The 1,069,907-nt window shown below is 33.1% G+C and overlaps 64 protein-coding genes and 3 long non-coding RNA genes across 102 annotated transcripts; 35 read left to right on the top strand and 32 right to left on the bottom strand.

Annotated features, from left to right (window-relative positions):
* The first annotated feature begins 3,081 nt into the window (after positions 1–3,081).
* On the top strand, positions 3,082–8,942 carry LOC123720566 (probable G-protein coupled receptor Mth-like 4). Its single transcript, XM_045677232.1, has 8 exons — positions 3,082–3,418; positions 3,654–3,815; positions 4,910–5,025; positions 5,974–6,052; positions 6,227–6,387; positions 6,698–6,836; positions 7,277–7,366; positions 8,340–8,942. Exons 1-8 carry the CDS (start codon positions 3,153–3,155, stop codon positions 8,557–8,559), a joined length of 1,233 nt encoding a protein of 410 aa, XP_045533188.1. The 5' UTR covers positions 3,082–3,152; the 3' UTR covers positions 8,560–8,942.
* A 2,514-nt stretch (positions 8,943–11,456) lies between these two features.
* Positions 11,457–67,408, bottom strand: LOC123706558 (RNA helicase aquarius). 3 transcript variants are annotated; one of them, XM_045655827.1, is made up of 27 exons: positions 67,275–67,408; positions 66,370–66,470; positions 65,637–65,793; positions 65,046–65,256; positions 63,415–63,607; positions 62,860–63,013; positions 39,707–39,820; positions 39,121–39,224; positions 37,714–37,825; positions 36,827–37,040; positions 33,540–33,588; positions 32,269–32,504; positions 30,326–30,543; positions 26,880–27,049; positions 26,001–26,132; positions 24,935–25,072; positions 21,990–22,081; positions 20,531–20,729; positions 18,760–18,937; positions 17,906–18,030; positions 16,758–16,918; positions 16,052–16,319; positions 15,258–15,429; positions 13,841–14,011; positions 12,954–13,151; positions 12,314–12,481; positions 11,457–11,684 (listed from the first exon to the last, which is right to left on the bottom strand). In XM_045655827.1, exons 1-27 carry the CDS (start codon positions 67,359–67,361, stop codon positions 11,532–11,534), a joined length of 4,275 nt encoding a protein of 1,424 aa, XP_045511783.1. In that variant the 5' UTR covers positions 67,362–67,408; the 3' UTR covers positions 11,457–11,531. The 3 variants fall into 3 exon arrangements, with proteins under 3 accessions (XP_045511783.1, XP_045511785.1, XP_045511784.1); XM_045655829.1 differs by lacking the exons at positions 62,860–63,013; positions 63,415–63,607; positions 65,046–65,256; ... (1 more) ...; positions 66,370–66,470; positions 67,275–67,408 and adding an exon at positions 40,289–40,307; XM_045655828.1 differs by lacking the exons at positions 62,860–63,013; positions 63,415–63,607; positions 65,046–65,256; ... (1 more) ...; positions 66,370–66,470; positions 67,275–67,408 and adding an exon at positions 40,187–40,203.
* On the top strand, positions 40,973–48,099 carry LOC123706562 (probable G-protein coupled receptor Mth-like 4). The gene is made up of 8 exons (XM_045655833.1): positions 40,973–41,289; positions 41,496–41,660; positions 42,637–42,752; positions 44,333–44,411; positions 44,586–44,746; positions 45,100–45,238; positions 45,679–45,768; positions 46,781–48,099. The coding sequence occupies exons 1-8, from the start codon at positions 41,024–41,026 to the stop codon at positions 46,998–47,000; spliced, it is 1,236 nt and encodes a 411-aa protein (XP_045511789.1). The 5' UTR covers positions 40,973–41,023; the 3' UTR covers positions 47,001–48,099.
* On the top strand, positions 49,383–58,561 carry LOC123706563 (G-protein coupled receptor Mth-like). The gene is made up of 9 exons (XM_045655835.1): positions 49,383–49,538; positions 54,512–54,732; positions 55,279–55,464; positions 55,908–56,023; positions 56,337–56,415; positions 56,480–56,643; positions 57,200–57,344; positions 57,424–57,516; positions 57,725–58,561. Exons 1-9 carry the CDS (start codon positions 49,533–49,535, stop codon positions 57,927–57,929), a joined length of 1,215 nt encoding a protein of 404 aa, XP_045511791.1. The 5' UTR covers positions 49,383–49,532; the 3' UTR covers positions 57,930–58,561.
* LOC123706561 (probable G-protein coupled receptor Mth-like 5) lies at positions 59,082–62,345 on the top strand. Its single transcript, XM_045655832.1, has 8 exons — positions 59,082–59,480; positions 59,568–59,703; positions 59,782–59,962; positions 60,043–60,340; positions 60,413–60,491; positions 60,582–60,784; positions 60,953–61,088; positions 61,290–62,345. The coding sequence occupies exons 1-8, from the start codon at positions 59,294–59,296 to the stop codon at positions 61,546–61,548; spliced, it is 1,479 nt and encodes a 492-aa protein (XP_045511788.1). The 5' UTR covers positions 59,082–59,293; the 3' UTR covers positions 61,549–62,345.
* On the top strand, positions 66,374–82,101 carry LOC123706559 (zinc finger protein 883-like). Of its 2 annotated transcripts, XM_045655830.1 has the most exons (12): positions 66,374–66,505; positions 67,419–67,544; positions 67,886–68,271; positions 68,343–68,511; positions 68,789–68,881; positions 69,138–69,289; positions 69,466–69,656; positions 70,764–70,905; positions 73,373–73,498; positions 74,874–74,998; positions 78,370–78,489; positions 81,926–82,101. In XM_045655830.1, exons 2-12 carry the CDS (start codon positions 67,517–67,519, stop codon positions 81,993–81,995), a joined length of 1,602 nt encoding a protein of 533 aa, XP_045511786.1. In that variant the 5' UTR covers positions 66,374–66,505; positions 67,419–67,516; the 3' UTR covers positions 81,996–82,101. The 2 variants fall into 2 exon arrangements, with proteins under 2 accessions (XP_045511786.1, XP_045511787.1); XM_045655831.1 differs by lacking the exon at positions 67,419–67,544 and having other exon boundaries at positions 66,377–66,505.
* On the bottom strand, positions 82,053–102,973 carry LOC123706564. The gene is made up of 2 exons (XM_045655836.1): positions 102,657–102,973; positions 82,053–85,941 (listed from the first exon to the last, which is right to left on the bottom strand). The coding sequence occupies exons 1-2, from the start codon at positions 102,678–102,680 to the stop codon at positions 85,204–85,206; spliced, it is 762 nt and encodes a 253-aa protein (XP_045511792.1). The 5' UTR covers positions 102,681–102,973; the 3' UTR covers positions 82,053–85,203.
* A 31,710-nt stretch (positions 102,974–134,683) lies between these two features.
* Positions 134,684–161,753, bottom strand: LOC123720204 (claspin-like). The gene is made up of 22 exons (XM_045676741.1): positions 161,155–161,753; positions 160,757–160,900; positions 160,206–160,411; positions 159,347–159,987; positions 158,937–159,126; positions 158,276–158,844; positions 157,535–157,728; positions 156,876–157,443; positions 156,090–156,184; positions 155,109–155,299; positions 154,237–154,352; positions 153,289–153,407; positions 151,401–151,583; positions 150,971–151,126; positions 150,008–150,109; positions 148,900–148,998; positions 143,492–143,647; positions 142,980–143,122; positions 142,184–142,443; positions 139,794–139,945; positions 137,679–138,939; positions 134,684–136,903 (listed from the first exon to the last, which is right to left on the bottom strand). Exons 1-21 carry the CDS (start codon positions 161,569–161,571, stop codon positions 137,686–137,688), a joined length of 5,955 nt encoding a protein of 1,984 aa, XP_045532697.1. The 5' UTR covers positions 161,572–161,753; the 3' UTR covers positions 134,684–136,903; positions 137,679–137,685.
* Positions 161,754–162,747: 994 nt separating this feature from the next.
* Positions 162,748–164,620, bottom strand: LOC123720297 (63 kDa chaperonin, mitochondrial-like). The gene has a single exon (XM_045676845.1). It carries the CDS (start codon positions 164,570–164,572, stop codon positions 162,860–162,862), a length of 1,713 nt encoding a protein of 570 aa, XP_045532801.1. The 5' UTR covers positions 164,573–164,620; the 3' UTR covers positions 162,748–162,859.
* A 188-nt stretch (positions 164,621–164,808) lies between these two features.
* Positions 164,809–166,265, top strand: LOC123718129. The gene is made up of 3 exons (XM_045674537.1): positions 164,809–165,216; positions 165,384–165,562; positions 165,735–166,265. Exons 1-3 carry the CDS (start codon positions 164,968–164,970, stop codon positions 166,138–166,140), a joined length of 834 nt encoding a protein of 277 aa, XP_045530493.1. The 5' UTR covers positions 164,809–164,967; the 3' UTR covers positions 166,141–166,265.
* Positions 166,266–166,349: 84 nt separating this feature from the next.
* LOC123718109 (beta-1,3-galactosyltransferase 5-like) lies at positions 166,350–170,074 on the bottom strand. 2 transcript variants are annotated; one of them, XM_045674510.1, is made up of 3 exons: positions 170,035–170,074; positions 167,364–167,511; positions 166,350–167,286 (listed from the first exon to the last, which is right to left on the bottom strand). In XM_045674510.1, the coding sequence occupies exons 2-3, from the start codon at positions 167,435–167,437 to the stop codon at positions 166,545–166,547; spliced, it is 816 nt and encodes a 271-aa protein (XP_045530466.1). In that variant the 5' UTR covers positions 167,438–167,511; positions 170,035–170,074; the 3' UTR covers positions 166,350–166,544. The 2 variants fall into 2 exon arrangements, with proteins under 2 accessions (XP_045530466.1, XP_045530459.1); XM_045674503.1 differs by lacking the exon at positions 170,035–170,074 and adding an exon at positions 167,585–168,204.
* On the top strand, positions 169,081–176,203 carry LOC123718123 (zinc transporter ZIP1-like). The gene is made up of 5 exons (XM_045674523.1): positions 169,081–169,633; positions 172,199–172,565; positions 175,146–175,353; positions 175,544–175,679; positions 176,109–176,203. Exons 1-5 carry the CDS (start codon positions 169,354–169,356, stop codon positions 176,114–176,116), a joined length of 999 nt encoding a protein of 332 aa, XP_045530479.1. The 5' UTR covers positions 169,081–169,353; the 3' UTR covers positions 176,117–176,203.
* A 7,483-nt stretch (positions 176,204–183,686) lies between these two features.
* LOC123718137 (synaptosomal-associated protein 25-like) lies at positions 183,687–203,867 on the bottom strand. 5 transcript variants are annotated; one of them, XR_006754930.1, is made up of 9 exons: positions 203,000–203,092; positions 195,318–195,408; positions 194,930–194,971; positions 193,262–193,310; positions 190,897–191,014; positions 190,413–190,541; positions 189,835–189,979; positions 187,156–188,452; positions 183,687–186,493 (listed from the first exon to the last, which is right to left on the bottom strand). XR_006754930.1 is itself a non-coding variant. In XM_045674574.1 (8 exons), exons 2-8 carry the CDS (start codon positions 195,405–195,407, stop codon positions 186,428–186,430), a joined length of 639 nt encoding a protein of 212 aa, XP_045530530.1. In that variant the 5' UTR covers position 195,408; positions 203,526–203,867; the 3' UTR covers positions 183,687–186,427. The 5 variants fall into 5 exon arrangements, 3 of the variants coding, with proteins under 3 accessions (XP_045530530.1, XP_045530514.1, XP_045530505.1); XR_006754929.1 differs by lacking the exon at positions 193,262–193,310 and adding an exon at positions 191,586–191,634 and having other exon boundaries at positions 203,000–203,091; XM_045674574.1 differs by lacking the exons at positions 187,156–188,452; positions 193,262–193,310; positions 203,000–203,092 and adding exons at positions 191,586–191,634; positions 203,526–203,867.
* Positions 203,868–209,826: 5,959 nt separating this feature from the next.
* On the top strand, positions 209,827–231,774 carry LOC123718103 (protein zntD-like). The gene is made up of 6 exons (XM_045674491.1): positions 209,827–210,197; positions 227,754–227,865; positions 228,744–228,885; positions 229,198–229,388; positions 229,691–230,025; positions 230,278–231,774. Exons 1-6 carry the CDS (start codon positions 209,912–209,914, stop codon positions 230,352–230,354), a joined length of 1,143 nt encoding a protein of 380 aa, XP_045530447.1. The 5' UTR covers positions 209,827–209,911; the 3' UTR covers positions 230,355–231,774.
* Positions 231,775–235,057: 3,283 nt separating this feature from the next.
* On the top strand, positions 235,058–237,045 carry LOC123720442 (uncharacterized protein C14orf119). Its single transcript, XM_045677045.1, has 2 exons — positions 235,058–235,284; positions 235,506–237,045. Exons 1-2 carry the CDS (start codon positions 235,090–235,092, stop codon positions 235,767–235,769), a joined length of 459 nt encoding a protein of 152 aa, XP_045533001.1. The 5' UTR covers positions 235,058–235,089; the 3' UTR covers positions 235,770–237,045.
* Positions 237,046–237,134: 89 nt separating this feature from the next.
* LOC123720203 (transmembrane protease serine 9-like) lies at positions 237,135–254,438 on the bottom strand. Its single transcript, XM_045676739.1, has 14 exons — positions 254,241–254,438; positions 253,123–253,250; positions 251,057–251,210; positions 249,383–249,491; positions 248,389–248,576; positions 247,816–247,917; positions 246,677–246,985; positions 246,496–246,507; positions 243,486–243,619; positions 243,126–243,321; positions 242,159–242,276; positions 241,218–241,405; positions 239,058–239,162; positions 237,135–238,757 (listed from the first exon to the last, which is right to left on the bottom strand). The coding sequence occupies exons 1-14, from the start codon at positions 254,302–254,304 to the stop codon at positions 238,420–238,422; spliced, it is 2,145 nt and encodes a 714-aa protein (XP_045532695.1). The 5' UTR covers positions 254,305–254,438; the 3' UTR covers positions 237,135–238,419.
* Positions 254,439–256,655: 2,217 nt separating this feature from the next.
* LOC123720443 lies at positions 256,656–257,365 on the bottom strand. The gene is made up of 2 exons (XR_006756061.1): positions 257,269–257,365; positions 256,656–256,777 (listed from the first exon to the last, which is right to left on the bottom strand). It is a non-coding gene; the product is annotated as an uncharacterized LOC123720443 (long non-coding RNA).
* Positions 257,366–259,798: 2,433 nt separating this feature from the next.
* LOC123720440 (CLIP domain-containing serine protease 2-like) lies at positions 259,799–266,230 on the bottom strand. The gene is made up of 7 exons (XM_045677044.1): positions 266,085–266,230; positions 264,713–264,882; positions 264,011–264,299; positions 263,105–263,295; positions 262,609–262,714; positions 261,782–261,959; positions 259,799–260,556 (listed from the first exon to the last, which is right to left on the bottom strand). The coding sequence occupies exons 1-7, from the start codon at positions 266,137–266,139 to the stop codon at positions 260,316–260,318; spliced, it is 1,230 nt and encodes a 409-aa protein (XP_045533000.1). The 5' UTR covers positions 266,140–266,230; the 3' UTR covers positions 259,799–260,315.
* An 8,020-nt stretch (positions 266,231–274,250) lies between these two features.
* LOC123719994 (CLIP domain-containing serine protease 2-like) lies at positions 274,251–281,479 on the top strand. The gene is made up of 7 exons (XM_045676372.1): positions 274,251–274,382; positions 276,289–276,435; positions 276,786–276,891; positions 277,813–277,994; positions 279,982–280,118; positions 280,353–280,484; positions 281,328–281,479. Exons 1-7 carry the CDS (start codon positions 274,325–274,327, stop codon positions 281,472–281,474), a joined length of 909 nt encoding a protein of 302 aa, XP_045532328.1. The 5' UTR covers positions 274,251–274,324; the 3' UTR covers positions 281,475–281,479.
* A 453-nt stretch (positions 281,480–281,932) lies between these two features.
* On the top strand, positions 281,933–286,594 carry LOC123719993 (CLIP domain-containing serine protease 2-like). The gene is made up of 7 exons (XM_045676370.1): positions 281,933–282,155; positions 283,294–283,448; positions 284,014–284,290; positions 284,849–284,930; positions 285,221–285,405; positions 285,810–285,914; positions 286,241–286,594. The coding sequence occupies exons 1-7, from the start codon at positions 282,062–282,064 to the stop codon at positions 286,558–286,560; spliced, it is 1,218 nt and encodes a 405-aa protein (XP_045532326.1). The 5' UTR covers positions 281,933–282,061; the 3' UTR covers positions 286,561–286,594.
* A 168-nt stretch (positions 286,595–286,762) lies between these two features.
* Positions 286,763–290,476, bottom strand: LOC123720201 (protein FAM161A). The gene is made up of 6 exons (XM_045676735.1): positions 289,704–290,476; positions 289,400–289,564; positions 288,573–288,791; positions 287,894–288,167; positions 287,500–287,771; positions 286,763–287,169 (listed from the first exon to the last, which is right to left on the bottom strand). Exons 1-6 carry the CDS (start codon positions 290,474–290,476, stop codon positions 286,839–286,841), a joined length of 2,034 nt encoding a protein of 677 aa, XP_045532691.1. The 3' UTR covers positions 286,763–286,838.
* Positions 290,477–291,071: 595 nt separating this feature from the next.
* LOC123718436 (ubiquinone biosynthesis monooxygenase COQ6, mitochondrial) lies at positions 291,072–314,972 on the top strand. Its single transcript, XM_045674923.1, has 9 exons — positions 291,072–291,428; positions 291,630–291,820; positions 292,136–292,381; positions 304,676–304,783; positions 306,084–306,254; positions 307,263–307,465; positions 313,814–313,929; positions 314,558–314,724; positions 314,824–314,972. The coding sequence occupies exons 1-9, from the start codon at positions 291,248–291,250 to the stop codon at positions 314,851–314,853; spliced, it is 1,413 nt and encodes a 470-aa protein (XP_045530879.1). The 5' UTR covers positions 291,072–291,247; the 3' UTR covers positions 314,854–314,972.
* Positions 292,614–303,461, bottom strand: LOC123718419 (transient receptor potential channel pyrexia). 5 transcript variants are annotated; one of them, XM_045674871.1, is made up of 14 exons: positions 303,273–303,461; positions 299,748–299,907; positions 299,194–299,413; positions 297,120–297,276; positions 296,920–297,054; positions 296,429–296,657; positions 295,933–296,178; positions 295,586–295,815; positions 295,352–295,490; positions 294,964–295,157; positions 294,682–294,841; positions 293,821–294,116; positions 293,221–293,418; positions 292,614–293,004 (listed from the first exon to the last, which is right to left on the bottom strand). In XM_045674871.1, exons 1-14 carry the CDS (start codon positions 303,300–303,302, stop codon positions 292,615–292,617), a joined length of 2,784 nt encoding a protein of 927 aa, XP_045530827.1. In that variant the 5' UTR covers positions 303,303–303,461; the 3' UTR covers position 292,614. The 5 variants fall into 5 exon arrangements, with proteins under 5 accessions (XP_045530827.1, XP_045530846.1, XP_045530857.1 ...); XM_045674890.1 differs by having other exon boundaries at positions 297,135–297,276; XM_045674901.1 differs by lacking the exon at positions 303,273–303,461 and adding an exon at positions 302,143–302,264.
* A 4,220-nt stretch (positions 314,973–319,192) lies between the features above and the next one.
* On the top strand, positions 319,193–329,966 carry LOC123720892. 2 transcript variants are annotated; one of them, XR_006756112.1, is made up of 3 exons: positions 319,283–319,411; positions 319,892–319,961; positions 320,042–329,966. It is a non-coding gene; the product is annotated as an uncharacterized LOC123720892 (long non-coding RNA). The 2 variants fall into 2 exon arrangements; XR_006756111.1 differs by having other exon boundaries at positions 319,193–319,411; positions 319,892–329,966.
* Positions 329,967–341,971: 12,005 nt separating this feature from the next.
* On the bottom strand, positions 341,972–350,413 carry LOC123717907 (DDB1- and CUL4-associated factor 5). Of its 2 annotated transcripts, XM_045674169.1 has the most exons (13): positions 349,975–350,410; positions 349,371–349,528; positions 348,682–348,841; positions 348,356–348,485; positions 347,570–347,853; positions 346,955–347,073; positions 346,093–346,218; positions 345,609–345,819; positions 345,197–345,302; positions 344,242–344,452; positions 343,552–343,648; positions 343,064–343,144; positions 341,972–342,627 (listed from the first exon to the last, which is right to left on the bottom strand). In XM_045674169.1, the coding sequence occupies exons 1-13, from the start codon at positions 350,210–350,212 to the stop codon at positions 342,119–342,121; spliced, it is 2,430 nt and encodes an 809-aa protein (XP_045530125.1). In that variant the 5' UTR covers positions 350,213–350,410; the 3' UTR covers positions 341,972–342,118. The 2 variants fall into 2 exon arrangements, with proteins under 2 accessions (XP_045530125.1, XP_045530134.1); XM_045674178.1 differs by lacking the exons at positions 341,972–342,627; positions 343,064–343,144; positions 343,552–343,648; positions 344,242–344,452 and having other exon boundaries at positions 345,292–345,348; positions 349,975–350,413.
* A 56-nt stretch (positions 350,414–350,469) lies between these two features.
* Positions 350,470–352,151, top strand: LOC123717927 (RRP15-like protein). 2 transcript variants are annotated; one of them, XM_045674199.1, is made up of 4 exons: positions 350,470–350,660; positions 350,737–351,068; positions 351,179–351,492; positions 352,041–352,151. In XM_045674199.1, exons 1-4 carry the CDS (start codon positions 350,615–350,617, stop codon positions 352,099–352,101), a joined length of 753 nt encoding a protein of 250 aa, XP_045530155.1. In that variant the 5' UTR covers positions 350,470–350,614; the 3' UTR covers positions 352,102–352,151. The 2 variants fall into 2 exon arrangements, with proteins under 2 accessions (XP_045530155.1, XP_045530150.1); XM_045674194.1 differs by having other exon boundaries at positions 350,471–350,660; positions 350,725–351,068.
* A 52-nt stretch (positions 352,152–352,203) lies between these two features.
* LOC123717915 (RAB6A-GEF complex partner protein 2) lies at positions 352,204–354,689 on the bottom strand. The gene is made up of 6 exons (XM_045674191.1): positions 354,486–354,689; positions 354,223–354,419; positions 353,833–354,113; positions 353,097–353,249; positions 352,530–352,716; positions 352,204–352,409 (listed from the first exon to the last, which is right to left on the bottom strand). The coding sequence occupies exons 1-6, from the start codon at positions 354,605–354,607 to the stop codon at positions 352,204–352,206; spliced, it is 1,146 nt and encodes a 381-aa protein (XP_045530147.1). The 5' UTR covers positions 354,608–354,689.
* Positions 354,690–356,394: 1,705 nt separating this feature from the next.
* LOC123720654 lies at positions 356,395–362,640 on the top strand. The gene is made up of 8 exons (XM_045677356.1): positions 356,395–356,584; positions 356,665–356,847; positions 357,161–357,391; positions 357,574–357,714; positions 357,835–357,955; positions 358,869–359,013; positions 360,945–361,001; positions 361,107–362,640. The coding sequence occupies exons 1-8, from the start codon at positions 356,471–356,473 to the stop codon at positions 362,560–362,562; spliced, it is 2,448 nt and encodes an 815-aa protein (XP_045533312.1). The 5' UTR covers positions 356,395–356,470; the 3' UTR covers positions 362,563–362,640.
* Positions 362,641–368,944: 6,304 nt separating this feature from the next.
* Positions 368,945–386,118, bottom strand: LOC123718392 (F-box only protein 11). The gene is made up of 15 exons (XM_045674812.1): positions 385,701–386,118; positions 383,180–383,420; positions 380,360–380,527; positions 379,661–379,865; positions 379,077–379,275; positions 376,170–376,394; positions 375,887–375,993; positions 375,627–375,764; positions 375,050–375,376; positions 374,376–374,570; positions 373,676–373,981; positions 372,926–373,106; positions 372,099–372,246; positions 371,274–371,372; positions 368,945–371,074 (listed from the first exon to the last, which is right to left on the bottom strand). Exons 1-15 carry the CDS (start codon positions 385,795–385,797, stop codon positions 370,945–370,947), a joined length of 2,766 nt encoding a protein of 921 aa, XP_045530768.1. The 5' UTR covers positions 385,798–386,118; the 3' UTR covers positions 368,945–370,944.
* A 317-nt stretch (positions 386,119–386,435) lies between these two features.
* LOC123718221 (CAAX prenyl protease 2) lies at positions 386,436–388,702 on the top strand. Its single transcript, XM_045674673.1, has 6 exons — positions 386,436–386,664; positions 386,737–386,978; positions 387,217–387,384; positions 387,458–387,526; positions 387,818–387,880; positions 388,131–388,702. The coding sequence occupies exons 1-6, from the start codon at positions 386,549–386,551 to the stop codon at positions 388,331–388,333; spliced, it is 861 nt and encodes a 286-aa protein (XP_045530629.1). The 5' UTR covers positions 386,436–386,548; the 3' UTR covers positions 388,334–388,702.
* Positions 387,818–390,254, bottom strand: LOC123718228. Its single transcript, XR_006754940.1, has 2 exons — positions 389,001–390,254; positions 387,818–388,828 (listed from the first exon to the last, which is right to left on the bottom strand). It is a non-coding gene; the product is annotated as an uncharacterized LOC123718228 (long non-coding RNA).
* Positions 390,255–393,619: 3,365 nt separating this feature from the next.
* LOC123718213 (BTB/POZ domain-containing protein KCTD3) lies at positions 393,620–402,723 on the bottom strand. The gene is made up of 13 exons (XM_045674660.1): positions 402,559–402,723; positions 402,011–402,324; positions 401,753–401,912; positions 401,524–401,597; positions 401,291–401,381; positions 399,985–400,199; positions 399,624–399,836; positions 398,993–399,109; positions 397,733–397,872; positions 396,763–396,937; positions 396,277–396,373; positions 395,800–395,984; positions 393,620–394,655 (listed from the first exon to the last, which is right to left on the bottom strand). The coding sequence occupies exons 1-13, from the start codon at positions 402,603–402,605 to the stop codon at positions 394,504–394,506; spliced, it is 1,980 nt and encodes a 659-aa protein (XP_045530616.1). The 5' UTR covers positions 402,606–402,723; the 3' UTR covers positions 393,620–394,503.
* A 492-nt stretch (positions 402,724–403,215) lies between these two features.
* On the top strand, positions 403,216–418,330 carry LOC123718187 (dolichyl-diphosphooligosaccharide--protein glycosyltransferase subunit STT3B). Of its 4 annotated transcripts, XM_045674650.1 has the most exons (16): positions 403,217–403,509; positions 403,590–403,808; positions 403,965–404,208; positions 405,075–405,273; positions 406,081–406,252; positions 406,949–407,127; positions 407,541–407,728; positions 407,998–408,188; positions 408,874–408,976; positions 409,764–410,006; positions 411,201–411,298; positions 412,085–412,213; positions 413,480–413,564; positions 414,723–414,759; positions 415,211–415,234; positions 415,694–418,330. In XM_045674650.1, the coding sequence occupies exons 1-14, from the start codon at positions 403,328–403,330 to the stop codon at positions 414,738–414,740; spliced, it is 2,250 nt and encodes a 749-aa protein (XP_045530606.1). In that variant the 5' UTR covers positions 403,217–403,327; the 3' UTR covers positions 414,741–414,759; positions 415,211–415,234; positions 415,694–418,330. The 4 variants fall into 4 exon arrangements, with proteins under 4 accessions (XP_045530587.1, XP_045530606.1, XP_045530598.1 ...); XM_045674631.1 differs by lacking the exon at positions 414,723–414,759 and having other exon boundaries at positions 403,216–403,509; XM_045674642.1 differs by lacking the exon at positions 415,211–415,234.
* A 284-nt stretch (positions 418,331–418,614) lies between these two features.
* Positions 418,615–615,213, bottom strand: LOC123720847 (transcriptional-regulating factor 1). 6 transcript variants are annotated; one of them, XM_045677648.1, is made up of 20 exons: positions 614,611–615,213; positions 554,470–554,523; positions 489,182–489,386; positions 477,080–477,181; positions 459,045–459,187; positions 442,233–442,351; positions 439,753–439,880; positions 439,372–439,460; positions 438,167–438,325; positions 427,437–427,628; positions 427,235–427,367; positions 426,932–427,152; positions 426,285–426,863; positions 425,910–426,137; positions 425,628–425,832; positions 425,283–425,468; positions 424,732–424,970; positions 424,475–424,588; positions 423,982–424,061; positions 418,615–422,823 (listed from the first exon to the last, which is right to left on the bottom strand). In XM_045677648.1, exons 2-20 carry the CDS (start codon positions 554,488–554,490, stop codon positions 422,661–422,663), a joined length of 3,306 nt encoding a protein of 1,101 aa, XP_045533604.1. In that variant the 5' UTR covers positions 554,491–554,523; positions 614,611–615,213; the 3' UTR covers positions 418,615–422,660. The 6 variants fall into 6 exon arrangements, with proteins under 6 accessions (XP_045533604.1, XP_045533603.1, XP_045533602.1 ...); XM_045677647.1 differs by lacking the exons at positions 554,470–554,523; positions 614,611–615,213 and adding an exon at positions 491,643–491,769 and having other exon boundaries at positions 427,235–427,352; XM_045677646.1 differs by lacking the exons at positions 554,470–554,523; positions 614,611–615,213 and adding an exon at positions 491,643–491,768.
* An 8,553-nt stretch (positions 615,214–623,766) lies between these two features.
* LOC123717611 (transmembrane protein 245) lies at positions 623,767–639,798 on the top strand. Of its 2 annotated transcripts, XR_006754849.1 has the most exons (14): positions 623,767–624,292; positions 624,416–624,562; positions 624,725–624,953; positions 625,197–625,719; positions 626,448–626,619; positions 627,587–627,754; positions 629,238–629,430; positions 630,385–630,563; positions 631,138–631,272; positions 631,855–631,951; positions 636,010–636,181; positions 636,675–636,854; positions 638,992–639,070; positions 639,123–639,798. XR_006754849.1 is itself a non-coding variant. In XM_045673691.1 (13 exons), exons 1-13 carry the CDS (start codon positions 623,933–623,935, stop codon positions 639,008–639,010), a joined length of 2,574 nt encoding a protein of 857 aa, XP_045529647.1. In that variant the 5' UTR covers positions 623,767–623,932; the 3' UTR covers positions 639,011–639,798. The 2 variants fall into 2 exon arrangements, 1 of the variants encoding a protein (XP_045529647.1); XM_045673691.1 differs by having other exon boundaries at positions 638,992–639,798.
* On the top strand, positions 633,801–635,789 carry LOC123717619. Its single transcript, XM_045673707.1, has 2 exons — positions 633,801–634,210; positions 634,289–635,789. The coding sequence occupies exons 1-2, from the start codon at positions 634,067–634,069 to the stop codon at positions 635,768–635,770; spliced, it is 1,626 nt and encodes a 541-aa protein (XP_045529663.1). The 5' UTR covers positions 633,801–634,066; the 3' UTR covers positions 635,771–635,789.
* Positions 639,799–641,490: 1,692 nt separating the features above from the next.
* LOC123720277 (beta-mannosidase) lies at positions 641,491–651,112 on the bottom strand. Its single transcript, XM_045676822.1, has 12 exons — positions 650,946–651,112; positions 650,019–650,165; positions 649,476–649,624; positions 648,000–648,193; positions 647,050–647,296; positions 645,846–646,005; positions 645,187–645,312; positions 644,588–644,762; positions 643,756–644,329; positions 643,001–643,130; positions 642,231–642,616; positions 641,491–642,140 (listed from the first exon to the last, which is right to left on the bottom strand). Exons 1-12 carry the CDS (start codon positions 651,073–651,075, stop codon positions 641,907–641,909), a joined length of 2,652 nt encoding a protein of 883 aa, XP_045532778.1. The 5' UTR covers positions 651,076–651,112; the 3' UTR covers positions 641,491–641,906.
* Positions 651,113–652,469: 1,357 nt separating this feature from the next.
* LOC123720278 lies at positions 652,470–655,930 on the top strand. 2 transcript variants are annotated; one of them, XM_045676825.1, is made up of 7 exons: positions 652,470–652,635; positions 652,733–652,768; positions 653,081–653,263; positions 653,640–653,787; positions 653,947–654,090; positions 654,583–654,796; positions 655,038–655,930. In XM_045676825.1, exons 1-7 carry the CDS (start codon positions 652,608–652,610, stop codon positions 655,842–655,844), a joined length of 1,560 nt encoding a protein of 519 aa, XP_045532781.1. In that variant the 5' UTR covers positions 652,470–652,607; the 3' UTR covers positions 655,845–655,930. The 2 variants fall into 2 exon arrangements, with proteins under 2 accessions (XP_045532781.1, XP_045532780.1); XM_045676824.1 differs by having other exon boundaries at positions 652,500–652,768.
* Positions 655,931–656,825: 895 nt separating this feature from the next.
* On the bottom strand, positions 656,826–666,261 carry LOC123720200. The gene is made up of 10 exons (XM_045676734.1): positions 665,524–666,261; positions 665,201–665,391; positions 664,665–664,907; positions 664,025–664,276; positions 662,750–662,917; positions 659,473–660,145; positions 658,801–659,000; positions 658,375–658,611; positions 657,715–657,966; positions 656,826–657,405 (listed from the first exon to the last, which is right to left on the bottom strand). Exons 1-10 carry the CDS (start codon positions 666,201–666,203, stop codon positions 657,227–657,229), a joined length of 3,075 nt encoding a protein of 1,024 aa, XP_045532690.1. The 5' UTR covers positions 666,204–666,261; the 3' UTR covers positions 656,826–657,226.
* Positions 666,262–668,001: 1,740 nt separating this feature from the next.
* On the bottom strand, positions 668,002–670,750 carry LOC123720813. Its single transcript, XM_045677583.1, has 3 exons — positions 670,634–670,750; positions 670,223–670,401; positions 668,002–670,155 (listed from the first exon to the last, which is right to left on the bottom strand). The coding sequence occupies exon 3, from the start codon at positions 670,063–670,065 to the stop codon at positions 668,221–668,223; it is 1,845 nt and encodes a 614-aa protein (XP_045533539.1). The 5' UTR covers positions 670,066–670,155; positions 670,223–670,401; positions 670,634–670,750; the 3' UTR covers positions 668,002–668,220.
* Positions 670,751–671,746: 996 nt separating this feature from the next.
* LOC123720814 (kinesin-like protein KIF16B) lies at positions 671,747–681,026 on the bottom strand. Its single transcript, XM_045677584.1, has 8 exons — positions 680,898–681,026; positions 679,808–679,886; positions 679,348–679,458; positions 678,306–678,493; positions 673,834–673,976; positions 672,868–673,042; positions 672,176–672,276; positions 671,747–671,925 (listed from the first exon to the last, which is right to left on the bottom strand). The coding sequence occupies exons 1-8, from the start codon at positions 680,924–680,926 to the stop codon at positions 671,891–671,893; spliced, it is 861 nt and encodes a 286-aa protein (XP_045533540.1). The 5' UTR covers positions 680,927–681,026; the 3' UTR covers positions 671,747–671,890.
* Positions 681,027–681,755: 729 nt separating this feature from the next.
* LOC123719842 (isopentenyl-diphosphate Delta-isomerase 1) lies at positions 681,756–684,465 on the top strand. The gene is made up of 6 exons (XM_045676223.1): positions 681,756–682,045; positions 682,335–682,457; positions 682,622–682,807; positions 683,040–683,168; positions 683,353–683,528; positions 683,736–684,465. Exons 2-6 carry the CDS (start codon positions 682,335–682,337, stop codon positions 683,878–683,880), a joined length of 759 nt encoding a protein of 252 aa, XP_045532179.1. The 5' UTR covers positions 681,756–682,045; the 3' UTR covers positions 683,881–684,465.
* A 275-nt stretch (positions 684,466–684,740) lies between these two features.
* On the bottom strand, positions 684,741–687,983 carry LOC123719818 (peripherin-2-like). Of its 2 annotated transcripts, XM_045676222.1 has the most exons (7): positions 687,732–687,983; positions 687,302–687,458; positions 686,913–687,081; positions 686,411–686,531; positions 685,920–686,027; positions 685,447–685,564; positions 684,958–685,040 (listed from the first exon to the last, which is right to left on the bottom strand). In XM_045676222.1, the coding sequence occupies exons 1-6, from the start codon at positions 687,939–687,941 to the stop codon at positions 685,547–685,549; spliced, it is 783 nt and encodes a 260-aa protein (XP_045532178.1). In that variant the 5' UTR covers positions 687,942–687,983; the 3' UTR covers positions 684,958–685,040; positions 685,447–685,546. The 2 variants fall into 2 exon arrangements, with proteins under 2 accessions (XP_045532177.1, XP_045532178.1); XM_045676221.1 differs by lacking the exon at positions 685,447–685,564 and having other exon boundaries at positions 684,741–685,040.
* A 260-nt stretch (positions 687,984–688,243) lies between these two features.
* On the top strand, positions 688,244–693,947 carry LOC123719806 (peroxisomal biogenesis factor 6). The gene is made up of 10 exons (XM_045676217.1): positions 688,244–689,408; positions 689,567–689,674; positions 689,883–690,016; positions 690,476–690,965; positions 691,295–691,462; positions 691,882–692,028; positions 692,558–692,713; positions 692,972–693,131; positions 693,220–693,359; positions 693,777–693,947. The coding sequence occupies exons 1-10, from the start codon at positions 688,340–688,342 to the stop codon at positions 693,914–693,916; spliced, it is 2,712 nt and encodes a 903-aa protein (XP_045532173.1). The 5' UTR covers positions 688,244–688,339; the 3' UTR covers positions 693,917–693,947.
* Positions 693,948–694,682: 735 nt separating this feature from the next.
* On the top strand, positions 694,683–696,025 carry LOC123720490 (40S ribosomal protein S25). Its single transcript, XM_045677121.1, has 4 exons — positions 694,683–694,751; positions 694,959–695,051; positions 695,313–695,496; positions 695,905–696,025. The coding sequence occupies exons 1-4, from the start codon at positions 694,749–694,751 to the stop codon at positions 695,982–695,984; spliced, it is 360 nt and encodes a 119-aa protein (XP_045533077.1). The 5' UTR covers positions 694,683–694,748; the 3' UTR covers positions 695,985–696,025.
* Positions 696,018–705,416, bottom strand: LOC123720491. The gene is made up of 17 exons (XM_045677122.1): positions 705,290–705,416; positions 705,117–705,224; positions 704,749–704,819; positions 704,357–704,644; positions 704,105–704,267; positions 703,836–703,991; positions 703,526–703,662; positions 703,046–703,271; positions 700,931–701,035; positions 700,569–700,639; positions 700,203–700,335; positions 699,746–699,897; positions 698,507–698,669; positions 698,249–698,404; positions 697,861–697,997; positions 696,530–696,755; positions 696,018–696,223 (listed from the first exon to the last, which is right to left on the bottom strand). The coding sequence occupies exons 1-17, from the start codon at positions 705,335–705,337 to the stop codon at positions 696,095–696,097; spliced, it is 2,469 nt and encodes an 822-aa protein (XP_045533078.1). The 5' UTR covers positions 705,338–705,416; the 3' UTR covers positions 696,018–696,094.
* Positions 705,417–705,518: 102 nt separating this feature from the next.
* Positions 705,519–706,566, bottom strand: LOC123720045 (DNA-directed RNA polymerase II subunit RPB3). The gene has a single exon (XM_045676485.1). It carries the CDS (start codon positions 706,388–706,390, stop codon positions 705,563–705,565), a length of 828 nt encoding a protein of 275 aa, XP_045532441.1. The 5' UTR covers positions 706,391–706,566; the 3' UTR covers positions 705,519–705,562.
* A 2,073-nt stretch (positions 706,567–708,639) lies between these two features.
* Positions 708,640–715,470, top strand: LOC123720333 (L-threonine ammonia-lyase-like). Of its 2 annotated transcripts, none has more exons than XM_045676892.1 (9): positions 708,640–708,761; positions 709,437–709,550; positions 709,754–709,824; positions 709,897–710,184; positions 710,659–710,821; positions 711,015–711,170; positions 712,323–712,459; positions 714,053–714,278; positions 714,700–715,470. In XM_045676892.1, exons 1-9 carry the CDS (start codon positions 708,735–708,737, stop codon positions 714,850–714,852), a joined length of 1,335 nt encoding a protein of 444 aa, XP_045532848.1. In that variant the 5' UTR covers positions 708,640–708,734; the 3' UTR covers positions 714,853–715,470. The 2 variants fall into 2 exon arrangements, with proteins under 2 accessions (XP_045532848.1, XP_045532849.1); XM_045676893.1 differs by lacking the exon at positions 708,640–708,761 and adding an exon at positions 709,120–709,135.
* A 365-nt stretch (positions 715,471–715,835) lies between these two features.
* Positions 715,836–719,613, top strand: LOC123720332 (L-threonine ammonia-lyase-like). Its single transcript, XM_045676890.1, has 9 exons — positions 715,836–715,978; positions 716,536–716,649; positions 716,744–716,814; positions 717,011–717,298; positions 717,503–717,665; positions 717,839–717,994; positions 718,417–718,553; positions 718,844–719,069; positions 719,355–719,613. The coding sequence occupies exons 1-9, from the start codon at positions 715,970–715,972 to the stop codon at positions 719,526–719,528; spliced, it is 1,338 nt and encodes a 445-aa protein (XP_045532846.1). The 5' UTR covers positions 715,836–715,969; the 3' UTR covers positions 719,529–719,613.
* A 154-nt stretch (positions 719,614–719,767) lies between these two features.
* On the top strand, positions 719,768–726,363 carry LOC123720482 (L-threonine ammonia-lyase-like). 2 transcript variants are annotated; one of them, XM_045677102.1, is made up of 11 exons: positions 719,768–720,279; positions 721,198–721,311; positions 721,660–721,730; positions 722,321–722,417; positions 723,123–723,313; positions 723,542–723,704; positions 723,799–723,954; positions 724,080–724,222; positions 724,423–724,522; positions 724,764–724,892; positions 726,200–726,363. In XM_045677102.1, the coding sequence occupies exons 1-11, from the start codon at positions 720,160–720,162 to the stop codon at positions 726,341–726,343; spliced, it is 1,428 nt and encodes a 475-aa protein (XP_045533058.1). In that variant the 5' UTR covers positions 719,768–720,159; the 3' UTR covers positions 726,344–726,363. The 2 variants fall into 2 exon arrangements, with proteins under 2 accessions (XP_045533058.1, XP_045533057.1); XM_045677101.1 differs by having other exon boundaries at positions 721,186–721,311.
* Positions 726,364–726,435: 72 nt separating this feature from the next.
* LOC123720483 (L-threonine ammonia-lyase-like) lies at positions 726,436–730,775 on the top strand. The gene is made up of 10 exons (XM_045677103.1): positions 726,436–726,589; positions 726,734–726,844; positions 726,915–726,985; positions 727,352–727,639; positions 728,269–728,431; positions 728,623–728,778; positions 729,394–729,530; positions 729,961–730,060; positions 730,237–730,362; positions 730,505–730,775. The coding sequence occupies exons 1-10, from the start codon at positions 726,575–726,577 to the stop codon at positions 730,658–730,660; spliced, it is 1,323 nt and encodes a 440-aa protein (XP_045533059.1). The 5' UTR covers positions 726,436–726,574; the 3' UTR covers positions 730,661–730,775.
* Positions 730,776–732,180: 1,405 nt separating this feature from the next.
* Positions 732,181–733,155, top strand: LOC123720199 (DNA repair protein XRCC3). The gene has a single exon (XM_045676733.1). It carries the CDS (start codon positions 732,241–732,243, stop codon positions 733,153–733,155), a length of 915 nt encoding a protein of 304 aa, XP_045532689.1. The 5' UTR covers positions 732,181–732,240.
* Positions 733,156–735,541: 2,386 nt separating this feature from the next.
* Positions 735,542–737,116, top strand: LOC123720066 (abscission/NoCut checkpoint regulator). The gene is made up of 6 exons (XM_045676519.1): positions 735,542–735,709; positions 735,796–735,882; positions 735,945–736,015; positions 736,084–736,333; positions 736,502–736,744; positions 736,909–737,116. The coding sequence occupies exons 1-6, from the start codon at positions 735,662–735,664 to the stop codon at positions 737,104–737,106; spliced, it is 897 nt and encodes a 298-aa protein (XP_045532475.1). The 5' UTR covers positions 735,542–735,661; the 3' UTR covers positions 737,107–737,116.
* A 41-nt stretch (positions 737,117–737,157) lies between these two features.
* LOC123720707 (CCA tRNA nucleotidyltransferase 1, mitochondrial) lies at positions 737,158–739,495 on the bottom strand. Of its 2 annotated transcripts, none has more exons than XM_045677425.1 (6): positions 739,411–739,495; positions 738,941–739,143; positions 738,577–738,860; positions 738,042–738,362; positions 737,752–737,965; positions 737,158–737,488 (listed from the first exon to the last, which is right to left on the bottom strand). In XM_045677425.1, the coding sequence occupies exons 2-6, from the start codon at positions 739,090–739,092 to the stop codon at positions 737,191–737,193; spliced, it is 1,269 nt and encodes a 422-aa protein (XP_045533381.1). In that variant the 5' UTR covers positions 739,093–739,143; positions 739,411–739,495; the 3' UTR covers positions 737,158–737,190. The 2 variants fall into 2 exon arrangements, with proteins under 2 accessions (XP_045533381.1, XP_045533380.1); XM_045677424.1 differs by lacking the exon at positions 739,411–739,495 and adding an exon at positions 739,230–739,401.
* A 4,042-nt stretch (positions 739,496–743,537) lies between these two features.
* Positions 743,538–746,484, bottom strand: LOC123720504 (signal recognition particle 54 kDa protein). The gene is made up of 7 exons (XM_045677137.1): positions 746,209–746,484; positions 745,955–746,131; positions 745,616–745,845; positions 745,148–745,298; positions 744,777–744,925; positions 744,162–744,423; positions 743,538–744,076 (listed from the first exon to the last, which is right to left on the bottom strand). Exons 1-7 carry the CDS (start codon positions 746,284–746,286, stop codon positions 743,618–743,620), a joined length of 1,506 nt encoding a protein of 501 aa, XP_045533093.1. The 5' UTR covers positions 746,287–746,484; the 3' UTR covers positions 743,538–743,617.
* Positions 746,485–746,771: 287 nt separating this feature from the next.
* Positions 746,772–750,981, top strand: LOC123720439 (26S proteasome regulatory subunit 4). Its single transcript, XM_045677043.1, has 9 exons — positions 746,772–746,910; positions 747,016–747,303; positions 747,462–747,632; positions 748,680–748,808; positions 749,254–749,439; positions 749,587–749,687; positions 749,777–749,873; positions 750,379–750,588; positions 750,785–750,981. The coding sequence occupies exons 1-9, from the start codon at positions 746,908–746,910 to the stop codon at positions 750,917–750,919; spliced, it is 1,320 nt and encodes a 439-aa protein (XP_045532999.1). The 5' UTR covers positions 746,772–746,907; the 3' UTR covers positions 750,920–750,981.
* Positions 750,982–752,583: 1,602 nt separating this feature from the next.
* On the top strand, positions 752,584–755,512 carry LOC123719948 (electron transfer flavoprotein subunit beta). The gene is made up of 6 exons (XM_045676292.1): positions 752,584–752,787; positions 752,938–753,096; positions 753,392–753,550; positions 753,776–753,856; positions 754,753–754,893; positions 755,039–755,512. Exons 1-6 carry the CDS (start codon positions 752,737–752,739, stop codon positions 755,207–755,209), a joined length of 762 nt encoding a protein of 253 aa, XP_045532248.1. The 5' UTR covers positions 752,584–752,736; the 3' UTR covers positions 755,210–755,512.
* Positions 755,513–756,049: 537 nt separating this feature from the next.
* On the bottom strand, positions 756,050–760,979 carry LOC123719947 (DDB1- and CUL4-associated factor 10 homolog). 3 transcript variants are annotated; one of them, XM_045676288.1, is made up of 11 exons: positions 760,544–760,979; positions 760,281–760,394; positions 759,824–760,193; positions 759,534–759,689; positions 759,073–759,132; positions 758,467–758,648; positions 757,982–758,102; positions 757,583–757,665; positions 757,272–757,451; positions 756,939–757,101; positions 756,050–756,561 (listed from the first exon to the last, which is right to left on the bottom strand). In XM_045676288.1, the coding sequence occupies exons 1-11, from the start codon at positions 760,765–760,767 to the stop codon at positions 756,286–756,288; spliced, it is 1,929 nt and encodes a 642-aa protein (XP_045532244.1). In that variant the 5' UTR covers positions 760,768–760,979; the 3' UTR covers positions 756,050–756,285. The 3 variants fall into 3 exon arrangements, with proteins under 3 accessions (XP_045532244.1, XP_045532245.1, XP_045532247.1); XM_045676289.1 differs by having other exon boundaries at positions 756,939–757,098; XM_045676291.1 differs by lacking the exons at positions 757,272–757,451; positions 757,583–757,665; positions 757,982–758,102.
* Positions 760,980–761,568: 589 nt separating this feature from the next.
* Positions 761,569–763,805, bottom strand: LOC123720610 (mRNA export factor Gle1). The gene has a single exon (XM_045677298.1). It carries the CDS (start codon positions 763,615–763,617, stop codon positions 761,668–761,670), a length of 1,950 nt encoding a protein of 649 aa, XP_045533254.1. The 5' UTR covers positions 763,618–763,805; the 3' UTR covers positions 761,569–761,667.
* Positions 763,806–766,232: 2,427 nt separating this feature from the next.
* LOC123718092 (DNA polymerase epsilon catalytic subunit 1) lies at positions 766,233–811,399 on the top strand. Its single transcript, XM_045674478.1, has 42 exons — positions 766,233–766,681; positions 766,749–766,872; positions 767,097–767,315; positions 767,550–767,779; positions 768,082–768,402; positions 768,627–768,727; positions 769,780–769,921; positions 770,677–770,809; positions 771,646–771,759; positions 772,437–772,611; positions 774,268–774,535; positions 774,966–775,075; positions 775,906–776,024; positions 776,728–776,867; positions 777,488–777,670; positions 779,304–779,422; positions 781,563–781,681; positions 782,440–782,641; positions 783,692–784,013; positions 785,117–785,348; positions 786,062–786,226; positions 786,580–786,741; positions 787,746–787,833; positions 788,213–788,328; positions 790,450–790,679; positions 791,101–791,226; positions 791,816–791,906; positions 792,576–792,757; positions 793,813–794,009; positions 794,815–794,965; positions 795,916–796,071; positions 796,686–796,818; positions 797,415–797,487; positions 797,868–798,012; positions 799,416–799,600; positions 800,446–800,570; positions 801,583–801,660; positions 804,197–804,354; positions 809,366–809,528; positions 810,086–810,264; positions 810,753–810,885; positions 811,205–811,399. Exons 1-42 carry the CDS (start codon positions 766,599–766,601, stop codon positions 811,370–811,372), a joined length of 6,660 nt encoding a protein of 2,219 aa, XP_045530434.1. The 5' UTR covers positions 766,233–766,598; the 3' UTR covers positions 811,373–811,399.
* Positions 811,400–812,828: 1,429 nt separating this feature from the next.
* LOC123720683 (protein SEC13 homolog) lies at positions 812,829–814,167 on the bottom strand. Its single transcript, XM_045677389.1, has 2 exons — positions 813,486–814,167; positions 812,829–813,308 (listed from the first exon to the last, which is right to left on the bottom strand). The coding sequence occupies exons 1-2, from the start codon at positions 814,053–814,055 to the stop codon at positions 812,937–812,939; spliced, it is 942 nt and encodes a 313-aa protein (XP_045533345.1). The 5' UTR covers positions 814,056–814,167; the 3' UTR covers positions 812,829–812,936.
* A 104-nt stretch (positions 814,168–814,271) lies between these two features.
* LOC123720389 lies at positions 814,272–815,670 on the top strand. The gene is made up of 5 exons (XM_045676977.1): positions 814,272–814,475; positions 814,541–814,600; positions 814,673–814,846; positions 814,926–815,069; positions 815,153–815,670. The coding sequence occupies exons 1-5, from the start codon at positions 814,404–814,406 to the stop codon at positions 815,513–815,515; spliced, it is 813 nt and encodes a 270-aa protein (XP_045532933.1). The 5' UTR covers positions 814,272–814,403; the 3' UTR covers positions 815,516–815,670.
* A 68-nt stretch (positions 815,671–815,738) lies between these two features.
* Positions 815,739–818,049, bottom strand: LOC123720390 (ras-related protein Rab-8A). Of its 2 annotated transcripts, XM_045676978.1 has the most exons (6): positions 817,854–818,049; positions 817,538–817,598; positions 817,269–817,473; positions 817,051–817,191; positions 816,942–816,944; positions 815,739–816,278 (listed from the first exon to the last, which is right to left on the bottom strand). In XM_045676978.1, exons 1-6 carry the CDS (start codon positions 817,975–817,977, stop codon positions 816,174–816,176), a joined length of 639 nt encoding a protein of 212 aa, XP_045532934.1. In that variant the 5' UTR covers positions 817,978–818,049; the 3' UTR covers positions 815,739–816,173. The 2 variants fall into 2 exon arrangements, with proteins under 2 accessions (XP_045532934.1, XP_045532936.1); XM_045676980.1 differs by lacking the exon at positions 816,942–816,944 and having other exon boundaries at positions 815,741–816,278.
* An 859-nt stretch (positions 818,050–818,908) lies between these two features.
* Positions 818,909–820,996, top strand: LOC123718411 (DNA-directed RNA polymerase II subunit RPB7). Its single transcript, XM_045674858.1, has 6 exons — positions 818,909–819,046; positions 819,129–819,238; positions 819,559–819,718; positions 819,872–819,922; positions 820,152–820,289; positions 820,907–820,996. The coding sequence occupies exons 1-6, from the start codon at positions 819,035–819,037 to the stop codon at positions 820,955–820,957; spliced, it is 522 nt and encodes a 173-aa protein (XP_045530814.1). The 5' UTR covers positions 818,909–819,034; the 3' UTR covers positions 820,958–820,996.
* On the bottom strand, positions 820,993–902,125 carry LOC123718401 (myosin-I heavy chain). 3 transcript variants are annotated; one of them, XM_045674826.1, is made up of 41 exons: positions 901,896–902,125; positions 885,623–885,677; positions 878,601–878,645; positions 852,606–852,730; positions 852,103–852,165; positions 851,226–851,315; positions 850,624–850,783; positions 849,885–850,075; positions 848,876–849,094; positions 848,159–848,323; positions 846,546–846,788; positions 845,755–845,880; positions 845,090–845,350; positions 844,087–844,220; positions 843,090–843,296; positions 841,195–841,336; positions 840,498–840,730; positions 840,116–840,347; positions 838,294–838,501; positions 837,945–838,100; positions 837,216–837,378; positions 836,594–836,738; positions 835,425–835,572; positions 834,666–834,820; positions 834,326–834,454; positions 833,757–834,035; positions 833,236–833,471; positions 832,709–832,847; positions 832,096–832,272; positions 831,061–831,208; positions 830,277–830,448; positions 829,505–829,741; positions 828,396–828,564; positions 827,699–827,884; positions 827,130–827,315; positions 826,515–826,722; positions 826,025–826,157; positions 825,351–825,486; positions 824,828–825,064; positions 823,906–824,109; positions 820,993–823,820 (listed from the first exon to the last, which is right to left on the bottom strand). In XM_045674826.1, exons 4-41 carry the CDS (start codon positions 852,723–852,725, stop codon positions 823,719–823,721), a joined length of 6,639 nt encoding a protein of 2,212 aa, XP_045530782.1. In that variant the 5' UTR covers positions 852,726–852,730; positions 878,601–878,645; positions 885,623–885,677; positions 901,896–902,125; the 3' UTR covers positions 820,993–823,718. The 3 variants fall into 3 exon arrangements, with proteins under 3 accessions (XP_045530782.1, XP_045530801.1, XP_045530791.1); XM_045674845.1 differs by lacking the exon at positions 837,945–838,100; XM_045674835.1 differs by lacking the exons at positions 878,601–878,645; positions 885,623–885,677; positions 901,896–902,125 and adding an exon at positions 854,943–855,033.
* Positions 902,126–902,710: 585 nt separating this feature from the next.
* LOC123720065 (lysM and putative peptidoglycan-binding domain-containing protein 2) lies at positions 902,711–913,746 on the top strand. Its single transcript, XM_045676517.1, has 4 exons — positions 902,711–902,916; positions 903,003–903,289; positions 909,321–909,539; positions 910,699–913,746. The coding sequence occupies exons 1-3, from the start codon at positions 902,746–902,748 to the stop codon at positions 909,520–909,522; spliced, it is 660 nt and encodes a 219-aa protein (XP_045532473.1). The 5' UTR covers positions 902,711–902,745; the 3' UTR covers positions 909,523–909,539; positions 910,699–913,746.
* A 5,800-nt stretch (positions 913,747–919,546) lies between these two features.
* LOC123718599 lies at positions 919,547–989,329 on the bottom strand. 2 transcript variants are annotated; one of them, XM_045675252.1, is made up of 25 exons: positions 989,193–989,329; positions 957,165–957,510; positions 939,210–939,415; positions 938,704–938,808; positions 936,315–936,397; positions 934,982–935,059; positions 933,819–933,895; positions 933,179–933,243; positions 932,873–933,041; positions 930,779–930,915; positions 930,323–930,527; positions 929,728–929,892; positions 928,560–928,753; positions 928,263–928,359; positions 927,296–927,544; positions 926,688–926,953; positions 925,431–925,582; positions 924,308–924,462; positions 923,963–924,160; positions 923,489–923,633; positions 922,779–922,980; positions 921,925–922,060; positions 921,655–921,769; positions 921,191–921,299; positions 919,547–920,846 (listed from the first exon to the last, which is right to left on the bottom strand). In XM_045675252.1, coding segments are annotated over exons 1-25 (4,140 nt in total). In that variant the 5' UTR covers positions 989,195–989,329; the 3' UTR covers positions 919,547–920,362. The 2 variants fall into 2 exon arrangements, with proteins under 2 accessions (XP_045531208.1, XP_045531215.1); XM_045675259.1 differs by having other exon boundaries at positions 925,431–925,555.
* Positions 989,330–1,069,907: the final 80,578 nt, after the last annotated feature.

Below are 1,069,907 nucleotides of genomic sequence, written 5' to 3'. Positions count from 1 at the left end.
GGCCATGATTGTTCATTTTAGAGGTAAGGCCCTCGCTTCCTCGGTAAGGCTGTACGTGGGGTTCCACAACTATGACCTTACGTTCTTCATCTTCATCCATAGCATTATCACCAAGTTCCTGCTTACGTAACACGTTGTCGAAAGTAACTCTAGAACAAGTTAAATTCAATAAATACACGTATTTATCGATTATGAAGCTCGGACTAACGAGTTTTGTTGCTATGGTTACTATTTTGTAGCTGAAACAAACCCTTTAAAATGCGTTGTTATGAATCTATCTTAAATTGAAAGTTTTTCTTTTTGGCAAATTATTTTTTTAAATACATTATAATTTTCATATATTTTCGAACGTTAAAAGAGGCCAGAGGTTAGTCTTATATAACATCCTGCTTATAAAAAGCATTAAAATCCAGTTATACCAGTCTAGTATGAAATCTGTTTGTGCTTAAAATTTGTATCTCTTCCGTCATTCCATGGAACTATTTGTTCGCTTTTTAATAAAAATTCTTCATTATTTTACACTTCTTTCACTTTCTTTACTAGACTTGGCTGAATTGCTGGATAACTGTCTAAGACCTCTTTAAGTTTCCTGATATATTTTAAGAGAAACTAGAAACCAATAAAGTATTACATAATTATAAAAAGTTAATATAATATGTGACCTAGTGTATAAATACTAAGTACAAATAAACATTAGGAAAACGATTGGCCTATTATTGTCACGTTTTGATTTCAAACGCTCAAGTTTCGCTAGCGTGAACTTTTAGGGTAAGATTCAATCAAAGCTATAAAATCGAAATCCTAAACTTTTTCGACATCTCGACTCTCAATTTTACTGGAGAGATTTCATTAAAATTAATTATTGATATTTTGTTGCTCAAAATATCAATAATAAAAAAATTACCGATTTATTCTTTTTTCAATAAAACATGCCTTCTATCTACTGGGCGATATCTTTTTACCGTTTCCGAAAATATTATAAGATTATAATAAATTATATTAAAAAATCTGTTTCTTTCAACTAAAATTACTATTTTGTAAAATAATTACAAATACGTCAACAATGTCTAGTCATTTGTTGAACAGTTTAACATTATTATTGTTTTTGTCAACAAACTCACTCCTATCTAATTTTACAATTTATGATTATAAAAAAGTCTAATATTTGACTTTAGTTCTAGTATCCTCACAAAAATCCATAGCTTTTATTTGCATAAAAATCTACTTATAAAATAATTAGTCGTAAAACTCTATTTTTGAATTCAATTTATTTACTTTCAACCGTTGAATTACTACGGAACAATTATTAAACAATTTGAGCGTATTTTACTGAACAATTGTTTTATTGACATAACATGTTTCAGCGGAGATTATTGCAAAATCAGTTTTAAATATTATATTATATTATCCACACATTAGAGCAGTGATGGCCTATTGGCTTGAGCGTGCGACTCTCATTCCTGAGGACGTAGGTTCGATCCCAATGGATTTTCTTTTTATGTGCGCATTTAACATTAGCTCCAACGGTGAAGGAAAAACATCGTAAGGTAACCGGGTTGCCCTATGCATATTCGATTAACAGATGATCATGAAACAGATACAGAAATCTGAGGCCCAGACCTAATAAGGTTTAAGCACCATTTATCCATCCATTACAGATAATGAATAGATTTAGTATATCCACTTTCATCATCTTTAATATTGTTCTTTCATTGGCATACACATTATACATCCTTACGTACAAGTTACGCACAAAGAAACAAATATACACGGACGCATGTCGAATGCGCGACCTACTACTACCAGTATAGATTTTATACCAAAATAATGCTATTATTACGGTCACCTAGAGTGGTCGGTCTTTTGAAAAGCTTACACGTATTACAAAGAGAACATTTCGTAACTTTTAACCTAGAATGCAAAAATACGTTACTTAAATAACGTCAATAAAACTATTAAAAGTAATTGAAAGTTTACATAAAACGGTTAGTCACCATCTTGTCTATTGTCATTCTGGCATTATAAATATTTAATAATTATAACACGGGGGCAAATCGGCAGGAGGCTTACCGCATGGACAGTGTCGATAACAGAAGCTCGGGAGTGCGTTACCGACCGTGTATGAATTGGTATGTTCTTTTCGTTCGGAAATACGTCGCTGGTAGTCGTAGTCATTTTGGCATTATAATTTTTTAATAATTATAACACGGGGGCAAATCAGCAGGAGGCTCACAGCATGGACAGTCTCGATAACAGAGGGTCGCGAGTGCGTTGCCGACCGTGTATGAATTGGTATGCTCTTTTCGTTCGGAAATATCTCGCTGCGTAGCTGGTTCATAGGAATTATGTCCTAAATAACATTTTTGACCCAACGCTGAATTTAGTTTATATGTAATGTATTTCTCTTAAAGCCGAGGGACACGTAATGTATAGTTACAATATATATATATATATATATATATATATATATATATATATATATATTTATAATATAATATAAATGTAATATTAATACTTACATGTACTCTCCAAACGGAACAGGGTATAATTCCTTAATAAACAATCATGGAGAGTGAGAAATTGTAGATTTAGTTTGAGCAGTTTAATTTTTGTTAAAGTTTAAAAAGCAATATGAACGATTTCGTGAAGTATCTATTTTAATTTTGTGTATAAAACAACACATGTACTACATCTGGAATAGAAAAACCGGCGTAAACGCACGTAGAGCAACTGAACAAGAATGTTTCACTTCCTAAGTAAATATTTAATAATAACGTGCTGAACGACGAAGTATATAATATAAATAGTATAAACGCGTCAACTTTCTCTATTTCATAGTAATATATATCCATTATTACAATTTGCAAATACGGCTTTTGCGCTAAACCAGACCATATAAAGTCAAAATAACCTAAAGAAACAGCGCCATATAAATGTTTTTTAATCATTTGTTCATCATGTTTATACTCGATAATAGAAACCACCACTACCTAACCTTCCACTATTTCCACGTGCTACAGTCCAAAATCCGCCAGCGCAACGTAAGTTCGTGATGACGTATATTCATTTATTTTAATTTTACTATTTTAGTGAATCAAGCGCCGGTGCCGAAGTCGGACGTGTTCATTCACCTAAGTCCGGAACGTTTTAAAATGTTTCGAATACTGTGTGTTCTCGCGTATTTTAATTTAGTTGTAAGTGACCCTCTAAACACCTACTGCTGTTTGGAAGAAGATGGTATTTTGAGCGAAAATGAAGCACTCTGTGTAAATCCAGTCAATGAGGTTAAAAAGGCTATACGGTTCAATTGTAAAAATACCGTAAGATTATTTCAAAAGAAATTCAACTTTACAGTGAACGATAATGAATCGGCTACCATATATATGGGAGATAAACCTTTCTTACAAGGCGCGGGATCGTAAGTATTAACCGGTATATACCACACAACACGCACCCATCACGAATAATATAAATTTTTTTGTTACCAAGCGCGTGACTATTATAACGAGTTTTGACTCTTCGACAGCAACCAAGATGTCATTATGATTATCGATTTAGTATTTTTTGAAAATACGAATTTTTGTATTCATGCGATTTCAATTTAAAATATTTTCAAGTAGGCCTTGATATATGATGTTACTAAACATTTTCAGATTTTGTGCCGCAAATGAAACTACGAATAACACGTTAAAATTGTTATTATTGTGTACAATAGAGGAAAAGGAGACGAACTTAGTATTGAGTTACTGCATGATAGTTTCGGCAATTTTTCTTGCCTTGACCGCTATACTTTACTGCGCTTTACCGATTCTAAGGTGAGTTCTAATAATTAATATTTAACTGTAACATTAATGTCTCCTTGTTTGGTTTTCTCTTTAATAATCTTGAATTTTCATACGGTCGGTGTACATACGGTATAGCACAGTTATAGGCTTCATTATTAAATAGTAAAATAAGCATAACACAATTTTTTGACCTGACCAACGTCTTATAATTCGATGGAGCCGGCTGTACGCACATGTAAAGACATGACTCATACGGCGTTTCATTTAAGACTTGAAGTGCCAGCGAGAGCGCGGGACGAGCGACAAAGAGGCACAATCGGCCTAAAATACGAATATTTTTTATGCGTAAAAATAAATGTAACTTGATCAATTCAATTGTGATTTAAAGTTAGCTCCTTCTATCCATACAAAATATCTATCAAAAAAATAAAATTAAAATTTTCTTTTGAAAAATGTAACCATTCCATCAGTACTGTCTTATGACGTTGTCACGTTCAACTATCGTTAGTGAACCGACTTTACAGACAACCGATTTTTATTATGTTTTTCAACAATTTTATTAAAAATTACATGAATACGGACGCTTTTCACAACCTGTGAATATTCTTAGGAAACGCTTAATATCGCTTATATTTTCAATCGTTTTGACAAAAACAATGAATGTTTCCATGGAAATCTTAATTAATATTCATAACAAGCCTACAAGAGGGCCGATTACGACGACCATAAGCACTTTAAAAATGACACTTTTTGAGATTCAGTTTTTTTTAAATTTGAGTAAAATACATTGAATACCTATTTAGAGGCACCTGGACAGAGGAATAAAGTCTAATATTTGTTTAATAGTATCAGATATCTGTGTATAAATAATTCACGGAAACTGACCTTGGTAAAACGTTTGCACGTTAACCTGGGCCTCAGAAATAGATACGTTATAGGTACATGATCTACCAAAACACGCTGAAATCAAGGTGAGCCTACGCGTCTAAAACGGTTTTGGTTTGGCCAGAAACAAACACGTTATACGACGCAGTGAACTTAGGCGTATACAAAAAAATACATAATTTATCTTAATAAACAAGATAATTACTAATAATAAGCAAAAAATACTGTTTTTTTTTCAGAGATCTACAAGGCAAAAGCATAATTTGTTTCTGCGTGAGCTTAGCGCTGGGACTAATTATTTTGGCCATAATGAATCTTGTTAAATATTCCGATATGAATTTATGCGCTGCTCGAGGTAATTTAATTGTTAATTTATATATATACCACAATAATAATAGTCCAGGGGTGTTGCATCCGCTTCTTTGATCATTTTTTTTGATGGGTGAAAAAGGTGATCTGCCTTCCTGACACACAGTCGTGTTTTGGATTCGAAATATGGCGGTTTACAAGATGTTATCCTTCACCGTACGAGCGAGTGTGTAATGCCCACATAGAAAGTTCATTGTCCACACCGGGGATCGAACAAACGACCTCAGGTTCAGGCCTTTTTTTCAATATAACAAATATCCACTAGATCAACTCGGCTTTTTCACTAGGCCATACTACGATCTTATTCATAACTAGACGTTGCGTACCTTCGTGAAAAAATATATACAATAAAATGAAATACATATATAAATAGTCTGGATCAAACAATTATAAGTAATGTTTACCGCTAATTATTTTTACGAGTGTGCGTAAAGAGGAAAGTCATCATGAAACAATTACATTTACCGTGTCAGACTTACATGACTGATAAGACAATCAGAAAACTTTTAATTGAGTGCGGCTTAAAGTAAAAACGAATTTCCCTAACTAAAACCTAACCAACCAAAGCGTAATCTAATGATCATTACCTTAGCTCAGTACACGGTTCTAGATAAATGATAATCATACTGATTTTTTTATCGAATAATACTTAAGGTTATAAAATACCGAATAAAAAGCTTTTATAAATACATTGCTGTCTAGCAACACACTGCTGTAGTTCTGAGGCCCCTCTACGATTTAAAATATTACCAGACGCCGTATTACTTACGACGCCTTGCCTACGCATGCAAAATGGTGACGTTGTAAATTCACAAATTATCTAATACGCAGGCATACTAAGAATACCAACTGTTATTGTACAATGCGTGTATTTAAATACATCATGTGACGAATGTTTTGTAACAATATTAACCAGCGATTTTGAATGTTCCAGGCTTCCTGACCTATTATTTTATGGTATCAAGTTTCTTCTGGATGAATTCCATCTCGATACAGATTCTATTTCGAATCAAGTAAGTATTACAAACAATCATTATAATTTTATGAGAGACGAGCAATTTGTAGATCCATTTTAATTTTTTTATTTATTTCTATTTCTTATGGCATTGTCTTTCATTCCTGTCGTTTACTCAGCACTTAACAATATTCTACGAGCCATAGATTTATCAGACGTTACGTCATTGCAGGCGTCCATCAGTGCCCGACTATGGCTGGCGCACCTTTTCGTGGTATGCTCTTTACGCGTTTGGTACACCCGCGCTTATAACAATAGCTATGTCCATTGTCAACTTCCATCCTGGAAAACATCAAAAACCAGGCATCGGTCTCAACACTTGCTGGTTTTACGGTAAGGAGCTAATATTATTATTTTTGGCCATAAAGTAAATTCATTAATGATTGCATATACAGTCAATATCTGTTATAACGACATCGAAGGATCTACTCATATTTAGTTGTAAGAAGAACCGATAGTTATACATGTTGTTCTTAACGATGTTTTCGTAAACGGTTTTGACTGTAATTTTTTTTTATAGATTTTAAAATTGGACCGTATTATATACATAGGGTATAAGCTAACAATCAAAGAAAAATGCGAAAATTAATTTTTATGACATAGAAACTAAATACTTTAACATTTTTATTCTCTTTAATTCCAGATAAAAGGCAACAATGGTACTATATGTATAGTGTACTATCAATACTCATGGCAATAAATATAGCTATATTTTGCTACTTGTCAGTTTACTTGTGGAGACAAACGTTCCTATCAACACACGTCAAGGAGCTGCGTTATAAGTATGTATTGTTTATCAAAATAATTTACATTACATATACTATATAATAGAAACGTCAAAGTATATATACATTAAACTAAATTATTGATTCACCGGGATTCAAATCCGCACTACTTTGACAAACCAATGCGTTATTTACTTCATTATTAAATAAGAGTTGCTTTAGAAATAGCAATAACTATTTTGATACAATTTTGTGTAGATATTCATGTATGATAAAGCCTGTAAGCACTCAATGGGCCATAGCCCATAGGGAAGGCACATTGTTGCGTCTGAGCGTTGATAATTTTTTAATGGAAAGGTCGTCTTTTATACCAACCTGAACTATTTGTTTTTATCGAAACTTGTGCTAGGCCTTAGTCCCAACGTTAACCACTACGCTAAAGCGAAGTTTTGTTTCTATTATAATGATGATGTATTATACGATTTATTTTCTTCCAGGTTCGGAATGACATTAAAGATGTTTATTATTATGGGTCTTCCCTGGATATTTGAAATGATTAGTACTTTCTTCGAAGCACATATAATTTGGTAAGTTAATAATAGCAATAATTATGTGAAAATTATTTATTTATACCTACGTAACTAAACTTGAATTTTGACTGTATAATTTATGCAAATATTACATCATTTCTCAATAAATTAACGTAATAATTAATAAAATAACGTAATAATTAATTGGCTCCAAACACATGCTTAATAACGAATTATTAACATATGAAACTCAGTCTTGCAAAAACTATTAAACAGTCATTTTTATTACATTAGATTATAATCGCCTCCGCAGTTTCCAATAGCGTTTAAATTCTTAGTAACACATTGTTTGTAAACGGTATACAGTAAAATATATACATAGGACCAGATCTGAAACTAAGTTTTACAAAAACATTTATTAAACTACATTATAGTCACTCGCCTAGTACATAATATCCCGTAGTTTCCAATAGGGTTTTGTACGCGATTCCTAGCTATTTTTAGCAATACAAATATCGCAACATCAATATTGGCAAACAATAACAGAACTTAATGGCCTTGATCAGGAAGGTATATGGTCCCTATACCAAAGTGGTTGCCACCACCTTCCAATAGCGATAGTGAACTGATCCCCAGCTTTTTGTATAGAGAAATAATTATAACAAAATTTTAAAACTAACTGTTGTGGTCTCTAGCAGAATGAACATCGCTGTGGAACACGTCTGCTCCACAGCATAATGCCAAGCCAGGACCAGTTACAGCCATAGCACGCACACATCGCACACTAAAAATATTCCTTATTCCTTTTTTTTAATTCCATACTTTGATTATTATTACTACTTTGTGTTTCTCCGTGTGTGTTTCGTTTGTTATAAATGTTATGTTAATTAAGATGTTTTTTCAATATCCATAGTGCTGGTGACGCACGTTTTGGAACACAAGGTATTTTTGTACTGAGTATTGGGATATGTAACGCTATTAGAAGAGTACGGGCTCGGATATTATTCTGATACAAAATTCTATATTACAGGACAGTCTTGGACATATTTAACCTCATGCAAGGACCCTTTATGTTCATCGTACTAGTCGTGCTACGAAAGCGTGTATTAAAGGCTCTATACAAAAGTGGTTGCCTGGATTGCGTTTCCGGTTTAGTTGAGCGATACCTGGCGATCGCAGAAGATGACGAAGAAATTGTACAACACACCATTGACGTGCCATTAGACGATAAAAAACATAACAATATTTGACGAGATCTTGTTTGAAAGGATTTGTGCCTGTTAAGATGACTACGACTGGTCCGGGAATTCACTTACCAGGCCAGGGGACTCGGCTAAAAACTTACAACTAATGTTCATAAATGTATCTCAATCAGGTTAAGTAATATTCAATCAAAAGCAGCTATAACTAATATTAATTTCACATTAACATTTTATAAAATATTGCAAATATCGTTATTTATAAATATAAATTTGTATGCTTTACAAACGACGTTTTAAAAACGAACAATTTGATGAGATCAAATCATTTTCATTTAATTGAATGTATTTAACCTATTATTTTAATGTATGCTTATGTTATTCATAAAAATAAGTCGACACTGGTAAATATACGTTTGTCTCTTTCTGTCCAATTGTGACTATGCTATATTGAAAGAAGATAGTGGGGTGAAATTGTATAACAATCGAAAAAACGGATCGTGTCGCGTCTATGATAAGAGATACTGTTGACTAAATAATATTGTGTACCGATTTATATTACCAAAGTCACGAAACTCTTCAAAGGTTACAATTGTGATTTAAACTATAATAATTATACTTATGCCTGAAGTTTTTCCTTGGTTACTAATGGTCCCCTTGTCTATGGGCGTATCTCACACTTGTTCGTACAGTGAACGAAAACATCGTAAGGAAACCGGCATACTGTCAAATCTAAAAATCCACGATATGTGGCAGAAAGGGTAATCATATTTGTCTATGAAATAAAAATAATCAAAGAAACAGAGGCAAAGGCAAGGCCGCACCAATAGACTATTCTTAGTAATAATATAAATTAATTTCTTATAAAATGATAATTGTACTTATAATTAGGAGTTTCAAAGATACCTAGTCGATACGATAACATATACATAAAACTGATAAAATTGAGAATAAGGTAAAATTTTATAAAACATTTTATACGTTATCAATGTTTAAATTTTTCCTATGTGCCATGTATTTAAACTATGCATTATAATGTATTTAATAAATAATAATATACATTTTATCACCATCGACTAAAAATCTAATTTTGTAATTCTAATAAATTTATAATTTCATAATAAAAAAATCGTTTTTACGCTTTATTGTTTATTAATTTATTCCTTTTTATAACGCGTTCAATTATGATAACAGAAGGAGTTTAAGCCTAGTGGAGTTTCAACTCCAAGTCGAAGCCTGAGGGAGTAACCACAATTAATACACGGACAGAAGCAAAACACCTTAGGGAAACCGGCATATCTTAAGGCAAGACTCAGAATTGAGACACCTGGACTTTAAAAAGTTATAGGATTTGACCCATTTGTGATACGGAAAACCGAGGCCAAGAACAACAATGGTTGTTTAGGATAGTTTTAGGATGTTAAAAGACATAGTCTATTTTAATTATGACTTAATAGACTATGAATGAACCTGTATGAGTATGCTATATGTATTATTAGTACACAAATTAAGTGTCATAATTTAGTTCAGGAAATGAAGTCTTAAATAAGAATGAATTAATGAATTGTGGAATAATTGTTTCATTAACAACTGACTTCGAGGTAAAATATTCTAAAGATTTTTATATAATAAATAAATAGATAATCAAAGCATTTATTTTAAACGCTATTCATTTTTCTTACATCCTCTTTGCCGATATTTGCAGCACGCATTCCGTCAATATTATGTCAAACGGTTACATCAATTCTATTATCCTAGCAAGGTGTTGCTTTAATCTGTAATAGTCAACATCTTAGCAATGAAGAACACATTTGAGTGTTGTTCTCACCAATTTTGATAGTGGTCATAGCCAAATACACCGAGTACACCCGAAGTGGCTTGCTAGGTATTATTCATATTGCCAAGCTGACCTGAATATTGAGAGCTCTACTTTTAAGAGCCTATGAATTGGTCCCTAATATTATAATTAGTACATCTAATGCATTGTAATGAGCATGCTATAAAACGAAATGTTTTAATTGTATTTTTCGCAACTATAACGAAGATATAATGTGGATTTTGTTTATTACGGCATTATGTTGTCTATATTTGTATACATGGATACGTTTCTATCCGGGAAAATTTCCAGTTTATCCTGGTGGTGTACCATTGCTGGGAAATATTTCTTTATTTTCCGGTGGCACTGAAAGTAAGTCTTTCTTAAAATTTAAACGTTTATATTAATAAAAAAAATATTATTATTATATTTAATATAAAATATTTTGTAGTTAAATTATCAATTTTATGCATTTTTTTTTTCAATTCGAATTATTTCCTAAATAATAACTTTTCAGAAGCATGGGAAAACAAAGAAAATATTAAATTTTTCCTTTGTAAACGGTGATATAGTTTTAATCTATTTTGGTCCTATACCTATTTATAGTAAGTATACAAACTATGTTATAGTATTTGTTCAAACTGTCTAGTTTCTAACGTTGTAATTGTAGTGGTTGATGGTTACAGTAATAGGAAAGGTAGGATTTTGTACTGCGCAATAGTGTTTATAAAATAGTCAATAGCAATTAATTTTTCATACGTTTAAGAGAATGCTCTGCGCAAAGGCCACCCATGGTAATATTTACTTTTATCTCTTCCGTTTAATAAATTTAAGAAATGTATTAAAGAAAAGCTGTGGAAAAAGGCTTACTATAAAGTTAACAATTATCTAGTTGCTAAAAGGGATATTTGTTTTACAATTAGTGTTGTTTGCCATTTTGTATGATAATTCGCTATTTTAAAAAGGAACCGAGAGTATTTTATATATTTTTTATATAATACAATTTTTATGTATTATGTAATTTGTTTTTGTATAAAAACAAAGTGTGAATAAATAAATCTGGACATTTAAATGAGAATGTGCTTTGTCCTGAAAGATAACTACAAAGAATAGTATTATATATAAACAAAAATGATTCTAAAAAGTTTATTTACAATTTAAAAAATAAACTTAAAGATACACTTAAAAAACAAAGATGGGAAACTGCCTATCCAGTGGCTTCGTCAATCTCGTTAACAATTTCTGTCGGAGTGAAGGTCTCGTCGTCAGAGTCGCCCCCAGGATGCGCAGACACATGGTGAGTGGGTTCCTGCGTATGCGCAGCACGACGCGTTCCCGGCGCACTGTATTCTCGCTCGGCCTGTTAAAGGCAAGGCGATAAATTTTCTAGATATTAAATCAGATTTATAATAAAGAAAAAATGCAGAGTTAATATTTTTAATTTAGTTTAATGTACTTAGAGTTGAGTATATTTTTAATTTGTTTATAGTATTTTATTATTAATTTCAATACGAAGGTCCCCAAACAGTCTCAAATTACTCTATAAAGACAAATACTTTTGCACACGCAGATACTCTACCACATTCACAACTCTTTGATTTTTAACTTAACATTAAACAATGCAGGGGGAAAGGATCGTGTTTAATTCTTTTACGTCGCTGATATAATATTAAGATGGGTTTTTTTACATACAATGTATGGTTATCGCTATAAAAATTACCTAACCAACTTTAAACCTTATTTCAGCAATGTAAAGATACATAATCAGTATAACAAAGCTTGATCCAATAGGAATACATCAGCGAGAAATATTGCAAAAACTGTGAAAATTAGTTCCTCTCTAAAAATCTCGATATCTATATCAGGAATTACGGACTCGTATAGTACACATCTCTTATATACATATTCTATACTTTGCAATACTCGATACGCTGATACATTGACATAACGGGAAACAATCAAATAACAACTACTAATTACATATCTTACCTGAGGCCGTACAGCAGTGCTCATATATAGGTCGTATACGTAGCGGGCCATATGCGGCATGTCTCGTATGCTCATAACGAGCGCGTCGGGTGTGACTGCGTGCGCGCTCCGTTGCGCGGGGTATCGCTCGCCGGGGACCAACTCGAGTTCTAACGGACGCTCTACTAGCTGAAAATTTATGTGTATTTTTCAGTGTAATAATTTCTTAAAATGTCAGTAGAATTTGTACAAGAAAAGTAAAAGGGGCAGTTTGTTATGTTGGCTTTATATAATAGCCAGATTCTAGAAGTAGGTACTCATTGGAATTTAGACTCTTTTGAATTTACCATATTTTAGAGATATTAGATTTTCAAACGGACCTTGTATTCTTGTATGCGAGTTCTATGTGGATTATAAAAACGTATTTTCGTTGTAAGGTGAAGTGTTGACGCATGTATGATGAACTGAATTTTTATATAGATTTCTTGGATGTATTTAAAATTATATCTCATGAATATGAACTAATGTGTCCAAAACTCAACTAATTGACTTACCAATGCTTACTTACTTACAAATATACACAAAAAACAAACTTTATAAGTTTCTTTAAATATACATTTTTTTTAATACAAAGACTTAAAGGAACAAATATAATTATTACCTGATTGAAGGTAGGTTGCAATTCGAAGCAATTCCTGAAGAGATTAGCGCGTGCGAACACGTAAAGACCTAGTCGAGCACGAGACGCCGCGACGATCAGACGTCTCAAATCGCGTACGTGACCCACGGCTTTAGTGCGCACCAGAGATATCAAGGCGATATCGTTTTGTTGACCTTGATATTTATCCACCGTCGTAACCTGGATAATAAATGTTTTGTGACTTAATAATTTGGTGTATATAATGTATACATAATACAATATTCCAATTTTTCTCGCAACCGGAGCATCAAGCTCGCCATCGACGGGACATGTTTCGACCTTAAACCCGAATAAGCTGGGTTCCCACCACAAGGCTGTGTCCTATCTCCGACCCTGTTTATTCTACATATTAATGATATGTTGCAAGTTGGAAACATTCATTGCTATGCAACTATCGCACTACACACACTATGCAACCATTCAGCACTGGAGATACTATTTACACTGGCCGGACAGATATTTCTCGGGCAGTTGTTGATGAGTACCGGAACAAACTTGTGTGACCGTATTCAACGAAGAGCGACAACCAGTAACTTTCCGAGCGGCTTGATCCCTTGACGTTGCGTAGAGATGTGGGGTCTGTCTGCATCTTTTACCGCATTTACCATGGAGTGTTCAAAGGAGCTGTTCGGACTAATACTGATTTTTATCATCGGACGTCATGGAAAACTACAAAATATCATCCGTAACACCTTGACGTCGTTCCAAAACCGAGTGTTGCTTAATACAGTTTTTGCTGAGCACCACCACTATCACCCATGTATTTCCGAACCGGCGGTTTTATTATTATATACCCGTTTGCCTCCTCTGACATAAAAATAATAAGCTAATTGGTACAAAAAGGTTACCTTATGTGGTCTGCCAATAAGTGGATTGTCAGCGCATCTCTTATCAATGACATCTCTAATAAGGTGCTTCTGTCCGTTGTAAGTGGTAAGGATGGAGATCTTCTCCGCTGGCCATCCAACGATCCTCATGTACATAAATACCGCTACCACGTACTCTGCCTCCGCTAAGTTCTGTAAGAAATTACACTATGTTATCTAGAGTCTCATAACTGTAGTGTGACAGATGATGCGGTAAATATCCATATAACATTAATAGACAGCCATTAACATTCAGATTTCACATGAACATTGAGAAACTGCTGATCCGGCTCCATTTTAATAGCTAAAGGTGCGCGATAATGTCTTAATGGGTGTATACTCTGATTTTAAATTCCGTAGAATTCTGACAGCTATCATTTTTTGAAATGTCAGATTACAAACCTTTTTGGCCGGGCGCATTTTTCAATTATAATACAAATGAACTTCTTAGTCTATGCATACATTTTATTTTCTATGAATGTATTAAGTGCGGTCCTCCACATTAAAGGTGGGCTTACGGCCAGTGATAATTACGTCCTTTTTCATCAGAAACAGTAAATACATTCATCAGAAACAAGTAATGATAATCTTTTATTTTTTAAAATAGGTTTACTAAACCTGGAATTAATAGGCAGTGATGCCAGCAAAAGAATAGAATACAGTAATTAAACTTAATGAGATATATTGTTCGTGATATTGAAATATTTGTTATTTTTGCATTAGGTCACTTTCACTTGAGTAAGTAAATATTAAGGTTTACGTTTTTATAGGTAAAACATAAAAATACGTAGCATTTTATTCTATTGCCCTAAATTTGGTCAAATGTGTCCCATTTTCAGTGGTGAACTTTTTTAGTAGCAACACTTATGAAATGTCACAATTCCACGGAATGAAAAATGTCCGATTTTTAGGTAGGTCACTTGAGTAAGTAAACATTTAAATTTACGTTATTGTAGGTAAAACATAAACATTTAATAATGCCCTCAAATGGTCAATCAATTTATCTGGCATATTAATTTCTCGCTTCCTGTCAAAGTCCCGAAGACTTCTTCAATTTATTTAATATGGTGCTGAGACTGCCTGTGCTTTGAGATGATCCCACCGCCTTAAACCTTGGACGTTACACGTAGGGCTCAGTCTGTTATTGTACCTTAGGTCTCTTGGTGCAGACATTCTGCACGTGTAAGGCTTAGGGATCCGTAAGGTTCTTAGGTTCTTAAGTCAGTTTGCTAATACATACAGATACTCTCGACACTTATTACATATAAATTTAAACTGTATAAAGAATATTATGAAAAATACGGAGCAAGTACATTTAGGGGTGTAACTTACAAATAAACTGATTTGTGAGATCTAAGATGTGTTAAGACTATCACGTATTCAAATTAATATTACTCACTTGGTAGAAGTAAGGGCTGGGTTCAGTTTCACCCGCTCCATTGAAGTCCTCCACGTTGATCAGTTGGAAGTCGTACCGCAAACCAGCGTTAGCCGCGCGGTATTCGGGCAGGCGACACACGTGCCCCAAGTCTCCAAGAGCGCGGTAACGCCAGCGATACAGGTTGCAAATACTGCAATTGTGTATCCAATATTACTTTGTGTGCTTGGAAAGGGTTTTTAACTTTCTGTAATCAAAAAACCTAGTTACGCTTACAGTGTTAATGTGGTTTTTCTGTGTATACTTTTAGAAACATCATATATCATTATTATAAAAAGCGTGACAGTGTGTATAGCCAGTTATTCTCGCTCGTTCGGTAGTAGCCGAATAACCGAATCTAAAATATACTTAATTTAGATTTTCGAGACGTTCGTAAATCGTCATTGTTACGACATCAATTAATTGTAATTGTAAATGTATTTTCAAAACCTTACGCTATCTAAGTTAATTGAACGCAAATTGTTAACTATGTCCCTAAAATTATGAGATCCGCATCATTTTGGAGGACTTCGATAGTAAAATTAAAATCATGATGGATTCTTAGGGGTAAAATTTTCTAACCAAAAATTACAGCAATTTTTTAATCAAGGTAAAAAAACCTAGGCCTCGGATTTATGTCTAATTCGTGTTTTTCTTGGCTAATAGGTGGTCAGCTTTCTCTGCCCGAGAGACGCCGTCGATTTTTGGGTCTAAGGCATTCCGGTTATCTCACAATGTTTTCCTTTACTGTTTAAATATCAGATCTATAAACTTACGTAGGCCTTGCTCGTCCCTGTGCATCCAATTCAACATACGGCACACCCAAACGCACCATTCTAGTAAAGAGGCTCTGCTCCATATTAGAATACTTCTGGAAGGCCATATTCTTCACCACTGGAGGCAGTTGGTGGTGATCACCGATCATGATCCAGCGCTTCAGACGCGATCTACCATCTTGAGGATTTTGGAGCAGCAGCGGTATGAAGGTCTCGATCTCAAGGATTTGAGCAGATTCTTCCATTAGGATGTTGTCGTATTTGAAACCTGTGTTACGTGATAGATATAGTAAAATAATTAAGAGTCAATCAGGTTTTCGTGTAAATAACAATGTTTTTTGGGTCATAACTATGTATTTGTCAAAGCTCACAGCAGGAAAGCTCCTGTTTTGGTTGTACAGTTTTTTTATACTAATTTACGTTCCCCTTTGCTTCCTGGTTGAAATAAAGAACCCTTTATCAAATATCTATATATATATCAAAAAACAAATTATTAAAAGGACAAAAGATTATACACTAAAGTATTTTTTTATAAAAGATATTCTTCAAATACTTCAATCGTAAGAGATTCAGAAATACTCCAATGTACTAGGAATACATGACTCAAAAAGAACCTATAAGATGACATGTGGTTGTATTTACCAATATTAATGTTACATTATGAACAAAAAATACATTAAATTATTAACCAGATGCCCCCACTTACCAATCTGAACCAGCTCGGATCGTTTAAGTGCGGCGTGCGTACACGTCATGGCGATAATTTTGGCTTCCTTCACCAACAAATATTTGGAACGATCGAGACCAGACCGAAGCAGCTCGAACGCACGGAATTCTTCCAGTTCTTCGAAAATGTGGTCTATGTACCTATTGAAGATTTGTAGTTTAGCATAATGGGTTGAGAGATAATGAAAGTTACATAGTGAATCCGTTTAAAACTCCTCTAGTTCTTCGAAAATCTGTTTAATATTATGATCATAGACCTAATAAAATAATAGATATCAGTTAAAAGCTATATAAAAGTAAAGCAAATACAATCATATTGTCTATATCAATATTTATTGAATAAAGATCTATTCTCTAAAAAAACGAAGTTTCTATTTATGTATATATTCTATTTATATCTATAAGAATCTATTTAACTAAAAAAAAACAAAGTTTCCACCACCCATATACACCCTCACTTTCACACCATCACACAACACAGCCAAGGTAATTATATTGATAGCGAATATTTTTTATACATTTTTTTCTTTTTGTAAATGTTTGAACCTTTTTTTTTATATATTACACGTATTGCATGTTTGGTAATTTCTTTAGTACTCTCTTGTTATACACAATTTCTTTTTGGTTTACGAAATAAATAAATAACAAAAATATTATGTACATATTCCAAAAACATGGTAACATCTAGGTCTTTTTTTTTATATCTACTTAGTAATACATATTATAGATACTTATACGGCTTAGATTAGATGGTTTATGCCAGGTACGTTATATTTTTGTTTAGAGTTCGGCAAAATCAGTTACGGTAAAATAATGGGCAGATAATAGAAACTAAACATTGAAAACAAAGCAAAGCAGATAGATCCAAATTATCGTAAACGTACATGTATTTTAAAAGAGATGAGCTATGATGATAAGAATAAAATAATTATTGAACATATGTAACATGGAAGTAAAACTCGACTGTATAGAATTTCTCTGAAAAAAATTATTTTCAATTAAAATTAAAATTTATTTCTATCAAAATAAGTGTTCTTGCTCGCCTTCGTCTTTTTCCTAATTTAAAAAGCAAATATAATACAATATAATTATGATCTATAAATTAGTTTTTCTGTTATTTTCTGTTACCTGTAGCAACTTTCAGCAATTTCCAAGTCCTCTTCATAAGATTTTCCCGGAAACAGTGGTTTGGGGGCATCATCGAAGAATTCGTGGAACGGAAAGTCTTTACTAATCGTTTCCACGGTTTTCGCCTGTTAACACGTGGTTAATATCAAAATAAAGCTGTAAATCTTAAGTGTATGTACTAGAAATAGCTAAGTATTTGCAATATTTATATTTAGTGAATCAGCTTTTCATTGACTACAAAGTGGTCATTAACTTAAAAATTTTGTACACCATACTCGATTTTATACTAGTAATAGAAAATCGTATTCAATTATTTCTAAGCAGCTTTGTGGGGTCGTTAGTTCGATCCCGGCTCGGCTCGTACGGTGAAAGATAATATCGTGAAAACCGGCATGTCCCAAATCCAAAAATCAATGCCATGTGTCAGACAAGGCTGATCACCTTCTAGTCTATGAATAAAAATGATCAGAGAAACGGGTGCTATCCGAGGACGAATAGGGTTGTAGTTAGGGTTGCCACCCGTACTTTAAAATAAAGTATGGTACCTTATTTCAGGTTTGGCATTTAGTTGTACTCCATACTTTATGAGAACAATAAAGTACACGAAAATACTTTATTTCGCATGATATGATTCTTTAGAGAGACTACTTTAATACAAACTGCAAAAGGCAATAAAACGTATTTAAAAATAATAAGCAAAAATATATTGTAATTTACTTTGATCCTATATACTTTTTCTTCTTGTGTACTCTAATTAAAAGCGAAAAGTGAATTTTACCACTTTTGTCACCATGGAAACATATTGTCAAAATATTTCTATAATAATTCTATATATATATATATATATATCGAACCTGTTTAACAGCCCGCATAAAGGTTTGCCAGCGTGGACGCACATGGTACACGTGGAAATGATGAGCAAGCTCACACGTGGCCCCAGCCTCGCCACCAGCCTCCAGGGTCCGTTGGAGACGAGCTACTTGCTCTAAGAGCTCCAATCGCTTCGCCAACACGTAGTTTACACGACCGTACCTGGAAGCAGATTAATTAATCCAATTGACCAATCACAGGTAACAATAACATTAAATGCTAGAGAAATCAATTAATAAGCGAGTATAAGTAAACATTTTAAACAAAAAACATTTAATTATAGTAAACTTTATTCATAACTAGCGGTCCCGACAGACTTCGTTCTGTCAAAAAAATTTAAAATGTGGCAGTTTTTTGTTCCTATGAATTTTAGAGTCGGCGCAAAAAATTCTCCTGAACAGAACCGTCACCCTGATGATAGGGTGATGTGTGAGGTTCAGCTCGGGTGACCAAAGTATCTTCGCTTCCACGAACTTTGGCCACTCTTCTGTGACCCACTAAATAACCCCGACTGGGATATTTTCCTATTACTAGGTATGTATTTAAATAATTTTGCACAGATAGGGATATTAAATTAATAATTCAAAAATTAAACCCTTTTTTAACGCGATTTGTTTAACAGATGTAATGACGTGCAAAAGTCGCATGCCGAAACTAAAATAAAATAAATAATATCGCGAAGCCAATCAAAATAAATATCAGTACTAATGATCTATAGCTATTAAAATTTTTGACTATTCAATTTGGTCGGGTTCGCGATATTATCACTTGTTGTGTTTCGGAACGCGATAAAATCCTATACGCAAACTGTTTGATAGATATGATTGAATTTGAACTTTGTGCAGCGATAATGAAGTGCAAATAGACTCTTTGACGTTAGGAACACACCTACATTGCTTAGACAACAATGAGTGCTTGTAATTTAATATGAACTTTATTGAATAGCAATAAAGTTCAAATTGACTCTAGAAAACGTTTGTATGGGAAATAGAAAAGGGCTGTTTTTAGGGTTTTCCCGGAAATTATTCGATTTTTTCTCGCATTTTACACCTTCCCTAGACCACGAACATTTCAAGACTAAGATAAGATAAATGCGTTCAACAGTTCTCGAGTTTTAGTGAGACTAACGAACAGCAATTCATTTATATATATATATATAGATGGATGGATAAAATATAGTTGTGACAAAATTTATCTGACGCTAGTCCGCCTGTCGTAGGTGCCTAGAATAGCTGTTCCGTACCCATGTACGGAATGCATGTTTAGAAAAAAGTCTTAAAGTTGAATCTTTTAAAACAAACACTTTAAGAATGCGGGAGTATTTTTTTAGGGTGTCTGAGACTTGTTATAGCCTGCTCTATGTCTAGTTCAGGTATTGCAACAATTTACATCTTGACAATGTTCTTTATATTTATTAGCTCACAATGTGCTGTGCTCTGCTGTTTCATCTGCCATTCAGTCGCCAGGTTGTAATACCTAAATTCTCTTTATTTATTAATGTTCACCACATCATATATAATGCTATACAGTATATGTTCTAATAAATAAGGTAGCAGCACAAAAATAAATTTCCAATTTGAACCTGTAGTTTTCGAGATCCAGCTCCACGCGCTATCCTGAGATAGCGCGTTGAACCTGCCAAAGTGAGGGAAGCTCTCAAAAGGAAATAATTGTAGATATATTTTTCTTTAGAATTATGAACCAAAAATTGTGCGTAAAAAAAGTTCTGCTTTCACGGCATAACTTTTTTCTTACCTTGAGAAATCTTTATCCGTCTGTAACTCCTCTTCACCGTGACCAAGACGCAGTAAATGTCTCTCATCAACATCTAGTTCCGCCACTTTCTCGAAGAGCTGGTTGAGAGCCTGGTTACTATGAGTTACTACCAACGTCCGTTGCCATGGGAAGTTGTGGTAGAGGTTAGATATTATTTGTACAGCCACGTCCGTTTTACCTGTTGATAAATGTATTATATAACAAAATATTCTATTGTATGGTTGTACATAGCAGCTATTAGTGTACGGAGGGAGTTACGCGGTATCTGTTTGAAATTCCTTTTGTAGGGTAAATAATGTATATGAGTTTGAGACGTTGGAGCTGCAAGTGCCGACTTACCATACTAAGCATGAGAATCGGCAACTATAACACATTCTATCACTAATATCATGTCTTTTGCGTTCATTCAATCAATGACATAAAAGCAAGCTAAGAACAATTTTTCAGCTTGCGTCACTCTAATTCATTATATATTTCCCAAATCCAAAAGTATAAAATTTGCAATTTAGCAGTGTTGGCTTAGTGGCTTGAGCGTGCGTCTCTTAACCCAGAACCCAGACTCTGCACCAATGGCCTATGCTTTCTATGTGCACATTTAACACTCGCTACGGCGTAGGAAAACATCGTAAATTGCCATAGAATCACAAAAGGCTGATCGCGAAACAAATACATAAATTTGAGACCAAGGCCAAGGGTTGCAGCACCACCAATTCTTAAAAGGCCGGCAACGAACTCGCGAGCCCTCTGGCATTGAGATTTGTGTCTATGGGCGGCGGTATCACTTAACATCAGGTGATCCTTCTGCCCGTTTACGGGGAGTACAGGGGGTACTATAAAAAAATAACCATTCTGACTAAATATTCGTAAAAAAGACGACATCCAAATTTGGTAACTAATATAAGGAACTCGTAAAAACATTAGACCATAATAAAACAATAGGATACAAAAATAGAAGACAAAAGACAATTTACTTGATATTATTTTATAATGAGTTTGACATAAGCGGATAGAATAGATATGCTTTGAATTTTGTAAATTTACATATTGTGTCGAGCGCAATTTGTTTTTGCTATGTTTTAGTGGCACTCATCCAGTCTCTGAATAGCAGAGATTAGATTAGGTCAGATTAGGTCAGGTCGATTCTACATACCGATTTCAAGGCCAGGGGATGCGCAAACGCTTTATAAAAATATATATCAATCAATAGCCTAAATATTTGCTTTATTAAGTCACGTAATCGAATGCTTTATAGACATATAAACTAAACAGAAACACAAAAACATCAATCAAAAGGCACTATTCGACCTGTCAGAAACTTACAAGTTATTAACGTATATTTGATAAAGCTATCGTAAAGCTAATTCTTCGTGCGTATTCGTAAGCTTTAACATACAATTTCTTGAATGACCTAAGTGATGACTGAAGTAATGTATCCTACCTGTTCCCGGTGGTCCGACGACCAACGTCAATCCAGGCTGCATTCCCGACCTTATAGCCTCCACTTGTGTCGGCGTGAACAGTATATTGTTCCTGTAGATATAATAAAAAAATAAATAAATCAATGGCGCTACAACCTTTTTAGGTCTGGGCCTCAGATTTCTGTATATGTTTCATAACCATGATCATTTGTTAATCTAATAGGCAAGTAGGTAGTCTTCTGTGCCTGACGCACGCCGTCGGATTTTTGGGTCTAAGGCAAGCCGGTTTCCTCACGATGTTTTCCTTCACCGTTCGAGAGAATGTTAAATGCTCACGTAGAAATTAAGTCCATTGGTGCACAGCCGGAGTTCGAACGTATAACCTCAGGGATGAGAGTCGCACGCTGAAGCCACTAGGCCAACACTGCTCACCCCACAAACTTTAACTACTTATATTATTATGGATTTATCGAAAGCTTTGACCACACGCTTTGACCAAATTAATCCATGACAGCGATTTTTCCATTAAAAGTAGGCCAACAGTGTTTGTCTGTAATGTGATAATATACACTTTATTACCATCGTAAAACATGAAAAATAAATCATGTAAACGTACCGCCCCGCTTTTCTACTAAAAGCAGTTCCCAGACAGACCTGATGTATGTATATGTATGTATGATGTATTCTAAGCAATAAATAAAATATGCAAATCGAGGTCTGCGTGGTTAAAGGGCGAGCATTCCACGGGCGACATTATTAAAAGGAAGATCGGATTGGAGCCATAAAAATTAAACATATGGAAGTCGACTTAGATCAGATGTTCATACAAGCAAATTTAAGGAGACCATTAAGGGTGACGTCACGTTGGCTAAAATGATTCGGCCTTAATTTTTTAGGTATTATTGCTACACCAGAAAGCGAACAGAGAAGAGGTTGACCAAAAACGCCAAAGTGATAATAGGTCCTTACATATGAAATTGGCGTTTTGTATGGGAGCAACAAAAAGTCGAATATTTTTAAATATGATATATTTAATTAATCAAAGTATGAACCATTGTTTTCTATGCACTTTTGCCATCTCATAGGTAGTTCATTGATCCCTTTACTAAAAAAAACAGTCGGACGGGAATCAATAAAATCTGTGAAGGCGATTTGGACTGCCCCATCAAAGTTAAATTTTTTCCCTTGCAAGAAGTTGTCCAAATTTCGAATAAAATGGTAATCTGTTGGAGCAAGGTCCGGGGAGTACGGAGGATGGCTTAGACATTCCAATTGAAGCTCTTCTAATTTGGTAGCCGTCTGTTGTGCAGTGTGTGGTTTAGCGTTGTCGTGAAGTAGCAGTAGCAGTGGCGTGGAGCGATTGACCAGCCTAGGTTGTTTAGCCGCTAGCTTTTCCATCGTAGTATGCAATTGCTGACAATAGACATCAGCCGTAATAGTCTGGCCAGATTTGAGAAAACTGCAGGGAACTATACCGGCACTAGTCCACCAAACGCTTACAAGTAACTTTTTTGGGGTTAATTTTCGCTTGGGGCAGGATTTGGCTGGCTGGCCAGGATCTTTTTCATCACAGGTAATGATTCGGTTTCAAATACCTTCATTATTGTGCCGGTTCAGTAATGTAACGCAGCAGTTGCGCGCGTTTGCCGGTTGCTTCAGTCAATTCGTGAGGTACCCACCTTTCAAGCTTTTTAATCTTCCCAATTTGCTTTAAGTGAATTAAAACAGTTTTATCACTAACACCGCAGGCTGCAGCTAACTCGGACGTGGTTTGCGATGGATCCGCTTCCACAATAGCCTTCAATACTTCATTATCAACTTGTGTCTCAGGCCGTCCACGGGGCTTGTTCTGCAGGTCGAAATTTCCAGAACGAAAACGTTGGAACCAAAAACGAACTGTGTTTTCTTTTGCAACTTGACCGCCATACACATCATTCACACTTCGAGTCGTTGCTTCAGCAATAGTGCCACGGCGGAACTCGTACTCGTAAATAATGCGATACTTCAAGTTTTCCATTTTGCAAAATGAGTGACGCAAACAGAAAAAAACAGAAGATAAAAACAAATGAATGACGGTCATCGGAGCACAAATACATGAGTAAATAGCTGTACAAATTTAAATTTGAAATTCCTAACCAAAGAGGAGGTATTTGAGGTCAAAGTGGCCAGTACGACAAAACGCCAATTTCATATGTAAGGACCTAATATATTGGTGAAACATTTCACCCCAGTGAAACCTAAAATTTTTCAAACCAAACGAATAATAATACTTCCCATTACGCTTTTAGATAACCTTGATTGTTCGCGAGTAGGCGAACAATAAAGCACGTCAAGGTTAAAATTTAGACGGTCAATTAGACCGAATCGTATTTGAATTTAACTTGAAATCGTACTAAACAATTGTAAAAAGGTGTTATCGCTATTTTTAGATAGCAAAAATATTTCATATAACATATTGAACTTTAGACATACACAGAGGACCCATTAAGGTCCTTGTCAAACTCCAGTGAGAAACTTGAACCAACCAATTTAAAAAGAAATTTCACACTTATGTATACAATATGTGATGAAGGTTTAATATTTTAAATCCTATGATTTTCACCTTGTTTATTATGTGAATATATATTACTCACGTGTACTGGGGCACTAAGGGTTAAGTATGACTCTGTATGTCAAAATCAAATACATATTTGACACAAGTCTTGTCTCTCGCCCAAAGTATTTGCAATAAGCATGTTTGTTTAATGTGCGTTTGTATTGCAAATAATTTATTTAAATTACACATATTACGATCATTAAATGTAACCAGTTATTGAGACTTCCCTTTAAGTAAAATGTATGCTCAGTATCAGACTTCAGTTTGACTGTAATAACTTAATCTTAATACACAAAACAAAGTCAGGTTTGTTCGTTAATATTAATTGTCAAGGATAACCTTTTTACTTTTTAATATGTTCATACTCACTTCTTAGGCTCATTGTAGAGGTAAGGCCCTCGCTTCGGCTGTACGTGGGGTTCCACAACTATGACCTTACGTTCTTCATCTTCATCCATAGCATTATCTCCAAGTTCCTGCTTACGTAACACGTTGTCGAAAGTAACTCTATAACAAGTTAAATTAAATAAATCCACGTATTTATCGATCATGAAACTCGGACTAAGGAGTTTTGTTGCTACAGTTACTATTTTGTAGCTGAAACAAACCCTTTAAAATGCGTTGCATCTTAAAATGAAAGTTTTTCTTTTTGGAAAATTCGTTTTTAAAAGACATCATAATTGTCATGCCACAATAATCTTATATAACATCCTGCTTATAATAATATATAAAATAAAAGTCAAAATCCTAAACTTTTTCGGCATACCGAAGTCATACTTAGCGCTGAACTTTACTGTAGAGATTTCATTAAAATTAACATTTTTTTAATTTTTCAAAATATCCATAATAAAAACAACTAACATATTTATTCTTTATTCAATCACAAAAATGCCTTTTATCTACTGGGCGACATATTTTTACCGTTTCTAAAAAAATATTAAATTACACTAAATTTTATATTAAAAAATCTATGTTCCTTTCAAATAAAATTACTACTTTGTTAAATAATTACAAATACGTCAACAATGTCTAGTCATCTGTTGAACAGTTTAACATTATTATTGTTTTTGTTTTTAAAAAACTCACTGTCACTCCTATCTAAATTTACAATTTATGATTATATATTGATTATAATCCAGAAATGATTTGTATAGAAATCTTGAAAAGCACAGAGTATTGTAGTAAGTAAACGGGAGAACAAATAAACTAAAACCTTCGCGATTAAAAAGAATGATGTTTCATGCCAGTTCTCGTCCGTTCAAAATTTTGATTTAATAACTGGCATAGAATTCAAATTTAGAAGCTATTTTTATTAGATTAATGTACATTGTGATGATATGCATAGTTGAAATTAATCAAATAATATAGAGCTGGTAAAACGAATTCGACACATACTATAGAAGTAAAATTTGGGCTATGTCATAGTTATACTTACTTAAATGGCCTGACCAGTTTCTGTGGATTATCAGTTTTCAGCTTGATCTCGTGGCCGGGGAAACTGTTCCTAAGGTGCTCCATATCCAGGAAGGTATCATTGAAGTCCAGAGTCGGAATCTCGTTTGGCATCCTAAAATACATTCAATATTAATATTTTTTGTAAATTCAAGAATGAAACAAGCAATAAATTACTTATACTTATATTATTATAAATAATACACGCTGAATTTTATATCAGTGTCTATTAGTGCTAGCTGCTAGTGCAGAGTATATTAGTGCTTCGGAAATCGAACACAGAAACATGAAACATAAACTTAAAAGAAATGGTTTAGTAATTAAGAAAATATCACACTACGCATTCTCTACTTGTCCATATCATTCAACGAAATTCTCCGCCGATGTTATCATGTTATTTGCATTCATCATAAAAATGACGTGAAAACATTAGGAAATCCTGTGAGTAAGAATTGTAGACACAATAATTCATCACAGTTGATATAAAGCATGATGTTGATCTAAAAGGACGGCAATGCACTCGCGAGCCCTCTGGCATTGAGAGAGTCCAAGGTCGGCGGCATCACTTAACATCAACAACACTTACTGCCCGTTTACCCCCTGTTCTATAAGAAAACGTATAATAATGATACAAATATACATTTTCAATTATGTTATAGTTGTAGATTAGTCTTAGACTAAGATTTGCCATTGCTGTTCAGTATAATATGTAAGAAACTCAGCTATACAAGAAAATAGTTCGGGGAGAGAAATTTCAGACTATTGAAATACTTTTTATCGGCGGGAAGTGCATTATTACATATACGAATTAACGTTATTTTGATACTACTAAAAGTTTTTACAGATTCACGACATAACTAACCTGGTGTAGTGGGCCTGTCCAGGGTCGCCATATCCCAAGACGATGTCATGAAGCCAATCTGGTACTACACACTCCGTGTTCATGAGCTCACGAATTGTCTCCAGCACTGCCTTGAAGTTGTTTTCTTTTGGTTTTCGTCGCATCACAATGTTAAATGTCTCGTATACATCCTGAAATTAGTGGTTTTTTTTAGAAGCTGGACATGGACAGTTTTTTTATGACCAGACTTCTACCTGTCAAACCGTCCGTTTATTTTTAAGGTAAGGTCAAATTGGAAACAATAATTGTTGAACCGGGAATTATATGTTTACAAGAAATCTTCTTGCACAAGTCAAGGATATATTAAAATATTAGATGGTGGTGTCGGTTACAAGGAAAGGCACGGTAAACTCGCTTTTTATTGGTATGTTTCTAAATTCAGCTATTATTTTTACATAAAACTTCCAGATCCTGACCGCTGACGACCTGAAGGTCTTAAATACGTAAACTAACAGCTGCATAGTTATCCTTGTATTAATTTGTTAATTTATTTCGGACCAGGCAGCTGCGAACCTCCATGTGGTGTACATTATATATAAATAACTTAAGATATTCAAAACATATTGCGAATTTTGTTTTTGTACAACAAAATTAGGACTAACACATGAAACAAATTGACGTACATACAAAAGTATAAAAAACGGTGCCCTCCCTGTAACTGTGGACACGACCAGCGAAATCAAGTAGATACAATAAACAGATTTAATACAAACAACCATAAAGTTAATAAAGAAACTACAGAAATATAAACTATAAAAAGAATTTAACTATTTGAACCAAGAAAAGAAATTATCGGTATTGTGTCCTAACTCTACTCATAGCTGAAGCCAGAGAACCATGAAATATGTCAAAACTCTCTGCAATGTCATTATGGTAGCGACATAACCTATTAATTGAAGATTTTGAGCCAAAGTTTGTTCGACTATGTGGGATGTGTCATTCATTGTATAAACGACTCGCGACCCGACGAACTTGTATGTATATGTATAAACGTGCTAAAACTTCCGGGCAATCCACTATTCCGTTAATTAATTTAAATAGGTACACCAAGTCGATATTTGCTGTACGAACACTCAGAGATTCCAAGTTATGAAAATTTTATCTATAATCATATATACTTAAAATCGCACAATCAAAGTCAAAATCCATCAAAGATTAAGTCTCAACCCTAATTAGTATTGTCCGAGTCAAGGCTATAAATTCTGTTCACTGAGGCTTTCTTAGTTTGATAAGCGTGGCGATTTCCTAAAACGTCTCAGTTACACCGAGAGTATAGCGAGACGACTCTCTTCAACTGTTACATTGCATTCATTCGTTACATAGCAATAACATTTAATTATTTAGCTTATATTCTATTGTTGTACGCGATTGGTTGATAAAGAGTAACAATAAAATGCTCTATTATTTAAATCCCGATGACCCCGGAACCATACAAGTAGTGCAAAAATAAGTCCATATTATGGTTGAAAAATATTAGATTTTTTTTTCTGGTTTTACATTTTTTAATAGATAACACCGTGTTATTCGAGGATAGTACTCAAGTATTCTGCAAAAGAGGGTTTTAACAACAAAGACAAAGGGTTCTTGATTGTGTTCTGAAATAATTTGAAATTCAGGCCCAACTTTAAAATTATTATTTTGAAATTAAAATAATAATAGCACAGTTGAATACGAATCGCGATATCAACTAATCTTGGTACAGAGGACTGTGACTTTTACTCTAGTTTCTCAGAAAACTCATGAAACCAATCACCATAAATTTCGCAATAATGACTTTACATTTTTTAAATCGAAACAAATTCGACCGTTTCACGTGCTAATATAGTTCAAATTCAAACAGCAAACAAGATAAGGCACCTCATGACCATCTTAAGCTATTGAGAACAGTGTAACAATGAACTATGACTCATAAGTCGAAGTAAGTATTTAGATTTTTAGTACGTTACTATAGAAACTGTAGATACAGGCCGATACTATGGGTAAGCAAAAGTAAATATGGACAAAATACTTGGCGAGATTGTTCGTGGTAAAGGAAAGTTGGCGCACATATGTTGAGTATAAAAATCTAAAAACCACTTCTGACTTATCTGACGGAATTATAGTCTACTGCGAAGTGGAGGAGGTGCTTCGTTTGTATTCGAGAATTTTGTCATTTATATTTTGTATATACCAGAGAAAAAGTTTTTAGATGAAAAACGTAGGAATTAAAATAATTATACTATGTCAATAGAATACTTAATAGAAAAAAATACTTAAAATGAAAGCTACTGTATAATAACATATTATACGCATACGTGACCAAAAGAACGTACTAAAGCAGACATTTACCGGTTATAGTGTAATCTTAAAATATCGATTCGAAGAAAAACACTATGGCCACGACGTAGCCAAAATTAAAGCGCTATATTATTACAGTACAGCAAATATCATATTTTTTTCTTTGTTAAGGTTTAAAGAGTAAAAGAGCATTGTTCGAATGATCGGAGCATAACATGTACAGCAGATTTTTCTGTTAAATCAATAGTGTAGGATTTTTTTAAATTGATTCCTAGGGCAATGTCTATAAAGCAGATATAAACATTTAAAAAAAATGGCGCTACAACCTTTTTAGGTCTTGGTCTCAGATTTCTGTATCTGTTTCATGATCATTTGTTAAACTAATAGGCAAGTAGGTGATCAGCCTTCTGGGCCTGACGCACGCCGTCGACTTTTTGGGTCTAAGGCAAGCCGGTTTCCTCACGATGTTTTACTTCACCGTTCGAGCTAATGTTAACTGCGCACATAGAAAGAAAATCCATTGGTGCACAGCCGGGGAATGAACCTATGACCTCAGGGATGAGAGTCGCACGCTGAAGCAACTAGGCCAACACTGCTCTCATAAAGCAAATATAATGAAACAAATACAGAGAAACACGTGTTAGGATTAAGATATCGTTATCTTCATCTGTGTAAAATAAAACGTGAAAGTTTAAGTTAATTGGCCGAGGGTTGCATCCCCTCAGGTTTCCTACTTGATTACAAGCCGCAGATTTAAAAGTTATAAAAATTAATACTAATAAGACAAAAATAATTAGTAATAGGGTATATCACTTAACATTTTATTATTATTAATTTATATTATACATATTATATTACTTAAGATGCCATGTGAAAACATGGTGTAATGGTTGCAGCTCCTTACAAACTTTGTGTAAAACAAAAACAAAAGAGTGGCGGAGAGTTTATAGCCCTTGATTTGAGAACTGACAGAAAATGTAAAATTAGAAGCATTTTATTTACATTTCTGTTATTGACGTTTATAAGTGTACATTGTGTTACCTATATGAATAAATGATTTTGAATTTTAACAACACATGAGCCTGAACACGTGTTCAGTAAATAAAAATCAAATGTTTTTTGATCCTTACCTCATGACCCTTGCTCGCACGGTCAAGGTCAACCCTATACTGGTTTGGATCCAGTAATAAACGAAATGTCCTGGCGTCCCCTTCTAATTCCGGCCTCGGTTCTGGACCTTCCTCGATGACCCGTCCTGATGCATCCAGCATACCTTCAACTTCACAGCCGCGGACGTACACGATTCCCGCTTGCTCCACCATACTCTTTTTGTAGTCATATTTAGTTCCTACAATAATGGCATGTATATGTAGTCGAAATAGTCAAGACTTAAATTAATAGAAAACTTATTAACAAAAGGTTTTGAAGATATGAGTTTTTTATTATTTTCATTTATTAAAAAAATATAAAATGCTTTAGAAATCTTTCTCTAAATTGGTAAGGATGTTTAATCCAACATTTATACTACAAAATTGGTAAAATAGGGCAAAATTGGTACAAACAAGCTTGTCTCGAACTAATTCTGCGGCTTTAAATAAAATACGATAAGATCAAAACAATACATGACATATAGTACGTTAAAATAATTTACATAAAGCATTACGTCACGCAATTTTTGGAGATATCCCCCCCCCCCCCCACAAACGCGCCGTACTGTTTCTGTACTCAATAGTAAAACGTTTCGTGACCCAGTGACTCTTTATATCTATAAGTTACCATCATATGGTGTAAAGTACTGGAAAGTAATATTAACAATAACGCGTAATTCGATCCCCGTCTCACATCGTGACAAGTTACAGAGGACACCCCCCCCAAAATCGTTACGTAATAATCTACTCAGATAATGATATCATTTACCATAAACATAAAATCGTAAAAGTTTCGTTAATAAATGATATCATACCTATTTAATGACAGTGTATACTGTATTACAAAAATCGTTGTAACAAAGGAGAAGCGAAATAGCCAATATTATATATTACAAAATTAAGATATAGGCCGATTGATATAACAGGTGTAATATAAATTTAAATAATTTGCATTCATTCATGCGGTTCATGTTGCACTAAAAATCTATGAAAAAATGATGCAAAGTTCGTAATTAAATTAGCTTCATTAAGATTTCCGACTTCTAATTTTATACCAGACGTTTATTATTGATCTAACGAGTCTTAAATTAAAACTGACAGATCTTGCGGGTTTTACCAAATCATTTAATGAGTGAAAAAACTCGGCGCAATGCCAAGCTTTATTTTGAAGGAAAGGAAACTTCAGGCTGAATTATAAAGCTACACACGCCTCTCTAAATGCAAAACAAATTGCAATATTGCCTCATATATTACATTGTGACATCAACCAAAGTACCAGGCAAATAGAAACATAAGGAGATAAGAAAAATCGTTAGGAATCTAATTTAAATAGGTTTCGATTAATAATTGTGAATCACGCCATGTGCGTTTCATTAAGCGTAGTATTTTATTAGCATATGGTCATGTTATGACACATTAATTATTAATAGATTTCACACGCACCCCATTAGGAGGGCTAGCCCATATATTATATTGTAGAGTTATTATGATGTAATGCATTCGATTAACCATGCGCACATAGAAAGAAAAGTACATTGGTGCACAGCCGGGATTCGAAGCAACCCTCTACTACGAATAATAGCTATACAATAGTTATTACTGAATAATAACGAAACAGATAAATAACGTATCCCTGGAAAAATTGACCGCTCCGTACTTTCAATTAAATTGACACACGACAATAACGTGAATAGAATTCGTGTTGTAACACTAAACACAATAGAATTGAAGTATACGTAACTAATGTATCATAAATATCGTGCTATGAGAATGCATAACGAGACGATTGTACGCTACGTCTGCTTGTGATTGGTCAACAGCTCGTTGACACGCGAACTGATACGTCATTACTACACTCGTTGGACCAATCACAATCGTTGCGGGACAACAAGAACTTTAAAGTGATCTCGGTTAAATATTCTTACCTATACTCTGAGTAGGTCTAACAGTAACAAGGAAACAGACATCGTGTTTCCTCAAATTTTCCCACTCTTGCTTGATTTCTCGTCTAACACTAAGGGTGACTGTGAGATCTGCTCGGACCCTGGAAGGTGCTTTCTCGCCGATATTCGGCTTGGCCACTTCGACCACAGCAAAGCTCTGTATTGGGTGGGCCATTCTCGCCCAACCGCCGAAGTATACGCTGTCGTCTTCTGCACGCCTGCATAGAAAAATATAATAGAACCATATCTTCAAATATAGGCCTAATACCGTCCAACATTGTTCGTTTTTTCAGCCTTTCTTAGCGCACTTTAGAATCATAAATGATTAAGAAAATAATAATACAACTAGGCAGTCGGAGGTAACTTCTACTAAGAAATTTGTTTAATTATCTGTTTTTGAATTAAAAAGCGTTCAAAAAGCGGACGGTACAGATAGAATAGTATGGCGTTATCTGTGAGCAGCTAATGATTTTAAGAAAACAGTAATATAAAGTAGAACTTTGTCGAATTAGTAACAAAATTGTCAACACGAAAATTGTTCAGATTTCAAAACGTACTGGGGTCTTTATAAAATAGGGAAGTGACCACGTGACTGAAATCTCATATCGTATCGAATTGACGTCATTTTATATCCAATCACATAATGTTGATGAGGTTCTCAGGTACATTATGTAAATCACAATAGCGATTACTAATTCTTTGTTTAGACAATTTACGACATACAATTCTAACATACATATATCAATAACCTAGCGAATCTAAATATATACGAGACGACTTCGTGTATTTTTAACAAGCGCGCATCACCCACTAAAGCGTAATGAAGCGATTATTTGCGAGTATTTTTATCATTCTAATTTCAGTTAAATTGCTGGATAGCTTCCTCAATGACTAATGCGATCAAAGTTTTAGTATTGCTGTATGAAAATCGTTGAATAATAATGATATCTCTCATATTAATCATTAAAATTCATTTAATTCCATTTAAATCATCCTGTATTGTACTTGACTTAACTAAAATAGTGGCGGAAATTTTCTAGCCAGTTCTTCTTCTTGCCCGCTCTACGCCCTTGACTTGCGAACTGGTAGTAAATTTACAATTAATTTAACTTCTTTTCTGACGTTCATAAGTGTACTCGTGTACCTATACGAATAAGTTATTTTGAGTTTGAGTTTAATTCGTGTCTGTTTGCCCTGTTAATATGACATATGATATAGATTAACGCAATTAATCAATTAAAACAAATAATTACCACGGCGCCAATCGATAGACCGCATCCTCTATATCCTGACGAATCTCATCTGAAACAAATATAAGAATATGTTTAAAATAACCTAGTAAAATTACACAAAGGCTAAAACTGTGGCTGTTGTTGTTAATTCCTTGAAGTCTTCAATATTTTTTGTAGAACATACATCTCCCGATCTTGAATGTCATGCACGCACAGTACGTGTATGCATCATATTTAATACTAAATAAGCTGATAATTAGTCTGAAATACTATACTTTGACCGGTCCATATTCGGAGGTTTACGTATGACGTATAGAGCGTAAAAATAAGGAAACATAACGTTTAATGAATGAGTTTGTACCAAGAATTTATTAAGATACAATTGACCACATGACTATTTTATTAATAATAAAAAGATAAATTTAGTTTGACGTCAATTGTGACGAATTTAGGTGTAACATTATTAGTATATGTTAATTAAGTGTTGGACTAGTGGCTAACGCATGCGACTCAACCCTGAGTTCATGTGTTGAAATCACGGCAAATAGATTCTACGCGTTATGGCGAACATCACAAAGATACCTTAAAACTAAAAATCAATGATATAGAAGGCAGACCATCTAATTGTCTGTAAATAATGAAAAATATTACGTGGCCGTAACCTCCTACAGTTTTCTTCTTTAAAGTCAAATGTGATGCAATTTGAGACCAAGACCATTATAAAGTCAAATGGCCAAAATCAGCTGATGTCCGAGTTCATGTTCGTATGGCTCATGTCGCACATTATATAACCAAAATAAGATGTATATTTTTTATTTATTTATTAATTTAGGTAAAAAATAACAACATGCAAGTAAAATATATACAAGTTACAATAAAATAAAAATACCTAAATTTTTTGTTAAACACAACAAAACAGCGGATTTGGTTCGAGATAGGCACATAACAATGCTTTCTTTAAAACCGATCAGAGCACTGCCTAGTATATCCAGCTCCGGATAAGAACGGTCTAATCTGTTAAAATCGCGAATTATTCGAAAGAGCCTGTTATTTATTAAATAACTCGTACAATTATTCATTTATTTTTGATATTATTTGTATTTGTTTAAAAACGGCAACTACGAGGGAACCAATGCAGTTACATAAATTTTCAACGAACATAAAAACAAAAGACGTGAGATTACAGTTGCAAAAATCACTCGAAATCCAGTTTTGTAAATGCATTTTACTGAATAAAAAAGCTTTACTACATTCTTATCGCTGTATATGCAGTTATGTATTGAGGAAGTGGAATATTTACTTAAAGGGATTATATCATTATTTGTAATCGTTCTGAGAATATAAACTAGTTAAATACAGACATATCAATTTGCGATGTTTCAAAGCGCTACGCTTTAATACTATAAATGCGTAATGCAGTACTATTATCGTAAGATTAATGAATAAGCTTAATCGCCCATTCATACAATTTAATATTCATTCAATGACACACCTAAAACTCTAGGAATGATCTTTGATATGATGAAACTCAAGTTTAAAACAAACAACATATGTCAAGATAAGGGAAATATGAAGATAGCGGCCATCTCTTAGCGGAAATGACAGCGCACTTACGAGATATATGTAAATTAGTTTTTAGCACAATAACAGTTGATATAATTATATAAAAATATATCAGTTTTTCACAATCCTAATCATTATTAGTCTTAAATTCCGAGACCGACGGTTAGTGGGTTAATGCTCACCCAATCTCTGACCATCAGAGTTTCTGGTGTGGGTTGAGTTCCACATACCCCTGCTACTTTCGGGAGCATACGCAATTGCATATCCACCTCGGATATAAAAAAAAGCTAATATTTGACTTTAGTTCTAGTATCCTCACAAAAATCCATAGCTTTTATCTGCATAAAAGTCTACTTATAAAATAATTAGTCGTAAAACTCTTTTTTCTTTTCTAATTCAATTTATTTACTTTCAACCGTTGAATTACTATGTAACAATTATTAAACAATTTGAGCGTATTTTACTGAACAATTGTATTAATGACACAATATATTTCAGCCGAGATTATTGCAAAATAAGTTTTAAATACGTATTATATTATATTATCCACACATTAGAGCAGTGATGGCCTATTAGCTTGAGCGTGCGACTCTCATCCCTGAGGACGCAGGTTCAATCTCCGGTAGATTTTATACCAAAATAATGCTATTATTACGGTCACCTAGAGTGGTCGGTCTTTTGAAAAGCTTACACGTATTACAAAGAGAACATTTCGTAACTTTTAACCTAGAATGCAAAAATACGTTACTTAAATAACGTCAATAAAACTATTAAAAGTAATTGAAATTTTACATAAAACTGTTAGTCACCATCTTGTCTATTGTCATTCTGGCTTTATAATTATTTAATAATTATAACACGGGGGAATATCGACAGGAGGCTTACAGCATGGACAGTCTCGATAACAGAGGCTCGCGAGTGCGTTGCCGACCGTGTATGAATGGGTATGCTCTTTTCATTCGGAAATACGTCGCCGATAGTCATTCTGGCATTATAAATTTTTAATAATTATAACACGGAGGAAAATCGGCAGGAGGCTTACAGCATGGACAGTTTCGATAACAGAGGCTCGCGAGTGCGTTGCCGACCGTGTATGAATTGGTATGCTCTTTTCATTCGGAAATACGTCGTCGATAGTCATTCTGGCATTATAAATTTTTAATAATTATAACACAGAGGAAAATCGGCAGGAGGCTTACAGCATGGACAGTTTCGATAACAGAGGCTCGCGAGTTCGTTGCCGACCGTGTATGAATTGGTATGCTCTTTTCATTCGGAAATACGTCGTCGATAGTCATTCTGGCATTATAAATTTTTAATAATTATAACACAGAGGAAAATCGGCAGGAGGCTTACAGCATGGACAGTTTCGATAACAGAGGCTCGCGAGTGCGTTGCCGACCGTGTATGAATTGGTATGCTCTTTTCATTCGGAAATACGTCGTCGATAGTCATTCTGGCATTATAAATTTTTAATAATTATAACACGGAGGCAAATCGGCAGGAGGCTTACAGCATGGACAGTCTCGATAACAGAGGCTCGCGAGTGCGTTGCCGACCTTGTATGAATTGGTATGCCCTTTTCGTTCGGAAATATCTCGCCGGGTAGCTGGTTCATGGAATTATGTCTTAAATAACATTTTAGACCCAACGCTGAATTTAGTTTATATGTAATGTATTTCTCTTAAAGCCGAGAGGCACGTAATGTATAATTAATATAATATAAAAGTAATATTAATACTTACATGTACTCTCCAAACGGAACAGGTTAAAATTCCTTAATAAATAATCATGGAGAGTGAGGAATTGTAGATTCAGTTTGGGCAGTGCGAGACAGTTTTCGCCACTATAGATTTCAGTTGGGACGACATTTTCGTCCCATATTATTTCCTCCGTGGGGTATAGGGGCATAGAGTTCAGCTCTTCCAACTGTGAGATACGGCGTTCATGTCGGGATATCTATAAAAAATACGGAATTTTTTATGTTGACTTTTATTGTTATAAAGTCACTCCCACTATAGATAAACACACTAAAGAAAATTTCGAAAATATCGTTTCTTTGAGTTCTTATGGAAAAGTTTAGATATTTTCAAACATTCCCACGTGAAAGCCATTAAGCCAAGTGTACTTACAACTTCTGAGAATTAGCATGCCCCCAAAAAAGAAGGGACAAAAGGCCTGTGTATAATATCTACTTAGCTAATAAACAACAATGTAAAACAAAGTCAAATACGTATGTATATTATACATGAAACGAAGTAAAACGTGTTAACAACATGACCTACTACATTTATATGTCTCCATAAAAATATGACCCAACATTCTCACAAAAGCCTTTTGTTTAAATATTCAAGATACCCAAATAAAAACACATGATAAACCAGCTTCCAAGATGAGCAGTGACCTCAGGCCAGTGGCCAGGGTTTCATTCAAGATACGAAGGTTACAAAACCGCTTTCAATTAAAACAAACTAATATATACGCAAATCTAAAAAAAAAATGGAAAACGTAACTAAAAAAAATTGGAATTATATAACGTTTGTACGATCTGATTATAGGAACTTTTATTCTCCATACCATAGAGCCTAGTCTGAGAACACCTATTAAAAACAAAATATTAAGAAGCACTTACCAATAACTCCTGAAGGAATTGTTTGTCCAAACGATGCCAAGCAGCCTCGGACTCTTTGCCCTCGGGTGGTATGAGATTCAGATAATTTGCAATTGCGCGTAATGCCCGATCACTGAAACGTGAACCAGCTTCATACATCAACGTACAATTGTATTTCATTTGTGGCATAGCTTTGTGTAAAGTTCTATTGTATTCTAACCAACCAAACATTTAGCTAAAATAAGCTTGTTTAACGACTTTACATTGTAAATATGTATTTGATATTTAGTGGATTTTTGCCTTTATAACATAGTATTTAGACCATAAGTTTTAACAACAATTATATATAAATTAACTATTCTTATTATTATGACATTATGATGATTTATATGACATTTGTATGCCTATTTTTATAGGGCATTATTACGTGTGTGTAAAATTCTGTGTCTATAGTATTTATTAGAAATTAAGGTCTTTAACAATTAAATTGAAGTTAATTATTGAAAATAAAACATAACATACAACACACACAAACAATATAACAATTGTTAATTAATCTATATATATAAAAATGAATAGCTGTTCGTTAGACTTACTTAAACTCGAGAATGCCTGAACGGATTTATCTTATCTTAGTCTTGAAATGTTCGTGGAGGTCTAGGGAAGGTTTAAAAGGCGAGAAAAATTCGAATAATTTCCGGGTAAACCCTAAAACAGCCCTTTTCTTTTTCCCATACAAACGGTTTGTAAATAAAATGTAGAGTCAATTTGAACTTTATTGCTATTCAATGAAGTTCATATTAAATTACAAGCACTCACTGTTGTCTAAGCAATGTCGCATTCCGAAACACAACAAGTAATAATAGCGCCACCCGACCAAATTGAATAGTCAAAAATGTGAGAGCTGTAGATCATTAGTACTGAATTTTAATTTGGTTGGCTTCGCGATATTATTTCTTTCGTGAACGCCTGGACTCATTTCGCTAATTAATTTTTGTTGCGTTTGTTATTATTAGGAGAAGGTTCTTATGTAAAAAAAACATAAAATAAATTGCGCGAAATTAGAATAATAAACACTATGTTTCTGAAATATTTCATAGTTATTATACCAATTCGAAATTAATATTCATAGTTAAGACAGGACAACCTCTGTCGGGTCCGCTAGTAACAAATAAAACAACTTGAAAAATGCCTGCGAAATAATCAATAAATTCATGTCGAAATTGATTTGACATTAATTATCTGCAAATTGCTATTATATGCCGATATGTATTATTAGAACGCTTCGTGAGGTCATTGATAGTGTAGCTTAATAAATCTTCTGTAGGTTTTCTTATATTACCAAGTTCTCCTTAACTTGGTGATTGATTATACTTTTGTTTATTCTTGGTAGACTTACACCTATACAATATCATTGAAGTATGTTACCTCAAATTTCCAAAATGCTTTTGTAAGGATTCCCTCGTGTCGACGCTCGCCACATTAGCAAGGGCAAATAGTCGCAAATCGGGGAACTTTGAAAATGCTGCTTTCTGTAATCAATGAATAAAGATATTCAAGGTTACTTTAAAATTCAAGATAACATCGCAATTGATATGCACATTCCAATTAAGAGTTAAAACATGAAGCGACTTGGGAGCGGATTTTGCGTCCACTGTGACTTATTTGGTAATGAATCAGTCTCGTGAACGTCATTTTGTCTATTTACTATCCGAAAAAAATAAATATGTACAAAGTACATACAATCCACACAAGATCAAGTATTTCAAATTCAAAGTGATATAAATTAAAAACTTATATTAAAAATTACTAAAAAAGAAACAATAAATACATGTATTACAATTATATAGTAGTTAAAAGGCAGGAAATATAAAGGATTTCTGTGTGTATGATACAAAATGTTTTAGAAACAGTCCTCGGTCCTAAAAAGTGATGCAAGGTAAAATCTTGTACATTTCTTCTACTCATGAAGTTTTTGAGTGAGTACTTAAGATTCAAAAGGGATATTACTGACCTGAAGCGATGTGATCCTTGAGTAATGCTGCAGTGCCATGTCCTTATCAGTCATGGGATCGCCAGTCTCGTCGCTTATTTCGAACCGCGCGTAGAATTTTAACATTTGCAACAACTGTAAAAAATTAACCAAATATAAACCAAACCAAATAAACTCGTGGCTTATCAAGAGAAATTCCAAGTTTCTTTTGTGTTGTATTTTTAATTGCGATATCCATAACAGTTTTTTTTTATTTTCTTACTAGGGTTTAGATAAAGCCGCCCTTTGCATTCCTAATTATGAATTATACTTTTTTATTTGTAATGCTTGTAAGTTTTAATAAATATACAAAAAGTTGATTTTTTATTGTATGTATGGAATTACGATTATATAGCAACCGAAACTATACAAACATACATTTTATATAGTAATAAATATTTTAAGTCATCGTTAACTATGTGAAACAAATACTTCGTCAAACATACAAATTTTAAAAATAACCTGAACCGCAAGCCATCTGGTTTCACACACGTTTTTAAATTATCAAGCCCGATATAATATAAAAATATTTTGTATTTTAGCATTATTATGGGATATACTAACCTTGACGGTGTTAATTATGGATAATAACTAATGAGTATTAAAACGGCAATTTGTTTTTAAAAAATCTGTTATCTTTATCGTAATTCTGTATCGTAGTATTGGAATATATGTATGTATATTATGACAAGTATGTTAATGGTATATAAAAATATATTTGTTATAAGATTGTTTATGAAAATTATTTCCAATAATTTGTTCTTAAATTTTATTTTTTGTTAAAGTTTTAAAAGCAATATGTACGATTTCGTGAAGTAAATTTTTAAATTTTGTGTATACAACAACACATGTACTACATCTGTAATAGAAAAACCGGCGTATACGCACGTACAGCATGCAACTGAACAAGAATAGTTCACTTCTAAAGAAATTACTAAGTAATAACGTGTTGAACGACTTTGAAGTATATAAAAATTGTATACACGTCCACTTCTTCCATTACCATAGTTATATCCACTAATACCATTTGCAAAGACGGCTTTTGCACTAAACCAGACCAAATAAAGTCAAAATATCGGAATGAAACAGCACGATATAAGTCTTTCTTAATCATTTGTTTACACTCGATAATAGAAACCACTTAAATCTACCAAACCATCCACTATTTCCACGTACTACAGTCCAAAATCCACTAGCGCAACGCAACTTCGTGATTACGTATATTCACTTATTTTAGTGAATCAAGCGCCGGTGCTAAAGTCGGACGTCTTCATTCACCTAAGTCTGGAACGTTTTAAAATGTTTCGAATACTGTGTGTTCTCGCGTATTTTAATTTAGTTCTAAGTGACCCTCTAAACACTTACTGCTGTTTGGAAGAAGATGGTATTTTGAGCGAAAATGAAGCATTGTGTGTAAATCCAGTCAATGAGAGTAAAAAGGCTATACGGTTCAATTGTAACAATACCGTAAGATTATTTCAAAAGGATTACAACTTTACAGTGAACGACGATGAATCGGCTACCATATATATTGGAGAACAATCTTTCTTACAAGACGCGGGATCGTAAGTATTAACCGTTATATACCACACAACGCGCACCTTTCACGAATAACATAATTTTATGTCACCAAGCGCTTGACTATTATAAAGAGTTTTCACTCTTCAATAGCAACCAAGATTTCATTATGATTATCGATTTAGTATTTTTTGAAAATACGAATTTTCATCTAGGCCTTGATCTAATATATGATGTTACTAAATGTTTTTAGATTTTGTGCCGCAAATGAAACTACGAATAACACGTTAAAATTGTTATTATTTTGTGAAATGGAGGAAGAGACGACGACGGACTTAGTATTGAGTTACTGCATGATAGTTTCGGCAATTTTTCTTGCCTTGACCGCTATACTTTACTGCGCTTTACCGATTCTAAGGTGAGTTCTAATCATTAATATTTAACTATAACATGAATGTCTCCTTGTTTGGTTTTCTTTTTAATACTCTTGAATTTTTTAGCCGTCTTTTTTTACAATACTTGGGTTGGTATATGTATTAAAAAAATCACATACGGTCTAGCACAGTTCTACGCTTCATTATTAAATAGTAAAATAAACACAACACAAATTTTTTATTATGTTTTTCCGACAAGTTTATTTAAAATTACATGAATACGGTCGATTTTCACAACCTGTGAATATTCTTAGGAAGCGCTTAATATCGCTTATATTTGCAATTGTTTAGATAAAACGACAAATGTGTCCACGGACATCTCACTTTGTATTCATAACAAGCCTACCAGAGGACCGATTACGAGGACCATAAGCACTTTAAAATTGAAATTTTTTGAGATTCAGTTTTTTTTAATTTAAGTTTATTCATGAGTTGAAGACAACTTTAGTAAAATACATTGAATACCTATTTAGAGGCACCTGGACAGAGAAATAAAGTCTGATATTTGTTTAATAGTATCCAGATATCTGTGTATAAATAATTCACGGAAACTGACCTTGGTAAAACGTAATACAATTTTTACGTTGATTTGGGCCCCAGAAATAGATACGATACAGGTGCATTATCTACGAAAACACGCTAGAACCTAACAAATATAGCGAAACCAGTCAAGAACCCATTTGTGTTGACAGTCCAAAGAGTAGTTTTATATGAATCCAAAAACAATTCAATGTTGTATTTTATGTAGAGATGAAATCAAATCAACTGAGGCAGGTAGAGCGTCTGTTTCTTAGTGATTTCAAGGCGGAGCCTAACGCTTCTAAAACGATTTTGGTTTGGCCAGAAACAAACACATTATACGACGCAGTGAACTAAGGCGTATACAAAAAAATACATAATTTATCTTAATAAACATGATAATTACTAATAATAAGCAAAAAATACTGTTTTTTTTTTCAGAGATCTACAAGGCAAAAGCATAATTTGTTTCTGCGTGAGCTTAGCGCTGGGACTAATTATTTTGGCCATAATGAAACTCGTTGAATATTCCGATATGAATTTATGCGCTGCTCGAGGTAATTTAATTGTTAATTTTATATATATACCACAATAATAATAGTCCAGGGGTGTTACCTCCGTTTTTTTGATAATTTTTATTTCATAGACAAGTAGGTAATCTGCCTTCCTGACACACAGTTGTATTTTAGATTGGAAATATGGCGGTTTTCAAGATGTTATGTTCACCGTACGTACGAGTGTGTGATGCACACATAGAAAGTACAGTGTTCACACCGGGACCAACGACCTCAGGGTCACGCCTTTTTTTCAATATTAAACCCTTTAGTACTCTTTTGGTGCTTTTGTACTATTAGTTTATTCAAAATGTATTAGAAATAATAAAAAAATAATTTAAACAAATATCCACTAGATTAACTCGGCTTTTTCACTAGGCCATACTACGATCTTATTCATAACTAGACGTTGCGTACCTTCATGAAAAAATATATACAATAAAATGAAATACATATATAAATAGTCTGGATCAAACAATTATAAGTAATGTTTACCGCTAATTATTTTTATGCGTGCGCGTAAAGAGGAAAGTCATCATGAAACAATTAAATTTACCGTGTCAGACTTACATGACTGATAAGACAATCAGAAAACCTTTAATTGAGTGCGGCTTAAAGTAAAAACGAATTTCCCTAATTAAAACCTAACCAACCAAAACGTAATCTAATGATCATTACCTTAGCTTAGTACACGGTTCTGGATAAATACTAATCATACGGATGTTTTTATCGAATAACACTTAAGGTTATAAAATACCGAATAAAAATCTTTTGTATATATAATACATTTCATTTCAATATCTCTTAAGAGGACGGGTCATTTTTTAAAGATAATTTATAGCTGCAAGGGAGTGGCTGATAGCATCAGCCAACACCTATGCAATACTCGGCAATATTTTTAATATGGCCGGGATATATTACCAAATATTATTTTGGATATCCGATGAATGGTTAGTGCCCCAGCCGTATGGCCTGAACGATCGCTTTGCAATCGAAAATACGGCAACATTTCTCATATTATTGCTGTCTCGCTATACGGTCTAAGTCCGTCCCCTTTCACTTCGTCTTTTTTTATTTCCAGACTTAAAATATCTAATATATCACATCACGCCTATTGAAATAAGGTGGAATCCACATTTTTCTTCGTTTATTTTTGTTTTGACTTTGCTTTTAAAACAATATAAGAGGCTGCAACGCGTAGAGTTCATTTGCCATTGCAGCCATAGGTAGATACTAGCCAAGCCATGTATGTAGTGTAAAGACAAAATAATGAGCCATATACTGTTGCAGATATTGCCGAGATATACATTTTTCAGCCATGATGTATAGCCACATATTTCATTAAAAGTGTAGGACCTCCCCCCCAACCCTGTAGGGTTGAGGCCCCTTTAAATATTACCAGACGCCGTATTACTTACGACGCCTTGCCTACGCATGCAAAATGGTGACGTTGTAAATTCACAAATTATCTAATACGCAGGCATACTAAGAATACTAACTGTTATTGTACAATGCGTGTATTTAAATACATCATGTGACGAATGTTTTGTAACAATATTAACCAGCGATTTTGAATGTTCCAGGCTTCCTGACCTATTATTTTATGGTATCAAGTTTCTTCTGGATGAATTCCATCTCGATACAGATTCTATTTCGAATCAAGTAAGTATTACAAACAATCATTATAATTTTATGAGAGACGAGCAATTTGTAGATCCATTTTAATTTTTTTATTTATTTCTATTTCTTATGGCATTGTCTTTCATTCCTGTCGTTTACTCAGCACTTAACAATATTCTACGAGCCATAGATTTATCAGACGTTACGTCATTGCAGGCGTCCATCAGTGCCCGACTATGGCTGGCGCACCTTTTCGTGGTATGCTCTTTACGCGTTTGGTACACCCGCGCTTATAACAATAGCTATGTCCATTGTCAACTTCCATCCTGGAAAACATCAAAAACCAGGCATCGGTCTCAACACTTGCTGGTTTTACGGTAAGGAGCTAATATTATTATTTTTGGCCATTAAGTAAATTCATTAATAATTGCATGTACAGTCAATATCTGTTATAACGACATCGAAGGACGAACTCATATTTAATTGTAACAGCCGATGACGTTGTTATTAAGTACCTAATACTTTTACCTTTGATTTTGGTCAATATAACCGGAATGTTTTAGTGAACGGATTTGACTGTAATTCTTAAATGTTTTTATAAATTTTAAAATTGGACCGTAAACAATATTCTCTGTACGTAGGGCATAATAAGCTAACAATCAAAGAAAAATGCGAAAATTAATTTTTATTACATAGAAACTAAATACATTTTTATTCTTTTTAATTCCAGATAAAAGGCAACAATGGTACTATATGTATAGTGTACTATCAATACTCATGGCAATAAATATAGCTATATTTTGCTACTTGTCAGTTTACTTGTGGAGACAAACGTTCCTATCAACACACGTCAAGGAACTGCGTTATAAGTATGTATTGTTTATCAAAATAATTTACATTATATATACTATATAATAGAAACGTCAAAGTATAAATACATTAAACTAAATTATTGATTCACCGGGATCCAAATCCGCACTACTTTGACAAACCAATGCGTTATTTACTTCATTATTAAATAAGAGTTGCTTTAGAAAAGGCAACAACTATTTTGATACAATTTTGTGTAGATATTCATGTATGATAAAGCCTGTAAGCACTCAATGGGCCATAGCCCATAGGGAAGGCACATTGTTGCGTCTGAGCGTTGATAATTTTTTAATGGAAAGGTCGTCTTTTATACCAACCTGAAATATTTGTTTTTATCGAAACTTGTGCTAGGCCTCAGTCCCAACGTTAACCACTACGCTAAAACGAAGTTTTGTTTCTATTATAATGATGATGTATAATACGATTTATTTTCTTTCAGGTTCGGAATGACATTAAAGATGTTTATTATTATGGGTCTGCCCTGGATATTTGAAATGATTAGTACTTTCTTCGAAGCACATATAATTTGGTAAGTTAATAATAGCAATAATTATGTGAAAATTATTTATTTATAGCTACGTAACTAAACTTGAATTTTGACTGTATAATTTATGCAAATATTACACCATTTCTCAGTAATTTAACGTAATAATTAATAAAATTTGGAATTAAATTATTCCAAATTTGGCTCCAAACACATGCTTATTAACGAATTATTAACATATGAAACTCAGTCTTGCATTCATTCATTCATTTTCAATTCATTAAGTCATTTTTATTACATTAGATTGTAATCGCCTCCGCAGTTTCCAATAGCGTTTAAATTCTTAGTAACACATTGTTTGTAAACGGTATACAGTAAAATATATACATAGTACCAGATCTGAAACTAAGTTTTACAGAAACAATTTTACAGACACATTTATTAAACTACATTATAGTCACTCGCCTAGTACATATCCCGTAGTTTCCAATAGGGTTTTGTTGATTCCTAGCTATTTTTAGCGATACAAATATCTCAACATCAATATTGACAAACAATAACAGAACTTAATAGCCTTGATCAGGAAGGTATATGGTCCCTATACCAAAGTGGTTGCCACCACCTTCCAATAGCGATAGTGAACTGATCCCCAGCTTTTTGTATAGAGAAATAATTATAACAAAATTTTAAAACTAACTGTTGTGGTCTCTAGCAGAATGACCATCGCTGTGGAACACGTCTGCTCCACAGCATAATGCCAAGCCAGGGCCAGTTACAGCCACAGCACGCACACATCGCACACTTAAAATATACCTTATTCCTTTTTTTTAATTCCATACTTTGATTATTATTACTACTTTGTGTTTCTCTGTGTGTGTTTCGTTTGTTATAAATGTTATGTTAATTAAGATGTTTTTCAATATCCATAGTGCTGGTGACGCACGTTTTGGAACACAAGGTATTTTTGTACTGAGTATTGGGATATGTAACGCTATTAGATGAGTACGGGCTCGGATATTATTCTAATATTATTCTGATACAAAATTCTATATTACAGGACAGTCTTGGACATATTTAACCTCATGCAAGGACCCTTAATGTTCATCGTACTAGTAGTGCTACGAAAGCGTGTATTAAAGGCTCTATACAAAAGTGGTTGCCTGGATTGCGTTTCCGGTTTAGTTGAGCGATACCTGGCGATCGCAGAAGATGACGAAGAAATTGTACAACACACCATTGACGTGCCATTAGACGATAAAAAACATAACAATATTTGACGAGATCTTGTTTGAAAGGATTTGTGCCTGTTAAGATGACTACGACTGGTCCGGGAATTCACTTACCAGGCCAGGGGACTAGGCTAAAAACTTACAACTAATGTTCATAAATGTATCTCAATAAGGTTAAGTAATATTCAATCAAAAGCAGCTATAACTAATATTAATTTCACATTAACATTTTATAAAATATTGCAAATATCGTTATTTATAAATATAAATTTGTATGCTTTACAAACGACGTTTTAAAAACGAACAATTTGATGAGATCAAATCATTTTCATTCAATTGAATTTATTTAATCTATTATTTTAATGTACTAGCATGCTTGTTATTCATAAAAATAAGTCGACACTGGTAAATATACGTTTGTCTCTTTCTGTCCAATTGTGACTATGCTATGCTGAAAGAAGATAGTAGGGTGAAATTGTTTAAAGATTGGCGTTCGTTAGATTGTGATTGGTCAATCGAAAAAACGGATCGTGTCGCGTCTATGATAAGAGATACTGTTGACTAAATAATATTGTGTACCGATTTATATTACCAAAGTCACGAAACTCTTCAAAGGTTACAATTGTGATTTAAACTATAATAATTATACTTATGCCTGAAGTTTTTCCTTGGTTACTAATGGTCCCCTTGTCTATGGGCGTATCTCACACTTGTTCGTACAGTGAACGAAAACATCGTGAGGAATCCGGCATACTGTCAAATCTAAAAATCCACGATATGTGGCAGAAAGGATAATCATATTTGTCTAAGAAATAAAAATAATCAAAGAAAGAGAGGCAAAGGCAAGGCCGCACCAATAGACTATTCTTAGTAATAATATAAATTAATTTCTTATAAAATGATAATTGTACTTATAATTAGGAGTTTCAAAGATACCTCTAGTCGATAAGATAACATATACATAAAACTGATAAAATTGAGAATAAGGTAAAATTTTATAAAACATTTTATACGTTATCAATGTTTAAATTTTTCCTATGTGCCATGTATTTAAACTATGCATTATAATGTACATAATAATAAGTTTATATTAATCGTTAAAGCCTCAATATTATTAAGTATTTAATAAATAATAATATACATTCTATCACCATCGACTAAAAATCTAGAATAGAATCTAAAATAGAACGTTAACTTTTGACTTTAATGTCGTTCTAATAAATTTATAATTTCATAATAAAAAAATCGTTTTTACGCTTTATTTTTTATTAATTTATTCCTTTTTATAACGCGTTCAATTATGATAACAGAAGGAGTTTAAGCCTAGTGGACCTTCAACTCAAAGTCGAAGCCTGAGGGAGTTTTACATAATAAATAAATAGACAATCAAGATAGCCGTTAGTATAACCAAGTAAAACAATAATACTTTTGATATGTGAAATAATAGTAGGTATCAAAACACTGGTTCTTAATTCGACCAAAGGCCCTAATTGTAAAATTGAGACTTTTCTATACACAGGGAAAACAGGATGCTCACCTAATGCTAGTGTCACCTAAGTCTGATTTCCGAACCTCAAAAATGTTTAGGGATTTTAATATGGAATTATAATTATGTTACTTCTATTCATTAGTCTTGTTTCTGAATCTCGCGCGAAACCTTGAAACCTTTTCCGTGCATCACTTTCATTAAAACAATTAAACATTCACCGAAAAGTCTTTAAATAGTTCCGTCTCTTGGCTGATATTTATATTACATCATATTAAAGCTTACATGAAAAATACCATATGAAAACAAAAAGATAAAAACGTTTATCTAATACGATAGAGAGCCAAAACTCTTTATTCACTGTAAGAGTATGTATTGCAGCGCCATCTAGCCACCATTAACTAAACTAAGTAAAACAACAGAAAATAATCTCATTCACGTTAATGAATTAATAGATGGCGGTCAAATCAAGCAAATGAAAACAAAGAAATAAAATAATTTATAAATACGCCCCTTTGTTAAATGAATCCAGAAATAAAAATATTAAGTATTTAATTAATTACAATATTACGAAATTAAATCAGGACTTGTTATTTATTATTATTAATAATTAAATATTATTTCCTTCGCCAGCAATTAAGGAGAGTGCATTATATTGCTTTATTAAAAAAGCAATATTTACGTATTAAAAAAAAATTGAATGTATCTTCAATGTTTTTCATCTAAGTAAGCACAAATATTTTACATTGTAAGCAAAATACGGTTTTCAATATTTTAAGGAAATACATAATTACCGATTTAAGTGCAACCAAGTGTGATTTTACGATTACGACCCTTTATAAGACCTTCAAAACCGCCGAAGAGACATACCCTAATCTAGTTACTTAATCCATACTTTCATCATCTGTGACCATTATTGCACCGTGAGTAACTTCAGTTCACTCGTTTTCATTCACTATCACTCTTTCCTCCGGTACCCTGTTTATTCTGCCCACTGTCAGTGTACAAAACACACGCATGTCATATGTTACGTCCAATTTTAAAAATCAAATACAAATAGTGATTAACGTCCGATAGTGCTGTGATTAATAAAAATGAAGGTAAGTTGTTTGGAAAAAAATGCTAGTATACTATAATATATTTAAATATATCAATAATTAGTATAAATTATGCACTTATAGTAAACGTCTGTTTTTAATTATTAAGTGGCACCTGCTTGATAAATATTATCTGTAATGCCAGAACAGTGATTTGTTGAAAATTACAGCAACTAAACGTTGGTTATACTTGAATGTAGGTAGATAAATTTTACAAATGCATTTTACCTTTATATTAAAATTCATCTGACAAGTGCTTATAAGAATATTTGCGACTGAAGCTATATTTGGACGAGAAATTTATTTTTAGATGTCTTCGCATCTTTACAATTTTCTTTGTTTCCCTTTACAACATACAAGTAGGTATTCGATAAAAGATTCATGTCTCATTTTCTAAATAAATTAACACGCGGTTTTAGTCGAATTATGATTCAAATATATTTATGTCTATCATTCTCTGATAAGGGTGGAACTAGATAAAGATAGGATGTATAACCGGTCGTCTACAAATAGAACATTATAAATTACTGGTGGCAATTTTAATTCTACACGAAGGGCAATGATATCAAACTTTTGAGTTTATACCAAAGTCGTAATTATTTGAGTAAACATATTTAGATTTTTCTCTTTATTCTAAAGCTTATATATCCTTATATACCTTTTTGAAAAAGGTGACAAATTACATACATCCTATTTAAATAGCTCAAACTTGTTTAAAATAATATTTCACACAAGTGAGAAAAGCAAAGTACACAACATCTAGTTATTTTTCCTACGTAATAAAAAAGCACGTGTTACTGTAAAGCAACCACCGTTAGACAAAACAAAGTTTTGCTTATACACACGTTTAATTTAATTTCTTGGAATTTATATAAAGTAGGTACCGCCAATGATATATATTCGTTACTAAAACGCAATCTTAAAACCAATTCTTTATCTTAGCTAGTTAGGTCTGTTTAACACTAAACTATGTTGAAGATGAAAATATACACGCAAAACAGTTTTATCTATTTTCTATCCGTACAGCCTCGGCTTTCTCGGCAATTTGACAAATCAAAAAGAAATTCAATTATTAGCGCGTTCAAGAAAAAAAAGTATAGATTCAATAACTCTTGGTACGTCATCAGGTAACCATAAAACATTTACAGCATTTTTGGGTAAAAAAATGCATTAATATTTTTGTAAATTCATTTATCAAATATATAAATAAGGAAATCTGCTGTACGAACGAACTCCGTCCGAATATAATATAATTATAAATATTGGTGTGTCTGCGCCGTACGTAGTGTGTGCGTATGAGAGAGATCGTGTGGTACTTAGTATTTAATTTTGAACTGTTCGCTGATTTTGATTAAAAACTTAAATGTGGAAAAATAAATCATTTTATTGGAAACGGATTATATTTATATGGAGCATTACGACAATACTATAAATATATAATACAGCTTTTATTTATAAAAGCTTGACAACGCTCTTCACACTGACACATTGGTACAAGAAAAAAAATACAATATCTAATGTGACATGCACTTACGGGCAAACATAACATATACGAAAAGACAAAAAAAACAAAATTAAATTATAAAAACTAATGAAAAAGTAAAATCTATTTTAAAGTGTGAGGGGAGCAAATATGGATATCCAGGATTAACGGTAAAACAAGGGATGAATCAATATTAAAAAATACCGCTGCCGAATTTTCTATGAGATAAATGTTTATCAAAACCACACAATTAGCACATCTAAATTGTTGTAATACTGATTTCTCTTGAGGCCAAGGGTTACTCGTATAAAAGATAATTTTGAGAGCATACTTTATAGGATAATGTACAAGAAATTTACAATTTAATCGGAATTAATTTAGTCTGTGCCTTCTTAATTCTTAATTTAGTCAGTCTTTCTGTTATTTTTTTATCTATGTCAGATATAAGTTGAAAATGAACACAGTTTCTAAACGTTTTATCATCGCGTCTTACAAATTATTAACGAACTTAAAAAATAGTATTCATTTGCCAAAACAAGTATAATTAAAGTCTAGAAAGAAATTTATATCGTTAACAAACGTGGTTATCAAAATATTTGTTTAAGTACTGTGACCTCGCAATACGTCATATCAATCATGTATTATATTCGCTAATGACCGCTCTGTATCGACCATCTTGAAAAATTATTATCGCAATCGAATCTGGGCATATGCTACATGTTACCACTATGTAATCCCCGGCGCTAATAAATATACAAAAACATTTTACATTTTACTTTTCCCAGCATATTACAGGCTTCTAGGCTAATTAATTATCTCCGCCATGTTCCAATATCCAACCATAATATACTAGTATCGAATGATTGTATCAGAAAAAATAATTAAAATGTATTTTATACAGTCCATATATTATTTAATTGGTAAGTATTTACTGACAAAAATTGTAATTGTTTAAATGAATAAAATACGAATTTGTGAAAATGTCAGTCATTGTATCGAAGTCTTAGAGACTACAGCATTTGAAAGGTGGAATTTATGCCTGGAGAAGGTGGAATTAATGCTTATATGTGAGGTTAATGGTCGAGAATGTGGAATTATTGGTGGAGAAGATGAAATAATTTCCTAGAGAAGGTGGAATTAATGCCTGCAGAAGGTGGAATTAATAGCGAAGAAGGTAGAATTAATGCCTGGAGAAGGTAGTATTAATGACGGAGAATGCCTCTCACACACTAATCCGAAAAAAAATATAAGGCCAAATTGTTTTTTTTTGCGTTTGGCCCATTCGCAATTTAAGACAAGTCATAGGATTTCCCTTCACTGTACACATACAATGTTTGGGTATTCGAAGAATTAACTAAACAAACAAGTTAATCAGCGATGTTTTTCTCTGATTGACGCAGAATTATCATTTTACATAGGAAATTCATATTTTGTTTTTCCCCGCTCACATAATCGTAAAGATTAATAAACATTGGTTTAAAAATTATTGTCATACAAGTAATCACCCAATTAAGATGTTATTGGGTGATCATTGTTTAAACCAAACATTTTTCATTGAGATTTTAGTAAATAACTTTGACGAAATGCGATTTATGTCAAAATGTACGCCTCGTACCATTTACAACTGGTTTTGTTTAGTATCTGAAGTATTCGTTTGTTTATAATAGAAATTATTTGAATGTACGATTGGATACCTGAAAAGTAAAAGGGAACGGCATTGTACAGAGACAACGACTCGTTACAAATGGTTCTTGCAAATAGGGCGTGCGTGAATGTTTCATATCTTTTAGTTGACAATATACCAAATGAATGAACTGCCTTTTTTAAATACAATTTAGTCTGTTCGAAATATGAAATATAAAAATAAATGAAAATCGCTTTCTTGGAAACCGGTTTTAACATTGATTGTGAACAATTGGCACTACGATAACTAATCAAAATTAAATAAGACATCGTAAAATGTCGTCGAATTACCCTCTATACATATCATTACCGATCTCTGATTGCTCCTTGACCCATTTACAATATTAGCGACTTGTGAACTTAATTTGTGAATAAATAGACTTGTTGGTCGAATTAATAATATTGTTACTTCATTTTTCTTTTTCTTCTTTTGAGTCTATGAAGAAAACTCGTTCATAGGACACTACAGGTTCATAGAAATATTATTGACAAAGGAATCAGTCGAAAGTTAAAGAAAGTAATGGTAGTAGCTTAGAAGATATAAAAAAGGGTATAAACTTTGGGCCTGTTTCACACAATGTATATAAAACTTAATCGAGAAGACGTGTCGAAAGACTGTTAGATTATGTAGGGAAAATATTTAGAAACTGAATTGGTGAAAATTGCATTAAAATCTGTTATTTGTATGATTCAGAATTACGTTCGGTATTACGTGTAACGGAATCTGAAAAAATTACGATAAGCGAGGTAAAATACGTAAAGAGATTTGTTATACAGTACTGAATTTCGACACATTTTCAATATTTTTGACCACTCATACTACCGTGACTAAACAATAGTAGGTTACCTATGAATCCTTAGAAAATATTGTTTACGATCATGTTTTGTTTCAATTATAATTTTTAAATCATTTCGAAAATCTAGATGGACCACAATTAAATATCATTCAATCTTCAGTTTTAATGACGCCGTATTTTACATACGCTAGTATTTTTATCTTTAATATATATGTGTTAAGTGTGTAGAAGTGATAAGATTTACGTTGTACTATGGTGTGTGAGTACCTACTCCTTATTCAATAATCATAAGGTGTAAATCAAACCCTGACTGTCTCCATGACAGCTGTAAAGCATTCTGTAAATAATCTGATTGATTCGCATATGGTAAAAGTTAGTAAATTCTTCGTTACAAGTGTCAACGCTGTTATCAAAGTATGTCAAATTTAAACATCGAGATAAAACTTCGAGAAGAATAGTAATAATAAAACATTACTTTTAGAGTTTATATTTAAAAAAATTGGTAACACTATATATTTTTTTAAACATCCTATATCCAAATAATTGTTTAAAATGTGGTTAGCTGGTTTGATTTATTCACATGAAAATTCATTATCAAAATTAATAATTACTATAACGAACAGTTCAATAACCGGACACAGAGTGAAAGATATACCGTTATCAAAGTACTAATATGCTCCTTTAACCCTGACCTCACAAGCGTTTATTATTCTAGATTAAAAATGCAGTAAATCACCGATTATTTTGTAGTTGTAATAGGTATTTTGTATTGTGGGTTGTATGGTCTGCGTATTCTCTCATTCTGTCTGTATATTATAGAGACTTTCATTTGAAAACCAAAAAGAAATGTTACCACTATTCTTTTTTTTAAATTTAATTACAGTCGCCGTTTAATTTTTTTAAAAATTCGGGAAAAAGCGGGTAGTACACAGAAGTTGTATACATATATGTATTAAGAACGTAAAAATCTTGTATACATTTTATTAATTTACAAATAATTTAATATCTTTCAGACCATCATCCTCTTCGTATTATTAGGATGTGGGATTGCCCTGGGTTTAAAACAATGCTGCCCAGACAACGTTATAATGAGATCGGGCGGTTACTGCAGAACTACACGAGTCCATATGAACTGCACTTTGGGGCATATGCTTTTGAAAGATGTCATTGTGAATGGGACCAGCTTGTCTACTATGGACTCTCCTGGATACGCTTTCACAGATGATCCAGATCGGTCAGTATATGAATGATTATTCTATTCAATGACCATATTGTGAAACGAAACATGAAGCGTCCTTTTTGCCACAGGCTATTTAGATTTCTCATTCTTGATAGTTTATTTATATATATTTGCTCACTAATTCCGCGATAATATTGTCGTCGCTGAGGTATTTAAGTTATGTATATGTATAACATAAGTAAACAGCATTGGTAACTAGGATGATTAAGCAGTAATCATTTATTTTAACAACTGTTTGTATAACATATAGAAAATTCCAGAAATATGTCTCTTAACACTTCAACATTATTTATTGTAAGTACGTCTTTGTTACTTTCATTCCCATGACTTCTTCAGTGTTCACATTGGACAGTCATTCACGACATGTAACACCGTCTCTTCAGCAGCGTCTTCTCTCGCCAGTTTGAAATAAGACCTTTTCCCAGCCGAACTAAATCTTTCAGTCAATCGACGCCTTATTTATGAAACGGTCATCTGTGTATATATCGAATGCCTCAAATACTCCGAATAATTTCATAGAACATTATCTAATAATTTCAGTTACTGCCTGAGCCAAATGTATAAAAATCAGAGTTTACCTCAGCTAGGCACGATTCCAGTTGCTGTAATGTGTTATGAGGAGATAACACCCTCCAATGATATTGAGACTAGCGGCATTCTCACTCTGGTGTCAGTTGTATTCCTGCTTGCTACTTCGGCAGTGTACATTTATTTACCACAACTCAGGTAAGTCGAATCATATACTACTGTATTCCAGAACTAACTTTTATTTATTAGTACCTCTGTTTCTTAATATCTCAGTCAATAGCTCAGATAGGCTTTTAAAATGTCCGCCAAACGCACACAGAATAGTTAAGATTAATCTATCTATTTGGTTGTAACATTTTGTGTTTATGTATGTGTATTTCCTTGTGGATAATGTGTAATATAAAATTACTGTGTTGTAAACTAGGTATAAGAATTGTAAATAAATAAATTATATAGTTCCAATCGAAACCAAAATTTTCATATACATCTTAAACCAGTCGATAATGAAACGTACCTTGTAGTTATTTTAGTTAGTTATTTTTAGGACTTAACTAAAATTATTAATCTACAATCAGAGATAATTTAACGGATAATTATTATATAAGTTAAAGTAACTGATATATAATTATTGACGTTTCCAGAGACCTACAAGGAATATGCTACATTTGTATGTGCATGAGTATGGCACTTGGTTTTCTATCACTCGGCATTATGCAGATAAGTCCTGGATTTAAGGGAAACATGTGCACAGTAGCAGGTATGTCATAAGTTAATTATATTAAAGAACCAGTGGCACCTTTTAAGATCTAGGCCTCAGATTTCTGATCATTTGTTAATCTAATAGGCAAGTAAGATCAGCCTCCTGTGCCTGACCCAGGCCGCGTATTTTGTTGACCGTTCTAGCGAATGTTATATAGACAGATAGTCCATTGAAGCATTGGGGATCGAACCTACAACCGACGGGATGAGAGTCGCACGCTGAAACAACCAGGCTTCTACTGCTATAAGTTATAATAAGCTTTTAATATTTTTGGTTAAATAATATAAGGTGGATTGACATATTGTTTCAGGTTTCCTAGTCTACTTTTGGATGATGGCAACATTTTTCTGGATGAATGTGATCAGCATCAACATGTATCGCACAGTACAGTAAGTCTTGAATAAAATTCATTAAAAAGTTAATAATAAGGACTAACATATTGCCTTCCTTCAGGGATGCAACATATCTGAAAAAGACGGAACGAAAGCAGTGCTTCATCTATAACAGTTATGCTTGGGGTTGTACCTTGGCTTTCCTCGTAATAGCCCTAACCACGAACTTCGTAGAGGGAAATCATTACAAGCCCGGTATAGGGCAAGGCTCCTGCTGGTTTAACGGTAATTAACTAAGATTCCTAGATATATACAACATTCACGTATGGGCAGTAATTACTTTGTTTATTTATTGGATTTTATTATTTTGGTCCGCCGTAATGATCAGTCTGGTGTTGTGAGAGCTAATATTATAATATATAATAATAATATAGCTATAATACCCAACTTTTTAATAGTATTATGGGCTCGCAGTACGTTTTTTGCGACTTTAATCGCATATACATCTTTATTTTGTTTGTCGTCAATATAAATTTAAAAAACGCGATGAAGGTCATAAAATAAGTATTTGTCAATGGCTTGTGTGCTTCATATTTATCAATAACTGCCGATATGAGATACAGAAACAGTCAGATAAAAACATCTTGTTTGTCGCAAGTGTTCCAAATATAAGTTTAGTTTGTGTACTCGTAATTTCCTGTCAATTGAAGATTTCATAAACAAATAGACAAAACATTTGTTAACTTAAAGGGACTTTCGAAACTGTTGGAATAAGACAAATTCAAAAGTACTTCATTACGTTTAGTTAAAAATAAACTTTTAAATGTATTTGAAATTTCAGGGCGCGCTGAAACCTGGCTCTACTTCTATGGCCCTGTCGCGATCCTCATAGCAATTAATGTCATACTTTTTATACTATCTTCCTACAGCTTATGGACCCACAATAAGAAATATGAAGTTAACAAACTAAATTATCTTAAGCGCAAGTAAGTTTTGTCGATACGTTCAGTTACTCTGTAGGAGATTTGTTTAATTTAAAGTTAAATTAATATTATTATCTTACAGATTCCTTGTATCGCTAAAACTATTTCTTGTAATGGGAATTAATTGGATATTTGAAATAGCCAGTTTTGCACACGGAGAGAAACATATCCTATGGTACGTTTTATTGTATTGTTTTAAAATTAAATTTTACAAAAAATATATACACATTGATGTTATGCCAATCTTTAGGATTTTGTGTTAGAGTTATTTACAGCTTAATCTGCTCAATATAACCCCGCCTAAGCATATCGAAGATATTTAGTCAGAGAAAGTAAACGAAATACTCAATCCTGCACACTTCTGTAATTATGCATATTTCTAGGAAAATAATGGATACCTTCAACTGCCTCCAAGGTATCGTGATATTTCTGATATTGGTAATTCTAAGACGTCGTGCAATACGAGGACTTGCCGAAGAGGGTTTCTGTCTCTTCATCACTAGACCACTGGCTAACAAACTAAGCCCAGATGATGACGCTGATGAAGAGCAAATGCTAGATGATACAGTAGAAGTTAGGCTTAATTGAGATGGTAAAAAGCAGGGTATATTTTGTATACGTTGTAAATATAACAGATAATTCAATTTGGTATAATAATATGGTGTTTAATGGTCACAGAGGCAACTAAAATTACTAATTTAAGGAAGAAATAAAATGTTTTACGTAAGAGCTTTTCAGTGGATATTGGATCCACTAGAACTATTTTCATAAATATAATTGAAAATATTTTTTAGACCTCTGAATACAAAATCATGTTTTATTGAAGATTATGTAGTTATTTTCAAAATTGTATAATATATTCGCGTTATCATAGAATCTCTATATTATAATTATGTTAAATAATTTGTAAAATATATTTAATTTAGTTACTACGTATAATTAAAATAATTATCAATGATATTCTTATAAAACAATAACGAATATGTAACATTAACTAATTATGTATTAGTACTTGCTAGAACTTAGTAATACTCATATTATTTCCTACATTTAAATGAGAGACGTACGTGCCATAATTGTTGTAAATTTAAAATTTAAATGTGATCTGACAATTTTTGTGTAAAATCTACAGAATATAAGTATTATAATGTACCATTACTTTATGTCGCGTTATGTGGTTAGCACAACGCGTGTTTCTCCTTGTAAAATAAAGAATATTTGAAAAAGTAAAGTTTTTTAATATGTTTTTTTTCTATATACAATATTTATACCCAGTTTATTAATACTTTTAATTAATTTGTTGAACCCTGGGATCAACAAAAGGCAGTGTGTTAGGTCAACTGTTAAAGGTATGGGCCAAGGTTAGACCATCCACAATTTTCACATACTTTAAATCAAAAAATAATTAACAACACACAGTCAAATTTTAAAACTCGATACATGTCCATAATAAAATATAATAATCGAATTATCGAACTCGGCACCTATTTAGATCTCAATTCTTGAACTGATGAATCATACTCATCTCAAATTAAAACATATGCATCATGTGATAAAATGTTCAACATGCTATAGAAAAAGAATGATGAATAGTCTGTATTTCCAATGCGCTAAAGAAGCAAGACAGACATTTGTCAAAGTCATAAACAAAGACATCTACTCTATGTAAATTGTCATAATTTACAAAATATAACTGTCAAACAGAATTCAAACATCAAACATGTTAACTGCAAATCGGAAATCTATGAATCAAGCAATACGCATTGCAAGTTTAACTTTGTACGCCGATATTTAGCTACTAAGCAGAAAAAATAAATAATCAATTCTTACTCATTTCTGTAAAATGAATGTAATAATGCTAAAGGATGTTAGCTTTAAAACTTTAAACTTGTGATACAAAAGTGCATTCAAATGTGGAATTAAACTATACTTTAAAAGTTGAATGAATAAACATGATGCATTATAACGAGGTATTCCTTGTACTGTTTTCAATTGTACTTTACACATATGCTGAAGTTAGCGATACAGACCTAAATGATTTGTCTGAACAACAAAATTCTGTACAAATCAACAAATGTTGTGAAGAAAATGAAATTGCTGTTGACTCAGTGTGTCGTTTAGCGGAACAATACAATGAAAGTTAGTATAAACGTTCCTTTTGTATTGTGTGTCTGTATAGTACTTATTCGGACATAACCATAGGTTTACTAAGCTTTTGATTTGCAGCCCTTTGGAATCCAATATTTAGGACTGAAAATGGAGAGGAAGTTAAACTTAAGTATTTTAGATTTATACATGGGGTACCAAATTGTGAAACAACTGAACTGAGACCAATATTTGACTTAGGAAAATCTGAAGACAAGTATGTTTACTTTTAAATAGAAATTTATTGTGAATTAAATCATAAAATGTTTTGGATTTTCATTATAATTATTTCCAGATTGAATCTCCTGTCAGATGGTCGATTGAAGCACTTAATACATCATCAAGTAAATTCAGAATCAATTAAAAATGACCCTTTAGTTACAAGTACATTTAACTTACATGACATCATTACAATGCCTGATACAAAAGAACCATCATCATACATTCATAATCAAAATAAATATTGTATGGATAAGGTAAGTGTGCTGTCAACTGTATTAGTTAGTGATAATTTAAATTAAATTCTACTTTTAATAATATAAATTTTGGTTTACAGATTTTAATTACAAACTCTAATACAACAGGTCAATATGCACTTGTTTGTGTTCCTGAAGTGAAAATAAATTGGAAGGACTCTGATTTCTTAATGAAAAAGATACTTAACCCTATATTTCATGCTATAGCAATGATTTTGTATCTGACAGTTGCTATAATTTATTTTGTATTACCCACTTTAAGAGATTTAGCTGGAAACATCATAACTACAATAAATGTTTGTCTTATTGTGAGCCAAGCGGCAGATTTTGTAAGAATATTTACAGAACTAAGTAATCATGTCAGTTTTATGGTGACAGGTGAGCTATTGTAAAAATATTACTTTTATGAAAGTAAACTTTGTAAAATTTACCTATTAAATTTTCTTTCAGATATAATTTTATATATAAGTTTATTAGGAGCTTTCTTCTGGTTAAATAGTTTTGGCTTTTATATATGGAAAACATTCAAGTAAGTATTTTTAATTTGAACAAAAAGGATATGTACTTTTGTTAAGACTATAAATTATTACATGCATTAAAATATTTTGTAAATTTTCAGATCAAGAAATGTGTTTCTAAGAGTAACAGATGTGCGCAAATATTGTTACTATTCAAGTGTGGTCTGGTCAAGTGTAGCACTAATGGCAGGGATGGCAATATGTGCTCATTTTCTTTTGGATACAGGAACAAATCCATATAGGAAAATGAAAAAACAGTTTTCGTCTTCAATACTTGTTGATGATGTGGAACAGGAAACTATAGGTAAGTTAAGTTCAGAAATTCTAAGAACAAAGACTATATAACAAACAAATATAAGCATCATTTTTGAATGAATTTAATGCAAAATTACCAAGATTCTTTAGAGTGATCCTAACTAGAAATTCTAGAAATAAAACCTAAAACAAACCATAATATATAAAATGTTTCTAGGTTGGCTTGGCATAGCTATATTTTTTACCCCAGTTGCATTTACCATAATATTCAATTTATTCTTTTATATCACAACATTGAAGGTAATTAAGAGAATAAATATTTATGGAAGGATACATTACAAGTTAAAAGGATGGTAAGTGACATTTTACTCACATAGCCTAACAATTTTTTTTAAATGTGTAATATTGTGTGCTATAGGTTTTGTGAAGAGGAACCCCAGCTCTTCTCTACACATAATCAATGTAATATGTATAACAAATTATTGAATAAGTATAATTTATCAGAATATAGATTTACGTTATGAATATAACAAATAGTAACTCTTTTTTTTCAGTTTCGATTTATTCTTGCAAATGTTTCTAATAATGACAATATCGTGGTTGTTCCTACTATTATCATGGTTGAATTTTGATGGGCTGCTATATGCACATATCGTAGTGAATTTATTACAAGCCATCTTTATATTCTACACATGTGTGGTAAGACAGTCTCATGTAACATTTTTACTTAGGAAAAGTTGTTGTTATGCTCAGCCTGTACCTACTGGGGAATGGGGCGATGAAATGACTCATATGAATGGTGGAAATTATTAAGTTTATTTTGCTAAGCCCAATACCAAAATCCATATTATATTATTAAGGTCCTATGGTGCATACAGTTAATGTATATCAATAGGATACTAATGCAGAAGATCACTTATGTTTGTAGTGTAAAATTTGCGAACTAGTTATTAACATAGTATGTTCATAATTAATGAACCAGTTTTTCTTATATCTTTAAATGCAAATTTTGTATCATAAAAAATCAAATATATTCTCGTAGTTTTAAGTCAAAGGAAATTATGAATCTTCACTAGTTAAGTTAAATTTGAACACACAGCTTTTTGAGCTTTTACTTCAAAATTTGTGCCTTATTGAATTATTTTTGTGTGATTCTTGGCAGCTATGATAGAATTAAGATTATACAAAGTAGATTTAAAATGCCATGAAGGTTAAACGAATTTTACATATATTAAGACTAATTTGACAAATAGCATTTTTATCAAAAATTGTGATAATTGCGAAAAGTGCTCATTGAGGATACTTAATTATTTTATTGATTAATCCACTATGAAAATAGCACCATACTAAAATTTCTAGTGTTTAAAGATACTAATAGAGATTAAGAAGCTTTAATCATTATGACAGGATCACAGGACAATGCACAAATCACTAACTATATTTAATTATATTTTTATTATTATTGTATTGTAAACAATGTCTCAAATTTTGTAAAAATATCCGTCCAAAAATCACAATTTTAGAAAAATTTTGCTCTCTAAAGAAGAAATACCTAGATGTATGCACTATATACAAAAGACATTAATAATGGTCTTGTTATAATTTTTTATTACTAATGTAGTATACAATAAAATAAACATTAAATGAATAATATTGAGTTTTCTTTTTATATCTGGTAAAATGATGTTGTAGATAAATTAAAAATTTCCTAAAGTTTTATAAAATTGCTAGTTAACTAATGTACGAAGACTGACACACAAATTTTCTATAAATTCAAAGAATATAATATTATACCTCTACAGAAAATTTGGATGCATATGATTTTCCTAACCTATGTTGTAGGCATTAATTGTTCAGGTTATGGCTGAGATCAATCAGGAGACAAAACTAGTTTCTTGATATTTTTTCTAGTAAAATAACCCATACTAATGTGTTTTTTTGGCTTTCATAGCTTATTTAATCATTTCGATGTCAGTTAACAAGTCTATTAATAAATGAATGCATTTAAACTACCCTCCCTAAAACGCACTTAGTCTACTGATTATTTGTTTAATGGTAAACTTAAGTAAGTTTAACCACTAAACAATGATCTAAAAATTCTTATATATGTTTTTAAAAACATACCTGTGAGAAAAGCTGTCCTTCCGGGCGTTCAGCTAATTTTGCGAGTTGACATCTGACCACGAGGTGACAATCGTCCATGACGGTGTTAAAGAAGCGCCTTGTTGGTAATAATGCTTCAAGGTCGATCATCAGCTCCAGGAATCGCTCGCAGTATCTGATCAACATTACATGCATATAAGCTTTAAATTACACCTTCCGTAGCTTAGTCGTTAACATGCGCTCTTCTCTTCTTTAGAGAGGTTCGAGGTTCGATTATTGGCAAAACAATTCTAGTTTTGAGTTAGTAGAAACAAAAAGCTATTAGAATGATCTTAAAGAACCATGCAAAAATATGTGTGCCCCTAACAAACATGATTTAAGTTGGACCGCCATTTAAATAAATAATGCCTAATGTAATAAATAAAAAAATATATAATTAAAAGTATATAACCCCATAATAAACAATAATTATCAACTCGCAAAAGAAGTCTCAACTTATGATCCACATAATGTTTTATCCTTGTTAGTAAATGTCACACATGAATTCGATATGTATATAAAACATATCCGTATTACCTAATTTTATCTGGATTTACATCGCCCTCTTCAGGAATGCTCTCCAATATTCTCATAAATTTAATCATGAGTTTCTGCAAGTATCGCCTCTCCCAGTTCAACTTATCTAACAGTTCAGGTTTGTCTTTCTTTTGTATGGCCCTCCAGTACTTCCGCCATTTTGGTACGTTTTTGAACTCTTGATTTCTGCGACCTGTGGAATATTTAACAAATCCGTTTTCTTATAACGTTAATTAAATAAATATCTTAAGCATCTTACAAACAGTAACAATAAAAACAGAAAAAATCATTTTCATATGTTAATGTGAAATTTTTAAGTTTTATCAGAAATACGAAAGAGTCGCGTTATTTTATTTTTGCACTTCTTTTTTTTAATTTGGTTTGCGCGCCAATTATTTTTGACAGCCAGTAAAGTTTTCATAGGATATTCGAGTCCCACCTCTTTGGTTATTGAAACATTTATTATCATTATTCACATTTTAAATTCAAATTCTGTAAATATTTTATTTTTGCACTTCTTTTTTTTTTAATTTTTTCTGCGCGCCAATTATTTTTGACAGCCAGTAAAGGTTTTTATAGGATATTCCAGTCCCACCTCTTTGGTTATTGAACATTTATTACCATTATTCACATTTTAAATTCAAATTCTGTAAATATTTTATTTTTGCACTTCTTCTTTTTTAATCTGGTCTGCGCGCCAATTATTTTTGACAGCCAGTAAAGTTTTCATAGGCTATTCGGGACCTACCTCTTTGGTTATTGAAACATTTATTATCATTATTCACATTTTAAATTCAAATTCTGTAAATATTTTATTTTTGCACTTCTTTTTTTTTTTAATTTTTTCTGCGCGCCAATTTTTTTTGACAGCCAGTAAAGGTTTTTATAGGATATTCCAGTCCCACCTCTTTGGTTATTGAACATTTATTACCATTATTCACATTTTAAATTCAAATTCTGTAAATATTTTATTTTTGCACTTCTTCTTTTTTAATCTGGTCTGCGCGCCAATTATTTTTGACAGCCAGTAAAGTTTTCATAGGCTATTCGGGACCTACCTCTTTGGTTATTGAAACATTTATTATCATTATCGACATTTTAAATTCAAATTACTGTGAATAACTAGGCCTAAAAAAGGTGACGGCCTTTTAGAAAAGATGTGATAAAAATAAAATTATTGTTAAAACATATATTGTGTAGTTTTATATTCTTACTTAGAAGTTTTGTACTATAAAAATGTGCGTATATTTCTGTGTCACTACAACTACTTTATTCTCCTTGATTTATACACTAAACACTAAATGTATTCTAAAGTTGAAGCTTCTATGTCTGCTAGAAGTGCCTTAGAATTTTGATGATTGGTCAGTCAGTGAGTGACAAAATTAAAAGATTTTACTAGTTATAATTCTTCATCTACTGGTTCAAATTAAATGAAATTGTATTTAGACAGTCCCTGAATGTTAAATTCCGAAATTCAGGCTTCTAAATCTATCCACAAAGAATTGGAGGTCGAAAATAGCTTGAACTGCTTCATTAAAAGAATAGTAGGGCCATGGCACTTTTTTGCTTGACTTAGAGGGCTTACTGCCCCGCAACCAGATACACAAATGTCATGCCTGATTGATTCTTACCTTCTTGCAAACTTATCCACATGCTAAGGGACACCAATCGTTTCACTTGATCTCTGCATAATTGCACTTCCATACTCCCAAAGCAATGGTTCAAAAAGAGTAGGAGATTTGTCTGCTCCCTCATATTGTTACTTAAATGGTCTTCTGCTACACTAGCATGAAGAACTTGCTCAAAGAAACCAGGAAAGTCATCTGGTTTCTTTAATAATGCCTGTAATATATATATATATATATATATATTTATAATAAAGAATATAATCCTATTAATATTTAAAAAACCGTGACCATAAGAATCATATGAAGACATCAATAAGTTATGTCTCTAGCTTCTCTAGCATTCTATATTAATATTTACTATAATATCTCAGTACGAGTAATCTTTGAGATTATTTGTAACAAAGATTAAAATATTTCTTTTATGACATCAGTAAAGAGTAAAACAATTAAAAATTCTGTATTGCATTACAAATTGAATTATAGTTAGGTTAGGTTAGTTTAATCACCATTTGTTTTACAAAAACATAATAGAGTTTGTTGATCTGTCTATTATCAATTATAATAGATTTCGAAACAGAGCTAAAGATGACTTACCTGCCATGCTGGCACCCTCTCGCGGAACTTTTCATTAATCATCACGATTATTGACATCATATGAGCGTGAGATGCCTTCCCCGTCTCATAATGTGGCCACAAATAATTTTCGAGGTATTGCGAAAATTCCAACATCATTATACGCCGTACGGAAAAACTAAAAATGAAAATCATCAATTAAAACACATTAAACTAGGTTCTTAAATTAAAATGTTTTTATTGCAACTGTCGAAACAAAATACTGAAGTGTCGTGATTTGAATAATAACGTTTTTTTTCTCTTATATTAAACCAAAAACTTTGGCAATAACCATTAACTTTTAATTGATATGGTTTAATCTCATAACTAGAGTATATTGAAGATTGAACTCAGAAAACAGAGTTTTCAGATAAAATACATCATACATATGTATATAAATAGACTGAGATGGTAGAAATAAAATTATGATAAATCAATACAATTACTTATTAATATCACTTTTCAAGTGGTAATATGTCATATATTTTTAATATGATGTAAAAATCAAACTTATATTACTATTAATTAATAAAAAGTTATAAGCTCATCATTTTTATTTTTTATCAAAATAATAGCATGCCATAAATGTATTTTGAAACAAAGGGGTCAATGAACTCAATCTATAAGGCCACTGAACCCAACTCAGTCTTTTGTCCATTTCAGGAGGGCTAAGACATTAAGATAATAAAAATTATATGTATTTTAAGATACTTACTTTGATCCAAGGATCTCTGCTTGATATATGGACTCCACAATAGCAGCATCATAGGGCAAGTGATTATCTTTAGTTTGGGGTGACCAATATTGGTTTGCAAGCTGAAATATCAACCATAGTGATTTAAATCAATTAGGTGAGTAACATAGATTTAGATTATTAAATACCAGTTGGCTTTACAATTGTATAAAAGGGAAGTAATTTTAGTTGATTATTATATTCATAGTATTAGATTTAATAGATCAAGTTTACTTCAATTAAGTAATCATAACATTGAATTTTTTAGAAGTAGATGCCTAAGTAATTAAAACAGCAAACACAGGTTTCTTCCTTTTTAAAAATAAAGTTTTTTTAGACACGAATATTATCGTCATTAAGGGTTTTTCATTTCACCTAAAAAAGTAGTATGCTAAACATAGCTTGATAATATAAAAATAAATATATATATTTTTAAATAAAGAGAGTGAGAGATTTTTGTTTAACTATGCTATAACTATGTACTATAAGTAGTGGCCTCAATTATTGTAATGTAATGGGATAATAAATTATACTTTAATATAGTACAATAAATTAGTTGATACCATTATTAGTAGAATTATGATAATATTTAATATTGAGGCTATGATTAAGAACATTTTTTTTTGAATCCCAGAGAGTGAAACGATATGAACTACAATAGGTAGTACAACGCTATTGTATATAAGTTAGAAGTTACGAAATTATATTGAGACATGTTATATGTTCTTTCTCACTATACTTTTTAAAAATTCCAGCAAAATTTAGAAATGCGATGAAATATGTATGTTTTTTAAAGTTGAGTTTAATGAAATTTAAAATAATTTTATAAAACATAGTGCAGTGTTTATTCTTAATAACCATTTCATGAAAATATAACCTCTACTTACAAGTGTTATTCTATCTGCATTTATCTGAGAAAGAGTCGGCAAAGGGATCTTTGATTTATCATTTGGAGCTGGCACATCAACTTTCATTTTGATATTATCTTGCAAGTTATGTCAATAAAAAAGCACTGAATTCTATCAAAACAGCCTTTTGCAAAAACACCGCAACATAAACAAATGCCCTTACAAATAGAAATATCAACGCATGAATGAAGGAATGCTGATTGGTCCGTGGTCGATGGGCAATGATTATCAGTTTGTCAACGTCAAAACGTTAGTAGTTGTCAAAGTCATCATGATTAGTTTACGCCACAGTATAAAGTGTATAATACACTTTATACTGTGGCGTATTATATGTTATATATGTTTTTAATTTAATAAGGTCTTCTAAAGTTTCGGCACATTTATTTATTTACAAAAGGACACAAAAACGACAAGATCGAAATATTTAGTAACTATTCGAGAATTATTGTACTTTTATGAGGGAATTAGATTTTCCATGACTTATCATAGAAGAACTGTTTCTATGATTTGTATAAGTGTTAGCGAGGTAAATATAATATTATTTGATCAAACTTTGTCATAAAAATGATTACTTAATTTTAACTTTTCAGAGCTGACAAAAATGTATGAGTCTCCAGAATTTTCGTACAGGGACTTTACGGAAACTTTGGATTTAGAAGATCGATTCGATACTGATACCCTTCTGTTTACTCATGAAATAATAGAAAATGGAACTGAAAATATTGAAAAAAATTCTATACCTGTAACTGCAGGAGTAATATCCCCTGTTAAAAACAATTTACTTTTAAGTTGTAACGATTCAGGGCAGCATTTTTCTGTTGGAACTGAACTTAATATTCAGAGTTGCCAGAATGACAACAATATCACTAATATCGTACCAATTCATAATTCATTTTATGACGAAACAACATTATTGGACGAAAATATAGTAGATCAGTTTCTAATACCTACACCAACATCTTCAAATTCAAATGAGGTAACTATTAACAGTAATAAAACAAAAAACAGATTTATTGAATCACATTCATATATGCAATATGTTTTTAGGATGACAAGAATAATGGTCCAGATATTTTAGCACTTTTTTCATGTGTAATCTGTCATGATATATTTACGACTGACGCCGATCTTTTAGATCATACTATTCTAATGCATGCTTCAATTAATTTGTCTGCTTCTGAAACCGGTACCACTTGTACAAGTTCTGAACTACAAGGTACCACTTTTCCCGTTTCCATATATACAAAAAACTTAGATTACCAATTTTATATATTTTCAACTCTTTTCGTATTATTATCGGTAACGCGGTTAAAAACTTAAGGTTACAGCCCGTTTGTAGATATAATATGTAACAGATAATTAAAAGTCTTCATTTTATGTCATAGTCACGTCATTTGACACATGATTGTCTAAATTCTTATCAATGGCGGGAACTAATGTATCTATTTAAATTTTGATAAAAACAAATTCCTATATTTAAATTTCTTCGTTAGATGCCAGCAGCATCACGAATTTTGACGCAGAGTGGCTAGTTTGTTGCATTTGTGAACGTGTATTATCGATGGCATTGGAAATCGAACCTAATGGTAAGAATTGAAAAAATTACGAAACGAGAACCTATATCTTTGATATATATATGGAATGATTATGAATACGTTTCGCTTAATTGCTATAGGACAAACGGATATACGGTTCAAGTCGAGCGTCTATTGGTGAACTAGAATCTGTCGACCAATCACAATCAAATGAAACTCGCCATCGTTACGTGATTCATTTTCTATTCTCACTATGGTAATGGAAGTCGTTTTTAGCAATTGTCTTATAGACTGATTTAATTTTTAGAACAGTTGGGCTGTCTTGACGCTTTTGGCAAAGGGTGTGTGGGATCACGAAAACTTGAAGCTATGTTTGTGTGTGATGTGTGTAACTATTTGTTCGCTGATGGAGAAGCACTCGATCGACATAAACTTACTTGTTCACGTAAAAATGAATCGGTAAGTTTTTAGTAGAAAATAAATGTAATATATACACAAACAGACATATATATATATCTGTTTGTGAGATTGACAAATTTTTAATCGGGAGTAACAGTTCTTATCAAAGATTTTAGGTCAACGCGTTTTCAGTGAAGCTCTAACTTATAAAATCACTTACGTAATTTATTTTTAAGAATGAACAAACACCTACCGAAAAGTTGGACTTGTCCTGTACTTATTGCGGGCAGGAGTTTCCCACTGAAATCGAATTGAGGAACCACGAAGACAGCCATCGAGAAACACGTCCTCATCGCACGTATAAACGCAGCTCTGACAGTAAAATGTGGAACTGTGGGTCTTGTAATCAACTTTTCGCTACTGCAAGGTATTATATTCTCCTCTACTAGTAATAAGAAACAAAATTAATAGGAAGCCAAAAAAATACGTCTAAAGGAAATTGTAGAAAATCGTAATAGGACAAACAATTAAAGTAAAGTCTTTGGTAATAGGTAGGTTAATGAGAATACTTTTCCTAAAACATCTATCACAACAGCTTATTAATCATAATATTCTTTGAAATAATTGTTATATGTTTGTTTTAACATATTGCTTATGAGTGTTAGGCCCTATTTTTTAAAATAAAATAAATAATACTGAAGCGTGCTTATAACTTAGGGTAATAAGAATGTTTGCGTGCACTAGTGTACACACCTAAAAAGTGAAACTACTCTATGACCTTATTTTTCGAAAAATGATCTACCATCTGCAACTTTACAGAAATTGGTTAAATAAGATAAAGTTTAATAAAATGCTTTTATTATCACAGACCTGAATACAATTATTTAATTTCACCTTAATACTACTAAGATTATTACAGAATTTCTATAATTGTAATATAATTATTACTATCATTGTTATCGTTATTATATATATATTTGTTATTAATGGCTTCGAATCTCTTCGAATCAACCGTGGTAGGAACAAGAAAAACATGGCGCGTAACGGAAAATGTGACGCGTAACGGAATAATGTGACGCGTACCCGAAAAATTTGGACGGTAATTTTTTTTACAGCCCCGATAAAGAAGTTACACTTCAAAAATAAGGACTAAAATTAGATAATTATGCATCACGTTACATCTTGCTTTCTTGCTTGCGTTCATCTTAGCAGGCGCTATACAGTTCTAGCTACGCCGAGAAATAAAAAATCAGAACCATCTCTAGTTCCGTCTATTTATACTATGGAAATAAGTGTGTATATAAACGCCATTTGTTAATCGCCTAAACCCAAGGTGGGTTGGAAATAATACTATCCATTTTTTTTGTCTTTTGTTTTTGGCTCCACTAACTACTAAACCTCAAATAGACACCCCAATGTAATGATTTGTACCTATGTATTTTCATAATACATAAACACGCATATATGTTGGTTATGTGTGATCCATACCGCATTATAAAAATGCTTATTAAGACTACAAGAATATGGGTTGCAGGGAGCTTTACCGTCACAAGAGGGGAGAAGACCGACCCCCAGGGACTCCATTAATGGCTTACGTTTGTGAAGAATGCGATAAGGTTTTGGGCAGCATGTGCGCTCTGCATACCCACAAGAAAATGCATAAAGTTACCAAACCTGTGAGTTAATTCCCTATGTCGTGTTAACAAATTTGAATTACGAACGATTTTACAATGACATATTTATACACAGAATATCAAATGTTATAAGGAGTTTTTATTGTTATTTATTCTAACACTATAAATAATCTATGCTCGTGGCATGTGTCGTTAATACGCTGTCATTTTTGAGGTCTTGAAATTCCATCATGCCACAGTTTTCCTATACTTACAAATTTTGCCATGCAACTGCTCGCCCATACTAGGTGTGTTAAATAAAAAGCGATCATGAGTATGACACAATTATCTTTTATTAATACTATTTTATTTTTCGACGTCACCTCTTGTATTTATACACTGGCATATCTTCATTCTTAAGATACAATCCTCTTTGTAAAAGTATTCTTACTGATCCCTTTAGCGCCTTAGCGATCGCTTTCTATACTCGATCTAAAATTATTTCCAATGCAGATTTTCGCAAATTTATATTGATAAATGTCAAAATTCAATATGTCGAATTCAAAGATATTTTACGAAAACTATCCAACCGGTTATTGGGAAGTATTTTATGAAAAATGGATGGAAAGAGAGAGAGAGAATGATTCTCTAGTAGTAAAAAATTGATTGGGATTGAGTATATAAAGCGGCTGTAAAAGGGTAGAAATCAGGGAAATTAGGAACTAGGGCCGATAAATATGGAGGATGTTCCACCAATACGAAGGCTTCTTTAAAGGCAGCTATTGCAACGTTGGACTTGAGCGCAGGAGCGTTTCTTCAACGCCATGGCAGTCCATGATGAACAACAAAAAACAGTTTTTTTGTTGTTCATCCCTAGTTATGTATCAATGTTGGAAGTTTTTTGAATTCATTTGTTTCTGCGCGTCAGAAATCATTCTGGGTATGCTGACCGCTGATACTTTTTTCACACCCAAATGGTCGTGCTTAATACCATCATCACTTCCTATAGAAATAATTTATTCTGCCTATAAAACGAACAGTGAAACAACGATATGCCATATGTTTTTAACTTTTAAATCGTTTGTTTAGTCACTATCGATGTAGGGCGTTCCCCGTTGTTAATGGATCTTCATCCTTGCTTGAACTTGGCACATCATCACGCAACTGAAGAATATGGAGGAGCATGCCCTAAGGCTTGATTTACCAGCTCTATAGTAAAATGTTTGAAACAGAGTGGTTTGCAGCAAAAGGCACCGCTTTTCAGCTACCAATAAAACCCGAGCAGCCCAATCCGCTGCACGTGCAAAAACCAAGTAGCCTGGGATCGGTATCTCTATTGTTTTCGCGGTGCTTTAGAATAACTATTATTTTAAGGAAACAATTTTGTTAAGTAAATGATTATCCTAATCTTAACTTCCGAGCAATTCAATTTTCTCTCACCACTCCGCAAATTTTATACATTTTTAAGACCACTTTCTGATACGAGGCAGACAAATGAAATTTTTAAATATAATAATATAGCCTTTTATTCAAATCGACACACATAAACATAGATCATTATATTAAACTAGATATTGGAAGGTTGAAAAAACTATTTTGATCTTGCTTGACTTCTGCACATCTGTTTACCAGTCGGCAAAGGCCACCTCCAACCTTTTCCATTCATATCTTTCTTGGGCCACTATTCCACATCACTCCTGCCACTTGTCTGATGTCGTCTTCCCATCTTTTTTGTGGTCTTGCTCTAGAATAACGAAAGTTAATTAATTTCTTTAATTATTATTATTACATTCAATATCTCCTATTCTGGAATGTATGTCTGCCAGTATTTTTTTTCTTTGCAAGGAGAATCGTATGTTCACTATTTATTGAACATCCCTCGTACAGGTCGCCGTCTTATACATTTTCATTACAGTAATACCAGCGTATACACGAGCTATCGGGTGAATTTCTTTCTTCATATATGTAAATAATACACACAATTTATTGGTAAGTAAAAGTACAAATATGTATGAGAAACATAACGCCTGATAAAAGAAGCGACACAATACTATTAAACACACATTGCTGGTGAATATTTGAAATGTTTAAAATAAATAATTATGTATTCTTATAACATAAAGTAGCGCTACAACCTTTTTTGTCTGCCTCTCTGATCTTTTCATCAATCTTTTGTTTGCAAGGCATATAGGCAAGAAGATGTAGGGTCTGTGTCGTCGACATTTGGCTCTATTGAATGTTTCCTTCGCCGTGCGTGAATGTTAAATGCGCATAGTCAGAAAATCCGTTGCACAAGCGGGGTTCGAATGTACGACCTCAGGGATGAGAGTCTCACGCTGAAGTCTAGACTGGTTTTGTTTGCAATCTAAAAACTCGTACACTACTGTCAAAAATTTAACTGTCTTTAGTAATCTACAATCACAACGCAGAACCAATATTATTTTATGAAAATATTATTAATAACAGTTAAAGTAATGGAACTGTCGGTACTTATGGAGAAAGATATGCATATCAAAAATACCTTTTCCAGGGCTTTCCTTGCAAAATATGCGGGCGTCGCTTCAACCAGTCAGGTCATCTGGCGATCCATATGCGAATGCACACTGGAGAACGGCCTTACCCGTGTGATCTATGTCCTAAGGCTTTCAAAGTTAAGGTTAGTATGATGCACACATAGTACCATTTAGTAAAGATCATATGTTCGCCATGTTTGGAACCTTAAAAGGATCGCTAATAATTAAATTAATTAGAGTAAAAATATATTTATATCATCTTTCGTAATATTAAATACGGCAAAAATAACCCGCAAATTTATATAAGATAAGATTTGGCGTATTGTAGTGTAGTAACCCTGGTACCGTTAAAGTAATCCGTTAAAAAAAACTGTAACGCCGTTTTAGGTCTGGGCCTCAGGTTTCTGTATCAGTTTCATGATCATTTATTAATATTATAGGCAAATAGGTGATCAGCCTCCTGTGCCTGACAGACGCGGTCGACTTTTTGGGTCTTAGGCAAGCCGGTTTTATCACGATGTTTTCCTTTACCGTTCGTGTGAATGTTAAATGCGCACATAGAAAGAAAGTCCATTGGTCTAAAATAAATTGGCGTTTTAAAAGTATGGTAGAGAGTTTACTTGCGATTTTTTTCCGTCGATTCTACACTTTGAGAAGTGTATAACGAAAAAAACAAATAAACAACAATTAGACAAAACAAATCTCAATTCTTCATAGCATAGTAAAGGAGTTATTTATACAATCAATTCATTATCAATCCACTTTGGCTTATCCTCTGCAATTAGCGCGGTGAACTATTTCACAAAAACACACGTCATCCTTATACCTGTTAATTAGGGGGACTAAAGTCGTATTAAGAATTACTTTCAGTCACACGGTCATAGTTTAAAGTATGAATATACTTATTTATTTAATAGCCAACAGGATTACATTTTAACTTACTGTTTAAACATACTTTGCTCTATAACATATAGGCAGACCCAAGTACATGGTGACACAGCTTACACTTAATAGCCACATTAAGGGCATTAGCGCACTGGCTAGGCCGCAGCGGCCAACGAGATTAAATAAGTCTGCGAACACCGGGACTGACCAAATCTCTGAACCCAAAACCTTGAATGCGGGCTTTAACAGACTCGGCCAGGATGGCAGAATGCACCCAGGCCTTGCACGGTGTTCTATGGACCCCGAAGAATCTATTGCTCTTGACATACTCCTTCACAAAAAATATACAAATATTGTCTTTGGTTAACATAGTTTTTACACATTATAATAATACAAATAGCTTTAATCCGGTTAAAAGATTGTTTTCTTTCAATATATAAATATGTAAAATATCGTAAATATAAGTTTGTTAGTTTCAATGGGGAATGAACCCATAGCAATTAAAGCGTTTGAATGCTCTTTGGATTTTTTAGAATGGAAGCGGTAGAGGAATTAAAATGATATTAAAGTTTTTATTATAAGGTGTACTCTTTGCCATAATAACGTTTATGTTAAGTGTAAGGGTGGTCGCAGGTGGAGCGAGACGACCACCGTCGCACGCACACGGGCGAGCGGCCATTCGCCTGCAACGCCTGCCCTAAGACCTTCACTGCAGCTGCACGCCTGCGTGAACACGCCAGGATTCATACGGACCAGAGGTAAGCTAATTTATTAATTACAGATGCATGGATTTACAAGCCGTTTTTGTTTTGTTTTGAGAGCAGTGTTGGCCTAGTGGCTTCAGCGTGCGACTCTCATCCTTGAGATCGTAGGTTCGATCCCCGGCTGTGTATCAATGGATTTTCTATCTATGTGCGCATTTAACATTCGCTCGAACGGTGAAGGAAAACATCGTGAGGAATCCAGCTTGCCTTACACCCAAAAATTGGATAGCGTGCGTCAGGCACAGAAGGCTGATCACCTACTTGCCTATTCGATTAAAAAATGATCATGAAACAGATACAGAAATCTGAGGCCCAGGACTAAAAAAAAAGGTTGTAGCGCCATCGATTTTTTTTTGTTTTGTTTATAACATAAAGATACTGTGTAACATTTTATGTATGTACATAATTGAAATAGTAAAATCATTAAAAAAATCTATTAGGTTAAATAAAACTTAAAAGTAAGTAGTCCACGGGTAAAACCCAACTCCAGGAATTCTAGAACTTCTATCATTTACTATCTAGTTTAGTTTGTTTTTTTTCGTTTCCTGTTTAGTTTTATCTTAATAACTGTGTATAAAATGTATTTTTGCACTTCTTGCCTATCTTTTGTAATTTAATACATTTTTTTCTTTAGTCACAGTGGTTGCCTGGAAGAGATCGCTCGAAAGCGATAAGGCCGCCAGTTGCCCTCCTTTTCATTTAATTATGTTCAATTTTTTTTTATATTGTAATATAACGAAGTGTTAATAAATAAATAAATATCTGAAGTCATCATCCCAATTTTGTCTACATCACAAGGTCGGCCTCTCGATCTTGAACCTCGTGACCCCAGCCATTTCAAGTCTTCTTTTATAAAGTCTAGGATTCTTAAAATATTGCGTATCTCCTAATTTTTACCGGTTTTAATACAGGTCGAATTTTCTAAAATCCTCATTTAGATTGCGTTCATGAACCAAACAGTTTTACATAGATTATACGGTGGCCGGTGAGGTGGCATATTATCTGTGAGTGACGTTAATATAAGGATTTGCGTTGCATTTTTCAATAAAACCTACTATGACCTAAACTGAACTGCTACGCCAATGGTATGCATTGAATTAAGTTCTTGCATGCATTGAAGAGTTCTCAGGCGTAATTTTATTAGTCCATTTATGAAAATCGCAACTGAACCTAAATTGGATCGCTTAATCGTGAAACTATCACAAAATAAGCAATTAGTTATGTTATCTGTGGAAATTAAATATACACCTTATGGCGTCAGTTTAAGGCCAGCCACACGACTTAGGGTACTTCAAGAAATCCACGTACCAATTGCTAAAACGTCGGCAACGCACTTGCGAGTCATCTGGCATTGAGATTCTAAATTACTTAGGTTCTGGTGGATCACAGACAGAATCCATAAAAAAACAAAAAATATCCAAATAGCCCAGGTTTAAATTTTAGTGAACTTTCCTCAATTTTAACCTTTTTTTTACTCGCTTGAACTTAGCTCGTCAAGTGATTGTCACATGACATCGATCAATTGACTCGCTGTCGACCGACCTATTTTATTTTCACTTCACTGTGAATTATTAGTATTTCATTCATACAAAAAAGCCGAAAATAGTAAATTGGGTTTCGTCAGGGGTGATGCAGATTCGGAAAAGTGGTTTTTAAAATACTATTTAACTATTACGTCACAAAATGTTGTCCGCGTCCGTAAACACAAGAAAATTAGAGAAAACTACAAAGCTGAATTCTTGTTTTCCCAGCAATCAAACCCAGAACTAACCAATGCACAGTAAAAATCTTGTTGTCTAGTTCCTAATGTTCTAGTAGAACTAAAATAGTGCGTTTCCCATACTTTTTTAATTCCTTCTTTAACTTAAAAACTTATTTTTAAAAATATATAAAACCCGTTTTCTATCTTCGTTCGCTCGCTGTCCCTGTAAAAGTACCTCTACCGATTGCTTACGGTAAAACCAAAGGAAATTCCTCACTTAGTTCTTTTAATATGACAGAGATGGCGCCACCTCACTCACCTCACGCTACATCAACTTTAAGATGCGAACCAAAGTTTTTGAATATGGAACAGGATTTTAAATAATTTTGTTTTGTGTAGCAATAAATAGTGATAGTTTGATTACCTATGTAAATAATTTTATGTGTTATACGTATTAAAAGTATTTCAAAAATAAAAACGAGGTGGCCAAAATATAAAATGCTATTTATAAAAAATGGTTTACTGGATTTCTGTTAGATTTATTCAAAATGCCTGACTGACTGCAAAGTAAGGAAAGTGAAAAAAATTATACTTTTTAAATGAATCACGCAGGGATATATAACATATGATACTCAAAGATAATTTTTTTTTAATAAATCCTAAACATGATAATCAAATATACATTACATACTTTCGATATCCTTAACCTACATAAAAATAATTATAAATTAATAAAAAGAAAATTATAACTAATTAAAAAGTTCGAGCCCTGTGGCAGTGTACCTTAACGCTGGCAGCCTTTCCTCGCTGTATTGCTTGAGCGAGGAAATGCTATAAGGATAATTGAGTATTTTTATTGTGAATTAATTTTGAGTTTATTCATTACAATTTTACACAAATAAAATTCTTTCTTAACAATAACTTAACTAGTTATTTACATTATTTTTGACTTGGAAACCCGTAGGAGAAGATAGATTAAAGAAATCGTCATAATATTTAAAATCAACGACAAATTATTGTTATGTGTATATTTTTTCATGTCTGGGACACAAACCCCAGCACTGTTGAACGCATTGTACCAAATAAGCGATGGAAGCAATTTCACTTAACAAATGAGAAAGTTTGTTACGCTTTTCCGCCTAAATCGCTGAATTTATTGGGATGTCAGCATTTTTAAAATTACACGAGAAGAACCCGAAAAGGCCACTTCGAGATTTATGAAGTCGGTTAAAATAACCTACAAATTGCATCCCAAACCGACTTCTTCGTTGCGTAATAAGTTTAACTACTCAGTTTCTCTCATATTGCGACTCGTACCAATAACGTCTGGTTATTTGAATATAGAACGCAACCAACGTTACTAAGTATATTAATTATTATCTATTCATTGAATAAATTTCACATCTCCTAGGTTGCTAAGAGTTTTATTCAGACTTAGCACATACTATGACTCCAAAATAAAAGAAGAAAAAACCTTATTTAATTTAAAAACACACATTCATATAAAAGAAATACAAACTCAATTACTTTAATCAAAAATGGGGACAACTCAGCTTTAAGCACTGATTTTTAATTGTCCCATCAATAAATTTTTGATATACGGGGATCAGATTTAGCAAAAAGTTTCCGAATAGCCTTATAGACTTGTGGAACAATTTTTTAGGCCATATATTTGCGACATATGCGGTGCGGCGTTCCGTCGTCCCTATGCTCGCACTGTGCACACACTTATTCACACCGGGCAGAAGCCTCACGAATGCGATGTCTGCGGAACGGCTTTCAGGTAAATACCTAAATTCTATTAGCTGCTAGGTTGGTATTTATATCGAAGTATTATTTTATCTAGAGGTAAAAATTTTGTTTGCACAGAGCGGGCTTTGCTTGGCTGCAGAGCAAGACAATCAAGAACGATATCTTAATGTAAAATTATCTCCAATTAGTATTCTTTGAAATGTTGTTATTAATAAAAAAAAATGTTTTTGTAATATAGATTTATCAATCATAATGAAAACATTGTCAGCAATTTTCAAACCTTAGTAGATGACGCACGACACACAAGCCCGGGTTTGATTCTGCCGAAACTATAATTGTTTCGGTATATGCTTAAATGGATACAAAGTAATAGCCGGAAACAATTTTTTTTTTAAGAATATTGATTAAGTAAATATTGTATGAATGTATATTCGTACATTTTTTTATTATGATTCGAGTCGGCATACAGCACGTGGGGTGCCGAATTTACGGATCCGAAAGCTATGAATGCCAATTCATGAACATTATAGATATTTGTTCCACATATTGTTGTACGATATTTTGACAGATTTTTGAATTTTTTAAATCACGGTCTCGATCAAAATAATCTAAGGAGAGTAATCAAAACGAGTTTTTAACTAATTATACTTTCCTTGACCAAAATCTTGTAACAAATGACACAGTCCATACAAACACGAGATACATACATAGGACACACACAGGACTCACACATAGGCTATTCACAGACAGACCATACTCAAACACATAGGACTCAGACACAGGCATACATTTCAAACGTGTCATCATCATGTAGTGACTTTTAAAAAAAAGGAAGTTAATAAAATAAATGCATCTGGAGAATTATTTATTTAGGAAGATATTAATCAATATATGCAAAGTTGCATTACAATCAACAATATCAAAATCAAATTAAAAAAATATTATACTTAATTATATGTTTAACTAAAAAATTTCACTCTGAATGACACCGTCATCTCAGTTACCTACACAAAGAAGAAAAAACTTAGGAGTGTGCCTGACAGAAACATTTTGTACAGAAGCCTGGAGAACCTTCGCATTGCTTACATTCATGAATTGTTTGCACTCTCTTTTTCTGGGCTTTGCAGCCTTTGCATTCTTTTCGAGCCACTTCGTTGGTGTCTTTCATGATTTTTACTTCTTTTCTATTTTTCTGAGTTCGTGTTTCACTCTCAAAACATTGCGTCGATTGACTTCATTGGGATCAGATAGAAGCCTTTCTAGTATCTTCAAGCGGAAATCATATAGATTCATTTTATCATTCACCGAAAATTTGTTTTACAAGTACAATGAATTACTGATTTTCATTAGCAGCATATGCACAAACAGCTTCTTGTACCAGCGCAGCGTCTTTCTTTGGAGCAAGCCGAAGCAGACCTTGAAGATCTTTGCCTGACATAAAATTACTATAATGGACGATTGCGCTTGATAGTATTGAATACTACAGATCCTCTTTTGGAAGTAGTTTGCACCATCTCGTCACCATGTTCTGTGGACATGTACAGTACATAACGTTTATCTCTAAATTTACCGATTTAAACACCGTTTAAGAATAAGGATTTGTTTTCTCCTTTTTCCAATGAGATAGTCTCAATTTCAACAGGATTAACTTTGCTGTTTTTTCTTAAAGTTCATCTGACGATCTAGCAATTTCACAGCCAAACCATAAGAGTTATAGTTATTATCCATGTATACATGGTAGCCACAATCCATCAATCTTCGAGGAGATTTAAGACGATCTTGCTGTCATGGCCCTGTCCTGATATCTCATCATCGGCACCTGCGTAAATTTGATATCTTAAAACGGTGCCATCCGGCTCTGCCATGACATAAAGTTTGATGCCATATTTATGCCTCTTGTTCTTTATGTACTGCCTGAACGGACTCATCCAATGATAACTGTTTACACGGACTATATATATTTATCATTTTATTATTAAAATGATCCATAAATGGTCGAATTTTTACTAGGCGGTCTTCCTCACTTGATTCCGACGGAAAGTGCAGGCATCGTAATAACTTTAAAAAACGATTTCGAGACAAAAATTGGCCGAAGCATGGCATATTAAATAAATAGTGCCGTTTTCGAGTAATGGCTTATACGGTTTAGTCGAATTGTTCCAGTGTGTAGAAGGAGTCCGAGAAATGTGATCAGTTATTCTCTAGTTTTCTTTCCAATTATTTATTCGTGAGTTTCGCCGTACATTATGTGCAACACCCACTCTTACTGCGTTCCCATTCGTCTCTCGAACAATCAGATCTAATAAATCATCTTCAATAAGTAGACGGAACGCATCGTAAGGATCTGATGGAGGCGGCACTAAGAGTTCTTGTTCCTTGGTAAAGTCAATAGTTTTCATTGAAATTGGATTACTGCTCCAGGTGTTAGTAGCTCTTTGATGATAAGGTGAATTATTGCGCGAATTTTGGGGTAATGGGGCATCATCGTTATCGCTTGATAAGTCGAAAAGACTACTTTGAGATCTCAGAACGGGCATAGTCGGAGGGGCGTCATTGTGCTCTGGCGAGAAGTTCGGAGTGATCGCATTAGATCTCAGAAGCGACACAGCTTTCAATCGCTTAGCTTGAATAATAGGGCTACCGCCTGACTCACTAAACCTCGCCTTGATGCTTGTGACCTTAAAGGTTGAGCTGGTATATCACCAGCGCGTGGTCTACGACTGGTTGTATTCGACTTCGATCTTGGTTCAAAAATACATAAATCACTGCCGCCAGATCCTTCTGTCACAATTGACACCTTTATCAATATATTTTTCATCCTTACTGTTCATTTTGGCACAAAAATACCTATTTTTATCTTGTATACAAATCACCACTACACTGATAGAATGAAACCAATACTCGTTTTCGTAAGTTGACTATGTTGCCAGAGTGGCCGCGTAAAACAACATCGGCTCTCGAAATGAGCTGAGGTTGTTTTACGTTCCGTTACGTTTTGCTTTACTGGCCAATAAAAAATAAACGGGACGCTTGCACGGATCCGAGTGAGCGGCACCACTATTCTCGCCCTGTGTCACTGGGATCCGAGAAAAGAGCACTTAATGTGTTAAGCATCAGCATGCTTGATCTGTATAGGCAATCGGTAAGACGCTGATCTACAGCTGATATGAAACACAGATCAATGAAACAAAAATGTCTGCCTCCCGTTTGAGTTACGGGTTTTGTTTTTTTTTTTTAATAAAAAAAGGTTCATATACTTACTTTGATTCTTATAAACGGCATCACTTATACTGCTTAATACTCACTGTTAAATTAAACGTTGTAATTTACTTTATGTGTTGACAGACCAAAATCTGAATATATTATTAAATGCACCACAGTGCATCTATTTGTAAAACAACTAGATCTTGAAATATTTTCTAATCTTTATTTCTTATAGTTAAATGCAAAGCTGTTTAACTTTTCAGGCGTTCTGGAGATATGTGGAAGCACAAACGTACTCTTCATGGTATTCAACCGACAGATGTGGCCAACTAACTAAGTGAATGAGTTTGGGATTGTTAATAAAAAGGCTGTGATTCATCAACAGTAAATATTTATTATAAAAATTGTTCTTATAGCCACATTTCTGTTTCTATAATATATATAATATTTATGTTCATTCTTTGTGCCATTGTTTCACAAAATTATTCCTGTTCTTGTTATTTCCGACACAACAGCTTAAACAATATATTACATTATCTTTACGTTAGATTATAGAGAAACAATTTCGGAACTCTATTAAGGAACGTTAACAATTCGATGTGCGCCCGAGTGTCCGAAATTGAGTACGCTATCGCCTAACGAATTGTTCTATACAAGTTATAAATCCTGTCATATTTGGTAACGAATGGCAATGAAAACACTAAGGAAATTACACGATTTTTACAAAGTTTACGTATGATGCCGCCGGGTACGTTTTTGAAACGTCCTCGACTAGACGGATGACTCGCACAATAATTATTGCTGTCTTCACAACACAATTGCTTCATGCCAGTATGAAATTGAATTAAATTCTTAGACGTCCGAAGTTAAATCAATAACAATTACTAGAAGGGTTCACAAAATTTCGATGCATATTTTACACACTGTACACTATGACAGGACAGTCAATGAATTTGTACACGATTGCAAGCATTCAGATTGGATTATTCGTATCGCACATTCATCGATACGGATTTATACAGTTTAGAATTTTGTTTCTGCTTATTAAAAATTACGTATTAAGTACTTACAGTTTTAATATCAATGAGTGTGCGACACTTCATCAGTACAAGGTGATAAAGATTATTTCTATAACTTACTTAAGTAAACCATCACAACCAATCATACGGACATATGAACGAAAATCTATGGAAGGTAAGGGAAACCAGTTAAACATATGTGCATCTCGAGTTCACAACTCATTTGAATTCTAACTATATATCTGAGTACTGGCAATATTTGTGACATAAGGAATATCTGTTCAAATGCATGCAATCAACTGTAAGAGCTAATAGCTCTTATAGTTGATTGAGGTTTGAATTTAAACAAAACGGAATTCGAAGGACCAGGAGCTGTTATGTGATAAATGATATAATTATTAATTTACATAATTTATTTACAACCGCGTATCACCGCGGTATAATGCCCATCTCCATAAATTTTATATTTACACTAAATTTAAGATAGTTTTCTCTCATTAGCTACCGAATCACAATTCAAATATTAGATTAATTGACAACGGTGGACAAACATGCGCCGGAGCACTAATGCATCTTACTTATTGAATTTGTACTTTGTTCTATTACTTCGTGCTATGTATGTTTGGTCCATGTAGTCGCAATTCCGTGTATGCGATGGGCGTGTGCCATCAGAGGTCCGTCAAGTTGACAGAGACCAAGAGTTAATGATAGCGTCATGTTTTGTATGATTATCGCCTATTAGTAGTTATTACTTCTCTATATGATAACCCAATGGTCTCTCTCACATTTGACAACAGGAATAGTTAGAAAACAGTTCATAGTGATAACTTATACAAAAATAATTGTCAACTGAACTAAAATGGATGTTCCCGCAGCAAATCCGACCGCAAATCCTGATGACACACAGATTAACGCGTGGGCCACAAAATCATTTCGCATCTGATACAAAAATTACTTGATTTATATATTAGTTTTCACTTAATCGATGGTCTGAAAACTGATTTCATCAGCATTTACTTAGATATTACTGTAAGGAGTACTTTTTTGAGCTTTATACCAAACTGATGAATTCGTTTTTTTGCTTTGATATGTGAAAAACGTTTTGCTGCCCACGGCTAATGCCCATTTGACGCGAGCATCCAACCCGAAGCTCCTATAAGAATGCCTCATTACCACGCCATAGAAGACTTGGCTTCTAATGGAATAGCACCATTTTGACTAGATCTCTCGTAGGAACGACGGGTTGTCGCTGTTTATTATACTCGAGCCGTGAAGGAGGATTTATCTTTATACGAACACGTCAAAATGTTTTCTGCTAAATAGTTTTGACATATTCTTTCTTTAGGTATAAGTGAAATTATAAGAAAGGCGTTCGACAAAGCGTCCCTAATGGCTCTGGTATAATTTGGTGTCTTCAATATGTTAATTAAGTAGTCTATAATCAAGTAAAACCCATGACCTGTGCACGGCCCTCTAATCTATTGTGGATTGAAAATTAATTTCACTAATAGTCGATAAGTATTAGGAACTGTACGTCACTGTAGTTGGGGTTGTGAAAATTATATTCACAATAAAAATAATATACACTTAATAGTTAATGTATTTTAAAACCAATTAGAAGGCCGTATATTTGGACAGAGCATGAGTATTGGCAATTCCTGGATTTAAGTACAACCATGACAGTATTTAACAAATTCCAATCGAGTGCGGTCGTGATACTTTCATTATATTAAGGCTTTATAATTGACGACTAGCCATGTAAATATCAGTTGCGGAAATAATGAAAGTCCATCGATTCCTTAAGTACTTATCGATTAATAAATTACAGTTTGTTCTGAATTGTTCACATCTGCAGTCAGCTGATGCAGAGCACTTGGCGTCATGACGCTCATACCGAATGGCGGCACATGTCCATACACATTCTGACATCCCCCTCCGAACCCCGTTCCGATGAAGTGTGGACTAGTACTATGGTAAGAAACTATAAATAGCTGTAATTGAACTCAGTAAGTCCACAATTCAACAGACGGGGGACCATAGAACACAACCCATAGTCACGCCGGTCGACACAACGTTACAGAAAATATCAAGACAGAAATAATCTCAAATAATCGTATCATCTCTTTTAACATAATAAATATAGCATTTATCTAATCGTACGCAATAATTTCAACAAAAATTTCTAACACGAGTCCGGATCTAAAGCACAAAACGTCCTCGGCTAAGTCACTCGGTCGAAGTTCTGAATTCACTTAAAGAAATAAACTTATCAAAAATAACTCGGCTCGCGCTACAGTCCCGCGTCTCGTCCGAAGCTAGCACCTTCCCATAGTGAATTACATAATACTAACTACTGACTGCGTTGCGTCGCGTCGCCGGGCGGCGGCGCGGCGCCGACTAGATGTCGCGGGGCGGGCGCCGCCGCGCTGGCGGTCAGCTCGGCGCGGCTCGCCACCGCACGGCCGCCGCCCTATCACAGGCGCTCAAGGGGGCGCGGGCGCGTCGGGCCCGCGCGCACTGCACTAACTCGTCGGCACCAGGAGCCGCACGAAACTGTCCTCGCTCCAGCCCCAGTCGTCGGGCCACGTCTCCTCGGGGGGGTCGAGCGCAGAGCGGGAGGACAGGCTCAGCACGGAGCCCCAGTCGATGCTGCGCTGTTCCTCGTCGCCATAGCCAGAGTCTCGGTCGGGCGGTGCCGCCGCGGGGAAGGGCGTGGCGCGCCCGGCGGCAGGGTCTCGCGCTCCCAGCAGCTCGCAGCGTGTCACACCACCCGCAACGCCCGCGGGTTCGAAAGGCGCCTCCTCGGCGCTCTCGCGTTCCATCTCCCGCTCGATGCCGCGCAAAGTATTGCACACGAGCACCGAGCGCCGTAACGAGGGATCCGCCGTCTGACGGAATCGCGCCAATTTCAGCGCGCATAGGTTCATCATCTTTAGGCGTCTTTCGCGATAGCAACGGCGCGAGGCACATCGGCCTGCGGCCCGGCCGTCGCAGCAGGCCCGCGCGGCCGCGCCGCCCAGCTCGAGGTAGGACTTGCCGTTCTCGGCGCGGATAGTGTCGTGCGCGCCGCACCAGCCGCCGCACCAGCGCCGGCGGCATGCGCGCCGCTCCTCGTCTTCGCCGCGCCAGCACTCTCCGCCGCCGGCACCCGCGGCCACGGCCTCCAGCCGCGCTATCGAGTCTTCCCAGCGCGCGACTTTGCCGCCGCCCTCGCACGGGGATCCGGCTCGCCGTTTGGCGCCGCACCCGCCGCCCGAGCCCTGTAACGCACCAAAATCCACATGTTAACACTCAATAAAATTTTCCTAATTGTTGTAATAATACTATTGACTATAATGAAGTATACAGTCGGTAGAGAAAATTGTCCACGGATTCCATTATGTTTGGAAACAATAACACATTGAGAATATATTTTAAAAGCATCTTTCAACGCAGCTTAGTGACGTGCCGGACTCTGGGTACCTGAAGTTACGTTCTATTGTACGACGACCCTTCCTTTTTTTTGGGCGCAATATGCTCTCGGGGCGCACCCCAGAAGGGATCAGGCCAGGTAGATTCGTGTTTAGGAATACAACTGTGGGATTTGTTCGAGACAACTGCCGTTCGCATTCCCCAACGTAAATTGTTTCTTTACAAAAGATTTTAACGAGCATTACGAAGACGAACAAGCACCCTTAGAAGTAACGTAACTAATACTTCTATCGTAATTTCAATAGTACCTAAGGGTTGTTCGTAATTATACTATTCTTAACAAATAGACTTTAAACTTTATTTTTAAATCATAACTACAACCTGCCTACTTACACTGTACATCAATTTATACTAACTAAGAAACTGTCTAAGACTGGGTCCATAGTGTAGATAACAATAATCAGGCCAAGAATTTAATTATATTCAAATTAATCATAATTAATATTTCGCAAGAATAGTATTTGTATTATTTATTCCATATTGCAGAGTCTTCAGGTAAAAAAAATAAACCGAACGTCCAGCAGCAGATGCGTTCGCACCTGTCTCAATTAGAATAACGCGTAGTATGCGAAATAACTCTTTAATGCTGCACATTGTATGTTCTATGAAGACCTAACGTATATACCTATAGTTATATTTATAATATTTAGGTAATTATTTGAACTGTTTCATTTGAAATAAAACTGTTTTACTTTAATTGTTGAAGCAAAGGGCTCAGAAACATTCCAAAATAAGTCGTGTTAATATGTATTTATAATTCTGGATAAAGGTCCCAAAAAACGTGCTCGAAGGTGCTCTCAGATATAACAGCGATTTCAAAATATAGCTGAGCACTCAAAATACTAAAGGACGCGGTCATATATCGGTCCCATCAACTTGGCAATACCGAAATACCGAGAAACGTCACCTACGTATAAGGAAATTATTTTATTTTATCATTACTATTTATCGCTTTGAAATACACTTTACAATGCCTGCTTTGAATACTCACTACTCACTAATGTAGAGTTCAAATTAAAAGCATCCATGTACTCTAAACAAAAACATTTTCATTAGTATCATCATAATAGCGAATCAACTAGTATGAGAACGAGTAAAATAGCGGTGTCGCCAGCGCTGGCTGGCGCTCATGAAAATAAATTTAGTATAATGACGTCGAGTAAACGTTGCCGCGCCGCGCCCGGTCGCTGCTCGCATGGAACGTGGCCGCGCGACGTTGCCGCACCGAACGCTCTTTCTAATCTTGTCGTAAAGTTCTTTTTCTGATGCTCAGCGCGTCGCTTGCTCTATCCATTCGAAACTTGAAAACGTCTGACGTTTATTTTATCGCTTATGTCACATACTGCATTTTATAACCTAGCCGTGCGCTGTGCGGATTTTATTCTAGATACCAATTAAGAATAAGAACATTTTCTTATATTAAAAACTAACCTGGTACATTTATAGGTGTTTAAAATAATGTATTATTTTAAACACCTATAAATGTACTCTGGCGTTCATTAAAGAGTACAGAAAATTCAAGCAACCAGGGCGAGTCAAACGAACTTTCTATGGCATTGTGAGGAGTAGATACTGGCACAGCATTGCCTCAGAGCTCGCTTAACCATGTCGTCGAGCAGACGAGGGTCGATGTAGGGGCGGGGAGTGCGGCGGAGGGGGCACAGCTGTTGCTGTGTGCGCTCGTTACTGCACGCACGCACACAGAAGCAACATAATAACATCGTAGCGGCCGTCCGCTTGTATCTAGCGCTATAGCTAGCTACCTACGCTCCAGCGAACTCTGTATTATAGACGACTATAAAATGGGGTAGATATCGTGGGGTGCCTCTGTATAAAGCGAGCTGCGAGGCTATAGAAGAACATTTCTACTTATTTGACATTATTCAAACGCTATTTTTTGTAGTCACTGTCCTTTTGAATACCGAAATTAATTAAAGCTTTTAGCTTAATTAGTCATTGAAGTGAACTATCGTGAATAGACTAAGCGAGAGCTGTAAACAAAGCGTTTATGGTTTTCTGTTTTTATTGCGCGCCATTATAAATCTTCAAACACGATAATAAAACGCAAAGATTTACTACAAGTGATCTACATAGTATTTTTTGTTGCTCCATTCATAAATTCATACCGTGAAGGTGTTAATCCGCAATATCGAATTGTATTGAACGACCGATTAACGAGACCCGTTCCTTTTGTAGAATAGCTATGGAGCACGTGATTATTATCCATTCATTGAAGGGCTGCTCGCTTTGCTTACAGGTGGCTGAAGATTAGATCAAGATAGGATAGAGTCAAACGTGCTTAACTCGAACTCGATTGTTTCCGAGCTTCCGATTAATATCGCGATCACGATGACTTGTAATCGCAATTCTCAGTTTTGACAAATTACCTCGTCTCAGTGATTTTAGTTTTCATCTTATTTCATGTCTTGGGATCATATCTTAAAGCTGATTTTTACTCATAGTTCTTATAGCAGTCACGTATACGATTTTAACAAAACAGAACTTTTATCGTATTTAATCAAAATATTTCACCAACCATAAATAATTAATATATAAAATTATTATAACGCTTGATTTAGTAAGTGTTTTCGGGTCGCACGGTATAGCATTCGCAAAACTGGCAAACCAAGGCAGCTCGCCCAGTCGCTGGCACGCACATTTCCGTGAGCGAGCGAGGCCGCGTACGTATGTGTGCGTGCACGTATGTGAACGCGCTCGACCTGTGTGCGCACAACCAGTCTTACATCCTGTTTGGTGGCCCGTCGCTCGCGCAGCTTCTACTTCGAGCTTTTTATTTCACTGCTGCTCCGTTTAGAATTTTATAACTTTTGTTTCCATATTCTATAAAGATAGAATATGGAAGCCATATTTTTTTTGCTTTGTTGATAATATTTATTATTATCTAGTTCACTAAACTGTTCATTAAACTGCAATCGTTGTATATAAAACTGCAATTATAAATCTTTAAAAAACTTGATATGTATTTTCAATTTGAAAACGATGTAAGTAGTTTATTCCATGGAAATTGTACGGTATTTAAATTAAAACCGTACAGAGAAATAGGCTGTTTTACCGTTACGAAAGTTCGCGGCGAGGTTACATTTCAATTTGACGGATACAAAAAGTTTCAAACCGTTAAGAAACAAACAAAAGGAATTCCAGAGGAATGTGGCATAAAAAGCAGGGGTATTCCCGAAATGCATTGTTTACAGTACAGGCGCGTGCGAGACGTGGCGTTATGCGTTTATTATGATGAGCGACTTGCCACTTGATGCAATGAAAGGGAAAATTGTTTTTTTGTAGTTATGACGCATTCGCTTCCCCGAACCGCTGTTTGCTCGGAATGTTGGACCGCTAGTGGCACGGTATTTACCTACCTTATACTCGACTGTCTTTTGCCTTACTATAGCTGGCTGTGTGAGATATTAGCTATTGAACGCTCGGATATCGGGCATGAACGGTCGTAATTCACGATCTGCATAAAATAAATAAATAATTTCTTTCTATAATAAACGGAGCTACCTAGTATGATAAAAAATATTCACTAAGCTAAGTTTTATAGTTACTAATTCTCCTGAAATTGGTAAGGAAAACCTACGAGAATCGATCGGCCTTAATATGTTATATGTTTTTGAATTGAAGCACTTTAAACGAAGTTACATGTGTGTAACTGCACTGTTACAAGGGAGTACGCAAGCTATTTAAACCTCATGAATCTTGAGTATGTGTAACAAAACATTTCCATGAATGGGACCTCTTGAATGCGGTTTCAGTTGACACTGACATTGTTAGAGTCGCGTACGTAGTACATAAATCACCGCAAGCCACAGGGCGAAGTGGTTCACGCTCATTTAAGATAATAAATCAGGAAGCGGGCGTGAGCGGACCGATAATGACGTCACATCTCGGAGAATCCCCGGAAGAGAATAAAATAAAAATGTCACGTAGCGATCAGCTGTCGGGCGTGACGGGAGGGACCGCGATACGCATAACGACGCCGCAATAAAACTTATTTTTATGTTTTTCGCTCACAATGGCCGCGCGAAGGTCGAGCTATCTAAATGGGTCAATACTCTCTGCGTAGTACGAGCGAACACGTGCTCCCGCGTTTGTAAATAGCGAGATATTGGCCGATTGTTGCAGTGATTAATGGGGGCGCGTAATGACGCCCGCGCCGCTCGCTAATGTGTTCATTCATCGCCCGACTATTATTGCTTGCTCACGGAGATGGTTTTGTTCAATCGATGCTTAGGGCGATGCCCAATGTCAAGGTTGCACTTGATATGCCCACCCGCCATTTACACGTGACGTCACACGCACATATCCCTCCTTATCAGTCCATCTGTTTAACATACAAAGTTACGTCACATAATCGATTTTTACCTAAAACAGATAACTAGAATCTCGGTTTGTTTATGTTTTTTGTTTGGTTTTTTTTTATTATTTACGATTAGGCGTTCGGTTTTATTTTTTGGTAATTTTCATACATCTTTTCAACATCTTAAATACGATGTGATTCTCAAACGTGGAAACGTTTTTGATCAATATGTAATAGATGCCAGTACAGCATGTACGTTAGACTTACAAAATCAACTATCAAAACCATTTACAGGCAAGAACATTGAAACAATAAACTGTAATGTATTTGTTAGTTACAAGACAAAGACAAGAATTGTGTCGGGCTATAAAAAGACTTACAAATCCAGACCGCCGTTTTGACAGGGGACCGAAAAGGTCAGGGTGATAGTGTTATCTCCATATGTTAACGGTCACAACACCCATTCACTCTGAAGAATTCCCCACACTCCTGGGCCGTAAGTTCGCGATGCATCCATGCAACAAGTTATCTAAGAACTTCCGTGTATCGCAAAGCTCGGCGAAACTCCCTAAGTGCTTGTTTCTCACCTACTTTCGCTCTTCTAGCCCAAAGGCACAAGCTTCGCAGCTTTTGCCTTGTCATTAACAATTCTAAGTAGGCTTTAAGTTTCGACATGGTTTTGATATTGTATAGATTATTTTTTTAGTTAATTACTCGTTAGATAAGTAACCCAGGTTAGATGTAGTTTTATACTACTTTTGGAATTTTGGATATTATTTCAACTTAGGGTTTAAGGAAAGAGCGTACTAATTATTTTAGGGCAGGCGACGCACTCGCGAGCACTCTGGTATTGAGAGTGTCCATGGGCGGCGGTATTGCTTAACATCAGATGAGCCTCCTGCCCGGTTCTATATAAAAAACAGATCATGCGAGTTAAACTCTTAAAATACACTGCTACATGATATTTTCAGGCAGTGATGTCCAATTAAATATGGATGTGATTGAAAAACGCGTGTCCGGTAACGAGCGTGTACATAATTGGTGGGTGGGCCCGGAGTGACCCAGTTGCGTCGCCCGGCGACCCGGCTGTCCCCGGGCGAGCTCCCCGCCCGCCCTGCCGCCCGCCCGCACTAAATAACCTGCCCGAAAGCGACACCTTAACAAAGGTCGTTCAACCGTCACAGGGTACTTTGCTCTTCTGATTTTTCATACAACTTTTAATTCAACCCCCTTTTCGAGGGATCAGACCGCCAGTCGAACATTTTTTAATAATATTGCATACATAAACATAATATGTCCCACTCGTGATACACAGTGCAATTAAAGAGACATTCAAAACAAAAATTCGAGTTCATATAATTGTTTTAAGACGGGTTTACCGCAGAGCCCCCACAAGACGACGACTCCTCAAAGGGCGGTGGGGGAGCGACTGAGTTGTATTACTCCGAACTTGCGCAAAATTTCACTTTCTCTGAAGATGTTATGCGTAAAGTTAACCACCCCTCCACCCATACTTCGCTAACAAACTTTAGAAAATAGTTTTATCCGACTCCAAAATTTACTGAAGCAATTTTGCCGCCCGGACTATCAACCCGCCTCATTTATGCCATTAGCTGGAAACTGTATTGAAATTGCAATTTTAATATTAATTCCTATAAATCCACAGTGAATGCATCATTCCAAGAACACAACCTGCAAAATCATTTGAGTTTTTGCCTGTGTGACATGGTTATCTTAGCGAATTCTAACCGAATAAAACATAAAAAACGTACGTCAAAAAAGTCCTACTCACAAAAACCCTACCTCCACGCCCTCTCTGAAGTTATAAAACACTGAAGGTAGTTTTAATCGCCGAGTTCTCGACCTTATTTCGCTTTTGTTAAAGCTCAGAGCGGCTCGGAGGTAGGAGCACACGAAAGTCTCGCAGCTGAAAGGCGAGCACACGAGCGTAGAAGCTTTAAAGTAAAATGAAAGCAGACTTCGCTCTTAATTCACCAACACATAGATACGGCGTACGTCGATAGAGCCACCCCCCTCCCACGCCGCCCCGCTCCCGCCACCCTCGGCATAAATAAGGGGGACAACTCCGGTTAACAAGAGAATGAGCACCCTCCCTCGCGGCTTCACTGGAAGGGAGAACTAAGGGGGCTGTGGCGAAGGACGAATTAAGGAGATGAGAGAGCACACGCTCTCGAGACGAAACATCGTGCCAACTGGGGAATTATAGAAAAGCCTGAATAACCGTTGCTGGATTCGTTTTCTGAAGTTTATGTAATGAAATAGTAATTAGCAGAAAATCTTTTGCATATCAGAAATAGGAATTGGAGATCTGTATAAAGTGAATCTACAGCAGTATAGGTTGAAGTTATTCAAAAAATTTGGTCTCACTCAGCTCTGATGGCAAAGACAGTGCTTTGAACCACGTGAGTCACATGGCCTCATAAATAACAAACTATATCCCTTTGGAGTTAGGGTTTGTTTTCGGCAAAATTGCTAGTTCGCTTTGTGATTCGGAGTGTTGCAAATTCGATCGTATTTCACCGTCTCAAGGTGGAGTTTGGAAGCGGGGGTAATGTTCTTGAGGGTGGGTATAAATTGTCCATGGGGGTAGACGGGGCGACGCGAGGGCGCCGTTGAGTCACGGCTGGGACGAGCGGACTTCATACTATAGATATAGCTCACATGTCACAAACTTTTCTCCGCATCGGGAAACTTTGGTAACATCAACCGAACACGTGGCGATATACATAATTACCGATTCCCGCGCAACAACTTTACCGACTTTTTTCTATCAATGTCAACAATATAATTGTTCTACGTGTATTAAACATTATTAAGACAGCATTTAATAATAGGAAATGATACTTTAATATAGATTTTTAATAATAGTGTGATAAGTGCGTCGAGCAATCAGTTACATCGGACCGTCACCTTGAAGTCTGATAACAGCTTGATAAAACGCTTGCGACACTCGTATTACAGCTCTGTTTATTTACTTATGAATATACATATCTTTAATGTTACATTATGTACTGAACTAAATATTTTTAACAAATTATTGCGCTAGATATTTTGTAATAATATTTCAGTACAAAATATTGAATTATATTTTTTGATTTTGGACGCTTCATGGGGTCATTTCCAGGTCAGGAAATTATTATTATTATTTTTCCTATAATCGAACTCAGAAGTTTCCGTTTAAACCAAACGCCTTGAGTACTGGGTACAGATCAATTATTAAACCCACCTTAATGTATAAATATAAATTTTTAAATATTTTGAAAATTTTAGTATCGTAAAGTCCAATATTAATTTCAGAGAGACGTGGGTCCTGATAACTGCGCCCGTTGAACTGAAGTCTTGTGATAATACTCCAAGTTTCCAGTATACATTATGTAGAGAAGGGGCTGGCGCTATATATTTGCCCCTCCTACGAGAAAATACGCTCGCATTTTCCCGCTTAAACATATAGCCACTTTGTTTAAACAGCTTTGTATTAGCTGAAAATTTAATCGCAATTTAAAAATAGATCATTTTAATTTTCTATTTTATTGTATTTACCATCGAAATTTAAAAATGGAATGTATTTTTTTTTAATTCTAGACTCTCATTATTGTCTTTGTCTTAACCCATTGAGCCATAGACGATAGTGCTGATGTGGTACCGTTACTGTTTTGCATAAGTAATGACCACCGATACCGCCCGCCCCGCGCGCTCTCCCCTCGCCCGCCCCCGCTAGGCCTATCGATTGCGGCGGCGCGAGGGCGGGCCGTAATTGTCACACTGAAATTACTGTATTCCTGTAATATCAACCTTATAACTTAAATATAAAACACAATATCCTTTGCATTATCACTACCAAATGTTTCACCTAAGTTTGGAGCTATAATAGAGGCTTCGAACAGTATGACAGAGCTTAATTAGACAGGCGATAGCGACAAATGGATTTCACTTGTCCCGCAAATAAGCATTCAAGAATTTTGCTCTATTACTGTTGCAGAGACAACTCATTTCGCTTATAACGTAAGCAGTGGCCCGCTACTAACATTTGGCAACACTCACGTAATAACAAAAATCATAATCGCTCATTCGACTTGAAACAATCAAAGCATTTTCATTTAGAAAACAATAACGCAACAAAGCGAACGCATCGCATGTATTAATAGGAGTCGTCTGTTTTTTAGCGCGCACCGACGAAAGTATGGTGAAAGTTAATGACGTCACACACGCGTATGCGCCCGCGCCTCTCACTCGCGGCCGAGTCTTACCAAACGACATTGCAACATAAGAAATACTAGCCTGATACACAGTGGCCTCTCTCGACACGTTCTCTTACCCAACACGCGCACAGGTTTTACTTGACTCTACTATTACGAAGGCCCATTCCCCTAATCACGTCTAATACGGGTTTATTGTGATGCGGGTGGAACGACGCAGTGATAATGTGAAAAACTAATATCATATAGAACGCGTCCATTCATGGCCGCGGTCTAGATAATACTAAAGCGTCTCTAATTATAAGTTAATCTAATGGGTCGTGTGTGTAAAGGGCAAATCCAGCTATTAGGACCGCCCACAGATTAATAACAGTTACGAGATGAAAGACACGCTGCGATCGGCTGATCTCTATCACTGAACTATCACTTATAACTGAACGACTCGTATATTGTGACGACAGTAGTGTTGGCCTACTGGCTTCAGCCCTGAGGTCGTAGGTGACTAATGCATCAAAGGACTTTCTGTTTATGTGCGCATTTAAATTCTCTCGAACGGGTAAAGAAATAAACGCGAGGAAACCGGCTTGCCTTAGACACAAAAAGTCGACGGTGTGTGACAGGCAAAGGAGGCTGATCACCTACTTGCCTATTAGATTAACAAGCGATCACAAAACACATATAGAAATCTAAGGCCCCGATCTAAAGTAAGTTTTTTTTTCAACACAAAAATAATGTATGTATTGAACAAAATGGTACATGGTGAAACAAGACAAAAACAAGAGTCCTAATTCTAAGACTAACTTGACACGCTTAGACCTAGATTAGACCTTAGCACTTATAGAGAGCTTGTAAATGTTAGTTCGAATACAAAGGTTTTCTAATTTGCAAAGTGTGGGAGGGGCTAGGAGCTTTATTTTTTCATTGCCAAAAAAGCAATGCGACGTGACGTCACGACCCCGGTGGGGTAAAGGAGATTAGATGGGGGGAAGATCGTGAGCGGAGGCGGACTGACGCCAACCAACCCCTACTGCTCGTTTCTCGAATTTGATTTAAGTCGTTACTTTTGTTTCTTGATTAAAACATTAAGGAAAATGAATACACAATGATTGGTTTAAGAGTAGGTACAGATTCCATAGTGATATAGAAAAGGTTAAGTTATATATTATAACCCATTATTAGCCTGCACTTAATAACTGTCAATGTCATCTTTTGTTCAATCATCACAATATGTCAAAAGAGTCACTATTATATGAAGATACTATCTATTATGTGTCTTTGAAGCTATTAATCAAAATTAATCATTAAGTTCGGATTTGATGAAAGTATGTTTACTGACTATACCTATATGTAATAAAAAAAGAAATTATTACTGTATGACATTTACAGTGTCTATTAACAAGGAGACTTGTGTTACCACTACGCTACACTACAAGTTACTATTAGGCACGAATGTTACATTAATTATAAATTTCATTCGAGATAAATTCGAGTAACTATAGTAACGCCCGTATCGAGATCAAGGGCCGGGGTGGAGCGTTTCTCCCTAGGAGAACCCCCTCTCACACTGCATTATAGTAATTTACAATTAAAAATGTTTTCTTATTCTATCTATTCGAGCTCCGTAGGTGTTTACAAACGGTTTCGTTTGGGTATACTTCAAATAAAACTGTATACAAAATTATTTCCTACATATACATGTTTGTTAACTAGCTGCCCCGTCCAATTTCGTTTCACCTAACTATTTACTTAGCCTACGGTTTTAGTAGCTACATAACAACATATGGACATTTTGCTATACCCCATAAAGACTGTTCGCGTTTACAATTACAGAAAATGAAAACTAGTGTATGTATTACATAAATATAATTAAATTAAGAAAACACTTTTTAAACGGATTGAAGATATGTATTATTATTATAAACTTATAATAATAATACTAGTCACCGGGACCACGCACGCTGCAAAGCACGTGAAATGTCGGAAATATTTAAATTTAGAATTATGTTAATAATTAAAAGTTTATAATAATAATTAAATAATATGTAAAAGCTATATTTAAATTTCTATCTGCTATAAGATTTTTAAATTAGGAATTTCTAAGTAAAATACTTATTACATAGGTTCCTTTTTTGACAATTAAACGTAGTATTACATACATCCAACATAAATCGCGTCTGATTACACCAAGCGTTGGAACAAGAATGAATTTTTAATGGCAGAGTGGGCGGCTCCTACAACTACCCACCTAAACGCTACGCACTTAGAAGATTAGTCCCGAGAGCAACTCAAGTAACATCAATCGCTTATAATAAGGTAAGGTTTATATTAAATTCAGGTCCCACATTGGGGATTGGGGGAGACGCTTTCATTCATAACGTACAAAACACAGTAATACCGTTAAATACAATAAAACTTATTTCAATATCAAACATAAAATCCCATTCCGTCGATCACAAATAAACAATTCATACAACAGGTAGCGTAAGTCAATAAAAGATAAGGCGAATGCAATGTAACAAAAAGTACGTGACGTAGGATTACGTCAGAGCGCGTGACGTCACTGGAGCTATACATATTTACAGTGGCCGTGCAGGTTCAATGTCGAACTATCTATTGGCCATCAATCACTGCCGATAGACGGGACTTCCTCGCAAACAAATGCCTTCTCCATATTTCCAATTCACGCTCACTACGATACCGTACTATCAGTTACACGTAGCTAAAAATATGTATACAGTATCTACAATTCTTAACCTACATAGTAATTAGAAATTGATAAACATTTAAAGCAAATCTAAAAAGTTTGCTCCCTGTTCCTGTGTAGCTTTAATGCCGGCAGTATTGAGATACTTATTTTTTACTTTATATATTTTTATCTAAGTAGTACTTTGATTGGGAATTTAAGTTATTGTTTTCCAGTAACGCCAGAAAGTGCTTAAGCACATACGCGCAATAAAAAATAGAATGCGTTATCGATTTGACGTAACTTGCGTTCGATTATCTCACACAGATGAGTAAACATTTGGTGTATGGTAATTATCGTGGAAGTATTACCGGTGCGTGACTAACGGGCCGGGAACAAGGCCGGCAATGTTTACAAACTTCCGAACACTTGTCACTACGTTCCTCCACACGTCTACGCAAATAATGGCGAGCCCTCACCATTGACATTGTCCCACTTAACGACCGACCGTCTAGACTTAAAACACGTCCGTTGAAAGACTGATTAAGGCAACTTACAATCATTTATCTATTGTCATTGTGTACCATTTGTGTTATCTTAACTCAACATCTTCGTTACTACGAGTTTAGTTGTATTATCGCGTATATGCAGTTCAACTGTATAAGGCAGTTAGGAATTCGAAATAGCAGTTAAAAGTTCATTCTTTTGACGGGCAACGGAATCTATTGAAGATAGAATAACGTTAGTTTTTTTAAATTTTCAAAGGCACCCTTGTATTTATCGTGCCCTGCACGGGGTGGCTAGGGGAGGACATGGGGTGGCGCAGCCCCAGTGCAGTAGGCGCGTAGTAACTGCAATAACGGAGCAGTGAAAGTGTCGCGGCTCGCTTCAACCGTCAATGGGTGAAGACTTACTCCCTGCACCCCTTCGTCTTGAACGCGAACTTCCAGTTAATACTAAGTTATTCGACAAGACAGCACGTATGTGACTTCAAAACGTAATGCAGGTTCACTCTCGATATGGGCTTAACACCCGCACGTATGTCTATAAGATGAGAGCGATGTGACGACGTGCATATAAATGAGTGGTGCACGGTCATTATCTGAATGAATGAAACGTAAATTGAAATGTATCGCGTGATAATCCGTGCATAAATCACACTCAAACGCCGATCGTTGCGTAACAAACGGCTCAAGTTCATTGATCTACTTAATGTCCGCTAAATGTGTCGTCGAATGTCAAAACAATGTTACATAATATAACATCTGTGCACGTGGTTCCGGTAACTTCCGACACGTCATTATGATTATTTATGTGCTTATTAAGTGACGTTTATAGTCAATATCGTTGACCGGTATAACATCAATTCATTCATAAATGATTAATAGTTACCTATGAAATGGCATTAATAAAGCTATTAACAATTATACCTAAACAAGATTTTACGCTAGTAGTAAAACGTAATTGACAACATAGAAATGTTTTATTCACATTCTTACGTCAGGCACGCCCATTATGGGATAATTTAAATTTGCACTAACAAGAAGTGACTAAACCAAATTTTAGACGAACCATAAACAATGAGTTATAAATAATAGGTCTATTTTAAAACAAGGTGTCGTCAACTATTAATAGAGTTGGGGTCGCATAGCGTATTTTTCATCGCTGAAGTTTGTTCAACAAATACGGGAAAGACATAAATAAACGCTTAAATTAACGGTTATTAAACTTTCACCCCGCTCTGAACTTGACCGTCAAAATAAGAAAAATGTAATAAAAACGTCACTGTTATAGCATGACGTGAATTTACATAAATTATTGGCGTCGGAGCGTCTCGGACGGGAGTGTTTACACAGTTGCAATGTTTACATGGGCACACGAAAGTGAAGTTCAACGACATCATATTGTTTTATAGACTTGTAATTGGGTCGCGGTGCGAAATAAACCGCTTAGCTGGCACTTGTCAAAGTCGCGGTACCTGTGTTGATTTACAAGTCACATTCACATGTCTTTTGACAGGTTATTCATATAATATAAGCTACTATGAAATAACTTAATGAGTAATATTAGTTGCTGAATTATAAATAAAATCTCAATCAACTGAATCCGCCAAAATTTGACTAAATTCCGGCGCCTAATATTCGATTTTTTCGTGAATAAAATCAGATACCTTATCCGAATTATTAAGAAAAATAATTTTTACATAAACTAGTAAAAACTAAGCTTTGTAGTTGTAAGCATTTTTTAAATTTTCAACGTAATTTTATAAAACAAATTATATACGATGTGGTAGTTTAATAAATAAATATTATACTTTGTTTCGTGTCAAAAATCGCAATGAGTTTATCATTGGACAGGTTCGGCGCGTGCCTAACAAAAGACGCTCGTGTAATTCAATACAACACAAATACTTATACACCTGATGTTTCTCAACAGGTGTGCGGTCATACTTCACATGTCAATGCCCCATTTAATTGGGACAATAGAGTTTCTATATGACAGAATAATTAGCATGTTTGCATAATGCGTGCATGTCCGGTAAGAAAACTCATTCATTCGTTTATTTACTACGACACGTGCGTGTGTCAATTACGTTTCAATGAGATATGAATATTTGTGTGTAGTAAAAGTGATTTATTCGTAAACTGTATATTTAAATACATGTGTAACATTTAGAGTCGAGACTTATCGCGTACTGGACTCGTGTATGTCAGAATAACGTTTTTGACATACTTAGTAAGCTAAGTATGAATCTTTTCCGAGATTATATATTCCTTAAAGCGATTTAGTAAGTTGATATCCAGAATCAAAGGCACTTTCGTAAATGATGTATAATAATTTAAGAAGTTAATTTGCATCGTTTTTTAATTATAATTATATTAATTAAATTAATTACTAATATATAGATAGTACAATATTCAACATTTTAGAATTAGTCTTTTTATTATTTTGAATGGTACATACTATCGGCAACAACTACATTTAGTTCCAGCATTTGCGGTAGATGGCACTGATCTCAATATCTAGATTGGCATCTTTACCGTACACATCTAGAATCAATTCAATTCACAACGCTATATAAATTCTAAAATTCGGTTTGTTTTTCGTCAACGTTTCAGCCACTTTTAAATGTACATTAAATAGTTGTAAAAATTTAACTATTTTCAAGATTTTTTATATGACAACACTTCTTTGTGGTTTATCCTAATATTCCCATTGTTTTCATAGAGGTTTTTAAGTGGCGTACAAATTCCACCCCAAGTCCTCTTGAAGTTTTGAATAAGTGATAAATTTTTGTTGTGTTAAGTGACATGAATGACATGTGAGGTCACAACTGCAACAAGTCGCATTCCTAGATTCCCCCTTTCACCCCCTCAGAGTCCACATACGCCGTGACGAGTCATGCCACAGATATATTATAGGATCTGCACAGAATATATTAAAAAATCTGCATTTGTTCAGTCTGTATTATACGCAAGATTGTTACATTGAATTATTGTCAAATGCTATGACGTGTTGGCGTTTATAATTTTTAGAGTAATTTTGTAATATTATTACTGGATACGGTAAGGTTTAAATTTAAATTGTTATTTCATAATTGTAATGTATGAAATATGTAGTACTAAAATATTAAACTCCGCAGCGCATCAAAAATGTATTGTTGGATTTTGACATACGTAAGTCTAATTTAGCTAGTTTCGTTTTTGAATCTCACATTAAAAAAAATATAATCCGCCGGCCTAAGAGATATACAAGATTGGGTAAATTGGTCATTAATACTGATTTCTATAGTATATAGGTTTTTGGTTTAAATACGAAAATGGAGAAGTAATAATAAAAAAGATTTTATTAATGTTATAAAATACATACATATATACAATTAATTTATGTTACGCAATTTACCTCCGTGGAAATGTTCATGGAACTGATAGCTTGATAACGTTATCGCGGAGATAAGAAATACGCAGATTTTCTCAATAGTGTTTCAGTTTCTCTTCTTGGAGAAGAGAGCATAATGTAGGCGGGGCATCCCAGTACGTTGCCATGGTAACGCGCCCTCGCTGTGCTCTTGGGAAAACCGAAGCTATACATTTTAATTTTCTAATCGTTTCTTGTTTCATTAATTAAAATTAATTGCGTTTAAGTTGCTCAAAATTATTGATATGGCTATGCGAAATGATATACTTTTCTTTGTTAGGTACGCGCTATCTGCTTTGATAATATACCATTATCGTTGATATAAATTGATAAATAGAACAAAGACGCAAATCTACTGCGAAAAATAAATTCAAACTCTTCGTTATAAAACGAAGGAGCAATATAGAAAGTAAAGTGTTCACGCTGGCAAGTCAACTCTGCGATAATTAATGTGGAGTCGAGTCGAGTCGGGCGCCGGCAGCCTCGGCCGCGCACACAAAAAACCCGCCCCGACACAAAAACACCCGTCAGACAGGGACAGCGCTACGTGCTAGAGCGAAACGGCAACATTTACATATTTCTTGATGACTACTCGCTCGCCTCGAGCGTCGCGCAGTTATCAAGATTCAAACGCTTTTGATTTAAAACTACAGAATGCGCCCTTCTATTTATCACATGACGTTTGACAGGTCGCCGGAAACGCGGCAAGATGTCAGATTCGAAAAAAGGCGCGTATGGCACGTAAAATGTAAATAGTTTTATAAAATTTAATTTTACGGGAAACAAAGAATTTAGAACAATGTATTTATCCGCTTGGTCATACATTAAACGTTCATATTTTAATAACTAACTAAGCTTTACTGCTATCGCAAACACTGTTATAATGATATTATTAGCGGGACAAAGAAAGCTAGATTTCAAACAAAATAAAATAAAATATCGCAAAGTTTCAAAACGAAAGACAATGGAAAATTTTGATTTTAAACGCTTAACAATGAAAGGTACGCTAAAATTATTCTTTAAATAATAACTACCGACTACCTTCTTGTTGTTCTTCCAACTTTAAACACGTTTTAAAAGGAAGTTTTAGATAGTTTTATAATAAATTAATATTGAATCTTTAACTAGTTTTATTACAGAGGCTAATGAAAAATATCAGTGTTGCAAACTTGAAATTGTGTAATGCCAGGAAAATTGTAGATAAAGTAAATAGTTAGTTTTCCTGATCCAAACCAGTATATTCTTTATGAAAAAAATTACAACGCCTGATATTTCACAAAACAACTTCAACACAAAATTGGTGAAAACTCGTAGAAATATATAGAAATTTCACAATAACTACGAAAGGAGTCTAAACTACATTCTTACCTGGAAATCACTCCACATCTTCATGGGGATAGACCATAGTTCCGATACGAAAACATAACACGAACACGATAACAACTGTCAAATATGTCACAGCACGGCGTCACTAACACGTATCAACTGTGCGGAGGCCGAGCGCAGACTGAGGCTAGAAGAGTCGCGGCGAATAGCGTGGCGTTTACGACGTTTCGTATCCGATGAAGCCCGACCTGCTTCGCCAGTTCGCCTTTCGTACAGTATTTGGATTCGTTCTCAGCGCGGCCCACCTGCGCTCAGCAGTTTGCTTCTACGAAAAACAAAATTAAACTTACTCCGTTCTTTGGTATAAATCACTTGTTCTTTCTTGGCTTATTAATCTTCTAGGAGCGATAATATTGAGACTATATTAAAATCTTTAAGAAAGTTTTCATGCTTATTATTGTAATTTAGGACATTAAAACATTTAAGATTTTTTAAGCAGTTTTGCATTTTTCGATCTTAATGCAATTTATACAGATATTTTGCTCACAAATTATATACATATTATACATATATTATCCACAGAGATTTTTTCATTAAACTTAAAATTTTTGAAATGACTTCGTGTTCATTAGTCGAAATGAACATGCATTTATTTTTAGCAATAAGCTACGATACGCGTAGCGATTGCGTAGATTAAAAGTTTTTCGTAGGTCAGATAAGATGACAACAAACGTTTTGAAACAAAGTTTCGAGTGCAGGGCGCGTAGCAGGAAGTTTGTAGCAAACTCGTAGCACCCTGGCCCGTAGCGTGAAAGTTTTGATTTCAACGATTTGCGTTGCGGTGGAGAAGGCCGCTAGGCCGCGCTAGATATGCCCCGTTACAAAAATAGACAACATAAATTCATAACATCGTATACATTGCGTGGCATGTGTCCCGCCTTCACAATTCTACACACAGAGACATCAATGTACACTGAACAATAATTGTAATCGACATCACAACCTTGTCCATAGATTTATCTGTTCTCCTGCTTCTCAATAGAGCGCGCCACTAGGATACCTGCCGACGCCCCTTACTAAGCTGATAAAGAATTTCTCAAACCACAACGTAACAAAGAAAAATTGGTTGGACAGCATCCATTACACGCTCGGCCTTTCGCGCGATAAGCGATTGTTCGATTACAGCGCAATGTAACTTTTGCGATGAAATTGTTTGAAAGGGAAATTTTTAAATTGCGGAAACTTGCAACTGTCGTGAAGTCGGTACAATGAAAATTATAAAATAATGTATTGGAAATTAAACGCCTGGTTTGGCGCGAAATGAATTACTTTCGTTTAAACATGCAGTGCTTATCGCCATGACCAAGCGCTTTCGATTAGAGCATAAGAATGAGACTGAACTAAATGAAGCCTTCGCTATATTAAACATTGTACAATATTTTTCAACATCATCATCATTCATAATATTTTATTTTTAAAGTTTAAAAAAAATATTTTTTAAGGAATATATAACTCACTCTCTATTCTAATAGAGTACATAGGTCAAAGTTTACACCCATATTGTTACTCGTTTTTAAAATATTTATACTACTAATATTTTATAGAAGTCGAATCCCAAACCAAACCCCCATCCTACTATATGTGTGGTGCGGTGTCACCACTGCTCCGCATTGCGCAAAGTCTTTGGAATCAACACGACAATATTGATTTTAGCCTATGTCATGGAAAAGCTACCATGGACAATGTTGAGCATAGAGTATTCCAATCCACATAGACAACGCTTCCCAGAACCCTGCTGTAAGGGGAACTAACCCTATATGTTCGAAATTTAAAAAAAGATATCTTTATCTAGAATTAAGGTCATATAATAAAAAAAAAATCAATTTAAAGTAGAAAATTAACTTCTGCGCCCATGACTGTGCGTTTTTCTGAAGGTGACTGCACAGTGACCATGTATGAACTCTGGGGTCCTAGAATCTCGATAATTCATCACACACGGTACCATCTAAAAGTTATTACGATATTAGGCATTCTCAATTACTGGTTTAAATAAAATTTTATTTCGGTAGTAGAAAAAAAAACATTATTTTTAGTTCAATATTTTTTAGGTTTTGTTATGTATACAAATACATGTTTTTGTCATAATATGTTACTGTGATTATTCATATCTACATTAATGTGTCTCACAATGTAACACATATAATTACCAACAACAAAAAACTGATTGGTTGGCAATAAATGAAACTTCTAGTCAGAAAACATTATTCTAGTCTTTGTTCTAAAGCTATTTGGTCATTTATAATCTACATTATATTGTTATATATATATCGAGAGAAGAGGAGAAGAGAATACTATCCCGGTTTATATATTGTATGATACAAGCGAGAATAGTTTCGCCAAAAAGACCAGCTTCAACTCAATATTCTACCTTAATTAAAAACCTATAACGGCATATACAAGTGATAATAAATGTCTGGCCTATGACTGTACACAGATACTTACTTTATTTATACTTTTAACTGACTTAACAAAAAAATCCTCCACGAGTTTGTTGGTGCTAGTCTGTGCAACACACGTTTCCTAACGTTATTTCTTCGTATTTATGTTGAAAAGGAAATAATAAGAGATACATAGATAGCCTTAAGCACTAAAGAGAAATAATGTTAAACATAACCTTCACCAGATAGAAATTCTTTGTGAAAAATCGTAGGAAATCTTAAATAAAAGTTATAACAAGCCTATCTTAAATATATAGTTTATAACTGCGTAGAAATACCACAAAAACATGGACTCAGCCGGCATCATTGAGTGGGTATTTTTATGCGCAAGGTGCGCTTGCAGGTTGCCATGCGCGTGCGCACTACGGGGCTCCATTTCGCGTGATCAGCACTGTGTATTAGCAACATAGGTACTTAATTGTGCAAGGGAATTTCGCCTTTTAACGTTGTAAATACGGAGCATTTTACGATGCAGCTGGTTGATGCTGAAAAGCTGACTCTTCATAGTGTCGTTTTACACAATCAGTGAGAAAGCAGGGCATGAATATCATGTTCGTTATGCTGTATATACTTGTATTTTGTTTATTCTATAAAAGGTTTATTATATAGACAATAACTACGTCACAAAACACATATTAAGAAAAAAATTGACGCATATCAACGACTCGAGAAGTACTAGTACGGTGTACGGTCTTAAAAGTCAGAAATGAGGAGTATTAAGAATATCCCTAGCGCTAATAACCTGCATCATGAGCACACCCTCGTGTACATACCCTCACCTTTACACCAGCACACAGTACAGCTGAATTAGGTATAACTTAGTTAAATGATTTTTACCTTTGAACCTTATTATGTATACCATCTTTGACTTACTTTAGTATATGTAAGAAATAATAATATTACGAAATAAATATTTATTATGGAATAGTTTCTTATCTGTACTTATAACATCATTATTCTTTCGACGAATTGTCTGTACGGAAATAATATCAATTGAGACATGCCTGGGACTTAGTCATGTTCATACAGGAGTTCTTTGGTGTATATAGATGCGCCAAAACTGAATTTCAATATGAAATCTCTAATATATACGACTATTTTGTTTGTTTCATCGGTTTTCTACATTTGGGTCTATTAATAAGAATGTTTTTTATCGTTTATTGATATATAATTGATGAAGAAATTAGATAGGTATTTGTGGCTAATAGTATGTTAATATTAAGTTAATTTTTTATTACGTTTATTCGTTATGTTAATCATTATAACGCTACAATCTTTTAGGTCTGGTCCTTACATTTCTCTAGTTCCATGATCATTTTTAATAGGCAAATAGGTGAGTCAACCTTCTATGCCTGACACACCGTCGACTGTTGTGGGTCTAAGGGACTCCGGTTTCCTCACAATGTTTTCTTTTATCGTACAAGGCAGAATGTCCTAGGTCATTGGTGCCAGGGATAGAACGACCCCAGGGATAAGAGTCGAACGTAAAAACCACTAGGCCAACACTGGTCAATTATATGTTAGGAAGTAATAAGTTTTAATGCATCCGATTTGTCTTTACTGATTTGACTATGTGGAACCAGCTGTCCATTGTAGTATTTCAGAACCAATTTGTCTTTAGTTTCTTCTTCAAGAGCATACAATTTCTTATGGGCGGCACTTACGAGGTTAGTGGCAGTGAATGTCCGTGATGAACCCTTTGACCAGTTCTATAAAAAAATACCTCCTCTAAACCTATATAATTTAGTTTATTAAGCAGACATCGATTTAAAATAGGCGATAATTAAAACCGCCTTTGACTTGCTGGACGATGAAATGCTATCGTTATAATGAAGCACTTATGTTCTGCAGAAATATTTTTTCTCTTTTCTATATAAATTATTATATCATCTACATAGAACTTATTTTAATAGAGAAATACTAAATGATTCTCGTAATAATGTCGTAGTGTTAACTCCTTGAAAATGTATGCATTGCAAGACCTGGAAGGTTGACAATTGTATTTGCTTGAACTCTCTGGTCTAAAAAGTTTATATGAAAAAAAACCTTTTCTGATTTTTAATCCAATGGAGCTTATTTTCTGTATATATTATCTTCTTTCATAATCAATAATAACATGAAGATGTTATATATTTATGTACATATTTTGTTTTTAACTAGCTTATACCTTTGTTTATTTCTTTCTCGCGTGTAGTTTCCCATGATCTTATTTATCGATTAGACTATCACTCATTTGAGACACATTTTAAAAATATCAATATCGTAAAATCTATTATGATTTGGTATTACTAATTAAAACTATAATCAGTTGCTTACTCAAGCCGCAACAATTGAACTTGCCTTTGCATAAATAAAGCCTTGTCATAGACAATATTTAGACACAAACGTTTTATTAAAACATCATAATCAATATTTAATACACACCAATTTAATAATATTCGATATTTCTTGACGTTATTGCATATTAAAATAGGAATATTAAGCTAAAGAGTGCCCTCTAGTTCATAACTACCAAAACTATACACGCATGAATTTTAAAGATGCAACATGCTACATTCTTTACTGCAAATCGCGAAAGTGAAATTACAGTGCTGCCAGCTTATAACAATTGAATTCAGTAAATATCACTGATGAAATAGTTTTTAATTGTATTAAGGTGTGGTATGAGTTTTTAATTTGGTTAGTTGCGCTATCAGACCAACTTTTTTTAGAATTAGGAAATTAAATAAATAAATAATACTGCTAAATGTAAGGGTATCTCATATCATATTTTTATATTATACTTTTTGACATTTTTCGGGTCAAAGAAGAGAGATTGAGACTAAGCTAATACTCAACTCTGAAACCTTAAGACATGACAATATCATCACAATATAAGAATTGTAATCGAAATATCTAGATCTATCTATAGGACGCTTCTACGTGTTCGTAATTATTTTTTAAAGATTCATTCATCATTCAAAAGATTTTAAATTTAGAATACAGTTTATATTAACGAAAACGTATATTTTTTACAACAATGATAATTTAATTACTGATTTAGATACACAACCTCTTTTGATATAGGACCTACTTGGTGACCTTTCTTTCAAAGTACTAGAAAATTTGACGCAGGAAAAGTAAGAATTGACAACTTTTATATGACTCATTATTTAAAACTCAGATAATAAAAAATCTATATTATTTTGCGATCCATAGATTTTAAGTAGTTTTTCAAATTCTTGAAAACCTTCTTGGTTATAGAACACCAATATTAATTAGTTGGCGAAAATTTTAAGAATTGATTTTATATATATTAAAACTGTACATAAAAATAACGTCATTATGAATTCAGCCTCGATCATGCGCAAAGCGAACTTCGCCATTCGATGGAAATCACGCAGAGTACTGTCATATACATATATTTTTTTAATTATCAGAAGAATTGTTTTTATTTATGACCTTAAGATACCTAAATGATAAACTGTGGTTCAACTTATAAATACTAATTTTACATAAATAAAATTTGGTAAAAAAAATCTAATTTTATAATAAATTATTAATTCATATAAGCAACAAAATTATTATTCAATAATCATTTGTCTTCTAGAATTTGGACGAATGCAACTACTATTGACAAATCTTACCTTTTTTAATTTTACGGACTACCTGGTCTACCCTTACGGTCCCTGGTTACCGATACCGACTACCCACTTTCAATGTTACCCAGTTAGCCTGGGCCACAGATTTCTATATGACTAATGTTCATTTGTTTTTTCAAATGTTCACGTTGTTCTCAATCACTGTACGAGCGAGTGTTAAATGCGCACATTTCGCTGTATTTTCAATATTCAGCGCTAGTGTCGCGGCCTTGGGTGGTCCAAAAACCTAATAGAGTCAACACAATGTTTTTTTATAGTTAGCGATTTTCACCGCAACAATTGTGCTTTATATGTATGAAAGAGTAAAAATATTGTTCCTGTACAAATCACTCAGTGGCCAGTATTAATATCATTTTAATTTGTTTTTAATTAGAATTTTTTATCTACTACATATAATATTGTAATAATAATAAATAAGGGTTTATATACATGTAACAATCTTTAAAATCATAAAAACACTCCAATCAAATCTACACAGGATCGTACGTAAGAGTTAACTTAAGATGGTACCAAGGTTTTTTACCTCCCTAAATCAGTCGTTAACTAATCGGACGTTAAGTAACATATTTATTTACCAGTTTATATCTATCTATTTTTTAACTAGGCTTGTATCGTCCTACCTACAGGTAGAATAAATATATATAATAATAACTTGCATTAATATATAAACAATTCAATCAGTTAAGTTATGCGTTTAAGCATAGGGGACCAAACGGCAGTCCATGGGCACCAATTTTAGTGGGTGCGTTGCCAGCCTTTATATATTGCTGTCTATTTATATATTAACAAACATACAGTTTTATCCATGGATATTGTTCATATCTCAATATTAATTTGGAAAGTCTCTACATTTTCGTTGCATATAAGTCGTGGGTACGATTTAGGGACAACAATCATAAATCGGTTTTGAAAGGCTTGGACATTAATAAAGAAGTAAGCTGCTACCTCACGTTCAGGACTATAGACTACCTTTGATTGTAAAATTTATTAGAGTTATTTTTTAATGTTCTTGTATAGAAAGAAAATTTGAAAATTACGATTAATTTAAAATGGTCTACTGCAGGTGTGCAGAACTCTTTTGTTATACACCAGAATATATACATGCGAAAATCATTCTTATTATATTCTGATAAGCTTTAAAATCGCATACACATATTACTTCTATTCTCCATATCGGTTTTCCTCGTTTATCCGTATCTCTGCTCTTTGACTCCGGCTGGCGTACATTTTTGATACTTAAAATTAAGCTTTGTTTTTATATTCTTAAAGTCGTTTTTCAATTGTATTCAGTTTCTTGAATTTTGGACTCATTAGGCGGGCATTCGAAATTCGAATTTTCAGTTTTGTATTGATGATTGTAGCAATGACAGAAACTACGTTGATTTTTTTATTTCACTTATATACGTAATTTATTTATCAATGGCATGTTATATAACTGACCCTTTTTTCATCAGGGAACTAAGAAATACTGCATAATACGTACAATTAATACAATAATTGTTACTTATATAATAATTGTACACATGAAATGTATTTCGTAACTATTAAATGCGTCTAATATGTAGATCGCTACGATTAATATATATTAGTATTTACCGGATTGTAACGATACGGTTCGATATCAGGGTTTTTCAATTATTTAAAAACAGTACACTAGATAAAGCCAGTATTAATTAACTACCTAAGAGGTAAGTTGCTAAATGGAGATATTTTTGTCATTGTCAAGCCAAACTCCATAGTGGGGCATGGAGCCATATACATTTCTAACTTTGTCTTGTGGCAATTGTTTTGTGGAGAATCGAACCTAGATTGACTACATATTACCAGTGCGCGGTCGTTTATATTCAGTATATTCTATAATAATTTTTACATACATAATATTTCGTATAGCCTGTCTTTAGTTGTCATAAATACGGGCGTGTGGTACGCTAGAGGCTTTCGATTGCCGCTGACGCAACGCGACCTCTTTGCCCGGCTAGCGGAATGTCCAGTGTTGCCATCATACGACTGTCAAAATCCCGCGGTCAAAACTCCTTTCCCGTTGCGCCAAAATATCGTCCCGCTGTTTACGTCAAACGAAAACAATTGCGTTCGACGTGTGTTCGAAATTCTTTAAAAGATCCTTAGTCGGAGCAATTGATAAAAATTATGCTCTTATTAGTTCAAATGCAACCTCCTAGGCCGTATAAATACTATATTTAGGCGTAAATGTTGAAACTTTATGACAGTTGCATCTTTAGTATCGCTAATACATGCGGTACGAGTAGTTTAATTTTTAACTCATAATAAAGTATAAACTGTAGATATGCTTTGTTGTGTGAGGAATGTGATTTCATAGTAAAACGATAAACCCTTCTTAGCTTAAGTGTTCGCGGCCTCGCAATGGGCATTGAGCAGTGCGTAAAGCCCGCGTCCGCTCATAACGAATGTCAAATGTTATCGCACGCAACCGCCGCTCCTCGTCCACACTCCGCTGTGCCGCTCTTCATAATAATAAAACCTGATATTTAAAACGGAACGTCCTTCTAACGCCGTGTAGTTGCGCCGACGCCAATCTACGATAATAATAAGCCGGGCTCCAACATTCTCTAGCGCTTAAGCGCTGTAAAGCAATGTATGGCTAGACGGTTCTGCATTCTCAAGCGCTCAAGCGACGCAAACGTTTGTTTCGTAGCGCTCACATAAGTACGGCCAGTTCTATGCGCGCCTGTATAGCTATTAAATGTATATAGAATATATAGTAGTAATCGCTCGACGCAGCGGTATTATGTCGGAAATATACCGGCCGCTCCGCGCCTCGAGCCGTTACACCGTTTTGCCATTTAGTTTATATGGGAACTTTATTTTTCATTTTTTAAGGAAATGGGGACAGTTATTAAAATATATTTATACTTAAAATATAAACCTTGAGATAGGCAGTCCTTGCAATGATATTGAAAGTTGCTGAAAAAATAATTAGAGAAAAATCTTAAAAATTAAAACAACGCATATTTTTGTTAAATTGTAATCTATTATTGTCACTATAGCAATACTGCGTTTTGTACATAATTATCATCATCTTATATACATCAAACTCTTATATACCTATATTAAATATTTCATGTTAGTAAAACGATAATAAAATCCTCACTAATACTATAATTCAAAGCATTAGCAATAGACTAGACAGACAACCCCAATATGTATTTCAATACTGAAGTCCTAAAAAGCATATATTTAAGATATATTTTTGTAAAAACTGTACAATAACATTTTTTATAAAGATGAACACTGAAATGATCAATAGTTTGCAATAAGCCGCCCAAATGAATTAATGTTTGTAAATCTATGTGGCACCGAAGTTTAATAAGTAACGTCTTTCTAGATGTACATGAATATAAAATAGAACTGTGCAGAAGCTAGTTACATAAATTTAAATTATTCTTTTAAGTTATTAATTATCGACAATTTTGGAAAACAATGAATCTATCCTATTTCAGAAAAATGTTTTCAATATACGTTGTATTTGTATCTCTTTTACCATACGTTCGCGATCGATTTTTAATTGAAACTTTTTCTTGATACTTTTTTTTACGTAATTGCAAATCACAGAAACCCAGCAACTTCATAAATAGGCGCTACATTAATTAACACTGAAATGACGTCCCCACAAACTGATTACCTGCAAAAATAACAATAATGTTATTTTCATACAAACTAATTCCACGTAAAAGGTAACGGCCTGTGGCGCGGGCCGTCCCTCTGTCAGCTATAGCGTGGCCTTATAGATGGTTGTTTGCGCTCACAGAGTGCGGTGAACAGCGCTCACCGGCGACTTGGCTGTGTGCGTGTTCACGTACAGGCGCACACGATCGCGCGGCACGCACACACCCTCCTGTGTACGGTGCGTTCCGAAACCGCTCTCTATTCTATCTATGCGAAGGCGTCGTATTGCCACGTATAGCGGGTACGCTCGGGGCGAGGAATTTAGAGGCGGGGGTCGTATCGTTAATTGTTATGAAGTTGATTTCGCTCCTGAAATTCCGAAATAAGTATTTTGAAATAACGCCTCTTTTTCGACCTATTTGTCGAATGAGGCCTGTGCCAATTCTGCATTAATTGTTATTAATCTAGGTAGTTAAGGTTTTCGTTTGACTCTAGCGCGTCTGTTGTTCTTCGATAGATGGCTGTCGCGACTCGCTGTTATCAGTTACTGATAACCACTGAAATGTCACTGTGCGGCGTGGACTGAGAGTGTATTTTTGTATGTTTGAGATATTGCTTTGCGCTATTCGCGAGTTGGAAAAGAATAACGAAATGGCAGGGATGATAACACTTTCCTTCTCAACTTTATTTCTTCTCGAATAAGTATTATAATTCATTGTTCTCTATATCTCTCATTACGTATTTAATAAATAATTAATGTCTATAGTAACATAACTATTTAGGATTTTTCCAGCCAGCTTCGTGTCACAACTAATATTATTTCGTGGGGCTTCGAACTCTAAGTCTCACGACTCAATTCTTAGCCACTGACAAGACTAGTAAATTAGTGACGTAATTCCAGTTGGTACGAATATTTTTCGCACAGTATTCAAACTGCTATGAAAAAACGTGTTTCCTATAAATACAATCATTGAATTTTCGATTGAACAACAATGATTATAGAAAAATAATGTTACCTATAATGGGTAGGAAAGTAATGTCTATAAAAATCATAGCTCATACTGTAGTCTACGTTTGAAGATTCAATTATTAAGATTATTTGGTAATCTATTATTTCGGTATACTCACTGGTTAAAGGCGACTTAAATTAAAAGTTCCATTGAGCTAAAACTAGACCTAATTGCCTGGAGGCATGTTTCGCACGTGTTCGTGAACTATGAACGTATTTGGCGCCATATTTGAATCTAGAACTCATCTCAGTGAGTTCTATTAATTGTCTTTGGTTCTATAGTCTATAGTTGTTGTCTCAAATAGATATTGAACGTGTGCTTATCGCTTTTGAGTTGAAAATAAATGAATACAATTTTTAACTATTTGAGGTTTTTAATACGTATATGAGTATTATTTTAAGTAATAATTCAGTCACAGTAATTAGTTGTACCATATATAAAGTCCAGTAATGTTTCTCTCTGTGATGTCATTTCTGCTTTTGTTTAATTAATAACAACTGTGTGAACAAATGTTTGTTACAAACATATAATCGGTATATTGGTATTCAGCCGGGATTCGAACGTGCTACCTCTGGAAAGTCGTACGCTTCGCCACAAGGCAATACGGATTTTATTTTAAATTAGTTGATTTTTATGGTTTTGATTTTTGATTTTCGTTTTTTAACAACATGAGAGTATATTTGTTTCTAAGTAGTTAAAGTTATAACTATATATACAAAATGGAAACCGATTCATATGAAATCATTATATAAATAAAATAATAATTTATTTGTAATTAAAATTTTAAATATATTAATATTATAAGAAATAGACAATGTATTGTCTTCTTATAAATGACATATAATTTCTCCAACTACCTTATCAGTCATAAATGTTGTTTTACCCGAACGAACCCAGGATTCTCCTTGTTTTATAAAATCGATATAACAGTAGACGCTGCAAAGTATTGTAGACGTATTATTTATTAAGTTTAGTTAGTATAACAGTATTTATTAAAACATATTACGCAATATACATAATTATTTATTTATTTTTAATCGATTCTCCAGGAGGGCTTCGCCTTTCACCCCCCCACCCCCTCCGATGCCCTTGTTTCAAGTATTACCTATATAAATATATATAGTAAACGTGAACAATTGCCATTTTCTAAATTTAAAATCAAACATATTGATAGAACGATGTCTATATAAATTGTATTTATTTACGGGCATAAAACATTTTTTCTTATTTAAGGTAAAATTTACTCATTCAGTAATTTTATTAGAATTCTTATTTACCTTGCCACGCGTGTAAATAAAATACAATCGAAAATCTGTACTATAAAAAACGCTTATTTTGCATTCACTATCAATCGATTATTTACGAGAAAATTGATTGGATTTTGACGTAATCTCAACATTATTTAAATAAATCTTGACAACCACTGTATTAAGTAATAAAATACCAGACATTTATCGTTTATATCCGATGAAGTTTTATTTAATTTGTATATTATATTCCGCAGACTCGAGCTTGTGACTGTAACCACTAAACTAGCACGTGAAATCCTTGCTTTTTCTCTTTCGTGTTCATTGCGCAGTTTCAACGTTGAGTCATTGACATGCGACGCGCGAGCCGTTCTCAACATCTAAAAACTATTTAAAAGTTCTTCACGCTAATTTAAACCTTATTCCTTTTAATTAATGACTATCATCCTATAACAACACTTAACACATGGTGTAACCAAGAAACTCGTAACATATGGTGTGATTTTTTAAACTTCCTTCATTCTGAAATGATTCGAAAATATAACAAGTTGCATAGTAAGCAAGCAACTTTAAGATATAAATAATATCTACGTATTATGTGTCATATACTAATAATTAAGATTTCAAATAAATTATTCTCATTCTTAACTGTCTAAGTATTAAAATAACAATAATATAACACTTAAACAATATATTCGAAAACACCAAAATTCGTGCTAAAAATAATGGCGAACAGTTTAAATAAATAATGAGGTTATGTCTGAGGCGGGAAACATTTCAAAATGGCCGCGTTGCTCCGTTCAAAAACGATGGGAAAGACGCAGAGAGCGTAGAGCAAGTGTCATGGATGGCTGCTTGTGAAATTTTCCCGCAAGTCTTGAGTCGAAAGCTTGTGTTGGCGACTCGTTAAAGAATACCTTGCCTTGATCGCAACTTTTGACATTGCGTGTACTTTCATATAATAAAGGAGTCGACTTATTTAATTTAGATAAAAAACAATTTGCTTCGATAAAAGTCATTCTAAACATTCGCTGCCGAACTTTACAATAGCAATGGGAATTAAGTTTTATTCCGTAGTGAAAAAAGTCTAATCAAAGCATTACTGTAGGGCTTCCATTTTTTTATATTATTAATGTTAGGTTATTATAGGTAGGTAGGTATAGTAGGTATAGTATAGGAATATAGTACTTGGTATACGACCTAGCGCTTTAGATCAAGGCTTCAACGTTAGAAATTTTGCATAAATCGAGTGGAGAAATTCCCGTTGTCAATATTTCAAAATTTAAACTACGTTTTTGGCGTTTTCTTTGAACTCCGATTCAAAATAACTGTTCATCGAAGCAAAGAACCCGAAAAGTCTGTAGTCTGTGGCGCGTTGAGAGCTAAGCCCGCTAGGTGGCAGCACATAGCTCGGTATTCAGAGTTTATATTATTTACCGTGCTTATGTATGTCGTTATATAAGTGAACAGAAAGCTACGCCGGACGGCCGCGCACACATCCACGTCCAACGCCCACATGCACACCGCGCCGCGTCCGTACGTATCGAGCGAGCGAACCGACCGGCTCGCTCGACGTATTCTTATTATTATGAAAGCAGAAACGCTTTTTGTAGGGCAAGAACTAAATTTGTATACCAGTAATAAAAGATCGTAATTTTTCGCTGAAGTGCACGCTATCGTTCATAGATGTCGCATTTTCCTTCAATTTTCACGTTTACATGTCGATTGCGATACGTTATAATTGTCAAAGAATTTTGTAGTTTATGGGCTTAAACAGGTCCGATAATTTACATGAGTATAAAGCTTCTTTATTTATAAAAGTCATTTTTGGTTTAGATCTGGGGCCCTTATTTCTTAGAAGTCTTCGTTTTAGAAATTAGCAAAACATTTTTATTATTATCTATTTTTATATGGGCATGTTTTAAATAACTTAATAGTACTATGCTTGTTATATAGTTCACAACATTCAGTAAAGTAGTTTTGAGGTAGGATAATAAAACTGTCATTTTTTGCTTCAAAAACAAAAGGCTTCTGTCTGACCAATCCGTTCTTATAATGCTGGGGATTTGGGTTCATTTCCAGGTAAATAAATGGCGATGTTACAAAGAGCTAAGTAAGATTTAATTTTTTGGTTTGAAGGGCGGCAAATGTAATTACCCTACATATTTATTACTTATATTTAAAAATGTATATATTTATTTACATTTTATTACACATAATTTACATAGAAGACCTTATCACGATAACGGATATCTATCAGGCAACACAGACAAAACAGTTATAACAAAAGAAAGAAACTCTTGCTATAATTGTTTCATAATACTTACTTACTACAGATAATAAATGCAGGTAAAAAATCGTAATTATTAAAATATAGGTATATATGATTAAATAAGTTGATTAAAGGCATTATAATCGGCAGGAGCAGCCATATAAAGATTCCAAGTGTGATTACTGCTGCCGGGAATCGAACCGGCCAAGTCAAACGCAAAAATAGTTCATATGATTTACTAAACAAACGAAAAACTTAGTCATTTGTTTAAGAATTTAAACTTTCTTCATACTATTAAAAAATTAAATAGATATTTCAATTTCAATAAAAATTCATTCAACGGAGTTTAGTTCAACACTGTAATCCAAGATGGCGCTATAGACCGGAAGCAACAACTAGGAAATTCGACTCGAGTCAGTTCCCGCCAAATTCTGAACTAATGCCTAAGGCAAGGAGTATCTCACTGTTAAAACATTGACGGCCATATAAAATTGATACACAGATTGTACTCTGTTTGTTGCCATGGTTACGATGCTTTCTTCGTAACTATGGTATGAAATAAATTTACTTTTAAGATAATATTTATTTAATTTATAGTAGAAATTAAAAATAACCTGTAATTAGATTGCTGTTGAGTTTGAGTGATATGGATTTTTTGATCTTGCTTTTCACGACTGCTGTTACTAAAATTCGCGTTACAAATATATTATTTAAAATTTAAATGTTACACGGACCTTATTATTTAATTTCTAACAGTTATTCTTGTAATTCCTTTTTCCCTGTGATTTAATATTCTAATAATTTATTTATTCTAATTTTCTTGTTAAATGTGTTCACATCATCTTATAAACTTAATAAAAATATATGTACTATAATTTATTATATTTACTTATAAATTATAATATTATTTCACAATTTATTTTGAAGTACGAAAACGAATAGTGAAATGATTGATGTCTAGAATACTTCTATGATACAAGTGTCCATAGATAAATAAGCTCATATAAGCTATTTAAATTTTGGTCCCTATCACTTTTTAAATAAATAAAAAATATAATTTTATATAAATCTTTAAGCCAGTATTCTTACATTACTTCCTGTTCGTAATGAATATACGTGCAATCATTTATATATAATAGTTAATAACATTTATTTAAAAAAAAGCCTAGTTAGCCTAGCCCAAAAATAGTTTGCTCCCGTAAAATACGAATTCCAGGATATCCTAGGACCGTTGCTATTCCTGCAGCTGACTTTTATCATCGGATGTCGAGTCAGAATACAAAATTTCACCCGTATCACGTCCGTCATTCCAATATTGAGCGTTTTTAAGGCAGTTTTTGCACCACCACCATGTGGATCCAGCTGCCCACTGAAGTATTTGCGAACCAATTCTACTTAGGGTGCTTCGAGGAAAATCAATTGTTAAAAGGCTGGCATCACTTGCGAGCCCTCTCGCAATACAGGCATTATTAGCGGTAAAAGTCCCAATTTGCACTCAAGAAAAAAAATCTGAGAAGCACTTATAGGCAAACATAATAAACACGAAGAGATAAAAAAAAATAACCGAAAACTAAAATATAAATTTTATTGACGTCTTAGAAAAGTAATAGTAAAAATTAAAGAAAATTAAAACCATAATTCACGGTCCGCTGAACACCGTACAGTGTTACGCCTACCCGGATATATCTGGAAATTAATGAATAAAAACATCTTGGATATAATATAACAACTTTTTTGGCCACCTCCGTCACTGTGGTTAACACAAATGGCTTAGGGGACGCTGGTTCGATTTCAGGTGTAATATTATCATATTTTAAGAAAAACACTTATTGAACAGATTAAAGCTATGTATTATTATTATTTACATAATTCTAAATTTTAAATTTTTTACCGACGTTTCGCGTGCTTTGCTTTGGTCACGGTGACCACGCACGCTAAAAGAATTATGAAAAGAAAAAGAAAAATGTAAATAATTATAAGTTTTAATAATAATACATAGGTTTAATCCGTTCAAAAAGTGTTTTTCTTAATGTGTAAAAGCTATTTTAACAAAAGACAATATTATCACATTTTTTTTTGTTATGTTACAGCAATATTTGCGAGCTGCAAGACGACGCTATTTGCACGTGTCCCGTGGTACGAAAAAATCTATTATAATAAATATTGATGTACAGAGATGTTTTATGAGAGCAAATTTTAAGAAAGTGCTTCTAACAAAAGCAAGGAGAGCTTGAATTTAAATGTCTCGGCCTCGCTGAGTCCGCTGTGACCCTGAAGTGTTTGCCTTTTGACCTTCACACAGGCGCGCAGAAAAACTCTACCCAAGTTATGTACCGTCACAGCATTCTGCATTTTTTTTAAAATATATGTTTCTGACATTGGAACATATGGTTGTTACATTGCGTAACTATAAATATAAAAAAAGGAGCAACAAGTTTATTATTTCAGATTTTAGTATATTTTTTTATTCTCAATTGTTACTTTATTATTGTTAATTAAGTCTTGGAATTTTATGTGCTACCTTGTTAGGTCTGGGCCTCAGATTTCTGACTCTGTTTCATGATCATTTGTCAATCTAATAGGCAAGTAGGTGATCAGCCTCCTGACACACGTTGGCGAGATTTTGGGTCTAAGACAAGCCGGTTTCCTCACTATGTTTCCTTCACCGTTTGAGCGAAAGTAAAATGCGCACATATAAAAAAGTCAATTGGTGTATAGCCGGGGATGGAACTTACGACCTCAGGGATGAGAGTTACACACTGAAGCCACTAGGCCAACGGGCCCTCTTCTGAAATTTAACTCTTTAGTATTTCCTTTTTTTCCTTTACAGGGTTGCCTGGAAGAGGTCGCATGTGAACGATAAGCTTGCCGTCGTTTGCAGACCGTTGCATCACTAATTATGTTACATATTTTAACTGAACCGAGGTATTACAAAATAAATAAAACTTTCCTATCATGACCTAATTAAAACTCTGTCGTACTGAACGAATTTATATAGCTTTTCATTGATAATATTTTTACGTTTAAGAATATTAAATTCAATTGTTTCGTTTTTTGTAGTTCTAGGATATATATATCTTAGCTCGGGTTGCCTAAACACGATCACTTGTACGCCATAAGACATTTTCATCCTTTGGATTTATTACCAGGCTTAATAATTTCTTGTGGACAACTGTAAATAAATAAAATACTTAATCTGCTGGCACAGCGACCCACAGTGAAACTTGACCTCCAAAACTAGAGAACGCCTTTGCGAACGCGCGCTACCGCTTGCCAATCGGGCACTTGGAGCTCGTGTAAGTCCTTCTACACGGCGTATTTACAGCGATATCTGGACCTGCTAACAGGTCAGCGGGCGGTCGGTAAACTTAGATACGCTTTTCAAACACTCTGATCTAAATAAATAAAAAAATAACGCTGATCACTTGGCCTGTCGTCGAGAAGTCGTCAATATTGTGATTTTGCTGCCTTTAGATTGCATTAGAATCGTAATACGTCCGTCTACCGCTAAACATTGGATAATTGGTGAGACGGTGGCCAGTTGGTCAACGGACATAGCAAAATTAAAACCTAATGTTTTAACTAGTTGTTGCCCTACTCGACTGTTAAATCAGATATGACGGTGGTGTTAATCTCCCTGGTATATTGTATGTACGTGTACAAAAATAACTCAACAAATTTAACTAGAATATGTTTAGTACTTATTTAACTATTTATATATTCACGCCTTTTTTCCGTTGGCTACGGTCCTGTCATACCTCTCTCGCGTCATTCAATTTTTATGACATTCACTTGTGATGTGTGTAGCTTTTTATATAGTTATTTATTTCATTAAATATCTTTAAATCTAATAGTGCTATAGTCTTAAACAAAAAACTAGAATGACTAGGTGTTAATAACAAACGTGTTCCATAATATTTAAAAGAATATTATAAAAACGAATGATGTTTTGGAGTATGTTTTGGAAACCCAGTTAAAAAATGAGTTCCAAAGCAAAAGTTATCATTACATCGTATTCCTTTCCATAGCCACGAACACATGAAGTTTCTTTTACTTTATTTTCTACTAGCGGACCCGACAGACGTTGTCCTGTCTTAACAATGAATATTCATTTCGAATTGGTATAATAACTAAATAATATTTTAGAAACAAAGTGTTTATTATTCTAATGCTTTATAATAAACAACATTCTTTCTGGCGCGTATATAAATAGTTTTATTGGTATTGGTATGGGGAACAGGCGACATATAACTGGCCATGTGAAAAGCATGGATTGTCAAGATTAATGCCACAAACAATTAGCGACTGTAATTATTTTATTTGTATTTTATAAATATAATAACTCCGATCGAAGCATTTATTTTAAACGATATTCATTTTTCTTTCATCCTTTGACGATATTTGCAGCACGCAAATATCGTCAAAGAGGATCTGTCTGTCAATGTTATGTCAAACGCCATAATAGACTACATGAAAAAAGTTTGAATTGTAATAATTTTGCTATCGTAACAAAAGTATTCTTAAATTTTCAAATTTTCCGCGCAATTTTCTTTGGGCTTTAGACAAAGTACAGATTCGAAACATAGTTGAATCTTAGGCTAAGCGCTATATTCATATATTTATTACTTGTATGAAACTATTCAGTTATGTGATTAATTTAAAAATAATAAATAGAAAATGAGCAGTGTTGGCCTACTGGCTTCAGCCCTGAGGTCGTAGGTGCGATGCCCAATGCAACAATGCACTTTCTGTTTATCTGCGCATTCAAAATTCTCTCGAACGGTGAAGGAAAACATCATGATTAAACCGGCTTGCCTTAGACCCAAAAAGTCAACAGCGTGGAAGAGGTACAGGAGGCTGATCACCAACTTGCCTATTAGATTAACAAATGATCAGGAAACAGATACAGAAATCTGAGGCCAAGACCTAAAAAGGACCTAAAAGGCGCCACAGGTTTTAATTTAAAGGGAATTTTTTTTGCAAGTTGGGGTTTTATTACAAACTGGCAGATGTTTAATTACGAATAGTTAAAATAAATATCAATATTCTATCTGTTACAGTTTAGTTATTGGTCCATGGTCCACAGACTTCCGTATCCGGGCGTTTCCGGGAAACTGAGAATTTCCAATAAATACTCAGCATAGTCCCTTTAATTGTATGGAATATATTTATGCCAGTTGCGACAGTTATTTTTATATTCATACGGAGGATTTAGAAAAAATAAAATAATGTGTATAAAAAAACACAAAATTCAAACATTAGGCGATGGTCCTTTTTTTATTGTTGGGAAACAATTGATAGATCCCGGCATCTTCTTAAAGTATCGCGGGGAGTATGGGGGTCAATCCGCGAGGTGCAATGGACCCCTACCGAATAAAACCTAACAGCCCCATCTGCTCGCTATAGGCACATTAACAGTTTTTCTTAATCCGTGACCAAGGTGATGCTACCTACAAGGTGTAGGTAGCATCACCAGCAGCATTAAGCATATTTTCGCTTGTTTCTATTGAATAAAGACAATTCCTTCGACTATACATAATACAGTGACATATACAAATTTATTTGTGGTACTTACGTAATCACGAGAATATTAAGTTTTGTAAGCTCATGGCAGATTTTTTAGAACATTAGAACCGAAGGTCCTGGTATTCACTTGTCGTGCTTCTAAAGTCCATTTTAGTTATTTACAATTTTAATATAATCTATCCAAAGTGTGTTTTAAGTGTGTTTAATATTATAAATAAGTAAACCAACCTTTGCAAACAAGTGTTCGGTTTCCCAAAAAATCTTTCGTCGTTATTACAGATACTATTAGTAAGTGTGAAGATCTGGTAGTAAGTGTAACCAACGAGTTGCAAGTTAGTTCGACAATGAGCGGCGTTTTAACCGTTAGTCTATCTTTTTATACTTATAAATAGGTTAATTTATAAGCCTTAATAAATTTGATCCTACAGTTTGTAAATAAAATATAGTAGAGAAAATAAAAATGTACCTAAAGTAGAAACAAAGAATGATTTTGCGCTCAATTTTCCGATGCTAGCATTTTCTTTGTCTATGAACAATAGATGAAATCTTTTAATCAATTATTTATTAAGTATTTTAAATCTTTAGAAATATTATTATGGGTGTTTCGAGGAACTTGCTTTCAAAATTAAATAAAGTTAAATGACACAACTTCTGTCCTTCATCGTCTAAACTTTAGAAATGGGTCATAGGGAAGTGTTTTGGCGGGTTTAATTTTAGGCACTTGTTTTTGTATGTGCTGTGTTTATATTTTAAATTATACGTTTTACTAATTATAAATAAGAAGTCGATATTTCGTTACTTGTAATAATAACAATCAAATATACAGTAATTACAATTTTTTTAACTACATAGTAATAATAAAAGTATTTAAAAATTAATAAAACAAATTTAAAAAGTTTGGTCCCTGTAGCAGTGTAGGTAGCATGTCCTTGGTGTATTGCGATTTGGGATACTTATTCGTTGAGCAAGGAATGCACCAGCTCTGGGGCCACCTTTACTATCTACCAGGCGCCTACTTAAATCTTTATTTTATCTTAATATTTCATTATTTTCCATGTATATTTAATTATTAATCCGCACGAAAATATTTTTAGAATCAGAAAATAATGGCTGTCCGTCGAGTAACGATTTTATCGGATTAAAGGAATTAAAGGAAGATTATCGGATTATGAAAAAGAAAATTATTTGCTTACTTACTAACTAATTAGCTTAATATTTAAGATTTAATTTTGTTTACCTTGGTATTTTAAGTTAAATTAAACATAACCAACCCCTTTTAATGTTACACATGGACTCGTTCCATGCGAGCGTCAAGTTAACAACTATGAACCTTGTAAAATAATTCATAATAAAATAGAAATATTTCTTTTGTAACTTATTATGATAAAGTATTTTTAAATATGTAAATAACTTATACAAGCGTAGTAGGGTTTAAAACAATAACAATTAGTTACAGATATAATGTTAAAATATGATTTTCACTTCATGGCAATAATGAGCCATTATTGAAAGTAAGTTTTAAAATTTTTCATTATAAAATACATTTTATTCTATTCATGACAGATCAGATAATTATAACGAAAGCGTTGCCGCTCTCCAAAAATCAATAATTGTACCTCCTTTGTCCTTGATTATTATTTCTTTTTCTGTTGCGCATAGAGTAAAGACGAATTGTTGGTAATATTTTGAACTGAGATTCTGGATACGAAAATAGAAGTTCATTGTAAAAACCCCTAAATAGAGTGCGTAATAGAGGGGAGGCCGGAGGGCAGCTCTCACCGCGCATGCGTCCTTGTAGCGCTAAATATCGGTTTTATAAGGACGTTATTGTTGCTTTTTCACATTACTGACGTTTATTTTCCTTTTTAATCTGCATTAGTGCTTTAAACTAGCAATCCCACTTTAGATTCTTAAAATATTACAGTAAATAAAACACTTTTAATCTGATTTAATATAATTAATATTTAATATCCATTGTTAAAGAATTTAACGAGTATCGTTTCTTTATTATATATTAATAATTACAATTCCCTTTTTTTATTATATGAATATTTACGACTCTTTTCTGTCAACTTTCAGGGCTTAAAAATAAAAACAGATTGCAGAAGTAGTTGGGAATGTGGTTGAATGTAGGGTGCCTGTCATCCGTAGGACAGATGTGCGTTGCACGTGTCGCCCAGCCGAGCGCGCTCTGCGCACAATATAGAACAAAGATGACGGAGAGGAGGGAGTTTTCCCGCTCTTTTTGTGTGCTTGTCAATTGTCATGATAATTTTTCGTAATAATTATTAATCGCATCATCAATAATAACTAGATATCTCGAGAGATGGCGCTATGTCATTTCCTCAATCATCTTAAAGATAATTCACGTTTACATTGTCTGATATTTAATTCACCTCCCTTGCGCGCGCTCTGTTACTAAATGTGTTTAGCGAGGAGGTCTTTTATTATCTCCGTATACGTAAAGTCTTTAGTGAAGCAGACCAAGATGAAATATGTGAAAAAATTAAATAAACAAATAATAATTCATTAACCTACGTCATTAATAACTATAAGGTCCATATGGACCTTGTATTATTATTACTCAATATTAAATAGTTTTGACTTTTATAACGTTTCGCTTAGACACAAGTAAACATATTTTATTGTATTAATGCGACAGACTGTACTAGAACTAGGCTTATATACGAATAAATAGTTTACAGTCACCTAAATTCATAAATAAACGTGACTATTCTATAAGTTACTATATATCATGGATTTATAAACTAGGTACATGGTCAGTACAGACTATAACTGTCAACGACATAGAATTTTGAAGTTTAGAGTTCGAATTTAGGATGACATAAGCCCCAGCTATATCAGACTGTCATAGGCACAAATAGGCTTCATAAATCTGTAACACCTTAGCGCGTCCAATTTATATTGACAGTTATTTCGAGTCCCGATATTTCGGGAAGCAGGCATCTGCTCTCGTATCCGAGCTTCGGACCTGCGCACTACATTTTCTCCTTGAATTATTAAAAACCTTTAATAGGACCGTTTATTAGTACCAAGCCGATATCGTATATTACAGCTTTTATTTTAGAATTCTCTATATTCAAATGAATAAAAATGGTTGAGGCATGAAAGCGAAGACATTATTTTGTGCATTTACAATACTATGCATTGTGCGAATTTATTTGTTTTCCCCGGGGTTAGAGCTTTGAAGCTATTCACATGAGATACGGGGTAACTATAATTAGTTAAGATATTCGTTAATGGTCAGTTAAGTATAAATATCAAGAAGAAATAAAATACTCTTGAATTGTATTCTAATAAACGTCAGATAGAATAATTATGTATCTATTAGGAAATAAATTATGGTAACTACACGGCGTATTTTTTATAAATTTCCCTGCTATATTATTTAACAACGCTAAGTAGGTTTACATTCACCAGCCCAGATATACTCATGGACCGGTTTGTGATCGCATCATCAACAGCTACCGAGAGACGAGCATACAGTTTTAAATATTTGTTTTCTTTTATTTCGACTATTTGGTTCAGGCTTTTAAATACATCAAAATCATACCAATCTTAAAACAAATCCAGATTCTACTGCCATATTTTCAATCAGGAAATTTTGCAGCGTATGTCTATACATAGATTACTTGCGTTGCCACTGCCACTGAGAGCTGAGTGTGGACGCTGGTGACAATATTCCAGCAGGAAAAATATAGGGCAATATTTCCGACTGCTGCTGAGTGTAAGCGTGGTAAACGACAAATACGTAAAATCAAAAATTCTAATCAATTCAAAAAAATCAAATCTTTAACGACGCTTCGTGCGCGTATTCAAATAAAATATAATTTGTACAACTATAATATTGTTAGAAATGTATATTTTTATTCTCAGCCTCTACAGAAGACGGTGGTCGCTAAACAAATGACTCCAATGCAACGGCTGATAACGGAATTACTGAGACGGAATTATCATAAGGTCTGTGATGCGTCTTAGACACAACGGTTAAATTTCATGGTACCTGTGAGATTGAATATTCGGTCTTCTGACTCACTTCATAACAAGAGCTGAAGAAATAAATTTGAACCTGATACTCGAGGTTTTATGGTCCCTTTACGAAACCCCTAAGCTTACCTTTGCCAAAAGTTTCCTAAGGGTTTTAGGAAAATTCAACTAAGTCGAATTCGTCAATTAAGTAACTCCCTGCACTGCAATTGGCGATTCTCCCCAGTTGTCTTAGGTCTACAAGACGGACATCATACGGCTCCAAAATATCGGCTTGTTTCTCTCAGTCCTCGTGCAACGGTCTCTATTCTAGTGTACTATGGAGAGTGATCTGTAGAGTTGTTTGGGTTGGTTTTTGATCCATTCTGCCTCGTTTCAACACCGTACCCTTATTAATTTAAAGTTTTATCAGCATTCACGAAATCTTCCATGGTCCGAAACAAGACAACTACTTTTGCGAACTAGTGAACTGTGGAATCTCTTCCCGGTGGAAGACTTCCCTGAGAAATTAAAAAAAAAACGTACAGTACACGGAGCGAGGTGACACGATGGAGTGATATTTCTTTTAATTCGTGTCGTGTTGAGTCAGGACAGTTCAATTGGCCTTCCTTGACCGGCATTAGGACATCGTGGGCCGTGCTGTATTTGTATTTGCCGTATATGAAGAGTCGCCAAAAATATCTAAATATAATTCTCTTTAATATATCCAAAAAATGTTAAAAATCCCACAAAAAAGATACGTCGTTTGATAACCTCCTCCTTTGGTTTTTTTAAGTTGATTATAAATTAGTGATTCGGAACGCCAACTTAAGTGTAACCATCGTGAAGTTGTAGATTTAAGTGAGTGTGTCTTCAAACGATAAGGGAAAATATGGTGAGGAAAACACGCACAGCAAATCAAAATTTAATATATTTAACAAAGTTGAGTTTATTAGAACTCGATAATTCGAAAATAGTTGCACCAATTTCCATGGCATTTGATTTGCTGTAACTATTAAAAATATTGAAAATTTGACGGTAAAAACTCTTTTATTCGTATCAAATGGCGTTTTAGATCGTAAAAATGTAGAATTATGGTCTGGTTGACAAATATTTATGCGTGCTTTCAGACGCTTTATTCTGTTTGTGTTAATTTCGTAATAAAGTAGTGAACTTTATACTTATTTTGTGTTCATTGCTTAAATAAAATCATAAACTAAGTACAACAAATCTGTAACACGACATTCAATGCCTATTAGGCGGTACGAAGTTCGCCGGGTCACTTAGCATATATATACAGAAGTACCCAAAAAATTGCGAATCTGAATCCAAACATTACCTATGTTTTTAATTATTATCATTTCCATTTTCATATGTTATAATTTAGGTACATATCGAGTGTTTTTTTTCAACAAACACTGCCACGACAGCATGAAAAGCTATTTTACCATAAACATTGAATTCATGACTGCATCATTTGTACAAATACGAGTCATTTGATGAATTCAGTAAAATTTTAACACTGAATTTGTGGTAGTTTTGGAACACGCGGGGCCATCGGTTTGTGTTTCCGGGCTGATTTCAACTTTCTGTTCAAAACTAGCTTTTTGTTGCGGATTTTTTTGCACTTAACGATCCAAGATTTATTAACAAACTTCAGAAAACTTTTTTCTAAAAGCAAAGGACAACAGTCAACAGCAAAGGAGTGAAACTTGCCTTCATCTTCCCTAGACAGTTTAATATGGGTTAATTTAAGCGGCATCCCCTGGACAGGCCAAACTCACTGACGGCAAATGATTTTTTTAATTTTATGACATTACCTACTTATATAATATCTAGGTAACAATGAAAATGTTTAAACAATGAAGAACGGCTTAATGTAGTTGCCAATACTTTTATTGTTTTTCGAAGTAATCTACGTTCTTCTCTACACATCATCGCATGCGATGGAACCACTGAAAAAAGCAGTGGGCCCATTCTTCCTTAGAATCTCAATCTCTTCTATGGCATTTTAGTACGCTTTCACCGCATCTTCAGGGCTCGTAAAGCCTTAACAAAGCTTTACCTTAGTTGGCCGATCCTCGACAGGAAACACCCACTGAGCTGATTGTCTTTTGGTTTCGGGTCGTAGCAATATATCCAGCTTTGACGTGACGATGTCAATGTAATGTACAAAGCTTCCCTGACGCCTAAATGTTCGTATAATATTTTTTGTACTTGACTCATACCAATGCCTAAGCTTGCCCGTATCTGCTGCTAGGTCACTCTCTTATCTTCCTCTATCATGCGTCGCACAGCACCGATGTTATCTTCAGTAGTCGCTGTTAAAGGACGTCTCTCACGCGGATCATCTCAATCATGTCCACGCTGAAACTCGGAAAATCAATTGCAAATAGTGGCACGAGATGGGGCTTCATTAAGAAATGCTAATCGTAGCCTATCATAGCTTTGTTGTTGAGTAACCCCACAACGAAAGTCATAATAAATCATTGACCGAAAATTTTCTTGCGTTAGGTTTTTTTTCACGGTATTTGAGAGGTACCCACACTCATTCAGGGTCAAATTTACCAATAGGCTGGAGCCTAGGGTGATAGATTTTTGAGGCGGCAATTTGACTGTCTTTGACCTCTCACTTGTCATTGTTCATTTGGTGTATATCCATATTCTTGGGGAACTAGCTATTTTACTCTACGTAGTTCTTAACTGTTGCGCAGAGGTGCTGTGCCCACAGCTCACATTTTGTATAAGTGAAAAGTTAAATACTAAAAATGTTTTTACCATTAACTTATACATGTTAGTCCTACTGCTGGTTGGAGTCTGCCAACTGGAAGGTTAAAACTTATTTTACGTGCAATTTTAACGAAATTGTTGGAATGTAAAAATAAGCTAGGACATGACAATTGTACAGGGGAAGGCGGTAGAAATTTCACAGCCTCTACCTTTGTTAATCCGCCACTGCACTCATTACATTATAATATAGGTATATAGCGCATTACAAACAGGTACTGAGCGGTTTAATATATGATTAATCTTATTATAATGCAGCTAATATTATATATAGCACTTTGAAAATAAAATACGTAATAATTAAGCCGCGCTCGTAGGCTAGAGCTATAAGGAACTAATGTGGGAACGAAGTTCTGCCTGTTGGTGCTACCAACCTACAGAGATTCAATATACATTATATTTCTTTACGTGCTTGATGGTAACCTTTGAAGTATGCTAAGGGAATTATTCAGATTAGAACTGTTTTTGACACACAGGTGGCATAGTTTCCGTTAAGTCTTGACTTGAATCTAACAGCCTCAGCGCTATCTGTAGAAGCGAACGAGATAACATGTTTTTTTTATGTTTACGAATCAGAAGCCAAGTTTCATCATCGGACCTCAAGGCAGTATACTAAATTCCAACCGTATCACCTTGATATCTATCGTTACAGAACTGAGAGTTTTTAAAGCAGTTTTTTCTGCGCACCACCTCTAGAGGAACCAGCTGACCACTGAAGTATTTCCGAACCAATTTGACTTAGGGTCCATTAAGAAAAGAGCTTTCCAATTCTTAAAATGCCGGTAAGCTAGCCTTCTGGCAATTAATGTCCGTGGGCTATCACTGACGTCACATATAATATCCATATCATTTTATATTATACATATATGCGTTGTCATATATATAGTTTATTTGCTCTCTCTGACATTTTTCAGTTTTAAATCTCGACATTTCCAATTTACTTAAATGTAAGTGACGTCGACGACTCAGTAGCTGCTAACCTGGAGAGCAGTAAGTTCGATACCTGGATTCCCCCAATCATTCGAAAGAATTATCACCGCTTTTCAAAAAGCTAATTGTAAAACTTCATTTGACCTCGCTGTATATCAGAACTAACGATGTACATAGAGATTTTTTTAACCAGCTTTTACATGTAGATTAGAATAAAATCTAATTCAACACAAATGAAGCGGTCATCTATAAAATCAGGTCAACACACAGAACATAGAAAGCCGTGGGAATAAATAGAACCCGTTGCCTCGAATATTTGAGTCGGAGAAAGGCGGCGCGCACGCACTATCACAGATTTTTAAAGTCCTTACTTGAAATTAGAGAATTGCAGGAGCTAATTAAAGATTTAAGTTAGCGCCTGGTAGGTAGTAACGGTGACCCTATAACTGGTGCTTTCCTCGCTCAACCAAGAAGTATACAGCGAAGAAATCCTGCCAGCGTTATCAGTACACCAAACTTTTAAATCTTTAATACTGTATATTTGTGTGTTGGAAATATAAAATTTACAGAGAGACTGATACAACATATATAATGACTTTATGTGGCGGCATCTAACGGACCACATTAGCTATAGCGCTCAAAAAGTAATATTTAAATATATGTAAATATAAATCCATATAGTCGCATACACCACACACAAACTTGCGTCGGCTGTTATAATTTTTTTCTTGTAGTTGTTCTCAGACTAATTTACGTATTTTAAGCAACAACTTATAATGATGTAAAATAAAATTCATCTTTATGTCTTCGTCATAAGATTTATATTTCTGTGATATCGATTCAAAAGACAGGGGAATATAAACTACTTATTTAATATTTATTACAAATTACAATTAACCAGTATTTGAATACGTAATTTTTTCCTACTCGGCACTTTCATAAAGTTACTCCAATCTGTAATCTAATCGTAATCTAATCGAGGCGATTTCTCCTACTACATCTACTACTAGTAGTAAGTAGTTTATGTATAGGTTATCCGCCTTCTGTGTCTAAAAAACATATTATTCTCCTGTCATATTATAAAGCTGGCCAACCAAAGTGAATGGGTGAACGCGCTTATTTCTTATACTAGTTCGAATTCGAAAAATATGTGTTTTTTTTAGTCTTATATCGAAAGTGTTTATTTATGAAATACAGTTTTTTTTTTAATTTTTTAGCCATCAGGACTTGAGCAAATATAATTATATTATTTATTATCTGGGCCTGACTATATTTTGATCTATAGTTAAATGGTTGAATCTTAGGTGTAATGTTTCAAGTAAGTACGTATTTCAGTAGGTAAGTCGCTTTGGAGTCCCTAACAAGGGTCGGAGGGTGAACGCAAGGGCAAAAGGGTGTGGGGGCACTGCCCAATCCAAGGGTGCTTCGTCAAGGGTACGGGAAGTCATCATCGTATGATCACAATATATCTATACTAATATTATAAAAAGCAATTGTTCGTATTACAACAATAAAAATAATATCAAAAGACCGATTTTAACCAAATTAAGGAATTTTTTCAAAATTTCAAAATATTATATTAAAAATTACCAGCCGTGTGTAGCCACGATGGGCTCTAGTTTTTTGTACCATAATATACATATAAAAGTATTTCATCATAATTAAAACGATTTACAAACTAACAATTAAATAATATTTTAAAATATTACTTACTTATGAACCTTAAGTCCCTTTTCAATCATTTTGACTATTAATATTAATAGGTAAGTTTTGGGTGTTATAATTTTTTTTTTTAGTTTTTTCAAGTATATCGTGGTGCTACCACGGTGTTTAAGATTTTTGATACATTTGAGGATGGTATCTTGAAAGTAATGTTTACGTTTATACTAACCTCAATATATAACCTAGCTGAGGCAAATTTTAAGTCCTGAACCTAGGACCTCATCACAACACCGACGATAAGCCAACGGTGCCATTCATTCTCATGTATGTATATTACATTATAAAGTTTCGCTGCGCAGACGCATGGCGCAACACGTCGTGGAACGAGTTACATAAAAATACGACTCAGATAACTGGTGGCTGACTCGTATTTTTTATAATTTGGACATATATTTCTCTGTATCTCTGTCTGCTTTTGTAAAACATCTTTCTTCCAAATCGGGGAGAGATATGATATGAAAGATCCAGTCTTTTTCACACTGCTAGGATACGCTTTGAATGTTCCAGATCCACCAAGCTAGCCAAGCAGCGCTGGTACTCTATTATTCAATCAATAGCAAATATGGATAAATAGGGATGGAAATTTCAAATAAAAACTTCTCATTCGGCTATGAGATCCACAAGAGACTGCACCTGTGCATCCACACTGTGCATATCACCTACATATATCGGTTTGGACATTCAACGTTTTCGACAAATTCACAATTCAGTAGACCTGAATTCAACCCCGAGATACAGTCTAGAGTCGGCCACTAAGATGTAATTATAAAAAAATCAGTTGCGCAACAATCACTGGGTCTCGGCCTCTTTTTGTATGTGTTTTGTGATCTTTTTATCTTAATAGGTGTCAGTAGGTGGTCAGTGCTTGGCACATGTTTTCTTTCACCGTATAGTGAGTGTTAAATGCTTACATAGACAGAAAAGTCCATTTGTACAGCCGTGATTCGACCGGCCGGCCTTAATAATTAACGCCGACACTAATCATATAATGTATGATATTCCGTAAAAACATTGGATTTAAGTTTATATAGAAATTTCTAGTTCACTTTAACATTCTAGACCTGTCAAGCTAGCAATTATGCGCGAGGTTTTCAACTCTGGGGACATGCGTTCATACCCTGCTTGTGAATCAACGGATTTTCTTCCTATGTACGTAATCACCACTTACTCCTATACATAAAAAAGGACTTTTATCGGCAGAGAGCTCGGAACTTGCCCATATGGCAACAATTATCAATAAAACAATTAATTATTTTATTTTTCTCGTGATAAGAGATGTATATTAAACCACAAAATGTCTCGGCAAACGCATATTGGAACACAAACAAGCTCTTAAATGAAAACGAATCAACAGAATGTTTCTTTTTGTGTTCAACATTCGAGTTGATATTTCATAACGCAGGCAGGACATTGCCAAAAACACTGCGATGAAAACAACGTGGGAACTGGGAACAAAGCCAGCCCGGACCATTTACACTTCATACACATTCAGTTAACAAAACTTAGTTTTATATCCAATATCCCTTTGCATACTCGGTTTCGCTTTTCAATCGTACTACAACTACGTAAAGTGATTACGAAATCACTATAATTGTAAAATAGTTAAAACTTATATTAACAAATTATAACAAATTAATATATCGAAAATTATGAAACCTCGGTCATTATAAAAGTACTTCTTTCACTAGAACTTTTGAATAATTCTTATACTACTCAAATAAAACTTCCTTAAAGGATATAAATACGAATTATAACGATGCAATGTACTTGAACAATGTAAAATAATTTTTATTTTAAACGTTACTCGCGTAAATGTAAGACAGTGGTGTAATACCTACTACAAAGAAAAAAAGATTTCCCACTTAAGCTTAGGGCTCGCCATACCATACCACGTAGTTGGTGGCGGAAAGTTTTAATTTAATTCTCTTATTAAATATACAGGCAGTAAAACCTATGACGGTCAGTCCTTAGTCATAAAAGACGGCGCCTATAATGTAAGTCCACATTGCAATCTTTAATTTAGCAGTCGGAATCTTAAAATTTATTGTGTATTGTAGAAACGAAATTCCTCTTATACAGAAAAATCACTTCAGCTAATACCCAATATTCTGCATATATTACTTTCTACCTTTTTGAACTCAACTTTACTCTTGATCGAGTTGCGCTAGAATATTACGCTTTAGTACTAGGGTTTAAAATACTTTCGAGACTTGTTAGTTGATTTCCATTATATTTCTAATACCTTAATAGTATAAAACCCCTTTTTTTCATTAGAAAATATTAATCTTAAATTAGGTACCTCAGTTTCAAACTGCGTATAAGCGGTATTCTGAGAACTTATTATCTTCAATATAAGTTGATCGTAAAGACCACGGTCGAAGCGAGCGGTGACACATCGTGGTGATTCACAAGCAACAGAGCGCAGGAATTCATGACGTCAGCCCACGTCCGGACTATATTCATTATTGGAGGAAAATGAACGCGGATTTCACAAGTGTTTGCTTATCTGTATTCTTTTGTTACTGTCATTAACGTGATAGCTCTATTATTAATAATGTTGATTAAAATAGTGAGATGATGCACGTCTGTGGGTGAGTTTTTAATCTGTACGGCGTACCCCCCAACAAGTCACTAATTTTGTTATATTATTGTTTATAGCTAGATGGCGTTACTGGATCTACAAAATAAATGGTTTTAATAAATATGTAATTATTACGTATTGTGTTATTCCACCCACACCTAATATTGAAAATATTCAGCAGTTTTTGCTCTCACTATTTTATAAGGGATAAATAAAAAACAAATCAGAAATTCTACATCCATTATATTATCTCAGTAATTAAAAATCACGTTTATTTTATACACAAAAGGAAGTATTATCAAATAACTAAAGTTATGTAAGCATCTAATGTCAAAATATATCAAAAACAAAAGCACATATTGTCTTACTAAAAAAAATAAGCGGTCAAGAAATAATTGTAATTAAGTCCTCATTTTAATAGTAAAACGAAAATTAAACGTATTGTGATAGGTATAAATCAGTCTAAGAAAGGAACTGTCTAACACTTGATGTCAGTTTAACAATAACGATCCGTTACCTTACAACTAAAGAGGAACAATTTAGAACTTAATATATGGTATAAAAATAATACAAAGAATGGCTCACACATCGATATTTGACTAGTATTTGTCCAGTCTACTTTCAGACACGTACAGTCTACTAAAGGATCCTGTGGAAGTAGAATTAGCCCGCCCGCTATAGTAGATTGTATTGCCGTTTGGGTCTTCAAAAGCTTCCGCTTCGAACGCCTTTTGCGTTGAAAAAACTTCATAATTCATTTAAGTGATAATTTTAGGGCTGAATCAATTCATATAACAATCCCAAAAGCCATATAAACCATATATACAAATACCTTAATTAGCTTCGTGATGCGATATGAGTTAAGGGTTTCCCAACAAGGAGTAAAAACCTTTTATAGCTAAAAATAATTATCAATTTCATGTCTTGAATCTTAAGAAACCCTGTGATACTTGAGTATCAAAATATCTTACCTACATAGTATAGTGCTGTAAACTTTACTGTCCCAATGCAATTTACTTTTGGTAAGATAAGTTTATGGCACTATATTAGTCATCCATTCAAAACAACACAGCCCAGTCATGACTAATATACAGTCTTATTTTCAATATCACAACAAAAAATTGTAAACTGACGTCAAATGTAGGGGCAAGTGATTTGGCAGTGTGATGAATATCGACAATTGACCACAAATCTCAATTTACAAGCTGGACTTGACTGACTTTGCTCGCATTGTGTAAACCCAGTAGAAAAAATAATACAATGATAATAATCGGTTCATTTTTCTGTCATAACTAATTACATTTATAAACAATAAGAATTAGTCCAGTCGTATGTAAATTGATGTTTTTGGTCTATGACTTACGACAAAAAAGATCCACAGTACTTAGAATTAAACCTTATCGATCAGTGTGTACACTGGTAACTGAAGGACAGCAGTCTTAATAAAATTAGTCTCATTATTCATACATTACGCGGCATTAGGATTTTTTGTATTGGCAACATTTTCTACCAGCGGTACGCTGACACGGCCATTTTGATTCGATCAAAATCAAATTCACTTAGCCGATTTCGTATGACAAAAAAGGCCTCCTTAGCGTGCCGCTGGTAATGCTAAACACTAATATGTAGATAATACTATAGGATTTTCGAGATTCTAACGGCTTAACGCCTTGAATACTGTGCGTAAACGCTATTATTCTAAACAAAACGCCTAATTTAACCTGTCCTTAGCCTATCTTAAAATTATGAATATGACGTAAAAATGAGAAAACCAATCGAAAACAACACATCTATGCTTACTCACTAAAATGTACTTATAAAACTCCCGACAGATATAAAAGACACAAAAGCATAGACAATTTGTTTTCAATCGTATTTACAAAGAGGCTCGTCACTTTAACTAGTTTAAAACCTAACATTTTAGGACCTGTTTAAAAATTGGAAGTGAAGGAAACAGGACTTAACAAGTCCAGCAGTTTACGTAATTTTAAGTATTGTATTATTGCAAGTATCACTTCATCCATACGGATAAACGTAAAATGATAAAAATTACTTTACGGGATTAAAACGCGTTAACTTTTAAAATCATTGTACTGATCTAATGTCCGTCTCCTAGCATATATTATTTTAGGTAATGTTTGAACTTTTCAAGCTGTAAAGTAGGTTATTATTTATTAAAACTTGATCTAATTGCACCGTTTTAAAAGTGCTTACTCGTCTTTTTACATCGCATAAATTCAATTTGACAGAAAGAGACAAAAAAGTACTTAAGTTAAGAGTGAGGGCAATTAAAATAGTATACTTAGGATATATTTAAACGCGTTTTAATCCCGTAAAATGTATCTTCTTCAAAGAGAAATATTAGAAATAATGTATGAACTAGTGAGTGATGTCAATAGCCTCAGTCTTGAGCCCCACGATACACAGCGCCACCTTTTACAATCTGAAATTATATTTAAAGTTTTAGCCTTTTGAAAGGACATGTGTTTGTGACTAGCAATCGTTTTAAGACCTAGACTTTAAATTGTTTCATCCGACTTGATTTAGCAGTTATCTTTAATGAAATAGTTTGACTTTTCCAGGCTTAAGTATTTTCTATGGTAAACATAAACATGATAAAAATATATTACATAGGATTTTAGTTAATTGTAAAATATCACATTATTTTGTGTACCATTCGTAAGATTTGAAGTAATAAAATAATAAAGCAATGTTTTGTAATGTAGGCGTATAAGTCAAGATTTTAGAGTAGTAGTCAGTAGTCTTTATATGCGGCCTCCATCTTCGGCCGTAGGCATGTGTGTTTCTTATTCATCTTTACTGACAACACATATTATTCAAACCGAAGAAACCAGACTAAGGTTAAGTGAGAAAGGATTTTATACGGTTCGAAATGTTGCTATAATGACAGTTTCTAAGTATATTTTATATATAAAATTTACTATGGAATAGATAAATGAGACAAGGCGAACATCGAGTTTAGCATCAGTGTTTGACCTTTTCAGAAATAGGCAGAATTAATATTGTTTAATTATTCAGACCGAACAGACTGATCTCCTTAAATTTTCTCCATTAAATTAGTCTTTAGTAAATAAATAAAAAATTGTATAAAAGAGAATAACCTGAACTGTTTTGTGTGTTGAAATGTGTTCAGCTAACATGTTTTGTGTAATTATAAATATACCTGTAGGAATACTAAAAATGAAATAAATACTTACAAGTATTTTATGCCTCTGTCGCTTGCTCTATGGGGTCTGGAAGAGGTTCTTCCTTTGAGAGGGATTTCACTTTGATCTCCGAAACAGACTTAATTTCTTCTGCTGTTTTGTTAGTGCCATTTGAACCGTTAATTTCTTTTCCATTTTCTGCAGAAAGCCTTTCTTCTACTTTTTCAACACCATTTTGGCTAATTTCAGTTCCGTTTGTCGCATCACCATTTAATTGAACTTCATTTTCACCCTTCGTTTCTTTTGTGTCATTTGATTCTGATTTTTCTGGTTCGGCTTGTGTCTCTTTTGTATTTTTCGGCACAATTTCTTTTTCGGCTTTCGTTTCCGTTACGTCTTCCGTAGGTTTTGGATCGTCTTCCTTTTTAACTTCAGTTTCGTCAGTGGCCACTTCAATTTTATCAACTCCATTTGTTTCTTTTGACTTTTCAGGAATAGGCTCATTTGAAATACTCTTGTCTTCACTTGCTTCTACTACTTTAGTTTCTTTACTTTCTCCGACTTTTTCCTCTACATCCTTATTTTCTTTGCTTTCAGAATCAGCTGGCTGAATATCAGTTTTTGATTCCACTTTAGTATCCGAAACTTTATCGTCTTCACTGGGTACATGATTTTCGACTTCCATCGATTCTTCAATTATAGGTTTTAATAGAGGCTTCATGTTTTCTAAATTTGCGACATTCTTCATTTTAGATAATATCTCGTCACATTCTTTTTCCAATTCCTCACCTACATTTTGCAAGTTATCTATTTCAGCTGCCGTTTCTGGTTCTTCAACAACCGGTTCCAGCCCTTCAATTATTTCAGCAGCATCAGCAAGCGATTCCTTCTCGTTTGTAATTTCTTCTATTTCTGTGATTACCGCAGGAGGGGTCTCCTCCGCGACAGGACTGTCTTCTTTAACCACTTGGTCTTTTGACAGTTCATTTGCCTTTTTGGAACTTTTATCCTCTGACTTTTCAGCAGCAACACTGCCATTTATTTCAGTTTCCATCTTTTCTTCTTTCTCTTGGCTATCATCAACTTCAGTTACAATTGGTTTAATATCACAAACTGGAGCATCAGTATCCTTAGCATCGGTTATTTCTTCAATAATTGTCTCGCTCTTCGCTTCAACAGCGGCATCATCCACTTCCATTTTTTCTTCTGCTACCTTTTCAGTAGGTGACACCACTTTTTCTTCGGCGGATTCAGTCGCAGTCTTTACGTCATCATTTATATCAGTCTTAAGAACTTTGGCGGGTTGTTCGTCCTGCAATATTAAACAAAAGAGTGAAAATACTTAATAGTAATCAGTAGGATGAGGCAAAGGTAATAGCTTAAAATTATTTTTACAAGGAATTGATAAATCATCTATCAAATATTTATTCATAATTAACTTAGATATCAATGTATAATACAATTAGCATGTATCAGTAATATGGTACAAATTTGGAGGTAAATAAATAATAGATAGCTTTTTTAAACATAACATTTTATTAAACAAAAACAACAAAAGTGATTAAATAGTCACATGGTTTACTAAATTGTATATTTAAAAAATATATATTATTTTCCTTTGACCATCACCAAACAACAATCTACATATAACACCAACTTTTTAGATAAAAGCAGAAACGTACATAAATATGACTCTGAAACACGAATTTGTTAATTTATACACTCGAGAGTGAATAAGGTTTGTTTACAGGCTAAGCATGTATGATAACGTACCGTCAAGTAGAATAGTAAGTGATAAAAATTAAAAGAACTTTCAATTAGGTAATAGTGAACCAAAATACAGGCTATGCTTATGTTACTGGTAGCATACAAATTCTAATTAATGTGCTTCAAACTCATTAAATGAACAGTTAGGAGTTATAGGATGGCAAAGCAGTGTTCAATATAATAAAGCTGACGAAACGCTACGTTTAAAATCTAAATTATTAGAAATATTAACATCATATAAAAATGATAAATGAGACTAAAAGGGTTGGTTGCCAGTATTGAACCAGTGTCGCTACTTTGACACCCCTTTCATTCTTAGTTATCGCTTCCGTAAAACCACATTCCAACCAAGATCTACTAACCTCACCTACTACAAAGCATGCAAATCTAATATGGCACCTGAGGATCGGTCTTGCGTTTGTTTGAGACTGTGAGTTGCCCAAATGACTGAATCACAGGGAATGATTTTTTGTCTTCATCTGTGAGTGGTGCATTGCCTTCTCTTGTGACAAGAGCTGTGTATAGACCAGCAGATTTGGCAGCTTCCGCTTCTGTAATTAAAAACGTATATATTTAGTCTATTTGTTTGTGAGTAAAAGACAGAATGCTGGTACTTATGATTTGAAGGTGAAATCGTTTCTTGAAAAATGGTAATAATAATAATTGTTGCCAACTAATGGTTGCCACCATGACAGGTAAGCAAAATAGGATTGCCAGCCTCGAATAAAAAACTCATGAAATTCCCGACAATATCATATATACTACCTAAATTCACAAGAATTAAAAATGTTAAGTTTTGTTTTTCAGATTGCATTCCAAATACAGGTTGTTTTGTATTTTTTGTCTTCAGGTATATCTGAAAAAAACTGTAGCCAAATTTCCAAAGAAGGAGAAGTGGCTGCTTGACGTACTGTCAACCAAAATTCAACGGCTGGAAAAAGTCGACCGCAAGATTCACCTTGACGATTTGTGTGTGTGTGTGTTAGAACGGAGTTGCCTACTCTTTACTAAAATATTACTTGAGTTACGACATTGATTTTAAGGGCAGCCGTATTACTCTGGAGGATAACGAAGATGGTTTTTTTCTTCAAAAAATGTCAATGCAAAAGGAAAGTATTAATGGATATGACATGGCATGGCGATTTCGATATTTAAATGATTTACAAGACAATCGATCGTTACTTATTTGGATAAGACACACAGGTATTCATTCTACACACTGCGGCGGAAAATGTTGGCAAAGCGATAACTAAAAAGGTGTTCTATCATCTGACTCAAAGGGGCCACGATTGATGTACATACTGGTGGAGAGATGGGTTTTATACCCAATGCTAAATTAATTTTTAGATCTCATTCTAAATCGGGAGATTATCATGATGACATGAACAGGAATAATTTCCTCCTCGATTTTTAATTGTAATGAAAAATGCATCCTACCACACGATAGGTGTCAACAAAGCACAAACTATGTCTAGTAAGAAAGATCAAATGCAGAATTGGATTAAAAGTAAAGGTCTTACTTATTTGCCGACAATGGTAAAAGCTCAATTATATGAGGTTGTGAAAAAGCACAAGCAACCAATTAAATATGAAGCTGACCTGATGCTTGGAAAACATGGTCATAAAGTAGTAGGGCTTCCCACCTTATCATTGCGACCTTAATCCTATCGAATTAATATGGAGAGTACTAAAATGACGTGTCGCTGAAAAAAATGTAGGGCAAGAGGCAAAAACATCGTAAAAATTACCGAAGAAGCATTTTCAAGTATAACTGCTGAAGAGTGTAAAAATAAATGCGACCACGTGAAAAAATTTGATGGTAAATATCTCCATGATGGCATGCATATCTGTAAAAAGTGAAATTGACAATTTTATAATTGAATTAGATGATGATACCGACACATCTGATGATACTGATGAAAGCCATGTTTCAGATGTAGGACCTTCAGACGATCCCACATATAGTAAAAGAATAAATTATTGACGTAAAAAATGGTTTTTTTTATTTCACGAATTTCATGATTTAGATTTTCTACAACCTCGTTAGCCTTTATAGAGTTTCATAACTATGAAATTATGGCTAAAGGATTATTATGAAACGTGGGTAATTTTATCCAGTTTCCCATCCCACGGAGCGCGAATAAACATGTATCTTTAAACCAAATGTCTGCCTCATAATGAAGGTAATTTATCTGTATGCAGTAGTTTACCCCGGATGTTGGTTGTTTGATTTCTTCAAACCGTAGAAACACTGATTACAGTTCTAACAACCTAACGGCGAAGGAAACTATCTCGTGAAACGCACTATACAACGTACCAGACGATGCAGTGCAAAAACAGTTTCAATGTTAGATGCAATTACTATTTTAATGGATAACATATATACAAACTCTCGAGAAAGTTAAAAAAAGCCTTTGTGTTATTTATGGCAACATAATGTCTCAGGTTGATCATCTAATTGTGAATTTTTAAAAATTTCTCAACAAATTCCACAGAAAAATGTTTAAAATTCGATTATTATTATTTATTTAATTACACTTCGTTACACTACAAATTAAAAAAAATTAACATAATAAAATCAAAATCAAAAAGCCTTATCGCTTACAAGCGATCACTTCCAGGCAACCACTGTGAGTAAAGAAAAAAAAGTATTAAATTACATAACAAAAATACATGTTATACACATTTATTAAGACAAAACTAAACAGGAAAAAAAAAAACAAACTAAACTAAAACGATGATAAATTAAAAATAGAATTATTCAAATATATTAAAATATTGTCAAATACCTTTAACAACATCAGTTAAAAACAGCACATCTTCAGCACTGCAACCTATTTTCTCCACTATGGCCTTATAACTTGCTGCCTCCTGCTTAGCACCAACTGCTGTATCGAAGTGGCCATCAATAAACTTAAGCAGGTCTCCAGCTAGGGATTGTCCAAACAATAATTTTTGAGCTTGAACTGATCCAGAAGAGTAGATGTAGATCTTCTGACCGTCAACAGCTCGCCACTGTTCCAATCCTGGTAGAACGTCGTCGTAAACGCTGTAAAATTAAGTTTTATACCTTATTAAGATTTACAAACAATTTACAAAAATTAGAATCACGAATGTGGTCCAATGGATTTTCTCCGTCCGCAAATAACACTCGCTTGTACAGTGAAAAAAATGTGAGACAACCGACATGCCTTAGACTTAATAATTAATGGCGTGTCCGGCACAGAAGTCCGATCATCTACTTGCTTTAAAAAAAGTGATCATGACAAAGTTACAGATGTAGGAGACCAAGACCTAGAGGTTGTACGCCACTGTTTGTTTTTTCGGAAGGCAGACATGATTTCTAATGAACATGAACATTTTTAAAATTAGACCAACCATATATAACGTTTTTGCCCATAAAGCAGGATGACATTTTAAAAGTTGTGTTTACAACATAATACAGTTTAACCAATACTAAGTAAAATTGTTCTGATTGGGTTCTGTGTTGGTAATACATACATACATTTTACGTTATGAGCGTCTGCAGTCATCAACTAACCTACACAACTTTTTGGCTAATATATGTTACTAATAATTACTTACTGGCCCTTGATATCTCCTTTATCATAGCCTTGCTTCCAAATCAAACCTTGAAGCTCTTTCAGAGCACCAACTTTGCGGTCAGAAGACATCTGCCACTTCACATTTTTGACAAGTCCTTCAATCTGGTCTTCTTTTGATGCATCCTGAAAAAATATAGGACAGTTTGACTAATATGATTCCATATTAGATTCTGAAGAACCTCACCTCTTCTGGAGACATCATACAACTTATCCCTTAAATATAATAAAGAAAAATGCACGACACCAAAAGTTACCAATACAAACATTAATCTGTGTCTATATGCTTCACAAAATAGTAGTTGAATTACAGAAGTATCCTCAAAATCTGTATATTTAAACAACATTTTTTTTAATTATTGGCGGGTAAGATATAATAAAAGATTTTATTTAATATTCGCTGGGTGGTTTCAGGAAACTTGAGAATGAAAATAAAAACAAAGATGATTAATGATTATTGGATTATTTCTATTAAAGAAGGTGGACAAAAATTACCTCTCCAGGTATAGAAACAACCCCTTCAACACTTTTCTCTTTATCTTCTAGCGCCAGCTTCCTCAATGCAGTCACAGCCTTCTTTACATCTTCATTCTCCCACTGACTTTCCAGGAATGTCTTCACATTCTCTTCAGCATACGGAAACAACTTGTCCTAGAGAAAAAATAAATTATAACTAGTATCTTCCAACACAAAGATCTTTATCTAAAACAAGCAATCCACCCGGCTTACCAAGTGACTTTTAACATTGAAAAATTATATTCCAAAACCTTCCTAGTTATTGGTGAATATAATAATAATTGCTTTTTCTCAGACTTTGCAAATCCTTCACGAAAGACTTAATTTCGGATTAATATATAGACATGACACAAATAACGTGGCTTTCTATTGGTAAAATAATTTCAAATAAAATTTTCATGTTTATAATTTTAGCATAGAACTTAATATGTTTATCTAAAATTGTTATGTGTGTGTTATGTTATGTTGTATTTAAATCAAAATTGACAAAACCATTCCTTAAAGAATAGCCAGAATATAGAAAAACAATAATTATATAACATCATTGTTCAAATCAACGGTATTCAATACAAACATGCCAATTTCTTTCGAGTTTAAAATTAGAAACAGTTCAATAGTTTGATAAGTTGTTAGTTTTTACACATATATTGCATTAGTTATTGTGTACTTGCATTTTATCATATAGAAGAACGGGAAATCCATGATCACAAGTAGATTGTCAACACTCCGTACGAGGCCGGATTAATAGCAATAAAATAATAAGCCATTTATTTATATATATTATTTTAATACAGTGATGTCGTAACGTCGGTAAAAACAGGATGGCCGTATCTCTTATAAAAGATGAGGCGAGGATGAGGATGTGCGTGAGTAACCTACTCTAGGTTACTCACGCACACGATCGACATATGGATCAAAGTAGATTTGCTGGGGTATAAAATGTTATACCCCAGTGTTCCGCAATGTAGTTTATTCCTTTTATTAAAGGCAATAAATTTAATTGTATTATTATTAATCAGTTTCTACAAAAAAAACTTCTCAAACGGCAAATATTATTTTGGTAACCAAATAATAATTATAGCGTAAATGATAACGATGACCCTAAAAATTGTCATCATCATTATAGTTTCGTAAGATTCTATCCCTAACTGGTACCATCTTATCATAAAAATATTTATTTCTAATGGCGTATATGTCATAAACATAGATTAGCAGGAATACTTTGGGAAAACTAGGTGAACAGTAGCCCACCAAAACCTCCTAACTAAACCACCAAACCTTTTAACCACTTAATATAGGTAGGCTTTATGAGGCCTAATTTCATGCGTGTAATATGAATGTTTATTTCATTTTCATCCACAACGAATTTATTTAAAACTAGTAATAAATACCCCGCGGTTTCACTCGCATTGACACCGGTCTCCGGTGAAGAGTACTAAGTCGGAATATAGTAGATATATTTTTGTTATCATAAAAGTTTAGTTTACTGAGTTTTTAATACCAAAGCAATATATAGATTTTACATTACAACGAATATACATTTCTGATAATATTTTCGAGTTCCGACTCGGGATATGCCAACATTCAATTGCTCATGGGTAAAACAAAAACTTTTTTTTGAAGATATTGATTGATACGTTCTATAATTTATTCTATCGTCAATAGTTTCCACAGTGCAGATTAATTGATGACAGATTTTTTATGGATAATTCTTTCACTAGGGATCCCTATATTTAAAAAAAGTAATATATCCTATCTCAGTGAGTGATGCAGCTAATGGTGAAAGAATTTTATAAATCGATTCAGTAATTTTTGTGTGAAATCATTACAACATACAAACACAAATGTTTCCTCTTTATAATATTGGTATAGATACGAACCTTTTTTTTACTGAATACTACTTTACTAGTGATAAAGTCAAACGTTTTTCATAGTACTTGACTATCTCTGCCCATAATGTATTAGTATAGATAAGTTGTATATTTTTTAGCTGTGAAAAGAAATTAAATTACTGTACTGAAAAGAGCAGGGAACGCGGCTGAACCCCCTCCACGCTCTTTGCTTCTCAGAGTGCCTGGTGAGCAAAAACCACTAAAACCAACTCGATTAGTTGAAACAAGGCCTCTGCAGATGCATCACCATGTATACATTGCGAAAGTCGCACGCTTTTACGAGTAAACCGCTGTGATTTAGGTCTCGACAAAATTTTTTAGGGTTACAGGATTAAAATGCTTATTATACACTTCTAACGTTCGACGACTCATAAATGACTACCCAGTATCCGATTTCTGACTTCACGATAAAATAGTACACGAATATTGAACGCAGTATGAAGAGATACATAGTTTTTTAGCATTAAGTTTTTTATAATTTCTAATAAATATTTACTAGTATGTAATAGAATATATTTGATCTAAACATTTTACAATTTTTATACATGATTTCGCGAATGGTGAGGACCATACATAAACTGTATTTAAATAATAAAATCCGTACTCCAATTTGTCTATTAGTCGATACGGCTTCACATTTTTTTAAAATAACTAAAGTAATAAACTAGTTTTATAAAAGTCATAAAAACCGTGTACAAATGTTTCACTAAAAATCTTCCTACATAAAGATGTTATATTGTAAGATCAGGATTGTACTGTGTTGCTGCTCGTCAGAATAAAGTTCCAACATGCATTTTTTTTATTACAATTATCAATAAAACCCGGGGCAGGGTTTTATTATTAATATAAAACTATGGTCAATGCATTGCTTCGCAGCAATGCTTTCCTATATGTAAAATTGCCGTGTTAAACTAGATATATAGCAGAGCATAGTGAAACTGCATACACTATAGTGGGGTGGGTTAACGAACTTACGGAGTCGCTACCCAAACCGGCTAGGCTGCTAGACCAGCCTGTGTAGATCACAATGCACTGAATATTTAATGCATGTTAATTTACCACTTGAAGGCGTTTACTTCACTACTATAAAGTTCTTATTAATCTCTATATGTTAAATATTACTGCCAGCTATCTAGAAATACATATTTTTTAACATACATTCCTTAGCTTTGTGTAGTTAAGATATTATGTTTTACTACGCTGTTTCTAGCATTTGCCATTAAAGGAGCTTGGTGTTAATTAGTAAGGTATTATTATTATTAGTCATCATACTACGAAAACTGCATACTTTTCGTAATGTAATTACGTTATTTACACACTAACCCATTTTCCGTTTGAAAAAGATACCAGTGACACTGTCACTAATATAAGAACTATTTACTCCAACATGACTTGTTGACTATCTACTCGTATATATGTAACTTTCACCTAGTAAATCTTCATAGCAAGTAACAACTTAAATATTGGATCATTATGCTATTTTTATAGATTTATTTTATTAATATACATTTTTCGTTTTAAATAATTAAATATGTATTGTGGTGTGGGTCTTGTGGCTGGTCAAGCACCAAGATTAAACCCCTTTGCGATGTTTTTGTGTCAGTGCCTAGTTCATTTAAATAATTTTAAACTATATTTTTAAAAAAACTTAAGTATTTATTTACGAAGCAATGGTTTAAGAGATAAAAGGTTTGGTATCATACATTAATTACGTCACGGAATCAACAATAACATATCAAAAAAATTCTATATTCTATATTATTTTGAGATTTGAATTCATCAATAGGGTAACACAATGTACACTTATGAACGTCAATTTACTGACGTAAATACATATTAAATGCTAAATGCTTACAGATAAGTCTCGAAATTACTATTTCCCTAACTACCTACACAGTACTCGTAATTTACTCCTATACAAAAATCTGGTACTATGATATTGCTAGTAAGATATATTCTATGGCAGAAAACCAAAGAGGTTATTATTATCCAGCAGAAAATGATACTTTTTAACTGACCTGTAAAATTTAAAAAAATAAGTCATAATAATAAAAGTTTATTAAAAATAGTACATAATTGGCCTTGTCAGTTATTATTGAATAAATTATATTTTCCATGTTATTGTTTAGGCCGCCAATATTTATTCAGCTCATTGCACAAGCAATGTAGATAATATTTTTGTGTAATATTATTGTCTTTAATCTGGTATGTATATTTTCTTTACTGTTATTTAATTATTAAAAATATGATGATACTAAAAAGTGAACCTACCTATAGAAATAATGTATAAAAATAGGACATTATCCATCCTACTCTCATGAAATCAAATATTTTAAAATAATTAATTTTCAGTTAATAGCCTCCTCTCTTAGGTATTAATTGAAGTCAGTAAAAAATTGTAAATACAGAATATAGCATGTTTTTTTTAAAATCTTGGTTATAAGGGATGGCAGGTATTTAAAACACAACTTTTTAAATATATTATTATTATATTGACAGAAGAGTATATCTGGCTGCAGGTTGTTATTTTATCAGACTAAGAAAGTTAAAGTTAGTTAAAGATTTGACTAGGTAGATATTATGTTTTTTATTTTAAAAATATATATAATGAAACAAGCCTTATTACATATTTATCTATACAGAGTGAATTGTGCATATAATATTTAAAAAGTTAAAAAAACGTATATTAATTACTTAGATAAACAACACTAAATAAGAAACGACAAAATATGGAATAGAAATGTTGTTATAAGTATTGTTGGTTTGTTATCAATCGTAATTGTAATATTGTATTTTGTTATCAAAAATCAACATTGCATTGAAAAGTAAAAGTTGTCTGCAAAAAACGCATGGAATGATCGTCTCGACAACACTTCCGTTAACAACGCGCGATCGTAAAACATGATTTCATTTTTTTCTCTGTCTTGATTTCATATATGACGCGAGATAAAAAAGGACAGCCTATACAACCACGGCACCTATTCATGTAAACTGTTCCACATTTTTTTACCTGCCAGCTGTGTAGAACAGCTGTTCCTGCCGGCAAATCAAGACAACGAAATTTTCGAAACTTGTTTGAATTGAAATAATAATATACTAAAATATATCATTGTTATGAAAGAAAACATGACGTTCATGAAATACATCGATCCAGCAACTCATTACGTTAACTAAAAGCTGTGTTTTTACACAAAAATACCATTGGGTAATTCAATCACCTTAACAAGCTTGATAGTATCGTTATTATAACAATAATTAAATTTATATTAAAACCACATTAAATATTAGAGGTACCATTTTGAAGTTGTCCTCCATGTTGCGAATCCATAAACGCGCCCATTTTGCACACTATTCTACCTTAATAAGTGTGATGATGAGTTAGTTACTCTAGTAAGTCTAAATCATTGTTTTTGCGAACATAATGTAAAGGCGTCTCTTACCGACGAAAAACACATGTTAAAACAAAACACCGGCCGGCCAATTAAATAGACCTACCTTAACAAAGCTGATCGACGTTGTAGTCCCTTCGATGTCCAAAAGCAGAATTTTGCTTTTTTTTACGATATCATTTATTTCTTTTAGTTCATTAGCCATCTTTCAAGCTGTTATAAGTATACTTTAGTAATTCTTGAGATTTTGTAAAAGACTAGAAATTCTACCACACCGCACTACAACCCCACGGAAAAGGGCATCGATTGAACGAGACACGAGAAAACTGAGGACAAGAGGACGCGCGGGATGCGGGTGCAGGTTACACGAGTGAGCAGGATGAATCTGTTTATCAAAGGTTAGAGAAAGATAAAAAACGGAAGGATACGCCTTATAACAGTTTAGCCAACTTAAAGACTTAATTGCAAAAATTGCCAGTTGGAATTAAATGTTTAAGAAATTCAAAAGAATTCAGATTTTAACGATAAAAATTAATAATTTATTATAATACCGTAGTCTGTTATTAACTTATTTTAAAATAAAATAAATACGATTTGTTTTATTTTAAATGTTGTGTTGTTAGTGAACACCGGTTTCCGTGATGTTGATTTTTATTCGGGAACGGGATTATATTGTCTTTATAAATAATATATATGTTTACGAGACCATTTTATTACTACGTAATATTCATATTCTATCTAAGATCTATTTTAACTGAAGAAAATGGCATATAAATTGAATTAAATTAAAAGATTGTCATAAATAAACGAGTTTTAATAAAGTACCTATTAAATATAGTTTAAGTTCTCAGATCTTTAAGCATATGAATATAATTGTTATTTTTAGTTGGTGACGTTATATATTTTACACACTTCTGATGAATTGTAATTACAATGTAGATCATAAATGTTCTTTTATTTTTGGATATCATATCGGCACACTATATAATTTTTACATTGCTTAGATTTAATTATACCATTGGAGCCATTACATTGACTACACAGATTGTTTTTTTAACTAATATTGCATGAATCATGTGATATGAAATGTGGGAGAGTGTCGGCGAAATTGATGTACAGTAAAACCAAGATATATTTACAATTAGTTTTATTAAAAGATCTGTTATATGTCATATATTAAAATAGTAATATTTACAAGTATACAAATAGTTTTAGTCGCGAAGTTGTTCAAACAGTGTTTTCTTGTATTCTTCAGTCTTCATTTTCTTAATAAGTTGTGGTGTGCCTACAGTTGCTTCAGCTTTGCGTTTTTTTACCTGGGAAAAGAGAAATATAAAATAATCACGTTCAGGTAAAAGCTAATATGTTTAGAAGATTATGTTTAGAGATTAATAAATAATAAAATAAAATAAAAATCAATAACTTAAGAGATATAAATTCAGGTATGAATAGATACAGGTGTTTATAGTATTTTTATAAACATATGTTTTTGTAAATTGCATTCATTTTAACCAGTTTTGTATCTAGTTTATGTTACTTATACTGGAACCAGCAAAACCCGTAGGTTGTTTTTTTATTATAACCTGAGTTTAAGTTAATATATGCCTTAAAAAATTAATTAGAATCTGTGTGGAAAGAGAACTGTCGTAGTATTTGAGGTCTCATCAATGTTAAATTACCCTTTTGTCAGATTTCCACACTGCAATGTCAGTTTATTTCGATAGTAAATTTGATACCGGCTAAGATTTTTTTTATAAATAAATAAAATGACGTAATTAAGAATTAAATTAAGTTTGTATAGCCGGCGCCGATTCTCTTTCCGAAAAGACTAAACATAAACCATAACTTGCTATTAACGGGATATATTTTGTTTTTCGCCCAGTTTACATAAAACATTCCAGGAACTAGCCTCGTGAAATACAATGTTCTAGAGGTGTCTGTTGTTCTTCTATTCGACATGTAGGTAACACAGTTTAAATTTATGATTTTAGTATGATGTATTAGTTTCAAAATTGATGCTCTACAAGTCTTACTTACTTTCATCAACTTTTAGATTAAATTTTCATATTATTTTTCAAACATTTCTACTGTGAACTATGCAAAACTTATCCCTTACTGTGTTTCTATTATGGGAAAGTTTTTCTAAGTCACAATCAATTGGAATAAGTATTCTATACCTTTGGTTCCTCATTCTTCGCAGTAAAGACAAAGTTGCCTCGCGCTGAAGCGAGGACTTTAGGTGTTTCCTCGTCTACAACTAAAGGTGTCGCGAGAGCAGCCAGTCTTGCGAGCGCTCCACGACCTCGAGTTAAGAATGACCCGTGGTAGCTTTGCTGTAATTGTATTAAATATTTGATTAAAATTATGACAATTATACTTTTTTTTAACTACTAATGAAAAGAAAACATTATATGTAGTTAGAAATATAAGAAATTTCTACATAAAGGGGAGAATACTTACTATGGTAAACTATTATTACAAAATTGGTAAAGCAGTCGATTTTACATTGTCGACTTTTTAATTCCAATACGTACGTATTTAAGTACAATTAATTCCGTATTAATCCGGTATAAATTTAAATATCTAGTTTCTATAAATAAATAGTACCTTTAAAATGGAAAATGGCTTCTTAGGACTGGGTATATCTTTAGTTTTCTTCTCAATACATTCCATTTCGACCGGGCTTTGCTTACTTTCTGCTATGAGGTTAGACATAGTTCTCGAAGACAGATTCGCTTTGATAATTGTTGTTCTATTTATACTCGTATCGAGATCTTCGCCATTCTCTTGCTGAAAAGAAATTTGGATGGGTTTTGTATAATATATTCTTGTGATGTCAAACTATTTATTATATATATATATATATATATATTTTAATAGACAGTTAGCCGTCTGTGGGCTTTTCCTCAAAATATTTAGGAGTAGCAAGTGCGCACATAAAAATACAATTAAATTCGTGCACCGTGATTCAATGCACGTGCACGATCTCTGGTAGGGAATGCAATCCCGATCTCGCGGGATCTCGATCTCGCGAGATCCCGTGTAATTTTTCGGGATCAATCCCGAAGAATAATATGACGAGATCCCGTTCGAGATTGACGGGATTGGGCTGCAATGGTCAGCGATTCTACACACATCCGCTCGGGACGCTTCACGCGACATTGCACATTACATAGGTTACATTTCAATGGACATTAGATGCCGGTTAGCAGATAGCACTCTTGATACACTTTAGAAGATACTCTTTTTTTAGAAGTTACTTTCAAAATCACCAATTTTAATCTCCTTGAGTTATACCTACTTTGTTTTGATTATGTTCATGTAATTGAAATTGTTAGTTGTTTAGTTCGTAATGTTAAAGGATAAAGGCTTTTGTTTTCTTTCAAATAATATTTTATTTTAATTAACCTCACTATCACAAACATGCAGTTTTCATCGTATTCAGTCACGTGAATTATTTTTTTAAACTATACGAGATCGAAAATTTCGGGATCCCGCCGGATTGATATTTCTAATCTCGAATTCACGATATCGAGTCGGGATTGCATTCCCTAATCTCAGGGTTACGCTTAAGGCACTGCTTCTCTATAAAAGGTTTTTAACCGACTTTTTACCAATTCGACGTGTAGTTTCTTTTACTACGTAAACAATATATATATATATATATATATATATATATATATATATATATATATATGAATCCCTATTTGCCTTGGTCACGACATCAAGCGTGAACGGTTGGACCAATTTCGCTTTGACAAATTTCGGTTGGACAAATTTAAGAATACTTTTGTTACGATGGCAAATTTATTTTTCAGTGCCTTTACAATTCAAACTTTTTTCATGTAACCTTATGGCGTTGGACATAACATTGTCAGATGCGTGCTGCAAATATCGTCAAAGAGGATAAAAGAAATTGAATTTCGTTTAAAATAAATACTTCAATCGTAGTTATTATATTGATAAAATACAAACAGATCAACAAATGTTTTTTCATATGACCAGTTTCATATGCCACCTGTTCCAATGTCGGAATACCAACAAAACTATTTATATACGCGCCAGAAAGAAGACTGCTGTTTATCATAAAGCATTAGGATAATAAACACTTCGTTTCTGAGAAATTTTTTTAGTTATTATACCAATTCGAAATTAATATTCATAGTTAAGACGAGATAACGTCTATCGGGTCCGCTAGTAATTTCAAAAAAGTGCTTTGTACTATGAAAGCATCAAATAAATTTACCATAAGAGTAACTAAATAAACTGTAATAAAATAAACTATAAACGAGAAAAGACATTTTTGTTTCTAAGCGATATACATATTGAAGACAATTATAGTCAGCTGTTGGGATTTTCAAAGAACTTTTTATTTAAATAATCGTTTTAATCATTAAAAGCAGTGGCCTTGATCAGATAATTTGCTCCAAGCCGATATTCCAACTTTGTTTTGATCTGGATAGAAATTTAAATAAAAACTTTGACATATGCATACCATTTTCTTCAAAAATATCTCCCTTTCGTGCCTCTGTTTTCGCCACATCTCCTCTGACTCAAACTCTTCTTCTTGCGTATCACACTCATCTGCTACCGTACCTGATTCTTCTTCACCATCTGAAAAGAAGATAATTTTACGTTATTTGTAACATTTAAAAAAACGTTTAATTTTGAGGTTATATAACCTCAAAATTATTAAACAGTATTGATAATAAAAAAAAATACAATAAGAGATTCTCTTAATCAATAAATTATCTTAATGGAATACATTAATATACCAAATTTATTAAAAGTGAAGAAATTAATTTACTCTGTGGTATATATAATCTGTGAATCAGGTCCCCTTTAAAATTTATCAATTTCAAAGCCTTTGTTTCAGCCAGTACAAGAGAAAGTTTACAAAAATATCTCTATATATATAAAATTCTCGTGTCACAACGTTCCCATACTCCTCCGAAACGGCTCGACCGATTCTTATGAAATCTTTTATGCATATTCAGTAAGCCTGAGAATCGGCTACTATCTATATTTCTAACCCCTAAGTGATAAGGAGTGTCCATCCCAAATTTTTATTTTTTAGACAATTTTTTTTGTTCTTAGTTTTTATGACCATACAAAAATACATAAAACCCTTTATTGCCACCGCTCTACGATCAACCCCTATTTTTTTATTATAGGAGATAGTTATTATTATTGAACTAAAAAAATGCTCCTATAAATATTATACATGGCAAAACAACGTTTGCCGGGTCAGCTAGTATATGTATATAAGAGTTCTTTTAGAAGGTTATGTTACACGGCTGTCTTCTTGTACAGCTTGCATTTGTGGCACGAAGGCCTCCTCCAGCTGCTTTCAGTGCTTCCCCTGGTAAGTCTTTACCACAGAAACCCGTGGCAGATGGGCAGATTAAATATTTATAACAAATTTTATTAAAAGTATACATACCAACATTCCTCCATTTAAATTTCCTTTGTCTATGCCCATCACCGAGATCCGCGTCTTCAAGTAACAACTCTTGTATGAGACGAACTTCCCTTTTGTCCTGATCTAATACTTCTCGCCTGTAATTAATATTATTGATAACAAAAGCTGAAGCTGGGAACTTTTCTTCCCGATTAAAAAGCATGTGTGCAGGAAGATTGTGTTCTTCCTTGTTACTATAGGGAATGCTTGACCTGAAGGCCCCAGTGGCTAAGATAGATGCTTGCTTTGATATTTAGAATTGACCTTTTATTGTCAGTTGAAGGAATTGACAAAACACAATGCCTGTATAAATATTTTATTTAGCTTATTTTCCTGAGACTCTTTTTTTATTAGATTTGCATTGTTAAAAAATTTTATATTTTGTTAATAAATGAAATCCTTTTGTCAAAGTAACAAAAGGAACGTATTTTATATGTATGTATTACTTTTTTATAGACTACATAAAATTCCATTTCCACAACTGAACGTTTTCTAAGGCAGTTTTTGCCGCGCACAACCACTATGTGGAACCAGCTGCCCACTGAAGTATTTTCGAACCTATTCCGACCTAGGGTCCTTCTAGAAAAAAGCGTAGAAATTCTTGAAAGGCCTGCAACGCACTTGCGAGCCTTCTGGAAATGTGAGTGTCCATGGGAGGCGGTATCACTTAACATCAGGTGAGCCTCCTGTCCGTTTGCTTCCTATTACATAAAAAAGTAAAATATGACGGCTATTAAAACTAGATTTAAGTTTGATTGATATTATAGAATACGGGCCTTAATGTCGATTCTTGGCGACAAATATTCATCTTATATCTAGGAAATCCAATGTTTTTCAAATAATTGAGATCTCACATATGTATCTGCCCCAACTCGCTCTGCAGCTTCCCTTGGTTGAATACATCATCGTCTCCCTCTTCCCGCTCCATCCGGTCCAAACCGGCTTCATCTTCATCACCAGACCCCGCCCATTCATCCTCTGATGTCAGTTCTGCTTCATTTTCAAAGAACTCCATCTTCCTTTTTTTAGGCTGGACTACTTCTACCTATAAATATATATATAAAGATATCTTAATCATCATCATAAACCCTCTAACATAGCAAAGGGATTTAAAAAAGTGGCATCTTTTATATCTGGGCCTCAGCTTTCTGTATCTGTTTTGTGACCTTTGTTTTTCACAGACAAGTTGGTGACCAGCCTTTGGTATCTGACCCACGCCGTCTACTGTATGAATCTAAAGCATAACGGTTTCCTCACGATATTTTCATTCACCGTACAAGGGAATTTGATATGCGCACCAAGAAAGTACATTTGTGCACAGCCGGGGATAAGAACCTACGACCTCAAAGACGGCACGCTAATGCCAACACTGCTTTTGGGAGATAATATGATGGACTTAATTAGTCCATCTTTTAATCTAAAAGTAACTTGCCCGGGCTTGTACGGTTAGACTTTTATTTTTCAAACATTTAGGTTTTTTATTATTATATTGTAGTGTAAATAAATAAAAATGAACTCAAATATTTGTGACTACAATACATCCCCTAGGGAGCGTTCATGTATTACGTTACGCAATTTTAGGATTCTTGACACAACCCCCCCCCCCCCCCCCCCAATAGTGAAACGTTTCGTGACCACCCCAAGTGACTCTTTATACCTAAAACTTACCAAATAATATAAACAATAACGCGTAATTCAATTCCCGCCCCGCATCGTAACGTTTTACAAGAGGACCTCCCCCCCCCCCCCCAATTCGTTACGTAATACTCGAACGCTCCCCTATATTTTTCTTTCAATCTTTCCTCTGGATTGGACTTCTTTAGAATTTAACTTACCTCATTCTCCTCTGAATCATATTCATAAAGCTTTTCACCGACATCACCATCTGATTCATTTTCTTCGTCGGTTTCTATTTCTTCTTCCTCATCATCTAAAAAAGTAATAAAAATTAACATTTATCAAAGTTTTTTTTTTATCTTTTGTGTATATTTTTTAAAGCAAGTATTTAATGAGCTTCCTGTGCCGAACCCAAAACAGTTAAATTGTATGTAACTAAATCCAGGATTGTGATAAAGCTGTTCCTTTGACCAGCCCTTATGTAAAGATAACTTTAATTGATTTTATTTTTGAAGTAAAACTACTTTATCGGCGTTGGAAAAAATATTACCGTCACATTTTTCCGTTAACGATAACAATTATAATAGTAATTATATTACAGTTAATGAAATTCTGTAATAATCTTAGTAGTAATAAGGTAAAATGAAATAATTGTATTATTTGTATTCATGCCTATGATAATAAAAGCCTTTTGTTAAACTTTATCTAATTTAAGTTTATTTAACCAATTTCTGTAACGTTGCATATAGTAGATTGTTTTTCTAAAAATAAGGTCATAAAGAAGTTTCACTTCTTACGTGTGTACACTAATACACGCACATATTTTTTTCCTTTGCGTATGTTAGGTTTTCCTGTAAATGCCTGTCACATTAAAGCTAGTATTTATTTATGTGTATACCAAGCATTAGTAACTTTAAAATTTGGGCTCGCGTGCTTTGTCGGCTTATCACGAAAATACACTTTTATAAAGCTTGTCACATTGTGTTTTAACAAAATATACATACCTGATATTTGCAAAGCCCGAATCTCTTTCCGTCTCTTCTTTTTCTTTTTAACTTCTTTCTCTTGTTCCGTTTCATCGTCCGAATCAATCACTAATTTCTTTTTAATTTCACTTGGTGGTGCGAAAAATTTATACTGCTTAGGTTTATCGAATTCTGGCTCATCTAATTCGTCTAAAATAGATTTTAAAAGAGTCTCTTCTCTCTTACTTTTTTGTTCTATATTTATATTATCTATGGTACAATTTTCAATATCTTTATTACAGTTATTCTCTTTAGGCATATGTCCTAAATCTGACTGTAAAGTTGGCATGCCTTCTGTGTCCAAACTTGCAGTCGGCAGTAACTCCTTTGGAATTGTTGAGCTTTCGGTGTCCAATTTTTCTGTTGATGACAAGTCCTTTTCATTTATTTGAGAAACAAATTGGTTATCATAGAATTTTCCAGTGCAAAGTGCGACAACATCATCAGTGAATTCTAAAGATGGTGTAAGTTGAGATGTTTGAGTTGGAACTATGATACTTTGGGAGAAACTACCGGAGCACATACCAACTATATCATCCAAACTTGCCTGGAAATTATTTTTTAATAATTAAAAAAACACATTAAATGTTCTCATCACATCAAAAACTACAGAATTTCATCAAAATAAATTAACTCACATTATCATTCTGGGTTTCACAAATAATAGGTATTGGGCCATTTTCCTTATCAGTGTGTGAGAGTATAGAAAATGTGCCCAACTCCTCAGTATTCATTCCCTCATTATTTTTGCTTAACATCAGCACATCACACTCTTGACTGGGGAATAGATCTTCTGAAGACTTATTTGTTTGAGCTAATTGCAGTTCATCATCTGAAAATATTTAGTTAAAAATTACTCTTTGATACATGCTTTAAAGACATAATTTCTGCTAATCTGTGCGACCATGGTTAAATTTTAAATAGCTAGATTACCTTTTACGACGTTCACAACTTTGCGGCAATATAGTTCTACAATAATTTTGATAATATGTAGTATGGAAAAATATATGTATATGTATAAGAAAATCTTCTTGTAAATGAAATTTTATGTTTGAGTTCAAGTGTATTGTTGAATTATTTAGATTTATAATTACTTTTTTAATATTTTTGTATTGTGTATATTTATATGTGTGTGCAGGACAACGTCTATCAAGTCCACTAGTATGTAAATAAAGGAAATGACGCCTTAAAAAAAATTGATATTGGTTTTAAAACCGCTGCGTCGACTCATACCTGACCTGTCTCATAAATAAAAAAAGATACATTTTTGATTCGAATTCACGTGTATCGGTTTATATCTCGCTCTAAAATTGTTTGTTTTGTTGAAAATCCATCTTTTTTTTATCGTAATATGAAGATATTACTATGTTAAACAATACCTTGTGATATTTTATCGTCATGGTGCTCCACAAGTAATTTATTTTCATCTTTATTTTCAACATCTTCATCATCAGAATCTTCAAAAGCCTTAAGGATCCGGCCTTTCTTAGCCTTCGGTTGTTCTAGTTCTTCTTCTGATTCACTGCTACTGTCACTTTCCTCATCATCTTGATCATCATTGGCTTCAATTTCTTCATCGACTTCATCACCATCATCATCATCAGATTCTTCGGCCTCATCATCAAGCATTGGATTACGCTTTGCCGGTTTATCGGTCATATCAACATCATCTTCAACTAAATCTTCACCTTCATCGGCACCCTCATCAATATCATCGTCAGCACTATCATCAATTTCACCTTCAACTGTATCCTTTTCTTCAAGACCTTCGAGTTTTGCTTCAATTTTGTCAATATCCTCAACGGAATCATCTCCCAAAACCTCTTTTTGTTCTGACTTTAATATTTTTTCCTCTTCAAGCCGTTTAGTCCATTCCAGAGACCTTTGCTCAGCAATTTCTTCTTCTAGTTGTTGTTTTAACTTAATATGTTGTGTGCCTGGCTTATATCTGTAAAATATAAAAATTTGCATTACATTTGTCAATAAATATTTGATGTGTTCCATTATAATTAAATAATAATGAAAAATTGAGGAACTTACTTTTTCTCTCTATCTTTCTCCATGTCCTCCTGGTTCTGCAGCTTAGCAAAATATGTAAACCTTTCTTTTAGTAGTTCTATGCCTGTAGGTTTTCCAGTAGAGTCATCATCATCATCTAAGCTAATAACCATACCTGGAGCACCCGTTAATTTTGGTTTAATTACAATACTTTTGTTTACCTTGGTATCATCTGAAAGAAATAGATTATAGTCTATATAATATATTTTACAGTTAAATATTGAAACTTTATATTTTACTACTACTTAACTCTAAGGTAGATAGAAATATCCCTAAATGATTACGTAACTATTTTAAAATGTTTTGAATTAATCTTATTATATAATATAGTCTTATCTAATATATATTATATAGGAAAAGAATGTGGAACTGCTAATACGCAGTACTATTACCTGTGACAATCTCGGCATTTTCAATAAGAGTCTCTAGATCTTCACAATTTAAGTCACTATCTGAGAATGTATCTATATCCCCATCAGTGATTTCCTGTGCAGTATTCGTTTTTGTACATGGTTTTTCTGAATCAAAATTTATAGCTTCATAATGCAACGATATCATCTGACTGTCATTATTTTGATTATTTTTTTTATTATTTTCTTTGTCTTTAGGTTTATCATCTACTGAAGTATGTGTTACTATTTTGTCATTGACATCAGTATGTACAAAGTAATTAGATTTTTCAGTTACAATATCATCTACTAGTTTTTCTTGAGTACCATTTTCTGAGATATGTTCAACTATATCAACAATTATATCTTGTTTGCAACTTTCTTCTAAGTTATTTAAAGGGGAGGGAGAGGAAGACTCATCTTGCATTTTACTTTTATGATTACTAATAGTTTCAACAGCAATTTGGTCAAAACTTGTATCATTCTCTTGTGCTATGTTTTCTGTGTCAACTTGATTATCTTCATCTTCTTCATTTGCTTGATTTGATTTGTTTACATTTGAATTTTCTTTTTCTTCATTGTCTTTGTCAGACTCACTTTTACACAATTCCATCATTTCTTTTTGCCTCTCCTCTAACATCATTCTGAAAAGGTATGAATATTATGCCTCTACAAAGTGGATCTTCCCTATTATTTTAGTAAATAATCAATTATGCTATATATATCAGCAATTTTATTAGTAAGTAATAAATATAAATAAATTCACCATATTTTATAGAATACTATAGATATCAGTAAATCATACTGTGCTGCCAAGTGGCAGTAGTACTTTATTAGGTATAGTAAATAAAATCATTCTTACGCATAGTGTTTTAATTGCTCCTCATTCATTTTAATAGGTAATGTTTTTCCATCACTGGAAACAGCAGGTTTTCTACGATTCATAATATCTTTAAGAGATAATGCTTTGGGTCGGTGATATGGAAGAGAAACCTCTTTTTCTCTTAACATTCTGTTGGACTCACTCTTGATTTTTTGCATGTTTACCATGGCTTCTTTTGCTGACATCTAAAGCAATTACATTAAAACTCATTTAAATCTCAATTTTAAATGAGTTTAAGCATTATTATTAATAAGATCCCACAACAGTGTATTTTAATTATGTAAGCAAGGATTTTTTGTAGATCTAATGTAACTGAAGCTAGAGAATCACTCTTACTTAAAAATCATTGCAATCTTGGAAGAAAATACCTAGAAATCAGGTTTTTGAGCAGATTTTTAGGTAATTTATCAACCCATTGGTTGCTTGCCTACAAAAACTAGATATTTTTATTTTCAGGGTTTATCAGTCCCAGAAAATTATAATTAATTACTTAATTCAACCAATTGAACAATAGTATAATGGTTACTTACTCGTATTGGTTTTGATTTCACAGATGGTAAGTTAGATTTAGAACCAATCAATTTCTTTATGGCTGTTATACTATTTCCTTCATCATCAGATTCATCAGGATCACACACTGACAAATTAATGTATGCTGATGTTTCTTCTACATTCTGTAAAATATTGTTTAATAATGAAATATGTGACAAAAAATAGTGATTTTAAAAATTTACATTTTTGTAGTACAATATTTTATTATTATAGTTAACTAGTAATTAATTATAGTAAACCCAAGAACATCTGTATAATATAAGTCAATGATTTAATAACAATAAGATAATTTAAATATAAAATAACCACTAAACAAGGATTATAGAAAAATATATAAAATACAAAAATCAGCATAATAAATGAAATAAAGAAATACCTCTTTATATTGAGATAATTCATCCCCAGTGTCATTTCCATTCAAAGTTTTTGAATGTGATTTCCTATTTTTGAATTTGTGAAATTTTTCTTTAAATTTTTTCTTACCGTCGCGTTTTACGACATTGTTCCTTGGTTCTTCTTTATCACTATCGGATTCAGTATAATTGTTTTTAATTCTCGACTTACGAATTATTGGAATAGGTTCTTTGCATTCGTCATTATTATGTTCGTCCGAGCGTGCAGGCGATAAACTAATACTTTTGTTCGAATCTCCAGGGAAGTATATTTTACGCTTCTTTACGAGATTGAAAGAATCTTCTTCATCACTCGACATGATGGCAAGGTTATCTTTAACACGATCGTTTGTAACCTCAGGCATTTGTTCATTCAAAGTAACTATTTCAAAAATATCCATCACAGCATGTAATATTAATAGTAAGCAATTTGGCAAATTGGCTACGTAAGACTTACATCGTATCCTTAACACCTTTGTTAATAGATGATAACATCTATGAAGTTTAATTTAAAAATTATTATAATTTACCCTCAGTTTCAGCGAAAAGACGATGAAACCTTTCTTTTTCGTACACAGTATTTTTTATTTAATTAATTTACTAAATGTTTAAGTTTTACAATGTACAAGACAAAACAAAAATTCTTTCGCGCGGTATTTGCTGTCAGATTAGTAAGGCAAAATATAGATACACTATATATTATATGACCGTAGATTAAAATACTGTGAGGCTCTATTTCTTTGAATACATTTTATTTGCTCCGTTAAGTTAGCAACTAGCGTTATCCAACAAAACTTGGGCTATGTCGTTACAGAAATCCTATTCAACAATGATTATAATTTGTGTTGTTTTGCTCAAACGTGCAACTTAATTAATTAATTAATATACCTTATGAATCTGTTCTTTTATTTGTAACTATCGTTACAGTCCGGTCCATTTATTTTACATGCTGATGTTATGTTGACAATAGGAATTAAACAAATTTGCTGAATTATCGTAAAGTACATAAAATATCTATTTTTTAATTAAAATACTTTTAATGTATATAAATTAAAAGTAATGTTTAATAATATAGAACAGTGTTGGCCTAGTGGCTTCAGCTTGCGACTTTCTTCCCAGAAATCGTAGGTTCAATCCCCGGCTGTGCACCAATGGGCATTCTTTCATTGTGTGAATTTAATATTCGTTCGAACGGTGAAGGACAACATGGTGAGGAAACCGGTCTACTTAGATCCAAAAACTCGACGGCCGCGGCGTGCGTTAGGCACAGGTAATCACCTACTTGCCTATTAGATTAACAAATGATCATAAAACATAAACATCTGAGGCACAGACCTAAGAAAAGGTAGTAGAGCCACTGATTTATTTTTATTTTTAAAAAATTGTATCATAATTGAATGTTAGAATAAAAATTGCAATTTGAATTTATATCATTCATTTTGACTAACTGTGATCAAAATCAAAGTCTCATTCATATAATTGAAAAACTGGTGGATAAAGTAAAAACGCAAGGACAAAGTACCTACAACCTTCATAAGAGCTCCTGTGTCATTTCTCAGAAAAAAAAACATCTTGAATTACCAAAAAAAATGTATTATAGATCTTCGAGCGATAAGACAATTAATAGACAAACAATTTTGTCAAAAACTTTAAACAGTAGTAGTTGGTTACACAATTAAAATTAACTTCCTAATAAATAGTAACTCCTGGCGTTTCTGGCCCAAGTTTATTTGGCATTGGTTCTTTTTGGAATGGTAAGTCACACACAACTGCCTCAGCGGTAGTTAAAAGAGATGCGACCCTGCTAGCATCTATTAATGCTCGTTTTACTACCTTCGTGGGATCAATTATTCCTTTTTCTATCATATCAACAAAAGTATTGTTCAAAGCATCATAACCAAAGTTTACATTGGTCAAGTTTTCAACCTTAGAAACAATAACTGAACCGTCATATCCAGCATTCGTTGCAATTGTGAGACAAGGAGTTCTTAAAGCCTTTTTCACTATGTCAATACCTTTTTGTTGGTCTTCATTTACTGATTTTAAAGAGTTTAAAATTGGTATACATCTTAAAAGAGCAGAGCCACCTCCTGGAACAATTCCTTCTGCTACAGCAGCACGAGTTGCATTGAGTGCGTCATTAACTCTATCTTTCTTTTCGTTTACTTCAACTTCGCTACTTCCACCTATGCGCAATACCGCTACCACCGATTTTAGCCGCGATAGTCGCTGCAACAGCCTATCTTTTTCTTTTTCATTTGCACATTCATTGTATTCTTCTTGAACCTGTTCAATTCTTTGTTTTATTTCATTTTTATCTCCCTGGCCTTTTAGCATTAATGTTGAATCCTTTGTAATTACTACTTCTTCCACTTTACCAAGACTATTCAAAGTACAGTCTTCAAGTCTCAAAAGGTTAATATCATCTTCGAAAATAACTCCTCCAGTAGCGATAGCCATATCTATTAATGCATTTTTTCTATATTCAGCAAATCCTGGTGCTTTTACAGCGGCAACTTGAAGTCCAATTTTTAACTTGTTTACTATTAATATAGATAATGCTTCTCCATCATAATCTTCAGCAATAATAATAAGTGGTTTCTTTTGTGCGTTTGATATTTCTAGAGCAGGTACAATTTGTTTGGCATGAAAAATTTTTTTTTCTGAAAATAGAATCAAGGCATTGTTATACTCCACTTTTGGTCCTTTAGTAGAGTTGATAAAAAATGGTGAAACAAAACCACGTTCGAATTGAAAACCTTCAATTATTTCCAATTCATCATTTAATGTTCTCCCATCTTTAACAGTAATAATACCATCCTTTCCCACTTTCTCCATTGCATTAGCTATTAATTTACCTATAGCTTCATCACCATTCGCAGATAAAGTTGCTACCTGTTCAATTTCTTTACGGCTAATTATTGGCTTCGATATTTTTTTTAAATGATCTGTAACGGCTTCTACAGCGATGATTATGCCTTTTCTTATTTCTATTGGGTTAGCACCTCTTGAAATATTTTCAAACCCTTCTTTTGCGATAGCTCTTGCAAGAACAGTCGCAGTTGTTGTACCATCTCCAGCTTCATCGTTCGTCTGTTTTGCTACATTCTGAACTAGTTTAGCACCGATATTTTGAAATTTATTTTTAAGTTCTATTCCTTTGGCTACAGTTACACCATCTTTTGTTATTTTAGGAGGTCCAAACGTTTGTTCCAAAATTACATTACGTCCTTTAGGGCCCATTGTAATCGCTACAGCATCTGCCAGGATATCTACTCCTTGCAACATTAAGGATCTCACATCAGGCCCAAATCGAACATCTTTTGCGTAAAATCTTCCCCAGTACTTTACTTTGAAAATATGATTCTTGATTTTGCTTACTTTTAGAAATTGAGACATCATTATAAAAATATAGAAATTTAAAATATGATTTTGTAAAAGACGTCAACAATGCTATGAAAGAGCAAATAAAGCAAATTAAAAAATTTCTTTAAATTTAGAATGTAGCATTAAAAAGTTTACAGTTTAGAAGATAACTATAAAAAACCGCTGTTGTGAGTTTAAAAGAGATCATATTTAGAAGGTCGTCGGTCGGTGATTAATACCTGATGTATATCTGCCTAGTTGAGGATAGTCTACCGATTACCGAGACTGTGACAGTGCTGACACAAATTAGAAAATACCGTTGCATTTGGGTTTTTAAATTTTTGTTTAATTAGTAAATTCATTTTTGTTATTTTTTTACTTATTAAAGAATTTCATTAACATTAGTAAAGTATCCATTTTAAACCTTTAAAATGACCCAAAATATTGTATTTAATATAAATATAGGCGATCAGTTAACATCAATTTCTTGTGGCCATGTTATTGTAGAGCTAATAAAGTTTTTAGCATACCAAAGGCTTCAAATTCCTTACACATATCAGTGGCTAAAACAAATGGTTAATAAGAAAAAAGATAATGAAAATGAAAAGGATACGTACCAGTCTGAAAGACACTTTCACATTGCTTCTACAGCATTAAATAACCTGGATTTTGTCCTTAAGGTACAGGTGCTGAAATAATGTAATTTCTACTTGATGCCGGAGTCGCAAAATAATTTTGTGGTTCTTAGTTTTATAGTTAGGGTATTAGTAGTACTTGGATTATTAATTATTTACCATGATAGATTGGATTAAACTAGTAGACATTTTGTAATAAAAAAATATTTCAGAGTTTGTTGAAGGAAATTGGAGAGGCAACTCAACCACAAGAAGTTTGTATTGCATTTGGTTCAAGTCCAATCTCGTGTAAGGAGATTTACCGCATTGTCTTACCAACAGTGTGTCATAAGCCACAATGTCAATCACCTCATATTGCATCAGACAAAAAAATACAAAGCAGTGTATTTAGGTACTTCCATTTTTTCTTTTGTGTTGACCACACATTAGACCCATTTTTATAATTATTGAATTACTGTTTTATCTAAGTTGTTAATGACATTATATTTTTATTTATTTTGTTTGAAGTATGTAGTTATTTCATCTTAATTTTTGTTCCATATATAATTTAAAAATTGTTTTAGGAATCTGGTGACTTCAGAAAAATTGAGCAAAGTTTTTTTTGAGCCGCTATCACCTACTAACATGTATGTTTTCCTCAAAAAGGAATTATTAAATAACCAGCAAGTTGTCTGCAGTGATACTTTTCTTCATATTAATGGTTACAGAATGCCTAGGAGCTGTAAAGTTGTTGTTTTAAACTTTCCTGCTAACCCTAAAAACACTACTTGTTGTAATGATTTTAAGATCTTTGGTAATGGACCAAGTGAAGGTCTCTCAAAACTGAGCTTGGACGATTCTAGTGATGATGATTTTCATGAAATTGAATCTTCTGATAAAGTGCAATGGTTTCAATCAACCTATGTAATGAAAGGTTTTAAAGATTGTGTTGTAAATGGTAGTTCTATTATTAACAGCTGGCTACATTAATGTTAGTTATCTTTTATTAGCTCAATTATATAGTTAAATCATATATTTTTAAGTGTAATTGTAGGGATAATGTAAAGTGTATTTGATGATTTAAGGGACACTAAAATTTATATAAATTTAATAATTAAACTTTGTTACATTGATTTGAATTTGTTACATTGATTTGAATTTGTTACATTGTACCATTTAGTTAAAAATATATGTTGACATGGGGAACAACTGTTTTTTTATTACTTATTTTCTTAAATTTAATATTACTGGTATAAATGAGTTATGAGTATTATCACAGATTGAAATTATTATATGATTACACAAATCTTTAACATTCCTATAAATTATAACACTATATTCCTATAAATTATAACACTATATTCCTATAAATTATAACACTATATTCCTATAAATTATAACACTATATTCCTTACTTCTGCCATTCCATCACTAAATATGGTTCTATCCCTTTTCATAATACATGTATCTTTTAAGTTTTGTTGGTCAGACCTAGAACAAGAAGTTTTACAATTTCTATAGGCATTGTTAAATTCAACTAATAAGTTATGTCTTCCACCATTTGGTCCTACAACATATTTGCATTGTATATTTTTTTCTACCATGTCTCTAATACAGCATTCCACTAATTCATAATATTCCAACCAAAAACCACTTGGCAATTGTTGTAGTTTGATATTAAGATACTCAGTCAAAATCCCTGTCACCAGTATGTCATCTATCCAAAAATATGGATGGTATGGGGCCTCACTGCAAATCATTTCTGCAGTTTTAGGATTCACTATGTAAAACCAGCCAGAGAGATAAGCTGGGTATTGATGTCTAGGGTATTCTTCCCTTGTAACAAACCATTTGTTATTACTATTCCTTCTTGGGAATGTGTTGTTCAAAATGTATCCCATAATAAATTGATCTTGAGTAGGAATGCTTAATAAATAATCAACAGTCTTGTCAAAGTTAAAAATTGTGTCATCATCAACTTTTAGAATGAATGCGGTATTGCTACATTTTGATGATGCCCATTGTAGTCCCATAAGGTGCTTGTAGGTCAAATTTCTATAATGTTCATAAAAGGAGCCTTGCAATATGTCTCCAAATGCTTTACTCTCATCTTCAATGGCTGCTTGTGTTATGTACCTGTGGAAGAAAAGGTATATCATTATATAGAAAAAATAAATGAGTAAAATTATTTATAGCTAATTAATTTGGTATACCTTTCAGCAGAAGGTAATTTAGCTAGCAAAAATATTCTGGAAGCATTTTTGGAAGCCAAATAATCTGGAGGCATTGCTTGGCGATGTGCACTGCGCAGTTCAATATGGCCCACATAGGATGTAACTATGATTAATATATGTATAGGATCTAAAAAAGAACAATTTGTTTTTATCATAAAATGTGTTTCCTTAAGTGACAAGTAATTTAGAAAGAACCTTACTTCTACATGTTGAGTTTGAAGGAGATATTATAATTGTGTTTATGTATTGTTGATTCTGTTGTAATATTAAAATAGTAGTTTCAGTTTCTATATTTGAAGTACGATATATCCAGAAAGCAAGAGAAACTAACAAGAAAATAATTAGGTATATGACTTTCTTCTGCATTTTAATTTATTTTAAATGTACAGTCACAAAGGCATAAGGGCACCAAGTACTAGCTATAGTCGTAGCTATTTACGTGTGATTTTCTTTTAATACTCAAAAACATAGTTTTTTTGGTATTTCTTGCTTTTCGTTATTAACATGTTGTGGATCTTATACTGTGCTGTGCATTGAATTTGAACGCTGAAAGTGCTGTAACTGACTGAAATCTGAATGTTGAAACAATTCAAGTTTAATTTTAATTGTCAATTGTCTCCTTTCGACGTTTTGCTATAGTTTTGTTTGACAGTTACGTTACTTTAAATCAAGTGACAATAACGACAAGCGGAGGTTTTAAATCCTATTCTGAAGACTTAAAGTCTGTATAATATAGTGCATTGCAATAAGGAACAGACTGTTTTCCGGCTTAAGAGTCTCACATACTTTATCTATAGATAAAATAATATATAAACACGCGAATTAGTAAACCTACTAGAACTGACATATAACGATGATTTCAGACAAGTGAAATCTACAAAAATTGCTAACTATATTGGTAAAAATCATAACATCGTAATGAAAGAAGAATTTAAACGTATAATGGCCAATAAGTTTTTAATTGTCCCGTATGAACAGTATAATAGCTTAAACTTAATAATCTTACTGTAAATGCTGGTTTACTTACACATACCTTAATATTTCCTAATAAAAGAAACATTGCAACTAGTTATTGTGAATTTACATGAAATCTAAACATTTTTGTCCCACGAGATGTGGACATTACTCTGGCCAGATAGATAATACTAATAATTCATTGGATTCTATCCTTTATGGAAAAATATTTTTAATGTCATATTTTAACCAACTTAATACAACAAACTGCATAATATAAAAACAATTGTAATGTTGCAATTATTTATATACACAGCTATAATATATAGCAAACAAATCTTTATTAGGACAGATATGAAAATAATATTTTAGGCGTATTACAAGAATAAAATATGATATTATTAATTAAGGAATTAATCTGAAAAATTATGTATGCGTTGTATCTAGAAGTTTAATATGCCCTTTGTCCTTTCCCGCCTATTATTGTTTCCTGCGGAAGTTGTTAAAGAATAAAATGATGCAATATGCAGTTACTAAATTCATGTATTCCCTTTAAATATTATATTACTTCTAGAAAAGGTTAATTATGGCCATTATTAAGTGTAGATATGTGTATTTCTAACGCCATCTTTACCACACTATAATAATAACCTTGGTTTTTCGTCACAAATCATTGGTGGTAAATAAATTCAGATAAAACTTTTCCCTAAGCCCCATACATTTGTTAATTTGATTAAGTATTAAATTTTCAACTACCTTCCGTGCAGTGCACATTTTTTACGACAGTCAGTAATCGCTCTGAAAACAGCTGTACGAATATCTCCATAATCTCAGACTGAACAACTGCGGAACCTAATTGATGCGTCGTTAAACCAACAGCTACTGCCACTGTTTATCATTTGTCTTATCAAGAGTCTGCCTATACAAATACTGGGGAGCTGGATCAGTCGAGCTAGGAGACACGACCGCGACGCCTGCGCACGGAAACAGCGACCTTGTTAAAATAGACACCATAATGAATGCAAGCATGGACGACGCCGCGATCAGCGAAGGGAATGCGTTAAACGCAAAAATTATCACTATGGTCTGCCTTTTTAGCGTTTCCATGATTGTTGGTTGTGTGCCAATTTTCATTTCAATGAAATTTAATTGGTTTACGCCGAAAAAGGATACGAATATGCGGTCTTCTAATTCGCTTGTGATTGGACTTCTATCGTTCGGTGGTGGAGTTCTGTTTGCGACGACCTTTATGCATCTACTGCCCGAAGTTGATGAAAATATTAAGCAGTTGCAAGGTATGTTTTTTTTTCATAAAAAAATATTAAGGTATTTGTAAGCAAAGTAGTATTTATATATTAACTTTAAGGTATTATGATGTTGATATAGGGTCAATTAAAAACTTTTTGGACACCAAAATATTTTTTCATTACGATGTTAGGTATATGTTTTAACGATATAGTTTGCAATTTTGATATTTCACTTGTGTCTAAATCAATTGTGTTTGAAATCATACTTATACGTCAGTTCTAGTAAGTTTACTATTATAATATAACTTATAATATACAACTAAAAGAAAAATGATATTTTTAGCGCGAAAATAAATAAAATTTATGAATTTAATTATGTTTTATCAATAGATAAAGTATGTTAAGACGAAAAACTTAATTTTGAATAATGCAAATATGGATATACTTACGAGTGATTTTGTTGATCCTGTTTTGTCAAAACTTTTGTTTTATTAGCGTCAGTGGGGGCAAACTAAAGCAAAAAAAAAATATGCGCCAAAAGTGTTCTGTATATATTTGTATTATTTGACGGAAATATTCTGCTACGTACAAGGTATAAAGTAAATAGTAAATACATACAAATTAACACTTTCTTAATATGTTTTTATCAGGTGAATGATAATTCTATTTTGCGGCCTTATTCTGAACACTCAAACTGACATTTTCTTTCAATTATCTTAAAATATTTTTTATGTTTGAAGATGTGTTTTAAGTTTCACTTTTGAACTAATTTTATTTCTATTTTAACGTTTTTTGCGATTTCCAATTCTTGTAATTTATATGCATTTTCTCAGTAAATAAACGTAGGTTTGGCGAACATTTTACGATGGTGTAAATTTTGTTCGTTCGCGCTGTGTTTCCGTAAAATTCCAACGTAATTTTGTACGCGTATTCTAGTATACTTTTTTGTGTTTGGCATATTACCTATAAATTTATGGGTCGTTTATTGAAAATAAGATCTTTTTATTCAGTTCAACGTAATACGGTTTGCTCGAAAATAGCAATATTTTAATATCCTTGGTTCATACAAATAGAGCTGGTTTCATTCTTTATATATGAAAGAATTGAACAATATATATTCCTAGGGAAAGTTCGTTTCGAGTCATTCCTTAGGGTGAGATTCAGAAATGAGACAGTCCTAAAAGTGATTCACGGTAGTCATAATAAAATTAATCATGTTTTTGACGTATCTAAGTATGCTGAACGCTAAGTCTGCACTCTGACTCTTAACTATAAATATATACTTTGGGTATTATACTTTTTTAAGGAGCTTCTATTTGAATGTAGATCTTTAAAATTAGATAGGTAAAAAGGTTATTTGCTTGAAAGAAACATGAAATTTTTGTCAATATCATTATATTTCCCGACAAAAGAACTTTCTGTTTTTAAAACCAAAAAGTAGTCTTAAAAGGCCACTTGAGCTAGCCTTAGGTTTGAAGACCAGTTCAAGGCAAACTGGCTGATATAGGAAACCGTGCTGTAATAAAAATAAATGAATAAAATTGGTAAAAGGGAATTTTTAAAATAAAAAATCGTGTAGATTCTCATGGCGATGACAAAAACAAACACTTAAATTTAGCTTAGTGGTTTAAATAATATATTTTTTATAGAACTGGGACAAACAGAAAGGAGGCTAACCTGATGTTGAGTTACTTTGAATTTTTTTGGTTGAATTGTGTCAAATTAAATTTTCAGATTGTACACCTGCTCATTAGAAACATCACCATTACTTATTTCTAGATGACCTGACGTACCTTAATTATGCTAATTAAAACTTAACCTAAACATAACATAAAACTAGCAATCGAGTACTTTATCGCTTTACTATACCTATACTTTATACCGACTAAAAAGTCTTTGACAAACTCTTCGTTATCCCCTGACGAAGGTTGATAACGAAAGGTCTCTGAACTCCGTCATATTTTTTTTTAAATTCGTTATTACTACAAAGAGTACACTTTTGGATTCGCTCTCAAAATGTTATTTAACGTATTTTTATTATGTCTATAATTCATTAAAGAATAATCGTTTGTCTCATTAGTCGCTAATTAAAATCTTTGATCATGAAAACAATATTATTGTAGGTATGGTGTCTAGACTTTAAAGATTAACTTTTTATACTTACAAAGTTTTTATACCTAACAAGATAACGCTGGTTTAGTTTCAAAGGAATATCTAAGTCTAAGATTATGTCAAAGTAAATATTGTCCGTAAAAGGTAATGCACTCGCAGACATCGCAGCATCCGTTTCTCTATATAAAAAGAGAATGTGCAAGAGAGTGATAAGTCTTTTAAATGCATTTATTGTGTTAATAATGACATTTAGTGATCCATATCGATGAACCACAATGATCTAAATGTACCACTTTCTTGCAAATCAATGATTTATTATTTATTATAAATGTACACGAACAAAGTCAATCAGAATATCAGAAAAGTAATTTACGAAGGTTTTTGTAATATTTCCTAGGAGTTCCTTGAATTATATTTTGATGTAAGAAATATTATTTAAAATAACTTTACTTGACATCTAATAGTAATCTCTATTATAATAAAGCATCTTTTTTGTTGTAGAGGATGGAAGGTTGCCAGAGTTGCCGATATATCTCGCAGCCCTCATCATGTGTAGCGGTTTCTTCATGATGTACCTAGTCGAAGAGCTAGTCCACGTCTACATTACCAGCAGAGAGAACAAGAATGCTAATACCAGTTTCACAAGAGTTTTAAGTATAAGAAGAAATAACGATGAGGAAGAGGGGGAAACGCAAGTTATCAAAACGCTAGAAACTTCCCAAGGACATGGCCACAGTCATTTGGCCATTCAATCGGATGATACAATTGTCTCAGCGCTTAGAGGACTTCTAGTCGTCTTGGCTCTGTCTATTCATGAGCTGTTCGAGGGTCTTGCTGTTGGTTTGGAGGCGTCAGCGAGAAGTGTCTGGTAAGAGAATCAACCTATCGGCCAGTACGTTTTGCCATCACCTTATAAGAAACTACTTTAAGGCTTAAGGCTTACTATATGGATGATAGGAAAACGTTGGCGCTGCAAGAGTGCAGCAGGTGCGTTGAACTGGAAGAGCAGTGCAAGCAGCAACATAGCACTTGTGGCATAAATGTTGCTGCTGTATGCGGTATGCTTTGAGATAAGTCACTTTACTTTTCCATTCTTGTATATATAATGCTTACGTTATAACGTATTTATATAATTCTTAATACGGGCTAATTTTTCTATACTTATAAATATTTTGTATTATAAATTCGTTTGTCATAGCTATAGAAGACATATACAGGCAGAGATATATTTTGCGTGAGGACTATCATAACTATTTAAATTATTTATCAATAATAAATTATTCTTATAATTAAAATCCTATTAAGTTTTCATTCTAGCGTCGAATCTTAATATTATATATATTTTACTGCGGATCTGACGTAACGTAGAATTTATGTATACTAAAAAGAATAAGCCGTATTCAAAATTGACAGTAAAACATAAATCTAGTTACAAGAACTGTAACTTGACAGTTCTTTTTCCAGTCCCACAACATTCAGTTTGACTGGATTTGTTCTATATAAAGCTGACGTTGACATCTTTCTATATGAAATAGGAATTGGAAAACATATCAGGTCACATTTAAAAGAGATGCACTTCATGCAACTTTTGGTTATTTTTGTTACCCTGATAATCAATAGAACCCAGATCTCCGCGAACAGATTATTTAAAATCAGCTACGTATTTTTTTTTATCCTCGTGCCTCCCAGTAAATATTATAAGATAATGGTTTGTTTCCAGTGTGTGTTTAAGTTATAAATAACGGTCATGATGTAATGCATCTGTAGGTGGGGGCAATTGTTATAAATGATATCGGAGACATTCAAATGTCGATGATCAAAATGTATTTCTTTCACAAGATTATGTTTTTAGAGAATTCAGGATCTCGGAAGTCCGCTAATATATATTTGATAACAATTTCGACGTCTTCTGCTTTACAACTGAAGGTTTTTCAAGTCTATTTTTGCTGCTATGTGGAACCAGCTGCCCACTGAAGTATTTCCGAGCCAATTCGGCAACGCGCTCGCAAGCCTTCTGGCATTCAGAGTTTCCATGGGCGGTAGTATCACTTAACACCAGGTGAGCCTCCTGCCCGTTCGCCCCCTATTTTATAAAAACAAAACCTTAAATCATCTATCTAGCATTGGCTTCAGCGTGCTCTCATCCCTAAGGGCATAGGTCCAAACCCCAGTTGTTCACCAGTGGAGTTTGTATGTGCGCATTTAACACTCGCTCTTACAGTGAAAGAAAACATTGTGTGGAAACCGGCATGCCTTAATGCAGAAGGCTGATTACCGACTTGGCTATTACAGATAGAGAAGTCAGTCTCAGACCTAAAATGTTGTGCTCCACCACTGCGCTCTATTAACGTATATGTAAAATATTTTTTTACACTCTGTGCCTGACCATGAAAATAATGTTGTGATTGAATTAACCAACGCAAATTGTCACCCCATACCCAGTTATAAACTTTGTAAATTATTATTACTTTGTTTAAACAAAATAAATGAATTCATGAATCCTTGGTCTCGTTTAAGGAATAAACTTTATCACAATATTTTATCACACTATCAGTGTACGTTTAGACGAATTACTTATGGAAGTGCTTGAAATCGTTAGATTAGTAGGTGTTATTTTTATTTTATCTCATTGCTGGTCTATCGCGTAAAACCAACTAGCTATGTCTTAAAAACTGTTTGCTATATGCAACCAAATTTTTTTCATAAGCTTAAGACGATTATGTTTATTATGATTTACTTGTATTATGTGAATGAACCTTTCCAGTTATTATTGATAACTAATATGACATTTGCATGCCTATTTTTATATGACTGATTAGCGGTCTTTATAATCAATCAATCTGGTATAACTTTCTTTGCAAATAATAAATTTATTATTACTATTATTAAAATTAACGTGTTGAGAAGCCAGTTCTCAATACACGTAAATACATTTCCCGCATTTAGTATCACCTGACTAAAGGGTTACCAAAATAATAATATAAATAATGCAGGCATATAAGGCACTACTACATAAATAATAAATTATATAGGCGGATATTTTTCATTGAATTATACTAATAATATAAATAAAAACAGCCTATTAGTACACGAACACCGATGGAGTGAAGGCCTTCTCCAAATTGGTGCATTTGTCTCTTAACTTCGCTACTATTTTCCAGTCATTCCCCGATATATCTTTCTCTTTCTTATCTTCCCACTGGGCCTTTCCAAGTAAGGGTATTTTTGGCCCATTCGTCAGTACAAACGCGGGCAATGTGACCGACCCATTTTCATTTATACTTTTTTTGTGTTTGTTACGATGTCTGTTATTTTTTCTGTTACCATTTCTTTAATTTTCAACCGAAGAATAGAACGCTCGTCCGTCTTTGGCATACCAATCTTCTTTAATAGCGCCTTATAAAAATAAATATATTATATTTTATGATAATTTAGCAATTTGTTCCAGGTATATGTTTGGTGCAGTATCAGCTCATAAATACATAATAGCATTCTGCATTGGAGTTGAACTTCTCGCTGCCGGCACCAAGCGATGGCTGTCTATCGTCTACATCTTCACATTCTCCTTTGTCTCTGCTCTTGGTATTGGAGTAGGCATACTATTGGTCGGAGGAGCTGGGGCTGCGTCAGCTGGATTATACTCAGTTGTTCTACAGGTAAGAGAAAGGAGGGCAGTCTATAGTTATAAAGGGCAATTAATTTTTATCGTTAATAATTAATAATAAATTTGACTGATTTATTTAAATAGCAATATAACTGCTAATAATCTCACAAATGGAACTTGGGTTGACAAAAATAGTTTATGGTAATTGCTTCATTCATTAATAATTACATTATTTTTCTCAGGGTTTGGCCTGCGGTACGCTAGTGTATGTGGTCTTCTTTGAGGTATGGAGACAAGACCGTACTGGAATCATGCAGTTCCTATGCGCTATCGCAGGTTTCGCGCTTATGGTCGGCTTAGAAGCCGTTGCTGAATCATGTAAGTCAAAGACAAAATTAATTTGTGAATTTAACTTATTAAAGTTAAAATACAATTAGACTAAATTTAGTCGGATTTCAAAACAAGGGCGTAAAACAGATAGTATTTAATGTGGCTTAAATATTTTATTTTAAAGCCAAAAAGAAAATTAGTTAATAATGGAGTTAATATAAACAGCTAGTACAGATACCTGCAAACTTCTTGAGCATTAAACAAGGGAGTGGGGGAAAGATTGAGCATCGTACGCGGCGCAGGTAACTCTCCCGCCGCCGCTTCCCCTCCCAGTGATAAATAAAAATCGCTTCTGTGCAAGCAAGGACATTTGTTCAAGATGTTTGCCGGTATCTATATATCTACATTATTTGAAATGCCAAATTGTTTTTGGTATTATGACAAAAATATGCAAACTTATCCATTTTTCTTTTACAGTTGTGTGACGATTATGACCTGCGCCAGCGACGACTAACTAAGATATCTTCATAAGTATTATTTTGTATTATTGTTATTGTGTAATTAAGTCGTGTAAATAAATATGTTGTTTTATAAAAACTATTTTTATTTACCTAAGAACAGTACTGACTTGACTAGGTTTTATTTATTTATTTATTGTATAAGTGTTCTTAATATAAAGGAAGTTGATGTGGTCGAAACACAAACTGTACACAGTTTTTCTATCCACCAGGACGTCGAACATAATTAAATCATTAACACACATATATATATATATACTTAGGCCAGTGACATATAAACTGTAAATTTATAACAATCAAACCATTCAAACGATTTAAAATTGCACGTAAAACGTCATAAACAAATCTAAACACTGACCCGCCATAGATAGCCGATGCAAGAAACCTGTTCTTGTCGAGAATTCTCATTCACATACAGGTGAGTTCCTATATTCGAATATATTTTAATGACGTATATAGCATAATTTTTGTTATGCATAATTTATAATTTGACTTATGTAGTATTTTTTTAATTTAAGTTTAATATTGTTTCTTGTTATATTAGTAAGAAGTGTAGCTGGTATCGAGTTTATTAAATTTGGAATGATGTAATCGAATGTTTTTTTCCCATATAAATTATTGTATTTGGGTAATAGAAATACGTTTTTTAATTTTCTACGTGTTGAATAGTGATAGTGAGTTTTAATTGTTTTGAGGTAATTTTCTGTAAAGTAGTTTTCATTTAATAATCCTAGTTGCACTTTCTAGTGTATAGGTATAATTTTGAAAAATGCAAATAGCTTAAAGACCATTAATGCCTTGAAACCTGAAGTCGAGCATTCTAGCCCTGGCTGTGAACCGATGTTGTTGTCGTTTGTTGCTATGATGTAAATAAAACATTATGACAAATTTATTAGTTTATTAAAGTTCACCACAATCTTTTCTAAAATATATGAATTATGGTAAACATAAATGTTACGTAATATAATAATGCAATAAAGCAAAACAGCGGATTATGTCAGATAGGCACTTAACAACGGGTTTTTTTAATCGATCAGCCCATTACCGAATATGTCAAGCTTTGGATATCTACTGTTTATTCCGTTTACATAAACGTTTGCGATGCCTATTTAGTCGTCGCTTTAATGAACCCATGTTATATTTCCTTAGTAGCAAGGAGTTCCATCCCTTCCCTTTTTTACAAGAAAAGGCGATAGGACTTGGGGTTGCCATTCATTTCATACTGTTACGAGCTAGGGGATAGGATAGAAAATGCCGTAGATTTCTTCAAGGGTTTATTTCTTGGTAATCAACGAGGAATTTATGAGCACAAATTAATTGCAGAAATGCACTAATTGCACACAAAAACACAGTCACTTATTACTTAACTTATGCACACTTCACATAGTACTTTATCACTTGTATTCACTTTATCGCTTCGGTGTTTCTCTCTTGTTATCGCATTCCAAACTAAAGGCTAGTCGCGTTTCGACTCGCTTATATATCCCTGGGAATAATTCTAAACAATATTCGAGAACTCTCTAGGCGGGCTTGCTACTGAGTAGCGATTGCACAATTCTAGAACGTCCGCACTCTTTGTCTCTTTCGCACGTTACTCCATCCTTGTCGTACGGCGTTCTAGAGTGCTCAGTCTAGTTTCGAGAAAGTTCTGATCTTCTCTCTCTCTCTCGTATCATTCCTTCCTTATCTCACACCTAGAAAGTTTGGTCTAGAATATTCCTTTATCAAAGGGGTATACCTAGGCCTGAAAACGCCTGAAAACGGGTCCCCTGAAAACTGCACCACTCTACTACACATGTTCTGAAACCGTCTGAAAAAAGGTTTCAGCTTCCTGAAAACTAGGGTAACATTATGGAAAATACAATTTTCTAATATGTGATTAACCCTCTTCTGAAACGGTCAGAAATCATATTACAGCCTGCTGAAAAGTTTTCTAACTAGTGGAAAAATCTAGAAACATTGCAGTCGACCCGTCTTCGTAACAATACCAACGATGGTATGAAAATCCAGTGTACTACAAGACGAGCATAGTTTGAATGGGGATGACGGAATCAGGTTATGTCGTTCCAATTTGTGAAATCTATAGAGGACTGAAGGGCCATAGTCAAGACTTGGCTTGTCTATGAGTGTGGGAATTACATTCCAATCCAATACGTTTTTGACGGGTTCAGAGTTAAAAAACTGTTATGTTACTGTTAAAAACGAAGTTATGGGAGGCACATAGGCCTATAAAGTAAAATCTGAAGGACAAATCCACAGGAGTTTTAGCTCTACCTTCCTTATATAGCTTAGGTTATATTTTTGGTTCTTATCGAGAATCTTTTATAATTTAAATAAACTCGTTAAAACGAGACGTCTCAGCGTTTCCATGCCTAATATCGAGTGGAGAAAAAATTGAGATTTGCTTAGTTGATACTTTTTGCCATTCAAAACATCAACAAAATCCAAAACGGAAAGTGTTAACGTATATTAATATCATATCGTATTATCAGCGTTTATTGCGCTTTTCTGTCTGATTTAATGCAATTATGGACTTATCAGTATTTAAATCTTTAATATGAACGATAAATACGTGATGTGTATCGGCTTCTTAGGACATATATATCTCGGTTATTTTGAGGGCAAAAAATATATTTTTCGAAAGAAGTTCTGTGCAATGATGTAATGGGGTTAATGTTATATTTATTGCTTTGTAGTACTGCATTCTTAGACACGTTATCCAAAAATCCATCCATCCTCGTAATAATCTTTTTGCTGTCTTAGAAGCTATATTTATGTGTGATATAGTATGAACGCCAATGTACTTCAAACCTAAAATTCGGTCGGTAATGCCAGGTTACCAAGGTAAACCGTAGGTTTGCTGAGTGCTTATATTTTACTGTTCCAATTGTATAACTTACATGAGACCCCCAGTTTCGATATACTTAGTCTGGCCGTAAGTACTGTTACAATTGAAAATGATCAAAATAATACATGTTTTTTTTTATTTTATCTGGGGAGATGAAGATGAACAGCTAGAACCATGTTGCGTATTTTAAAACATGACTTATGACTTGTAGCCTATAAATCATTTCTTAACTGATATTTAAAAAAATAATATGGTGGTAAAACCGAAACAACTACTGAAGCGGTATGCAAAGGTTGGTCACAGATTTTTTTGTGTAGGTATGAGTTGAGTTTTTTTTACAATTGAGCAAGATTTTAACAAAAAATATGACCATATTTTTGTTCAAAGCTGTAAGGAAGCTTCCCAATTAATCGACAAAGTGCAACGTGGGCACTATCCGACTTCAGTGATGGTTTGGTGCGGTATTACCTATGAAGGAGTGACTGAGCCATACTTTTATAAAAAGGTATCAAAACATCGGCACAAGTGTATCAAGATACCACTCTTCTTCAATAACCAAGAATGGTCCTTCCAGCAAAACTCGGCACCGGGTAGCATAAAGCTCGGTCTACGCAGTCTTGGTTGGAAACGAACGTTTCGGACTTCATCAGAGCTGAAGACTGGCCGTCGTCTAGTTCCGATCTTAACCAGCTGGATTATGATTTATGGTCAGTTTTAGAGATTACGGCTTGCTCTAAACGCCATGATAATTTGGAGTCCCTAACACAATCTATACTTTTGGCAGTGAAGAATTTTCCAATAGAAAGAGTGCGTGCTTCTATTGATATCTGGCCTCACTTCGATAAGCTTTTTATGTCTTAAATTGTTTTATATTTATGTTTTAAACCAATAAACTGTAATAGATGGTATTTGCAATAGAAAATATGGCTAGACTAGGTATTTGGAGGTAGGTTTATGGAGTGTAAACTAAACATGATCTGAAGATAATCTTTCAAAAAATCACTCCTGATAACAGTCGATAGTTGTAATTTCATATCTAATGATTGATGTCAGAACTTAATATAGAACTAATATTAAAGTTTTCTGAGCTAAAACATGATATTGTACTTATAAAAATAATATCAATTAGGATTTGATTTTCCCAATTTGTAATTTAAATGTTTCAATTTTTCTTTCTTAAAAAAACTGCCTGGTACCGAACCAGTACGATCTCTCAATATCCGTCGAAGAAAAGGCAGAGGAAAGTTTCTGACAAAACTTAGCTTAGTACTATGCAACTATAGATAATAATGTAGAGCAGTGACAGCCTACCAACAAAAACGTGCCTTGCTCAACCCTGCGCTCACTTTTCTCTTGTAAATACGGCATAGATATACAGACGACAGATATGTGTGGAAGGGGTAAGGTGCTGCTGCTGTTCCTCCTACCTAAAGGCAGGATTCTCGACCACTGACTGGCCAGCCTCCAGTAGCTAAAGTCGAGAAGTTTGAAAGTCCTTCGCGGACGGAATAACTTCATTAGCGTATTATAGGGTATCACATCATAGCAGTGATTTCAGCTGAAGATTTTAGTAGTCACTACACGAGTCATGTACGACACAGGTCAAAGGGATGACTTACCAATAAAGATAATATGTGAATGAAACAGATGCAGAAATACATATTATGACAGTAATTATTTAATGAACATTCGTAGTATTAGCGCGTATAAACAATGCAAAAGGGTATTAAACATATATTTCAGAATGAGTCTAGTAGACTAAAATTTGGACGGCTGATGTCGACGTATATAGGTACATATTATGTTTCTCATGTGAATAAAATATTTTTTTTGTAATGAGAAACAAAGTTCTTTAAGAATTAGAAATAATTCCGTCAAAAGTTATAACCGCCTTTAACAGTATCTCAATGTAGAAAAACACTTTTTGAACGGATTAAAGCTATGTATTATTATTAAAAACTTGTAAATAATTATAAGCTATTTTAACAAAAGACAGTATCTCAATGTATATATTTGCCGAATAGCTAAATATATAATTTGAACGAGATAACAAAACTAGTCCTAAATCAAAATGCGTGTCTACTTGATCTTTGTGTTAAATAATTTTCCTCGATCTAAATATAAATTACGATTAGTAATAAAGATAAATAATAAACATGCCAATAAACTTTAATCCCAATAACGATATCATTGTCAAATAACGGCACGTAATATTTATCACAGCACGTATTCCATATCTTAAATTATCTTAACTTTCTCTGTGATGCTGCAAAAATGTATCTCAGAAGATACGGATCATAGATAGTTCAAAAATATCTATTGTATCTAAATACGTGCAAACTGCTTTCATATTAAATACACCAACAAAAAAAATAGAATGAGTTTCAGAAGACTCCTGCCTTGAGTGTAATTATTGATAGAAAATTAACGATTATATCTCAAGTTAATAAAATAGTCACCACAATCGCACGAATTTTTTAAACGGAATACAGATTGTAAAACTGGAACAATTTTTTATAACGCCCTAGTGCGCAGCCAAACTGGATACGGTAGCATTATATGGAATCCCCTATATGTGATCCATTCCCAACTCATTGAAAGTATTCAAAGATCATTCACTCAACACCTTGCATTAATTAGTATAGCATTTTTCTAATAGGTACCGTACCATCAGCGACTCAAGAAATTTAAAATGATGTCGAAGATCGAAGATATTAGGTCCTTACATATGAAATTGGCGTTTTGTCGTACTGGCCACTTTGACCTCAAATACCTCCTCTTTGGTAAGGAATTCCAAATTCAATTTGTACAGTCCCGTGGACGGCCAAGACCCAGAACGAAAACGTTGGACCCAAAAACGAACTGTGTTTTCTTTTGCAACATGACCGCCATACACATCATTCACCCTTCGAGTCGTTTCCGCAGCACTACTGCCACGGCGGAACTCGTACTCGTAAATAATGCGATACTTTAAGTTTTCCATTTTGTAATATTAGTGACGCAAACAGAAAAAAAACAAATGAATGATGGTCATCGAAGCACAAATACATGAGTAAATAGCTGTAAAAATTTGAATTTGGAATTCCTTACCAAAGAGGAGAACATCGTGATTAAAGTGGCCAGTACGAAATACTCCAATTTCATATGTACGGACCTAATATCTAACCGTTGTTACATTCTTATGCAAATTTTTAAATGGTCAAATACAGAACAATAACTTCTTACAGAATATTAACGTTGTCGTCCTTTATTCAATCCCATGGATTAAAATCAGCTAAATCTTCCAAATTTCGTCTGTAAAAACCAACTTAGGAGTTCAGACAATTTTGAATTCTTCGCGAATACAACAGAATAAACGTTACTTATATATAATTGTATAATGGTGGATAAGTATAAAAAAAGCATTGATATACAGCGCATAAGTGTTTTTCAATAGGTATCTAACTATTATATCTAAAATGTCAAGTGAAGTTGGAAATGTTATACAATTTTTATTACATATTTGTGAAAATTTATGTTTACCATAATTGTCATGTATTTTAGAATATATGTATATTGTAAGTTATACTATAAACAAATCATTATATATGATGTGGTGTACTGTAATAAATGAATATCATTTAGTGATTTAGCCGAAAACAGCATCTTATTACATTAAACATACATACAGCCAGTATATATGTTTCTGTATTAGCAAGAACGAAGTGAAGTAAAACGCTTCGTATTTAATAAACGAGTTTAGGCAACGACAATACCAGCCAGTCTTAACAGGACAGGAACATTTCATGGAGTGCAGAGGTACTAGTGAACGTTCAACGTGTAATGTTGGGATTGTTAATTCTAAATCTTGTTTTAACCGCGGATTAAACCAATGGATTTTTAATTCCAATGAACACTGAAAGAAAACCGTAAGAATATGCAACATGAAATTGTATCCATACAATGCGGAAATTATGCATAAGAAAATAAAATTTGTCGTTGCTTAATTATATATAGCCATACCAAACAAATCTAATTCATAATTATGTATTGTATAACCTTAAAACATTTTGTAAACAACCATAAAGGTTGCTCTCCTTTTGAAGCTTGGCGTCCATCATTGTTAATTTTGACACTACGCTTCTAACTTGGTGCTTTGACCAAACCTGACATAAATACTGCCAAATCAAAATGTCATCGATCATTTCAAATATTTTCATAAATATGCTGTTAAGGTTTTTATCCAAATGAATACGTTATTTATGACAAGTATAATAATTTTGAACTTTCCCTTGACATCATTTGATATCTTAGGAGATATTATGAAAATAACGATAAAATACTACGCGCGCATAGTATTTGATATATTGACATGTCCAATTCTCAAATTGCATATTGTACTCATTTCGCTGTTCCAAATGCTCTCCAATTTTATAATGCAACCGTTAGATAGTTATAGATATGGGGTGGAGGGTCGTTGTTTGATTAACCACAGAATGCAAATGCAATGCAAACCGAACCACACAACTAAATCAGTGAGTCTTTATATACCGGCTACGGACGACTGGACAATTTCTTTTATATTTGGGATATAATTATAGCCTATGTTTATATGATTACAAAGGGACAATATTCTTATGGAAAGAGAATTTTTTACATCGGTCCCAGTAGCTTTTGGGGTTTTTCGATATAATAAATAAAACACAAATATTTCCTCAATATCTTATCTATGGCATAGTCTTCGACCGACTAACCCGAAACTGGTATTGCCATAAAAACGGAAGTGTTACAAGGATTAAAAAATACAACGAAATAAAGTTAATTTTAACAAATCAATAATATAATTAGAAATTAACAGTTTACACTAACGATATATTCTATTTCATAATGAAAAATAATTTATCTATGTGTACAGTAGATATAATTAGGCTGATTATAAACGAATATATTTGCGCACGGTAAATATACACATCTATTGATTACTTAAACATGTCTAGGATATTTTTAATATTGAATAAGATCAACCCTTAACTAATCGAAAGAGACAGAGAAACTTCGAAAAATGTATCTTAAATATTGGGGTTTAACTACATGCATGAGCGATTGATAAGTTTTGTAGTTAAATCCCCATAGACTAAGGCGGTATTCGGATCTTGCTTCGTAGTTTTACATCTGTCCAAAAGCATATGTAATATACAGATACACATTATATTAATTTGCTCAGTAATCGAATTAAATAAAGAGTTTTCTTGCGGGACTAAATGTTTGTATACGGTTCATAGTCATATGATATGACTACTGATGTGATCTACAGAAGGAAATTCTTTGAAAAAATCTATAGGACTAATAATATTTGAATCAGTCACATTTGACAGTGCCAGATAATTTGATAAAGACAGATTGTATTCATTTGACAGTGACAATGACTTGTCATCTGTCACGTCAGTTACTACAGTATTTATCAGAGTCACTGTCAAATTTGGACACTACATTTAATCACAGCTTAACCATAACCTATAAATATATACCTATGAAACAAGATACCGTTTAAAAACCGCCTCATCCATAAACAACACCAAGCCGTAACGTCCTATATACTTTACTCTAAGGCCGGTACTCGTCACTTACACGTATCTATATACTTTAAGTAATAACGTTTTTAAATGCTCAACTATCAAATAGACTATTGCATTGATAATTAATCTATTTGTGATCTACCAAAGAGGTTTATACATTTTAAAAAGTTAGAGGTTGTATAATAATTTATTTCACTTAACCAGTCAAAATAATAGTTAGTTTTTTAATGATATGTGAAAGGCTGGTGCCTATAATAGAATATATAATGCCTATAATAGGATAGAAGCCCTGTAGTAAACGGTCAGCATATATTTTTTATATGTAAATATTATTTATATGAGTTAATGGAAACTCACTCTACATACCGATTATGAAGTTGATAGATATTAAATAAAGCTGCCCTCCTCACTTAAAGGCCGGCAACACATAGACTAAAAGTGTTCATGGCGTGTAGTGACCTTCTTTTATAGCTATCCCGTAGGCTTGTATGGAGCCTGTAGGCTACAAGAAACGCTTAGTTATTTTATAAACGTCACGTTCAGTAGTTATGATTAACTAAAAATACTATTAAGCTAAATTTAATAGGAAAAGTGAGAAGAGTTAGAAACTACTGAACCTTTATATTCGTATCGAAAAAGCAACATTATATTTGTGTTTTTTTTATTTCCAACAATTTGACATTGTACATTATTAATAAGACCTTTTGTATAAAACTCTTTGTAGACCACAATAACAATTGAAATGTTGGAATATATGTTAGCGAAAATAGAAACGATAGTAAACTAAAATTAATATTATTCAGGCACAAATCACTTAACCTAAAACGAATTACTAATTACAGAAAAGCTTATAATCAATTATTATAAATTTTCGATTTTTAAATCATAAATAAGATTATATAATAGAATGGACAAGCACAAAAACCTATGACCTTGTGAAGTATCTAACGTTATGAAGTTGCTGCGTTTAATACCGAATGTGTTATTTTAAATTTCGAACAATTTGTCATTTATTATTATTCGAATTTCGAACTGATCTATAAAGTATAATTTTTAATGATTTTTGATTCACATCGGCCATTACATTTGACGCTCAAATTTTATAAAATCCTAGCAGCGCAAATGAGACTAGCTTATAAATTTTTTAAAGGAATTTATCGCGCGAAATAATCAAATACTTTTGGCACATTAAAGAAATTTTGTGCATTATAGAACTACAAAACTGGACTTGTTTAAGGTACAAAATCGGAGGACAAAGCTACACAACTTGAAGGGTTACGTTACAAGCATATGACAAAGTTATAGTGCATCTTTTCTAGAAATCTTATTAGAATTTAGATTTACTTTTCTTTATGGAATAGGGGCTTGCGACAACATCACTATCCGATAGATGTGGCCCACTAACGCTTGTATGGGAATGACATAAGCTTACGCTTAGTCACGTGACCTCATTTATACAAATTTTCGTTAAGGGGTCACACCTGTCGAAAAGTAACGTCGTCTCAAGCCCCAGGGTGCCTTAAATGCGTTTGTCGTGTCGGAGTCGGCCAGAAACTGAGTTATATCTATAGTTATAACATCTCTATACATTATATCAATTCTTTTATTTATTGTATCCACGTTCCAACTTTTATTGTATCATGGTTCACAAAATGACGCTATAGCTGATATGTGAGACTATTTGTACTGAAAAACTTGGTCCAAGAAAAATATCATCTATATTAAGAAATGGAAGAATAAAATATATCTAGAAGCAAAACGACACAGCAAAGTTAAATCGATAAATTCTGAAACAGAAACCGGAAGTAATACCGGAAATAATCGAAGATCTGTGAAATGATTAACGTCATTCTGCTAACCGTTGTTGTAATCTGTTTAAGATTTAAGTAGCTTATTCGCTCGCTGGTTGGCGACTGCTATACGGGTCTCGTTACTCTCACCCTAAAAAATAGATTATTTCATTATTTTAAATACGATTTAAATACGAAGGATTATACTGTTAATAAAATTAAAAAAATCTTGGACCCCCTTTGTCATAAAGCAATTTTAGACAAAGCGTTTGCAGCACGGTGAATATATCAAAAGGAGTCAAAGATATACCTCACAATTATTATAATGTGTCTCTCTAAAATCCATGGATTCCACACTCTTAGTAAATAAATAGTGAAAGCTATTGTTGTTTTAGTATCAAAACTATTAAAGATATAGACTTCATAAAGCTTGTCAAAGAAAATTCGGTAAACGAATGTTCGTTGAACTAAAACTTTAAGCTATTCGGTGCTAATTAAAGCGTGCTTTGTAGTAGAAAAGTGAAATATGTTTGTTATTGTTTAATAATGTACCAAAAATATTGTTAATTTAAACTAAAGTGGTTAAACATTGTTTGGCGTGTTTTTCAAACAATAAGTCGCGTCACGAATGTCTAGCGGTTACTATATTTAAATATATATAAGATGTATGTATAAATAATTATTTATATTCCGTATAATAAATTAAATATCAAGACAATAGAACCACTTTAGTTCCTCTTATGTAGTTAGTCCAAACCTAGTGTTTATTTCAATTTTCTAAGTTGTGCTTTATTATAAAAAAATAATACTTACAGTATCGTTGTCCGTAAATGTGTTAGTGTATGTGTGTCTGTCTCGTGGTGAGAAAACTACTAGACTATATACATAGCGATGAAACATTTTACGAGGTATTTAAGTGCCTAAATCGTATAGGAATAAAAATTTATCAACTAGATAATTAATTTATTATGAAGCATATAACAACTATCCTAGCGTTGATTACTTAAAGTATATTTGTTGAAACCCGAAATGTAGACGTTTTAAAAGGAGTATTTATGAAATTAGTATACGCGTATGTATACGCTTTTGCTGCGTATGCAAATCCTTCTTATAACACCTGCATTAAGTACGTATATTCCAAGATTTTCTATGCATGGAGAGCAATCTATTTCCAAATAAATCTTTGGCACTTTATATATATTGACAACACATTTGGATCCATCTAATCTTCTAGGCTGGTTGTTCTGCCTCTGTCTTGTGCCAGTATTTCTTTCCAATTTTTTCTAAAAAACACTTCAGGTTTCGTACATAAACAAAATCCTATCTAAATGTAATCTCGAATACAAAACTAAGAAAAGTTTATTTCAATCAAAGGCTGTTTCATACAAAGCATTTTCTAAGAAATATTCCATAGAAGCAGGTGTGTTGAGATATGTAGTACGTTTTTGGGTATTGCGGGTGGATATTTTGCATAGAACATAAATGCTCCTATGAAATATATTAACCTAACTCCACCTTATCCTCATATTATCACAATAGCCAATCCTTACGATATTCTTATAGTTGACTACAAAATCCTATATTATTAGAGAAAAGTTTTTTTTAACACTGGTCATAGTAACATTTTCATATAGATTTATAAAAAAAATGGGTATCAACAAATAATCGGAGCGTTTAACAGGTAAATAATTTTAATATAGAAAGGGAGTTTAGCAATTTTATTGCATTCGATTTTATGCATTTAACAATAATTCCTTCAAGCAAAAGTCTTGATCCTTGCCTCCTTTAATAAATAACATTATTCTATACAACTTTAAATGTCTACATATTATTACAGATAAAAGATTACTTGGTTAATGTCACTAAGCAAAATACTGGTTCTTTAAGTCGGTTGCAAACAATTCAAACAATTTTTGAAAGACTCAAAAATATAACCTATAAATTGACATAATTAAAACAATACAAAAAATAAAGTCCTTTTTTGTGTAAGTGTTTGCAATCGACTTGACCACGAGACGTGTGTGTGTTTGTGTGTTGCCGCCGCCGTTTACTTGAGGAGCTCGTGTGCGCGCTGGTTGGCGACCTTTATTCTTGTCTCATTCGATTCACCCTATAGAGAAGTGTTTCTTGTCTTTGTAACAGGTACATATATGTAATGAAGTTTGTGATATCTAATCTAACGTTAATGCCAGTTTGACATCTGACAGTGACAGAGCACCGAGTGCGACAAGTGTCAAAAATCCCAGAATTTCATTTGCAACATTTATAGGTGTCAGGACGTCAAATTGGCTGTTATACACGTTTGACAGTCGTATGTTAGTTGTGTGTTTGTCTCTGCCTATTGAAACAAACGTATGGTGGTGTATTGTCTATGAAATTTGTATCTTTTATGATTTATGGATATCCAATTATCAAATCATGCCAAATAAAATTATACTAATAATGCATGCGTAATTTTTATATAAAAAAATAACGCGAGTTTGACAAAATTTAGCATAAAAGAATTGAAAATTTTGAACTAAATCCCCTAAACTACATGGCAAAGTGAATATGTTAATGCATCTAATAGCTAAAAAGTTATATGAAAATGTGCATGAGTTTTTCTTTATTAAATTTATGTAGATCCCACAATGGTTATATTCATTTTACAGATTACTAAACTTTGTTTACCACCTTTGCCACTAGATGGCGTTCTAACCACTACTATGAATGCGACAAATTAGGCGAATATTTTTTAATGTCACTGCAAATATATAATTTAAATTTAAATAGGGACAATTTGGTTTAAACAAGTTATTAATAAGGCTATATTAATGAAATCTCGTGAGATGTTGAGATTATATATGCTACTTTTGAACCTTTGTACTTTTTAAAGGAAATACGCGAGAACGAATTACTAAAAATGTACAGTTTGTTTGTTGGATCAAAGATTTTTGACAAATTATTAAGTGAAATTGTTAAACTATTAATTTAAATTAAGAATCTTTTAAAATTCTTCAACATAGAGTAAACAAAGTTTCGTAACTAAAAAGAATATAGAACCAGGAATTATTCATCAAGCGATGGTGCGTTCATCTCACACGCTTATGTCTCACACTTGTGCAAAGTAAAAAAGCTCACATCGATCAATCTATGCCTTGTAAGACAAGAAAATATTTGTGGCATTTTCCTCAAAATCGCTAGTAAAAAGCTGATCACCATTGTTGATTTGAATTTCGAATCATATATAAATTTAAAACTACCTTAGACAGCCATGTTTTTTTTCCAGCAAATTGTTGTCATACACTTTAAACATTTTTAAATATCGAACACGACCAATGTTTCAAAATTTTCCAACTCATTTAGAAATTAATTATTAAAATTTAAATTTAGAACCTAGTAGCATTTATACAATGAACGCTATCAAACCAATATATTTTTTGAAATTCGAACGACTTTCAATCTTTTCATTTTTGCCCCAATAGACGACCGAATTATGAATATATGCGTTACCTTGCGGTTGATACGGTCGATCTGCCTGTTCTGGTTCTCAAGTTCAGAGCCCATGTCAATGGCCATGTTACGCAAGTTACCGATCATAGTGTTCACTTGACCCATGTTCTCTTCCATCTCATCTTCGCGAGCGTCGTTTGTTATCCTGGAATATAATTCGTTTATTACGATTTAAAAAAAACATATTTTATTATATGCTCGTAATCCCCGTAAATATAACGATAGATTGCTTCCGCGAACAACGCGCTTCTATGACCCAATATAACGCGTTAAACATTTGACAGTATAGGTATTAAAAAGCCCTCGTTATGTAATATATATAAGTATCGTGTTTTAACGGATATCACTGTAACGGAGATCAACAAATGTATCCACCTAATATACATGTTTGGGTGGCGCCATCGCTTCAAATATCTATTATATTATATGTGTATTAAAAATTAAGTGAATCTAATCTATTACTTTTATTATTATTATTTAATTTATAACTGCTCTAACTCCAATTAGAATTGAATGAAACAGATATTGTGTCTTCGAAGAGAAGAATTTTGTATTATATAATAAAATATATATTATACCTGCCAATGTATCCAGCTTGCGGTCCGATTCCATTGCGCTCGTCCATCACCCGTTGAGGCTGGTTGTTGACTACCTTACCGTCATCGTTGCCCTTCCATGTACCGTCATCTTCCTTGAACGATGCTCCCCTGAAACCGTAACACCATAACATGTTATGGGTCATTTTTATGACGTGTAAATAGTTGAGATTTTATACACTAGCAACACTCGCATTAAATAAATACGAAGTATAGTAGATATACATATAGATACATTAAGAGGAATACTAAAACATGTATATATAAACCTTCTTAAATCTATATTTCTATGAAAACCGCCATCAAATCCGTTTCTAAGTTTTAAACATATATTAAACCAAAGTTAGCGAAATCGGCCCTTATGCAGAAAATATATGTAATATGTATCGTAAGCAATAACAAACGGAATAATTTTAAGACTGTTTATAGAATTGAAATATTGAAACGCGTTTTCAAATAAACGTACTTGTTACAAGGCAAAACGCAGATACCACAGCATTTCTCCATTCCAGACAGATTTTTCTCGGCCTCACGCATGTCTGCGTTTATCTGGTCCATCCCCTCCTCAATTCTATCCAATTGCTCTGTTTACACAAATGATTACTTAGTATCGGCCCTTAAAAAGCTTCAGGTGTAAAAGCACTTAACATTTTTCGCGATTCTTCGTGTTTTTTTGTAAATTCTCAACGCTCTCGACAAATACCAGAAAGAGTGTGAGACATTCCTCAAATTCCTCTTATAGTGCAAACGTGTTTACGAATAATCCTTTAGTGTCACAGTCATTCTGGTATAACAAAATCTAATTTTACTTTTACCTTGATAAAATGATGTATGTGCGAAATATATGTGATATCAAATATTGATAACTAACATTTAGATCAAGTAGTAAATACTACTCATGCAGTCAACAGCTTAAAATCGTGCATAGCTAGATGCGTGAGAGAAAAACAAAAAAAAATGATTTTCCAATTAAATCTCCACATCTTCGGAGGTTCATTTATATCTATTTTAATATATGGTGATGACATTTTACCTCTATTTATCCATATATATTATTGTTAGCATATTTCCAATCGTAAAATTCAATGAACTTTCATAAACTGGTATTTTAGACAAAGCCTTACTAATGAGGAAGTAGTTCTACTGGATGCTTACCGCCCTGTTCATCCAGCATGACCAGGGTTTTCATGCCCACCTCGTGACTCTACAACACAACAATGATGTCACTATAGCTCGCCAATGAGGGGGCAGGCTGCGACGCCTCGCCCCGCATCTCGGTATAGTAAACTTAAAATGATAACAAAAAAAAAAACAAAATACATGAATATGATCACGGTGAGCCGCAGTTCGGCGGGCGGCCGCTCCTCTGCGAAATGATCTGAGCAAGTCAGCGTCAAAGCAATTATTGGATGAGTGGTTGCAAGTGGTTCGTGGATGGGGCCGCCCGCCGCAAACACTGATCGCATCGAGCTAACAGTAACAGACCTACTGCACTAACATAAATAGTACGCTGCTAGCCATGTAGATGAAGGCGGATACCATAAACACTCTACACGTCAACACACAATCGGTCAACGCGCAAACATATACCGCATAAGAGAAGAGAGATTCGGAAAGAGAAATAAATATACCTATAAAAAGCGTTCCGATCGACAATAACGGAAACTAAACAGATTGCGCAGCTCATTCAAATTAAATCTTCAGCAAAGGATAGATAGTAATAGTTTTGGCGACAATTAGCAACGAACGGCCATCGGGCTTCTCTATTTACACTATGTTGTCATAATCATCCCCATCGAAACATAGAAACATACGCAACATCGATCTGAGATAAGTCGTTAAGAGAAACGTCAAAGTCAAAGGAAAAACAAAGAGATTAATTTATTATACTGCACATTCAACACAGACGTTCTCACGGCTCGACTACCCACGTTCAAGTTAACTCTTACCGCCCTGGTGACTCAACATATGAAGCGCTTGCCCCCCGGCGTCCTCGCTCTATACATAAAATACAAATCAAAATAATATCGCAGGAGAGAGTAACGGGGTTGTTGGGTGGGTCGGGTGCTGAGTGCGCGGTGCCAGAGAGGCCGCACGGGTGATGCGTGCGCGGTGCAGCGGCGGTCAGCGGCGCGGACGCCCTACGAGGCGTGCGGCGTGCAGCGAGCGCTGAGCGACGCGCGGCCGGCGGACTTCTTCCTCTCTCTCTCTTCTCGGCTCTTCTTTTGCCCCTCCGCCGACCGCGACCGCTCGGCGCTAACACACACTACTCGAACAACATGCATGCAGTGAAGCTTGCAGGTAAAACCAGATTAAAGTCGTATTTGTGCTCAGTTTTCCATGATTTATGAATAATTTTGTGTGATGTTAAGAGTCGTGCGTTGAGGAGAAGCGTTTCGAATTTACTTCAGACGATTTTTTCGGATATGTGATTTAAGTAAGTCGAGTTTATTATTTGATATGCAGAATGTAAAAGTATCGTACGATCGGATAACAATTAGCTTGTATGTTTTTATTCGAATTGGCCGGCGTTGACGTTGAAAATAGCACTCGCTGTCGAGTTGTGCAAAGTTGTGTAACTACATAACGAAAAAAATATGCAGAGATGGAGGCATTCCTGTTTGGAGCGTTTAACATGTAAAGTTAATGTAACAGTTTCTCGGAAGCCAGCATCTTTGCACGTAAAATACAAAATGTAATCTTTAAATAGCGGTGAATCTCCCCTTGATTATTACCAAACCCATTTTGGCTGAGCGATCCAACATGGTTAGCAAAAGGTAAAATAGACAAAACTGTAAGTAACTTAGTGTTGCAATTTGCATTTCACTCACCTCCCTGGTCATCTAGAGCGACCAGAGTTCGTATGCCGGCCTCCTTGCTCTAAACCAGCCGCAGAAACAAAAAGTCAGAGAGCATGTTAGTTGTGAGGGGTATAGTGGAGTGAATGGACAGTGGACGGACGAGGTGGCTCGACGCTGCGGCACTCGAGCATCAGTGTTCAGTACTTGGTATTTAGTGTTGGAAGGGCATTTCCGACTGCCTCAACGTAACAGTCTGAAGATGCCCTAAGTCTGAACAGTGTTGAGTGATGCGAGTTGGCACTGTGTCTTCGGAACATTAGTACAGACAAGTTAGTAATACATATTAACACAATACATCTAATGTTACAAAAACAAATCAAATTATATAATATACGTGAACGATAAAATAGGGATCAAACAAAAATATCTATTAACGATAAAGTATTCGACTGTTCTGTATTTGTTGTGAGAGTTTGCAAGGTGTAGCTCGATATATCTGTTGGAGTCGTGGCACGTGTACTGCCCACACAGTTATGTAAATGTCGAGAAGGCATGAAATCATACATAAAAGATACAGTCAACAACAGACAGCAGCCACTACACAGAGACCTAGGACAGAAACTAAAAGAAGAAAGGAACAATAGACATGTTGGATTATTTGTTAAATTGGAGATTTGAGAAAATAATGGACAGAAGTTGCCAGTGATAATCCAACTCAGGAATAAAGTGCATTCGGAAGGTGTAATGCCAGAACGGCAGACAGTGGAAGATGGCTTCAGAAAGATTTTATTGGGAAAGCAAGCCCAAGCATTTAAGACTATGTTGAAAGAAAGCGCAATTTCAATTCAAATCTTGACTAGAGGGTTGATAGACGCTAAAGGAAACTTGGATATTTCTATGATGGGCTTTCATGCTATGGAGAGAACTAAACCGGTCAATAGGACTTGACAGTTAAATTATTCATAGTGTATATGTAAATTTGGATTCTAATTACAAAAAATTAACTGTCAATTCCAAAATAGAAATAGGATATGCCAATCCACACGTAGTTTTGGTTAAACACTACGAACAACACAAAGGGCTAAGAGATTCTAACATTTGGACACATTTAGGCACGGATCATGCAACACCCATTAACGAAATAAATATTTATAATAAAACAATATATGCATAAGAACGTAAAATAACTATATATAAATCAAATAAACAGCTAGAGAATATACACACACATCGAAATAACACTAGCGACATCGAAACACAAAGGCCAAGGATAGCAAAGGCTGCGCCCTAGGTTTCGGGGGGCTTTAGGGGCGAACCGAATGGGGCTACGGGCTACCCAAGACACTTCCGCAATACCCCTCACTCCCTCGCATCGAGAACACCTCTCTCACAGATGGTCAAACAATCACATAATCAATGGAATAAATCAACAAAACTTGGGAACTATCGGGGAAACAAAATTTTACAGAAAATGAAACACGTCTGAAGTAACAAATCCGAATCTAGAAATTTTATGGATTCTTCATATTATAGAAATTATCTGAAATTTCGAACTGCATATTAAAGTAACTGTAGGGTACGTAAGGTATTCTCGACTGCCTTTACGAGAATTGATAATTATAAGCTATCGGCAGATTATTTATCCAATATTCATTATCAATCTTAAAGTTAACACGTATAATGTGGAGAGAGACGTACCTCCTCGCATAGTTGCATCATACGCCGAGTTGATTCCAGTGACTGAAATTCGGAGAAAATCGATTACTATGGAATATAAAATGATATACATATTATATACCTATATTATTTAACGTATTGTTATGTAAACTTTCGATACTCGAAATATTTGACCACTTTAGTGATTTCGGTAGCTTGTTTTGTTTAGCAACATCAGTTAACCAATGCTTTATATTGGAAACGAAAATATATTTAGTGCTCCACTTGGAAATTTTGTGGCTACTTTTTCATTCACGAAGGGTTTTTAATATCAATAAACAATGTAATGTGTTTTCTATAGGAAAAATATGGCCCCAAAACAGCTATATATTTGGTAATTTAAATGTAATATGGCTGTTAATATTCATACCTCATCAGTAACCTCGCCGGCTCGTAATTGGAGTTGTTCCAACTCGCTGCGCGGCGCGCCATTTTCGGCTGGTGGTGTGGCTGCAGGCATCCTGAAACAAGCAGCATGTGTTATCAGTAAAACGAAGAAATATTTGTTATAAGTAGATTAGTTCTTAACTTAAAAGTATCACGAGTTTGACAAAGTATAAAACGCTACCGTCAAATATATTTATGCTATGACAATCACAGCCCATCAGAGGTCTATACGTAATTATCTATCTGCTATATCATGATCAATATTAATTTTAATCACTGTTTTGCGTTTTAATGGCATAAATTATTTGATGCAATTTACAATAATTAAAGTATTAAGCTTTGACTGTCATTGTAGCTACTTTGATCCATCCCTGATCATTCTCTTGATTCTAATCGTCCAGCGTCCTTATTGACGATGCACCGTATCATTCAGCCATCCAATAAAATTTTAAGAATTTTTAACATCACAGGAGCAAATGATGTTTATCATAATTTGATACAAAATTGTAGAGTTAATAATTGGCCTAATCGTTATTATTCATTCCTTAAAATTGAATGACGATAACAACAACGTAATAAATGACTTACGCCATCAATTACTCAGGTAATGAGATTACAAATTGCGTATGCTTAGATTTGTTATGGCTCTGGAATTGACTTTGCTGAATTTATATTTCCATTACTAATTTATAATAACATTATAATATGTTTTCAGACGGGTCCGAAAGGAAACAGAAAGAAAGGAAGACCAATGGAGCGATGGGCCGACGGGATCGAGAGGGGCTGGAGGGGCGAGAGGGGCTTCAGGGGCCGCATCTTAGTAAAACTATAATTTTTCTTTTTATTTCAATTAATTGTATGTCAAAGATGTGGAATAAAGGCTTATTATTATTATTATGTTTTCAGAAGAAAAGAAAATTTAACTAAAACTTTCTCTATGTTTGTCTATATTGATGCGATATTAGTTTAAGCAACCCCTTTTTATTTAATGCATCATTTATTTATATATACAAATAATATTCCATCTGTTACAATACAGCCTTGTACTTTTTTGATGACACTCTATTAAGTCGGCATTTCTTATGGAGAGACTAAAGGAAAAATACAAAGTTTTTCATTATTATCCATCAGGAAATAGTCGCTCAATAATACATATTTTAAATGTTATATATACCAATGGCGCAGTAATTAGAATGATATAATAAACTATATATTTTTGGAATAACAAAAGAACATACATAGTTCTGTTAGGACTGACCCAATCATAAATATTTGAAAAAATAACATTTAAAATGCAGTGCGCCAAGTGATTTCTACGAGCGACTCTCTTCCCTGTGGTCGCAGGTTCGATCCTCGGCTGTGTACGCTCGTACGGTGAAAGAAAACATCGTGAGGAAACCGGCATACTTTAGACACAAAAAGACTTGACATGCCTTTTAGAAATGTTCATAAAACAGATACAGAAATGAGACACCTAGATCTAAAAGTTTTTTTGGTATGTTCAAATACAATAGTTGAATACGAATCCTTAATGCCTAATACTCACGGGAGATGCCGTGCCTACGATCGACACGCCAAGGTAACGTAATTTATCAGTCTGTTCAAATTGGCTTTTTATTTCATTAATTAAAAACTTTACTACTTTAATTATGACTGGTTATCACAATCGATATCATTACTTAATATTTAGATTATATGCTAGGTGTGTCAGAAAGCCGTTGTCGGAATACAAACACAATCATTTTAATCATATAATTTTAAATAGAATCACTGACGGTAATTTATAATAAAAATACTAATACATATATCAAAAAAATATATATACAAAATTTATATAATTAACATGTAAAAGAAACACGATACTTTTTCATCGAACCATATAAGAACTATTAACAAGCCTCCACTTATGTAAATAAATATAAGCATTTATAAATATTAAGAATTTATGCCATATTATCTCTAAACGCGTATTTTCGAAGGAAATAAGCAAATCAAAAGCAAGCTAGCAAAAATGCAAGCAAAACATCGGTACATTTTTAATTTAAAAACTCAATATTATATATAAAAAAATATATGAATTATAAATAAAACGTAAAAAAATAACTTTTTTTATATTTATTTACATGCGGATATTAAGTCTTTTCTGTAGAACTGTTTTATTCAAGCTGTTTTTTTTGTTTTAGAGGCCAAGTCTCGCTTTGGGTCGCAAGAGAAACACGAAAGGAAAACAGAAATTAAAAAAATAAAATAAAAAAAAAACCATAAACTAACGTTTCTTAAACTGAGCTGAACTGACAATGAGTAAATCTAATAGAAGCATATAATATTTATTCTAGAGATTATAATTTTCATATATAAGAATATGCACTAAAACTAAACACTACAAAGTAATGGCAATACCTTATTCAAATTCTGAATTATTTCAAAAACAAAGGCTTCTTAAAAACTGTTCTCACTTGGCTTAGGTCTGTGTACTACAGCGTACCAGGCTCATAAATCGATCCTTAGCTAAAGTAAATAGCTAGCAAACATAATAAGGACCAAACCATACTATAGAACTTTGACCTATAACGGCATTGTGATTTTATTTCTACGCCAACAAAGTTGTTGGTTATTAAAAAAAAATCACAAAACAATATGAAAAGTCAGAAATAACGATGCTTGTTCTGTAACAGACAGTTTCATTATAACTCAAGTATTAATAAAACCTTGTCATAACCTTGAATATGACAATTGTCGAGTATGTTTCGACCCCTTTTATACATTTGCGAAGTTATTATTATATCGCGTTTGTAGATTAGTTAACATACGTAGAAAATAACTCAAAGGTCAGCGCGATCAATTGTTGAAGGCTTGAGACACAATTTAGACATATACATAACATTATTATTATATATTACACACACATAATTATATTATTACTAACAAAATAACAATAATCAAAGAAGAAAAAAAGAATGAGAGATAACAATTTTTTTTCTTTTAAAGTAGTGTGTAATGCATGTGCGCTGTGGTTGTAATTGGACCTGGCTCAGCATTATGCTGAGGAGCACACTGTTCCAGAGACCACAGTAGCTATTTTGCTTTTGCTGGTTTTTAAAATAACAAGAAAACAGACGTAGAAATGTATATGTCGCAAGTGGTCTGTGAACAAATCACTGTTATAAAATTATTCATCTTATTGGGTACATATGTCATCCCTGTGGCTGACTCGATCTAGTATTTGATTATGTAAATTCCATGCGTTTAAACCCTAGGATAAAGGACAACCTTTCAGCACATATGTAAGGTGAAAATATTAAGAGATACGGCTACTATAAGGGTTTTCAGAGTCGAGACTTAGGCTGATATTAAAAAAAAACGAGACGTTTTTCTACGAGGTAACGGACTTCATCCAGAAAAACTCACGCACACAGAAGCAAGCTATAAATAAAATCAAAATCAAAGGCCGTTTAAATAATATAACGCCATTTAACCCCCATTAAGGTGTAATACCTGCACCTGTGATATCTATTTTAATAATTTTCTTTAAAGTCCTCTTAATCATAAAAAAAAACTAACAAATTCCTACCGGTATTATTTGCCTGAACAGCTTAAACATTTTGAAAAAGAAAACACCTGGAAATTTAAAAAAGTGACTAAGTATTTACTGGCAGTTCTTCTCATCCGTTCTACGCCCTAGACTTGAGAACTGGGAAATGTTAACTTTCATGTACACTTCATACAGTTATCTAAATGTATTATATTTTAACAGCGGGTCCTATGTAACTCGTTTTTACATAAACAAGGAAACAATCTAATATCCCCTTGGACTTGAGTTCGTGATTTGAAAAGTAAAACCGTAAAATTGTAAATCAAAAGGGAAAGTTAAGATTTACGAAAACAAGCGCTCAAGTGTTTGCTCGTAAAATTTTCAGCATGCAATGGCGTGCTCGCGACCTGACCTTTGAATTTTAATGACGGAAAGAGCAACTTACAGTTAATTTTGTTGGATTTGACTTATAAACTTAACTGTAAAATAAAATCTATAAAAAAAATATTAAACTTATATTTTTGACGTGTTATATTATAGTCTTTTAGTAGGGTTACATATGAAAATGTGTTTTTCTTTCTAATTACGTATATTTTTAATAAGTGTTACTAGGCTAACAGCTAGCTAGTCAGCTAGTAAGAGACTGTGCCTAGGAAAAAATTTCTTCCGCTGTTAGAAGACGGTACTTTTATAAAATCTTGATTTGTAAAATCCAATACGTTTTTGACATACGAGAGCAACTCTACTATATTAGGGTACATTTTACCTTTTAATTATAGAAGCTTAGAGAGGTGAACATTATACATAGTAGTGTGAAAGAAAATTTGTATAAGAAATTAATATAGATATGGCAACTAAAGTATCATAAAATTTAGTTCTTACTACTATAGGTATGAGGAATATTTTACAAAAGCAATGAAATATGTACCAATAATAATGTCACAAAACCCTCATCATAATAAAATCTACGACAAGGGAGAAATATTTTTTTTGTTTCGGGCTAAATATACAATGTATTTTTCGATACGGAAACTGAATTCATGAAAACATTTTTGCGTTCTTGTGAAATAATCTCAGCCAGAGATGGCTCACGACTTGTGTAAAATCAATAGACGCGCGCATCGCCCCCAGGCAGACCCCAACCTCCAACCACTTCAATAGCACAACCTCTCATGCACTTATTAATAAACGTATCTTTCCTGCTTTTAAATTTAATCCTCATTCGTTTTTTTAATTATTTATTTTTTTCTATTTTGAAATTGAGGCTACAGAATTACGTATAATTTGTTGTTTATTGAAAATAATCGGTCCAATTGAATTTGTTCGATTCCCGGAGCGAAAATTATAATTACTTTAGTTGTTTTACGCTTTTTAAACTCGGTTAAACATTGGCATTTGCATGCCTATTTATATATGGCTGATAGTACGGATATTTGTAGTGGATCGATCTAACCACTGTACCATTATCTTCGCAAATAAACGATTATTATTATTAAAGTAAGACGGTCAAGTAGCGGGATCGGGGTTCATTTTGAAAAGCGTATATGGTCAAATACGTTTGTCAAAGTAGGATAAAGCATTTTACTAGTCAGTCATATCCGGGTAGAATCCAAGAGCAATCCTTGGCTTGATGGCCTTATTCTATGTATACCAGCGTTTTCTAACGTGGGGCAATTTGATTGTTAAGGGGCTATTCGAAAATGTTTGAATTTGAATTTTAGTTTTTCATTATGTTTTCCGTTCTCTGTTCATTCGAGTTACTGATTATCTGCGAGAACGCAAGAACCTGTAATATTACGTTACACGTAATAACTTTAATCAGTGTAAGATAAATAAAGCAGAAATGGTATTGTCATATATGCATTTTCTTTAAAACTTGACAAGCCTTCACAAAATTAGATTGAGATGTTTGATTACATTGTCATTACCATTACTATCGCCACAATTTACAAATCATCATTTAATTAGAATGTATTTGTTGTAGGTAGCATGCAACGTTGTATGTTCTAGTTATGTGTGATCTTATAAAAATTATAAAATAATTTATAGCAAAAATAATAGCGTTTTTGCCGAATGCATGTAAATTTTAAAGATTCTTATAAAATTTCATTACGGATTGATACGATCGCTTCCATATTAAGCTGATCCTATAGTATGGATTAACTTTTTATAATATCGCACATAACATTATTATATTTTGTGCTAACAAATACATTTGCCTCAAAATATTCTTGGCTTTCAGTTATCAAAACGACCTGGATTACCGCTTGTAACTGAAAAATTGCCAAACGCCCTATATCGTCAAATAACTTTAAATTGGAGTATTAGTATTCATCATAAAAGGAAACAGTTGTGCCAGCAACTTTTAAAGTAATTGACAAGAAAAAATTCGTTAAGTAATTGCAGGGATGAATATTCCCGAGAATCCTAAGAAAGCTGGCAAGTAGCGTATAAATAGATAAAATCAATTTAAGTAAATTAATCTAATTTAAATAGATAAAATTTTAATTATAAGTTGACAAAATTAACATTTATACCCTCAACGATTATTAATTGAAAAATAACTATCCCATATTAAAATTATTCATCTTTTACTTCTGTTAAATTCAAGTCGACACTTGTTATTTAACAATATCTCATTTTATAAAGCTATCATTATAACCAAAGGATATCATCTGATCTCAACTTAACCTATATTCAAAGTTTAGTGCTTGGCATAAAAAGGTCATGTATAAAAAAACTGAGAAGCCAACAAAGGAAAATAGAAAAGCTCGAGGCGCAAATTTCTAGGAAAATCCGAGACTAAGAATTGTGACGTAATTGAGAAAAACTTTGCATCAATACATATTTTATTATGAGAAACAATTTTTATTATTTCTGCTTTTAACATACATAATAGAATATTTTTTTAATAATTACAATCATATTAACTGAAGGAATTCCTAAAAGCTAAAATTGAAATGTTCTTGAAAGATATTGTTTTAATTGAATTAAAAGGGTGGAAGTAACTCTTTAAGGAAATTACATGTTTAAGAGTAATTTTCAGTCAATATTTCTGGATACCTGAAGTTATTTATACCATAGTTTATTTAATGCTATCATATCAATAAGTCACAGAAACTAATAAACATGACTTGGTGATAAAATAAAAACCATTTACTGTCTTAAAATAACAATTAATGTATATAATACATTCAATTAGCGGTTCACATATGGTTATTAAAGAGGTATTTCTGAAGTGGAGGTGGTATGTGCTTTGTAGAAGACTGACCCCACTTTATACTATTAGGTGTATATTGTGATGCGTTAGTATCCTTATACTTTAAATTTATGATACTTAATTATCATTTCAAATAACCCTTTTTGCTCTGGCTACAAGAAATGTATCTAGCAAGTTTTCAGAGGTTAAATACTAAAAGCATTCTAATTTACATATCTCTGCATGGCTTCTGCAGTCTTTTCATGTTAATAAGGTGAGGTAACTAAGTCGGAAATGTTAGTTTTTGTATTTACACTTAATGATATGTCTTTCGTAAAAATATTGTTGGTAAACTAAAAAGGCACTTATTTATAATGCTTATCAAGTTTAGTTTTTTTACAGTGTGGAATTGTGTAGAAATTTTTTACATCCTTCTGTTCCATGTAGCAAGAGGCATGCAGTCACTAGTTACTAATAGCTTGATATATATTTATCATGAATCTCAAATTCCATGAATGGTTTCATGTTTTAAAGGACGGTAAAAATCAATTACTTTGACAAACAATTCTATTAATATTTTAAGGTAAAAAAGTGTATCTAACAATTTATTGACAAATTTACATTAACCTACTAATATTATCCTAATGTTAAAAATTGGTGTGAATTTATTACACTTTAATTAATTTTGGTTTACATTTTAACTGCATGGAAAAATTCAAACACAGAAAATGTAATCTAAATAGTATTTTACATTTTATTATGATGGACATTAGATGAAAATGTTTTATTTTTAAGATAAAATATAATTGTTTGGGTTATCTAGATCATTGGAGGTTTTCTTTTAATAAACATTGTGGACCTACATAGTAAAAAAAGAGTATATGAAGTTATACCCAAAAGATAAGACACATTTTGCATTGTAAAAAAATCTTACCTGGGAATTAAAGGTTCCATAGGTTTTTTGTTATATAGACATATAATGTTTAATTAAAGTCACAAATATGATTCAGTGATAACTTTTACTTTGACATTTAACATTCCCACAAAAAATTTCATAATCTTTCAGGCTTTACAAAGTATTGCCACTCCTATAAATACATATTCTTTTAAATTACATTTATAGAAATTATCAGTGAATAGAATAACTTTATAATTAAGATTTTTGCTATTTTTGTTTTAATAAGTTTCATGCTATGAATAAATTAACAGCTTTTAAATATCTTGTTAGTTGTTATTAGCGGCAATCCGACATTGTGTATTATAAGGTATGACGTCATTTGATACAAGTACTCATGATATCATACGAAATTATATTATGAATTACTAACATGGTGACAATAGTAAATAATAAATTATTTTAAATAATCGTCAGTCAGTAATTTGTTCTGGAGATATACTATTTACAACATTATATTGATTGTTCTTAAAGTATGAATAAATAGGAAATAGTAAGTACTTACTTGATAATTTAATGTAGGTTGGAAGGCGTGGTCAAAATCCTAAGGTAATAACTGTACACTTAGCAATCACTAAACAGAACACTCTAGCAAAAATAATGTGAGGCTTTCTATTCTCATAAAGGAGTGTTGGTCGATTGAGTCGATGAGGTTAGCCACTGAAATGCGCAATGTTTTGACTATGCGCATTAAGCATAGCCTTTGTTGTCATGCGCGTTGTAATCCTCTTTTTATTATTAGCTTTTATACAATTAATATATTTTTTTTGTATGATAAGTTTTAGTTATGATGACTAATATCTTTAGGATTTGTTGCTTGTGAGTAATGCTAATTGTATTGTTTACACCCAAGATTAAATATTTATCGCTGTCAGTTTTAGCATTGACATATAAAATGTCATTTGTAAATTAAGAAGATGACACACTGTACACATTGACATTGACATTTACGATGTATGTCATACTCATTCTGCTATTGGACAATAGGTAGCGCCACACGAGGAATCATAAACACAAAACCAATGGGGAAGGCAACTGTCAAAGTGGCGCTGTCGTAGTTTGTACCCATAACAAAGCATAAAGTATATGGAAACCCTGCAAAAAAACTCATTTTCTCAACAATGCCGCGTTGCAGTGTGAAAATATATGTACATACTTCGTTTAGAAATATATAACTTTATAATTTTATTAATGAGTCTTTCTTTGTAATGGTTTTACTTATGCCTCGGAAGATCTCGTAAATTTAATTTTTATGCATTGACCTAGAGAATTTGACTGTGAATAAGTAATATATCGTCATAATTTCATATCGCATACTATGGGTACTAAATAATTTGCATTATTTCATTGTTTCACTAATTTTGATATTGTTTTAAAATTTCGGTATTATTCATAGAATTTCTATCATTTCTAATATACGAGTCTGCATAATTATCTTAATTATTACTTATGTACAAGAAACTAATCATTATGCTTTTACTATCTGTATAAATAATCGTTTATCCTTTATATTTAGTTCATTATATTTATATATTGGTTTAACTGTTGTCTATTCATATTGTATGAATAACAACAACTTTTACACACTAAATATTTTTCACAGGAACACTGTTTTAAACAAATTTTACTTAAGAAAAGGACACAACAACAATTTCAATTTCGTCTTTATTACAACTTTAGGCTGGAAATAAATAAAGTCTTTATAAAGATCGTGTCTTTAACGCATCATTCTACATTAGTATATTTAACTGGTGGACTGGACAGACGTCCTATCTTAACTATGAATATTGATTTCAAATTGGTATAATTAACTAAAAAAAGATTTAAGAAACAAAGTGTTTATCAATGTTATGTCAAACGCCATAAGGATACATCAAAAAAGTTTGAATTGTAAAAGCGCTATTCATTGAAAAAATAAAATTCTGTCGTAAAAGTAAAGCAGGATTATTTAATATGGTGTTTAAGTATTCTTAATTTTTTTATTTTTACGCGGACTTTCCTTATTTTTTTCTTTCATAAGAACTTTCTCCTGACAATAACAAACACAACAAAGAAAGAATTAGCGAAATCGGTCCAGCCCTTCACACGTGACCAAGGGAAATAGGCATTCATTTATATATATTTCACTGTCCTATTATTTTGTTGTTATCTTTGTACCATCATCTGTTGTAGCCTAAAATAATTTGCATCAATTATATATTTATTTGTATCAATCCACCTAATTATTAGTTACTTGCACTATTTATATATGTAAATTTGTTTTAGTGGTGTACACAGTTATATTTAGCAGATAATATTAAAATAGTAAATCTTCTTAATAAATGTATTAAAGAAAATCTTACACAGCTTTAAAAGGTTTACTATAAAGTTTAATGACGTGGAATAAGTGATACCTGTATCTTACTTTCTATAATAAACATATTATATTTTATTCTTTCGCTATGATTGAGTTGTGGAGGAAATAATTTCTCATCTATTTTTTGTGAGCTTCCAAGTTGCCATAAACAAATTATGAGATGTCGAACACTAATTATACTCGTCAACCTCCAAAAAGTCAAGAGACAGATTTCTTCCATTCGACTACGCGGATTTTTGAGTCTATGACTTTCCTGTTTGTCATTATGTTTTCTTATACCATACGAAAAAAGTGTGAATCCACTTTTTCTTTATATACCTACGGCGTAGTTGCAAAGATTAGGATAAAATTGAAGACGGAAAACATAAAGTAAAATTCCTACATATATTTTATATCTATATAAAATGACAAATATATTTTGGCATAATCAGTAATTCGAATAATCTTTTCGGCTCCAAGGGCTGATAAATATCATGCGTGCCGTTATATAAGTTGTATGTAACGGCCGTTATCCAATCAATCGTAAAACGACGCTATCCGTTAACAACAAAGGATTTAGATATAGCTCGTTCGCGATAAACAGTATCGTTTAAGATATAGTCGTAATTTATTCCATAAAATATATTTTTTAGATAAAAAAAGTTATTTTATTTTTCGAATCAAATAACTATAAGTCTACGACAAATGTTTTTAATCGTAATAGGCATTTAAGATATTTCTATGTTAGGATCAGGTGTATCCATTTGTATACATTTTAGTTACACGTATCGTGGGATAATATTATATTAACTTTTCCAAAATATAATTAAAGGTACATTTAGGAGGAATGACTCATATTGACAGAGTGATGAATAGTTTGTAAGAGGGCCTTTACGAAAATTGTAGTTTAAAAAGGGTTTTTCTTTGTCATAATTATAAAGTTTCTAAACTACCCCATTACACAGACCATTATAATATACTCTGTCTGCCTCATACATAGTTAATTGAAGGTAAATTTACCAATTTTAAAATATGATGTTTTGCCAGTTCTTGAACGATTCATTAAAAATAATAAGCAACGACGGGTGTGCAACGGTCATTTCGAAGTTGGTTACCTCACATTGATGTGATTAATAGGAAAACCCGCAGGTTACCTGGGGATGCACCTAGAGCACGTGTTTGAACGAGTGACTAATAAAAACATCCTGTTAAATAACGATACTAACTTTCGCATAAAGACATTAAATAGTTACATATATATAATTTAAGATAATCTAAAGCTTTCGTTGCATCTAGATGATTATTACATAATATTGGAAAGGATGTGTTATACGAGTTATACGAGTAGAAGCGCAGTTTTCCTCGACATTCTTAAGTCGTATCATTTTATTAATACCTGTACCGGCTAATGAACAGATATAATACTTTAATTGTAAATTGATAAACATAATAACTTAATACAAAATACGCAGTCATAATTATGATGATAAAATAGTTTTGCTAATTACTAATTGAGTTTATGACCGCAATTACAAAAAGGATTAATTTACATTTAAAAGATAAATGCAGAAAAAAATAAATTACATTTAGGTACTTCTTAATAATTTAAAGGGAATTTATTAGCAATGGTTGTTGAGCTCCTTATGAGCCTTTGCCTCCGCAAGTATTTTACGACATCGCAATCTATCTTTAAACACCTGTTGTTTTGAGGTCCTTAGCAATTCCATCCCACCGAACCCACATTAGGCCACCGGGTTTTCTCTTGCCTTGCCTCTTGCTTGGTTTTGTCGCCGACCATGCGGTGCATATGTTCTAATCACTTATTGCAATTGATGAATGTTGGCATCGTCAAGAACGCCAAATACCGTCTTATACGATATCTATAATATAAAAATAAATCGCAAAATGTGTTAGTAAGCGCATAACTCTACAACGCCTGGACCAATTGTACCAATTCTTAAATGTTCGTTGAAGTCTAAGGTTGGTTTTCACGGCGAGAAAAATTCGAATAATTTCCGGGGAAAACCCTAAAACAACCCTTTTCTTTTTCCCATACAAACGTTTTGTAAATAAAATGTAGAGGCAATTTGAACATTATTGCTATTCAATAAAGTTCATATTAAATACAAGCACTCACTCAAACAAATCGAGTTAAAAAAAAGGATTTAATTTTTGAATTATGAATTTAATATCCCTATCTGAGCAAAATTATTTAAATACATACTAATAGGAAAATATATCGATGAGGCACAGAATTTTTAAATATTTGTCACTTTTAGGTTCCCACTATCCTTTTAGATTATTTTCCAGTCAGGTTTAGTTGAAGCCCTCTTAGATTGAAGCCATGATGGCAGAACCATCACCCTCATGACAATTTTTTGCGACGACTATAAAATTGGTAGGAACAAAAAACTGCCACATTTAAAATCTTTTTGACAGAACGAAGTCTGTGGGGTCCGCTAGTAATATATAAGTTACAATGGGTATTATTCATAATTATATTTAAAATTAACCTAGTTGGAATATTCGTCACATACTATTTGTTCAGTCTGTTACATGATATTAGGAGGTAATAAAATGATATCTTGACTGAGATTGTGTAATAAAAAAAAATATTGTCTTCAAAGGCGGAACGATACCTGTCCGATCACATGAACAAATGTCGAAATACGTTTCGCGACATATGGTATTTGTCTACGAATAATTTTCTAATTCAAACGAGGGAATTGTTTATGTTGGGATATATTCCTAGATATCAATACATTAATGACCCCAGAGCTGGTGCTTTCCTAGCTCATAAGTATCGCAAAACAGTGAGGAAATGCTGCCATCTTTAAAGCTACACTGCCACAGGGACCAAACTTTTTGAATTTCATTTAATTTTTTCTATTTATTTAATTTTTAATTTAATTAATATATATATATAAATGAATCGCTATTTCTCTTGGTCACGCGTGGACGGCTGGATCGATTTCGCTAATAATTTTTTTGTTGTGTATGTTATTGTCAGGAGAAGGTTCTTATGAAAGAAAAAATTAAGAAAATTGCGCGGCATATTAGACAATTTAAGAATACTTAACCACCATATTAAGTAATCATGACTTTTGTTACGATAGCAAATTTTGTTTTTTTTAGTGCATAGCGTTTTTACAATTCAAACTTTTTTCATATAATCTTTGAGATAACATTGAAAGAATGTGTGCTGCAAATATCGTCAAGGAGGATGTAAGAAAAATGAATATTGTTTAAAACAAATACGATCGGAGTTATATTTATAAAATACATATAAAATAATAACAGTCGCTAATTGTTCGTGGCATTAATCTTGAAAATCTATGTTTTTCACATGGTCAGTTATGTGTCGCCTGTTCCCGTGTCAGAATACCAACAAAACTATTTATATACGCGCCAAAAAACAAACAAAGAACTTTGTATATCATAAAGCATTAGAATAATAAACACTTTATTTCTAAAATATTTTTTTAGTTAGTATACCAATTCGAAATTAATATTCATAGTTAAGACAGGACAACATCTGTCACCCGTGGTGACAATACAATACAGTGGTGTGGTGGTGGACAATATGGTGGTATAATAATTATTATTGTTATTATACATGTTAAGAATATTGTAAATATTGTTTAATTGTATAAAATTTTATTAAATACATAAGTTATTTCTCAAAGAGATAAATGCAACGATACATTAGTATGTTTGTTCTGTTTATTTCAACATTTACAAGTACAGGTATTTCTTGTGCAAGATCAATCACTGTACACGAGGCCAAGTATTTGAAGATTGAGTCACATGTCTCATGTTTCACTTTAAACGTCCATAACTATATTTATTTAGCGAAGTAACTTATGTCTAATAAGGATAATGGATAGAAATAGTCTAATCTTCCAAAGCAACATATCTTATTATAACAATGTGTATGTGGGACATGACTGTCTAAACAAAACTTAATTGTTTGCTTTTTAAAGTCCTATATCTTATATACACGAACCATAACACACAATATGTCTATAGGACGTATGGATTAGGTCGTGTGGTATGGTAGAGGTGACTTAGTAGAGCTCGCAATATCGAGGTCCAAGGTTCTATTTCATTGTCATTATATACGTGTAGCATTTATTTAATATAGATCCAATTTTTAAAATTAAAATCAAGTAATAACCGGTTTTTTATTCTAAAAATTAAACTAAGCTAATATTATTTATAACCGGTAACTTCGAATATAAATGTTTTGTTTTAACTCAATATTCACCAACTCTCGTTCAATCACACAAAGACATTTTTATTCAAATTATAACCTGAATTATACCAAAATAACAATGCACTTTCAATTTCATTCTGATTCATAAATATTATTGTCGAAGTGTAAATTGTAGCATGATCGAAGGCTGCGCCGCTAAGGGAGAGGAACGAACTGGCTAACGTGCCTCAATGACGTTCTATAGTACAAACGCGTCGCTCAAAGCCGGCGCACGCGCACTGATAAACCGCTATAAAAACTCATCCCACGTTACACAAACACCACTCTTGCACCGGCAGAAATGGAGAACATAACGATGAGACACAGCGACCACGATGAAAGCCAGGGTGTTATCGTGGCCAAGGGAGTGTCCATGGCAGTTCTATTCTGTGCATCCATGGTCTGTGGTATCGTTCCTATGTTGCTCGCGAAACGGTTCCGATGGATAACTCCAAATGACGCCGAAAACCTAAAGTCCTCAAATAGAATTGTGGCTTCACTTCTCTCGTTTGGAGGAGGAGTTCTTCTGTGTACCACCTTCATGCACCTTTTACCAGAAGTGGACCACAACATCGACCATCTAGTTGGTGAGTTTTTATTTCTATTATTTAAAATGCACGATTCAGCCTAATATTTATTTAATAAATATCATGTCATTGTGATCTAAATGTCAACAAAATAAATAACCTTTAGTTAAAATATTAAATTGAATGGACGATATAAAAACGTAAGAATGTCCACTGAAAATAGTTTAAAAACAAAGAGAGTTTTGCATTATTTGGAAGTCGCCGGTAAATGTCAAAACATTAACGGAAAGTGTTCTTCATAATTGCAAATTAGTTTCGGCTGCATTGTCTTCTATTTTGAAGTTCATTGTTCTTTGTTAATTGCTACAACTAAATGTATAATTAAAATCTGAATAGGTCTCGTATATAGTCGATGTTAGACATTTATTTTAACCGGATATTATTAGCGCGGTATCTCAAGGTTGATTGAAATAAATGCTGGCTTTTTTGACATTTGTCTTAGCTATATTTGACCTGTCGTTAAAAAAATTATTTCTGTTTTCTGTGAATTCTGTTACATATATGTATAAAATTTCAATATAAAAAAAATGCGAATAAAACAAGTAAAATGTCGTGACGTGACGTGATAGATAAAGGAAATTTACATAGTTTAATAAAATGAATACAATGTATTCAGAAAGGTTTTTTTTCCTTAATATAATTTATTAACTTACAAAAAAATAACAACAAATAAATGATTAATAATAATAACCTTTATTTACAAATAACCTTAGTAACTAATTTAATAAACAGCTTGTCTAACTTATTAGTGGAATTTTGTCACCTTTCGTTATTATAAGGCACAACAAATAGACGGAGAAACAAAATATTTATAGGAACTGTTCTGTTCCCAACTGAAGTTTGCTACCTATGAATTTTCTCGGAGAAAAGTGTGAGAAAAACCATACGGTATGTTCCATTCCTCATTGACATAAGATTTTATATATAGGTGATTGGTATCACTATTATCTAATGGTTGCGTAAACGTCAATGGGTATGTATGTCAGTGACCGTTCACCGCAATTACAAATTAGGATATTTCATTAGAAGTGTAAGTTTTGAATTAACAAAGGCGATAAAAGTTACTCAATTTATTCACGATTAAACAAAAAATATGTTTTATTCAAGAATTTTGGGTATTAATTTTATGTTTTTATAACGTTTATATTGTTTTAATGACAATTTAAATTTAAAGAAATGTGATATTTGTGATATAGATGGTTTAGTTTATAAGAGATTAACGTCGAGTACTTCTATTTTCTTTATCGATCTATTTCACTAAGTACCAGATTACATTGCTTCACTCATCGCCATCGCAGTATAGATAGTTAACAACTAATTAAATATGACGTAAATAACATGGGGACAATAAACTTAACTTTAAATTAACCGTGATTTTTACGGATATTTTAAAAATACATAATAAGACTGTTTCTTTTTATTTTTGCAAAATAATGATAATGTTGTATATCTTACAAATATGGCGTAGGTAATGTTTAATGAGCAGGGCGACTGACATCCCTAAGGTTGTAGGCCCGATATCCGGCTGTACACCAATGGAGTTTCCACCATTCTATGTGCGCATTTAGCATTCGCTCGGTGAAAGAAAACATCGTGAGGTAACCGGCTTGCCTTACACCCAAAAAGTCGACGGCGTGTCTCAGGCACAGGAGGCTGATCACTGACTTGCCAAAAGATTCATTGATCTTGAAACAGATACAGAAATCTGAGGCGACTGGTATTTTTTTAATTTCGTAATAAACAATTATTTATTGATATATATATCAAAGAGTAGATAATTGTTATTTTCATATCTGATACGAAGCTTGCCTAATGTAGTCTATTTATAATTGTGACTTCGAATGATTAAGATAAGAATGTATGTATTAACTTTTATATTACAAATATCTCAGTGCACTGCATAATTAGACATTGCTTTAATAGAGATTAAACGAAATCGTCGTATCTTACGTTTACAGTTGACTCAAAAATGACGCTAAACTCCTGATAAATGGAGTCAAGCGAAGCCTTATAATATAAACATTTATTCATCGGAATCACATTTTACTTTTTACAACTTTGTCTCCGGACGCAGCTAATTACAATTCAATAAAGGAAACACCGCTGTCTGCGAGTCTAGCATACTAATTCTTTAAACTATATTAGTTGCTCATTTGATTAAGAATTTAAAGACAGTCATGGCTGGTTTCACTATTCCCGCCAAAATTAATTCAGTTCGGAAATCACTAAAACCAGTAAACTAAACCAGGAAATCACTAAACCACCTTTATTTGAGTTAAAATTGTTACATAGTAAGATAGTTAAGTCATATTCTGCGTTCAGTATCTCAAAAGTAATTAAAAGATCTCCTTTAATAAAATCTCATCACCTCTTCCTTGAAGGTATTACACGGTAGGCGTTGGGTACAGGAATTTGCAAATAACTAATTATATATTTATTATAAAGCAAAATCTTATACTCGTAGTAAAATTGTAGCTTTTTCATAGTCTTAAATTCTTATATATCATAATATTTTGCTTCTTGGGAGCTATATTTTATAGTAATATTAATGTTAAACAATTAATTGAATGCATAATAATACCACAGAACAGCTAGATATAAATAAAACTTATATGATAGCTTCTTTTGATAGGTAACATAACGTCAAATCGATAACCTATCCGTCCGATTTTCAACTTGGTGCTAGGGCATATCAGTTTCTAAATGGCTTTGAAATTTCTAGGATAAAATTGCAGTGAACATATTATCCGTAGAATGTACTTGTGTCATCATCAATACATATTCATTGAATTGTAACGACCCACATTAAAAGCTTACATTAACAACAACATAAAATCTAGAAGAGAGTTACTAACTATCGTTGAATATTTCAAACGGGGAAGATTCGTTCGAATAGAATGCAAAGATGCATACTAGGGTTTTCCTACGATAACCAGCTATATGCGAAAACGTGTTTGTTTGGTACTCGATTCGTGACAAGGAACTGTTTACGGGGCAGCACCTGATACGTGCCGGTTCAACTGCCAATGAGTTAAACATATTATATAATAATGTTTAGATATTGCCAAAGTTTTCCTATTGATTAGGTTATTGATATAATTATAATTTTATAGATATTTCTTAATCTATCTAATACATCAAATATTCTACCTATGTGGAGTAGATTATGTTCTTCAATAAATCCATAGATAATTTTATTTCAGTGCATTTGGTATTGTTTAAAAATCTTATAAAACGCCGATATACGATGCACGGCGTTAGCGGATATGTATTTTATAAATCTATAAATGGGTTAGTTGGCAAAAAACAGTGTCATTAAGTAATTAACGTAATGTTACCTGATAAAATTATTTGGATGTTTTTATTAAAAAGATTTACCTATTAAAAATTATTTAGTGAACAAAGTGTATCGTAGATACAGATCGTTATCAGCAGCTTTTCCAGAAGACTCGAGCTTCGGCTGTAAACCACATTATTTCGTTGGTTATAATCAGAATGTAATTAAAAATCTTAAATACATTAAATCAAATCGCAGAATAAGGTATTTAAATTAACAAATTAAAATAATTGTAATATTCTATTTATTAATATTTAATTATAATTTCTTTATTATTTTACTATGTAGGTTATGATTATTGTAAATATTTAGTTATATTAGGTTTAATTTACATTTTACATATGATAACAGTTGTTAACAAATTATAATATTTGCAATTGAAATTCCTTTTTGAACTTTTTAGATGTTATTGACCTCTCTTTTTCTGTGAAATATATGTATCTATGTAATGACCGAAACAATTAGTTTAGTTATAGTTAACAGGTTAAGAGCCTTAAAAATGTTATTTTATAATTGTAGGTTATTACGATTTACTCGTTATTCGTAAACCAGTCATATGTTTTATTATAAGGGTATACTTTAAAATATATATACTGTATTATAAACATTAAAATCCAACTATAAATGACATTCATAATTGGGAATTAAGTAAGGTTAAATAAATGATATGTTTAATTTGTTCATAAATCAATGAATGTATTTGCTTAATTATATCAATAAATTATCGGACCCCGTACCTACTAATCTTCAACAGAAAGCTGTATTTAGCTTTCCATTTTTAATAGTGTTGGCCTAGCTTCAGCGTTCAACTCATCCCTAAAACTTTCTTTCATTCTGATTCCTTGACTTAATGTCTATGTGCTAACGCTCATACCGTCACAAAAGCGTGTCTCAAATCGAAAAGTCCACGTCATGTGTCAGACAGAAGACTATCACCTACTAGTTTATGAAATAAACATAATCAATTGTAAGAGATTTAAAGATCAATCTTTCGCACACCATCGGCGCTTTAGGGCCTTTTAAAACCTTTTACTGTTCAGAAAAACATTTTATAGACTATATTTAAAGACACTTTTATGACATACGTACATCTAATCCAATATACTTTTGACAAATGGGGTATAAACATACTTAGCCTTTTCTGCGCGAAGAATGGGCGCACTAGCATGAAGCTATAATTTTTTCTAGTACCTAGGAAGTTTAGGTTTATGTATATTATATGTTAGGTTATACTTAACGACCTAAATGCTATTTATACTAAGTTAAGGTGGAAGGCAATAAAGACAGGGAGGAGAAAAATTAAAACGACCTTTAGTGATGAAGAGTACAAGGAAGAGATGTCATTTTTAGTCTCTGTAAAATGTTCTATTATTTCTTCTACCTCTGTGCTATCTGTAGTATTTTAACTCCACTACAATTGTCAAACAGTACGCAAATAAGATGATTGTGAACAACTAAATCTGCTATAAAAATATAAATACAAAGTGACCATATGACCGCAAAATATGAAAGTATAGGCAATAAACGGAGAAATCAGGGAATTTTACAATTTGAACTTTCATTATACAGAAGGTATGTTTATTATTTTATTGAAATTATACTGCTTTTGGCGCAGGGATAAATTATGAGAGTAAATTTTTACGATACGCGTCACAAAAGTCCATGTTGTTAGCATAGTCAACATTTTAAAATAAAAAATGTCCATTTCTTTAATAACATATATAAGTAATTTGTTATGATATGAACTAGATAATGCGTTATAAAAAAAACTTTCAATGTATTAAATACCTTTTTTCTATTGTTAGTGTCGTTTTTTCTGCAATGTAGAATAAGGCGAAAGATAAAATTGTACCTGATTAACATCAATTATCCTATTACTCCGCATTTCTACCTTTCCAAACTCAAACATCCTGTATACAAGCACCGGCCTAATGTTGTGTGTAACTCGTTTTGTGAACAGCGCTTTATATCTCATTTCCTGAACTGAGGAACTTCCGTACAACCACTGCACCAGTCTTACACATACAAAATCCAGTTGGTTGGGTAACTATTGTGAAAAGACGTTTCAAGCAATTGCAGTAATGTTATACATTGTAGCTACAGTGATTTGTGAATGTTTTAACACGATAATTATACTCAAAGCAAATATGTTAAAGGAATGTTATCGTATTTTTATAATATTTATTCGCTCGAACGGTGAAGGAAAACATTGTGAGGAAACCGGCTTGCCTTAGACCCAAAAAGTCAACAGCGTGGAAGAGGTACAGGAGGCTGATCACCAACTTGCCTATTAGATTAACAAATGATCATGAAACAGATACGGAAATACTGAGGCCCAGACCTAAAGAGGTTGTAGCGCCATTGTATTTTTTTAAATAAATTTTAATTTAAGTAAATAGTTATACAAATTATTATTTGATTTAGTTTTCAGTTTAGAACTTTAGTTCTAGATCTAGAATCAGATTCCGTGTCTATAAATGGTGACAAAAATCTTAGCCACCTTGAAAAATATCTTTACGGCGAGATAATCTAATATGTTTATCATAACGACTTGATAACGAGTAACGACGCACTCTAGATAGCAGTATACAGTCGTTACGTTACAACCGTATAATGTTTGTTCTAAATTTTGTAAAACTGTTAGCGATAATTTCTATAATATTATTTTTAAAAAATATTATTACGTTTCACTCCTGTCATTTTATTTCTCTGATAAAACCGAGTTTAAAAATATCAATCTTATTTTCCTATCCAAAGAATATGATATCTATCTTATTTCGATATGGTTTAATGATCTGTCAAATTCAAACAGCTCACCAAAACCACACAAAATAAAATGAGAAAAAGATGGTTAAAGAGTTTGGTCTCTATGTTTCCCTTAATGCTGGCAACATTTCGTGGCTGTACTGCAACGTTTACACTCGGCCTGGACCTACATATCATTAATTTTATCATAAAGTTGTAAATAACAAAGAAAACTACAAATAAGTAATGAGATTAAAAAAAGTATTTTTGGATTTTTTATTGCTGACCAGGTTTATGAAACAGGTTTAACTACCTCAGGGGCTCTTCGTGTGATCTTATACAATTGCTGTACTAAATTAGAATGGCCAATATTTTTGTAGGGAACCTACTTATTTAATGTAAATTCCGATACACACTTTATACCAGACTTACAATTATGTCACGTACAACCGCCATATAACATGTCACACCTGACACACGTTTCATATACTAACGGAACACAACTTTCTTATATTCTGAAAAGCATGCAATTTTCTTTAAGGCAAGGTCGAAATATTATAATGCAAAATAAAAGTTCCCTTCGCCTTCGACAAAATTATAAACATTTCGTCCGCAATTTTTAAGTGGATATGTTATTACTCTTAAAATTATGTATAGCTTTAAAAATCAAGTGTTGCCCGAGCAAAATAAAGCAGCGTTTAATTATGCCCACTCTATTAGAAATATTTTTAAAAACATAAAAGGAACTAAAATGTAAACAAACTTACGAAATAAATTAACGTTAAGGTCATGTAATAATTTGCATTAATTAATAAATCGTTTGCTAGGTTTAACTTACTTATGTATAACTAATAAGCAGAACAAAACTATAAGTAGGCAAAGTTCTTAAAACGTACAGACGAATAACAGACATCTAAACACATATGGACAAAATATGCAACTTGTATTTCCTTGTTGAAAGCCTTATTTGAATGTCAGAACAGCTTAATAAAGCGAATCATTTGGTCCGAAGTAGGCGCAAGTTGCCAGACAGGTTTGAGTAAATACAAAGAGTTCCTTTGTATAGATTTACTGGCAAGAAAAAGAACACTTGCCATGGTATATAATATACTAGATTACATAAATAATAGCGCTGTGGCGGTACAGCCCATACAGGAAACGGGTATATTTCTTAATAATGATCACTATGTATGACAAATATTTGGATTCAATATACCAGAAATATATTTTATTATCTTCATTAATATCTTATTTTAAAGGCAACAGCTATTAATTTAAGAATGTTTCAATAATATAGATTTGTAATATATATAATCTATAACTCTACGATGTTTGGCATTTAAACCTTTACGTATGCGTATTCAATTAAAAGCTATTCAACCGTGATCCTGTCAGAAATGCGCCGGTACCTTAAAACTCCTAATAGCGAAAACGATACCAACTTCAATTCTTATAACGCGCAAAATCTACTTTTTGTACTGCGCGATCACAAGGTCGAGACATGAGCGTTCATATTGAGAGAACTACATCGAAAATGCATACAAAAATGTCCCTGACATTAAACTCACGAACTGTTTGACCAGGGTATAGAAAATTTGTGGTAAGGGTTGGTGATCCTACAGTAGTCTAGATAGGGAAAGGATAATAGACTGTGAATTATTTGTATACTGAAGGTACATTTTAACAATCACAGTACATAAATCGTATATCCATTTAACTCTTTACTTTTTAATATAAAACTAAAATACTAAAGGTTTACAGTTTCGCTTGGACCATCTATAGACGAAGGATATATTTATTTAATCCCTTTTCAAACCTTAAATACCACAGAGTTAATACTCGAAGTTGTAGATATTTTGATTATGAAAGCGGGTGATAAACAATCACCGGTAAATCCATAGACCATAGGTGTGTGAAATGACAAGTTATTTATGTCACCACGCGTCACTGATTCTTAGAACAAAGGTGTTGCCATTAACTTTCCTGTTATTGTGTAATAATAATTACCATTTTATTAATCTTTACATACACATATCCTCACATATATTAATTTGTTAATATTATAGTCATTACATTATCGAATATAAGTTTGGGTAAAACCCTATCTTTGTGGTATTCATTTTATATTAGTATCTAATTTAATTGAGTTAAGATAATACATTGGAAACCCAAGTGTATTTATAAATCGATTATAAAACTGAAAGTTTAATTTCTCTTTATCATTTAAATTATGTTAGAGTTACATTATTTCATCAGATGTTCCATATACGACGGATTTTACATACGCCTTCTATGAATTTATGGCAAATTGTATTAATATCACATAACAAAAACCCTACTTTCTAACATCCTCACACTTTTCGTATGAGTTTAAGTATGTTATACACACTTATAAATTATGAATAGGCTTTTAATGTTTTCTCACGGTTTATGGACTGTAATTATTGTTGTAAGGTACATAATGTATGTTTTAATCCAATGCGGCGAAAGCAACGCCAAGGCTGTCATGTCGACAGAGTAGAAACTGAAACAAATTCTACCTATTGAAGCTTATAATTTAATTGCAAAATATTTTTTAAAACTTGACCCAAATACTCAAAGAGTTGGCTTTCCCCAATAGGCAGTTTTGATGTTGCCATAAATATTCCACAGTAGTTTAATACAAAGCATGCATTGTCTATATTTCCTACGTTTTCTAACTTGTCTTTATTGACTGTGCCTGTTATTACCTATCATACAGGGAGATTATGATTTTTGCCTAGCTATGTATATCAAATGACGTAGATTTTTCAGTCGAAGCTAGAACGGTCCAACTCATTACCCAGGGGTTTTTCAACCCTGAGTAGAAGGCTAACACTCCTATCTAAATTGTACATACAAAATAAAATATGAAGTAAATAGTAAATTTAAGTAAGGAAATTGCCTTTAGAAATTCAGGGTGCTATTTTATAACACGTTTATAAATTGGATAAAAGCATGTTCAATAAACAAGTAAGATACTAAGGCATAAAAACATAAACGTCCTACAAAATTAATTATGTATGAGGTTGCCTGACATTATAAATTTCAGATCAGTGATATGTTTTTTGCGCCTGCTGAATGCACGTAGAATGTTTTATTAGTTTGAAAGAATCTATCTAGATTTACTCAAACAAAGGGTATTGTAATAGTTTTCTAAAGTCAATTGTTTAAAAAAAATTGTTTATGGCTACATATAGCCAGGTTCAAATTTAAAATACAACTAGATTAAAAATCATATTTCATACCATATACAAATTCAGAGCTCGTTTTCACAGCTTATACGAGATACGTCAAATAAGAATATAACAGATTAACGAACGTGACGAAAACGTGATAATTTTACACCGTGCAACCTAAATTACAGATATTTTTTTAATTCTATACTTTAATAGGCTTTGTGTCAACGCAATGACATCGGATTCATCAAATCAAATTTATTATTGTTAATATATGTTATGCTGCTATTCACAAGTTCATTAACAAAATTAATCTTTATTATCACAAATATATAAAAACACGTTGACCTACCTCCTACAAGTTATTTGAGGCCACAAGAAATTAGTGCACGAGCCTCTTCTAAGAACTTTGATCTTTGTTTAGTTCCAGCCATTAATTACACAACAATAGCGTAACCTTGGATCTGTTTAATTAGCATAGTTTTTTTTTATAATTATTCAATATAAAAATTATTATTATATAAGATTTAATAACAACTGTTTGTAGTCAACGTTATTTCAAAACGTAACCAACCCATCATAATCTATGTATGTATATACCACGACTCGGGGATGACATTTTATTTAATGAAACAAATATTTTGTTTAAACACAATAATATTATGATTATTTGACTTAAGCGAGTGTTAGACATTTAAATTTAACTTTAAATAACCTAGCGTTCCTAATCCATTAAAAAAGTCTCACTGACCATGGTTGTTGAATTAACAATATTAATGCAATCCCCATTAATAGAGTTTCTGTCTATGTACGCATCTAATATGGTAAAGAAAAACATCGTGAAAAAATCGGCATGTCTCAAATTCGAAAGCTTACCTTTTTTTACATGAGTCTTTACTAAGACATCATGGAACATTACGATCTAACCTAACTAAAGACTAATAAGTAATTTAAGTGAAACCTAATTTGCTAAAAAGAATTTTTAACATAAGGAAGTGTCCAATAACACTACTTACAGTCTCTATTATAGGGAAGACACTCTGTGCTTGTGTTCTATTTTTTCACTCACTGTTTAGCACTAATACGAACGTGCACTGTCACTAATTCACTAGTTCAAATGGTTTTGTCCTTTTTAGTCTTCTAACTAGGCCCGTGGTGTCAAGGAGTTGCATAGCCTCGTCATTCACGTGGTGGAGCCTATGTTCGTGGGCTCCAGCTATCAGTTCACTTGACTTTGAAATAAAAATGATCAAACAATGAGATGCAATCTAATAATACAATACAAGCGTTCCATTTAGGGTTGTAGCGCTTTATGATAGGGGATAGGGGATCGAACTATGACCTCAGGAATGAGAGTCACACAGTGAAGCCTCTAATCCATAAATAAAATATTCAGGTTGTATCGATACTCTAAATTACTAGTACAATATTGTATAAGCAATAATTGCGTATGCTTACTAATTATTTCGTATAGCCCAGATCAACCTTAGTTTTTTTATTCCATGAGCGTCTAAAAAGGTCTATTCGCTAAGAACTTCCGTATGTCAAACCCAATAAGTTTTTGATATAAGGAAAGTCATTATTGAAGTTTTTCACTATAATATTTATTTAGAAAAACATAATGATACTTTTTGCTCAAAGACGTCAAAAGTTTTATCAAACGAGAGTCATAGTTCGCTTTAAGTTTTGTCGAATCACACCCTAATCCTTTACTCATTCCTCACGGCTTAAAAAATAAACAGTGCTATTTTAGTTAATATAAAAGTGAAAAACCATGGTTATGACGTAATTGAGTTCACTTCGCACTCACAAAACACATGCTCGGACATTGCACAACGCATACGTGATATTTTTAACTTAAACTCACAAACAATACTAAAATATTCAACGTACCTAAATACGGGTGCTTTAAGCCTACTAAACCAAGATGCATTAGCATGCCGGATCATGCAAATTCTGTTTTCCCAACCGCAAATGTTACGTCATTTAAGGTTTACCCAAAGAGAATTTAAATTTATAGAGCTGGGATAATTGTCATGCAAAATCTTTGTTCCCATGCCTTGACGTAATATATCCAGTGAGAGAAAAAATTAACGAAACATTCACTCTATATTGGCTATACAGCACATATATATGTATAGACATTTAAAACGCGTAAAATCTAACAGACTAATTCATCTTAGGGTCAAGAAAAGAGCGTACCAATTCTTGAAAGGCCGGCAACGCAGTCGCGAGTCCTCTGGCATTAAGAGTACCCATGCGAGGGTCAGATGAACCTCATACCCGTTTGCCTCCTGTTTTATAAAGTAATTGTAATGAATATAGAATTAGAAACTTTTTAGTTTTTTAGTCTTTGTCTTTTTGTCTCTGGTAACTAATGTACAAATGTCAAACAATATTTATACTAAAACTATGAATATAAAATAGTTTTCAGTAAACATAAAAACATTTTCAATCAGTTATGACAATATATTGCGGAAGTGAATGCTGATAAAACTGTTACGTCAATGTAGACTAGATCAACAAAGGAATTGTTGCAAAAGCGTGTTCGTAGCTATTAATAATAAAAGCCGTAATGTAGGCAGTTGAAAAGATCTTTAATTTACACAATTTAACACTACTCCCGACTTTGGAGCTGTATTAAAATTTCCGATATTATGTCCTGCGTATACGGTTACTGTACGTCAAAAAATATTCAATACGAACGTCGATCAAGGCGCCGTGCTTTGCGTGACATTAATGTCAATTATTGATTGTGGAATCAACTAAGTATTGAAAAGAATATACAAAAGGCCGGCAACGCACTCGCAAAACCATAGGCTTTGAGAGTATCATTTAACATCAGGAGAGCCTCCTGACATTTTTGCGCACAAGGCCTTATTTTTCTATAAAAAAACACTAATCAAATATGTTTGTGTAACCCAAATACAACCTTATGTAAGTTCCCGACTGTACTGTAAGGTTTTCGGGGCAAAAAGATATAAACAAATGAAGATCAAACAAGGAACCCATCTTCCTTAAAAGTCTCAAGAGTGTCGAGAGAGCATATTATAGTCGTTCATAAAAATATTTAAACTAAAAGCGAATGAATGAAACATAGTTTCTTATATTACCGTGATCCTGATCGTGATCGTCGGCAATCGATGTAAGAAAATATGTTAGATAATTCTTGTAATTGGATACCATCAAGGTGCGCGTGGCCTCGATTCGAATTACAATGCAGTTTTTGTAATTGAGGTTTAATCGATTATTGCATCGAAGTATCGAGTCGAACAATCGTGAGGAATCCAGCTTTTATAGAACCGATTATAGAATATAGCTGGCTTGGCTGTTTCATATTCCCTATATTGGTACAAACTTTTCACGAATTTCACGTATTGTTTTGTATAACAGACGTTTTTAATTGTCCGTTTAGTGAACTGACAAAGGGTCCGCATCATGCTGTAAGAAAAAGTTAGTCTTTATGTAAATGTTTTAATCTATTAATGTTTAATGTTGTGTTGTTTTTCTGTGTGTATGTATTGTTTTGTATATAATATACAGGTGGCTAATGTTAGCTCTTTTTGTTGAATCAATAAAAATCTCCAAACGCGTGCCATGGAGATAATCAAATCGTATGGATTTTTAAGATCACATTAAAACACACACTCACACACCCTCACACATTACACATTCCCTAATCTCAACAAATAATTAGTAAATTGTATTGGTTAATTCATAATGTTCTTCGTATATATAGTGTAATCCATTTTTCTATATTTTAAAAATTGTAATTATTATCTTTAAAAAAAATAAATGCCTTAGGCCCAAAGAGTCAACGGCGTGTGTCAGTGATAAAAGGCTGCCTATTAGAACTAGCAAATGATCACGCAACAAATCTAAAACCCAGACATAGAGGCTTTTGTTTCATACAAAATGTAAAAGCGATAATATTTTTAATATGTCTCATTGTTCTATAATCATTTTCACCTTACACTTTCGATGTTAAGTCAAAGTTAATCTTATCGAGCGAATGTCAGTGAAATGCATTTGTCACGGTTTCACCTCTATTTAAAAATAAAGATAATCAATTACAATGTATGAAATTTCACGTGGCAATAACACATCCTGTACGAGCCAAGGCTGTACACATCCACTTTATCAAAATCTTTAACACGATATATTATACGATTAAATACAATATAATAGCTTTAATAGTGGTATGTGTTTATTTATGTATTCATTTGGGAAACAAACATATACATCTCTAAAAGTATAAGTCAGAAAAGAAATATAAACATAAAATTAAAGCATTGGATATATCCACAAAAAGTTTCACTGATAAAAAAAAGGATATAAAGCAAAACAAAACATAACATGACAGCAGAACAAAATATTTAAGTAGACAATACAATACAAATTTTATAAATCGGTAGAACGACAGATATACTAGTAGCCATAATAAAGAAGAAAGATACAAGGTCTACGACTCGAATAGTTGTTTTAACCTATTCTTAAATGAAGCAGTAGAGGATTTATCCCTCTATGGGGCTATAAAACAATCATACATGATACAAAGACATATATATGCCTTTCCGATCATATAATCTCTTGGCTTAAGATCTTGGCGTTGCGTAGAGATGTGGGGTCTCTCTGGATCTTCTACCGCATTTACCACGGAGAGTTCAGACAAGCTGTTCGGATTAATATTTGCAGCTGAGTTTCATAATTGGACGTCGAGGCAGAATATTAAATTCCACCCGTATCACCTCAACGTCTGTCGTTCCTCAACTAAGCATTTTTTAAGCCTGTTTTTGCCACGCAACTCCACTTTGTGGAACCAATTGCCCACCGAACTATTTCCGAACCAATTCGACAAAAGGTCCTTCAAGAAAAGAGCGCACCAAGTCTAAAAGGCCGGCAACGCACTTGTAAGCCTTCTGGCAATGTGAGTGTCCATGGGCACCATGGTCCTTTATCACTTAACATCAGGTGAGTCTCCTGCCGGTTTGCTTCCTGTTCAAAAATCAAAGGAAATAAAGCCTTACGTTAGTGTGTATCAAAAATATTACGACCAGTTTATTTTATCGAACTTGACAGGGGAAAAATAAATTACTTCCAAGAACTATAATTTGAGGATTTGTGCTTGGGAAAAAACTAAGAGTAAACTCCCACACCATGTTCCATTCCATACTTGTATTTTCACTGTATCTATTTCGAAATATGTATTAAGATTCCTCATTTCAGACGGATAATTACAAATAAAAGTTATATCATAAAGTACTTATACAAGTTAATATCTTGTCTGCTTCATATGTAAATCGTTATATGTGTAATATCTGAGATTAAAATATATTTTAGGTTTTGTAACAAAATCAATATTCCGTGAATACAAATGATAATATTGACGACAAATTTATTAATGTAATGTAATGTTCGCTTGAAACTTGACGGCATATTTCGTGTTTCCTTGGACGAAATTCTTGAAGAGGTTCCAAATAACTTTTTTCGAGACCAAGGCCAATGTTAAGTCGCCGATTACAACTATACTTATGCGCGGAGTAATTCGGCATGTCAAGGGAAACTATTAATGACAAATCATGATAAACATTTCAATAATGCATTTTATAAATTTTTATATAATTATGAAACAATTCCTATCCTTCCCGAACTAGCGAATTGTGAATCGATCCCGGTGGTCCCTCACTTGGACAACCTCCAATTGTTTAAAGAAAGAGTGTACACTCACTTAAAATGTGCCATAGTCTGTGATGAATGTTCTTTTTGGGCGTCCCGTATTCTCGTTTGCCTTTTCTATAAACTTTGTATTCCGCATCTAAATTGAATAACTATTGAGCATATTTAATAAGCAGTATTATACTTATATTATTTTACTGTCGGTTTCCTTTCATTAACGCTGTGAAGAAAACAGACTTACTTTAGTTAAACGGTATCAATTGAATATGGATTAGGCTTATACCAGCCTATTACTGCTACTGACTACTCGTAGGTACGTAGGAGACGCACTGTCAAATGTAATAATAAAAGAAAAATAATGAGCTGCTTCGTTTTATTTTTTGGTTGAAGTATAAGCAATGAAAAACTTTTCGAGCACTTCTTGTCTAAAAGATATGGTAGCCTAAATACAACTGTATTATTGATACGGTACAAATTAAGGTTTGATGACGTCTTCACGTTTGATATCTTGATTAAAATATTTAATAATAATACGAAGTCTGAGTAGTCTGTAATGACGTATACTCGTATATGTTTATCGAACACTGTAAATAAACTGAGAATTGTTACTAGTCAACGCAGATGTCGAGACTATTTCATACTAAAAGAACACAAGAACCACGAAAAATCTGGCAAATTACTAGTCGACTAATAGGTTCATATTTTTTGTGTAACACTTATTACAAAGCGTACTTAGAGTTAGCACAGTGCACTTATCTTAAGAATATAGTATCTTGACTCCCGAAATGAAAATCTTCCACCGCTCCGTGTCCAGTGTCACCTCCACCCAATTGCTGGTTTTCAGCTGCAGCAAGCGCTCCACCATTCTGTCGATGCAGCGGTAGGATGACCTTCTGGTCTAAGAATATATAATAGAGTTAAACCTATGAAGATCATGTGTGCTCCATGAATTTTAAACATTGGCTTAAATGTGTCTAAACCAGGATACTGTTCTTATTATAGGAGTATATTAATATTTTAATTTATTAACACAAAACAATATGCTATAAAGTACGGATTTATGCAATAATTAAAAAGCGAACCCTTACCGTAAAATGTAATAAAAAATATGTGACTTTATCTCGTAAATTTACCGTTAATGTAACACACGTTCATACTGTTAATACAAATTAACACAACTTCGTCTGTTTTTTTAGTCATTGTAACAATATAATATTGTAATTTTAACTAATAATTAATTATTAACTCTTTAAGCATTGCATTACTATAACAGTAGGCAACTCTAGTACCCTCCTAATAATAAACGATACGTCAAATACCTATTGAATATTGTTTATTCCTCCTACCTCTTTGCAAATAAACAATGAATTTTTATTTTATTTATGAAGGCGACCACTAAGAGAACGATGACGAGACGTCTTAGGGATTAGTAATTTGTAGGCAAAGCTGTCGAATTCTAGTCTGGTTGAAGCTCAATTGTGCGATAAAATATTCATAGTGCGTCTCGCGTGCATTGTTTAGCGGACGCAAATATAATTGTTAATTTGTATAACAAAGACGGTTTGAATATTCGATAATGACGTTACGATTTTTCCTCCAATTATTTGAAGCGATTTGTTTGAATACGTCTTAAATACTTAATTATATTTTATGTTGGTATTGTCAAAGTAATGATAAGCGACGCGATTAACATTCTTTACTGTTGTATTCGTTTTAATGTGATTTGTTATCATAAGTATATATATATATATTGTTATTTTTTAAAATTAATAATTTACATAATTATGTACTACATATAGAGTAGTCAAGTTATTATTTTATTACTCAATAAAGCAATGCCAAAGTATGGCGTGTTACGTCTTGCGTAACAAAGAAATATCGTAGGTCAATGTCTTCAATTCAGTCTTCAATTAAGTTGAACTTGCTCTCAGCCAATTTATTCCTGTCACTTTGGGCATTTCTTTGATGAATTTTTTTCTGTGCGTATTATGAAATATTGTCGACATTTCCATAGTACCTCCGTATTAAATTAAGTAAGATTGGAAGAATGATCGTATTTTAAAAATGATGTTAATTAGTACTCTGCGGAGGAGAAAAGCGGTTTCTATGTCACCATTCTTACAAGATCTATGATGTATAGTGTTAGGCATAGGTTAGGTATAATTCTCGGTATTATGCTGGCAATTATATGCAGATGCTTTGTTTTTACCTAGTACAAGTAGATGCACGAACACAAAGTATGCGCACGAAAAATCTGTAACATGCCGATATTTCTACTAATGGAATTAAAGAAAAATAGTTCTCAAATTATAAAGCGTCGCTCATCATTCATTAATATTTATTAGTGTTATCAAAAACTTCGGACTCGCAAAAAGTATTGAAATGATTTTGGTTAACGCAAGTACAAGTTTTAATAAAACTTTCGTAACATATAAACTCTTGTTTTTAAAGAAACTCATCTAGGCTTTCTAACCACGATTACTTAAAAGCTAGGATCGTGTAATTGGGCAATTTTGCGTTTATGCCCTTTTATATTTATGTACATCGTATATATAAATTGAATACTTTGTATTGGCTACAAAGGTTTTTTTTTATTTCCAGCTGATGGCCACATGCAAGAGTTCGATTTTCCTCTAGCTTCTCTACTTATGTGCAGTGGGTTTTTCATCATGTATCTTGTAGAAGAGTTGGTGCACATGTACATACATCACAGGTAAAAAATATACTATTTTTAAGTTATACTTCTTTCGGCACGCTTTTAGCGCAAAAAGCGAAAAATTATGAAAGTATATTTTTAAGCGCGCACACCGTCACAAAAAACCGACACATATGTATACTTCTTTTGGTGCATTAGAGAATAAGGCGAAAGAGAAAAGTTTTAATAAGATTTTTATCTTGTTACGCCAAAGAAGTATAACTTCTAACGCGTGTACATAAGTACATACATATGTTCTTTTATATAAATCAGTCTTTACCAAAACTTTCCTTTCTTTGTGATTTCGTTAACAGAAAGAGACGGTTACATAGTAAATGCAATACAAATGTTATATATGTATGTAGCTCTCAGGGAAATCCAACGGGCATAATAATTGTGTACTGACGATAATACCAGTAGTACCAACTTAACTTATTACTATAGTAGTTATGTAAAAAAATGATTATTATTATTATTAATGAATCCATACAACAATTGTTTAGTTTACATTTCTTGGTTGTCTTAGTATAAGTTTTACTTTATTCGCTAGTTCTACAACGTCATCTGTCAGTTTTTCTTTAGTCATACATGTCTTTCCAATGGGAAAAAATATGATTACCATAGCTGCAAGGACATTATTAATTTTGTCTTTGATTTTCAATTTAAATGTAATTTTATCGAAATGTATTTTCACCATTTGTGGTTAAAAAGAGTCGAGGTACAATAGTGAAACATATACTCACTTCACTGGCTTTTCGAACCAACATTGAATGATGAATTTAACTACTAAACTATATGCGTTAGAGAAGTTGAACTAAACACAGATCATATCACATATGATCTATAATCCACGTTATTAGATAATCTTTTGTATTTCATTGGTAAATATTTTGTAGAGAGATGAGCAACGGTTCGGTGGCACCTTTGGTTCGAAACCTCAGTGTTAGGAGTCGCAGCAGGACAGAAGAAAATGGCGTGCATAGTGTCACCAATTCTACATCAGATCTCATTGACCCCACATCTATTACTAAGGGAAAGGTGAGTGGTCAAAATATAATCTTCATACAATAAAACACGGCCACTGTTTCTGTGACAGCGCTAATGCATGCTTATAACCTAGAGATCTTGGCTACGGCTCCCGGTAATACAACTTAGTAGGTAGAGAGGGGGCAGATAACATTCCAGTCTTTTAAACGGACGCGGAGATGTCTACCTCAGTTGGGACAGGACAGTTGGGTTGGGACTACAAACAACAATAAATATTTAAACTTATTGAATTTAATAAAATTAGTTCTCTGATATTTACGAATTACAATAGCTAATAAGATAACGAATGCATAATTTCCTCAGGACATCGAAGTCAACAACGCGGTCCACAATCATGGGCATAGCCACGCTAATGGCCATAGTCATATGCCCATCAAGAATGCGGATAGCGTAACGGCTGCCCTCCGTGGACTCCTGATTGTATTGGCTCTATCTATTCATGAACTGTTTGAAGGCCTTGCCGTTGGCTTGGAATCCAGCACATCAAATGTTTGGTACGTACGACAATTTTCATACGATTGATATTTTTTACTAATCATTTTATTTTTTCATAACTTTAATTTGATTTTTAGACCCATAACTTTGATGCTATGCCTGTTAAAACACACTCGCATGTATTAGTTAATTTAGATTCGTTATCATGTAATAAAAATAATTTTATATTGTCTACTCGCCACTAGATGTCTCTTTTCTTAATAATAATGAATAACTTACTAGGCCGACATCAAAATAAACAGAACAATCAGCGTTGTCATTATCATCTAAAATTTTAATAACGTTGTGTTTTATTCATCAGGTATATGCTTGGAGCGATTTCTGCACACAAACTTGTCATTGCATTTTGCATTGGTGTAGAGCTAATTGCAACTCGTACCAAGACTTATTTAGCCATAATTTACATTACCACATTTGCCATTGTATCTCCATTTGGTATTGGAATTGGTATACTACTTGTTGGGGGAGAGGGAGCCACTGCAGCAGGTTCCTATTCCGTCATACTTCAAGGGCTGGCTTCTGGAACCTTGCTATATGTTATTTTCTTCGAAATCTGGAAGAGCGACAGATCTGGAATTTTGCAATACATTGCTGCATTGTTCGGCTTCGGTTTGATGTTCGGATTGCAGTTACTAAGTAAGCATACAATTATTATATTCAATATATAAAGTTAAGAGATTAAGCACCACCTATCGCGGCATAGAGGAAAGTTATCAACGGTGATGGTAATTAGCTTGGATAATACGTAAATACCACCGCCACACTTCCTATAAGCTAGCTCAAAAAGGACGTTTTCATTTATTCCGCTTTTTGTTTTCTAACGTTGTGATTCGCGTAATTAGTCGAATATTTCCCTTTGCGTAGTAATCATGTAAGTATTTTTTTCAGCGCCTCACTCTCATTCTCATGGTGGACACGACCACTCTCATGATAATGGAACAGACCACGGACATTCACATGATTAAATTTATATTTCCTATAATTTCGACTAAACCCTACATTATATTGTAGTAATTGGTCTATCTAAATACCATATATCTAAAGAAAAACCGGTGAATGCTCAGATAATAATTAAGAATAAGATAGGCCATAAGACTACAATATAATATAGTATAGGACCTAATGGCTACACTATAAGGCAACTGTTAAGAATAATTAATTAAGTAAAATACACTATTACATTGGTTATAGAACCAAATGTGAACAAAAAAATAAATTTATCATATTCTACTAAAAAGTTATCAACTCTTACAGTGAGATTCTATTGTTGCCATATTAATATTTTGTTTCGAATTTATTTCGAAAACTGTTATTAACTTACATAACCCATACTTATTATGGGTACCAATATTGTATGGAAATATGGTTATAATATGATGGAATCGTTGCATAATACTTAATTAAGATTTAATATTATTTTTATGGATTTTAATTACGTATAGTCCGATTTAATTACGTTTTATTATAATGAAACGTCAAATAATGCAATCAAATAATCATAGTAGATAGTATATCGTTAAAGCAACGACAGGAGATTTTGTAAAAGACTGTCTAGTCAGTAAAATAGTTAAGAATGAAAAAACCTCTTTTGTAATAATATTACAATAATAACTTTACAATAATTCTGGAAATAATGTATCAATTGTGCAAATATTGTCTTTCAGAAAGTAACACAGGCTACATAATGTCATTATTTATACAATGTTTAACATTTATAATTTTATATCATTCACGACCAATTAGTCCATAAACCAATTAGTCCAATAATGGTTTAGTGCTTACCCTTTCAGATTACTAGTTCGAAATTCTAGGCTTTAGGACTCGCCTTAGAAACCCATGCCAATAATAATCCTAACCGAACAAATTATTTTTATATATTATGATAATTTGACAAGTGAGCTTTGTTTGTGCTCAAACTTTTCTATGATAATTAGTTGAGAGTCAAAGACAAACGAACAGGCGAACTATCAATATTAAAATGTAAAAGGTATTATTACTTTGAAATAACTAAGTACAAAGAGAATTTTTATATGAATTGCGATAGAAAAAGTTATTTATCGCATCTGTCAACATATAAATTTTTAAAACGTAAATCGGTATAATATATAAGCCTTGACAGTTTTTAATCTGTATGTGTTCTTCATAATATGTTATCTCTGAGTTTAAGGTTTATAGAAAATATAATTATGTCACAAACTTATAGAAACATTGTCTGTGATAATTAGTACTAAGACAAAATCTTTGCAGAAAATTTTAATTGTAATAATGTATAAAACATATTATTCAAATATTATTGCTATATAGACGAGAAGACTAAATAATGTCGTTTCTTAAATGTCAAAAGTAACATTTGTATGCTTAAATACTTAGAATAAATAGTTTTACGCCAAGTTTTATATTTATAATAAATTATTTAAATATTTACTAGTTTATTATTTTAATAAAATATTAATATTACCCTACAAATTCATAATCTGAAACCTACCTTGGTAAAACTAATGTTGACAATGTCCTCTACATTCTTCTAGGTTCGATTAACGGCGAAACAATGATCGTATACTCAAACTCAAATCTTTATTCATAGAGGTAAACAAGTACACTTATGAACGTCAAAAAGAAGTTAAATTAATTGTAAATTTACATTTACTACCAGTTCGCAAGTCAAGGTATATATTAGAATAATGCTTAAAAAGTAAATATTGTTTAGTTTGTAAAAGTTTATTTATTTGTATGTTTAAAATATCCGTATACGACCTCGTCCGCAGACAAGGTGGAGAAATATGAGGTGGCAACACTTGTGCTATTTGAAATGTGCTAGAATACCGATTAATTGATCGAAACATTCACCTGTAAACATTTAAATATCCGCAATAAAAATACCAATTGTAACTGCTTTAAAATACCTATAAAAACGTATTAAAAAATACTGTATATCGAGGTAAAGCTCGCGTAGCAGCACCGCAACCCATTTGTCAACTATGTCAAAATTAAGTCGTTATTTCCTATCAATATTAAAAATGCCCAACCGCAATTGTGGACCCTAACGTACCTCTTCCTAAAAGCCTGCATACCGATGCATGCGAAAAATTAAATAATAATAGGTCAGGCATGTTCCAAAGTATTTATTTTTGTCTAAGACTACGACTAAGACTAAAATTATGTTTCGTCGACGTATGAATTCAATCAAATCGGTCCAGTAGTTTTTAAGTAGGTTTTAGATTTATAACTAGTCTGGCCATAAATACTGGCCATTTTAATTATTTTTAATCCAAATTCGTATATCGAATCTTCTTTCGATTTTGCACCATTTCACATATTTTTCGTGTTCGTTATCAAATTACAATATGGAATGGGGTGTAAAAAAACCAGGATTTTATTGATCGCCTTTCACAAAGTGGGTATGGAGCCGTCGGTCATATTCAAGACACTTCAAAAGCTTGGTATCAGCCGTCTATTCGTATGTCAAAGTCAAAAATCATTTATTCATATAGGTAACACAATGTACACTTATGAACGTCAAAGAAAAAGAATTGTATGTTCTATGTTCCTGGGTCATCGGGGTGCTTTAAATAAGAGAGGTTTCATGTTTTACTCTAAATGAACTACTCGCGTATTACAATAGAATATGAGCCAAAAATAATGACGTGCTCATTGCTATGTACCGAATAAATGCAATTTTAACAGTCAAAGAGAGTGCCTACGTCTGGCTATGCTATTAGGGTGTAACTCCCATGATTTAGAACTTAATTGCTATGAAACGAATAACTGTAATGTAGAAGAGAGTGCCTGCGTCTGGCTATATTCTCGGGGCGTAACTCCGACGATTTAGGAAATCGTTACGCTTATGAGAGATCAAAATGTACAGCCAATGGGATAATATAGGAAATCGTCACGCTTGTAAATGTACAAAGTGTGCGAGCCTTGGCACGTACATAGGGATCATCTCGCTTATAAAACTAAGAAAGCCTGAGTGAGCAAAATGTACAGCCTTGGCTCGTACATACTCCCCCAGGGCAGGCACAAAGTGCAAGATGAATATCTATGTAATGCTTTACAAGATGAATCCATTATATCCAGTTTCTAAACTTATGCTAACACTTCTAACACTATCACTAACACTAAGACCTATCGGATTCCAGTCCCGGGTAGCTTTTCCTGAGGCCACTGCGAAACCGGCTGCTGATTCAGTTGATGCTACATCTACTGCTCCGTGACGTCTCCTGATCTTTATATGATCATAATATCCTATACACTACCTGTCTTGAGCACATTCAAGAGAAATATCATGAGCAGAAAAAGTATATTTAATGCTTTTAATTTTACATTTACTGCTAGTTCTCAAATCAAGGGAGTTGAACGGAAGAGAAGAACTGGCAATAAACTCTCCGCCATTCTTTTTAATCGACAAGTTTTTTTGTTTTACACAACGTTTATAAGGAGCTGCAACCATTACACCAGGTTCCACATGACATGTATATGATTTTAAAAAAATAGCTTTTTTTAAGATTATTGCAAGAGAAGATCGTGCTCAGGTTTTTATAATCATCTTGAGATTTAACGCCATAGCAATGCAAGCAATTATTTTTTGTGGTATTTTGACATGACGTGACTGTGTTACGTTATTATAGTTTGACCGAACTCATCTTTGTACTGAATATGACAAAAAACTATGTATTGTGTGGAAAAATGACGCTTTGCAAATAGCAATAACAGATATCGGCAAACATCTTGAACAAATGTCCTTGCCTGCGCAGAAGCGATTTTTAGGTACCACGTCGGTGGTGCGCGGTGGCAGGAGATCGACGTGTCGATCGCGTGATTGGTAAATCAGTTGAAGTTTGTGTCCGGCGCTGCGCAAACTTTCCCCCACTCATATGTTTAATGCTCAAGAAATTTGCCGGTATCTGTATATTAGTTGATATAACTGACACGCCCCTTCCCACATCTTAGCTTTGTCTGTGACTTGTGCAGTTAATAAAATATAAGTAATCTGTGGAGAAAATAAAACTTGATAACTCTAACAAGTATAAATTAAATAATAGATTATAAGAATTAAGAATGAATATTTAATAAACTTAGAATTCTAATGCTTCTGATGTTTTGAGTTGCAGTTCTTAAATTTTATTAAAAGAGCATTTGTTTAAAGTTGATAAAAGTAAAACCTCGAAATCTTCATAAGTCAGAAACACTACGCAACTCGTAAGATATTTTAAATTTCCAAAAACCTTCCGCAGACAAAGGTATGTATTAAAATTATTATTGTTTCATTAAATTTCACATAGCTAGTTAAATAACCTACTGCTGGAGTATAGGATATAAGTTGGATTCCGAAAGTAGATTAATAGAAAGTTCAGCAGTGTATGATATAACGTAGAGGTGAAATTATGCATATTATTTAACCTTGCTTAGATTTGAATGTAATCGAAAGTCAATAAATTTACATCTATGATATAATAGCCATTTTTAGATCTTAGTTTCACTTTAGATTTCGTAGAACACGAACGTAAATCGTCAAAAAATGAGTTTTATTCTTGCATCTGCAGTTTGTTTGCCTGTTGTGTCTGAGTGTAAGTATTCTGACAATACCAAGTAGAAGTAAATTAAAAATATTTAGTAATACTTGCCTGTGAAATTTTGTTATATTATTACTTATTGTTATTTACAGCAGTTTTTACTGAGCATAGATATACATATCGGAGAATGTCCAGTTCGGGATTAACTTCTGAAGCTCAGCTTCGATACATGCTTCAATGGTTTGAAGAGTTTAGCGAACTGCAGAGAGAGGATTTCTTGCCAATACTTGCTGCTGCTCATGGAGATAAACCTGATCAGCTTACTGCAGGTCTCTCTACACTTACCTGTGATGACAAGCCCTTGAGCTTGTTTCAGTGTCGTGTAAGTTTGCTTAACAAGCCTATTTATAGAAAAAAATTTACTTTGTAATAAGCCAGATACATTTATGCTTGGGCTTCATTTTTAAAATCAATAAATAAGCCAATACTTTCGCAATTATTTAAGTATCACTTGCTATATCTCTTCACTTTTGCAGTTTTTTTTAATAAATTTTGCCCTATCTAATAAAGAATAAGATGTCATTTTCTATTATTATCTTCCAGATTAAGCTATTTAACGAATGGTATCCAACATGGAATGAGGATCAAAAAGAACGCTTGATTAAGGCAGTAACCGAGACTGACCCAGATTTTGGAGAAAAACTCCAAGACATTCTTATAAATGGCATCAAAGTAAATGGGATTGATGAGTTTTTTTCTACAATTGAATATAGTGAAAATAAAGAATTGACTGCAACTGAACAGCCATCTGAGGGAGAAAATCTAGTATCACAAGAAGTTGCTGTAGAAATTGCAGCGGCTTCCTAAATTATGGTCAAGGTATATTGAAATTGAGGAAAATCACACATTTTCTTAATAATTTTAAAAGAAATGGATCCACAATACTGTGACACAAAATGAATGCAAATTTTTTTTTTAGGTTTTCATTTCCCTATGCTTAGTACATTGCAAACTTTTAGCTTAAACATAATTCACAGGGTCTAAATTTGTGTCATTGGATCACCTTACCTTTTCAAGATTAGCTGATATTTATAAATGCTGCTAAAGCACAATATTTAGAGGTATGGATAGAAAACCTTATATCTATTTAGTTGAATCTTGTTAAGTAAAAAAGGCTAGATGTTTGACTCTGTACGAACAAAGCAAATGCTTATGTCTCATTATAAACATCAAAAACATGTTTGACACATGAGTGTTAAACTTAATCTTAAATCTGAGGGTAAAAGAGTGTTTTGCCTGTGTTTGGTGGTAAATTAAGTAATATCAGTTATAAATTTTATAAATATTTAAAATTTCATTATCTATGAGTTCCAAATTGATATGAACTTATGATAAGGATAACTTCTTTTACTTATAAATTCTTTAATTTTGGCTGCTGCTGTATTTTTTAAATGTTATTTGATATAGAGGTAAACGAAACGAAAAATATATGCGTAAACCTTTTTTGTTTTAGATGTATTATAGTGATATATTTATTGAACAGAAGCACAATTGTTCACATAGTTATACTATAAACATATTATATCTTGCCATTTGCAGTCTATACACACTTATATAACATTCCTATCTTTTTTATATATATATATTGTTATATCATATATATATGTATATATATATAGTTTTTAGTATATTATGTATCATATAGTCTTAGAAATGAAATATTAAATGTCATTCCTTTTTAAAGATAGTCAAGTACAAATATCAAAATTACATATACCTACTACATTCCATTGTTTTACAATTTCTACTATATTTTGAGTAGGGAAGTAGAATTTACTCATTTGAGTATACATATATGTTTCTTGAATAGAAAACATGCATTCAATTAAAATTGAATCTCGCAAAGTTAAAATTCTTTTTAACATTGACAAATACATCAGTGTCATAGTTATGTTGAATCCAAAGAATACGAAACAAGTACAAAACACAAATTGTGCCAAGCGTGGACATTCCTTTTTTATTTAAAGTTATTTACATTAAAAATTATTTCATAGTGATTAAAGGAAGGTGCTGGCTATGTATGTGTGAATGAATGTATCGGCAATTTTTTCATATTTAAATAAAGTATTAACCCTATATATATTATCGTTGTTATTATTAAAACCCCACACTGAGTATGGTCGGATTATAGCCACTGTTTACTACAAATATTGATCATTATTCGAAAAATAAATTGATAAAATGAATGAAAATTAATTCGATTTATGAAGTTTTGTCACTTTAAATTTAAAAATCTTTTTACAAAATCTGAGAAATTATAATATTAATTACCGAGTTCCTTCCGTTATTATTCTCAAGTCAATCCGGTTATGATAATGTGGTGAGAACACAGTTTCTCTAGCCATTTATGATATAACAATATATAGAAAAACTTTTTCGACGTAGCCCTGAGAAGCAATGTCGAACTCGAAGAGCGATATTATGCAGCTTAAAACTTCGGACAGGCCGCACAAATAATAAATATGGAGAACTGACAACCTCATATATTATTCCGCGCCTCGTTAACTGTTTACCTCTAAATCTCAAAAAAAAAACCCATCAAGGGTCCCATTGTATTGTTTTGTTTTGAATGTATTTTTGTAACTCCTTAGTATATAAAATATTAAGTTAAATTCCTTAGTGACTTTTTGGCGTTTCTTGAACGTTTAGTTATATTATATTATAATGTTAATGAAATCTTAAAAACATATTAATAATAGTATAAACTACAAAGAAAACGTTGTCAAAGTCTCTAATCTATGGTAGGCTAAAACATGTCGAACATTTGAGTCGTTCAATTCCATATTGCATCTTGTCCACTTAACCTCAGACTGCAATAGGTATACCAAAAACTGTTCTTGTCAAATCTAAGTCCTTTTTAGTTAGAACACGTGATTCAATCTAAAGTTCAGAGCCCTATAGGTTAATATTTTATAATAGTTATAATATATCACGGACAAAAAGAGATCTGGAATTACTGAGATGGACATATGGAAATAAAAATATTGATATGAATAATAGCAAACTTTTCATTCCTGATAATAATAATTATAATATTGTTTTGCCTAAATTTTTAACTCTACATCATCTATCGGATCATCATCAGTTTCATTATTCACTGAACAGACTTCTCCTTCATTTGATCCGTAAATGACGTTTTTCTAGTAAATTAAGGCATCAAATTGATCCCATTTTTCTCCCTAGTGTTCCCTAAAACATATGTATCACACACTCAGCGTAACAGCCGACTGAACGACGCGTGAATTCAGAATGGACGACAAGCATATTGGAATTACACGTATGAACAACAGGGTTTTTGGAAATAAACAATTTTTTAATGGATTTTCTATCGGACTAGACTGGGAAAGTGATTGTACTGTAGATGGCGTTTTCCGACCATAATCTTTTGATATTCACATTTCTTTAAAGTGGACTAGATGCACTTTAGAATTGCCAAACTCATTTGTCAGCCATAGTACTAAGGTTTGATATTAGTAAGTATCCAGTCTCTATACGCAGTTATGCGCGTGAATACTGTTGGATATCCCTGAGTACCACACGGTGTTAGCCCGAACGACACGATGCCAAAGAGGAACCAATTACTCCCATATCCTCGACCTGGTCTCCGTATTCCATAATTTTGTCCAAAAAGACCTCCTCCAGAGTCACCCCTGCAACAATTTCCATTTGTATTCCCGGCTCCTGCGCAGATCTGGGTGTCTCTTATGGTTATGTGAAGTGGGTGGTATAAGCGTTTGCAATCCTCATTTCGGGACACTCCTATTTTAGCTTTAAGCTTTACGTTAGACTTCGGACCTGTAAATGTATTGCAATTGCGTTATGCAATATATTGAATAATTACTATATATAATGCGTTGTCCATAAAATTAAATAATTTTTTTAATGGAGATAGACTTCATCTATTGTACGAATTTTACGATAGTTTCAAACGTTACATGTTCGTGCCGATTGATAACATGGAGCGCTTGCTAACTTTTCCATACAAAAACGTATTAATACGGGTAGTATTGTTACTCGTTTGTAACTTAGGTACAATTTAATAAGTAATTTATTGCATTATGATACTACTCACACAAATTTGACAATATTACTTACTTATATTATTTATCGAACCCCAACCGGCCACCTCAAGTAAGCAGTCCTCATATGAGCTATTCATTAAATCGTCTGTGAATGGCAGGCATATTGGTTTGACAAAATCTGAAAGACAAGTTGAAACAAATAATTAACCAACCACCTCCTAAGCATGAACCGATGGAATAGGTCAGAATAAAGCCAATAAATCTACAGAAATCGATCAACAAGTTAGTCATAGTTAGTAGAACTTAACGTCTTTATTTATTCATGATGTACTTCTTCCCGGCGGTCCAGGACGGCTTTCGACCCAGGTGTGTGCTAGGCCCCATGACCTTCGTAACCTGAACTAGCTAGATCCGCAAGATATAATTCACGAGAATTAATTGTTTTCAATTCTCACATTAATAATTGTGTTGATTAAAAATATTCGAATCTGACTTAGGTTAATAGATATAGAAATGAGATTTTTAGGTTTATCTAATATTAGCAATATTCAGGTTTCACCTGAGTAAATATTGTAGTGTCATGTTATAATATATCGACTTATTTTTATTACACAAAAGTAATATTTGTAATTCCTTAGATTAGCGCGTTCAAACGAATACTTTAACTCTATATAGTACATACGCAATCATTATAAATAACTATTGTGTTTAATGTCTTACCGTATGATAAACTCATGGTATTAATTTTGGTGCTATGCGGAAAACTTGGCTTATATAACTAATTTATGACAAGATGGTATAAATACAGGTTTTTCCTAAGAGTACCTATAAATAAAACTCTAGATTTACTATCTATCGGTATTCCCCTACAACACTACTACATAACTTGGTGCTCTATACTATTATTTGGACACATTGATACAAAAAAGTTAAACAAAATGTAACTTTTTTAGAACGTTATGAATAAGCGATGAATAACAGCTGTAGGTTGTCAACATGTGCGGAATAAGAGCTCAAGAAAGCACAAAATGTTGAATTATTTAATTGTTGAAAGTCATTTAATTGTGTATGAATGTCCAGTTCTATATTCCATAAATGTAAATTAAGTTTAAATATGAATAAAAATGTTTTTATTCATATGACAAAGATTCATTATAATGCGTGTGATTTGAGATTTTTTTAAGTAATAAAAGGGTTCCTAGCTATTAATTTAATTAACAGCTATAAGTTAGGAGTTAAGTTCAAAAATTGCTGTCAATGATTTGTGTAATATATGGAATGCCAGCTAGTTGCGGAATTTCTTTACCCACTTTATTATTGATCGAGGCTCACGGGCAAGAGGCTCAATTGATATTAAGTGATACCGCCGCTTATGGACACTTAATGATAGAGTGCGTTACCGGCGTTTTAAGAATGGGTACGCTCATATCTTGAAGGACCCCAAGTCGAATTGGTTCGGAAACACTAAAAAAATTCTCAGTTGTGGAACTATAGACTTCGAGCTGATACAGGTGGGGAGCTACACAGTACTCCATGTGAAGCCTTGCTGAACACACAAAGCCTTTAATCTTTTTTTTCCTCAATATTACCGCGGAACTGAACGATGGCTGGCTGTGGCTTTAAGAAGAGTGTCTTCGAAACCAGTGGCGTAACTATGTCATCTGAGGCCCGTGGCAATTTCTTTTGATGGGGACCTATCAGTTTAATTTAAATAAACTTTGAGATTTTCAGCGTACTCAATTACACGTTGTATATGTCCCACTAATGCCACAATAATAACTCCTCTCTTAGGCGAGACGGAATGGTCTGTAGCCTCCACGCTAGCCCAATGCTTATTGCATTCATCCATAGAACATTATATCTCAATGCATTCATCATATATTCGCTAGCTGAGGTAACCTGCATACATTTATAATGAAATAATAAAAAAAAACTTGAGCTTGCGGCCTCTTGGGCAGGGGCCATCTTGGGTCGGGGGCCCGTGGCATATTGCCAGACCTGCCACGCTATTGTTACGCCACTATTTGAAATACTGTTATTTTTTAACAATGACTTAATACAAAACGTAGGAGGTTATTAGTTCGACTTGATTTTTTTTTTAATTTGGGTGGACACACTTCCACGTTATACTACTCTTTATACAAAATTACTAAGTTCTTGTCTACAAAATAATAAACGATAGTGTACGTTTCCATGCAAACTTAATTCTAAAAAATATACATGTACGCCATACCACTAAATGCAACGCTCTCCTTCAGTCTTAATAGGGCGATATCATTATAGTTATTAGAATCTGATGCATTATAGGCTTCATGTGGTATTATTTCTTCTACAGCTACATCTACAACTGATGGTGCGCAGTCGCCATAGTTACAATCGATCTCACTTGACATGTTCCATTCTCCTAGACGAACGTTTGTCCTATAAAAGACCAAAAATTATTAGACATAATTAAAACTAATATGCGTCTATATGTGAAATAATTGATAATATGGATTAAATAGTAAACCAGACCTAACTTAGTGGTTAAGCGGTTTGGCGAACCCCGAATTAATATCTTAAGGGCGTGTGGAGGGCTGAGATGTTTTCAGGGGATAGGGTCTCGCTACTCTGCATAGCAGAGTGCTGAAGATAGGAAAATAAACTAAATTAACCACGAAGTGTTACTGAACATACCATAAAACACGTACCGTGTAGTGTTAAAATCAAATATTATATCTTGCTATTATACAGCGTACCTATAGGCAATTTAAAAAATACTTAGAAAAATTACACATCGAATCGATAAACTCTTTAATCAGTTTTTTTTTAAGTCGGTTCATACATTCATGCCCCACAGGAATGGTTGCAGTTTATTAAAATCGAATGTGAAGCAGCCGAATTCATACAAACATAGCGGTAATACAATGAATATAATGAGGTGACTTTTTAAAGAATGGAATCTTGCTGTTGTTCCTAGGCCAGTTCAGCCCGAGCTGTTTTGGCTAGCGTAGCGTTTTCCCGCTACTAACTAGCGCGAAGGCGTCTGTTGCGAGACTCGGACCTCGGTTGGGGCCGACACTGGGTAGTTAGGCGTCTAAAGGACAGGAAGGAAGCTCACTGGAGTAAGCTAAGTACGAAGTAAATCAGCCGAGGTCGAATCAGGAACTCTTTATAACAGAATTTTTTACTTACAATTTGTAAGACAAGGCTGTAATGTTTCCCTTAACACAATGTGCCGCTGTGAGGACATAATTTCCTGATATAAGTACTCCTCCGCAATAGTATTTCTTCAAAATTTCGTTGTCTACACCTATAAGAAAGACTTAGTGAAAAGAAAATTCTTTGAAAGTTATCTCGGATTATTATTTTTCGAAGTTTTATAAAATAAATAAGACGTAAAACAATTGTAATGTTTCCCTATTAAAAAAATAAATCAATGGCGCTACAACCTTTTTTAGGCCTCAGATTTCTGTATGTGTTTCATGATAATTTTTTAATCGAATAGGCAAGTAGGTGATCAACCTTCTGTGTATGACGCACGCCATCGACTTTTTGGGTCTAAAGGCAAGCCGGTTTCCTCACGATGTTTTCCTTCACCGTTCGAGCTAATGTTAAATGCGTACATAGAACGAAACTCCATTAGTGCACAGTCGGGGATCGAACCTACGACCTCAGTGATTAGAGTTGCACGCTGAAGCCAATAGGTCAATTGTTTCCCTATTAAATACTAAAATTTCATTGGAAATTAAAGTTTACAAGTTAAAGATCATGTACTTTAGAATAATAATCGACGTAATAGTAAAGCATTAGATCGTGATTTCTCTTATTTGGTCCAATCACAAATGTACGACACGGTGTGTCGTTTCATTCGACCAATGTAAGTCATGTTAAATGGGCCACGTTCTTGGTCTTATATTTACACTCCCCAGAACGAACACATAAAATCGTTTGACGCCGATGTTCAATACATGTACACAAATGTTTTTACGTTTAAAAAGGCACCTACGTATATGTATATACATATACCCGTATGGCGAAAATGTAATGGGTGAGATGGGATCATAGCTCGCGCTAAGGTAGACTTCTAAATCTCACCCTTAAAGTCCGAGACTTAGCGATAAAGTTCAGAGTCATTATTTACTAGAAACAAACAACTTACGTTTTGTATATTGCAACATTACCATCCACGAATGCTCATCTATATCGCAATGTATTCCATTAAATATTCTATCTTCGTATTGAATACCACAGACAGTCTCATTTGGAAGCAAAGTTATCTTATTCACAAGTTCTTCATGTTTCAATTCCGTTTGAGATTTAGTTTCATTATTTTCTTTCAATAAAGGACAGCAAACCTAAATTTACAAAAAAATATTATACGCTACTAATTAGAAATACAGTAAATTACACTGATACTAGGGTCTCTCTTGAAGCATGTTTTGGTAAATCTAGTTTTATCTATAAAGTATAAGAATGGCCTCGCCTCATGACTGATAATGACATAGTGACGTAATTTTACCATTGGTTTATTGTTATCATAACCACAGTGAAGGCTTCTCAATAAATTGACAGCTACATCACTGAATCTATTTTGCAATAATCCAAGGGCTAGTTTACATTCTTCCAACTTAACGCACGCTGCATTTTTGCATTCTGAAAGTTTTAAACATATTACATTTCATTATATTTCCTAATGTGTATGATATTCTTCGAGCGTGTTCTCTGTCTTCATCTGCTTCTTGGATATTTTATTGACAACCGTCAGAGTTCCTTAAGGATTATTTTCTCGGGGCTTAAATTGGGCAACAAACAGAATGAGTCAAAAAGCTCCTAAATTTGCAACATTCGGCATCGAAGATTGATTACTAGAATTTGTATGTAAGCGCTGTTTTGTATGTATGAGTAAAATATTTTGTTTACCCTAACCATTCCATAAATCAATCGGTCTCATAAATGTGGAATAATTAGTTCCATAATAAGTATTGAGTAATTAGAAAAAAAAATATTTACCTCGATCGCTACGTGCAACAATAATAAGCAGTGTAAAAACATAAGTTAAAAAGATTTTACACATCATAACGAAAAAGACCGCTCGTCAGGTCCATAAACGACTGATAATATACAAATACTGGGTACCTTATGACCTTCTTTTGATAACAAATATTTAAGGAAAAAAGCGCCTAACGTATTTTCCTGGCATTTAGAATTACCGGGTTTCGTAAAGTTGTTGAATACTGAACTCCTAGTGTCTATTCAAGATATTTATGATAAGTACAGAACTGAAGTAACATTTTTGGCGGGAACTAAGAAAATTAGATTTTGATATCACCTTTCAGTTGAAACTTTTTGACACACACAAATTTTTTATAGTACAGAAGGTAAACGGGCTGAAGGCTCACCTGATGTTTAGTGATTTCACCAGCCACCAGCCTATTAAACACTCCAAATGTCAGGAGGCTCAAAAATGCATTGCCGGCCTTTTAAGCATCGGCCGTTGAAACACCCCACGTCAAATTGATTCGGAAATACGGGATTCCCGTTTTTCTGGGCAACTGACTTCTTCTGAGTGGTAGTGGGTGGAAAAAAGTTAATTTATGAAACAACGGAATCAGAAGACTGAAGTAGCTAGCTGAGATTTCGTTCCGGTATTATTCTTAATAAGTACAAGTTTATGATTGGACAGTGTAGGCCCACAGATAGTGACTCTTATCCCTGCGTCCAATCCTGAATAGTGGTTGACAATTTCAAGATTATAAAAAATTGCCGAAAAAATTGATAAAATCTTATGCAGGGTCCATAGCAGTTATCGCAATAGTATGTAAGTGAGAACCATTTAGGAACCGTGTAGTGTTGGAAAGTAAATGTGCCTTCCAGCTGGCAAAAAGAGAAGGTTGCTGCTGCGACAGATGGATTTTTTTCTATAAGAATTGTACAATTTTGACGTATTAAGTTAATGCTTACGACACAAAAAATTAACTGATTTGTCTATCTGAGGACTATCAGATTGATGTATTAATATATTTTAAACGGAGATATTGCATTTCCATACGCCTGTCGCAAAATACCTTCGTCATTTATTTTGTACCCATTGTACAAAAGAAATGAAAGAAAAAAAAAGTTAAATTAGCGCCCAACAAAGCTACGGTCTCAACAGAAAAAATATGTACACAAATGAATATTAAATTATCCTAATCCATGGGATTGATTTCCTCCAGTTCAAACAATTTGTATGACTCAAAACTTAGTAATCAAAAAGAGTTGCGGAAAGTTTCATCCTCGCTCTACGCCCTTGACTTGCGAACTGGTATTAAATGTAAATTTATAATTAATTTAACTTCTTTTCTGACGTTCATAAGTGTACTTGTTTTACCTATACGAATAAAGTTATTTTGAGTTTGAGTTTATTTAGAAAATCCTAGCTATAGTGAGATGTCGCTACTGAGAAGCAGAAGTCCTAGATAAAATCAAGATACAAGTCTTTTGTTTGGCTTTTATTTATTTCATATTAAGAATATTAGTAATTTCGATCCAGATCATTATATATGATGTTATTAATTTTTTATACTGAATTTTATAGAAATAAACTTTTAAATAAGAGGGAAAGGAAAAGGGAACTTTGGCGTTACTATACGTGTGTCCACCATGGGTCTGAACATGTCGTGTGATTTGTGTCAAATATATTTTTTTGCCCTGACATATTTTATCTATTTATGATATAATGACAATTTGAACATAAATACAGCCCAAAGACTGTAACTACAACTTTTATATCATAAATTATGATTGTTCTTATTTTTGTTTATGAAAGCGAAACAAATATAATTCGTCCAGGTGTCAAATTTCGGCTTAAACGCATATATTAATGTTTGATGAGCAATTATAATCAAATAGTAATATAAGGCACTCACCTTGATTTACTAGCATAAGCATGACATTAAAATAAGATATTTGGAGTGTGGAGAACACATTTTAATATTTTTTACTAAATATGTTTTTTGTATAGAGTCTGAGTGTTTTTTTATAACTCAATTTGGGTCAGGTTCATCGTTTTTATACTTGCATCATATTTTTAATCAACACTGTAAGAAGTAAAAATTTTAAGTTCAAAAAATTCAGAACGTTTAACCAATAAATTAGAAGTTCGAAATTTGAATTATTAAACACATAAATTGCACCTAACTAAAGTATGAATGGAGTTGATGCAACATCGCCTAGTCAAGTGTTACATCGATCTTCATAGATTGTGGATATGATCCAGTGCGCATTACAGCTTGTGTTTTTTATAGTGTCCTTCAAATAAACCATGTCAAATATAATATATAAAGTCGGTTTTAGCTATGTAGCTTAAGTATGCTCATACTTTGACCAAGTTACGCGAGACCAGTAGTAACTTTATTGAAATGAACTTCACACGCAATAAAAAGCAGGCATACATTACATCTATTTATTTTAAGAATAAAATGAGAAATTTTCATAGCATAATAACACAGTGTGTGTGCATTAACTAAACAAAATTTACAAAAAAAAACCTGTTAATTTGTCTAAAAAAATGATTAGATGTTGTACATATGAAATAAAACCTTATATAACAATTATGTAATGGCACTTTATTGTGAGTATTTTTATAACAATCACATTTTATACGTTTGTTTTTAAGTTAAGCGTTTTAAAGTTAAGCGCCATTTTGTACTGTCATAAATACGCTATATTACGCTTCCAGCTTTGATAGAATCCAATCGCTAAATGCTGTTACTCTAGTGTAGACTCCAGGCCAACCTGGTGTTCCGCACGGTGACGGGCCATAAGAGACGACCCCAAAGGCGAACCAGATTTTCTTTTTCGTCGCCTGTCCCATAAGAGACCCACCAGAGTCTCCACGGCAGGAATCCTGACCATCCAAACCTCCAGCGCAAAGCTGTTTATCCGTGATTAGGCGTGACGCCGACGCATAAACCTCTGTACACTCTTGGTGTCTCACTATTGGTAGTTTCACTTTCAATTTTACGTCAGACATAGATCCTAAAATATGGTAATATTGTAATTAGTGAAAAAATCTGCCTTCAAGTAAAAAAAATGCCTTCAACTTCATGTAAAATTAACAAGAAACAGATATTTTTGTGTCAAAAATCATAATGATAACATTACAGGTGTCAGAGAATACTGGGTACGGTGTTTGTTATTGCCTTTTGTTTTTTGAGAAATATCTCTTTATTGATTAAGCCTAGTGAGGCCTCTATATAAAACGATATTTATTTAGAAGTAAAACAATATTGTATTCTAAAATACATACACATGTAAAAATGTAGACGCACACAGAATCAAGTAGGTATGTATTAACATTTAGCAAAATAAATGTCGCTGTACTCGGGGTCATTTGCCGCTCAAATGTCAACTGACCACAAAGCGATATAATTTACATGGTAATGAATAATTTTATAGTATATGCATTTATTTATCATTATGTTGAGACTCATGTAATACTATGTACAGAAGTAAAGGCAGTAAACGCACTCCGTTCTTAATACAGGCATTAGATTCCTGCTAAAAACTAATATCTTGGAAGTCTCGTTATTGAAGCAGACATGTGTCTGAATTATTTGCAAGATAGGGTTGCCTGGAAGTAAATCGCTTGTTAGCGAGAAGGCTGCCTGTTGCCTAATAACTTATGTAACCTACTTATTACCTGTTTGTATAATTATGTATATTATGGTAACAAAGTATAAATAAAATCTTTTTTAAGGCCGATAGTGAAACAACAATTGTTTTTCGAATTACGAACCAGGTTACGTAGGGTTATACATACACCACGCGATAGCCGCTAACCAACGCGGGCTTTATTGTTTACTTACTATGTTCTGTTTTCCCCCAACCTGCTACTTCCATATCCCAACCTTCATAGGAATTACCACGGAGTTCTTCTGTGGTCGGTAAACAGATAGGTTTCACAAAATCTGAAAAAATATACGCTAAAATAGGTATTGTCTAGTACACAATACACACATTTCTAATGAGTGGTCTTCGAACGTACAACAAATATTTTTGTGTTGTAGCTTGCTTTTCAATTATGGCGAATAGAAGGAATATGGAAACCTACTTAATTTTTGTGTTGTAGTTTGTAAAATCGACTTTATTTAAATTGTCAAAAGTCTATGTCTCAATATGAATAATCCAGCTAACGATTACACTATTAAAAGAAAGAAAGAAACCAAGAAAATTATTTGATGAAGATGCTGTCACAACTGATTATCAGTGATCATTATTTAGTTTATGATTCAATAATTACTTCTTTAGATCAGTTAGAGTTTAGAAAGTAAACTTATATTATTTGTTGTACAGCTTTATTTATGGTCTCATCAATGTTATGGATTACATGTACATACATTCGCTATGTTGAGAAAAGCTGTTTTTAACATAAAACTCACCATTAAATTTCACCTCCTTCTCCAACCTGATAAGAGCTATATCATTCTGTTGATTCCCATCTCTTGGCTTATAATCTTCGTGAGGGATGAGTTTCTCGATCGGCACATCCACGACCGGGAGGCTGCAGTCATTACTTCGACAATCCATATCGCTCGTTAAATTCCATTCACCAAGACGTACTTGACTCCTACAATAATTATTATAATTGTTAAATAGAATTATTATTTTAATAATTTTAAGTACGAACGATTAACTATCACTTTTCATTACATTGTAAACACAATTCGATAGAAAGAGACGGAAGTATAGGATGGCTTATGAAAAAAAATATCTTAAAACGAAACTAGTTTAAATTAACATAACTATTTTGGAACAATGATTTTCCATAGGCTTTTATCAACAAAATTTGTTTTTGAAACCTGAAAGTAATTATAATTACTGTATATGAATTCGTTTTTGCAAAATTATTAGTGTTGTGTATTTTATTAATGCATGGCGAATCTATAATTGTGAGCATAGTTTCACACGTTAATACAGACTCGCACTCGAACCTAAATAAAACAGTAGATTCATTGATTTATATTATGAATGTACTAGCTGATCCGCCGAACTTTGTGCCGCGTAACAGTCAATTAATGTCGTATTACAGATTATTATTAATTAATCCATACAAAATCTGTCTAAAATCAAGTTACCTACAGATATTAATAATAGCTTAGCTTAGCCGCAACAACTCTTAGTACATGTACAATACATGTGCCAGTTAAAAATCACCAGTGTCTCACAACTTTTAACTTCACATGAACGATATCCAGCTGCCTGCAAAATAATCATTGATGGCTATCAGTGATTCTTTTAAAATAATTACAGTAAGACAAATATTTTAAAAGAACTATGCACATTAAGAAAATTACAATAAAATAGGCGAGAGCCAGATCAAAATCTGTAAGTAAAAATCTATATATAAACATTTATTTTTCTATATCCACTTACAGTTTCCAATTTTGTGGTATATCAGCTCCTTTGATACAATGTGCAGCAGTCAGAATGTAGCGCGATGATATTAAAACTCCGCCGCAATAATAACCGTAACTCCCCTTTGCTATAAATAAAAAACTTGTCATTTGTAATCCTTACATTGGGCAGTAGACGTGTTGTATTAAATGTTTCTCGATTTTTCTACAACGTCTCAGTTTCCACATTGACAAGAAAAGAAGTTGACAAGTCGTCGTCGTTAGTTGTGACTAAATCACGATTCTCACTCCCCATAACAGCTGCGCTAAGGGAAGCTATAGACCGAACAAACTAGAGAGACTCACTAGCAGGGCAGCAGGCACCTTACAGCAATCACGAATATGACTGATAAAGTGCAATTTGCAAGCCTTGAAACGATCTACTGCATTTTCTATCCGATCCCCTAGCTCGTAACAATATTTAAAATGAAGTAAACCGTGTCTACTTTCTGATACGCGATTAACTTTTAAAACTATCGAACAAATTTGCACGATTTTCACCATTATATAGTCTTCTCGAAGGTTCAGATATAAAAATATTTTGGTTTGTGTAAATTGATTAAAATGTAACGATGATTGTTGGAGAGATCACTTTAAAAAATATTGATAAAATATAAAACAAAAAAGAAAATATTTAACACATCTTATCCAGGGTCTAAATTTTCTGGAGCTTTTCTCTGATACTTCTTTTTATGAATATTTATAAGGCTTATTTGGTAATAGCAGTTATCTCTATTGAAATTTGCTACGCAGGAGATGTTGTTGTACAAAAGTTCGTGTGCACCATATATTTCACAAATAAATGATTTGTGACGGACGCCAGAACAACTGGTACAGGAGTGACACACCGCCAACTTACAAACTCTGAGCTACCAATGAAATGTTCGAACCGCAAATAAAACCCGCGATTGATGTGCTGACCACAACCCTAATGCCCAATACAAATTACATATTATAATAAATGTTAAAGTAAAAGTCGTAAACAATAATCTCATGCGAATATAATAGAACCGACAAATTATCCTTTAGATCCGCACTTTTTGAATACGTAATTAATCTTTACGATAAGATCAACAAAGGAAAACCGCGTGTTTATATTTTTATTACCTACAGTATTTCCTAAGTGTCGTAAGATCAAAATATAGCCTTCAAGGCTCAGTTGGTCACGCAATAGTTAAAGATATATTACTTTATTGTAACATTACACGGAGTTGACTCCGTGCATAAAAAAAATTGGTTTAATTATAAATATTACAATTCGCAAATACGGTTTCCATGACAGAAATATGCCCAGCTTAATCGGAATCCTTCTTGCAAACAGCATGGGCTGCTTGCAAAGAGCTATGATTGTGATCCACAGTCCCCGGAATCAAGTTCGTCGAAGTGTTTTCTAAGGGGTTACCCCTCAACAAAACATTTTATTTTTAAAGGTATTTATTTCCTTTAAAATACAAATGGTGCACAAGTATGCGTATAAGTCAATAAATGGGAAAATATTCTTCAAATAGGAAACGTGTTCGAGTTGTTTTATTATATATATTAATATACTTCTTGAATTCCATGTCACTGTTAACATGTCAACATACCTCTTATTTTGTTTTAAGTAACCTTCACAGTGGATACAACCCTAAAGAAAACCAAAAGTTTAACTTACGTTTGTCATAGCGCAGTAACGCCATCCACGGATGTTCATCAATGTCGGTCTTATCACCTCCATAGATCCTTTCGTCAGTTTGAATACCGCATACCGAAATGTTTGGCAGTAAGTATTCTCTGCCGAGGTTTAGAAATATAGGCGGACAACAAACCTAAAACAGGCGTGTTTTGTTTTTACGGTTACTATCATAACCATTGGAACGAAAACTAATCGCTTAAATTTCAGATTATGAATCGAAACGTAGTGCTAATAGTGAATTCTCATGTAAATCTGACAAGTTTTTAACATACGGAAGTTACACTTAGCGCTAAGTTTCGACTCTGAATGTGAGGGTCAATCGCGCTGACCACATTTGCTAAATAGCGCTTAAAGCGTAAATTATGAAAAATTTAGTTTTATTTATATACATATATACACCTGTTAAGGCAATATTTTACAACTAATACTTTTAGTCCAAACAAATCACATCACTAATAATTAACACGATTTTTGTAAACATAAGTCACTTTATGTGGACCCTACATGAAGTCAAACGCTAAAATTATGTAGTTATGTTAATAATAAAATCTTAAAACTTTTTATAGTGTGATTAATAGTATTTTTGATGAGTGTTGTAAGCAAGGGTTTTAAAAGATGGTATAAAAAGAAAGGATTGACTTCATAAAATAAACAAAAGAATTAAAGTGTTCCAGGTCCAACAAAAGATTCTCATTGACAGAGGTTGATTTGCGGAATTACTAAAAAGGCATATTAATATAGGGTTCAGCGGCATTCGGAGCCGAAATCATTAAAAAATACATAAGAGCGCGCAGAGGTACTGATATGATCTGTTCATAGTAATGTTGCAAAAAATACCTCTTACGCAACAAGAGTTTGTTTGGAATGGCCACTAACCTATGAACATTATATCCCATATACAGTGAAACCTGGTTAAGTGGGACCTGGATAAATGAGAAACCTCTATTATTGAGAGTTGCAACGAAGTCCCGGTTCTTTTTCATTAAATTACCTCTGTTAATGGGACTTTTTAAACCTGGTTAAATAAGATTTGAATTCTAAGACTTTTTCGATGTTCACTTCTATAATTGAGACTCTGTAGCTCAATTACCTGTATAAGTGAGACAAATTAATCAGGTTTCAACACTTTTTAACGTGTTTGTATACATTTCTCGCCGTCTTTCGCGCATGCTTTGATTGTCAGTACTACATATCTCATGTTTTGCTAGCAACTAGCAATCAAATACAAACAAACATAACCGATTACTTTGAGTCATAAACTTTACCGTATTTTTTTTCGACGCAATACAATATGTATGTATATTCAGACCTACATTAAATTCATAACATCAAAAATACGCATTTTTATTAACATTTCCACCTCTAAAAATGGAATAACGGGACATTTCGACCTCTGTAAATGAGACAACTATAAATTTAAACCTGTTTAATTGGAAAACTGGATTATAAACCCTCAATAATTGGTACATATGTCTTGGTCCCTTCAGATCCCAATTAACCAGGTTTCACTGTATATGAACTTTATGTCGCTGTGGTGCCAGCAGTTGACTTAGTATAAGTTTATGTAGCCTACCTAGATTTCGAAATAGCATTCAATAATGTTGCTAATGATGTACTCTTGTCTAAGCTTGCAGAAATAAAAAAAATAACATCTTAAGACGTCGAAATATGTCAGACTGCGAACACATGCAGAATCATATTCCAAGCCTTTTTAATTGAACGAAATGTGTTTATTAATGCGCAATTGTATGTAAATCTTCTATTGTATGATTTACAAGAAAATCTAGAACCCTGATATAATAATGTATAAGCTTATCGTAGAGCGCGAAAGCACCTCTATTCTGGGATACGACCGGGATCGTCGAAATGATCAATGTAACTGAGGCAGATATGTACCTGCCCTACGTCATAGTTTGTAACATATCGGGGAGCAAAAAATTCCATAATATTTGATTTAACCGAATATATAGTTGAGTGGCGATTCAATTAAATTTTAAACCAAATTATATCATATTATAATTAGAACAAACACAAAATAACCTTACGTGCGGTACATCACTCTCAAAGCCGCAATTTGATCTTCTTAAAATGTCCTGTATATTTTGAACTTTTATATTTTCATAAGCGAACTTGCAGTCTTTTAAAGGCAAACAGACTGCGTCACCATTGCAATCTGCAAAAGATAATTTATATTTACTTCATCGGCTAACAGTAATTGAATTATATTATGGCGATGTCTATGTGTAACAGTGTTTCAACTCTTAAGCAAACTTTTTAACTGTGTGGTTTAATCAGCAGGAATCTGGTTCGTACGTACGGCTTACTGAGTAGATCCGACAGGATTCCATGCGTCATCACTCATAGTGTCGTTGTAATTAGCAGAAATATTCGTCGATTTTTTTAAATGTACAAATGAAAAGAAACAATAATTAATATTATCTAAAGGGGTTCATGTACCTCTCAAGGCAAGACAACTGCTCATATTTTTGCAACGTAATAATACATCCAACAAAACAATGGAGTCGTAATAAAAACTCGCAAAAAATGAAATGAAACAATCTTACTGATGGGGCCTGGCCTCAATGTGTTGTTTTTCTACATTAATTGCAAATTTAGTTAACTATTATGTTGTTATAGATTATCCATAAATATAAACTTTTAGGACCGTACTTAAATTTCTGTCTCAAGCTTTGTCAAATATGTGTAAAGAATGGTTTGACTAGACTAGAACTTTTGAAATTACCTAAGAATCGTAAATAAAGAAGTAAGAGACAATGCTTGTAATTTCAGCTTTCACTACAACATTTCGTAAACGCAATAAGTTGGTATATAAGTAAAGTATAATTTAAAGCTTCAATGTTGTGTGGAGATGACATCATGTCACAATAAAAATGACTTATCAAAAGACGTTTTTAATATTTTTTCCTTATTGGCAGTTTTGTTGCGGGTTGCTTTTCGTCGTTTCGTATCATGAAATATTAATATGTATTAATATCCGTCAATATACTACGTCTACAACAAATCTCATCTTTCGTCATTACTCGGGCTATAATTTTGTTGTTGTTAGGGAATTTGTTAATTGTCAACGTGTAACAATTGTGTACACGCTAACACATCACACATATGACACAGAATCTTTATTTACTAGTTTAAGAGTTCTTACCCTTGAGTGCTGAAATGGACACCAACAAACAAGTTCCACATAATGCAACCCACAATTTATCCATCTTTGTGTTGAACTAACACAGCGTAGAACTGATAAGTTTGACCGGTCATGCGAGGGTTATCTATAAGTTTTTAATCATGGCATATATCTGCCGGACACGACCGACTCGTTCGTAGTATACATTGACATTGAGCTGTTTGTGATGACGCTTATGACAGGTTTTGTGATGTTGGGGAATACCTTTAGTGTAGATTTACGTCTTCTTTTTAAGTTACAAAAGTAAATCTTTATTTTACAGTTATTAGTATACAGTTTTATTTTTGTTCTAAAGTCACTAAATTTTATTTATTTATTTTAATTGATTTAGCTGTCAACTTTGTTAGCGCGTATCAAAAGTAACTGTTTGTACCGCTATTACTTATACGCTTAGAAGCAATAATTTTATGCAACATATTTTACGAATTAAAAAATCGTTTTTTTTCTTTTAATATAATAGAAGGGCAAACGAGCCTAAGGACGCCCAAAAAGGGCAGTCATCACAGCTCTTACACACCCATTTTTACTGCCTAGCGGCCTTTGAAAGAGGAGTACACTCTGAGTTTGAATAGTTGGAGGTCGTATCTCTCAGGGAAGATCTCCGCCGGGAGTCCATTCCACAGTTCACTAGTTCGCAAAAGTGGAAGACTTCCAGCCATCAAGGTGATGTTGATGAAATTTGGAATTGATACGGCTCGTATGGTGTTGAAACGAGGAATTGATTGTTTGGGTTCCCTGTTCGAATGGAACTTCAGGAAAACCCGGAATGCGGAATATTCAAAAAAAATTAAATCATTTATTCATATAGGTAACACAATGTACACTTATGAACTAGTTAGTAGTTATGAAAAAGTAGGCGGTTAAGAAAGAACAAAGGAGCTGTGCTTTCTCTTTCGCCGAGTTTCCTATCAAGTCATCCTTTCGCAAAGATGGTAGAGAGGGCTGACAAAAGTTTCCCTGAGTTTCGCTTTCGCCAATGACCAAAAGGCTCGGGTTCCGGAGGGCATTTTCGCAAGCTTCCCACCAATTCTGCCAATATGTTCCGAATTTGCTTTAAAAGTTTATCGTTTAAGGCTCGGTCGGGTAAGCCGCGGTAAATGTCTTTTTATGGAGATACAGGGGCTACATCGAGATCCTTTATAACATGGGAACATGGGATATAGAGTTCCATTGCTTGGCGATATACTTAGCGCTGGCGTCAGGATCACTACCCTTGAAGCAGACTTGTGACCATGGGGTTGACCGAAGGTTGATTGTCAGCTTGGTCTGGTATTCGCGTAGACGTTGTGACCAGTTGAGTTAAACCATATGCAGAAGCGAAATCTTAGAAGCCTCTTCCCGAATCGTACGAGAGCGTACGCGACACACGTCCTGAGTGGGCCACTTCACGCTTGTTTTCAGTGGGAAAGTGGTATAACACCGATAGTGTTGGCTCATTCGGCTGCTAATGCAGCATGACACTCCCACTACTTGAAATAACTGACTGTGCTAGTGGAAATAGTTGTTTTTCAATTATATCACCAGAAGGCGATCGGGTCGTCTCTGCCCTACGCCAAAACCCCTAGTCACCTTTTACGTCATCCAAGAGTAGAGATGGGGGTAGGTGCTATTCCGGTACCACACGGCACAAAAGATAGTAGACTCATTACAGAACAGATTATTTGGGTTAAAAGAAGAAAAAAAGTTTTTAGAAAAGAAAAACAACAAAAGTTTTCTTTAATTTTAATATAAGAGAATATGAAAAGACAGAAAAGTCAATTGTCAACTCAAATAATTGATTCATTTAGAGGCGATTCAATGCACGAAGTTAAAATCCATATTTTGAAAAGATATCTTTATTATTTTTGATGTTATATTGTTTTTACACATATGTACTATCATATCACTCGATACAGTTATGTAAATTTATGTCTCGAAACAACTTCAGGCCCAGAGCGAAAAAGATGATACTTCTTAACAACTGCCAGTAAAACGGGTTCGTTGATAGAATCTTCCATTTATTAAAAATATTTTCAATAAATATTCGCCACGAATCATGAGATTTTTGTGTCATTGTTTTTCTTTTCTATAAATATACTGAGTCTAGTTATATCTTATATGAAACGAAGGCTACTAGTTTTGAAATAAAAACACTAATTACTTATTAAATGGTGGAAATAAATAAACTAGAGCAACTGCTATGTTCCATTAAAGTCGTTTCAACAATATATTAAAAATTTTAAATTTCTAATCTGAGACTTGTTTAATAGAATACCAAAATGCAAATCATATTATTAAGAGTGTGAAGAGATAAGTCCTTAATTCCATTCACAAATAATATGTGCGACTGCGACGAAGTCAAACAAACATCTCTCTTTTTAGAGGAAATTAACTAACTCGCAGAGGACTTTCCATGCTTGTCTTGTGATTGGCACGTGATGTTGAAGCTTCTGGTTGGTTTTCTTCTATTTTGTTCGTCTCCCTTGTTAAGTTTACTTTGTAATCGCTCATAATTTAACCTATAGGAATTTGTTTTCACTAAATTTAATCTCATAACTTTAGTGAGTAATTAGTATCCTACACTAACATTAATGAAAGTAAGTGCCATCTTTAAAAAGAGACCCATCATGACTTAATGCTTATCCTTTGTCAAATACTGACACCCTTTTGGACCCTGAATCACTTCGCATTGTTATCTGACTTTTCTTAGGAGTGCCATATGTGGAGTACATATGGGCACTCCTAAGCCGTTAATTTCCCTGGGGCCTTGAAGTAAGTAGCCATGGATACCATGGCCTGTATTGCCAAAGTGCAGATCGTTTTTCTCGCAACGCCGCGCTTAACGACATCATATGCCGCTCTCTGACCTCCGTCATTGTTCCAGCCATTTTGGAACCAACTGGCATACGACGCTAGACGATGGCAAGATTTCTATGCACTTTCGACTGAGACTAATAAATTATACTACGATAAAACACATATCTACTATACGTTTGGTTCACTATCATACCTTTTGGCGCTAGTATGTAACTATTAAAATAAACACAATTTGATAAAACAATATACAATACAAAATTCTACAAAAATCATGGCCTACCAGATTTTTACGCGAGGTTATACGAGTTTATAGAAATCCACGTATGCAGTATGATAATACGGAAAGCTAATGGTCAACGTCAAGCTTAGCCAAGAAGATACATATCTGAATAAATCCCGAATGGCCCAGTACCTAAAATATGTATTAATAAAATAATTTGTAATAAATATTTCAAACAGTAACGTAGTTATTGCTCGTCCATTCTACGCCCTAAATTTGAGAACTATAGCTATATACAGATATAGATATATACATAAACAGATATTCATAAATGTACATTGATTACGTGAATAAATGAGATTTAACGATAATTTATCACGTCTATGCACAGGAGGATAATGGAGAGTCAGTCCACCAGTCAGCGAAACACTATAGAGTGTTATAAACAGAGTCCAGACTTAGCTCTAAATATGTATGTATATACTACTGTTAGCTTTCCTATTTTTTTTAAGTTTATAACACTCTACCGACATAGTGTCCAGAGTATCCAGTGTGGACTTTTAATCTCACATTTTTTCCAAAATAAAAACAAGATACATTTAATTAATTTCACTAGTTCGCGAATGGCGGGCTACGCGTCGCGAAATATGCCCCCACTGCATCGGTAATATTTTTATTTACAATATCCATGAGCGAGCCGGGGCGCAATTACTCGCGAGACCCTCTTTCGGTTTTGTTTGCCGCCTTTAAATATTTAATATTTTTCGCAGAACCATTCCAGGCACGGTCTGTGCTTTATTAACATGTCCTGTAGGTCGTCACGCTCCACACTCATCTGCATCTGTTGCTCCAGGTCGTGCCTGGACCATGCGAATATAGGGCAGTGTAAGCTTTCCTATTTTAAGTATTATCTCTGTAATCCTAGTTATTAGTTTTGTTTTTGTATATTTTTATAAGAAAGGCAAATGTTCGAGAAAACTCCAAGTTTCCAACAATACCCCGGTTGGGCAAGATAATAATCCGGCAGACTAGAGTAATCCTTCAGTAGCCCTCTTGCGAGTTTGTTAAATATTAACTAAACTTACAAATAAACCGTAAGTTTCGTCATAACGAGAGGGTTGTTATATATTTACATATTCCGATTCAACTGACATTAGCATTATATTTTAGCCTTTAGTCAGTCCCGTTCTACGATTCAAACCGAGCAGTTGCCTTTCTAAAATCTATATTTCTAAATAAATCCTTTGTGTAAAATAAATTCTTTTTTTTAAACTCGAAATCCGAGACGTCGCATCTAGACTGGACTCAGTTTCCGCTTATTTGGTCCATTCTGTAAATGGACCCAACCAATTATAATGAAGGAAAACTTTGAATAAACTGTATATTAGGCCCAAAAATCAGCGGCGTGTATAAAGAGCATAAGTGTGATTATGCTAAGAAGTAAAATTATCAATAACAACAGATACAAATCTTATCTTATCTTAATCTTTAATCTTATTCGTTAACAAAGGCGCGTAAAAACAATTGTGTTACTTGTATAGTAGACGAATAAGTTTTAAGCGATAACTAAAATTGTTATTCATTATATCATTTTTATACATACTGACATACATAGGCAGTTCCGATCCCTGCATTATTGTGAATTAGTATCACTAAGTTAGGCTTAACTTATTGTTTAAGATAAATATACTAGGTCTTTCTTAGTTTAATTTTTTATTAAGACCTTAGAAGACATCCTAAGCTATATTTGTTTCCACACATACGAAGCCGCGGGCATATATTTTTAATATTATTATCTAATATTGTTTAGTCTAACGTTAAGCCAGACTTCCAGGGAAAGCATATTGAAACCAATATATTATAAAGCTTAAAATATAAAGTTGCGTAGAGCTTCAACTATACTTCGATATTTGAGGTATATAATCTGTATTATGCTCAGAGTAATTAAATATTCTTAATAAAGACTTAATGGTTACGTAAGCCATTCCGTAAATGAAATCACTATAGGATCTTAAGTCTCTTACTGTTTAATAAAATCAGACCTTCACACATAATTTTGTATGGAGAGTACCGCGGTATGACCAACCGAGTAAGAATGTATGTAAACTTCTGAAGCTAACACTGCTATGTTTTACCGACCTTAAGGTCGTGTTTTATAACCTCGGCTGGCACATGTAATTTTGTCCTACCATTGTTGGGTAATTTTGGGAATGCTAATTAAGCCAGGCTAGCTCCTTGTTAAAGCTCAGAAGTTTCCTGGGCAATTCACAGGCTTCACGGAGCCACCTCACTGCTTCGATGATTTCTGTCCGTTGGGAAGCCACAGCCATTTTTCTATCAAGATTACATGCCTATTCTTGTTCTAAACAGAATATAGTTAACAATTATAGTTTTTATAGCTGCCATATATTTTAATTTATTTATAAATAATTATTTGCCAATAACTAACACAAAGAAGCTTATATTGTTATACTAACTGATTAAAAAAAGAAATAATTTTGGATCAATGTTTTTCATTTATTTAATGGTTTTTACACTTGTAAAGGTTACAGGTTAAGTACTTACAAAGATTCATTACCATGTCAACAAACATATTAAAGATTATAGTTACGTTATGAAATAGCACTTTAAGTACATTAAATATCAACCCTATTTGTATTTTCTATTTGACGTTTAAAGACAATTGAACTGAACTTGTTATGAAGTAGTTTCTTAATCTAATACCTACATTGCGGTCTAAGGTATAAGTATCACAATAACCATAGAGCATCTATTAATAAATTATTACATATACAGCCTCTTTTCATTATAGTAAATGACAGTTTACTCCATACCTTATATACCGTTAATGAATTACTAGTTATTGTAAGCAATTGAGTATTTTTCCTTTATTCCTTGAACATGATAACAATTGTTAAACTATGTCATTTCAGATTCTTTAGATTCATAGAGATTTCATACATTTCAACCTATCCTTAATACGATTATTATTATAATACATGCTATTAGCAAAGCCACGACTAGCTTATATTATCCAAAATCCACTCCATGTAATATGATGTTCTTGTGTAAACGCCTGGGTAGCCGCCAATACCGCATCTTTTAGATCCATAGGAGACAATACCGTGCTGTACGTATCGAACGCCACCCGTCAAATCTGTCCGGCCGGGGTACATAAGGGGTCCTCCAGAGTCGCCCCCACACGAGTCCTTATCTTGAACCCCACCGGCGCATATTTGACGGTCGTATATGTGAGGAGAACTGGAATAATAAATTAAGATATGTGCTGAGGAGTACGTTTAAAGGGTGCTTGCATGTGCGATGTCATTTGAGAATTGGTCCACTCTTTTCTCGAAGGACCCTAAGTCTTATAGAAATATTTCAGTGGGTACCATTACAGTTACTCGTTTTATAGCAATTAACTAAATCATGGGAGTTACACCCCGAGAGCATAGCCAGACGTAGGCACTCTTTGACTGTTAAAATGGCATTCATTCGGTAAATAGCAATTAGCACGTCATTATTTCGCTCATATTCTATTGTAATACGCGAGTGGTTAATATAGAGTAAAACATGAAACCTATATTATTTAAAGCACCCCGATGACCCAGGAACCGTACAATCAAAAACTCATAAGTATCTACAATAATGATCCGTGCACCATCTTATCTCTAACCGTTTATTGTGTTTCGATTGTTAGCCTTAGGTTTTAAGAGCTTACTTTTTGGTAGAAATGTAAAAGAGAATTGAAAAAATGATAAACTTTTATTTAACTTATAATTCTCTATACACATACTTTGATATCAGTCTTGCGATTCAGCAAACCAAAAATTTTAGGCATTAAGTATTCTTATAATGCCATCTGATATCTTACGTGAATTAAAATAGCCAGTAAAATCTATTATAGATTAATCACGGCGGCTAAACTACATTGAGACTGGCCATCTACAAAGAATATGTTCGAAATACATAATTTCGATTTAATAATTTTTGATAAGGGGAAATGCCAAATATTTTTTCCCGGCCGATCGTCACATTTATTAGTTGAGTCATTGTTGAGATTTACTCGGGTTACGTTAGACACATTTTATTTTGATATATACTCTTTGTTAATTATACTTGATAATAGTTACGTCCACTCTTTAGAATTTTATTGTGAGTGTTTAATGCGTTTTTGAGAACCGTCCAACCTCTTTTTGTTCCCAAACTAATAGAATTTCTCCAAATCCTTACGGCTGATAATATTGTGTGCCTTTTTCCTGGTAAGAAGATATTGTAACGAGGTATGTACCCCAGACTTATTATTCTAGTGTAAGATTGTGTATCGACGGCCACCGAACCGTTCTTTGTGGTACAAATATCTTATGCATAAGTGCATGTGACCCAGATTGATACAGGTGTATTTTCTCCACTATACATGTTTTACTCTGGTGGGACGGAATTGCAACGGCCAATAGCCGTAAACTGATTAAGCTTTATCACTTACCCGTTATAAATATTCTGGCATTCTTTATTACTAATCATTGGTAGGGCGACACTGAGCAGCACGGGACTCTGTAGGCCGTCTTCGGTTGCTCCCCATCCAGCAACAATACCTTGTAATCCTGCTAAATTTAGATTTTGAAGCTCTGGTGTTGTTGGTAAGCACACACCTTTCATACTATCTGAAAAAAAAATAAGTCTCGCTGTAATTTTTGATAATGTAGTCATTTATAACTCGGTGAGTTACGTTTATTCCGCTTGTATTTTGTTGAAGAAAGTTGTTTTGTAAGCCAGACGAATCTCGTTTCTTTTCTATAAACAAATATAATAACAGCCAAGTAAACAATACCTGATTCCTATTTAAACCACGTTAAATAAATCAAAATGATCAGGAACCAGACACATAACTGTGTCTGCCATAGTTACCTATTCACACATGTATCTAACTGCTCACTTCAAGAGGGTGTAATATTAGGTTGGGCAAAAAGTCTTTTCACATTATAGTATGTATGAACTTGTAATAATCTCTTTGGCTATACTAATTGTATCTGGCTAGTTTTGGTATCATTAAACGTTTAAAATTTAAAGAAGATAAACCCAAATTCAAATTAGGAAAATGTGTGATTTTTATTTATTTTTCGTTCTGTCAATATGAATGAATCTAATGAATAAATTCGATACATTTTAAAAATTTTCTATATAAAGGTAAAAATGCAACGCAAGCCGCGAAAGAAATTTGCGTTCTTTATGGACCTAGTGCAGTTTCTGTGAGTGTATCGCAAGTTTCTAGGACTCACACGTAATAACACGATAAAAAAAAAATAGATTTACCCATAGAAAAATCGGCTGGTTCCGACAGCCTCACTAACGCAATATCATCGTATAGAGTTTGTGGATTGTATCCAGGATGACTTATCACACGATCGATTGTTACATTCTGTAAATTAATATACATATTTTAAAATGATTAAAAATTGCCTCAAACATAAATCAACAGGAAGCGCAGATGTTATCAAGAGTGTAACAATTATACTGTTGAAATTACTTATAAATGTTCAGTCGTATTTATGTAATTAAAAATGAATACTTCTGAAGATTTAGAAGTAAGTTTTTTGATAATATCTACTTATTTCTACTTATTATAATATTAGCGATCGCACTAAGACAACAACAGGAACATCAAATGACATTATTTTTTGTTCATTTAAATTCAACACTGCAACAGAGCGGTGTAGTACATAGAGTAGTTTTATGAGAAAATTGTTATATTTATTTACAGAAATACATACACTATTATTACAGACTATGCCATTATTATATTACATACTCGAGCAGGTGGTGCGCACATTAACTCTCCATCAACCCTCTCGCAGTCCGGATTCTGCCTGACGTCATGTTCTCCAAGAATGACACCTTCCAGCCGCAATTTGGTTCCAAGAAAGGACACGCAATGCGCAGCAGTTAGGACATACCATTCTGTTATCAACGTACCTCCACAGCTTAATTTAATTCCTCGACCTGTAATTAATAAGCGTATGCTCATTAACTTTTGAACAATAAAGATTTAAAAAGATTAAAGTGTTTTTATATTTATGAAATGTTTTAAGGTTAAACTACGTCGTTGGATTAATACGTAGAACAAATGTTGTAAGCATCAGGACCACAATAGCCAGCCGAATCCTTTGTTCTAAAGGAACAGACCAGACATGACCGGACTACACTAGAATAACAACATAAAACTAACGGAGGCTTTTAATTGGTTAATTTTTAAATATTAATAACTTAGTTAATTAGTTACGCTTTTAATTACTAATTAGTTAGTCAATTAGTTTTATGGCTATTTTAATTAGTTAAATAATTTTTGTGACAAGTTTGTGGTGAGAGAGGCATTGTAACAAGTAATATTTTTGTCAGCGTTATACAATTTTGTATGTTGTTTTAAAGGTGTTTCCTTTGTCCATTTTCCTTGTTATTTCACATAGTATTTCCTTATGAATGTAAAACAGGTTCCTTCCATTAATTGTAGAATATAGAGGTGATTTTTTAAATACTTTAACCTTTGTACTGATCCTTCATCACGAAGCCTACTTAACTCGTATTAATAATATATTTATATTGCTAATCCTATATTATGTATAAATATATAGGTACAATAACAGTTCATTCAGAATCACCGTTCTTTAATATTTTCATTTGAATTATATATTAAAAATGTGTTGGTCAATAAACTCACCTGTTTGGTATGAAAGCAGAACCATCCAGGGCATTTCAAACAACGAAGTTCTATTTCCTCCGAAAATCCGTTCGCCTTCAATACCTCCACAGTCTTTTGGTAATAGTTGCAAGTTGGGGTGATTTCTCACATCAAGAGGCTGGTCAATTGCATTGGTGTCTCCTCGGTTATTCACTTGAATATTTGGTTGAGTGTAGGGTTTAGGTGGTTCTGTGGGAGCCCAGTATTCTGGTTGTTTCCGGGTATCATCCGTGTAGTCAAACGTGTTGGACTCCTCCACGCAGCATACCTGAAATTACTTATTTATGGGTACATATTTAATTATATGCCTCCCTAGAATAATGTGGGCCAAAATTAAGTAACGTCCTTAAAGAGCCAATAAGGATTGGCTCTTATTGGCTTAGAACCTAAAGAATTAAACCCTAGAACCTAAATTTTGACTATATTTCGGAGTTCCAAAGACGGCTAACCAATCGATAGCGGCGCAAGATGCACATTTTACAACTTTCCTATAATTCTTTTTAATCCTAAACCTTCTAGTTACTTAAGCCAAGATTTTAGGTTCCTCTCTGGCGGTTTGGATTTTCGTTCCCTTGATAATCTAATTCCTGGAACTCATAAAAGCTCATATTTGCAGCCGAACATGCTGACCATTAAACCAATTACTTAATAAAATACAAAAATAAAATATAGGTACATTACAAGTGGGTCGTCCTGATCAAATCCACATCCGAGGTCTTGCAGTTTTCTCCTCATGTATGGTGGCATGGGAGTACCAGCCCGTCTGACTTCGTTCATTAGACTTGGACATAGTGATAATAATTTACAGCTACCAACACAATTATTGGCGTAACAGATATCTCCGTTGTACACTAAAATTATTGTGTGAAATTATTTTCTTAATGTAAAACTAATATAATTTACCCTTTATATTGTTTGATATCTCTGAAATGCTCAAAATATCTCATGGAATACGTAGGAGTAGTTTTGTGTAATATTGTAAATTGTCACTATAATTAGACTAAATAACATCAAAAAATTAAATGATGTAATTAACACATGTATTATTAAAAATTATTTTAAAAATCTGTAGTTTGAACTCCATAATTTCTTAATAGAGATTACACGTTATCTGTGTCGCTGATAATTTAAAAAAAAATAGTCACCAATCGAAACTAGAACCTGTATATGTATATGTGTTTTTCATGTGGGTTTGCCAAGTAATAATAAGCTAGTCGTGGTACTACCACCTAGTAATTAAGATACATATTTATCATGTGTCTCATTGTTATCGAATACGCCCACATCATTTAACCAGATAGACAACGTTTTTTTTTTTAAATTTAATTAGTAGCTTTATACGGGCGACAAAGATAAACAAAAGAATGTCTAAATTATCAGCAGATAATATTCAATTACTAAACATCACTACATTCATACGATCAATCATATATGTACCTACAATACTATTCGTAATTGCTACGAGCGGTAGAGTTTTTCGTTTCAATATACATACTTAATCAACTATATGAAAAGGCCCCAGGGGAAGATGAAGAAGAGAGCGGCCTTAAAAAAGGTGGATGGAAGATATAGAAGCGTCAGCAAGAAGCGAATGGAGAAAGAAAGCCATGGATAGAGATATTTGGAGGAGGACTTTACCCGTGAAGGGTTTGGGGTCCGATCAATGGTACTGAAGGAAGTTAGTATTTTAGTAACAAGAAAAAAGCACATGGCGTAAAATTACTTAACTGTTTGAAACATTTCAAATGAAGACAAGGAAGGCTAATCACCTATTGCGTTATACAAAAAAACTGCAGTATACTCGGGGTTTTTGTATACATTTAACTACAGAAATAGTAAATAAGACTGAGTGTTCCCCTTAATAAAGACTATAAGTAGTGTTATTGGACACATTATTAAGTGAAACATCCTTTTTAGTAAATTAGATTTGTTTAAAATTACATATTACTCTTAAGTTAGGCTAGATCGTAATGTTAAATGATGTAAACTCATGCGTGTAGAGACAATTAGACTATATATTATTAATGAAATTGAGCAACAATTTTGTACTTACAATATGAGGGTGATATTAACGCACACAATATAAACAACGCTATCATATTGCACATTCATCACTATCACTAAACGTTTATTAATAACGTGCGTCAAAACGAGCGCCCATTTCGATTGCTTTTATCGAAATGTCTACGCGATGCGCCGATGACAAAGATACCAGTTATATGGGAAAACACATATGACGTATTGATTACATGATAAATGGTGAATGACCGGTATATTTAATTAATTAATTTACGCTTCGTTATAATGGACGGCCTAATCGCTAAGAAGCGATTTATTCAACCCTAGTATAAACAATAGAATAGGAAATACTAAGGGAAAAGTTCAACATAAAATTACATGTAATATCAGAAATACACTAAATTTATAAATATGCAATAATAAATTAAAATCTAAATTTAGAGCTAATGAGTAATAATTAATATTTATAGTTTAGCTGCGTTAATCATAATTTAACGATTAATGAAGGTGATCAAAAATTATACGCCATATAGGTTAAAAGAGAAGTATCTCATGTTATCGGCAGCTTAAGTAAAACTTGCGACTCAATCCTCCTGCGTTCAAACCCCGGCTCTGCTAATCGGTACATTGATGATTTTGGCGAAGACAGAAATCGTGAGGAAACAAACAAGGAATTGACCTTCTTGTCTGTCCATATGGGATAAAACTATACTGAATTATTATAATCAAGTAAATTTTTGTCTCAACAACTATATGTGATATGTATTTTTGCACTTCTTGCCTACCTTATCTAATTTAATACATTTTTCTTTTTTCTTTTCTTATAATGGTTGCCTGGCAAAGATCAGGCCACCAGTTGCCCGCCTTGTAATTTAATTGTGTTAACTTATTATATTATGTGCAACGAACGTGTTAATAAATAAATTCAAAAGTTGACAATTGATATCATTTAAGCCTTTACTTGCCTTACTGCCTTTTGGCTGCTAAAAGTACATGGGCTAAGATTGTTCCAAGATAGTTTTGCAAGGTAAGTGTCGGAAATAATTTCGTTTATATTATATATAAGAGGGGGAAGACGGGTAGGAGGTCCATCTTTAACCTCCACCCATTGTCACTCTCATTACCAGAAGTCGCAAAAAATCATTTAAAAACGGACTTCAAGGGTGGAATTTCGTATTCAGCCTCGACTTTTGATGCTTCGTTGAAATACAAAAATAAATAACCTCAAGTTTATAGAGGCGAATGAATCAGACGGTAAATTCGTCTCTTCTGTCACGTTTATAAGACTCCTGATATAAACAGAACGACCGCAAACATATCGGTATATTTCTACGAACAAACTTATCTGCCTTTGTTTAAATATGAGTCATAAATTACAACAACAAAAGATGCGTTAATGTTTATATACCACGTTGAATACGCATTATGGGTTTATTATCACTGTATTAAATGCAAACTCGTTGTGGGAACTGCTTTAACAACGACAAAGGCTGATCTAAGATGAGCAGTGGTCACACCGTCATATTATTTTTCTATGAATAAGACCGACAAGGTTATATGTTTATAAGGTATTAGATAGAAACCGATTTGGGTATTTTTATGTGGCTCACGCATCCTGTCATTTTGAAAGTTAAAAACCAAACTCTGTAGTCAACAAGACACGTTTACCGCTATAAATAATTTAGGTATAATTTTAAGAAAAGCGTGTGCGCATGAAACCGCATTAGGTTTTTAATAACAAAATAATTGAACAAAATATCACTTCTTATACAAATATGTATAAGATATAAGATATTATTATACGTATACAAAATTAATTATCGCATTGGCATAGTCTGTAAGGATATTGTATGTATTCCCTTGTAAATAAATAAATATTGTCGAAGTGCCGTACGGTATTCTACTGTGGGGTGCTGTTGCATAGGTTCAATCCATATTTGTACCTGAGAAGCGGGCTGTTCAGGGTATTTGTTGTGTTTCCCCAAAGTCGGTACTGAATAAGTTTAAGGAATAAAATATTATGACACTTTCTGCTCAATATATTCTTGAAGTTTTATGTTCAAAAGAATATAAACTATTATAAAACAAATGTTGACTTTCACCAAAAAAAACAGAAAAATTTAAGCGTTCAACCAACCGGGCTCCAGAATCCACTCCTTATATGGAAATTGTATTCGTTTTTACAACAAACTCGTCCAACGTAAATTAATCAATAAAATTATGTTACCTAATCCTTGCGATTGATTTGCACCAGTTCAAACGAGTCATACAAACTCAAAACTTAGCGATTAAAAACAGTGGCGGAAAGTTTTTTGCCAGTTCTTCTTGCCCGCTCTATGCCCTTGACTTGCGAAATGGTAGTAAATGTAAATTTACAATTAATTTAACTTCTTTTCTGATGTTCATACGTGTACTTATCAATATGAATAAATTTATTTTGACTTTGGCTTTGAATCCGCCGAAGTCCTAATTGGATGCCTTCACCCAAAAATTATACAGGCTGTGTTGGAAAAAATCGAATTCTGTGTAACCATTAAACTGTAAACATAAACAGGAAATGTATGAGACTTCCTTGACGCTTTAAAATGAAGATAAAAGGTCGCAAAGGACAGCTGTATGGTTACCGTCATTTGTTTAAGAATGACGCATGCGTATCTCCATATATAGTTTGCCGAAGAAAGCCTGCACGACATTCGGCAGATTACAATTTACAGTGTAAATTGTAAAATAATATATAAAAATGTATTTTATTCCGGCACTTTCATTTTAATTTACTTTAAGATTCATTTATTATATTGAGATGTTGAATACTATAGTTTCACGATCGTAGAAGAAATGAAGACCATTAAATTCTTACACTTGTCACTCATCTTCCCAGGTTTCTGAATATCATGTCCTTCTTCTATCCGCCGGGCTGTTCCAAGTAAGGATTTCAACTGTCTCTTCTCTTCTTTTAAATGGTTCAATTGTCTTACCACGACTATTGTATTTGGTAAACTTTGTATTACGCTGTTTTTGAATTCAATGTACATCGGTATAATAAGCCTAGGATTTTTTTAAACATTGGGGTTTCCGTAGTCTAAATATAAAAGAAGCCAAGTATAGCTTGGAAAAACAACTTCTGCAGTCTTAAGCGCCGACAAACAAATAAACATATTTTTTTTTAATTTTAGCTCATCAAATCATCTACAACTTTATAATCGGTCATAGGCAATAAATGTCGTACTGAGCACTTACTAAGTATGTAATTAGTAACGATTGGTATGGAACGCTACATAACGCCTACCATTGCCTTTGTTCGTTACAAAAGTACGTTAAAGAATAAGGAGGCTTGGGGACAGAAACTTTTCAACCCGTAATCACTCCATGGGGCAATGTCATGACATACAGGAAATGTCTCTCTCATTTAAAATTAATTTAGAAAATAGGTGAGAAAATTTTCCTGAAACAATAATTGTCTCAAGAAATCATTACATTATGCCATGTGCCTTAACCACTCATTATTCAAAGGGGCGAATATACTTAAGGGCTTTTTGGGCTGCCCAGGGCCCCATGGATACCAAGGGCTCCCAGTCCCCACTGAAAACATTATGTTATGTTTGAGTTTAAAAAATATCTTAACGCCCGACGTAATTTTGTTTTTTTCCTCACTTCTGATCGTCGTCAAAGTGACAAACTGACTGCGTTTACTTTATTAATAAGTGATAGGTACCTTAAATGTTATAAAAACCGGATCTTTCCTTGATTTTATCAGTTGTATATTGTTGATTTCCTGCTCTTAAAAAAATGTAAATCGTGATTTTATTGTATTTTTCAATGTTAAATTAATCTGGCACAAAATAATTGGGGAGCTGAGAAACAGACATTACAGTAAGAACAAGAAAAATAAAATAAATAAATGTGCAAAAATTAAAACTTTTTCAAATTAGAACATAAAAATTACAATAACTAAATGAAATTAAAAGCTACAAATTTATTAAAATGAAAAAAGGAAGGGATCTTATCCGAACAGAAACTAGTACAGGAAAAATACAAGTGATGGAAATGTGGAAAGTCTTTACTACCAGCAACCCTCTGATCCCACTGCAAACCATATGGATATTCAGCAAAAGGACAGTAATACCAAGGTAGAAAGACTTTTAGAAAATATTAAATTTGAGTTTGAGACATATGTTGTCGTGGGTTGCGGCCAAAATTGCTGACATCCTGAATTAATGACATCCTCTCAAATGAAATGACTGACTTTCAAAATAAAGATCCGAAAAATATATATTCAGATTCAATAAAGAAATACAAAGAATAAAACAAAATATTTTCAAATAGGTAATTCATTTAGAATATGAAAATGAGAAATTTTGGAAAGATTTAATTTAGTTAATAAAAAAATTGCAAAGGCAATAACTTAATTGTATCAATAAAAGACTTCGGGAACAACATACGGCACCAATCAGCTCAGTAGCTAAAGGCATACGTAAAACCTCAAAAATTAAGTACTAGTGTGACAATAGACTACAATGACATAACCAAGTGAAGAATGAATTAAGTGAGAATTTATTTGAGTAATACGTATAACTCAAAAATGTTAACTTTATATTATAGATAAATTCTCAATATAAGGCGCAGAAAAAATTAAAAGAGATATGCTAAACGTTGGATGAGCTGATTATGGATTTAGAAAAGGAGCCAAGTCTATGAGACATATTTTTATGGATTTGCGCAACAAACAAATGGAAAACATGGATCTGGAAAGCTTCCGTTATACTATTATATTACAATACAAAAAAATGCATTTACAATTTTTTTAACCTACATAATTATAAAAAAAAAATTAAGGCACGTTTAAAAAGTTTGGTTCCTGTGGCAGTGTACTTTTAACACTGGCAGCATTTCCTCGCTGTATTGCGATACTTATTCGTTGAGTGAGCACCAGCTCTGGGGTCACCTGTACTATCTACCAGGCGCCTGTGCACTTGGACCCTACGTGAAAGTTCGAGGACGGGCTTTGAGCCGTTTTTCATTTTCCGCCTGTTCTGCGGCCGCCCCAGGTTTTCTGGTTGCCGAGGGAGGTGAGACGGGGCTAACGTGTCCTCACAAGTAGCATCCCATACCAAAGTCCATCCCATCCAGAGTGGATCAGCGACAACAACATTGATGGAGTCAAGAGCGCTCGTCGTTAAGCGCGGCGTGGCGATAACATACATACATGGGCATAACATACAACGTATGTGTATACATAAGTATCTTTATGAGTAACAAAATAAGATACATTATTCTTTACTTGGCTAAGAAAATAACAGTTCATTTGAAACAAGTCTCCATTCGCCAACACTGATACACTTAATATTGGTCTCACTTAAAACAGTCGCAATAAATAATTATCAAGATCATTAACGTGTTTAAGAAATTTTAATTGCTTTAATTAAACGAATTTAACGGTATATGCGTGACATTGTGAGGCGTAATAAGACGGATAACATATACCTCTAATTATAACTGTGTATTCAATTAGTACGTAGTTTGTTTAGTAAAATTAATTACATAAAACACGAGTGAACTACCCTACTAACTACAATGTGTATATCATGTTTGTACATTGAATAAGATGTTAAATTAAAAGTAAATATTTATGTACTTTGATATAAATAGATTAGGTACAAGAACCTCCGTCATAGAAATTTATGAGTTGCTACCGAAATTGTAAGCGATTAGAAAATAATAGAGCAATAATGAAAGCGTTAACTTCCAAAACTGCAGAAAAATTTAAATCTAGTTTTAAGAGCTGTGAATACATATTTTCTGTATGAAGTAAGACCGATTTGACAACGGTCAAGACGAGACTTGTGATACGAATTTGAATCTCTTGAATTTTAATATGGATTCGTCTTTACGTTTAAATTTAAAACTGTATTTATTGAATCGTTCGGTTGTTAAGAAAATCTACCGTCCTTTGAATGACTGAAACAGCGAACAAAAGTTCTGAATTATTTAAGGAAATACGACTGCATTTTTAAACTTTTCAACGCAAACTGAAAACTCCAAGGAGTTCGCGTCAATGTCGTCGCTGGCACTAAGACTTAATTGATATTAACGCTATGATTTAGATTTTTCAATATTTGCGTGTTTTACAGCAGTCGTGGTTGAAAATCAAAAATAATATTACAGTTTTTTATCATATGGTAAGTTGACAAAATGATTTATTCAAATCAATGATTTGTTATTTGCATTTTTTCTATAGTACTTAGTCTGGCCATAAATACTGTTACAATTAAAAAAATATATATATTAGATTTGAATTTGGAATCTTTCATTTTTATATGATTGTCCATTGAGATTTGCTCATTTTGGCGCTAATCATTCTACAATATTTTGCGATATTAAAATGGAGTGGGATGATAAAGAGAACCGAATCACTGGGAGCCAAATGCCATTTTTAAAACACTCTATACCCTCGGTTTTAGTAAAATATTTATTGACCGGGCTATTAATAGGTACAACGAGACCTCCTCTATGTGTGACAGATAAAAAAAAGATCGGCCGTCTATGTAGTGTTCGTACGAATAGGGTAGTCAAAGCAGTAAGGGAAAGAATTCGAAGAAATCCTGTCTGAAGCCTATAAGAGACGTACTGGTAATTTCTTAACTGATACTTTTAAAAGAATAGGGTGGTCAATTCGAATTTGATTACGGATGAGTTTTTTTTTACAATTGAGCAACATTTTAACAAACAAATTGACCGTATTTATGCTCAAAGCTCTAAGAAAGCTTCCCAATTAGTCGACAGAGTGCAACGTGGGCACTATCTGACTTTAGTGATGGTTTAGTGGGGTGTTAGCTATGAAGGAGTGACTGAGCCATACTTTTGTAAAAAGGGTATCAAAAAATCGACATAAGTGTAAAAAGATACCATTTTTGAGAAGGTAGTAGCCCCTTAATAACATCATGGTCAATAACCAAAAATGGACTAGCTACGCAGTAAACTCTTGGTTGGAAACGAACGTTTCGCTCTTCATCAGATCTGAAGACTGGCCGTCGTCTAGTCCCGATCTTAATCCTCTGGATTATGATTTATGGTCAGTTTTAGAGAGTACGGCTTGCTCTAAACGCCATGATAGTTTGGAGTCCCTAAAGCAATCCGTACTTAAAGTTTACTTTCTCACAAAACACATTACACGCTTTAACACGAATATAGAAACAGCTTAACATTAATAAGTTGCTGGCTCTGTTTATCCTTACCGTAGTAGGATTTGCCTCAGTCCAACTTTATGCGGTTCATGACTGCAATACGTTTAGCCTGTAATGGAATGTTACTGATAGTATAAAGAATTTGTTGTAGCCTCGGATTGGTAGTTGTGGCCACAAATCTGTGATCTGACTCGACTTGCGAATATGTTAAACTACCACTGGGAGAACTATATATGCCATATTAAATGATCCTTATCCTTGAGATTGTTTGCTCCAGTTCAAACAATTTGTATGATTCAAAACTTAGCGATTTAAAAATTATGTGAAATGTAAATTTACAATTAATTTAACTTCTTTTCTGACGTTCATAGGTGTACTTGTTTACCGATATGAATAAAATTATTTTAAGTTTGAGTTCTAGTTAGGCCTAGTTATACCCCTTTGATGAAGGAATATTCTAGACCGAACTTTCTAGGTGTGAGACAAGGACGAAATGATACGAGAGAGAGAGAGAAGATCAGAACTTTCTCGAAACTAGACGAGCACTCTAGAACGCCGTACGACAAGGACGGAGCAACGTGCGAAAGAGACAAAGAGTGCGAACGCTCTAGAATTGTGCAATCGCTACTCAGTAGCAAGCCCGCCTAGAAAGTTCTCGAATATTGTTTAGAATTATTCCCAGGGATATATAAGCGAGCCGAAACGCGACTAGACTTAGTTTTGAATGCGATAACAAGAGCGAAACACCGAAGCGATAAAAGTGAATATAAGTGATAAAGTACTGTGTGAAGTGTGCATAAGTGAAGTAATAAGTGATTGTTTTTGTGTGCTATAAGTGCATTTCTGCTATTAATTTGTGCCCATAAATTCCTCATTTGATTTACCAATAAATAAACCCTTGAAGAAATCCACGGCATTTTCTATCCGATCCCCTAGCTTGTAACACTATATAGACATTTTTGTATGCAGTGTGTTCGCTCACTTTATAAATCATAAAAACTAATCGTAACCATATCAAATTGGTGTAGTTAATTTATGAGTATTAGAACAGTAATCATGTGTTTATGCTCAAAGAGAGCATAGATGTGAAAATATGTATATTAAAGTTAAATATTTATTATGTTTGGTTATAACATACGGCAGTGTTATAGGTAAGAGATCCATGAGGAAAATATTAATTTTGTTTTTTGATAAACCCAGATATGACGGAATTCTGATAAAACCCCTTAAAGCCATAGTTCAACTGGGGTTAATAACAATAATTGTAATATTCATAGCGTCATCGAGTGTAAAAAAAACGAGTGTAAAAGTGTCAATAATAACTATTAGATCATCATCTAAGATTCATACGTTACTAAACACATTACAACATCATGATATTATAGTGTTATTAACTTAGTGAATAGATTTCTGTGATTATGTTATTAACAAAATTCATCAGCCGGGTAAGTCATGCTTTACACGGCTGTCAAAAAGGTATTGAAGTTTGACAACATTTTAGAAAACAAAATATGTCAAAACATCTTACTTCTTCTTCACTACCACTTTATTGGTAAATGTTGGTTCCCAACTTGAACTCTCAGGTGTCCTGTTCCAATCTAAACAGGTCCACGGCGGATGTGATGCCGGTCCACTCCCGTACGTTACGCTACCACGACATCTTCCTTCTACAAGGCCGTCTCTTGCCTTAAAATTTGCAAAAAGACAACAACATCAAAACTCTTCTCCAAGTGCCACTTTATTACTAAAGGGTTAACAACTTATACCACCAGGTTTCTTGTGTTAATGTAAACAGTTCCTTGGCGGATGTGATGCCGTGACTTCTTCCTTGAATCATCTTGCCTTAAAATTTGCAAAAAGTCGTATTATTACCATATTTTAAGAGTATGCATAAACATCAAAACTCTTCTCCAAGTGCCACTTTATTACTAAAGGGTTAACAACTTATACCACCAGGTTTCTTGTGTTAATGTAAACAGTTCCTTGGCGGATGTGATGCCGTGACTTCTTCCTTAAATCATCTTGCCTTAAAATTTGCAAAAAGTCGTATTATTACCATATTTTAAGAGTATGCATAAACATCAAAACTCTTCTCCAAGTGCCACTTTATTACTAAAGGGTTAACAACTTATACCACCAAGTTTCTTGTGTTAATGTAAACAGTTCCTCGGCGGATGTGATGCCGTGACTTCTTCCTTGAATCATCTTGCCTTAAAATTTGCAAAAAGTCGTATTATTACCATATTTTAAGAGTATGCATAAACATCAAAACTCTTCTCCAAGTGCCACTTTTCTACTAAAGGGTTAACAACTTATAGCACCAGGTTTCTTGTGTTAATGTAAACAGTTCCTTGGCGGATGTGATGCCGTAATTTCTTCCTTGAATCATCTTGCCGTAAAATTTTCCCATTATGAGCAACAAGTCTTATCGATGATGATGCAAAACGGGTCCGAGATTCAATACCGTATTTTAAGAGTCTAACAAAAAATGAATCATTTCTCATGGGGTTACGGTAAACCACTTTTATTGTGTTATCGTCAAAATCGTTCACCCAACAGTATCGATGTTTTAATTAAATTCTTTTAAAAGCTTTTGGTTTATCCTTAAAAGCAATTAAAGTATAATTTCGGAAATACCCAGTGTTATTGATAGTACTATGTAGATTGTATTTGTGGCTTGCGGTTTGGTAATATGCACAACATTATGACTTAGAATAATAATTATAGTCCCGATTATATCATTGTCTGGTAAGCGATGGCTTATTCATCGTTTTCAAATGTTTTTTTAAATAAACATATAGCAGACCTAGTAATCTATGGTTCCCAAATAAACATAGATTTACCATTAGGCAATTTATTTAATTTTTTATTTATATAGAACAGGGGACAAACGGGCAGGAGGCTCATGTGATGTTAGGTGATACCGCCGCCCATTGACACTATCAATGTGTTGCCGGTTTTCTATAAAAAAATATGAAGTTTCAAGATAATGTATGCTTGTCAGCTATATAACGGACAAGCATACATTTTCTTGTCTATTACACCAATATATTACAGAAGAGCAGAGGACGGACATCTCTAACCATCCAGCTTGGATAGAACTTGACCAATACGATTGTGGTTTTAGCGTAGCTGATCGAATCATCGGAGGTTTAAATGCCTCTTTAGGTCAATTTCCTTGGATTATACGTATTGGTTATAAAAGTAAGAATATACTTTAATTACTAAAGACTGACACAATCTGGGGAATCTCTCTAGAATTGATATACTGTCTTACGATTCGAATTTAAAATATTTTAAGAAAACTGGCAAGTTGGCCTCGTGGCTTCAGAGTGCGACTCTCATCCCTGAGGCCGAGGTTTTGAACCCCGGCTATGAACTAATGGACTTTCTGCTTATGTGTGCTTTTAAAACTCGCCCGTGCCCTAGACTCAAAAAATCGACGGCGTGTCTCCGGCACTTCTTACCCATTACAAAAAACAACTGATCATGCAACAGAAACCTAAAAGCTTGAAGCTGTACCTTTTTTATATTTAAAGTCTTTTTACTTATAGTTGATGGAGAAGATGAGCTAGATTGGTTGTGTGGTGGAGCCCTAATATCCGATCGACATATCCTTACAGCAGCTCACTGTCTACAAACCGCTGGGGAATATGAAGTGTAAGTTATACAATGAAACCCTTTTTCTTGGGTTTGCGGGTTCCAGGAAACTTCTAAGCAACCATTCAAAGTCAAAGTCAAAATAACTTGATTCATATAGGTAAAAGTACACTTCTGAACGTCAGAAAAGAAGTTAAATTAATTCTAAATTCACTACCAGTTCGTAAATCAGGGGCGTAGAGTGGGTAACAAGAACTGGCAAGAATCTTTTCACCAATCTTTTACTTTTATTACTTTAAAAGTTTTATAAGATATCGCTATCATAAATGTTCCCACTGTACAGACTCAGGTGACAATAAGGTTCTGCAAATACATTAAATATTTGTTCCCACTTTTATACATAAATATTTTCCACGAAGCAACCTTATGATTTACTTCTGACTTTTTACGCCTGACAAACAAAACGGTAAGGCATTTCTCGTACATGTTAGGGTTAGCCATTCTGTGAAAAAATATGCACTGGTTATTGAGTTGTCGAATTTAATATTACTGATAATTTTTATGAACAGCTTTAGTTTATATAATCTTCTGATTCGAACGATAAACATTTCAAATCAACCTATATAATCCATCACTTCAAACACTTACAGTCAATGGTGAACTATTATTATTTCTCCCTACGCAATGTAGTCTGATGTATTTCAAGAAAAAAAACAAATTGATCAAACTTATATTTATATACCATAACCTCTCCAAAAGAAATTTATAACAGCACACAAATAATAAACGTTAAGCAATCATATATTCACTGTATATGCAACTTTATTAGTAAGGTAATAAACAAAACTAAAAGTTTAACAATTCCTTTCATAAAGGACGAAAAACTCGCCGGGAATTTTGACCCAAGTAAAGAGAGCTATGACAACATATCAATTTGTGTTTGTTTGATTTTATATCTTTAAACCTATATATTATTAACAGATCGACCATACGTTTGGGTGAATATAACACGGAGACAAATCCGGATTGTCAGTTACAAGTGTGTGCACCCCCGTACCAAGATAGAAGAATGAGAACAAAGCGAATTCATCAGAACTTCAATACACCTCCCTTTCACAATGATATCGCTTTAATCCTTCTTGATAGACCAGTGGAGTTAAATGGTACGTGTTTTTTTATTATACGATTATTTTACTTTTACGTTTTTTTTTGTTTTTTTTTGTAGCTACATACCAACGGACTATTGCTAAGGTGCCCCACAGACTGGTAGTCTTTCCCGAATAAAAACTTGTTTATAGGTGTACTACTACTTGTGTTATTATATTTTTTTTCTTTCCAAAAAAAGCTTCGCCAGGATTCGATGAATTAATAAAAAAAAGATACTCAAATTGGTCCACCCGTTTTCGAGTTTTGCGCTTACCAACATATTGTGCGATTTATATGCATGTTTATGATTATCTGGTGATATTATAGCCACGATCCATTGTGTCTGTGAAGTTAGCAAAGCACTTACCAGCGAAGCACAAAAAAATAGAGTTCTCGTAGCACATGCAACAGTTCTATAGTTCCTGATACTTTTTAGAAAGAGTTCTTAAAAAGAAATACACTGAATTTTTTTTTAAAGCGTAAAATGCTCTACCAGCATCGCAGCAGAGCACTTCTTATCGATTTTGATAAATAAACAACACATTCATTTGTAATATAATATAAATACAAAAATAAATAAGTTACATTATAAAAAAAAGAGGAGAAAACGAAATTATGAGCTTTTTTGTTAATTTTTTATAAATTAAATAAAAAACTTTATTGTATAGACATGGGAACTTTGCGGTTTCTATAAGGTCTATTAGATATCTTGGCTAACACAATTTAATACGCTTTGTCTCGGCCGAGCTTACCTGTTTGATGAAAATTGGCAATTATTTCACTAACAATTAAAAAAAAATACACATATTTTGAGTCGAGACATGGGAACCCCGCGGTATCTATTAGATCTATTACATATCTAGGAAAAACAGTTAAAGCCCAGGCCAGAGCTCTTCGCTTTTTCTCGGCAGAGCATACCCGTTTGAGGAAAATTGCCATTTTTTCAGTTATTTTAGAAATTTAAAAAAACTTACTAGGCATAGGAAGTTCCCGCTTCACAAAGGGGACGACTTTTCGACAACAGCGTTGATTGAATAGCAAAAGTGTATCCGGGGGTTTGAATACGCGACCAAAAGGTTGAAAATTTACCACGCTACCACATTTAGTTATTAAAGTTTTCCATTTGGCTGGCCAAAGAAAAAACTAAAGTAAAACACATTGTTACTTAAATAGGACTGTATGGTCATTAAAATACATTTTTAAACTGTTTTTCTTAATTAGAAACTTTTATCAAATATACTAACTAATTTATTATTAATTACTTTATAACAAAACCCCATAAAAGGCTATAGTAACTGCACCAGAAGGTGATAAAAATTTACGCATTTATTTGATTACTTTCTCTCGAATGTTTATTAATATGTTAACCTCCTTAATTTATTTTTTATATACGTAAACAGCTTTCATCGTTAATAAAATCCCATATCTGTGTCCTTGTATCGCCGATGTTTCCGCAATATCTAACAATCATTATGCAGGAAAGACTTTTTCCTTTTGCTTGGTTTTCCAACTGATGCGAGCCGATAAGATATTTTTTTTATATGATAGGGTGGCGAAACGAGCCTACGGGACGGCCAAAAAGGGTAGTCATCGAAGCCTATAGACACCCATATACAGGTGGCGAAAAAGTCGTTTTTCGGCCACCCCATATAGTGGGTGCGTTGCCGACCTTTAGGAGGATGTACACTCTAACTTTGAAAGGTTTTAATTATTAACAAATACCTTAATGTAGTTCAATAAAATTGTTTTGGCAAAGAAGGCTGGCTATATCGCTCGCAGATAAGTTAATTTTTCTTTAACTCCTTTTACTTTTATTGATTTAACTCGAAATGAAATATAACATTTATTACAAATTATTTAACATTTCTTAATATATTTATTTATATATACTTAATATATTTATCATAATTATATATAATTTCATTGTTATAAGAACGTGTAGGATTTAAGAAAGTATTTTAATATAATGCTTATAATATGCAATAAAAAATACACTTTTTTCAGATTATGTGACTCCAATATGTTTACCCAGAGACGAGGAATTAGCTGACTTAAAAATTGGTGAGATATTAACAGTGGCAGGATGGGGTAAAATGAACATGACGACAGAGGAACGCGCAAAAATATTACAATTTGTTTCGGTAAGAGCAGTTTTACCTAGATTGGCAACACCATACACCAATTACTAAGTGAGCACTTTCTTATACGGTGCTGGAGAACAGCAAGTGTCAGACATACACACAATATTAACGACGTGTGTCAGGCACAGGACGCTGTTTGCCTTACCTTTAAAAAAATATCATAATAACCAAATTTGTCAGTTAAAACCTGACACAAAGAGGTAGTCTTATATAATGGATTAAATTTATCTCTAGATCCCAATAGTAAAACCAGAAACTTGTGAGACTTTTGGTAAAGGCTTCAAACTGTCAAGATCAGAAATATGCGCAGGCGCACAATTAAATAAGGATGCCTGTGGTGGCGACTCAGGAGGTCCACTGATGAAGGTAGGGCTTATTTCAATTTACGTTACGATCTTGCAAGACAACTATTAAGTTCTCAAAAAAATCTGCTAGATGTATTAAAATAATTTTCACATATGTTCTCAGGCGTGTGCCTGACACCCTTCTAACACTCACTCACACACGCGTACATAACCTCTCCCACTATCACACACACATACACACACTCACATACTCACATCTTAACATACACCCATATAACTTTATTTCTACTAACTTCTAACTAGTTGACTGCTTTGTTTTTTCTTTCCTTATTTAAAACGTTAAATTTGTTTGCCTACAATATGTATATACTTTTTGTTCCACTCAATATGACTTTGCTGTGGAATGGAAGCCTGGTAATCCATATCACATGTTTGCTTTGGAAACCAGTCTCCCAATACCTTCTCAACTGTAATATTATTTATTGTTGTAAATGTTATATGTTATTAAAGTAATAAACCATTAAAGTTTGAGGCTTTTGTTTAGCTTATGAAAAACCCGTCAATCAAATGTGTCCAAAGAGGTTACAATTCCGACATCAAAAGTAATTAAAGTAGGACGCATAACACTGTAATAATAACCTTCTTCGAATGTTGTAAAACAAAAACTTTACTATTGAAAAGAGTTATTTTAGTCCGTCCTACGCCTTTGATTTTAGAACTTCTAATAAATTTAATCTCACAAATAGAAACATCTTTTCTTTCATTATTGACGTTCATTACCTAGAAAAATACTATTTTGATATTTCATAAAAACACAATCGACATTTATTAATTGCGATTAGTTGAAACCCCAACATTTCTCCAAGAAGTTCGTCATTAATTTAAAAACGAATAATATTTCCAGGTATTTGACACACTGGAAGGACCCAAAAGTTTTCTTATGGGTGTCGTGTCATTTGGCCCTACTATATGCGGAATAAGAAAACCTGGAGTGTATGCTTCTGTACCCCAATTTATGAAATGGATTTTAGATAATATTGAAATGTTATAGCTTTATTTTAATGTTTTTAATTTATCACAGCTGCGACTTATATCTTACAATAATAAGACAGTGGTGCCGGCATCAATTGAAATAATTAAAAGAAAATTATAAAAAAATTGAATTGGAATATATGATACATTTTTTCATATATCACGAAATCTTTTTGAGGACATATCAACCATTTCACAAATAATATATATAAATATTCTTAAGTTTATGATAAAATTTGTAATAAAAATAGACGATTTTATATGCCATTTTATTGATTGTTAAGCTATTTAATATTATTTAAATACTTAGTTATATACCACCTAATATCTACTAAATTTAATGTTTATAAAATAGCGTATATTATAACATACTGTTCTGAATGTTGACGTTATTGGAATAAATAGAAAAAACTACATTATGACAAAAATATACTCTAAGATTTAAAGTCCCGTAGGTTTGATTTTACTAAGTTGTACATAACTTTTAAACAAATGACGTACATATATCTAGGTCTTATACTAAAGCACAGGGCAGACATGCGTTAGTATGTCTCTGATACAAGGAGGAAACGGAGTGTAATTTTGTTAAAATTTAATATAATCATCATGATATTGAAAATAATACCGAAAACATTGATAAATATGTACAAAGTGTGTTCGCTTTGGATTTTATTACTCACCTTGTCAACTTGTTTAAGTGGTAAGTGCCTAATTAGTATTATTATTATGCGCGTAGGTACATTGGGTTTTCCATCTGTTGCAAAACAAACTGATTCATGAGAATCAGCAAAGTTTTATAATAAAGACTTATATCCGTGTCTCTATAATATATATAACTCAAGCTTTTTAATAACAAAACATATATAATTGATAATGTTACATACCTTTGAGTATGTCATATATCTAGATACTGTAGGGTTATTATGTTTGTGTTTATTATTCATTGATACTTTTTAGGTTATATATTTGCAGTAGACTTTTAGTTTAGACAAGACAAAGGTTAGATTGTAAGAGGTCATCCACTTGTCTTGTATTATGAAAATAGGGCGATAGTTGCGACTTGTCTTCAAGGCAAACTGGAAATATTTGTAGATAAAACAGCAGACTTGGTCAATTAATATTTTTTACCGTCAAGTTTCTTTTTGGCCATACCCAGACTAGGTATACTTGAATAATGGACAATCCAACATAATGTTTAGGCGAATGTAACCAAAAATTCCACAAATAAACTGCAACATTTTAATATTAAAAAATGTATGCTCATAAGCTATGTAACATAGTGACAGTTTAAACGTTTTTTTGTATTTTTGAATACTGAATGTCATTTTAGAAGTACAGATGAATTTTGTTGTTGTTAAAGTGGTTTTGAGGTCAAAATCGTAGTTTATTAATCACAAAACCTTTCTGAATGATAATGATTTCTAATGAGGAGCAGTACCGTCAGCGCGCGACTCTCATCCAAAAGGTCGCAGGTTCGAACCCCAACTGTGCACTAATGTACTTTATATGGTCGCATTTAAAATACGGTAAACGAAAACCATCGTGAGGAAAACGGTATGCCTTAGACAAAAATCGATGGCTTATGTCAGACACAGAAGACTGATCATCTATTTGACTATTGAAAAACGAAATGACCAAGAAGCAGATACAAAATCTGAGCTCCAGACCTAAAGTGTAGTGTAACTCCACTGGATCTATTTATGCACTAAATCTTTAAATTGGCCGAATTAAATTATAGTAAGCAACACGAAACCGACCAATTTTAGTTGAACCAATGCGAAAGTAGATAGTCCTAATGTTCTATGTGCATTTTCTAAATTGTCGTGTTATAATTTCAGAAGATATCCTGGATAAGCCATGTCAGCGAATTAATTTAAAGGGGTATTGCAAACTTTTTGTATCTTGTAAATTTGCAATGGATTTACTGAAGAAGTATAACGACACACAACTTGAGACTTTATTATCGTGTGGACGTATTAATATTGTGCCTGTGGTATGTAAAATACAAAATCTAAATTTGTTAATAGTATTTAACTAAAACACTGATGTTAAAAGACAGAAGCAGTGTGGCCCAGGCTTCAGCGTGCGACTCTAATCCCTGAGGTTCGAAACCCGGTCGTGCACAAATAGACTTTCTATATGCGCATTTAACACTCGCTAAGAAAATCATCCCGAGTAAACCAGCATGCTTTCGGCCCAAAGAGTCGACGGCATGTGATAGGCACGGAAAGATGCTCACTCACCAATCAAAAATACGAAAAAAACAAATGATCACGAAACAGATACACAAATCTGAGTTTAGGGTATATACGAGAGAAGATAGTTTTTATAAGGGAGATGTATACTACTATTAGTTTAAATGGAGGACAATTAATCATATATTCATTAAACATACATTACCTTGCCTTTATAACGCTCGTGTTATTTAAATATAAAGATGTAACATTATGTACCTATTTCAGAATACAGTGCATCATACGAAAATCCATCCGTCCTTGTACATAAGACTTGTCTGTTGTGTTGTCTTGTGTGTTATATGTGTTATTTAATTACTTCAGGTATGCTGTCCGACTCCAGATGGATTACCAACAGAGAAAGTGCCAGAGACAGACGAATCAGTAATTCATTTTCAACAAGAAGAAATCACAACATTTTTACCTCCAAGAAGTACAACTACAACTAGAACACTTGCAAGACGTCCGGTTAGCCCCAACCCTACAATATTACCATCTAGAAAAGTTTGTGGCAAACAAGCGATTGAAGACAGAATAGTGGGTGGAGAAATTGCATCACTGCATGATTTTCCTTGGATTGTTCGGCTTTATTTTAGCGATAGTAAGCATTTACATATAAACCACTTCGTTTTAGGGTGTGATTCAAAATCCAATCGATTTTTGTAAACTTTGCGTAGTCTCGTTTCTGAATCTTACCCCTAGTTGCGTAAACTCCTAAGGGTTTTAGAGCTTTTGGATTGTTTTATTGTTTACCTTATATAGATATGTCGTTATATTTAAATCAACTGTGCTGCAATCTAGACCTATAACGATATGACGTGGATGTTAGTTTCTTGGACGAATCGGTTTCTTGATTTATTGCACACAGAAAAATTTACCTCAAGATGCACCATGGATTTAATTACTTAATACAGCCCAATGAGCAAATACAACAAAAAATTCCTAGTATTGTATTTTGTTGACATAGCTTTTACACATTGAGAAAACACTTTTTAAACATACATAGCTAGTACATAGCTTCAATCCGTTTAAAAAGTGTTTTCTTAATAAAATTCCTATTTAATATATCATAGAATATATTATCCATACAGCAAGAGTTTATTCTGCAAATATAATTTCTTTTTTTTTACATTTTTGAGTTAATGTTTTTTTTTTGTAGTTGGTTATGCTTGTTCTGGGACACTAATAACAAATCGGCATGTGATAACTGCAGCACATTGCTTTAATACACAAAAAAAACTGTAAGTATTATATCAACGTAACGTAGATTAAAGTGCCATAACATTCTTAGTAGTTAAAGCTCCAAGCAAAACAATGAAGTTCAATATTGTTACATAATCTACAAAACTTTCAAACGCTTTTCAGTTAAACAAATACATCAATTAAATTAAATTTAAACCCGGTTTAGTTCCGTCAGAGAATGAAGATTTAAATTAAATATATATGTGACAGTTCTCTTTCGCTCTCTCTCTCTCTCGTCTAAAGAAATACATACACCAAAATGTTCCAACTCATATGAACTGTTTTTTAGTATATCAGTTCGTCTTGGGGAATGGGATTCAACGATACCAGTCGATTGCAGTGACAATAGATGCAGCGATCCGCCTGAAGATAGAAAAGTAGTACAAACAATAGTACATCCTAACTTTAATCCACGCAACGATCCTATACATGATATAGCTATTTTAGTTTTGGATGTACCTGTTAACTTTACTGGTGTGTATTATTATTGTTTCCGACCGCGATAGAGAAGATCTTGTCGAAGCGACTAATACGCTTTAGAATAAAGATTAAACAAGCCTTATAGAGCTTAATAACAAACCATAAATGAAAAATTGAAACTTTCGTGCCTTCGTTTCTATAAGAAGTCCAGAATTATTTCATTTCATATAACCAGTATACGGCGAAATTTATATTTTACATATGTAAACAAATGTCTGAAAAGGACATATTTATATTACGTATTTTTAAAAACACAATAAGTTCTATTTAATATTAATAACATTTATACCTCATACCTACAACTATATTAAACCCTATAATATAACCTACATATCTTTCCACATCCCAGAATTTTGTATCCATTTTCTCCTTATTAATATTATTAATAATATTTACAGACTTTATTAAACCCGCGTGCCTACCAACAACTGAGTATGTTGCAAGTCAAGATTATACTAATGATAATTCTTACATGACAGCTGGGTGGGGAATTACAGAGTATGGTAAGTGTCTCACTCAAATATCTACTTTCTACTCGGTAGAAATGTACATTTGGTACGAAATGTACCTACATGTGCAAACTTACATACAAAATATTGCCAAGTTACCGAGAGTTAAAACAGAAAAAAATATTATCAGATAAAGACAAATAAAAAATTAAAAGACACAATTGCCATTTATGTAAAAGTAAAGGTACTTCTCATTGAAGTGAGAATATATGCAAAGTATGCACCCGATTTAAATTTATTACACAATTTACGCGATATCGGATTTTTACTACTTAGAGGTGAAAGTAAACTCACACTTGCCCTCAAATTTACTCTTTCAGGTAGCACTTCAAGTAAGAAACGCAAGCTGGCCATAAACGCTGTATCTTACGATATATGTCGTGCGGCGTTAAATTTGGATCGTGATTCGAGAGATCCTTTTGTAATCTGCGCTGGAGGAGTTAAAAACAAGGACAGCTGTCAAGGGGACTCTGGAGGGCCCCTTATTGGACAAGTAATTGAAGATAATGAAGTAAACTGGTACCTATTTGGAATTACAAGTACGGGTTCGAAGTATTGCGGCCGTCCAGGTATTCCTGGTGTCTATACAAGGGTATCGAAATATATGCCTTGGATCGAAAACCATTTATCGATAATTTAAATATTTATTGTGATAATATATGTTAATAGCTTTAGTTTATGTTGTTTCTGTTATATTATTCTCTTTGGAAGATTCTGATAACGTACCAAGATCTTCTAGTCTTAGATATTAGATATAAATTATTATTAACTGATACTCCGTTTAGTCTATAAGGAAATAAGACCATTAATGTTGTGTATGTACAATATTTATTTAAGGGGAAATAGGAATTATTAATTTATAGGAAATCACATGTGGAATAAATACATGATATTTGACAAAGATTACCATAAATACATTTAAACTCGACCAGAGCTGCACATACCATCAGAGCCCTCAAAAACTTTATTATCAATTTTCTCTAAATACTTCATAAGATTATCTTCAATGTCGGACGATCTACAAGAGCTCTTCTTTCGTAGATTTTTCTTTTTTGGACTCTTCCTTGGAGATAGCTGGGTGAAATCAATTGGTGTATTTGGAGGTCGGGGGGCGTAATACCTCTCAAAAAGCATGGGCTGTTGCCGAACTCGACCATACATTAATTCCATTTCATGCAGAAACTCCTCCCTTCGAAGACGCTCTTCATCTCTCCGAGTTTGCAATCTTATTGCTATGTCCTCTTCGTGGCTGTAAAAGATGGAGTTGATATTACAAAATAGGAAAAAAATGATAATTCGTGTCAAATTAAAATACTAATAAAAATATATAAACGGCCAAGAAAAAACTTCTCCGTTGAAATCGTTTTTGCGGGTTTAATGAGCTATGTGTGCGTAAAGTGCGAGCGCAAAAGACAGGAATAGTTATTGTATTTTTTTAAAGGAGAACTCAATTGATTTGATCATAACATCTGATATGTATAAGACAATAACGAATAATTTTGTTCTTGAATACTATCAAAAAATGATTCAAACGATCATATACGCTACTAAGCTTCGTACTAAATTTATAAAAACTTACTTATTTTTCACAAGATGCCAGGCTGGCTTAGTCCTCAACAACCGATCCCTGTATTTCGATTCATGTTTTCTTCGTTGTTCAGAGATTCGCTGCGCAGCTTCTATGTCAAATTTTCTCCGTACAGCCTCAGCTCGCAATAACGCTGCTAAATTAGATCTACCAACTGCTGCAGTATTCAAATCCAACGCTGAATAGGCCTTTGCCGGCTCGGAACCACACTGCTGACTTGTGCTATCCGATTTGTCTCGATAAATTCTTTCTATTTCCTTCATCTAAAATAATAATAGGAAATATTTTGCTTACCGTATCCAGTGGGTAGAAATTGGATTTAGATTGTCAGGCGGATAAAGCTAATCACCAGCTATTAAAAAAATAATTTAATGTATTTTTTTACCTTTTTATCAGCCCTACTAGCCGTATTGAATCGAAATGGTTGTGGACTAGTTGTGATGAAGTTCTTTGTCAATTTTCGGCGCCCTTTTGTCGGACTTGCTGATCTTAGATCACCTGAAGACACTGAAGCAACACCCGGTCCTGGGGATGGATCGATGGGTAGATCACTATGGGCAGCTGGAGTAGACAATCTACTCCGTTCTCGCAGGGCCATACTTCCAGGAAAACTGGCATTGCGCAACATTTCTTCAGCTCTTATACGACGATTCATTGATCTTTAAATTATTGTTTACGAGTAAAGAATAGTATTAAAAATTTCTTCTACACAGATAAAAGGATTTTTGTAATATTTTATATAGCAACACCTAATGGTAAATGAATTTTTTTAAATAGTTAAAAAAACTTATAAAAATAACGACATCAGACTCAAACCGGAATCTGATCATTCTATTTTATTCTACGCTTAGTTAAGCTAGCATCAGCTTCTTAATTGTACTTAATGTTTTGTCCTCAACACTCCCATTTTACTTTGCACGCAATGATAAAAGTAAAAACAATCTTACGAACATACTAAAACATCCACGTACTTTAAACATATTTCTGTGTAGGTTTATTCTTCTACAAAAGGCAACGATCAAGAGAATAACAAAAAACCTTACATGTCACATACAATGACTTACCGAAAAAAATTATCCTCTTTAATTTTGTCATAAAAATAGTTGGAGAATAAATTCTTTGGTACTGCTCGAGCCCTGAATTTCTTTTTCTTTTTGCATTTTGGCATAGCCTGAACCGCCCTGTCACAGACACCGCTTCCATTTTCTTCCCTTTTTGTAAAACTGAAAGGTTTCATTTGGGCCTTCAGCTCCGCTTCGCTGTTAATTTTAGTTATCGCTCGTCTGAAAGTATTTAGCCAGAAAGGTTTTAACTGCATGGACATATGCTTTAACGGATTTAAAAGCAAATTTATTACATTATGTTGTATTTAATATTCAAGCTTTATTTATTATATTAACGTTTCTAATTATTTACAAAAATGGTGTACATGACGCCATTTAGTAATACTAAAGGTAACACTTTCTTTTTATAATCTGTGCAATTGTAAATTTTTGGTCATCGCTTGTGCATATATAATTGAAATCTAATCTAGCAAAGCTAGTAATTTTTTTTTTAAAAAACGTCATGGACCCATTCCAACGTTTATATTTATGCTTCGAGCTTTCAGCTGGATCACCCACGAAGACAGGGGGGTCTTGACTAATATTTACATACTCTAGTTTCATTTAATAATTATCATTATAAACGCGTAAAAGATATTACAAATATGGGTTAATACAAATCAACCAACAAGCTATTGGTGTTCGTGAGAATAATTTATATTTTAGAGCAAAAAAATGTGTTAATATGTGTATTAAATTATAAATATATTGAAACACTGGCAATAAATTGTAAGCGCGAAATATACCAAAAATCTAAATAAAACGTGTGCCGTAGGAGAAAAAATAACCTCATAGCTTGGTCTTCTAAAATCTTATCATATAATGGTATCCGGGATTCGATGGGTACCGGACGTGCCTTAAACTGTTTTTTCGCTGACTTCCGGTTCAACATGTCTTCTGAAAATGATTTTTGTAAGCTTCGAAGTTCATTCACAATGCGTTCCTCTTCATCCCTGATGTTTATATATAAAATATTAAAGATAGAGTTAGCAGATAATAAAAATATATAATATTGTTTTGTTATTTTTTTTGGAAAATGCTTACTAAATTTGGTTAATAGCTTTTTTGTAACGTAAAATATACAAAACATACCTTTCAGTCATTTTAAATGGCTTAGGTATGGTAACGTTTCGGTGTTTGCTTCCAGCACGGTTTGATCTCAATGGACTGGATGGCATGCTCTGCGTTTTAAATTCGTCGTTAATTATGGCATTAGTATCTTCCGTATGAAAAAATGTATCAAATTTTTCATCAACTTCACTCTTGTTCTCGATTTTATCGTCGTGCCATGAAATTGAGCAAGCTGATTGATTTCTTTTAGGACGATATTTTTTGTTACTCCCTTTTAATATCAAATCTTTTTTCGCTGGGCCATCATCCCTTTTAACTTCAATAGTATAAGAATTAACATTAGTTTTCCTTGCTCGGTGTTTTACGCATTCTCTACCTGTATATTCAACACTTGCACGGCGATTCGCAATTAAATTTTTCTTTAGTGGAATATCACATTTTGTTGATTGTATTGTACAGTCATCAATCATCGTTCCACAAACTTTATCGTAGTCAATGTTCTCTATAGCAATACCCAACATCATTTTTTTCTTTTCTCGCAACGACTTAAGAGTTAAATAAAACTCATTGGCCGGTAAATGATTAATATCATTATAATCCGGTATACTATGGTAAAATTCTTTTAATTTCTTAGTATCAATATTGTCGCCAGCCATAGAAATGGTAGTCGATGAATCAATAGATTGCTCATTCAGAGATTTGTCGTTTCGCTCGTATGCAGTTTTTGGCATTTTACTCCAAGGGTCGACAGGAACTCGAACACATGAGTTTTTAAAAACACTACATCGGTGCATCACTAAACATAAAAAGGGCAACGTTGTTGTCTGCAAACTGTTTCTATAGAAACGAAGTAGGTATCAATAGTTGATGAACTGCGCAATAAAGACTTTGCCAAAACTAAAAATTATGATTAAATTTTCCACGCCTTGGCTACACAAGAAAAAGCTCCAACGTTTTAATTGCATAAGCTTACAGGTGCTTACTTTTATTTCTAATAATTTGCTTTCGACAGAGGCATAATGATGATACTGCGTGTTTTTGTATCCGTAATCGTATATACATAATATGTATATACGATTATATAAAGTAAGATAACCCATCATTCTAAGAGCGTGAATTTACTTTTAGGATTCTTATGTATTTTATCTGTCCTTATGTAAGAAATATTCAATACATGGATTTAGACGATCATTTATTCATCGATCATAATTATATGATCATTTACAAAATTCAGTGTTGACAAATACATATAAAAATATTTAAGTTTAAAAGAACCGCCAACTAAAAACTATATACTTTTCTTATTGAAACTTGACAATTACATGAAGTCCATGGAATACTAAGTAATCTGTACTATAAATAATGAAGTGTGTCAGACGTCAATACACAGCTGACTTAGTTTGGCAGGATAATTAAAAAAATGTTGTGCAAACAGAAAATTGCAAACATTCTATGATTCTTCTATTTTCTATTAGATATTACAAATATTCGATATCCGAAAAAATACCGAACATTGTTACAGATTGAAATAGTTATTGGAATGATAATATAACCAAGATCTAAAGATGTTGGTTAATGTAATTATGAAGAAAAATTGCCTATTAATAGCACATTTTAAAAATAATATTAAATTATTAAGCTCAGCAAGAAGGTATAGTACCAAAAATGATGAAAAGCTTAAGGGCAAGTACGACGTAATAATCGCTGGAGGTGGAATGGTGGGCTGTACACTCGCTTGTGCCATGGGTAAACTTAATTATGGTATACTATTTAGTAGAGAGTATAGAGGTATTAAAAGTGCTTTACTGACTATTTTATTTAAAGAAATAGATCTTTCACCCAAATCTATTTTTAATACAATTTTTTATGCATTTGTTTGTATATACAGAATGGTTTTCTAAACAATTTTATAAAACTATTATATATTGTATATTGTATGATTTACAGGTAAAAATTCTCTGCTATCCAATTTAAAGATTTTATTACTCGAAGGAAGTCCTAACAAGAAATATGAATTAACTCCTCAATATAGTAATAGAGTTGTGGCATTAAATCAGAACACAAAGTCTTTAATGAATTCAATTAATGTATGGGAACATGTTGAGGCTATGCGACTTCAACCTGTGAGACATATGCAAGTAAGTTAATATATAATTTATTTGTTCACAAATATCTGGATATAGTTCAGTAAAAAATATACGACAACATGGAAGTGAGTTGGAGAAGAGCTTTGGAATAAAATTAATATATTTAATTGTTATTCTTTGTTTGTAAATATGTATTTATCATTTTTTTATATTTTCAATTTACAGTTAAATTAAAATTTATTTATATTGTATAATATTTACTAAATTACTAGGTAAGTATTGTTTTTTTGTAATAAATTATGATACATAATTTGCTTATTAAATTGCTAAAAAATATATTGCATTGTGTTGTTACTAAATTTTCAGGTATGGGATGCATGTTCTGATGCAATGATCACCTTTAGTAGTACAGACATACTTGATGATGATGTAGCATATATAGTAGAAAATGATGTTCTGTTACATGCCGTAACCAAAGAATTAAACAAATCCAAAAATATAGAAACAGTGTACCAGGCGAAAATAGCAGGTTATCAGTTATCACAATCTCAGTTATCACATGAGAATATTGTGAAGATGAGCAATGGTGACATATACTCTTGTGATTTATTGGTAAGTGAATTTAAATTCATAGCTTAAAACTTTTAAAAACATATATGATTCAAACATAGATAAGAATAAGAATGAAAAAATGGTTTAGACTAAAATGTAGTAAAACTAAAGATGTGTATGATATAGTATAATATACTTTTTACATTTCTATTCTAAGTTCTAAGATTTCCTTTATTTAAATTAAACAATTTAATAATTAGTAAATTTATTTGTATCAATAAAATTACTAAGGATTATGGAGGTTGCTTTTCTTTTAATTTATTTTCAATTAATGTTAACCGGCCATCCGTTGTATCTATCAGTTTATTTAATTTCTTTGTTATATCAACTAACTGGTTCTTCACATCAACAATACACAGTTCTTGTATTGCATTCAAATTAAAAGACATAGGCCTATTTCTATTTGATTCGGAAGTGGTCCTTTTTCGTCTTTCCACATTTTGGCTGTCAGAAGAAAATCTGTCATATAAATAACTTTTTCGCTTCACTAGCTGCCTTTCAATGTCCTCGCCCTCACTCTTTCGTATGCGGAATTCGTAATTATTATTTTTACGGACACTTTTCTTCGTGTCTTTACGGCTGGCAACCATTTTGTAGACGGATGCTATTAAGTCTTTTGGTATCTGCAATGTTACAAAGAATTGTTAGAAGATTGGCTTTTATGCAATTCTACACAACGGGTTATGATGATAATCGGATATGTAACGTAACGGAAATGTATGTTATATTTTACAATATATTAATACAATTTAAAAATCTTTAAATTTATTTGCATTAATGTTCATATCATATGGGGTCGTTGTGCATATTTTTATTTATTCATTATAAAGTTCACTTACTCTACTTTCCCTAGGATCATTGGGCCTTATATTCAGTGTACGCATATGAGAAGCCGTTAACAACGCTCCCCAGCGTAACACAGCGAGCAATTGTTTTGGTGCACACATCAACATTGAACTAAACAACATGCTTTCTAGGTGCGCTACTAATTGCGTTTGACGTACAAGTCTGTCTAGTCCAGCACTTTCCTGAAGAGCCTGAAAGTCGTGAATCGAATTTCACTTATTATAGCAAAAAATTTCGACTGTGCATGTCGCGGTACAGAAAAAGTCGCGATTTAAATAGCAGAGTTTTTTTTTTCTTTTTATCTGTATCCGATAGTAAAACGTTACGAGACCACCCACAATGACGCTTTATACCTAAAACTTACCATTATGTACTCTAGGGTACTGGAAAGTACTTAACTACTACTAGTACTAGTAAAATAATATTAACAATAACGCGTAATTCAATCCCCGCCCCGTATCTTAGCGTTTTACAAGAGGACGAATGGGTGGGGCCCCCATTCGTTAAAAAATATTTGTATTTAATAAGAATACAATATTTTCTGTGTCATTCATTTAACTTACGGGCTAACTAACTGCTAGATTCATACTAACTTGAATGTCACTAACAGCCAACCCTACGAGCAAATTTGTCAATATTACGGTAACGAGTACGACAAATATCAGGAACATGGCATGTGCAGTGATCGGATACTGCAATTGTGACCCGGAACATTCGCTATAAAATATATCCTCATACTCCAATTCACCACTCATCATCATGACAGTTTTGACCAACGCTGCTGGAAGGTGGAAGGGCGGATAGTTACTGAAGAGAACACTGAAGGCCAGGCCGAATGCAATCAGGAGACAGCTGTACGCCATTAGAAATGTTGCGAAGTTGACTGTCACTGAAAGAGTCAAATTGAAAATTTTATTTTATTTTAAAAGGCACACTGACGAAACACATACAAACACTTACAGAAACACATGACAAACAACAACACGATACATGTACGTGCATCAATAACAAAATTTAAAGGGAACATTACAATGACAAAGAGAAAATAACTTAAACATTAAAAGTAAAAGACAAACCAGACCAAAAAATACAAATAATACAAATGTGCAATTTAACATTTTAATATATTTCTACTATGCAGTTGTCACTATTGGTTATTATTGATTATAAATATTTTATAATTGACTTATACATTTGAGTTCTCCGCGCAATTTATCTCCCTCATTGATCAGAGAGAATTGTTTGGATATTAAAAACCATGTGAGTTATAGTGTAACCAACAGTTTAAAATTAACTAAACCAAACAAATTCATATTATATATTGATTCAGGGATTAATATGATAGATGTTAATACGACATATAGAAAATATATTCTGTGACACGGTTTGTGCACTTCAGAATTACAAATTCTGTGATTTATTCGCGTGATAAATCATGAAAAAATTGCAATTACCCGTTGTAAACATTTGAACGTATAGACCAAATGTTGGAAAACGTCCAACAATCATCATTAGCTCAAACCAGCAACAAAATATTGTTATGGCTGCCACGTCGTGTTGCCATGTTGAGGTGTTTCTTCTCGCTTCACCATTATCTATATACCATGTCGGGACCTTAAAAATATATTTTAATACGTAGTTAAGTTGATAAAACCAAAATGAAAAGCTCTTCGTAAAACAAAAAGAATCATTGCTAGCTATAAATAATAATAGGTAATTATGAATAAAGAACTTACTGTGCACAAGAATACACCAATAATAATGAGAATTTGTAACCAGTTTTCCCACTGTCTGATGTATGCGGACCAATCGAGACAAGATTGGAAGATTTCCTTCAGCATAAAGAATATATTGAGTAAAAGGATCACATATTGGATCGGCCGAAGATAATTCGGTATATTGCATGTCGTATCTTCGCATAGGAACATTTCTGGAAATCAATAAAATGTAAGACCTACTACAATAAATAAAAGGTTGTTTCCTCTATCTTATTTTCTTGAATAAAGTAATTTGTCAATATTGTTCCATATTAAAGTGATCCAAAGTTCATTTAGCACAATAATATTTTAGATGGAACGTGTATCTGGAGAAATAGTTTTCTACATGAATAAAAGTTATACTCACGTAATATGTAAAGACTGTACAATGTAATAAACAAAGCGTGGTAGACGAAACTTAGAACAAAGAATTTTCTTATTCTTCTCCATTTTAAGAAGAGGAAGGTCTCTGCGACTGGATGTTTTAAAACATCTTTCCTACCCACCTGAAATTAAATTAATGTTATTTATATTCAAAGCTCCGATAGTCCGAATATCTACAATGCTTAAACATTTTATTGGATTAAGACAGAGTTTTTACATCTATGAATGCTAACAGCAATTCCGCTTCGCCTCGAGACAGACATGGTACCAAAGGCCGAAAGTCTATAGTCAGCTCACAATCAACATCTCCCAGCTCATGTTCACTGATGTGTACAGCGTCATCTAACTTGCAAAGATAGCGTGGCACCACATCCGGGACACGGCGTACAATAAATGATAGAGCTGAAACTCCTCCATTGGTACGGAGGGTGACGTCACCACCGTAGTCTAAAAAAAGGTTATTAATTAATTTAAAAAGATAGCGAAAAATCAGATTTCGTATCAAAAAACGTGTCTTGTGAGATCTATGGACTATCGTTAAATACAAATATTAAAATACTTCACCCAGTAACAATAGCACGCAAGCAGAAAACTCATTAAGCGCCGCGATATGCAATGGTGTATATCCAAAGTGGTCGGGAACATTAGGATCAGCACCGACGGACAGCAAAAGTCTAGCTACATCACATGCGCGTGCGCCGCGTACTATCGCTCCGTGCAATGGCGTCCTGCCGTCGACATCTTGAGCTTTCACGTCTGCTCTACGGTCCACTAATAGTTCTACTACTTCCACAGACTGTGCTAATGCCGCTGCAAGGAAAAAGATGTTTACCTTCTTTTTCTTGACACAGATATCATATAAAATATGTTTATTATGGAACATAAGATACAGTAATCACTTATTCCACGTCATTAAATTTGAATAGGTAGACATCCCTACTCATCGGCAAAGAAGACAGGGTGTAGGCCGAGAGAAAAAGCCGGCGTAAAACCTCTGTACTCTTTTACAATTGCAAATCATATAGGGTTGGAATATAGTGAATAAAACAATTGATATTACCAAGATGGAGAGCAGTTTGTCCTCTAGAGTTCTGGCAGTCAATGTATGCACCATGATCCAGAAGTAACCTTGCACATTCAGCGTGGCCATCAACAGCTGCTAAATGCAATGCGGTTGCTCGACCTGGACCCAAAGCTGCCCTCACGTCTGCCCCGGCTTCCAGGAGTAAATTCACACATGTCGCAGAACCAAGAGAGGCTGCTACGTGAAGAGGAGTTTCAGTGAAGACCTGTAAGATGAAATATTATGAATTCAAACCTACAAAATGTGATTCTACATATATCGTAAAGCTTAAATTCTAAATATTATGAACTAAATGTATACTGAAGTGGACATAATAGAAGGAAATCAAAGAAAATAGAAACTGTCAGAACAAAATAAAATTCATTTTAATTTTAAAATGTAAACTTGTGTCAATCTAAATGTATATATAGATATCTTCTTATATTCATATCTGTCTTATACCAAGCGTTGTTTGTTATGATACGCACCTGTGGAGTGTCAGCGCATGCGCCAGCATCCAAAAGTGTGCTAACGACATCCGGTGCATCGCTTAATACGGCGTAATGCAGTGGAGAATGCTCGCTCAAACCTGCATTCACGTCAGCTCCGTGATTTAAGAGAGCCTAAACATAATAATTATTATAGTACCCCATTATTGATATAATGGTTAGTATGATTTTAGTAGTACCTTTACACAGTTTACCGATTTCGCACTAGCGGCACAGTGCAACGGTGTTGCCTTTCTGTCTGTATTTGAGTCCCACATGTTGGGGTCTGCTCCATGCTCCAAAAGCTCCTTCACGCATTCTTCGTTTGCTACTAAACAGCTAAGGTGGAGACATGACCTGGAAAACCGATTTTTTTCATTGGACGGCACATTGTCGCTGTCGGTATAAAAATATCTATGTTTCAAGCGGTGTTTATTAACTTAATTGAATAGTACTATATATGTCGCAGTAAAGTAGTTAAATCAGAAAGTTAATTAAATCTCTAGACACTTAATTAAAGATGGATATTCAATCAAGTCGATAAAGTTCCGTCAGGCATGTGTCACTCGAAACGTTTAATGAGTTTCCTAAACTAACCTAACCATTTACAATAAAACAAAACACGGAATTCCCAAGCTCTCAGTTCTTCACTATCACACCGAAATAACAAAAATCATGGCGGAGTCTTGGTTCACATTATTAATCAACACGCTGGCTTTCGGTCAGACAGATACTTAAACGTTTTCGACGCTACTTTATTGAAATCAAAATGCTAGCGACTTGATTAAATATCGATCTTTAATTAACTGTCTAGAGATTCAATTAACTCTCTGATTTAATTAGTTTACTGCGATGTATATATATCAATTACAACTATATAACTCAAGCAAAAACTAGTCTTTTAATCAGCTGCCATTTGCTTCTTAGACTACATTCGCTTTATCGTGAGAACTTTGGATAGCGTAGTTTAGACATTGAATTGTATGGCTAAAGACTGAATAGAGGTAGACTCCATGCACGACATTGATAATATTTGATTTAATTAAGAAAATATTTCATCCAATAAATGTTAGCTTTCCCGAATGAAAGACGCTTTGTATATTGTAATGGGTTTATTTTTACCTGCTCCCTTTCCTAACTTGCTCTACTTTCTCGTTTTTATGGTTTCCAGATCTCAATTAGATGTTTCCGGAGGATATGGTTGATCCATATAATTGTCTAAGATTTAATATAAATTATTTTCCATGGTCTTTCGCGGTTATATTGAAAGATATTAATTGGTCTGCTCTCGATAATTTTGTCAATATGATTATTTATCAAGAATTGCATATAGATTCCTATGCGTAACACAAATAATATTCAAACGTAAAGAGATTTTCGTCTCATAAAAAACTTTAGATATTTTTTTATGAATAACACGTATGTTTTATAATGTATTGATGAATATGAATGTAAATGACTGAAAAATTCCTGCACGTCACGAGGACTTGAAATTGGTTGTTTAATGTACATTTAGCATAACGGGCTTCTAATTTATTAGTTATTACTTAATTTTCTATGTTTACTTTAACTGTTTCGAGATAGAATAATAATGAGAAACATACGTTTAATGCAAACATACTGAAACTTCATTATCGGCGTTGGAAAAAAAAATATGTCACATTTGTCGGTTAAACGCCATCTTTTTCTTGTCCCTACCACGGTTGATTCGAAGAGATTAATAACAAACATATATATAATAACGATAACAATGATAGTAAATATTCTTATTCATTGTTATGATAAGAAAAGCCTTTTGTAAAACTTTCTCATTTAATTTTACAAAATAAAGTTGCATATAGTAGATTATTTTTCGAAAAATAAGGTCATAAAGAAGTTTCACTTCTTACGTGTGTACACTGGTACACGCACACATTTTTTTGTAATATAAACAAATGCCGACACAAAAATTATAGTACTTAGTCTAATAAAATTATATTTATTTCTACATATTCTTATAAGCGATTTTTTTTCATATAACCAATTTAGAAAATACCTTAATAACAATAATTGATTTACGTAAGTTAAGAAATATTGTTGTGTGTAACACAAAATGTTTTTATCTTTATTTGAATATATATTGTACCTGACAAAATCCTTTTAATATAGTGAAATTTATGTAATTATTGTAACGTGTACGCAATACTAGCGTAGAAATCTTACATGCACCGTAGACAAAAATACATTGCAAAAGGAAACGATCTGTCTGATTCTTGCCCATTTATAAAAACTTACCTTCCAGAATTATCTGTGCTGTTCGGATCTGCTCCTAACTTTAGCAGCTTGTGTAGCACGGAGTTCTTTCCCATCCATGACGCCCAAAGGGCAGCAGTCCTTATTCCTTCGTGGTCCGCTTGTGCCGCTAAAGTTATCGTCTCCTCATATTGACAGTTTTCCAATAATATCCCCATTTCTTCAGCGTACGGCAACTTTTTTAGTGTACTTTGTATTTCTTCTATTTAAAGAAAGCATAAATTATTGATTAAATTAATCATTTTAGATGTCGTCGACATTCTTGATTTTATTCTGAGTCATAGTTTTAAATAACTTAGTCCTTAAACTTTAAATTGTAAGTTTGTTTGTCTTCAGTACTGACCGTACTGAAGACAAACAAACAAACCGGCTTGTAACAGGTCCTTAAATTCCTTTGTTATTAATGTGACATGAACTTCTACCACCTTCAACTGCAACCTACACCTTTTACCAGACTCATTTTTGCATATGTTCCTAGTGAGATCTAAATAGAAAAATATCGTAGTGAAGCGACGCCGGTAATACAATTTACTTACCTAGCTCCCAAATATCCCTGGACGGTTTCACCCGTATCCTGTCGCCAAGGTCACCACCATGTGCTGACTCGTCGCTAGAGATGTAAACAACCTCCTCATCAGAATCCTCGGCGACTTCACTCATGTCATCTAGCCATCTTGTGCTTCCCTCTCGATAACTCTGCGTATACAATTATAAGTATATTTCCTTTGAGCATGATGTATCTAAGTTGACAGAAGGTTCGCAAGTGTGTATTTTAGGAATGTTATTTTTTGAGAGAATATAGATGGTAGGCAAGGAAAGGAAAACCTATTATACAGCATGCTCCTATTTTTCTCGTGAATCTATAGCGAAATGTATTTAATGTTTTTTTAGTAATTTTTAATTTGATACATTTAAATAAAACTTATTTAAGGGATGTATACGCGGATACTTCAACATTTTCAGTTATGCATTCGCTGAAAAGCACTCGACACGGGCACTTATCTTTAAAGAGATAAAGTGAGCTTGTCTCTGGATCTACTAAATTGATTTTGAAATTCTTTTAAAATTCGATTCGTGTGGAAGATTAAGGGGTATTTTTCAAGGTTTACGGGTCATAGTTTTTGTAAACATTAGTTAGTAAGTTTAATAAATATTCGCGTAAACCATAGACAAAGCTTCTAAGATATAATTGTCAATTGATGTACATATAAAAGCACTAAAAGCCAAATTGATGTTTCACTTCACATAAAAATGTTACGACCAATAAAACATTATAGCTTTTTAAAATATATAACACAGTATTGCACGATTTTAGGCACTTATTATATACATTTTTCTGTGTACAATTTCTATAAGTAATCTATACAAAAAGTCTAACGAAAAATTTACTCAAACTAGACTTTATTCTAGGCTGCCTGCGCCTAATATACTCAAACATCTCGCTTTCGTAAGACAACCTTTTTCTTAGAGGTTTTCACTGAAGACATTCCGATTTCAAATTGTACGCATATCAAAACAAAGCACGCGCGCGTTTCACTGAAAACTGAATTCTGAAATACGCCTCCACCGAATATAAACAGATTACACGTTTTGCCCAACAAAACTCGAGATCTTGCTAATCGAAAGTTTTCTTTGAAGAATGCGAATGTCAGCCGTCTGAATCGCCCACGCAATTATTTATAAAGCATACGAAATGTTACTATTTTATACTAACTTTTAATTGGTATAATATATTTCTTGTCATGGCTACTACGGGACAGGAGTCATATCGACTTCTCGAATCTTTCAAATTCCTGCACAAGCTTTCCAATTATCGTAGAGATAAAGATACCGGGATATTCTTAAACCTGGATATAATACCTTCAAATAGTTATAAGAGTTGACGTAATGTGTTACCGTCATTTGTTTTAATAGCTCCTTAGTCCAATTTTTTGCGGGTAGTTAAAAAATAATTATCCAGTATTGGATCTAGGCTTTGTCCTATGCCTAGTTTACTATTTATTATTATCTCCATAACATTATGTATATGTACTCGATACGAGTAGAGTTGGCGTTGTGGTTTTAGCGTGCGTCTCTCAGGGCGATCGCACTTTCGATCCCCGGCTGTGCACCAATGACTTTCTGTATACGTGCGCATCTAACGCTCGTGCGGTAGCATGGCAAATTTACTCGACGGCGTGTATGTCAGAATGCAGATCGCCTGTCTATTAAGAAAAATAAAAAAAAACTGATCCCGAAACAAATATCTGAGGCCCAAAAGATTGTAGCGCACTGCTATTTTTTTTTAATATTATGGAATTAAGTCCGTTGTAAATCCGTTGTGTTGTTTAAAGTTTTACTTAACTTTAGATTAATAATTTAGAAATGTCCTTATTCGTTCACAAAAACATAAATATTTTTAAGTCAACGCAAATAGACATCTGTCGAAGTAGACATGCGGAAATATTGACTGTGCAAAAAATTAATCTGAAATTATAGGAAAAACACCTTTTGTATGGCAATCAAGGTTTATAATAATTTACCAAAAACATTCTTAATGTACTAATTTTGAAAAACATATATTATCATTTATTAATATTAATTTGATAACGTAATTATATATTTTAATAATGTGATGTTTTATCCCTACAAATAACAATTGATTATAGTGATAGGAATCATAATGTAGGTAACTTCTGTGTAAAATTCCTTTGAGACAAATTTGTTCGCCATTATATTTGGCAAAATTATACGAAACTTTAGTTTGTACCACCATTACATTTTTGTACAATATGTTGTAAATGAATTATTATTGTTATAAAAAAACATTGTCGTACTTTCCCAGTCGCCGCTTTTGTTTTGAGCAAAACAGAAAAGGCAAAATATGGAGGAGAAAAATATTAATGAAAAAATATTTTACCTTACAAATATTAAAACACAAACAAAACTAACCTTAATTTTTAGGACCAATACTTATACGAAGGAATGTAACCTAAACAATTGTATCGATTAATTATTTAAGCTTTCATAAGAATAAAGCTTTTCGCTAAACTTCGATGCCGGTATTGGTACAAAACATTAGCTCACAATGCAGTCAACTTTAGAAATAGATGCTTATGTAATGTTGACGCAATTCAGCAAAATTATGGCTCAATAAATTAATTCCAGAAACCCTTAATAGATTGTGTGTTGAGTGAAGTGCTTAATTCACGTGGAAACTATAATTTATAATGCAATCGTTGTGAAATCAAATGGCCACTGTTGAGGCTAAAAGTTTATATTTAAATTATTATCATTTAATAAAATTGAGGGCAGTTTCTTGCCAGTTCTTTTCAAGTCAAAGTCAAAAATAATTTATTCATATAGGCAACACAATGTACACTTATGAACGTCAATAAAAAAGAAATATACATTAAATGCTTCTAATTTTACATTTACTGCCAGTTCTAAAATCAAGGGCGTAGAACGGAAGAGAAGAACTGGCAATAAACTCTCCGCCACTCTTTTTAATCGCCAAGTTTTTTTGTATTACACAACGTTTGTAAGGAGCTGCATCCATAACACCATGTTCCACATGACATTAGCAGGAGGCATGGTGAAATAGGAGCACGCACTTACATTCTCGAGTTGAGAACTAACAGTAAATGTAAATTGTCATTTTATTGTCATATTTTATTTATCTGTAAGTGTATAATAAGTTACACGAATAATATTCCTTATATTGCATATCCTCTGGAACCAAGGCTGTATGATTACTTAAATCATCGCGAGCTACGCCCCGAGAGTATAGGCAGACGTGGCCACTCACTACAGCATTTTGTAAAAAATAGCATTGAATTATTTAGCATTAATTTATTATTAAACAGTGTACCCTATATTTTTACAATGTTTCGCAAGATCAGTACGCCCTCAATATTATTAAAAGTACTGTGTGAAATGGCTATTTGAAAGTTAAAAAATATAGATCTTTCAATAACTTCCAAACGTCATGCCACATTGTTCAGTAACCATTAGTCATATACCAAACAGTTTGTAATCCTTAAGACCCTAGGTTTTATGTAAAAACAATTGAAAGTGCTTACCTCACTATCACTACAGTTGTCGTTTAGCATCACTCATTTCATTGTAGATCAAGTTGTTTTGCGTTGGTTCAGTTATTTTTATTTAAATGTCCCAATAAAAGCATTAAAAATAAATCAAAACACGGAAGACACGGTATACAATTCTCAGCTCTTTAGATATTAAAAATGTTATAAGCGTGTAACCTCGTATGATTAAGATACAACTCTGCACAGTTTCGTACATTGGAATTATATACATAATGTTAAATATGTGTTGTCTATAAATTGAATTATATTATGTATTTATACATATATTATTTACGTTTATAGTTATGTTATGTATTTATAAAGTTAAATCCACATCCCGTGTTAATTTATTTTAATCTGATGTCATAGCGATTGTTGGGTTTTTATGTTGACTAAATATTGTTTACTGAAATGAAATAATTTGTCTAAACCAATTAGTTCGGTTAATCTAGACATTCGAAGGTGCATAAAATCTCAACAAGCTGAAAATCAGTCAAATTGTTAAAAACATAATTATAAATAAAATTGTGAAGTTCCCCATCGTACCTCTGTATGGAAAAAAAATTACTCAAGGTCAAAGGAAAAAAAGTTTTTCGCGATTTTCAGCATACCCTAAGGCTTATCATAAAAGTACCCAAACAAAAATTGTAGATCATAAAATTATCTATAAAAAATGTATTATGTAATTACTATATAGTCGTTTTAAATTCTTAGATAAGATTAAGGAAGGAATTTATTTAAATAGGAAGTCTCTGAAGTCCTGGTGTGTTTTATAATAATTCTTAAATGCGAAAACGAAACCACAGGCTGTAGTTATCTCAAGAACTTTAGATTACACATAATATTAAAACGATTCGTTTCCAATCGTTCGCCTAAGTTTTACACCTGGCGGCCACTTTCTATTTATATCACATACAACAAACACTTCTCGCGGTTGATGTTATACAGATAAATATGCAACATCTTGTATTATGAGTAATAGGTTCAATATGACAAAATGAAATCGTGTTTTTCATTTTAAGCGTACTTATAATATTGTCTATAGTAAGGGTCAAATGAATTTTATCCTATTTGCGCGACTCTCTGAGGTATGTAGTGCTTGCTCCGCCTGTGAACCAATCTATTGTACTATATAGATTATTGTTATTCAAGTTTTGAGATGTATGAGGTAATTGCCTATCTATAGGTAAATACCTATCTAACATTTCAGTTCTTGGTAATGAAAGATAGGTTATGCAGGAATGACACACAAACGGATATGGACTTTTTGAAACACTGAAATATATACACATACTGTAATAAATTAAATACGTTGTATGTTGTCAAAAGTCTCACCTTTGAAAAGGTCTTAAAATAGCTTTATGTCCTTGACTAAGAAAATATGTTAAATTTTCCAGATAGGAGCCGACGGTGCGAACTCCGCTGTGAGGAATGCTATGGGTGTGCAATATGTATCTTGGAAGTATGACCACACCGGAGTTGTGGCTACACTACAATTAGCTGAGGTAAACTAGGAATATAATCTCGTGTCCTCTGAGGCAAACGTATTTTCTGCTTCTTACATTTCGACACTCGTTTTAATCCCTTTACGTTAATACAGTAGAACCTCTTTGAAAAGCTCCAAAACTCGAAAAATGTTTTTCGCTTCCTTGCAACCTCCAACCTTCATCTCGAAATATCAACCCTCTATTAGTCGATATAATCAGTGAGTACCTGCAAGCCATTTTCGTACAGATTTTCTATCTATCTCTCAGAAAGTTCAGTTGGACCTCTGTATCTCGAACATAGCCATCTTTTACAACCTTTACAATTCGTTACATTGAAACTTTTTACGAAGCAAAATAAATTATCGTCGTTCATTGCTGAAAATGTTTCTTGGAAAAAAATATAAGAACAAATCTTACGACGAATCAAAATACTATATAAGTAGAAAGCTCGAATTTTTTGGCGTCTCCTTGATGTTCGAGTTATAGAGGTTCTACTGTATATTGTCTTTTTTGTAGATGCGAACTTAAATTCTGTATGATAAGTTTGTTAGCTTAGCTTAAAACAATTATTGTTTTGATTAATTTTGCCACAAGTGATTTATTATCTGCTATAGAATCAAATGTCCATATCTATTTAAATATCAAATTAATTTAGAGACTTGTTACAACTAACCATGGAGAGTGTTCAGAGGAGTAGTTCGGATTAATACCTGCAGGCTGAGTTTCATCATCGGACGTCGAGGCAGAATACAAAATTCCACCCGTATCACCTCGACGTCCGCCGTCCCACGACTGAGCGTTTTCTAAGGCAGTTTTTGCCACTATGTGGAACCATCTGCCCACTGAAGTATTTCCGAACCAATTCGACTTAGGGTCCTTCAACAAAAGAGCGTACCAATTCTTAAACAGCAACGCACTCAGGAGCCCTTTGGCAATGAGAGTGTCAATGGGCGGCGGTATCACTTAACATCAGATGAGCCTCCTGCCCGTTTTCCCGTTCTATAAAAAAAACTTATAATTTTCTTTAAAGACGGTACATCTCATATTTTATTATTATTATTATTTAAAATAAATTTCAGTCACAAGCCGTCGTAGCACATGTAACTACAATTTACCCGTACATCATGTTCATGCTAGTAAACTACAACTACAACTTCCAAATAGTATTTAGAGATACCACCTCCAAGTAATTAATAAGAAATTACTCGTCCCTTAAAGGCTGGCAACGCAGCTACAAACTGGGTAACCATAGGCATAACTGCATTTGACTGTCCCTTACCCCAATTTGACGCCTCTATTTTGAAACTTATTATTTCAGGAGTCGGAGAACACTACGGCCTGGCAGCGTTTCTTACCAACCGGTCCGATAGCCCTTCTACCACTTAACTCGAAGCAAAGTTCTCTCGTCTGGTCCACATCTCCTGAACACGCTAAAGAACTGCTCAACTTGCCTGAAGAGAGATTTGTTGATGCCCTCAACGATGCTCTGGTAAGATATATATCCATTTAATATGGTCCATTGGTGGTTTAATTATAATCAACTTATACAATGTATCAGAACACGTCCTTATAGAGTATGTGCGGAAAGAGAACTGTCGTGGCAGTTATGCTAAGTTAAATAATTCTTATTTGACGCAGCATTTATTCACTAAAAATAAATTCTCCATCTCCTATATTCCATCCTGTTCAACTCCTTCCTATCTCAAAAATGATTGCACATTTTTGGAAGCCCATAACTATAGCCTAAGCTCTTCCGAAAACTAAACCCTTGAAATCCCAGCTAATAACTCCTCCTTTCTTGGCTATTTCTTTAAGGTCTCTGCAGTTAGGCAATGGTTATGGAATTCACTTCCCGTCCCTATTCACTTAGCTCCTTCTCTATCTTCCTTTAAATTTCTTCTGAACAAACATTACCTGTCCACATCGTATACCTAACTTTCTTACTATCTACTAACTGACTGACTGATCTTGAATTGGATTATCGTGATTCATGTGCACTTTTTCTTTTTCATGTCATGCAGTATCAGTTTAGTTTATTTTTTGTTCCTGTTTAATTTCTTCTTTATAACATATGTAATATGTATTTTTGCACTTCTTGCTTACCTTATGTAATTTAATACATTTTTTTTTTTCTTTACTCACAGTGGTTGCCTGGAAGAGATCGCTCGAAAATCGATAAGGCCTCCATTTGCCCTCCTTTTCATTATGTTCAATTTTTATATTGTAATATAACGAAGTGTTAATACATAAATATAATAAAATATATATATTAATATGTAATTTTCATATTAAGTGTCAAAACGATAACTTTTATCCTATAATGATGTATTGGTGTTGTCTACATGAAAAAAATAGTAATTTAGCACTGCTGCGACTACAAATCCCTCAATTGTTCTATTTTGGCACAGACTACATTGTATGCACAGATTAGAGTAGAAATTTAAATTTTTTAAGTCTTAATTTTTGTATTGGAATTATCAACGTATACGTTTTCCAGTGGAAACAATACCCCCGAAACAAAGGCATAGATGCCTGTACTGCCTGGGTTGGGTCTCTACTCCACCGGTTGGGTCTACCCGATGGCGCTCAAAGGCAGCTCCCGCCCAGCATATGCGAAATAACTGCTAATTCCAGAGCTGCCTTCCCCCTTGCTTTTGGACATAGCACTAAGTATATTGCACCCGGTGTAGTACTCATTGGGTAAGTTTAAATAAATGGTTCTTAAATATACAATAAAAAGTGTGTATGGAGCTGTCTTTAATTATTCAATACTGTCAACACGGTACGGTGCATATATCTGAAGTTTTTTTTTTTATATTATGGCAATAGTTTTGACTTTATGCCAGTTTCAAGTAAAAGGTTGGGAAACTACACGCGAGAAAAAATAAACAAAGGGATAAGCTAGTTAAAAATAAACATATTACATCTTAATATTATTATTGATTATGTACGGTTCCTGGGTCAACGGGATGCTTCAAATAATAGAGATTTATTGATTTACTCTATATTTACCACTCGCGTGTTACAATAGAATATGAGCGAAATAATGACGTGCTAATTGCTATATACCGAATGAATACAATTTAACAGTCAAAGAGAGTGCCTACGTCTGGCTATGCTCTCGGGGTGTAACTCCCATGATTTAGTTCGCTATGAACGAATGTAGAAGAGAGTGCCTGCGTCGGGCTATACTCTCGGGACGTAACTCCGACGATTTTGGAAATCGTCACGCTTATAAGTGATCGATATGTACAGCCATGGCACGTACAAACATAGGAATTTGTCAAGCTTGTAAATGAGCAAGAATGTACGAACCTTGGCACGTACATAGGGATCATCACGCTTATAAACTAAGAAAGCCTGAGTGAGCAAAATGTACAGCCTTGGCTCGTACATACTCCCCCAGGCAAAAAGTGCAAGATGAATATGTAGTGCTTTACAAGATGAAACCATTACATGCTTAACTTAAGGAAATGTTTAACAGTCTCTAAACTTATGTTAACACTTCTTATACTATTCCACGGCACTATCACTAACACTAAGAAATATCGGAGTCCGGTCCCGGGTGGGTCTCCCTGACGCCACTGCGAAACCGGCTGCTGGTTCAGCTGATGCTACACCTACTGCTCCGTGACGTCTCTTGATCTTTATATGATCGTAAAGTCCTATCCACTACCTGTCTTGAGCACATTCTGAGAACTATCATGAGCATAAAAGTACATTACTGTGTTGTTGATTGAAACCATGACCTAGGTTAAATATAATTGTTATAAAATGCAACCGTACCTCGGTAATTTGATATCTACATAATATTATTCATTGTATTTGACGTCTTTCACAGTAGGTCAATCCACTAGCTAACATATGATATTTTGCTGAACTGGCATTCCATGTATTGTTTATGATATTATATTATTCATCCTTTTTCACGTTATAAAATTAAATATGTAATAATAACTTTCACTCAATATTGAATGTAAAGTTTCGACGATGTATGTTATACATAAATGGAACTGTATTTATTTATGCTTAAAGGAATTTTAAGTATAATTTTATAGATGGTGCTTTTCTTTCTTTTCCTTTGGTTACTCATATTGGACTCATAGGATTGCATTACTGAATAAGTTTGCTGTATGTTACTTTTATGAAATCCTGAATCGGTGAACCTGCGATAGTGCGGAGCGATAACGCTTCGCAATCTTCCCCTTTTACGAAAGATATCACTCTTTCTGACCTTTCTTTTTGACCTTCCTGTAAATTCCTTTCTATTTTTAACTCCTTTTTTACTTCGAACCTTCTGCTTTTTCACGAATGCTTGTTGCTTAATATATTTCTTGCCTTTATTGATAGGCAAAACATTTAATTTGTGTACCACCTTTTTTGATCCATGCGAACGTTTCCTATTACTGTTTCTAGTTATGATTCTATTGTTTCTTACAACCTTGTCGGACCCTTGTGTTAAGTTGCATTGCAAATACGCCCCCGTAGGCACTTTAATCGGTGCTTCCAACAAAGGTTTAGATAATACTAAGCTGCGATTTCGGTTTTTATTAATCGTAGAAGACATGGATGAAGACAAGTTTTGTTTATCTTCTGTTTCTTGCTTGACTTGTAAGCATTTCATTCTCTTGATACCCACATTAACGCGATGTGATTTATCTTCTTCGCTTACTTTACAATCAAGTTGCGTTTGCTGCTCTATGGGTTGCCATGTCGGCTTGCTAATAGATTCAATGGATAATTTACCATCAATGTTCTTTTTGGTACTCACATTGGGGTTATTATTATGAACTGAACAACTGGTCATTGTAAGTTGACCTGTATTATGCTGTAAGGGACCCCCTTCTGCCCCGGAAATGATGCCATGATGCTCCATGCTATCTGAAGTAAACGATTGTACTACGCTCTTTACTAATTTGGATAATTCTCCTCCTTGACCAATATCTGCATAAGTACTGTGCTTATCCATAGGTAATTTACTACCAGTTTTCTCCTTAGTAGAGAGTAGCGTAATTTGATCCGTACTTTTGTGAAAGGTCTCTCCTACCCCGGAAATGAAGCTGTGATGTTCTATGCTCTCTGAAGATAACGATTGTACTACGCTCCTTACTAATTTGGATAATTCTCCTCCTTGGCCAATATCTGCATAAGTACTGTGCTTGTCACCATTTCCTGCTATTTCTTCCACCCTTGCCGAAGACGAAGAATTTTTATTTTCCATTTTATATTGAAATGATTGCTCTTCTTGCGTAGTAGAATAATTTAAATTTAAATTAAATAGTGCATCGTGCAGGATCGTGTTATGTTTTTGAGAACAAATCATGCATCTTTTATGCGAGAAGCAAACTTCCACTTCATGTTTAAATAAACAATTTGTGCAAAGCTGCAATCTTAAAATTGTATCAACCCTGTCATTAAAATGTTTTGCTAAAAATGATTGACAATTAAACAGGCCATGGTTAGATAAGTTGCATAATTGACAATATTGTATTTTATTTTCATTTCCTCGTTTATTGAAATGCGTCGACAGCGATTTTTTGCTGATGCTACATTTTGATGAAGGTCGCTGTTGTTTTGCAATTAAGTCTTGTCCGGTTTGATTATTAGCCATTTCCAAGGCATATAATGAATTTTTTGAATTATGTGAATCCCTAAGTACCGGTGATTCCATATGAATTTCTAGAAAATTCTTCTGTAGGCTTTTAGAATGCAATTTGAGATTTATCTCTCTTCTATGGTGCCTATATATAGCTTCCTGCTCGTAAAATTTATTCTGATACTCCGTGTTGGAGCCTCCAAGATCAGCATCTATTTCGATATGGGTTTTAAAGATTAACCCCCATCGGAATTTTAATATTTCTAGGGCTTCTTCAAGATCATATTTATCCAATGACGAGTATCCATTAGATAGTTCTAACATACTATCAAAGGACCTAAATAAAGCTGCTTGTTTACGAAGCAACTCTTCGGTTTTTTTTGAATACCTGAAGGATTTCAGGCTGTCAGTGAAAGAAGCTTGGAACAAATTCTCCATTATGGTATATATTATTAACTAGTTTATATATAATATACTTAGTAAATTCTTAAACGAATGTTTTATAAAATACGTAGTAACAATGCGTTACCATTCGCTTCTGCCTGATAAAATGCTCAGAATAAATGAGATAATTCTCAGAATTATAGTGCTCAAAACAAATGGAAAGGACTTACCTACTGCAATGGCTGCTTTCCTCTTCTTGTTATGTTGCGTGTAGATTACTACCCGACGTCTTCCGCCACACCGTGTTGACGGATACGGGATTGTTTATTATCTTTTAAAAGGACCTCCTAGACCCTTTGCTTGCTTCTCTGCTACGCTTCTCTGTAAATGCCTGTACCTCCAGGATACATTCTGTGCTTTAAACAATTGGAGAGGACTTACTGTACCGAGCGCTGTCGCTTGCCTCTCTATGTTGAAGATTGACGTCCGTCGCCTTGTTCTAGGTTGAAAGGACGCCGATATATTTTGACCCGTCTGGATTCTTGAAAAAATTTGGGAGAGGGCTTACTGCAGTTTACCTCTCTCCGTTGAAGATTGACGTCCGTCGCCTTGTTCTAGGTTGAAAGGACGCCGATATATTTGGACTAGTCTGGATCCTTGAAAACGTTGCTCTCCTCTTTTCTATTGATGCGGATGATGGTATTTGATTTGCTTGATGACCCAACGAACCAGCAGTGGGATGTTTTTCCACGGCGCCGATCTTCAGGAAAACGGAGTAAAACGCGAACGCGATCAACTGAACGCGAAAGACCCGCTATTCCCGGATAGCTCGAAGGACCAAAATGTACGATTCTGGATGGCTCGAAGGACCAAAATGTACGGTTCCTGGGTCAACGGGATGCTTCAAATAATAGAGATTTATTGATTTACTCTATATTTACCACTCGCGTGTTACAATAGAATATGAGCGAAATAATGACGTGCTAATTGCTATATACCGAATGAATACAATTTAACAGTCAAAGAGAGTGCCTACGTCTGGCTATGCTCTCGGGGTGTAACTCCCATGATTTAGTTCGCTATGAACGAATGTAGAAGAGAGTGCCTGCGTCGGGCTATACTCTCGGGACGTAACTCCCATGATTTAGTTCGCTATGAACGAATGTAGAAGAGAGTGCCTGCGTCGGGCTATACTCTCGGGACGTAACTCCCATGATTTAGTTCGCTATGAACGAATGTAGAAGAGAGTGCCTGCATCGGGCTATACTCTCGGGACGTAACTCCAACGATTTTGGAAATCGTCACGCTTATAAGTGATCGATATGTACAGCCATGGCACGTACAAACATAGGAATTTGTCAAGCTTGTAAATGAGCAAGAATGTACGAACCTTGGCACGTACATAGGGATCATCACGCTTATAAACTAAGAAAGCCTGAGTGAGCAAAATGTACAGCCTTGGCTCGTACAGATTATGAAATAGATAATACGTCATTTAATACAATAAAGGATAAAGCAAAAGGGGCAGGAGATTTTAGTCGGAAACGGAACATGTAGTAATTGTAAGGAATACAGAAAGGAGGTGCGGTCATATTGGGAACAAGAAAAGAAAATATGGTCGAGGTCACCAATATCTTCTCCACACTCACTAATATTACTATCAACAATACGAAGCCTTGCTAGCATCATTCCATGAGACCCAAAGATGGGTTTTGGGAAGAGCAGCTAAATCATGGCAATAATTCATGTATTGGCTTTGGCAAGCTCATCAGCTTTTTCGTTTCCTTTAATCCCACAGTGACTTGGAATCCATACAAAGATAATGTTGTAATTTATTTGAGAACCTATTAAAAGCTAAATAGACAACTAAACTGACGACTTGTCATATCTATGGCCACTTATAAAAAAAATTCAAGACATACCTGAGAACTATAAAAAAAGTTCAAATGAGGCAAATAGCAAACAACCTGAAACGGAATTAGAAGAATGCTGGACCATCGATAGCCATGGATGGCTAAAGGATCTCATTTCATAGACAATTCGAGAAAGAAGGTATGGGACTGCAAAGGATTGGGGAGGCCTTTTGCCATCCTAAAAACTAATAGCACCATTATTATAATTGAAAAAAATTGGTATTCAATTTGTAGAGAATTCATTTAATGAGGCTCATTAAGAAATAGTTTCTGTGTCATTTTTTATTGGCAAAAAATAAATAACCCAAATGTAGAGAATATAGACTAGCGAGACTTCGAACTTCTTGAAGGTTTCACAATGCGAAATTTATTTATTAACGATATTTTTCGAACTAAAACTGTTGTATTTGTTATTTACGACAAAACTATTGTACTAGTGGATTTTTTTAATTATTGGTCAAGTATTTTTTTTTACTCGTCTTAGTGCATGCTTATGTCAAAAACGTTTACGAAATTCGCCAAAGAGCATGACTACGCCATCCGTTCGCAAAACTACCAGGAGGCCTTGTACTGTGAATAACGAGCAAGAAACTCAGCAAGTTTTACTCTCCCTCTACAATACAATTATTCAAAGGAAAATATCATAAACCACAACATCATTAAAGTTACTTAAGTAAAAACAATCTGTTCCGTGATTTACCACATTCACCATTACACACATATTCACAACACTTCAAAGATAACAAAATAAATTATAACAATATAACTAGAACTATTGCCACGAGTTTTTGTTTCCTTTATTTCTTGAATGTATTCCTTACACTTACCAAAATACATATTTAAAGAAAACATTTTTTTACCGGATAAAAGCTATGTATTATTATAAACCACCGTGACCACGCACGCTGTAAAGCACGCGAAACGTCAGGAAAAGTTTAAATTTAAAATTATGTATAATAATTGTAAGTTTATAATAATACATAGCTTCAATCCGTTAAATAGGTGTATTCTTTAAATGTGTAAAAGCTATGTTAACAAAAGACAATACTAAAATACATATTTTCATTTTAAAATTATTCTAACCGTAATTATTATATTGCGTAACATAAAAAAAATCACCTATAACTCATTTTTATTTTATTTTGCTACTTCCAGTGATGCGGCACACCGCGTCCACCCACTTGCAGGTCAAGGGGTGAACCTTGGATTTGGAGATATTAAGGACTTGACGGAACTGCTCTCTGATGCTTTATACTCTGGATTAGATATAAGTAATACTTTTATAAATAATTTAACTTTACACTGAATTTGATTTCCAATGACCAGACCTCTCTATAAAAATCCATGTCACAAAACTAACTGCTACATTGGTAATTAGGTGTTGGTAAAACTGTATAAACTCGGCATGTCTTGACTTCGACAGGACATATAGTATTTTTTGTTAATCATAGAAAAAAACACATTGTTCCTCGATTAAAGCTATTTGTATTATTATAAACATATAATTATTGTACATAATTTTAAATTTAAATTTTTCCGACGTTTCGCGTGCTTTACAGCGTGCATGGTCACGGTGACTGAAGACAAAAGGTGTTGAATGTCAAAAGTATCACAGCTGTAGAGAAAGTTGTGTTATCTGTATTTATTCCCCGGAGTTGGTATCGACTAAAGGATGACGGGTTTTTGTAGAAATTTTATAATAATACAAATAGCTTTAATCCGGTTAAAAAATTGTTTTCTTTCAATGTGTAAAAGCTATGTTAACCAAAGCCTAGTAATATAATATAACTATGTCGATTGTATTTATATCACCGCCACATACACGACTATTTTCCAGTGATCCCTTCATATATATTTGGAAGTCCCGTATCAATAATAATAAAATCTTTATTTTTTTAGCGCATTCAGACTGGATGCAAAAATACGAGACGGCCCGCCAACGTCACAATGTTCCCACTCAATTATGCGTGGACGCCCTATATAGGCTGTATGCGTACAACATACCTCCGTTTGTTCTAGCCAGGAGTATAGGCCTCCAAATCACCAATGCTCTTCATCCAGTTAAGGTAAAATTTTATCGTCGCGATTGGTATCGCTATGGCCATTGGAAGTTACAGTGTAAAATCGAGGGTATAGCTAATAATTAATATGTGTTTTTGTTTCAGAAACTCCTAATGTCCCATGCTACGACATGAACTAGAAGTATTATTTAATTGTTAATTATAGTAATTAAAGTATTCATAATTAATGAGTATACATAATTATAGTGTTATTGACGAAGGGTCTAAATTTCTAAATAAATAAAATAATTAAATTGACTTTTTTTTAGTCTGTATATAGATGGTCTTCTTAAAATCTAAAAACTCAGTGCAACCACTCTTCTGAGTCTGATTATGGTAATGGCTCACAGCCGGGTTTATACGCACGACCTCAGGGTAAAGAATTACGCTATCAATTAAAAGCCAATTTTGTATTTAATCTAACCACAGACTGACCCGAATATCCCATGGCTTGCAAAAAGTTGTATATATCCGTAGTCGTTTCAGGATATGACGTCATTGCAGTGATTGTAGCCATATTGTAGCCACACAAAGCCAATGTAAAAAAATACAATATACATTTAATCAAAAAACCTAACTCGTTGACGGTCTGACCCCCTAAGGCCATATATTCAGATATATACATACTACTTTCAGCTTTACAATTACCAGAAAATATTATTGTATACTAGCGGACACCACAGACTTCGTTCTGTCAAAAAGATTTGAAATGTGGCAGTTTTTTGTTCCTACCCATTTTATAGTCGGCGCAAAAAATTCTCATGGCAGAAACATCACCCTGATGATAGGCCGATGTGTGAGGTTCAGCTCGGGCGACCAAAGTATCTTCGCTCGAACTTTGGCCACTCTTCTGTGACCCACTAAAAAACCCCGACTGGGATGTCTGCTATAGGGCTTCAAACTAAGAGGCGAACTTAGGGTTCAAACCTGATTGGAAAATAATCTAAAAGGATAGTGGGAACCTAAAAGAGACAAATATTTAAAAATTTTGTGCCTCATTGATATATTTTCCTATTACTATGTATTCAAATAATTTTGCTCAGATAGGGATATTAAATTAATAATTCAAAAATTAAATCCTTTTTTTAACGCGATTTGTTTGACAGATGTAATGACGTGAAAACATATGCATTATGCGTCGCATGCCAAACCAAAATAAAAAAATAATATCGCGAAGCCAACCAAATTCAAAATCAGTACTAATGATCTATAGCTCTCACATTTTTTGACAATTCAATTTGGTCGGGTGCGCGCTATTATTACTTGTTGTGTTTCGGAACGCGACATTGCTTAGACAACAGTGAATTTGGAAAAAGAAAAGGGCTGTTTTAAGGTTTTCCCGGAAATTATTGAAATTTTTCTCGCCGTAAAAACCATCCTTAGACTTCAACGAACATTTAAAAAAATGAATTGGTACAATTGGTCCAGGCGTTGTGGAGTTATGCCCTTACCAACACATTTGCGATTAATTTTTATATTATAGATTAATTCTTATATATGTGTATGCGTGTACAAATCCTCTATCTAACAAAGTCCGTGACCTGTGACGGATGGACGTGTAAACTAAGCAAGCTTAGTTGAGAAGCAATTTTATGTGACTGAACTGGCCTTAAAAACCTAAAGACAATTTAGAAAAAATGTTTTGGCAGCCTGACTATTTCTATAAATAATTAATCGTGATTACTCATAATTCCTAATAATATAACAAATTAACTACGCAGAAATCGGCCTTTGTCGTACTTCTTAATTAAGCCGTACGTCTTTCTCATTACAGCCATACAAATTTTAAGCCTCATAACAAAAGGTACTAAGTAACGCTTAAAAACTTTTTGTAACAAAGACAAAACAAAACTAGTATTAGCTTAGACTAAAAATATAATTTAGTAATAAGGGAATGATTATCATGTAGGTAAATCATTATTATTTTTTATTAAAATCAGAACTATAATCTACGGGACCTTATTTGGTTATATTTGTCCCATTTATGCGAAAATGCATCCCACGGAGATACAAAACGGATATTTAATTAATTATTGCTATAAATTAAAATATTTTTCCAAGTCGTTAACGTCGAAATATAAACACTACCTACAAGTTTACGATTACCTTCTATTGTTAATCTTCCTGGAATAACGAATAAAAGGACGAGTAATATTCAAACCCTATTCAGCGTACAATTCTTAGAAGTTATAAATAGTGTTTTGCTATTTGAAACCATGTTGGGGATAACATTACAAAAATAATCCATCCTGTGGCCGAACTAACAATACCTTTCTTATTTTCACTGTTATTATAAGTTCCAGATTATGAAATAGATCATGTTCGGTTTAATTTATAAATAATTTAAAAAAAATAAACTTCTCTTGCTACATTCATAATACAATTCAAAGTAACTTAACAAAGACAAAGTAACTTTTCCTGTCTTTGCTAATTCTTAATTTAGTGTTTCTCACCCTTGGGAATCTAAAAAAATTGCATTGCAACAATATTTAATAATGGCTTTGATATACATATGTGGGAAAGTACGTTGCATATTTCCGTAGGTGAGGGGATAAAAACGAGGTCGTCTTGTAACGTGTTTTCGAAACCCGCCGACCGACGCAAGCCGCAGCTGCTATCAATCGATGGCAGGGTGTGACGTCACATAATGGCGGCAGCCGCCATTTAATTGTTGACGCATTGATACGGCACACGCTATTTGCAACTTTATTGGCACTACAATTATAGCATAAAATTGCGTGAAGATAGTCAATGAAATGATTCAGAGATGCGTCATTGGAGTATACAGAATTGTTTTATTAAATATTATTCACTCATAACATATTTAATTGGTGTTTCACTTACGATACAAATGGAATATAATTAGAGATAGCTAGTTACTTAGAAATGATATACCTACGTAATAAATTCTCCTTATATAAAAGACAACATCGATATCATTCCTATCATGTACAATAGTGTCTTGTTTATACAATATTCCGGAAGGAAACGCCTATATTGCCTACTTAATAATCATGTATAAAAATTTGTAAAACATACCTAAGTACCTACCTAAAAATTAAAATCAATAACGATGTAGGTATATTGTAAGTCATTCCAAAGATTACTGTAATGATAATTGAGCCTCATTTATTCAATGAAACCATACATACTATTTATAAAAGATACACATACTTTTACACAAAATATGTTTTATATTTTAAGGCCATTTCCTACTATATTTTTTACCTTTCGGCACAAAGAATACTTTTCATATATATATATATATGCAGAAGACTAATAATGTTAACTCTTAACACATAAACCTGTGATTTAAATGCCGAAACCGAAATTCCAGCCAACCTTTTTGCCTAATCCCTAAACAATAGAAAAGAACTTTGCAGTTTTTAAGTACCTGCAGCCTTCCTTCTCCGAAAACTTCCAATGGCTTTCTCATGTTTAAGACAATAACATAATCGGATTCAACAAGTTTTTACACTATTTTTACAAAATATTTATCAGTATGTTATGGTATAATATATAAAGTGTACATCAACTGTGGCGGATCATTAGCTAATGCCTATTTTATTAATGAGTTATTTATACTATGATGAATAATGGATAGTAAGTATGTATGTACCTAATTGAGTTCTTTTCTCGGATACTTGTTAGATTGTTTATTTTGTCGCATAATCATAATTGATATGGTTATGGCATGGGTATGGGTATGTGGAGATGGTAGAAGTACAAAGTAGATCAATATTCAATTGAGGATTACGCACTACGCATGTCCATTTATTTTTTCTTAGAGGACGATGCTTGGGGCCAAATGAGTCGTCTGCACTCTGCAGTAATACCCCCTTCTCTTCTCCATACCCCGCTGCCCGAGGTCGCAATTCACTATGTTTCTGGTTCCATTTTCGAGTTGCCACTTTATTCTATTAGCCTAAAACTAGCAATAATTTTTGGAGCTCACATTTAATGATGAAACCAAAACCGTTAAGTTTTTTATCGTTTCAAAAGTTTGCTACACATTTATTAATTTTCCCTACCATATCATATTTATTAAAATGTTTAGACCAAGTGTATACTTACTTTACTCTACTAAGATTCGGAATTTTAACTGCGTTTTTGTGGTATTATAAAAAACGTGTTGCAAACTTGATATTTATAATTAAAAGTAAAATGTAGTTTTTGCAATTTTACAAATCAATTGAATTAAGGAAACGAAAAAAGGAATAAAACGTGTTGCTGTTATTAATGTATGTTACAGGCCTTTAAGATTGAGGCATTCTTATTAATCGTAAGTAAATTAAATTAATTTGATATTCTTAAATATACTTTATTATTTCAGTTGTACTTAGACGTTATAACTTCGTGCAATGTAAATAATATATTTGCATTTCACGGATTATAATATATTTTTCTCAACGTGAATTTCTTCAATAGCGGTTACGTGTAATTTATCAAGGGAATAAATGGCATCCCAGTTTAGATAAAGCTTCTGAGCTCTTGATTGGTCCGCTATTGGCACGACGCCATTTTGTCATGCAACTGCGCAGTTTCGAGCATCAATAGCGTCCCGTATATAAGCTGAACGTGACGTAATGCGCTCTCATTAACTTCCTCGACGCGGTGCAGTGCGGACGTAGTGTTGTGAAGTGTAACCAAGTTCTTCAGAAATCTTTTAGGCATTGTGCCTGATCGGATACAGGTGTGTAATCTTCTCACACGCTATATAATACCTATAATTTTTAATATGGGCTACAGTGCACAAGAAAAACATATTGTTGACTTTTGTGAAAGTAAAACTGAATCCCTATCTAACTGGGTCCGTAAATTTAAATCTAAGTCATTAAATGCAAAGACAAAGAGAAAGCGTGACTTACGTATGATCGCTGTATTGAGTAACTCCCTGTCACGTGCTGAAAATGAACTACTATCGAAACAAAGAGAACGTGCTAGAAAATGGGCTCAAATGCAAGCAGATCTCGGAATAACCGACAAAGAAGAGGAGTTGGCGAAGCAGGAGCGAGAGAAAATTGATAATTTGTGGAAGAATGATCTCAGTGGCCTAGATAGCTTTTTTAAAGAATTGGACAATGTAAAACCCCTAGTTAAGTAGGATGAACAATAGGTAATGTAAAGTATTTTTGTATCTGTGATATATGCAAGATGTTTTCTAAATTTACAGTCCCATTGCGTTTCGCGTGGGCCTGCATCCGACGGCCGCCATCTTGGTTGCCGCGGGGGCGTGCTCGGAGGTAACTACGATATGGGTTTGTAACGGTATCATGCATTTTACTAGTTAATTTAATGTTTAATTGTTAATGAAATGTTTCAGTTAGCTATATACGATAGTCGATTGGAATTAAAAGTTTATTCATATTGAATAAGAAAATTGTAACATATGTTTAAGTATGGAAATAAATGTTTTAAAAATGGCGTAGAATTTAATTTGTCTATTTTGTAATATTTGAAATTTCACCCAACGTGTATTATTCCATGAGTCATCGTGGACTTCGGAGACAATGGCTGTCAAGGTGCGAGTTGCTGCGTAGTTTATTGTGAAAGGAGAGATGGCGTACGTGTCTCGGCTTTGCTGCCTTACAGCTGCCTCGAACAAACCCGCTACACGAGCTTATACGGGGCCGGTACACAGTTCACATAGGTAACGATAGGTACCTATAACCTACCCACTTGCGCAATTAAACTTTATTTATAGGCCCTAGAGGGCCGTTATGTGTTGTTATTCCGAGCACAGATACAGCTGACAAAATGAGGCGCAAGTAAGACGGCTCGCTGCATGCTGTCGTACAACTAATAGCTGATATTTTATCGTGCGGTATTTGACTAATATGTAAGAGTAGGGTGAGTGCCAATAACCTGTTTATATAATGCCCGATTTAGACTTGGGCTAGTATGTGTTGACTTTTAAATCTACACAGGCTAAGCAGTATCACGGCACAAATGCAAGTAAAATTGGAGCTCGCAAGTTGCACAAATTTCGTCTACATATTTTGTCCTGGCATTGAGCGATAAATATAAAAATTGAAAACAAAATAACTAGGTAACATCTTAAACATTCATTATATATATATATATTATATATATATATATATAAGCTGTAAAATGGATTAAAGACTGGCATCAAAACCATAAATTATTGAAACAAATATTTGAAAATAATTCTTGAGGCGAAATCGAGAAACAAGTCATAATGGTAAGTTGTTAAGATAACCAAACAGTATTTAGTATTTTTTCGTAGCTTTAACATAAATGTTGTCTGACATTAAATTAAGCACAGTCTGATATCAAATTTCGACAAGATATACGAAACATAATTGACGCCATCTTGATTTGTTCGTGTACAATTCACAGCTTTTTTCCTGGGTGCCGTGGTGATATCAAGACCATTATATCGCTCCTTAGAGTGATGCATTGTGGACCTTCAAGAAGAAGGAATCACTAACGCTCACGTCACCACGTCCCTAAAAGCAAGACGACTTATTCTCTAACGTAGGCAATAACCCTGAATTAAGGTCATACAAAGAAAAACGCGTGGTAATAAATAGGTAAGTGGATATTCCGTCAGTGGAATCATTGATCCTTGTTACCAAGGCAAAAACTATTGACCGATTTCCGGATTTAATTAACACCTTTTCAAAATAATAACTGCGCTTAAATGCCGTTGCATACGGCGGTAGGTTATAATGAGGTTTTAGGTAATCATTTCAGGAACTCTTAAATAAATTATTCACCATATCATAATCAGCTATATTATGGATATGACTTTGCGGACTTATACATATGCACACTTGGCAAAGATGTGGAATATTTTGGGCATAACTGTGTACCTGGCACCCATTTTATAAATATAAAATCTATCATCAACCAACCAACCATATTCTATCTGCTGCGAATAAATATGCTAAATGTACAAATGAACTCTGCGAGAACTTAGAAATTTTCAATGCAAGTAAGATTTAACACTGGTATATCTGACAATCCTTAATTCACACCACTACGATCAAACAACATATTTTTTACATACCGATACTTAAACCAAAAACAATTATCAACAAAGAGAAAACCTATGACAATATTGGAAATTTTTCACAGAGAAGCCACCAAGGTAATTTTTTATGAATAAATTGCATTTTTCGTTATTTTATTAATCCCTAACAGTAAAACAATCCATAGCAGCTAAATCTGCTATTTAATTTATGCGACATGTCGCCATTATTTTGTTAGCATTGTTTAGGAAGCTGCAATTGAAAAAGAGCTGGATTTTTTCCTGGTTTTTTGGAAGTTGGCATGACCATATATGATAATTATTGTCCATTGGATACAAAGAGCTGTGGACGATTCTGCATTGTCTTCAGGCTGGTTTGTGACTCGATTTATATTCAAATGCATGGCGATTAATATGCTTATGAAATTTATATTTCAGTCACATATCTTTTGGACATACCTACCAAGCTTTGTCTTTTGCTAGGATAATGTGTTTCTTACAGGCCTATAATTTGATGAAATAATAATTATTTAAGATACATATTTTAATATATATGTATGACAAGTATTAGTGGTCAGCGACAATTAAAAGAATCCGAAAGAACTTAATGTAAACAAAAAATATGCATAGATATAACTTGAACAACATTCTAAATATCTTGAACAGAAGAATTGTATATAGGGACCAAAACTTCAAAAAAACCCTAAACAGAGGAGCGTGTTTTGGAATTAAGGTAAATCACACTGCGTAAATTAGAAATCGATTTGTTTTATATATATTTTCCCATATCTTCTAAAATTGTATCTAGTTTTTTTATATTTTTAATCAAATAACAGGTGTATTCAATCGTAGTATTGTAGTACACGGAGGACCCAGTTCTTTTCTTAGCAATGGATTGTAAATGCAATGAAATTTAACACATTTTAATTTTAATCTGGCCACCGATATTATCTTTGTGATGAGTTGTCAATATAGATCCGCTGACAGTGGATTTATTTTTGCTATTGTTTATAAATCTCAAGTAAATTAACTCTAATTATTTTAATTATGAAGATGATTATCTTAGATCAAGGGTAAAATTATGTACTTCACTTTTCAGATACTACCTTTTTTAAAGTAGAAATCAAATAAGTTGCTAGAAAACTGATAAAGCTATCTATGACATGAGCTCATTTAAGATACCACCAATAAAAAATCCACAATTTATTTATGTACCTTACACATTACATATTGTATATGGATAGATGCGAGATGAATATACAACAATAACGATAAAAATTATCAGAAACTAATATTAAAAATTGAATGAAGTGAAAAGGCTCGTGTTGAGAAATGATATTAATTTATGATACCCTATGTTGGATATGAATTGTACCACGCTCACTTCGTTAAACACTGCTCCCCCTATGGGTGGAAGCCACTGCCATACGCAATTTACGTCCTGAGCTCAGTCTTACCACACGCGCTCCAGGCCGTGAGCACCAGATCTTGCCGTACGTGCTTTACGAAGTTGGTCCTATTCCGGCACCAACCACCATGCTGTAGGTAGAAAGCTAAATTTGTATAAAAATATGTCGACACGAACTGTCATACAAATTTGGTTTTCGACTTTCTACATACACTACTGTTAATGCAGCTTGACTATGAGCCCTGTTACGGCACCAACCTCCACGCCGTGGTCACTGATCTTGCCACATACACTCTACGTCTCGGGTGCTAAATCCTGCTTGACGTGTTCTACGCCGTGAGCGCTAGGACTTGCCACACACAATCTGCGCAGTGGGCCAGTCTTGCCACACGTGCTCCAGGCCGTGAGTGATCCTGCCATAGGCGCTCTACGCTGTTGGTCCTGTTCCGGCACCAACCTCCACGCCGTGGTCACTGATCCTGCCACATGTGCTCTACGCCGATGGTCAAGTTCCACCTACGTGCGCTCTACGCTGTGGGTGCTAGTACCTGCCGCACGCAATCCAGCCACACGCGCTCTACTCTGAGGGCCTTAGCTTCGCTTCGAGCGCTCTGCGCTGTTGGTCCTGTTCCGGCACCAACCTCCACGCCGTGGTCACTGATCCTGCCACATCTGCTCTACGCCGATGGTCAAGTTCCACCTACGTGCGCTCTACGCTGTGGGTGCTAGTACCTGCCGCACGCAATCCAGCCACACGCGCTCTACTCTGAGGGCCCTAGCTTCGCTTCGAGCGCTCTGCGCAGTTGGTCCTGTTCCGGCACCAACCTCCACGCCGTGGTCACCGATCCTGCCACATGTGCTCTACGCCGATGGTCAAGTTCCACCTACGTACGCTCTACGCTTTGGGTGCTAGTACCTGCCACACGCGCTCTACTCCGAGGGCCCTAGCTTCGCTTCGAGCGCTCTGCGCAGTTGGTCCTGTTCCGGCACCAACCTCCACGCCGTGGTCACTGATCCTGCCACATCTGCTCTACGCCGATGGTCAAGTTCCACCTACGTGCGCTCTACGCTGTGGGTGCTAGTACCTGCCGCACGCAATCCAGCCACACGCGCTCTACTCTGAGGGCCCTAGCTTCGCTTCGAGCGCTCTGCGCAGTTGGTCCTGTTCCGGCACGAACCTCCACGCCGTGGTCACCGATCCTGCCACATCTGCTCTACGCCGATGGTCAAGTTCCACCTACGTGCGCTCTACGCTGTGGGTGCTAGTACCTGCCGCACGCAATCCAGCCACACGCGCTCTACTCTGAGGGCCCTAGCTTCGCTTCGAGCGCTCTGCGCAGTTGGTCCTGTTCCGGCACCAACCTCCACGCCGTGGTCACCGATCCTGCCACATGTGCTCTACGCCGATGGTCAAGTTCCACCTACGTACGCTCTACGCTTTGGGTGCTAGTACCTGCCACACGCGCTCTACTCCGAGGGCCCTAGCTTCGCTTCGAGCGCTCTGCGCAGTTGGTCCTGTTCCGGCACCAACCTCCACGCCGTGGTCACTGATCCTGCCACATCTGCTCTACGCCGATGGTCAAGTTCCACCTACGTGCGCTCTACGCTGTGGGTGCTAGTACCTGCCGCACGCAATCCAGCCACACGCGCTCTACTCTGAGGGCCCTAGCTTCGCTTCGAGCGCTCTGCGCAGTTGGTCCTGTTCCGGCACGAACCTCCACGCCGTGGTCACCGATCCTGCCACATCTGCTCTACGCCGATGGTCAAGTTCCACCTACGTGCGCTCTACGCTGTGGGTGCTAGTACCTGCCGCACGCAATCCAGCCACACGCGCTCTACTCTGAGGGCCCTAGCTTCGCTTCGAGCGCTCTGCGCAGTTGGTCCTGTTCCGGCACCAACCTCCACGCCGTGGTCACTGATCCTGCCACATCTTCTCTACGCCGATGGTCAAGTTCCACCTACGTGCGTTCTACGCATTGGGTGCTAGAACTTGCCGCACGCAATCTACATCGTGGGCGCAAGAACCTGCCGCACGCAATCCTGCCACACGCGCTCTCTTTCGGAGGGCGCTAGTTTCGCTTGGAGCGCTCTGCTCTGGTCCTGTTCCGGTTGCAAGCTCCTGGCCGTGGTCAGATCCTACCACATGCGCTCTACACCGTGGGCGCTAGAACCTGCTGCACATAATCTACGGAGTGGGCCAAAGTCCTGCCACACGCGCTCCAAGCTGTGGCGCTAGATCCTAACATATGAGCTCTACTTTAAGGGCGAGGCTTTCCATCGAGCGCTCTACGCATTTGATTGTTACAGACGAGACACGCTCTACACCGTTGGCCATTTATTACCACACACATTTAATGCCGTTGGTAACTGATCCTGGACACGAGATCTTCGCCGTTGGCCACTGATCCTGCCTCGCGCGTTCTACGCCGTTAACAGCAGAACCAGACATTAAGCGCCCTACGCCGTTTTTGCCACACGCGCTTTTAACTATTGTTACAGATTCAGGAAGCACGCACTCTACGCTGTTGGTCACTAATCCAGCCATAAGCGCCTTACGTCGTTAGCACAGCACCGGCCATTAGCGCTTCACGCCGTGGGCGCTAAATCCTGTCACACGCGCTCTTCGCCATTGAACCTGAACCAAGAACGCGATTATAACAGCTCCAGGCAACTCGCGCTCTACGCCATTTGCCTTTAATCCTGCCACAAACGCATCTCGTTGGCAGCAGAACCAGCCTCAAACATTCCAGGCCGTGGGCACCAGCTCTTTGCCAGGTTTTGAAATTGTTTGAAATGTTGTATACCATAAAATCGCACGCATCCTAACACTTCTTGCTCGTAATTAGAACTAATAAATCTGCTAATACTATGTTTAAATTTGAAAATACTAATAGGCTGCAGTGTTCAGTTTCGTAAAAAAATAATTAATTTTGTAAGTTTGTAAATGAACAATGATTATTGAACCACGCTGGTAGATCCAAGCAACACTATGACGCTTAATTGTTGGTTACTGGCACCCCGCAATTGGATATTATTGCAAATACGAGGTGCCCTTTCGAGCTTCTGCAAGCAACTATAGGATGTACTGGAACGAATGCTTCGCGATCATCAGCTATGAGCTTTTGCAATTGCGGGGTGCGTCTCGGCTCCTGCGACTACCGTGACTTCAGGCTCCGGCTACTGCGAGGTGCATCTACGAGCTCATGCGATGGATGCTTCTCTAAACTACGATGATTGACTGAGGTGAGGGAGTACATGCTCCTGTGAGTGTGGGGTGTATTTTCAGGCTCCACCGACTGCGGGAGTGCATCACCGGATCACAGGGACTGCGGGGCATGCATGTCCAGTCTCCGCTGACTGCGGGGTGCATCTTCACGCTCCGCCGACTATTGTTGTGTTTGACTCCGGCAGACTGCAGGGTGCGTCTTCATTATCCCGCCGGCAGCGGGGTGCATCTCCATTCTCCGCCGACTGCGGGTGCATCTTCACGCTCCGCCGACTATTGTTGTGTCGGACTCCGGCAGACTGCAGGGTGCGTCTTCATTATCCCGCCGGCAGCGGGGTGCATCTCCATTCTCCGCCGACTGCTGGGGTGCATCTCCATTCTCCGCCGACTGCGGGGTACATCTCTAGGCTTCGCCAACTGCGGAGTGCATCTACAGCTCTGTCTACTGCGGGGTGCATCTTCAGGCCCCACCCACTGCCGGAGTGAATCTCCGAATGACGGGGACTGCGGGGCATGCAGGTTCAGTTTCTGCTGACTGCGGGGTACAGCTCTGCATCACAGGGACTGCAGGCATGCATCTCCAGCCTCCGCTGACTGCAGGGTGCGTCTTCATTATCGCGCCGGCAGCGGGGTGCATCTTCATACTCCGCCGACTGCCGGGGTGCATCTCCATTCTCCGCCGACCGCAGGTGCATCTTCAGTCTGCCGACTGCCGGGGTGGATCTCCATTCTCCGCCGACTGCCGGGGATGCATCTCCATTCTCCGCCGACTGTGGGTGCATCTTCAGTCTCCGCCGACTGCCGGTGTGCATCTCCATTCTCCGCCGACTGCCGGGGTGCATCTCCATTCTCCGCCGACTGCCGGGGTGCATCTCCATTCTCCGCCGACTGCCGGGGTGCATCTCCATTCTCCGCCGACTGCGGGTGCATCTTCAGTCTCTGCCGCCTGCCGGTGTGCATCTCCATTCTCCGCCGACTGCGGGTGCATCTCCATTCTCCGCCGACTGCGGGGTGCATCTCTAGGCTTCGCCAACTGCGGAGTGCATCTACAGCTCTGCCTACTGCGGGGTGCATCTTCAGGCCCCACCCACTGCCGGAGTGAATCTCCGGATGACGGGGACTGCGGGGCATGCAGGTTCAGTTTCTGCTGACTGCGGGGTACAGCTCTGCATCACAGGGACTGCAGGCATGCATCTCCAGCCTCCGCTGACTGCAGGGTGCGTCTTCATTATCGCGCCGGCAGCGGGGTGCATCTCCATCCTCCACCGACTGCGGATGCATCTTCAGACTCCGCTGACTGCGGGTGCATCTTCATACTCCGCCGACTGCGGGGTGCATCTCTAGGCTTCGCCAACTGCGGAGTGCAGCATCAGGCCTCAACAACTGCGGAGTGCAGCATCAGGCCTCAACAACTGCCGGAGTGCATCTCCGGATGACGGGGACTGCGGGGCATGCACCTTCAATGTCCGCCGACTGGTGTGGTGTCAGGCTCCGGCAGTTGTGGCAGTGCATCTCCTGATGACAGGGACTGCGGGGCATGTCCCCGCAGTCAGCGGAGACTGGACATGCTTCTCTAAGCGTGTATGTCAAGGCTACGCTGACTCCTGTGACGAAGAGTGCTTCTATTGAGCTTCAGCAGCTTTGAGCTCCTGCTACTGTTATCTTCGAGAACTCGCGACAGCGGAATGCGTCTGACACCGTAGGACTTCCCGTGACTACTGCGCGTTCGGAGCTCTGCTGAAAATACAGGGTTAGCTTATGCAGGTTCAGAGATTCACATTTTGTTACCGTAACAGTAGAATGCTTTGTCGACCTCGTCGAAGTCCAGTTTTAAGAGACCTTTCAAGGTTTTGGCAGGCAAACTGGCTTAAAACAAAGCACTTATTTTTTAATTTTTGTTTGTCTGCTTTCTTGTATTGTTTATTGTGTGCTTGTCGCTAGTATTTAAGTAAAAATAAATATTGAAAATTTTGTATGTATTACATAAGAAAAATAGTTTTACGCCGTTTGTCCACAGGCTATTTAGGTCAAAACTCAAGAGTTCATTGCATTGCATATGGCTGCGAAGTATTGCAAAACCAATTTTTTACTGACTTAATATTATGGAGTTTCAAAAAGGAACGTTTATGTACAATTATTTTTTACATTTTGCGGCTAGCGGGTATATCTGTTGCGCCTACATAAATGTCACGTAAGGCACAAAACTTGTTTGTTTTCAGGTATCCAAAGTATTTGCAATACAAAAAGGCATATTTCTGAGTGATCTGATAACATGGATCGATTGAAATTTCATCAGTTGAAAAAAATTTAAATCATGAGCAGCAACTATAACCGATAACATGATATTATATCTACAAAACTTGAGTAGGTATTTCAGGCTAACATCTTTTTCAGCTTATTAGATAAAAAGACAATATGTAATTTAAACAACATACAAACACAAATTTAACCGTGTCAAATAACGCAGCACATGATGGAGCATATTAAAAATCCATGAGACCTGCAATTATTTTATGATAATAACTATCTACTCTAATAACTCAATTGTGTTATACTATGTCCGACGCTGAAAATGCCGTATGATGTAAATACAAAACCTTACAGAGTATAAACCTACACTAATTTACTATTGACAAAACAAATAAAGGAAATTTTGGATACATTTTAAGTTAAATAACATTATGTTAATAATATGCACCTGGGTCAAAGATAAAAATAATAATGGAAGATAAAGACAAAGTGAATCTTATTACTATTCAAGATATAATGTTTTAAATAAAAATGAAAAGGTTTTATCTCAAAGGTTACAAAATTGTATATCAAAAATGATGATTAAAGACTGAATATAAATTACTAGGGGCCAAAAATTCGGATTAAAAAACAAATGTAACATACATGCTGAAGAGACATTATCTTTTATGACAAAGATAAAGGCTGATTTTTAAATATTAAAAAATTAAGATCCAAGATGAACCGCGAAGAACCAAGTTGCACAGCGAAGTAATTGAAAAACTAAAGAACGGCGAAGTAATAAAGAAAACTGAAGAACAGTGAAGATCCAAGTTGAACAGCGAAGTAATAAAAAATCTAAAGAACTGAAGATCCAAGATGAACAGCGAAGAACCAAGTTGAATACCGAAGTAATAAAAAAACTGATGAACAGTGAAGATCCAAGATGAACAGCGAAGAACCAAGAAGAACAGTATAAAACCAAGATAAACAGCGAAAAACCAATGAAAGACGAAGAGTGAAGATGAAAAACGAAGACGAAAGATAAAGAACGAAGAGTGAAGTTGAAGAACAAAGACGAATAGCCAAAAAAAGACGAAGATGACGACTGAAGAACGAAGACTAAAGATGAAGAAGGAAGGTGAGCAGCGAAGAAATAACAAAAGTCGAAGATGAAGAGTGAAGACTAGATGAAGAACGAAGACTGAAGATGAAGAAGGAAGACTGGAGATGAAGAAAGAAGACGTGAAGGTGAAGGACGAAGACTGAAGAAGGTGAACAGTGAAGACTGAGGTTGAAGATGAAGAAGGGAGGTGAACGGCGAAGAAATAATGGAAGACCAATATAAAGATGGAGAAATGAAGGACGAAGACGAAGATGGAGAACAAAGACTGGAGATGAAGAAAGAAGACGTGAAGATGAAGGAAGAAGACTGGAGATGAAGAAAGAAGACGTGAAGATGAAGGACGAAGACTGAAGAAGGAAGGTGAACAAAGAAAAAAACAAAAGTCGAAGATGAAGATGAAGAACGAAGACTGAAGATGAAGAACGAAGACTGAAGATGAAGAACGAAGACTGAAGATGAAGAACGAAGACTGAAGATGAAGAATGAAGAACGAAGACTGAAGATGAAGAACGAAGACTGAAGATGAAGAACGAAGACGTGAAGATGAAGAACGAAGACTGAAGAAGGAAGGTGAACGGCGAAGAAATAATGGAAGACCAATATAAAGATGGAGAAATGAAGGACGAAGACTGGAGATGAAGAAAGAAGACGTGAAGATGAAGGACGAAGACTGAAGAAGGAAGGTGAACAGTGAAGAAATAACAAAAGTCGAAGATGAAGAGTGAAGACTGAAGATGAAGAACGAAGACTGAAGATGAAGAACGAAGACGTGAAGATGAAGAACGAAGACGTGAAGATGAAGAACGAAGACTGAAGATGAAGAACGAAGACTGAAGAAGGAAGGTGAACGGCGAAGAAATAATGGAAGACCAATATAAAGATGGAGAAATGAAGGACGAAGACTGGAGATGAAGAAAGAAGACGTGAAGATGAAGGACGAAGACTGAAGAAGGAAGGTGAACAGTGAAGAAATAACAAAAGTCGAAGATGAAGAATGAAGAACGAAGACTGAAGATGAAGAACGAAGACGTGAAGATGAAGAACGAAGACTGAAGATGAAGAACGAAGACTGAAGATGAAGAACGAAGACTGAAGAAGGAAGGTGAACGGCGAAGAAATAATGGAAGACCAATATAAAGATGGAGAAATGAAGGACGAAGACTGGAGATGAAGAAAGAAGACGTGAAGATGAAGGACGAAGACTGGAGATGAAGAACGAAGACTGGAGACGAAGAACGAAGACTGAAGATGAAGAACGAAGACTGAAGATGAAGAACGAAGACTGAAGATGAAGAACGAAGACTGAAGATGAAGAACGAAGACTGAAGATGAAGAACGAAGACTGAAGATGAAGAACGAAGACTGAAGATGAAGAACGAAGACTGAAGATGAAGAACGAAGACTGAAGATGAAGAAAGAAGACGTGAAGATGAAGGACGAAGACGTGAAGATGAAGAGAGAAGACGTGAAGATGAAGGACGAAGACTGGAGATGAAGAAAGAAGACTGAAGATGAAGAAAGAAGACTGAAGATGAAGAAAGAAGACGTGAAGATGAAGGACGAAGACGTGAAGATGAAGAGAGAAGACGTGAAGATGAAGGACGAAGACTGGAGATGAAGAAAGAAGACTGGAGATGAAGAAAGAAGACGTGAAGATGAAGGACGAAGACTGAAGAAGGAAGGTGAACAGTGAAGAAATAACAAAAGTCGAAGATGAAGAGTGAAGACTGAAGATGAAGAACGAAGACTGAAGATGAAGAACGAAGACGTGAAGATGAAGAACGAAGACTGGAGACGAAGAAGTAAGGTGAACAGCGAAGAAATAACGGAAAATGAAGAAGGAAGGTGAACAGCGAAGAAATAACGGAAGATGAAGATGAAGAACGAAGACTGGAGATGAAGTAGGAAGGTGAACAGCGAAGAAATGACGAAAGATGGAGAACGAAGACTGAAGACTGAAGATGAAGAAGGAAGGTGAACAGCGAAGAAATAACGGAAGATGAAGAAGGAAGATAGAGAAAAACCAAGATCATCGCGAAAGACAAAAATGCAGATTAAAGATGGAGACTGGAAAATAAAGATAATGAAGTTGAAGAAAGAAGGACCAAGACGTAGCCTGAATATTATGGCAAAGTACGGAAATACAAAATGAAGGAGACTGGAAAACGATAAAGAATAAAGATGGAGACTAATAAATAAAAATAAGCTGGAGAATAACATGAAGAATCAAGATGAAGACTGATCAATGAAGACGAAAGTTAAAGGATGAAGATGCAACGGAGATTGAGAGTGAAAAATCAAGAATATGATGAATAATAAATATAGACAAAAGGAAGATGGAGACTGGAGAACGAAGATGAAGAGAATAACAAAAATTGAAGAGAAATGGACCATGATTTTGATGAACGATGATTCATACAGAATGAAGAGTGAAGGACTACGCTGATGACCAAAAACCTAGACCGAGGAGTGGAGGCCCAAGATGAATATAAAGTGTATAATAACAAACGATGCAGAGAGACTAGAGAACGAAGTGTATGTAGTCTCCAGACTACATAAAAAAAATTAAAACATGATGAAGAGTGAAGAACCAAGACTGAGCAAACTAACAACGAAGATGAAGACGATGAGCGACAAGAAAAAAATCAGACGTAGACTAGAACTGAAGATGAAGATGGTGTATAAAAAACTACTATATACGTACTTGATACCTAAAATAAATGTTTATGTATCGCCATTTTGTTTTAGTCATAGTCGTGAGCCTCATTACATACAAAACGATTATTCGCATATTTTTTAAGTTTCTAGAGCATATTTATTGAGAATGTAGACGTGTAACAAAGGAAGTTTAAGGAATTACATATTTTGACTTTGGCAAATCAATACATCTGAGAATATTTTGTATGCGGAAAAATATAGATATCTTTAAAAGTAGCTTCCATAATAAGTTAGTAATCATGAAAATTAGCGCACCAACCATAAAACGAGTAATTCTTTCCAAATCAATCTTATGCGTTTTTTTCAACAAAATTCCTAGTGAGATACTAGTGTTGTCAATAAATAAATTGAAATCGTACATTAAAGTAAAACTGCTTACTAAGGCCTATTATGATATAAATTAATATTTAAACGATCCTAGTGCTAGGGTTTGAATTGCTCCATTATAAAGAGGTAACGCGACTGAATCTCGGCTGCATTTCCAGACTGAGGCGATAATCAACATATACGGCTGTTTTAATGTAAAGTGGGAACAAACCGATATCCATGTGGTATCAAATTATTTCATTTGAATTATTATTTTTTTATGTAGCCAAGTTCACATTACAAGCATCGTCATGCTCGCATAAATGATTTTGCTTGTGGCGGTGTCCATGCGTCGGGTTGTCACTCTCCCTAAAATATGGTGAGGGAGCCGATGACTGGCTATGCGTCATACTCGTGAACGGGTGCTACTTGTGACTGGTCGTACTTGAATCTGTGTATGCAGTTATGTTAGTTATTTCGACTAGGTAGGCGATTACAAAGAGTGGTGGAGAGTTTATTGCCAGTCCTTCTCTTCCGTTCTACGCCCTTGATTTGAGAACTGGCAGTAAATGTAAAATTAGATGCATTTAATGGATATTTCTTTTTTTGACGTTCATATGTGTACATTGTGTACCTTATGAATAAATTATTTTTGGCTTATATATATTTAATTTGACTGTAGACCACTCGTTTGACTACGTAGTTTGTCCCAAAGTTCTGTCACTGGCACATTATTTGTAAATTTCGAACATGATTTTATATAAAAAATATTGCATTCCATTTTTGAATGTTTGATTATTGTTTTAAAACAAAAAACAATCGCTTTCCGTAATTTTTCACGATGGAGTGAACATACTCGCCGAGTACCATTTTCAAGTTGCTCAAAAATATGAATATAACGCTTAGGTTTGGGTACCGTACTATTGATAGGAACAATGAAGCCTCCAGTGTTGGGGACAAGAAAATAACTGGTCGGCCAGCAGTAATCAAAGCTATCAAGGCGCGGATAGCAAGAAAAGTGTGGGCAGTTATTTTATGCTCGTCTAAAAGCAATGCTTAAGAGATCGCTGGTGTTGTTAAATCGGAGCGCCAAACCCCGTCATCGTGATATCCTCTTTACGGACGAAAAAAAATCTGATATTGAAGAGAAGTATAATAGAAATAATGATAGAGTGTACGCTAGGAGTTCTGAAGAAGCTGGAAATAAAGTTCCGAGGGTGCAACATAGACATCATCCATCATCAGTAATGGTCTGTTTGGGAGTGTCCTATTACGAGCCAATGGTAATTCATTTTTGCGAAAAGGGAGTCAAAAGCAGTGCAAAAATGTACATTATAATTTGGCACTTCTTAGAGAGAAAGGTCTGTGATAAAACCTATAAAAATTTGGAGTCTGAAGTCATTTTTAAAAAAAGTAGTTACTGAAATCGACATGAATGTGTGCTTCTATAGACGACTGGCCGCGGCATTTAAGGGCCTGTATTAAAAATTCGAGAGTTCATTTCGAATAGTATAACATTGATATATCGCTCATTTAAAACTGATCAGTACTTTTGTTTTTATCATTATTTCTATTTATGACAGAACTTTGGGACCGACTAATTATGTAGATCACAATAGAAGTTCCTAAATACTGAGTAGAAGCTGTAGATTTTATTTTACTCCAAACAAAATTTTATTAAAATAAAAGCCAACCCTTAAACGACCATCGACATGACGATAAAATAAATTCTCAACAACATGTTCGGTTTTTACTTTCTCTATTCGAGGGCCAAGCTAGTACAAAGTACATGACAATAGAATTTTTCTGTCATGCTATTTCTCATAAGCAAACTCTACAAGACTAGCTCTATTCATGACGGAGTTTTTAATGAATTAGTTGCGACTGGTCAATTATTTATAGTTATTAGTTATGATTGTACAGAAACCGCTATTTCAATCAATACGTTTGCCGGATGTAGACGAGCGAATATTGAACTTTTTGGCCAGTATATTTTTGTGTTATTTTGTTCCCCCGATTGTATGTATCTAAAAAAGTTTTAGTGTAAACAGAAGGCCAAAATTTATAGCAATGTATTTATAATTACATTTTTATAGCTGTACAGAAAATTGTTTCAAGCTTCTTGGTAGACTGCAATTTAAAACAAAACAATTCTTAATTAAACCAGAACGATAGGGCATTGGATGGGGTTCTAGTTGGTGCTGAATTGAGCGGAATTGCCGTGGTGGCTGTATAATGGATGTCTTATCCAAAAAAACTACAAACGAAACAACAGTTTACTAACAAAAACTAAGACGATGGTGTCTTATTTAAAACTTTACCAGAGGACTTTATTTTAACTTAATTTATTTTTTTAAGTCTAAACATTTCCCCAAAAATCGATGCCGTGGGTCTGAACATGAACTAAAATATATAGATATAAAATATGAAACCATGGTCTAGGAAATTGTAGCGCCTCTGTATTTATACGGCTGATATAAAAATAAATGACCTAATAAGACGCCTCAATCTAACCCTTTATTTCTATATCAACACCACCTAACCAACTTGACATTTGCCGACGACGTAAGTGACGGTGGCAAAGTGCGCCTACCGGGCAAGTGCACCTACCACAAATATCTCGAAAACTACCGATTTGATACTAGTAGTAACACCTTATATCGATGCTAGAAACTAAATCATAGCTCTTGGTGAAACTCATAGATGACTCTAGTCATGTGAGCTTGAGACACGCGCCTTTTTATTTTCACTCATATTCAAAGTGGTGAGGAGAGATGTCTATGGCGTGATCATCGTCGTAAATCTCAAGAAATCGAGTTTTTACCGATATACGAGTGAGGTAAGTGCACAATTTAAATATTTTGCTTTAAGATTCTGACTTTATTTCACTCCTATCTAGTAAAATGTATATATTTCTTGCAAGTTAAATATTCTCACCTCAAATTTATATAGTTGGGGAAGCGCGCCATACTGACTTTATATATGGCGCACTACGCCGCAATCCAGAGGGTACAAACTTTTTAAAATGTGTCTTTTTTACAAGCTTTTATTTTACTTGCAATGTTTGTTTGTATGTTCGGGTGAAATATTGCTAATGAATTGTAAAGCAGTTATCTTAAACCGATTAAGATGTAATTTGCATATACGTTTATTACATTTACACAAGTTTAAGATCGCGACAATTTTTTTTAATTTTAATTTAAGTATTGGTGTGATTTGACATAAAGTTTACATTCTTTTTAAAATACTTACTCAAATAAAAGCTTGTTTTTAAAAATGTATCTTACTAAGTATTTATTTATTTTTTGTACGTGACTAGTGCGACACGGTTTTAATTCTTGATCCCATGAGAAGTGTGTGCTATTGTTGGAATTACTTATAATCTTGTCATCCGAGTGTCATAGAAACCTTAACTGCCAAAATATTAGTAATTGTGCTGTGAGGCTAACCTACATACATGCACACCACACCAAAACACAATAGACTAGTAAAAGTCACAATTATTAAATCATTATAATTTTATTGTTTATGATTTTTGTTTAAGATGGGGAAGCTATGAAAGAAAAACTGAAGGTCCTTCATGGTCCAGAGAGGCTTTGAATGAAGCAGTCGAAGCTGTTCGATCGGGTAGAATGTCTGGGTATGCAGCCGCATCAACCTTTGCTATCCCAAGAAAAACTATTATGGACCACGTCACAGGTTGAAGGGGCCAAAAATCATTAAGTCTAGGCAGACTACCAGTATTTAAATATGAGACAAAAAAAAAGGTTGGCAAAATGTTTGCATATAATGGAAAAAAAATGGCTTCGGCCTGACTCCTACAGAATTCCTAGATATTGTTAAGGGATATGTCAAACAGAACGATCTAAAAACACCTTTCAACGATGGTACTCCCAGCAAAGATTGGTTTTCAAGCTTCAAAAAGCGTTATAACTTATCAATTAAAAAACCGCAGGCTGTAGAGGTTGTTCGTAAGAAAGCCGCAACCCATTTGTCATCCAAGAATTTGATGATATTTTAGACAGAGTGATTGCCGACTTAGGGCTTCAGGACAAGCCTGAGAGAATTTACAATTTGGATGAAACCAGTCTTGTAAGGGTAACAAGCCTTGCTTGATTAATGTTTTTGAATAATTACAACTAATATATTTTAGAAGATGTTTCTCATTGATTTTCTTTTCGTTACCTAGTTTTGTTAAGAATTTATAATAAATAACTAATTTCAATGACTAACTTCTTATTTCAGTCGCATTATAATACTAATTCCCATCGTAAATAAAAGAAAAAATATGCTTGACATTCGATTATCAATATTTAGAAAAAAGGTTCATAGCCTCTGACTTAAGATTGTATGGCGCAAATTGGTTTTAAATACATAGATTCTTCTAGAATGTGGCTATGAAAAAAAAACAACATGCGTATTATTGCTTGTTTTCTTAAAATTATATAGGGCTGTTTTTATTCAGATGCTTTTTTATTTCGTTTTATTAATACAAGGCGCACTTCCCCGATTTGTCGGCAAAGTGCGCCGGGTCAGACTGTTTTCAAATTTTATGCTAAAATTCATTAATTTGCCGTCAGATTCTAATGACATGACATTAGTTGTTGTTGCAAAACATCACAGATCCTTATGGTACCATGATTTAGTGTCACTCGTGAAATTAAGCACAAGTAATATTGCACCAAAGTCAACTATGAAAAAAGTATGGCGCACTTTGCCCCCATCACCTTAATTATTATTTCAAGACGTTTTTGACAAATTGGTTTGCGCAAGTAAAAGCACTGGCCTAGAAGTGAAAACGTCCAAAACTAAAAATGACTATCAGCAAAGAATGTCCAGCTTTGTTATTACCCTTGAATATGTCCCGTCCTACATATACCTAGGGAAGCAAATATCTTTTAATCATAACCGACATGTGGATGAAACAACCAGAAGTATAAACCTAGCAAGGAACAAATTTATTGCATTAAAAGTTCTGAAATTCGAGTTGAGTATTAAAAAAAAACAAGTCGGACACATACAAGTCTATCATATGGATGGCAAACGTGAATTTTTATTACGGCGCCAATAAAGAAGATTGGAGTATGCCAAAAGGCTATGGAGCGTTCTATTCTTCGGTTGAAAATTAAAGACAAAGTAAAAAACCGAGTAATACGAATTACAGACGCACCATGGAAAATGGTTGCCGAACGGCATATAAACAATTTTTGGTTTTTACTAATGTTGTTATTGACGCACTTTAAAAAGTTTATTGATAGTATGAACTTTAAAATGACAATAAGTGTAATTTTGCATGATATTCATTTGGAATGTTTTTTTTTTTAAATCTACTGATCAATTCAATCAATTCAGAGAGATTCAATCTTTTAAAATTTTTTTCTTTCAAAAACTTGTAGTTATAGCTATAAACGTTTTTAGAAAGTAGATTTTGTGAAAATGTAGATTTAAACGCAAATATAAAATAATAGGTTTTATGATTATATTAATATAAGAAAAGACTTTTTTTTTTAACTAGACGAGTTTTTTTAACTTCGTCGAGACTTCTGACAGTTGCCGATGTCTCCCGGTGCTTGACATTTGATTTTGTTTTGTAGAGTAGTAAAAGATGCCGGCAAACATCTTGAACAAATGTCTTTGCCTGCGCAGAAGCGATTTTTATGTATCAGGTATCGATCGCGTGATTGGTAAATCATGTTGACGTTTGTGTCCCCCTCTATGTACGATGCGCAAACTTTCCCCTACCCCCTTGTTTCTTGTTCAAGATGTTTGCCGGTATCTATACCTACTCAAGAAAACATTTATTAAAATAAGCCGCGGACACGCGCTGTTTCAGAAGTTATCGCGAAAAGTATGATACAAGTCAGGAAACAGAAAACCTCCATCTATTGTGATTACTAATATTGAATTATTTAATTGATTAGTTTGCGGTTATTTTTTAATAACAGTTTATCAATTAACAAGGCGTATTATCTTTATTTTGCACTAATTTGGCGGTATAATTTTAATCAACAAAATACACACTACCCTTAATTATTAAATACTATATAAGGAGTATAATACAAATTTGTAATAAAACTAAACAGACGTTATCCAACGACGACGAATTGACAAATCAGGTAAAAAAGCAAGAAATACAGCGCTTCTTGGTGAATATCGCTTTGAACACATCTACAATGCATTCAATAGGAGAAGGGAGCGAAGCAAACCTCGTGGAACTATTAAAACATGCTAATAATAATGATACAAAGTCTCTTTATTTGAATCACATATATGACAAGGCATTAACTGTTTTGATTATTGCATATAACATTGATTTAGATTAAACGAAAGCATGATTTATGTGGTTTAAGCAGTTTAACTAACGAACGAAACTTTTCTATTACTATTCCCTCCATAAATTACAAATACACATGCAAAAATACTGAGCCACTACTGCAGCCAAGATTTTGACTATAAATTCGATGTATAAGAATGGATTGAGCCATTTAGTTTTATACATTAAATGGGGATGTGATTTTTAATCTGGCCAAACACTTACATACTGGTATAAACAAGTAATTCCAGAAGAACTTGTTTCTGATGAAAATTTGTTTTTTATATATTTAGTTGCCTATCAGATGAATCAATGAGCTAACGTCAGTCCGTTTTTGTCGGCGTATATCAATAGAATTTTGCAAAGTAACTCATCAAAAAACTGTTGTGGATGAAATAAAGAGATCTTTGATTAATAAAGAAGGTGAAGGAGTGAATGTGATGCACGAACTGTTTCTGACAATGACGGTAATGCTGCTAAAAGATATTTTTACAGTGCAGAATGTTCTGCTAAAGTCACAGGAGTGGATTTAAATTAAACGGTTTTACAAAATATTACAGGCTCTTTCATCAGGTTTTAACATGTTGAAAAATGTTGAAAAAATTGGCAAATATGCCCTGGAAACTGCCAGAATCTATGTCAGTAATTACTAATGGTACTAGATGCCATCATTAGTTCACAAAATTTTATTTCATGGTAGTATCATTAAGCCTTTTGCTGTACTTCCTATTGGTCAACTTTCAGAAGATGCGTAAGAATCCCGAATAAGGACTAGAAAATTTCGCCCACATCATACCAGGAAGTGTATCAGCTACAATTGTATTTCATACCCATCTCTACATATCAGATCCGTAAATTTCCAGCTTTAGAAAAACATATAGCAAAAGTGTAAAGACACTTGATAAAGATATCCCTAGATCTTTCAAAAGTGAACAATCTCATTTTTATGGTTTGTAGATAAAGTTTATGTGATGTGATGATGTAGACTGATTTAGTCGTATTCGCCATTTTTTGGTCCATAAGCCATCAGTATCTTTCGGCTTTTTAACTTTAAATATTTTATGAAATAAATATTAGTAATCATACCTTTTAATTATTTATTCGAATAGGTATGAGCTTAATTATTGTTGTTTTATAATAAAGTAATGAAAAAATAACTTTTTATTAATTATAATGTCAATAAAGAAATAAAATAAAGGTTATTTTTTGAAACTGTTTTTATCATTTATACTCGAATAAAAAGTAAAGCATCTGAGCTTTATTTGAAGCCCTATTTAATACCTTAGCGTGTACACACATTTAATCGTCTTTCTTGACAAATAAAAAGTTATAGATTTTTTATATAAAGCAAACCTCGATTCTCCAGTGCATTGTAACACATTCAAAAACGTTTAAGTGGAAATCGGCCGGCTGTTTGCGACAACATACCTTTACTTGGATTGGGCCAAAGGATGCCCACTAGCAACCTGAGACGATGAAAAAAAGAAAAAGCGGGAAAAGATTGGAAAATAGTAGCAAAGATGAGAGACAAATGAGAATTTGGAAGAGTCCGTCGAGACGCGAGGTCACGTACTAATATTTAATAGGACATAAATTTAATGTAATCCTAATTATAGTAGTCGAATAATAAAAATAGTACGAAGTAGAAGTTAAGGTTTTTCTTTACCACATAGATGACATGACGAAAGGTATTAAATAAATTAAAACATTTCAAAATCATTTATTTATCAGTACCATCTTAATACAGTAGAATATATTACAACCTTTCACTTATCTTAATCGTTTAAGTATTTTAATTTATACATCACAATTTTAATTTATAAGCTAAATACGTCAAATTCATAAGTGTACATATGAAAAAAATTTTGGCTAATAAATGCACGTACAAATAATATATAAATTTCAATAAACCAGATAACCTTGAATAAGGAAAACATTTACTTCGGGTATAGAGAGATTTTCAAAATAGCTCTATCTCATTTGGTAATAAATTGTCTATGGCGAAACAGAGAGCATCCATATACACACTCGTATAAGTTAAATTGCAAACACAGCCAAATCCTTTCGGCCTTACTTTTTACCACAGTTTACAACATTTTCCTTACGTAAAAACATAGTTTTAGTCCATGTTTTATAGTAATGGCCCAATTTTAACGGGACTGACCCACAAACCGGCCTCACGAGGCGAGAGCACACGCTATTGGCCGTTCTCAACTTTAGGAAAAGGCACGCCTAGCTTGGTATACAATATAACACAATGTGCGTACGGTATTATCTTGCGTACATATCGATTAATGATACGTTACAATTGCCATAAAATAATTTTACCTGATAATCCATTTATAGCTAAATGTATAAGAAAAATCTTTTACGCCATAAAATAGCTTTATATGTGTATCCGCTTTCAGTACTTAAATACATTCTTATAAGAGTGATATGGCTTATACTTAAAACTTCCATATAGACAGTGGTATAATACAAATGTTTTTCCAAACGTACTACTTAGTCGTAGTAAAGCGAATCGTAGAGAGGTAGCGTCAAAAATGAAACCTTGGCAGGAATTATTTAATCAATATTGCTTAGTCTGGTCCAATTTAGATATTTAGTTGAAGATATTTTTTTTATAATAGCTCCTTTATTACATCCTATTAAGGTGATCTTTAGTCATTATAACAATGAAATATCTTCCTATTCTTATGTAGGTTAAGAAAACTGTAAATACAAAGGTTTTTGGCGTAGAATATTGTGATTTTACATTCTTAATAGGGGACTTATATTCAATTATAGACGTCATAAATAATGGCTAGAGCGAAGGTCTAAATTACTCCTGTTAACAACGCCAATTTCATAGACATAAAAATCTATGAATTATGACGCGACACGCCGTATACGACAAAAAACCCTCCCGTTGTGGTTCATCAATTAAACACTGGTAGCGTTTATTACTTTAATATTAAGCATCTAATAACCTGCAGCGCCAGCGCATGAAATTGAAATTTTAGACAACTACCTCCCATTAACACTGTACCCTTAAACTTTAAACCTCTTTCAAAATTAATATAATAAACAAGAGATCACAATTAATTGGAGTCAGAATCCATATGACTCCTAAAGTTCCTTCGCGGCTTTTTCACCCGCTGCCTGAATTTGACTATTTGATTATCCGATTCATTGACACTTGGAGCCGGCCAAAGACTACTTTCCGTGGAACAACTGCTCTCTAACTCACTCTCATTCGTTTCGTTCATCAATCTCGCAAGTGTTCTATTGTAACCTGGGGGAGACGTGGGTATCGATAAGTCTTTAGGGGGAGGTGATTCACTGGAATCCGACCTTTGAAGCTGTCTGCCATTCCGTCTAGACCTCCTTGGATTGATTCTGCGCATTTCGTGCGGAGATGGGGGTTCAACATTTAAAGAGTCTCCTAAGGAATCCCTGGAACCATTAATCGGTGTTGGGATTATGCTTACTAAGTTGGTGGGAATGTTATTCTGGTTCCTTGGGGATATTGGTCTACTGCTAGCTGACTGGTCATCATCAGAGTCCACTTCAGCTATTCGAAATAGTGCCGAGTTTTGGCCTCTGTAACCTAAGGGATAAAAGATTATGTGCGTAAAGACTTACTCTACTGTAATTTTTTTATATTAAACGTTATATTACAAACACGCATTACTAATGATTTCTAAGGCAAGCCTTATAAGACTAAGGTTTTTCCGTAAGTAAATAAAATAAATAAATCAGATCAGATTTCTGTATATGTTTCATGATCGTTTGTTAATCGAATAGGCAAGTAGCTGATCAGCCTTCTGTGCCTGACACACACCGTCGACTTTTTGGGCCTAAGGCCAGCCGGTTTCCTCACGATGTTTTCCTTCACCTATCGAGCTAATGTTAAATGCGCACATAAAAAGAAAATACATTGGTGCACAGCCGGGGATCGAACCTACGACCTCAGGGATGAGAGTCAGACGCTGAAGCCACTAGGCCAACACCGCTCTAAGTAAATAGTAAAAAAAATATCTTACCAGTACTTGTGCTGGGAACTGCTAGATTGTCATCGAAATTGGAAAAATTATTATTGTCACTGCTATCTTGTGTCGTTGTACCTACACGTGAAATTTATTTTTTAAATACACTATACATTTAATAAAACTAGGTAATGCAGCGGGTAATACAAGGATTCAGCTAAGACACGATTAATAAATAGTACAATAAAAAAACTGAGGCTGATAATCAGAAACAAAACTATAACTTCCGTATGTCAAATTCACATTTGTATACAGAAAAAGGTTAAAATTAAAAAAAAAACACGTTTATTTTAATGTTTAAAAATATATCTATGGCATCACAGATTACTAAACAAGTTTTATCTCACTATACCAAAGACAATAACAACCGTACTTCATGAAATTTAACAAATTTATTTTTATACACGATTGTATCTAATAAAATGGATTGATTTTTGTTTTTAACCTCAATTCATATCAATTTAATAAGCTTTCCGATTACTTACCGTTATTTCTTAATACTGATTTCCTAAAACTATTGGCTTTACTTTTTCGTTTTGAAGATCTAGTTAGACTAAGACGCCTGCGAAGCGGTCGTATAATCTGAAAAACAATATATATTTTAATATATCAACTTTTTAGTTAAAAGTTAACAGTGCGCGATCATAAATTAAGCGCTATCTATGACTTCCGCATGCCAATACGAGTTTGACATACATGAGTCATACTTAGCGCTGTCTCGACTCTGCATCTCAGCATTACTTAATTCCTTAAACGCAGATTCTGAGTTTGATTTCTTATAAAATAAATTCTTATTAAGAAAGGCGATCTACGGTGGTGAAAAAGGTAACACCGAGAACATAAACATTTACAAGAAATTTTATTTCTTTATTATAAAGGCATAAAAGGAAGCCACTCAAACTTTGTTGCAAACTTATTGTTGGGAACTCCATGAGAAGACGCTTATAGACCCCTGATATTATGCGGCCCCTTTGACGTCACGCGCTTGTATAAGTCGTAATATTAAGAGGAAAGGAAAACCGTTATGTTTGCATTTAATTGTTTCATTGTGGTATACAAACTAAATACCTCCAGCTAATAACTCTAATAAATTAAAGTATACTGCAAGTTATAATTAAAAAACAAAATAATATATATAAATATTTTATCAATATTATAATATAAAAAGTTCTCACCCGCCCCGAATTCCTAAACATAGAATGTGTGGGTTCATCTGAATCAGTTCTTTCGCTAGATGGCGCTGATATACGTGTGCGCGTCGCCAGCGTACGCGTCACGGGCCGACGAATGCCGCGCACTCGCCGAGCTGCCCGTTTGCCCTTACAACTTGCCCCCGATATACTCTTTCCTGTCTTGCTCACGCATGGGCGGGACTGCTTATCTCGCCTTTTAATTATAAACATAAGCAAATGCTAGTTTTTAACCAACTTCTGGACAACCAGTCTTTTGGAATATATATTTTGTTGGAATTGATAAAATATACTGATATATTTAGGCTTCCACACAAGCACGAGTGCAAAATTTCTTAAACGTATGTTTTTCCACAAATTTTCCTGAAGCTAAGCGTTAACAAAGAAAGAAAAATAAATAACTTATTAATTCATGTATATTCCAAAAGGAATGATTCATCAATGTCCATTCAGTTTTTTAACGTTGAATGGTTTTTGAAGCCGAATAAATGTTTCGAAATTACTTTTTGAAATATTTATGTGACGTCCGGTCACAATTAGACATGCCCGATAATAATGCTAAAAAACTGTTCTGTAATATGTATCTTTAGGAGGCTATACAATTCATGCTTTTCTTTTTTCGAAGAAAATATATCTTTTTTTTTCATATAATAGGAGGGCAAACGAGCCTGCGGAACGCCCAAAAAGGGCAGTCATCGCAGCCCATAGACACTCATTGTTAGTGGGTGCGTTACCAACCTTTGAGGGTGGAGTACGCTGAATGAATGTGTGAATTTTGAAGAGGTCGTATCTCTCAGAAACTTTCAAAAACTTCTTCGACTACTAGCCACAGGCACAGAACACCAGAATAGAATATATTTAAATTAACTGGATGCAGAAATCTGTGGTCGTACCCATATAGGGTTGTATCTATGAATGAATGTATTAAGACTTCTGTTACCTTAGCGATCCCCTCTTTTGGGCTCTGGAATTTTTAGGATACCGCGTTGCAACCAGACGCGCCAGCCGGTTAGGACAACGCAAACTCCTACTTCCGTTTTGGGATGCTGATATGGAATTAATACACAACCAAAATTTAAAAAAGAAGTATGCCTGTAAAGAATTTAAACCTTTATATATATAAGTCTTCGGCCCGTATTTGTAAAAAAACAGCTGAACAAATTTTTGTATGTTCAAGAAGATTCGAGAATCGTTGAGGTCTACAATTAAATGATTATTTTTATTTAAAACGTGTGTAGAACATCGTTAAAATTGACATATATTATTTTAGTATATAGTCTGTGTTAATAAGATCTTCATACGGATAAACAATGTAATGTATCTGAAAGCAATGATTATTTTCGAAAACATACCTCTCTTAGGCGGCAAAGGTAAGAGATCGACAACAATATGATCCGTGCTTGAATCAGAATCATGAGCGGCTCGTGATGCTGAACTGGATCCGTCCAACGAGTCAGTCTCCTCAGCCAGACATTCCAGTTCACGTTGAACAAGGGAATCGAAGAACGCCATCATACGAGGATCTTCGCTCGTCGATTGTTCCGCATAGTTGTGGGATATTGACTGAATAGTTACCCAATTTTGAGTGATGTAAAAAAAAATGATAAATTCTGATTGGTCCACGACATGTTATGTTTGGCCTTAAAATTTGGTACACTTTTCTTGGAAGACCAATTGGTTCGGAAATACTAATATAGGCAGCTGGTTATAGATAATGGTGGTGCGCGGCAAAAACTGCCTTTAAAAACGATCATTTGTTGAATTTCTTATTCTTATCGTGTATTTTAAACGTATTTTAATAAACAATTTAAATTCAACATTGCATTACATACAAACCTGTCCGCTGTGATGTACCAGGGAGACATAATCCTCGTGGCTGTATATCTCCCTTGGATTGTCCGAACCCTGAGCCTCCTCCAACAATGCTCCCCGCATTTGTGGATACTCTAACGCCGACCAAACCTAAACCATTATTTAATTAATTACTATGTCTTATATATTTGTAATAAATGATTTAACAGAAACAATAGGTTTACACGTGTATCATTTATCAATTAATACAAAATACAAATTTTAGAAATTAATATATATATTATTCGCGTTACATTGCTACAACAGATTAGAAGTACAGTGCAGTAGAAAAATACTGGCGTTTGCTTATTAGTTTCGATTTATCAAGTTTCAATTGAAATCTTATTATTAAAAAAAATCCACGAATTAAAATTTCATCATATTAAAAAAGCTGGCTTCAAAAGCCGATTTTTCACACGTGAAATTGAATACCACGTGTTTTACAGAACAGGGGGCAAACGGGCAGGAGGCTCACCTGATGTTAAGCGAAACCACCATCCATGGACACTCTCAATGCTAGCGGGCTCGCGAGTGCGTTGCCGGACTTTTAAGAATTTTTCGCTCTTGTAGATCCTAAGACAAATTAATTCGGAACTACTTCAGTATGTAGCTGGTTCCACATAGTGGTGGTGCGCGGCAAAAATCAATCTTCGCTTTTATGTCAAATAAAAATACCACAATTAATTTCAAATATCGTTGCCATGGTAACGGTCACGCCTTTAGTTCAGTTACTATAGGGGGCGAACTTCTTATTAACTTTGATGTAAATTGTTAAAATCGCATTTAACCGGATGGACAAAAGGATATTTATATAGTATTGTAGTTTTGTACTCCCTTATATACTTACTTTAATAATTTTCTCCACTCCTGATGAGGCAATGAGACAATAGTGGTTGTTATAACGGACCTGGTTGACGATTGATCTATGACCATATAACACTATATGCGGCAACTCGACCGCTGTATCTGAAATTTTGTTTATCTATACTCTTTTAAAGAAAACACTTTTTTACTTATAATAAATTTACATATGTAAAATAATTATCAGTTTATAATAATACATAGCTTCAATCCGGTAAAAAAGTGTTTTCTTTAAATGTGTAAAAGCTATGTTAACAAAAACAATTTATATCTATACTCTCAACTTATTACGTCTAAAAACGAAGCATAAAAAACTCTTATTACATATTAATATTTTATTAGCTCTTGTATTCAAATATAATTATCCAGATACGGCAAGATTTTGACCGGCTCGATTCTAAATTTTAAAAAAACAATTTAAAAGGTGCCAATGTTTCAATAGATAAATATATTTATATATATATATTATAAGCCAAATATCGCACGATTTTTAGTATGTTGAAAATAAATATCTTCTATGTTACAGACTTAAAGAAGCATTATAATTGTGAAAGAAAATAATTTATATTATTTAAAATTACCACCAAATATAAATACTAACCAGTTCCGCCGCCTGTATCCGGTATCTTCCACATATACAAATTAAAATCATCAGATCCCGAGAGCACATACTCATCGCCTTTCCCCGCGAAGCAACAGCTCTTCATCGTACACGAATTATAATAATCCTGATGATAGAACTCTGCCACCGGCTCCGGAGCCTGTACCGCGTATAGAACTGGCGCCATACGTCGGCGTAAAGCGAGAATGTGTGTGCCTGCCTGGTTGAAACGTACACTCATACTATTCTGACTAGAGTGTTTACCCCCGTAGCGAAGAACCGGGCTGTGAAGGAATAGGTGTATGAAAGTGTGTCAATACCGGAGACACTAAATTTAAAATGTTTTTATGTATGGACTCTCCATACTTTGTATAGTTGCGTATATGTATTCGAACGATGCATGTTTTAAAGGCGATTCCGCGGCCTGAATCGCATTCCATCACAAATTTTTACTGCCAATGTATATTTAAAAACAATAGCAATCGGTCATTTTACTAATACATTGTCAATACAAAAATTATATTGTTAACAAAAGTTTAAACCCGAAGCGGACGCCAAACTATTGTTTCGTACGTCCTATAAAAAAATATATCGTTATTTTTGTATTACCAACTAAATTTTACGTATTCGCTGTACCTCAGATTTAAAAGAACTACTTTTAAACAGTAGATAAACCGTACATAGTAAAAAAATCCATTGGTGCACAGCCGAGGATCGAACCTACAACACTGCTCATCTAGAATAATGGGTGAACTAAATAATGGCTCTGCAGCAAAAAAAACTCACTGTTTAGGTGACCTTAAATCCCACAGTGCAACACCGTCCCGTGCATTGGCAGATACAAGAATGCCAACCTGTTGGGGGTGAAACATTACACCGTGGAAGGCTTTTACGCTGCGCGCGATAACTAACGACTCTGAAAATATATCACATTATCAGCTGATTCCCTGTTGTGCTCGCGAGTAGATAACACATACGACAAAAGGGTACTACACGCACAATTACAAACAAGTTCTGTAAAGGCAAATATTAGACATAAATATTCTTCTACAATAAGCACTAAATAAGGAAAATTCTGTTAAAAAAACGTTATATCGCACCAAATTACTCACCGTGAACTGATTGTCTCGTATCAAACAAGAGCAAGCGGCCATCATTTCCAGCTGTTGAAATAACTTTCTCATTGAATGGGTCAATACTTAAACTGCATACAGCTCTTTGATGCTGAAGTACTTCCATAGGGCATTTGCATTCTAAATCGTGTACTATCACCTAAAATTGTTGTTTTTCAGGTTAAATAATTCCAAATTGTTTTGCGTTTGGAGAATTGATTGCAATTTCTAATACTAGTATCAGTTTTTAAAAAGAATATTGCTTTTAACATATATCTATATATCTAACTAGAATCTTAACATAAAACATTTATATTTCACAGAGAGATTCTTATTAGAATTGTATTGGTTACTATTTTACCAGTCTTCTCCATGTTGCCATGTCTTAGATGTTCACAAGCTTGGCTAGGAATATTTATAGTAATAAAGACTTGAGCATTTTTTGGAGGAATACAAAATGTGCATGCGTAAATGCCACGGAAATATGATCTCTACTTGCCTACAGAAATAAAGGCCAAGAAGGCTTTTGATCCCATTTTATTAATTTATTAACACTTTGTTACCGAATCATAATACAATTGACATAAAAAGGAGGGCAATTGGTGGCCTTATAGCATTCGAGATATCTCTTCCAGGCAATTACAGTGATCAAAATATTTCTATATATTAGGATTAATAAAACATCTTACTATATCATCATTTCCTCCAGAATATATTTTTTGATTATCAGATGTGATGCCTAGGCAAAATATATTTGATTGATGTAGAGCTTTCATTGCTTCTGGTTTTCCATAATGTAGGAGAGTCTGCCCAAATTGCCAAAGCATAACACGTCTATCATCTCCACCTATGTATACATAGTTTAATATTAATAGACAAATTTGCTGAATATTCACAGGAAAATAGTGTAATAGGAAAATATTATTTATACTAAAGATTACAGTAATATTTAGTATGTAGACTCCATACAAGAGTATATCTGAAAATAGTGTTTTAAATTAATCTTCAAACATATTTTTCAGTGTTGCAGGCTAGTTAAATGAAACTTTTAATTGATAGCCAATATCAGTATATACATAATACTTGTTCTAATAAAAGGCATGTAAATTTATTTTATAAAACTACTGGTATTCTAACAGGGGTGTAAATGCTTCTTAATGAAATATACTTTATTTTTAAATAAATATTTTCGAACCTGTGAAACATAAGTTATACTCTAAAAACAAGGAATTAAAATAAAATCTTGGTTTAAAACTATAATAATTTCCCCGTTATCTAAAATGCAAAATATACCTGAAACAAGCAACTCGCCATTGCTGGAAAATTCAATCGCATTAACACAGCCAAAATGGCACACTAGATCTCGGCGATACAAGTTTTTAGCTGCGAGAAGTCTTTTATTAAACAAACGAGACTTAATATCTGAAATCAGGCCATATTCCCTCTTAGAAATATATGGAAGAGGACAAGCAATATTCGCCATATTTACACCAATACCACCATATTCATCACAACTGAGAGATCGAGACATTTTTCAGTGTTTTCGCTTTACGACGTAATTGACAATCAGCTGTATTTTTATTTTTTGTTATTAGAAATAGTTTACGTTCCGCTTGACGCATTTTAAGATATATAAAATGTAAAAACAAAAGAAAATAGTTTCATAAGAAATTAAAAATTATACTTTTTTTAATATATACTAAAGCTTAAATACTAAATCGTCTCAATACGAAATTTCTCATACCGATTTTTACGTATGTCAGCGTTACTGTCATTGTCAATTTTTAAATGCTTGACCAATGTGCTCCCAAAAGATTTAAAACTAAAAACTTTGAAACGTGCACGTGTTTTGAATAGAAAAATAAACAACTAGTAATCTAGTTTGTGATTAAAATATACTGTGTTATATTAGAAGATAATTTGTAACTGCGATATGGTAATTGCTGAGAGGATGTCGAAATCATCAGTTAAAGTCTCAGGTAATAAATTAAATTGTTAGGTTTTTTATGGATAAATAGTTTATTATAAAATGCATATTTTTAGTCTCCGATACAGATTCTTCGAGTGCAGATGATGCTTCAGATCCAGAATACGAGGCTGGAGTCTCTGATTCTCAAAGTGGAAGTGCAGATGAGCAAGAACTTAGCAATGATGAAGTTATATTAAAAAATGAAGGATGGGCAGACTCCTTAGCCAAAATTCTGGGTTCCACCAAGCCAAAAAATAAAAAGACTTTGGTATTATCACGAGCAAAAAAACATTCAGAAGTTATTAAGCAAGTGAAAGAAGAAAAACCAAGTTTTGAAGTTGTAGGTGAGAATATTGAAGACATAAAACCAGAGGTTAAAGAAGAGGGTACTACAGAGGAACCATTTGCTAAGAAAAGGGTAAAATAAAAATATACTGTGCTTGTCCTTACTCAAATTGGAGACAAATATTGGATATAAAATTTACTACAGCCCACTACAGTTACTGATTTAGCCTTTTTAATTTACAGAAACATGAAAAGCCATCAATAAGGGTCAAACCAAATATATTAGAAAAGGACAGAGAAAGGTTATTAGCAAAAATCGCAACTAAGGGTGTAGTACAACTATTTAATGCAGTTAGAAATCAACAAAAAACATTTGAAAAAGAATTAAATAGTGATGTTACTGAAACTAAAAGAGAGAAAGTATTAAAGAAATTTGATAAAAGGTCTTTCTTAGATTCTCTGATGGGGCAAACAAAATCAATTGTTGTTGATGAAAGTACTAAATCCACTAAGGAAGAAGTGAAAACTGAAGAAAAACCCAAATGGAATGCACTAAGGTATGAAAATTTATATAAATTATAAGCCATCAAATAAGTATTTGTCCTTTTCTTATACTAAACATTTAAATATATATATATGTCACAGTAAAGTAGTTAAATCAGAGAGTTAATTGAATCTTTAGACAGTTTATTAAAAATCAATATTCAATCAAGTCAAGTCACTAAAGTTCCATCAGACAAATGAGTGAACGAAACGTTTAACGAGTTTCCTAAACATTCCTAGGCAAACAAGACTTACTTAACCTAACCATTTATAAAGCAAATCTCGGAATTTCCAAGCTCTCAGTTGTTCACGATCACACTGAAATAACAATAACAAATTAAATAATCATGGCGGAGTCTTGTTTTACATTGTTAATAACACACTGGCTTTCGTTCAGACAGATTATTTCAATGCTTTGAACACTGCTTATTTAAATAAAAAAGCTAGAGACTTGATTAATAACATTTAATTAACTCTCTGATTTAACTACTTTACTGAAACATATATAACATAAAGAAATTAAAAGCTTTTTCATTTTTAATTATTTTTTTGTTTCTCTCAGGGATGACTTTATGATGGGAGCCAAAATGAAAGATTGGGATAAGGAATCAGTGGAGGAATAATTTTTTTTATTAAGTAGTCCAGAATAATTTTAATTAAATATGGTTTTAAATAAAAAGGCAACTTATTTTTTAATATTCAGATATTACCATTTTGTACTTCGATTATTTGATAACCATTTTATATGCTTCATTACCCACTGTTTGAGTTATCTGTTTAGGTAATGTGGAGTAGATTTTAACAGGCAAATTCCAGACCATTGTTTCAATAGCCACATTCAAAGGTGCATTCCAATCATTTTCTTCATTTGATGGAAGAAGCTTTTCATTAGTGGTTACAAATTCAAAATGCAATCTCCAATTTAATGACACTGAAATCATAAGTATTGTTAAAGAGTTTATCAACAAGATTTATACAAAAGAGTTGTCCACAAATATGTCTCTTACTCACATATTTTGTGGTAAAGTAAGAAAATGATAACAATGTTTACCTTCTTCAGTGTCAAATGCTGGTGTAATATGTAATGGTATTGGGAGAATAAGCTGTGAATGGGTTAATCCAAGAGTTACTTCATGATATCTGGCAACTGTCATAGATCTACTACTTGTTTCTTTATTTGTATTTTTGGAAGGAGTGCTTTTTTTCACAATTTCTTCAGGCTGTAGGGAGACTGACACCTAAAGAGATTCAGAATTTCTGTTATATAATATACTTATAAGGTTTTTTACTCTTTGTTGTTCAGAATTTACCTACTTATACCACCATCATAGAACTTTCATCATTATTCAACAAACATTTTAAGCCTTATAGTTTTAAAGTTAGTAGATTATATGCAAGCAGTGATCATAGAAATATTTTAATGAACACTATTAACAAAAAAAATTACAATATTAAATGTAACTTAGATTTTTTAGTTAGTATGTACATAATGTTTATAGTAAATGTTAATAAGATATAGTATTTCCAATAATTATCTTGTATAATTATTATATTTAGAAACTAAAAGAGTCTACATTATTGCTAATAGAAATTTTATTTCTATGTGAAATAAATATACCTGCATGCAAGTGACTGTCCCAACAGAGAAATCAAATGTACCAACAATATCTTCTCCCAGTTTGTAGGCAGATTTAAACAAACAGAACCTTCCCACCTTTCCTCTTGTGTTAGTTATCATGTATGAATTGGGACTTCTGCGTGCTGTAAGATTCTGTAAGTTAAATCCTTTTTCATAAGCTTCTGTATAAAAAAAACTGTATGCATACAAAGTACACATGTAAGAAGTGAAACTTCTTTGTAAATTAGTAATTACAAAGTTAAAAGCACCAATAGATGATCATGTACCAGTATATGATCACTCCATGTATTTGTATATCAATATTCAGACTGTATATATAGACTAATGATAATATAAATAAATAAAAAATCAGAGTGTACTGCACAAGAATTGTCATCTAAAGTTCCAATATGTAACTACATCAACCATGTATTTTTTATTGATCTCCCTTACTGTCTCTCTCGATCTTTCTCACTTGCTTGCTCTCTATTCTTGCTCCATGGCTATATGCAACTACGTTCGCCCTTTCTCACTCACTTCAATCAGTCTTTATTCCTCTCCCTTTTCTTCGAAAAAAATGACACCTGATATTATAATTATTGTATCATCCGTAAAAAAGTTACCCTCATGCGCCTAAAGAACTTTCACTTCAAAAATATACATTAAATACTTAAGTAAATAAAATGAACTTGCATTAAATTTAGCACTTTAATGAAAGCAAAAAGCCTTTGAATACCTGTAGAACCTGTAAAGCCATTGTCAGTGGTGTTTCCACCTTCCTTTCTTCAGAAAATGGGTTTGTAGGCTGTAGCTCATCTGTTGTTTCATTTCCACATAAAGCGGCTAGGTCTTGAACATTCATTATTGGACTTATAGGCAGCACTCTGAATGGTATCCTTACCATTCTGATATGTGAGCCAACCTTCTGTGTTGCTATTGTTACTTTATATGAGTACTTTACTAAGTTTCCTCTATAAGATGGTGGTGCTTCTATTGGTAAAGACTCTCTATACCAAACTGAAAATGATATATAATATAAACATTAATATTGTAGCTAGCTTGAAGCTTTTGCATTGATAAAACTTAATACCTGTATCCAAGCAATGTCATAGAATCAAATACTCACATGTTTTAGTTTCTCCAAGAGGTATTGTTAAGTCACAAAATAATATTTTGGGTTTTGTGTGAAAGACAACATCACCAATATCACATGATGTTACTTCCAATGCGGTTGTTTTTGATGATTTTTCACCAGTATTTTTAGATGTGGAAAAGAAACAATGTATTTGTGCAGATGCCCATGCTAGGTTCTCCAAAATATCACTGAAATTATTAAATAAGATAGGAATCTTAAAGAATAAAATCACAATCAAAATTGATAAATAGTACCTATGGCTTTGAGAATCTCTATGTTCTGGTTGAGTTGTGTGGCAAAACGTAATACAACATTCAAGCGCCTCGCCTGCTAAATACACAGTTCCTGTAGTAAGCCTTGCAGCTAATTCTATCATAATTAATGTGCAAAGAAATTGGTACTAATCTAAAATATACTTAAAAATAAACAACAAAAACAAATGATGTTAATGAATTATGTTATGGTCTTTGACTCAGTGTTGCCAAATGGTCATGGCGACGTACCCCTAGATTAATTTGATTTCCAGAAATCCCCTAGGACGCCTTCATCAAGCGGATGGTGTCTTGGGCTATTGTTTAAAGTGGCAGTCATATTGGGATTGTTGGGAAATGAAAGGCATTACGCAAAGTATCTGTAATAGAAAATGGATTGACAAGTTCAAGTTTTATTAGATCCTATTTTTACGATGTATTCGCACTTAAATTTAGTTCCAAAATCAGCAAAACTGTGTTTTTGAAATGTCCCCTAAAAATGTCCCAATAATTCTTTCCCCCTATTCTTCCCCTAACTCATTTGAGAAACCCCTAAATCTAGGGGGAATTTCTCTTATCTGGCAACACTGCTTTGACTTAATAGTACATCACGATTCTATATCTGACATCTTTGTAGATCGGATCGTGTGTACATTATAATCCAATCGGTTATAATGGAATCGATTCAAATACTAAATCAAGCCAAATTTTGTAATTTGAACAGAACAGGTATGTTATTATACAGAATGGCCAAAAAGTCGTAGAACAAACGCAACTAGGGGTAACATTGGATCATCAGCTGCGAAAAATTGTTCTACCGGAGGTCCTTAAACTCGACCCCTACAGAGTTATCATTTATTTTGCATTTTTAAAAGAAAATTTCCTGTTTTTACTAATTCTTATTAATATCACTCAGAAAACGGAGAAATCCAACAAAAGCAACCCCGTCAACACTCGCCGTAGACTTTACAAATGTTAGGGGGCTCAATTCCAACATCAACGCTATCAACTATCATTTAGAGACTGCGAAGCCGGCCTTGCTCTTTCTTACCGAGACTCAGATTTCCTCCCCGGCTGATACTTCCTATCTCTCGTACATTCGGAACAAATCGGAACATTCATTTGTACCGCGGGCGGGAGTTTACATGTACGTCAGAGAGGATAACTGCTCTCGTCGCCTGAAGGACGCTTGAAGGAAGGGAATCTAACCTCTGGCTATGTGTAAACTGCGATGACCATCCGCGATTCTATTCATGCTTGTATAGGTCCCATAGCGGAAATACCGAAACCGACTGACTATTTGAGCACATCCAAATGGCTACAGATTCCCTGCTCAAAAGGGTTCCTACCGCTGAAATCGTGATACTTGGCGATTTTAACGCCAATGGGTTCATCAGATCATTGTGTGATCCGGAGTATTGTGCCGTTCAGACGCCCCTTACGGCATAGCTTCGCGGGCTGTCGCCGCGTGTGGCACTATAAGTCAGCCCATGTGCTTTTCGTCGAGTACTGCAGATGCCATCGCTGAGGTGGTCCTGCAGGGCATGGAACTTTTTATTCCATTCTCTGCGGTGCCAGTCGGTGGCAAGTCCCAGCCTTGGTTAGGCGTTTAATTGACACTTGGCTGTGGAAATTACTAGGGTGTCTAAGTTCTAACTAGTACCCTAGTATCTGTGGTAGCTATGTTTTAATCTGAAGACATTTATAATAATAAAGGTAATAATATAATAATATTAAATAAGATATATATATTATATATATATATATCTTTTGCCTAATTATATTGTATTTTTTAAGCTATAGTTATAGTTATTACGTAATAAAAATATAAAATAGATTTATTATACAAAGTTGCCACTTTTAGTAATTTATAAGCTTCGTCTAGGAAAGTGGCAACAAAATATAACGAAGTTGTTGGATTTGAAAAGGTGATTTTAGCTTTGTGGAGTACGATTTAATAAATGATTTTAAATTAAAACTTGAAAGAAATGTTGATATCAGACGGAATAAATCATGGAAAACTACAATCAATAATAGTTGGAGAGTTAAAAAAAGCTGGTTTAAAGCATCGATTAAAGAAGATTATATTGAAAAATGTAAAAGTGAGTTGATCATTTGTTTATACCTACTTGTCTTACTTTTCTAAATTTTATAAATCACTTATCATTTATGTTTTATATAGAATCATAAAACTCTATTTGGAGCTCCTTTGATGAAAGTGCCCTCAAGCAGTGTAATTTGCTGTGGTAGTACGTTGAGTATTCCGATTGTTGTCAGTGAGATGTCTTCTGTGCTTCGGGCTAATGCTCATGTTGAAGGATTATTTCGTAAAGCCGGATCTCAAACTCGCCAAAAAGATATTAAGGTAATTATTATGAAAGTAAGTAATTCAGCAAATTACCTGTTTACTTCAAATCTATCTGTAATGTTTACTATAGTTTGTTTTTTCTTATTATTTATACCATACCTTATTTTGTATATGGCTTGAATACACTTCTGTTGTCCTGTAATTGTGTTTTATGTGCATTTTCAATTTATGGCTTTATTCATAGTAGGTATAAAGCCATCAATGGAAATCATAAATGAAACCATTATAGAAGTGTGTTTGAACCATTTACAAACATTTTTTTAATCCTACATACAATTTGTTTATATTTCTAATCTATTCAATGTTTCAGCGTCTTCTAGATGCTGGTGGCTGTGTCTCTGAAGGTCATCATCCTATTGATGTAGCAAGTGTGCTGAAGCTGTATCTACGCTGTTTGCCAGAACCTCTTATCAGTGCAGAAGTTCAAGATTTGTTGTTACGATGCAGGGTTACTGCAGGGGGTGACGGAATGAAATCAATTTTACACACCTTACTATTGTTGCCTGTGCTTCATGTACACTTGTTGCATTATATCATGGAGGTACTATTTTTAATTCAAAACTTATTTATAAAGTGAAATAACTCATTTCTCTAATGTCCATCTTATCATTCCATCATGATAATCTAAATATGGACTGTGATTTTGTTGATTTGAAAACTTACTCAAATCTACATCCTTTAAGTATATTCACATCTGCATCATAGTTTTAATTAATTTTTCAGTTACTGAACTTCATTTCATCAAGACACAAAGATAACTTAATGGACTCCTCCAACTTGGCTATTGTATTGGCTCCCAGCATTATGCCGCTTCCTGCGGCAGCTACTGCTCAGAGACTTGAACATCATGTAGCTCTTGTAAAGGTATTTTTAATTTATTTCGCTACTGTCACTAACATGTAAGCTCTTGGTTTATTCTTAATCTAGGCTTCTAAATAATATTGATTTCTATAAATCAGCTGAATTGGACAATATTATTTCCAGATATTCATAGAGAATTCAAAACATATTGGGTTATTGACTGATGAGCTTATGTCGCAACTGGATGATGATTCTGATATACATCAGGTCAGACGTAAAAAGAGAAGAAGTGGATCACTTAACCGTAAGAAATTATTGAATTAAAAAATCTTAAAAGTATTGTATGGTTTACGCACCTTTTATACATTTAGGTTCAATTTATTCAACCTTGTCATTTTGAGTATTTTGCTTTAATATCTGAGTATTTTTAATATTCAGTGTTGGGACTTGGGATTGCTAAGTGCAACTGCCATATGTGCATTAAAAGAGAGTTCTTCAATAAAGATAAATAAAATTAAAGTGTTCCTCTCTATCAAACTAATCAGCCTCTGTTCCATCATAATTAATTTAACTAGTTACATTTTAATTTCAAAGCCTTTATTGTAACTAGTACAAGAGAAAGTTTACCAAAATATATATGTGTATGGTATATAAAAGAGTTCTTTAAGATTTTGTTACACACCTGTCCTCTTGTACAGCTGCTTGTTGCACAAAAGTCTCCTCCAGCTGCTTCCATTGCTTTCTATCCCTAGCAAGTCTTTGTCACAGAGTACCAGTGGCTTTTTGAAAGTCTGCTCACCACGAGCATGGTCTACCTCTGCTCCGAGGTGTTGTAGCGATGTGTCCATTGGGTGACTTTTCTTTACCATTTTGCTCTCTCTCATTTGGCCTCTCAGCAGGTGTCCTGTACATGTCCATTTAAGCCTTTTTAGTTAAAGTTACATTTGGGTCTAGGATAATATACCAGACAAATTTTTCATTCAACATTTGAAGCCGAGACAGATTGGTTGCTATCCAATGCTAAGGATTATTTTAATGATCTCAAATCTCTGTCTGAGTCTGGACTCAGGCTTAAGATTTACTTCCATCTATATAAAGCATATTGAATTTAGTTTTCATGGATAGTACTTGAACATGCCAGCTTAGATTTTAAGTAACAAGCAGAAAGATTTTTAAGTGAGATAAATGATTTATTGTTTTATATATTTTGGTTCCAGGTATGCTAAATGGTTTGCGTAAGATGGTATCTGGCAATGTCAACACACCAGCCACAGTCAAGGAGTATGATAAGACGCCCGTGCTTAATAAATTTACCTCTAAACGAAAATATGATACTTCTGAAGGACTTTCTGCTAAAATTAAGTAAGTTACCATGCTATAGTAGTAAAAGTATTTAAATGTAGTAGGTAAAAAATATTTTTTTTATAAAGTAAATTTTAGAAGATTACAAAATCCAGAACATCATCATCTAATCATCATATAATTATTTTTAATTGAAAGCAATGTCGCCATATATATTTTGTATATATATACATATACAGTGGTGGTCATATAATTAGAAACACTTCTGATGAATAAAGAAAGTATAACTTCAACATGCAAATGTTAAAGAAAAGTACACATTCAATTTTAATATTTTACTTTTAATAACAAAATATATCTTACACGTGTAGGAATTTATTTTCTGTTACTGGCCGCTTGGACGCCTAATTAGATTTAAAAAAAACCATCAATCGCTCGCAATTGGACAAATAAATTTCAAAAAAGGAACAAGCGATTGGAACACTTCTTTCTTGGCTTTTTCTATTATTTTGGCGGCAATTCAAATTTTAATCTGAATTTTGTTCAAAATGGGCAAAAATGGAAGGTGTGACGCGTCAACCAGGCAAATAATTGTTGATTTACATAAAGATATAAAGTGGGCGCACAGAAGAATCATTAAAATTGTTCAGTTAAGAAAGTTTTAATGCAATAGATCATTATAAAACACATGTAACTGTTGAAATTATTTGAATGTCTAGGCCAAGAAAAGCCTCTGCCAGAGAGAAAACGCTAATCGTTCGTGTTGCTAAAAAAGATCCAAGAAAAGGCTCCAACCACATTGAAGTTTTTTCGCCTGATGACCCGAGAACCATATCGGCCCGACTGATACACCGAAGATTAGTGGAAGCTAAATTGTTTAGTAGAAACTTCCGAAAGTTATCACTACACCAAGGAACACCGATGGAGAGAAGCGATTATTATTCGCTAAAAAATATGGTAATTGGACGGCACAAGAATGGAAAAAAGTGTTATTTTCAGATGAAACAAAAATAAATGGTTAAATTCCGATGGATATCGGTATGTTAGACGTTCTGTAAACAACGCTTTTAATTATAAATACAAAAGGAGTATAGTCAAGCACAGTGGCGGTAACATTAAAGTTTGGTCGTGTTTTTACGGAGTGGAGTTGGGCCCGCTTCGAAGATTGAAGGTTCAATGTATAAATGGCAATACAAAAATATATTAGAGCATACAAATCAAAATCAAATATGTTTATTGTGTCTCAAATTTTACATATAATCCATGAGTTAAGACAGCCCCCGTAAGTAGTCAGAGACACTTGTGTTGGGGTAACATAGAAGTAATATATCAGATTTTCTCTCGGACGATCATTTAACCTGAATCTTTCAGATCATAAATACGGTTCATAGCGTCAAATGTTTCCTTAGCGAACAGCGTATATATGTTTTAGACTGGCCGCAAAGCCTGATAGAAAATGTCTGGTTTACTGTTAAAGAGAAAGTCTCAAACAAACTTACCACCAGCCAAAACGAACTATATGAAGCAAACCAAGGGAATGAAATTCAAGCTCCCTTAGAAAATGTATGAAATTGAGTGAATCAATGCCACGTCGTTGCAGTGCTGTTATTGAAAACACGCCACAAAATATTAATTATAACTATTGATAGGCTGTGGCTATTTCATTAATAACAATACTTATTACTTATACTTTAAAAATATTGTTTTTAATAAATTTTTGTTGTTCTTTCTAATTAGTCGACCATTATTGTTCATACCTTAAAATTGATTTAAATGCTTGTTCATAATGTAATATTGAAACGGCACTTGTGTAATGGGGTATATTGATTTTCTAATAAGCCGTTGAACATATTGTCCTATTTATTGTTTAATTAAAAAATATAAACAATTGCAGTGAAGTATATTACATAATGTCAAGGGCCGTTGGTAGTTTCTAATAATACAACCACCATTGTATGTAATTCAATGTTTAATGTGTATATGTGTTTCAGGAAAGAAATAAAATCTGGCTTACCTCAAAAGGAGTTGTCGTTTACTCCCATGAAAATGTAAGTATTTGTTTTACGTCATGTATAGAATTGTTATTGAAGATATGTGACTTGTATTGGAGGTATTTATACCTAAGAGTGCTTTAATAAGATATATTATTACAGGGGCATCACAGAAAGGAAAAGACTTCGACTCAGCATGGTAGATGTGAAAAAAACACCTATTACACCAGATTACGGTTCAAATAAAAATTCTGAAAGTAGCAGCAGTGAGGATATACTTACATCGTCAGAACAGCTTTTCAATCCTCATGATACAATAGATCTTTCGTCGGACATGAAGCAAACTGATAAGGATTATGTACGGATTTCTAAACAGGAGTATGAGGAAATCAAGAGCAGAGTTTCAGCCATAGAGACCCGATTGTCCAGGGAATTCACAGATGTCATCCCAAAAGTACAACCACTACAACAAGTTCAAAATGTCTACGAACAAACCCTAGAAGATGTGGCCATGTTAAATTGTCCTGGTTCCGAGCACCTCGCTCGACGACTGAGCAAAGAACTGAAAATAAGACCCAAAGAAGAAGCCAAAATCATTCGTTCACCGAGTGCAAGAAAGATAGGCTCTATAAGACGTCGTTCCAAAGAAAATTTAACTAAAATCGTCCGTCACAAGTCGTGGAATGTATCAACACATCAAGCTATGGATCGGTTTTATCCCTACGTTGGGTTAAATCAAAGGGAATCCTCCTCTATACGCAGTATTGAAAGTAAGGACTCTGATTGGGAAGAAAATGTATCGGAAACTTCTTCACCCAATGTTTCCAGTTCTAGTCAAAAGTATCATATGCGTAAACGCATAAGTTTAACCACAGATTATGGATCCGAGAGGATAACAACAAAATCTCGCTGTCTCTTACCACGAAGATCACTCAATGTCATTTTTACTAGTCCAGATAATAGAAACACCGTCAGTCCAAATGGCAAAAGTAACTATAGATCAAGCCACAGTCAAAACAAATATGTCAGCAAAGAACCTATCCAGCACAAGTGGAAGAGCGCTGCGGCGTTTTTTATGGATAAAACTGGTGAATTGGAAGGCAATGGTAATTCAGGAAGGCCTTCAGTAAATAAACTTCGTAAGCAAAACGCTGGTGCTGTTTTAGCTAAAGCGAAACTTTTTGAATCAAGTCAATCAGATAAATCGTCTGAAAGAAGTGAGAATACGCAAAAGTCCGTTTTCGCTCGGAAGCCAAGAATTCAAAGTCAAGTCAAACCTCAAAAAACTGTCACTTCTAACTCAGATTTGGAGACTAGAATGATATTTAAAAGCAACATCAATAAAGAATCACTCCAAACGTACAGACAATACAACCCCTTAGTTAAATCTAAAGAGGAATTAAATTCGCGGCTTATTAGGGCAACACCAGTTAAAAAAATAGTATCGCCACAGAAGATATCCCATACACCTATTTTAAAAAAAACATTATGTACCCCTAGAAATTTGAGAACTCCTGCAAATTATGGTGAACCGAAAAAGTTTAATACACCTCTCAAAGGAGTACATATTTCACCAAAAAGACGATCTCCCCGTCAAAGGCTAAATAGGCTTATTTAAGAGTACTTTTATTGTGCTTTATGATTATAGTGCCTTTAATTTAAAGTATAAGGCTATTTGTCAATAGTTAATGTAAATAATGTAATTGTTATGAAAATAAATGAAGAATCAATGAGTTTTGTTTTAATGGGTTGGCTAGAAAAAGGAACGATTTTTTATTTGCGCTCTCGACAATACGCGCAAAATTTCTATATTAAAATCAATTGTATATGTCTCAGTAAATTAGTTAAAATCAGAGAGTTAATTGAATCTCTAGACAGTTAATTAAAAATCGATATTCAATCCAGTCGCTAAAGTTCCGTGAGTGAACGAAACGTTTAACGAGTTTCCTAAACGTTCCTAGTCGACAAGCAATACCGTCTTTACCATAAGGGCACACGGGGATTTGGGCGCCCTGGGCACACGAGGATTCTCGAAACATTTTTACACTTTTTTCACATATCAATAATATTATTAGAAGGTATTTACAAAGCATATACTACGCCATTATATCGATGTCTGCACCTATGCCTACTGCACTAATAAATAATATTTCAGAACGCATCCTACCTAATTTGCTAAGTACACCATTTAGCGATCACTCCGATTCCAAAGTCAAGCTGCCCGTCTTAACAATGCCTAACATAAATTTCCTAAACGGTTCGTGGAATCCCCGAATGATGTATTAAACTTTGAGTCTGGTAGGAGTGAGTGACGTTAATTTGTTTCGTTAGATATTTAAAATTGAGTAAGGTAATCAGAAGTTTTGATTTGTTTCCTGACCCTGGTACTTACTGTGACAAGATTTTACCGGTATGATATAAGTGGTATTTGGATTTGAAATAGGACCAGAGTTTTTCAAAATATAATGATGAAACATCTACAAGTTTTCCAGATTCAAATGGTAAAACGAAAACTAGATACTTGAATAAAAATATTTTTATTCGTAAATTGATGAAAGGTGAGTATTTAGAAAGAAAACGGGTCCTTTATTAATCAGCAAAGAAATCTGTATACTGTTATTTATGCCGTCTATTTAATACCTGATACTGGACATAATTTAAGTTCTCCTAGTGGATATAAAGATTGGTAGCATATAAGTACTTATTCATAGACCATGAGAGTTTACAGCACAGGGAATTTATGATGAATTATGTTGCAAAAATGAAATGTAATACTACTAACGAATTGATACTGAGTTACTGTCCTAAGAGTTTTGTATATACCTAATACAGAAATTAACTATTGAAAGAACGTGCTTAGAAGATTCTTGCAGTAGTGAAATTTTTGGCTTCAAGAGGTCTTGCTTTTCGTGGTGATAATGAGACATAAATATCGAAAAATAATGGGATTTATTTGGCATGCTTAGAACTGCTTAGTGAATTTGATGCTTTTCTTGCTGATCACATATAAAACTGCAAAAATCATGGAAAAGGAAGTACATCATTTTATCGGTAAATACTTGTCATGAATCTATTAGTTTCATGGGACATCAAGTTGTGAAAGCTATTGTTAAAGAACCGTAATCAGCGAAGTACTACTCTATTAGTGTAGATCCTACGTTAGATGTGTCCCACGTTGACCAACTGACTTTCACAGTTAGATACGTAAAAAACTGACTGCCTATGGATGAATATAATGCGAAATATATAGCAGTATCTGCTAATCTGTTTTTAAACGTTTTTGAAGGCCTTAATATTCGTGTAAAAGATTTTCACAGGCAGTGCTACTAAGAAATTTGCGATTAACGTTCCATGTGCTAAATTTAGTTGGTGTTTAGGCTGTTACGTGTGTTACAATGATATTAATGCTCTATAAAATGGTAATTTAAATATTTGCATTGTCGTTAATCGCGGGCGACATCAATCAACCTTGAGACACTAGAAAGGAAGGCCAAAGCGTAGCAAAAAAAAGAGAAAATTTGAGACTACTCTTTTAACGGAAATATGGAATGAGCTTTTGCGAGTTATGAATAAAACATGTCTAAGTTTACAGAATAGCACTATGACCATGGACGTTGTAACGAAACTTTACGAATCTCTGATCAAATATGTCAATACCGCACGCAATAATTTTGATCCATACGAAACGGCTGCTAAAGAAAAAAATCCATATGCCGACTTCAAAGATACATTTGAAAGAAAAAGATTTTGCAGCACACGCATCACTTTTTTTGAAGGATAATCAGAGACATTTGAGAGGCAAGGAAAAGTTTCGTGTAGATACTTTTATACCCGTAATTGACACATTTAAAAAAACGTTCGGCAGCATACCAAGAAGTTAACAATAATTAAATCCGTTGAGCTAACCAAAAAATGCAAATAATTTGCAGAATTTTATAATGAAGACATTATTGCAGATGAGCTCAAGACATAATGTTTTCATTTAAGCCAATGTTTAAAAAACATAGCAAAGCAGTCAACGGATTTAAAATCTCAACCTCACACAACCTAATAAAATGAGATAAATTGGAAGAAACTTTTCCAAACGTAGAAATTGCTACAAGAATATTACTTTGCCTAATGGTTACCAATTGTAAAAGAGAGCGGTCACTTTCGCAGCTTAAGAGAATAAAAAATGAATTGCGCACAACAATGTTACAGAAATGACTGGGTAATTTAATTATGTGCATTGAAAGCGATATCCGCATCTTTCTCCGCATCTTCAGGGCTCGTAAAAAGTATACCTCGAATTTTATCTTTAGTTTTTGGGAATAAATGAAAGTCGCAGGGCGCCAGGTCAGGTATGTATGGCGGATGACTCATTACTTCGACATCATTTGCGGAGTGCGCTAAAACATTGTCGTGGTGAAGGAGGATCCTGCTTCGAGAGCGCTGCGGTCGATTTTTTTCAAGACAACAGGCCAACAGCGATTGACATATCAGTCTGCAGTAACTGTCCTTCCATCTTCTAGCACAACTGTCGCGAAATGAGCTTTCCGACCAAAGAATGAGACAATCATATTTTATCCTTGACAGAAGTCAAGGTAAGGAAGAATCCTTTCATTACCTTATTTGGCCGATTCTCGAAAGGAATCACCCACTGAGCAGATTGTGTTTTGGTTTCGGTTTCGTAGCAATATTTCCAGCTTTCATCACCTGTGACGATGTCAAATACAGCATTTGAGTCACCGCCGTTGAACTTATGTAACATTTGGCGACACCAGTCCATGCGAAGGTGTTTCTGGTCCTCGGTTAAAGTATGGGTTAATCCATCTGGTGCAAAGCTTCCTGACGCCTAAATGTTCGTGTAATATTTTTTGAACTTGACTCATACCAATGCCTAGGCCCGTATCTGCTGATAGGTCACTCTCTCTCTCGGGCTCTTATCTTCCTCTATCATGCGTGGCATAGCGCTGATGTTTTCTTCAGTAGTCGCTGTTAAAGGACGTCCCTCACGCGGATCATCATTGACATTACATCGACATTTTAGTAAGAAGATTCTTACTTACAAGAAACTCGACTAGTATAAATACGATCTCGTATGAAATTTTTTATGTTCATGCGAGTATCGTACAACTCGGTTTGACCCGTTTTGAGTGCGAGATGTTTCATTCGAGTTTAGTGATTACTAGGGTATTGATCTCAAAAATTGTTGGAGCTAATATGAGTTATTATAATGGCATGCAGCACATGTCACATGTGAAGAAAAAGTTGTAGTTTAGAATATTTCCAATATTCTAAACTAAAACTTGCCTGTTTAAATTTTATATAAAAATATTGTTTTGTGTTATTTAAATGTACTTCTCTTAAAGACGCTGTGGAACATGGAAAACGAAAATTATCAAAACAGTGATGCGAGAAATGCAGCATGCATTTACGAGCTACTATAATTTGACGCATATTTGTATAGACGGTCCAATTTCTTGAAGTAAATATAAAAATTGGGCTTTCGTAACCCGAAACATATTTTTGAATGTCTCTTCATCTTTCAATTGTATTTCAAGGCACAATGTGTTAGATGCTCCAAAATATATTTTTATATTATAACCCAATATATATTTTTCCGTTTCCGTTTAATTAACTCTTGTCTTAGAAGAGCAGATATAATTAAAACAACATCACGCACTGCATTCATGATAGCAACTGGCTCAAAACCTCGAAGTACGATTATTCCTTTTGAAATTCTGTTTACACGGACACAATAATCTTTATATAAAAATATCGTTTTCTGTTATTTTCTAGTACTTATCTATTCTAAGAATAGATGGTGATGATGATGGTGATAATGATGATGATTCCGGAAATAGAAATAAAGATCAATTCGATGAAGCTAGTTTTAATTTGTAAGGCTTTCATAATCCATGTTCTTTATGGTAAAAATGGCATGACAATAAACTCTTTCGAGTAAAAATCTACACACTTAGCAAATCAGTCGAATTCGTATTTTAACAATTTCTGAAGATTCACTCCTGGTAATTAATTACTTCTAATAACAATAGCGATTCAATCTCAAATTAACTCATTCAATAGCCGTGGATCTGATGTGGTACAGCTTGGTATAAAAACTCAACTTTGAAATCGGGATCACTAGTAACTCATAAGAGTTATAAAGTATCGGAGCAGATCTTTGGTGATGCCGGTTAATAGAGGTTCAGCTATCTTGACATTTAATTTTAATTAAATATGTTGGAGTTTGAATATGTTTATAATGGCAGACAACACTTGTATCATGTTCAGAAAAAGTTTTAGATTAGAATATTGGAATGCCTGTTTAAATTTTATATAAAAATGTAGTTTTCTGTTATTTATATGTACTTCTCTTAATGACGCAACAGTGAAACTTTAAATTTGGCGCTGCCGATAATATTTAATTCATTGAACTTTATAGAAGTTACGAGTGTTTGTGGAACACGGAAAACTAAAATTAAAAAACCGTGTTGCGAGAAATGCAGTTCTTAATGCATTTACGAGAGAATTGTGTGTTGAGGGATTTGGTCCCAAAGAAATTGGTGTAAAAATTTAAAATATGAGAAGTCAGTATCTACAAGAAAGAAAGAGAGTAAAATTATCCTTAGGGACTGAATCTGGGGCTGAAAATATTTACGTCCCTAAAATGCATTAGTACAATTCTTTGGAGTCATTTTCAAGGAAATCCTCAGAATTTCGTAAAACGATCTCAAATTTGGTGAGTACCTACTTTCTAAGCAATTTTTGTTCCCGTATAAAAATAAAATTCCAAGATTCGTAAGGTGTTTATTAAAAAAATTGCATTATCCTGCCACGAAACTGCTCCGCTAGTATTAAAATATTCACAATACTGTTCACGGACTGAAATTGCCTGTCTGGTACCTGGTAATTTGGCGAAGCTAGATTTTCAAAGGCTCCATTTGTATGGTTTCTCCGTGTACCTAGTCGTATACCAGATTCGGTTGTTCGTCTAAAAACCCAGGAGGATACAATCCTTTTGGCGATGTTTTTCTCAACCAATTATGTAAAACACATGTCCTCTTTATAATGACATCTACTTTTTCGGGCGCCAAACCTTTCAAAAATGCTAAATCGTGAAACTAAAATACCAAGTGCATTTTCGACAATTCTCCTGCATCGGCATAGTCTATAATTATACGTTTTTGTTCTATTGATAAATTATTTCGACGCGGGTATGGTTTTATTAGGTACGGCTTTAGAGGAAAAGCTTCATCTCCAATGCAAACAGCATCGCTATGCAAGTCCAGTGTAGATTTCCTCGAAGACCAAAAAGTTGGATTTCGATTCAGCCATCGATTAAAGGTCTAGACAAAATGAGACATTAAGCTTGCGCATTTCTTAATTTTCCCCGAACATTTTGAATGTCTCTTCATCTTCCAACTGTAATTCAAGGCACAATGTGTTAGATGCTCCAAAATGGTTTCTCCCAGCTATCCATTTATATATTATAACCCAACATATTTTTATCCACTCCATTTAATTAATTCTTATCTTAAAAGAGCAGATATGCACGCACTGCATTCATTATAGCAACTGGCACAAAACTTCGAAATACGTTTATAGCTTTTGAAATTCTGTTTACACGGACACAATAATCTTTCCATTGCGAGGCAATTCTCGCCAAAGTGGAAAAGCGAGAGGTGTGAATGTTCAGACGAAGAAACTTTTTTATATTCTTTTGATAATCGTACATTCGAGTCGAGAAACTCTCTCGAGAAATGGGCCTTAACAAGAGTTTTAGATTTGCCGCCAATTCACAAAAACAAATGAATGCAATATACTACATTGGGTTCCCAAGAGTTCTAAAATTGAAATTCAAAAAGTTTTTATTAGCAATGTTTCTAACTGGCCAGTTCTAAACATTTTCAGTGTTACCTACGTATTTAATTCTTTGGTAGTGTGAATCTAATGCATGGTGTAAATAGTAAATAACACCTTTAATAGAACGAAGGGTTAGAAATAAAATTCCGATATATAATAGTATATGATGTATATCACGGCTTTTACAGTGGTTTCTCAATAAACATAATATCCGGATTATTAAATAAATTAAGAACATACTGACAATAAATAATTTCACATTCAATTACAATAAGCCGCCACAATAATTTTGATTACAATGTCATATAAATTCTGTACGTGATGAACTAAATTATTTCCTCTTAAACATTTAGCGATGATCACAGATTGAGAATTATAAAAAAGCAGATTCAGAACATACCGTGCTATGGAGACGATTTAACGATTGGAAACTTGCAATAGTGATTACAGAGTAATTTAGATTTTCATAGCTTATTCGATTAACTTATCGCTACCGGCACTCCGTCGCACGCGACTCGACATTGCTTCTCGATCGATATCAATACTTTAAATTAACAATTGTACCTAAGATCTTTTCAAAACAGCGCACAATCCTTCGTGTTTAATATACACTAGCTGCGTGCGCCCGTCTGAGCGTATCGTACGTAATACGTTATATTTAGACATACATATTGTGATCAATAATAAAAATATAATGATACAAATACATTAATAACTACATTTCGATTATTGTGTGACAAATATTTACAAAGCACGGCGCGGTCGGCCTTCGAGCTCCGACGCGCCATTCTCGCTAATACGATATTTTTATTAACTAAAACCGGCAGAAGCCTCGGCGTCAGGAAAGCCAAAAATAAATGCTCCCGTTATCGTCAAATGTAAAAAGAAAATCCTTCGTAAAACAAGCTATCCTGACCGGGTCGACTCGCTAATACTTTCACAAACGTAACTCTCCGTTTAAAAATAAAATAAAAATCTCCCATGATTCTACCGTACACCTATATATAAATCGCTATCAGTACATCTTATAAAACAAACAAATATTCTAAATATCAACGTGATTGAGATTATGTATGATTACAATTTGGAAATGCACGATACTATGAGGAAATACATAATTAAGTACCGATGATAACACCTACATATTACATAGCGTAGCGACGATCAATGACCATTATATTACGTACAGAAGAGAACAACGTTCCCCTGCCTCCCCTCCAAGGGGAAAATTGTTCCGTCTCCCCTGTATATCGTGTCTAATTTACAATTAGTATGAAACGCTAGGGCACAACCGTTTGTGTAACAGCGACTCGGCATGTGTTATAGTTTTAGCTAATAAAAATAATAGCTATAGCGACATTCATTGACTTAAATTTAGGTTTTCGTCATTCGGCCCTTCTGCTAATGCTAAGTCGTGTATAAAAACTTTCAGAGTCGATAAAAATAAAAAGGAGGCTTCGGTGAGTGAAATTCCTTCACAAATTCATATTTAATAGAAATATTTATCTGTTGCTATTTAAGTAATTTGCTTCTATAATAACGGAAGGGCCGAATATCGAATTATTGTATGTACAACTGAGAACTTCGCAACTGAGCACATCACAGTATTATTTCAATTCCTTCGCTGGGCTTTGGGCGCGACCATAATACAAATTTCGCTAATTTTAATTTGTGAAATTTCCGATATTATCTCTTCCATTGTGATCAAATTTAATAAAGTGATGGTAAAAGTCCTAGTACTAAAATCAATAATAATAAACGTTTATAACTTTATATCATTATCTTACATTATTTGATTTTCTTTATGCCCTTTACCGAAGATTATCCCAGATTTCGAAACCGTCTTCCGATGAATTTTAAACTAAATTTCATTAAGGCAATGCTTAAGATCAATTTTCCGTTTGTATTTGTGTAGATTGAGTCACATATAGTTTTGCTTCTAGAAGACAACGAATTACCGCAATCGAGACAATTTTAATATTGACAATTTTTTCTCTAAATCTACCACGAATGACTTGCGACGTAAACAAAATTGTGAACCGAGTAGTCTTCAAAAGTGAAAAGGGTAAATCCTTAAAATTTAACGGCGTCCCATAGTTGGCCTCTATAGGAGTATTGAAGCAAATTTGTGACCAATATAACGGCGAGTTGCTCAGTTAACCATAAGCGTGTGTGACTCCATGGGAGCAGCAGAATCGTATAATGTGTCTGTGTCCTGAGTTGGCTCGCCTTGCAGCTGGCATTGGTTGGATAATGTGCCCGCGCCGCAGTCGCAGAAAAATCTAGAAGGAAAGGTTATCTTTACAATAAGTGACATCAACAACGTTATTTTGTATTATTGAACATATAAGACTATTTTGTAAAAATGTGATATGTGCGACAATTTTTTTAAGTCCAGAGCCTTTAATTACGAAATAGGCATAAATACCACACCAACAACAAAGATATAATATAGCTTAAATTAAACAAATTATAAGTTACCTGTCATGGCGTATAAATTCTACATCGTGTCCGGAATGACACGTTTTGATGCAATTGACACATATGGCGTTGCGATCCGTTGTGTTGCAAGTCTGGCATCTGGAAATATAAAAATTATGATTTAGAATTTAATTATGATATGTTTGGCTACATAATATATCTGTGACTTTTTCCTCAATCATTTACTTTTTCGGTTCGGTTTTAACGTGTCACGCGTCAATCAATACAAGTATTGGGTAGTCAGACTTCTGTGTCCGACTGATGCCTGTAGTTATTTATTGAAGTGAAACTTCTTTATCGGCGTTGGAAAAAAATACCGTCACATTTTTTCGTTAGACGTTTTCATGTCCCTACCACGGTTGATTCGAAGAGATTGGAAGCCATTAATAACAAAAATATATAATAACGTAAAATAAAATAATGGTGTTATTTGTGTTCATGTCTATGATAATAAAAGCCTTTTGTTAAACTTTATGTAATTTAACTTTCTTTAAACTTTACAAAATTTAAATAAGGTCATGAAGAAGTTTCACTTCTTACGTGTGAATACTAGTACACGCACACATTTTTTTTCTTATTAACACTTTGTTGCATTACAATAATAATACTTAATTGCTTTCGAGCGATCTCTTCTAGGCAATCATTTGGAATTTTCTATATCAATAAACACACGATCTGTCTGTCTCATAAATACCTTGGCTTCTATTTGAAAAATAATTTAAATTTAGTAGAATCAGAGATTACTCCCTACAACCTCAAATTCTACCCTGTTATAATATTAGTAGCCACATTATTTTGTCTCATAGCAATAGTTAAAAAAATTACCTATAAAAATCGTGCATTGGGAAGGAAGTGTACGAGGATATCTTGTACAAGCACTGTCCGCCTCCCACTGCTTTCTCTACAGCGTCTTGATTGCTGAATATCTTGTTGCCGCGTACTAGCGGTGACACACCCGATGCCAAACACAGACCTGGAAAATATAAAGAACATGTAAAAATTCTGAATATGTAGTTAATAACGATGACCGACAATTCAGTTAATTTTTAAAAATTGAAATGTGTTTAAATATATATAGAAATCAGAAGTAAAGCACGATATACAATTTAATTAATAAAAATAATGGCTGTGAGGGAGAGGTGTGTAATAATAGGTGACAGTAGGTTAAGACTGCGGTCCGAGCACCTCGACGCAACCAGAGAAATGCGTGCCGATACAGCGGCGATTCGGGTTTTTATAAACCCGAGACGTAGTGGGGCGATGACGTCACGTGCACATGCCGCTAGCGCTCGATATTGCTGTCTTTTTTGTACCAATATATAAATATATTTGTGTTTCATATTCTTTGGAAAATAAAGTTGCATATGGAACCGTTGCGTCTTTTACCTACTACTAACTTTGTATTTAGTATAACTGTTTCTTAAAACACACAAAAGGTGAATTATTACATAATTTTTTTTTGAAGTTAAGAATTTTTGTAAATGTTATTAGGTTTGTTGTTAATATAAAATATTTCTTCTTCGTTTATTTTCTTTTTTATACGTTTTCTATTACATGTGCCTGCATCGTGAACGCGTGTAGTCTCCAATAAATACATTATAATTATTTTCCGTAAATAAATAATTTAATATGCCAGTAAAATTTTTGTGTACCTCCAAACCGATTGTTGAATATCTGGTTGTGCTCCAGCGTGGCAGTTGCGTTGTTAGTGATCTCGACTCCCGCGGCTAAACCATCAAAGATGCGGTTACGCCGTAGTACAGGGTGGCTCTGGGTGGATATTAAAACCCCAGCTTGCGCGTTACGGAATATGTCATTTTCTTCTAGTATGCCCTGGAAATATAATTGTTATTTATTACTGGGTGAATATTTATATAATAATAAGTAGGAACAATTTGACTTTCTGCTATGTATATATTCTAAAACGGATCTTCAAAATTATTTTACGATTTTAAAGCTATATTGATAACATAGGCTAAAACACTATCAATATCAATGGAGGATTAATAAAAAATAATATAAAAACAAGAAAAACATGTCCTTTAAAGTTTTCTCAGTTAAAACACGATCTCCTAAACCATGGGTGCAAATTAAAAATGATTTTGTGTAAAATAAAGCTACGACAAATTTACCACGTTTAAAACTTCGGGGCATTTCTAGCATTCAATAAATAAAACCTACTTATAAAAGCAAAGAGCTTCAAAAGCTATCTTTGAAGCCCTAGGGCTAGTTAGTAGGTTAATAAGCACAAGACTAAAACAGCCAAGAGAAATGAAAGATGCTTTCATTAATATTACAAAATATTTTATAGTTTGACAATTAACAACTAGTAAAATTTCAATCCGCCCAAAAGGGCATACTATTTTGCTTTTGAATATTGTTTGAAAAATAGGACTTTTTACCTTTCCACCATTAAAAATGCATATCCCGCCATCGCGTCCATCAAAAATCTTATTCCTCTTCAAAGTGGGATTGGAATCTGTCTTTATCCAGACACCGGCCATGGCATTATCGAATATTTCATTTTGTTCCAATAAACCAAGTCCGCCATTATACACTAAAACGCCTCCGTTTTGTCCGCCCCATATCTTGTTACCTCGTATCACGGGATTACTTCCTGTCCTTATTTGAACCCCCGAATATAAGTGATTAAATATATCGTTATCCTCTAACTTTCCATGGCCATTATCATAAAAGTATACGCCGACCTGAAACAAGCGATGTCTGTATTAAAAACATATTTCAAGGTGTGTCTACATCTCACCTCCGTGTGTACGGTTATTACAAACGATGGTCTGGATTTTTGGCAAAACAATACTTATTTTAAATAAAAAAATATTTGTTTAAAATTAAGCAACACTAGTCAACTCAGTTCTAAGTTACTGACACCAGTAAACCTATTTTCTTTTACCAGTTAAAATAATAATAAAACTATTAACAAATAGTAGATTACTAGCATAAAACATATTTAAGGTCAGGAAGAATACCTATTAGCAACATCAGTGATCAATGAAGAGGCAGAAATTTGTCAGCCCCATTTATCATGGGAAATTAAATATTATAAATGATTTAATGATTTATTAATTTAAAAATGCAACAAACCTGTTTCCCCGAATGTATACGATTACGTCGTAATACGGGCGTAGACCCAGTAGTGATCCATACGCCAGCGAGCGTGTTCGCGTACACTTCGTTCTCCTCTATGAGCCCTTGGCCCTTCTCGTGCACGTAGATGCCTCCGTGCTGACCATGGTGGATTTTATTGTGCCTCACTATTGGGTCACTGTTTGTGCGAATCTGAAAAAATATTCATGAGAAATGAAAGGAATTTATGAAAAAAACGAAACGAAATTCAATTACATAAACAACGCCAAAAAAGTAATACAAAAAAAACAGTTCTCTATTATATCAAATAGTTATCTTATCAGATATATCTGGCAGAATCTGTTTGAGCATGATTCCTGAAAAGTACTCTAGACATGGAGTAATGTCACATTATGTTTGTATGAGTTTCTTAGATGTAACTGATTCACATTTGCAAATTGTTTACATATAATTTCAGTTCTTGTGGAGTGGCGTCTTTAGTGTTCCTATTATTAAGCTGTATTTTAGAATGCACAGTTATTTAAAAAACCTTGACCCCAAAGAGCATGATTAAGTCATGTCATCTTGTAAAATTTTATTATCTCATATAATTAGTACTCCTACCAAATTGTGATTTGTTGTACATTTAAGAATTTTAATATAAAATGTATAAAAACAACTCATCAACTAACCTGTATACCGGCCAATGCATTTCCATAGATATTATTATGCTCAATCAGACCACGCCCTTCACCGAATATATACACGCCCCCCTGATGCCCGTTATATATTTCATTGCGTCGTATAGTGGGGTTACTGTTAGACGTAATCCATACACCGGCGAAGTTATTCGAGTGTATCTTATTGTCTATGAATTGGCCTAGACCGGATTCATGTACATAGATACCGCCGGTTTGTCCGTGGTGTATTTCACAATGGACTACAGTAGGGTTGGCACCGGCCTTTACTTCGAAGCCCGCGATCCGGTTATTGTGAATATCGTTTGCTTCGAAGTAGCCCTGTAAAGAGAATTTCAATTCAAACAATACCTAACAGAATGAAAAGACAAATTCATCCAGAACAATATCATGAGAGTTGTCATCAACTGAAAATAAATCTGACTTACTACTTATACACAACGATTAAACTTGACTGGACTCTATATACGTGTACGAAGTGTTTGAAGCACGATCTAGGTACGTTTTTGTTAGATTAAAAAAAAACATCGGAAACATTGCGTTTATGAAATAAGTACTATAAATATCTTACCAGTCCATTCTCAAATGTAAATATTCCAACATCTCGGCCGTGATGAATGTGGTTTCTGCGCATAATTGGATTGGCAAAGTTCTTCACCCATATACCGGCAAGAGCGTTACGCGATATCTCATTGTCTTGATACGCGCCCTATTAAAGGTTTGACAATTAGTTGAATACACTCCTACATAAGGCGACAATTTGGTTTGATATGAAAACAATTTTTTTTTTCTTTATAAGCGTACGAATTGTTGTTTTTTAAAGTTGTGTACCTGCGCGTAATCAGTGACGTAGAGGCCGACATTTTCACAGTCGCTGATGTCACAGTGTTTGATCACCGGGTTAGCGCCAGCGCCTGATACGCACACTGCTGCACCAACTGCATACACATTTATATATTATAGCATATCAATAAAGAAAAACGTAATTTAATAATGTGGTTATTCAAAGCAGATCAGTTTTCTGTTCCTTCCAATTAGAAAAAAAAATAAGGACCCTCAACACATTTATTAATATTACTAATAAAATATAATGTATTAATTAAATTATACTGACCAACACTAGCACTGCGAATAATACAATGATCAACGGTGGGTGAGCAGTTGTCGGAGACCTCCAGACAGTAGTGCTTGTGGTGCTGCATAGTGCTTGTCGCATCTGGTGAGAATTTCAGGGTCATATGGCCTGCGTACGCGCGGTTGGCTCCCTCGGCGAATGTAAGAGTCGATTCGGCCTCCCGTTCCAATACCACTGATTCCGCTACGTTGCCGGGGGCACAGCCTGAAAAAGTTACATCAATTTATTACAACTTTAAAAACGAACTAGTTGGGTGGTCATATACAGGGTCGTAAATAGGCATTAAAAGTTAATTGCATTTGGAATGTGGATATATTCAGTTAATGTTTCAATCACCGAGATCGATTACGAAGTAAATTGTATCTTATAGACTAACTAGCTGCCCCCGCGAACTTCGTTTCTCCTTAATGTGGTTTTAGTTAGCCTTAATACCGTGACACGAAATAATATTTTCACTGTATTATCGTCACTATAATTTGAATTTGATTTACATTTCGGTCTAAGTAACACGTGGTTGGCTATGCTAACACCAAAAATTAAAAGTAGAAATAATTGAATTTCACGGTATTTCGTTAAAATAAATTTAATTTATACTTTAGCCTCAATAACACGTGGTAATCATGATATTGAATTGTAGCTTATGTGACACGTTTATCTGTTTACCATAGCAGTGCCATCTATTGATTACTTACTCAATCCAGTCGAAAAGTATCGACATCTGTTAGAATCTTTTGGAGTTAACAGATATTTGTGACTGTCAATTAATTATAGACAAATAATTTGCAATAAAATAAAATTGCGACTATAATTAAAGATCTAAGCGATCCTATCTCTTAAGTTGGACCAGACTGCTCACGGTGTGCCAATTTAATTTAAAATCGGCTAAGTAGTTTAGGAGTCCATCGCGGACAAACATCGTGACAGGAGATTTATATATATTAAGATTACCGATTTATATTCGGTCTAAGAAAGTACGTATCTCTGTGTTCCGTAAGGGGCTAGGCTGGTTATCGATTCGTCAGCGAGGTGATGCTCATGTACTCCATCTCCTATATTCCATCCTGTTCAACCCTAAAACTCCTTCCTATCTCAAACATGAATTTTTGGGAGCCCATATCTATAGCTTACGCTCTTCCCAAAACTAAACCCTTGAAATCCCATCTCATAAACTCCTCTTTTCTTGATGATTCCTTTAAGGTCTCTGCAGTTAGGCTATGGAATTCACTTCCCGTCCCTATTCGCCTATATTCCTTTAAATTTCTTCTGTGGAAACCTACCTGTCCACATCGTATCCCTAACTTTCGTAGTAACTACTAACTGACTTTTATTAATGTACCATCTTTTGAGTTTAGTTTGTTTTTTTTGTTCCCGTTTAGTTTTGACTTAATAACTGTGTATAACGTGTATTTTTGCTCTTCTTGCCTATCTTATGTAATTTAATACATTTTTATTTAGATTTTCCTTTCCCACAATGGTTGCCTGGAAGAGATCGCTTGACAGCGATAAGACCGCCAGTTGCCCTTCTTTTGATTTAATTATGTTTTTATGTGTAATGTAACGAAGTGTTAATAAATAAATAAGCACATTCCCCATTTTCAAAAACCTTTTCGGTCTGGGTCTCAGATTTCTATATCTGATTTTGCGTGATATTTTATCTTTTCTAATAGGTAAGTAGGTCACCAGCCTTCTGTGCCTGATAGACGTTGACTTTTAAGATCTAAGTCATGTTTCCTTACGTACTTTTCTTTCACTGAACAAGCGAGTGTTAATTGTGCACACAGAAAGTACTTACAGTACCTGCGAATCGCACGCTGAAACTACCATGCTATATCGGCTCACATTGCCTATTACCAAAAACAATTAAAGTAATAGACTAGTAATATTTATTATTTTGATACATCTTCGGGCATCCATCGTCAAAATTTGTAATTACCAAGAGAATTACGGCTTTTCCTTAGCAATTATTTGTCTAATTACCGATAATATTTTATTAATGAAGACTTTCCCTCAAATAGATACCCCAATTAGGTGAGATCCAAGCGTTTGTCTTGTAAGTTAAATGTTTTTTATTTGTTATTCTTCTTGTTATGTTTTTATGTTAACTACCAATAGTTTTCTGTGAAATGAAATAACCCGCTTAAGTCGATTTCTCAGGGATCCTACCAAAAACGCGTTTTAAGCGAGAAAGCGTATTTATGCGGATTAGGAAGAGTAAAACGTAATGCACTACATACTATTATGTATTATGTTGTAATTTTGGTATATATAGGTATTAAATTATACATATATGAATTATATTAAATACGTGTTGTATTTATAATTACATTATTTAAAATAATCATTTTGGTTTCATAGAAAGATTTTGATGCATTAGGAATCAAAAGATTTTCAACATAATTCAACTTTTGCAGTACATCTTCGCTTTGATCCAAAGAAGCTACATAGCGTCTTAAATTATTAACAGCTGATAATGCCTGGGCGTTTGAAAAAAAACCGCAATCGACTCATCTTCGTCTTCATCACTATCACTTAGGGCCTCGTTTTTTTTTTGTTATTCACATTCTCAATAAGATTTTCAATTGATTGAATTTCGTACGGCGCTACATTGTCATCAATGGAAGAATATCCAGAAAAACACTGCAGTATCTCGGGTTCTTCACATGCGGGCGTGCCTTTCTGGGGGCTCGCGTTAGAGCGCTAGGTTAGACCTCTCAGCTCGGGCTCGGGCGTATTAAACGGGATGATGAATCGTATTAAAAGTTAAGAAATATATGAAAATATGTCTCAAGGTGCAGATACTGGCGTAAAGTGGCGTATTATGCGAGAAATCAAATTCGTGATCGTCTTAAACGGGTTGTACTGTATATGAATTCAGTATATACATACCGACAAGCTGTATATCCGAATCAATAGCGAGACACTCCTCCTGGTAGAGACCTGCGTGCACGAAGACGAGCGCGGGCCGAGCGGGCGCAGATGTGGACGCACGACGGCACGTGCACGCCGCGGGGCTGCACGCGCACGTGCTTGTATTGCTCGCGGCCGTCGAACCACCGCTGCGTTCCTCAACATATTCGAGAGCCGCCTGAAAATGGGTTAATTAGTTAAATTTTTTAATTTGAATTTGGACATCCTTGAGTAGGAAAAAGTAAAATAACTAAACAAACGTGTTTTTATTTTATTTTAAATCCATACAATTCAAATTTGAGACATTGCTTAAAAGGCGCAGACGGCATCAATTAAACTAACTAGACTAAGTAGACGTTATATGTCTTATAATTTATTTCTTTTTTTATATCCAACCCTAAAAATTACATTAAGATTAACGGTAAAAATACTAAATATATTTTAATAAGGATAAAATTACTTTATTAACTAATCTTTTCCTCGAAACAGCATATTTTTTATCAAAGGAGGATATGTATAAATTTATATAGTTTTACAAGGAATTCCATAGAAATATAACTCACCCTTATAGTGTTAAAGTGTTTCATGCGAGAGTCTTTCTTGGGGCGGTAATTCGGTCGCACGTGTATTCCATAGTACAGTTGACGAAAGCTTTCTTTCCACGGATTGTCAGCCTCACAATCGTCAGGCGCCACAAATTCAAATTGGCAAGGCGCAGGGTGCAGTAATGGGGTGTCAAATTCGAACACCGACTGGTACAGGCTTTTCCTATTGAGAAAAACATAAATCTATCTCCAAGTCTTAGTCCACATAACAAGCTGGCTAAAATTCGCCATAGTTTTAGGCAGACAAATGGGGGTGTAAGTTAAACAGCACAAATAGGACTAAATCTAGTTTTCTGGATTAGGATGATGCTGTTAAGGTAAATTTAAAAGATTTAGTACCTTTTATCCATAGATATATACGCTTCTACCTCAGTCAGTGTTAATAGACAGTTTCGATGATGGTTTTAATTAGCGTGTTGTACATTCTACTAAGATATACCACAGTATAATTTTTTTAGCTTATTGTACAACATCCAAATCCACTTCTATTTGTGTGTTAGTACATTTAATGTGACTTAAACAAAGTGCATCAAAATCAATTTAGTCGTGGTGAAGTTTAGACCTGTAATTGGAGTTTGCACTTATCTAGTTCATGAAAAGTGTTTAATTTGTCGAATCGAATTAATATAAATCAAATTTAAATTCGTAAACATTTACCATAGTTCGGTGTCGTTAGCGATCGTATTGAACCGCTTGCAGACCTGCGCGACGCGGCACAAGTCGCGTTCGGTGAGATGTGATAGTATACAAAGTAATACTTCGTCCGGAAGTTCATACTGCAGGTACTGCGACACGTTGCAAACATCCACGCCTTGTGACAGCGATCTGTAATAAACATTAGTAGCTTAACGACCTTATACTCCCATTTTGTTCTACGAAAACAACTAGAATATGTTCTTTCGTACGGGAAGGCATCGTTGATGACATATTGATACTAGTCTGATTGTTACTATAAATAAAACGAAACTACACATTGGGTTCAAAGAAAATTCACTTCAGTTTTAGTGGGGTGTTTTAAGTCTGGAGTACGAGTTTACGTATTAGTAGGATTCTAAATCAGTTTTATTTTATTGCAAGATTTTTTAGGCGTCTGAGCTAGAACTTGCAAACCGTTATCTGGTTAAAGTGAGCTACAATATCAAGAGCAAGGCGATGATGAAGACTTATTTTACACCGTCTTACACAGCTACAAGTTTAGATTAAAGTATAGAATATTCAAATATATTTAAGCGAATAAGAATTTGAATGATGTTAGTACTCAATTAAGTACCCGTATGATCAATAATACACAAAATATTATATATTCATACAAATGTATTATATCCTATTATTAAAAAAAAACATTTTCTGAACGCTTATTCCGCAATTGAGGTCTCGCACGTCTTTAATGAATGAACACGAGAATACGACAAAGTGTGAATTCGAGGTTGAGCAAAAGAGAAGTTGGCAGCGATCTGGTGATTAAGGTTGTTGCTCGTTGGTTTTGTTTGAGTTTTGGGTAAAAAAAAACCGCTCAAGTTCAAGTCAAGGTCTTGTGGGAAGTGTAAAAAATCAAGCCGAGCGGCAACATGTTTCATACCCAAATATACGGATATATAATATAATATACGGATACGGATCCGCTTGTCAGACACAGAAAGACTAGCATCTATGTCTATCACACGCGAATAAGGATTTTCAGTTCCTATTTCCTTTACTTTTGCGACTAACTTCAGGTGAAGTCGTTGATGACCAACGGGAGCGAGGCAAATCTATCACATCTCGACTGCATTTGAGCGCTTTGTACCATTCCTAAGCACGTGGTTTTCATAGTCAATTAAACATGAACCCCGCCACAAAATTCCATTTGCGATGCAAAAAACAAAAACTTCAGCCACACGTATTGTTCTCGACGTGACGTTCGACATTGAGATACTTGTTTTATTAGATATATAATCATTTGGAATACACACTAGATATGTTCTTATTAAAAACAGCATTGCATTCAATTAAATAATAGATGCAACTCAAACGCGCCAAAACGGAAAACACTTGTGCCAATCTAACAAGAAAATGTTGAATTTTCAAGTGAAAACAAATTATTCATTGCCGATCTATTGGACAGAATGTGTGTATAAAATACTTGCCTAAATTATCGCATCTTTTGGTAAATATTATATATATAATATATTGACTGGATTAAAAACATCTTTAAGAGTCGATGGTTGGGACCCGAAACCAAAATAAATCGCAAATAGTGATAGCTTACAATATATATAAACCCTTAGTTTCGGGTCTGCCTTATAGACTTATAGGGTTAATATATTGTAATTATTATTGATATATTGATATTAGATCGAGTATTAACATTTTTCCCTTTATATTAAATATTTCATGTGCGGTTTTATAGCCACAAATCCGTGTATTTTGTGGCTATAAAACCACACATGAAAAAAATCAATAAAAAGGTATATAAAAAAATTTTAACGTTTTTGATTTCATTTTATTAATATACAATTTGCGATTATATAGGTAATTGAACGGCACGCTAATTGTTGCGTATTAATGAAATTATCATTGTTATTACAGGATATTTGAGAGTATATCACTAAAAGGCACTACACAAATTTAATTGGCACAGTTTAGTCACGGTGCCGTAGAACCGTATTGAATTAACTGTCAGTTCTAAAGATTTTAGTAGCATGAACGCAAACGATGTCGATACATTCTCACCGAACTCTATTCGAAACGCAAGTTAAACAACTTTTAAAACTTACTTCCATGATACCCAAGTTACTATTTTATTACTATAATAAAATGTATTGTGTCATGAGTAACGTGAATTAAGTGTTCGACCTATTTATATTATAAATATTGGGGAATTATGAAGAAAGCATTCACATGTGTTTCAACATTAAAGTTGTAAGGTAACATATCCTATGTTCGTGTTCATATAAACCCGACCGAAGTTAAAATTTCTCACATTAAAAATATACACTGACATCTATTGTATAAGCCTGTGAACCTGACTGAGTCATCGTCCACTGCAAGGTTAAAAAACTCTTTGCTGCTGATGTTTAGCGTTTTCAAAAAAGAAGGTTTGAAAATTCCACCTCTCAATGAGTTAAATAACAGATTAAGATTATATAATAACAGTTTAACAACTACTAAATTGAACTATACAAACTATAAATATCAATTATTGTTTTATTATTATTGATTGTATTTAAACGCACGCAAAATTACTTTTTTAAAGAATATTTGAGAAATTTCTTCTTGTATCAATGGGTATATTACCCATTGATACATGATACTTATCATAAGGGAAGTAAATGAGAACGTTCTCTTCATATGCCTGCAGTTTGACCTCATTCATTTTATTCATTAAATTTTAATTATGTTTGAATATAACAGAATATTTGTTTCATATAGCTACCATTGATTGAAAGCTGGCCGTTACAACCTGGAGTGTTTTAGATTTAAAAAAAAAATACTTACGTTCTCGGTCTCTTTCTAGCGGGTAAAGAGCAGGTTCCAGAAGGGCCCGGTTCGTGGTAGGCAGGCGGTGATTTCCGTCGTAGGTCATATGGGCTGTGATGGCCGGCCGTGGTGGCTGGGGCTGCTGCGGGCACCGGCGGAGAACCGCCACCCCCACTGCCGCTTGGCCCTGCGCAAGCTGTCGCCGCCATAGCGCTACCCGTCACGTTATTTGGGCAAGGTACCGATTCACATGGCTCACCTATAAAAATTTAAATGGTTAAAAGAAAATTCATACTACAATAGACAAAATAACATAAGACTGTTCTTGAAAAGCCATGCCTTTGGAAAGAGGATGCGAATTGCAGTTGAATTTAATACAGTATTGTCCACAAACGCACTTTGTTGTATACCTAACACAGAAAAAAACAGATTAAATGTGTTATTTATTGTTGAGTAGCATTTTATGAAGTATTTTTGGTACTGTTGCTCTTCTTGTCTTTTTGGTTCATAAGGCATTAAAATTATGTATCTGCTACTATTTAAGATCTAAGAATCATTATTCATATTGAAGATATACATAATCTGACAAGTATGATATTCACAAATGCTCTGGCGTTAAGGTATGGTTAGAGTATTATTTCAATGTAAAATATATAGTACATAATACTTATTTGCTAAATTCTTTTAAAAAATCCTTACAGATTGCCTTTTAGGAAAAATCAACATAACTGAAGTGACATCATATTAGTTTTGTATGCAGGTTGATGATTATTTAAATTAAATTTATGGAAAAATTTTAAACAGACAACTAAGGCAGCCAATAACTTATTTATCCTACATAATTTCTGCTTAAAGAATGATCTTTTTGTTATATTAAAAGACATACATTTTTTTATATATAAATGTGCAACAAAAATATGTATATATAATATAAATGTAATTTTGATTAGTTGCCAAAATGCATGACCTATTTGCTGTTATGATACTATTTAATAGTTGTAGTATGAACTAAAGTAACATGTATGTCTATTAAGAAAGAGAAACATTTATACAGTGGTACCTTGACATATGGGTTTCATTCTACAAAACGAAACCTTGCTAATATGTCATATTGGTCTTACCCAAAACACAACTTCAGTTGTATTTGTTAACTGTTTCTGAAGATGAAAATGATTTCATGCTTTGATTTAATACACTTCATCTTTTTGTGACCCATGGTTATAAAAAAGAATGTGATAATGCAACTGGTGGGAGAAACTGTTAGATGGTGTAATATCTATATATCACTAATCTTGCACTCATATTTAAACAAAATGTTGCCTGCCTGCTTGTATCTCAAAACACTTGTATATCGAGGAACCACTGTATAATAGAAATTTTTTAAACAACTTTTGTTAAGATCGGTTACAACGATCATGTATTTTTTTAATCTAATATAGTTTCATATTTAGCCTTTTACAATAATTTAATAATACAAAAAGAGAATAGTTTCTTCTGTACTGTTTTAACTGGTTTTTCAGTCACATTATTAATATAAACATAAGTTAGAACATACAGAGTAAATGTTTAGTATTGGTCAGTGATAGGCAACATACATCTATTAAATGGTCATCCTTCTATCATATTTGTTTTTTTCTAAATATTTAATTGCCTATAGAAAATTTGAAAAGATCCAGTCTAGAAATGAAATATTGTATGTTGAATCAATTTAAAATAATGCCCTAAACCCTGTTCATATTAACAAAAAACACCTGTTTTAAACAATTTTAACCATTTATTTAATAAAATTTAAAAAACTGTTTTTTGTCAAAGAAAATTGGTCTAAAATGTATTCCATTGAGTTAAAAGTAGTAGTTCTATAAATATTAATATTTATTGTATTATAATTAATTACAAATTATCTAAAGTAGTATAGGCTTCACTCTATTATTAAAACAATTTAGATTGCCTAAAATATACATTAATAGAACTGTCAATTATGCTCCATGTGCGTTAACACTTTTCTTAACTTAAAAAGTTAAATAATATGTTTAAGGTATATTTTCTTTTGCATGAAAAATATTTGCAACAGATGCAAATATATGATTATAAACTAAGAAAATGTACTAGGTATTTATTATTCTTAATGTTAGTGGCCAATAGTTAAGACCACCTAAACATAATAGTAAATCTTAATTTTTCAAACAGCTGTTTCAACAATGTGAATAAAATAACTGTCTATCCTACAAATCAATACTCATATTGCGCAAATATTTCACAATACGCGATATCCAGTAGAATAAGATAAACGTGTTTTTAAATGATGAGCTAATAAGCACCCATACATACTTAAAATATCATATAATAAATTATAGGAAATCATCTCATATAGGACTTGCAGTAGTTCCTATAACAATGATAACGGAACTATAGCGTATGATTTTAAAAGTTTAGTAGTATTGAGAGCAAAAGCAATAAATTTATTAAACTTTACATTATAAGCTTGTCCTATAGATATTTAGACTATTTGGTACAACATCAGCCGACCCGAAAAACTTACTCGATTGTGTCCTGGATGGCAATGGTATTCTATGTCCACCTTTTCTTCGCGATCTACGTACGTAAGAACGCGAAGATGAAAACGAGGCACTAGGCATTATTTCTTTAACACTTTATATTCACTAGAAATTCAGCCTAAACAAAGGAGACAACCGCACCAACACCGTCGGCCATTTTCTGTTTAGAATAGATTGGGGTACCGAAACAGGAAACTAAGATACCTCCACATCAGTCAAAGATTGGCAAGACTTTTATTAATTAATGAATATTACACTTAACACTGATGAAAAATATATAACTGTTAACTCATAAAAAACATTATTCACTATTTTACGACCAAAATTAACACTTCCCTAAATAGCAAAGGGCGACTCTCTGAAGAAAAACATGGCCGTCGATGAATGAAACATTTTTTACCTTCGATGTTGCCCGTGTAATTTTTTGTGTGGATATTGTAAGTAACATTTTATACGTTTATATTTTAAATACATTCATTATAAACTTCATCAGTATAAAAAACATTAACTTTTTAGTATAATCTTACTAAAAAGCTTATAAGTACTTTTACGTTCCAAATTAATATTTTTACGATGTTTGCCTAGCTGTTAAAAGTAGAATCTGACAGAGTCGAGAGATCGAGTATCCGACTCGACTCTTCTGTTTTGTATGAATGGTGACTATTGTACTCTGTAGCTTTTACTGATTCGTCTAGTCTTTAATTTTATCATTTTCACTTATAAATGTTTAATAAAGTCCTTTGCTTTTTAGGGATAAATTAATATCATCATCATTATAAATGTTTAATTAGCAAATTTGAAAAATAATCTAATTCACCTCTAAACGAAAAAAATGATTCCATGGGAGTGGATAGGTATTGGAAACTGCTTGTTTTCCGTAGTCGCCTGTGTGTTTTTAACTATTTCATATGTTGCAAGTCTGTATGTGTGGAGAACAAAAGAAAACAGGTTTATTAACTTTTATATTTTTGTTTCAGGTATATAATACATATTTAATGTCTAATACTTAATTCTTTTCAGAGACCATCCAAGTACTATTAAGAGAAGATTCTTCAGTGTATTTATTATGATGATGCTTGCCCCCTTATTTACATACTATTTCCTTAATAAACCAATGGATATAAGAGAAATGTACGAAAAAATGGGTTTAAGAGAAGAGGGATTTGTTCAAGCCTTAATATTACCATTATTGCTGACAGTTATTTTATTCTTAGGACCACTATCTATGCAGTTATTTTCTGGAGCATGGAGAATTTACATTGGTATGTTTTTTCATCATATCTTGTGATGGTAATAATATTTGGATATCCAAAATCTAATCCGAACTCTAATGTATACAGCTCCAACAGAATAATCACATTATTGTATTTAAATTAATAATTATGTATAGATTGATGTATGTTATTATGGTTCTAGTGTTGATGTAAAAAACACTATATATTTTATAGTGTTTTTTACATCCATTGACCAATATAACAAAATGTTTTTTCTGTTTTGTAGAACCAATGTATTGGATATCATGTTGGCAAGATTTAGTTTGGGTTAGAAATCATATTATGGCACCATTAAGTGAAGAATGGGTGTTTAGGGCATGCATGATGCCTTTGTTACTACAGTGTTTGAATCCAATGTCAGCAGTTTTTATTGGACCATTACTATTTGGGATTGGTAAGACCTACATTTATAAAATGTGGCTGTAACTGACTATTTTTTCTCTATTCATTTTTATTTTTGTTTTCAGCTCATTTTCATCATGTATTTGAACAGATTAAGGCTGGATATGAAATAAAGACAGCATTAATTGTTTCTTGTAAGTATATATCTCAAAACAAATGCTGTTTATATATATATATATATATATATATATATATATATATAAAGTTATATTTAAAAAGTTATATATATGTATATATTAACTGAATAATAATTTAATATTAACTATTTCTGTAGTGTACCATCTTAATAACTATAAAAATGGCAATAATTTTTTATATTACAGTTTGTAAATATTTGTTAAGATTCCTAGAATTGACGTAAAATAATTACATAATGTTTAGTCTTGACTTTTAATTTTTGACTCTTAAAAAATATTCTGTTACAGCTTTTCAATTTACATACACTACAATGTTTGGTGCTTATTCATCATTTTTGTTCTTGAGAAGCGGTAAGTAACATAACTTAAGTGTAATTTATGTTAATTATTCATTATTGGCTAGCAAGACTTGCTCCTGACTCATTATGTCTGTTGGGATTATTTAACTGTTTATATATATATTCTACACTGTAAAATTAACAAACCAAATCATAAAAATATATTTATTCAAGTGCAAGGTAATGATACTAAATCTTGGTATTGCTTATAGTATGTGGGTTTGTAAAGTCTTATATTTTGTTTAAAACATCTTCTGTTTCAGGTCATTTTATTGCACCATTAATGGCCCATATATTCTGCAACCACATGGGATTCCCAAACTTTAGTGACGTTGCTCTGTTTCCACCCTTAGAGCGTTTTGTTATTGTCTGTAATTATTTATTAGGATTTGGACTGTGGTGCTACCTCTTAAATCCAATGACTAGTCCTGATCTATATTATAATAAACTAAATTTTGTTACCTGAGGTATAGGTACTAAAAACAATCTTATAGATATGGACTAATTTAATATTTGCGTTATGGTGGAAGTTCCCAAGTCTGCTATTTGCAATAGTAACTAAATTTGGCATTCAGAGGCTTCTCTCTGCTATCCATTATTTATGAGTAAGATAGTGTTTTTTCTGTTCCAAAACATTAAATTTCAAAATTTACATATGTTTAATGCAATTTCATCTAATAAGGCTCTCATATTAACTAGATGGTGATGTGTACATTTTATAACATGTTGTTAATTGACTTTTGTAAACATTGATTTCAAGCCAACGGATACAGGGCATATTGTGACAAGGTAAATTGGGCAATGTTAAGTTTGAGTATACAATACACAAAATGTGCATAGATTATTTTATATACCTTATTTCTTGCTCAGTACAATTATAGAAAATAGGGACAATTGTTACGATTCTTTTAGGTGTACAAAACAATACCCTTATGGTAGTGAAAGTAGTCAAACTCTGAAACTAAAAACACATTAAAGTGAAGAAGCTTGCCTGCTTTTTTTCAAGCTTGAGACTGGTGGGTTATATATAAATGTACAATCGAACAATGTTATATGACTTAAAATTAAAAGATTTGATTTTACAGAAGTTACATATTTGTAAATATTCACTGGTACTTTTTACTTCAACTTACACTTTTTACTGGTACTCAAATATTTTGCTGACTGTGTAATCCGTTGGAGGTCTTCTCTGAAAGACACAACGTCCAATTATTTTAAGACAGGTTATTACTCCCTCAAAGGCCGGTAACACACGCACCATAGGTATCCATGGCTGGCTGCCCCTTAGGGTCGTTTGCCGATGTTATAATAATTAATATTTTAATCTTCAGCTTCACCAAAGTAAAATTGTCGCGGTAGTAGTATTTTTACTATTGTAGGCGTCTTCTGTATTTTTACAGCTGTTAACATAGGTAGACGGCTCTTGTTTTATTTTAAATAAATCACGGAGTAAACAACATTTGATTTTGTGTTTTGACTAGGGTTGTTGTCAGTGTTTCCAGGTGGTCTCTGCGACGTACCTTTGACTAATTTGATTTCCCCCCAAAAATTCCCTTGGATGCCTCGCATGAGCCATGGCGCGATTCTTTAAAGCGGCGGTCTTGTTGAGATTGTTGGGAAATGAAAGGCATTACGAAATAGAAAATGGATTTTATTCGGTTTTTGGTTACAGAAGACCGTTTGTAGATTAATTTCGAGAATTCTAAGTCACAGACACGTAAAGTTCGGCTTTAATTGTCAGGAAAAATATCAAGTGTTCTATTGTCGCTGTCACTGATATTTTGATAAATATTCTCCGAATTGAAGAGCTTCAACATACGGACTGTCGGCTTGAAATAACAGCAATCGATACTGAGCGTAAGTCGAACATTGTTCGACTTTATTGCTCCGACCATGGCAACAGACACTTTGTTACGCAGTTTGTCCTTCACTATACTCAGTATAGAAAAGGCGCGTTCGAAAATGGCAAACTCAAAAGATCGAGAACGAGTTTCGAAATTTCTCGGAACCGTTGCACACCACCGGCATCCTTAATCTCCCACAATGGGATCTTATCCTCCCTTAATGGTACCGTCGACGTCGTTGCACACCGTGTTTTAAATCCCGTGACGATTTCAGTGATATCGGCTTTTATTTGACGACGCGGATTCTGGGCGGAACGTTGACAATTTCTCCAGTATTTTTATATTTTCATATCCAAAGTTCTCGCACGGATGGCTATTAAGGGCTGGTGAAAATCACAAGCTGCCAATTCATAGCGCGATATTTTTTGCAGCCAAGTCGGAACAGCGAGCGTTTGAAGATGAATGTATATGAGATTGTTTACATCCTCGAACAGTTTTGACAGGATCGACCTTTTCGAATTGAAATAGCTTGTTTATGGCCATAACACCCTTAAGACTGTTGCTAAGAAACGTGAGGAACAATTTGTTTTCCAATGTGCAGTACATTCGGAATAATTGTGAGGCTGTGTAACACCGCTCTTTTTTACTTTCGGTGATCTGAAAGTGGAGTTTCCGCGCATTTCCCATTGGTCGCGTCGTAAAATCTTCCGCAACAATGTCGACACCGAGTGATGACACCCAACGTCATAGACGTCCTGGCTCCATTGACTCTGAGACCGTCAGTTTTCAACTGAAGCAGTTTGCGTTATTGCATCTGATGTCCTTGCATTTCTTTCAGTTGTTAGAACTTCGTCACTATCTTCTTTTTCTTTGTGCTGAAGTATCTTATCATCAGGCAAAGAACTTTTTTGTATCAATCGTCGTAGATTCATCGATTATCAGTGAATTATATTGCAAAACTTAAAAGGTGTGAAATTCCTTTTATATTAAGGACTTATTCTGTTGGGGTTGTTGGGCAAATGAAATGAAAGGCATTATGCAAAGTATCTGTATTAAAAACTGGATTGACAGGTTCAAGTTTTATTCGGTTTTTGGTTAAACGAATATACAATTAGTAAAGTTTACCACACGGATCCTATTCTTACGATGTGTTCCTACTTCAATTAAGTTTCAAAATCAGGAATGTGATATACAATGGCAACAAACTGTATTTAGCGTGTTTTTGAATTTTCCCCTAACAAAAACCCAAATATTCTTTCCCCTTTTCTGCCCCTAACTCGCTTGAGAAACCCCTAAATCTAGAGGGAAATCCCGTGATCTGGCAACACTGGTTGGTGTAGAAAACATCTTAAAGGCTTTTTGAAGGCAGTCATAAGATAAATATTTTTGTCTCTTGTCTCTGGTTTTCCTTAAAGATCCTTAAAGAAAACATCGATTTACGCTGCGCCAATGTTGATAGATAGTTGATACTGGTTCTTGCAAATCTATCTTGTTTCGTTCCTCATTCGTTATATTTTTTTATTTTAACATTACAATACTTAAAACAATATTTTAATAGGCTGTGTGTATGCTTTTGCACGGTATTTTTTAAAATGCTGGTAATTTGCGCCTATATTAAAATGTTATAAGTTTTACACACAATTGATAATTTTTAAAATGATTTATTGGTTTATAGATTATCAATGAATAAATATTTTTTTACTAATTCTTATACGTGTAAGCTTTCAGTGTCGTATTATGTCAGTCCATTTTATGTAGTTGATGTTTGAACCGTACTTAATAGTCACAGTTTGACATAATTAATAATTTGTAAGATGAACATACCAAGGTCACCGTCATTTTAGCTATAACGGCAAACGTTTTAGAGCAATCATTGTGTTGGCGAACTTGGGATTTTTTAAATAATGAAACAACGAATAAGTGAGTTATTGGCATATTATTTTCCTTATGCGGTATTGCATTAATATATCTTAATAAAATTGCGTCACCGACCGTTGCCTATGTATTATTTAACTCGCATTACGATGAGTCTATTAGTCTAGTGGTGATTGTAGCACGGTGTTTTACACGCGTGTATAAGGGTTCACGATTTAGAGACGAGACAGTGCTAGCTGTGATCCTTATGTCAACATCCTATAGGTACCTTTGTTGCGACAGTTAGGACTCGACGCTTAGCCTCGTTTCTGAATCTCACCCTAAGCTTTTAGTTCATCGCTCAACTTCCTGCCGCAAATAACATTATATTACGCTCAAAAGATTTAACTGTAATATTAAGATACTTCATAGGTAGGAATATTATAAACGCAGTATTTTGCACAAATAATCTTAACGAATTATTTGATATTGAGATGTTAGGTGCATAAGGTACTAGTCAATTGTTACTCGATGTTACATCGAGCACAACACTACTCTATTTGTATTCACAGATGGCTATATATAAGGCCATGAATAAATTGTACCATTGTAATAAACGCGGTTCTAATGTCCACGTTGTACCTTAGTTTACAATTTTTGTTCAATGGTATGTTTGAATATTTTTCTGCTACGAGTCCTTTTTACTTTTGTTTTTAATATATGGTAAGCCCAAAGGTGCTGAGGCGTTGTTTTAGTTGTATTCGAATAAATTAAGTCTTACACGTAACAGTTATTTCAATCATGCTTAACAATCGTGTGCCAGCAGTAAGGAGATCATTGGATCATTGAATCTCCATACTGGCCCGCTGAGGAGGAAGTTTCGTGGAGTGTCATAGTGTTTGATATAAAATTGTCATTAAATCTTAACGAAACATTCATTATCGGTTAACTCTAGGTCAATAACTCATAATGTTGAGTATGATTTCATATACTTAACGTTCGTAATTTATTCTAGGCCTACTATATTCACTAGTCTAGCGCCATTTTTGTTTTAAATGTTGTGTTTTTATTGTTAATCTGTAGTAGGTGCCATAAATTATAGAGATTATTAAACATTCTGCTGGCAGTACGCGTAACTTATATGATATCGCCTTTCTGGGTGACGCATTGTAAGAATTCATGCCTGAGGTATAAAGTTGAATCATAGCAGAAAGTTTGGTAATGTCTATAATAAATATTCCTGTTTTAATTTATACAATGAAATGTTTATTTAATATAATAAAGCGTGTCTTAATGTTCATACTAGGGTAAATACACTAGTCAATTGTTAATGTATCTTGAATATACAAATTACCTCTTTTGATTAGATGGTTCCTTTGGATGGCTTGCGTGAAATGGAGCTTCGAGACAAACAACTTTGTATTAAGCGTGATCAACTACCGTCAAGGGAATTTGTTTGAATGACTCGTGCTTCGTCACGTGACCATTTCCATATAAATCCGTTTGGCGCTAATGGATCACGCCTGTCTCAAAGTGATGGACTTTATACTTTTGTTTAATAATATTTTAATATTTATTTAATAATATTAAGGAAAAGTGTAACTAATTTAGAATGTATTAAAATTAACACGGTACTGATGTTTTTTATTTCACCCTTTTAACCAACACCATTTAATGTGACAATAAGTTGGTACTGACATAAAATATTTTTATTGCTTTTTCATCAAATTAATTAATTAGAAAAATATATATTAGATATCAGAATACTACTAAGAAAACGTAATATATTGATCGATTAAAGTTTGAAAATATGAGAAAGTAAAAGGAAAAGTTTTCTTCAATATTCTTTATTTCACATTTTAACAATATCAAGCTTAACTTAGTTAAAAAATAAACTGCTTTGAAAACGACGAAGAAAAATATCTAACGTTGACACTATATATATGTATAATCACTATCTATAAACATTTAAAATTTAACCTATTATCTATCTATTTTTAAATATACCCAAAAATATGCTACAAATATTTTAAGATTCTAATAAATCACGATTTAACTAAAAATTTCTTAGTACACAGTATTAAAATAAAATTGATTATATTTCATTATCAGTCAAGAATACAGAAAATTTGTCTTCCCTTCAACATAATAGAGATGAACACGATCAGTCTTTAGAAACAAAATTAACTAAAGTATTTTAACAATCTTATAATCTTTGACAAAAACAATAAATATTGAAACATTTTTAACCTGATTTGTTGAGTTAACATGAGTAAAACTTGTCTTGCCATCTGTAAATGACATATCTGATACTTCAAGAGAAATCAATCCCTAATAGAATGCTCTGTGAACAGTTGTATAGAATCGAATCTGTCAAAGTGTATGAAAACTTTAAGCGCAATATTTAGATTTTTCATACAAATATAATAGGCATTTTATACTTTGTTAATCCCCTTTATAATAAATTGTTAATCAAACACAATTTGTTTTCCGTTTTAAGATACACTTGATTGCATCGCTAGCTAGTACTTTTAATATATTAATATAGTTGTATAACAAGGCATAGTATAGTATAATGTTCCTTGCATAGACTGAATGAAAGTCATATTTCGGTCACAGCAAAAACCATTAGATAAGTTTAGGCCAATTTTATTGTTACTGATGCGACGTATCGAGCGAGAGATTGTACGAGTTCGTGAAGACTATACGAATACGTACTTTTTAACGTTTATCGAAACAAACTTTATTCCGGATTTTGCGCTGTTTCAAATAAGTTGCCAAGTGTTATACGGACACGTGACCAAACGTCAGTCACGACTTATATTCCCATTTTTATACTGCGAGTGGTACTGCAAAGCGAGGTGAGTTTTGGCTTTTTTACTTTGAAAATACACTATATCGGTATAACAAGGGACATAAGTATCGAGCATAATGATGCTCATGGGGCTTGTATTGGTCTATTAGGGGAAGTGGGGAGAATAGCGGGTGTAGGGGGAGCGGGGGAAGCATCTAAATCACACGCTGATAAAAGACGAACTAATTCATCAGGTGATGGACCCCCATCGGCTATTGGAGACTCTTCGCCTTCACCTGAAATGACAATAATAGTTTTTGGTTTACTGAAGTACTACATTTAAAATTCTTCAACAATTAAAAGGGAGTATTTATTACACGTAAAACATAACATTTAAAACTAAAGTTCCAAGTAAAATCAGTTGTAATAGCGACGCGTACTTATAAGAAAGTGATTGTCAAATGTGCTTACTATAGAAAACTCAATAATTTGAGATAATTACAAACATAATTATAACAAAAGCCGTACAACTAAGATGCTTACGAAATTAATCCGGCCGCTAAAGAAATATATAACTTCTTGACCTGTCGGGCAGTGGTTCGACTGGTCGAGCTTTAGTTTGGAGGAACTGTTCGTTACCCTTCCACCACAAGATATACTATACTGACGTCTTTTGCTGTCAAAGTGTGTTTGTATTTTGAGATGAAGAGACTTACTTATTGTTAAAACGGTTAAAATTATTAGTGCAATTTATTTAAGAACGGTCTGAAGGTAAAATATTTTTATCAGATTCTTACTTTCCTAATTCTTCCCTAAATATTTCATAATGCCTTATCATTCTTTAAAATAAACGTAAAATGTTGAGTGGGCCAATGAAGTATATCACATGTCAAACTGACAGACGTCAAATGTTTCAACTCCATAGTGACATTCTTAAAATATTAATTGAAAGGGAATGAATCGATACGGACTTCAAACATATACGAATCGAATTCAGTTAATATAAAAAAAAATTACTTGGACACTAAAAAGGACAAATACATAATTTAGCAAGAAATTCTATTTTTTCAGTTGTTTATGGTCAGATATTAAGGAACGAAGGAGATGTGAAGGCGCAAGTTGCATTCGGTTTTACTTATCAATTTTCGATTTTTTTTGGTAGCATCCCTAGTGTTTAACAAGCAAAAATGTTGTCTAACGTTGTAACGACGTTGGTTCTCTTTAGGACGGAAATTCTTTATACTAAAGTTTTATTGGTAAAAGTAAAATTACGTTGTATTGTGATTATTACGTAATAGGAATTGAAAAAATTAAAGCAATAATGCAGTTCTAACTTTGAAAATGAATGTTATTTGAAAGCCCGCCGATACAAGGATTTTTGATTATTGAATTTTGACATGTCAAATACGACCTATTTAATTGAAAATTTAAATAACTTACCACTTCCTCCGACAGTCTGTGATGGTTTGGCGGCTTTATCTATCGGTGCTGTGAGATCCCACATCTGTGTTGCACCCGATCTATGACCACAGAGTAGTAATCTACGGGGACGTAACGCGCCTTCACATTCTGCCACTACGAAGCACGATACTGGCGAACCATCCACGGAACGAATTGTGCATACTCTGTGAAAAAAAAAATTGTTTCATAATGTAGAAAATATAAGCGTCGCAAACACATAAGGCTGGATACACACTATAAAGTAGATCGCGAAGGGACCGTGAACCTTATAATAAAAAAGATTATTTATTATAGGTATGCATTATAATGAGAACGATTTGGAAACTTTTTAATAAAAAATAATTGTTCACAAAATATGTGCTTAATTCCATAACAAAGTCAATATATTTTGATTTTTTTTAATTGTTAAAACTTATCGTCGTCATCTTCATACGAAATATATATTAAAATAAATACCTTTTCCCATTGGAAGCGAGCCGCACGTACAATGTGTCTGTATCAGGAACTACCTTTTGTATAAATATTTGCTCTTCATCTTGCTCGCCATATGGTCCTAAAATATTTAAGCGAAATACTTTAGTCAAATAAGGCATAACCTTTAAATTTTTACCCTATTTTAACGCAAAACCGTTAACCCAACAAGCTGGGAATTGAATTCATTTAAAAATCAAGTGTTTATTTTTTAAATTTCGAACTACGTAATCTACTAATCGAATAGCAAAAATTGGACTTCATAAGGTTTCATCAATATAAAGGAACATTAACATAAGTTGTTGAAGACGATGGTATACTCTTCCTCCAATTGTAATGCGCGAGTGGTTAATATAGAGTAAAACATGAAACCTCTATTATTTAAAGCACCCCGATGTCCCAGGAACCGTACATTTTGGTCCTTCGCCATCCCGAATCGTACAGAGTGTATTAAAGTAAGGTAAAACTTACCAGAGTCATTATGGGGCTGTGCCGTAGGTGCCTCTAAAGCCAATACTTTGAAAGCTGCCTTGGGAGTGGTACCGGGCTGGGTGGATATCATTCCCCTGAACCGAGTTACTCGCCACGACCGCACATGGTTGTATTCACTACAGACTGATATCAGGTAGTTCTCTGATAGAGATACCTAATAAATAAAATGTATGTAAAAGCCTTAGTTAACCAGAAGTTTGAAAATTTGAAACCCTCAGTATGCTATTTACAATAATCGAAATTAAAATAACCAAGAGAAGTTTTTTAAAGAATAAGGCCAAAATTTCGCTGCCTGACTACAGAGCCTGGTGTAAACATTTACATATGCTACCGTTGTCATTATGGCGTGATATTGCGGACACTACCTAATGAAAATAGCTACTGGATTGTTCCGAGCTGTTGAGCAAAATAAACCTACGTTACATATAATATAACTCTTAAACATGAATCTATTACATATACCTAAAGTAAATATAAATTAAAGAGGGAGAAGCTTTATGGTTAGAGTACCGAGTGTGGGGACAGCAAGGAGAGTTCTGACACAAAATTATTTCGATTATGATGAATGTACTTACGAAGTTTCATTGACAATAAAAAAAATCAGATTTTTATATGTGAATATTTTTAATTGGCTCACAATGTTATTTATATATACACTTTTTCTGTATTATACTGTAAACCTTCTGAATAAATATATAAATAATTTTATTATTTATTAACACTCCGTTGCATGAACAATATAAAAATGTAACATAATTAAATTTAAAGCAAAGCCTTATCGCTTTTGGGCGATCTCTTCCAGGCAACTACTGTGAGAAGTGCAAAAATACATATTATACATAGTTATTCAGACAAAACTAAACAGGAACAAAAAAAAACAAACATATATAACACAATACATGAAAAATAAAAAGTGCACATAAATCACGATAATTCAAGATTATTTTACCTTAGTAACAGGACTCTGATGCACCGTAAACGTCTGGAACAGCTGTGGTCCGTGTCCAACAGTCTCCGGATGTTGTACTATAACTCGTACCGAACCGTATCTCGTTCCATACGCTATTTCTAACCAATTGCCACAGAGACCTGCAATTTCAGAAAAGGAGTTTAGTTTTACCAGTAAGAGATCCATTCAGCATTCGAAGCCACTCATAAATATATTTACAAATCATGGACACAACCAAGTAATATCGAGCTGATCCTTTTTGATTTTCATAAGGTATTTTACGGACTACACATAGTATATGAAGAACTGTCTTCAGGGTATGAAATATGAGAGGCGTGAATATATTAAAAAATAACCACTGACAGCATAGAAACCGTGTGTCATAATGTTAGCAATACTATATATTTCGTAACCAGGTGACACGGAAAACGTTTTCATAGAAAGTTACACTTATAATATCTCTATTACAAAATGGGATAAGTGGTTAATGGTTTTATGTATAAAAATGTGTGCGTGTACTAGTGTACACACGTATGTTATGTCCTTATTTTTCGAAAAATGATCTACTATATGCAACTTTATAGAAATTGGTTAAATTAGATGAAGTTTAACAAAAGGCTTTTATTAATGGCTTCGATTCTCTTCGTTCAACGATAGTAGGGACATGAAAAAGAGGGCGCGTAACGGAAAAATGTGACGCGTAACCGAAAATTGTGACGGAAATTTTTTTCCAACGCCGATAACGAAGTTTCACTTGAAAAAAATAAGGTAATAGACGAATTCTTGTGCATTAAGTCGCATCTTACAGTGGATTTTGTTTTTTCCTGACTTCCCACTGTGTATTCTATAAATAGCAATTATGGAAATCACTTGCAAACATACTTCACCTATTAAGTTCGAACCAAAGTAGGCTGGCGTTAATCTACACAATTAACCTGCAGTTTGTTACCCTATAGGTTTTTAAATAATTCGGCAATCGTCAGTAAAAGGGCGCGAAGGGCCGTAAACCTACACACAGCCCTAAAATCAGAGGTTATGTCGGGGGAGGGCTAGATAGCTTCGAGTGTAGGTAAATCGTACCCACTGCCGATTCGAACAACCCGACCAGATTTCATCCCCACCACCATTGTCCCAATATCGCCACTGATTTGAGTTGTGCGTGGAATCGCTTTTATATGATAGCTAAGCATTTATATCGACTATACTATATTAATTCGCAGGAGTAGCTGTACATAGTAATTTTTTGAAATAAATACTTACTCGTCTTTGGCGTCAGATAAACAGATATAGCTGTTATTGGTTCCTGGTTAGGATCCTTATATAGCTGCGTTACTAACAAATCGTTGTCCTTCATACGCAGAGGGAACTTTTGCATATCTGAAATATTATTAATCTATGACAAATTTAATATTTGTATTCCAAATCCTTAAAAATAAATATTTTAGAAATTCAAATGTAATGGATAAAATGTAGCCAAAAATAGTTTCAAAAAACTTACTTATTTATTGTATAAATGCTCTTAATATAAAGGAAGTTGTTGTGGTTGAAACACAAACTGTACACAGTTTTTCTCACCACCAGGACGTGGAACATATTGAAATAATTAACATATAAATATATATACTAAGGCCAGTGACATATAGACTATAAGATTATAACAATTAAACCATTCAAATGATTAAAATTGCACGTAAAACGTCATAAACAAATCTAAACACTGACGCGCCATAGATAACCGATGCAAGAAACCTGTTCTTGTCGAGAATTCTCATTCAAATACAGGTGAGTTATTATATTCTTAAATGAAGGTTTAATTAATAATTTATGAAATATAGTCAATTTTTATGAAACACTGAATCTTTATCAAAACGTTTAGGCGAACCAATAATACCTATATAATTGATAGCTCCCGTAGCAGTTCCCAATAGCAAGAAGGATCCCGCAGTGTCGTATGTAGTAAGATGAGCAACGTCCTGAGTCTGCCAGTGTTGTGTGCTCGTGTGCCACACACCAGCCTTGCTTCGGCTACCTGCTCCACTAAGAGCTACTAGTTGAGGACCCACGAATAATAAATGTTCTACGCGTACGCCAAGATTGAACGTGCCTAAAAGGTAAAATATCTATAGAAAAGATACATACATTTTCTTATATTATTTATGTTTTTTTGGGAAATTACACAGATACAAACACTAGTATATAATCCATAAAAGCCACATTATATGTAAAATAGGCATGCCATAAATTCTGCTCACCAATAAGTGTTCTTCTTACAGGTTCAGTATGGGTTGAGAAAGCCCAGAGTCGAACAAAAAGTCCACTCGCGATACCAAGCATCACATCAGTTCCTGATGAATTACTTCCACTAGTGGTTGCCCCTCCAGTTTTAGCATTTAATGCTATGCGTTCTATAGTTGATTCTTGAACTGGTGATTGGAACACTACATACCAGCCGCATGAATCTGTTAATCTGAAACAATTGTAACCTTTTATATAATCTCAGTTTTGAAAAATGTTTTTAGATTAATTGATTCAACCTTTTTTAAATATAAAATTGTACTGGTATTTTATTTATTTATTACAGAAACACATACATTATCCTTACAAACTATGCCAATGCCAAATTTCGACAAAATAAAATATAATAAAGTACATATATAACATTAAACACATGATATACACAATATTGCTACTGTGAACGCAACGTCCTGGATGACGGGGATCTGTGCAACAGACTGCTTCTTGTCCTTGGTAAGGCAAATAACCTAGGCCTTCGCCGTCGCACTTATACCATAGGTACTAAGAAACCCAGTTCTTGGAGTACACTACACCCTTCAAGACTTTAAGTACGTAGTAGGCCAACTGTAAGTGCCGTCTGGTTTCCAATTTCCTGTACCCCACCTAAGATAAATAGTGTTGGGTACATTAAAGTGGGAATAGACAACATACAGTCTGTTACAGAGGTGTCGTGCAAATTTATTCTGTATGCGCTCCAACATCAGGGAGTATTAAGCTTCTTGCGGAGCCCAAACAGACGAGTTACAGAGCGTTGTACAAGCTTGAGATGGCTTTAATATTAGTGAACATTGTTGCCATTTGAAGCACAAATCCCATCCTTGCAAATGTCCATTACATGATCTCAGAAATTCAGTTGCGCACCGAATCCTTAGTCTCTTACTGACGTTTCCAGCTTCAGTATCACCCCTGACACGTTGGACTTATGATGACGAGTTAATTTGGCGCGACTAAATGTCACGATGTGTTAAATGTAATTCTTAAATAAAACCCATATTTCCTTCATAATTTTATTATGTGCTGCCACAGATAAAAAATGCCATAGATATGGCTCGAATACAGTTTAAAATGTTATGGAAGTGTGTGGAAGGAGGTTATTCTTGGTGACACACAACTTTTTGGACAAACTGAAACCTTTGGACTTTGTATAGAATTCCAACTGCATAAATCTCATTGACTTCATTCATACAGTATGAAATATTTACCAAACATCCTTGCATTTATTTTAAAGTTTTATAATAAGCATTTAATTAATTTTTAAATTACCTGTATCCTGTAACGAAATGTGAGTAGGCAACAGCAATCCAATTGTGATGCGCTTTTATTATTTGGACTTTCGCATTTTCTGACCATGTATCTGAAATTACAAAATAATTACTATGAGTCATAGTAAGGACCTGCAATATAAAACATCTTTTACAGACATTTTATCATTTATATATATAAGTGTTCAAAATAAAAATTTATACTATAAAATAAAAAGTAAATTGTACACATACTTTCAACTCGGAGGCCTTTCTGACTATCTGCATTGCCTAGAGAGGCTGCTCTAGAATGTCCACGACCACATCGGCTGAAATAAAATTTATTAGGTCAATATAGACTGTGTAGTTAGCGTATAATAGAGTGTGACTGTTACACACTAAATGTAACAAAAAATTAAAATAACATACAATTAAGATACATAGCATAGAAGATGTTGATATAAAAGATGAAACATTAAAATACCTTAATTGATCTTGTGAAGGTACACGCCCTACAGTTCTTAAATCAAGTGATGAATTTCTAGAATGTGTCCTGCTAGCTGCTAATTCAGAATTGGATGCTGTAAGATTCTTTCTAGAACCACTATTGCTATTCTTTCCACTATTACTTGGTGAGGGTGTTACTGAAAAAGAATATATTTTATAAGTTTAACTCAATATGGGTGATTATGAATAAATTTGAAATTAATTTATAGTAGTAATAGTGAGTAGTCAAACTTACATGGTGGAGGGAGGTATCCATAGAACAATACATCACCACATGAGGAATGATTCATTTCATCACAAAGTGCAAGCCGTCTACTTAGCGGAGTAATTCCAAAGTAGTCACATTCATGTCTCAATGCTCTAATATTAACATTGTTAAGGTCAATATCTCTAGTTCTAAGAAAATTGAGAATAAGGCCAAAAAGGTTTGGATCTCTGTCTATAAATATGGCCCCAGTCTCATCCCGTACTGTAGGGATTCGACCACTTAGGAGGGCTGTAAAGAAAGTATCTGGAACCCATGTCAAAGTATGCCATGATGTGGCAAATCTGAAATAAATAATATCAAATCAGTACTATATTATAAAAGCATATATGTGTGATAGTGAGGTAATTTTTATCGAATTTCTATACAGGCATTGCTATGGACATCAGAGTCTTTAAATTTGAAATATCAAGTGAAAGTTGTGTCTTTCTAGTAAATTTATGATTAAGCAACATAAAAATAGAAGAGAAACTATTGTTATAAAATTATTGTTGAATATTACAATAAAAATGTAATACCTTGTACCTCCAATGTTTAAATTTACTATTTCTTGATAATTCGACATTCAGTAGTCCTTAAACAACTCAGGAAAACGTTTTCCAATATTTTATTGTTTTGTTAGAACAGTTTTTTTATGAATTCAATAAAAATTAAAAACAAAAGGTAGACTACGGCTACCTGTAACTTCACTTCACTTGTCAGTTGGCACTTGACAGAACATATTCATAAATGTCAAATCATAAGTGATACTTGACTGGGCCGGTCTCAATGCGTGTCGCGTAATCGATTCAATACAAAAATTGTTTACAACGGTATATGTATTTGTTTTGGATGGTCTGCATATATTCTTAAAAGTATAATTTTAGTTTTATTTGTTTTACAAATGTACACAAAATATTAAATTTTTAATTGTATTGTTAATTGCGACGGTAAGATAATAGATAAGATTGAAAAATGATTCAGAGACGTGCTAAGTGCACTAAATTTACAAAATTTCTAAATTTGAACTTCGACTTTCAATTTTGATCAAGACGTACAATCAATAAAATCGGATAAATTTATTCCCTTCAATGCGTCACAAATTTCGTGATTGTATGCATTATTTGTATTAATCTGTGAGCTTCTGTAATAATATTTTCAGCTGGTAATATATTTCTAAGAGAGACGTGTCAGTCAGCGAAAAGTCAATCAATTTCATTAGAATTTGGTAGTGTATTGTTGGAATTCATGTATGGGAAAATATTTATTGGATATTTTATTTAGTTGGTAATCATTTTTTTTACCAAAATGCCGACAACAACTGCGGCGAAACCGGTAAATGGCCATAATCAAGGAATATTCCACAACACAGCCGGCTTTAGCACCCTCATCACGGTTACAGTTTTGACTCTTGCTTGGTTGGCCGGCTTTGCATCCCGGCTTTTTGCTGTTATACGATTCGAAAGTATTATTCATGAGTTTGATCCATGGTAAGTATCTCATTTGTGTTTAGGATAATTAAAAAAATATAGGAATGAGACTTGTACTTGGTTAACTATGTTTGCTTTAGGTTTAACTACAGATCCACGGCCTATATGGTGGAACATGGATTTTACAATTTCTTGAATTGGTTTGATGAGCGAGCTTGGTATCCTCTAGGAAGAATTGTTGGGGGTACTGTGTATCCTGGTCTGATGCTTACATCGGGTACCATCCATTGGCTTTTACATGCCCTTAATATTCCAATACATATTAGAGATATATGTGTATTTCTTGCTCCAGTGTTTAGGTAAGTTCTAAAAATAGATTTTCTATACATTTACCAGCCTGTTTAAGATAAACAGTTCCAACTATTGAGTAAACAAAATTTTTGTAGCTTAAAATAAATTACCCTGCTAAATGAAATTACTAAAATTTTCATTATTATATTGTATTCATTTTTTAGTGGGCTCACAGCAATAGCTACATATTTATTGACATCAGAGCTTTGGTCTAGAGGAGCTGGTTTATTTGCTGCTTGCTTTATAGCAATTGTGCCTGGATACAGTAGCAGGTCTGTGGCTGGAAGCTACGACAATGAAGGAATTGCTATCTTTGCTCTACAATTCACATATTATTTATGGCTAAAAAGTGTTAAAAGCGGCTCAGTCTTTTGGTCAATATGCACAGCACTATCTTACTTTTACATGGTAAGTGTATTGTAAATAATTTAAAGGAAATTAAATCATGTAAATTAATTAGTATGCATAACACAAAGAAAATTAAAAATCTTGTGTGTTAGTTCCTACTTTGATTATGTGGTGCAATAAATTGTGAAAATCAATACTAGGGATAGTATTGTCAATCAGGTGCTTATTACATCATATTAAAATAAAACTGGGTCATAGAGATTAGATGACTGATATATATATCATTTTTATTATTTGTTCAATAATAGTAATGGTTTATTAAACCACATATACCATGCTTATAATGCCAGAATGACAAAAATATATTTGTACTAGGCTTCACTATGTTAATTAGTTCAATTTCGTCTATATATATATACATATACATTTACATTACTATGGGCAAACAACACAGCAAACTAATAATATTTACATAATTTTATTTTTATTGATTAACACAGTACAGTATGTAAATGAAATTAATAAATATTAAGAAAAACACTTTTTGAACGGATTAAAGCTATGTATTATTATTCAAAACTTATAATTATTTACATAATTCTAAATATTATAAGAAATTAGACACACTAACATACTCAGCTTCTACTTTCTGTCAACACTGTTTTTCAGTTATTCATGACACTGTAATTTGTGTTACAACTAACAAGGTAAACAAACAAATACAAAAATGTATTCAAAATAAAACTAGGAGATAAAACAACATTAAATTTAACATTCTAAAACACTAAAAGAATCTAAAAGAGATATTTAAATATGTTATAAAAGTATGTCTTATTATTTTTATGTTCCATAAATATATATTTGAACAATTAGTACAATGCTGTATGGTGCCTGTAAAGAAGAAGAGTTATTTTCTGTCTCTTTAGGTATCAGCATGGGGTGGTTATGTTTTTATTATAAATTTAATCCCCCTCCATGTATTTGTCCTGCTTATAATGGGAAGATTCTCGCAAAGACTGTTTGTGAGCTACACAGTCTTCTACATAATAGGACTGGTATTTTCAATGCAAATACCTTTTGTTGGATTCCAACCTATTCGGACTAGTGAGCATATGGCTGCTTCAGGTAATCAATATCAATATATATATATATCATAATTAATAGTCAATATCACTCATTTACATGACCATTTGAGACAACATAGGAATTTGTTACATATTCATTAAAAACGCTTGTACACCTGAACCCGGCTTTAATTGCCAACATGTTGAATGTTGTACTTAAGTATATTATAAATTCAAGGGGCTTAGATTTAGCGTTGATATAGCTAAAAGGTCACACACACAAATCAATCAAGGGCATAAAAAATAGAATCAACTATATTTTTATTCATTCAAAAATTTGAATATTTTTTTATTGATTGTAAACATACCAACACAGTAGATGAATAACAAATTGTTATTAACAATGATCTATTTATTTTTTATTATAAAGTTAATACAAATATGAGATATGTGTGTCAAATATTTGGATAATTTCTTTGTTATTAATACATTAAAAAACATTTAACTGGGTTCATTGTAGTGTGTGGTTCCACCATATGATTAAATGTATAGACACTAAAAAAAGAGTTAAACTCATTTCAACTTGGATTTTCTATTTTATTATTGATAACTATAGCTTATATATAAAAGTTACACATAGATATTATAAAGGTAAAATGTGAAATCGGAATTTTGTAAGTGAATTTAATTTATTATTTTTTAAACTTTACTTAAGGAATATTTTTTACATCACTGTATAGTAGATAGGCCAGGAAATTAACTCCTATGTTAAGAGTAGGGCAGTATATAAACACTAAATCTTCCATGATCACGCACTGAAAATTTATAGGACAAAAAAATTACACTCATATTATAATTTTATTTCCAGGTGTGTTTGCATTGTTAATGGTAGTTGGAGCATTGAAATATTTACACAGTTTGAATCCAAAAGGTGAATGGAAGCAACTCCTGGTACTAGGCACGCTTGTCGCAGCTGGTGCCGTATTTTTGGCGGTTGTGGCCTTGACTTATATGGGAGTTATTGCTCCCTGGAGCGGAAGGTAACATATATATTTAAAAAATATTTTTAACGGCTGAGGCAATCTAATTTCCATTTATATAAATGTTAAAAACAATAATCATTATATATTTATAATATTATCAGAGCTATATAGTTTTGCATCTTGACTGGAATCCCGATAAGTTATACTTCCTAGTGATGCTGATCTGTCTCTCTTTATCTTAGCGTAAATACAATTTAATAGAAAGTGACGAACGATTTGTAATATTCTGTATATTCAGTGCAGCTAAAGTGACTAGATAATTACACTGTTATAATTATTTCGTTTTCTATGTCTTTGACATACATTTATAGGCTAATTTGCATATACCTTGGATTGTGTGAATATTGTTATGTAAATAACACAATTTATCAATGTAAATCAGTATTTCTTGCGTTTTATGGTTTATTCTAATACGTTTTTATATATCTAAAAGCAAAATTTCATTTCCGTCATGGCTTAGTTGGCACATGGCCTATTTAATTAACTAAAGAATCTATAATTGTTTGTTTATTGATCATTAATTATCATTTTTAATTTAAATCCGAACTGCGACCATGATACATCATTTCAATTTAATAAAGAATTGTAATAACTAAAAGATTAAAGTTACTTAAGAGTAACATGTCTTTTTGAATATAATATTTTTACAATAATCTGTTGCATATTATTTGATTAATTTGGCAATATTTTCAGGTTTTACTCTCTATGGGATACAGGTTATGCAAAGATTCATATCCCTATAATAGCCTCGGTGTCTGAACATCAGCCTACCACGTGGTCGTCATTTTTCTTTGACCTGCACGTGCTGGTCTGCACTTTCCCGGTTGGTCTGTGGTACTGCATAAAGAATATCAATGATGAACGTGTGTTTGGTAAGTTTAATTTAATTTATTGTTATTTGTATAACAGAAATTGAGAATTTTAACGAGCCGTCACCTTTTGCAAATATTTTTTTTTTCATTTTTTAAATGCTATGGTTAAAGGCGTAGAATCTTAGATGAAAACAGAGACTATATCCAAAAAGCGTTGTTTTATAGTCGTATGCTTAAAATAAATATCTTGTTAAAACTGCGTATGAAATATAACCGTGCTGGACAGAAGGATAAAGTGATTATTTCGCACACCAAACAGATATGAGCTGAGAAGGAGAAGAGAAAGTAAAAACAGAGGATGAATAGAAGGAAAATGAATGAAGCAAAACGTCACTCTTTATGATTTTCTTAATTTAATTGGATTAAGATACAGAAATTCGTCTTCTATACCTTCTGGATGAAATCTTTTACAGTTGCCCTGTACGCAATAAGCGCGGTATACTTCGCGGGTGTGATGGTTCGTCTGATGCTGACACTCACGCCAGTTGTATGTGTCTTGTCTGGAATCGCATTCTCCATAATTCTGGAGCTCGTCCTTCGTGAGGATGACCCAACACAAGCCTCTGTCGAAACTGAAGAGTCCAAGAATTTGTATGACAAGGTATTATTATTTTAAAGTAAAAGAAATTCAAGATTTTTGATCGACTAGTTAAATTTTTAATTATTTTTAAAAATATTAATTTATGTATATAATCTACATTTTAAAATGGAGTTAATTTTATTAAATTTAACAATTTTAACAATACAAATACATACACATATATAAATGTTGTTTAGCGCAAAATTATACGATTTCTTGATACACATACAAAGTCCTGTGTTCGCTTTCTGGCCAAATTGGTGTAATTTTATAATATTATTTATAAATAGGCGGGCAAAGTAAAGAAACGCGTCCCAGAACCAGCGCAGACGCAAGAACAGGGGCTGGGATTATATGCACGTCCCGGCACCGTCATAGCCTTCATGATATTACTCATGCTGTTCTCCGTACATTGTACTTGGGCCACTTCGAATGCTTACTCCAGCCCCAGTATAGTGCTCGCCAGCTATGGCAACGATGGGTGAGTAGATAGATCGATAGATAATATAATGAAATTCCAATATTTGTACTAGTTATGTGTCAATTTGACATTATCACTAATAATTAAACCATGGAGTATTCACTTACAACGACGTGATGTTCCTTGTGTGGTAGTAGGAATTGCAACTGTTTGTCAAATATAGAAGTCACGTGGTACGCTTCAGATCTACGGTACGGTAGAGGTGGTATATATTTTTGGTATCTTCAGATATCTATTCCGTATATATTTTATCTAAAAACATTGTGCTTATAGTCCCAACTATGTATGTTTTTTTAGATCAACAATTTAGATTTTATTTAATTTTATGTTCGCTCGTACGCTGAAGGAAAACATTGTGAGGAAACCGGTATGTCTTAAGCCGAAAAGGTCGACGGTCAGGTACGGCTGATCACCTACATGCCTATTAGACAATACTAAATATCACGAAAAAATACAAATATTTGAGCCTGTGCTTAAATTTTGTTGCATTACTGTTTTTTAAATAGTCTATAATGTGACTTCCACTAACTTTATACTATTTTAGTTCATTTATTTTCATATCATTATTACATTACATACATATTCAACTTTTTTGTCAAATTGTATTTATTTGGTTTTAAAATAAAATTTGGTTCATATATGTGATGTTGGTAAAAGTAATTTATGTTTAATTCTCGTAATTCAGATCGCGAAGAATTTTAGATGACTTCAGGGAAGCCTATGGATGGTTATCACAGAACACGGCTGAAGATGCAAGAATTATGTCCTGGTGGGATTACGGATATCAGGTACACATCATAGATTAAATATTATTTTCATATTATATATTTTGTATCTGTAAAACATTTATTACTTTCGTTTCGGATCTAGGCCCTGAATCGAATTCAGTAAAATGTGTGTATAATATATGTACGTTTTTATAAAATTAGTATATAGATTGAGCAGTGTTGGCCTAGTGGTTTCAGAGACTCTCATCCCTGAGGTCGTAGGTTTGATCTCCGGCCGTACACCAATGGACTTTCTTTCCAGGTGCGCATTTAGCATTCGCTCGAACGATGAAGGAAAAAATCGTGAGGAAACCGGCTTGCCTAAGACTTGCCAAAAAGTCGACGGCGTGCGTCAGGCACAGAAGGCTGATCACTTGCCTATTCGATTAACAAATCTTCATGAAACAGATACAGAAATCTGAGGCCCAGACCTAAAAGGGTTGTAGCGCGATTGATTTTTTTTATATAGATTGGTCCTCTTGTTTAAGTATTTTTTTTAAAGAAAAAAATGTTCAGTCCGAAAGACTTTTGTTCTAGAACGACACCCTCTAATATAATTGGGGGTTATTTTTCCTGTTTATAATTTTAATAACTTTACCTGGTGGTAAAAAAATATTAGTAAATTCTTACCAGCAAAGCATTAAGGGGTTGTATACGTGTGGCGATATTGCCCTGTGTTCGATTACCGACGGGACAGAAATGTTTCGGTACCACAGGAACAAAAAGTTCTTGCAGCAATATTAAGGCAAGACACGCCAAAACCAGAAGGAGTTGGAAGACCTTGGCAAACAAATTCAAATGTTTTCAGATAGCTGGAATGGGAAATCGTACAACACTAGTGGACAATAATACATGGAACAATTCCCATATTGCCCTTGTGGGTAAAGCGATGGCGAGTAATGAGAGTGCGGCCTATGAAATTATGAGCATGCTTGACGTCGATTATGTGTTGGTGATCTTTGGTGGAGCTATTGGATACTCGGGAGACGACATTAATAAATTCATATGGATGGTTAGGATTGCTGAAGGTGAACATCCCAAGGATATACACGTGAGTGAATTTATGAATTAAATGTATATTAATAATAATAATAATCGTGTATTGAAATGTAAATTTATGAGGTGAAGCAAAAATATGAAAACTAAAGCGAATTAAGTTTGGTGGCGGTTTTATATGTTCAAATAAATCACTTCGTTTGAAGCTGAGTGACAACTGACTTTAAAAGTTTAAAATATAGACATAGACATAACATTTATTACTAACAAAACACACACACAAAATAACAATAATCAAAAATATATAAAAAATAATGAGAGATAACATTTTTTTTAAAGAAAAAGGTTTCATTGTGTAATGCGTGTGTGCTGTGGTTGTAATTGGCCCTGGCTCAGTATTATGCTGAGGAACAGAGCTATTCCACAGCGCTGGTCATTTTGCCAGAGACCACAGCAGCTAGTTTGTGCCAATATGAGCATATAACTAACACAGAATTAGGGTAGAGGGGTTGCGACGCTAACGAAAACTAACTTGGCTTATAAAAGGGTTCACAAATCTTAATGACTCGTTTGTTATTGGATATTATCGAAAACGGGAATGTGAAGAGAACGGGGTGTGGTTAAAACTAAACTTATTTATTAATTATTTTACATCATTTTAAATTTTGTCTTTAGTCCCCGTGACCATGCACGCTGTAAAGCACGCGAAACGTCGGACTTGAGATTATGTAAAATAATTTTAAAGTTTACTTATTAACGTCTTATAGTATCGTGTTGTCTATTTAGAGTATTTCGAGTTATATTATTTATATATAAACAAAGGAAAAATACAGTCTCTTATACAGTTAGCCAAAGCCAATAAATCTGATTTTTTTACTGATGTTTTAAAGATGTATTACATTTACATCACATCCTATCAATATGAATGTATTTACTAGCAAAATTTAAAGACCTGACCTCATCTGGAAGTTTTCTGTGAAAAATTAATAGGAAGGAGGGTGATGCGACAGAGCCACGCACATAATCCGTCAAAATATTAGAGTATTACTGTATAGTAAGTGGGCTTTAAACTATTCCTGACTTAGGCCAAGGGATCTTTTGCGATCATAAAAAAATATATTGATCTAACATTATACTTCTGCCCCTACCCACACACCTACTTTAACTATCTTTGATACAATTATTAGTTCAATACGGACGTGTTCAAAAATCTATTCATTTAAAAATATTATTTTTATAAATCTTTCAGGAAGCCGATTATTTCACTGAGCGTGGAGAATACAGAATAGATGCGGAAGGCTCTAAAACTATGTTGAATTGTTTAATGTATAAGTTGTCCTATTACAGGTGAGTTCTAATTAATTGTAATATTCTTCAACTAAGTCAATAATTTTTGTAGTCTCGGCATAATTTACAAGTAAGGCCTAGTGGCTTCAGCGTGCGACTCACATCCTTGAGCTCGTAGGTTCGATCCCTGGCTGTGCCTCAATGGACTTTCTATGTCCACATTTAACATTAGCTCGAACGGTAAAGGAAAACATTGTGAGGAAACCGGCTTGCCTTACACCCAAAAACACGACGGCGTGCGTCAGGCACAGAAGGCTGTTCACCTACTTGCCTATTAGATTGACAAATGATCATGAAACAGATACAGAAATCTGTGGGCCCAGGACTAAAAAGGTTGTATTGCCATTGATATATTTTATAGCATATGTTACGGCAAAACTTAGATTTTCTATTTTTAAAGTGTATATTAAATGAGTTATGGATGAAGAGGCATGAGAATATAATTATATGAGTATAATACATAATATCGCCTCATAAGGAAGCGTTCAAGTATTACGTCACGCAATTTTTGGAGATTCTTGACCCCCCCCCCCAGGAAACGCGCCGTAAAGTTTCTGTTTCCAATAGTAAAACGCTTCGTGACCAACTCCAGTGACTCTTTAAACCTAAAACTTACCATTATGTGGTGTAAAGTATTGGAAAGTGGAAAATAATATTAACAATAAGGCGTAATTCAATCCCCGCCCCGCATCGTAACGTTTTACAAGGGGACCCCCCCACCCCTCTTAAAATTCGTTACGTAATACTTGAACGCTCCCTAAATCACTAAATATATATTTTTCTCAGATATGATAGTGGTGGAAGTCCACCAGGCTATGATAGAACACGAAACGCGATGCCAGGAAATCGTGGTTTCAAACTAACTTACCTCGAAGAGTCGTACACTACGGAGCATTGGCTCGTTAGAATATACAGGTACGTACGTATTATATTCATCGTATAGGTAATTTACGTCCGACAATAGAAAAATATTTTTTCCTTCGTATACATTTATAAAATGGTTAAAAATGGCTCACCATCAGAAGGGTCACAAGTACGTTGTTGACCTTTATAAATAGCTTTTTTTTTAAATTGACTCATTGTGGAATCTAAATAATTCCATAGTTCGAATAATGGTGTTTCATATATAAATAAATGATATAATATCATTTTATATTGAGATTCTTTTAGATACAATCAGTTATTCGATTATATAATTAGATTATTATGACTTTTTTAACATCCTAGACCAAAAATCGCTGTCTAGAAAGTCTTAGAGCAGTGTATTTCACATTTCTCCAGATTTTTCATTCCTAAATTTTCTTAAAGATATTTCTAATTGAATCTGCCGAGAAGATCGTCATAGAAAAATGTGAAACTTCTTTATGACCTTATTTTTCGAAAAATGATCTACCATATGCAACTTTACAGAAATTGGTTAAATAAAGTTAAATTAGATAAAGTTTAACAAAGGCTTTTGTTATCATAGAATACAAATAATACAATCATTTCATTTTACCTTATTACTACTAAGATTATTGCAGAATGTCATTAATTGTAATAGAATTATTAATATCATTAATATATGTTGGTTATTAATGGCTTTGAATCTCTTCGAATCAACCGTGGAATCAAGAAAAATATGGTTCGTAACGGAAAAATGTGACGCGTAACCGAAAAATGTGACAGTATTTTTTTACAACGCCGATAAAGCAGTTTTACTTCAATAAAAATATACGAAATTTTTTGGCACCTTTTTTAATACATATATCTCAGTTAACTGTGTTGTCTATTTTTCTAATATTAGATATGTAGAACAAATTTGTAGTGAACATTTTAAGCTGCGGTCAAACAGACGGGAACGCAACGGCTCTATATCGCTTATACTATATTAATAAGTTACGACTCCATACATACGCTGTTTGACTAAATTTAAATGATATATATACATCTATATCTATATCTTGACGCTTGGCACGGGTGTTAACGGGTTCCTACAATAGCTAGATATAAGAAATTATTGATTCCAATGTGTGGGTATACTAACATCTATCAAACTTTATTTGCATTTTTAATTTTATCGTATTAAATATTATCACTAGACATGTTAGAAAAAATTTAATAAATGTATGTGTGTAACATACGAATTTTTATTTTAAATATAGTAAAAACAGTTACAAATGTTATAATTATTATTTTCAGAGTGAAGAAGCGAGACGAATTCAACAGACCGCGTGTTCCGCTCGCAAAGAGAACTATATCAACAAGCAACTCTATATCTAAAAAGGTTAGTTTTTTACTATATTTCTTAACTCACGCGTATCAGACATTAATTCCCCGGATCATATCGGATTAAAATGCGTTTGATTGTATTGAATTTTAAAAATGTAGTCCCAACGTACAAGTTTTAAACGAACCAAATCCTTTGGATTGATTTGCTCCAGTTCGTATGTGTACTAGCCCCGCACGTTGATATTACGATGGAACTTTGTCACAATAACAGCTGCTTGACGTCACCCACCGCGGAAAAGTACAGACAGCAAAAAAGTTAATAATAATATTCTTCATTATGTATTTGTAAAAGATTTAAAATGTCCTCACTAGTGTCCGAAGCATTTTTTAGGCCATAATTTATATTTTGAATCAATAACTTAGAGTCCTCTTTCTCCTTAACGAAATAATTGTCCATATTAATAATCATTTCACGGATGTTAATTACTTTTTTGCTCATTTTAATATAAGTATGATAACAAAACTAAACAACAAAAATAAAACAGGATAACGAAAATACAAAGCAATAAAAAAGACGTGGTTGATGTACTCAATACGCGTAAGCACTGGCTGACGTTGCGCACGGTACTGACACTGACAGTTCGACTACTTCACTAAGATGGCCTCCAGTCGTAATATCAACGTGCGGATGTATGATTCAAAACTTAGCGATGTTTCTTGCCCGCTCTACCTTTGTCCTTGACTTGCGGACTGGTAGTAAATGTAAATTTACAATTAATTAAACTTCTTTTCTGACGTTTATAAATGTATTTATATGAATAAAGTTATTTAAAAAAAATTAATATATAGTCTTACATATTCTATTGGTGTTAGGCTATGTTACAATAATCAACTAAAGGTGAGATTGAGTTAAAAGTTTAATTGTGAACTAACTTGTCCATCTGTCAGATATGATAGCCGTAATATATTGTTCGGCGTAGGTTTCATAATATATTGAAATATGCTAATGTAGAATGTCTAATAGTAACAAATTCAAACTCTATTTATTTGTGTACATTGTAAAGTAGACCTTAGTGCTACTGTAATAGAGACTCCATTTAAATATATAATTCAAATATATCGTTTAACTTAATTTAAATTTTTATTTTGGAGGAATTCGATTTTTAAAATTATAGTGCAATACGGTTTATAAAGTGTGTTAATATTATCTTAGGCGAGGTCATCGCTATAACCCGATGCAGATTAACACGGTATGAATATATAATATTGATTGTTTGTTGTATAATACAAATAATAACTCAATAAAAACTCATTGGTAGAATTTGAAACAATTTTTTTTAAATTTAATGATGTTTTTACCGTCATGAATTGATCGAAAACACTTGACGAATATCTAATTAAAATTCGGATGTTAATTATATTTGAGTTATTCTTTGAACAAAGTGATTATGTACGTCTTTTTGTTTGTCTATTGTTCTTGTATTTTATATTATTTTAATAATGTAATTTCATTAGGGTATGCTGTTAATTATATTGAATTTACTTGAGAATTTATGCCATTGTCAAGAAGGTTTTTAAAAATAAATCTATGATTTTTTAGTTGGTATAATTTTCCTTAAATTTTGATGTAATTAACAGAATGCCTCTGTTGTTACTAAAGCCGTTAAAGTCACAATTATTTATTATTATTTCCGATTGCAGCTTGCGTACGATGTAGGATCTATGGTAAACTATTTCTATTTAACTGCAATTCATAATCAGGACCCATATATACATATATACCCTTATTTTTAAACGTACTTTAACTTACACTTAACAATGTAAGGTTTATAGTATGTTTATGAATAAGATCGTTATTGTCGAAACTGTCGCAAACTTTAGATGTGTGTTTGTATGTCAATTCTAATCGCACGGGCTTTTGTAGTTACGAGACTAGTCGACGGTATCATTAACTATGGTAATAATTTTAATAATGTCTTGTATTAAAAAAGCAGGTTATAAGACATCTGTAAGAATTTTTAAAATTATGAACTTCGACTGATGTTTGGTGTTCTTAACTGCAAGGACTTATCTTGAATGCGGTAGAATTTTATCTTCATTATTTATTTGTTTTGTTTCGATGTCTGTTTTCGTCTAGCGTTGGTATGACCTTTCATATCTAATTTGTATGATTCTCTTTTTCAGACGTCGAAGAGAAGAAAAGGTCTACTTAAAAATAAACCAACTGTTGTCAAAGGTAAGAAGATGAGACTAGAGTGACGTAAAGCCTAGTTTAGTTGTCATTGGAGATGCGTTAAGCTTTGTATACAGTCGGATACGCTTACGAAAAACATAGAACGTTAATTTTGGCAATAACCAGGCAGATCTATAGTATATGTACAATCTAGTCATAGAGACTGGAGTGAAGTGTCTTGCTGTCAAGTAAATTCAAGGGCTAGTAAATAATTTTCGCCTTAATTATTTTAATTAAAGGATATTACTACTTTTGACATTTTGTTAGGTATTTAACAAAATTCAAGCGGAAAATCTGCATGTTGTACAATCACCCCATCACATTTCAGTCCATTCTCAATGACTTTGGAAACATGATAACCCGTTATAGCAATAAATAATGTTTTTAGCGTATGTATGGCAACACTGACTACAGTGACAATGACATGTGACATGTTTAAAATCATTTTTTGCAATAAACAATTTTTTTGTCTATGGACAACATGCAAACATGTGCAATTCGAAAAGTTTTAATATATAATTACGTATCAGCATATAAATCTTTTTGTTTAACTAAATTTTATTTTTTATAAGCTAATTCAAGTATAGAACATAATTCGACATAACTTATAAAAATATTGTTTTTAAACTCTAAGGCTGCGTCTCCAGCCGCCGACTGAATGTGTCCACTGATATAGTAGGCGCGCGTAAGGCTGCATATTGCATAGAGCGCAAAACTAGCAAACTGAACATTCGTAAAGTATATGGAAAGGCATACTAAACCGATACGCTAACTTAGTCGGCGGTAGACAGTTCGCCAACTTGGGACGCAGCCTTAGAAATGTACAAAAAATGTATGGTGCCAATTCTGACGTACAGCTATCTAAACTAGAAATTAAATAAAAATTTAACAGCCGGCGTTCTATTAACTGATAAATAATAAATGTTAAAAAATTTCCTTTTATATATCTTTCTAGTTTGTGTAAATGAAAATTAGCATCAATGTTTACTTGAGGAAATTTGGTGATATAATCTGTATCTGTGTTTGTGATATGTAGACTAATGTAAAGATACGCATCTCCCCTGATTATTTATTTAAACCTATGTGACTGACACCAATTTTGTCTTTAGTCCATTAGAATTGTTAGGAGTTTGTTTAATTTTAACGGTTTGAAAATCGATCACTTGGTCATTGTGCACAATATTACAAAATTTAGCTTAACACGATTACCATTACTGCGATATTCTTCAAGATCTTATTTTTTGCGTCTAGAACTTTAATGAACGAAAGAAAAAACAATGCGCCTAATATACCTCCTTGGTGCACCTTTTATGTTACAGTCATGCCAATGATCATGTCCTCGATATATTTGTAGTAAAAGTGTGTTAATGCAGGAATGGAGAACACGCTAATTAGGACCTTTTGCATTTATATTAAAAGACATTTTAAGAATACCAGAATTAATATAGAACTACGTTTAATATATGGCAATAATATCGTCGTTTTAACAATTAATGTCCTCTGAAATGAAAAGTAAAAATTATGCATTTTTTAATTGCATTGGTTAAGTGAAAAAGTACCTACGACTTTTAACATTTCCACAAATGATCTTTGTGTTAAAAATGTTCTCCATTACTGATTAAATGACATAACGCAATTGCGTCCATTGTATATTAATTGATAGTTTAGATTCGTTCAATAAATGTGGCCAACTAGCTAATATCCGGGTTTTTTCTGCGATAAGAAATTCAATTCAAAATCGCGACGTAGTTAAGTCATTGAAATCGGTCCAGAAGCTTCATCTGAGGACGTGTTTGCAGAGTTTCACATTTATTTTTGTATATTTAGATGTTAGCAATTTATTCGCAATTCAAAAGTACAGTCGTACAATTGTTCACATCTGAAGAACCCTATTTTGAGAAACGTAATTATCAGGTACATTCTTAATCCCGTAGGCACATTGTACGACGGTTAATAGGCACAACTGGCTTATTCGTAATGTTTAAAGTGCTTAATTTTTCTGTAAATTTCGTAGGAACGTTAGTACTTATAACTTAAACAGTGTCATTGGTCGTCATATATGGGTGGGACTGCAGTTAAACATTTAACCAATATTTTGTCTTTGTAAACGTGTTGTTTCGTTATATCTTAACACAGAAGATCATTTAGAAATAAATACTTACTGTCTTTTTTATACAGTGTCCCTGCGCAAATACTTTAAAAATCGTTAATATTATAGCATACCATAGTAGTTAATTATGGAAATTCGTATTTAAATTCAACCCTTAAAAATTTCATGATTATCTTGTAAACTGTGACCGTGACACCACCTTAATTTATAGTTAGATATTTTTCGCGTCTCTGGTATGCTTTGCGTATTTGTAGCATCTTTTAGAAATAATGTTTTTTAATTTTATTGTTTCACAGCACTTATTGTTTTCTTGTGACAGAGATTTATATTCTAGACTAGGTGAAATGTAATTTTCCGTTGTTCACAACTGAAAATGTCTTTTTGAGCGGCCACACTCGTGTGTTTAGTCCAACTTTTTCTACATCAGAATTGTCGTTGTATGTATACAATGTGTCCTAATAAAAGTTGATGATACAAATTGTTTTTCATTTAAAACTGGAGCACGGACATACTCCTACATCCTTCCATAGAATTATTTAAGTAGACTAAAAAATATTTATAAAATTTAAATATTCTTAACTATTATAGGTATATGAAATATTGCATGTATAAGTAGTAAACAATGACCAGATTCACGAATGCAAGGACAACTAAAGTGTCCCTTGATAGGTGTAGTTTTCCTGTTATAGATGGCTTTAATTGCAACGGTTAATAATTAACAAGGAACAGGCGATGTGGGGTAAAAAGAAAAACAAGTCGACAAAACCTTCACCATATATTTATTAATAAAGACAATCTAAAAGATCACGTAATAGTCATTGTCTTAAAAAATTAGTTACCCTAATAAATTTATCAATATATATGTAATAGTTTTTTTAATTACTTATTGTTTCAAGGATATGCGAAGTTGTGAAGTCGCCGCTCGGGGCGGGCGAGGACTTAGCGTGTCGTTGTTCATTACAAATCATCACATTCAATATAACAATGAATCTATAATTAATAATTAATACATTTACATCTTCCAATGAATATCTATAATCTAAATGCCCATACTTTAATGTCCTAACATTTCTACGCGAAGAATTGCGCTAATCTAGAAGGTGACTACAATTTTCTCAAAGATTCGTAATTTACAGAACGTTCAAAATCACAACACAGAGTGTAATATCAAATTATCGTGCATTTGGCACGTTTCATTTACATTCTACTATTACACTAAACGTATTAAGTACGTATTATTTGATGCAGTCCTACCAATTAAGTATTATTTATGTAGTCTATTGAAATTCGGATAGAATTACTTTTTACTCTATGGTGGAGATTATCTTTGTTCGCTTATTTCCTTAATGGTAGCACTGCATAGTGAAAGTTGCCCTTCGTAAAAATTTTCAATACAAAATTAGAAGAATATAATCCACTTAGGTTTATAAAATATAATTACTAGGTTTATAATTATATACTTATTAACATTTATGAGTGTTAATGACATTAAATATATTAGATACGTATAAATATATACAATTACACATATTTGAAATGAAATACTAAGCAGGGAATAGAAAAGTGAAGAATGCATCTAGGATTAATAACAAAAGATGACTTGCGCTCCCTACGAGTCTTAAACTTTATAATATTAGTTCACGATAAATTGACATGATTTTATTTTTCCTACCTGTCGATGTATATTCATATTGTAATTTTAATAACTAAGTCCGCCATCTGATATTGGCACTTTGCACAGAATACTAGCGCAATTAAATAAATGCAAAACAGTGTTTCGTAGTTATTTTATGACATCTTTAACGAAAATAATCAAAATAATAATAGTACAAAAATAAAATCGTAAGGCACTTCTATGTTTAAATTGAAATAAGATAGTTCACTCTATTTCTCAATTGATCTTATAAATAATTTAATACTTATTTTAATATTTTTGTAATAGGTATTTGTTTTAAATTTTCTAATGAAATGACTGCGATTTCATTGTTTAAAATAATATGATGAATATGACTGATTAGGGTATTATAAAGCTACACCCTGACTAGTTTTGGCACATGGAATGGGATTAGCTCTCCGATATACCTACAATGATAAAATGAAGTAGATATTATTTATTATTATACCACATAAAACTATTCAAACACTTGACACACTTCCCAGAAAAACTTAGTCAAGTGCTTCTTGCGCAGATGTATGACGCCACTGAAATTGTGATTACTTTTCACGCTCGTTTTGTTGTTTTGCATTTTTGGAAAGATCGTGTATGTGCTGTAATACACAAATATATATTTTTCATTCTAATATCATTGTCTACAAGCACTAGAAGAGAAAATTTTCTAGAAAATGAAATTGAATTAGCATTCAGTCTTAATAGCTAAGAAGTTTCTTTGGAGGGACTTTTCCTTAAATCGTTATAATTTTGTAGAAGTACAGTTAAGAATCTCTGATTTATTTCCAAAATATAATAAATCCTACTTATTTAGAGCTAAAAGTTTAAATATTTAAATTATTAATGTAAACACAACCAATAATTTTTTGGCGATTAAGTAATGTAAATTTGCTACTCTTAGTGTATAGAATTTAAAGAAATATACATTTTTAGTGATAATATAAAATAAAATAATATCCAAATTTGTATTTGTATTGTAATAAGGATTAGTTATTTTAAAAGTGATGAAATGGTTATAAATAAAACTAGACTTAAAGTACAGTTTTGGCAATCGTTTGGCACGGCGACGGCATCTACTTATTTAAATGATGCGATATATTTGTCCTAAGTATTTGTCTATGTTAAAATAGAACACAACCAAATCATCACACAAGTTAGTGTTACATAGCTTCTGCATATTTCTTATTCTAAATTAAATACATTTTAACTAAATTTCACACTTTGGTATTTAGTGCCGATATAGACGAAAGACTATATAAGTATAGAGCGTCTACTGTGCTACGAATTTTTCGAGCAATGGTTAGTCTATCGCCTACGTCAGCTTTAATAATAATTTCTATGGACCGGAGTGCAGACAATGCGTAGGTATATCTCCAGCGCAGCTAATCCGTAATCTCTCAGGTCGTCTTATACAAAATATAAATACCTTCAACAAATTGTTGAATAATACTGGGAGCGTTAAACGCTCATTAAATCTTATTCCGAACAATTTCAATCGTAGGTACACGCAATAACTATTTACATGTCTTTTAAAAGGAATACTGCCCGGAAATCAATTCTAACCGGAAGACGAAATTTAAAAAGTTCACAACCGCAAGTACTGGGCTTTTTGGCAGCGATGAAATGAGTTTAAAATAGGCAGTTGAACAACGCGAAATTGAGCATTCTATTATTGCCAGATTTGTACACAAAAATAGATCAAGTATAGATACAAGGAAATTATAACATCCAATTATCACAACACGTAGGTACATGCATACTTAGGTACATATTATCTTATATTAATAGAAAATAATGTACATTCATAAATTAGTATTCGAGTATACAATAAATAATTAATAACAGGAACAAGATAATAAAATTATCAACGTAAAATATAGAACATTTGAGCATTTTATGAATATTTGTGTAAAAAAATATCGTTCCATTAATGTTTTTTTTATATAAAATTTGGTTCTGTGAATAACTTGAACTAGAAATAAAGTTTTTCTTTGTATATTAATTTTAGGCCGATATTATTGTTTTACTCCGAAATAATTTGGCAGACTTTTCTATAGTAAAATGAATACATTTTTATCTTTTAACATACACACTCCCCAGACTTTTATACTAAAAAACTAAAGTTTAAATTTTATCTCGTAGATTTCAAGTTACCCACAGATGCCTCTGTAAATTCTGTCAATATTTCTCTAAAACTGATCGATATGTGACTAGTTCTCGGCACGGACGCTAAATTGAATTCCGTTAATTGTCTAGCTAAAAAGAAACACAACATATCGTAACAAATTCATCTACTTAAACATAACAAAACTGAGCAAACAAGCCGTTACAGTGAGCTGAGCTGGCACTGTAGAGACGAGGTAGTGTAGTTACTACACAAACATTATCACACGTATGTACTTGTTACATATACACATAGGTAATAGCTCGCCCACAGATCTAATACTACATATTTACAACATCACACTTGCAGTCACATTGAAAGTTATATAAAAACTTCACCAAAGCCTTTAGCAAAATTCTTATTCCCGCGTGTCACATGGCAGCCACTGACATATCGAATGTCATTTAAGTCTGAAAGTCACAACGACACGTGAATATAATAAGTCTTCTGTCTAAGGACTGGTTCCTATAATAACATGTGTATACAAAATATCATTAAAGTAATGCTTTAACGTTACAATTTTGAAAGTCGATTCCATGTCTAAATCTAGCTTCTAGTACTAGATTCTTTAGTAAATCTAGATTTACAACAAATAAATGCTTAAGTATTGTAGCATTTCGCGTCTATTTTGTTATCAGTGCACAGCGTTTTGCGTCCTGAGGCAGCGCTAGATGCAGATTCGGCATAACTGATTATATACTGTTATATGGTATTTAGAAAGTGACTGAATGTACATATCTTAAAAATTATAAGTCATTCCATCACGTGTTTTTATTTTAAAACAAGTTACTGAAGTTTTCGATTAAGCGTATTTAAGAGTAATTTTAAGTCAATAGAGACGTTTTTAATTGAATGACACATACTATTCTAACTGTAGATATATAATTAGCTGTGCCAAAGCTGTACCAGAACATAAATACATTTATTCTGATTAGTTGGCGAAAAGACGCGTGGGCGGAATGAGTGAGCAACGAATCAATTATAGTGAGGCCTATTTTTGTATTCGGCAGTCGCTTGGGACCTTTCGTCAGCCTCGACCTTTTCATAAGGTTTTTCGAGTTTAGGCCGTTTCGGCTCGGCGTCGAGTGGCCGGTGCGACTTCATGTGCGCGCTACGACTTTTTACTTTGTTAAATACTCTGAAACAACAAAAACGTTTAAAGGCAACAGAAAATAAATAAAAAAAAGCGAAAGCAGGGCGAGCTAAGCGAGGCGTTAGTAGCAAGAAAATCATGTAATATATTTATATGACGCCGAGTGCGATTAGAATATTTTGTATACCTATTACTATATATATGGACTTTATGCTTAATATATTTCCTTTACAAACTATTCGACATAGTGTGGTCCCCGGGATATCTCTTATGAGTTATATATATTCCATTTGTTTAATTAATTTAAAATTCGCGGCTCTGGGCCGGTTTCCCGAAGGAATTTCTATGTCAAATAGATTTCGCTGTATGTTTAATAAAGCAGAAAACCCTAACATGCAATTAACATCAAATCTTAAAACCCATATCCATATGACCTAACACTAGTACTAAGAAACCATTTAAATCCGAACATATGATAGTCATTATATTATACTAAACCAAACGCTTAACCCATATAGATGAACTTAGATAGGCTTAAATTAACAAATTTAAGCCAATTGTGGTTAACGAGACAGGCTCCACAACAAAAATTGTTACCTAAATGAAACCGTGTTATGCAGAAGTTCTGAGAAATATAAAAATGGCAAAATTTATTTAAATTGAAAACCGTTTCATTGGGTTCTTTTACGTCAACTGTGTGTCTTCGAAAGCGCTTACCCAGTAAATATTAATCAAGGTTAAGACATATTAGAAGTAAGATCGTTCATCAAATAAAATGTTATAAGTAAAAGTAAAAGGTTATAAAAACAAAACAGGGCCTGACAACTCCTATCTAGGTTCAATCAAATATTGTTTAGTTTACATATAAATTATATTAAATACATGCGTTATGCGTTCTATGACTGCTGCTTATTATCTCTCGCTATCACCTATGTCGCAAAACCGCATTGAATTCTTGCAAGTCAACTTTTGACACACGGGAGTCAATGCGGTAACTCATTTCAGAAGCTTAGCATAAACGATATACCATTTAAATAATTATGATAGATTTAAATGTTTTCTAACTGTTTTATCTTCAATCAAAAAAATCTGAAATTAAAAATGATGTACTCGAACGAGTTACAATAAGCGTTTTTATAGCCCACCAGTTAGCTTGAATGAACAGTGACAAGGTTTTGGCACGTTTTGAACGTATTAACTTACTTCCCACATATTTTGCACGGGTACTCTTCACCCTCGAAGGAAGTGGGGGATGAAGTACTCGGAGCGTGCACGAACGTACCCTGAATAAGTAGTTACAATAACTATATACAGTGTAACAAAAATCCCGTTAACTTTGCTTTCGTATACGTTAACAACAACTTTTATAAAATGTTGATTACTTAAATCGTGAATCGTGAGAAGATCCAGTCAAGGTTCGTTATTTTTTTACTCCAAATTTAAAGTGATGAAATTTCTTATTTATATAATTTTTATTTTGTTTTATTCGCAAGATTGTAATGATTTACGTGGTTTTTGTTACAACCGCATAGTTACAGCACGAGTTCGTACAACTTTCGATGTACTAGATTAAACAAATCAGAGTTTCATACAATATTATACGTTCCATTTATGGAACTGTATTAATACATTTAGCTACATATTAGTTTTCTGTAAGTCTGAAGACAAAATGCAGGGGTGCGTGGGCGCTGCTTACTTGTGGTGGTCGCGCATCACTCCAGCTCCGTAAATACAGAGTTTTGTAATCTTTGGTCACTTTCTTCCAGAAGTAGTAGAATTGGACGCATTGTTTTGAGTCTTTTGTTCTTATCTGTAAGTATAGTGTTCGTCTTTACTACTTTATTATTATAGTTAAGTGATTACCTATTCATAATGATTTTGAGCCAATAAATTGATGAGTGTATAAAATCATTATCATCATCACCGTGCGTCTCCCGTTTGTGTCACACTCACCAACTGAGAAATTCTATAGAAATCCTTATCATAGTGCGCGAGGCCATTCAAGAAAGCCTCCACCTCATCTGGGGTCCATCTGGCCTCATGCTGCGCAGGCGCAGGTGGTCGAGACATAAGCCGAAGTGTAGCAGCGCGAATGTCACCACCGCATTCACCAAGAGTTTGTAATGCGAACTCTCTAGTATGGCCTCCTACGGGCATTGCGGCGCACATGGCTAGTTCCATAAACATACGAACTGCAAGGAAGATGAAAGAATGTTGGCAATCTTGCGATAATGTTATTTAATTTTTAACGCTAGTATTATTATATTGCTCGCTTTACTACGGGAACTACTTTCCCAAATATAACCGAATAGAAATAAGTTTTTTTTATTATTTTTTCATACGTAGTTGCTATTTCGCGGTTGATGATTTTAAGATTTGTATGAATACTTTTGTAAAAGGGCAGAAATTGGGTCTGTGACAAGCAGACATCATCGTTAATAAATTTTTAGTTTTTTAAAATGTATTGTAATTTGATAATACGACATTTTAATTAAAAATTTTACCCTCATTATCATCAAGCGCATCATTAATGCCAGGGTCCCAAAGAAGTTGTTCTGGCACTCGATGCAAATCTACGCGATCGGAACACAATTCCGGTATGTCAGCCTGATGTTCTGCCCCGATGTTAATACGTGGCGTTTGGTTGTCTTCAAATTGAGATAACACTTCTGCTTCCGCACCTGATATACCTAAAAAATATACTTTTGGTATAAACAAACACTAAATGCTAACAAATGATTAAACTTAAACAATTTCTTTCCATGATAATCTTATCATTATCTTCTATTATATATCTTACATCTGTAAGTCGCAGGAATCATGGTATTATTAAAGCATAAAGACCTTACCGCTTATAAAGTCGACATACAGCCCAGGCCCATCTCTATCAGGGGAAAGTAACGGCTGCGGGGTGTAATGGGTAGGCGCACGACGCATTCGAGATCTGTGTGGTCCAGCGGGAGATGCTTTTCGTTTTCTTCGCTGCGGGGAAGGCGGTATACTATTTGGACTGAGGAACACCGCAGGCACTCCCTCACGGCCTTCAACACAAACCTGTAAAAAAGTTTTTTTTTTTAACAAAAATATAATTCTGATAAAATCTTTATTGTATTAGTCTTAACAAGCATTACTTGAAGTGAGTTATTCTCTGATTGCCATTGATGTAGAGATGTAGGAATAGGTGTAGCCGAACGTTGACGTCGCATTGCCCTCGAATGGGGGAAATCGCGAGGGCTGCTAGATAACAACGGATCTTCGGAATTGAGCATCATCCTCCGTGCAGTCGGCGACGGATTTAAAGTAAACACGTCCAGTGCTCTACACTCGTCCGGTAATACTTCTTCAAGAGCCTCCTCTACCTAAAAGATACAGACCATTATATTACCCCCTATGAAAGGAAGTATCTTTATCTTCAGTTATGTTATCTTGTATCTTATATGAGTATCAAGTGCCTTAATACTACACGATTTTTAATATACATCCTGGTGACATCGGTAAACACTTACCTCTTCTTGACTGGACATAGTGGCCGTAAAAAAAGCTGCTGTGAGTGGCGAAGACGCTCTTGGAACTGTATGAGCCGGCGATTGGGCATCCAACGAAGCAGGAGGTGTAGGGTATGTTAGGCTAGGAGATGGCGTCGGATGCGTTGAATAACTACCACTCGGTGAAGTCGCCGCGTATGCTACACCTGGTGAATCACCAGTGGAGTACGAAAGGCTCGGAGAGTGTTCTGTATATGCAGGAAGTCCTGGAGATGGAACAGCAGTGCCATCGTGGCAAGCACCAAAATCCGCTAATGATTCTGGTAAAGGAGAATTCAGAACTGCAGCTAAACGACGATTGGACGGGAAAGTAACTGGCGATCGTTCATGTATCGATGCTGCTACGGTAGCATAGTCTTCCAGTGATGCTAATTCTTCTAAGTGATCAGGTGTAGTAGTAAAATGAAATGTGTCTTCATTTAATGCCGGTGAGAAGTATCCATCGTCAGAGTTAAATGACACTCCAAATAGTTCCGGTCGAAAAGTAAATTCCTGTTGAGGTGAGCATTGGCCTGGGTCGGATGCCGATCGTTTCACAACCTAAATTAAATAAATTTTGATTAATGTACTAAATTCATTCAAAAAAAAAAATTTTTTTTATAACATACCTTTGAGTTTCCTTTCTTAAGAAGCTCAATGAGGGTTGAATCCCTTTGCCCCGTAGTGTTAGCTACGTTTGAACCAAGCGTAACTACTGGTGGTACTTTTGGCGACACAAAGTGTACTGAAGTTGTAGCAGGTGAAACCGGTGATGCTGACGTACGTATGCTTGATAATGGAGGTGGTGCAGGCGTAGCAAAACCAGAACGAGAGGTTGAATCTGTTACTCCTGGAATGAGCACTTCTTTACTAATTTCTTCTTCTATTTATAGGAAAACTTTGAAACATTCTATAATATTTATATAATTTACCTGTCGCTTGCGATGTTGTAGCGCCACGACGGCTGATAATTTTTTCTTCTATTAGCGCTCTAACAGAGACTGACGCAGTTTGCAGTGGAGGTCCAGTTGATTCTTTTTTGTCTAGCTTCTTATTGTCGGAATCCTGCTGGACAGTTAGGAGATTTATTCCTCAAAAGTGCAATTTGATAATATAAACAAGAAACTGACCAACCTTTTTAAAATAACCTCCATGTAGACGCATGTGCCCATTTAAAGCTGGTATGTTTTTGAACTTTCGATGGCACAGGTTGCACTCAACGGGTTTAGCATCACCAGATCGAGAGATGGTACCACAGATGCTAGTACTAATTGGAATTCCGTTGATTGTATTCCCACTGCCACATTTCGGACTTGCATGTTGTAACTGAATGAAAGAAAAACATAAAATATTACTTTCGTAACTTAAATACTAATAGAAAACTTATTAATATAAAAATTCAACTAAGAACATAATACTGAGGTATATATTTATTATCACTTGTAGTAGACCAATTATTTACAAATAAGATATTGTTATGGGATTGAAATGTAACTTTGAGTACTACAACAGTTGTACAAATAGATGTTTGAGTACTTTCAATTCTTTTAATTGTGTACCTAAAATAAGTAAAAATGTTAATATTAGTTTATTTGAACGGAAAGTTGCGGTATTTAGTGACATAATTTACCACAAAGTGCAAGTTGTGCAGTGCAGTTATTCATTCACGTAGAATTTTAATTAGTTGCGGACATCCGTAGAGCGGTAACGTTAGAATAGAATTTCCTATTATGAATGAAATTTTGAAACTGGTGTAATGCGTGCGGTATGAGAGCTATGTGAATAAGCTTATCACATGTAGGGCTAATTAAAATTAATTCTGTAACTGTTGGTACTTATAAATATCATGTTGACGATAATTTCAATTGAAATGTACCTATTTACTATTCCAAGTTGATTAACAAAATATCGTTTTGGTATATTTGATTGGCAACACAGTTATTAACGTCCTATTATAGTAATAATATTATTAGCAAGGAGCTCTTACACAAATATATTTGTACTTACACAGAGCGTGTGTAAATGCGACGATTGGACGCAGTTTAGACGTTTCAGTAAAACGTACCTATTTACTAAATATGAATTTATGAATAGTTTTATGAGGGCTTTACAAATATTAAAGTGGAGCAGATTGGCTCTATTTAGTAATGATCTCATTTATTAGGGCTATCACATAATCTACTATATCTGAATATAAAATTAGATTAATCAATATAAAAATTAGATTAAAATAGTTATAAAAAACAAGTACTATATAATATTTATATGGTGTCCTTAAAACTAGCTAAGCAAGCTAGTACTTTTCAGAAAAAATACTTAGGTATTTATATAGACATGCATACAAATCATTGCGTCACTTGACAATCTGTTCAACAATGCGCACTTGTCAAAATTATCGATTTAATACTCTTTCTAACAAATGTGATGCAAACAAAACAAAATTAAGACGTAAAGTAAGGGTTGTCACAATGACTAATACAGCTTAATGCCTGTAATGTATGAGTATATACGTATGGGTCATCCAGAGTAATTTATTTGATTTGAAGTTTTTTAGCGTAACCCTAACAGTGGCCATTACAGCAGCTCGTTAGGCTAATGCGCGGTAGGTGCGAGGCAGCTGTTCAGAGCGGTTAGGCGGGCGGCGGGGCGGCCGCGTTTTTGCCATATATCACGCTTGTACAGCAGTTAACTCACTCCATGTACTGAAATTCACGTAATTGTGCTGTTTAAATTAACTTTAGCCTGTTTGATTGTAAAGGAAGTGTAATAGAAATACAGAGTTTTAAACACAAAATTAAGGTTCTGTACATTGTTTAGTATTAATACTAGACTAGTTGTCTCTAAATCTACTCTATAAATTTTATGCGTATAATAAACACACTCATACACGTACACATACTTTTGGTGTAAGAATTTAGAACTTACGAATGAACTGTGCTATCTTTTGAATTTCGGTGATTTTCCTTCTTTAATAATTCATAAGGTAATTTAAAGTAAGGAAATGTGTTAAAAGACTGTCAAAGAAACATCTTCTAATCTTCACTATTACTCATCCCAGAATGATACTGTTAGTCCCAGCGACTTTATTCAAGGGGCAATATTGAAGCTTATTTTAATTATAAATTGATAATGTATTAAAATACAATATATATGTGGTCCTATGACTTTTATATCATCCTTAGTTTGGTTGACCTAACACTGGCTAGCAGCATTATATCATTGTTAATGACGACTTTGTCTGTATATTACTTTTATATCATCCTTAGTTTGGTTGACCTAACACTGGCTAGCAGCATTATATCATTGTTAATGACGACTTTGTCTGTATATTATGTAATCATAAAACATGACAATCACATCGGACCAGCCGTATAATGTGTTTTAAAAACTTAAATTAGCGCATGTTATAACCCAAATCTATCTGTAAAAATGAAAGCTTTCATAAACTATTACACTATATGTTTTCTGCAAAATATAACGTTCCCTTTTATTCTAGATTTATAAATTAGCTGTACTTCAGCCGTTATTACGTTGAGAAAACTTACCCTCGGCTTCGCGAACGTAGGTGTATGAAAGAGTTGCGTGATCCAATCCATTAGTAACAAATTACACTTGAGAAAAACATGAAAGCGAAAAAGGTGTTGATCTCCCGATTCACAAACATGGAATGATGTGAATATCTGATGACCCCTTCGAAGTCGCGAAATGAGATAAAATGACCAGTCGGACAACAAAAGACCACGGGAATGTGGAGATTTGCATATGCATTATACTAGATGAGAAATCAGAACGAATACGATCTATTTGCTAAATAGAAATTAGCGGCAGCTGTGCCAAAATTATCGTGTGAACTTTTTAGATTCTTATAGGAGTAATATTAATAGTGTATTATATAGTTCTAGTTGAATTGTTTGCTTTCATTTTTAGTAATATACTATTATTAGAATACAGTTCGTAAAAATGGTAATTTGAATGAAACTAATTAGATACGTCCTGGTAGGCAGAAAAGGTATTTTCTAGTTTATGTCTCCATGCTAAACTTTGTAAAAATAAATAATTTTTATTACATGTAAAATTCGTTCCTTGATTAAAGTTATTGATTTGTTAAAATTGTTTAATTTCTTCATTTTATTGTAGTCTATCATATCTTTCCCTCCAGCTGCACTGTCCTAATGACAGTTCTGTGTTACTTTCGCTATTTTTATTTCATTCAACCGTGTTTCTTGCCTTTTACGAAGTGATACAAAATGTTATTTTAAATCTAAATACAGTATAACGGTGGCCCTAAAACAGAACCTAGGTTAATAAAACAAAAGATATCGTGGTCTGTGAATAAACTCAATGTATAGTGCAGTTAGAATACGTTTGCATAACTTCCTATTAAAACGGGAGTGTGGCGTTAATGCACACCGGTTGGGAATATATTATAATGCTAGTTAAAGTAAGGAAACGAATGCCATCAACAATAGATAAGCCACGTGTCATAGGTGAGAGGTCAGCTTAGGTCGAGACTCTTATCCTATTCGAGTGACCACCAGTTTCTATTAATGGAGATATTATTGGTTTCGAAAGGACGGTACTTGAGGATTTAGTGGTTCATAATTCTTATTTACTTATATATATATATATATAGGTATTACAGTGAAAGTCCAAACTTTTATTACCACAAGTATTACATTTATGCATTTGTACCGTAATATATTAAATTGCCTTTTAAACGTTTAATATACAAATACGTATGTTACTGAAAGATGAAATAAAGGTTATTATTTTACACGAAAGCAGATGGCTCTAATAGTATTTTTGTTGTCTCCAGTCTAAATTAAATATTGTTAATAATACCATTCCTATAATATTTCTTTAGTACCTCAATAATCCCAAGAAACAGGCTATTCAAAATACACGATATGCGTTGTTCATAAAACATTAATATAACGAAGATTTGTGGGCCAAGAAATTGAGATTTATTTGCAGAAAAACATATGATGAGACGGCGGTATATTTTAGTTAAGCTAATCATCCATATTTAAGCAATAGGGTGAATATTACTAGAGATTCAAGGGTAGTCACGTAAGCGGTGGAAGGCACACGTCTTCAATTATGCATCGGCCCGTTTATCGGCGTGGAACGGCTCCTTGCGCCACCTGCGTCGTTGTCACCCTACATTATTAATGGTACAGTGAAGGACAGATTCGTATCGACATGATTGTTATAGGTTCTTTGGAGAAAATATTATTTTGAATGTGCCTTTATAGTTTAGGCTTTAACATAGTAAGCGGTCCAAAATGTTGTAGCATTTAATTAGAATATTTTCATTGTTTATTTAAATATTTCTTAATTTTTTTTTATAAAACCGTTGTGAAATGTTAAAAATCTAGTTAGAATACAATAAATCAAATTACAAAGTATCATTACCACCAAAAATACAAGTACCATTTATTAAGTTTTTTCAAGTCTAAGAAGAATATATTATTTTGATAGCACATCTTTGTTTTTTTATTATATCCTTATTATTTTTACCTAAGAACTTTGCGGGCACATTACATTCGCTATACAGTTTCATGTTGAGCGAAAGTGGGTAACATCGATGAAAAATTCACATCTTTCCAACTCGGAACGAATCAAATTGGGATCTTCTTTCAAAGAACTCAAAAGGTGCGAAAAAACTTTCACCCTACGTTCTTTTCATAAATATATACGAAAACAAATTTTAACAAGTTTCAAAGTATATTCAAAGAGACAAAAATCGGAACTCTATTCTGAAGCGTTTCTTAGTTACAATGTAGTATGGAGAAAATTAAATTAATTACAGAAGATACTGTGACGATTATGTCTGTTAAAAAAAGAGTCGGTCCTTGTCACGGATTAAAAAAAAATATTTAGACAGTCACTTTTCGTATTGCCAGACAAGTATTTTTCTCCTATTTCCTATCGTAACGCTAGATTTTCCATTCGATTCGGTTAGATTTCAATAGATTCGTAAAGATATATTAAAACAATATTAATTATTATTAACTATTTGTGTCAGTAAAAATCACATATTTTCCAGTGTATTTTATGACTGACTATAACGAAATTCCTAGTGCAAGTAAAGTTTATAGTTTTTAATACTACTTGAGAATTTATCGTGAGCGCATGACAGCAAATTTTATGGTCTCGAATAACTTCTAATATTTTCGATGTAGTTTAAAGAAACCGGCAAAATGCTCTGCGGCAAGTTGAAATTGCAGGTCAGCCGTCTAACCTGCTCTTATTGAGAATAAGTTGCTAAGCTTTCACAGTTTACACCCTCTTTACTATTTCGATATTACTTTAAGAGGATTTGTCTTTTACTAGATTATTTTTCTAGATTAATATTATCTCGGTAACTATTTCAGTTCAGTTGTTCAAATTTATTTCTTGAACCATTGAATCTTGTTTGAAAGACACCTCAATTACATTGTCAATAGTGATATTAGTTTCTATTTTTGTATTCACGCGCGCAATATAGCACGAAAAATCTTTAGTATTTTATTGAAAAAAAAACATATGAAAAAGTAAAGACTGAAAGCTTTAACTGCCGGCAACGCAATTAGTGTCTATGTCCGGCGGTATCACTTAACATCAAGTGAGCTTCTTGCCCGTTCGCCCACCAGAGTACAGAGTATAAGCTCAAAGTTTTTAAGCAGGCGTAATAATAAATACTTGCTGTTTTTCCTTTAATTAAGATTAAAGTCCTTTATCGAATTATTCAATAGACCACTTTATGAATTAAATTAATGTTTATGTTAATATCTTTGTGTTATAAATGAAATTGTTCAGAAATACGTTCTGCGAGACATTCAATTATTTAACTGTCTCAGTAAGACTCGCAATATTTGAAATGTCATTAAACGAATAAATCATTTTAAAGCTTAGTCGTTTTCAAAATGAAAGCTTAGAAAACTCTTCTATTGTTGAGTTAAATTTTTTGTATATTATTTTAGAAAAATGTTATGATATTTATATCATATGAACGGTGGTTTTTTGTATAGCAATATTTTTCTACATAATTATGAGCATACTTGCTGTACTTTATATGTGCTGGTAGCTACATTATATAAAATGGTGGTTATAACAATGCGTTGCGCAAGAGGATAGTATTTTATCAATGATATGTTATAAACTGAAAGTACAGAAAACACCAAAAACACTAAGCCTTTAACTTTGGTGCTTGAAGGGCCCTAATGTTCAATTAATACAAAAGACTAAATGAAAACATAAACAGAGAGAATTTATTTTTTATTATTATCATCATCATTATCCTCATACTTCTTTTATATGAAGATAGTAAATAAACACTAGACGCTGGTGATTTTCTAAAGTAAAGTAAATTTAATTTTAATTAAAGAGTGACAGTCATTTGGAAGGAAAGGCTAAGTTAGGCTCTAAGAAGCTTGGTGTGCTCAGCAAGGCGAGACGATACTTCACCCCGGGCCACCGCTTGCAACTCTATAAAGCGTTGACAACCAGTCACTTTTCGAGCGGCTTCATCCCCTGGCGTTGCGTAGAGATGCGGGATCTCTGTGCATCTTCTACCGCATTTACCATGGATAGTGTTAAGAGGAATTGTTCAGACTAATACCTGCAGCTGAGTTTCATCATCGGACGTCAAGGAATACAAAATAACAACCGAGCGTTTCTTAAGGCAGTTTCTGCCGCGCACCACCACGATGTAGAACCAGCTGCCCACTGAAGTATTTCCGAACCGCTCCGACTTAACTTTAAAGATCCCTTCAAGAAAAGAGCGTACCAATTCTTAAAAGGCCCTCAGTACGCTTGCAAGCCTTCTGGAGGTGGAAGTGTCCATGAGCGGTGGTATCAATTAACATCAGGTGAGCCTCCTGCCCGTTTGCCTCCTATTACATAAAAACAATTCAAAATGTATCGTCGCTGTACAGTAAGCAGTTCTCAATTAAAGTTTTGATTTTCCATTGTCCAGTAATGTAGTCGCACAAAGTGGATTTATTTCGTTCAAAGGCATACCGCTGTCAATATATTGTGAACAAAACGGGCTGTTTGTAATTATGAACCCGTGTTTCTACCGGGTTTATTGCTTCCTGCAGGTGACGTCAAATCGAGCCCGCGATCAAAGTGAGTGCTTTTAATAAAGCCCACCACTGTTGTAACGGAATGACCGATTTATTTTGACCCCTCATCAGACATACATCACGGCGAATCCGACGCAAATTGTCTTTCAATGAAGTCCCGTTGGGGTCTATTGAAATTGGCGTCTGCATCAATACTCTGGTAATGTTATTAATAATTAAATACTATTCACGCATGATTGCTCGTTACTACGGCTATCGATTGAGTCTTAGTTAATGAATGTGTAATATTCAATCATGGTTTTAAAGGGATTATGTGTGTGTTAATTATATATGGTACTATGGTGTATCCGCAAATAATTGATTTTGAAATAGGCTTGTTTACATAACGCGGAAGTAATTTTACGCAGAATCAACATTAATACTAGTAACTTTAACTTAACACCCTTTCGATGCTTTTGTTAATTAATTTAAAAAATCTATGTATCGTTTATTCATATACGTACACTAATGCACGTCAGTGAATAAAATAAATTTTTACACATTTCACAGTTCTCAATTCAAGGGCATAGAACGGACGAAGAACTGGTCCTGAACTCTTCTTCACTCTTTTAAATCACCCAGGTTTCCAAGTCTTGCAACCTGTAATTACATCATGCTTCTCGTGACATATTGAAATAGTAAATAAATAAATAAGAAAACTGAACGTTTCACTTGAGTAAGACGCGCTGAGCACCTACTTTACTGTGGAAACAACACGCAAACACGTAGTGTCAAAGTGAATCAATATTAAACAAAAAACTTCATTTACAGTATTATGTTGTATATTGTAAGATGAGTAACAATGTTATATAAAGACGTAACGTTAAACATAACCCATATTTGATCACGTGTTTAATTAATTATTTTGGAAGGAATAATCTTGTATGGAACGTAAACATGATTTGAATGCCAAATGGTACTTAAATAAATTGTATTCTAAATTTTAATTAATAATTTAATAAATTTCAATACTTTAATCTTATAAATTTATTTTAAGAAACGCCTTTCACGTTTGTGATATAAGAAAATCTGGTTAATATTAACACATCTTTGTGTATATACTTTTCTATAAAGGGAAATAATTATTTCTTGGATATATAAAATATATATATTGTCTCCATACTGTGTATGGTATGATACAAAACTTCAAAGAATAAAACTCAACACGCCGAAGAATACAATCCCCAAAGAACTAATAGAAATATTCCCACGATCTAAAAAGCTTTTATTTCTCATCAAACTAGAATTGCAACATCCCAATTATTCTAGTTTATTTAGCGAACTCATAATCAGGGGTTGTTAACAGGTGACGCAGGTTCACATTGATCGCGAATCACCCTACGTATAGGGTTGTTTAATAGATCTTCGCAAAGACGGCCATTTTTGGGATACAGAAGTAATACAGTCTGTAGTCGCTGTCCGAGGTTTTATGTTTTTTTAAGCTGTGTATTTATTCCAAGATATGTGAAGACTTAATGTATTAACACTAAGATAAATTACAGAGGTTTCTCCTAGCTATGCACATTTGAACTATGTGTCGCTAGATATAAATAAATAAAATTCATTATGTTCCCACAAAAAAAATCAAACTCTAAATACGTTGATTCAGTTTAGATGCATCTTAGTGCATGCTTATGAATGTCAAAAACGTTTACAAAATTCCCGAAAGAGCAAGACTACGCCACCCGTTCGCAAAGTACCAGGAGGCCTTGTTCCAGCCTCAAGATAAGAATTAACTTCTGAAATTAATCAGTATTTGAACACTGTCGGTAGGTATTAAGGAGAGAAGGATTATTAAGGATAACTTACACAAGTTAAATTCCTAGGACCAAAATACTTTACTGTATGTAACAAAAAATATTCATATTTTCCGATACCGCATTGTTATTTAACCAAGCTCAGAGCCAAATAAAATTACGAATCAAATCTGTTACGATACCGAAGTCACGTCGTGTTGGTATACGTGCGACTATCGTTTTGTTTTATATACCATAGCTTAAGCATACTTTTGTACTATTTTTATCGAAAGAGTAAGCCGGGTTTCTGATTTTTCACTTATTTGTCTGAATTCTTATCATAAAAAAGTTGCATGATAATCCAAATTGATTTGAAGCAAACATATTTTAAGGATTTCATGTACACTGATCAAAAGTGATGTTTTTCTTATAATTTGTAATGTTGTTAAGAACTCAAGTTATGATTACGAATACGTTTATATTTTAAAGGAATGAGTTATAATAAATTAATTTTTTGATTTTTAATATTAATCTCTAAGGATGTACCGTAGAAAGTGGCGCCCCTTTCACAATTGAATTTTAATCATCTAAAAGATGAATGGGTCGTTTAATTCAATGTCTCGTTCGGATAAAGTCTATAGTCCGATCAGCGATGTAACAATTAGTCGATTTGCATAAGAATCTACTTCTATCTCACAATATTCTCACAGATTTCTATTGTTTTCACCCTAAAGTGTCGAAGGAATTAATAATTCTGAATTTTTAAATATAGTGTAAGTTCAATATAACGACGCTGAAGGGCCTGTGCATTTATGACGTTATAGAGAGTGGTCGTAAATGGGGAGTAGAAAACGTATAGATAATCTATGACTCCTACTTATTAGTCATGGTCAAGAACAGTCTACACGTGCAAGCAATGCCAATTTGCAAACAAAAGAACGCATTTCTTAGAAAGTTAGTATGCATGAGGCTGATAGTCGAGTTAATAGCGGCTAGGATAATAAAGCGACAATCGATCTTTTTTTTACTAATTTTAGCAACTTAAAAAGTATTTTATTTCTCATTTGTTGTTGTATTGTATGGAAGACAAATTAAACCAACCAAAGCTTTCGACACTTTAGTTCGTTGTTAATTCGCGGGACGTTACATGGAGTTTACACTGTATATTCATTTTATTTTGATAGCATAAATTGACTAGGAGGGAGCAAGGTTTTTTTTAACCTCCCAGAGATTTCCATCTTAAGAAAAACAAAACAACGGGTTTTAATTTTATATTTAAATTTGCATAATTCAATAAAGGAATTTATTATTATTTATTTTGCTTAGAGTTTTTATTTATTTTAATCACACTTTTAAAGACCATTATGAACACATCGCTACACTGTGTACTTACACTGCTACGGCGTAGCTAAGTGTAGGCGTAACCGTGGGCGTCATATCTTTGTTTGAGAGTTGATTTTGTATGTTCAAAATTCCTTCAGAATTTAGGGCACATGTTTCATAGCAACAAGACTTTTTCACGTGTACGTGAATTGAATGAAAATCTTTTCAGAGGTTTTATGTCTCTCTAGTATTTATCTATTATGTTCATTCGCTTTCCGGCGTACTAAGCTACAAGTAGGAATACTTCTTAATTATAAGACTTAAGCATACTATTATGCAGTCGTAAAAAATGTCGTAAGGACACACGATTAAAACTAAAATATAAGTTTAAATCCACATTATTTTATATTAACTTATCGATGGCACTGTGTTATGTAATAATAGATGACGAGGAGCATAGTTTTTAAATTTTGTAAAAAAACTTTTTAATTTAAAAGAGTGACGGAAAGTTTATAAACTGGCATATATATATATATCTTGTCGTCTGTTCTGCGCCCTTGATTTAAGAACCGTATTTTTTTTACTGACGTTCATAAGTTTACATTACGTTTGCCTACATAAATAAAGGATATTAAGATTTAACAAAAACACAACAAGTTCCCTAATATAAAATAATAGTATTATGACTATAACTTACCAGAGTCAGCGATTTAGGTTTGACTGGTTTAGGTTTTGGGCGGACGGCGTTGGGCGGCATAGTTTGAGCGACAGGAACAGGCTGTGTGGGTGGTGTGCGGGGCGGCGTACTGTCTCCACTTGAGTTTGTAATGCTCGACTTCTCGGAGCCATTACTGGTCTGTAATATAATTTGGTTTTAGTACTTTATACTAGATTTTAGTAATGGAAAAAAATAAACACTATCTTTAACTTTTTTTAATTATAATGAATAGTTTTCTTATAAGTTTTCGAAATACTATATTATGACGTTTTATATAATCCACTTGTTTATATTTATATTTCGACATTTGCATGCTGATTTGACATAGCTAATTGCTCAGTTGTTTTTAATTCATTCATGTTATTAATACTTATCTGTTTGCACTATGTTACGTCAGTCACAAGGAACCTTACTTCTAGGCCACCCTCAAAAACAAGATATTTTAAAAATTTCTCTTCCCGTTTCACCCAACCAGTAACAACTTTACTGAGCAAAGAATCTTTTGTATTAAAAATACTTTACTTTATATAAAACTTAGGAGCAACAGTTGTATTTTGTGTTCAAAACGAATTAAGGGGTTCACGACCGCTATTATTTCCTTTTCCCCGAAAACCTTTAATGGTAGCGTGAAATTAAAAGAGCAGCCGGATTCAGGGCAATTGGTTAATTAATAGGGACGACCAGCTTTGAATTTTACACACGCTCAATTGGATGCCCGCCAGTCTCGCTTGTATTGAAATAATCTGATTGACGCCATATCTTTTACTGTTAACTATACTAGTCATTTATAATATTCACTTTATTGATATGAATAATACAGTCTAAACTAGAAACATGTGTGGCACAATAAAGCATATACAGCGCCATTACAGCAACGACGTTTTATATTGAAGTCAGATTTGGTTTATGGTTATTATGAAATAGTATTAAATATATTAATTAATAATAATCTGTTTTAAAAAACTTCCAGTTTTTATTGTGATGTATTCTTTTCGTTCTTATTACTTATAAATTACCTGGCAAATGAAATGTTTTTTATTTCAGTTGAGTTTAAGAAGTGTAATAAATTGCTTGAATAATGTAAGAGTTAAAAGTTGAAGCTACTGATTATTTTACATTTATTTAAGGTAATACAATGTAGTCGTTATAAAAATATTAAAGGTAAAAACAAATAAAAGACTTACGTCGGAGTGCAGAGCGCGTGCTGGAGACGTGGGTGACGCGACGCGAGCAGTCGCCTCACGTTCAGCGTTCGCGCTCTCTTTGCTGCCGTCTGAAAAACGATGTGACATGGCCAATTTAAATATGGAAATTAGCCCAGAGTTCCACCGTGGACGTGAAACTATAAACTTAAAAGATTGAATTGTATTTAAAATAAATGTATCATGTAAATATTATCAACGAATATTGTTGCTTAAAGTCTCGTACATGACACATTGCTGCGTCTATTATAATAATAATAATATTTATAGTGACATGTCTTCTATATATATAAATGTTTTTCAATGATTTCAGTGGCATGACACATAATTCAGTCTACCTGGGTTTTTAAGGATGTTACTAACTTTTATCAGGGTGATGATGGTTTTCCGTGTGCCGTCGTAGGGACCTGGCATCGCAGTATGACTTTCCACATCCATCAGCTTTACATTCGTAGGGCTTTTTGTTTCGATGTGTTAACATATGGCCATTACTGTAACGATAAATCATGTTTTAACATTTTCCAATGTATTAAAATGCGTTTATCGTAATTTAGAATTATTTACAATAAGCTTTACGATTTATAGTTAAGTAATTGTTTGATTGTAAAAAATATATTTAAATCTGGTCGTCTTTTTAATCCAGAAAATCTATCCATAGGTCGTGTGAATAAAAAGTAATATTACCTATCAACACAATACGAATATTTTTGATGGCAGAACGCAACTTCATATGTTTATTATTTTCTTTTTACTTGGCAAATTTTGTAAAGTACTAACAAAACTTGTCTACACAGTACTAAAATTTTTGTCTACAGGATATGCTAATGTAGTCAATTGAAATGGTCTCGGAGCTTTGAATTCGTAAACAAGAACGGGGACAATAGGGATGGGGTAAGGGGTAAGGTCAGACGGCATCTATAACAGGTCACATGTACCAAGCGTCAATATTTGACAGGTGTTTGATAATAAAACGAAAGACCGCTTAGTATCAATAGATAGCCCGTTGCACTATGTTTTTTAAGTTTATTTCTAATATTATTATTTTTTTATTCTTCAAGGGTAGTAACAATATATTTAATAATAATTTGACAATTTGCAAGTCTTGACAAGACATTTTTAAGAAACATTTGTCTATTTGTAGTTCGATTACATGAATTTTGCGTCATTGTAATAAAACTCTACTACTAAATGTAACTGTCTGTTTTTTTTAACTTTTAAGAGTTTTTATTATTTATATTGAATAAGGTAAATATACTAACTGGGTTCAGTAAGCTATGCCAGGTGTGAAAAAGATTAGAACGTAAATAAGCGCTTAGTTACGTTCCAATCTATTTTTATTTTATTGGGAAGACACAGCAGCAACGTTTTTTTAATGAAATAATATTATTAAAAATATTTTAAAATAATTAATGCCCATTCGTTATATATTTAAAATTGTGACAGATAAAAGGGTGACAATTGTCAGTTTTGACTTTGACACAGATGTATCACGCATGATGCGTAATCTGAGTAACGTGTTGTCAGTATGTATTTTTAACAATTATTCACAAACGTATTATAAGCTTAAAGACGTAGTTCTGCCTCGTTTATTTATTTTAAAAGTGAGACAAATGAAATATTAAAAAGCTAATAGGGGTTTATTCTTTCCATTCTTTATTATCATTATCGTTCCCTTATAAACAATGCCAGGAATCATAGCTTGATTTAAACATGTCGGGACGAATGACAAGTAGGTCAACGTAGCCAATACAACCATATGGGCCCCATTAATATTCATGTAGGGTCCGAGCTTTGGCGATTAGGTACCCAGTGCACTTAACATGTGTTTAAAGATTAGCCGAGGATGTTCTCTTTCAAAGTGGAGTTTTATGTACGAAGCCCTGTGTAACCTCTTAAAGGCACAGACATTATATCAGCGTTTGTTTTATAGTTATTTTTTAATAATTCTATGTTTCAATATGTGCTTGACACAGAGCGTTGGAACATGCCTGTTTACTTTTAACTGAATGAATCAAAAGTTGCTTTTACACTCGGCATAGAACATATACATAGAACGGATACATACATTGAACGGATTAAAGCTATGTATCCGTTCAAAAAGTGTTTTTCTTAATAGAACATATTATTTTTACTTAGAGGAAATACAAGAGAAAAGTGGTCGTGTATACTTGAATTGGTATTTATGGTTCTTTTTGTTTAGAATTAAGATTATGTAATTATAAGACCAGATTTAAAAAAAACATACTAAAAATCGACTGAAATTATAACAAAAACAAGGTTCAAAATATTTTATTTATTTTTATTTTATCTTGTGTTCCCTCGAACTGCGCTAATTTGACATTATTTAATTAAATATCACTAGTAGGATATAATTTAGTATTTGTTTATCCCTTAAAAGGATACATAATTATGTTAGCTGTGTGTTTGTATGCGCCATCACGTATCATATTGCTCACAAATTACCATAATGTCTAGATCTTAATTATGCAACTAGATAACGAGCTAAGATCTTCTGTAATTATATTGAATACAATTATACATAATACAGAATGAAGGTTACTTTTGTTGTTGTTACAAGCTATGAATCATTACGTCATAAGTTAAAGATAAATTGTGGTGTAATAATTTTTTAAAACCAACTATAATCGCTCGATGGATATGAATAACGCATATCATATGTATCAGATTGTTGTGGTTCAAAAAGGTTATATACCATACAGGTATATAGGAAGATAGGTCATTGGACTTTACCAACAGCTTCCGCAACACCTAATTTCTAACTCTGCACGGGTTTAGATGCGTTTTAAAAGTGACAAGTGGTAATTAATAAAAAAACTACTTACAGATGATCCTGCCTTTTGAAGGCCTTTGCACAAGTGATACACACATATTTGCGTTCGTCGCTGTGCGTTAACTTATGTTTAGCTAACGCGGATGCGTTGCCGAATACTTTATTGCACACCTGAAAAAAAAACAAAAAGTAATAAGAAATGTTTTTCATAAAGAGAATCAACTATAACATTCTATTATTTTATTGTGAGATTATTGCTGCGTCCCCTGGTCTGACAGGTCTTACAATCATTTGTGCATGTACTATAAATTGCTGTGCCTTTTTGTGCGTGCTCATACCTTTATTTAAAAGTCTTATATGTAAAGAATTTAAGGAAATATCTATAATTATTACTTGTATATATGTTTTATTTGTGTGTGTGATGTGCCATGTTTCCCTATAGATAATAAATGAAAATGAGTGCCTGTACTAGTGTACACACGTAAGAAGTGGAACTTCTTTGTGACCTTATTTTTTGAAAAATGATCTACCATATAATATATGATATTTTTGTTATTGATGGCTTCGAATTTTAATCATCCGTGGTAGGGACAAGAAAAAGATGGCGCGTAACCGAAAAATGTGACGGTAAATTTTTTTCCAACGCCGATAAAGAAGTTTCACTTCAATAGATCTCCCTGGCACTTTAGATTGCGGAAGACAGGGGGAAGTGGGGGGAGATTGTGCGATTACACTAACATGACATTCCGAATAAAGAGCGCAACTGAAGATGAAGAGAACATTGAAACTGTTGTTGAGGTTTAAAGTCGATTGACACGAGCTTTTGAAAGCAGCTGTCTGCTGAAATCTCGAGAAATTGTTAAATTCCAAATATCATTTATTAATTGAAGTAAACTTATGAATTTCTAAAATATAATTTACTTATTGTGTGTTTAGTAACTATTTATATGAGAGCTCATTAGTATGGACCGGATACAATTTTTTAAAATCTTTATTTTGCATCATAAATAAATTGAGCCATATTAGTATGACAATTAAGCAGACGTCCCGGGGCTGTGGCATGCTTAATTTAATTTTCTATCTAGCTAATACGATGTCCTTCATAAGCATTGTCTGATTTCTCGAGTCTCTTGTGTATTGTTTTGGGTCAGGATTAGGTTGTATTAATTAAGGATACTTCATCCGATGTCTTATAAGTACTTTCCAATTTCTTAGGGTTAATTAAAGAGTGAACTTGACTTAACGACTGTAACGATTATACTACTGTATATACTAAGTCTGTACATTAAGCGTTATTTATTTATCACAGAATAAAGTATACACCAATAACGTTTTTATGATAATAATGATGCCCGGTAGGAATTGTCGTATTGATGACCTTCGTAGCAATGCGCAGTGATTCACACACGAAAGTTCAATAACCTTTACATTTATTGTTTTTACTTTAATATCAACAATTTCGATTTAGAGAATTGGTTTACGTTAATGATATACGAAAGTTATGACAATGAGGTCCTAATATGTTTTTATTATTTTCGATGTCTGATACCAAATTGAATTGTATTGCAACTTACCAATTTTGAATAATGTATTCCTCCATACGTATTGTCTAAGCCTCTGTAACCCGCCCTAACAAATTCAATGCCGCAAGAAATATACTAAAATAGAATGTAATTGGAATATAGAGCTACCATTTCGGATCTACGATAAATACATACACAATGGATATTTCCTAAGGGACGTGTGTTAGGCTCAAACCTCCGAGTCCCATACAACATCCATCTAACATAATAGACGTATAAAATGTGTTATAGTTTCCCGATACAGGATATGTAGGCCTATCGCAAACCGCATCTATGTTTATGGTACAATATATTTCGTTTTTATTACATAAATTTTAAATATTCAAAGTGGTAGGGCAACTGAAATAGTGGTGACTGAAAAATGTTGTAATCTAATTTGTATATATGTGGGTAACACTGATAATGTTTTCAACTGGCCAGTTAGAAACATTGCTAATGAAAACTTTTTGAATTTCAATTTTAGAACTCTTTGGCAACTTAATGTAGTATATTGTATTCATTTGTCATTTGTTTGGTATGGGCCAAATTAAAAAAATAGGTAAAAAATTTAGGCGTCAGGCAGCCTTATACCAGATGGGAAAGTATGGGGTACTTTAACCGACGACCAGAAACACTGGACTGGTGTCGCCAAATGTTAGATACGGTCGACGGCCGTGACTCAAAGTGACACCCGAAACCAAAAGACAATCAGTGGGTGTTTCCTTTCGAGGATCGCTCAACTAAGGTAAAAAAAGTAAGAAGCAACTTTCTACATTAAGCCGTTTTTCATGCTCTAAACATTTTCATTGTTACATAGGTACTTAAACAAAAGCTCATGAATCTTATGAACTCAACATCCACATTTATCTATTCTGAAATTATTTGAATTGGACAATCCCAATCAACGCTTTAATAAAATTTAGGTATTGTTCTGTTAAGCGACAAATAAAAAGCTATTTAATTTATTATTATTTAAATTAAGAATAAAACAAAAAGAGAAAGTCAAAGTACTTAATTGCTTTAATATCCGTGGAATTTTTTGATGCACTATTTGCATGCAGTAAAATTTTATAAGGTTGAACTTCGCTTGCTGCATGCCAAAAGTTATAGCCCAGTAAAGCTTAACCACAGTGAAATTTTACGGAACACCGCTGAGTAAACGTATGCAAATGGAGACTTTATGTCTTCATCACTTTATACGAATTTCCGCAAGCGTGTGATCAAATAAATATCTGCCGGTTCACGTTTGCATTTTATAAAATGGTTGTATGACCTAATTCTTTAGTGGCCTACATCGCGGCAATGTACAGAACGCAGTCACTTGTCACTTAAATTTCGTTGACATATTACGCTGTGTTTTGTTTCTACAATTATTTTCAGAATTTGAAAATGCATTTTTACGAATAAAATATTGTAAAAAAACACATATTTAGAAAAAAATCCTTTAGGTTTTTATATAAAGATAGTACCTTTTAGTACAATTACAAAACAATATGTTATATGTGTATCTTCTCGGATAATTAATATAAACATTTCATACAAAATCCTAAATTTATGTTCATAACGCAGGTGGTCATCAGGTATGAAAATATTTAAAGCAGTGCTAGAGTATAATCAGTTAATCTTCCTCATACACGGGTATATGCAAGATAGGAATATATCTAGAAACAAAGGCTTCGTTGAAACGAACGCAATTTTAAAATAACATTTCTATCTTAATTACTGTATACGAAAAGGCTACGAGACAAAGAAATGTAATATTAACAATAAAAAACCTAGAAAAATATTCAAAGAGGATTCCATTTGTTGTATTACCTGCGTCCCTGTCATAGCACGTTACAAATAAAACGTCAGGATTTCTGGATCACGGAATCCATTTTTCCTCTGTCACATTTCCACTGGAAAATATGAGATGGCATAAAAGGATCATTGTCAGAGCCGCACTTACGTTTAAGCTTGGAGACCGTGTACCGCGCACGCATCAAATTTTATTGATATATTAATCCTTAGGCTTTTCGTACCAATTTTGGCATATAATTTTTGATTAGAGAGTGTGTTGGTTGATAAAAAATAGCTTGTAACTCAAACTCAAAATAACTTTATTCATATACGTAAACAAGAACACTTAAGAACGTTAGAAATGAAGTTAAATTAATTCTTAATTTACATTTACTGCCAGTCCGCAACTCAAGGTCAAAGGGGGGGGGGGGCTGGTAAGTTTTGAGACAAACAAATTGTTTGAACTGGAGCAAATCAATCCTAAGGATTAGGATCATTTAAGTATTCGTCAATTTTATAAGAAACGAATTTACGTTTAAATAGGGTTTGCATTTATTTAGTGATAATACACACATACCTTACCTTTTTAAATAAAATAAACTCATATCGGAACTGTTTATAAGACAAAATAATTCAAACAACATTTGAGCTGTAACTTCCCGATTTAGTTCCGTTGATTGTGAACTTTACTTACTTTGTACATTTTTATTTAATTCTATCGATGTGTTTGTACATAACATTATAACACATATATCATTTATATATTAATTAATAACAATTAATGAAAACTTATAAATATAATCCTATTTTAAATACAACTATTACTGCGATTGGATTTTGTGATCAAACGATTTGTAAAAGAATATTATGAATGCAGTAAACATTTTCTCAAGCACTTTCACAGTAGTGCCGTTTTAATCAGCAACGAGTGTTAGGTTTTATTAGTTGCTTAAAGGTAGCATAAAATATATTAGAGAACTAAAGATCGAGTCTAATTATTAAATGAAGCATTGATTAGCATGTTTTTTTAAAAAAATACATTTGTTCGGTAAATAAACAAAGTTCCTCATAAAATACTCTATCTTCGAGTTATAAACCTGTTAGATGTAATCTTAAAATCCCATTTGGAACATAAAAGACAAAAAACCTGTGCACTCAGCCTCAGGATTACCATATAAAATTCTGTCTAGCTGATGCCATGTCAGTTTTGTTAAGAGGCTAAATAAGGCATAAAGGAAAATGCTCGGATTTGCATCGTGATTTTCCTTTGGGACTTTGATCGATCGTAATTTCAAAAAGATTATTGTAATATCATTTCCACGAAATATTGCTCTGAAAACTAGATATATTTTTAACATTATTACTGTTTATAAAAATAATTGTAATCAAGTAATACGTAGTAATTGTTGTCTTTTAACTTTAATAAAATTCGTTTCAGATAAAAATACATTTTGGTATATATAAGCCTGAAGGTTTTTATAACTTAAAGGTCCAGAATTCGATTCCTGGGGGTCCAAAAGCATATGTTTTCTTTTACCTATGTGTTTTCGCACATGGAAATGTATTTGCTTTATTATTCATGGACGGCACTAATACTGCTGGCTCACATTGATAATATTTCTTTTTATAGACAACTAGGTGACACATGTCACAATGGATATAGACGTTCCAGTTTCTGCCTGCCAACTTTATTTTCCTTAATATAACAAGAAAGTGCGTACATAAAAGAAAATATTTGTACAATCTCAGGGTTTGAACCTGCTACCCTCAGTAACGTTTTCGTTTAGTGGTCACTTATTACTTTCCACCGCTACACAATTATTACTTTTGTGAGGATTTTTTTATATCAAATATTCTAACTTTACACATCCAACTCAAAGGGAAATGAAATAAATAAATCCGATGGGTGTATGTATCCTTTGAAAATCGAATAAATTATTCTAAATATCTTCCAATGTTTTGCTTTTTATTGCCTACACCCTTCGCGGATAGACTATTAAGAACGAAGGTAATAACGATGTAAATATATGTTTTCTATGCTCTTTATTCTGTAGATATTAATAATCCGCACTCAGAGCCATCAATTTGATTAAAAATAATATTTAAGTTAATCTTACAATGCACAGAATTCATTCAATACAAAAAGGATTTCCATTAACTTTTTACCATGAATCATAACGTAGATGAAATCATATAAAATTAAAAAATATAAGATTAAAATACGCGGTGAAAGGTTGTTTAATAAAACCGCATTTCTGATTCCTGTATATATTTATATTCAACTTTCATAACAAACAAAATAAGTTTTGCTAAATAACATCGTATATCGTATACAGGTACGATTTCATTTCTCCGAACTTTACAAAGGCTTCAATACAATTATTGATTCATAGCATTAATAAATATTTGACGTCTTAATAAGATTAGGATTGCCGTTTATCATGGTACTAATATGTTATCAACTGACGTAAGCCTGCTTGAGACGGATCAGGCAATAAACGTTTAATAGTAATTATATATTAATAAAGGGAAATCGTATATCGATTAATGGAACATTGTTTAAGAGAAGGTTGTTTCCATGGCAACGGATGAAGAGCTAATTTTAAATTGGGAATAAAATCGTATCCACGATCTATTTTTGGTATAGGCGATCAGGCCGAAGGTACAACTGATGTTAAGTAACGCTGCACATGGAGAGTACTCAATACCAAAGGGCTCGCGAGTGCGTCGACGGCCTTTTACGAATTGGTACGTCCTTTTTTTAAGCAAAGTCGAAATGCTACGGAAACACTGTATAATAGTGGGTGGTGCGCGGCAAAAACTGTCATAAAAATCCTTCAGTTGTGGAACGATGGACGCGTAATTTTGTGCTAAATAAAGTTGATAGCAGACAGCGAGTGTTTAGGAAAATACTTTTAAATTCTGGAAAACGTGCCGTAAGGATATGTTTATTGTGAAAGTTGTTGTAATATTAAATTATTTGTTTTATAATTACCGTTTATGTTCTTTTAGATATCTAAAAGGACAGGAAAGATCTGAAAACTACCAGGACTAGTTCAAAAGTATCTTTTGAAAAAACATTATGTGCAATATATTTTTAAACATAAAATACTTCTAAGAAAATAACGGCACCGCGAAAATACAGGAGCGAATGAAAATTTCAAACAATTGTTTTTGGAGTATAATCTTTGTCTTACAATAGGATTGTTGCGTTGTTTATGTCCATTTATGAAGATCATATAAAATTTAATATAAATTGTAAGTCAATTCAGAATTATTCTCACTCGCGGTCATAACAAATATTTTACACACGTTTACGCAGATTACCTTAGTAACATACCCCATCTTATTTAGAGCGGGCAATGTTACAGTAGGTAATAATCGTCGACATTCCGACAAAATCTTCTCTATTTTTCCATTTACTCACTCCTGACGTGGCTTTATTTTCGTTCGTTTATTTAGGCATTGCTTATTAAACATAGTTATTATCCACTTTAGCCTGTGGTGCTATCAATTGTCTCTTATGTCTTTGTTAATAATAAGAGTATCAATTATCAAATATATTTTATTTCCGTATATACTCTTAAGACTTTGACTGTTTAAAGAAAACACTTTTTTACTGGATTGAAGCTATGTATTATTATAAACTTTTTGACATTCAATCACCGTGACCACGCACGCTGTAAAGCACGCTGAACGTCGGAATTTTTTTAAATATGAAATAATACATAACTTCAATCCAGTAAAAAAGTGTTTTCTTTAAATGTGTAGAAACTATGTTAACAAAGGACAATTTCAAGACTTTGACTGTTATGTAAAGTTCCTTACAAGTATCTTAAATAAAGAAACTTGTCTATTAAAAATAAGTGGTCTGGGACGGTCCGCTGTTATTTCTATTAGCGATAGCGATTGCCGTCATGGCGCTTGTGTGATGTGGCTCATGCGTATTGAAGTCAAAATTTATATCGGTATTAAGTACAGGCGCATTATGTTACCAGATCTTGTCAGTACTATGGGCTTGACTCGAGAACTTGGTAAATTTAAATTAATTTGATATATATCTTAATTGACGTTTAAAATATTAAAGGTATTTTTTTATAATTGTTGCCCTATAAAATTTACAACCACACCCAATGTAGTAGTTACATTGAAGTATTTGTACATAGATTTTCAGCCTGTTAAATATGCATTGCGCTTTCATATTCATAAAAAAACCCGATAGCGCAATAGACATAGACAACAGTAATAATCAATACCACACCACGGAGATCTGTTCTATCTACAAATCGTAAAGCCACCGTAATAAATTAGTTATATATTTATAGCGGTATAAATTAGTATGTATATATTTTATAGGGCAGGAAGATCACCTGATGATAAGTGGTACATGACATACTTCATATTAAGACAACAACTAAATAAATAGAATTTAATCAATATTAATTAGTATTAACCCAAAAAAAATGTACATTGTTTTAGTCTTAATTGTTGATTTCAAACCTTACGTTTGCTAAAAATACCCCAAGAAATGTTGTAATAAGCAATGCTGATTTCCCAAATATTTAGATTTGTATCGCTATCGCCTCTGTTATTTCGAATTTCATAGTCAATAAAGCAGACCAAAGCATTGCTTGTTAAGCAAACACAGTTAGAAACTGATACATAAGCTGTACTATAAACTCTGTCGAAATACGCGATTCACTATCTTGGCTTAACTGAGTTCGCTGTGAAAACAGCTAACTTTGTTTCCCTTAATACAATATATATGGAATAGCATTTAAGGTTAAGTTATGAATTAAATATATATTTTGTAAATTAGCTTACTGTATTAAATCATTTGAAATATGCAAAATGTTGAACAACACAATTAAAAACTCTTTTTTTTTCTGGTAATTGTTGGTGTGTTTTATATCTTGAACTAAAGTTGGACTATCAACTATTTTAGTATTTATTTATTTTTAAAATATGTTAAATTTAAACTGATTTAGAAATGAATACTGAACAGTATTAAAGAAATACAGTTCGTCTCTCAATTATCTTAATGTAGGTTACATTAAGATAATTGATCCTTACTTGAATCCTACAGTCTATTCAGAGGTTTTAGGTTCCAAACGCGGTTGTGCACTTATCATTCTTATTAAATATTTGACTTCATAAAAATAAAAAAAAACAATGGCGCTACAACCTTTTTAATATAATAGGCATGTAGGTGACCTCCTGTGCCTGACTCACCCTATCGACATTTTGAGTCTAAGGCAAGCCGGTTTCCTTCACCGTTCGAGCGAATGTTAAATGCGCACATAGAAAGAAAGTCCATTGGAGCCGGGGATCGAGCCTACGACCTCAGGAATGTGAGTCGCACGCTGTAGCCACTGCCAACACTGCTCTTCATAAATAAAGTTAAAACATCTAGAATTTATTTGGCGGTAAGACGTAACAGATCTTACATAAGTGAACCTCTTGAAGGTAAACCATAACATAATATTTCACCGTAAGCTCGTTGTGGCATAAAGCGCCACTGCATTTTGCATATCACAGAACAGTACTTTCATATACTAAGTGACTGTTTATTTAAAATACAATGTATTTCTGAGAAATTGTTTATTATTATACTCTGTAGTAATTCCCGCTTAGGTAAGTTCTGTGTCCATTTTATGGACAGCTTTATTACTTGATTGATGACTAACATTGACTGATATTCCGATTATTTAATTTAGTTTAATTAATAGGTTTAATCTTAATGATTTAAAAATCATTCGTCACCGTTATTTCGTCGGCGTGGTCTCTTGTAAAAAGCAATATGATTAAATTTTAAATAAAGTTTCTTCGAAAACTATTTCTCAAGTTTTCAGATGATATATAAAACTGTTACCAAAACCCTGCTAGTCATTACCTGATTCAAAGTACCCGAAAATTACGTATAGAGCCTCTTTCAATTCTATTGAGCCCAGTCACTGTCATTTTTGCTGAATAAGGCGTCACCCTCACTTCAATCGTTACAAGTGTCATTATTTATATAACGTTCCATTCTCATTGTTTAACTAAGCGTAGCCCGTCATAAAACTGCCCTTTTTCTTTTACGGTCACTTGGATAATTGAGAAAATAATAGAAATTCTTCAATGTTTTTATATGGATGTGTTAAAATTAGGATTATATCAATGTAGGTGATTAGTTCGTGTCGTAATGAAACAGTGATGTGTCCTGACAAGGACAGTTGTAAACGTTATCGTCATGAAACAATAATTTGTTCTGAAAAGAACAGTTAATTGGCGTTATCGTTAGACCACGATATCAAACTGTTCTGAGAAGAACACGTTCGTACCCTTCGACGATTGCGCGCAGAAAAGGACAACTTTTTGCCGCGCCTCGATTTTATTGTCTACGCACCCTTCGCATCTTGGTACCACATGTTACCACTAGTGGCCAGTGTAGGATAACTTTTGTATATAAATCTACAGTTTTTAAAAATTAAACACATTCCACATTCCATCTTCACCTCTTCTCAACGAATTATTAGGAAGTTTTATTTTAACCAAATAAGGACCAATCAACTTTAACCCCAAACAACCTAAATCAATATTTCCGATGAAGGTGTCTTTTTACACGTATTCGTCTTTTGTGACCGACTAAATTATATCATGGTCATTAGATGAGGAACTGATGGGGATGAAAAACAATATGGTGTAATCGACTGGTAATGAAAATCGTCATTTTAGAGCATTTCATTTCAATCAAGATTTTAATTATTAGTGCGGGTAGAAATCATTGGCAACTACTCAACAAAATGTAATTATTAAAAATTTTGACAAATTGCGATTTCAACAATATATTAATTTTAACTTTTAAACCAATTTTCAACCATTTTAAAACAACTTAATTACATTGACATAGCTCGTCTATAGTCATTGGAATGTGTCAAATAAATCCGACAGCTACTAGATTGAATCAAGTTTACCTTTTTATAAAAACAATGGCGGGATAATGGGGATTATATAGGACTGAAGAGGCCAAGAGCCGTGCGTGCGTCAGAGTTGTGAGGATAAGCGTCTAAGGCTTTGTTATAGTCCTTTCTATAGAAATTCCTTTGATTGTCTACGAATTCATCTTATCTCACCTTTATCAATCAAAGCTGAGCGTTAATAGGTGCTTACAGATGTATTTGTTTAGCTTACGTATGTATTGTACGGATCTTTCAAGCTTTTTGTAGGTAAGTGAAGCAAGCTTGCTGTTTGTATACTTTACCGGTTTAGTAGATTCACTCTAGATAAAATTCATTCAAGCAAGCTCACAAGGATATAGTCACGTATTTAATCGTAAAAATATACATAACATTAAAAAATACGGACATTAGTCCAATATGATCGAACTATCATGACTAAGATACAAAACTTGGGACAGAACTGCATGTATGACACACTTATCTATACTTCAACCGAGAAGGCTTACAATAAGTGAGTAAAAAATCTTTAGGACGCTGTAAGACTTAATAAATAATTATAATATTATGATAAGCTGGGGCGGCCGCAGAGCAGGCAGAAATAATAAACTGCTCAAAACTGTCTTTCCTTCGACTTCGATTTTGTGCCCTTTGGAGTAGATACTCTTGGGCCGTGGAGTTCAAGTGCACAGGCGCTAATTAAAGATTTAAGTTGGCATCTGGAAGATAGTAGTGTTGACCCCAGAGCTGAACTTTCCTCGGTCAACGAATAAGTATCGCAATACAGCGAGGAAATTCTGTCAGCGTTAAAGGTACACTGCTACAGGGATCAAACTTTTTAATTTAGTTCTAATTTTTAATTATCATTATTATCACTATGTTAGTTGAGAATATTGTAAATATTCTATATTTTGTGTGTTCAGTAAACACGGAACTATATTATAGAAAAAAATATTTATTCAAAAAGTTAAACATTATAATTCTATTAAACCACAAACTGTAGCCATACAAGAATGGCCGTAGTAAACTTTAATGCTAATAGTAGCCTGTGGTAGGATTACCTGAAGTGGTTTCTCTCTCGGGAACAATTGCGTGCTTAATACAGACTGCTTTTATTGTTTCTTACTTCCATTTGCGAGCATAAGAATTTATGTAACTCAACTATATCCGACGTGAGTGTTTTTATTATGACTAATTGCTTCAAGATTTCCCGTGAAGAATGGTGGTTGCAGCCTTTTACAATCTTCTTGTAATACAAACCATGGCGATTAAAAATCGTGATGTATTTTTTGGAGGACCAGTTCTTCTCTTCCGTTTCACATTCTTGATTGAACTTTGGAACGAAGTTCTTATTGGCAGTAATTATAAATTAACAACAATTAAAAAATATATATTTTTACTATTCCTTTCTTATTTATAGCATACAAAATAAACTATGGTTACAGTAACACCAAAAAACCACTAAGTTATGGATTTAACCTAGGCCTAGGAGTCCCTGTTATAACCGCATAATTAACGCATTAATACATTATGAAGCGAAAACGAAATCTTATATTAAAACTATAATACAAAGGGCTAGGCTTTGTACTTAAACCGTGTTCATTATTATTTGAACACATATATCGTGTTAACATTGGTTAAAAATATTATTTTACTTCGTTATCTTTATGAAACTGAAAATCAATAGCAAAAATGACGTCATACCCTGAAACGCCCTAACAAAGTTGTTCCAGCCGCTAAGGATATATACGATCTCGTAGCTACTGGTGCCTACAGGCCGGGCAGTCAGCGGTTAGGACTGGTTTATATTGCAGGAACTGTGCATCTTACTGCCGCCACATACACATATTATGTAAATAGCAGTAAATAAGAATACATACATTCCATTTTATATACTTTATGGAGGCTTATCACCGGTTGGCATACACCCAAAAGTGGACCAAGCCAGCCTTGCAGTCTCAACTACAGTTAACTTTCATGAAACACTCTGTTACGGATATTATTGAATTCCAAATGCAGATAAAAGGAACGTTCTTGTAAATTCAGTTAAACAAATTGTTCATTAAACTTTATAGTTTGTTCTTATTTACCAAGTTTTGCAGTATTATATATATTGCGTTCATATAATACACATAAAATATAGATATAGCATTGAAACGCGATTATGACATGACTATTTGGAATTCACATATAAAATAACTATTTTACTGTAGTGTATTAGTATATTGGCAGCCATTCCATTACGCTATCCGCTCTATAATTTCCTAAACTGGCCGGATCTGCTAATATCTCATATCTGAGGAGACCTCATATTCTGTTTAAAGCGTAACAACGTTGTAAGAAGAAAAACATACTCGCGCTTATAATTACATTTAAATATAATTTAAACAAAAAGCATTAGATTTAATTGCTTAATTAATTATTATTAGTATGAAAGGGGTCGAGACGAGGGTCGGCCAAGAAGCAGAGACATCAATACCCGTTAATTGGCAAGGACCATCAAGGCTATTAGCTAGACGAGCCAATTAGCGATACGAATCTCATTTGACTCGCTCATATCCGTGATTATAACTCGCATAAATACTGTTTGAATGGCGATATATTGGTTTAATTTTTGAGTTAATCTGATTATAATGAACTCGTTATGTTTGTCGTAAACGAACGCTTAAATTAATACGATACCTTTAAAATGGAATCTTGAGTTTGGATCAAATTAGGAAGTAAAGTATTTCTTGTCTATTGACACCTTTTAATATAATTTTGTTTGATTCAAGTGAGTTTATCATATCCTATTTGTGATGGTATTTACTGCCAAAATACGCGAGATTCACAGCAAAAGTTCTACTAAAAAAATTGCTTGTGTAAGCTAGGGAACATAGCGTGCGTCTGGTTTATTTATTTTGTTGAAACAAAGTGGATGCACAATCTAGGTTTTATGCACTGTATACACATATTATTTTATTGCTCAAATAAGCATATGTAAACTAAGGTACAAAAACATAAAATAACCACTAAGGGTAAACTACATGCTACGCTACAGTACAAACTTAAAAATCGAGAAAAAATACAATATGTATAAACGTATAATATAGTAGAGATTGAGTTAACACCACAATGTTTTAATTTTAAATAAAAATTAAAAACTCATTACTCCTCTCGTAAAAGAGGATGCAATTTTCCAGTCCGGGTAATTTTAACACGGTTAATATAACCATGCAATTGAGTTTCATGACTTTGGGCGCGGGTACGAAAATATCGCCTTACGATGTGAAATAAGTATTGTGAGGAAGCGCAGAAGTATATCGAAAATATAAATGTGATATGACAGCTTCAATTTAATTTTTGGCTTAACATTAAATACGTTAATACGTCATCAGTCAAATATGTTTCCAAATGATTCGTGATACAAGGCCGTGCGTCTCTGAAACTTGGTATTTCCGAATGTAATTCCAATTTTGTTACTTAGAAAGATTATAACAGTTTTCAGACTAAAATCCATGAAGGTCTACACTATACATTGTTGTGCTTAGAAAAAATATAATCATGACGTCTATTAAAGCATTTGTTAGTTAATAAAACGCTGTTTATGTAATTTATAATAATAAATTCATGACATAAATATGATTGTCACAAAATAGATGTAACCCCTATGTTTTAATGCTAATTTAGTCTAGAGTCTAAGTGTTACAAATAAAACTTGTGTAAGACCTTAAATATGCGTGAATGTATGAGTATGTGAATGGGTGTGTGCGTATAATTTCACGTATACACAAATTATATAAGAACTATATACATATAATTTACACTCTGTATGAGTGTGGCTGAGAGTTGTTATAATTTGTATTTAAATTCTACATATTTATATATTCTATATATTATTATATGTTCACAGCAATAAACTACTATTGATTTCTCTAACGAGCTACTTTCAGAGTTGAAATATTTTCCGGCAAAGGTTATGTATCACCGGGTAGAAAGGGGTGTACCGTGCCACCCTTTGTTTACATCGGACTGACCTACATACGATTCGCTCATCTTTTCACAAGTCAACCTTCGAGTTGCACGTGTTAATAAAACTTTTCAAAACCCGTATTTTTAGAAAATTAATGTTATTCAATTTTTTTCTGTTAGTATTTATTTTATATGAACAATGTCATGAGTCTCCTGGAGAATGTAAGAATATTAGTAAGAAGGACGAATGATGTACACTGTTGCGTGTCAACGTATCTTGGATTAGAGTTACCCTTGACCAATCACAATCGAACGAAGCGCATAATCGTTACGTCTTTAATTTCATTTCCCACTCCCCTACTCTCTTAATCTATTTACTATCATTATTATAATTAAAGCGTTATAAAAAACTAATATTTGATATATCCTTTTACTGACCGCGTCCATTACGCGTGAGTAGTCCTTTAAATTTAGTACCCGTAAAAAAATTGTTTTGAGTGGTACAGACGCCTCCGTGTCTATTTAAATAACTAATATCAGTCGAAAAATACGTATATATTACAATATAACGTATGTGAAAATATTTTAAACTATATGATTGTGTTAGTAATAATTTATATTGACAAAGGATTATAGTAATAGTCCCTGAAAAGGTTCTGTGGACGTTGGTTGAGATTTGTTTGGGGTAATATAAATATCTCCGTCTCTGTAAAGGTTTGGGGATGAAATATCGATTTGCTTCTTCTTGTTGGCTATTTCAATGGTCTTTAGATATTACGCAATTACTACGTGGGAAGATCTTTTCATTATAATTCTATAGTATGAACATCTTTCTAGTTATGCACGAGGCATATATAGGGATGGGTGTCGTGTTTTCAATTCTTAGGTAAAAAATATATTCGACGAAACAAAATGATACCTGAAACAGTATACAGTAATTATAAATTTCCGTTCGATGCCTTCCGACGAAGTTGGCGGCATCGTTTTGAGAACCAGGAGCTAATTCCAAATAACTATTTCCCTTGATTGCTTTCATGCTATGAACTTCGAGGTGTTTATAGATAAGGTAAGGCTCTGACTAAGGGTGTAATAGAACAGCTTCCGAAATGGATAACGATCTTTAACGACGTTTACGAGCGGTCTTAAACATTTTCCAATTTCACATTTACTTAATGGTTACCGCAATTTTAACCTCTTTGGGTATATTACCTACTTGATGGACATATTAAGCCTGTCCAGTGCTGGCTGGTTAGATAAAAAAAAAATATGCATGCCGCGAAGTTTGACAATTTACTTTAATCTACACAGATCTTTCAACTGTCCTGCTATTTCGTAGTTTAAACCGGTAACTTCGTAATTTATTAGGAAATAATTTAGATTCCTAGGCTTTGATAGAATTCTTAATTTTGATTTGCAATTACTATCTTGACAACTAGGTTATTTTGTTTGAACGTAGGCAGTATGTAATAAATAATATATCGTCAGTCTTTGTGCGGACAAGACAAGACAAATAGAAGCAATCATCGCAGTGTATCGGTCGTTACCAAACGGAAACTAACCAGGAAGTAAGTCACGTGACGTCATACCCCCCGCAGCTTTCATTTTCCCTTATTGATTGTGCCGCGTTCAAGAAATACGTTGTTCATTAAAAAATAATGAAACCGGAAATTGATTTAGCGAAAGAGAATTTCCAAATAGGTTCACTTTATAATTTATAATCGAGTTTTACGAAATTATTATTGCGGTGAAGTCTTTTGGGATAAGTACTTAGCATATTGAAATATGAACTTAAAGATATTGGAATTTTACGTTTTTGTTTTACAAAAAAGTTGATCTTAGTAATTTTGTTTTAACGTATCAACTCAGTAATTTTGTATTAACTTTATAGTAAAAGGTCAATGGTATTTTTATGATAAATAAAACCAATTATAGAAACGATTTACGACAAAAAAACTAGACGAAAACACAAAATAAATTAGAAAAGTGTTTTATTGTTATATATATGTTTTTTATGTTCCATAAATGTGTTTTGAGGTTAAGGAATATTTAAATAAGATATATTTGTCTGGTCTTCATCTTAAGCTATTTTATATTTTCACAAAATTATTTACAACAACAAGGTTACGAAATTATTAACTAGCGTTTTACTCCATAACAAAGACGTGAATGACATTATCTAACAAAATCTAATGTTTTAGTTATTTCAATAAATATAGCGTAGGAACTTGGACTTGGTAAGTTCCCTTTTCTTGAATTTGACAATGTAATGTCAGCGTATAATATTTGTATGAAAGAATCTGCCGTTTTCTGTCTGTGAATATTTTGTATACATGCAGAAGTTAGAGTAGAAAATTCATGGTAGAGGTGGACGGACAAAGGAAATCCGCGAATATACTTTTGTTGAAAAAAACATGAAAAAGACCGAATTTTTTACGTCACATATTGACGTAAAAAATTCCTTTTATACGTGGGACCATAAGTTTTTATATAAATTTTAAATAACTTAACTGTCCTTTTATTATGACATTAAGATAATTAATATGACATTTGTATACCTATTATTTTACATTGAATCAGTCTGAAAGTAGCTTCTTTATTATTATTGTCAACTTATGAGTTGGAGACAAAGCTTACCTGGCATTGTTGTGGGCCTTGCCGATTCGGTGACGCTGGTTTTGGCCTAATCTTCGGTCTTGCAAGTGGTCGAGAGTCGATTCCCGTCACAGCAACTGATACTGTCGTGATGCCGTCGACGCTTAGAGATGGTGTTTTACAGTCTGAAAGCAGAAAACATATTGTATATTACCCTATAATGGTTTGGTGTATGGTGTCAAAACCCACAATTGCGTATTATTTTCGAAACATTCGGAATATAAAATAGACAGCAAATAAATAATTTTTCTTCTTCTTTCTTTTTATAAACGTATAAGTATTTCTTAAACTTTATTTCGTATTTCAAAATATTCTGAGACCTAAAATCTACAATATACATAAAAAAATTGCACGAATGAAGCCTTTTTTTTTGTAACAGCTTTGTCCACGCAATGACAGCTATAATTGCCCATTTGGATCTTTCAGTTCGTTCTCTAGTCTATGGTACGAACAAAAGAACATTTTAAAGTCTTTAATAGCTACGAATGTAAGGGAAATAAATAACTAGTTTGAGAACGAAAAATTGCTGAGGTACATTTTCAAATGAAATAAATATCCATTTGCAGCGCACTAGGTATTTCCACCTGATAAATTTGAGGCGATTTATTTAAGAGCCCACTTTTGTAGAGCATTTACCAAGCCTGCACTTTGTAGATAGAAACTGTATACATGTAGGTAAGAATAAAATGTTTTGGTTATGAACTTCATAATTACAATAGCCGTAAGTCTAACAGAGAGAGATTTAAGTTGAATATCTTTGATTCTTGAAGTCTTAAACAACGGAATATAAAACTTGAATGATTTTAAAGGAATATATTAGACATTCACCAAATAAAAACGTATTAATGTATCATCATAAACAATTTGTTTAACTATTAAAAAACCAATACAGAAATATAGTACAATTAAAATAATTAAATAAAAAGTAGGGTAAACCGCGGCCTTATTGCTTTAGAGCATTCTATTACAGGTAACCGCTATGAGAAAATATTGTTAAGATGAGCGCAAGTAGTGCAAAACTACTTAAGATATTTAGACAAAACTAGTAGAACAAAGCAATCAAAACACACGTAAAAGGTGAAAAGAACAATAATAAAAAAGGACAAAAGGAAAAGAGAAATGCACATTAATCATTATTATCATGTTTATTAACTAACTTAATGGCGCTACAACCTTTTTAGGTCTGGGCCTCAGATTTCTGTATCTGTTTCATGATTAATTTTTTAAATCGAATAAGCAAGTAGGTGATCAGCCTGACGCATCAGCCTTATGGGCCTGACGTACGCAGTCGACTCTTGGGTCTATGGCCAATCGGTTTCCTCACGATGTTTTCCTTCACCGTTCGAGCTAATGTTAAATGCGCACATAGAAAGAAAATCTATTGGTGAACAGCCGATCGAGCCTACGACCTCAGGGATGAGAGTCGCATACTGAAGCCACTAGGCCAACACTGCTCTAATCAAGTTTTCTACCACATATTATTATTAATATATAACAATGAATAACTCGCTTGTGATAATGAGGTTAAACTGCCAAACATTTGTCACATCATAGATTACAGCATTTACAAGCGTATATGTGTATATATTTAAAGCGTATTAATAATTCTGTTAAATATTTAATTAATTCCTATCCGATGGAAATTTTTAGAAAAATATTTGAATTAATTTTTCGTATAAACAGAATATTTAAAATATTCGCCCGAAATACGATATGAATTTCAGGGCTGGAAACTCAATTAGCGTTTGAGAAATTCCAATAATTGACTCGAATCATAACAAATTTTTGTGAAACTACCTACATTTTTCATTAAGGTTTTTATTAATAGCTCTCAAATTACTTTCAGTGAGTATCTGGAAGATTATTTGAAGTTTAGTAAAGATATAGGAATGGTAATATAATGAGACATTACAAAATAAAAAAAAAAACAAAACACGATTTAAAAAAAAACATTGTTACGATTAGATTTCCATTAGGAACGTTATACTTCCAGAAATTAGTCCTAAACGATAGAGTTCCTTATAACTAGCGGCCCGGTCCGGCAACCCGTGAACTGTACGTGTGATAATCGTATGAAAATCCGCGTAGTCATTTTTGAGTTAATCGCGAATATACCCGGTGAAAGACTTTGTATTAATTTGTGATTATCAATCTATGTTAGAGATACATTTAATGTTAAAGTAACTGTGTATTGTCTTTTGTTAACATAGCTTTTACACATTAAGAAAACACTTTTTAGCCGGATTGAAGCTATGTATTATTAAAAACTTATAATTATTTACATAATTTTATATTCTAAGTTTTTTTCCGACGTTTCGTGTGCTTTTCAGCGTGCGTGGTCACGGTAACTGAGTAGTTGTACTCCTAATATTTATCAATGAACGGGTCGTTGGCCACTTTTGTGTTCGTTAATATCAGGATAAGGTATTAAAGGATTTTTGATAAACGATCATATTTTTTAAGTGGGCAAATAAATGAGAAGACATTTTAATACGATAGAAGAAGAATATTAAATACGTTAAGATTATTGAAGGCATATTAAAATTAGATTTAAAACCGTAGGGCACACCAAAATAACAATAAAGGTAGAAATTCTGAGTACAACTACTACTCGCTATTGTCACTAAGATTGACCAATGTGCTGAACTGACAGAATGTGCTCTACACTACAAAGGAAAAGGTAGCTGAATACTTTACCTTTTAGTTTAATGCCATTAGTTGCACAGACTTATCATATAAAACATATTGGTGCATTAATATTGAAAAGTTTGGAGTAGATTGAGTTCCACAAAGAACGTGATCAAAGTCAAAAATCATTTATTCATATAGATAACACAATGTACACTAATGAACGTCAATAAAAAAGAAATATACATTAAATGCTTCTAATTTTACATTAACTGCCAGTTCTAAAATCAAGGGCGTAGAACGGAAGAGAAGAACTGGCAATAAACTCTCCGCCACTCTTTTTAACCACCAAATTTTTTTTTGTATTACACAACGTTTGTAAGGAGCTGCAACCATAACACCATGTTCCACATGACATCAGCAGCATGATTCACTAAAATAAAATAAAATTATACTTTTGGTTTTTATGTTTAAAGTAGCACTTACAAAATGCAAAAATAATTTGAATAATTACTTCATTAAGTACCATTTATTCAATTCAAAAGGAAGTATATAATACTAACTAGTATTGGATTTATATTTTAAGATACGTATACATAGTTGTCTAAAACACCTTTGTCCCCAAATAGCTAACATTAGTATGTTTGTTTGTGTGAGTGCCATCAGTCTTCGCTGACCGATTCCCCCTAATGGACTCGAGGAAAAATTATGTCTCATTATTTACCGTAATAGTAACGTCTGCTTAGGTTCTTACAAGATTATAGCGTCCTTTTTGAACGTGGTTCCCGCATCCATAGCATACCTACTTAATGGCTAACGCTATTAAAACCCAGAGTTCCTAGATACGATTTTCGAGAAACAATAATTGTTTCGAATATTAATGAACTAGACGACATCAAGTACAACTTTAGTGTCAGAATAACATCGACTACGATAAAAATTTAAAATGAACTATGCAATTTTTACGTAACAGAAGGCTCACCTGATCGTAAGTGTTAATGATTTCCTGCGTTCTGGAAATGTGTTTGTCACACATTGCCAGGAGGCTCGCAAGTCTTCTCGTCCTCCTTTTAAGAACTGGTACGCTCTTTTCTTGAAGGACCCTAAGTCGAATTGGTTGTAAAATATTTTAGTGGGCAACTGGTTCCATATACTGGTGCAATTGCAGATTGAATGCAATTGAAGCAAATACTAAAAAATAAGTTTACTATGACTATGATGAATTAGGATTAGCCAAAATCCAAATAAGCATTTATTTTTAATAGTAAGTAACCGAACACTGTACTATTTCCACATATTTCATTCTTGTTTTCGCTCAAATATTTAGTTTTTGAAGCAAAGCCGTAACTGTAAACGTTTATTAAAAACTTGCTCAATCACTATTGTACTTGAGAAGATTTAAGGTAAGTTATATAGATGCTATCGAAACAATTCAGCATTGCTGACCACTTGGGCGTTCTAATTGCAATATTCTAGTTGTTACTTGTATCGTCTCAAACAAGAAACTATCGAGATATTGAATGTCTAAGATAGTACAGACAATATTGGTCCATAACCAATAAATAGATATTAAATTAATTTTACTGAAGGTAAGTTTAATTACAATACTTTTGTTCATGGTGGAGTAGATCGAATCGCACACAAACATAAAACACGTATAGACGCAAAGACTGTGGGACACAACATCATTACATTAACATTAGGTTTACAATAACTATTATTATACTAATGATTACAATCTTTTTAGGTCTGGGCCTTAGATTTCTGTATTGTTTCATGATAATTTGTTAATCTAATATACAACTAGGTGATCAGCCTTCTGTGCCTGACGCACGCCGTCGACTTTTTGGGTCTAAGGCAAGCCGGTGTTCTCACGGTGTTCTCCTTCACTATTCGAGCGAATGTTAAATGCGCACATAGAAAGAAAGTCCATTAGTGCACAGCCGGGGATCAAACCTGCGACCTCAGGGATGAGAGTCGTACACTGAAGGAACTATGACAACACTGCTCAGTTTCAGTCATAAGTGGAGTTTATGTAGAACGTGTGTCCTTTTGTATGTTTAATGTTACTGATATATAGTATAGTAGTAGTTTGCCAAAGGTTTATGATTTAAAATCTTGTGTATTTATGGGTAGGCAAGTAACTTAGAAAGAATCTTACAGCTGCCCATGGGTGCCACCTGCATCGCCAAGAGGCTTACAGCGTTGTCTGATACGCAATGTTTACATTACTTTTGCGTCCAAAAGAGATGTTTTTCCAACCAGGAATTAGCAGACCACTTAACCAGAGCGTTAAACACATAAATATGTGTATTAATTAAAACCACATCATTTCGTTTGAAGAGCATTTCCAATCATGTCCAAACTATTCGCTTTTATTACAGCAAATAATTCATTGAAAAATTATTTAATTTTGTAGCCATATTTCATTCATTTTCGGCAAACTTCGATTAACGAACGTGGATTAATATGTTTACATTTATTCTGGCTTGATTAAAATCATTTGTGTGTTTTAAATATTAAATTATTTCAATATTTTTCATAAATTGTATTTGACATGACCGAATGTGTGTTTAATAACTTTGCATACCGAATGCAATTATTTTAGCTGAAAGGATAGTTATACAATTATAAATATTTACTTAGTAACTAAAAAAAATGTGTAAACTTCGAATGGGTTCGAATCGTCGACGACCAATCCCTCTCCGAGCTGATTGATCCTTTGGCGTTGCGTAGAGATGTGGGACCTCTCTGCATCTTCTACCGCATTTACATTGGAGAGTGTTCAGATGAGTTGTTCGGATTAATACCTGCAGCTGAGTTTCATCATTGGACGTGGAAGCAGAATACGAAATTCTACCCGTATCACTTCGACGTCCATCGTTCCACAACTGACGTTTTTCCAGGAATTTTTTGCCGCGTTACTATGTAAAACCAGTTGCCCACTGAAGTATTTCAACTTCGAACCAATTCGACTTAGAGTTCTACAAGGAAAGAGCGTACCAAATCTTAAAAGCCTGGCAAGGCACTTGCGAGCCATCTGGCATTGAGAGGGTCCATGGTCCGCGGTATCACTTAACATTCGGTTTGCCTCCTGTTCTATAAAATATGAGGGAATAAAATAATGAATAATCTTCACACAGACGTGGAATTCAGTGTGTAATTTCAGACACTTATGCGGAAGCACGAATTCGAATTTGGAAAGTGTTCGAAGTTCACCGAAAAACTATTTCGTTTAAAAGGAGACTTTTTTTTCGAAAAAATGCTTTTTGATATGGAAATCCCCCATTAAACAAAGCGGTACTTCATATAGACTAAGTATTTGTTGAATATTTTATTGTCATAACTTCGACGCAGCCTCATAGGAGCGTTCTCATTAACTCACACAACTTTTATAACCCATAAAATAAGCATAAGGCACTTGCTATAAAATGCAAACTCCGGCCAAACTGTTTCATAACATGACAACTGTATACGCGCATTGCATAATTCATAAAACGTCCCAAGTGAAACATTTAAAACTTTATTCTTTTGAAAACTCCATGTCAAATGTTTTTAAAATTTTGGAACTTAAATAAATTCAATAGTATATTTCTCTTTAATTCTTAGTGAAATTCTATATTTTGTTTTACCAATAATCCAGCGACGCTACAACATTGGTTGTAACCGCAGATTACATCCGTTTCTATGATCATTTTTAATTTTTAGTATTCAACATTCTTTGCCTGCGGCATGATATAGATATGCCGGTTTTCTCTTGATTTACCTTTACCGTAGGAGTATTTGTTAATTGCGCACAAGGAAACATTTTTAGGTGCATATATGTGATGTGTCTTCTGCTCGCATGCATGCTCTCGCTCTGCATAGTCTTATATTACGAAGTTCAATAAAGTTTTCGAACTTTTTTATGACGGCCGTTATATTGTCAATGTCGTTTTAAAAGGTACTGGTACCAGAGCCTGACTTTTTGTACGTAGTGCCACATTTTAGAAAAAGTGATCTCCGTACACTGTACATATAGATTAGAACTAGGTACAACTAGATTCTTAATATGGGCTTATACGACAAATATCAGTAAGATACTCTTTATTTATACCAAAGCGAAAGATTATATACATTTTCTGCAATCCTAAGACGTTTTTAAAACTACCAAAATCATGTACCAAAGAGATTGCAATAACGCGCCAAAAGAGGACAAGAAATTTACCACACTGATTTCAATTTCACACATCACAGACTCAAATACACTATCAGGACAAAAAACGCCTGAAAATATTCGTTTACGATTCGTCATAAAATTGTCTCAGGGCCAAAATTGTAGACAAAGGAGTGGATAAAGGTAGAGATGAGAAAATTATTCATATTTGTGACCCGGCGGGGCGGCATTACGCCTGGGGCGTTTGCAATGTACCTCTATTTGTGTTCTAAATTTGAAAATACATACACTACCTAATTATGTTTTTCTTTGAAGCTATGAATGACGTCTTTTAAATGAAAATATATTTTATTATTACATCGCTGTAAGCGTTGTAGTACTCGTATTATAATGTTTTTTTTATATTACATTATTATTATTAAGTTGTTTTAACCTTGTGAATTTGAATAAAATAAATATATGACTTTGTTTATCGAAAATCATTAAAACTTCACAATAAAATAAGTTTGTATTGTGTTTAAACTTACAGCTGTTATAAGTTCATCATATTGTGACGCTTTTATTCTACTTACGTCATAAGTCATGTTTCTTTTGTTTTGTATGGAATTTTTTTATACACATTTTATATCTTTTCCATGTTACGTTTTACAAATATATAATAAGACAAATGTTTCAAAGGTAATGAACGTAAATAAAAGGCTTCTAAATACTATTTACTAATAGTTCTTAAACCTGGCAATAAACTCAGCGTCACTCTTTTAAATCGCAAAAGTTTTTTATTCTACAATATATATTAGGAGGTGCTATTCCATTACGTTCTGCGTGACATTAAAGCAAGAAATCATAATAATAACAATTGTTAATAAGAGTAATACAAGGCCATCGACTACGTTGGCTGGGGCGCCTTGAACGCATGGAACGCATTCGCGAAAGATTAACACGACAGGCAGAGTTGGAAGTTACGCGCTTCCGAGGACAAGCCTCTGGTTGTGTTGCAGAACCAGTGGAGGAGTGAGTAATAAGAGATAATGAACTATACGTTATCGAAATTTAATTTAAAAACTTTAACTTCAGTCGAACAGTTAAACTATCGAAATTTGGAATATCGCCAAAGTATCTAAAGACATGCATTTAAATGGAAACGAGAGACTGTTTGAAATTGGATAAAAGCTGAGGTGTCAGCGTTGGCCTATCCGTGTGAATGGAAAACCCGGATGTGCACAGTCAAGAAATTTTCTCGCCCGGAAACATTTCGTTACATCGAACATCGCTTTTCACACTTTAACACTACTTTTGTTGAATAATACGTAAATGTGTCCCGTAACTTGGAGATTTCCATTTGAAAATACTTAGAATGATGTTTCAAGAGTTCGACATCCTACAAGAATCATTTTGTTTTCGACCGCTGCATATATATATTAACGCGGCAATGCAGTTGCTTTGATATAAGTACCGAAAAAAATTATTTACTTGTCATTTATACAATCAGGCCGTTTTCCCGGAGAGCCTGGCAGAGACCACAGATCAGTTCATCCAGTTTCATGACATTCATTAAGCTCATCGATCATGGGAACTTTTTCCTTGTCCCTTTTTTGGTTTAATAGAATGCAATTATTATTATTTTCATTTATGAAATGTTAATAATATTAATTTGATAGTGAAAATATTGTTCTAGTCGATTAATCCAGAGGCAACTTAATAACAGATTTTGACTTAACGCTCCGATCTTAATTAGCATATTGAGTAACTTTGTGTTATAAGCCACTTATGGGGCAAATAATAAAGTGTGAATGCACTTTAGATAAATCATTACGCCAGTTTAAGTTACACTTGCTGTGGTGCGACGTGGGATGAGGTCCTGGCATTTCTCTCTGTTCTCTCTTTTATATTTATGCTCGAAAAGATGAGATATATGAGATACGCTTTCATATCTAAAACATTTTCAAATCTTATCTGAAGATCTCAAAATGTCGTGTTTTACGGAACGCCCCTTTCTTACTACCTCCAATAATTCTTTTGTTTTTGGAATGTCTGTTTTATTAAATCAGATATTGGACAATATATTTAAATAACTTTATGTTTTTTTTTATTCTAACAAAATAAACTACCATTACAGATTACTCCAATGCGGCAACTATTTACATTCACATACATACACAGAAAAAATAATACAACGTTAAACAGTAAAAGATTAAAAATTTACCAAAAAGATCAACTATTGCTTACAGTATAGGAACTGAGGCAGTCTGAAGCACACCTTTCATACAATACCATATATTGTGTAGGCAAATATGAATTTGGTTGGGTTTACTTAGAGCTAACTGAAATGCGCGTTTAAGCTATTTGGTTACCGGTTGAATGCGTATCGCATGACCTTATTAGATTTCAACACCAGTCTGCATTCGAAACTGTAACCATTAGGAGGGTTATATCCCTGGTGCAAACATTTGCAGCATTAGTATACAACGTGTTCTAAAGATATTAACGCATTCGTTTCCATAGTCACACATAGTTGTATATAGTCAATATTTAATAATAATGTCTTCAATTTTTAGAAGATACTCTATCCAGCCTTTCCTGGAAAATAGAAGGCATGAGACCAAAGGGAAGCTGCAAATTGATGGACCGACCAAGTATCATAAACCTAGGCGCTGAAGTCCCTGATGTCATTCGTCAAGCCTGACCCGTCAGATATGGAAGCAGGGGTTTGTAATCGCCTACAACAGGGCCAGGAGAATCACGACGCTCGGCAGCAAGCAGTTCATTATACAGTGAAAAATTATATTCCGGTTATGTCGCGTGGCATACTGTATGAACTATGCTAATTTCATTTCACTGACATCTCAAGTTGCGTTGCTTGTGTCACGAATTCGAGGCTCGAAGTACGAGTCATATAACATAATATTAGTGTATTATAATCGCGCCATAGATTGAGAGATATAATAAGCAATAAACCAAAACAGACATTCCGTTCAGCTTTTGAGAACTTAGTTTATTTATAATACCATAAGATTCGATTAGATAAATCAGTTTACGAGGAACAAATGATGCTATTACCATTCGGCGTCTTAAGGATCGTTTTGTATTTGAAATGGAATTTCCACTTGTTGTCATTAAATCCAAAAGTAATAAATAGGGCTTTACGTTATTTCAAAAGTCATTTGTCTTCTAAAATTTATGACAAATATAGTTTTATCTTGAGTCTACGTTATGTTATAAAGATGTTTAGGTACAACTCCATGTGTGTATGTAGTCGCTAAGTGACAATTTAATCCAATACTTTTGCACTTGTTCTTTATACCTAAGATTATATATAACTTAGTTTAACAAAAATGTTTAATTAGAAATAACATTAGGACACATTTAAAAAAAAACTTGTCTGACCACTGAGATTGCGTTTGATACGAAGACTGAATGCTTCTTGACGGTTTTACAAATTAATTAAGGTTATTTAAGGAAAATTTAAGCCCTATAGAAATCTGAATCAGAGAAAAACTTATTGATATTCAATAGCCAGATAAACATTGTACAGTAAAATGTAATAGAAAAGTTTATTAACTAACTTGAAATATGTGATACTGACTAACATTTATAAGCTGAATTAATCATGAAATAATGAGAAAGTCTTTATTTAATTTCCTACATCTTATTTAAGTTGCCTAAATAAACTTTGCTTCATTTAATGGGTAATATGTAACCATAATAGAGAAGCCGCAAATTTAGTATTACAATGCAAGGTCAGGTAGAAGCTTGGTTAAATTCAGAGAGCATGTGCCGGATTAGACTTCTCGCCAAACATTTATTTTAACTACACTTTTGAAGCTATAGATTAACTTCTTAAACAAATAAGTAACACTTCTTAAACGGAAAAAACGCGATGATTTATTACATTACTGGTTACCGTCGGCAACATTGCCCGTATGTATTACTTTTATTTTCGATATTACTGCGAATTTTTTTAACAAAAAGCGTTGTATTCACCTGAGATTTTCTCAGTTGTTCACACGATCTCTTAGTGAAAGTACAAAAATCAGTTAACGTATGTATTAAGTTTATTGCGCGTCTACAGACGATATACTCGGATAGTGGAGTATTGTTTAATGTACATACATAACTGGACGTTGGCCTGACGACTTGATCGGTGTCAGCAAGATACTGCCTTAGCAAATTGACAGATAAACTGAGACTAACTCCTGTCTTTTATTAATACGACAAAGATCTCGAAACGTCGATAAAAGTACATAATATAATTTGCGTTTATTTAAATGTTTAATAAAATACAGAAAACTGAAGTTTTTAATTTATAGAACAGGGGTCAAACGGGCAGGAGGCTCACTTGATGTTAAGTGATACCGCCGCCCATGGACACTCTGGATACCAAAGGGGTCGCAAGTGCGTTGCCGGCCTTTTAAGAATTAGTACGCTCTTTTCTTGAAGGACCCTAGGTCGAATTGGTTCGGAAATACTTCAGGGGGCAGCAGGTTCCATATAGCGGTGGTACGCGGCAAAAATTGCTTTGAAAAACGCTAAAACGAAAAAAAAAAATTAAATCTTATATTTAGGGAAAATAATTTCCCTATTTATCGCGTCTTGAGAGTCTTATTGAATTTTACCAAAATATTAAATTTATCTTATTAATGTAAGAAGTCTTTAAAACATCACGCCTAAAGTTGTGATAATAAAACCCAAGTTTATAACAATACTAATATTTAGTGTTTGCTAATAAAAACTTTTATTCCGTTCCACGAAACCTAAAAACTTCGAGCCGTCTTTAAACATCTTCTCTTATTACACATCAAAAACTCCCCAAAGATACACTTACTTTTCGACTTTGTTGAGCGTTAAAAACTTTAGTTGACTAACAGAAGCTAAATGTAGCAAAATTTATTTAATATTTATACGCCTAAAACTGTTGGCTTGGCCGTAGCCATTGTACTTAAAATACATTAATTGACAACAATTAAATATTACAGAATACAATACGTCTTCTGATACATGCTTTGTAGATTGATATTAAAACTATGTTTCAAATAACATCTACGTCCATAATTATGATTGTAGCACTGAATTTTTTTCAACATCTCCGTCATTTACATTTTTTAGGTAAACTAATGCTAATTTAAATCATGTTGTCACTAGATGGCGTTAGACAAAATTTTATGTATTTAATGTTTATAAAAACATGTTTTCTGTGCAAAGTTATATGTGGATCGTAAGTGTCAATTGTCATGTTTAGTTCATTTGCGAGTAGAATGTGTGTTGTGTTCGGAGTTGACAATAATGTATAGATTTATATGGTAGGTTTTATTTATTTTTTACACAACACAAAACAAAAAGCAAAACATTTCTCTTCTTATTTGATTATATAGTTGTGTAAGACTAAATTATTTTCAAGAATTTATTCAATTACATAAACAGGCCATGTTATTACAATATTGAGAAACAAATGAATTTCGCGCTCGCGTCAACCTCCAAAATGGCGATATTTTAATATGACGAATTGGTATTTGCGTGTCGTGTAAATGCGCCCACGTAACAGACACACACTAATTACTTGAGTAGGAACAGCGGAATTTGAATTAATAATGAGTACTTGTCTTTATGATTAGGATGTTTCTGTATGATTAATATTAATTATTGTGATAATATAATAGTGTCATGCAATTATTAATTCCATTTGAGTTTGTGCCCTTTAAAGTTTTAGCATTATATTTCTATAGCTAAATAGTAAACAAAAGCATCAATATATAAATAAGGATGCCAAAAGCGACATTTTATTGTATAGAAATTGTAAGTAGGTCATTCAGGAAATCCATTTGAAAGCGATTTTCTTTACTACAGTTTAATCGACAAACTAATTTTCCTCGGACTACGTAGTGAGCGATCGTTTTAAAATTGACTTTAAAGTTTTATATATTGTTTGTTTTTCTAAACAAGCCATAAACTGGATATTACTTTTATTACTAGAGTAAAAGCTGAAAAACAGTGATGCTTGTGTATTTCGGATAAGACGAAACCATCTAACTTTAGTGCATTACCTCAAAAGTGATTCTTTTCATTTAAAATAAATATATTCTCATATATACACATTATAATTGTTAGAAAGTATTTTGTATGTTTCTATTAGATTTCATCATTGTCGTTTGTCTTTAATAAGCGTTAGTTTAAGCTTTTTAAGCATATTGTATGTATTATAAAATAAAATCAGCTTTTTATAAAATATTATTAGGTAGTGTCTATTGTTACGTGAGTGTCAAACCTAAAGGTCGGTACTGACCAACGTTACGAGGTGTAATGTAACATGTTACACAGCGAGCCTTCAAGCAGTCAGTACGTCGTGTTACGGGGAAACCAGGGGCTCGTTGCTTCCTTTGAGTGTCGCACGTCGCCAGTGATCATACTAATTGCTTTTCTATAATTTGTGTCTTTTTTAAGTACTTTTGGTCCCATTAAATTCAACAGTTCTTCAAAATCGATGGGAAACATGCGTACAAAATTTTTATACTATCCAGTAATGATTTGGTTTTTTAATATTGTAATCAATAACCAACTACCACATAACCCTCTGTATTTAAATAAGTTTGATATCAAGCAACGTTTTGTCTTCTTCTTATTAATTTGGATGAAACAATAATTAAGTAGAATTCAAGATATCAGCACGTTCTCGATGTCGGCCATCTTGTGAACACTGGCAGCGAAAACGGGGCACAGATTTTTGGCCATTATGTTACGCCAATTTTAGAACACATTTACATGCTCGATGCGTAACACGCTCGATGCGAATGTTACATTACACCGTAACGTTGGTCAGTACCTGTCAGCACCACCTTTGGGTGAACCCCTCGATCGTGCGTTTTAACTCCAATTGTGAGTTAATGGATTTTTCTGAAAGCATCGTCAGGAAAGCAACCTTCTTAGCTAAATAAGTAGCTATGTCCTGACCATATATATAACTACTACTTTTTCTTAATTACAATTATTAGAAGTTTTATGTTACTCCAGTATAACTCGGGTAAGTATCTAGTTAAATACAGTTATCACCTCACCGTAAGAACAATATTTGGGTTAGTGTATTATCAGTCTCCAATGCAGTTTCTGCATACCAGCGTCTGCGTCTGTTTCAGTGATAATTCATTTCATATAGAATTCCTCAATACACGGCCGTCGATATTTGAATTAATTCACAGTTCAATACTACGAGTATATTGTTATTGCTGTCATTAAATGTATGCATTGCTGCAGACAGATCTGGAATGTCGTGACAAAGGAGCCTCTCACAGATTGCTCAGTCTTGATGGCTAATTTGTACGAAGCCCCCAGCGTTCACGATTTCAGCGTTTGATGAATTTTGTGAGCTTAGACGCTATTCGTTAACAGAACAATTGCTTTAGGTACAATTTCGCTGTTAAATTAGGAGTGTAGCGATTTCTTTAAGACACTATATAATTCCTTTACAAGCTTCGTTTAACTCTAAGTCACGATAAAGTAACATGTATGCACTTAATATAAAAATACCGTTTGGAAATAAATGAATAAAAATTGTAATTATTACTTTATGTTTGAAACTGTACTGACATTTCACAGGCTTCTACCGATGCAAGTCGAAATATTATAATTAATTTTTTAAACCAATTATACCCATCTGAAATAAATAATGATGAACATATGTGGTAATTAAACTCGTTTTAAAGCAATAAAGCACCGTGTATGTGTGTTATATTATTAAAACTGTATTGCATTGATAAAATTGTTCTATCGTTCGTTTCAGTCTGTTGACGTCCACTGCTAGACAATAACTCTCCTAAATTTCCAGTACTAATAATGCTGTATTGTTGTTATAATTATGTCTTCACACTGAAGTTGCTTACCTGCTGATCCTCAAATCATAGTAGTGCCATTAAATTCGATAATTAAAAGAAATAGTCTCTATTTTATGCACAAAATTATATTGCACTGTTACGATGGGAAAATTGTCGTTATTGTAAGCAAAGGCGCGAGTAAAACCTGTTTAACCAAGAATAACTAATTCAAACCTTTGAATGGCATAAGAACGGGCTTGAGTAATAGTTTAAAGTTTTATCAAGAGCATTAGTTGGAATGAATAATGTTAAAAGTTGTACGACCTCGTGGTTTTGCTAAGAGAACAGTGCTATCCATCACGATTCTACTGCCATTTTAGGAACAAATGCAGGAGTCTAACTTTAATTCTATATGTATGAGTACTTATTGTGGAATACCTCCTTAAAAAAACAGGACTGTTTTAAAGTACTCTTTTGTCACTTTCTGACAAATTGTATTTACATTGTGATGGAAAAAGACAGAGCCAAAAATTATGAAAGGATGTTGTGACACTTTTACATAGTTTCAAAGTAACACAAGATTGATAATCATAAAATATGAAATATAGTACTATGAATAAATTAATGACGACTAAAAATCAATTAAAATATTTTAAAACATCGTATCAAAAAAGCCTATAAACTAACTTTTTATTATTTAGGTACTCACAAATATTTCAGCTCTCCTACAAAAATAATAGTTCACTAGATAGTTAATCGTTTATAAAACTTAAGCAATTTATAAAATCCTACATACGGTTGGTGTTAGAGATCTAAAATCACACTATACACATATAATTTCAGAATATCCCTCAGGAGTCGACGGGCCGTATCTTAATTGTTATTTAGGTAATGAAGCCGTTCATTGTATTATTTTAAAGGGAGAGGGGAGTATAGAAGACATCGACAGAAAGTGTTGGCCAAATGATGATGTATCAACACACGATTATGATTCCTGAAGTCGTAGGTTGGAACCCCGTGCACTTATGGACTTTTTGTATATGTACGCATTTAACGCTCGTACAGCGAAGATAAATTATTAGACGGCGTGACTAAGCACTCACTCGCCTATAAAAAAATATATTAATTCACCGATAGAAAATTCTGAGTTCAGACGTAAAGGTTGATGTTTCACTGTTTTTTTATATAAAAGATGTTGTAGTTAAGTATTCAATTATCGTTTCAAAGGGTACGCCTTCTTGTCTGTAAAGATTAATTACGAGTCTGTTAGCTACAGGCAACGAGTTTGATGAAGTTTAAAATGCTAACGTACAAAGTCGGCGTCAAAAGTTTCTATGAACATTTGTCATATTGCATAACTACGACAGTACTATGCGCTACTTCAATGATTACTATGTAAATAGTAACGCAACGCAAACGTTTGAATATGAATGGTATTAAAAAATTTCTCATTCCTTTAACTAAAATAGTACTTTATCAGGTTTCCGAATAACTTTTTATAGTAGAATAATTTACCAACTAAAATTAGAATAGAGCATAGAATTACTCACGGGTTTGTAGATTATGCGAATTATTATTCAGAATCTTACTATTTCAAATGTAATTTCTATACAAAACACAGTATGATTAATCATTCAGCAAAGCCATCGCACTTCATTAGCTCCGGCAGATATTCGCTAATGTTCAAATACCGCATTCGTCTACGGAATTAATGTTGCCATTACGAATAACAGCTATTTTGCGTTAATAAAACTTCAGCCCTATAGGCAATCTAATTCATCCATCATTTGAATAATTATACTAGTTAAGATTAATTTGAAAAATTAATTAAATTAACAATGTAAACAATGAGATTGATTAATTTCAAATACACGAGGAGTTTATTTGAATTAAATATTTACATACGAGCGATGTCACGTTTGTCATATAACTTTCAAGCTCAATCAATGTATTGTATATAATAATAAACTGGCTATGCCCCTATGGCCCCCATCGGTATTCCAACAATAATCACTCTACAAATCGTGTATATCATAACCAGAGATGAACATATATATGATTTTGTCAAAGAAGTAAATATTTTTTTTAATGTAAAGTATTTAGGTTACGCGTGTCTTACCCAATGGCAAATTTAGAATATTGTAACGTCTTTCCGGTGCTTTTCTCTCATCTCAGTATTTATCCGCCCGTAATATGACAAGAAAGGTAGCGAAACACTATTCTCACTGATTATATATGTATTGTATATGTATAACGTGGATTATCACAAGAAGCTTAGCGTAAAGCTTCATGGATTATATGAAATAGCATAGATTAACATACATAGAGTATGCAAGATGTCTATGTATTCTTTGTAGAATTGTTGTATTCTATTTGGATATATCCATTTAGGCCCATGAAAAGATTGAGAGACATCATAACGGTTATTATAATTATTATTAATTGATTCACCAAACTTATTTGAATTACGGCAACACTGCTTCGGACGCACATATTTCTACGTTCAACGGGAGTGTCGAGAATAGAATGTAGCAAGTAAGAATATTTGCTTATTAATCCAGATAAGGGATGGTATTATTTCTTTAATTATTTCTTTGAAAAACTGCGTAAATATATAGCTATGATTAAATACGTTAAACATATTAAGAGTTTAACTAGTTACTAGCGTCACAATTAACGGAGAATACTTACGTAATTGATAATAACAGTTGGCAAGTGCCTGAGGCGAATTTCATAATTACTGTGTACGTTGTCACTTTTAACTATCTCAATCCATTTTATATACGAATTACTCTTGTATTATCAAATCTATTGGACATACCAGAGGTTCTGCAGTCTGCACGCCTAATATTTTGACTAAATTTAGAACGGTAATCCAAATTCTAAAGTGGGTTACACAAACTCATTTAGGCAAGTAGAAAGCCATTAGACAATCGTTAGGAGTAGCCAACATTTCAAAGTAACTTTGTGCTCGCTTCCTTCTTCCTATAAAATGTGGTTTCGTTAACAACCGCTTATATTATCTACAAGTTTTAAAACCCATAGTCAAGCGTTTGAGTTTTAAATAAAGAACTCAATCGTCGACTATATTAAAGAAAGCAAGTATGTCAAGCAGATAATATACATTTTAGTTTACTCAGCTAGTTACGTCTTTGATATATGTATATTATATACAAACGAACTTTTGTATACTTATGAACTATGTAACCTATTTGACGGCTACATTCCTTAGGGCATACTAGTTTGTACTAATTGTTTGATAAGGGACTAAACTTTTGATAAACATCCTACAATGATAAGGCATAGTTTTTTTATAGAACCAGAGATTCAATGCTAGAGTGTCCACGAGTGCGTTGCCTTTAAGGAAGGACCCTAAATCAAAGGGTTCGGAAATTTTATCATAGTGTTTTATTTTATCTAAAGTATATTCTTACCTCTATCGATATCAGGTAGCGGCAGGCTGTCCGATGCGTCAGAAGCCAACGCAAATTCAGGTGAAGTAGCACCCAGCAGAGCATTTAGACCATCGTGCTCACCTTGAATGAAAACCTTTTATTAACCGAGCTGGTATCAGAGCTGAAACCTATGTATTAATATGATGCCTTTGTTTAATATCACCTATTTTATAAGATTGTTGTGTCATTTGAGGCGTCAGGAGTCGAGAGTTATAATGTCAAAATGTTTTCGACTTTGCGCTGTCTGGGCTTTGATATTTGACCCTGAATGTCTAGAACTCTCATGATCTGAAAGTGTCAATCTAAATATATAAGTTTTAATGATAATTGATAGATTGATAAACAAAATCGTTCTTGATGTTAACAATAAAAGTTATATTGTACGCATGCTATATTTTTTAAACATACTTCTATTAGAGAGGTACAATATAATAAGCCAGGAGATATATAAACTATTGTTTTTGTGTAATTTACGAGCAAAGTCCCTCGTTTGCATTAATCAATACATTAAGTAATTCTCTTCCTAGAGTTACTATACTACGGAATTCTAAATGAATAAATTTTCTTTTATAGAACAGTGCAAACGGGCAGGAGGCGCCTTATGTTAAGTGACATGGACACTCACAATGCCAGAGGGCTCGCGAGTGCGTTGCCGGTCTCTATATAGTACGCCCAAACTGAATTTCACCAAATACATCATAAATTAACTAATAATTAAACAACACAAGCACAAATTGTAAGAAAAATCGAACAATTATTCTTAAATTCTATCCCAAAACACGAGTCGTTTTGAGAATGCTTTCAAATTAAATTGTACTATAATTACTTCGACAAAGGCATTGAACGAGGACCGTGGTACCGAAAGCTCTCGAAACTTGAGCTACTTCAAATCCCTATAAATTATTTATGGTATTTGAGCAATTTTCTTAGTCCCGCCTCAAGGCTACTTTGGTAATTATGTAAGACTGAGTGGCTGTCCGGAGATCTTTGACTGTCTTATGCGTTCGTTTTCTTGTTTTACATTTTATAACCGTATCAGTTGAATCTGCATGCACAGCGCGTAGAAACTAAAAATATTTGTAATCTGTCAGGTAATTGGTACTGAATTAATAAACGCTAGAACGCTAAAAATATAGTCCGTGACCATTTTTTTAAATTGTCTTTGGAAAGATTTTTATACAATTCTAGGCTTGTTTCCTAATGTTGTCGTAAATCTTCAGAGATCAATACTAAGAAAATGTATGCGTACCCTAAGATAACGTAGTTTTATTGAGACCCTACGGTTTATTATTTCAGATAGTATTGACAGAATTCCATATATTCATATGTAAAGAAATATTCTTTCGTTTTGATTTTGGATTAAAAAAAATATCTTGTAATCAAATATTTTTAGCAACACAAGTACAACTAACATTTAATTTATATATATGTTTGTGGACTCAGTTTCCGCACTTAGACTCTTAATAGGTCCATTTTGCGTATATATATTTATTATTATTTGGCATTACATTAATTACATACATACAATAATAATTTATAATAACAATATTACCGTAATTATGCGTATAACCTAATCCAGCCATAGTCAAGTTCTGTTACAAATGAAACTGCATTTTTTTAGTGAAGTAATGTAATATTATTAAAATTTATACGTAGATATTTAAGTATCAGCAAAAATAAAGAAATATTTTATTCGAAATGGCAATCTTAGGCTTTAATACAGGCCTTTAATCTGTTTAGCCTCGAATCTATGGACTTAAGCACTGTTTCCAAGGGAAATGTCGCCACTGCTTGCTCCAGAGATTTTTTAAGAGACTCAATGTCGCCGTGTTGTTTACAGCAGGCCATATCCTCTTGATTTGAGACCAGGTTGTAGAATCTTGCTGGAAAGTCCACAAGGTGACATTTATTGAGCAGTTTCTTTAGAACTGAGAGCACTTTATCATTTTGCTCATTGTAGTATTTTTCAATCGTAAAATCGGTAAAGAAGATATTTCTGTACTATTCACCTGCGCATCGAGACAGATTTGCAAAGATTGATTTAGGGTATACGCTGTATATCGACGAAGGGCACCGAATTTCAGATCTTGTTTTATAATACGCGACAGAGTTCTAGCGGGAATCTTCATTTTTCGGGATAAGTTTGTTTCGACGAATTCTGGTCTTTGACAGACGAAGTGTTGTTGTATCTGTTGATAGTACGATATACGAACATACGTCTGATACCAAGCTGATACCTTGCCCACTTTGTGCAAGGCGATCACTGCAATCCTATTTTCTTTAACACCAAATTCAAAACGTTTAAAAAGTTTAAAAAAATAAAAGTTTTTTTGTAACAGTATTTATGGCCAGACTAGTTATATTAATCAAAGCCCATTTTAATCTATTAAAGATAGCTAAAAGTCAGCCAGTCAGTCAGTTATTACATTATATAAACTATGTTCAAATTAAGAACAGTGAGTTCAATCGGACAATATTTTTAATATGACTTGAGAATTTTACATGTTATACACAAGTTAGTGATGTTTGAGATCGAGGGACAGTCAACATTAATTACAACTAGCTTGTCCCAACGAACGCTTTTATCCGCTCTTGGTTTATTCAGCTTAATTAAATGACACTGGGTAAATAGCGGTTGCAAATTCGTGGCAATGTACTCGCAATGTCTAAGTTTCGGGCACTGAGGCAATATTACCTCTTCATTTGCAATTTTATGGCGCGGGATTTTTCACTCGCTGACTTATTATTTTATGAAAAACTCTCATATTACGTAGCGCTTTCGTCCTAGATATAAAAATATTTTTTGGTTCACTTGTGTATGTATGAGGGTAACACTGAAAATGTTTAGAACTAGCCAGTTAGAAACATTGCTAATGAAAACTTTTTTATGAATTTCAATTTTAGAACTCTTTGGTAACCTAATGTAGTATATTACATTCATTTGTCATTTGTTTTTGTGAATTGGCGGCAAATATAAAGCTCTTGTTACACATGAAAATGAACCTGATGCGAGAAAATTTTCGGTCAATGATTTATGATGACTTTCGTTGTGGGCAGCAACAAAGCTATGATTGACTGCGATTAGCATTTCTTAATGTAGCCTTTAGTTTAAGCCTGGACGTAGCAATCTCAATGATGATCCGTGTGAGGCACGTCCTTTAACAGCGACGACTGAAGATAACATCAGTGCCGAGCGACGCTATGATAGAGGAAGATAAGAGAGTGACCTATCAGCAGATACGGGCAAGCCTAGGCCAAGTATGAGCCAAGTTCAAAAAATATTACACGAACATTTAGGCATCAGGAAGCTTTATACCAGATGGATTCCCCATACTTTAACCGACGACCAGAAACACTGGACTGGTGTCGCCAAATGTTAGATACGGTCGACGACGGTGACTCAAATGGTGTATTTGACATCGTCACAGGTGATGAAAGCTGGATATATTACTACGGAAACCGAAACCAAAACACAATCAGCTCAGTGGGTGTTTCCTTCCGAGAATCAGTCATCTAAGGTAAAGAGAGGATTTCCTTTTTTTTATCGTTTGATCCTTTCTATATTACCTTGACTTCTGTCAAGGAAAAAATATTCTAGCCTCATTCTTTGGTCGGACAGGTAACTTCGCGACAGTTGTACTAGAAGATGGAAGAACAGTTACTGCAGACTGGTATGTCAATCGCTGTTTGCCTGTTGTCTTGAAAAAAATGCGACAGCAGCGGCCTCGAAGGAGGATCTCAGCGCACTCCGCAAAACGGACTGTTGGATTATGGCAGGTGTCGAGATAATGAGTCATCCGCCATACAGTCCTGATCGTGCACCCTGCCACTTTCATTTATTCCCAAGAGGTAAAGATAAAATTCGATGTATACGCTTTACGAGCCCTGAAGATGCGGTAAAAGATATATATTATAAAGAGTAATATTGTATTGTATTTGTATTTTTAAAGCAACGTAATGTTTATTTTCAAAAACTACTAGCCTATTTTGAAAATTATTTGGCCAGTACAATGCCTCTAATCCCTGAGTCATATAGTCTATTCATTATAATGAACTTTAAAATAGTGATTAAAAACTATATGAATAAAGTTATTTTAAGTTTGAGTTTGAATATTGAAATTGTAGTATTTGTGAAACTAGGAATTAAAGTAAAAAAATAATAAGTTTACTCTAAAATTATTTTTTAGTTTTTTTCTATACCAGCTTCATACTAAAATAAAAAAATAAAAATGTATTTAGAAATATTTAATTTGTTTTCGTTATCGTTGTCATATAGGTAATTTCCTCTCATGTGTTAATTTTTTTTATTAACTCGCTAAAACTCTTTAAGGGAAATCCATTTCATTGACAACGTAATGAAGCACTTAAAACTAAACTTAGTTAACCATTCATCGCTATTGCAGTTTTGAGATCTTCAGTAGTATTCAGAAGTTATCCACGTCTCAGGTAAAATATTCTTGAAGTTACAAAAGAGAACTTTACTCCTGTTGAAATGTATCTGGGGTATCTTCGTAACTTAATTAATCTGTTTAAAGTTTGTTACATAAGATATTCAGTAAATATTTACTTCCTTTTAAGTTGAAATTAAATGGACAATTGCAAAAATTGAGACTATATAATTGGCTTTTATATAGATGCAAAATTAAATAAATAATATTAAATAATCATTCATGTATGGAGTGGCATAAGTGCGACTCTAAACCCTGAGATCGTGCGTTCGAGTAACGGCTGTGCACCAATAGTATTTTATTTCTATGCATAAAATACTCCTCTCACAGCGAAGGCAAACATTGTAAGAACAACAAAAGGCGAATCACCTCATCTAGTTAAAGAAAAGAAACGCAAGAAACAAACATTTATATAATGCCAAGGCCAGTGATTTTAGCACCCCTTTTTGTAAATTATTAATTTATTATTGTCTTTGGTTAACATAGCTTTTACACATTGAAAGAAAACAATTTTTTAACCGGATTAAAGCTAATTATTATAAAATTATAATTATTAACATAATTTTAAATTTGTTTCACGACGTTTCACGTGCTTTACAGCGTGCGTGGTCACGGTGACTGAAGACAAAAGGTGTTGAATGTCAAAAGTATCATAGCTGTAGAGAAAGTTGTGTTATCTGTATTTATTTCCCCGGAGTTGGTATCGATTAATACAAAAAGCTTTAATCCGGTTAAAAAAATTTTTTATTTCAATTTGAAAATATTCTTAGAATTATCATCAATAAAATGTTTGTAAATACCTTAAATTAGTAACTCAGAGTTTGTTCATTAGTTTCGAACATTAATAGTGATCATGTAACGTCTCCGATCACATCTGTCTACAATATATTAGCTTTATTAACAAAGTTATATGAGGGTATGTTTGTCGTAAAATTTAATAGAAACAGCCTATTGCGAATTTATGCGGGTTCAATTATTATGCTCGCTTTTGCTAATCTTGTTGTGAATCTCTTGGATTTATAACATCATGGACTCATCATTCACGTGGAAATAAATTATGGAATTATGTAGTTATTTATTTATACCAAGGACGCTACCACCATATAGGTCTGGGCTTCAGATTTCAGTATCTGTTTGGTTTTTAATCAACACTCTGTGTCTGACACATCCCGACAAATTTTTGGGGCTAATGAATCCAAGTTTTATGCACGACGTTTTCCTTCATTGAACGAGTTAACGAATGTTAAATGCAAAAAGTCAATTGGTGCACAGCCGGGGAAAGAACCTTCAACCCCAGGGATGAGAGTCACACGTTGAAACCACTACGTCAATACAGCTCAAGGTATTTAGGTTTAGGTTAGCACAATTTGCTTAAGTATTTTAACCAGCGTTTTTAGCCGTAAACTCGTAGCTCAAAGAATGAATATAGTCTAATCTATATGTATAAAAATGAATCCCTATTTCCCTATATTTTGTTGTGTTTATTATTGTCAGGAGAAGGTTCTTATACTTATATTATCTCACCATATTAAGTAATCATTAAAAGAAATGCTTATCGGAGTTATTGTATTGATATAATACGTATAAAATAAATACAGTCGCTAATCGTTTGTGGCATTAATCTTCAAAATCCATGTTTTTCATATGGCCAGTTATATGTCACCTGTTCCAGTGTGGGAATATCAATAAAACTATTTATATACACGCCAGAAAAGCATACAACACATAGTTAACACAAGAAACATAGTTGCCCAATAATGGAGCGTGAACGTAGCTGTACATACACAAATAAAAGGCTGGGTTTATGATTTGGTGTATCGTTTCTCTATACCTAGTCAAACCATAAATACTGAAACAAAGTAAAAAATATTGTTTTCTATTGCAAATAACATTCATTACTTTTACAGTCTTTAATACATAAATATAAAACAATTATGATGTAGAAAGCTTATTCGAAGTGGTCTCCATTAGCGGGACTAGACGACGGCCAGTCTTCCTAACAAAGACTGCGTAGACCAAGGTTTATGACCCGGCGCCGAGTCCTGCTTGAAGGACAATACTTGGTTATTGACCGTGGTGTTCTTAAGGGGCTTCACTACCTTCTCGAGAATGGTATCTTGATACACTTGTGCCGATGTTTTAGTACCTCTTTCACTATCGACTAATTGGGAAACTTCCTTTTGAGCTTAGAGCATAAATACGGCCACATTGTTTGTTAAAATGTTGGTCAATTGTAAAAAAAAACACATCCGTAAATAAAATTTTCCCTTTGGGTACCAATTCAGTAGTTGTTTTCACCACTCTATTTTTTTTTAAATATCAGTTAAGAAATGACTAGTACGTCTCTTATATGCTATAAGACCTAAGTCGTCTTTTAAAATACGCGACATGGTTCTAAGTGTTATCTTCATCTCCCGAGATAAAATCTTTTAATTTTGGAGAGGATTTCTTCGAATTCTTTCCCTTACTGCTTTGATCACCTTTTTCGTACGAACATTACGTGGACGGCCCGATCTTTTTCTGTCACAAACAGAGGACATTGTACCTATTAATAGCCCGGTACACAAACATTTTACTAATACCAAGCGTATGGAGAGTTTTAAAAATTGCATTTGGCTCCACACCTAATTTGTTCACACTCCATTTTAATATCGCAAAATATGTACAATATATTGGCACCAAAATTAGAAAAACCCAATAAACAATGATATAAAAATGACAGATTCTAAATTCGAATGAAATATTTTGTTAATTTTCAATTGTAACAGTATTTATGGCCAGTCTAAGTATAGTTTCAAGAAATCCCTAACAGCAGAGGTTTATTATTATTCCTGTAAATAAGAATAAGCACTATTATATACTATTTCGATTAAACAGCCATTAACATAGTCTATGTCTTAATACTAAATGAATAAAATTAAATAAATGTAGACAGGGTTATGAAATTTTTATAATTGCTAATTTTGGGTTAAAAATTACAAAAAAACCTTTTCATGCGCTGCATGAAAGCATGATCATAGTTATAACCCAATATAAATCGTGATAATAAAACGCATTTTGTTCGGTACATTAAATTTTTTAATTCGATAAATATTTAATATCAAAATTGTTTTGATATTTTCGCTTTATAAAACCATAATCGATACCTAATTGGATTAAACTGTCAGATAACGCGAACGAATCAAATGATTACCATATTTATTAATAACTTGAAAATTATAACGATCGCTCCAATTTTCGACATTAGATAGAATATTCGTTCGTTTAGGGAAGATATAATTCAATTAAGCGTTCGTAGCTTGTTTGCATGAGTTAGCATTTTTAAGTGGGACGGAGGCTTTTTGAAGGTTTTTTCGAAAGCTTGATGAGACAGCGCTGAGCGATGAAACTGTTGTGTTTTCTCATATAATTATCCTTAATTTCACGCATGTTTTTGTTTATGCGCCAAAAACATGTATCGATTCTTAATAAAGAAAAGAAAACGAGTTCTTTATGTGTGAAGTTCCGCAAACAGCAGGATTCATGGACGAGATGGTTTTGTAAGTTTCGATTTATGTGACCGTTTGTATGACAAAATAAACACCATAATTCTGGACCGGCAACACCAACAAACAGTGAATACATTAGTTCTTTATCATAAAAACATGTTATTATACTCCTCAATTTCTCGCTATTTTGGGCTCTTCAACAACATTTTTTTGAAACCTAAAAGTATGAACTCGTATGTACTTAACTTTTGAATATATATACGATATGTACATGAAAGTCTATTGCAATTTGTAATAACTCATTTTTATATAATAGATAAAACTCCCCAAGGGTTTCCTGGGGAACCGAAAATTTCATAAAAATTATGTAGTGGAGCGAAAGCTGATTAACTTTACTGTGTTAAGGGATTATCTTTATATAGGTAAAAGAATTTAAGTAACTTTTATATGGCAAATTCTACACTATTATATATATTTTTCTGGTAGTTTTTCAACAATTATTTCTTTATAAATATTTTTTTTAAAAAGAATAAGAATATGTGAGTGGCGAAAGTACTTCGATTCTTAAAGTTTTTACAAAAATTTCTTTACCAGTATGTAACTCTACAGTATTTCAAAGAGAATCTTGAGAGTGTTAAGCGTCTCCTGAACCTGAGGTGAACTTGACTAATTTAGGTCCTATTTATAAAAGCACGACAGGCGTTCGTTTTGCAACCTACCTTTATACCTTTTATTAAAAACTGTAAAAGTCTGTACTAAATATTGCATATAGATTCATAATATGTATCTTAAATTTTAAATAAATAAGATCAATAGAAAGATTTAATCTACAAGATTAGTTTATTATTAGTCTGATAAGTACGTACTCAAAGTCTTTCCCAGTTATCAAGCTGAGTGCTTTCCAAGAACTTGGTTACTTTGTACCGAACGGATATTTGCAACGTCGAAGGCCAAGACTTGCAAGAAGAAACCCTCAGTTGTTCAGTTCTATTAGCAAACACACATGTTTAGTCTCCAACATTGCCGAGGATTTTATGTTCGCGTTCGAGTTTAGTAAAGACATTATATTATACCGCTTGTAAGAATTTCTAACTAGGTGTAAGTTACTTAACGTCTGGGCATAAATACTGTTACAATTAAAAAATAAACAAAATATTACATTTGAATTTAGATTCTGTCATTTTTATATGATTGTTCATTGAGGTTTCTCATTTTGGCGCCAATGGAATTTACAATATTTTGCGACATTAAAATAGAGTGGGGTGATAAAGATAACTGAATCGCTGTGATTACATTACACATAGTAGGCATGGAGACAAATGACATTTTAAAAAGTTTTAAATATTTAAATATTAGTAAAACGCCAATACCTATATTAGTAAAATGTTTGTGTACCGGGCTATTGCAGTGTTGGCCTAGTGGCGCCAGCGTGCGACTTTCATCCCTGAGGTCGTAGGTTCAATCCCCGGCTGTCCACCAATGGATATTCTTTCTATGTGCGTATTTAATATTAGCTCGAACGGTGAAGGAAAACATCGTAAGGAAACCGGCTTGCGTTAGACCCAAAAAAAATATTTTTTTATTCTAGAATGTTGAACTTAGTCTTGTGAAGGGGCTTCACTACCTTCTCAAGAATGGTATCTTGATACACTTGTGCCGATGTTTTGATAACTTTTTTACAATTATTAAGAAACGCCATCATAATTTGGAGTCCCTAACACAATCCGTACGATTGGCAGTGGAGCTTTTTATATTTTAAATTGTTTTATATTTATGTATTAAACAATACACTGTAAAAGTAATAAATATCATTTGCCATAGAAAGTTTTATTTTGTTTCAGTATTTAAGGCAAGACTGGGTAGTTAGTAGGTTATATAGTTATTGATTAAAGGATTTTTATAGAACAGGGGGAAACAGGCCAGGAGTTTCACCTGATGTTAAGTGATACCACCGCCCGTGCACACGCTCGATGCCAGAAGGATCGCTGGTTGCCGGCTTTTTATGAAGTGGTACGCGCTTTTCTTTCTGTTAAATAAATACTTCAGTACTGTATCTTTTTTATGACGATGGGTTAAGGTTTTATTAGGTCCTTAAAAGTAGCTGCAGATCTTATAATATATAAGGCAAGATGACAGTAATGTGTTCAATAATATCATAATCAATATTAAACGCGAGAAGGCACCAGCGTCTGCGTCAGCGTGAAATTAATTTTTATGTTGTGATGCTTTACAGTCAGTCCTTAAGGTAATTCCTACGGTCAATAACTTATAGAGATATACATATATATTATATGAGATAGAAATCCAGTTTTAACAGCCGTTGGGGGCCATGGTCTGAACGGCTGACCGCGTGGTGGGATGCGGAAAAGGCTTCGAAGTGGTCTTGCCTCTAGCACAGCGGTGATGCTATTTACCAACGTTTTAAGAACTATAATTTACGTAGTCCAGTAGTAGAATTTTTAACGTATATATATACTTTTACCGCCTAAGCTTTTAAGCTGCTTGAGCCACACGCAATCCATAATCAATAGACATAATTCTTTCTAGAGGTTTGCCTTTTCTGTTTGCTACGTGATGCAAAACACGTTTGGTAGCCGTTCTTTATAGAACAATTTACTAGTTTTTTTTAATATAGAAACGTTGGAAGACTATGTAAATAAAAAAAGGGGGCTTGATACAAAGGGGCAACGCAATCAGTCTTTATAGGCAATCGATGTAAATGTCGCTGCGTCCAGGCAACGTGAACGATGGCCTGTGCCAGTTTCGAATGTAAAGTTCGAAATTTGAATTTCAAAACACCAACATGGCGGACTCGCAGAATATCATGATTCTTTCCCCAGTGCTCAAATAAAACAAATCGAAATTCTCGATATCAGAATGCCAATCTTGTTTCAGCGGTTAACTTCACAATTTATATAAACCTAAGTTTTTTATTTTATTTTGTTAACCATTCAATTTAATAATAAAAGCATTTAATTAAATAGCTCGTTAGTTGAAGTGTGAAATAAAAAATCGGTGTATATATTAAAAGCGTCCCAAGTGAAGTCATAGCTCTCACTGTTGATTTTGGGATTAATAGAATAATATATGCTAAGAGTGTTGGGTGGGCAACAGTGCCTTCCGATACAAGGGCATCCCCACTTCTTATCGAGCAGGAAAGGATAGAACATATGACATACTTCTGAATCACAAAAACCAGAACAACCTTAACACGTCTCAGGCCAGATTGGCAATCACAGAAGCTAACACGACGAGTCAAGCTCAAAGTCAATATTCAGAACCAATATAAGTACCGTGTTGCTGTATGGTTGCGAAACGTGGAAAGTTACAAAGATCACAACAACAACTTTAGGTCTTCGTCAAATCCTTGGAATATTTTGGCCCGAGGGAATCTCTAACCATCAACTATGGGAGTTATGCAATGAGGTGCGAAAACTTTCAGGTTTCGGAGGGATCCAAGTCTCATTGCCAAGCATGCCCTCGACTAAAATCCTAGCATGGCAAAAGGAAACGTGGTAGCCTACAGAACAGACATTTTGAAAGAACAAGAAGAAAGCTGGTATGACGTGGAGTGCAATTAAGTGAGTCGACTAGGACTGATCAGGCCAGTTTTTTTACTCTGGATACCCTCTGCTCCATTCGGGGGACATAGGACTTTAAGTCAAGAGTGTTTGGTCGTACCTACCTCCATCTTTTAAGCTTTAACTAAAATACTGAGTTTCCAAAAGCCATTATTGGAAATTAAAATCATGAAATTAATTCGTGATTTTAATTTTCAATACTAATTTTTTGAATAATATTTTTTTTGACTAATGAACAGAGAGAAGAGAGTAACTTTAATAGGTAAGTTCTATTTTAGTTGGTTTTATAACTTATGTATTATGTCAGAAAATGCTATTATAAGACACCAATTTGATTTGAGCCTTTCGATGCAGAAACTTGACTTTGAACAATTTATGTTTGTCATATTGAATATTTACTTATTACAACTTATACAATTTAAAATAAACCAAAAAACATAATGCAACGGATTGTTGAAAACGATGCAAAAAAAGAATATACTTTTGGCATTTCCAAGTTCAGAAGTACAGAATGTTAAGCTTTTGAGAAAGCTAAACCATAGTAAATTAAAAATATAATTTTACCAATATCAACTGCAGCGTGTAACAAGTCCGCAAGTAGCTCTGGCTCGTGGCAGGCGATCGCGAGCCGTTCGTCAAGTCTCGCATCTATTTCAGCTGGAGTTGCCTCCCTAAGTTGCAGTGCGACACCCTCACCGCCGACAGCAGCGCTGTACATCAGCACCGCACGCGGGGAGAACCGAGGCAGCGGTAACCGCGATGTTGCGACCTGAAAAGGGCTTTTATTTAATAATAGCAATGCCCAACTCAAGTAGATACCGATCTTGTGGTATTGGAAAGCCTACTATGTTGGACTATAGATATATGTTATCATAATAGTTTTATTTTACTTAGTTTTTAATGAGATTATTAGATACACACTTACATTCATAATCTAATCAATATATTTTACTTTACAAGTGATATATATCTTACGCAGTTTTTGTGTGTCAACATTACAAACTTTTATAGATGGCAAAACCTTTACTATAGAGTTAGATATATGTTTATACTAGTATTTTTTTCATACTTTTTTCATACAGAAATTTCGAGAAATTTCATACAGAAAAATGTGTACCTCACTCTAAATAATTTGCAAAGCGGTTTTATTATTATTTTTAATGGAATATTGTTTTAAATGAAAAGTGCATTAAAACTATAAAAAATCATCTGATGAGTTTGTGAAGTAAAATATTTGTTGTCTATTGGATTTGGCTTTTAAAGCTCTATATTTCTGTGTTAGGTAATAAATATATTTTATTCTGTGTGGAATTTTATTTATCAGGTGTGGAAATAGACTATTATACACTAAGTCTTTAATATATTATTGAACTATGAAAACAATAAATAAGATTTTTTATGCCGTATGATAAACTTCATTAGTAAACTGATAATTAGAGAAACTTAAAGTAATCGTTATAATATCAGCGTTGTATACAGACGTTGAAAAATGTACCTCATGATCACACAAATAAAATTTTCATTTAAATTCACGCTTTAGAAGATAGCTTATATATAAAAAAATGGATACATCAATGTTTTATAAAATAAAGTAATTATCACAAATATTAACACTAAAATTCCATCTAGTTGAAAATTATTTTCCAAAAACAGCGTTCGTACGATCCTGACGTGTAATTACGGGCTGGTATTGTTCGTGTTATGGTCCAGATTATGGAATGATTAAATCACGTGACGTAGATCGTTAGCGATGTCACTTGTATTAACACATCTATAATTTGTCAACATGTACATTGGTTAGTTATATATGTTGCCGGAATATAACAAAGTCCGTAAGTTTATAAATTTCCTAGGACATATATATGACGTTCTTGGCCTGTTTTTGTACTAAATCGTCATTAGTGCTGAAAGTGGAGTATGGCTAACACACCATTCTTACCATTATCACAGCACCAATAGCTGTGTCAGTGTTTCTGGGTGGACTGCGGTGCGCAGTGGAGAGCTGAAGCACTGAGGCGCGCCGGCCCGTAATTACAATTTGTTATATAGAATATTAAATTAATTTAATTTTATAAAAAAAATCTGAAATGGATTACTTGGCTTCTGATAAAATATATCGTGTAAATTTCAAAATTATGTTCTATATACATTTTCGTCATAAAATGAATTCAAAATGGCAAAAATTGTTTGGATTTTTTTTCTATCGAGCGACGTTATTCAAATCGTGTATTGATCTTTCAAAATGGATACATAAACTACTCATTTTCCATTCGCCACCATATATATTTTCCATTCGCCATACTTCAAGAAACGATGACAAAAAATTGAAAGAAACTATGTACTTTATTGAAGTTTGGCCACCGTATAGGTCCTTAAGATATATGAAACCTTTTCGTTTACTGTTGAAGTTACCGAAAAAGCTTGTGCTTAAACCGAGAGTATTATTAATAGCCTTGTGCAACATTAGTTAAATTATAGTAAGTGTTATGTAGAATTTATTACATAAAGTTCCCACGACACAATCCTAGTCTGGGGTCTAGTGCACTTTGGTGGACTTCCATTTGACTGTATATAGTTTTCTTATGTGTATTCTTCTACTTTAAATAAATAATATAGTAGCGGTGACTCCGGAGCTGGTGCTCAATGAATAAGTATACAGCTAGGGAATGTCACTATTAGCTAAATTAACACTTATACCAAAAATTTTCAAAATAATTTAAGATTATTATTATTATTATTTGTAACTGGTTACGATCGGTAATGATCAGTTCATGATTCTGATGCACAAAAGCGAGCACCGGTTTTTTAAGGTGTTGTAGGAATTTACGCGTTGTTATTGGTTATGTCGAAGGGTCATACCTACCAAACCTTTTTATGTGGTAATTTTCATTAAATAAAATGTTTTCCTAGCATATAGACGGTAAATCACATTTAAAGGGCGTTTTCCAAAGCCTTTACAAGGTTCAAAAAATCCAAAATGTCAAATACATGAAAATCACAGTCCGTACTAATCTTTTTCCCTTACCCTCCACGTAAGTGAAGTGAGCCTTGTATAGGGATGACTTGACAAAAGCATAGACATTACTTTGTTAAATAATAAATTGTGTCCCATATTCTTGGAGCAGTTTCGTGATTACAATAAATCTGAAACAGCGGGCGGCCGCGGACCGTAATAGTGCTGCAAATTATAATGTTATTAACATCGACCGTCACATGGAGTAATACTAATAGGGCCTGAAAGTATTATTTTTGGAAATTTATACAAATTTAAGAGAATATTTTAATTTTCCAATTCAAGATTTTGTGGTGATTTTTAGATTTAAATTCTAGAAGTTTAATATGAAACTCTGGTAAAGCATATATGAAATATGAATCCAGTGGCGCTACACTTATTTGTTTTTTATAGAATCGTAGGTGATCAGCCTTTTGTGTGACGCATGTCGTTGTTTCTTGGGTTTTAAATGATGACTATGTTTGCTTTTACCGTTGGAGCAAGTGATAATTGAATTTGCACATATAAGGATAACTTTATTGCTTCACAGCCTTGATCCGAACGCACGATCTCAGAGCTGAGCTATCTTATAATAACAAGTTAAATAATAATACGTTTATCTCACAACAAAGCAACACCTTTTCCATCATACCATATGAAATTGTATCATGCTCGCAGTACTAATGGAATAATGTCGCCATTACAATGCTTTGTAGGAGCAAGTTAAACAATAAACAGTATAATTAATCGAATTGTGTGTTAACGCTAGGTGTTAAAAAAAAAAACGACTAGATCTCCCTTATTCCGTACATACGGTGAGTGAGAAAGTATAAAGTATAACGTTAGCGCATTTCGTTTGATTGTGATTGGTCCGTTAAAATCGTGTGGCGCGTCTGTGATTGGACAAAATACTACTGATCTATTATTATGAAACAAAAGGTGACATCGAACACTCTAGCCTTCTGTGGAAGACGGACTATTTCTCCAACCTAAAGGGAGAATCCTCGTAGAGCCTAACCGCTCACTGGCAGAGGCAAAGGCCAGATATCTATATATCCTTAGCGTCTGGAATATCTTGGTAAGCGCGTTTCAGAGTATCACGTAATCGCAGTGATTTGTAAATGCAGATTGTAGGTGACGCTACAGCTTCATATCAGACTATACCCAATTTCGGTAATAATAATGTATAATATCCTATTACGTATAATATGTAACACAAGCTACTTCGCTGGCCCTAACTTTTCTCCATTCGCTTTATAGGTGTGCCACGTGCTGCCACACAAATTTGCCATCATGTTTGTAAATATATCCTTTATGTGGTCGTACTATAACAAGCTTTCCGGAACAACCATTCTCTCATTTGAGAGAATGAGAGAAGAGAAATGGTCCAGTAATTTTACATTTCTCTTACTTGTAAATAATGGTACAGTAATTTTACTTTTACTTATGATATGACATTTCAACCCCCTACAATCCCTCAATGTACCCAACATAATTTGTGTTAGGGAGTGTGAGTTAATACGTCTCACAACCCACGTGTTCTTTAAGAACTCGGCTACTTTCTTTCTTCTTCTTCTTCTAGGGGATACGTGTGACAGCGAAGGCCAAGGTTATTTGCAATACAAATATTTAAAATATTCGATGCAATGTCCCTTACCCTTGTAAAGTCTCTAAGATCCTGGTTTGTCCATTTATCAGCTTTTCTTAATACGGACATACTCCTTTCAATTACATGTTGGCATGTTATAAATGTCGATCTCAAATCCATTTTCGATAGATTTTTCAATAAAGGACAGGAGTTGTAAATTTGACCCTGTGGGACAAAACTCAATTCTTAAAGAAAAACAATAGTTACATAGTCATTAATTTTTTATTAAACTGTCACCGTATATATATGTATTGCATTTATTTTACTGAGCATTTAGATACGACCAGAAAACTTTGTTTTTTTTTTTAAATTTTTTAAAACTGTTGAACATATGTATGATTTAAAATAAATAAAACAAAAACAAAAGAACTCATATTTAAATAAAAAAAGAAATCTTCATACCTTCATGATATACAATTGACCAAAATGTTATCAAATTGAATTTTATATAAAATTTTATGTGTTTGCAGGTCATGAAATATAGTCATTCATAGAGGTTCAATAAGAGGGTCAATAATTGGGAAGTGAAAGTGAAATAACAGGAGAGAGACGAAAGATCTCGTTGTATTGTGATTGGACAAAACTAAATTGACATATCATGAGTAGTCAACGCATATCGGACTAGAGATACTTTTAATCAATAAAAATTGTGTAATTTCATCATTTCGTTTTTATTACTTATCAGTCTTACATTCACAACCCATCTTCTAAAACGAGCTACTAACAAACAGTTATCATCAGGTAACTTTTAAATGGATCGTAATTAAGAACGTCCTCTATTTACTAAACAGATAATATTAAATATCAGTCTGGTGTACTGCAATTACGGTGGGCAGTATCTAAATTGCTCCCCGGAAACTCGAACAAATTATCCCCTTTAGGAATACGTGTAAACAGATATACCATTTATTCCTTATACGTAGACGTATATCATTTGTAAATGCCCGTTTTATTTCACTTTATGTTGTTACTTCGAGGTTTGAGAATTATTCAAACAATATCTTATATTGAGTATATTTGTATCTATTATTGATTTAAACATGTTTATAGGGTAATTAGGTTAATTTATAAGTTAAAGAATTAGAAGCAACAATGGAGACGTGTGATCTAAACTATGAATCAAATTTCATTTAACAGTTATTAGTTGGTCTTGAATTATACTTATTGGCGCATAAAAGCCATTCGCGTTTGTATGCGCGTTGTTATTTGTGATCAAAGCCGCCGTGGTATACCCAATACAGATTAGGGTATATAACCACCTTTACCGGGGACCTTACTTCGTACTTTACTCACTGTAAAGTGGTAAAGTTACAAGTCGTAATTTACTGACCGGCGGCGACCCAAGCCGAGGTTGGAGTCTTGTAGAAGTTACGCTAGTCGTGAGAAACGCCTACTAGCTACACTCGCTAAAACAGCCCGAGCTGGGCTGTCAAGGGCCTTCAGAAAAACAGCAAGATTCTATTCCAAAATAGAAAATTGTGTAAAAAGAAAATTATGAAGTTTTCAAAATATTGTTCATAGTTATAGATATTGTGTAAGTGACTCTTGACTTATGGATAGATAATAAACTAGTGTATGGTGTCATCTACCATAACGGGACGCAAGAGTATTACAATTAAAATTCGTAAGAATATGTAATTACGCCAATTAATTAAAAATAAATCAATAAATCAATGGTGTTACAACCTTTTAGGTCTGGGCCTCAGAATTCTGTGTCTGTTTCATGATCATGAAATAGGCAAGTAGGTGATCAGCCTCCTGTGCCTGACGCACTTCGTCGACTTTCGAGTCTAAGGCAAGCCGGTTTCCTCACGATATTTTCGTTCACCGCTCCAGCTAATGTTAAATGCGCACATAAGAAAATCTATTGGTGCACAGCCGGGGATTGAACCTACGACCTCAGGGATCAGAGTTGCACGCTGAAGCCACTAGGCCAACACTGCTCTACGCCAATTAGTTAGCAAGTTAAAAACCATCACAAAGAAGTTCTTAATACCAGGATAGAGTCAATAAGAACCTGACCCAAATTGAACAAATGCTTTACTTAAATGTTGGAGTTCGAAGCAAATATTTTTATAAATATATTTCTCATAGGTTCTGAATAGACATTATATCGCGTGACTGATCAAGCAGAGAGTATTGTTCGTAAATGAATCCCTTGTTGCGTGCTTAATCTAATATGGGAGACGTAATAAGTCTAGTTTCTTTTTCGATGAAATCTTATTTCATTGTGTAAAAATTGGGTTACATAAAAAGTGTGGATTGTGGTTACACGAACTCACAAGTTTTTAATGGGGAAATAAAAAGAAGATAATCTTTTTAAGGGAAAAAGCCGGCATTTAAAGTTAAGTGTCCATGGACACCTGCAACGCCAGGAGGTTTGCAAGTGCGTTACTGGCCTTTAAGTATTACGCTCTTCCTTTGAAGGTTACTAAGTAGCTCCGGTTTGGAAATACCTAAACTGGTTCCATTAAGTTGCGCGGCAGGTCTTAAAGTTTGTATTTTAAGACAAGTCCTATTTTTAACTAGTCATAATCAGATTGTGTGATTTAACAAAGGAATTCAATACAAAAAAAAATATTAATGTTTTTATCACCTCAGTAAGAAGTTTAATATATAAGTACCTGTCAATAATTCAATCAGAAAAATGTAGATGTCTACAATTAAATTAGGCAATTAAAAAAATCGGTTGGTGCAATTATATTTTTTAGTATTAACACGATAATTTTCCGGTATTCAAAGTACAGTAAGAACAAATAATGACTGTGATGTTCATAGCATTATTTGTGTTACTAATTAAATACTAAAATATTTTATTAAACAGAAAAGCACCACAAATAGTAAATGCATTATGCATAAAAATTCGCGCATTGTTCATAGGCAAAACCTCAAACAAAGCGTACCGAATAACACCCGCGAGCAACTTTTGTACTCACGAACGTAATACAAAATCGATATTGTAATCCCCAATTAATCAGAAATGCAGGTATTGCTTTTTACACACGAAACCGTGGTTAGTGTTGTTCTATTTTTTTTAGGATCATTTTGCTAGATTTTTCGGCATACTGGATTTTTACTTACTTTTTTGGCTACGTACAAGTGAACATATCAAATATTAAAAAAAATCAATGGTGCTAAAACCTTTTTTAGATTTAGGCCTCAGATTTCTGTATCTGTTTTATGATCTATTGTTAATCTAATAGTAGGATCAGCCATCTGTGCCTGACGAACGCCGTCGACTCTTGGGTGTAAGGCAAGCCGGTTTCCTCAAACCTACCTCAGAGATGAGAATCGTACACTGAAGGTACTAGGCCAACACTGCTCGGTATATAAGCTATATCAAATTTAAATACGTTAAGTTTATGCCATTGTAGGGTTATGAAAATATAAACTAAGAATTTCTAAGCGGGTTTCCTAGAAAGAAACACAAATGAAAACCTATTACGGGTGATTGGTGCGGCAATACACAATATTAATAATCAGTCCAGCCACCACGAGTGGTATGTATAGAATACAACAATTAATTCTTATGTATTTCTAAAAAAATAACGCATTCGTCCTTTGTCATTATGAATATCCAATGCTGGAATTATTTAATTTAAGACTTTCCGTCTCCAAAATACAACAACAGTCGAAGTTACTCCAGTTTAGTCTTGTCCCATACAGATTACTTGAAATTTATGTTATAAGATAATATGTACTGCATTAGTAATAGATATGGCTGTAAAATGTTAATTATAGTAATACAGTACCTTTTAGAAGTTGTGACAATATAACTGTATCGTTCAGTTGAAATAGTTCATAAGATGTTCGACGCTTCTTTCCCAAGAAAAGATCTCGCTCATCATATAAGTAAGTATTATTTTCTATACCAACTTGGTATAATTGTTTAGTTGAGGATCGAAGCATTATATTAACGCATTAACGCTGCAAAGGCTTTATTTACAATACGCGACCTTTTTACAACCAAAATAATAAAAAATAAACGGTTCAAACATACGATTCCAACTTGGATTTTGTTTCATTTGGAGTAGAGACTAATGGGCCATGGGGTTACCCTAGAGCTGGTGCTTTCCTTCCTCAATAAATATCGCAATACAGACAGGAAATGCTGCCGGGGTTCAAGGTACACTGTCACAGGGACTATTTTTTTAAATTTGTTAAAGTTAATATAATAATATAATAGTGTAATAATAGTGCAAGAAAATTGTAAACACAGTTTATTTGTTTAATTAAAATAAAATGTACTTTATCAGATCATTTTATTATTTATTTGAAAAACAATATTAGTCAAAGATGCTTAGATATTTAGATGAAGCACTTAGATATGTTTCATACTTAAAATATTATAAAATTTAGACGGAAAAAAACCCTCGCTTTTAAATGTAGCAACACTATTGATGTTTCATCGCCGAACCAGTGGAAAACATAATTCTCGGTATTATGAATTCCACGCATTGTGTTTCAGTTATTTTGTAACAAAATATGAATGTGGTATTTTCATGTGAAAATTTCAGTTCATTAATACCAGGTATGAACATAATTATTAAACAAATGCTAATTTGAAAGCATAGCCGAAATGGTTCGACAGGTGGTACTTTTGTTAGGAAAATACATCTATATATCTTTTTTTGCAGATATCTAAAATGAAGGGTCATCTAAAATAATATAGTTAAAAGCTATATTCTATAAAATTAAATAAAACTTCACATTGTGATTATTAGAAAAAATGGTTTCAGTGAATTTCTGGCAGTAATTCCTCAGTGTATTACGATCTAATGTAGCCTAATTTATGACATATATGTAACGTATACCTATTTATATTTTATTGTATTTATATTGTCTAACACTAATTAAAATTTGTTCCCTAGTCTTTCGTTTTCGTTTCTAATTTTTGACGGACTTTTTGGTGATGCCCCCGCCCTGTATTCGGCAAGCCTTATCGAACAATAGCCTGAAACAGTAGCGGACGGAAATTGGTCCAGCTAGTGAAGGATACGGGGCTTACGGGGGAGAGATTCTCCAGGTAACGCAGTGAAGAAACTTGTTCCAATACCTAATATTGTCATGAAGATATTCTCGTCACCGTGGTGTCAAGAAGCTCTTTTCTTTCACCTTTGTTTTTGAAAATCATAATTGATGACATCATCTAGCTTGCCGAAAGCATAATATGTCATACTACATGTATAGATATTTTCGGTGAAAGGAAACGTTGTTACGTTGCTACTTTGATTCTTTCGTTGACATCAGAAAGAAGTCCGAATCCGAAAATTCCGAATTCTACTCAACGTCGAATTAAATAAAATTTTAATTTTCCGCCAAGACGCTTATTTTATATTCGGATTGAAAGAAAGACGGTTTTAAGAAAAGTTTTGTAATAAAGTCAGTAAGGGGTTACACGACTCGCTGGAGACCAGTTTTAATTCGAGAACCCTGCGACAAAAATTCACTTTGCCAACTAAGTTATGGTGCTTTCTTACCAAGAGAATATTTGATCTATTCTCTTTTTGGACTGTCAAAGAAACGAATTTCCGCCTCTTTAGTTAAAGGAATTGACGTTTCAATGCCTTATGTGTTATGTAATGAACTGTGAACATTGTGACCGGAATGATTTCCTAGAAGGAGTAGTAGTTTACTTAACGAAATGGATTGTCTAAATGCTTCATTGTCCGAATCGAACGGTTTTCGGCATAAAGGCAAAAAAAAGCAATATGAAATAGATGTAAGAATTATATGTAAAATCTATTTTCCGTTAACAATATTTCCAGGCTTCCGAGAATTTTTACCTTTTATTAATTTCGAAATGTAATATCGCAGCGAGATCCATTTTACTGAAGGATATTTTTATGACGCTCTAATTTAATTATGATATGAAATGTTGAATACTGTTTTAATTTACTTATAAATGATGAATTAAGATCAAATGAATTTAATTTCATATAAATCATCAAATTGATTGATATTGTAATAATTATTGGTTCGTTTCATCTTTAGGGATTCTTGTGTAATATGATTTTCTCCCTAAAATGTCAGTTGTACCTTTAAATGATGGATTCACAACTCATTTTAATTATGGAGCAATATGTAATGGTTGCCGCTCCTAACAGGCATGTTGTAAATACTTGTTACCCAATTAAAAGAAGTAGCGAGTATCTTGCCAGTTAGTTTCGTGCTAATAATTTGTCGTTTATAATTTTAGAATAGATACCCAACAAGAATCAATGATATTTGTACGTAAAGATAATATTAATAATAATTTTAGGAAGCTATTGTTTTTTATGATAGCCTAAATATAGACGACCTGATTTACCAGTTTACAAATTGGATATAAAATTTTATCACTGAGCTTGCACCGTGCATTAGATGCAATAAATAAAGGAATTATAAATATACAATTACTCACATTTTAACGGATATCTTATTAACATTTTACGTAAAATTCAATTTAACCTAAATCGCTAATTTTAAATTAAGGTTGTTAAAAGGTTCTAGTTTTATATATTAAACGACTACTACTAACTAAAATTGTTATTGACCTCTTTGATAGGATGAGCCTTTCAAGAACTCAATAAATTAAGGGCGTTAACAAACTCTAGCTGTACATAGGAGTTAGGTTTTGTAAATAAGCCAAAGTAAGCGTTCAAACTTTGTCGGCAACTGATTAATTGGGGCTTAGGTTATTGATTTTGTATTATAGTCAGCAGCACTTAGATTTTATTTATTAATAATATCTGTACATAGAAAATATTTAAGACATAAATTGTTCTCAAGGGCAATCAAATATAATCAATTAAGTATTAATTTTAAGCGTCGCCTTTATTCATGTTCAAAGTTTGATAGTTGATTATTTTGTGTCGTATCAACTTTTCGGTTGCATGTTACGTCTTAAACAGTAAAACTTTAGACAGTAATAGTTGAATCCTTTTCTTTTTGCTAACTGATAAACCTTGGACTAGATGTAAACAAAACCATAATACAGCGCAGAAGAGAAGATACGAAGAGAGAAAAAGCGACCTTATCATAAAATGACTAAAGAAAGTAAAAGATCATTAATCTACAATCTGTGCATACAAATCTTTGCGATGACGTCATACCAAAACGCGTTAACGAAGTCATTTCGGCCGCTAAGGGTATGTATATATACAACTACGTGGCCTTAGCCAATGGGGTCTTTGGGTCAGTTAGTGGATAGACTGGTCGATGATCCTTTATTTAGGTTGGAACAGAGCACCATCCATCCTCCATTATCAAATAATATACCTCTATTGTATACTCTATCAGACAAGAACGATTCAAAGTAATCTTTAAAATTTGAGATCAATATGCGATTAAATCAGATTTTTTTTCATTCATTCATTGCTTGCTTGACTTACTTAACTTAATTGCTGGCTTGGGTGAAGAATATCTAGTTTAACTTTAGCCTCGCATACTACTACTACGTGATACAGAAGTATCTAAATAAAAAAAATATATTTCTCTAACTGCCGTGCAGGGGCCGTCAAATATTGTCTTAAATTTTTATATACAATAATAATTATCAAAGGATTTATCTACAGCAGAGTACTAGTTCTTATTTATTTATTAAAATTGCTGAGTCTATGCATAGATAATGTGAAATCTTTTATGATTTTAAGCTTTTCGGATTGTTTTTAACATAATTACAATTTGTTACGGCCGTTATATAAATACGTTCAATTAAGTTTATCGACAATTTGGCACTGGCAGAATTGGCGAGCAAACGTTTCTATATATAAAATCTCCTGGTTCCGACTTACTTATTAAAACACAGACTATGGAAAAACATGTTAGTATTTAGAGAATCTGATACTGATATGAATATATATGTTTACACTTCTAAATGAAAATTCTACTTAGAAAAAGTATTTAAAAATTTAATTCTCAAAGTAATAAAAATTATGACATGCAGGTCAATATTGAGAGATGGTATAATATAAATTTTGTACTAATAAGGCAATTAAAAAAAGGAAAAATAAAAGGTGATTAATATTTTTATATAATACTCCAAACATGTGTAAGTCAATATAAAGGACTAAAGTTTCAGTTGTATAGTTTTATTAAAATATTTTGTATAATATTAATTCAATCAATATTATACAAAATATTTTAATAAATTACAATCACGGTTGTATTGTTGATCTTGTTTCCTAAAAATACTTATATAGTTTTGCATTTTTAAAGTATTTTAATATTTACGTCAAAACGTTATAAACTCTGTGAACGCACTCCATTTGTCGAAGAATCAGTGTACAAGATTTGGCGCTATGCAACCAAAGAGCAATTTCAAAACTAATACTTAAAAATAGGTTACATGAACTTCTTTGAAACATGGGTTACCTTTTTTCTAGTTTGTTTGAAATATCTCACTGTAAGCAATATCTTTTAAAAGGGAACCACCGGTGGTGAATTTAAAAAAGCAATATTTGATTTCGGTACGTTTAGTTTATTGGCATCCGTCCGTTATTTGTTTTCGTCCATCATCAAAAGCTTTGATTTGCTCGGCTTTATTTTTCATCCAATACTATCCGATATTTACACGCAAACCTGTTATATTGATTTATTAAGGTCGTAACTTATGTTTTCTTTTAGTTTTTCCATTTACGGTATACAGTTGGTAAATTGACTTTTCAATTGTGTACCATTTTCTGAGTTAGAATTGAATGTTTTTGGTACTCTTATTCAATACTGTCAACGATCCATAAGATCTATTGCTTTTTAGCAATATAGGCGTTTGGATATACAAAAAGAATATAAAATAACTTTCACAGTTCTAAACACAGTTTTGTAAGTTAGTTTTCTATTTATAAAATATCTAGATTTTTACTTAGGCTTATTTATTTATTAAAGCTTACCACATCATAAATTGTACTTAATTTACTGCATATTTATTATAATCTTTCATCTAAAATGTATGACAATTGAAGTAAACATAAGTGTTTCAAAAAATAAAATAAAAATTAAATAATACAATAAAACATATGATACAAAAAAAATCATCAGCAAAACAGCGAATTAGGTTCGAGGCACCTAACATTGTTTTCTCTAGAACCGATCAGCCCACTCCGGATACGCACTATTCAATCCGTAGGTTTTAACAAACTTGCTATTCGATTACATTTTTTCCAGGGTACAATTAAAATAATTCTAAAATATTAAACATCAAATTCTCGGTAGTGATCACATTCCGTAAAAAAGGCCTCTTAGAGCTTATAACTTCCTAGATAATATTTACAAATTTCATTAAAAGTAAACGAAGCATCGACAGATTTTTGTTACCATAAAATTATACACCCCTGTTCCTATGCAAATGATATTTTATGTAATGGGCAATTACTGAAATGAATTCGACTTCTGTTTTCAATAAAAATGTGTTTCAAAGCTGTAAGCAGTTTATAGCGGTGTTGGTGGACAAGCGTAATGGTTCAAATTTATTGGGTTAAACGGCCCGTGCTACGGAAATTCGCCCAAAATTGTTCTCATGTCTAATTTTTACGAGTTTGACGTTTTGTTCGAAACCTCAGCTGTCAATGTTTTCGCGTTCTGTCAGAGCGTTAATGCGTTGTCATAATCATTATGTAAGAAAACCATTTGTTAGCAATCGTGGTCGGCGAAACTGCCACAACAAGTCAATCAAATGATATTATCTATACTATAATAACTCAAAATGAATAGAAATAGAATTGCGTTTCTTAATAAGTTTTATTTAAATTTGTATTATAAACCATAGACAATATAATTTTGTTATAATTCAAAACTAAGATGAGAGTAATAGTTTAAATTTGCTGTTTCTATCAATCACAGGTGACGCTTAGGGTAAGAGCATCGAAACAGTGCTGTCATACTGAATTTCAAATTCTAAACATTCTTGTCATACTTATTGCTAAGTGTCAACTCTGAATCGTCGTATCCTTGTTGCGTAGGATGCTTAAATAGTATTTTCCTCACATTGTAATAATACAAATACATTGTTTATTCATTATAACAATGCATTATGGGTAAGATTTGGGGGGAAAAAAGATTTGGGAACTCTATAAGTAAAAAATACCTGTATCAGGGTGCTCTGGGCTCTTCCATAATTTTTTTTTTTGTTTTTTCAATGATAATTTTGTTTTTTTTTAACCTTATTTATTGTCTGCCTGCATATTGCGTCTAGTAAAATCATTCTTTACCGTCTGAGCAACGGAAACATCCCTATTTCTTGATGGATACAGCCTACGATCACAGGTGAGCGCTCTGTTTGCTTTTTAAATTATATTTTATCAAACAATAGTACTGAAATTCCTTTTTTATTAACAGCATTTTTTGCAGAATCGTACTAACAACTTCTCTAGTAATGACAAACGTTACTAATTGTTTCGTACCCGATCACAAATAAATACTAAATTTCAAAGCAAACATTGTTCTGTTCGCATTCATTTAAAAATAATATAATATAAACACATAAAGTCACAGTATGTGTGCTCATTATTTCTCCCAACGTACCGTACGTTGTTAAATCAAAGTAAATTCCAGTCTGGAAGATAATAATTCAGAAAAATACCTCCGTAACTGTCGCAAACATTGTGGGTATGATTCACGCTGTAATTCATATTATACGGAAGTCCTATTTTTCAGTGTGGAAATCATAATATGCAGTATATGTTGATTTTTCTATACTAATAATATAAAGAGGAAATTTTTGTTTCTTAATATAACATGTTTTTTTTACGAATAAACATAAACTTAACGAATTTCGATGATAAATTATACATATTAAGCATTGCTCAAAACATTTATTAGTATTATTATAGATCAAATTATTAATTACTTTACTAATTACTATTACTATTAACTATTAATTACTAGCGGACCTTGATATTTAAGCCATGTGTACAGACGTAGTCCTGTACATGCGGCCCAAATAAAAATACAATCTACACCACAAGAATTCGAATTGGATTCGAAAATGGTACAAATCTATACCATTCTCAAATCCAATTTTCACACAGAAGTTTAATTACAAACGCACAAAAGATTTACACCTAAATATATTAGATATTTCTTTTTATAGAAATAGGAGGCAAACGGGCAGGAGGCTCGCCTAATGTTAAGTGATACCGTGGTCACACATTGTCAGAAGTTGAATTGGTTCGGAAATAATTCAGTGGTCAGCTGGTTCCACATAGTGGTGGTGCGCGGCAAATCTTGCCTTAAAAAAGCTCAGTTGTGAGCGACGGACGTGGAGGTAACACAGATGGTATTTTGTATTCTGCCTTGACGTCCGATAATGAAAGTCAGCTGTAGGTCAAATACCTGCTCCGAACAACCCCTCTGAATACTCTCCATGGTAGAAAATGCAGACAGACCCCATATCCACCCGCTCGGAAAGTGACTGATCGTTGACGATTCGAATCACTCTTTGTTGAACATGGTCAAGCGGAGGGAGCTTATAAAATGTTCCTCGAACCAAGGACAGGTCGCTAGAAAAGATATATAAATATAAAGTCAAAATTGGTATCAACAATTTGACTAAGTTTCCTAATTTTAGATTTGATAGATTTTAACCCTACTGAAGCAACGACGCCGTTGCCACTCTCACCTAATGCACATGGTGTTAGTACTGGATCCCTGGAGCCCTGGATAGTCGATTCATACAAAACAATTAAAATCTCACATCTTTTTTTTTTACTAGAGAAACAGATTTGCACTTCAATTTACATAATTTAACTGACTATAATCATTTATTTGTCTACAAAACAAATTTATGGAATGCTTTTTTAAATTTAAAAATGTGTTATATTTTTATCAAAAGCGCTGTGATACAAGAAATTCAATTATAAGTCTTTGTCGTACTAAATCAATATTCTTGTTCAACGTTAGGTTTCTTAATTAACTTATTTCGAGCTTCGAAGCCGTTTGCTTTATTACTATTGGCTTCTACTCGTAGCTTTACCTATAAATTATGTAGTCGAAGACGAATTTTACATTTAACTTAAAATTTATTTATGATCCTCATTATATATGAACTAATATTTTAAATTTGGAACACTTAAATCCCGGTAAAAGGATTTTAGAAAAGATGTAAAAATAAGCGAACAAGCGCTCGCCTAGTGGTTAGACTAATGGCGCCACTTCGACCTCGCCTTTAAATTATTTTGTAATGTCATAGTTCGGGCTAAGTCTATATATTACTCGGGTAATATTCAGAGTTGCTACTTAGTGCTAATTACTACTCCCGTATATAATACATATTTAAATGACTTCAAAAAGGTGGAGCTTTACAAATCAACGTGAGTTCCATAGCTCCTCCGTCCGTGGATGATTGAGATTTCAAAGGGTCCCATAGAAAGGGTTTGTAATCAGATACCAAGTTTCAGGATAATATATAAATGTTTAGTTCCAAAACTCGGTTAATTAAAATATTTTTTATTATGTAGGTAACTAACAGTTGAATAAAAATGATGCACTTGAATTTGTTGACATACTGTTTCTATTTATTTTATTAGTAATCTTACAATTAACACATATTAAAAATAAAACACTTAGTCAGTTAGCCAAAACAGATGAAATTGACAAACCAAATACATGAAAAAGAAAACATAAGACGACAATTAATAAATAATGAATTAAAGAAAGATCTAAATTGTTACTGAAATTTAAAAAGTTAGGCAGAAGGAGACCTAGCCGCAGACGCCCGTCCTTGTTAAAAACTTAAGACAATGGTTTGGTCAAAGCACCAAGTCATTGTTAAGAAGCGCGGCCAACCTTTTCAAGGAGATGGCACTATAAGAAGAAGGAATTGTTATTGGTATTAAAGTCATATAGTCATAAGTTTATTAACATACTTAGCGCTATGTCTGTATTTTGAATCTGATCTGAATATGCAATTCAATACACGAAATGGCAACGTCTGTTGGTTAGTTACCTTGTCATATGTTGTTACCAAAATTAGTCATGTTAATACTGCACCTAAACTCTACAGATTTAGCATTGGATTCCTAGAAGTACAGGTACAGCATCTAATCCATATATTACTTACATATAGTTATTTCACGCGCAACTCAATTCCAAAATCAAATAGTTCTGCTTCCGTTAAAATCACACGGAAATTCTCAAATCCCACAGGATATGTTACTCTTCGTTGAAATGTTACTTTTAGGGGCTACTTAGTAAATGGACACAGCAATAAATTGTACCAGGAATTGAATCAAACGGCTGCCGAGACAGGTCTGGGTGATAAGGTCGATTTATGCGGACGTCTGGACGTATGTTTAATTCTATGAAATAGAGTTTTTAAAGGATTAAATTACGATCAATAGGATTTTCAATTAGTTATCGTTCTCGACGTTAGGGATTCGCTGTTCTTGATTTAGTAAAGGTATGGGCACACATAGTACGACATATACAAACAATTTAAATAGAACGCTTCGTACATAAATAAGTTGAAAACCTCGTGGATATCTGGACTGAAGCGAATAGGTAATATAAACAAAATCAAATGAATCTTGAATTAAAACAAAGCTGTTTATATTCTGTATGCACAAAATCATTCATACAGTTTCTTCTCTCACACCAAAACTGAACCGAGAGATCCTCCCAAACGCAATGAACAATTTAATACGATAGTGGAAAATTAACAAAGGCTTTTTGCATTTGTTGTCATCCGTGCTTCAGTTAACTAGGCCAATCGATAGAATTTTACTGACAATTTTTTCTCGCACCGGGTTTTGCATGAAAACATAATATACGATAGTAATATCCCTCCGATTGGACCATAGCTCAATATAACGAGACTTAACGGCTCTCTCCCGGGTCGTAAATTCTTTCCCGGATAGTGTTCCAAATTTATATTGCCGATTGTCAAAGCTAGAGATAATGTTAAGGCGGTGATAGCGATGTGCACGGAAGCTGAAATTAACTAATAATTTTGACTGTTATTTCTAAACATTGTGTCGTCAGAATTGTATACATCTGTCTATATCGCTACAGCAGTAATATTTATTTTGTAAGCTAGTCAGTTATCACACATATAAATAACAAAAATTAAAGGTTTTTTCAAGGTGGAATACATACGAGCGAACAATTAAGCCACCTGGTTATGTTAATTATGTTAAAAAAATAGTAGATTTTTTTTCTTAGCTGTAACTATTTATAGTGGAACTGAGGATTATGTTTTATTTTTGTGGAACAAACACAACGTTATGAAATACATCACAGACTATAACTTGATGGTTCATAATCAGTAAACACAGTTTCATAATCTATGGTTCATCCATAGATTATGAAATAAAAATAAAAAATAATTACATCATAATTTTAATTATAATAAAGCGTTAGAGCTAGCTACAATATTTGACTATTTTTATATCATATATCTTACTTAAAAAAGTAAATGCTTTACGTCATAACACAGAACAAATTGAAAACGTGATGTTTAAATGTAAACAAAAACAAAAGAAAATTTGTCTACGCGTGTTAACTCTCAAATACGTTTTTATCAAGATTCATACGATTTATTTATTGGCTATCATCGGGTAATATAGTATTCAATATGTGGACAGTTTGTTAATCTCCCTGGGGACGCTCCCGGAAGACCCTAAAACAGGATAAATTCGGGGAGACCTACTTAAATGCTTCTACCAGAAACGTATATAATAAGTTGATCGTGGTCATATAAGAGGATCAACATCATTTAAATTGATTGAGACGGTCGCCATCTTGACCTCAAACGTAAAAACACTTAAATATATTTTAATGAATAAACATAAATTTGGCTCAACTATAAATTGCCGTCAATAAATGTAAAACCTATACAAAAATTTGTTCTATGACATTTTATATTATTATTAATGAAACTTGTATTTTGGCCGACACAGGCTACGATTTAAGTATAGTAAAAGCAGACAAAATCATTTTATAAAAATTCGTGCATTACAAATAACAACGAGAAACCAGTATAATACGAATATTGCATATGTATATAATGGCCTATGTATTTATTGTAATACAAATAAATATTCCTAAAAAAGCCCACTAGACGCGGAACATTTTGAGTTTGTTTCGAACAAGCCATTTATCACTGTGATGAGTCCCATCTAGCTGAATGCAAGGTAAGTGTTCAGTCCTCGAAAACGAATGGATTTATAAAATAAATTATGGGACGCATTAATAAATTTTACAATTATTTTTATTAAAAGATTCTAATTAGGTCAGAATTAATATATATAGTACATAAAGGTAATCAGTCATATTAATAATATTATACTGAAAATTAATTGTAAAAAAACATATTTCTTTAAACAAATTTATGTCTGCCTAGGCCGCCATGCCTTGAGACAAAAACACTTAACGACAGACGTGACCCACTACCGCCATAGGAATTTGTATGAGAATGACACTTGCTGACGCTTTACCATGTAACATTTTCATACAAATTCATTTGGTGTAAGCGTATCGTAAAAGGATTTTGCATCTAGCCCTTACTATGTCAAATACGTTACTGTCAAATTGATTATTGTCACTTTGATCGTGCAAATAGTCAAACGTCAGGATAAAATTTATTCAATGCTTTAGTTATTCTCAGTGTGTTTCGACCTATATTGAGTCGCGATGTGCGCCATCTTGTGCGTAAAATACAAAACAAGTGAACAGCGCACTCGTGAGATTTCAATACAAACCTTGGTAAATCAATAAAAACACTAAATATCGACTACTTTAAATTTTGTTTTGCGTTGTATAAGTACCGATACACCGCAGAAAAAACATCATTAATTTTGCTTTAATATGACGTAGCTGCTTCTATAACATACGGGATTTTTAAAATAGAGACTTGGTAACGTTCTTTAATACGTACCCAAACAGTAGACTGTTTGCAAAACATTCTATAACCGGACTTGTTATTTAGAATTGACAGCTATGAACGTTTATCTAAAGAAAAATGTGTTATTTCCGCGCAATTTCCTTTCTGACACAAATGTCCAAATAAAAATCGCAAAATGTCTAACTATTCTCCAAATTGCTCATAAAATAAATCTATTGTTGTCTATATATGTTAATCTATTCATAAAAACTTAGTTGAGTAAGCACTGATGTCTCTTTTTATGACAGCATGAACAGCAATTCACAAAAAAAAACAAATGTGTACTAAATTATTGTAATTAAACTATTATTGAAATGCTACACATTTATATAGTAATTAATTATACATTATTATAATAGTTTAACACAACAAAGGAACCATTTCGATTACTCATATTTGAGCTTATACGTTTGTACACGCCCATTCCTTTGTACAAGCTACTCTATCAAAATGTCACGGAAGGTACTTGATATTGGAGGAAACCTTTATGAAAGTTATTTAAGAGTTTAATACGTTTAGAATACACATATGATGCTACTTATAAGGAAAGAAATGGGAATTGCGTTTCTCTGAAAAACCAAAAAATACTATTAAATGTCCTTTCAAGTTTATATTAACTCTGAAGTGTTATATTATTTATCAGTTACAATATTCAGAACAAATAAACCGTCTCATCGGTAAAAACACTTCATACATATGTAATTTTTCAACCCACTGTTTGATGGCAGTGATAAAAAGAAAAAAAATATCTTTTTTATATATCAACAATGTGCTCTGTGGCCTGTCATGGCCGATGGCGTCATTCAGTCATTCGCTTTTCCTATGCTTGGTTAACCTTAAACTTCCATTTTTCTTATTATTTTTCATAACACGGCTTGATTTCTTGATTACGGAGATTCTCTTTTACTGTATCGGCAATGGGAATGCGCAAATGGACTGGAATGGCCATGGACTTTGTTAAAAAAGTCTTCGGAAAAAAGTTTTTGTGTATGGAAGTTTCGTAAATAGACTCATAAATCAGTTCATTACATACATATACATTTCAGATGCTTTATGCCAAGAGAAATCTGTTAATTTTTTTTTCTCTAGCCATCATAAAACCTATAAAACCAGGCCTATATGATTATATATATTAGCAACTAAAAAAAGATACAAACTGTGCAACTTTTAAATATTAAAAGAAATAAAACACAATAAAAATAATATATTACTTATATATAGTATATTATAGTATTAGTACTATCTCCTATATACCATAGACATAACCTGGCATTTGATCATTAATTGCCGACTAACGTTAGCAATTGAAATGAAAGAATTAGAAAGTGACTTGATGAAGAAATTAAAAATATTCGCCTCTTTAATCAACACATTAGCAGACGTTTTAAGCACAACAAAGATATAATTCTTAAAAATGTCAGCAAAACTAAGCGTTTAGCGTTAAAAGCAAATGGAGGCTTTTATAAAATGGCGGCTTAAGATGTCTGCTCAGTAGTGGACGGTATTCATTATGCTAAATTGCTCGATTAAGCGGCAAAGCTGGGCTTAAACTATGCCAAGATACTCGCAATGGGGTCATGGAATTGGCTACTAGAAAAATGTTTTATGTTAACGTACGAGGTACGAGATAAAGTTCAGAAATTAGCGCGATCGTCGTTTGTCCTCATTGATCGTCGATTGTTTCGAAACAATCGAATTGTTTCCACGACCACTATTTAATGCCCATACATGCAAAATAGCACTCAGTATGTGCAATTATAAGTCATGCAAATGTAAGAGCTTGTTAAAAGGGTTCCCACTTCGTAGTCTAGTTAGTATGTTAAAATATATAGATCTCTGTGGTAGGTTACGTCCTTTATGTTGACAATTATGTCCGCAAAATAATAGAACTTTTGATGTATCATTGTCCGTTTAACATCAATGAGAGATAGAGAGAAGGAGTATAACGCGGCCAACCAGTTCCACCATAGTTGCTATAAAGAAAAACATATCTTTACAGTGGTCGAGGCTTCCCAGAAAGTATTCAATACTTATGGATACACATTTTTTTGTTGGCGTTTGCTGGATATATATTCTGTCTTACTGGTATTATTAACATATACTTATGATTCCAAAAATAAATATCTTATAAAGAAATATATACATAATATGTGTATATATAATCTAATTATAAGAAAATATTCAGCATGTCTTTGAAGCTAAGGAAAGTAATAAAATTAATAGATCAAAAAAATGTATTTGATTTTTCATAATCTGAACTCGCAAGCGTACGCTGCGAACAAAAATCTCAATATCGTATGTTTATTTTTAAATATCCTATCATCAATATCCTTTGTTTGACAACAAAAAATACCAATAACATGTTCAAAGTATGTTTACATAAACATATATAACTTATCATATGAAATTCTTTAGGCACCAAGGAGGTTTAATCATTTAGCAATAAATAAATAAAAAAATAACATTCCAATCCGGGAATTCATAGTATCCATGACTACATAAGTAAGGCTGGAGAGTGCAACCCTTACCTCTGAGACCTCTGGAAGCCTGGCTTAAACCAATGGACTTTACCTTCTATGACCGCATTTAACACTCTCTCGTACGGTGAAAGAAAAATGAGAAAACCATAGATTGCTGATACCCACCACATGATATTAAAAAACATCACAAAACATATAAATCTCAGGCATGTCCAGGGATTGTAGGATAACTGTTTCTACTACTGTAGTAACATTTTATTTTATTACATTACATGAGTCGTACCGTGGGGTACAAGTACTCCAATCAAAGAGTTATGTTGACGCCTGGTAGACAGTACCTTAGATAATTATTGATTACTGTTATTAAAAATTTATTAAATTAAATTCGTAGCTCCACATGTCTGTAATTCTTATCATAGTAGGTCTTGATATCGCACTGCAAGGTTTATTTAAACTATAGAATAGATATTACATACCTATATCAATGTTATAAAACTTTTTGCAGAGAGAAAATTAATCTTATTTAAAGCTTTAAAAAAGATAACTTGACATTAGTAAAGCATGACAGTTTCCCTCAAAATTTGGTCGTGTTTAATAAAGTTTTGATCAATTTTCCTTATTTAATTATAACAGAATTCCCGCCCTGTAAGGTTTTGTTGGATACGGAAACATTACAATAACCTGATCTATAAATATTTTAATTTTTTGAATGCTAACCTGACCTGTGTTGATTTTGCATTTAGCTCACTTTATCTATTATAAAATTGACATTTTTGTACTAAAAGAAACTATATGTATTATAAGTTATATTTGATTTATGTAAGAAGAATGTTATGTTTTATCTAGATATCATAAAAACATAAAAATCAGCAAGCATTTTATATAACTTGGCCCTTACTCGCCATTTTCCATTCAACTCATACTGACAAGCTACCGAACCATGAATATACTTTCATTTTATTTTCATGGCTGGATTCCAGTGGATTTTTATCCTGAATGATACCTGGATATGGTCCAAGTAACTTGCGGAATAAACATGACAACGTACTTTATATTTTACGGGAAAATTTTAAAAGATAACAGACATAGCTTTTGATCCCTCTAAATTGATATTGTATGATGATTATTCAGATTATTATATATTACAAAACCTGTTATATGACGTCGACAGAAAAGTAGATCTGATCACAGACTATAAAGGAAATAATCAACGAAACAGATGCAGAAATATGTCTGGTATATGTCCAATCGTTTATAAGTGTAAATTATGCTACCTATATGAATAAATTACATTTTGGAAGTTTTAATTTTTGGTTTTTAAAGTGAACTCACAATCCACACCGGATGAAAGTTAGTTTTTTCATCTTTTAAATTAGTTACTACACTTGCCAGTAATGCTATTTTTATAACAAATAACTTGAACCAGGTGATTTCTTGCATCGTCATTTAATGACATAATAAAGGTTCTGAAATATTACAAAGGATGCCGGTGACACGGCACTTTTGATTTTGTACAATACCCAAGCAAAGTTACAACGTAATACGTAACGTTTCCTATAATTTAACCGAAACTTGTTTTTGCTTAGGTCGTAATAAGCTGTATGATATTGCTATCGTATATTTTTGTAATAAATAAATAGTATTGTCTTTATGTATAAACTTATAATTATACGTGTCCACGCACGCTCTAAAGCACGCGAAACGTCGGAAAAATTAAAATTTAAAATTATGTGAATAAGTTTATAATAATACAAATAGCTTGAATCCGTTTAAAAAATTGTTTTCTTTCAATAAGTAAATACTCATACTTCGCCTGTATGTGGGACACACCTCCGTTAAAATTGTCTGTCAGTCATACACATGACATTGACATACACCTGTCCTTATTAACCATTAAAGATATACCTTGTAACACGTATTGTTAATAAAACACAAACTTGGTACTGAAGTTTCTACAATTTACGTAAGCCTAATTTACTTGCTTTGAAAAGCTTAATAATAATCGGGACTTGGAAAAATCGTCAAGAATAATCTGTGGGATAAAAATTACACAAATTCCAACCCTTTACCACGTTTTTAGCGAACCCTCGAAAATGATCCGGTTACATAGAGTCCTTTGTTTCAAAAATTCGACCTTCGTGAAATTTTTTGCGAATGAAAAATCAATAAGGGTAAGGTTTCTATGAAGAGTTGTATTACTTACCCTTTCCAGCTTTATATTTTATAGTTTGTGTGGACCAATTACACAACGTATCTATCATTTAGGATAATAAGATTTTACTAAGACGCGCTATGTCATAACTGCCATGGTATTTCTTTAGCACCTGTGTGCATTAATTTATGGATTTGTTACGAAAACTTTTGTACAACGCAATTAAGAATATGTTCCGACCGAGCTTCAAAAGAGTTTCTCAATTCAAACTTACCTAATTACGTAATAGAACAAGAAAAGCTAATTAAAGTCAGATAATGACCAACATATTTTGTTATTCCAAAAAGTAAGGAGATAAATAATTTCAATATTATAACAAACATATAGATGTAAACATGTTACATGTTTATGACCAAGTGAAAACAAAACACGACAGCACAACATTATCCCTTCAATTTCAAACTTCGAACCAGCGCCATAAACTCTTATCCATTGAATCGGTGGAAAAAATGTTTACCAATATCGGTTAGCCCGTATTTATGCCACTGCAGTGTAAAAGCCACCTTTATCTCGGTGTATTGATGGCGGTAAAGAAATATCCGCCGGAGATTGGCAGTCTATGTTATTGTGCGGGAAACTTTCAAAACGGATATTAGCCCGGCTCGAGCATAAAGGCGCTGAGACCCGAGTATTAGTCGAAGAAGCAATATGCATTGTTTGACGGATCGATAGCTTGTGCATATGATTTAATCATGTTGATAAAGGGATTATTCATTCATGGCTATATCTTGAGTTTTATAAGACTTTCATTTTATTAAACAACTTAGATCTTGTGATTACTTTTGTGAGTAATTTAGAAAAGCTCCAAAAGCGTTGAGCAGACTCGTAAACGATAACGAGGATATTTGACCGAATAAACGATTATTTTTTTTTAATAATACCGTTGTATATTGCCTTAAGACGCTGATACATAGTTATCTTTTATCTAAAGTATACTCAGTACTGACCAAAACACATTATCTTTAGTAGTGTTACGAGCTAGGGGATCGGATAGAAAATTATGCAAAAACTTCCACTCGACTACACATGTTCTGAAACTGCCTGAAGAAATGTTTCAGCCTCCTGAAAACTACGGTAACATTATGCAAATTACAATTTTCTAATATGTGATTGACCCTCTCCTGAAACGGCCAGATATCATATTTTAGCCTGCTGAAAAGCTCTCTCAGTAGTGGAAAAATCTAGAAACATTGCAGTCGACACGTTTTCGTAACAGTAGCAGTAAAACAGGAACAATTTGAAGAGATTTTTTGTCCAGTGTATGTTACACTGGATCTTAAAATTGTACCTTTAATTGCGGTATTTTTGTAAAATCAATCCTATAATTTGTTAATAAGCAAAAATGTGTCATACAGCAACGTAACTTATACCAGTCTGTACTCGTACTGTATAAATTTTTATACCGACAAAAATAATTGACAACATCGATGTTGAGTTACATCGATATGACGAATCATTGAATTGTTGTGTTTTAAGTCAGTTTGGAGTCAGTTAAAGTGATTATTTTCGTTTTCTCTGTCGAATGTTGGAGGGTTCAGGCACAGGTCACAAGTATTGAATAATCAATTGAATAACTAGCTCCATCTCATCGTTTATAATACTTACTTGTTTTTATATTATGACAATAGTTATAACTCTAGCCAGTTTGAAGTAAAATAATACTTACTTTAGCATAATTAATTATGGCAAATTGGCTTATGATATTATTTTACCTTGTTTAAATTGCAAATTAATCATCAGCTTAGGTATTCTCAGTCTGTTTTTGTTGCGAAGTAATTGTTCCTAATTTTAATAGATGCTATATCTTAATTAATAGTAAATTACTAACATATTTTTTCCTTGAACATATTTAAAATAATAATAGTGTTTATGTCATAATTCTATTTTATATTATTTATAGCCTTTACTCAGAGACAAATTATAATCTAATGTAGTGTTAATATTGAAGTAAGATAAGATTTGATTACAATAAAGCAGTTTCTAAAACGTCAAACAAGTACAAAAACACACACGCAAGGTCTGTAGAGAAATTTCTAGGGAAATTGATCTAAAACTTTCCAAACTAGTATCCACGTTAACATAGAAACAAATGTATTGTCGAAAGGTATTTATCAAACCGTCGGCGGAGGAACACGCAACCATCAATCCCACGCTTTACGAAACAAAACTTAGGAGATAGAAACGAATAAAATCGTTATATCTTTCATGAAAAATGGCTCGATATCTCGTGTAATTTGTCACTGAGCACCATGACAGAAAGAACTTTCAAACAAGGATTACATGGAAATCTTATGAATAATTAAGAGACCAGTTGTCCTGATGCTTTTACATTTCAAGTGGAAAAGAACATTCGAAATTCAATAATGTACTTTGGAAGTACAGTCTAGTTGATTCAAATGAAGTATTAGCATTTTTATACGTACAATATGTACCAAGATTTAATCCGATAAATATAATATAGGAGGGTTCGGTGACCGTTAACCAAGAGCTCGCGATTGCCTTGCCGGCCTTTTAAGAATTGGTACGCTCTTTTCTATACTTCAGTGACGGTCAGCGGAAACTGCCTTAATTAACGCTCAATTATGAAACGACGGACATCGAGGTGATACGGGGGGAATTTCGTATCCTGCCCCGACGTCTGAAGAAACGAAGACTGCTCTTTATATCAATAATTCTTAATATATATTAAATCTAGTATTATCTATATCTATTAGGCTGCTGTGTTTGTTCTGAGCCGCCTTGTGTAAAACTTAGGGAATGAATTTATTTTGTATCCAATCAACGGATACTCGAAATTATGGTATATTAACGAATTTGATATTAAATTTTAGAAGTGTTTGTTGAAGTATAGCAATTAACGATGAGAACAAAGAGGACGGTTTGCTCTTCAGTTATTGAAATTTGTAACTGATTTGGGTCAATCAAACACTAATCTTGAATTCATAGGTTTATCAGAAATTGTTCAATATCTAATTCCAGTTTAAGATTATTATATATTTGTTTGGGTAAATCAAATGTCTGTATCATTATTAACGTATTATGACATGTCTATACAAATCCCATTCATGAAATTCTTTATCACAGTTTGATGGAAAAAGACGAAAAAGTGCTTTAGTAAAAGAAGAGAGAGAGAGAGAATTGGATTGATTCACATTAACAATATAGGAGTACAGTATAGGAGGGTAATATTACAAAGAGGAAATATTTGTAATTTATTTTTGTATATTTGTAACGAATTCTCTGGATCGACTTCAAAGAATCTTTCACCATTGCTACACCCGTAGGAACATAGCCTAAATTTATTTCTATCATATATATTTAAAAAAATGTGCAGCCATATAAAGCAGGGATAGGCCGCAAGTGATAAGTATGTTGTTTAAATATTATTTAGTAATCTCTTTAGTTGCATATGGCGACGAAAATTATGGGATGTTGTAATATTGATGAGAATTAAGTGATCAATTGGGATTGTCAATTTATAAGATAAGAAATATAAGTTGATCAAAGATGTTAGATAGATACAGTGGTAGTCATAACCAGTTTAATGTTTAATCAATGTTTTACCGATAACTACTAAGGGTTAACGCTTAATGCCTGAAGGCGTTCAAATGTAATACGTTAGAAATAGGTTAATAATATTACGGCCTTACGAAACATTTCGTTTGGAAATTCTATACTCGTTCGCGGTTTCTGATCCCTCGTTTTAGTTCCACATCACCGCTTGCATCACTCTCAAAGGCCATGTTTACTGACTACACAAATCGATATTCAGGTGACACGATTTCCGTGGTATTTACTTGTGAAAATACACGTGAGAAAATGTTGTGGTGTGTGGGTAAGCGGACTAATGGAAGGCTGTTTTCGGAGTGGTTTTACTTTATTTACATTACACATAGCTTGATAGGCGTGTTTGAGTTTCAACTATCTTTTCTGAAGTCTCGATACTCTCGGCAATAGGGTAGAGATATTTCTGATATCATCAAACTTCAAAAAAGAATAGGTTTCTCAATTTGAACGTTTCTTTTTTTGTGTTCGCGGAAAGCTTCGTTATTTATGAACCGTTTTATTATTATTAAGTTGAAAAGGAGGTATCTCAAGTGCAGTACCATTATAAATATACATAATGGCATCCTAGAGAAATCGAGGGGAACCTACGAAAATCTATTCAAAAACGACTAAATTATTCCATCGAATATCAGATTTTTTTGTTGTTGTTTAAATCTGATAAATTTCTAATGCAACTAGGATTAGCCTTATGGACCAACAAAAAATAATTACGTTTAAGTCGTAGTCGTAGCGGATTAAGACTAGAGTTTATGATTCACCTGTGCAAGCAATAGACACATATTATTTGCCCTATGTTGCTTTAACCGCTGCGAAAGAGCAGGTAGGAATGCTTTGGATATATAGCGATATTTATTTACACACAATTGGAAGAAATTCAATACAATTAAAATTAGAGGACAACTAGTGGCCTTTATCGCTTTCAAGCGATCTCTTCCAAGGAACCACTGTGAGTAAAAAATAAGATGAGCCCAAGAAGTGCAAAGTATACTTTTTATTAGGACCGCTTATGCCCAGATCTTTAGCATATGTAACGAGTCGCTTACGCTTTTTTATTATCTATTTAAAATCGTATGGAACTGTGGACTCTTAATGAACGACTTTAACTATGGCTGAGTGGAATGTCCAAATAATATTATTATCGTAAAATGTTGTCTCGTTGCTTGAAATAAATTATATACGCTTGTTTTCTTAAGTTTTATGGTGTATAATTATAAAACTCAAAAACATTGGTGCCATGGCAACATGTACATAATATTTGTAATTCATGTTTCATAAATCATTGTTAATAACAGTGTAAGTTGTATATGAGGTTAATTATAATAGTTTCATTATATGTACATTTCACGTATGATCACTTTAATGAACTGATAATTGGAAGTTAATTTAAACAAAGGCGTGTCAATTCCGCTTAACCGCAAAATATAACGATGTCCATTGCGACCGACTATGTGTATGTATAAATAAAGAATTTTTAATGATATATACAAACAGCTAGTTTGCTAGGGTGAATTTTATTTGTAACTGATTTTTGTTAGTTATATATATATATTTATATATCCTGTTCCTGTTAATTCTTAAATATATATATTAAATTAAGGGCTTCTCCAAAGTTGTACATTTTTGTCGGCCTTGTGCTATGGAGTGCCAGTTTATGCCGGCTGATCTTTTCAGATCATCTTCCCAGCGCTCTAAGGGTCTCTCTATACCTAAACCTAGATAAATATTTCATAAAAATGGTCGAGCAGTTTCAGAAAAATTTAAGAAAGGTAAGAAAACAATATGTCGAACTTCTCAATATGAAGAAGGCTCTTTTCCAGGATACAAGCAAATGTATATTGTCCCACTAGCCTTATCTGTTACACATAGCCCTCTGTAGTCATAAGATCTGCCACTTCATGATTATCTTCCCTTTATATATATATATATAGGGACCAGCAGGCGTAATCATGGGTCACACGTTTTATTTATTTATTTACAGTAATACATTTATTATCCTTATTCCCTATTCTCCTACATTTATTCCCTATTCTAATACGATAATGTCTAGGAAAAATAAAGTAAATCACATAATATCGCTACTGTGAATTCACTCTGCGGTCATATAAATATGTCCATAGTGTCTGAGACAGCATTCAGTAGGCGTAACGTCTTTAAAAGCGGTGATCTGTACATTTATGACGCTATTGTTTTAAAGACTATATGTCATTATGTATCAGGCACAGTGGCTCGCTCTTACCCCCTCATCCGATAGTAAGGAAGCACCGGGGTGTAGAGTATAGTAGTAATTCTCATAGCCTTCACACATTCGCATCGTATTCTTAACATTTCCCCACGATAAAAAGGTTACAAAAGGCTTTCAATATAAATATGCAGCTTTATTAACACTAATATATACTTTAAGTTAACTATGGAACACACTTATAAGCTTCATATAAAATCATTCAACCAGACAGCTCTCTGAAAAATATCATAATAATATTGATCGTAAGATTCATGTTCTTGTTTACGTGGGGTAGATGGACCTTCGACGCTCAACGAATAATTGATATACAGTAAATATTGACGGATAAAATAAACCGAAAATTGAGTTTTCAAAACAGGACTAAATTAATTTGAATTTAATAAAGGCTCGGAGATTTTTATTAGCGGCCAGTAACATGAATACTTTTCGGCTGATCGGCGGATTAATTTATCAAAATATTTCAGTTAGAAGCTTTTCCAACGTTCCACTTTGTGTTATATTTCAAATTGTGTGATTGCAAATCAAAGAAACCCTAGAAAATTACCAAATATTAATATAACATTTGTACTCAAATGATTTTCTACAATTTTATAATTTCCAAAATGGCAATTTACTGTTTCGTACGGGCATATTTTTCAAACATTACTACATAGTAGAGATTTATGTATAGAAATATTCACATACTTTTGAACTCATTTAGTCATTTAAAACTTAACAAAAGAATACTCCAACTTTTTTAGAAATTCTTCTCTACAGTATAATCCAAAACCTAACATTAAAATAAATGTATGTACTAGTATTTACATCTCTTAAAATAGTATCCCTAATTGTGTTATAAATAGGGCAATTTTGCAGTCAATTAATGTCAACAGCATTACACTGAATACAGCCTCACACTAACTGCATTAAAGCTTTAAGTTTCTATTCATGGTGTACGTGAGAAAAATTCTTACTTAACTCATATTGAACACAATTCTGTTTATCCGATATATAATCTGCTTATACATATAATAAGTAGATAAGTACTGTATTGTGTCACGTTTTGGTAGTATTAACATACTAGGTAAAGTAAGTGTGAGATGCTACAGTTATACAGTTTTAGTCCAGCTTTCAAATACAGTGAACGTCGCGGAATACCAGCATTGCTTAAGCCCAAATCAGTAAAGTTTTCCAGACAGGGAAAACCTATAATATTATCAGTGAAACATGAGGAAATGTAAACGCATAAAAAAACGTTTTACCACTGATTTATAATTATTAAAAGGACACAACAATAACAATTATTCAGGCCGAGCTTCACAAATGCAGTAATTATGCAAATAAAGTAATAAAGAGAACTTTTTAAAATTTAAAAAGAGTTCGCACGATTTATGTCCCACAAGTTAAAAGTTGGTGAGAAATTAGGTAAAAGTTCAACTATAAAATTCATTATTTCGCAGCTAACCGACCGAGAGAAGCCGCCTGATCCCGCTATAAAGTAACTTGGCAACGTTAGCTGCTTTATTTTTTGGACCTCTTAACTAGGTTAGAAATTACTTCGGCCTAAATTGCAAAAGCATCGAAACTTTGAAATTTATTAAAGTGTTTACCGTCTTTAGTGATTAGGCTGTACGAGCGTTAATTTAGGTGAAATAAAAACTTTAAAATAAAACAGGAAGATTATTGTGTGTTGGCCTAGTGGCTTAAGCGTGCGACTGTCAAACCTAAGGTCGTAGTTTCGATCCTCGGCTGTGCGCAATTAACATTAGCTCGAATGGTGAAGGAAAACATCGTGAGGAAACCGGCTTGCCTTAGCCCCAATAAGTCGACGGTGTGTGTCAGGCATAGAAGGCACCTACTTGCCTATTCAAGTCATAAACGATCATGAAATAGATACAGAAATCTGAGGCCCAGAACTAAAAGGTTGTAGCGCCATTGATTTCTTTTTTGTAGTTATAATACTATAACTATGTTACGATACTGTATAATTCGTCCAAAACAATTCTACCGATATTTATATGTTTTTTTTGGAGTAAAACTTCTAATACGAATTCCAACAAGGTTGAGTTAAACGTTCAGAGCTCCTGGGGAGGTGGAAAAGAAAGAGACAAAGACAAAGAAGATTACTTTCGTCATTAATTTCCACGTACTTTTTTTATATGCATGCAAATATTGTGTCAAAACTATATTTGATAATTAAGTAATTAACGAGGATGAAGGCGTAGAGCGCAGCATGGTCACAATGGTCGCAACAATATGTCACAGAACATCATTTGTTTAGTTAACTTCGTAGCAAAACTAATAGTTTATATATATTAAGCGGTCTATTATATACCCGGTGACCATATGAACTTTTTTATATGCAACTTATAAACCTTGTGCATATCGTCTATTAAAATAGTAACATAACTTAAGTTTTGTCAAAAATAAAAGAAATACGTATAAAATACCAATGTACTTGTTATAATTTTGATTGATAGCTCTCGTTTTGTTGCAGTCAAACTTTTTTTTAAACATGGATGCAAACGGGCTGCAGGCTCATCTGATGTTAAGTGACTCTCAATTGCTGGCCATTTAAGGTTTTAATCTGAGTCATGTAACATATGCGTACTTGTATGTATGACTACTTATTTACTATGTACTGAAATATTTTTTTTCCTTATAGGTGAAGCGTATTAGAACTCCTTTTTTTTACATTTTAATACATACGTTATAACGTGTACAAAGGAACATTTATTTCCAAAATTATGTCAACAAAAGTTATACAAATCCTAGCAAAACTGCACCACACTCTCAGAATACTGGCAACACAACTACTATAAGTCAAGTTAAAAATTTCTTATACCCAATGAAACCGTAAAAGTTTAAGCTCAGGCAACTCGGAGAATGTCAGAATAGCAAAACTGTTTCCTTTCAATATTTCTAAACGTTTCAAATACAGTGGAATCGCCAGTTACGTGGTTGCATTAAAGTTTTATACACGCGTCACGATATGAAATCATTATTTTCTTATTGCTTCGCTAGCGAGTTTTCAATTAAACTTTTTACGTTATTTTTCCGACAGAAATTATCGACATATAATTAAAAGAGGTTTGAAATCTAATTAAGATATAGAAGAAATAATTTTCGATTGGTAAAGGTTAAAGTAATCTGCGCAAGGCTTTACAATAATGTTAGGTTTAAAGACTTCTCTCAAAAAAGAAAAAAATGTCACTTACATGAGAATAATACTTTAGATTAACAATACATTGTAGCCTAAAATAATCACAATAAAACGATAGCCGTAGATGCAATAAACTTAATGAAATTAATTAAAAAGTAATTTTGTCTGTCATATTCACTTATTTATTTATTAATTGGGAAACAAACAGATACATTTCTAAAAGTATAAGTCAGAAAAGAAATATAAACATAAAATTAAAGCATTGGATATATCCACAAAAAGTTTCACTGATAAAAAAATAAGATATAAAGCAAAACAAAATATTTAAGTAGACAAAACAATACAAAATATTTAAGTAGACATTACAATACAAAGTTTATAAATCGGTAGAACAAAAAATACTAGTAGCAAGATATAAGAAGAAAGATTCAAGGTTTACGACTTTAATAGTTGTTTTAACCTATTATTAAATGAAGCAGTAGAGGAGTGCGAAAAAAGATCGATATTAGTAGCAGAGTCCAAAGTAGAACACATCCTGTGAAGAGGCTCACGGAACCCAATGTTGGTTCTGGGAGTCGGAAGGTTAAAGGTTCTGTGCGAGCGTAGAGATCTGGCAGGAATATTGAATCTTATGAGTTCGAGAAGATTTGTACAAGTTAGTTCATGTACGCATATTAATTAAACTTACGCACTTAGTAATTGAAAGAAGTAATATTTTTTATATTTCTGGGTAGCTTATTATACAGCTATGCGCCTTCGTAGGTAAATATTTTTTTGCTGTAGTTCGTACGTATTTTAGGTAATACAAAATAACTCGTTCGACGCATACTTCTATGAGACACGCGTTGCGTTTTTGACAAGAATACATCTTAATATATATTAATCTCCTGTCACGATATTTGTCTGCGATGGACTCCTAAACTACTTAACCAATTTTAAATTAAATTGGCACACCTTGAGCAGTCTGGTCCAACTTAAGAGATAAGATAGCTTAGATCTTTAAATATAGTCGCAATTTTATTTTATTGCAAATTATTTGTCTATAATTAATTGACAGTCACAATTATCTGCTAACTCCAAAAGATTCTAACAGATGTCGATACTTTTCGACTGGATTGAGTAAGTAATAGATAGGTGGAACTACTATGGTAAATCGACAAACGTGTCATATAAGCTACAATTCAATATCATGATTACCACGTGTTATTAAGGCTAAAGTATAAATTAAATTTATTTTATAGTAAACGAAATACCGTGAAATTCAATTATTTCTACTTTTTTTAATTTTTGGTGTTAGCATAGCCAACCACGTGTTCCTTAGACCGAAGTGTAAATCAAATTGAAATTATAGTGACGATAATACAGTGAAATAATTATTTCGTGTCACGGTGTTAAGGCTAACTAAAACCACATTAATGACAATATGATGACAGATTCAATAGAAGTTTTATAATAAATAGTTTAAGCTAGACGAAAAATTACACCACAAGTCCGATACGACGACGATCACTATTTAGTTCCGAATATGCCCGAAAATCTTTGCTGATAAAACAATAATAGCAATTGCATTAAAACAATAATAGCTATTGTTCTAAAATTGTTTAAAGTCACACACTCTTTTTAACTCTACAGAACATCGTAGATGACACTTCTACTGTTGATTTTTAGAAGCTATGTGTATTATATTCTAAGTTAAATGTGCCAACAATGCTAGCTTTTGTGCGAGCTCGGAGCCGTAAAATGTCGTTTAGTGAAGCTCTTGCCAAATACATTTGCTCCAGCCCTTTAATAAAAGTTATTGCTGCAGCATTCTCTATATCTACATAGACATACTAATCGATTTGTAAAAAGCGGGAAATTGTATTAAACGTTCACTAAGATTTTCCCTGATTGGTACGTTGTGTGGCTAAACAGCGGTTCATTACTGGGTAGTTGTGAATATCTCAGATTCTTAAAAGGGACAAAACAAGCTTTGTAAGACCAATATAGATTTATCTTTTTGCCGTAAGTATTTATTTGTGAATAACACACGTGTAAATTAATAATAAACACATTTTCATTGATTTCCTGATCGACATATATGTCTTCTGTTTTATTTGCATTTTTTTTTATAGAACAGGAGGCAAATGGGCAAGAGGCTCATCTGATGTTAAGTGATACCGCTTCCCATGGACACTCTCAATGCTAGAGGACTTGCGAGTGCGTTGCCGGCCTTTTAATTTGTAAACAGAATTAAAACATTTTAATATAATGTATGTGCAAACTCATTTGAATGCCTTAAGGCTGTTGTACGTAGCTTATAAGTGAAATTCAATATTGTCTCAACTAGTTAGTCTTTCAAGTATCTGCTCTTCCCGTTTGGCATTACAATTCTAGTTTACAACTATGTACATTAACATAGTGTTGAGTTTCGTCTTCTCAAATATACACGCAGGCGTTTTAAAATGTAATTATCTACATCTGAATTCAAAGACAGACGCAATTATAATACGTGATGTTGAATTTAGATTCGAGTAAACATAATATTTTTACAACCCTACAAAAAGGTTTTATGAAAAACATTCATTTCATTTCTATATAGATTAATGTTTTACTTTCTTAGATGAAACGCCATTGAATAAATGATCTAAATGTTCTGCGTCACGTGTCATTTTGTTTCTTAGGTGCTTGTTGTGTTTGTTGAATTTCAGTAGCAACCCATTATCAGTAAGCGTGTTTTATCATAATAGTTATCTGGCTTTTGAATTTATATTAATAATTCATCAAACAAGTTCGAATGGATAAAAACGTATTATATGTGGAAAAATTGAAGAACATTATTGTCAAAGACAACTTTTATTTTTATTAAACCAAAAAACAATATCTATAACAGTTGATATGGGTACTTAAATAAAATAATGTTCAAGAACATTGCAAAGTGTTAAGATGAAATATCCCAAGTGTCTTATATCGTAGCCATTATCCACATTGCCTCAAAGTTAAATGCGATTCCCAACTAACTTGGTGTTCGAGACTGTTCGATCTTATCGCCCTCAAAGGCAGTTTTATAGGGTATTTTGCTTCTTATTTTTCTAATCTTAGACTAAAAGTGGTCGTTATCTGTATTCAACTAAGGATATAAAACGCAAAAAATAAATTTATGAGCTTTCGCTCAACTAGGGCAAATAAGGTAAGTATATAAAGATAAACATAACTTAACCATTAGTTGATTTATTTCATAATCCTATAGTTTAATCCTATAGGTTAACACAAATTATATATAACTAAAAACAATTATGCTAAAGATGTAGCTAAAGAAGAAATACATAAATATACAAAAAAGTTCAAACATTATCGAAAGGAAAACATCTATAAAAGTTATTATATACTTTACTATATTAAATAAGTAATACCTAATTCAGCTACGTTGTGTGATGGTTTATAAGAGGGCTGGGCTTATGATGCAGGTAATTTAGTGCTATTATTACTCTTAATACTCCTAAAGAATATTCCTTGATAGATAGAAACAAGTCAAGGCTAGTTAGTATATGAAAAAACTTACCCTAATAGCGTAATCTAAGGATAGATCAAAATTTGTGCTTCTTTTATAATTCAGTACAAAGTTTCAGATTTACCGTAAAGGTCAGCATCGTGTACACCAGTATGTCTTCGAGGGCGTCAAAATAATCAAACAGAAATGTTTGTAAACATAATAATTAAATATAGATATAGTTAATATCAAACAAATCTACAAAGCTTGATTGAAATTATCAAAATTCTGGTTGAACTGTTTGCTTTCACAAGTTTCGAAATACGAATCGACCTAAAGCTCCACACATACTCTATGAACCGTCTATTTGAAAGGGATGCGTCTGCCTTAGACAGGAGCTTATGCTTTGAAGTCACAGCTATAATACGACTACCAAGACTAATCATTAAACGTTTTAACTTTATCGAATATACGCTTTCATTTACGATTATTATAAAATATATAGATTTCTGTATGTTAATCATGAATCGCTCCGTCTGAATCAAAGAAAATTGTGTTATTAAATATATTATTGATAACATTTAGTAAGTATATCTAGTACTTTAACACGTACGCAAAAATGACGTAAACTATTTTTACTTATCTTCGCACACTCTTATGAAATAATATCTGAGTATATCGCCAGTTTCAACAGTGATTTGGCCTATTTCTGTCACCAATATTATAATATATTGAATTGTCTAATCCTTAAGTATGTAAGCGATAAAAATAAGATTTATACATAAACAAACAGGCTCGCATCCGTCTCAATTACAGAGACAGGCGATGTGTCAATCAATTGTCCCCACGGAGTAATTCGTAACAAATATACTTGAGAATGCGTGGAATATGTGCATATTACGTGGTAAATTTAGTATACATTTATTCGCTATTACTGGTGTGTCTATGTAAACAAAAAATTGCCTCAGAATTCGGTATGTTTCTTAAACTTTTTTTGGAAGGCTTTGTTGATAGTTCTGTGTCAGAATCATGCCGTTGATTTTCAGGTTTAGGGCATACCAGTCTTCTGTATTTTTTGTTATTGTTTCAACGTAAAAGCGAGTGTTAAATGTTCACACAGAACGAAAAATCCATTGGTTTGCTTAGTCGGACACTCAAATCATATATAATTTATTATACTTCAAAATGAAGACAAAACGGGTAAAATATTAAATTGTGTTAAAACTTTAGTTTTTTTTCGCATAACAAAATATATTTTTTTCCCTATTTAACTAAACATAACAAATTATATAAACGTTGGTACTTACAATTTACAGATCAAACTAACGTTATATCGCCATCGCATACATGATACTTACAGTATGTGTGCGATGGCTGTAATGTTCTAGTAAACTAGTATTATGGTTACGTGCCTACACTGTCTAGCTTTTGGCAAAACTTTGCATAATAATTTGTTCTCCTGCACATTCTATATTCAAACTCCTTTTATGAACAATGTTGGGTACTAACTGATTCTGGTATTGGAATATGGAACTAAAACTAGTCATAGATGTAATTAGATGATATAACTAACTAATAACTATACCTACTATAGTTTTTAGTGGACTTCTATGGCATATAAAAGTAATGGTAATCATACACACCTGTAAGTTAGAACGAATATGGAATTATACATTGAAATATAATTTTTGAATGATTTTCACCAAAGTTCATTAATTGTTTTTTACTTCCAAAGTACACAGGGTAACACAATGTACGCACTATGTATGTATGAACGTTAAAAAAAAAACCCAAAATAAACAACACATTTGACACAAAATTAAAACATCAATCAATCGAATCCTTCTTGTAAAATCAAATGCGTTTATAACTTATAAGCCTGCATTACAATTTTTAGATTCGGGACCGTTTTCAGCAAAAGATTCATGTGTCCGGGTTCCTAGCTCTTCCATAGTGAAATAAATACTATAAGATTGTACTCACATATGTAAGATGTTGTAAATTTTACCAAAATTGAATATTTTAATTAAATGTTTGTATTAATTTATTGTTAAGTACGTTTTAATCTAGTTAGACATGTTTTGGTAAACTAAAATTTAAAGTCGTGTGAAATTGGATGTGTTAATTCGCAAGTGTTTCTACGAAGCAGCGAAGATCGTAAATAATATCTAGTTTTATGTCGTCTTACAAAGTTTTAGCAATCGAAATGGTTCCAGTTTTACGACCACGAAATTCTCTTTTCAACCTTTACCTATCAAACGCAACATTTACGATTGTAACTTAAATGCCTTTGATTTCGTATTTAAAACTTTTTAGATTAAATTAAGGTGACATAACTTTTATTTGTTACGTATGTAACTTTTATCTTAGATATTGCTTTGTTATATTTTTATTGTTTCGTTACGATCCTGTGTCTTTACACAGATTAATCCATCTATTTTTTAATGCCGGTGTCACGACAATTCTCGCCAAGGAAACGCTCAGAAAAATGCGTTGGTTGATGATTTTTAATTGCTAATTAATATTTTCTCCCTTTTCAACCCAACTATATAAAACATTGCTTATTTTCGTTCCATAAGTGAACTATATGCCCCACTTTATAATTAGTCTGGCCATAAGTTCTGTTACAAATGAAATTGTATTTTTTTTAACTTTTTACTTATTTTGAATTTGGAATGCGTATATTATGTTAAAAACTTTTTTTGATTTGCGCCATTTCACATATTTTCTCGTGTTTATTATAAAATTACAATATGGAATGGGCTGTTAAATAAAATAGGATTGCAGTAATCACCTTGCAAAGAGTGGGTATAGAGCCGTCCGTCATATTCCAGACCATTCAAAAGCTTGATACCAAGATTTATGTTCGTATATCGTACTATCAACAGATCTCTCTCATATCATTTCATATCATTTCCACACGTGTTTATCCTTTCTATAACAAATTTTAATAAGTATCTGAGTGTCCTAATTTTAACATGTGTGATGATTGACAACACATAAATAAAGAAAACACCTTTTTAACGGATTGAAGCTATGTATTATTAGAAACTTATAATTATTTACATAATTTTAAATTTAATTTTTTTCCGACGTTTCGCGTGCTGTTTTCTTAATGTGTAAAAGCCATGTTAACAGAAGACAATGCAATATAAATAAAATAAATTATTTCGTAACAAGACTGCGACTTGCCCGTGGTAGCTATTAGATGCCTGTTGGTCTTCAAAGGGAAAAGAAAAGAACTTTCACTGAACAACGTTTTTTTGAACTCGTATTCAAATGTTAACTTTAATGATTGTAAAGAAAACAATTTTTTTAACGGATTGAAGCTATGTATTATTATAAACTTATAATTATTTTACATAATTTTAATTTTTTCCGACGTTTCGCGTGCTTTACAGTCACGGTGACTGAAGACAAAAGGTGTTCAATGTCAAAAAGTATCACAGCTTATTATATTATCTGTATTTATTTCCCCGGAGTTGAAATCGACTAAAATATGATGGATTTTAGGATTGTTTTTAATCAAATATTTTATAACATTTTTAAGTTGGGTGGCATTTTCAGGTGATAGGTTGCGGCGCCAATTAACACTCAAGCGTGTCGCTAACGAGCAAACAACTTTGTCGAACCGAGAGCTCTTTTAATTCTACTGACAAACGGTGTCATACTAATATTACGAAAAACAATCATAATAACAAAATCCGTTTTGGGTTAAAATTAATTTTTGCTACATTACAAGTTAGTATGTACAAACAGTAACACACAACTTACTTATGTTTAAATAAAAATTTCACTGTATAGTATCAAAATAAATTACACATTAGTATATTAAATTAGACACTAGAATAGATAAAAAAATCCCTTACTAATAGTTAAAAGTTAAAGGTTTACAGTTAATATGAGAAGAAATACAACAACAATATTTCCAGTTACTTTATCGATGCGATTTCTAAACTCTACTATAGTTCTAAATATAAGGTTAAAATGTGAATATTGTGTAAATCGTTATTATTATTTACATACAGAATTAGGCATTATGTATGCGTATGTAAAAAAGGCGGTAAAGAAAGTTATTCACAGTCGTTTCTATACCATGTCAACATTATGTAAATGATCACTCTTTAACCAACTTTTTAAGATAAAAATGTCCGAAATAGTCATGTTGTGATTATTTATTGTTAAAATGACACGAGTAGCTATTGTTGGTAAGTAGGAGTACATTCTATCTATCTAATAGTATCTAATTTAAATTGTAATGATTATGTTAAGAAACATTGAAGTTCGTCATTACAATACCGGCTTGCAGCTTACTAGTATAATTGTTATTGTAGTATCAAATACAATGGTTTCAGGCCACAGGCTAAAAAGCCATTCAATATTCGAAAGCTTTCATGTAATTTTCGATTCTTGCCATCAAAGCCGTCGATATTCCATTACATATTGTTTACGGTAGAGCCACATATATAATAGAGCAACAATAGATTGGCTTTCGTATCTGGGGCCACGATTCATTCGGTCGTGTGACTGACAAAACATTGATCCATGCTTGATTAGACACCATTCAACATGAGAGGGTTCGTCCCGATACAATCATTCAATCAAATGTATTCGGTATGTGTAATACATTATACCTATACATTGGATACCTAACACATATAGTAAAAGAACTGATTATGTCATGTTAATACAAACTGGAAAAGAGGTAATATTTACAAGTTATACGACTAGTTTTTCTTATATAATTAAGATATGGGAGAACATTTTATAACCAACAGTATAGTTAGTTATTTAGTACAAAACGAAATTAAAACAACATCAAAATTATTTTGTATTTTTACAGGGTAGTAAATTTAACTTGTCCTTTATATGAGCGAACGTCAAAGGTAACTCTCGACAAAATTAAAGCTTGTCTAATGAAGACAACATCATCGTAATTATGTATTTATTAAGGTAAAGGCTTTGTTCTAGAGAACGCAAAGTGATGGAACAGCTCTAGAATTATATGTTACTCACATATATACGAGCTTCGCGGATGAAATCCGGATGGAACTCAGTTGTTTAGGCTTATGTAGGCTCGGAAAAATCACATACCAAAAATTTGTTGTATTTAGCCGTGGACAAAAGCGCTCCGGGCTTTGTTACCATTTTAGTTGATTGGAAATGGATTAAAATAACATTTAGCTGGAAATGTTCTATATCATTGATTTCGACTCTTGTGTATTGTTGAGAGTTTATTTCATATAATATTTTCTTGTGTAATGGAGTTTTGTGATACAAAAGCTATGCTGCCTCCGGCTGTGTATAAACTGTTTAAAGGAAAAAAATGTATAAAACATAAATGGTAAGAATAAAATTGTAGCAAGAAATTGTTGCTTAAGTTTTTACATTTTTTTTATTTCATTTACATAAAACTCTGTACAATAAGTGATTGTTATGTATCCAATATCTACATGATGCATATGTTTATTAAATTATGTATCTAATAACTAGTTGCATATAAAATATAAAAATAGTACTAAGAATGTTCTGCGATTAATGTTGAACAATATTTGAAATATTTCCTATGTCTAATATTATATAAAAATAATTAAACTCCATATTTGGCTACTTGTTAGATTTCATCACATTACACAGTTTATACAAAATATAAAACTATATTTATAAGATAAAACACAAACTTATTCCAACTTAATTTCTTAAAATTAAATTTAGACATTATTTTTTTTAAATGTCATTTCAAGTTACTAAACACCTGTATCTTCGAAATACTTAACGCAAAGATTTTTATCCACAAACGTGCAACCGCAAATTAATAAATTTGTAGTTTTTGAAATAGCGAACAAATAGCGCAAATGAACATGCTAAACTAAAATAAAAACGACAAAAGCAGGAAAAGTTTTTCTACATTCACAGTGCAAACAAGATATTGCTTTGACGTGCTCTTATTTGTTCGTATGCGTTTGGAAGCGTGTGTTACTTTATGATATAACAAATATGGTGAATATTTTACTGCTAGCTTATAACCACAACATATGCTTTAGTATACTTCAACAAGAATGTTTGAAACCTATTCAAAAACAGCTATATTACAGCTAATTTGAATAACTAATCATCAGAATGAATAATACACGAACATCCTTCTCAGGAATCACACTATCTATTGTTATAATCATCTTTCTTTCTTCCTTTATAATATGTTAGGATCAAAATTAACTTTAATCCAAATATTTTATTATACATTAGGGTTACTTGTGTATGGATTGGATTTATTAAAATATATGAAGAAAAAAAAACCCATTTAGATATATTCAAAGTTTAGTAATCGCTGTTTGCGGCATTCAAAAAGTTAAAAAAAACAGTTACCGTTCATGAATCAAACTAAATAACGAATCCATATTTCGTTCGTTTAGCGGCTAAATTGTTTATCGAAAAAATGTTTTATTACTGTGGAAGTTAATAAAAAATGGGTTTATACGATATGATTTTGCATGAATAATGTTTTTCGTTATATTTATTTAGTCCAGTACTATATTTATATTTTATATATATTTTATGATAGACACATTAAAAAAAACTTCAAATAGAACGTATTAATTTGATCATAGACAAAGTTACGATACCGTTAATTTTAATAGTGTCGTATCAGAAAGGAAACTATTTTGTATTTAATATTTAAGAAGCGCGCAGTGGAAACTTAATTGAAACACGAAAATGCATCGTTTGGAAATATACGTACATTATAATGAACTAGATTGGAAATAAACATATATTTGAGCTGTCAAAAATAATCATATTGGCGTATATGAAAACTTGTTGTAACTATCGTTAAAGTTTATACTCTGTGACACTATAAGTTGTTTATAAACATAGACTTTATTCATTCACTCACTGACTCACTCACACATTTGCACTCACACACAGTCACTTATGCACTCAAGCGTGTTGATAACAGTTAAAAATCAATAACAAAAATAAATAAAATAAAAGATGCAACTAAATTATATATAAATTAAATACTTTAAGGAATGTATAATTAAGTTTAAGTTAAGTTATGAAAGAGCTGGAAACCCTGACACAGGTATTTTTTTACTTAAAAGGGTTCCCAAATCTTACACATTGTAATGTAATTACTTAAAATGAATAAAAACATATTTTTTTTTAGACTAAAAGACAGGGAATAATGAATTTGATTAATTTAAATTAAAACGGAATTTAAATCTCATACCTTTACACACATTTAGTGTCGATAATCTTAAGTAAAATCAACCACATCACGTCCATTCCATTAAAATAACTAATTAGTGACAGGAATTAATTGAATAATTAACTTTGCACCGCAGTTTCGTAACGTCTTTGCGAGTGGGCAAAGTTTGTGTTTACTAAAGTCGTTAGACAAACAGTCCCAGACTAAGAGAGTTTACATGCTGATACGCTGAAGACTTCTACCGGCATTACGTTTATTTTCACTATGCAATTTATAAAATTATTAGCGACCTGTCTCTAACTAGACATTAAATTATTTGAGTATGTTGTAATGTAATGATGAAAGAATTCTTAAAATCTTTCCAGTCCACCAAATTTATTTGTTACAGATGGACAAAAAAAACACTTTCTCTTTTTCATATTAATATTGATCATAAATTTAATATAAGCATTTTAAAAGGTCCAGGTTATAAAGAAATAAACTATAATCACGGGCTGGTGTTAAAGTGATGCAAATAAAGAAGGAATGTAGCTTCTGTGAATAAATAATTCGTCATAGATTCTGTAAAAAATGAAATCTTAAACTTAGTGATACCTTTTTAGTACAGGATTCCAACAGTACCTAATAGTTGGCTTTATAAAGACAATAAGGTAGTACATGTAGGAATATAAATAAAATAAGTTTTGTACGCTTATTGTTTTGTTACTAGATTTTCTACATAATTATATAAGACCAGTGTTATCGGCTTAAGCGTGCGAGCCTTATCCACTACCCACCACCATATATATACCTAAGAAAATTTTCTTTCTATTTGCGCAATTAACATATGCTCCTACGATGAAGGCTATCGGTGACAAAAATCGATGAGATGTCAGACATAGAAGGCTGTATACCTTTTAATAAAAATTATATTCAAACCAAAGCCAAGACGCATAAGATCACTGCGATATGTAATAATTTTTATATAGAAACTTCTAAGTCCATAAAGGTAAGGTAAGAACGTTTTCTAAGTGGTTTGAAGTAATGGATTGAGTTGCGTGCAGACCAAATTCCGGTACATTAAACATTAGAGAGCCTCGCAGAACGACAATAACGCTTTGCGAACGATGTAATATTGGTTTCAAAAATATTATAAGAAATTTTATAACCACACAAAATCTTATGGACTTATTATATTTGGTTTACATTTTATTGGAGCGGAAGCAATGTGTATTTGATATGAGAGTATACTTTTTTGCGTTAAGTGTTCCAAATAAAGTCAATATTGTTAGGGATTTATTTCCAGCTGCTCGCTCTAATTCATTGAACTGTTAATTTACTATGATTGTTATTATTTTTAGAATAATAATTAAACGTAACTTAAACTACATCAATTATCAAAGCGATCGTGTCACAATATCACTTCCACTCGACTGCGCCGTCTCAAAATCCTATTGAATTATGAAATCCTTCAGATATAAATGAATGGTCGCCCTTGGGACTGAAAGGAACCCCTCAGCCCTGTCAGAGCCGAGGTATTCATGACGATGATGGAATATCGGTGTTCTTAATCTTTTTGGAACTAGAGATAGGCCACGAGGAAAGCCACATGTAAATATTAACTATATATTATACTAGCGGACCCAACAGACGTTGTCCTTAAACACAAAAAATCATACTAACACTGTAAATCTAACCCAGTCTCGAAGCCACTTAAACACACACATTTCTTCCAAATCAGTCGAGCCGTTTAGCAGGAGTGTAATTACAAACACAGAAGATTTATAAAAATACAAATTAGTATTTCTAACATAATAAGTGACACTTTTAAATTTATTTAAAATTAAATTGATTTGTATGATTGGTGGTTTATAGTATATATATACCTTAATAAGCCTGGCTAATTTTTTGGTACACACCACACGAGCTGAAGTTAAAAATTATGAACGTTATTAATTTGTGGTGAATATTATAAATATACTTATAACACATATGTCCACTTATTTCTCGAAACTTAGTTAAATAAAGATGATTTATAATATGTGTCTATGTTTAGATTATATATTTCTTAGGGAACAATTTAAGTTATATATATTGGTATCTACGTCCTTCTAATTGATTAATTTTTCTACTTGTATGTATTTTATATATGTTTTACAAAAAAATCTTTATAAGTATGAAATCTAGATACCTTATGCGTTTACGATTTCGTTTCTATTTGCTTTTCAGTTCGACATCCAGTCTACCAGTGCTCCAGTCACACGAATTTCCGCTATTCACACCGCGCGACCATATCGAAGCCAGTTCTTTGAAAATGATTTCACAAAAGCGAATTTCTGCTTTGGACGTAAGTAGGTCACAATATTTTGTAGATATCCTGGTACGTTTATAGTTAAACGAGCGGTACTGCTTTTTATTTCTGATATGTTTATAATTTAGAATTTTCGAATGGTAGCTAAATACATATTATTTTTATGTCCAATTTTATTTACGATATTTTATTTATAAGTATATATTATACAAATCATCTACTTCATTACGCAGGATATGTTGCAATGTCTTATTGGTATGATTTATTAATTACCTTCGAGTTTAAACACCTCATTCATAAGATTTAGTAATCTAGTAGTTGACAAAAATACTCTTTTGTCTTTTCATATATATTTTGTGTGATAACGCTGCGATAAAAAAAGACACAAACAATTTAGTTGAAACGGTAAAAGTGGACTACAAAATTAAGATTTTATAAAGCATTTGATAGCTGGTCTCAATATCTATGCTCGCAACTAAGTTAATGTACCATTCAGTAATAGTTGGAGCAATAGCTAACAATAGGAAAGTTCATTTTCTGTGGAATTTTTGTTTTGACAACTCATTAAAATTACATTATGTAAAATAAAAACTTACAAATAAAGGACTGCTGAAATGGGTTCTTACCTGAAACAAATGAATAATACAGTACAAAATGGAATAAAAAACACAAAACGTTATTTATTGTACAAAGAATAAGTGTTTAAAAACAATTGTTGGACAGCGTTCAGTATTTCTTTCGCTTTCTAATGGCTATACATTCTCGAGATGTCCAACGGAAACAAGCCATTTATATAAAGGTGTAGGAAGGCTTTTTTGTTCAGCTATTGTTAAGGCGATTAAATCCTACTCATTGTATTAAGATCTACTATAGTTATATTCAAGAAAATATACTTTAATATACCTATTAGAAGGTATACACAATATGATATCGTAGTTATTTATATTCCCTCAATATTAATGGCTTCATTGTTATAATAATACAATAAATCCATAATTTTCTCTAATAATATAGTATATATTGATTAGACTAAAAAATCGAGTAATGGACACGCAATACTCGCCGAGCGAGTTTACAGCATAGCTGTTACACATTAAGAAAAACACATTTGCTTATCTTGCCAAAGCCGCGTGCAAATTATTTAAAGAAGTCAATAAAGTATGAGGGTGTGCCAATAGCCAATTACCTTCTAAAATTTGTAATATTAGCGCGTTTAAGCAATTTAAAGGGGCATTTAAGATGCATATCAAAATTAGCCTAGTAGACTAAAATTAGGATGGCTAATGGCGACGTGTGTCTCGTTTGTATATATATTAAGTTTTTCATGTAAATAAAAATTACATTGGTTTGTTTGTTAGTAAAGTTTTTTAAACATTAAACATTTGAGTAGAGACATCTCAAGCGAATTTCTTGTTTCAAACATATATTTAATTAGTCATATTAAAGTGTCTTACAATATCCCAAGTGCAATATTGAGTTATGAATATCTATTATTGCGTAAAGAATGTAGCGTGGGCGTGTCTTTAATCTATCATTGTCGTAGACTCGTAGCTCGTAGCAAGAATGCTACGAGACTCGCCAGCGGCTTTTTGTGTCTTACCGTACCTGCATTTACCTCCATTCTTTCTTGTCAGAGAAATATACGTAAGTCCACTATTATTCGATATAGACAATTGTTACGAGAACCATTGTCTGAAATTGTATTGAAGCGAAACGGTTCTTGAAATAATAATCGACAAACAACTTGTGTTTTTTTTATTTAGAATTGCCGTAAGATTTATTATTTTGCTTTTCTATGCGGATTTATGTAACAAAAATTTGCCATAGTAATTATCAAAGGGAGTAATCTAAGTTTATCAAATAAGTTATGTATCCGACTTCATGAAAAAACTTAAATGTTACGTTACCCAGAGTTACATTCTCCCAAATTTATCAAATAAGGTTATGAAATTTTAGCTTGGCGATACCCATACCACATAATTGCTAGTTCAGATAAATAGTAAAACTAGTGAGATGAGCTCTTAATAATAAATTTATGATTCTACGAATTTACTCACAGTATTGATCTTGTATAAAATAAATAAGTGGAGAATACTCTCAGTTTGCTGTAGTCACTGGACACTTGTATGTAGATTTCCCTAGCGAGCTAGATTGGAGCATACTGATACTATAATATAATGTTGTGTGAAGTTTTCAGTCCCCTAGCGGGGATGGAGATATGTTTAAATTCACTGAACAATCTTAACTCGAAAAAAGTGATCCAAATTTGAGTAAAACACCATACATATATACTAATAGTAAAATGTACCCTTAGATATTCAAAAACATATGTAAAATCACACCCAAAACATTTATTTTATTAAGTAAAAACTCAAATAAATTAGTCGGAATTGAATCCAGGGCATAATTTATCTATAAAGAAATGTGTTTAGAAGGATATTCAAATGAAATATTTCATCTTGAATGAAACTGCATCTAAAAATAATACTTTAAGTCGAAATTTCCACCTTGTGAAGTTGGAGATAGCTCAGCGTGAAATATTGTCTCGCTCTGAGCACAGCTTTATAGATGGCAATTTAGCATTACCTTGTAAATTAACCCAAGTCTTATCGTTAAAAGACATGCCAACGGGAAGTTATAAAACTAACTGTATTAAAAATAATGTGTTCGTAGTCAAGGGTTTTTTACGGTATTAGCAGAATATGCCCAAATGACGACTTACATCGGACAAAATCTGGTTAAGCCAAGTCTGAGAATTCACTGACTATTGTCTTAAAAAACATATTTGGTAAAACGAACAACAATTTTTATTAATAAGTAATTCAATTACAATTAGACAACTCAGAGTAACAGCACCCACTCATGCTCATAATCCAAGGTACACTGGGAGATGGATTATCATAGGATGTCATGGTGATTTCTATTAACTACATTACAATTTGAAGTAACTCGTTAAAGGAGTACTAATAATATTTCTTATAGGAAAAAAATACCGAAAATTGTAGCGGTTTAATATTTTAAAAAATCAGTAGCGTAATCTTTATAGATCTGGGCCTCAGATGTGTGTTTGATGATGATTTGATAAGTTTGTGCCAATAGATGAGTCGCACGCTGAAGTCACTAGGCCAACACGGCCTGATATACAACTGTTCCAATGTTAATATCAAGTATTGTTTATTCTTAAACAATTCTAATTAAACAATATGTCATTGTGCTTTACATATTCATGTAAAATGGAACAACATGGGATTATCTGGCATGCACGAACGTAGCGCTGACATTTTTAGCTGCCCACTGGGACGTTCTCAATTTTCTCGGAAAAAAACACTTTATGAAGATTTATTCCGTTATAAAGCAGTAAGATTTAGATTAAAATATCTGTTTATTCTGTGTATAATATTATCGTTACTAGAGTTTTCAATAAATGACTGAAACTGTTTTATCAATAGATATGAAACAGTAAAACATATTTTTTATTAAAAATTTAACTAATTGAAATTTTAGGTAGATGTCAACTATTGACTAAATAAAATTTAATAAAACATGACATGAAACTCAAGCTCAAATAAAATCATCGGTATATACATACAATTAGGAATAGAACACGTGCTAGGAATAATAGACCATAGTCGAATATTCCAACAATATTATCCGAAGTCTTGCAAAAACATCTAAACATTAAAATTGTACATTTTATTCCGAAATCGGTGCCTTAAGTGGCACCAGTAGACTAACTTTATGACGGAGCTATCTATCTAGCTCCCTGTATACACAATCAATACACATGTGTAGATATATTGAATCAGAAAATTATAAGGGCTGTGATTGCTTAGTTATAGTAAGTTCCACGTTCGTTAATTGCTACCTGTCAGCCCTCCGATCTTCATTAGTGGCGACTGTCATGCATTTGTCACTGTGACAGATTTGAAGTCACCCCTCACGTCGTTATGCTCAACGAGTTTCTTTGGTTATTTTGCCAAAATTACGATGTATAGAGAATCTTCATACATTGTAGTATTTATAAAGGGTCTACGAATATTCAATCGATCATTGTCATTTTTTAATCATTAAATAGGATCTTAAAAATCCATTGAAGGACTAGTAGGAGATTCTCATAAACTAAATGAAATAAACAAGAAAAAGAATAAATGTTTTGCTAAAAATAAAATAAACAAGAACTATAGACACAATTTTATAAATTGAATTAAAATGTAACCAATATAAAATAAAACCTTAGTGCTAGTCCTAGTTAAGTACATTTACTTTTGAACTCTATTTTTATGGACAACAATGCTTGCCCGCACAGATATGGCGACGTGGAAGCGTACATGTAAAGGGTTGGTATCTTGGTAGCAAGCGTTTATATGGGCGTCTTAACCTAAATCCAAATGAGCACGTCTCATGTTTTAATGAGTGATTGCAGCAAAACGTTATTAAATACATTATTATTAAAGGCAAAAGGGCAAGTTGGGCAAGCTGTACAGAAGGATTCAAGCTGTTATTTTGGCAACAAGAGGGACACTCGTTATTAGTTTTTAAATTTGTAACTTTAATTAAAAACAGACTACGTCAGACAATTAAATTTCATTTAAATAACTAAAATTGACCTAGAATTTTCCTTAGGTTGCAAAAACAAGGATTTTTTTAGAAAGCGCATATTTTGACGTCCTTTTGTATCTTTTGACATTATTATATCTGACATTATTTTATTTTAGTTTGCCCAATCCCGTTAAAAACATTTATAAATTGGTACAAGCTACATTTATAAGTTTTTCAAATATTACATGTCCTAGCACATGTAATATGCTCCGTCTCTTAAGGGCTAGAATCTAGATAAATCCACAACGGCCAATTTTTCATGATATAATCAGGTTTTAGTCGTCCCTTTTAGTTTTTATAAGTAAAAACATGAAATTCAAATGCCATATCTTATTTAAGTCTATTTCTATAAGTAGTAGTACGCCAGACGAAAAGCTTAACTTCTACTGCGAATACCACGTGCAAAGTACATATTAAGAGCCCGACCAAGCCTCATTGTTACAAACACAAGGATCGAGAGAAACTGAAATAACAATTAAATCGAGATTTATTCGATGCTTCGAGTCTTGTCAAGTGGACAAAAGTAAACCGGAGAGCAAATGAATAAGAGGCATTCTAATATTGTAGGGAAACATCGCCCTTTGTAACGGGGTAATAAAGGGCATTCTAGGTCTGAAGTGGACCCCGCCGGAAATTTAATCCTTGAAACCTTTGTAAATTTTGTCCTTAAATAAATGCCCGTGAGTGTAGGCGAATGAATGATTTAATTAAAAAGTAAAATGTTTGCTCATTCAATTGCCCAGTTTAATTGTACTCTTATTGCTTTCATAAAACTAGTTTATTGTTCGTCTGAAGAATATTTATTGCTTTTGAGATTAATTCCTTTTGAAATGTAGATAATTATAGAATAACAAAGGAATGTTTTACGTCATAGTGATGTTAATTAAATTTGAGTGTTTTTGGGAGAGAAGTGGTTGTGTTGCCTTGTCTGAGGATATAAGTTGAGTTGAATGTGTAGTGAATTAAAACGTGTTGTTTATTTATTTATTTAAAAAAGTTCACCACATCATATATAACGATGAGTCTACTGTATATGTTACAAGACAAATATGATTGAGTAAAACAATGGTTGGCTCACACGTCATGCCTGTGAACAGGTTCGGAAAATGAACTGCGAGGTTTCCGTTCAGTTTTTTTTAATTTAATACATATAACACCGTATCTACTCCTTTCTGGTTTCTTGTATCTTATTTTTTATGATGAATTGATATTTTTAAGAGTACCTTAGAGAGTTTCTTACGCCGGCTTTTTCTCTCGGTCTACCTCTGTCTTCTTTGCCTCTGTGTAGGGATGTCTACCGATACAAATTCAATCACGTGGAATAAGTAATACCTGTATCTTATATTCCATAATAAACATATTTTATTTTAAACACGACAATTATGGTAAACCTTTTTTTGCTATGTGTAATTACTATTATACCATTAACACCACATAAGTAAAGAGTTTTTGAATTGAAACTTCTTTATCAACGTTGTAAAAAATACCGTCACATTTTTCGGTTACGCGTCACATTTTCAGTTACGCGCCATCTTTTTCTTGTCCCTACCACGGTTGATTCGAAGACACTCGAAGCCATTAATCACAAAAATATATAATAACGTTAACAATGTTAGTAATAATTCTATTACAATTTATGAAAGTCTGTAATAATCTTAGTAGTAATAAGGTAAAATGAAATAATTGTATTATTTGTATTCATTGTCTATGATAATAAAAGCCTTTTGTTAAACTTTATCTTATTAACTTTATTTAACCAATTTCTGCAACGTTGCATACAGTAGATGCATTTTTCGAATAATAAGGTCTTAAATAAGTTTCACTTCTTACCTGTGTACAGGGTACTAGATACATTTTAAAGATTTATCATTTGTACATACACTTCTAAGAGATTACAATAATTTCCCCAAGCAGGTCCTTGATTGGAACCCACAAGGAAAGCGAAAGCGTTGCCGTCCCAAGCAAACCTGGCGTCGTACAATTGCAGATGAGGCAAAGAATGAAAGAAAATCGAAAAAAAAATTATTATCGATAGTAAAAAGGATATTTAGGATAACACTAGGATTCCCTGTGTTGTGAGCAGCTAATCTGTTCCTATGTATGCTTAAAAACTAAATGAATTATCGAGGATTCCTACAAAAATTAATACGTTTATGTATTAATTATTATTTTTGAGAGCCTTGCTTACTTTTGCTGACAAAAGAAAGGGAGGGGAGGAGGGAAATTGCAGTATATTGCTTACGTAATAATACTTGAACGGCCCCAAAATATAAACTTATTTTGATACCGAATCTAAGCCATACGACATTTCAAAGTAAAGTTTATCAAGCAATTTCACTCGCTTGCATAGTATTTATTAGATATAAATCAAATATTATGATTAATTAATAATGTATGTTGTCAAAGGAATATCGTCTTTGAAAGAGCTAAGTAATTGGAGTCGTGGTTATCTCACGTTGATGGTATTGGTTTCCCATGAGACATCTGAACTAGTTGACACACTGGACATACGCCAACGATGTGTAGCATTTGATTTAGCTAGGGTTGCCACATGTAATCAAAATTATATTAATATTATTGTCATTTTTTATATTTATAAAATCCTGATTACTTTAAATTGAATTAACAGAATTTTCAGATCTTAAATTAAGCACAATATCAATAAAAATTCCACCCTTTAAGACATTATAATATATTTTATATTATATTTCTTTATAGGCGAAACTGGGTGAACCCTGGTAAAATACAATTTCTAATATGATATACTATAGTAGAAAAACCACTCCTAGTAACGAGTTCTCCTTTTTCACTTATGCTCAATGGTTCTGTATGGCTGTGAAGCTTGGACAAGTATAGAAGAAACCAGCCGGCGCCTAGAAGCATTGAGATGTGGTGCTATCGTCGCATGCTTCGTATAAGCTGGATCCAGATGATCTCTAACGATAAGGTTCTAAAACGAGTTGGAATGTCGAAAAAAAATTAAGCAGAACATTAAGCAACGGAAAGTTAAATTCCTTCAATTAATTATAATGGTTCAAATCCAGGGTAAACGGCGTGTTGGTAGAAGGAAGAAATCATGGCTTTGCAACGTGAGGGAGTCAGTAGAAGCGTTGCTGCATCTGGCACAAGACAAGACACGCTTCAAGCGGCTGACGGCCAACCTCCAGTAATGGAGAGGCACTAAAAGAAGAAGGAAACCATGCTAGGTATCAATCACATATATATATTTATCCTTTAAAAACATGTATTTAAATATATGATTTAAAATCTTACTATTATTTTAATATTATATATATATATCAGATCTACAGAACGTAGAAGCGTAGAATTGATATATTTTTACAGATATTGTGTTACATTTTAATTGTCTGTTACTTAATGATAAACTCTTATTAAAGCGAATTTGACGAATTGTTTGTGTCAATTGCATTCGAGAATGGTAAAAGATGGAGGACAATGTCTGTCGGATCCACTAGTAAACTGGTAATTAGTTAAGTTTTATATTAAAATAATTTACCACAATAGCAGTATTATCTATGGTTTTATCTACTGGTCTTTTACGTGTTTTAAATTAGCATAACAATTGAAAGTACAGATAAAAGTAAAAAAATATTAGACCAGAAAAAGTATTGCGATCTCTATTAAATCCACCAACATTCATTCAATTTAAAATCTCATATCAAGCAACGCTTACAATTGTTTTGCCGGCTATCGATATTTAAGGCATGTTGCGAAGGTGAGGTATTTGTTAGAAGATTATGTAAGTATAATAAAATCTTCTAACACAAAGCCCTATCTATCTAGATGTGACATACATTATGTCAGATTTAACAATCGTATGTAACGATATAAATACGGCAGAGACAACCCTAACATTACTGATACCACATGTATGAAACTGGGCCATGTTTTGATTTACAAAGTGAATTTTTAAATCTGTTTCATGTCGTAATATTATATTATTTTATGCCATGTCGCTGAAATAATTTATGCATGAATTTTATGTATTGGAAATTATTTGATCGTTAAATGAAAACAATTTTTATTGTTCTGTAGTTAACATATATGACTGAGTAATGCCGATAATGCCGTGAATAAAATACGTTTAGAATTGTGCGAATAGGCGTTTGAAGTCTCTCGTGCCTTTCTTCCTAATCTTTCTAATCTACACTTGCTTATCCAAGGTAATGTTCAAACACGCCTCGTGAGACTACGGTCGTCTCGGACATCCGTCTCACCGTGTTATGAGAATTAGGGAAAATTGAATGAAATTGTATCAAACGCATTCACTTTGGCACTATAATGTCTCCTGGACAAGACAAATCTTAATAAACTGCAGTGGCCAGAAAAATATTAATGTATGATTCACCACGAATTCTCGTCGGTTATGGTTACTTTGAACTTGTCCTAGTACCTCCTGGATTTGGTCCAAGTATGTACGAACGGGCCTACCCTAATTTTTAACCGCTTCTCATTCATCCGTTCTATATATATATTATTAATCTTAAGCAAAGCAAAGTACTCATAACTTTGAATATATATTTTATCATTACAAGCTTTATCTGTCTACAAGTCAGCGTTAGTTTTTTTTAAATAGGTACTTAGGTTAAAGTGTAAAATATTATTTCTTAGAATTTCAATTAACTGAGATGTAATAGGAAACGGTCCTTTGAGTGAAATTCATTACCGCTCTGGAACAACTTACTTAAAATTTTAAGTTAATTGCTCGGGCGTTATTGCAATATTCATGAGTACACATTCAGAGTGACTGTAATAAATTTAAGTACCATTTATGTGTACATATAATGTGGATGTTTAGTATTTAGGTAATAGTAACTAAAATTTGAAGTCCCGTAGCAATAGAGCATGTAGCAGTTACAAAGACCGACTTTAAATTAATTTCTTTCAAACACCCGTACACATATTTACACACCCACAACTACTCGTACTTTGGTTTAATTTTATTTTGTCTATTACTTTGGTTTAGTTTGAGCTGTGGTGGCCTAGTGGCTTCATCGTGCGTCTCTCACCCCTGGGTCGTAGGTACGATCCCCGGCTGTGCACCAATGGATTTTCTTTCTATGTGCGTATTTAACATTCGCTCGAACGGCTAAGAGTGAGTAAACCGGCTTGCCTTAGACCCAAAAAGTCGACTGCGTGCGTCAGGCACAGAAGGCTGCCTACTATGACCTACTATTAGATTAACAAACGATCATGAAACAGATACGGAAATCTGATCCCGTGACCTAAAAAGGTTGTACCGCCATTGATTTATTTTTATTTATAACTTTAGTTTAGTCGTAGTATATAGTCATATTTTTGTATATTTTCTGGCCGCGATGAAAGACTGGTGACCAGTTACAGGACTTCTATAGTCCTAAAATAGGCAGCCTAAAATTGTCGCAAATGCAGCGTAGGAAGTGTGAGTAATAAAAGTATAGGATTATAGTTTTATAACATTATACAACTATATTTCAAAAGACCATCAATTAACTTCTTTATTGTAAAAGCTAAGTGCGCGACTCAATAAGTGATAGCGAAGCATTGTGGACGCCCTCTGCCTCACCCAGGAGATGGTACTGAAGGAAGTTACGATAACGTCCGAGTAATTAGAGAATAAACAAGTGATTGGACATATACAGGCTTTATTTATTACAATAACTATTATTTTTATTTGATGGTCCTTTGAATCCACTCTCAGTCACAACTCCAACCTGGAGTTATTTTAATATTGCAGTAAATATGTTTATAGCCCTTATAGAACTCAGTACAAAAGCTCGAGGGGAAGGCAAGGTCCGTTACTACGCTCACTCTAGTAAGCTTCCGTCCTGCCATTGATCACCCCGTGATGGCTCAAGCCGAGGCCCATTTCGGGTCGAGCCCGAGCTGGGCTATCAGGCAACAGCGAGATCCTATTCCAATAAGAAAAACCTTTGTTGTATATAAATTGCAAGGTTCGAACCTCCAAGTTGAGATTCGTGCTGGTTATCACCATTCTTAATGATAATGAAAATATTAAGATATTGTTTTGTATACTCGATATAAATAGCTGAGTAATGGTATGGACTCTATGAAAACTTTGTTTTAAGTATTTTCGCGACTAAAAATAAAGGAATATATAAAAATACAAACTTAGTCGCAGCACAGGAAGGAAGTCTGTTTCTATAGCGGTAGGTATCTTAGAAACTTTACAAGACAATACCATAACTTCCTCGTGCCAAGTTTTTATTACTGTGCGGTGTACAATAATAATACTATATATATATTGTAACCATATGGTTGTGATTTGCAGTCAAATTGTTAAAGAAATATCAAATAATTAATACGTAAATTAAAGTAATTTTTGTTTAGTTTAAGGTTTAAAAATTAGTTACTACCTACCCGTTACAAGGCAAAATTATTTTTATCTTTAACAAATTTAAGTCTTAATTCCTGGTAAGGTAAGGTAAGGAGCACTCCAGACATTAAAATTAATAATAATAATAATTAAATCTCAGCCGTTTTTGGTGCCTAAAGCTAAGGATTTATATACATTTTTAATTATTTTATTGTATAATTGACGATTTTAAAGTACTGGTTCATCAATAAACGAAAATTTTCGCATATCGAAAAGCTATCGTAAACTATCGCTTTTTAATCTTATATTCACTAGCCAGTTGTATCTTCAAATTAAGCTCCATATTCTAATTCGTATATCAAGTCACTCATCGTATATGTATGTCAAACTTCATACCAAAAAAATGGTTAGACAGCTTCAGAATGTAGATTTAAGTTTGACATAAGAGTACCTTAGAACTGAAAAAAGGCTGAATTTCTTCCCTTTGAAATTAAGCTTTACCTAAATAGTTTTCGTTTTTAATTTTACTATTACTGTTTAGAATTCATCATACATTGCTTGACACAATGTTTGGAAATTCACGTTACTATAGTGCTCATTACAATTAGAATTTTCATATTGGACTGATTCTTTATTGAATTTCCGGTAATAAAAGAGAAAGCTAAAGTTATTTGAGAAATGTACCAGTGACATTTCCCAGTGCAAAATAACTTTGCTGTAGCGCTTTTCAATAAAGTCCAAAGAAAAAGAAAACAAATGCTTACACAGAAGTTGAAAATGTAACTTTTAATAAGCGCGCTGAAGTTCATGAGGTGTTGCCATTAATTATATGTAATTTCCTCATTTTGACACGTCAAATGTACTTCGTAGAAACTTCTAAAGAGCGAAACATATTTCTATTTTCACACGTTTCCTCAATAAATGTATTAACTTATGTACCATGAAATGGTATTCATACACGTAATATCCATAATAATTTATTTTTTATATTACATGAGAGTGTTTGTTTGCCCCACAAACACTCTCAAGTCTCAATACCAGAGGGCTCGTGAGTGTATTGCCGGCCTTTAAAAGATATTATTTTCAATTATATAGCGACTAAGATTACAAACTGTGTACTTATAACATGTTTATTTCTTCATTTGTTTGTGAGTTAAACCAAAATGAAATAGTTTCGAAAATGTATTTTTTTTATATTATGGCAACAGTTTTAGTTTTATGCCAGCTTCAAATAAAATTCGAAAAGGTTTTATGGCATCAACAAGTATAAAGTTTAAATTTCGAATTCGGTCATAGCTTTGAGTTAGTATGAATAGTTTTAATATAATTCGAGCACAGATTATAGCACTACATCATAGAGAAGCACACAAATTGTGTCAGGGTACGTGACATGGGTCTAAATCGGCCATGTGAGCGTTAAACCGGGCCCCATTAATAATTTAGGTTAAAGCTCTGAACATTACTGTAAACTGTGTCAGTACTAGAAAAAGGTTTTAATCTTTGGTTTCATTAAATCTATTATAAAGATCTTTACTGTTTTTTTTTATTTTTCATACAGACTATTTCAAGTTACTAATGCTAACTAGTTTTTAAAGGCATATAAGCGTTGTACTTAATGACTTAAATTTGTTTCTTGTTAAATAAAATTGATTAAAGATGAATATAAGAACCCAATCATAATTTATAGTAACACGTCATAACAATTAATATATAACTAATATAATTCAACTTTTTAAACCTTATCTTGGCAAGAATCAAACCTAGGACTCCACGTAACAAACACTAGTGACACAGACCTTAGTCATTAAGCGGTTGTATCATACAATATCAGTAAACAACTATTCGAGTCATAAAAAAATTAATTAGCAGCTCAGAGAATCATGTAAAATGAGAACGCTACTTAGGCGCACTCCGTCGTAATTAAATTGAAAACAGGTGTACGCAAAATGAATCAAAATTAATCTAAAGCAATTTGACAGTACTGTGTCGTCAACTCGAGCATCAAGTTAATTAAAAGAATGAATTATTTATAGAAACAAAATAAAGCGTATTCAACGCTTTTTGAAGGAAGAATCACCACACATTTTAACACCTAACAACAATACTAGTGAACCAAAAAAGATCATGAAAGTAGGACATCTCTAGTCATGCATAATTTATTTTGAATAATACCATAGTGGTGGAACCCAGTAATTACAACACGACTCATTTTATTGGGAAATCGGTTTCTCTGAGACATAAAAAATGAACGATTTATCTTCACAAGTTGTCTAATTCGTGGACATCATAACAGAAGGTCGTGCTTGTCTTAGAATGCCCTCGCTCATAAGTCAACACTACTTCCATACTGCACTATCCTCAGCACGTTTTCAGGGCTCGGAGTATATCCATAATCTTATAAATCTGATAGCACCAAAGGGCAAGAAAAGGACCTTGATTCTCAGTGTTCCTGGTGGGGCCCAGATCCATATTTGTGCTGCAAAAACGGGCGGTTTAAGATATTTGTAGTGTTTCCCCAAGAATTAAATATTATGTCAGTGTCTGGTCAATATATTCTTGAAGCCTTGTTGAAAAATGGTGGCAAAAAGGACTTTCACCAGTGTACTACTCGAACTATTCTTAGCGTAGTTCCAGGCTCCAGAAGATAGACCACTCCCTATATGGAAATTGTATTCCTTTTTACAACAGAATTAGAATATTCATAACTCTCGTTAAACGTAAATAAATCAATAAAGCCTTTTCTAAAGTCGACTATCATTTCAATGATCTTAATCCTTGGGATTGATTTGCTCCACTTCAAAAAAAAATTGTATCAAAACTTGGCGATTAAAAAGAGTAGCGGAGATTTTCTTGCCAGTTCTTTATGCCCGCTCTACGCCCTTGACTTGCAAACTGGTAGTAAATTTAAATTAGGAACAATTTGAAATCTTTTCTCTTGACGTTCATAACTGTACTTGGTTACCTATATGAATAAAGTTATTAGAGTTGTGTTGAGTTGAGCTAACCATTAATCTTCAGAATAACTAGTGTACCGAGGCTATCCTTACAACTTATTTCCTCTATAGAAAAGATCAAATCGATAGACTGCTTTTACATTACTACATTGCATCAGAAGTTTTAAATATGATTTTATTTGATTATGTACATATTGAATTTGAGCAGTGTTTGGCCTAGTGGCTACAGCGTGCGATTCTCATCCCTGAGGTCGTAGGTTCAATCCCCAGCTGTGCGCCAATGGATTTTCTTTCTATGTGCGCATTTAACATAAGCTCGAACGGTGATCCTTCACCGTTCGAGCTTATGTTAAACATCCTGTGTTTCCTAAACATCGTGAGGAAACCGGCTTACCACAGTCCCAAAAAGTCGACGGCATGCGTCAGACACAGAAGGCTGATCACTTCTTGCCTATTAGATTAAAAAATGAGCATGAAACAGATACAGAAATCTGAGGCCCAGACCTATAAAAGGTTGTAGCGCCATTGATTTTTTAATTTATATACTGAATTAGATTATGCCTTCGTATATCGTGCCTTTTTAACTCTCTTCGCGTCTGAGTTAGATTTCAGAAAAATAATAATTATTTGGTTTCAAACTAAATGTTTCATATAATTAGTTGCGCACCCATTGGGTTGGTGTAAAGAAATAATGAAAGTGAATGGGTCACAAAACACAAACAACTGTATCGTATGTTACCTCAATATTTTATATACTATACATAACTCTAAAAATTGCTAAACTACAAGACCAAACTCTTACCCTTACTACGCCCTTGGCTTGCGAACTTTTTAGTAAATTTACAATTAATTTTACTTCGTTTTGATGTTCTTAAGTGTACTTGTTGACCTATATGAATAAAGATAGTTTCAGTTTGAAAATGCTAGAAGAGTTGCTAGAAGTTATCAAGAAAGTATAGGCTAGATTTATAGTGGTTCTAAAAGAGACATTTTTAATTATACTTTAAAACTTCGCTGACAAATGTCGATTTTACTTTTGTTTTTAAACCAAAAGACAAGAATTTTATCATCTAATGATATCCTAGGTAATTTAAAAAAAATCTATTGTCAATTTAATAGTAAATTAAAAAATACAAATGTATTATATAATAGTTCAGTTTCTTGGCTTTTCCTCAAGAAGTTTTCCTGTACGGTACGAGCGAGTGATAGATAAGCGCATAGAAAGTCCATTGGTTCAAAAGCCGAAACTGACCTACCAACTCAGTGATCATAGTTGCCTGCTGAAGTTACTACGCCAACACTGCTTTATCAATTATATTATTTATATATTCTACAAAAATAACCAGAAATAAATTTATGTAATTTTGAATTATAATTAAAATTTTAGGAACATTTAATCAAAGACGCTTATAAGGCCTCGTCTGAAGTATTCTATGTCGTGATCACCGTTTTCAAAGTCGCTATCAATTTACCTAATTAAGAACTTTGCTGAGGGTACTTATTAAAATAATTAATTAACTAATGAGCCGTACATAAACAGGAAGTTACGACATGTTTAAATAAATGTACAAAAGATAAATAGATAAAACGTTTCATGAAAGTTCATATATAATTAATTGTATGAAGATTGTAAAATTGAACCTTTAGAGCTATATTTCTAAAGATTTTACTTTATGTCATAATAATTTAAAACGGATTGAAAATGATCAAGACCACCTGCGGCTTTATAGAAATGGTTAGTTTTTTAATCATAGTAAGAGTTTTTGCAAAAGAAAAATCCAAATACTGTGTAAATCTATATAATGACACTGAAAGGACTGTGCATATTATGGCGTTATCGAAAGTTATCGTTTAATGAAGACAAGAAAAACGTATAGATAGTGACTCTTGCTTATTAGTCATGGTCCACAGTCTACACGTGCAAGCAATCCCATTTTCAAAAAAAGAACGAATTTCTTAGAAAGTTCGCAAGCATGAAGCTGACAGTTGAGTTTATTGCGGACAAGGATAATAAAGCGACGAAAGAACGTACACAGCTGCGCAGTTTTTACTAATTTTTGCAACTTAAAATGTACTTCATTACTCAATTGTTGCCGTTATTGAGAGTAGGTGTAATGCTATGTAGAATGTATCATATTGAAGACAAGCTAAACCAACCGAAGCGAATTGATTTCGCCACTTCGATTTTATGACAAACCCCCTAGTTTGTCATAAAATCGAGGTAGTAGTCAAATCGAGCAAAAAATTACTTAATTAACGTAACACATCGCTTGTGTACGGGCTTGCTGACCGTTCACTTTATAAAAAAGCCATTATAAATTTATATATAAATTATTATTTAAATATTTTAGAACCTAAATATGTGTGATGGAAGCCAAAGTTTATAAGACCTTCTTAATCAGAGTTACACTTTCCTTCAAAATGTTTTATTGATAAGTTCATTCGTCAGCTTCCCTACTGTATATGTAGGCAAAATAAATGATAGTTATAAGACTCCTAGATACTATATCACAGGGGAGGTGAAAAATGGTCTGATGTTGCTAAAATATAAATAAAATTATAAGTAAACAGCTAAGTTTTAAGGCGGTTGAGTGAGGTTGACAGGCCGTTATTGGTCACTCTCAAAGCCTGGGTTTCAACGCCTGAATACGAAATAGAGAGTGGCCCTTCGTCAAACCTTCATAATTGCTGAATCAGAGTACTTTGGAGATAGTTTTGAAAGTAAAGTCGAAAACACAACTTTGTTTTTACCTTGTTGATGGCAATACGATTTACCTGTTTTTGCTTTACTGCCAAGTATTTTTGCTTTAATACAAGGAATATCGTTTGAAACGCGCCATTGTAGAGTACATATAGTGGTCTGCTCTATTGTAATCGTTTTGTAAGTACAGAATATTATGTTATTAGAAAATGTAGGTTAATGATTTATTTGACTATTAATATATTTGACTCAGAATACAAATAAAATAATAGGGAGGGCAGTAGATATAATTGTATTATAAATCAGTTCAAAAGCATACATATATCTCACTTATGTCACAGTCTGTATGAATGAAGATGTTTACAAAATCCATTACAATAACTAACAACCATTATCATTAATATGTTAATTTTTGTTTTAAGTAAGTATCGACCAAAACTACATTACACTTGATTTGTCGATAAACTCCTGATGAACAAGGTTAAATTCGTCATGCAGTTACATTTTGTACGCTAATTACAGAACATTACAATGATACATGAAGGCTGTGCCATTTCGAAAGCCGTATTTATGTTGTCAGTACTTTCCGGTAACGATAGGTGATCTGATTCGACATCCAATATCAATAGCCCATAAACGATGTAACCATTTCTATTTGATATTTCGAACCATTCAATATGCATATAACTTGGTTGCATAAACTTTGCAGATGTCAAAAGCTACGGGTCTCACTATACTGGTCGAGTGGTTAAAGTCTAACGTGATCAACAACACGCAGATTATCTACTTCAATAGCTCCATTTAGCTAGCTAAAATTTAGAAGTAACGTCTATACAAAAACGGTATATACTCAAGTGCTATCAAAAGACATTATAAATACGCGAAATGAGAACTTTTATAATTTATTATTTAATGTCTAACATTGAGTTTTCCTTTATTGTAAGTTTGCTTCTAACGATTCAATTGTAGTAACAATAGCACTACACTATTTACATCGCTATAATCATATGGAGACGTAATAGACGTAACGTAAACGTACATTAATCGTATTAACTCTGATAACCGTCGGTTCAACAACTACGGGTCTGGGTAAGCTCCGATGTAAAGACGGCGTCATGTCCCATCGCGTCATCCCCATGTTACGCGTCACATTTTTTCCGTTACGCGTCACATTTTTCCGTTACGCGTCATATTTTTCTGTTACGCGCCATATTTTTCTTGTCACTTCCACAAAAATATATAATAACGATAACAATGATAGTAATCAATTATTATTATACTAGTACAATTAATGAAAGTCTGTAATAATCTTAGTAGTAATAAGGTAAAATGAAATAAATGTATTATTTGTATTCAAGTCTATGATAAAAAGCCTTCTCTTAAACTTTATCTAATTTAACTTTATTTAACCAATTTCTGTAAAGTTGCATATAGTAGATAATTATTTGAAAAATAAGGTCATAGAGGTTTCACTTCTTACACTAGTACACGCACACATTTTTTTATATATGCGAATAACATCTAAGAGACGGTAGCTTTGATTCATTGTATATAAGTGTGTGGTAAACCGACTAAACAACAAAATGCAATGAAACCAAACAACATACCGAAAGCTTTAAATTTTCATAAAAAGACAAACACGAACGAGTCAAATATGCATACGGGAGGCATTCTAGGTTTAAGCTCGTTAGGTACCACGTTACTGGGAGCTTAACAGACACCGAGCCAATTAGTGAAATATATAATGACGTACGGTTTCATTAAGACATCTATTCAATTTAACGTTTCAACGGAATTTTGGCCAATAATTCGCAAATGATGTCGCTGGTACCAGCTTTAAAATCGGTGATGCCATTACTTTAGATTTTCTATGTTTTATTGCTAGATAAACGATACGATTCGTAGCATTTCAATATTTCCAAGTTACATTATAATTTTAAATTTTTCATTAATATATAAATCGAAACATGTACAGATTATTAGTTAGATTAGTCAAAGATTATCTAAATATTTCGATTTTGCGTTGTTGTGTTTGTCCTCAGTAATATTGAATTGTTTTGACGCCCTCTATACTGTCTTTTCACTTCTCTCTATCTCTATTAAAGAATTTAGAATCTATATGATCTATCTTTTTAGACAACTACAATAAAACTTACCGAATTAACAGCAGTCATCATGGCGCAGGTGTGGCCCCTCCATCGTCGCTCATGCTGTAACAAATAATATCTGTTTTACTTCTATATCACAATACCATATTTTATAGGACAATGATTAAAGGATTGCTAAATTGAGTCAAGGCTCTCATGATTTCAAAACTGTGAAAGCTTTTTCTTTAATTTTCATAAAGTTAATTAATTAAGTTATTTTCCCAAATATTGTACACTCACATTGACAATAATTATAAAAAATACAAACACAACATAATACAAATATAAATTCTAATACATCAGAACTAGAAAGAAATTAATATTTTAAATTAAATGGTGTAGATATAACTCCTCAATTTTCATAAAAGATTCACAGTTGTATAAACAAGTTCAATTAGCTCTTAATCGATTGTTTGATAATAATTTTAATATCAACCACAGCAGCTAGGTGGCGCTGTAAGCTCCATATAAATATTGTATGCAGACTGGAGTACATTTAATCAAATGCGGTAAATCTTATGCAATTTTGTAAATTCTTTCTCAGAGCTGTTGACATCTTTGACTCAATGCAGTCTCCTATCCATGCACAATATTCCATGAAGTAAATAAAACTTTAACGCACGATCTTACGTTTCAGAATGTGTTAGCACGAAAATTCACAGTCAGTAGGGCAAACTTCCAAGTCCATTAATAAAATTGAATCAGACGGACATTCCGTGGCACAAAATGTGCACGTGCGAGAATAAATAAAGCTATGGAATGTGTGAACACCATGTAAAAGGCGAGTATTGTTCTGGTTCATAACAATAGCGCGTTTAGCGCCACAAACTGCTACAAGGCTCGCCTCTAGGACTTTAGTTGTAGTTCGCAATTATGTTAAAGTTATGATGCTTTGGCAGTCATGGTAACCCCCCAGATGTAACCCCCCTGTATTTATATTACGTCCAAATTTATCAAAATGCGTCTAGTATGGAATCATTTTCATGTCAGAAATATAATACAATTGACATAATTAAATAAAATTGAGGCCATATTGCTTTATGTCATTTATCTAAGATTTTGATCATAATTTTGGATTATTTGATTGGATCTTTTAGAAGGCTAACACTTATATTTTTGTCTCAAAGTTTTATTAAAATAAAGAAGGTGTTTATGTTTTTTGCATAATATACGTACTTGCAACGGACATCATTTTGAGCATTATTTAAAAGACTTATAATATGTAAATATTCGTTACGTTATGTATGATGTGAACACATAGAACGTAAGTATTTTAAAATTATACTCTACACTTAGCTAATAATTGAAGTCTAAAATCAATAGTTATTTATTTAAGCCAGAATTGGCTTACAGAGATTATATTTATTGGTTAAATCCAAGAAAACGGCCTTTTAAAGGTATTATATTCAAAGTCAGACAGATCTAGATCTAGACTACCTTGATATTAACCTTGGGAAGATTTACGATATTATTCTGAAATGTTAAAGAATGCTTTGCCCTTGTTAGCTTACCAAAATGATACTGAAGTCATAAGGATATTCTGTCTCTTTTCATCACAGCTTTCTCAATGTGACAGAAAGAGACGTATGGCTAATAATACTGATTTAATTTCTTTAAGTTAATATGCGTGTTATATAATATTAAATTTTACACTTTAACGTTTCTAAGGAATCAATCGATCTATTGGTGGAGACAAATGCGATATTTGAGTTTATCAGTATCTTACACATAGCAGATGCAGACGGAGGACTTTTTATTATAAGGATTTTTGAGAGCAAAAAGGCTTTATTGCGTACACTTTACTGTAAATGTAAATGTATACTGTTTCATACCTATATTTTAATATTACGAAACTAATTCTCGTTGTAATTAATTTATTTAACTACATTATTCCTGTCTAGTTTAAAAACTCGGCTACGTCAAAAACAAAGACATTGTTAGCTGTTATGAAGAGCTCATTTTTATCACTTTTCACGAAAAACTTTAATAAAATGGAGAGGAGGACGGGCAGGTAAGTTATTGCATTTTTATATAGAGGTTATTTTTAATATTTTAGAGAGAAATAAGACGTCTCCCGCCATCACTTTGACAAGTTGCTGTAATTAGTGCTTTCTACCTGACACTGTATAATGTATCTTATTTAACAGCGTTCAAAATTGAAATAAAGGAAACAGTTTTATAAAGGTAAATTTGACTATGTAAAAAGGAAATGTTATATAATTACTTTATGAAGTCATAAAATTAAGTTATTAGTGATCTAATATATTTCTAAACGGGAGTGATTTCTTCTATGTTCAATTAACATTTATTTGTAGAAGCAAAACATAGTAATTATCTTAAAGCCTTAAAAATTAGCGACTTGTGTTATAGAACATTAAGTTGAGTCAAGACATAGATATCTCATGTTTTACAAAGGCTTGTAACACCGGTATATTATTTATCAGGAATACAACTTTTGGAAATACCTTAATTATCGCTAAAACAAATGTTTTAGTCGAAGTCAAACAAAACATTCTGAGTGGTTTATATGACTTTTGATTACTACTGTTGTTTCGAGTTTCACTTGTTATTCCTTACATATGCGCGATAAGATAAACGCAGAAGTGTATCTGCCGTAATCCATTTGTATGTGACAGGACTTAAAATTCACTTACGTAAATATATTTTTCCAAAGTGCAGTGCGATGTTGCGGTTACAAGTTCAATTTAATTCTTTGCTAGTACCGTGTTGAATAAAATAATAAATCGAGTTCAGAGAGGCGTGTTATCCAATAAATAAAAGACTAATTCACTTTTATTAATGGCTTGGCTATTTGCCTGAGTGTAGCCGCGATATCTACCCTTTGTCTTTTCAATCTGTATTAAAATCGTTGCTCTTTCAAATTAATTAGTTGTTTTATTCAAATACTGTTAACCTTTTTTTTTCAAATTTATAACACTCTACTCTTGCTGCCATAGTGTCCAGGGACTTTTTATCTCACATTTTACTATTAACCGTTTACTGAAGTTAACTAAAAGTTTTTGTATCGACAATAGTTTACCAGTCTTGTTTTGTAAGGACAAAACGTTAAGTTTCATTGTCATTGGACCAATCACATACGGAACGGGTCATTGATTCAATTGTCGTTATCAACCAAAATTATTTGAAGGATGCAATATTGCTATTAGTATTTCGTAAGTCTGGAGTCTTTTCTATTTTTTTTAAATTGAAAGGGCGTAATTGAGCAAACACGTGCTTTGCATACGAACACAATTGTGTACCAACTCTTGTGTCATAGTGCTCGTAGAGCGATACGAATGTCTCAGATACCAAAAGAATTTTAATATTTGGTCGCAATATTTTGTATGTAGATGTGCATTCAAGGATTTATCTGTAACGTCTTGATTTAGCGCGCGACGCATATTGCTAACGCTTAATCTTAAGGTTTTTTGTAGGGGGAACATAAAATGTATACATATCTTACATCCAAAGTATGTTTAACAGTTCTACAGACCGAATATAATAAAATTTCTGAACTAGATGCATAATGTAGTAACTTTTTTGTGCCTTCATTTCCATGACTTTTACGTGAGTTTAACATTAGCATACCCATACTAAATAAAAAGAAGCTGTAACAAAAAACCCATATCACACATCTAAACTACCAATGCTGTGTGCTTTTTCTTAATTTTCTTTATACTAAGATTTGAATAAATAACAAAATATACAATAAAAAAGAAATATTCACAAGTTCCATTCTTAGTTAAAGATTTCTCCAAGCATAGTTTCGGGCATATCACGGTAATTAACAACGTCAGATTCATGGTGACTTGAAGCGTGATTTCAGCAGGTTAGGGGAGTTTTTGCTGTCGTATTTCATTTACGCAACCGACTCTACGTCTTTACAATATCTATTTATGGCTGTGAACGGTGCATGGAGTTTCTCTATTGAGAAAACATCTACAACATCTAGGTCTATAAACAATGTGTTCCCTTACTGAACACCCTCATGTTTTAAATTAAAAACTAATCGCTAAGCTAAGTTAAAACATGTTGCTAAGCCCAAAACTCGAAGATGGCAACAATGAACAATTATACCTACATATCTATAAAAGTCTGAGCAAAAAATAAAAAATATATTCTATTCGAAATGCTTATATATAGGCCTTTATTTTTTTTTTGCCCTCGAATCTATGGACTGTGTATGACTGTTGTTTGATAAATATCGTAACTGCTTGCTCCAAAGATTTTTAAGAAGAGACTCAATCTCGCCGTGTCGTTTAGAGCGGGCCATGTCGCTCAAAACTGAGCATAAATTGAAGTCTATAGGCTTGAGGTCTAGGGTAGGACTGGGCTGGACTACTATACATTATATATCACATACTTACGTGGATATAATTTACTTAGATAGGGAATTATTATATAATATATATTTGTTTACTGATCGTTCTTTCTCTTTTTTTAAATAATACTGATGTTCATAAGAACATATTAACAAAAACATATTTATTTTCAGAGTTTAAATAGTCCAGAAATGTCTCTCTGTGAGGGTAAACGTTTAATTTATCTTTCATATGAAGACTACATCCTTCGGGCAAAGCTTTGCATGTTATCAAATTACACATCCCTTTTACAAGGAAAGCTATGTAACTGAGCTTTCTAGGAAGTATTCATATTAAGGTACATACATTCTATGTTTGCGTTAAGCAATTAATTTTGAATACAATAAGACAATAAAAACTGCTGGAACTAGCTATCTAGTAGCAAGCTTTACACATTAATAACGATTCCAAATCTGCGGCCGTACTCTGTAATAAGGGTAGAGATACCGACGATTTTGTATAAAATTTCGATTTAGTACAACATCCGTAACACTGCAGTCGTTTTGGAATCGCGCGCTAAAAGGGTTAAAAATGAAGCTGCGATCGCGATCGCTGTCGCAAATGGGAGTTACAGAGTAAAACTGCAGATTTCAATATTCAGTATTCGGACCAAGATTGTGATATCATGATTTTGAAAAATCTAAATAATATTTCGTCAAGATGAAACCGTTAGGGCTAGTCAGTAAGATCGCCTTTACTTATGGTATTTTCTTAAAATCCTCTAAGTTGTGTGTTTACAAAGATCTGGATAGCTGGGTTCAGCAAATACAAGTTTTTCGTTTGTTGTACTTGTTAGCTTGCTTCAAGTGTTATGTACACTAGAAATTCGTTCTTAAAATCAGATAAAAGTTAGCCAGTGACCGCCGCCTTATCTAGATACGTACCCAGCTTTAAGAGAGCTACCGAGATTAAACTTCAATAATATTTAACTTAGGTTTGCAAATAGGACTTTTAGGTTATTATTATATATATAGAAGTCGTTTATTTGACTTCATTCGCGTGATTTTACAAAAACCATCAGGAAATTACTATTGTATAAAATTTAAGACTATCTCTAGAGCAGAACATCAAAATATTGTAAGACTATTAGTACAAATATTTTCTCACCAAACTGCCAATTAAATAGTGTTTATTGCATTTATAAATATAATGTGGGCCTCAAAGATACCAGTAATTACGGAGTAGATAAGGATAACTTGCCACAAGATTAAACAAAATATATTATAAATTGACCTCCCATTTTCTAACTGTTTCATATAACAAAGCGTGTAAAACACCATGGCAACACTATTTGGCTTTGTTTCGTAAAACAAGGTCAACAAATATAGCAGGTCTCATTAACATATTCAAAAATCCCAAAAAGATTAAGAAAATATGATGTAATAGAGATTGAAAAATTTGTTACTCTAGTACACTTGTGGCTGAGTAACGGATTCTTAATTTGTAATTTAAAAACAACGTCATTCATAAATTCAAATATCGAATCTCGCTATACTTTAAACATTCAACCATGGCCGATAATACCGCTTCAGTTTCAACGAACCGTGTCCAATAACTATATAAACATATTTAGTAGATATAGGTTAATTGTATGGAACATTACCTTGAATGGCAATATCAGCCCTTGGCACCAGAATCAATGACAATATATTACGCGATACGTTACGTTGTTTGTACCGAGCCAAGAATGTTATTCATTTAATGGCTTTAAAAACGGAACGATGTATCATTCGTAAAAATTTTATCTCGTTGAAATGTTATGACGTCATTTTGCGTCACATTTAGCTGTTTAAAAAATAGTGTTACGTCAACTATTGGCAATTTCTATTAATGTGCGTTACGTGTTCGTCGAATAAGTGTTTATTAGGAAATGTACGGACCATACTGCACGGCAACTATGTATTCTGTGATAGTAGACAGTCGGAGAGCAAGAAGCATTGTTCTCTAACACGGCTTGCTACAGTAGGTACAAGGATTGTTAAATCTACGCTATTACAATAAAGGTGTGGTTCAATAAATTACATTCTGGACATGTTAATTATTAAGAAAAAAATAAGTATCTGTAAATGTCATATCAGCGGCAATGGTTAAGTTGTATAATTCTTATAATATATTTAAATACTGGCTATATATTAGCTTCAAATTATCACCGCTCATCTATCTGTGTAAACGCCTCTTTATAATCATAGTTTCATAGTATTTTTGTTATATTTGTCACTAGCTGCTCCCGCGAAAAATGTTTCGCCTTAATGTTTATTTTACTCAACCTATCTTTTTTGTACATACATGGAATGGAACATTTTGCTATGCCCATAGAGACTGTTGCCGCTCATAAAGATAAATAATTTTTAATTATTTTCGTGCATTTTTTCCTCAAAATAAACCTTCCTCAGAATTCAGGGAATAAATAATAATAATTATTGGTACAGCCGAGTCTGTTTTACGATTAACTTTTATTTATCTGAACAGATTTCAGACATATACTCTCAGATACTCTCAGGTATTGTCCCACTCAAAACGATTACTATTTAACAACTGAATTGTGGCTTAAGTTTACTCAATAGAAAATATATATCTTCAATCTTTTTCATACTATTTTCACATATTTAAACCCTCAAACATTTCAATGGGCCAACTCATACAGCACTAAGCGGCTTAAATATTTATTCGGTCCGTGGAAAACATGTTTTGGTGAAACGGTGTATTTGTACAATTCGTACCAAGGTGTCGGTAATCCTCTTATCTTCACGCGACCCCAATCGTCTTATTAAGGACATGACATGTTTTTACCTAAAATAAATCAACTTTCCACCACCAGTATATTACAATTTTAGAATGTAGAGCCACCATTTTATTACAATTGTAGAATGTAGAGACACCAGTTTATTACAATTGTAGAATTGTTCAATTTTGTTGAAATTGCAATAAACTGGTGGCTCTACAACACCTTATCTTCTACTGTTCGCGTAACAGAATGAAGAAGTGTTGAGCAGGTAGATAAAATTCTGAACAACGGGGACTACTATGAGCGCAGTCTCCGGATTCACTTCACTTTGAACAATGCACGATTTTCTCGTTACTTAATTTAATTTTAATTGCATATAGTCCCGTTTATTTATTTTTAAATATACACAAGGGTGTTAAGTATTAAACACGCCCTCATATATTAAAAACTGCGTATACTTTATATTAATGTTTATCAATAAGATCATATAAGTCTAAAAATATTTAGTTTATAATCAAAGTCAAACACGTTGTTTATTTAACATACAGAAGACAGTCATATATTTTATTCTGAATGTTACCCAGTTGTTTTTGTATTGGAAACACTTATTGAGACAAACGAAATATGAACATAAAAATACGCACCTAATTTTATTTACAGTAGGCAGACATGAATTATTTATAATAACAAATAATAATAACTCGTATATAATACAATGCCTTATATAGAAACGTCTTCATTATTTTGTAGTTAGGAAACTATCTCCTCATTATGTTGAACATTTGGCCTCTTTCTATACCTTTCAAAAGAACTGTATTTTTACAAGATCCACTACTACGTACTAGATAAACCAATTAGGTCGTAATAAGAAAAGCCGGCAGTCTTAGTATTTCTTAAGACCCTCATAATCATATTTCTCACGTAAAAAGTATAGCAGTCTTATTACACTGTTATAATTATAGTTTGTCTCTTTCTGTTAAAATGTGTTTACGTTATTAGAAAAGAGATAGTTTAGTGCTTCCATTGAAATTTCGTTTAAAGATTTGTTAAATTTTTGTGTAGACTCGAATGTAAATGTGATAATGACCAATGTGTAAGCGAGTTACTTGTCAGCTCTTCTGGAGACAAAACAATTGATAAGTGTGGTGAAATATTTGAAAAACTGCATACATTTGCTATTTACGTAATCTGTGGCTACAACAAACCTGTCAATTTGCAACAATCAGTACCACGAAGTGTAATTAATTCATGTAGGCTTTGTGGTTGATCAGATTCAAAGGGTAAACTAATACCTATCATACGTAACGAGTTTGTTTACCCTTGTCATAGCTTACGCCAATGATAGCAATATCTTACCAGAAACAACAAACCTATTAAATGTCAAAGGATGTCCAGCCATGGTGTGTCTATATAATAATAAAAAAGGACAAAAGTGTAGAGATGGATCTCTGTAAATTTTTTGACCATATTCAACATGTTAGGTCAAAAAAAATTACACATAGGCGACGAACGTGTATGAAAGTGGCTGAAGCGAGGGAAGTGTTTCAGAACAGTAGCAAGTAGATCCATGATGTACCCTTTCGGGAAAGAAATGTATAAATAATAGTATTGTCTTTTATTAAAATAGCTTTTACACATTAAAAAAAACACTTTTAAACGGATTGAAGCTATGTATTATTATTACAGCGTGCGTGGTCACGGTGACTGTGACGCCAAAGCACGCGAAACGTCGGAAAAAATTATGTAAATAATTATAAGTTTTTAATAATAATACATAGCTTCAATTCGTTTAAAAAGTGTTTTCTTGAAGGTATAAATATATAAATAAACAATCAAGTATCATCTACTCCCAGATACATACTTTGAATAAAAAATATTTTTATTTATTAACATAATTTTGCTTTTCCTACTCGCGTTTATATAGTAAATATAACAGTCTAGATCCTTAAGGTTGTGTACCCGAAATACGACATAAGGCTACTTTATATACGCTTATAATAACTACAATAAAGAATCTTATTTACCAAAATCATTGTAATATAATCTAGCATTAGGTATTTTCCCTTAAACAATAATTTCCACTAGATTTAATTATATAAAATGGGTTTATATAGGTCGTGGCAATTGAAAGTGTTACACCGAAGTTGTAGTCAGCGAACTAAAACTCAGTGGCTCTAGTGGAAGGCACCGTTTTACGAGTTCCGGCAAACTGCTGACTACGTTCCATAATCCCTTTCAACTTGAATGTACAGTTTGAAACAGTTTTCATTGTGAGTTTTGTCTATAGGCTAATGCAGGAAATACAATGACTTAGGATTAATATTGCTAATTTTACGGGTTAGGTCAAGATTAAATATTTAGAAAATCTTTCAGCTCGTACAACAGTAGATGGACAGCAAAAAATTTGATCATCATAGAAAAAGAAAATTTTTATTATGAAATATAAGATACAGGTATCACTTACGTCATTAAATTTGAATCGGTAGACATCCCTGTTCATCGGCAAAGAAGACAGAGCGTGTAGGCCGAGAGAAAAAGCCGACGTAAAAAACTCTTTTAAAACAGCAAATCATCATACAAAATGACATTTATAAATAATAACCTTTACATAGGCATTGAAAGTGCCGGGTTCCATTAGATCTTAATCACCTAAGTAAAATTAAAAGAAGATAAGAAATAAAATTTAATCGTGTTTTATTTAAATACCTACTCATCTTCCCGGCGAACGCCTAGGGCAAAAAACTAATAGGGGAGAGTTTCCATTTATTAGAAAACAAGAAATAAAATTCTGTTTTTGTTGTCTTGTTTACATTGATTGTTAATTAAGTTTTCGTTTTACTCTAGCTCTTATCTACAAATAAATTCAGTTTAAATATCATTCATCGAACACATTTATGTCTTAAAATACGAAGAATCATAGGAAATTGGAATTTATTGCCCACAAAGCATATAGAGGAAAACCTTATTAATTAACAAGTTGTATGTTATATCCCCAGGGTCGAAAGTTATCCGGAATGACCCGCATCACCTGAATGAGCCGAACTAATCCATCGGTACGTTTTCATTACAACTTTTCGTGTTTGAGTTTTTAAAACTAACTTTTCAATCCGCTAACCTCGCCTTTAATATTTGAAGGGACTTTAAAGTTGGCTTAGTTATTAATTAATTTGGGTAATTTTAAAAGGCTTTGGTTAACTAACGCTATACCCTGTATATGTTGTGTTCAAATGTACCGATTTGTCTCAGGATATCCATTTAATTATTGCTTATCACTGTAAAGGAAGCTTTATAGTAAATTCTTAAGAAAAAGTGAAGAGCTACTCATAAAATAACGCATGTATAATTATTTAAAAAAAGAGCTTTTGACTTTTGAAATTAGAATAGCCCATAAACAAGAAATTAGATGTTGACGTTTAGCTACAAAGAGATTAAAAAACAAAAGAGGTTAAAAAAGCAAAAGAGATTAAAAAACAAAAGAGGTTAAAAAACAATTACTACCACAAATAGCCACACGTGTCTTTATCTCATTAATTTAGATAGGTAAAAAATAAGTAACGTGAAATCATCGTCTGAGAATATAAGACAGGAAATAGAGTGACGTCCATCTTGCATTGCTAAAATTGCAACAGTTGCGTCACTTACAGTGACAAGATATCTCATTAGGAATATAAATAACTCGGTAAAACACTGATTTTTCGATTTAAATTTGGTTGAATATTTTAGATTTTTGGTGTCAACAGTGTCTCGAATCCCATCACAGACACGCGACACGATCCATCTGATTGACTAATGACAATCAGAACACCTCGGTTTCGCCTTTTGTTAATCGACATAAAAACCAAAGGATGAGGTTATTAGTTCGTCTGGTATAATGAGTTGTCAAATGATACAGATTTACAGAAAATATTTTATGAACCACCATGAGGCGAGTTCATTATTTACTGAGTACTTTAAAACCAACAAATAATGAAGGAACATTTTACAACGTACATATCGATTATGTAACTAAATACCACATAAACAACTCTTATCTGATTTATATAACAACCAATAAATTTTGCATATTATTTGAAAATATAAAATTTGGCGCACACCCAAGCATTGTCACCACTTCACTTATAAATTATTAATTATGGACCATTTCAATGACTTTCCTAGAAATCATTTCAACCGTATGAAACATTAAGCCATTCAAATTGTAAATTATTTAGTAATAAAATGCTTCTATTCTATCTATATATATAAGTAATTGTGTGATAAACTTAAAATATTATAGAGAACAAACAATGTGCGATTAAAAGTTATTTTATTACAGGCGGAAGTTTAAGTAAGTGAAAGAAGCTCGTAGTGAGGTGAGACCAGGGCTCCAAGTGGGGCCGAATTTGCGGTTCATACAAAAGATATACCGTCTTGCCTTGATGAGCACATCAAGCTTCTTAGTGGTTAATTTAGCCTTTCCCTCCAATGCCAAGTATTCAGATGCTGGATGTGGCTTTTAATAATATCTTCAAAGAGAGGAGTAGCAAAAAGGTGTTTTTTTGTGGAAAACGCGCAAATTTGTGTCTTCTTAGGGTTAAGTTGGACTACATTTAGTTCAACCCAGTCCACATAGCAGAGATTCGACTTCAGAAAAAGTTTGTTTCAGTACTAATAGACAGAACTACCCGAGAAATACCTGCACGGACAGTGAAAAGAGCATCCCCAGTGCTGGCAATGAATACTCCCAAGTTTTAACATGTCATTGATATGCAGAAGAAAAAGGGTCGAGTATAGGACACAGCCTTCTGGGGTTTGAAGACAGAACATGCTCTAACAATTACGATTTTGATGATTCCATCAACCAGAATGCTGGAAATCCAGTGGCATAATTTCTCGAGGAGCCCATTGGCTGGAAGTTTTTATTACAAGAAGGTCACCAGCTATGCGAAGACGAAATCCATACTGACAATATGTAAAGTTCTACCGCAAACAAAAGACATTATTATTATTAGTTGACACATGAATCAAAATATTTTTTTTCCATATTGAGATCGTCCCTTTGAACTTCAATTTCTTACGACGAGTAAAGACGTCATTGAGAAGTGATATAAAACAAAAATACCTAAATATTTATATACAGGGTACGTAATGAATGCCTAATATGATACATACGGGTAAAGGACGTTGTGGCGGTTCAGTAAAGTGCTATAATTACAGTTATGCTTAGTAATTTTATTTATGAAATATAGAACATAAAATTACAAGTATATTTTTGATTTAAAAGGAAATTTGGCTGCAGTGAAATACGTGGGCAACACTAATCAGATTTAATATATTTTATATGATTATATGAATAAATCTTTACATACTTGTCTGAATATGAATCTGGTTTTTTTTGAAGATGAAAAAACTATTTTCATAATCTGCTTGGCTTGGCTTAATAATATATGAAATTTAAATTATCTATAATTGCAGATGGTAAAAACATTGAAGTAATATTAAAAGCATTGCTACTTTTGAATCTAGATTCCTTCCACTTCGAGATGTGAAACCTTAGGTCAAACAACTTAACCCACTTTTAAATTCTGTTTCGTTGAAACTTGATAAGAAACTTGTTATTTTGCATTTGAAATAAGAAACACGCAAACGTTTGTCCACAGAACTAAACTTACCACACTAAACATTGACAATTTCAAAGTTCACTTGTGAAAAGTTTTATATAGGATTCTACTGTCAAAGTGTATATGGATCAGAAACGAATGTTAAACAAACGAGGTTTGTCCCCAGTTTTATAAAAAAAGCGTTCCTAGTGTTATTCGTTATCCATTCAGTCAACATACTGTCTCAGAATTTACATAATTATAAAAGAGTCAAAATCCTAGGGAAAGTCAAAATACGAAACAACGGCGCCGTCGTGTTGATACGCGACAAGAAACGTCATGATTATCCAATGACAATAGAACATTTTTTTTCGTCTTCTATCTGTGGTCTTACATTTTCACCACCCTGGTGTTTCAAGTTAGTTTGTACTTTCTATACTCCTAGCTATATCTAAGGAAATAAGAAACTAAATCCATGTATCCTAGTAAACATAATCGAATTTATTGTTACACATTGATTTATTTGCATAGACATGTAGTCATATGCTATTGAGGAGACCTTGCATACAAATGAGACGATCATTCTGTCAAGATGTTTGTTTACGTTATTTTGACATTGTATCATTATTTTAATTGCTGTGTTACTGATTCTCTGCCAAATTCTGTTGTAGTAGCTGTGTCGTGACTTTGTATGATAAAAGGATGCTAATAAATGCAGCTCCTTTTAACTATCATATATGTTTTCAAATTTAGTTGTCTAATATATTATTACGTCAGTGACTAACTCTTCTTAGGAATCTTCTCTGTGAGATGCAAAATCTAGCATATTATAGATCTTTAACTAATTTTACTTGCCACTTGTTCTAAATATAAAATTAAATTTAAAGTGTCTAGTTAACTTTTGTTTTGCAATATCTTATGAGAATATACCATAATAATTATTAAAATAATTACAGAAATGTAAACAAGCTGTTACTCAAACTTGCGTACGGTTTCCGGTTTCCCAAATTAAGTTATGTTTAAATTAAGTTACGTCGTGTATGTTTTACAGTAAAAACATATAATTTTTTATTACTATAAGAATTTAATTTTTATTTTCATATATGTGCTTAGTTTCTAGGCCCAAATGATTTGAGTTTAAGATCCTGGATGGGTGCAGATATTTTTCTAAAATTGGAAAGCGGAAAGCCTTACCATAGAAATATATTCAAGATAATGGTATTCATTTAAATAACTATTCCTCTATGGAAACAAACGATGAAATATACTTGGCTCACGAAAGTGATACAAAAGACTTGTTTAGTAAAATTGGCCCCTGCCCCTGCCCTGCCAAGTCTTCCGTCTTTTTTTATAGACGACAGTGTCAAATACGCATTTATCAATCATTTGGCCACAATGGCGTGATGAATCTTAACAATAATTATTATAAGTTAATTATTTAGTACTTCATTGTTACATTGTAATACATGACGTCAGAGGTCAATTTGTTACAACTCTTTTGCACATGGTAATGACTGATAGATATCAAATTAATGACATACTTTATATTTGATTGTTATTTATATTTTTTTTTTGAAAATGGTACCGGTTTAGGTGTATGATGTGTATCTGTTATGCTTCATCTACTAAATAGCCGCTGTCATAATTAATATGTAGGATATTACAGAAAAGAAAATCTAAGGATCTAAAGTAGTGATTGCGTGATAAATATAAGCCTTAAAAGCCACTTCTCGAAAGTATTTTTATTAAAATTTAAAAACCCGAAGGAGATTTTCAAATTATTTTTGTCTCGCAATTATTCTGTGACTAGTCACTATACTAGCCTAGCAGCTTAGACGTTATAGTATATAGAATAAATTTAATAAGAAGTGAATTCATTCTCATCAATAATAAACTATAGCAATAAGCTTAACAAGTAAAGAAATAAAGAGCAGTAACTGAGCACAAGCCGAACGTGCTCTGCATTGCAGTTCTGATGGCCCGATACGATAGCCTGACCCTTTGAATTGGCCCATAATTTTGCAATGGAGATACAAAATGACTGTCGTACTTCAAATGGGTTATTATGGCTACGCTGCTACAGCCTGGCATTTTGTTGCAGTTGCTACGGCGTAGCATAATCTACAGTCTTTGAACGTATGATCGTTTTAAGGTTTTGTTTTGTTGCGTTATTAATTTCTGAAATTATATGTTTGTTATTATTACGCTTATTTTATCAAAGCGATTTTTTACTATTTACTATTACTATAACCTTCGTACAATTTTAAAGTTTTCTAGAGTTCAAAAACTAAATATATACATTACTATAACCACACAAATTGGTAATGTGCCTGTTATGGGTACACAACATCCACTCTATTGGAAGAAGAAGGGCACATATGCCAAATTGGTCAACGGTAACAAGCAATGGGCAATCGCTCAAAGCATACATTGATTACTGCGTAAGTATAGTTCGACAGACCCAGACTAGTCTGTAACTACGACCCCGTACAAAACATGAATATATCTTCAAATTTAATATTAGTATTGAATGAAAGATACGTAAATTTATCATAATGTGTAAATTTTAATGTACATAATTATCTGTTGGTTTCAAAGCAACTATTTCTGATTTCTGATCATATGAAAATTATATAAATATAATCACTTAGTAAGCTGTGCACGTTCATATAATTTGAAGAAATGAGGCTTTATTTGTCTTTGAAATTTTGGGTTATGTTTAAAGATTTCGAAATTTGAATTTCGTTTAGAATTCTTGTAATGAAAATATTATTTTTAATGTAATGAAGAATAATATATTATAGAATTTTATAAACAAACGAAAATATAAAATAAAACAACAATTATTATTCATATATTATCACTTGTTAATTATAAATGGACTACCTCAAATAAATTGATTACAAAAGAATTAATAAAACATAGCTCATTCAGACAAAATAAGGTTACAACAATTCGACTAAGGTGCTTCAAGAAAAGAGCGTACCAATTCTTAATAATCCATCAACGCATTAGCGAGACTTCTGTCGATGTTAGTATCATTTAATATCAAGGAGCTGTTATATCTAAAAAAAGTGTTCGACCACACAAAAACACACCAAAATCTAAAAACTAATTTTATCACACATGATATACAATGTGTTTCATCGGTAAATTAAAATGACAACGCACAAGAGTTAAACGTTATTAAAAGATTTCAAAATTTGAATTAAATTTGTTAAGCCATTTGGTCACAATAATGGCTTTTTCTTTTTTACAAAAAACATCAAATTGTTTGTGGTAAAAATATAACGGATAATTACCATTCATAATTATTTTACAGGAAACCTTGTCGTAATTTGTAACGCTATTGTGCAAAAAGTAAGGAAATATCTATCTATCTATCATTGCCCTGTCCAACTTACCTATTGTACTCCTCCTAGTGTCCTAGAGCCTACTTTTTTAAGTGTTACGAATAAAGAAATTGTGCTTTGTAATAACCCTAAGTGAATTAAGAGGTGATGTTATAATAGTGCTACTATAATAACGGGTGCTACTTGTGGTGACTGGTCGTACTTTAATTCGTGTATGCGGTGATGTTAGTTATTTTTGACTATGTATTGCGTGTTGTTACCACGAGAATGTAAGTGCGTGTTCCTATTTCACCATGCCGCCTGCTAATGTCATGTGAAACGTTGTGTAATACAAAAAAAAACTTAATCGCCAAGTTTTTAGTGTTAAAGAGTGGTGGCAAGTTTATTGCCAGTTCTTCTCTTCTGTTCTACGCCCTTATGTACAATTAGAAGCACTTAATGTATCTTTCTTTTTTATTGACGTTTATAAGTATACATTGTGTTACCCATATGAATAAATGATTTTTGACTTTGACTATAGTGGTAGTAGCTTAAGAATCTAGGAATAGAAACACCAATTATCTATAGGTACTAATAAATTTAAATTAATATTTGCTAACAACAAACAGAATTTTAGACATCACTAAAAGTTACCGTTAAAATGCCGCAAAAAAAAAATTAAAAACCTTCTTGGAAACACCAGTAAGTTTCTTACCTTTATATTGTATTTGATTTTATTGTAAAGACCATTACGTTTTACTTATTAAGTATTTGTACGTTATAAAATATAATTTCCAAACACAAAAAAATTGTCGTACATGCAATATAACGTATATCGACTCATTTGTTATGATAGGTTATACTAATATAACAAATTTGAACAATGCATCAAATTCTTTGACGTCCCCGATACCTCTCGTTCATAGCTTGTCGCGCCTTTTCAGTGTAATGATGCTACATATGGTTTTTGCATTAAATTAATAACGTAAGTTAACCCAATTTAGTCAAAAGTAAACCTATTGAATTCATTACAAAAATAAATTTATCATATTCACACATTGGTTATATAGTTGAGATTTATTATTATATTCATTCATATATGAACATCTAAATAGTAAACAATCGCATCCTATATTCTTAATTGTTATGATTTTGACACAAGTGATCTTAGGGATAACATTTACGTCCCGACTGTAGATATTTTCTTGATCCTACCTAACTAGCAGGCCAATTTTCTCATTTCACCTCAGTTTGTTTGTATGGAAAAATGGGTTTATTAATTATAAACGTTTTCCTTGTACTTTTACGTTAATATGCATATTGATACACTGCTATCCTGATATAACAAAATAAATTAGAGTCAAATTGGGTCGAGGGATTATATAAGATCGATAAACTCTTAGTTACCAAATTAATAAATAGGTTTGGCTATTAAAAAAATAAATTGGGAAATAAAAATTACACACGAAAACGAAGTTAAAGATGAAAAAAACCCGTCTACACTTCTCTCAAAGACGGTTAAAACGACTACTTCTCCACGTGTAAGTAGATACATTTAGAAAACTCTACGGCCGTAAAGATTGTTACAATCCTAAAGGTCGGACATAAATGAAAAGACAATAAACTTGAAAAAGAATCCTTATACAAAATGTATTTTTATGAAAAATGTGAGCCAACATTCGAGCCTGAGGCGTTACACGCCAGCGAGTTTTTTAACTATGCATATTATAATTATACTTTCATACTTGGTTTGTAACAATGGAACAATTCATAAAAGGTCCAATTGTTAGAACAACATTAGTTAAACACGACTTTATGGTTGGCCATTATTTGAATTGAGAATTTCGGTGAATGATTTGACGCATGACAAATGACAGTTGTGATTTTCAATCAATTGATTTGACATTAATTTTTTAACAATATAGCTTGACAATTTTTTTTTCATAACTGTCAAATCATGGTAAATAAAAAAATAAGCTATAGAAGAACATTAGTAATAAAGCACTTATAACAAATAGTTTAACATTGTAAACTGATTTTAAGTGTAATATAAGGTTTAGGTAAATTTTCCTGTTCTTCACTGTTTTTTCTCAAAATCTTGTTAAAACGAGACCCTTAGGAAGATTGATGTCCATTAGTAAATACGCACGCAAACAATTTAACAGAGAGTGGTTCCTGCTGAGTCTAGACCATTATAAAAAGAGGGAACGATGTTAATATATATTTTAAACATTATTAAATTAAGACGTTTTTATCACATTTTGTCATAAGTATTTTTATATGAGAATTTCTTCACCGGATAGGGCTATATACCATATGTTTAACTATAAAGCAACGAAGGCGATCATTTCTATCTTACAAATGTTACTTGTATGTTATGCACTTCATTGTTCAAATGTGTCCCCCGTGTTTTCTGTGTCTCCCCTATATTGTATCTACTTGATGTCGCTGGTCGTGTCTACATGTTATTACGGCATCTCTTTTTATATTTTTAAATGTATGTCAATTTATATCATGTATTTGTCCTAATTATGTGGTCCAAAAAAAAAATATTTCAAATCAAGAAGTGTGTCAGGCTCTGTAAGCTAATCAACTACTTGCCTATCAGAAGCAAAACTTCACGAAATGCATGAGTAAATAGCTGTAAAAAAATTAATTTGGAATTTCTTACCAAAGAGGTAATATTTGAGGTCAAAGTGGCCAGTATGACAAACGTCAATTTCATATATAGAACGACCTAATATGTAATATTAATTAAAGGCTTTTAAATCATATTTATAAGATGCTATAAAAAAACAATTGTATAAAATCACATTTATTATATTTGATAGCAGTATTTTAAAAAAATCCGCTTTTACACTAAATTAACACTAAGCAATTCCACAAATACACAGCATACATTAAATTTAACAAAATGCACACAAGCATTAACTTTAATCCTTTAACATTTTTTAAAGAAAAAGCTTTAATTGTGTAATGCGTGTGTGCTGTGGTTGTAAATGGCCCTGGCTCAGCATCATGCTGAGGAGCACAGTTGTTCCACAGCGCTGGTCATTCTGCCAGAGACCACAGCAGCTAGTTTGCGCCTCTTTTATGTTTATAATATTTTTTTCTCACACATATGTTTTTTAATGAGAATTCACTTCAAGTATAAATCAACGTAATTATAATTATACGTTACTTAATCCTTATAATTATTGTACAATATATTTGAAGTCTAATATTATACATGTGACTATTAAATAAATCAGTGGCGCTACAACCTTTTTAGGTCTGGGCCTCAGATTTCCGAATATGTTTGATGATCATTTGTCAGACTAATAGGCAAGTAGGTGATCAACCTCCTGTGCCTGACACACTCCATCAACGTCCAAGGCGAGTCAATTTCCTCACTATGTTTTCCTTCACCGTTCGAGCGTATGTTAAATTCGAAAGTCCCATTAGTGCAAAGCCGGGGATTGAACCTGTCGACGTGTGACTTAGCCAAATAACAGACATAGAATTAGTATGTTCAAACACGAGAAGGTGAAACCATGCATTTGGATATCGAAGCCAAATAGAGGTGAATTTTACGAAGCTTTTGTGATTGGCCAGTTAAGGGCGAGAGCGGAGTAGAATCGTTTTGGTTCACCGAGTCACGTTATTAGTTCTATAGACGAATTACACTAAAGTAAAATTAGTTGCGTTTTGCCAAATTTGGACCTGAGCATTTTCGCTATTGAATTAAGGACATTTGTATTTTATCAATTAGTCATATAAATTGTTACTGCGAAGTCCTTTATATATGTGCTGTACACGTTCCATGAAAGTCCTATCCCCGCACGAATTGCTGTGTCAGTATCTCGGGGTGGACTGCGGTGGAGAGCTGGAGCACTGAGGCGCGGCGGCCCGTAAAAACAATTAGTTATGTAAATCATAAAAATAATGTCATTCTAACATTTTTTTCTGAAATGGATTACTTGGCTTGCGATTAAATATATCGTGTAAATTTCAAAATCATGTTCTATATACATTTTTGTCATAAAATAAATTCAGAATGTCAATTGGCTATGTTTGGATTTTTTTTCTATCGAGCGAAGTTAAATCGTGTATCGATCTTTCAAAATGGATACATAAACTACTCAACTCCACCATATATATTTTCCATTCGCCATACTTCAAGAAACGATGACAAAAAATTGGAAAGAACTTTTTTGGAGTTTGGCAACCGGATAGATCCTTAAGTCAAATTCTCATTTTCGTCACAGAACCTAAATTCTATGGATTGTAGACAATTTTCGGTAAATTTTACTTTCGGGCACCGGGTTATATAACCTAACGTTAGTTAAGTAATATGTATGTATGTATTAGTTATATTAGGTAATGATAATAAGCATAAACCAAACGTGAACACGTCTTTCACTTGTAGCTAATAAATTGTTAAACGTCAGTTCAAATGAGCCTTTTAGTTTTTCATACAATTTATTATTATCATTATTAATTTTAATGTAACAATCTCCTTTGAGAGAATGTCCAATAGGTCGACATCACTTACATTTGTAATAGGTAACAGATGTGTCATTTAGTTTTAAAAACCTTAATTTCTATTAGTCCAGTGTTGCACTCTTCTATAACTAATTTTATTTTAGTTATAAGCTTTCAGTTTAAACGATTAAAGACATTTGATTTCAAAAAAGTTTCATTTATTTGAACATCCCTCCAATAACCGCCATCGAGCTTAACTCGTGTCTATGTCATTAGATAAATATGTAATAAATTAATAAACTCCTGTATCTTTGAAATCCTTTTCAAAAGCGTAATTATAATTACAACAGAATTGTTCTCGCTCAACTCTTATCAACAACCGACAAACGTAGAAGTGACGCTTCTCAGAAATTAATTTAAATACATCCTTGTCTTTCCACTAAGCTGAGCACGAGTCGATTTGCAATTTAGAGGGCCTAGTGAGAGTTAACGTTGCATGAAACGAAACCATTTCATGTATTGAAATGATCGGTTTTCAACAGCCGAATGCATGACGTCATCTCTGGGTTTTTGTTTTTGAACACCGTCTAGGACTTAAAACGTAGTCGTGGACTCAGTGCAACTGTATACACCATGAAATACTAGAAATAATACAATTAAAACTATTGAAGTTTTATTTGACAACTTCACTTAAAAGACTGTTTGATTTTTAATAATATAAGAAAAATAATAGATGAATGTAGACGATATAAGAAAAACCGCAAAACTTTATCGATGCATAAAATAACCATAAATCATAACAAACTAGGTTTATATTGAATCGGAGTTCTCGACAAACGCTACGATGGATCCGATGTCATCTCACACTAGGCTTACGCCTATTTCACTGACTTAAAATTACAACGAGTTGCGAACTTTCCAATTCCTGCCCTTTTATTTGTTTTGCGTTCCTCCGCCTGAAGCTTCGCGTCCAAACATTTTTAAACTAAAATGCCGTGTTTATCGGCGAAGAAAATCTGATCTCTTTTTAATGAGCGCAACTTTATTTCGCTTAAAGTTTAATGTTTAATTACGGAAGTTCTTTTTTAAATTCATTTTATGAACAGCGCCGAACGCAGCGTTGAACGGATTAAGGCTACTAAAGCTAATGACCACGCACGCTGAAAAGTACGCGAAACGTCGGAAAAAAAATTAGAATTATGTAAATAACTATAAGTTTTAATAATAATACACAGCTTTAATCCGTTCAAAAAGTGTTTTTCGTAATGTGTAAAAGCTTTTTTAACAAAAGACAATACTTAGTATGACGTTAAACACACCTATGTAGTAAATAAAATACTATTCAAAAATATCATACATATATAAGAATAAAATTGACATTCTTAGAGACTTCTAAATTAAATTGCGAACACAACATTTGTCTTCTTACTACACACAACAGTTGTTGTTTTGTACGTGTTGGTTTTGCTAAAAACCAATATATGTGTTCTATTATATAAATACTGGTGGGATATTCATTTCTCTATTAAATTAATCTGTGTCAACAATATCCGCTTTCTGTTATACTAAAAATAATTCAAACTTATTTGCTTTCGATAATTGAATAAATATATGCAAATTACTACTAACAACTCCCTGCGGCCAGTTGATCAGTCCGATATTTAATGTACATACCAAGAATATTTTTTAACAAACACTGGCTACTTTTTAGTTCGTAGACATTGATAGTCAAGAATGTCCTCCAGTAGCGACACATCTTTGTATGGTCAGATTTAGCTATCTGTTTCATTAATAAATTCATTTTTATTATCAGCCTTCTTCATCTGGCATTTCTTTGATATGTAGGTTTTTTATGTAATAGGGGGCAAACGGAAAAGGAAACAGGTTTATTTAATGTTAATTGATACCGCCATGAACAGTCACATTGCTAGAAGGTTCGCAAGTGCTTTTAAGAATTGGTAACCTCGTTGAAGTACCGTAAGTTGAATTGGTTCGGAAATACTTCAGTGGGCAGCTGCTTCCACATAAAGGTGGTTGCGCGGCAAAAATTGCAATCAGTTGTGAAATGACATACTTCGAGATGATACGGATCGTATTTGGTATTCGGCTTTGACGTCCGATGATAAACCTCAGCTGCTCTAAATACTCTCCATGGTAAATGCGGACAGAAACCACATCTCTACGCAACGCCGAGGGATGAAGCCGCTCGGATAGACTTGCCGGCTTCGTCACAATTGACAATCAGAACAAACACACTTCACCATGAAATCATGCGCAGTCTTTACAGAATAAGAGACCGCAGAGGATCTCTTTCGACCACCGTTGGCGGACACTACAAATTTCCGTCCGTTATATTCAATCGCTTAACAGTGGTACTCTAAGAGGTCGCGAGTGCCTTCAAATAAATAAAAAAAATTGTGGTATAATGCGGACTAATTTGGATTTAAAGATTTTTTTATAGATATTTTAAATGGCTTATTAATAACTAATACGGCAGTTTTGGCCTAGTAGCTTCAGCGTGCGACTCTCATCCCTGAGGTCGTAGGTTCGATCCCCGGCTGTGCACCAATGGATTTTCTTTCTATGAGCGCATTTAACATTAGCGTGAACGTTGAAGGAAAATATCGTGAGGAAACCGGCTTGCATAAGACCCAAAAAGTCGACGGTGTGCGTCAGGCAAAGACGGCTGATCACCTACTTGCCTATTCGATTAAAAAATGATCATGAAATATATACAGAAATCTGAAGCTCAGACCTAAAAAGGTTGTAACGCCATTGATTTTTTTTATTAATAACTATTAAACGTTCTTAGTGCAGCTGTGTGCGTAATATAATCAACGTAAGCCTATACACATTCGTGCAGTGGAAAGTGACACATACAGTTATTTCTGTCTGCGTTTCGATCGCATAATATTTTATTTCAGTGTGTACTCATGTTTATTTGTAGATGTGTAGGCCAATACGGATATTTAGAACAATCTGTGACACGATTCTATTTGTTCTATCTGTGTTCCTCGAAAATTATGTTTAGAATGTTGACTTTGTTGTTTTATCGCGCACATAATGGCTGCCACAATGTTTGCTTTAGAACGGGATAGCGTATAAAATTTTATAGGTTTAGTTAGACTAATGAAGTGCTAAGACTGTAATGTATAATTTAAATTAAATACACAACTTAATATGTAAAACTATTTTATAATTTGATTATGGGTATAAAATAAAAATAATTGTAATGATATTTTTAGTATTTTTGATCTGGACCTCACATCTGAATTTGTTTCTTTCTCATTTGTTTTTTGTGATAAGCAAGTTGGTCGTCAGACTGACAAGACACGCCGTAGACTTTGGGTCTAATGCCGGCTCATGAAGTTTTCGCATGCGCACACAGACAGAAAGTCCATTTGTGCACAGCGGGAGATCGAACTTACGATCTCAGGAATGAGTATACTAAAGAGTTTTATATACTAATACGTATGTATGCATAAAATGCTTTGACAAACTAGTACACTTATTACGATAAAGCAACCATGAACCGTAGACAAAAATTGTTGTGACAATGGTCAAAACATAAAATTGTATGGCCATTGCCTAGATCGTGTAACATTCTCCATACAAATACGAATCGCGGGTCACAAAGTATTTTTGTCTAAAGCCCAAATAGTGCTAGAACCAGAATTTCCTGCTATAGAAACTAAATAATCGTCAATAGTCACTAACTTTATTCATTTGCATAAACACTATGCTACGCTATACGGTCTATTACACTCCGTTTAAATAAATGGTTGAATTATTACTAAATTTCTACACTGTGACGACAAAGTATGATGCGTACAAATTTGATAACGATTAACGATTAAATTATTTATATATAACGATATTAACGATAACGATTTAATTTAAAGATCATAACTGTTGGGACAAGAAGACAAAATCAAAGAAGACTAATGAAAAAAAAAATTAATTTTTAATGCCAAAATTCTATTTGATTTTTAATAATTCTTTATTTAATATTAAAAAAAGAAATCCCATTTGCTGATCAAATGATAAAGAATTCAAATCTTTCCCTTCGCGTACTTTATTACTAAAAGTCGTGTTGGTGTTGTATATCTCCCTCCATTCCGCCCTGTTTTTATGCCATAGCGCCTGTCTATTACTAAGGCTTTTAAGGACCTTGATTTGGTTGGTCCAGCGAGGATCGGTTTCGAAGTCCCTACCACTCTATTACCTTACATTGCCTATCTTTCTTACAAAAGGTCAAATTAAAATAACAATAACCAAATTCAAATTATTAAATGATTCTAATTTTTTACTGCCCGTTCTGAAATAAAGAGCGCAGAACGGAAGAGAAGAACTGGCAATAATACATATTTTACAGTTGTCTTAATAAAAAGCTTCTAAATTTTATTTAGATTACTGCATTACTGCATGTAATTTTAAAGGCACTCAAACTGCAATTGAATTTAGAACATCGAGTTATATGCATCGCAAACTATAATTAATCATGTAAGTAGTTCACAAGTTGACGCCTGTATCTGTCGTGCACAAACTAGCCGTATATCCTGAGTTGTACCCCGGAGGACGAGTTCAGGTTACAAGGATTGGAAGAAGTTTCCCTTTGATAAAGTTTTAATGTATTCTTCGGAAAGTTCCAAACTTATCTCCCAGGTTATGAAGGATTTGTGTGTGACCTTTCTCTTCATTTTCTTTTAAGGAAAATGTCTGTGCAAAATTAGAAAAAATTGTCTAATTTAACGCAATTGGGTTTATATCACGTAATATTTATACTTATTTCTAACACACAAATATATAGCATTTACAATTTTCTTAACCTACATAGTCACAATAATAATTAAAAATGGATTAATAAAGAGCTAAAACAAATTTATAATATACAATACAATGTACATTCAATACTGGCAGCATTTCCTTGCTGTATTGCGATACTTATTAAGCAACGGCTTTGGCGTCACCAAACTATCTACCAGACGCAAACTTAAATCTGTAATTACCACGAAATTTTTTTATAACATTTTTATGAAGCACATGCGTACTCAAGTTTATAACGTTATATAACGCACTCGCGAGCCCTCTGGCATTGAGATTTGTGTCTATGGGCGGCGGTATCACTTAACATCAGGTGAGCCTCCTGCCCGTTTGCCCCCTATTTTATAAAAATAAAAAAACTCGATGCTAAAAAATGCTTATGGTAAATGCGTAGGGACTTAGTATGACTCCTGTATGTCCAAGTTAATAAATTCATACGTTATTGACAAACGGATGGCATATAATATTTATTCTATCATTCTTATGTTTCTTTTTAAAGGTTGTGCACACCTGTCATTGATGCACGTACGTGTATGGTTTTTCTATGTCGAGTTCTCAATGTGTCTGTAATGTGTTTTGTTAGAGTGCCTTTTTTAAATAAATAACTATAGGGTATATCGACCATGCGTCTTAGCATTAGAGTTCTTTAGAACTTCTGTGCTTTGAACCAATAGCGATGGGGATCCTGTCCGCAACGTTTTGTGCATTTTCCTCAAAAAGGTACGAATTTTCAACAATGAGGAACTAAATCATTATTGGGAGTTACAAAACACTGGTGCTGGTCAGCGAGTAACAATAAAAAGTATATCGCAATTCTATACTCACTAAAGTTCATAACTACCATTTTCATAGACGATTTGAAATCGATAAATTTATAAAAGCATTATGCAAGTTGGATCGGAAGCTTCATGGAAGAAATAATTAACGATCATGCCAAATGTACTGGAAATCTGGTTTCCTTTAAATGAATATAAACTTATTTTAATTAAATTCTATAGTATTCTAGGAACTTGGGACCTGACTTAAAAATCGAAATATTTCTCGAAACATTTTCTAATATAGACGATGGAGTCCATTGTAGGCAAAATGTGTATATTAAATAGTTCAAAAATACCTCACCGGACACTTTTCTAAGCCGTTGCAATGCAATATTTAAGCCTACTATCTACTTGAGTACTTTAGTTAAGTCTTGCGGGGAGTGAGCAATCCAAGTGTTCTCCAAGAACTCGGGTTCTTGGAATACTGACTCACTATCGATATCTTTATATGTTGGCAGAGTGAGTTCAGTAGCGATCTTGTCTATCTCAAGTATTTAATATTGTATATATTATTATATTTCTCTCTTCAAAATTATCGTATTGGTTTCTTACTCTACGTGAATTCTTTTTTGTGAATAATTTAAAAGCATTTGCTTATTGTCATGTCAATCTCTATGCCCTTGACTTAAATAGTGTACATTTAGAATCAATTTAACATCTTTTCCGTTGACGTTCATAAATGTACTTGGTTACCTATATGAAAAAAAAATAACAATATTACTTTTTCTAAACCAGTCTCCTAACCATTCTTGATATTACGAAACCATACATTCCGGGCGCAGTAAGAACTCTTAAGAGTTAATAGAAATATTGTTTGACTTTTCGAAATGGGGTCGTTAATAATAGATGTACATGCTTTCTTTGTTTCCATTAGGCGTATTTACGCGACGTTAGTGTATGAAAAGATTTTATAAAAACAATTTATTAGGCTCTAGTAAATAGTATGTAATAGGTGGATTAAGTGTGTGCTTGTTAACCTTGATCTTGAACTGATCTATCGTTAAACATACGAAAATCCTGCTCGTGGAGTAAATAAAAGAATCGTGAAAACTACGGGAATGTAAAAATCTAATAAATTTTTGACGTAAGGGAGTACTACTTAGCGTCCTCTCTGTATCTTGCTCTGTGACTAGCCAACGACGCGACGACTGTTGTAAAGCATTTGAAAGCAATAGTAATTATAAGATAGTAACAACAATTTTATAAGTGATATTTATAACGCTAAAATATTAACTTCTTAAATCAATATAGATCTATAATATAACAAAACAGCACTAAATAACTAGTCATACGTTTGGCGGGAAAGACATTTTCGATAGTGTCAACGTCAATTTTTCCCTCGTATTTGTACCGACAAACAATGCTTTAGATTCCAAACGAGGTCAAACTCTCTATCCCTTACTAACTGTAGCTTAACCCTATCTCCATCTCGTACGACCTGCAATCCCAGTGTCCCAATGATATTTGTGTTCGATTATAATTAAACATGTCCTATTTCTTTTAAATGTCAGACTGTCTTTAATTAACCAGTGTTAATAATAGAAATGTGACAGAATTTGTGATAACTTGTAATTAGCCCCGGAATATTACAGTTTTAGAAACTATATTTTTTTTAAAGATATATATATATTTATAATAGGTACTGAGCGCAAATGAGTTTGAATTAAAATGCCAAACTTATTTTAACGCAAGAAAATATCTATGTATATGGAACATACAAAAAATATACAGTATATATGTGTTTTTTTTAATATTATGGCAATAGTTTTAACTTTATGCCAGTTTCAGTAAAAGGTTGGGAAAATACACGCGAAAAACATAAACAAAGACATCAAAAGAAAACAAAGGGATAAGCTAGTTAAAAGTAAATATGTTTTAATATATGCCAAAAAGCTGTTCATTTTATATTTGACAATTTGCATTCAATAAACCTATAAAACATTACACCACAATAAATCGCACAGACTACAGTGAGACAACAACTAAATAATAAAATTGTTTTATTAACCATTGTTACCACGACCTTGATTCTTGAAATAATACGAAAGATGGCGCCAAATCTGTTTGCAACACGTCTAACTGTTAGTCGAGATAGATACCTCAATCGACCAAACAGCCAGTTGGCGAAAACAACATAATTTATTAAGAGGGAAGGTTTTCGAGAACTTGGGTAATAAAAACCCGCGTTGGCTTTTGTATGGGTATTCTACGTCCAATTCACTTAGTATGACCGAGAAAGTCGTCGAAGCATAAGTTGCCATTTGCATAATCAATCATTTTCGTTGGAATATTTCAATTTTATTCTTAACTAGTTTCAGAACATTGAACGAACAGAACTGCCCTTACTCTTCAACTCGTAACCATACATCGCTGGGAATCTGTAACTTACAATACTGCTGTTTTTATATGTTATTTCGGTGTAGTTTTCTCTATATCCGAAGCGCTGTTGTTTCAACCTCGTTCGTAATCGCGTGGTAAAAAAAACAGTGACATCGGATTTCGGAATTGCAATTGTTATAGCTGTTATGTTTACAGAATGATGTTCGGAAATGAGACTTGCGCTAAATGCTACTTAGATGCGGGAGTCAGTTCGCGCCAAGTCTTGTTTCTGAATGTTGTCCACAGAGTATGGTCAAGTAGGACGAAACGTTCAGTTACAGAATGCTCTCTCTCTTTTATATACTAAGTTATTGAACTAAAATAGTCATCAGTAGTATGTGTATTTTAACGACAACGTCAGTTATTAATATCTATAATTTAAAATTCATAAACTTTAAAATAATATTTCCTGTGCTTAATACGAAATTCAGAAAGAGAATCCTTTTACTAAGCTATTTGTACCAAACTCGTGTACAATTTATTGGAAAATATTAAATTTATATTAATAATCTTTAAATAAACATCGGTAATTAATGAATCTCCGTAAGATTAATGTGTGTGACATACATTTCAGAATCTAAAATCCCGCGCACCTGGATTTCTTGGTAATTATAATTTACTTTGATTTATTAAAAACTATGTATGTTATACATACAACTATGCTGTTGAAATATATATAAACGTACTATGAGCGGTAATTAATATTTTGTCTTTATCTATAGTGAAGTGCATGTAGTGACTTAACTAATTGAGAGATAAACTAAGAGATACGATACGATACGAGATTGATACGATTGTTTTATTAATAATCAAAATTGTTTACAGTGTTGCATGTGAGCTCGGCTACAGTTCGTAACATTAAAATCAAAACGACCTCAAATCCATGTCAAGTGATATTGTAATTGATTTTAATTCAAACGACAACTGTGATTAGCAATTTTTAATTCATAAGCAAATTTACATTATTCCATTCATAAAGAAGACATTTTTTTTCCATTTGAGAGCGGAATTTTAAACGGCAATTCGCACAATTTCAAAGGATTCTATTATCATAATTCTAACAAGGGAAAAGAACAAAAAGCGATGCTCCCTTATAATAAAAACAATGCCCGTTCTAGTCGTATGTGAATCGTTTCATTTGTTTACCTTTTCTCGCTTCGCTTGCCTTTTCACTTTTTATTTTTTTGCGAAATGTCTGCGTTACATTACGTTTTGTTACGGCCAAAAATTTATTAACGTCTATAGTAACTAGAAATGTATTATGACACAGTTAAAATTCATAAGACAGCATATTATTGGACACAGTAAATAATACAACAAGATAATTACACTAGCAACATTTGTAAACAAGATAAACCTTTTCACAAGTAATGTCATCCATCTACTTAGTGATTATTTATAAACGAAATACGATAAATGAATCGAGTTTGGAAAGGGTCGTGTATAAATTGGATTTTGTTCAAACAGCTATGCAATTACAGGTGGATTAGAAAGTTATGATCCTAAGCCCACCGAGCGACAAGGATTTATATTACCGCGAAATATTTATTCGAGGCATTACGTATTATGGATCAATTCGTATTTTGAATTAAGAATCTGACTGTGAAAGGAAAACTTTATTCAACACCCAGAAGCAGGGCAGGCCGTATACGATTACTAAAATTAGTATTTGTCCTTTATTAGTTCTAAATTTAAAATATCGTTATTGTAAACGGGAAAAACTTTTAAAGTATCATTATATCTAAATTGTATTATTATAACTAAAGTTTATAGTATAAGGGTAAAATTAACCAATACTAAACAATATTTTGAGGATTTATTTAAAATATATTTTTAAGTACCAAATTTTACAAAATACTTTTACGTGTATGTTAATTTATTTTAGGAAACATACTTTGTACCGTAACTGCTTGGTATAATAGTTTGTTATTTCATTTATATCATATAATCACATTACATTTAATTTTCGTTTATATAATCACGTTACAACAAAATTAAACCTATGTCAAATATCTAGTTTCAGTTTATTTATAAGTTAGATTACTTTTAGTGACTTTTGATTATCAGAAATCTAAATTTGAATTCCAAATTTTATCCTTAACTCTACACAAACAGAACCATTGCAACTGTATTTTGTTAGTTTTGGCCTGTATCCAAATTAATTTGTAAGCTAATTACGCGTTGGTCACAACAAAATCTTATTGCGAAACCTTCATTGGGTTGATTAACCGATACTGAGTTTAAGAGTTGTTCGAGCTCTGCTCTTTGGCTCTGTGCCAAAATCCACCGAATGTCAGAACAATGGACGCCTACTGGATTCTAACAAAATATATGCTAACGATTGTCATTCCTTTCGAATCCGCACGAAAATATTCATTAATTGCTTAGTGTTTTCACGACGAAATTAGCTGGCTCGAAGGACCAATTTTGTAGCGTTGAAGATTTTATGTGTTAAGATTTTACGTCGAATATAAATAAAGAATGACTAGTTTAATACATGGGCATACCACATACCGTAGCTTATAGTGAAGTACTGTTCAGTAATTGCCCTACCAAACTGCAAACTTTTTATCGGCCGATAGTTTAACCACGTTGTATGAATTTTACATGGGAGCGATTTGTATAGGCCGACAAATAAATTAGATGGGCTTCACGACTTTCTTTAAACTGAACTATCGGCCAACTGCTTTCTTATTAAACGACTAAAGAACTAAAACTTGCCTCGGTACAGTGTAGAAGTGCAGTCGTGCATTTTTTCAAGATGGTACCAGTTCCCAGTTATTTTAAGGAAGCCAAGTCGACAGTTAAGTCAGACTAGTGTGCGCGCTTTAAGCCCCACCTTATCAAAAAAGTTTGTACTTAGGGCTCTAAAACATACCTAGTTATCGAAAAAAACACAAAATTCATTAATGGGAAGGATAAAGAGAGAGAGGTGTACCAGCACGGCTGTCGCCTTAAGACAAAAGTGGTCAAGTAAAACGTTACAGAATCCGAAGACCCAAGTTGTAGAAATTAGTCATTTCAATTATAATTCATACTGTATAATAATTACACTTTAACTTTGAACAATTGGGAATATAATTCAGATCTTGTTTATACTAAATCTAACACATGTCTCCCAAGTTTTAGAAGCCTCAACTTAGAAACTTTAGCACTGAGAAACTTTTAATGGGTATCGGGTTTTGACACAAATATTATCCAATATATATCTTATTAGATATTTTAGTCAGGTAACATGATTGAACGCATTCACAAAATGTATACTACAAAGATACGTATTAAAAAAACGAATTAGTTGATAATTGATTATAAAATTTAATATAAAGATGATGTGTTTTCCCTTTACTTGTATTTGATTGAAGTCCTAATTCAATAAAATTATTATAAAAATGCTGCTTTTTTGCTTAACTTGACGGGAGAACTCTCTAGCCCCCAGATAAAAGAATAAATATATAAATTATATAAAAAACAGTGTATTTACTTTAACACAGACAGCAATACGCGACAGTAATATATAATAATATAGTTTCTACGCCCTTGATTTGTGAATAAGCAGTAAATGTAACATTAGATGGATTTCATATATATATTTTTTTTGACGTTCATAAGTATACATTATGTTACCTATATGAATAAATAATTTTGAAATTATAATTTTTTTGGCAGTATTATACATTGATACAATCACTTCTCTAGCTCTCTAAGACTTTAGCTATTCACTAGTCTATAATTAAATGTTATAAACTTAATTTAATTCGTTCATATTTCATATTTCAAAGCAATGCACAATTATAATCACATAATAAAACAATCAAAGCGGTAGTGATAATTATTCAATCAATAACGTATGTCTTATACAACATTTACAGTGTCATTAAGATTTAGAAGATTCCTTTGTCTACACAGGATTATTTTGATTATGCTCTTTGTAAAGGATAATATTAAAATTATTCTTAAACTTCAATCATTATTAGTTCTTAGGAACCCTAAAAGTGTGCATATCCAGCATATAAATTGGAAGGGTTCAAGCCGTTCGTTTATGCTCGTCACGATTTGACCCGCGTGAATGTACCGCTCGTCGTGGTTTTTATAAGTAACCCTTACTTTTCGGTAAAAACTATACCCTCTACTAAATATATAAAGTGTTATACGCGAGTATAGGTATTTTCTTCTTAGAATATGCTAAATGAGAAAGTATTGATCTGTTTGTGCCTTCCATACGACGTTTGATTTATTAAATAATTTGTCAAACTTTCATCGATAAACTCTTGAGCTGTTCTTATTTAAGACTTAAAATAACATTAGTAACTGTGAGATTGAGATGGCAGTCAATTGTTTGGTGGAATTTAAAATTTAAAAAAATATTTGTAGTAAATATCTTAATAACAAAAACATATTATTGTCTTCATTTACCAAAGCATAAATGTTAAATTACAGTATGTTTTTGAGTACTTACTAATGTTTTCTGTTTTATTTATATTGTTTATCTATATAATCTGCTTTGGCTTTGTATATTCTCTAAGTGTTTTGTTTCATAATATTAAGATGCATATGATAATGATCGTAAGATTACTAATAAACTAATACTATTTAACAGAACCGAGAGTTTTTAACGCCGGCTTTTTCTCTCGGCCTACACACTTGGTCTTCTTTGCTGAGAAGTAGTGATGTATGCGATACAAATTTGATGACGTGGAATTAGTGATACCTGTATCTTCTATTCCATAGTAAACATATTTTATTTTTTAAAGATACGAATTACTTAACAGTGTTTTAACGATAAGTAGTTTATTGTATGGAATTGTTATACGGGTTAGTTTGTATTGTCTTTTGTTAAAATAGCTTTTACACATTAAGAAAAACACTTTTTGAACGGATTAAAGCTATGTATTATTTTTAAAACTTATAGTTATTTACATAATTCTAAATTTTAATTTTTTCCGACGTTTCGCGTACTTTTCAGTGTGCGTGGTCACGGTGACTGAAGACAAAAGGTGTCAAAAGTATCACAGCTGCAGAGAAAGTTGTTTTATCTGTATTTATTGCCCCGAAGTTGGTATCGACTAAAAGATGACGGGTTTTTGTAAAAATGACTCACGGTGTCCAGTTTAAATCCACTTTATTTAAAATTGTTTTTCTTAACGGGTTAGTTTGACCAACCATTTGACAATTGACTACCATCAGTAACTAGAAATAAATATTATTATTATTATTACTAGCTACTGAGTTATTCCATGTAGCTAATAATTTAAATTTCAAATTTTTCCCCATTCACGATACGATTATCCCAAAATGTTACACTCAAAGCTAATTTCAATGAATTTAATAATTTATCTACGATTTGCTGGATTCATTTCACTACGCTTGAGATTCAAACGGTTCCGGAAGTCAAGAGACGTAAAATATACTTTTACGTTGAACTGAGGTATTTTACTAAAAGGTTATTTGAAAAGATTAAAGCAGACGTCTGATGGGTCGTCATAAATAGACTGTCTTGTGGAAAATTCCATTTATCTCGGCATCTTGTTACTAAATAAACATCTTGAAACGTTTTGTATAAATTCGCTCAACATTTTAATCTATTTTATGATTTTGAACAGATCTTTTGTTCAACTAATATTAAATAAATTAATTTTTTAATATTTTATTTTACAAGGACGCATTATTTCTGAGCCGAAGCATCGTGACGAAGCCATCAATCATGAAAAGTTTCGTCATCGGTCGTCAAGGCAGAGTACGAAAGACCATCCATATCATCTTGTCGTAAAGAGCGTACCAATTCTTAAAAGGCCGGCAACGCAGCAGTGAGCCTTCTGGCATTGAGTCTGGCGGTATCACTTAGCATCAAGTGAGCCGCCTACCTGTTTGCCCCCTGTTCCATAAAAAAGCCAGTGGATAAGAATTTTAGCTTTTGTCAGTACACAACATTAAAATAAATTTGTATCGGACATTACCGTAAATTAATTAAACCAAATGAACGTTTCATCATATGTTATTATAAAAATATAAATTACAAAATATTTTCTATATTTTATTTGTTTCAAAAATTCCCTGCTTTAAGGATTAAGTGATGTCATGTTTCGTTTTACAATGAATATCACGAAACACGTGACAAACAAAAACATTTTAAAACAAAATTACATAATAAAACACGATGTAAAATATTCTGTGTTTAATTTTATTGCCTTTTGTATTTTCGTAAAAAAAAACATATTTTTAGCTTTGTATAAAAACGAAATCAGATTTAAAATTGAAAACAGCCAGCGTGAAAGCCTTTGTTTTCGAAGACCTGTCGATAAATTGTCTGTGTTTTTACTATATATTTCCATACCTTTTAATATTCGTTTAACGGCTATGCATTAACAGATTATATTCTATGTGCGCAGTTAAATGGTACAGTAAATAAAGACATCGCGAAGAACCCCTTCGACTTAAAAATCAATGTCTAGTCATTACTAAAAAGAAAAATTGTTAACAAAACTTTTATATTTATACGGTAAAAACTTATGAATTTATGTTAAAGTATGATTTATTTAGTATATTCGCAAAGAAATATCAAACTCTCAAAGGAGTTGTCAAAGTCTAGATTGAAACCTTTGAGATATCTCTATAAGAAGTAAAAGCAGATTTCTTAAACATCGAATCTTGAATATACAAAGACACCCGCAGCGTTTTTAACGAGGCAAAAAGATTATAGACATACAAACGAATTAGACATATATTAGAATATTTATTATTTAACAATAATAAAAATCTAGTGGCGCTACAGATCTGTATGAGTTTTGGTCGCAGATTCCATCGATTTCTTATATTATAGACAAGTAGATACTCAGTTTTCTGTTGATTCGAACCCTCGACCTCAACGTTGAGAGTCGAACGTTGACGCCGCTAGACCAACAAACACTCCTATGTCATTGATAGATAATAAATATCTAAATTACATTCAATAACTCCTTGGTATGTACATTATATAATGCGTTCTAATTATATTAGTGATACCAAAAATATTAGTAAGAATACCTTGAAACATTTAATCCCAATAGCTAATGGAAATGATATTAGACCATTACCTGTTCTAACTACTAAATTTAAAGTAAACTCCTAAATTATTCCAACAAATGGCATGTAGGTTAATGGGGAAACCTTCACTCCCTAATCACACACTTGGTTGATCTCCAAAAGATCCAAAAAGCGCCCAGAAAATTCAACAACTTCTGACTTCCGCGTGTTAGTAAATTATGCGCAGTGAAGTTAGCGCTAAGCACATACTGTTTAATTACTCCTACATACATGAACATCGCACATATTATGGTACATTTCAATAAAGAACAGTTTTGCCTTAGTGAGGGTGAAAAACTTTCGCGAGCCACCGTACGCAATTAAGTGTTGAGTATAAAAGATATTATTAAACTATACGTTGTGTCCTCTTCTATATTTCACGTGTTTAATGAGCATTGTTAATAATAATTTAAAACATCTCTACAACCTTTTTACTCATCGCAAAACAGCGCGAACATGCTTTCGAATTTCGAACTTCGAAGTATCAAAAGCTTAAAAACGATGGTGTCATTGAAATGAATCTTCCGCCTCTGTTTATCACTTCGTATTATATAATCTATCCCGCTCGCACGTAGGGAGGCAATTGACCTATTTTCGGGTACAGTGCAATAATTTCACGAAGGGTGGACTAGATTCAGCTGATGTACGACGTTGCACATCTTGCCACAACAATAAACGACTTACTTGCTAAGTTACAATGTTTGGAATACGCTTATTTTATCTTCACGGAGTGGTTACAAACGTGTATTAAAGGAATGTCATATAATGCGTATCGTGTATAGGTCGTCCTCCAGTGTCATTAAAATTCTACAACTTGTAAACTTAAAATTAATTGTAATCGTAATATATTTTATTTTATAGGAGCAGTGTTGGCCTAGTGGCTTCAGCGTGCGACTCTCAAACCTGAGGTCGTAGGTTCGATCCTCGGCTGTGCACCAATGGTCTATCATTCTATGTGCGCATTTAACATTAGCTCGAAAGGTGAAGGAAAACATCGTGAGGAAATCGGCTTGCCTTCGACCCAAAAAGTCGACGGCGTGTGTCAGGCACAGAAAGCTGATCACCTACTTGCCTATTAGATTAACAAATGATCATGAAACAGATACAGAAATCTGAGGTCCAGACCTAAAAAAGTTGTAGAGCTATTGATTCATTTTAATATATTTTATATTAATATTATTACCAATTTCGAAATATGAGCAAATAAAGTTAATATGAAAATATTGATAAAATCGCTACACATTTGAATTTATGTGGAGATTTATTTAATATGTAACCCGACCTAAGGTTCCTCGCATACTTGCCTAGGAAAGAAATTAATGTAGCAGACTAACTTCAATCTCTTGAATCAATATTTTTCAGCATAAATTATTCAAATATTTTCTCAATTTTGACACTGACAGCGGTATTAGATCAAAGCGCTTTCGATTTTAAACTTATATAGTTGGTTATCTATACTACATATTTAATAGCATTCTAGCATTTAAATCTGTTTTTTCATTTTAATTCGGTAACTACACAACTACAACTATAAAACAATATCAGACTATAAAAATGTGTTCGTGGAATCCACAGGGAAGCAAAAATAAAGACACATTGAAATAAAAATAAACTATGAAATAATTGTTTATCTTTAGTCTCCATCAGTAGTAGGCCGAATTTAAAAGTAAGATTTTTAGAATATATACGCATGACGTCTACAAATATTTTTTACATGCGAACAATATTCTATATACATGGATTGCGCTTGATAGAAATGAACAGGTGAGTTCGAAGCCAAACATTTTACTGGTACTGTTTATGTAGAATTAAATTTCGAATGATCACAGAGCATTAAATAGACAATAGAATATTTTCTTTTTTTAGGAATAAAAAATTAACAAATATCGTTTATTTTCTTAATAGCAAAGTGCGTGTAGACTAAACAATTTCGGCAATTAAGAAATACGCAATGTGTAATAGCTTCTTCATTGTTATAAGTCCTGGTAAAATTTTATTCATGTTTATATTGAGCCTATATGATTTTGTTTGGTTCTTCAATGCTTTTTTAGGAATTCCGACGACATGTTAGATTCGTAATCTTGAAAAATATTTATGAATCATTCTAGAAATTGGTCAAAACTGCAATAAATTTCGTGCAGTAGTTTTTGAGATTATATCAACTGACAAACAGGTACAGGGACTTTTTTATATAATATAAAAGTTAGACACACTGACTTTAAATTGTTAAGGCTAGTGGATACATAAAATTAAAGGAAAATATCTCAGCGTTGAGGTAGCGTTGGTAATAAAAGTTTTCATTCGACCGTTTTCCTTCAATAATCAATAAAATCAACATTCAAATAAAAATAAAAATGGCAAAATTATTTTTAAAATCGGTTTATTAGATCCAGGGAAGCTGCTTACCACTTCATAAAATTTACCTCTTTATATTAAAGGTACACCGTCGTTACGTGATTAACAATGAGTTCATATTATATCCTATGAAACATTAATGATTAAAGTTAAATTCAATAAACAGATGGATTTCCAATCAGAAGAAAAATAATATAGTGAACGGTATTTTTCTAGCGTTTCGCAGAGCGTTGATCTATGCACGAGCGGGTTCCGATCGAATTTGAAACCGAATATTTCCTGTTTCCTTATAATTGTTATTGAATGAATGCTTATGTTTTGAGAGTGTCTCTCCAGAGTGACCAGAATCGTGAACTAATTACACAATTTCGAGGTTTTGAGGACTCTTCGTTCGTCGTTAGTGAGAGGCTGTGTGTAATAATCGCTTAAACCAAATGCAGATTTTTATTTGAATTTATTAAATGTTTTACGATAAACAATTTGAGTTTCGAAAAACATTAACTCCCGTTACCTAAGTTTGCGGTTTGCATCAAATCTATGTAAAAATTTGTTGAATTAAATTCCATATTCCGGGTCCGCGTGGCTTATTTAAACCATGGCACGTGACTAGAAATTCAACGAAAACCAAGGAGAAGCCCGCCCACCCTGTCCGCAAAAAGTCCGGCATTATGTTGCAACATTTGTGCCTCTGGACTTGTAATATACGTAACACTACCACTTTAAACCTTATTACTTTAACTTGGTTGCGTAATTAGAATCATTAAAATCTTATTAATATATTTGACAACTAGAGTTTTGCGAGCTCTTCAAAAATTATCGATGTATTACTGAATTATACACATAATTTTTCCTCCTACCTCTTATTCTTACTTCCACTCTATTGGTGAAATCCATTCATTAGTTTTTGAGACATCATTCTTAGAGACAGACAAAGGCTGCCGGGGACTAAATAAAGAAGTCATATCCCCAGTCGCAGTCATAACCCATACCTGGAGTATTGGGGGGGTTGTCGTCATCATTAGTATTTTGTGGTCATCATTAATCAGTCGTATCTGATTATTGTACCGACAGCTCCATGTTGAAAATTATGCACGCTTTTGATAAATCTAGAATGAAAATTGTTTGGTGCCTGTAAATAAGTTATCTACCCAAAGTCCAAGAGCCGTTACGTGTCCGTAAATCATACAAAAAATTTGGGGTAACAAAGCAATTTAACACAATAAATCTCACACAAAATAATATTTTTTCTGAATTCAGAGCGCACGTGTACTGCGGTTTGGCTAATGCGTTGTATTATCCACGATTTAAATAAATCATTCGCATCGATACCACGGTTCCAGTTCACCGGTTTTACTGCTAATGGATATATAGATATTAGCTTTCAAAGTAAATACTATTTGGGTATAAAACAGCGCTACAACTTTCTTTAGGTCATGTCGATTTGTGCATCTACTTGTTTATAAAAACCTTCTTTATATCAAAAGAATGAAAAATATTAACATGTACGCACAACATTAACGAGGTACTAAATATAAAAAAACATTAGCACGAAAGTTAAATTAATATTTATATATTTATGGTATTAATTACCTAACAGTACAATTCTTTATGATTGCTATGAAGAGGAAAGTCGTGAATGCTATTGTCAGGTTTTAAATTGATAGGAGAAACGGATTACTAGCGAACTGGAAGAAATAGTTCCCCGTATGATATTGTTTGTGGGGCACTGGTAATCCTGAATATCAAAGACAAGTATTTCCTTTCTTAGAAGACATATCCGTTCTGTAGTTCCAGAGAATAGTTTCTTCAAGCCAAAAAGTTAAATGCAGATTGAAATATCTATGCTAGATTATAATGTTTTTATTTTTAGGCACAAAGGCTTAACTTACTTGCCTGTTTGTCCAATTGGAGTAGTTTGATAAATAATAAAGGCTGCTGTATAAATCAGTAGGTACTAAGAAAACTAAATTTAACATATATACGTAAAAATAAATAAACAGAACAAAAAGAGATCAGAATTAGATCTTTATTCGTTCAATACATTTTTTGCAATGATGCAAACGATAAGTCAAAGACAACTGAATTGTTTATGGCAAATAAATTCAAGTTTGGTTATAATTTATCACTTTGGATGATACAGCGCAGTATCTTAGTAGTGACATAAATCATTTGCCCAGTGCACAACCAGAACCCAGTGTTCACTAAAAACAAGGTAACAACAATAATCCATTAAATTCTTGATACTTCCGACATAATGCATTCCATTGTTTTGAGACTATATATATTTATCAAAGAAATATACAGGTTGTAAATATAGAAATGTCTTTAAACTCTTTCACAGATAGGATTTTTTTAATAAAAGTATGAGTAACATGTCTAAAAATAACAAGAACACTATAATAGAAAAACTAAAACACAGCAATTATATACGCAAAAGACAAAACAATTAAAACAACGATTTCAATGCGATTGAAAGCCGTAGCACGATAAATAATACACGAAATATAATTACGTCAATAAGCACTTGTTTTTATCAGATCAAATTATTTATTTATATAAACCCTTATAAACTTAAATATTTAAAGAAGATCTAAATGTACATTTACAACTAGTTTCCAGATCTAGGGCGTAGAGCGGAAGAGATACCGTTTTAAAAATGTCAAAATACGAAAACGAAAAAAACTAGTTATTTATTTTTTGTTTATAATCTTACAGTTAACATAAATTATATATTACAAAAAACAATCATACTAAAAATATAGCCAAAGGTATTTACGAAAAGGTTCTTATATTTATATAAGGAGAAAAACAATTGAAATACATTAAACTCTGTATTAATTGTTTATAACTGCTCTTAAGTGTTAGTAGCTAAGTGAAGTTTACAATATTGTTATTAGTATATCTATGTATAGAGATTAAAATAAAATAAAATAACTAATTTATATTATTATATATAATTCTTTTTCCGAGGTAACTGTCAGCTGCCTGTGATGTCGACTAACCTTTTTGATATTTCCTTCAAAAGCCTTATAGCGTTAGGACCCCACGGACCAAGGGTCTCGACACCGAATGGGACAAAATCATATTCGGAGCCTAGATATGCCCCAGTATTAACGACAATGTAAATTGAGGGAAATTATACGTCTAAAGGTCGGTCTGATTAGACGGGAGTATTGTGGACCTGACATTTTCGGCCTCCCTTCTTCAAAGAATTGTATACATTTTTGTGTTATTACTTAACATATATAAAAGCTATTACCTATAAAGAAACGAAGATTCAATTTTCTAACTCATTAAATATTCAAACGCTGTTAACTAGAGTTGAAATGCTTCTTAATTATTTTAACAAAATAATGGCTTTAAGTTAAAATCAATAAAAAGAGTGTGAATTTTCCTTTATTTCAAATTTAGAATTATATTATCTCTCGATGTTTTCTTTCACCGTACGATCGAGTGTTAAATGCGCACATAGACAGTAAGTAAATGCAAATGCCCAATGCCCACTGAAGTATTTCCGAACCAATTCGACTCAGGGTCCTTCAAGAAAAGAGCGTACAAATTCTTAAAAGGCCGGCAACGCACTCGCGAGCCCTCTGGCATTGAGAGTGTCCATGGGCGGCGGTATCACTTAACATCAGGTGAGCCTCCTGACCGTTTGCCCCCTATTTTATAAAAAAAAAGAAACTAATTCTTGAAAGGCCGGCATCGCACTCGCGAGCCTTATGGCAATGTGAGTCCATAGACGGCGGTATCGCTTAACATAACATGAGCCTCCTGCCCATTTGCCTCCTATTACATGAAAAAAAGTATGTGGCCTACACAGTAAGCTGTTTTAGCTAACTTCTATATATTTACGCATGTTTTCATCATCAGAATATATATAGGTCATCGGCCTTGATCCTCTACGATGAAAAGATAATTTTATCTCTACCATCAAAAATAGATTTATATTTATTCTTAATATTCTTATTCACTGAATTCGTTTAATGAAAACTGACATCCGTCGTAATATTTTCTTTGAAAAATACAACGAAATTGTGAAAGACAGATCAGAGGCGCGAGGGCTTGAGCAATCGCTGTTTTACGGGCGAAACAAGCGCTCATTTTAATATTTCCAACTTTCCCCAACCATAGAGTCATTAGGGGACCGAGAAAGCACGAGGAAAGTGGGACAGGATGAAGGATCTCCCCTTAAAGCCTCTCCAGTCTTTTGTTATATTTTTGTGCCCGCCCCGAGCTCTTTGCTTCGTAATGTGTATTTACAGAATTTGCTCGGACGTAATTTTTATGAAAAGATCACAGATTCATTTGACGTTGAATGGAAGAAGCCTAAATTCTGTGAGTACCATTTAATCCCTAATTAATAATACAAGTTAATAGGTTTAAAATTTTATCAAATCTAATCCGGACTAATTGAATTTTTGTTATTTATTGAAAAACTAAATATGATATATATTTATCTAAATAATAGTAATGTATTGATATTTTTGAAAGCATTCAAATAGATAAAAAAAAAATGTCCCTGAAATACGTGTCTATATAGACTGCCGCTCATAATGCAACAAAGATTCAGATGAATTGATAACATGCTCAATTTTTTAATACTTAAGAATTTCGGTAATACGCAGCGAGGGCTATTAAAAACCGAGTTATGCCATCTAAATCGTTTTAATATACCAGTTTTATTCAAATACAGATGGTATTAATAGTATATATATACTGACTGGATAGACTATGTCAAAAAAATCACGTTTAGTTACATTTAATTATTTGTCTCTAATCTCTTAATTTAGGTCTCAACGTCTGTAATATGTCAACGTCAATAATAAATCAATGTATGAATGGCGCCAATCGGGAGATATGTATAGACTATAGAAATGTGCGTACCCTAACAAGGATACTCTATAGTTGTCGTTGATAAATATTATCTATATCTTCATAGATAAATATTATCACTGTTTTAAGATATTATACTTTTTTTCTATATTCTGTATATAGAATAAGTATATATGCCATTACAAAATCATTTTCGTAATTCAAATATTACGGTACTATAATATATAAAATATATTTAACTACAGATATAAATCACTACTAAGAAAAACCACTAACGTTCCTTTTAAAGTTGTACAGTGCGGATAGAAAAGTAGGGTTGGTGAAAAATTAGCATAGCGGTACGCACCGGGACCTCGACAATAAATCAGCTCGTGTCAAACCGAGTCGAACTCGCCAAAAATAAATTACCAGTGAGTCTGCTTTATTTTACAGGAATTTTTGTGCATGGTAAGACCATGAATGAAAAAAGCATTACTATAAAAATAAGTACTTTAATTTCGTATTCAGTACAAATTTATCTTTAAATTTCCTGATTTGACTTTGTTTACATTTATAGCTTCAATAGGCTTTAGGTTTGTTAACGAGTGTCTTAATTTTTAAGAATTAAGAAAGTATATGTAAGGAAACCCAAAATCTTGTCGATGTACTGGCCCGATAATTAACCAAAGCAAACTTTACTATGTAAATACTTTCTTAAATATATACCGAAAGAGATAACGGGACTTTACAGCAATATTAATAAATATGAGTATATAATAAAAGTTTTAACCGCAGTAAAACTATGTTACCCACTCGTCGCTTAATTTGATATAATTTTAAAATATAACGATATAATATTGATCCAACCAATGTGTATTTGACGACAGGGTTATTTTGTCAAAGTCATCTGTCAAATTTGTCATAGATCTTAGTAAAAAGTCACTCTGCAGCATTATATAGAGACTCGAGAAGTATTTACAGCGCGCTCGCATAAACTGAAATTTCCTTTCATTTAAACGTTCAAACTTCAAATGATGTGCTTTTATTAAGAGACTACGTAAATTGAGAAATATACCTTTGTATCTATTTATTTGTATAAAACGCAGTGTTGGACTTGGCCTGCGCCTGTACTTCCAATATCAAATCTACAACTTCCAGAAAATTCTGATACTCGTATTGAAATAACTTTATAGAATTGTGTCGTTGACATAAATATTGAAGTCCCCTAATTTGGTGAGAAATTACAACCCACAATCACACACCAATATTTATAGTACATTTCACTAGGGTTTTTATGGCAATTCTTTGTTAATAACATTTGGTTTTATATTTTTTATAAAAGCGTAATATAAAAACTACTATGCGTAGCGATCGATTGTGCTTGGTTAACATCATCTGTAGTCCATAACGCGTTGACACGCGACATGATTTTACGAGTCGATAGACCAATCACAATTGCGTATTTCGTATTACATTCTCACTCTCTTGGACAATGTTCCATTACAACAATTGGTATCAGTTTTACAAACTGTATTACATATTTTCCACTTCATCGCGGTTAAGTGTAATTACAAGTTTATATAATTATTTTACATAACATAATTTTATAATAATACATAGCTTCAATCCGATAAAAAAGTTTTTTCTTTCAATGTGTTAAAATCTATGTTAACAAAAGACAATACTATGTATTTAACTCGTAATAGAGTCAGTTATAGTGAGATAGAACATGAAATCGTACCACAATAATGAAAATGTAGATTAGTAGACACGCCGCACTGCGTCAACCAAGTTCTTTAGTATATTATTTCCTGAGCTTTAACTTTGTTTAATTAAACACTTTCATACAACAATGTTGTGGGTATTAAATGGCGTATCTTGAACTTTTTCAAATTACTTTCATAAATTAGTTATAAGAAACTTTGCTGAATTAGTCCCAACTGGCGCGCCGTAGTGACTTGAAGAAGTGCGTTCGTACTCCGTCTGTTCAGGAAACCAGCAATATGCTATTTGACAGTATGAAAAATAAAGCGTGAGAGTAATCTGTATAAAATGTTTTAGAGTAAAATAACTTGTAAATAATCCAATAAATATCTAAACAAAACACGTCATTCACATTACACAAAACAGACTCATAGTAGTCTAATCGATGCATGCTTGTAAATTATATACTATCGCCTGTCGAATCCCAATACTGTCTTGGAATTAGATTTCGTCAGAGAGATTAGATTTGATTTGATTAGATTTTGAATTAAATATATGTGTATTTGTGTAATTTAAGAATACTATACGTCAAGTGGCCTACTGCGACGCCATTTGGCTCAGAGAGTTCGGGTTTAGGTTCTTGAAATTATGAATGTTTAATTTGAATTAAACAAAACATTTATACAATAAAATTAAATTATTAATTTGTTTAGGTTCTATAGTCAGTAATAAATAATCTGAAATGGTTTTTTAATCTTGTCAAATGGCCCATTATGAGATTAACTTATGGCGTGTGTCAGATCCTACCACCTACTTATATTTAAAGAAAAATCAGCGAGGAAACAAATACAGCCAATATCAAGGGTTGACGCGCAACTGCTGTTATAAAAACACAGTTTAATCCCGTGTTTTTTTAAACATATACCCAACGGTATGTGCGTTTCCGTGCTCTTGGCAGAAAAATGTCAACTACTACATTTATTGGCACGCATTAAATGCACGAACATTCTGTGCACAACGAATTGATGAGAAAAATCTGAAATTCGAAAAGTTTTCGCATCGCGCCTCGGGCGCCGCTAACATCAAGCACGTTATTTGTTTCATACTCATTCAGCTTTTTATTCCGTATACAGAGACTATTTGACTTTTAATTTTCACGAATAATGTGCAGTCACAATAAAAAAAATCAAAATTATACATTTCATGTACACAACAGAATGCTTCATAATGTTCAACCTGTCCTGAATGAGTATGTTTTCGTATAAAACAAAATGAAAAGGTAGTAGTAAATAATTCATTATTTGTACGCCTATTACTTTCTCGGGGGTGTCAATCAAATTACACACAATGTTAGATTATTATCTATAATTACACATATTTAATCCCAATTAGTTAAGGGCTGATTCGATGAAACAGGGAAACAGGAATTTAGCTTCTGATTGGATCTATAGTACATTTATACCAGAGAACCTAAAAACTTTCGAAACTTCTAATGTGTTCGTGTAGTTCTGTGATTTAATAATACGACTTCCGACATAATAGGAACATGGTACTTTACGATTTTGTTTATTAATACGCCTTTGATTGAATAAAGAAGCTTTAAGCTCTGAGGTTCTTAGATTGATTCTCAGAAAAACTAAACTAACTGTTCTTGGTTAGAAGACACTGAAGTTCATCCACAAAAACATTTGCTATATTTGCATAAAAATCACATATCTTTAAATAAATTATTACTAACGAGTATCTAATATATAGAAAATTTCTTCACAAGGAGGTCCTCTCACTATGTACTGTGTAGCTACTGATGGTTTAATTAAATACGAATCGTTTATAACTAGATCATTTACAAAATGTTGTCATCATTACTGTGTGTACTATCAATCAGCAAATACGATTTTTGGTTTTCCTTATGTACGGAATGTCCCCAATAACGTTACTATTAAAGAGGCATTTATCCTGGCTGATAAAGTAATTCACTTCTTTATTGATAGTTTTGCTAATCAACGGACGGAAAGGAACTTTTGTTCAAATATACTATTCGAAACAACAAACATGACTTTGGTGTTGTAATAGTTTGAAGTTTTAGAAAAAAATTGATTCATGACGGAGAATGTTAAGCTAGGAAATGAGGCAGGTAAATTGTCCGCTAGTCTCCTTCAAGAATATTTTAAGAGTAATCAGTGTTTCGTGCCTACTAACATTACCGAACTAAACCTAACACCAAGTATTTACTCCTAATACGGGGTTCTGATGTTAAGTGACCGCCGCGTTTCTCGCCTTTTAAGAATTGTTACGCTCTTTTCTTGAAGTGCTTCAAAGTTGATTTGGTTCGGAAATACTTCAGTGGGCAGCTGTGGAACGACGGACGTCGGATGATACGGCTGGTATTTCGTATTCTGCCTCGACGTACTGTTATACGACGTCCCGGATTTAGAGTTTTAAAAAAAAGGATTATCTTTACACATAGGATTTATTTAGAAATATAGATTTAGAAAGACAACTGCTCGGTTTGAATCGTAAAGTGGGACTAACTTTAGCTGAAAGATAATGCTCATGGCAGTTGAATAGGAGAATGCCAGCTTGCTAAAATAGAAGTTGACATAGGGTGGTCTCTAAGGTTTTAAATATATAACAACCCCCTCGTTATGAGGAAACTTACGGTTTATTTGTAAGTTTCCTTAATATTTAACAAACTCGCAAGCGGGCTACTGAAGGATTACTCTGGTTTTCCAGATTATTATCTTGCTCAACCGGGATATTATTGGAAACGTGGAGTTTTCTCGAACATTTGCCTTTCTTATAAAAATATACAAAAACAAAACTAAAAACTAGGATTACAGAGAAAATACTTAAAATAGGAAAGCTAACATGACTATTAAAATTATTAGGATTTTTGATCTCATTTAGATCCTTCATTGACATGTCTGAAATAGCTTTAATTGATTTTAAATTATCAAGGTTAATAATCTTGATTTTTGGAATAGAAACGTTATTACTTAATTTGTTTACACTTTTACAACAATCATCGTCAATAATATCAAAATTCGAGGATACAGCGGGGACATATGTTTTAGGATACACTTTAGTCACCAACTTAAGGTTTTTATGAAAACCTACACAATCTATTGGTAAATTTAGTACACCTGTACCGGATATAACTAACTCAGATACATTTTGATTACATTCAATAGACAATTTAGTGGACTTTGATTGTACAAATATCCATTTGTTATTATTTAGCTTATGCCAAATATCTAAATCACCAAACATGACTTTAACAGGACAATTTTCTGGAAGGGTAGTTAAGGCTTTAGTAATTATTTCGATTTCACATGAAGGGTTATTAAGTACTGCGTAGACATCGGTTATTTCACAAAGGTAAGTATAGATAAGTATGCTTTTACAATCATTTAAATCTTTGAGATAGATATAAGATAGTTTATCTGTGCTTAAGGCTAAAAATTGTTCCGAAGGGAGGATCATAGCGAAAGAATTTAAATTACCCTCCGTATGTGGAATAGGCAATGGCACAGTTTTATAGATATTAAAATGTTCTAAGGTTACAAGTGGAATCTTTACAATAAACATTAATTTTTTGTTAAAATAGTAACAAGTTAAATCGGATATATTAATTAGAATATGAATATTGCTTATTTCTATGTTTACAGGAAAGTCTTTATACTTAGGGAGTAACTTAAAATTATTTACAATATCATTGTACATTTGGTTTGGGGTTAGAACTGAAGGATGCAAGGTGTTACTTTTAATGAGTAAAATGGAATTAAGTAAGTCTTCCACCTTAAATGATAAAGTCAGTAAATTTGATTGCAAAATATTTAAAATGTTATAGAAATTATTCCTAAAATTAACCTCATTAAAAGCATTTGTTATATTGGATACCGTAGACGCTAATTCTTTGACGACACCATTCAATTTTGCTTGATTAAGGTTCATTTCATGTAAGGATTGATTTATATTGGTAATGGCAGATTGGGAAGCAATTACGGTTTTCTTCAATGTTCCTGAAATCTTTTTATCATTTTCATAAAGGGTTTTAATAGCGTCTTCATAGGTCTTCGCATCATCTTCGGTCAAGGTACCGAATATGTGTTTAAATACAGTGCCTATTCCGGAAAACCATGCGGATCTTTTCGAAACGTAATTATCGGATACTAGATGTGAAACGGCATTAAAGTCACGTTGGAGATCTTTAAGGATTGCTTCTAAAGGTTGCAATAAGTTATGACATTGCGAAACACCAATTAATTCGCTTCTCTGACAATAAGACTGAACGTTATTGAACACTTTATTTATGTCCATTATATGATTTTTTATGGGAATGATCTCTACGGGAATTACAATATGAAATTGGTCGTTTATTATCTTTAGTGTGCCAACAGGGTCGAAGAAGATCCCAGGACCTTTCACTATATTTTTGACATACTGATTTTCAGTTTCAGCTAGGGTGACATTGCAGAGAATTGCGATGACCCTGGAAAATATGTGAGCGTGTTATAATACTATAGAAAGGATTAAAATAATGTTACTTATAAAAAGTAAAATACAACAATAAAATTTTATAAAAACTTATCTTATAAAACTGGCATTTTAAATACCTATACAAAGTATATGTATATAATAAAAATAAAAACATTTATAAAATGAAATTTAAATTAGATCTCGTGAGCTGGTTTTACTTCATCAAAATGATGTTTAACATGACGTCGATTTATTAAAAGGTGTAAAGTATTATTATCGTAGACTTTAACGATTTTATAGGGACCTTTCCAAATTGGCGAAAGGGCCTTGCGCAGTCTGACGTGATTTTTTAAATAAACATAGTCACCTACTTTATACTGTATAGACCGCGTGTGTTTATCATAGTAGGTTTTTGATCTTTCTTTGGAAGTTTTGATATTTTCCAAAGCCTTTTCTCGAGAAATTTTTAATCGGTGATGGAGCATTTTAATATACTCTGGATATGTAACGTCAGGGCGTGATTCAAATATTGAGTCAGGGATATATGGCTTGTGGCCGAAAACAAGTTCGTATGGAGTGAATTTAGTCGTTGTGTGGACACTACTATTATAGGTTAACATGGCGGTATATACGAACTTATGCCAGTTTGTCTGATTTTCATTTACGTAAGATTTTAAATATTCCTTTAAAGTTGAATGGCTTCTTTCTAAAGCGCCTTGCGTTTGAGGGTGGTAAGGTGATGACCAAATTTGTTTAATCTTTAAAAATTCGCATGTGCGTTTAAATAATTCGGCAGTGAAATTAGTTCCTTGGTCTGTTAATATGGTTTTAGGGATACCAAATAGGGAAATAAAGTGAACTAAACCTTCGCAGGTTTCTTCTGCTGTAGCGTTTGATATTGGGTATGAAATGGAAAACTTGGTTAAATCATCCTGAAGAGTAAGTATGAATTTAAGTTTTTGAAATCCAGCTTCAGGCAAAGGGCCAACTATGTCGAGACTAATTCTTTCAAATGGGCGTGTAGCGGTAGTCGTGATTTGCATGGGTGATTGGTTGATCTTCCTCAGTGCTTTGTTTGATTGACATAATTTACAGTTTTGTATATAATTTTCTATATCTGTACGCATATTCTTCCAGTAATATCGTTCTTTGATTCTATTATACATCCTATTTGAGCCCAGATGTCCTGCAATCGGGATATCATGGTTTTCTTTAAGGATTTTAGTGATCTCGGAAGGAACAGGATATAGGATGGTATTATGGTGTATATTTACTGTTATGTTACTATTATTAAATAAGTATATAAGCATGCCATATATTTTAACAAAGGAATGTTGTTCGAAGAGACTTTTAAAGTCAGATATGGCTATTTCTCCAATGTTCGCGGAAAGCAAGATATCGTCTCGGGCTGTTTTGAGAGTTTTGAATATATCTGGATATGTACAGTCGTCGAAATAGTAGACTTTGGTAAATAAAAGATAGTATATCTTGTTTTTATTTTCGATTTTTTGAAACGAATGTAGTTCTCTTTCTGAATTTAGGATATTGGCAGAGTCGGGTAGTGTGGACAGAATGTCTTGGAGATATGGATTTGATTCATCGAAGTCGATTGATACTGGGATTAAGATGGCTTTAGAATTACTCTTAAGGAGACTTTCATTGTGTTCCTTTATATGAGTATTGAAGTTTTCATTTTTGTTTGAGAAAGTTTTCAGGAAGTCGTTGTAGGCAGTGTTAGAATTTGAAATGCCTTGAAGAGGTGAAAAGCGTGAAGGGTTTTGTGAAGGTGAGTTGGTCTCATTCTCAGGGCTAGTAGTAGGAATCAACATTTCATCGTTTTCTAAAAGATCGATATTGGGTAGGCTGTCACTATCAGCATTGGATGTCGAAGGGAGTTGGATACCTAGATCATCTATTGTAAGAGGACTAAAGGGAAGTGGATCATTATCACTTGAAGACGGTATTACTCGTTGAGAATCAGTCTGATCTTTGATAATTGGATTGACGGGAAATCGAGACAGAGCGTCGGCGTTACTATTGATTTTTCCCTTCTTATATTCAATGTTGTAGTCGAACTCTTCGAGTTTTAAACGCCACCTTACAAGCTTGGATCCAGGATCCTTACAATTAAATAACCATTTGAGTGGTTTATGGTCTGTGAAAATTGTAAATTTGTTACCATACAGGTATGGTCTAAAGGTTTTAGTTCCCCATATGATAGCCAAGCATTCCTTTTCGGTAACACTGTAGTTACTTTCGGCTTTAGATAGTGTTCTAGACGCAAAAGCGATGGGGCGGTCTTTTCCTATAGGCCCTTGTGACAAGATAGCGGAGATTGCATAGTTAGATGCGTCGCATGTGAGATTGAATGGTTGGTTAAAATCAGGGTAAGCAAGTATAGGTGCGGAGATCAAGCTATTTTTAAGAGTTTCAAAGGCTAACTGTTGTTCATGTTGCCACATGAACGGAACATCCTTCTTTAAGAGGTTTGTAAGGGGTTTAGCAATTTTAGACAGGTTAGGTATAAAACGACGATAGTAGGACACTAACCCCATGAAGGATTTAATGTCTTTAGGACATTTGGGTTGGGGAAAATCTTGGACTGCTCTGGTTTTTTCGGGATTCGGCTTGACACCTTCGTCAGTTATTATGTGACCGAGATAAGAAACTTCTTTGCGCAGAAATTCGCATTTATCTGGCTGAAGTTTGAGATTAAACTGTCGGAGTCTGTCAAAGACATTTGAGAGGTTTTTCATATGTTTTTGGAGATCAAATGAGTAGATTACGATATCATCTAAATAGACAAAGCATTGCAGCCCTTGCAGGCCTGATAGAGCGGAATTCATCAACCTCTGAAACGTGGAAGGGGCATTTTTGAGCCCAAACGGCATCCGCGCAAATTCGAAGTGTCCTTGTGGGATGGAAAAAGCAGTTTTGGGAGCGTCAGCTTCAGACATTTTAATTTGATGAAAGCCGGAAGCTAAGTCGAGTGTACTAAAATATTTACATTTACCCAATTGGTCTAAAATTTCTGAAATATTAGGAATAGGGTAAGAATCTCCAATAGTGATATCATTTAATCGGCGATAGTCGATAACAATGCGCCATTTACGCTGACCAGAAGCATCGAGCTTTTTTGGAACTATCCAGATCGGAGATGACCATGGAGAAGTTGACGGTTTGATAATTCCTTCATTAAGCATTTTATTAATCTGATTGTTTACCTCTTGTTTATGCACTTCAGGAAATCGATATGATTTTGTATTAATGGGTACAGAGGAAGAAGTTGGTATCTGGTGCTCGAGAGCATTAGTACAAGTCAGAGAATCTTCAGGGAGGTGGAATATATCCGAAAATTCAGCGCAAAGATTAAATAATGATTCTCGTTCTTCGTTATTAAGGTGAGTGACTCTTAAAAGGTCTAAGACCTGCTCAGTTCTGTTAACGGCATTGTTGGGGATTGTATGAGATATATTGAATATTTGGTGATTTTCTTTATTTTCCAAGGGCGTAAGTTTTAATTTTAAGTTTGAGTTTAACGTAATTGGAGATTCAGAGATATTTACAACAGAAATGTTTATTCTAGAATTAGGTTTCACCTTGACAATGCAGTTAGCAATTAGAATTGAGTCGACGGGATTTTGATCTACCATCAAGCCTTCACCTATTTCTGGATTAACTACCGAGCATTCTATGATGGTTTCAGTTCGGGGAGCAATAGTATATATTGGTTCATTAAATTTTAAAACAAGTTCAACTTGACTAATCGTAAGCGATTCATTCTTAAAATCAATGTTTGAGTAGTTGTCTGATAGGAAATCGTTTCCAATTATACCATCGTAAGGAAAATTTATGTTATCAATAATGTGGAATCGATACTTCAGAGAGTTGAATTCGATAGGTATACGTCCAAATGACCTCATTGGTTTATCTGCAGTTCCAATTCCTGAAAATGTTATAGTGTGTTCGTCTATTTCAGGCATGTTTTGAATAGATGATTTCTTTATAAGGCTAATAGATGCACCACTATCAACAAGGAGCTTAAGTAGTTTGGTAGATACAGAGGTTTGAACTTCCACAAAGGGTAAGTATTTTTCGGATGGATTTGAAGTAACGTTATGTATTTTGTTATATATATTGTTTTTTATCTCAGGCGTGGTGTTTGGGGTATCGACCATGGATCTTGTAAGAGGAGATATGGCAGGCATATATTTTAGAGTGCCAGATACTATAGATGCATATGTCCTTTGTTGGGAATTTATTGCACCATTGTTAGAATTAGGGTTATGTGGTACAGAGGATTTTGAAATTGATTTATTAACGTTGCTACCACTATGAGTTTGACTACCCTGCTGTGTGACCTTGGATTTAGAAATAGGAGCATGGTCTTCGTTTTGGGGCTGGTTACCCTGCTGTGTGACCTTGGATTTAGAAATGAGAATATGGTCTTCGTTTTGGGGCTGGTTACCCTGCTGTGTGACCTTGGATTTAGAAATGAGAATATGGTCTTCGTTTTGGGGCTGGTTACCCTGTTGTGTGACCTTAGATTTAGAAATATTAATATGGTCTTTATTTTGGGGCTGGTTACCCTGTTGTGTGACCTTGGAATTGTAATAGGATATAGAATTTGCGGTGTCATTTGGATATAGCAATAGAGGACGTTGAAATTTCGGACTCGGGAGACACCGTCGGGAGTCCTTTATTCGTTTAAAGGATTATCTGTCTCATCGACTCCATAATCTTCATAAGAAGCTATTGCATGAATCGGTTGGTTCCGATTTTGAAAGGAAGTAGTAGGGTTTGTGCGGTTGTAGCTTGAATTTTGATTGTTTCCAAATTTCCTATTATTGTATTCTCGTTTGCGACAACCTTCAATAGTATGACCTGGAGCTTTGCAATATCGGCACACTATAGGATTAGAGGGCCTAAACGCGGCAGATGTTGTATTATTACTAGTGCCATATTGTAAAGCTGATCTATTTGGTGGATATGATGAGTGAGATGGGCGAAATCGCGCCTGATTCTGAGTATTTGGAGTTTGGGCGTAATTAGTGTTTCGTCGTGTCAAAGCATTGATAATCTTTTCTTCCGAAGTAGCGAAATTAATGGCGTCGTTCAAAGATTCAGGGTCACGGCATCGAACTACAGTAGACAATCTTGGATTTAGGCCGACTACAAACGTGTGTAACGCTAAGTCTTTCATAGCTGCGACGCGGCCTGCCAGTTCGTCCTTTTTCTTAGTAGGGATAGTTATATTAATTTCGGATAATAATTTTGATAAGCAAGACTCTATTCGTAATGCAAACTGGTTGACCGTTTCGTTGCCTAATTGACGACATTCTTGTAAATCAGAAAGCAGCGCAGCATAGTGCTTTTTATCACCAAATTGAGATTTTAAGAACTCTTCAAGCTGGTGCCAATTCTCAAATTCTTTTACACAACAAGCCGTTTCTGCGCGTCCTTCTAATTGACTTACAATATATTTTAGTAAAATGTCCTGTTGGTTTTGAGTAGCAAGTTCTACCGCATTTCTACAATTATTTAAAAATGCACTTAATTTTTCGCGGTTACCATCGAATTTATTTATGAATTTAATTAGTATATTTAAATCAACGTCTGTGGCTGACCTATTCTTAGACTCGCGTACAATAACATCTTCCTTAGGCATTGTCACGTAGGATATGGCTTAGACAAAACAATACTGATAACGACGCGACGACGGCTAGCGTTACTGAGAACTGATTAGGCGATGCACTGATTTCTTATTGGTATTGTAACCAATTATGAGATTGTAATTTTATAAAACAACCTTTCTATTTTTAGCACTTTAAACTTCACTAATTGTTTTCACACAACACACTGAAATACGAATATATAGGATTTTTGAAGACTTACAGGGATGCTGCAGTTTTACTGATGAACATCTTTGATGTATAGGGCGGAGACGGCGAATGTTTCTTTGCAAAACAATTTCAGAATTCACAGCGAATAGGAAAATCTAGTTATTCACAGAAATATTCACTTTTGTAATCACTCGTTAGTCGCAACTGCCAAACTGAGGCGTACCGAGGATTTTTTAAAAAATCCCTTGAGCTGCCACCAATGTTATACGACGTCCCGGATTTAGAGTTTTAAAAAAAAGGATTATCTTTACACATAGGATTTATTTAGAAATATAGATTTAGAAAGACAACTGCTCGGTTTGAATCGTAAAGTGGGACTAACTTTAGCTGAAAGATAATGCTCATGGCAGTTGAATAGGAGAATGCCAGCTTGCTAAAATAGAAGTTGACATAGGGTGGTCTCTAAGGTTTTAAATATATAACAGTACGATGGTGAAACTCAGCTGCATTTCAGATCAGATTAGTCGTCGACGATTCGAAGCGCTCTACGTTGTATACTCAAGTAGTACTCAAAGAGCTGGTGCTGGGGAGCGCTCGCCCAGAGGTGAAACCAGTACTCCATGTGGGGTCGTATTTGTATTTGTATATGTGAATGGGGTCGTAGTGAAGTACCGTCTTGCCATGTACGTCAAACTAAAGACGAATCCTTGCGTTTTGCGATTGGACAAACAGAATGACGCATCATAACGCTTACGTTTTACGACGCCTCGTCTTTCGTTTTACACTCTAATCCTTACGAATAATGTTTACGTCATACCTCTCATGTTTTTGAAATCGTCATTATTGACGTAAAACACAAACATTAAATCTATTGCGTAGCTAGTTCCTATAGATTTATAATTAGCGTAGACATTGTAGGACAAAGTTTCGCTAAGGTAACAATCTTTAACTTCTGTAAAATACTCTTTCGCAAGCTTTCCGAGTTCTAGCTAGTTTGGCGTAGAAATAAGTAAGAAAAACTAACATATTTTAAATGAAACTGACAGTTTATTTATAACGATTAAATGAACATTTATAAAAAATGACATGACTGTCTATCTATTTACGGCATTTAACCAGATTTCTGTATCGGACTTCTCTTCTATCTTTTATTTCTATAAAGAAATGTAGTGATCAGCCTGCCTCTTTACCTTACATAAGATTTCCATAACACATTATAATTTGATATGTTTTCTGCTTATTTTACAGACTATCATTGATCTTTAATATCTGTTTTTATACTCTTCACCATGCCCTATACCGTATGAGCAAGTCAATTGCGTACATAAAAAGTTTAAACGCACGAAAAATATTTGACGTCAAGCGCTGAGCATGACTTCCATATGTGAAATCGAATACGTAGTTTAGTCAAACGAGAGTCATAATTTGTGTTTATTCACGGCTAACATTAAATATGTTTATTACATTATTATGTATGTACATACAATTCGTTACATAGGCTAAATAAAACTAACACCAGGAGTTCAACGCTTTTTAATGTACTTTCTGCTCTTTATAAAACCAGCAGCCAGGCCTTCACGGAAAGATCGTACCATTCCCTGAAATGTCGGCAACACTCCTGCTATCCTCGGCGTTAGAGGTGTCTATGAGCGGCGGCTATCACGTTTTCCTTCTGACCCATAAAAAAACAAAAATACTTGAAAGAATAATAATTTGATAAATTGCAAGTGATCTGTGCAATTTCGATTGTATTCGACAATGATAGTTCTCATCTTAATTAGATTTAGCCATTATAACCCTGTAAACACATTATTAGTCAATGCGTACATTTCCTACGTAGACAATAGAAGGTCGTCTTATGTATCATGGCGATAGAATCCGGCTTGGCAGTAGCTATCTGCAGATTTGGCTCTTCGACAAGTTGTGTGGCTACCACCGAGACTAAAATATTCGAATGACAAATGTAAAATGTATTGTTTTTAGGACTCAATCCTAATTTATTAGTTTATAACCGGCTACTAATGTGGTATAATAAATATTAGTTATTCGAATTTCAGCACTAGACAACAACGCTTTGCGAGAGTCATTAACGGAAAGCATGTTGCAAAGTATGTTACTTAAGCCCATATTTATTGTAACTGTATTGATTCTATTTGTACTGTGGAAGTATATATGAAACGTATTAAACTAATAACGCAATTATGAATAAAAAGACAACCGTACATTACTTGCATTACCCACATGACTGCCTGGAATACATATTGGATTCGATTCTTTGAAAAACACAGACAGTTGATAAATTAACAAATCCCCAAACAGGAATCTATTTAAAAAATCGATTAATTAATAACATCTTAGCACAAAATGGCGGGTAATTTGCGTTGAAATTATTAACGCTCAGTTGGCTTTTGAAGAGCGAGCAATTTTATTGTCCGTCACTAACGCTCGTTTGCATTATTCCTTGGGAAAACTTCTACCAGAATGTACCTATATATACGAAGTCACGTAATCCTAAGTAAGAAGACACATTATGTTCACACGTCCACTTGATTGTTTTTCTTAGTAGTAAAGTGGCTTAATTATGTTGAGGTACTTTATTACTTAGTTCTCCTTCTCTCTGTTAAGCATCTGTCAGAATTTTTAATCTAAGTTTGAATCCGCTCATTTGGCGGGAAATGCGTATCTATTTGTGCTATTCGAGAATGACATTTGACTCATGTCATAAATTTTATTAGAATAACTTAAATAACATTTTTATTAAATTTTAATATACATTTATAAATTGGGTATTTGTGATTACAAATTTCTTTTTAGATTTCTGTTAATCATAGCCAATAGAGGTAACACATCACACATATGTATTTACATTTATGTGCCGACTGGAAAATGTGATAATTATTTTTATAATACACCTCGAAAATAAGTCATGGCTTTTTTTACAATAAGGCAGAACTAACGTCGATGTCGTCATCATCGAGAGAGAAATATTAATTTGTATAATTCTAACGTTCTGGGGTCTTAATCAAGATGCTTTAGCAGTAGTGTCCGTAGACAGTCGAAAAGTAATTTTTTCGACACAAACTGTCATTTTGCGGGAAGAAAACTGAATATTCATATTAAGGTGGTGTTTTTTTTGCCGCAAGACAAAAGGTTTTTATCTCCGAGTACGCAATGAAGTCTTACTTGCCTTTGAACAAAAAGGAATTACTAAAAAATATTGCATACTTTTTTCGTGATTGATTTAGAGATATCATTTTTATATTGATTGTATGTATATACTACATATACCTGTACTAACTCTCTTGAGCGTACAATTGTGAATAATGACGTAACTTTGACGTACAAAACTAATCATGTATAAAACAGCATTTTGTTATCATCAGGTAAATGAAACAACGTCAGTACCTACGTCTTACAGCGTTATATTCAGAATTATTTGTATTATTAGGTTACCACAAAACGCTTTAATGACCAGACGTCTTCAATTTACAAACAATTACGGAAAATTTATTTCGATAAAGGTGTTGAGTCATTTGTTTTTCAAACTAGATAGTTTTTACGCTGAAAAAGGAATCGTTACTCATAAGTTCGTCAAAGTATTAAAGAATTTAATAGGACTGATTAAGTATTTTTATAAGTCGATTTATACGAAATTAATGATCATTCAAAAGTTTTAACTATCATTAAGTGGTTATTATTATGGATTGGTGCGGCTTACCGCGACGCATATACATAGATAATTGCAACATGTTCACCGACTAATTAACATAGCTGAAACGCGAGAGAAGCCTTAATTGAGGCTTTATTTGTTATACGTTTTTATATAATTTATAAGGTGACAAAACTTTTGGTGTAAATAAATTATTGTAGAGCAAAATAAAGCCACATAACCAAAGACTATATAAGTGTTTAACTATAATGTCCTCTCTCAAAAAAAACTAAATTAGTCTTATTGTTGGTTTTTAAATAAATACTCCTGTTAAAAAGAGATCATTACTCTAGGTACGATTTCTTATGAATGAGTTAGCACATTTTTCTGTAGTCTATAGTAACAGAGGATACATATAAAAAATTGTATCTATGAAAAATATTGCTGTTTAAAAAATATGCTTTATTATATATGATACAATAATTATTATGTATTTTGTTGCTAAGTTATTGCAAAATTAAGTTAAACTAAGACAATGGGCTGAGTCCAGCAGTGAACGATGAAGACGATGTCCATAAATATTATTTTAGTGTGAGTTCGAACATAAGAGTCTTCAATACCGATAATAATAATAATTTATTAAATATATGTCCGGAATTATGGACCTCATTTTCTGTACAAACTATTGGCCTAAATACGTCAACTTTTGCTTTTTGAAGGGTTTTTTGAAACTTCTTTATCAGCGTTGGAAAATTTACCATCAGATTTTTCGGTTACGCGCCATCTTTTTCTTGTCCCTACCACGGTTGATTCGTAGAGATTCGAAGCCATTAATAACAAAAATATATAATAACGATAACAATGATACTAGTAATTCTCTTACAATTAATGAAATTCTGTAATAATCTTAGTATTATTTGTATTCATGTCTATGGTAATAAAAGCATTTTGTTAAACTTTATTTAACCAATTTCTGTAATTTTGCATATGGTAGATCATTTTTCGAAAAATAAGGACATATAAAAGTTTCACTTCTTACGTGTGTACACTAGTACACGCTTACATTTTTTCTTTGAACTTTAACTACTGTCGATCAAAATCCATAGAACTTTTAACTGGCAAGTAGAGATATAAGTCCAAAAAAATATTTTGAGAAAGTTGAAAACACGAAAATGACGTAGTGGATTCACAGTTCTTGACTCTCGATTTTGGGGAAAGCAAAGGATGTCTTGTCTGAGACAGGATAAGAAGGGCGAAATAAATTATGAGGCGCCAGCTCTACATATGGGCATATAGATGTTGTTATTTGTATTCGAATAGGAATCCTTCATAAATGACTTCAGCAGGACACTTGCGGCAACAGAAGACGTGTACGGAAAACTCAGGGACGTGTTGCCTGCCTTTTAAAATAAAATTCATTATATGTATTTGAATTTTATTTTTATTTGTTACATGTAATATAATAAACATTAAGTAATTTAAAATACGTCAATTTTTATTACTGACTAGAGTTTATAAAATGATTTATGATAACTTCAACATTTTTGAAATAAAATCGTCATGAGCTTTTTATATTTATCTTTAATGTACGTCAATATACAAATAGCCGTAGTAATGTGTAAGAAAAGCCTTTTTTCAGTCACATGCCGACAAAATGTGTTTAACAACATGTACCTAATGCTTTTCGTCACATTTGATGCGGAAAGAAAACATAATCACATTTTACAGACAAACATGCCATAAAAAGCTTATTAGAGAACTTACCTTATAATTTAAGACATAAAGCTCGGGTACGTGACAAACTGTCACATGTTTAGCAAAACCAAGTTTATTAAATCTTGAGTCACTTATTCACAACCGGAAGAATTCTAACAGAATTGTTCTTCAGACACAACCATTAAAATTTAAATAATACTAAACTTAGCGCCTGGTCAAAAGACATTAACAGCATGTTAAATACTACGAGAAAGTACAACCCAACATTTATTGATAAGTCTATGAAACTGTCCGATTTCTTTATCACAACCTTGACTGAGTCTAAATAAACATTCTACATTCTCACTACTAGTACTCACAACACTGAAGAGGTAAACAGTAAAAATCCAAAGCTTACATCATGCTGCATTAACAACACAATAGTCCAAAATATTAGGTTTATTTTATTGGCACAACAGTTTGTTTAAAACCGCACTACATCGTATCCAATGATTTGTGAATTTCGTATTAAGACTCGCTTCGCGCGCGGAGAGGTGAACGATGGCGCCGAATGTCAGGTAAAATCGGAACTGTCAGTGAAACTGTGCTTTCAGTTTTCGGATACGACGTGTGTTCCTCGTACTGTTTGTGCTGGGTTACTACAGGCACGCGTTCTACTGCAACCGCTGAAAAGCGAAACCTGTTGAAATAGGACAGCGGGCTGGGTGAAAGCGGGACGAATAGACGTTCTACGTTGCCGTTCAGTTTCAGGCGCTTATTTTGTTCGGAGCACGTGTGTGCGTGAAAAGCTGCGTAGCGACGATCGTGAATTGGTGTTAGTGAGTTGTGGAAAACTCTGTTAGGGCGCTTTCACAGAGTGTGTTTTGAAGCTTTGTCCATCAAACAATTTTTTTATTAACTTAGAATTGTTTGAACGATTTTTATTTATGAAAAATAATAAGTTGTAAAGTCAGTCAGACGTGAATGCTGCTCCAGTGAGCTTTTCGTCGCTACAGTTTACTTTGATATATTTTGCCTAAACGGTGAATTGAATTTAATTTTCAAAGCTTTTTTGTTCTTCTTGATATATAAAAGCTGGAAGCGCTGTTACTTATAGCTTCTTTAATCCAATGATAAAATGCAAATAAATGTAAACAGATGGACAATAGGGCAAGTGCATAAATCAATTAAGTGTCATCTGGTTCAATGTAAACATTAGGTCAGAGTTCGCACGGAGTAATCAAATAGCACGCACCTTGGTACAAAGCTGTAAGACGAGATACGACGCTAGAGAGGTGACAATACGCAACGTGGTGCGCACGCAGCGTTCGATACACCCCAACACCCCCTAAGCCCCTGAAACCTCCTCCCCGTGCCCCCCAACCCATCCCCTTACAAATCTATACAGTGGAAGACCGCCTCTGACAGCTAGCTCCAATGTAACGATGTACCCTTCATTATATTAGGAATCAATCGCCAAATGGGCTCGGACGCTCATAGGCTTATTTTTCAAGGACATTTTTAGTTTTTTTTATTGTTTATTTAAATCAATGTATTTTCTATGTTTAAAACTGTTAAAGTAAGGGTATACAGCTATGGATAATTAACTACACATATAAAACGTGGAACATAACCAATTCAATCAATCACAAACATTGTACATACTTTTAGAGGTTTATAAGCCCTTCGCATAAAATCTAGGAAATTATCACACAGGTTATTACATTTATTTAATTAAAAAAGGTAAAATAATATTCTTGTCTTTATTGTCGACCACTTTTTATTGTATGGCCGTGTTAATCGGTTTTAAAGACAATATAAACAATAATAAAAATATTAATTAATTATTACATAATAATTTTATAATTAAACGTATTCATTTACACGATTATAAGTATACACAGACATTTAAATTTCACTTAATAAATTGAAATCTAATGACAAACTAGTAGGACAATACATGCCTCAGTTAGAAGCTTTTTTATATAAAAAGTTCTGAGACAGAAGAATTAAGAAACGCTTGATCAACGAATAACAAAAGTTGTTTTTGGATTTGTTTGTTTTGTGAAAGGATGCCGATCGAAAATTCTAACTAGAAGTCACTAAAAGTTGTTTTTCGACCTTCAATAAAATATATAAGATGGTCTAAGTTACGAATAAAAATCAATAATTATTATGTGCATATTATTCTCTGTTTATAGGTACTTTAATTATATATAAATATTTTTTTTTATGTTACAGGAGCCAGACGGGCAGGAGGCTCACCTGATGTTAAGTGGTACCATCGCCCATGGACACTTCCACTGCCGGAAGGCTCGCAAGAGCGCTGCCGGCCTTTTAAGAATTGGTACGCTCATTTCTTAAAGGACCCTAAGACAAATTGTTTCAAATTGAGAACGGGATCGGTTTCGGTATTGGAAGTCACTGAACTCTAATAAGTGTTGGTCAAAAAAATTAACGTTTTGCTTTATGACTAATATGGAACTAACCTAGCAAGTATAAGTATATACCATATTTCTCAGAACATCTATGAATCACGTGTACTTTTATCATAAATTTGTCAAAATTTTAAAAACCAACAACGAGGTCGATTTCTATACAAATATTTTATGTTTAGTACTTTGTTCAACTCTGTGTTAAGATTCCGATTCATGACTTAGACATTACAGTCCTAGTTTGCGCTAAGGCTCGTTTTTGAACGTGCATGAGACTCATTTATTTTCGAATATAATCTTACTGCTATCCTGAATGTCCTAAACAGTTGAGCTCGGCCTCACAAAAAGCGTAGCTCAGCCGGAATATCTCACCTATACACTTGCTGTTATATATGGCAATGAGGCAGGGCATATGTAGCGGCATCTACCATCAGTGCGCTGATGTCAAACCCTGAATCGCTAACAAAGTTCTGACCGCTAAGCGCATATACAACTTTAGCCACTGAAGCCGACTGGCATATCAGTGAAAGAGCAACATCTTCCTTTCTCCATAAATACATCCTACATACGCACAACGTTATGTTTCTGTGAAATGCAATTAGATTGTGAATGGATTGTGACTGCTTCTATACTTAATCATTAAATGAGTTAGATCAAAAACGTCTAATATACTTATCATAATCTACCAACAATAATGAGATGTAATATGACACTTTAAATGCTTATAATTTTGTGTTCTCCTAAACGCTAATATATTATGGTAAAAGATTCCACGACTAATAATAATATTAATTGACAGTAGTCACGATGTCTCACCTATTGGCTTAATTATTGAAACCTCTTATACTCCTAATGATCGCCACTCATAGGCTATTTTTATTTAACGAGAGCTATTTGGACAAGTTCCCAATACGAAAATACTCACATTCGGTACACTTAAAAACGTGACAAGCAAACCGTCCGTACGTTTTGAATCAAAATATTTTAATGGTACCTAGTGAAGTTTATCTGTGTATCTATGCTTACGTTTGAATCCCTCTATACCCAAAGGTTCTTCTATGTGTTAAGTGTGTTATTGTCTATGTTATAAAAACTTACAAAAGTCTTGTTATTGGTTTCGTTGGCACTACAATAAAATAAATACAGTTCAAATATTTAATTTAATTAGAAAAGTTTATTCTTGAGTAAATAAATTAAAAAGTGTAGTGTAACCCTGTTTATCCTTAATTTAAACTCAATAAAAATAGCAAAACGGACCCGAAATATTTAAATTCGGGCGAAATCGCAGCCTTGCCTTATAGATTAATTTATCTACGTAGCCATCAGCAAACAGTATAAAATAAAATTACACAAATAAAAAACATTTCCGCCTTGGACGTTTTACCATACAAAAGCATTGTATAAAAAGCATTAAAAAGTGTGTAGGTGTTTGTGTCAGCGTATGTGTGTGACTTAAAACTCTAAATATATTTTGCTTTTTAATAAACAAAAGACTCATGCTTTTTTTCTATATACTAACCATAGTGTATTATTAATAACCATATTATGGACTAACAATCTTCTGAGCTAACATTGTCATTCTATGATGACACTATAAAATGTTACTATTAGGAATATTCCCTCCCTCAATTTTTGCATAATCATTATTGCTATCAGCAAAACTTCCTACCAGTAACCGAACAGGCTAGATGTTATATCAAAGTATCTGTGCCAGTTTTTGTTGGACTTGTCAAAATATAACTGTAAAACCTCATATTATTTGCTACACGCCTAAATACAGAGGAAAACGCAGATTTATATTCTAAAACATTAAATTTTCCGTTAAGTTAACCACACATACCAAATAAACACACAAAAGTTAATGATAGAGCGACTTATATTTCTTTAAAGATAATTTTTTTTAATGATTTTAAAATTAAATAAAAATCTCGCCACCAAGCGTGGTCATAGGTTGACTGACTTATCTGGTTTCAATATTCAAACTACGAATAGTTTATCGACTTAATAGGATCCTTAAGATTTACCCTAAGTTATTATACGAAATTAAAACAATACTGAAGAAAATGAATTACTAGTTCAAGAATAATTTGACCAGTTTTAATTTTACAATGCATTTACATTTTTTTAAACTAGCACTCTCAACCTCCCATTTATCCCTTCCCTAACATTATCACAGTTATTCCACTTCTAGTGTGTACTAACGTCTTAAGCATATAAACCTGTATCTTTATCTCAGCTTTCTATTTTCCTAATATAGTATTTTGGTAACAATTGTAAAGTTAAATTTTCACTAAATCGTTGGAAGAGCGCGCTGATTTACAGGTCTCCCTCGGCTTAGATCTGGCTCCAATATCTGCTAAAATAATGTAATTTGTTATTGAATAAAAAAAATGTTTTTATTTTAATTTTGACTTACTAATAATACCGAATATGAAACTGCGCTCAAAGTAATGTATTTTTGTATCAAATCAAAATAAATTAATATTTATATCGATCTTGTTATCTTTGGTTTCTTAGTAATCTGACAAAGATAATAAAAATATTAATTAACTAAAGTATTATTTGTATTTTCAACTAGAATACCTTGACTTATATGATTTACCTATAGCTGACTGGGGCGATGCTGTAAACATTGTATTACTCACATTTCTGATAAACTAACAATGGACGATAAAATGTCTTATTAATTTCAATACATCGTTCGAAATAATATCTGTGTCTTCCGTCTGTCATTTTAAAATGAAAGTAGGTCAATGTCACCGCGAAGACCGCTGGTGCGTTGATAAACATATCACGATACATTTAAAATTCTAAACCAATTCTAATACAAATCATTAAACTAATTGTATGAACATGTAGCTGCTTCGTCGTACAAAAACTACTCAACAAATTTTAAATATTTTAATACTGTCACGAAAAGACAGCAATTTTAGCCTAATGGCTAGGCGTCAACCCTATATCCTATGTTCGAACCCCAGCTTAGACCACGTAGTCATTGTGTTTTATCACAATAAACTTGCTTATACAATGACAACATTGACGGCGTGTTGCTTATACTTATACTTACACATCACAACATGGGACTATAGTGAAAAATATCAAAGGAAACAGTTTCAATATTTTAATCATTCCGATATTTTTGCTCTTTAAACAATCTAGTTAAATTATTGTGATTTATATGATTATTATATAATATGTGTTCTTATTGTTGTTGGCAATACCAAAGCAAAAATAACTGGCGTCTTAATATAAATCAATAAAAGTCTATTTGAAAGAGTATATCCGGATTTATTACAGTTTAAAAACATAGGCTTCATATTTTTTTACATATACCTACTGTTAACATAGATAATAATATCATTCTCAATTGGTTTTATTAAACTAAGTCTTGTTTTAAAGGTACATTTGTTCAATGGTAAAACATAATGTATTAATAAGTAGGAGTAAATTTATTGTGACTAACCGATACACACCAAAGCGATAATAATATTATGAAGAAAAGCAACATGTTTATAATTATAGATATATCATATGCCTAGGTAGGTATTTTTTAACGTTAAAACACTGTCCACCTGTGAAATAATTAAAAAAAAAAGCCAAAGCCAAGATATTAAAAATACAGCCATACATGATTTTGATATAACTTTAATAGAACTAATTCAATACTGAAATAACATTTTGAAAATGGAACACAATTTCATAGCTGATAATTATATGAAGTTGACAAAACAAAACTGAACCTATACACAAGCGTAGCCTCTTCTAACTTTTCCTAAGGGACATCTTCCGGAAATAATACCATTTCGATTGCCAAGATCAAACCATTCAATCCTTTTTTGTGTGCTGTCTTCTTCTTTATTACTTTCCTCAGAATCATAGGGATACCCATCATCATCAGGAAACACAATACGATCGTCGTTAAAGTTTAATTTTCTTGGAAAAGATTTGTTTTTTTCGTCTCTTAAATTTCTACATTCACTTATGGACACATAAATGATAAAAAAAACACAAAACTTGATTAGCGACATTGTCTTCATATATATTAATAAAACGAAGTGTTCTTGATAGCGGTTTGTTCACAAGTGTGGTAAGCTGTCCATTAATTGCGTCTATATTAAGGTAAAGGACCCGTTAAGTCTAACACATACAGGATAATTGATTGAGGCAATAATAAACTTGATTCACTTACAAGCGTAGTATATAAATAAGTAACATTTACATAAGGCTAAAGTGACTAGTCCACTTGCAATCCGTTAAAACAATGCAACAATTAATTGAGAAAACTAACTAAAGCGTCTTAAAATTACTATATTAAGATGTATTTTTTTGTATATTACATGATCTTAATAGCACATCGAATTAAATTATTTTATTTAAAATCACTGTTTCATAATAATCATTTCATATTCATTTCAATATTAAACATAGCTAGTTTTTCAAAAGAAATTTTAACATAGATAGTTCTGCAGTGCAATCAACAATAGCAACATACTTTTGAAAGTAAAAAATATATCCTTCCATTTTACTCTACTCTCTGGAAATTACCTTTTTATGTATTATTTCACTCTTGTCTACTTCTTCATATATTATGGTTTCTTCATTATCTTCTATAACACTCTCATTTCGTTCTTCTTGAAGAAAACTTTAATATTGTAAATTCACCGAAATGATATTTTTTAAGATTTCGCACACCATTTAACTTTACTGTTTCCACTGGAACTCCAACATTCATCAAAATGGGTACAATATTATCGAACAATTTACCTCTTTTACAAATTAATAATATTACTAATTTATTTCCTCAGATACATAATTAGGTTTCCCTTTAATGGCAATTCGATTATTTTTATCCTTCCTAAAAAATAATCTTTTAGGTGCATGAAATTGAAAGTGCCAAGATCCAGGTAACTGAAATGAATGCCCCACTACATGCTAATAAAGCTTTTTTCTTTAGCCAATATGCTAGCATTCCCAAAACGATTGAGTTTTTATCTTGCCCTCCACAACCGTCGCATTATGCAACTTAGCGTCGTTAGCAAGTTAATACAAACTTAGTGATTTTTGAAAGTGAACTGCCGATCAATATAACGACTTTTGCAACGACGACGAGTATCGAGAAATCAATAACATTTAATTCCTAATGTTGCGAGATTTAAAGCAGTATGTTAAATGCAGACGTTAATATATTAAACCGATTGCCGCCATTGGAAAAAACTGTTGTTTGTTAACATAGCGGGTTTGCAAGTGGACTACTCACTCACATTCTACATTGATATATAAATAATACTACATGGTATTTTAATATAAATATTGACGTTTTAAATTAACCGCTAAACGATGGACAATGACTTAAATCAGTATTAAAAATAAAATCCCACCAATTATATATATATTAAGTTGGGGAAAAAGTCTTTTCGCATTATAGTATGTATGTACTTTTAATAATAATCTCTTTGGCTATACTATTTGTTTGGCTGGTTTTGGTATCATTAAAAGTTTAAATTCTAAGAAGATAATTCCAAATTCAAATTAGGAAAATGTGTGATTTTTATGTATTTTTCGTACTGTCAAGGTGAGTGAATTTAATGAAGAAATTCGATACATTTTAAAAATTTTCTAAATAAAATTGCGATGTTTATGGGGTGCAGTGCAGTGTCAGTGCCTAATGCAGTGTCTGTGGAAGTAGCACAAATTTGGTGTAAGCGTTTTCAATTCGGAAGTTCCGATGTCAAAGATGCACGTCGCTCTGGTCGCCCTATGACGGATAAAATGGATGCCATTTTTGTAAAAGTGGAGTAAGATCGGCATATCAGTAGTTACGAGGTAACTTGAGAACTGGAAATTCACCACAAAACAGTTTTGGCGCATTTCAAAATAACTAGGTCCACAAAAAAAGCTCGATATTTGGGTACCTGACGAGCTCACTGAAAGAAACCTAATGAACTGTGTACTCATTTGTGATTCTTGTGATGTCGACGTAATGAAACTAAACCATTTTTGAAGAAGCTGATAACTGGTGATGAAAAGTAGATCACGTACGATAAGAACGTGCGAAAAAGGTCGTGGTCAAAGGCCGGTCAGGCTTCACAGACTCTGGCGAAACCCGGGTTAACTGGTAACAAGGTGATGCTGTGTGTGGTGGTTTTGGAAGGATATTATTCATTATGATCTGTTACTATGGCAGGACCATCGCTTCTGAACTCTACTGCGAACAACTGATGAGATTAAAGCAAGAAGTTGAGAGAAAGCGGCCGGAATTAATCAACAGAAGGAGTGTGGCTTTTCATCATGATAACGCTAGACCTCACTCATTTCCATTCAGCAAAAATTAAGAGAACTTGGATGGGAGGTCCTTCAGATTTCCACCTGTTCCGGTTTCTTCAGAATTCTTTAAGCAGTGTCAGGTTAACATCAAGAGAGGACTGCCAAAACCAATTGTAGCGGTATTTACATCAGAAGCCCCAAAGTTTCTATAGCAATGGGATCATGTCCCTATCTACAAGATGGCTAAAAGTTATCGCACAAAATGGTACCTACATACTTTAGTTAAATGTGAATAAACTATATTAAAAAATCTTGTGAATTTTCTTACAAAATGTGAAGAAAACTTTTTCCCCAATATTATATTGTTTTATAAATTAAATAAACAGTAATTCATTGTGCCAAATAAACAGTAAAAAAAAAGTATTAAATTTAATGTCCACTCTCAATGTCAAATATTATCTGTAATCTATCAACGTCAAGTCCTAATCATGTCCCCTATACTATGTACTTTCATGTTAGTGTCAGTATGAAGTGTTTAACGAATATCTATTTTAATTATTTTTAAATCAAATGTTCCAAAATTAATGCGATGATCTCATTAAATTACACATACACACCTATATACAGCGGGTATTAATTGTGAAAAGTAGTTGTTACGTTAATCATCAGCATAAAATCTTAACTTTTTAAAGATGCAGCAATCACCTTTTGAAAATATTTTTAATATTATTGGTTTATCTGAGAGCAACGAAAAACCTATGAAACACGGTTTTTATAATGCCTTTGCTTTATTTGTTTTGGCTATATGCTGTGCAGCTGTATACGTTCTCTTTCTTATATTAGAGCCCTTTTTTAAGCCTTTATTTTGGGCTCTTCTTGTCGGCTCCTTGCTGCATCCGTTTAAATATAAGTTGTCCAAGAAAATAAAGACCTGGTTTGAAAATCTTGAGAAGACTAACTCTTGTGTAATAGTAGGATTATTAGTTCTTCCTGTCAATGCTGTGAATTATGCCTCTGACTTCGTGGGCAATCAGTTTAAAGAGCACCATAGGGTAAGTGTAATACTTTGTAATGGAATCCAATTCTTTTCAACAGTTTTTTTTTTAATTTTACTTAGTATATTATTATTTTACTTTTGGATCATCATACTTATATTGAATATTTTTCCTTTTCAGTCTATAATATGTCTCCTATCAACAATATTTGTCCTGCCATGGTTGTACAATTCAATTCCTAGGAGTTTAGGATGTATATTTTGGCAATTTATAAACTTTGTAAGCGTGTCAACAACAGTTCTAATTAGCCTATGTACATCTGATTTTGTAAGTTTGACCTTTTATTAACATAATAAAAGAATTGAATAATATGTTATATTTATTTCTTAACTTAATCTCACAAATTCAATTGTGTGGACAAAGAAATTGATCTTTTTGTTACCATTTCTTTTGTTGTTACACAAAATATATTTTGTTATTGTTTTTCAGACACTTACAATAGCAATTGCTTACACTATAAGTGTCTACACAATATGGACTCCAGAAAGAGCGTTTATTTTTCGAGGTACTTCACATGTTCTATGGATGACAATTACATGCTACCTTGCAAGTTTAGCAGGGGACTACAAAGTTTATATGTTTATATTACTTCAGACTTTTATTGTGACTGGGTTTATTCTGGAAGTCTTACATTTCCATAAGCAGATGCTTGTAACAGGTACAAAATACTTTATGAAAATATTAGATGCATAAAGTGTGTGCTCTCACAGAATCCCACATTTCACCTTTTATCATAGCTTTTTATAAAAATGATTACTGCTTATACAGTAGAATAAGAAACCAATCTTATTTTTTGTAGGATGTTCTGTTTGGTTTGTAATTAAAGAAAAACATAGAGGTTTAAATATAAAACTATGACTTTATAATTAAGATTTATTTATATTGCAATACTATGTTTCAGATCCAGAAGCATCCATTTTCTTAGCTATTCATGGAGTTATAATAAATTCATCTTTAGAAGACAAGAAACCAGATGACACAATTCCAGAAGTAGATGAAAAAGATTCCACAACCGAAGACCTAACCCCTACAACTCCGGATGTAAAAAGGGGCAGCTTAAGCAATTTACACAGTTCACCCCAACATGCTAGAACTCTCTTCAAGACACGAACTCTATCAGCTCTTCCTTTAACAAAACCAACTGCCTTCGAAAAACGAATATCTTCATTTAAACAAAAATCACTTGATGAAAACTACATACGAAATAATTTTACAGATGACGAAACAGCTTTGTACTTCAAGCTTTTGTTTTTTGGATGTTTTTGTATGTTGGTATGGAAACATATATGGCTTTTACCAATAACACTGATTTTTTTAGCCATACACGTCATAAAGTATTTACTTAATTTCTTTGGGGTCTGGCTATTCTTTGAAAATCACTATAATAATGTCATGTTAAAAATTAACTGTTGGTGGAATAATAGGTAAGATTTTAATTGTTTATTTTAAGCAAAAAAATATGCATTATTTTGGTCTCTATTTTTAAACTCTGTTGAAGAGAATGGTTGTGTTCCCACCTTCTGACAATGTCTGTATATTCTTTGTATTACAAAAAGAAAAAGCTTTTTGTACAGAAAGCTTAATGACGAATGTCATGATTTTATCAAAATCAGTTTTAATTATCTTTAAGAATTCAAAGCGGAGATATTTATGTATATATTGTATATTGTTTGTTTAAGTTATTACAATAATTCTACAAGCCTTAGTTTCTCATTGTTGCAGTGGCGGATTTACACATTTGCTGCCTTCACCTTTTGAAGGCAATTTTATGATTTATATTTTATTGTCAATATTACCTTATTTGTTATTAGTATGATTTACTCAAGAAATTGTCTTTGAATATATTTCTGAGTTAAGAAAAGCTAATCATACTAATAAATATTTTTTAACCTACAATTTGCCGCGCTGTGTTGGAGGTTTCTAATTCTGAGGGGATTAATCTCTGGAGGCGAGGGGCTATTTTAAAAACACTCTTATAACATTCCAATATTCTGAACTAAAACTTTTTCTTCACATGTGACAAGTGTTGCCTGCCATTACTTAAATATTCAAACTCCAACACGCTGGGCTCCAACTTAGCCTGCTAGTAAATATTTATTCACTGTACAGCTAAATAGCATAATTTTATTTATAATACATATATATTTTTTAGGCATTCCGCATTGATTCCCGGTGAAATACGCGGTATACGTAAGATGATGTCAATGTGCAACCGGACCTTTATCGCAATGGCATACGAATCAGTCGATACAGTATCTAGTTGTATTGTAATAATAGGACTTATTCTTTTTATGATAGTTGCCACCATCTTCATATGTATACAAGTAAGTTTTTTTTTTATGAGTACAAGTAAGTACCCCAACGTTGGCCTAGTGCCTTAACCGTGCGACAACCCTAACACAGCTGTGCATAATGGGTTGTTTTCTCTATTTGCGCAATTAACATTTCAGCTCCTAGGCAAAAGGACGCTAAATTTAAATGTAAATTTTGAGATGCCATATTTACGATTACATCACTTACTTGTCTATAAAAATAAAACTGTTCAAACAAACGCATTCGATTTGCGGCCTGTAGGGTTGTAGCGTCACTGGCTTATTTAATTAATAAAGAAGCTGATACATGAGTTTTAGTAGGTAGAGTTTTTTTAGGAAGCATTAATTCTATAAATGATAGACCCTATAGCCTTATATATTCTATAACATAAACAATTCTATAGGAATTATATTTGCTAAAGATTGATCACGTCACCACTTCCATATAAAAATAAATCAATGGCGCTACAACCTTTTTAAGTCTGGGCCTCAAATTTCTGTATATGTTTCATGATTTGTTAATCGAATAGGCAAGTGATCAGCCTTCTGTGCCTGACGCACGCCGTCGACTTTTTGGGTCTAAGGCAAGCCGGTTTCCTCGCGATGTTTTCCTTCACCGTTCGAGCTACTGTAGCCACTAGGCCCAACACTGCTCTCGTACCGCCACCACTTCCATATAACTTTATTTTTCTTCACTTATGCTAAAAAAAATTGTTTATTGACTAGAAGGAAGCTGGATAGGGTCAGGTTGACCTATACCGCCAATTTGTTGATGCAACGCCGGCTATTATTGATTTTAATACTCGGGAAACTAAACCAATGAAGTCATAAATAAATTGTTATAACCATACTACTGTAGTGTTTGTAGTCTACACTATATATTTTTATAGATGAACCAATGTGATATATCGATGATATTTCTAACCTTTTGTAGCTACAATTAAGTATAACATATATAGTACGGTTCATGTTGTTTTAGATATATTCAGAAGCAATAGTGGTTATACAGTTAAGTGGAAGTCTGCTTAATAGTACATTTGTGCAAAATAGTGTCATTCACGCGTACCTTCCTGAAGGTTGGGAGGATAAACTTGATTCTCTTATTGACAACGCCTACACGTATGGACGGGAGGGAATATCTACTGGGGTAAGTATTTGGAATATATTGTATTAAAACTTACTATAACCCATGCGAACTTGGAGGTTACCCAATATTTATCGAGGGGGAATCAAGGGGTTTACTTAAGACAAAAATTCTTTAAAAAAGCGCACGATTTAATACAATTCATATTAAGTTTCGAACCCAACCAAGAAACTAACTAAAGCGTGACTATAACTCATACTACTGTACTAAAAAAGAGTTGCGGAGAGTTTATTGCTAGTTCTCTCTTGATTTGAAAACTGGAACTATTAAAATTAGAAGCATTTGATGTAGTTTTTTTAAGTGTACATTGTGTGACCAATATGAATAAATGATTTTTGACATTTGACTAAAAAGAAATTACCTCTCAAACCGAGTGTACAACAAAAACTTTAGGGATTGTTTATCGAGGGATATTTAAAGTTGGTCCATGGCATGGCATCACTGACTTATCCAATTAGAAGCTGAATAAGGTTTTACTAAGATTACCTATCGTTAATCGGTTCGATTGAATTGGACAGTTCTTAATATATATGTATTAATATGCCAGATAATTCAACTTTGAAGTCATTAGTTACATATTTCGAAAAAGGGTAACTGCAAATATCCGTTATAAGCTAATCTTTAATAGGTATATGTTAACTGTTAATAAGACCAACAAAAAATTGATTAGTTCTAATATTATGATCCATAGGCTCATTCTAATATGCATTAGCATGACTCAAATACATCACATAAATCAAATAGGTCGTTATAATAGTTACGAATGTTGTTTTTTTTACAATTCTTTCAAAGGCAATCTTGTCTTAGTGTTTTTGTTGTAGTAGAATGAAGAAAGAATGACTTAACATATTGATTATTGTGAGTTAAAATGCACGTTTGGAACATTATGTCTTCGTTTAGTAACTATTTTCTGTTGTTTTTTGCTGCCCGTCGGATTTATATTAGACTATGCGATATGTAAGTTTTCTTCATACATAGTTTTGCTGTGCCTATGTCCGCATACAAATATGTGTATTTTTAAAATGTCATATTCAACCCCGAGAATATCAGTTAATTAATTATAAAACTTAAGACTTTTTCTATTAACTGACATTAATTCTTCAGCTATTAATGATGTTCTTAGACAAATGCCTTGAAAATTCTTAAGGATTTTCATAGTATTTCACAAATCATGATCGTAACCTCTCAGTAGAATATTGAAGACACATGAGACGCACGTATGAGTAGTAAACTGCATGCAAAATATCGATGCACTTGTTAGTAGTTTACAAGTTAATTTATTTGTATTTACTTATGAGGTTACCCTAGAAAACCAGCATGTTTTTACTCTAAAATTGATGAATTTTGTCACAGAAGGCCGATCACCTAATTGCGTAAACTAAATATATCAATGAAACGTAAATGGCTGCTCTATTGCAACTTGTGGCGGACCTAATCTATCTATCTATCAAACATATGGTACTCATGTCAAATACCTTCAAATCAGGTGAAAAGCATCCTAAAAGAAGGGGATCCTGAGAAGATAGCAAGAGTAGAACAGCAAGTGTTAGAGATCTGGGACCGTGTCTACCAAAGTTGGGTGTCTGGACACTTTGCGGCAACTGTAGGACCACAGGTGGATTCGTCTGCTGTTCAAGACTCCTGGGACAATCTCGTCAGTAATTTTACGGAGGCACCAGGTGTGTAATTACGTCTTTAAGTGTGCATATGCGTTATTAAAATGTAATGAAATAAATAATTATTTGTAATACATACATTACAGTATACATTGTATTAAAACAAACATTATACTAAAATCATCGTTAAATATTAATTACTAGAAAAACCAATAAAGAATAAATTTAAAAAACGGGTCCGTAAGTCAGTTTTTTGTACTATGTTTGATAATAAATTGATGATTGTATGGATTCTATATTGCGCATAATTTATAACTAAAACTAGCTGCCCCCGCGAACTTCGTTTCTCCTTAATGTGGTTTTAGTTAGCCTTCATACCGTGATACGAAAGAATAATTTCACTGTATTATCGTCACTATAATTTGAATTTGATTTACACTTCGGTCTAAGTAACACTTGGTTGGCTATGCTAACACCAAAAATTTAAAAAGTAGAAATAATTGAATTTCACGGTATTTCGTTTATAAATAATTATTTGTAATACATACATTACAGTATACATTATATTAAAACAAACATTATAATAAAATCATCGTTAAATATTAATTACTAGAAATACTAATAAAGAATAAATTTAAAAAACGGGTCCGTAAGTCATTTTTTTTTGGATTGCAATTGTTTTTTGAACTATGTTTGATAATAAATTGATTAGAACTAACCTACATACTAACAATATGATATTTATTATATATTATATATATTTGGCCGGTGCTGGAAACAGACAATCGTTAACTAATCGGGGAATAAACGTAGACGGCTATTAACATAAAGAATAGAACCTTACTAGAGATTAAGTTTCGTAGTTAAGTTTGATAAATAGTTTTTAATTACAACTGGATATAATTTAATGCAAGACTCAAAATTAGCATTTATACAGTTTAAGGTAGAAATATCCCCAATTGTTTTAATTTAAAATGATGAAACCATGTCATATTATTCCTTTTACGATATTTTCAGGTTTATTCGAGGGTATTGCGAGCTGGGTCCAAGCGAATGTGGGTACTTTAAGTGCTATTGCGAGTGGTATATGGTCGCCACTTGCGAGTAATGTGTCCCTACTTGCCGGGTCCATTGGAGCCTTCACGTCTATACTGTTTAGTGGGGGAGGCGCTATTATTAGTATGATTATTAACTTGGTAAAGAATTCATTATTTATTTATACCATATACATTTGACAAATATTATGATGGTTATGATACAAAATTAACGTAACGATAACTAAAAAAACGCGCGCGCCTAGGCAGTTGCAAATAGCAACGTTCTAAAATAAAATACAAATTGTATGAAATTTCGATACGTTCGAACGAAATAAAAAACTTTAGTATTGCTTGATCCTGATTGGTCTACCCTATTGACCAATCACAAGCGATGCGATGATTTCCTTTTTAAAAGTTTTGTATGCGGAAATATTAGTATCCAAATTATATTTAATTGCAAATGATTCTATACTTTTATGACTAACATGATTTTTTAATACAGTTGCTCAAAAAAAGCGTATTGCAGGACGTATAGCGTTATGTGGGCTATTACATACTTTATTAAAAAAGAGCTGAGCAGTACACTAGCGGAACCGTCATTGCAACTTGTTCCGACTGTCAAAAATAATATGTGAAATATACTTTTACAATATAATTTAATACACTGCTATGACAGCCTTTAGACAAATTATGGCAAAATAAATTGGTTACTAAATAAAATGTATCTTTGTAGGTGGTATTCTTCACAACGTTGTTTTATCTCCTGGCTTCGAGTAATGCATTATACAAACCAGTGGAAGTCATAACTCAAATACAACCTAACTTCGGGCCGCGTCTTGGCATCGCCCTCTCCGTTGCTATAAATCAGGTATAACTTAAATAGTATAAACAAATATATATTTGGTAACATATGAAATTGGCGTTTTGTCAAATATCTGCTCTTTGGTTAGGTTAGGTTTTTTTTAATAAAACAGGCGGCAAACGGGCAGGAGGCTCACCTGATGTTAAGTGATACCGCCGCCTATGAACACTCTCAATGCCAGAGGGCTCGCGAGTGCGTTGCCGGCCTTTTAAGAATTGGTACGCTCTTTTCTTGAAGGATTCTAAGTCGAATTGGTTCGGAAATACCTCAGTGGGCAGCTGGTTTCACATAGCGGTTCTTTATAGGTGCGTCCGCGTCCCATAGCGAACAGTGGGCCCTGGTGGTTTTAGTGGTTATGGGGTCTTCGCATTTTACAACCTTCCCCGCCATTCCCTCTTGCCCAGACGCGGGAGCCCGTAAGTGGGTGTCTCCAGGTTAAAAAAAGGTCCCTTATAGGTTAGGGTCCAAATGCATTTTTTTTACAAATTTTTATTTTTGCACATATTTTTAGCTTCTTTTTGTTTACCATATATTTTCTCCCCTCATAGATACTAAACCTACCGATTTATAACTATGAATAACTTTCAGGTGTTCCGCGCTTCATTCAAAATGGCGTTGTTCTATGGTTTATGGACCTGGCTTGTTCACAATCTCTTTGGTGCCAAAGTAGTCTATCTACCTTCTGGTAAGTGCCATGATATATTTATTAAACACTTTATCGCACAAAAATAAAAAGTAATCAAAGGGTAACGATCTGTAACAAGCGATATCCGCGAGGCAACTTTTGAAATATGTTCGCGTCTTTCGCAATACGGACTTTTATTAATGATAATAATAAATTCACAAGGTTAAAAAGAACTGCGTTTGTAACAACAAAAATTTTACAGTAATAAATTTACTGTGAAACAAAAAAAATCTGAATATATTAAACTATTTTAGGAGTACAAATAAAATTTCATCAAAATTATAATTTAATTTTATATTTGTCATTGGGTGAAACGTCATTATAATTCAAGACAACTTAAGTTGACATGTGAAGCAATTTTATAACTAATTAACATCTTCAAGAACAGGGCTTTTGGGAATTTAATTGACCAAATACGTTGCCATTACTGGTCACGCCAATGCAGCAATTATTTCCGAGGGCGGTCCGACAAGTACTTAGCCTCACCGCCTGATGACACCCCTATCGCAACAGCAATTTTTCATTGCTTAGAACATTCTCGTAGACAGCTATTGTAAAAATTTCACTCAAGTCAAACCGTTAAACTTGATTACACGAATTTCAACGTGGTCGCATGTCGGGTTTGATGATCCACGGGCTCCTGGGCCACGTCCAGGTGCCCCGAAAACAGCTACCACGGAAAATAACGCGGCAAAAATCCTCGACCTCGTAGTGGAAGACCGCCGATTGAAGGTGCGCAAGATAGCTGAGACAGCAGACATCTCATAAGTCAGCGCAGATCATGTCACACAAGTATTAGGCATGAGAAAGCTACCGGGATAGGTGCCGCGTTTGGTTCACTCCGGCGTTCACAAGCCCAACCGTGAGACCACTTCAGAGCAGTGTTTGTCGACGTTTAAAAGTAATCCAAAGGAGTAGTGAACGAAACGTGGATATATTGATACCAGAGACAAAGGAACAGTTGAAAACTGGACTTCACCCGGCGAACGTGCTCTGAAGAAGGTGAAGACTATGCCATTGGCCGGAAAGGTGGATGTGGAGATGGTGGCAAGGTGGAGGAGGATGACCACCGTTTTTTGGGACTCCTAAAATGTGATCTAAATCTATCTTTTACTACCTGCAGAAGCCAAAACGATTACAGGGCTATACTAATGCTAATCTCCGGATTTGGACCCGTGCGACTTCCAAATGCGTCTCTTTATCTAATGCGTTTCCAAATTTGAAAAAGTCACTCGCTGGGCAGAAATTTGAGTCGAATGAGGCTTTAATTGCCGCCACGAAGGCCTACTTTGCAGACCTCCAGTAGACGCATTTTTCAGACAGGTTAAAGCCACCAGTTACACTCGACCCAGCGATGTTGCTGGGTCAAGTGTATCGAACTCAAAAAAAAGATGTTGTGACAAAATCGCCATTTTTCCATTAAAAAAGATGTTGTGACAAAATCGCCATTTTTCCATTTAAAAAGTTACTTTTTTGTAGTCTAAGTACTTAGAGAACCGCCCTCGTATATAATACACACACCTACATATAGAAAAACAAAAACTACGAAATTTAACAAGAGATATAAATATACAAAATACCTAGCTATTCTATCTAAATATCTAGCTATTCTATCTATCTAGCACAACTGATTTAAAGCAAACCTTTTGTCAGTTCACTCGACGGACTATTAAAGAGGTACGCGAAGTGTAATTATGTCTTTAAAAATATCAAATCGGTGCAATAGGAAATTTTATAACAGATCCATCTAGTAAAGTAATAAGGAACTATTGACCCATTTATCAAATTATTCTTCAATTAGAAACACGATGTATGTATTGTTTATGTTTCGATAAACTTATTATATTAATACTGCTGGAGCTGGCGTTTCGTTTGTTTCACTCAAAAAGTCGTACGAAACTAATAGCGGCAAAGGCTTATTCGGATTTTTTACTTAAATACATATCAGATTCTACATCTGTAAATTGTATATATGGAGTCGTTATCGCTTCTTAAAAGTACACATATATTTCCTGCTCCAAAAACTCATACAGGTCAATGTGCCGATTAAATTCGTAACTACCGATATTTTTTCATATTTATCTGCCGGCCGAAGTGACAACTCGCTATTTGACGATGCGAATTTTAGTTCTTGTCGCGTTAGTGAATTCTGCGTTTGGTCTAAGGATAAATTTCACAAGTTGTCACCATGCCGAGTGGTCCTGTTTTAATAATGTACCTAACGAAATTGTCTTCACGTGTTCCACCGTTAGGAGCAATGTAAGTTGTATTCAAAAATATTTAATAAATTATGTTTAATAATCTTAATTTAATCATTGATTCGATATTTTTTTTTAGGATTTTATCATACATCTTAAGGATTTCTATACAGACCATATCGTTAGTGTAACGATACAAAATTGCCGTGATTTAAGGGTTGTTCTGGATTGTCCTTTGCTGCAAAGAGCATCTCGCTTGAACCAATTCAAAATCAAAGACTGTGACCGTCTTGAATTTATTACTTTGTCTGCTACCTCCTCATTACAAACACCATCAGAAGTTGTCATAGAAAATGTTAGAGAGATCGTGTCTTTTCCGAGAAATATATTCAAATCACCAACGACCAGTACAGAACTGAAGTGTTCAGGGACTCTACCTATGACCAATTTACGAGTTGTGAATAGTAAAATAAATTCAATCACCACGAAAGCCATTTCCAATACAAACGGAATGAAGACTATTGTATTCGAAAATGTTACAATTACAGATATTCAAACGCAGGGCTTTGAGGCTATTATGGCAAGTGAGAATTCTATGTTCACAATGACCAATAGTATAATTGATAATTTGGAATTCAAAGGCATCAATATACAGGCGACAACGGTGAAAATATCCCATAATACCTTTAATGAAATAAGTGCTAATGGAATAAATGTAACGGCAGATAACTTCTTACTCACAAGAAATACGTTTAAGGAAATTCATTCCAATGGCATAGTTGTTAATGCTCCCAATATCGATATTGTTAACAATAATATTGCAGTCCTTAAAAATAACGCTCTACAAGGAATACGATGTACGAAGAAACGCGTAACCAAAAAGCAAATTAACTTCTCCAAAAACAATATAGAACGAATCGAGCCATACTCCCTGTTCTTCAATTACGCCAGTTGCAAAATTTCTGGTGCGCAAGTAATATTTCGCGAAAACAAAATAGACTGCAAATGTCGAAATATCGCATTCTTGAATACGCCAAGTACCAGCGAGTTGAACGGATTAATTTTAAACACAGCTAACAATAATACTTGTTTCTTAGCGCCGTGTATTTTGCCTATTGATATCGTTAAGCTGCTACAAGAAAGCGATATGTGTCATCTGAACCTTGACCCAAAAGTTATGTGTTTATTGTATTACGATAAGCATTCTAATAATACTAATATCGACGTGAATACAGACGAAGATGTGACGGAGCCAGCGCCTACATTTTACTTGATAAGACAGGCTAACTCCCTAGCCGGTGACGCAAGCGCAGCTATGACAGCTATTGATAAGGACGATCTTCTACGAGATAGCCATATGAATATGACGAATAGAACTACTGTAAAAGTCGTCTTTGATTCCTCCAAAGACTTTGTTGAGACGCTGAGAAGTACAGGGAGATCTAGAAGTAGGCAAGAAGCTACGAAATCACCACCGAGAGAAGAATATATAAATAGATGTGTTGGCAGCCATTGCAGAAGTAATGCTTACGATAAGCAAAAAGCGTTGGATTTTTACAAATATGTATACGCGCAATTACGCACACCACGGGAAAATGATAATAAGAAAAACAAAATTTAATTAATACTATCGTTGTTTTGACAAACTGTTTTTAATTTAAACTATCTTTTGCCCCTTAATATACGCACAGGTTTGTAAACATATTTTACTTATCAATTACTTTGAAACAATGTTTCAATTTAAATAGTAATTAGAAGACTGTTCCATTTCTTATATTTATATATATATTTTATATTTATATAGTTTTTTTTTATATTTAGATAAAACATGAGACAATAAATTTAAACAAATGTTACCAGTGTTAGCGGCTGTGTTAGGCGCAGCGCCATTCCTCGGCCCATATTTGGCTGGCATCCCCGCTGCATTAGATGTTTGGCTTCAAGGCAGGCCCATGGCGGCCATTATGCTTCCGATTGCGCAGGCGGCGCCTATCGCGTTTTTGGACGCCGCTGTGTATGCAGAGATTAAAGAGTAAGTTATAACAATGCTATTGTTTACAAAAAAATAGTAATAAATATTAATAATACTACTACTAGAAAACAACACGTTTAGTTTGGTCATCACCGTTGTGATGTACCTATCGTAACAATTACGAACAGTAGTTTTCGAACCGAGTTTTTCGTTGACAGCTCTAAAAATCTCTTGACATCCGACTTTTGATGACGAAATCGTGTAATAAACACAGTTTCCGTATGAAGAATATTGTTTCAAATTTCCATCGGAGTTTGTTAAAATTGCTCGAATAATTCTTTGATGCTTTTCCTGAATATTACTTTCGAATTATTACTAGGAAAACACGTAATCTTTGATAATGAAGCAGAACGCGCGCTGTCGAGAGCCGAAAACTAGTATTTCTAACGTTGTGTTTCTTTTTTTGTCCCATGACAAAAAGTTTTTATCTCCAAGTGCCTATCTGGCCACTTTATATTCACTATGTATAATTGAATATCATTTTTAATTACAGTGGTGGTCATCCCTACGTAACTGGCTTAGCCATCGCCGGTGGTATCTTCTACTTAGGTCCCGAAGGTGCCATCCTTGGTCCACTCCTACTCTGCTGTCTCATGGTTGTGCTCAACCTTTCCTCCTCCTTCCTAAGAGATACCCCAGCAGAAGAGAGAGCGGCCTTGCACTCCCGCGTCAGGTAAACTTTGGTCTGAGTCACCCAAAATTTGTATTGTGGTAGTGCCATACATTACCGGTATCATATCCAGAGACCTAAACATTACGTAAAACCGTATAGTTAGTTCGAAAGGACTAAGGCCAGTGTTCAGATTTGATTTTAAAAAAATGGTGGTTCAGATGCAAGATGCATTTATGCTTGGCACTATTTGTTATTTTCCCGTGTGATGTCAAGTGTAAATAATTACCTGTTTTATGTATTTTGTACTCAATAAAAACTTCCTGCAAGCCTCAAATAAGGTTAGGCCCTATAAAAAGTAGACTAAAGTTTTTGTTACCATGGTTACCATTTTTACTCAATTTACTTTGTTACTATGGTAACACCGTGCATAGTCGGTTCTAATAAAGCCGGTAATTAGTCATTTTTATTTATATCTCTAAGTCAAAAGAGTGATGAGGACTAAAATATTATGTTTTTTATAGATTATATACGAAAGTTACGTATTAAAATTTAAAATTAATTAAAACACGTTGCTATATTTGTCGAACGAGTTGCATTCATTCATACGTATTTTTAAATTGGTATTTCCGTGTTTTTATTATATCTATATGTTTCATTCATTTAAAATTTGTATTTTTTTTTTAATAAAACAAAAACACATTTTATAAACTCATTTAAAATTCCAACAATCTTTGTAATCGCTATCCAATCTACACTTCTGATGGAATTGTTAAAATATTTATAGGAATAGAACTTCTGAACTACTTAATCATGGGAGATACAGAGATGGAAATTCATTTTACTATTGAAACATTAATATGACTTGGGACACTATGATCCCTACCTAGAACGTCAGTCAAACGCAAAATTTAGTTTCAAGAGCAGCAAAACCAATTTTTGATAATGAGGTTCGACATAGTTGCGCTCAGGACGAAATTGAGATACGTTTCAGAACATAAAGTTATTATTCAACAAAAACATTTCAGGCTAAGGAAAACCTAAACAATGCAATTGTTATATAAAATGTTTGTAATGGGGTAACACAAATTGGTTACAATTAGTTTACAATATTAAGGTTATTAGTACAAAATGTGACAGTAGGAATAAAAAATACTACTAATATTTCGTCTGTATGTAACACTGGGGTTTAATTTTACATTAAATCATACTAACTGTGAATTTTCTTATATTATTTCAAAATTTATCCGTACAGTGTATTTACGGTATCTCGATAACTCGAATGTCAAAGGAATTGCAAAAAAAATCTCGACTTCTTGACAAGAACTTCGAGATACACATAATTTAACTGTTGAAATTTAGATTTACAGAGATATATGTATTTTTCGATTTCTAGAGTCGAATTTGAATAATAATTTAAGTTAAGTTTTGTAGTACATATATATATTTTTTATAACGAATTACATATTAATTATGTAAATTGAACACAAAAAAATGAATGTATTCATTCATTGCACGTGTGCAAGACAATAACAATAGATTAGAAGCCCCGAACCCGAACATAAATTTTGAATTTTATTGCTATTATTTCGGAGAATTCCAAGTTATTATATTTGACTTACTACGACTTACGGAGTATGCGTTTTGAAATTAGAAATACAGAGTGTAAATATGTATTACCAATATTTCGTAGGGAAATAATATTTTGTTCGAGTTACAAAGTCTAAATAATTCGAGATTCTATTTAAGGGGTTCAAGGCAAAGGAATGGCAATTTTTTTCTACTTAGGATTTCGGCTTAACAAGGTTCGAGTTATCGAGATTCCACTACAGTAGTAATTGCTCAGACTTACTAAAAATGCATAATAGCTCCTTATGTGAGTTACGAACGAACTATAAGTTCAAATTGTATAACAAGACAGCTGATATTTCACATTAAAGGTCATGTGTTAATCACCCCTGTTATGAGTTTCATATCACAATTTCTATATTAGGTTTACGGTCGATATATGTAATAATTTCAAACTTTTTAACTATTTTCTCCTTCATCTAGCTCATTATTGGGATGTTTTGATTGAGGTGTGTATTTTTTGCGCTTTTGCATGGTTATATATATATACATTACATAATTATTAGTATTATTGGATATTTTTAATTACGCATGATTTTTATACAGCTTAATGAACAATTTATATTTTCAGATATGGCGCTTATCTATAAGATTGCATGGACTAACAAATAGGCGTCAAACTGTGGGATTAATGTATTGATTTTTGTCCCAAACACCCCGTTTAATACATGTTTTATTATATATCTGTGGTCTCTACGTTTAAAATTAGGTGGTTATAGTGTTACAATACTTCCTCAAATCTCCCCCATACGTGGCAAAATCTTACTTTGGATTGGCCTTGGGGCTTTGGTTGCTACAGAAACTATATGTTTACAGGGTTGCGTTTCATCGTGTAATGACTTTGTTAATGATCTTAAAGTTAAAAACAGGGTTTTTGTTAAAAAAAATATAATACATATTTTGTAACGAAATTATAACGCTTTTATACGTGAAAATTGAGCCTTCAAGAGCTGTCAAATCATTGTTTCTATTTGAACTTTGACATATTCGACAGCGGAAATTGTGGTTTGATATACCTATAACGTACCTAAAACGTTTTATGTGGAACTTTTTAGGACTTTAAGCAGCTAAAATGATCTTACTTATATTAGGAACTACCATATCGACTTCTTAAACCGTAAAATCTATTTATTTTATGACTGAAATTAATTCCTAGTCACGCACAATGCTACTATATTTATTTCTCATTTTTATTTTATATAATAATAATAAGTATTTTTATATATATGTAGTTATTTTCGGATCCATATAAAATACATAAGTACTTATCCCTCCATTTAAACTCAATACAACTGGAGTCGATTTAAAACGTGTTTTTTTTTTCGGGTAATAATTAAAGAAGCTTTTACCGAAGCGGCCTGAAAATCGACTAAATAAAGAGAACTATTGTACTAACTATCTGTGTCCATAGCACGAGTTACATAGTGTAACAAATTGTATTGCAAGTGAAGGGAAATATCATACAAGCCAAGACAATCAGACATAAAGATATGGGGATATTTTAAACAATCTAGATTCTTCTATTATAGCTAATTTGTTTTTCTAGTGCTGTGTAATAGTATTATCATGTGAAAAGCTTACTCTTGTAAGTAAAACCAAATATTAACAATTTTTTGTAATAATTGATCGTAATAATATATTTATAATGAAAATGCTTAATCGTTAGTGTATAAAAATAATTGTCGTGTTATAACAAGTGATATTTAGATCTAGATAAGGCTTAGCCATGTATTACGTTATAGTCCAATGTTTTATACTGTTTAACACCTTCACTGTCTTATTATTGCGCTTTGTTTTTCAAACTATTCAACCGAACATACTAAATAATCTCGTTAACTAACACTGCATTATATGTAATGTGTCTAATTAGTTAACGACTGGATCAAAGATCTTTAGTATTTTATCTATTTGTGATTGTTGTAGTTAAATCATATTAATGTTATTGAACAATTAGGAGTACGGCTGGCGTTGCAATATGTTTTTTTAAAGGAAATATATATACATATTGTATTCGCTAGTTATCTGTTCGATAAAATTTAATATGTCAGCTTTTATATTTAGCGCTATTTAAATAGCTGTTAGTTTGGTTCTAATTGTTAATTTCAGTTATGTTAGAGCCAATTCTACTATTTTATTTGCCTGTAGGTAAGGGCCCTTGAAATTTTTATGTAGATAATGATTATTACTGTATGAAATTATAAAAATATGTATATTGTAAGATTCATATAATATACTCAACAAATTCTTCTTACTTCCACTATGTCAATGTTATTATCAATTTGAAGACTTAATATACTTTGTATTCTTATTCTTATTAAACAAATTAATATATTAATATAATTGTATAATAAATGTATTACATCAACGTATTGAGAATGTGACTATCTTAATGTATACCACAGATGATAGAATAATAGTGACATCGCGCGCTGTCAATTATAAAAATCTTTATGGTCACTTAGTTTTTTTATCATTCTCTATGGTTATTTTTTTATCTATGAAGTAAATGTAAATATTTTTATGCAATATAAGTTCAATACCGAACTATAGTCTATGATTAACTTTATTATGTATGTAATTGACATCTCAATCCGTTGATTTAGTATGTAATAGATGATACGAAATCAGTAAGCCCTTACCAGTTCAAGAGAAGGTCGTCCAATGTTTACGTTAAGATTACATTGCGAATAAGTTTGTATTAAGCACGCGTAATCAGCAATATATTGTTTTGCTTTAGAACTGTGTTTTATTATAGCATCTTCCTTACTTTTTTCAAATCGTTCAATATTTCAGTACTTATACGTACTTATTCTTATATGTATATTCATTAGGAAAACCTTATCACCTCGACGTCCGTCGTTCCACAATAGAGCGTTTTTAAGTTTTCCGCGCACCACCACTGAAACCTTCCTAGGGTCCTTCAAGAAAGTACATAGGTACGCTTTAAGAATCGTCCTAAAAGGCTGGCAACGCACTCGCGAGCGCTGTGGCATTGAGTGTCCATGGGCGATGGTATCACTTAACACCAGATGAGATGACCTCCTGCCCGTTTGCCCCGTTTTTTTAAATAAAACGTCAACTCCACAGCGATAAATGTATAAAAACAAATAAAAGTATGTACACTGAAGCTTAGCTGTCCCTTGAAGAAGATGCACTGAGCTCTATCTTCACCAAATGACGATGATGAGGCTGCGGTTCACAGCGCCCCTTCTAGGATAATTTTATAGAATCAGTTCGGTACAATTTATATTAAAATAAAACAACTTGACGGTACTGCGATCATTAATAACCAATTGCAAAGCTTTAGGAACGTTTGAGCACATCCAGTTAATAATTTTCCGAAAGATGGCGCTTACTTCAATGATATCAGTTATCGTTTTGTAAAGCGTTCTATAACGGCAAATTTAGCTGTCAAAATAAACATATGGTTGCATCACAAAATGTATTAACCTATAGTTTATATAAAATATAATTTTACATGATTTCTTAATGAATATAGTATTTATACGATATCCCCCGCTGTATCACATTTTTGTTAATATTCATTTTAGTGGTATAGTATATATTGGTTACGGGATCCGTCAAAATTAAACCATTATCGCTAAATCGGCCTTCCACTTCTGACTCCAACCATAGAAACAGGACAACACTATCTGTTTCTATATTGATTATGAATTTGGTTTCATCTGCTGCTTGGATAGTGGGTCTCTGGAGTTTTATCTGTAAAAATGTTTTAAGGACCATAGAAAAATACTTGTAAAAGCGAAATGGAGATATGTATATATACAATTTTAGATTTTCTGAACTTACCTTTATGCGAGGTGTTTGCAAACCTTTAATATTTTTCAATGGTATCGGAAAAACTAAATTTTGTGGTGACCACAAAGCTCCATTATATTTAAGCGAGAATCTTATAAAAACCTCATCCTTGCTGTTGTTATTCCATATATTCAATCTTGTCTGTTTTGAGCTTGATAAAGGCTTTGCATTTGCAGGATAAGTTTGACTAAATATAGGCCTTAGACTAGTCCAGTTGAATACATCTACAATAATTTCTGCATCAGTTAGTGGGACGAATCTATCATTGATCAGGTACACATCGACATCGCCAGATAATGTCAGTCGAGGAGAAACCAAAACTGGTGCGAAAAACCGCTTTGCGAAGAAGTGCAGCATTTTCCATTTACCGCCATATTCTGAAATCAAGATTAATTCAGGGGCAACTAGGTATTACAAATTGATGATTATGTTGTACATGTAGTAATTAAAACATAAGCATTTAATTCCATTATTCATAAAAGTATATAAATCTTATTAAACTTATTTTGGTTCACAAATGTAATAATAAAAATGTGTTTATTCATTTGACAAGGATTCATTATAATGTGTAAGATTTGGGAACCCTTTTAGGTAAATTATCTTACTATTTATCTTTAGTCAGGTAGTGTCTTTCGCCATGTCGAAATGAAACTCATTAGGACGCGTTAAAGCAGTCTTTTTTAATATTATGGCAACTTTATGTGTGAAAGCAGTTTCGTACTTTTTTTATTAATCAGTGAGTAAAAACTTTTGTATCTTACCAATTCCTGACCAAGAAGGTGCTTGCCATACGTCATTAAGTTGCCAATATAACGCTCCCATTGTATACCAGTCAGCTTGACTTTGACGATAGAATTCTGTTTCCGCCTTCATTGACATTGCTTGACTTATCTAAAAGTTTTAGGATTTTTTAATTCATTTAACTTTGTAGGATCATATTTATATCACATTACACTTAGTCTCGTAATTGAATTTCCTAAACGCTATTTTTGATGTGAAATCTTTTTATCGGCGTTGGAAAAAAAATTACCGTCATATTTTTCGGTTACGCACCATCTTTTTCTTGTTCCTACCACGGTTGATTCGAAGAGGTTCGAAGCCATTAATAACAAAAATATATAATAACGATAACAATGATAGTAATAATTCTATTACAATTAATGAAATTCTGTAATAATCTTAGTAGTAATGAGGTAAAATGAAATAATAGTGTTATTTGTATTCATGTCTATGGTAATAAAAGCCTTTTGTTAAACTTTATTTAACCAATTTCTGTAAATTTCATATAGTAGATCATTTTCCGAAAAATAATGTCATAATGAAGTTTTACTTCTTACGTTTTAAACGTAATGGCTTCTGATACACTGGAGTCGGTCTCGTTTCACAATAAGTTACATTTGAAAAGATATTTTATCCAATTTCATCCAAATATCGATTAAATCATAGAAAATGAAATGATACTGAGCTTGTGTATTCGTAGTAATATTTCACACTAGATTAGTTTCATCAAACATACCTGACTGTAAAAAACAAACTTCTCAAAATATTTGCTATCATTTTTATCTAACTTCAAATGTTTGGTGAGTTGCATTTCAATATTATTATTTCCATTTGGACTGTGCTGTCTATGTTTGGAATATTCGCTGTCTAAACCAAAATCTTCAGTTCTATTCGTCGCGTCTGTCATTGTTTTTAGCGATGGGAAAGACTGGAAGCCGTATTCTGAAGCGAATCTTGTTTGAGGATAGATATTCAAATCCCAATTATCTGCTATATAATTGTAGTAATGCGTATCACCGTAATGTGGGTCATACGGGTTCAGAGCTACATATCCATCTTGTTCAGATTGTCTGCCATTTGACGGGCTTGAAACTAGATATCGTCGACCAGGATCCAGCATCTCAACTATGGGCTTTATAGTATCTACGTAAAGTTTGATGTACTCTTCCTTATACCTGTCAAAGTCTGGCTGAGTTTTATACCAATTGCCTCTCAGAGCTACTTCATTTTCGTTGTTCCCAGCCCACACTGCTATTGAGGCATGGTGTTGAAGACGCTGCACATTTTGTTCGATTTCTAATTTGACAGTGCTGATAAAGAAAATTATTTTATTTACCCATAGCATAATTTTTGAAAAAAATCCAATAATTGAATAAATACAAAAATATTTGTGTCTTTCTCGCTTTATCTAATAGCGACATCTAAGTTTTATTGCAAGCAGTGTATCATTGAATATACTGCTTGATGAACCAGGAATTTTGTTCATCTCTTTAATTTGGCGTTGTAACAACTACGAAGAAATAGGAAAGCGCAACAAGAAATGAATCGAAAAAAGTTATAAAACTCACTCCAAAAACTCTTTATCTGTTGGATACATGGCACAGGCGAAGAGAAAGTCTTGCCATATGAGTATCCCGAGCTCGTCACATCGCTGGTAGAAGTAATCTGACTCGTAAACCCCACCGCCCCACACCCTCAACATTGCCATGTGTGCATCACGTGCAGATTCAAGGAGATAATCAACTATTAACAAAGATTAAATAATTATTCATTTGGTAAAATAATATTTGCAGTGAAAGATTTGTTTGTGTGTCAATATTACGAGCAGGTTCCGGCGACGTCGCATGATGATGTTGTATTTGGTTATGATGCGGGGTTCATATCATGAGAAATTGGACCATTTATTCGAAATATAATAGTATGTTTTGTCAGCTGTAGATAATATTAGCTTCATTATATCATAGTACAATTTGCTATAAAACTTTTGAGCGCCTATTTAAAAACTGTCTATGGGGATAACTTTTATCATGACGCTTAATTACAAAGATATAGGCATAATGTCAAATTTTTGCCAAAACTTAGAAACGTTGGTGAACCAAAATTGCTATAAAATTGGAACAATCTTATAAATTTAAATAATATTATTGGTAATTAAATTTATTTATACCTGTCTTCTCATCGGTTCCCACTTCGGGAAGTATATGGGCTGGAATCCAGTTGGAGCCTTTCATAAATATGGGATATCCATTCACTTTGAAGAAGAACGTCAGTCCTTGACCGCCAGTCGTGTTTCCTGTTAAATTAAGGAGTTATGGAATTCTTAGTTCGATTCACAATACACATTTCACTTACAACCGCGCCGAATAGCTAGGATTTTTTATACAATCATTTTACCCAACGTAATCTCACATACTCCTGGAGTTCAGACAGCATTTTCTGTGTATGCATTTGTTAAACAAACATTTATAATGACTTTAAAAGGCAATTTATTTATCGGTCTATACGGATGATAAAAATTATGAATTTTATATTAAAAGATATGTTACTTTAACTGTTTGTGTAACATATTGTATTGTTGTGAAAACCATGTAGGTAGGTAGCCTAGTATTTGGTATATTCAACCTCCTGTGTTAGATGACCAACTATGATGAGCTTTGATAACAACGCCGATGATCCAATTATCAATTGCCATAGCGACGTTAATGTTAAGATTTAATTAAGTGATTCTAATTTTATGTCTCCATCGAAATTGCATACAAAAATATCGGAATCATGTGGTAATAAACACCAGTGCAGAGCTATTATAATATTCAGAAATAATCCTACCAAGAATTGTAGACGCATCCGCTTCAACAAGTTCCACTGTGCGAAAACCAATCTTTAACTTCTTCTGTGACAGTTCATTTTCTTCGTTTGTCAGACTTATTTTAAGGTCATATAAAGGATGCTCCCCATACCCATTGGGCCACCATAACGAGACCACATTCTGTTAAAAAAAAATATTAACTGGCGTAACAAGAGAAAAATCTTTTCAAAATTTTTATACTACGTTTGTAGAAAAAATGTAAATGTGTACGATCTTACAATAGACAAAAACTAAAATGTTGACTATAGCTAACTTCAGGGTGTCGGTTTTTGCGACGGTGTGCGCGCGCATCGTTAAAATTTACTCTCATATTTTTTTCCTAAGAAACGTAACGTTTACGTAAGAAAACCTTTTAGTAAATATAATAATTATAATACAAAAGAAATAGTTTTTTATCGTTTAGCTTAAATATACCAGAGATAACATACACTAAAGAGTTTCAAAGTACTATATATCACGGGCTTGATTGCGCACGCAAATCGCAAATATCGCAAAATATCTATTGATATACATTTCATATATTATTTATAGATACATATAACTGTATTAATATTGTTGTTAACCGCTTAAAAGGCCAAACAAACTCATTTATAACTCGTAATAACCTTAACGAACCAACTTTGTCCCACCGTTATAATATATAAATAAAATGTCAATATTACTTTAGTGTATTAAAGTTCATGGATACGAGTACCTTGTATAAACTAGGTTAATGATTCTTATTTATTCAAAAGTTTTTACATATTCAATAGACTACCTCAAGTTCAGTTATGCTAATAGACACACCTATGTGTCAAGCTTCTAAGTTTACGTGTTTGCATGAATGTTCTCGCTAACAGTGTTCTAGAAAATAAGTTTGTTATTTGGATCATAACTTTTGAAACATATAATGTATATGTTGCAAAAGCAAGCAATGCACTACTTATGAAGGACTGTTGGCCTAGTGGCTTCAGCGTGCGAACCTCATCCCTGATGTCGGAGGTTCGATCCCAATCCACCAATGGAATTTCTATGGGATGGAAACTGGGATGTCTAAACTCCAAAAATCGATGACATGTGCCAGACAGAATGATAATTACTTGGATCATCCAAGAAATGGAGGGTCTTTGAGGCTAAGATCTATTTAAGGCATGACTTAATTATTATTGTTATTACATTACGTACAGCACTTATAGTCATATTAAGCTCAACTTCTGTTCCACGTTCCACACTTGAGATATTCAAATGCTTTCCTATTGTAAGAGACTGGTCAGCATCTATAGACAACTTCGCACTCAAATAACCTCTGATGTTTTTTATCCCATTCAACGAAGCTATTATTCTTAGATACCAATGGGATTTGTCTCTATGCGTGTGAGTTGTAACGCTTCGTATCAACGCACCGTTGTGAAACACAATTGAAACGTTTTTCCTGAAAATGATATACTCGTAGGTAAATACATAAAATTACAGATTATATAATGGTTCGTGTTTTCATAAGATAGCTAGAAAAGCAGTTACATTATTTTAATCGGGCTTTGCCCTGCTCTGTGGTCGAGTAAGAACCTCCAGTCTGTCCTATTATGTAACTTTTGCTTGTAGCCTCTTAATCGGTTTTGATGATTATCTGCTTCGACAAACAACTATTTGTCATGGAAAAATTACATATGTCATATATATTGGTCTGGTTTTAAATCGTTAATTGTTCATTAACTAAACTTATTAACTATTCATAAACAACATGGCATAGTAATTTAATTTATATCATGCCGCTGAATGCAAGCAAGCAATATTCGTTATGGCTGACATGACCTAAATGAAACTCTTTACAACTATAAATTTAGTAGTTTTCTTTATCTACTTTCGTTCCCTTATTTTTACAATTCTACGAACGAACTACTTTAATAATTCAATTAGTTAAAGAATCTCATTTGCAATGCTAGAGTTGCGCTAGATTGATAAGTAGGTTGTGTATTTAACGTTAATAATAATAAAATAGAATAGTTATGGAGCCGCTCAGGGTTTCTTGACTTAGGCCACACTGGGTTTTCTACTTACTGTAGAAAATATATAAGAATTCAATATTTTGAAACTATTATAGCTAGTTTTGCCATTCGTATGAAAGTCGCTCTTACCATAAGCCGACAGAAGGAAAAGCTGGTCCCCAATCCCAACTAAACGAAGCTTGCATCTTCCTAAGTTGATTAGGGTGACATTCCCCATGATATTCCTCTGGCACGCAGTCAGGTGCTGTAAAGTGCTTCCTTGACCGTTCTTTAGCTGCGTCTATTGGTGATATAAAGTTAACAATCAATTCGTTTTCACCTTCCTGAAAATTTTGTAACATTTAAATCATGAAAAGTCGATTTACTACATACAAGAGCCCCGATACACAGAAGCCAGTATATAGCCAGTAAGAAGATAGTATTATAAGTACATTCGCAACATGTGGGATAAATTTAAAGCGAAGTAGGATGTATCCTGGTGATTACGATAATTTTCATCTGTGGTATAGCCGCCTGGCTTTTGGTTGTGAACACTGATTCGCAACCATTTTTATCCTATGTTTCCAAAGTTTCGTACCGACAAAGTGTACCAGAGACACATCTTCCTTTACAAATCATTCTTATTTAACTATAATTGAGAAATTAATAAGTAAATACATGCATGTTTGTTTATTTAGTATTTACACTTCGTTACCTTAAACATACATATAAAAACAGGTTACGTAAGTTATTAGGCATTATCGCTAACAAGACATTTGCAGGCAACACTATGAGAAAATAAAGTAGAAACACCAACTGAGGATAAAGTACATGAAGTGCATAAAAAATAAAGAGTAAACAAAATTACTGGTAACACTAGAATACTAACTAAAATTGAGCTTAACTAAAATCTAAAATAATAATGTTAATAACATGTAAAAGCTAATCGGTTAAAAAGTCATAATTAATATCAGTAGCTAATTACGCAGAAGAGAAATGCTCGAAATGAAGATTCTTAAATAAATTCAAAGACTGAGCACATCTAATAAGGAGTTGTCCATTAATCACGTGAGGTTCGAAAGAGGGGTGGAGGGGTTCGACAAAAATAACGAAATAACACAAGGGGGAGGGGGGTATAGTAAGATGTACGGTACTAAATTTTTCGGCTTGTAGTGTAACCCGGTAATGTATGTTTTAACATTATTTTGATATTATTTTTACGCCTGTCAAAATCAACCTGCAAACTTTCTGTCTAGACATTTTTATCATGGTCCTTAATTTTCTAGAATAGGATTAGATTATACTTTATACCGGTACTTGTGAATAATATTATAATTTTTTTAGGATTCCTCGTACGTACTAAATAATACACGTCATTTTTGGTGGGGGGTAGTCTTAAACCTCACCACGTATTGAGGGGCTAAAAAACATCACGTGATTAATGGATGGTAAGGAGTTCCAAGGCACATATATATTTGTGCTGATAAAAAAACGTGTGGATTATCATATATTATTAACTTTCGATCTAAGTTTAATTATGTCAAAGTCATGCGACAGATGTTAAGATCCAGGTTCTACGTCAATTATTTAACTACAACTAATAATGACCATTGCGAAAATACAAACCTTGATATATTGCCTGATGTCGAAAACATATTTTACGAACATGTTGTTTGTAAGGCCAATGGGGATGCCGTTCACTTCTAAGAAACTGATTGTATCCACGCCTTCAAGAATTAAATCGGACGAAATATAATTTAAATGTTCTGAATTTACTAGAAAAGAAAATGTCTGTTTATCTGACCGAAATAGAAGTGGATTTCCTAAGTTTTGGGTGTTTTTTTATATGGTTTCATTTATATATTCATTTTTTTTTCAGGTTGAAAAGTCATGAAGTTACAGAAAAAATTGTAAATCATACTAAGCCATGAAACAATCTCGTTTTAAGGCAGTAGTCTGTATTACAGGCTTCAAAAAATCGATTTTTCGTTTTTGTCTTAATGGTCGTGGTTTTGATGAGCGCTAACTGGTCTTATTCTCTGTTTAGAATCAATGACACACACATAGAAAAACATGTCTGCTGCATTCTTTTGCTTTTACTTACTTAGTGAAACATTTTTTTATACTTTAACGTAAACAACTTATAGAAAAAAAATCTTTAAAAAATACATTGAAATCTGCTTTTGTAGGTCCAAGTATCGTAAGCCACCCAACGTGTGAGTACATCGTTGAATCCATGTAGAATATCGCTGATAATACCCTCTTTTTGCAGGTCGGAGTATATCCCTCCCGGCACTGTAGCGGGAATTGATATAGCTGAAACAAAAGTTTCTGAAGTATACAACACACATGGAAATTAGATTTGCTTACAGATTCTTAAGGTATTTATTGGTCAAAGCTGGAACGCCATCTTTAATAGATAGTGTCAGTATCGGATTAACCAATTGCGGAACACGAGACACATAAAACTACTATCAGTAGATATTCTTACGAGTTTCGTGATTTTTAAAGTAAAATAAGCTGACCAAGTATATAAAAACCGTTTAAAATGAATCACAATAAGACGGTTTTTACAATTTCATAAGTTTAATTAATGTAACAGGAAAACATTTGTAGTTACACAATAAACTTTTACAAACTAGATTTCGGGGTCATTGGCATTTCGACCTTGACATCGGTTAATCATATGTTTTAAGGCCACAAACTTGTATGATTAGTTAACTTTACTGGATATCTTATTAATTTAAGAAATAACAATATACCTACGGCTTGTATGGACGATAATTTTTGTTTTTAAAGTGTTGTTTATAAAAATTTATTCCTTTATTTCTTTAGATTATGCGATTGATATTCTACACACAAACAAATCCGAAAAATATTTTTACCCAATCAAAACTGATCAATTATCTTGTTATGGTAATTAGACCCCGCTCTTATTTAATCACGCCTTGATATTTCATCTATAATACTAGTCGATATCTGTTCGAGTCGTAGATTTTGCAATAAAAACAGCCGAATGAAATTCTCAATTACATCAGCCATTTATGATCAAACCCGAGATTATTAAATGCATCATCTCTCCGGTAACACACTTACATTTGTTCTCATTTTGAACTGTCCAAATCACATCACTATTAGCGGAACTTAAATCAAATTTGACCTGAGCAAAAACAACATACACGACACACAAAAAAAATAAAACACTCGCTAAATTAACTGTTGACATCGTAGCTTCATACTTGTTATTGTTAAGGATACAGCGATAATCTGTCAGATGTAATTCTAGCCTGTCAAGTGTCATACGAGATTGTTTATGAGATGGCGAAGACTTATTACGTATATCGATAGACGATACCGAAAGTCGAAAGATCGTTTGAGTAACTATAACTAGATTATGCATTTATTAAGTACTATTCCTGTTTAGTAAATAATTGTGTTACGGTTGAAGATATTTACTTCTCAAAACAACAAATACATGGGGGAATATACTCAAATACATTACGCTTATTAATTAATTGTATATTACACTAGTAAAACAGAAGTATAAAGGCAGGCAACAAACCGAAAAAGAAAACAAAAAACTTCAGCAATGATTTATAAATAGAAGTAATTTAACAAATAGCACACAAATCTATAATTTTTTGACAGTCATAAAGCACGGAAAACGTCTGTTATAAAAAGTTAGGTGGTTTAACACTAGTAATATGTAATCTACATCGCGACCGCTAAATCTGTCAAAAAAGTTCTAAATTGTATTTAACGTTCATTCATAAATAATTAAGTGTTAGTTAACACGTCAAGTCGCAGTGTTCTTATCTTATGTATGTATTTATATAAACAGAACAATGGGGACTTTAGAATTCAGGCGATGCTTATTCAGGCGATATATAGTCTTATTTATACGATAACTAAGAGCGGAGAATTAAAAAAAAAACAATAATATTGTCTTCTTCTTACTCTGTCTGTTTTTACTCGCCGCTTTACTTATCGTTGAAATTATATTAAGAATAAGAGCCTGAGTAAAGTTCGGTGATATGCGGGTGGGATTTATCGCCATCATTACTTGAAAACCAACTCCACTTATCTATACATCCCTTTAATCTTGTGTATATCTTCGATGCTCCACAAATTTTGACAAAGCTAATCACTCGTCTTGTCAATTTTTTTCGTCTTTCTATCAATAACACTAAGATTACGATAGCCCTATGTACTAAAATTAGTCTTTAAGTTGAAATCGCTAACTAAATCTCTGTGTTATCTATTTGGAATAAGTTTTTATTATAATGTCTTTGTACCAGACCATATTTTATAATAATATAGAAACAAGACAAAAAGTCAACTAATTAAAAAAGGTTGTATTGATACACTTTTTATAATTTTACTGTACCTTGTGCCGTAATTATATCGTAATCGTCATTATTCTTAAACATACATGCTCGAAATCTTACAGACTCAACCTTTTAATTACTAAAAAAATATTTGAGCACATAATATGTGCACTGTATAGCTTGACAAAAATGTTATTATTGTAAAATGTTACATTACGTTACCGAGAAATCAATTAACTATGTCTAGTTTTGAGTATGAATGTAACATATCATCTCATTCGTGAACCGATTATAAGAATTATGGTACAAATTAATAATATGTAGTTTTTTATTTAACTAGGTTTAATGTAGGCGGTTGCTTGGGAGGGATAGGATTGTCTATTATTACATAAATATTTGTATAAAACCTTTTTTAAATGCATTGTGACTGATGAGCTGTCACGTTATCAATTTATTAGGTGAAGATATATTACTATTATTAAGTGTATAAGTTAAGATATAAAATATGCGTTAAAATGGAACGAATAACATTATATGAAGAATTTAAATTTATAGAGAGAAGCGAAACGGAGGTCTATAGTATTTGGAAAGGTATGCTTTTATTAATAGTATATCTGTCGTAATAACGTTTGGTTAATAAGAAAAGTTCAATTGCAACGTTTATATAAATATGTTTTGTAATAAAGTATTATTATATTAATTTCTGATATATACTTTACCAACGTGCCTTTATATTTAATTGCATAGTATCTCAATGGATTCAACACTACGACTACAACGACGATGTCGTGCGTTGGCTTGCGTCGAAACAACAAATCGGTTTAACCAGCGGCTATAGATGTTTTACATTAAAAAACGTTGTAATATATATAAGAAGCAAATAAACTTTATTATTATTTACAGGCGCCCATTTATTATTGTTTTTCCTGGCATTTGTGTTTGGATCGTTCTGCACATTTTGTTTCCATATGCTGATGTATTTATTTGACGAGAAGTGTGTATTGTTTCCAAAACTTTTGTCTTTGACGTCACTACGCCAGAACATTATTTATGAATTCATTCCAGAGGATAAAGTGAAGGCAGAAAGTATGTTGTATGTACTTACGTATATGAAACAAATTATGGGTTAAACCTCAAAAACAATTGCGATTTTACGAAATATATTGTCGCTACACGGAATTTGACTCATAATCTACTGTCGAACATAACAGCGTATATTCAAAAATATTTATTTTTGTTATTATTTAGAACAGATGTTGGGCAAAATTTAATGTATCAGTTTACTTTTGCAAATTAAAAATATGTCCATTAAAAACCGGCAAAATAAACACTAAAAAAATGAATTTCAATTAATTATTTGAATTGTAATATTTTTTGTGTCGCGTAATCAAAATATCTAAAGTTACACAGTTTATTATACAGAATATATTTTCTGTAAAACAAAGATACATTTTTATTCCAGTGTTGCCAGTGGACTTTGTCAGTACACAATGGGTAGAAAAAAGTGCTTGCTACCTACCGACGTATGTGCCTTTGGTTTCGGGAATTTTTGGTCTCGTTTGGACAACTATGTTCCTTATGTGTTCGGCGGGAAGCAGAGTTCTTACTGGGTTATTAATATAGCTTCTATTATTATACGGTATAGCGGTTTCCAGCGCATGTTCTTTTATGGCTTGACGCTATATTCATGTTGATTACATTTTAATTCAGACTTTATAGTACCAGTTTTTTAAATAATTAAGTCAATTTTAAATATCATTTTTATTCAGTTTGCAGAGACCATGGAGGATTCTTCCTCCAATATTTGTGTTTTCTTTAGCGATGAGTTCTCTTTGTATATATACCTCTGTCGTCACTCACTATGGCTTACACGATCTCTGTATGAAGCTGAGCGAAATTACTGGCAGTACAACGTAAGTAAGAATAATCGTCAAGAAGTAATTTGATTAAGAGATGGAGAAATATATCTAAAAAAAGTTTTTAAGCTTACGACTGACAATGCAACTACTTAGATCGATGTCCAATAAAAGATTTTAACAGTGAAAAAAAAAACAGCATTTTAACATTGGATTTAAAATGTGTTTTAATAAATAACATTGGAGTAAATATAACATATTTAAATAAAAAGTGCGCTACTGTCGAATCAAATCGAACCTGATATCAACCTAAATTTGGGTAGCATATCATCATTTTTTTTTATAAAATAGGGGGCAAACGGGCAGGAGGCTCACCTGATGTTAAGTGATACCGCCGCCCATGGACACTCTAAATGCCAGAGGGCTCGCGAGTGCGTTGCCGGCCTTAAAATGCATATCATTTCACATAGTATATTTTAAGAAAGGAATCGCATTCAAAAAACATGATACTACAGTTTAATCAGTAAAGATGTTTTAATTTTATTGTAGCTGCACGTATACTGTGAATGTTGCAACGCTGGTATATGAGCGGCGTATTCGTGGGGTCTATCAAGCAACCCATCTAACTATCCTCTCTGCATGGCTACATACAGCTTGTTGGGTGCTGTCGGCACTTCTAGCTCTATTTCGAGTATTGCTTTCGATTGATTTCCAACTTGTTCGTGTGAAAGCTGAACTTACCGGAAACATTGATAGATTTCTGGTTATTAACTACTTTTATATATTAAAACGAATGTGTTATTCAAAAATTTAATGTTATTTATTCAATTTAATGTAATTCAAGTATGAAAACAGTAATCTCGCCCATTTTGTCTATTCTATTATATTCATCTAAATGGTTTCATAAACAACTTGAAAACTGAGGTTTGGATGAGTTTTATGTGGCTTCAGTTATACAAAGACTTCTTATCTTTTAATTATTAATGTTTCTACCTTTTTCTCAGGAAAAAAATGAAACGCACATTCGAACAATCTCTCCTGACCTTTGGGGGATGCCAGTATCCCCTTCAGCATCTAAAAACAGCATGAAAGTTCATTTCCAGAAGGAATACTTCATTTCGAAGAGACATTTAGGGTCCGAGTCAAGTCTATCAGATTTTGGTGACCAGTTATATATTTCTGATGGCTCTTCAAAGACATCCGAAATGGCTCTTGTTCCTGTTGAAAGGAAGAAACTTGAAATGTATGACATTTACAGCAAAGTTAGCAGAGAACACACATTCATAGCGCAATTGCTGTATAATATTGTTGCTGATGTAACTGAAACATCTCCACTTCCAAGTTTATCCAGCAGTATCAGTTCAATCGATACTGACAGCAGCTTACTGAAAATTGTAAGACAATATGGCCAAGAAAAAATAACTTCTCAGCTAGTACTCGCTGAACGAGGCAAAATACGACCTTTGCTTGATATAAAAGAAGCTGAAGAGATAGCGTTAGATCTGAAACGAGCATTAAAAAGTAGAATTAATATTCTTTACGAAAACCCAACCTCAAAACTGGAAAATCAAAGTGATCAAGGAAAACTGGAATCTGCAAGTGACCAACCGGAGTTAGGTGTAGCCAGCACAAGTAAAGATGCAGCTAAAACAAAGAAGTCAAGTTTGAAAAATACTGCAACTCAAACTCAAAAAAAACAACGCGATCCATCCACAAAAGTTCAAATAGAATCAAAAACGAGTATTATGACTTCCGATACTAAACTTAATTCTGAAAAAGAAACACAAACTAAAAAAGAGAAGCAAGATTAGAATTAAATGTATTAGTTATTCGCTTTATAACTTCTAATATTATAAATATTAGTAGTATTAACTACTTGGTCCACCTCCATAATGTAGCAGGCAGTATTGTTATGTTAATAACAAACTTATAAAATATACATAGATTTTAATGTTTTATTTAAAAAATAATCGATTTATTTATTTATTTAGTAATCCTACAGCTAGCAAAAATTGTATATACTAACAAACAATTACACTAAAAATATAGCAAGAGTTGAAATACATATTTAAATACAAGAAGTTTCAAAAATTACAAACAATACAAAATTATTTAATACATATAACTAAGAGATACCTAATTTAGGTGTGTTGTATTTATATTCTAAAAAAGTATGTGAAGGTATGTATATGAGGTATGCTGATTTATATTTTAACCATATTCCATGATAACTTAAACAAGTCAAGGCAATATTCGTTGTTGTATGTCCGTGTATCAATGTATATTCTTTATATTTCTACGGCTCGACTAGCACTTTACGATCGCAAACTAAATTCAAAAAAAGAACTACTCATTAAGTAGTTCTTTTTCTGAATTTTTAGTACGGTTTATAAAATATATCAATAACATTCCTCCATCCAAATTTTTACACCAATATTAGTCTAGCATCTTTACTCATTTAAAAGGTTATATTAAGTCACTATTATGATTGTTTACACAATTAAGTGAAGTACGCGTGCGGCTTATTTCATGGCCAACATGTAAATTGCCAAATAATAGCCTTGATTTATTAAAGTTATTTATACAATACCAACTATCTCTTACCAAACACACTTGTTAAACTACCGGTTTAACGGGTTTAAATATGTTATTTTAAGTTCTAATAACTATTTCTCGGAACAAATTTGAGCATTAATTAAAAACGTAATTCTTTAAATTAAAAAGACTTAATAAAATACTGTGCATATACGGTTGATATTGCATAGAGGTTTTTAATCAAATAAAACGCAATCTAATAAGTAATATTTAATGATAAAGAAGTCCAGACCAATATAGTACTATAACTACAAGACCATATAATAAACTGCAAAACATTTAATATTTAATATATTTTGGTATCTTGCCTAAAAAACAGGATTTTTTGAAAAACCTTTTTTTGATTTGAATTTTTTATACATTACACATATTTTAGTGTACAAGATTTTTGATAATTAACAATTTTTGTAACGAATTTAAACCAAACATCATGCTAACTAAAATATACGTCCCTCTTATTCATATGAACTAAACCAATCCTATTGCACTAAGAAAATCTCTTTTTATCACAGGGCAAACAATTTGCCAGAGAGAAGGCAATAAAACCGATGTAGTTTTTATGAATAAGTCACCAAAATCGGTAATATATTGAATGCGTTCATTTGCACGCGTTTTCTAGAGGCTTTAAGTTTATCCATATACCTCCATCTGCAGCACAAGCCAAAGATGTTGGCTTAATTTTAAGTGGCTCATTTGTTTTCTTATCCAAAGTGAATTCATACTTTGTTAATAATTTCACCAGAGCCATCTTCGCCTGAATATAGCCTTGACGTAAACCTGTAAAAATACAGTTGTATTTTATATGCGTAAAAGTAATAAAGGCAAACATTATGTGTCAATACTAATTAGGTTAGGTTCGTATACAGCGTACCATCCAATCCATCCATTTTTTTTTCTTAAAACCATTAAAGGTTAGTAAAAAGTATATTTCTACACATAAATTTGTACAGCATTGTTAAATAAACGTTGTTTTCAAGAAAGAAAAAAAATAATCGTTACCTATATATAAAATAGTTTTTCTGTCTTTGACATTATGAAGCATATCAATTTTTTTATTCATTTATAATATGCTGGAATAAAATTTACCTAGACACTTCCGAGGGCCCTCGCCAAATGGCATCCAATGGCATGGATGCATTTTAGCTTTCTTCTCAGGCGCGAATCGCTCCGGGTTAAATCTTTCTGGGTCTTCAAAAATATCTGGGTCCATTTGTATTGCCTGAATCGGAATGAATATTAGGGTACCATTTTCAATTACTAAGTCGGAGTCAGGCAGTTTGTAGTCTTTGTTGCATCTCCGGAACAGTGCACGTAGTGGTGGATGCATACGCATTGTTTCTGCAATTAATGTTTTAATTAATATTTAAAAAGTGTGTGTCTCAGAAAAAAAACAATAACTTGTTAATGAGATTTTATGTAATCCTATCAGTAGCGAGCGCTACAACCCTTAGATTCCTTTGTTTCGTGATCATTTGTTTTACAATAGTTAAGCCGTCTGTGCCTGCCACGCACGTCAATTTTTTGGGTCTAAGCTATACCGGTTTCCTCATAATGTTTCATAGTATAAACACATTCTAAACGATCACATATATAGAAAACTCCATTAGTGTACAGCCGGGGTTTGAACTACGTCCTCAGAAATAAGAATCGGAAAGATTTTTTTTGCGAATAACATCAATATTTTCCATTTCTCGCCCTTACTAAGAAGTAAGTCAACTATAAGAAAACACAACAGTAAAAAATTACCATCTAACACCATATTCGTATAAGTCATTTCATTTTGGGCTTCATAAGTGAATTGGCCGTTGTGTTCTGCGAGGACCGTTTGTACTTCCTGTCTGACTTTGTCCTGTATATCAGGCCTACGCGCCATTTCGTAGGCAGCAAACATTCCCGTAGTAGCAGATGTCTCGTAGCCAGCGAACATGTAGAGCATAGTGTTTGCCGCTACGTCAGTAAACGTAAATTGGTTTGCATCGCCAACTGGAAGAGAATTCACACTATAAGGGGGGAAACCAGTTTATACCGATAAAAAAAATCTAGTTTTTTATTGCATAAATTTTTAGTATACCTACTCATCATTTGAAAACAAAATTCCTATTATTCCCGATGCTGGGAGCAGTTTAGCCCCTGGAAGCATTAATGAAAATTTGACGCATTTTCTTTACTAACCTGGTTTTTCACTTTCAGTTTTCTGTATTTCTATAAGCGTTTGCAGGAAGTCGTTTCTATAATAGTTGTTTTTCTCTCGGAAACTAACCGTGTCTTTGACGAGATCGTAAAAGAAGTTATTAATGGCAGGGTTAGTACGGTTCACCCCCATTTTGTTGAAAATATTGGGAGCGTAAAATGATATGGCCCTTATTACTGTCCTGAAAATTCAAATCATGATGATCATTTGTAAAATACTTCTAGAAAACCACTTATAAGTCTAAACATTAATTATAGTTTTAACTCTTTATGAAGCCGATAAACAATCATCAGTGTTCATTTAGCAGCGTTTTAGTATATGATATAAATATTATGTCCTAATAATGGCTTTTTCATTTTACATATAGATATGGGATTTAAAATCAAAATTGTATATTACCCAATAAAAAGTTAGTCACGACCTTATAAAAACGATTCTACAATTAAATTATGATGTAAAATTCATAATTATGATAATATGTAAATATTTTTGCGAAACGACAACTATTTCGTAATTTCATAACTTTACAATGTTTATAAAAAAATCCAAACAAAATATACTCGAATTCAGGACACCATTTTCAATTACAGTTTCATAATCAGGTTAATTAATATTTCCAATAAGAAATTAAAGAAATCAATAGGAGCACTCACCAATATGTAGATGTTGGTACAAAATATTCGTTTCCTCGCTGATAGAATTCCGTATCCTTATTTAATCCATCATTTTCAACACCAAACCCTATACTACCAACAATTTCCATAGCGTATTTTGCATAAAATTCTGAGAAGTCAATAGATTTCCCTTCTGCATAGCGTGCGTCACCATATTCAACCGCTTGGGATGCGATTTTCTCTACCAAGGGGAAAAACGACTTCAGTTTTATCGGCGTAAAAGCTGGTGAAATTTTCGTACGAAGTGTTCTCCATCTCGGTCCGGCTATATTGAAAATGTGTCCCCCTAGGGGTTCACCAACACTTGCACTTGAGAATATCCCATGCGATTGGAAATGGTCAAAATCTTTTATTAGAATGTGCTTTGCTAGATCCGGATCGTTAATACATAGCACTGGTGTATGGAAGGAATAAACTCCGACATACGGCAAATGTTTATATTGAAAATAAGTGTCACAGTATGGCTGGAAGAATTGCTTCTTTCGCTGGATAACTTCTCTTACATTTCCGAACGGGAACTCCGGCTTTGGCCCTTGTACTCCCTTTCTGGCCCAGTAAGAAAACTTATATTTGAACCAAACGTATAGTAAAAGTAAGCTGACAAACCCCAAGAGAAATATCTCATGGAGTATCGAAGAAGTTAATTGTAATACAGCCATTATTGATTAAATAAACACGTGGCTGAAGTTATATCGAATTCATAACAAAATTTTCCTTTTCACTTCACACCCGGCTGTTTTGGATGTATTATGTTCACTGGTAGTGGAAGGATGAGTTAGGTCTGTACCTTAATGTCTTTTATTTCAAAATTTATATTAATCTATGCTACCGGTAATGACAAAAATATAATTAATTTTATTTCTACCTATTACTTCACGTTGGTGTGTATCGTTGTATATCTTAAAACTATTTGTGTAACTGTTTAACTTTATCGATTATGAATTTATAAAAAAACGATCAACACATTTTAGTACGAATTCGTTAGTTTAAGACATACATAATTATATACTAAACAACTAACACAGACATACAGCACACACACACATGCGCACATATACATAAAACACGCATGCATAGAATAAGTTCATAGAATTTTCAGGATAACATGAGAAACAATGAGAATTACATTTTATTTTATTTTTTACTGGCTTTGCGTTTTGCCAGGGTTTCTTTTTGTTTTGTATTCTTTTCTAACAACCGTTTCAATATTGTATAAATAAGGGAAGTAGCAAGTCAACCCCAACTCAAGTGTCTCTGATTACTTACGGGGGCTGTCTCAACTCATGTATTTTATGTAAAATTTGAGACACAATAAACATTTTTGTTTTTCATTTTTTTTAAAACACTCTCTGCATCTAAGATCAGAGTAAGACTTATACAGGTGTCGCATCTTCAGTAGAAAGACTTATCCTACTAGCTAATATCAGTGTTGATAGACAAAACTTTTCCAATATAGTCTTAATATTTAATTTCCCTTATATTTTCTATTAAGTATCGATGGAATGTTATGGTTAAAAAGTTAGTTGCAAAGTATTAGGTTACAGGCATAAGTACGAAGCTAAACCATAAATAAGCTTTTCTATTAAATAGAAACAGGAAATGGTATCTTCAGAGCATAGTCTAAGTCATTAATATCAATGTTAATTGTGTAATATATGATCAATAAACACGTTTTTGCTTTTAAATTTATTTAAATAAAATATTTGGTTAAATTAATTTTGAATTCAATATTGGTAATTAAATAGTTGTCTTAGCTACCGTCAAGAAATTTGCCAGGCATTTTAAAATATTCTGAATTATAAATCTATCTATAGCGTACAGTAGAAAGAACTCATAAGTACAATTTTTTCACCAGATTATTTTATGTATTAACAGATATTACAAAGATCAAATTTCACACAACCGAGATCAAAACGATTTGTTTTTAAATATGATGATTTTTTTTTAATATTTCATACGTCATTGGCATTGTCACTAGTATTTAGAAAATATAAACTCCGTATTTGTTTGTTGTATAACGTGTGAAATAATATAATTATTGGGTTCTTAAGTCAGTTATAATTGTCAAGTCGTAAATACCATCTGAACACTTATTATCCAACGTATTACTGATCAGCTTGATAACCTCTCTACACAGAGACATTGCTCTATGCGTAGTCTACAAAGAGTAGAGAGAGTCCTAATCCCTCCTGCCTTGTTGTAACAACGTACGAGCCGTATCAATACAAACTTTCATCAGCATCACCTCGATGGCTGGAATTCTTCCACAGTCCGCTCCACAAGACACTTTATTTTGAACTATCGAACTGTGGAATCGACTTCCAGGGCGTCTTCTCTGAGAGATACGGCCTTCAACTGTTCAAAGTCAGCTCGTTTCTATTAAAGAGTGCAGTAAATTGTTTTTTCACTGAAAGAAATTCCTGTTAATCATCTAGATGATACAAAATTTCAATGAAAGAGACGCAAAAATATGTTTGCTTCGTGCCCCATTAGGGAACTTACGTAGGCTTACGGGACTTCACACCATGCTTACCCAACGTACTATAATTATCGTACACGTAAGGTAATTCGATAATAACGTAAATGATACACTGCTATCAATGGTGCGATAGCTGCCTGGTTTGAGGTTGTGAATTCCATATACCAAGGGATATATGAATAGGTTATATTTATTTAAATAATATTATAAATTATTGTAAAAAAATCGATATTTTTTTATTAATATTAAAAACATATAATGTTTTTCCATATATTATAATGTGATATAACATTGAAAAACGATAATATCTATAAATTCTATTGTTTGTAAAATTAACAAAGCCGCGTTAACAAAACTAATGGCTAATGGCCTACCCACAGAGTTGTCTATGGATAGGCCATAGATAATAGATATTAAAAAGATATATTGTTTTTTCAAATTATAATATGATATAACATTGAAAAACGGTAAAATGTATATATAAATTCCATTGGTTTTTGTTTGTTTCTAGTAATCATAAAAGCAATTTCTATAAGAAAAATACCATTTGTACTTTTTCATTTTGTACTTTGTAAGGTAATATATATTTTAATTAGAGAAATCACAACTGGTATTTTAATATAGAATCCGTCAGTCAGCGCATCAGGTAATATCGCGACACCCTAGCCACTGGTTTTCGAGCTTAATTATTCTAAAGTTTATTAAATGCAAAACAAATATAACAGTCCCATGTAATTAAATTAGTTTTATATAAATACTATGCTTTGGCCATTTAACAGTTATCTATTTTTCTTAATTTAATCCAAATGTCTCCTTCGGCTGCAGTTGACATGGATGATACTTTTACTTCTATTGGCGTTATAGTTCTCTTGTCCAAACACAATTCATAGTTAGTCAATAGTTTTATTAGACCAATCTTCGATTGAATGTACCCTTGGCGTAATCCTGTAAGAAAACTTATGTTATACCTTTCTCGTTCATTTAATATAGCAACAACTTAGTAAGAAAAATTAAAAACACTGTTATCAATCATAGAAGATAGTCAAAGAAACTACAGGTACTCGTTTTTTTTTCAGTAGATTCCTACAACGAATTTTTATTGTCAATATTCTATGGCATATTGAAGTTATCTAACCTGTGACCACGTCCGCTTCATACATTTAAACCCAACTGAAGAGATGTGGTTGGGTGAAACTAGACGTTACTTAGTATGAAAAACATGATGACCGCTTTTGCGCAACACACATTATGTTTACATACGAATATTCTTATACTATGCGAACGTTAGAATAGAGGCTTTAATTTTTATTATAATTACATGACATCTTTCTAGGTCACGAGTCACTTCGAGGTATTTACGTAAAGCCAGCGATATAATAAATGCTATGCTATGTGAAAGGTCACAAGGTCACGATTTGTGATCGGTATTTTTTAATAATTTATATTGCCCTGCACTATCAAATGTCTGTCTTTAATACAGCATCTATTAGTTACTTAGATTATAATTTTTTTATGCAAGGCAATCTTTATGTGCCTATCTATACGTTCTTATGTATTGGATTGAGATTACGCATATGAGTCAACTTTAACACATTACTAAAGTCATAATCTCTATAGGTGATATTGAGAAACGAAACTGCGCTAAGTGCGACTCCCGTTTGTCAAAACGTTTTGACCGTACAGAAGTCATTAAGACTCCCGTATTCCCGATAAGTCATTGGATGGCAGTCCAGTAAGCTGAATATATCATATTTAGAATAGCGATCTACTGAGCAGTGCCTCATGGTTAACCGTATGACTATTAATCCTAAAGTATTCAAGCTCGGACTGTGAACGCTGTGTACGAAGGTAAACATCGTAAGAAGTCGCAAATCTTAGATCTTTAAGTGGACTACGTGACGACAGCAGTGAAGGCCAATAATGATAGAGGTAACACCTACTTGCAATAAAAATGTAGTAGATAAAAAGACCAGGTAGGTTACCTGACCTATATTACTATACATAAGTACTAACCCTATATAAATGAAATGTTATATATTAAAGTCTAGTTACCCAAGCATTTGCGAGGGCCTTCTCCAAACGGCATCCAATGACATGGATGCATTTTAGCTTTCCTTTCAGGGGTAAATCGCTCTGGGTTAAATCTCTCCGGGTCCTCAAAAATATCTGGGTCCATATGTATCGCCTGTATTGGTATGAACACTAGAGTCCCGTTTTCTATAACTAAATCACTGTCGGGCATCTTAAAATCTTTGTTGCATCTTCGGAACAATGCACGTAATGGCGGATACTTTCGCAATGTTTCTGAAAATATTAAGAATAGGTTTATGTTAATTGTAACGAGAATACGTTCTTCTGATTTCTCTACTCCTGGTATGACAGATGTCGCTACAAACTTTCAGTGGTATCATTTCTAATGAGATTCAAAACATAATCCTTGTTTTATCATTTATTATTTATTTATTTGTAACTTTCTCTCTATGCATCAGCTATTTAAATATTAGATGTACACCGAGCGAGGTCGTTATTGGTAGTGATGCAAGACAAATCCAAATAAAACTTATGTAGGTAATACTATATTTAATTACGATTTTGCCCAATTTTATACGTCGCAAAAGTTGTTGTATTGTTATATTATAAATTGTAAATAGATAATTGCCTAAAATTAAAACAAATATTACAATTTACTTACCATCAATAACCATATTCATATAAATAAGGTCATTTTGCGCTTCAAATGTGATTTCTCCGTTGTATTTCGCGAGGACAGACTTTATTTCTTCCCTAACTTTGGTCTGAATTTCTGGATTACGCGCCAATTCGTAGGCCATAAACATTCCCGTTGTCGCTGATGTATCGTAGCCAGCGAACATATACAACATCGCGTTTGCCGCGACGTCAGTAATCGTAAATTTAAATCCCTTATTTTCACTTCCTGTAATATGCATGTATTTATTATTATCTCGCTCCAAGTCAACCGGGATTTAGTCTCAAAGATTGTCTAGTAAAAAAGTTAGGCGTGATTAGGTTTGTATTACACTACAATTAAATAATACATATTAATCTTGAATCACTGTCTAATGATAAAACCCGTTGCGTACTTTTTATTAAGCCTCAAAATATCGGTTGTATTCGGAATTCAAAACTATTGGGTATTAATAATTTTTACAATTGATTTTTTATAAATTGTTCATATACTTGAAGTAAAAAACAATATAGACTACAAACCTTTTTCGCTCTTTTGTAAATCAATAAGGGCCTGTATGAAATCATTGCGAATGTACTTATTATTCTCCCGAAAATTGACTGTATCTCTTACAAGATCGTAAAAGAACTGATTGATTTCTGGATTGGTTCTGTTAAGCTGTAGTTTTTCCAAAATGCCCGGTGTAAAATAGGAAATAGCTCGTGTTAGTGTCCTAAAATATATACGTAAAATTATATATAATATTAACGGTGTAAATTATTGAACAAGAAAAACAGACTAAATAATTATAAATATCCACAGTATTCAGTGATGTAAGTTAAATTGATAATACTTTTTTACTTACCAATAAACTGAGCTCGGCTGAAAATATTCATGTCCAAATTTAAAAAACTCAGTTTCTTTTTTGAATCCATCGTTTTCAATTCCAAAACCGATACTGCCAATGATTTCCATAGCATATTTTGCATAAAATTCTGAGAAATTTAATGATAATCCTTTTTCATATATCACATCACTGTACTCCAACGCCTCTGCTGCAACTTTGTTGATTAATGGGAAAAACGTCTTCAATTTGCCTGTCGTGAACATCGGTGAAAGCTTCGCTCGAAGCGCTTTCCACTGTGATCCATATAGATTAAACAAATGTCCTCCTAGGGGATCTCCATCATTTGGTTTAGGCGACATACCATGTGAAAGAAAACTATCAAAGTCTTTCACAAGAATTTGCTTCGCTAAATCAGGATCGTTGATACTGAGAACTGGCACATTAAACGAATAAAGGCCCACATACGGTAACTTTTTATATTCAAAATAGGCGTCACAAAACGGTTGAAAGAACTGTTTTTTTCTTCTCATAACACCATTGAAATTTCCGAAAGGAAAAGAGGGCTTTGGTCCGGTCACCCCTTTTCTCGTCCAGTACGTATACTTATATTTGAACCACACATAAATTAGAAGAAAACCAACGAATCCCACTACAAATAATTCGTGAATAAATGAGAACACGATATGTAAAACAGCCATTTTGGTATGAGCACTCGCGTTTTATAATGGAATTACAACAGAAATGTTGTTTTAAATCCAAACGCCAAGGTTTCGCATCTACTGTGCCCACAGCAAGCCAAAAGTTATTACACATTCGCATAATTTGCAACATTTATATATAGTTTATATTATGCTACGGTGATGATTCTGTTCTGGCTAATAAATATATAATTGTTACGAATTGATTGTCGTAAAAGCTCTTTTTGTTTTATGATTTTTAATTGTTACTTATTCCGTCTTCGAATAAATATTATCTATACAGGGTATAGTCAAAAAAATTATAATTTTGTCAATAATAAGTATTTTATTTCAGAGTAATTCTATGCCAAAAAACAAGTAAAATAATGTATATTTTACTTGTTAAATATACATTATTTTACTTGTTTTATATAATAAATATATTTAATCCTTGACGTTGATAAGGCAGAACAATCTTTATGATTATAAATAGACTTCCATAATTAAAGGGTAACTAACATGACTCGCTCTAAAAGGCTTTCTCTCCTAAAAAAAAAAAAAATTTGCTTTGAGTTTTGCGCTTAGCAGCATACTTGCGATTCATTTTCATTTATATAGATCAGTGTCCGGAGTATATATGTTCTAAATTTAGTGTGTGCATTATCAAAGTGCTCTAAATAACTAAATATTGGAGGGTGAGTACTAAGAGCCTAACAACTTTATAGATCCCTAAGCCTTTTGTAGGGCTATTTAAGATAAACATTTCCATCATACATTACATATGTAAAACTCTAGCGGTATTGGCAGTGAACGCCAGAATAGCTCGCAGGTGTAAGATTTTTTGCTGGTATTTTGGACAATTCACACAATATCTTTAGAAAATTGCGTTAATCTGATGCACTGATTATTGTAAAGTTTCATCCTAATCTATTCAGTAGTTTTTACGTGAAAGAGTAACAAACATCCTTCCATACTTACAAACTTTCGCGTTTATAATATTAGTAGGATTACACACATAGCGAAAGCAACACTTGGGCGTTGACTTGATGATGACAAACAATTATATTTCCACAGTTAAGAGTAACATTGTTACGAAAATATTTTTAAATTTTTATTTATTTAATTACACCAGTTTCAAGAATATACAATAATATAACATAAACTATTAAGCAGGCAACGGGCAACCTTATCGCTAACAATCAATTTCTTTCAGACAACTCTAGTACTAAAAAAATACTAAGAGTACAATGCAATACAAAATTAACAAATATAAAATTACATGTAAAAATGTAGACTTATACAATTACAAAACTAGCATCTTAAATAAAATTAATCTTAAGAATCGTGCATCTTATTTAAATATATTAATATAATATTACTCAAATATTTTTATAAGTATAAGTAAAATCAAACTTCTCTCAAAGATGACTGGATATTTATATAAAAAATTGCATTAAGAAATTTTCGTATAACGTATAAAATTAATTACACAACCATTAACCGCATTCAAAATTATAAAATAATATTACTTCTTATTTCTACTGGTTGGTATTTTTTAAAGGAAATAAATATATTAAACACATCAGTTCGGTCAAGTCAAATCGGTTCCGAGTATATAACAGTCAACTCGTAAGACATATATGTACTTCCGAACTATTAAAATATAACTATATAACTATATAATATAACTGTATAACTATTGAAATATAATCTATAAAAATAATACAATGACCGAGACTATGCCCAATCTTTTATGTATCCGAAAATTAAAAAAAAACACCGATCACACTAATTTAAGTTACTTGTTTTATCGTGTTCTTTTAAGTTTGAATGACTAATAACTTTTACAAACCGGAAAAGTTCATACACATCAAAATACAAATGTCAAGAATACATTATACAATCTAATATATACCATTGTTATGATTAAGAAACTAACATAGTATAAATAATCCATTAACGTATTATCGCTAGCTTATATTTTATGCAAAGGACTGTATACTGTATGTATGTAAAGACTAAACTAACACAATCCTATTCAATCATCTTTTACCAACTCTTTTCTTATCTCTATCAAATGTTGCAGATATTCTGTAGGTGGTCTTAAAACAGGTTTAACATTCCTCTTATAGTTGTGTAGGTAGTTTTCATAATTATTTGTTGCTGATTCGAGGTTTTTACAAGAATTTTCAATTTTGCTTTCAACATTTTTAAAAGACCCGTCGTTTGTTTTTTCAATAAAGGACTTTCTTGGTATCATGCTATTGTTAATATTATTTGACGAAGAACAATAAAACGAGCTATTGGAAGAGGACTCTTCAGCGCTATCGTTTTCCTTTTTCAAGCCTAAAAACTCTTTATATAACTTAGTTTTAGCGGTTTTAAATTTGGTTCTCTGATTTGTATTACTTCGTCTTAACGAATTGCTTCGTTTACAACACCAATCCTCAATTTTCGTAGAAGTAATTGACTCGTCTGTATCTAAACTTCTGAACGATTTATTTAAGTATAATTTAGATCTTAAGTCATCTTCGATATCGGAATACTTCATCGAATGATTATCATGCTCCCCTTCATTTGACGAACACAAATTTCTTGTTTTCGTCGATTGTTTCTCATGTGTGTTTGTATTATAGAGTAAAGGTTTTGGTAACATAAACATTTCTGAACTATCAGTACCATCGTCAGTTACAACAGCTTCTAGAGCTTCAACCTGGACATCACACGAGGAACTGTCTTCATCACTACTTTGGTCTTGATTTATTGGGTTCGTTTTCGTTTGTAATGATTCAATTCCATGGTTCTTAAGAAGATCAGGAGCAATAATATTACATTGAATATTTTGATTACTACCGTCTTCAGAATGTTCAGGCTCGATTTCCTGATTATACAGCGGTGAAATATTAATATTGATAATTGACGGTGTATTATTTATAGGTTTCCTTTCAAAATGTTTTAAATATTTTGATATAATTGATCGCTTTTTCTTTTTCGGGGCTTTTACAACGGTTAACGTTTGAGTACACCTTTCTTTGCTACTTATAGCAGTCATAGTACCGGTCTGCGTATAAACTTTCCTGTTCAATTCCGTCGTAGTAAAGTTGTCCTTCGTGGATAAGTTTCCGTAATCGGAGCCGGTGGCGACTTCTTTATAACGAGGAGTTAGAGGTTTAGTTTCTGTGCTAACGTCTCGGTAACATAAGTGTTCGATATTATTTAATTCTAAGTGTCTATAGGATATCAAATCTCTTTGTGCGTCTATACACTGGTCTCTCATACGTATAATATTTTTTCTTGTCTGTGTATAAGCTGGTATACCGATTCTCCTCTTATTTCGTATTGCTTTTTGGCTTATTTCCATTAACCGTTGGCGGGCATTGGTGCAAATTTTTAATTCATTCATGGGGTGTGAATTTTTTTTATCTGTAGTGACTTCCTGTTTTTGTTCGCTTATTTCGTTATTTTTCAATTTTGAATAAAGCCTTTCTGTAACCGATGCAACTATTTCAGCTCTTTGGTTTTTGTCATACAAAATGGAAACTGGTGATTTGATATTTATATTGACAGATTTTGTTTTATCTAATCTATCTTCATAGAGTCTTGGGTCGGAAAGATTATCTTTATTAAGCTGTAACTGTTCAACTTTTTCTAGAGCAAGAACTTCTTGAGATCTATATTGTCTTTCGTTTTTTGTAGGCATAACTATTTCAATATCAGTGCCACTGCGTGCTATAGGCACTCCCAGTATATTATCGATTTCATTATTTATTTCTTTGGCAATAACTTGTTTGTCAACTTTTGAGACTAAATTAGAACATTCGTCGGCCATAGTTTGTTTTACAGAGTCAAGGTTATTTGTTACTTTTGCTAGCGAATAATTCATAATATTCCCTATATTTTCTTTTTTGCGGATCTTTTCAACGTTTAAATCCCAGTGCTTTTCTTCAAATACTATTTTACCTGTTGCAGGTACCTACAAAAATATAATTTTTTTTTAAAGTATCGTAGGAACAAATTAATTATTTGAAATTATGACTTACGTAACGAATATAGTGTTTGGTGAGTTCAAGTAATAATTGATTATATTGCGCTTGCAGCGCTGATTTTGTTGTTAAATTATCTTTGTTATTAGGATTTTTAACTGGCAAATATCGGGCTCTCGCTACCCAACGTAGAGTTGAGGCAGTCTCACTTAAACAGCTGATACTTGGAGATATTGCTGAAAAAATAATACAGTTTAACAATACAATCAAAAATCATACAACAATTCCCATATTCTCTAAATATAATTTAATAAAACAAACACCTATATTAAATCTAAAATATATCATCAATTGTTTACATTTCAAACGAATAAGTATATAAAATAAAACTTGTTCCTCCTCTATGTGTTATTTATTATATATATGTAATGTTACTTCCATTAACAATAGTTCGAAACAGATACATACTTGCAATAATAAAAGTGCTAGAGTCACCACTTAAACAGTCTCTTAGCAACAGCGTCAATGCAGAATTTCTGTACGGAACGAATCTACCTCGGCCCCCGTCACGTACTAATAAAAGAAAAATAAAAAATCAACCCTTGAACTAATTGCAGCAGACACATTCCCGTGTGGATTTCAGATAATTAATCTATAGGGCAGTCTTCAGTACCTAACTATAATTTGTAAGACATGCCGGTTTCTTCACAATGTTTCATTCACCGTACCTGCAACTCTAAATTTGGTTCATGGGCGACTCTCAAGCCTAGTGTCGTGCACTTTAGGATTGAGAATCGTACTTTAGGTGTACAATAAATTAATTGACAGAGGCACTGTAAACGTACTACTATACTATACTATACATAACAGAGAGAGAATTAAATCAGGCAAGTTTTTTTCTTAATTTCACTTACTCGTTAACGTTGACAAATCACCAATAGTCACTTACCAATAATTATTGGAATTTACGACCGAATTGTCTAACTTGTTTAGATAGACGAGTCGATGTCAACTGGTTTCACGTTTACCAAAGGTTGTGTAGTGTGTTGGTAAGTCATTGACATTAATCCATAGAAATCCAAACGTGATTAGCAACCTTAAACTTGACCTTCCCAAAATAAGTTGCTTAACTTAATTAATATTAATATAAAAAAATACGTACGTTAATTCATTTGACCAGTATCATTTTTAGACCTTGGAAAATGGAATTAAGTTATTAAATTAGCTGAAACGATGACCTAGATTTTCATACAGCTATATAATATTACTCGAATTTATTCTTAGCTTTTACACTTGTAGGATGAGTCTTGTACCATATTGCCACAATAAATGCGTAATAATATAATTTAAATATTAATTTTTATGTAAAATTATTATTAGTTTCCCTTAGATCTGCGCGTGAAAAGTTAAAAATGTAAATTACGGGCAGAATTTCTAATAAAAAAGAAATCAACCTTTTGTAAATGACTACGTATTTTCATAACAATAAGATGAAAGGGACAATAATATTAAGCTACATCTATATATATATAGAATAATATTTATATATATAGTCTATATATGCCAGATCTACCTCCCAATAAAGAAAAAATTGTCAATGCAAAGATGCATATTGGATATATCTACAGGGTAAACTCTCAATGGCGATAGCAATTTTACGTATGCAATTTCGAAAGCGGTTTCTCAATGTCCGTAGCTGTTGCAACATCAGGATCGCGTAGAACATTATCTCAACAGAAGTCCGGATGGGCTATTGGGAGCTACAGAGAAGGATATCTAGTGTGAGTGTGTGCGTGTTCAAGATCCCTCATCAATTTATATTTCTACAGATTTAGGTATATATTTGTTTTTATTGTTTTATTATTTTCTTTATGTCTAAGTTATTGTAAATGTTATTTAGTTTTATATTTATGCTGATCTTATTGCTTATTATTTATCGTTAAAGGGTTGCCTGGAAAAGATCGATTTACATAAGAAGTTTTAAATAAATAAATAGCATATTTTACTAACCTAAGGCTGAAATAACATTGCTCAATGCAACCAAAGATTTGTTTATATTTGATCCTTCCTTTTGTCGACATCCACCGTTGCCTTCTTGGCCAGCTTTTTCACTGAAAAAGTGACAATAACTTACAAATAAAATTTAACAAGACTAATAACATAATTCCACGGACCTTTAAGTCAAATATTTCATCGCTTCACTACTCTCTTTAATTCAACCATGTTGGGTCCTTTGTTCAAGTCCCAGAGAAGCTAGAGTCACCATAACCTTTTGTTATGCCACGCCAAGTTACGTCTTATCTATACTCCACGACAGATAACTATGAACATTTGGTACTTTTAGTTGTTTTTCTGCTTGAATGGAACACTATTCAGATTTAAATGGGATAAAGTTGTATTGATTTATTTCTATCTTTGTAGATAATGTAAAAAGTTTTCGTATTAATCGTTAAAATGGTGATCTTTTTGAGGTTGAGTTTTCAGACTGTTCCAGATATAAAATAAAGAACAGTTTCGCTTACAACCTAGACCACATTTACAAAATAATGAATAATATTATTTTAAACTAAAGATTTAGTGCTTGAGATATATCAGAGTTTATTTAAACTTTACAGTTTACAGGTAATTATTGCGCCTTATTTAGAAGTTTGTTGTACAAACAAAACACAATTGGATGTTTGAGTCTGATGACACGAAATTACCTTCCAGCAAGATCCACCAATCGTAGCGTAGCATGAGGTGTACTTATTTCCAGTAGTGCATGAGACCTCGATGAATTGCAGTTTCTTTTAGTAGCGGCAGATCGTCTTTGTCGCTTCCCTTCACTCACTATGCTTAACAAGGACTCCACGTCATGCACTGATACTCGTCGTAGGTCTGAATCATATAACATAAAATACGATAGTATTTAGGTAACCCACTAGAGAGAATAAGTGTAGATCGAACTGTTTCTAACGTTATTTTTTTTATATATTCACACAATATATGACGAAAGAAAACCGGAATGGATAGCAATTCAATGAATGGAAAGTTCTAAGCTGACCACCACTTTTACTTGAATATAAAGGATCATCACATCTATAAAGAAGACGTATATAATATGTCAGTCGTGGGGCCATGCCCCATGTGGAAATAATCGAATTAATTAGGAAGAACCTAATGAGGTATTGTACACGAGATGTACGGTTCCTGGGTCAACGGGATGCTTTAAATAATAGAGATTTATTGATTTACTCTATATATACCACTCGCGTGTTACAATAGAATATGAGTGAAATAATGACGTGCTAATTGCTATGTACCGAATGAATACAATTTAACAGTCAAAGAGAGTGCCTACGTCTGGCTATGCTCTCGGGGTGTAACTCCGACGATTTGGGAAATCGTCACGCTTATAAGTGATCGAAATGTACAGCCATGGCACGAAGAAACATAGGAAATCGTCATGCTTGTAACTGAGCAAGAATGTACGAACCTTGGCACGTACATAGGGATCATCACGCTTATAAACTAAGAAAGCCTGAGTGAGCAAAATGTACAGCCTTGGCTCGTACACGAGGTATAATCTTATGACGTCAGTCAATACTATAGCAAAAAAATGATATCAAATTGTATGTGTGTGATAAAGGGTAAATTCAGTGACACCAAGTATGAAGCAAGTTACTTACTCTGTACATATGGTCCTTTCGTGGGATGTTCCCGTACGCGTAGGTCTTTCCGCGTATTTCCAGTTCGCCTCGGGAGTGAATTACAAGGTAGAACGTCAGAGGCCAACAGATCATGAACGCGTTCGTTATATATTTCAAAAAAACTGAACAATGCAGAAAATATTTTATGCATAAAGATACATCACATAACTTTTTTGGTATAGAAACCCTTTAATCTGAACCCAATAATAATTTTAATATAATAACTATGTTTTTACCTATATAAGAGCTCGGATGCAAAAGTATCCAAAAACTGTTATCGTATGGAGCAAAAAATTTGACTTTAAACTTACAATGAATTTCCAATTTTTGAAAATAAAACTTTATGCAATTTGCAAATATTTTTAACTATACATATACTTTTATTTTGTTAACGTACAACTCGAAAAAGGATTCTCCTGGAGACGTCTAGACCGTTGGGCGGGCGGATAGCTTTGACGAAGTGAAACGCATGGGCGAGCGGTGTAAATAAGACCCTAACTGCCAAGCTTAATATATAGTGTGCTTAGTAACCTTCTTTTAGTTTCAAATATTTGTTTTTAAGTATAAGGAGTTATTTCTAGAAATAAGTTTTTGTCTCCTAAGAGCAGATTCTGGTAGTTAAATTATTATATAGCAACTAGCTGTCCCCGCGAAATTCGTTTCTCCTTAATGTGGTTTTAGTTAGCCTTAATACCGTGACACGAAATTATATTTTCACTGTATTATCGTCACTATAATTTGAATTCCATTTACACTTCGGTCTAAGGAACACGTGGTTGGCTATGCTAAAATCAAAAATTAAAAAAGTAGAAATAATTGAATTTCACGGTATTTCGTTTACTAGAAAATAAATTTAATTTGTACTTTAGACTCAATTATCATCAAAACACGTGGTAATCATGATATTGAATTGTAGCTTATATGACACGTTTGTCGGTTTACCATAGCAGTGCCATATTTTGATTACTTACTCAATCCAGTCGAAAAGTATCGACATCTGTTAGAATCTTTTGGAGTTAACAGATAATTGTGACTGTCAATTTATTATAGGCAAATGATTTGCAATAAAATAAAATTGCGACTATAATTAAAGATCTAAACTATCCTATCTCTTAAGTTGGACCAGACTGCACACGGTGTGCCAATTTAATTTAAAATCGGTTAAGTAGTTTAGGAGTCCATCGCGGACAAACATCGTATATATTATAAGACATTTTCGGACAAATGACTCGCTAGTGTCTATATTATATAAATAAGTTCAGTTATTTTGTGTAAATGAATATCGACTTTTTTTGTTTTGCTCTTGGACTTTGGATCTCTTATATAATATAAGACAATAGTAGGAGAGCCCAAGCGGGGATTTCGGGAATTATGATAGCGTGGCAGATTAATATAAAGGGCATTCCTTGTACCTGGTTAAGTACCTGTACCAAATATGAGTCCTATATATATGGTCGCCCGTCAAGGATAAAGGATCAGATTAGTAAACAAACAGACTAATAAAATCTACCAAGAACCAAAATTATGACGATTAATCAGCTATATACTTATAGCACATGTATCCTAATTTAAAAAAAAAATCTCCCTCCATAGGAGCTTATCATTTAAAAAAATCAAACATAAAACTACACGCAATACTCGTGAGCGAGTTTGCTTATCTTGCCGAAGCCGCGTACAAATTATATGAAGATGTCTATTAACTATGAGGGTGTGCAATATTAGCGCGTGTAATAAATTCAAAATTGCGTTAAAGATACATGACAGTGTGAACCTAGTAGACTAAAATTGGAACGGCTAATATTAAGTTTCTCATGTAAATAAATTACATTTTTGTAATGAGAATTAAAGTTCTTTAAACATCAAAAAAGGAAGATTAATGTAGGGTGAGTTAATTACAGGCTAAAAAGTGTATATTTCACGAATCTGACAATTAGCAAGTGACGTAATGATAGGGCAGGGCTGCAAAGTTGTAAAAAAACGATATTTCGACATTCTTGAGCATGACTGTTTTTTTTTTTTTTTTTTTCGAAGGGATTAATGCAAGGATGCCTAAAAGTATATAATCTGTCGATTTTCACAAGCCCAAGTAAGAAAAATTTAATACGTGCGGCGGCATGATGCCTATACTCGTTTAAAAATATTAACATAAAGTATGTATTTTGTGATGAAACTACTTTGCAAAAATTAATAAAATTTACATTAGAAAAATTTATAAATAGATTTTATAGGAAATTTAGAATATCATCAAGGTAAGCCAGTTCTTCCGGTTAATGATTTTTTTAAAGCACTTCTTTAAATTATTTATATTATATAATAAATACAAGTTCTACTTGAACAACATACACTTTTTGCTATTTCCTGAGCTTATCAATCAATTAAATTAAATGATTTAAAAAAATTTTTTTTTCAGATTAGGCAAATACCTGCAAATAATTGTCAGTTTATGAGATATCACATCTAAATGTGAAGTGAAGTGAAGATGAACGATATATATGACGTCTGACGCGCTTGAGTATTTCAAAATGGTATTTTTTTAACATTCTAAAAACGGCCGCGAGTTGGAGTAACATCCAAATCGTCAGAATATTAGAGGAAATCGTTTTTTAGGTTCACTTAACATATTAGAAAATCTGACGCGCTCGATTAAATTGTTTTTTTTTTTTCTTATTTTTTTATTCAACCCGTAAGTACGACCACCCTCATTATCCAATCAGATTAATGTACATTATTAAAACTACGTAGGAGATAAATGCTATCAATATCTGACGCGCTCGAGTATGTCCATGGTACAGTTTTATTGTTACATTTTTGAAAATCTATAGCCGCTATAACCTGTGAAAAGTTATAAATTATATAACATTTTTTTTCTTATCTAAACTTCGCAACTAAATAGGTCTCTATGACGCTCGAGAAAATCCCCATTTAACATCGTGGGCTCCTGACTATAATATAACAGCCAAAATTGCAACATTTCTAGCTTGCTTGGAACGTTGTTGTTGTCTATTTACGATTGAATAAGAAAAATATAAATTTACACTATTTATTTTATTTGAACATATTTTTAACAGTTCTTTTATATACATATATTTAATATCTATTTATATAGCTTATTGACATAAGAGTATACCCTGTTCCACGATTATAAACTTAGTAATTTACTTTATTACCACTGTCTACACAGAGTTTACGTTGGAATTGAATGCCGATAAATTTTCATGAATCTAGCAATTTTGACTGGAACCAAATTGTCTATGTAAAGATGTGATGTGTAGATAAAGACCAAAAACGATGGCGTTGCACGCGATGTGTAGATTGTCCTAGATTGCTCTAGCGACACCTTTACGCTTTGTTTATTCTCAATGTCAGCCGCGAATCACGACTTTGTCTGTTACAGTTATATGAGTTTTTTTTTAAATAATTATTCTATTAACGTTTAGTATGATAATAGTTTCCGACGTCTCTTCCTTCGCAGAGCATGGTATTGAATGCAAATTTAAAAAAAAAATATCGTCTTCTAGCTTCAATCCGGTTAAAAAGTGTTTTCTTTCAACAATTCCACCCAATTAAACTGACTCAAATGTTACATTTTAAAGGCGTTAAACCCGTATATTTCAATATTCGTATCTTAACAAACTGAAAATTATTTACATAGCGATAACACATTATAAAAAACTTTCATAATAAACCTCCATCACATTTTATCGCCGTATTCAATATGTCTGGAATTGCTTTATAAAGAAACACATTTCCAAGGACGTTATAGACACGCGAAGTTTTCTACTAAAATAATGTTATCGAATGTTATCAGCTATATCTATCGTCTGTAAATCCTATGCACCCATGTGTTTACATGATTTATGTACTGATAACAATTGCGTGCTATTTCATTGGAACGTTAGGCGTTATTTTTAAAGAGCCGTGTGTGTAGTCCTGTATCTGTTATAGATAAATCAGTTTAACTGCACTGTTCTGTATTGCACTGTACATACACACAAGTATTAATTTGTCTCTTTTCATCAGCATTAATACAATTTGACCAAATAAACCAAAGAGAACGCAATTAGACTGATAAGGCTACATGAAGTTAGGTTCAAAATCCTTTGTTTTTTTTTCACAGCGAATAATTCATGAAGTTAATGCATTTAATGTTCCTATAAATATGAACAATGTTGTTCTAATTTTAAAATTATCCGCTTAGAAAATATAAAACTCAAAATGTTTCTATTTCTCTCTCACTCTTTTTATTAAATTAGCATTATTATTTTAATCATTATTGGTAATGTGTTCTGTCATATTTTTTAATATTTTCGAAATAATATTATAATATATGTTATAAAATAATAATAATATACAATTTGATTTAAATTATTTGTAATCGGTCCTTTTTTTTCTCTTTAGTAATTTTTTTACTTACATAGAGAAGTAATAATTATTCAAAAATTTCAACATACCTGACAGTTAACTCCAATGGTCCCGTATCAGCGAACGCCAAACAAAGTCTCGGTATCAATCCTGGATTAGCCTCAGTTCCCATCATGGTATAGGTTTTTCCGGTGGCACTCTGGCCATATGCCAAGACACATGCTGATATGCCCCTTGATATATTGTCCAAAACCGGTTGACCAATTGTTTGAAATACCTAAAAAATCACATCTACAAATATATGTCACATAATTTAAAAATAGTCAATCTATGACAGTATCACAAGACGCATCTTTTATATAAATTGTATATCGGTATAAAAAACGAAAATATTTCTATTTAGAAGTATATAAAAAATACTGCTGGAGCACACGAACATAGGCTCCACCATCACGTGAATGTCGAGGCTATTCAACTCCTTGACACCACGGGCCTAGTGAGAAGATTGTAAAGGACAAAATCATTTTAACTAGTGAAGTAGCGATAATATAAAAAAAAATTGAACATAAGAACAGAGTGTCTTCCCTTTAATAGAGACTATAAGTGGTGTTATTGGACACTTACTTATGATAACAATCCTTTTTAGTAAATTAGGTTAGACTTAAATTACTTATTAGTCTTAAGTTAGGCTAGATCGTAATGTTCCATGATGTCGTAGTAAAGACACATGTATATAAAAAATTTAAAAGTATTGGCTTTGTATGGGAAATTATAAGTGTAAATTACAGTGTACAGCTTAGAGTATATAAAAAAACAGCACCATGTAATAATTACAAACGAAAATGCTCAATTTTCAAAGGAGCTAGGATTCAGATTCGTATTATCTTAAAATTCAATAGAAGTTTTTTAATTTTCCACCAAACCTAACTAAATAAAGATATGTTATAAATACACTTCTTAATTCTATAGGACAAAACTTAAAAATCTACCTCAGCGACTGTTGTCGACTTTGTAAAGTATTCGATGAATACATAACATTAAAAAATCGTGTTTAGTTTTTTTGCGTAAAAATTAACGATGAATATTCCAGGGCCCAGTCCCGTGTACTAAATTTAAATTTATTGTTCTTACTCTTTCCTGTGAAGCATAACTCGGACTTGCAGAAGAAATACTATCGAAAACATAATCCGCTTGATAACGGCGCAAGCGCTCTCTACTATCACCAGCACCTGACAAACTAACCTGTAAAGAATAAAATAATGAAAAATATATGACTCTATGATACGATGTTAAGGAAGTGTAATGATAAAAAATGATTTTAAAAATGCATACAATACCATTTTCTATTTACAACACACTCAAAACTAAACCGTGACAAGATGTTGATGTGGTTTCTATGATACTGTTAATGGTAAGTACTTTATTATTCAATAAAAGAAGTCGTATATTAAAAAAACAAAAGACAGACGAGCCAGCCAGTAATTACTCAGTTTCTAATAAATTGTGACCGCGATGTGCTTGCGGTAAATATTTGCGTCAACATTTTTGAAGGCGTAATAATTATTCTAACTAGGCGATAAATAAAACTTACCTTTATATTTGTTATTGTAACAGTTTTTTCATCTAGTATGCTTACTACAGTAGTGTGATTTTTCTCTGACTTTAATTCTCTAAAACAATAAAATCGAGTCAGACAAATATTAGGTCCTTACATATGAAATTGGCGTTTTGTTTAGGAGGAACAAAAAGTAGATTTTTTTAAAAAAGAATACCTATATTTAATTAATCAAATTATTTACCATTGGTATCTATCTTTCGCAATGTTTTAGGTAAGTCAAGTTTAGTATAGTAATAATAGTTAAGTTTAGTAATAATATCTTTGAAGGCCGTCTCGACTGCCCCATGCCCCATAGCCCAAAATAAAATTTATGATGGTTTTCGAAAAACAAACTCACGAGTAAATAGATGTAAAAATTTGAAATGCAGTCAAAGTAGCCAGTACAACAAAATGCCAATGGAATATGTAAGGAATATTTTTGTTTCATAGTTAAAATCGAAAACCAGCAGGCTTCCTTCACTTTGAAGCCGAATATAATTTGTGATTAAATTACACAATTCAAACAAAATATTTAATAACAAAGATCTCGTCAATTATATTATTATACAACAGCGCCAGGTGACAATACCCTGCGCAGCTTAAAATGTTTTTGAATTATTTATTAGGCATTTCCAGTAGTCATAAAAGCTATGTTAAATTTGTGTTATTTTATTATTGGTCTGCGCTCAAGGAATTTTGAACCAATACTCTTAATATTGCGATAACATACTTCTCTGTAAATGGGCGCACTCTTATAGCCAATTTCACATTGGACATTTTCACAAAACACTTTTAAAATAAAGAAGCGAGAATTAAAAATGCTTGCACTTATTCTCCTTTCCCCAAAGCGACTATTCGTCTCCATGTTTACAGACGCCTAAGGAAATATGTTAAATTTAGATCGACAGAAATAGAAATGTCGTATTTCAATTAGATTTGGAGCTGTTTGAAATATTTTAAAAATGTATCATATACTGAGCGGATAAAATATTTAACACTAACACTAATTTACTCGAGTGATATTATTTTTAAGACCCGGGTAACTTAATTCATATTAATTAATGGAAATAAAAAAAAGTATTACCTGAATGCTTTTATGTTTATTGTTTTCATGGCTATAATTTAAAAATAATGGAATTTCTTTTCATTTTAAAAGTCCCAAGTGTTGTTTAGAGGCGGGCGACAGGCAAATTTTATTTATTTTGAATTATTATTATTATTTTAGTGTTTATAAGTAATCCAAAGCAAGTCAAGAGAACAATCATTACGTTTGGTGCTTTGTTTTCGATATTAGTACAAACACAAATACGTGACAAATGAATATGTTAATATACATACATCGATAATAAATAAATTGCTGCACAACCACATAACAAACAATATAGATACTAACGTTAACTTAGTTAATTAGACTAAGCACGTTTTAGCTAATTTAGCTTAAAGATTTTTAATTATTCAGAGATTCATACACATTACTTAATTTCATATTTAGTTAAGTAAATAACATTTAATAAACATTATTACAAGTTTAAAATACGTATGGCTACAGTTAGTCGAAGCACTAGTGCCCTAGAGAAAGTTTGTCGCAGTCTAGTCGCAGTTGACGTGTTGTCTTCACTTGGCAAAAGGTAATTTAAAAACTTATTCTTATTATAATTTACTCGGGAAACCGACAGCAGCAGTCACCTTATTAATAACAATAATAATATTGTGATTGAATTTTCCATTAAAGGGTAACAAACGTAACAAATAATTCGTAACCACAAATGAATTTGAATCGAAATGGTCACGTGAGCCATAACCCAATGCCTATGGCGGTAGTGGGTCATACCTGTCGCAAAGAGACTTTGTCTCAAGCCTGGGGCTTGTAAATGTAAATTATCATTCACGATTGACATATATATCAATTTATATGTCTATACTCTGTAGCCTGTCAAATTTCAACGACTAATCGCATTGCCGCATCAATCAAAGAATTGCATATTTAGATTAACTGTATTTAATTTAATTTACCAGTAATAAGTAGAATTGTTTTTATTTCACTAAATGCTCTTCATAAGAGACGGCTGAATTGTTAGGATTTCTCATTATTCATACATACATACATATTAAAAAGTAATAAGTTTGAATACGACATCAAACTAGTTACTTTCTACGCAAACAAATCGTGATCAATGTACATAATAAAAAGTGGAATTGTTTCGTACGCTTAAACAACGGACCAACTAAAAGGTTAGTTCTAAAAATATGCTATGTTGATTTATTTTACGTAATATTTAAAATATCTTATACATCTAATAAATATTGTTATTGCAAGGCTCAGAGCGTGAAAGTTAAATATAAATTCTACTCATTTTTAAATATAATTTATGTCTGAACACCGAGAATTATTTTTACTCTATTTGAAATTTTAATGCCTGATCTGTCATCTTTGTTTACTGATAACATTGTTATACAAATTGTTGTTGGTTGAATTTAAATATTTTACTGAATTCATAATCATATTGTGTTTAAATTCAAGATGCTTATGAAGCGATTCACTCGAACATTATGGAACAACAATTTACAAATTGGCAAGAGATATCTGGCCTCTGATCCAAGTAAACCATTACCGGATGAAGCGGATGGAATTGACACAGCACAGGTTTGTACTTCACTATTATATTCATATTCAGTAGATAAATCATTCACCGAATTGTGAATATGTGTTTTATTTGCTAACTCAATGAGAAGAATTCCAGTGAGAGAGAACATTTTAAAACAACAATAAATTTCTAATAAAAAGTCCAAAATCATATAAATTTTTAGGTACATGCATTGGATCGAGACATCTGCTTGCTAGTGGATGAAAAGGATAATTTTGTTGGGACAGCAACTAAACGAGAGTGCCATAAAGTAGGACCCGAAGGTCAAGTGCCTTTGCATAGAGCCTTTAGTGTATTCTTTTTTAACCAAAGAGGTGATATGCTGTTACAAAGGCGATCAAGTCAGAAGGTAAGATTATTTTACTACTGCATGCAGTTGTTGAATTTTAATGACTGGTAAAGTATTCAGTTGTGTATAATATTAAAGTGTATAATTTTTTTAATGGCAGACTGATTCTGAGCCCTCTTTTTTCCCCACTAAAAAGGCTGATCATAAGTATTTTAAAAGTGTAAGTGTCTATACTGGGCTTGCAGTAGTCCTTAATAATAATAAAAGTATCTTGTAATTACTTCCTTCACAGGTAACATATCCAGATTATTATACAAATGCATGCTGCAGTCACCCCTTGTACATAGATGGTAAAGCTGAAGATATTATAACAGCTGCAAGAAGAAGAATGAACCATGAACTTGGAGTACCATTAGATAAGGTAAATACATATATGGTTTGCACTTCTTAGTTGTCCTTGATTTGGAGAGCTTGAAAGTGCTTGTTTATTAGTAAAAGGCTGGTCCTCAATGTAATATGTTTTAAACAGGAGTAATAATGTGTCAAACTACAAAATGCTAATTCATGTCATTCTAATAAGAAACCTGTAAATACAAATTTTACAGATGGACCCAGAATTGTTTACCTTCCTAACGCGTGTCCATTACCATGACCCTGGTGATGGTGTATGGGGAGAACATGAGATTGACCATATACTATTCTTTCAAAGTGATGTCAAAGTTAAACCTAATTCCGATGAGATTTCTGAGTATTGCTTCATCCCCAAGAATGAGTTTAATGCGTAAGTATATTTTTTTTTTTACTAAGTTCTTTCAGAATCCTGCCCATTATGTTTTCTCCCACATAAATCTAAAATGAAACAAAGACTAGCTAATCTGATTTATGTAATGAAGCATAATTCTAATTAAACCAATCACACCTATCTGTATAACTTGATGCACCACTATTGCATAAAGTTGCTAAATGTACTTAAAAAAATCTTTGACAGTTTCATCCCCACCCTGGAAGGCCCCTTAACACCCTGGTTTAACATGATTCGACGCCATCGTCTTAAACTGTGGTGGGATAACCTTCATCGAATCAAGGAACTTGCTGAACCTGAAAAAATCCAAAAATTCATACAAGAAAAGTGATAATAATCGGTAATATGTAAGATTATATTGTTTTTTCCATTAAGTCAATTTTTTGTTTAAACTATTTCAGGCTCCTAAAACTTCTGACCATTTATTGATGAAATTTTCCTGATCTCTTTTTTAAATAAATTCAATTTTACCTATACTTATTTTTGTGCTTGCATGCTATTGTCTCTGACAAACTAGAGCCTAACAAACAAAACAAACTTTGACATTTTTCTGAATTATTATTACCTATTGTTTTCGTTGAGCTTCTATATTTATATTTGAATTCTATGTTTATTTTAGTGTGTACAATAAATTGATCAGTCTGTTAGCCTTACTATTCACTACTTTCTTTTGAGTTTAAATATATTGTGTATATTCAATATTTTAAACATTGCTAAAAGAGGAAGTCATGACTTCAGAGCAGGACTAACACATCAAAATTTTGTCATAAACTTTCGATAATAAATAAAATACGGCATATCCCTAGTTTGAAGTAAGTCAATCCCTTATAGATTATTTACGTTAGATTAATTTGGCATTGTCGATGATTATTGTAAAACGGTGCTTTGAAATAAAATAAATATAAATATGCATTTATTTCTTTCTTTATAATCCATTACGCGAGTTAAATTACATCCTCATTTAATTGTTAAGGTTTTTGAATATAAAATACATATTTATCATCGTTTATTTTGCAATCAATCAATTGATTAGATTATTTCACAAACAGCATAGAACAACAGAGTTTTTACGATACCCAGACCCTGATAAAATATTATCTGTGTGTGAAAGTTCCTTGAATTAGAAAAAACAAATGATCACGATACAGATACAGAAATCAGCCCAGACCAAGTTGTAGCGTCATTTTAAAATTAAACTTGATAGAACACACCTTACAAAAACATACGCATTTATTCATAAATAGGTTTCAATAATTCATCAGAGCTGTTAAAATCAGATTGAGACGATGTTGTATACTGCCTTCTGTACGTTGCAGTCACCCAATGGAGAGTTCGTGCTTGACGTAATTTCCGTTTTCGGAATACTTTTCTTCTCCCTGCCACTTTGGTATCAGATCGAAGTAAATATGCGTAACATGAATCTTGATTGTCCACACTTAGGCCATTTCGGTACGCCGTGTGCAAATAACGTACGGCTATTACTTGAAGAATCTAGAAGATAATTATTTTTATTATATGTTATCGCTTAAGGCATGGTGAAATAAGGCAAACATTGTAACATTGCAAGTGTGAGTGTGAGTCATTTGGTACTTTATGAAAAACAGTAGGCACAGAAACTCATTTGTGATACTTTATTACGACGTAATGAAACCGAACCATTTTTGAAGAAGTTAATAAATGATGGTAAAAAGTGGATCACGTACGACAAGAACGTCCGAAAAGGGACGTAACCTTCTTGTCTATGACAGACAGACTATGGCGAAATTAATCAACAGAAGGGGTGTGGTTTTTCATCATGATAATGCTAGACCTCACACATCTTTAGCCATTCAGCAAAAAATAAGAGAGCTTGGCTAGGAGGTGTAAATGCATCCGCCGTATAATCGTGACCTTGCACCTTCAGATTTCCACCTGTTTCGGTCTCTTCAGAATTAGTTAGGTAGTGTCAGGTTAACATCACGAGAGGACTGCCAACACCATTTGTCGCAGTATTTTGATCAGAAGCCACAAAATGTCTATAGCAAGGGGATCATGTTCAAAAAGTTATCGAACAAAATGGTAACGATTACTTTAGTTAAAATGCGAAGAAAGTTTTTCCCCAACCTATTATTATGCTGAAACCTTGGATCAGTATAGGCCATTAGTACTATATTACTGTAGTGATAACGTTTTTGCCACAACAATAAAATAATTATTGCCACAAGGAAGTTTTTTTTTCAGATTTTCAATGTTATTGCTCTGTTATCAAGAAAGTATTATAGGTATCCAATACTATACATACTTAGTTTTTTTTAAATACGCCGTTCCATCTTGATAAGATTGACACGTGTAAAATTCTATACTAGGGTAACAAGATCATACAATATCTACCATCGCTATTATGATGAGTGACATCACAGCATTGAAACGCCACGAGACCGACATCATTTCGCTTATCAGTTTTTCTTCGCAACCGGCTTCCCATATTGTTAATTGTGACTGAAATAGACATAACCCCATGAACCCGGGAACATGCCATAGGTACGTATATAATATAGATGTAAGCTTCTTGCCTTGCCCTTGCCTAATAATCTTTGAATTTAAAGAGGCATAATAAGAAAATACCATAAACAAATCCTGAGTAAAACCCACTGGGCAGATTTTTATGAAGTTTGTAGATGTAGCTTAGCTTATGTACATTATGTACGTAGACTTTATTTATCATAGCAATCTTCGCAAATTCTAAATGCTATTTTTATGGTAGTCTTCAATTCTACAATCTTCAATTATTATTATTAGTTTTACAAAATATATAAACCAAAACTCGCCCATAATACGTGAACAATTGAGATTTATTGTTCAAAAAGACATGCCACACTTACTGAGGGATCGTACTTATAAATCGTGCCTTTCTTTGTAACTCCATGATGGATACACGGCTGCATGATATCCATTGAACAGCAACTATACGGAACGTTGTCAGCAACAAACTTTCGTACGGATCTGCATTATTATGGATTAATAAGTTAACATAATTTTAGATAGTGCTTTGACCACCTTAAGTTCTACATATTTAAGATCTATCTATGGGAACACTACAGATGAGTATACAAAGGATATATAATATTATGTTGTCTGCCTGCATTGCCAAGTGCTTGGTTTATTTGGATGTTTTATACGTATAATGTAGGTTCGATATTCAAATATTGCTAAATCAAGGCTTGGAAAGCATGGTGACTAATCACATATATGCCTATAACAAAGCGTATATAGCTTATTAAATTGCATTGATCAACTAAATAAATTTCTAGGACAATTTGGATGACCTTTATTAAAACTTATAAATTACTATGAAATAGTACAGAGTAATATTTTAACACTAACAATACGTCGGTGGTTTGTCCAGCACTATACCAAGGTATAAAGAACCATTCCTGATAACCAACTCTTCCACAACAATGAAATCTGGTTTGCAACCTATCTATAGCTATTTTCGATGGAAGATGATTTGCATATCGAAGCATTGCTTTTGTTATTCCTCCCTTTATTTTTGCTGAAATATAGAAATAAACCTTAAAATAATCTCTCCATATGTTTACTAAAGAACCAGCGCTAAAACGATTCTATAAATAAATTGTTTCATACTAAAATATTATTAATTATACAATACCTACTAAAGAAATATTTAATTAAAGTGCTACTTTATAAATTATTTATTACGTAGAATTGCGTGACTGCAAAAAAATACATTATAGATAATAAGCAATAACCACCTCTTATTATAGTCGATTGAAGACCTGAATAAAACATGATTGCGAGAAAAATAATAATTATTATTATTAACGACCATACATAATAAAATAAACCATTCATCACATTGTACTGTTTCTTGGGTAGTCCAGCTTTAAATAGCTGGTACAGGCCATATAACTGTAAATAATTGACGATATACGTATATTATAACCATGTTATATATAAAAAAACACCAAAATTCTCGCCAACTTATGCGAATGCATATTAAATTAATATAATAAAAGTAGTTTTTCTATATAATTTCAACCGGACTATATTTTTTCGAACAAACTACATTTAAATTGATGAAGTAATTTGAAAGCTACTATGCCATTGATATATATACGGACAGAACTACAGTTTCATCTGATGTAATGGAAAGCTCGTTAAAACATGTTTAAAATAAGTGACCTCTATAACAACTGCAATGATTGAGCCGCAAGTAATAATAACAGGTATTGCATTGCCATCAGGCCAGCAAACTAGGTCCAAAAGTGTTCCTTCCTCACTTCGTATACCTTCAGAAGTGTTTATTAACCAAATTAAATAAAATATGATGACTGGCATGCACGCCATCAATAGCATCCTTATATTGTTAAATGAATACCAAGATAAATACATATTTTAGGTAAATTGAAATCTTTAATTTAATGAGATAAGACTAATATACATATATATATATATATATATATAAAGTTTTAGTTTTCCTTCAAATCAATCATCAAAATATTTTCGACATATAAGGAGTTTATTGTTTATTACTATAAAGAGTATTAACTACACAATATAGGTATTAGACGTAGTTACTGGCGATCATGATTTAATATTAAAACACGATACAACATATTTATGACATTTAAATTATAGATAGTAAAGAGACTTCGTAGTCTGTGCTTATAAAAATAGAAATAAAAACAATGTTTTGTTTTTAGTTTTTATGTACGATTATTATCTAATGTTGGAATGGAATTACATAATAATTAAAATTGATTTTGTTTTATATATTAAATAATTTTAATATGGAGAAAAAGCAGGCTTCCATGTTGAGAGTGTTAAAATTTTGTATAAAAATATTATATCCAAAGTTCAATTTCTACATGTTTTTAGTGTTTCTCGCTATAAAGTTCAGATATTTACAACTGAAGCTTTCAAAGTCCAGTGTTATCAATATGTTCTCACTCAAAACTCTCCCTGAAAAAGTTATAAAAAATATTTTAAAGGAACACATAACAGAGGACTATTTAGAAATACTTGGACATAAATGTGTAATTATTCCTAAGGACAGCTTTATAGACTTGTGTGTGGAAAACTTTTTCTATGTAGATAATGGTGTTTTATGGACTACTCTTTCATTGGCAAATGAATTCAAAAAGCAACATGAGGAGGAAAATCAATTTGAGAAACAAAGCAGTTTTCCTCGATTTAACTTTAATTTACCTGCAGAATTACATAAAAAGTTATACTCAATTTCAGCAGTATCTCTAGATAATCTAAGAATAGTACCTGTTATTGGATCAAAGTTAATTAAGGATGCTTATACAAGTGAATCTGAGAAACATAACATATTACATTCCTTTGGTCTTAATAAAGATGATAATATCTCTGTATCATTTCATCCTATAAAGTCATTTGAAAATAACCCACACATTGCAGCAACTGCAGAAGTCTGTTTAATTGTTAGTGACTATGACTTGTCCAATGATTTTCTTAAAGAGATTTTGAGTAATTACTTTGAAAGGCCTAAACTGATTTCCGAAATGGATTTAATATGTATTGAACTTACAAAAGAGATAACAACTAAATATCATTACAATCATTTGGATCTTGTGGAATCCAGTGGAAGAGTTTCTTTTAAATGTACAAAACTCACAAACAATTCCCACAAGGTAGAAAATGTGATAACATCACTTTTTGTTGTGAAAGGAGTAACTCAATTGACATTAGGTGAACATATGCATTCAGTTAGACCAAAGAATGAATTCTGTATGTTACCAGCTGTAAATGTAATTCATTCCTGCCCAGTGGGCTTAAAAGAAAAATTTGAGGAAATTCAAGAATCAATTCAACCATTCCTGAATGGTGACATAAGTATGTTTTAAAAATGCTTTATCTTCCTTTTTAAATATATTTTGCTACTAAAATTGATTAGCTCCATCTAATTATTAATGAAAGCTAATGTGTGTTAACACACCTTGCCACAAGTCTCTTGCATTGCTGGAAACTGTAACCAGTATTTTTTTTTTCAGATACATTATCAGATTCAATGTCAAGTCCGATTATACCAATATTACTTATCACTGGTCCAACCGGCTCTGGACGACATTTATTAGTTAAAACATTAGCCAAATGTAATGGTAAGTAGAAAATAAAGTTTAATTGTTATTCTATAAAACTATACCTCATTGATATTATATTTTAATAATAATAATATTAGTATAATGAAGAAAAATTGTCAACCAACAAAATTTTATCTGTTCTAAATTTAGCAAATTGTAAGTTTTTTTTTCCTAAAGCAAATATATTTATATACAACCATTTTTCATAGTTTTAAAAATATTACAGGGCTTAGTTATGTGCAGATTGACTGTAACCTTTTACAAAGCTCAACAGCAAAGCAAACAGAGAGTAAAATATATGCATCAATACAAAAAGCTAAGGCAGCAGCACCTGCTATTGTTTTATTGGATAATTTTGAGGTATTATATTTATTTACATAAATAAACAGCATACAAGGGTTGTATATATGGACTGAAGACTATAACTCTGTTCAGGCTTAGGCATTCTATTTTATTTCCCTTAATAATTGTAGCTCTATATATTGTACAAATATTTTATTTTAAATATACTACACCCTAAGGAGAGTTCCAAATTAATATCAACAGTACACTAAATAAAATCAGTTTAGTAGTAATAGAGTCACAACATAAGTAAAGTAAAATCTAACCAGCAGAAGACTCCCTCAACCTTGCAATGGGTAATTGGGGTCAAAGTTTTGGGTGATCTTTCGTTTACGCATTACTGCAGATATAAATAAAACTCCTTAATGTATTTAAACGCGAATTTATTATCATATCTAAGTCAATGCTTCGAATGCGTAATAACAGTTATTCAGTTGAAACACCAAGCTGAAATTGATAAAATATATTGTATTTCAGATTCTAGCTGTTGACCCACAAAACAATGAAGATCACAGAATTGAAGAATACTTCATAAATACCCTAACAGATCTCTACCAAAACTATACAAAACATGCAATAATATTCATAGCTGTGACTGAAAACCGTGACTTGAAACCAAATATAATGAGACTATTCTTAGAAAAATTTCATATATCCAAATTAAGTGTTCAGCAAAGATTTGAAATGCTCCAGTGGTTTTCATCAGTCATGGAACTTAATATAGACAATCAAATTGATCAAGAAAATGAAAAAAAAGAAATCTTTAAGGAAAATCTAAGTTTGCATTCAAAAGAGGTTTTACAAAGATTAGCATCAAAGACAGAGACATTTGTCTATGGTCATTTGGATACATTAATGCACTTTGCATTAAAGGAGTCCTATTTAAAGCAAGTTGACAATTATCCTCAATTACCACAGGATCCTAATTTATATGTAATTCATGAAGAAGATTTCAATCGGGGATTAGGTATTTAAAACTTTTTATAACTATGTAGCTACTTTGTCTTTTAATTTGATATTTTCATAACAAAACCATATTTTTTGGGTGTTAATATAAAGTCAGAAATACTATGATGGCTTATATAATGTATATAGAATCTGTGTGGCAAATTCAAAGTCTAAAGCATGACATCTCTTAAGAAGATTATGAATTTGAATTTGTTTTTATTATAATGGTGTCTTTAATGCTTTATCCTAGTGTATTATATATAATGTTACCATGTGGATTACATTTTATAACCTACATAAATGTATAAAATATTTTCATATGAAAGTTTATAAAAGTAAATATTTCAGAGTCAATAAGGAGTTTGCAAAGTCAGCATTTGGATGCACCAAAAATACCTAAAGTGTATTGGGAAGATATTGGTGGGTTGGAAAGACTAAAGAAGGAATTGTTGAAGACTATAGAATTCCCTATTAAATTCCCACACTTGTTCAAGAATTCAAGTCTTAAAAGATCAGGTATTTTGTACTTAACATATCAATTTCTGAAATTATACTATACGTTGTTTGTTGTGCTATGTAATATAACAGAACCAAAGTTAATTACTTTTGATGTTAACTTTATAATTTCACCAAAACTGAAATGTTGCAAATACCAACTTTGTTGCAATTCTTGGTGTTGATATGGCAACATTTTCTGTCACAGACCATGATTGCCAGAACACTCGAAATGCAGAGTAAATAATTAGTAAATTTTTGTTTATTGAAGAAATTTTATAACATAAATATATAAATCTAGTTAAAACAATATAATAATAGTCTCAAAGACATTTTGATTGTAATTGTCTAAAGAATAAAACTTGTTTTTTAATCGCCGCTTAACTAATATATTGAACTATGATATGATATGTTTTTGATGCATAATAATTATTTTTTAGGAATCTTATTGTATGGACCTCCAGGTTGTGGAAAGACCCTGGTGGCAAAAGCAGTTAGTACTGAACTTAATGTTAGTTTTATGAGTGTGAAAGGGCCGGAGCTCTTAAATATGTATATAGGACAATCTGAAGAAAATGTAAGGAAAGGTACATAAACAAACTCAGGTCATAAAATGTCATATTAAAATATATTAATAATAATAAACCTGGCATTTTAGAGTGTAAGACATTCTAACACAAGGGTGTGTTAGAATGTCTAACAATAGAAATATATTTACATTTCAGTATACTTAACACTAGATAACTTGACGCTTCTAGAGACGTGTTATTCATAATCAGTAATTGCACCATTTTAACCAGTGTCTCTTTTCAAAGCAGCATAAACAGAATTTGACACAGACGACTCAATGCTTTTTTTTAAAGATGGTAATTAAGGTTTGGTTAGTAAAAATAACGTATAAATCCTTATGACGTATCCTTATCGGATAAAAGGGAAATTTATACGTCATTTAATAATGATTCCGTTAGATGTTTAAATTGCGTAGGACATGAACGAATATTATTGAAAGTAATCAAAGTGTTAAAATCCAACAACGCTTATGAATTTTTATGAATAAGGAAATAAAATATGTCTGTCTTACAATAGCTGTGTAGATAATTAACTACATTATTTCAGTATTTGAATCGGCTCGTGCGTCCTCTCCCTGTATAGTCTTCCTGGATGAGCTGGATGCGCTTGCGCCGGGTCGCGGCTCAGCTGGCGACTCGGGTGGCGCAAGTGATAGAGTCGTTAGCCAGCTGTTAGCCGAACTTGATCCAGTTACTAGTGATGGTAATCAATTAGCTTTTTAACACAAATCAACTCTTAAGATATAGTAAGAATGCAATAGGTTGGAATTGTTGGTACATATGGACTCTATAGGGTCAACTAATCGAAACTAGTTTTATAACATCTATATTAATAAATTTCTCTGAAAAAAAAATTCAATAAAAAACACTCAAACAAAATTTATTTTCTTCAAACCTTCTACTCTAAAAAATCGACTTTATTATACATTTAAAAAAAGGTTCATATAGTTTTTGTTTATAGATGGTGATACAAGTTTTGTATTTGTTATGGGTGCGACCAACCGGCCAGATTTGTTGGAACAATCCTTGCTTCGTCCAGGTCGACTTGACAAGTTGATATATGTGGGACCATATTGTGGTCTTCAAGAGAAAACTTCAGTTTTAAAAGCTTTATGCCGAAGGTAGACTAAATATAGATATATAATGTCAAATCTATATAAATTTAGCTTTATAATTACCTTTATTAATTAAAGTAAATATATATTGTAGTTACAATCTCCGTCCAGAAGTGGACCTTGAGAAGGTAGCAGCGGCGTTACCCCAACGCTGTACGGGGGCTGACTTACTGCAAGTTGTCTCCACTGCACGAACAGTTGCTGTTCGCTCTCTAGTCGAAAAAATTAATACTGGTATGACCCTGATTAGCTCCACTAAAACATTAACCGTGTAATCTAATTTGTATGACCATTGATTGTTGCTTAGATGGGATATACTCGCATAATAATTTTTAAACTTCAATTTACTGTAATCTATTTTTTTTAAGCTTATAAACAGTTACACTACAGTCAACATAATACTAATGGAATTTCATTTAAAGTCCACTCACTAGTGTCTTTAAAGAACTATCTTATGAAAAGCTAGCACTAGTGAGTCAACTTACTTATCCACGTTGAATAGCTAGAGCATGTCGGTAAATTGTCGAATTCAATTTACAAATTAGAAAATGGCATAAATAATAAATAGATATATCATTAAACTTTTATTTTTTATTTCTGGTGTTATATTTACTCTTATTTTTTTATATACATATTTGTTGATGATTTCAGGGGTCGTGAAAGAAAGTGAATTAAGTGAAGATTCTGTAATATTAGGGGTTTCAGAGTTATGGAAAGGAGTTGAATCCTTTCGACCATCTGTCACTGAAGAGGAGCTTAATTATTACGAGTCTCTACAAACTGTCATGTAATTGGGTTATGTGCAATAAATAATTTTAATTTTTTTTTATTTATAGTAAAATATTAAATTATTATTCGTAATATATTTGATTTATTGGTAAGGTTCATCAAATAAGTAGAAATTGTTTTTATCATTATATACAGGTATTAGTGTACCAAAGGAACAATTTCCAAATATTAAATGGTATTAGTCTTATACTGTATTCTGTTGATTTCAGAAATTTATTGAATTTATTATTTTATTTAAATATAATTAGAGATTATAAATACCAATAATTCAAAATCAGAGACAATATGTTTAATTTAGGAAATTGTTTATTAACCGCGCTGTAGTTAAATACTAGAGCTACCCTTACGATAGTCTGTAGTTTCAGGATTGTTATCTGTGGATAATGTAAAGTACTACGTTAAAAGTTAGCTATGATAGTATTCAACATCTGTAGAAGGATTGCTAGTTGTAGGAACTAGTCGCAAAACGAAGGGTATTTATTGTAAATAGGAACTATTCAAGAAACGCATTATACAGGAAAGATTTAGCTATATAATGATTAAAAATGTTGAATAAGATCTTTTAGTTGTAAAACTTTAAACATTTTTTCGACTTATAACATTTTGATACATTCTTGTGATTTTTATTGTTTGTATGCTTAGAATTACAAGCATTCTCATTAAATGGTACATTAAATTAATTGATTAATATTTAAAAAAAAAAAACACTTTTTGTCCCCTAACAATAAATACAAATTCGATGTACCTATTAAACGTCAGATTCCTTTTGTGAGTTTTTGGGTAAAAATAGTGAAGGCTTGGCAACACTGGTTTGTGACTCTTTCCGATTTCAAGATGGTGAGTGTTAACGCGAAGTTGTACAAATTTTTATTAGTTTCTGTATTGTGCAATGCTATTTTTTTTGTTTTTCTTAGTGAAATTTGCACAGAAACGAATATATAATGTTTTAATAGTTAATTAAGTGATCCGCTTTAAATTTTAATATTGACGTGTATCTTAACCTCGTGGCTACAACATGTCTCATTTTAATGTTGAACTTTACAGCCGCCCAAAAAGGACACGAAATCTTCGGCAAAACAGCCGCAAAAAACCCAGAAAAAGAAGGAAGGATCAGGAGGTGGCAAGGCCAAGAAGAAGGTATGGAACAAAAACAAACTACGAAGTTAGGTTATGTGGCATGTAGAATTACAAGATATAAAAGTCTTTTATTTATTGTAAAATGGAGTATCCAAACTTTGAACTTATACTAATGGAGATTTATGACATTTATTACGGCATCCAATTTATTATTTACCACGGTAACGCGTGTTGTTTTACGCATTATTTTTCAGTGACATTTTCATGTGGTCTTAATATATTTATGGAATATCCTCTCAAATATATTTAATTACATTGCAGAAGTGGTCCAAAGGAAAAGTCCGTGACAAGTTGAACAACCAGGTGTTATTTGACAAGCCCACATATGAGAAGCTTTACAAGGAAGTCCCACAGTACAAGCTCATCACCCCCGCAGTTGTCTCTGAAAGGTTAAAGGTCCGAGGATCCCTTGCCAGGAGAGCACTCATTGAACTTAGAGAAAAAGGTATTTATTTTGTTTTCTTATAACTTTTTGTCTCACTAGTCATGAACAAAGTATTGCTTATGGCTTTATCACACTTGAATGAAGACCCAAAATATACTTGTCAAGTACAAGTAAGAATATAAAAGCCTGCTTTTCCCCAATAATATATACAGATTCTTAAGTTGAATTTGAATATAGAATTACATGCATATCTAATACATATTTTAGAGACATAGCAGTCACACTTAGAGCTAACTCTTAATCTAAGGGTGAAACCCACAATTTGTTTCTTCCTATTATGATGATCCTTTTAATCTGGAAATACCATGACAGTTACAAACTGATATATTGAGTCTGATTTTTTGCTCATTCAAGTAAAATATTTAAAATGTTGAAAGCTTCCAGTACAATTAGGGTCCTTTGTTTCAGGATTAATCAAGCAGGTAGTTCAACACCATGGGCAGGTGATTTACACCAGAGCAACTAAGGGTGACGACCCTGTGGCTTAAGTTATGTATAGGTTTAAAAAATAAACAAAAAAAAACTGCAATTAACTGTTTTTATTTTAATATCTCCAAATTTCACATAAGTCTACAAGAAATTATGCATCTGTCAATCTCTACCGTATATTTACTTTGTGTTTATTGTCAAGATCCATAGCAAATCTTGTAGATGGGTATAGTTCACGCAGTTTATCCTTTAAATTTGCTGAATGACCTTCATCAGCCGTTTCAACAACAATGTTTGCCTAAAATAATGGTTTATGTAATACTACATTTCTCTAAAATTGTGATTCTAATTTGTAATTCAAGTAGATCTAGTCATGAGTTCTGTTACATTTGTCCAACTTTATATAGAAAACATGATTTAATAGCTCTTGAAACTAGATTTAAATTTAATTGACGTTCTATAGAATACACTTGAAATTTCATTAAAAATTAAACATTTGATGTTTTCAAAATGCCCTTCCAAACCAATATAAAGGTTAAAATTTAATAACTTATCTTGCCAGTACCTCTTAAAAGACTTGATAGGTTTGAATGTAGACACTCACCCAAGTAACAAGAACATCGCTATGAACCCACATCTGCTCAGTAACGAGGCTTTTCATAACTGCCTGTTCGTCAGCGATTGTCTTTGCCAGTTGTTCTAAACCAGATGGATGGTCCGGTACAGCAACTCCAAACCGAAGTAAGCGGCCGGTCGCACCCAAACCGCGCTGAATAGTACGCGCTAACCGCCCCGCATCAATATTCCCACTACTTATTACGCATACAACTCTATAAATAAAAATGAAATATGTTTATCATGGAACATAAGAAACACGTATTACTTATTCCACATCAATAAATTTGAATTTGACAACCTTACTAAACGGCAAAGAAGACCGAATGTACGCCGAGAGAAAAAGCCGGCGTAAAAACTCTCGGTACTTTTAAAATATCAAACAACACTTATTTTAAAACAAATATCGCAAATTAATTAGAAGTAGCCTGTCTAGCAGTAGTCCCAGGACCTTCTATCAACTAGATAATCGTTAACTTTGTAGTAAAGCCTTTTTACACAGCTTTTCTTTCATACATTTCTTGAATTAATTAAAAGGCAGAGATAAAAGAGCCTCTAGAATATTATTAAAGAAGAGTATCCCTTTTCCCAAAAAAGAATTACTAACTTTAGATAGTCTAGTACGGGAAAATAGCATGCGTTTGTTGCGAGTATTAACATTGTGCGTATGTTCTATTCTAGTAAACTGATCACTATTTTTGTAAACATACATAATATTTTCGATTGCGAGGGAAAGGTAAGTATATTAATTTCCTTGAATTTATCTCTCAGAGATTCCCTACATTTTAAATTACAGTTTGCACGAATAGAGGGCTATTCTGCAGTATGAAAATAGTTTCGACATCAGCAGCATGACCCCCATAATAATAAGCCATAGGTCATTAAGCTGTGAAAGTAACTAAAACAAACAAGTATAGCTGTATCGACATCAGTTAGTGAGCGAAGTTTTTAACCGAGTAAGCTGCAGAACTAAGTCTCTTCACCAATCCGTTAATATAACCACTGAAGTTTTGAATCCATGGTGATTCCAAGAAATACAGTTGTATCATCCTGATTAAATTCCTCATCCAAATAACGAAGATTATACAATGAATTTAGTGCATTTGCTTTTATCTCAATTAAATAAAAATAAGCTTCAGTTTACTTAAAGAAAATTGTACACATCAAGATTCTACGAACATATGTTGCATATGCATCTGCTAAATCGATTTTTAAAGTGCGTATCCAAATATTTAAGAATTTAGTCCTGCTGTATTTTGTTTTAGCTTTTATGTGTAGTTTAGGCTAAATCGTCTAGTATTAGTATCTATTTTTTTAAACCTCTTTCCTCTTAACTCCGGGACCAATCCCTGCATAACAGCAGCTAGAGAACAAACTCCAGCGCCATCTGCTACTAAACGTTCGCGTTCCACCATACTTACTATAGCTTTAGCTATGTAACATTCGTCGACTAATAACTGTAATTTTTAAAATTCGATTTAATATAATTATGACGATAAGATCTTAGAGGAGTAACTAATTTTATATTATGTTAAACATTTGCTGTCTTTTGATAGAATGGTAGACCAGGAAACCATTCTTATGTCATAAGAAATTTTTAAACTAAGAACATCTTATTTTGAGTTGAACTTTTTACTCTATGTAACAGACGCAACGTTAATTAAATATTGAGTAGGTTCACTGAATTAACCTACTTCGTAAAACGTACCATTCTGTCCAATCGCCCTTTAATGGTAGCAAATGCATTAGTCCCAACAATGGCTGCATTAAGATTTTGTGCCAAGTTGGCTACAATTGGAGTAGTCTCTGGCTTTCCAGCTTGTAACGCTTTCATCATTTTTGGAACTTTAGAGCATTCCACACCCTATAAATTGCAATATTACCCGTCATACATTAACAATATGCTACTTTCCAAAATACAACAAAAACTACCGTAGATATTTTTAAATAACCAAAATGTTCTTACATAAACTAGACATGAACACTTAAGCTTTTTGCAAGCTACAAGAACAGCGGCCAACAAAGATCCAGTAGCTACCGGTACTATCACAGCATCTGCTTCTGGAAGCTGAGTTATGATCTCCACCCCAATGGTACCAAGACCCGCCATCACCATAGGATCGTCTGAGCTGTAAAATATTTTACACGCTGCCTTTTAGATGTATTCATTTTATGATCTGATTAATAACTTACCCACCCATAATAAATGATTTTAATAAAAGTAGGCACGAGTGAGATTTAGGGTGAGTGGGGGGAAGATTGAACGGTTTTTTGATGAGATAAGCAGAGTTCTGTTTGAACCTCTGGTAGAACAATAAATACTAATTTATGGCTTTGATTAGTAACGAGCAAAAACTGTACTTTTCTATGATATCAATAACATATTGTTAAATCTGTTCCAAAGCAGAGAACAGTAAACAAAGATAAGGCTACAAAATAGGGTAAAGATGAAAACGTGACGGGGAAAGATTGACAATATTTCCAAAATCGTTAATATTAATGTGAGAGGTCGTGAACGGTTTTAAGTCCATAGCTTTTAGTGACTAAAAAACCCGCATCTGGCCTAAGTGAAAAAATGAAAAATACCTACACAAACAGATACAGCTAAATGTGTTTTTTTATATACCAATCTTACCCCAACGGGGAAAGATTGAAACAGACGTTCTCAAACTTTTGCCATATTAGTTTTAAGCCATTCACGAATCCTGAAATTGCATGAAACGATTTCCGGACGTAGTTACTGAATAAAACAAAGATCGAAACTTTTTTAGGTACGTGGCGTAACGTGTGACAAATGTCACACGTTACGCCACGTCATTTTTTTGGGTAAAGATGGAATGTTGAGATATTTCCTATACTACTAAAAATAGCCGTACTTTGATATGATTTTGTAACTAGAACAAGAAACTATAATTAAATATTGCTATGAAACAGTCGCACCTATCTTGTAATTAAAGTTTCAGTACACGTAACACGTAGTACGGTAACACTAAATCAGTTGAAGATTTTACGAAAAAATCACGAAATTTTCCAAATTTACGCTCTCCACGCACTCTGGGCGGCTAACTTCTACTATGGTTTGGAACGCCATAAGCTGGCGGTTTTAATAAAAATGCCAGCACTCAAAAAAATAACCAAAATATTGGTTAACTTTTTATCCCCTTGCATAAAAAATCTCTTTGGGAATAAAAACATTTCACATTACCATAATAATATTTGTTGGCTATCTCTAGCAGCTTTTTGGGCATAGTAATTAGCGCCTTCTATATTTTCGCCTTGGTGTACCACGTCCGCACCGAGTTCTGAACAGCGAAGGGAATTTGCGGGAGCAACTCTTTCTGGTAATACTACGGTTACCTGTGATGTAATTGGACACCACTATAAAAAATACAATTTTACACTGTTCTAGCATTGATCGAAGAAATCAATTAACGTCAAGATAAATTCCCACCCACGGGGAAGCCTGATTGACACAAAGTGTAAAGAGCCATACTTCGAAAATATTTAATATTCAAATCATTTTAATAACTGACTTGGGATTGCTAAGATTTCACTCCTACAATTTCAGATGGCGCTGGTGTATTCAGCGCATTTTGAATAATTTATTAGATTAATAATGATTCGCATACATTGCAAGAGATTTTTTTAAGAAAAAGTTTTACCGGAATTCCTAAAGGAGTACTGTGGTAAGCGGCAGCTAAGCCCATGTTACCGCTAGATGGCACTATCACGCCTCTTTCACGCATTTCTTGCGCCTTCGCCACAAATGCATTGCGAATACCACGTTCCGCACAGCTACACATATTATTTGAATGCACTAGTGTGTAACATAACCATATTATTTTTAAGTCCATAATTAACGTTTGAAAGAGCATGATCTCATACAAAGATCAATTTAAATCATCGTAGTTTTTATAATAACAAAATAATTCTAGGTAAACCTAAAAATGTTTATAAATTCTCTTAATATTTATTAAGATAACTTTCGATTATGCAGTTTACTTTTAAGTTAACTAATCCTTAGTTACCTGCCGGTGTATTGCAAATTTTCGCATTTGAAATAAATATTATAGTCCATTTGTTTGCTTATTTTTGCCTCCTGTAAAAATACTGCTTTAGTAAATAATATAACGTTATTTTCTCTTCTGTGTTATCTTACGGCATTAAGGATAAAGTCAGCCTTCTGTGTCTACTAATCAAAAACTGTTTCGCTCGCTATCGTTCGTCGGACCTCGTCAATAGAATATTCCCATGCGGTACCGATTAAGAGATAAGACCTATAGACACCTAAACTATGAGACTACTACCAGTTTCGTATGTTTTTTTTTGTATTACTTAAAAATTCGAATAAAGTACTGTTAGCTATATGAAATAAATTCACATAACTTACGCAGAGGGGTGTATGAATAATTCCATCGTCAATTCTCTCAGCGGCTTCTTTTATTTCGTGAAATGACAGAATATGAGGTTGTTCCAAATCCCCATCACGGTCATCCTATAGTTAATATCTCTAATTAACTCTGATTGTCATGATCAAGTGGTTAAATTCTCCGCTCCGTTTATTATATTATTCAATAATAATTCAATAACAATTCTACTACAATTAGTAGTTAAATAATTAAGATGTAATAAAGATATCAGGACGATATTGATATATAAATCATAGATACGTATTAGAGCGCTTTAGGTAAGATAAGAAGTCCAGAGAACAGATATTTTATTAATGCTGTTTGGCGTGATCATCATGATATTTTGAGTCTCCACCACTTTTACGAAGAAATGAGAATACTCTGACACACGATGAATAACTGGATATAAAAACTGTTATAAATAAATTTGAATTAACTAACCATTTTAGTTTAAACAATTAACGCTTAAAATTTTGGTGAAAAAAAAACTATAATTTACAAATACAAAGAATTATAAAATGTCGTAGAATTATAACAAAAATACATTGACTTAAGTTTTGACATGGATTTGACACGCATTTTAATAATAATAACTTAGATAAACAATAATATTTAGAGTCACACTAGACAACATCATTAGAGTTATACTTATTTACTATCACAATTAAGAAAATATTTAATAATTTAATTATAATAATTAAAATTAAATACATAGCATATACAACATACTCGGCTGCATTTCCAGACTCTGGGGCGATTGTTAACGTCCACGACTGTTTTAATGTAAAGTGGGAACAAACCGTGATCCATGTGGTATTAAATTATTTCAGTATAATTAGTATTATTATTATTTTCTTATGTAGCCAAGTTCACATTTCAAGGATCGTCATGCTCATGTCATTGCTTGTGGCGGCGTCCATGCGTCGGGTAGTCTCTCTCCCTAAAATATGGCGAAGGAGCCAGGGAGAGCTGATGTCATGTGGAACATGGTGTGAAGGTGCAGCTCCTTACAAACGTTGTGGAATACAAGAAAAACTTGGCGATTAAAAAGAGTGGCGGAGAGTTTATTGGCTCTTTCGTTCGACGCCCTTGATTTGAGAACTGGCAGTAAATGTTAGAAATTAGAAGCATTTAATGTATATTTATTTGTTATTCACGTTCATAAGTGTACCTATATGAATAAATGATTTTTGACTTTACTGTAAACTCGCTCTGCGAACATGTGTCGGAGATAGCATTAAGTAGATGCGTCTTTCGTATTGAAAATAACCTTTGCCTTCGCCTAATTTATATTATTAAAACAGGAGGTCCGGTAATTTATGAATTAAAGTGTCCTTATGTTCGTTCAGAATACGATATACAAAAAAAAATAAGCCGGGCGCTCTTACCCGTTCGTTAGAACGACCGGCGCTACCAATTGTACGCTACACACTGTCGCTATACGATATGTGTGGTTTACACAAATACCGTTATATTTTTTTAACAAAAAACTACTCCATTTAAAAAAAATAGTACCTAAACAAAGATTTGGGTATAAATAATTTTATGAATGAGCGACCATTACCACTTAATAAATTATTAAGTGGTAATGTAATTATCATGGTATTTAGGTTTGGTTATTGTCAAGATGATAACTTTCAATATAGAATAATTGTGTATACCAGACACCCCATATATTATTTATTAATGTATCTTTGTACTAGGATATATAAAAAAACAACGCAGTAGAAATAAATATTTAGACTTCAAAAACTTTAATAATTTACATGTGTAATTTAAAATTATACTAAAAATAACATATACTTTATATGGAATTTATTTCGGAAACTGTGTAATCTTTTACTATTTTCTGTTGAATTTCTTCACCATGACTTGAATCATTGACCTCAAGTAATAAGGTAACCTGAAAATAGATACGTGTAAAGTAGATCTACTATATGTACATATATATGGTTATACTTATGCTTATTAGCGACCTTACCTTTTCAATAAATTATGCTCAAACCGGGGGTGATATTTTAACTATATCTGGATATTTTTTTACATTTTGTCTAGGTTAGCTCATTTATATATTTAATATTTAACATATTTTAGACTTTTACCTTAATTGACAGGTCTTTTTGTGCCGATTTTGTTTCAGAAATACTTCTTATATCAGCGCCTGCGTCTGTTACTCTACCAATGAGCTTTGCGATTGAACCGGGCGAATCATTTATTGTAACTGTTAAATTTAATAATCTGCCTTCTGCCAACAAACCACGCTCAATTATCGGCGCGACGCGATTGCTGTTAATGTTGCCACCCGATAATATAACCACAACACTGAAATATAAACTTTATTCATCAAAAAGGTATTCCAAATCTTGATACGACATAACGCGAAACAAACATAGATCATAACTATTAATATAAATCATTACGGGGAAATTATACAACAGATAATGAACGAATCGTAAACTATTACATCGTAGTCGTTTTCGGTACTGCGATATCTTTCTAAATGGTTATATTTGTATAAAGTAATAACAAAATGTTTACTACTTCATAATACAAACAACAATACAGTAAATACAAACTTTTTCCCACGAAGCTCTGGAACTTTTCCCGCCAGCATTGCTGCAACCGGACATGCAGCAGCACCCTCAACAAACATTTTCTCGCGTTCAAACAATTTCACCATGGCCCGCGAAATCCAAGTGTCGTCAACAGTTATCTAGAAAATTGCAGTTAATGAAAATAATAATAACGGTTGCAATAAATTCTAATTTATCTGGTAGACTAAAAGTATAAGTTAAGTCAATTAAAGACAGATATATTTTATTCTTGTGCATTCATGTTGAAGAAAGCTTCGCCAAGGAATAATAAGTTGTTTTTAGTTATACCCACCATTTTGTCGAGGTAACCACGTATGATGTTGTATGAGTTGGTGCCCGTAATCATTTCAGACAAGCTATCTGCAATGTTTGGTTTTGTCTGTATTGGAACAGGCTTCTTTTCCTGCAATGCTTTAGTCACGGTTGGCGACAATGAACATTCAACACCCTTAAAATATAGTTAGAGTAAATATAGTTGTTTTCAGAGTACCATTAGTTTTGTGACCACAAGTCAAGAATGATAAATCCCCACTTAGGGCTTACAACAATTCATATACTAACATAAATTAAACAATTCGGTTTGAGGGTTTTAATTGCAAGTAGAACACTTGCAACAAGGCCTCCACTACCCACTGGGCATAATACTGCATCTAGTTTATCAACTTGCGTGAGGATCTCTAGTCCCACAGTGCCGTATCCAGCTAATAATTCCAATTTATCGGTACTAAAATAATTCCAACAAATATTATCAAGTCATGAAATCAAGGTGTATTATTATTATTATTTTAAATTTTGATTGAAGTATACACTTACCTCCTCACAAACGTGGAGCCAACATCTCTGCTAAAATTCAGAGCATGCAAACTTGCCTCAGTCGCGTCACAACCAAGGCACTTTACAATAGCTGAACTCTCCCTATATCGCTGTTTGTCAGCTAAAGGAGCATCCTTCGGTATAACTACATTAATAGGAATTGAGTTTTGCAATCCGTAATAGCTGATAGCGGATAGAAAATTACGGCCTCCAGATACAGTAATACCTTTGCTTCTCTCAGAAGTTTCCATATTTGCAATTAAGTTACAAACCCCTCGGGCTTTAAAACTGTGTAAATATATACTTAATTAGGAATTATACAAATAACATTATACAAAATACAAATATGCTTATAATAGAACCATAATATTTCATAAAAACATAATACATACCTTCCAGTTGTTTGTAAGTTTTCACATTTGAACATAACTTTACAAAAATACTTCCCAATATATTTGGCATCCTAAAATATTTTTTTTGCTAAAGTATATTATAAACGATGAGATATATTAAGTATTTAAAGAAAAGACTTTTTACTGGGTTGAAGCTATGTATTATTATAAACTATAGTCACCTTGATCACGCAGGCTGTAAAGCACGCAAAACGTGGGGAGAAATTTAAAATTATGTTAAATAATTATAAGTTTATAATAATACATAGCTTCAATCCAGTAAAAAAGTGTTTTCTTTAAATGTGTAAAAGCTATGTTAACAAAAGACTATATTAAGTATATTAATTCTACCTGTACATATAACTTACAAGTAGAGGGGTAGCGATAATTTGATTTTTAATCTTGTTATGCGCATCTTGTATATCTTCAAGTTTTAGTTTTATGTTGCTAATTGATCCATGAATAAGATTATGTTCCTAAAATATAGAATTTTTATGATCTGAATTACAGGGATGAAAATCTTTTTCCAAAATATACTTACCATGGCATATTTCTCTTTTGTGGGACTAGATCTTCCTTGACAAAGCATTTTTAGTTTTAGTAATACATTTTAAATTTATCTTTTGTGAAACTAAATTTTTCAAATTATATAAACTGTCAATGTCTTTGATACTGAATAAAATAATCCACAGACTATTTTGATGCACATTATAATACTTCTATAAAATTGTCATAATATAATAACTATTTAGTGAAATAAAAAAAATATAATTATTGTAATAGTATATTTCTCAGAAGTTTCATAATCATTCATTCAATTAATAGCTAAAGCATCATTTTGAGCCTCTTGAGACAATTGTACTTGTAAATTCAATAGTTTATTTTTCAACACAACTATACCCATTAAAACAATATTTTCGGGTTTAAGGGCTCCTGCTGATTCAACATTATAAAAGAATTTATTTGGCTTAGCTTCCCAATTAAACTCCGCTTCATATTGGTCTTCATCTAATTCTGTATGCTCACTTTTAGGCCATTCATCTGGTTTTGGGAATAAGGTATGCCTCATTGAATTATCAGGATCATATTCAAATGATACACCTGCTGTTGGGTTCCATTTCGCATGTTCTTTCCCAAAACCTTTTTTTGCATATGCTCGCAATTTTAGTTCCTGCCCTTTTCTTAATTTAATGATAAGAATCTCATCCATCTCACCATAATCTGCTTGATCCTCATCCCTATGGCGAGATGTTACGGGCACTACCCTGGGATCACTTGACTTGAGATCTGCTGTAGTGACATGCCTTGTCTGCTCATCCGTGCACTTTACATCTAAAGTAAACTCTACACTACAATCTGAACAAAAATCTGCACACATGCAATCTCTGGAATATCTTATTTTATCAACGACATCATCGGATATAAGAGGGATGAGACCGATGCGATGAGCAAGAAATTCGTCACTCAAGACCGTGGAGTTAGCTTCCAATTGCACCCAGTCTATAGCCATCGTTGGAGTTTCCGCGATAAATACACGTCGCATACTATTTGCTACACTTAGTTCTGTATCTTCAACAACAAACTTTACGTTATCATCAGTAAGCTCAGTAATATGGACAGAAGGTTGATTAGCGTACGGCATTTCTCAAAACTTATCAAATAACATCAACCAATTAGAAATAAAGAGAAATCGTGTTAAAAATTACAGATTTTAGTATTTGAGGTTGTCCTTAAATAAAAAAGCTAAAGAACCAATTTAAGCAAATCGCATTTTGGTATAAAATATAAATTATAAACACACGGTTCAAGGTTTCACTACGATGATGACTATTGACTATTTACTACAGAGTATAGTAATTGTGCAGACATCAGACACAGATTGTATAGTCACACACCGTAGACTTAAGAGAACCTTACAAATTTATGTATTTTTGTACATTATGTTTAGAAACAAGGCACATAACTAATGGAAGTGTGAAACAACTGGCGAGTAGAGTGGCTTTTTCAGTGTAGTAGCAATTTGCTACAATATGTTTGATAAAATTCGAATAGAATTATCTTAATAAAAAAGTACTAGGTATTATTGTCATAAGACTTTAACTTAGCTGGAAGGATAAAAAATAAAAGGAGAAAGAAAATCTACCGGAAACCTTACTTATTTGCCATCAGCATTTTTTATACCATGACGTCATATAAACTGAAACGTATTGGAATCAAAAGACAGAATGATAGAACGATAATTTTGTTTGAGGTTTCTATGTAAATTTCGAATTATAACTATCACACTTGCTTCGATAGATATGATTCGATTTCTATTAGAAACATATTTAAATAATTCATTGAATGAATTGAATTATACCAAAAGAGAACGAAAAATTACTAAAAATCTATTATATTTTTTGCCATCGTGTTATAACGTATAAACATAAATGTTTTCTTGAGTAAAAGATAAAATAATAAAAATAACAAAGCAACCATTAAAGAAACCAATGTTTTTTTTAATAAAATATAATTTAAAAAAATATATAAAATGAATCTAAAAAGTTAAGATTCATCGTCTTTATGTTGGGTAACATTGTCATAAAGCTGTTTTGAGTCCATAAACATGATCATACTTTTGTCAGGATGAAAATTGCTACATCCTCCTTCCAATTGTCGCAGCCCCTCTTATCCATGCATTATTGAAGTAACATTAATATCTTTAGATTTAATAATGTCTTGATTTTTAATCCTATTAATATCGGGAAAGATTCCTTCTACTTTGGCATTTGACAAAGGTAGTATTGTCATTTTCTTCAAAATCCAGACAAATTGCCATTCTTTGGTTTGTTTATAATTTAAAAAAATACCTGTCTTTATTTAAAGAAACACAACAGCAGATTCAAATAATTTGTATATGATATTTATGTTTTATTATTGTTTTTGTTATACTATCTAAATACCTAATTAATTAATTGAATATTATTAAACATAGTCTATACAATTGTGTGTATGTACACTGTAAAATTCAACGAAACAAAGTCGTTGATTTATAACAAATTATAAACTCGACATCTTGGAAGTTGATTGAAGTTTCTTTCTTTTTTCCGACTTTGATTTTTTTAATAATTACTTCATAATCACAGTATCGAAACTCTAAATTCATTCAATATCCGAAATATAAAATTTTCACTATATATTATATAAATCTTACTTTATGCAGTAGTTTTTATTAAATTTACATTAATACTAATAATATACATTCTGAACAATTTTTTTTTATAGAACAGGGGGCAAACGGGCAGGAGGCTTATCTGATGTTAAGTGATACCGCCGCCCATGGACACTCTCAATGCCAGAGGGCTCGCGAGTGCGTTTCCGGCCTTTTAATTCCTTTTTTTTTGACACTTCGATACATAAAAAGTGTAAGAATCGCTTATTATGTCGTAGTTTGAAACAGTCAAATGTTGGTTCAGTCACGAGGTCGTGGTACGATTTTTTATACAAATTGAATAAACGATTACCACTGAGGTCGCGTGGAAACAAACTGGCTTGTTTATTCGACGTCATGGTATGATAAGCGATCCATTTCAGTTGTAGGTTGTCAATAGGATTGCAATAAGAGCTCATTGTGGGCTCCCTTATCTGGACCTATAGAATTTAAGATATTATATACCTACATTTATATAATTTGGTAGGTTCGTTATAAATAAAGCTCTTCCAAACTATTCGATCTTCCAATATTATTTATACACTTTATAGTATATGGTTATCTGGAGGCATTTCAAAAAAATTTTGTATTATTTTATTGCGTTTTTATATTATTTTATTTTATTATTGAAACCAACAAATTGCGCATATATTTAGTATAGTTTAAGAAATTAAATAAAAATAGTGTAAGCGCGAAGGACATTCAGTTGTAATTAGAGAACCGTGCTGACCGGTCATTTGATAATATTATCTCGAAATTGTGTTTTTAATTTTGCTGCTTTACGCAATAATTAAATATGGAACGCTACGACTGCTTTCAGCCAGTAAGAAGTTTTTATTACAATATATGATTATACTGATACTCGTAATTCTATAGATGTGAGCGTTATAGTAATACCACATATCACCAAATGCCATACAAACATTTTATTACTATTTATATATTGTTGTGAAAGCTTTTATTTTTATTAAGTTAATCTATGTTAGAATGCAAATAGAATCTTATATTTTTTGCATAGTGAGACTGCAACATTTTACGAATACGTGGCTATGTATTGGTTTAGTAGATCCACACAGATCCAGTTAACTTCACATCTATAATACAAGTATCGATTATTTAAGACAATATTCATATCCAAGTAAGACTTAAGTAAATTGGCAATTGCCTATAGAAGGAGGAGGTCGCCGAGGAGGTAAGGTAGGAGACAGCAAGATTGGTACCGCTTATAAACGACCAACTTTAAAACTACATCTTTGTTCAAATGAAAGTACATATATAAACTACTTCATGCTATATAGATGAATGACCGTAAGTAATCATTAGGCCAACAAGTCAATATACTTATATGAATAATAATTGTGATAGTTATTTGTAAACTGAGACATCTGCTATCATTAATATATATCCGACACCTTTGATCTTTGTCATCATTAAATATAAGTGCTAATACTCACAGTCGCAGCTGTGGTCGTGGTGTTAATACAAAATGGTTTTTCAGACGATAGAGTATGATCCAATGTGCGATCAGGATAACCCTCAAAAAATATCCTTTGAGGATGTATCAGCGGCTGCATTCAGAATTCAAAGTGGGATCGTTAAGACGCCATGCGTGGTAAGTTTTTTTATAGATGTCTAAGAATAATTGTCTTATAAATATTACTTATGGTTCGCATTTATCTTCTACGATGTTATTTGCGAATTTTACACTTTATTCGAAGACTTATGTCTGGCCCTAACGTCAATGATGCCCATTGGTAGACAGTCCAAACTCTAATAAGGATTACGCGATTTTATACAGTAATTGTTTTGTTACAGAAATCGCACATGTCAAACATATATGGTATGGACATATTCCTCAAAAATGACTTTCTGCAGTACACTGGGAGGTAATTTATATATAAATATTATTTAAATATTAAATTGAATTTATTTAAATTAAAGTATCTTTACAATTTTAGCTTTAAAGAACGCGGTGCTCGTAACGCGTTGCTCTTACTTCCGCCTGAAGCCAAAACTCGTGGTGTGATTTCCGCTTCCCTTGGAAATCACTCCCAAGGTTTAAGCTACCATGCCAACCAGTTGAACATACCCACCACCGTAGTTATGCCGAACGTTGCTCCCATTATGAAGATTGAGAACTGTCGGTCGTATGGCGCGAAAGTAATCGTACACGGCCATGACATGAAGGAAGCAAAATACCACGCAATGACGCTGGCAAAAGAGAAAGGTCTTACATACATTAATGGGTAAGTGAGCGGTTCATGAATAGCCCTGGCATAAGGCATTATTAATTTGGTATGACTTATAAGAACATGTTTATCAGAGCTTAAATCATAAAACCTGTGGGTAAAATTATTTACTTTCATCTGTGTGTTCTTTCTAAACCATTTAATCCTTTGTTATTTCTGTAAATAATAACTTTTAGAATCTTTAAAAAACAGTTAAGCTTTTGCCAATGTTAAGTTAGGTATTATATAAAAGTAAGAAATTTGGCAAGCCCATAATTAAGCAATAAAAACTTGCTTACCTCAATATAAGACTTTAAAATAATAGATAGATTCATTATTACGATACAGTAATTCTATTTACTGTCTCTAAAAAAAGTGTAAATTATTTGTCCCTTTACTGTTCATAAGGCCTTTTTCATATTCGAAGCTAGCTCTTGCTCTATGTAATGATTAAAATCGTGTTTAATTTAGTAATATAAAGGTAATCCACAGATATGACCATCCCCATATAATGGCTGGACAGGGGACAGTGGGGTTAGAAATACTTGGACAAGTCCCCGATGTCGACGCCATCTTGGTTCCCGTTGGGGGTGGAGGCTTACTGGCGGGAGTTGCTACTGCTGTCAAACATCTTAGACCTCATGTTCTTATATATGTTAGTATGTGCTCGTATCATATATGGTTTTAGCTTGATTTATTTATATTATATCTGTGCTCGAGTTTTTCTATCCTTTATTCACTTCCTTATTACGTAGTTCATAATGAAGATAACATTTATTGAGTAAAATAATTAGCATGACATAGGTTAATTGTATATAATATACAATAAAATTTTATATTTCTTTTAGGGTGTGGAAACAGAAAAGTGCCCTAGTATGGAGGAGGCGATGCGACATGAATCCCCAAAATGTGTAGAAATCCGATCAACACTGGCGGATGGTCTTGCCGTACCAACCGTTGGGTTCAACGCCTTTTTTACTGTCAAATCACTTATCGATAAGATGGTATGTATGGATACTGCAATAATTTAGTTTAACAAGAAAAGGAACCAATGCAGTACACATATTTACACACATAATCCGTTCTATGTTCGCATTTAACACTCGCTCGTACGGTGAAGGAATTGGCACTCGTAAAACACGAAAGTCTCAGACACTTGTGATTTATTTATTTATTACATACATAGAACTACATCTACTGAATATTTTACAAAATCTTCCATCTAAAATGTATGACAACTGAAGTAAAGATAAGCTATTCAAAAAAATAAAAATACAATCACTATGTGATCACTAAACATTAACTATGTTTTTTACTCGTGCGATTTTTTCCGATTACTATCTTTGGGAATCAGTCTCCCTTGTAAAATTTGAAGCGTCGTTATAAAAATTCATTCATTCGATGATACGGGAAAATATTATTAAATTTAATGTTTATATTGAATAGTAATTTTATCATATAATCTTATGCGCGTAAAGGATAAGATTAGGTTACGTTAATTACGTTACCTTACGTTCTCAAAGGCGTACTAATAACATTATTATAATAGTAGTTAATTATATTCAAAGTGTTGATAGTTTTAAGATAAAATTTTTATTTTTTTAAAGATTTTTAAATAAAAATCACGGTGCGAATAATTTTACGTTATACAAATATACGTCTAATAACACGTTTTCTATAGAGATAGAGACCAGACCAGAACTGCTCTGTTTCTCTTTCCACTACTGCAGAAAGATTTTTTGGTTAGCTTGAAAATTTGTTGAGGGAGTAATGTCTATTCGATATTCTTTAATATTTTATGTAGGGCCATTTTATTCTTTTTATAAATAGACACAAGAAGCAATTATTTGTTATAGAATTAAACGAACACACAATAATAATAATAATCCATTCTTTGGTCATGTTTATTTCATAGACAAGGATTAGCGTTCCGTTTGACACATTTAAACGATTGTTGATTTCAGACATTGTCGATTTCTTAACGTGTTAGATTCCTACATAGGCAGAAATTGCAGTGTATAGTAAATCAAACAAACGACCTCAGGAATGAGAGTCACGTGAGTCAGTGAAGCCACACTGCTCATTACTCAATCACTTAGTATTAAAACCATGTTCTATAAATAAGTAATTTATTGAAGCTAAAAATGTGATTTTAGATTACCGTGAACGAAGACTGGCTAGCTAGAGCCATACTGCGGCTAGTGGAACAAGAGAAGTATGTTGTTGAAGGTGGTGGTGCAGTCGGAGTAGCAGCCATCATGGCTGGTCTTGTACCAGAACTTGCCGGCAAGAAGTAAGTCACCGTTTTTGCACAAAAAACTTTCCCTCACATTCACTGAATTTTAATAGGGCTCATAATTTAATAGAAATTGGTTTATTTATACAATAAGAAACATTTTATTAACACCGTTTTCACTACGTTCTGATTGTTTTCATCGCGTTGTTAACACAATATTCTAGACAGAGACAAAATAGTTAAAAGTTAAAAGTATGCAACTAGATCGATTTAGTTTTTATGAATGGTTATTGTTCTGGTTATAGTAGTTATGTCTTACTAAAATAATATTTTGCTTTATTGTAGTTAATTCTATTCTAATACATTTTTATTCTTATAAGAGACATGATTTATTTGGTGTATTTGCTTTGGCTATTGGTATTTTGGCATTTTAATATACAGTCATAGTCCTATATATTACTTAGAGTTAGATTCAGAGTAATTATTTAACGCTATCTATGACTACTTATCTATGATGACCGTCTCTCAAAAAACGTATAGGTATGTATTTGATAAACAGAAATAAGTCTAAGTACGATTTATAATTCAACCTTAACAAGTACGACTTTTAAACAAATAATTTCAATTCTTTATCAAGCTTGCTATGCATTTTAAATAACGATTTCAATTTTAATATTTAGTTACAAGTTTATAATATCACACGAATTTAAGTGTGACCCGGAATCATAAGACCTAGACATTTTATCAGTCAGTATCTTATATTTATTGTCTGCCTATTTTTATATGCTTCTCATTCTATATAATTATCTATCACGCGAACATACCCCTTACACGATAACATAATATAGTGTTGGGTAACACGTGTCCGATATCTAATTAATATTTTATTTATAAAAAGCTCTGACCTGTCTGATCTTTTAATTCTAATAATAAAAAAATTGTGACAAATTATGAACGGCGATGTCATAAAGACGTACTTGTTGCATTTGAAACCTGCTACTCGAAAATATTCTAATATTCCTATTTGTTTTATTTTTTAATTTAATTCCACCGGAGCCATATTTTGTAAATGGCAATGTTACGATATTTTCCATCATTTCTGAAAAATTTACATGTATATCATATACGTAGTAAAGTAATGTTAAATTTGTAACCATGTTAATACTGGATTAGATACGGAGCACGATTTGGTTTGACCCTGTCTATAATGTCATATATCATCTACGTGACTCATAAAACAAATGAATGAGAAAGATTTGGAAATGTGTGTTTAATTAGGAAGTCAACCAACTTTAATGCACAAGCCTTCTTGAAACGTTCTTATTCAGCCGAAGTATAATTTGTACATTTTCGATAGTATTTTCCATATTCAACAATAACTATAAATTATAGTGCTATTCGACAGACGTGCTGCTTATTTTTTCACACGTTTAGTTTCTATAATACGTTAACATAGAACATAAGAAAAGTATAAGTTTCGCAATACAACGAGGAAATGCTGTCAGCATTAAAGGTACACTGCCACAGGGACCATACTTTTGAAAAAAAAAATATTTTATTTATTCATCCATTTTCATTATTATTATTACTATCAAAGTTAGGAATATTGTAAAACTGTATAAAATAAATGTATCAAATATTTTTCTTCAGGGTGGTCTGCATACTATCAGGTGGTAACATCGATACCACAATATTAGGTCGTTGTTTGGAACGAGGTTTGGCAGCAGAGCAGCGGTTGGTAAAATTCAAAGTGACTGTCAGTGATCGACCAGGTGGAATCGCAGAGCTTTGCAAGCTTTTAGCTTCTTTGGGAGTGTCAATAAAGGACATCATGCAGGAACGCGCTTGGGTGTATGGGGATATATTTAGTGTCAGGGTGAGTTTAGCTATACTGTGGTTGTTGTCTGTGATAAGTATATACTGAAAATATATATGGTATATCTTATTTTTTCAAAATGTCTACTAGAACTACATACTATGGACTTTCGACTTTAATAAATAGGCATATGCGATAAATAAGATAAAAAATGTACACAATTTGAACAAATTGAACTTAACACAGAACTATTAATTTAAATCTAAAACTTAAAATAATTTTCAATGTTTAAGTATGATACTTTGTATGACGTTTGATGTATCATATATAGTGCTATCATTCGAGTATATTAGATTCAAATTTTGTGTATTAGAAATTTTAATAAATAATTGATCCATCTAATAAGATAGCCCGCAAACGGGAATCTTTAAAATTTATTAATTAGTAATTCTATGTAATTTCATAGCGACATTTTTTTCAGGTAAAAGTAGTATGTGAAACTAGAGGACCAGATCACATGGCACAACTGCGAACTGTGATAATGAACACTTACAAAGAGTGGTATTTTGCGCGGGAATTTGAAGATCGAGATCGACGTCCAAGTACAGATTCGCTAGATGACGTATCCCATTAGAAACGACTCCTAGTACTGTAGTAGTACACGGTATATAAAATAAAAAAAGTTAATTATTTTATCGAAAAAAAGCACGCAAATTCGACCAATTAATCAAAATAAAAAAAATATCTTTGGCCTCTCAGTAATCCATTTAATATTTTTACTATCTACTAGAAAACCAACGACCTGGGGTCTGGGCCTATGATTTGTATTAGGACCTCTTTCGTTATCATTTGTTTTTTTTAATAGGCCTGTTCTGTGCCTAACACACGCCGTTGACTTTTTGGGTCTTAGTTTTCCGTCACCGTACGAGCGAGTGTTAAATTCGGGCATACACGGTAAGTCTTATTGTTAATAAACAAAACGGTATTTATGATTTCTCACCAGGCTAACAACAACGCATTTTCAGCTCTATTATAAACTACTAAGGGTGACTATATTTATATTTCTTAAGTATTGATCTTATAAAAAATCATTTAAAACTAAGCAAATGATCAGACGCGGGCGTCGATCAAAAAGTACGTTTGGAAATGTACGACCTAATAATGAATTGTACCACAAAATATTATTTAGTAATGTATGCAAAAAAATCTGTGATTTCATATAAATTAAATAAATACAAATGTTTGTCTTTTTTATAATAATTCCGTAGATCATAGACAGCTGAGGTGATTTCCTTTCCATTTAATATTAAAAAGAAGAAGAAGAAAATAAAGGGAATACCCTTATAAAGTGATATTAAAATAAAGTTCTCTGCGCAGACGCCGCATAGTAAGTAATGTAGCCACTTTGAAACTTCCTCTGTGGTTTAGTAGTGCAAGGGCTATATCGGAACTTCTTGGATCCATTATAGGCGAAACCGTAATTCTTTAGAGTGAACGCTGATCTACTTGCTGTTTTCGAATTATTTCTGCCCCTTTGAGCAAAAAGACTTATATAGTCTGTTATATATCTGATATAAATAAAATCAATGTTACTGGCTGATAGCTCATGCACTTAAATAAATTATAGACAAACTTTGACACACATCAAACACTAACATGAATGGAGGCTCCTGGAATTTCTAAATAATTTAATTCAATTTAAACATGATACAAAATTCCTTGTTTATATAATACATAAAACAATTTTCACAATGCAAGACGTAAGTAAACATTGTTATCATGGTGAAAATACATCTCATTTTCCTTTCTTTTCTTTATAACGTGGCAAGCTAGTGCAAAAGAACACCTCCGTATATTTTCCTTCGCTGTACAAGCTACGTAAGGCATCTAGAAATTAAATCTTTAAGAATTTAGACGGAATTTTAGAATTTTATTTTTTCACAACTTGAGGGTTAAAAACAGCAACATTGCGAGTGTTGGAAATTAAGGCTATCAATATATTGAGACAGATACAAAATCTATATTCAATAGGTTTTGTATATACTGACGATATATTTTTTAGTAATAAGTAAAGCACTACTGGCGTTCTTCCATGAGCTCATGAAAGTAGTAGATAAACGCGCGTAGGTCAAATATTAAAACATAAAAATTCCAACTTCCCTAGTTCACACAATACTTATTTTTTAAATAAATACTTTACGCAAATGAGTTAAACCTCCGGTCGAGCCAAGCTTGCCTAAACAGCCCGAGCTGAGCAACAGCGACATTGTTTTATTTTAAAGTTAAGAGTTTTAAGTTACTATTACACGTGTCACAGGACGTAGAATTTGACGAGTTCTGCGACCCTAACAATCCACGAAAAATTAAATATGACGACATACTGGCTGCATCGAAAAGAATTGCTGGATTTGTTGTAAAAACGTCCTGCACGGTTAGTATTTTAGTTTATCGCTTTCCAAATCTAATTAACATCTTGCTATTTTAGGAAAAAATAAGATGTTTTTAATTTACATTATATGTTTCAGAGGGCACTCATGTCTGACAGACTTGGGATGGAAATTTATCTTAAACAAGAATTCATGCAATACACTGGATGGTAAACTTTTGTATACTTTACCAAATTCATTGATTTTGATCCCCTCATATCGGCTAGGTTAGGGAGGTAGGTTAGTATTAAAAGCATAACCTCATCTGTTGTCGTGATTAAACATAGTTTCCGTGATCTCCAATATATCCTGATTCTGAATGTTGAAGTCAATTTAATTGCCAGGTTTCATGTTTTATATTTTCAGTTTTAAAGAGCGAGGTGTAAGAAACACCCTAATGTTACTTAACGAAGAACAAAAAAGAGCGGGCGTGATAGCAGCCTCGACTGGTAACCACGGATTATCTCTCGCCTACCATTCAACACTTATGGGAATCCCTTGTATAATTGTAATGCCAATACAGGCACCTATCACGAAGATTTCTAAATGTGAAAAATTTGGTGCAAAGCTATTACTACATGGCAATAATATTGCGGAAGCGAAACGCTTTGGAATGGGTATAGCTAAGGAAAAGAAAATGCGATATGTCAATGGGTATGACGCACCGATATTTGTTTACTAAACGACCTTTGCTAAAGCAATGGTCGGTAACTGCGTAAAATAATTATAAGTTTTTAATAATAATACATAGCTTCAATCCGTTCAAAAAGTGTTTGTCGTAACTGCGTAATTTTTACATAAGCATAATGAATTATCCTAGTTAATACATGAAGAAAAGACTTGTCTTGATATTTTCAGCTATGATCATCCTAATGTTATAGAGGGTCAAGGAACTATAGGTATTGAAATAATGGAACAAGTTCAAGGAGTCGATGCGGTTTTAGTCCCTGTCGGAGGTGGCAGTTTGGCTTGTGGCATTGCAGTTGCTGTGAAACATTTGAAACCGGATGCTGAAGTCTATGTAACGTTTTAGATATTTACGTCTTTTCTTAGATTCTTTAGCAAGCCGCATGCTTAAGACTTTCCTTTAATCGATGACTGCATATAATCCGTGGTCCGTCTTCTATATACACTGCAAAAGATATTAATTTTCATAAGTAAAATCCAAAGTATATCTCATGATTCAATTTACAGGGCATTTGTACAGAAAAAGCCTGTAGTATGGTCGAAGCCTTGAAAAAAAATGAGAGAATAGCTATAACGATCGATTCAACAATTGCTGACGGGTTAGCAGTAAACATGGTCGGTGTAAATACGTTTTACAATTTAAAAGGTCTTATAGATAAAATGGTTAGTGTTCTTTCTCTTTCTTTTACTTTTCTTACAAATCAGATTATGTTGTATATCTATGTATTTACTTTTGGACGATAAAAATTGTGAATATGAAATAAAAAGTGTTAAGTAAACATAAAATTCCAACAGCGGTCGGGCAAAAAGCATTTAAAACTGACTAAGAAATTTAGCAATACTAATAAAGCGTCAACACTGTTACTAAGGTTTATTTAATTATCAAAATAATCCGGTAAAACTGCTTATGAAAGTTATTATTCTTCTTTAAAAATAAAACTAAATTAAATTAAAATAAAATGCTTTACAAATGACAGCAATACATGCTATTGGCTAAATTCGTTTAATATTGTGTAATATGAAAATATATAAATTTACTAAGGTTTGTTATTATAAATTTTAAAATCATTATTATTTTTACAAAGGTGGTCGTTAAAGAAGATTGGGTAGCTCGTGCTATAATGCACGTCGTTGAGGAGGAAAGATTTGTGGTTGAAGGTGGTGCTGCAGTGACCATTGCTTCAATCATGGCGGGGTTGTTTCCGAACCTCAAAGGGAAAAAGTTAGCGTCGTTTGAATAAACTTAACTATAAAACTTTGGCTAGATAGCCAGTTTGAATGTGTGACATATAGAACTACATTTTATGAACCTTGGTCTTTTTATAACTGCTATCATTAGTTAGTCAATCATTCGTTGTTCTATGTAGCAATTATAACAGTTACCCATGAATTCTTCTAAACCATTGTTCCTAGATTTTCCTTTAATCATATACAGATTATTTTAAACTTTTAAAATCATTATTGCAAAAATTCATTATTTTTGGTATAGTTAAAGATGAGATTTTTTTACAGAGTTGTCTGTGTTCTAAGTGGTGGTAACATCGATACAACAATTCTTGCCCGGGCCTTAGAGCGTGGTATGGCTGCTGAAGGACGACTAGTTAAATTCAAAGTAACCGTTACCGATCGTCCTGGGGGTATGGCAGAGTTATGTGGAATGATGGCAAACCTGGGAGTAACACTTCGGGATTGTATTCCTGAGAGAGCTTGGGTCAAAGGAGACATCTTTAGCTGTGAGGTGAGCATTTGTGCGTCAATATAGGCCGGAACAGTGAGATAGACTGGCAATGTGTCTGCGCATTCGGTAAAGGAACAACACAACGTGAAAACTACACCACGTTAAGAGCTACAAATCGACAGTGCATCATCAATAGGGTGGCGATTTCTTTAAAGCATGCCTGCTATATATAATATATAAAGTGCCCAAATTATTATGTCAATTTTAAATCTTTCTAGCTATTGTTGAAATGTATAGTTGTCTGTTATCTTCTACATTTTATTATACAAATTTATTATGTTTCAGCTTAAAGTAATAGCTGAAACCAGGGGTTGGGACCACACTAAAGAACTTGTTGAACAAGTAAAGAAACATTTCAAGCATTATTACTTCCCAGAAATGGGTGATAACCAGGGAAAATCTCCAGGTGCCCGACGCGGACCATGTTTGGCGCCCAACCCAGTGTGTATGCAGAAATAGTGTATTCCGTGTATCAATAAAGTATACTGTATATTTTTATGATTATACAATTTATCTAAAAAAACTTGTAACATCTTTTAAGACTTTAATAAGATATAAACCTTTGTTTCATTGAGCAGATAAATCTTCGCTATTATTAAAATGAAGGTAAATAACATAGTATGATATGACCCATATTGTACTTGACTTGTAAAAAAGAAAACTTAAGATCATAGATACGTAAACGAATTGGTATGGAAATGGTCACATAACAATTAATGAGGTAATGTCATTCTTATATCTTCCCTTGCCTGTAGTGGGTCTCACCAGTCGTGAAATGATTTTGTCTTAAGCCCCTTACGTCAATGTCAAATCAAGCATTGAATTCGAATTACGAATGTTTTCATAATTATTTAGGCTTATCTTAAAAAAAAAACAAATTATCCCTTCTGTGGACTCCGATATAGACAACAATATACTGTGGTCTGTGACAGCTCCAACTGTCGCTAATGTTTTGTATAAATAAATAAATTGCAATAAAAATGTTTTGATTAAACAATAATTTATTATGAAAATCCATACCCGCATACAATAATATTATGGCTTTATAACACAGACTACATACATTATCACTTAAATACATATTCCTACTATGGAAAAACTCCCTAAACTTACATTTGATCAAGATCCGCTGAAAGAATCCTTAGGCGAAGCTCCTGCAGTATTGGCCAAAAGAAAACCAGTCGATCCTGCCCCTTGGTGTCCTACGTCAGTAAGTACTTATTTACTAAGTTTAATTATATGATTGTCACTTAACATAGTAACCTAATAGATATTTCATGTACGGACTTGGCAGTATATCTGCGTGTGTAACTGATCATTCTTCATGAAGGCATGTGACTTAGCCTACCGCCTCCGTAGCTGAGTTGACTACGATGTATAATAATTTCTAACACCTATTTAGATTACAAAGAACAACTAAAGTTTTAAAATCCGCTAGAAGATGCACATCATACTTCAGTATGATGACTCTCCTGAAAACAAAAATTCGCGCCTATTATTAGAAATCGCTGGTGTAGTCACCACGTGTAACATGTGTCAGAGGTCTATGTTCTAATTCGTAGTGACAAGCCACAGTCTCGTCTTGAGCGTAGTCAAATGTATCAAACCCAATACAGAAAAATCATTTGACAGCTCTTGAAACTTGATTTGAGTTTGATCGGACGTGGACGAGTTTGTCGGAGGTGGTTATTGGTTCTTACATGAATTGTCATTGTAGATCAATATTTTATATTAAAATTGGCAAATCGAGACACCTCATCTTGAGAAGTGACACACATTTTTAGAAATCCTCTATATATTACAATTATTTTACGTCTTAAATGCAGCTGCAAGCTCATAGGTTCTAACATTAGTGAACTGAAATTCATCTTCTTTTTTGTTATAAAATTATGCCACCGGTGGTTAATCGAATACTCGAAACCGAATCGAAACTCATTTTATATATATCAAAAGAAACAAAGACTTTTTTGTGTCCTGAATGTACGGAGTAATTATATCAGCGATATTAGTTATTCAAAAATGTTTAAAAAAGAATATTTTTAACGAACGGAATAACATTTTTTATGATGATGTAGTAAGACAAAGAAGTAATACAAAGTAATCATAGTCCTAAAAGGTTTTGTTTCAGGAAGAACAAAAAGATCCATCTTGCAATCCTGATTTTCCAAAAACCATAACATACAAGGATATCTTAACTGCATACCGTGCGATAAGTGAAGAAATACCGAGGACTCCTTTAGTGGTAAATATGTGGTAAACACGAAAAAATTATCAGTTTCCAGTCTTAATCAATTTTATCAAAATTGGTTGAAAAAAGAAACTATAAACAAATGTAACCTAAGAATGTTTTAAGAAATTTACGTAAATTTTTCGTTTTAAATTACTAATAAACTTACCACTCTATCATAATCTCATGATATCTAAGTAAATTTTTAAAATAAAATTTCAATATATTGTTGATTTTAAAACGTTATCTTTGAGCAGAACAAATGAAAGTTAACTTTAGAAAGTTTTAAACCTGATTACCTGTACATAATTGCATCAAAAATAACTCCTCACTATATTATTTGTTAAATAAAATATATTTCAGCGATCAAAATGTTGTGCTGAATTTGATATGGAAATATTCTATAAAGTTGAGATATTTTATCAAACTGGCAGGTAAGGTTTTGTTATTAAGCAACTTTAATTAAACAAGGATGTTATCAGTTTGTATATATGTGTAACTGTTGGATTAGTATGAGCATCGATTTAGGTATTAAAGCACGCCTAAATTACGTGAAGATATGTCTAACTGGAAATTTATCGGTAACTTATAGTTATATTGAAATTATCCTTTGATCGGAGACGCAGTTAGTTATATACTGTTACATAATGTTATAACGCATTTAATTTTCTGGATTAGTAATGATTTTTTAAATAATATTTTACAGAATTTTACAAATAAATAGATAGAGTTAGTAAGTATTGTTTGTAGTATAAAACAATGGCAATTTTTAACTTGTTTAATTTATTATTATATATAAGTAGGTGCTTAACGTGTTAATTACGTTTGACGACACGCTTACTTATCTCGAAATCATTTTGTTGCCGTGAAATTTGTGAACAAAAGTACCAATACGAAAATTGTCACACCTGCTTGGAATGGCTGAATAAACCATGACTCTCAAATCCATTAATATCACATACATGTCTAACTGATAACTTACTTTTTATGCCATACAAATATAATAACCATTTCTTAATTACAGCTATAATGAAAGAAAAGCTTTTTACGCCCTGTCCGTATTAAATGAGGACGAAAAATGTCATGGTGTTATCACAGCTTCTTTGGGCAATTGGGCTCTGGTAAAGTATTAGAACATATAGTATTTAAATACCATTAAAGAATCTATATTCATTATTAACACAACACAAACATAAGAAAAGAGAAAAAAAGAATATAAAGCAACTACAATGAATAACAAATGGAAGTCACTCAACAGATAACACACAAATCTACACATAAATCTTTTTATTTGCTGTCAGTTATAAATTCTACTTATTATTACAATAATCAAAGTATTAATAGGTAATTATTTTATTAGTGTCTGTACAAAATCATGCCCAATATGTATTCATCTAATATTCAAAATTTTATTGTATAATTTAGTCATGCTTACCCCGCAATTTGCGCCAACCATGGTGATTACTTTTCTTTGTCTAATCAAAACGAGCTTCAATGTTATGAGCCATGCCTTGATGATAAAAAATCATAAAGAAAGAAAAGAGATAAGAAATGTTAAAGATGGCCACAATGCCTGCTAAACACAAGCTTTAATAACTAAGATTTAAATTTTAAAAAGAATATATACTCTTTGCAGAATGCCTGGTTTGTAATGAATGAAATATATAATTCAAACTTTTGACTTTTGAAATATATAATTCAACAAGAATAACTGCGCATTCATCGTGAAAATTATCAAACCTATAACTGACAAGTTTTGTAGTAGTAGCAGAATACAAAAATCATATATATTAAAATGTAACATATCAAAAGCGATTTATTTCCAGGCTTTGGCATTTTATGGTCAACGTTTAGGCATACCTGTGACTGTGGTTCTACCGTCAACGACACCAGTTTATGTTGTTGGAAAGTGTCATGAACTAGGAGCCTTTGTTGTGTCTTACGGAGAAACTCTGGATGATGCAAGACGACAGGCGTTTGTTATGCTTAAAAAGAGGGGACAGGTGTATATAAACGGGTATAGTTGTTTGGTCGAATTGATCTTAATATTGGTAAAAACATACTCGAGAGAGTCTTGTGGAAGACGTATCTAGGCGTTAATAGGCAACCACCATCCATCTAAGTTTCTATGCCTGCTTCGACGGCTAAAAAGCACCTCTGTTGCGCATATAAATCTTTTTACTAAAGATATATACTTAATAAATATTAATACCAATTCATTGATTAAGTAGTATTAATTTAACAGATACGATAATCCCAACGTCATAGCTGCATCTGCTTCAATAGGGATTGAGATCTTGGAACAACTACCGGAGACCGATGCAATCATAGTACCTGTGGGGGGGGGCGGTCTGCTTGCTGGCATATCAGCTGCAGTTAAGCATATCAAACCAGGAATATTAGTATACGTAAGACTGTTTTGAATTTTTCTAAACTATGGAATTGCTATTACTCTTGAATGACAGAATTAATTAATTAACTTACCAATAATTGTTTTTCTAGGGCGTACAAACAAAAACCTCAAGCTCGTTCTATAATGCCATGGAAAAGGGACGCCCATACCAAACAGTTGTGACGCGTAATTTAGCCACATCGTTAATAGTGCCCACAGCTGGATACAACGCCTTCCACACCGCAAGAGGCCTCATTGATAAAATGGTTTGCGGTGTCATTTTAATTACCATAATTAAATAAAACAGTGAGATTTTTAAATCATGTCTATAACGAATGGCTAAAACTTGTTAAAGATCAATCAATAGATTGACACATAATATGTTTACTAGGTTTTAGTAAATGACGATTGCATATCACGCGCGATGCTACATTTGGTAGAAGAAGAAAAGCTCATAGTCGAAGGAGCAGGCGCAGCAAGCTTGGCTACATTTATGTCAATGCCAAATATACTTCCAGAGTTAAGGAAGAAGACGTATGTTGTTAGGTTTTTCCTAATATCTTTTTATTATTTAAATTTTAATAATATCTATCTTTCAAAAACAAAAAATCGCATCTTTGTAAAAGAATAATAAATATCAGCCAGTATTTTTGGCCTTAACATTTTTTTTATTTTTTTCTTTATAAATCGGTTACTTTATTAGGCTTGTTAGTGTGTAAATTTTGAAATTTCAGTGTCGTTTGCGTATTGACTGGTGGAAACATAGACACTTTGATCCTTCCTCGGTGTTTGGAAAGAGCGAAAATAATCGAAGGGCGAATTGTTAAATTGAGTGTGAGTTAAAATATAATCATAAAAGTGCCCCAGTGAGTTTTAACTTTTGTACACTTATTTTACACATAGATTGTGTGTACAATAAACAATGTATTAGGAGAAAAATTATTTTCTTGTGACTAAGTTGGTAGTTGTTAAATCAAGAAAAAAATATAAAGTAATGTAATGTTGATGCTGAATAGTAAATGGTGAATTTTAAAATGTATTACAGAATTAATCAATTCAACGTATATGTTTTTAGGTACGTTTAAGTCTTGATGAGCCATGGGAACACCTGAAGGTGCTAAGTATGATCGCTAATGTTGGTGCAAATGTTATTCAATACCTATCTGAGAAACCATTACTCGACGATGATTTCGATAAAACTTATGTCAGTATTTCTATAATTCAGATTTTTGATAATTCACCACTTATTAAAACAGTTTTCTATTTCTCTCCATGATGTCGCACAATCTGTCTATAATATCTTATATTAGGTTGGGGAAGTCTTTTCGCATTAAAGTATGTATGAACTTGTAATAAAATCTCTTTGGCTATACTATTTGTACCTGGCTGGTTTTGGTATCATTAAAAGTTTAAATTTATCAAAGATGATTCCAAATTCAAATTAGGATAATGTGTGGAAATTTTGATGTGAAATGCACGTCCTTCTAGTCACCCTATTACGGATAAAATGGATGCCATTTTTGAAAAAGTGGATCAAGATCAGCATATCAGTAGTTACGACGTAGCTGAAGAACTGGGACATTACCACAAAACAGTTTTGGCGCATTTGAAAAAAACTGGGTACACAAAAACGCTCGATATTTGGGTACCTCACGACCTCACTGAAATAAAACCTTATGAACCGTGTTCTAATTTGTGTCTTTATTACGATGCAATGAACGAACAATTTCTGAAGAAGCTGATAGCTGGTGATGAAAAGTGGATCAGGTACGACAATTAACTCGAAACAAGGTGATACTGTGTGTGTGGTGGGATTTGTAGGGCATAATTCATTATGAGCTGTTAACACCACACAGGACCATCGATACTGAAGTTTACTCAGATTAAAGCAAGAAGTTGACAGAAAGCGGCCAGAATTAATCAACAGAAAGGGTGTGGTTTTTCATCATGATAATGCTAGACCTCACACGTCTTTAGCCATTCAGCAAGAGAGCATGGCTAGGAGGTTTTAATGCATCCGCCGTATAATTGTGACCTTGCACCTTTAGATTTCCACCTGTTTCGGTCTCTTCAGAATTCTTTAGGCAGTGTCAGGTTAATATCACGAGAGTACTGCCAAAACCAGTTTTCGCGGTATTTTGATCAGAAGCCCCAAAATTTCTTAAGCAATGGGATCATGTCCCTGGCCAAAAGCTGGCAAAAAGTTATCGAACAAAATGGTACTTACATACTTTACTTAAATGTAAATAAACTATATCACAAATGTTGAATTTTCTTAAAAAATGCGAAGAAACTTTTTCCCCAACCTATTATATAAATCTATAAACAGTAGTAATAGCGTTGGCCTTGTTATGTATTTAAAAAATTAATGTCTTAATGATAATCTGCCTTAATGTTTATTTTTAAAGTAAACGCGAGCTTGTTACGATTATAATTTGAAGGAGTTTTTAAAGAGAGAAATTCGAATTAGGCTAGCATACCCTGATGCATTAATCAAGGCAATTATTTCAGCTGAAAGTACTCTGTGAAACCCGTGATATTGGACATGCGTGTACGCTCAAGAGAGTAATGGAGCGTCTTTTTCCAAATAAATGTCAATTTTATGAAGAGCCGTACCGTCCGGTCCCTATTTGCGCATGTTTTCCTCGAAGATAGACACATCCTAATTGGGAAATTCAAAAATGGAATCTAACAACTATTTAGTAACTGCAAGTCTTTTAAAGACATCATAAAGAACTCTATGAATGAAATAGAAATCGGAAAAAGTTTAAATTAGAAATATAAAATGTCACAACTGACAGATTTTCATTATTACTTTACAAAATAATTCGAAATATTTTACAAAATTCTCAATGGATTAACAGCAAATAATAGTATAATCCAAACATGACGCGACGCTACGTAAGTAACAAAACAAAAGTATTAATCTTTTATGTGAGAAGCGAAATCTAATACTATTGTGCAATTAATATATCACGAATGCCATTTCTATTCTCCGCTTTTTTATATATTAACTGTTATTAAACGTAACTATTTAAATTGCAGGAAGACTTTGATGAGTTCTGCGATCCAGACAATCCAATAACTATTACTTATGATGATGCATTGGATGCAATGCAAAGAATTAGAAAATATATGCCAGAAACGCCATACGTGGTACGTGTGTAGTGTTTTTAAGTTTCCAAATAAAATATAAAGTATAATAAATAATATAAATTTTTCGTAGGCATCACACAAACAGGGTGATTTTTGTATGAATTTATTTTACAAGTTGGAAACTCTACAAAGAACGGGGAGGTAAGAAAATGTTTCAGTATACAGCTACAGATATATGACAATGCCTAAGAAAAACACTTTTTGAACGGATTAAAGTTATGTATTATTATTAAAACTTATAGTTATTTACATAATTTTAAATTTTAAATTTCACCGTCACCGTGTGTCACCATGACCACGCACGCTGAAAAGTACGTGAAACGTCGGAAAAAAATTAATCCGTTCAAAAAGCGGTTTTCTTAATGTGTAAAAGCTATTTTAACAAAAGACAATACTAATCCCTAAGAAGTTTAATTTGGATCTGAAGGTACAAACTTCGTAAATCAATGCGACAAAAACGTGTAAAACTACTCTTAATTATACAATTTTTTCATATTTTCTTGACAGTTTTAAAGAAAGGGGGGCATTGAACTCTCTAGAAATGCTTTCACTGGATAAAAGAAAAATTGGAATCGTTGTTGCGTCGTTGGGAAATCAAGCAATCGGACTCTGTTATTACGGAAAAATACTGAGTATACCCGTTACCGTGGTAATGCCTATTAGTGTGGCAATAAATAAATTACAACAGTGTCATAACCTTGGCGCAAAAATTGTAGTACAGGGCGGAAATCTTACCGAGAGTCAACGGTTGGCGAGAGCCATTGCAAGGGAAAAGGGCTTGACTTATATAAATGGGTATGCTGTTTTTTTGATATATTTGTTTTTTGATATTAAAAATGAAATCGGGCACGCTCATTTGTTATGTCATAACGATGTCCATGCTGATCGGTGGATTCTTTGCCGGCTGATTTAAGTGGCCAAATTAGTCAAATCAGTTCAAAATAATCAATCTATATATATTATATATACAGATTGATTATTTATCAATATTATATATATCAACGATCCGGTATTAATTTAATCCGAAAGTCAGATATGTAAAAAATATTAATAATTGATTTTGTTTTATACAATTATACAAGGTATGGTATAAAATATGTTTTAGTTCTCTGTACGGAAATATAACCATAGTGAGATTTGAGTAGCTACGCTAAATTACTTTTTTTCACAACTGTTAGTTCATTCGAACTATAGTTTAACTGTAATCTTGTTACTTCACATAACATAATGAAAGTATACAATTTTATGGATAAATGAAATGTAGCGAAGCAAATAAGAATTTTATTTGTTGAACCTCTCTGAAATCGTCTCTGAAGTCAATTCACGATACTCATTATGATGATTATCACTAATGGCTATTGGCTATTACAAGAACTAATTTTCTGGTCTGTTTTTTTTTCCCATGTGTCACCTCTTTATTTTAGTCGCGACCATCCTAATATTCTGTCTGGATATGGTACAGTGGCATTAGAGATTCTGGATCAAATTCCGAACGTGGATGCCATTCTGGCACCAGTTGGAAGTGGCGGTCTCGTGGCCGCTGTCGCAGCTGTTGTCAAATACGTGAAGCCCGATTGCCTAGTTTACGTAAGAATATTTATAAAAATATTAACCTTTCTCAATGTTTTTGAGTATTTATATTGTACCGTGGCGCAAATTGTTTTACGTCGGCTTGGTTTATGTACAGAATATAAGTTAAAATTCCTAGGCAACACTGTTTATTGCAGTGGTAATGTGTATTAATGATCAATCATAAGAATTATATAATGAAATTGCAGGGTGTACAATCGGAAAAGGTTCCCACTTTCTTCAAGTCGCTGGAAATGGGGGAACGAACGAACCTTCCGTGGCAGAGTTCTGCAGCTGACTCGATTGCCATGCCCAGTGTGGGAATAAATGCGTTTCATACAGCTAAGCCATTACTCGATAAAATGGTAATTATTTCATGAAATAAAATTACATTTCTATAAAATAAATTACGATTTTCGATACGCAATGGCAGTAGGTTCGCGGAAGAAGATTTTTTTATAGAATATACACCCAGAATGCTCGCAAGTGCGATGCTTTTTATGAATTGATACGCTCTCTTGGTAAATATATATTTAAGTATAGTATTCATTTGTTAGCAATGATTTGGTGTCTGTAGTAGAAAAAAAAACTGATTAAATTCTAATAATGTAATGTGTAGTTTATTGTAATTAGTCAAACAGAAAGACTAAGTTGGTTAAAAGATTGTGTCATGTGTTTGTGATTCGACCTGACGTCGTTTGATCAATGTTCATTTTTTTTTTATATTGTATTTATCTAAAGTAAGCAAAGGGGTTGCTTAAATAATATTACTAAAGAATATTTTTCATAACATGTTGATTGATAACATGAAATTTCATTTACTATCCCGTCCCCGAGTTTTTTTTAGATATGTTACAGATTGATGAATGTTTGGAATTTTCAAGATGTCATGACCTCCTGTATCAACGTCAAATTATCACGATACCAATTAACTATATTGTTTAATAAAAACAATCTTACGTATACATATTTATTTAAAGTTGTTGGTGAATGAGGATTGGATTACGAGGTCAGTGCTGCACTTAGTGGAACTAGAAAGATTGGTAGTCGAAGGTGCCGCTGCTTGCACTCTGGCTGCAATTTTGGGAAATCTCGTGCCTGAATTGAAGACAAAGAAGTACGAATTTAAAACCTTTCTAATTAAAACACTTATTATGAAACGTGAACTAATTTTACACAATACAGTATTGTTATTATGATACCCATTTATTATCATATCAAACACCGTAGCATTATTCCACATTTTATAATAAGTTCTTTTTCCTGTGTTCTAATAATATTCTACAGATTCGGAATAATTTTCTATGATTATTATTACAAGTCCTTCATCAGAATTTACGTAAACGCAACATTTGCCATTTCCAAAAACTAATTAGGATAATCACGTATAAAAATTATTCATGTAATAAGTTCTTTTTCTTTGTTTTTATATACATATTATATTTTTACTACTTTTGGGCGTTAACTTTTGTTTGCACCTTACTTGGTGGTAAGTCATGCGTGCCTTATAGTGTAACGATATAATTATTCATTTGAATGCATTGCAGCGTCGTATGTATTTTAAGCGGAGGTAACATGGATGCTGTATTGATGAGCCGATGTTTGGACAGGGGACTGGCGGCTGAGGGTAGACTGATTAAGTTTAAAGTAGGTTTATTCAGTATAAATATAAAAAATCGCTTAATTGTAGCTGTTTGTAGTTGTTTTTTTTCCTTATATTGTTGTTATAGCGTTATTCGGATACAAATAAAGATGTGGAATGTATGTTTATACTTTAACGACTGCATTTTTTTATGGTATTTTTATAACAGGTAACGTTACAGGTTTATATCAAGGATTCCTCAAAGGAATTTGAGAGACTCCTGCGGCTTTTGGCAAGCGGAGGATACAATGTCAAGAGGCAATTTCAAGACCGTGTATGGGTAGAAAATGAAATTTATAGGGTAGAGGTAAAAAGCAATAAAATTTCTCCTTAAAAATAGGACTTAGTAGATCATTATTTTAATCGGAATAGGTAGGTATATTTTTTAAGATAATAATATACACAAAGCTATCTCTGTTATAACTAATAATATAATTTCACTGTTGTAGGTGAAACTAGTGTGTGAAGCGAGACACTTGGAACACGCTCTTGAATTGAAAAGAATAATGGAACGCGAATATGGTCCCACATCGGCAGTTTTCGAAACAGAACCATTCAATGAAAAATATGTTTGCCCATGCTATGTCAGAAAGTGTTGCAATTGATTGTACCATAAAGAATGACAAATTTACCTCATTATTGTAGAATTTAAACACTTTAAAATATATTTCTTAAGAAATCAATGTGCTATAAATGTTTTTCTTAAAAATGAACAAAATTTAAAGATAAAACCAAATAGTTTATTTCATAACATATAGAAACTAAAATTATACATAATTATGTAAATACAAAATAAATGTGCCAGAGAAATAAGAAAAAATAATAAATTTGTAACACACAATATTCTTCTTATCTGAACAACATTAATTATATGTACCTACCATAAAATTGTAATTGTTGTGTTTGAAATTAAAACAATGTAATAATATAATATTTGAAACAATTTGATCTACTGAATAATGTTATCCATGAATGTTGCCATTTTAACATCCCTTTTGCTCAATCCATTTACATCATGAGACGACAGTGTTACCTGAGAAAAAAGATATACTTGCAGTTCTTGTCACCAACAATCAAGACAAAATGTGTCAGTTATTAAAAAGGCATGGTATAATATGTTTACTGATGTTATTTAGGTTATTACATATGATAAGTAAACTGATTAGAATAGAACCTTAACAAATGAAAATAAACATTCAAGAAAATGAAGCGTACATACCTGAACTTTGTTGTAAACGTTAAACCATTCAGGATGGTGATCAATTTTTTCAGCTAACAATGCAACTCTAGTCATGAAACTAAATGCCTCATTGAAGTTTTTAAATTGAAATTCCTTTTCAATTGCATCTCTATTGGTTTGAACCTTCCATCCTGATGACAACAGAGGGGCAAGTTGGGTATTACGGTCTTCTTGACTTAATTTATCTGCCTAAAACACACAACATCACATTTCTGGGAACAACACTTAATATTTAGTTTACTATATATAATATTCTAGATTAACTGTAATTAGTAAATAAATCATTTTATGTGTATAAATCATATAATATCATAGAAAAGTGTTTAATAAATTGTTAGGATAGACGGACACATAATAATATGTATAATCTTGGTTAGAATTCTTATTACTAACCATTTTCCTTATATTAGACGCGGGCGGAGCAACACTTGATATACCGGCGCAACAAGTAACTCGACTGGCAATGGCATTGATCGGTTTCGGAACGTACACGCTTTGTAAAGCTTCGGGGTGAAAGTGTATCGCTACATAACGACTAAATTTTCGACCTCGAAATAAAAACATTTTAAAGACTACGGTAAAGTATTACCTACTTCGGTTCATTTGAAAACTTTGAATATAGTAACCAATGTAATGGTGTAAGAGAGGTGGGTAATTCTAAAACTTTTTAATGGTTATGTTTAGCTTGGATGATTATTGTATACCTAATTCCTACTGCTTACGCCTTATACTTCTTAGTCATTAAGGAAGTTTGTTGATTTTAGCGGTAATGTAAAAATTATCAATGAATCAACTATTCACTACCGGTTTTGACAATTGACATCTGAAATCCGAATACTGCTGAATATATTTGGAAAGTTTTAATATCTTTTTGTTGTAGGTCCTTTGCTTTGGAATTTGTATTTTAAATATCAATTTATATGTGTATAAATTGATATTTATAAGATGACAAACTTAAAGAATATTATGCCTCCCAATATGTACGATGTTATCGAAGGAGCAGGAATCTGTACTGTAAAAGAAATAATAAATCTTTCCACATGGGACATACAAAAATTAACAAATATGAAAGAAGAAGACATAAACTTTCTCAAAAATTTAGTTGCTAGATATTATTGTCCTAAAATTATAACAGCTGAAAAATTAGAGAAATACAGTCACATTAAAACAGGATGCTCAGGCTTCGATGATATATTAAATGGTGGATTTCGAGTTGGCACACTGAGTGAAATATATGGTGAAAGTGGTGCAGGCAAAACACAATTAGCATTGCAAATAGCAGCACAATGTGGAAAAGATGGATCTATATACATTTGTACTGAAGACGCATTTCCCGTAAAACGTTTTAATCAACTACTAGAATATCACAGTCATCAGGCATCTTGTAGTGAATATCGAGAAAAAATATTTATTGAGCACATAACAGAGAGTCAGGATCTTTTATCATGTGTCCGCGTACGATTACCAAAATTATTAGAACAAAAAAAAGTTTCAGTCATAATCGTCGATTCTATAGCAGCACCTTTTCGAGTAGATATTACTAATTATGTTCACCGAGCAGAGGAGTTAAGAGAACTAGGTATATTATTAATAAATATCGCACAAAAGTATGGTCTAGCAGTCATTGGCATAAATCAGGTTACAACTTCTTTTGACGAATTCGATAATGTCTTACCCTCTTTAGGGCTTGCATGGTCCAACATAATAACGTATAGATGCATGTTAAAACGAAAGGGGGTAGAGGTTAACATAAATAATTGTAGTAATAATGTTCGTGAATTGATTGTTATATTTGGTCCTGATTTACAGAACAAAACTTGTAAATTTATTATTGATTCTAGCGGCATTATAGCTATATAATACAATGACCACTGTCTTTATTTTATTTTTAATAATAATAATTATTCAATTAATATGTGCGTTTTTTTTATTTTATTAAGAATTGGACGCACTACAAAGTATAAAGATAAATAGATAACAGACTCGGAAAGATAGATACATTATAAATAAAATATTGTAATTTTAAGTCTCTTTTTGTAGTTTTTATAGTCAAATGTGATTGTGCGCACACATAGGTTCACATGTGTGGTCATATTTGTGCGGCTATAAAAAGAGATTCGAGACACTTTTATACCGATTCCATTTCATATTTCTAATAATATTACTAGTATGTACATATCTTCATATGTTTTATTGCAAACATTTTAAATCTTATCATATCTTCTATTGTATAATTAATTATATAGTCGTAGTTGGGTTGTATGTTGGGAACTACTCCGCAGCAACAAGAACCTCTCTGGGAACATCTATATCACAGAATACTACCCTAAAGAAGTTATCGAAAGAAAAAAGGAAAAATTGAGGTTTATCCGATACGATAAGCTAGTGGTGAAAGATAAAACTCAAGCAAGTAGTCAGAATAGCGAGAAGAGGAAACGTAAACCAACAGATTCGCCTACACAAAGGAATCACGAGGGAGGTAACGATTTCAAAGCTCCTTCAAAAATGAATAAAGCAAATCCACATGGGCTGTGTCTTTATGGGCATGAGGTCGACACAAGGAACAAGTAATCAATAACAACCAATGCACATCAGAAACAGGAAGATAAAAAATCAGAACTACAAAAACACAACAACCCAAAATGAACATCAAACTCTCCCAATCCGGCCAGCGGTCCCCGTGGGACAAAATGACCGCAACCCTCCAACAAAAACCCAAGAAAAAGATAGACCACAACTCTCTAACAATAAAATTAAAAGTGAAAATGACAACAAAAACCATTACAACCAAACTTTTGAAAAGTGTATAATCAAAACGAGAGGGGTTAAAAAGGCTTTTAAAGAACTAACAAACTCAATGGACTGCATTGTAAAACTAAAAAGCACTAGTGGAAAATTTAATCATCATAGAACAAACATACACTTCTGCTACATACTACTACAAAAAATTATATGAATGCAATCATAATAAAAGCGAAGTTGAGTTACCGGAGAACTCAGAAATCCCTAATATCCTACACGACGAAGTCGAGAAAGCTATAGATACTCAAAGGAATGAAAAAGCACCAGGACCAGATGGTATAAACAATTAAACTATAAAACAAAGCAAGGAAGTTATGATACCTATCCTCGCAGATATGTTTAATGATATCATAAACACCGATATTATCCCAAAACATTGGACACTGTTATACATTACCCTGCTATATAAGAAGGGAGATAAATATGAAATCGGAAACTACCACCTATTAGTCTTATGTATACAAAATATTTTCTAAGGTCTTACTTAAACGCATCGGAGCTTCAGAGAGGTCATGAAAGATGAAAAGCTACAAATACAAAAACCAAATTATTTAACACCTGCATTCTACCTGTCCTTATGTATGGAAGACAAACATGGGCTTTAACACAAAATATGACTGACAAACTGGCAGCCTGCCAAAGCACAATGGAAAAGAGTAAGATTAACGAAAATCAAATAGATTGAAATACTCAGACATAAGAGACCAGACAAAAGTCATAGACATTACCTCCAAAATTGGAGCATAATGGATAATGTGTCCAGCCTATTGCCTTTATATGATAAGAGGAAAAGACAAATGGACTAAAATTGTGACATGATGGTACCCTAGGGAAAGTTTTGCTTTGAGTAGAGGAAGACCACGAAAAAGATGGGAATACGACATCAGACAAGTGGCAAGAATGATGTGGAATAGAGTGGCCCAAGAAAGATATTAATTGTAAAGGTTGGAGGAGGCCTTTGCCGATTGGCAAACGATCTGCAGAAGTCAAGCAAGATACAATTATTAGAATAGTATTTTTTTCAACCTTCTAACATCTACTTTAATATAATGATCCATGTTTGTGTGTCGATCTGAATAAAAGGCTATACTATTTAGTTGAGTTGTATGGTCATATTACTATTAAGTTGTATTATTTTTAGGACAGGTTTTCTTACATACCCTAGGAATATTACGTTGAATTCAAGAGTCCGAATTCGAATGTTAGTTCGAATAGTCAATTGGCAACACTGAATAATTTTATTCTGTAAAATTGAGTACATTCGCGACCGCCGCCGACAGCCCGAATTGTTTTCGATTCTATTTCGATCGACATGTACACATGATATTGACTCGTGGATCTTTCAGACAAGGTGCAAAATGCAAATGCATTGTTTATGGCTCTTCAATGATTCGTTTGTTTCCGGGAATACGCCACTGGCGAAGATCTGTAATCTGTATGTTATTTATTTGGGAGTACTGTAGGAATATTGATGCAGTTAAAAAAACATTGAAAAGTATTGCGATAAGAAAAGGTTGAAATTTGAATAGGCTAAAATTTAATAATAATTACTGATTTTTAAAAAATGTCATGTAATACTTGTTGTAAGACTTTTTCAATAATACGAAAAGAGGTAACAAATGTCTTAAACTTGTAATCTCAATCTATGTCTATATATTTTTGTAATATCATGTTATAATTTTTTAATATTATTTCCAGAAAGGATGTCCGAGTTGTGGTTTTAGCTATTGCTCAAAATGTTTGAACTACAAATTATTTCTACCAAAACTTAATTCTGAAGCTAAGGTAAGTTAGACTAATGCTTTTATCCTAAATTATTGTTTAACATAATTTTAAACATTTTTAAGGTCTGTGGCAAATGCAAAAACAATTTAAATTCTAAACTTAAAGTAATAGAGCCTCCAGCTGCCTATTTTAAGTAAGTATAATTGCATGTTTATCAGTCCTCTTTAGTAAATAATTAGTAATCTTATCTTAATTTCACAGACGAATTGAAAATCCAGATGTTGTAGTAGGCCAAGAAATGAATATTAATAAAAATGATCCAGTTGAGGAAGAAATCAGAAAGAGGCTTCTTAACCTCAAGGAAGATAAACCGAACTCATCAAAGTGCTCTGACCAAGATATTGCAGAACGATTAAAAAAATTAAAAGATATTCCATCCACTTCCCAGGCACAGCTTGAACAAAGATTAGCTAATATTAAAGAAGTCCCAATAGAATCAATTCAGAGTAAGGTAATATTAACAATCAACATCATAATTATAATATTAAGATATTTTTATTTTGTTTAAATGGTGACCGATTCTCTGAATCTTAAGTCTTTGTTATTGTTTTTTTAACTAAAGTATATTAGTAGTAGTAATGTTTTACAAAGAGATGTTTATTTAAATTGTACATTGTAGCCAGTTTTACCAACAACCGATTTAAGAACAGAAGAAGAACAAGCCAATGATTTACTAAGACAATATCTGGCTCATGCAAGTATGGATAAAAAATATGAAGATGAATTTAAAACCAAAATTAATGATATTGAAGGGAGACTTAACAAGCTGAAAGATGAACCGACTACTTCAAACAGTATTTCAAGGACTGATATGGATGTGATGGAATCGAAAGATGAATTGATTAGAAAAATCATAGACAAGGTGTATATAGAATTAATTTATTATAACATTTTATGCCTATGACCTAAGGACTAGAGATTACTAGCATATAAGTGTATTTAATAATAAGGTTCAAATGACTATAATGTCAATTGATTAGATTAGGTAAGACCTGTTACATATTTTAAAGCACTTTTATGTTTTAGGCAAAGGTTGAGGTTGATGATGAAGTTGCAAGCCCTATAAACAATGAATTGCCATTTTGTGAAATTTGTAATGAAGATGCAGTAATGAGATGTTTGGGTTGCAAGTATTTATTTTGTAAACTATGTTTTATGGAGCACAAGGATGATGATGATGGTTGTGATACATATGAAAAATATACAGCCCCACAAAACTTTTAAGAATAGGTATTTTTATTAAATATTATGTAAATTAAATAATTTCACTTTGTTTTTAATAAATAATTTAATGTTGAAATAAATGTTTCATTTTTTACAGTCTTCTATAACACTTGGTATAAGTTTAACTAAATCATTACAATTCTGTTTGTACTCATTATCTATCCAAATATTCTTCAATTTTTCAATTATTTTTCCATACATTTTGCCTGGTGGAACTCCATTATCCTTTAAAGTTTTTCCATTAACTGGAAATATTGGTATTTCCCATTGCTCAAAATGTTTTAAAAGATCTTTATCTCCTCTATATTTGAGTACTTCCTTTACATATTCAATGGCATTTTTTTGCTTAATTTTTGTATTTATAACCAATTTTTCATAAGGCCTGTAGAATAAATACATTTAATATTAGTAGCTTATTGTAGGATAACAGTTTGTAACAAGTGACAATATTTTTCATTTACTTTAAATCTATGGGCAATCAATATTCTCAGGTAGTACACCTAAGTGTTAATTTATACTAGGGTTGTCAAGCTTAGAAAGCTAATGCATGCTGCATTTTTCATATTGATAGCAGTAGATCATTGAAACAATGGAATGTATGTAACATTTATAACACATTGGTTCCTAAGAAGTTCAAATACTTACATTAAAGGTCGTGTAGATTCTTTATCATCTCTATGTTCTACAATAAAATATGCCATATCCCTCTCAAAACCTGAAAATTTTAGCCTACTATTTAATAGTGTGACATCATCAATATTATTCATCAAAGAAGCTAAATAGCTCATAGGATGTACGCCTAAATGTCCACTACGTTTAAGTAACCTATCTAATGAATCCATATTGGGATGTGGAATACCTGAAACATAAAATTATCCAAATATACTTTGACTTTCTGTCAATTTTACAGTAAAATATGCATGTTCAATGCTCACCAATGTATTTACCAACACCAACATTTAACATTGTCTTTAATAGATACCCAGCAAAATTTCCTTCAAGTGTCTTTTTAAGCTCCATCCAAATACGCTCCCCAGAGACATTCTGAAGACCTTCAACATTCCTTTCTATAACTTCCAGAGTATTTTTTTCATGATTATTGGGTTCTTCTGCTATTCTACCATAGAAACGAAAATAGCGCATAATTCTTAAAAAATCTTCCTTTATTCTTATATCTGGATCTCCAACAAATGCTATTCTTCTCTTTTTTAGGTCATCAAATCCATAAAAGTAGTCATACACAGAGCCATCAAAACCTATGTAACATTAATCAATAATCACTTTACAATACAATGTTTATTCTTATTATAATTTAACAGATCAACCAAAAACAATGTGATAATAGTAAATATACATAGATAAACCCAGTATACAAGGTATTTATTAGATGAAAACAGATGTTTATTGATTATAAACTCCTTAATTTATTATACTTGTATAATATCCTGATATTGTACAACCTCAATTTACCTAAAAACATAGAGTTAATAGTAAGATCTCGACGATTAGCATCCAATTTCCAATCTTTAGTGAATTCAACCTCTGCGTGACGTCCATCTGTTACCATATCTATTCTAAGAGTAGTCACTTCAAAATTTTCTTTGTCATTTATCCTTGGGGTAATTGTACCATGTTTTTCTCCACTCATATTTATCATCCTAATATTTTCTTTTGTAAACATTTCTTTCATTTGATCAGGTGTTGCTGGTGTAGCAAAATCTAGATCTTTTGCTTTTTGTCCCATCAGGAGATCTCTGCAGTTAAAAATTATTTTATGATATTTTTTCACTAATATGAGATTAATCTAAATTAATATAAAATTAGTGATTATTACCTTACGGCACCTCCAGCTATGCGAATATCATAATCATATTTATCAAATACTGATTTCAAATCCAGTACCTCTTTATTAAATATGCTCTTAAATTCTGGAGAGTCCAATTTAATAACTACTGGATTTTGCCGACATTTAAGATTCACATCCATTCTGGACTTTCTTCGCTTGAGGATTGGTCTTTTTAAATTATTATATGAAGTCTACAATAACATATAAAAGTTAAGCATGACATAACATTGAAATAGTCGATAGGAAATAGGCCGCTAAATAATGAAAGAAAACTTACATTTTGGTGAAATAATCTACTTAGAACAGTAAATATGATTTTCATGTTTATGGTTATTTTAAAGGTTTAAATAAATCATGAAAATTTCACAAATACCAGTCCAAACCTTAAATATAATTATTTAAAAAATTACGCGACCATATTTCTATACACAATAAAAAATTAAATAGTGGTACTGTACCTATGTTTTGATATTGAATCACATTTCAGTTTCAATTTTCAGTCATCAATCCAATTGTACAGATGACTGATGTGTTAGAAATTTGTCACTAGTTATCTATGATCACAGATTAAGTAGAGGTAAAATTATGATTAACGTTAAACTCGTATTATGTTGTTTGGCAGTGGTTCTCTTCTTACTTTTTCCTATTCCTTGATTCATAGATAGGAGTTTTCAGGATGAGGAGATTGCACACTAAAACACGCTGCTTGAAGTGGTTACGGACCTAGAACTGGCCTGAGGGTGACCATCTAGTAAGGATGGCCTGATGGATATTGTGGAGGGAAGCACGAAAGAGCCTTCTTATTCGGAGATATTTATAGAAGAATGTCGAAAGGGACTTATTTAAATTTGTAAAATATTGGATACTCTGCTTGAGGTATTCTTTATGTGTTTTTCATTCAGAACCCTTGAGAATTTGACTAGCAAGTAGCCCATGTGCCCACGGGTGAGCTAATGGATGCCCATGAAAGTCTAAGGAACAGCATTGGACAAGCTTTGGCAGCTGCTGAAGAAGTTATAAGATATTCGTCTATACTTTACGGTATGTAGTACAGCTGAACGCTGAAACTCCCCCATTGTTTCCCCCCACCCCACTCCCACTTCCACTCACTTCCACACACTTCCACTCCCCCTACACCTATGGTTTGTAGACAATCTCATTAAAGACTCATATAAGACTCATTATATTACCATGCGAAATTATTTATTAGGTTGGGGAAAAAGTCTTGTAATAAAATCTCTTTGGCTATACTATTTGTTTCTGGCTGGATTAGGTATCATTAAAAGTTTAAATTTTAAAGAAGATAATTCCAAATTTAATTTTAGAAAATGTTTGATTTTTAATTATATTTCATACTGTCAAGATGAGTGAATCTCATGAAAAAAGCAACGCATGCTGCGAAAAAAAATTGGTGTTTATGGACCTAGTGCAGTGTTTGTAAGACTAGCACAAATTTGGTTTAACCGTTTTTAATCCGGAAATTTTGATGTCAAAGATGCACGTCGCTCTGGTCGCCCTATTACGGATAAAATGGATGCCATTTTTTAAAAAGTGGATCAAGATCGGCATATCAGTACTTACGACGTAGCTAAAGAACTGGGAAATTACCACAAATCAGTTTTGGCGCATTTGAAAAAACTGGGTACACAAAAGCTCGATATTTGAGAACCTCACGAGCTAACTGAAAGAAACCTGAATAAAGCGTGAACTCATTTGTGATTCTTTATTACATCGTAATGAAATCGAACCATTTTTAAAGCTAATAACTGGTGATGAAAAGTGGATCACGTACACAAGAACGTGCGAAAAAGGTCGTGGTCAAAAGCCGGTCAGGCTTACAGATTAACTCGCGACAAGGGGATGCTGTGTGTGTGGTGCGATTGGAAGGGCATTATTCATTATAAACTGTTACCAACAGACGGACTATCGATTGTGAACTGTACTGCCAACAACTGATGAGATTAAAGCAAGAAGTTGAAATAAAGCGGCCAGAATTAATCAACAGAAGGGATATGGTTTTGATTTTTTCAAGGAACGTGGTTTAAAAGTGAAGCTGATCCATGTTTGTTTAAGCGAGAGATAGACTGGAAAAAAAGATAGTAGAAGCTCTTTATATGGACGATGGCCCCGGATATATTTTACTCCGTACTTGTTAGAAGAAAACTTTAATTTTAACCTTAGTAGCCAAGATCTGACGTCAGTCTTACGTTAATTTGGCTACTAGGGAAGTCTCTTTTGTTGCATGTAATAGTGTCTTTAATCATTCTTGTGACGGCAAATGAGTAATATAGCTTTATTTTTAATCTTCTTATGAATTAAATAAAAGATAAACAAACCCAATATTAGTTACTCAGTTAGTACAATTAAATGAGAACTTGTTTAACGTTTTATTTTTCCATACAATCAACAATATTTACTTTAGTTTTAAAAGAACTTAAATCTCAAATCAAATTAAAAAAGTAATAATAACTTAACAGCCCCACATGTTTATTTCTTTATATTACAAGAAACAAAACACAATTTGTTATTTTCATTCACAGATCTATGTAACTAAATTAAATCAATATTTAAATGAAATAAAACTAAATTTCTTAATTCTTTGGCAACTCTGAAAATAATAACATTTAAATGTCTTCACATTTTAAACTTAAATTACTATATTATTAATTTTAGCTTTTTGGTAACACTTAATGTATCTCAATAAATAAACACTTAAACAAATGTAATCCAATCAACTAAATTAAATCAGTCTTCAATTTGTATTTATTCATGTCAAATAACGCTTATAATGCTTTGGTAGTAAAATAGCGTCACCAGCGCGTGCGGTGAAATACCTAATCCTCACATAAATATCGAAATTCCGAAATGCAATTTAAACCCCGCCCGGACGTCTTCCAAACTAGAACAAATCCGGGGAAACCCGGACGGATGGCAGCCCTCGCACACGGGGACTCTCCGATTTCAACGAACCAGAAATACAAAACAATTCAACAATCATTAAAACGACACTGTGTGCATTTAATTTTTATAAGGAATCAACATAAAATGAAATTACTTATCTGGTAACTAGAATACTAGAACTTAAATTAAGTAAATGTTTTACGGCTCTATCATACAGTTCTAAAGAATCATTACAGTAATTTTATCGAATTCAATCTGCTTCAAAAAAAGGCTTCATGTGGTATGCGATTTTTATGTAATTTCCTCTACAAATAAATATTACTGTCTGTTGTTAATGTAATATAATAATAAACAAAACATATTTTACTTTAATTTCTATGTCTTTTTCTTAATCTTCGAAACGCCTGCTTCGGTTCAATGTAGCGGATAGTGACTTGACTTGACGTCAAGAGTTTGATTCTCACAAGGAGCAATAGGAAATAACTTTGGGTTTATGTCTAACATATATTTATTTGCAAAAAGCATATTACAGTTACTACGCGTCAGTTAAGGACGTCACTTGTCTAGTACTCAAAATACAAGTAGTGCTTAAATTGAAACTAGTTGGTGGAGATAACAATATTCATGTATTTAATTTAAAAGAAAGATAAATCTAAACTGAGTTCAGATAAATAGATAGGTAAAGAAGTATGTATGTCATAGACGCTACTTTCATCTAGCATTTAAAAGAAAATCCGATTAAACAGTAATATTCCGCGTGACTCTTCGGGACACTCTCTTTTTGCTGGTAAAATAATATATGTGGTCCAATTTCTAAGTAGAAAATGTTTTTTTCGAACTAGCGACCTGTGGCATCCGACTCCCTATATGACCTCCAATTATTCAAAGTTAAAGTATACTATTCCCTCAAACGTTGGCAACTAAAAATGGGTGTCCTACTATGGCTGCCCTTTAAAGGCGTCCCGTACGCCCTTTTTACATTTTTAAACGTATTGAAATGTTAAGAAAATTTGATCTTTTAATTACGGAACATATAGGACGTTTAACGAATGATTAGAATTTCAAAAATATGCTGACTTATCTTCATCATGAGATACAATCCATAATGAAATGATGTACATACTCGGTAACCAAATTCAAAATTTTATTTTAAATTCGTAAAAATAACAAATAATAAAAAAATATGCTGAAACATATTGATTCGCAAAAAAGAGGCCCTTAATAGGTTTCGCGCACATGGGTTTGAAGTTTATTGTATTAAAAAGCGTTTCTAGGAGTGTGGGAACTGTATATTATTTGTTGTCAAAGGCTCTGTAGTCATGCTATTCCCAAAACGAAACCCGAAAACAACTAAATTAGATTCTGAGAAATAAGTATTCCGATGTACACATGAAACTGAGCACTCTGGCTTACAAGCCTAAATATAATTAAATGTTATATGTATTAAAATATTAATAAATTAGTTTCATAATTCCATATAGTCCAAATTGTTACTTTACTTTAATATCTGTTAAAAACATAGGAATTGTGCTGATGCAGAACATTATGGTTTATTAATCAAAATAAAGGTATCTTTGTTGTAAAAGCCATAAGAAAGGAAAACTAGCGATATTATGATTTTTCTAGAAATTATCATTATCAACTTTACATAATTAGCTTGGTAATGTTTATTAAAAAAACACAATTATTTTAACATTAAATAATTATTACCATGAAAACAATGTTGGGAAATGTTACAGATACAGATACCTAAAAATACTACTGTCATTTTCCCCCCATTAAGTTGTTCATGCCACTTGAGCCCTGTTGCAATTGTCTCATCATGTTATGCAGCCCAGACATTCCCCCCATCTGTTGTAAAATACGGGGATCCATCATTTTTGCCATCTGCTGATTGAGTTTTGCCATTTGAGTTTGGTTTACATTCTTCGCCATATCACCACCTTTAAATAGTCCCTTAATACCACCCATCTTCTTAACCACAGCTGCAAATTTAGTGTATTGTGCTATTAAATCCTTAACATCTCGTTCAGTGACACCTGAGCCTTGAGCTACACGAGTTATACGGGTGGGTTGTTTTGAGAAAAGTTTTGCTCCATCACGATGATCTAGTTCGCCTTCATTCATTGAATCCATTATGGTCATTAAACGCTTGAGTTTCGCCATTGACTCTTGTTCACTGCCTTTGGACATGAGGTCTTGTGAGAATCCTGGTATCATGCCCTAAAATAAATAAAAAGTATAAAATATAGATAGTCATTTCCCTGTAATATGAGTGCATTATATAAGGAATATATAAAATTCTAACCATTATTTGTGAAAAGGGTCCCATTTTCATTATATTTTGGAACTGTTCATACATAGCTCTTAATGTGAACTGCCCATGTTTAAGTTTTTCTAGAAGATCATCATTGTCATCCAGTTTTAATTCATTTACTTTGTCCAGTAGCCCTTCAATATCTCCCATACCCAATAGTTTGTTGATAAAGGGTTTAGTTTTAAAAGGTTCTAGGTCATCAATATGTTCTCCTGTACCTATGAAAATTATAGGACTCTCTGTTGCAGCCACTCTGAAATAAAAAATAATTTGATTAACTCATACAATATAATTTATAGAAGTGTGCTTTATGTTTTACTATTTATGAGTTAGTAGTATTAGAAAGTGACTTTGAATAGGTTCATACTGTTAATAATATTAATAAATGTTATTAGAGTAAATTCCATCTTGGGTAAGTCCTTTATACATTTTCTTCCAATGATGTTTTTGGTTCGATGCAACAACTTAACTCATACAAATAATAACTTATAAAAGTGGTCATAAGAAACACACCCATATGGGTTAACACATACATTAACACGTAAGTTATATATATATATATAACTTATGTGTTAATCTGGTGCATATTTAAAAAAAAATACTTACGCTGAGAGGGCTCCACCTCCTTTTGCGTGACCATCTAACTTGGTAATGATAACAGAACCAATGTCAACTTTTTCTTTGAAAGCCTTAGCTTGGGCTTCACAAGCCTGACCAATTGTTGCATCCATCACAAATATAATATTATCTGGTTTCTACAAGACAATAAAGATAATATTACAACAAAATTACAACTATGGATGATATTTTATATGAATATTGTTAATCCACATAATGCATTGGTTTTTAAATCCTCACACAGATTGTTTATTAATTTGTAGATAAAAAGAAAAAAATGTTTTTGCACAGCTGGGGTTTCAAAACACAACCTCAGAATTAAGAGATGCCCAAACAATAGACCTAACCCAATAACTTACAATAGCATTTGCAACAGCCAACATTTCCTCAAACAATGACTCCTCCTGTTTATGCCTTCCACTGGTGTCCACAATAATCATTTCGAATCCTTCCTTCTTGAACATGTCAACTCCAGTTGATGCAATAACTACTGGATCGACTTCTGTGTAACTGTAAAAAAATTAGAGGTATCTAGAAAAACTTTTCTAAAAGACATAATTAATCTTATAGTAGATCTAGTTGAGAATTAGGGCTAAGTCCCACATACCAGAAGTGTACTGGATAGTCCAGACTTTGACAGCTTCTGACTTTGATACACTGTATAACTACTCTTAATTTTATCAGATAATACATCTTTTTTTAAAATACATTTTAAAAAAAGTTTCTATTCATAATACTAAAATTTAGTAAGACATGCTAAAGCACTGGAGTAAACACAAAAAGTACATATTTTTTTATGATTTTTTGTTATGAAACAAACTACAGACCTTCCATAAAATGGTATTCTTGCTTTAGTACAATTCTGCTTAACTTGATCATAAGCACCAGCTCTGAATGTATCAGCACAAACAAGACATGATTTCCAATTTTTTCTCAAGTAATGATATGCTAATTTTGTACATGTTGTTGTTTTACCAGACCCTTGCAAACCAACAAACATTATTATATTTGGCTTGCCTTTGACAGGTTGATACGGTTTTACTCCAGGATCCACTAACTGTAAAAAAATTGCTATTGCTATTAAATATAACTTATCACTCTAACTCTAAAAGCAAAAGTTACATTATAGTATATTTTTATTATTGCAATATCGTACTATTTAATACCTTAACTAGCTCTTTAAAGACTGCTGACTGTATCATCCGGCGCTTATTAAGACCCCCTGCCATTTCATCAAAGTCAATAACAGCGCGGACATTTTCACGTAAGTTTTTTACTAGACGAATATTAACATCAGCTTCTAAGAGTGCAGCGCAAATCTGCTTTAGCATAGAATTTAAAACCTGCAACGAAAATTTATTTTAGCTCAGTAAAAGTAGAAATTGAACAAATAAAAATATTTATTAACTCTAAAGTGTACCTCTTCATTGATGATAGTTGCTCTACTAAGGGACTGCAAAGCAGTCGTTATTTTACGACCTAAGTCTGCGAGAACCATTGTGGATACAAATTTTTCAACTTTTCTTAATTTTAAACTATAGTCTTGCACTTGTAAAGCATATAGAAGTTTATAACTTTTTGATTACATTTCATTTCATTAAATTTTACTAACTTCTAAGCAGGTTATTGAAATTATTCAATGAAAGTAAAATTAAAAACAGTCACCACGTCCACCACGTATAATTCTTTTTGACAGTTAACCCTGACAAACGACAGTTCGGTAGTATTAATTAATGTAATGGTAATAGCAACTTATAAGCATCGATCGTTATGTACGTGCACTCTACAGACAAAATCTTGAACGGCGTTAATATTATTTATTTTTATATAAAACATAATTTGATGAAATACTGCCATCGTGCCACTATTTAAAAATAATTCAATGTAAATAAATCACAGATTAAAAATACAACTATGGACAGAAAGGTTGTAGTTAAATTCGAAAAGCCTCGTATCTGACTACACTTTTAAAAACGTACTTTTCGCTTTGTAATGGTACGGTACGACAGACTGTCAAAATGAAAATGTCAGCATTTTAATTTCTCATGGTTTGTGAACATTAAGAGAAAATAAATAAGAGGAACTAGAAAAACAAAGAACAATATTGTTATAAAGGAATATGGTACGTTTTAAATATGAATATCTATAAATGATTAATGAATTTGCATTCTGCATTTAGGTCTACATTACTTATTATTATACATACTTAGTTCTTTATTTGCATTAGGGTCAAAACCAATCTGGAGGTGGTAGCGGTGGTGATAAAAAGGATGATAAAGACAAAAAGAAGAAGTATGAGCCTCCAATTCCTACAAGAGTTGGAAAAAAGAAGCGTAAAGCTAAGGGTCCTGATGCCGCACTAAAGCTACCACAAGTAACTCCGCATACGCGGTGTAGGCTAAAACTTTTAAAACTAGAAAGAATTAAAGATTATCTCTTAATGGAGGAAGAGTTTATTCGTAACCAAGAACGGCTTAAGCCTCAAGAAGAAAAAATTGAGGAAGAAAGATCAAAGGTAATTGAAAAGTATTTTCATTAGTAACTTAGAATCTGTATAAATGGGTTGAATTGGTATAAATTGTTACTTTAAAGTTTTCATAATCACAGATTTTATTTATTGTATGTAAAATGTTCATGATATACTTAATTTCATACATTTGTTTTCACTATTAGGTTGATGACCTAAGAGGAACACCTATGTCAGTGGGTAACTTGGAGGAAATCATAGATGACAATCATGCTATTGTGTCTACATCTGTTGGCAGTGAACACTATGTTAGCATTTTATCATTTGTTGACAAAGATCAGTTGGAGCCTGGCTGCTCTGTATTATTGAATCACAAGGTATGGTAATTAGTTGTTAAATAATTAGCTCTTGTTTAATCACACACACCTAATAAAAAGTATATTAGTTGTTTTCATGATTTTACGTATATGCTTTTAAACACTTTACTAGGGCAGGCACAAGCGGGGCATTACCACTGTCTTTCAGAAAACTGGCGTAAAGTAATATGAAAGGTAAAGAAGGTCACCTTCTTGTACTCGCGTTTCGTGTGGTAAAAGAGATCCCCGGAGCCCATCGTCCCCCCTCCACAAGAAATATGAAGGTGCAGAAGAAACAGAATCTACTCCAGGGGGGTACCACACGCGCTCGCCGTGGGGAATACCCCTCTGGGCGTCTACCACTGGGACACTCAGCACCCGGAGGTGGAGGTTAAATTAGCCTCAAAAAAGCTTGATGTGCTCAGCAAGGTGATACGGTACTTCACTGCGGGCCATCGCTTGCAACTCTATAAAGCGCAAATTCTGCCCCACATGGATGGAATACTGTTATCACCTCTGGGCGGGAGCTCCCTAGTACCAGCTCCTTCCACTTGACCGTATTCAACGAAGAGCCATTCGAACCGTCGACGACCAATCACTTTCTGTGCACCTTGATTCCTTGGCATTACGTAGAGATGTGGGGTCTCTTCATCTTCTACCGCATTTATCATGGAGAGTGTTCAGATTAATACCTGCAGCTGAGTACCTCGACGTCCGTCGTTCCACAACTGTGTGTTTTCTAAGGCAGTTTTTGCCGCGCACCACCATGTGGAAGCAGCTACCCACTGAAGTATTTCCGAACCAACGGAAAGAGCGTATCGATTAAAGGGCGACTTAAAAGGCAGGCAACGCGAGCCTTCTGTCAATGTGAGTGTCCGCAGCGGTATCACTTAACATCGGGTAAGCCTCGTGCCCGTTTGCCTCCTATTACATAATTGCTGTTAAATGAATAATATTAAGTTGACAGTATTGTATAATTTTTATCATCACTCTAATTTTGTTGTTGAAATGTGACTGTATTTCACCATATACCTTTCGTGTCAGGTAAATTTGTTTATTTAATTTTAGGTTCATGCCGTCGTGGGTGTGTTAGGTGACGACACAGACCCCATGGTGTCTGTGATGAAGCTGGAGAAAGCACCTCAGGAAACTTATGCTGATATTGGAGGTCTTGATACCCAAATTCAGGAAATAAAGGTACAGATACATTAGATATACAATAGTCATTTTTATAGTGTCCTTGAAGAGTGGGTATTTTCAGATGCTATAGGCTAGAGGGGGATTTTTTTTACCTATAAAAATGTAATATAGTAGTGAGCGACCTAAGTTAAATTAAAGCGACCTAGTTAATAAAACTACAACATTAAATTAAAGACAATTGAGGTGTAAAATCTTTTAAGTTCTTCTTTCTAGGTGGTTTTGAATTATTTGGCTCTTAGGTTTTATGCATATCTTATTATTAAATTCAACTGTTTTTATAAAACTATTTCATATGTACTACTGTTTAGATATAATATATAAACATTATATCTAAACACATATATAATTTTTAAATGTATCTGCCAGTATAATTAAATTCCTATTTAATCTAAGAGATAAGACATTTAAATAGGTTATATATGTATTTTCTGTGTTTTTTTAGGAGTCAGTTGAGCTGCCTCTGACTCATCCAGAGTATTATGAGGAAATGGGTATCAAACCACCAAAAGGTGTTATTTTGTATGGTCCACCAGGAACAGGAAAGACTTTGCTAGCAAAGGCTGTTGCTAATCAAACTTCAGCTACGTTCCTTCGTGTTGTTGGATCTGAACTTATCCAGAAATACTTGGTAATCTGATTATTTATATATTTATTAATTAGTTATACTTCAACAATATAGTTAAGAATGTTAATTAAAATATATTGTTACATTGAAATATAGCACAGTTTTCAAGACATAATTATGGTAAATTAAAGTTTCTAATTTGTATTTCAGGGTGATGGACCAAAATTGGTACGTGAATTGTTCCGAGTCGCTGAAGAACATGCACCATCTATTGTTTTTATTGATGAAATTGATGCAGTAGGCACCAAGCGGTCTGTATTAATAAACTTACAATTTTTGTTTTATATCACATTGTTAATAATAATTTTTACATAAAAGAAATATATATTTTTTGTTCCAGCTATGATTCTAACTCAGGAGGAGAAAGGGAAATTCAAAGAACTATGTTAGAGTTGCTGAATCAACTAGATGGATTTGACTCCAGAGGAGATGTTAAAGTAAATAGTTACTTAGATTATTCTTAACAACTTCTTTATAAATCATACGATCAGAAATATATCCATAATAATGGATCTCCCATTGTACTTTGAATCTTTAAAGCCTAAAGTTTATTAGAGTCAAGACAAAGAAATGGTTAATTGTCTGGTGTAAACATTTGTTTTATTTTGCTGTATGGGAGCGTTCAAGTTCGTTTATTACGTAATGAATTTGGGGGGGGGGGGGGTTCCTCTTGTACAGGGGTTCCTTGCAGGGCGGGGATTGAATTAAGTTATAGTTAATATTATTTTCCACTTTCCAGTATTTAACACTACATAATGGTAAGTTTTAGGTATAAAGAGTCACGGGGGCTGGTCACGAAACGTTACGGCAGCGTTTTATGGGGGGGGGTCTAGAATCTCCAAAAATTCAGAACGCTCCCTATTTGAAAATTTAGAAGATCTTAAACTGAAACACATCATACTTTTCTTACTATACTGTAATGATTAAATATTTTATAAATAGGTTATAATGGCAACAAACCGTATAGAAACTTTGGATCCAGCTCTGATTCGTCCTGGTCGAATTGACAGGAAGATTGAGTTCCCACTGCCAGATGAAAAGACCAAGCGTCGTATTTTCACCATTCATACATCTAGAATGACTTTAGCTGATGATGTAAACTTGTCAGAACTTATTATGTCTAAGGATGATCTCTCAGGAGCTGATATAAAGGTATCAATTGTATTAAGGCTCTAAAACTGGAACTCAAAGTTTTTCAAATAGAGATTGTAATTTTTTCGTGTAATATTAAACTTTTTTCAGCATGAACTGTCAGTGAGTTTATGTATCAAAAAATCTTATGTAAATCTACTAAATTCTTAATATTAGTATCACTAGAAATTTTGTTATGATATATTTTCATTTCTAGGCTATATGTACGGAAGCGGGTCTAATGGCCTTGCGAGAACGGCGTATGAAAGTCACTAATGAAGATTTTAAGAAGTCAAAAGAAAGTGTCCTATATCGTAAAAAAGAAGGAACACCTGAAGGATTATATCTTTAAGAGGTTTCCTTTTAACCTATTATACATTGTACTTCAATAATAAAATAAATAACTATTAAAAATATATTGTTTTATTACATTTTTAGTATACTCACATATAAGCTTAAATAATTATTTCAAATTACTAAAGCTGAGTGGCAATAAAGGTAAATCGTTTTTCCATAGATATAAAAATGAAGTGCTCATTGTTTGTCTTGCTATAACTTGAGACTTTATTAAATAAATGCGCAATTTTATAAAATTTATTGCTCAACTTAATTAAGTATATTGCTCAAGTTGATAAAGTTTATATCTCAAATTAATAAGACTGGCAGGGTTGGTTACCGATGTACACCGATGCCTCCAAGTTTCCCAGTAGTTAGTGTATTGTTGCGGCTGTATGGGTCCCTTCATAAAAAATAGTATTAAGCTATAAACTTCCTCCTTTGACCTCCTTCTTTTCAGGTGAAGCTTTTGCATTCATATTGTACTTATATGGATACCGAGTCATTGTGGTATAGCGGGTAATGAAACTGCTGAATCTTGTGCTATTTTCTGCGGACCTAAAATCTCAGCCCACGACCTAACAGCTCTTGCGCACTCCCACCTTTTAAAATCTTGGACTACTAATTTGCAATCTTATAAAGAATAAACTGGCAGGCACTATGCCAATATTCAATCCTTTCTTCGCCGTGGTTTTTTAAACATAATTTTAAGCAAAAAGGTCACGTCTATAATCTGTCGTCTTTGTACACGGCACGCTTGTACTCCCGTTCATCTAGCCAAAATTAAAATTAAAGACAGTGCTGTGAGTGTAGTATGGACGAAGGCTCGTCAGACCATATACCTTTTAACTGTTCTTCAATGAATGACTTGTTATTGGACCCACTCCAAATTTTCCTCGTCCATGTAACCTTAAATCCCTTACTTTCCCTCCCATCCAGCCATATCGTTAAAATTTTAGGGAAATTTAATTCTGTTAATAAGTTAAAGTTATAAATAAGATTCTCCCCTCCATACCTTGTAGTATATATATATTTTTTTAAGGAACTCTTAGTACTAGCCTATCGGGCACACAGTCAGATATGTGACCGAGTAGCTAGCAGGGGAGTGTCGAAGTCTCCCCTTTTTAAAAAGGGACATTATTAACTAAGAGGGTTGGCGTCCCACGCCGGGCCCGGGCGAGTATATATATTAACCTCTTGTATAGATTATTATATGTCTGTGTGTGTTGTCTTTATTGTGACGTCATCTTTGTTTTAGGTTCTGCTTAGATTAAATTGAATCTATCAAACATATCCTCACCGTGTTAAGACTTAGAACGTGATATTTGCGGAATTGTGATTTACACGGAAGTCGCCATTAAAAATAAAGTGAAGTGAAGTGAATATGTTTCACATATCCTCTTTTAAACTTTTGAAACAAAATTCATTTCATCAATATCTGTTTAAGATTTTAAAATTTCCGTATTTCTGGAAGTATTAAGTATAGTTTAATAAATATCTATATCCTTTTATTTTTCGATACAGTCAATGGATATTCATTTTAAATATTAATTTTATCATTTAAAAATGTATTATTTTATTGTGCACCCTTTTTTGAAGATGTTATGCTGATTAACCGTTCTAAAGACTTAAATGTCAGTTAACTACGTTGTGTGTTGTGTTATCACTGTCAAGCATGACAAATTTGATATTCAAAAAAACTTTCGAAGTTCGAAATTTATCAATCTACTTGTCGGATTTTCAACAAATAAAATTTGTTGAAAATTTAGTCTAAGTTTTGGTCGTTCTTGTTTCGAGTAATTCCGTATTTTAATAAAAAGTTATTGACCCAAAATGGCTCGAGTACTTGTCGGAGTTAAGAGAGTAATCGACTATGCAGTAAAAGTAAGAGTTCAAAGGTTACTTGTTCATTTCAATATCAAATTTATTTATAACATTTCTGAGATAGAAACATACTTGGTTTTATATTTAAAGTTTTAATCATATTACCGCAACCACTAATAGTTTATTCTGAAATGTAACAATTTTATTTAGATAAGGGTTAAACCAGACAAAAGTGGAGTTGTAACTGATGGAGTGAAACATTCAATGAACCCATTTGACGAAATTGCTGTAGAAGAAGCCGTGAGGCTTAAAGAAAAAAAGATAGCTCAGGAGGTTATCGCCGTGTCTTGCGGACCTGCTCAGGCTCAGGTTAGTTTTTGTATAGAATAGGGGCAAACAATTGGGGGCTCATCTGATGTTAAGTGATAACATCTTTCATGGACACTCAAAGAAGAAGGCACTCAAGTGTGTTGCTGGCCTTTTTAGTACATCCACTAAAATTATATTCAAAGACTTCTATGTAGCTTAAAACTTAAATTTATAAGTCAGTGGCTTATAATATATTAAAGTTCTTAATTTAGTCAATGTTTGTTACTGTTTTTTACGATCCATATTACTTATTAAATTATTGGTTACTTTGGTTTTTATTTTTTTATAACTACAGGAAACATTGAGAACAGCCTTAGCTATGGGTGCTGACCGTGCAATCCATGTTGAAGTCACTGGCCCTGAATATGAAACAATGCAGCCACTACATGTTGCTAAAATACTGGCTAAACTCTCACAAGATGAAAAGGTTGATTTAGTTATAGTTGGAAAACAGGTATTTAATTAATTACAATTATTTAATTAATATTTGTATCTTAAAGTTATATTTATATAATTCTATTGCTATCTGCTTAAATTAGCACCGTTGGAAAGAAAGTAAGTATTTTAATTTAATTTATTTTAAACCAAAAACTTATAAATTTCAACCATATTATACAGTTTAATATATTTTAATATCACATAAGTCAGAAATAGTTCTAAAGATTTTCTTATTTTACAGGCAATTGATGATGATTCAAATCAAACGGCACAAATAACTGCAGCATTATTAGATTGGCCCCAGGCTACATTTGCATCTAAGGTATGATGTAATCCATTATATAAATTTTATTATCTTTAAATAAACAATAATAGATAGAACCCAAGGCCACCTCTACAAATGTGCTTATCTTATATGAATATTAATACAGTAAAAACTGTATTAAATTCTAACATAATTACATAACTATTTATTTTAAAAAAATCATTCTCAATATCATGATTACTGGAATATATTTTTTTATATTAAATGCATAAGTTATCCACCACAAACCAAAAACTACATTTTATGTGTCAGGCATATTTAATTTAAAAATAAAAACTACTTTTCTAAATAGCAAAAACTTTTCAAAAAAAAGTGTATTGTAATAGTATATTTAATTACGAGTGCGGAAAGCCTGTTATTGCAAAGAGTTGACAGTCGGAACATGTTGCAATGACAATTTCACACATGTACTGATCAACAACTTAACTCGCTAGAACATTTTTGAAAAGTGGTAAAAGACCGTAAAAGAGTAGTAAGCCTCCTGCCCGTTTGCTCCCTATTTTATAAAAAAAAATATAAGCAGAGTTTTTTTTTTGTTTTCACCCATTCTGGGTAGGCAAAGGGAACTATGCCCATACAGCCAAGTCTTCAGTAGATGTTTTTATTGTATGAAATTAAACTAAAACCTAACCTAACTCATTGAATCAAATAAAAGTCTGATATTGAAACAAATTAGTTGCTTCTTTTTAGAAATATTTGCATGAATCAAAAACATGTTGGTTTTTTCTTTTTAATAGATATTGTTTTGATAGTTGAGAAAGAGAACGCACGAGTGCGGAAAAGGTAAAAAAATAGCCCACAACGCTATATGTCCCTGCAATACGCGAGTTTTTGAGCAACCGTATTAAAAAACTATATCATCGTCATTTTAATATTGAGTCAGTTAATTTTAGGTTGAGAAAACAGATGCTGGATTGACAGTAACTCGGGAAATTGATGGTGGTCTGGAGGTAATCAAGACCAAAATACCAGCTGTAATTAGTGCTGACCTCAGATTAAATGAGCCAAGATATGCAACACTACCCAATATTATGGTAAATATATATACTTTTATACTTATAATGCTGTGATCTGATGTTTCTTGAAATATAAAGCTTTGTTGTTATTTGAAATTGTTATAGTACTGCATGATAGTAGAGGTGCAATTAGTAATTTAAAAATTTTGTTGCTATATTTCAGAAAGCCAAAAAGAAACCCATGAAGAAAGTGCCAGCAAAAGACCTTGGAGTAGATTTGGCACCCAGAATTAAAATCATTTCTGTTGAAGATCCACCTGTAAGGCAAGCTGGAGCTGTTGTGCCAGATGTTGACACACTTGTCGCGAAACTTAAAGAAGGAGGGCATATTTGAATAATACACTATATTCACAGTCCAGTTTATTTCATGTAAAAACTTAGCTTAAATATTTTATACCAATTTATGTAGATATATAATATATTGTTGCAGAAAATGCTGTTATAATTCATATCCAATTAACTATGTACAAATTAAATGCCAATAAAAAACTTAAAAATGGCAGTTGAGACATTATACAACTATTTTATTTTGCAGTTTTATGAGTTTGCAAGCAAACACAAAATTGATGATCAGATATATACAGGGTGTAAAGTGTCATAAGCTTGCACTCGTACAATATAACCCTAAGTACAAAGCATTTACAAGTAATTAAAGTATTTTTTTTGATAATTGCTTAGCTTTATCTTTTTTTAAGCCAATCTTACATTAATAGTTGTCAATATGCTAAAAAAATATAATTGTTTCTATATTGCGAGATGAAACATTCCAATCCAATATTGCTCTCATCAATAGTATTGAAAACATTATCTTAAGATAGTACTGAAAATAGGAAATGGCAAAAAATCCAGTTTTACTTAGGCCAATTAGTATTAAAAGTCACCATCTCGTCTTGAGCGTCAGTTAATGTGTCACACTTGTTAAAGAGGCAATGGTAAGACAGCTCTTAAAAGAATGCCATAGAAAAGGGGCCTAAATAAAAACTAAATGGGTGACAGTTCAACGAAAATATTTATATTGTGAAAAAAATTATTATCCATGAACTTATTTTTTAATTATTACTTCGTTCACTCTATCTTTAGGCACCTTGGTTTTTTTTCTATATATATGCTTTAAATTGGACGAAGTAAAATGGGCAGTCACAATTAAGGATTATAACTAAAAATATCATAGAAGGTAGTTTCAAGATTATTTAATAAGTTCTGGCAGTGCTCAAGACTAGATAACAACTTGATATATATTTTGAAACATGCACATAATGTCCACATACTCACAATACTAGTGTGACCTGACTAGTGTGTGAGGGAAAAAGTTTAATTGGTTTTCTACTGGTATTTTGAGTATAGCACCCGGATATCGTAGGAAGCCCCAAATATTGCTGTGGGATCGTAAAAGTATTATAACCTAAATACTTAATACAGTGCCTCACCACTATGGGGCTCATACCAGACGATTTTCCCATCAAGACATCCGGTAACTAGGAGATGATGACGAGGGCTAAATTTGGAGCTGACAACTAAATCCTGGTGTATGCCCAGGCTCTGACCAATCTCAACCATTTGAGCCGGAGAGGTCTGGTCTTGAACACAATGTGACAGTTCACTGCAAGAGTCATTCAAGGCAAGAAGACGCATGCCGCGGCCAAAAGGTGAACATACGAGTCGACCGTCCGCTGAATAGCATAATTCCTGCAAGGAGATATTTTTCTATGCCAATGGTATAAAATTGTGATTTTAACAGGACTTTATTTTTTTAAAACTTTGATTTACTAAAACTGTCTGACTACTAATAACCTTTGAACTTCATTACGATAACTTTTACCTCATTGGCTTAATGTTTCTGGGAAATGATCAGGATCCTCACTTCGAAGTTTGGTCAATAAAATAGACTAAAAATAGAATATGTTTCAGCCTCATATCCCATTTTTTTTGACCCCTACATACTAGCCTATCGGGCACGCAGTCAGGGGTGTGTCGAAGTCTCCTCTTTCGACAACTAAACCGAAAATATTGTCCCCATACCCCATGAAGATCTTACGGAAGAAAAAAACAAAAACATAGTTAACCTTAATAAATCCTTTTCCTTCATTGGTCTCTTCTATATGATAGAGCAGTCTATCTTTATTTTGGTGAATTCGGTAATGTCTCGTTTCATCCTCCCCCTCACTCACACTATCCCTCTCTCTCGCACTCGATGGAGTTTGGCCGGAAGTTGAAGGCAGTGTTCTGCTTTAATAATACAATTAATTGTGAAATTAAAATATGCATTTATAAACAAAATTAAAAATATTAATTCCTAATATATAAAAAAAATATTACAAGACCAGAAAGAACGGCACTAAATTAATAGAAATTTTAATTAAGTACAAATAAACTTAACATTTCTCCCATTAACTAACCTATAGTAGATGGCGTCATTAGATAAAGCAGGTTGTGGGCTCGGCAATAGGCGAGCAGCCTCTGCGCGAGCAGGGCGCGGATACAAAGACAGCGGGCGAGGGCGAAGCGCGGCGGGCGGAGTTATACCCGTATTGACACCCAGGATTCGCTGCATATTGAAGTTACGACCCACCTGGCCCCTGTATTAACCATCTCATCTTTGAGTTGGACCGAGGTACATTGTCAACAAAGAACTTGCTTAAAAATGAAAAATGCCGTTAAACCGTACATAGTTGATTGATAACTGTGAGCATACAATAAAACACTTTACCTGCTATACATCTCTTGAAGCAGTCTATGCTGTTTGATCGTAATTGACGCTTCCCATACGTCATTTTGGATACTCGATAACCCCTGGATAGAAATTGTAAATTTAATATACAAAAAATTACTTAAGAGTATATCTATCTACTACAGAGTCTAACAGAGTAAACGTGGGTTTAGTGGGAACAGATAAACATATCTAAAATACATAAATACAACATTGCGTAATAGATATAGAAAATGCAGACGTTTTGAAACCTAACTAGATATAATAGGACAGATTTAGATTTTAACAAATAACCCATGAGATTAAAACAATAAAATAGAATTGAAACAAAAATACTATTCCATAGAAACATTAAATTATCTAGTGAAAAATTGTATGCTCAGTTATTAATCAACTCACCAAGCCCAGTCTTGGCGGTTGAGCTGCTTCGCCCGAACTAGGCCCCGCTTCAGGGTCTGGTTCCCGCTCCGTAACTCTCTCCTCTTCCCGCTCGCGCCTCTCGCGAGACCGATCCCCAGTTCTATTCACCGATACATTTATTTTAATTCGACCGTAAAAATAATGATAATGACGCTTTATTGTACCGTTTTTTCTGGTCATTTCATTAATTAAATATATTTTTCATTATTAAAAACCGTCGAGTCGTGAATTAACTGTCTGCGCAATATCTTGAAGTCTCAAGACAAATTACCACTTTAAACGTAAATTACACAGATACTTATGAGAAGCTATCGCTTTGAAGGACACAATTCGTGGCCTTCAGTTCAGACTTCGCAATCTCTATTAACGATTTCATGTCGGCAATATTAACAACAAACACGAAACTATTCCAGATGAAAGAAGGTCTCTGCAACCGCTGACAATAATTTTATTTGATTACTTACGGTACTGGCGTAACTGATGCCATAGGTCTTGGTGATCTATATGGCCTGGTTCGTCGACGCGGGGTTCTTCTCGGGACAGGCCGACGAGTCGCGGGAGGGGGTGGCGGCGGAGGGGGAGAAGAATCACGAACGCTCTTATCGGAAGTAGGGGCGTGTGGTTGAATATCATGGATACATGACCACTGTAAAATTCATTTAGAAGAAACATATTAATTAGTAAACAAGTAGCATAACAGGAGTACTAGAAAATTTTAAAATTATATAAGTTAGATAATATAGTACATAACTATATACCATAGAGACTAATAATAATACAGAAAATTAATATTTCTCATTAATTAAATAGTATTTTAATTAATATTGTATGTCTGAAAAACAGTGAGTAAGGAAAAGTGTAGTTTACTGCATTATTTTTGAATATATATTTTTGTTACTCATTTCATCTATCTGACTTGATGTACAAAAGTACAAAAAAATATATAAACTATACTGATTTTATTTAAATGAATTGATTATGATTAATATATGAATGTGTGTATCTATAGGTAATAGTTACATAGCTCCTTATATATATACTTTTAAAAAAGGTTCTTTACAAAAACTGACCTCAGACCTATCATCGTGACTGATGTTTCTACTAAGTGCGCTCCAACCTTGAGGGTGTATCTGTAATTATATTAAGTATGTAATTAAAAAGTATGAAGTGACATCCCTTAACTTAAGTAGATTTGTGCTTTAATAAATGAAACCAAAAAATCTTTACTAAATATTTACAATCATAATCTAACGGAACAACAAACCTTTGAGTGCTATACATTACTAAATTTCTTAAGTAACTTAATTAATCATATTTTGCTTATAGAATACAGAATTGCCTCCTTTTAATTGTACAGCTTATTCATATTATAATTCTAATTCAGTTTTAATATCATTACAAATAAGAAAATATAAAGCATAGTTAACCAAAATTAAACTAATTGCTTGTTCAAATACAAGGCTAACATTCCTCTTAAATATTTTGAAGTTTATTACATACATTTAACAGCTAATAATTAATAAAAGCTTACCTGTAATGCACTTACAACTTCTGCATCATTTCCATCCGGAAAGTCTGATACAAACTCCACTCTATTCTCTGTTCTTTTGACATCAAACAAATGATCATACATTGCTGCTATGGGTATGAGTTGACGGCTCATTTGCATTAACCTATACAAGTTTGGCTGTAAAGATTAAACAAATAAATTTCTATTTATGTATCCTATAGAAAAACAAAAATGAAGTAAGATAAAAAAATTGTGTTCTTCAAAAAGCTAAATTTAGCTATAATCATTTAAACTCAAAAATTATTATTTACCTTGAAACCATGCAAGTCTTGAGCCAACATAGATAAGTTCAAATCATGAATAATTACAAGAAGTCCACCTGTGGTACACATAACCATTTGCTTAGCATCAGGAGATAATCTACACCGCATCAAACCTGATGCATGAAATACTCTTTGGTAAACTAGATTAAATTCTGTATACGAATTAATATCCCATGTATAGATACTTCCATCTAATCCAGAGGTGACTAGAAGTTTGTCTTTAACAGAAAATTCTATATTTTTAACCCAATTTGAATGTCCTAAAAGTGACCGTATTTTTTTCTTTAAGTGACGAACATCCCATAAGGCAATTGTTGTGTCATCTGAACATGTAGCAAACATTCGGCCATCAAGAAATCTGAAAATATTAAACATTGAAGAAATCAAATTATAAAAGAATGTAGTTACTAAGTTCTTGAAAGTACTTAATATTACAAATACTCACTTAACACAGTTAACACAATCTAAATGAGCCCCATTAACAGAATATATTCTCTGGTGAGTAAGAGGATCAAATATTTGTATGGATTTCTTCTCACATGCTGCAACTAATAGTGATCTGAAAAAGATGTCCTATTAATACACCAATGTTTTTCAATGTGCAGAAGACCTACATTTTTCTATGCATGAACAAATTTGATTAAATAACAAAGCCATTGCTATATCTAAGAATGTAAATGTACTTTCAAGGCTTGTGAATGTCCTTACCCTTCCGGGGAAAATTCAAGGTTAAAAACACCACCAGTAGGAAGAGCGTTATATTGATCGCAGTCCCACGAAGCAATTGGTTTCATCCCACAGTATAAACTGCGGGCTACAGCATCATCGCTACCAACTGGTTTAGGAAAACCACATTCTCTCTGTATCAAACGATAGGGGTTAAACGCGGAGTATCTTGCCATAAAACTATCATTCCAACACTTAGTACCCATTTTGTAACCAGCTATTAAAAAGTATACAGTAGTTTGTTTTAAATACCCGACATCTTAACGATGTTAAAGCTGTTTGATAATATAGTGTTTCTAATTCTCACATATTACTTGAGATATATATAATGCTAGACTATAAGTTATAACTGTGTGTAATTAGTAAAATAATAAGTTATTGTATTGAAATTTGAAAACCTCAATTGATGAAAGACCAATCGTGAGTTGATTGACATTGACAGCAAGTAAATAAAACATAACAGCTAAGTTCACAGAGTAGCGTTATTGCCGAATAATTGTCGTAAATGTCGATTAACGGTTTTGTTAGGATTATAAAATATTATAGGCTAAAAAAATATGTTTATTATGAAATAGAAGAGACAGGTATCACTTTTTCCACATCATTAAATTTGTATCGCAGACATCCCTACTCATTGGCAAAGAAGACAGAGGGTGTAGGCCGAGAGAAGCCGGCGTAAAAAAACTCTTGGTGCTCTTTTAAAATGCAAATCATCATAGATAATGACAAACAACACTTATTTTAAAACAAATATCGCAAATAATTAGAAGTAGCCTGTCTTCTTGTCTAGCTCTAGTCCCGGGCCTTTTGACTAGGTAATCGTTAATTTTATAGTTATAGTTTTTTTTATACAGCTTCTCTTTAATACATTCCTAAAATTTATTAAAAACCAGAGATAAAACCGCCTCTGGGATTTCATTAAAGAAAAGTATCCCTATTCCTAAAACAGAATTACTAGCATAAGATAGTCTAGTACGCGGAAAGGTAGTATAAATTATGAATAAGTATAATCATAACTGAATCACTTTATTCATTGTTTTACACACATGCACCTAAATATGTTTAATGTCAAATTCATCAAAATTATTCATGTGATTTTAATTGGTCTACCAAAGGTTAGAAGGTAGCAATCCACTAGGTGGTGGTATAGTTCCACTTTGAAGAACACTCTGTAAAAATACCTCCAACCTTGTTTTGGGCCCCCCTTCATCAATATTCTGTAAAATTGCCAAATACTCGGTGCTTACTATTTTTATAATCTTGGTGAACTGTTTACCATAGTGCTTATAAAATTCAGATCCACAAACATTAAAGAAATCATTTAATAATGTGGCACAGATGTCAGGTTCAGGTTTTAAATTTATAAAGGAGGCAAGCCATTTCCAACCATGCCTCAGACTATGTGGGTTAGAAGCAGATATAAATGATGGAGTCTTAGCAATCCAAATAGCACATCTTAATCTAAATATTCCAGATATTCTTTTAAGAAATTTATCTTGCTTTTCAACTATATTATCTTCATTATAAATATATCCTCGTGACAAATAAAACTCCCTATCTGTTTGTCCTTGTTTTTGTGGCAAAAACATAGGGACCAGATATGGACATTGTTTATGGAAGTATGCTTCAAGAAGTCTACCAAATTCTGGGAACTCAACCCACAGTGCAACAGCTAAAGCAGCTAGAGGGAATGCAGCCTCAGGTTTACTAGAAACTAGAAGATCACCTTGTCTTACAATTTTTTTTGCTAAAAGAGCATTGCAGTAATAGAGGCCTTGGGGGTGTAGAGATGCAGAAACATATGAATCTGAGATTTCAACTTTTTCACCTCGAAGCAGTTTAGCTAACTTCTCTAATGTGTTTCTCATATGAGTGCCACTCACAGAGGATAATGCATTAATTGGAGTATTTACTGCTTTTTGACAATCAAATTTAAACTTTTTTAAATTACTGTCTTCTAAAAGTTGTTTATATTTAGCTTCATATTCTGTAAGATAATTTTGAAGTTCTAAATAGTATGCATAATTTGATTCGGAGTAAAACACGGGGCCAGACTTCTTAGTTTGTTGAACTTCCTGTTGTTTTTTAAGCAATTCAGTTTCTTCAGTCTTTTTTTCTTCAATCTGTTTTTTTCTCAACTCTTCTTCTTGTATCCTTTTTTTCTGCTCATTCTTAGCAGTATCTAAATCAATAATTATTTTTTCCTTAATATTTATCATATTTAATGCTAAAACTTCAGACTGTTGAACTTTTTTGTCAGTAATTTCACCACTTTTACACAAATTCATTATATCTGACATATTACTAAGAATATTATTTAAGCTTGTCATATGTTTTAATCCAATATCTTTAGCAAGCTCATCAGATTCGATTATACTTATTATTTCATTGTAACAAATGCAAATTTTTGTATGACTATCGGTAATTTTAGCAAATCTAGCAGTAGCTTTATTTTGTTCTGCCAAAATTTTATTCATGTTTTCAAGTGTTTGTCTATTTATAAGTTGACATCTCTGTTCATCAAGTTTTGCTTCTTCTAATACAGACATATTGTCACTTTCTCGTAATTGTTTAATCATTTGCAGCTTCCTAACTCGTAATTCCAAAGTTTTACGTTGTGATTCATCATGTTGCCTCTTCCAATATGTATCCATTGCTTCTGCATGATTTGTCATCATTCTTTCTATTAAATTTCTAAATAGATCTTGGGATGTCTCTTGAAGTTTTGCTTCATACTTTTTTACTAGTAATGAATGCCTTAAATCCCCATCACCAAGCTTATCCTCTAGAAGGTTTATAACTTTTTCTGGTTTAGAATGTGGCTGTGTATCTTGAATAATTCTTTCTTTCTTTAAAGGACTTCTAGGGCCAATTGTTACATCTTTAATTAAAGGACTGATTTCTGCAGCTTTTGTCAGTGCTGAAATTCTCAATCTTCCGAAACTAGCGAGCTGCTCTGATATACTGATATCCAGCTTTCCCAGATCTTTTGTGCTGTTTGACAAGTTATCAATACTTGAATAAGAGTTTTCAATACTACTATACGAACTATCCATGGTAAAAGTTTTACCGGGAACGTTCTAATTAAGTTTCCACACAAACCTGACAGTTTAAAAAACTGTTATTTCTCTTATATCTATTATATAACAATTTATTAAATTAATAAAATTGTATATAAGTTGCAATTTGCCAATCGGTCTTAATTCTTAAGTTCACTAAAAATTCAATTGCAAATAGTTTGAACCACTAGATTATGGTGATTAAATAGTAGTGAGTGACAACTGACAAATAAATTTATAGACGTAGAAGTTTTAGGTTTGTCACCTACAAAGTAATGGAAACTAATCTGCGAAGCCAAATGTTGGGAGAACTTTATAAATGTGTTCTTTCTCTTGGAAAGTATACAAATATAAAGTTAAATACAAACGATATTTGGATAGAATAGGATCGAATTAATACTACCCGATAGGTCGCAACCTACTATTCCCAACTGTTGAGCTATTTTAAATTTAATATCGAATAATAATTCCATAAATATTTAGCCATGAATCGAAAAGTGTGATCCTGAAAATTAATAAAAATAATAATAAGATATTATTTTCTACATGCCAATCTACAGTATTCTACATGACTCTCTAACATTGGTGCCCCGCGAAAGATATAAGTTATAAGATAATTAACCTAGTTAAGGCCAGCTATAAGAACTATTCTTGTAGAGTGACTCACAATGGTCTCGTCTCAGACGATATTCAAGTGCACGCAGGCGTCCGGCAAGGCTGCTTACTCTCGCCACTACTTTTCCTGGTTGTTCTCGACGAGATTATGCATCGCACACATCAGAACCAGCGCCGCGGAATAGAGTGGGGATTAACCAACATCTTAGAAGATTTGGATTATGCCGATGACCTATGTGTGCTGAGTCACACGCACCGCAATCTAAGTTGGACGACCTGGAACGTGTTGGAGTTGAGAATCGCACCCCATTGCGGATGGGAGTAGAGGACGTAGAAAGCGTTCAAAAATTTGTTTACCTCGGAAACGTCGTGTCTGAAACTGGAGGTACAGAAGAGGACATCACTTCGCGCATTGCCAAGGGCAGAGCAACCTTTGCAAATCTATGCTGCTCTATGGGTGTGAAACGTGGAAGGTCACCAAAGACTGAAAAGATGTCTTACGAGAAACTTTGGTAGTGCTGTCGAGAAACCCCGATCAGCCAGCAGATCAAGCGACGCAAATGGAATTGGATAGGCCATACACTCCGAAGATATCCGAATCATATTCCCAAGCAGGCGCTTTATATGGAATCCGCAAGGAAAGCGGAAGCGTGGCCGTCCCAAACAAACCTGGCGCCGAACAGTTGCAGACGAGGCAAAGAGAGCCGGAAAGACTCGGAGCGAGGTAAAAACAAGGCTCAAGACCGAACGCGATGGGAACTCACTGTGGAGGCCCTCTGCCCCATCTAGGGGTTATAGGACAATAAGTCAAAGTAAGTCAATCTACAGGGACCCCACGAACTAGTCCCATTCTTGATACGCTGAATTCCCACTGAATGGAAGGCCGAAAGACTGCAGTTAAGAAAATTATTGGCGTCTTTGTAATCGGAAAATCCAACTACGTACCTGTTTCATCATATATACTTTACTTTTCCGGGAATACCGATTAATATTATCAATTTTTTTCTGCTTTAAAAAATTGACAATGGATAGAGAACGGTCCCGTCGTCAGGTTAACTTTGTATGCGTTGAACATGTATTAAATAAGGAGCAATATCAGTATATTTATGCTTTGGTGTTATTTGATTTAATTTCCCGCGTTAAAGTCTTAAGATATATTTTAATTTTCTGTGTAAGATGTTGATGGTTGAGAGGATGTGTTACGTCAATTATTATTATTTTGCGAGTGTGGAGATGACATGGATTGAGATATAGGTTTAGAAGTAACCTTTTTGATTAAAATTGACTCATTTTCTATATTACATAATCTTTCGCACTGACAATAATCACCGCAACCACAACCTTTCTTTTTCTTAATTTTCTTACACTGCTGACAAAGGAGCAAATACCGAGTTCGTTTGCAACTTCCTTCACTTGTCTGAGATGAAAACGAAAAATCCGTATCCATTTTGTCAACTTCATTTTGTTAACCAACAATTTTTTTTAATAGAACAGGGGGCAAACGGACAGGAGGCTCACCTGAGGGCTCGCGAGTGCGTTGCCGGTCTTTTTGATCCCACAAGGAGATTCAGGCCAATATGGCCATCATCCCCCCGGGTGGATGATACTCGTTCATACAATATTTACAATAACTTACCGACTATACGATGCGACTATACACAAATATATATAAAGATTACATATAATACGAAAATTAAAAGTACCAGCTTATCCTCGGCGATTTAACTAATAAAATTTAATAAAATTTTCACCACCCTGAAATGTACGTCTACCATAAACGAAGTTTCCCGCGCTTATTTCTATTCGTATTTCGTTTGTTCGTTGAGCGCTTTCATATCTTCTAAACTAGATTTAAGTTTGACGTTTTAGAATACGGGTCTTAATCTTAAACTTTGTCAGGTTAGGTTAACCATAAAAGACTCATTTTTATTTCTATAAAAAAATATTAATAGTTACATTTTGATATTTTTATTTCGTACGCTATTTATACGTATGGTCTTTTTTAATAATTTGATCACTCCATTGCGGATGAAAAAGTTGGATCGAGTTTATAAAACATCTCTAAAACATCCAAAAAGTCGCCAAAGCCAAATAAAGCCAAAAATAGGCTGAAACTTAAAAGAATTCAATGTTATCTGCTGATACTGTCAAATGTTAGTCGCCAAACGTGATTGTGTCAAGAATGGTTTACTTATAGAATTTGGCGCCAAACAAATTTACGGTGATTTCTGTTACGTTTTGACAGATTTACTCTTGGATATATTCCTAATTCCTATTTGTTTACTTTAGAAATTTAATTCTTAAACTACTTTAGGATGAAAAATAATTTATAAACGTTAAAAATAAAGTATACATAAATCGAAATGGTTTTACAAAATACAGGTAGATTTAAAAGCGATAAAAATGAGGCTCAAAAGAAAGAAGTTGGATCTTCTTCAGGTCCCAGGTAAGGAAAGTACATTTTTTCTATAATTGTTTATATATCCAATACTAAGATGAAATAATATTTCTAGGGAAGAATCATCGGAGTCCCGTATTCGTAACGCATTAGACAATGATAGAATTGATTCTAAATATGGTTTCGACAGAATACGAGATACTAAAGAGCGCACCGGTTACCTAATTAATATGCACACGGTATGAGTTGCTTTTGTTTAAATAAATTACAGTGTCCTGATAATAACAGATGTTAAATTATTGGTTAGTAATATTGAAGACATTCCTCTAGATTCCTCTGCTATTTGGAAAATAATCTTCAAAACTATGGATATTGATAACAAATTAAATCCTTACCTTAATGGTTATTTAGCAGCTATACTAATAAAATTGTATTATATAATTATTACTCTTGGTTATTCTAGGCTGAAATACTTGATGAAGACAAGAGATTGGTGGCTGCTGTGGATTATTACTTTATAGAAATGGATGGTTCAAGGTTCAAAATTTCCCTTATGTTTCAACCCTACTTTCTAATTATGGCACGAAAGGAATGTGAGCAAGAAGTTATTCAGTATTTATCTAAAAAGTTTGCTGGCACAATACACAAAATTGATGTTATAGAAAAGGAAGATTTGGATTTGGTTAGCATTACTTCTACTGTTGTTATAATTTGTGCTGTTCCTTTGTTTAAACTTTTATAAATATTATTTTTATATGTGTCACTCCTATCATATGGTTGTAGACAATTAAGTAACTATATAAACTTCAGTATATATGGTTGCTTATTACACTGTACTATATATAGATAGTTAATAGTATTATCAAAGTTTAGAGCACTCCAATGCTTGAAATAATAGCTTTATAAAAATTTACAGCTAAATCATCTATCTGGAATAAAACAGCGTTTTATAAAGCTCTCCTTCATGTCTCAAAATGAGATGATGAAAGTGAGACGAGAAATTTTAACAGCAGTAAATAAAAATAAAGAACGTGAGAAAAAAGATGCAATATATGCTGAAATGTTGACAAATGCTCTAACAAGTGCTGCGGCTATTGAACACGCTAAAAAAACTACAGATCATATGGAAAATATTCTCGATATCAGGTAAATGTGATTTAATCTCTTAAGTACAACTTATGTATGTGTATGTATGTCATCTTCAATTAATTAAAAAAAAATTCTCCTAGTCAAACATTTTTAACAACTAATAGCTTAGTAATATCTGTTATTTAATATGTAATAATAGTTTTGAAGAATTTAAAAAGTCTTCTAGCCCTATTAATCTTAATGGCCAAAAAAATAGACTAATTATTTCTGTTTTAATTTTTAGTAATGTAACTGATACATATAAAATTGTATGTGATTTTTTTGAATTGGCTACATTCTTTTTTTATTTAATTTCACAGAGAACATGATGTGCCATACCATGTCCGAGTGTCAATTGACATGCAAATATTTTGTGGTACGTGGTATACAGTCAAGCCCAGAGGAATAGAGACTCCTATATTTACAAAAAGAGACGACATCCTCGAAAGACCAGATCCGATAGTGTTAGCATTTGATATAGAGACCACCAAACTGCCACTGAAATTCCCCGATTCACAGACTGATCAAATTATGATGATTTCCTATATGATTGATGGACAGGGTTATTTAATTACTAATAGGGAAATTATATCAACTGATGTAGAGGATTTTGAATACACACCTAAACCTGAGTTTGAGGGGTAAGAGTAAAATATATGTACTTTTTTATTTATATATTATTATGTGTAGATATTTTGAAACTATTTCTCTTTTACTTATTATATTTTTTTTTATTTGAGGAAACAGCATTAACTAAGATCAGTAATTCGGCTGTGTTGTCTTAAATAAGTTGTAAAAAATTATGTTTTGTTATGTATTAAAGCTTTGAGACATATTAATTTTGTATAAAAAAATTTTTTTTTAGGCAATTTATAATTTTTAATGAAGTAAATGAATTGGGACTAATACAAAAGTTTTTTGACCACATCATGGATGTCAAGCCTCATATTTTTGTGACATACAATGGTAAGATTGTTTTACTCCCTGTAGTCCAGTCAATTTAGACATAAAAATAGTGGTCAAATAACAAAAAAACCCGGAGAGCCAAAAATTGGTGGAAAGTATTACAAATAAAGTTGTAAAAAGTTATTCGGAGTCAAAGGTCAAAATTTGAGGTTTTCGATTTTTTTTCGAAAACGGTAAGTTTTATCAAAAAGTGTTTTTTGGAAATGTTGATCTTAAAATTCTCAAAAAAAATATCTCAGGAATGGTAACTCTTAGGAAAAAAATCATAACGAGAATTTTCGTAGAGAACTTTTTTTGATAAAACTTACCGTTTACATCTATATTGACCGGACTACTGGAATGTTATTTGAATTTAAAAAAAAAAATTGTATACTATAATTTTTATATGTAATCAGAAAAAAACATTAACAAAAACAATTGCTAAGAAGTATTCGAGACATGGACTTAGGTAAATGTAATAGATAAGCATTTATTGTTTTGTTTTTATAAAATTGAACTTTTTGAGTATACAACTTAATAAACAAAAAATGTGTGTGTGTGTCAGCTACGACGCACGATTGGAGTTTACTCCATATGAACGATAATTATGATATATATAATATAAAAAAGGGTAAATGAACGCATCTGCTAAAATGATAAGAGAAACAAACATATAACTGTAATTATTCGGATTATTTATATTACTTCAATAAAGCATATTACATAAAGTATGTTACAAAACAATATAAATAATAATAATAACAATAATAATTGTGTTCAATTTTTACAAATCCAATTTTAGAGAGAGAATGAGATGGAATCATTCTTTTACACGTTCAATCCTACAGATATATATGTGTGTCTCTTTCTACGTAACGCCTCAACTTTTCGTGTTACACTTGATTTTACTCCTCATAAAATTTCCGTACCGGGCCTTATTAATAATATTATTAATATTACTCAAATATTAATAATATTATATGCTCTTAAGGAGCAAACTCCAAAAATATATGAAAGTACTAGACTGTCTTAAAAACTTTTGTCATATAAATTTATGCTTTATTGTTAAATAGGTGACTTTTTCGATTGGCCATTTGTGGAGGCCAGAGCTGCGATCCTTGGTCTAGATATGAAGCAAGAGATTGGTTTTAGCAAAGTTACGGCCAGAGATGGCACATATGCCTGCAGACCTGCTATGCATATGGATTGTTTATGGTATGTCTATATACTTGAATTATACACTTAAGATATTTTTTTTAAATTGTTTAATACTTTTAGTTGTTTGTATAGTTTATATAAATTTTCGTTTTTAAAATGGAAGTTCCTTCTTTACTGAACTAAATTACTTAAGTGGTTTAGGATTTGAGGCATACTATTGTTATACCAATATATCTGTTATAATAATAAAGAAAAGTGTGTGCGTACAAAGTACACATGTCAGAAGTGAAAATTCTTTGTAAATTAATTATTACTAAGGCAAAAGACCTAAAAGATGATCACTCTATGTATTTGAATATCTATATTTACACTGTTTACACACTGTATACGAGCTAATGATAATATAAATAATAAAAATCTACGTTTACTGCACAAGACGTTATGCGACAGAATTGCCATCTAAAGTTCTAATATGTAACTACTAAACGAATAAATCAACCAATCGCGTTTATTTTTTCTCGATCTCCCTTTCTCACTCTCTCCCTCTTCTTCGACAAAAACGCTGCACATCATTGACGTGACGTTTCGTAAAAAAATTACCCTCAGGCGCTTAAAGAAGTTTCACTTCAAAAATCTTTTGATGTTATGTTCTATAATTTATATATTTTTTTTACAAATTATAGATTATTACAGTTAAATATCTTAAGAAAATCCCACTCGAAATATTGTCAAAGGCATTCTAGATTATATGCGATGCGCGTTAATCTGCACAGATCGGTTGTATTAACTAGTTTCTTATATTTAACGTTTAGTTGGGTAAAAAGAGACTCATACTTGCCAGTGGGATCTCAAGGTTTAAAGGCTGTCGCTAAAGCTAAACTCCGATATGATCCAGTCGAGCTCGACCCTGAAGATATGTGCAGAATGGCGGCTGAACAACCACAGGTACAATATTCATCCAATAAAGTCCATTAAAATATTTGACAGGAATTTATAAAATATCTTACCGTGTGCATTGGTGTGCATCTTCGTCATGTGGAGTTCATATTTAGTTCCAGCTTGGGGCACCTATTTGACAAGTTTCTTTATTGTTCACTGCTGGTGCAGAAACATTCGCCTAGTTACAAGGATTTAAAGAATTTAAATTCATTGCTTTAACGATTGGCTTTCTATTACTTATATATTTATATATATAATCGCTACCAATCGGTTTCCTGTTTATCTGAACGTTAATGTAATTGTGTGTCCGTCTTTTTAAATAATTTAAGTCCTTGAAGAAAGTATTTGGAACATGAAATTTTTACTGCACTCATATTGCCCGGATAACACTTTGTAATTATTTAATTTATATAGCAAATATTTTATTAGAAAACGTTAATCCGTACCAATAATATAAAGCTAGAGTTTGAACACGCTAACTTTCATGTTTAATTGCATTGAGGCTATAAACTTAATAAATAATGGGCACAAAAACATTAAAAAACTTCTACGAGATATATTAGGTATATATATATATATCAAAAAATGGAGCTTATTTCTCTGGTATGCGTTGAATGTTCGACACTGCTTCAGGGCGGATTTGATGTTTTCCTCATTTTCGGGTCTACATAAATATGAGATAATGTATGTAGCTAAAATCTACAAATATGGTGACGTCATGCTCGCTAACAAAGTTATTCCGATCTTCGTAAATTGCTGCTTCGGGTTAGGCTGGTTAAGAATCCCTTATGTTGAAAGAAGCGCAACATTCTTTTTCCCATATGTTTTTTATATATTTTAAGGTACTATCAAACTATTCTGTGTCTGACGCAGTAGCGACCTACTACCTCTACATGAAGTATGTTCATCCATTCATATTTGCGTTATGTACAATTATCCCCTTGGAGCCAGATGAGGTAAGAAACACATACAAACAATATGTTACAGAATAATAGAAGCTTGTATATTATAATAAATACTGATTGCGTTTACTGAAGAAACTTCTTTTAAGGCAGTATGTCTAATGTCCATCGAAATATTTTCGAACCAATTCGACTTAAGGTCCTTTCAGAAAAGAGCGCGCCAATTCTTAAAAGGCTGGCAACGCCCTCGCCAGTCCTCTGGCATTGAGAGTGCCCATGGACCATTAGCCTCTAAAAATAGTAAATTATAGTCTGAATTTATACAGAACTAGTGGCGCTTGATCCCTTAATCTTAGCATCTGGTTTTTGTATGTTTCGTGATTCTTTGTTTCTATTAATAATTAAGTAGGTGGTCAGCCTTCTGTGCCTGATACACGCCGTAGGCTTTTTGGGTCTAAGGCCTGCCTCACGATGTTTTACCTCACAGAACGAGCTAGTGTTGCCCACATATACAGAAAGTCCATTGGTGCACAGCTGGTGCTGGAACCTGCGACCACAGTGATGACAGTCTTACGCTGACATTGCTCTCTATGCATCCATCTTTAGTCTATGTATCGTCTGTCACTAATTGCTATAAAAAAATACATTTCTCGTATTTTGAAATAAAAGCAGATATCTCGTTACACAAATTTCTTAATAATAAACTTAATATTGAACCTTTGTTTTTAAAGGTACTACGCAAAGGGTCAGGTACGCTTTGCGAGGCATTACTCATGGTGCAGGCTTTCCATGCGAATATAGTGTTTCCGAATAAACAAGTTGAGGAATTAAATAAGCTGACAGCCGATGGCCATGTGTTGGAAACTGAAACATACGTAGGCGGGCATGTCGAAGCCTTGGAGTCCGGTAAGACTAAATTGTGAATTGTATTATTTTGGTAATATTTTTTGTTCAAAATGTTACCACAAAAACCCACATTGGGTTAACTTAATTTTTTATACTTATTGTGATAAAAACTTTTCCTATTTTGAACTTACAAGCTCCACAAGTGCCTACCTGCAAGTCCTACCCTCACTATACAATTAGGGCTACCCTCACTTTTTAAATTTGTGTCGACACGTAACTCTGTACTTACTGAATGTAAATTAAATTAAAAAATGCAGTTAAATAAATTGCATTATTCTTAAATATAAACTACACTTTTTTTTAATGATTTAGTATAATGTTATTATAATGGTCATAACCACTATTGAAAATAAATGCATTCATATGAGAGATTGGTTTGACAGACATGATTTCTGTTTTATTTATGATACAGTGGTATATATATTTAAAAAAAATACAGACACTCACAGTGAACAATACATGCACGTGCATCAATGACAACGCATCAATGTGCACAACATTTAAAGGGAAACATTACAATACAAATATTAAATTCAAAAACATATTTCTTCTTTGAAATTGCTATTAGTGACGAAACAATGGCTGCAGCATTTTACGCTTGAAGACATGAAAACTGTCATAAAAGGATCAGCCTAGCATGTCCTCAAAGCAACGTTAACTGTAGATAGAGATCTCATTATATAGCCTACAGTCTCCACTTCCATTATCATTACTGAGATTTCGTCACAACTTAGAATTTTAAATCACAGCTTCCATACTTAGGATGACGTGGTGCAGAGATTTAGAAATAAAGTAGGGAACGCGATGCTATTTGAAGTTATAGTACTGAGATTCGAATGTTAATACTGTTACGAAGACGGGTCGACTGCAATGTTTCTAGATTTTTCTACTAGTTAGAGAACTTTTCAGCAGGCTGTAATATGATTTCTGACCGTTTCAGGAGAGGGTTAATCACATATTAGAAAATTGTAATTTCCATAATGTTACCCTATTTTTCAGGAAGCTGAAACCTTTTTTCAGTCAGTTTCAGAACATGTGTAGTCGATTGGTGCAGTTTTCAGGAGACCCGTTTTCAGGCGTTTTCAGGCCTAGATATACCCCTTTGATGAAGGAATATTCTACACCGAACTTTCTAGGTGTGAGACAAGGACGAAATGATACGAGAGAGAAGATCAGAACTTTCTCGAAACTAGACTGAGCACTCTAGAACGCCGTACGACAAGGACGGAGCAACGTGCGAAAGAGACAAAGAGTGCGGACGTTCTAGAATTGTGCAATCGCTACTCAGTAGCAAGCCCGCCTAGAAAGTTCTCGAATATTGTTTAGAATTATTCCCAGGGATATATAAGCGAGCCGAAACGCGACTAGTCGCCTTTACTTTTGAATGCGATAACACGAGAAGAACACCGAAGCGATAAAGTGCGAATAAAGTGATTACAAGTGATAAAGTACAGTGTGAAGAGTGCATAAGTGAAGTAATTAGTGACTGTGTTTTTGTGTGTTATTAGTGCATCTCTGCAATTAATTTGTGCCCATAAATTCCTCATTGATTTTTCAAGAAATAAACCCTTGAATAAATTCACGGCATTTTCTATCCGATCCCCTAGCTCGTAACAATACAAATGTTTCGTAACGTGAACAAATTAATAATTTCAGGAGTATTCAGAGCCGATATAAAATGCAAATTTCGTATAGTACCATCAGCGGTGGATAAACTAATAGAGAATATTGAGAAAACAATGAAACACGCTATAGAAGTTGAGGAGGGAATTCCTTTGGAACTGGTTGATAATTTCGATGAGGTCTGTGGGGAAATTAAGGCTAAATTGCAGCATATGCGTGACCATCCCAGAAGGGATGAAAATCCATTGATATACCATTTGGATGTTGGTGCTATGTACCCGAACATTATTTTGACGAATAGGTATGTTTTTAAGTGTGCTCTTTACTTTAAGGCAGTTCTGGCCACGCCCCACAAGTATGTGGAACAACCCCACCCCCTGAAGTATTTATATTTATTTAAGTCTTCTGGAATTGATAGTGTCACTTAACATTATATAAGCCTCCTCCCGTAAGCTCTATAAAAAAACTTGCCTTAAAATATATATATATATATATATATATATGTAGTATATTTTAATTAATTCTTCTCACAGATATTGTTTAAAAAGTGTGTCCTATTCATATTCCACGTCCAATGTGTTTATTTCTCAATTATTTATTTAAATTTAAGATCAGGTAGATTATACCTTTTTTTACAGACTGATTGTGTAAAAATATTCTGAAAGAATATAATGTGTGTATAAAAAAATCACGAATTTCATATTGAAAAGTATAGGTATTTTTTTGTAAAGATTGCAGCCGTCCGCCATGGTCTGCCCAAGCGTCTGTGCAGTGTGTGACTATAATCGGCCTGGAGCTGACTGCCAAAGGCATATGGACTGGATGTGGAGGGGAGAATATTGTAAGTGGCTGTTAAACCGCTAGTGCAGTGCAGTTAGCATTTGATAGATTTATTTTCTATTTTTGATAGATTTATTTTATCTTCTCTATAGCCAACATATATATAAATCTATCAAATGCACGAATTTAACCATATAAACAGTTACATTCTAACATAAAATACAAAAATAATTTTTACCCTTTACTAAAACCATTTTTTCACGAAAATGTATAGCTGCAAGATTGTGGAAATATTTTTAGTATGTCCAGGATATATTGCCAAACATTTTTTTAATATTCGATGAATGTTTATGGTCCCAGCCGTATGTCCGGAACGATCGCTTTGCAATCTGCAATATTTCTCAGCCATATTATTGCTGTCTCACTTTACGGCCTAAGTGCGTCCCTTTTTCATGCTACGTGAAGTTTATTACGATTCGTTCGAGTAGAACTAGCAAAGCCATGCATGTAGACCGTGTAAAGATAAAATAATGAGCCATATACAAGTACCGGCAAACATCTTGAACAAATGTCCTTGCCTGCGCAGACGCATATTTTAGCTATCACACCGAAGGGGGGGGGGTTAGAGTAACGTGTCGATCGCGTGATTGGTAAATCATTTGAAGTTTGTGTACCACTCCCGTGTTGAATGCTCAAGAAGTTTTCCGGTATCTGTACTTTTGCAAAATTGTTGCTGAGATATACATTTTTCAGCCAGCACGCATTAAAATGTTTGTTTGCATATCCGGGACATAGTCGGCAATGATGATGTATTTTATTAAAAGTCTAGCCCCTTTAAAACCCTCAACAAATAAATATAGTGATATGACATTTATATTTTTTTGTTTGCAGTGCCGGCCACGAGAAGTGAGTACCAGCGCATCCAACAACAGCTGGAGACTGAGAAATTTCCACCCTTGAATCCTGGGGGACCTCCACGAGCGTTTCACTCATTGCCAAAAGAGGAACAGGTATATAGTAACTTATGTGGTCTAATGTAGGGATACCATGTTGTAAATACGGACCAAGGATTCATAAAATTATAATTTTTTTTTAATTTTTAAATTAATCTGTGGAAAAAAAACCTCAACACTGGGGTGGACCAATAGACTTTCTATTTGTGCCTTTAGCAGTCGCTCGTACGGTGAAGATAAACGTAGACAAAATCCTGGGGGACCTCCACGAGCATTTCACTCATTGCCAAAAGAGGAACAGGTATATAGGAACTTATGTGGTCTAATGTAGGGATACCATGTAGTAAATACGGACCAAGGATTCATAAAATTATAGTTTTTTTTTTTAATTTTTAAATTAATCTGTGGAAAAAAAACCTCAACACTGGGGTGGACCAATAGACTTTCTATTTGTGCCTTTAGCAGTCGCTCGTACGGTGAAGGAAAACATAGACAAAAACCCGACTCGATAAGCCGGCACTTACTTGGCTTTAAAAAAATATATCACGAAACAGATACAGAAATCTGAAGCCTAATCGTGTGATACGGGTTTTTTCTATAAAAATGAAATGTTCAATAGAAACCATAGACACGCGGTTACGATCTTAAACCTCTTAGATCAGAGATTCAACATAATCATCCATCATGAATAATTACATTGGGTGCTGCATAGAGTGCTTCTTTAAATTTTCGTTACCTAATATATTTATAAAAAAATTAGGCTGCCTATGAGAAGAGACGTCTAGCGGATTACTGTAAAGTGGCGTACAAGAAGAGCAAGGTCACGCGCATGGAAGTGCGCACAACAACCATATGTCAGAAGGAAAATTCATTCTACGTTGACACTGTGAGAGCCTTTAGGTAAATATTAATTTTAAAACGTCTTTTAATAACGCAAAATTAGAGGTTATCAATTCAATATGTAATTTTTTGAAAGAAAACCATTTTTAAAACGGATTAAAGCTAATGTTTTATTATAAACTTATAAAAATAACATAAATTTAAATTTATCCGACGTTTCGCGTGCTTTACAGCGTGCGTGGTCACGGTGACTGAAGCTTCAATCCGATAAAAAAGTTTTTTTTTTAAATGTGTAAAAGCTATGTTAACAGAAGACAATGCTAAGAAGTAATTTGTTCGTAATATTTATATTAAATCTAAATTTAAAAAAAAATGTTTTACTTTTGCGTAAATGTTTTTGTGCAGCCCCCATTAGTGCTGTCGCTCAGTATCTCATGCTTAATAGAACTCTCTTAATATAATTTGTACGCGGCTCGGCATGATAAGCAAATTCACTGATAAATGATAAGCTTCAATGGAGAGTCATTTAACAAAAAAAAAATTGGATTAATGAATGTTGTAACCATGATAAACATGCTCACTATTTTGGATGCAAGTACATCGTTATCATAACAAATAAAATTTACGTTTTATAAGTCCGGGTTCGGGAGTTATTTACATAAATTTGTTTTTTTTTTCAGAGACCGTCGTTACGAATACAAAGCTTTAAACAAACAGGCCAAAGCGCTAGTCGCTGCGGCGGTGGCGAGCGGAGACGCGGCGGAAGTAAAGTCGGCTAAGAGTCGCGAAGTTTTATACGACTCGCTCCAATTAGCCCACAAGTGTATATTGAACTCTTTCTATGGATATGTTATGAGGCGAGGGTGAGTATTCCTATAATTGACGCCTAAATAAAGGGTTACTAACTGTCAAGAGACAAACGTTTTTTTGTGTAAAATATCCCTTTTTATTACAATAATAAATCGTTTATTTGTAAAGTGGTGCATTCATATTTAATTATAAAAAAAACCGCACAATCAGCCATATAAAAATAGGCATGCAAATGTAGTGTAAATTGTCATAATGTCAAAATAATAACAGTTCATTTATTTATAATTGTATAGGTGTGAATTAAAATTACTACCTAAAGTAAAAAAATATATAATTTAAGTTATTTGATATATTTGACAGTATGTAACTAAATTGTTATTGTAAGTAATTTGTAAAGACACATACACAGACACAAACATCTAAATAATGCATAAAATATTGTTACGAGCTAGGGGATCGGATAGAAAATGCCGTGGATTTATTCAAGGGTTTATTTCTTGATAAATCAATGAGGAATTTATGGGCACAAATTAATTGCAGAGATGCACTAATAACACACAAAAACACAGTCACTAATTACTTCACTTATGCACACTTCACACAGTACTTTATCACTTGTAATCACTTTATCGCTCCGGTGTTTCTCTCGTGTTATCGCATTCCAAACTAAAGGCGACTAGTCGCGTTTCGGCTCGCTTATATATCCCTGGGAATAATTCAAACAATATTCGAGAACTTTCTAGGCGGGCTTGCTACTGAGTAGCGATTGCACAATTCTAGAACGTCCGCACTCTTTGTCTCTTTCGCACGTTGCTCCGTCCTTGTCGTACGGCGTTCTAGAGTTCTCAGTCTAGTTTCGAAAAAGTTCTCATCTCTCTCTCTCTCTCGTATCATTTCGTCCTTGTCTCACACCTAGAAAGTGCGGTCTAGTATATTCTCTACTACACATGTTCTGAAACCGACTGAAAAAAGGTTTCAGCTTCCTGAAAACTAGGGTAACATTATGGAAATTACAATTTTCTAATATGTGATTGACCCTGAAACGGTCAGAAATCAAATTACAGCCTGCTGAAAAGTTCTCTAACTAGTGGAAAAAACTAGAAACATTGCAGTCGACCCGTCTTCGTAACAATATATTAAAACAATAATTGTATACCTTAGTCAAAAGAGGTATGTTTTGAATATAGTAAGCCAATATATATATATTTATTTAACGTCCTTCGATTTAACGACGAAGTCCCTAAAGCGTTGAAATCAATTGGCTTTGGTTGTAGCTTTTCTTCCATACAATGTAACACTCTACATAGCATTACACCCACTGCCAATAACGACAACAGTACTTTTTAAGTTGCTAAAATTAAAAAGTTGCGCAGTTGTGCACGTTCTTTTGTCGCTTCATTATAAGCCCGCAATAAACTCGACCTTCGGCATCATGCATACGAACTTTTGAATAAATTCGATATTTTGTTGACAAATTGGGATTGCTTGCACGTGTACACTGTTGTTGACTAATAAGTAGGAGTTATGTATTATATATACGTTTTTCTTTTCTCCATTAAACGATAACTCTATAACGCCATAAAATGCACAGTTCGTTCAGTATTGTTATATAGAGTATACACTGTAAATTGGTTTTTAAAATCTTATCAAATAGCCTATTATAATGTTTATTTTATTACTTTCAAGCGCTCGCTGGCACAGTATGGAAATGGCGGGCATTGTTTGTTATACGGGCGCTAACATTATCATGAAAGCGAGAGAAATCATTGAGCAAGTCGGTCGACCTTTGGAACTGGATACAGATGGTAATAATTAACAATATAACCTTAATATGGTTTAATGTTCCTGTATTAGACCACATAATATTCTACAGCTGAGTTTCATTATCGGACGTCAAGGCAGAATACATAGAAGCCTCCGTAACACCTCGACGTCCGTCGTTCTACAACTGAGCGTTGTGTTAAGGTAACTACACCGCACCACTGCCATGTGGAACTGAACGACTTAGGGCCCATAGTATTGTCTCTTGTTAAAATAGCTTTTACACATTAAGAAAAACACTTTTTGAACGGATTAAAGCTATGTATTAGATTTAATTAATTAATTTTACATTTTTTTTCCGACGTTTCGCGTGCCACCGTGACCACGCACGCTGAAAAGCACGCGAAACGAAATTTAGAATTATGTAAATAATTATAAGTTTTTAATAATAATACATAGCTTCAATCCGTTCAAAAAGTGATTTTCTTGACTTAGGGGCCTTCAAGAAAAGAGCGTACCAGTTCTTGAAAGGCCGGTAACGCACTTGAGAGCCTTCTGGCAATGTGAGTGTCCATGGGCGGTAATATCGCTTAAGATTGGGTGAGCCTCTTGCCCGTTTGCCTCGTATTACATACAAAACATAACTTCTTAGTACCTGTTTATGTTTTGGTAAAGAGCTGTGTGACCGTGCAGGTTCTCCAGGATTCAAGGGATATTTCTCAGTTTTCAGATGTTGTTGGATGCGTTGGTATATACTTAGAAAAACAAATATTAATGATTTATGTAACTATAATTATTAGTTCAGAGCAATCATAGCTCTGATACTGTAATTCTTCTCTTCTCCTTATATTTGTATTTTATGTTAGAATATAACTGTTTATTTGATAATTTTCTCTCTTTCATCTAATGTCGTCTATTTGTATAAATTATAATCGTACAATTATAATTTATACTTTAAGACAAATTATATTTATTTATTTTATTTATTTATTTACACTTCGTTACACTACAACAAAATTATAATTAGCAGCGGGTTCAAAGCACCGATAATTAGGTCCGTTATTCTAGAATCAAATTTAAATCTTGCTTCAAGACTTGTCAAATCATTTTTTTATGAAGTTTATATTTGATTGCGCTTGAGAAAAATTAGAATATCTATGACCCAACTCGGTACAAAGTCTATGAATGACAACGTTCCTGTACTGTCAAAAATCAAGGTTTTCTCGGCTATCATTGGTCAAAAAAAAATTATTCGCTATAGTTTAAAACAACAATAGAATAGTTAGTTGATACGATCGTAATATACGATATTATATTTTAATTTTTCTTAGACAAATATCAATATTAGTTAAAGGAACCAGTAGCGCTTCACCACCTCTTTCGTATCTTGACTTTTTTTTAATTGTTATTATAAAAAGATTAAAACTTTTTATTTAAGTTGATATTTTATTAGGTATTAAGTCGTCTTTAGACTTATTCAATAAAAACATTTTTGTTTTAAGAAAAACACTTTTTGTACGGATTGAAGCTATGTATTATTATTAAAAACTTATAATTATTTCTGACGACAAAAAAATAGTATTGTCTTTTGTTAAAATAGCTTCTACACATTAAGAAAACACTTTTTAACCGGTGAGTCACCGTGACCACGCACGCTGTAAAGCGAAACCTCGGAAAAAATTAAAATTATGTAAATATTAATAAGTTTTTAACAATAATATATAGCTTCAATCCGTTTAAAAAGTATTTTCCTAATATTTTTTTTAAATATATATTCCTAGGTAATTTCCCGACTATGTAGTCCTCGGAGGTATTTAATAGCTTACGTATGGTATTGCGAAACCTGGATGATTAAACAGTACTATGTATTTCTATTAACCACTTTTTTATGACTTTTACAGCAAATCCCAGAAAGATGCCTCTTAACCTAACCTAATGTTGAACATTATTTTCTTTAAACTCATCTCTGTATGCCCTTTAGTAGCTTGTTCAGTGTTAAACCTTTCGTATCCATACATTCGGACAGTCGGTCCAATAAAAACATTGTTAATGCTAACTTTAATTCATTATTGATCGACAACCGGAATTTGTTGAAACGTTTTTTTGTTATATGCGTTATTTAAAATCAATTTCAAACATTAATATTTTTTACAAATACTAAATTAATATTATATATCTTTCCAGGTATCTGGTGTATTCTGCCTTCATCATTTCCGGAAAATGTAACTGTACGTACCACTCATCAAAAGAAGAAGAAAATCAACATATCATACCCTAATGCGGTTTTAAATGCCATGGTTAAGGTAAGGAAACCAAGTTTTATAACTAGTTCCTTAACCCCCTTGCCCCGTGAGGGGACACATGGCTGGTAACGAGACCCTTTAAGCCAAGTCTTATTTTAGGGATCGCGATTTTCACTTGTTTTTCAAATGTATTTATATAAGGGAGACAGTCTTGAGTGTGTTTCATCGATAACTTTTGTAAGCAAAAAGTCAATTGTTGGGTATCGAATGCCGTCCTTCCTGGCCAATAACCTTAATATAGTCATTAGAGAGAGCGATGAAGTGACCTAGTAGTGCGCGACCCGTATCTCTGAAGTCGTAGGTTCAATCTCCGGCTGTGCTATCGACTTTCTATGTATGTGCGCCTTTTACATTCGTATATTGAAGAAAAATATCGTGATGAAACCGGCATGCCTTAGACAAATGATCACGAAAACGTAACAGATACATTTTTATGTTTCTTTGTCAAATATACTAAATAATTTGTATTTACATAAAAACGGCCCTCACATTGTATATAATTTTAGTTACTATATGTATGTCGCAGTAAAGTAGTTAAATCAGAGAGTTAATTGAATCTCTAGACAGTTAATTAAAAATCGATTCGTTCACTCACTTGTCTGACGGAACTTTAGCGACTTGATTTAATATCGACATTTAATTAACTGCCTAGAGATTCAATTAACTCTCTGATTTACCTATTTTACAGCGACATGTATATATAATAAATAATTTTAAAGTGCTTTTAACTCAATATAAGGAAAAATACTTTTTTATAGGACCACTTCACCAACGACCAATATTACGAATTAATGGATCCAGCTGAGAAAAAGTATGAAAAGCGCGCGGAAAATTCAATTTTCTTCGAAGTAGATGGTCCGTATTTGGCGATGGTGTTGCCAGCTTCGAAAGAAGAGGGGAAAAGGCTTAAAAAACGATATGCTGTTTTCAATTTTGATGGTTCTTTGGCGGAATTGAAAGGTAATAAAATGATAAAAGCATACTTAACACAGGCTACTTTTAGCGTTTTAGCTAGATTGTCAATCAAATTTGAATCTAGTTTTAAGAGGTGTGTAAGATTTTTTCTGTTTGAAGTTTGCCAATATTGACAGCGCTCTAGAGATACAAATTAGAATATTGAAATTAGATGTTAGATGAGTTAATTTCGTTTGTGGTATTTGGATAAGTTTTTATGGACTTTAATGTGAATTTATCAATTTAATTTGACGTTTCAAACGCTCTACTGTAGTCGTGATCAGCTATAGAATGCGTTAATAACGTTAAAACACACATAACTATTAATGTAGCAGTAACTGGCTAAGAAAACACTTTTTAAACGGATTGAAGCTATGTATCATTATTATTAACATATATTTAATCGATACCAACTCCGGGGAAATAAATACAGATAACACAACTTTTTCTACAGCTGTGATACTTTTGACATTCAACACCTTTTGTCTTCAGTCACCGTGACCATGCACGCTGTAAAGCACGCGAAACGTCGGAAAATTTTAAATGTAAAATTATGTAAATAATAATAATTTTATAGTAATAATACATAGCTTCAATCCGTTTAAAAAAGTGTTTTCTTAATGTGTAAAAGCCATGTTAACAAAAGACAGTAACTGGCTATTCAATTCAAAATCATAAATAAAAAAAAATCTATATTAAGTAAATAGTCTTAAATCTATACTTTAGTACATGCCTTTTAACTTCGAGAACCTGGGTTAGGGATGAACGCTCTTTCCTATATCTTAATACTTAATCTAACAACGCAAAACAGTGTAGGGACTGAAATAATTTATGCAATTGCATACTTTAAAAACCCAATATCTGGCGAATGTTGATATTAAATCGTAATAACTAAACAAGTGAGTTAAACAAAAATCAAACAGAAAGAAAGATCGCACCATCACCACCAAGAGCGAATCGAATCTTTAAAGGCTGGCAACGCACTCGCGAGCTCTGTCCTGTCGGCCCATGAGCCATCGCTTAAAATCAAGTAATCTGAACTTAATATTTTTTCAGGTTTTGAAGTAAAACGTCGAGGTGAGCTGCAATTAATAAAAATATTCCAATCGTCAGTGTTCGAGGCATTCTTAAAAGGCAACGACTTAAAGTCATGTTACAGCGCAGTCGCTAAAGTGGCTGATTACTGGCTTGACGTGTTATACAGCAAAGGGTGTAATATGCCGGATTCGGAATTGTTCGAACTTATATCGGAAAATCGATCTATGTCAAAGAAATTAGAGGACTACGGAGGGCAGAAATCAACTTCTATCTCAACTGCGAAGAGGCTAGCTGAGTTTCTTGGAGATCAGATGGTTAAAGATGCTGGCTTGGCTTGTAGGTGAGTTAATGAAGACGAATAATAAAGAATCATATTCATGTAATGGTGACCAAAGATTATTGATTGTCCGTTTCATTTTACATAATATATTTTTGTATATAGTCGCAGTAACTCAGGGTTACTGAACATATGGATCACGGTTTGTTCCGACTTCACATTAAAACGAAATGCCGCCGAGATTCAGTCTTGTTATCTCTATACTGGACCAATTCGTATCCAAGCACTAGGATCGTTTAAATATTAATTTATATTATAATAGGCCTTAGCAAGCAGTTCTACTTTAATGTACGATTTCAATTTATTCTTTGACAACATTAAATCTCACTAGGGATTTTATAGAAAAAAACGTATACAGTTGGAAAGAATTACTCGTTTTATGAAACCTTGTGCTTGCTACGCTAATTTTGTTATTATTACAATTATTGAAGCTACTGTTATTTTTAATGATATGTGTATGTCGCAGTAAAGTAGTTGAATCAGAGAGTTAATTGAATCTCTAGACAGTTAATTAAATGTCGATATTCAATCAAGCCGCTAGCATTTTGATTGAAATATAGCAGCGTCGAAAACGAACTATCTTTTTGACCGAAAGCCAGCGTGTTGATTAACAATGTGCTGAGAGCTTGGAATATCCGTGTTTTGCTTTATTGTAAATTGTTAGGTTAGGTTAGTCTTGAAGCTTAGGAACGTTTAGGAAACTCGTTAAACGTTTCGTTCATTCACTTGAATATTGTTAGTTAAAAATCTGAGTATCGATTTTTAATTAACTGTCTAGATATTCAATTAACTCTCTGATTTTAACTACTTTACTGCGACATATATACTAGATGAAAATACAGCAATTATTTATAATTATTTGTTACACAATACAAAAACGAACACAAGAATACATAGAAACTACAATAATAAATAGATGTAATTTAACAAATAACACATAAATCTCTAATTTATTGATAGTTATAAAGCACGGACTATAAATAAACCTTGTACATATTTTTGACATATCTTGTATCTGTGATGTGTCTGTTATATATCCCTTATTGATAAATACATGTCCAAATAGAACATTTACTCTCATGACTTTAAATAAAATTTCCACACAGATTCATAATATCGCGTAAACCAGATGGTGCACCAGTTACCGAACGAGCGATACCTCTAGCAATATTCCAATCTCCTGCAGCAGTCAAACGACACCATTTACGACGTTGGCTTAAAGACAATACGATTTCTGAAGACATTGACATAAGAGATGTTTTGGATTGGTCATATTATATCGAGCGATTGAGTGGGGCCATACAAAAGATTATTACTATACCGGCTGCTATGCAAGGTGTAAGTATATTTAGATTTCGGTAAAATTTAATTCTAACTAACATTCGTCCCTTTCTAATGGTTTATACGCTGTGGTAAAAAGTGATTACTATTATTCAATGTAAATTAATTTTTAATTTTGACCTGGACAGGATCTGAATTGTAAATAGATTAGATATATAAAATAAATTTATAAATAGATTAAGCTGCCATTAACTTCCACCAGATTTGCACTTTTTGCATTTCTTAAAATATTCAACTTACGTAGCAATTACGAATGGTTATATATTTAGGAACCGGACGTTAGGAGCGTTCAAGTATTACGTCACGCAATCTTTGGAGATTCTTGACACCCCCCCCCCCCCCCTCCTGAAACGGACCGTAACTTATATGTGGTGTAAAGTACTGGAAAGTCGAAAATAAGCTATCAATAACGCGTAATTCAATCCCCGCTCCGAATCTTAACGTTTTACAAGAGGACCCCCTCCCCCTAAAATTTGTTACGTACGTTACGTTGTTACTTGAACGCTCCCTTAGCTGAAATAAAGAACTTTAATAAAATTTGTTTTTTTAATTAGACCAAAGGCCTCTTGCCTCTTTTCTAACATTTCTTAAAACAATATTTTTTGTACTAATATTTTCACTACATATACCCAAGAGATTTTATTTTTATTATAATACATATATGGTTCTAAGCGGAGAACAATATCAAATAAACATACTGTTATTGACAGTTAGACAACCCTGTACCACGAGTTCAATACCCCGATTGGCTGCACAAGAAAATGTTAGCGAAAAGCGATAAATTCAAAACCAGGAAAATCACGGACATGTTTAGTGTGAAGCCTAAAGAAATGGCTGTAAGTGACGAGCCATCTACAAGCCATACCGATTCCGAGGTAAATGTAAATCCTCCTGTATTTAATACAGTCAAAAAATATCGTCTAATAAACCGCTTACGTACGCACGTACGTAAGTTTACTATAATCCTGAATATTAAATAAAAATATGTGTTGCTGGGTTTTGTATTCCAATGCCTGTAGAAAAGTCTGATGCAATAAATTCACAGATAAGCACAGGAATCTGTGGCCAAGAGTGAGCTGTAGCGCGGTAGATGTTCTATTTGCCTATACTTTGTATTAATTAATTGGAATAAAATACTGAGTGAGCAATATCCACGCGAGACTGCCTCGGTTTCTACAAGGCTGCATAACGGGACCATAAATAATGAAAAATTGTAACCTTATTACAGAATACAATAATAGACATGGAAGATATCGGCAAAGAAACGACTGATAAGGAAATACGTCCCATAGTACATACAGTGAAACGTAAGAGAGATGAATCTCCAGTAAAGGAAGCTGCCTCTTGGCGAGAGGCGTTAGGATCACCACCGCCGTTTGGAAATACAAAGGTAACTTTATTTGGAATAATTAAAGCGGATACAAATTACTAAATTTTATTTGAATTATTATTTCCTTGTAAGGAGCCAGGAAGCGATCAAGTATTACGTAAGTAATTGGGGGGGGGGGGGGGTTTCTCTTGTAAAACGTTACGATGCGGGGCGGGGATTGAATTACGCTTTATTGTTAATATTATTTTCGACTTTCCAGTACTTTACACCACATAATGGTAAGTTTTAGGTGTAAAGAGTCACGGGGGGTGGTCACGAAACGTTTTACTATTGGATACAGAAAACGTTACGGTGCGTTTTATGAGGGGGGGGGGGGGTCCAGAACCTCCAAAAATTGCGTGACGTAATACTTGAACGATCCCTAAGTACTATGATGACGTCATATACTGAGTCGCGCAGACAAAGTTATTCCGGCCGCTAAGGACAACTTCTTGATCTTAGCCTGGGCTCTAGTGGGGATTGGGGCCTTCGGTCTGGCCAGTCAATGATTCAATGATCGAGGATCATTATTTAGGTTGGAGAAACAGTACACCATCGTTCCTCAAGATTACTTTCAAATGAGATTAATTAAAAGAGGGGGGAGGGAGAGGGGGGGTGTAATACAGTGAGATACGTATAATTTTCCGATGAAAGCACGATTCCATATATGAATGTCCTTGTTTACCTATATGAATAAAGTTATTTTGAGTTGTGAGTTTGAACTCTATCCACTATAGCGGTTAATTATTTAGTTTATTTATTTATAAAAAAAAGTTATGTTGCTACGTCATGAAAAATAAATTCTGATAGTACGAATATAACTTTAATTATATATTAAAAAGGAAGAAAAGAGTGGGTCTGTAAGAATGAAGTTTTATACCGACAGTATATACACTTTATTTTCCTTGTATACATGTATGTATATAAACATTGCTTTCCCACTCGATTCTAGGTTTATATTTGGAAGATTTTTAACATATTTTTATTAGTGATGTAACCAAGTAATGAAGAACTATTGTACACAGGAAGAACGTATTGCGTGGATTGTCTTCCAGAAGAAAAAATGGAAATGGCAAATAGAACAAAGAGGTCGACATAATCGAAGTAAAAAAGGTGATGTGTCTTTTGTATGAAACTTATTACAAATATAAATGATTCATAGGATCTATTACCATGACGAGTATATTATATTATTGGAAAACGGACTGGAGGCTCATCTGATGTTACATTATAACGCCAAATGCTCACAATGCCAAAAGGGTCGCAAGTGTGTTGTCGGCCTTTTTAAGAATTGGTACAATATCCGTTGGGATTAAAAATTATAAATTGTTGTTGCGCTGTTTTTCACATCAGAATCCGCTTTAACGGTCAACGATTAAACATGGCGTACTTTAACATTTTAAAGGTTAAAGAATGATAACTGACTTTTATTGTATTACCTCAAATTACGTGATAATATTTTAATATAATGAAGCTTATATTTTATTTGCAGGTAAAATAGATGATATGGCAACACTTCCAAAGACAGTCGGTGCATCGAATACCTTAGGAGGTTTTATTAAAAGGGCACAGCGCACATTGCTGAATACTCCATGGCAGATTATTCAGGTATAATTTATTTTTTAAGGATATTTAAGACATTGTAGATATTTTATCGTATAAATTTATAACAATTACTGGTGAACCATCTAGAAAAACTAAAAAAAATATAATTGGTAAAGTGCAATAAGTACATAAATCATATAAAAAAAGAAAATATATAGAATCAACTGTAAGCTTAATCTAAAATAATACAAAAAAATTAATAAAATAAACTATAAACTAAAAAACTAATTTCACGAATTCATGTATGCAATACAGATAATAAGAAATTACAAAAGTCACGATTAAGCAGGACATGGTTAAGAAGTGACTGTGTAGAAGATTTTTAAAACACTTTAGAAGAGCCAACTTGCCTTTGAATTTCGTCAATTAATTTATTAATTGTATTTTAATCGATATTTCCTCGTAGGTGCTATGTTCCATTCCACTCGGATACAACCAACCTCTAATTTTAGTCCAGGGACTTTTTGCAAGTCTAAATTTTTTACTAAAAAGTTTACGTCTCGCGAGATACGCTCCGGCTACATCAGTTTAGTATATTTCATTGCGAGTGCTGAACGCCTGTCATTGCAAAGAGTTCCGACAAATGTTGACAGTCGATACAAGTTGCAATGACGGTTCCGCACGTGTAGTTGTCGGAACTCTTTGCTCTTTTCGCACTCGTAATTAAATATACTATTTTGTATACAATATTTATGGGCGAGCCGGAGCGCAATTCCGCAAGGCTCGCCCTTCAGTTATGTTTGCCGCCTTTATATTAGGTCTTTACATATGAAATTGGCGTTTTGTCGTACTGGCTACTTTGACCTCAAATACCTCCTCTTTGGTAAGGAATTCCAAATTCAAATTTGTACAGCTATTTACTCATGTATTTGTGCTTCGATGACCGTCATTCATTTGTTTTTTTCTGTTTGCGTCACTCATTTTACAAAATGGAAAACTTAAAGTATCGCATTATTTAAGAGTACGAGTTCCGCCGTGGCACTAGTGCTGCGGAAACGACTCGAAGGGTGAATGATGTGTAAGGCGGTCATGTTGCAAAAGAAAACACAGTTCGTTTTTGGTTCCATCGTTTTCGTTCTGGAAATTTCGACCTGCAGAACAAGCCCCGTGGACGGCCTGAGACCCAAGTTGATAATGAAGTATTGAAGGCTATTGTGGAAGCGGATCCATCGCAAACCACGTCCGACTTAGCTGCAGGGATCAATGAACTACCTATGAGATGACAAAAGTGCATAGAAAACAATGGTTCATACTTTGATTATGATATATTACATTTAAAAATATTCGACTTTTTGTTCCTCCCATACAAAACGCCAATTTCATATGTAAGGACCTAATATATTCGGTAATTTCTTCGCAGAACCGTTCCAGGCATTTTCTGTGCTTTATTAACATGTTCTGCAGGCCTTTACGGTCTACAGTCATCTGTATTTCTCCAGGTTGTGCCTGAACGACCTCTATTGGAATCAGTCACTTACTCCACTTAAAACATTTATTTATTAAGAAGATTAACAGCACAATACAGAAATAGATGTATATTACAATGTAGGCCAATTGTATTGTCTTCTGTTAAAATAGCTTTTACACATTAATAAAAACACTTTTTGAACGGATTGAAGCTATGTATTATTATTAAAACTTCGGGGCAATAAATACAGATAAAACAACTTTCTCTGCAGCTGTGACACTTTTGACATTTAACACCTTTCGTCTTCAGTCACCGTGACCACGCACGCTGAAAAGCACGCGAAACGTCGGAAAAAATTTAAAATTTAGAATTATGTAAATAAGTATAAGTTTTTATAATAATACATAGCTTTAATCCGTTCAAAAAGTGTTTTTCTTAATGTGGGCCAATTAAATTCTTCACATAGATTTTTTTTTCAAATAAGCAGGAAAACATACCAATGATGTTGGTTGTAGAATAAAAAATAAAAATGGAAATTTAAGTAGTTGACAATGAATCATCCATCATGATCGAAATAATTTTGCGTCAAAGCTCTCCTTGCTGTCACGACACTCGCGGCGAACATATCAATGTCAATTGTCAACTCATTAAATCTGTTCGCTGCTCTAACCATAAAGTTACTCCATAACCTTTCTTATGCAATTTTTTAATTACAGATAGCAGAAACAGCAGAGCCGGGTCTATTCCGTCTTTGGGCTTTAGTGAATAACGAGTTACATCAAATAAAGCTGACGGTACCGAGAATATTTTACGTAAATCGCCGAGTTGCTATCGAGGAGACCGGGCAGTACTACCGTAAATGCAACCGCGTTCTACCGCGAGCGCATCCCGCCGTACATCTTTATCAGTATACGGTGCCTGAGCATTTGTATAGGGAGAAGAGACAGTAAGTTTAAAATCTGTATATTTTTACCGTATTTACTGCTTTTAGTCAAATTTTAATTTAGTACTTTGTAGCAGTAATTTTATTCTCAAATACCCTCGATTCGTTTAAAAAATATACGTTTTTTACGACATGTATTTAACTTAAGACCAGACTTAAGTATTTAAGTGTAACCTAATTTTCTAAGGATATTCTACATATGAAAGTGTCTCACTTACTTACAGTCTCTATAAAGGCGAAGGCACTCTGTTCTTGTCTATTGTTTTTTTTACCATGCAATTGACAATTCCAACGACAAAGATACGGAGTCTTAATTAATGTAGAGAATTTTTTTTCGGAATCCGGAACCGGAACTTCAACGTACTAACCAATACTTGTCATATATATGTATGTGAATTACACAATTTTGTATTTATCCTTTCAGAGAACTCATGAGCGAATTGTCTGCACCAGAGATAGAAGGAATATATGAGACCCAAATGAGTCTGGAGTTTAGAGTTCTCGTACAACTTGGATGTATTTGCAGTGTGGACCAACAAGAAGCAAGAAGGTATTACAACAAAAATAAATTATGGTGTTGACTGACTTTATAGAACAGGAGGCAATCGGGCAGGAGGCCCATGGTAACTCTCAGTGCCAGAGGCTTCGCGAGTGCGTTGCCGGCCTATTACGAATTGGCATGCGCTTTTCTTGAAGTACCCTAAGTGGAATTAGTTAGGAAATACTTCAGTTGGCAGCTGGTTCCACATAGTGGTGGTGCGACGGCAGTGATTACCGTCGATTTAAAAAAAACAATGCAACGCTACAGCCTTCTGGGAGTCAGAAAATCTTGAGAAAGATTATTCAGATTTCTGTATCGGTATGGTGTTTTTTTTTTCTAGACAAGTGATCACCCTGTCAAAACTTTCACCGTATAAGCAAGTGTTAAAAGAGTGGTGAAGAGTTTACTGCCAGTTCTTCTCTTCCGTTCTACGCCCTTGACAAATGGCAGTAAATGTAAAATTAGAAGCATTTATAACGTATTTCTTTTTTGACGTTCATAGGTGTACATTGTTTTACCTATATAAATAATTGAATTTGAATGCGCATGCGCACATAAATAATTCGACTATCATCGCTTTTAAAACTTAATCTTGCAGGTTACTACAGGTCGGTTCAAACATGGATACATTTACGTTAAGTCAACTGCAGTTTAAAAGTGTAGCTCATCAACCGTATTTACAGAAACAGGTAAGTGTTGTTTTGTATAATAAATATACGAAATAAATAAATAATACTTTTATATATGTAGAGCATATCCGTTTTCACAACTGATATTATTCTACATTTTTTTAATCTAAAATACGAAACTATTCGAATATTTCGATTTGATTTTATAAGTTCTTTGATTTGAGAGGAGAGTTTACCGTATTGACTGGACATTAAATGTTTGACAATCACAAAACTAATAAATATTTTGTTTTTGTTAAATTATTTTTCGTAAATCAAAAACCAATAACTTCAGCCGTTCTCGAATTGAAGTGTTCGAACAAACCCGGCTTTCTTTTATTAATATATATGTACTAAAGAAAGTTGAAATGATTGAAGAGCATCATTAATGTTTAAAAGTATGTAATAAATTATACATTTTAACTGTTAAGTTGTAAATTAAGTAACTTTATAAATTATATCTATTTTATTGTCAAAAAATTATCTGTGACACTAACAATTTCATGTATTCAAACTGTCAAATTCAAAAATAGAATAATTTAATTAAAATGGCTCACAATTGAGGGTATTATTCTTCGATAGATCTGTACGAACTGTCAAATTCAAAAAATAGAATATTTCATTATTACACTTAGTACCTAAATCCATGTTTTATGTTATTCCGTCACACATCTGATGTATTTGTTATAGGACGACATATCACCAATAAAGCACATATTCATCTATCAGCACTCAGCACCGAACTCAAGCCGAAGTATGTGGTCCCTTATACTTGGTCCCAGCAAGCGAGCTTATATCTTTGTATTGGATACTGTCAAAACCAATCAAGTGCCAAATATGAACACGCTGTATCTCGCCGAAAGGACTGCTAAGTAAGTTATTCTAAGTGAATAAATGGAATACAAATGGTAAAAATAGACGCCCTATTTAGGACATTGAAGCTTGTAATATAATAGCAATAATTTGAGTATAAATTAAAGATAAAACCGGTAAATACAGTTTGGTCTCCACAACATGGGAATGACATATGACACGTGACCATTGTGATACAAAGTCGTTTGGCTTTAGTGGGTTTCGCGTCTCGATACGTGAAATTGTGTTAATAAACATAGTATTTTGCAGTGTTACATTGTGGGTACAAAATAAAATATTAAAAAAATTAAATCTATACTAATATACGACTTATCACTTATAGGGTAATTAACAGTATTTTTATATTGTCTACTAGCTGTGCGATAAGCTGTTGTAGAATACGTTTGAATGTCAAAAAGTCTTCTATAAAACTGTAAACACTTTGCTCTATAGTCAATAGTTCCGCAGTACGCGATTTAGAATTTTTTTTATTCGTCTTTTTCATATACCTATATTTTGCGAATATAGCAAGAGCATACTAGAATACGGTACAGTTGATAATTCGATTGGAGCGGTTACGAAAAAAAATAACTGTGGCTTCTGCTTTTCTCCAGCAGCAAATTAATTTAGGTATCGTTTGCAATTAAAATATTCAACAATCACGGTGATTGCCCCAACTTTTTAGCATAATTTCGTCTACCATATATATGCCAGGAATCCCTTCATTCCATTTGCCCTTCCTTTCCGGAGAACGCGTTTTGGCCAAACCTCACCCATATCCAGATAGACCATTCTGTTAAGCTCTCTGATACGGGTCTGGATATCCATATTTGCTCCCCTCACACTATAAAATCGAATTATATTTAGTTTTCATATAAATTATCTTATTTTTGGTTTATTTCTTTTTATAAATAAATATTACATAGCCTATGATCATCAGTGATAAAGTTGGGTTCAAATAGTGAAAGGATTTTTCAAATCAGTTCTGTAGTTTTAGAGCCTTTTCAATACAAACAATCAAATATTTCCCTTTCTAGTATGAGTATAGATATTATATTTAAATTATTATCTACAGAATAAACCTAGGCACAGTAGAGAGCACGATACCCGGTTCAGAGTTAAATTGGGAGGTAACAGTGGAGACGGAAGCACGAGCTATTTACCGCGGTATACAGAGGGCGCTGCAGAGGTATCGGGACGAGAAGTTTGGTCCTACAGTACTCGCGCTACAGGCAGCACTATCGCCTGCAGCGTTGACTTCGCTCATGCCAGGTAAGTTGACTTTATTTATTTTAGATAAGTTGACTTTACTTATGCCAGACAAGTGGACTTTGCTTATGCCAGACAAGTGGACTTTACTTATGCCAGACAAGTTGACTTTACGTATGCCAGGTAAGTGGACTTTACTTATGCCAGACAAGTGGACTTTCTTATGCCAGACAAGTTGACTTTTCGTATGCGAGGTGAGTTGACGTTATTTATGCCAGGTAAGTTGACTTTACTTATGCCAGGTAAGTTGACTTTACTTATGCTAGGTAAGTTGATTTTACTTATGCCAGACGAGTGGACTTTGCTTATGCCGGACAAGTTGACTTTACGTATGCCAGGTAAGTTGACTTTACTTATGCTAGGTAAGTTGATTTTACTTATGCCAGACGAGTGGACTTTGCTTATGCCGGACAAGTTGACTTTACGTATGCCAGGTAAGTTGACATTACTTATGCTAGGTAAGTTGATTTTACTTATGCCAGACAAGTGGACTTTACTTATGCCAGACGAGTTGACTTTACGTATGCGAGGTAAGTTGACGTTATTTATGCCAGACAAGTTGACTTTACTTATCCCATGTAATTTTGATTAAGAGCGCTTTAATCACAATTCTGCTGAGTTTATTAGAAATTACTTTAACGTTGGAAGCACCGTATTGGTTACCATGGTTACTATAATTCGGTCATGTATGACAACTAATTACTAATTCATATTAAAATGAAATAAATGACTATTTCTACTTAATTTTAATTATATATAAATTTGATTTTTTTGTTAATACGTTTTTTACATGAAATATTTTGAACAGGTCTGTCGGATTTCCCCCTTGTGCCGCTTCACATACGCGACGTAGAATCTCTATACAACACGTTGGAGTGGCAGCGAATCGGCGCACGCGCAATCGTGAGACATTACCTCAACTTGGACTCTGTTATAAATCTTACAATCGAACAATGCAGGTATATAATTAAATAATTATTTTATTATAATTGTGTGTTTATATATATCGTTAATTCAATCAAGGTTCTATTAGGAAAGAAAGAAAGAAAATACTTTGTTATACATAACAAAAATAACATTTAATTATAATAATTTGCACTAAGCCCCCTCACTAAGATTCCCTGCAGCTTAAGTCGACGCATTTTAAACTGAGCTGTCGGACAATAAATGTCACTGACAATAGGTATGTGGATGCAATGTAACCCGTTGTCGATACTTAGCTACCTGTGCACGTACTCTGACTCCTGATTGGTCGTTATTAGTAAAGCTTTTGATGATAGCTAATGGTTACAACTGACGACAAAATTCAGACAGCGAAATTTTTTTCCTATTAATTTATAATTTATCATATCGATCGTACCTATTTTGTTATCGATATTCTCTAAAACACACACCTCTTCATAAGACCTGTAAGTGCTAGTGAGATAGACAGATAAATATTATTTATGACCCAAAGCCTCAGTTCATAATACGTTGACTATAGTCTGTACTGGACATAATATCTACATAACACTTAGAATTTTATTATTAAAAGACTGTTCCACAATAAGAATACTTTTCGTTTCAGCAAAGGACAGGTTAGGTTTAAAGACTCATAACAGACAATAGTCACTTACATGAGAACTTATATACTAAAGATACAATTTATCACGTCGTGAGTCATAGAAAAAAAGATTGAGATGTTACTGATTGTCATAGAGTATATAAAGTTTTAATTTCGTTTTTAAGAAAGTGGTTAAAGTAGGAGAAAATTCATTTGGCGAAGTTTTTTTTATGACAAATAAATGTATAAAAAATTATCAGAAAAGGCCTTTATGACCAAACTTGATTAAAACCGTAATAAATAAATCAAGTAAATTACTCGACGTTTGCATAGAAATAAATAAATATAAATCTCTCTAATCTATAGATACTTCCACGTTCCGATCGGAAACATGCCATCCGATCCGACGTTATTCGGTGCGGATCTGTTCTACGCACGGCATCTCATAAAGCATAATTTCGTTCTTTGGTGCTCTAACCTCGAAAGGCCGGATCTTGGAGGCAGGGAGATTGATGATAATAGGTGAGTTTCATATTTTTAAAGGTACTCTTATGGATAGTATTGTCTTTTGTTAAAATAGCTTTTACACATTAAGAAAAACATTTTTTGAACGGATTAAAGCTATGTATTACCGTGACCACGCACACTGAAAAGTACAGGAAACGTAGGAAAAAAATAAAATTTAGAATTATGTAAATAACTATAAGTTTTAATAATAATACATAGCTTTAATCCGTTCAAAAAGTGTTTTTCTTACTCTTATGGATCCAATAGAGCAGTGCTTTAACGTGCGTAAGTTCGAGTCACGGCTGTGCAATGAACTTTTCTCTCTATGTATGGCGAAGAAAAATCGACCTCTATCAGGATTCTAATCACCTACTTAGAAAAATAGGGTCAAGCGTTATAATGCTAATCTTTTTTACTCTTATGGTTGTCTCTTATTACGTTTGAAGATAACTGTATTTTTTTCATAGAAATGTTAATAATTAGAAAAATCTACGATACGTTACGTAATTTCAACGAACATGCTGTATATAGAACTGTATACAGTGGTTTGCACGAGCGAATGGCTCATAGCCGTTATGATTAGGTTAGTATTTAGTTAAATTATTTTTAAAGTTTTTTTTTAATTTCAGGTTAGTTAGTGAAGTAGAAGACAGTAAATCCTGCGCAGTGGGTTCGAGCGGTGCGTATGGCAGTGTGTGTGTAGAACTAGATACGGACGCGCTGTGCGTATGCGCATTGTTACAGGCGCATCATATATTACAGGTAATATTTTTGCTATATAGTTATTTATTTAAAAATGTTATTTAATTTAAGTTAATTATTTTTCGAAAAATGATCTTCTATATGCAACTTTACAGAAATTGGTTAAATAAAGTTAAATTAGATAAAATTTAACAAAAGGCTTCTATTATCATAGACATGAATACAGAATTTCATTAATTGTAATAGAATTATTACTATCATTGTTATCGTTATTATATATTCTTGTTTATTAATGTCTTCGAATCTTTTCGAATCAACCGTGGTAGGGACAAGAAAGAGATGGCGCGTAACGGAAAAACGTGACGCGTAACCGAAAATGTGACGGCAATTTTTTTTCCAACGCCAATAAAGAAGTTTCACTTCAAATAGTAATACGTAATTTGTATAGTAGTGGTAGAATGACGGTCATAAATAAATTGTTTACGGTTTCTACATCACAGAAATAAAATGTGAACTTTATATTGAAAAAAAAATGTGCCCTAGAACGTATTGTTCAATGCAAAGCCTAGAGGTTTTGAATACGATCTAAACAAAGGGTCTAAAGGTCAAATCTATGAAAAGTGTTTGAATTTTTAATTATAGTTTCATACTCGTAGGTGGAAGGTACCAGTGTTGCCACATCGTTTGGAGCACAGCACGCTAACATACAGGATGTAATGGCAAATACAGGTAATAATTTATTCATTTTCGTGACGTTTTTTTAATTATATTATTATATTTTATTATTATTATATTTAATATTATATTTTTTATTATATTTTCGTTTAATCTAAAGGCTAAAACAATAAAAATATAAAAATCTGTGGCGCTTCCTTTTAGGTCTGGGCCTCATGACAGTATATGTTTCGTCAATCTAATAGACAAGTAGGTGATCAGCCTTTTCCGGTATAAGGCAAGCCGGTTTCCTTATGTTTTCCTTCACTGTTCGAGCTGTTAAATGCGCACATACAAAGTCCAACAGCCAGAGATCGAACTTACGACCTCAGGGATGAGAGTGGTGCATGTTAAAATTTTACACATACGTTTTATTGAAAATAATTTAATTTTAGGTTCCAATGCAACGGTAAACTATGATGAGACAGCGCAGTGCAGCGCGGCCTTTAAGATATTACGAACAATGATCGCGTCTTGGCTGCGTGACGTCACACTGTACAAGAACGTGTTCGCCGACTTCCAAATATCGCATTTCTACAGGTATTGCTTTGTAGACTTCATATTTTTAAGGGTTACTACAACTACGTGGACTATGAATTATATATAATAATGTATCATTGACGTGTTAAAAAAAATGTGTGCGTGTACTAGTGTACACACGAAAGAAGTGAAACTTCTTTATGACCTTATTTTTCGAAAAAATATCTACCATATGCTTTACTTTACTTTACTTTACAGAAATTGGTTAAATAAAGCTTAACAAAAGGCTTTTATTAACATAGACATGGATACAAATAATACAATTATTTCATTTTACCTTATTACTACTAAGATTATTACAGAATTTCATTAATTATTAATTATTACTATATTTGTTATCATTATTATATATTGTTGTTATTAATGGCTTCGAATCAATCGTGGAAAAATGTGACGCGTAACCGGAAAATGTGACGCGTAACCGAAAAATGTGACGCGTAACCGAAAAATGTGACGGTATTTTTTTACAACGCTGATGAAAAAGTTTCAGTTCAAAAACTTGATTAACAGTAAGGTTGCTGTGTCCACCATTTGCTTTAATAATAGAGGATATAATTTCTAATATATATTAACTTTGTTTTAATTACAACAAAGTAATACTATAAAATACTATGCTTACAATGCTTAGGAGAGTGCTTACGCAACCCCGACTATCTAGGACCTAAGCAATCGCCACGCTTATAAAAATACGAAAGCATGAGCAATATGGAATGGTGAATATTAGATCGTAACGATAACGTACGTTACGTATTTTACAAATGTAATAAAACATTACTTTAAACTCAAAGAAAATTAATATTTATATAAAAAAATTTTTAAATTTAAATGTCTAATTTGTACTAAGAAACAATGATTGTAGGTTTGTATGGGACAACCAAAATATTTGCCGCTTTTTAAAATTTTAAAATATTCTAAGATGTAGTTCTTCAACAACTGAGCGTTTTGTAAAGCAGTTTTTGCCGCACACCACCATTGTGGAAGCAGCTGCCCACTGAAGTATGTCCAAACCAATTCGATTTAGGGTCTCTTTCATCCACTCGCGGCTCTTTGGGCTTGAGAGTGTCCATGGGCTGTATCACTTAATATCAGGTGAGCCTCCTGCCCGTATGGCTCCTGTAACATAAAAAAAATATTTTATGCTCGAGTCCCAACCAGTAACCAAATAGGAGGGCCGCCCCCGTACCGCCCTGTATCAGCAAGGTGCGAATAAACACACCACCCGAAGGGGGTATTAGCCGCGAGCGGGCCAAAGCTCACCCCTTTCGAGGGAGTGTTCAGCAAGTATGACAACAAATAGAGCAAAGGATACGCACAGATAATCAAAATAATTATCTATTTGGGGATCTAATCTAGCTCTACGTTAACCGCTAAAAGTACGGTTTTCCTTATATTTACGATTTCAGATGGCTAAAAACACCAACATCTCTATTATATGACCCGGCCCTACGACGTACTCTATACAACCTCATGAAGAAGCTATTTCTCATGTTAATAGCCGAGTTCAAACGCCTCGGCTCGCAGATTGTGTACGCGGACTTCAACAAAATCGTACTTTGTACCAGCAAAAATACGGTTATTGACGGAATTGGTAAGTAACTGAATCTCGACATATATCGGAAGTGTAATTGTAATGTAAAAAATGTAAACACATAATTAATTTAAAAAAATGACACAAACGTTAATTTTTTTAAGCCAGTCCGATAGTTGTAATAATAATTCTGAGTATATGACATACCAATTCCTAAATGGCGAGCCTTCTGGCAGTGTGAGTGTCCATTCCTGCCCCTGCCCCTTTGTCATCTGTACTTAAAAAAATGACTGGAATTAATCATACCTTGCCCTTCGGTTTGACGTGGATTTATTGTACACTTTGTTTTTGTCAATACGCAATAATTATTTAGGAATAATATGTAATATGTGTAATACAATTTTATATTACTATTAAGTTCAATAAATTAAGAAAGTTCATTGTTAGGATCTTTAATGAAATCAAAATACAATAGGTTTATTCTTAACTTATTTTATAAACAAAAGATCTTAAAACTAATAATAATCTAAAAACAAAATATATGTGTGTGTATACGTGAAGACAAGTAAAATAATTATAGGAATAATATGCTGAGTTTATTATTTATTCAAATTCCTATTGAAATCTAAAAACTACATTAACAAAAATGCTTTTTCTTCCACTTACTAACAAACAATTATCTTAATGTTACAATTAAATGAAACGTCAGTTTTGATACATTACATATAAACAACAATCTAAAAAATATAGAATTATTTCTTTACATAAATAAAACAAAATATAGGGTAGCGAAATTACAAAGTTTTGGAAATGGAGGGTAGTTGAGTTGATTTTTTAAGTACCCTCCACTAGTGAAAATTATTATCAAAATTTGAGCCAACAGTTAATTATAATTATTTAAACAGGTTATGTGGAATTTGTGGTACAAAGCATCAGGAACAAGGAATTATTCCACGGCATTGATATTCGGTACAAACAGTGCTGGTCCTATCTTCTATGGCTGGATGAAGCTAACTTTGCTGGTATACAGGTATTTATCATTTATTCGTCGTATTAGTCAGAAAATTCGTTGTTTATAATTTGTTGGTTCTAATATTTTACCTACTCATCTATTAGATTGACAAATGATCATGAAACAGATACAAAATTTTGAGACACAGATCTAAAAAAAAGTTGTAGCGCCATTGATTTATTTTCCACAAAAAATCAAAATGCGTTCATAAATCCAATTTAACGTGGCTCGTTGTATCGGAACGAATGCTGTACGTGAATATATTAACGTGCATTTTACACGTTCCATCTGTCTGTCTCGCTCGCACTTACAGGTCTTTGAGAGATGTAGTGATGTGCGTAAGAATTGTATGGCATAACGGGATAGGTACGATCGATATGCTAAATTATGTTAAGTATTAATAGGAATAATTTTTCGCTATCTGAAAATATGTTTTTTTTTAATTTGTAAGATAAATGTCACCATTTCATTCCTTTAAAACCATGTTAGGCAACAAAAACGTCAACCTTTACTCGTAACGACCAATCAGGAGTCAGAGTGCGTGCACAGTGTCAGTGACATAGCTTCATAGTTCGACAGTTATGATCTTGATGTCAATAAAAAGAACGTAAGGAATACACTTTTTGACCGGGTTGAAGCTATGTATTATTATAAACTTATAATTATTTTACATAATTGTACATTTCTCCCGACGTTTCGCGTGCTTTACAGCGTACGTGGTCACGGTGACTGAAGACAAAGAGTGTTGAATGTCAAAAAGTATCACAGCTATAGAGAAAGTTGTATTATCTGTACAGCTGTGATGTGATTAACAAAGGACAATACTATACAAAGAACTTATTCGCATAGCACAGCTTCTCTCGTTGTACATAGTTGTCTTGTTGGTTATAAAAAACCAAGCGTGTGATTATATCTTGGTGCAAACATTTCTGCATAAAGCAATTTAACCTATAATGTTCGTGAATTCAATTCACGAGACATTATATATATACCTTTGTATTTATTGAACTGTAAATATGTTTTATGGCAGGGAAAATTACCAGAAGGATTAGTGGAAGTGGGTTCATCTCAAGTTCCAAAGTCTGCTGATGAGGAGCCGGATCATGAGGTAATAACTTTTTAAACACACACATACACATGAGATATTTAAAGTTATCTCTATATATATAACATTTTCGTGTCACAATGTTCGTTCCTATACTCCTTCGAAACGACGATTCGACCTCGACTGATAAACCTATCTGTTTTATCTTCTTTATTCGAGAAAAATAATTGTAATATTGTGATTTTTTACGCGTTTTAAGTCGAGTAATTTTTTGTTTCTTCATCTTTCTTCCTTCTACCGAACTAAAGGCTTACGCTTACAGTGGTACAAATAAACGTGGTATAAAATCTTATACCAAGAATAACCTAAGAATAATCAAAATGTCTACTAATAAACCCGGAATAACTTAAACCTAGTATAACGTCGGTGTAACGGTTCATACTAGCGTTATTCCAGCCGCCATCCTAGTTTAAGTATTACATAACCTAAACTATGACTGACGTATTTTTAATGAAAGCCTTTTAAACAATATATTGAGGGGGAAGAAGTTCATGGTAGATGTAATCTAGGAGACTCTGGCTATGCTTACACTCCTGATTTATTTACACCAGTACTAAAGTATAAAGAACAAGCAAAGTGGAGAGATGTTTTGGCGTATGGAACAACTGATCAGGGGATTCAGAACATCAACAGAACCAAGATGTATATAGTACCATTGGCAGTCTTGCACAATATTGATTTGAAAGAGGAACCTATCTCTGATGACGATGATAAGACCATGCCTCCATCACCAACAGCACCCTCATCCTCCTCACCCTTGCTGCGTGGAGCAGCAGTGAGGGCCATATTTATTAAAGAAAACTTTTAAGTTTGATAATTTTTTAACAATTGTGTTATTTTTAGATTTACAATTTTTATTACATTGTTCTATTTATTTTAAAGTGACTACCAAAGTCTTCACTAGTATGTCTATCTGTAATTTTATGTTTATCTTTACTTAGCTGTGTATCTTGGCCGTATTCTTAATTCTTTGTTTGTGTTCCCTTTGAAGGCGCTTATTTTGAAGGTTTAGGTTTTCTTAACAATTAAGTCATTTAAACAAATAAAACATTATTCTATTGATTTTTAAGTGATTACTAAAGTCTTGTAAAGTGAGTACTAGAATGCCTGTCTGTAATTTCAAATTTATATTATATTAGTGTTCTTTTTGAATGTTCTCACTTTCCAGAGCTTAAAAACTATGGAAATTATGCATATAAGGCTTCCCTGAAACTAGAACTATCTTTACTTGCTTTCTGTCACAAATAAGAGAGTATTAGTTTAGGCTCCATGCACAACTAAAAAATAATTATATGTTTTGATCACACAATGTAGTTTTTGAGATACGGTTTAGTTTAATATGGTTAATTTCTCTGATATTTCGCTCCAAGCCTTCATTTTCTCCTTATTGTGTTCGTACTTAAAACTTTGTTTTCAATTATGGACCGATAGTGTCGTAATATATTTCTAAAAAGCTGCTGTAATCGAACACAATAAACAAATTAAAATTCAACAAAAGCAACATTAATGTTTCAGTTTTACTCGACATTCACAATTCTACGTACCTTTTCTTCTTTCTTCCAATTAATTCCTCGACGTCCGCCGTTCCACGACTGAGCGTTTTTCAAGGCAATTTTTGCCGCGCAACACCGCTATGTGGAACCAGCTGCCCGCCCGTATTTCCGAACCAATTCGACTTAGGGTCCTTCAAGAAAAGAGCGTACAAATTCTTAAAAGGCCGGCAACGCACTCGCGAGCCCTCTGGCATTGAGAATGTCCATGGGCGGCGGTATCACTTAACATCAGGTGCTCTGGCCCGTTTGCCCCCTATTTTATAAAAAAAATAAAATTCAGTTCTCTTTAATTATTAGGCATTTTAAAATATTTTAAAACTGGTTATTATAAACAAAATAAACAACCTCGGATCAAAATCACAGCGACTGCAAACGTCAAACTGACAGAAATACGATTATCCGAGATAAATTTCTATTTTTCCTTATGTTTGTCAATGAAATGCGACTTTGCCGTGTTGTGCCTACGGCATAACGTGGTAATAATTATACCAACGTTGTAATGAGTTTATAAGTAAGAAATTATGATCTCCTTAATCTTAGTTTACTTTAAGTATAACTATTCCTAGTGTAAGGTTCGAATAAGTAAGTTTTTATTTGTACCACTGTTAGTTTTCGTTGTTCGGATTTATTAAACGAGACAAGATTGTAAAAGCTTTCTTAAAATCCCAATTAAAATCTCTGGGGTGCATTCGTTATCAGTTTTGTACTGCGATCTCGGGCTTTATTATTATAAAATAGCTCCTATATAAGGGACTATAAACGCAAAGGCTATTAAATTGTTGTTGATCCCTCTTATCATTATTAGATTTTTTTTCTTTGGCTAATTCTAGGGGAATTATTTATTGTATCCGGAGGTATTAAGGAACTTGTGTGCATATAGATATTCATCATATATCAGCATATATTATATATCAGCATTAGAACTAGGAACTAGTTTTTATTTGATTAAGACATTCAAAATCATTAAGATTTTTTTAATGTTTTAGAAGTCCATAACGATGCAATGGAACCTGGCAAAGTTCCTGCCGAATGGCGTTCGTGAACACTTTTGTACTGCCATCGCTGGCTTTCTTAGTGCAGCTCACGAAGAACCGGGTAATCTGGCCACGCTGCTCGCTACTGAGATGTCGCAAAAGCTTTTTCAGTGAGTATGAAAATATACGTTTGCGTATCAATGACAAAGGCTCCAATTTTTTTTTATATGTACCGTCAAAACCGTTTACGACGACATCGTTTAGAACAACATACCGGTTTTATTGACCAAAATCAAAATTATATGTATTAGGTACTTAATAAAATCATGTATAACGACTATCGGTTTTTACGATCAAATAGGAGTAGTCCCACCGATGTCGTTATATTAGATTTTTACCGTATATAAAGCACCTTTATTGAACCGTTATTAAGCCAAAATGCTTAATTTTAAAGGAAAAAGAATTGACGGTTTTTGGATCATTATTTATCTCTTTATAAAAAAAGTAAGTAACTTATCTTGTAATGAGATATTTTTGAGATTATTTGTTAAATAGTCGGCTTCTTTTAAAGGTGTGCAGTTATATAATTTATTATTTTCTATGATTACATTTTTATAGGAACTTTAATTTGTATAGTAACACTTTTGAAATCATTAATTTTTCAATTATGTAGTTTGTTTAAAAACAATGTTACTCTATATTTAAAAAATTCTAACTATTATAAGGACTATAATAATTAATTTTAAATATATTTTATGCACAGGTCAATTTAAATGGTAAATTCAATGTTATTCCCCTAGCATTATATATATATCGTATAAAAATAAACTGACTAAACTAAAAACCACACTATCAAATATATATAAGTAAATAATTTACATTAATGTCTAAATCTGCCGTAGCTAAACAAATAGGCCGTTTGTCCACCGCCGCCGTCAACGGGACGTCACCGAGAACGTGATGACGGCGCCGATACATACATTTTATATGGCGATGTGTCACCCAAGCGCCGTCATACCGGCCGCCGAGATTTCCAGTAGATCGGCGTGACCGCTAGAACTCGGCCCGTCATAAAACCGGGCCGAGTGATGTGCCGGCTATACAAAACACGTTTGTTCTTGTCCACACGTGTTGTTCACACTTGTTTGCGTGTTGTTCCCACGAAAATGTAAGTGCGTGCTCCTATTTCACCAGGCCTCCGGCTGCTTTAGGACAAATCTTTGTTTTAAATTTATTTTATTATTATTTTATATATTACTTAAGATGTCATGTGGAACATGGTGTAATGGTTGCAGCTCCTTACAAGCTTTGTGTAGGACAAAAACTTGGCGATTAAAAACTAGAACGGTGGACACACAATCGCCGTCACGTCATTTTAAACTCGGTCCGAAATAATCTCGCTCTCGGTGACGGCGGTGGTCAACAAACGGCCTTACAGTTTTTTTTTTCATAAACTTTTAAGTCAATTCCGTAAATACTAGGTGACAACTTGTGTAGTAACGGTTTCGCTAATAATTATGTTTTAAATTTCAGTTTAGAACATTTAAATTAAGCGCCATCTACCAAAATACTAGGAAATTAAATAGACATCAAATTCCTTCTGTAGATTTTGACGATCTAAACAAAATTACATTGATGAACTATATTTAGTTAAAATTTCGTTTCAAAATAAAGGTGCGATATGTCGCAGTAGAGTAGTTAAAACAGAGAGTTAATTGAATCTCTAGATTAATTAATTAAGATCAGTTAATTATAGATATTCAATAAAGTCTCTAAAAGCTCCGTCAGACAAGTGACTGAACGAAACGTTTAACGAGTTTCCTAAACGTTCCTTGACAACTAGACGCATTTCACCTTTGGTAGGGTGACCAAGATATTTGATTGGAAAAAATGGATAGTAAAAAGACATTGCTTGTCTTATATTTATTCATAAGCCGTAATGCCCTCTTAGGTGCTGTGGATGTTTGTCGATCTGACAAAGGCCACCTTTGCAAGGCCTGTTTGACCCAACCGAAATTGAAGATCATACCTTGCTAAACTGGCCTTTATCAGATCGATGAAACGTCACGTCCATTTTAGGCGTCGTGCCCGCTTCAAGTAAGAATTTAGCTTTTGTAGGGGACCAAGATATTTCATTATTTAGGAAAATGAATAGCCTAAAAAATATATTGTTGTGTTTTATGTTTCCTTAATTAGAAAAAATAAAACATGTTCTGCTGCAGATATTTGGTACATTTTTTTGTTTTTTTTCGTTTTACGTTTATTAATTGCATGTTAAGCATTATTGCTCAACCTAAGTTTAAACTAGATACAAGCTAGAACCTATTCCATAAAAATTGTATGGATGAGACAAGGCATACAAAAAGGATCTATAAATTATCTTCAACAACAAAATTAAAATCAACGAACCAAATGAAAAATATACTTACATGATGATGCTCGCATGAACGGATGCACATTAATCCTTTTAACACATAAGATGACTTGAATGAGATCACAAGCAATATGTTAAATACTATAAAAACACGTTAAATAACTTAAACTATATAAAAAAATTAAACTTTTAAAATATAATGAGACTTTAGGTACCTTGAATAACATATTAAGTTATATGTTTCACACAATATTAACCTAATTATTGTACAAAAATATATAATAGAGAAGAGTAATAAACAGTAATAATATTTTATCACGAGAAAATTATGCAAAATCTATAAAATCGAATAAAAATTCACAGCATAAACTTATTTATTGATGCAAGATAAATTGGAGTGGCACTTAGAGCCGCAAAGCACTTTATTTTTATAACATGCACATCTGTTTGAGAAGCATTGCTTCGGTGCAGGCTTGCAGGTGCACTTTTGGAAGCCTCGAAACATGGACTCATTCCTAACAGCTTCACTTAATGAAATTGGGACATCCGATATATCATCATGGTAAACATCCACCGGCTCTTGCAATTCATGCCTCGGAAACCAGTTTTTTATAGTGCCAGTTTTCGTTCCTACTCTATAAACACCATTGCGGAAATCTACAATCCTTCCTCTTATATTTTTGGTGTCCAGAGGGCCTCGATCCACTTTAGGCACGTTGATAAGGACGCTACTACCAACATTCAGTGGTTTAAATTTTTTGGCAGTATTGTCTATCATTATTTCTGCCGCACGCTTTATGCCAATATGCGCTTGGTTCCTTTGAAATGATATTTCTTCTTCGGCTTGTACGGCTTCAAGCTGGGTTTCTTCTGGTTTATTTAATAAAACCTGTACGTTCATAAGGTGGGTTTCTTCTGGTTCCTTTTTTAGGACCGGTACTTCCACAACCTGGGCTTCTTCTGATTTATTAACTGAGACCTGTGCAGCTTCAAGCTGGGCTAAACCGGCTTTCGGATCATTACCAAATAAGGCTTTATATGGTGAGCGGCCAATTATCTGATGGAATGATGAATTTTTTTGGTATTGAACATAATAGCACCCGACTGACCAATTAGTGGATTTATTATCTTTCATCCACATTCGCAGCATGTTTTCCAGGTCCTGGTTACTTCTCTCTACACTCCCTTGAGTTTGAGGTCTTCTTGGGCTCCCGTGTATAATTTTGAATTCAGGCCACATTGCAGTCAGTTCTTCTATGATGTTTGCTGTAAACTTACGTCCATTGTCAGATTGTAAAATGGCGGGCGCCCCAAATGTCATAAATATTTTCATGAGCTCCATGGCAACTTCAGATGCTCGTTTAGATTTCAGGGGGCGAAGACTTAAAAATTTGGTGGCACTATCCTGATAATTTAATAACCACTTGAAGTCACCATCAGGGCACGATTGAAAGTCAATCAAATCGACTTGTCCTCTTGTATTGAAGTCTTGTGACACGATTGGTCGCGTAACGATACTTTTTCTGGGAGCGTGTCTTTTTCCGTCACACGTAGGGCACAGAGCTACGAACAATTGAATTGCTCTTATGGGTATATACAATTTTGATTTCAGGCAGTATACTATTTTATCTCGCCCTCCGTGTCCACAGCTCTTGTGAGCACTCAGCAGGATGTCAAAATAGTCTTCACGGGCAACAATTTGGATAATTGGTTCTTCTGTCGATTTTCTTTTGAAGATTAAATATTCTTCACCATCTGTCGTTATTATGTCATATTTGGCTAACCAGTAGTAGCTCATGGACGTTTTATTTCCCCGTTCAAGCATGGTCACCCTAGCATTCTTCACATTGTTCATTACGTCATTGATTCTTTGCCGCGTCCAAGACTTTCTTGTAGATCCTACAAGAAACAATACACACAAGCGTTAGTGTAGAAATGCATTGAGCTTATTTTAGTAACGTAACCAATATAAAACTAACGAAATAAACTCACAAACCTACCTTGATGTCGCTCATCATCTTCCAAAAGCTTTTCGTAAAATGTTTCTTTGAACGAACGTGTCGGGTCTTCTAAAGCCATGTTTGCAACTAGAACTCACTATAAAAAAGCAAGACTCTTTTTCTTAAAGTTGCTGAGTAACCATTTACAAAACACCACCACTCACACAATAAACCAACGTTGCACTAAAAGCAATCAGCTGTTGTCGTCTCCGCCATCTTGATTTACATTATTAATCAACACGCTGGCGTTCCGTCAGACAGATAGTTAAACGTTTTCGACGCTGCTTTATTTAAATCAAAATGCTAGAGACTTGATTGAATATCGACATTTAATTAACTGTCTAGACATTCAATTAACTCTCTGATTTAACTACTTTACTCTGACATATATATATATTTGTAAGAAATAAAACATCTATTCAGTATAACAAACTATTTCACATTCTTAGCTCTTTTATATACCAACAACTATCGAAAGAAATAATATAAAAAAAACATTAAAAGAAATGTAACTTTGGTAATTGGTGAAGCTTAACAAGGTTGACACTCGACATTTGCTCCAAAAGCGTCGCGATAATTGTTACTACTCCTCAATGTTGGAAACAGCTTGTAACAACTATCAAAATTGAAATGAATCGCAAAATATTTTGCTCAAAACTTGAAGACGGCTTTTCTTGAACTCTGACAACGGTTTTAGGCAATTAAATAGAAAAGAAAGAAAAACATGGCGACCTCGACTTTAGCGAGCGAATAGCGATCTTCTCCAGACAACCTTAGACTACACTTTTATGTATATATATTTTACAGAATAACGGAGAAAATAAAGTCCCGTATGCCCACCCTTCGTATCTCTGAGCTGGAGAACACGCCAGGGTTGAGAACGGAGGCGCTAGAGGGCGCTTCGCCCGCCTTGTTGTTCGTTAATGCTCTATGTAAGGTGCTCTCCTTGGACCAGACACTTGATGACCAGGTGAAGTTTTTTCATATATACAAAAAAAAATCATAATAAGTCATGGTATCATGAAGATGAAGAAAATTCTAATTTAGCGACCGTTGAATAAAGCGCACAGTAAACAATAGGCCATCAAAAACATAACCTGCAAAAAAAACAAGTCTCGCAACGCAGTTCTTCTGAGATCCATGTAATACCAATTTCGATTTGAATTTGATGAATACTGTCTTAAGTTATTACATAATTAGCCTGACAACGTGTTAAGTTAGTTACCATAACAATATTATAAATCTAATATATTTTGAATATATACATTGAACTTGGCAATACTTCTTTGATATGAGAAGTAATTTTTAAAAACTCCTAAAAAGATTTATAACCTCCAATATTATGTTAATTATATACATTTTACAGCTTAATGTATAACGCTAATGGTGTATAGAAGATCCTAAATTCCTACCACCACAATAATTATTGTATGGGTAGGTTCAGTTACTACTCTAAAAAAAGATATTCAGAAATAACGCATGCCCAAAGCTTACTAGGAAAAATATTTATTTTTTATTTTTCGATAGGTGACCCTCCTCCGGCGTAACCTGCTACGTTTGATCAATGTTGGCGAATTCAGTTCGTTGGCTGAGTGGCGGGAAGCGTCATCATCTTGCGTCCTCTGCGAGGTTATTTGCAAAGTGTGCAACCATTGTAGGGACCTCGATTTGTGTCTGGATACACATAGATCAACGCTAGGCGATGTGTAAGTATAACAAAAATCTATAAACATGCAATCTGAGGCCATTATAAGGTCACTGGATTACTTAATTTTTTGTATAGATTAGTCAATTTTGGTAATGTAAACATTAGTCCCCTTATATATTTAAAATCTAAATATGTGTAAGTGCATTCTATTCTGGTTTTATCTGTGTTGATTTTTAAAATTGCTTTGTTTCATATGTATAACACAGATTTGATATTGACAAGACCACTTCGCTTCCTCCACATATTTTAGATATCCTTTATGGTTTGCCACAAAATGAGGCTAATATACCTTAAAATACAAAATAACAATTATCTAGACTATGTACAAAGAGAATAACTGACTTAAATAAATACTATGCCCTTAATCGACTAAAGCTTACCCAGAAATACAATAAAACATTTTTAGTCAAAATTGTTTTGTAAGAATGCTGTAGTCTCATATGTTGTGAGTATTAACAGTATTATTATGTATTTAATTTGTTGTAGACCTGTATGTCTTTGTCCTACTTGTGAAACACCATATGAGAACCAAGAATTAGAATGGCGGTTAATTGAGATATTGAACAGACGAGCTATGTCTTACACACTGCAGGATTTGATCTGTACTAGATGTCATCAGGTGAATTTTAATATAATATGTAGACTAAAATTTTAGATAAAGTATTAAAAAATCCATAACTCTGTGTTTTAAGACAAAAATTTAAGTTAAGTATATTAGGACTTTATACATTTGTTCAGATTGAATAAAGTAGTTTATAAAAGCCTTTAATATGGTTACACTATAGTGTTAATTACACAAAAATTTATGACATAGGGAAAATAATCATAACTTCCAGATAAATTATCAATGAAATATGTGTCCACATAGATATGCTTTATTTTACCTTTCTATTATATAACTTAAATTTTACTGTTATTTATTGTATTTTTCTTAACAGGTTAAACGGGAAAACCTAGCAGTAGTATGTGACTGTGCTGGAGAGTTCACCTTAATGATACCAGCAAGTGAAATAAGATCACAACTTGTCACCTTTGAGACAATAGCTCAGTATTATCAAATGCCTTTATTGTTAGAAATCATTCAATTTAATTTAAGCAACATGTGATATTACAATAATAAAGTTACTTTTTCATGTTTTGGTTTTATTTTGAATAAATATTACAGCACTATTTCGTAAACAATGCTGATGTGTGTATTTAGGATAAGAAGAAATCATTTGATTTATTTTTAAAAAATGCAGTAATTACAATTGGAGGACAACATCTCAGGAAGTTCAATTTATAGAGGCACACCATCTTATTGAAAAAGAAGTATAACGTTGAATGTGTGGGTAACACTGAAAATGTTTAGAACTGGCCAGTTGCAAACATTGCTAATGAAAGGTTTGTTGAATTTCAATTTTAGAACTCTTCGGTAATTGCATTCATTTGGTTTTGTGAATTGGCGGCAAATCTAAAAGACTCGTGTTGTTACACGTGAAAATTTTTGATCAATGATTTATTATGACTGTCGTTGTGGGCTTACTCAATAAAAATCTGCGATTAGCATTTCTTAAGAAAGCTCCATCTCCTGCCACTATTTATTATTGGTTTAAGGAGTTTAAACGTGGACGAAGCAATCTCAATGATGATCCGCGTGAGGGACGTCCTTTAACAGCGACTACTGAAGATAACATCAGTGCTGTACGATGCATAATAGAGAAGGTTAAGAGAGTGACCTATCAGTAGATACGGGCAAGCCTATGATTCAATTTCAAAAAATAATGCAAATTTAGCCGTCAGGAAGCTTTATACCAGATGGATTCCCAATACTTTAACCGACGACAAGAAACACCTTCGGACCACCGACTACCACCCATGAACTGGTGTCGCCAAATGTTAGATAAGTTCAACAGCGGTGACTCAAATGCTGTATTTGACATCGTCACAGGTGATGAAAGCTGAATATATTGCTACGAACCCGAAACCAAAAGCTCAGTGGTTGTTTCCTTTCGAGGATCGGGCAACTAAGCTAAAGAAAGGAAGAAATCAAGGAAAAAAGATGATTGCTCCTTCTTTGGTTGCAAAGGTCATTTCGCTATAGTTGTGCTAGAAGTTGGAAAGACATATTACTGCAGACTGGTATGTCAATAGCTGTGTGCCTTTTGTCTTGGAAAAAATTCGACAGCAGCGCCGTCGAAGCACTACGCAATTAGGGCTGTTGGATATTTGACTATGGCAGGTATCGAGTAATGATTCATCCGCCATACTGTCCTGGCCTGCCCTGCGCCTTTCATTTATTCCAAAGAACTAAAGATAAAATTCCAGGTATTTACTTTATAATCCCTGAAGATGCAGTGAATGGGTACGAAATTGCCATGGAAGACCCCTTAGGAAGAATGGGCCTACTGCTTTTCTCAGTGATTCCATTGAATGTGACAATATGTAGAGAGGAACAGAGATTACTTTGAAAAACAATAAAAGTATTGGCGACTTTCTACATTGTCGTTTTTAATTTTCTAAACATTTTAGTGTTACCTAAGTATCGGCTAATTTAAGATTTATGAATACAGAATAATAATATACAATTACAAACAATTTATTGAAAATGTTATTGATTACAAGTACTCAAATTAATCAAACAATTATTAAAGTATTAAAACAAATTTATACATGGAATTCTTCATTGAATCACAGAGTGCTTCTTTCATCATTGGATGTTGGCCCTAACCCTTTAGCTACCTCACTAATACATTGCCACTGACCATCTGCACTTTCCCTCCATAAGCTAACTTTATTATCACCACCTGATACTGCCAAGATATTGCCAGTAAGGGACCAACTGACACTCCAAACAACATCATCAAATGTATTTAAAATAGTAGGAGTCCAGGAAACATTATCATCACTTGTCCAAATAACAACTCTTTTATCTTGGGAACAGCTAGCAATCATTGATTTTTGTAATCCCAGAGAAGGTGCCCAAGCAACATCCCGCACCCAGTCCATATGCATTTCCAGACGATTCTCTTCTACCCATTGATCTCCTTGTTCTCTCCATATCTATAATATAGACCACCACATATTCATTGAAATTGATCATAATTTCCTAGTTTTTAACATTCATATGTAATGTAGACATTAATACATTAGGTATAAATTAATAGTGTTGTAATTTTTTTAGACTTTCTTTACCTTACAAGTTTAATAGAACTAATTTTGAATTAACAATATACAAACCTTAATTAAATTATCACATCCACCAGATACTAATCTCTTTGGAGCATCTTTGTTAGTAAGGGGATCAAGACTCAAATCAGCAGATATGGCTGGGCACCAGCTTATCGAGTTAACTCCAATTGCATGAGCACCAGATATTTTCTTTACATCCCAATTTCCTGTATCTTGATTATAAGTAATAATGGACATGGACCCATCCGAACTACAACATGCTAATATTAAACCGTAATCAGCTGGTGCCCAAGCTACTGAGTTGACAGAACTCTCGTGACCGGTATATTCATATAATTTGGCCCATTCCCCAGCTTCCTTCCAAATAATAACTTTCCTATCGTACGAACACGACGCCAATAGATTTCCATACTTCGGATGCGCCCATGCAACTTGCCATACTGGACCAAAGTGTCCCTTTAGATCAGCTGCAAGAGTTTGAGTTCCGCTTTTGATGTCGTAAACTTTTACGGAGTTATCTGAAGAACATGTCGCCAGTCGGAGGCCGTAATAATCCAGCTCTGCATCGTGAATCATATCCTCATGGCCTGTATCAATTGTATTTAACACACTCAACATGTTTTTGAGGTTTACTTTATAAACTAAAAAATAAAATTTACAACGTAAGAATATTGTCGTATGATATCTTAGCAAGATTCATTACGCCAAGTAAACTGTCATAATGTCAAAACAGTTGACGTGGAAGAAGTGGGAATTCAAAGTGATAAATATTATAAAGAAATATAAACACTGGCAACTTGGTAGAATATCTTTTGACATTGACATTGACTATACTGATGATAATACGAAAAGTGAAACTAAAAATTACCCCCAATGAGAAAATAGAAATAAGAGTCATATGAAGCCGAAAACATTGATGAGATAATAATTCAAATACTATGTCAATTTCATATTTATTTTCACAAAATGTCTGAAATGGAAGGTGGATTGTTTTTCAATATGGAGAGCTTATTAAATAAGGATTATCGTGGAGTGAATGTATGTATTTTTATAGTTAAGCGATTATAACAAAGATATGGTTCTGAAAGTACTTTTTTTTTCAGATTGCCGTGTACAGCTTGGCAACTGCAGGCTTAGCGCTTGCAATACACAAAGTCCGTCCGGTAAATAAAAGATACCTAATGCTGTGAATATTAAAATATTACATAACATTAAAATTGTGTATTTACATCCAGGTTAGCAAGTTTTCGAAAGCATCTAAAATTCCAGATCATTTCATAAAACAACATGAGCCACTTAGAGGAGTGTATGTTGGAGTACAACACTCACCAGTGAGGGTGTTAGTCAATCACAAGGCACCAATTTACATACCACTATGGCATTCCAGCAAAGCTCCTCTACCAGTTAAGGTAACTAACATGGAGAGTAAACTATTTGCAAATTAACAATAACTTTCTGTTAGCATGCATAAAATATTTTAATTTGCAGTTATGGGGTGTTGATATAGTCAGCACAAATGCTGTTAATTGGCTAGATTGTGTTGCAAAAGGCCAAAAGGTTACTTTAAAGCCCATAACCTGTGATAAAGATGAATTGGTATCAACAGTACTTTTGCATCTACCACAACCAAAGGTAAATAATAAAAAACATTGCTGAATTTTATTACAACTACAACTACAACAATTGGAGTAACTATGAAAAATGTCTTATTTCAGACTAAATCAGAAGAAACCTTAGATATAGGACAGAAACTAATTGAACTTGGGTTTGCTAAAGCTGTACTTCCACAAGGCATTAAGAAAAATAGTATGGAATCTAAACTAGGACCAGTGTTACTTAATGCTGAAAATACGGCAAAAAGTCGTAGAAATGGTATTTGGTCAGATAAGTTACCACCAATTCCTAGCTATGTAGCATATTGGAGAAAAGGGTCAACATTGAGTAAAGAACTTATTGTGCTGTCTTCAAGGAAAATCCTGGAGATTTTAATTTTCATATTAAAAGCTACCTTTGTAGGAGTCAAAAAAATTTCCCTCAAACCATTTAAATCTAACCCTAAGCCAGTGCAGGCAACATAAAAGGCATTTTAATCTATTCAAAATTATAAAAGTACCAATTGTGTTATGAAATTTATAATTTTTTGGTCACTTGGTGTTCTATTACTCATGTTTAGTGAACTCACAAATTCTATTCTGTATATAATTGTTGAAAATAAATTTACTACTTCTTTAAACTAATCTTTTTCATTATTGTTAAGATTTTAACACTATTATTTCAAATAAATAAAACCATTTATAAAAGCACTGTTTATTCAAATTAAATATGTAGTATATATTACATTAAAATATATATCTTAATTAATATAGCAAAAGAAATATACGGCTAATAATCTATTGAAATAATTTCTATTAAACCATGTCCATGTGATCATAACCCCAGTAATTTTAAGACTTAAAATGTCATAAAAACAATTTATTTATAAAGAAATACTGTTTAAAATAGGAGAGAAATGTGTCCCCTTCTAACTACTTTCTAGTTGACATTGCAAATTAATATCCACAATTTAACACCTGAAGAAAATGATATTATATGGATATAAAAATACAAAAGCAAGTCTTGACTCCATGCAGAGTTGCACCAGTTAAAAACGTAGGTCGAAAAATAGTGTTGGGGTGTTTGGCCCAAATTCACTTAATACAGGAGAAATTGGCGCAGTTGTCGTAAGGGACTGCATTGTCAGAGGATGGAACAGCGAGACAACCATGAGGGCGGTTTGCGCTGTTGATCATTGGACTTCAATTGGTGTGTGCCTCCACGGGCGCCTGGTGGGTTACTCGCCTCCTAGACAACATATATACTTGTAATAAAATGGTTATACAACATATATAGTATAACCATTTTATTACAAAAACTGAAATCTTTTAATTAGTCCCACTTATACATGGATGTTACTACAGGCTATATATTGTTCCAAGTATACTGAATTTTCCTAAACTATATACCATATATCTTAAAGGTATTAGAAATATTTAAAGCATGGATGGATTCCATGCCTATAATTAATGATAAATTGGTAGAACTAAAAAACAAAGTAATTACTACTAATAAAAGTAAAGTAGGGTAATATTTTGAAATAAAAGAATGTATAATCACACATATCAAACAAACAAACCAACAACATCACATATTAATTTTCAATAATGAACTACATAATCAGTAATATCATGTAAGGAAAGCCACAGCGTCAAATAACTAATATTATAGTAAAGATAATTAAACAAGTAATTAAGTTCTTCCTTATGACTGAATAGTCAAGGAAGAACTTTAGTAATATTTAATGTATGTTGTTAAGTAGACATATAAATTATAAAAGTCAATTAAATTAACAAATAAAGTTAATGATTTTTATTATAACATTACTCTTGTTAAACTTTTATGCTGTTAGGCCAACAATGAGAGAATAACTACATATTTAAAAATACACACTATCACAACACTTATTACCTTCTGTGCCCATATATCAGTCATGTAACAAGAAAAAAATATAATTGATTATATATTAAGTATCTAATGTATTGTAATAAAATAGTATCATTTAATAATATAATATTACCTGTTTCTTCTCCATCTTAGCTTTGATATCTCTTGCTAATGTATAGAATGCATATTCAACATTTAAAGAATCCTTGGCAGATGTTTCTACAAATTTGATTTGATACTCTACCGCTAATTGTTCACCTCGTTCTTTTGATACCTGTAATTATTCAAGGTAAAAAAGAAAATATAGACACAAAAAACAAATGTAGCATGAACATTCAATATTAAGTATACCTGTCTCTTAGAGTCCAAGTCACATTTGTTACCAAGAATCATTTTCTCAACATCAGCACTTGCATTCTCTTCAATATTCCTTATCCAATTCTTAATGTTTTCAAAGCTCTTTTCATTGGTTACATCATAAACAAGCATTATTCCCATAGAACCTCGATAGTAGGCTGTTGTTATAGTACGAAATCTTTCTTGACCGGCTGTGTCCCTAAAGTGAAGACAAAATGTAACACAAACATTATCTGATACAAAGCACAGCTAAATATACTCACCATATTTGTAATTTAACTTTTTTGCCGTCGAGGTCTATTGTTCTTATCTTGAAGTCAATGCCTGAAAGAGACCACAATCAGTGTTAAAGACTAGAGTCAACTAATTAAAATTAGAGTGTATGATGTCATAAACAGTCCATTCAATTAATTCGATAAGGGCTTCTTTTGATCAACGAACCGCGCCCTTTTTGCCTTACGAATATATGTGGGAACTTTTACAACAAAAGATAACAAAAAATATAAATCGAAGGTAATTACGTATAAAAAATACAAGATTTTTGACAATAACCTTTAGTACAAAGACAATATTACTCACCAATAGTTGATATAAATGATATATTAAAGGCATCCTCTGAAAATCTAAACAAAATAGATGTTTTCCCCACTCCAGAATCGCCTATTAATAGCAATTTAAATAAATAGTCGTAAGTTTTTGCCATTTTTTACAACAATCTAAATTACAGAATACACGGCCATTCATTTGGCATCTTTGATTAATCGCTAATCGCTTAACGCTGAAACGTAGATCGCTTGTCACAGAGTACATTATATTTATTCGCTTGTAAAGTGCACAGTATGTGAAGTAATTTTACAGCAATACTATATATACGAACAATTTAGTAACGATTTTTCGTTTCATTTTCACCGTTTACTACACGCAGTGGAAGTTGTCAAAAAAGGAATTTTTTTTCTCTTTTGTTGCATTGGAACATTTTCATTCAAGCTCTTTTCCTAGTTACGTGATGTTGTAGTTATTGCTTATACGTACTTTATAGCCTTCTCGATAAATGGACTCGGACGAGCCAAAACCATTGATTTTTAATCTAACCGCTATGCAAAATCAACTCATGAGATTAGGATTTCAACAATCAAAACAAACCAACCCTTTACCTTTATAACATTAAGTATAGATGTAAGTATATATGCAAATATTCTAGTTAAAGGACCAAAACAAGACATATAACTCGCATGAGTTAATTATAGCCCTGCCCATAAAGTAGGTAAAAGTAAAAGAAGGGACGAGCTATTTACAGGTGTTCTATCTAAATATTATGTATGTAAATTATAGTTTTTACTTATGTATTATGCCTACATTAATTAGTTGGAGTATATTTTTATTTATAATAGCCTGTGCTACAAACGTATTTATATTGTATATGACAAAATAGTATTATATATATATTCAATAACAATACAGAATAAAAATTAAGAACATACGCGTTGAATTTATATCTTCGAGTTTTACCCTTAGTTAAAAAGGAGTTATTAGGCTCTATAAAGCTATTTAATACTTTATAGTACACATTTAACAACCAGATTAAAACGTCAACGTCATGTTGTTATCAAACTGAAACATTGATCTAATCTGTGGACAGTGCTGGCCAAAACCGCTTGTTTGAGTTGCGTTTATTATTATTATGCCACAAAAACATAATCTGTTTTTTATATTCAATGTTAAAAGTATATAATAATGTCTGATTTATAAAACGGAACAAGATGTTTTATCATGTAAGTCTTTTGGACCAATCTCCGAAAATTTTAAAAACTGTCCATACTTTTTTTTGCGTTAAAATATATTTGTTGTTTTCAGATATCATTAGAACACGAAATATTATTGCACCCTCGATACTTCGGACCACAATTATTAGATACTGTTAAGCAGAAACTTTATACTGAAGTTGAGGGGACATGTACCGGAAAGTAGGTACTATCGAATATTAGTTTCTTAGAGGTTATAAAAAATAAGGTCTTAGTTATAGATATATAGTACATCTAATCTTAACGTGCAATTCCTTGAACTTGAAATCCATAATTTATCAGGAAGGTTAATTACTAAATAGCCACTCAATTAATAAAATATTCTTGTATATTTATAAATATTGAATGTGTAAAACTATCTAGTAATACCTTTTGATTTAATTAAGGAAATTGGTTTATTGAGTCCACTAATAATTGGGTACTACAAAGTCTTGTTTAAATTATTTGTGTACATAATAATTATACATACTTCATACTTGTAGGTATGGGTTTGTAATAGCAGTGACAACAATAGATAGCATTGGGGCTGGTCTTATTCAGCCTGGCCAAGGATTTGTTGTATATCCTGTGAAGTATAAGGCAATTGTCTTCAGACCTTTCAAAGGAGAAGTACTTGATGCTATTGTGACACAAGTGAATAAGGTAATAAGAAAAACAGTTCAAATTCTCCATAAGTTATTTATTCAAGATTTATTGAAGCATAAGTATAGCATTCACTAGCTATACTTAACCGAAGGTAAACCAGTGTGCTTTCCAATCTGAAATCATGTATCATTTTATATTTAATCTTTTCAGGTGGGTATGTTCGCTCAGATTGGACCACTAAGCTGCTTTATTTCCCACCATGTAAGTTACCCGAAAAATTAGTTATATTAGTAATTGTCTTCATACTTCTTTTCAACTTCCATGATATGTAATTACCCATCTTGTCATGGAAGTGGAAAGAATTCATGATTAACGATTGCAGGACGTCATTTCTAAACACATCCCCTAGTAGCGCTAGAATACTTGTCTTTTTTGTTTCAATTAAAAAAGTACTAATTGTTATATTCGTAATTATTAAAATATGTTTCAGTCAATCCCTGCCGATATGGAATTTTGTCCAAATGTCAATCCACCATGCTACAAAAGTAAACAGGAAGATAATGTAATTCAAGAGGAAGATGTTATCAGATTAAAAATTGTTGGAACAAGAGTTGACGCAACTGGCATTGTAAGTAATCTTATAACAAGGATCTCATCTTGGTTCAAACTTGACATCCTAGTTAAAAACAAGGAGATAAGAATTGTTCATTTGTACAAAAACACTTAACTTGTAAAATAATTATTTCTTATAAAATAGCTATTTGCTATGAGTAACATAAAATGTATGATATAGTATATTAAAGAAATTTGATAATTGTATAGAATTACGAATTTCTTATCACCCTCAAAATTAAGATTGGGTCTAAAATCAATATTAATGAAATGTTTGTGAAAATTTAATCTTGGTAACATCCAATGGCCTCATTAATATATGTAATATGTTGCGAGCTATTTTATAGTTTGGAACCTTCAATTAAAGCATAAGTCATATAATTTAATTGTATAGCCATATATAGTACAGCATATTTTTTATTAATTGAATTTCAAAATACAATGATGGTACAAAATTCAATGCAAAATTATCCAACTCATTTGCATGAGTGAATGAGTTAGATGTGTCAATTTTTATACAAATGCAGTGGGGCTGTTAATATTATTTATTAAACCAATTTATGTACATCTCATCAAAAATGTTGAATCATGCTCTTCTAAGCCAAAATAACATACATATTGTTTTTTTTACAGTTCGCTATTGGCACCTTGATGGACGATTATCTAGGTTTAGTGACACAATGATTTTATAAGAATGAATGAAAAATAAAAGACTTAAATCTTTATTGTTTCATTTATTTGGCATTTAATTAGTTGGGACATTTAGTTAACACAGAAAATCATCAAAAGAGAAAAATATTTGGACATAATCAGTCTATTTGGGCAGTATTATGGTGCTTCAGTTTTATTGTTCATAAATATCTTAAATCTACACATAACATACACTTGTTAACCAAACAATTTAAAAATATTGATAAATGATTAAAAACTGTCAGTCCTTTTAATGGAAGAAAATCTGCTATAAGCATTGTCACATTATGTTTACATTTATAATAAAACTGCAGATTTTAACAAATCAAACTTAAATGAATGAAATATTTCAAATACACAATGTTGATTAATGCCTACAACTCTATGCATATTGACGGCCAGATGTTTCTCGAAACATCTTATGTGTGAGATTTTTACATACATACTTATTTAGACCTCTGCAATAAATATTGCAGTATAATGTTAAATTATAGCAATATTATGTCATTTCAGTACAATAACATTTATTTATATTCTCATTGATTTAACATGAGTATAACAGTGTTCTTATTTCATCAAATTTTAATATATTTTATCCAATTGTCAGTAATTCTAACAGTTAGTCTATCTCTATATACATATTCTTAAAAAATAACTAAAAGTGTATAAATGTCAAACAAAATTGTGTCCAAAGGGATCAAAGTCTTTGGTTTATCAATTATATACAAATTATCGAAATAAATAAAAAAATATTATTGACCATATTCATGATATAATAAATAATACTCAATATGAGATCAAAAACTCAATCGTAGCTATATCTAAGCACCAAATAGGCCTAAATCAAAATAAACAGACATTTAATATTAAAGAAGCATGAATTGCTTCACTTTTATTATCTACTATTTATATATTTTATTATAAAATATTGAGACATAACATTGTGCAATATAGTGTCATAATATGCAAGATAGAAGATATATTTGGAACAATTTTAATTTATTTGCAGCTGGCTCACTGATTATATGCAAATGCGCTGACGGCGAGTAAATAACAAATCATTTTGATTTAGAGTAATTGACGCCAAAAAAGCTTTGATTCTTTAACATTTTACACTAGCTAAATTTTTATTTTGATTAAATTTTGGCCGGTCAGCGACATTGCGTTACAAGGCACAAAATAAGACATCAGAATAAAATCATTCGCAATCGAAAACATATAATATACTATACTACGTACTCAACAGTACAGGAAAATTCACCGAAGCAAAGGAGGGTTAACAGTAGGAATTAGCTGATATGATTTCTTACGAATAGGATGTAGTAACTATATATTCATCTACAGAGATTATTATAACATCATATTAAGTAATATTATGAGGTTTAGAGTGTGTTCTAGCTCTATAGGGACCTAAAGACGCTGGAGGAAATTGAATGCATTTAACAGCCTTGTACTGTCGATATTAACGATTCGATACCTCGCCAAAGAATGTTATGCTCTATTCTAATCGTATTAGATCCAAAAATCGGTGACATCTAGACAGTTAAGCACAGACTAAAAGGGGAATAAGATTTGTATACTATCTAACAACCAATTCTTAACAATATGATTAAACTGTTCACATAAAACATTTAATTTAATAATACTGATATAATTTATGCAGTTCATTACACTGTAATTCACGTGTAACGACGTGAGGAGAGAGGAATAATCTATGGATTAAGGTTACCCGCGCTTTTGCTTCCCCGTCATCTGGCTACGAATATCCATCTTTTCCTGTCAAATCTTTGAAGTAAATGGAACAAAGGTGAGATTTTACTAACTAATCAATACAAAGACTAGCATGTTTAAATATATCTAGCGTAAAATTAGTTTAAAAGACTATACAAACATTTACTTCACGACCGTAAATTAATTCTACAATAAAGTGCGCTAATACAAAATTATCTAGGCATACTAAAATCATTTAAAGGTAGATAACTCTACCATGATGTCGATTTACATAACAATTATCTAAAGAATAAACTTCATAGTTGCTGTAAAAATTAGATTTTAAAGTTGAAATTAAGCGACGATAGTAAGGAATAATTGGAAGGAAAATATTGAAAAGATATATTTCGTTACGAGGGATAATGAAGTAGCGATAGAGGCAAAGATTTTCAGAAGTTTTATTTCTACAATAACTACGTAGTTTAGTGTTAATACTAAGCATATGATATCTCATTTGCTCTCAAAAATCAGAATCGTAATTACAAAAACAAATGAATTTTGTTACTTATAAACTCAAAGAGACACAGATATTGTGTGTGATAGTTTTGTGTAAATATAGTCTTATTCATTAACGTACAGCCCCAAATACAATTGTCAGATATTTATTTTGACACAGATGTGATAGGGAAATAGCATTCAAAAGAAATGGAGGCTTTAAGTAAGTTAATGGATAAGAAAAGAGTTTAAACGATCAGTTTCAACCCGTGTTTTCAAGTCGTTGGCGTGATTTAACAAAGTATTAAATTTTCCAGCAAAGTATTTACCCACAAAAAAGTATATTTCCAGCAAAGTATTTACCCACAAAAAAGTGAAATATTCCAGCAAAGAAAGTATTTTCTAGCAAAAAATAGTTTTTTCCAGCAAAAAAATATTTTCCAGCAATACCAAAGTAAGGTACGGTCGTCAATCCCAGTCACACCGTGTAGCCGTCACCGGCCGTAGCTCAGTGGCTGACGTGGAAGCAATGGCACTAGGCGTGCGGATGTCAGGACGCGGGTGGAGCGCCACCTGGCTGTGGCACCGCGGGGCACACGGGGCCCCGCACTGCTTCTATGTAGTCCTTTATCAGTGTCGCAATCTGGTATGCCTAGAAAGAGTAATTTTATAATCAAACGATTTTACAACAGCAAAAACTTCAAAAACCTGCCCTCATAAATAAATATGCTATGTACCTGGTCAGTAGAAAGCACCAGCTTGGCGTGTTTCTTGTCAGCCCTTGTGACGAGTAATAGAGCTCTTGGAGCTGGAGACACGGCCAGTAACTGGTCGTGGTCGTGAGAGACCAACGCAGCTCGAGACCCGCGTCGTAACAATGTCAACCCACGTGCATCTACCGCTAGCCAGAGGGCTCGAGGCCAGTTCGATGTAAATGATTGCTGGAATTTGATAAAGAAGTTAATTCATATATTTAAATTATAACATAAAGGAGAAATTCAACATAATTTCTCAAACCTGTTATTACAGTCAGTATTAGTGGTGATTTCTTAAAGGTGCCTATCATATATAAGGTAGAATAGACATAAATAGGTAAATATATGCCAGGATATACTATGGTCATCTATGACTAAATGTATCTGACAAAAGTAAATCACACTTTGATTCATTAAAATATGATTTGCTTGATAAATGTATGTATGTTATTAATCTATGAAGTAGTTTATAAATTCGTATATTTTAGAACAATTACTAAACGCCGTCTAAAAATTATGAAATTTTAAATCATAATTCAGTAAGACAATATTTTCGCTGGTTTCTATGCGGCGATATATAATAAATAGTCATTTTTCATGAGTAATTGGCCTAGTGGTTTACGCGTTCGATACACGGCTCGGATTTTTCTATATTCGCAATTAAGACTTGCTACTACGATGAAGACAAATATTTTGAGGAAACCGCCATTGCATAAAACCTCAAAATCGACGACTTGTCAGACAGAAGGTTGATCAACTACTTGTTTATGAAATAAAAAATGATTAAAGAAACAAATGCAATCTAAAGCCACGAATTCGATTGACGCCATTGTATTATACTTAGTATTTTTCCTTTAAAATTCCTTTTTTTCTTATTAAGTATTAACAAACTTGTCCCACTCACCATAACATCAAATATCGTGGCCCTAGCGAGTGGCCACGAAGCAGCCAGCGTCAAAGCTCTTTGCATAGCTGCATGAGGCGGAGTTCCACGCAAAGCCAGGTGGTGCAATCGCACGGCTGGAGCTGGTAAGCCTGGAGCCAATCTTGCTGGAAGTACCGCTACCGCCGCCGCGGCACATTCCTCACCTCCAGAACATTCGCCTTTCACCACTTGGGCGTGGAGTGCCGCTACCATTACCTGTTTATTGGGTAAGGTTTACAAGTGAAAATGGATAATTACTTTTTTTATAAAGAGTTCAGACCCACCCAAATAACACATTGAAAACAAAAAACCCTCAAGAAATATTTAATCAATACATTACGAAAAAGAGACTATTGGAGTGGATACTAGGTTAATCTAAAAAGTTTTCTATGATTATTTACGCACACTGAAAAATCAACACACGTCTGGGTATAATTTCCAGTTAAACAGTTGTTGTTTTATAACACTTTACACGTAATTTGTTAAGTTAACAATAACATACCGCTTCGTCAGTTTCAATGGGCAGGCGGTCGTGTCTCACAGCATGCAGCAGTTGGTAATACAATAATTCTAATTCCGCCCCACAAGCACTGTGAAGTGGCCGGTCACCAAGGAATAGGCGTTTCTTGAATACTAGCCTAAAATAGTATTAAAATGATTTGAAGATCTCAAAAGGTTTATTTACCAGAAAACTAGTCGTAAATTTCATTGGAAATCTATTGAAGTACTAACATACATAGGCAGAAATCTAATCGAATGTGGTTACAGTTTTTTTCTACTTTTATCAAAAATAGGTGGTCGCTCCGTGAAGCCTGCGAAGTGTCCACGTAACTTCTGAGCTTCTGGAACCAGCTAGGTCGGCTAAACTAGCCAAGACCTTACGCACAACGGACCAAATGAACGTCTTAGTGCGGTAGTTGAGGCCACACTACCTTAATAGACCATTATAGTGCAAAAGGAATTATTATAAAATACACAATGAAAAAGGTATTTTGCAAATTTATTGCAAACAATAAATTTCTTTTATTTAAAAAAATGATGACAAGGTGATGTAGAATTTTTGGGTGGTTTTAGGATTATTAAGTATTTCTATTTTACTCTATTTCATGCCAAATGTTTTACTAAATAGTTATATGACTTAACGTACATGTAATCTTATTATTGAAGTGAAATTACCTGCAAGCGGCCGCAGTGGCGCCGGCCTTCTCCCATCGAGCGAGTACGTCTCCAACACGTTCGGCACCGCCCAATGCACGCTCGCCCGTACCCGCTGGGGACGAGTTGGCGCATACCTCGTATAAGGCGTATCCTGGTGGAATAAATATTTTAGGATATATCCAGAAAGGGAATGAAGGAATATTATACATTGACACCAAAGTGAAATAAGAGTACTTATGTTGTGTTTTTTACCCTAAAGTTATAATTTGTGGTGAAAAAGACTGAAAATTGAGAATTTGCTCTGATTCTGACAATAAAGTTATATCCGATTATTTTTATAAAATGTTTTATGTTTCTATAAAAAATAGAACTTGAATTTTCAAGCACATAAAGGTATATACATGTTTTTAAATGGGGGTTAAAAAATGATGATCGTAAATTTAACAATTAATATAAAAATTCGACTACAAAGAATATTGTACTTCTAAACTTGAGGCTAAAATCTTACCAGTAGCCGTATCAGTAAGTCCAATTTTCTCTCTCAGCATGGCCACGAGATGGTCAGCTGTAGCTGCCGGTCCGAATACAAGTCCGTGTTGTTTTCCATCCAGTAACAACACTCGGACATGCATTGGCCGTCGCGCTGCCGCACAAAGCAACTCCTCTTTGGAAGGTGCTGCTACCCGTCTCGGTACTTGGGCTATGCTTAGTGCCACCTGGGAAGAACATCGGTGGTAAAGCGATAAATTTAAAACAATGATAAGTCGAAATTGAGAATTTCGAGGTCTTTAAGAAAAATTGGTAATTTATATAGTATTGTCCTTTGTTAACATAGCTTTTACACATTAAGAAAAACTTTTTGAACGGATTGAAGCTATGTATTATTATTATTCACATAATTCTATTTTTTTTCCGACGTTTCGCGTGCTTTTCAGCGTGCGTGGTGGTTAATAATTTCTATCAAGAAATAAGAATATATAATGGTTTCCATAAATATAAAAAAAAATGTACTTCGTTACACTAGTTTTTTTTTTCCATCTAGATATATATGCTTTCAGAACGATATATTTATAAGTCGCAGGCACACGCAAACACATATATATTATGAAAGTTTAGTTCCAACCTGTTCTGCCCGTCTAGCAAACTTTCCCTCTTCCCCAGTATGTAATGCGGCAGCTCGGTATCTTAAATGCGCTAATAACAGCCTCCGCAGAGGCTTCGCAGGGGGCAAAGCGGCTCCAACCGCAGCGCAAAGCAATGCCCAGTGTCGCGCTGATACACGGGAACTGGGTTCTGGATGGTCTGTTGTCTATGGAACAAGAATTTCTATAATCTATGGATCCAATTCTAAAGTTAAAATCTTTGACATTCAAAGCTATGTTTGATGTAGTCTGTGGTATCTGTTTGGCTTAACCGTAACTTTAACATTAAGATTAATGCCAGTTCTAGTTCGTGACTTCGACACTACATGACTTGTCTTATGTCCTTGCTCTAATAATATGACTAGGCGAGTGACGGAGTTCTTTTTATTTTAAGATACACGGAACAGTGATCAACTTGCCTATAAAGAAGGTCAATGAATGTAATTAAAATTATAAGAATATTTTTTTTTTGCGTACTTTACAATAATTAATGGAATAAATGGAGGAACACAAGTCCAAAAATCATCGTTCAATCGTTCGCGTATTTTACCTGTTTTATAAGTTGCATGTACAGTTCACAAAGCAAGGTGTCTTTCTGTAGACATCGTTGCAGCAGTGACTGCGCGAGTGCCACTCTATCGTCACTGTCGCTTTCGTGGCTGCTGACGCTACTGTTACTGGCGAGGTTACTGCTGCTGCCTTCGTTGCTGGTTAGGCCCGCGTGACTCATTATGTCCTGGCATTTAAATATTAAACTGATTAAAAAAATATATATTTATTTACACTTTGATTTACCTTAAACATACATATGAAAACAGGTTACATAAGTTATTAGGCAGAGAGTGGCACAGTTCAGAGAGTAATTGCGGGATTTGGAGGAGGCCTTTGACATAAAAGGACACACAGATACTACAAAAAGATTGAAACGGAAATGTTTTAAAATGAAAATGTATCTGAGTTAAATAATTATTATTATTATCGTATATAAGTAGCTAATTACAAGGCAGAAGAGAACATTACTTCTGTTAACTTTATAGTTTGGAATAACCTACATATATAATCAAAACAGATTAAAAGTAATTTATTTAAGATATTGTTTTTATATATGTTTATAGTATTGCGAATTTACTTGCGATATTTTCCTTTACAAAAACACCCTATGGAACAAAGATAGTTTGGCATGTTACTTGACATTTGTATAAAGGTGACCCATCTCAAAGAAATTATTTTCTTATATATCAAAGTACCTTGAAGATCTGCATAGCAGCAACTTCCTCAGCTTCATTGAGTTTAGTGAGCGAATGAGGCAACGTACGGGCCCAACACCAATATGCCGCTGAGAAGCTTTTGTAGCTTTCGCCTTGAGATTCCGCTGATATATCGAGTCTAACTCGTTCTAACCGGTGCTTGCTTAGCCTGGAAATGTCAAATAAAAGTCTCTTTTTACGTCAGATATTGTAGTTATTTTGCAAAGATTAAAAGTTCAATTTGTCTTTTTGTTTATATGCGTAAAAGGTTAGCTGATCTAGTTCTTAGGGTAGGAAATTAAACACTGTAATGATGACTTGATTTAATTTCATTCAATTCACTGATTTTACATACTGTATAACTTTAAACTTGAACAAAGCAATTGCCCGTGCGCATGTGTCACAACCTCTTTTATAATCTCCCTACTCCGACTTGACCATTCCACTTCGGGGAGATATTCGAGTCAATACGTAACAATTAGTAAACAACTGAACGAGTCAATTGAGTAACTATTGCACATGCGCACTTGTAGAAAGATTCTTAAGAATATGTTTCATAAGAAATGTTTAGTATTTAAATATATAAATATTAAAAGCTCACATATGTAAGACTTTGTAAGCTATGCGAGGCTCATTTTTTTAATAACAAATTTTATATTCTATAAACAATACAATTGTCCTCATTTATATTAAGATATCCGATTCATTTTTTAATCACTGACAGTTGTATGTTTTACCAAGTTACAGTAGAATGTAAAATATTTGGTAAATGAAGGAACATGAATGGTTTTACATTAAGATTTGAGTATTTTTAATCATAAGGTAATTAAAATATAGAAAAAAATTAAGTTTATATTAATTGAAAAAAAAAAAAACAATTGGTTGAACGGATTAAAGCTATTTGTATTATTATAGACTTATAATTATTTACATAATTTTAAATTTAAATTTATCCGACGTTTCGCGTGCAATACAGTGTGCGTGGTCACGGTGACTGAAGACAAAAGGTGTTGAATGTCAAAAGTACATAATTGTTCTCTTTCAATGTGTAAAACCTATGTTAACCAAAGACAATACTTGATATTACTTTATATAATTTATTTGCGTACCTTCTTAGCGTATTTCTCAAGAAACCACCAGCAGACAAATCCGGTGGTCGCCTTAAAAGCCCACCATCGATAAGAGCACGACGCGCTGATCTTAATGCGCCCGCTAGACGTGTACGCTCGCTGACTGGGGCCGCACGCCTAGGTGGTTCCTCTGACAGGCTATTACTGAGGGTGGGGCTGTATGCCGCCATGAGCCACGCCGCTTCTTGTTTTTGGGCACATTCGAGGACTATACACCTTGGGAGTGAATTGTTTTGAAATAAGCTTTGGTTGATATAAAGAAATGTGGAAAGCTTGTACGGTATTTGTTACCGTGGTGTTTTCTATACGTAAATAACATCGTTACCATGGTAACTAATCAAACATAAATGGAACTTTCAAGTATTTTATCAATACACAAAAATCCGATGTGTATAATGGTGTAATTTATAATAGGATAAGGGTAGGGGGGGGGGTTAATTATTGAATCATAAATTAACAAATTTGTTTATGTAGTTAATCATAAATTAACCAAATTCCTCCTGGCGCCCACATTCATTTAGTTAAGTTAACGATAAGATTTAGTTCAATATATTTTAGTTTTGTAATTTTCTAGTTTAATTGTTTGAGGTTTTATAAATATCCTAATATGTGCTAATTTGTTTTATTTAATGTTTAAACCCATCACACATTTAAAAAAAGGTTTTCAATTAAATATTGTGATAATTTAATAATATAAACAAAATTCAATAGAAACTACATTAACAATTCTATAATCGTCTACATTACTTACCGAAGACCGTCATGCTGCCCATGATGCGTCAGACTGAGGGTAAGTCCGTTATCCACAGGGTCCATGAGTATCGCTGCGATGTTTGAATATGGGTATTCTGCTAAAACCACTTTATCAGCCGGTCGAACTAAAACGACCCCTTCCGACCCCACTCCGAGTAGCACATTTGGACCTGTAACGCAAAATTTGTATGAAATTCCACATTCCTCTCTTACATGTTTCGTTTGTGAGACAAATATGATTGAGTGTCGCTATTAATGTTACGAGTATGATTCGTGAGACTGATCTTTGACTCTTCTTAAACAGATCCGATTTGATAAATTAAAAAAGAAATAAAAAAATTAAAATCATTTAATTCAGACCATTATAAGTCCATATATTGTTAGTAGAGTAATACTTATAAATGTTAGCAAAATTATTAAAACATTTAATTCATAAATCTCCGTTAATTCGAGGCACCAGGTACATAGGCATGTATATGAACCCAGTGTCTCAAAACAGCACATTCGGGTTTATTAGCTATAACCATATATAAAATCTTAATAAGCTTACAAAAATATTGTGTGTGTGGTATAAAGTAAGTTAGATGAAGTTGTATTTATTTTTAAACTCCTGTAACCCCTCAACGGATGGGGTTTTTTTGTTATCAATCTGAAAACAAGTTGGTTAGACATATGTGCCTACCAACCCGAAACAAATAATTATTACGGCACTTTAAAAATATGTGAAATTAATTCCTATATTACTTTATTAAAATATTTAATAAATGAGGTGTATCTCTTACCGTGTGCCCAATATCCTTTATAGGTGACGGGGAATAAAGTGACTCCGTACAATGGGTACTGCATGACACAAGAGAGATAAAGAGCTTTTGCCGTCAGCTCAGCTCTACCCGCGCCATATTGTCTGTGAGCTTGGGCTAATATTGTTGCCTGTTAAAAAATAATAAAAGGAACCTTAAAATAATTCCATAGATTTTGGAAAATTTCAGAGAAATTTTTAATACGCAGACGCGATTATTTGTGTTTCAGAAATATTACTTTTATGAGCTGTTGAAAAGTGCGAATAATAATAATAATTCAGTGGCGCTACAACTCAATATAGGTTTCGTCAGATTTCATCCATTTCTTTGCTCAGTTTTATTCCATAGACAAGTTGGTGATCAGCCTCATTTCAAGCATATGGCGTAAATTTTTGGATTTGAGATGTTGATGTTGAAAAAAAAAAAACGCTGATTTTTCGGCGGTATCGCGGCCATTTGGAACCGTCCGAAAAGTATGGCATGATGATTTTCGTAAATGGCTGCACGGCGATTATTAACTGTGCAAAAATTAGCCTGGTACAAATGGTTGAATTTTTTTTAATCAACACATTGGCGTCGATATGGCGGGCTGTAAGTCACCGGAGAAGTATGGCATGACACTAGCACCTCTTATTTTTTATGGACTATCGGAAAATACTAGAATTTTGTGGAACAAAGCGTTTGAAAGTCGTAATTAATCCGACGAGTTCGACTAACGACCACGCCGTTGGGCCGCCGGTACCAGCGCTATGACCATCAACATTCATTTTTTCATTTCGTTATAAGACCCCTGTAGAACCGCCATACTGGCACAAATGACAACTATTTTGTGTCACTATATCCCGGCCTACTAGGCCAACAACGCTATATTATTAAATTAACCGTAGAAATGTATAGTTGCCGATTAATTTACATTGGATTGTTTATAAATCATGTTTACATACAAAAAAGGAGATGAAAGTACAGTACCTCTATATACATGAATAGTGCCTAATGAAAGTTTTTCTCTTCACTTACCCACTGATGTGCCGGCCTGGTCTTAGCTATTCGCGGTGGAAGGAATTGTTCAGGATGCGAGTAATAGGCCCGGGTGTGAGGTGGAGGTGGACTAGCGGCAGGTTCGCCTAACGACACTTGTGCTTGTAAACCCGCTAATTGTAAAGCCACTTTTTCTGATACGGGGAATTCGTCCATCTGAAATATAGTAACACGTTGATTCAATGGCCTTTCATTTAAAGGCCGACAACGGATTCGCGCTCCCATGGCATTGACACTGTCGATATGCGGCGTAATCACTTAACAGCAGGAAAGCCTTCTTTCCGGTTTGTCTTAAGGACATATATTTAAGAAAAACAAAAACGCCATACATTGCGCAACTACTGAACTTGTACTGAGAAGTAAAAACAATATTTATAATATTTTCTATATTCTTTTGGGTTTGTTTTATAAAGATTGTAGTTGTTTGGTAGGATTTTCTGACTTTTCATTTAACTTATGTTATATTTTTTTAATACAAAAAACTTTTTTCATACAAACTCAAACATTCGATATTATATCTATGAGGAATAGATTTTTAGAGTAGGCTCCACTAAATTAGTATCACTAGAGCTTAAAAAATAATAATGTATACCTTGACAACACTATGTACAGCTTGGGCATACAGCAAAGCGACTTCTACCGGGTCATGTGGAAGTTCACGCCCACCTCGGAAGAGACGTCTTTTAAACACGAATCGATTATCAGCTGATCCACCACCAGGTCCTTGTTGCCTGATACAAATGAATTACATAGGTTTTATAATTAGGATTTCGTATTAAATTAAATAATATTCAAAAATATAAAGTCTTGTTTCGTGCCATATCAGAAATATTAAATTTTATAAATAAATAAAATTTTAGAATTCACATCAAAATAATTGATTCCTAACTTAAAAAGAAGGAAACCAAACGTAACAACTATTTTTTAACCAACTCCAAAGCTGCTCATGTGTGATATTGTGATTATGAAACTAAAAGTCATACCAAGAAGGTCTTTTTTGAAATGGGGTAATTTCTAACAGTCGTTATTTAATTAAAATTATTCTTTTTCAAGTAGCCACGATCTTTTTTTACCATGAATTTGAACTCCGTTAATTATTTCCTATAAGATTTCACTTACATCTCCCAAGCAGCAATAACGTCATACAGGTACTGCGTAGCTCTAACATGCTCTTCGGTACTAGCCCGTTGCTGGTATACGGCCCAACCGGCGCGGGCCTGTGGCGGCAATCCCAGCTTATCGGCCAGTCTTGCGGCTGCTGCTGCCGCCGTATCAGCAGGATGTACGTCGATGGCCTTTGTCCTGCCGTCGAGGAAGAAAAATCGGCAGACTATTGTGCCGAGACGGCGCATTGCCTGGGAAAAGGCATCGAATATTGGAATTCATATATACACTTAATATAGTTTCAACAAAAAGAAATTACGATAGACTTAAAAGAAAAAATTAATCTAAGGAAACCATGAAATTGTCGATAAATTATAACAATTTTTTCAATAATATTGTAAATAAAATAAGTCTTATTGCAACGTTTATTTAAGGAGTTGCCTTCTTGTAAAACAACTGACGGTGAAAAACCGTAAATAATGAATCAGACAAAATTATTTTGGGAAGAAGCCTACCAAAATTTTAAATATACTTACAGCAATTTCAACTGTGCTAGGCGGGAGCTGCCTGGGCGCTGCTCCCCTACAATTATCCAAACACCACTGCGCACAATGGGATGCGCGTGCGCTTGACGTCACAGATCCCACTGACGTCATAGATCCAGCCCCGGGCGAACCTAACACGGGTTTCGCGCGCATACGAAGCCATGCGCAGTAGTATCGCGCCAGTCCACGACTCGGTTGCCAGGCAACCGCGCACAAGCACAGTATGAGCCATACGCGTTCAGCCCATTCCTCTACAGGACATTCAGTTATCTGGAAAATAAAAATAGAAATTAATTGATGTTTACATACATTGTGTGTTTACGCTGTAATCAAATGAGTGCTCAAGTTAAAACGGAGCAATGTTGCTTGTTTAATTTACATGTACATATCAACGTTTGAAAATACAAGACGTTTCTGAAATACTCTTTAATTCGTCATATGTCAAAACTGCGATTATATTAAATTAATGAGTTTCTTGTCTCAAGTAAATTTAATACAGTAAAGTAACTATAGTTGGGCATTATACAGTCATGTTTTCTATATATATTATTACAACTAACCTGCCGAACACACTGCACTAGGATTTCATCACGGAGTTCCTCGCGTTCTAAGCCTTTGGAGATGATAGATTGAATCACCTGTGTTTCTTTCTCAGATGTAAGCTCACCTCTCATGTAACGGCATAGATCCTAAAATTATATTAATTAAAAAAAACATTAAATTATGGATTTAAAATTATTGCCTCGTTTTAGTTTAGCAATTTATTAAGTAGCTGTATAATGTGTTATAATTATATTTCTAACAACTTAAGCTTAGAACGCAAAATATGGGTCCGAAGTTTGGTTGAGCTTGGAGAATGACTGTCAATTGTCAAAAATAAAATTGATAAGTAATACGTACTCTAAAAATGTTAACCGCAGCTGTCACGCTATCTGGGTCATGAAGTTGTATATGTGATGTGGGTATATTATTGCCTTTGTGGTATGTTATCATTTCCTCTTTGGTCAGCAGCTCCATTGACTTGCTTTTACGTGTTAATGTTGCCATTATTGTACCTGAAATCGTTTTACATAAATTATGTAATAAAGCGTGTAATACGTATTGTCAGTAATAGATATTTTTTACTAGCTGTTGTAGATACCGGCAAACATCTTGAACAAATGTCGTTGCCTTGCAAAAGCGATTTTTAGGTATCACGAGGTCGGTGGTGCGTGATTGGTAAATCAGTTGACGTTTGTGTCTCGCGCTGGGTACGATGCGCAAACTTCCCCCCCCCCCTCTCTTATTTAATGCTCAAGAAGTTTGCCGGTATCTATACCGATGTGTGTAAAAAATTAAAGGATTTCTATTCGTGTTTGATTACATCTAAAGGTTCACTGAAAGCTTCACATTAGATTTTATAAAGGGTTGAGATAAATTAAAATCTAGGAGGAGCAGGTTTAGTGCTTGCAATTATGTATTTACGATTTATCAATAAACAGATTTATTTCCAACAAACAAATATACAGTATTTACAATATTCTTAACCTACATAGAATAATAATAATAATAAAATGATATATGATTTTGACATATGGGACTCAAAGTTCGCGCTAATATTCAACTCGAAATCTTTAAAAGAAATCGGCAGTTTTATGTTAGAAAATGACAATTCGTTACCTTCAGGTGATCGCGGATGGTCGTTGAAGTAAAGTTTGGCAAATTCAGTCAAGTCAGTATCTGTGGGTGCATCAGTACTAACTGGTGCTTCGAGTTGATGTAACCGACGTTCCACTCGTTCTTTTCTACGAGCGCTTCTTTCTGTATTCTAGAATAGAATGAATGAAATTAATATTATGTAACGAGTATGTTAGAGCGCCACAACCCGCAGTTTCTTTGAGATTTTCGACAAAATCTTTAAATTAATGTTCCTTTAAATTTCTTCTGTACAAATATAGGTAATATTTGTCCACATCGTATCCCGAACTTTCTTACTAACTACTAACTGACGTGAGACTTATCTTAAATTATCGTGATTTATCTGTCTTTTTACTTTCCAATGTATCATCTTTTTAGTTTAGTTTGTTTTTTTTTGTTCCTGTTTAGTTTTGTCTTAATAAATGTGTATAACATGTATTTTTGCACTACTTGCCTATCTTATGTAATTTAATACATTTTTTATTTATTTATTTTCTTTACTCACAGTGGTTGCCTGGAAGAGATTGCTCGAAAGCGATAAGGACGCCAGTTGCCCTCCTTTTGATTTAATTATGTTATATTTTTATATTGTAGTTTAACGAAGTATAAATAAATAAATAAAAAAAAACGTTTTTGTGTTCGGCTAATTACTATCAATATCTAAAGGGAAATCGGTAATTTTTTATATAACGCAACATGTTGCATTTACATGTTATCTAAATTGTTACTCAGTGCCGATAACTTTACCATCCTCAGTTCACTCTGTTGCTGCGTTAAGCTGAACGAAAATAAAATAAAAATAGAATTGGTACATTTGAAGTTTTAAGATGAAAAGGAAAAGAGAGAAGGCTACAGGAAAAAATATTAAAAGGCCGGCGACGCACTCGCGAACCCTCGTTGGGTGTCCATGGGCGAGGGTATCACTTAACTTCAGGTGATCCACCTGCCCGTTTGCCCCCGTTAAATAAAAAAAAGGATGATTCCAGCAAGATATTTTTTTCTTGTCTATTAATCGACTGAAATAGCCAATTGTGATTAAGCTTTGGTCGAAGTTTAATTATATATCTTGTCAAATGTATAACTTAGTCAGTCTTAGTAACTTTCATCAGTCTTAGAGACATTAAGAAACTATGTAATAATGTTTTACTCACACTAACATCTCCATTTGTCATGGGCGGTGGACTTATACATTCCATTGCAACAGAAGGTGTTTCCACTTGTTCCGGTGACGTAACATTACTCGGCAATGGCGGTAATGGCACTTCCAGTTCCATTTCGGACGTTTTGTTTGGTAAGCTGAAAGAAATAATAGTACATGCAAATTTTTATATAGGTACAAAAAAAAATATAATAAAGCCTTAACGACGATTTAGTTAGTAAATAAAAAGTCATAAACAACTGTTGGTGCTGCGTTATTTTTATTTATTATTATTAAGACGACGATTAAGATTGTAAATAATAAAATCATAAACTACTTATCGAGTTATATAACACTACACCTTTGCACAAACGTACATATACACACAATACAGGTATTTATTACCATATATGTTACGGAAGATCTGTGTCTCACAGTAAATTAAATAATTTTGAATTGTATAAACGAATTACAGGCTATCACAATCCAAACCAAGCTTTCGGTAGTCACGTGATCATATTGTGTGTAAGAAACTGGTAAAAATATTTCTTTTAGAAATTTCATATCCCTTAAGACCAGAAAGAACGTTTTAAGTACATTTATTAGTATACATATTCTTTATGTAAAAAACTTACCCATTATTTTCTGGTGGATAAATCGGTGGTGGGGGCGGCGGCATGACGGGTTCCGTGTCATTTGGTCTCGGTATAACAGATTCGTATATAGGTTCTTTGTCTTTAATAACAGCAAGCTTCCCGTTCGGCACGATGCCATTTGTCAGTTCTGGTGGTGTGGTATCTAAAAATGGTTTTGAATTAAAATTTTCGTCAAAAATTTCCATTTAAATGTATATTAACATATGATTCAAGAGCATGCTAAAAACAAAATAAACAAAGACAAATTCTAACTGCTATACAATCTTAATGTTGTAAAATCTCTCCAATAAAATAAATTGCAAGATGCTAGGTATTCCACAGACAAACTTAAAGTTGACTTAAACAACTGTAAATAAACATTCAATAGCTATTTGAAACAAAAGTTTACTACGTATACTAAAAATAGTATACGTAATAGAACGAGCATATATTTTTGGACTGTATATATGTAATAAAAACGTGCTGGGAGATAAACAAAGGCTCCTGTAGTGCTAATAAAGATAGTCAAGAGTATCAGATAAATAATCATTATTTTTAAAAGAAATCTTCACCAAATGATTTAATTGTTGATAAAGTTCTTCGTACTAAAGTGGTGCAAATGTCTACATCGGTTCATCGAGTGCTACTTATTGCGTCTTTGTACGCTAACACGTGTCTACATATGCGGGTTTCATGCCAAACGAAAAACCGTGCATGCATATGCCACACCTTTGACAGGGGGAGGCGGCGGAGGTCCCGCCGGTTCCGGTAAAGAGCACTGTGGTGGTGACGGGAAGGCAGGAGAGCCTTCCACCAATGGCTCTGATACCCGAGGTGGTGGGAGAGTGAGAGACGATGACATCGCATCGCCGTTCGGTATGCGACCTAACACAGTTTATAAAAATGTTTATCAAGATAAATACGTCATTGTATATGTAAATTAAGTTTTTGGTATCGTCTCCAAAGTCCTATGGTATGTCTAACTATGTTTTTTATATAAAAAAATAGGAAACTTAAGAAATCCTACCCAACGCACTTTGCCAATAGTTCAACAGAAACACACTGAAAAACTTCTTACCGTTCATTGATGTCGTCATATTCACAGGTGAGCCATTGACAATACCATTCATGGAGACGGGTGTCGCCGGTTGTAGTATAGAGTGTAAGGGTAGTGAGTTTGGGGGTGGTGGTGGCGGTGGAAGGGCATCAGATGGTGCACCATCAGGCTTCCGTTGGTCTGGGTGCTTAATTAGTTCACTCATCTCTTCTGCTAGGACGTGTTCCAACTGAAAATATATTGTAATATAATTTTTTTAAACAAGAAACAAATAAACTTCTTGTTCGATTCCTAACATGACCAAAATTGTCATAGTTCTTTATTATATATGTCGCAGTAAAGTAGTTAAAATCAGAGAGTTAATTGAATATCTAGACAGTTAATTAAAAATCGATATTCAGATTTTTAATTAACAATATTCAAGTGAATGAACGAAACGTTTAACGAGTTTCCTAAACGTTCCTAAGCAACAAGACTAACCTAACCTAACAATTTACAATAAAGCAAAACACGGAATTTCCAAGCTCTCAGCTCTACACGATCAAACCGAAATAACACTTGGTCTTGGTTCACATTATTAATCAACACGCTGGCTTTCGGTCAAAAAGATAGTTCGTTTTCGACGCTGCTTTATTTAAATCAAAATGCTAGCGGCTTGATTGAATATCGACAGTTAATTAACTCTCTAGAGATTCAATTAACTCTCTGATTTAACTACTTTACTGCGACATATACATGAATGTAATGATTTGTATTCAAAAAAGCTTAGGAAAATACTACTATTAATAAATATATTAAAAATTGCGTAAATATATATGTAATTATGGTGAAAATATAATATATTCATCAACAATAAAATACAATATGCAATAACGTTACGTACGTACGTGCACCGCCAACGTACTTATATAATACTTCAGATAAAGTTTTTTGAAAACCATTTTTATTTTTTTCATTGAATCGTTGTAATTAATAACGTAAACATTAGATTGCAAATGTAGAAAATGTTAATACATTTGATGTCGTAAGCCTATGCACGCAAAAAATATTCGCTCTTTATTAAGCAGCTCATGTCTGAGCGTCGTGGTCAACAAGAAAGCGTCTAAAGCGGACGAACTGCTTCCACCGGTTTCAGTCCAGCGCGTCTCTTATGACAGTGTACAGTTTTGAGGACGATCAGTCTTTCACTTGATCAGTCCATCTGGTTGGTGAACGACCACGTGATATTTTGCCTTCGCCCATCATAGTATTGTCTTTTGTTAACATAGCTTTTATACATTAAGAAAAACACTTTTTGAACGGATTGAAGCTATGTATTATTATTAAAAACTTATAATTATTTACATAATCCTTCAATCCGTAAGCTGAAGCTTCAATCCGTTCAAAAAGTGTTTTTCTTAACCACCATCAGTTTCTTCATGTTCTCATCGCTTCTGCGTATTGTATAGTCCTTCATAAGGTAGTCAGTCCGTAGTCAGTTAGGTCAGGACCCATGTATTGGTGCGCAGTCCAAGGTATGCCGAGCATTCGCCGCCAGCACCACATCTCAAAGGGATCGATGCTTTGCCTTTCTCGAGCCAAGATAGTAATACCGTGGGCTACGTTTCTACTCCATACAGGAAAAAGAGGAATACTAGAGCCCGCATCAGTCTTATTTTGGTTTTGATACCAATTGCTTTTTATTCCAGATGTTGCCAATACGTGTCATGACGTCTTTGGCCATGACGATTCGCCTTTTTATCCCGGGGACTTAAAATATCCAATTTTTTTTCTTAATTGCAATGCTTGTTGAAGCCAGTATATGTCATTGCAATTTTCAGTAATAGAGTTATAAATTCCTTACCTCCTGATTCAAGTCATCAGCCAGCCGTTCAATCGAGTCCCCAATCTCGTTGATGGTTGGTTGATGAGCTGGTTGTCCATCCGGCGCGCCCCTTTGGGCAGGCACATCCGCCAAGAAATCGAAGAGATTGTCCAAATTGACGGATTCTGCACGAGCGGAACAGTTTATACCTCGTAAGTTCTCCGCCATACTTTCCAATTCAGCGCGCTCTTTTTCTGCTTTTTCTGCAAGGCTGAAAGTGAAAAAGTTTCTTTAATGTATGTCTTAATTAGTTTAAAATTATTTGTTTAAGAAGACAACATTTATACAAATAAAAAATATTTTTCATAATTACTAATTTTCCACTGCACAAAATGTAAATTAAATAAAGGATGGAACATACCTATTCCTCTCTTCCCTCAATTTCATCTCCTGATTGACTCTCTTCATTTCCCTCAAAGCAGCAGCAACTTCTCTCGCAAAGGCCCCTCTCAGATGCCTCTGCAGTGTAAGAGCAGCTCTTCGAAGTCGCAAAAAGACAGTTCTTTCGTACCAGCCTCGCCACGCTGCCTGAAGTACGATAGCCGCCTTCCGCCATTGAAGATATTGACGACGCGATATCGAACCTTTGTACCACTGCAAAGAGTTGAAATTTGATTAACAAATCATAAGCGGTACTTTAATCAATGCGGATATGGCTTTTAAATTATATTTGAATATTTAGACGATACAGTTCCTCATTCAACAAAGTGGTCCAGAGCCCATAGACACAAGTAGCAAGATTATTTTTAATTCTCTGGATTTTAATAGCATTGTTATGTCACTGTATTAAGGTATATTTTATAATACAGATAAATTGTAATGCTATTTGTAAAGTCTTGCTTTGATGGTCATGGCAATCGTCTAGATATAGGAGTATCAATTGCAAGAATAAAAATAATTATAAGGTTTTGTTCTTTGTCTTTTTAATTAATATAGAAACTAGGATTGTGTGTTGATATCAAGGCGAGGTCGGGTCTTTGTACGCACAATTAATGTTAAAGTACATCAAAACGTAATCTGAGTTTCAAATGTATTGAACGTTATTAAGAAAATTATACCTTTTGAATGAGTAACGCCGAAGATTGTAGCAACGCTGTCCTTTTAGCCTCGAGAGGTGCGTGTACTGAACTCCTCATGAATATTTTTGTATGACCAATTTGCCAGTCGTCTTTCGGTGCATTTACGAGTAACATAATGTCTCTGAAATAATATCACTATCTATTTTAGACTCAACACTTTGATATAGATATGAATAATTAATTTAGTAGTTTTTTTGCGACTTAAACATACGACTTATTTTGAACGATATTGGATTTGCAGTTATTCATCTCAATAAGTTTGATCAAGAACCATCTCGAATCAAGATTTATTTATTTATTTATACTTTGTTACAATAATTATACAAACAAAAGACAACAAGTAAGTAGGTTACATAAGTTATTAGGCAACAGGCGGCCTTATCGCTAACAAGCGATTTCTTCCAGACAACCCTAATATGGGAGAATAAAAAAGAAACAGAGCGTAAGTCCAAGAAGTGCATAATTAAATAACAAAAAAAAAACTCCTAATAACATGCAACTATAACTAAAATTAAATAAAATGAAATCCAAAGATAAAATATAAATAATAATATGTACAAACAGATATGTAAAAGCTCTGCCAAAGGTTAATTGGAAAGTTGGAATACAAATTGAGTCATGATTTCTCCGTCCACCAAAGCACACTCAATACAAAATTAACTACTTGAATTAATAACTAATTTCTTTAAATTAAATAAAAAAAAATTGAAACAAGGCATATTACATTCTTAGAAAGTGCGACAATATGAACCTGTTATTGACGCCCGTATAACAATAAAAGGATGGCACTACAACCTTTTTAGGTCTGGACCTCAGATTTGTGTATCTGTTTCATGATCGTTTGTGAATTGAATTGGCAAGTAGGTGATCAGCCTTCTGTGCCTGACACACGCCGACTTTTTTGGATCTAATGCAAGCCGGTTTCCTCACGATGTGTTCCTTCACCGTTTGAGCTAATGTTAAACGTTGTATTGACGCCCGTATAGGACGAGAAAAGAAAAGATGCATAGATGATAGTATAGAACTAGTGTGTAAGAACTGGATGAATTGCTCAAGACAATGAGAAATGGAAAAATATGGAAGAGGCTTTTATCCTTAAATTTTTTAAGTTAGATTTATTTTTATTTTTAGTGATGGTAATAATACCATACAAAAACTAGATCTTGTATATGTATTATGTATTAATACATATACATATTAATATATTTAAATCTCCTGTCACGATGTTTGTCCGCAATGGACTCCTAAACTACTTAACCGATTTTAAATTAAATTGGCACACCGTGAGCAGTCTGGTCCAACTTAAGAGATAGGATAGTTTAGATCTTTAATTATAGTCGCAATTTTATTTTGTTGCAAATTATTTGTCTATAATTAATTGACAGTCGTAATTATCTATTAACTCCAAAAGATTCTAACAGATGTCGATACTTTTCGACTGGATTGAGTAAGTAATCAATAGATGGCACTGCTATGGTAAACCGACAAACGTGTCATATAAGCTACAATTCAATATCATGATTACCACGTGTTACTGAGGCTAAAGTATTAATTGAATTTATTTTGTAGTAAACGAAATACCGTGAAATTCAATTATTTCTACTTTTTTAATTTTTGGTGTTAGCAACCACGTGTTCCTTAGACCGAAGTGTAAATCAAATTAAAATTATAGTGACGATAATGCAGTGAAATTATTCTTTCGTGTCACGGTATTAAGGCTAACTAAAACCACATTAAGGAGAAACGAAGTTCGTGGGGGCAGCTAGTTAATATATATGGACTAATTAATAAAGCTTTGATAATAATAATAATTGGACCCTGGGGTCGATAAATTATTTATTTATAGTCCACTTTTTGACATAAATTTAACTCACGTTATATCCGGTTCTAGTGGCCTCGGATGAGGTAAGAGACATCTATAACGAGCTCGGAACAGCGGTGCTGGTAAGTGAACCGGATAACCGTCTCTTCGGATCCGTACAATCTCGTTCATGCCCAAATATCTGAGTTGTTCTAACACGAGCTTTTCATTGAATTTGCCAGCCACTTTGTTTTCGTTCGGCTTTATACAACGGACGTACCTGGAAATAGTTTTTCATAATATAGGCCTTTAAACAATGTTTCAATAATATTGCTTCAAATGTATTATGGTAGGTGTATATAGTATTTCCATAATAGTTTATATATATCCTTAAAAAGTTGTAAAAAAACTAAGACATTTTGCAAACCTAAACCCAAAAAAAAAAGATGTAACTAAATTGTATATAAATTAAATATTTTAAGCAATGTATAATTTTTTACCTAAAAGGGTTCCCAAATCTTACACATTGTTATGCATATGTACTTAAAATAAATAAATATATACATATATTTTTAAACCGGACTTACTTTACTTATGTTACTTGTCTATTAAAGAAAATTGGTCAATGTAAATGTCTCTTCTTTGTCCCATTGGGGTGAAAGCTTAATATAACCTAAATTTGTATAATCGACTTAATTTACAAACTAAGTAACCATTATACAAATAGGTAGATACTTTTAGGTAGAGCAGTGTTAGCCTGGTGGCTTCAGCGTGCGCCCTCATCCCTGAGGCACAACCTCAGGATGGCTGACTTCTTAAGATGAGTTAGATACCGCTGTGCACCAATGGATTTTCTTTATGGCATTTAACATTTGCTCGAACGGTGACGGAAAATATCGTGAGGAAACCGGCTTGCCTTTGACCCAAAAAGTCGACGGCGAGCGTCAGGCACAGAAGGCTGATCACCTACTTGGCTATTATATTGACAAATGACCATGAAACAGATACAGAAATCTGAGGCCCAGACCTAAAAACCGCCACTGATTTTACTAGACTATTTAGATACTTACCAAACATCAGTAACTTGTAACATATCGACTAAAGACTGCAATTGCGCTCTAAACGTGTCGACAACCGTTGGTCGTCCTTTAGAAGTGCCTCGTTGTGTTGTACTTGTTGAACCGGGACTCGATAGAGAAACGTCCTGAAAAAAAAATTTAGTTTTTTATTGGAGGAAAATATAATTTTCAAAAATTTCACCTAATGCAATAACATATATACGTCCCCAATTTTTTTTCCATAAAGGCAAGACAATAATGTTGTTGATACATGGAATGCATAGATAACAATTTCTATAGTTCTATTAACACGTCCTTTAATTTAGGTCCAAATACGCCTAGGGGGTTTCAAGTTTTCCATTCAAAAGTCCATAATAGCGGATATGGTGAAAATTTTAGAATGAGTAAAATACATAGTATTGTCTTTTGTTAACATAGCTTTTAGACATTAAGAAAAACGCTTTTTGAACGGATTGAAGCTATGTATTATTATTAAAACTTATAGTTATTTACATAATTTTAACGTGCTTTTCAGCGTGCGTGGTCACGGTGACTGAAGACAAAAGGTGTTGAATGTCAAAACGTCGGAAAAAAAATAAAATTATGTAAATAAATGTAAGTTTTTAATAATAATACATAGCTTCAATCCTTTAAAAAAGTGTTTTTCTTAATCAGTAAAATACATTTTTTTCTCTTTATTATCCAAATTATAATAATATAATCAAAATATGTTACATTAGAAAACCGCTGTGGTTTGTATTAATGTAACCATAGCAGTTTTGTTTAGGAGCGCGACAATTATATATAAAAGTACTTTTTAATTTACTGTTTATATTGGTTAGCGTTAGGCTGTCTAATATCTGATTGTAGACCATTTATTAGCCGCGGTAGCAAATACCTTAACGTCCTCTCGCCATAAAGGTTGTTTGCTCTCGATGTACAGAGCCGAATCTGCGCTACCGCTCGAGTCTTTACATCATGCTAAAAAGCTAAAAATCAGTTCCTCGTAGTTTACCTGTCCAGGAGGTGCCAAATCCTGTACATAATCCGCCAATTCCCGTACAAATGGATTAGCGGATCGGCTAAGATGGTCTATGAACGCGTCTTGTTGGGTATCTCGATTCTTATCGACGAACCCGTGTACGCTGTACGTAACCGTGCCCGCATAATGTTGCACGCCGAATTCCTCTTCCCATTTCCTACGGGATCCTTTCACGAACGTCTGATGTTCGCCGAATTCGCCTTGGATGTTTGTTAGGTAGGCGCTATCGGAGCCCTGGAAATAATACATACATCTTTGAATAATAAAAAATATAATAAAAATTTGATTATTATAGAACATAAGATTTAGGTAGTGATACCACGTCATTGAATTTATATATATATATATATATATATACACTCATCGGCAAAGAAAACAGAGGGTGTAGGCTCAGAGAAAAGCCGGCGTACAAAACTTTGGGTCTATTGAAATAACAAATCCCCATACAAAAGGACTATGGCAAACATAGTTAGAATAATATGTTTACTTATTATAATTTTATAAGAAAAACTGCATTAAGGACATATAAGGATATATAGATATAGGAGTGATAGGTATCACTTATGTAATAGTAAGTAAAAAAGCAAAAAAAAAAAATATTTATATCCAAATTTAGGTTTATGCTTTGTAAAAATTACCTTAGGCATATGGCATTGTTCGCTGAGCAATTTGAGCAGACTTCTCGGTGGTTTCTCGAGCAATTCTAGGCAGGCCGCATTGTCCGTGAATGGTATTTGGTTGTATATTATACCTTCCTGACGATACTGTAATAGTGATAAATTTTATTTATTAACACTTCGTTACATTACAATATAAAAATTGAACATAATTAAACGAAAAGGAGGGCAACTGGCGGCCTTATCGCTTTCGAGGGTTCTCTTTCAAGCAACCACTGTGAGTAAAGAAAAACAAATGTATTAAATTACATAAGGTAGGCAAGAAGTGCAAAAATACATATAACATATAGTTATAAAGAAGAAACTAAACAGGAACAAAAAACAAACGGAACTAAAAAAGGATACATGAATCACGATAATTTAAGAACAGTTTCACGTCAGTTATTGGTTAGTACGAAAGTTAGGGATACGATGAGGACAGGTAATGTTTGTACAGGAGAAATTTAAAGGAAGATAGAGAAGCAGCTAAGCGAATAGGGACGGGAAGTGAATTCCATAGCCTAACTGCAGAGACCTTACAGGAATCGCCAAGAAAGGAGGAGCTATGAGATGGGACTTCAAAGGTATAGTTTTCGGAAAAATATTATATATAAATAAATATTTTAAATTTCAATACACATAAAACTTAATGTTACATATTTGTCTTCGTGTATAGTGTTGTCACTTTTGTGTTATTTGAATTGATATTTTTGCGTCAAAATAATCGTAACTTTTAAAGACATATTTTTTCTTATTACTATGAACATACTTACAATTTCTTGCTCCAACGCGAACACATAATTGTTGAAGAACATATGAAGCTTCTCATTCGCATAGTTGATGCATAGCTGTTCAAGAGAATTAGATGCGAAATTCTCAAAGCCGAAAATGTCTAGAACTCCTAAAGCTCGTCTCGCCTCTCGTCCAGGTGCAGAACAGCTGTTGACATGTCGGACCAGCCAGGCAAATGTACGAGAGTATAGAGCACGGGCCATAGCGTGACGGTTTTCTCTTGCCTGTAATGGTATGAACAAAATTGTTATTATAATTATTATAAATAGCAAAATATAGATGTACCTACTACTAGCGACATCTTGTACCAAAGTGTCATCAAATGTTGTCTATGTGATTTTTACTTTTGTCTTTAGAAAATAAAGTTCTGTTCTTTTCTAGTACTCGCTCAGTCACGTTGTTTCATTACAGGTTAAGGGCCCAGGCCGCTCCTGGCTCATAAGAAGTACTTAGTTCTCGCGACAGTATAATTATTGATTATCAGGACATTATCGATAATAATAATTCGTGGCAGAATAGGACTAAATGTGTTGAGTTGTGCAGATTTATTGAGTCGCGTCAGGCATCAGTAATGGCGTAAACTATCTACTATATTACAAATACTATATCATACCTAAAGAGATTTCAATGAATTAAGGAGGGCAGAGCGGCCCTTACTTACGAAATCAAGGTTTAAGTATCAGTAGGTATAAAATAATAAGGTTAGTAGTTATTTATTGATTCGCTATTGTTTTTAATCGTGAAGCTTTAAGAAAAAAAAATACCATTTCTAATATAAAAAATGTATAATCTTTTTTAACTGACATAGTAAAAATTATAAAAATGAAAATTAATAATATTAAAACATATTTGTAAAGTTTTCTTTTTTAAACTCTTTAATAACGTATCAGTAATTATCAAAAAGTTTACCCAAAACCGACTTCAAAATATATTAATTTTAACGCGGTTAATTAACACATATGAAGCTATCAAATCATGCATGATATTTTTAGGTTTTATTGGCGAAGAAATATTTAAATCGAATTAGCTGGTCAGTTTTAAATATTCTTTAAAATTAATATTGAATTACAAAAAAATAAGCTTAAGAAAGTTTTGTGACGTTTAGCTAAATAATATTTTTTTAGATGTGTAGCATTATTCATTAAAAACGTAGTTAATTTAAAGAAAACACTTTTAACGGATTGAAGCTATGTATTAGCTTATATATATATATACATATATATATATATATATATATAAACTTATAATTATTTAACATAATTTTAAAAATTTCCCGACGTTTCGCGCGCTTTACAGCGTGCGTGGTCACGGTGACTGAAGACAAAAGGTGTTGAATGTCAAAAAGTATCACAGCTGTAGAGAAAGTTATATTATCTGTATTTACTTCCCCGGAGTTGAGCACGCTGTAAAGATCGCGAAACGTCGGGAAAAATTTAAAATTATGTAAAGTAATTATAAGTTTATAATAATACATAGCTTCAATCCGTTAAAAAAGTGTTTTCATTAAATGTGTAAAAGTTATTTAAATGTGTAAAAGTTATGTTAATAAAAGACAATATAACGTAGTTAATGTTAAATATTAACGATAATTCACCTCGGGCAATCTAAACGGAATATCCGTGACATTCCCTCGCACGTTGATCTGTCTCTCCAATAGTACTCGTTGTGCTGTGGGCGGAGCCAATCCTAATAAATTAGCTACTGCATCTACAGCCTCTGCGTCTTCTGGGGCCAGTGTAGTACGTTCACCGTCTATATCCTGAAAAAAATTTTAATATTCGATTTTACTTCTTTAGTTGTCGAAGATGAGTCTCGCCTTTGTGATTATTGAAAACTTTTCGTAACGAGAATGTATGTGCGTGCTCCTATTTCACTATGGCTCCTGGTGATAGAGGAACTTTGACAATCTGAGACAAATCTTTGTTTTTAATTTATTTTATAATTATTTATTACTTAAGATGTTACGTGGAACATGGTGTAATTGTTGCAGATCCTAACAAACGTTGTGTAATAAAAAAAAACTTGGCGATTAAAAAGAGTGGCGGAGAGTTTATTACCAGTTCTTCCCTTCCGTTCTACGCTCTTGTTTTGAGAACTGGCAGTAAATGTATATTTAGAAGCATTTAATGTATGTAATGTATATTTCTTTTTTATTGACGTTCATAAGTGTACATTGTGTTACCTTATGAATAAATGACTTTTGACTTTTAGAGATTTCGTGATACACAAATTAATTTGATTCATCTGTGCACTACTAAGTATAAATAAAACCAATCAAAAAGAGAAAAACAAAATGGTAGATTGTTTGTACCTGAAACTGTATATTTCCCAGCCACAAGACCGCAGCCAAAACTTTGAATAAGCCTTCGCACATATGAGGTGGCACTTGGAGCACTGTTAGGGCCAGTTGTAACGCCTCCAGCTTGCCTTGTTCCCCACCACGACTTCTTGCCTCTTCATCCTCAGGTCGAAGGTACTTGAAGGTGACACCATCTCGGAGGCGAAGGATGTTTTTGAGTTCTGCATTATGCTGAAAATATAATTTGAACGTATTAGTGGAAGTACTTGTTCTAGATCGTTAAATATAAAAACACTCGTTCTGTGGATACGTTTCAAGTTAGATTTTTATATGTATATCCTACATGAGAAAAAAATTCACTAAAACGTTTTGCTTCGCGATTACACTTTAATATTATCGTTATATTTCTGAGAATAGTATTATGACTCTTTCTAACAATTTAGTGTAAAAAAAACGAGTCATGCAATCTTAAATCAGATATTAACAATTGCAATTTTTCAAATAATTAGATATTTACGATTTACTTAAATCAAAACAAATTAAAAAAGTTATAAAGTATGTTTGAGTTAGTTTTAGTTTTTCAAACTAAAATATTTTTAAAATTTTAAGAAAGCACTTTTTCAACGCATTGAAGTTATGTATTATTATAAACTTATAGTAATAATTTTACATAATTTTAAATTTTTGAGTCATTTCTGCCAAAACCCGTCATCTTTTAGTCGATATCAACTCCGGGGAAAGAAAATACAGATAATATAACTTTCTCTACAGCTGTGATACTTTTTGACATTCAATACCTTTTGTCTTCAGTCACCGTGACCACGCACGCTGTAAAGAACGCGAAACGACAGAAAAAAATATAATTATGTAAAATAATTATAAATTTATAATGATACATAACTACAATCCGTTGAAAAAGTGTTTTCTTTAAATGTGTTAAAGTTATTTTAATAAAAGACAATAAATACTATTTGTAAAATACTTTATGACGAATAACAAGTAACAAATGCAAATAACGTACTCTTGCGCCCTCTACCAACTGATAGAAGACATGATAGTTGGTTTCTCTCGGCGCTGGGCCAGTGATCCTCGCTCGTTCGAGAAGAAAATCTCTCAACACTGCGCCTCTTATACCTCCACGATGGTCGAGTCGCACTTCAACAAACTTGCCGAAACGCGATGAATTATCATTTCTCACTGTCTTTGCGTTTCCTGAAAGGATGAACGAAAAAAAGATTATAACATTAAGTAGACTTATTAAATAAATAATTAAATTTAAGTGTTGTGGGAATCTTTTTAATTTAATGTTACCATATCACTCGATAGTGCCTGGACCGATTTGGCAAATTATTTTTAAACAGAAATATAATTGTGACTAGGTATATAGGTATTTATATATTTTAATTTTATTGACACTTTAGCAACTAAGACTTTTACGTATAACAATTGTCAATTTACTTTGTTTCTAATAAAACATTATTGAGTGGAACGTAGAATCGTAAACAAAAATTTTTTTTAAAGGGAATTTTGAATCATATTCTAAAGGGTGTTTTTATAAATAAGTCTTAAATAAACATTAAAGCCAATTAAATAGCTAATAGCGAGAGGGAATTATAATAATGTAGTCAAGCAAGCCTCAGAGTAAATACGTTTTTAGTAATAGTCCATAGCCCGACAGAATTTCATCACTATAAACTTGTGTAAGCAAAAAAAACTACTTTCATACAACAAATTCTCTAACATAAATTATCTATACGTACCGAACGCTTCTAACACAGTGTTAGCTTCAAGAATCTGCTGTTCAGCCCACGAAGCCTGCCCACCAGCCGCGCAGAGGTACTGAAGAATTAGTTTTGTTGTCTCCGTTTTCCCGGCACCACTTTCTCCCGATATCACGACTGATTGATTTTTCTCGCCATTCTAAAATTCATAATTAATTTGACACTTTAGTACCAACATTCTCCAGAAATACTCAAATAGCTAAGCATGTTTTTACCGCTTGTGTCACGTAGATACTACAAGTGGTGGATCTTTATTACCTCAAAACTAGAGCACATTTTTTTTAATGACATATTCTTACAGTAACTAACTAATTAATTAAAAAAAATATTATATATGGTATTTAAAAATTAAAGTGGTTCATCTAAAAGATCTTGTTAAATATGATTTGATAGTACCCGATAAACTACTCAAAATAATACCTTAAGAAAACGACAAAGTCGTTCGTGAAGTATGTGTGGAGAAAACAACATATTACATTCGTCCTTTGAATGAAATCAACAACGCCCACTGGCATTTGTAACACGATTTAGGTGGGTCACGATTTAACCGACTTAAAAACGAGAGCTAGCAGTTCAGTTACCTGTAACGAGCTGTACGCTGATTCTGCTAATGCGAAGACATGTGGAGAAAGAGCACCAAACGCTTTGCCACGGTAATTTTGCATATCCTCCTGTAATAAGACAGACATTAATCATACTACTAAAGATTTTTCACTTAATACAGTTATACATCAAAAGGGTAGGTTCTCTTTCCAAATACAACCGAATCAAAAGCTCAGATTTATTTCAGAGTACTAATAATCCTTCTGGTACTATATTTATATTAACAAGAGATCCGCTGGTCCAAGGGCTCATGCCCACAAGACGGATTTTCGCTGGAGCTAAGCGCGGTGACAAACTATCTCGCTGGCATGAACCCTAATTTGAAAGCCTGCAATATTTGATGGTCTTTCACGCCACTTTGGTGACAATATTCTTTATATATTTACAGACAACGTAGAGAGAGGCAACGTTCTAGCGCTGAAAATTGTTTAAAGCAACAATGAGGTCAACAGAATAAACACAGATGTGACTCGAAACATCAACGGATGCGAAAAATTTAAACAAGTTGTTTTAGTCACCAGTCACAATAGATATAAAAAGCACAGTTTGACGCTTCCATAGAGCTTTGTCCACTTAACAACAATAACCTTGGTGCGAACCATTCATGGATTTTATTCGCCTCTATCTCATTGTAGTTTTCGTTTCAAGCTTTTAGTTGGGAGGCAGTTCATTTTTGAAACGTCAATAGTCTTAGGAAATTAATTTTTAGTTACATTTTTTGTTCCGTTGTAATTTAAAATGCATATTACCAATGTTACATACATAATTGTCTAACTTAACAATTCAAATCAATCTCCAAAGAGTCGGTTTTTGACAATGACCAAGTTCTCGAAGCAAAACTGAATTCATACTTACGAAATTATAACATCCCAGCTCCTTGTACGGATTGACTGCCACAAGTATTGAACCTGTATACGTCTGTACAAGTATTAAGGAAAATAAGAAGAAAATCAAAGGAAATTTTTAGGATAAGAATCTCGAGAAAACTAGGGCAAAAGGCTGCTGTTGACACACGGAGATGTTTTGTTTGGTCGTGTAGTTGAAATGTGGTATGAAAAGACTTTAACCTACATGTTCACTGGCAAAACAGAAAAATAAATATTACAAGTATTAAAATAAAAGAAATATTATGTAATATGAAGACGAAGATGTTGAGATTTTTAAAAACGCTAAAGCGTCAGAATCCTTTTGAATAAAGTAATTTATATATATAATATTAATTTCACATTCTTTATATATAGTGTAATAAAATCATAATTACTATTCAAATTACTGTTCTTTTTAATATTTTCTTAACGAAAAATTTTCTATATAGTTTTACTAAAAATACTAAAATTAATAAACATTTTAAAGGATACATATATAAGGTCGTGTTTATATCGCCGCTTGAGGTTTTCATTTATAGCGTCTTCTGTGATGAGCGGCATCATCGTCATGTCGGGCACGCCGGGCCCCTCATCCTTGTCTTTATCTTCCATGATGGCTGAAACGAAAACATAAACTTAGATGTGGTTTTTTCTATGGAAGTATTACAGAACTTTAAAGTCTTTGGTACTGTAAAATATTGAGTAGTACGGTACAAGGCTTAGTGGTACAGTTTAAAAACTTGCAACTCTCATCCCTGAGGTCGTAGATGCGATGTGCGAAAATGGACTAAGTCTTACTGTAGTGTCTCTTATTTAAGACTCGTTTGTACGTTGAAGGAAAACAGCATGCCTTTTTTTTTTTTTTTTAAATTTATAACCCTCTACTCTCCTGCCATATTGTCCAGGGACTTTTTATACCACATTTTTCCAAAAATAAAAACAATATACATTTAATTAATTCTACTAGTTCGCGAATGGCAGGCGTCGCGAAATACGCCCCGGCTGCATCGGTAATATTTTTATTTACAATAACCGTAAAAACAGCATGCCTTTTCCATGACCCAAAAAGTCGACGGTATTTGTCTGGCACAGAAGATCACCTACATGCCTATGAGAAATGATGGCGGAACAGATACAGAAATCTGAGGCCCAGACCTAAAGATTGTAGCACCATTAGTTTGGTATCCAACAAAATAAAGAAACTCTGTTAAACTAACGGAACTGAAATTTCTTTTTTCGAATTATTTATCGTATTTGAAAAGTTTATTTCTCTGAACAAATGTTTAAGTCTCACACATATAATATAGTAGAATGAGCGTGGATATTAAAATTAATTTATTATGTGATACAATAAGGGCCTTAATCGGATACGACACATTGCTAGAGGAAAAAACGTTGTTTTGTCCTCGAACCGTTCGAATCATTTAGGTACAATTGATGCGCTATACTTTTCTATGAACTTTTAAGATATGTATAAGGTAGTCACCCTAGACCAATCATAATTTATCTATTTACTATCGAAATTCCCAGTTTCTTAAACGTCAAAGGCAGTGTTTGCTTCGAGCAAATACTTGACCCGAAAGGACGGTATCGATTGACGTTATTTAAACTCGAAAACTCTTACCTCGGCTTTTCAATTAGATATAAGAACCTTCGAATATTTATTGGAATTAAACAAAATTGTGTTATATATTATTAAGCACTAAATAACTTTTCTTTAGTTTATAATAATCTTTTCCAAATCGTTTCCAAACCAATTTGCGTTCCACCGTCACATAAATCAATGTATTCTTTTTTTAAAATAAATAAATAATATATTAATAGCGGTCTGTCCGGCTATACATATAGACTATTATTCTTAAGGATAATGTAGTATTCTGATGGAGAAGAATTTTTCTTTAATAATATCTAAAGTAATTGAGTTTTTTTCCTTTTTTTTATTTATTTATTGTATAAGTGTTCTTAATATAAAGGAAGTTGATGTGGTGGAAACACAAACTGTACACAGTTTTTCTATCCACCAGGACGAACATAATAAAATCATTAACACACATATATATATATTATATATATACTAAGGCCTTATAAACATATTTTATTCAAACAATCTTTCTTCTTCATGATACTAGTATAGATCTTCCCCAAATACAAGACAGATATATATTTATATATACGTCTTAAATACAAAAAAAATGTAATTTTAAATCTAGACGATTATCCACTAAACATACACAAAAAATATTTTTTTGCTATGATTCTATGTTGAAGTGTTGAAGCTAAATCTTAAATATGTTGCACCTACTAATGCTCATGTATAATTTATAAGTACAACATAAATATTTAAAAACAGTTGGCTCTGCCATGAGTATAATCTATGGCAATACTAGATCTACGACAGGATTACAGAAAAAACAAACCTTCTCAATAACATAAGTACGTCACAAGTAACAATTTCTCGCCGTTGACAATATAATAGTCCTTGAGGCAGGACGCTCCACTCTCAGTAAGTTATCGAACGGAAATGTTACTCGCCAACTTGCTGATAATTACGTGCATACCTGCACTCGGCATCATAATATTGATACATCAAATATATATTATTCAATGTTATTACTGTATCATGTTACCGAAACTAATACTTGGATCGTTCGATAATCAAAAACTACAAGCTACAGTTTTCTTATTTCAATTTTATTTTCTATATATTCTCGTAGCAATGGCAAGAATAAACGGGAATTCATAGAAAAGTTTCAACAAATATTGTTTGAATTGTCTAATTAGCGTTAAGTCTGACTTTCGTACTTCAAAAATGTAATGGGTTTTAAATACGGGGGTTGTAGCGACACCTACATTCTACGGCTATAAGCACTGGTCTAAGACGTATCGAAGATTTTCCGTTTAGAGTGAACGAGCTGTTCCACCACCACCACCACAGAGTATTAGTTCGCGCTAAGTCTCGTCTCCGGCTCTAAGAAGCCGCAAGACAAAAAAAAACAAAGGGTAGTACAGTATCTAGATTTAACACGAACTAATTTATAGGTGAAATTTACTCTTATCAATACGAACGTTCACTCTTCTTGGCTTGTGCTATAAAGATTGCAAATGGCCATCTTTATGTAATAGCAATTTAAAGGAAACTTATTTTTAATACGTTATTGTGAAATCTCACACAAAGACACAATCAATCTACATTACGGTAAAAACACGACAGCCATAAAAGAAAGACGATAATGAAACTAACTATATTTCCTACATCCGCATATCATACGGCAGTATTTTTTCCTCGTCTAGCCAATAGTTAATAAACAACCTGTTTTGACATAATGATTCTTGGCACGCACTTGAGATTCCCTTTTAGAAAACGTACGAGACACAAATTGCATATACAGTTACTACTTAACTCTATATTAATATCTATGGAAAAATTACATTATTGAGAAAACGTTTCATTTTCTTCATTCTCTGATCTGTGCTAACGTAGCAGATAGGTACTGTGTGGAGTTATATATATTGGTGACATAAAATAAAATAATATTTTAAAATAAATTTATATTTTATCGTAATTAACTATTAAGAAATATGTATACAGGCGCGTTTACCAACAAATCATTTTCATATACAGGGGTGGGAAAGGTGTCTCCCCTAATCTCATTATGTTTGTCCCTCAAATTCATATTCGGTGATTCCAATTTTTGTAAGACAAGTTTATAACGTTAAACAAAATAATAGGCCTGCTAATTGTCCGAGAAAGGAACTAAATTTGTCGTTATGTTTCCGGATTGTTTTGAGCTTGTACCGATTTGGAATTTTTGTTTTGTACAGAAAGTGTGTATCCAAGGTAATCCAACTTTGAAAATATTTGGTCCGGCAATCATATTTGCAACGTTCGAGCTAAATCCATTTTAATAGTAAATTACTATTGGCATTATGCACAAGTACATACGAAGCGTTTTACTGTCTGTAAAATGTCTAGGTTGTAAATAGAAAAAAAAATATACGCAATGAGACAAAAAGTAACTCGACGCATTTCCGAGGAAAGCAACAACTATTGTTAGAATTGTCAATGAGAATTTCCGTATAAGGCTATACATAATGTAAACAAATCTAAACCTAGGTTTAAATGTACACGGACATTAAGAAATCAATCAGATATTTCAATGTTATGAAACAAAGCGCCACAACGTTGTCTTTATGTCATAGCGCCAGCGAGTACGCAGTGAGCAGTGTTGGCCTAGTGGCTTCAGCGTGCCACTCTCATCCCTGAGGTCGTAGAATTGATTCCCGGCTGTGCACAAATGAAATTTCTTTCTATGTGCCCATTTAACATTTGCTCGAACAGTGAAGAAAAACATCTTGAGGAAACAAAAAGTCGACGGCGTGCGTCAGGCGCAGAAGGCTGATCACCTACTTCTATTAGATTAACAAAATATCATGAAACAGATACAGAAATCTGAGGCCCAGACCTAAAAAGCATCTTTTTGCCAGCAAATACGCACAGTTGCTGCAGTTCTATAAATGTATTGGAATAGCTTTTTATAAGTTATAATATTATGATTAAATACTATTAAAGTAATTAAAAATTTTACACACAAATAATCGACATTATTTACGTACGTATAATACAAGTCCAGAAAGGCGTGGATAAAAACGCCACGAGTTGTGTGAAATTAAAAATAGATCAGTTATTTTCTGACTTTTCGTAATGCCTAGAACACAATTGTCGAAGGCTTAATACTCAAATATTATTAAGCAAAATTTCATATAACACAGATTTAAGCTTAGTTAAAAAGTTATACATAGTTTAATTAATTATTGTTTTATGTTATATTATATAATTTATGTTAATTGTAGGATTACTTTATTGTAAATAAATATCACACTAATTACTATTTAGTTTAATAACACGGTTATAGATTATTTTTGTTCTAGTAACAATATAATGATTATGGTTGTAAAAGATAAATTCAAAAGCAATTGGTACAAATATATTTTAATACAATTTAGTATTATTGTTAAAACAGTACGCTAGACGCAACGCCCACATTATTTTTTTAAAGGTTATTAGGGTGGTCGAAAGATTTCCACGAAATGTAATATTGATAATAAGCTTTTGATCTTGCTAAACTTTGAGAAAATATAATATTTCATCATCATTATAAATAAACCTATATTATCAGACTCTGAAATGTTTCTTAAAGTGTCTCATTGATTGGGTATTTATTTTAAAAATAATACTTTAGAGAAATGGACACAATGTGTTAATTGAGGCGTACGTTAATCGTTATTACGCATAACAGGATTGAAATAATCGTGACGCCACTATTTAACTCATATAATATACTATATATATATATATATATATATATATAGTATATTATATTATATGTGACGCACATCCACAGAGCCATCATGTCGACAAGTAACTTTGAAGAGTATAAAGGAAAAAATTGTATTTTCAATTTGTAACCATAATCGTCTTTTTTGTGTATAGTATGCAGGTCCGAAAATAGGTTGTAAGTATTTATGGATTTTTTTTCGGTATAGATATAACTTTTAACATTGCATCATTTTATCACCAATCCCTATTTTTAAAAACTAGTATTATGGCAAAACAGCTTTTGCAGTGTAAGCTAATATACCTAGTACGTGTAATTTAATGCTCTATAATGCGTGGGTTTCAGCAATTTCCACGAAGACGGGAGCTATTTGTAATTTAACTTCGTAAAACTGATTTGTGTGAGGGAACTCGAGAACTTCAAAGCGACTAAGTAGTTTAACTTTTTCTAATGTAAATTCTAATTAATGCAACATGAAATAACAGTATATAACTTATATATATACTGTAGGTTTAGTATATCTTTTACATAGAACCTTAGTAGCGTAGACAAATTAATTAATCTACTATAATGACGCTGATGAGTTCATTCACCAATTTACCTAAAAACTTTAAGGTCCGTATTCCAATATTATCAAGTCACACACAATCTCCTCTAATAAAAATGGCCTTTATTCGAGTACTATACTCTACTTTGCAATAAGTTTGAGTTATTATTATATTTAATGCTTGTACACGATCTCGGAAGGAATGAAGGCCTTCTCCAAACTCTTGTAATTCCTATTTGGTATATTCCGATCTGCCCCACTGCGCACTGAAGTATTTCCGAACCAATTCGACTTAGGGTGCTTCAAGAAAAGAACGTACCAATTCTTGAAAGGCCGGCAACGCACATGCGAGCCTTCTGGCAATGTGAGTGTCCATGGGCGGCGGTATCACTTAACATCACGTGAGCCTCCTGCCCGTTTGCCTCCTATTACATAAAAAAACTATCTTATCATTTTACCTGGTTTCTGGTGCGGGCCTCCTTTTATTGTCAACTAGGCAATTCCAAGCCTCCTGTTTGACCCATCTGCCATCACAAACGCGGGCAATGTGACCAGCTCAATTTAACTTTTTTGAGTGTGTTACAACGTCTATTATTTATATAAGGCTTCGTATTACACTGTTTTTCATTTTGTTTTTAATTTTTCACCAATGATGACGCTGCATTGTATAATCACTGCCAAATGTTAAACTTTAAATTAGTTCGATAGCCTTTGAATAGATTTTAATTTGAGTCTATTCTGAAATATAGGTCCTGCCTCTTGATATAGGACTCACTAGGAAAATACTATTAATTCATATAGGAACTGGTAACGCTTATGAATCTTAATAAAAAATTAATCAAATTAAACATCTAAATTTCAGTAGGAGTCAGCTGTGAAACTTTAACCAATAAGATAACGACAAATACGCCTCGAAAGATCCGATAGCAAATGGCGTTAATGAGGTGTTTGTTTTGCTATTACCAATAATCTCATCTATGATCTTAATTAAAATATGATTACCTTTCACCAGCCATCTACTCGTATAAGAACGGATGAAAACATGCTAAGCTGAGCTAGAAATGTCAATCCATGCTAAATACATCTAAACATATAGTGATTTTATTAAGCATATATTTTAAACATGCATGTCTATTTCAGTATTATTTTTTAATATTTATATTTCTTATTTTAGTTTGCCGTCTATTTTATTGTATTATATATTTTCTTACCTATAAATTTACATTGTAATGTTTTCCTTTAAATATTGTGCACACCTGAGGCACATGTATTGTACATATTTTATGTATGTCGTGTGCTCTGTGTAAGTCTCTATGTGTTGCCATTAAAAAAAAAAATATTACCTTGAAAAACAGCTCATAACTGCGAATAAATAGTGTTATGAAAATGCGAAACGTAAAAACGAAATGACACCAGGAGTTATAAACATTTCCTACACAATTGAGGCTGCCTTAATTTCCAAATTTTTGGCTCTACTATGTTAGTGTTTGCTGTTATAATATATAGCGACCAAAGAGTATAGAGCAAAAATTACAGAATTGTGAGTCTAGACTGTCTCGAGGGAGTACGATGACATTGGTGATAAAATAGTAGTAAACTCAATAACGACGGCTAACTGAGTTACTGTAGCGAGTAATATGTTGAATATATTTCGCCACTGATTTCTAATTTATTTACTGGACAGAGTCTCTATTCAGAATCTGGATTCAGTACAACTCACGAAGAAATTGAAGAAGAAGAGATGAGAACATGAGTTTGATTATCGTGGTGCTGACTCTAGGCATTCTTTAAAATTTCTCTAATAATTTGGGCAAATAGAATAATTTGTACTTAATAGTAACACAATTTGATCGTATGATTGTCCTTGCCCTAATTTTATTCTCACGACCTGCTTATTAACAGTTTTAAAGAGCTGTCTATGAAGTATCGGTCATTAAGAGCATTTACGAAATTGCATATATCGTATACCTAGTTTATTCAGGTAATTATCATTCCAAAGCAATAAGATTTTAACTAACACCATACTTTAAATGGTCCCGAAAATCCCCTATGAGTCATAAGGCAGACATTTTGTGTCCCTTTCATTGCGTGTTGTTCGGGTTTGGTGTTCCTTTCTTAACGGCTCCAAATTCGTATCATTAATGAATTGGCATCTGTTACCGTAAAGTGGTAGCTCTGTTGTGGAATGTCAGGCCATGTCAGGAAGGATGGCTTCTGATGATGACAACCGATGTTCTTCTCTAGTTTTGAAGTTTAAGGCTTAATACAGCGGGCTCAATACTTAGTCTCCATAGAAATTCCATACCAATTACTCGATTTTTGTCTAATTAACTTATGTTACAAAATGACTTACAGTATTCTTGTTTTACTAAATCTATTAAAATGTTCACACGATCATGCCCTCGTATTGGAGGGACAACTCTTGAAATCTTTTAAGTGCGTCATGGGTGAAAAACTTTCACATAATTGTTTTACGCTCAGTTGATATCTGAACATTAAACTTATTGTCTGTACATTGATAATATTAAGAACCTATAAACATAGTCGAGTCAGTCATAGACAACTGACAGTTTAAAAAATTTGGAAATTGGTAGAGCTATTTCTTGAGTAAATGAACGTAGAATTGACTGGTTATGTCCTTCATGATAATAATACTACTTTAAATTTTAATGTGCGCCTAAAAACATCTAGAATCCAAGCTATTGTAGACTGTAATAATAATAATATTTGACGTAGGCTGGTCAATTTTAATAAACTATCAATACAATCAAGTATAATCAATGTACGTACCTAGAAATTAACATACGTCTTTGGTGTTAATTAAGAAACTATTTTTGCATTTGTCCCCTTCCTAAATAAGACTGTTACATTTGGGTGGCTGGTTTCATTTATACAAACGCAGCGGTTCGCTAATGTAACATTATGATTTTATTGTATTATTCTGTAACATAAAGAAATAAAAAAATTTGTGTCCGTTGAGTGAACTGACAAAAGTTTACATGTTTCAATAACTAAGCTTCCATTAGCATTCCATTGCTTTGTTTTATTAGTATGTTCTAAGTTACTATATCTCTTATGTAGTTTTGTCCTTTTTTCGCTCTTCTTATCTAATTTAATGGTTTTTTTTTCTCAAAGTGGTTGCTTAGAAGAGATCGCTCGAAAGCCATTAGGCTGCCAGTGGCCTTCTTTTTTTATTTAATTGTTTTTTGAATACTTACAACGTGTTAATAAATAAAATATTGACTACAGAATTTATTGAGAGACAAAACGTTTATTAAAAATCAAACCAAGAGAAGTGAATCAGTGCGAAGCCGGTACGTAATGCTAGTACATCATAAAACAATAAAATGTTTGGACGTATCATTCTCACAGACAATTAGGAAAGATATTAAAACAAAGTGTACAAGATCTTTAATTGATATTATAATAAATCTTACATGTTCACTGATGTGAATAGACATTTGAATAGTTTTTCTAATTATATTTGACTGATTATTTAAAAATAACCTTTATAATTAACTTGTGTGACTCCGTCTTTAATTATATTAAATTTGTATCAAAATGCGCGTGTCTGCCTAAGTTACCAAAACTCGTAATTTTTTTATTTACGAGATATGCATGTTTAAGCTTAACTTAAGCGGAAGCCTCACTAATATTCTGTCAAAATTAAGATAAATCAACGTCGCTACAACCGTTTTAGGTCCATTGTGTCTATGTCATGATCAATTGTCAATCTTATAGGCAAGTAGATGTGCCTGACACACGTCGTCGACTTTTTGGGTTTAAGACAAGCCGATTTCCTCACGATGTTTAAGCCTTTACCGTTTGAGCGAATGTTAAATACGCACATAGAAAAAAAGTCAATTGGTTCAATAGGTGAACTATAATTGTTAGTTTTAAACTTGTCAATCCACTCTTCATGTATTTCCGAATACTAAAGAAAGTAATATTATGCAATAAACAACTTAAAACTCACTTAAAAAATTCATATGGCAACAGTATTGCGCTAATATACACTGTAACTCAAGAGCCGGCAGTAAACAGTGGCGAATACCGGTAGTTAGCAGAAGGATTCGCCTTTGTTCCCCTAATGAATAATACAGTTTTGAAAAACAAAACAGGATCGCGCGTGATCTCGCAAGATGAGACCGGTGACATTCCTTATACCTAATGTGGAACAATGTGAAATTCAAAGGGCTATTTCGAGGTACCGCCACGGTCTTTGAAACACACCGAATTCAGTTTCTTGCGCCTCGACGTGGTTACAAGATATAATTTAAAGTGATATAAGATTTCGAAAAGGAAAACGCATCATTAAATGTACACTGCCACGGGCACCAAACTTTTTAATTTTTTTTTAATTTTCTATTTATCTATACTATGTATATGTTGGAAATAAAAATATTAGTAACACATATATATTGGTTATAGGTTGTTAATTCGTAGTAACAGTTAGTTACTTTTCCTATAAACACAGGAAAAATATGGGTTTTCACGTTATGCATGATTCAAGAGTAATTTTGTTATTTGTAGTTTGGAAAATATAAGGATATATAGATTAATTATAATAATAGACACGTGATGGTGCTTTGTTTCACGTTTCTCATATCAACATCCACTAAGGAAAAAAACTCTGTTTTGTATCGCGCAGCCCGGATCTTCAACGAATACTCTTAATATTCATATTAAGAATATACACAGCGCTAAATCACCTGCATGATGAACACACCCCACATACATTCACACCATCACACGACACTTCCGAATCAGGTATTATTTAGTTAAATGTATTGATTAATTTTTATTGTTAAGAAAACACTTTTTAAACGGATTGAAGCTATGTATTATTATTATACACTTATAATTATTTACATAATTTTAAATTTAAAAAAAATCTGACGTTTCGCGTGCTTTAGAGCGTGCGTGGCCACGGTGACATGAATTTTTATTGATTTTTTCCTCTGTAAATGTATGAACTAGGGAATGCAATCCCGACTCGAGATCGTGAATTCAAGATCCCGCGGGATTAGAAATATCAATCCGGCAGGATCGCGAAATTTTCGGGATCTCGTATAGTTTAAAAAAATAATTCACGTGACTGAATACTATGAAAACTGCATGTTTGTGATAGTGAGGTTAAAAAATAAAATATTATTTGAAAGAAAACAGAAGCCTTTATACTTTAATATTACGAACTAGACAACTAACAATTTTAATTACATGAACATAATCAAAACAAAAGTAGGTATAGCTCAAGGAGATTAAAATTGATGATTTTGAAAGTAACTTCTAAAAAAAGAGTATCTTCTGAAGTGTCTCAAGAGTGCTATCTGCTAACCGGCATCTAATGTCCATTGCAATGTACCCTATGTAATGTGCAATGTCGCGTGAAGCGTCCCGAGCGGATGTGTGTAGAACCGCTGCCCATTGCAGCCCAATCTCGTCAATCTCGAACGGGATCTCGTCATATTATGCTGCGGGATTGATCCCGAAAAATTACACGGGATCGGGATTGCATTCCCTAGTATGAACCTTTTTGTAAATATCGTGTATTCCATCTTTGGCTAATTCTTTGTTATATTTATTATATATAATTTATGCTACCTGTTGGATAACGAAATAAATAAATATTTCTAAAAATAAACAAATCGGTTACCAAATTTAATACACAAGTGAACGACTTATATGCATAGTACTTACAATTGAAGTTTATTTATTTATTAAGGAACACCAACAGATTACATGTATACATTTTCTAATTAACAATATTGGGTTTTATTCTAGCATGCAATCTAATAATAGGTGTACACAACAATGACTCTAATAAATGATAGCGGACAGAGTTTACTTAAGTATTTGTCTCTTTAAACATAAATAAATTGAAACGTGGAAAATATTACATGACTTATGGCTGAGATGACTGAATTTTTTTCTGAAAACTAGGAAGTGAGTCATAATACACGTCAAGACCATATCTACAATTGCATTGGTTAAAAGTTAACTTAACTTTTAATACACCAAGTACGGTTTACACGCAATATTCTTGCGTTCTCTTCTCTATCGTGCCAAAGCCGCGTACAAATTATTTGAAGAAGTCTATTAAGTATGAGGGCGTGCAATTATTTAATGAATTACCGTCTAAAATTGTAATATTAGTGTAGTTTAACCAATTCAAAAGAGCGTTAAACATACACATCAGAATGAGCCTATTAGACTAAAATTCGATCGGCTGACGGTGTCATGTATCTCGATAATATATAATAATTTTCTCATGTAAATACAAATACATTTTTGTCATGAGATAAAAAAGTATTCAAACATTACTAGTCTATTTTTTTAATACTGTACTTATTTAAACGAAAGTTAAGCTGCGGTTGATAGGTCAATTGTTAACACGCCAATACAAACACGTGAAATGAAGTCAGGGATTATCATTTCGCTTAATTGACTTTGCGAGTTACGCTTCGTTAGTCTTAATTTTATGTTTGTGTTAGCGTTCTTTGGAAAATAGTAAGCGCGTAACAATACAGTCAAATATTCTTTTACAGGAACGATTAAAACCTTGATGGGAAGACAAAATCTAAAAGTGCCAAATTGAAGAACACGACCGTGATAAATGTTTGGTTTTGGTGCCGAAATATGGGGGCCTTTGCCAAACAATATTTTTTTAAATTATATTAATTAACATTTTTTAATTGTTCAGATAATAAATATTAAGTAAAAAAATAATTATAGCTTTTATTTACAGTGTAATAAATCTCATGGCTCGCGCCAAAAATGTATTTTATAACTACTGTTATACTATAAAACATACATTAATATATTGTTCACGATTACATCTAAGTGCACAGCATACTCTAAAAAATAGTAATTGCTTTTAACTATTCGATTTCCCGGCTTGGATAATGCTATGCATACAAATCATCAAATTTAGGTAATCTTAACAGTCTCTCACGAAGTTTATATTGTATACAACAACTGAGTGTAAATGAAATAACTTTCCCTAAGACGCCAGAACTTCAAACGTTTCATACAACAGTTTTATTCAAATTCAATTCGATATGTAGATGTTATAAAAAAATAGTTCAAATAATTTGACTTCATTTGTAAGCCTGTGTACAATAATGTCGTAAGCCTGTAAACAAATATGGGTCAAATTGGTCAAATACCTAACTGTAGCACTTGCGTACCGATGGGCATTATTTCCGTGCCACCTACTTTGATTATGTCACGCCTAGTGTGCCTAGATCCAGTCTAGATAGGTGATGGGTCGCGGTCGATGCCCTGACACCGTTGCACTGTAGGCTGATTATACAAGCATAGGCTTTTAAACATATGTTGACGCTAGTTGGTCAAATGGTTCATATAAAGAAGTTCACTGTGTATAACATGTATTTTTGCACTTCTTGCCTATCTTATGTAATTTAAATCTTTTTTTTTTATTTACTCACAGTGGCTGCCTGGAAGAGATCGCTCGAAAGTGATAATGCCGCCCGTTGCCCTCCTTTTGATTTAATTATGTTCAATTGTTTTTATATATTGTAATATAACGAAGTGTTAATAAATAAATAAAGAAAATATCTTAATATAAATTATGTGTCACGTTGTTTGTCTGCTATGGACTCCTAATCTACTCAACCGATTTCAATCAAATTTGCACAACGTGTTTAGTTTTATCTTACTTAAAGGATAGCTTAGATATATTTCTACTGTACGTGTGTATGTCACTGAACTGAAAAGGCTGGACCGATTTGTATGTTTTTTTTGTATGCGCTTGAGTGGAGCTTTGGATGGTTTAGATTCACAATCAGCCCGGCAGATGGCGCTGCAGTTTGTATTTTCATACTTTGTTCAACATCCTAATCTCTAGAAATACCATGCAGGCCAACGTCTGCCGGGCCTGCTAGTATGAAATATATGTAAAGTAACTTATACCTTAGTTCTTGAGTAAAAATTATAACTAAGATCTAAAGCATAAAATACGTATGATTATTTTGATTCCGTACTTAAGATATTAAAAAGACAATTTATTTGGTCACTCATATAATACATTCCAAACATAAAGTGTATTTTGTACAAAATTTTACGAACTTGTATATAACCAAAAATTACAAAAATCCATAATGAATTATACATCTAAACATTCCTCAGGAGTCACACTGTCGAGTGGTATAAACATTTCGGTAGCTTTTAAGTTAAACGTGTACACACAGACGGCGACACAGTCGGTAAAAATCATTTTATAATATGTAAGGTTATGTAGCTTCCCACCCTAAGTAAAACTGTATATCGTATTTGGTTTTTAAACCTAACCTAGTATCGTTAATATAGGTGAAATTAAGGTGACCGAGTGCAAAAAGCCCCGAGCTTCTAACGCGATATTGCGTCCCGCTCCAGTGCTTTTAATTTGCGAAGTAAATTCGTATAGGGGTTGTTACCCTTCGTTATCAGACATTCCTTATGGCTTGTTGATTGAATATTAACGAAAACGTTTCCACAAATATCTAATACGACTTATATTATAACAAATTTGACATAAGTGTCCAAAAAAAATTGCTTAAGCTTAGTACGAAATAAATGAAATACATTTAAGATGGTATTGTCTTTTATTAACATAGCTTTTACACATTAAAAAAAAACACTTTTTTACCGGATTGAAGCTATGTATTAGCTTATATATATATATATATAGCTATAAACTTATAATTATTTAACATAATTTAAAAAAAATCCGACGTTTCGCGTGCGTCACGGTGACTGAAAACGTGTTGAATGTCAAAAAGTATCACAGCTGTAGAGAATGTTGTATTATCTGTATTGAGAGCCCCGGAGTTGATATCATTTCTGCAAAAACCCAATCTTTTAGTCGATATCAACTCCGGGGAAATAAATACCGTTAATAGAACTTTTACAATTAAGCTATATTTAAACTAAGGTATATGCTAATAATTTATGATCAATGTTTTTCGGTAGTACACGAGCGGTTAATTTGGTCGTAAATCTCGTGTCGGCTATTTAATGGTTGTAAAACTCGACGCGTGCGCAGGAAACAGTTCCCAGACCGACAGGAAGCAGATTAGGAATTTTCTAATTGAGTTGACTTTTTAAAATTATTTTTGACAAGTTCCTAAGCATTCTTTTATAATACGTGGCTAACTATTTTTAACCCAGACGACGATTTACAACTCAACGGTTTTTTACGGGTTTATGATAAAAATATACATATTTTACTAGTTAGTTAATAAGCAATTACTTATCAGTGAATTTAAAAATAAAAAAACTCTCTCTGAAAAACCCTGGACCACTTGGTTAGTTAGGCAGTGGTTAAAATATTTTTGTGCCGAAAAAACAAAAAAACACATTTAGAGTAGAAACAAAGGATACGTTGTTAACCTGAGTAACAGACAATGTTTATGTTTAGACACATAAAAACGTGTCGAACAACAAAGCGATGTATAGAATAAGCTTCTAGATTGTTCTATTTATTTTGGTTTATTTCGCTCTATATATAACAAAAAAATATTTTAATTAAGTAATAACGGTCCAACAGTTTGTCTTAATCCACCTCGTTAGGAAAATCGGGTAGGCTCAAAGATCGCAGCCTAAAAAATAAATTAAACATCCTTCAGGAATAATGTTACTCTAAAATAATCTTTATTTCAAAGTACTAAAGCTGGTTATTAAATCAAACTGGATGAAAACAATTGAACACCGCAAATTGAATGAAGTGTGACCCTTTGTGTTGTTTTCTTTTTGTCACATCCCTTGTGGGAAGTAATGATTATTAATATCCGATATTATTTTCCAACCAGAGTATCAGTGATTCAGTCTGTATGATTTCCCTATACCAAATTTAATAATAATTTTGGATTGATAATAAAAAATACATTAAATAGAGCGCAACAGAAAATGCAAAACTTTTGTAACAAAATTAATGAATACAAAGTCACCCGTATCTTAGTGGTACTGGTGTATGAGCCGGTGAAACAAAAAATATTTTACGTTTAAAAGGCGAAGGCCTCCTCAAAAAATATGATCGAATACGCTGTATGAATAACGATATCTTCATTTAGTCAAGTCAATGAATAATATTTGGCTAGTACATAGTAAATGTAACAAGGAGTCTGTCTTGAACAATAGTAAACCACACAAAGGCGCCAGTAGACAGTGGTCTGAGGTAAAATTATTCCAGCCCAAGGGAAACTGACGAATCATGGCAGACACAGTTTTTCTTTGCTTTAGTCTAAGATCTTTAGAATAGACTTGAATAGATACGTTACCGTCCTTAAAAATCTGGTAATAGTATTTACTTAGTCCTAGAATCAGTAATATGATCATTATTTTTAAAAAAATGTAATCTAGTTACCCACGACACAGGAGACTAACGTTAGGTCAATTTCGCCATTTTATTTATATTATACCTAAAATCAAGATGGAACACACATTCAATATTTCTGTCATTGCTATCGTTGACCTAAAAATGTTCAGTCGACTTAGAAACGAAAAAAGAACTACTTTAACGAATGGTAACTTATAAATTTAAAATTTGAGTCTTAAATAAAGTCCTAATACTACTTAAATTAAATCGCACAGGTTCAACTAAAACACTGATCTGTCTGCTTTTAATACAATTTAAGAATTAACAATTGAAAAGACAAGAGGCGTAAGAATGAGTCCGATTACCGATACTTCTGTAATAGTTGCTTTGGAAAAAATAATTAAAGCAATGTTTGGACTTTTGTATATATTTAGTATAATTGTTTTTTGGTTTTATATAATTTAAGTTAGCTTATCAATCAATAGATTGATATCGATAAATAAGTACGTATTTAGCGAGAAATGTCGAATAAAAAACGCACCATATTCGGAAGTTAAATAACAATTGAATGATTAAACACAATAATATGGATTATAACATAAAGCTTTAATCACGTTTTTAACTAATAAATTACAATGTTTTTAAGGGCAAACGCACACAAATTTATTTGTGTATTGAAAATTGAAGAACCAAATGTATAATTAAAAAAAAAATAAGTTACATTATGTTTAGTTTTTTATACCTACAATAAGATCTATTTGTTCCACATTCCAAGTTATTTATTTAAAGTATTTACAATATACTTAACCTACATACTCCATAATTAAAAATGGATAAATAGAAAACTAAAATAAATGTAAATTGTTTCCTAGCTATATTGTGAAACTAATTGATCACCAGCTCTGGAGTCACTGGTACTATCTGCCAAGCGCAAACTGCTTTAACTAAATCTTTAATAAGCGCCTTTTCATTTGAACCCCATGGCCCAAGAGTTTTACTCTAACGGGAACAAAATTAACGGAGAAAAGACTCTAATAATATTTAAAACAATTTGTTGGTTTCATAATGTGTTTAACGTAATCATATGCATTCGTTATTATTATTTTACCTCAGTACAGTGGAGAAGTTTTATTATTTTATACATAATAACATTATTAGTACTTAAACAAAAAACATACACAATAATCAATTTCTAAAGCAGTTAAACTTTCATATTTTAAGTAATTTATTGGTGTATATTTTTGTGATACATTAGTTAAGGTTTATGTTTCAATACCTTAACGTAGTGTATTACGAAACTTTTCTGTAACAACGATAATCTTAACGTCGTAGATCATTTTACTCAGTGTGTGTACGGTAGGCTTTATTTATGAGAAAGTAACATCAAAAGCGCGTTCATACTGGGTGGTCACGATAATGCAAGAATATAGATAATAATATAGATTTCATACATTAATGCGACTATTGAACTTCGTATCAAGAAAACTTTTTTTTGTTTATTATTCGTTTCCTTCAGGAGAGAATTCTAATAACTAAAACCTCCTTAGGACATTTGGTAGAACTGTAACCACTTCACCATTAATCATATAAATAGAATCTATAGTAATATCACCTATGACGAGAAACGCTCTACACTTGCAGAACGGTGGCGTTGCCTTCATTTCCCTTCCTTAATCAACGAACTTTGTTCAAATAATATTTTACTCAAGCAATTTGATATAGCCCATCACTAATAATACCGATTCGAATATATTCTATCGTGAAAACCTAGTCAGAAACACGATACGAAACAAAAACATACGTCAGAGCAACGACATTGCTGTCAGATGCATATATTAATTTATAACCTCTGTGACGTAATGACAATGGCAGCTGACAGTCAAGCCATTAATTCAAAATATACAATTAAAATAATGTTACAGTAATAACATGAAAATGACAAACCGCAAGTTAGACAAAGACTCAACAAAACACTAGGACATATGAAAGACCATACAATTATTTTCTCTTCAATTTTCAAGTGAGTAATTTACGAGACGACTAGAAAATTATAGTCAGAATGAAACATGCAGTTAGCATTATGAGTCTTTTGAATGTGTATTAGCCTACTCGGGGAAAATATGAAAAAAGGTTTCTTCATTCAAAGGTCTTTCCTTTATGGTATCTATGCTAGGTTCCCTTTGCTTCTTAGGTATCATATATGCTAAAGGGCCATAAGGCTAAAATCATATATCTTCATGGACAAGTAGATTTAACAATAAATAAATTCCTATAGAATATATTTGAAAGGTCGGACATAGTAAAAATTAGAATGTAAATCCTTTGTTTTAGAATTAAAAAAAAATAGATAATTAAAAAAAATATCAAGGTACCTTATCATTCTTATACGGAGACAAAAGGAAGGAAAAATTCTCTCGTGACTAAATAAATCGGTTTGAATTTTTCATCAAGCTTCTAAAGCTATTTCCGAAGCGCATCCGTTTAAACTAAACTAGGTCGAAACTTTTAGGGTTCTCAGATGATAAAAAAATATATTCAGAATATGCTAACCGTCACTTGGTATGCGCTTACCAGTGTTAAGCGGCTTTAAACAAAATGCGAAGCCAATCGTTGTCGTACCTGTCATACAAAATATTAGCCTAATCTTCTTAAATTTTCCGCGTCATTGACAACCCTAGCCCCTGACATCCCCATGACCTGGTGACCTGTGCCGTGACGTATTCAACTGATGAGGACAAAAGACATTTCATAACTTTCTCACAATGCAATTTAATTACGCAGAAAAGGGTATGATGTCATAAAGTTTTTTATAGGTAGGGCCAAATGAATGTGAGGATATTTGGAGATTGCATAGACTAATAATCCCAAAGCACGAACAAAAACTATAATTGAAGCGCTATTATTATCGAAAAGCAATGATACAGTTTTAGATAAAGAATTCATAAGCGTAACGAAGGCTATTTAGAACTAATGGAAGCAAGACAATGAATAGTTCGACTAGAATACACGTAGATACATTCATCACCATCCTTCACACAATCGCGCCAAATAAAACCCAGCCTGAGACAGAATCTTCTGGTCTGGGAAGATTTCTAATGCTGGACAACGCCAAACGGCCACCAGCTCGCAATTGAAGTTGAATCGGAAACACTGCTCGAAGGGAGCCCCCAATTGGGCGTTCAGTTGTGGCAGAGGCACAAACAAAGGGTTGACGTGGTCCGAAGTCAACACAAGAAAGAACGTGATTGCGAAGCATTGTGGATTCCCTCTGCATTATAGAATATAGGAATACGTAAGTAAATCAAAATGTATAAATGGTACGGAATGACGATTCTTTTGAGCTCTGATAACTGAAATTATCATATTGAGGTACTAGACTACTTAATGAAACTATCATGATGTCTAGATGTAATGAGACTGTAAAACCAAACAGGAGTCGATGAAGCGTTTCGTTTGATTGTGATTAGTCAAATGGAACAACGCATCATGTAGTTTATCTGTGATTGGACTAGAGATGCTGTTGAATAATCAAAACTAGACAATAATCAATAGAGAACGTCCCTGTTAAAGAAGCCTTTGCCGATTATAAAAAATATGGAATTGCTATATTTTTTAAATCCCATTTTATACAACAACTATTTTTTACATAGACGCGAATTTATAAGAACTTCATGCGTCTAAAAGAATGCGTGAGCATCCCTTCCTTGCAAGCATTGTATCCGGCCTCCCCTAGCTTTATAGAACTAGACGAATTGGCCGATTTGAATGGCCCTTGCTCAAGGTTCATTTCACATTATTCGTGGCCGTAGAGGACCGTGATTTAGCGGCTGATAGCGTACCTGGATGCGGACAAGGCTACCCTGTTACTGTGTCCTGGCTCGGGCGATTACTGGTGGGGTTTTAGTGAGTATGCACAGCAGCGGGTCCCACATAACCCATCACCACGACGCAGCCGTGCCGCGGAAGGGTATGGCTTAACACATTGCCCCACCGGAAACGAATAAGTGCAATGTTGACCAAGTCGCGTGCGACTTTTAGCCTTGGCTTTTGAACAACGGCTCACCGCAATGAAATGTTAGAGACTTAAAAATCCACGGAAATATTTCATTAAAATAAATATCACTTAACATATAGAAGCTAAGGGTAAGGTTGTAGCGGCTTTTAAGTTTAGTCTCACTAAAGAGTATATATATATATATATATATATATCTCTATTAAGGTTTTATTTTATTCGATAAATCTGCTTACATTATGTTTGTAATGTGTTATTTTCTCAGCATATATGTCGATCTAACAAAGTCTTTAGTATGCTTGTATTTATATTGTCGCCGCCGAGTGTTGAAATACAAATCCTCGTGTTGATTCGAGAGATTTTCTATTATCTCAAGGTCAGCCTTATTTACTTGCAAATCGACCGATTTTACAATAACGATATTATTCAGTGCGTCGACGAGTGAGAAACATTTATGCGTCTGTTTGATTAATTTTGGTTAAGATCAAATTATTATTTTGGTTGTGAATCGAAGACACGCCCCGAAGTTCGTCGAGTGCGTTAACCAGTCAGCTGATCTACGGAGGTGATATAATAAACAAAACACTTTAAAGGTTAAAGTTATTTCCTATTCCCATTGCAATTCTCGCAGTAATTTGAGGAAGGAAAATTATTGTTATGGAATATTTTAATTAGTTCCAATTAGTTATTGGTATGCATTGTACTAATTATTACACCCGATATAATTGTTTGTAATTGTTTATAAGTAAATAAATATATAAGTGCACATTGACATACATTAGTTTTATATTATTTTCGTATATAAACCTATCTACTTAAACATTGAAGCCAGAATTCGAAATTAGGATTCAAATGAAATTGATACTCAGCTAATGGAGTCACAATAGTGAGGTTGTCCATTTATTTTAACAATGATGATAGGTATGTCTATTACAGTACAGGTAAGGTAAGTACTAGTTTACCCTTATTTTTTTACACAAACGTAAGATTTATCTGTTTGATTACGCAGTTTTTCCACATAAATTAAATAATATTGAAATTGAATAAATACGACATTATACTTATATACGAATTTAATAACCAGAATTATATATTAAAATTAGTTGCGACTCTTAAAAACTAAATAGAAATAAACAGCTCCATAGTTCAGTGGATACACTGTTATTGTTGTTGAATCTGTGATAACAGATTCAACAATACTTTAAGTCATTCCCGCGAAACCATTGGAGTTTGTAGTCTATGATAGAAAATTACAGATGCAATATGTGACCTGTATGAATTGGCCTCTTTGAATGAACGTATCTTAAGTACCCATTCACAAATCGTTAGATTAAAGGAGGTCAGGATGTTGAAGAGCCTTAGAAGCGTAAGGTAAAAATTATAGGTTAAGTATATGCTAAATACATCCTTAATTTGGCCTTTGTGTGCAATTTTATTATGAAAAAATTATATGTCCAATTTCGTTTCAAGGAAAACTATAATGTATATAGTGAAAAACGATTCCTAATGTTTTAATGATCATGCCAAAACAACATTAACTTGCATTGGATTGCACCCGTTTCTTGTATAGTTTTTCATTGGCGAGGTGATCAACCATCTGTGTCTGTCGTAGATATTTTCTCCTCTCCCTCACCAATTGCCTCCATCGTATGTGCACGTATTGATTGGGAGAATTGTCATTTAGACAGCAAGGCTAACACAGATTAAATTATTAAAGCACTTGTGACGTTTTACTTCTATGCTTATAGTATTGTCTTTTGTTAAAATAGCTTTTACACATTAAGAAAAACACATTTTGAACGGATTAAAGCTATGTATTATTATTAAAACTTATAGTTATTTACATAATTCTAAATTTTAATTTTTTGTCACCGTGACCACGCACACTGAAAAATTTAGAATTATGTAAATAACTGTAAGTTTTAATAATAATACATAGCTTTAATCCGTTCAAAAAGTGTTTTTCTTCTATGCTTATATTATTACTTATACTATATTTATGTAGTATAGTGTAGTCAGGCATAGTATACAGTTAGTCAGTTTAGTTTTTACGCCAAAATTGTTGAATATTGTTAATTGGCTAGTTAATATACAATTATGTGTAGTGAGGTATATCGTTTGAAATGAATAAATATTTTCAATCCAGCTATTACAATCGTAATCCAAGCGAATGTCTCCAAACAGGCTAACACTACACATGCGAAAAGCTATTTTTGAATTTGACATAATTTAGAAGATATTTAAATAAATTGCCGGGCCTTCCTCAAAGCAGATTTATTACGAATATACAACGATTTGAACGGAGTCGTTCCAAACTAGTTTTCAAAAGCATACGTAGCGGACTCCGCTTTACTCGCTTGCTCCGCTCTGCTTTACTTTTTTGCAGTGGAAGTAATTAATGGAGTTTCGTACGTGGCAAACTCGCTCGTATGTGACTCTATCAACTCGCTCGATCCGCTCCGCTCCGCTCCGCTTCGCTCGTCTCCGCTTTGTTGGAAGCACATGTATGAAAATCATCGTAACGAGTATAGCGGAGTCCGTAATGGGTCCGTTCCGCACGCGGGCGGGCATAAGTCTGTTTTATCAACATCACCCATAGGGAAATGATATTCGTCCAATAATACGTTTTTGATTGCATCTTACACCTGTCAGAAATTTAAGTCAGACAAACTACAGGACAACAGTGAACAGATCATAAATTTAAACATGTGAACAAAGACAAGGTGTTATTAGGATCAGTTCATACCCACATTGAGGATAAAAGCAAAAAGCTGAGCGACAAACTGGGACGCGTTCTAGGGATATACTTTGGTACTCAGGGTTAGTGAACTCTGTTCGTGTTTTACCGCAGGGGTATGCCCAAAGAAGGGCATTATTTGTTAGTTATTTATTGTAAACAAAAATTAGTGAGTCTAATTGTCTAATTTTTAATTATCAATTTTTTCGTAATAATTGTTAACTGTTTTATTCAGTGTTTGGCTTTTATAAATTGTATAATTGTTTATTTTAAACAAGAAGTGTCACTTTAAATAATACCTTTACTATGGAAGGAGTTACTAGGAAGAATACTTGTCATATATAAAAATATTTAAACATATTTAAGATTATCTGTAAAACATCAGATTATCTAATCTTAACCTGCCCGATGAGGGGATCTAAAATAAGATTATTTTAGTATAAAAAACTTGCGTGCGTACGATTTGATCAGTTTTGGTTAGAATAACTTTTATTATTGGCCCACATAAATATAGCGAAGGGAATGCAGTAACTGGTACTGAACAAGTTCACTTGATTAAAAAAAAGTCAAGAGTTGATTCAGCAAACAATTCGAAATTCAAATTACAGTTTCAGTAGGTCTTTTGTATCCAGGTTGTTGATTTCAGGGTTATTGAACTCGAGCGACACAGTGGAAGGATGGAGCTTTCAGTACACTTTTAATGGATGCAGCACGCACAGATTAATCACTCCGCATTCAGTTTTAATTACCGCTGTAAATAGTTACACTGTCTTTGTCGTCATAATTAGGAAATCGTATCGACTGAATTAATAAGAAATTTCTACGCAAATTATTAACCTGTAATTCCATTTTTAAAATCTTCAGAGAACGGATAATACAGTAGTGAATTTAGTAACAATAAATTATTGTAATATAATTATCACAAATTAAGTTCGTTATTAAAAATATTTCCAGGCGAGTACCACCAAAAGCTATTCCATTTTTGAAAAATCACATGGCGCATTTTTCAATTTGAGTTCGTTGTTACGCGACGCGGCTCGCACCTAGGCGACTCAAAAAATGTGAGTGGCTGGGAAAATATTTTAAATTCCCTCATTTTCATGTAAATTTTCAACCGTAGGCCGCCAGTTCCGCGATTCAAGCATCGTCGAGTTTTCGTTTCAGGAAAAATACAGAGGTTACAGACCTTTAATCTACTTTTTTTAACATCGGCATCTTTTTATTGCCAGTAACGAAATCTTAAATTTCCTTTATTTAATCGCGACAAGCTACGCTTAATATTCTTATGTATCTCTTGAACATATGCCAATTTCGCGGATAGTTTTCATATCGGATTCGTTACCCCAAGCGTAAATGATAATATTATGTGATTTTCTCCACTTCTTGTTCAGAAGACATGACCGAATAGTCATTAGTTCATTTACATGGCGCATACAGTGGAATATCTATGGCAATTAAAAAGAATATGTTGTAAACTCCAATGGAAGAATCCCTAGGGACAACGCTGAGAGCTCTTAGATCCTAGTTATTTTAACATGACGCGTATAAAGAACACAATATAATAATTAATAATTCATGAGTTTTTTCTGCTATAAGGAGGACAGATACATAGTGACTCAAACTTCAAAACCAATCATGGAACGGAAGTTAATCGACGTACGGTGCCAATTGTTACCTACTATACTAGTGACCAGGCCCAATTTCGCATACATGTAACCTGACGTGTACATGACGATAAAGAAATATTTATATAAACATTTGGTAGGTATTCGTTTATAATAAAAAAAATTATATTAGGAATAATAATTCCTTAATTGAAGTTGTTGAAAGACATTTCTTAAAAGATACGTAATGTTTAATTTGGTACTTTGTCTATTATCTGTGTATGAATATGTGTCCACAGATATAGTTCTTTTATAATAAAGAAGACCATGAAAATTCCTTGCATTAAAAAAGTCTGGTCAGACGTAGAACGACTTTCTTTTAAGTCTAAGTTGTCTATACATTTCTATACCTGCAGCGAACACACATACACTTCCGTAGCAGAAGCCTAACAGAATGACAATCACCTATTGTCTATTGTTCGGCTCTTTGGTATCTTATACTGGGACACGGTCCGTTTTAAATGCGATTAGGAACTTTATTTCCGTTTTTTAATATGTATGATATGGAAATATATAAACTGTTACAATATTACTACGACTGGTTCTTTTTAAGGAGTATTGCTGATTGGGCGATTACTTGAATATCAGTTATTGGAAATGTTCTTAGGTTGTTATAATAATGAAGTCATCCATATATGGCGCAATTTGTTTCAGATTAATAATTTAGCGTTATAGAATTGGTTTCATTCTTAAGAGTAAACATATAAAAGTAAGCACATATTTATTACGGCACCAGACTAAATTCTATAACGAACAAATGACACACACACCAAACAACAGGGTATTTGTTTCTCTAGCAGTAAATTGTGGGTTTTTGAAGTGAAACTCGCTCGTACGGTGAAGGAAAATATCGATAGGCAAGTGGCATGCCCAAAACAGTGGATGGCGTATCAGGCACAGAAACCTGATGATGAACCTTGCCTATCTAACATAAAGATCACTAATCAGATACAGGCATCTGAGATCCAAACCCATATTTAACATTTTTAATTATTTTGTTTTGACTTAATTCCATACGTACTACGTATCTTAGTGATTAACACAGATACCGTCGTTAAGCGTAAGTTAAAATTCCAGTGATTCAATAATTGCTACCGGTTCAATAATATATATATATATATAATGATTGAGAGATTGATAGATAACGCCGATAACTGGCACTTATGTATCTCAAAATATTTTTTAACATTTTTATTTCACAGAATACATATAAAAAATCGAAAAATATTGCATTTGCAAGCGTTTCTTTTCTTTTGATATCTCTTTATAATAGTTGAGTGTGATTTTGGTAATTATTTGACAAGATCCGGTACTAAAATGCAGTTTTTACTCGGTTACTAAATTTTGTGAAATGTAAATAATAGATTTCATATTTCAGTTACCATAAACCATTAATAACAAAAATATATAATAACGATAACAATGATAGTAATAATTCTATTACAATTAATGAAATTCTGTAATAATCTTAGTAGTAATGAGGTAAAATGAAATAATTGTATTATTTGTATTCATGTTGATGATAATAAAAGCCTTTTGTTAAACTTTATCTAATTTAACTTTATTTAACCAATTTCTGTAAAGTTGGATATAGGAGAATAATTTTCCTAAAAATAAGGTCATAAAAAAGTTTCACTTCTTTCGTGTGTACACTAGTACACGCACACATTTTTTATACAGAACTGAACAGAGACGTTGGGCACAATTGCCACCTGATGTCAGTGAGATGTGACCTATTGGAGAGCACCTGTCCTTATTGAATCGCCGCATCGCGTAAGCGTAAAAGTACAATAAATGAGACGTTGAATTACAAAAATATTAGTTTTATTATTTAAAGACGCGTCCTTATCTTGGTTGGCATAACAAAACTTACTCGGTTTGGCTGCCTTTGTGACTATGATTTCATCTCACGCATTATCTGAAACAAATAAATTTAAATTTAAAACCAAATTTTAAGAATTACGTTTTTGTTAAATTTAACAATTACGCCACAGAAACATTGATAATAATGATAAAATAATTTGCATATGCACCCGAGCATATAAATAACTATTAAAAATTCGTTATTCCGCTATTACGTTCAAAGACACTCATTTAAAAACACCGGAACCGTGTGTTATTCTTGTTGGGGTTTTTGAACTCTGTGACGTGTCCTGAATGTCATATGAAATACATGTAGTTAACTATTTCGGATTTATATTTAGATCGTAAGTTTCTTATAAAAGGAGCACGAATTGCCCAAATATTACTTAAATACATTGAAAGATTCTCATATAACCCACAGTCTATGTTTCAGTAGGCATTTTCTGACATCAACGAATTATTTACTAGGTAATAAAAAATTGTGTTTTGGTGTTGTAATTATACAATCCAAATTGAGAGCATATATATGGTAACGCAACAATATGAAAATTGCAAATGAAAATTTTCTGGCGTTTGTGCGACGCTACGATGAAATGTTAATACACAATATATCTTGGCTGGTTCTATGTACCAAAAATGAAAAAAGGGTTCAGTCATTGTCTTCTGTTCTGTCTATTATACCATGATAGTAAGACTTATTTCTCTCCTACCCAAAACACCTCTTAGGGTTAGATTCAGAGAGACCTAACATGTATGACAAATTCAAGTTTTGACATTCACACTCAACACTTAGTTTCAACCCTAAATCTGGGGGTAAGACACGGAGACGTCGAGACTAGATAAAGTTGATATACAGTATTTATTTGCAAGGTTAAAAACACAAGGTTCGCCTTCAAAATATCCTGTAGAAAATCAAACAATCTTTAAGAAAATATATATTAATCTTATTAAAATACGATATTAGATAGAAATACAGATTTAAATTTTACATTTTATTTTTAAAACAGTTAATTTTACTTATTAAAACATCAAGTATAGAAGAAAAATATTAGAAGCTTTTCTTAGTATTATGCTTACGTACAAAAACGTCTACGTTAAGTTACATTCATTCTGTATCACAGTTTAATCATGAACAACTTGAATTTTAGAGATGATTTGAGAATTTCGAGACAAACCGTCTTGTAATTCGGAAAGGTCAAATTCAAATTAGTAAATGAAATAAAATTAGTCATTATATAATAAGTGGATATTCTGGCTGCCATAAGTCACGAATGTATTGGATTTTGTTATATGGGAATATCGAATGTGAAAAAATGCAGACCAAGAAATCCCGTCAGTACTTGTATTTTTCTGCGAAACATACACACAGTTCATGTATTGCTTTGCACTAGGGTACCGAGAAATCTAGTTTATAATGTACATATAGATTGAAATAGGGAACGAGGTAGGGAAAGGGTTTCCCATATACAGTTTCATTGCGTGAATTGCATTTCGATTGCATCGTCTAATTAGGTTTTAACACATTTTCAGACTTCCCTTCACGTTTGTACATGCAATTTATTTTTAAATATCAAATTTGGAACATGTCTTTAAAGGTACAATTAGACCATTAACACCTCCTACAAAAAAACAAATCCCTCTAGTCTGTGCATTTAACGACCATTAACAGCTCTTTCAATTATTCCACATCGACTTCTGCACAAAACAAAAAGCAATTTTTCTATAGTCTATGTATTTAACACAAGTTGTAAAAAACGAATGCAAATATAATGCTTAAAAGGTATATATAAAATACATATGGGAATCAGTAATAAGACTAAACGTTTAGTTTAATTATTACGGTACATAGTTACAAGAGAAGTTTTATAATATTAAAACATATTTTAATATTGACTGAGTAAGTGTCCTTCATTTCCTTCGATTCCTGAGGTCATAGGTTCGGTCCCCGGCTGTGCATCAATGGGTTTTATGTCTATGTGCGCATTTAACATTCGCTCCAACGTTCAAGGAAAACAACGCGAGGAAAAGTCTTGCTTTACATCCAAAAAGTCGACGGTGTGTAAGGCACTGGATGCTGATCAACTACTTGCCGATTACATAGACAAGTGATTATGAAACAGATGCATAAATCTGAGGCATATACCAGTTTTTTTTAATTATGTATTGTCAATAATGAATGAGACGAGAAAGGAAGAGTACAAAAAAGCTTTCAATGTATTATTTACATAGCATAGATATATCGACTAGAAATATTTATTTATAATGATGGTCCTATTTGTACAAGTTTTATACACCTAGCTTTTAAGTGAGCTTGCAAAATACCATAGATTACTATAGACGTGGAATTCTGCTTGCAAACTTAAAAGTACACACGGAATACCAGTAATCCTATCAGCACGAAGTACGGAGAACAACGGTGACAACTGTACATACGTTTCACTATATTTTGCTATTCTCTCGTATTATGAGCGCAATGATTGATGTCTCAGAGAAAGTCATATGTAATTGCCTTCTTTTATTATAGAAAGCATTGTATTCAAATGTTGTAGGGCTAAACTTTGTGACACCTAACGACCGTTTAAATGTACGCTTTACGACGCGTTGTTAACGTGTTTTAAAGTGAGATTTCCGTAAATGAAAAGCTATTAGTCTTCTTTCTTCTTCTAGCGTCTTTTTCTTATAGAGCCTATTTCCTTTGCTGGGAAAAATTATCTTTGCTCTTGAAGTGAGCCTTCGTATCATTGAATCAAAAGTTTAGGATACAATGAAATTCATGCGTGTCGAAGTACCCTCGATTTAGTGTATGTGTAACTGTAACTACCCGTCAATAAAATGATTAAACATATAAATTTATGTTAATATGGGAGTTACATATTGTAAATAGTAAAAATACATGTTCAGGGCATGTCGTTCGTTTGAATTCGGGTGTGATGTTTGTTGGCGTAATAATTAATGATGTGGATAAATCATTAATAAATAATGAAAGTCTTTTATAATTTTACTAGACAAATACTCAAATATTTAAAGACCCTAGAAACATATTTCGTTTAGAAACGTTTGTATAGCTAAATTATTTTTTTAAGAGCTACTTGCCCACTTACAACCCTTCCCTAATCAAATGTTAACAATTTTTATGCGTCGTAAAGCCTTAAATCAAGGCCATAAGGATACCTTTGTAACGGAAATGTTATCTTAAGTATACTCCTGAAACATGATACGAAGACCTTGTCTGCTGGCAAATTGTAAGGAATTCTCGTTCTATTTATAAACTACTTTGCACAAACTTACCCATTCCGACCCGCAAAATCAAGCCTAAAGAAAACTAATTCGATAAATTACATTCAGATATCAATATAAGCCATATTAAAATATTTAAGGTACTAATTTTCAGAGTAAAATTAGTAAAAACTTTTTATGGCACAAATTACATTATGAAAATACTGGTATAAATAAAAACAATACGTTTTATATATGTTAGCATAAACATAATATATATAGCTTGTTGGCCTAGTAGTTTAGTTCTCCCTGAGATCGTAGGTTCGAACCCCGGTTGTGCACTATTGGACTTTCTGCCTATGTGCGCATTTAACTCTCGCTCGTACGGTAAAGGTAAAAGTCGTAAAGAAATCGTCATGGCTTAGATTCAAAAATACCATAAACAGATAACTACATCTAAAACCAAGGGCTGTAGCGCCACTGCTTTTTAATTAGTCGCGCGGACCCGATCGACGTACCCAGGTCTTAAATAATAAAAACAAATAATTGTAAATCTAAACGATTACCGAATCCACTTAAACACACAAAAAATCATCAAACTCGGTCTAAGACTTTTGCAAATTAAAGATAAACGCACGCCAATAAAAACCTCAGCAACATGTACAATTCAATCTTCTATTTATATTTTATTTTATTCATAGGTTTACATAAACATATTCATAGATCAATATTAGCCAAGTCGGTTCAGCCATTCTCTAGTTTCCAAACCGAACATCAAATCATTTTTATTACTATGAAGAACTTTATAACTTCCTTAAAGCAAACATCGTCCAAATGTCTATCGTCATAAGAATATACCATTTTAATCTAGACGAAAAACACCTTCATAAATATACATATATATATGTCATACGAACGTAGTCCTTTACTGAGCCCGTCGAATCTCTCTTATCTTGAAACAAGTTAAATCTTTTAAACCCTTCTAGCCAGAGGTTTACATCAAACGGATCGAAGGGTATCGCCCTTGAACTTGAATTTTGGCGGAAATTGAATCAAGGTTACGAACATATACAGTATAAAGAGTGTCCTAAGTCCGACCCATATACAATTCTCGATATATAAAGTAGACCAATTAATTGATACATTCATTACACTAATTAAAATAGTAATAAATAATTTAAAAGCGTGCAATAACACAGCAAGAGGTGATTAAATATTATTTTTTAATTGAAATTTCTTTATCGGCGTTGGAAAAAAATTTACCGTCACTCGCCATATTTTCCTTGTCCACCACGGTTGATACGAAGAGATTCGAAGCCATTATTAACAAAAATATATAATAACGATAACAATGTTACTAATAATTCTATTACAATTAATGAAAGTCTGTAATAATCTTAGTAGTAATAAGATAAAATGAAATAATTGTATTATTTGTATTCATGTCTATGATAATAAAAGCCTTTTGTGAAACTTAACCTAATTTAACTTTATTTAACTAATTTGTAAAGTTGCATATAGTAGATCATTTTTCAAAAAATAAGGTCATAAAGAAGTTTCATTTCTTATGTGTGTACAATGCTACTACACGCACACATTTTTTTATATTAAATCTGTACAGCACATCAATACAACACAATATTAACACTGATATATATTTCATTTCTTTTACATAAATCTGTGCTAAGAGTATCGGATTATTTATACGTATTAAGTAAATATTTTGAAAAGTGTATCACACTTTCAAAAGCTCAACTTTATTACTATCAGCTTTCTTAAATCATGGGGCACTAACCACTAACTAAGTTGGACTGTTGTATTGTATTAATTTTCCATTACAAAATCACTAATTGGACGACATTGAGGACGGATTACCCTTTCGTATGAATATACGAAAGGGTAATCCGAATCTCAATAAATTAGGATCTAAAAAACAATAACGTACGAACAATAGCGAACGCAAATATGACAGTGATTAAAGACATAAATGGAGAAATGTCAAAACTTAGCAGCTAATCTATCCATAACTTTAGAATCCATAAATTGTATTAATTTTAATGAACGTATCTTCCTCAATCAGAAATGTAAATAAATAGGAATTGAAATTTAATATCACGACCGAGTAATCAAATCATTATTCGATTATGACTAACTGGTTGTAATTTATACGCGGCATCTCACGCACTATAAAACCATTAGAAGATCATAATCTAATTAAGCTTAACACTCTATCAGCCACTGTTTACACGAATGGAGCGTTTTAATTATTTTTCAATTACGTATTTTTATATATTATTACATTACCATATTTATTTAATTACGTATTATTATATTATGTATTGCCAAATTTCACTTTATTGTTTAAGTTATTTTTGTACTATATGACTAATTTAGTATCATTGTAGCAATGTCCGAGAGGCCAACTGATTTCCCCGGATTTGGCAATTCCCGAAACGAGACTCCGGTATAATTAAATACAATATGTTTTTGACACACGAGAGTCATACTTAGCGTAAGCGTAAGTCAAGTTTCAAAATTAATACACGGATTTATGCTATCTGTACTTACGTGACCATAAGTTGTGCTTAGATGGTTTTCTATTATTATTGATGGTAAGATGCATATTCGTATCGAAAACTTATACAAAAACATTATACAGTACCATGCATCGTTGCCATGGATAATTGTGTTTTAACCGAGGATTTGTGAGGATTTGTTTCTACGAAACATAAAGGATACGTAGCCATCATAATTTAGATGCAAATTTGTAGAATAGTTTCAACCGATAATTAATTTTTGTATAAATTGTCGCAGCAACATCGCATCTTATATAAGTTACAGTTCTTGTCTATTGTAATGTGGACTTTAACGTTTACATATAAATATAATGTGTATATAATGTAATCGTATATATGTTAAAGTAAGTAGGATTAATCTTACTAACGGCAGTTAAAACCCCTAGAACTCTACAAAGATATTATCGAAGTATATGACGAATTATCATACGCGATATTATGTATATGTACGTAAAGTTTTTAAATATAAATAGCAATAATATTAGTACTAAAATATAAGGACGAAACCCCACGTTTTCTACATCTCAAGTTAACAATAACCTGCCAGGTGCATTCTCAACCCTTCCAAACCGCAACAATATTTTTCATTTCAAAAACTTCCCTGCGACAAGCAATGCTAGGTGTACGTAGTTTTATTTATACTGAATATATGCAAAACTTTATTAAAGTTTTAACATTACTTAAATAATTTGGAAGAATCTTGCTATAAAGAATTCAATTTTTGTTTGAATTGTTGAATATAATTTTTTTTTGATATTTTTTATATATAAGCGTTGAACCTAAAGTTCCTAGAGTACCAGTGAAATGTTAACCGGTTCAGATTTGAAGGTATCTAAGACTCGATTTGGCTTAAGTTAAGTATCATTATTGTAACAGCTGTAGCTAAGTCAAGGTAGTGAGGTAAGTTTAAAAAAGTCAGTTTATAGTTAAATATGGCAACTTAATGACTCCATAAAGTTCTACAATGTATTCAATGATACAAATTTGATATTTTTTAGTAATAAAAAAAAATATTTCAGGAAATTTATCTTGTGGCTTACACATTTTGCATCTGTATTTTTTTTTTGCTTTATTAACTAATAAGTCCTGTGATGGCTGAACAAAAACAACTTTATGAGATTCCAATCTCGGATCTTAGAATAAAATTACTTAAACAGGCAATACGTACTGTACAAAAATGTTTTTTTAATAATTCTAATCGTTGTTAGATAAAATGTACATGAGTAAAGAAATATCAAACCTTATAGGTGAGCTGATGCAGACGGCTAAGCAATCACCAGGTCATATGAGTGCCACTGTAACAAAACAAATTAAATCGTATTAGTATTTTTATATCGTAAGAGATTATTCTATTATAAACATAGATTATTATATAGACATAGATTACAGAATATTGGAAAACGCGTAAGTAGCGGGTAGTAGTAATCATTAGTGTGGTTTATATTGTAACTTAACTCAAAATATAAGAAAAACATCTTGAGTACAGCACACATGTATCAGGTATAGAAGGCGAATCACCTACTTGTTAATAAAAAAACAAAAAGCAACGAATGCAATCTGAAGCCAAGATATAGGGTTGTTATTATTATTGACTAAAAAATGTTATCCAGATTGGTTCATTTTATAAATTATGCAGCAGGTGTTCGAAATTCAAACTCTCAACAAGTGGATGAAAGGTGTACATTGTAACGAGTTATCGTATCTGAACATGAATAAATTATTAAGGCTCAGGGTCTTCAAGATCTTCAAGATAATTCCGGTACTTCATATTTAGCCGTTTTGCATATATTTATCAATCAAATTGGTATATTATGATGCATACGTTACCAATGACTTTTTAACTGTCATCAACAACTATAAAATACATAATGTTATTATATATTGTTACTGACCTGGCATACGTCGTGTTGCCATGTATATTATTTTCAGGAAAGATTTATTTAGTTCAATAAAAATAACCTATCTACTATAATAAAAAAGGGGTTGATCGTAGAGGGGTGACAATTTAGGGTTGTACGTATTTTTTATGCTGTATCATAATAAAAAAAGACAAACAAAAAAAATTGTGTAAAAAATAAAAAATAAATTTTTAACACCCCTTATAACTTAAGAGGTTTGAAAAATACATAGCAGCCGATTCTCAGACTTCCTGAATATGCATAAAAAAATTCATATGCACCGGTCGAGCCGTTTCGGAGGAGTATGGGAATTTTATATATATGTATTAAGTAACTAGGTTAAAATGCTTCAAAATTGGACGAAAAAACAGCAATGTATTCCGTTTGGGACAGTTTCTTAAGACGCATAGACGTGTTTGTCCCTCGGGCGATTTCACTTTAATCAGTAAGAGGTAATTATAGTAAACTAATAACGGTTTTTAATATAAGCCCGTACATAACTGGAACGTAAAATTGCCATGTTTCTCTTGTTCGTGTGACAACGTGATGTATGTAAGTAAATAATTTACTATTATTATACATACCGTTTATGTGGTTTAGTCAACGCTAGGTTAATTACTAGCGTTTAACCTGAAGTTCCGAGATTCGATTACAAATGAATTAGCCGATTAAGTTTTGAAGGTACCCTACTCGACTTGGCTTCATTGAAGTATTATTATTGTAACAGCTGTAGTAAGGGGACCTTTTCTAGGTAGTGTGATAAAGTTTTAAAAAAGTCAGTTTATAGTTAAATATGGCAACTACTTCACACAACATACTTCATTGTATGATAAATAATAACAAGCAAAATTCATAAGTGCATATTTCAGGTAATTAGAGTACCTACTAGCAAAATTTTCAGAGCTGCGTAATTTTCATTACTTTGTCCTTTATTTTAGCTGAAATAGAATTCCTGGTATAGTTTTAAATTAACCATTATACCCGACTGACATTTCTTTGTGAGAACTCTTTAGATTTTTTCCTTTGACATCTAATGAGATTAATTTTGTTCTGTTTATAAGATTTTTAGTCACCGCTAGTACGTAAAATCATGATTAACTTCTTGAAAGAAAACACTTTTTTAACCGGATTAAAGCTATTTGTATTATTATAATTATTGACATAATATAAAATGTAATTTTTTCCGACGTTTCGCTTGCTTTACAGCGTGCGTGGTCACGGTGCCTGAAGACAAAAGGTGTTGAATGTGTGATACTTTTGACATTTAAATTTAAAATTATGTAAATAATTATTAAGTTTATAATAATACAAATAGCTTTAATCCGGTTAAAAAGTGTTTTCTTTCAATGTGTAAAAGCTATGTTAACAAAAGACAAAACGATTAACTTCTTTCTAGAATCATAATAGCGCATTCATATACATGAAAATAAATAAATTTTATTACCAAACCACGGGACGCAGACGCATAGAACTTTGAAGGTAATCGAAAGTTTATTCTATGCTCTTTTCATTTACGGTCTATATCGGCCCGCGCTTTCATGTGTCAACCACACTCATGAGCACTGACGTCCGTGACTGTCAACTGTCATGTGCACATAATGACACGAGACCACAGCAGTCTTGACTTGAGGCAGATCTTCTGTTTTACCGTACCATTCTATGTATAGTGCCAATACCAAAACACAATCTTTCTTAGATTATACAAACGTTAATGTTTTAGTAATATGGATGCGCACTAATAATTAACGTAATGATGCTAAAGTTTATACACCAATCACGGGGATAAAATATAAAATGCCAGTTGTCACACTGGCGACTTATAAGACTCTAAGCTCGCGACTAAGGGTAAGATTAGAGAATCATCCTAAGCACGACCACAGTTGTTTATATCAGCTGTATTTTTTATTTGTAACAAAACGAATTTTTCATAACCAGCCCATTAGTTCAAAAGAGTACTTCGCGCAAACTCAATGCAAGATTGCTAGAGCGCCCTCACCTCACGTGTTACTTTAGGTTTACATAAAAAATAGTTAGGCTGCCGGCTTTCTCATATTAACCATCACCACATGAACGTAGAATAAAAAAAATCTATCATGCACTTCGGGATATCAACGACTCAGGTTTAAAAGTCTCTCGCTCACACATATTTACCAATGGACATTAAACACGGCAATAGCCGTTTCTAAACCATAATCAATGTAGGCGTATTCAAGGCAATCTTACATTGTGTAAATAGGATAAATCGTCTCAGTTCGTGTTACCACTGACCGTGTATTTGCATACTTAGCGCGGTATCACGCGAGACTTCCTATTACCCTACACCGTTCGTCACACCTTAATGCCCGCAATAATACATCTGTAATAATAAAGTAATAAATTGATAAAAACTGGTGAATCCCACTTTTTAAATAAGTCTAAAGCACTCGTTGGTAAGGCTCAGGTAGCGTTTATAACGTTGTATACGTTGCGATCGTTATTTAATCTAATTAAAAAATTTCTTCAATTTATAGTGCTATACATACATTTATTATAGGAAGGTATTATCTTTTTAGGTGATTTAAACAAACACGAAAAGGTATTAAAATTTACAGTTTCAAACAATAAGATACACCCTAGAAAAGGAATACTTTCTCCTAAATGACGTACCTTCTATATCTAACACTTTTTTTATTATAACAGGGGCAAACGAGCAGGAGGCTTACTGGTATAAAGGCAGGTTGATTGCAAATAATGGTCGTGCGCAACAAAAACTGCCTTAAAAATCGTTTACTTGTGGAACGCCGTACATATAGATTATACGAGTGTAATTTCGTATTAGACGCAGAGGTTGCAGAGAAACCCCACATCTCTACGCAACGCCAAGGGAACAAGCCTCGAAAAGTGAATTTAGTATTTGAACGTAATTGAACGAATTGGTCTGCGGGTCAGAACTAAATTTATAACCAAAACTCTTTATATACCATACCAATCCAAGAATGTCTGTTATAAATGTATTTAAGATATGATCATAAAAACATCGACTACAATTTGAGAAGGTAAATAACCCGTTATCAGTTATAGTCAATACATAAGTAATAGGAAATGATAACAGCGCAATAAATCAAATGGTACAAGCTATTAAATCGTATCGTATTACAGATGCAAGTGGATAGGGCGCCTACAACTGAAATGCAAGGAACTTTGCATGATATTACAAAATAAGATAAGTAGAAAGGAAAAATACGCTCAAATTAATGTAAAAGATTGAAATGGTAATTGGTGGGACATGGTAAGATAAGGACAAAATGGACGAAGGAGAATATAGGAGAATAAGAGAATAGTTCAGAATGGAAAGAGCAGTAAAGAGGGCAGGTGAGCCGTTGGGAGGTCGACATAACAGTTTTACCCGGGGTAGAATGGTATAGAGTATAGACTAGCAAAGGACAACATAAAGACATTTTAAGGATGCCTTCGTCGAGACGCAAAATTAGTAGTTGTTTTTGTTATAGTAAATAAAGTATGAAATAATAAAGAAGACTACGTGCTAACAAAGGCTTATTATATTTTATTTATATGATTATATTTAATTAGCTAAAAGTACTTAAGTCTCCTAAAAGGCCGGAACGCAATTTACTGCCTGTTTTATTTTTAAAATGGTACTCCTACAATATACGTATATGTATTGGACATAAAAAACGTAATAAAAAGCTAAATAAAATTTATACGAGTCAAATTTAGGAATCCAGTGATTCAAAACTGGTTTACTTTTAAAAATATAGCGGTTAGTGTGAATTTCTAAATTAAATACCCAAGTCGACAACGAAATGTTAGTTAATTTACAACCCTTTCATGATAATGAAGTCTTCAACAGGCATGCGACCTTTTTGCTTTTAACATATTACATTTGAAACATGCCACGATAAGCATATACATTATACAAGTATATAATGATTCTTGGAAAACAAAAGTTGATAATTTAAAGAATAAGTTAATATGTATTTATTAGAGAGCTCTATAAACAAGCTGTACTTTTGTAATAGGGATTGTTATCCAGGCATTTTTGTGTGGAATTTTAATTAACAAGTAGTGTTTCAATAGCAGCATACCTACCTCTAACACAGGGTAATCTTAAACAAAACAGCCGAGTTTCGTTTTCATAAGTCTTTGTCATCGCATGTTTACTCTAATCCGTCTTCAGACCAATCACAATAAAACGAATCGCCATTGTTTCGACTTTCGCGTTGCACTAGAGCGGTTGATTGGTGGTTATTCAGGTAATTTATAGTACGATGTCGACTATCCAACATAAGTGTTTTAAATTCAAATAGTTACTGAGATTTTGGTTCAACCGAATGTTTTATTATTGTAAATGCTTACCGCTCGTTGGGCCTTGTAAGGCAACAAATTTTAGTATTACAAGAATCTTTTCAAACGTAAAAAGGGTTATTAATGTGCATTCTTGACTTCATATGTTATAATTTGTAAATTAATTGTTCAGTATGTGTTTTTACTTGTTTCATAATAAATGATATCTCGTATAATAGTTACGTGATACTAAAAAGATAATTATTTTATAAGAATAATGTCGTGTTCACTGAGCTGTATGGTACGATTTGTTTTTCAGGTTATTGAAAATAGCTACATTCCATTATACATTTTAAAGCTTTGTTAATGTAGCGGTTTCAGTTTTTATGGAGAGCGGTATGATGTTACAATAAAACACTTAGAGGCAGCAAATAAATGTTATATTTCGAAAAACTACTTCACGTTATTTATGGATATACATAGGAATATATTCTATTGCTGAGGTACAGCATAGAATTAGTCTAGCTATTCAAGGCAACGCTGCCAGTATTTTCGAAACCTTGCCAAAAGGTACTTCTTTTAATAATATATTTTAGTTATTATTTATTAAGGTTAGTGTTAATGTTTTTTGTTATATTATTTTAGGTTAGCTGTAGGATTACTTTCTATTGAGGTATTCGCCACATATATAATATTATACTATATGGCCTATCAGTTTAGTATTGACATATATGTATTATTAGAGAAGGACTAATATCGCTATTAAAAAATGGAGGTTAGTGAAACTTAAGCGATGTATATATTTTACAATCTGCCGATTTAATTTTATTATTTTGTGTATATTACACAAAATAATAAAATTCGGTAAAGCGGAGAAGTTTCGTTACACTCAGACATTAGAATTGTATATTTATAGATGCTAATCTAAACCAGCATTATTTATATTTTTTATCTATTTTGAACTTGTTTCCGATAACATATAACCGGAGATAAATTTTGCCTCGGTAGCATAATTTATAAATAATAATAATAATAAAAAATATGTTTATTTATTTTAAGTAATTGCATTACAATGTGTAAGATTTGGGAACCCTTTTAAGTAAAAAATACCTGTGTCAGGGTTTCCAGCTCTTTCATAACAAACTTAATTATACATTCCTTAAAATATTTAATTTATATATAATTTAGTTAATACATATCTAGATTTCAAGAATTCCCCGCTCATCCTAGTTCAATATTGTTATTCTTAATTTATTAGCCACAATATTATCATTTGCTCTTTATTGTGTATACCATAATATTATCATCCGAATATAATTTATATACTACATCAAGTGAGCAAGCAGACCCTGGTGAACTAAAACGGGCACTCGAATGACTCTTAGGGACGATGGCCCAAGCATTTTCACGCATTCATTGTTCCCTTTAATAACAATGAACAATGATTCCAATGTTTAACGGTGAGTGTTATTGCATATTATTTAATGTGTAATTTTTGTACAATACCTACTGTTCATGTTATACAATTTAACATGGAACTTCCGCTTCCAGTCCTACTAGGAATAATGACTGGACAAAATACTATTTTTTTATTGCTTTCGTATCAACGAATCAATCCTACTTAGTACTAAACATGTCGAATAACTGAGCAAGTTATTCGTTGGGACCGGCTCCTATAAGCAAAAACGATTTTGCATGCAAATTTGTGTAAGCTTGATGTCCCAATGAATGTTATATGAAATGCGCTTTTAAGTCATGTTTTTGGCAATTTTAAGATAAATTTCATCCAATTAAAGCTTCAAAAGCCCCATAGTGCCTCGCTCTTGAAAACCAGAAATGCGTGAAATTTGCCCTTGTCTCTATTGCACCAGTTCTCTGATAGGTATTAGCGCGCGTGGCTGATTCCTTTAAATCCCTTGAAACGCCCTTCAACGGGGAAAAGCCTTTGAATTGCAGGTGCATCGCAAACAGAAAAGCCTTATTTATATATTTCAAGGCAGCAGACAAATGTGAACTCTAGCCCTCCTCTAGACGAACAAATGTATAGAAATTGTGCATAAAAAGATTTCAAACCATGATACAAGTATTTTGGGGTATATTTGATATTGCAAAAAAATCTATTTATTAGCAAAGATTTATAGTTAATAATGCAAATGATGAAACTACGTTACTTCACTCTTGGTGTAAATTAAATTAATAGTAAGATTTCTCTTCCCTGAAAGAAAACTAGTTTAAGTTAACTTTATAAAATATGTTGTATATTAATTACATATAGATTACGTGCATCTACGGAATCGCTTTAAAATTCTTTTTTATATCGTCTAGATAAAGATATCTGTGAATTAATAGATACAGCACGTATTGCTGTGCTGCACGGAAATATATTTGAAGACATGAATCAAATTAAATTAGTGGCGCTACCTACATTTTTTTTGGGTCTAAGCTTCAGATTTCAGTATCTGTTTCCGATTCCGGCAAACCGGTTTCCTCACGAGGTTTTCCTTCACCGTTCGAGCGGGTGTTAAATGGTTAAGATTTGGAAGATTTGTGCGTGAGAGGAGTCATGGTGTAGTGTACGAAACGAAGCTATATTGTGACGTTCGCGTTTGGCGGGGGTAAGGATAGTGCTCAGCCGTTACCTGCCGTCGCCCTTTGGCGAGCTGAAGTCATCCGTCAGGTTTTAGTGGGTAGGGTTTATTAAGTCTGAGTCCCACATAATCCCTGCTGGTGTAAAATACCGTAGGGACATGCGTAAAAGCATTTCCTGACGAAAAAAAGGGGGTTAAATGGACACATAGAAAGAAACTCTATTAGTGCATAGCCGAGGTTCGAACCTACGACCTCAGGGATGAGAGTTGCACGCTGAAACCACTTGCCCTATGGCCAATGTACATATAAATTATTTTGCGATTTATTATCCTTTCGTTTGCTAAACTATAATCTACCAATAACTGATTTTCGCATCATCATACTTATCTAATCAAGAAAACTGGAATACCCCAAGTTTGATAGCGAAAATATAAGAATAATAATTATGTTTCCCATTCTTATTCCTTAGACACAGGTCCAATGTGATAAAATATGGAGTCATTGAGTAGGTACTATCTATTACATATTCTGTACTATAATATAACCTACATAAACCTTTTCGAATAATCTCTAATGATCAAAAAAGCATTGAAAGTCATTGCATTATTTTAACCGCCTACAGCAACTTTGATTTATATTATGTATAGTATAGATTACAAGCCGTTTAAAACGAATAAAATAATGGTTTAAACAATGTTTAATCACGTGCGGGGGTTGAGGTCAATATCCTAACCACGTGTTAACCTCATTTATTACACAATTTGGACCACACCAATTAATTTACTAAGCGTGCAGGATGGGGTTTATGATTAGATTTTTACTAACATGTGTAAAACGAAACGAAGCTATATTGGTAATTATGTACATGTTAATATTGAACAATAATAATAAAAAATTGAAGGTCTAAATTTAGATACAAATCAACGTTTATGAAACTGTCAGATGTTGTTCATAAAGCCTACAGTATATATATTTATAAAAGCTTTTCTTGAATTATTTTTATATGGACTTATACTCAAAAGCACAAGCAGACGTGTACAGTGATGTTTTAAAATATATGAACGTGGTGATGCGGTATGGAGTGCCGAACCAGCTATAGTCGAATGCAAAACAGAAGGATACAAACTAAATAAACAACTTACGTAATATCTTCATAAAAAATCTTGGAACTTCTCAGAAATGGCGTATATTGTTTAGATTAATCTACTTTGAACATTATCTTAACAAATGCTTCTTAAGCAACGAATAGCGAGTTTAATTTAAAAATAGTAGCTTTTAAGCTATGCTAATATTTATATTTTATATAAAAATATGAAAGTAATTACGCCATGTCGATACATTTGATGCAGATCAATGGAACACACTCACACATGATATAATACTACTACTAACAATCTTGAGAATTAATAAAAATCCATCGAAAAAATAACACAATAACTTTAATGACTCCAAAAATTATAATGAAATTTGGCTGGTTTCGAATAGAGAGCATCGTGTATAATAATAAGTTCATTTCGTAATTACATCTCAATATGGTGTGACTTCCTGTGTTATTAGTTCACAGTCAATTGGTCATTATAACTGTTCATTTGTAATTTTTGTTTGAATGTTACTATTATATGACCGTAGACTTATATTTTCCTTCTCTATACAGTTTCAGTCTATACCCTTAGGGTGATTTAGAGTCTAGTTTTAGGACTACGCATGACTTCGATATGTCAAAAAGATGGTTAGGTTTTACACACAGAAGTCATGCCTCGACCATGAATGATACCTCTACAGTTAACCCCGTGGCGTTACGACACTTGGTTCTGGACTCAGAATTCTGTATCAGTTTCGTCATCATTTGTTTTTTCTAATAGGCAAATAGATAATCACTACTTTTTGTGAGGCATACCGGTTTCGTCACATTGTTTTCCTTTACCATAAGTGCGAGTGTTAAGTTAGCAAATTTATAGATAAATCTATTGGTCCACGTCCAAGATTCCAATCTATGACTTCAAGGATGAGTCGCAATCTGAAGCCACTAGTCCCTCACTACTATCTACCACAACATTAAACTACGCGACAGAATTTAATGTTTCACCAATTATGAGGAAGGAAGGAAACATGACACATTTAAAGCTATGTAGTATAGTCAAATCATAGAACCACATATTAAGTTCCCAAGAGTTTTTGACAGGGGATTACTTTTAAAGTCTTTTGAGTAAAATTGGCATAACATTCTATGAGGCCCCCAAAGTTTTACCATCATAGGACAACAGCCAACCAGATTAGCACTTCGAGTTCTTCCTGCTTTACATACAGTACCTTGTTTGTCATCTAGAGTTAATCAACGAACTCTGAAGAAATTAAAAAAATAATGTGTCTTGTATTTACAACTTAAAAGTAGTAAATTCCCAAGTTTCAACGTTTTATTCACAAAATCGATGGATAAATTTTGGTCTAGTTATAGAAATCAATTTGATTTAAATCTCACGCACAGTAATTGTTATTCATTACAACTTAAAAATAACAATAATATAATTGGGCAAATTTAAGGTCATTCAATATGATATTCGTATTCAATATAGATACGAATTGTGCACAAAATAAGCGCGTGATTGCAGACCGCTGGCAGTTTGGCTGATAACGGAGACACATCCTCGTCCGGTATACGTATCATTGTTGTTAGGAGCCCGTAGAGGTCCGGTGTAAAATATTTTGTGGCAAAAATTGACAATCGAATATAATGGACACGTGAAAAGCGAGATCTAATTAATACCATTCCCATATGATATTAAACGGGTCTCGAGCAAGGTAGCTGTCTTGGGGCACTGACTTTCTTACTGTTTTGTTCTGGTTTACATTTTAGAAGCAGTATGACTTCGAAATTAAGGCATATAGTAGTAAAAGAATTTACTCTTAATGACATAGTTGATAATATTAAAGATCACTTGACAACAGATTAGCCAGCGCAAACTTGTGGTCTCAAAACAAATCATACTTAAACCGGTTAGAAACGAATAAAATAAACAAAATTCAAATTAGGATGTTCTATTCAAAGCATGTCCCCTATATATCGGTAATAAAACTTACCACTCAGGTAAACACAGGTGCATTTTTAAATTACTGCAACGATTCGGGGTCTCGCAAAAAATGCAAAATACCGCAGCTGTCACCGAATATACGTATTTAGACTCGAAAGATTTGTGGAAAAACTGTAGTAGTAGTAAGAAACGTTAATTACACACGAACAAAGAAGACATAAAAAGACGCCTCGAAGGTTCTAGTCGAAGATGTAGTGTTACCGTATCTTGCAACGGTTGGATCCAAATAGTGACGAATTAAAGTCTTTGAAGGAATCGAGACGACACGAAAGTTTATGCAGACTTAAAATACGAAAAGCGCATACCTCGGACAAATTTTGCATCATCATCGATACGCCTCGTTGCAGTTTATAATAATGGATAAAATTTAAGGCAAGAGACAGGCTGATAGAAGGAAGAAGTCGTGGTTACTTAACGTACGGGGGTGACCTGGCATCGCTTCCGCCGAGAATTAGAAGGAGATTTTTTAGATACTTGGCAATTCCAATCGTCAACAACCAACCTTTAGCAATAAAGTAGCACTAGAAGATGATTACACCGAATATTTATTACCGAAGGAATCACCTTATTGTCAACTACAATCTCTAAATGAAAATAAATATTTCATATCAGTACTTCTGCAACAGCAATTAAAAACAGTAGTCAATAATGTTCATAAATTAAACAACAGTCAAAAAGTTTAAGGGATTAGGTCACTTATCCGTTACCTTTATTATTATTGCTTACCATATTAAACTTTCACATTGGGTGGTATTATGTTAACCAAATATTTATTTCGACGTTATGAACGATAATCAATTTAGCTACCGCTTGGGAAGTCATAAAAAATTGGCACAGTAATCGAACAAGCTTCAATATTTATCGCGGTAATTATATCTTTAAGTTAGTTATCAAGCAAGTTTCAGATTCATCATCGGCCATCAAGGAAGCATACGAAACTTCACCTGTATCACTTCGACGTTCTTTGTTCCACAACTGAGTGTTGGTAGCATTTGCTGCGCTCCACCATTATGTGGTGCCAGCTGCCCACTGATTTCTTTCCGAACTAATTTGACGTAAGGCCTTTTAAGTTAAGATCGTTTTACTGAAAGGCCGGCAACGCACTGGCGAGCCCTCTGGCATTGAGAGTGTAGGTGGTGCCAGAAGGTGCGTGTGTGCGCTGCCGGCTGTTTGAGAATTGCTTTCTTCTTGAAGGTCTTTAATTCATATTGGTTCCATAAACAGCTGTCACCAAATGGAGGTGATGCGCTGCATTAGAGTCTAGGAAATTTAATTGTAAAAATACAATATAAATTACTTACAACTAAATTAGCTACATCCTATATTTTTATATATATTTAAATGAAGAAGTAATATGCTTAACTTAACTCATTGGGGCAAACTATGGGCTTTTATGACACATAAAATTTATCGGTAAAAAAGTACATTATTACATTCACACCTTTACAAATGTCTATCTAATCTATTAATACGGGTACCCCAAAAAAAACTCTATGGTTGCCATTGCAAAACTGTAGAAAAAAAGATACAAAACGCGACGCGTGCGCACCTGTTCCATTCACGGACAGACATCTGCCTCAGCCATGATAAGAGTTTTACATTATGCTAATGACAGCGTTTTTAGGCCTTACATTACCAAAGATACATGGTATAATTTAAATTTTGATTTGGAGACCAGCCGGCAATTACGGTTAAGCTAGTAGAGATAAAAGCCCACTCAAAACATAATGATTAATTTTATTTGTATTAAGTAGAACTCGTATATTTAAATGCTTTTAAAAAGCTTTCACCTACATACGCAATACATTAAATTGTGTGAATTTGCTTATATGAATATATTATTTATAGAAATGAATGCTTAACAAGCATGGCCAAATACCTATGATTTATGATGAAATATAAACGAAATTTGTGGTTCTTGTTCATGTCAATTGTCATATTTAGTCAATCTAACTTTATTATTTATGAGGAATATTAAAAATATGACGATCGCAGACAGAAGAATGATGATATTGTTAACGTAACTTACATTGACAGAATATGACAGTTGATATTAACATTAACTACAAATTGATGTCATAGTTCTAAAATAAATTATATATAACATAACACGTTTACTAAACATATAGCCAAAGATAAAATACTTAATATATACAAAAAGGTGCAAACATTTACAAAAGTAAACAAATATGAAATAGATTAAACTAAGTAATACCTAATTCGGATATGTTCCGTAATGGTGTGAAAGTCAGGTATGTGGGGTGTGCTCATGATGCAGTTGATTTAGCGCTATGCATATTCTTAATACTCCTTTTAATCATATTCCGCGATGGCTTAAACAAGTAAAGCAAATGTTTGTCGTTTTTTTTGCGCTCTCTATTTATCGTGCTATATAAAAAGATTAGCTCGTTTAAATTGAAACTTTACAACTGTGCGTTATTAAAATAGTATCAATAAATTTGGTTACACCCATAGTATTTGAAATTAGTCATGAATGATAGAGCAATACTATAATGTTGACATTGATCTTACGTTTATGACGCATGCGTCGGTTTCTTCTCGGAAATCATGTAACGGATCTACGGTCATGGCGTCATTTGGCAACTGGCCGTGTTCGGAATTTGGACCACTGTTATTGTATAACGATTATTTTTCGGAAGTGTATAGATACTACGAGTATACTTTCAGACGTATATATTTATACTTCAGACGCGTTAGTGAAAGTGCCTCGCCCGTTGACAATTGTATATTAATAGTATTATAGAACTTTATTAATCTTATTTTAATCATATTATACTCCAATGGAGGTCATAGTATTACTACATAATATAATGCAACCAATAATTTATATTTTCTATGATTTAGGCGACAATAATTTATGACATAAATACAATTTTTAAAAAAGGACATACTCGTCTAAAGACCGGCAAATCCCCCACAAACTTGCGTCTTCATGGGTTGCGACAGCTGCCTTTTATGCGCTCTTCGTATCAAATAAAAAATATATACATTTGTAAAAAATATAACGAGGCTACTAGATGTTTTTTTTCTTATTCCTTGACGTCACTGACCATTCATGTAACTGATATAAGGTGAGATGTTACAAAAAAGATGATGATTCATACGAACGAATTCTTTACCTTACTGACTCACGAGTGAAATATTCAAATGATAAGATCACCTGTTTATGAAGTGTAATTAACTTTTCTGTAACAGATTAGCTCGGTGATGATATTTGTTTACATTAAACATCGGCATGGACGTTACAGATAACTTGATAAGGGCTATAAAATAACTGTACTACGCTATTTGATAGTAAATATCATTTGAGAATCGTTCATTTGTACTGACATTTTAAGTTATCTATATGAATCAATTATGTAACATTTGATATATTAGATTACTGTATTTATTATAATTTTTATCAATCATTTGACTTTAAACCTGAGGCCCGGACCTAAAAAGGTTGTAGCAGCACTGATTTTTTTTAATGATTCAATTAAATAATATTGTATTTCAAAGTATCACAATGTTATATAAGCAATTGGAAAAGATGCATGAGTGAGTGATCTTAGACAGGTATAAAATTGAAAAAAGATCAAAGATCAACCATTTATATACATATGTGTATATGTTATTTCATACAATGCTTGTATAATCTATACGTAAAACAAAAAATAGAAATTCTCCGAAACGTACACATATATATATATATATTTTAATATATCCCATGCGGAGCCGGGAGCAGTCTAAGTACAAATTAAAAAAAATATACATATATAGCATTTAATTGAATTTTAATTACTTTAATTAATAGCATTTAAACACTATAGTACATTGCTTTCAATCTCTATTAAATTCTATTAAAATAATTACCGAACACCTTGCGTGAATGTAAAACTAGCGGAACAATACAAAATTTCTTTGAAACAGTGAATTAGCATAACTTACATTGGGAATGTTGGTGTTATTTACTTAGATTTATCAGTAGAATAACTTAAGATTATATTTAATTTGCATTTAAACACCAGTTGATACCTACAACAGCTGATGCGCCTCGAAAGTTACTTACGCTTGGATACTATGCAAATTACTTTTTATAAACATTTATTTATTACAAAAGTAACATAGTATGTCTTTTTTAGTATTATTTTTCAGTTACGCTTAGTGAAATAGTTTATTATTTATAAAGATATAGTTTACTAACTCCTCATAACAAACTCCATTTAAAGTGAGCTGCAACTTTTGGAATAGGAAGTTGTAAAGGCGAATTAATTTAAAATAAGATTATAAACATTTTGTAATAAATATTAAAGTCTATGTTAACATTTAAAGTATTTATTTTAATAATAATTAGTTTACATGTTTTGACTTTAAATCACGTGGTACAAAGACAGCTGTTGCTAAACAAATGGCTGACAATCTACATAATAAACTTGCACTGGTATAGTAAATTATACTTTGTGGGATCGAAAAAAACGATGCAAGCATTTAAAATCAGGCTATGTAGACTATGTAGGCTTACATTTTGCAGCTAGGTTATACTTTTCTTTTTTCTCTGTAGCGGTAAATTGCCGTTCGGCATCAATGCACCACTTTATCGAACGTGTTGTGAATCAATACCTTGATGTTGCATTTCAATTGTAGTACCTTGGTACTTGAGGTTTTGCTAAGTCGCTTTCAAGTACTATTTTACATGTTCCTACATAAATTATGTACTACAAAGAATACAGTTTAACTATCTTAAAAGGACTATGCCGTGTCCAGGTAACGGTTTATTTATAATTTAGTATATATTTTATTTACGCGATAAAAACAATGAAAAGATACGAGTTTGAATTTTCCTTACATCGGCGAGAAATTAGTTCAAATTACGTATTCAAATACAGGCCCCATGACATTCATATTCTTATATTATCCTTTTCGATGACCTTAGTTATCCTGATTAACTATCTTTCTAATAATCTTTCACAGAACTATTTATTATTTATGTTTAAGTGTGAAACTTACGTTGTAAATTACAAAATAAAATTTGGTTATTTATATAGGCAGCCTCTATGAGATATATATATATTTGATAGATAGAAATATTTGCAGTAATCGCGTGTGACAGTAATGAAGAATCAGTAGCTATCAGCTTATTAAAGATCTCCGAATTTCTAGTTTATTTTATAAATGCGTAGTTACATAGTCAACATTACTTAAAATTCTCAGAGGACACATAACCGGCACAAATATTTTTTTTATAACGGTGCATAAACATAAACTAGAAGGAGATTTTTAATTGAGCATAAAACTTTAAATAGAGTAAGACTTCATTGAGTGTGTAATAGTGCCATATTAGAGAAACTTTTATAAGGTTATGTTTGAAGCTAGCATTTAAACATATAAATACTCCTTGCACCCGTACAGCCAATCCCCTAAAATGAGTAATAAAATTCGCCTTACCCCGCATACTTTGCCGGGCCTGTGCGGTACCCGTTGTAAATTCCCCGTTCTGCGAAGTGCGACACATTGAGTAAGGGCGGTTGCTTTCAGATCGAATATCCTACGCTATAATACCCTCGCACATGCACAACAACGGTTTACATATCAAAACTATAAACTATACAATGTATCCAATTATTTTAAGGATATTTTCATTGAAACTTACCAGCAAAAAGATCGCCAAATATAATTTTATCGATCACAACAACTTTATATTTTAAATACAAAACATTACATAAAATCCAGTCGAAATCCCCTTAACACACACAGCGAACTTATATTAAACTCAAATGTACCATCCACGAACGGTTAATTGATTTTTAAAATTACAAAACATCACAAATATTCTTGTTAAAAAAATAATCAAGGTTCAAACTAACACACAACCGGTAATATGAAAACACGCGAAAGAACTAAAGTGTAGTTTCGTTACTCGCTATTCTCACTCACCTCTCTGACTCATTATCTAACTCAACGATCAATGATTACCATTCACCATTCTATGTTACAACAGTGACGGCTAACGATTGACAATGTCACAACTTCTTAAAAAGACAGCCGATAAAAACAGATTATGCAAAATTATCATCTATGTTAAAGCAATATTTAGGTAAGGATAAGAGTTGGTCATGAGACGTTTTCCATACAAGTAATTCGTTTGCTATTGGGACTAGTGTGCCCCACAAAGTTATTTTGTCCCAAGCCATCCAATTTTATAAAAATATTAAATAACCTTGTCAGAATCAGAACATTTGAAAAGCTTATAGTTGATTTATATATCTGCATGTTCCAACGAATTCCATTACATGATTATGGCATCTCCAGGCAGCCATATTTTGTTTTTAATTTAGTAAGAAACGTTTTTAAACTTTGGCCATTTAAAATTTTAGACTGACTGACATTGACATATTGACATTTCACAAATTTAATTGACAATTTTGATTATTTTGTTTGTCCATGACGTATCACTGTGAATCAAAATTAAGAAACAATTTTCATTTCTCAGTACGTCAAACATGGAGGAAGATCGTCTTTTCGATGAAAGAATTTCTATTCGAGAATCTGCACGACCATTAAAAAAATACGGCAGTACGTGTAATCATATGAAAAGGAATGAAGAATATATAAAACATGTGATGGCTAAAGGTGACACACTGCAAGGAATTGCTTTGAAATACGGTGTAACAGTAAGTTAAATTTCCACTGTATTATTGTTGATAAATGTAGATATCTTTTGTAAATTTAATTAAATAAACCTGTTTTTGGATGTCAGATGGAGAAGATAAGAAGAGCAAATCGTTTGTTCGCATCGGATAGCTTGTTTTTACGAGAGTATCTTTTGATTCCTGTAACCAAGGATTCTCCGTTTTACGAGAATGGAGAAAGGGTGAAAGAGATAGCACCTTCGAATCACCGTGCATCAATCGCGGGAATGCCTACACGAGATTTCTCTCCTGGCAGTCCAGATGAAAAAGAATCCTTTGACAACTTCCTGAATAGGCTTGACTCTTCAATTGCAACCATAAAAAAACATGTTGAAAAAACTAAGGAGAACAGCGAGTAAGTGTTTTTATAATTTTAACATAGACATTTTAATCCAGCCCATAAGATATACTTTTTGTTCAACATGAAATCTTTTTCTAATTAGTAATTTATTCAATATGGGTCTTATTTATATTTTAAACTAAATATTTAAATAAAAAATATAGCTAGTTTGATAATTGGATAGGTAATTTTTCTCTTTTTATGCCTTTATATCTAGTGTAATTTATACTAACTAATATTTTAAAAATAAAAAGTAGTTCATGGCATATTTTTATCTCTCGCAAGTGATTTATTGAGATATATGTATTCTAATCATAGGACAATGACCCCAAAACCGATTAGATATATTCTTCCTCTGCATGTGTAACATAAATATTGTTTGCTAGATATCTGCTGTTTTAATAGTATTGGAAGCATGATTGCGAAAATTTAATCGTCTGTTCTTGTGCATTTTTTAGACTGAGTTATAGTATCTTGGCAAGTTAAGTCTGACTTTCGGTATTACAACATGTGAGTATGTTTCGTGCCATCAATGTGGTTAACAAACTACTTGAATTGATTAAGTGCCACCTATTGCATTATTAACAATCTTGTGATATTCTTTCCTGATCATATTATTTAATAACCAAATTTTTTGAATGTATCGTTGTGATAAATGTCATCATTGTGTAAATACTTGCCACTGGGAGCCAGGCATGTTGATAAGTTATGTTTACAATAAAGATTATTCAATATTTGTATAATTTAAAATTTACTTACTCATAATAGATACCAATGTACTCAATTTGTCTTTCAAATTTATAACATAAACATTATTTATTTCTATACTTGTAAGATTTTTAGCATGACATTTTTGCATATGTCCTAGAAACTTGTTAGCATATTTATATTGCATACTAGTTTTTGTACTATTGACATGGTGCAGTCACTGTAAAATTATAAAAAAAGTGATATATCAAATATAAAAAGGAGAAAACAAATATAAGACAATTTACAGGTGGTTACCACCTTGGTTATTTTAAGGCAAAACAATTTACTATTACTAAAGAGATTTTTAAATACTAATTATGAACAATTTAACATGGATATAGAGATATTCTTACATTATTGATACAAACAAGTTGACGATTCAAAAGTTATATTTTAAAATATCTGCAATATGCCTGCTAACAATATTTTAGCTATAACTTTTTTGCCGACATGTCAAGGTTATTTGCTAAGTTTTAATTACACATTAAACATTAAGATCAGACACCATTGTTGATTCAAACTTTTAAAAGAAATTTTAAACTTACAGAATTAAATTCTATTTGTTTACTCTTTTTTACAATTATTAATTAGAAAATGTGTTTCATGTACTTCACAACTTACCATACAAGTATAATATTTATTAATTTTGTCATAGAATAATAATACATATTGCTCAGTTATCAAGTAATTAAATTATGCCTTGCAACTTTTTTTAAACAACTGCAATCAATGTACTGTATCTTTTATGACATTATAATCATAAGAAACAAGGGTGCTTATCAAAAACAGCTATAAAACACATACATATTTATAAATTGTTTAATACATGTACTTATTTAATTGAAAATGTCTTAATACACAATACTATTGGTATAAGTTTAAACAAAAGTTATGTATTATGATACAAATCACTGCGTAATTGTTACCGTCTGAACGTAAGGTACTTTCTATTGCATTGAGTCAGTCACATGACTCGCAGATCGCCGTCCCGTAAAAGGTGATCTTAGGCCAAGTGTACACAAGCGATCAAATTTTCGTGTATAGGATAATTTTGTTATCGTAGAATATGGCTTTTTTTAGGTTGTTATTGGTAGACCAAAATATTTTTGAAACTATGACAAATTTTTGATATGACTAGAATTATCCCCTAATCACCATAATAATAATACGATACAATTATGTAAAATGAAATTTTACTTCATTGTAACATTATCCGTTTTTACGATACACTGCGTATTTTTTGTTTTATTACGGCTTAAGATCACATGATATTTGCCGTTGCGGTAACTATGTATGTCTTGAAGGACACAATTTGTTACTACTTAGAATCGAGTTATATCAAATCAGCATTCATATTTTTCTCTCGATTTTTGTTATAAATGAAATATAATTTCTAAAATGGTTGTGAAGTTGCATATTATTATGCAAATATTGTTCTCACATAATATTAAGATTAAAAATCACGTATATTAATATGCCGTGTTAATATACAACATGATTTTTTATCTTAATGATTTTTAAAAATATGTATTATTTATATTTAGTATGTGTAAACCAGATTTATCTAGTATAAATCTCTGATAGACATCAGTCTATTAAGTGAAAGATTATATATTTTAAACAATTTATATTTTAAGTACGTATACTTAAAATGTAAATTGTTTAAAACATTGTTTTAAACATTTTAAGTACGTATACTTAAAATGTTTTACGAAACATTACAATTCTGGCAAAGTGAAGGCAGATTCATATGTTTAGGTCGTAGGTATGAACGGTTTAATTAGAATAGTGTTTTCGACTGCGCAATTAATTGCTAATTAAAAGTACGGAGACATGCGATAAAAATGACGAAAAAGTAATTATTTAATTAACTTAATACCCCTTGATAATTAAAATACACGCGAATGTTTTATAATTAAACTGATGAGCGCATAAGCGAGTATACCAGAAATACAATTTCAACCATTGAAACACAGATTGTTTTGCATCAGTGTGGCCCCTTCTAGCTATTTAGTTTAATGAGTTTTGTTTGGTTCAATACGTCACTAATTCACTCTTTTCAATATATATATATATCTTTATTATATATTTGTGCCTTATATAAGATATAAAATATATATAAAATTAAAATACTTAAAAATGATTGCCCCCCTAAATGTCTTACTGAAATATCTTACATGCATTATATCATTTAGCAAAATTAAAAATGAGTTTTTTATAAAGATAGCACAATAATGTTTCTAAATTTACATTTACTGCTGTAGCAGTTCTCCGTCACTCTTAAATCGTAATTTTTTTACAAGTTATAAGGAGCTGTGATCATCATGTTCCTCACCACATGTGATGCAAAATAAATAAGAAAATCAAACGTTTAACCTCTTTAATATTATTTAACCGTGGAGTATGATTAATAAGTCTTAAATACTGTAATAGGTATCATATGTTAATAAACTGTCTTTTTTCATATTTTCTTTTTTCGAAATATTATATTTCCTGTTGGCTATTGTCAAGTGTTAGTTAGCGAGCTAATCGTAGGATTAACTATGAAACGGGATATTGCGCATTTGTCTTCTAATGTTACTGACTAGGGATGTCAAATGTATGAATAGTATAAAAACAATTTTAACGTCTATTGAAAATAAATAAAGTTTCATGTCGACTTATAACGTTATAAACGTGATTCTCACAATAAAACAGCAGAAAACCTCATTTCATATTATTGTAGTGGAGTTTGAAGTGATGTCAAAATTAGATTGATAATTAAAGACGATATTGATAGCTTCTATGTTATTCTGAACCACAGAATAGGGAAAACGAGGCTCATAACAATGCATTTCTTATCATTCGGTGTGTAACAGCTGCTATGTAAACATAGATAAATTATCGTACGAATATTTTTATTGATAGTTGGGATTATCAGTCATAGGTCGTATGATGTGACCGAATTTATATATTTCGAGGCGGAACATTTTTGTGAAGCTAAAATTGTGATTAGTTAGCTTATAGTTGCTTATAGCTTTACTACGTCTGCTGACTGTTTAACACACAATTTGAATAACTGTTTCTGTATCCTGGGATAACCTGAAATAAGTGCATAATTAATAAGTGCGTATAATTATATAATAACAATGATAATGAGAGGATAATAAATTTACGAAAATAATTTATTATAGTATCACAACAATGTTATAAGTACATAATAAAAAAATACTAGCTTGTAAACTTCGTTCACGATAATAACTTTCACATAAAATTTCCTACCTTTTTTGTTGAGACACACATTTACATCTTATCTAGCGATTTATTTATTATTGTGTCCAAATAAAATGTTTACCTTAGCCCCATATTTTTAATCCAGTTGAAATGTTATTTAAACTTTTGATTACAGAGTAAGCTTCAGATTTTGCTAAGTGTATTTGTTGGTGTTGAAATTGGCTGAGTTGTTTATGAATAAAAATCGGATCCGTCAGATTTAGACTTGACAGCGGCATATTATATTAATGTCATACGGGAGTTAATTATGACGCTCTCGCTTATAAGTCTCGATTTTAAATCTTACATTAAAACTAAAGTATCGGAAGGAACCAAATCTTCTATATATTTACACACCGTATATATCATAAACAACTTTGTTTACAATTTCTCGAGAATTGCATTCAAAAATATTTTATAGGAAAATAACACTAAAGTGCTTGAAATAGGCTGTTATCGTTGTTATGTCTACTTTGTTAAGCTGCGAGTGTAATGTAATCCATAATAAAGAGTAATGGAAAAACACTGATGTACAGTATAACCTGATGGTCCACGGTTTTCCATCGATGTTGTGTAGGTTGAAAGTTCTTCTTGAAAGATGTTGTTTAAGATATATGTGTCCATTGCTTTATAAAGTTATGACATTCCAAATATGACTTGGTTCAAGTAAAACGATACTATTAATAGATAACACTCGTTCAGCGAAAAATAATCGAATCGAGCAAATAATGTCGTAATTTCGGTAGTTGTATTCAAATGTGTATGCGTATAGACTTAAACATTCAGTTATGGAAAAACACAATAATGTATATCAATTTCGGATTTTTTTATGAACATAATAAACTAGATAAAAATATATTAAAGTTGTGATATACTTAAACGGTTATTAATTCAACTATTAGCTCGCATTGTAAAGCTGTGACTCCTTAGACAGACTTTTGGCATGGGAATTTTAGTAAATTGTTGAATTGAATTATTTAGTATTTTAATTCCTCAAGGTTGCTCGCTGTTGTTTAGCACATTAGTCATATTCCGTGTTGTGAAAGATTTTATTAACAACTTTCGGCTCTTTTACGACTGGTTGGAAATATGCAAAACGATACGTCTGAATATGACCTTTATCTTGATTGAATAAAGTTCACATTCATTTATAACAACCAACTGTGGTTATGAGGCTATAAATAAATAGTGTGGGTTGTGAATAGCGATCTTATATGATCCTATCTTATCAGATTGCTCCTTATTTGTACGCCTACACAGGGCGATTATGTATATCCCTATGTATAATGCGAGTTTAGTTCAGCGATGCAACGATATTATTTCCTTTCAATCACCCTCGATAAGTAACAATATCATCTAAATAAAACTAATTTACGTAATGAGAGTGAAGAGAAAAAAATGTGTGCGTGTACTAGTGTACACACGTAAGTACTATATGCAACTTTACAGAAACGTGTTAAATAAAGTTAAATTAGATAAGGTTTAACAAAAGGCTTTCATCATAGACAAATAATACAATTTTTTCATTTTACCTTTCATTAATTGTAATAGATTTCATTAATTATTACCGTTATTATTCTATACTATTCATTGTTATCGTTATTGTTATTTTTGTTATTAATGCCTTCGAATCAACCGTGGTACAAGAAGATGGCGTGTAACTGAAAAATGTGACGCGTAACGGAATAATGTAACGGTATTTTTTTTACAATGCCGATAAAAAGGTTTCACGTCAACAATCATGCAAGAGAAATACATTTTATATAATAGAGATTCACAACAAGATAGCAAGCTCAACGTCAAATCGCTCAGCAAATGTAGTATTTAGGAAATGTCTTTGTCGAAGAATATCTGTAACAAAAAGTATGTTATATATTATCTATCTATCTATCTAAATCTTACATTTCATGTAGTGCACTTACCTACCTACACCCCATACCTACAGCAACACATTACCTTAAAACGCCAAAACTGACCTTAACCTTGACACAAATATCCTAATCCTAATATATAGATTTTTTATCGCCTCTTCTCCAATTCCCAGATTCGTAGATTTCGAAGATGACTTTGTGCGACATCGTCCAACAGCTCGGCTGCGGCAATCGGCATCTATGGGTGCTTCTACGTCGTATAATGAAGTAATACCGCCGCCATTGCCGCCTCCCCCTGGGCTTACGCACGGCCGACGTGTGGATACCTCACTGAAACGGCTCGAAAGGACACATGACGACCTCTTTCAGTTGTAGCGCCCGATACAGCGCAGGTATTTACAAATGTTACCTATTATTGATACATAATATAATATAGGTTATAATAGTGATGAAAACAAAACTTTATTTAAATCACAATAACACAAAACAGGAGTCATTTTTTTTTAATGAATGAAGACAGGACATAACCCGTTTGTAAAAAGTAGAGTTTATTTAAAATTGTAGTGATGGTATTTTTTTAAATTTAAATTATTTTGTTCATGCCGCATTATTCTTCCGCAGAAAGAAGTAAGAAATTAAATAAAAATATAAATAAATTTTATTTTAAATTTAAATTTACATTAATTGATTGATTTTAATCCCTGAATAACACGAACAAATGATATTTCATTGCGTTATTAGTCAAAATATTATAGATCTGCTCGTGTCATTGTCACTTATACAACTTACCTTGGACTTCAGAGATAACCCCAACGAGAACATTGAATTTGGGATACATTGAGAATTAAATTATGCTTTATAAAAATATGGCATGCGTGATTTGTTCAGCCATCGTAAAAAGCGAATGCAAAAATCGGTCAGTCTTCGGAAGCATTTAATAATGTTCTCTTACTAGTCGAATACACTGAGATCATATGTACACAGTGTACACTTATGAACGTCAAATAAATAAATATACATTAGAAACTCTTTGGAAATAAATAAGAAGTTCAGTGTTATACATAGGTTGAGTAATTTATTATGCTATTATTAATAGATAACAATGTGATGGTAAATACCAAATCTATCTTTATCTTATATATATACAAATCTCGTGTCACGATGTTTGTAATTAAACCTCCGAAATGGCTCGACTGATTATTGTGAAATTTTGTGTGCAATGCAAGACCTAATCGATCTTCAAAACGGAGAAATTTGCATCCCTCTAATGTTAAACATGCAAACCACTATTTTTTTTGATACAACCTACAAAAATATATACAACCCTTTATTTTCACACCTCTACGATCAACCCCTATTTTTTTTGAATTGAACTTCGAGATTTATAACGAGAAACCTTAAAAGTAAAAACCGAAAAGTCTCTAGGGTAGCATAGGCCCAAGTTCCATGTTGGTATGTACTGAGAAGGTAGGCTAAGTAAAATCAAATCAAATCAATCGCATTGGCAGCTAGTGAGTTCTATATAATTGTAAAGTTATGTTGTATTTTCAGATATGCGCGTTTCTAATCATCACGTCTGCAATGAGGGCGCGTCTGCGATCGTTAGGTGGCTTGCGTATGCATACGTATATGTAAAGCAAACGTAACGGCTGCTGAACTGACACATTGGAGGGGTCTGAGAGTGATATTAGATATGTTATGATCTGTTTAACTAGTGTTTGCATCTAGGAGGTAAATTTTAACTTTTCTCAATAATGTTTGTTGCACCTTCAAGTTAAAGCAAAACGTATTTATTAGTTTGAAAAATCGCTTTCGCGAACAAGTATTCCTTAGTTTTTTTGGATAGATTTACCTCCTAGGAGTTTCTTATTTATTTCATATAACTGTTTGTTCATTTGCATTCTACTTCATTAAAATTATGAGCTACACTGTGTAAAAATGTATAGAAAATAATATTTTTGTAAATTCATGTTTCTTAACTTTTCAAATTCCGGTCTTCATGGCCTGACCACTATTCCATGGTATCAATCACCGTACAATGCTTATTAGCTATACATTTATATTGCTGCTTTATATGCTATACACAGTAAATTGACCATAAGTTTTCTATGCAATGGTCAATTGTCAATTTAGTAAATACGTTTTTATCAGTTCATATAATTGCAGATTTTTATTTTTGTTAAATGTTGCTGGCATAAAAATTAAGTTGAGCTGCTGCACCTCTTGTTACCTTAAATTTTAATTTATTTAACGGATTTAAATGCGTATTTAATATTTAGATAATAGTTTCACGTGCATTGCACCAATCTAACCATTAGTTGGACGTTCACGTAGAGTAGGATGCAAATCATATAGCTGTTTCGTAATGATGCACAGAAATGTAAGTATTTTTCTTTATCCACAATACTTGGCTACACACGTCTACTAAAGTTATATATCATTGTAGGAGAATAGTATTATCACGCTTGGTCACGTGACAATTTCCATACAAATTCGTATCTGGTGTACGCGTCACTGTTCGGCTGACTTCAGACTTTAATTAGCAATAATAATGTTCAGTGCTGAACCACGAGTGGATCACGGACAGATAAATAATTGTCTATATATAATGAAGCCATAGGTTGCTATGCCAATTTTGTTACATATATATATATATATTTAAAGTGTTTATTTTGTTTTCTAAACTATTAACTTATGGTGATTTGTGCAATACTTTTGTTCATAATGTTGTTAATGAACCTCGTTATATAACGATATTGACGTTCGTTAATTGGTTGGAATCGCGCACGTTGGACAAATTTTTATGCATACACCATATCATCTTCAATATACACTTTTAAAGCTATGCCAATTGCAATATAATATTTGTAGGCGTTTGGATTATATTAAAGGTTACGTCTAGAGATTTTACTATTTTCTATGGCTAGCCACTTGCCTTTAAAGTCTGTAGAGTCGAAGTCATCCTTTGATGGTACTAATTAAATAATCCCAGATGATCCTTTATTAATAAAGCTACAATTTGTTAATACAAAAATAATATCGTTTTCTGCTGATATTTTGACGTTATTCTGTCAGCTGGCCTTCAACCTTCAACCAGGGGCTTGTGACAAAATCACCAAAGGAATTTGTATGAAAATGGTCACGTGACAAGCTAATGTTATTCCAGTAGAAATATAGTGAGCGTGTCAATACTGATAAAAAGTGGTTTTGTCCCAGTCCCAGGGCCGCAAAGCAAGACAAGACCTCTATGATAGTATCTCGTTACAGCGAAAAATTATGTCACAATTTATATTTTAGTCCTGTTTAAAATAATATCTCAAATTACGTGATAATGCGCTAGTCATTTTCGCGCTTGGCGATATTATAGACACTGGAGGCTTAGATATCGTCTTAACACGTCCTATATAATTAATAAAATAAAAACATAATATAGCAATAACTCTTCGTTGTCTCGGATTTTACGAAATAACGGTCGGAGTTTTCATTGGTCATTTATAAGTTTAAAAACATTACATTTCTCGTGTACATTGTCCATTTTAAAGTACGACCCCTTCAAATGTTATTGTTATTGAATGTAATGCCATAAACTTATCTGGCCCGGTCCAATTGGATCGGATAAGTTTGTGGTAAATTTTCTTTTTAGTATAATCAAAATTAAATATAATTGTAAAACAACAAACGTTGTTATTCTGCTTAGTTTCTTACGGAGAAATATAGATGGCGCTTTACACAAGTATTTTGATTATTAAGAAATAGACCAGCATACCTCAACCCCCTTATGGGCCGTTCAAGTATTACGTAAGCAGTAGGGGGGGGGGTGTCGTGATCAGTAATTATTTACTTTTTTACACATATTACCCACACATTGTCTTTGCTTGAAAACGATATACATTTTTGAGGATTCCTACAAAATGAATACGTTAATGTACTATTATTTTTGAGAGCTTTGTGTATTTTTGCTGATAAGAGAAAGGGGAGGGGTGGGGAATTGCAGTAAATCTGCTCACGTAACCGTGACCTTATCAACTTATCTAGATCAAAGCGATCACCTACTTTAAACAGATGTAGAAATCTAAGACCTAATTTCATATTCAGAGTCCAGATTTACCGCTAAGTGTATATCAAAAACATTGCATTTTTAAACATTTGTCATATGTTAATCACTTAGTGTTAAAGTCTTGATTGTGAATCATACCCTAATATTTTTCAATTTCGCCTTTGGATTTATTTATGATCATTATCGGGACTAAGTAGAAAAGCAAATTTTGTTACGTTGTTATTAGAATTAGTCTTGTAAATTAATGTTAAAACGTACATTATCTATAAAGAGTTGTTAACCCTCTCAGTGGAAAATATACATATTAGACTAAATTAAAAGGCACTAAATAATACTGTGTTAATAATCAATGTTGAGCTTTATAGTATAATATAATAAGCTATATGTATAAGTTATAATGCTGTACATATTGGTGAGTTAACGTTAAAAAATTTAACAGATACATACATAATGTATGGATGTTTTGGTTTTATTTTCTATAAATGTATAAAAGCTGTTTGTTTACCAAATTATCGCTTTATAAAATTTATAAGAAAAAATAAATATATTGGAACTTTAATTGTGCTTTTATTTATGGCTTAACTTTAAGCTTAAAGTTTAAAGCTTTGTGTAATTGCAATTTATTATCTTGCAAGTCATATAAAGCCTTTTTATTTTTGCTGTTATAGCTTTATATATTTTAGGAACGGAAAACGTTTATTTTTATACAATGAATTTAATCGATCTATTTGGTGATGAAAACATTTTCTAACAAAACTAAATTTAAATCACTTTATTGAATTCCAAATTCTTGATTTTTGGCAAAACGAGTATCAAGGGCTTATTTGATTGCATTTAAAAAGTTTAAAGAAACTAAAACAAACACCAATATCGGTAACGGAACATACAACCATCCATTTAGTGTATTATATATTGTCAAGACAAGAGTTCGCAATTGGACAAATACATATACGCATACATAACAATAAAAAACGAAGAGTTATTTAATATAAATGATACTCCAACAGACTCGCTCAATAATGTCAATTACTACATTCTGACCGCTGTAGAAAATATTATTCTCAATAAAACTAAAAAGACAGAACCTGATAGCTCATGTTCAAGATGCGAAATTGGCAAATTGTTTCTCACTTTACGAGTGATTCATTTCACTTCATACAACGCATGGCGTGTCACAAGGCAATAGGTACACTAGGTCCAACTCTGTTCTTGATTTACATCAATTAACTATCCCTTGACAAAGGAGGAACTAACGAAATTAGCGGATGATACAGCCATACTGTTACATGGTATATAGGATGGGGTTAACTCTGCAGCTGAGGAGAGCACTTAGAACCAGGTATGTGGCTTGAAAGTAGTTTGAACGCTTAATAACAAAAAAATTACCTACGACTTAGTCAAATTAATTCATCTAGTTGCCCGGACAATACTGAATCAAAAATACCGACACGTCTTCCCTATAATAAACGTAGCGATTCTCTCTTAGATTGTGATTGCCTTCAATCATGAAAGCAACGAGAACTAAATACATGGGCATAATCATTGACATGACATGACAGATTTGAGATTGGTCACAATTTTTTCAACATTGATGCAAAGAATAATACTAACCTAACCGTGCTGAAAGCTTATTCCTTTACTAGCACATCACTCATTACTGTAAAGTGAGCTCAAAGTCATTCTGTCTTCTAGTCAACTTTAGGTGGGAAATTACCGTTTCACTATTCCAGTGTCGAACTCTTCGAAAAAGCACAGGTACTTTGTGTGCGTAAGCTTTTCGTTTACTAGAGTATTCACCTCTATCACCGGAAAGATTTTCTTCTGGCGACTACACAAATACTCTTAGACAGGTTCGTGGGCAATACATATTGTAAAACAACACTCACATTTCTAGCACCGCTTTTGCAGCCCTGGATTTAGGGGGCAAAAGGAAACCTTTACAATAGAGATATTGATTATTAAGGAATCTATGCTTACAATAAAATGGATTATTTATTAAAAACCTCGACTGAATTTATTACATTTTATATAAAAAAGAGAAAAATAATTTGGGGCCTCTAAATCCGGCATTGCACTTTTGTTTATAACAATTTCAACTGTTTGTAAGAATATGCAACACTGGACTGGTTATCGATTTTAACTATGACGATGTGAAAAAACCTATTAATTTATATGGAAAAAGTAAAAAAAATATATATCAATTTGTTTCGTTATTTAATTATTTTTATATTTAAATTATTATAATTAATTCTTTATATTGCTACATACAGGGCCGTCCTATACGAGGTTGGATGCCTTGGGCACACAAGAATTTGGGGCCTTTTTGGAAATTAAAAAAACAATTATAATAAAAACAAATTTACTTAGTATGACCATTTATTACAGATAATTAAGTCTAATAAAATGAAGTATGATATAATATGTCATTAATTATATATAATGCTGCTGGTTTTTTGGTTTCAATTACGATAACGGTTTCTTTCGGGATTTGATTTTGTTTGAGAAAAACTTCTATTATTTCCTTAAAGTAAAATTTTTGAAGGTTATCACTTTCTATGCACATAATTGACAAATAACTTAGCCGTTCTTGTAACATTGTTGTTCGCACTTCATATTTTATCCTCTTAAGCTGCGAAAATTACCGCTCTCCACTACAATTGGTAACCATTAGGCAAAGGAATATTCTTTCGATTTTATTAGGCTATGTAAGGTTGAGACATTTACATCCGCTGATTGCTTAAATAAAAACATTGTTTTAACTCATCTGCATTTTTATGTCTTCATGATAAAATTCTGCAAATTCTTTGCATTTTTTGGTCAACTCAATAGATTTGATTGTTGTTAACTGACAAAGAAAACTAATTCTACCATTATATTCTTGGTATGCTACTGAACGTTTTTTTAAATGTGTCAATTACGGGTATGAAAGTATCTACACGGAACTTTTTAATGCCTCTTAACTGTGCAATCTCTGATGATCCGCCAAAAAAAAGTGATTGTGAGTGTGAAGTGTGCTGCGAAATCTTTTTCTTTCAAATGTATCTTTCTAGTCAACATATGGATTATTTTCTTTAACAGCCGTTTCATAGTGATCAAAATTATTGCGTGCGTTATTGTCATACTTACTAACTACTTTTTTTGCTAGGCTTTGGGCTTCCTGAGTAGTGTATCCTGGTTGATTGATGTCACTTGCGATTGAAGAAAATGCTTCAGAAATATTTGAATCACCATTTTGCAAAGAATTAATAGCATTGGCGCGTGCAGACCACCTAGTTTCCGAAAGAGAATTCAGGACTCTATTTGCACCTAAATGCTCTGCCACAATTTTCCATCGTTTTGTCAACGATTTTGCCAAACTATTTTTTTGATTTTGCCGAGAAAAAATTGAACAATTTTTGTACAAATTGTAACATGTTACTGATTCAGTAACACCCACTAAATTTAACGACTGCGCCGCACATGGAACGTAAATCGCAAATTCACAAACTTCTTTTATTTGTGACTGAACACCAGAGTAATTTCCAGACATATTTGATTTATTGTCGTAGCTCCACTCGCAACCACCTTTATAGGATATAATCCTATATATCAAATAAATTTTGCTTTTAAAAAAGTTAAAGATGGTATCTGTATTGCGCATTATGTTCATCCATAGGCAAAAATTTCAAAAATCTCTCAATAGGCTGTCTGTCTTTTACGTATCTAACTGTGAACTGTGACCTGACTGGTCAACATGGGACAGATCTAGCGTAGAATATACGCTAATAGAGTAGTACTTCACTGATTAAGGTTCTTTAACAATAGCTTTCAAAACTTGCTGTCCCATTAACTAATAAATTCGTAACCAGTGTTTACCGATAAAATCATGTACTTCCTTTTCCATGATTTCTGCAGTTTTGTATGTTATCAGCAAGAAAAGGATCAAATTCACTAAGCAGTTCTGAGCATCCCAAATAAATCCCATTATTTTGCGATGTTTATGTATTATTATCACCACGAAAAGCAAGATCTTTTGAAGCCAAAATTTCACTACTGCAACGATCCTTCTAAGCACATTCCTCCAATAGTTAATATCTGTATTATATTGAGACAGCAACTCAGTATCAACTTATCCAGTACTTTTCATTCCTTCAACATAATTCAAAATAAACTCCCTGTGATGTAAACTGTTCTTTGCTCTAGCAATAAGTTACTTATATGCTTCCAATCTTCATTAGGCGAACTTAAATTATGTCCAGTGCCACTAGCGGTATTAAATAGCAGGCAGCAATAACAGTATACTGATTTCTTTGCTGGTGAATAAAGGAGCAATTTTCTTTCTAAGTACTCACTATTCGTCGAATTACGAGTAAAAATATTTTTAGTCAAGTTTCTAGCTTTCGATTTACCATTTGAATCTGAAAACTTGTAGAAGTTTCAGAGAAGTCACTATTTATATTTTGGAACAACTTTAGGCTCTGGCCCTTTTTAGAATCCAAATATCACGGACTTCCTCCACAGATATATTCTCTAAGCTTGCAGTTATTAATTCACAGTAGCTTGAAGTCGATGGTTTAGCATGTAATGTGTGTTTGTCATTTACGTCACACTTTTTCGTCGTACTTTTGTGTTGCGATGATGATAATGAATAATCCCTCAGCTTATTTCTTTTTTCAACCGTTAAAAAAGAAGTGAGCTTTGGAAGTTTTTCCGTATTTTATTTTAAAGCTATAATTTTTTTTTTAACCACTTAAATAGATTATTTTCGACATCAACTGACAAAACTCAAAACTTCTGTTCATCTTACTAAATTTTAATTATCAAACGAAACAAAATAACGCCACTCTCTCCTATACGCCTCTTGGATATCGTGGCGAAGCTACGGCAACGCCATCGGTTGCTTAACGGCGGCAAATCGAGGTCGTTTTTCTCATAAAATCACATCATGAGCCAAACTATTATTGTGGATTTCAGAATATTTACGCAGACTTTTTTCGCGGAAAATCTGTGTCGAAAGGTAAGGTACACTAACCATGTTATATTCTTTCAAATTCACTGCATATATCATTTTTATAACGTATTTATTTGATTGTAAGATAGATTATCGTATTACTAGTAACGGGCTGTTCAAAAAATATAGAATATCAACTTTTCCATAGCCATCATCAGCAACTTTTCAACCATCCATCCAATTTATAAACGGAAAATGAAGATATTTTTTTAAAGAAATATATTGAAGGAATAAGTATTGTTCGGAAATGTGGAACCGATAATAATTTAATTTATTTGCTTATTTATAATTTTATCATTTTGCATCTAGAATATATTATAGATACTAAAACAATGAAATAAAAAATAACTTGCACGCAACTGTAAAAAATGCAAGATTTATTAATCACGATTAACATTCTGCATGTTGGTTTCGATTTTTTTTTGTCCTGGTTTTGTGCGTGTATTACTTAAAAACATGGAATACCGTCAATACAAAAACGAATTTTGAAAACGGCATATTTTGTTTAGCAATACTGTTTGTACATACACGTTAGTGTAAATTTTTTATGATGTAAATAAAATAAATGAATGTACTCAATCGAAACCGATACGTTCCTGATGTCAAATCCTCATAATAATGTTTACTTAAATTCTTCTGACAGCTTTTATCTACTTATTTCATTTTTCAACTTCCCAACTCCGTTTCGGAAACGAATAAAAAGTTAATTCTCGATTCCGATTTTTTTCATCCCACAACACAACAAAAAATGGGTGGTACCTAGTACCACCCATTTTTAAATTTTTTGAGAGCACTTTTTAGAATTCAACTGGTTGAATAACGTAAACCGTACAGCTGATCGCACGCGAAACGCCCACGAGTTGCCTAAATCTGCCACAACACCGCGCCAAGAGGCGATCGAAGAGGCCGAAAAGTTTAATACATCATTCGGGGATTCCCCCAACCATAGACAATGTCGAAATTTATGTAATGTGTAAGAGAATTTAATTTTCTATCCTTCGGGGCCTCCTGAGAATGGGGGCCCCGGGCACGGGCTCCATGTGCCCTTGTGGTGAAGACGGTATTGGCTTCATAGGAAATCTAACTCATGACTACATAGAAACTAAGCCACTGCAAGTGAATAATGAAGCGTTTATTCGATTACCTGCGATAATGCGATTTTTGTTATGTAACCTGTTTATGGCAATAAAATATTATTAATATATTAAAATATTTTATTTCTGGTATATAAAAAAACTTTCTTCTTTCGAAATATATTATTTGTTATATCTAGTAAGGATGTTTAAAAAAAATTATACTTCCATTTTTTGGGTCTCATTCCAAACTCGGGCAAAAACAATAAAATTACAAAGAAAACTGAAATACCTTTATTTTCAATACAAAAAGAATTATTTACACGATATTAGTACCTTATTTAAAAATGTATGATATAATTTTATTACAAATAAACTTAATTTATGCAATGGTTAAAACAAAAAAAATCTTACATAACAATTTGAGGGCAATGATTTTTAGTATAATTACACTAATAAGAATCGTTAATAAATAGGTATATAAAATTAGCAGGTACCTAGATAATACTTATTATGCATTAACATTATTTTTGTGAGATACATTTTTATACTTATAACAAATGAGGTTAAAACGGGCAATCATATAATTTCACTAAAACTCTTAGGAAATAAGAAATAAAACACTATTGCAAGAATGAAACGTTTGTCTGACTTTGTTGTTGTTTATTTTTGTTATTTATACAGCAAGACAAAAAAACTAAATCAAGCACAGATTACATATCCTGTGGCGTCTTTGTCAAAACAAAAGAACAGATAAACATTTCTAGTCTAATACATTACGTATATGTTGTTGTATTTTTGAGAAAAGAACTAAACCAAACACAGAATACATATCCTGTGGTGTCTTTGTCAAAACAAAAGAATAGATAATAATGTCTGGTCTAATACAATACGTATATGTTGCTTGTATTTTTGAGTCAGTCAAATATTTCTATTAGGTTAAAATATGTTTAAAGTTTTTGTTAAGTAATTTTATGTACACATGTCACAAGCATCAATGACAAAGTCGCTTTGGGCTCCTAATTTTCTTTTAAGGTTGCAGCAGTATTTTATCTATTACAATATATTAAAATACAAAACAATTTTATAACTAATCTAGGTGGGCGCTTCCTGTATTTGTATATCTTTATTCTTTCTATTTAGCAAAAAATCTAAATCATGAGAAATTTTATTAATCATTTGGTCCGTTGGAGAATCATACGCCTTATTCCACTTAATATTAATTAACTCTATATTTGTTTTCAGGCTTTCCTCGGCTGGTAATGAAATACTAGATGTGAATTTTTTTGGTTTTTTCAAACAGCTTTTTATTGGAAGGGATATGTCTGGGTTAGATTGGCATAAGGTGCATCTAGGTATGTTGAGATCTGTGAAATTAATTTTAAAGGGTCTTACTTTGTTAGGAGGATCGATGTTTAGTATATCTTGTTTGGGGACTTTCAGCTCAATGTATGTGGAGCTTAAATCAGGCTGAGGGATGAGGTCGCAAAGGGCCCGAGTCGTATTTTTTCTCGGATTATGCGGGCTGGCGGTATATTCAGTACTTCGCACTATATCAGCGCGACTGTCTTGCGAATTTCTGTAAAAAATGCTTAAATTGGTAACGCATATTTTTTTTATAAATATTATGGTAACCAAATTAGTTGCGTATAACCTTGTGTCGATTTGTCGCCTAGTACTAAGAAAATAGTATTGAAAGATATGATACACTTATAACATAAAACCTTAATCTATGTTGAGTACGGTATAAGTTTGGATTATAGTTAAGTTAAGTTTGGATATTTATTTTAAAATTTCATAACACTTTTCAAACTTGCAAAAGACGCAAGTAATTTTCGCCTATTGCTAAAGAAATATATTTTTATATATTAATGATTATATCCTATAGTATTTATTTAATTTATAATGTGTATGTCTGCTGACCTGTGAATCTTAGAGGGACTATCGAACCTCCAGTAAGAAGAGAGCGGAGTGATGGGAGAGGAGCCGTCGAAGCCTAGACTCTCGGCCTCTCCGCTTTGTGCGATGTACACTGGAGAAGGGGGTTATGATAGTACGCACCTATTTATATCATAATATGAAATACAGTTATTGTGAAATGGCTGGCTGAATTATTTTAATACCAATAAAATTATTTTAATAGGATTTTTTTAATACGTGTTCGTAAAGATTTTCTTACTTGACTCTATTAGATAGATTAACGCCGTAATAACGATTTGTAAGATTTATTTTCGTATTTCTGAACGTCTATTGCTTGCTTAATAGGCGTATTATTGGAATCAGTTGTAAATATAAACAAGAACATTCACCTATGTTATACGTATACGTAACTTGTATACGTTATACTTTTCCAAATAAAATAAGTAATATATACCTAAAATACTAACAGCTTAATGTGGTATCTCCTCGCTGCTTATGGCCTGAAGGAAGAGACATTAATCGACGCGCGAGTTGAATGCTGTCGTCATCACATAACACGTAGCAGAGGAACATTGATAAGCCCTGAAATTATCATTAGTACCCTTGATTGTAGTAAAATTGCCAAGAGTTATTTGTCATCTCACTAGATTACTTAAAGAGATCTAGTTCTAATAAACACGAAGATGTACAAAACAGTTATTATAGAAATATATATAGGAATGTGAAAAAGTCCTTACATCAGCCAATGCGGTAACAGCAAGTCCGGCAACAAGGGTTAATTTTCGGTCACCGGGTTGCGCGTACGCAATGCTCGCCATCTGCGCGGCAGTTGTCGTGACCAATAGGATTAGAGTATGGCGGACTATGCGAATTCTGAAATGTATAATTGTTTGTAAGGTAGCTGTATTTCTAGTCTCTCAAGTTGTCATTTTATTTTAGTTTTTCAAATGACCCTAACACGTTACTATTCAAGGAAGAGGGATTCCAATCGTCAACGACCAGTCACTTACCGTGCGGCTTGATCCCTTGGCGTTGCGTAGAGATGTGGTCCCCCTGCATCTTCTACCGCATTTACCATGGAGAGTGTTCAAAGGAGTTGCTCGGACTAATTCCTACAGCTGAGTTTCATCACCGGACGTCAAGGCAGAATACAAAATACCATCTATATCCTCGTTGACCAACGTTCCACAACAGAGCGTTACTTAAGGCAGTTTTTGCCGCAAATCATCACTATGTGGAACCAGCTGCGTACTGAAGTATTTTCGAACCAATTTGGCTTAGAGTCCTTCAAGAAAAGTGCGTACCAAGTCGTACAAGGCCGGCAACGCACTTGCGAGCCTTCTAGCAATGTGAGTACCTATGGGCATCATGATCCCTTATCACTTAACATGTTGAGCCCATTGGCCTCAAAAAACAAAACTAACTGACCCGGGTTTTCTTAATGTACTTACCGTAGTTTCTACTATTATATCTGTCTAAAGTGTCCATTGGTTTGAAGTTCTTTATAGAAAAAAAATATTTTGTAGGATACCTCAGGTAGGTAACCTACAAAATATTTTTTTTATTTTTAATGTTTACATTTGTTACATACCTGTTACTTAAATAAGCTCGTCTCTCAGCGGGCACCTTGCGCTTAACTATGCGCATGTTATACGCAGCGCAAAACGCTAAAATCGCACATAGCAGCGTCAGCAGTATACAGCCGCCTGCGCATATAAGTTGGGCACCGGAGCCTAGCTGTAGTGGGGCCCCACCCCATAGTCTAGCGCAAAGCCATACTATGGTACCGAAACCTGAAATTCAACGTGTATTAAAACACATCAATATATAGTTACATGACATTATGGTGTTTGTAACCAGACTCCTTCGAAACGGCTTGATCGATTTTTGTGAACGTTTCGTAGGCGTATAGAGGTCGTACAAGATTTCATAATTGTTTTATTAGTTATGATACATTTAAATTACGTATAATTCTTATTTTTATCCGTGTACCACGAGTCCCTGTTTTTGAATAGCGATATTAGTACTGTAATAATCTTCAAGATGAGAAGATTTAAATGACGAATCGAAGTTTGACGGCTCAGCTAGTTACATTTTTTATATTCAAAATACTCGACAAAATAAATAACTCGTTGCATAAGTTTTAATGCATAACTGTTAGTTATTATATAATAAAAAAATAGATACATGATTTTTTTTAAAATACAATGTAAATCAGTGCGGTCTTCAACAGTAAGCAAAACACGGTTACACTTTTCTATATTAAAACATATTTAATGCACAACAAAGTGTTTCTATTACCAGCAAGTATTCCAACGGAGCTGGCTCTCTGTGGACGTCCAGCTAACTCGGCTTGCAGCAATAAAGGCTGTGCGCAAAGTGCAGCACACGCGATGCACCAACTCGCTGCGCAAATCCATCCATATACACCCGGACATGATTCTTCCTAAAACATTATTTAAATGAGTGGATTAAAGGAAGGTTTTATAAATGGAAGTATAACAGCCCTGGGGCACTGTAAAGCGACACGATACGCTGTGCAAGAAAATCTCAAGGCCTTCCTTATTATGTAACTAATAAATTTGACCTAGATTTTAACCATTTAAGGCTAGCTGATAAAGCATTTTGTAAATTTAAGGCAAGGTTTCAATTTAAGTTCTGTTTAGAAGGCTGTCCCTACTTACCTTGTTAACATAGAAATAATCATATCTTTCGCGACATAACAAAATAAACATATTTTGTTTAATAATCCAATACCTATTTATACATATTCACCTGCCTAGTATCGCATTCAAGTAACGTCAGCAAAGCAGCCGCATTTGACGCAGCAGTAACCATTCTTAAAATTGATGGTAGTCTTGGGCCGCCAGATATTGTGGTCACGAGCTGTATGAAGGCGGCCATAAGGCACAGTGCACCTCCTAAGCCAACCGTCACTTTAACAATTTCACCCAGATCCCTTTCCGCATCTGTCTAGAAAATTTCTGTATTTAATGTACGTACAGCATTTATAAAGTGATTTCATGACGTCACATTCAACCCTAAATGTTTCATTATTATTACCAATTAGGATTAATTACGTAAGAGTGTTTCTAAAAGATTTTTCGTTAATTGACTCACGAGTGTGGAGCGTGCAACAGTGAAGAGCGCGTACGTAGCCAAACCTCGACATCGACAAGAGATGTGGCTTGGCTCAGGGATCCTCACTTCGCACGCATTTATATCCCAAGTCGAAGGATCTGTTGCGGTTCGTACGGCACAGGCCAACTTCGATTCTGAAAAGCATTGTTAATACTTACAGTCTCTGTTTACAATTTACACTTTGGGAAGTTAATAACGGAATTATCTGATACGCATGTGCACGACAGGGTATCGTATCACGTATCGTATCACGATATCAATCCTGCAAATATTGAAAAAGATATAAGTTGGGTTTCATCATTAGAATCTACCTATTGACATTCTCAATTTGCAGAGGGTAACAAATAAAATTAAATATTAATTCAATTATTTGAAATGTTTACAGTAGCCCTGTTAGACAAAGAACGCAACTAGTATGACGAGTCTTAATTAATTTTCTGGCCCCCACCTCACTAATTGTGAACTTATACTCTAGTGTATATTGAATAACGTACCAAGTCCTAATTCATTTATATTTATTCATATTAAAGCCAAATGCTGCATTAGCTAAACCGAAGTGAGCGAGTCCAGAGAACGAGCGTCCGAATCACGGATGTGCGTTAATGGATTCTTATTTCTATGTGCACAATTAAGACTTGTTCTGAGGTTGGAAGTATATATCGTGAGGAAACCCTAAAATCTATATCATGTCAAAGTATATTATTTATACTTACTATAATATATTTATATTATATACTAGCTGACCCAGCAAACGTCAATAAAAATAATCTATTTACTATAATAAAAATAGGGGTTGATTGTATAGGGGTGATAGTTAAGGGTTGTATGTATTTTGTCACGCTGTATCATAAAAAAATAAAAACAAAAAAAAATTCTGTAAAATAAAAAAAAAAATTTGGGGTGGACACCCCTTATCACTTAGGGGTTTGAAATATAGATAGAAGCCGATTCTGAGATTTACTGAATATGCATAGAAAGAGCCGTTTCGGAGGTGTATGGAAAATTCTATATATATAAGGCAAAAATTATCAAAAAAACGGATGCAGTCTGAGGCCAAGGCCTAGGGTTGTAGCGCCTGTTGGATTATTAATATTATACGTACCAATAGCGGTGTAATTCTTAGCGTGTGTGAAAAGCAGTGTGACTATGTATTGGGCATCATCTCCACCATACGCGCGAACTTGAGATTGTGTAGACGCCATTTTGTATTCAACTTCACGATCGCCTCTGTAACGTCCCATTGAACATATGTACCTAATATTAAATAAATTACACATCGATCGCGATACGATTCAACTTTATCTATTAAAAAGGATTATTATAAAATAAGTTTCGCACTGTTCTTATTTCCTTTATATATATATGTCGGAGGAAGCCATTCAACGAGTTGCTTGTTGATTGTACAATAACACATTAAATTCTCTTTATCATTTAAACACGTTGCATTAATCTTAATTTAACTTAATACGCGATTTTACGATATTATAAAACCTAAAACATATTTCTGTTAACATATTAGTGATTTTAGTTAAAATTAGTTACGTTTTTCTAATTTATAAGATTGTAATCGTTATTAAACAAACGACCAATGAGAGCAGAGCTTTGCTCAAGTGGGGTCGAAGCGCCATCTATATATAGGCCAGTCCGTTGGTTGTTACGGGGCCTTTTTGAAGTGGAGACGGATCGAGTTGGATCCCTGAGTTTTGGTCGCTAGATTGGTGCATTGAAATCACTGCTCGGTCTTAAAACTTATAATTTATTATTAATAGCTACCATAAAATATCAGTGTATCATCAGTGTAAATAAAATATTGTGAAAACTACAATCGTCGTGTTTTGTGCTGGCGCTTTACCCTCATGACGCCCACCAAATCTGCAACCACTGTTGATGACGTCACTGGGGAAGGTGTTTCTCCGACATATATATATATAGTAGGAATTAGGCGGTACCGTATTTATTTTATTTTTTGCACGTGTTATAAGGTGTAAATATATAAACGTAAAATAATTTGATTTCAAGGCAGGTACATTTCTTGTAAAAAAATTTACTCTAATTGAACACAGGTATTGCGTATGTTATGAGTCGCACTTCGCCTCCAACTAAAAAGAGATTTAGATTTGATAGCCAAACTTCGTACCAATTTTATACCTATAAATTTTATATATTGAGGTTAGTATAGTCATTACCTTTAATGTGTTATGACTATATTATATTAACACCATTTTCTTCTTTTTCAACAGTTAATAGTTTATCTATCAAAGAAAACAATTTTTTGTTGAAAAACGCAATAACCATACTTGGTTTTTGAGTTTCCTGTTCCGTTTAAAGTTCATGTAAATTATCTGTATAGTGTACTTACTTGAGTCCAATAGATCTTCGCAAAGAAGGTAGGCGAGACGACAGATCCTTATAATTAACTACCGCTATAGACACGTTCCCCTGGCCCTCTACTTCCACGTCCATAGAGGTCAATAACCATTCTTCAGAATTCGGGTTTAATGGGAAAATAAAGTGTGCTTTGTCTAATACTAATCTGACATCTGCAGAATACTCTTCGCCCACAAAGTCAAGGTCTTCTTTCATTGTCGCTGTGTCCACTATTGCGTTTTGGAGATCATAAATTTTCTAAAAGGATTTTTGATTGTATATATAGTTTTTTTATTTTCACTGGACTAAATCGTGAGGTTTTCTAGCAACCATAGTAATAATATGGAATGCTAAAATTATTATTTGTAGAACTTCTAGCTCAAATTTGAGATTTTATTAAGCACTAAAAACATATAACAACTTTAACTTTATTGTTTAAAATCAAAAGAATAAAAAGAAACAATACAAACTTCTGTAGTCTGTTCCGGGAAGAGAGAAAAAATAATATGAAAATTGTAAGCAATGCAAAACTATCCACTTAATAATGAAATTGGATAACATTTTTAACTGATAAAGAAATGATTACTATATAATATATACCTGCTCATCAAGGAATCCATCGGGGTACTTCAGCAACATGTCGTATATCCTCAAGAGTGGTTCAGCACTTAATTCTCTATCTTTCCTCTGCGCTACGGAAGACCGGAGATAATTTAGGATATCCAGATTATGACGAAGTGGTACTGTAGCTGCACCCGGATGTCCAGGCAGGGATCGCAGTATTGATCCGTATTGGCGTAAAACATCGTTTACAGGCACCCAGGAGTATCCGTAAGATATTCGAGTGAACTGAAATTGTAAAAAAAAAAACAAAATATTATGTTAATGTTTCAAGAGCTTTATTATTTATAACAAAAGAAATGTTTTGCTTGAACTTAATGAATATGAACTATCTCGCCATCAAACAGCCGTCCTAAATTTAATCTACTAGGCTAATTTTGATATGTATCTTGAATTGGTTAAACACGCTAATATTACGAATTATAGACGGTAATTGATTACATAATTGCACACCCTCATACTTAATAGACTTCTTCAAATAATTTGTACGCGGCTTCGGCAAGATAAGCAAACTCGCTCACGAGTATTGCGTGTAGTTTTATGTTTGATTTTTTAAAATGATAAGCTCCTATGGAGGGAGTAATTTTTTTTAAATAAGGATACATGTGCTATAATATCTGCTTCGATGTTTTGAAGTATAAAACATATTGATAGTTATAGCTAATATATGTTTTCTTTTTAACAGTGTAATAAAACAATTTTTTACACTACTCCAAATTAATTGTTACTGTTTTCTTAATAATAGTATAACATAGAACCTTTAGTAATGTCATTTGACACTTATTTTAAATATTTTTATTAGTAAGTTTGTAGCCTAACATTGTTATGTATTAGTCAAGAGAAAATTCATTACATCCTTAACCCATGCGTATGTCCGGGATTATCATTGTACGAATACAACTAAATACTCGCAATAACCTAATATTACGTAACATTGAGAATTTACCCGTTCATAAGTATCTTGTAATGATTCGTCGATGCAGCCGGAGAAATTTGGATGAGCCCACTGTACACCAGATTGAATCGTTTTTGGTTCACAAAATCTGAAAATATTATTAATTTAATATAATTATTTAATTTGTAATGTGATAGTTTTGTTACGAGGCAACATTTTTATTATTTCTTTCTTATTAAGTATATTAATAATGCGTCATGTCTATAAATAAACTGTTAAATCGGTACAAAATCAGAAAGTTATATTCATGTTTTATTTTGGATAAAATATATTATGATCATAATATACCTTGTAGTTTCACCAGTATATCCAACTGGGCAGTTAGCCACAGTATGAGCACCTGGCGCGGTTTGAGGCCATCGAATACCATGAGAGGGTTCACTTGGACACACATCTTCAGTTGGGCTCAGTGCCCAAACTGTGACGGATTTAGAGTTGGCGCCGGCTGCTGATGACACTTGACAGCTGTATTCACCGGATTTCTATAAAAAATAATTTTAGACTGTTATTCGTAATGCTAAATTGTACAATAATTAAAACATACACGTACGATATTAAGGGTGCCAATAACAAAAGTAATTTTTAATTCGCACAGAACACATATAAATATGACATCTCTAGAGGGAATTAAACGCTTACAGTAATATACCACCGACAAAATAATACTCAAACTTTTTGAGTTTGAGTATTAACTTTATTCATATAGGTAAAAAGGTACACTTATGAACGTCAGAAAATAAATTAAATTTATTGTAAATTTATATTTACTACCAGTTCGCAAGTCAAGGGCGTAGAAAGGTCAAAAGAACTGGCAAGAAACTTTCCACCACTCTTGTTATTCGCTAACTTTTGAGTCATACAAATTGTTTGAACTGGAGCAAATCCATGCCAAGGATTAGGTCAAAGATCATTTTAGTATACGAAAAAATTGTAAAAATCTCTATTTATTAATTTACGTTTAACGAGGGCTTTGAATTTATTTAGTGAAAATTCTCTAATTTCGCTTTGGAGTTTGTTGTGAAAACGAAAACAATTTCCATATAAGGAGTGGTTTATCTTCTGGAGCTAATAAAACGGATTTAGAAACGAAACTTAGCAAAAGCTATGACTCCCGTATGTCAAAATCCAATTGAATTCACATAGTTCGGTAAAAAATACATAAAGTCTATATCTATTAGTTTATCATCCGAGATACTGTTAAGGATGTTTTGTTTTTGTACAATTACCTTATTAATTGATGCAAAATATTCAAGGACATTTAATACCTAAGTCATACAATACATACAATCTTACTTGTGTGACTTCACAATTATTATACAAATGTATAACTATAAGCTACTCTAGAATACGCAGCATCACAGAGTGAGTATTAATCAAATAATTACCAGACTTAAATCGTAAGTGATTATTTTAAAATAAGGAATGATTCCGCAAATTTGGCAAATATTATTTTTACCTGAACGTTATATAATTTAAGTACACTCCCAGCGGGATAAAGATCCTCCCAAACTTCTCGACCTGGTGCCAGGGCAAGGAGACTTTTCTCTCGGGCCCAACTAAATCCTAATGTCCCATGCATCCTTCCTGCTCCGGCCAAACACGTTATACTGACATTGTCACCCTGAAATTTTGGATTCCAATAAAAACGTGCAATAACATCTCCTTTTAAATTTATCGACTAATTTATGAAAATTTAGTAACAACAATAATTTAAACCTTTTAAAGAAAACACTTTTTCAACAGATTGAGGTTATGTATTATTATAAACTTATAATTATTTTACATAATAATATAATTATAATTTTAACATTCGAATCCTAGATACAGAAGTTTTTTTTTGTCCAAATCGGGCGCGAGATTCTAAATTTTTGATATTCCACAACCTTAACTTATAGTTAGGATCTCATGTTGTTTCCACTAAAATTAATTTACATACATTTCACCAAAATGGGAGTGACAACTTAGTAGAAGAAAGTAAATACGCCATTAAAATTTATTTAGAATTTGTTAGTATGTAATTTGACAATACGAAAATGGTACGAACATCTTACTTTATTCAGTGTGAGCGTGGATGGAACAAGGATGATATTTGGTGGACGGAAAACTGTAATTCTCAAGGCACTACACCTCCGTCGACCTGCATCTTCGGCTGCGCAGGACCACTTGCCACTATCCAGCTTCTTGGCAGACGACACCCCTAGTACTGACATACGGCGTCCTAACGCGTCTTCTGCGACCGTCCGAGTCCATATACCTCTATAAAGCGTTTATTCGATACACTTTTATTAGTTTAGGGTTAAATTTTTTGAACAGAGATTTAGATATTAATTAACCAAAAGTCGATTTATTTTTACTGAAATTTTAAAAGTTATTTTCTTAAAGAAATATTAAATATGTTTTTTTTATTGAGAAGTTGCTTTTCTGTATTCGTTTAAAACTACAATTCAAATTTTAGTTAGAGTCACAAAAGTGAAAAGAGTATAATTGATAAAATATTCACGACATACCTCGTAGTACCTTTGAAGTTGATTTTGACTCCATCTTTATACCACGTGAAAGTGATACTAGGTGAGCCATAAGACATACAACTCAGTATGAACTCTGCACCTTCCCATACTTCTGGATGTTGATTTATTATTAATTTCTGTAATGATATAAATAGCTGAAGGAATAGCTATTTTGTAGTTTACGTACCGCAAGAGTACCGTAATTTATCGTTTCGTATTTTAGGCAGTATTGGTTTAGTGCTAAATTCAACGATAGGCCTTAATTTATGTAACGTGGGTAATCTAATTTATAGTTTTAAATGTATTTTCTTTTAAAATAAACAATATTGGAAAGGTGTGGTTACAGGTATGTACTGTTTTGTGTTACTTAATCAACCATAACGTTTTGGTATCAACAAATACGCCGTTAAAATAGGGAAAATAATAATTAATATTTGCGGACATACTACGTAACTGAAATCTTATATAAAACATTGGGTAATTATTAAAGATATAGGTTTTATAGAAAACAAAAATAAATAGGCGAAAAATTTAAGATGTTGTTGTGTTGATTTAACTTAAAAATATTTTTTTTATCAGTGAAAAGAACGGAAAAATATCCATTATTAACTAAATATTTTGATATTAAAAAAATCAATAGGTGAAAGTTGCATTTAAGATAATATTTTTTTTAATCAGTGAGAATTTCAACGAAAAAAATTCTATTATTAACGAAATATTAAGGCTGATATACAAGTATTGCCGTTGATATGTCAACGCGTAGTTATCAGCTCATCACCACAGAGCAGCAGCAAGCCACGCGTCCAATACCATATAGAATTAATACTAATAACTGTTGGCTTTCAATCATTAGCCATATAACCCGATTATCTACAATTATGGTTTTGTAGTTTGAAAATGGTATGTGTTTTCAAACCAGAACCAGTTTTGATAATAAAGGCGCTAACTCAAATTAACGAGATAAATTTCTGGCTTAACGCCAATTGTCATTAAGACACTTCTCCAGGATTGCACGTTGGAAATAATTAAACTTTCTGGGCGTTTCAAATGGCTGTACATCGGGACTTTTATTGTATCCGCGCTTAAAATAAGTACCTGTTAAGCTTTGTTGTTTCTCTTTATTAAGCTTTACACAAGTATTTTGTTGTATAGTAAAATTATTACAAGGAACTTTGTATGTGTCGTCATCTTAGATTTTATTATTTCATAATGTGGAGTGCAATTTAATAATATGGTAAATATGATTTATTAGGTATTCAATAAAATTAAAAATAGTAAAGAAAAAAAGGAACCGACTTCAAACACTACTGAACTATTTTAACAATAAAATGCGCTGCTGATTTCGTGGCTCAACGAATAATTATCACAATACAGCTAGTTAGCAGTTAAAGGCATGCGGCAGGCAAGCGTGCATGCCACAGGGACCAAATTTTTTAAATTTGTTTTATTTTTCTTTTTATTAATTTTTAAGTATTTTTATAATTGTTAATACTGTATATGTATAGTTAGGTTTTAATAAACGAATCGACTTCTTAATAAAATATACCTGATTTCAATATTATAAAAATATTTGAACACATTCTTACTGAATTTCCATCACGTGCTTAGATGCCTCAGATTGTGATACCTAAATATTGTCCTCCAACAACACCATATATTATAAGTTTTTACTTATCAGTTTTCTGATAACTTCTTTCTTTGAAGATGTTTCAAAATAGCCAACAAATTTAATCCCACTACATGCATACATAATCCTACGTATTTTATTGATGTGGTTACGAGCTTAGTCAATGGTGTTAATATCGATTTAGGTCTGGGCCTCAAATTTCAGTATCTGTTTCATGATCGTTTGTTAACTAATAAGCAAGTAGGTAATCAGCCTGTGCCTGACTGACTGACTTTTTGGGTCTAAGGCAAGCCGGTTTACTCACGATGTTTTCCTTCACCCTTCGAGCAAATGTTAAATGCGCACATAGAAAGACAGTTCATTGGTCCAAGCCAGGGATCGATCGTACGACCTCAGGGATGAGAGTCGCACGCTGAAGCCACTAGGTCAACACTGCTGTATAAAAAATTAATAAATGCGTAACTCACATGTAAACTAAGTGCAGGTTGCATTTCGAAGTGCAATGTCACGGGCAAGAGTCGAAGCGAGAGCGTGCCGCGTGACGCAAGTCTTGCTAAAGCGGTGCGAACTGCGCTGGCCTCACGCCTTAATCCCCAAATACGCAACCATACAGTGCGACTGTCATGGTATGCTGAACTGGAAAACAATACACATTAACTATTGTAAAGGGGTAAAAAAATACGTAGTGGTGATCAATAAATCCCCCCAGCACACAGGAGTATCGGTTAATGATTTGTGATTTTTTTAAACAAAATATTTTTATAAGTTCTTACCTTATATTTAAAACTTCGATTTCATCATGTAGAGTTATGTTTGATGCTCGTAGATAATCAGTTATCTGTAAAATGTATGTTATCCATCCAATAATTAATATCTTCTGGTTCACGCGTTAAGCAATATTAATCTACTATTGTCTTTTGTTAACATAGCTTTTACACATTGAAAGAAAACAAATAGATTAATATTGATAGAAAACACTTTTTAACCGGATTAAATCTATTTGTATTAATTAAATATTTGTAATAATAATTAATCTATTATTTACATAATTTTAAATTTAATTTTTCCAACGTTTCGGGTGCTTTACAGCGAGCGTAGTCACGGTGGTGTATTACTATAAACTTATAATGATACAAATAGCTTTAATCCGGTTAAAAAAGTGTTTTCTTTCAATATTAATCTAGTTTCGGTATAAGACATTATGGTTCTCTGTATCTGTTTGTTATAGGCAAATAATATGCCTACTAACATCTACTGTATCAAGGTTTGGTTTTAAAACGTGCCTATGTTTTAAAACCAAACCTTGTGCCTATGTTTACCGTACTAGCTAGTGTAAGTGGCACAAGGAAAATCTACTCTTCTTTAGACTTGAGAGCTACTAAACGAGCCGAATTATACAAACAAACGAAGTACCTGCTCAGTGACTTCATTGGTTATATTTGCGTTTCCGATATCTGCGATCTGCAGTTTTGTTTCAAAACGAGCAGAAACTGAAAGGAAAGTTAGCATATTAATATGGCAGACTTGAACTACAGTCCTACATTGCTCTGGCACGTAGTGAAAGTTCACCACATTTGACATTTAGATAGTTCTCATACAGTAGCCAATAGATAAAAATAAACAGTAGGTAATAATAAAATACAATTTTTTTATTATTATATAAATATATATTTTTTCAAAAATCTCGCAATTGACAAAAAGGATCTCAAAATATTACATACTTTACAATATATCTTGCAATATGTTTTTTATATCTTCGTATATTTTACAGGAAAAGATATAGGTAGTCTTTCCTACAACTTTAGGCCGTGAGGATAAAGTTCAAAGGCGCTAATTAAAGATTTCAGTTGGCGTTGGTAGATAATGCCAATGACCCCAGAGTTGGTGCTTTCCTCGCTCAACGAATAAGTATAGTTTTACAGCGTTCAATGTTTGCTAGCATTAAAGTAACACTACTATAGGGACCAAAGATTTATTTTAGTTTTCTATTTATCTATTTTTAATAATTATTATGATTAGTATTAAGGTTAAGATTGTAAGCAATCTAATAAGTTTAAGTTTTTATCTTATAGTTATTTATCTTGAATTTAAAATTACAGACAAATAATGTCCCAACGTTTCATCTTTTCTGTCCCAATAACTCATACTCACACGTGTTTTATTCCAGTCAAGTGTATTATAAGACAGGATTTGACAATGGTTTAACTGTATGTAGTAACATTGTACACTTTAGGTATTTGTATGCTTCCCTTTAATCGGTCCTTGTATGAATTTAAACTGTGTTTAATCAAAAGTCCTACCGAGACCCAGTATGTATCCACTCCTGACAATCAAAGTTTGAGTGTACGTGGACATGGCATAAATATATAATACACCAGCGACTTGCACCGGCTTTACATAGCTTACTGTCTCCGTAAACCTTGACAGCCTTTCTCTTGAATCTATTGAAAATCCGTACAGTAGTGTTCGAGTTTACGAAGATACAGTTGCGCCTCTTTAAGTCTCAGTTGCACTAAACAAAGTCTCCAAGACTTTGTTTTATAATATAAATGCATATACATAAAAAATATACTCACCGCTATCATTGTCTTTCGGATTGCAGTCACAATTTTTTCCTTCTTTACAGTTTTCTGAGCATTCTTCGATTCCGCACTCTTTAAATTGTAATAGAAAAATTATACATTTTTAATAATCTAAAAAAGTATTGGTTAAAATTCATAGTTTCAATCAATTTACGGTTAACATAGTTAAAACTTTATAGGGACTAAAGCTGAAATATAATATTATAAACTATTTAATACGAATTATTATTATAGACCGTTTATACAAAGAAATCAATCAGTTCAATATATCTATATTCCACTATTGAACATCCCCGTGTAACAAGTAAGAATTTCTTCAGAAGGAAAAACATTGACATATGACAAATAAAGTATAAGAATGCCTCCAAAAATTATTGAATCAATGTAACTATGTACTTTTATAAACATCACTATATATATTTTATAAATTATCGCTTATGTCAATATATCAAATATGTCAATTGTCAAAACCACTAGTCTCACTTCATCTAGCAAGGTGAGTTCGAGTCAAAATCCATTCATGTCCTGATGATGACTGACGTCAAATGACTTGTCCCATGCTACTAATTTAATCTCCTAACTATTAAAGATACCTATCGTTCGTCCTACATCAATAACAGACTCGTTAAACTTAGACGAAACAATACGTGTGCAAGGTTTATTACTGCGGTGCACCTGTTCGCTAACTTTCTCAACTTCGCAACTAGACATGTGGCTCTTTGAGTTATGTGTGGTCTTATATTACTTTTAGTTTAGGCGAAAATTTAACATGAACAATCGTATTTGCTAAAATACACGTAAAAGGCAACAATGACGACGAAAGCCTATGCATGTATACATTCTTTTATTTTGATTCACGACAAAGTGAAAAGACTGTTAAGTCAGGTCTTTATAGGTATTTGGATATACGTTTCGTGATCATTTGTTTTGATGATAATAGGCAAGCAGCCTTCTGTGTCGCCGTCGACTATATTTTTGGTTCCAAGGCATGTCGGTTTCCTCACGAAGTTTTTCGCGTACGAGTGAGTTTTAAATGCGTACAGCCGAGGTTCGAATCTACGACATCAGATATTAATATTAATGTGTTTGTAAGAGTAATATGATGGTACTAAAATATAATTTTATGGCCCAACCCCAGGACGCTTACCTGGCAATTTTACCCACGACACAAACGGCTTTTTAAAAATTTCGTACCGGACATTGAAGCTCACTTAGTCGGATACGAAACTCCAAATCAAAGATCAATGTATACATTTATATGATGGTCTTTTTACCTTCTAAAAAAACGATAAAACCTCAACAATAATATTGGACAGCTAAAATATACCTGGAGCGGCTATTTCTGATTCACAAAGGTCGCCAGTGTAGTTTGGCGCACAGATGCAGCTTACGGCGGCTGGCCCCATTTGCCTGAAAATTACAAAGGCTTTTACTATTGGTGCCTTAGTCCTTTAATTTGGGGTCAAAGCTTGATGCTCTGTATATTCATGGTTGCTTTTTACCAAGAGGATTCTTGCACTAAATAAGAGAGAGTATGAAATAAGATAAAAATATCTCAATACGAACGGAGATCTCTAGCTGGTGTTACATTATTTTGCAAATTGTTGAATGGTCAACAGAAAAGTATCCTCTTACAGAACATGAACATTGTCCCATTCCCAAGGTTCAAAATCAGCAGAATTCTCCATATTCCGTCAGAAAATACCCACCTAGGCGCTGTTTTACTAGTAATTTTTTGCTTATTTTTAAGCAAATGAAATAAATAACGCTACAACTTTTTTTAGGTTCTGGGCCTCAGGTGTTTGTGTCTGTTTCATAATCATTTGTTAATGGAATAGACAAGTATCAATCAAGCCAAATCAAGCCTTCTATGCCTGACGCCGTTCGATCCAATGTTAAATGCGCACATGGCAAGAAAATCCATTGGTGCATAGCCGGGGATCGAACCTACGACCTCAGAGATGAGAGTCACATGCTGAAGCCACTAGGCCAACACTTCTTTTCATTCTTAAGAAAAACAGAAGTAAAATCTAAAATTGGAAACGTAATATTTTTTGTTTATTTTTGTAACATTTAAGTTTTCCGTAATTGTCATGTATTTTAGAAAAAATAAAGATATAACTGCTGATGTGATATAGTACTGTAGATATACCATTATATATAACGTGGTGAATAAATAAATATCAAATCTATTGTAGTGCAACGATTTCATACGTACGACCAACACTGCTATTTTAATTTCACTTTGAAATGCGTATATACACACAAAAATGCACACAAAATATTACAGCAATGGCTTTGTTTCACAAGTAAGTTATTTATATTTAATTATCTTGTAAAATAACTTTATGCAGTCTTGAATGCGCAACCGTTTTTGACAGGACTACACACCAGCTTCCCTCATAAAAATGGTCTAATGTTATTATGAATAAATTTATAACAAAGTAAACCCGCGTCTAATAAAGAGTTTGAATGAGAAATAAGAGCGGCGTGTAACTCGGAAAAGTTAAATACAGAATGGCTGCATTCTTAAGGCTATTAAATTTAAACTTTAAACAAAACTTCGCGAAAGCGCCACTTATTTTCATAATGCTTAATTCATAGTTGTTGCGCAGCAAGTTCGCTAATTGTTGGTTAAAAAGTTCACTTTAATATTTTCATTTACTTAAAAAAATGAGGCAAATAAATCTTGCAATTAATTCAAAAGTTAAGACTTTATAAAGTTTCAGTGGAAGGAAGATATAAATTGTGTTACCTCTCTTCACGAGGCAATTAACAAAAAGTGCTTCGGAGTGCTTTAAGAAAATGCGTAACTTTGTCTTAATAATTATTGTGGCATTAATAAAGTAAAACCCTAGCGTGAAACTTCTTTTTAAATTTCTAACGAAGTCTAATTCTCTTCTAATTCTAAGTCTAGTTCTAATTCTCTTTACTATACCTATTTCATGCATAACGAACACACATGTTCACCTTATATACTACGTCGAAAGGAAAGAAATTAAATAAATCGAGTCCTAGAGTTATATATTAGTGTGCCTATTTTGTTTTTTTATTAGTGTCAGATACACAGATTTTCAGTGACAGCAATTTAAAGTTGTACCCAATTGTGTTTAAAGAGATTAAGTTTTTCGTATTTATTTCTTTATGTATGTTGCGTTAATCAAATATTTCTTTTCCTTCTATTGTCTTTATATTTTTACGCATGTGTGCGTGTAAGACCTCATGTATGCGTGTCACACATGCCGAATAGTGTGATGACGTAATAGAATAGTGACGATACATGTATGTATTAAAACCTCGAACAGCGCTCCGTAGCAGTATTTAAAACTAATCGAATGATATTTGGTTAACTGTTTCCGTATAATAAACCAAATGAATGTTATCTATGTGTTCGCTGTCAAGAATGACATAAACGTATCAATCTAACAAAGCTATGGAAACGTTTGTGTTTCCGGTTTTATTTATACTCTGTATAAAACGGTTTTCGGCCCAATTTATGATTGCAAACCTTTAACACGATAAGCCCCCAATTATCATTACGACTAAATGGAACAACGAGATTTAACCGCATCAAACATTTAGTATTTCCTAATGAACCAATTAAGGTAATTATGTAAAAGTTGTTTTACAGGACCTATGTTATTGACGCTGTATACATATTTTATAGGATGTATCTACGCAGTATGTTTCTAAGTAGAATTTTAATTGTACCTTACCTGCATATTCCTTTATTTTTGCATAAGTTAGATGTGGTAGGACACAGTGGGCCGACACCACAGTCGGGACCGGAATAGCCCTCGAAGCATGAACATGAGAATTCTCTGTAAATAACAATATATAACACTAAGATATCCAAATTAACATATGTTTTAATGTAATTCAAGTAAAATTGTGTGTCTAGCTAGTAATAACCTATTTATTCTACCTCGTAAATTATCTGAATATCCAAACGGTACTTTTATTTGAGAGCTCTTCTGAAAAAACTACTGTAAGAAGCAGTACAGCAATGCTCCGCGTATTTCAATTTATATACTAAAAGACATTTATCATTCTAGAGAAAGAGGAAAGTTGTAAAAATGTAGACGCAGCGCGCTGCGTGTTCAAAAATCTAACTTTATAGGTTTTAAAATATCGCACACGTGCAAAATCAAGGTGAACCGGCGTCAAATAGAACAAAGGCCAAGCTTATATGTCCATGATTTGCATTATATAGTCAACTTACGTAAAATCAGAAGATGCATAACAATGTCCTAGCAAACGGCATTCAATTGCGCTGCAGGATGCCTGTGCTTGGGAGGGCGTTAGGGCGGGTGGCCGCACAGCGAACGTTACATTGAGACCGAACACCTGCAGAAGGCCCAATGCTCGTAGCTGCGTGCCTTCTAACCGGTCTAGTGTCAGCTCTACCACCAAAACTGGACTTTGGACCTGGTAATAAAACAAATTCCTATTAGGAAACATTTGTTTTTTTTTAATTGAAACTTAGGTAAATAAAATGTGGTTTTTATGTCATATAACAATGTTGAGTTTGTGATTTATAGGTAAAGAGATTCAGCTTTGCTTGCTTGCTTCCTTCAGATACCATAATAATAATATTAGTTATCAGTATCTATCTTTTCCCCAACAATACTGCAAGATACAACAGGCATTTGATCTTGTTAGTCAGCGTCAGAGCTAATGTTCTAATATATGCTGCTATGCTATGAAATGATGCTATAGTACAGGACAGGAAGACCCTCTTGGTAGAACCACTTTTTCTTAATTTCTTTATTGTGTATTTTTCTATGTTATAATAATTATTATTTTTGTACTTTCATTTATTTTTGTTCAGTGCCAAATAGAATATTTCACTTCATCATAATTCTTTGCAAAAAAGTACATATCATCCGTCTACGGAAAATATTAACATTTCTATTGTACCTTGACTCAAATTATAAGAACTTTGAGCAAAATTCAATTTTCTACGAATATTTTTCAGACGTTGAATACTTATCGGATTCCGTCGAAATGTTTGGTTATTGATATTCGGTCAGTTGCCTCAAGATTCTATTAATTTTAATGTGCCATTCACACCAACGAAATGGTCGTTTAGGAATGTTTACTGCGAATTACTTTCAAAATATTTACTGTGTTCTCGAACGGTAGGTAAGAAATATTGCTTAAATATTCGTAGATTTTTAGTTATTTGGCAACATTTCTAGTCCATTAAACCGTTTATTTTTTTCTTATAATTAAAATCTAGCCCTGTCAATCATAAAACATTAATCTTACACAGTTCTTTAGAGTGTGTTAAAACAATTGCATATAACTGTTTGATAACACAGTATTATCATTAAATAAAAGGAGAGTATTCAGTACTACTCACAGAATCAAACATCCAGACGAAAACAACATAAAATTTAAATTCAACACGAATTTGTTGAAAAGGATGAGTCCTAAGAAATCTTTTGTGAACGAAATGCTTGTGGCAGTTTTCTTGATTTAATTTAGAATTTATTTCAAGAATGTTTCAGACTTTATCGTCTTGGATACAATTTGAGCATAAACTTTAATGATAGTTGATGTTCATTTGACATTTATTATATTGAAATAAATAAAAGGGAATAGTTGGAAGGTTAAATGATTTAGGAGTGGATATGTGGACTATTTGACCGGTTCAAAAACACCTCCAACAATAGTCTCATAATAAATTAATTAATCAATGGCGCAACAACCTTTTTAGGTCTGGGTCTCAGATTTCTGTCTCTGTTTCATGATCATTTGTTAATCGAACAGGCAAGTAGGTGATCAGCCTTTTTGTGCCTGACACACGCCGTCGACTTTATGGGTCTAAGGCAAGTTGGTTTCCTCACGATGTTTTCCTTCACCGTTGGAGCTAATGTTAAATGCGCACATAGAAAGAAAATCCATTGGTGCACAGCCGGGATCGAGCCCACAACCTCAGGGATGAGAGTCGCACGCTGAAGCCACTAGGCCAACACTAGTCCGTCTCATAATAAATATCATACTTTATGACGTAAAGCGGCAATCCTCCTGTAATCAAAACCGCAGCTCATAGTTCCAAATAATGATAAAAGTTGATGACCACTTGCACAAAGGTTACACAGAAATCAACAAATATATATTTTACGACTTGGCAACGACATTAGCCATGGGGAACTTCATGGTCGTTTGCCGGTACCTAGGAAAAAAATCTTCTTGTTTTTATTACCGACCACTTCTTATTGTTTGGCCGCGTACGTCAGTTTTGAAGAATTAATTTTATTTTATTTTATTTATATTATATTATATTCATAATAAATAGTAAAGTAAAACTTCTTTGTAAATTAATTATTACTAAGCCCTAATAGATGATCTTGTACCAATATATGATCACTCCATGTATTTGAATATCTATATTCACACTGTTTACACACTGTATACGAGCATTAGCTCATTAGCTTTATTCATTTATATTATCATTAGATAATATAAATAAATAAAAAATCTACGTTTACTGCACAAGACGTTATGCGACAGAATTGCCATCTAAAGTTCTAATATGTAACTACTAAACGAATACATCAACCAATAGCGTGTATTTTTCTCGATCTCCCTCTCTCACTCTCTCTCAATCGGTTTCAATCGCTCTCCCCCTTTTCTTCTACAAAAACGCCTTATATCTTCGCGACATTTCATCCGTAAAAAATTTACTCTCATGCACCTAAAGAAGTTTCACATCAACAATTTGCAGAATTCACTTAACGCATATTAATTGACACGATTATAAGTATCCAGACTAAGTTAGACAATTAAACTAAAATTGTTTAAAAGAGTTTCTGTAATTATAAAAAATCCTTAATATGCAATCTGTATAGTTAATATAATTAGCTTGAAAAAACCAAGAAGAAGAATGATTACAAATGGGATATAAATATAACAGTTGACGCCACCTACAAAGCCTCCAAGATCATTATTTATAATACTAAAGGGTCCCCATGCCAACATTAGCCTTAGATCATCTATTGTGTACACAGTTGTATACGAGAATTAATGCTAACGGTAAGCCTCTAATTCCTGTATAGTCCTCTTAGGTCATCAACAAGGAGACCATTGTTTCCAACACCGTTACTCCGGTATATATTAACCATATTGCTAAAAGGAATTTTGACTTGGTTTTTCAATTATTTTACCAATTCTTTTTATTTCAGTTTACTTTTATTACAATTTCAATAGGTTTACATATTTTTTACATATGGGGAATATCTATATCTATTTTCTTCTCTTCTTCTGAGCCTTTTTCGCCTACAATTCCGAAAAAAATATTATATTTCCGAAAATTGAAGCAAGACTAGGTGTTAAGCCTTAAACACAAAGCATGAAGACGGTTTTGAGACTTTATACCTAATATTTTATAAATAGTTTTTCAATAAGCCTGACTCTCTGACAGATATCTGAATCCCTGTATCACGAATTTGAAGTTTCTTAATTAAATTAATAGCGCGCACAGGTCACCACGAAGTTTCCATTTAGCTATCATTAAAAGTTTCAAACAAGTTCTCCAACTAGCGTCGTTGAGAAGAAAAAAATGCTTCGATATCTCACTATAAATATGTTAATTAATGAAGTTTATTTTTAAGTTTAGTTTAATATATTATGACAGCGTTAAGCATTTAATAAAACCTAGACCTAAGACCTGTTCTTTAATATCTCACGCCAAGGCTTACTTTAGGTCGCGCTGCACGCCATTGATATAAGTCTCACCCGTTACTTACGTATACAAAATGTAAACATATAAAACCGTACGAATGGTATAACAAAATTAAACAACAATGAATTCCATTAACGGTTACCTGTATTAAAAATATTTTGAACGGGATTTTATTACATATTTATTTTATTAATTACAACCGAAGATAAAAATCTTAAGTGAAAAAGTTACGACCAAAAACTGTTGTAAAAAACAACATATAAACAACGAGAATTTTGTGGTTTTAAAAAACTTTTATGCAACTGGTATTAACGTTGGAGTTTAAACAGGTTTTCCTATAATCGCTTTAACTGCATCAAGATTGCATTTGGATGGCGCAAATCCAGTTTCAAATCTCAAGTGACGTAGGAATTATCGAACGTAGGGTTGCCATTGTGATGCCGAAATAGTTTGATGACACATTTCTGTGCTTTTGATTAACGTTAAGTGATTTCTGATTTCATACGTAAAGTATAATACTTTGGTTTGGCACTGGATACAAAAAAAAAATGTGTGCGTGTACCAGTGTACACACGTAAGAAATTAAACTTCTTTATGAACTTATTTTACGAAAAATGATCTATGTAACTTACAGAAATTGGTTCAATAAAGTTAAATTAGATAAACTTTAACAAAAGGCTTTTATTATCATAGGCATAAAAACAAATAATACAATTATTTAATTTTACCTTATTACTAATAAGATTATTACAGAATTTCATTAATTGTAATAGAATTATTACTATCATTTTTATAGTTATTATATAAAACTCCATTAATTGTAGGGCCGGATGTTGTCAAATAAATACCACAATCACACACAAGTATTAGAAAAAGAGGTATAAATACTTACTTTTTATAGAAACTTACTGGAATTACGATTAAAAAAACCCTTTGATTGTGCTGATCACTTTACTAATATTTATATATATATATATATCATTTATAATGTCACTATAGAGTGTTAGAAATAAATAAGGGTGCAATCAACCGTAGTAGGGACAAGAAAAAGATGGCGCGTAACGGAAAAATATGATGCTAAAAAAATTTCCAACGCCGCTACAGAATTTTCACATCAAAAATTATTTTGTTTAAAATTTTACCCAACCCAAAAACCAAGTAATATTTTCATATGCATTTGTCGCGCTCCTGTCAAGACGGCTGTTACATTACAACGATTTGCAAATTCAATATTTTTCGACTTTTTTATATGTAAACGACTTTTTTATGTGAAATAATAATGTTAAAAAATATTTACCAATAAGTGCCTGTTATCGGCGTTCCAATCTTTATATTCGCTGAGAGGAACCTTCTTTTCATATCAACCGGTAGCAATTATTGAATCACTGGAATTTTAACTTACGCTTAACGACGGTATCTGTGTTAATCACTAAGATACGTAGTACGTATGGAATTAAGTCAAAACAAAATAATTAAAAATGTTAAATATGGGTTTGGATCTCAGATGCCTGTATCTGATTAGTGATCTTTATGTTTAATAGGCAAGGTTCATCATCAGGTTTCAGTGCCTGATACGCCATCCACTGTTTTGGGCATGCCACTTGCCTATCGATATTTTCCTTCACCGTACGAGCGAGTGAAATGCATAGACAAAAACTCACCCTACCTACTTCCGGGATAAGACAACACAGCTCTACATCACATTATATAAATGTTCCAAAACTTTAGTTGTTGCCCAACCCTACTTCAATAGACGCGCGAATGGCTTAAGATAAGGCCAAATAGAAAATGTAACGACGTGCACTTTGTAAGTACAACTAAGCTGGACATTGTGAATAATGCATGCATGCTCAGACAAGGAATAAACTTTGTGTGAAAGATAATACCATTCACTGTCCTTCTAGTTCGATTTATTCCACAGCTCCCTTGTTTAGATTCGTTGTAACGTGAAATCCTTGTGCTACTTTTAACCAAATACAGAACAAATGATAGCAGATTTTTCTTACTTATATAGGTTCGCTGATTGAAATTCTGTAAATTAATCTTTAAATTTTGTAATCAATAACAATATCAACACTTTTCTGATAGTCGAAATAAATACCTAGATGACCCTTGTAGTTGCATTAGTTCTAGAAAGTAATCATTGCACATCATGTAGCTGTTGTTAATACTTAGAAAAACCAATTAACAACAGAATAAATACATTCAGTTAAATGTTCACAGTTTTTCTCAGAAGGTATATTTAATTTACCTGACATTGAGTAAATTTTACAACGATTACCTTTTATTCTCACTATTTATTAAGTATTACTTGGAAACATTTTCAAGAGTGTGATCGTAGTAAAATAATTACATATGTCAAAAGGATTTACATACGATTATGTTTGCAAGTACTAATATTTTACTAACAGCTAAAATTCAAATGCCTTTTTGTCCAAACGCTTAACGTAAACAGTTACATACATACGGTCTATAATAACTCACACAGAAATGCTTAAATATACACACTATGTATATTATTGACAAGTTTTAAAATTATTGAAGTTATGTCTATCCTATTTTACTAATTAATACTCATACTATTATAGAGACATAAAAACCACTAAGCCGATTTTAAATTTGTTTCACCAATCAAAACCTTCATTATCGAGTAACACAAATAACGCTACAATTAAAATGAGCGTGTTTCTCGATAAAAATGTCGCAAAAACGGGAGAAATTGTTTCCTTTAGAGAACTTTGGTCGATCTTCTTTGAGAGGTCGATATCAGGAACTGTCGCTTTTTCTTTTTATGGTGAATAGTAATGCACAATGAAAAAGTGAACACGAATTAAAGTTAATAGAAGATTTCACGTCAATCCAGACGTATATTGTTGCCAAATTCCGAAAAACAACCTTATACCAGCGGATTAACATTGTCAGTTCACATCATAACTTCCTATTCAGATGTTTATGGTTTTATTTTTACACGCCCCTCTTTACGAGCTCGTAAAACGCGAATGAATAAATCAAGCAAATTCTTGCGTTAGCTTATTTGAAGGTGACAGTTCCATTAATATAGCAAAATAAATATACTAGTTGATGTTCGCACGCGTAGAAAATGCTTTAGAATTTTTTAGGAATTAAAGAATAGGAAGCAGGTAGAATAAAACTGCTCGTAGTACCGCCCTTGAGAAAATACTGTACCCATTTAACAAAGACCGGCAACGACTTCCAGCTTTATGAGGATTGAGACTTCGCGCTGAGTCTGCATATTAATTACCCTATGGACAGTAGAAAGATGTAATCTCCTGCCCCTGTTAAAAAAAATAGGTATGTACTAAAAGTAGTCATAATTATTTCTTGCTCCAATGGTCATAATAATTTGTCAAATGTATCATATCAAGACGATTTCTTATTTAAATCGGGTGTGTATAAACTCAGGAAACAGTACAATTTCACCGAGATAAATTCAGTAGTTGTAGTCATAATCCATTTCTGGAGACATGTATAATATAGTTAAATAATGTTGATATGTTCTTTAAATGTGTAAAAGTTATGTTAATAAAAAAACTATACTATATTTTAAAGTAGTTAATCTTTTGTAAGTTACTTTTATGTTTTAATCGCATTAAAATAATGTATAATTTTCATCATATTCATTTGAAACGATAAGTTTATGTAAACGAGACACAAAGCGATAAAAACAGACCCTTTCGTGTCCTAATGCGAGGCCGCAAAATTCCTGTTTATTTGTAGTTTGTCTCAAATCCTCGTGCCGCAATGTTTTCCTACTATTTTGAATACCAACGAATAATTTATTGTTTTTCTGTTTTTGGCTCGGTCCAATGTATTTGAACCACATAATTCTTCGAAGGTGAAAAGTGGTATTTGGGATTTCTCCAAATTCGAAATTCGAAAGAGGAACTGAGTAAAACCAAAGGATAGTCTAAAATATTACACAAATAAGATGATCACATCTTCAGAAATAAGAAAATAAATGTATTATTTCACATTATTTCTTTAAATCGATTCAAGACTTCGCGGTATAATGCGGATCAGGCCACTATTTGATTAGAGTTCAAGCATAGTAAACGAAATTGGATCGGAGCAATCGAACCTTTTTGCGTCTAATTAAATTACATAAATTGGTCTTCGTTTTATTGAAGGAATGTAAATCCTGACAGATCCATTAAATTAATCATTACAGTTGATTGTCAGATTCGGTGTGCGTCAGGAAGGGAGGTATCGTAAAATTCCGACGAAAATTTTATGGGCATCCGTAACAAGATAGTCTGGATTTGCGTCGGATCTCTTTTGTCGGAGACTCTTTACAGCCAGATAAAACGGTTTTGGCCAGCCGGATATAGTTCAAATGACGGCGTTCTGTGGTAGAATGCAATTCTTATTTTAAAATTATTGTAGTTGTGGAACGGAATCCGAGATTTACTACATAGCTAATAATGAAATTAAATAAAACGAAATTACAGAAGCCATTTTGCCCTATATCACAATTTTATTTTTATTTACATTAGGATTTACATAGACGGAAAATGGAACGGTATTAGAAAGATTTTCGCCTAATAAGGCGAATAATATAAGGATTACGTTTACTTTCAATATAATAAATGAAAATAAATCGTACATTTTCAATTGAATATGTAAAACCTTATCGAATTCTTTTTCTACACAAATGTTAAGCCCTACATTAAAAATATTCTTTTTGAAGAAAAAATATACCATTGGAATATTTCAAGCAAAATTGAACGTATCTAAACTGTACCTACATCCTATTATATTGATTCATATGGCAAGCGATTTTTTATAAGGTAAAATAGTATAGTGAAATCGACACATGAGACAATCTTAGGGTAGTTTCAGACAAGCGTGTGTAATATCACAAAAACATTTTTAGAAAATAGGAATATAGACTGGTACCTTGTTTAAATAATTAGATGTTGTGTGGTAAATACTAGTTAATTAAATAGTATTTTACTAACTAATGTATAAATTACGCGTGTAGGCATGTTGATAATATATTGGGTCATTGGTTCAAGAGTAATATAATTCGTATTTTAGATGTGTTTATAAAGGTGACTGGCAATCTACCAAGGCAACATTGCTCCGTTATAAACCGAGTCAGTCACCTTCTTTTAGACACACTAATTAACGGCTTATTACTTCGTCATCTAGGAGAAAGATAAATCTTTTTTTTATCGTTAATTTTACGCACGGTTTTATTTTCCACTGCATTGTATTGCATCAACCTACTCCAGACTCCATATTCTGATAAGTATACCTTTCGTTAACCCGACCGTAGGTGTTTCATACATAGTCGTAAAGGGACCCTTCGGGATCGCTTAGCAATTTATTGCGGTGTTACAGATATCTGTGCCTGCTCTGCATGTTCACTTACGCGAATTCCAATCTGAAACAGCCTTTAAGGAAAGCCGGGTCCTTAGCTGGGTTCGACAGACCATTTGTTTTCATTCGCACGATACTTTCGTGTAAATCGGTCGTCCTCATTCGGAACGTCTTATCTGTTCCGGATATTGTTTTTCTATTTTCAAAAGAGAAATCAATCGTAATTTTCTTTTTTGTACCGATGTTTACACTATAAATATAGATACCAATCGAACCTCGGCCACAAGACTATGAAGTTTTTAAATTTGCAATAAAGAATGTTCCGCGCATAATCAGGTCAAAAAAGTAATTGATAAAGAGTACATGCGTCGTTTTATACTAATTTCTTGCAGAGATTAGTTAAAAATAACGGATCTTTAAGGAATTTAACATAGATTTAAACGTAACTTTACACATATGATCAGTACAACAAATCCGTAGATATTTTAAGTATTCAAATGGAAATATGTGATGCTTTCTTTTTTTTCAGAACAGGGGGCAAACAGGCAGGAGGCTCATCTGATGTTAAGTGATACCGCCGCCCATGGACACTCTCAATGTCAGAGGGCTCGCGAGTGCCTATTGATAATTGGTACGCTCTTTTCTTCTTATTATTTATATTACTATAATATTTTAATTTACTTATTGTTCATGGAAGCCTTTGAAAGCTATTACCACAAATATTAGTTTATATTTATTAAATAACTCTACTGCCGTGTTAAATGAAGATATTTGAATTGCAACTGAAATGCAATTTAAGCAGAAATATGGACAACATTTTAGGAATATTAAGCTTGTGTTAGGTTTATTCTCCGTGCACCAGTATAATGCACCGAACCATTTCGCATTCTCCTGAGAGATGATGCGACTTGTTCAGAACAATACCTTTAGCATATGAACGTTATAGTCGAACACGTACTCGTTGAGATTTAATTTTAAAAAGATAACCTTTATAGCGTATGCGATTATTTGGACCATAGATTTGACAACGATTGTAAATAACTTAACTTTGACATTATTTTATGTTCTTATTATAAGACATTGTAAAAATTGATATGACATTTGCATGCCTATTTATATATTGCTGATTGTGCGGATATTTGTAGTTGATCGATCTAACCACTGTACCACTATCTTGGCTCTATATAAACGATTATTACTATTAAATTATCTACCTGAATTGTTAGCTTGTTAAGTTACGTAAACGTTATGAATATTACGAAAACCAATTTAGGTCTCTTCTACTAAATCAGTGGTATACTTACAACCTATATTGTCAAAGTGAAGTATTTATCTAATCAGAAAGGAAATTGAAACGAGTTTTGATATAAGTAACCTTATTATATTTTTATTACTAAGCTCATTTCAAAAAGGGAACACGATACCATGTATATATGGCAATATCACAGACATCTTTCAGGTTATAAATGGTCAATGTCAATGTGTCAATTGCTCTCTAATCGTAGCCTTTACCGGACGTGTGCAATTATTTCAAAATCAACATGACGAATGATAGTGATAACTACGTAGTTAATAACAACCTCTTACAAACTGCGACATTTAAAAATCAATTTAAAACACGGCAAAGTATGGAATACTAGTGTAAATCATAGACAATAGTGAATGTCAATATTAAATGTAAATTTTTAAAGTTTATAATAATTACAAGCCTGTATTAATTTTCTATAGAGTATAGTATGCACTTTTTATCTCGATTTTTTTAATTTTAGAATAGTTCTGCTTCTTAGTATAATATTTTAATGTAAGTCGACACTACTGTTCATCAATATTTTAATCAATATATGCACCACCGTCGCATGATTTCTTTTATGTTTAATTAATTAATACATACATAACCTTCTATGTAATATGGTTTCCGTTATATCACGTCAGTAATTTACTATTTATATTAAACACCCAGGTGCCATGATATATATATAAAGCTTATGCTGAGCTTTCAAGCTTTAATTTAATTAAGTTCACTCAACCTTTTGTTTTGTATTCATCTGTATGGTGGAAAAATCTTTGCGAAAGTTCTCGAACTTTTTAAATTAATAAAAGTTGAGATCGCTCGACTAAGAACTCGAAGAGTAATATTTACTTAAGTAAAGCTTGGTCAGTTTAAAAACAACTTAATTCGTGGGAATCCTGCTGATCTCTGCGTTGGAACTAGAATAAGAAAAATCAAATTAGGTCACAAATAAAATATATAATTACAAGTAACGCTATAATCATTTAAGATCTGTGCCCCGGATTTCTGTATCTGTTTTATGATAATCTGTTCTAATAAGCAATAAGGCTTAATGTGGTCCTGTAGATTTTCATACGCTGTCAAAGTTGGTAGATACTACAAAGTCAAGAGCCGTTTTGCCTATATTAATGAAATAGGCATAGTCTATACGCCCTATGTTACAAAATTCTACGTATTTGACTGTATACATTTATGTATAAATATTGTTGGAAAGTATAAAACAATTTTGTAGAGTGACAGAACAAATGAATTATGAATGCCATATATTTCAATTGTTTTGTGTCGTTAAGTTAACGCGCAATAAACTTGTTTCAATGTACGTGTGATTAAGTTTTAACTTGACGTTCTTCGCTTTAAAACGCGTGTAAACTTTAACTAATAACTTAGTAAAATTATAGGAAAGAGTTCATTCTAGATATAATGTAGGTTTGATGTTATTGGCAGTATTTAGATAAAATGTAAAACTGAACAATGAGTATAAGGAGAAACCGAGAAACTTTCTTCTCCATATCTACCGCCGTATCCAACAATGTAATCATTGTTGAATATTATAATAGGATCGCATATTTATTTGGAATGTCAACAAAACCTTTCTGCAAAAAAAACAACTAGAATAAATACATATATCATATTTGAATTATAAACCAAAAACAATATAATGTAAGTGCTTTTAAAAAGTCAAATTGCTGATGCTTATCGGACCACTTCCAATTGTTGCTTTTCTCATTGCCACTTATTATATATACCTACCTACTTACACTATATAACAATACTAAAAAACACACCACCTTTGGGCGTTACAACAGCTCTGGGCCTCAGATTTATGTCTCTGTTTCGTGAGTAACAAGTGTAAAAAATCTTGTATTAAATAAAGTCCGCTTACAACCTGCGAATAGTTAACGTAAACTGTGTTTCGTTAACGTCCAACGATGGCGCGGTTCGCTTGATTGTGATTGGCTTAACAGACTGACTTTTTCTTACACCCAATAAATAAAAAAGAAATCACACTTAAATCGGTTTGCTGATCCCGATAACCACCTCCTACAGACTATTCCATTCTGCTTTATATCATCCTCCCATCTCTTGTACTGTCTGGCCTTTTGCCCTTTTCCAGTTATTAGGTACAGTTATTTTTTATTTAACCGTACACATTTAAAAACAGTTTTATGTAATGTAGTTTTTGTTATTGGTATCATAAAGAATATTTGGCAATATAGGAACTCGTATATATCGCAAAGGAAACCTTTGTTTCCAAGCGTTGCATACAAACAAGGAGATATCCCTGAATGTAAAAAATACCTATTTAGCATACGATCCCCGTAGGCGGTATTTCTTAGGTTTCTATAGGGTTGTCAGGTTTCGGTAAAATGACTAGAAATTATATTATAAATTTATTGCCCCCGGGATGTAATACAAAATGTTATGTTTTTTTGTCATGAAACTGGTTTTAAGTTCTTTCCGTGCAAATATTTCAATATTTTCTTTCCATAAAAATATTTCATATTCAAGGAATGTATAAAATTACTCTAAGTGGTCCAGCCGTCTTCAAGATTTGCACTTAGCAACATTTGTTACTATTAATTTTATTTATATAGACAGCCGTACCTACCATGTTTCGTCGGTATGTCACAATTTCGTAATAGTGAGATAGCTATACATATATACATATATATATATATATATAGATACTAGATTGAAGTTAACATTGTAGAATACGGAACGTATTCATAGCAAATAATAACACGTAATTAAGTTTATACAGTCTAGACTAATAGGTCTAGAAAGCCACCGAAATTATGTATTTTTTAAACATCATTAAGTATGTTCAGAGACTCAGAAAATACACTGTGAAGATGTGATATGAATTTATTTATAAATACAAAAAACAACAATTCCATTGTGAATCATTCTGGGCGAGGCAAAACATAAAATTGACATTACCGAATTTCATAAATTTGGATTGTTTCATAATTTTGTTGAGTAAAAACTCATAATTCACACAGAACTTTTAACCTTCCGAACCCAATGTTGGTTGCATTGGGTTCAACGAGCCTTTTCACAGGATGTGTTCTGCTTTGGATTCTGTCAATAACATCGACCCTTTATCGCACTCCTCTACTGCTTTATTTAAAAATAATTTAAAACAACTGTTAATTTCATAATCCTTGTATATTCCTTCTTTATTATAGCTGCAGGTATGTTTATCGTTGTATAGTTTTATAAATTTTGTGCTGTCATGTTTTGTTTTTTTTGCTCTGTATCATATATTTTTATTAGTGAAACTTTTTGTGGATACACCCAATGTGTTTATTTGATGTCTTAACTTTACTTAGTATTGTCTTTTGTTAAAATAGCTTTTACACATTAAGAAAAACACTTTTTGAACGGATTAAAGCTATGTATTAATTTTTTTCACCGTGACCACGCACGCTCAAAAGCACGCGAAACGTCCGGAAAAAATTTAGAATTAGGTAAATAATTATAAGTTTTAATAATAATACATAGATTTAATCCGTTCAAAAAGTGTTTTTCTTAACTTAACTTTTTTTTTATTCTGTAGATGTATTTGTTTTTTTTCCAAATAAATAAAAATCAGCCGAATATTCCAATTTTCAGTTTTTCAACCCTGGTTCAGTTCATTCCGATTCTTTTATTTGTTTACTTGCCCTGAGGTGTTTACGAAACAAAGACGTGATTCCAAAATTTTGTTTCGTTGTATTTGAGTTCAATTTCCTTTGAAATAATACAATCAATATATTTTTACTGTATTTGCTTAATTCGAAAAAGAATTTGTGTATTTATTTCCATTTTAATTCAACATTTGTCGACCTAATTTGAATGAAATTAGAATAATCGTGAGTTAATGTTTCCATCAAGGCCGTAATATTCGAAGAATAAATTGGTGAATAAAAAAGCTTGGGGTAGGCTTATCAATATGTATGAAACTTTCGTGTCACAGAGTTTATAAGAAAACTTCTCCGGTTTGACAAATTTTTTGCATGAGTATTTGTGTATAATAGCTCGTTTATGTACACCTAATTGAATAGGTTATATAATTAATAAATGAAAAAAAAATTTTTTTTATTTTTTCTAATAAATTTTATAATTCGTTATTAAAAAAAGATCAGAAAAGAAGAAAGCCTCTCCTTCTCAAACCAAACCCATTTATGATAGTTTCATTACTATATCAAAATGGCGAAACAGTGATGGACGGTCTCGGTCTCTCTAATTTACTCCGTCAGCAAAGAAACATCATCTCATCTCTCTGTTAAGTCGGCAGCTCTTGTCTGAGCGTCGTGGTCAGCCAGAAAGCGTGGGGAGTTTGTTTCCACCGGTTTTGTTCCAGCGCGTCTCATATGACAGCGTACAGTTGTGATGACGATGAGTCTTTCACTTGATCGGTCCATCTCGTTGGTCACCGGCCACGTCATCTTTTGCCTTCTGTGTTAACAACACGATCAGTGTCTCCAAGTTCTCATCGCCTCTGCGTATTGTTTGGCCGACATAGGAAACAATTAGCTGTAGGCATATGGTAGACAGGCGAGTCCTTATACGTAGTTGGGTCATGATCGAAGTGTTGGTGCGCTTTGCAGTCCACAGTATTCTGATCATAGATTATGTTATTTTATAAACAAACAAATAACACCACAAAAACTAAAACAGTAAGTTAAAGGAAAATCGATATCGGAACTGATAATGTGTATAGAGTTCCGAATAAGACCATATTACTAATAAATATAATAATGAAAGAAACGAGGCCTAAGACTACGTTAATTGGAATGTCTCACTGACAAGATCCTTATATAAAGCTAAGCTAATTACAACTATATTGTTATAGAAAGGACTAGTTATTTAGACTTAATTAAGCAGAAAAGATATCGGTATTCTGCGAGTTTCAGAGAGGCTACAATGAATTAAAAAAATAAGAATCTTCATGTAATTTATAAAATAAACAATATCTATTCCTCCTTTGTTTTAAAATTAATTATCCCACGCACGTTTTTACAAGTGAAAATGTCTATTTCTCCATATAAAAGTATCTCGTATTTCACTTCGAAAGTATTGTGATTTACCAAATTTAAAAATTCGCAAAAGCAGTGCAAGAAGGTTCGAGAGAGAGAGTTGTACATGTAGATAATCGACTTTTCGACAAATTTAACGGCAATACTCCTATAGGAGACTGTCGATTCAAGAACGGGTCGCAGCGTCAGCATAATCAATGATTGATTACGTTGCTCACATCACGAATCAATATGAGAGATTAATTACAGCCATAACCTATAATTAAAACGCATTATTGGCCTTTAGTACGAGTGGAATTGTGATAATCAGCCAATTTGCATACAAAACTGGTATCCACCATGCTGTAATTGAGCAATTAGATTTAACTAACGATTCATTATTGCAGGTATAATAGAAAATAAACAATCATTATTGCTTGTTTTGAAATAAGGTTCAAAATAAGGTTATTCGCCTACGGCATTCAAGTAGAAACATATTAACGGATTACAAATGCGATATATGTTTTTCACGTTGCGCTATGAAATACTGGGTATTTTATATTCTATGAATCGCTTAATGTTGTCAAAGACGGCTGGACAAATTAAAGTAATTTTCTATTTTATTTATGCCTTTAAATCTGAGGAAGGTTTTTATGAAGAAAAAATTTAGTTTTGTTTAGCACTGAGGTGTTTGGTCCCGAAAAGCAAACAGTGTCTATGGAATGGCATAGCAAAATCTTTCATATACGTTGCTACTGAAAAAGGTAGGCTAAGTAAAAAATCATATTGAAGCGAAACGAAGTTCGCGGGCGCAGCTAGTGTACAACAAACAATGGCATTTTAAAATTCGAATTGCATAGGTCACTGATTCACCTTAATCTCGATCTTTTGTTTGGGTATTTTTGTAATAAAAAAATAAATCAGTGGCCCTAAAACCTCTTTAGGGTTAACCCTCAGATTTCTATACCTGTTTTTTTTAAATCGAATAGGCTAGTAGGTGATCAGCCTCCAGTGCCTGACGTACGCCGTCGACTTTTTGGGTCTAAGACATGTCAGTTTCCTTACGATGTTTTCGTTCAGCGTTGGAGCGAATGTTAAATGCGTACAAAGAAAGAAAATCTATTCGAATCTGGTCGAAAGTCGAACTTACACCCTCAATGATTAGAGTCGCACTCTGAAGCCTAGGCCAACACTGCTCCAAACACTTTCATGATATATAATTTAATTAGTATAATTGGTAAACATGGGACAGTTATATGTTCACATTTAAAACAAACTGGCCTAAAAAGGATATCAATATTCAGTCAGTATAAAATATAGGGAACTAATAACATATTATCATTCATTTTTGAGACTTGTAATATCTGAGTTATCTTTACTTTTTTGTCTCTAGCTTTAGAATAAATAATTTAGGCTTTACCTATTCACATTTTATTAGTTGTCGTTGTGAGATTGTATTAAAATTACGACGGGAACTTTATGCGCTTACAAATTGTCAATTCTGGCTTGAAACTTTACGAGTGTAATGGCACTTTTGAAAACGTAGATGGATTTATAGCCCTAGGCGAAAGGTATTTAGTGCTTCTGTGACGCAGTTTATTGTTTTTGTAACCTTTAAATACAGAAGCGAAACATTTTCAACTTTTTCTGAGTAAAATTATTACTGACACATGGCGAGCGAATTTTCTTAATACATAATGTTCTTGATTTGTTTTTATGTCACCATGGCTAACGCGAAATTATTATTCATAACTAAATTTCGTCAAAACGGATTGTGTACTATTGCTGCAGAGTATGATATATTACCAGCTATAGTAATTATATTTTGGAGTCATTTCTAAAATTTCTCCTATATGTGTGTTTTTTTAACACATATGAACTTATATCAATAAACAGTAAAGTCTATAGGGAAGGGGCGGCCTGTATGAGTTTTCTTTATATATTCAAGTGTTTCCCGGTGACAGAATACCATATATATATATATATATATATATATATATATATATATATATATATATATATATATATATACTTAGTAAAATCAGTATAGCGTTTTCCGATTTTTTTATATCTCTTGAGTTTCATTTTACTTTTATCTTACATCCGACCCGTCGTATAAATTTTAATTTTGTTCCGGTAACGAAATATTCTCGTCCCAAGGGGGTTGTGATTGAAAATGTTTTACTAAATTGAATAATGGCAGTTTTATTCTATAACATTATTTATTTTATCAAGGGATATTAGATAATGTATCTGAAAAGACAAATTTGATGTACACTTATGAACGTCAATAAAAAATACATAATAAATAATTCTAATGCCAGTTCTCAAATCACTTTTTAGTAGGCAGAACCACACCTTATTATGGTGAAATATTCCGTAGAAAAAAATATTCTATGTTATCAAAATTACTCTGATTTTGTTTGAAATATTAATTATTAGTTTAAATTTTTTTAAATATATTTTGTCTATAAATGTACTTGTTTTCTGTTACATATATATATTGTTAATCTATGTAATCTGTTTTGGCTTTCCAGATTGACTATGTTTACTTTTATAATGTGTACGTTAGCTGTAAGATTACTAGTAATTAAATAAATAAGTAAAAGTTTATCATATTTATTTATATACACATATATATATTTTGTATATAATACAATATATATTGAATTATATACAAAAAAACAGGTTACAAAAGTAATTAGGCAACGGGCCGCCTTATCTCTAACAAGCGATTTCTTCCAGGTAAACCTTAACAGAACAATAAAAAAAAATCATTGCAAATTATCACATGCTATAATATGAATAGAGATTTACAAGAGAGATGTCAAGCGAGCTATATAGATAAATTACCTGTAAATATTTAATCCTAGTTATGTTCTCTTCGGTGACGGTGAGGGCCCGCCTCTCCCCCAACTTGTACGTGTCGTCATAGTACATATACTCCGTAAACGTCAACCCACTAGTGATGTACTGCTGCGTGAAGTATATCGATATAGTGCCGTTCACTATGTCGTGCTCGATAATCCATTTGCACTTGATGGGGACGGGGAACGGGTTGGGAAAGTTTGGGGTATGAATTGTTCCCACGGGGCCCTTGAGCCGGCCTCCACAGCTCTGATTTTCCCGGTGAGGCTCACCATTCACGGATTTCAGTAGTATTACGATGATCGTTATGCTTAAGCGGGATGCTGTAAGCCTGAAAAACAAATACATTTTAGTACACATGTGTTATGTATTTTATCTCAATTTACTTAATTTTTAAATTATTGGGGTTACGAAATTCGAGTTACCGTTTTAATATAACATACTTATAATTACATATAATAATAATTAGAAAATAGCCTTTTTATTCTGTAACTCTGTGATCTGTGCTTTTTACTGTATTTTCACTTCAGTATATCTCGGAGTTCAGTGTGCCTCTTCTAATCCTTTCCACTGCTCTTGCGACTCTTGTCCCATTGTAGCCTAGATGATTCAGGAGTATTGAGCGATGCTAGGCGATACTATGTTTTTTTGTTTGAGGGCGGTGGTTTGAACTTTCCACGTCGACCAACCGTGGTAGGAAGGCTTCTTCATAAGGTTGTTTTAGAATGTGTTTTTTTCCGTATTTGTCTTGTTTTTCCGGTTTTAGCTGTTGTTGTTGTTGTTTTGACGAGTTTCTCGCGTGTGTTTGTTAGTTTCTTGTAGTATCGGAAGTCGAAAAGAATCTATCTGTTCCTGTATATTGTAGTATGCTTGTTTTCAATATTTATTTTTTTACCGCATTGTTTATTTTAGTCGATATGTTTCCAAAATTTTTAGATTGTTCTTATTTTCTGTATAGAGAGAGACGTTGGGAGATACAATTTTTATTCTCTTTCTTTTTGGAGTTTACTCCATAAGAAACGATTTGAGTTATAAGGCCCGGTACGGAAATTTTATGAGGAGTAAAATCAAGTGTAACACGAAAAGTTGAGGCGTTACGTAGAAAGAGACAAACATATATATCTGTAGGATTGAACTCATTCTCTCTCTAAAATTGGATTTGTATAAATTGAACACAATTATTATTGTTATTATTATTATTTATATTGTTTTGTAACATACTTTATGTAATATGCTTTATTGAAGTAATATAAATAATCCCAATAATTACAGATATATGTTTGTTTCTCTTATCATTTTAGCAGATGCGTTCATTTACCCTTTTTTCTATTCGATATATATCATAATTATCGTTCGTAAGGAGTAAACTCCAATCGTGCGTCGTAGCTGACACACACACACATTTTTTTCGTGCTGGTTATCCTTTTAATTACAATTAAAAGTCGAAGAAGAAGAGATCCCCTCTCAAAAAAGCTTTTTTTCCTTATTCCATTCTTCTTCTATTTTCAGCTGTAGTTGTTTTGTTCGTCTGGTACCGCCTTGGTGGAGGCCTCTTTTACAGATATAGCTTTCAATACTTTAAGTTTGTCGTACCTTATAAAAACAGTATAGCCTGCATCCTTTTCTTTCTGTAACTGGCCTTGGAGTTCCTTCCAGGCGGACTTCAATCGGATACTGTTTTTCATGTATTATTGAGTCTTTTCTCGACATGACTTGTTTTTCTGAATGTGTAACTTGTAGTTCATGATATTAAATATTATAACAACCGGTCTTATGTTTTCGTTTCGTATTGTTCGTTTTTCATTTCAAGATTCGCAAATTTCTCGTGAATGTTGTTGCTTGTGTGTTTTAAATCCTCTTTCAGGTCTAACATTTCTTGTTTCTGTTGTTTAATGTCTAGCTGTAAATTCAGTAACATTTGATGAATTCTTCCATAGTGTAAGATCAGTGCCCTCTATCCGAAGAAATATTAATTTTTCAATGAAACTAGGAAAATAGTAAATACATTTATATTTTTCTTATTCTAGAAATTTAACTTGTTTTGTAGGAGCAAATAAAATCCATAAATAATACAAGTCAGTTTATTCGAACTTGGTTCGAAGGTAATACATATTATTATATATATATTTAATTAAAATTAAAAATTACACTGAAGTCTAATAATATCTAAGCCCAAGTTAGAAATCTAACTTCATGTCCACGGTAAGATCTCCTAAGAAATAAGTATTATATCTGCGTTTGGCTTAAAAATAACAGATTGCGTCCTTTTGTTTCTAGACAAAAAAAAAGTGTAACACATACTAGCATTTTCGTTCCTTATCTCTGACACAGCAGGGCTATTTTCAATTTAAGTAATCAACAGAGATTTTTGTGTACTAACATTAAATGTCAACAAGAAGGGAGAGATTTGGTGATTGACTGTTACGGTGTCAATCAATTATACCGTCGTGTTAACGTTTAATTTAAGCGTCAAAAGCGAGATTACGTTAAGTTACGATTCACTAGTCATACAAACTTTATTTTTTTATCTTTAGATATAAATATTTTCTGTGCGTGTAATTAAACTCTAGATGTGATTCTAGAAAGGTTTAAATTTACAAATAGTTTTTTGTATTTACGTGTGTCGGTTCCGCTAGTAATCACATATCAAAATCCGGTACTACGAAATTTATTCGGTACTTATGCCGAGTTATTTTTGAGTAGATAATATATTATCTAACTACTCTATAGAGTAGTTAGATACAATGGCAATTTCATAACAATAAATTAACGAAATTTCACGTCAAATAGGCAGACGCACATAATTAGTACATTACTCTCGTGAATTACCGTGATTAGCAATGTAAGTACTACAATTAGTACTAGGCTCGACCCATTTACAACTATCTTGAATCGTCTTCAGGTTTAATCATGGACTGTAATCACCGCCCACAGAGTAAGTCACAAGTTTGTGGTCAATACCTGAATACACCGGGAAAGACAATTTACCTCTACATTCTCTATTATCTATGTGTCTGAATTGCTTATGTAAGATATTGTCTATACCTTAAAGCTTTTAATACAGAAACTGTAAATATCCACTGATTGATCTTATCAATTGAAATTTTGTGTTAAACATACCAGACCCTGCAAAGGAGGAACATGACCCCAAGCTTTGTCTAGATTAAAAGTAAACTAAGTCTAACTAGTATTGTCTTTTGTTAAAATAGCTTTTACACATTAAGAAAAACACTTTTTGAACGGATTAAAGCTATGTATTATTATTAAAAACCAACTTCGGGGCAATAAATACAGATAAAACAACTTTCTCTGCAGCTGTGATACTTTTGACATTTAACACCTTTTGTCTTCAGTCACCGTTGTTACCACGCACGCTGAAAAGCACGCGAAACGTCGGAAAAAAATTAAAATTTAGAATTATGTAAATAATTATAAGTTTTTAATAATAATACATAGCTTTAATCCGTTCAAAAAGTATTTTTATTCAGTCTAACTATGGTAAAATCTATTTAAATTGTTTCGCATTAGGCTTAAATTATTCTAACAGTTACGTTATACAACGGTATTAAAAAAAACCCTGTGGTGCTACAACCTGTTTAGGTCTGGGCGTCAGATATCTGTAACTGTTTTGTGGTCGTTAGCTTTTTTTCTAATAGGCAAGTATGTGATGAGCCCACTATGCTCGACAAACGCCGTCGAATTTTGAGTCTAAGACAGGCCGGTTACCTCACGACGTTTTCCTTCGCCATGCAAGGGTCAAATGCGCACATAGACTGAACGTCCATTGATGCACAGCCGGTGATCTAACTCACGACTTCAGAGATGGGAGCACGCTGATCTCACTAGGCCAACACTTTTTTAAATAGGTGCAAATTATAATACTGTAATACTGAACAACGTCTCAATGAATATTAACGGTTCTAAAGTGTTATTAAAGTGAGTACAAGAACTAATTGCGGACGATGGCATGACGTCACATCCTATCCGCAAATTGTCTCAACCGATCGCTTGAAGGAAATTGCATTATAATGCATTAAACTTGCACACTGTATGTTCATGCATATTTAAAGTTATTCATATTGAATCAAATATATCGCTCAATAAAATCATACGTTGTTTAATGTACTGAGAAAATAGTCAAAAAAATTTAACATAAATATGCACCCGACGATCGTGCTCAAGTAATGTTTCAAATCGAAAATTGTGACATGAGAGTGACAAAATAATATTAATATTTGGGACTTATGTACTATAAGAACAATCTACCTTTTTTTAGGTCATGTAAGACCTATCCTCTAGGGTTATGGGTTATCTAGGATTATTAATTAGAATCATGATTGATCACAGAATCATCAATTCCTCCGCACAAAATATGTCAATGCATCAATCCGATACATTTCATGAATTATGTGAGTCACTGTGTCAAATTGTGGGTCACTAATGTGGAAGAATGTTCCTTTCCTTCGATCTAAAGGAAAGATCCTAGACTAGCCTTACCTCTGACTGGCCCCCGTGGCTAAGGTCCAAGTATTGTAATTTGTATATATCCTTAATAACTTTGTTAGTCCGTTTCAGGGTATAACGTCACCACATTTATTGTAGCCTCAGATTGCAGATTTAATCTACAGTATTCAATATTAAAATTTAACTGTAACACTATATAAACTACTTAAACAATACAACATACAAGTTAAATCTCCAAGACAAATATATACCTCAAACTTTTGATGTAATATTTGTAAATTGAACGGTGCTAATTATGTTACAAGGAAATAGAAATTAACAAATTCGTATACTTGGCAGTGTTATGCGGAAACGCGCCATGTGTCAAAAGCGGCTGTGCGAAAGTCAACATGACATCTGACATTTAGTCAAATTGAAAATAACGATAGTAAGCGTTGAAAAATAAGTAACGACTAACGACTAAACCAAATGTTTACTCCAAACTATAATATATAACACAAATATTCCATCAAGCTATATCGATTATAGCAAACATGTAAATAAATTACATGTTTAAATATTAAAACAAACAAGAATATTTTATTGAGACAAGTTAACTAAAAAAAATATGAACAATATATATAAAACGCTTTTTTAAAACATTATACATTCATATTCAATCTCTATTTTATTTTTACATTTAATCATCTATATTTTGTCTATATATTTTAAGAATCTGTCCGAAAATTATGATTCGAAATTCAAAAAAGCATTTTATTCACTGTGTCCATTTCTATTAATTTACGTCAATATAGGTGGTTTCCAATATTCAACGAATGCTTTTAATATTGGAGGGCACTCTAGTCCCGAGGCTTCATCAATGGAGCTTTTGCACCAACTTTTTCGTTTACTTCCTTTTATCGTCCATTTTATAGGTAACATGTTATCAATTTCAGTTTTCATGAAGCGATATTGCGATATTAGAGGGCTGTTTACTTTTATCGTATACAATAAAACCCTTAATAGCTTATCAATTCGCAACCAAGTTAAGCTCAAGAAGCTTTTTTGTTTCTTTTTTTTAAACGGGTACGTTAATATCTTGTAATGTGAATTAATAAAAGAACAATATAAACCTCAGATCTAAGATATGAAATAAATATTTTATTATTAAACATACTAATTTGACAAAATGGCTAATAACACTATTGTGTACTATGTTATCAATTGAAACGTGATTCAGTATTCCTGGTTTATTGAAAGAATCATAAAAAGTAGGTTATCGATAGGGGGCGTATTGCCAGAAGCGGTCAAGTATTAAATGGTATTATTTTACATAAATAAATCACCCGTGAATTAATACGAAGAATTATAAATTTATTTCCGTTGAATCGTTTTGAAGGATTGATTTAAAAAAGGCTTTTTGACAAATTGGCACTTTTTTAGAATATTTTGTTTTTTAGAGTTATTAAGAATTTTTTGTACGGTTTTTACATAACCATACAGTATACACATAGGCTAGTCCTAAAAACAATAGTTAGGTTGGATTTTGTTGAAAGTGTATTGGGAAAATATCCGTTTATTTCACTATGAGATTGATGGATAAAAAAAATCTGTTCGAACGCAAAAAGAACAAGGTCATACTTACTCCTGTCACATAATAAATGTGCTCCAAATTTAAAATCTGTTTTATTTTTAATGACGTTTTATGATACAACTTGTACTTTTTTTATAGAACAGGGGGCAAACGGGCAGGAGGCTAACCAGGAGGGGCAATACATATCGTATTTATCCTAACCATTGTCAGAGACTTTGGCTTAATCCTTCATTCGGACCAGAAGCTCTATTAAGGACAGTTTCGATTTCTGAATCAATTAAATTCGCATTCTAGAACAGCGCTCAATCAAGCGTGGTTCGAAATTCCACGAATGTCTATTGAATTTATTAACGTAATCGTAAATCGTATAATCTTTAAACAATCATAAATCAACAACTATAGACTTATAAACATAGATCTAAAAAGAGGAAAATGATAAAATTACACCACAGAGTTTTTAATTATTTTTCGATTGAGCGAAAACCAATACAAAAAAAGTTGAGTGAGACTCCACTGGTCGTATTTGAATTGTAACGGGAACAAGCATCTAAATTCAAAAAAGTAATAAACTTGTCTTTCGGTCAGTGTATTTTCTAAACAAAGCTGACCAACATCGTTAATCAAGAGCTGAGAGGACGCTCTAAAAACAAGCTTTTCATTAATCAAGTCAAAACACACTATGTCGTCAAGTGCCCACATACATTGTTAACTGGTTGGATACATTGTTTCCGTAGAAGTTTTTACGTCGTTGTAGGGTGTAGTAGAGATCCCTTTTTATGAAACTAGAAGCCTATACTTAAATTATTTTTGAGACTGAAGTTATTGGTTGAACGTGGTACTAGGAACTGAAAATGTACATGCTGTTTCGAATTGAAAATTATTTTAATGTAACATTTAATAGATACGACGTATATAAATACTTCGAAGTTTAAAATGTACCGAACAAAAACAGCAGAATTTAAAGAGTTAGAACACATAGCCAATGGCTGGCTAAATATTGAGTCACGGCTCAAATTCACGGGACCGTGATGCGCGTTCAGGGTATTCGACCGTGCGAACTAAACGTCATGCTGATACGTCAAAATTCGAGTTCGATATTTGAAAGTTTAGACACAGATCGAATCTACAGCTCTAATAGTTTAACGAATATAACTCTAAACAGAGTACTTTAATTTTCTAAGATTTGAATATAATTTAACACATATGACGAAGAAAAGTTATGAAAAACATTCATTTACTATGAAATTAAATCACCACGAAAATAACAGTTCCGTAACTTTAACTCATTTACATTTTCCAAACGCTTTTAAAATAAAGTTATGTTAAAAATACCAAGTTAAAGTGCTCGCGGCTCTGGGGAACGTAATCTCGAGCCTTCGGGACACATCTGTACTTCAAGAGATATTTTTCATCATTATAGCAAGTATCGTACGCGGCTCGTATGCTCGGTGAGAATAAATTTCATAAAATTTATATTGCGTCATTCGAACTTGGAACTTTTTCCAGCAAGCTTTCGTGCGTATTATTTACATTAGGTATTTACGCAATAATCTTTTCTTTCTTTCTTTTCGACTAAGGAAGTTTGAAAGTATTCGAAATGTAAATCGGGGTTCATTAACCCTTAGAGAAAGATGTCTTTAAAAAGTATGAATACTTAAAATAACCAATATCTACCTTATCTATCGTTGGTGTTGTATTGTTGATATACATTAATTTCAATTGCCGAAAAGACATATTATACATGGACAAGCTGTTTTCTTCACATACAAATCTCTTAATCCATTAAATTCATAGACAAATTTATTTTATAGCAAAAATACAGATTGAATAGAAAGCTGTTTTTATTTAGGGTTAACATCAAAAGCGCTTTAATATTGTCAAAAGCTTGGTCCTAAAAGCCTTCCTGACGAATAAATTGACTCAGGTCTTTGACAATTCTATATTGAAAAAAGAAATCACGTTGAATACATGTCATTCACAAGAGCTATGCGAATATCATTAGAATAGATTTTCTTTACGTGGGAGACATTTGTGTGAAATGTAAATCAAAGAATTTCGAATTTTGTTGACGCCATGAGGCCATACCGTTGAACAAGGTATAGAAATTTATAAAGTAATCGGCGGCGGCTTTAAACTGTGTGAATTTCCTTTCCCTTAATGTAAAAGAGTTTGTTGTAATAGTATTTTCAATGGAAATATAAATTTCTATTAAAAAATACGGACATGGGCTAATAGTCATGGGTTCCAAGACGCAGCTGATCTTAACATTTGACACCTCATCTAAAATCGGTCCACGTATTGAGAAGCTATTTTTAGACACACAAAAACAGGCGTGTGTCCCTACAAATTGGCACGAGATTTAATATCTTTCGATGGCATGTCATTGAGACTATTCACTCACAAGACATAATTCGCCTTGGTCAAGTCGGTCTAGGGAGAACTTTTTGATTTTATAAATTATTCGTGTTTTATGCCGTAAATCTTACATACAGTTACTTGTACAAGGTTTCTTAAGAATCAAATCGAATGATACTGCAACTTTAAAGCAATTAACAATCATCTCTTGGTATTAATGACTATTTCATTATCATGATTTACTTACAAAGCTCTTAAAATGCACACTCATAATATATATATATACATTTGTATAAATATGTATTCTTTGTGCGTAGTACATATAAATTCCAAATTCAAATAAATTAAACATTTACGTAGGCGCTTCTATGTCTCTTAAACATGTACCTTCAAAACCTGTAATTTTTATTAGAATTTTGCGAGTAAAGCAAACTCATTCTGTTAATTGCACCGAGCTAATGAGTGGCGAGGCCTCGTAAATATCCGACCAGCATTTAGAGCGCATTCAAAGCATTGAAATGGCCCATCCCAGCGTTTTACATCAAACTGAAAGTGTATGAAAGCGGCTGTTTAGTAAACATTTAAACGAAAATTTGAATAGAAAAAATGCGGTACTAATAGATAATGATCGTAAATTTTGTAATACTTCGAGTATGGTTGCTTACAATTATTGTATGTTTGTTGTATGTTGTAGTCTACTTATAATTTAGATAACCAGAACAAAAAACATTAAACATGGACAAATATTCAATAGTGTTATAATTATTGAACCATTAGAAAAAGTTTACACGCAAAATGCAAAGCTTATTTAAAGGAATACTTAATTTTGACATCAAGGATATTATATTATATTATGACTAAGGTAATAAGTAGAATTAAATAGGTATAGTTTACGTTAAGTTAAAAGTGTATACAGGGAAGTAAAGTTTTTTTACTTATTTGGTATAAGGTATAAAACACCAATTGTAAGTACAAAAGTAAGTTTTTATAGTGTTATAGATCAGTCATCTGATGTGCAAAAAAGCTTGAATATTGATACTATATAAATCTTTTTTTTTTTTACTTAATTGTATTATGTTCAATACAGCTTAAATAATAATAAAAAATGTTTCAAGCAAGGAGTTTGAGTTTGTGTCACAGAGCTGCCAAGTTGTTAAAGTATCTATTGGGTAGCGAATCCTAGTGGTCAATATTTTATAACGGTTATTTGTGAAACATACATTTCATCAAGATAGCATTCTGTTTTATAGGTTGAATTAAACAAATCTTGCGTTTTATATTACTTGTTGACCTGCCACTTCATTTCACATCTGTAGCATTTTTACCATCCAAATAATTAAAAAAACTGTGTTTTATTCATTTAGAATTTATTTATTTTAGAGAAAGAGTAATTATTTATTGATTGCCAACAATATCTTTTGTGTAAATTCGTTTTAGTAGATACAAAATATTGTACTAATACTTCACCCCCATTCGTGATATTTACGTATACGTGTGTAACACTGAAAATGTTTAGAACGGGCCAGTTGTTAGAAACAGTGTTAATGAAAACTTTTTTAAATTTCAATTTTAGAACTCTTTGATAACCTAATGTAGTATATTGCCTTCATTTGTTTTTGTGAATTGGCGGCAACTCTAAAACTCTTGTTGCACGTGAAAATGAACCTAACGCGAGAAAATGATTTCGATTCGGTCAATGATTTATTATCACTTTCGGGTTGGGTTTACTCAACAACGAAGCTATGACAGGCTGCGATTAGCATTTCTTAATGAAGCCCCATCGTGTGCCACTATTTACAAATAGTTTAACGAGTTTAAGCGAAGGACGTCCTTTAACAGCGACAACTGAAGATAACATCTGTGCTGTGTTACGTATGATAGTTGGAGATAAGAGAGTGACCTATCAGCAGATACGGGCAAGCCTAGGCATTGGTATGGGTCAAGTTCAAAAAATATTACACGAACAATTAGGCGTCAGGAAGCTTTGTACCAGATGGATTTCCCATACTTTAACCGACGACCAGAAACTTCGCATGGACTGGTGAATAATGACTATGGCAGGTGTCGAGATAATGAGTCATCCGCCATACAGTCCTGACCTGGCGCCCTGTGACTTTAATTTATTTCCAAGAACTAAAGATAAAATTTGAGGTATTCGTTTTACGAGCCCTGACGATGCGGTGAAAGCGTACGAAAATGCCATAGAAGAGACCCTCAAGGAATGGAATGGGCCCACTGCTTTTCACAGTGGTTCCATCGAATGCGACGATGTGTAGAGAGTGACAGAGATTACTTTGAAAAACAATAAAAGTATTGGCAACTTTCTACATTAAGCCGTTTTTCATTTTCTAAACACTTTCAGTGTTACCTAGGTGTGTGTTACCATACATATGTAACGACTTAAAACTAAAAAAAAAACCACACGATCCAAAATATACATGATATATAAATGTCGTAAAGGATTTTTGTTAAAATATATGTATTTTCATTTTAATTGTTATTGTATAAATTAACCAAATTTAATTTATTGCAAATTATACCAACCGAGGCCGAATACAGTCGTGATGAAGAAAACCAATTTAAAATTATCGAGCTTTGAGTCCAGCAGCGAAAATTTATTTTCCCAGCGCTCAATGTATGCTGTTGAGATAGCCAATTAATTCCGGAATATAATAAGCAAACATTGAGTGTTAATTGATCGTTATTACAGTATTATTTTAGTTTAAACGACCGAGCCGGTCGTTCAGTACCGACATTCTAGATGAGGCTAATTATTAAGTTTAATGTCAATTTGTTTTGTGGAGCTGTGTTGGATGTTTTTACAAAAAGCCTTTACGACTTATTATACATGATAAATCATGTATATGACATTGGATTGTGTGTTTGTTTTAGTTTTAAGTAGTTGCATATGTATATATATACGCATACGTCAACACCACGAGGTAGGTGAAGTATTACTACAATATTTTTTATCTACTAAAACTGCATTTACATAAAATTTACGCAAAAGATATTGTTGGTAATCAATAAATATTTACTCTGTCTCTAAAATTAATATATTCTAAATGAATAAAACATTGTTTTTTTAATTATTTGGATAGTAAAAATGCTACTGAATAGAAGTAGAAGAGAAGAAGAAATGCTAGATGTGAAATGAAGTGGCAGGTCAACAAGTAATATAAAACGCAAGATATGTTCTATTCAACCTATTAAATAGAACACTCTCTTGATGAAATCGATGTTAACAAATAACCGTTACAAAACATTGACCGCTGTGATTCGCTACCCAATAGATGCTTTAACACAAACTCAAACTCCTTGCCTGAAACATTTTTTTAAAATTAAATAATTGTATTGAAAATTTTAATTAAAGTATTGAATTTAATACAATGAAATAAAAATAAAGATTTATATCTTATCAATATTCAAGCTATTTTTTTGCACATAAGATGTCTGATCGATACCAGTATAAAAACTTACTTTTGTACTCTCAATTGGTGTTTTATACCTTAGACTATAAATAGCAATAAGTAAAAAACTTTACTTCCTTGTATACACTTTGTAGCATGCGCTTTGAGGGCGACTCCCTGCTGTAGCATACAGTAAAGGAAAATGTGAGGAAACCGGCCCAGGCATCAAAATATCGAATTGGTTTATGAAACACGTACAATCTGAGGCCAAACCCAAGGTTGTTTCCACGCGCTGTATATAAAACAAATGACGAATATACATTTTTATACATATATATTTATATATATATATATAGATTAGAGTAAATTATTTTATTATAGTTATTAAAGCGACGCTTCTGGTGGTTTCTGTTTGTACATTTTGGAACACTAACTATTATTCGTAACGCTAACCGTTATCTTGATCTCCTAACACGTACTTAATAGAATTCCAATATATTTAAAGAATTTTACTCGCTAATATGTTTTGGGGAATTTCGTGAATATCGCATTTCCTTTACGATATATCAAGAGAAAAGTTTATAAAGTATTTAATCGAGGTGAGAATCTATAATTCTATGAAATTTGTTTATTGTTTTTTCTTTATTCGTTTACTGTATTTTAAATGATTTAAAAATGTTGTCAAACTTAATATAAAAATATAATTTTATTATTATCGCAACGCAATTATTAATTTCGGGACATCGAACTCAAAGTACGCAATAATGTTTGTAATAATAACGATACCAAATAAGTGGTTATTTGACCAAGTTTCCTCAACTACGATTCTAAATCTAAAAAGGTCAGTTTACCAAAGTAAAAACAATGGAATGTTATCCAAGTTTGGACCATTACAGAGTTTCAATTTGGGATAACTTTCAATTCGTGAATTACAAATATATTAAAACTTTTTCAATAAGGAATTTCAGTTGTTTTGTTAGGATATTTTGCATATCGTTTTTCTAAGCGAAATTCGGTTAAAATATGATCGTAACAGAGCCGTCGTATACTATCAGGAACTGGTGCCGATTGAAACATTATTTTAGTATTGCATTGTCTATTTATAGACGAAGGTTCTACAGCATAACGCTACGAACGAATTCATAAACCACAGAGTAACTAGTTCATATTATTTGTTTACAAAAGTAGAAAACTTTTAAACATCATTTTAGTATTCAGGATGATTTTGATATTTTACGCGTGTCTTGCGCATCCCGAATGGGCACGTGAGACAGATATGTTTAGTTGCACACTGGCTGAATTTAAAGGAATTTTATTTTTAATTATGTAGTTATAAAAAGGATAAGGTTTTATGTTTTCTTGTTTTGCTTTTAGTTGAATTTTTATATTAATAAGTTTTCTATTGTATTACTATTAAAATAAGAAATAATTTAATGGAGGATAATTAGGCATTAATGTTTCGAACTTTTACAATAAAGTGTAATCTATACCCTTGTAATGTAAGTAATCTATATCATTAATGCATAATTGTAGGAATACTTATTATAGGGTTTTTAGATTACCTATCCTATCACGTATCCTATTATAAGTATATATATTTTTATAATACAAAGCTGAAGAGTTGGTTCGTTTGTGTCGTTGAACTTAATAAGAAACCTATAACCGTGGGTATTAAATGGAATAATTAAATAGTTCAACATAAGCCATCTGAAAACCCATCATTACATATTATATTTATTTTTATTCTTACTAGGGTTGCCTGGAAGAGACTAGCAATAAGGTCGCGCGTTGCATTCCTTATATTTTTGATGTGTTATGTCAATTGTTGTTGTGTTGCTATAAATGCGTAGTGTCAATAAATAAACTGAGAAAAATAAAATTCTAATTTTACAACTTTTGACCATGTATTTTATGAAATAAATTTAAAAAACAATTCATTTGAATTATGACAATATTTATGTTCATTTATCGAGGAAGAAACCACGTGAGATTTGTTTTATTTAATATAGATGAAACCGTACTAGTGATTTATAACGAAGTTTAAAATATGAAGTCTCACGAAAGATTAGCCACAGACATGAGCCAAGTTAATAAAAAAAACACTTACCAGATTACTCGTACCTCTTAAATACGCTTTATACGTGTTAGACTTTTTGAAATCACGAGTTATTTCCTGTTTGCCAGCTACAGTCTCGTATTAGATCTTTCTCATAAGGATAATGGATGCCTCAGGGCAACGACAGCGCATGTGCAAAGGTTATAAATACAAAGATATTATTAGCAGCAAAACCTCGTGCAACGTAATGCGTCGCTGTTTTGCATTACAAAGTATGTTTTGGCAGAACTATAGGCAAGGTATTTGGGATAAAAAAGTAATATTTTGTACTACTAACTACTCAATTGTTTTAGTATTCAACAGTTCAAACATATTGACACTCTTTGTATAAATAGTGATGACTAGCTCAAGCTTGTTTTAGTTCATTTGTGTAAGGTCATTAGCGTAAAATGAGTATGAATAATATTTTACGCGTTCATTCTAGAAATAAAATTTGTGTATTTGGCGCGAAAATTGTTTATTAGGTACATTTAAAGTAAATTAGGCAACCACATGATCTCTCATTAGTATTTACGCAGTAGCGCATTGAGCCCGTCAGTACTTGCTGTTAACAGGTTATTGGCTACCTTTCTATCATCTTTTAAAACTCAATATCATCTTTTCAAAATAAATAATTCTTAACCTTATCTTAGCCTGATCAATCGTGACTTGTGTAATTTTTGTGTTTCCTTTATATTGCTATTCGCTATTCATGAATCTGTTAGATAAGCTTTTTAGTTTTTAGTTTGTTATTTTTTTTTGTATTAATTTAGATTAAGGATTTAGGAAGATTCTATATAAGCGATAAGGCCGCCCGTTGCATCCCTTGTAATTTTTATGTATTGTGTTATTTGTGTTTCTTTTGTTTTTATTGCAACGAAGTATGAATAAATAAAAATAATAAAACAAACACGCTGCCGCATATACTGTCTTTTTTCTATTTCAAATGTAATAATTATAAGAATCTACATTTATAAAAATGAATTGCTATTCGTTCTGCTGTTCTCTCGCTAAAACTCAAGAATGGCTGGACCGATGTGGCTAGTATGATCTTGAAATATTTGTGGAAGTTCAAGGAAGGTTAAAACGGTGGAAAATATAAATATTAAGTATAGAAAAATACTACAAATTGAATTTTCTAATAAAAACTGTTCGTAGCTATCTTTGATGTATCTTTGGAAATAAATATTGTCACTTGGTTGTCATATATTTTTAGATGCCTTCAGATTTTCGTGTTTAATAGCAGAATGGTCTGTTTTAAAAGAAATGCTATGACAGAAATATATGTAGCTAATACGAAGTACAAAGAAAAAAAAATCTTCTTCTTCAACTTCATAAAATGTTTCATCATCGGACGCCGAGGCAGAATACAATTTTCCATCCGTATCACCTCGACGTCCGTCGTTCCACCACTAAGCGTTAAGGCGAGCGCCACCACTATATGGAACCAGCTGCCCACTGAAGTATTCCTGAACAAATTCGAGAGCTTCCTTCGAGAGCGTACGAATTATTAAAAGGAAGGGAACGCACTCGCGAGCCCTCTAGCATTAAGAGTGTCCATGGGAGGACTTAACATCGGATGAGACTGCTGCCCGTTTAAACCCTGTTCTATAAAAAAATATTAGTTTAGTTTATATAAAGACAAACTGAGAATAATGCTTTCGTGTTGTGAACTATAAATATACAATGCAAAATAGAGTAGAGTAGATATTGTGACACACCTGGGCCAAAACATAAAACAATAGTGAAATAACAAATTTTCAAACAGATTTGATTTAACGTTAATGTTTTGCAAAGAGAAAAATACAATATTACTGTATCACCACAAGTGATACAATAATTAAAATACGGCATTTCATAAACAAAATCTTATGGCATCCAATTGATGATTAACTGCAAATTTATAGAGGCCATCGCAAGGTACAAAGCCTTGTATGTCTCCAACACATCCATCAATTTTAATTTAGCTCGTGGATTCAACTGACTGACAGTTAACAAATGACTAAATAATATTATTGTGCTACCAGTACAACACTTGTGTGTTTGAAAAACAAATTATTCATTATTGTATCACTGAATACCAATAAGGGATAGAAAAAACGAGGTTTGAATGTAAAGTTTTTGCGAGCGGTATAATTGTTTAAGGGTTTTACAGGTTTAGATGCTAGGTATTAGCCTTCCATGGCGGATAGAAAATACACAAAGACTATATACTACTAGTATCACTCTGTTGAATCGTAATTAAGCTTTTTAGAAATTAGAAAATATAATAAACTATTAACACACTTTATGACTAATAAAGTCTATTAATAATATGATATTTACATATATTCTCTGGATCGAAGCCACAATGTTTGGAGAAACAACATCGTAAGGTTTGACTTTTAATTTAGTCTATTTTATGTGCGTTAGTAAGTAAGTTAATTTTTGGTATAAATCCCGACACATAAGTTAGCCAGTCAGCTCAGAAGCAAAATCTAGTCCAGGTTACGTACGAACGTATAAGATTTGTTAACTTATGTAGCATTAGTATTATAATATAATCGGCAATTAACAAACGATACTTTTTGACACATGCATTAATGGCGTTCACGAATGTGCACATTAGCACTTATCTGTGTGCATTGTGGTAGTTACGTTAAACTATTATGCACTAAGATAATACGCAGTTTATATTTTTAAATTACGTAAAATAGTTACCCAGTGTTTTGTATATATACCGCGCGTAACACGGTTTCGAATTGTATAAGAAATCAATTTGTGCAATAAAAATTACTTTATACGACTTATCAATAGTGTCATCAAAGAGAAAATATAATTTGACACATACTTTGGTGGTCAATAGTCTCAATGTCATATGGAACAAGGTGTAATGGTATATTGCCAGTTCTCTTCCGTTCTACGACCTTTATTTGAGAACTGGCAGTAAATGTAAAATTAGAACCATTTATATACATTTCTGTTTTTGACGTTCATAAGTGTACATTGTTACCTACATGAATAAATGATTTTGAATTTTTGAATGTGAATTGTTTTAATATTTGTTAAAAGACCGGAAAGTACCTACTTAGAATCTAGAATATACTAGGTGCCTTATAAATCTCATCCGTATGGAAAAATGCACATGCATTATGCAATGCAAGTCTATTTCGCGATCTTTTACAAAGTCACTTTCAAAGCGGGTTATGAATGTTCCCACTATTTTGAAAATCAATAACAGGACGGTTAAGTTTAAAAAAAACGTAGATTTCTGTAGCTGTTTTGTGATTACTTTTTGAAACTTACAAAAGTTATCACAGATCAAAGACTTGCCTCCAGTACCTGACACTTGCCGTCGCATTTTTGGGTATAAGGCATGCGAGTTTCCTCACAATGTTAACCGTACAAACGATTTTTAAGTGCGTATATAGCCATCCAGCTGTTTTTCGATCCTACAACCTCAGGGATGAGAGCCACACGCTGAATCCACTAGCCACTGTTGCTGTATTATAACAATATAAGTCTATCTATGAAAAATAATAAATAGAACAAAAGTTTCGATTTGCGATAGCTAAAATAACTAAATTTTCTGAGGTCGTTATTTTATAAACAAAACAAAATCGATATAATTTGATTCTCGCAAGGCAACAGCAACATTCACTTTTTACCTAATAGAATATAGGAAATATAACACTATTAATAATGACCAAAGTAACGTTACAATCATCATTTATTATTCACTTAATAAGGCTTCTTTCGTAGATTGCTTTGCACATCGTTTATATGTTATAGTTTGAACCAGTTATTAAGATATTTATGTCAAGCGAGGAAATCAGCGTCGAAGCTCGTAATGGAACAATTAAAAAATAGACACGATTCTTAAATAGCATCTCACGTCATCTTCCCGATGTTCGTGTAATTCAATACCTTTGATAGTTGAGATGCGATAAACTTTAAAAAGTTCAAGGACGCGTTCTTTTTTACATTTATAACCAGTGTGTACTTATACTAGATACAATACTTACAAGTGTGAGAAAGAACTTGTGCCCTTGAACTATTACATAAAGAAATCCACACGTTTATCATACTATTGGTGCTATAGTTATATTATATGAAGTAGATTAGTGAATATAGAAAAGTAATAAATGATACTATAGTTTATCCAGACCATATAAGTTTTTACGTCTACCCGATATAATGATAACCCTCAATATTGGACAGACTTATGCTCTGCTTTGTTTTCCTTAAAAGTGTCATCTGTTTAACGAAGGCAGTCGATATCAGGTCTTAAACCTGCCAGCCAGTATCTCAGCTAGTTCCCGATGATTTCCTTCATCATACGAACGGACGAAGATAGATAAAATAAAAAAAAACATGGGAAGACCACAAAAGTCATACGCAGATGCGATCATAAAGGGTTCTGGAATGGATGGAGGAAGCAATGAAATGGATGAACTCTTTATCCAAAAGGGGTGTATACGAAACGTGTATGAACTCGAAGTAATGGAAATAACAATAAAATAATCTGATTTGTAATTAAAGGAAACACACATTTGTTAATTTTCCACATTAATTTTTGTATGGAATTAAAGTGGCTTTATTATTATTTTATAGAAAGAAAAACTAATTGAAGCAAAGTCGAACGTACGACATCAGAGTTAATAATCGCTCGCGTAACCAAATATCAACTCTGTCTTAAACCACTACATCAACTATTATTACAATTTTAAAATGATGGAATGTTTTTGTTCCAATTTTAAAAATAACTTTTCTCTGCTCATTCACATTATTTTCAATGTACCGCTGAGTATATCTATCTTTGCCCATAGACCCGGATTTAAATCAAAATCGTCATTTAATTAGTAAATTAGTTTTATAGACCGCGGCAACCAAGTTTTTATCGAAGTCATGTCGGCAACATGTCGGCGACAACGGTACTACGCATTATCCGTCAAATGCGTAATTAGTATATACATATTATTTTAGATACAGAACTAATTAAATTATATCTTAAAATAGAATTCATGGACACGTTAATTAGAATATTACACAGCTATTTAATATAATCAGTCTATATTATAATGAAGTAAGAATTTGATTGTTTGTTTTAATGAAATAGGATCTAAAACTTCTAAACCTATTTGTAAATAATTTTTAACAAATATAATTCTACATTTTCCCTGACACACATAGGCTATAGAATACTTTCAAAAAAGTTAGGAATTCGTATGAAAGCTTTGAAAATGTGGGTTACAAGGTGTGAAAAATCCCAATAAAAATGCCTGTATCGCGTACGCCGCGGGAACTATTGACGATAGAGCAAAGCGATATACATCAATATCTACAAAAAGCCCGCTATATCATATGTCTAATATATTGAATAAAATAAATATCTATCTATCAGGTTTTGTACTCTAGCGTTTTAAACTAGATCTCATGGTAAACCTACAGTCTATTTTGTTTAGCGTAATGCGTAATTTACTACGTCAAAAAATCAAAGGATTTAGTTCTATAAATACACAATACTATAAAGGTCTGAAGTCAAATTAAATATTTCTGATTTCGCTTCACTACAAGATTGTCACGAATCAGTAATATCGTTCAGAGAAACGTGCGATCGTATAAGTACTGTAACAGAACGCTACACGTGTAAAGTCACGTGTAGAAGAATGCGGTAGCGACCCCGAAAGCCTTTGAATGCGGTAGTATATGATTATGTAGGGTTACACAGCGGGCCTAAAACGCCTTCACCATTAGAAACAATAACGTTAAAAAACATTGTATTATAAATAAACTTTGAAAATTTTTATGGAACTAATATTAAGGCTACCAACTAAGACATAATTCTAATATGTCTCATTTATTTCTAAAAATACTGTGCCCAATTACGTTGTGAATAACATGAGAGTTGGTGTATGTCAGGATCGTAGCAAGTGGAGTCTGGCATCTGTGGTCTCTGGCATCCCTTCATTGTGTATGAATGTCGTGAATTTATAAGTAAATAATAACATTATTTCATGTTGTCATTATTTAAGTATTTAATGAATGACTTCGCTTAGCATAACTCACTCATTCTCATGTTGCATTAAAAAATAGCAATAATGATTTTCAGATCTTTTGGCTAAGTAATTATCGTTTCCTCAATTCAATCAAAGGTCGTTGCGAAGCTGTCACACACAAGCGGCCGCCTTTTGGTCTTAGAAAAAACGTTAAAAGAAATTGGGCAATAAATAAAAGTCCCCAAAGCGTTATTTCTGGATACTCCAGTCCAAATAACTGCCTAGCTAAAGGATAATGGGCCATTTCTCATACGCTTATTGCTCTGCTTATCCTCCTGTCTCAACTATTTGCGCTCTCGAGTTAAATTGCCCATTTACGCAATGTCATTTTATATTGAGCAGTGTTGGTTAGGCCCTAGGGTTAAGACACCCTACAGTTGTACGAGCCCTAGCTGTATGTTAGTAGATTTTTTTATATGTTCAATTAATATATGGTAATTAAGGAAAACATCGGGAGGCAAACAGCACGTGTAAAGACCATCAATTCCACGGCATGAATATATATATATATAGGTATAAGTTTTTGTAGATACCAATGGATTGAAATGTTATGTCTTTATTAAAAATAAAGTGAGTTAGACACAATCTTATAAATCTAAATCTAAACTTTTTACAGTTTCAGCGGAATTTATATGAGATTTTTATATTTTTGTTAACATCATGTAATATTGCAGATTCTAAATGGTCTCCGAATTAGCATTATTTTTGTGACAGGTGACCGTTAACAATGGTAAATAAAAAGGAAAGACTTCACAGATAATAATTCCAAATTTCAGGCTCTATATTTTCGGTATTATTGTAAACGTAAACAAAACAGATATCGTGTTCTAGATTTCAATGACCGCAATTTAAATTATTAAATTCAGCATTTTGTTAGAATAATTATAACTAACAACGCGGCCCGACCTCGTACATAATTTCAAAACCATAGTAATCTTTGCGTATGTCACTGAAGGTAATCTTTGCCGAATTACGTGTTTGCATAAAAAAAACTTACTTGTGCGCTTCTACTAACAGTGGCTAAGTTTTAACGGTAGATTCAACACAGGTAGACTAATACAATTTAAAGAGGCTTTTTGAAACTCTATTCTCTACTACACACATTTAGCTACGACAGTACCTTAAGATCTCCAAAAAGAAACCCAAATAGGGCATCCATTTTCGTGGGTTTCCAGCATTTGAGGGAGGAGTATACTCTTTCTTTAAACAATTAGAGGTCGTACCTCCCAGGGAACATCCCACCGAGAGACCGGAGTCGATTCCACAGTTCGTTAGTTCGTTAAATAAAGTTAAAATCTTGTTATGTGGCGAACAAACTTACAGTTCACAACTTAAATCGTTGAAGTATAGTATAAACCTATATTGTATAAATATTGTCAAGTGTTTTGATCGGCATATTTTTGCTGATGTCACACTTTCTAGACCTTGACTGAGCTGACCAACTTTAAATATGGGTCACTATTTTTAGCTCGTTTTACAAGATATAATAAATTTTGTCTTCAACAAAATTGTCACCTACTTGCTAAAAATATGCACTGAAATCTATACAAGAATAATTTTGCTTTTCAAGGCCTTCTCATTACAAAATTAAAATTAATGTCATCGTAGCAACGTGGGCTGGGAAGTATTGTTTATTTATGAGTAAAGTGTTCGGCTAATGTTTTTTTTAATTTACGCATAATTATATATAATATTTAATTAGAAAATAATATACTACGCCATTAGCAAGTGTTTTTAAAAATAGAACTTTTGAGTTTCTAAATTTGAATCTCTTGAATTTTTATTGGAAGTATTTTCATAACATCAAACGTTCGAGGCGGTAAAACCTCCGGCAATATTAAATGGTAAATAATTCTAAAGAAAATTATTTTCCAATACAAACTCGATCGACAACTGGCACCATTCATAAATCAAGCGTAATAATTTTATAATAACGTAAATCGTTTAAGGAATTTTATGATAAATGTTGACTATTAATTTTGTTACAGGTCAATAACGCGACTCATAAAATTACTTTCCCGTGACAAATGAGGCGTAGTGACGAGCGAATTTGGATTTATTACGTTTAAAATTAGGGTTGTCAACATTTGAATATTAGTAATGTTTACCAAAAGCACTGTCTTACTTAGATTATTAATAGATTTTGTATTCATTACACGAAATGCGTTTATTTCCATCCATATTTATTGTTTAAATAAACGGTGTCTCCAACTTCAAGAAAGGAATTGGATTAGAATGCAAAATTTCGCATGTATGTTATTTTCCAATTTCTTTGCAAATACATATACATCGTTAGGAAACCGGCTTGCCAACCCAAAAAGTCGACGGAGTGCGTCAGACACAGAAGGCTGAACACCTACTTGCTTATTCCTTTAACAAATGATCATGAAACAGTTACAGAAATCTGAGGCCCAGACTTAAAAAAGGTTCTAGCGCCGTCGATTTTAATTTTTTTATTAACATTCTTCACCTTGACTTTCTCAATATTATTATAAAAAAATATTTATTGTTTGCATTATATTTTTGCTTATTTTTAACGAATAAAAAACTGGCCTGAACAGAAAATCTATGATCTCTTAGTAACATAGGCTATATTTATAAAATATAACGCTTGCCCAAGGTACAAAGTCGTAAGGCACTGTTACGACTATTTTAACGTTTTCTTATTTTTGATGTACTATAATTTTTTTTCACAATTTTGATGACTCGAAGATGTCTTATTTCTACTGAAATTGTTTTGGTCACAATGTTAGTCATACTCGTGTAATTTTACTTTCTTGAAATAGATCGCAACAATCATAAATATAGTTTTAGTTTAGATTATAATTATATTCATACAAATAACGCGAATGCTTAAAAATAAAGATGGAGAAGTGATAAAATATCTCTATTTCACCAACGTCATAATATTTCCGGGAAAAGAGTTATAATAGATTATTACGTCTTAAACATTCTTCAAAATGTGCCGTCGTAATGTGCGGCTACTGTGTTGTCCGTAATTATGTTTAAACAGTGTAACAATCGTAAAACGCTTTAGCTCTTCAGTCTAATTAGATAAATTACTATAATGTACATTTAGTATTTTTTTACTATTTACACTAAATACAAAACAACAGTGTTTAAATAAAGGATGCATACGCCTTTTTGTCGATACGATACCGATACCAATACTGAGTGAATTAAAATTAAATGAAGGTTTGGTTAAAGTTTTTAATTTTTATAAAAAAATATAAACAGTCACAAATATTTAATAAGATTAAAGGTTAAGTTATTAAACCTAAGATTAAGAGTAATAATTAAATGAAAATAAACTTAATAACTATTGTCTTTTGTTAACATAGCTTTTACACATTAAGAAAACACTTTTTAAACCGTGACCACGCACGCGGTAAAGCACGCGAAACGTCGGAAAAATTTAAATTTAAAATTATATAAATAATTATATGTTTATAATAATGATACTTAGCTTCAATCCGTTGAAAAAGTGTAACTTAAAAACTGCTAATAATCAAAATTTAACATTGTAAGATTTTTGTAATTCTGTATTTAATTTAATTTTGTATTGAGAACCTACTACGCGCAAATTGCAATACGCAGGGTCAAAGCGGGTGAGAGAGACAACTAACTGAATAAAACGCGGGGTTTCCCCGGGCATAGATAGTCTGTGTCTCGCTTGGAACTAGATTAAACAAGATGAAATTGAAAAGTATCGTTACTATATAGGTATCATTATCGGTATCGGATGCATCACTAATTTAAATCAAATGAAGAATTAGCTTTCATTTGATATATATTTGTATATTTAATGTACTTTGATCATTATATATACATTTGAATCCTAGTAATAATAGCATTACGTTCTTTTATTTTTCCTGACAAATATAGATTTTGCTTTTACGAGTTAGTTCCCCGGGGCAAACGATATGTCGTGCTAGCGCAATTCGTTATAAAACTAAAACCGTATAAGAATACTTATAATAACATTATAAGTATTCTTAGTATTTATATAGAATCTATCAACGAACGAAATATGGGTTAGACGTAGCCTGATCAGCCAGACAGGACAATATTAAGCTTTAATAAATAAGGGGATATGTGTAACTATTCAGAATATATATATAAAAATGATATACTCTAATTCATCTCTTTTGCTTTGTTAAATTCTTACCTAATTGATATTTATGTATTTACATTGTATATTCGCGGACGCTTGGCGGACCCATGCTACTTTTCCGATAGAAAAAGTTGGCAGTTGCTGCTACTCGATTGTGAAGATGTTGCATGGATCTGGTTAGCGCTGCGCCTTCTTAAGTTTTCCTGTCATTTTTACACGCATATATCCTTTTTATAACATATTTTCATAAGATTATCCTCATTTTAACATGTGTGATGTTTGAGAGCACAAACAAATGTTTGTTTTTATTAATTTAACAATGCAAAGCATTGACGTCTTTTTAAAATTGAAAGACTTTGTAATATAAGAGTACTTTTAATGTTTTTGTTTTTGGCCTATACCAACTAATTAGCTTAATGCAATGTATGAGTATTGTTAGAAAAGAAATAGTTAATAAGCAGGTTTTTATTATATATAAAATAGATACACATTTTCACATCTTCGTGAATAGAAAAATTTATGGCACAATGGTTTGTTATCTAAATCATCATAGGTTCAATAACATTACAATGCCGCAAAAAATGCGGCAGAAGTTAGTTTGCCGGATATGAGCAAGATTTTGAGGCCATTACACGCTTTAGATTGGTTACTATGTGACTCATTTTAACATCTTATAAATATAGTTTTTCCTTGTAATGTTTGGAAGTGTAGAAATGAAAGTTTTCTTTAGTACTTCTAAAGGGTCGTTTGTTTTGTATATAAACAACGGCTTTTTTTACATACATAAATCAGTCGCTGGCCTAAATACAACAGTACTTGAAGACGGGACTTATAGATAAAAATAAACCTATAATTTAGCATAATTCTAATTAAGAGATCCTTATTTGTCAGTTGTAACGACGGGGCTATAGTTCCATATAGTGATGACCACAACATTGTAATCGCCAACTTCAGGCATTGTTTTATAATATTTAGATAAAGCGCATTCTTCATTAGTCTTTCCTACAAATATTCCTTATTTAGTTAAAATTTCCCAAAAATCGTGTATATCTTGTACATTCTAAAATGTGAAACTATTCTTCAAATAATGTACTAATCTAATAAGTTAAAGACCTTCATTTGTCCTGATATTACATACAAACTTGGCATCTATAGTATTAGTAAAGATTATGATTTTTTATAAAAATAGAGGAAGTTCTTCATTACATATTCATACACGCCTTGTGACGCAAGTCACTGACGCACAATTGAATTAATAAGCAAGTTCATTTATTTGCGTAACACCAAAACAAAACACCATCTCTTCTATGTAATGAAATAAATGCAAATCATTAATTGCGGATTAATTACTATGAAGCTAAGTGCATTAAGTTTTATTTTAACAAGTAGTATAGATATCGGCAAACATCTTGAACAAATATCCTTGCCTGCGCAGAAGTGATTTTTAGGGAGGTTGTTTGTTGTTTGTTGGGAGGTTCTCGGCGGGACAGTGACGTGTCGATCGCGTGATTGGTAAATCACTTGACGTTTGTGTCCCGCGCTGTGTACGCGCAAACTTTCCCGCACTCCCTTGTTTAATGCTCGAGAAGTTTGCCGGTATCTGTACCTTCTTACGTAAAGATACAATTATACACATTTTGTTATTAAATCACTTATAAAAACATACTTCAAAAGAGTAGACGAGATCGATTTTCAACAAATCATGTCCCAGATGTAACATAACTTGTCTATCACTATTAAAAGCGGTCATCCAATACCATACGAACTGTAAAACGCGCGAAACATCAAATGTTATTATAGTAGTATGATCTGTGGAGTCATAGATAACTGTTATTTCTCACTTTATGGAACGATCGTATCTCAAACATTAATAAAATTGATATGGTTTCATTTCATGTTTCGAATAATTTATTGAATTAACGAAGTGCTTGAGGGTGCGGTTTATTAACTGGTTATTTATTGGGCTTCAATCTGTCAGTATCTTTTATTTTTAACACTCTCGCAGGTTTTATTCGAGGTTGTTTCTCACATAAATTAATATTGGTATTAATTGTGGTGAATTGCAAGAATTAAAAATATAAGTAAACTATGCACCAGCTCACCAAAAAGTATGGAGTATGTCAAAGACAACACATAGATTATTAAAAAAATTGGAAGATTCGCACGTTGCAACCTCTATGGATATTAAGATAACTAAATCAAAATTGCACACAAATGCTGGGATGAATCTATTAGAAGTTAAAAAATACCGGGCAGTTTCAGATTGGGTCACTGCGCCAGCAGAATATGCAAAGAAGTACGGAATCCTTATATTCCTTATTGTACAGTTAACTTTTTAAATTTATTTGAAAAAAATCCAAATTTCCAACTTATTTAACGGATATAATAATAATATATATCAATGTTAATTAATAAAAATTTCTATTTATCTAATAAATAAAGTTTTATTCTTAAATTTCAGTCTAGACACAGAAAATTATAATACCCATTAATATCTATTTATTTAATTACATCCAACAAAAAAGCCTTTCAGCTTGGTAAATTGCGGATTTGATTGAGAAAAAGTTTTTAACAGTTCTCATTTTATAGAGTACTCATTATATTTTTATATTTATTTAGTGATTTAAATTACATTAGATTACTATACACATATTATATGAAAATTCTCTTCGATTTTAGAAATCCAAATGATCGCTTTACTGCATTTAATCTTCCGACTGTAAGCTAATTACGACTTAAAACGACCATAAAAAATCATATCTTCATGACCCTATAAAGACAAAATCGAAGAACATTTAATCATATTATTTTATATAATTATAGTAGTGCACTTAGGAGTCTGTTTTCTGTTTTTTCAAAACTATGAATGACTTATACGCATTTCTCACACAATGCAAAGTACCATTTCTAATTACACAAAGACAAAATATTGAATTGTAATACCTTAAGAGGACGGTACGGTTTTGCGGTAGGTCTGTGTACATTTCATTCCACTGTGTAGGCAGTTAGAAGGCCATTGCAAAGGTAATCGACCCTAACTACGCTCTGGTAGATACAGAATTAAATTTAAGATCAACGACTTGAGATGATGACTTATTACACGCCTTAGCATCGATTCTTAAATGTCTGTTTTAAATATTAAAATATAATTTGACTTGCAAAGGGGCAATTGCAATCTTATTTTGCATTCTAGAAAGGCGTACAATTGCACAAAATTTATCAGGCGATCAACCTTCTGTACACATATCATCGATTTTTGGGTATAAGGCCGGTTTCAATGTATACCTTTATCGGGCGGGCTATTTTTAATTAGCCTGGAATCGAATGCTCGACTACATCTTGTAAAGAATTACATTATCTATGAAGATGTTCATGATCATCTTAATTAGTCAAAATTTCCGTTAGTCTGCCGATGCACAGTTTTGATAATAAAGTAAGAAGAAACGATTTACCGAGCATTATTTAATACAATAGATAAGTACAATTCTCAAAAGTTTTTGCCTCTAACAATGAGTTGAGAATAAAGTATTATTACGTCATTTTTTGTACAGTAGGTTTTTGTTGGGCTACGTTTATGTTAGCTTCATTGCATGTCATTGAAGTTAAATGTTATCAGTAATTGGGTATTTTATTCTAATATAATGAAACTCACGTATTAGATTATGTTACAATTACATTTTTATAATAAAGTTTATTATTTATAAACATCTGAAAGAATACAAAGAAAGAAAACAAATTTATAACCAGATTAAAACTATGTGCATTATTATAAACTTATAATAACTTTTTACATAATTTTAATTTTAAATTTTCCCGCCGTTTTTCGTTTACAGCGTGCGTGGTCACGGTGACTGAAGACAAAAGGTGGTGAATGTCAAAAGTATCACAGCTGTAGAGAAATTTGTGTTATCTGTATTTATTTCCCCGGAGTTGGTATCGACTAAAAGATAACGGGTTTTTGCAGAAATTACTCACGGTGTCCTCTATCATTTAGCTTTAATCCGGTTAAAAAATTGTTTTCTTTCAATGTGCAAAAGCTATGTTAACCAAAGACAATACTAAAATACAAAGAGATACTCTGAAAATGTGGCGTTGGGGACGGCTGCTAAGGATTCCCTGGACGGCTAGTCCGAGTCCAAAACTAACAACACTTTGTTACCAACGTATCAAGTAAAGGTCACACCTACGCGCCCTGACTTGCCGAAGACGGGGGAGAGAGGTGGAATTTGTGCGGCGTCACTAACATGACCTTCAGAAAGGAAGAATGCAAGTGAAAGACCACCCTAACATACGGAATAGCATACCATATAAACTAATTTATTAATTTTTAAAGATAAACTATTAAATCTAAGATATGGATTGTTCTATTGAATGGAATCCCGTTGGTGTCCTGAAGGGCATTGACATTAGAGCACGTGTTTTAGCGAGCATAGCTCTGCCATGACATAATTTTGTTATCGTTATATCCATTTACGCATGCACATCAATTGATGAATAAATAATAAAAATGAAAAGATTAATCTAAAAAAAAACCTTTTTTTTGTTTTAATTAAATTTTCCTTGCGGACGCCAAACACAACACGTATGTGTCCTGAGCTAATGTACATGTATTCCAACGGAAACGCATAAGATAATATATATATAAGATAATCTAGTCACTGATAACATTGATTCATTATTTACAAGTGGCCCTTGAACAAGTTGAGTAATCGAATGATTATTTGCTTTAGTAAAAAATATATGTTTATGCAGGTCCATAAACTCCATATTTGTATGTAGACAAGATAAAAATCTATAATACTAACATTCGATTATAGACATAAACCCATAGGGAGAAGCCTTATTTATATAGTTGTCAGACTGGCGTTAATTTGTACAAATATCTTTTTATATAAAGAAAAATTGTGAGGTTTTCCCCCGTCCCCAAAAAATAATAATTGAACTGGTACTCCTGATGCCACTGCTCTATTTAATTCATGAAAGACTTTAAAACAGTTTTCTTTCTCTAACAAAAAATATGTGATTGCAAAACGTAATTTGCATTCTAATTAGTACATTGTCCGTTGTACATATGATGTTTTTCATTGTCGAAATTTCACTACTATTCCACTACTTTTAACGATTTAGTGTATAGTGAAGGTTTTTTTAATCAATGAAAAATATACTGTTTTCCATATAAAATTTGGTTTGAAGCTTTTCTTGATATTTATCTTGATTTTATGAAAATTAAAAGCGTTAATATTGTAAATAAATAAACTGTTTTATTGATTGTAAGGCATAAAAAATTTGAACTTCAAAGCGAATGTACTTTGTCCCATAGTGGTATAGGTAATGTGTCACAACAGATCGTGAATAACATGTTTTTTTTCCTGTTTACAAGCGAAGGATGGCGCGTGGGATACTTATTTTCTGTGTAGTTTTTAAAACAATTTTTATATGATTTCTAATTAACATAAAATAACATTAATTATGTAATATCTTTAAAGTGTCACGGGTTTACGAATAAACCTCAGCACTTGTTGATTAGTTCACTGACGTAAAACGTTTAAATAATCAAATAATAAAAATATTCTAGATCCCTTTTTAATCTATGTAGATGATATGTGTAGAGCAGTGTTGGCCTAGTGGCTTCAGCGTGCGACTCTCATCCCTGTGGTCGTAGGTTCGATCCCCGGCTGTGCACTGATGGATTTTCTTTCTATGCGCATTTAACATTAGCTCGAACAGTGAAGGAAAACATCGCGAGGAAACCGGCTTGCCTTAGACCCAAAAAGTCGACAGTGTGTGTCAGGCACAGAAGGCTGATCACCTACTTGCCTATTCAATTCACAAACGATCATGAAACAGAAACAGAAATCTGAGGCCCAGACCTAAAAGGTTGCAGCGCCTTTGATTTATAGTTTAGATGATATGTGTATTGGGAAAATAATGTAGGGTATACAATCAATGTTTTATAAGGCCCTTGTATCTGTAAGCCGTTTGCAAAATACAAGCTTAACTACACTTTCTTGTACGAAGGTGTTTATTATTAATATCATAGCAAAGTCCATTGACCCAGTCGGGTTTAGAAGACATGATCTGAAGCTATCACGATTTACCACTAGATGTTCTGATCGTATATAAATAGATGTAACTTTAGCTGTGTTTATTTTTATCTAATAATGTGTAGTAATAACGCATTTGCCATTTAAGTGATTATTGTTCGGTTGTCTATAGGTAGCATTCCAACATAATGACGGTTATATGTGAATAATTGCCTCATGCAACATTGTAGTCGATCAATTGAAGTCTTTTACGTTGTAAACATTGGCGTTATGCCATAATTTATCTTAACAATCTTATAGATAAGTCCTTAGGTTATATTACGCATTTGAAATGGGCTTGGAATGTACACAAGTGATATTAAATCGTTTCGAAGGTGAAAATTATATGGTTATACTGATAACGACCGATTTTGTTTGTCGTTTACAAGCATTTGCTTTCAAAATTTTACAAAATTATGAAATCAAAGTTCGGATGTGTCGCGATCGCGCAACGCGATAAATGACACGATTTGTGTAAAACTTCAGATTTCTCATAAAATTCTAAATGTGTTTCATTCTAGTTCGCACAAATTGCTGCATTGATTGTATTATGTTGCATATCTAATAATATTATTTTCAGCAAGACTTTTTTATCATAGAAGTAAATAGTATTCATAGTACGAAAACCGTTTTAAAAAAAATCTGCCTAATTCACCAACTATGTTGTCGTCCGAGGTATAAAATAATTTACGTACCTATATGTACAAGTTAAGTAAATGGCATTGGTACTCCGGATGACTAAACACTACTACCTATTTCTTATTACAACATTTTGTACATAACATTTACAGCAAATACCGGAAAGATGCCTTTTAACCTACTGTTGAACTTTATTTCTTTGTCGTTAGACGTCGTTAAGTTCGTCTCTTTATATCCATAGCTTGTGTGTTATAGCTGTCGAATCCATACATTGGAGAGTCGGTCAGGTCATGTAACGCCGTCTCTTCAGCTGTTTTACTAAAAGGACAGGCAGAACATTGTCAAACCCGTGTTAATACAAAGGAATTACCAACTAGCTTGTAAAGGTTATAGTGGAAACATAGATTTCACATATGGCCTAACTTAGCGCTCTAACCGTATCCTTAAACTTGATCGACCCGATCACGGATTAGTGAATTATCAAATTGCTATTATAATACCTAGACTGTCAAAACATATGTATTATATATTGTAAATTATTATTTAAAGCAATGCCTTTATTAATAAATCACTATAATAAGTCATGGTATAAGTTGCTTTATGACTACAATCAAGAAAGTTTGATCGAAGTAAAAGCGATGGGAATGTTCTAGAATGGATTGAGATTCATAAACATGCGTATTTTATATTGGAAACGGAACATGTAGGTAAATAGTCATCATAGACGTATAGCTTTAAACTCTAAAAAGATTTTCAAGAGATTAGTTCTAGAGATACCAGCTAATTAAATTTTTTGTAATATTATCTATACGTTTAGGTATCTTTCTAGTGAATTACATAGTTGACTGTACGGTGATTTATTCATTGTAGGATGTTTTGGTAAGAAGGAATTTGATAAGAGGAATCATAACACGTAGGTAATCAAGTAGGATAAGAGTTATTATATTTCACCTATGTCCTTAAGGTATTCAAAATATTTTCGTATTCATTACAATGTAAAGATCGCTTATCGCGATCGTGAAACGTGCATAATAATTTGTAGGTAAGGTCTTTAACGCAAACAACAAAGATATATTCTAAAATCTCTTGTTGTACCGAAAGAATTAGTAATGTTATATTTAGTGTCAAACAATCTATATTAGGTCTATTATATACTAAAATCTAAACCCATTGTAATGAAATAATTAAAAAAGAAGTGGTTTTTAAACCTACGATTAACTGTTATTATCCATATGGACTTACATTTTATAATTTTCTTCTAAAATATAGGCTCTATCATAAATCACTAATCACTTAATTGTACACAAAACATCGTAATTTGACGAGAGAGAAAATAACATGACACACAACCTTTAACGACGGCGATTGCCGCGGTACTAAATAAAGTACAGTGCAGACTGCACACTTGATTACGCTCTTTTCTAGACTGCAGAATAATCTGTACTTGCAATCCCAACAACGTTCTTCTACTCTCTAGTTCTGTGTAGCTTTTAAACATTGAGAAACTGGGTTTTATAACATAAATGATTAAGCTTAGATTTCCGTATTACCATAACCTTAAGTGCCATTTCCAAAACATTATTTATTTATTTCCTTATTGAATATCTTTACAGTAACTTAATACCAATATAATAGAAAACTTATTATATAACAATTAAACTAAACCACAATATAAACAATACAAATAAAAACGTACCTATTTATAACTTATTACTATTAATATTGAAATACTTTTTATTATCTTAAACTACTAATACGGGATGTATGTCTTAATCTTTCCAAACCTGACGCATTTATCAATTTTTAGCGCGGAAACGATTAAGCACCAAAATCCGCAGATTTGGTGATTGTTAGCGGAGCATACTTTGGGGACCTAAGTATTATAGGTTCATGGACACACAGCTAAAGAAATGTAGAAAGCAGGCCCGTCCAGTCTGTTCTATCTACAATTGGTGCAAAGTACATTGTCGATTGCTTTCTCCGTAGCTCAAGTGATTTATACTGCAATGCTACTAAAACGCAGATCGGTACAAGATGGTGAAATAGTAATGGTAATATTTACACCGGTGAACATATCTATATAAACTTAAATCGGAAGATTTGTTTAAGTTTTTTTTTTATAACAAATAAGCAGCAAAATAATGATTTAGTAATGTTACTAATGTATTCATACTATTAGTTCGTGTACACGTTATAGTGTTATTAAGTTTTCCATATATCATTTTCCGACTCCGCCGCTATAAATGCAGGGACGCAATTTTCTTTGCGACAGCTTAATGCTATTATCGCGGACACCGCACTGCTCCATTTCCCTTCAAATGTGTTACATTATTCTTAGAAACCTTTATAAGCGTCAGAAATATAAAAGGATTATGCGCAAATCCAGCAAGTTACGTACCAAAATAAGGACATGTTTTTCTGATACAAAATAAGAATATAACGAAATTAGATTGTTGGAAATCTTGTTCATGGGCAGGTCTATCTACCTGATCGTTAGCGACTCCTCCGGCTTCGTTTTCCCCGATGACTTACACGAAATATTCTTTTAATTTTTCAGATTACGTGGATTTGTATTTGTAAAAAAACATAGGTTCCCCTACAACCTCGCAAACTTTTTCCTCTTCATAATTTTAAAACCTTTTACTAGGTAAACTTCAAATGGAAGTTCCCACGGCTGGTTAGTTACATAACGTTAATTAAAATTTTATATTTTATCCACATCAATTTCTTGGTCCGCACTAAGTCCATAATAAGTATTTAATTCGCCGCTTTCCTTTTCACGATAAGGCAGAATCCAATTTTTCTCGTCGAGTAATAAAGAAAATTGCGGAAAACATCGATGAGCTTTAAGAAATGATTAGATTCGCTATTTATGGTAACGAAAAACCATTATTAAATTATTAGTTTCTTCAAATGGATTCGGTCTCTTCGGATTCGGTAACTTTTTACTTTAGACAATTGGGGAAATTAGATACGGAATTGGTTTAAGGTTCTTCCTTATACATGTTGAAATTGGTCTTTTGTATGGGAGGAACAAAATATATTTTTAAAAATAGAATATATTTTATTAATCAAAGTATTACCTATGCTATCAATGCACTTTTGCAGGTAGTTCATTGATCCCTTTACTAAAAATCATTCGGACGTGAGTCATCAAATGTTTGAAAACGGTTTCGACTGCCCCATCTGAGTTGAATGTTTTACCTTGCAAGAATTTATCCAAATTTCGAAAAAAATGGTGCTCTGTTGGAGTAAGGTCTGGGTACGGTGAACGTCTTAGACATTCCAATTGAAGCTTCTCTAATTTGTTAGCAGCTCGTTGTGCAGTATGTCGAGTAGCGTGTCGTGAAGCAGCAGTGGCCTAGAGCGATTGACCAGCCTTGGTTGTTCAGCAGCTAGCTTTTCCATAATGGTTTGCAGTTGCTGATAATAGACATCTGTCGTAATCATCTGGCCGGATTAAAGAAAGTTATAGTGAACGACGAACGCACGATTTGGCTAGTTCGACTAGGTTCAGCCATTGTGATGAGCGCGTCTGATTATCGTACAGTATCCATTTTTCATCAAAGATAATAATTTGATTTGAAATCCCTTTATTATTGTTCCGGTTGAGTCACGTAACGCAGCAGTTGACGCGCATTTTTCAATTTGCTTCACTTAATTCGTGAGATTCGTGAGATCTTTCAAGCTTTTTCACCTTCTCATTTTGCTCATTAACACAGTTATAAACACAGAATTAATACAGTTTTATCGTTGCATCTAACTCAGACGTACTTTGCTTCTACAGATGCTCTAACAAAATAGCCTTGAAAAAAAAATGCACGAGTGAGTACCTGTCAAAAATTTGACATTCCTAACCAAAGAGGAGGTATTTGAGGTCGAAGTGGCCAGTACGACAAAACGCCAATTTCATACGTAGGGACCTAATACATAGCACGGGATGACGATCTGAATTTAATTTAAATGCGGAATCTGCTAGAGACCTATTATGAGTAATTACATAACAAAACTGTTACGTGATTACATGTTGTTAATATTAGAAAACTGGGTTCCGGCGACTTCAGGAAAGTATTGCAGCCGTATTTTTGAATAAGCATATGACCATATATCGAATATCATCAGCAATGTCTTTCATTCACATTTTTTTGATCCACACCTCACGTTTACAGTTCGTATGTTACCAAATCTCATCCATCTCATCTAGATCTTTAAAGAAAGAGCCTAAAACCCAACGTCCAAATTTAATTTATGTTAATACAGTCTGCGTAAACATGTAGAGGTCGTCGTAACCTTAAAGCCTTGCCAACACATTGCAGAAGTCTACATTTATATCATGTTTTAAGTAATAAGACTACAGCCAAGAATATTAGCGGTCACTGTTTCATATAAAATTAGGACCAAGCTTGATCACTATCACACCATATTACCGCTTATTATGTTGCTTGGAAATGAACTGACATTATTTATCGTTTGTCATTCGTTATTCATTCGTTGGTCATTGTTCTGAAAATAGGAAGTTATTTTTACTTATTTCGTTACATTCAACTGTCGTCAAATGAGATACTTTTAACCGTCCCTAATTATCGTTTAAAGAGTAACACTGACTGTGTGAGACATTTCAATAATAAACCTAGTATTTGAGTCAATCGTTATTACTTAGTTAGTTCAGGCTTAACTGGTCCTGGTACAGTATTGATCACGGACCTAGGAGCCTTTATCTCTTATGAACTATTGTCTTCGGTTTTCTTGGTCTTTTTGGAGAGTAATATATGTATTGCATTACTTTAAATCATTGATCTGGACTATTGCAGGCTTAGACAACACCACAGAGACTATTGATACTTTGCAAAGCTTAATTTGTTTGATATAAATTATATGACGTGATCTCCTAATAATTGTAAGAAAATGTGTCTGTCATTATTTTAGAATTGCAAGAAACATTTCCGTAACTGAACCGATCTAGTTATAGTAGGTACTCTATCAAAGCTTCGTCTAATAATTATAACGTTTTCTAATGATGGAACCCAACACAAATCTTTTTATATCCATATGGTGTCGTAAACTTTGAGGTACCGGAGACAGTTAAAGATAACTTTAAGTGATAATTACTAATTAATATATTTTTTTTATTAACCTGGAAAATATATTATAAATATTTGTGTGTGTATGTGCGTGTAATAGAGAGTAAGTGTGCCTATTTACTTAACATTTTAATTAGCGACAAGAATTACGTATTACTGTATGTTTATGTTATGTTTTATTATTACCTGTTTTGTAAAGTGTTTAATGTAAATAAAGATTTTATTAAGAATATTATTTATTATGTCGCACGATATTACAAGTTGTATAAACATTTGGGCCGTGGTGCGCAGGGGCAGGAGAGTGACGCGTCGATCGCGTGATTGGTAAATCAGTTGACGTTTGTGTCCCGCGCTGTGAACGATGCGCAAACTTTCTACCTTGTTTAATGCTCAAGAAGTTTGCCGGTATCTGTACGTGGTGGAGTATAAGCTGAGATAAAAAGAAGACATTTGTCACTAAGGGTAAGATTAAGAAATGAGATTTGGCGCTAATTATGACGTACGCAAAAATTAATATTATGAGTGCTATGGAGTACGTTGTACGTACGTACGTACATAGTAATCTCAAACTACGACCATAAATGTTTAACTACATTACACTTTGATTTAAGCAATGATACAAAAGAATTTGAAGTGATACATTTTTTTGAATCAAATTCTTAAGTCTTACCGAAAGTTTAATTAAATTTTGTGATACTATTTTCTATTGTAGTTTCAAACTTAATACGATAAAACTTGCCATCAGTATGGCATGTTCTAATGTGCGAACTTTCAATTTTTTGTAGAATTTAAACAGCTTCGTGCTTAAATTATTTTGAGAGTCTAAACTTATGAATTCAATTATGGGTTTCCTTAATTTGTTTAGTGAAGAATAGATCATATTATTGCACATAAATCGATAACTATTTATAAAACAGTTACCTTCCTTATATAACTACTTAATAAAAAAATCCTTCTGCCATAACTAATTAATAAGGCAATATAAACGTTAGAATAGAAATAAGTTTTTTTGACCCAATAAATTTTCTTCCTTTCAAAGCGAGTATGGTTACTTACCGTAACGATTAGTCGAACAAAGTCTGACAAAATACGTGAAGTGAGAGTATATTATGTGGAGAAACAGGAAATGCATCATTGCACATGCAATCATTATATATGACCATTATAAACTCAAAATAACTTTATATAGATAAACAAGTACACTTATGAACGTCAGAAAAGAAGTTAAATTAATTGTAAATTTACATTAACTACCAGTTCGCAAGCGAGGGGCGTAGAGCGGGTAAGAAGAACTGGCAAGAAACTTTCCGCTTTTCCACTCTTTTTAATCGCTAAGTTTTGAGTCTTAAAAATTGTTTGAACTGGAGCAAATCAATCCCAAGGATTAGGATAATTTAAGTACTCGTAAAATTTATAAAAAGCATTATTTATTAATTTACGTTTAACGAGGGCTTTGGGCTATTTAGTGATAATTCTCTAATTTCGCTTGGTAGTTGTAAAAACGAATACAAATTCCATATAAGGAGTATACATGTTCTTTACAAATCCATTGAGTTATGTTATAATAAATATTCATAATCGTGATAGTGCAATATGCAAATCGCCGACCTCAGCTGAGAACTATCGACGAACTAGAACGTGACTGATATAATATATTTGAGATTTTCCCAGAGCATATACGTAACTTTATACACATTAAATACAAATATATACTCCTGGTATCTATTAATTTTTGTTTCGCTTTAATAAAGTGTTTAATTAGCGTTTTAATTATATTTTTATGGTATAGTTAATCCAAAACAAAAATTGCTTCGCTGGAAAACGTACTTAGGAGTTCGAAACCCCTAACAGGAGTCAGGAACTTGGAGTCCTAATCGGTTTGCTTTTTAGTTTCATGTAATTTAATACTCTGTCAAATTGTATTTAATTTTTTTTTAAATAGAGCTTGGCTAATTATGTTTATTGAACGATAACGTTTATTGACGTTTTGACTCTTGCATATCTGACATTTTGCTATTAGTTTATGAAAGGCGTATTCACACCTCTTCAGTTTGTGCAACCACCGAGATGTGCAGTGGCGAATTTACCAGCAAGCTGAGTACGCCGGAGCCTAGGGCGGTAATTTTTAGGCGATAATTTGGAAACAGATATTTTTTCATACCTCATAAATCAAATAGATTTCTGCTTGACGGTTTTATGAAATCAGATAGATTTGTCTACTACAAATTTTGTCCAATCCCTCAACCAGTAATCGGTCTCTGCGTCCACAGCTCACACTTTGTATGAGTGAAAGGAGCAAAATTGGAGAAAGCTGCGAACTGGATGGTTTTTGTATAATTTTGTGCTCAAAAATCAAATGCAAAAATTATGTAACCAGCAAAAACTAAATTGTGGGTTCTTAAATTAATCTTTGACATGGCACTTGTAGAGGCAAGGGCGGCAAAAACTTCACAGCTTACACCATATAAATTTGCAAATCCGCCGCTGGAGGTCTCGAATTGTTGTGCACCAAATTGGTGTTCCTTTTTCTTACGATGGACACGTACTCGTATGGTGAGGAAATGACGAGGAATCCGACAGCTTAGTCCTTCTAAAAGTATGAAAGACGGTAACTTATTTCCCGTCACATCAAGATATAAAAATACAGTAGATTAATATTAACGTTTAAAAAACTTTATTTCGCTTCACAATATTATAATAAATTTGTAAGAATATATATACATAAGAAAGTTAATATTATACTAACAATGTGTATGTCGCCATACTAATTATAGATTTCTAGGCTCATTCTGTTAATCTTTAATGCCCTATTAAATTGATAAAACATTAATATTTTTGATTTAAGATGGTAATATAAATAAAAAATATCTTAAAACAAAAGTAAAAAGTGTTCACAAAATTAGAATGCATCTTTAATATGCAGTTAGAAGGTCCTAAAGCCATCTCAGTTCGTTAGAGCGGCGTTGTGTAGTTGTTTCATTATGCAAGTCCATTGTCTCGGGTTGTTTTGCTTAGAGAATAGCGTATAACCTACTATTTTGCTTCGACTAATTACTTTATTAGCTTTGCAAACAGCTCCTTTAAGAGCAGTTAACGTTTTGTAGAGAAAGGTATTTTGTACATTTGAAGATTAGTCTACAATTTTTTTTTACACGGAAAGGTACATAAATAAATAATAAAACGTGGTTGTGACAAAATTCAATCAAAGAAAGTATTTGAGGGTTGTTATAAACGTGCGCTGTGTCAGTGTTAACTTTTAGAATATCAGAGTCACGCCAAGACACGTAGTAAAGCCTTTGTTGATTCAGAATCCTAATTTTTATGTGAGTTTGTATCTGGATAGTTCGAGTGAAGTAATACAATATATAAGGCCATACATATTGGCGTTACAACTCTCTATCTATATTGGGTCTCTCCACAATAATCCTCCGCTGGTCTTGAGCATAAATAAATTATAAAATATCTCTGCTACTGTGAATATTAATAAGACGATACAAGAAAAAAATATTTACACTTTTTTTGAATTATTTCCTAAGATACTGTATACACGAAATCGCTTTAATATTGGTGTTTAAATTAGCTTGCTTAGTCTTTTGTTTGCGTCGTCATTTTACATTATCTCAAGCTCATCTTGCTATAGATAAGAGAGTTTGCTAACAGGAAACGACGTCATAAATTTCCGACTATGATGAAGTATTTAGAATAAGCAAACAATGTTACAAAATATCATTGTTGCTAATGCTTGTTGGTTAAATTTATAATATATAACATAGTAAATATTAGTAATAATTTATTATCTTTCATTATATACGCAATAGAATAATGATTTTTGTTGATTAAATAAAACCACAATGCCTAACAATGACACGTTTATATAATCCACAAAACATAGCCGATCCATGGAAATTATATTTTACCAACAGATTACTATTTCGTAGTTAATCCATGATTAGCCCACCCATTTTATATAGATTACATTCAAATATTTACACTGTATTATTAGCCTCCATTATTAATATACCAAACTACCTTTCAAGCATGTTACATCATATTAACCAAGAGACTGATATTGGTTTCGTTGTCAGTGAACCGAAAAATTAATTAAATTGCTAATATGGGAAATATCTACAAGAACTGCTTTCTTTGAAGATTATTTCATGTGAGTTATTATGAACAATTTAATTTCAACTTTGAAATCTCATCAAAAATATCTTTATGTCCTAATTTGTAATTCTTATATAAGTTAGATATTAGATTTTAGTATGAGATGTGGTGCGGATCAAACCACCGGACAAAATTACAAACGGTAATCGTTTGCAAGCAGATAAAATTCTTATATATAGGCCATGCCCTTTAAGCAAAACTGTACGCAATTCCAGTAAGCGGAACATATCTTCGTTACGGTACAATTTAAAGTGGGGAAGGCTCAAGTATCCCATGATTTTTATATTAGAATCTCTTGCATACCTAATAGGATAGCAATAAAGTCAAACTCTAAATCATTTATTCATACCATGACATGACATCTTGAGTAATAAATAATAATAAAATAAATTAAAAACAAAGATTTGTTTTAGATTGTCAAAGATCCTCTATCAGCAGGAGGCATGGTGAAATAGGAGCACGCACTTACATTCTCGAAATAAGTAACATCACCGCATACACGAATTCAAGTACGACAGCCATACTTTAAATACTTTTAATATCCAATTATTAATAATATTATACTGAATTGGGATCAATGGAATATAAAATTTACATGGCACTAAAACATGCCAAATAGATTTTATTATACTAGATAAAGTACTACTTTACCACTCCGTTCAAAAACAGTTATTTAACAGTGATCTATACAACAATTTTATTAACTGCATTCATCAACCACTATATAGGATGCTTTAATAATTTTATTCCTACTGGTAGTTAAGGTATGATTGGTTTAAAACTTGATTGTCGAATGTCAATTACCATCGTTTTATACTATTAATAATTATTGTTGACCGTATGTACTGTGCTTTATGTTTTTGGACTACACAGATAATTAATTATCTTTCAAGTGGTTGATGTATATTCAAAGTTTGAATAACACAGACAAATAATATTTACAATTATTTGTTAAATATTTAAGTTCCGAATCAAACAAAAAGTACGCTTGAATTTTTTTATACTTTGCAGTTTAAAGGGACCATTTATTTTAAAAAATCTTACATTTAGAACACAGCTATAAGAGACAAACACAGCATGCTTAGAGAGAAATACATAATAAAATATTTAAAAACTAAAAACATCTCATTATGACAATGTGAGTAAGCAAAATAAAGAAGATGGTTATAGAAGATAGGTATGCGGAACTGTTAAAAATACATTTCATATGATGTTTTTGATGTTGAGATTTATTACATCCTATGAATGGCAATAATAATATTTAGGACGTCTACATAAGAGAATCGCAAAAGGTTTCCTTATCATAACACAAAATTTCAAATTCTTTTTTATGGGAATGGTGGTGTTTGTGGAAAAAGGATCTGGTGGATCCCATATAATGTAAAGTAAAGTAAAGTGCTAACTGCCGCCCAACTGCTGCGTGATGCATCAGTATGCTCCTATATTATTTATGGTGCAGACTTAGTTATACTGTTAAAATATGTCATGCTGATCTAAAACAAGTTAAATATTTAATTACTATAAATTATAAGAAGAAGCAGTGCTAGCCTTGTGGCTTCAGCGAGCGAGTCTCCCTGAGGTCGTAGGTTCGATCCCCGGCTGTGCACGAATGGACTTTCTTTCTATGTGCACATTAACATTCGCTCGAACGGTGAAGGAAAACATCGTGGGGGGCTTGCCGGCCACCCAAAAAGTCGAAAGTGTCCGTCAGGCACAGGATGCTGATCACCTACTTGCCTATTAGATTAACATATGATCATGAAACAGATAGAAATCTGAGGCCCAGACCCAAAAAGGTTGTAGGTTGACCTTTTCGACCAAAGAATGAGGCAATCATATTTTTTTCTTGACTTCTTCCTTGACTCAAACCAATGCCCATATGTGCTGATAGGTCACTCTCTTATCTTCCTCTATCAGCGCATAGCACTGATGATGATGATCTTCAGAAGTCGCTGTTAAAGGACGTCCCTCACGCGGGTCATCATTAAGATGTCCACGCTTAAACTCGTTAAACCAATTGTAAATAGTGGCACGAGATGGAGCTTCATTAAGAAATGCTAATCGCAGCCAATCAAAGCTTTGTTGTTGCCCAAAACGAAAGTCATCATAAATCATTGACCGAATATTTTGTCGCGTTGGGTTCATTTTCACCTGTAACAAATGACGAATGAATGCAACATACTACATTAGGTTACCAAAGAGTTCTAAATTTGAAATTCAAAAAAAATCAAGTAAATCAAGAGAGAGATCAATCATTCAAATAAATCAAGTTAGGTTTTTGTTAATGCAGCGTCGCAACCCTAGCAACCCAACTCCTAACTTTTTATTAGTTATACAAGCTCATGTTTTGAATGATTAAAGCCAGATGACACCCAGCTTCAAAAAAAGAGTTTCATTTAACATACATTTGACCGACCCTCCGACAACCGCCACCGAGGTTAACTCACATAAGAAACTTTTCTAAATACTTATGTATGTACTTTGATTGCTGTGACTAAATTCCATGGAATTCCATTTTAATGCAAGATTTAATTTTAATTTCTAGTTTCTAGTTGCTGAACTATCCATTTCTATAGATTCCAGGTAAATTATGTGTTCAGGTTCAGGTATAATCTGGGGCTATGCAGCTTCACTTCACGTGGCAGAACCATGTTTATTTTCTGCTCTAGTAGTAGCTGTGGCCCATACGCCGGACAGTCCAGCAGCATGTCTAGCGTATGTTTCTTCAGTTTTGTTATCGTAGTAGTCCGTACTTTAATAAAATCATATTTTGTATTCACACGCATAGTTATAACAGGTAAACAGGGTAAGATTGAGACAAAATTTTATGTTGACAACTTTGATTATTGCATACAATTGATTCATCATTACTCTTCAGTTACGTATAGAACTTCTAAGCTGCTCTGGATATACAGTCGGTAATAAATCGTCGATTGAATCAATTCTTAGTTAATCTTAGTTCTCTAGGTCTAGCTTAATCTTTTGACTTTTATTACGTTCATGTTTTATGTGAATGTTCTTCTAATCTTTTCACTAATCTATAAGCGGAATTAGAAATATTCAGCGCTTGATAAATGTTTCTATGAAAAGCAGAAAGTAGCCTGAATCAGCGGCTATAACTAATTCTTGGAATCTTGGTGGTTGTATATGATGGTTGATGATGCATTATGAAGACAATATGTTAATTATACAAAAATAAATAAAAATAATAAAATACATCGATTTTTATTTAATTACATAACTTTTTATCGCCTGGCCTGGTGCAGGATTTTTGATAAAAAAATGCCACAAAAGCAACATAGAGAGCTACATTGGCCTATCAGAAAGAGTCGCTATTTAAAACTTGGTATTCGAAGATACGCGGACTTCATATCATGATATATCATAAAAAGACTTCATCTTCATTGGAGACTGGAATGCGAAAATTGGTAAACCAAAAAAGGAAGAATTAAAGCCACATCAAAAAAACAGCTGGTTCGAACAGGATTCTAGTAGCCCAATCTAGAAAGGACTGGCTATCTTTGGAGGAGGCCTTCACCAACCGAGGAGTTCTTACAGAATGAAGAATAATAGTTTAATAGTATAGGGTTAAGGAAAAACTAACACAAGTAAATTTAGGATACAAACTTAATTACTAACAAAACTAATAATTGTATGTAAGTAAACTAACTTAATCTAACTTCTTATTTTATAAGCTGTAAGAATTAAAAGGCTTTTTATATAATTTTTTATCGATACTTAAATTCATAATACTTGTTAGAACATTAATTTATTATTAGTTATAGATTTTATATACAAGGAGTAACCTAAACGAGTCTTTTCAAGAATTATTTCTATACTAATATTATAAAGAGAAAATATTTGTATGTAAGAATGTTTGTAACGAATTGGCTCAAAAAATAATCTACTAGTTTTACTGCTACATTATCACGGATTAAAATAAGTACTGACTAAAAGATGATTATAGAACTAAATAATGTTCCACAACAGTAAAGAACATACATATCAATATCGATAGTATGTCTCTAACTATTTTAGTTATGTCACTATAACTACTTTTAAAACTATTAAAAAAATTAATAAAAATTCCGAGTCAAATCAGACCGCGTTATTTATACCTTAACCTTAATCCTTAGCAAGGCTGTTTATATACGTGCAAATTAATTTTCAGTTTATGAAAATCGGAGATTCGATTCGAAAGATATTACGAGTTTAATAACATTGAAATAATTCGCCGCTACGCCGCATCAGACTCAATTGCTTTTTTAATCACAACATATGAGTATTTACTGTAGACTGTTCAGTAATAGTAGGTATATAATGTATCTAAGTATACTACTAGTATATATATATATATATATATATATATAAGTATACTACTATAATAGACCCGAAACCTCTGTACAATATTTTTAAAATTACCCATTCGTGTCATTTATTTTGTTATAATTTTGTTTTCAGTCATCAAGTCCTGTATACAAGGGAGCCGCTGGCTTGTATTTAGCTAGCGATTCGCTTGCTAAATACATCATTATTTAGGTATGTCTTGCATGTACTGTACGTTTATGCCAAAAAGATTAAAAAATAAAATTCCATCCGTCCGAAGCCGAGACGTGCCGCTAGTATATTTTTTATACTGACTGATTACTGAAACTAATATAAATATAAACGGTATTTAATTAGGATCGGCAGGAGACATTCTGATCGATTAGTCGTCATTTTCTGATATTCATCAGTCAATACAATCATTTAAATCCTTTTAATTGCATTTGGATACGATTATAATATTCAAGATTTAAAATACGCTTTAAACTAATACTGCGACTTTGCGTTACTACTAAAAATTCCACAAAAAATCTTACATAAGCCAGTAATTATAGTTGAATTAACATATAATGTTACGTAGAAAATTGCTAGTCATAAACATACGCAAGGTTTTACTCCTTTCAGAAACAAAAACAGATTTGAATGCAGTATACGGGGTTGGAAGTCGTATATCGATAAGGAAAAAATTGTTAAAATTATAAGTATGTAATGATAACACCGACAGAACGACAGAATTGTCATGTATTACAAACAACAATATAAAAATCCTTTCACCCATATGGGTCTTTATAATCTTTCTATAATTGATATGAATTAACACAATTATTTTGTGTTTTGTGGTATCCAGTATTAAAATCACCTCGGTTGAAGTATCTATATTATTTCGTTCATTTGTTATTTTGAAAGCTATGGAAGATTTAACAAAGGATATATTAGATGCAGATTTTGTTGAAATATTTCGATGGCTAGACTATTTCCAAAATATCGTGGGATATTCAAGAGTTAAAATCAAAGACAGATTCGTTACTCCACCTAAGAAAGTTTATATTATTTATTGTTTTGTTTTATGGATTATTATAGTACCAGTGTCATCATTTTATTTTATGATGACGACAGAAATGGTCAAATATGATCTCCTTGGGTTCATTGATACATCTTACTTCGTTTACCTAAGTGTGATGACGGCATGTGTTTCAAGTTATTTTGTATATTGTAATCACTTCGATAAAAGCGTCTTAAATTGTCAAGTTTATGTAAAGCTCCAAAAAATAGACAGGTTACTTGGCGCAGAATTCGTCAAGATGAACACGTCTATGTCAATCGCCTCTATGGTCTTCTCGGTAATAATGTTCGCGGGTACTAGCATTTGGCTATACTTTATTTCATACATGTATTGCACAGAAGGATATTTCTTCATAACAGTTTTTATGCATATTGCTCCTTTGGCAAATTCTGGGGAAACAGTTATTTTTATTTTCATATTAAAATACCTTATTGTCAGAATGGAATATGTAGTCAATGAATTACAAGATTTACGTAGTAATTTGAATAGTGAGGATTTAATCGAGAATCTGTCACGGAGCAATTCCTTATATGATACTAAGGACCAAGAACTGAGATCACAAATAACAGAAAGACTTGTTTGCGGATTACATGCTGTTTTGTCTTCTATGTTGGATATCGAAGAAGTATTCAGTCATCCGGTAAGTTTTTATTACGATATACGAAGAAGGCAGAGCAGTGTTGGCCTAGTGGCTTCACCCTGAGGTACGATCGTAGGTTCGATCCCCGGTTGTGCACCAATGGATTTTCTTTCTATGTGCGCATTTAACATTCGCTCGAACGGTGAAGGAAAACATCGTGGGGAAACCGGCTTGCCTTAGACCCAAAAAGTCGATAGTGTGCATCAGGCACAGGAGCCTGATAATCTACTTACCTATTTTATTAACAAATGATCATGAAACAGATACATAAATCTGAGGCCCAGATCTAAAAAGGCTGTAGCGCCATTTATTGTGAATTTTCCGATATTAATAATTATTTTAATCAATATCAATTTTTTTTCTGATTACAGCTTTTTTGTGGAATGGGATCTTTATTGTTACTTTCACATATAATTTTCTTGTTTATAATTGGATCTATAAAGACAGGAGTACGTATTTTCTAATATTTATAATGATTGTAGTTTGTTGTGTGGGTGCTTACAGGTTTTGTTAATTTACTTAAAACTATGTTAGAGATGTTAAACATTGCAACAGATGTATATATTTAGAATAGATTTGCATTATAAGTACGTCTTACGGCAACGAACAATGGTTCTTCTAGAAGGGATGTTTCGTTTCATTAAAGTAAAATTGTGTTTAATCTAGTTTAACTGTATTTCTTTGCAGAAATCATTTTTTAAAATAGGATTTGGTGTCATAGTAGCATTTCCAGCATATGTATTCGTCTTAATTTTCATGACTTTTAATGGATACAGACTATCCGAGCTCCTTAAGCAAACAAAACGACTTTGTTCTGCAATTATTTCGTCTCCATCTGCAGATGGTAAAATTTTAATTTTAATTTACCACTCATACATAACACATTCCATAGATAAAATTAGATTCATATTGTATTTGCAATGCGTTTTCTCAATGTTACATTTGTCTATACATATTTTTTTATTTCAGAAGAAATGGTAAGAAACACCAACCACATTCTTACGTTGTTGATTGCAAAGTCTCCAACAATATCTATTTATGGACTCTTCACAATTGACCAGACCTTGCCTCTTCGTGCATTAAGTTTAGTCACATCGTATACATATTTGTACTTGCAATATATTAATTAATATAGATATAATTTTTGAATTTAAAATATAATTCTAGTAAACGCTGCGAGTGAACAGTTCTCGTTTAATAGTAATGATTGTTAAATGTATTACATTATTTCTATTTTAATATTATTTCAGTTAAAATCTCGTCATTTGACTTAAATTTAATGGAATTATTTATTGTATTCATAATTTTATACATCCAATGTGTCGAATGTCAACTTAACCAGTGATAATGGCTAATTATCATTATCATAAATAATTATAACCGTATTTTGTGTTTGATTAATAATTACTGTATAAATTTACTGGTGGTACCCCACTATACTATCTTTGTATTTTGAAATCTTTATATATAAATAATCCCAAGGCCGTTCTCAAGTCGATCTCATCCTGTTTAGTTCATAATGTATTAAGAATCTAACATCAAACTAGATTCCATGCTTATTTAAAGTCCGATTGTACAAGTTGTACGTGGGTAACACTAAAAATGTTTAGAACTTGCCAGTTAGAAACATTGCTAATGACAACTTTTTTGAATTGCAATTTTAGAACTCTTTGGTAAACTAATGTAGTATATTGCATTCATTAGTCATTTGTTTTTGCGAATTGGCGGTAAATCTAAAACTCTTGTGACACGTGATAATGAACCTAACGCGATAAAGTTTTTGGTCAATGATTTATATGACTTTCATTGTGGGCTTACTCAACAACAAAGCTATGATAGGCTGCGATTAGCATTTCTTGATGAAGCCCTATCTCGTGCCACTATTAACAATTGGACAATTGGTTTAACGAGTTTACTCGTGGACTTAGCAATCTCAATGATGATCCGCGTCAGGGATTTCCTTTAGCGACTACTGAAGATCACTACACACAGACTACTCAACATCAGTGCTGTGCGACACATGATAGAGGAAGATGAGAGTGACCTATCAGCAAGCCTAGGAATTGGTATGAGTCAAGTTCAAAAAATATTACACGGAAAGGTCAGGAAGGAAGATGGAAGAACAGTTACTGTAGACTGGTATGTCAGCTGTTTGCCTGTTGTCTTGGAAAAACATCGACAGCAGCGACCTAGAAGCAGGATCCTCCTTCGCCATAGCAATGCTTTAGTGCACTCTGCAATATCCTTGACTGTTGAATATTTGACTATGGCAGGTGTCGAGATAATGAGTCATACAGCCCTCACCTGGCGCCCTGCACCTTTATTTATTCCCAAGAACTAAAAATACAATTCGAGGTATTCGCTTTACCAGCCCTGAAGATGCGGAGAAAGGTATATAGGTTCCATCGAATGCGACGATGTATTTAGTGGAACGGAGATTACTTCGAAAAACAATAAAAGTATTGGCAACTTTCTACATTAAGCCGTTCTTCATTTTCGAAACATTTTCAATCTTACGTAGGTAATATCTTTAAGTAGTAAATACTGAACCTGTTTCAGGTTCTGTACTAATCCTTACTTGTCCATCTTATTTCTTCGAACTAGGTTGTAGCTGTTAGCAGTAAAACACCACATCCTTACGTAAATTTTATGTTTAATTTTTAAGTTATTTTTCAGTATTTATATTTTTAACCGGAAAATAATAGGTTGGGGAGAAAGTTTGTTCTCTCAATTTCTTGCTTTAATCTCATTAGTTGTTCGCAGAAGAATTCAGAATCGATGGTCCTGCCTGGTGGTAACAGCTCATAATGAATAATGCCCTTCCAATTTAAGCTTGAGCTCGTGGGGTACCTAAATATCGAGCGTTTTTGTGCACCCAGTTTTTTTCAAATGCGCCAAAACTGTTTTGTGGTCAATTCCCAGTTCTTCAGATACGTCGTAACTAGTGATATGCCGACCTTGCTCCACTTTTTCAAAAATTTAAATTTCTTTATCTTAATCTGTTAAGATCAAGAGAGACAATCTTCACACATCTTGACAGTACGAAAAATAACACATTTTCTTAATTGGAATTAGGAATTATCTTATTTAAAATGTAAACTTTTGATGGTACCAAAACCAGCCAGATACAAATAGTATTGCCAAAGAGATTTTATTACAAGTTCATACATAGTATAATGCGAAAATACCTAATAAAATTTCCCTAACCTAATTAATATATAGAGATAGCTGTTTCAGCCGATTGAATGTCCAGATTTTTATAATTGGCTCTTTAATAATTTTTATTTATAAACCTTTCTGTGTATTTTACTGCAATATTTATTTTAGCGTATTTTGTTTTTTACTGTCTGTAAACATATTATTTTAATGAGCCAAAAAATATTAAAATATCTTAGTTCGAAAAATTTAGGATAAAATATAGCTGTTGAATTACGATGGTCAAAAATGTGTCAAATTAATTTACACGAAACAGAAATTCCTTAGACCCTATATTCTATTTTCTTATACTTGAATAAGACCAGATAATATTTAACTTTATTTTAAGACATATAAAATAATAGGGCGGCTAATGAGTGACAACTGACAACTTAATTTTCTGATATTTATCATTGCGTTTGAATACGTTTTTAAAGACTAATTATTTAGATTTTTGAATAAATAAAAAAGTAATATAAATTAAAGTAGTGTTTTTTATTTAAACATTTATTTAACAATTTTTACATCTTTAAGGACCTATCCGGTCGCCAAACTCCAAAAAAGTACATTGTTTCTTTCAATTTTTTGTGTTCGTTATAGCATTTCCACTTCTCTTTGTTAAACCCACATGAAGCCCACGATGCGTCATACGAGTTGAGAGAGTAATCTTCATTTCACGAAGGAAGTCTAATGCGAAACTTCTAAGAAAGGAAGATACAAAAGGGAGAAAGTAGGAAGGAGAAAGAGAGTGAGTTGGTAGATCACAAGCAAATGGTATTCTTGCTATGAAGCGGAGTAAACAGTGTGAGCGTCGTGAAATTAGCTGAAATACTTAGTTGTTTTGTTTTAATTGATAATATTTATCATTTCATTTATGTACTTGTTATTTGAGTTTGCAGCTTATATACAGAATATTAATACGTTAATACTAAAAGCACTATACATAAATTTGTTCATTTTTTAGTTCTACATTTGTTATTACAAGTTTAGAAAAAAATTAGAGAACGAAAGGTAAATTATAACAATTACAGATTACGGTTTATTAAACGTTCGCACTCAATTAAAAATGTAAAATCCCGCATTTAGGTTTTTACGGACAAACTTTTAAATTTTCACAGTAAAAAATTCGAGCGCGGTTTGTGTGATGTTGATTAATTGAAATGGGACCGAACAATTAAGGTTTCTGAATTATAAATAAGCATTGAAACGCTTTCATATTTTATTAAGGCAAAGCACAGCTGTCAGACTTCAACATAATATGATTAAAAGCTAAAATATGCATATTAATATGTGTTTAAAAACATATTATTTATTCAATAAATCTCCAGAAGCCGCGTTTAGATTTTATAATTTTCAGCAATATTAGCAGTGTTGGGCTTAGCATGCGACTCTCATCCCCATCCAAACAAATGTATAATCACGAAACAGATACACAAATCTTGAATTTTTTTACGCCACTTGTGTTTTTTGTCGTATTTGTATGTACGGCAATCTCACTAACAGATTATATAGCGATTTAGAAGCTTATACATTGATAGAACCGTCGCTGCTTTGAGCTGCATGAGGGTTAGATTAAGTTATGAAACATACTAGACTTGGCATTCTTCAACAATATTTTTCATAGTGTCACGGTGTATGTGTTTTAATCATCGTAGTATTTGACGACATCCTTAACGTGAAAGGATTTGATTAAAATACAGGAGTAATGTAGTTTGGCGTATAGTTTTGAAATGAGGACATAGAAGAGACGAACGGATGCACAGCAATGAGCTTCCTGCCTCATTTGCAACTCCCTTTGTATAGACGCTACATACTGTACTTGTTTTTCAAGTATAGAATTTAATTCTTGACTAGAAAATACAATATGAGTATGAAGTACAATACAATTTTCCCGCTGAACAAAATGCAATCCTGTGATATGTTTAAAATTCGTTGTAGATGACAGTTTCGAGGTAGTTTTCTTATATCTTATATTATGCTGAATACAAAATACCATCCGTATCACCCTGAAGTCCGTCGTTTCACAATTGAGAGTTTCTTAAGGCAATTTCTCTCGCGCATCACCTCTATGTGGAACCAGCTGCCCACTGAAGTATTTCCGAACCAATTCGACTTAGGATCCTTCAAGAAAAGAGCGTACCAATTCTTAAAAGGCCGGCAGCGCGCTTGCGAGCCAGAAGGCAGTGCGAGTGTCCGTGGGTATCACTTAACATTAGGTGAGCCTCCTGAACATAAAAAAAGATTATATTAACCTTAATTAAGTTATCTTTGGGCAATATATAATATTATTAACTCAGTTACAACCCTATGTGGGCCTTGGCTATAGAAATTTGTTTGTGATAATTTTGTTTGTTTCAACAGGAAGTAATCAAGCCAATATATAATTAAATACATTTCTTTGGACTAGTGGATCTTTCGTCGATTACAATATCTGTTTGCGCTAAATAAATTGGCGCAAGGATTGGGAGTTAAAAATTAACCACCGTCGCATGCGCACTAACTATAAACCGCATACCATACCGCATTCTTATTTAACATTATTAAAGGATCCAGTGCTTGGAGTGGGACACTCCAAAGTTCATGGTAACTGCTAGTCTTAGTCTGGACGATTATTAGATTCCTTTTTTTAGTATACTGACATGTGACAGCCGAACCAGCGCATAGTATTTTACCAAGGAAAGGTACCATCATGGATATACTTTCAGATACCCAGGCCCACACAGCAATTTTGGTCCTTCACGAGCCGTATATGTATCAAATCTCATCTTTTGGCATATTTATTTATAATATGTCGACAAATAAAATATATGTTTTTATATATTTTATGTATGGTTTTTATATAATCTATTATTCGTATTTACGTATTTAATAATAGATTGTGCTTGACTTAGTGAGAATAATGATACGTAATTAGTGTCTACCTACATCTTTTTTGTCTAAAAATTATTTAACATTTGTAATTAATCTGTTTAAGGTAGAGTTTAATCGTAGTGTTGATATTTTATTTTATGTTAATATTTTTATAAAGTTAATTTTGAAATAACTAATAATTATTTGTGGATAATATGGATAAGAGAACAAGAACAAAGGCCGATAAATGTTCACCATACGATGAATCCACGCAATCTGGTCCAAGTTCCATATTATTATAGCAAGCACGACAAAATTCGTATTATTCTAAGATTCAATAATTATAATATGACGTTAAACTTTAACAGTAAGAAATACGAATTAATTTTCCGAATTGAAACGTAGCACTTCAGCAAGCACTTCGTAGTGAATGTAATGAGTTAGTATCTCTATTTAATAATGATCAAATGAAGCATTATGCCCAATTCACTCCTTGTTATACATGGGAGTCCTTTGAGGAGCTGTTCGCAACCATAGGGTTAAGATACAGAAAATTAAAAGTACCACAGTTGAGGAGAACTTCGATCATCCGAAATTAAAGTTGGCTCCAATTAAATTATCACTTTATTTACGATTATGTTTTTTGTTTGTATTTAAACATGTGTATAGGACAGACTGTAGTCTGTAAGTCTGTTGGGTCCGCTAGTATGATATAAGTTTTGATAAAATATGTATGTTTGAATAACAGCAGCTAGTTAAAAGGGCAAGTTAGAAAAACGAATACAATAGAAAAAAATATAAGCTATATGGGTGGCCGAAATAGTGCTTTGATTGAATAACTTAATTAGACTGTCTAATGAAATGTCGTTTGATATGGTTTGAATAAATAATACGCTAATGAATAGTTTGCTTGTTAGTATTTATTTTACATATTATAATATATTATACTGTATACAGTGTAATGCTAACTTTCATATCGTCAATGTGTAAATAGCCTAGGTTATTTACTACCCGTTAGAATCCATATTCGTAAATGAGAAATGCTGTAAAATATTCAAAACCTATCGTAAATCGTTTACAATTTTTTTAACGGATACCTGAACTATGTTCTGTAAAGTATACCTGTAATGTTCTTATATTGTGAAATAGAATCCCCCTAAGGATTTATTAAAGTATCGTTATATTGAATTTTATTTTAATCAAACTACATTAATCATAGACAATATCTTTTAATTAAGAATATTTTTTACAGTTACATTATTGGTATATAAAATGATATCACTCGTAAAAATACACGTTAAACGATAAATAAACTGCAAAAGATTATAACAGGAACAAAAATGCAATGCTTCGTTAAGTAAAAGTCTACTCGAGCGCTTTGTTAGCATTTCCAGTCTTTATTAGCTTTTTCTTTGAAATTAGAGCTGTATATTTCTGAAATCCGACGACCGAGGACTTCGACATCAAACATCCACTCAATTATCTGTTAAATAATACACAGACGTAGTTTATAACGAGGATGGGCGTACTGTTTGTTAAAATTGTATTTATACAGCAAGTGATTATCTGAGTTGTGTACTTTCTATTGTTTGTTTAATTTTTGGTATTTTTACCTTAATCGTCTATATTTTTGTACGCTGTAATTTAGTACGATCTAGCAATCTGTGCCTAACAGGTCATGTAAGGCATACATGTGTCTGTCCATAACTGTATGTGTACCAGACACTTCCAATATCGTTAGAGAATAACCTACAATACCCATAGGAGTCATGCGATAACCTTGAGATGAGTGTAGTTAGACAAAACGTGTAATAATACTCTAATATAACTGTGTACATTGTAAGAAACATAAAAACAATCAAGATATTAATACAATACTACTTCTAGTTTCCGTACAAATATGAATATTAAAATAATGTTTCGTTTGAGATCAACATGCAAAGACATAAGTGAAATAGATAATGGTCGTTATTTGAATAACGGAAACCGAATTGTAACTTCATTGAATTCAGTTAGAGCTTGGTAAAATAAATGGGGAATTTATTGAACAAAGCTAAACGTGCAACAAAACTTTATCAATTTATCGCTACAACGTTGGTGCTTCCTTTTGTTAACGACGGACCTCTGCACCGACCGCGGACGGTGTAAGTTTACGCCATTTATAAGTTTTTCTAAGAATGTCCTGAAGTACTGCACTTGTTTCGAGGAAGGTCTTAAAATTTAAATTTACATATTAAATCCATCGAAAAATTAACAGCTGTTGTTCCAAATTTTAATAGGTGAAGATGCGCGATTCACATACAGGTTACAAGAAAATTATTATGTATAAGTTAATATGTGTAAGTAGTATTTAACATTTTGTTTTATAACAATAAATCAGATTGTAATATTCCTCTGTCTTATTAATTTCTCGCTTTTTCTTAAAGTGGCCTAGACTCCTTTAAGTCCTTATTTATCGTGGTGAGCCGGTCCGACAGCTTTGCGATAATCCCATATTTTGTTATCTAGTGCATACTCCATCTGTATAATGTATGTATTAGCAATTAATTTCATTCATTCTAATGACATTTATTACAAATAAATTCACCCACTTCACCTTCTGTGCCTGACATACGCTGTCGACTTTTTGGGTTCAAGCCACATGTGAGGATTGTGAATAAAACTATTTTTTTTTATAAGTCCATTCTTCCCAATTTTATTCTGAGTAGATCAGAAAATTTAATTTGAAGGGGTGGTCGGTAAGTTTGAGTAAATCGATTAAAAAATGACTTCCTTTTCAAATGAAAAAGTATCGGTTACATATTTTTCTCAACCAGTTACTTTTAGAGACTAACTGGCTGTCGCGCAGTGCGCTGGACCGCAGGCCGCATGAGATGGCAGTGGGAACCACATTCCCAGGAAGGAAAGAACAATAATAAAATGTTGAACATTGAATCACACGATTTCCACTCTCAGCCAACAACTTTTGTAAAGGAAACGTGAATTGTGGGGATGAAGGGTTTCATGCCATATACTCTATAAATTAGGAGACAAAATCATATTCTCTGAGAAAAGTATGATTTCGTGATAAATGCTTTCAAAAATGAATGAAATGCTTTCGGCTCTCCGCAAATTTCTCATTTTGAGGTGCGTTACTCAAAGGACCAAATTCTGTAATTGCAAAACCTGTGAAAATTTAAAATGCTTTATAACTCTCTGCCGGAAAGCACATGGGAAAATCCAGACTTCATAATTTATCCTATATGTCCAACATGATAAAAAGCTTGAATGCTACACCACCACCTCCTACCACCGCCTCAAGTAGCTTATCAGAGTTGGTGTTCACACCTCTCTACCTACTATTGATCGGCAGCCCATCGACGTTTTCGTGGTATAAAAGTTGGAGACAGAAACCAGTGACACTAGGGTCTGGTACGCCGATGTACTGTCAGACCGAATTGAAGACGCCTTGCAAAATTTTACTACACTACACATAGCGATTCTAGGCAATGACGATGGCGGCCATCCCGCTAGTTAACACAGCTTATCAGATAAGCTCAATATCAGCTCGAGTTGGAAGGGTCCATAAGAAAACACCAAAAGCCTCTCCTCCCGTCCCCCTCGAAATAAAAGGCTATGATTAAATGTAACGTGGTAAAGTTATATTAAGAAATTCCCAGCCAGATATGTGCCTGGCAAATGCCAATAGATCCCGTTTATGTATGCCTAAGACGATAAAAGAGTCAGCCAAGCATAAGCAACGTCATGACATCGGCACCGGACGTGGATACTCTCATTGATCGCGAACAAAAGACATTTGTGAAGCTCACTTCACACACATTTTCACACACACTTCACTGCCTGAGAGGTTCAGTCATGAGCCGCATAGACAAATCTTTCTTTGGACGAATACTGGCCCATCGCGGTATACTCATCCCGACGCTTTTGTGCGGACCTGTCTTTATACTGATGTGCTTACATTCAGTGAACATTCTAATTACACCATACAATTAAACAATTAAATGATTGACTAAGACGCGTGAAAAAATACGCGAGGGTTTGTTAGAAAAAAATATTTACGGTAATATGTAAGAGTTCTTAAGAATTTTAATTAATTGTGAAAGCACATTTTCTTCATTACAACACTCGAGTAAAGTAAGCAAGGAACAAGAAACAATAGGAGAATGTCGAATTTTTGAAAGCAATGTTAAAACTAAATTAAACTCAACGCTACAATTGATCCTTTGTACAATAAATTTCCTCCTTTAGAAGACATCTATTTTCCTAAACATTGTTTCCTTTAAATAGCATTGCGCTGTGGAATTGCAACCAACCAATTTCATTTGGTAATGTATCCGTGACGTATATTGGTTGTAACTTGATACTGTTTTACATAAAGTTTAAGAGCCAAACTCAGAGTCATTTATTAGTTAACGGCTACTTAGAACGTAGCCAAGTAAATTTCTATTGCTGCATTTTATTAATGCTTTATTAATTTAACCGATAAAAAAGCTAGTGAGTAGTTTATTCGGACATTCTACGGAAATCCTACTCAATGATGTTACGAATTTTAAAATATAATATAGATGTATTATATTCATTGTAAAGTAAAATCTGCATATTGACTAGACAATGAATGTAAGTGTTTATCTAATAATCTGAAAGGAAGTAGTTAAAAACTTTTGTTAGTAAAATTAAACTTTCATATTAACAATAATATATCTATGAATTAGTAGACTTTCAACTACCACGACATCGGTATCTACGCAAGTGAACTCGCGGGGCATTGCTGGTAAATATCTATAACTCTCATCCCTGAGGTCGTAAGTTCGAACCCCAACTAAGCACCATTAAACTTTTCTGTCTACGTGCGCCTTAAACACTCGCCGGTTCGGTGAATGGAGATATCGTGAGGAAACCGGTATGCCTTAGATCTAAAACCTCTACGGCGTGGTCAACTCATGCACACTAGGCTGATCGCCTACTTGCCTATTAGTGAAAGCAAGGTTGGAACGTATACATATCTGAGGATCTAGTGTTTTAGTGTCGTCACTTTATCACATCATATATGTTGGTGAAACAAAATATTCAATAAGTTGAAAATCGTATATAAATTTAAATCAGTCCTTCCGTAATCAGTAACGTTTTTTTTAATTTATTAGAAATAATATAATGTTACATCAGAAAACCACTGTCGTTTGTATAAATTTAACCATATCAGTCTTATTGTTGTGTTTCAATTTACTACTTATGTTCAAACTTAAAACGTTCGGCTATTATTAATAACCGACTGGGTTGTCCAATTATTAGCCGCGGTACAAAAGACCACAGTTATCTGATCTCGACGTACATAGATATGATTTTTGCGTAGATAACTAAAGTAGGTACGCAATGGTCTCATTATAGAATTGTATTTACGCTGTTATGACAAAAGTAGGGTGTAGTCAAAACTGTGATAGATTTTTATTATTATTTTTTTTACATTTTTATATAGTTTAGCCATGAAAAACGTGCAGGCCACTTTTCGAGACATGCCGCACTTTACGGCCGTTGTCATCGTCAACATACCAAGTCTACTTCAGCCGTCTGATATTGCAAGAGACGAGGCAAGAGACCGGACAGTATGAGTTTTATTCCATAAAAGAGGGAAGGGGATCGTGTTGGTATGGGATGTAACTTGATCACACACGCTGGCCACTTCCCATCTACATGGAAACAACAACAGAGCTGGTGCGGCTTGTAAAGTGGCTAAAAAGCTAAAGCATGCAAATACCGCCTATTTTCTCTAGGTTCCGAATATGATTTTGTCCTATTCTGTGTCGAGACCTATCGTCGAGGTGCGTGGGGTCCTATCGCTATAAGGCTTTTTAAGGAAATAGCTGAAAGGTTAGTCGACATCAAAGGATACCAATGAGCTGGCAGCTACCTCGGACGAAGAATTAGTCATGCTATTCAAAGGGGGAACGGTGCCAGTATCTTCGAAACCTTGCCAAAGGGACTCCTTTTCATAATATATTTTAGTTATTATATTATATTTTATAAGGTTTTTATTTTTAGATTTAAAGCTAAGTATGTGTTAAAATTCATATGGACACAAGAGTTATGGATTCTAAAGTTATTTAAGACTTTAGTTTGTTTAATAACTGTGAACTCTGAAACAATTTAACTTCTAAATGTGTATTTCTATTGGGTAATTATGAGTAGGTAAATTGAGTTACATTTCTGACGTGAAAGAATATAAAAAATAACTAAATCTGTAAAAAATAATTAACTGAATAGTGTGTTTATCAAGTTTTTAATAAATCATAACCAAACATTTCATTCAGAAAATTTAATGAAATTGCAATGATTTCCGGTATTTTAAAGTTAAATATTTACTGTGGTTAAATTAAGCCATATTCTATGGAATGTTATTATCATATATTAAACGTATTATTATAATTAAAGTAAATTAGCTATTAATTGCATTCCATATAAACAGGAAACTTACTGGAGTTACAATTTGATCTAATTATTTTCCCGTTCTCGTACTGAAGAGAGCAGTCGGTCGGTAAGAGAGAATTTTAGTTTCCTAAGGTTTCCTTCCTTTCACCAAGACTTTTCTTATATCTTTTATTATACTGAAATTGATCCCTTAATCTAATACTTAAACCTAAACCAAAGGTTTACGCGCGGCTACGTTTGTAATTGCACATCGGCTTAGGTGACTCTAGAGTTATTAGAGGGTGCTTTCCAGTGGCTCCACCTACAATTTCGGTAGAGGTCGCAATGGCGTCACTCTCAGTTGCCCTTGTCATTGTAATGAAATTATTGTCAAATTATTCGATACGCCGATATTCATAGATTTACAAATTAACGACTATTTAATAGTCCATAGTTATAGTTATTCCATAGTCATTATCAATGGAAGTAATTTGTCATGCCGGAGCAAATGCCGTTAGTATCATCTGGTATTGTCACTATAATTTAATAATGTCAAAGTCATGTTAGTTCAAAACCGTACATACTAGTTATTTTTGATAAACTTTTTTTAAATTTATATATTTAACATAATAAAACGTAACAGAAAATCACGTACTTTGCTTTGTATAAATGTAACCATAGCAGTCTTGTTTAGGGGCGCGACAAATGGTTTTCTTTAACTTACTTTTTATGGTGGTTAACGTTAGGCTATCTAATAACTGACTGGGTAGTCCATTTATTAGCCGCGGTAGCAAATACCTCAACGTCCTCTCACCATATAGGTTGTTTGCTCTCGACGTACAGACACGAACTTGCGTTACCGCTCGGCTCTATCATGCTCAACTCGTTTTTTATGCCATCTCGAAATAAGTGCTCGACTAGAAAACATTTATTTACTTTTTTCTGTTATAGGCAGTAGTTTGCAGATTTTGATTGATTAGATTTGCCAATGTTGCTCCACGTGATTCCGTGGTAATATTAAAAGTTTCAAATAATGATTTTATTTATTATCTCTTTTAAATTTTTGAAATATTAAAGTTAACATTTAACATTCATTTCTACGACTGCCGTTTGACTCGCGGAACGAGTATACGAAACGTAATGAAACAATTATTGTCTTTTGTTAACATAGCTTTTACACATTAAGAAAACACTTTTTAAACGGATTGAAGCTATGTATTATTATCGTCACCGTGACCACGCACGAAAAGAGGAAACGTCGGAAAAATTTAAATTTAAAATGATGTAAATAATTATAAGTTTATAATAATACATAGCTTCAATCCGTTTAAAAAGTGTTTTCTTAAGGCACTGGTTAGTACGCATAACAGCCTATCCTAGCCCAGTAGATGAAGTTGGTATCGCCATACCACTTCGAGAAGGCAAACACTACTCCGTTGGTGCGTCCAATAATCCGGATGATCCAATAACATTAGCAAACAACAAATAAAAACTATTCTACAGATTTTTGCCATCACTTACCAGATATATAGAAAGATACTTCATTATTATCACTTTAGGGCCACATATACATCGACTAGTATAAATTAGTACCCTCAGGCGGATGACTATTTGTCTTAAAATTAATGATACAAAAAATAATCTGCTATTGTATTGTGGGGTAATATGTAAGTCGCGTAATAATAACTAATCATTATTCGCACATCGTTCAAGTAAAGGTGCTCTATTTGAAATTAAAGGCCGCCACGATTTACCTCAGTGGAATACGTAATTTGGGAGCGAAAATTGACACATTATCGATAGGAAAATATTTATTCTATTTTCAAAGTTTTATTATAAACCGCACCGCAACTGAAATGCTTTCATAAGGAAAGAGACACTGTTTCATTTGGTATTGTTTGCTATACAGATGTTATATTGCGAACTTTGTGTCTACTTTCACTTTTAAGTTCCAACAAAATACGCATGGTATATTGATTTAGTTTTCCATACAAATATCAAGATAAAGAGTCCCGATCGCATGTGCTACAGTTTCTATATATCAAAAGATGCTAGGCTGAAATGGTGGCAAATGAGGTGACCGTTTTGAAAGCTGCGGTAAAAGGTTACAATAAAAAAACAAGAAATAGAAATAGGAATTACTCGATTGTACGGTTTGTTTCGTCTACAAAATATACGACACACTTAATTATAATATTAGAAATATCGACAGCTCTATAATATGTCTATAGTAAAAATAAAAGAAATTTAACATACGCAAAAGTAAGAAGACTACACCCGATACAAATGTTTTCGAAGGTTCAAGGACTGGCATAAAATTTCCTTTTTTGACATGGTGACTCATATCAAGATACGCCCAAGAGACATAAATTGTTATACCTAATAGATTCAGATCATATAATGTATTTTCTATACGGTATTACGTTTGGTGTGATCGGGATAGTGTTACAATAACAATTTACATAGTTAAAAATTAAAATGATGTCTCTCCATAGTAGATTATAATTAAAAAATATTTAACACACCACTACACGCTTGCTTATCTTGCCAAAGCCGCGTGCAAATTATTGGAAGAAATCTATGAAGAATGAGGGTGTGCAAATATTTAACCAATTACCGTCTAAAAATACGTAATGTTACCGCGTTTAACAAATTCAAAGAGCAATTAAAATACATATGACCCAAGTAGACTAAATTAGAAGGGCTGATGGTGACGTGTATCTCGTTCGTATATATTAGGTCCTTACATATGAAATTGGCGTTTTGTCTACTGGCCACTTTGACCTCAAATATCTCCTCTTTGGTTAGGAATTTCAATTTCAAATTTGTCCAGCTATTTACTCATGTATTTGTGCTTCGATGACCGTCATTCATTTGTTTTTTTCTTCTGTTTTTTTCTGTTTGCGTCACTCATTTTACAAAATGGAAACTTAAAGTATCGCATTATTTACGAGTACGAGTTCCGCCGTGGCACTAGTGCTGCGGAAACGACTCGAAGGGTGAATGATGTGTATGGCGGTCATGTTGCAAAAGAAAACGCAGTTCGTTTTTGGTTCCAACGTTTTCGTTCTGGAAATTTCGACCTGCAGAACAAGCCCCGTGAACGGCCTGAGACCCAAGTTGATAATGAAGTATTGAAGGCTATTGTGGAAGCGGATCCATCGCAAACCACGTCCGAGTTAGCTGCAGGCTGCGGTGTTAGTGATAAAATTGTTTTAATTCACTTAAAGCAAATTGGGAAGATTAAAAATCTTGAAAGGTGGGTACCTCACGAATTGACTGAAGCAAACCGGCAAACGCGCGTCGACTGCTGTGTTACATTACTGAAGCGGCACAATAATGAAGGTATTTTAAACCGAATCATTACCTGTGATGAAAAATGGATTCTTTACGGTAATCGGAAGCGCTCAGCGCAATGGTTAGATCCTGGCCAGCCAGCCAAATCCTGCCCCAAGCGAAAATTTACCCCAAAAAAGATACTTGTAAGCGTTTGGTGGACTAGTGCCCGTATTGTTCATTGCAGTTTTCTCAAATCTGGCCAGACTATTACGGCTGATGTCTAATGTCAGCAATTGCAAACCATGATGGAAAAGCAAGCGACTTAAAAACCTAGGCTGGTCAACCGCTCCACGCCACTGCTACTTCACGACAACGCTAGACCACACACTGCGCAAAAGACGGCTACAAAATTAGAAGAGCTTCAATTGGAATGTCTAAGATATCCTCCGTACTCCCCGGACCTTGCTCCAACAACTTCTTGCAAGGGAAAAAAATTAACTCTGATGGGGCAGTCCAAATCGCCTTCACGGATTTTATTGATTCCCGTCCGACTGGTTTTTTAGTAAAGGGATCAATGAACTACCTATGAGATGGCAAAAGTGCATAGAAAACAATGGTTCATACTTTGATTAATTAAATATATTATATTAAAAAAAATATTCGACTTTTTGTTCCTCCCATACAAAACGCCAATTTCATATGTAAGGACCTAATATTAATTTTCTCAAGTAAATAAAAATACGTGTGTAATGAGATATAAAGTTCTCTAAACATTAGAAACATAAAAAATACAAATAAATTTAGCTATTAGCCACTGCCAGCTGTTAACTGTCGCTCAGCATAGGCTCCCATAGCCAAGTATTTATTTATAGGAATAAAATGTTAAATCACTATAATATGGAGTATTTATCAATGTCGTATTTCAGACAAGAAAAAGATAAAGCAAAAAAATTTAATCGAATTAAATGTAATGGGTCTTATATACTATAATTAAGCATATTAAGTGTTATTTTTTTTATTACTCATATAGAATATGGTACAAAAATGTTAAGGTGGTACAATCTAATATTCGCATATTCTGCCAAACATTATTAATGGCGTGCATACATAATTTGTCTTAAAAGGTAGAATTTTACAATATATTATCAATCATATCAATATTATTAAAATATATTTATTTATTCAAGGTTAGATAATACGTACTAAATCTACGACATATTGTACAACATTTTTCCGTCTAAAATGTATGACAATTGAAGTAAACATAAGTGTTACAATTTAAAAAAAATACAATTAAAACCTATACAAGCAGAAAAAATATATTAAAAAAACCATCAGCAAAACAGTGAATAAGGCTCGAGATAATTCTTTCTCTAAAACCGAGCCCACTACCGAATATATTCAGCTCCGGATAAGCACTGTTCTATCCGTTAAAATCGCGAAGAATTCAAAAGAAAAGTGCCTGGGCCTAGGTTGGTTTTTGGTTTTTATATTATTACGTTATCAATTTAATATTATTTATTATGTTTAACGCAAAGAATCATTAATAGAATAATATTTTTTTCCAAAAGTCAATTTTCAAAACTGGTTTATTTTTAGCATATTATTAGGTTATTATTAGCATAGAATGTGCATAAATCGACGAGGTATATAATATAAGTCTGATTATGCTCTTTCTAAAGGGCTACGGGACCTACTATACATTATGTTAATGTATTGATATGTGTATACATTTGTACTAACTGGTTTTTATTGAAAACCTTAACGCTTAATTTATTGGTACATATGAAGACATGTCTATCGCTGTTTTTCTTTACACAACGACGACGTTAAGAGCGTATATAAAAAAAGATTCCATTCAAGCCGAGGCTGGAGCACGCTCAGTGCTCAGGATTAAAGATTGCACTCTTAAACACTAAGATCTAAGATTATTTTAATAATTAATATAAACACTATATCTTTATAAATAATCTAGATTCATATACGAAACATTTGCCATTCGAAGTGGAAGGTTTCGTATCGTATAACGAATGTTAGTAACACGTAAATATTTGAAGCAGTTATCATTTTCAAGTTTACAAATTTAATTTTGAATTCGATTCCCTTTGTGCAAAGTTGTCTCAATTGTATGGAAATATGTCTCAATGAATCCATCGCCATGCAAATTGCGCACTCAAACTCTGCGAAGTAATCAAGGCCTGTGTTAGTTTGGTATTGGCAATCTATTTGTTGACATTTTTTTACCAAGGACACATATTTGGTATATTGGCCTTAATGTTCTGTAACTCAATGTTTAATTGATAACTTTTAATATGGCTATCAGCCGTCTATGCCTGACAGTACAATTTTCAGAACTAAGATATGTTTGTATGCTCGCTGTTTCTCAGGATACCTAGCTATACCGTACAAGCAATAAAAAAACACAATGGCGCTACAACCTTTTTGTTTAGGTCTAGACCTCATTTCTGTATCTGTTTCATGATAATTTATTAATCGAATAGGTGATCAGCCTTCTGTGCCTGACGCACGCCGTCGACTTTTTGGGTCTAAGGCAAGCCGGATTCCTCACTATTTTTTCCTTCACCGTGTTAACCTTATGATAAATGCGCACATAGAAAAAAAGTCCATTGGTGCACTGCCGGGGATCGAACCTACGGCCTCAGGGATGAGAGTCGCACGCTGAAGCACCAACACTGCTCACACAATACACCGTACAAGCAATACATGCTTCCAAAAATATGAATTCAATAGTGGATAGCTGGAACTAAACCATTACACACTTACGTATTAAAATATGTATATATATCTACTTATATTTGAGTAAAAACTAAATAAGTAAGATTGTTTTTTTTGGAATTTACCTAATTGAAATTGACGACTCACAAATGTTTTTCACCGTGAACCATGTCAAAGCCCAAAACCAAACGTGAAATATGTCTGTAATATAAACTGAAAATTAAAAAGATTTTCTCCTAAGTTCAACAACCCCTGAGACTCGAGTCTTACGAAGCCCCATTTCCTAACATTCCTTAAAAGCCTTCCTGCCGAGTATTTTAATTAGTGCAGCTTTTCATATTACATGAGATATTCATAAAATTACAGCAGTAAGAACATTATACTCGTATAGACATCGTCATTATAAAATATTTTCGCTTTCTTTAGAAACTGAAGACACAACTTCTGAGAATTATGATCAAATATCCTTACAGGTAGACTTATTAAAGTCAGCTATTATTAGATTTTAATTTCATTCTTCTTAAAACTTATTAATAATTATTTATTATGTTAATAATTCTATTTAATTTGGTTTTTACAGGTTTAGTTATAGGCGTAGGTGTATATGTTTAGCTCCACGAATTCGACTGCTATACTGTCGAGTCGTACGTAGCGCATTCTGAGTCGGAAGGCATCGTTAAGTATAACTAAAAACATTGGATTTGACATACGGGAACATATACCAATGTTTGAGTCTACTTTTATTATTATGAGCTATACATAGAACTAATTTTTATTTACACTCATATTATCCTATTGGCTAATGGCGAATGGTGTAAATAAGTTCCGAAGATATTAATTGATAGTCCTACAACAATCTTAATTAATATTAATTGTATTCTCATAAAACTTTTATTGATTTGAAACACCGTTTGTTGTAGGTTTAAAATAAAAGACAACCATATATTTCTTGATACTAGTTACTGTAAAATTAACCTATTTCATCTTACCAGCCCGGTAGATAAAAAAATAAAAGCAATAGATACTACTTAGTACTACTATATATTTTATATAGATTAATTTAATTATATATTACGTTCTTTAGCTGTATTTAAGAATGCGACTCGCAACTGTGATCGGCACTACCGTAGATCAGATTCAATTCACTCATTCAGATCAGGCCACAATTAACATGCTTGTACGGTTATGATACACTCAAAGAGAACGACAAACATACTAGTAGCCATAATAAAGAAGAAAAATACAAGGTTTAGGACTTTAATAGGTGTTTTAACCTATTCTTAAATGAAGCAGTAGAGGAGTGCGAAAAAAGATCGATATTAGTAGCAGAATCCAAAGCAGAACACGTTCTGTGAGAGGCTCACGGAACCCAATGTTGGTTCTGGGAGTCGGAAGGTTAAAGGTTCTGTGCGAGCGTAGAGATCTGGCAGAAATATTGAATCTTATGAGTTCGAGAAGATTTGAACAAGTTAGTTCATGTACGCATATTTTTCTTATAGTGACACAATCTATCAAATTACGCCTAGTACTCAAAGAAAGTAAATTATATATTTTTTTTAAGTTCATTGTATTTAGCCCTACCACCATTAATGCCACAATGCCAACTAAGGCTGCACAAGCGTCTTATAGAAGTGAATATATGTGGTTTTGTCTTTGAAAACACAAATATATAATGATAAAAGAATAGAATGCAAGGTGAGGCCAAGGGCTAGACTGAATAATAATTATTATACACTCACTTATGTGAGTGTATAACTACTCTAAGCTGTTTAAGTTGTTATAACGAGACTTATTTTAAGGATTCTTCTAATTCTCGGAATATATTTCTGCTCAGTCAGGGAGGAAATTACAATCGATAATTGTCTTTCACTGCAATGTCATGTCATAAAGTGGAGCTGAACGCTATCTAAGTAGTTTTATCTATAGATTATGTCCTATGAATAGTTGGACAATGGCAACTTTAAACCCTTATTCATAAAATCCCAAGTCTAACTGTTTAAGTGGAGCAGATCTATTCTACATTATTTTTTACGCTTATTGGTAAGAGTGTTTAATTTACGTATATATGTATGACTGTGCCTTAAAATACAATTAATATTAAAGTGACGTAGGGCAAGAAACCAGATTTAAGGCTCAGAACGACTTCCGTGAGCCAAAAAATTGGATTAAGGCGTTGCGACGTTGCCCCGCCGGGCAGCATTTGTGAATCCTAATCTTATGCGTCAATAATTCGGTATTCTTACATTCAGAACTTCTTTCTACTGATTGATACTACACATTGTTATTTTAATAATTGATTTAATATCAACATTCGTGGACACACACTGCCACTGCCAGAAGGCTCGCAATTGCGCCGTCTGCATTTTAAGAATTGGTACGCTCGTTTCTTAAAGGTCGGACTAAACATATTTTCAGTCAAAGTAAGAGCTGCTATCACTAGCAGTTATTTAAGATATTTTAGTAAAGTTATTGGCATCCTTATGTAATATTAAAACAAGATTCTGAAGAAATACATTTTATTTAGTTCTGCAACAGCGATTTACGTCCGCAACAGCGCCTTTGGCGACTGCAATGTTATAAATAATTAGCTTGAATAACAATGAAACTCGAGAGTAACAATCAGTTGTTGCTGAGAATATAAGTTTATAAAAAATCTTAAAACTACGTTTAGTCAGTACCAATTACTAACCAACCAACTACCTCGGTTCGTAATAAAACATGTAAAGCTAGATTATTCAAAATGATTCGGTACAATACTTCCTATAAATTATTATTATTATTTTAAAATGAAATAGGATGGTCATATCTGGTCATCGAGATGCTCTCCTGATATTAAGTGGTACCGCCGACTATGGATTCTCACATTGCCAGAAGGCTCGCAAGTGAGTTGCCGGCTTTTTAAGAATTGGTCCACTTATTCTATTACTTGCAACAATAACACACTAAATTACAAATATATGATGACTTTCAAGAAGAAAAGAGAGATTTTATAGGTTGTTTAAAGAATTTATTTTATTTTCAGGTTTTGTCCAGTAATAGGTGTTTTATGGATGGTAGCTCGGACAAGGCCTGCTAAAAATTAGATTTTTGGCACTCATGAGTGACCATAGGCAGCGGTATTACTTAACATGATATGACCTTTCTGCTCGTTTGTCTAAGATATAAGACAGTTTGATTTATAATTAAATAATCTGAATGAAGTGATTTTTAATTTGATAATAATATTTTTTTCATTTAGCCAAGGCAAGGGCAAAAACAGATCGAATTAATAACCTCATTAACAACCTCTGACCATATTAAGTTTTATTATAAATACAGGTTGTCCCATAAACCTACGTCAAGCCAAAGATGGATAAACGTAGAGCCAATAAAGAGGAAAATTTATGACGAAATCCATCTTTTGTTTGTTTAAAGTTAATTTCTAATTCGAACAAAATCGCCATCTTTTTAAATCACTTGCCTACATTACAGAGTACCTACTATCATATTAGTTTTCTTAAGTAAATTATTATCTGCCCTATCACTTGAATTCAAAGCTGAATCCACTCGGCCAACACTGCTTTAAAAAAAACGAACCTACTACACAGTTTAAACTAATGTGTTTATAATGATCGGACGGACTCTTTTCATCACCGCGTAAACGCAATTTATCAAAAAGAGACAAATGCATTTTTATTATGGCGATATTATCTCGCGGCATAAATACAAAACAAAATAAATATTGATGCTGCTCAACATATCATACGTGTTTGGCATATAAAAATACGAGAAATATTAAATCAAATTCGTTTTTAAAAAAATGTTCTCTTATCGAAGGCAATCCAATATTCTTTTATACCAATAATTGCTTACGTCACCGTCGATATCGACTAGTGGGAAGCAATACAACACACAGACTGTCCACGTTAATTAAACTCACCACAGAATGTTTGCACCAGAAGGTAACATTAAACGAACTGTATATATATTCCAGCCAATGTTGGTTACAGTGATGTCTATTGAGATTATAGTGCACAAGCGCATAGAAACACAAATGTTATCTACCTTTTAACAGAACTCTGGTACTTCTAAAGCTGTTTCAACAACGACAACATGAATTAAATTTAAAAAAATTGAATGGCGTCTTTCAAACCCTACATAAGAATCGTAACTGCAGTGGAATATTCTAACCGCTACATAAAAGAGACATATAATTTATTTACATTACAGAAGCATCAACCTATCCGTGACATATGTTTTATTTTAACTATTTTCATATCATTGGTGGCATAGGACGCATGGATTAGTAACCGGCAGTATACTATTTATACTAGTCTGGACACATATCGATTTTACTTCACAACCCTTGGTTCTCCAGTGTCGGACTGTAACGGTTAACTTGTCTAAGTACTTAAAAACCACAGAACTCCATTAAGTAAAGTTTTTTTCCAGCAAATGTACAAATATGCTAACATTTCTATTCCGACTTATTGAACTTATGTTAAAAAAACAATTATTTATTATTATTTTTGCGATTTCTTCCTAATCTAGTAACGATTTGTATACTTAGTCATCAAATCGCCCACGTAAGTGGTAACAGGTTAAAAACAGTGTTGTTTCAACTTTTCGTTTTAAAATTATTTGTTGCTTTCTAATAGGCAAGTAGCCAATCTTCTTTCGCTTCTCTGGACGAGCGAATGGTGATGATGATGCATAGTCAAATTGAACCTATGACCGCAAGTATGAGAGACGCACACTCAAGCATGCCCCGAGCTTAAGAATATAGAACTTATTTCTTGCTTCTTACCGTACCATTTATTAAGCAAAAGAATAATAAAACGAACGAACGAACAATATGTAATAGGCACGTATTGTATTGTACTCATTCATTCGTATATAATCGGTAGTCAGCAGCATTCTCTAAGTCGGCAACTCTAGTGAGAGTGATCCCAATTTCTGTGCTGCGCTATCTCAAAGATGCGACGCTACAGATATGTATACTACATCTAAATTGCATACAAGATTAGTATCGTGAGGCAGATACATAAAAATAATATTTCTAAAATAAACTATTACAAAAGCTAATAGTTCTCTTAGCTCGCTAATGCGCGATACATAATTTATTTGCACAGTGGCCTGGGGTTGTAATAACAAGCACAACCGCAAATTTGCACACCACTTAGATATGCCTAAGATGGACTAGTGTATTCTAATGGGAGTTATCCAGCTGATTTATATGGCTTTGTGATTATTATCAATGTGGTATTTTGCAAAATCGAAAACTACTGCAAATACTATTTATATAGTAAACTCATCAAATTTAAAAATTGTTGTCTTACGTCATCTAGTCACTAGACATCTAATATAGGTTCTAATGTAAAGAATATAAGATTTAAAAAAAAATTGGAAGATCCTAAGTGAGCACTAAGTCTTTTTTTTTAATTTTGACACGAAAACTTCATATATATATAAGTATATTAGGTAATGTCCTATAAACTCACCTTATTATAAATTAAAGGTGGGTTAATCTCCGGTTACGCTGGCTTTAATTCCTTTTTGCAGCGTTTTAATTTTAATGATTGTTTTAGGGATCTCGATTATGTACAGGTAAGAAACGTATGTAGGGGGATAATTACTGTTTAAAACTTCCTTATAACGAGTTTATAAGTAATAATTATAAATCGTTTATTTAAAAAATATATACATTAAAATTGATTAATTATAAAGACACCATACAATCGGCCTTATCAGTGATTAAGTAGTTTGACAGTCAAGGCGTAACAATTTTTTCGTGTTGTCCTATTTACACTTACTTCAAAAACCATACATTTGATTTCTCCTATGTTAACTTTCAGCTCAGGCCAGCTCCTAAAATTCCTCTGCCGAAGGCAAATAATTCTTGTCTATCAGCGTAGAGTAGACAGTTCACTAGTAATTGACATTTTTTAATCGTCATCTACGGTCCTCAAGCACGCTGTGATGTTACCCCTTCGCTGCATGCCTTATTATTTTCGATTTCGATCATCGTGATTCTGGACATCCTTGTCACTTTCAATATACCTTCTCTTTCTTTATACATTCTAGAGTAAGTATAACAGATATATCAACTTACAATCTAGAAAGACTTGTTTTAATTAAACTCAACTTGAATTATCAAGATTTAAATTCAATTTTATTGTTTCAGGTTTATTAAGAAATCGAATTCGAATCGAAATAGACTAGATATTTTGTGACCGATTATTTGTTTCGAAACTATTTTATAATTTAATAATTCAATTTTTTTTTAATGAAGTAATGTATCAGTATTAAAATTTATACCTACATATTTATTTAAGTCTCAATATTAAAGCCGCAAAAAAATTATATTCGAAATGGCCACCTTTGGCTTTTATACAGGCCTTTAATCTGTTGGTCAAAAAATTATGGATTTACGTAGTGATGCGTAGGGAAATTTCGCCACTGCTTGCTCCAAAGATTTTTGAAAAGACTCGATGTTGCCGTGTCGTTTAGAGAAGGCCATGTCCTGTGTTTGTGTGTATATATATGTATATGCAATATGTCGGACTGCGGTGCGCAATGGAAAGCTGGAGCACTGAGACGCGCCGGCCCGTAATAACAATTAGTTACGTAAAACATAAAATTAATGTAATTTACTATTTTTTTTCTAGAATGGATTACTTGGCTTGCGATAAATTATATCGTGTAAATTTCAAAATCATGTTCTATATACATTTTCGTCATAAAATAAATTCAAAGAGTCAAAAATTTACTATGTTTGAATTTTTTCAATCGAGCGAAGACAAACAATGTGACAAACATGAGTTTGGCAACCTGTTAGGTCCGTAAGTTGAATTACGAAATGTCATCCATTAACATCAAATAGATATCTTTGAAATTTTATTAATAATTATTTATTTAGTAACACTTCGTTACTTCGAAACTACACTTCGAAATTTTTATAATGTAATGTACATTATAAAAATTTCACATAATTAAATAAAAAGGAGGGCAACTGAAGGCCTTATTGCTTTCGAGCAATCTCTTCCAGGCAGCCACTGTGAGTAAAGAAGAAAAAAAGTATTAAATTACATAAGGTAGGCAAGAAGTGCAAAAATACATATTACGTATTAACTATACGTAATATGTAAAGATGAAACTAAACAGGAACAAAAAATAAACTAAACTGATACTGGATACATGAAAAACAAAAAGTAAAAAGTGCACATAAATCACAATAATCCAATTCAAGATCAGTTAGTAGTTAGTACGAAAGTTAGGGATATGATGTGGACAGGTAATGTTTGTACAGAAGAAATTTAAAGGAAGATAGAGAAAATAAATAATTAACACAATAAACTATAAACGTTCATAACTTACTACAGTCCTTTAATGATATTATTAAAATTTGCTAGAAAACTAATTCTTCTTTTAATTCATAAAATAATCTCGAATTATGATGTACTAACACACGCAGAAAAATGATATTTTATATAGTATAATTTTATTATATAGTTATCCTAAAGCTCTAAATTGCAAATACAAAAATGTATATGCTGTGGCAATGCTCAATAGTTGAAAAGGCAGGTTCTGATCGATAGTTAAGATACCGTAGATGCAGATCGTTGGAGACTTAGCATTCAGCAGGAGAAGAATACGGTAAGCGTTTCTTCTTGTCGTTTCTGAAATATAAAGTTTGGCTTTATTAAAAGAGATTATTAATTTTATCTAAACTAAATAGCATGAAACCATAATAATATAACGTCCAATGTGTGTCTTATAAACATTTTGTTTCGTTAATTTGACTTCTTTTGTATGCAATGAGGATTGCTTCTTCTCAATTCGTATGACGCATCATGGGCTTCATATGGGTTCAACGAAGGGAAGTGAAAATGCTATTCTACATACGAGAATGTTACGGACAACAAACACCATAGATGTAACCACCATAGGTAAACGAAACTGACAGCCAGCTGTTGGTCGAGGAAACGGTCGTTGGGTGAGAAGGTAGTGGAAGGGTCGGCCAGTCCCTTTTACCAGCGTATAGGTTAGGCCCATAGTTTAAAATATTATTTGTATACTTGTATACAGATCATTGCTTTGACTTATGCAAAGCGTATGCCGCATAGTTCAAAATAACATAAAATCTCACCATCTGCAGGGGACGATATTAGAGCGCAACATGTCCGTTTTGATTTCTTTAGCCCATTTGATAATGTGGATCCAGAAATACTCATAATCATAGCCGTGAATAGATATAAAGGATATAATATAACAATACCAAATATTACTTCAGTCAATAACACCTGTAAATAAAGAAATGTAGTAAGTAGATCAAAATTAACACTGACTTTGCAACTCTTAAACTAATTGTTTGTAATCTAGCAAGTTTAAGTAATAAAAATTGTACCAAATATCCAGTGATAATGCAAAACAAAAAAAAATACAGATACTGCACACGTGCTTTTAAATTACCTAATACAGATTTTTGGTTAGAAGCAGAGACATAACGCCTATAAACTCAGATTTTAATTAATTACAAGCTAGAATATACTTACTTCAATTCTAAAATATGATAATACGCATAAGAATACGATATGTGACAATATTAAGAAGGCACCAATGGAACAAAAAATCTGAAAAAAAAATCAGAAGTTTGGATTAAAAGAAACGGCCGAAAAAATTAATCAAAAGGTCGGCCACACCTTCGCAAGTCCTTTCATATTAGGGGTGGTATCAGTTTACATCAGTTGAGACACCACAATAGAATTAGTTTGTTAAGTCATTACATTATTTATAAGTACGTAGGAATTTAGCAGTAAGCCGAGAACATACAAGAAACCAAATGTACTCGTATTTAATCAGTAAAAAATGTCTAACCGAGTGCCTGTATATTTCTTCCATGTCTAACATAGATGATAGAACTGCGTGAATACCGCGAACAAAATTTTCATTTATAAATAATTTATTTGCTTTCGGTTGTTGTTCCTCACATGTCAATGAATGTCTTTCTGTCAGACCAAGACCAGTTAAATCTTCGCGCATTAGTGTTTTATGTACGTTTTTTAGTTCATTAGCTATATATTCCACTCGTACAATAAGATATTTTAATTTCAAAATAAAAATTACTGATTCCGCGCTATATGCAATAGGAGTAAGTAACATAAAACATGTTAAGTAAAAGCATCCCTCAGTGTGATGTATTTTCGACAAAAATATAAGCCAAATAAAGGATCCAACGAAATAGCTTAACGCATAGATATTAGACATTATTGATAAAACTTTATTATTCTTCACAAATGCTGAGCCAAGCAGTCTATCAATTTTTTGGAGCTTCAAAAATAGTTGACAGTTAAGGTCACTTTTATTGAAGTGATTACAATATACCAAATAACTTGCAATGCACGATATAACTGCATATTGGTATGGAATATATATCATCATCATATTGTCCACACTACTTATTTCCATAGTCATTGTATAGTAAACTGTTGACGCAGGTATAATTATAGTCCACATAATAAAACTGTAAACAATAAAAGCTTTTTTCGGCGGCGTAACTCAACTAATATTAGGTTACATAACTCACGTAAGAAACGATATGCATAGTATCTAGTATATACTTTGATTTACTGGGACTAAATTATATGGGATGCCGGTGGGCGCTACAGGTTGCAAGACGGTTTCATTTTTATTTCTTATTTGAAGAAGCTGAACTATCCATTCTCCAGGCACATTCTATGTTCGCGGTGTGCCATTATCAGGGGCTATGCAGTTTTTGTCAGAGCCAGAGTCAATCTAAGATAGAGAATCAAGAGTGAGTTTTAAGTACCACTCCTGTATGACATTAGCGTAAGATTGGACGTACGAAAATCATACTTACGTACAAATTACGTAAATTCTGCAATACCTCTTTACAAAATGTTATATAATTAAAATTTGTAAAATATAGTCAGACCGACATAAGTACAAAACTTAATTCATGTACTAGGGCTGTTCAAACAAAAGTTGAGTTAAAATGTGATAATGCAAATATATTTCATTAATTTATTTTTCAATGTAGTCATCATTCAAGTTAAATTTGCATAATATTAATTTTTTTTTAATAATTTGTATGACTTACTTGACTTAATGTCCTATAACCCCTAGATGGGGCAGAGGGCGTCCACAGTGAGTTTCCATCGCTTTCGGTCTTGAGCCTTGTGTTTCACCTCGCTCCAACTCCAGCTCCGGCTCTCTTTGCCTCGTCTGCAACTGTTCGGCGCCAGGTTTGTTTGAGACGGCCACGCTTTCGCTTTCCTTGTGGATTCCAATCAAGCACCTGCTTGGGAATATGATTGGGATACCTTCGGAGTGTATGGCCTAACCAATTCCATTTGCGTCGCTTGATCTGCTGGCTGATCGGGGTTTCTTGACAGCGCTCCCAAAGAGATCTTTTCAGACCAGTAAATTCCCAGAATACGGCGAAGACAGCAGTAAACGATGACTTGGACAATTCATATTTGTATAAATTGTGCCAAAATTCTCTTAAAAAAAAAGTTATTTCTGATCCCTTAAAAAATGGTGTACAGCGGCAACAACAGCATTATCATCTTGAAATGTATGACTCCTGAGAAGCATTAACCGTGAAAATAGGTAGAAATCACTGGGAGCTTGCTCCAGAGAGTGTGAACGATGTTCTATATTTAAAACGAGCTTCTAGAATCGCACCTCTGGACTAGTACGCTGGGGCATTATCTTGACGAAACAAAAACGACTTTGTTATTACTCCTGCGTACAAAGTACTGCGCGCTTTTTTCGTGTGTTTCATGGACCCTTCCTTTAGAAATCTTTATTTCTTCTGCTACAAAATCAAACAGTAACACGACGACCCGCCAAGACAATATTTCAACTCTTTTAATCATTTGTTCTGTCACTACAAGTAAAGGGCGTCCCAAGCGGAGGTCGGCGTTAACGGAAGTTCTTCCTCGCTCAAACTCAGCACACCAACGCGCAAGAATATGGAGAAACGTGAACCCCTAAATGGCTCTTCAGTCTGAATTTACCTGCAAAGTAAAGACGAAGTTCCGACAAACAAATTACTTCTATATTTACAAGCAAAATAGATTTAATTGCTCTATTATTATATTTATTATCTATGCAATGCTTGCCGGTTATTTTTTATTTCTTTCCTAGGAGAATGTATCGCAATATCACTAATGATTGAACACCCCTTGTATTCGTAGCTTCGATTAGAAGCTTCAATTCTACGTGTATATGGTAATTTAATATTTATATAACTGATATGGATCACTCGTTTGATGCTATCTAGCGTCTAATACAAGAAATAAATACGTGTTAGTTGATAGGTCGAAATCATTCCAAACACTTCCATTTGGGCCATTATTGTATCCTTATAGATATGGAAAATTTAACAAAAGATATATTAGATGAAGAATTTATAGACATATTTCGATGGCTACATCTCCTTCAAAATGTTTTGGGATATTCAAGAATTGAAATAAAAGACAGATTTGTTACGCCGCCGAAAAAAGCTTTTATTGTTTACAGTTTTATTATGTGGACTATAATTATACCTGCGTCAACAGTTTACTATACAATGACTATGGAAATAAGTAGTGTGGACAATATGATGATGATATATATTCCATACCAATATGCAGTTATATCGTGCATTGCAAGTTATTTGGTATATTGTAATCACTTCAATAAAAGTGACCTTAACTGTCAACTATTTTTGAAGCTCCAAAAAATTGATAGACTGCTTGGCTCAGCATTTGTGAAGAATAATAAAGTTTTATCAATAATGTCTAATATCTATGCGTTAAGCTATTTCGTTGGATCCTTTATTTGGCTTATATTTTTGTCGAAAATACATCACACTGAGGGATGCTTTTACTTAACATGTTTTATGTTACTTACTCCTATTGCATATAGCGCGGAATCAGTAATTTTTATTTTGAAATTAAAATATCTTATTGTACGAGTGGAATATACATTTTAGTAAATACTTAAAAGTATTATCAATCAATCGTGTTAGCAATCATCGCACACTTGAAGCCAAAATGTGCCCTTTAGTCTTTTCCACACTCATAAATTGTAATATAACATTGTCGTTTCCTTAAAAGTCCAATTGGTCGACTACACTTATATTGAAGTGTCAAAGAACAAAGAGCTTCATTGAACATGACTCCAACAACCTAACTAACTCGAGTTAGGAAAAAAATACAAACAACTAAACAAAGTCACTGGCGTTAAATAGCTCATATATCATTGAAATACTTTTAATGGTGAGTGTGTCGTATTAAAATCGTATTCAAAATCAATTTAAACTTTTGTAAACCCCATTCGATATCAGTAAATCCATGTCTCATGCTGACGCAACTTATACCGTTATGATAAATATCAAATTATTATATTACTTTTCAGAAATAATTGTTGAAATAATTAGTATCTCATTAATCTAATTCACGGAATCTAATTTATAATAATAAAAATGTAAATAATAGTAATATATCGAGCAGTGGTTTCCCGTTGCCTTCTACCCTAGACATTTAAAGAGGATTTAATCCTCCCCAGGTCGCTGTAGCCTTCACTAACACGTAGTTTTGTGGTCCTCTTGCTCCCACCATTTAACAGTTAAATTAAGTTTGCACCAAAATTAAGACCCCGCGATACTTCTAATAAGCCTTCTAGTGTTGCAAGTGTCCATGGGCAGCGGCAATTTCCATAACAATTAATGTAAAATTTTTGTTATATGATAAGGAAACCTTTGAAAGTTGGAAATTTGCTATTCCTTTACGTAAACATCCTAGATTCTAGATGTTGTTTTTGGTACTAAAATAAATAAATATTAAACAAACAGTATTATAATTCATTTTACTATGTAATTTAAAGCTTGAATACACGTGAACCACCTGAAATATAATTTTTTATTCGTGTACATATTTAGAATATATAAGAAAAAATAATTATTATATAAAACGTCAATTTATGTAATTCACGATCGACAATACGGTTTTAAAGCTATATAGTGGTTAATGACGAATTAATATTCAACGGCGTTGCCCGAGTTGCCAGTGACTCTCATCCCCGAGGTCGGAGATTCGATTCCTGGCAGTACAAAAGTGGTGTTTGTCTCTAAGCATAGCACTGTCTCCTACGGTAAAGAAAACCATCGGCATCGTGAGGAAACCAACATATCAAAAATCGCTGACATATATTAAACAGAAGGCTGATTACCTACACTGAAAAAATATTTATAATTTAATTTATTTTAAAAGGCACACTAACGAAACACATACAACCACTTAGTGAGAACACATGAGTAAAAAAAACAGCAACAAACATTTAGAGGGAAACATTACAATGATAAAGAGAAAATAACTTAAACATTAAATCCAAGGACCGGATGCAATTTGATGCAATATAGATTATTATTGGTAGTTAGCAGTTTCATGCTGCACACTATGGGTTATTATAAGGGTTAAATTTCTGTTTATGAAAAATTTAATGTACTACTCTAACTGATCTAATAAATGAGATCTACTGTAACGAATACTATGATAGTACCAACGTATTATTCGATCGGTGCCTCAGTGAAAACGTGAGTCGTCGCGTGCTCCTCGGTAAAAGGACCTTGGTTTGAAAGTGATTGGTGACCAAGGAGATCGCGTCTAACGCATTTAGCGGACGACACTAGATTGTTGGGGGTGTTGAAGAGGTCAGACGTCAGAGTTTTCGACGGGCTGAGGGCCTCCTCTAGCTTCTAGTCGACAATGGACTTGTACCTCTTCTCTTGGGTAGAGTTGTACCTCTTCAAAGTGAACCGAGAAGTGGTCAGAGTCTAGTTCATGGACAACCTCTACGCTTCGCTGTAATGCTACGTTGCGTAGAACCGCTACGTCTTAGAACGCCGTTACGAGTGATACCGCAACGAGTCGTTTGAATGCCCCCATTAAAGTTGAGCACGTTAAAGTTGAGCACATCAATTAGCCTACTAAGGGCTCGCCCATTAGGGTTCTGTTTGGAGCTATTCCAGTTCCCATGCTTGCTGTTGAGGTCCCCGACCTATAAGACCGAGTGGCCCACCGCAAACATGGCCCTGTGATCGCTCTCTACGATATCCTTAGATGGAGGAGACACACAATAATCGGTTGATGACTGATCATAGCTATGCGTAACACAGAACACTGGTGAGGGCGGCTCTAGCGGCGAGCAGTAGAACACACGTCTATAATAGATGAGCGTTCCGCCTTTCGCCGTGGGTCGGTCGGTGCATGAACGCTGGGCTTTAGGAACCATTCCTGTACTAGGAAAATTTATTTATGGTGGCGATCGAGGAAATCTCAGCCCACTCTGAGGCCGCTGGCCTGAAAAGTCACTAAGAACATTGACCCTGGACGGGGTCGTAGTTATGCCGGTGTGATGAACAAATTGCCTCGCGGATTCAAGGAGCAGGGCGTGCACTTTTCTATCGGATTCTAAATCTTGCTCGAATGCGACGAGAGTGTCAAGGACTATATGCCTATGACGCCTATGTCACTAAACGCAAGATCAAATGTGTTGCGGATTTTGCCACGGGAGGGCCGACGGCTTAACCTGGAGGGATCACTTAATATGTGGGTAACTTTAATCGTTTAAATAAGAAGATGAGGGTGACGACGCTGGACTAACAAAAACATATATGTTACCTATAATCTTAATATATATAAATCTCCTGTCACGATGTTTGTCCGCGATGGACTAAACTACTTAACCGATTTTAAATTAAATTGGCACACCGTGAGCAGTCTGGTCCAACTTAAGAGATAAGATAGATCTTTAATTATAGTCGCAATTTTATTTTATTGCAAATTATTTGTCTATAATTAATTGACAGTCACAATTATCTGTTAACTCCAAAAGATTCTAACTTTTCGACTGGATTGAGTAAGTAATCAATAGATGGCACTGCTATGGTAAACCGACAAACGTGTCATATAAGCTACAATTCAAAACCATGATTACCACGTGTTACTTAAACCGAAATGTAAATCAAATTCAAATTATAGTGACTATAAAACAGTGAAATTATTCTTTCGTGTCACGGTATTAAGGCTAACTAAAACCACATTAAGCAGAAACAAAGTTCGCGGGGGCAGCTAGTGGATATGTATATATATATATATATATAAATATAAGATATATACACCACATATATAACCGAAGTCGGCCAAGTGTACATTATCGGAAACAAAAATGTTTATTGTATTACGATTTATGAGTGTAGGAAAAACTAAAGCTTATTTATTACTAGCAAAACTTACGTTTACAATTTACTGTCTTCAAATGATTGTTAACATTTGCACTCTTAATTGTTAACTAAAATATATATATCCAACTTAAATAATGCTTAATTATCCAACACGTGGTAAGAATTTATTTTCTTGAAAAATATATAGTCACACGTCATTCAGTCTTATTAAATTTATGTAATCAATGAACAAAAATAATACTTTCAAATCTTTTAACTTAAACGGTTCCAAAGGCTTATCTCGATTCCAGTTTAAAGGTTTTCATTTAGCTTAAAAACTAGGAATAAAAATATATCGACTTTAAATCTATGGAATGAATGAAAAGTTTTCAGCTTATTTTTTCTCCATACAGAAAGTTTGCTTTTTAAAGCAGCTCTTCAAATATCTCGATTGAAATTGGTTTGATAAAAGTTATTAATTTTAAAGAATATTAATGAATGATTGACGTCTAAAGTAATTAAGGACAAATTAACGATAAATATACTTATTGAAATCTAATAGGTACTGCGCCCTTACTCTGCCACTTCCAATAGCGTTATCGACTACGATCGCGAAGTTTTTTACGTAAGTTACGTGTAGTTCTTTTAGTATCCGTAGCGCAGATGTCGCAAATTAGTATCGCTATTGGAAGGTACAGAATTCGGGCTTAAGTTTGAAATTTATTTTCAGCCACTTGTTTATTATTAAGTTGTAAATAAATTATAAAAAATACAAGAAAATGTTAATTATTTTACATAAATACACATGAATTATATTAGATCATACTCGCAAGAAATAAAGATAAGAAACAAAACATCAAAAATAAAACGCAAATCTAAATAAAAACTGAAGTTACTTGACCCGAAAAACTATTGTTTTATAATGCCAGGTACGTCATGATTTCTATAAGAATATCGTATGTCGAGGACCCAAGAAGGTATTTCCGCGCAACAATTTCTCTGGTCCGTCTTGCTTAGACAGAGGTTAGAGAGCGGTTAAGGTCAAGTAAGTGTGATCATTGGTTATATTTCCGATCATTATACTAAGCTCCTGTTGCTGATACACAGTCTATACAAAGTTTCTACCATAATATTTAATTTAAATTGAGTTTATGTAGATTCAGGAAAGGTTGATTCTTTAGAAACCAACCCAATACAAAAAGTATCTTTCAATTCGAAACATTCCTGAAATTGCGTTTATTGGTGTTATTAAAAGGCCTTTATTATGCATTATACAATTCGTTTTTTAACTTCAATATACACACGCCGTAATTTAGTTCGAAAAATATTTTATTGGTAAAACGGAAATATTCATTTGCAGCGTGTCGTCGTAAATAACGGTATATCTGTCACGCGCAATTGAATATCAGGATTCGAAATATATGTCACCGGAGAGACAAATCAAAAGACAATAGGTGGTTGATTTCAATACCGTTGTTACTACAAATTAATATATATATTACTATTCTGTATTTATATGCGAGTGGGTGGTTGTTGCAGTTAGTGACGCATACACTATCTCACTATAGAAATCTTCTTTTTGCGATCTTAATATTTCGGGTAAATGCTCCGTAGTTAGCTTTATATCGATTTGTTGCTCCAGATCGCACCTGGAGGCTTCCAAATACAGGACATTATATAATAAGATACATTACTGTCTGAAAAGTTAGTAGATCGCACGTACATCAGACAAATCTAATTTCAAGCTTAATCTGTGGGCTAGGTCCTTTTTGTTTAATAATTTTGTAGCCGTCTATAACATTACTTATAAAGGATTTAGTTGTTTTAGTGGTAAGAGCTTCTTTGTACCGTTTCTCCCAGTCCGATATCATGAAGCTCCTTTACGGGTCCGACACTGAGACTGACAGTGAGTAGTCATAAAATTCGCCTAACAAATATATTCTCGTTTGCCAGCACCTGAACTAATCAACTCCAGATTATATTCAGTATACCTCAATTATTTATCGATGAAGGTGGTATAAAAATATATTTGTATTATTAAAGGAATTCAAGACTTTTCTCCAGTAGTTTAGATCTTCATAATTAACATAACAGAAACGTTGTGTTAAATTTATTCTGTATAATATTTAATGATATATAAGAATTTAGAATTTAGAAAGAAGACTTTAGTAATGCATTTTTTTTACTTACTGCGATACTTAATAATTAAATAATTTCAATTAATTCCTACAAATATTTCAGGCCAATCTCTAGTATTTAATCTTGTCTCGGTTTATATGTAGTGTAGTAGCAATAACACTAGAAATCATATTACTCCTCTTGAGCGTGAAACTTGACAATGCAATAATACAGTAATTGAAATTCCCCTAGAGTCAAGTATAAAAAGGCCATGTAGTACTAGTAGTAGTAATGTTCAAATGAGATGTAGCGCATAAGTACTAGTGTATTTGTTTTATTCCATACTTTAGTAAGTCATATTTTACTACGCCTTTCCAACACAACAACATTTCACAGGACAGCAATTTTCTACGTCGTACGTAGTTGAAACGAAACAATTTCATATTACATATTATGTTGTTAATATATGTGAATAAATATTTTTTTAAACCAACAACTTATCTTTTAATTAATGTAAGGTAATAATCTAACTATTTCAGCAATCAGCCCCAGATCAGGCAGAAAACAATAAAGGGCACAAATGTAAGAGTACTTAATTCTCCAACTTAGATTTTGTTCCCTTTGGAGTATAGACTCTGGGGCCGTGGGGTTCAAGTGGGCACAGGCGCTTATTAAAGATTTAAGTTGGCGTCTGTTAGATAGTACTGGTGATCCAGAGCTGGTGCTTTCCTAGCTCAACGAATAAGTAACGCAATACAACGAGGAAATGCTGCTAGCGTTAAAGGTACACAGTATCAGTCACAGTGCCAGTAAGTATGAGGGACCAAAAATTTTAAAATTGTTCTAATTTTCTTTTTAATAATTTTGATTATTGCGTTGTAGGTTAAGAAAATTGATAATATAAATTATATGTATGTAGTAAGATTAATCAGATTAATTGATCTGAATATAAATCATGATTATTTGAGTTATGGTTCTGAAAAACGTCAGACTTTTCGTGATTCCGACAGACCCATTAAATCGTGTCAATTAGAAACGAGAATTTTATCTTGAATTAATCAGAAATAATTGGAGCTTGAACTGCGAATTCAGATTTCGGGTTGCCCTCGTTAAGGAGTTCTTTGGTGTTGTTTTGTTTTTCGAGGGTTTTTATTGGGCTAATTAATCTGATAACTCTTCGTCAGCGTATTGATTTTAAATATTGAGTATTGCTTAAATGCCGATAACAAAGGTTTAAAGGGTAAACGATCGTTTTTTCTTTTCAACTAAATATCTGATCTAATTAGGGTAGGTAGAATCGCGACCTAAAATACCTTATTTTACCCACTCAAGGTAAAGAATAGGTATACGTAGGTATAGGATTTTTAGGTATTTAAATTATATTCAAATACGATGCCTAAACATAACCCGAGCTCTACTGTAATTTTTAAGTTTGCCTATCAACAACATGACGCGTCACAAAAACACTTTGCAACGCAGATAATACAAGTCGGGTAAATCACCCCAATTTATCAGCACGCGGGTCACGCTTTACAGCCTATGCGCACCTGCTACCGTTATCATTATAATGGATATATCACTGCTTCATATATAACCCAAGATTTATTCAGAAAAGTATAATAAATCGCAACCTATTCATGGCATAGGCATAGAGAAAAATGGCTTATACTGCTAATTAGATTAGAGCTTGATTCGTAATTTCAATACGAATTTAACGTGTGTTATTTGCTGCATTTTTTGACAATCTTAAAACATTTGTTCGTTCTGTTGTAAAAAAAGATTGATTCAGTTATGACTTAGCTGTATAAGTCGGATATGTCAAAAACGTATGCGAGTTTCAACTATAAATCTCCCCCCTAGTATATTATTATTTCTATATAAAGAACCTGTTGGATAAAGTAATTGTGGGCGATGCGACGCGTCTGTTGCCCTCTTATTGTTTATATACTGATATATTTTTTTTACTATGCAACTACTGAATGTTGTCTCCGACACTATCGACATATTTATATGTTCGTAGAGTGTAATATTAAATATTACATATAAGACGTTGTAACATATACAAAGAAGTTAAAATGGAAATGGGCAGGTCACATTGGACGCATTTGTGATGGCAGATGGGTCAAAAAGACCCTTAATTGGAATGGCTCAGTAGGGAGAAAAAAGAGAGGATGCCCACTAAACAAAAACTTGGAAAGATTAAATAAAAGGGATAGCGGGAAAAAATTTGAAAATAATATAATAGGGACAACTGGAAGAATTTGGAGGAGGCCTTCACTCCGTCGGAGGTCGAGTACTAGTGAAAACATAAATAACATGAACTTAGTGTTATTATAGTGTGCTCGAACAAAGGATAGTTTTATATTATTATATTACATATTTCTTTAAAAAATTCTCGAAATTATCGCGTTGGCTTAGTCTGTAAAAATAATGTGTGTATTTATGTAATAAATAAATAAATTTATGTATTTATTTCAATAATTAATCACATCTGAAAATACATAGTTATTTAACTGATAAAATAATCGTGAAGCCCGCTGTAACTTAAAAGTGCATAAATTAAGGTTTATAAGACTAAATTACATAAAAGACTAGATTACATGAAATGTGATAACGTTATCTTCATATACATTATACAAGTTATTTTGTTTAAAGTATTTCTTGCCTGAATGTTTAATATATTTAGAATATATGGAGGGGAAACTCGAATAATTATATTAAATTTGTTGATTTTCTTTCTTGATGATGTTGAGGTAATTGAATGCTGTCGATAAGAATACATGCCTGAAAAGCAGTTAATAAAGTGGTGACGGTGAGAGAAAGCTAATTTGGTTTCATTGTGTTTTTGTCTTCTTTTTGTGTATGATGTGTATTACAAATAAATACTTTTTCTATCTACTTGTATAATGAAATAGACGTCATGATATGTTTGTCCTAAATCTCTTAGAAATTGAATTAAATTTAAAACCCGGTCTTTCAGAATCTCTGATGTGTTAAATTAGAGCGGGACAAAGGTGGTGAAAATATAAAAATATATTTAAAGACAGATGCCATCTCTGATGAACTAAGTGTCTGCGTAAATTTTTCCATTTTTCTTTTAGTGTCTGATATGGTATTTGCCTTATATACTTAAAATGTTTTAATTTAATGAGCGCCAAACTACTAAAATAGTCCAGATATGATTATAGCGCAATCATAAGACTCTAACGCACCCTATACTAATCACGTTCTTCTACGTATTTTTAATAGTCTTTTTAAATATATTTTTCATATCACTCCGTGACCATGCCTCTTAATAAAACGGGCTTAAATCACATCAACGAGATACAAAATAATCGTTCTATTACACTAAAACAAAACACATTATGTATTTTAATTAAACACTAACGAGTTCTATTAATAATATTTACCCCAATATAGCTTTAATTAGCATCCTCCCGGTTTTGTTGACCTGTTTCCCTCGGTAACGACAAAGTAAATATTTAGCGACTCATAAAGAGGTCGAAGCTTAAACATATAAACTGGTATAGCAGGTGTTTCTAATTATTGTACGTGACAGAGCAACGCTGGTGTCAGCTGCCATTGTAATTGTATGTCACATAGGTCATAAATTAGCAATGTCAAAGTCTTATTAATTTATTGCCGTTAACAAAAACAGAAATATGAGTTATCTTATACGAGTATCAGTCTGCGTTATAATTTCTTTTGTTTAGCACAACCTCTAATCTTTTACAAGAAAAATTATGAATAGATAATCTTATCCAAATCATATCAAAAAGGCGCATGCTTATGAATGTCAAAAACGTTTACAAAATTCTCGAAATTGCAATACTAAGCCAGCATCTGGCTCTGATTAAGGGCAACAACCTTTTAACGTATTGCCATATGAAGGGCTGTCTGGAACACTAATGTACCTATTATACAATAAAAAATAGTAACAACATAATACACTAATAATAATTGGTAAGCAAAGAAAAAAACAATTTACTAAATAATTTGTAGCAAAATCGAGAGTTTTATACAAAACATAAATAACTATGAAGAGAAACAATTAAAACTAAATTAAACAATTGTAAGCCTCCGGGTTATTTGGTATGGGTTTACAATATCTTATGTGCCTACAATGATGGTTTAAATTTCGATTGTTCGTGATTAGATTTTCCAATATTATCTACTATATCTACTAAATAACGTCTACTCGATAGTCTAACTTAGTCTAGTCTCCGAGAGACCATTACTATAGTAATCTCGTAGTAATTATTATTCAAAGTATTTTTTTCTTCTTTTTTATTTTATTTATGCCAACTGGGCACAAGGTACTTCGCCAGTGTCGTGTAGATGGAGAAGACACGAAGGAGATTGATCGGTAAAAATAATAATTAAGTTAATTTTGAATATACACAAAAAAAAATAGTTGAAAATCGATTGTTCAAAGTAATTTATTCTGACGGAGTAATGGCGCAGTTTCAACTGTCATTGTCATTATAATGTAATAACATCGAAGTCAAATTAGTTCAAAACCATTAACATTGGTTTATTTAATTTGTCAATGTTGCTACATCTGTAAATTCAAATTCGAAATAAGAAATTCACTATTATGATTACACACATACTTAATTAAATTACTTAATTTATCATAACTTCAAACTTTTTGAACTTAAGGTTAATTAAGTACATTTGACACTTGCTTTTACGACTGCCGTATGACTCATACGGCAATTAGCGAGTCGAAATATCACGAAACTTGAATATTGCAAATTCGGATTGCTATAAACACAGGCCCAGTGCCTTGGTGCGGCCCTGCTCAATCGAACTAGCAGAAGCCTTACTTACTTACTAATTGATTCTAATGTCGAAATTAAAGGGCTGTTGCCAACCAGCAAGTCCTGATTTTGTTAAACTCAGGTTGTGCTTCCTCGTTATAGTGCCTAGTTCTCCTTCCCCGTCCACTTTCTCTGTCTTACTCTCCTTTCCCATCAATCTTTCTCATTCCCTTCATCTTATACTATCCTACTCCGTCTTATATAATAGGTTCCAAGTTACAAAACCAATGTACGGATCATAATAAATATAGCAATTTGATAATTATGATATATTTAACATACTTAATATTGTAATCGACTTTACTGAAAAATATACCTGGTAGCACTTTTGGTATTTTGGATACAAATGCCAACCACACAAAGCCAAAACACACATCAGCTTTACACAACTTTAAAAGTTAAATATTACCAAATACCATAAAATATACGACTCGCAAGTGACTTTGTTTTTTATTTTTTATTTCGTATATAAATTAAACAATAATAAAATTGGTGGAAAGTAAAAATAATTGTATGTCGACGCCTAGACTCAAAATAACAGTTAACATTAACTTAATGGTACATGTAACGTAACGACTAGAATCTTTTTACGGTCTACAGATGCGTGTCTAATTTACTAAAAATACACAACGAGTAACGTTCAATGGTAAATTTAATTAGAAAAATCTCTGATGAAACATTAAAAAAATATTTTGTTTATATACCATTAGACAAAGTTGTTTGAGAAATAATAGGACCCGCTTGAATTATGAAACATTTGATTGACATAATGGAAACCAAAGATACTGTATTTATTCAGTGTAATGATGTTTGTCTTCCGTTACTATACCAATATTTATTTGACAATTTTGGGGCCGTTCATGTATAACGTAAGCACTATACGGAGGCAAGAGGCTCTTTGATTTTCTTAGTTTTGATGACGAGGGGGCGGTTTAAGATAGTGATATGTACTTGTTTACACATATGGTAACCCACACATTGTCTATGCTTTGAAATGAAATGCATTTTTTAGGTTTCCGACAAATAATGTTTACGTTTAGGACTTAAATAATCCCTTAGAACTAAGTAGGTCTAGTAGTTTCCATCAATGTTTTGTTTCCATACGATTGACGGTTCGTGTTGTAAGGATAGTTAACGTTTGTGTTACCCTTAACTCACTTTCGCCTAATTTGAATTGCTCAAGATGCGGTAGAGAATAGACAAAACTAAAACATACCAGAAATTGTTCTAAAGTTTTAGAAAATCTCCTACAAATACAAAAGTACAAAATGTACAGAACTTAGTTAACGAAGTTAAGCGTAATTATAAGCTACAAGCGAAGTCTGACAAGAAACTTCATATTATTGTCTCTAATAGAATTGAATAAGCATTGCAAGCAGCGACAAAGAATAAATCCAATCCACTATGTTTTTTTTCAAGGTATAAAAAACAAAGAAGAAAAAATAAATATTACAGTATGCTAGACATAGTAAGAACTTTTTCCTTACATTTTGTTAAGAAGACATTAATTTAGACAATTAATGATCAGTAGATATACTGACCTTCCTCAAATTTTAGAGGTGACTTTCATTAGATATAATTTGATTCTTTATGATTGATTTCGTGGAATGATCACAAAAACAGAGTGTTATTGGACCTACGCCTATATTCTAGAGTTATATATGCCACTCATAAATAAAAAAATATTACATTAAAACAAAAATATATATACCAATGCGAGGAAGAGCGTTGCTTACTTATGCTGATAAGGGGTAGTGGCTAATAAATGTAGTAAATCTGCTAACGTAATTCTTGAAAAATCCCTCTTTGGTTATAAACAATTTAGAAGTGTTTTAATGTTATAAAAATTCATTACAGAAATATGGAAAGAACTTTAAAAGTCAAAATATATTCACATTTTATTGGCATCAAAAATATGACTTGTGAAAATACCAATTCTTCTACCGTAAAAAGTTGTGAGATCCATGTACCAAGTCGGTTATTTTATTCAGACACTACTTGAGGGATATTGTCTTAAGTTTATTACGTAATTAGCTAACCTAACATCTTATAATTACCATAGCAATATTAAACATCTTTTCTTTCATTTGTTACAACTGTATATCATCATCAATTGTCTTTTTTGGGTTATAGCCAGCTACGCCATTGTGAGCTTGTGATTTATATGTATACTCTGGATGTAATGAAGAAACTCGGTCTCTGGATTCCGAGAATGAAACTGAGACAAAGGTTGCAACTGTTGAAGATGCCACGTGTACAGGGAATTGTAGTCACAGCTCACCTTTTGTTAACATTAGATTCTAAAAATGTGTAGAAGGGTACTGGCAGAGATCTAGGACTGGTAGCAATTGCCTCTGGCTTACCATTTGGATAACCATTAAACTTTTTGCATTGACCATTGTTACACGGGCGTAACTTAGCAATATCTGACCATTGTAGACACAACTATTTTTAATAGAGACCCGAAAATTTTTTTTCAATTGCGACTATTGTTAGCTTTTCGGCTTTCAATATTACATAGACTTTTTTGAGCTTCAAATTTCACATATGCATTTTATATACGTTTTCCAATGGTCCAAAAAAATACATACTTTCTATATGAAGTATATACCTTTTCGTTTTCGTTTCAGAAAACGAAAAGGTATATACTGCATGTACCAATTATTATATATCATCTTTTGACACTCATCCCTAAGATCGTAGGTTCGATCCCCAGTCTTTTTGCGCATTTTACAGTAGCTCGAACAGTGAAAGAAAACATCGTGAGTAAACTGGTTTGCCATAGACCCAAAAAGTCAACGGGCCCAGAAGGCTTATCACCTATTTGCATATTAGATTGATAAATGATCATGAAACAGATACAGAAATCTGAGGCCCCGACCAAAAAGTTTGTAGTGCCACTGATTTCTTTTATCATATGTCAAAGAACGTTAAAGATAGAAGCTAGACATGTCATTAATAGCTGTGAAGCTGATAAAATATTTAAAATATACATTTAAATCAGTTTAGAAATCAAGGACGTGGAACGGATGAGAAAAGTTAGCATAAACCTTTTCACTACTATTTAATGGGGTGTTTGTATTTACTACATTCTTTTAAGGAGCTTCAACCGTCATGCCATATCTTTTATAATCTGATAATCGTGATCTATTAATATTATATTACCGTATTAACAATCATTTATCTAAAATATATTCACTTTCACTTTCCGTAAAATTGTTTGATACAAAGAAGATAGTCTATAATATCTGTCTTCTTAATAAGGTAGATTCACAAAAATGAAACGTTTAAATTACTAACTGTCAAGACCAGAAGGCATTCTAATTATGATATTCTTGACAGTTGAAACTGAATTAACAAAAATTTTACATTGTTTATAAAAATATGGCTTATAAAATAAGAGAATTTATGATAAAGAATGATTTTTATTTATCATAAATTGTCTTACTTAATATGATTGTATCAATATTAGATTATGTACAGAATGTTCTATTGATATAAAAGGCTTTGTAAAAACAATGCGAGCAATTTGTTTTTACGAAGCTCCTTACACTGGCATACAACAATAATTTTGTCTGATAATTATTAGTATAGTTAGATTATTATATATTAATTTTATTAATCCATCGCTAAGACAGTCGATAATGATCAGACACATTTTTGTGGCTCAGAAATATTGTCCTTTTTTTTAATTTTCGACAATTTGTTACAAACTAACACCACGATAAGAAATGAAGCGCCAGAGAAGAAGAAGAAACATTTTCCTAGACTTCCGTTTTCCGGTAAAACAGCTATTCTTAACAGTTGAAAATCACAAAAGATATCAATCCCAGAATGAAAAGTAATTATAGAATAATTCATTAAGTAATTATAGAATCTAAACTCAGGACTTCGAGGCTTCGTGCTAAATGAACCAAGAGCCTGACCGAATCGGTTAAACCGAAGAGAATAATATGAACTTTATTTATTAGCTTTGGTGAATTACTGTTCAGTAATAACTCTTCCAATGTATTTTTATTTTAACACAAAGCAATATTTCACAACATCGGTCACGGTTTTGACTCCCGGTCGGAATAACCAACCATTTCTGGCCTTTATTTTTCGAAAATAAACAAAAAATGTTCTCCTTATTTCTTTTTAATTTATTAAACATATATTGTAAGAATTAAAATACTTTGTATTAGACAAAAGCTAAAAGTGCGCTAACAGCTCTCTAGGGGATGATTTGCGAGGGAGGGTTGTGGAGATTCTTTGTATTTTTAATTTGGCAAAGCTTAATTTAACGTTTTTGCGGACACTAAGGATTTAAAGGCTGGCAACACACTTGCGAATCTTGTGATAGTTTCTGGGCGAAAGTAAATTTAACATCAAATCGCAATGCTGCCCACCGTTCTATAGATTACAACTTGTCGAAGTGTAAGTTACTGTTAGGTTACAACAATGATAGACACGTTGAACCATACTATAGGAACATCCCGTCGTTTATAAAAACTGAAAGAACAACCTTTATCCAGACTGTAAGAAGTCAGACAATACTTTAATAAATAATACTCTTTTTAAGTTAAATAAGTAATAATATTCTTATCTTTATTTCTATTATTTTTTTTTTGCAGGAAAAGCTACAAGCTTACTGAACCAACCTATCAAGGTGACTCTCAAATATTTTTAAATATAATTATTAATCAAAACAGCTCCACCAAAGATGCTCCTGTGTAACGTAAAAGTGGTAGAAACCGTAGATAGGCCCGATATCCGAATGGCTCTGCCAGCAGTCAACCGGCAACTTACCAAACAACTTCTAAACTTGAACAGAATCACTCTAAAAATAATGATAGGGACAATTACGGGCCACTGTCTCCTTAATAAACATCTTTATGGCCTAGGCGCGACAGAAAGCCCCCTGTGCAGAGGCTGTTTCAGCGCAGAGGAATCAGTCACCCACGTAGTCCTGGAATGCGAGGCTGTGACTAAACAACGTGCAGAAATCCTTGGAGGTCACTCCGTGAAGCCTGCGAAGTACCCAGGAGGCTTCTGTGCTTTTGGAAGGAGTTAGGCTGGCTTAGTTAGCCAGGACTTTACGCACAATGGACCTATTGCGCGTCTAAGTGCGGAAACTGAGTCCACACATACTTACATACATACATAGACCCGATATCTCTACGCTTGTTCAAACTGGAAGCATTACAAAAACTTGAAAGGCTTTTAGTTAATTTCGTTGTTAAATCAAAAAGATTTTGATAGTAAAATATACTTAGTAATAATTTAAGTTAGGAGATGCAGGTTTAGATCAATCCATTGAAGCTCAATAACTCATTCATTCGAAACTCTGATTAATAGCCATCTAGTTGTTAGTCGGGTTAGCGAGAAGTTTTATCGTTTCCATTTCGCTATAAATAAAAACGGACATGATGTTGAACCAGCTCCAATTACTTTACAAAATAAAAGGATACTTTACACCCGAAAAAAACATATTGCATGTAGTAACCTCTAGAACAGAACATTAGAAAATCTCAGATGTGTTGCATTTATCAATTGAAAAACAAAACCGGAAGAGTTGCTGTAGGCTTAAAAATATACACAGAAATATGTCTGCTCCATGTCTTTTAGTTAGCTACGGGACTATACATGCATAATGTAATACAATATTATAAAATTAAAATAAATAAATCAATGGCGCTACAACCTTTTTAGGTCTGGGCCTCAGATCTCTGTATCTGTTTCATGATCATTTGTTAATCGAATAGGCAAGTAGGTGATCAGCCTTCTGTGCCTGACGCACGCCGTCGACTTTTTGGGTCTACGGCAAGCCGATTTCCTCACGATGTTTTCCTTTACCGTTCGAGCGAGTGTTAAATGAGCACATAGAAAGAAAATCCATTTGTGCCGGGGATCGAACTTACGACCTCAGGGATGAAAGTCGTACATTCAAGCCACTAGACCAACACTGCTCAAAATAAAATTAAGGTGACAAATTTGGACCCACATGATTTACACTGTCCCACTGTTCTCACCTCTGAGCGAGAGCTCTCCTGCACCAGCTCCTTGCACTTGACCGTATTCAACGAAGAGTTGTTTAAATCGTCGATGACCAATCCCTCTGTCCAAAGCATTGAGCACGAAGCTGCGAGGCATCGCACGACCTGTTGCGATATGCATTGTTCACACTTGCTGCTTCTGTTTCATCAGAAGTATTATAATAGTGCCTTCTACAAAAAAAAACTAAACAGGTATTTATGAGCCAGATTTATCACCTGAGTTTGCATCATGTGCCTTGCTAAATTTAATAAAAAAAAATGTGTGCGTTTACTAGTGTACACACCAAAGAAGTGAAACTACTTTATGACCTTTTTATTCGAAAATTGATATATGCAACTTCACAGAAATTGGCTAAATAAAGTTAAAATAGATAAAGATCTTAAAAGGCTTTTATTATCATAGACATGAATACCATTAATTGTAACAGAATTATTATTCTATATTATTAATTGTTATCGTTATTATATATTTTTGTTATTAATGGCTTCGAATCTCATCGAATCAACCGTGGTAGGCACAAGACGCGTAACGGAAAAATGTGACGGTAAATTTTCAACGCCGATAAAGAAGTTTCACTTCAAAAAATATTCAAATAAGTTTACCATAGATGTAATCAAAAGCTCGAAATATAATATAGTACACTGCTTTACGTATGCATAATTAAGATTACGCCTTCTTATTAATCTACCATTAGATGTGTTTTAATGAAGTACAAAGAACGGTTTATGGTCTTTTGTTTTCTAGCGTCTGTGCATTTCTCTAAGATTAAAATGAATTATGTATTACACATATTATGTTTCCCTAATTAGAACGCGAATACTAAAATCACGAGCTTTCGACTAAGCGCTTTAATTCCGCACATTCCTTATATACAAAGTTATGTAAGCGACATATTATAATTAAGAGGACGTCTTGAATTCACGTTGTAATTTACGTATAACGAACAACTGCATTCAAGTCACTGCAATTTGCAAATTAATCATGTTTTTGAGTTAACACTCGTTCGTACGGTAAAACACAAAAAAAACGAAAAATATATATTAGGCACATAAAGCTGATAAACAAACATACGAATAATGAATTTTTTGGATTAATTAATTTCAAATAATGAAATTCTGAAAATTGGGCACCTGTGTTTATGTTTATCGCCTCTAGTATAAAAACAATGGTAGCGGGTCACAGATTAGGGTAAAAAAACCGCCTTCACCGGGGAAGGCGAGGACCTTTACTTCGCACTTCGCTCACTCCAGTGAGCTTCCGTCCTGCCCTTCAGGCGATTGACCGCCCCGCGACGGCCCAAGCCGAGGTTCGAGTCTCACAGGAGACGCCCTTGCGCTAGCCGCGGGATAAAACGCCATTCTGGCCGAGCTACGCTCGCCAAAACAGCCCGAGCTGAGCTGTAAAGGCCCTTAAGGCCAACAGTGAGATTCCTTCTTAAAAAAAAAAAAAAAACGCCAGACCTCGAGGTAAATCAATATCAAATGATTAAGAAATCATGACTTTGATGTCTAATGAATCTGTATTTAAAAACAAAATATTCCTTAATCAAAAGACTTCATGTTGTTAGAAGTCATTCTATTAACGTATTACGTACAGCGAGAGTTTCCGAAAATTTGTGAAATCCGAACTCAACTTTTCACGACATTTAAAGCATACAAAAATAATATTGAAAGTAACAAAGCTTTTCTTTAATTCTAAAAATAAAATGTAAAACATAACTTTTAAAATAAACTAACAACGCAGTTCGTCTACCGTAAAATGTCATAACAAGTCAGTTAATGGATTCAGTCCCTACTGTCTTAAGTTAGTACATAATTAGCTTCCCTTACAACGACTTATAGTGACCATCTCAATATACCAGATTTTTATGTTTTAATTATATTTCATGAATGTTTCCATGTAATGTATCTCACAAGTTACATATATCGTAGCCAACTACCTTATTTAGCCGTTCAATTAACAGCCTAGCCTCTTAACTAAACAACGCCGTTTATCTAGCGGAATGAAAGATATTCAGCTGTAGCGCTTGTAAAACAATCTAATCTGGCTGGCTAATGCTAGGACCACGATAGAAGTCGTAAACGTATATAACGCGATGTTTTCCATTTTAAAAATAGAGTGACAAAAAAAAACGGGGAAATGAATCATGTTTTCCAAAAAATAAATGCACTAGTACATAGCTGTGTAGCTGTATACCAGAGACGAGATATTGGAGGTCTAAGTGGCCAGTACGACAATACCCCAATTTTAATATGTAAGGACCTAATAGAATTAAAAGATTATTATAAATAATATTTTGGTTATACGTATCAATTTGAATGAAATATGTTTTATATTTCAAAAATATAACACCAACTTTTCGCTGGTTTTCTGATCTAGTTAAGAAGTATAAGTTATGAAAAATAGAAACCCGTTGCAGCGGACATAATTAAAAGTTCCAATACAAGCTGTGAACACCAACAGTATTTTTCAACTAGCTTGTGCTTCACGGGATTTGAATATGGAGTAAATGTTGTTGGTAGTCGGTTAGTAGTTGGTCTTTTATTATTCAAAATAAACTAGTACGTAGGCCTTCTAACGCAGCTATTAAGACAAGACAAATCAGTATTGTTATTGATAATACTCCTTTAAAATTTTGTTTCTAACATATAATAGAAGGAAAACCGTTAATAATAATAGGTAAAACTGAGCAGATTTCCACTAAAACTATAAAGTTTATATTTTATAGTATTGGCTTAGTAGCTTCAGCGTGCGACTTCCGTGGCTGGCCTGGCTTTGATCCCCGGCTGTGCACCAATCGACTTTATTTCTATGTGCGCATTTAACATTCGCTCAAACGGTGAAGGAAAACATTGCGAGGAAACCGGCTTGCCTTAAACCCAAAAGTTGTCAGCGTGCGTCAGCCACCGGCTGATGACCTACAGGAGATAACAGAAATATGAGGTCCAGACCTAAAAAGGTTGTAGCGCCATTGATTACTATTCGGATTATTGTTCGGATACCTATAGCTGAGTTTCATCATCAGACGTCAAGGTAGAATACGAAATTACACTCGTATTACATTGATATCCGTCGTTCTACAACGAAACGTTTTTTAAGGCAGTTTTCGCCGCACACCACTACTATACTGAACCAGCTGCCCACTGAAGTATTACCTAACCAATTCGACTTAGGGTCCTTCAAGAAAAGTCCTTCCTTTAGACCAATTCGAAAGAGGCCGGCAAAGCACAATCGAGCCCTCTGATATTGTAGTGTGTATGGGCGTCATTATCACTTAGCATGATCTATAAAAAATTAATAAAAATTGTGATCGTTAAACGTGTTTTAATGTGCCGTATTAATGTATGATACTCAAAAAATAAACACTCGAACATAGGCTACCATTAACTTTTTCAATAAAAAAGTTGTTATCAAAATAATCTTGATTGATTAGTAAATAACTCTGAAGTTACTCAAATCATAATTTGCTACTTCAAATATTACCAGGCACCGCCCACGCTCAAACGCTTTATTCACGAAAATTTATTGGCATTTAGGGAAATAAAGATCACGTTTTGTAATAACACAGAGCTTATTGTAAGCCGTGTCAAGAGTTGCGGTAAATTGTTTATGGAGCCTCGTCACCGTAGATGTTATTATTTATAAAAAGATAAGTTTTATTTATAAAACAAAAATTGACACTCATAATGCCAGAAAGCTCACAAGTGCGTGGCTGGCCTTTTAAGAATTGGTACGCTCTATTCTTCGAACCAATTCGACTAAGACCCTATGAATGAATTGGTTTGGAATTATTTCATAACGTCAACTGGTTCTACATAGTGGTGGTACGCGGAAAACAGTATTCAACGACAACATCAGGATGATAAGGTTGGAATTACTATTAGTTTAAAACATGACTTAGCGGTAAGGTGACTCTCAACTCTCAGCACCCTTTAATTGCACGCAATTATCTGAAGTACAGTAACGTACTACTACGCCAAATATTGTTAGAAAACTTGACTTGACTATAAAAAAATATCCATTCAGAAATTGGTGGTCCGGTCCAGGAGTTGTAGTGCTAGTTTTTAGACCTAGCTATCTTAGAAGTGATAAGGAGATTCCAGTTGCTTTCGTCATCTTGTTCTGTTACCGTACTAAATATCTCATGAAAAAGCTTTTGCGCAAGCGAAGCAAACATATTTATTTACGATTGTATTACAATATAAAGAATCTCTATTTGAAAATATATACTTTTAAATAATCAATGATGACAGTCCTGATGAAAAGGTGTGAAGGGCGAATGTTATTATATTCGCTTAGATTTTTTCATAAAGAGAAAAGAAAAACGTGTATACAACGTATTCTCTACATAAACCTGACTGAACTCATTGATAGTTTAGTGCATTCCCAAATATATCATTAATAATGTATGTGATACAATGCAACTCGTATCTAAAATTTACTCATTAATAAATGTTTTTACTACTATATAAGGAGAAAGATATTTAGTTTTGGCAACTTATAATCTAAGTACAATAATAAAATGGAGTGTCTAGGTTTTGATTGACGTTGAAGAGTAATATGGGATGTGCAATTAACATAGAGAATAACGAAAGAAACACGCTGAAATGTTGTTGTGCTGTATCTCATATATTCAAAGTTTTTCTACAAATATACCTTATTCAGAAACTTATATGCTCCATACAAGCCTTGCTAAAGTTAACACAGACATTACTCTCATTGTTTTAGTTCTCTTATCTGTCCCGTTGTAAACTATGTCGTATGTGCACGCTTCGCAACACCTCGTACCGAGGGAAATAATGTCATATTTCATTTTACAGGATACAAAGAGCACTCAAAGAGGCCATACGATACTTTCATTGAAAGGTTAATGGATATGTTTGTTACAGGTTCTATTTATGTTCATAATTGGCAGTCACCAAAATAACGAAAACAAAATAAAAGTTGACAAAGGGTAAACACGGTTGAAACTTCAGAAGTAGACGTAAATAAGGATACAATCTGTTACTTCCAAAGCCTGTCCTACGCGTATCCTTAATAATTCAAAGAAATTGTGTATACTTTTATCTAGGATTTAATCTAATGTATATGTGTAATATTATATGTATCGTTGTTATAGCGTTACCAGTTTTATTCTGCAACAAAACAAAAGTTTTCTTACAACATATTATTACTATGTCAAATCAACTTGTAACTAATATAAAGACATATAGCACAAATTATTCCACAATATAATGTTTAAAGAACTTTATTGTCTCATTACAAAAGTTGTATAATATTTACACGAGAAACTTAATATTATATAAATACGATTATAATATAATCAATTTTAGTCTAGTAGATTCACTTTGACAAGTATTTTTAATGCCCTTTTGAATTTGTTAATCGCGCTAATATTGCGAATTTTAGATGGTAATTGATTAAAAAATTGCACATCGTCATATCTACTTGACTTCTTAAAATAATTTGTATAATTTCTACTTTTACCATCTTACAATGACGAAAAAGAAGAGGACTTCCGGTCCGACTGCACACACAGAATCCAGCATCAACGACATAGCGCGTTTCAGATTATGTCATCAATATGTTTCTCTCTTAAGGAGGTAGGAGTTATGTAACCTAACATTAGATAAGTTACAGTTATATTTTAGTTAATAGATAGAAGCGCTAACAAAATGTTAGCAATCATAGTACACTTGTAGCCAATAAATTGTAAAACATCAGTTTAGTAATAAATGTGTCCTTTAGTTTTTCATACACTCATAAATTGTTGTATAACATTCTCGTTTTCGATAATGTCCAATAGGTCGATTACACTTGTATTGTTTATAGGTAACATAAGTAATAAGTCAAGTTAGGAAAACACTTTTTATTAATATTTAATAATTATTTACATAATTTTAAATTTTCCGACGTTTCGCGTGCTTTACAGCGTGCGTTGTCACCGTAAGCTTCAATTCGTTTAAAAAGTATTTTCTTAATGCGTAAAAGCTATGTTAACAAAAGACTATACTAAGTCAAGTTAGTTTTTTGTTAGTCTAGCGTTAGTTATAAGCTCGTTTTTTAAACGAATAAAGCCACGACTAACACTCGTTTAACTCGAGTCATGTTTTATTTGACAGTGACAGTGACACCGAATGCGTCATTGATGGCCTAATATTGGTAACCTTTTATAATTTGATAATATCAGCACTATTGTATGTATATGTCACCGGAATATAACCAAATTAGCAAGTTTATAAATTTACTAGGAAATTTATAAACTTTCGTGGGATTCTAAACGAGAGACAAATTGTATTATTTTACGCCCACATTTTCGTAAATTTATCAATTTGTGACGTCTCGTGGTAATTTTATAAACTAACGGATATCCATTCGTAAGATTCTAACCGGTTAGGTTAGGTCATTAAACTTACCGATCTTGTTACATTCCGGTGACATATATATAGCATACACATAAGCAAGGATAATTCCTTACTAAATCTGACCCTACCATCCGAGTGAGATTCGATAAAGTTATGACATATGTCATCCTAAGAGCAATCCCCGTTAGATTAATATTTATGTCAAACAAAAGCATCCCTTTATCCATTAATTTGTATCCTTATTAATTACACTCGAGGGGTTATTACGTTATATGAGATATGCTATCGTAGAACTTCGACCTTTAGCCATCTGGTAAATATCAAATCTCAGTACCTCAAGTAACGAATCTCGTTAATATTAACAAATAACGTAAGTACTTTGGCAAACGTTTTTGAGGTTCATAAGTATGCGCTAAGACGCATTTAACTAAATAATCGTATTTTGATTTCATTATTACAGGGTATTTTAAGATAATGCTTTAAGAATTGAAGTTAAAAATTTTCGAGTCTCGATTTTAAACTTACGCTCCGTGAATTGCCTGTTAATGTGGGTTTATTTTTAGTTATATGATCAAAACAATCATATGTAAATGTAAGTTAGAGGTTCAATAATAAATAGTTTCAATATTATTTTATATTATAAGACATCACTTTAGTTACGTAATATAGTAATTATGTCATGTTATTCTATCTGAAACGTAGCTAAGGATATAATACAACTCGACCTTAGCCACAGGGACTTTTGGGCCAGGCCTTCTGTGGTAAGACTGTTTGAGGAACCTGCCTTTAGGTTCCTTCCGCCACACCTATATTCATAATACATTCTTGATAAAGCAGTATTCCCATTACTCGATACATTTTAAAATGTATAAGAAGGATTGAGTCACGAATTCAATCTGACAAATCATGTTTGTCAAGACAATGGGGTGTGAATCTTCGCGAGCAATCGAATAGCAAGATACATTTTCGAAAATTCGAAATTTAAAACATCTCTCCGTTGTACGCACGGAAGATATTTTAAACCGACGTGGGCGCCAAAAACCTGGAGACTTACAATTCAAATGTATTCGAGCAATGTTTTGCTTCTATTCATACCTTTTGTGCTTTGTGACGCTGCTAGTGTTAATTGCTTCTCTTCAAAATTAAATTTTGTTTATAGTCAAAATAAAGTATAAAAACTCTCGCTTTTGCAACAAATTACTTTGAACATCGTTGATAATATTTGCTTATCAATTATTATCATTTCGTAAATATTGTCGTTTATTATGTTGTTACTATATTTATTGTAAAATTACTACATTAGTGTAATAGACAACCCTTGACTTGGCAATACGTTAAAAGGTTGTTAACCTTTATCGGACCCGGATGCTAGTTAGATTATTTATTCATAATTTTTCTTATAAATATTTAGAGGTTATACTGAACGGAAGACGGAAGATTGATATAAGAAAACTTATTTTTCTGTTTGATATTAATGCCTTCTTAAATAGGATATAGGTAATAACTGATAAGATTTTCTCTCTGAGTTCTTTAATTTTTATCGTACGAACGGGTTTTAAATTGTGTTAAAAAAAATAACCAACCAAAACCCAAAATGTTTTTTTTTTAATATTGTGTATATAGCGAAGCATATATCGTATACTTTAGGTCAATTGTATTGTATGTTTTCGATAGAGCAGTAAGCAGTATCGATCAAAATTGTGAGTATTGGCAGGTTACAATATTTTCTTGGGTCCTTACTAGTGGATTATAATGTACACAAGACCCCGGGACTATCAATTTAAAAAAAAACTTGCAATACGAATACGACATCCAGCGAAATATATACGGCAATTAAATAAGGTTCATTGACAAATATAATACCCTATGTTTAATTATAAGTTATTCATTTTTTTCGAATTTCATATTTCCAAGCCCCAAAAAACCCATGACATTATTCTTCATTACGCTAAGTTCGGGAAAACTTCGTCGATATCTCAGAATGTCAATCATCTCATTATGAAAATAATATACTGAAATTTATATTTTTATTCAAATAAATCTGAGGGTAATTTAATAAAATGTCTAGTAAACAAATAATTGAAAGTTATGTTCTCATTACTGGGCTCCTTGCGTGTCTTGGGAGTTTATATAAGTTTTTAATTTAGGTTTTATTTTTAGTAGTAATATTCTGAAAATAAATTTATAATGATATAATGGCTGAGATTAGAAGTAAGCTTTTTTCAGTCTAATTTTGTTTCTTTCACGGTTTACGTATTTTCTACACTATATATATATATATATATATATATATATATATATATATATATATATATATATAATCCTTAATCCTTTTTCAATGTGTAAGTTTTGTAAATATCATTTAAAATTTATTTATTTATTTTCTGATATAATAAAACAGTGTTGGGCTAGTGGCTTAAGCCTAGGCGTTCAAATCACAGCTGTACACCAATGGATTTCTTTTCAGTTTCAATTTACTTGTTCCTACGGTGAAGGCAAACATCGTAAGCAAACCGCCATTTTTTTAAATCTATGACTGTGTCAAACACAGTGGGCTGATTACCTACATGTTACCACCTATCTACTATTAAACCTACCTATCACCTGCAAGGAAACGGGTGCAATCTGAAGCCCGTTTGGGATTGTAGCGCTATTGGATTATTATTTATTTTATGTTACTTCATTATAATTGTTAACTTATGTTTTTCTATGAAGATACATATAAAGAGATATATAATATAGTACTCTAGTACCTCTGATCTTCATAATTCGCTATCCTAAATGTTAGTTATTTGTTTGTAAATCAATTAACACAGAACGTACATTTTTGTTTTTTGAGGTCTGGTCTATATGACGGTCAGTCTTCAGCTCTTTTAAAGTCTGGAACGTTGGTTTCAAGCCAGGCTTGGGTAGTTCGTGCCTTACTAGGTGCAGAATTCTGCTTCAAAATCCTGAGAGGTTTCACAACACAAAGACTGTATTGATACACTATGACTGAAGATTTCATTCCTTTTCAAAAATGTAGTTTTGTGACTTCTTGATAAGAAACGCCCCACCAAACCATCACTAACGCAGGATGACCACGTTGTACCTTTTCGACCACTTGAGAAGCTTGTTTATTGATTTAGTAAAGGTACTAAATGTACATGATTATTGAAGTAAACCTCCCCCCACACAGGATATATTTAATAAGTAATGGTTCGGATTTTCAAGAAGTAATCTACGCAAAGTAGCTTCCTGCCCAAGTTGAATACCGCCGAGACAGCTAGGTAAGGGTTAATTAAATTGCCTTAAAGGTATTATGAAGTAGATTGGATTTAGTAATTTAATAACGAAAATATTTTCTACTAGCGCAGTGACAACATGCGGTGTTCTGATAAAGAAACTAATATCCGAAGATTTTCTTTATTGTTACAGACGAAACATTCTTTATTTTATTCGCTTTATTGTATATAAATGGGACTTCATCGATGGTCTGTTTTATTAAAATAACACGAAAATTCCATCTTAAAAACAAAATCACAGTAATTTATATTGTGATGTTGTGTCTTATATTTGGCGACATTAAACGGTGCTCGTATCGTGCTTCAAGTATCGTAAACAGTTATAGGGCATGGCATTCTGTTTTTAAGCGAACCGATGATTTTTATGCCTGGAAAACAAACTCGGGACCACGTCTTTAAAAACTATGCCATATTAACTATTATATAAAGAACTTTTGTGCATTTCACACGTGGTAGAAGTAAAGCATTACATAGCCTTCACCATAGCCAAAAATATAATGACTAAAAAGTTTAATTATAAAAACTTTGTAAATAATAATAAATTTGTAAACAGACATTTTTTCATCTAAATGTAGCATTAGACTTTTCTTTAAATTATTTTTTATTTAAATTTTATTTTTTAAGTTAAGTTAATCTATAAGTTACATATCTTTAATTTTTATAAAACCTAAAATGATTTTGAAAGTCGATGAAACGAAAAAGCAACAGTAAAAAGAGACAGACACATAAATTCATAAGATCGACCGTGGGAGAAAATGAGATAGTACGAAGCATTATACAGCGTATAAACTTTTAAAATACTTTAACAAGTTACATTGATTTTTATTATTTTTTTATTTGTATAGTTTTTTTTTATAATATGGTAACGAAATGTAAATAAATGTTCTTTGTGGCTACAGGATATTCAATTTTAAAAAAACATACCTATTATCACTGACTTGTATGCTATCTTTAACAAGACCAGTGCAAAACATTCACTTTATAAGCAATGCCGGTCAAGCCATCTCGTTTCACGGTTTCTTTGTTGGACTCAAATATCCGAAGCGAAAAATCTTTTCTTAGCTGAGCGTACGAATTTATTCCCTCGTGAAAACTTCCGGAAAAATACAAGTTTAATTCGTTAGAAAAGGTTGAAGAACGTGAAATGAATTATTTGAATGTAGTATTAAATATTAGAATTATATTATAAGTCAAATCACACAATTGCAGTTCTTCATAAATGATTTTTTATGGAACTTATAATTGGATTCTGGACGGCTTTCTATCTTAAATCGCTATGCTAGAGATTAATATTTCAATCAATTACTCTTACAAACATTTGTTTTTCTAAAACAGCTCTAGGGGGCGTATTTTAATTTAATATTAGTAGGAACGCAACAGATCGACTGTGACAGATAAAAGTGACAGTGACTGATCCGTTACAGATGGATTTTTTTTTTAAATATAGATGGCCATATTAAAAACCATTTCTCTCCCCCAAATTAAATGTGATCTTAGCTTGTCAAAATAAAAACATATTTTATTCATATAGGTAAATATATGTACACTTATAAACGTGAAAAAATGAAAGTACTATTTACATTTACTGCCAGTTCTCAAATCAAGGTCGTAGAACGGAAGAGAAGAACTGGCAATAAACTCTTCGTCATTTGTTCAAACCGGCAACCGTAAATACATGCTACTCAAGTTAATTTCTTGATTGACCCACTACTTCCTCATCATATATCAAAGCAGTTAATTATTGTAATTTAATTAAAACTAATAAATAAAAACGACTTCCGAACGTTTGTTTCACGGCTGTCAGCAAGACGCGGTAAAATGTACATTTCTGTGGGAACATTAGGCAAACATAACATTAAGTATAAGAAAGATAAGAATCAAAAAATACATATCAAATTTAGAAAGCATTGTTTGGTCATGGCATGAAAGTGTATTTTTGACTTCAGGTATCGCTTTGGAGGTTATTTACAGCCCCGCAAATAATCGAAAACTTTGTTCAAATGCGTCAAATAAACATTTATTCACCAAAGAAACAAATATATTGTTCATTTATTACCAATTGTAATTCCATCGAAGGAAAAGGAAACAGTGTAGTGGTAAATACACATAATTGACCAACTTATTGGGGTAAGGAGGGCCTAATTGTCTCATTGGTAAAAGTTTTCCTCTCAAACTTTCCCTCAATACTAATTGGAACTAAGAAATGGTGAAAAGTCGTCGCATTAAGATAGCTTTATCATGTTTGTAAATAGGTAATATCTGCTGAATTGGTCATTAGTAACCGCAAATTATATATTGTTTTGTCTTGTTATCTATTTACGAAGTGTCGTAAAAATAATGTATGTTTTAGGCGGCTATATTAGTTTTGTATTATTCGATTAATTCAAAACAGAAAGGTCATTATAGAGTTTGTACAGTTCTATATACGAAGCTTCATAATGTTTATGTGTGTCAGATCAAGTTTAGACGTCTCTTTTGTAGATTTCTAGGCGTTTCCCAACGTTTTAAGTGATATTTTTTATATTATAAGTCTGAAGTTTTCTCTTTAAAGCTGCTTATTAGATAACTTTAGCTGAACTTAAAAATATGATATGTTGCCGAGCGCCAATGACCTTTTACAACTAGGCCCACTGAGAATGCTGTCAGTAACAACATTGATTATTGATCATTTATACATTTTTATGATTGGTTTTTGTATTATTTCTTCAACGTTGCTTAATTGTTATTACTTCTTTTCTTATTAGAAAGTTCCCTACATACCGTAAAATTCTAGTCGACATAAGTTATATGATAATAAGTTTTTGAGTTACTAAATATGTATGTACCTAGTACATTTCGAATACTGTTAATTTACTCATAAACGCCGTCTCAGTTGATAGTTAATACAAATAAGCGCAGTCAACAGACGAGGATAGCCGTTTCACAGTACGGTTTGGTGTGTTTGTGATGGATGTATCTAAATGAAGCTTCAGCATGTGTAAACAAAACTTGAACCAACAATTTGCTAACTTCAGTATGTTAAGCAATTCGATTTTCGGAGAGACAGATTGTTAAATATTCGTAACTGTACCTCGCTTTGGGTATCGATGTGAGTGAACCCTGGATACTAGTTACTTAAAAGCTTGCCCTTACTCTGTAACTCTCATTGATAAATCAACCATAAAGTTAACAAATGGAATATCGCTAACCATAATATGACCATTCACTTGCATATGCACCTATTCATATCACGCACTCTTAAATTTATCGAAATGTTCGATTCACTGTATATTTCTAGATACGAAAGTTTTGTTTATGAAGAGTCTTGTCAGTATAAAATAATGAAACAAAACAATAATGTTCATTATTATTACAAAGAGCCATTGAATAAAATACTGAAATATATAAGAATTATAATTGAAGAGAATTATAAGTAAAAACAACTTGAATATATTTGCAATTTATACGAAATAAAAAGTCACAGTAACTTTCTGTTTAAACTCGACTCACACGTTGAACTTGTTTAAAGTTAAATTTCTCCAAAGATTAACTTCGTGTTAATATATCACGATACTGAACAATGTTCGTAATCTAATTATAATGTTGTTGCTCTGTTGTTTATACCAGGACTTAAAATGTTCTTAATGTTTCATAAATTTAGCATTTGTGTTCTTCACAGCTACTTAACTACATGACGTGACATTTGTTTGTGTCAAAATAATAACAGTGTTATTCAGCGACATAGCTACGAGGCTCTATTGCATACTACATGACATGACAACTGCATACCTACGCAGATGGTACACGAGTGTGTGCGTGGGAGCATAAGTCCTTCTATTTCATAACTCTCATGGAATGGGACTATTATTTACAATGTCTGTATCGTTTATAATAAATGTATACTTATATAAAGCTGAAGCATTTGTTTCTCTGTTTTGTTAAGCGCAGTATTCACATGAACTGTTTGTCCGAATCAAAACATTTTAACCCTCTTAAGGAACAACTGTTTCAACACTCACTAGAGTAACTATGATTTGAATAGGATTTAAAAGGGTTATTCAAGCCTTTAAATTATGCCAAATGCTTATTTGAATTACGGGCAGTCCTTCAATAGCTATCGAGTAGTACCTTAGACATAAGGCACAATGGCAGGTCTCTATACAATTGTTGTACCTACCTAAATATTCAAAGTTCCTTAATGAACTAATGTAAACCAGTTTGTTATTTATTTAATATTTTTTGTTGGATATAATGTCTGTACAAACGTTTCCTTGTTTAGAATATTGGGAATATAGTAAACAATTATTATTCTAGAATTAGATTATTTGAATTTCTTTAGAGTGGTAACATAAAAGTGAGATTTTTATTGCATACATAGATCTAGCATAAAATATAGATCAATACAAGATCGTGTATATAATGTATAATGAATTCGCATGTTGTATAAAATATAACAGACCTTATTGTATTTTACTCCTAATCAGCTATTAATATTATTAATACTGCTAATGATTCATATATAATAGATTATACGAATCAGCTCGACTTGCTTACAATATAGCATAGCTTACAATATACAGTTCCTAGTTTCCATTTCATCTTATCTCCCGTTCTCCGCTGCATATAAATCGAGCTGTCGTTTAACGTGTCTTACATTTGTGACTCTATTTTACTACTAGAACATAGGTTTTACATTCTTTTAACTCTTATAGCATAAGATAATGTTCGCGATCCGTGGCATAAACACACAGCGAAATAATTTTTAGGAAAGACAGCATGGTCATCACTTGGTGAGAACATGCTGCTTAATAATAATTGTATTAATTATTAAGTAATGAATACGCAATGTGGGACGCTTGTGAGAATCTGTGTGACCAGTGTCAGACCTAGTCCACTCACATCCCCCCCCCTAAGGTCCTCTGTTCGTAATTCGTTCGTCTATATGCAAAATTGCTAATATGTCATATGTGGGACAAGGGGCATCCAGAGTAGGAAACCATACTGATCATCGATCTTGGGCAGCTACTTGCTTGAAATGTGACTTGGATCCCGCAGGAGCGTATGGCCAATCACTTCTATATTTGGCGTTTTATAGTCCTGTCAATTGGTACCTCTTTCTAGCTCCTAACTATACTAATATTAAAAAGAGGAAACATTTGTGTTTTTGTAGTATGTTTGTAATGTTTACACACTAAAATTACTGGACCAATTATTATATTTTGAGTATTGGTGATAGAACAAAAATATGTTCTACAGTTATATAACTTATCAATATCTACGAAAATAATATTTTACCATGGGCATTTGTATGTTGGCATATGCTACTACGCAAACTACGACATATGTTGCCTATAGGAAAGTTCGAAGACAGTGAAGTTCTACAAATAAATCTCTTCTCTAATATTAAAGTTTTGCAGTTTGAAATTTTGTTTTTATTTTTAACAATTCATCACAATCAAACGAAAAATTCCTGGACTGAATAAAAAAAACTTTCACTACCTACTTGAAATCAAGAATTTTTGACATTATACGTTAATGATGTTACGAATTTAAAAATATGTTAGATATATATTCGTTGAAAGTAAAATCTGTACATTGATTAAATTATGACTACAAGTGTTTCTGATAATCTGCAAGGAAGTACGTAGAAACTGCTGAGAAAACTAAGTAAATTAAAACTTTTATGACAAGAAAACTATATCTATAGTCCGACTTAGTAGACTTTTTTCTACCACGAAATCGGTATCTACGCTAGTCATTGCTAGTAGTTGATAATTCTCTTGGGCCAGAATATGTCGAGGGTTTGACAAAAGCAGCGGTTCAAGAAGTTTTTCCATGCCTTCTGATACTATCATTACTTTGTGTACGAAGTATTATTACAGTAATACTGTTTCAAGAAAGCCCAAAAGTACTTGAAACAGCTATTATAACAAGGAAACATTCCTTTTATTACATTCTATCTCGATGTTATTTAATGGACATAAAAGATAATATGCAATTTCTCAACTCACCGACTTCTGGGGCCTCAGTCGTAGAATTAAAATACATCACAAACATACATGTGTATAATAAATTAATACATTATGTATAGTGACGTTAAGCTTTTAAAGGGTTTGCTCTCTATATTTTTCTACACGTTTTTTTCCTTTGTCTGACATTTGATATCATAAATTTTGAAAACATGCCGATTTCCTTACGATGCCTTCTTTTATAAGAGATTTTTCTATTGTGCACAACTGGGGTACAAATGCATGACCTCTCTAGGCTAAGCTTACCCTCCTAATATATACATTCACGTAACAAAACATAAAAAAAATCCTTATTAATATTTAATTATAAGGAAATAGGAATTCTTTGAATTTCGAATATACAATGTAATTCGTAGTCAAATTACTTAAATATGTATTATTACCATTATATTTACCTCTGAGTTAGGGCCTTATACTCAAGAGTTCAACTCTGGTTTCATACAACATAGTTTAGTCCTCTAAGCTAGGATTATGTCAGAATTATCACGAGTATTTAATAGTAACAACAAACAAACTTCATTGTACCAAACATGCATGTCTAGATTACGTATAGTTATAATATTTCTTTACATACACATAGTTACTATTGAGATATAAATAAATAGGTTTAGAGACGTTTTTGTACTAGATAATACCGCTTAGGTAACTACCCAATTGTACCTCAGTTGCACAACGATGTTATCATGATATTGATCATAATATGTTTAAATAAAAAATAAAAACAGCCTTTATTCGAGTACTACATTAGATTAGATTAATTGCATGTCATTACGTTTAACATTAGTACTCGACCTCCATCGAAGACGAAGCCTCCTCCAAATTCTTCCACTTGTCTCTCATCCTCGCCATAATTTTTCAATCCGGGAAAGATTCCTAGGCTCATCTTCTCAGGCTTCTGGTGGGCGTCCATTCAAAGTTACGGTATTTTTGACCCATCTGTCATCACAAATGCTGGCAATGTGACCGGCTTATTGCCTATATTAATCTGTAAATGGATTGGTCAACCCAAAACGAATTTGTCATTCCAACCAGTAATTCGCAAGATTACTGATTTTAACTAAATGAACTTCATCTATTTAGTTTGATTGCGTCGCTCGTTAATTACTTATTGACACTTTATGTAGAGTAATTTATATTGTTGCTGTATTCGTAGTGTTTATTCTAAGTATGAACAATCAATACATTGAAATTGGCGGTATTCCAAACCACCGTTTTTTGTTACTTAAGCGCTTGCCAAGTCATCCGTGCTTTGAAACAAGAATATTTAACCTTTGAACTAATTTTCTTTGTATGATAAAAAGTTATAATAAAGTAAATTAACCTAACCAAAAACTTGGTTTTTTAACTTAATTTAATTTTTACTTAAATATATATGTTTTAAAAGGAGTAATGCAAGTCATTCCGGACCCCGAGAACACTTTCAGTGCGAAAGGGCTGGAATGCGATGGTCTATAAGTATTAGCAGGAACTTTTAAGACAAAAGGGTAAGCTTTCGAGGCGAAGGGCAAATTATGACTTTCTTATGTCTGAATGTGTATATGTTTCGCATTACGGGTCGATACTGAATCTACATTACTCTTTAATATACCTCAAGCAACGAGAAAACGATGCTTGATAAAAATTGCCTGACTTGCAAAATTTACCTTTATTGTGAACATTTCGTTTTCTTTCAACAATTTAATACGAAATTTAAATTCTTAAGAATGCTTTCGATATTGAAATCCCTACGTTGATGAATAATTTGCTTTTGTAACCGAATAACATCGTTCTTATAATAATTTGTAGCAAGAAAGCAAGTTACTAATAGAAATGTAATTAATTTCAGAATAGTTAAATTAATAATTTAAATTATTTATTTTAATTAAAGGACTACTGACAGCAGTAATGACAAACGGTAGAACCCGATGGAAGTTTCGTAAGTAATTTTGTATGCAGTGTATACGGGTCGCGCATCCACATACTAATTTCGTTTCAATTAAATACTGCTTCTATGATGCTTCTCAAAAAGGCAACAATAATGAAAACTACTAATTACCTCGTTCAAAAACTTCTAAGAAGACTAAAAAGGATATGTACTTGTATGGGACATAACATTACATACAATTACGAGCCACTGTCTCCTTAATAAACATTTATTTGTCCTAGGCGCTAGGCGCGACAGACTGTCTCTTCTGCAGAGGTAGTTTCAGCGCAGAGGAATCAGTCACCCACATAGTCTTGCGTAGATAAGGGTTCTCTTCTCGAACTCGCTTGTACTCCCAGGAATTTATAAGCGAGTTGAAACGCGACTAGTGAATATAGTTTCAAATGTTAACATCGAAGGGAAAAAGTGCGAATAGTGACGACAAGTGTTTATCACTAATCTACTACGTGAAGTGCTCGTAACTAGAGTAATTAGTGACAGATTTTTAGTGTAATTAAATTCCTCGTTGACTTATTAAAAAAATAAATCCTTAAAGAGATCTACGGCGTTTTCTATCCGATCCCTTAGCGCGTCATAATATCATTCCAAGAATCGACTACCAACTAATAAAGCGATATTTCATTTGACGAATATCTCAAACTGAACTTTGAACATCCAATATTGTAGAGATGATTTTCTATGTGACTTTGTGTGTTCTATGACTGAACATAGAGCACAGAATATAACTGTTATTCATGAATGCATTTTATCTATGCATTTTAGTATAAAAAAAACCTAAAATTTTAAGTTGTAATATCTCGTAAACCGGATTAGCAGTTTTGTTTATCGATACAGACTATAAATAACAAAGAATAAGCACATTCGCTTTTTAGGGAGATTCAATAGCTGTATGGAGGCTTTCCATTTTCCTTTACGTTCATTTTATTCCAACAAAAGATTCCTAATAATGGTGTTCCGATAATTTATTCATGATATGCAAGATGGGGTTCGAGAGGGTGCTAACACTTCAGTTTTTATTTAACGATGTTGCGATGACGCAGTATCCTCATAATTAGTTTCGTTTAAGAATGTATCGTGACTTTGATTTTTGGATGCATCTATTCATAGGAGATACGCCATCTTTATTATTTCTTAATTCAACTAACGAATCTTCGCATCATAAATTAATATTATTTATTGATACATTCCTTTCATTAATGATAACTGCTTCATTTTCAGGTGGAGAATAACAATCCATAATGCGTTTAAAATACTATAATTCCACAAAGTGTTACCCCATTTCTGCGTATTTAATTGATTGTGCACGACGCGAAGATGACCTACTACCTTTCAATCAAGTAATCATTGTATCGTAGGAAATCAAGCTATAAGCACTTAGGGTTTACCGGACTCGATGCCTGGGTGCGTGGGTTTTTAATTAAATCCGAAAGCAGTATTGTTAACATAAAAAAAAGATTATGCTGATTAAATCAATAGATCTACAGCACTTAAAGGTCCACTTCAACGTGATCTGTGTGGTTTAAAATATAATCGCAGACACGTAAATAATGCTTGATTTAAATTTTAACATCTTTTTAATACTCACACTGTAACCCCTTATATTTCAGCCACCAGCGGATTATAATTATATTTTGTATAAAGACCACAGTCATGCTTTTTTAATTATAAAATACTTTGTATATTATATGGATAAAGATGATTCTTTATGTTTAGAATTTTAGAAATAATATTTTCTATGTTTATAAGTTTTTTAAAACTTGATTGCAGTAACTTAATACACAAAAAAATCAAAACATACAATATATACACGCAATCAAACGTTATTTAGAATCAAAATTTCAATGTTGATTTATTTCCTATTACAGTAACTTAATACTAATATAATAGAAAACTTAACTAAAAACATAATATAAACATACGAAAGTAAAAACTTAAAATCTAAACCATTTTATAACTAATCATAAATAATGCAATTCTTGTGAATTCAGCCAGTGTGCAAAGAAAAACATTTGTATCACAAGCAATGATATTTAGGGTGCGCAAAACACGAGCAAATGCTTGCCTGAGTAAGCTAGCAGCGAGCTGCTGCCAGCAATTGCGATCGCCGAGAGTAATTATTTGGTTAATATATAGGTAACATAAAGTATACTTATGTATTTATTTGTTTCCTGCCGGTTCTGAAATAAAAGGCGTAAAATAAGTATGTGACGAGGATTGATAATAAACTCTCCGTCATTTTCAGTTTCAAATATGCATTATAACCTATTCGAGGTTGAAGTTTGTTAGACAATATTAATAATACACAATTATTTTTCACATGAAAGACCTTATTAATAATTATATACTCTTGTAATTTCATTACCTCAGGTTTGTATGTATTTCATAAAATCTCGAGACTTGTTCAGAAAAATCTGAGAAAAGTAAATTATTTGTTTCAGAATATTATTTCGTA

The sequence above is a fragment of the Pieris brassicae genome, chromosome 2 (genome assembly GCF_905147105.1).
Source record: "Pieris brassicae chromosome 2, ilPieBrab1.1, whole genome shotgun sequence".
In the NCBI taxonomy this organism is placed as follows: domain Eukaryota; kingdom Metazoa; phylum Arthropoda; class Insecta; order Lepidoptera; family Pieridae; genus Pieris; species Pieris brassicae.
The sequence above is the reverse complement of the archived record's forward strand: the minus strand, read 5'-3'. Positions and strand labels throughout refer to the sequence as shown.

Bases quoted from the DNA above. Each gene is read 5' to 3' on its own strand.
- LOC123720199 (XM_045676733.1), top strand. From the start codon at position 732,241: ATGACAAACTTAAAGAATATTATGCCTCCCAATATGTACGATGTTATC.
- LOC123718129 (XM_045674537.1), top strand. From the start codon at position 164,968: ATGACCCAAAATATTGTATTTAATATAAATATAGGCGATCAGTTAACA. The intron at 165,217-165,383 runs GTACAGGTGCTG...AAAATATTTCAG, and splicing joins ACCTGGATTTTGTCCTTAAG to AGTTTGTTGAAGGAAATTGG. The intron at 165,563-165,734 runs GTACTTCCATTT...AAATTGTTTTAG, and splicing joins ATACAAAGCAGTGTATTTAG to GAATCTGGTGACTTCAGAAA.
- LOC123718401 (XM_045674826.1), bottom strand. From the start codon at position 852,725: ATGGAAGATAAAGACAAGGATGAGGGGCCCGGCGTGCCCGACATGACG. The intron at 838,101-838,293 runs GTAAGAAGTTTT...AAACTGTGTTAG, and splicing joins TATGACGACATCAATGAACG to GTCGCATACCGAACGGCGAT. The intron at 827,316-827,698 runs GTAAAATACGCG...CTTGTTCCATAG, and splicing joins ACATGCAACTTATAAAACAG to ACAACAGACCATCCAGAACC.
- LOC123720504 (XM_045677137.1), bottom strand. From the start codon at position 746,286: ATGGTTCTCGCAGACTTAGGTCGTAAAATAACGACTGCTTTGCAGTCC. The intron at 745,299-745,615 runs GTCTGTAGTTTG...ATTTTTTTACAG, and splicing joins AGAATACCATTTTATGGAAG to TTACACAGAAGTCGATCCAG. The intron at 744,424-744,776 runs GTAAGTATTTTT...TTTTTATTTCAG, and splicing joins GGAGGTGGAGCCCTCTCAGC to AGTGGCTGCAACAGAGAGTC.
- LOC123718187 (XM_045674631.1), top strand. From the start codon at position 403,328: ATGCCGACAACAACTGCGGCGAAACCGGTAAATGGCCATAATCAAGGA. The intron at 410,007-411,200 runs GTGAGTGAATTT...TAAATCTTTCAG, and splicing joins AACATCCCAAGGATATACAC to GAAGCCGATTATTTCACTGA. The intron at 412,214-413,479 runs GTACGTACGTAT...TATTATTTTCAG, and splicing joins TGGCTCGTTAGAATATACAG to AGTGAAGAAGCGAGACGAAT.
- LOC123717915 (XM_045674191.1), bottom strand. From the start codon at position 354,607: ATGATAGAATTAGCTGCAAGGCTTACTACAGGAACTGTGTATTTAGCA. The intron at 354,114-354,222 runs GTGAGTATTTGA...TATCATTTTCAG, and splicing joins TCTTGGAGAAACTAAAACAT to TTTGGTATAGAGAGTCTTTA. The intron at 353,250-353,832 runs GTATTCAAAGGC...TTTAACTTACAG, and splicing joins TGGCTTTACAGGTTCTACAG to AATCTTACAGCACGCAGAAG.
- LOC123720610 (XM_045677298.1), bottom strand. From the start codon at position 763,617: ATGGATAGTTCGTATAGTAGTATTGAAAACTCTTATTCAAGTATTGAT.
- LOC123720683 (XM_045677389.1), bottom strand. From the start codon at position 814,055: ATGTTGAGTGTGTTAAATACAATTGATACAGGCCATGAGGATATGATT. The intron at 813,309-813,485 runs GTTTGTATATTG...TCTATATTATAG, and splicing joins GATGTGATAATTTAATTAAG to ATATGGAGAGAACAAGGAGA.
- LOC123719948 (XM_045676292.1), top strand. From the start codon at position 752,737: ATGGCTCGAGTACTTGTCGGAGTTAAGAGAGTAATCGACTATGCAGTA. The intron at 752,788-752,937 runs GTAAGAGTTCAA...AATTTTATTTAG, and splicing joins TAATCGACTATGCAGTAAAA to ATAAGGGTTAAACCAGACAA. The intron at 754,894-755,038 runs GTAAATATATAT...GCTATATTTCAG, and splicing joins CAACACTACCCAATATTATG to AAAGCCAAAAAGAAACCCAT.
- LOC123719842 (XM_045676223.1), top strand. From the start codon at position 682,335: ATGCTTATGAAGCGATTCACTCGAACATTATGGAACAACAATTTACAA. The intron at 682,808-683,039 runs GTAAGATTATTT...CTTCCTTCACAG, and splicing joins AAAGGCGATCAAGTCAGAAG to GTAACATATCCAGATTATTA. The intron at 683,169-683,352 runs GTAAATACATAT...CAAATTTTACAG, and splicing joins TTGGAGTACCATTAGATAAG to ATGGACCCAGAATTGTTTAC.
- LOC123720045 (XM_045676485.1), bottom strand. From the start codon at position 706,390: ATGCCGTACGCTAATCAACCTTCTGTCCATATTACTGAGCTTACTGAT.
- LOC123718109 (XM_045674503.1), bottom strand. From the start codon at position 167,750: ATGCAGAAGAAAGTCATATACCTAATTATTTTCTTGTTAGTTTCTCTT. The intron at 167,512-167,584 runs GTAAGGTTCTTT...GTTCTTTTTTAG, and splicing joins TTCAAACTCAACATGTAGAA to ATCCTATACATATATTAATC. The intron at 167,287-167,363 runs GTATACCAAATT...TTTCTTCCACAG, and splicing joins AAATTACCTTCTGCTGAAAG to GTACATAACACAAGCAGCCA.
- LOC123720490 (XM_045677121.1), top strand. The intron at 695,052-695,312 runs GTATGGAACAAA...ATTACATTGCAG, and splicing joins GTGGCAAGGCCAAGAAGAAG to AAGTGGTCCAAAGGAAAAGT. The intron at 695,497-695,904 runs GTATTTATTTTG...CCTTTGTTTCAG, and splicing joins CATTGAACTTAGAGAAAAAG to GATTAATCAAGCAGGTAGTT.
- LOC123720491 (XM_045677122.1), bottom strand. From the start codon at position 705,337: ATGCTTTGTCAAGGAAGATCTAGTCCCACAAAAGAGAAATATGCCATG. The intron at 703,992-704,104 runs GTTAGTATATGA...CTATATTTTAAG, and splicing joins AACCGAATTGTTTAATTTAT to GGTGTTGAATGTTCATTGTC. The intron at 698,670-699,745 runs GTAATGTGAAAT...AATATTTTACAG, and splicing joins AGCCAACAAATATTATTATG to CTCAGACGATCCTATGGTGA.
- LOC123720440 (XM_045677044.1), bottom strand. From the start codon at position 266,139: ATGTGCAATATGATAGCGTTGTTTATATTGTGTGCGTTAATATCACCC. The intron at 264,883-266,084 runs GTAAGTACAAAA...CAATAATTTTAG, and splicing joins GTTAATATCACCCTCATATT to TGTACAACGGAGATATCTGT. The intron at 261,960-262,608 runs GTAAATCTATTT...TTTTTTTTTCAG, and splicing joins ACCAGCCGATTTTTCTATGG to ATAGTATGAAAGGTGTGTGC.
- LOC123717611 (XM_045673691.1), top strand. From the start codon at position 623,933: ATGCAGCAATCACCTTTTGAAAATATTTTTAATATTATTGGTTTATCT. The intron at 624,954-625,196 runs GTACAAAATACT...ACTATGTTTCAG, and splicing joins TAAGCAGATGCTTGTAACAG to ATCCAGAAGCATCCATTTTC. The intron at 626,620-627,586 runs GTAAGTTTTTTT...ATGTTGTTTTAG, and splicing joins CCATCTTCATATGTATACAA to ATATATTCAGAAGCAATAGT.
- LOC123718221 (XM_045674673.1), top strand. From the start codon at position 386,549: ATGATTCCATGGGAGTGGATAGGTATTGGAAACTGCTTGTTTTCCGTA. The intron at 386,979-387,216 runs GTATGTTTTTTC...TCTGTTTTGTAG, and splicing joins AGCATGGAGAATTTACATTG to AACCAATGTATTGGATATCA. The intron at 387,385-387,457 runs GTAAGACCTACA...TTTTGTTTTCAG, and splicing joins ACCATTACTATTTGGGATTG to CTCATTTTCATCATGTATTT.
- LOC123706559 (XM_045655830.1), top strand. From the start codon at position 67,517: ATGATTATCAGTTTGTCAACGTCAAAAC. The intron at 73,499-74,873 runs GTTAGTATGATG...GGGTGGTCGCAG, and splicing joins CTAAGGCTTTCAAAGTTAAG to GTGGAGCGAGACGACCACCG. The intron at 74,999-78,369 runs GTAAGCTAATTT...ACAATTTTTTAG, and splicing joins AGGATTCATACGGACCAGAG to GCCATATATTTGCGACATAT.
- LOC123720297 (XM_045676845.1), bottom strand. From the start codon at position 164,572: ATGATGTCTCAATTTCTAAAAGTAAGCAAAATCAAGAATCATATTTTC.
- LOC123720442 (XM_045677045.1), top strand. From the start codon at position 235,090: ATGTCCAGTTCGGGATTAACTTCTGAAGCTCAGCTTCGATACATGCTT. The intron at 235,285-235,505 runs GTAAGTTTGCTT...ATTATCTTCCAG, and splicing joins TGAGCTTGTTTCAGTGTCGT to ATTAAGCTATTTAACGAATG.
- LOC123719947 (XM_045676288.1), bottom strand. From the start codon at position 760,767: ATGGGTACTAAGTGTTGGAATGATAGTTTTATGGCAAGATACTCCGCG. The intron at 759,690-759,823 runs GTAAATAATAAT...TAATCTTTACAG, and splicing joins AAGACTTGCATGGTTTCAAG to CCAAACTTGTATAGGTTAAT. The intron at 756,562-756,938 runs GTTAACTATGTT...ATCTCCTTGCAG, and splicing joins AAGGAAAAGGATTTATTAAG to GAATTATGCTATTCAGCGGA.
- LOC123720813 (XM_045677583.1), bottom strand. From the start codon at position 670,065: ATGAATTATTCGCTAGCAAAAGTAACAAATAACCTTGACTCTGTAAAA.
- LOC123720277 (XM_045676822.1), bottom strand. From the start codon at position 651,075: ATGTCAACAGTTAATTTAGCGAGTGTTTTATTTTTTTTGTGTGTCGTG. The intron at 649,625-650,018 runs GTATTTTTTAAA...TTTCTTTTCTAG, and splicing joins CTACAAAAGCAGATTTCAAT to TAAATTCAGAACATTTAAAT. The intron at 642,141-642,230 runs GTAAGTTCAGAA...ACATTTTTACAG, and splicing joins TGCAAACACCTCGCATAAAG to ATAAAACTCCAGAGACCCAC.
- LOC123717907 (XM_045674169.1), bottom strand. From the start codon at position 350,212: ATGTCTCGATCTCTCAGTTGTGATGAATATGGTGGTATTGGTGTAAAT. The intron at 349,529-349,974 runs GTATATTTTGCA...ATGTATACATAG, and splicing joins TGGCGAGTTGCTTGTTTCAG to GTGGAGATGATAGACGTGTT. The intron at 343,145-343,551 runs GTAAGTAATCGG...TTTCACGTGTAG, and splicing joins ATCAGTATTAAGAAATAACG to GTACAACGACACAAGATAGC.
- LOC123706563 (XM_045655835.1), top strand. The intron at 57,345-57,423 runs GTAAGTTTTGTC...ATTATCTTACAG, and splicing joins CTAAATTATCTTAAGCGCAA to ATTCCTTGTATCGCTAAAAC. The intron at 57,517-57,724 runs GTACGTTTTATT...GCATATTTCTAG, and splicing joins GGAGAGAAACATATCCTATG to GAAAATAATGGATACCTTCA.
- LOC123706561 (XM_045655832.1), top strand. From the start codon at position 59,294: ATGATGCATTATAACGAGGTATTCCTTGTACTGTTTTCAATTGTACTT. The intron at 60,492-60,581 runs GTAAGTATTTTT...GTAAATTTTCAG, and splicing joins TATATATGGAAAACATTCAA to ATCAAGAAATGTGTTTCTAA. The intron at 60,785-60,952 runs GTAAGTTAAGTT...AAATGTTTCTAG, and splicing joins TGTGGAACAGGAAACTATAG to GTTGGCTTGGCATAGCTATA.
- LOC123718123 (XM_045674523.1), top strand. From the start codon at position 169,354: ATGAATGCAAGCATGGACGACGCCGCGATCAGCGAAGGGAATGCGTTA. The intron at 169,634-172,198 runs GTATGTTTTTTT...TTTTTGTTGTAG, and splicing joins AAATATTAAGCAGTTGCAAG to AGGATGGAAGGTTGCCAGAG. The intron at 172,566-175,145 runs GTAAGAGAATCA...AATTTGTTCCAG, and splicing joins GCGTCAGCGAGAAGTGTCTG to GTATATGTTTGGTGCAGTAT.
- LOC123720566 (XM_045677232.1), top strand. From the start codon at position 3,153: ATGTTTCGAATACTGTGTGTTCTCGCGTATTTTAATTTAGTTGTAAGT. The intron at 3,419-3,653 runs GTAAGTATTAAC...AAACATTTTCAG, and splicing joins TTCTTACAAGGCGCGGGATC to ATTTTGTGCCGCAAATGAAA. The intron at 3,816-4,909 runs GTGAGTTCTAAT...TTTTTTTTTCAG, and splicing joins TGCGCTTTACCGATTCTAAG to AGATCTACAAGGCAAAAGCA.
- LOC123719806 (XM_045676217.1), top strand. From the start codon at position 688,340: ATGGAGAAAAAGCAGGCTTCCATGTTGAGAGTGTTAAAATTTTGTATA. The intron at 689,409-689,566 runs GTATGTTTTAAA...TTTTTTTTTCAG, and splicing joins ATTCCTGAATGGTGACATAA to ATACATTATCAGATTCAATG. The intron at 690,017-690,475 runs GTATTATATTTA...ATTGTATTTCAG, and splicing joins TTTTATTGGATAATTTTGAG to ATTCTAGCTGTTGACCCACA.
- LOC123718411 (XM_045674858.1), top strand. The intron at 819,719-819,871 runs GTAATAAGAAAA...TAATCTTTTCAG, and splicing joins TTGTGACACAAGTGAATAAG to GTGGGTATGTTCGCTCAGAT. The intron at 820,290-820,906 runs GTAAGTAATCTT...TTTTTTTTACAG, and splicing joins GAGTTGACGCAACTGGCATT to TTCGCTATTGGCACCTTGAT.
- LOC123718137 (XM_045674558.1), bottom strand. From the start codon at position 203,019: ATGGAACCTTTAATTCCCAG. The intron at 193,311-194,929 runs GTACGTCTCTCT...CGGCTGGTTTAG, and splicing joins TGATGCAACTATGCGAGGAG to AGCAAGGAGGCCGGCATACG. The intron at 186,494-189,834 runs GTAACGCATATA...TCTATTTTTTAG, and splicing joins TCGACCGTATCAACCGCAAG to GGTGAGAGTAACGAGACCCG.
- LOC123720814 (XM_045677584.1), bottom strand. From the start codon at position 680,926: ATGAAAACAATAAACATAAAAGCATTCAG. The intron at 679,887-680,897 runs GTAATACTTTTT...TTATTGTTTTAG, and splicing joins ATAAACATAAAAGCATTCAG to AGAATTAAAGTCAGAGAAAA. The intron at 679,459-679,807 runs GTAAGTTTTATT...TATTCTTTACAG, and splicing joins TTACAATAACAAATATAAAG to GTTAGTTTGTCAGGTGCTGG.
- LOC123720707 (XM_045677424.1), bottom strand. From the start codon at position 739,274: ATGAAAATCATATTTACTGTTCTAAGTAGATTATTTCACCAAAAT. The intron at 738,363-738,576 runs GTAAATTGAGGT...AATGTTACATAG, and splicing joins TATTAACTCTATGTTTTTAG to GTTTTGATGGCTCTGTGTAT. The intron at 737,966-738,041 runs GTGAGCATTGAA...TTTATGTTTCAG, and splicing joins TGGTGTTGGTAAATACATTG to GTATTCCACATCCCAATATG.
- LOC123706564 (XM_045655836.1), bottom strand. From the start codon at position 102,680: ATGAAGATGTGGAGTGATTTCCAG. The intron at 85,942-102,656 runs GTAAGAATGTAG...GGTGCGTTACAG, and splicing joins AGATGTGGAGTGATTTCCAG to GGCTCGGGCGGCGGGTGCGG.
- LOC123720066 (XM_045676519.1), top strand. From the start codon at position 735,662: ATGTCATGTAATACTTGTTGTAAGACTTTTTCAATAATACGAAAAGAG. The intron at 735,710-735,795 runs GTAACAAATGTC...TATTATTTCCAG, and splicing joins TTTCAATAATACGAAAAGAG to AAAGGATGTCCGAGTTGTGG. The intron at 735,883-735,944 runs GTAAGTTAGACT...AACATTTTTAAG, and splicing joins AACTTAATTCTGAAGCTAAG to GTCTGTGGCAAATGCAAAAA.
- LOC123720203 (XM_045676739.1), bottom strand. From the start codon at position 254,304: ATGGATAAATTGTGGGTTGCATTATGTGGAACTTGTTTGTTGGTGTCC. The intron at 248,577-249,382 runs GTAAGTGGATAT...TAATTATTGTAG, and splicing joins ATACCACAAAATTGGAAACT to GAGTCAAGTACGTCTTGGTG. The intron at 247,918-248,388 runs GTGAGTTTTATG...ATATTTTTTCAG, and splicing joins GAAGGAGGTGAAATTTAATG to ATTTTGTGAAACCTATCTGT.
- LOC123720439 (XM_045677043.1), top strand. The intron at 748,809-749,253 runs GTACAGATACAT...GTGTTTTTTTAG, and splicing joins CCCAAATTCAGGAAATAAAG to GAGTCAGTTGAGCTGCCTCT. The intron at 749,440-749,586 runs GTAATCTGATTA...TTTGTATTTCAG, and splicing joins AACTTATCCAGAAATACTTG to GGTGATGGACCAAAATTGGT.
- LOC123720333 (XM_045676892.1), top strand. From the start codon at position 708,735: ATGGAACGCTACGACTGCTTTCAGCCA. The intron at 710,185-710,658 runs GTAAGTGAGCGG...GGTAATCCACAG, and splicing joins GGTCTTACATACATTAATGG to ATATGACCATCCCCATATAA. The intron at 711,171-712,322 runs GTATGTATGGAT...ATGTGATTTTAG, and splicing joins AATCACTTATCGATAAGATG to ATTACCGTGAACGAAGACTG.
- LOC123718419 (XM_045674871.1), bottom strand. From the start codon at position 303,302: ATGCTAAACGACAACTGTAGTGATAGTGAG. The intron at 299,414-299,747 runs GTAAGTAAATTG...TTCTTTAAATAG, and splicing joins CAGGGATATTTGGGAGCTAG to AAGAAATACAAAGTACACTA. The intron at 295,816-295,932 runs GTGAAGTATTTT...ACCTTTTTTTAG, and splicing joins TTGCGTGCTATTGTTACTGG to ACTACGGTGGTGACGTCACC.
- LOC123717927 (XM_045674194.1), top strand. From the start codon at position 350,615: ATGGTAATTGCTGAGAGGATGTCGAAATCATCAGTTAAAGTCTCAG. The intron at 351,069-351,178 runs GTAAAATAAAAA...TTTAATTTACAG, and splicing joins AACCATTTGCTAAGAAAAGG to AAACATGAAAAGCCATCAAT. The intron at 351,493-352,040 runs GTATGAAAATTT...TGTTTCTCTCAG, and splicing joins CCCAAATGGAATGCACTAAG to GGATGACTTTATGATGGGAG.
- LOC123720654 (XM_045677356.1), top strand. From the start codon at position 356,471: ATGTTGATATCAGACGGAATAAATCATGGAAAACTACAATCAATAATA. The intron at 356,848-357,160 runs GTAATTATTATG...TCAATGTTTCAG, and splicing joins CTCGCCAAAAAGATATTAAG to CGTCTTCTAGATGCTGGTGG. The intron at 357,392-357,573 runs GTACTATTTTTA...TTAATTTTTCAG, and splicing joins TGTTGCATTATATCATGGAG to TTACTGAACTTCATTTCATC.
- LOC123719993 (XM_045676370.1), top strand. From the start codon at position 282,062: ATGATATTGAAAATAATACCGAAAACATTGATAAATATGTACAAAGTG. The intron at 283,449-284,013 runs GTATGTAAAATA...TAATTACTTCAG, and splicing joins GTATTAATATTGTGCCTGTG to GTATGCTGTCCGACTCCAGA. The intron at 284,931-285,220 runs GTAAGTATTATA...ACTGTTTTTTAG, and splicing joins TTTAATACACAAAAAAAACT to TATATCAGTTCGTCTTGGGG.
- LOC123720483 (XM_045677103.1), top strand. The intron at 728,432-728,622 runs GTAAGAATATTT...ATGAAATTGCAG, and splicing joins AGCCCGATTGCCTAGTTTAC to GGTGTACAATCGGAAAAGGT. The intron at 730,061-730,236 runs GTAGGTTTATTC...GTAACGTTACAG, and splicing joins GTAGACTGATTAAGTTTAAA to GTTTATATCAAGGATTCCTC.
- LOC123720482 (XM_045677101.1), top strand. From the start codon at position 720,160: ATGGAAAAACTCCCTAAACTTACATTTGATCAAGATCCGCTGAAAGAA. The intron at 721,312-721,659 runs GTAAATATGTGG...AATATATTTCAG, and splicing joins TACCGAGGACTCCTTTAGTG to CGATCAAAATGTTGTGCTGA. The intron at 724,523-724,763 runs GTGAGTTAAAAT...ATATGTTTTTAG, and splicing joins GGCGAATTGTTAAATTGAGT to GTACGTTTAAGTCTTGATGA.
- LOC123718392 (XM_045674812.1), bottom strand. From the start codon at position 385,797: ATGCCTAGTGCCTCGTTTTCATCTTCGCGTTCTTACGTACGTAGATCG. The intron at 376,395-379,076 runs GTATGTATATAC...TAACTTTTTCAG, and splicing joins TTCGGATATACAGCTTGTCG to GCTGTGCCCCCGGCAACGTA. The intron at 371,373-372,098 runs GTAATTTTTTTA...TTATATTTCCAG, and splicing joins CCAATGCACGATTTTTATAG to ATGCCAGACTTGCAACACAA.
- LOC123719994 (XM_045676372.1), top strand. From the start codon at position 274,325: ATGTATATTAAAGTTAAATATTTATTATGTTTGGTTATAACATACGGC. The intron at 274,383-276,288 runs GTAAGAGATCCA...AATATATTACAG, and splicing joins AACATACGGCAGTGTTATAG to AAGAGCAGAGGACGGACATC. The intron at 276,892-277,812 runs GTAAGTTATACA...TATTATTAACAG, and splicing joins ACCGCTGGGGAATATGAAGT to ATCGACCATACGTTTGGGTG.
- LOC123720201 (XM_045676735.1), bottom strand. From the start codon at position 290,476: ATGCACCGATGTAGTGTTTTTAAAAACTCATGTGTTCGAGTTCCTGTC. The intron at 288,168-288,572 runs GTAAGTCATTGT...AATAATTTAAAG, and splicing joins AAAGAGGATAATTTTTTTCG to ATCAATGAATCGTCGTATAA. The intron at 287,772-287,893 runs GTAAAAAAATAC...TTATTATTTTAG, and splicing joins CTAGTAGGGCTGATAAAAAG to ATGAAGGAAATAGAAAGAAT.
- LOC123720390 (XM_045676978.1), bottom strand. From the start codon at position 817,977: ATGGCAAAAACTTACGACTATTTATTTAAATTGCTATTAATAGGCGAT. The intron at 817,474-817,537 runs GTGAGTATATTT...TCTTCACTTTAG, and splicing joins AAAGTTAAATTACAAATATG to GGACACAGCCGGTCAAGAAA. The intron at 817,192-817,268 runs GTATACTTAATA...GAATAATTACAG, and splicing joins ACTTGGACTCTAAGAGACAG to GTATCAAAAGAACGAGGTGA.
- LOC123720847 (XM_045677646.1), bottom strand. From the start codon at position 491,729: ATGGGACACAATTTATTATTTAACAAAGTAATGTCTATGCTTTTGTCA. The intron at 442,352-459,044 runs GTAAGCTTTGTC...TTTTTTTTTCAG, and splicing joins AAGGCCCACAACAATGCCAG to GTGTGCAATAAAGTATTCGG. The intron at 425,469-425,627 runs GTAAGGTCTTTA...TATATTTTTTAG, and splicing joins GTATGTCGACTTTATAAGCG to GTATATCAGGTGCGGAAGCA.
- LOC123718213 (XM_045674660.1), bottom strand. From the start codon at position 402,605: ATGTCGAATTATCAAGAAATAGTAAATTTAAACATTGGAGGTACAAG. The intron at 396,374-396,762 runs GTAAGTTTTACC...TAAATATTTTAG, and splicing joins ACAGCCCCATAATGACTCTG to GACCATATGGCGAGCAAGAT. The intron at 395,985-396,276 runs GTATTTATTTTA...TTTTTTTCACAG, and splicing joins CTCGCTTCCAATGGGAAAAG to AGTATGCACAATTCGTTCCG.
- LOC123720278 (XM_045676824.1), top strand. From the start codon at position 652,693: ATGGAACGAATAACATTATATGAAGAATTTAAATTTATAGAGAGAAGC. The intron at 653,788-653,946 runs GTTATTAATATA...ATTTTTATTCAG, and splicing joins GGAAGCAGAGTTCTTACTGG to TTTGCAGAGACCATGGAGGA. The intron at 654,091-654,582 runs GTAAGTAAGAAT...ATTTTATTGTAG, and splicing joins GAAATTACTGGCAGTACAAC to CTGCACGTATACTGTGAATG.
- LOC123720332 (XM_045676890.1), top strand. The intron at 716,650-716,743 runs GTTAGTATTTTA...TATATGTTTCAG, and splicing joins TTGTAAAAACGTCCTGCACG to AGGGCACTCATGTCTGACAG. The intron at 719,070-719,354 runs GTGAGCATTTGT...ATTATGTTTCAG, and splicing joins GAGACATCTTTAGCTGTGAG to CTTAAAGTAATAGCTGAAAC.
- LOC123720200 (XM_045676734.1), bottom strand. From the start codon at position 666,203: ATGGCTGTTTTACATATCGTGTTCTCATTTATTCACGAATTATTTGTA. The intron at 662,918-664,024 runs GTAACTAGACTT...GTTTTCTTACAG, and splicing joins AGGCCCTCGCAAATGCTTGG to GATTACGCCAAGGGTACATT. The intron at 660,146-662,749 runs GTTAAATGGCCA...CAATAATGGCTG, and splicing joins ATTAAGAAAAATAGATAACT to TATTACAATTAACTTCTTCG.
- LOC123718092 (XM_045674478.1), top strand. From the start codon at position 766,599: ATGGTTTTACAAAATACAGGTAGATTTAAAAGCGATAAAAATGAGGCT. The intron at 792,758-793,812 runs GTAAGTTATTCT...TATTATCTACAG, and splicing joins CTCGCCGAAAGGACTGCTAA to AATAAACCTAGGCACAGTAG. The intron at 809,529-810,085 runs GTGAAGTTTTTT...ATTTTTCGATAG, and splicing joins ACCAGACACTTGATGACCAG to GTGACCCTCCTCCGGCGTAA.
- LOC123720065 (XM_045676517.1), top strand. From the start codon at position 902,746: ATGGAGGAAGATCGTCTTTTCGATGAAAGAATTTCTATTCGAGAATCT. The intron at 902,917-903,002 runs GTAAGTTAAATT...TTTGGATGTCAG, and splicing joins CTTTGAAATACGGTGTAACA to ATGGAGAAGATAAGAAGAGC. The intron at 903,290-909,320 runs GTAAGTGTTTTT...TCCAATTCCCAG, and splicing joins AAAACTAAGGAGAACAGCGA to ATTCGTAGATTTCGAAGATG.
- LOC123717619 (XM_045673707.1), top strand. From the start codon at position 634,067: ATGCGAATTTTAGTTCTTGTCGCGTTAGTGAATTCTGCGTTTGGTCTA. The intron at 634,211-634,288 runs GTAAGTTGTATT...ATTTTTTTTTAG, and splicing joins GTTCCACCGTTAGGAGCAAT to GATTTTATCATACATCTTAA.
- LOC123720389 (XM_045676977.1), top strand. From the start codon at position 814,404: ATGTCTGAAATGGAAGGTGGATTGTTTTTCAATATGGAGAGCTTATTA. The intron at 814,476-814,540 runs GTATGTATTTTT...TTTTTTTTTCAG, and splicing joins AGGATTATCGTGGAGTGAAT to ATTGCCGTGTACAGCTTGGC. The intron at 815,070-815,152 runs GTAAATAATAAA...GTCTTATTTCAG, and splicing joins TGCATCTACCACAACCAAAG to ACTAAATCAGAAGAAACCTT.
- LOC123718599 (XM_045675252.1), bottom strand. The intron at 939,416-957,164 runs GTAATTTATCTA...TTTTATTACCAG, and splicing joins CTAGGATTAAATATTTACAG to GTCCAAAGTCCAGTTTTGGT. The intron at 924,463-925,430 runs GTACGTATAATA...AATGCTTTTCAG, and splicing joins TAAGAATTACACCGCTATTG to AATCGAAGTTGGCCTGTGCC.
- LOC123720204 (XM_045676741.1), bottom strand. From the start codon at position 161,571: ATGGATATTTTTGAAATAGTTACTTTGAATGAACAAATGCCTGAGGTT. The intron at 151,127-151,400 runs GTACTATTTATT...ATACAATTACAG, and splicing joins AGCCATTTTCCATTTTAAAG to CAAAGCTACCACGGGTCATT. The intron at 142,444-142,979 runs GTAAGTAATTAT...TTAATTTTACAG, and splicing joins AAAGGAGATATCAAGGGCCA to CGTTTACGACGACGTTCTAC.
- LOC123706562 (XM_045655833.1), top strand. From the start codon at position 41,024: ATGTTTCGAATACTGTGTGTTCTCGCGTATTTTAATTTAGTTCTAAGT. The intron at 44,412-44,585 runs GTAAGTATTACA...ACGTCATTGCAG, and splicing joins CAGATTCTATTTCGAATCAA to GCGTCCATCAGTGCCCGACT. The intron at 45,769-46,780 runs GTAAGTTAATAA...TCTATATTACAG, and splicing joins TTCGAAGCACATATAATTTG to GACAGTCTTGGACATATTTA.
- LOC123706558 (XM_045655827.1), bottom strand. From the start codon at position 67,361: ATGAAAGTTGATGTGCCAGCTCCAAATGATAAATCAAAGATCCCTTTG. The intron at 16,919-17,905 runs GTAACAGAAAAT...AATCTTCAATAG, and splicing joins ATTGCTGAAAGTTGCTACAG to GTACATAGACCACATTTTCG. The intron at 14,012-15,257 runs GTGAGTAATATT...AATTTCTTACAG, and splicing joins CCAGCCCTTACTTCTACCAA to AACTTAGCGGAGGCAGAGTA.
- LOC123719818 (XM_045676221.1), bottom strand. From the start codon at position 687,941: ATGTATTTATCTTGGTATTCATTTAACAATATAAGGATGCTATTGATG. The intron at 687,459-687,731 runs GTCACTTATTTT...AATTATTTACAG, and splicing joins TCATTGCAGTTGTTATAGAG to TTATATGGCCTGTACCAGCT. The intron at 685,041-685,919 runs GTAGATATTGTA...ATTATCTTCTAG, and splicing joins CACTCATCATAATAGCGATG to ATTCTTCAAGTAATAGCCGT.
- LOC123718436 (XM_045674923.1), top strand. From the start codon at position 291,248: ATGTTGGTTAATGTAATTATGAAGAAAAATTGCCTATTAATAGCACAT. The intron at 291,821-292,135 runs GTAAGTTAATAT...CTAAATTTTCAG, and splicing joins AACCTGTGAGACATATGCAA to GTATGGGATGCATGTTCTGA. The intron at 313,930-314,557 runs GTAATACTTTTA...TTATTTTTTTAG, and splicing joins ATACTCTGGATTAGATATAA to CGCATTCAGACTGGATGCAA.
- LOC123718103 (XM_045674491.1), top strand. From the start codon at position 209,912: ATGGAGAACATAACGATGAGACACAGCGACCACGATGAAAGCCAGGGT. The intron at 229,389-229,690 runs GTACGTACGACA...TTTATTCATCAG, and splicing joins TCCAGCACATCAAATGTTTG to GTATATGCTTGGAGCGATTT. The intron at 230,026-230,277 runs GTAAGCATACAA...TATTTTTTTCAG, and splicing joins GTTCGGATTGCAGTTACTAA to CGCCTCACTCTCATTCTCAT.